The following is a 907,500-nucleotide window of genomic DNA, read 5'->3' as shown; positions in this document are numbered from 1 at the left end:
CAAATTGTGAAATTCACAGATGCACACCAGTACTGCACTGCGTTGATTTGCAATTGTGTAAATCTCTGTCAGTCATTCCCATTTCAATTTTTTTTTTTTATACATTTCAAAGGCTGTTGATAGACTCAATTGCTTTTCCATGACCAGACTAAAACGCAATTACCCTCATGTTGTGCCGCAGGACAGCAATTGCAAATAAATATTCTGTCATCTTTGCAGGAATGTAATATGAAGATTGTACAAAGTAAAATGTCTCTTAAGCACACAGCAGGCACATGCCGGAATAAACATGGATAATATGCATCACATGACTAAACGTCATTGTTTTCAAATACCTCCGTTTTCAGTTCACACTACAACACGAAAATGAATGCATCTACTTGGGAGAGCGTCTTTAGAAAGAGTGCAGGACAAAAACACAGTCAGTGTGGACGTAAGGCCGTAGGGAAAAAGATTAGGGTTCATTTATTAATCCTTAATAAAAAGGATGAATATATCCATTGTAGGCTTTCCTTATTCTGTCAAGAGAGCTCCTACTGATAAAAATGTTCAACAAAGACCTCGCCTGACCCGCGCCCCAGAGTGTGTTTGTTCTGGTGCTGAGGATGTGGAATCAGACAGATCAATACAGAGCTGCGGTGGCTTTAGACATCAGGAGATCAACAGAACAACACAGCTGAGCCGCTACAGTCTCCACTGAAACCTTGAACAGCAAGGTAAATCAGCATATTAATAAACCGTTATGGCAGTAAACTCGAAGCAATGATTCAAGATGACAAGGACAACAATCTGGAGCTGCGCTACAATAACACAACATCATTTCAAGGCCTCGTCGACTTGAACGACTAAACATTCAGCTAGCTTATCAAATTCATTGCTCTCCCCCTCCATATTCTAAAACAGCTTCATTTTTGCTTCTCCGCTTATACATTTCCCAGATGGTTTGAGATGAAAGATTATTCCAGCAGCCCAGCAGAGTGTTTCACTGGGTTACTTATGTAAGTTCTCTCATTAAAAGACACCCCCAGATGACAGACCTCACCTCTGTCTCACACAAGAAAACAGCAGAATAAACCAGCGCCTGCCTCTATCTAATCTAACGCTAAGTGTCTTTATAAACTCTTCAACGTCTATAAATTGTTATAAACGTGAGTCAAATGAGGTGAGCGTTATGTAATGCATATCCCGCTGAGCGTTCAAAGTAAGTGCATTATGTTATGATGATTGTGGTTTTTACACAAGCTAATGATTTTTATTCTAAGATCTACCAAAGCAAGGAGGAATGGAATGATTTTTGAAAATCTGTGCTTGCCTTGGATCAGCGTTTACATTGGCAGTAGAAATAAACATGTCCATGCACTTTCGTTAAAAGGCAATTTGACACTGTTTTAAAACAATAGTTTATGAGGAGCTTTATTTACCTGGAGAAATCTTGCTTTTATATATGTGAATGGTGGAGAAATTGTCTCTCAAGATGCTAGGGTGTTGCTATGTGGTTGCTAGGGTGTTCGTGCTGATATTTAGTGCATTGCTATGCAGTTGCCAAGGTGTTCTAGGTTATTTGCTCACTGGTCAAAATAGTCAAAACAGTGATAATGTCTCATGTCCCTGCTTCAATGCAAGCCAATATAGGATTTCCAACCCCCACACTACCATTTAAAATTCTGTGGTCAGAACAATTTATTATTATTTAGAGAAATTAACACTCTTATTAAAGGGATACTTCACCGATTAGCATTAAGCTTTGTATCAGTCGAAACCCAGTAGTATTTTGGAATGACCGTGCTTCCCTCGCTCATGTCCCCCTGAGACGAGAGATTTCTGTATTGTGTGTCTGGAAAAAAACCTCAGATGACGCAAAAATCATCATTTATCGACATCAGAGGCTTTTGTGTCCAGAGGCGAGAGACTCCAGCCAGTAGGAGGAGCTCGTCCCGCATGTCTTCAACCCGCCCATAGGGGGAGCTCACGATAAAACACCGTCTTTTCAGTTTCGAGTCGACTAGTAGCCTAGCTGTATCAGTTCTCCCGATACTGCCCTCTGTAACCGGTAGGCGTGGCTTGGGCGTGTCCTCGTAGGGCAGCGAAGCAAGTGCATTCTGGGAGTTGTTGTCTTTCATCCACATGAGCCAAAAATACATTTTCTGGCTTTTCTCAGTCTAGATGGCACCAACTTCTAAAATAATTTCACATTTCTACTACATAAATTACCCAATTTAAATACACATTCATCTTTCCAGTGATGAAATATCCCTTTAAGCAAGGATGCATCAAATTGTTAAAAAGTGACAGTTACAATGTTACAAAAATTCTATTTCAAATAAATGCTGTTCATTTGAACTTTCATTTCATCCTTTAAAAAAAAGAATCACACTTTTCACAAAAATATGAAGCAACACAACTGTTTTCAGCATTGATAAAACATTATAAATGTTTCTTGAGCATCAAATCAGAATGATTTCTGAAGGATCATGTGACACTGGAGTAATGATGCCAAAAATTCAGCTTTGATCACAAATGATATTGGAAAAAGTTAAATGCTGAACTATAAATATTGGGAAATTATGACAAAGTATTTATAATGGGTATATTTATGATTCTAAGATGTATTTCAAAGTTACCACAGTTACTTTAAACTCAATCTGCCATCTGCATCTCCAGCGGATTTGAGTGTTCTTCGCTCGCGGACGTCTGTCAGGAGCATGACGAACAGCATCTTGACGGCTGATGAATCAGTGAGTTTAGTGCTGGTGTGAAGCTGCTTGTCATTCTGTGTCTCCGAGCACTTTCTTTCATCTTTCCTTCGTTACGTAATATGGAGATGCGGGCAAAAGGGCAGAAGATGCTGCCGGTACCTAGTCCAACACAGCAATATCTCAGGAACATCAGCGAGGACCAAAATAGACAGAAGGAGAGAAAGATCAAGACAATTATTAAGAGAGGGAAAAAGGCTGGTTCAGGTACTGAGAACTCAATAGCTCACTCGGCACACTTTGTTGTGTTCTCCTCTGATCTAGGACTACAGATAAAACCAATCACAACCAGTGCTGAGTAGATTACAGTAATTGTAGTCCATTACTGATTACAAATTGCATGACGAAAATTGTAGTTAGTAATGTAATCTATCATTTTAGGTAATAAGATCTGACTAGTTTTTGATTATTTTTACATTACTTTTGACCTTGATTGTTTATCACATAGATTTGAATAGAATATATTTTTTTAACATATACATCTGAAAAAAAAAAAAAACTATAAATTAAAATTTAATGTATAAATCGAAAATATATTAAATTATAAAGAAAGAAAATATATTCTAATTTTATCAACAACATGAAGGACCCTAAATGTGTGAATTTACGAAAAACTAATATTAAATATATAAGAAATGTAACATTTAAAAAAAATCAATTAAACACTAAAAATAAAATGTATTTGTTGAGCTGAATGTCATGTCATGACCAATAACTGACATCAGAGAAGCAATAAACTATAACTTACTGCCATTGGGTAAATAATATGCAATCAATATCAATATAACTGTATTTTAAAATGCAATATAACCTAATTACAAGTACGTAATCCTGGTTACAGTTTCTACCCAGCACTGATCACAACAGTCAATTACAACCAGGGATGCAGGGCTGCCAACTTTTGAGTTTAGCTTGGAGTGAGATTTTTTTTTGGGGGGGGGACGGGGTGTATATGTAAAAACAAATATTGCATCACAATAAGTGTAGTTGTGATTGTCAAAACATTTGGTAACTAAATAGAATTTTATGCAGTTTAGTGACAACATGTTACAATATTATCATTGTACAATGACTGGTATAGGATACAGTTTTTATTATTTCTTGACAAAAATTTCAAGATTTCAATTCCATTATTGTGATTTGATTCCGATTTTGATTCAATATTGACTCATTTGGATACATGTTTATTTTATAATCTCACCTAATGCTGTAAACATAGAGGGCCCAATCTGCTGGTATTTTTAAAGGTTAAAAATAACAAATTAAATTAAATATAATGCAGTTTTTGTTATAATAACAATTATTTAATGACATAAGTAAAAATATAATAAAAATGTAATATAATGCTCAGCAAAATCTCCTCTCTAGCTATTTTTTCTATTCAATTAACATATGGTCATTAAATGGCTTTCCTGAGGTAAATGTAACGTTATGTGACATAATTGTTCTCCTGCTGTTATATTGACCTCTTTCCATGGTTGAAAAACACTAATTGGTCGATATTATGTATACTTTCGGTAAATTGTACTGCATCTTTAAATAAAAAAGTGATGATCGGTTCACGTGCACTTGAACTGAGGCGCTCAGCGATCTGTCACGTCACATTTACAAGCGCCAAACGTATTTTTGTCTGAATTTCGTAATAAAATTGACGGAATCTAAGAGCTGAGAATTAGTTTAATATCAAAAGTACCTCTTTGCTCCGCAATTTTTCTGTGCGTGAGAAAATGGATGTGTGGCGTGAGAGCGTGTGAAAAGTGTCAATTGCGTGAGTCTCACGCTCAATGCGTGAGAGTTGGTAGCCCTGAGGGATGTGCAAATATATTAGTTGACCTCACTAATCGACTAGTTGGTTATTGAAAAACTCATCATAGCTTATCTGAATTAGACTGGGTAAACCCAGGCCGATTGATTTCGCCCTGGAAACCTGTACATTCTTCTATCCTGCTTCCGTTACAAATTTGCGGGGACCAATCACAAACTGGCTTATCCACCTGGCGCGCTATTGGCGGGTTTAATCCAATCAAATTCCTTTTAACCTCTCGACGATGCTCAATAGAGAGCCTAAGTCCCTCCCCTTCTGGTGGACCACCATGGGACCTTATTTCGGAAAAAATATTGTATGGTAGTCAATGGCGAGAGACAACAAATATTTTGATCTCGTTTGAATTGTGCCCTGAATTACACATATGATGTTTGTCAATTTAAAAGATACATTTTAAAGTCAAGAAAGTCGCAGTTTGATGGAAGACTGTGAAAATACGTAATTACAGAGACTACAAACCCAAAAGGCGCACGTGTGACGTCATACCTTTTCTCTCAATGAATGAAGCTAACTTTACTGAAGCTAACGTGTGTCATTTTTTCTATAGTCTTACGTTATAATCGTAACGTTACGCCGTCATGCCTGAGTGTTTTGTACCAGACTGCACACATACGAGCAACGGATCTTGTGACGTGCATAGTGCGCGAGGAGAGATGTAGTTCATTGAGCGATTTTCACATAAAACTAAATGTTACTCTTCTGTTTTATGACAAACTGCGACTTTCTTGACTTTCAGAATTATCTTTTAAATTGACAAACATCATATGTGTAATTCAGGGCACAGTTCAGACGGAATAAAAAGATAAGTTGTCTCTCGCCATTGACTACCATACATATTTTTTCCGAAATAAGGTCCCATGAGCCGGAAGCGGAGGGGAGGGACTTAGGCTCTCTATGGCTTTTTTAGTTTAGCAAGCAAATCGCTCGAGTGGGTGTAAAAACCACTCGCTTTCATGGGATTTTTTTTGCACAACCTGCAAAAATCGCTGGATGCCATTGCTGCTTCTGCAAACCGCTGATCAATGCTCCAAACCAACACGTTTGTTGACACGTTTCCTTTCTGGAGTTTTCGCTGCAAAGTACGTCACCCGGATCGTTGGTCTGATTGGTTGAAGGACTATCCAATTGCGTACAGAGTCATTTGAACTATGCCCGTTGATCACGCCTCTTGTGCAGTAGAAAATACAGACTCCCCAGACTAATGTTCAATCTTAAAAGATTGAGCTTGGTCTGGTGATAGCTAGACTATATCTGAATAGTAACATCAGTCTAGTGCATGAAGTGAAGTGGGTAGTTTCTGAAACAAACTGAACTGAAAACTAATGGCGTTCTGTCAAACAAGTAGTTCCTCCTCAAACCCAGGCCATTGGTTGAGCCAGTGTCGACCAAACTGCACCACTCAAACAAACAGACTGCAATTCATTTCGATGCCGCTGGCGGTGCAGAAATATCACGCTACCTTTAACCTTGACTAAGGACTGGGTGTTACCCATTCATATCACTGTGACAGTTTAAGTAATGTCTTTAAACACCCTGAGGAATTCTGGGGTGGGAGACAATTTCACGGTCGCTTGTTCTAAATGTTTAGTTTCTGCTTCTGCAGATTGATTTTGAGGTTCTACATCTTTTAAATAGTAGAAAGCCTTGCATTCGCATAAGCCTGGGTGACCAAGTTTGATGGGAAAGCACTGATAGGCTGGAGGAGGGAGTGAGGGTGAAAAAAAAAGACTAAGATTTGCCTCTACTGCCCCCTTCAGACTGAGTCTATACACATCCACATAAATCAGATGGAAAAACAAAGGATTATTCCACCTGAACCCTCAGAACAGCTGCTTACAGTCAATTACCAGAGCAAAAGGGACTCAGCGTTGAGTTTACAAAAGGATTATTTCAAGATGTGTTTAACCTCAAGGGCTGACAAGCTCCAGAAAGGATGCAAATCATACATTGTGCAAAATTATGCATCATAAAAGTTCCAGAAAACAGAGAGAACTGATATGGTGGATGGCACACTTGTGCATGCGAGGTGAGATTGTGTTATTAGAGAGAGTAATATTGCTGAGAATGACTAAATGTTGTGATGGATTCCCTTATGGTTTGGGTGTGTTTTATACAAATGACCAAACTAACAAGACGATGATCAAGAATCAAGCTGAGAAAAACAGCAGCATACGAAACAATATGAAGCAAATCTGTTTGGAAGAGTGGATCAAACAGCTTATTAATACTCCTGTGAAAGGAAAGAGCAGGTTCAGGTTCTGAATGCTTAACCACTACACAAGTCTGTCCTGTATGCGAGATGAAGAATTAAATGAGAGGGTGAATGTGAGCAGTCAGGGGTTTGTTCTGACGAGGAAATCCACTGGGGTTTCTATCATGTGAACCTTTGATCATATGCCCCTGAGTAAATTATCCCCAACAAAGCGGTTCCACAGCTGCCTCCACGCTTAACTCGAATCCATCCCTGTGATGTGTCAAAGCATGTATGTGTGTGTGTGTGACTCCTTTTAAAGCCTTGCACAGGCGCTGCATCACCCGGCTCTATGATGTACTAATGATCCGCGTGATACACCACCTGTGTAGCGAGCCTCAGTCGGCCTACAGATGCTGTCAGGTCTTATTCAATGTTCCCTTTCCAGTGCATAAGGGAGCCAGGCCAGGACTTTAAGCCAAAAAAGCACAGTCAAAGTTCCCTGGCTTTCTCAACACATTGTCACAAGTCATTGTGTCAAAACTGAGCATGTGTGTGTATGTGTGTGTGCAGAAGGACAAGTATTGGCAATGCTAAAAGAGCCTGACAATAACATCCCCTCTTCAGTTTTCTCTTTCACACATTCCTCAAGTCTCTTTCTCTCTCTTTCTCTCGGGAAGAAAAGAGTTTAATGGCATTGTAATTCCACTCCATTGGCCAAACACTGTCTGAGGCCATGAACAGTGTGTGTGAGAGCGCCTGCGTATATCACTAAGGGGTGTTTGCAGAAAAATCTTGATTTCTTTTAATAATTAAAAAAGTAAATATTTAAATCAGTTGTCGAGTTTACCGAATATTTTTCGTCATTGACTGATTTTTTTTTAGCTGAAGGTCTTCCATCATTTTGACAGAATAGACTGACAGTGATCTATTGATCCTGTAACTGTAATTCCCCCCACTGTCCAGTTGCACGAGTGCACTTATTAAAGGGGTGGTTGATTATGATTTCACTTTTCTAACTTTAGTTAGTGTGTAATATTGCTGTTTGAGCAGTTACAATGATCAAAGTTCAAAGCAAAGGGAGATATTTGCTTTTAAATTAATCGTTTTTTTATGGACTAGAACGAACGGTTGGTAGAGACTACACCACATTCCTCCCGGGTTAGTGACATCACAAACCCTAAAATTTACATAAACCCCGCCCCCGGGAACACGCAAGCAGTGTTGAGAAGAGGAAGAGTTGTTGTAGTCGAGCACATTTGTGAGTCTGCTCAAGCTGTCGCATCCGTCTTTCACATGCAATACAGTGAGTAACACAAATGCAATATCAGGTCACTCTGTAGGCATCTTACAACAGTTCCCACATGAGCGATTTTATAGATTATCAAGACAGAATATGCTAATCAATGACTTGAAGATAGTTAACTCCACATCAGCAACATAAATTCATCAACTAACCATTCAGAAATGTCCTGTTGCTTCTACATGTTGTCACTTCTTCTTGAGTCTCTCCATCATTGTCCGACTCCAGTTTAAACATAAAAGGCAGAACAGTTTCTGACATATTAGTGCATGTCTGCGTGAGGTAATCGGAGTTACTAACACACACAAGCAGTTGACGCTCCGCCCTCTGTGCCGGGAGCAGCAGCTCATTTGCATTTAAAGGGACACACACGAAATGACACGTTTTTCTGAGCCTCGAAAAGGGACAACTTTAACATGCTGTAAAAAACTATCTGTGGGGTATTTTGAGCTAAAACTTCACATACACACTCTGGGGACAACAGAGACTTATTTTACATCTTGTAAAAAGGGCCATTATACTACCCCTTTAATAATCTATTATCTAGTAATGTCTCGTCTTTGATCTCAGTGCATGACGTCTCTGTCCAGCCTGTGGCTTTAGCTACAGAGTGTGAAAAGTTTCTTCAAACGGCCAAATAGTTGTGATGTTGATAAAAGAGACGAAAAAAGAAGGACTGATGCGGATGCGGTGGAGGATGAAAGACAAACAACAGACAACGTTTCTGCATAGGCAAGCACCCAGTTTAAGTCCAAGCAGAGACACGGAGGAAGGTTTGAGTTCGGGCACATTCTGAAAGTCGATTGAGTTTAGTTCAGTTGATTTTTTGAATGTTTTTTGTTCATATTTTAATCATAACTGTATTTTGTAACATTGCATTGTTCATGTTTGCCTGTTCAGACACAAAGGTCATGTTTAAGTGGCCTCCGCTGTCATTGCGAGGGGGGAAAATTAAACATTCATCTGTTTAGTGTGGTGTTGAATATGAAAAGTGAAGCAGTTTCTGTTCATCTGTTCTCTTCATAAAGAAAGGCATAATCTAGCCTATATGCTCACCCAGCAAGTTCATGATTACAAATGAAAATTTAAATGAAAACAAAATCTATTAAATGTCTTATTATCATTAAAATATGCTAACTGAATTTTTACAACCCTATCCGTCAAAACAACAGACAGCAAGAAAGCCTGACACAACCACTGATTTACATAAAGGTATTGTATTATTATATGTCTTGTATGTCTTCACAAGACCTGGAATAGGGTAACTCACAACATTAATAAAATAAAATAAACATAAAAATATATATTTGAAAACTAATGAAAAAAAATAAAAAAAAAATAATAAAATTATAAATTTAATAAATAAAAAATATATATATATCACATTTTTTAATACTGTAACACAATAAAAAATGTGATGATATTACCATTTCATTCTGCTTTCTAAAGAGTGGTCACTTTCATGAGGTTAAAAATATAGATTTTCAAAATAATCAACATATCTGCATCTAAACGATTCCATTTGAATATACTTAAATCCTATCAATAAATTATTTAAATCCTGTCTTTAAATGATGAGAATTTCAAATATCATAAGCAGTATTGGGTAAGTTACTATAAAAAGTAATTAATTAGCTACTAATTTATAATAATTAGCTGCTCCCGACGAGCTGGATGGCGCCTTGCATGGCTGACACCGCCGTCGGTGTATGAATGAGTGAGTGAATGGGTGAATGTGAGGCTATATGTAAAGCGCTTTGGTGGCCATAGGTCTGTGAAAGCGCTATATAAATGCAGTCCATTTACCATTTAATTACACTTTCAATTACTCTCTCTAAAAGTATTGGATTACTTTTACTAATTACTTTCTAAATCCCATATTCACCTCGACCAATTGAAAAATACAAGGACAGACACGAAACTGCACTGTTGATTTTTTCAAATAAACAATATACAATTTCATAAATTATTATTGAACTGACCAAATTGTGTAAAGGGAGAAGGTTACATTGAAAACATACAATTTGAAATTAAATTTCGATGTTAAATCCACTATTGTTTTATAATAGTTCTAGACTATACAGTATTTAAAGGGTTAGTTCACCCAAAAATGAAAATTCTGTCAGTAATTATTACTCACCCTCATGAGTTTTTGATTAAATCTGAGAGCTGTCTCACTCCTTCATAGGCTTCTACTGTAGGTAATTTCATCTGCCGGCCCAGAAAAGTTATAAAGACATCATTAAAATAGTCCAAGTGACTACAGTGGCTCAATCTTAAGTTTATCAAGTGACAAGAATACTTTTTGTGCGCAAAAAAACTAACTTTTTCTGATTTTCTTCTGTGTGTTCCTCTGAGTGAGTTCACGAGACGCCGCGACACATGCGTGAGAACTGAGAAGATGACGCAGACGGGTCTCGATGGAGTGTTTAAAATGGTTCTAAAGTGTGCATTTCCTGGATGTCCGAATCGTGAGAAACCAACGAGAAAACGTAAAAGTGCTTTACCAATGCTGCAAAATGAATGGCTTACCTTTCACACTTTCCCATCAAATGATCGTGAGCGTCATCTTCTCAGTTCTCGCGCATGCGTCGAGGCGTCTCGTGAACTCACTCAGAGGAACACACAGAAGAAAATCAATAGTTGAACAAAGTCGTTATTTTTGTTGTTTTTGCATACAAAAAGTATTCTCGTCGCTTGGTAAACTTAAGGTTGAGCCACTGTAGTCACTTGGACTATTTTAACGATGTCTTTACTAACTTTTCTGGGATGGCAGATATCGATTACATAGAAGCCTATGAAGGAGTGAGTCAGCTCTCAGATTTAATCAGAAATATCTTAATTTGTGTCTGAAGATGTTGGAACAACATGAGGGAGAGTAATTACTGACAGAATTATCATTTTTGGGTGAACTAACCCTTTAAAGCAATTACATCAGATGTAGGCCTAACTGTAATTAAATGACAGAAAATTAAGAGTAATGCCTTACTTTACTTTTTCAAGGGAAAAGTCATCAAATTACAGTAATTAGATTACTTAGTAATTTATACCCAACACTGATCATAAGCTATCATAAATCATAGCTATGTTATAAGTCATAGCTATCATATGTCTTCAGGAATCCTGGAATATGGTACAATATTATTCAAGAAAACATTAAAAATATAAATTCTGTTCAGCTTTTTATATTAAATCATCATAAGCAGTAAATAGTTTTTTTTTTTTTTTCAATAAAAACTTCTTCTAGCCCGGCACATTCAGATTTCTCAACTCAATTCCTCCTGTTAGCAATCCCTCACATCCTCTGCCCACTCTCTGCAATTCCTCACATCCTTCATAAATGATGTGTCAATACTCATATTAATCACTCGACATCATCTGTTTCCACCCCTGCAGAGTTAAATGTGTCTCTGCTACATCTATTTTTTCTTTCACTCCCTCGATCTCTTATTTAATCCTGTCCTCCGGCCTCGGTTCACATGCATCACTCCTCCCACTCCAAAGGGTATTTACTCTTTGAAAAAATGGACAAAATGCTCACAGAAATGTGGCATTCACATAATTTGTATGCGCTGTCAGCCTTAAAAACAACTCTTCAATACAAATTCTCAGAGCGATCAAAATTATAAAATCAAGTATTATAAAACAGTGTTGAATTGACAGTGAAATATACGTGTAAAGCATAAGAGTCACCAAAAAAATGTATTCCAAACTTTTGGCCGGTTGTGTGTGTGTGTGTGTGTATGTATATATAATTATTCATAGTTAGTTGACAGTAACTAAAAAGGTAACAGCGAGTCACGCAAAAATGTCCCTTTGTGAGTTGCATAAGAGTCACAGTCAGAGAGATGCGACAATGAAGTAACAGAAAGCTTCCCATCATTAGATCATTAGATTTGGCCCGAAGCTTTCTAGACAATTAGATAGGGTTAATGCTGGTAATAGTTTGTCTGCGATTAATCTCATTGCTCACGATCTCACAGAAAGCACACACTCACACAAACACATCTCGTTCCAGACAGCAGACTGCCAATATCACTAATAAGCCAACGATGACAGTGAATAACTACAGCAATATAAAGCAGATTGGGCCGAATGTGTGTGTGTGTGTTTGATAATGGGAGTGGCACAGTGACACAGTCAGACGCTACAGTTCACAAAATGATGGCTGGAGGCGTGGGGTGAGACGGTATCTGTTGTGTGATATAACACACTGAGTCATTCACCGCCAGTTCAGCCCAAACTCCCGCCACCGGCTCGGCACACTGCCAGATCTCAGTCAAGTGAAATGAGAAAAAAAAAAATACATTTGGAGCGGAAAACTGATTTTGAGAGACATTCATCAGGACTACTCTGCAAAATATCCTTCTCTTGATGACTATTTTTGTCTGTTTACCAGACAGGTGGTTAGGATGACATAAAGTTTTACAATGAATTGGATCTTTGAAGGTCAGAAGCAAAGACACTGAGATTAAATACATAAAGTATATTTGTGTTATTTAACATGTTTAATTATTGCTGGTTTGTGAGATGAGTAACTGCATGCTCACATTTTTCTAGATCTACAATAATAACCATCGTGTTTTTTTAGTTTTCTCTAACATGGGCTGTCAGTCAATGCATAGTAGGGGTGTAACAATATATCATGTCACAATATATCGCAATACAAAAATGCAACAATATGTAATGCAACTGCTATAATGTTGAATATAATGTATAATAATGCAATCTGGGAATATTTGTGGGCCCTTATAATGCCAAAAGTCTGATGTTACCAGTAAAAAGTATTATTTTTATATCTAGTCAGTGACAGTGTGCAAGCATATTCATCTAAAATAATTCTGTTTTCAGCTTCAGAATCATGAATATTATTATTCTGGTGTCTCTATTGTCCTGTGCATTGGGTTACCTAGACTAAGACTATTCATTTACACCCAAAATGTAATACCAAATTTAGCATTTTAATCAACAGTACATTTTTGGTTAACCTTTTATCATATGTCTTGGAGTATCGCAATAATATCGTATTGTGAGTTCAGTATCGTGAAATGTATCGAAACGTGACATGAGGGTATCGTTACACCCCTAATATGGCAAAACAAAGTAACTTGCATTACTTATTTGAAAAAGTAACTCAAATATTTTGTTCTAAACTTTAAAGTAATGCATTACTTTAGTTACTTGAAAAAAAGTAATTGGATTACGTCACTCGCATTACTTGAAATGCATTACCCCAACACTGATCATTACATGATTTAACTGAATGTGACGAGACAAGACATTGACTGTACCAAGACTTGTTGTCAGAGAATATATCTTGCATTACTTTTATGTTGAGTTATGTTTTATGTATAAACCTCATTTGATTTTGTTAGATTTATGCTTAAAACAAAACAAAATAAAAAATGATGGGCTAAAATGTATCATTGATTCGGTCAGTTCCAGTCCATTAATTTGATTGGCTGGCTGATGTTCAAAGAGTGCTTATATCGAGCCCAACACTGAACGCTGCTGCCCAATCTCCTGCACCATGGCAAAAGAAATTCAATTTGGCATACAGTTATGAGCATACTGTCTAAATTGAATATGACAGAACAAGTATGCAAAATAATGGCGAGAAAACATGCATTTTCATTAGTTCTCCTTGCTGGCTGTACACAAAAACAAACAAGCCCAGTCCAATTCATGAGCAAATTACTCTTATGAGTTCAAAGAAAAGTTCAAAGAGACTCACGAGTTACCAGTATGGATCATGCACACAGACATATCCATCACTGAATAAACGCACTAAATTAGTCAGAGCGGTAACTGAATCAACTGAATCAATGCTATCTGACTCACTAGAAGGTTATTATGTTATTATGTCCATCTTGCAATGATGCAAACTCTTACTGGTTGTTCATATGACAGTGTGTAGCTAGCTACCGAAATAAAGTTTTATACAATCAATGATATTTCAATAAATTACCACATGTAACAATATCACATTGCAATCACACACTTAATCACCAAAAAGAGGCAAGTGAACCCTGGCTCAGGCAAATCTACAGACGCTGCGTTTTTTTTCTTGTGCTATTTTTGTGGAAGAATCTCCAAACTGAATTCAAGCATGTTGAAAGCACATTACAGTGTTACTGGCATAAAAGCACAGTCAAATTAGCCAAAGTAATTCACAGATAAACTCAATGGGCACGCGATGTGTGAATGAGGTGCGTCCCATTTCTGTTGATATCTGCGGAAAGATTCTGTGCACGCCTGCTATATGATCCAATAAAGAGGCAAGAAAGACATGACTCACCTAGATATTAAGCTTAGAAAGACACATTAAAGCGCTCTGTCTGCAGAAGCGGATCCAGTCTGAGGTGTGAGGGTGAATCAGTGTCGGTGCAGAGAGGCCAAAATATTGCTTTTTTAGGAAATGGTCCATTTTGAGATATTTCCTTACATAACCTGTCTTCTTTCAGACTAATGGAAAGACGTATTTCAGTGTTACATGACATTACATTTGATCTATTTGCATCTGTAGATTTCAATAGACCTTAAAGGATTAGTTCACTTTCAAAAATTTTTTGCTGATAATTTACTCACCCCGATGTCATCCAAGATATCCATGTCTTTCTTTCTTCAGTCGAAAAGAAATTAAGGTTTTTGAGGAAAACATTCCAGGATTTTTCTACACAGAATGGACTTCAATGGCAACCAACTATACCAATGTTCAAAGAAGGTTCAAATGTCCGTCTCAATGCAGCTTCATACTTTATACTTTTATACTAACAATGTCAATAAATTTAAATTATATGTAAAACAGCATCTATCAAAATAATACATCTGACTGTTTATATTTATTTATATATGTGTGTGAATATGTGTGTACATGCACATGTGTAGGTATATTTATAGGCGTATGTGTATGAATGTGTTTTTATATGTGTATATTTCATGCCCGTATGAGGGTACATATGTACGTTGATATGTGTATATACATGTGTATATGTATGTGTATATGTGTATGTGTATTTACCTTTGCCATTTATTTGTTGTATTTTTAATGACTTTTTTCTTTTTGTTTATGTACATATTTTTCAGGACCCCAGGAAGAATAGCTGCAGCACGGCTGTAGCTAATGGGGATCCTTTCAATAAAAACTAAAAAAAAAAAAAAAAAAAAAACTTCAAACTCAGTCTCGACATGATCCCAGTCGAGAAATAAGGGTCTTATCTCGCAAAACGATCTGTCATTTATATATATATATATATATATATATATATATATATATATATACTTAACCACAAATGCCCGTCTTGTACCATCTCTGAGATGTGCCACGTATTACATCATCACGTTGGAAAGGTCACGAAAAAAAAATATATATAATAATAATAAATTAAAACAAAGATGTCGGACGATTCTGAAGTTGGAGGAGAAAATGAGATGAAATTTTTCGCCCAAACTTTTTGAACCGGAGTACACAGACAAATAACTTGGCGTGACGCGTGACCTTTCCAACGTGATGGCGCAATGCGTGGCGCATCTCAGAGATGGTACACCACGAGCATTTGTGGTTAAAAATAATTTTTTTTTGTTGAAAATGAGAGATCGTTTCGCTAGATAAGACCCTTATTTCTCGACTGGGATCGTGTCGAGACTTTGAAGCTGCATTGAGACGGACATTTGAACCTTCTTTGAACATTGGTATAGTTGGTTGCCATTGAAGTTCATTCTGTGTAGAAAAATCCTGGAATGTTTTCCTCAAAAACCTTAATTTCTTTTTCGACTGAAGAAAGAAAGACATGGATATCTTGGATGACATCGGGGTGAGTAAATTATCAGCAAACATTTTTTGAAAGTGAACTAATCCTTTAATCAGGATAGCGCCATATTTATTTTTTGACATGAATAAAATGAGGCTGTGAGGGATAGAAGTGCAGAGTGTTCAATGGATTGTACTGTTGTTTAACAACATACCAATTGTTCAGTTGATAACATCTTTCTGAAAAAAAACAAACAAAAAACTTTCAGTAGACAAAAACTCCATGAAATAGTTTAGGACCTTTATACAGTGCTTGCCACTGTAAAGACTATCCCTCGTTTTCATCTGCGTTTAATTCAATATGGCGTCTAAACTGACTAAGGTCTATTACAATACCTTTAAAGAAGTCAAAACTCTTCACTTTAGCAGCACTTACATGCTCTAAACTTTACAGTTTTATATCTATATTCTGAAAGGGTTTTCTTTTCTTTCTTATTTTTACAGAGGGTTTTGTTCATTTATCATTCGACTGATTTATACAACATTTTATTCCTAAAAACATGGTGAATAATGTATTTTATTCTGGCTGTTGGCAGTATTTTCTGATTTATGGAGTAATAAAACAAGAAATCTTAAATCTCCTCTGTAAAAACCTTTAATATATCAGCAAAACGTTGAACCTGGCTTTATGTAATGTTCATATTTCTGTTCTGTAAATGGATGCAAATGGGTGCATATTTAATTAGATAATGCCTCATTTACATATTTAAAAATAACATCTCAGAAATGAATGAATTCAGAATGTATTGTGATTAATTAAGTGGGAATAGTGTGGTGATATCTATTAGTTCAAATATTTACTCTATTCACCTGTACACTGAAAAAAAGTTCATCTACTGCTAATTACAGAGAAACAGCAAGTTACTCATTGAATTAAACTTAAACATTTTGTAGAAAGAATGATCTAGTATTTTCTTGTAAAACACATTCCAATAACATTTTATTTACAACTTTGAAAAACAGTTTTTTACAGTGTCTCGCCTTAACATCAAGCACACTGTCCTACATGATCCAATGGGTCAAGAAGCTCTTGTATGGGGTCAATTTGACAACAAATGTCATTAAAAATAATGCTCATGAATCATAAAATCGAACACGCTTGAAGACACATCTACAAAACAATGAAAACAAAGGAAAATCATCAGAATTACGAGCAAAATAACGTTTTCATTTCTTACAATAGTCAGTTATACTCTTGGACTTTCACTGTAAGAGCCATAATTTGAATAATTCAAATTTAGCACTAAAGTTATAAATGTTTGAGTAGAGATTAATGAAATTTGTTTAGGTTAATGTTATTTACGTACATTCGTTGAGTTTATTCTGTAATGGTTTGCTCTGGTTTACTATTGGACTGCCTTTGGAACATTCTTTAAAATATCTTATTTTGTGTTCAACAGAAGAAAGAAACTCACACAGGTTTGAAACAACTTGAGGTTGAATAAATGATGACAAAATGTTTTTGTCATTTTTGGGTGAACAATCCCTTCAAGCACCTTTAGAATTGGCGGTTCCTTTAAGAATGAAAGAAAGTGTCACATAACGTGTAGGACAAAGCTCATGGAGATGAGGAATACATAGAAATAACATTTAATAATCAAACTCTCAGGCTACGTTTACATGTGGATGGCTATTTTCATAAACGGACATTTCACCCCTCTTCGTTTTCAAAAATAACATTGTGCAGACGAACCCCTGTATATGCTGTCAAGAGCATGTCAAACTTGTAGGTGGCAGTGTAACGAGAAGCTCAAGCCCACATTAGCCAATCAGAATCCCGAAAATAGTCACATTCTGTGACGTCGCTGCCTAAAATTCGTTTTTCTCAGTTTACATGCAAACGAAGTTTTCCAAAATCTCCACTCTGGCCAGAGTTTTTAGAAAGAATCGTTTTCAGAGGCGAATTCTCCGTTTGCGTGTAAACGAAGGGCACAAACGAAGGGAAATGTCTCCGTTTTTCAAAATAGCCATGTACGTGGCTCTGGGGAAACACCAAACACGCTGTCATTGACAATAATGGACCAAGACTGAAGGAGAACACAAGGTATAAATACACAGGGACTAACAAGATAACTAATGAGGTGATTTACAATGCACAGGTGATAGACATGACTAATTAGAACAATCAAGGAACACTAGGTCACAGGACTGAACCAAAATCACAATGAAGGGGGGAAACACAGATTATGCATGTAACAGAAAAATGGAGCAATATAGTTTTTGACCAGAGCTTATTTTTGTTTCTTTTGATTGTTCAAGAACTTTCAGTAAACAACTGAAACCTGAATGAAGACCGAGTCAATACTTTGCCTGAAAGAATAACGAAAGATCATTGCTACTACATTCACCTTCCAAGACCTCTAGTATGAGATGCACAGTTTGAATGACTATACATAGTTCTGATTCTTTCTTCATAACTCTTGTGGATAAATTACATAATTTGTCATCTAATTATGAATGTCTGACATCATAGTGTCTGTTTCAAATGACTCCTTTATAATTCCTCATCTGTATCAAAGCCCTTCATTCTTTCTAGTCATCTGAAATGCCATTCATCTCTTTCTCTACTCTTTCCCTCCCCCATCCATCCCACTTTTCTCTCAATGTTTAGGCTGTCAACTCCGACACCCACTCCAAATGCCAGCGCACTGACCAAAAAAAAAAAAAAAAAAAAACGAGCAAGGAGGACGATGACAGATTGCCACAACCGCACAAAAGAATCCTTCAAACTCGACTCAAACCCTTCACATTAAAAAGGCCACTATTAATGTCTACTCAGTCATGCAACACAGACTTTACTGCGCTTCTTTGTTTATGGCCTCCAATGGGACTTTCCCCATTTAAAATGCTTTTGTCTTTGTGGATGAGGCTTATGTGACACTAGCCCGAGGCTTAGAAAGTTTTACCGCCAAGCTCAACGTGTTCATAAAAACGCTCAGTGAGAGTGAATGAAGATTGGCCTGATCTCTGTGGTAGGGAGACATGTCTAGCATTTTTAAACGGACAACAGTCAATAGTTGCTGTCTGAATTTTTCACAAATAGTTATGACTTACAGACCTCGTGAAATCTATATTTTGTGACTTTTAGTGTGCCCCTAAATGTACCAGAAGAAAATAAACTTTTGGCAGTGATACATTTACAGTCTTTCTCTTTCAATAAAATGCATCAAAATCATTCTGCACTACGGGCCCTATCTTACACCCGGCACAATGCAGCGCTAAGCGCAACGCAAGTGTTTTTTGCTAGTTTCAGTCCAACGCAGTTATCATTTTCAGTCCTGCGCCACGTTGTTTAAATAGCAAAAGCATTTGCACCCATTTGTGCGCCCATGGGCTGCTGGTCTGAAAACGAGGTGTGTGTTCTGGCGCATTGTTGGAGCGTTGCTATTTTGAGGCAACAGAAATAGACTGAGCCATTGACCAACTAAAACCTGGTCTAAAGTCAATGGCGTAATATTTATTTTTTTGTTATTTAAAGAGCGTGTTAGTAATGTGCTATAGGCGGGTCCACAACGCGCGTACACTCTGCTTATTACACACAGGGACGCACAGCAGCACACAAACATGCCAAATATTTAAAATAAAAGGATTACAATGTAAAAGATTATTATTGTGTACATAAAGATATGGTGGAATCCGGCTTGTCCCGTAGATGTTCTGTCTGCACACTTTTACCTCGCGCATGAGCAGATCCGTTTCCTCTCTGGAGACGCATTCGGTCTTTCCACTATCAAATTCCGTCATGTGAATAGCGAATCTGCCATGGCACGAGTGCAACTGGAATTTAAAGGGAACGGGAGTTGAGACTCTGATTGGTTTAACGCACGTAAATCCCAAAACACACCCATTACCCATTAAGAGAATAGGGACAACCCTTTTAGACCATGCCCCGGGAGCGCCGACCATTTTTTTCGTTGTTAAACTAGCAAAAGTGGATTCGGACACGCCCTAAGTGAACTTGCGCCGTGCGCTTTAGACCATGTGCTTAGATCGTTAGAATAGGGCCCTTAGAAACGTTTTGTCCAATAAAATAATAGAATGAGAAAATTCTAAGTATCCTGTTGTCTTCAGCTGCATTAAAACTAATACTTTGAATCCATCAACTGGTTGTAAACTGGTGCCTTCATTGCTTTAGTCCATAATACAACCTTTACAAAAAATAATACGTCAAGTTTATTTAATAATGCCAACTTAAATTCAAGTATATTTTCCAAGTATACTTTAAGTATACTAAAATCAATGTATTAGTAATATACTTGTAAGTGTATCAATTCTTCTCGGGACTAAATTAGCTCACTTTTTAGTTCATAGAAGTGTACGTTTAGGTGTACTTTATAACAGTAGTAGACTTAAAGATACACAACTGGTTTACATGTAAGTTTTTCTTTTCTGTTGCAACTTTACTGTGAACTAGTAAACATAAGTTTAAATATATGTTCCAAGTGTAATTTACGAAGTATACTAGAATCAGTGTACTTGTAAGTGTACTATTTCAATACTTCTTGGAACTAAATTGGTCCACTTTTAAGGCCCTGTTTACACCTGGTATTAAGATGCGTTTTGGTCGATCGGATCACAAGTGGACGACGCTAAATACAGGTGTAAACGGGGTTTAAAACGTTTTGAGCTTGTCCACTTTTCGACCAGTCGAAAACACATTTGACCGGATTGCTTTCGTAGGGTAAATGCTCATGTGGTCGAACTCTCCACCTACTGACCTAATGATTAACATAATGGGAAGCAAACTCAGACGGGATTTAAACTTTGGCTGGAGACCCAAGTTTGGTTTGAAGATGAAAAACGTACCAAGCTCAATGTTCTCTCATCATTCCTGATTTCTAACACACACTAGCTGTCAGAGCAGAAACGAAAGCTGTGCTCTGTGTTTTTCCGTTGTCTCTGGGCGCGTTCATTAGTAAATTGTGCGAGCTTATTTCATCCATTAAATCAAAAGATCTGAAAAAACCCATACATTTACCAGCACATAGACCCTTCCCTCGAAGAAATCAGGACAGAAGTGGTTAAAAGTGGATAAAAGAGACGGATTAAAACACCAGGTGTAAACGGGAATGCATCTCTCGTCTACTCCTCGACCAAAACACATCTTAATACCAGGTGTAAACAGGCCATTAGTTTATAAAAGTACACTTTTAAAGGGATAGTTCACCCAAAAATGAAAATTCTGTCATCATTTACTCACCCTCAAGTTGTTCCAAACCTGTATGAGTTTCTTTCTTCTGCTGAACACAAAGGAAGATATTTGGAATTATATATTAAAATATTTACAAATATTTTAATGTTTGTAATCAAACAGATCTCGGTCCCCATTGACTTCCATAGTAGGAAAAAAATATACTATGGTAGTCAATGGGGACCGAGATCTGTTTGGTTACAAACATTCTTCCAAATATCTTCCTTTGTGTTCAGCAGAAGAAAGAAACTCATACAGGTTTGGAACAACTTGAGGGTGAGTAAATGATGACAGAATTTTCATTTTTGGGTGAACTATCCCTTTAAGTGCAACAGCAGTAGCACTGAGTACACAACTAGTTTACATCTAAGTTTCTATTGCAACTGTACTGTGAAATACATTAAGTGAACTGTTAAATTACTAGCTATATACTAAGCTATAGTTTACTTTTTAGGTTAACCAAAGTACACTTTGAAGTATACTTCCAGTGAACTACCAGTTTAATCGTTTTCATACTGAAAGTTTTCTTTAAGTGAACTCAAACCATTTCATAGAGTCTTTAAGGACTAACTTAAGTCAAAATTTCCTCAAGTTCCTGAATTCTGAACAATTCACTGGGAACAACTAAGAATTCTGGGACAAACTAAGTTTGAATAGTTTTGGTGCCAAAAATTGTGAATACTTGGTGTTAGGTTGCATCAGATTCAGTGTAAACGGGCTTTTACTCAAACATACTAATATGCTTTCTAAACAAGACATATAAATAATCATTGGACTCATAATTGGGCCTATACATGCTAAAATCTCTCAGTAAAAAACAAGACATGTTGACTTTGAATTTGCGTCATGCTACATGCTAACTGTGTTGCCTATTTGTGTAGCTGGGAGAAGGTTCCTCTGAGAGCCTCTATCGTAGGCCTCGCGCTGTGAGAGATATGATATCCCGCAGGCAGACAGATATGCTAAAGCAGGGTTATTATCTGGAGTGAGTGATACTACAGTGAAGCACATTCAGATCCATTCCCTCTCACACTCGCCTCTCAGTGCTCAGCGCTTTTGGGGATTCTCGCAAATCTACATCTTTTTTTTTGACAATGACGTGATGCATGAGAGGATTTTGGTATAACAGGTGTGTATTGTTTTAGATGTAGAATATGGGAATGTTTTTATGCAGTATTAACAATAATCATTACAGACATACAGTTGGGTTCAAAACTGCTTTACATTTTTATTCAATTACGCGAGACACAACAGATATATCCATTGTTTTTTCAGGCACTGGTCAATTTTGAGATTTTGGGCTATTAAAACATGTCTTTTTCAATCTAGTGGAAAGAAAACATACAAAATGCACATTTATTTTATCTATTTGAATCTGTATATTTCAAATTCAATACATATTTGAAAAGGCTGAAGTGATAACTGAGGCAGAAATCTGCAGCACTTACATACACCCAACTTTTACCAAAGTTTTATTCTGAAGGGTTTGTTAACACATTATTTGAATGATTTAATACAACATTTTATTTCTAAAACATGGTGATTTGTTTGGGTTGGGTTGACAGTATTTTCTGGTTTACTGTAATATGTCAACAGATTGAAACACGATTTTTGAACCTGGTTTTATCAAAAATGTTGTTTCGGAAATGTATGCAAATTAATGTATATTTAATTATGCATCATTTACATATTTAAACATGCAGAAAACTTGTAATACAAAACAATATGATGTAGTAAGGTGAGATCTACCCTTTTCACATGTATCGTCTTGCCTTAATTTTATTTTATTTTATACTTTAATATTTTTTTCATTTTTACAGTGTACAGTATTTTACAGCAAGGTTTTATTTGTTAACATTAGCTAACTACATCAGTTAAAATGAACAAACAAGGAACAACACATCTACAACATGTATTAATCTTAGTTAATGTTAATTTGAACATTTAATAACACATTTCAAAAATCAAAAGTTAAATCTGTTAACATTAGGTTAATGAACTGTGCGCTAACATGAACAAACAATGAACAGTTGTGTTTTTATTATCTAACATTAACAAAGTTCATTGTTAGTTCATGTTAGCCTTATTCATAATCTAATATTAACAAATGAAATATTACTGTAACTGTTTTTTTTTTTACATTTTTCAAAATACCCCAATTTTTATTTTATTTTTTAAACCCTAAAATCTTCATTGGGGTCTCAGTTTTTTGGATCTTGTTATATTCACATTTTTACCCCCCTGACGTTTATAGCACCAGATGCAGTAAATCCTATTATAGCACAAATTAAATCAGCATTGAAGGTCAGAAGTTAAAGTTCAAAGGTTGCAGGTTTCTTCAGTGTAGCTGTGGCCTCTCATAAACCCGTCTCCATCACTGAGCCAATTAGTGTGGAGTCAGTGTCCCTCTTCCCAGAGGTTATCCTGAGTTTCAAACGTCAGTCCAGGACAATGAGGACCCGCATCCATGAGCAGGGAAACAATACGGCTCTTTCCTCTAGAACTTAAAGTGCCTGGTGGTAATCCTGCATTGTAAAACATAAGCCGCAAACCACATTTCTATTATTCTGCACCACTTCAAATTAGACTCCACACTTTCAAGCACAAGAACAATAGCAATACCTCGCAGTAAACTGAACAGTCAGACAAGCAGCTTCATAAAATAACACAATTACCTCAACATGACCTCTCTCTCTCTCTCTCTGCCTCAATCTCTCTCTCCAACTGATGCAATATCACACGTCCTGTACTGTCACTTCCTTTATTCACTTCTTTCACACTCCAGGGAAATAAAGACCATTTTTTTCAGGAAGAGAAGCAAAACAACAGGCTCTGCTAGATTCTGAATCTTCATATTCCAATCCCCTCTGAATATTCAGTGAATTTTCAATCTATCTCAGGCAAGTCTCACAGGGTTAGCTTGTGTTTCGGCTCAGGGTTTGACTGACAAAAGAGTGCCAGAAATTAATCACAACAGAGAGATTTCTGACCCGAAAGAAATATGTAAAAGATCCCTAGATGTGTGTGTATATATATATATATTCATAAGCACAACATATGATATCATTGAGCACTGCAAACCCTAAGGCTCAAAATAATTAATTGGTTTGAGTAGAGCGAACTCAAATTAAACAAATAAGTTCAATCAAATTAACTTTTATGAGTATTTTGAACTTTCTTTTTCTTTTGAGTTCACAAAACTGACACATTTTAAGTACTCTGAATTGTTTCCTTGTTTTGAGTTTAATGAACTTGTTTCTTTTAATTTAGACAAACTTAAATTTAACTCATGAGTTTATGCATACTATATGTTTTAGAAAGAAAGAAAGAAAGAAAGAAAAGAAAAAAAAGAAAAAAAAGAAAGAAAGAAAGAAAGAACAATAAAGTTCCATTTATTAACATTGGTTAACGATATTAATCAACATGAACTAACAATGAAAAAAATGCATTACTAAAATGAAAAGCTGTATCTGTAGTAAATGTACCCAAGCTTACATGAACTAACAATGAACAGCTGTATTTTATTAACTGATGTAACTAAAGATGAATAAACTATGTAACAAATGTACAGCTACTTGTTAATTAATGATAGTAAACGTACTAATATTAATTAATGAGACCTTTTTGTAAACCGCTGCGTCTTAAACATACACAATCGATTTAAATAAATACAACTTTTTAGAAACTTTTTGTTTCTTGTCCATAATTAAAACAAATAATATGCATATTCATCAGTACATTCCAATCAGTGTCATTTTAGTATTAATTATATACCATTAGTTATATTTTCAATTAGCTTTTATTTTCTTTCTTTTTTCAGTTTTAATTTCAGTTTAAGTTGAAGTCATTTTGTTATGGGCTTTTTTTCATTTCTATTAGTTTTTATTCATCTGCAATTTATATTTATTTCAGTTTTTATTTCATTTTAGTACCTCAACTTAAATTTTTTATTCCATAACATTTCCAATTTTCTTTCGAGTTCAATAAAATCTACAATTTTATTTTATTTCAGCTTGAACCTAACAATTTTTTTAAATAGTTTCATTTAACAATAACAACACTAATTCCAATTATTTTAAAGTTTCATATTTTATCAAAACATCAAAAATCCATCTCTTTTTTTTATAATGGATCAAATCCATGTAGTTGCACACAATTTTTTTTTTAAATAAACTATACAAAAACAAACCAAAATATGACATCGGCCCAAAAGCACAGGGCCTCAGGTTGCACCGCCGGCCAGCCCTGACTAAGCAACTTGTTTTAATAACTGGTGTGTTGATATAGCAGCGGATTATCAAAGCTCCTTTAACTCAAAGCTGTGCAAACATCAAATGGAACATGAATTTACACGTGAAGACGCAGGAAATGCATCACATTACAGAAGTAAAATGGGTTTCGAACGTCTCGTTCATCATAGAAGATTCCCGCAATCAATCCTAGACTGAAACTAGACCACATCAACTCTAATGAGGCTTTTAATCATAGACTCTGTTGTGTGCAAAGCAACATTAAAGGGTTTGTTCCTTAAAGCTTGAGTGACTCATGATTTGAAGCTCATCTGTCCATCAGAGATGATGGCGGGTCTGTAGGTGTTTGAACCCTAACCTGAAAATGACCGTTCCCTCTGCACTCCAACACACAGCAGCGTTTCACTACATTCAGACATGATGCACACACTCAAACACATCGCTGTTTTACATATCCACTCTAATTTTGTTTATGCAATGTGTACAAACACAGTCAATACTGTAATTGCACCATCACATGGACAAGCACTGTAATCTCACCATCAATAGATGACGAGCACCTTTAAATCGGTGTCATATAACTAGATAGCAAATGTGGCGACAGTCAGCCAGTGATGATAATGACTATATTCACACATAAACTATGTATGAATCAGTCCTGCTAGCTGAGGGAGGCCTGGCTGTGCTCCACGTGTACGGTAGAGACCCCTGCGTATTCATTACCTCCATAAACGACGTTACAGGGAGTAATTACTGTGATGACACATATCACGGTCGCCACCGAAGAAACAGAAACCAGAGCAATCAAGGACAAAGACGGAAATCACACATATTGTACAAATAATATCAAACTGCTTGGCATTCATCATAAATTTCCATTCCTTCCCACTGGACTCAAAAGAAGGTTTCGTCCATCAAGGTTGATCTATGAAAAATGGATTACTCTGTCAGATTTTATCAGCCAGTTATAAATTTTTTGTTTCGACGATTATTTTAACCTTTTATAGTCTGTTATACTGTTATAAAGATCTCATTGATTTACATTACAAGCTGTCAGAATTCCATCTTACTTTTTGGTCATATAAATATGAACATCTGCAAAAAAAATCTTATTTTTGCTCAGTTTGAGCCTCTGAATAAAAAGTATTTTTCCTCCACGTCAAATATGATACTCATCATAAAACACATGGGCCTACTTTGTGTTAAAAAAAAAAATTCGTTTAGTTTTTTTGTCTAAAAGTTCATTAAACTATGGAAGCTTGTTTCTGCCACTGAATAAAAAATAACAAAAGGTAATTGCGACTTATTTCACAATTCTGACTTTTTTCCCACGCAATATAACTCGCAATTGCGAGAAAAAAGTCAGAATTGTGAGATAAAAAGTCGCGATTACCTTTTTTATTTTTTATTCTGAGGTGGAAACAAGCTTCCATATTAAACTTCAATTTCAAACAATTAACTTTTTTCTGACTATTATTTCATATATGTCCGGCTTTACGGGGTTAAACAGTTTTCCTTCTTTTGATTCATTATGAATTCGATTAAATGCATATGAAACAAACAAACACTGTGACAGATGAATTCACCAAGTGACTAGGGATGGGCATTTTTGTTGTTATTTTTTTCCTTTCCAGTCCCGGATAGCTCAGTCAAACGATTAATCGATTAACTGGGGTCCTACATATCATTTCGATGATGAAACTATTTTAAATTAAAACATACTGTTGATGAAAATATGAGGAGAAAATAACAATTCTTGTTATTATTAATAATGCACCATCAATGTTTTTGAAAAACAAGCAAATATGATTGTTTCAAATAACCCAATGAAAATGCTAAAAAGATCACCTTTGGTTTGGCATTAACCTACTATTGTTTCCTATTAATGCAGTCAATCCTTTAAAAAAAAAAACTGAATTAATTATTTTTTCCTCCAACTGTGGAAGTCAATGGCGACGGTAAACTGTCTGGTTACTAACATTTCTTAAAATATCTTCTTTTGTGTTCAACAGAAGAAAGAAACTCATACAGGTTTGGTACAAAATGAGGGTGAGTAAATGATGACAGAATTTTCATTTTTAGGTAAACTATCCCTTTAACATTAAACTATATTGTACATTACATAGCTGTAACAGGCTGTATACATGGCATGGCATGTATTCTCCAGAAAAGTATGTAATAGTGCACTGAATCCATTCAGAGGGTCTAAATATACACTCTTCAGCATGGAGTCAAAGGGAACATATGGAACTCTGGCAAAACTGACAGAAGCTACATAAATGTTTTGCTTCTTTCTCCTTCCCACCGAATCATTTCAGTAAAAGTGTTTCCATTTGCCCTGTTTGCCCTGAGTGTCTCTTTTGCACAGTCTCTCTGCACTACGTGTTTCTACATGCCTGTAAATCAGAGTATATGCATATGTTTAGTTAGCGTACCTTTTTCATATACAGTAGGCTGTGTACTTATTGGTAACACCATGCATGGTCCTGTGAGGCACAACATTTCGGTCCTTTATATGTCTCTACAAATAGCGGAACAACAACTCACTTGACTTGAATATATATGTAGCCATATATAGAGCAACAGTCGGGTTCTGGAAGTAAAATCTACATTCATTTTCTCCATACAGAAATAGATTTTTAACGATAACTTGTAAGCCTATAAAGACAGCCTTACTGTGAGCTACGAGGATGTTATTCGATAGTATTTGCTTCTGTTTAAGCTGTTAGCCCACATTATTTCAACTAACTTTTAAAATAATAGTGTTTAAAAGCCGAATTCGTGGTGAAAAACTACATTGCCCATGATGCTGTACACAAAATTCCACCAATCAGAGTCGAAACAATCAAAAACATTTAAAATTGATAAAATTGACATTTAAAATGACATTTTTAAATGAAAAGTTTTATATTTCTCCATCGTTTATTTGATTATGCTGTTCACAATGCTTCATGCATGGGATTGTAGTTCTTTTAAATACACAGTCTTATACCGTTTTTCTAAATATTTTAAATATTTTTTGCTTCAAACTAAAGTTTGTAATGTTATTAATCTAATCACAGATGGTTAGCTGGGTTCACAGCTTATAATGCTTTAACAAAGACTTTTTTTTTAAATCCCTATGGACAAAATAAATGGAAAACCAAGGAACCAAGGCAGACACATCTGCAATCAATTGCCATTCGTGACTATGTATTTTACTGACAATAATGGAAATTCATTCTTCCTTGTTTTAGTATAAATCAATGTGAAAACATCCCTTGATTATGTTCAATAGACCTTTAAAACAGCATTTCTAATATGCTTGGCATTAATGGCTGTTTATTTGAAATGAATTGGGGAAAGAAACAAAACATTTTGAGGCATTTCAGAGCAAATACATAAATAGTTATTTATCAATGCTGAAATAAATGGCCTTTCCTGGATGTGATCACAAACTGATGAAAAATGATTATAATAATACAGTGATGAAAAAGCAAGAGTAAACAGTTTGAAATAATCAGCAGAACTTGCTGTGAATTAATAACTGGCCAATAATAAAATCTGTCAGATATAGTACATTAAAACTCTCAACAAATGCCACTATGAAAGTGAATTTTGATGGGAGGTTTCGGCTCCATCAACCTTACATCAAGGGAAATATCACGCTGGTTAGAATACAAATCTGACTAATGCATGCATGAGAAAAGTAAGACTTATCATTGAAATATCAAAGAGTCAAACAACCAACCTGACCATAGAAATGATTTCGACACGCACAGGGAATTCAATTATGTGGATTTGCTATTGCAGAACAATCTCCAGTGGACAATATTACAGGATTTATTCATAATGCACAGAAAGATGAAGTATGTGCTTGAGTGTTTTTTTATTAAGAACAGGTGTATGTATTTTTAGACCTCCAAAGGCACTCAGGTGAAAGAGGGGCGCAGTGTCCTTGAGAACGGCAACAACCTGCCATTTATATCCACTTACATCTCATTATAAACTCTTAACAAGGAAGGTTCTTTATTGGCATCTTTGGAAGAACCGTTAACATCCATGGAACCTTTTCATTGCAGAAAAAGGTCTTTATAGTGGAAAAGGGTTCTTTAGCTTTTCAAAATGTTCTTCACACTCTGGTTCTTAGTCCCACAATCAAGTAAAAATCAAGCTTTTAATGTTGTTTATTTGTCTATGTGGTGTTTTTAATATGCTTTAAGACAAACCATGTGTAAATTCATAAGTCGACACCATTGCTGAGTATTTTCTCCTTAAAACTGCAGTGAACCAAAGACAGTCTCAAAAACACACTTTGAAATCGCTGGTGTTTCTGACGTCACAAACTACCTTGTAACCAATCAGATCAACGTGTGATCGTCAACCAGTGGATCTCTGAGCTGAGTGAGTGAGTGGAGGCGGGGCTCATTTGAATATTCATAGAACCGTGTATACTAAATGAGGCAAGGGGTTTTGAGTTACATTCAAGCTATTTTAAGGCATGAAGACATTTTGTCAATTTGGTGATTAAAGATGAGTTTTAAGTGATACAATTATTGACTACAGGGGGACTTTAAGAACTGTTCACTGAAAGGTTCTTTGGGAAACCAGAAATGGCTCTTCTATGGCATTGATGTGAAAAATCCCTTTTGGAACCTTTAGTTTTTGGTGTGTATCAGTAGACATTCCTGATTTCCATGGGAAGGCATTAAAGTGGTTAACGTCACTTAAACATTCAAAAACCATTACGTGTGTCAAAAATGTCAACATACATTTGTGACCCTGGACCACAAAACCAGTCACATGGGTCATTTTTAAAAAATTGAGATTTTATTTTTTAAAGTTGTCCATTTATGTTCGTGATTGTGCTGCATTCACTCACAAAAAAAAATATATTTTTATATATATTTACAGTAGGAAATGTACAAAATATCTTCATGGAACATGACCTTTACTTAATATCCTAATGATTTTTGGCATAAAAGAAAAATCGATAATTTTGACCCATACAATGTATTGTTGGCTATTGCCGCAAATATTTACCGTGCGACATGTGACTGGTTTTGTGATCCAGGGTCACATTTTACAAAAAGATGAATCACACACATTGAGCTAGTCCATCACAAACACACACACATGAACATATTTACCCTTAATTATCTTCTGGGACAACAACGGCAGCTGGCTAATTGGTTAAGAAGCAGCGACAGTAGAGGTTAAGCACCGCAGGGATTTGCTCAGTACTTACTGAAGACATCCTCACAGAAACACACAAAAGCGTAAAACTGAATATCTGGGGGGAAAAAGAGCACACAATTCTATTCAGCACCAGCCGTAGGTCTATTCAGACAGAGCTAGTTTACCCAGCGGAGGTCAGGTACATTTCTGTTTCACAATCAATCCTGCCTCAATCAAACACATCTGTGTTTTTCTCACACAAGCTCTGCAAAAATTATGGAGAAAATTACCTTTTGTTTTGTCAAATCCTCTGAGAAATCTAATCCTGTCCAAATGGAAATGTCTGCCATTTTTTTTGTCATCATAATGATTCTCCTCATCTATTCTGACCTTCGACGAACACCATAACTAAAGTCATTACACTGCCGGGTGCACCTTCATTACGGATTCTGCCTATGTATATTTTGGGGATATTTAATTTTATTCTATCAATCAATAAATTCCACTAGAAACAAACTTTGTTGTATTATTTTATTTTAATACTGTGAAGCTGCTTTGATACAATCTGTATTGTGAAAAGCGCTATACAAATATACTTGATTTGATTTGATTTGATTTATGTTCTGGGTACAATAATGGTGCGTTCAAGTAGTCATGTCGGAAAGATCGTACTTAGCCTACGAGTTGAACGCACATGAACGTCACCACAAAGTCATAATTACGAGTGGGAAACTCAGGATTTCCTTTAATCCCAGGGTTTCATAGTTAGGGGCAGTCTATACCTAAAACAATCTATGCATTAAAGTCCCCCTGTAGTCAATCATTTTATCCCTTAAAACTCATCTTTGATCACCAAAATTACATATTTAAACGTTTTTTCCTTAAAACCTTAAAATATCTTGAATGTAACTCAACACCCTTGCCTCATTTAGTATGCGCGGTTCTATGAATATGCAAATGAACCCCGCCTCCACTCACTCAGCTCAGAGATCCACTGGTTGACGATCACACGTTGATCTGATTGGTTACAAGGTAGTTTGTGACGTCAGAAACACCAGCGATTTCAAAGTGTGTTTTTGAGACTGTCTTTGGTTCACTGCAGTTTTAAGGAGAAAATACTCAGCAATGATGTTGACTGTTGCACATGGTTTGTCTTAAAGCATATTAAAAACACCACACAGACATAAAAACAGCATTAAAAGCTTGATTTTCACCACAGGGGGACTTTAAACATTATATGCCTAAAACAATCAGTAAAACTGGCAGAAAATTAGCAGATGCACTGTTAACAAGTACAATTAGGACTTTGAAACTCACTCTCAGTGAAGCGGATCAATTGCCTGCAGGACTGGTCGTTACTAACTAGAGTCAACTTTAGTAAGCAACACTTAAATAAATGTCCAGTGAGTGATGCTAAAAGCGTGCTCAGAAAACAGATGCAAGTGAATGAAATGGTATACTGTATATTCTCTCTCTCTTTCTTACAAATTGAACATTACCACTCTCATGTGAACAATCTCATGCCTGCTGTGAAATCAGGTTTCTCATATCCCAAGGTCATGTATACTTTCCCGGCCTACAATGCTATCCTTTGGGCTTTCTGATTGGCTGTTGACAGAGTTCAATCTTCCTCATCATCCAGAGAAAATGACTCTCAGAGAGGAAGCCCAGCTCTACTTCCAGCACATTAGGACCATTTTCTGGCCGCATAACAGCAAATGAGCCAGAATCTACGGGAGTGAGAGCAAGCAGAACCAGGCAGAAAGACCATAATAAAGAGCCGAGCAGAAGGCAAGAAAGATGTATGTGTGAGTGAGGGCGGCGTGGTCACTAGGGGTGCGAATCACAATTTGATTTCTATTCAGAGAGTAACAATACGATACCAGAACCCTTCAGCCTATTAGTTCTTGGTTATAAAACACATCTGAAGGCTGTCTGAATGGCCTGGAGACGCACCCTACACACACGGCTTCTTCAGTGTTGCAGAAAAACCTGTTGCACAATCTACTTCATGCCTTCTGTCATCTGATTTATCATGTACAAAGCCTTTTAGTATATTGTTAAAACGTCCACCTTCAGGTCACAGTACACGTGTCTTTTCTGTGAAATCATTACAGGTTTTTATAAAGTAAATGTAGCAATAACTTCTATATTGTTAGCAATTAAAACAAACATTAACTGGACTGAGGTTTATTTGATTATCTCCACATAATTTATTTTTATTTTTTTGGGAAAATCAAATATGATGCATCAGTCTTATGAGGAATGCTTGTTTGTACATCTCTCAATCATCACTGCCCTCTTAAAGCTACAGAGTTTGATCATAAAACTAGGCATTAAAATATCATCTTGAGACATAATTTAGAGATATAGCGATAACTGAAATTTATATGCATTTTATGCAAGCAGTACTGTTATAAAAATCTCACTGATTTACATTACAAGTCTGATGTATTAAATATGATACAAAACATAAAACAATAAAAAACACAAGAAATCTGACTATTGTTTCATCTGTAAGTCTTTTAAACATATCTGAAGGCTGTTTGAATAGTGCAAACACATTACTGAAGATCTATAAATGTTATGTTTACTGCTGATATATTTAAGTTAAAGGGGTCATAATGGTACATGCACTTTTACAAGTTGATTGTACTGAAATGTGTGTTGGCAGTGCCTGTACACAACCATCATAAAATGATAAAAATCCATCCAGTGTTTTTTTTTTAAATCTTCTTATATGTTTTCCCCTCTCTCAAATCAAGCCGTTCGACCGTGTGACGTCACAGGGTCGGACGCCCCTCCCACGATTGTTGATTGACAGCAGCGTTTCAACACAGACCCGCCCTCGCTCGTGAGCGAGCTGTCAATCATAGTCCGCGCGTCATTGTTGATACGCTGGAGCACTGTCTATGAGCAGAATGGCGTCTCAGCGATTGTGGTGTTCTGTTCTTGGGTGTAATAACGAACACAGCAGTCATTTTGATGTTCCTAAATCCGAACCGCTGAAGACGCAGTGGCTGAGTTTTGTTTTCGAAGGGAATACTCCCCACGATCAACGCTTTCATGTTTGCCGAATCATTTCTCACCAGACTGCTTTATAAACGAGGGTCAGTATAAAGTTGGTTTTGCTAAGAAGCTGCTCCTGAAAAAAGGATCGGTACCAACTATTCGTGTTCCTGCTGCACCTCCAGAATAACTGAAGTGAGTGTAACGTTTTATTAACCTTTATATTAATCTTTATATTAATCTTTGCAAATCGCTAGCACACTTCACGATGAATGCGGCTAAGGTTTACACTCAGGTACATTACGGCATGTTTTCTATGTACGACGTTCTTGATATAATTCATAATCCCACGTTTATAATGAACGAAGCGTTATTGTGTTACAAACGGTGTACGCACAGAACAGAGGGGCGGGGTGAGCAAAGCTCATTATCATTTAAAGACACATGCACTTAAACGGCGTGCTGAAAACAGAGCTGTTTTTGACCAGGTAAAATGAGTGTTTTCTTACAATACTAATGAGAATTTTTAATTCAAGTATATTACAAACTTTTAATTTAGACCCTAAAGAATCATATTAGCTTGTACAAAAATGGCATTATATGACCCCTTTAACAGAGTTCTTAATAATTCATGTAAAATTCCAATAAAGTTACTTTGTGGATCAATCCAGCATCGTCTGAGGGGGAATTGTGACGCATTAAACTAGTTTTACTGGTCAGGCATGACAGAATGAAACTGGTCCATAAGCATCACTTTAAAATGACATCTTCTTCCATATTGTGACGTACAACCGAGTGCAATGGATTATCGAAAAAAAATGCTGGGCATGTTAGGTAAAAAAAAATCTATATATATATACATGGATAATATTCATTATAAATATTCATTACTTTAGGATAGGCTAAATAACATGCATTTACAAAATAGATTTCATGTAGTCATTAATATAATCATAAATAAGTTACATCTGTATCAACCATTACCAAAAAATTAAGAGATAGATCGTCTCAAAAACGTATTTGAAGTGTTATCTGCTGGAAGATGACTGTCTTGTTGAACACTTGCAGCTGTATTTAGTATGTTGCACTATTTTCACACTAACACAACCACATGCGACTAAAATTACTCAACAGGCATTTGATTATCTATACAACCACTTGGAGCAAGTGAAGAAATTATGTTTTGAGCCAATGTTGATTTAGTAAGATTCAATTGCGCTAACATCACGCTGATCACTGTGAAATATCCACACAATATTTTAACAATAAAAAGTATTAGAATAAAGTCAAGTGTATGATATTACAAAATATCCCCCCAATTTTTTTTTTTTTTTTCGGTCCTCCCTATACACAAAGTAGGCTACCCCTTGTTCTCAAGAATGATTTAGGGCTTTGTTTTAGTTTTGTTTTTGATCTTGGCTTCCAACAATTATAAAAACATGATGCTGCTTTCCGTTTCTTTCCTTTAAAGCGGTGCACTGTCACCATACATAACATCCAAATCAGTCGAATCATGTAATGTTACATGTAAAAGTGTATTGATCTGCGAAAGAGAACCAGACGGTTTTCAGCCCACTCGATCCGAGATGGAGAGAAACATGGACAAGTAGGGGAGAGCAGGGGCGAAAGTACCATTTTTCAGAAAAACTTAATTTGAAAAGATGATATTTTAGACAGAGATATATTTTTGCTGTGGTCAGACACTTACAAGTGTGGTCTATCAATAGCAGGTGGTATTTTGAAAAAATGTAGAAGGACTTCAGTATAATTTCACTTTGAACTTAAGACTGCTTATGTTACTTTCGACCCCGTCAGTTGGGACGAAAGTAACACACAGGTGGGTCAAAAGTAACACAACAATATACAAGCTAGATTTTTTGTGTTACTCTTGTTTTTTTGGGGTTTTTTTATTATCCTAAATATACCTGAGTATATGACCTTGTTAACATGTAACTGCAAACATATTTTGGCCTTTATATAAGCAAAATTGTTAATTTAAATTTTCATTTTAAATTTCAGTTTCATCAATGTTTCAAATAACCCAACAGTACAAACTTGAATTATTTCAAATCTTTTTTTTTATTGGCAATGTCAATCTATTTTATAAAATGTGTTTTCAACATGAACAATATGAAAATTAAATTAAATTACCATAATATAAATCTTTTCAGACTTTGATTAAAGATTATGACGGCAAAAAAATGTTTCTGTGTTTTAACTTGCACAGATTAATTGTTCACCACAAGACTAGTAATATGCGCTAACAAAGTAAATAGGGTCAATTTTGATTTCAGTTGGACTTTAAAGTGACAGCAGCCTAATAATCCCACTGCTGTCTGTCATTTAATGTTAATGAAACAACAAAAGAAAATGAGAGAATTATTCACTGCACCTCACTGAATAACTTTAATAAGAATCAATGTATATTTCATTCATACAGTGAAGACTATGCAATGCTTTATTTTATTTATTTTTTTACATTTGATTACTTTATTAAATGTCTGTATAGAAGGCTACTAGTAGTAGGCTAAATTGTTCATTTCATGCATATCTTTTTTTTCTGTTGTATTTGTCCTATTGTTTTATTTTTTCATTGCATTACTGAACTTTTCAACTCACTGTTGTTGATTGACAGTGGGGGTCATTGGGGTTTTTATGAAGGCCCGGACAAAGTTTTGCTTAGGGCCCCAGAAGTCTAAAACCGGCACTAACCGCCAATATCGTTGCTATTCGCGATATTATCATAAAACATTTGTGGAAAAAACGTGTGAAATGGATCCATGTTGATCTATTGTTGCAGGCTAAAACTAACAACGACTGTAGAAACTGTGGTATTTGCATAAATTGGTTAGCATGGTCATTTTTTGTAAAAGCTGACAAGCAAAGGAAGGATTCGTATATCAGTCGTTACCGAGGAAATCGGTGCATGAAAGGTTTTATCCTGGATTACCATTACCTTCTGGCAACACACGGTGATTAATGACACACACTACTCCAGGCGAAGACGTAGCCTACCTTGCTTATCTTTTACTTTCCGTCCCACCTTCCTCCGCTCGCGTCCGCACTCCGCACCGGTGTATCCTGAGTGATGTGTTTCCTTCGCGTGCTTTTTCTCATGACAGCTTTCCACCAGCCACAAAATACGTTCTCCTTTCCCTTCCGCGGATACTTGTGCTGAACATTGGCTGATTTCTCCGTTCTACAGAGGGCAATAACGCCAGTGAGTGTGTGCAATGGTAACGGAGCGCAGAGGACTAGTCGAGAATCAGAAGAAAGCAATGCACCACTGCAGTGTGTGTGTGAATGAATGCGATGCCAGCCTGAATGAGACACGCCACGCTGCACAGACAGACAGCAGCACAACCTCTGCCTTGACCAACTGTAATGTCATGTATTATTCATAACCATGGGAGGGACTATCGTCACAACTGCTCGTTATCATGCAAGAGGTGCTGCAAGGTCGACGTTAATCAAAAGATCGTTTCTGACCCTGAGAGGAGCTGTAGCCGAACGAGAGTCCAGTTTCAAGCCATCAAGTAGCCTATATTCACAACTAAAATATAACAAAACAATGTAAATAAACAAAATAGTATGTTTTTTTGTTTGTTTGTTTTTGAAAGAAGTCCAGACTTACCAAGGCTTCAAAATATAGTAAAAACAGTAATATTGTGACATATTTTTCATATTTAAAATAACTGTTTACTGTTTGAATATATTTTAAAATGCGATGTATTCCTGTGATGTAAAGCTGAATTTTCAGCATCAGATCTTCAGTGTCACGTGATCCTTCAGAAATCATTGTATTATTCTGATTTGCTCAAGAAACATTTCTTATTATTAATTATGAATACATTTTTGCTGCTTCATATTTTTTTGGAAACTGTGATATGATTTTTTTTTTTTTTTTTTTTTTTTAAGATTCATTGATGAATAAAAAGTTAAAAAGAACATTTTGAACTATTTTTTTATTATTATTATCATCATTTTAAAGTCTGTCACTTTTGATAAATTTAATGCATCCTTGCTGAATGAAAGTATTTAAAAGTAGTCTGGTTGTGACTCAGGCAACAAATTTGCTTCACTGGTTGTCCTTCAAAGAAATAATAAAATATTATGCTATAAAATATTTATGCTAATGCCAACATTTGTTATTGTAACCTTTCTCTTTTTTTTTTTTACTTCACTAAAAATGTTCAAGACTGTTCATTATAGCAAAGGTGTTTTTCGAAACATATTTTGTATGAATTGCATTTTTATTGTAATCACATCACTGGCCCTCATACATTTTTCTTCAATCTTTAGAAGAAAGTCTGCTGAGTTTGCCTTCACTGTTTTCTCTCTCTGGTCCTGATGCTTCACATTCTTTCAGAGTTCAAGAGGATAGAACTTTAAACCACATCAGCTGTCACAGAAATCCATTGTTGAATGAATATTATGAAATGCATTAATCATTCAGTCCATCTGTTCTTTCCGTCCCCCTTGTGGCCCAAATCATTACAACTCTCTCATTAAATACTAGTTTAATTTTCGCTCTTGTTGTCCAGGGATTCCAAATTAAATCCTCACATTGGTGGGAGCAAATAAGGTAATGAGCTAACTGTCAAAGAATAAAGCTATCAGAAAGGCTACAGAACACATGCTAGACAGATTTTCTGGCATAATTATCATTTAATCATGTAATAAGTGTTTTCAACCAGAAACAGTTTTAATAATAACATTTGATTGTGATCTGCTAGAGCTTTTCTCACAACTGACCAGTGTTGGGGATTGGTCACTTTTAAAAGTAATGCGTTACAATATTGCATCACTCCCTAAAAATAACTAATTGCGTTACTTAGTTGCTTTTGTAATGCAATAATGTTGTGGTAATTTTGTGTCACTTTTTTCTCACCTGGGCTGGGCTTCCTTGTTTTTATTTAGTAACAAAAAAAATTGTCAAATGTAAAGGCCCTTTCACACCAAAAGTGAAATGAATAAGCCTCAGACTGAAAGAAATGCATATTTACACGTGTAGAGGGCGAAGCTAAAACTAACCTCAGCTGTGCTGACATTCTGGACCGCAGAAGAATAAGACGCGGGAGAAGAAAGTTCAGCAATAAAAACTAAAAAATGAAACAAAAGTGATGTTTATCTAAAATCATTATTGCTTATTATTACTATGGTTGAATTGGTCAGCAGCAAAGACATTGGTTAATAAAGTGAGATTAAATACATAAAGTATTGTGTTTTTTAACATTTAATTATTACAGGTTTGTGTAATATTCTGAGTTTGCATTTCACTGTTTTATTCGTTTTGAGGAGTACTGAAAATGTTTCTGTTCAAGTGAGATGGTAAATTTCACATTTAGTCTAGATCTACAATTATCATTGCCTCTGCACTAACTCCTGTTCTCTCTCAACACGAGGATGGAGAGCTGTCAGTCCGTACATGAGAAAAAAGTAACTTGCATTACTTTTTTGAAAAAGTAAATCAGATGTTTTGTTGTATATTTAAAAATAATGTTACTTTTATAATTACTTGGAAAAAAGTAATCTGATTACAACATATTACTCCATTAGTTTTTGGAAGTTGACTGGTCTGAGGGGCCGTTTACACAACACCGTTTTCAACTAAAAACAGATTTTTTTTAATGTGTTTTGGCCGTTCGTTTACACAACTGCGTTTTGGGGGCCTGAAAACGCAAACTTTTGAAAATGGGTTTCAAAGAGCAAGTTTTTGAAAACGATACCATTGTCATCTCAGCGTAAACTATAAAAACGCAAATTTGTGAAACAGGTGACGTCATGCACCACTAGAAAAAAACAAAAACAAAAAACAAGTACAATTTACTTAATTTTTCTTTTGCAAGTTTTTTTCTTTAAAAAGTAAAAGTAAAATTAACAAAGAAAAATAAGTCAATTTAACTTCGCCAATTAAAGTTTGAGTAATTTAACAGGGTAATTTAAGCTTTTAAAGTATATGCTTTACTTAGAACATCTACAGTAGATATTATGTAACATATCTACATAACAGAAGTAATGTGGTTGTCAGAACAGAAGAATGCAAACAGGTAAAGTTTGTAAACAGGATTTATTGAACGCAAGATGTTATTCAGCAGAAGAACAGGTGAGTGGTTGAAGATTAAAGTAGAGCACTGTTGGTGGAGTTGACTGAGTTTCTTATCTGGTTTTTGGTTGTAGATGATGAAGATCTGGACAGAAGACAGATGAAGGCAGACTGGATCAGGACTTCGGTAGAAGAATGGCATAACGAGGTAAGTATCAGCAATGGAAGAGTCAGGTAAGTCTTTCAGTGTGGAATGACGAGACCAGACAGTGTAGTGCTGTGGGTATGGTGACTAAATAGTGCTGGTGATTAGTGGTGCTAAGTGCAGGCAGGTGGTGATGACAGGTGATGGTGATTAGTATTCAGGGGACAGGGAACGAGTGGGCGGAGTGCAGAGGTCTGGTGCTGTAGATGTTGACTCCGTGACAGTGGTACCCGACCTCAATACCTGGTACAATACACGATAACATTCGTTGGAACATTTTTGAGTATGAGAATGAAAGTAATTTTGAGTAGAAAATGATCTCCAGATGTCACAAAACAGCCAGTTACTAAATCTAACAACAACCATTTGTCGTGTGAAAGTAACCTCAAACTATACAATTTAATTAATAAATAAATACATAAATTTTAATTATTATGCATGCATTTAAAAAAAAAAAAAATCTTAATTGAGAGCCTATAATATTTGATGAGCTTATTTGTTAATTAGTGAAAATATATTTAAAGTGGTGAAATGATTCACTTATATGGAAGCTTGTTTCCGCCACTCAATAAAAAAGTAATTGTGACTTTTTATCTCACAATTCAGATTTTTTTTTCTCTCAGAATTGTGATATAAACTCACAATTGCGAGAGAAAAAGTCATAATTGCGAGAAAAAAGTCATAATTGTGAGATATAAACTCGCAATTGTGAAAAAAATGTCAGCAAAAAAACAAAACAATCACAATTGTGAGTTTATATCATGCAATTCTGAGAAAGAGTCAAAATTGTGAGATAAAAAGTTGCAATTACTTTTTTTGTTATTCAGTGGCGGAAACGAGCTTCCATTCTTTTACATTTATATACAATTATTATTATTAATAATTTTTTAAAGGTCCATGGCAGTGTTGTTTTCGTTAACTAAAACTAAAATCATAAAAAATTGTTACTTAAATGAAATAAACATTAAAACTTAGTTTTAACATTTCTTTCTAAATAAAAACTATACACATTTTTAAAAAGCTAAATCAAAAGTTAACAAAAATCAAACAAAATAACAAAAATATGAACTACATTTAAAGTAAAAAAAAAAATTAACAAAAACTATATCAATGACCCTAAAATAACACTGGTCATTTTACAGCTCATGTTTCAGCTCTGGGATATTCAGCTCTTTTGGATTATACAGTGTGTATAAATGATAGTGATCTTTGCCAAGAAGGTTCAGAGAGACACCTGCCTTCTTAATAAACCCAAACACTGCCTCGCAAACCCTTTCATAAAACATCACACATCTTTAATCTTCTAAAGAGCATCTCAGAGAAAAGATCAATTAACAAAACAGTCATCTCGCAGAACAGAAGATCCCTCAGAGTTGATCAAACACACACACAAGACTCCAGCATCACTGTTGTTCCGCCACGTCACACACGTCTCTTTACATAATGCTGTGCTTTGCAGAACTGTCATTATTTTGACTTATTCCCTCTCCCAAGGACGTGGAAATGACTTTGACAGCGGCTCATAGATGTGAATGGAGGAATCATGTAAATCACTGTATCACGGCACAGCTGACTGTCAGTGCAAGCCCACACAACTCCACTTTTATTTACGTCTCTATAAAAACCTCAGCTTGAATATAAGCGTTATCAAGAGAAGTTCTCCCTGACGATCAAACCATTTCTGAGTTATTTTGGGGGTGGGTGAGGAGAGACATCACAGAGAGAGTTACAGGGGGCCTGAATTCCCATAAATCCCACCACACACGCATGGCAACAGTAGCCGCATAGCAACTGGTTGCTAAAGAGACGCGAAAGGCAAGCCGCCGAAGGGTTGACTTGCTTACTTGGCAAGTGAGCCGTGCAAAAACGGAATTCCCGAGTGACTGGTAAAAGGCTCCGGTTGCTATGGTGACCTCACAGAGGGATGGAGCTCTGGCATGTGCTTCCTCCCCATGATACACCATTGCAATACACACATTTGCAGTTTGCACTGACCAGGCCAACGAGACGCTTGAAACACTGTAACTAATTGATTAATTGATTGGCCAATAATCTGGTAGAGAATATGAGAGATGATTCCATGCACACATATATAGCTACTTTTCTTTCCTTTATGGAAAAGTTGGTGATCCTACTGTAAATCTTTCAGTTTTCTACCATTTTGGTAGAATTGGTTTTTAATTAAATTATTAAATAAATACATAAAAGTACTACTTAATTCTTATTTTAAAAATAAAAATTGTTTATATTCTGAAATACTTAGTAGAAAATAAATAAACATATTTGCTATTTTAATCAATTAAAGAATTGTTTATATTCTGGATTAATAGAAAAAGAAAAAAAAACTTTTTTTTTTATATATAAATAAGAATTGTTTATATTCTGGATTAATTAATAGAAAATAAATATAAGATCTTCTTAATTTCTGTTTATTTTCTAAATAAGAATTGTTTATATTCTGGATTAAATAATACAAAAAAAAGCACTTCTTAATTCAAAAACACTTATTTTTTAAAAGAATTTATTAAAATATTAAAATTTACTAAAATAAAAGTAAATCTTTATTCTTACTTAATAAATACGAATTGTTTATATTCATCAATAAATAAAAAATAAGAGCACTTATTAATTTCTATTTTAATAAATGAATAAGAATTGTTTATATTCTGGATAAATTAATAGAAAATAAATAAACATTTTTCAAGATAAATGAAGAGTATTTATTCTTCATTTACTCTTGTGTAACTCTCGTTACACAAGAGTAAAGTGTAAATAGTGTTTCACTGTAACATTTCATGTGAAGTGTGTAAGTCTCAAAAAGACTCTCCTGTGGCAGTTAGTCTTAAAGGTTAGTCATCCTATTTACTTTTCTTTTACTTCAAGACTTGCCATAACTTTTTAAAGTCAGTTACATAAAAAGATTGGTCTAATTTGAATCCAAAAAAGTATAAGACTGATTAGCCCTGACTAATTGCCAGTTGGTCAGACTAATGCTTATACAGTCTTAACTTACTGTTATGTTCATACAGCCGGGCCCTGCTCTGAAGCTCTTAATGTTTGAGACTTTCCTTATTCATTGTCCACAATAAAGCTTCTTCTTGGATAACTGAAGGCTTCGATCTGAGATGTATGCACGTGTAGACCTTATGCTTTAACAAAGCATTCATGATAACAAGATAAATAGCGGCATCCAAGGAGAAATGCATACATGAAACAAAATAAACAGCTTTTAATGTCACCTTAGGCCCTATTGCCCAAAAGTGATGTGATATCATGGAGTCTTTTAAAGCACAGCCTGGTCTCTAATTGATCTGGCTTATGTCGAATATTAAAAATGTATCAAGCATATGGACTCGTGTTCTTGTTCTAATCAATATTCTCTTTGGTTACAACTGCAGTCTGTTGGAGGACCCGAACATGAAGAAAGGGGATATTTGTGGCATCTTCCCCAGCAAAGCCCTCTGTTCCCCCGCCAGACTGAAACACATCCACCAGGACTGGATCCAGACCAAAACACAGACAGCTCTGTGGAAAAGCATTTAGAAGAACTTTTTCCTTAGACATTCATCTCATTTCTAAACACCCAGGCCTGAATTATTATGTTAAATCCTCCAATAATAAAACTGCTTTAGAGCAGTCCAAAGCCTATACCCATGAGAGTTGCAGTCATATATAAAATATGTAAATGCAGGTCCATTATTTAGAAAATGTACAAAGTTTGGAACAAAGTTTTAGTTCACATAATTAAAGTTGTGGGCAGATTTCAGCAAGAGAGTTGCTATCTTTTCTCATTAGCTTGAAACGTTACACAAGAGTAAAGTGGTGTCTCTCCAGCACCAAAGAAAGCTAAATGATAGGAGTGTTTTTTAGAGACATGATGACTCTAATACCTTCTCAAGCATGGTAATTGCCACTGTTGTCTCTCTAGGTCATATTTTAAGGTGAAGTGTGGAGACACCAAACAGAAATGCAAATGATGACTGTTTTCAAGCACTCTTCCCCTCTGCCATTGCTCACCACAGTCAACAGTAAGTGCGTTTACATGACCTTTACAAGATGAATTTCAGACTAAAGCAATGATTTATCTTACTTCTGCAAGCATACTTGTGCACTATCCTATGCCGTTTTGTAGTATAAATAGTGTGAGTAGTGCGTTCACACTGAAAATTCAAGATAGAAAAAGTACACTTTAGTAAATAGCCATATGATGTATTAATTAACCGAAAGAACAAACTCTGCATCCGAAATCAAATATCTCCCTACTATATAGTATGCAAAAAGCAGTATGCCAAAAGAGTAGTCCGAATGCATGGTATTCGAAAAACAGGTGAAAAGTCCTCGGATGACCTTCTACTTCCAATAAAAAAAACGATAGATGGAAGCAAGTCCCAGCCCTACATTATTTTTCAATAAACTGTTTCACTCGGATGTACAGTACTGTGCAAAATTCTTAGGCATGTTAATACCCCCCCCTCCCTCTTAAAAAGATTTATATCTTTTGCTGTAGTGTGTCAGTAGGAAATATCAGTTTACATTTCCAAACATTCTTTTTGCCATTAATTGTAATAATCCAGTGAGATTTGTGTATGCACAAGGAGTCTGACAACAGTCGGTATGATCTGATCTCACCATCATCGAGTCCGTCTGTGATTACATGAAGAAACAGAAGAAACTGAGACAGACTAAATCCAGAAGAACTGCGGGAACGTCTCCGAGACGCTTGAAGAAACCTTCCTGCAAAGCTACAGTACTGGGAAAAGCACTGGCACTTGTGTTAAAATGCTGTAAAGTGAGAATGCTTTCAAAAATAAAATCACAAAGTGAATTTATTTATGATTTATCTTCTATTAACTAATTCAAATCAATATATGGTGTAACGACCCTTTGCGTTTAAAACGGCTTTTGTCCAGGTACACTTGCGCATAGTTTTAGCTTTGCAGGAAGGTTTCTTCAAGCGTCTCGGAGACGTTCCCGCAGTTCTTCTGGATTTAGTCTCTTTTGCACAGTACTGTACTTCACAATACTTTTTATCAATACTTTCCAGGACTGAATGCATTATAGTTATAATCAACATTTCTTTCGGTTCATCTTCCATCTATATTTTTATTTCCACTGAGATTGTATGAGAAATGCTTTAATGGATTTCCATCTCCTTTAGAGAGATATCCAATGCTGCCTGGGAATTTGGCCAAATCTAGGTTTCTTTTGGGCCTTTACATCAGTTGTGTGCCTATGCTGCCTCGATGGAGTACCTCAGCTAAAATATAACATGACATTAAACCATAGTTAGTTTTGAGTCTTAAAGGAGCCGTATGTAAGATTGTGGCCAAAACTGGTACTGCAATCACTTTCAAATTACTGTAGAGCGGTGTATCCCCTCCCCCCTGACTCGAGGTTGCCAGATAGGCTGCAGGATCCAGCAGGAACGTAGGCTGCTACGTAGCTGTGGTAACTAGAGCAGAGCTGGCAACCCGGATGCCGAAACACTACTGACTTCGTGATTGGTAGATAGGTGGAGGGTGGCGCTTCAGGCCAAAACATAAGATGACATCATCAACATCAGTTGAGGGCTGCAACTTCACTTTTAAATGACAATATCCTTGCCGGACTACTGTTGTCAGTGATATAAGTATTTGAAATGAACATGATTTCTTAATGTCTAGTGACATATCAGGGCCATTTTATGATTAATTGAAATACATTTCTTACATACAGCTCCTTTAAGACTTAAGCAGGAAGAAGTATGTCTCTTCCAATCTCACAATCCACACAATTTATATGTTTTGTTCATGGCTTATTTTATTTTAGTAGATAGCGAAATATAGCTATAATAAAATAAAAATGTAATTCAGTTATAATAAAATAAAATGTTGCAAATATTATTAAATTATGATTGCTATCCATTTAAGTGTCACAGTTAGCATCATCTGATATACAAGCCTCCTTACACATTCATTTCTTTTATAAATTGTTGCATAATAAAATGTGAATAACAAGTTATTTTATTGCAGTGTTCTATCTTTGCATTGTTCATTCACAACAGTTCATTCTCTCTTTTTTTGAGAAAGAGAGAGAGAGAAATCAAAATAGAAAGTAATATTGTTCATGTTGTGTACAGTTACCATCACTAGTCCTCTTATATCTGTACTCTTGCTCGAATCTGTTCCTCACACTTCATATTTCTGACTTCCAGTGTCACATGGATTTGGTCTTGGTGATGTGTGTCAGGGTGACATACGCGAAGTCCATGATACTCTGGCCTGAAATCCCTGTTATCCCTGTCAGCTCCTCCACTACCTGCAGTGCACATGAACCAAACACACTAGAATTGTCAAGTTTGAAGCAAGTAACATATTTAAAAACACTTCACAGCTGACTGACTGAATCATGATGTAGATTCAGAAGCTGTTCTGTACCTTTTCCCATGTTGAGATGTGATGAATGAAGGCGGCCACAGCAATGACTCCAACTCCCAGAAGCATGAAATCCTCCGTCACCGACACGAACTTGGCTCTGTTACAAACACAAAATATCCTTCATATTTCCCCAGGCCATGGCAGGTTCCACCACAAAGCGGTGCGACGTTTACCTCAGAATGAGTAATGGCCTTATTGCAGGAGAAGTGTGTAATTCATGCACCACCAAACAGCAAATATATTAACTAGATTTACATTTCCCGAATGAAATGCGAGAGCAAAACACACCGGCATGAGTTGTGGGCAGTTGGCAGAGCAATGCTGTTCTTAGAGCTTTTTAGCATGTTGTTATACGGTTGCTTGGGCATTAATAGGTATATGCATTACGTTGGCTGAACCAAAAGTTGGACAACTGAGAAATATATTGAAAGCACCAGTGTCAATAACCTGTTAAACAAAGCAGGAGTTTGAGAATAGGAGACAAATCCCTACAAATCCAACCTGGGTTAGATCACGTTCAGCTGGTTCAAAGCGCTCACTAAATTCTCGCTCTTTAAAGGGTTAGTTCACCTGAAAATGAAGATTCTGTCAGTAATTACTCTCCCTCATGTTGTTCCAACCCCGTAAGACTTTCGTTCATCTTCAGAACACAAATTAAGATATTTTTATTAAATCTGAGAGCTGTCTCACTCCTTCATATGCTTCTCTGTAATTGAAACTTGGCCCAGAAAGTTAGTAAAGACATCGTTAAAATAGTCCAAGTGGCTCAACTTTTTGAGCAATGTTGCTGGGCAATGTTGCCATCAACGGGCAACCAGATGAGACACAGGGCCCACGATCGATCTAAATTATCCAGATAGAAATTTATTTCCCATTTTCAATGGGAAAGTGCCCAAGCAACAATCGCTCGGCAAGATTGCCCAGCAACATTGCTCAAAAAGTTGCCCTGTGTAGCATCACCTTAAGTTTATCAAGCGACGAGAATACTTTTTGTACGTCAGAACGGAGGCTCACTATTGGCCAGCATCACATGCATCACACACATGACCAGCGTCGGCCAATAGTGAGCCTCCGTTCTGACGTACAACACAGAAGCGCTGCGCTGTTACACTACGTGAACTCACTCAGAGGAACACACAAGAGAAAATTAATAGTTGAAAAATCTTTATTTTGGGGTTTTTTTTGCGCACAAAAAGTATTCTCGTCGCTTGACAAACTTAAGGTTGAGCCACTGTAGTCACTTGGACAATTTTAAACATTGTCTTTACTAACTTTCTGGGCCGGCAAGTTTCAATTAGGCCTATGAAGCAGTGAGACAGCTCTCAGATTTCATCAGAAATATCTTAATTTGTGTTCCGAAGATGAACGAAATATAGTCCCCTTGAAGGAGTGAATGAAAACGAGTGAGTGAATTCGGACACTGAGTGCGACAAAAGGGTTTCTGCTTTTCCATAGTTTGTGCTTGCAGTTTAATAATTAATTGAAACGTAGCAAACTGGCAGCTCCAGTAGTAATGAAAAGATTTATCTTGATCTCTGTCATGAAAACCAGCATGTAAAAAAAAATATCATAATCAATAATTTATACCTGATGTTACTGTAGCCACACTGGACCAGCGGTTTGGAAAATGGATGGATGGATGATTCAGATGCGGGCGCCATCATCTGGCATGGGAATTCATTTGGCGTGACCCTCACAGTGCATTATGGGTATTCTCTAGGCGTTGAGCGTACATCAGTTGTCAGTACATCAGAGCGTACATCAGTCATCAATTATTATATTATTATGAAATTGAATGAGTGTCCTTGATAATGTCCACTATGGTTTCGGACACCACTACAAATGGCTGTCCCCTCATATATAGTGCCCTATTTAAGGATATAGGGGGCGATTTCAGACACAGTCAGGGTTTGAATCAGAGTTAAATTAAGCACATGCTCCTGAAAGTGTGACATGTGCAGCGAACAGCCAATCACACGAAACATGAAGCGCGTCAGTTTGACTAACTTATCATGAGAGAGTCGGCGCAATTCACTTCTCTGGTGAAGGAGATATTGTTATGAATAACATCATGAATTTAATTTAACACATTTACAAGGCAAGAAAAAACACAACTGCTGCCACAAATGTTTAAGGAAGATAAAATAAAATATCGAATTAAATGAATGCAAAAATCACTTCACATTAAAGTAGCAATAACATCTTGAACAGATTGAATTCAGCCTTTTATTCACATATTGAATATATTTACCATTTGTGGTAAATGGAAGCTCAAGCATGTTCGCTTGACGTGCGAGAACCAATGAGGTTCATTCTCGTGTTACGCAGAGCGTTTGAGCTTCAGCGAGAACCAATGAGGTTCATTCTCGTGTTACGCAGAGCGTTTGAGCTTCAGCGAGAACCAATGAGGTTCATTCTCGTGTTACGCAGAGCGTTTGAGCTTCAGCGAGAACCAATGAGGTTCATTCTCGTGTTATGCAGAGCGTTTGAGCTTCAGCGAGAACCAATGAGGTTCATTCTCGCATGTCAAGCAGGATCGGTTGAGCTTCAGTTTATGTTCGCTGATCAATGTTTATATGTGAATAAAAGCCTAAATTCAATCTGTTCATCATATAAAGTGATTGAGTCTCTTCAGAATAATTGCACAACACCGCTAAATTCATATCGATTCGTTTTAAGTTCTTTATGAACTTTTTGAAGCGTCAAAGTGGTAGTTGCGTAGCTGTCAATGTAGGGACAGAAAGCTCTCAGATTTCATTAAAAGATCTTCATTTGTGTTCTGAATATGAACGAAAGTCTTACGGGTTTGGAACGACATGAAGGTGAGTAATTAATGACAGAAGTTTCATTTTTAGGTGAACTAACCATTTAAAGGGATACTTCAACGATTAGCATTAAAGGAACACTCCACCGTTTTTTGGAATAGGGCTTATTCACCGTCTTTTCTACATTCAGATAGGTGGACAAACGCATTTTTGTCTCAGTGTATGCATTGTTTTAGTTTGGCAGTGCCGCCGCTAGCTTAGCTTAGCATAATGAATGGAATCCTTTGTTGCCAGCTAGCATGTCGTGAGTAAAAAAGATATTGACTTGGGACTATATTGGGGGGAAGCACAGGCGAAGCACTGCTACTTGGGCGCAGAGATATCACGCAACACCTGAAATCCCCCAACTTCCGTCAACATACCGGCGTGAATAGTAGCCGGCTATTTTTCCTACAGTAGACATAGTGAATGGCGATGAACATGGGGGATTTTGTGAGAGACGAAGAGGGTGACATCTCAGACAGTCAAGATCCAGAACCATACCTCTATGAACCAGAGTTTTCAGAAGAGGAGCTGCGTGCTTTGGAAATAGAACGACAGGAGGAGGAGGTTGCGATCGCTCAACAGCCTGAGGACGTGAGGATGAGAGTCAACACGAACTGGTGGTGAGTGTGATATCTCTGCGCCCAAGTAGCAGTGCTTCGCCTGTGCTTCACCCTAATATAGTCCCAAGTCAATATCTGCCTAGGAAATCGCCTAGTCTTAATCTGCATTGCTATTTGTACTCGTTGTGAATACGCAGGCCACAAGAAGTAATTGTTTTTTTTGTTTGTCTTTTACTCATGACATGCTAGTTGGCAACAAAGGATTCCATTCATTATGCTAAGCTAAGCTGGCGATGGCGCTTCCAAACTAAAACAATGCATACACTGAGACAAAAATGCGTTTGCCCACCTATCTAAATGTAGGAAAGACGGTGAATAAGCCCTATTCCAAAAAATGGTGGAGTGTTCCTTTAAGCTTTGTATCAGTAGTTCAAATGACCGTGCTTCCCTCCCTCATGTCCCCCTGAGACGAGAGATTTCTGTATTGTGTGTCTGGAAAAAAACCCTCAGATGACGCAAAAATCTTTCAGCCATTTTCCATCATCGGGGGCTTTTTTGGCCAGAGACTACAGGCTTTTCTCAGTCTAGAGGGCACCAACTTCTAAAATAATTTCACATCTCTACTACATAAATGACCCAATTTAAATACACATTAATCTTTCCAGCAGTGAAATATCCCTTTAATTTTGAAGAAAAAAAAAGATACAAGGGTTGCTTTAATTCCTCATATTAGTGTCACTTCAGTCAAAGCTGATTGATCCAGTTTTGCTTCGCGATCTCTAACCAAGAATAAAACCTGCTCATGACCAGCCGTGTAGAGAAAGTTACCATAACACTGCTAAAAAATAATCAAACTGCTCAAACTGAACTCTAACTTATATAGTCCCTGAAACTGGCTTCATGAAATATGCCATACAAATGGCAAACTTATAGTTTTCTCTACAAAAATCCCAACCTTAACCTTTAAGAGCATCATTTATGAGTAGAGAGAGTCAATAGGGTGGGGAAACAGCAGAAAATTCAGGAGATAGCCTGTACCTTTGCTCATCAGAAGGACTGGGGCATCCGGTGGCAGATATGAGCAATGAGGTGTAGATTGTCTCCCTCTGCAGGTAAATGAACTGCAGTACATGCACACACAGACGATGCAGCTGTGCCACAGGGACTGTTGCATCATTATGGCCTGTGTGAGAGCACAAAACACAGTGTTTTAGACTATCTGAGCTCCATTTATAGCTGCTACCTGAGAAAAACACTGGAAATAATCTTACCCAGTACTTCCAAAAGGGTCTCCACGTACGTTACAGGATTTGGGACATTTAAATTAAAGTCGAGAGTTTTTAAAATGAGAATCTCCGAGTCCAAGAGTTGCTCTTTGGAGGAAGGGTAATTGACTGCCTGCAGAAATCTCATTGCGATGTCATTATTAACCACCTAGATGAATGCAGATAGAGCAAATCACAACATAACACATGGAATGTTTGTTTTGTTGTAATTTATGAGCTGAACATACATTTGAGTACAGGTCTAGTTTACTGGCTATCTGAACGCTTGAGAGGAGGAAGAGAAAGAGCTTCTTCTTGAGTGTTTGGAAGATGAGATCCTCGTAGTTCTCTGGGTCCTCAGATGAAGCACCTTGCGTCGGCTGACCTTTCTGGCTGTGGATTAGATCTTCAATATATTTGGCCGTGAACCTAGAGTATGACAAAGTGAAAGCGTTTTAAACATATTTATTATGAAAAATGTTCATTTGAGATTCCTTAAATTACCTCTCCAGTATTTCGATGGCCTGATATCCAACCACAGGGTTCAGTCCCAGCTCCTCACAAAGACGAAATACACACTCTGTGGACCGAGTAGATGAGGGAGAACAAAAAATATCAATGTAATAGTACAATGTTTTGGATATGGCGTTATATTCCAATACTATAGGAAAATGGCTGTTAATATCTATGCTTTTATGTAAGCTCAAGTGTATTTATTCGATTTTTCTCATAATTACTTGCAAATTTATTTATTTCTGTTAAAAACAATGGAATAACATAATTATTAATTTAATATTTTACGATTTTAGACAGTCTTTAGAAATTTAGAATTTTGTAAATGTCAAAATCATTGCATTAAATACTTTTCATTGATATCTTAAATCTGACATCTACTTTGTAAATTATTTAACTATAGCCAACTTAGAAAAACCTGCTCATATTTTTATTTATACTGAATCATTAACCCTCTTAATAAAATAGAGGTGTGTTGCTAAATGAACGCATATCTCTAAAATTCCGTAACTTTGATGAGTTTCCAAGCGGCAGCAAAATAAAAGTCCCTCTTCCGCCAATAATTTGACAAGAACACTTATCGGACAATTAAAAGATATAACGTTAGGCAGATATATCGGTAGACTACTGAATCACGTTAAGAACATTGTTTATAATTAATAATTCACTAACATATTACCAGTGTGCTAGTTTGAGGCCAACACACTCACCCACTATTCTCCTTTCTTTGAGACATCCACAGAGATCTGGCACATTCTCCAAGTTGGATTTGTTTTTCTTGTTGAGGTTGGACAGAATGTCGGTTAAAATGTCTAACGACACCAATCCAAATCTCAGGTTTCTCTGCTCCTTTGTGGGCGAGGAAAACATAGGAGTTGGCGCCATTTGTTCGTAAAGATTTTTTTTTTAAACACACAACAACACACAATAAAAAACATCGATTTCCACCAGGTGGCGCGCTTTAACTGAGAGAGCCAAATTTGTCATAATTGATATATTCATATACCAAAATATAATTATTCAAACCTATAATTTTGAGACTTTATAACACACACAAGAATATAAATATTAGAAAGGGATTTCAATAAAATCATTGTTTGTTTGTTTTTTCGAAATGCCTTAATCAATTACCATAACGACTGTGTGATTTGTCCGTTCTGAGTAGCGTTGAGAAAAGTATCATGATCCCCGTGACAACGCCATCAACGTGTTGTTTTAAAAGTGGCCAAGTCAACGTTTTCTTCTGAATGAATTTCTTCCAGGGCTGTGGTTCTATAAAGGCCCAAATACAATATGCAAGAATACAATAAATGTAACAAAACTAAATTCACTAAAGTAATGAATACGTATGCATCTAACAGTGGCGGCCTTAAGCATCTGGGGGCCCGTTTCAATAACTAATACGGGCCCCTACCAACATAAAACATAAACATAATAGAGCAGAAAAAGCAAGGATTCCTGTTGGTTTGCATCAATGGTAGGCTATATTATTTTATTACGTGCACTTTCAGCTTCATGAACAGGCAGCTCAACATAGAAATAATCCAACCTTATTTGATTGAAACTATATACAATTATACAGCATTTTACGTTGGAATAAGCCTCGCCCTTTTCACGCAGGGCAACTTCACTGCTTAATTGATTTGCGCAGTATATTTTCAGCTGTCTGGGCTGACTTTAAAAAAACAAACAGCTCAAACATCCCCTCAACTTGAATTATTTAACAAAAGCAAAGAAGAAAAAGTGTCTGACTGACACTGAACCGAACTTATCATAAATATCGATGGGCTCCGCGTTATTTCCATAGACAGCGGTTATATAAAGCTTTTGTGAACTATATTTAATATAGAAGTACTGGTATTAAAATGAAATATTATGTTCACTGGCAAAAGGAGATCTTTTAAGTCACTTTGGAAAAAAGCACTTGCTAAATTAATACATTTAAATGATGAAAATAATACATAATTAGCAATTATGACTAGCCTACATACTGTATGTTATTTTCAGTGTATCATTAGGGATGTTTGCAAAATTGTATGTGATGTAGAATGTCTTAACTATTAAATACCCTTCAATTTATCATGATTAGATTAGATTAGATTTTTTTTTTTCATAACTAATTTCCTACATTGCAGTAAAGAAGAAGATCTCCCTCTCTTGGCTTCTAACAATAGACTGTAAAACAGCCTGGGTAGCGCCACTGTGGACGTCACTCTGACTATTCCTGTGCCGCTGGCTTATAAAATGTGTAAAGAAGTCAAAACAGTGGCAGGAAATCCTCCATCACACACAAACAAAGATCTGTGAGGAGACGCGGTTCTGATGCCTGTACCGAACTGTGATGGGCAACGTCGCGACTATGATGAGAAAAAAACAGGTATGCTTGAGCATTTTGTCCTTTAGGGTCACATCTTGTGACACTATGTCCTGTTTTTGGTTTGTTTACATGTCTTTCGTTTCATTCGAACTGCACCATTTTACAGTTTACTTCTGGGCTGTAATTTAACAGTAAAGTACCGGCAGGTGAGAACCAGGTGAGATGCTGGGAAATGTAGAATTGAGTGTGAGTGAGGGAGTGCAGCAGTGAGAGAGGAAACGGTAAAACTCAACTGTTTAACTCTAGGGGAGTAGGAAAATGAGCCTATTTCCGAAAAAGTGGAGTGTTCCTTTAACTGAACAACCAAACATGCCAAGTGTGAACACACCCGTCTCACATGTTTCCCCCAAGGGTAAAAATTTTAGCGGCCATCTCTCCACCCCCAATAATGTCCCAATACTCTCGAGATATCTCTCCTCTCACCCTGATACCCCATTTGTCGATCATTTAATCACTGTCCTTTCTCAAGGGTTTCGGGTAGGCATCCTTTCTCCTCTGTCTACTTCTTATGTAGCTAAGAATCTGCAGTCAGCTTTAGCTGAACCTGAGGTAGTATCTGTCCTTCTAGAAAAACAAGTAAATTAAGGATACATCATCTGCCCTTTCTGTTCTCCACCTTTTTGAGTTAATTTCCTTTGCTTAGCCACATGCAAATATTCAGAGAAAAAGTTGATTTTTGATATCCTTTCCCATTCTAATAGCGAGCATCAACATATGTTTTCCTTTAGTCCCCTTTTCCTACGCTTCGGTCAAAAACGCTGTTTAGTTAATCAAGTTGGTCGATGAAGGTGCTTGGCTAGCTAAAGTTGAAATTACCAACACTTTCAAAATGATACCCATCCATCCATCAGAATGGGCTCTCTTCACCAGGATCTCCTCACTACCAATGCAGAGCTTGCTCAATATGTGTGCACCGGTCCTCTCTCACTGCTGCACTCCCTCACTCACACTCAATTCTACATTTCCCAGCATCCCACCTGGTTCTCACCTGCCAGTACTTTAATGTTAAATGACAGCCCAGCTGTAAACTGTAAAATGTTGTTGAACCCTTAAAACTATGGTAAATGACTGGAACTTAGATATTAATTATTACTATTACGTATTACATACAATCAATGGAAAGATTGGAGATTGGAGAGCAGAAGAGTCCTACCATGCGTCCTGTGTTGTGCTAACAGTGAAGTTTTCTCAGACTATCCATGTGTAGGGTTGCTTTTCATCTAAGGCAGTGGGCTCTCTCGCAGTTCTGCCCCAAAACACTACCATGAATAAAGAATGGTAAACGTTCTGCATTCTCCCAATGACCCAAGAGCAATTTGGTGATGATCCATGGATCCTCAGGAACTTCCTGTGTTGTGGAAGGATGGAAACATGGAAGTAGGCCTTTAGATCTATTGTGACAAACCAGTCCTCGGATCTGATTTGTGACATGATCTGCTTGAGAGTGAGCATCTTGAATTTGAGCTTCCCTACTGTGCGATTTAACAGGCGCAGATCTAAAACTGGACGCAACGCCCCATCCTTCTTTGGAACAATGAAGTACCGGCTGTAATAACCTGACTCCCTGCTGGAGGAGGAACCCGTTCTATAGCCTCCTTCTGCAAAAGAGCTTTTACCTCCTTTTCCATTACCAGAGACTGCTCGGGGCCCACCACTGTGGGCAGGACCCCTCTGAATCGAGGTGGACGAGACCTGAATTGAATAGCGTAACCGTTTTCGATCGTCTGCAGGACCCACTGAGAAATATTTGGAAGACTGTTCCAAATCTGCCATAAAATCTACTAAGGGTACCAGCCTCTCGAGGGTGGCCTCTGGAATACTTTGAGCTGCAGACACAGTGCCCTGTCAAGGCGCACCGGCAGGGAACAACTGGTCTAACTGCTCTAGACCCCTCCTCGAAGGGAGCGAGCACCCCTCAGGGAAAAACTCGCTGGGAACGCCTACGCCCCAGCATAAAGGCAGGGTTGGTAGAACGGGCCCCTGAGGGCACAGAGAGAGAACGGGCACCGTGTGATGCGGTGGACTCAGTTTTCTCTCGGTGGGGACCATCCTCAGCATTCTCAGCCAGTGGCGTCAGGACTTCTTGTTAGACAAAGCCTTCTAAGCGATAATAACTGTCCTCAGATCAGTTTTACCCTTTGAAGACTTCACCTGCGAGCACCGCGCCGTGGCCCAGTTTTTCTGGGAGGAAGATATTTTTGGAGCGCCGCCTGCTTTTTCTCTTCTTTGAACCTATCGATGAATGAATTGACTGAGTCACCGAATAGGCCCGCAGAGGAAAGCGGGCCGTCCAGTCCAGGAGGAAAGACTTTTCTCTCTCTTTCATACCTGAGAGGTTAAGCCAAAAGTGTCTCTCCGTGGCAACCAGGGCTGCCATAGAACGGCTCACTGACTTGGCCGTCTCCTTGGTGGCACGGAGAGAGAAATCTGCTGCCTGACGTAATTCACGAATTACATCAGAACTAACCTCCTCCCTCTCACTCATGTCCTTTAACAGGTCAGCCTGGTATGCCTGCAATAATGACATTGTATGCAGGCATGCCACGGCCTGACCTGCCACCGAAATTGCTTTACCCACCAAAGCCAAGGTGTTTCTAAGCGGTTTGGTTGGTAATGCCGGAGCCTTGAGAGACGATGCTGATTCGGGAGAGAGATGGCTAGCAAGCGTCTCTTCAGCCCTAGGCATTGCCCCATACCCATATTGACTAGCCCCAGATATATTAGAATAAGTGGATGTTTGAGGACTATAAATACGGGGAGAAATTGGTTTCTTCCAGGACTTCGACACCTCGGTGTGGAGGTCTGGAAAAAATGGAAGGCACCGACGTGGAGGCTGCATGCGAGAAGGCAGAAAACGTTCATCTAGCTTGCTTTTCTGTCTGGACTCCTGCCTATCTGCTGGCCACTCAATACTTAATTTTTGTACAGCTCGAGTGAGCACCTCCATTAACTCCTCACTTGCAGGAGACTGAAGTGACGAGTCTTCAATATCTCCTGTTTCAATACTAACAACATCACTGTAAAAAAATTCTAACCCTCCCAAATCAAAAATTTCAAGTGACCGATAACATCTAATTTTTTCAATTGGCCCAAGTGAAATTCTTGTTGCAATAGTCTGTTAACATTGGCTCAATGAGAAATAATACGTCAGACTAATTGAAAAATTTAGATGTTAACGGTCACTTGAAATTTTTGACTTGGGGATGTCATTTTTTTTACAGTGATCCAGCTCCTCAGAACTGGATAATTGCAGTAATGGTGCCTCAGCCTGGGCGGAAGAAACCGCAGAGCGTGCTTCTAAACTTGGGACTGAGGCACTGGATCTGGCAGGTAAAGGCTGAGATAAGGCTGGGCCAGTCTCAAACCCCTCCGTCAGATCCATTTGCGAACCCCACGACTGAAGCTGCCACTCTGCCTTGACAGAAGCGGGACCCGAACCGCTGGGAGCGCGAACCGAACAGCCCTCCTCGAAGAACGATCGGTGGGAGCGCAGCATCCTTAGAGGTAAACGCTCGCAATGCTCACAGTCAGCCCCCTCGAGAGCTGACTGGGCATGCTGCACTCCCAAACAGACAACACATAGTTGGTGTGTATCCCCACCCGTAAGATATCGAGTGCAGGGATGAACACACTTCCTATAATGCTGCTGACTCGCCATAGTATAGTTTTATATATATATATATATATATATATATATATATATATATATATATATATATATATGTGACGGGTCACTCCATCCTACTGTTGCTGCTACACATCACCACGGACAACCACTTGGATCAGGTTTCTTTATTGCTGGAACACAGTATGACAGTGTTGAATCGTGGGTTCAGCAAATAGATCTCGGGACAACAATCCATTATATCTTTATCTCAGTGTGGGTAAGTGCAACGCAAATCCCACAGTCACACTGAATCAAACTGCCCCTAGATGGCGTAGTTGCATCACTTTTAATATAATTTAACTAGCAACTCTTTTTACTCCGTTACATACACCCCCCTTAAATTATGTTAAAATGGGGCGACATCCATGAAAATCTGGTAGACAGAAAGAAAGGAAAGAACAACAAAAAAAAACAAAAAAACACAAATGTGTATCAGGAGCACTGATGTACCAAAATCTCAATATCATAAATTCTTCTATAAGAAGTGCGTAAACACAGGGTGGTACCAAACCCCGTATTTATCACAGAGAAACAGAGATGCCATCTACACCTCACAGTGTTGTACATAACTTTGCCCTTACAGAGTAGAGAATGTCAGGAAATAATCACAGATCACAGATCAGGCTGGCAATGAGGAAAAAAAAACTAAACAACAAAAAAAACAACAAAAAAAAAAAAACAAAGTCTAATTGGATATACTAAACTCCCATTGACACTGCGATGAAACTAAATGCAGACCCTAAAATGGGTTCAGTATTCCCCAACAATCTTTGGCCTGACATCTCACAAATAAGCCTATTTGGATTCCTGACACTTCTTCCACATCGGGTGACAACTGAAGGGGCTCGTGTGTCAGGAGGATGCGCACAAACAACTTGGTCTGGTCTAACCTCCACTAGATGTGGAGTGTCACTAAGGGCAACAGATCTATCAACAGGTAAGTGTGCAATGTCGTGTACTAGGTCTGGTGACTTGTCAGTGTGTGCATGAGTGATTTGGTCAGTTACAGAGTCATCAAGAACACTGTCCTGCCGTTCATCTGACTGGTCATCGCCAGAGGCATCCACAGATAAGGCCTTCTCAACGACACCTTCCTCAGGAACACTCTCACTCTCCGCTTCCGCTAGGACCGGCGACTGCATGAGCTAGTTCATGGTGCGTGTCTGAGAATCCTCCTTATCAGCCACTGCCACAGAGCTCTGTGCACCGGCACAACAGTTATCAGACTGTGACTCCTCAAGGGATGCCAGGTTCCCCTCCTGTCCAGGGAATGTCAGGAAGTCTACAGGGAGCAGCATGTTTCTGTGTACGACTTTTTCCTTCCCTGTGACAGTATCTCTGATTCGGTACACATTGACTGCGGATCTCACAGACACCACATCGAAAGGAGTTGAGTCCCACCTGTCCGCGACTTTTCTCTTTCCTTTCTCACCACGTTTGGCCAACAACACGCGGTCGCCCAGAGCCAACGGCATTCCTCTGACCTTTCGGTTGTAGATTTTGGCATGACGGGCTTGTTCTCCGGTTGCATTCTTTTGGGCAATCCGCGCTGCTTCAGACAGGTCCCTCTTAAGGTTGTGCACGAACTCATGGTGGCTGATAACATTGGCGTCCTCCAAAACATGGTGAAACATGATATCAACAGGCAAGCGTGGGATCCGCCCAAACATCAGGAAAAACGGTGCAAAGCCTGTCGTCTCATGCACCGTGCAATTATAACAGAAGGTCAGCATTTGGAGCATCTGTGGCCACTTGGACTTGCACTTCGGAGGAAGAGCTCTTATCATGCCTCCAAGAGTTCTGTTGAACCTTTCCGCAATGCCATTGCCCATGGGATGATACGGAGTCGTATGGGATTTATGCACACCTGCCATCTCCAGTAGATCTTTAAGAAGCCGGCTCTCAAAGTTAGCTCCTTGATCTGAATGGATTCTTTTCGGGAACCCATAGATGCAGAAAAATTTATCCCAAAGACATCGGGCAACTTGCTTTGCAGACTGGTTCCGACAGGGGAAAGCGAGAGCTAGCTTCGAGAAATGGTCTGTGACAACAAGAACATCAGTAGTCTTCTTGTCACCCAATTCCGCTGTCCAAAAATCGATGCAAATCAGTTCCATGGGAGCTGAGGTGCGGATATTCTCAAGGGGAGCTCGGGCGTCTGGCTCAGGAGTTTTCCCTAAGATACATCTCTGACAGTGCTTCACGTAACTCACAATATCTCTCTGCATGCCTGTCCAAAAAAATCGTTCACTGGCCAGAGAGAGTGTTCTTGTGCGGCCCTGGTGACCAGCTATATCATGAACTCCATGAAGCACTTGTTGTTTCAAAGCTTCTGGGGTGACAAACTGAAAGATCTTCCTGTCCATGTGGCGGTCCCTCTTCACTCTGTAGAGGAGTCCATTGCGCACCCTCAACTTCTTCCAGTGTTTCAACAGCCTGAGTACAGGGCTCGGCTCACCTGCTCTCTCGCGACCATTTGGCTTCCTACGCCGCTGTACATACAAGAGGACTCTGCTGACTACAGCATCTTGCTGTTGTAGATTGTGCAATTGGCTGAGTGGAATGGCAATGGATGGATCTTCCCCAGGCAGTTGCAGTGACTCAGGGCCTGTGCAAAACAGCTGAGAGACTCCCCCAGTGCGATGGGCATCCATGACTGCCGACACCTCCTCAGCACTGATCACACCTCCAAAAGGCAAACAGGGATCCGGTTCGGGACTCAGGACTTCATCAACATGGTCATCGGTAGTCTGAACAGCTTGACAATTGGTGGTCATTCGAAAAGCATCTTGCACTGTGCCGGTGACAACTCCATTGACTTCATTCAACAGAGACAAGTAAGGCTGTTTCATCAGACGATGACTTACACAGGACTGAACAAAAGGTTCACGGCTTAGGGCATCAGCAACGGTATTCTTCGGTCCTGGGACATACTTCAGATCAAAGTCATATGCCGCTAGTTTCGCCACCCATCTTTGTTCACATGCATCCAACCTGGGTTTCGTTAGGATGTATGTCAAGGGGTTGTTGTCAGACCATGCAGTGAAGTGCACACCTTTTAGCCAGTGGGAAAACTTATCACATATAGCCCACTTCAAGGCAAGGAATTCTAATCGATGCGCTGGGTAGTTCAATTGGGCACGTGACAGTGTTTTGCTAGCAAAGGCCACTGGCCTTGCAACCTCTTCACCAGGCTGAAGCTGGGAGATGACCGCGCCAATCCCATCAAACGAAGCGTCTACTGCCAGGATGAACGGCTTTCCGAAGTCAGGATGGGCTAACGTAACAGTGTGTAATAGATCATGCTTTAAAGTGTCAAAGGAATCCTGACACTCGGGGGTCCAGTCTTCTGGCGTGAGCTTCACAGGACTGCAGGACTTTTTCTTAGGTCTTCTTCCTCTCTGAGCTTCCCCCCCATTGTTTTGTTCTGAGAGAAGCTTGAAAAGAGGTCTGGCCTTAGCAGAACACCCTGCAATGAAATGTTGATAGTATAGCACCATCCCTAAAAAGGACAGAATCTTCTTCTGCGAAGGAGAGACCCCGTCACTGTCCATCAGATCAGACACCTGTATCTGGCCAATGGCTTCAACCTTTCCAGGGTCTGTCTGCACTCCCGACTCAGTGATGACATGGCCAAGAAACCTTACTGTTCTCCGCAGAAAGTAGCACTTTTTCGGAGCCAACTTGAGGTTGTTGTTCTTCAACCGAGAGAAAACCATCTCCAAACGCTCAAGTGCTAGCTGTTCAGTAGGAGCGAAGACCATGAGGTCATCCAGGTAACATAGGAGACTGGTGAAATTCTCATCTCCGAAAATGGAAAGCATCATTCGCATGAATGTAGCTGGGCTGTTTGACAGACCTTGAGGCATCCGGTTATATTCATGCAGACCAAAGGGGGAAGAGAAAGCAGTGTACTTCCTATGGTCTTCATGTAAAGGCACATTGTAAAACCCAGAGGTCAGGTCCATGGTGGAAAAGTAGACATTTCCACCAAGTGCAGCGAGAGCATCGGCCTGGTGAGGCAGTGGGTGTGCGTCCTTAACTGTCCTTGCATTAAGCCATCTAAAGTCCGTACAGATGCGCAGGTCTCCATTTTTCTTCCACACAAGAACCAGTGGCGACGCATACTCACTGTTGGATTTACTAATAATGCCTCTTTCTTCCATATCATTGAGAGCTGTTCTTAGCTTTTCATAGTGATTTGGGGGCACTCTGCGGTAAGGCAGGCGGAATGGCTTTTCATCCACCAAATGTATCTTGTGCACAAAGTCAGATGCCTCTCCACAGTCCAACTTGTGCCGCGAAAAGATTGTCTCATATCTCTCAATGATCTGCAAAAGCTTGTCTGTCCACAGATCAGAGACTTCACACGCATCCAGATCCAGGTCATGTAGACCAAGCTCATCCAATGCTCTCTTAATATCTCCTCTGGACCTTGTCGTAGAAGCACCTGTCACAGCTTGAGAGAAAACTTGAACGCTGTCCGGCTGAGATAAGTCTTCGGCCGCGATGCAGGGAGACACATCTGCTAATTTTGTGTTTCTCTTTAACACTACCAGCTCAGCGGTGGGGTTCATGATCTTCACTGGCAGCCATCTGTCGCCCCACAGCGGTGTAACAACTCTACCAACCAAAACCTTTCTTGGCCTGCATCTTGATTGAGTTGGTTCTACAACCACTGTGCTCCCTGCTGATATAGGTGCCGATGCAGGCAGTTTGCCCCACACAAGATGCTCACTCTCTGGTTGTAAAGTCACACACTGTTGCAGCTTCAGCGTACCAACCTTGACAGGTACTGTGTCACCTCTCCATTTCTCCATATTTGAAAGAACAGAGAAGAAGTGATGACAATCCTCATCAATGCCACCACTGGGTTCAGACATCAACCGCCAATAGCTGTCAGCCTTTCTCATGAAATGAAGGATCTTCTTAATAGCATTACTACCCAATATCACTTCATCAGTCTGGCCAGGCACCACAAGCATTGGGATGACCATCTTGCAATCATACACCACCACATCCACATCATATATAGCTTTAGGTGTGACTTGATGACCGCCACATCCGACAATGATGACCCCATCAGCAGAATATTTTCTCAGGCCTGAGTTATGCTGCAAGAGGCGTGCTTCTGCTGCTTCGCTCAGTGTGCATGCCATGGAACCACTATCTATCATTGCTTTCAGAGTCATGTTCGCTGCTGAGATAGTGGTATAGAACAAACTATCAGACCTCTGTATTTTATGTAGGCCTTGAAATACAACGGTTATGCTTGGGGGCACTTTGGAACTGAATGACTGGTATAGTGACTCAAAATCATCTGTTTCGTCAGTAGGAGGCTCACAAACAGGGTCTGCACTGTCCTCCTCTTGATGCAGACCCATCAGTTTCCCGACTGAGCGGACATCTGTGCTGGGCAGTTGCGTCTAGAGTGGTCAGGTGAATGACACAGGAAGCAGAGTTTCCTGTCACGACAGTGAGTCAAGGCAGAATGTGCAGCATCACCACATACAGCACATGGCATGCTATTCAGACCCTCAATCCTGGGAAGTCTAGGCTTAGACACCCTGTTTGACATGGCCTGGGCAGGAGTAGCTCTCTGAAGTAGAATTTTTTCTAACATTGTGATGACGCGGTCAAGAGCAGGGGACTCAGTCAAGTTGGCTGCATGAAGGTCTTGTCTGTCAGGTGAAGACACACCAGTACACTGCATTTCAACCTTGTTCACGTGAACCTTCTCATTGAGTCTCTTATCCACAGCAGAGGCAGTGCCCTTAGAGCGAATCTCAGTGTGATATTCATCTAGCACATCTTGGACCTCTTCAACAGACCACTTATCTATTGTCTTTGACCTGAACGTCAAGGCAAGTTCTCTAGATGGACAATTTTTGATAAACATGCGCGTCACTTCCAGGGCGGGGGAGTCTAGTGTTTTACCCTGTTCTTTAAGCCTGTCAGTAGCAACATCCGCAGTCTGATGGAGCCGTAGCCAGTAGTCATATGCACCCTCATCACTCTTTGGCAGTGTAGTGTAAAAGTCTGCTAGGGGGAGGGGTGAACAGGGGACAGCAGCAAAATGTTTACGTAGAATACCATAGATGGCCTCCGGGTTCTCAATTACTTTAATTCCACTGTTCCTCATCCCAAACCTCACAACATCTTTTGCTTTGCCTCTGAGATGCGTGAGTATTTCTTCTGCCTGTTGCTCTGCTCTGATATTTATTTTCTTTATGTAACTCCTCATTAAGTCTTCCCACTCACGAACATTCACTGTGTCTGTGCTATCCCCTCTGAAGGTTGGATGCTCCTTCACCTTCCTGTGAGGTACCAGTTGGACTTGAGACAAGTCCAGACTCTGTGTGGATGTGTTAGTGGGTGCGCTGAGCATGTGTGCTGTGCTAGGCGTGGACACTGCTTGTGTTGGGCTGAGGCGTGCGATAACGCTATCTGCCAGCTGCTGACCAACATTCCTTATTATGTCACTCATTTGACTCACTATGTCAGGTAACAGGGGGGTAGAAATTGGGGTGGACGTATCAACAACTTGTGCGTGTGGTGCATGCTCAGTGTGGTGATTCTGGGAAGGAAATCCGACCCCACTAGCTATAGGGGCCGCTGCAGCAATCTGACTATCCCCCACGACATGAACGTCACCTCCCTGACCAGGACTATCAAAATCCAAAAAAATCGGAGTCCCCCTCCCCCTACCAATGCCTTCACCAAAAGGTGTGCTGATATACCCTTGTCTGTAGCTCATATTGGCGTATTATGCAGCATCAAACAATCAGTAACACAGTGTCAGCCAATCAGTAACAACAAACTGCATGAAATATAGTCAGAAAAGACTAGCAAAGAAAAATGTATCAGTATATAAAAGCAACTGAGGCCTATACTAATGTGCGAAACGATATGCTGTCCACCTGACAGCGTGATGAAGCCGTCCAGTAGAATGGTCCCAGGTCGGGGTGAAGATCCAACTTCAAATCGTGAGTCACGGCACCAATGTGACGGGTCACTCCATCCTACTGTTGCTGCTACACATCACCACGGACAACCACTTGGATCAGGTTTCTTTATTGCTGGAACACAGTATGACAGTGTTGAATCGTGGGTTCAGCAAATAGATCTCGGGACAACAATCCATTATATCTTTATCTCAGTGTGGGTAAGTGCAACGCAAATCCCACAGTCACACTGAATCAAACTGCCCCTAGATGGCGTAGTTGCATCACTTTTAATATAATTTAACTAGCAACTCTTTTTACTCCGTTACATATATATGTGTATATATGTATATATGTGACAAAACTCCTGCCTAGTGAAAACTAAGTACAGACAAAAATACTCTGACAATGATTCACACACAGAGCGCTTGCTGAAGGCACAGAAGCTAGCGCGGTTATGATTCAGGGGTGCTTTATAGTTTCCTGGTCGATGACGTCACCCGCCTATAATGTTCCGTCTCGCCATTGGACTGATTCCATACGTGCTTCATGACGCACTCACGAAGGGGCGTTCCCGCAGCGTTTCGACGCAGCTTGAGTTCGCTTGAAAGGGAAATAGGATAAATTCTTTCCTAGATACTGGAAATTAGTATCTAAAAAATAAAATCATAGTAATTAAATAAATTACCATCATTGTCATCTGGTTCTTCCTACAAACTTTGTGCACACACATGCAGTGCCATCTGTGCATGTGTTTCCAGTAGCATGTGCATACACCCATAGTTTACAGACACACACTCAAACACTTCATTCCTTTCTGGCTAACTGGAAAACACACAAACCGTAACAAACATACACCAAACTCATTTACTCATAAGGTTCTAATAACGTTCATCAACTAACGTGTTCATTTTCGTCTCATTTAAAAGTGTTTGCAGAGTAAATGATCACTATCTTTTGCCATATATCTTGTGATCCTGTATAGACACTAACAATATTTTCCTCTCAGACCTGGGCCTGAGTCTGAGCCTTTTCATTAGACTTCTTGCCAGATCTATCTAAAGTTAGTGTGACGTGTTATAGTATAGTATAGTTTAAAAAATGAAGATTGTTTACGTATAAAGCATATACATATGTAAATGTATGGGTAAATTTTTTCCAGTGCGTGACTGGACCACAGAAAGTTATGACTGTCCTTTTCATGACTTCCTGTATGTTTTCATACCTTTTTTGCCTTTCAAATTGTGGTTACGTACTCACCATAGTACACTCTCTCTGAACTTATGTTACTCATCACTATAAGATAGTGATGATTAATATAACAGTGAAGATAATTATTACTATTACAATCCATGGAAAGATGACAAGATAAGAAATTTACATTTATAATAGCCAATTTTGCTTAAATTAAGGATTGCAAAAATGAATACACCCTTAATTAAATTCAACAAACATATAATATCCTAGTAGGCCTATGTCCTCCATAAGTGTACTGCTCTGACCCTTCTTGGCAGTGAGTGTACAAGTTCATGGCAAATTGTCACATAAAATTCTGTTTGACTGCAGTCCAGAAGGATGAAGTCCTTAAAGGTACATTGTGTAATATTTAGGAGGATCTGTTGACAGAAATACAATATCATATACATATATGTTTTCAGTGGTGTATAAAGACATACACCACGGGTCCCCTTACATTGAAATGCGCTGACATGTTTCTACAGTGGCCCTAAGCGGACAAACGCGTTTCGTTACTATACCTAATTTCTTTATGTATCTTTGTAAAGAAACCTCATTGCTTAACTGGCTACTCTCTACTGTCTCAGACGATGACATCTTTTCATGTCGGCCACCGTAACTTTTGTTGGTTGCAATTCACAACCTCACCAGTAGATGCCGTTTATAAAGAAGATACTTTATAAAGACAGTACATTACGCATTTACATGCAGGATCCATCTTGGAAAACAGTCTCGACTAATCGAGCCACGAACGCCGTGCTACGTTAGATTTCACAAACGTAATTCCTATCGACCAGCTCACTTAGCACGCCGTTCGTGACTCGATTAGTCGAGACTGTTTTCCAAGATGGCTCCTGCATGTAAACGCGTAATGTACTGTCTTTATAAAGTATCTTCTTATTAAACTGTCTGTACACTTACAAAGTTCTCAATGCTTCGATTTGCATGTAGGGACCCTCATTATGCTACCGTGTTAGTGTGAGGCTATTTTGAGCCTTGTTAGTGGTATTAACTAGCGATTTACTTTTACTTACGCTGTGCCCCATATACTAGTGTTATGAGCTAATCTGTTTTTAAAGATAAAACTCTTTACATTTGGTTTTCATGAAAATGCATCCCAGGGAACGATCGACTCGGTAACCATGTGTTAATTACCCCCAGGTTCATTTTTCACTGGATTTGTCCTTTAAAGAGGGCTCTAAAATCAGGACATAGTAGCGACCGGCTCACCTTTACAACTCTCCGAAATAAGGTTTTAAGGAATTTAAGAAAGTCTAAGGCAGAGTTTTTTATCAGAATTATTAATGAAGCTCAAGGAAATGGGAAACTTATTTGGAGAAATTTTGGTAACACTTTACAATAAGGTTCATTAGTTAACTACATTAGTTAACATTAACTAATAATGAACTGCACTTATACAGCATTTGTTCATCTTTGTTAAAGTTAATTTCAACATTTACTAATACTTTATTAAAATCTTGTTAACATTAGGTAATGCACTGTGAACTAACATGAACAAACAATGAACAGCTTTATTTTGATTAACTAACATTAACAAAGATTAACAAAAACAGTAGTAAATGTATTGCTCATTGTTAGTTCATGTTAGTTAATACATTTACTAATGTTTAATAAAGGAACCTTATTGTAAAGTGTTACCGAAATTTTAATAAATTAACTGGTAGGAATAAACAACAAGGATAACTTTACCTGAACTCAAAGTGAATGGAATCCTGACCCAAGATAATGATATGATAGCAAGTACATTTAATGATTTCTTTATAAATTCAGTCAGGGAGCTGGCTCAAGGTATCCCAACTGAAACTATACCATCTATCCCTATTGATAAAGCTAAACCTATTTTTAAAATAAATGAAATATCTGAATCAGAGGTTATAAAAATTATAACCTCGCTAAAGAATTCAAAAGCAAGGAATTCACATGGTTTGGATACCTCATTTTTAAAATTACACAGGGACGCACTTGCTCGCTCTATTGCACATCTGATCGACCTGTCAGTTAGGCAAATTACTTTTCCAAGCTCCTGGAAAACAGCAGTAGTATCTCCGATCTACAAGTCTGGTGATAAAACAATGGTGTCAAATTATAGACCCATTAGTATTCTATCAGTGATATCCAAGGTGACAGAAAAATGGGTAGCAGAACAGCTGAAAAACCATCTAAACTTGGGCCACACCCCTTTGCACCCAATGCAATTTGGATTCCGCACAAACCACTCTACAGAGACAGCTAACTGTTTCCTCCTTGAAAACATCGTCAAAATTAGATGAGGGTGGTATAGTAGGTGCAGTGTTTCTGGACCTTAAAAAGGCTTTTGACACTGTGAATCACCGGACACTAGCCTGTACATTAATGACTTGCCTTCAGTCTGTCAATCTGTTAATATACAAATGTATGCAGATGATACAGTTCTTTATTTGCATACCAAGAACAAACAACAGGCTGCAACTAAATTAACCGAAGCACTGGTGCATGTTTCTGAATGGCTAAAAATGTCAGATCTGCATCTTAACATTAACAAAACAGTCTGTATGTTCTTTTCTAAGAGGTCCTCAATTGTACAGCAGGCTGATGTTTTTATTGAAGGAGAAAAACTCATGGTTGTGTCCGATTTTAAATACCTTGGTATTATTTTAGATTCTAATTTAACTTTTAAAAAGCATGTTAAAAAGGTGGCTAATACCATCAGATATAATCTGGCTAACTTCAGACACATAAGGCCATATTTAACCACAGAGGCAGCCAAACTTTTTATGCATGCCATGATTTTTTCCCACATATCATATTGTTTTACAAGCTGGTCCCAAGCAAATGTGACAACTCTTAAACCAATAGAAACCCTTTATAAGCAAACTTTAAAAATATTAGATCAAAAACCTATCAGCTATCACCACTGCAATATTATTACTAAATAAAACCAGGGGAGACTGTGTTGTACCGTATAGACGTAGTAAGTTTGGCCAAACAGTCTTCTCAGTACGGGCTTCAAATTATTGGAACTGTCTCCCTACTGAACTCAGAGAGAGCACCAGCTATTTATCATTTAAATTTACACTTAAGAAATGGATTAAAAACACTCAAAACTGCAATCATCAATAGTTGGTTTACCTTATCTTAGGTACTGCCCTTCTTTGTATTGTACTTATTATTAGGGCCCAAGCCCTGAAAGGGCGAAGGCCCTATTGTTTTCGGTAGGATTATTTTTTTCTATTATTTTTTTTTTTTTTTTGACTTTCGGGCACTACTGACTTAACATGCTCGAAAACTCTTGAAACTTTGCACACAGGTCAGAACCCGCGGCCATCAGGGCCGGGCTGAAGCTGGTACCCGGGCGTGGCAGGGGGACTCAACAGCGCCCCCTAGAACACAATCTGAAATCTTGGACACATACAAGAATGTATTAGTATGAGACTCGGTACACATATAGATCTCATCGGGCAGAACAACTTCTGCACTCTATGTTAGTAGCTCCGCCCATCAGGAAGTCGGCTATTATGGGTTGTTTGGAAAACGCTTGCTGTGGAATTTGAAATACTCCTCCTAGAGAATTGCCCTCTTGTGTTCAAAATCAGGTAGGCCTATTGTATCTATATAAAAATATACTAGGTTTGTGTGTCTGGAAAAAAGGTCTTCATGTGTTCAATACTTTTTCCCTGTGTCATTTCACATTATTACACATAACTTAATTTCTGAACTTATTTTTGTTTGTTTATTTGTATGTATGGCTTACTTGGGTTGTTACCAACATCTGGTGAAAATTTCATGTCAATAGCACTGTAAGGCCCGTTATATTGGCCCAATCTGCCGGTCCGCCAATACACGGGGAAGGTTATCACGTGCTCTGTCCTGGCTCATGCAAAGTATTGGTTGGTTAAATTTGCAATACATTTAGTTATGTATTCTCTCGTTTATTTCATCTGACTGTCACACCACGGTCTGTCCAGCAGAGGGAAACTGAGAGCACTTGGCCTTCCACATCTTCCTCCTAATTCTCTGCTCATTATTGGTTCAATGAAATCACCTGTGCCTAGCTAGTTAGTGTTAACCTGTGTATATTTAAAGACTAGCATTTGCTTGTATCTTAGCTCAGTCTTGAAGGTCTCTTGCCTAGCCCATGCTTTTGTGTTTTCCTGAAGGACTTTTTGTCAGACCTTTTATGTTTTGGACTCTTTTTGCCTGCATCATCCAGTGTGGATTTTGTACCTTGCTCAACCCAGCTCTTATGCTGGATCCTTTGTGTTGGCTCTGGAAGAATACTAGTAAAGACTATTTTTTCCCTTCTAACCTGCCTCTTGTGATCTGCCTCAATTATCTGCCAATTGAGTCCACACTGTCCCATAGAACAGTGGTTAAGACCTTGGGTTACAAGCAACACACTCTGGGTTCGAATCCCGGACCTGACAGCAAGACTGAGCCAAATAAGATATGGACCTGGCAGATACTGAACAGATTCACGGAGCCATTAGCAAACAGGGAGTTTTGCTTGGAACACATGAGACACAGCTCCAGAGACTGACAGACGCTGTGAACCAGATTGGGGAGTCGCTGCAACAACTACAAACATGCTTGCCTCGAGAACCTGTGGTACTACCATCACCAGAAACCCCACCATTAACTGCACCAATGCCCCAAGAACCAAAGATTCCAACCCCTCAGCGTTACGGTGGGAAGCCTGGTACCTGCAAGGGCTTCCTGACTCAAGTGTCACTCATTTTTGAACTCCAACCAGCCACCTTTGCTTCAGAGAGGGCTAAGATTGCATACATTATCTCCTTGTTGTGTGATCGTGCACTGGATTGGGCCTCAACCCTCTGGAGACAACAGTCCCCCATCTGCTCTGATCTAAAACTGTTCACAGAGACTATTCAACAAGTGTTTGACCATCCAGTCAGTGGCCGTGAGGCGGCAAGGAGACTATTAGACCTACATCAGGGGCATCAATCTGTGGCCGACTACGCAATTGAGTTTCGTACTCTGGCTTCTGAGAGTAAGTGGGATTCAGAGGCGCTTATTTCAACCTTCTATCGTGGTCTCTCTGAGGGGGTTAAGGATGAATTAGCCAGTAGAGATTGGGGTACAAGCTTGGAGGAACTCATAACTTTGGCTGTCCGAATTGATAACCGTATTCGTGAAAGAAGAAGAGAACGCTGTACTCCCCGAGAAATGCCCATGTTATCATCTCTCAACGTCCCAGAAGTTTCTCATTTAACTCAACAGACAGAGGAAGAGCCTATGCAGCTGGGTAGGACGACTACCTAAGGAGAGAGAGAGACGCATGAGAGAAGGTCTGTGCTTCTATTTCACCTAAGGAGAGAGAGAGACGCATGAGAGAAGGTCTGTGCTTCTATTGTGGTGGCTCTAACCACTTGCGCTCTTCTTGCCCTGAGTTAGCGTTAAAAGCCAAAGCTCGCTAAGGGAAGTGGGGACCTTAGCGAGTGGAACTGCTCAGTTTGACACTCCTCACTCCCGTTTACTGTTGCCAGCTATGCTTACTTGGGGGGATACCAGGGAGAAGACCGTGACTTTGAAAGCATTTGTGGATTCAGGTGCAGCAGATAACTTTTTGGACATTAATTTGGCTAAGAAAATGTGTATCCCCTATGAGACTTGCTCTTCGTTCTGGAAGGTTGAAGCCCTAGATGGCAGACCGATAGGGTCTGGAATAATCAAGTTCAGAACAGTTCCTTTATGCTTGACCATTGATACTAACCATCATGAAACAATTTCTTTTTATCTGATCAAGTCTACCAGAGAACCCCTTATTCTAGGTTACCCCTGGCTGCGGCTTCACGACCCTCAATTCTCCTGGACCTCTGGAACTCTCCTTCGTTGGGGCTCTGCGTGCGAGGATTCTTGTACCTTTCCTGCTTCCACTGTGGTTGGGAGTAAAGAAGTTCTGGCAGCTATTGAGGTGAGTGCCAGTTCCTTGAATAAGCCACAAGATCTAACACTCATGCCCCCTGATTACTATGACTTGAGAGAAGTGTTTAGCAAACAGCGTGCTACTAAGCTACCCCCTCATAGACCATATGATTGTGCTATTGACCTTCTTCCTGGCGCACTCCCACCTAGAGGTCACCTATATTCCCTTTCTGCCCCAGAGACTAAGGCCATGAACGAATATATCCAGGATGCTTTGAGTACTGGTTTTATTCGCCCATCATCTTCACCAGCTAGTGCTGGTTTCTTTTTCGTCCCTAAGAAAGACGGTAGTCTTAGGCCCTGTATAGACTATCGTGGGCTCAATAAAGTGACTGTTAAGAATCGTTACCCTCTCCCACTAATGTCATCGGCTTTTGAACTACTTCAGAAAGCTAAGATCTTTTCGAAGTTAGATCTGCGGAGTGCATACAACTTGGTACGCATAAAGGAGGGAGACGAATGGAAAACAGCCTTCAGTACCCCAACTGGCCACTGGGAATATCAAGTCATGCCTTTTGGGTTAGCTAATGCCCCAGCTGTGTTTCAGGCCTTCATCAATGACGTCTTGAGGGAGATGTTGAATCATTTTGTTTTTGTCTATCTAGACGACATACTGATTTTCTCAGACTCTCTACAGGAACACATTCACCATGTCCAACAGGTTCTGAGGAGGCTTCTTGAGAATGACCTTTTCGTTAAGCTTGAAAAATGTGATTTCCATGTGCCCCAAGTCTCATTCCTAGGCTATGTTGTCTCACAAGAAGGCGTCCAGATGGAACCAACGAAGGTGTCTGCCATCACCACCTGGCCCCAGCCCAAATCACTAAAGCAGGTACAAAGATTTCTTGGTTTTGCCAACTTCTACAGGAAGTTTATTCGCAATTTCAGCACTATTGCAGCACCCATCTCTTCACTTACTAAGGGGTCACCCGCTCGTATCCACTGGACTACTGAGGCTCAGCAGGCTTTCGACAGGTTAAAGGGACTGTTCTCTTCTGCCCCAATCCTGGTACACCCAGACCCCGAATTGCCGTTTATCGTGGAGGTGGATGCATCAGAAGAGGGAGTTGGAGCAGTGCTCTCCCAAAGGTCTATCACAGATAACAGACTCCATCCGTGTTCTTTCTTTTCCAGACGCCTGTCGCCAGCTGAGAGAAATTATGATGTGGGTAACCGAGAGCTCCTTGCTGTGAAACTTGCACTGGAGGAGTGGCGCCACTGGCTGGAGGGGGCCAAGCATCCTTTTATTGTGTGGACAGACCACAAAAACCTGTCCTACCTACAGCAGGCAAAGCGCCTTAACCCTCGGCAGGCCAGGTGGGCTCTGTTTTTTACCCGTTTTAATTTTGTGATCTCTTACAGACCTCGATCCAAGAATGTTAAGGCTGATGCCTTGTCACGCCAGTATGATTGTTCCCAGAGGGACCGTTCCCCAGAGTTCATCATCCCCAGAGACTGCATTCTTGCACCAGTTCGTCGGTCCGTTGAGGATACGGTGCGTGAGGCTCTACGGGGTGTACACATTCCTGATGAAGTCCCAGCAGGATGTTTGTTTGTGCCCAAGGAAGCAAGATCCGAGGTCCTCCAATGGGGTCATGCTTCTGCCCTTGCTGGACATTCAGGAAATGAGAGGACGTTGGATTTTATTCAGAGACGCTTCTGGTGGCCAGAGATGACAAGAGCGGTCCGATCTTTTGTACAAGCCTGCCCAGTCTGTGCTCAACAGAAATCCTCTAATCAGCGTCCTGCCGGCCTTCTACATCCTTTGCCTATCCCACAACGCCCCTGGTCTCACATCTCCATGGATTTTATCACTGGTTTACCAGCATCGGAAGGTAACACTGTTGTACTTGTGGTGGTGGACCGCTTCTCTAAGTCCGCACACTTCATTCCGTTACCTAAACTTCCCTCTGCCAAAGAGACTGCTGACCTTATTCTTCAGAATGTGGTAAGAATCCATGGAATTCCAGTGGACATTGTGTCTGATCGAGGTCCCCAGTTTATGTCTCGTTACTGGAAAGCATTCTGGTCCCTGTTAGGCTCTTCTGTCAGTCTCTCCTCAGGTTTCCACCCTCAGTCAAATGGCCAAACAGAAAGGATAAATCAGGAGTTAGAGAAATACCTTCGCTGCTTCACGTCTCATCAGCCATCCTCCTGGAATCGTTTCTTGCTGTGGGCAGAGTTGGCACACAACACTTTACGCAGCTCCTCCACTGGTATATCTCCATTTAAGTGTCAATTTGGGTTTGAGCCACCATTGTTTTTCAGCCAAGAGACAGAGGTTGGAGTCCCTAATGCTGAGAGATTCATTGAGCGCTGCAGAAGGACATGGAAAAGGGCTCACGTAGCCTTGAAGAGTGCTTCCATCCGCTACAAGAGGTATGCAGACAAGAGAAGGAGGGCAACTCCACACTTCAGAGTCGGACAAAGAGTCTGGCTCTCAGCTAAAGACTTACCATTAAAGGTTGTATCCAAGAAACTTGCCCCAAGATTTGTTGGCCCATTCAAAATCACCAGACGGGTCAACCCTGTTACCTACCAGCTTGCCCTACCGAGGTCTTTAAGAGTAAGACCTACTTTTCATGTTTCTCATTTGAAACCTGTATTAACCTCTCCTTTGTCTCCCCCAGCCACCAACCCTCCTGCCCCTCGTATTATAGAAGGTGGTCCCACGTACACAGTGGAGAGGTTGCTTGATTCAAGACGCCGTGGCCGTGGCTTTCACTACCTGGTCGACTGGCAAGGTTATGGGCCTGAGGAGCGTACCTGGGTGCCAGCACGACACATCTTAGACCCAGACCTGATCAAGACATTCCATCGCTTGCATCCTGATCGTCCTGGGCCGTCGGGAGCCGGCCGTAAAGGGGGGGGCCCTGTCACACCACGGTCTGTCCAGCAGAGGGAAACTGAGAGCACAAGGCCTTCCACATCTTCCTCCTAATTCTCTGCTCATTATTGGTTCAATGAAATCACCTGTGCCTAGCTAGTTAGTGTTAACCTGTGTATATTTAAAGACTAGCATTTGCTTGTATCTTAGCTCAGTCTTGAAGGTCTCTTGCCTAGCCCATGCTTTTGTGTTTTCCTGAAGGACTTTTTGTCAGACCTTTTATGTTTTGGACTCTTTTTGCCTGCATCATCCAGTGTGGATTTTGTACCTTGCTCAACCCAGCTCTTATGCTGGATCCTTTGTGTTGGCTCTGGAAGAATACTAGTAAAGACTATTTTTTCCCTTCTAACCTGCCTCTTGTGATCTGCCTCAATTATCTGCCAATTGAGTCCACACTGTCCCATAGAACAGTGGTTAAGACCTTGGGTTACAAGCAACACACTCTGGGTTCGAATCCCGGACCTGACACTGACTCCATAAATGAAAGGGTTTAATAATATCTGTGCCTCACTAAAAGTGAGCGAATGTTTGACTATTCCTTTTAACCATTAAATGAACAATGTCAAAATCAGTTAGAATAATCACATGTAACAATTTAATATTTCAGATATCAGAGATCAATTCCACAATCAATTCAAATATCTAGAACATGATTATACATTGGTTACACCAAATAATCTTACCCAGTTTGCACCTGAGATAGAGAGAGAAAAAGGGAGAGAGAGAGAGAGAGAGAGCGAGAGCGAGAGCGAGAGAGAGAGAGAGAGAGAGAGAGAGAGAGAGAGAGAGCACCTATTCCATTCGTGACCAGCAAAGAAGAGACCAGATAGAGCAAGCACACCTTCCTTTATACTGTTTGCCCAGGTGGTATGGGGGATGGGGAAAACCACCCTCAAATGGCTTAACCAGTTTTCTCTAAACTTCTATAAACCTTATTACCTTTTATTTTATCTATCTGGATATGAGATATCTGTACCACTCACTTTGAGACATCTCAAATGACACCAAAAACATAACAGTCAATGATAAACATTTACATTAAACCATATTCTTGTGTGAGTTCTTTTTTGTTTCTGAGGGGAAGAAAGGCTGTATGGGGAGGTCGAATGTTAATTAGCCAGCAGGGCCATTTTGTCTCATAGACCAGGCCTCAACCAGTATTTTCAGTCTTACACATTTAAATAAATGTCATTCTAACAAAACAACCAGTGCTGGGTTAAAACAACATTTCATTTTGGTGTAACCAAATACAGAGATTCAATTGAATTGATGTCCAAAAACATTTTTGCAAGTAAAATGGACAATATACAAATATGCAGAAGACAAAATAAGTTTCAGAAATTAAATCAAAATAAGTTTCAGAAATGTTTGTCTGAATTATTCAAAGGAAATCAAAATAAGTTTCAGGGATTAAAATCAAAATAAGTTTAAATGCAGAAATCAAAATAAGTTTCAAAAATTCAGCAAGAGGTCGGTGTAAACCAAATAATCAAAGAAATGGTATAGGATCAATGGTTTTGTGTGTTTGTGTGAGAGTGTTTTTTTGAATGTCAGAGTGTGTTTTTGTCTGTGAGAGAGAGAGTGTGTGTGTGTGTGTGTGTCTGTGACAGAGAGTGTGTTTGAGAGTGTGTGTGTATTGATCTGGCTAAGTGACAGTCGATGACAGAGTTGAATTGTAAATTTTGTAATTGATTGAAGCGGTCACACTTCAGATTTATCCATTTTAATTATGTTTCTGTTATTAGTAGGTATGTTGAGAAATCAGGGGCCCTCTGATTTTTCAACTCCCACCAACAATCATGGAGTTTGAAATTTGAATGGCAGGTCTGCCTTATAATTTGTCTTGATTTGTGACTCTAGCCATTCAGTTGTCCATGTGTGTTGCATTAGTTGGCAGTTTGTTGTGAATAGCGTATGCTATTCTCTGTGTCTCTGTTAGACCATGATCATGAGATCACCTCCACCCTGTGTGTGTAAAGCTATCTGGATCTGTTAGTGTGAAGATGACACATCTTCGTCTGATGTGCAGTGTTCAGCCTGGATAGACTATCTACCCCAGGTGATGATGCTGTGAGGGTATAGTGATGGAGGTGTGTGTTCAGTGTTCACTTCTAGGAGATGGGTGGAATATAATCTATAACAATTGTGTTGCAAATTTAGTTCCAGTTCTAAACTGGGAGGCCATATTTACGTAGTGATGTACTATTGTGAGATGTGAATGGCCTCTTGAAGTGTCTTTTCACCCATCTCCCGAGTCTCAGGTTATGTTCTATCAATTCCGCTGTCCTGGATTTGCTCCAGGTGGGCTCCTGCCCCTCCTGGCATCTGTCCTCCGAGGGATATGCAGACGTAAGCCTGAGACATAAAACAGAGGAGAGCGAACCACAGACAGATAATTCCAATATTTCAAAAGCATTAAATTCAGACATGTGGAATTCTTTTACTTGTTCCATTATCATGTCAGTTGCAATTTTAATTCCAGATGTCACATGAAACCGAGTTTCATTGACCACGTCTGAATTGTTGCTGTTGTCTCAGTGTGTTGTGACACCTGAAGCTGCTTTTTCGGTTCAGCCTTCAGTCCGCTGCATGTGCAATGCATTCACACAATTTAATTTGTGCAGATTTTTTTTTTGACCTGCAAAAAACTGTGGTACTTCTGTCTGCTGTTTAGCATTTCACACCCTCCTCGTAAATTTACTTATCTTATCAGATTCAATTCAGTTGGTGCACCCCAGTCAAGGATTATTTAGCGTGCTATTACCTGTGCCACACTCCTAGCCGTGTTTTCTAATGGTGAAAAATAAAGGCATACCCCGCCCCTTTTTGGCACTGGGTAGCACACAAATGAAATTCTGTTTCAGAAATTCAATTTTAATGACGAAAGTCACACTTCTCCAATTATTGTCCTGCTCGGCGAGTGTAATATAATGTTTATTATAATTCAAGTTATAATATAATTATATTCTTTAACAATACAAGTCAAATTATATTGTTTTCGGTCTCTGAAGAGTCTCTGGAACAACGTAACGCATGGTCAAATCTCTGCTTGTTCTCATGTCAATACATTTGAATATTAAAAGGCCTTTTGGCTCAGGGCTGATAAGCCCGTTATATTGGCCCAATCTGCCGGTCCGCCAATACACGGGGAAGGTTATCACGTGCTCTGTCCTGGCTCATGCAAAGTATTGGTTGGTTAAATTTGCAATACATTTAGTTATGTATTCTCTCGTTTATTTCATCTGACTCCATAAATGAAAGGGTTTAATAATATCTGTGCCTCACTAAAAGTGAGCGAATGTTTGACTATTCCTTTTAACCATTAAATGAACAATGTCAAAATCAGTTAGAATAATCACATGTAACAATTTAATATTTCAGATATCAGAGATCAATTCCACAATCAATTCAAATATCTAGAACATGATTATACATTGGTTACACCAAATAATCTTACCCAGTTTGCACCTGAGATAGAGAGAGAAAAAGGAAAAGAGAGAGAGAGAGAGAGAGAGAGAGAGACTTTGACTTTTAAAACTCTTTTAATCAAACAACTAGTTTAAAAACAATATTTGCACCACAAACAAAAAAAAAAAAAAAAAAAAAAAAAAAAAAAAAAAAAATAATAATAATAATAATAATAATAAATAAATAAATGAAATAATAATAATGACAGTAAATCACAATATTACCAATTAAACCATAACTCTCCAAAAACATTTCTCACCACAAGAGCATTTTTCACACTCCACCTTGCATCAAACAAATCAATATTATTTGTTAATTTACAATAGGCATATTCTACAGCGACCCGGTACTTTACCAATGATTTGAACATTCCAACCAAATCAATATTTTCCCCCTCATTTTTACATGTGTGGGATTTTAGAATTGCCAACTTTGCCTGCCCTAATAGAAAGTTACCCAGAGTACACTGTGCTTTCCATTCCTTCTTGTATTTCAAGCCCAAAATAAACAGATTTTTGGAAAAAATAAACCCAAGTTCAATGAATATTTTTTCCAACAGTTCAAACAAAGGAATTAATCTAAAACAATCAGAAAAACAATGAAAAACAGTATCAAGAACATTACAAAACGGACATGCAAATGAAACCCTTGCATTAAATTTTGACACAAGACTATTTGTTGCCACAGAACAATGGAGTATTCTCCATTGGAGATCTCCAGATCTCTTAGGAATAGGGGGTTTGTACAAACACCTCCATGATGGAGCTAATTCTGAAGAAATGGATAAGTATTCTCTCCATTTGGTATCAGTGCGTCTTTTCAATTGAGCATAAAACAAAGATTTCACACACATTCCATACAACATCTTTTTTTCCACATTCTGAAACAAAATATCTTTAAATCCCTTCAATAACAACATATTTAAATCCTCATCCAATTCAGATCCTATTTCTACTCTAAGATCTGGAAAGGTCAGGGACTTTTCACCATTTTCAAAAAAAGTTTGTACAAAGGTCAAGAAAGATTGAGGAAATGATTTTTTAAGATCCTCCATGAACCCTTCAACATATCTTTCTGATCTCAGCCCAACTTGATCAGCTATTGATACAGCCGCACGCCATTGACCTTTTGTAGTATCAATTAAGTCCATTACAGTAGCTATTCCAGTCTTTAGAAACAGATCAACTACTGTACTTGAAATCGATGAGTTTGTTTTAAAAAGAGAATTAAAGAATAATGGTTCCAAAACACCATAATGTTCACTCTCCTTCCTAACCTTCTTTAACAGTTGCCAAGCTTTAAACACAGACTCATAAAACTTTAAAAGACAACAACTTACTTTTGAAACAAAGGATTTTTCAATTAAGAACAACTGCTTATCTATTCCGATTCCTCCTATATCTTGGAGAATAGACAAGCTATATGCAATCCAGGGAATCTTATCTGAACAGTATAGCAATTTCTGTAACGTTTGAAGTCTCATTGTTTTAATTCTTGCTTCTAAATCTATGAGTCCTTGTCCTCCTTCAATCACTGGGAGATATAAAACCCCAGGAGGAAGCCAATGAAACCCATCCCAGAAAAAATTGACAAAACTTTTCTGAATTGTAACAAGTAGCTCTTCAGGAGGATCCAACACTGTAAACCGGTGCCACAACATTGAGGCTGCCAAGTTATTGACAATTAAACATCTCCCTCTATAAGATAGCTTTGGAAGGATCCACCTCCACTTTTGTAGTCTGCCCGTAACTTTATCAGCTAGACCTTCCCAATTCTTTTTCATGTAAGGGTCGGTTCCCAAATGTACCCCAAGAACCTTAAAACCATCCTTAATCCAGCTACATTGTTGTGGAAGCCGAGGAGGGTCTATATTTTGCCACTCACCTAGTAGCAGGGATGTACACTTATCCCAATTAATTTTAGCAGATGTTGCTTTTTGAAAAATTTCCAAGCTAAAAATTAAAGCAGATATATCATCATTGTTCCTGATACATACAGTTACATCATCTGCATATGCTGTGAGTTTCACAGGTGGAATTTCTGGAAACCTAGGAACAACAAGTCCATGCAATCGTTTCCTTAAAGATGACAGAAAAGGTTCGATAGAAATTGAGTACAAAAGTCCGGAAAGAGGGCATCCTTGCCGTATGCCTCTAGTTACTGCAAAAGGTCTAGTCAGGCAACCATTAATTCTCAGCATACTAGATGTTTCACTATATAATAATTTAACACAAGAGATAAATTGTGGCCCAAAACCAAAAGCCTTCAAAGTCTTTAGTAAATACAAATGGTCCACTCTGTCAAAAGCTTTCTCTTGATCTAGAGATAAGAGTCCAATATCAACTTGATGTGTTTTGGCAACTGTAATAATGTCTCTTATCAAAAATAGGTTGTCGAAAATTGTTCTTTTGGGGATACAGTATGACTGATCCTCATGAATTATAGTTGCCATACATTTCTTCAACCTATTGGTTATGGCTTTTGACAGTATTTTAAAATCAGTACACAGTAATGAAACAGGACGCCAATTCTTCAAGTATCCAAGATCTCCTTTTTTGGGTATTAAAGTCAACACAGCTCTTCGACAACTCAAGGGTAAAGTACCTTGGTTAAAGGACTCCAGAAAAACATGATACAAGTCTTGTCCAAGCACATTCCAAAAACCTTTGTAGAACTCTGCAGACAGACCATCCAGCCCAGGTGATCTGCCACTGTTCAGCCCCAGCACAGCACTCGACAGCTCAGCAAAAGTCGGAAATCCCTCCAGCTCCTTCTTCTCAGTCGCTGACAACTGTGGAAGACCTTGAAGAAGTTCTTCAACTGCTGCTTCCTCACAGTGTTCTGACTGATAGAGGTTCTCATAAAAAGAAATAGCAGAAGCTATAATTTCTCGCTGGTCAGTAGTTTCACTGCCATTAGAAAGTTTCAGCTTATGGAAAAACTTCTGCTCTTTTGGCTTTTTCTCTAGTCCAAAAAAGAAGGCAGTTGGAGCATCCATTTCATTGTGCTTTAAATATCTTGTTCTCACAAGAGTTTCCTTCTCCTGTTCATCCAATAAATCCTTCAAAAGGCTTTTATTCGCTTTGATGATGTCAGCTGACAATAATCTGCCTCCTTCGTTGATGTAGCTTTGCTGAAGAATTTCTTGTTCCAAAATCTTCATTTTCATTTTCAAATTTTCTGTATTATGTGCAGTGTATTGTTGGCAAAAGTTTTTAATCTGCACCTTTCCCAAGTCCCACCACTGATTTAAAGATGTATAGCTAAATCTCTCTTCCCTCCAAGATTTCCACAAGAGATCAAAAGAGTGCACAAAGATGTGATCGTGCAGTAATCTGCTATTAAAGTGCCAGTGCGTCTGATAGAGTTTAGACGACAGAACAGACATAGACATTGAAATAAAATGGTGATCTGACATAGATGTTGGTGAGATACAACTGCCATAAAATCTTCCTTTGTTACCCTTTTCAACATAAAACCGATCCAGTCTTGCAGCAGAGACCTTATTTGAATTCATTTTCAACCAGGTGTACTGTTTAACATGAGGGTAAGCCTCTCTCCACAAATCGAACAGATTGTGTCTATTAATTAAAGATTTAAAAACACCCGCTGAACTAGGATGAGGTTCCTCATGATTTCTATCTAATTTGTGATCTACAGTACAATTGAAATCACCACCTATTATAACAATGTTATCCTGAGGACATTTCAACAATTCTTCAGAAAATTTTCCAAAAAAAACACTTCGTTCACTTCCTATATTAGGAGCATAAATATTAAAAAATGAAAAACTAGTATTGTCTATTGTTATATCCGCACGCAATAGGCGTCCAGGTATTATTTCTAAAAAGTCTGGATCATTTTCTACACGTTTTGAAAATAAAAACGCAACACCAGCACTCAGATTTGTGCCATGACTAAGGCCAATGCTCCCTGACCATTCGTTTGTCCAGTCGACTTCATTACAAGCATCGGTATGTGTCTCCTGTAACATAGTTACATCTACTTTTTTAAGGTGTAAATACTTAAATAAAGTAGTTCTCTTTTGTACATCCCTACAGCCATTTATATTTAAAGATCCAATGTTAAAGGATGCCATCAGGATTAAAAAAGAGAAAAGATACCTAATCCAATATTTTCTGTTCATCATAACTCTTTAAGGGTTTTTAAGTCTTTTTCTGACAGCACTCACAAACTTTTTAAGGCGGTAGCGCCTAGGCTGATCCAGTTCCTCTAAAGTGGCTTTCTTCATAGCCATCAGCGAGGACTCAACAAAAAGCCTTAAATCAACAAAGAACATTTCAACTTCTGGCTTTCTCTGATTTTTTGTGGCGTCTAAAAAATCATTGAGTTGTTCCACCGTATAATATCGAGACTTTGCAAATCTCCCAACAGTACTTCCCTGAGAGTTAGCTTCAGACAATTCATCAGCAATCGACTCTGAACAATCACTGTCTGAATCACTATCCATTGCTTGCGATTTTGAAGCATCAATATCACACACATTACTACTTAATGCCTGCGTTTCATTCAAGCCATCACTCTCTTTAGGCCGATCTTGATCACTAGATTTCTCTAACTCAACAACAGCCTGCCCACTGTCGTTGGTTTCACTCTGTCCAGAATCAACAGTCTCAGTGATAACAACACTACAACCTTGATGCAACTGCTCTCCAATATCAGTAAGCGCGGACCTCTCAGCGCTCGGACCGGGCGCTGCGCTTTCACCAGTTACTGCAGCCAGATCGCTAACGTTACTCTCATCATTCAAAATCTGCCCTGAATCAGATTCAACTCCATTTCTTGCCGTTTGAGCCTCTTTAACCAGAGGACAGGCTGTTTTAATGTGACCAAATTTTCCACAAACAAAACATTTCATGGACTCAGTGCTGATAAAGATCGTATAATCTTTTCCAAGCACCGTTAGTTTAACCGACACTTCAAGCGTTGCAAATTCAGCACTCAGTATCATGACAGCCTGACGTCTGAATGACATGATATGTTTCAACTCTGGGGTTTTCAAACCCAGAGGAATCATCCTAATCGTCCCAACCAATTTCCCATAACGCGCTAAAATACCCTCAAGCGCTTTATCAGAGATAAACGGGGGTACGTTTGACAACATTACTTTTTTCGAGAGGTTAGACAAGGGTAATACAGGAATAAAAACATCATGAACAGTCAAACCACACTCTACTAAATGATTGACCATTTCAACTTCTTTCAAAAAAACAACCATTGCTTTATTCATTCTAGAAGCAGACATGATGTTTTGTGCACCTATTTCTCTGCCAATTGCAACCAAAACGTTCTCAATGGACACTGATGCGTCTGCCGGCATACACTTGCACGCATGCCGAGCAGACAAACAAGAAAAGCCATCGGAGTTTGAGCCCATCTCTATCAGCTATGCTGACAGAAGTCAGCGCTCCGACTCTCTGTCCTCTAATCCAAAGCAATATTCAAAAGGAATAAACCCAGAAAAGAAGGAAAAGTTTGAAACTCACTCAAGAACGCCACACACTCTTCCGCTCACACGCTCCCCACAGACACTCCGCACATGCGCACGAGAGAGAGAGAGAGAGAGAGAGAGAGAGGGAGAGAGAGAAAGAGACCACTTATTATTAGGCCTATGTCCTCCATAAGTGTACTGCTCTGACCCTTCTTGGCAGTGAGTGTACAAGTTCATGGCAAATTGTCACATAAAATTCTGTTTGACTCCAGTCTAGAAGGATGAAGTCCTTAAAGGTACATTGTGTAATATTTAGGAGGATCTGTTGACAGAAATACAATATCATATACATATATGTTTTCAGTGGTGTATAAAGACATACACCGCGGGTCCCCTTACATTGAAATGCGCCGACATGTTTCTACAGTGGACCTAAACAGTCTTTTTCGGAACTTTCCCCTAATGGGATTCTTCGGGGCTTTTTTTTTTCCTTACTCAGGACATATGGAGGATACAAAATCAGTTGAGTTTGATTCTGTTGCAATTTGTTCACCCTTTTTTCCTAAAACGCCTGGGCCCGTATTCATAAAGATTCTAAGAATCCTCTCAGAAAACTCTTAATTTAGCTTAAAAACTTTTACGTAGGAGTCTTAGCTTAAGAGCAATTCAGGACCGATCTGAGAGCAACTCTGAGTAAGGAAAAGACAAAAACTTTTATCTTAGTAAGGAGGCGGGGTTGACCCCGTTGCTATGTATGACACAATCTTTTGAAGACTGTGATTGGTTGGTTGCCCAAGAAGGGGAAAAAAAGTGATTTTAAGTAGAGGGTCTATTCTAAGCCTCCACTTTGAAATTACATGCGTAATTTTTCCTATTTGACCGTTCTCACACACACACACACACACACACACACACATTATATATATAAATCCTTTTTTAATTTTAATGTATCAAACATGGAATTTTCCCAGTTGCCAAATATCGTAATGTAGTGATTACTTTCAATTCAGGCGCTATGGCATTTCTGCGCTGTGCTGGAGATATTAGCGTGTCTCTAAAAAGATCTGTCACAAACATGATCCCTGCACGATCTAATCTATAGCGTCTTATTAACTCACTGTCATCCATTGTCTGCAACACATTTCTTCTCCCTCTTCGTCTTTCTGCCATTTTCTCCTCTGCTAAAGAAACTCTTAAGCCTCTTAAAAGTCCTCGTCCGTGCTCCTAACAATTTTGACCCTAAGACCTCTTTTAAGGGTTAAGATGCTTTCTGAATTACTTTTTTCTTTACTAGGATTTTTTCTTTAATTTTAAGAGTAAACGCCCACATTTCTAAGAATTTTCTTAGAATTTTGTCACTAGGAGCTACTCTTTGCATTAAGATTCTTTATGAATACGGGCCCTGGACTATACGGGTTTACTGGGTTTTACACGATTCTTTTTGTAGTGTGGTATTGGTGGTGGTGTACTAAAATAAACATTGTCACGTGTGTATAGCTTTCTTCTTCTCACCGCTGATTCCTGATGGTTTAGAGGACAATTACTCGAGTCGCCCCTTATCGTTTCAAAGAATAGTACAACGGCGAGCGCGTCGAGTATACACAAATCCGCTGCGATCTCTATGGGCGCCGCCATCTTGCCTGCCGCCATTACTGCGTGCCTGCGAAGTGACGGCAGTGTGACACTTACCGCCGGTGCCCTCTAAAGACATTTCAATGAAAGCGGATCCTGGGGCTTTAAAGGTGCCATGTGTCAGAATTGAGGTAAAAATATCCAAAAAATGAGCTATACGCATCAAAAGAATGAGAAGAAATAAGGGCGATGATGTCATTAAAAAAATGACAAGTTATAGTGCTGCAGAGATATCAACCTGAATTAGCATTAGCATTACTAGCCACGGCCCAACAGGTGTTGTAATACCAGTTTCGGCCATGGGAGGCGGTATGCGCAAGGGCGCCGTAAAGGGGTGGAAGGTTAGGACGATTCTAAGGGCCCAGGCTGATTTAGGGCCCAGAAGAGCAGACCCCCTTTTTCTTTTCTTATTTCTTTTCTCTTTTTTATACATACATTAAATGTGCTAGGGCCCCTCATGCACTACATGTGTATTTTGTCCGTTTTGACCATAGATTTAATATTTAAAAAACAAATAATGTATTTACTGTTTCAGTCACACCCCTCCCCCTCACAATGGTTCATTCCACCTGCGCTGTCCGAGCTACGATCGCTAGTGTAGCGTCTCTTGCTTATTGCACTTGCAGACAGTGACACACGCAGGCATGTCACATCAAAAGTCAGGGCATCAAAAACGGAAAGAAAAGAAGGAAAGAGAAGACAGAGAACGCCGAAGTCGACAGTATGTCACACAGTTTTTCAAAAAGAAAGGTAGCTTGCCCTATTCCTGCATTCCAAAACTTTCAGAGTTACTTATTTTTGTTGCTACATGACCTGCTTTTATCTAGCTAGCTTAGTAAAATAATTACTGAATTATGATTTACATCCAACAATAATAACATCTCTGCTGTCTCTGGGTTATCATGTCTCGTAGACACAGATTCAGCGGCTGCTGCACACCCACGTCCTCCTTCCCCCACGTCCCCCGTCTCAGCCGAACAAGGTTAGCCTGGTAATACCAAACTCTGCTACTTCGCTTTGCTTCGTAGACAGAGTCTGGCATGGCATAATTGAAAAGCGTTTTCTTTCTCGCGGGGGGGGGGCTTGTCTGAAGTTTAAAATCATTGGTTAGCCGTAAGCCAATCACATACGTTTGGTTATGGCGTGTGTTATGCGCATGCTCAGCCGCATCTAACTTCCACTGTAAACACATGTATGATGCGAAAACAAAACCATCGAGCGAAATACCGGAGTGAACATGGCTGTGAACGACTTTTGCAGATTATGTGAAGTAAATCTACGCATCCACGGTACAATCAGCATCTACGTCACGGCTCTCAGCCCGCCCTCTCTTCGTTGATTGGCCGGCTGTTTTCAGGCCGGAGGAAAACGGAAAGCTATTACGCTGTCTCAGACTGAGTACAGAAGCGAAATGAAATTGAGCGGAAGTACGAAGTCTGACGTAGTCAGGCTAGAACAAGGTGAGCCTGAGCGCGAAACTTAACGAAGATTGAAGCCTCTAAACACGTCTTATCTACTGTGTTCGCCACATGATGATAACTTTACAAAACAAAAAGTAATCTACACGCTTCAAAAATTACAAAATCAGTTTGCCGTGTGTGTCGTGTGTTCTGTGAAGTGACAGTGCTGCTGCTACGATCGATGCTGTCAAACTTGACGTTCTTAATATGAATAAAATGCCCCAGAAAAAATAATATAAAATTGAATAAAACATGTGTCTGTAGTAACCATTGGCTATAAGGAGTTTACAAAATAGATATTTTAATATTTTATATTAAGAAAACTAAATAAATAATTATAAATATTATTATAATTATAAAAATTATAATAATTATAAAGTGATGTTGAACATAACTTTGTTAGACCTGGATAACAAACAGTTGATGTCTGGTTCAGTACTTGTTTAGTCCTGGACTGGTTTAGGCCTGGCATTACTCCTGGTGTGTCTTGATTTTGAGCCCTTTTGGTTTTATTCCTGGACTGATTTAATTATGGATTAGTTCTAGCTGATGTTTCCTGATTGAGCAGTTTGACCCAGCTAAAGCTTGTTCATGTAAAGTATATGTCATGTACATTATGTTCTGTTGTGCTTGCAATTGCGATAATAAATGTTCTCCCTTTTTCGTAAACAAGTACATATTCCTATATTCTTTTCTTGTTTTTGTAGGCTTTGTACTCATCTTTAGACATTTTAGCTATGCAATGTGCTAAGTATCTTTTTTAAAGTATACAGGGCATGTTTATTGGGTTCAATTTTATCTGTAAAAAATGTAGGGGGCCCAGAAATTTTGGTTTCCATAGGGCCCAGAATTTCTGGCGGCACCCCTGGGTATGCAGGCAACATAACCACCAGTCAAACATGCAATACACGAATAACTCGCACGTCTTGTGGGCGTACTTGAACCTGATGTCAATCGTGTGGAAAGTACAGCCCACTATACATTCAAATAAAATCTGATAAAAAAAGGAACAGAACCAGAGTAAACATTGGCACTGCTATCCATCGAGACAACTAATGGACATGAAAGAAATGAGGTTCGACTCCGAACTTGCAACATTTCTTTTGGATTGGTAAGTAAGATGCTGTTAGTATTTAGTTAGAAGTTTGTTTTATATGTTTGTGTAGTTTTTTCGGGAAGTTATAACATAGCAATATATCGAAGGCTGTTCGATAAACGTATAACGTACATAAATAGGCCTATAGTATTGTAATATAGTACACATATATAGCACAATCTCTATAGCTCTTTTTTCTTGCCAACTACGTGACCTAGGCTATATTATGTTTATTAAAAGGCTTTCCTGAGGTAAATCTGACATAATTGTTCTCCAGCTATGTTATTGACCTCTTCACGCTGATAAAAAACACTGATTGGTCGATATTATGTATGAGGAATACATTTTGGTAAGTCGTAGCCTATGTATCTTTCAACAGTGTTCTTGTTTTTTTTACTATTAGTAGAGATCGGTTCACGTGCGCTAGGGATCTGTCGTGTAACATTTACAAGCGCCAAAGCGTAATAAAATTGACAGAATCTGAGAGTCTGTCAAATTAATTTAATTCAAACTAACAATAAAAATGTAATATGAACAAAACGAATATGAACATATTCACTGGTAAAGGTGAAGGGGAGTACCCAGCAAACACAGAACGTTGGCACAACGTAGCCAACCTTCTAACAACGTTTTAACAACATGGCCAAAAGGTTGCTATAACTACGTTGTGTAGTGAAGGTTGTTACAGCGTTGTCACAATGTTGGCATTAAACCACCGTTCAGGGCCATTGCTTAAGGTTGTGCCAACGGTGTCTTGACAACCACTGGACTATATAATGTACTCGTCACTGCCCTGAAGCGGGAAAATCAGCCTTTAAATTCCAACCACCTGTTGTTGGGCTCATTGTGTTCTCATTCATCATCGAGCAAGGATACGTGAGTATTGCGTTTAGTTTGCCTCAGCTATCAAACACAACCTACAACTTTAATTTCTAATAATGTAGCATTGCTCGCACTGTTTAGTTTTTCGTTTGATTTTTCTGCTATTTAGTCTCATTCGTTTCTTTGCTCCTCTGGATTTCTGGATGTTTCCCGGGCCGGTGACACCTGCTTTCGGCTACTGTCCGCCATACAGACCCGGTTTTGTTCATTAAATGTTCTGATCTGCCTTTGCTTTTTATGTTTTATTTATTATACTTAAAATAAATTTGTATATTCGTTTATTTCTTTTTTTCACAAATGTATGACTTTTGGAAGTGCAATTTGATTATATGCAGTTTTAATAAAGTTGAATTAACGAAACCTTCTGTCATTTTTACTCTTCAAAGTGTAGGCTACACTTGCAGGTGTTGATAGCCCCATTAAATAATAATATAGATAAACAATAAACGATAAAAAGTATATAATTATCTAACAAAATACACCATATAAAAATATTGTCAGAACGACGTCTCTCAGTTGCTGAATGTCGCGCAACAACGTTGCTACAGCCCTGTCACGTCTTACAATTCTACGTTGTTACAATGTTGCGAGCACGTAGACAGCGACGTTGCCATAGCAGAAATGCAACGTGCCATAGACGTTGCCACAACGTAAATGTGTTTGCTGGGTAGCTTGAAGATGTCATATTTCAATATCACTTGACATCAACCAACGTTCCTCTGGAGTCAAAACGTCCTCTATTACCCCTTTTCGACCAAGGCAGTGCTGGTGCCGGTCAGAGGCGGCGCCAGCCGATTTTGCCGGGACTTCAGCCCCGAATGTTTTGAGTGTAGCCCCGAATGTATTTTGAAAAGTTGACAGACAAATATGAAACCGGATAATAGCTTATGTAAACCATGTAAATCATAAGTTGCCTTATTTTCATTGTGTTTTGGCTTTGCTGCTGTCTCTGACTGTTGATTGTTGAAATCTGTCTCACACAGAGACGCACCACGTGAATGATTTCAGCCTAGAATATCTCCAGGATTTGCGCGCAACAGCGAACAATCTCACAGAAATTACTTTTTATTTTATTTTATTTTTTATAAATAACGCAGTCAGCAGCGCCGCACAGTCCTCTACCTGTGGATTTAGGCTGAGATGATCTCATCTAACATCAAATGAGATGTTGTCACGGTATATGTCAGAATATAAAACTCAGAAAAACGAACTTTCCTGTCGTGTCAGTCGTGTGCTCGAGACGCGCACTCTTCAATATCACGCACTAATGCAATCAATAGCCTACATCAAGGCTGCGTTCTCCGATAACGTTGTCTCTTAGCGCGCTACGAAGACTCAAAAGGTAGCCTACACCTTAACTACAGGTATACATTTCCTACGTGTGTTCTCCGAACTACCTTAGGATGTTGCTTAAGGTAAACCTTCTTAAGTTCGACGTTAGCAGGTGCTGTCCATGGTAGAGGTGCTGAATAGGTTGATATCGATGCCTCGATGATCGATTGTGCGCTCTTTCCTTCACAGCGGTATAGGTAAAGTATTGAGAAAACAATGTTCTTTATAAAGAAGCGTTTTAGAAATAGTACAAACTGCATTTATCGGGGCTCATTGAAATATGTACATGCAGAAATAAATATGAGTATGTGTTTATAATTTAGCAAGTGTGCAATCCCAAACCCTCACGGCCATAAGTGTGTTAATGTTCTCCACAACGTATGCTGATTATCCACCAGCCATGTAGTTGACATACACTAACTGGCTCCGCGGACGGCGCCGTCTTTGATTTAAAACAAGTACTCGCTGTCTCGCTGCCATAGCTATAAAGTTTGTGTAAACTCATCTTTCTTTATATAGACTCCTAAGCCTTTTCTGTCAAATGGTTCGCCAGCTGATGTGCCTTAGGATAGTAATTAAAAAAGCTAACAACCATTAGTGTATGAAAACTTTATTAATGAAAACACTTCCATACACTGGGTGTAGGCTATAACAACTTAAGTATTTTATGTGTAAAATTTTAAAGTAAAGTAAAAATGTAATTTTAATACTAAATCAGATTTTATATTAAATGTTCATATAAAATGTTCTATGTGTAATTAAACTGCGATGTAAAAAAGCTTTTTGCGTAGTGGTGGCCATAGCGGTATGAACCGTCAGCAGCGATAAGGTATAGCTAATAGTGATGGGATTTATGGCTCTTTGAGGGGATCCGGATCTTGGCTCTTTTTAAATATTTAGTCAGTTTTAAGAAGCCAGCTTGGGGGCATCTCAGTTTATCCTGCACTGTAAACCCGGATAAGTAGAATTTACTTAAAAAAACCAAGGTAACTCGTTGCCTTAAAATTTTTAAGTAATGAAGCATTAGTTGAATAAGTGAAATGGACTACGTTCAATGTACTTAAGCCCATAATGGAATGGAATAGAACATTTAAGTTGAATGTACTTATAACCGAGTTAAAGTAACTGAAGATACTTAGTTTAAACAATCATCCCCCACCCATTTATTTAACTCAGCTTGTTAAGTAAGCATTACTCCATTACCAATTCAACTAAATTGTATATTCTAACGTACCCAACTTAACTTTTAGCTCCTGAAACTCAAAATATCTTTCAATAAATAGAGCCATGTAAAATATTTTGCCATTGCCAGCCACATACTGTATTTTTACAGCACTAGTACAGTAAAAAGCATTTATAGTACTCCACTGGAATTACCAAATACAGTATATACCACATACTTTTACAATATTAAACTTGTATACAGCAATAAATTGTATTTTACAGGGAATGCTGCTTTTATAATTACATAATTAAAATATTATATGTTAAGGTTTCATAAGAGTAGCCATACTAGGAAAAAGAAAACAACATTTTCTGGGTTTTAAAACATTTATTTTGGTTAAAAGCAAAGATCAGAAAATTGCCTTCTGTGAACATGTTGGCTGAATTTTTTTTAAACATAAAATGCAATTTTAACACTTTAACAACAAACAGGTAACACTTAGCGCTTAATTAAAGGGATAGTTCATCCAAAAATTTTAATTAGCCCATGATTTACTCACCCTCAAGTCATCCTAGGTCTATACGACATTCTTCTTTCAGACGAATACAATTGGAGCTATATTAAAAATGCCCTGGCTCTTCCAAGCTTTATAATGGCAGTGAATTGCTGTTTCTGTTCTGAAGTCCATAAAAGTGCAAAGGAAATCCCATTCAAAGTCTGCAAGTTTTCGCAGAAGTGAGGAAACCTGTAGGCTTTCTGTGGTGTTCTTGTTTTGCACAACTTGGCCAGCTTTCTTTGAAGTTACTTGTCCTTTCTTTGTTTTTGATCCACGTTCAGGATTGATGTGAAGAAAGCGTCTAAAAGGCTGAAAAGAAAGAAAAAAAAAAAACGAAATATTATGGACTGAGTTTATATATTTTGACAGAGATAGACAGCACAAAAGATGTGTAAATAAAAACCAGATATCGGTTTTAACGACTAGTTTGTTTGGATAAAACTGAACAACATGAAAAAAAAAGCAATGTTGGATGTTGTGATCAATAACTGATATTTTTTCTGCCCGGGTTAAAATACATCAGCTCAATGTGTCTGTTTACATGTGCACTGTCATAATAAATACTACTAACTAAACTTTTGAAAGTGGGGTTGCCAGATTTAAAGTTTTATTCTACAACTTTTGTCTACTCATCACCCAGCTCATTAACAATATCATCCCCTCATCAGGTCCCATCAGAGTATCAGTGGAAAGGCAGTCATAGACTCTCAGTTTATATAGAGCACACATTGCCAGAATCCAGCCCAAACCTTTGTGACAGAAATAATTTAACTTTAATTGCAAGCCTTGCAATGTGAATTGCATACATGACTACATGATAATGTTAAACATGATATTTACCAGACTAAAATGCATGTTTGCACCCAAAAATGAAAATTATGTCATTATTACTCACCCTCAAGACTTTCGTTCATCTTCGGGACACAAATTAAGATATTTTTGATGAAATCTGGGAGGTTTCTGTCCCTCCATTGACATCAATGTCATTGCAACTGTCAAAGCCCAGAAAGGTGGTAAAAACATCAGTAAATAGTACATATAACTACAGTGGTTCAACCTTAATATTATGAAGTGACGAGAATACTTTTTGTGTGCAAAATAACCCCAAAATAACGACATTGTTGAATAATCTCTTCTTTTCCATGTCATTCTCCTACACTGTTGACGTAGTGCAAGCCAGTGCAGCGCTTATGGGTTCTATATCAGAATGTAGGCTCACTATTGGCTAGCTCTTGGGTCATCACACACGACCAGAGTTGGCCAATAATAAGCCTACGTTCTGACGTAGAACCCAGAAGCGCTGCACTGGCTTTTTTTCAAGGCTTGCACCTAGAAATCTAAAACAGGGTTTACATTCTCGAGCCACCAGACACATCCGTTTTGTGCAGATTAGTGGGCCGGAACGCGTTAAAGGATAACTCTTGCCAAAATGCAACCTCTTTCGTTTAAAACCTCTTTTCGTTTCGTTTAAAAGCATAATTAGGATGGAAACGCCAATTTTAAGTTTGACCGTATTTTCGTTTTCGGTCAAATTGCCTTTTGAATGTGAGTGCTTGGGGCACGACTATTATAGCATCAAAAATAGCTATTTTTAAAACACTAAGAAGGCTCGACACAACATGAAACTTTACTGGAAGTGTCACCAGGGGCTCTACACATGAACTCCAGCATTGAGAACATTGTTTGTGTACACAGTTTACTAAAAAGAAAGATTTTGAACAACTCACTGAAGCTGTCCGCCGGCATTTTGACGGTCAAAAATAGTCTAATAAATTTATTCTAGAGCTGCTGTAAAGCCTAAACAATCTATGTTACTGTACTTTCCTATTATCACTGTAAAGCTGCTTTGAAACAATCTATATTGTTAAAGCACTATATAAATGAAGGTGACTTGACACTGTTTACACTACGTCAACAGCGTAGGAGAATGACGAGAAAGAGTAGAGATTGTTGAATAATGACGTTATTTTGTTTTTGTGCACAAAAGATATTCTCATCGCTTCATAATATTAAGGTTGCACCACTGTAGTTACATAGATTATTTAAACGATGTTTTGACTACCTTTCTGGGCCTTGAAAGTTGCAAAGACGTTGCTGTCTATGGGTGGTTCAGAAACCTCTCAGATTTCATCAAAAATATCTTAATTTGTGTTCTGAAGATGAACGAAGGTCTTACAGGTTTGGAAGAATTGGTTAGTAATTAATGACAGAATTTTCACTAATCATTTAACTGAAAACAACTTGCCATGACATATCTTAAAAAATGTAACTGCCACTGTTTTGTCTCAAGATGCACACCAGTAATGTTTTTTTTTATTAGACATTTTTATAAAAGCTGCTTAAATATCCTAATTTTATTAAGGCCTAGACCTGGCTTAAGCTAAGCCCAGTATGGAAACCATGGCCATATTGTTTATACCAGTAGTCAGCTTAATAAATACTGTCAAGACAAGTCACAATTCAGTCCAATATTTATATGAATGGCAAATATGTCAATGACTAACCTCTGAACAAACTCAAGGTGCTGCCTCTTCCTGTACTGCAAGCTGAAGTTATAGGAGGAGGCAAACAGCGCTGCCAGGCCAGTGATGAAGATGCTGTGATCCTTTCCACACACACCTTGACCTTACAAACGTAATATCCAGCACTGGTCGCATAGAGATTGACCTGTAATTGAAAAAATAAAAATAAAAATTAATTAATAAATAATATTAATAATTAAAATAACTAGTGTGAGTTTCACTGTGGTTCGATGTAGTTGTCTATTCATATTTTTATGAATTAAATTTTTCACCTAAACATTAAAATTGATTAGGGTTAGAACGTTAAAAGCACTGGCATATTATTTTGCTTGTTTTAAGCATAAACTCACTTAATTTTGACTTATTCTTTCAGAAAACAAGACAATTTTTACTTGTCTATTAAATGCTTCTTCATGTAAGAATTTTAGATATCTGGACTGGAAACAAGAAAAAAACACTAATTAAGAAAAACATATTTTGCAGTGGGGTGAGTAAATGATGGCTTTTCATTTTAGATTAAAACTACCCAATGTTTACATACCAAGCAATATAAAGTGTGGACTCTCTGGCAAGTGTAGATTGCTGGATATCAGCTTTGCAAATTCCTGAAACAATTTTTAAAAAGGACAGCACAGCCATGATCAACAAAACCAAAACATAAAACATATTACAGATTAATGAGATTTGTTTAATAATCTCTACTTATCTGCTTTAAGGATAACACCGTCTAACTTCTCTTTGAATGGTGGGAGTAGTTGTAGGACCATGGCGTGGCAATCAGGAATACTAACTTACATTTAAAAACAACATTAGGAACATGGATTTTCTTGTGCTAGCAAAATTCTGACAACGATTCAAAAGCACGATCACATAACTGACAGCATTATTTCTTTATTTTTTTACCACATAGATAGACTATAACTGTAACACTACTTAAAAGCACTTACATTAGCACTGGATTGTCATCAGATTGCAAAGCCTGAAACGAAAAAAATATATGTATATATTAGGGCTGGGGTAAACGATTATTTATTAAACGATTAGTCGGGCGATTATTTTATCGATTAGTCGACTAATCTAACGACTAATTTGAATTAATTATCCTGTCTGTTATTCGCATATCTCTCGAACCGTTACTCCGATGGATTTCAAACTCGACAGCTGTCTGGGCACGAGTAAGTGCAGTGCCAAGTTTGACGTTGTTTGGATGAGAAATGCAAAAGATATTGTTAAATATATCAGTAAAAGAAGCACTTAGAAGGTTGTGGTTTAAAAAATAAACATTCTGACAAACACACTGTCAGCTACAATGTTTACTTCTGAATAATATAGTATAAACGTGATAAATCCATTTTGATTAATTTGAGTAAAAAATTGATTTTATTTACCAAGAAAGTGGCAAGATTAAAACCACTATTTTCTGTTTCAAACTTTCACATAGCATCTTTAGGTTATAATAACATAAATAATTCAAATCCAGATTTTGATTTTCAAAGATTTATTATAAAAACAGATTATTATTTTCCCAAAAATGCAATAAATTCATGACACGTTTTTTTTTTTAAATGCAATTAATCCATTGAATCAATATAAAAGTTATTTTTCATATTGAAACTGTTGAAAATACACAACAAAGTAAGTTGATCCACATGACAGCCTCTGAACTCGGTCAATACTAATCTTATATTTAGCACGTACTGGACTAAACATAGGCTACATTCAATCAGCCATCGCTAAGAAATACCTTCTGAAATTTTTTGACGGCGATCAGCTGTAAAATGGCTTGGTCCTGCTCGGTTTTCGTTGACTGAGTACAAGAATTTTTTTAAAAGATCCCCTGGGGTTCACGTGTCAGCATTCGACAGAAGTTTGACGCAGTGTGAGAACAAGCAACAGTCGGCATTTCTCTTCCTCCCGCGTGCCTCATCTTGTTAATCTCCTCACGTAAATGATTAGATTTCGATGGCTTACGTTTCTTCCCTACGGCAGAATCCACCACAGGTCCATCAATGCCGTCAAATGTATTCATTTTTTTGTTTGTTTGTTGATCAAAAAGTGCAAAGTAGATAAGGAAAACTAGGATGCCGGGGGCCTGTACCATGAAGCCGGATTAGGTGGCTAGCCAGCTATGTTTCAGCTTAGTTTCCGCCAACCCTGGGTTTTAGGTACTATGAAAGTAGCTCGGCTTTAATCGGTGTTCGTTGCCATGGTATCTTACGCTGCACGGCTAACCTGCTCCGGGGCAGGTTATGTTCTGGATTCAAGATCTCAGACCGAAGTTTGACCAATCAGCTGACAGCAAAGAAACATATAGGTGACGTAACTTATTCCAAGTGTCTGTTGCAATGACTTCACCTTTTCTTCCAAATCCGGTGGACATCTCAGCGCAAATTGTTTGACGAGCACTTCGTAGAGAAAGAGTTTTTAACCAGACAAAATCCCCTTGCCTTAACTGATAGTTACTTGTATGAAAGATAGATTTTCCGCGGAAGGAATGTCTTATCTTTGCGAACTTCTTGAGCCGCACATAAAGAATTTAACACGTCGAATTCATGCACTTACTGTACCGCAAATTGTATTGCGTTGCATTTTTTTTGTTTTGTTTTTTTGAAAGTGGTACATTCTTGCATGGTGGGTGACGCACAGAAGCTAGGGGAAAACATATGTTTGTCGAACCATTCGCAAGGTGGTCCTCGCTCGTCAGGAGTACATGAAAAGTTTAATTAATAATGTTCCCCGGACATTTATCGACCATGTCCATAAAAGAGGGCTTTTATAAAATTGCCGGTAAGATATATTGATAGGGTGACATCACATGAACACTTTCTCAAAAAGCAAATTTCACAAATGTACTATACAATATACGGTAATACATGTTAAGAATTATTTTGAATCTTTTTTATTATTCTTCTGATAGGATTCCCAAGTCATTGCAACATGTATGCAGTCTATTGCTCCAATCTCCACTGCTCTAGGGGAACATGAGGCAGATTATGTTAATAGGAAGTCCTATCACAGCCTTAATGTTCAGGTAGGGATGATGTGAATATGTGAGATGATTATTTTCTGTGAGATGAATCTTTAAATTAATAGTAACTTTAACAGCTATAACAATGATCTACTAAACATTTCATCTGCAGATGACTTGTGGTCATGAACATATGATCAAGTTTGGATGCCAAATGGCCTGGCTCCAGTGCTTGTCTTACAAATTTTCCATGAGTCTGTGTTGTGTCAGCGCTTTGAGGAAAGCAAGTTAAATTTGGTACAGTACAAAACACTGTTCATTTAAACCGAGATAGAAAAACCTACACAATAACCCCCTATCATGACCCTCAGACAGGGCCACAGCATTGCTTCAATGTGGCCCTCAGTAAAACCAGAGTGAAGATCGAGATGACCTTTGGCCTCCTAAAGGCACATTTCAACTGTGTTCGGTGCTTCAGACTCAGAGTCACCAGAGCGGGCATCACAGATAGTGGCTGCATGTGCCATTCTGCACAATATAGCCACCAGTAGAAAGGAGCGAGAAACAACACAAAACCAGCTTCTCCCCGATGAAACTGACCCGATCACACTTGACCACCCAGCTGGTGCAGATGTAGATGCAATCACCATACAATATTACACTTAATAAAAGCACATTGAAACTGCAGATATGTCTCAAACTGTTTTATTGGTTTTGTGGGATGGGAGGGAGAAAGAAAGAAAGAGAGCAAGAGAAAGTTGCATTAATAAATATTCATACTAAAGTGTTACTTGGTTAAATAAGTTATACTATATATACATATATATATATACACACTATATACATACTGAGATCAGTTTTATCCAGCTGTTTGATTTTGTTTGGAGCCTCCTCAGCTCACAGTCAGCTCCTTTAGTGTGCAGTCTAGTTAAAGTCTCCTTTAGTGTGCAGTCTAGTTCAAGACTCCTTTTGTACAGGGCCCTGACTGAGTCAGTTTCCACCTGAAACATAATTCCACCACAAACATGATCATTACAAGTTTTCTGGAGGCTCATCAAAAACACAAAAAGTTCCTTGACTTCCTACAAACACGACTGACTAATTTATGTCAAGGGTTTTAAATCCTTACACATTTCTTCTGAAGCCCATTGAGGTAGAGGCCTCAGTTTCTGGGGCAGGTTGTGAAAAATCCTACAAAAGAGATGTGCAAGGGCCAGTCCCTTTTTTATGCCACACATTCAAATGTTTGCCATAATAAAAAGCCCAGTGCATTCACATCAGCAACTGTCTGAGAACACACAGACAGAGTGTCTTCATCATTTGCTTCACCCTAATAAATAAAAGTAGGCCAATGTAAAGCATAACTGTTGTAAAGCAGGTTATGTTTGGTGTTCTGTCTGCTGCATACTGACCTGTGTGTGTGTGTGTGTGTGTGTGTGTGTGTGTGTGTGTGTGTGTGTGTGTGTGTGTGTGTGTGTGTGTGTGTGTGTGTGTGTGTGTGTGTGTGTGTGTGTGTTAGCTTCAACAGGGACACTGTATTTCCCTGCAGGACATACAGTCAGCCATATTTAAAACTTAAAAAAAAAGTAGTAATGTATTGCACACGTACCCAGTGTTACTTGCTTAGAGGAGCCAGCACCAGGGTCAGATTGTACAGCACCTGTAATCCCATCCATAATCGGCCGTCCCTTATTGCCTACTCAGAGCCAACTCCTCCACCAGTGTATTCTGGTTTTCTGAATTTAATTCTTTATTTCTGTTTGCTGCAAACAAGTGTGATAAAATGTTCACAAAAGTAATAAAAGGTTGTGGTAAATACTCTTTGAATTAACTCCTTGAAATAACCACTTTGAATTATATTTTTATATTTTGTCTTTATCTGCTGCCAAGAACATTTGGAGTTGGGGTTGCATCTAAAAATCTAAAAATCAATGAATATTAATCTTTCTTAGTACATACATGCACATTTTTTATATATTATAAAAATAATCTATAGGCTATATTACACATATAGGCATACATATATACATACATAATTTTACATAAATATAGAACGTATTTGTTTAACTTACACATTAACCATCAGCAATCTTTCTCCAACAGTCTTCTCTTGCTTTGGCAGCAGAGACTGTATTGTTTCGAGGTTGAAATACATATTTAAATTAATCGTAATTATGAATGATTATCTCTTGCTCCTCCGCGGAAAAATATATCGCTCTCGCTCTACCCGCGATTGGTTGTTCAGTGTCGACGTCACTCTTTTATGTGCACGCGCGCGTGGAGTAATCATAGCTTAAGGATCAAAGCCTGAGTTGACAGAGAAAGTTGATGAGCTGCATCATGGTACCAATAAAGCCTGATTGCATCGGTTTGGTTTTGTCAACTCAAAACTAATCCTGTAACCCCGAGTTTGTTAAGCTACCTTCATGGTACAGGCCCCGGGTGTATTCAAAGCGCCACCGTTACTGTTTACAATGCGTGGAATGGTGCGCTGTGATTGGTTGAGCGGATTTATCACATTCTGCAGAGAAAGGAGACAGGCGTTTGTCGCGGTTTGGAAAGAAAGGGAGAAAACATGACAGAATAACACGGCGGGCGGTGTGTGTGTGGCGAGCTGTACCTCCGGGAATGGTACAAAAAAATAAAAAAAATAAAAAAATAAATAAATAAAGAAGCGTCGACGCAAAAAATATGACGTCGACGTAATTTTGACGTCGACGCGTCGACGTCATCGACGCACCGCTACAGCACTAGTATATATATATATATATCAAAAGCGTGTCATGCAAATAACATGGTAAATGCATAGACTGTAAAAAATAGGGTAAATGTTGCCTATTAGGCTATGTGAAATGTCGAAGTTAACGTTAACTGTTACAGTTAAGTTACTTGGTAAACAGGTGGAACAGAGTGAATGCTTGCGAGGCCGCGGTATAAACCGCGTTCGCAAAATCAAACCAAATACGTGGAAACAATGTAGAAATGCGAACGCAAAAATATATATACTGGCTTACCGTATCACTCAGTTGAACAATTTTCCCATCTTCTCAAACTCTAAATCCCACTTATCGTTACAGGCACAGGTTAGATTATTCAGATGATTCTTCCATCCATCTTCATGTAACGTTAATGTCGTCCATTTTCTGCTGCGCCTCAGGCAACTAACTGTTAGCTACTGTTTGAAACACGAACCGAAGCTCACAAAATCTTAAAAATTGCTCACAGATTCGCAGACACTGTTTATCTTGATAGGCTAACATGAATGATTATTCTGTTCAGTTGAATGAATCTCGCTGACAAATCAAGTTTGCCTGTAGTAGTGTCTGCTCGCGTCACATTTGAACTGAATTGAGCGCGAAAGAAATCAATCCCACAATGCAATACCTTTTCAGTATGATACTGTATTACGAATTTATCGGGTTGAAAACAGAAATGGTGCTGTATATTTACAGCTGTTCTGTAAAAGATACAGCCTAATACTAGCTGTATTATGGAAATGCACTACAATTCTGTAGGAAATTAGCAGTAAATTTACAAATGGTTACAGTGGACACAACAATAACGTCCAGAAATCACGAACTTACCCATGACTCCATCTGGAAAATAATTCGCGATTTCGTATTTTGTTTTTGACCCTCTGAACATACCGTTGGACAGGCAAAACTTGGTGATATTAAGTTGTTTGAGCTCAAACACATAATTACAATAAGATAGGCCATTAAAAAGTACAGTTTACTCAGAATTAAAGAAATGACACATGTTTAAGTAATACAAACTCAGTTTGTTTGAGTAGAAACTACTGATTGGACTTAAAAACTCAATTACAATAAGAAAGGACAAGAAAAAGTTCAGCTTAATCAGAATTAACAAGTAATGTCAATAAATTAGACACATTTAAGTAATATGAACTCAATCTCTTTGAGTTGAATCAAAATCTGGGTTTACAGTGTGGAAATAATCACTGGGAGGAATGATGAGGTGAGATTTGTAGTCAAATAATTAAAACTCAGATATATTATATAATATCACACACAAATATATGAGTTTGAATTATTCTGAAATATTGATTATTACCTCATTTGTCATGTGTGGACTATATTCCATATAGGGTTGCACAACATCCCTCTGCTTAGACAGTGACATCACTATTTTGGATTTACCTTTAGTACAAAGTGTGTGTATGTGTAAAGCTACGTTGACTTATGTTATTCATACAATGAATTTCTGTGCAAAACAGCTTTTACTACAAACACTTCCACACAAGAACATTGTTATCACACAAGAACATTTTGATAGAAAACAAAAAAAAAATGTAAAGTATTTTATCAAATTTAAAGTTTTAAATATATACTGTAGATAAAATTAGAATAAATAAAATGGAAATGTCTTCATACAGTCCACTATTACTACTATTACTACTGTAAACTTTGCAAATAGGACATCAGCCCCTTCAAGTCTTAAATGAACAATAACAAAGTGGGCTGCAATGAATGTCTGTGCAAAACAGCTTTAGTGAAAAATTTCTACAAGAACAGTATCACAAAAGAACATTTTGATAGATAACAAAAAATATTTAAAGTATTAGACATAGGCTATACTGTAGATAAAATTAGAATAAATAAAATGGAAATGTCTACGTACAGTCCACTATTACTAGCCTACTATAACTACTGTAAACTTTGCAAATAAGAGATCAGCCCCTTCACGCTGGGTGCGCCCCTCCCCCTATAACTGTTCTGTCTCGCGGAGGAGCTAATTTGTGTGCATCTGTGTGAAACACGCATAGGAAAAAAAGAACGACAGAAAGAACGGCTCCCCTCCAGCCGCGACTCGGCTCCCATCGTTCATGTTTATGAGCCGTTCAAAAGAATCGGTTCGTTCGCGAACGTCACAACTCTAATAGCTAAGAGCGCTCCAGACCAACCTTACGAACGTATGACTTACAGAAGGTATACTTAACTAAGAAGGTTTCGGAAACACGTATTAACGATAAGGTACTTCTTAAGGTACAACTTAAGAACGACGTAGCGTTAAGGTAGTTTCGGAGAACGCAGCCCAATAGCCTACATCTAGCCTAAATGATCGTTCATGACATTCTTTTAACTATAAGCAACTCAATTTGTCTAGATCTGTAATATTATTTCCTTTGTATAATAGACAGGGTCAATTTTCACAAAATCATATAATGAGCTTGTCTTTGTTTTAAATTATATTGTATTTTTATTGTGAGTGCATGTGAACTGCTGCACAGTCATGTGATTTAGTCAGCTTGATTAACATTATTACAATTTCCTATTTAACACAAATGTTCTTTGCTAATTACAGAAACTATAAGCAAAATTCATAAGTATAAATAAGTTATATATAAGTTATATTTGTATGGTCCTCGAATGTGTTTGAATATTTCCCCTGTCAACTGCTTGACAAATAATTTATGCTACTGCCCACTGACATGCTTTTAAAGCTATTGTTATCCAATTTTTTTGGCCTTCAAACACCTTAAAATGCACATATCTAGGTCCGAGAAATCCAAATTTTCTCGGGGGAGCATTCCCCCCAACCCCCCTAACTACATCACATTTGAATGTGCATGTCTGTGTGGTAATGTGGGCTGGTGAGGCTATAGTGCATACCTGTCAAGTTTTGGATTTGAAAATAAGGGAAATTTTCCGGCACCCACCGCGAGCAGTCCCACCACCCCAACCAAGCTCCAGTAGGCTATCCCTTACATTTTAAATCAAATCAAATCAAATCAAGTATATTTGTATAGCGCTTTTCACAATACAGATTGTATCAAAGCAGCTTCACAGTATTAAAATAAAATAATACAACAAAGTTTGTTTCTAGTGGAATTTATTGATTGATAGAATAAAATTAAATATCCCCAAAATATCCCCAACTGAGCAAGCCAAAGGCAACAGGTGTACAAGAAAGCTAAAATCACCACTTGTCAACCACTTGTAAACTAGAATTAGAAGTTAAGTGCACTGAAATACCATTCTAATTACTAGTAAAAGTAATACCTTTACAAGAAGCCTATAGCCTATTTCAGGGTTTTTCCTGGCTCAAAACGAGGCAGAGGTGATAAAATCATAATAATGTATTTTAATTATAAGATAATTACATGTGTATTTTTTTGTAGATCATCATATAACCTGTGTTTCACATAGTTTTTTGTACATTTGTACATTTTGCACAAGAAAAATTTGTACATTTTAAAGATAAATTCATTAATCTGGTGCACTTTGAGTCACCCAAATCCACTGTTAAAAATAAATAATCCACCCGCAAACCACCTATATTCTTTGATTTAGATATCTGCATCTGATCATCACATTACAATTATTCAAATTCTCAGTGTTAAGCATGATAATATGGTAACATATCACACTGAAGTAGGCTGATTTAAAATTAACATTTATTTAAAATAATAGTTTTTCTTTTGGCAAAATTACATTTCCTTAATAGCCTAAACAGAGGCTTTACTCCCTTCAAGCTTAAATTGTCAATGTTTCATTACATCACTGTTTGAAAACACTCAGAATAATTTTTTGTACCTTTATAAAGGGCATTTTCCCCTAATTTTATTAAATGTATGCTCCATGTTTCATTTCAAATTCTTAAATTTGATAAATATATTCAATTAAAATAATTAGACACTAGGCTGTTACCAATAAAATTAAATAATTTACATTGAAAAATTATAACTGTATTAAATTAGATTATTTTAAATATTTTTGAATATACAAATAAGGAATGTTGAAAAGAATGATACTTTATGAAACTAGCGTTTTGTCATTCAACATTGACACTTGCTTGAGAAGTCGTTCTCTATCGCCGGTGGTTAAAAATGGTACGGTCCACAATAGGGGTGTCTGAAATCGCTTTACATTAAAATGTCCCTACAGTGAAAATAGGAGTTGACTTGTATTGTAACTGTAATTATATTTTTTCACAATATCAGAAAAATGATCTGACCCCCCCTGCTAAAGTCGCAGTTACAAAACGCGTGACTGTCCCCCACCCTGCTCCTCTTCAGAAAAGTAAATTCGCTGTCCCACTGATCGCGGTATTTACATGAGGGTTTTGTTTTTTTGGCAGGAGTGCCTTCCGTCTCTGTCATAGCGTCCATCATCCGTCTCTGTTTTTTTTCTTTTTTTTCCGCGTTGTCACTCATCATCTGACCTCACACACAAACCTTGCGACAACTGCCACCTACAGCACCTGTAGTAGGCTACTGCAGGTGGCAGTTATCGCGAGACTAGTGACAGAGCTCAGACTGGGAATGTATTTTTTTTTTAACTCTGCCCGGGCTCGGGGTATTATTATTTTTTGATAACGCAGGTTAAAATACGGGAGATTTACGGGAAAATACTAATACGGGAGGACGGCGGGAAAGAAGGGTAAAATACGGGACTTTCCCGGCCAAAACGGGATACTTGACAGGTATGCTATAGTGTCAGGACTGAATTTGTCTGCCCCCCAGGCCTACAATATACATTATTCTCTGCATCGAATAATGTTATCTAATTACCGTCCCCCAGCCCCTGATGTTTTGGCCTCAGCCCCTGATGCTTTTAAAACCTAGAAACGCCCCTGGTGCCGGTTCGGAGCTGGTGCCTACTCGCGAACCAGTTCTTTGTGTTTCGACAGCCAAAGAACCGGTTCTCGGCCAGGAAAATTGGTTCCAAAGCGGGACCAACTCGTTGCTGGACTAGAACCGTTCTTTTACCACGTCATGCTTACGTCGGGGGCTGGGGGCGGGGTTATTGTCGAACTTCTTCTCAAACGTAATCTCCGTCTATAGTAATCCAGACGAGCAGCACAAATGTGTTCTAAACGTCTTCTTCTGACCCCAATATAGGATCGCAAAGCCAGGAGAAACATTTGAAGAAAGACGATGTAGTCCGCCATTGTAATTGTTATGCTTGAAGTTGGGTAAGCTAAGACGTATGGCAACGTACACAGTGACGTAACGACGTTGTTCGCTGGGCTCTCTAGTCAGTGGAAAAACAAACAGGTTCTGAGAAGGTTCGCAAGTTGAACCAACTTTGAACCAGCACCAGTTCCGAACCAGTTCTTTTTTGGTGGAAAAGGGGTATATTAGGAGTTGGCTCGGCTTCGGCTATGGCTCTAGGGTCGTTGTGAAGGTAGGGGCGGAGCATAGAGACTATGCCGTTTCTTGTTTGTTACTCTAGTCTAGAGTAGACCAATTCACTTTCTGGAGGTATACTGCCCCCATCTGGTATGGAATGTGGAGTATGACTTGATTTTTTGCCAGACATAACACATGGCACCTTTAATATTGTGATTGTCAAAACATTTTAGTAACTAAACTGAATTTTATTAGGTTTAGTGACAACATGTTGCAATGTTTATATTATATGGTACAATTTCTGGTAGCTAGCCTACGTTTTTTTATTATTGCTTGAAACAAATTTCAGGATTTCAATTCAGTTCAATTCTTGTGATTTGATTTAATAGACTAATTTGGACTAATTTGGATAAATATTAGGTAAGGTAGGCATTCATTTTTATCAACAAAAAAAAAAAAACTCACCTAATGCTGTAAGTTAAACATACAGAGAGCCTTATCAGTATTATTTAAGGTTAAAAATAACTCAAATATATATTATATATAAATATAATGCGTTTTTTATTATAATAACAACTTTATTTAATGATATGAGTAAAAATATAATAAATATGTAATATAGTACACATATTTAGCAAAATACTCTCTATAGCTCTTTTTTTCTAGCCAACTAACGTGCTATAGCCTATTATGGTCATGAAATGGCTTTCCTGAGGTAAGTGTTATGTGACATAATTGTTCTCCAGCTGTTTTATTGACCCCTTTTGTGCGTGACTCGTCGTGAGTGACAGTTGATATGGGGGGGATCAAGGGAAATCTGTTGATTGTAGATGTCGAGTGTCAAATAAGAGATGGACAAGAAAGGTCAAAGCCATCAGGTGCCCAATTTAGAAACGAGCGAAAGATAAAGGTATGCAACTATGTTTTCTCTGTATGATTACGGTATCCATGTCATGAATAAAGGGGCAATATTAATTGGTGGGTATAACTCTTATTTGTTAGCCTTTTTGCTATGATTCTTCTTGCTATGCTTAACAATAATTCGGTTTTAACTCAAACACGAGATCTAATTTCACCATAATATTGTGCTTTGCAACAAAACTGTTACAAGTTCAGTTATTACACTGCAAAAAATGCTTTTCTTACTTAGTATTTTTGTCTTGTTTCCAGTCCAAATATCAAACATTTCTTAAATAAAGATGCATAACGTTATTTTACTATTTAAAGTAGTAAAATGACATAAGATATTAAGTCTTGTTTTCTGGGGAAATAAATAAAAATTGAGTTTTTACTTAAAACAAGCAAAACATGATCTGGGGGTCTCGCCCAGGGTGTAATTCAATGTAGAACCGCCACTGAACACCTATGGTATTTATTGTTTGAATTTCGTAATAAAATTGACAGAATCTGAGAGCTGAGCTTTTTTTAATATCTTAACTAATCTGCTCTGTCTAGTCTGTCGGTCTCCGTGTCCTCTTTGCCTCGCGATTTTTCTGTGCGTGAGAAAATGGATGTGTGGCGTGAGAACGTGTGAAAAGTTGTAATTTCAATGGGCACTGAAAAAAACCTTGACACTCTGAAATTTCTAGTTAATTTCACTAACAATTATAAAGAAATGGCAAGTAACACACTGAATTAAACATGACATTTTGAAGTAGAAAGACTGAAATAGCATTCTCTTGTAAAACATAAAAATCATTGTTTAAAACTTCTAAAAAAAATCATTTCTTCCAGTGTGTCTATTTAGAAGTTTAGAAACTTTAGGCTGTTTAGAAAAAAAATTCTTTGCATTCTTTTTGAAAAATATGTATAAATACTTGTAATAAATATTGACAAAAAGAAACTTACTGATGAGAAATATCAGCATCAGATACTTCAGATACTCCATTGTAATGAAAGCAGTTGGCTCTAAAAATGAAGTGGATCTGAGGAGAAAATAAAAATGCAAAGAATTTTTTTCTAAACAGCCTAAAGTTTCTAAACTTCTAAATAGACACACTGGAAGAAATTATTTTTTTAGAAGTTTTAAACAATGATTTTTATGTTTTACAAGAGAATGCTATTTCAGTCTTTCTACTTCAAAATGTCATGTTTAATTCAGTGTGTTACTTGCCATTTCTTTATAATTGTTAGTGAAATTAACTAGAAATTTCAGAGTGTCAAGGTTTTTTTCAGTGCCTATAATAGGTCATCTGGTTATATTGATTGTCTTCAAAGTATTATTGGTGTTGATACTGACAGTATGTGTTTCTACAAAAGTTGCGTGTGTCTCACGGTGAATGCATGAGAGTTTGCAGCTTACAGGTATTCAAGATTATTTTATTAATCATCTGGCATGCGATGAGCTTCAGAACCTAAACTACAGGGCATTGATTGAAGGTCAGAATTACATGAGCTCCGGATGGATTGGCCAGATAATGCATAAGTTTGCAGCTCATCACATTAAAAGGTGTCGTGAGGTTTTCACAGGCAGTGAACTCGTACCATAATGTGTCAGTAACAATACAGAGAGAAAACTGCAATAGTGTGTGACTGCATGGCCGGCCGAGGGAAGTGTTGTAGCCATACAGCAGGGCTACTGTACAAAATTAAAGATGAATAGATAAAAATAACATGCGTACAGCTACATCTGCTACAGCCGCCTACTGGACCAACACGCTACTTCCTTAGCAGCAAGGCACGCAGTCATGGCGGCGCTGCTTTACTTCCGTGTTTCGCCGGATTTGTATATAAACGCCTCGTCCGTTTGGGGAAGCTCAGGTGCGCGAGCAGTCTGCGGAGACTCGCGCTGTGGAGCCAGGCGAAAGTATAAAAAAGGCTTAGCGTGTGTGTTGGCGGAAGGGTGCATAGCGAGTTCAACTTTAGACCAAACTAGAGTAACGACGACGACAAGACGAGATGAATCCTCCAGTTACTTGCAGCGCTCCGGTCTGCAACGCTCTGAAAGCTGCCACAGTTCACACCGATGCAACGAGACGACGAGGTGCACAACGTACTCTTAGGAACATTTTGGGGTAGCTTCAGCCCCCCTAAAATAGGCCTAACGACGTCCCTGGGGTTTTCAGATATTATTTGACATCTTTTGGTATAAATATAACATTTTATAGGACTTGCATATATTTATTGCTATATTCTATAATGATTCATAATTGTATATTTCTATGTTTATTTTCTCCTCAGATCCACTTCATTTTTAGAGCCAACTGCTTTCATTACAATGGAGTATCTGAAGTATCTGATGCTGATATTTCTCATCAGTAAGTTTCTTTTTGTCAATATTTATTACAAGTATTTATACATATTTTTCAAAAAGAATGCAAAGAATTTTTTTCTAAACAGCCTAAAGTTTCTAAACTTCTAAATAGACACACTGGAAGAAATTATTTTTTTAGAAGTTTTAAACAATGATTTTTATGTTTTACAAGAGAATGCTATTTCAGTCTTTCTACTTCAAAATGTCATGTTTAATTCAGTGTGTTACTTGCCATTTCTTTATAATTGTTAGTGAAATTAACTAGAAATTTCAGAGTGTCAAGGTTTTTTTCAGTGCCTATAATAGGTCATCTGGTTATATTGATTGTCTTCAAAGTATTATTGGTGTTGATACTGACAGTATGTGTTTCTAGTTGTCTAGTTTTACGGATGACTAACAATTTAACAATAGCGCAATATCAATAATATTACCAGTGATGAAGGCCATCAAACAATTAGAAATAGTTGAAATAGTTGTAATGCACAGCATTGAAGTGTATGGTGAGCATTTTTTCCATCCATTGAAAGAATGACATTCAATTCTTAGGAAACAGAGGCAAATTATTAATATTAATGTTTATAATATAGGGCTCCCGGCTCAGGTACACTAGGGTGAAATAACTTGGTTTTACATACAAAATAAAGAAGTGGTTTTCACATACAGCACCCCTTGAAGCTAAAAAATAACAGCACCAAAATTTCTTGTATAAATACATTTCAACTAAAAAAGCGAAGTGAATAATTTCTTTCATTCTTGAAATATCATCTGTCATTCTCAAGTACAACTAGAAGGAAAACGTGTGAATCTTTGGATCAAAACACTGGCCGACAAGGATTTTTACAGCCAAAACTGATCACAGATTGGCTAATAATACCAATATCCATTTTTGGTAACACTTTATTTTAAGGGTCCATAATCTGCGGTAGTTAAGTATTAACATCCCAGTAATTATTAATTGAACATATAGTAAAAGAATATTAGCCATTATTTACTAGTCATGAACACTAGAAATTGCCTTTAGTAGTACTGTATAACTGTATAGCTTATTTTGGTCAATAAACTAAACATCACTTAATAAGTGCCATAGTACAAATCAGTAATTATTAATGTGGATATATTCTTCTTCACTTTAGAACATGGGGTCAAATTGTCTTACACAATTTTAGTAATTTATATATTACTCAAAACTGTAAAATCAACACTAAAACATAATGATTCATATTGGTCAGGTTAAATAATATATGGTAAATCACAGAAATATAAAATATGTTAATCACTTCCTGCACAAAAAATGTTTAATTTATAAATACTGTCTAAAAGGGGTGACATTTTATGTCGATAGTCCACTTTAGACATTCTCCTGACTGTAACTTTGCAACTCCATGCCAACTACCAGTCGTTAAATTATTAGACTGCCTGCACTTTATTTTGATGCTCCACTAACAGACTAGAAGTAACTTTGCAAGTACATGTCTTAAATTTATCCATATTACTCTTATTAGGAGTTAGTTGACATGTAGTGTTAAAGTTAGGCAAGGCAAGTTTATTTATATAGCACATTTACACAATTCAAAGTGCTTTACAGAAAGGAATTAAAATAATCACAAAATAAAAGCAAGGAAAATTAAAACAGTTATAAAAGAAATTAAAAGAGATATATGATAGTTATAAAATGCATTGAAAGAGTAAAAAGATGATACATAGATAAACTTCTCATCTGGCAAAACACCGGTGTATCATATTTTTCACAACTCCCAGTTTTACTCTGAGATTTTCCCATGATGATTACTGTCACAGTCACCAGTTAGTCACCGTCTGCACTACATGTCCCATCATCCTCTCCGGCTCACACCTGCACTCACTCCACCATTACCCACACCTGCCAGCGATCATCGTCATCACGTCACCGTGTTCAGCTGTTGTCACCTTGTCTTCCCTAATTCATCTGTGTATTTAGGTTCCTCTCTGTTAAGGGTTCATTGTCGGTTATTGTTTGTGTTTGATGCACACTGTTTCGTATTTTGGCTATCACGTTTTGGAATAAATCCTCTTATTATTTATATCATTGTTGTCTTCATCGTCCTTTGGGAACCAAACATTACAGAATAACCGACCAAAAAGAGAACACTATGTATAAACGTTTCCCGTATCTATTTAACCCCAACCGCTCGTCTAGTAACCTGTTTCCAGGACAGCCGCCAGATTGAAGTTCCTGGAGATCTCACAAGAGGTAAACTGGGCAGATGATGTCCTCAAGACCATTTTCTGGCACGGGCTTCACGATCATTTGCACCAGCAAGCTCCAGCAGCAGTGATCCCTGGTACGTTCGCTCAATACCTGGATCATGTGCTGTGGCTGATGACATCGCCACTCAACCACCAAAGCCAACCACCAACCACTTTCGTCCAAAGCCCAGAATCTCGTCCCGTGAGACCGCCCGTCCAGAGTCCCCTGTTCCTATCCTCGTCCAGAGTGCAGAGGAAATAGACTTAATAGACTTTGACACCGATGTACACTGTCTTCCTCCAGATGTTCAATCTGTCTGCCCGGAACTATCCATCAGTCCTGCCGAGCCTGAGTTTCTTCACTTCATGTCTACCGAGCCCGAGTTTCTTCACTTCATGTCTACCGAGCCTGAGCTTCACTTCATGTCTACCGAGCCTGAGCTTCACTTCATGTCTATCGAGCCTGAGCTTCACTTCATGTCTACCGGGCCTGAGCTTCTTCACGTCATGTCTGCCGAGCCAGTTCTTCTTCACGTCATGTCTGCCGAGCCAGAGCTTCTTCACGTCATGTCTACCGAGCCTGAGCTTCACGTCAGTCCTGCCGAGCCTGAGCTTCACGTCAGTCCTGCCGAGCCTGAGCTTCTTCACGTCATGTCTGCCGAGCCAGAGCTTCTTCACGTCATGTCTGCCGAGCCTGAACCCTCACCCTCACTAGGCTTGAGTATCGAGTATCGATTGGAACCGGGACTAGCTTTGCTTTTTTTTTCTTTCTTTTTTCGGAATCGTTCAAAAGTTTAAATTTCGATTCCTAGTTTCGATTCACAGTCCGCCGACCGGAAGAAGAAACCGCTGTCTAAGTTACCAATTTGATCATTTCTAGCCCTATTCTGAACTGAAGTAACTCTAGGACTGACTCACGGGGTAACCTCGGGTTCACTGCCACTGATGCCAAAACCATTTGTTCTTCCGAATGGAATGGAATCAGTCCAGTCTGTACCCCACAGAACCTCGAGTTTAATCACGTCAAACTCACTACTCCACAGACCCAGGCCACCAGCATGGTTTCATCCCTCTTACCAAATTTTCAGTGCCATTTGAGTTCAGTTTAGAATAAAGAGGATGCAAAATAAAATACAGTGTAATCAGTCGGCCGTACAGTGGCACAGTACTCATTCAGTAAATGCACAGCTGAACAGATGTTTTGAGTCTGGATTCGACGGCCACAGGGCCGTCTGACATTGTTTGGTCCTGAGTACATCGCTCCCCTGAGCTCTGTTTAGATTTTCATACAGGCTGAGCGTTTTTTGCAGCCCTCATATGATGAGACATCTCTGTCTTGAGGCTGTGGCTCCTCCGAGCCCTCAGGCAGATCTATGCTTACAGGCTGGCCCTCGCCAGGGCCGCCGTAGTAGCTGGCCTAGGCTATACTAGGGATACTGTAGGCGTTCTGCTGAAGCATTTTTGTCTCTGGCCCTTCACAATGTGAATGTAGGCTTTTTAAAAGCATCCCTATATGGCAGCCTCTTCCCATGGTGGGAGTCGTTCGGCCAAGGCCCCCTTCTCTGCATTCGGGGGTGAGAAAAGTAATGCAGGTTGGGGTGAGAAAAGTAATGCAGGTTGGTGCAGAGGCATGAGTAGTAAAGACCTAGGGTTAGGCCCTCAATAAGGCCTTCCCGGTACAATAGGTCTTTTTTGAGCAGGGTTTAGACCGTCTTTCGCCTCACGAAGAGACTGGTTTGTTGTTTGCCAGACCCCGCCGTGCAGAACTAGTATATGGACCCAGGCCGCAAGAATAGGCCTATTTCACAAAAATGGCCGCCGAGACCGGAAGTAGGGTAAACTCTTTTCCGGTGAAAGCGCTAGTAGTAGCAGTCGGAGGACAAATGCGGAGACTAAAAGTGGCCAGTCCTGTTGCGTACCTTTTTATGTTTGCACTCACAGAAGAAACAACCCTATTTATAATTGCACAGCTTTCCTTGTGACGAAATGTTGAAAAAGCGCTGGATTTGGGCTATACCGAGAGAAGAGGGGCACTTTTTTGTGTGTTAAGCACTTCACGGAGGATGAAGTCCGTGTAACTTACGAGTCTACGAGAGTCCGGTCGTAGATATCTTACACCGCAGGCCGTGCTTTGCAGGTTTTCATGGATCAACTGGGGAGAAGTTAAATCACGCCAGACACAGACGGCAAAAAGACGTGTCTGTGGTGTGAAGGAGCAAGCAGATGTTGAAAATGGAGTGTTGATGCCGGTTCGGGAGTGATGCCCTGACAAAACATGTTTATATTGCACTTGATTGTTATCTGATTTCCACGTCATGCACTTTTATTTATTATTATTAACTGTTGGCAAATTAAAATTGTTTGTAGAAGTTGTTTTCTGTAACTTTCTTAAAAATGAGTGAACATGGAGCAGTTTTTCCGTGAGCGGGACTGGAAAACCCGGAGTGGATCAGGAGCAGAGTGATAACAGAACGCTTAGAGTGGAGAGAGGAACATGCTTTTGCTCCACTCCAGGCTTTGACCACATCCCCCTAAGCAGGGTGAATAGCCTACACCTCGTCTTTCCCATTCAAACTAAAATTAAGGCATTTATTACACTATTTGAGAAATGTAAGCATATTTACAGCATTAAAATTATGAACAGTGAATTTAAGATATAAGGACAGGGGGAACCCTGATATTGACGGAAATCCGTCGTATACTCTCATAGCGACTGAGAACTTCAATCCCTGTATATATTATGAAGTGTATTACTGAATATAAAATTACATACATTATGATATATTAGTAAATATATGTCTCACATTTTTAAATATATGAAAATTCTTTATGTATTATTCAATATATTGTAATATTAACACAATATATTATTCTGTATATTTTCAAATATACTGTTAAACCATTCAATGTATTGATCATTCATATATAGGGAAATATATTTTCCTTTTCATAAGGGGACCTGACAGTAAAATGTGATTTTGTAACATCATGATTTTTTAAAACATGTAATATCACTCACTTCATTCATGTTTTTAGTCTAACCATTTTTTAATTATTTGCCTTAATTTCATTATTAGACCCTAGCAACGTTAGGTCAAATTCACTGTAAAGATGTACAATTCTTAGTTTCATTCATGGTGGTAACATGAAAAATGAGCCATAATCTAGTCACTAGTGGAATATTGCTGCAATCTCCGGGACAAACTAACACTTAATAACATGAAATTTTAACAAAAGCCACTAGATTTCAAACATAGCCTACAATCAGACATAATTTCAATTTATTTATTTATTTATTTTGTTTAGCTATAGTAAGTGTGAGCTTAGTCATCAAGTGCCATGCCAAAATGAATGGAACTTTTTTTTTTATGTAAGCAAACGTCAAGAATAATTTGTAACCTTTGTCCAATTTCGATCTTGTCACAGCTCCCTGAAAACTACCAACAAAACGGACAACATCTGCTATTCTTACTTTTGTAAGATATATTAATGATAGAGAAAACAAGCTGTTCACAGTCCATTTTGAGAATGAATGGCGATCGTAGCGGGCAGCTGCGCGACCGGAAGTATCGCTACCCTACTTCCGGTCTCGGTCGCCATTTTGTGAAATAGGCCTATAGGCTCGAAGTTGATGGGTTGTAGGTGGGTGGCTTAAAATCAAGTCCCACTTCCCTAGGCTGGGCACAGATAAGGTTCTGTTACCCCTAGAGCCACTGGTAGGCAAGGCAAGTTTATTTATATAGCACATTTCATACACAATGGTAATTCAAAGTGCTTTACATAGAATAAAATAAAATAATAAAAAGAAATAAGAATAATTAAAACAGTTTAGAAAAATAAAATACAGTACAGTACAAACAGTCGGACGTACAGCGGCACAGTGCTCATTCATTAAATGCACAGCTAAACAGAAGTGTTTTGAGTCTGGATTTGAATGTGACTACTGTAGGAGCATGTCTGATCTCTTCTGGAAGCTGGTTCCAGCTGCGGCTGGCATAATAGCTAAAAGCGGACTCGCCATGCTTTTAGTGAACCCTTGGTATTTCTAGCTGATATGATCCTAGTGATCTGAGTGATCTGTTGGGTTTATATTCAGTGAGCATATCTGCAATGTATTGAGGTCCTAGGCCATTTAATGATTTATATACCAGTAATAATACTTTAAAATCAATCCTAAATCTAACTGGGAGCGTTCTGTATGAGCTGCAACTGTCTTATGGTCTTTTTGGGAAGGCCAGTGAGGAGTCCATTACAATAATCCACCCTGCTGGTGATGAAAGCATGCACAAGTTTCTTTAAGTCTTGTCTGGAAACAAAGCATCTAATTCTTGCAATATTTTTCAGATGATAGTATGCTGATTTAGTTATTGCTTTGACATGTCATGTCATGTTGATCATGATCTTGTCATATCGATCATGATCAAGATGGCGCAACAGTGCAGACGTGTTTTTGATTGTCCCGTCTTATGTTTCGTGTAAAGAGTTTTTAATAGTTTGTAATTAGTCTGCCTTTCCATTTATTTTTACTCTTTTCGACTTGCTTCTTTTGCAACCTGCCTCACTTAATGTGAAATGGATCTAATATTTTTATTTATTTATTTATTTTCATTACCTAACTGAACCGCAGTCAGAGGCTGGCCTGCTGGCTAGCTTGCAAAATAGCTACTGGCCATTGCTTGCCTCTGCTAGCGGTCCTCACCACGGTTCTGCCTGCATCAGCTAGCTTTTAGTTCGGACAATATCGGCCAGTCTGCACAGTGCGCTACCAAATTAGCGCATATCAGATTGTGTTCCCTCCCACCTCACCGGATTTACTGACATCATCACAGCTTTACCTTGTCGGCCTGCCTGGACCTTCTGTTGTTGGTGCGGAGCCCCGCTGTGCCACCGCGGCTGATCTGCCGGCGGGGTCGTTGAAGTTTCGGCAGTTACCCTCGGCCTGCTAGCCCCGGCCATCGCAGCTTTACCTTGTCGGCCTGTCTGGACCATCTGTTGTTGGCGCGGAGCCCCACTGAGCCACCGCCGCTGATCTGCTGGCGTGCGTGGTCGTTGAAGTTTCGTTCCTTTAGCCTCGGCCTGCTAGCATGCTGGCGCTCTGGGTGCCGTGCCTCCCGTGCGTCTGGTGCAGCGCCCGTTGAACTGTTGCCTCTTTTGGCTCGTTTCCACTGAGCGGTACGGTACGGTTCGGTACGGAACGGTACGCATTTATTTGCGTTTCCACTATCAAAAGTTGTGAATGGTACCAAAATGCCGAACCGTACCGTACCACTTTTTAGGTACCCTTCCATTGGGGTACCTAGCACAGTGGTACGGTACTAAAAGGCGGAGCTAGACTCACTGCAGGACGTTGATTGGTTGACAGAGAATCGTCACTTGCGCGTGCTACAAGGGGAATGATAACATAAGAAGCGCCATTTTTTAATATACAGTTTAATATAATACTACTGTTACTGTGTCACGAAATGTAATTTTAAGAGTTTTTCAGGCGAGAATGTAGTTGTTTAAAGCACAAATCTGTGGTTTATTTATAAAGATGATTTTTTTTTTCCCGGTTGTGAGATCCATGGGATCAGCGGGCGCTCATGTTTCCCGGCTGGATGAGCCTTTCCTCGGCTAGTTCTTCTGACGTTCGCCGCTGACTCCGACGGTAGTGGTTAAACATGAGATATAATTCGTCTTGTGTAGACCTAACGGGCGATCTTTGGTCTCGTGAATATATAATTCGTTCCCTGTCAATCGTTTTGGCTGAGGGCTAAGTTTAGTTTCATATTATAGGCTATTTGTATTTAACTTTACTGTTGTAATGTGTCGTGGAAATTCTTTCTAGACTTTAAACAATAATTGGAAGACAGCTGGAAATTTCAAAAGTTATAAAGATCTTTATTTCTTGCAAGAAAGGCTGTTCACACATCAGTCAGAGTCTGATATGAGAAGCGCGCCGACTACTCCTTTTTGCCCAGCTTATATACAGAAAACTTATCACACTTATTCTAACACCCCCTTATACGCACACACTTACACACATATGTCATTAAAAACAATTGAGTGTATATTTTCCAATGCAACACCTTTGCTCTTAGTGCAAGCGAGCTTATCTGTATTTAGACAGAACAAACTGTCCTTTCTGCAAATGTCATTTTGACCTCGTTCTTCAGCAGTAAGGAAGAAGATGATATGCAACTTGCAGTTTCTTTAAAACCATGTATGGTATAAGCTGGCTAGAATAAACATTTCTATTACATTCCACCCCTTTTTCATATCTTGAAAACAAAATAAACAGAAATACATTTTTAAGAAATTAAACAGAAATAAATGAAACACTCTTTCATTTGAAAATCATCCATCATCATAGTTGCCTGGTTTGGCCTTTCCAAATCAACCTATTATAAGTCAATGACTTTAATATCTCTAATCATACCATGTTCCATCTTTTACTTTATAATACCTGTCAAATATTCCTTTAATTAGCATCCTAAGTTGTAATTAAAATACCACCTGTTTCCAATCATCTTTTTCATCTTCTTCCCAACATTCTATCTTCAGACAATCTAATTCTATTTTCAGTAAAAATCTAAACATACCATAGTACATTGCCTTTTAACTTTGAATCAAGTTTCATTATCCTTTGCTTAATTTCGAATCACATTGATCTATTAGGCCTTTAACAGGCTGATACTGCTGATTAACCATTTTTCTTAACCTTATTTTGCTAGCTTTTAATTCAAGTAGGCGATTGTTTTACTTAGTCAGATCTATTTAAGGATCTGTGTAATAAAATCTAACCAAATTTTTTTTAATTTTTATCTTTAACACAAATATCAATAATTGTATTATTTTATTTCAAACAATGTCATTATTTTTAAAATTATCTCTCACCCAGCTGTTGCCATGAGAATAGCTTTAGCTGCTGATGTGCCATTTAATCATTAATTACCTATCCTAAAATCCTATTTTTCCAGAATTAACTGATGGACATAACATGTCCTGCCTCTATTTGTTGGCAATGCGGAATAGTTCATAATGGATCCATTGATCCAGATCATTAAATCTGTAACTTCATTTTGAATTAAGAAAGCTTTTTAGAATTTTGCTTTATGAGCAAATATTCTATTTCACTGAAATGTCTTAACTGTTTAGATTCATTTTAGTTTAAATTTAACATGTTTGGGTTACATTGTTCTTGGTCTTGGTTTTAACTTTGTGCCCCCTACATATTTTATTTATTTTTTTAACACGTTGAAGACCTTTTTCAACAAAGCAAGTCCATATTTCATTTCTGGAAGCCGGGCTAAATAAGCAAGCACGGTTACTGTATTCCTAGATAGACTAAACCCGCCGTCACCTCTCAGATATCAAATGCAGACATTAGACAATATATGAAAGGCATTTCAATAATCACACTGGTAACTTCTTTAACTAATAATAATCCAGAAATTAAATATGTTTCCTAAAATCAATCTCCTTTTGAAAGTTTTTCTTTTGCTATTTTAACAAATGGAAACACCTAAAAAATATTTAATGTAGTCATTAATTAATCGCTATAGAAGTTTACCCAATTATCTATTCAGACCTAGTCCGGCAAAGTAACTTATCCTCTCTTATTAGAGAACAACTATTACAACTATTAAATTTTTTTAGCATCTATGATATCTGAATTAGGGTTCTAAACCCCTCAAGTTTCTTCAAAAATAGTCCCTAGATTATTTATTATCTTTACAGTAATGTACCTATTTAGAGTCCTTATACTCTACAGAATTAAGAGATTTTCCTCTTTCCAATTTACATATACCTGAAATATTTTCAAATTCATCAGTAATTGTTCAAATCATGAGATCTAAATACTCAGTCCTACAGTATAGTTTGATTAAACCAAATAAAACATCAATTAAAATCACACAAAATTAATTATTCTGCTAAGCTTAAACCATTAGTTGGTCCATATCTTCCTCCAGATGTGTTGATCATCTCGTTGCCCCATGGATATTCCATCTTCACCAGGGTGATTCTTTGCAAACCGTTGCAATGGGCTTTCCCTCGCTGGCAAGGGAGGTACGTTAAACTAGCACGTCCTTGGTCGCTCACTTGACGCTGTGCGTTGCCGTTGGTGTTGCCGTTGGTGTGTGGGGTTGTTGAGGGCTGGTTGGTGTAGTTTAAGTTGAGATGCTTGGACGGAGGTGTCACTGCACCCCAGATGGGACCTTGTTTGTGGAGTGAACCACAAGAACAACCTGTGAATGGAGACCTTAAGTATTTTTATGTTGCCAGACTCATCTGCTTGTCTGGCCGGTCGTCCTTTTTTGATGAGACCTGTGAAATTTCATGTTAAACAGTGACAAGACAATATTTTATACATTTGGAACAGAATCAGTTCTGTTCGATGAGATCCATCATGACATCCTGTAAAAAGTAAAAAATTAAATATGGGGTGGACAGGGCAAGCTTGCTTGCTCTCTGCCTTCCCAAAGTTATACGCTGCGCAGGTGTGGCATTGTTTATTTCTGCCACAACAATAACCCAGCTCAGGATAGTTAGCCAAAATCATCCATGGCCGTTAGTTCATTGGGTATATTTTCTTCCCTGTTGGGTCATATTTTATCTGTTTAGATACAGCTGTTTTGATTGACATCATTTATGTCTCTGAACACCATAATTCACACACTCACTTTCACACACTCCACACACCCCTCTCTGGCCAGAGATTCATACATTCTTGTCTGCCATAGCAGTTTATGAACTGAATGGGGAACATATATTAGGAGTGGAATACCACCAAATATGAACGGTAACAAAGTTCAACGACAGAAACTACTGAACGTAGACACTGTGGCATTCCCCTTGCGACAGTGTCTGAACGTTAGGATATAAATTTTCAATTGTCCGATGCAGTCATCATATGTCTGAGTTTACACAGTGAACGCAAACCTAACTTTTCAAAATCAAATAGATTAAACACTTTAAATAATAATAATTGCATAGACCTTCAGTTGCAGTTGAGAAAACCCGTTTTAATTTCTCAAATGCAATTTGTCATTCTTTGCACAATTTCAATTTTTCAAACTTTTTGTTGTTGCTCATAAGCCATTCAAAAGAAGATTTGGAAATCTTCACACAATCTTTGATTCATGGACAAAAAAAAAAACAAAAAAAAAAATTCTATCTCGTACCCCTGGGCCCAGTTTTTCAAAAGTAATCCAGTGGGATTTCGGATCACGTATTGGATCAAATCTTGGAAATGGGTTTTTCAAAAGCAAAAGAGGGATTCTGAACTAAGATCAGATCATGTAATCCGATCTTAAATTTGATCTGGATCAAACCTGCCCTTTGGGTTTTTCAGAACTTTGAACTTGGTTTGGGATCTATTTGATCCAAAAAAACAGGATTATCCTGATCCCATCAGAAGGGTGGATTCAGTTGTGATTTTTCGAACCAAATAAAACCAGAGTTTTTTTTTTTAAGTGAATGATCACAAAATCAATGTTTACTGATGATATATACATTTCTTCATATTCGAAGCATATATGAAGCATGTCACATCTGAGATATGGTAAAACAACAAAATCTACAATTTAACATTATAACAAAATAAGGAAAGTAAAATGTTTCTGTTTATTACAGTGTTTCTGTTTCTTAAAATTAAAATAAACAATGGTTATTTGTGGCCACCGGTATTTTGCCAACTGTTGTTCTTTGCTAAGCCAGTAGGCTACACTGTTGGTTCCATTTAAGGCTCTAGTAAACAGGATTTGGTAATCCTGAAATTTGGTATTTGGATCACAGTGATCCAATCCAAGGTTCCTTTAAAAAACTGCCATAAAAGTAAAATGGATCAGGTGATCCTGGATAGCAAAACATGGGATTTCCAAATCCGGATCAATTTGATCCAGATTACATTTTTTGAAAAACTGGGCCCTGGTGATGACAGCATGTGATTTCAAAACTTTAGAATTAGAAAACATTGTTTCTATTGAATCTAGAAAATTACCTTTAAATGAAATGGAGTGACCAATATTTTTGCTTTTCTAGTCATAATTTCTCTTTAGACGCCTTGTGGCCTATATTGTATTTTTCTTTTCCAAAGAATTCTGCAATGTCAATAACCTATTAATGCTTTTACATAACTCTCACTGCCATATCCAGCCTCAGTTTTAACTGAATGTTAACTTCCGCTATTGAACTTCCTGCAGAAGGGCTGTTACTGACTGGTACCTATTGAAAGCAGATTCAAAGACTTAGTTTAAACAGAGAAGAATGACGAATTGCTGAAACCAGTGGATAATCAAAAACAATCAAGTTAAATAATAACTAAATTTGAAACGATCTCTGTAGTGATCATTGAAAAGGCAGCACCTAGCCCACAAGGCTGATTGTCTTTCTGTGTGGAAGTCAGAAATCAAATTAAACAGCTTAATTTCCAATAGTCTCTTCTGGTTTATAACACAGCAATTCCTCAATTTATTAAAAAGCTTAGTCCTTCATTGCGGAAAAAAGCAAGCACTTCTTCTTTGCAAAGACACAGGAAAAAGCAGGAAAACTCTAATTATAATACAGTGTATAATGTAAACAAAAATAATTATTTGTCTTTTCTCTTTTACAAGAAACCAAAATAAAATGACTCTAAGATGTCTGTTATGTGCTTGTTCAAATCACAATTTATATTTAAAGTTGGTCACCCAATCTCATTCTCATAAGCACAATGCACAAAAAATTATCTTAGTTAAACATACAGTAAACCATTGACTCTTAGAATCTCATAGATCAAAACCATTTTTCCACACTGTCTCCCAGGGATAACGGGATACAAATTCTAGACGCCTTCATATAGAAAGTATAATATTTAAATACGTGCAATTCATATAGTACTATTTATTCATCACTTTAAGAGCACCTGTTGCTCGGTTTTATATATCTCATCTACATAAATACATAATTAAAGTCTAACTCATAAAAGTTTATTTATGACTCAAAATTTCCTAATTATCACAGAATGCATATTCCTATTATTATGATTTATAATTTTATCAATTTCTTCATTTTTTGCCATTGTACTATCACACATCACTTCAACAGTTCTGATTCCCTTAATATTTTTTCTTAGTGACTGTTTGTAAAACCCTGTGCTCTCAGATTGCCACACATTTTTGTCAGTGGTTGGCCACCAATCTTTTAGTGAGAAAAAGCCCCAATTCTCTCCACTCTGCAGTCAGTGGTTTAGCTAAAGAGATGTGAGGGACGGCCCCCTCCACATCATACAGTGATGCTTGGCTATCAGTCAATTCAACCTTCACAGCACACCATTTATCTGACCAAACTAACTCTGAGGTTTTCAGTTCCTCAATCTCTAGTTCAGACCATTTTTCAGCAAAAATTTCATCTGGCTCACTGCTAACATGACATGTGCAATGCAAATCACTTTCTTCCATGAAATCATGGTCAGGAGGCATCCTATTTGTGGCTTTGTTTTGCAGACCACACTGAGGAGTGCTCCATTCAAAAACATATAATGTTTCAGTTGGCATTCGCACCATACTCATATCAGCAGTGAGGCCACTGTCATCACAATACAAATTCAGCTTTAGTTTACACATCAAATCTCTTCCCAGAAGATTACAAGGACAAGTAGTAGTCACAAGAAAAGCATGAGAAAATGAGCGATCACCAATCTGACAAGACAAATCTGCTGTATATGGTTCCTTTACCAGATGCCCTGTGGCACTTCTGGAGGTTGTCCATTTTCCAGATAATACAGTTAAATCAGGCAATTGTTCATGTTTAATTACGGAGTTTGTCACTCCACTGTCAATTAGAAACTTAACTTTTCTTCCCTCGACACTAATGTCAATCATTGGTTGTTTATCTGTCTTCTTTGTCTGGAAATTGCCTCATTTAACCATAAATCTATAATTCGACCATCAAAGTCTTTTATCTTTATTAAAATTATCTTTTTCCTTTCTTTTTGGACTTGTTTTTTGTCCAATTTTCCTTTGTCTTTTGCAGATGGCTTACACTCAGACATTAAACACACATTAAATCCGTACAATTTACAGTTTTTCTCGATTGCTTAAACACATTTCTTGAAACTATGCCTCGTATTCTCAAAACTATAAACACAAATCCATAACGTCTCACCCAATTCCCAAACATCCTATTTTCAGGTCAAAATGAAGCTCTACACTCAAAACCATTCACTCTTGCTGAAAAACCAAACTTTGACCTCAGACTGGACACACAAGCACTCAAAATCACACACACTACAACATAGTCTAACACACTGGTGCAATAATTCAAAACAACATTTCCAAAACTGGTAAGTTATGTTGCTTGTGGTTCCCCCATCACAAACCTTTTCACATGATGAACACAAAAGACACAACCAGTGGATACATTGGCACATTTTTATTCATACACAGAAAACACACACACAAAAATAATTTTTTTTTTCCTGTTTTACTCTTTTTTTTTTTTAACTTTTTTTTTTTTTTTACTCTCTCCTCTAATTCTTTTTTTATATTTACTTACAGTAAGATTTGTGTGACCAACATATGACAGTAAAAGAGCACACACAAACCATATTCTAATTTGGAATTTGAATTGTATTGGAATGGTAAAGAGTGTTGGGACATGACAGGAGGGCCTCCACTCAAGGAGACAATATGATGGACACGTCTAAGAATGTTCCACATATGGTTGAAATACCATCATTCGCCTAGAAAGATAACATTCTGGGAGTCAAGACTATAAAGGAGAAAGGATGCCCTCTCTTCACTGTCACACTCTGCAGCCACTCTGTGTGACTGTACGACTGCTGGCCTTTTCTTGCACGAAAATGCACCTCATCAAAGACTATTGGAAATGTTTGTCTCTTATTCAGTGATAGAATTTTGTTTGCCACCACACCTCCCTGAAGGTTCTAGAGGCGACGGTAAAGCGACTCAAATTTGGCCTTACTCGTAGCCCAGCCTCCCTCATAGTCATACCATTGACTAACACATGGGCAACTAGTGGCTTGAATTTCATCTGAGACTGCTTGTCTTCTTGTCCTTGCCCTTCCTCCTCCTCATTCTTATCCCTCTTCCTTCATGTCTTTCTGGATCCATTGTTCCAAAACGCAATAAACTGATTTGGGCCCTTTTATATATCTATTGAAGGTTCTGATTGATGTGTGTCAATCAGAACCTTGACTTTGACTCTTAGTGTTTCCACCTGGGTAATCGTGTGCTAACTGAGCTGAAGCTGTGCTGACTTGAGTGAACAATTTTGAATGCTAGTGCTTTCTAAATGACAACATGGTCTAAGCAATGAGAAATGAAGGGATTTGTGTGTAGAGTTTTGCAGTGACAGTTCAACAAATCTGACTCATGTGTCAAAACAGGGAATAGTGTTTATAGTTTAGTGAAATGGGTGTGCTTTTTGATAAATGGCGTTATGGTTTTGAAATTTTAGTTCAAAAGCCTGGTTATAGTGTTTAAGCAATCGAGAAAAACTGTAATTAACTGTGGTATCCTATGATGCCACCACGTTCCATTTTTCTTGGTCATGGAACAATAATTCCCTTTTGAGAAATCCACTGTCTCCAACTCTTTATCATTAACATTACCCATTTTTGCACTAATTACCTTTTTCAGATAACTTTCTGAAAATCCCTGTGCGGTCACCGCACCCTATATTCACTGTATCAATTCTTTCCCCAGCGTGGCCAACACGCACCTGCCTATATTCGTCAATATAGGACTTTCAAAATGCCTGCATCCGTCGATGTAGGTCTTTCCCAAACAAGTGCCTCTGTAATGTTTGAAAATTACTATCAGGCTTATTTCAAACAAGCACCTCGTCTGGTGTTTGAGAAATTACTATCCGGCTTATTCTCAAACTCTGGCCCTTTTGGGATATATTTTATTAGTGCAAAAATGTTTCTCACCGTGCTTTTGCAGCTTGGTTTCTTTTACTCAGGATCGCGTCCACCTAGGCCTGCCGTGGTGTCCACAATTCTCCCGTCCCTTGCATTTTTAGCGTTGGGGTATCGGAGCCAGAGACTTCTTGTCTTTGGGATGATTAGTCAATTGCTTCATCCACGGAGGTCATCAGCTTTGCGATCCCATCCTCGTCGCCAGTTTGTCGTGGAAATTCTTTCTAGACTTTAAACAATAATTGGAAGACAGCTGGAAATTTCAAAAGTTATAAAGATCTTTATTTCTTGCAAGAAAGGCTGTTCACACATCAGTCAGAGTCTAATATGAGAAGCGCGCCGACTTCTCCTTTTTGCCCAGCTTATACAGAAAACTTATCACACTTATTCTAACACCCCCTTATATGCACACACTTACATACATATGTCATTAAAAACAATTGAGTATATATTTTCCAATGCAACACCTTTGCTCTTAGTGCAAGCGAGCTTATCTGTATTTAGAAAGAACAAACTGTCCTTTCTGCAAATGTCATTTTGACCTCGTTCTTCAGCAGTAAGGAAGAAGATGATATGCAACTTGCAGTTTCTTTAACACCATGTATGGTATAAGCTGGCTAGAATAAACATTTCTATTACAAATGTTAGACTAGAGCGCTGCATTTGGATATTTGACTGAATTGTTTGCTTTATTTCTTATTGTATAGCTTCTTGTACCTTTTACTTAAACTTTTATATTGGCTATTATTGATAAAACTGAAATTTTACAAAAAGAAATATGGTTTCTTGTCATTTTTTTTTATTACAAGATTATCACTGATGTTTATTGCAACATTTGTACAAATGCATATATTGCCTGGAATATGTGTAATTTTTTTTTTTTATTTAAACGAAAAGAGGTAACGTTAGGGTTGTGTTTTAAATTTCGTTTTGTTATAAATAGAATAACGTATAACATGCAGTGAATAATCAATATGTGTTGCGCATGAACCACATTTGTGTCCCTATAATGTTTAATTTATTTAAATGAAAACGAAAAGAGGCAGAGTGGTGTTTTATAACATATTTCGTTTTATTGTTGCTTAAAATGTACATACAGAGTAACAGAGATAACCGGAGTAGCAGAGCGAGCTGAGTGACGCTTTAAGAACGCGCTGTACCATTTGCATGTAGGAGTCGCACATGGCAAGTACAAACTTTGCGTACTTGATATTGAGAAAAGCCTAATGTCGGCGCTTGTCTTCTTGTGATAAACATGTCGAGGAGCAAGAACAAGATCTGCTGTATGTCATCCATTGTAGTTTACTATGTTCTTCTTCGCGCGAAAATGACGTCGATCGAAACACCACGCCTATCAAGTAAGGGCACTGTTGGCAGTGGAAACGCTAGCCAGATCATGGTTAACAGACCCGAACCGTACCGTACTGTCCCGTACCGTACCGTACTGCTCAGTGGAAACGAGCCATTTGCTGCTTATCGGATGCTGACTACTCGGCTTTACTATTGATGCTTGCAGGACTGTCTGGTTATATGGTATTTTATTCTGTTTATCTGTTAGGCCCTAGGTTTTCTGTGTAGCATATCATATTTCTTTATTTCTTTATCACACTTTTTTTTGTTTGCTGTGTTGTTTTAGCAATAGCAATAGCAACTTTATTTATATAGCACAGTTAAAACAACACAAGTTGACCAAAGTGCTTTACATTGTATCACATAGCACAAAAAGAGGAGAAAATCTACTGTACAAAGACAACATCATATAGGCAACACGTGTAGTAAAAGAGTCACTGATTAAAAGCTATTGAAAACAAATATGTTTTAAGTTGTCCTTTGAAAACCTGCACCGTATCGGCGTCTCTAATATGTATAGGCAAGCTATTCCAAAGTTTAGGCGCCGCTACAGCAAAGGCGCAATCTCCTTTTTTCTTTCGAAGTGTCCTGGGTATTTTGAGTAGTTTCTGACTCTCTGATCTCAGACTTCGTCCAGGTCTGATTTTCAGTTAAGAGATCTGACAGATAGGCCGGTGCCAGTCCATGAAGGGATTTGTACACCAGTAACAAAAGTTTAAAATTAATCCTAAAATAAACTGGAAGCCAGTGCAAGGAGATCAAAGAAGGAGTAATGTGTTCGCGTTTTTTTATCCCAATTAAAAGTCTAGCAGCTGAATTTTGAACTTTTTGTAAACGAGAAATAGATGACTAGAGACGGCTCGCGTGCCTATTGGCTGCTCTGCGGCAACTGCACCAGCCTATCAAGAGAGGCCCTCATGAAGCGCCCTCAGCGTCACATCCCGCCGAAACGGGCGTGGCCAGGGCCTATAAATACGGCTCGACGGGCTGGATAGTCTGTTTTTTCATCGCCGAAGCGAACCTGAGCGTGTTGCAGGCACGGCAAGATACGCAGTACTCGTTCCCTCTCTAGAGAGAACCGAGGTTACATTAGTAACCGAGTACGTTCTCTTACGAGAGGTTCTCTCGTACTGCGTAATATCTTACGCTATGGGGAACACAGTGTAAAACGCTGTGCATGCTGAGATCCAACACCAAAGTCCCAAGGGCAGGTGCCCGGGGCTCATGCAGTGCAAAATCATAAAGGGACTCGCAGAGAGTCCAGGAAGAGAGGCTACAATAGCATCATTCCTGTAATAAACAGCATCCTATAAGGAGCAATTATAATGATAGTATACCATACAGCCAGGGCGAAAGACTCGGCCTAGTCTGATGAATATTATGGGTCTTAACACAGCCCAAAGGGTCACATGATTTAACAGCGAGCATAGCTCAAGCAGTTTCAGTAGCCTGGGCCGAAAGCATCGGGGCAGACAATACTGATCTTTTAGACCGAAAGCAGCATAGCCTGCAAGGCGGGAACCTCTAGGTTATCAAACCTAATAAATGTAGACGGGTAGGCCCAGCCTTACGTTAATAAAAGGGGGCAAACAATTGTTCCCAACGTGTTTTGGAGAAAAACATTTATTTCATAATGTGATTTTTTTTTTTCTTTTTTTTTTTTTTTTCACTTTCAATTATTTTACTTCACTGGAAGGTTAGATTTTTGCACATTTTTTAAATAAAATATCAAAAGGATTAAAAATGCAGATTTATTTTTTACAGCCATATTTGATCATATTTACCAAGGGGGCAAACACTTTTTCACACCACTGTATATGAAGGATGTATTGACTTGTTAATTGTGAACAAAAGAAAGTTACATAGTTTGCCTTTAAGCAGTGAAAATAGTATTACATTATGCATATTTATAATATTACAATGCGTAATATAGCCTATATGTACATCTTGAACATTCTTACACTGTGTTTTACACTTTTATTTAACTACTTTTCTCCTTTTACATTTTAGATGACACGAGAAAAGCCATAAAAGGTAATAATGTGGTTAAAGTATTAAAATAAAATCTCAAATTTGATTAATTATTTACAGTTCTCACTATTCCCTTCAGCACAACACTGTGGGGTTTCCTCACTGGACACTAGTATTGTGGGAGGTGAAGATGCACCTGTGGGGAACTGGCCTTGGCAGGTCCGTCTACATGCTAATGGTTCTAACTGTGGAGGGTCCCTCATCAGCCATGAATGGGTGCTCACTGCGGCTCACTGCGTTTACTTCTTGTAAGAACACACAATAGATGTATAAATCAAATCATGTGTGATTTAACTTGAATGTGCAGTTGTTATTCTCAGAGTTAACACACTGAAGTCTTTTCTTCCACATTCAGATCCTCAGCCAGATACTGGACTGTTTATCTGGGCAGACAAAGCCAAAACATTTCAGTCTCTAACCCAAACGTGGTGAGTCGAGGAGTCCAATCCATCATTACACATCCAGACTATGACCTTTTACAGATGTTCAATGACATCGCCTTGCTGAGATTGAGTGAGCCAGTGAACTTTACCAGCTACATCAGCCCAATCTGCCTGGCTGCTAATGACAGTGTCTTTCACACTGGCACCACCTGCTGGTCCACTGGATGGAGACGAACCAGCTCTGTAGGTAATGATCATTAGAGACTTTTGACAATTTATTTTCCTTATGCTTTTAATTAGGATCCAAATACTGTAATCTGACATATAATTTAATGGAAATCTTAGGAAGCCTCTTATACCTTATAGCATTTTTTTTTTTTTAAATACTGTACTAAATACTGTGAAGAACAACAATGAACCTCTACTGACCCCAGATTTGGCCAAGTAGGACACAACATAGGCTTACATAAAGATTACAGTATCCACTTGTTAAATCAATTAAATTCAATTAAAATATCTATCTTTTTATTTTTTTATTACCATGTTATTGCTCAACCTCTTTTCTCTCCATTGATTTAAAAAAAGATCTTGTTCCTTTCCTTAATCATCTTAATGATTCTATAGAAAATACAGTATTATCTGAAATTACTTTCTATATTTTCCGAGACTGATGCACCTCACATCATCAAAAAAAAAGTCACATTTACGAATATGCAGTGATCTTTTACTTTTTATTACTTTAAAGCTGCAGGTGGCAAGATTTTTTTGATCATATTCACTGAAACCGACACTATGCTCCGACAGAACAACATAAATCAGCCGGTTTTAGAAAAAACCCCGCGCTTCTACCTCCACCTGGAGCCTGTTATTTGTTTTGCAAGAATCCACCGCTCCCGGTTCTTCTGGTCCAATCAGCGCAGGGCTGTGTGAGATCTGACTGTCAATCACAGTTCGTGCACGCCACAGATCCCCCCTCCCCCCTCGCACACGTTACAATATCACATGCACACGCCTGAAGTTCGCAGGTGTGTTGGATTGTACAAAGTGTGATGGCGGAGAGAAAATCTACTAACAAGCTTCCAATTCCTCGGTTAACAACCAGAGCTAGGAGGTCCAAAACAACCGAGGAAAAGAAAATGATGCTTCGATGCTGAAGAGACGGGTGCGTTCACAGAAAATCTGGTGCACACGCACTGATGAACACAAACTCGATGGGAGGGTGCTCTGTGGTCATGGGGGAGGGGCATGAGATTTGTAAACATTCAACATTTTGGCTAAGTCCCCTCAATCTGCCAGATGCCGACTGCAGCTTTAACCCTTAACATTTATTCATCATTTTCCTTAACATTGCTTTTCCCACTGTGGATTTGAGCTCTGACCTCAGTTCCTCGATGTGAACTCATCAGCTTAGAAACCCAAATGCTGTGAATTTTAAATCATATTCAATTTATTTTGACTAATTTCATAGAATGAATGAAATGCAGTTGACAAACTACAGTTAAACATTTAATACACAAAAGAAAAAAAATATTTTGGGACATAAATCCACTTAATAACATTTTGTGCATAATTGACAACAAAAACAGATTTTGTGTGTGAAATGCATTATGTCCATCACCAGGGCCGGATTAACATAAGGGCTAGATGGGGCTAAAGCCCCAGGGCCCACGGGATTAGGGGGCCCGTGATTGGCTGGAGGAAATGAGATTGTCAAATCATAGGTGGTTGATTTGTGTATAATAAAATAACAAGAAGTTATTGGAAAATGTGCCTGACTGATATAATTCACCGGCCAATCAAATTAACTCTACAATTTGCGCTATGACGTTGGGAAACCCCTCTTTTCGTTATGCTTTCATATAGAACATGGGAATAAATCGCTCGCAGGAGTTCAAAAATGATGAAAAAAAAGTGATAGTGGTGCACAAAAAAGGAAAAACAAACTCGAAAGGCAGAAAAGGGATGCAAAAATTCCTAAACTAACTAACTACTTGGGTTCACTTTCATTCGTGCCCGTGACCATCACATACATTTCTATAGCAACATTTATGTCTTTCAGGAAATTAGCATTTTTACATTCTGAGTGCATTTTTCACAGAGGGTGTTTTCTGTTCCCTTTCAATAGCTACACTCAATGCGCTTTGCGTTACCAGCTGTGAAATATGTGTATAACACGTCAATAATTGTCAAAAACTGACTTTGAACTTGACAGCCTCAGACGGTGATGTCATTGGAATTGGTGCTAGGCGGAAGCTATAATTAGATGTGCTACAGGTGCATCCTCAGATTTCTTTGTCTTTAGAGCCATAGTGTGTGTGTGTGTGTGTGTGTGTGTGTGTGTGTGTGTGTGTGTGTGTGTGTGTGTGTGTGTGTGTGTGTGTGTGTGTGTGTGTGTGTGTGTGTGTGTGTGCGAGCGAGCGATCCGGCCGAGGGGCGAGAGAGAGGTATTAAAATTTAAAATTGGTACCCCTTTAAAGAGACCGTGGCAGCGTGGAAGCTACTGTTGGGTATCTCTCCTTGGGTCTTAAAAACTGTGGAAAAAGGAATACACTGCCTTCCTTTCACGAAGATTTCACGAAGCAGAGGTGGATCTCTTCACCTCCCAACAGACAGCGCAATGTCCCGTCTACTTCTCTAGTCACTGAGCTGTGGAACCTTAACATTTGGCCCCTGAAGGCTACCAACTGAGGGACACTGGACTTTGTGTATGAAATTGTGTATATAAATAAAATTTATTTTATTATATTTTTTTCTTTAGTTTAAGTGTATCATACATTGGTCCATGTTTTCATCATAATGTCTCAAAAGCCTGTTTTCTTGATATGAAAATTAGACACTCAGCCCAGTTCGAGAACTCTGCAGGAAGTGAAGATGAACGTGGTGGGGAATAAGGAGTGTAGCTGCAGGTTTCAAGACTCCCCATTTTTGGACATCATTCCGACAATGATCTGTGCTGAAGGGGAGACGGGAAACGGAGCATGTTCAGTAAGTTACAACAGGTTATGCCACAATATTGTTGAATTCTTGATTGTAATTTAAGGGTTTGGTTTAATTATAACTAACCCTGGTGCAACTGCTCTGTTAGTCCAGGTCATTTGAATAAATGCTGCCACAAGTGCTTCTAAAAAGAAAGTAAAGCAACCCTGCGTTTCTGTTGTTGTTTTTTGGTGCTTTCACACTAGCACTTTTGAGCAATCTGGTTCGGACCAAGCAAACAAACCATGCGTGAAAGCACCCTAAAATGCACGGCTTTGAAGTAGTTCCAGGATGACCATATTGCACCTTAATATTGCCTTGTTATATAAAACATGTATTATCATCATCGTTAAAGCTTTCTTCAGACAACATATGTTCTATATAGCTCATGTGGAATCTTTTAAATAAATATTTAATGGTATGAATTCAAATTCGTCACTTTCATTTTTTTAGGGAGATTCTGGCGTTTCATTACAGTGTAAGCAGGATTCTGTATGGATCTTAACTGGTGTCTTACATAGTTTTTTTGGGACTTCTTGCTTCACTGGAATTATACCTGACAGTTATGCTAGAGTATCCGAATTCCAAAACTGGATCATAAAGAATGTTAATGGATCAGACATTGGATTTGGGACTTTTAAGTCTGATGATGAAGATAAGGACAGCAGCTTCCAGTGCTATAGAAAAGGTAAGAGTGAAAACGGGGAACAATTATTAGTAACCTGGGGCCGGTTGCACCAGCTGTGCGTTACAACTTGGCCATTTGACGAAAGTGGACACAGTTACAACTTGCGTAGTACTAAATATTTCCTTTGCACCATAGTTTAAATGCAACTCTAAATATGAACTAAATTTTAAAGTAAGCCTCCTACTAGGAGTAACACCTGGAATAAATTATATAAATTGCATCAATAAGCTCTTGTTTTACCCAACAGAATCGAACCCTTTAGACATATACAATAATAGTGACATTTATACACTTACTCACTTACATTTTAGAGAGAGAACATTATTTGAATAAATTCCTTTGAAACCACTCTTCAACACGACCCATCCTTAATAGTGTGCCTCTGTGTACATCGGTCCATGTTGTGCATGTCAAATAAATCAATAATAATAATAATTTTTTGTAACCGTATTTATTGATCCTTATTAATTTCAAAAAGTCTACAATTTCATGTTATTTATATATAAAAATACCCTGAAAAAACTATTGTTTTTCATGATTACCTTAGTGAAAAGTAATACATTAAAATGTATTTGAAATACATTTATTTTATACTACGTATACTACAAATACATTTATATTTATGTACTTGATATAAATATTCTGCAATTGTACTTTTAGTATGCTAGATTGGTATAATTAAAGTCTGCTAAATTGGAACAACTAATTAATGCACTTTAATTAGAAATAATGCTGAGGTTCAACTAAAGCTATACTTAAGGTAACAATTTACAATAAGGTTCATTAGTTAACATTAGTTAATGTATTAACTAAAATGAACTAACAATGAGCAATACATGTTACAGTATTTATTAATCTTTGTTAATGTTAGTTAATAAAAATCCAGCTGTTCATTGTTCATGTTAGTTCACAGTGCATCAACTAATGTTAACAAATACAACCTTTGATTTTAATAATGTATTAGTAAATGTTGAAATTAACATTAACTGAGATTAATAAGTGCTGTAGAAGTATTGTTCATTCTTAGTTCATGTTAACTAAAGTAGTTAACCAATGTTAACTAATGAACCTTACTGTAAGTGTTACCAATATATTTGATTGTGCTAAAGTGGAACTATTGCAACTATCCTTACTAATAGTGATATTAAAACACATTTTAGGAATGTGCATTGTGCAATTAAGAATTACTCCACATAAAGTTTAATTATAATAGTTGTATCAGTAAGTCTTGACCAATATGTCAGTAAATATGTTAATGGATTTGTAGTATACTTAGTATGAAAGAAATGTATTTTCAATACATTTTTGTATAGGTTTTTTTTCACAAGGGTATGTAGTAGGCTATTGTATCTTAATAGAAACATGGAATTTCAGCACAACTTCTGTTCATGTATTTGATGTTGGATCATTGAGGGTAAACGTTGTATTATGCAACTACGCATTACTTTGCATACGCATTACTTTTGACCTAATAGCTGCATTTAAAACAAATGGTACAACCAAAAAAGTACAGAGATAGTTATGAACAAGCTAGTTAGTAGATACTAAGCCTCTAGCGTGGACTTTACATTCCAGTTTAAGTAAGAACTTATGAATGGCTGGTGTAACCCTATAAGTTATAAGTTCTATAAGTTAATGTAATAGCGAGCATCAAATAAAAATTAAAGGGATAGTTCACCCAAAAATGAAAATTGTGTCATCATTTTCTCACCTTCAAGTTGTTCCAAACCGGTATGATTTCTTTTCTTCTGCTGAACACAAAAGAAGATATTTTAAAGAAGGTTGGTAATTAAACAGTTGCTGGTCCCCATTGACTTCCATAGTTTTTTTTTTTTCCTACTATGAAAGTCAATGGGGTCCATCAGTCGTTTGGTTACCGACTTTCTTCAAAATATCTTCTTTTGTGTTCAGCAGAAGAAAGAAAGTCATACAGGTTGGGAACAACTTGAGGAAGAGTAAATGATGACAGCATTTTCATTTTTGGGTGAACTATCCCTTTAACAATACTTTTAAAGCTTTTATTAAGCTCGGGTAGTGTTTATTTATACATATACATTTGTAACGTTAAAAGTTGTAGAAATTAAAGAGAGAGTTTCTTAAAAATGTAGTCATAATTTACTCATGTTTAATGCTTCATGTTTCAAAACCTGTATGTCTTTCTCCTGTGAAACACAAAAGAAGATATTTTAAAAAATATATAATAATAATAATTATATATATATATGCGTTTCCCCTCCCATTTCAGCCAGTTTATGCCAGTTTTGAGTGCAGTGCATTAGGTCCTTGGACATGCTGTCAGAGGCTGAGACAAAGTGACATGTAACAATATGTGACATTTCATTTGCTACATAGTAATCACTTAATAATGTCATAAATCACTGGTTTCTTTTCTGTTTTTGTAATATTTTATATTACAGACCTTTTCTACCCAATTGGAAACAGAGACATTAGTAATCCCTCTCAAGATGATGGAAGCTCTCCAGTAGTATCCTTGGAAAAACCCTTTGTATATTTTGGACGTGTTTATCGACAGACCTATGTAAGAACATTGTCTTCATAGATTATATGTATGTGTGTATGTACTGTGCATTCAGAAAGATTTCAAAATTCATTCCATACCCCACAATGACAAAGCAAAAAAACTGATTTGTGATAATTTATTTAAAGAACACACTGAAATATCACACTGACATAAGTATTCAGAGCCTTAACTCAGCACCTTTGACAGCGACTAAATCCTCAAATCTTTCTTGGTGTGATGCAACAGCTTTACACACATGGATTTGGGGATGAATTTAGTAAAAGTTATTGTTTTGATCTATGTAACCTTGTATTTTAATAAATAAGGTTGTTATGACACCAACATTTTACATACCAATGAAATTTCACAATTCTCAATTCCAATTTGTATACCTTAACAAAATCTGCTAGGTAATATAAAGTTACAACATTTTTAAAGACAAGTAAACAGTCAGTAATAAAATAAGAACGAATGAACAAATTATAAGCGATAGCACAAATACAGTAAATATAATAGAACAATGATACAAATGGAATAAACAGCATTTTAAAGGGGACCTATTAAGCTCCTTTTTACAAGATGTAATACAAGTCTCAGGTGTCCCCAGAGTATGTCTTTGAAGTTTCAGCTCAAAATACCCCGTAGATCATTTATGAGCCAAAAACTAAAACATATTTTTGGTTTTGATTATCATCTCTATCACAGTCACGCTCACGTGACATTGCCGTTCTTCATCATCATGAAAGTGTATTATCTGCATGTGTTTTAAAGCCATACAATGGGGAGAACAAGTATTTGATACACTGCCGATTTTGCAGGTTTTCCCACTTACAAAGCATGTAGAAGTCTGTAATTTTTATCATAGGTACTCTTCAACTGTGAGTGACGGAATCTAAAACAAAAATCCAGAAAATCACATTGTATGATTTTTAAGCAATTAATTTGCATTTTATTGCATGACATAAGTATTTGATCACCATCCAACCAGTAATAATTCCGGCTCTCACAGACATGTTAGTTTTTCTTTAAGAAGCCCTCCTGTTCTCCACTCATTACCTGTATTAACTGCACCTGTTTGAACTCGTTACTTGTATAAAAGACACCTGTCCACACACTCAATCAAACAGACTCCAACCTCTCCCCAATGGCCAAGACCAGAGAGCTGTGTAAGGACATCAGGGATAAAATTGTAGACCTGCACAAGGCTGGGATGGGCTACAGGACAATAGGCAAGCAGCTTGGTGAGAAGGCAACAACTGTTGGTGCAATTATTAGAAAAGAAGAAGTTCAAGATGACGGTCAATCTCCCTCAGTCTGGGGCACCATGCAAGATCTCACCTCGTGGGGCATCAATGATCATGAGGAAGGTGAGGGATCAGCCCAGAACTACATGGCAGGACCTGGTCAATGACCTGAAGAGAGCTGGGACCACCGTCTCAAAGAAAACCATTAGTAACACACGCTTTTTGGTCTAAACTTCACTCGCCGTGTTTGGAGGAAGAAGAAGGATGAGTACAACCCCAAGAACACCATCCCAACCGTGAAGCATGGAGGTGGAAACATTCTTTGGGGATGCTTTTCTGCAAAGGGGACAGGACGACTGCACCGCATTGAGGGGAGGATGGATGGGGCCATGTATCGCGAGATCTTGGCCAACAACCTCCTTCCCTCAGTAAGAGCATTGAAGATGGGTCGTGGCTGGGTCTTCCAGCATGACAACAACCCGAAACACACAGCCAGGGCAACTAAGGAGTGGCTCCGTAAGAAGCATCTCAAGGTCCTGGAGTGGCCTAGCCAGTCTCCAGACCTGAACCCAATGGAAAATCTTTGGAGGGAGCTGAAAGTCCGTATTGCCCAGCGACAGCCCCGAAACCTGGATCTGGAGAAGGTCTGTGTGGAGGAGTGGGCCAAAATCCCTGCAGCAGTGTGTGCAAACCTGGTCAAGAACTACAGGAAACGTATGATCTCTGTAATTGCAAACAAAGGTTTCTGTACCAAATATTAAGTTCTGCTTTTCTGATGTATCAAATACTTATGTCATGCAATAAAATGCAAATTAATTGCTTAAAAATTATACAATGTGATTTTCTGGATTTTTGTTTTAGATTCCGTCACTCACAGTTGAAGAGTACCTATGATAAAAATTACAGACTTCTACATGCTTTGTAAGTGGGAAAACCTGCAAAATCGGCAGTGTATCAAATACTTGTTCTCCTCACTGTATAAGTCTAAACTTCTGATATATGGTTTTCTGAGCGTACACACTTAAAGCACACGCAGAAAGCTGGCTGTCAGATGGCACGTCCCGTAAGTACGGGAAAAGTTCTCTTTCACGTCTTGTTAAACTGTCAAATACACACAAGGTTATGTCTAACAAAGTTCACATAAACACAGTCAGTTATGTCGTAAACGGCAGGGAAAGAAATCGCATGTGTATATTAGATTTATGTATTAAAGTGAAAGTAACATAATATACCTACTGCAGTAAATGCTTTTACCAGACATCCCAAGTCTCCCAGAAGTTCCGGGAGTCTCCCGCATATTGATAGCGGCTCCCTGATGTCCGCAAATGAGTTAAAATCTCCCGGAATCTAGAGCGAGCGAGCAAGAACGCGCATGGGAGACAGAGACTGTGCTCCAAAAACCGTGTAGCGCGTGCACAGCAGAGAGGGAGAGGGAGTGAGAGACCTTGCGTGTGTGTGCTAGTGTGCGTGTGTGCCTCATGAAGCGCATAAGATATAGAGCATCTGATTGGCCTGTTTCGGTAAATCAACCAATCAATTGTCACTGAACCGAATTAATCAGTTCAGTGTATCTATGCTGCGTTCCAGTCCAAAATGGTCATACCCTTCACTCGCTAACTTCCTCCGTCTCGTTCACTCGGATGTACGTCATTGCTTACGTTGCACGAGTGCCCACTACTGGCGGAAACTGCAATGGGCTGAATTGGAACGTCCTAAGCCCTTGATCACTTGGAATCAGCTATGGAGTTGATTTATTATTTAATTTTTTTCCTTTAAGAATTTGTTTAATGCAGCATCCAAATGTTTATAGGTGTGTTTGGGTTGTTTTACATTTAAAAAATTATAATTAATATATCAGAGTTGTCTGTTGTGGTGGTGATTAGACCAGATATGTGGTGACGTCACAATCGTACTGCATTGTGGGACATATAGGTGCCTGAAGTGTACATTTGAAGTAGACTCGCTCCCTCAGTCAAAATCGAGGGAACGAGGGTCTGTCCATATAAACTTCCCTCATTCACTTCACGAAGTGGAACGCACTTCAAAATGGCGGCAGGGACTCCCCTAAGGGGAAGTGCTTAGGGAAGTTCGCAAGTGCGTGTCTAAAAGTAGACTGGAACGCAGCCCTAGACACAGGAGCGCCATGGCAGAGGGAGAGTGCCCCAAAAAATTAAAGTATAAGACACATTTTACGCCAGACTACACAAAAGTGTACCCCTGTCTTATAAGAGTAAAACATAATGATAGTCTTGCACGCTGTACGGTTTGTACAGTTTGTTTCTTCGGGATACCTCCCTGAAATGACCTTTTGCAGGTTGGGATGTTTGTGAATCAAACAACAAAAGAAAAACAGAAAATCACTCACTGCTCTTGATTTGAATAACTTTAGTATAAAAGAATAAATTTCTTACATGTGTAGCGACAATGACCTTCTTGTCACTTAGAGGTGTTGTAGGATTATTTCTGACACGTGAGATCCAAACAAGATGCTTCCAGTCCAGTACTTAATTTATCCCTTTATTTGTTCCAATACCAAAACACATTGTAATCCACAGTTTGCATGTCCACATAAGATCCTGACACGATCAAAAATTGTTTGCTTCCCTCATTAGTTACACCTGACTTAACTTGCTCTCTGGCTACTTATATACCTATCAGTGATGCGCGGGTTGATCCAAAATGAGCGGGTGCCTGCGGTTACCCGCGGTTACGAGTCATCCAGAAATATTTTTAATGATATTCGGGTCGCGGACGGTCGGGTCAAATTTTAAAGGAGTGTCTTGCAACATGTTATCTAGGCTACTACTAACATGTACAAGTTCAAATAAAGTTTTGACAAAAGAGTTTTTATAAAAAGATAAACCTCGCATATTTCAGCCTTTAAATCATTTTTATAAAAAGAATGAGTCAAAAAAGATAAATTACTGACATTTACAATGCACATTAGCTTATCTTTTATTATTAATAGTAGAATTCGGTCCGATTTTCCCGTGGCGTCTGTCGTTGCTATGCAACCATGCACTCTCCACAATGACAAAGAAGTTTTAAGAGCTAATGGATTTCCACCATCGAAAAACTGTTTTGTTGCTGTGGCTCTGCTACTAGATTTATTTACGGAGAAGAAAAAAACACCCGTAGTTTGGGTGTACCCCCATCCGTCGACTCGCTGTGCCTGGAAAAAGTAACGAACTTGAGCGCGCAAAAGACGCGATATGTGAACGGCCGAGCTACCTCCAATCAGGCCACGAGCTACTGGCGAGCGACGTGTTGGAGAAGTGGGAAATCCTTATTTACCTTTGAATGTTGAGCGTTATTAACTTTTGAATAAATGCTGACAAAATGGCCGATTTCCCAACACGTTGAACTGAGCAATGCCATTGTACCATTTTAATAGGCTACTTTTAAACGCATATAGCTCAGTAATGTCAGTTCTATGTATTTTCTGAGAGGGGGCGGGATTTTTGTTGGGAAAGTCGGGGGAGAGCCCCCCCCCCCACCTATAAAAGCCACACTCCATCCAGTGTCCAACAGTGGAACTACAACAAATTATAAATAGAGCATAATGGCTCTTACACCATGAATGCTGCTGTTAAATGCTCTGGCGAGGAGATAAACATGGCGGACTGTGGACATGGCTTTCCCGTACTCTTAAGAAAAAGAAGAGGGAAATATGGAACTGCTCGTCTGGAGAGACTGTTTATGATTTATGTGGATTATAAAAAAAGGACTGAGTGGATTTTTACCATTATAGGCTGGTTGTTTACACACACACTGTGGACAGACGTCTGTGTTCAAACACCTTATAAAAATGAATTTTGCATAATAGGTCCACTTTAAGATTTTCTGGTAGGTCTAACAGTAGTATTTAGATAAGAATTACTACAGAATTTGAATGAATGATTGGCTGATCAGAGGATGCAGATCATCCACAGAAACCCAGATGATCATATACTGTAACTCTAGCCAAAGGATATCAGAAAAAAAAAAACATACTGCGTTAACTGATCAAATATTTTTCATTAAATAATTTTTTTTATTAAATATTTTTTTATATTAAACAGAAAAACATTACTTGCTGAAATTTGTGACAAAATTATTTTGCTGACATAATTATAGACAATTATTAAATATTTAAATTAAAATATTTTAAAATAAAACAGGTCATGCATTGATCATTTGAAAGAAAACAAACTTGGCTTTTTAAGAGTTTCAGTCCCTGATTTATACTGCCAAATCTCTTTATAACATGGTTTTATGTCTACCTCAGGTTAATAACAATGGGCATTTGACATTCGGTGGGCCTCTTCGAGATTATACACCTTCGCAAGTCAACAGAGACATCATTGCTCCACTGTGGACAAACATGGACAACACTGTCACTGGAAGCATCTCCTATCGTCAGGTCACCAGAGGCGGACTCTTACTAGCAGCCTCAAACAGCATAAACCAGTATTTTCCCAATCTGAACTTCACTGCCTCATGGCTGCTCATTGCCACTTGGGATAAAGTACCATACTTTTACAACTCACGATCGGTAAGCCAGCCTATATGTTAATGGTCTTCTTTGTCAGGTCTTGTCACATTTACATTACATTTAGTCATTTAGCAGACGCTTTTATCCAAAGCGACTTACAAAGTAGGACTAGATTAAGCGAGTCATCATGAAGAGGCAAAAAACAAAAAGCAGCGCAAGAAGTGCTCAAGATACAAAGTTCAGGCATTATTCAGAGTAGCATAAGCCCGATAAGTGAGGTTTAGAGGGAAAGGGGAGTTTTTTTTTATTTTTATTTTATTTTTTTATTTTTATGTGGTTAAGTGCTCACGGAAGAGATGGGTTTTCAGATGTTTTTTGAAGGTTGTCAGGGATTCTGCATTCCGGATGAGGGTGGGGAGAGCATTCCACCAGCATGGAACTGTGAATGAGAATGTTCTGGAAAGTGATTTTGTGGCTTTCTGGGATGGAACCACGAGACGTCGCTCGTTGGCCGATCGTAGGCTTCTGGTAGGGATGTAGACTCGTAGGAGTGAGTGAAAGTAGGAGGGAGCTGAGCCTGTGATAGATCTGTAAGCAAGCGTCAATGCCTTGAACTTGATGTGAGCAGTGAGAGGTAGCCAGTGCAGTGAGATGAACAGAGGAGTGACGTGGGCCCTCTTTGGCTCGTTGAAGACAAGACGAGCTGCAGCATTTTGGATCATCTGTAGGGGTTTAGTTGCACATGCTGGAAGTCCGGCCAGAAGAGCATTACAGTAGTCAAGCCTAGAAATGACCAGGGCCTGGACGAGAAGTTGTGTTGCATGCTCAGTTAGGAAAGGCCTGATCTTCCTGATGTTGTGCAGTGCAAACCTGCATGATCGAGCTGTCTTTGAAATGTGATCTGTGAAGGTCAGCTGGTCATCAAACGTTACTCCAAGATTTCTCACCGACCTTGATGGGGTGATTGCTGATGACTCTAGCTGGATAGTGAAGTTGTGCTGTAGAGGCGGATTGGCAGGGAGGACGAGAAGCTCAGTCTTTGCCAAGTTGAGCTGCAGGTGATGTTCCTTCATCCACGTCGAGATGTCCGCCAGGCAGCTTGAGATCCGTGCAGCTACTGTGGGGTCATCTGGTTGAAACGAGAGGAAGAGCTGTGTGTCATCAGCATAGCAGTGGTAGGAGAAGCCGTGTGCTTGTATGACCATCTGAGACCCTTGTCCCTTAATGGATGTTATACATTGGATGTCTTTGTTCTGTTACTTTGTTCATGGTTCCTTGAAGTGATGGGAAACCAAGGCTTTCTGAAGCGTTTGAGGCTTTCATCAAATTGTGCCGAAAAACGGTTCATAACTCGAAGCTTTTAACTCAATGCGCATTAGCGACATCTGGTGGTCAGACTTGTTTTCTCCACCATCTGAGACCCTGGCCTGGATATGTGCCCAAGGTTCCCACCACTCCCTTTCGAGATCAGGTGGTGAACCTGCAAGCGCTGCCCTTGGAGGAGGCAGAGGCACTGCTCTGTCCAGTATGCGCCCTCCATGCTTACGTAGACAGAACGCAGTGTTTCAGGACCTCAGACCAGCTCTTTGTCTGTTATGGTGGGAAGCTGAAGGGAAAGGCTCTGTCCAAGTAAAGGTTGTCTCACTGGATAGCAGACACCATTGCTTTGGCATACCAGCAGCAAGGTCGACTGTGCCCCCTTGGTGTGAAGGCTCACTCCACCTCTCGCTAACAGACGTCTGCAGAGCTGCTGGCTGGGCTACACCCAACACGTTGGCGAGATTTTACAATCTCAGAGCCAGTGTCCTCTCATGTACTCGCTTCAACCAGCCGGTACTAGGATCTGCTCAGGTGTCTTTGCTTGCTCGCCATTCCACCCTGCGGACTGCATACGTGCGATATTCTCCTCAGGTGCGCCTCCCCGAGAAGCCCTGAGTTCCTCCAGCGCTGTTGACGTCAATGGTCAATGCCAGAGTTATGCCACCGGCAGCTTCTGCGTTGGCCAGGTGCCTCCATGTGCAAAGTTCCCCCTCTGGGCGACCGCCACATGTATATTTCCACTGTAAGCCTCTCTCGAACATGTGTCTTTCCCTTGGCAAGCTATCTTGCGACCCCTGGGGTTGAAACATTCCACCCTACGGGCTGGACACCCCAGTGTTTTTCCATATGCTTCCCAGTGTACCTTGGTATTCCTGTGTTAAAGTCTGCGTAAACCAGAAGTTGCAAACGACTTTTCTCCAGTGTTGTGACATATTTCCCAGTGAAAAGGAATATTGAACAGAGGGCAGGGTTTTACTCTAGCGCTCCTCCTCTCCATCTCTCGTTCATAACAGACTAACGGTTTGAGGGGAGTGGTTAAGCGTTTCCCAACCCAAGCCGCCAAACCTACGTCATCAGAGAAGGAACGCCATTCCAGACCGGAAGTAACTTTTCAGACTTTGATTGAAGATTACGACGGCAAACAATTTTTTTCTGTGTATTAACTTGCACGGATTAATTGTTCACCACAAGACTAGTAATATGCGCTAACAAAGTAAATAGGGTCAATTTTGATTTCAGTTGGACTTTAAGTAGGAGTCCTTTTTCCGTGCTAGTCTCACGACAGGGATCTCAGACTTACGCAGGGCACTGGAAGACAGCCGAGGTGGCGTGATTAGACTGGGAACCCCATTAGTCGTCACAACGTAACTCGTAGTGACCACGAAAGGGAACATCTTGGTAACGTATGTAACACTCATTCCCTGAGTAGGGAACGGAGACGTTACGTCTCCTTGCCACTTCCACTGTACCGCTGGAACGCCTGAGTTCAGTCTCAGCTCATCAGCTAAGAAACATATCTGCATGTTGCCAGTGTACTTCCTTATATACCCTTGAGGTGGGGCGGAGTTACGCTATGCAAATTCTGCTGACCAATGGCATTTCTTTGCCATTGGCTCGTTTTATTTCTCAAAGGTGAGAGGCTTTCTATGCGAAATCCCATTCGTCGTCACAACGTAACGTCTCCGTTCCCTACTCAGGGAACGAGGGTTACATATGTAATCGAGACATTTCTTGATTTACTTCACTTTGTTACTCAAAGTCATGAGTTTATAAACTTATATATCTGTCTAGTTTAATTTCCCCTTTTGTTATATTCGGACACGATTCACTAACATGCGCACACACACACACACACACACACACACACACACACACACACACACACACACACACACACACACTGACTGAGTGTTTTTGACCAAAGGGTTTGGAAACATTTAGGATTCAAAAGCATATGAATGTTATTCCTTCAAGAAAAATAAATGTTAGTTATGATTAATTAAAAAAATCCATCACAGGGGTCTCTGAGACCCCAGCTATAAAACATGATTTAATGCAATAGAGGTGTGCCGTGCATTCAGTTTCTGTCTGGTGTTGAGGTTACAGTTGACTCAACTTGATCTCCTACTGACAAGTGGAACCCTCGAAGTGACGGGATAATAATTCCCCTTTTATGCATTAGGTGGGTTTTTTTTAAAAATCCAGCTGTCCCGACCTTCCGATACTGCAAAGCTTCAAATGTCAACAATCACGTGGTATTGTCATTTCGATACAAGCATCTCCAGTGTGTGAATACGGTAGTCTACAATAATGCTTTGAAAACTGCGTCGGAGCATTGGAGCCCCGGTATCAACCTTCCCATCACTAGTTCCTTGTGCTTTGTTTCATGATTCCTGCTTCTTTGTGTTTTGTTTATTTGTTTATTAAACTCCACTACATTTGGATCCTCTAGCCCTTGTTTCTGAGTTTCACCAAAGTAAAACGTTTAACATTACTTGGTGAAAATTCATGGGCGAAATTCAGTCATTCCAATAGGATTAGGAATAGAAATGAGAATTCACTCATTTTCAAGTTGGTCATGCAACAGAAAGCTTATTGGTTTGAAAATTACTTCTGTGTGAGCAGTGAATCGCTACACTACACTACTGACAATAGACAATCAACCTTTTCGCCCACAAATTTCACTGAATTGTTCCTTTGAAAATGTGTGTAAAAGAAAGGAAAGCTGTTTGAAGATTAAAGCACAAAATAGGAAGATAAATATCTTTATGATAAGGCACTGCAGAATTAATTAATCAAACATTTAAAAAAAAACAATTACTCTGTGTCTATGAGCTATTAGAATAATTTTCTGTTTCTGTAACAGAGTTCATCTTTTCAAGTTGTTTTGGTCTCTGGTGGCTCTCTGTCTTTTGTCATGATGAACTACGGAAATATCTCCTCTACGGATCAAAGGTTTCAGGTTAGAAAGAATTGGATCTCTAAACTCTGGCACTAAGATAGTACTAGAGTACTTGTAAAGATCTTGATGATGACTGATTTTTGTTTACTCAGGCTGGCTATGACACAATAGACTCAACAAATTATTTTTCAATCCCTGTGGCTGATGCAAATAAGCTGTCCAACTCCAGCAATGTCAATGTCCCAGGACGATGGGCATTCCGTGTTGATTGCGGGCCTAAGCCGGGTAACGTCACTGTTTAATATAAAGAATTTGATAAATAGCCTTGAAATATAACATGCAAGAAAAATGTATGCATTATAAATCTTTAAACAGTCATAATGATACTATTGGGAATATTAGGAATATTCTACCCATATGGAGATGTAGAGGATGAGAAAAACCCACAGTCGGATGATGGAAGTTCTCCACCGATCCCCTTGCTGCAGCCATTTGTGTACTTTGGCCATGTATATGACAAAATATTTGTAAGAACAATTCATTAATAACATACATTAATATTTATTCCATATAGATGATGTTAATTGAAAATCCAGATAAAATATTTTGATCCTACAGGTGAATAATAACGGAGACCTGACCTTCGATGAGCCACTTTCCCAGTGGGATCCCTATTATTTTCCTGCATACTCGACTAGAGACATCATCGCTCCACTGTGGACAGGCTTTAATAATAATGGGAAAGGAAACATCTCTTATCGACAAGTAACAGATGGTCGTCTCTTGAATCGGGCTTCAAGAGACATAAACAAATGTTTTCCCAACTTGAACTTCTCTGCCTCATGGGTTTTTATCACTACATGGCATAAAGTACCATACTTTGGAAACACAGAGGCAGTACGTTTTTCGGTCACACTTTAGATTATGGTCAAACTCTTACTATTAATTAACAACTAACAATGACTTTTCCCTCATTAAACTCCTAATTACTGCTTATTAATAGTTAGTAAGGTAGTTAAGTTTAGGTACTGGATGATTAAGGGATGTAGAATATGGTAAAATAAGGCATTAATATGTGCTCTAAGTACTAATAAACAGCTAATATCCTAGTAATATGCATGCTAATAAGAAACTAGTTAATAGTGTGAAACTTAAACTTAAGTGTTACCAGTTTTTCTTTCAATAAGCATGCACTTTTTAAACTTGAATGTTTATTCATCTCTCAATCATCATTGTATTGTATTTTATGTTTTGCCCCCATAAAAACTACATAGATTTGATCATAAAATTAAGCATTTAAAATATCATCTTAAGACATAACTGGCAGATATAGAGTGACAACTGATATTTATATGCATTTTATGTAAGCAGTCTGTTATACTGTTAGAAATATCTCATTGATTTACATTACAAAGCTATCAGAATTTCATCATACTTTTTTGGCTATATAATATAAAATCAGCAACTGCTCCAAACTGCATATTTTTTGCTCAGTTTTTTTCACTCCTCCAATGTGAGCTTCATATTTTCACTAAATCATTCTACTGTTTATAAGCCATAAAAGCCTGATGTATCAAATATGACGCTGAACAAAAAACATGCAATTTATTTATTTTTTATTTTTTTAATAATTTGTCTAAAAGCTCTGTTTATGATAATTAAAACACATAAATGGGAAGATGAACTGCTTTTAGTAAAGGCACTGCAGAATAAATCAAGCATAAAGAATTACTCAATGTCTATGAGATTTTAGGATAATTTTATTTTTCTGTTACAGAGTTCATCTTTTCAAGTTGTTTTGGTCTCTGGTGGCTCTCTGTCTTTTGTCATGATGAACTACGGAAATATCTCCTCTACAGATCAAAGTTTTCAGGTTAGAAAGAGTTAGATCTCTAAACTCTGGCACTAAGATAGTACTAGAGTACTTGTAAAGTTCTTGATGATGATTGAGTTTTGTTTACTCAGGTTGGCTATGACACAATAGACTCAACAAATTATTTTTCAATCCCTGTGGCTGATGCAAATAAGATGTCCAACTCCAGCAATGTCAATGTCCCAGGACGATGGGCATTCCGTGTTGATTGCGGGCCTAAGCCGGGTAACGTCACTGTTTAATATAAAGAATTTGATAAATAAGCATGAAATATAACATGCAAGAAAAATGTATGCATTATAAATCTTTAAACAGTCATAATGATACTATTGGGAATATTAGGAATATTCTACCCATATGGAGATGTAGAGGATGAGAAAAACCCACAGACGGATGATGGAACTTCTCCACCGATCCCCTTGCTGCAGCCATTTGTGTACTTTGGCCATGTATATGACAAAATATTTGTAAGAACAATTCATTAATAACATTAATTAATATATATTCCACATAGATGATGTTACTTGAAAATCCAGATAACATATTTTGATCCTGCAGGTGAATAATAACGGAGACCTGACCTTCGATGGGCCACTTTACCAATCTTATCCCTATGATTTTCCTGCATACTCGACTAGAGACATCATCGCTGCACTGTGGACAGACATTGACATTACAGATAAAGGAACCATCTCTTATCGACAAGTAACAGATGGTCATCTCTTGAATCGGGCTTCAAAAGACATAAACAGAAATTTTCCTAACTTGAACTTCTCTGCCTCTTGGGTTTTTATTGCTACATGGCATAAAGTACCGTACTATAGAATGAGAGAGGCCGTAAGTTTTTCTCTCAATTATCATGCACATTTATTGCATAATATTTATATTGAACTGAAATGTATGGCATATCCAGAAAGATGCTTGTATAAATGAGGAACTTCTGGTTTCTTCCAGGAGTCGACCTTCCAAGTGGTTTTGATGTCTGGAAAAAACCTGTCATTTACACTCATGCATTATGGTCACATCACCTCCACCTCAGCTGTAGTGGTAAAGCAGTGTGGAAAATGTGCTAATAGTTGATCTTTTGTAGTGTGAAATGTTTTTGAATGTGAATTTTGAGTTTTTTTCTTTGTGTTTTCTTCATTAACAGTCTGGATATGACACAAATTACTCAACTAATTTCTTTTCAATTCCGGTTTCTGACATCACAAACCTGCCATACACAAGCAATGTCAATGTCACGGGTAGATGGGTATTTCGTGTTGACAATTCATCAGAAAGAAATGGTAAATATTTACCATTTACCTCAATTTCAGATGTCTAATTATATAATTGTTGCATTTGTTTGTTTCTTTAAATAGTGTGTGTAACAGAGTTGCTATATAATAATCTTATATATACCTATATAAGTCGTATAGGTATGTAACATCTGCCTCTGTTCTGCTTTGCAGGATTTTGTCACAGAACTAACCCTCAAGGTAAATTAATTTCACATCAACAATTTGGTTTCTAGATAAATATAGTCAAATAATTGATAACTCTGTCTTTGGTGAAATCATTGTGCAAATGACATATCTATAGCAGAATGTACATTCAATCTGGCTTGTGCCCCCTCCGATTTCTGAGGCAGCTGGATTTTGAATGCAACTTCCAAAACAATCAAAACATATATATTTTTTACCTTTAATCAATGAAATAATTATTGTAGGTGAAATATATCAATGCTGAAAATTAATCACCTTTTTGTGAGATTCGCTGTTTTTTACAGATATTTTCAGATATTTAGTACATATACATTTAAAGTCATCTAATGTGAAGGTGCCTTTTGCTTGGCTTCTTGAATATGGCAGTATAGTCTCGGGAATTAAAAATATTGATCAATATTTTAAAGATAACTTGTTAATCATGCTTTTTTTTTTTTCTTTTTTTTTTTGAGAATTTTGCTTGAGTAATTACATAAAATGTAGAAATTTAATTGGGATTTAAATGTGGGTCCCCTTCAACAAATGAGGTGCATGACGCCGTCTGCTGCAGTACTGCTGGAGAAGTTCTTGAGTTATACAACATTGTGTTTTGTTTGCAGCCTCAGATGATCCTCCCAGTGCTCAGGTGTGTGGGAGAACCACATTTAGCACCAGCAGCAGCAGTTGGATAGTAGGAGGTCAGAACGCTTCAGATGGACGCTGGCCATGGCAGGCTAGCCTTCTTCTGGATGGCAGACACTTCTGTGGAGGTTCTCTCATCAACAAAGAGTGGGTGCTGACTGCTGCCCACTGTGTTGAAAGGTAAACTCATTCAACTAAATACTTAAAGCTGCCGTCGGCAACATTTTTTTGATCATATTCAGTGAAATTGACACTATAATCCGACAGAACAACATAAATAAGGTGGTTTTAGAAAAAAACCCGAGCTTCTAACTCCACCTGGAGCGTGTTATTTGTTTTGCAAAAATCCACCGCTCCCGGATCATCGGGTCCAATCAGCGCAGGGGGGTGTGAGATCTGACTGTCAATCACAGGTTGTGCACACGCCACAGATCCCCCCTCCCTCGCGCACGTTAATATCACATGCACACGCCACGCCAGAAGTTCGCCTGAAGATTGCATGAAGCCTGATGGCGGAGAGAAAATCTACTAACAAGCTTCCAGTTCCTCGGTTATTGCTATCTATGGGTAGATTAGCCAGGGCAACCTACCGCCGAGTCCATGGTGTTGATCGATGCTGAAGAGACGGATGCGTTCACAGAAAATCAGGTACACACGCACAGTGACGCACTGACGAGCACGACCTCGATGGGAGGGTGCTCGCTGGTAGTGGGGGAGGGGCATGAGAGTTGTAAACATTAAGTCGACTCAATCTGCCAGACTTGCCGACTGCAACTTTAAGATTTCATGGATGCTTTGAGTAGATTATAGGGGTGAAACGGTACACAGAAGTCACGGTTCAGTATGTACCTCTGCTTTGGGGTCCATACGAGTTTGGTACAACAACAAAAAACCAACAAACCCCCCACATTTTTTTACATTTATTTTGAACAGACAGTAGTGCAAATTACAGTTTGTTCCAAATAGCGGCATTTAATCCCCCATGAGATATTTGCTGCAGTACAGCCTTTTTTAGTATATTAAAGGGATAGTTCACCCAAAAATGAAAATTAGCCCATGATTTACTTGGTGAACTTTTTGAGTACCTTCAGAGCATGGTGCCGAAGAAACATACTGGGTTTTCCGTAACGGTATGCCAATGCGTTCGTTGGCTCAGACACTTAAGGCTCAGACACTTTGTCACAGCCGTTTCTTGGCATGCACTCCCCTCAGCATGGCAGCGTGGGTATCTCATTCCCCAATAGTGTCTCAGGACGCAGTGCGAATTCCCTTTCGAAAGGTAACGTCTCGGGTTACGACTGTAACCCTGGTTCCCTGCGAACAGGGAACGAGACAGAGCGTCTCTTTGCCATGCTTCTAGGCTGCCTGCACAGTCCCTTCAGACGAAGAAGTGGATGACATGTTCTCTAGGCGCCCTCTTATACTTCCGCTGTCGCTGGCCAATACATTTGCCGTGATTAAACAAGTGCTTCAGACATCAGTCACGCTGAAGCGTTCCCCAATAGTGTCTCAGGACGTAGTGTCTCGTTCCCTGTTCTCAGGGAACCAGGGTTACAGTTGTAAAATTGTCTTCATAAATCTACATATTTTTTTAAGGCATGGTTATGGGTTTAGAGGTAGGAGTGGGATTATTAGCTCAGAATATCTTTTTAATGCTAGATTGTTACTAAAAGTGTCATTCTCCTACACATTTCTCTCCATTCAATTTTATATAATCTTATATCCTCTAAAATGTTATGTTTGGGTTTGGGGGAAGGGAACAATTTATCTATAAAATGGTAAAAGGTCAATTATACAAATATTTATGATATAAAAGGTTTGTAAATATTTTATGTTTTGTACCTGTAAATGTAAATTTAACTTTAATACCTTGTTTAATTAATACCTACGTATTATCAATGAGACCAGGCTGCATACTGTATATTGATATTCAAATTTCTAAGGCCTCTAAATTGTAAACATGATCAAAACTTTGCTGAAAAATCATTTGTACACAATCTACTACATGGCTTTTGTTCTTCTTCTTTTATTAAGTAAAATGCCTTTTGGTATTATTATAAAAACGTGGACGCTTCAGTTCGAGGTTCACGTGTCTTTTTGGTGTGAAATCTTTACTGATTTTTATAAAGTGTGTGTTAGAATAACTTCTTTTATTGTTAGCAATATCTCAAGATGAGCATTTACTACCCTGAAACTACTTAGATTTACTTTATTATCTATATTTATTATAAATCTTGTTAAATGTGAGTATCGAATCTTATGCATAGGCTTTTGGAGCCTCAATAATCTCAAACATCATTATTTTGCATTACATTGTTTTAAAACTACAGAGCTTTGATCATAAAACTAAGCATTTAAATATCACTAACTAAGATATATTATTGGCACGTTTGGCAGATATAGAGTGACAACTGATATTTATGCATTTTATGCAAGTAATCTGTTATAAAGATCTCACTGATGATTTACATCACATGCTATATCAGACTTTCATCTTACTTTTTGGCCAAATAATTGTCTATTGCCATATTCATATATTGTCTAAAGGCTCAATTGAACTGTTCCATTTATTTAAAAAATATAGATTTATAATATTTCATATGACAGGCTTTACAAGGTTAAAACTCTTCTTGACTTATTTTTCTTTCTATTTCTTTAACTTCCTCAGTTATTCCATCTTTTCTTTAAATGTGGTTTTGGGGCGTCAGACCCAGGGAGGCTTCAACCCCAATGAAGTGTTTAGAAATGTGAGGACAATCATCAAACATCCCAGTTACAACTATCTTACGAAAGACAATGATATCGCTCTGCTCAAACTGAAATCTCCCGTCACCTTCACTGACTACATCAGACCCGTCTGTCTAGCAGCTGATCACAGTGTGTTTAACAACGGCACAGACAGCTGGATCACTGGATGGGGAAACATGGGTAAAGGAGGTGAGAAATCAGTCCTGTCTCACTTCTTAGTTACATTAAACTCAACACGAAACGCCTTTCACAATCCCATTCCAAACAAGATAGAGTAACAGGATTCTCATGTCTTTCCTACAGTGTCCCTCCCATCCCCTAATGTTCTTCAGGAAGTGGAGGTTCCTGTAATTGGTAATAGACAGTGCAACTGTCTCTATGGAGTTGTAAATATAACAGAAAACATGATCTGTGCTGGTCTACTGGAAGGAGGCAAGGACTCATGTCAGGTACACAAACCCTGTTCAGTTCACTTAGAGTGTCATAAAATGAGTGCTTCAAAATGAAAAATAAACAATTAGGCTTTCTGAAATTGTAAGGTTCATATCCAATCTGTGAAAGATTCTTTTGAGCCACGCTGCTATCAGTAATTGTAATGGTTACTTATGAAATTATACTAGAAATATGAACTAAAACCGCCAGTAGGCAGTGGCAAGTTTTAATAAACAAGTCCTTGAGCCTCAGACAAAGTCCCTTTCAAGGAAAGTCTATTCACTTGGTGGCAGCTATTTCTTTTTCATTTGTGCTGCTACATGTTTTTTCTGGATTCCTTGATTAATAGAAAGTTCAAAAGAGCAGTATTTATTTGAAATATAATTCTTTGGGAACATTATAAATATGTTTACTGTCAATTTTGATCAATTTAATGCATCCTTGCTGAATGAAAGTATTATTTTCTTTCAAACTCTTGAACAGTGAATGTCTCTTTCTAAAATGATTGATTGAGCATTGATTTGTATTTTCAGGGGGATTCAGGAGGTCCGATGGTGAGCAGGCAGAGCTCTGTATGGGTCCAGTCCGGTGTCGTTAGCTTTAGGATTGGCTGTGCTCGACCTGAATATCCCGGTGTTTACACCAGAGTATCCCGCTATCAGGAATGGATCACATCCTTTATGTGCAGCGATCCTCCAGGTTTTGTGCAGTTTTCCTCTGCTGGAAATGATTCTGACAACAATTACACCTGTCCTGGTCCTACTCCTACTTCTCGTCCTACTTCATACTCCTACTTCTACTCCTACTTCTACTCCTTCTTCTCTTCCTTCTACAATAGTTAAAGAAACTAAAATTCCATATTCTGCAACATCTCTTCCACAAAACTCTTCGCTATCATTTTTTTCTATTGCTTATGACAATACTTTTCTTATTTTATTTGTAAACATACACTACTAAAGATAAACTCAAAAGATTGAGACCAGTAAGTTTTTTTAATTATGATTATTTTGAATTAAGGTTGCTTTTTTGCCTGGCAAGAATGCATCACATGCTTTTCAAATGTTCTTTTCATTTTTCTATTCATCAAAGAATGGCTGCTGAAAATTCAGCTTTCCATCACAGGAACAATTTACATTTAAAAAAATAACACAATAGAAAGCAATTAATTTCTTCTATATCCTGTATCCCATCAACTTCTATATACTGGGTTATGATAATTTGTTATATTTTATTGCTATGAATATAAATATGCATGATGGATGTTATACATCACAGAATTATATTTGTTTTACTGGGTTTTGATGTGGCAATATAATTTGTCACAATCAGTTTTGTATTCTGTTGATATTTTTCCACATATGATGTCACATATCAATGTCATTTCAGTTGATTAAGTGTTTTTATCTATTTTTAAGAAAGTGCTGTTGTTCTGTTAGACTGACTTCTGGATGGGCTGATAGACTTTTGTTGCATTGTGGCATGAAATTATTTTTATTATCTTTTTGTTTAGTCTGTATTCTTTCATTGGGTGAAAATATTAAATACAATTTGTAATACACTTTTTAGAAATAATAATTTCATTGTGGTTATGGTGGTATACTGCCTATAACAGGCATTATTTATTTTTTTGTAAAGTGAATGTACCGTTATACAACAATTTCCTACATAAATAATTTAAAAAAATTGGAAGTCTTTAGAAAATGCAATGAAAGATTCCTGGGTTTCTTTACTGTGGGACAACCAATAATTTTCTTCCTCAACTCAATGCATGTCGTCTGGCTTTTTAGTGAAGTTACTGACTTGCACTGCCTTCACTTCTCATTTTAAATAGTTCCCCTCACACTTCCTGGGGTTTTCTACGAAGTCGATGTTCCAGTAATTGTTAAATGTCTGCTGAAAAGTGGAGCCCATATACATGTTCAGCAAACCTGTTTTTGCACACTTCAACTTTAAAGGGGTGGTTGATTATGATTTCACTTTTCTAACTTTAGTTAGTGTGTAATGTTGCTGTTTGAACATAAACAACATCTGCAAAGTTAAAACGCTCACATTTCAAAGCAAAGGAAGATATTTGCTTTTAAAGAAATCATTTTTTTAAGGACTACAACAAACGGCTGGTAGAGACTACACAACATTCCTCCCGGGTTAGTGACATCACCAGGAGGAAGGAGTTGTTGTAGTAGAGCACATTTGTGAGTCTGCTCAAGCTGTCGCATCCGTCTTTTCACATGCAATACAGTACGTTACACAAATGCAATATCATGTCACTCTGTAGGCATCTTACAACAGTTCCCACACAAGCGATTTTATAGATTATCATGACAGAATATGCTAATTGAAGACGGTTAACTCCACATCAGCAACATAAATTCATCAACTAATCATTCAGAAACGTTCTGTGGTATTCTACATGTTGTCACTAATCTGACGCAAAACTTGCGGTAAAATACAAATATGTTTAATCTACTTGGGGAAAACAATTTCAGAGTCAAGTCAGAATAAAATCAAATGTTTACAATTTATTGACCAGGTAATAGAACAATAATTCAAAATCCAATTTATAGAATAAAATCATCGGTCAATCAAATATAACAACAACAATTCAGAAATCGAGGAATTATAGAATATTTACCTGACAACGAAAACTACACACAGCGATCGTGTGGGAACCTACAGACTCCTCGAACCTTTTGCCAATTTTCCTTATAAACCTAATTCAATATGCTTAACAAATGGTGGTGTCTGTCATTATAATTAGATTTTGGTCCCCCTATTGAGGGGTTCACAACTGTGGGATCAGAATTTGTAATTGAATGGGTTCTTGATACCTGCAGAAGAATACTTATTTACATACAGGAGGTAATTTGAATGGAGGATCTGGGGGAGGGGAACACCTTTAAGAGGCACACCACATTTATCATATTATTATAACTTATTTTAGCTTTTCATTATGGCTGGGAGAATGAGACCATTTTACTTTTACATTTTACCATTTACCATTTAAACATGTATAGTTACTTTTTGTACACACTTAACATTGCATAGGTTTTCAATGAGTTTTAGGTGAGGAGGAGAAGGGGAGGATTGTAAAAGTGAGGTGTGAGCTGCCCTGTGTGCTGCGTCTCAGATGTTGCTTTTACATATGCAAGAAAGAGTTCAGATGTTAATTCTCATGAGAGCCTTTTGTTTTCTCGAGGGGTAGCCCAGACTTGCTGGAACCTGCCTTATGCTATGTATATAGTACTTTATCGATTGGTTCAAATCAATTCAATTTCAGCTGTAAAGCATCTCTAAAGAGGATATAGTGTTATCATTCAGCCTAATTCAGTTCCATTTTTTCTCATCCGACAGTGTCAGTGTCACAGGTGCAGCTGGCAGGAAGCACACAAAGACGAAGATTCAAACAAAATAGTTTTTAGTCCAAATATATACAACAGGAGAACTCAAGGGAAGCAGACATAATGAACCTTAACATTGACGAGAACAGACACCAACTGAAAGAAACGGGAGCTGATGATATTAATAATAGGACATGTGAACAGGTGAATGTAATGTCTAAATAAAGGACTGGAGATGGAAAGTATTACACTCACACACACTTTTGTGTTGCCACAACACTGTTTAGCTGTGCATATTCTGTTTTCTTGTAAAATACACTTGAGTTTTCAGTTGAGCAATTTGTTTTGGCAATTGTAAGTGCTCCTCCTCACTGTTGGTTTTTGAAATGGGACATTTGTTCCCCTTATTTAGTGTAAACTCTACCGAGTAGTCAAGTGGAATGTTACAGCCTATATGTGCTGTAATTCTTCCTTATATTAAGAGGACAGGTACACAGGAACCTTTTGCATATTGTGTATATTTAAATTCTCAAATTAGTGATGTACATAATGGTATTCTGTTTAGATGTCAGTAGTGAGTAGACGACAGATTTTGCCATAAACAGCTGTGAACATAAGGCAAGGCAAGGGTTTTTCAGATATTATTTAACTTATTTTGAGACAAAAATAAAAACATTTATAGGACTTTCATAGATGTATTGCTATGTATTCTATATAATGAGTCATGATGATTGTATATTTCTACATGCCCCCATGGAATTGCATACACTTGAATTTAACTTAACTTTTACTTCAGAAGAGGTATTGCCATTATTACAGATATAAGCTGACCAACATTACTTCTCTCATAATAGCTTTGGATTGGCCATGCCGTGGTTTCCCACATACACTTATATAACAACATTATATTAAAACAGAGGTAAGACAAACCCAAATTTAGATTGGTCAAGCAGCATTTGCTGTTCTAAATGGAAATTCACTTCTTGTCTTTGCAAACCAAGTTTGAATCGGTGCCAAATATTAGTTATCACTAATCTGACGCAAAACCTGGGGTAACATACGAATCTGTTTAATCTACTTGGGAATACAATTTCGGAGTCAGTCAGAGTAAAATCAAATGTTTACAATTTATTGACCAGGTAATAGAACAATAATTCAAAATCCAATTCATAGAATAAAATCATCGGTCAATCAAATATAACAACAACAATTCGGAAATCGAGGAATTATAGAAATATTTACCTTGCAACGAAAACCGCACACAGCGATCGTATGGGAACCTACAGACTCCTCGAACCTTTTGCCAATTTTCCGTATAAACCTAGATAATTAAATATGCTTAACAAATGGTGGTGTCAGTCATTATAATTAGATTTTGGTCCACCTATTGAGGGGTTCATAACTGTGGGATCAGAATTTGTAATTGAATGGGTTCTTGATACCTGTACAAGAATACTTATTTACATACAGGAGGTAATTTGAATGGAGGATCTGGGGGAGGGGAACACCTTTAAGGGGCACACCACATTTATCATATTTTATAACTTCTTTTAGCTTTTCATTATGGCTGGGAGAATGAGACCATTTTACCAGGCGCACTGAGACACTTTAAGTGACACCAAACATGTATAGTTAATTTTTGTACACACTTAACATTGCATAGGTTTTCAATGAGTTTTAGGTGAGAAGGAGAAGGGGGGAGCAGGGGAAGATTGTAAAAGTGTGCTGTGTCTCAGATGTTGCTTTTACATATGCAAGAGAGAGAGTTCAGATGTTAATTCTCATGAGAGCCTTTTGTTTTGTTAATATAAAGAAGGTGCACAGTGTCATACGCACAAATACAAAACACCATCATGGTGACACACACATGAATCCAAATAATGCCATTAACATACACTCACCTAAAGGATTATTAGGAACACCATACTAATACTGTGTTTGACCCCCTTTCGCCTTCAGAACTGCCTTAATTCTACGTGGCATTGATTCAACAAGGTGCTGAAAGCATTCTTTAGAAATGTTGGCCCATATTGATAGGATAGCATCTTGCAGTTGATGGAGATTTGTGGGATGCACATCCAGGGCACGAAGCTCCCGTTCCACCACATCCCAAAGATGCTCTATTGGGTTGAGATCTGGTGACTGTGGGGGCCATTTTAGTACAGTGAACTCATTGTCATGTTCAAGAAACCAATTTGAAATGATTCGAGTTTTGTGACATGGTGCATTATCCTGCTGGAAGTAGCCATCAGAGGATGGGTACATGGTGGTCATAAAGGGATGGACATGGTCAGAAACAATGCTCAGGTAGGCCGTGGCATTTAAACGATGCCCAATTGGCACTAAGGGGCCTAAAGTGTGCCAAGAAAACATCCCCCACACCATTACATCACCACCACCAGCCTGCACAGTGGTAACAAGGCATGATGGATCCATGTTCTCATTCTGTTTACGCCAAATTCTGACTCTACCATCTGAATGTCTCAACAGAAATCGAGACTCATCAGACCAGGCAACGTTTTTCCAGTCTTCAACTGTCCAATTTTGGTGAGCTCGTGCAAATTGTAGCCTCTTTTTCCTATTTGTAGTGGAGATGAGTGGTACCCGGTGGGGTCTTCTGCTGTTGTAGCCCATCCGCCTCAAGGTTGTGCGTGTTGTGGCTTCACAAATGCTTTGCTGCATACCTCGGTTGTAACGAGTGGTTATTTCAGACAAAGTTGCTCTTCTATCAGCTTGAATCAGTCGGCCCATTCTCCTCTGACCTCTAGCATCAACAAGGCATTTTCGCCCACAGGACTGCCGCATACTGGATGTTTTTCCCTTTTCACACCGTTCTTTGTAAACCCTAGAAATGGTTGTGCGTGAAAATCCCAGTAACTGAGCAGATTGTGAAATACTCAGACCGGCCCGTCTGGCACCAACAACCATGCCACGCTCAAAATTGCTTAAATCACCTTTCTTTCCCATTCTGACATTCAGTTTGGAGTTCAGGAGATTGTCTTGACCAGGACCACACCCCTAAATGCATTGAAGCAACTGCCATGTGATTGGTTGATTAGATAATTGCATTAATGAGAAATTGAACAGGTGTTCCTAATAATCCTTTAGGTGAGTGTACATTAAACAATATATGATGTAATATAAACCCCAAATGTACATAACTGATAACAAAAACTGAGAAGAAACATTATTATTTAAATGAAATAACATCAAATGTGAAGTGTCACGCAGGGAATTCTGGGAATGTCAATTAAGAGAAACAACAAGAACAGAAAAAAGAGAAGAGATGAGTAGAAACACAACAACTACAACTGACTTCAGCCACAGCCTTAGATCAACTGAAGATAAAACACATCAAATCTCTCAAGATCTCATCAGAGGATTAAACAACTCCACAAACAGCATTAACAGCTTCACCTATTACTAATCAGATTGACTTTATTTCTGTCATACATCTACAGTTCTGTTTGAGAATTAACAGAGGTTTATATGTTGATGATTTATTGTTTCATTTGAAGTCACCATGATGGTGATCAGTGTTTGCTTTAGTTGGGCTCTTGACCCTTGACTTTCTAACATTAGTTTATCTCTGACTGCTGTAACTCTGTGCTTATAAGACATGTTGGTTATGGCAAGAAAATCAGAGAGAAAATGAATCAGGTGATATTGGCTATGTAATGGTGATGACATAATCATCATTTATGACAATGACATCACACATGTGGCCTGATTCACTGAGCTCATTTAGAGTCTTATCTTTGATTATATGGGTCATTAATTTTACATTATTGATTATAGTAGCCCTATGATTTTACAGCATGTGATCCATCAGTGTTGTGATTATCTTAAGGAATTTAAAAACATTGTGCACAATAAACGTTTGAACTACTGTATCTTTCAGACACACACAGACATCAAGAATCAGCATATGAGTCTCAACAACGGTGATGATAAAAGTGCAGTGCATGATGGGAGCCATCAATCAGAACTCATCAATATCTCCCAGCATGCATTGCAGCATGAATAAATTATGCTGAATTGCCTTAGTATTTTCTTTTATTAGTACTATCTGCTTTTATTTTTGCTGTTGTTTTTGTTGCAACTTTTTAGTAGCTTGTTTTGTGATGTTCAGAGTTTTATCTGATTATTTTGTTGATTGTCACCGTTGTTGAGATTCATTCACTGATTCTTGATGTCTGTGTTGGTCCACACTGAACTGTAGTTCAAAACCTTTTTTGTACACCATGTGTTTTGAAAGTTCTTCAGATTATCTGTTTGTCACTGCTGGCTCACATGCGGTAGGGTCACAGAGCTATTATACTCATAAAAATGATATATATTAGTCTTAAACATTCCTCATACAATGAAAGATAAGACTCTATATGAGATCAGTGAATCATGCCATAACGAATGTGTTTTATAAACACACAGTTAAAGTAGTCATAGAAAATCTAAGGTTTGAAAGTCAAGGGTCAAGAGCCCAACTAAAGCAAACACTCATCTCCATAATAGTGACTTTAAACTTTATTATTTTCAATAAAACATAAACGTTTGAAACTCTGGTAATGCTCAATAATAACATTTATGACAAATTGGTTTGTAATACAATATTTTTAAATTACAGGCAACCACAGCTGGCATGTTTTTTTTTTTTTTATACCATAAACTGAAGTTCAATGCCATGAAACCTAAAATATTACTGCCATATTTTTTACAGGTAAAGCACTTGCAACCAGCTGCCTGTTTTTTACCGTAAACTTTAGTTCAGTGCCGTAAAAACTAAAATATTTCTACCGTAATTTTTACGGTAAAGTACTGGCAACCACAGCTGCCAGTTTTTTACCGTAAATTTTAGTTCAATGATGTAAAATATAAAATTGCTACCGTATTGTTTACGATAAGGTACGGTAAATGCAACGGTAAGGTTTTTTTTACAGTGTACTTCCAAAATCCGTACATTTAACAGTATTTTACTGTAAAATTACATGAAATGTCCCGTGGGAGCTATTACAGTTTTTCACTGTATATAGTAAGGGTACATACTGTTAAGCAATTAACATGTCTTTTCCATTGCTTTTTTACAGTTTTTTACTGTTAAAACTACACAAAAAAATTACAGTGCACAGTTAAACAGTGTGGCAGCACAAAAGTGTGTGTGAGTGTAATACTTTCCATCTCCAGTCCTTTATTTAGACATTACATTCACCTGTTCACATGTGTCCTATTATTAATATCATCAGCTCCCTCATTTGTTCTAATACTCCGTTTCTTTCAGTTGGTGTTTGTTCTCGTCAATGTTAAGGTTCATTATTCTGTTGTCATGTAAAATACACTTGAGTTTTCTGCTGAGCAATTAGTTTTGGCAATTGTAAGTGCTCCTCCTCACTGTTGGTTTTTGAAACGGGACATTTGTTCCCCTTATTTAGTGTAACCAGCCTGTATGTGCTGTAATACTTCCTTATTGTTCAGAGGACAGGTACACAGAAACCTTTTGCATATTGTGTATATTCAAATTCTCAAATTAGTGATGTACATAATGGTATTCTGTTTAGATGTCAGTAGTGAGTAGACGACAGATTTTGCCAGAAACAGCTGTGAACATAAGGCAAGGTATGCAAGGGTTTTTCCAGATATTATTTAACTTATTTTGAGACAAAAATATATCTTATAGGACTTTCATAGATGTATTGATATGTATTCTATATAATGAGTCGTGATTGTATATTTCTACATATATTTTCTCCACAGCTCAAATCCATTTTTAGAGCCAACTGAATCTGCTTTTATTACAATGGAGTATCTGAAGTATCTGATGCTGATATTTCTCATCAGTAAGTTTTTCTTAGTTTTTGTCAATACTTATAACACGTCTGAAATTTTATTTATTATTTATACATTTTTGTAGAAATGAATGCAAATAATTTACTGTTTCCTACAATGGCAATTCAACAACAGGTGTTTAAAAAGGGCAACTAACTAAGCACAAAGGAAATAATAATTTTATATAAATAATTTTAAATAAAACAATGATTATTACGTTTTACAAGAGAATGTTATTTCAGTCTTTCTGCTTCAACATTTCATGTTTAATTCAATGTGTTACTTGCCATTTCTTTATAAATGTTTGTGAAAAAAAAAAATGAGATTTTCAAGGTGGTAGCCTATAATACTGTAGGTCATCTGGTTGTACAGTTCATGGGTTGTCTTCAGTTGGTATCATTTTATTTTAAGGGTCCATAATAATGCAGTAGTTAGGCATTAACACACCAGTAGTAAATAATTAACTGAACATAAAGTAAAGGAATATTAGCCATTATTTATGCAGTAGTTGAGCGTGAATGCACTAAAAATTGCCTTTAGTACTGTATTACTGGTAACTTATTCTGGTGAATAAACTTGAACCTCACTCAATAAGTGCCATACAAATCAAAAATTAATGTGGACATACTTTTCACTTTAGAACAGGGGGTCATATTGTTTTTATTATATGTATATATGTATTTTATTATGCAATTTATTACTCAAAACTGTAAAACCAACACTAATTAAACAATAATTCATATTGTGCAGTTTCCTTAATAGATGGTAAATCACAGAAATATAACATTTTGTAAATCACTTACTACACAAACATTTTTAATTTGGGGTGACACTTTATATCGATAGTCCATTTTAGACATGACAGCCTAAAGTTTCTAAATTTCTAACTTTGTCAAGCAGTTCTTGGCAGTACAGAAGCAGATGGAGGTGATAAAACTGTGGTCACACTGGTCCCACTTGCTCGGTTTCTGGGAGCCAGATAGAGCCGCTCCCTCCAGCTGACATTAAGTCAGGCTTCTACAGCGCCTACTTTGTTTGCCTATTACTGTGTACTTAAAACCTACCCTGCATGTCCATACTATCCATCCTAAACAGTATGTGAGATTAAAATAAGTGTGTCCCAAAGCATAGTACGTTGAAAAGAGTATGGCAGAAGTCCCCGGATGTTCTATTTCCGGGTGGATTTTCGAAGTGTGGACACATGCCCAAGCAAGCCAAACGAGTCCTGAAAAGTGAAGCAGGAAAGGAAAGGCGGTGGGTTACAACCAATTTTAGAATTGTAGTTGTGTGAACACAGGGACCTGGTGCTCAGGCACCTCAGCCATCTGGTGCTTCGGGTCAACTGGCAAAAGAGCAAACTCTCCCCCATGCAGAGTATCTCTTTTCTCGGTATGGAGTTGGACTCGGTCAACATGACAGCACGTCTCACAAACGAGCGTTCCCAGGAATTTTGCTGAAACTGTTTCAGAGGCTCCTGGGTCATATGGCATTCACAGCCACGGTCATGCCCCTTGGATTGCTTCATATAAGATGCTGGTTACACAGCCGAGCTCCGAGATGGGCATGGCACCGTGTCGCACACCAGGTGATAATCACACCGGTTTGTCGCAAAGCTTGTAGCCCATGGTCAGACCTGGCTTTTCTACGGGAGTCCCGCTAGAACAAGTGTCCAGGCATGTTGTTGTCTCAAAAGATGCCTCCACCACCGGCTGTGTACAACAGGCACGCTGCCTCGGGCTTCTGGACTTATTTAATGAACGATTTCTTAAACTAACAGCAGCGTGATAAGAGGGCCTAAAATAAAATAAAAACCATAGGTGGAAAAAAATATTTGAAGTGTAATTTGATTGTTTAGTCTGTCTCACGCCCATTACATTACATGGAGAGGGAGGGTTTATGACCTATACTGCATCCAGCCACCTGGGGGCGATCGAGACACTCTCGAATGTGGCACGCTTGGGCATGGATCCACACTTCGAAAATCCACCAGAAATAGTAGACCATCCGGGGACTTCTGGCATACTCTTTTCAACATACTGGGACACACATATTTTAATTTCACATATTGTTTAGGATGGATTATATGGACAGTGAGACGCAGGGTGGTTTTTAAATACACAGTAATAGGCAAACAAGACACACCTTGGAATAATCACTGAGCTAATTAACAAGAAAAACTACAAAGGACTACAAAACATGGCACATAACAGGAAATCATCATGTTTATTTTTTTAATATTGGTATTTTGCTGAATACATTTACTAGTTAACAACTTAGCCGCAGCTGGATTCATAGGATGTGATTATCAGCTTATTCATGCCAAGTCAATTGGAGTATCTATCGATTGGAGTATCACCTGTATCAAAAATACTGAAATGAGATTCTGCAACTGTTAGATTGTGAACCACAAAGTGATTAATCTTGAACATACTCACACTGTTTGACTTTTATTTAACTACTTCTGTCCTTTTACATTTTAGATGACACGAGAAAAGCTATAAAAGGTAACAATGTGTTTAAAGTATAAAAAATATAAAAAAAATTGTGTATTATTTACAGTTCTCACTATTCCCTTCAGCACAACACTGTGGGGTTTCCTCACTGAACACTCGTATTGTGGGAGGTGATGATGCACCTGTGGGGAACTGGCCTTGGCAGGTCAGTCTACACATTTATGACTACTACATCTGTGGAGGGTCCCTCATCAGCCACGAATGGGTGCTCACTGCGGCTCACTGCGTTTACTTCTCGTAAGAACACAAAATAGATGTATAAATCAAATAATGTGTGATTTAATTTGAAAGTGCATTTGTTAGAGATAATTGTTTTTCACATTTAGATCCTCATACAGTAACTGGACTGTTTATCTGGGCAGACAAAGCCAAAACTCTTCCGTCTCTAACCCAAACGAGATGAGTCGAGGAGTCCAATCCATCATTACACATCCAGACTATGTCCCTTCACAGTTTACCAATGACATCGCCTTGCTGAGATTGAGTGAGCCAGTGAACTTTACCAGCTACATCAGCCCAATCTGCCTGGCTGCTAATGACAGTGTCTTTCACACTGGCACCACCTGCTGGTCCACTGGATGGGGAGAAACCGCCTTTGTAGGTAATGATCATCAATTTGACACATTGGACTACATGTAATCTGGATTATGTAACCAGATGAAAAATAACAAAGTATTTGTTATTGTACAACATTTTATTGTAAACCTTACTAAACCTTAGTTATAAATTGATAAAGTGAGATACTTTTGCCAACTTAGTTTTCTTAAACTTTTAATTAGGACCCACATACTGAAACCTGACATTATACCTTAATGGAAAGCTTAGGATTTCTCTTACCGGAGTCAAAAACTAAAAATTAAGAATTTATTCCTCCTCATGCACTTTTGGGAAGAGAGGCACTGGGGCTTGCTGATGTTCAGCATGCGCTGCCCCGGGGTATCATCCAGCCTTGAACATTCGGGACATGGTGGAGGGTTCCACTCGAGCCCGACGCTCTCAGCAACCCAGGAAAGCATGGCCTTCAGCTCTGGTTCAGACTCGAACAATGCTACTCTCCTCGAAGGGGGATGCATAGCTGAATTTTCATCCCCAGAAGACTATAGCTCACTCTCCGATGCAGCAATGGACATCTGGTCCTCCGTCAGAGCCCAGTATTAAACGCTGGGTCTCCTCTGAGAAGGACCAGCAATCTCAACCGGAAGCTCCACAGCTTGCGATGCGCTAGAGGAAAGGGGGGCCCCCACTGTGATCCTCAGGTCACCCAGTGTATTAGCCAAAGCAGCCTTCTGCTGGGCAGAAGGACTAGATCGGAGAATAGCAGAGGGTACTCCACCTCTTTCGAGGTATTTGGGTCTCGATGCAGCATCGCGATGGTCATCTTTCCGCTGTGGGTGCATGACTCATCTTCAAACGCCACCTCAGCGTGCTTCCGGCCCAGACACGTGAGGCAGTGATCGTGACTGTCAGACGGAGACAGGAAACAACCGCATCCAGAAACACACGGGTTGAATGACATCTTTAGAAAGACGTAACGTCACACCCGTGTTTACTCTTTCAGTTTGGGAAACTAGCTCCTTAGTTTTGAGGCGCACAGGTGAACAATCGCTGCACAGCGTGCAAGACTGTTGTGAAGCCTGCTGCGCTCAGGAATGCTCTCTCATAAGCTGTAGTGACTGCAGAGGAAGGCTCTCTTCAGCTGCGATCATCGCTGATGCACCACCACACCAACACTGATGCAGAGCTGCTTCCAGGTTTGTAGACACTCTCTAGATGATTGCAGAGCAGAATCTGTAATGAAACGCTCAGCTCCGAAGCGAAAGCTTTTCTGAGCGAGCGCACCACGCTTCCTTATATACCAACTTCAGGGGTGGAAATCGCGATGCAAATCTCGCTCGCCAATGTCCATTGGCTTGCTTTGTTTACACTCGAAGATGGTAATTCTGCAGGAACTCCTCCACATATTGCTCCAGAGGGTGATTGCTCTGATGGAGGAAGAAGAGGAGATGATCCTCAGACCGTCTTCTTGACTCAGCCAGATCCATGTTTCCTCTTCTTGTCTTTGGGTTCTGTGTTCTGTTACGTATAGTAGATGGCAAGGAAGTGCCTAGCAAGAGGAAATTATCACAACTGGCTTTAATAATATAACTTGGGGACTTACAAAATAAACTAAGGAGTATTAGCAAAGTTTACCACACAAAGTAAAGATGACACCGAACAAAGAATGGCATGAACTGAGATATATAAGGAGCAATATATAACAATGAAACTCAAGAATGAACAGAACAGAAAACAAATTCAACACATGACAGCAACTAACACTAAACCAAACCTAATCCTAATCCTAACCCTATAGTTAGCACATGCAGTTATATCACTCAGTAGTTAAATGTATAATTACTCTGTAACAAGGACATCTTAAAATAACCCAAAATTGTATGTAACATTTACAAATATTAAGTCAACTTTTACTTTTTTTTTTACCTTGAACTTAAGATTTATCTCAGATTTGTTCATCATTTTCCTTACCATTGCTTTTCCCTTTTCCATTGCATTGCATCAGCTTAGCACAAAACACAAAAGTTCTGAATGTTCATATGAATTTGACTAATTGTGACTAATTTCATAGACTGAAGTAAGTCCAATTGACAAAATGCAGTCACACATTTTATGCATTTCATATGCAAAAGACAAAGGTCACATTTTGTTAACAGAAATATAAAGTCAGCCCTTCCTGAATGACATTTGTGACATTTTGAGAGCATTTTACAATACTTGTGCACTAATATACATTAATTCATGCTTAACTAATGCACAGATAATCATGTGTTAGTGTATGACTCATGAAGAACTAAACCATTAATTAATGATTACTGCATCAGAAACTAATAAAGATTCTAAATGATTCATAGATTAAGTAATATATGAATTGTTATTAATTAAATGTGTAATAATGTATTAATTCCTTAATAGCATATTTTATTAACTAATAGTGTAAATGAATGTGTAATAATTACCACAATGGGTTGAAGTCATGTACTTCAACTTCAAATTGTCTGCTTTAATTAATCGTTAGCTAGTGATTTGCAAATGTATCATTATGTTATGACTTTACTTGTTGAGGCACATGACTATTAACTAATTGTTAAGTAATATGCCATTTTGGTTTTGACATCCACTCTAAATCATGGATTTCAATTTCCAACCATCTACAACCAAGATTTCACTGAGTCCGATGAACCTTGTTGTTCATGGCACAGGAATATATCAGGTTCAGCTTGAGGTCGAGGTCGAGGTACACTGAGAACATGCGGTCGAGCGCTGCTATTTCATAACACTGTGTCTAGACTGGACAAAGACAATAGAACGTCCATTATAGTCAGTGATACTACACTGGATGCAGCGCAACGCTACACGACCCCGACAGTAAACCGATGCCACACTCTATTTCTGACGTACTCCGAGCTCTTGCGCTAGTTCTGTTATGAAGGACAAATGGACTTGCAATGGTCTGTCATGTCCAGTGTAGACAGCTGGTCTCGTCCAGTTTAAACAGTGTAACAGCGGTCAGGAGTTCAGATTCTGGTGTGCTGATATTTGTGTGCAGCCCAACTCACCCACCTTCAAACACATTCTTTGACATTACATTCACTGTATGTGCAAACTGTCAATACCCTGGCATATTACTTAACAATTAGTTAATAGTCATGTGCCTCAATAAGTAAAGTCATAACATAATGATACATTTGCAAATCTTTAGTTAATGATTAATTAAAGCAGACAACTGAAAGTTGAAGTACATTGCTTTAACCAGTTGTGGTAATTAACGCATTAATTTACACTTTTAGTTCATAAAATATGTTATTATGAAATTAATACATTATGACACATTTAATTAATAACAATTAATATATTACTTAATATATTAACCATATAGAATCTTTATTAGTTTCTGATGCAGTAATCATTAATTATTGGTTTAGTTCTTCATGAGTCATACATTAACACATGATTATCTGTGCATTAGTTAAGCATGAATTAATGCATATTAGTGCACCCGTATTGTAAAGTGTTACCGAGATTATTTTTCATGGAAGTTGTTTTCTGTTATCAATGGAATTAAAAGTTCTTAAATATATTTTAATGGCGAGATAATTAAATTAACATTTATATTAATCGTATTATTATTATTTTTAAATCTGTACTGTAAGTGTATCATACAGTGATCCATATTTTCACCAGAATGTCTTAAAAGCATGTTTTCTTGATATGATAATTAGGTGCTAAGCCCAGTTCTGGAACTCTGCAGGAAGTGCAGGTAAATGTGGTGGGGAATAAGGAGTGTGACTGCAGGTTTCAAGACATTACATTTTGGGACATGACAATCACTCCAACAATGATCTGTGCTGGAGGAAAGACGGGCAAAGGAACATGTTATGTAAGTTACAACAGTTCCCACAACATTGTTGAATTCTTGATTTATTGTGAAACTTTCCAAGGGGTTTTCTTTAACATGCACAGCTATGAAGCAGATCCATCATGATCATATTGTTCCTTAATATCACTTAATATTGTCCCTCAAATCAGTGCTTCGCACACCTGTCCTGAGGTGCAGTTGTGTCTCGATGTCGATGTGCTACCCACAAGGCTATGGCTCTGACAGGAGTACTCTAGTCAGAATACTAGGGAGTGATTCTCTTATATGTCTCATTTAGGTATCAGCTTTGTTTTCAGATGTCTTCAATTTTACTTTAGGAGAAACATGTTAAAAAAAATATTTAAGTATTGTAAATACTGAAACTATAATTTAAATAGCATTATACATTTCAGAATATCAAGGGTTACTAGTTTAAATTTATCAATGACAATGCATGTATATTGTGAACAATAAAATACAATAAAGTAATCTTTATAAATATGACACAGCTTAAGAATTTGCCTTTTACTGACACCCACCAGTATACCAGTAACTTACTTATCCGGAGAACATCAGAGAGACAATGGAAACAGATGTATGTACATTGAACCTCGAAAAAACTAGCGACTGGATTCAAACCCAAGTGCACACGATTTACCAGTTGCGCCACCACGCACATATGCATCATGCAAAACGTCTCAGGTTACGACTGTAGCCTATGTTCCCTAAGAACAGGGAACGAGACACTGCGTCAGAACGCTATGGGGAACGCCTCCGCGTGAATAGGTGTCTAAAACGCTTATCTAATCACGCCAATCCGATTGGCCGGCGACAGCCTATGATCACTAGTGCGACCCGGAAGTATATAAGGGGAGCTTGGAGAACATGTCAACAACTTATCGTCTGAGGGGACTGTTCAGCAGGCATCCCTGCGGCATGGCGGAAAGACGCAGTGTCTCGTTCCCTGTTCTCAGGGAACATAGGTTACAGTCGTAACCTGAGACGTTCCCTTTCAAAGGGAACTCGCACTGCGTCAGAACGCTATGGGGAACGATCATCCCACGCTACCATGCTGAGGGGAGTGCATGCCAAATTATGGCTGTAACAAAAAACGTCAAAAAATGGCAGTTTCACTGAAATGCCAAAAACACTCCCCCTGTCAGTGACAGTATTCCCTACAGCCACTGCCCGAGCTTGATGCTAAGCGAGGAAGTAACTTTGTGCTTTGACACGAAGCACTTGACCCTGAGCCAGCTCAAGGGCATGGATACCACAGCCGACTTTAGAGGGGGGTTCCTTTAAGAGAATATGACCAGGGGGTCCAAAGGGGTCCCGTCCAGTCACTTTCTGAGGGGGACACAAAGTCAACCCCACATGCCACCAGGGAGGCTGACCTGGTCTAAATTAATGACCTAGTCTTGCCAACAACCTGTCTGTTTCCTAAACAGAGTCTCTAACATATTTTGCCTCACTTGTGGAGGCATCCGATAGGGAGGACTGCAGATAGTGGCAGTTATCACTCACAGACCGGATCATAGAGACGGGCATCCTGGAGAGTAGAACTCAGCATAGCACTTTCTAACCCTTGCGAACAAGGGGAGTAAATCTACCCAATCCTGGATCTACACAGTGCTTCAAAGCCATGTGGAGGCAGGGCACTCTGAAAGGGACCCTAATAGGGGAGCGCCTCCAGCTCTAGGACTGATCTAACAGGGAGGCCTCGTGAGAGTCCTTCGACCTTCCGACCAGACTTAGGGAGCTAAGTATTCATACAGAACGATCCTCAGATAGATTCTGGAACACTATACTCAAAACCTGATAAGTATTGACCAGGCTCTGGGCTAGGTTTTGCCTTTGCAATGCTAAGCATCCAGCTCGTTGGGGATCCACCTTCAATGGGGCCTGTCAAGGCCTAACTACTTGATTCGGGACTGTTAGCAGAGCTAGCCACAGAAGTCAGGTACTCTCACAGACATCTCTGTGGGCCTGGTTATACTTATTTCACTTTGCCAACAGGCAGTGTACTCAGCAAAAGTGCTATCGACCCTTTAAAGCAAGGAGAGTACAATCTTACGCTACCGGGTTATCGAGGAGGCCTACTGTAAGGTCTACAGCTTCAGCTTTCACGGACGTCAGCCCAGGCAGTGCTTTTTAAACAGAGTCTCTAGTATTACTTGCCTTACTTGTGGAGGCATCCAATAGTGAGGACTGTAGATAGTGGCAGTAATCACTCACAGACCGGATCATAGAGACGGGCATCCTGGAGAATAGAACTCAGCATAGCACTTTCTAACCCTTGCAAACGAGAGGAGTGACTCTACTCGATCCTGGATCTACACAGTGCTTCAGAGCTCTGTGGATGCTGGGCACTCTGAAAGGGACCCTAATAAGGGGAGCACCTCCAGCCCTTAGGTTTACATTGCCAACAGGCAGTGTACTCAGCAGAAGTGCTATTGACCCTTTAAAGCGAGGGGAGTACAATCTTACGCTACCGGACTATCGAGGAGGTCTATTGTAAGGCCTACAGCTTCAAATGTCACAGGCATCAGCCCAGGCAGTGCTTCGGCTCTAATGGAGCATACTCAACCATCCCAAGTGGGAGGGAGTAACTAATCTGAAGCTACCTGAGCCTGGGTGGTGAAGGGTGATATCATATGAGCTATGGGTAGCAAAGTACTCTAAATAAAGACCCTAACAATGACCCTGAGGAATGTATCAGGGTCGAGGCCTATTATCCTGTATTTTTACAAGACAGATTTTACATTCTCTACTTAACCCAAGGAAATGGAGGCCACAATAAGCGGCCAATGACATTCAACCTTATGACTTTAATTATTTTATTCAAGGGGCTTTTTCAATTTTAAGGCCTAGCTGGATAAACTAGCTACAATACTCAGCTCTAAAGGGCAGAGGCCTAAGCATACTGCTTCTTACTTTCTAGAGAGAAAAGGCCCATGAGATATCTGCATGGGAGGCTTTTTGAAGATAGCCTGCTACCTATGCTGCTATCTACCCTGTAACACCACCAGCATTTTTACGCCTATAGTGCAAAAGGCGGGCCTTGGCTAGACGACTCTTGTAGTAAGAGGAGGCCAGTACTAGGAACAACTAGATTTACAGGAATAAATTATCCTGATGGGCTCTAGCTCTAAGGAGCCTACACTCAGATACTGAGAGGCTCAAGGCGAGAATGCTTAGCAAACCGCCACCAATTTCCTATTACTAAGCCTAAGCCAGAAATTGAGGCGGTACCGTGAGGGCCGACACACGAATATAAAGTGACTGAAGTTCAGAGCTATAATCTCAACGACTCTCTAAAGTGAGAGGAGAACTGCTGCTCTAGTATAAGGTGACTATCAAGGTAGCCCTTGCTTGACTTTGTAGTTCTATCTGGAGCTTGACAGAGCAGTGGTCTCAGTAGAATAACTCCCGATAGGGAGGAAGCCATCTCACACAAAAAATGTCTAATAGGTGCTCAGATGAACGGTGGCCTCACTAGAGAATTTTCCATACAGCCAACCTGTTCACTACTACAGATTGGCACTACCCATTATATAAGCCTGACGGCTCTAGCATAAGAAGAGGCCTATGTGAAGGGTATACATAGCCTACCTAAATATGGGAACTTCAGGGCCCTAATTTCACCATCCTATGAAAACCATATTTAACACCCCCTTAATACTTCCTAACAGGGAACCAGTATTATTCATCAGTTTGCTGATAATGATGAATGCGCTGAATACGGGTTCTTCCATGCCTTTCCGTTCTTATTGTGTAGATCTGGCAGGAATGGAAGGCTCACGACAGCTGGAGCTTTATGGCTGGAAAGAAACCATTCGTGAATAGCAGAACAGGAGACAGCAGAACACGACAGCAGAAGCCTCGTTGAAGCGTGTTCCATAACACTCAACAGCTTAACATACGTGGTGCAAGGTGGCTGTGAGGGTTTGGGTTGTATATCCTCTTCACCCTCATTAGCTGTCTCCTGCTGTCTTGGGCTAGTTGTTTTTATACACAGCAGAGCACTCGCTGCTGGATCAGAGGATGTTAGTAACAATACATCCTCATCCTGCAGCTCACACTTGCGAGTCTCTGAAGGGCGTGAGAGATTAACAATTCTCTCAACCTCCTCAGCGAGCTCCCTCTGAAAAACCCCATGATTCCAATCTCTGCTCTGCCTCAGCGCGAGCGGGACCTGAATCGCCTGGTACAGATGTCGTTCCTCTTCCCTCGAGAAGAGAGCAGACAAGAGTGGAGTTTTCTCAAGGGAAAAAACTCACAGTGGCACAAGCAGATCTCTGAGCCCAAACAATAAACACGCAAGTTGTGTGTCATTAAGTATCAATATCTTAGACACAGATGCACACACTTCCTGAAGCGTCTTTCACAAGCTATGATTACCTTTTTGAAGTTTCAGGTTGAAGCGTACAAACAAAACTGTCCCTGAAGACAAAAAGTGATTTTTGAATTTCACAAGTGCGTGAAAATAAACAGCCTGTATAGAACACGAAACTGCGTTAAACTTGAAGCTGTTGAAGAAATAAAGCCAGCAGACACAACATTAAATATCATCTGCAGAATGTTTTGCATAAACCGGCATAACATTTGTTTTATTCTTGTGCATGCTCTAAAACACAGACAGTTCCGTTCATTGGTGGAAAAATGTGAACGTGCAGAACTGTCTGCTTGTGTTTCAGTGCGTGCGAATGGAAAAAAAAACATCTGTAACATTTCTCTGCCGATTGTCTCGGCGTACTTCTGCAGTTCTGCTCCTGATGTAAAACATGATGAAATGATTTGGCGGTTTTACTTTTCATGCAATCAAAATTTCACAGTCCATTTCAAAGTGCAACGAGCCTTTAAAGTAGCCTACCATTAACTGGAAAAGTGTATTACAGGTGCATTGGAGTGTAGCCTATTAGGAATACACTAAAGTAATAAAACTTCTGATCAAGTACGTGAATTTCTTTCACCATTTAAAAATTATTATATGCTGTTTTCTTTATTTGTCATAAATTTTTACTTTTGTAACTACTTTCTATATGTATGTAAAGCTGCTTTGCAACCATGCAAAATGTGAAAAGTGCTATAGAAATACATTTTAATTTAATTAAAAAATACCTGATATTCAAAGTGTGGTTAAATTATTGAAAAGGTAAATGTCATAATTATAAAACTTACTTCATGATTATGAATTATTATTTTTTTGCAACTCAAAACACATTTCTTGTAAACTTTAATCTATACTATTTTATATACTCAACAAGTAGAACTCAAATACAGTTAATTGTATTGTACATTTAATCATAACAGGTCAACAGAGGATTCAACAAAAATGTATTACTGAAGTAGTAGCCTACTTAAATATTTAACAAATTAAATAATTTTATTTGCAAATTGCTCATTGTTACATTTGCGTTGTAGGCAGTAGTTGTGTTTGGAATTTCTGCCCTTACAGCACCTGTTAGCAGAAATAAGATAGTTCAGTTCATACCTCACATTTTCTGTGAGCACAAAAATAAAGTCTAATTTTAATATATATATATATATATACAGTATATATATATATATATATCTTAATATTAAGCCTAAAATGTGTTTAATGTGTAGTATGGTCTCTGTAGAATAGCAGTCTTTAAATGCAAGATATTTAAAGTGTACCTAAAGTATACTTGCAATAGTTCCACTTTTAGTACAATCAAATATACTTAAGTATATAACTTAATATATATACTCAAGTGAGAAGCAGGAGACTCAAGCTAAAGTCTCCATTTAGATCTTAAAGAAATCTTATTTCTGTCTAGGAGGAACATTTGGGATATTAAAGAGATCTCTTTTTTTCTTTTTTTTCTTCTTTTTTTTTCTTTCGGTAAGCTTTCTTCAGACAGCATATATGTTCAATATAGCTAATGTGGTATCCTCTCTTTCATTTCTTAGGGAGATTCTGGTGGTCCATTACAGTGTAAGCAGGGTTCTGTATGGATCTTAGCTGGTGTCACTAATTTTGGGATTCCTTGCAGCACTGGAATTACACCTGACGGTTATGCTAGAGTATCCGAATTCCAAAACTGGATCTTGGAAAATGTTAATGGACCAGACACTGGATTTGTGACTTTTAAATCTGATGGTGAAGATAAGGACAGCAGCTTTCTGTGCTATGGAGAAGAGACAGGTAGGTGTGAAAACAGGGAACAAAACGGGTTCTGTAAAGCCGGGGACACACTTAACGACTGTAAGGCTTATTATGAATGTAATTTGATACTTTCGACTGATCATGCCCAAACGCGCCGAGTCAGAGACAGTCGCGTTCACAGTCGTGTTTAAAATCTGCTCCAGTCATTGGAAACATTCTGTAAGTGTGTTCAGTTCAGTCTTGGAATGTTTCAGCTAGTCGTTAAGTGTTTCACTCCTGCTTTAGTGAATGTATGAAATAAAATCAACAATATTTTTTACAGCATTTATTAAACTCGGTAAGTGTTTATTTTGCAATATTAAAAGTTGTGTGGATTAAAGTGAAAGTTTACCCAAAATTGTGTAGTAAGCAGTTTACAGATGGAAATTTCAGCCAGTTCATGTCATTTTTAAGTGTATGTACATATATATAGTTTCAGGCCTTTTCTACCCATTTGGAAATGGAGACATAAAGAATCCCTCTCAAGACGATGGAAGCTCTCCAATAGTATTCTTGGAAAAGCCCTTTGTATATTTTGGACGTGTTTATCGACAGACCTATGTAAGCACATTGTCTTCATATATTGTGTGTATGTATCTGTGTTTGTACATTGCATTCGGAAGGTATTCACAATCCACTCCATAACACACAATGACAAAGCAAAAACCAGATTTGCGGTAAAAAGAACACTGAAATACTACACTGACATAAGTATTTAGAGAATTAACAGTTGAAGCACCTCTGACAGGTGTTACAGCCTCAAGTCATTTTTGGGTGTGATGCAACAAGCTTTGCTCACCTGGATTTGGAGATTTTCTGCAATTCTTTTCTGCAGATTGATGTGTTTAATTTTTTTAAAGCATTAAATTATTCCTCAAAAGGACATTTTCAATATTAGACAATTAAAATCATAATTTTGAAATAATCTGTTGAATTGATTGTTTCATTGTCTCAATAACAATAATAAAACAAAACAATATTAAAATCATAAAAACAGTATTACTTTTTTCAGCTTTTACACAAATTACATGATGAATTGTACATTACATACATACATGTAGGAATTCTCATTCGTGGTTTATAGTATAATCTTTTCAATTTTGTTATGTAGCTTGATGCTAATTGTAGCTCTAATGCACACTGCGTCAGGAACTATTCGTTTAACAAATTAGTTAATGGAATAGAATTCACACAAGGTCCCAAGAATATGTTTTTTCAGACTTCAGATAATAGGTGGATTATTGTATAGTGGGATGAAAGTTGTGTATATTGGCAAGCCATGTAATGCCAGAATAAAGGATAATAATGGCTGAATATAAACAAAAGAATAATGATAAAAGAATAATGAAGATTAAGTCTCATACCGGCAGAGGTGTGAAAGGTTCGTCAAGTGAGAACAATAGAAACATGAATGATCGCCTCATCAGACCTTAGACAATAGACTGCAAATGCGTGTTTACAGGGCAATAACATATTTTATTAGCATCTTAGCCTTCTCTAAAAACTCACATGACATGGTCTTACAAAATGTTTCATATAGACATAAGTCTTGAACTGTAAACTCCCAAGAGTCATCTTTCTAAATATATGTTGATTATGAGTCTATACAGAATGACTTATGAGCAGCAACCTTTTTATTTTGGGTATGTCATTTATGCCTCATTTGCCAAAATGGGGTATATGGGGTACAGTATCCAATTTATATTGTATAGCCAAATCTCTTTTATAATATTGTTTTATCTCTGCTTCAGGTTAATAACAACGGGCATTTGACATTCGATGAGCCTCTTTCAGATTATTCACCTTCGCAAGTCAACAGAGACATCATTGCTCCACTGTGGACAGACATGGACAACACTGTCACTGGAAACATCTCCTATCGTCAGGTCACCAGAGGCGGACTCTTACTAGCAGCCTCAAACAACATAAACCAGTATTTTCCCAATCTGAACTTCACTGCCTCATGGCTGCTCATTGCTACTTGGGATAAAGTACCATACTTTAACAACTCACAATCGGTAAGCCAGCCTATATGTTAATGTCATAAGTCTTTTGGAATTTTTGTGTTCCAAGCACTATTCAAATTATTTGAGGTATATCGATTTAATTCCAATATATTTTGGTGTCTCCAAACAGACAACGTTGATGGATTAGAATGATCAAGTTTTATTTTCTCTTATATGTTTTTATTTCTCTAAGAATGCAGGTAAACCCATGTTAGGCCAACATAACTTGTGTTTACCCCTGGTGTTTGTCCCTGGTGTTCTTTGTCAGGTCTTGTCCCTCTGTGGATGTTATACGTTGGATGTCTCTGTTACTTTGATCATGATTCCTTGTGTTTTGTTTCTGGATTCCTGGTTCTTTGTGTTTTATTGATTTTTTAAACTCCACTGCATTTGGATCCTCTCGCCCTTGTTTCTGAGTTTCACCAACGTAACACGTTTACCATTGCTTGGCAAAATTTCAAGGGCGAAATCAGAAACAGAAAGCTGATTAGTTTGAAAATTGCTTCTGTGTGAGCAGTGAATTCAATAGACAATGAACCTTTTTGCCAACAAATTTCACTGAAATGTGGCTTCAATAATTTGGGTAAAAGTAATAGGAAAGCTGTTTATGTATATCAAAGCACAAAATTGAAAGATAAATATATTTTATTTAAGGCACTGCAGAATTAATCAAGAATAAAAATGACATGACACTCTGTCTATGAGCTATTAGGATAATTTTCTTTTTCTGTAACAGAGTTCATCTTTTCAAGTTGTTTTGGTCTCTGGTGGCTCTCTGTCTTTTGTCATGATGAACTACGGAAATATCTCCTCTACAGATCAATGGTTTCAGGTTAGAAAGAATTAGAACCGTATCTCTGAACTCTGGCACTAAGATAATATTGGAGAACTTTGCGCCACAAAGCTTTTTTGATGATTATGATGATAGATTTTTCTACTCAGGCCGGCTATGGCACAATAGACTCAACAAATTATTCCTCAATCCCTGTGGCTGATGCAAATAAGCTGTCCAACTCCAGCAATGTCAATGTCCCGGGACGCTGGGCATTCCGTGTTGATGGTGGACCTGAAGAGGGTAATCCTTTGACTCTGTGCAATGACTTTTTTGAAACCATGATCTGATCAAATCAGACCAATTACAACTTAAAAAAAGAAGTAGAAAATGTTTGTGACCAGTGTAATAAGTATACATTTAAAGCTGCTGTAAGCTGTTGGAAAACCATGCATAAAATATCCCTGATACATTTTGTACAATTTTAATTTAGGGATTTTTGCAGTTGGACTTTGTTAAAACACTCAACCATTATAACCACTAAATAATTTACAATTTAATATTAAGATGTTCCTTTTTCAATTGCAGGAATTTTTTACCCGTATGGAGATGAGGATACAAAGAACCCTGCGGAGGATTTTGGAAGTTCTCCACTGATCCCTCTGGAGCAGCCATTTGTCTACTTTGGGCATGTTTATAATCAACTATACGTAAGCAGCATTTTCACATTTATGACATTTTACACTATCTTAGTTTTACTGAAACAACACAAGTAGCTTTATATTCCACATTAAGAATATTGCTTAAAAGTCCAGATGACTGAGCTTTCACTGTTTTGGTCTCATAACAGGTGAATAACAAGGGGTACTTGACTTTTGAAGAACCGTTTTACCAGTGGTATCCCTATGATTTTCCTGCATACTCGACTAGAGACATCATCGCTGCACTGTGGACAGACATTGACATTACAGATAAAGGAACCATCTCTTATCGACAAGTAACAGATAGTCATCTCTTGAATCGGGCTTCAAGAGACATAAACCAATATTACCCCAACTTGAACTTCTCTGCCTCATGGGTTTTTATTGCTACATGGGATAAAGTACCGTACTATGGATACAGAGGGGCAGTACGTTTTTCATTCAATTATCATGCACTTTTACTGCATAATATTTTAATTGAACTGAAATTTATGGCATATCCAGAATGATGCTTGTATTAATGAAGAATTCCCGGTCTCTTCCAGGTGTCGACCTTCCAAGTGGTTTTGGTGTCTGGAAAAAACCTGTCATTTACACTCATGCATTATGATCATATCACCTCCACCTACGCTGCAGAGGTAAAGCAGTGTGGAAAATGTGCTAATATGATCTTTGGTAGTGTGAAATGTTTTTGGATTTAATGGATTTTTTTCTTTGTGTTCTCTTCATTAACAGTCCGGCTATGACACAATTTGCTCTACCAATTTCTTTTCAATTCCTGTTCCCGACATCACAAACCTGCCATACACAAGCAATGTCAACGTCACGGGTAGATGGGTATTTCGTGTCGACAATTCATCAGAAAGAAATGGTAAAGAAATGTCTTAATGAAATGTGCCACTCAGTTTCATATGTCTAATTTTATAATTGGTGTCTCAAAACATGCATTTTTGTTTCTTCAAAATCCACGAGAGACAGTCCAGCAGGGTAAAACCAAAGAACAGGAAAACAAAGGCATTCTCAGAAATGCAGTGTGACACTAGGCAAGACTTCACAATGAGTGCCGGACCTTTCTACGTACGCCGGACCTACTAATAGGAATCTCGCTAGAGAGGCCAATCGACTTCGAGTGAAACTAAACGAGCCAATGCACATTGGCGTGCAATTATTTGCATCAGCTGTTCAGCCACGCAGCACGGGTATATAATAAGCAGAAGTTGCGATGGCACTTCAGTCTTTTGCTTCGGAGCCAAGCACTTCGATGCTTTCTACAAACTCCCAGGAGATTGTGAAATTCTACGAGACAGCTTTTTTTTGGACCTCTACACTCTGGTACGGCGTGACAGCACAGCAGCACGAGTAGTCTTTTTCTCTCTCTTTTCTCTCTCTTTCCTGTTTTTTGTTTTTGCATTTTGAGCAAACAAAAAGCTGTTTTCACAGCTGGTAAGGTGCGCAGAGAGCGCTCAAAAGCCGTTTTCACGGCTGGTAAGACCAGCGAGAGAGAGACAGTGCACAGACAGGTGCACATTCCTGTCTGTGTTCGCGGTGACCGTTCCCCTGCATGCTTCAGCACCAGCGAGAGCAGTCCCTAAAAGAGCTTACACAGATAGAATGCGTCTTTTCAAAGATGACATTCTATCTGTGTGTTTCTGGATGCGGTCGCTACCTGGGATTGCGGGATGGTCACGATAGCTGCCTCGTGTGTCTGGGGCCTCAAACACGCTGAGGCAGCCTTCGTGGATGAGTCATGTACCCATTGTGGGAAGATGACCTTCTAGGAGCTGCGGTCAAGACTCTCGTTCCTGCAAAGGGGCGGATTCCCCGTGCCTGCGCCTCGATCTAATCCTCCTCAGAGGGTTGCTTCGAGCTCTGACACGGGAGACCTGAGGATCACGGTGAGCACGCTTCCTTAAGGGAACCAACCCCCTAGGAACCCTCATCCCTCTCACGTTCCACAGCCAGTAGAGCCACTGGACCATCCTCGAAGTGTGTACCAGTCGTTTCCTTCAGTGCTCCCCGCGATGAACAAATGTTGATCACTGCATCGGAGGGTGGGTCAGACCTCTCCACGGACAACGACTCGGCGCCGCTGCCTTCTTCGGATGTGCCCAAGTCAGACCCAGAGAAGATGGCCATGCCTTCCCAGGCCGCCAACAGGATCGGGCTCGTGTGGAACCCTCCACCGTGTCCCAAGCCCTCGAGGCTAGATGATTGGTATCTCGCTGGTTCTCAGCAACCCACTCCAGTGCCTTTCTTCCCGGAGGTGCACTAGGAGCACACGGTGACATGGACGGCACCTTTTACTGCCAGAAACCGTCCCGGTGGCTCCTCCTCCCTTACCACCCTTGATGGTGGGGCGGCTAAGGGATACACGCGTACCCTGCCAGTGGAGTGGGCCGTTGCTATGCAGCTGTGCCCTAACTCCACATGGTGCAGAGAACCATGTCTTGCTTCCCGGGCCTATAAGTACTGGTCGGACTTAACCGGCAGGGCTTACAAGGCCTGTGGGGAAGCCGCCTCTGCCATGCACGCCATGGCGTTGCTGCAGGTCCATCAGGCCAAGGCACTGAAGGAACTGCACGAGGGTGGTCACGATCCACAAGTTCTCCAGGGACTTCGTGCCGCAACAGACCTCACGTTTCGTGCGACGAAGGTCACTGCGCGGTCAGTGGGTCGTGCAATGTCCACTTTGGTGGTCCAGGAACGCCATCTCTGGCTATGTCTGGCCGACATGAGGGAGACCGACAAGCTCCGGTTCCTTAGCTCCCCTGTGTCCCAGACTGGCCTCTTTGGCGACGCAGTCGAGAACTTCGCACAGCAGTTCTCGGCTGTACAAAAGCAGACAGAGGCCATCAAACACATCCTGCCCACCCCACCGCCCACAGCCCCTCAGTCTGCTCGTCGCTCATCTCCCGCACCTGCCCTCAGCCTCCACCTAAACGGCGCCGTGGAGCCAGTCACAGGCTGGCCGCCCCGCCCGTCCAGGCCCACGCCAAGAAGGGCGGCAAAGCCAAAGGTCCCTAGGATGGGCGACCCAGAAATGGATGGGACTGCTCTTCGGGAGATGGTGACCGCACCGCTCCCTCCCCCGGAAGAGGGCCGGGTGGAAATTCTTCTGTTTCCTTTTGTTTCTGTTCCGCCGCTGGCCTCAAAACCAGTGGTACCCAAATTTTCAATAAAAAAGTAGTTTCTTTCATCTCTGGATCCGAAGAGGACCCGGAGAGCAGTGGGGGGAGAAAATCCTTACCACTCTCATCCGCCTCTTCTATCGTCAGCGGGCAGCAGTGTGCGGTTCGAGAACGCAACCAAGCTGCCCCCTGCCCCGTGAAACCAGGTAAGTGTTGCACAGCACACTCAGACTCCGCTATGAGCCGCCTCCCAGAGAGAACCTCCTGAGCCGCGTCCCTGTGTTCCACCTCGCTGCCCCACCCCGGGTACGCCTGCGGTCCCTTTGGTCCTGCTTGTACGGTCTCTGCGAGCCTGGTTAGCGCTCTTCAGTCCGAATCGCTGCCTCATTCGGACCATCAGGCTCAGCTATGCGATTCAGTTCGCCTGGCGTCCCTCCAAGTTTTGGGCCATCCATTCCACTACAGTGAGAGCAGCCAATGCCCATGTCTTGCGGGCGGAGATCACAGTCCTACTGGCCGAAGGACGCGATAGAGCCAGTCCCTCCAGCCGATATGAGGTCAGGGTACTACAGTCCCTACTTCATTGTACCCAAGAAAGACGGTGGGTTACGACCGATCTTGGATTTGCGAGTTTTGAATCGGAGTCTCCACAAGCTACCGTTCAAAATGCTCACGCAGAAACGCATTTTCGAAGGCATCCGTCCCCGAGATTGGTTTGTAGCATATGACCTGAAGGACGCGTACTTTCATGTCTCGATTCTTCCTCGACACAGGCCGTTTCTGTTGTTCAAGGGTCGAGCATATCAGTACAAGGTCCTTTGGGCTGTCCCTGTCTCTCCGTGTCTTCACGAAAATCAGAGGATCTCTTTTCTCGGTATGGAGTTGGATTCGGTCGCACAGACAGTGCGTCTCACAGAGGAACATGCTCAGTCGGTGCTAAACTGGACGGCAGCGGAAATTCTTTCAGTGGCTCCTGGGGCATATGGCAGCAGCGGTATGAGATATATGAGACCGCTTCAGCACTGGCTTCACGGCCGAGTCCCGAGATGGGCGTGGCATCACGGCACTCACCGGGTGACTATCACACCGGCGTGCCGCCAGACCTTCAACCCGTGGTCAGGCCCCTCGTTCCTGCGGGCAGTAGTGCCCTTGGAACAGGTGTCCAGGCATGCTGTGGTATTCACAGATGCCTCTGCCACCGGTTGGGGTGCCACGTACAACGGGCATGCAGTGTCAGGGGTGTGGACAGGCCCTCAACTGCATTGGCACATCAACTGCCTCGAGTTTCTAGCTGTACGTCTCGCTCTGAGCCACTTAAAAAGCCTGCTACAGGGCAGAGACGTGCTGGTTCGTACGGACAACACTGTGACCGTTGCGTACATCAACCGACAAGGTGGTCTATGCTCCCGTCGCATGTCGCAACCCGCCCGCCATCTCCTCCTCTGGAGTCAGAAGCATCTAAGGTCGCTTCGAGCCATGTATTTCCCCGGTGTGCTCAACCATGTGGACAACGAGCTGTCACAAGCTGTGCTCCCGGGAGAATAGCGACTCCATCCCCAGGCGGTTCAGCTGATCTGGAGAGAGTTCGGGGAGGCTCAGGTAGACCTGTTTGCCTCCTCAGAGACCTCCCACTGCCAGTTGTTTTATTCCCTGACCGAGGGAACACTCTGCTCGGATACACTGGCACACAGCTGGCCCCGGGGCCTCCGCAAATATGCGTTTCCCCCACTGAGCCTACTTGCACAGACCCTGTGCAAAGTTAGGGAGGACGAGGAGCAGGTCCTTCTGGTGGCCCCCTATTGGCCCACCTGGACCTGGTTCCCAGAACTCATGCTCCTCGTGACAGTCCCTCCCTGGCCCATTCCTCTGAGGAAGGACCTTATGACTCAGAGACGGGGCACCCTATGGCACCCGCATCCGGACCTCTGGAAATTCCATGTCTGGTCCCTGGACGGATTACCAAATGTAACGAGACATTATATAGTAAAATAAGTGATACCTCTGTTTTTGGTGAAAGCATTATGCAAATAACTTATCTATAGCAGAATGTACATTCAAACTGGCACGAGTGCCTTCAGGTTTTTGAATGCAACTTCCTAAACAACAAATTATATTTTTACCTTTAATAATTTTAATGATTATTGTTTGTGAAATATATCAGTGCTGAAAACTCTCCCCCATATACTAAGATTTGCTGTTTTGAACCTTTTGAATTTACATGATTTGTGCAGAAGTTTTTGTTGGTGGGTTTTTTCCATCCAAAATTTCTAAAGATTAACTTATTAATCAATTAGGCCTGGTTTCACAGACAGGGTTTAGATTAAGCCAGGCTTAGGCCTTAGTTTAATTAGGACTTTTAAATAGCTTTTAAAAATGTGCCTTAGAAAAAAACATTACTGGTGTGAATCTTGAGACAAAACAATGGCACTGATATATTTTAAGATATGTCAGATATGTCATTATTTATTGAAATATTTATTGTATAAATGTATAAAGTCATCTTATGTGAAAAGTGCCTTTTGATTGCCTCGTAGGGCTGTGAAATTATTAATCCCAATGAATCGCATCCAAAATAAAAGTGTGTTTACATAATATATGTGTGTGTACTGTGTATAATTATTTAGTATATAAAAATACTCACACATGCATGTTTATTTTTAAGAAATATTTGCATGTATATACTGTTTTCTTAATATTCTTAAATGTATACATATGTGTATTCATATATACAAAATAATTATACACAGTACACACACATATATTATGTAAACACAAACTTTTATTTTGGATGCGATTGATCGTGATTAATCGTTTCACAGCCCTAAGCTGCTTGAATACAGCAGTGCAATCTCAGGAATTTATCATATTTATCAATATTCTATGTGGGGTTGGAAAGGATAACTTTTTCATCATGCTTTTTTGTTGTTGTTTTTTTTTAAATAATAATACCTTTATAGTAATAACATAAAATGTTGGCTACATATATTGAATCAGGAATTAAACATGGGTCTCCAAGTCAAGTCAAGTCATCTTCATTTATATAGCGAGATAAACAGAGATAAACGTATAATTTATGGTAACAGAGATTGTTTTGGCTTTATAGCGGTTCTTTAGTAAAGTTATTTTCCAGCTAAGGTTAGTTATGATTGATTCGCTTCCGTCGCAACAATCATTTGTTATTAAATTAGGGGCCGCTAAGACGACACAATTCTCTCTACATAGAATTTAAACGCGAACCTGTGAGAAACGCTGATGGCGTTCACATGCGCATTAAGAATTGGTTCTATAGTTATGTGCGTTTGAATATATGTACGCAGGTTTGTAATTCCCTACAAACCAAGCCTAAACAAAATACTGGTGTTTCCTTATAATTTTTGATACAGAATTTTATTTTATTTTATCAATTCAATTTATTTTATTTATCCCGACAACGCTTTATCTGTAGAGTGGTAAAGGGATCCTCCATAGGGAGAGACTAGTTGGCACTTCAGCACTGCGTTGTCATCGGGTCCAGGCGAAGGTCCTTCATCAGATCTGGATACGGCCTGGATCCGGCAGGCTGCGGGAAAACCTCGGGATAAACAAAGACACTAAAATTAGCGTAGATGCCATTCTTCTTATGATGTAACGAGTACATCAGGATTTATGGGAAGTGTTCCCGGTTCCAGCTGACCTAATCTATGCAGCCTAACATTGAATTATAGAAGTCTATAATGTATTATGTGAATGCTAGGTCAAAGAGATGTGTTTTTAGTCTAGCTTTGAACTGACAGAGTGTGTCTGCTTCCCGGACAATGGTAGGAAGGCTGTTCCAAAGTTTTGGTGCTAAATAGGAGAAGGATCTACCGCCAGCAGTCGATTTTGATATTCTAGGTATTATCAACTGGCCAGAATTTTGAGATCGCAATAGACGTGAAGGACTATAATGCGTTAAGAGCTCGCTCAAGTACTGCAGAGCTAAACCATTTAGTGCTTTGTACGTGATCAGCAATATTTTAAAATTGATGCGATGTTTAATAGGGAGCCAGTGCAGTTTTGACAGAACAGGGCTAATATGGTCATACTTCCTGGTTCTGGTAAGAACTCGAGCTGCTGCGTTTTGAACCAGCTGTAGTTTGTTTATTAAGCGTGCAGGGCAACCACCCAGGAGAGCATTACAATAATCTAGCCTTGAGGTCATGAACGCATGAACTAATTGTTCCGCATTTGTCAATGAGAGCATATGACGTAATTTAGATATATTTTTAAGATGGAAAAATGCAGTTTTACAGATACTAGACACGTGACTTTCAAACGAAAGATTGGTATCAAAGAGCACACCCAGGTTCCTAACCGACGACGAAGAGGAAGTTTTTTGTCCAATAATTAGAAACTCTGTTTTTTCAGAATTTAGAAGTAGGAAATTACGAGTCATCCAATTTTTTATATCCGCTATGCATTCCGTTAATTTTGTGAATTGGTAAGTTTCGTTAGGTTTTGAAGAAATATAGAGCTGAGTATCATCGGCATAACAGTGAAAGCTAATGCCATGTTTCCTAATGATATCTCCTAATGGTAGCATGTACAGAGCGAACAGCAGCGGTCCTAGTACTGAGCCTTGTGGTACGCCATACTGAACTTGTGATCGATAAGACATCTCTTCATTTACTGCTACAAACTGATAACGGTCAGATAAGTATGATTTAAACCATGCTAGTGCAATTCCACTAATGCCAACATAATTTTCGAGTCTATTTAAAAGAAAGTTGTGGTCGATAGTATCAAATGCAGCACTAAGATCGAGTAACACTAATAGAGAGACACAACCACGATCGGATGATAAGAGCAAATCATTTGTGACTCTAACGAGAGCAGTCTCAGTACTATGGTACGGTCTAAATCCTGACTGAAAATCCTCGCAGATATCATTTCTTTCAAGAAAGGAACACAGTTGTGAAGATACTGCTTTTTCTAATATCTTTGACAGAAAAGGTAGATTCGAGATCGGCCTGTAATTGACTAATTCTGTAGGATCAAGTTGCGTTTTTTTTAACAAGCGGTTTAATCATAGCCAGCTTAAAGGTTTTTGGTACGTATCCTAGAGACAAAGATGAATTAATGATATTAAGAAGAGGATCTATGACCTCTGGAAGTATTTCTTTCAGTAGCTTAGTCGGTATAGGGTCTAACATACATGTTGTAGATTTAGATGATTTAACGAGTTTAGTAAATTCTTCCTCTTCTATAGCAACGAACGAATCAAATTTTTCCTCCGGGAGACTACAATGCACTGCCTGATGCGATACTGTAGTAGACGGTTGCATAGTTATAATTTTCTCCCTGATGTTATCAATCTTATAAGAAGTTCATAAAGTCATTACTGCTGTGTTGCTTGGAAACTTCGGTGCTTGAAGCTTTCTTTTTCGTTAGTTTAGCCACCGTTTCAAATAAATACCTAGGATTATGTTTATTTTCTTCTAATAGGGTTGAAAAATAAGCAGATCTAGCAGCTTTTAAAGGTGCATAGCGCAAGATTCTAGCTGTGTCCCAATGTTGAAGGCTGCATCCTTCGAAGGACGCAGACTTCAAGGATGCAGCCTATGCGTCCTCTGAAGGACGCACCATGTAGCCTTCCTAGGATTTCCTAATTGTGCAACCAGGTGTTCCCGATCACCGCTCCTGGCGCCAAGCAACGGTGCGAGAGGACAGCTGCTATCCTGATCATTCATTTTGATAACTGAGTAAACAGCTATGGAGCCAGAATTGGCTATTGTCATTTTTATGTTTTATATTTTACTGGAGGTCATGGTGTGCCCCGGCGCTGCCGGATCATGTATTTTCGGTTTAGCCCTGTTTGAATACAAAACCCAATTTAATATAAAAAGTCCAGTATTTCTCGCGCTCGTCATCTGCAGCTGTCACGGTTGCCAGGCGACAAGAACAATCCTTCGTAGGCTAGACCGGTCCGAGCGCTTCAGATGCGCCCTTTGATATGGGACGCTGCTGTAGTTAGCAACAATTTGTTAATATTGTGACAATAAGCCTACATTTTGTTACTTTAATTTTCGGAACTGCATATTTCGTTAGTATTCACTTACAAATGTGACGTAACCTGAAGTACTTTTTTCCCTCACATCACAATGTGATTACATTACACTACACAAAAGTATATAATGTAACAACCAGACATTACTGTATATTGAAAATATACAGAAGTAAAATGCAACATAGCCTACGCAGTAATGCAGTAGTAGCCTAATATAAATGCAGTAGTTATTAAAAGTACTTTTTTCAGAAAGCCGTCGATTGAATCAGCCCTGCAAACCTGTTGGTAGACAACTTAGTGGATAGTGGAAATATGCACTTTAACACTCTGGAGACCATCCCAGATGATGTCCCACCAGCAGGAGGCATTACCAGGGGCAGCCCATCCCGGTCCAGCAGCTCAGCTCAATAGAGTCTACATCATTTTTTTCTTATTTTATGTATTGTAAAATTAAATGTTTATGTTGATTTTGATATGTTTAACGTATTTTGTAAATAGTTGGAAAAAGTACTTTAATGTAGCCTATAGAACAAATGATTTTCATTTACCAATTTTATTTGAAAAAATAAAAAGGTATAGAATTTGTTTCATGCAGAAAGTATTACTGTCATTACAAAAATAAACAATGTCCAGAACAATTCATTCTCTTTTATTTACACAATTAAAGTTGCATAAAAATAAATGTACATAATTTTTCTTTTAAAAAATAAGTTAAAAAAGTTAAACAAGAATATGTAGAAAATATATATATTTTTCAATCATTCTCTCAAGAAGAGAAAACAGCCTGTCCATCCTCTTCCTTCTTTCCTGTGCACTCCTCGCCTCTGCCTCCCTCTGTAGTTGCATTTCTTCTCTGATCAAGTCCAAAAACTCGTCCTGTCTCGCCGCCTTTGTGCTGGTGCTGCTGCCCCTGGCTCCTCCTCACCGTGGGCACCCACTACTGAACTCGGCCCTGGCAGTGTTGCCAACTTAGCGCCTTTGTCGCTATTTTTAGCGACTTTTCAGACCCCCTTAGCGACATTTTTTCAAAAAAGCGACTAGCGACAAATCTAGCTACTTTTTGGACTAACCTCAGTAACCTCTAAATGTTGCCAGCACAGTCCTGCGAGCGCGAGTTTTGCTTTCTCCCTGCCGTCACACACCTCTCTCTGCGTCTACCCTGTTCAGTGAATGGCTGAGAGAGGAGCAGCAGCACGGCAGCTTACAGACGTGAATGAGCAGTGTTGTTTCACGGACTTATTACTTTGTTTTATATTTAAAGAATTTAGTTTGACCATTTTATTTTCCTTTCTTTTCTTGTGCTTATCACTTGCATACTCACTTTAACAGTGCTTTAGTTCACAACTTCACCCAGTTCTCGAACTCTCTCAATTCAGATAATTTTACACATATAAAAAATAGTCATTCAATAGCTACTCGTCTGACAAAAAAATATAGTAAATTAGAACAGCTTTATTGGATATTCGGCTATATTATATTATTATGTTATACTAAAATACAGTATGTGAGTATGATTTTAATGAGAAAAAACATTAGGCAGGCAGAACGCAAGTACGCCGCGATGACGTCATGAATATGCTAATTGACGTATGACGTCATCTAGCGACATTTAGCGACTTTAAGGGGAGGCGTTAGCTACTTTCCTTTGAAAATAGTTGGCAACACTGGGCCCTGGTGTGTCCTCAGGGATTGAGGCAATGAGGACAGGGGTTGGTGCAATGCCTCTGTCCCAACATCTCATCCATGAGGACAAACCAGGGCCAAGTTTCAGCAGTGGGTTTCCCACTCACACCCTCTCCTGTCCCAGGACACTTGCAATCCTAAAGGCAGAGCAAATGAACCATGGCTTGTTAAAAACAACAGGACAATACATTTCAGCAAACATGTGTGAATTACTTTTCTTTATATATATATATATATATATTAGGGGTGTAACGGTACACAAAAATCACGGTTCGGTACGTACCTCGGTTTTAAAGTCACGGTTCGGTTTATTTTCGGTACAGTAAGGGAAAGAAATGCAAACATTAAACTGCAGGTTGTTTATTACTATAATTTTTTTTTACAAGTTGTTTACACTTTTTTAAACACTTTTTAATAAAATAGATATAAAATAAAAAAAGAAATAAAATACTGCTGCAAAGTTCTCCACTAAATAAAATACTCTCAGTCTCAAACCAATATCACATAATAAAATATAATGAAAAATATAAATAAATAACTATGATTACAGTGCAGGAACAGAAAATAGCCCTATATTAAAATAATATTAAACAAATATATTAATGTATTATTATTTTTCAATAATCAATCAACATAATCAATTTAAGATTTTTTTTTCACTTTTTTAATCATTATCAAAATAAAATATAGTCCAAAGCTATTATTACCAGAGCATGTGATCAGAGCAGGTCATTTTACCATTGTTGCCAGCATGACTATACCAGCTGCTCAGCAAACAGAAGTCTAGTTACTACTGAGAAATGTCACCTTATTTGAGCGGACTTTGCTTTTCCAGTGCGTGATCGGTACATGATTGAAGTGTTTGGGCCGTTAACGACAGAGCAGAACGCAAAGCGCAAACAGGGACTCGAACATTGAGCAGAGAGCGCAGCGGGTCGTCGACACACACACCACGGAACGGAGAGTGCGGCGGCGCGCACACGAAGCGGAAAAGCTTTTTTTCGCCCTGCAGTCTATTTCATTGGTTTAGGTTACAGTGACGACGGGTAAAACACTGGTAAAACCAGAGAATGTCTAATAGGAAAAAACATTAGAATCAGCTGCAGGGCGGGATTTGCGCTGAACGCGGAGACTTCCGCCACTTAATATGTTCGTGTGGAAACACGAAAATGTACCTATGTTCCGCACACAAAATATTGCATTCAGTCATTCGGTACACACGTGCACCGAACCGAAAGCCCTGTACCGAAACGGTTCGGTACGAATACACGTACCGTTACAGCCCTAATATATATATATATATATATACCCATTTTTTCCTGAATTGTTCTAAAAAAGCAGAAAAGGGTACTTAACACAGAGGAGCAATCTTAAGTGCATTGTTAACACTGCAACATATGACACATCAAGACATGCATACAAAATACTTAAGAAATCATATTTCTGTATATTAAAATTTGGTTAAAACCACATAGCTTGCATGACAGCACTACAAAAACCCATAAAAGTGAAACCCCATTGCCTTATCTACTGCTTTTCTTATTGTTTTGGGCTTTATTGGGTGAGTGGTATTTCTTATAATACACAAGTGCAAATATTACAAATAGATCGTTAAACTAATAACGTTATTACCACAAGTTTTGCCTAAAACTACCTGATAAATGAAGAAGAAGTTTATAAGAAAATTTAACTCTGGTTACGCTAGCTATTTGAGTAAATGAAAACATAATACTTACATTTAAATGTGAATTTGCTGTCCACCACCGAACTCTAGTCTCGGCCGCCTTTAAAAATAAATAAATAAATGCTGTCGTCAACGGCGCGCAATGAATTATGGGGTAGAATAGGCCGCTAAGTGTCCATTTATGTATCCTTCTTTTCACGGGGAAACGAAGGGTGCATTTGGCGTCGCTTTTGAATCAGGGAAGCCTTCGTCGCGGCGCGATGACGCAACCGGCCTTCGAATACGGCCTTCGAAGGATGGAGAATTGAATTGGGACAGCCTTCATCGAGCCGCGGTGACGCAATCGGCCTTCAAATGCGACCTTCCAAGGATGCAGCCTTTGAATTGGGACGTCCTTCGTCGCGCCGCGGTGACGCAATCGGCCTTCAAATACGGCCATCCGGCCTTCAAATACGGCCTTCGAAGGACGCAGCCTTCACTTTGGGACACAGCTTCTGAGTTTTTGCAGAACTATGCCACCTCTGGCGGCAAGCGAAACTGCAGCCAGAGATGTGCACACTCATGGACCACACGTACACGCACGCTTGCACGAGCACGAGCTGTTCATAACCAAAGGAGCATCAGCCGCAAATCTTTTGTTTACAATCATAATGTCTTCAGAGGTAATAAAGTTATAAATCTGCAAGTCATTTTAAATATGTGAAAGGAAAGGCAATTGAGTAAATTACACACTTATGTGTGAGGGAAAAACGGGGGGTAGTAGAAAACTTCGTTTTTTATTTCCATCTATCTCCATGTTGAACTGTGTTATGTGTTTACTGTATCCACTTATGATTGTATTATTATGGAAACACGTTCATGAACAATGTAAGTTGTTACTTTGTAAAAGCTCAAAGCTACACAGTCGGTCAAAAAAGTACACTCAATTGTCTCAAGGTAATAAACAATTAAATGGCACTATGACGTTACCATAAAAGCCAAACAGGCTAATCCGCCGAAGATTTGCGGGGGTTTAGCCTGTTTTATTGATCTGCTAAGTAGCATAGCTGTTACGTCCCTGAGTGGTTGTGCGTGCCTGTGTGTGTGTCTCTTTCTTTCTCTCTCTCTGTCGCGCTCTTAGGTTTGCTCCACCTCCTGTTTGCTGGAGGGCTATCGTTTGCTATCAGTGGCGTGACGTCACCTCCACCGCAGCCAATCGAGTTCCTCGGCAGCAGTTAAAAGGACGCTGAGAGAGAGCATGGACGCAACTTGTTTTCTGCCGTTTGGTTTTGTTGTTGCCTTGTATTTTCCCTTTTCGTTCAGGTTTGATTTTTGTTTGGCGTGTTACGGAAAGAGTATAGAGTTAAGAGGACAGTTTATACGTCACGTGACCTACATTACAAACACATAGGTAACTCGATCTGTATAGAACATCAGGTAAGGAAGTGAACGCCGACCTCTGTATGTTTTGTTTGTGAGACAGAGTAAGGAAGTTAGGGCGTGTGACGCCGAAGAGTTGTTGTCTTTTCTTTTCTTTTGTTTATTAGTTAGGTAAGAGGTTTAACTACGAGTTAGAATGAGTTTTGTTTTGTTACTTTCATTTCTTTGGCTTCACTACTAGCGTCCTCTCATTACTCTTGGTTTATTTATCTTTCTAGTATCTTTTTGATTTATAAGCCGCTTGTTGTTTGTTTCATTGTTTATATTAGTTCAATATTATTACTATTATTATTATCTTTTACTTTTGTATAGTTATCTCACTTATTATGTATAATAAATTATCTTTTTCCGCTTTATTTTGTTGCCATGTTGTCTTTTGCCACTTTAACCACACCAAATAGTGTCACGACTTCAATGTTTCCTCTTTTGACCTTGCAAATCATAAGAGTTTGTAACATTTAATGGGGGCTCGTCCGGGATCGTTAAATCCCAAATAAAATTATAGTAGTGATGGTTTGTGTGTGTGTTGGTGGCAACTGATGTTATGTTATTTTTTGCGGCGTACTTATGCGGACTGGTATTGTTGCGTTCGTTTGCTGGTTGTGCATTATGGGGATGTTTAACTTGCAAAAGTTTATTGCCAGTCCGTCTTTGGAACAGATTAGTTTATGCAGGAAACAAGATTTATTGCTGATAGCTGACCACTATCAGTTTGTTGTGAGTAGACAGGCTCGTAAGAGTGACATCAAGAGTAAGCTGATACAGCGTTTAAGAGAGCTCAGTGTTCTTCCTATGGCAAATGTTGTGGGTGATGATGAGGCGGGAGGAAATGTCGTTATTGGTGACGTTGCAGTGGCAAATCTCAACTTTATGGATGATGAGGATAAGCGGAGTGGTAGAGCTAGTGCTGGGGCGGAGGTGAGCGCCGATGCTAAGGCCGGCTTGTCCCCGTTTGATCCATTCTCTCCAAGTTCTGTTGATTCCAGAGACGGCGCGCGGCTGAGAGTCCGTCTAGCCCGTTTGCAATATGAGGCACAGGAGAAAGCCCAAGCACGTCAGGCTGAGCAGAATCTGCGGCTGGAGGTACGCAGGCTCGAAATTGAGGCTGAGACTCAGGTGAAGCTGCGACAGCTTGATTTGGAAGCAAGGAGGGTTGCTGACGGTTCAGCTGCGCAGTCGAGTCCAGGGCAGCCCTCTCAAGTTCCTCCGCGCTCTGATTCATCCCAGGTAACGTTTGACATAAGTAAGCACATTGTGTTAGTACCTCAATTTAGAGAATCAGAAGTAGATTCGTATTTCAATGCGTTTGAACGCATCGCTACTTCGCTTCGCTGGCCTAAGGAAATCTGGTCTTTATTGTTACAGTGTAAATTGATTGGTAAAGCTCAGGAGGTTTGCTCTACTTTATCGTTAGAGGAAGGTTTAAAATATGAGACTATGAAGTCTGCTATTCTTCGCGCTTATGAACTAGTCCCAGAAGCATATAGGCAGAAATTTAGAGGACATAAAAAAAATGCTACCCAGACTTTCGTGGAGTTTGCAAGGGACAAGGGGATTTTATTTGATAAATGGTGCACAGCCAGTAAAGTGAGTGACTTTAACGAGTTGCGAGAGCTTGTACTTCTTGAAGAGTTTAAGGGATGCTTGCCTGATCGTGTTGTGGTTTACCTTAATGAACAGAAAGTAACTTCATTGTCCCATGCAGCCGTGTTAGCGGATGAGTTTGTTTTAACTCACAAAAATGTCTTTGCATTCGTACGCCCAGAAAAGTCACAGCCTGTTCCTTTGCAAAACCAAATGTCACGTTCCAGACACAGCCCACCTCGTACTAGAGAGGACCGTGAATGTTTTTATTGTCATAAACAGGGCCATGTGATAGCGGACTGTTTGACGTTAAAACGCAAACAACAGTCACAAACTAAAACTGTAGGATTTCTGAAAGCTGTTAAGCCATCTGATGTTGTACCTAGTGAGGAGAAAATTGATGACAGTTACCGACCTTTTATTTTGAAAGGGTTAGTTTCTTTAACTGGTAATCATCAGGATCAGAAAGAGATAAGGATGCTCCGAGACACAGGTGCAATGCAGTCGTTTATTGTGGCAGATAGGTTACCGTTGTCTGACGATACCTTTTGTGGTTCGAGTGTAATCATACAAGGCATTGAAATGAGTTGCATAAATGTACCATTACATCGTTTACATTTGCAGAGTGAGTTATGTACGGGATTCGTGAGAGTGGCGGTACGTCCTTCTCTGCCTGTTCAGGGCGTTGATTTTATTCTTGGAAATGACCTGGCTGGAGGGAAAATATTGCCTGTGTTAGAGGTTGTGGATAAACCAGACACGTTTAGCCACTCTGAAGATTTGTCTGACAATTACCCTGACGTTTTTCCCGCATGTGCGGTCACTCGTGCTCAGTCGCGCAAAGTGGGTAATATGGTGGATTTGTCTGACACTCTGTTTCTTCCTCTCTTTGTTGGTGACGAACCACTGTGTACTGGTGCTACTTCAAAGAAAAAGAAATCACAGTCAGAGAACAACGGTGTAAATGTGTCTGACGCGGATACCTTAACATTATCTGTGTCACGAGAGGAAATTAGTGCTGCACAGAAAAACGACAAGTCTCTCATCACTTCTTTTAATTCTGTTATCTCTCTTGATGTGGCTAAGGATGAGAAAGTTGCTTATTTTGTGGAAAATGATTTGTTGATGAGAAAGTGGTGCGCGAACACTAACGATTTGGAGTGGAATGTTGTATATCAAGTGGTTGTTCCTTCTCCTTATCGTCAACATGTGTTATGTCTAGCGCATGATCACCAGCTTGCTGGTCATCTAGGAATTACTAAGACATATAATAGGATATTGCAACATTTCTTTTGGCCAGGATTAAAAAAAGACATTGTTCAGTACTGTCGTACTTGTCATACTTGTCAAACTGTTGGGAAGCCGAATCAGGTGATTCGTCCTGCTCCACTCGTTCCCATACCCGTGATTGCTGAGCCGTTTGAACATGTGATTATAGACTGCGTTGGACCGTTGCCTAAAACTAAATCTGGTAACCAGTTCTTGTTAACCATAATGTGTGCGGCTACTAGATTTCCGGAAGCAGTTCCATTAAGAAAAATCACTGCACCTGTGATTATCAAAGCATTGATAAAATTCTTTTCCACTTTCGGACTCCCTAAAATCATACAAAGTGATCAAGGCACGAATTTTTTGTCAAGACTTTTTAAGCAAGTACTGGAGTCTTTGGCAATTTCTCACAGAGTTTCAAGTGCGTACCATCCGCAGACCCAGGGCGCACTTGAACGTTTTCACCAGACACTTAAGTCAATGCTTAAGAAGTATTGTATGGACACTGCTAGAGACTGGGATGAGGGAGTTCCCTTGGTTTTATTTGCAGTAAGAGAGACTGTACAAGAATCTCTTAGTTTCAGCCCAGCCGAACTCGTATTCGGACATCAAATGAGAGGACCCTTGAAAGTTCTTAAAGAACACATTTTGAACACTGAATCAACTCCGAACACTAATGTACTGGATTACGTAAGTACATTTCGAGATCGTTTGCATACTGCTTGGTCGCTAGCTAAAGATTCTCTAGCAAATGCTCAGAAAGGTATGAAACGTAAGTATGATCAGAAAGCAGTTGCGCGTTCTTTTATGTCTGGTGATGAAGTGATGGTGCTTTTGCCTGTTCCTGGATCATCTTTGTCGGCTCGTTTCTTTGGTCCTTATGTGGTGAAACAGAAAATGAGTGAAACTGATTACATGCTTTACACACCTGATAGGAAACGTCAAACCCGTGTTTGTCACATAAACATGTTGAAAGCTTATCATGCCAGGGAGAGTTCTGCGGTCAAAGCTTCAGAGAAGACTGCAGGGCCCGCTGTCTCTTCTGTCGCAGTCGCTGTGGAACTGTTACCACCTTCTGGTACTTCGGGGGCTGACGAAGATGGTGTCGTGCTTCGCAATCCTCCTCAGCAGAGCGCAAGGTTACCCAACTCAGAGATTTTAAATGATCTACACTCTTATCTTAATCATTTAACTATGGACCAGGAAACTGACATTGTTAATGTAATATCTGATTTTCACTGTCTGTTTAGTGATGTTCCTAAACAAACAAATGTTTTGCAGCATGATATTGCTATAAATGGTGCTCGTCCTATTAAGCAGCATGCTTACCGTGTAAATGCAGTTAAAAGAGATATTATGCGTCAGGAAGTAAGTTATTTACTGGAGAATGATCTGGCCAAGCCTAGTTGTAGTCCCTGGAGCTCTCCGTGTCTTCTCGTTCCTAAACCTGATGGCACGTTTAGATTTTGCACCGATTTTCGTAAGGTGAATGCCGTAACAGTCCCAGACAGTTATCCTTTGCCGCGAATGGAGGACTGTGTCGATAATGTTGGCTCGGCACGTTTTGTTAGTAAGCTGGATATGCTTAAAGGGTACTGGCAAGTACCACTGACTCCACAAGCATCAGAAATTTCAGCATTTGTAACTCCAGATACTTTCCTTCAGTACACATCGATGGCCTTCGGTCTCAGAAACGCTCCAGCCACTTTTCAACGTCTTGTAAATATTGTTCTGGCTGATGTACCGAATTGCAGTGCATATCTTGATGATCTGGTTATTTATTCAGTGGATTGGGAGGAACATGTGTGTGTGTTGAGAACAGTTTTTGAACGGCTTCGTAAAGCTAATTTAACCCTCAACTTAGCAAAATGTGAGTTTGGTCGGGGGACGGTCACTTATCTCGGTAAAGAGGTTGGACAGGGCCAAGTGCGACCAGTGGAGGCTAAAGTCATGGCTATTGCGGAATTTCCAGCTCCTACCACTCGACGAGAGTTACGAAGGTTCTTGGGTATGGCTGGCTATTATCGCAGTTTCTGCAAAAATTTCTCAACAGTTGTTAATCCTCTCACTGCGTTGCTCAGCCCGTCTAAACCTTTTGAGTGGTCTGTGGAGTGTCAGTATGCTTTTGACTGTGTGAAGACTCTTTTATGTAATGCACCTGTTCTTGTTGCCCCTGACTGTACACACACGTTTAAGCTTGAAGTCGATGCAAGTGCCGTTGGTGCTGGAGCTGTTCTTCTTCAAGAAGATAGAAATGGTATAGATCATCCTGTTAGTTATTATTCTCGTAAGTTTAATAAGCATCAGCTTAATTATTCTACGATTGAGAAAGAAGCACTAGCTCTCTTGCTTGCGCTACAGCACTTTGAAGTTTATCTAGGTTCTAGCAATCTTCCCGTCATAGTGTTCACAGACCACAATCCTCTTGTGTTTTTATCTCGAATGTACAATCAAAATCAGCGTTTAATGCGCTGGGCGCTAGTGCTCCAAAATTATAATTTAGAGATAAAACATAAAAAGGGTGTTGAAAATGTTTTGGCGGATGCTCTTTCGAGAGTGTAAAATGTTCTTTGTTTAATTACTTCATTTTTATTTTATTTATTTTTTTACAAACAGGTTTGTTCTTAAGGGTGGGAGTGTTACGTCCCTGAGTGGTTGTGCGTGCCTGTGTGTGTGTCTCTTTCTTTCTCTCTCTCTGTCGCGCTCTTAGGTTTGCTCCACCTCCTGTTTGCTGGAGGGCTATCGTTTGCTATCAGTGGCGTGACGTCACCTCCACCGCAGCCAATCGAGTTCCTCGGCAGCAGTTAAAAGGACGCTGAGAGAGAGCATGGACGCAACTTGTTTTCTGCCGTTTGGTTTTGTTGTTGCCTTGTATTTTCCCTTTTCGTTCAGGTTTGATTTTTGTTTGGCGTGTTACGGAAAGAGTATAGAGTTAAGAGGACAGTTTATACGTCACGTGACCTACATTACAAACACATAGGTAACTCGATCTGTATAGAACATCAGGTAAGGAAGTGAACGCCGACCTCTGTATGTTTTGTTTGTGAGACAGAGTAAGGAAGTTAGGGCGTGTGACGCCGAAGAGTTGTTGTCTTTTCTTTTCTTTTGTTTATTAGTTAGGTAAGAGGTTTAACTACGAGTTAGAATGAGTTTTGTTTTGTTACTTTCATTTCTTTGGCTTCACTACTAGCGTCCTCTCATTACTCTTGGTTTATTTATCTTTCTAGTATCTTTTTGATTTATAAGCCGCTTGTTGTTTGTTTCATTGTTTATATTAGTTCAATATTATTACTATTATTATTATCTTTTACTTTTGTATAGTTATCTCACTTATTATGTATAATAAATTATCTTTTTCCGCTTTATTTTGTTGCCATGTTGTCTTTTGCCACTTTAACCACACCAAATAGTGTCACGACTTCAATGTTTCCTCTTTTGACCTTGCAAATCATAAGAGTTTGTAACAATAGCAATACATCCTAATTAAGCAGTAATTTGCTCAAAATTTGTGTCTAATTATCTAACTTATATATCAGCATTTTATCACACTCAAGATATTTGAACTGTTTTAATCGAATAGCAAATCATTAAACTACATGTAGTGCAGATTTATTTAGTAGATATTTTGACAGGGACAATACACACTGATGAACATTTATGTGAAATGTGTCAATACTTTTCAACTGCTGTCCCTGGGCAAGGTCACAGTAGGCCTAGTTCATACATTTATAATACAAAAAAAGGGGTAACTATACACAACATGTGTATTTATCAAGAAAAAAGCCAACTGAGCATCCCGTTTGAGCCCTAGAGCAGACCGGAGATCTCTCCATTTGTTGAAAGCCTTCCCTATGTTTACTCTCGTCTTATTCCGACGCCTGTCTGAGTCCAATTTGGCCCTTTTGGTTGCACTAGACAAAAGTTTTCTTTTTTTTATCTTACGTGGAGTTTGCGCTGGTGTTTGAAATGAACTACAAGCAGGTCTCTTACAATCTATCTTCTACGGAGAATGCCGGCGAATACACAAACCTGCCAGACATAGCTATGTGAGCGTGCCGTGAACGCGCATGACGTCACGCCCAGTCTAAAATTCCGGCCCGAATCCCTCTTATTTATTTTACTTTACAGGATTATAGAGACAATCTCAGTGATCAGAGAAGGGCTCATTCAGCCCATCAGGCAATTGTTTAAGCATGTATGGGTTAGAAAACGGGTATTTTTAACATGAAAAGTTACTTAATGCACCTTTAAGGCCTCTCTGTAAGCAATCGAGCTCTCTTTCCATGAAATGCGAAATACCTCTAGTTTTGTTTTCTTCCAGTTGCGCTCCATTTTTCTGGCTGCTCTCTTAAGGGCCCGAGTGTGCTCGTTGTACCACGGCGTTGGACTATTTTCTTTAATCTTCTTTAAGCGCAACGGAGCAACTGTGTCTAAAGTGCTGAAAAAGAGAGAGTTAAAAGTTTCTGTTGCAGTATCGAGTTCTTCTAAGCTATCTGGGATGCTGAGATGATGAAACTGATCAGGAAGATTATTGATAAAGCAATCTTTAGTAGCAGAAGTGATAGGTCTCACATATTTGTAACACGGAGTCGGCTTTGCAGCCTTGGCTAAATGAAGTTTACACGAGACTAGATAATGATCTGAGATGTCATCGCTCTGCTGCAGAATTTCAACGGCATCAAAATCTATTCCGTGTGATAATATTAGATCTATCTAGTGTATGATTACGACAATGAGTAGATCCTGACACGTGTTGTCTAACTCCAATTGAGTTTACAATGTCTTTAAATGCCAATCCCAATGCATCTTTTTCATTATCGATGTGTATATTAAAATCACCAACAATTAGTACTTTATCTGCAGTCAATATTAATTCTGATAGAAAGTCCGCAAATTCTTTGATAAAATCTTTATGGTGCCGTGTATACAGTAGCCAGCACAAATCTCAAACGTGATTTATCATTTATACTATATATTTTTACATTAAGTACTAACACTTCAAAAGAATTATATTTAAAACTTGATTTCTTAGTGGTTTTGAAAATATTACTATAGATTACAGCAACACCTCCCCCTTTGCCTTTCAGACGAGGTTCATGTTTATAACAGTAATCTTGCGGGGTGGACTCATTTAAAGTAATGTAATCGTTTGGTTTTAGCCAGGTTTCTGTCAAACACAGCACATCTAGGTTATTATCTGAAATCATATCATTAACAATGAGTGCTTTTGAAGTAAGCGATCGAATATTCAGCAACCCAAGCTTTAGCATTTGCTCATCTGTATTATAGCTGTTTTTTATTTGTTGAACATCAATTAAATTTTTAATCTTAGATGGGTTTAAACGTTTTTTGGATTTCCAAATTCGGGGAACAGACACAGTCTCTATATGATGATAGCTAGGTGAAAGAGGCTCTGTGTGATGGGATTTATCTGACCTTGGTGACGATAGGCCGCTAGCAGACGGTCGGTTTAGCCAGTCTGTCTGCTTCCTGACCTGAGCCCCTCCATCAAATGAGGTGCATGATGCTGTCTGCAGCAGTACTGCTGGAGAAGTTGGGTAAAACAACATTGTGTTTTTTGTGTTTGCAGCCTCAGATGATCTTCCCAGTGCTCAGGTGTGTGGAAGAACCATATTTAGCAGCAGCAGGATAGTAGGAGGTCAGAACGCTTCAGCTGGACGCTGGCCGTGGCAGGCTAGCCTTCTTCTGGACGGCAGACACTTCTGTGGAGGTTCTCTCATTAACAAACAGTGGGTGCTGACTGCTGCCCACTGTGTTGATAGGTAAACTCATTCAACTAAATACTTCTGCTTTCGTAGATGCTTTGAGAAGATTACATTTTGACTGAGGAATTTATTTAACCTTATTAAAGCCTAATGTATCATATTTGATATGCAAATTTCTAAGGCCAACATGATCAAAACTTTGCTGAAAAAATGCCTTTTTGTTTTGTTTTTATTTTAGTATACATCTTCAATAAATAAAGGCCTTTTAGTATAACTGTAAAAATGTCCCCTTTTAGCTTGTGGTCCATGAAATCTTTGCTGTTTTTAGACAGTATAAATGTAAGAATAAAGAATGAAGTATTGTTAGTAATATTTCAAGATGAACATTTACTGGACTGAAGCTGCTTAGATTTACCTAATTATCCGTATTTAATTTTTTTTTTATTTTTTTTTTTATCTTGTTCAAATGTAAGTATCAAATATGATCCATCAGCTATTTGTTCACCTCTCAATCATTACATTGCATTTCATAATATATTTTAGAACTACAGAGCTCTGATCATAAAACTAAGCATTTAAATGTTATCTTAGTAAGACATATTACTGGCAGATATAGAGTGACAACTGATATTTTATTACATTTTATGCAAGTAGTCTGTTCAAAGAGAGAGATTTTTTATAATATTTTGTCTAATGTCTCAATAAACGCTAAAAACAAATTTTAAATAAAAAAGATTTTTCTGACTTATTTTTAATATGTTAGGCTTTACAGGTTTAAAACTCTTCTTGACTACTTTGTTTTTTTTTTCTTTATTTTTCTATATTTCAGTTATTACATCTATTATTCAACTGTGGTTTTGGGGCGACAGACCCAGGAAGGCTTCAACCCGAACGAAGTTTTCAGAGATGTGATGGCAGTTGTCAAACATCCCAGTTACAACTATCTTACGAAAGACAATGATATCGCTCTGCTCAAACTGAGCTCTCCCGTCACCTTCACTGACTACATCAGACCCGTGTGTCTAGCAGCTGATCACAGTGTGTTTAACAACGGCACAGACAGCTGGATCACTGGATGGGGAGACATTAGTGAAGGAGGTGAGAATTCATTCCTGTTTAACTTAGTTACATTAAACTCAACATGAAATGCCTTTCACAATCCCATTCAAAACAGGTTAATTTGTGCCTATGTAGAGTAAATAACTTCTCATGTCTTTCCTACAGTGTCCCTCCAATCCCCTAAAGTTCTTCAGGAAGTGGAGATTCCTATAATTGGTAACAGACAGTGCAACTGTCTCTATGGAGTTGGAAGTATAACAGACAACATGATCTGTTCTGGTCGACTGGAAGGAGGCAAGGACTCATGTCAGGTACACAAACCCTGTTCAACTTGTGTTTACAAGGTAAACAATAACGCTGTAAAAAAAACCTCTTAGGAGGCAAACTACACAATAATTTTAAGGAAAGGATCTACCGACCAGATTTGCAATCGACCCCAGTGCTATAACTCAAACATATAAACTTCATAACACATATATGCCAAAAAATACAGTTTTTAAAGTTTATATGAAAAGACACACAAAAATATTTGCATTGACAAAACCCTATATCTATCTATATATACACACACACATATATATATATATATATATATATATATATATATATATATATGTATGTATATATATATATATATATATATATATATATATATATATATATATATATATATATGTATATACACTCACCTAAAGGATTATTAGGAACACCATAATAATACTGTGTTTGACCCCCTTTCGCCTTCAGAACTGCCTTAATTCTACGTGGCATTGATTCAACAAGGTGCTGAAAGCATTCTTTAGAAATGTTGGCCCATATTGATAGGATAGCATCTTGCAGTTGATGGAGATTTGTGGGATGCACATCCAGGGCACGAAGCTCCCATTCCACCACATCCCAAAGATGCTCTATTGGGTTGAGATCTGGTGACTGTGGGGGCCATTTTAGTACAGTGAACTCATTGTCATGTTCAAGAAACCAATTTGAAATGATTCGAGCTTTGTGACATGGTGCATTATCCTGCTGGAAGTAGCCATCAGAGGATGGGTACATGGTGGTCATAAAGGGATGGACATGGTCAGGAACAATGCTCAGGTAGGCCGTGGCATTTAAACGATGCCCAATTGGCACTAAGGGGCCTAAAGTGTGCCAAGAAAACATCCCCCACACCATTACACCACCACCACCAGCCTGCACAGTGGTAACAAGGCATGATGGATCCATGTTCTCATTCTGTTTACGCCAAATTCTGACTCTACCATCTGAATGTCTCAACAGAAATCGAGACTCATCAGACCAGGCAACATTTTTCCAGTCTTCAACTGTCCAATTTTGGTGAGCTCGTGCAAATTGTAGCCTCTTTTTCCTATTTGTAGTGGAGATGAGTGGTACCCGGTGGGGTCTTCTGCTGTTGTAGCCCATCCGCCTCAAGGTTGTGCGTGTTGTGGCTTCACAAATGCTTTGCTGCATACCCCGGTTGTAACGAGTGGTTATTTCAGTCAAAGTTGCTCTTCTATCAGCTTGAATCAGTCGGCCCATTCTCCTCTGACCTCTAGCATCAACAAGGCATTTTCGCCCACAGGACTGCCGCATACTGGATGTTTTTCCCTTTTCACACCATTCTTTGTAAACCCTAGAAATGGTTGTGCGTGAAAATCCCAGTAACTGAGTAGATTGTGAAATACTCAGACCGGCCCGTCTGGCACCAACAACCATGCCACGCTCAAAATTGCTTAAATCACCTTTCTTTCCCATTCTGACATTCAGTTTGGAGTTCAGGAGATTGTCTTGACCAGGACCACACCCCTAAATGCATTGAAGCAACTGCCATGTGATTGGTTGATTAGATAATTGCATTAATGAGAAATTGAACAGGTGTTCCTAATAATCCTTTAGGTGAGTGTGTATATATATATATTAGGGGTGGAGCCGAACCCGAATACGGTATTCGGAAAGGCACAAATAGTGTGTTTTTTACGAATACTTATTTCGAACAAATACTTTAAAAATATTTGTATTCGGGAACAAGAAAAACTTTATATCAAAAAGCTGCGTTTCCTCATGAGACATGGCGACCGGCGGTGCTGCTGATGTGGTGGCTGTCCACTTGTTGATAAGATAGGAGGAAAGAGCCACATATGGAAATATTTCGCTCACATAGCGCGTTTTTTGCGCGTGCAGATTTCAAATGTAGGCGCGCGGCAAGCGAGCAGAGCGCTCGTTTTTCCAGGCGCGCCTATGTTCACGGTTGCATAGCAACGACAAACGCCACGAGAGAACAAGCGCTTGTGGAAAGGAGAAAGCGGTGCGAACTGCGCTCTCCGTGATGACGAGGAAGTATCAGCAAAGAATTAATTGATTTCTAGCCCTTGCATTAGCTTTAGATATATTTATGGAGATGAGAAATGAAATAAAAAGCCGTCATTATGTCATTAATATCAGTCCGTCAGAAAAGCAGTTCTAGGCTTATTATTGGCTGGATAACTCTTAGCAGGTTTAAAAAGCCATTTTAAAATTAAATATGAATGCAGTTTTGAAAAAAATATTTTACACATGCATATCTATATTTATTATAATAGATATAATTAAAGAATACTTACACTATAATGTAAATTAGAAGTGTAACGCAAAAAAACTGGATTTTTACACCTATTTTGAATTTTACTCGAATACAAATACAAATACAAATACTTTTCCCCCCTCAACAAATACAAATACAGATACAAATACCGGCTGCTTTGCACACCCCTAATATATATATATATATATATATATATATATATATATATATATATATATTTCTAGAGTGTTTGGCATGGTAATGGGTATGACAAAGTTGATATATTTGGTCTTGGCAGAATAGGTCTGCTACGCTGCTGCTGCAGAGCAAGCACAGGACTTGCTACGGTCAATACATATACAACACACTGCTGTAAGCATGTAATACATGCTTCTGCTGTACAATATAGCGTACATGAATCACCCCCCAACAGAGCAGGTGACATGATATTTGACAATACAATACAAGCCGAGTATACTGTACATCAGAAAATCCCCCACCCCCAGCAGATCTACCGCCAAAAACATTTTCTGCTGCTTCTCCAAAGAGCCATAGGAACGTGTGAATGCTATATATATGTGTCTGGCTCTTTAGTTTTCAGTATGAGAAATGGGGCGTATGCTTGGTCTTGGCAGACTATATCTGCCTACGCAGTATTCCCCCAAGCAGATCTAGCCGTTAAATGTGGGCTGCCATGAGGTGTATATAAGGCGCGTGAAGCATCTCGCAGTGTAGCCCTATGTGTACTAGTGTACCCTTTTTTTTTTCAAGTGGTGTCCCTTGGGACTTCTACAGTTCTACATTATGTGCCTACATACCAGTGTATGTGTGCCACTAAACTAAGTAGTCTGGGCCGTAAGGCTTGGCTCTAGTGGCCTATTAGACTATGTGTACCTGGGCCTGCTTTGCCGAATGGCTTAATTCTATTGACCTGTGACTACAGTATGTGTGCCTGAGCAGAAAGCTCAAACATATCCAATTAGAATGCGTATTATGTGTGGCTTTAACAAATGGTAACACGTTGCAGGCTAATAGAGATGAGAAAAGAAACCCTCCACAACCACCTGAGCAAATAGTATGATGATTTAACATCATTTGATAATCGTCATTGTCAAATTTGTAGGTAACAAAATTACCTACAAATCGTAATTGTTACCCTATTTGTAAATGTGGAGTCATTTGGACAACGGGAGTATGGCTACGAGTATTCAGCTGACCGAGCCCGAACATGCACGCAAAATTAAACATCAGCCTTGAAAAGTGTCCACTATGCTTAGACACAGTAACCTAACGTAAAAGGCGCAATGCTGCTGTATCTTAATACGTATCTCTGCTGCTGTATGCTATTATTTTACTCCTGCATCAAATGCAAGATTGTAAAACACCTTCTTAAACTAATAAGGCATGGTTTGTTGTTTCGTGGATTAAGCAAAGGTTAATATTTAAACGTGAATGCCCATCCCGGTTCTGGAACCCAGAGTTCCCGAAATTTAGTGAAGGTGCTTAATCCAGATGCTGTATAGCAGTGTCCACCAATAGAATAGAAATGTACCACGACATTAGATTTACGAGTCATTATTTTACGATATTTGGAAAGAAGAGCTGATATTCTATTATATCTATTGTCTGAGTTACATTGCTAATGCATTACTACTTGGCATTTCATATCTGTCCCATGCAATGGTTATGTCAACAACATAATTTGAGAGTGAATCCCACATTACTCCTGAACTTCGCAGCCTGCACCCGACTGTCTGTCCTCACCACAGCATGAGCACTTATTCAATGAATGACATATATAGTCGCTAGAGTGTGCAAACTGCTCACTCATCTTAGCCCATGCAATCTCAGAAAGTGCCGTTACATAAATAAGCTGTGCAAACTGCAATGAGTCTCCTATTTACACTCCTGTTGTTAAGCAAATACGTCTGCGTTGAGTAGTGAGTTATTCTGACTGATAATAAACACCTCTGATGGCCACCACACATGATCAACATCATGTCCGTGATCGAAACGCCCACCTCTGCAAACGTGCCGCAAACAGAATCCTGATGTTCTCCAGCGCGCGCACACACATACCCGGTGGAGAGTTTGGCAAATGATACAGCATCGCTGTGGTGCTCTTGCTTTTCATTTGAGAAATACATGAATCTGCCTTGCACAGGTAGTTGAAATGAAAATTATCATTCTACGTGTGAGCAGTGAGTTTAATACGAAAGGTATCCGACATTAGCATTCGTCACTGTTCGTCCTGTAGTTATGAAATAGTTTATGCCCAAATATAATTCTGCTGAAAATGCAGCTGCTCGCGTACTTCGTATGTAAATAAGGTGAATACATTGTATTTTAAAAATGGTAATGTTTACATCTCATGATCGACTCATTAGCCGACACATGGACTCAATTTAGCAAACACATACAGTGTCTACTTAACCACAACATCTGCTACTGCTGTTGATATTCGTTAACATTGCAATCTGATTGTTATAAATGTTGCTGCTGTAAAAATACTAGGAATTGCTGTGGGTCTGTTATATATGTGATACAAATAAAGCCTTTCACTTTATAGAGTTCAGAAAAGCTTTTCTCTGTATTCTTACATTGCCTGCTTGCTGCAGCATAAATGCAAAATGCACATTCTCTAGCTGCTAATGCTAGTGATTCACTCTAGCATTAATTCAGGACTGCTGACATGACACATGATTTAGACCTTGTGAATGGTTAGTTCATAAGGAATTGATTAAGCAGACTACACAAAACACAGTGATATAACGTAAAAACCCACGCACTAATCTTAGATGTTGAATTTTAGAGGATTTCCGAAAGCGCGCTGCACTGCTAGGGCAAATACTAAGTATTTGAAGGTTGAGCAGCGAGCTCATTGGCCACTGATACGGCAGGAACCAATCAGCTGTGCCCTATAGAAAATAATGTAGATTAATGTCTGTAGTTGCAGAGATGAGGATAAATTGAAGAAATGTCAGTGGAATGATGCTGTGTGATGAAAAAACAATCCAAATGAAATCCAAACACCATGTTGAATTTTTAGGCCTAGCTTCCACTGTCCTCAGTCTGCTACTTTTTGGCCAGTCAATGAAGAGAGGTAGTATATAAAGAGTCCTTTTGACTGCGCTGATCAAAAGCATGATGGGAAAGACTTGCTGACGACACAACTTAATGAACTTAATGCTCATTGGTTTAAACAACCATTATGTATTGTTCTCTTTTAAAATTTAGATTTTAAAACTCTGATATCATTTTATATGTTTATATCATGTTTATATGTGTATAAATTATGAGCGAATATTCCCAAACTTTCTGACAGTGTGATATCTATATGGGTTATGAGATGTCATTTTAAATAATGTTAGCCTATCCAAAATTGTATGTATTTAAATGAAGTATTACCATCACATACCAACAATTCAGGAAATAATCTAATGATTATTAATGAAATAATCTAATGACTAATGATTGGTACAGCCCCTTTGGGCTGTACCATTACTCTAGTACGTTCAGAATGTGTTCTTTGCTATGGTTCTTTGATATCACTTCACTAGCTGTCAAAACGTACGTACCGGGTAGGCTACGGACGCAGGCGCTGGTGTGTAAGCGAAAAAACTGCTTGGCACATTCACATTTAAATTATATATTTCAAATCAGCAACAAAAACTGACATGAACTGCTGCATAGATGTTGTTTCTTAGATGATGCGCATGTGCAATCTTCAGGATTTCTATGGCAACCGGACATTGACCTTGACCTCTGAACTTGGTATCTCTTAGTAATAAGACCATCTCTGATTTTCATTGTTAAAATTGAGCAAAAACAGTCAAAATGGATTTATAGTGCCTAAAAATGTTCACTTAATTGTAGAAAATTAACTCTCTCTCTCTCTCTCTCTATATATATATATATATATATATATATAATTAATTAATTTTAACGGATTATAATTAATCATAAATATTTTAATTATTTTTAGAATTGACAGTAGAATTGACCCTTCGCTAAGCCACGCCTGAAAACCGCCACTGGCCAATCGTGGCTTAGCAACCGTAACTAGGCGCGGGAGGTCTGGCAAGCTTTCGAGCGAGAGGGAAACATGCCGAAGCGTTGCGCGTATGGATTGTGCAAATCTGATACCCGGTATCCTAAAAGTTTGGACGGGGTGGTGGATTTTGTTCCCTTCCCGAAACCTAAAACCCAAGGGGAGAAATGCCGGGCGTCATCTTCATTTATATAGCGCTTTTAACAATGTAGATTGTTCCAAAGCAGCTTTACATTGATAATAGGAAATTAAAAGTAAAGTGTTTTGGCTTTATAGCAGCTCTAGAATAAAGTTATTGTCCAGCTCGTGGATCAAGCAGTGTGATTAAAGGCAAGACGGAGGCTCACTGACATAACTTAACGTTACTTAAAAATATATTTCAGCATTTTGTTAATCGACGGCCAAACTAGTAACGTTACCCCAATCCGATCGCGACTCTCCCGGTGTTAGTTCTAGTAAAAGTAAAAGGTAACGTTAGTTAGTAAAAGGAGGGAACATCACGGGGCTTGCCGGAGATCTCCAAGGAAAAGGTTGGTAACGTTATGCAAAATTAATCAGTTCATAACAGTAGTCACTTATATGACCCACGACTTGTGAGCAGTAACGTTAGCCTGGCGTGCTAAAAATATAAGCGGGAGAATGTTATCATTGCAAAGTGGTCAGGCTAATGTCTTGTGTTTATTCCACAATACTTATGGATAAGCTGTTTGATTTATAAATATTAGAATATTTTCACATTTCACTTACCCTGCTGTGCATGAACAGCTGTTCCTCAATTTGTGTGTTTCCCATTTGAATGATCAGCGTATGAGGCGGCGGCTGCTTGCGCTGGGACCTAACGTTATAGGCTTTAGCTTCAATTTTGATTAAATTATCCTCTAATCGTTTGCATATTATGTCGTGGATATAGCCCTCGAATGCATACTGCAGTCTTGCTCTCTCATATTTTCACCTGTTCGACAAAAATGACTAATTATCTCCTTAGGAATGTCTGAAACCAGTGCATACATACTGTAATAGACGTGCCAGGCGCAAAAGCTTGACAGGCGTAACAACAGTAACTAAGGAGGGCGGGGCTTAGCGAAGGGTCAATTAATAGTACAATTATTTAATCAGTTCATCCAATGAACAGAAAGCATAATCAATTATTAATTCTAGGAAATATATTATCTTCCTGGCCAAGAAAGAATAACCATTTCCAACTAAAGTAAATAAAGTACTAGCAGGGTAATAGCATAGGTATCGCTAGATCAAGATGTTTAAGTGACTTCGATATGTGGCAAACACAGAGACAATAAAGTGTCGATATAATGGTTTAATTAACGAAACAGCGGTAGGCTACACACACAACTAAACTAAGCAAAGATTGTATACAGAATCAAGAAAGTGAAGAATAGTGAAGAAAGAGAGAGAGAAGAGAAGAGAATGGCAAGATTACAATCATTTAACCACAACCTACGAGAAACATCAGAGAATCAGGGTCACCTTAAAGGGGCTCAATAACTTAGAAACGCATCTAAAGGCTGCGAATGGGTACTTGCATTGACTTCGGTTACTGAACAAGTCCAGATGCAGGAGATTCTTGAGATTCTTGATGATTTCGCCTGGAGTGCGCTAAGCATTCGTTTGGGTTCTTGGTGTGGTCCACGTTGAATCCAAGGAATTTAACTTGAAGATGAAGTTGCCGGAAGAAGACAGGAGAATGTAGGCTTGAAGAGACTGAGGCAAGATCTGAACTAATCAGACACTCTTAAAGGTCATATCAGTTCACACCCATTTGTTGAGGTGACCAATCAAAGATGACCGGGAGAAAGTCTTTGTTCCATCTTATATCCATTTGCATGTTCATGGTGGCATGGAGAATTTGTGCAGTCTTTAAAAGTATGGTAAAAATATCATGATGCAATTTATCATAACATATTGTACACCATTGATTATAAAATCAAAAGAGGATTATTTTGATACTAAGAAAGAGGAGATTTGAAGACATTAAAGCAGTGATACATCATCTTTGGATATCAACATTTGAAGTTACTCTAACATAACTAAAGAATCATTGTGTTGTCTTTTAAGGAATTTAACTTTTAGAGTTTTTGTGTCATTTGGTGATGTCACTTCCTATAAAGTCACTTCCTGTTTGTCCTTCATGATACTGCATGGAAACAATGAGACAGACATGGTGTGCTCTCAGGGTTCAATCCATTTGCATCCACCTTAAAGCATCATAGAGGCAATGCCTTAAGTTTATTTATGTGATATTAGACATGTTAAAGATCATATATTAGTAGAGATTTTGTTGAAAAGATGATGTTTGATAAGATTGTTAAAAACGATGTTTGCCATTGTGTACAGGTTCACAGCAATGCTAATAGCCTGTATAACTGCTGCTACATTGAGAATAGCATTGGAAGCACAAGTGCTGGAAGATGCTGAACTTGCGATGCATGCTGCAGTTGAAAGAGGAGGATCTGAATCAGAGAAAGTTAAAATTGAACGTATCAGTGAATATGTCAATTCTCAAATCAACCTTCAGAGTCATTCTCCCTTTCCGCTCTTATCAGGCTTACCTGTCGCTCCTTCATTCAATGCTGACTCACATAACAGTTTCATAACATGGAGCCCGCCTGCAAAACATATTTCACGTATACAGTCTATCAACAACAAGCCGAAGTCTGAGAAAGCTGATAGTATGTGCTGTACTTACCTGCAGCAAACCTACCTGGTCTGTCTGTGGGTGCGATGAAGTCAGAAGTCAGAAGGACAGGATCCATCATGAACGCACATGCTAAGTCATATGTTCCTCGATACATCCCTCTCGCTGGCACGCCATCTCATGCAGAGCCTTTGGCACAGTATTTAGCAAGACGAGACCTTGTTAATTCAGGACTGTACCAATTCGATGATAAGCCAGAGAATTACCGGTCATGGTATTCCTCATTTACCAGTGCAGCTCGTGAAGTTCACCTCACAGCAACTCAAGAATTAGACCTCATGACTAAATGGCTGGGAAAGGAATCTGGCGAACAAGTGAAGCGCATCCGCTCTGTGCATGTCAGCAATCCCAATCTTGCTTTATATAAAGCATGGGACAGACTATGTGAGTGCTATGCTGCGCCAGAAGTCATTGAAAAGTCACTGTTTCAGCGGTTGGACAGTTTTCCTAGGATTTCTGCTAAAGATCACACCAAATTACGTGAACTCAGAGACTTGTTAATGGAAATCCAAGGTGCTAAAGAAGATGGTTATCTAACAGGTCTGTTATACCTCGACACTTCACGTGGAATTGGACCTAATGTAGAGAAACTTCCATATGGGCTTCAGGACAAGTGGGTGACTTCTGGGTCATGGTATAAGGAAAACAATCATGGCGACTTTCCTCCCTTTGAGTATTTCTGTAACTTTTTGTGCTCTGAGCTGAGGCAAAGAAGCGAAACGACCCTAGCTTTATGTATCAAAGCAGTGCTACAACACCCACAAAACCAGATAGATCCATTGTGAAGAGTTTCCATACCAACAAACCCATCTCAGTGCACAAAACAGATGTGTGTGTAGTCAATGATGACCCTAACAAAATCTATCCATTGCATAATAAACCACACCCTCTGAAAAAATGCCGAACATTCAGAAACAAACTCCTCGACGATAGAAAGGCCTTCCTCAAGGAGAAAGGAATATGTTTCAAATGCTGTTCTTCAATCTTTCATCTCGCTAATGAATGCAAGTCTTCTGTGAAGTGCGCTGAATGCGGCAGTATATATCATGATGTGGCCATGCACCCTGGTCAAGCAGTCAAGGCTCCTTCACCGTCACAAGAGGACGGCGGGGAGGGAGAAGATCATTTTAACACGGTCAGTGTCAGTACAAGCTGTACAGAAGTTTGCGGTCCAGGTCAGTGGAGCCGCTCATGTTCAAAAATCTGCCTCGTAAAGATATACCCCAAGGGTTTCAAGGATATGGCCATAAAAGCCTATGTAATTCTGGACGACCAGAGCAATCGGTCATTAGCCAGACCAGAGTTCTTCGAGCTTTTTGACGTGGAAAGCAAGCCATTTTCATATCATCTCAGAACTTGCTCTGGTACCCAAGAAACATCTGGCAAGAAAGCAGAAGGATTTCAGATTGAGTCACTGGATGGAAAAGTTCTCATCTCTCTTCCACCACTAATTGAGTGTCATGAGATCATTAATAACCGGTCTGAAATTCCAACGCCGTGTGCAGTTCTACACCAGTCTCATCTCTGACACATTGCTAAGCATATCCCAGAACTGGAACCAGAGGCAGAAATACTGCTGCTACTCGGAAAGAGATGTCATCAGGGCACACAAGGTCAGGCAGCAGGTCAATGGACCAAACAACGCCCCCTTTGCCCAACGACTGGACCTGGGCTGGGTAGTAATAGGAGAAGTGTGCCTGGGTAATGTACATAAGCCAACAGTCAACACATTCAAGACCAATGTGCTAGAAAATGGTCGCCATTCAATCTTTCAACCCTGCACAAGCTTCATGCAGGTTAAGGAGATGCAGCCAAGCTGTAACATGTCTGCCAGAGTAACTGAGAAGACGTTGGGACAGACAGTGTTCAACAGAACTGAGCATGATAATAAACCTGCTCCATCAGTGGAAGACACAGCTTTCCTGAAAATAATGGACACAAACGTCTACAGAAATGATGCTAACAGCTGGGTAGCTCCTCTGCCGTTCAGAGAACCACGCCAGCCTTTGCCAAACAACAAAAGGCAAGTAGTGAACCGATTCACATCCCTGCAACGTACCCTGAAGAGGAAACCTGAGATGCAGCAACAGTATGTGGCATTTATGGAAAAGATCTTCACTAACGGACATGCTGAGGTAGCACCGCCACTGAGAGAAGAGGAGGAATGTTGGTATCTTCCAACATTTGGGGTCTACCATCCAAAAAAAACCATCAGGGTCATCAGATCAGGGTGGTCTTTGATTCCAGTGCTCAATACTCAGGTGTTTCTCTCAACGACGTGCTCCTCACAGGCCCCGACCTTAATAACTTCCTTGTGGGTGTTCTGCTACGCTTTCGGAAAGAGAAGGTTGCAATCCTAGCGGACATTCAACAGATGTTCCACTGTTTCTTGGTGCGTGAAGACCATCGCAACTTCCGTTTTCTATGGCATAAGGATAATGATGTCAACAAGGAAATTGTTGATTATCGAATGAAGGTCCACGTCTTTGGCAATGGGCCATCTCCTTCTGTGGCAATTTATAGACTGCGAAGAGCTATCAGAGAAGGCACACAGGAGTATGGTGCTGACACTGTCAGGTTTGTGGAAAGACATTTCTATGTTGATGATGGCTTGATATCTATACCATCTGAAGCTGAAGCAATCAATTTGCTTCAACGAACACAGGCCTCACTAGCTGAGTCAAACGTCCGTTTACACAAGTTTGCTTCGAACACTCAGACAGTCATGGACGCTTTCCCTCCCGAAGATTCTGTTCCAGTAATCAAGGACCTAGATCTGAGTGGAGAAACTTCACCCACACAACAGAGCTTAGGTCTGCTGTGGGAGATTATGAATGACACCTTCACTTACTCTGCATCGACCATTAACAAACCATTCACCCGCCGTGGAGTCCTCTCCACTGTCAACAGTATTTTCGATCCTCTGGGTTTACTGGCACCTGTCACGATCCAGGGAAGAGCCCTTCTCAGAGAACTTACCTCTGAACTGTCAGACTGGGATACATCTCTCCCAGAAGACAAGCTAAGCAGATGGGAAGCCTGGAGAGATTCACTCCAAGACTTAAAACAGCTTCAAGTTTGCCGTACATACACAACAACTTCACTCACTGAAGCAGTGCACACAGAATTGTGTGTATTCTCGGATGCATCGACCAAGGCCATAGGTGCTGTGGCGCTTCAGAAAGATGGGAAAGTTGAAGTAAGATTAGTTATGGGCAAGGCAAAGCTAGCACCTCTGTCCGAACCTACCATCCCAAGGCTGGAGCTGTGCGCTGCTGTCTTAGCAATAGAGATAGCAGATCTCATTCAGCATGAGCTGTATCTAAAGTTGGATGACACAAAGTTCTTTACAGACAGCAAAGTGGTGCTCGGCTATATTTATAACGAGTCAAAGCGATTCTACATGTATGTTCAACGTATCCGTCAGTCCTCAAGACCTGAGCAGTGGCATTATGTACGTACAGAAGAAAATCCTGCAGATCATGCATCAAGATCCTTACCTGCATCTTGCCTGGTGCAGACTTCTTGGTTCACCGGTCCTTCCTTCCTGCATCAGCTACCTGCAGAGAAAACACAATCGAGTGAAACATTTCAGATAATTGAACCTGAAATAGACTCAGAAATCAGACCTCAAGTACAAAGCTGTGCTACTAACCTGGAAGAACCAGAGCTTACCTCTGACCGATTCCAATGGTTCTCCACCTTCACATCTCTAGTAAGAGGAGTAGCATTTCTAGTTCACATGGCAAAATCTTGTAAACACACAAACCAAAACAGAAAATGCAAAGGTTGGCATAGATGTGACTTACCTCGTACTCCGGATGAAATGGACCAAGCAAGGTATGTTATCCTTCAAGCAACACAAAAAGCTGCGTTTTCAAAAGAACTGTCAGCCTTCCAAGCTAACCAGGCAGTATCCAAAAGTAGCCGCTTGCGGAAACTCAGTCCGATCATAGAGGACAATTTAATTTGTGTTGGTGGACGTCTAAAGCACTCTCAGTTTGCATCTGCTGAAAAGAACCCAATAATTCTGCCCAAAGATAGCCACATCTCCCTACTGCTCACTCGACATCATCATGAGCAAGTGAAACATCAAGGCCGTCACTTGATGGAAGAAGCGATCAGGGCAGCAGGACTGTGGATCTTGGGAGCACTAATCAATTCAGTACTACACAAATGTATAACCTGCCGCAAGTTACGTGGAAAACAAGAAGAACAACGTATAGCGGACTTGCCATCTGAACGCCTCAAAACCTGCCCTCCCTTTACATATGTGGGGCTTGATGTCTTTGGACACTGGTGCGTTACAACCAGACGCACCAGAGGAGGACAGGCGGAGAGCAAGCGATGGGCGATCATGTTCTGCTGTATGAGTTCGAGAGCTGTGCATGTCGAGGTTATCGAGTCTATGGACACGTCAAGCTGCATAAATGCTCTAAGGTGATTCTTCGCACTCAGAGGCCCTGCGAAACAGCTCCATTCCGGCTGCGGTAGCAATTTCATTGGGGCATGCAAGGAGCTTGGAATGGACAAAAAGGTGCAGAGGTATCTCAGTGAGCAAGGATGCAGCTGGGAATTCAATCTACCATACAGTTCTCACATGGGAGGCTCGTGGGAGCGTATGATCGGCATTGCCAGAAGAATCCTAGATTCAATGTTTCTGCAGCTGTACACTCGCTTAACCCACAAAGTTCTTTGCACACTAATGGCAGAAGTTACTGCTATTATTAACGCACGACCACTCTTACCTGTGTCTGCAGACCCGGAACAACCTTTCATACTTTCACCATCAATGCTTCTTACACAGAAGACAGGAGTTCCACCTCCTCCTGGAGACTTCTCGGACAAGGACCTGTACACAAAGCAATGGAGACAAGTTCAGGCTCTTGCAAACCAGTTCTGGACCCGCTGGAGCCGTGAACGTACTTACCTTGCTTGCAACACAGACAGAAGTGGACAGTACCTCACAGAAACCTTCAAGTTGGAGAACTAGTTCTGCTCAGGGACAAGCAAATAGCCCGCAACTGCTGGCCCATGGCTAGAATCACTGCTTTATTCCCTGGAAAGGATGGACATGTCAGAAAGGTTGAGGTAACGACAAGTGACCAAGGCAATATAAAATCCTTTCTACGGCCAATTGCAGAAGTTGTTCTACTTCTAACCAAAGACTGATCTAGAGATCTAAGGTTTGGCACTCTCATAAATTCATAGTGACCTCACATAGGTCAGGCAGGGAGTGTGTTGTCTTTTAAGGAATTTAACCTTTAGAGTTTTTGTGTCATTTGGTGATGTCACTTCCTATAAAGTCACTTCCTGTTTGTCCTTCATGATACTGCATGGAAACAATGAGACAGACATGGTGTGCTCTCAGGGTTCAATCCATTTGCATCCACCTTAAAGCATCATAGAGGCAATGCTGTAAGTTTATTTATGTGATATTAGACATGTTAAAGATCATGTATTAGTAGAGATTTTGTTGAAAAGATGATGTTTGATAAGATTGTTAAAAACGATGTTTGCCATTGTGTACAGGTTCACAGCAATGCTAATAGCCTGTATAACTGCTGCTACATTGAGAATAGCATTGTATATTCATGTTATTATCATTCATAATGTAATTTTACTCAAGAAATTGACACTGAATAGTGCTGTATTGTTTTATTACAGTTTTCACCACTACATGTAAATGAGGAAGTGTGACAGTAAAGCATCAAATTTACTACGACTCTTTCTTAATTTGCACGGTTTAACTTGGTGTTTAGTCAGAGTTTCAACACACTGCAAGGCAAGTTTATTTATATAGCACATTTCATACACAATGGCAATTCAAAGTGCTTTACATAGAAGAAATTAAAATAATAAAAAGAAATAAGAATAATTAAAACAGTTTAGAAAAATAAAATAAAATACAGTACAGTACAAACAGTCGGACGTACAGCGGCACAGTGCTCATTCAGTAAATGCATAGCTAAACAGAAGTGTTTTGAGTCTGGATTTGAATGTGACTACTGTAGGAGCACGTCTGATCTCCTCTGGAAGCTGGTTCCAGCTGCGGCTGGCATAATAGCTAAAAGCGGACTCGCCATGTTTAGAGTGAACCCTTGGTATTTCTAGCTGATATGATCCTAATGATCTGAGTGATCTGTTGGGTTTATATTCAGTGAGCATATCTGCAATGTATTGAGGTCCTAGGCCATTGAATGATTTATATACCAGTAATAATACTTTAAAATCAATCCTAAATCTAACTGGGAGCCAGTGTAAAGACCTGAGGACTGGTGTGATATGTTCATATTTTCTGGTTCTGCTCAGAATCCTGGCGGCAGCGTTCTGTATGAGCTGCAACTGTCTTATGGTCTTTTTGGGAAGGCCAGTGAGGAGTCCATTACAATAATCCACCCTGCTGGTGATGAAAGCATGCACAGGTTTCTCTAAGTCTTGTCTGGAAACAAAGCATCTAATTCTTGCAATATTTTTCAGATGATTGTATGCTGATTTAGTTATTGCTTTGACATGACTACTGAAACTAAGGTCTGACTCTAGTGTCACACCAAGATTCCTGACTTGATTTTTAGTTGTTTGACCCCTAGAGTGAAGGTATGTGTTCACCTTGAGAACTTCATCTTTGTTTCCAAACGCAATGACTTCAGTTTTGTCTTTGTTTAATTGAAGAAAGTTTTGACACATCCAACTGTTGACTTCGTCAATGCATTGGCACAGGGAGTCAATGGGGCTGTAATCGTTAAGCGAAAGGGCTAAGTATATCTGTGTGTTGTCTGCATAGCTGTGGTAAGCAATTTGGTTCTTTCTCATTATTTGGCTCATTGGGAGCATATACAGGTTGAACAGGAGTGGCGCAAGAATTGAGCCTTGAGGGACTCCGCATGTCATGGATGTCCACTCAGACTTATGATCTCCTATACTCAAATAATAACCTCTCCCATCTAAGTATGACCTGAACCATTTTAGGACTATCCCAGAAAGCCCCACCCAGTTTTCCAGCTTGTCAAGAAGTATGTTATGATCGACAGTGTCAAATGCAGCACTGAGGTCGAGTAGTACCAGCACTGATAATTTTCCTGAATCAGTATTTAAGCGAATATCGTTTATTATCTTTATGAGCGCTGTCTCTGTGCTGTGGTGCGGTCGGAAACCAGATTGAAAATTGTCAAAGTATCCATTCGAGCTTAAGAATTTTTTCAGCTGATTGAAGACAACTTTTTCAATGATCTTGCCTATGAAAGGAAGATTTGAGATCGGTCTATAGTTGCTTAATATGGTCTTATCCAGATTGCTCTTTTTCAGGAGGGGCTTGACAACTGCAGTTTTCAGGGAGTTTGGAAAACTCCCAGAGAGAAGTGAGGCATTTACCACTTCTAGAAGATCTGCTTCTAAACTGTTTAACACACTTTTGAAAAAAGATGTGGGAAGTGTGTCAAGGGCGCATGTTGATGTTTTAAGGTGCTGTACGGTTTCTTCCAAAATTTTGCCATCAATTTCTTTGAAATCAGACATAGTAACTACTTTCTCAGGTGGTCTGATCTGTCTGACCCCAGCGCAACTCAAGGATGTGCTGATCACCTTTCTGATATTATTGATTTTCTCAGAGAAGAAAGAAGCAAACTCACTGCTCTTGTTGTCTGAGAGCATTTCACTGGGAATCTGGCTTGGGGGGGTTGTCAGTCTCTCTACAGTAGCAAAAAGAGTGCGTGTGTTGTTTAAATTGCTGTTTATAATATTTGAGAAGAAAGTCTGTCTAGCTTTGCCTAGTTCCATATTGAAAGCATGCAGGCTGTCTTTGTAGATGTTATAATGGACTACAAGTTTTGTCTTCCGCCACATGCGCTCTGCTTTTCTGCATTGTCTTTTCATAATTTGCACTGCTGTTGAGTTTCTCCAAGGTGCTTTTTGTCTGCCACTCTTCTTCCTGACTTTAACAGGAGCAATATCATCAATTACACTTTTAACTTTTGAGTTAAAAGAATCAAGGAGAAAATCAACAGAGTCTGCAGATATGCTTGGTGTTAAGGATAAAGCCTTCATAAATAGTACACTAGTGTTCTCATTTAAGCAAACAGTTTTGATTTATTTTGCCATATTGTTTTCTGCACTATCTATGTGAATGTTAAAATCTCCAGCAATGGCAAAACAGTCAAACTCTGAGGTAATTGTTGATAACAGTTCTGTAAAGTCCTCAGCAAAGGCTGGAGAGTATTTTGGAGGCCTGTAAATAATGATAAGTAAAATGTGTGGAGCACCTTTTAACACAGTACCCAGATATTCGAAAGACGGGTAATTCCCAAATGATATTTGCTTACATTGATAGATATCTTTAAAAAGAGCAGCTAGACCCCCACCTCTCTTAACAGCTCTGCAGACACTCATAAAAGTAAAGTTAGGAGGGGATGTTTTATTGAGGACTGTTGCACTGCAGCTGTCTTCTAGCCAGGTTTCATTTAGAAACATAAAGTCCAGGTTGTTTGTGGTTAAGTCGTTGACTAGAAGTGATTTATTTTTAAGTGAGCGAATGTTTAAAAGTGCTAACTTAACAGTCTTACTTTTTGTCACAGCAATCTTAGTTTGACATGTAATAGGCACCAGATTAGTTGGGTTTGCTGTACAGCTATTGAGGGCCTTAGACTTTCTATCTTGTAATAGAACAGCAATAGAGAAAGATACAGGCACACTGGGTTCCCGCTTGTTCTGTAAACAGTTGAGAAGGTTACTGTTATCATAGCAGGGACCCAACACATATCACTGAGAGCTGGTATCAGTTGTTTTTGGTTCACCTCGAGCAGATGGAGGAGGGTGTGGGCCCTGGCGTTGTGGCAGAGGCCGAAGAGCTCTCACAGGAGGGGGAGGGCGAGCTCGGCGCACAGGCTTTGGTGGTTGAGGTGCCTGCCGTTTTTTGGTTGTTATCTGGGGGCTTGCAGCAAAAGAGTGGGATAGTTTGGTTCCAGCATGCACCAGTTCTTCCATTTTCTCTGAGAAACACAGAAGTGGGGATGCTGGAGAGAGGGATAACGTGTCTGGCGAAAGGGGTTGTTGCTCAGGTGTTATCGGAGGCTGTAATATGCTGTCCTGGCTTCCCTGGCTGTTTTCCAGGAAGTCGTCCTTGGGTGCTGAATCTTGGAGCATTTCTAATATGTCTGTCTTTGGTGAGCTCTGTGGGCAGGGCTCAGCTGAGATTGTGTCCGTGAGCAGAGGTTGTTGTGGCGGAGTGGTGTTATCATTGTCCTTGTGTGATATGTCAACCGCATGTCCATTTTGCTGCTGAAGTGAAGTCCTGTGGTCATTCATATTGTTTCCAGGTGTGTGTGTGTTGTTCAGATTGACACACACTGCAGAAGGATGATTGAGGGAGAAGTAGATATTGTCCTTTAACACTCTTGAACCAAGTTTGTTTGGGTGATGGCCATCCCGATGAAATAGTTGTCTCTGACTCCAGAAAAGATTGAAGTTGTCAATGAAGTTAACTCCTTTTATATTGCAGGTTTTTTGCAGCCATTAAGCCCAAGCAGCTGTGAAAACCTGTTTGTTCCTCTTGCTGGGAGTGGTCCACTGATGTTTGAGCTTTCAGTCTTTTAAATATTTCAAAAAGTTCATTGAAATCCTTCTTAAGGAGTTCTGACTGCTCTTTATGAATATCATTCTTCCCCACATGAATGATGAGTCGATTTGCAGTCTTATGTTTCATCAGAATGTTCTGAAGTTCCCTGTTTATATCAGAAATTGTTGCTTGTGGAAGGCAGCACATAGTTGTATCCCTGTTGCTAATGTTTCTGATTATGGAGTCCCCCACTATCAGAGTCCTGGGCTCGGCTGCGCTCTGAGCTGAGTGCCGCTGTCTGCTCGACCTTGAGCGCCAGTTAGCATCAGTGTTAGCTACTGGCCCATTCAGTCTGTGTTCGATCACATTCATCACATTTGGGGATTCCTCATTTACATTCATTAGTACTTCAAATCTGTTCTCAAGATGTATAGGTGGTGGTAGGAGACCAGTGTTTGTAATCCTTGTCAGAGCTGTATCTGGGGTAGAGGATGCTACTGCGGTAATATATGAGGCTCGTGACAATCTGATGTCTCGAGTGCCTTTGGGTCTCGCTCCCTGTTTGTGCCATCAATTTGTAAGTCGATCGGCTTGTTTCTCTACCTGTCGAGCAGCACTAGTTTCATGGGACTCACCGGTATGCTGAAGGGTGTCCATGACCATGAGCTCTGTTGTGTGTTCCATCTGGTTTGGTGGTCCCGTAAGTAACTTTGTTTCAAGAACTGCAATCCTTTGTAAAAGTCTGTGGCAGTTAGTGCAGCAAGTAGATTCTTGAACCAGAAGAGACATTTTCTCTCTTATCCTCATGAGTGTAGGCAGTTGTGTTTTCCTTTCCCCGGAATGTAAGCTGGTCGGGTAAAAGAATTCTGCGTTTTTGTAGTAATCCAAACTTTGTCGTCTGAGCACTGTGCTGATTTGCTGAAGTTAAAATTAGGTGATAAAAGGAAATAAAATATAAAAATATAGGAGATAAAATGTAAAAGCGATAGAGCAAAGCGCGGAGCAGTAAGCAAGAGCGTCCGAACAGTAGCTGAGCAGGAAGTGAGAAGATCTTCCTGCACGAGAACACTACAATCATAACTAGGCTAATAAAACATAGGGACATGCATAAAATACAGGGGAAATACTATAAACATTTGGGAAAGTTTGTGGGTAAGAATGGAGTAAGTGTCCTTGTGTATTGGAGGTTTATCTCTATAGTCTTGGACCAAATGGCTAGTGCCGTCTGGACTCTCATGCTGTCTTTGAGGGTGGCAGACAGTCTCTTGCTGAGATCGTTCAGGAGAGCAGAGGTGATAACGGCCTTTGAAGAGAACTGGTTTGAGGGCCGATGACAACAGGGGAAAGGGGGAAGGTTTTATGAGGCCTAGAGCATTTTGGATTAAGTCCATTCGTTACATAATATTAGTTCATTGTTTATTGAACTGCTGCAGAATTTGATTTTCCTTTCACCCCGCACTACTTTTCTTATGTTTTCAATGTAAAGAAAACCACAATGACACGTCCTGTGACCCGTTTTTAACCACAATGACACATCTTGTGTGAACTTACTGTAAATACAGTTGTCTTGCACACGTTTAATTGAGAATTGATGTCATGGGCCAAATTTAAATAAAAACTGAAATATATTTTAAAAAAATATCTTGCAAAAAGAGGACTTATCTAGTCAGAAACCAAAAGGGAAGTTGCAAGTGGAGTCGAAGATTTGCAGTTAAAGATTTATTTTTTTGCAATGATCATACCCACCAATAATCGCCTATTTAAAATAACCTTCTTTTTTTTGTTGAAAATGTTAAATATAATTTATTCCTGTGATGCAAAGCTGAATTTTCAGCATCATTACTCCAGTCTTCAGTGTCACATGATCCTTCAGAAATCATTCTAATATGATGATTTGCTGATAAAAAACTTTACCTCTTATTATCAATGTTGAAAACAGTTGTGCTGCTTCATATTTCTGTGGAAACATGATAAAAAATGTCCAAGATTCCTTGATGAATAGAAAGTTCAAAAGAACAACATTTATAATATGAAATAGAAATCATCTGTAACATTATAAATGACTTTGACTCTTTTGATCAATTTAATGCATCCTTGCTGAATGAAAGTATTATTTTCTTTAAATAAATCTTACTGACCCCAAACTCTTGAACAGTGCATGTCTCTTTCTAAAATGATTGATTGAGCATTGATTTGTATTTTCAGGGGGATTCAGGAGGTCCGATGGTGAGCAGGCAGAGCTCTGTATGGGTCCAGTCCGGTGTCGTTAGCTTTGGGATTGGCTGTGCTCGACCCGAATATCCTGGTGTTTACACCAGAGTATCCCGCTATCAGGAATGGATCACATCCTTTATGTGCAGCGATCCTCCAGGTTTTGTGCAGTTTTCCTCTGCTGGAAATGATTCTGACAACAATTACACCTGTCCTGGTCCTACTTCTCGTCCTACTTCTCGTCCTACTTCTCGTCCTACTTCTCCTCCTACTTCTCGTCCTACTTCTCCTCCTACTTCTCGTCCTACTTCTCCTCCTACTTCTCGTCCTACTTCTCCTCCTACTTCTCCTCCTACTTCTCGTCCTACTTCTCGTCCTACTTCTCCTCCTACTTCTCCTCCTACTTCTCCTCCTACTTCTCGTCCTACTTCTCCTCCTACTTCTCCTCCTACTTCTCCTCCTACTTCTCCTCCTACTTCTCGTCCTACTTCTCCTCCTACTTCTCCTCCTACTTCTCCTCCTACTTCTCCTCCTACTTCTCGTCCTACTTCTCGTCCTACTTCTCGTCCTACTTCTCCTCCTACTTCTCCTCCTACTTCTCCTCCTACTTCTCCTCCTACTTCTCTCACTTCTGCTTTGCCTTCTTCCTTAACAATAACTAAAATTCCATCTTCTGCAACATCTCTTACACAAAACTCTTCGCTATCATTTTTTCTATCGCTTATGGCGATACCTTTCTTATTTTATATGTAAAGATACACCACTAAAGATAAACTCAAAAGTTTGGGGTCAGTAAGTTTTGTTTCACCAGCAAGAATGCATCAAATGCTTTTCAGATGTTCTTTTCATCAAAGAATGGCTGCTGAAAATTCAGCTTTCCATCACAGGAACAATTTACATTTTAAAATATATTACAATAGAAAGCAGTTCTTTTACAGTACATTGTACTAATATTTCACAATATTACTGTCTTACTGTATTTTTGATCAAATAAATGCAGCCTTGTTGAGCAGAAGTGACTTCTTTCAAAAACACGTTAAAAAACGTATTGACCCCAAACTTTTTGAATGGTAGTGTATGCACAAAAATAGACAACAAAGCAATGCTAACATAAGTGGGGTTTGTGCTCAGTGACAGTCAATTACACTAAACTAAAGAGTTTTGATCTTACAATATTTTGTTGTATTCTTGATTAATCTTACACAATGTTAATTATTCCCTGACTTTCTTCCATATCCTGTATCCCATCAACTTCTATATACTGGGTTATGATAATTTGTTATCTTTTACTGCTATAAATATATGCATTTTATATGCGGATGCATATTATATTTCACAAATCACAAAAATATTTTTGTTTTACTGGGTATTGATGTAGTATAATTTGTCACAATCAGTTTTGTATTCTGTTGATGTTTTTCCACATATGATGTCACATATCAATGTCATTTCAGTTGATTAAGTGTTTTTATCTATTTTTAAGAAAGCGCTGTTGTTCTGTTAGACTGACTTCTGGCTGGGCTGATAGACTTTTGTTGCATTGTGGCATGAAATTATCTTTATTATGTTTCTCTTTAGTCTGTATCATTGGGTGAAATACAATTTGTAATACACTTTTTAGAAATAATCATTTAATTGTGGTTATGGTGGTATACTGCCTATAACTTTTCATTAAGTGAATGTATCTTTATACAATAATTGCCAAAAATAAATGAATAAATAAATTGGAAGTCTTTAGAAAATGCAAAGAAAGATTCCTCTGCAGGGTTTCTTTACTGTGGGACAATCCTTCATTTTCTTCCTCAACACAATGCATGTCGTCTGGCTTTTGAGTGAAGTTGCTGACTTGCACTGCCTTCACACTTCCTGGGGTTTTCCAGGATGTTGATGTCCCAGTAATTGTTAAATGTCTACTGAAAAGTGGAGCCCAAACACCCCATAACAAACAAATAGTTGCTCTGACTTACGGCACTGGCTTGCGGTGGACGTAGGGCTGAAGAGCACAGACTGGGCAATCTGTGAAGACTCTCCTGATCCACCGTTGTGAACAGCGGAGGGCAGAAGGCCTCAAGAGGGACTGGATGTACGGATGAGAAAGGGACCTACTATTTATTTTTAACGATATCTTTAGCATTTCTAATCCATACAACGTCAAACTTGGCACTGCACTTACTCGTGCCCGTAGCGAGACACCTGTCAAGTTTTAAATCCATCGGACTAACGGTTCGAGAGATATGCAAATAACAGACAGACAGACACACACACACACACACACACACACACACACAGACACAGACACACACACACACACAGACAGACACACACACACACACACACACACACACAGACAGACAGACAGACAGACAGACGTTTCTGTAATTTATAGATAGATATCGGCCTCTACCAAATGGTTGATATGGCACTTAAAGGTAAAAAAAAAAAGTACCGGAATTCATACACATACTGTGAAATTATGAACTATACAGAAAATATGAACAATAATACTATTTTTTTTAAAAACATAATCAAAATAAAATATTTTTGTATATTGAATCTTCTTTATTTATTGAAGTATGCCATTAAATATTTCAGGTTTTCATTTTAAGACAGGAAATTATGTTTTCTTGTTTTTTAACAATAAACAAAAATAATTATACCATGGGCTGTTTAAATACTCGATTCTGATTGGCTGGAAGGTGTGCAGTAAAACCGTTTAATGCACAGGTAGTTCCAGTCAGTTTGATTACAGTTCGAAATTAATCCGCTACATTGGTAACCATAGTAACACAGATACACTTGCAAGCAGAGTGAGAGACGCATATGAAAACGTTTATTTAGGTAGGCTAAATGGATGAATTTTTCATATCGTTTAATTTGTATGGTGAATATGGCAACTCTGAGAAATGGGCCCAGGCACAAGACGAAATAGAAGACTTGGAGAAGACGTTGAATGACAAAAAGCGGCACAAAGAATTAACAATAAATAAATGACATGATTAGTTCAAATAAAGATTGCCTTGTCACTGTCAGTGCTGCCTGTCATTCATAAATAATTGTAATAAATCCATTAAAGAATCATTAAGTTAGCTATATTCTTAAGCAACGAGGGGACGTTAGCTGATAGACTTTAAAGAAGAGACGCACACAGGTAACTCGCGCACGCATCTCTCTCTTTCTCTCTCTCTCTCTGTTCCTTCTCCTTCAGTTCTCTGTCTCTCTCTTTTAATAATGAATTTAAATAAATGTGAATTCATTCAAATAAAAGCAATCCGATGGCTCTACTTTATTTAAAGCGGTCGGAGTGCAAGAACTGACGAGCCTTAACTTAAGAAATAACCGTCATTTTTACACGTCTGTTAAAAAATGACACTGTAAACATCAGTTACAGCTTTAACTTATTTTTAACTTGGCAAATAACCAAGGTATAAGCGGGATAATCCACGGCTAGCCGTGCATTAAAGGATTTTAATGCACGACGTAGAGGCGAAGAACCACCCGACGCGAAGCGGAGGGTGGTTGCCTCTACGAAGTAAAATATTACTATTAAAATAACAGTGGATTATCCCGCTTATACCTTGGTTATTTGCCAAGTTAAAAATAAGTTAAAGCTGTAACTGATGTTTACAGTGTCATTTTTTAACAGACGTGTAAAAATGACGGTTATTCCCTTACATATCCCTTACATAACATAACATCCCTTACATATCCCTTACATAACATAAATAACTAAAAGTAACAAAACCAAAAAGACATTACATTCTTTCTGCATTCAAAAACTGCAAAAGATAGTAATATAATGGCATTTTAGGCTTTTATGTTTCAAGAAAAGTGTGGTAGAGCAACAGGATTTTTTTTTTCTTTGCCCATCAAGGTGGTCTACGCTCCTCTCGCATGTCACAACTCGCCCGCCACCTCCTCCTATGGAGTCAGAGGCATCTGAGGTCGCTTCGTGCCACTTATATCCCAGCCTGCTCAATCGTGACGCCGACGAGCTCTCACGACAGTCTGTGACCCTGGGAGAGTGGGGACTCTGGGACCACTTCGGGGCCACACAAATAGATCTGTTTGCCTCTCCGGACTCGTCCCATTGCCAGTTGTTTTACTCCCTGAACGAGGGCACCCTCGGCACGGATGCACTGGCACACAGTTGGCCCCGGGGCCTCCACAATTATGCGTTTCCCCCAGTGAGCCTTCTCGCACAGACACTGTGCAAAGTCAGGGAGGAAGAGGAGCAGGTCTTGCTAATTGCCCCATACTGGCCCAACCGGACCTGGTTCCCTATACTGATCGATTACGTCTCCGTTCCCTCCTTCAGGGAACGAGGGTTACATATGTAACTGAGACGTTTTCTGGTACAAGGGCCTGAAGAGTGCGCATTCTTGTACCATAGAAACTGTTGACTTCCATCTAGTAATTGTAAAAAAAAAAAAATTTTTTTTTACAATTTTAGTAATGTTAGTAAACCAGCATTTGTCATTTAAGAAGTAATTGCCTCTGATAATTATGATTTCCACACATTCATTCTATGAATTCATTAAAAAAAAATCATCCAAAAAAAAAAAAAACACACACTTAAGAAATGATCTCAGTATATTCATGAAGAAATAACAATAGCTGTGTCACATTCTATGAATGATCAGAAGTTTATATTTCTCAGCAAATAGTCTGACTATTTCTCCATTCTGACTGCAGACATGGATGATCTGAAAACATTAGCTTAGCTTTTCTACTTTTACCATAAAGTGCCAAATCAACTGTTTGGTTGAGCATGTTTTTGAAAAATTATTAAAAACATACTAAAGTTTTTTCATGGCACCAAGTAACATAATTTTGTAAAGTTAGGGTAAAGTTGTCAAATCAAAAATTAAAATAAATAATTCACCAAAAACAGTTCACATGGCAGGAGTGATTTTTTTGTTTCTGAAATCCATGTTAGAGGAAGTGTGACAAGTGCTGTTGATTGACACTGTGACATCTAGTGGATTTTTTTTGGCATAACATACCTCAACCAGATGGTAGAGATGGCTCAATCAGCTTGAGTTAGGTTAGGTACTCCTCTCAATAAAATATAGTGACTCAAAATGGGAGGCCTCAGACGCCTGGCTCCATGAACAAAGCGGGTGATCAGAGGATGTTTCCCAAGTTGCACCCCGTCAATCAAGGCGTGGCAAGCCAATAAAGTGGCCACATAGCCCTGAGAGTGGCGGGGCATGTGCCTGCTGATCATTTTTCCTGCAGAAAGTCCAGAACTAAAGCAATCAGGCAGTTAACTGGATCTGCATTACATGCAGTGCACCACCTTTCAAAGACGCCCCATTTATTGGCATAACTTCCTCTAGTGGAGGGAGCTCTAGCACTGAGAATGGTCTCTATGACATCAGCTGAAAACCCAGTGTCCCTCAGTTGGTACCCTTCTGGGGCCAAGCATGAAGGTTCACAACTTGGGCTTGGGGATATTGTCCCCTGCGTTTGAGACTGAAGGTCCCTCCTGTTGGGTATCACTCGGCTGGATGACCACTTAAGACCACTACCCAGCCCGACAGGGAGGCGTCTGTCGTTAGCATTCTGTGACGGCAAGATGCACCTAAAGTGGGACCCAAGGCGAGGAACCGGGGTCTGAACCATGTAGAAAGGGAACAAAGCCACAGCAAGTAACCCTTACCATAAACATGAAGTTTAGAAAGTGCATGAAGCATTCAGCGCGTGACTTACCATAAACATGGATTTTTAGAAAGGGCACGAAGCACTGTTGCTTAGGGGGTGTTTAAAATGGTCTTGACATGAGCGGGAGACAGTTGTGCCCCCGATGGTGACAGAGTCCCATTTAAACCGCAAGCACGTTACCCTCTGGGCGGGAGAGAGTACACTTTTCTTGACATTGTATCTCAGCCCCAGAGAAGATGAGCGGGGATTGACCTCGATGTTGAAGCGCAAGCTCTTGAGACTGGGCCAGTATCAGCCAAAAGTCTATATAACATGGCTAAGTCGAATGGAAGGACCCAATAATGGTAAGCTCCCTAAAGCAAACCTCAGGAACTTCCTGTGTTGTGGCAATATTTCTATGTGAAAATATGTGTCTTTAAGATCGATCGTGAAGAACCAATTGTGATGTTGAATTTGCAACACGATCTTCTTAATAGTTAGCATCTTCAACTTGAACGTTTTGACGGAACAGTTCAAGCCTCAAAGATCTTACACCGGACGCAGTCCCCAATTTCTTTTTTCTTGTGACAGCAGATGCACCTACTCCGGTTTCATGGTAGTGGGAACCACAACGTCAAAACGAGGAGGGCAGCGTATTCCTTTTTACTGTCTTTAGGACCCAAAGAGAGATACCCGGCAGTAGCTTTCATGATACCAAAGTCTCCTTAAAGGGGTACCATTTTTAATACTTCCTGTTGGGGGCATGTTAAATGTTCTGAGTCCTGGGCGATAAAAGGAAACAACAGAACATCAATTTGCTGAAAACCGTTGCCCCCCAAATCACCAGAGGTGGATTTTACAGTTGTTTCGTGAGGGTGTCGAGTAGGAGCTGATTGATGTATTTTACATGCCCTGTCCCAAAGGGGCACACCCCCACAGACCTGGACACAAAAAACCCTAAGGATTTTTGTCTCAGGTCTATTATAAGGCTGCTGAGCGTGACGAGTCGGTCCCCAGTCTTTACGAGGAGGAGCGCAACTCACCACACTCTGCTTTTTTTTCTTTCTTTTTTTAGCAGATCAGCCTGGTATGCATGAAACACTGCCATAGTCTGACCCCCACCAGCGTGGATGTTATTATGCATGGGTTGGTGGGGAGTGCTGACTCTTAAAGTGGCGATGAGCCCCAGAGGAGAGATCCTCGCATCGTATACCCACACTCCCCTGCAACCTCGATAGTCGAATAAGTTGACATTGAGGGCACAAAGACGTGCGAAGAATAAGGTTTTCCCCATGAACGAGTTAACATCATGGAGATCCAGTCTAGCTGTAATCTGGCCACAGCACGAGTCATCACCTCGAGTAACCTCTCACACGCTTTATCATAATGGAAGAAGCGCTCGGAGGCGGCGCTCTCAAAGTCCATCCTTTTTTTTCTTTTCTTTTTTCTATTTCACTATTAAATTCCTCAGAATTAAATGTAGCTAACGAACAGCCAGACAATATATTAATACAAGCATCTATCCTGTAACACAGCCATGGTGTGCAGCACAGTACCAGCCTGACCCGCTGCTGAAAATGCCTGATCCAAGATATTATATATTTATAATCTTTATTTATAAACTTTAAGTGTTTTAGGGGTCTCTTTTTGCTGTGACCAGTATAATCTGACAACTGCACGAGCAACCGCCCGGTGGTCAGGCAAAAGGACATCGCAATCTAGAGAGAGAGCGAGCAATAGGGATGCACCCATCTCTCGCTCCTCAGCCAGATCGACACACGAGCCCCACCATTGCATCGTGAGTGCTGCTACCCCTTTGAATATAAGCAAAGCGAATACCTTCTGAGATACCTTCATCTGATCGATTTCTGAAGGCAGCAGAGATGTATTTTTTGCTGCCTTTGATATCCCACAATTATTTAGCCTATTAAAAATCAAACAAGCAATCCCAGCCCAGGTGAGAAAAAGTAAAGCAAAAGTAATGTAATTTACTTTCCATATAAAGTAACCACGTAAAGCAATTAGTTACTTTTTAGTAACACAATATTGTAATGCATTAATTTTAAAATAACTTTCCCCAACACTGTTTGTAACAGAACTCAAGATGTCAGTGACTGGTTGTAGTTGTTTCTGCTCCATTTAAAGCATTGGTACTTTTAAATGTACAGCAGGCCATTTTATTTGATAAACACATTACAGAGTTTGTTAACAGAAAGCTTGTGATGATCGTATAAGCAATATATCAATAATATTTGCATGCATACACATACTACATATAAGTTTGTCCTGGAAAATAATTTCACTTTGTAATCTTTAATGCACCACAATTGTAGTTTGAGAAATGCGTTGTTGTTGTTGTATGTGTATGAACTACAATCCCATGAAGCATTGTGTACAGCATAATCGAATAAAAAATGACAGAAATATAAAACTTGTTAATACAGTGCAATGCATAAGTGAATACACCCATGCTAAAGTTGACTAAAAAGAGGAATAAAAAATCATATTTTGGAAATTGAACTTAATGCCTTAATTTAAAAAATACCTAGAGATTGGCATGGGGTACTTTCCATAAGATCATCTCTCAATGCAAATCAAACCAGCTATTAGGCTAACTGAAATAAAATCATGCCAATCTCTAGGTATGGTGACAAGCACGGCGCTACACCGGGGCTAGGGGGTGCTAAAGCCCCGTCAAAAATCTGTGTAGCCCCAGTTAAGCCCACGCAACCAGGGGGCAAAAGACCCGCGCTCTTAGTTCGTACCGGAGTACATCTGACCTCAACACGCAAAAATCCGGTGCAGCATCTAGCCTACTATAATATTGCATTTGGTATTCATGAAAGCAGCTAAATTTCCAAGTGGCTTGTTTGGTGCATATTATTCCATGTAGCTCCATGTAGCTCTCTCAGTCTCGGCCCCCCATCGCTAGCAGATGGGTCTGACCCAACAAAAATCGTTTGACAGTGCGCGCGCGCGTACGCGCTCAGAAAAAATGCATCATGTCAGAACAGAACGCCAATGAAATGTTTACCCGGCAAAGCTTTAAAGCACGAGCAAATAATAAACTTTTGTGATTGTGAATAAGTGCAGTGCCCTGTCCTGTGAGTGTAAAAATCTACCGCTGCGAAGTAACGTCACTGACATGAAGCTGGAATGACTAGCTCAAAGGTTTCACGTTGCCTCAAACCAACAGCAGAAACGGTAGGAAGTTCGGAACATAAGTCAAATGTAAGTAACATAACATTAATACCTGGTCGAATTTCTGGCAACTTTATTATAAAATTAATTTTACATTCCTATGGCTAACTTTCTTTGTTAAAAAATGGTAACACTTTATAATAAGGTTTCATAATAAAGAAAAATGCATGTGCCATGGATAAATAAAATGGAATCGCCTCTGCACAATAAGGAAATTACTTGATGAAAATCATACGAGAGCAAAAAAGTGCTAGTTATTAATAATAACGCATCAATGTTTTTGGGGGAAAAAATAAACATTTTTAATATTACCGTAATAGTAAACATCTTTAATATTAGGCTGATGGCTTACTGTTTCAAAATGACATCATTGCTGTTTGAGCGGCGCGCGCTGAAGCTGAAGAACGAACATTAAACTAAATCGCTTTGCTAGAAGGTTAATCAACTCAACGGTTGCTGAAGAATGCAACTAAACCCAAAGAATTTACAACTTTTTATTACAATAGTGTATAGGCTACAATTATAATGATATGACAGTCCCAATCATAGCTTTTAATGTTTTGCGTTGCTGCTACAGTGTATCGCGTGCGTTGAAGCTGAAGAGAACGAGCACCGGGAAACTGAAGAACATTTCAGGTTGTTTAAATTAACGAAGCGCATCCTATTTGATATTAATCAGATATTTATATTACATCAAACTTAATATTACAACTTATATCTGCACAAAATGACGTGAATGCACAAGCGAAGTGCTGGTCAGAATGTGTTATCCCTGTTCTGGACGTGCTTTAATTGTCATGGTTGTAAAAACAACAATGACTATCTGAACATCTTTGCCAAGCGCAAACCAGTAAGTAGTCTAATCAATAAATTATTGGGGAGGGTGAGGGTCATGTCTTTTTTCACAATCATTTTGGAGGGTCATAGAAAAATGTATTGCTGGCGAAGGGAGGGTCAAGTCTTTTTTGACAATTTATCTCAAAACTCCTCCGGTGGCCCCTTAAATAAAAAGCGAACAGTCCCTTACATAATGTAATATTTTATTTTGTTGACTATTCTTTGGCCAAATCCAGTTAAAGTGCTGTGTATTATAGCTGCTTTTATTGAAAAAAACGAGAACCTCTATATTACAGAGTAACTTAAGTAATCAAAATCAATTGTTTTCTTAGCACCCCCACGTATCGGTCCAGCCCCCCATTAGCACCAGTAGAGAAAAAATCCTGGCGCCGTGCCTGGTTACAGCCTATATGTGCTGTAATTCTTCCTTATATTAAGAGGACAGGTACACAGGAACCTTTTGCATATTGTGTATATTTAAATTCTCAAATTAGTGATGTACATAATGGTATTCTGTATAGATGTCAGTAGTGAGTAACAGATTTTGCCAGAAACAGCTGTGAACATAAGGCAAGGCAAGGGTTTTTCAGATATTATTTAACTTATTTTGAGACAAAAATAAAAAAAATGATAGGACTTTCATAGATGTATTGCTATGTATTCTATATAATGAGTCATGATGATTGTATATTTCTGCATGCCCCCATGGAATTGCATACACTTGAATTTAACTTAACTTTTACTTCAAAAGAGGTATGGCCATTATTACAGATATAAGCTGACCAACATTACTTCTCTCATAATAGCTTTGGATTGGCCATGCCGTGGTTTCCCACATACACTTATATAACAACATTATATTAAAACAGAGGTAAGACAAACCCAAATTTAGATTGGTCAAGCAGCATTTGCTGTTCTAAATGGAAATTCACTTCTTGTCTTTGCAAACCAAGTTTGAATCGGTGCCAAATATTAGTTATCACTAATCTGACGCAAAACCTGGGGTAACATACGAATCTGTTTAATCTACTTGGGAATACAATTTCGGAGTCAGTCAGAATAAAATCAAATGTTTACAATTTATTGACCAGGTAATAGAACAATAATTCAAAATCCAATTCATAGAATAAAATCATCGGTCAATCAAATATAATAACAACAATTCGGAAATCGAGGAATTATAGAAATATTTACCTTGCAACGAAAACCGCACACAGCGATTGTGTGGGAACCTACAGACTCCTCGAACCTTTTGCCAATTTTCCTTATAAACCTAGATAATTAAATATGCTTAACAAATGGTGGTGTCTGTCATTATAATTAGATTTTGGTCCCCCTATTGAGGGGTTCACAACTGTGGGATCAGAATTTGTAATTGAATGGGTTCTTGATACCTGTAGAAGAATACTTATTTACATACAGGAGGTATACCAAACTATAGTTTGAATGGAGGATGTGGGGGAGGGAACACCTTTAAGGGGCACACCACATTTATCATATTTTATAACTTCTTTTAGCTTTTCATTATGGCTGGGAGAATGAGACCATTTTACCAGGCACACTGAGACACTTTAAATGACACCAAACATGTATAGTTACTTTTTGTACACACTTAACATTGCATAGGTTTTCAATGAGTTTTAGGTGAGAAGGAGAAGGGAGGAGCAGGGGAAGATTGTAAAAGTGAGGTGTGAGCTGCACTGTGTGCTGCGTCTCAGATGTTGCTTTTACATATGCAAGAAAGAGTTCAGATGTTAATTCTCATGAGAGCCTTTTGTTTTGTTAATATAAAGAAGGTGCACAGTGTCATACGCACAAATACAAAACACCATCATGGTGACACACACATGAATCCAAATAATGCCATTAACACACATTAAACAATATATGATGTAATATAAACCCCAAATGTACATAACTGATAACAAAAACTGAGAAGAAACATTATTATTTAAATGAAATAACATCACATGTGAAGTGTCACGCAGGGAATTCTGGGAATGTCAATTAAGAGAAACAACAAGAACAGAAAAAAGAGAAGAGATGAGTAGAAACACAACAACTACAACTGACTTCGGCCACAGCCTTAGATCAACTGAAGATAAAAAACATCAAATCTCTCAAGATCTCATTAGAGGATTAAACAACTCCACAAACAGCATTAACAGCTTCACCTATTACTAATCAGATTGACTTTATTTCTGTCATACATCTACAGTTCTGTTTGAGAATTAACAGAGGTTTATATGTTGATGATTTATTGTTTCATTTGAAGTCACCATGATGGTGATCAGTGTTTGCTTTAGTTGGGCTCTTGACCCTTGACTTTCTAACATTAGTTTATCTCTGACTGCTGTAACTCTGTGCTTATAAGACATGTTGGTTATGGCAAGAAAATCAGAGAGAAAATGAATCAGGTGATATTGGCTATGTAATGGTGATGACATAATCATCATTTATGACAATGACATCACACATGTGGCCTGATTCACTGAGCTCATTTAGAGTCTTATCTTTGATTATATGGGTCATTAATTTTACATTATTGATTATAGTAGCCCTATGATTTTACAGCATGTGATCCATCAGTGTTGTGATTATCTTAAGGAATTTAAAAACATTGTGCACAATAAACGTTTGAACTACTGTATCTTTCAGACACACACAGACATCAAGAATCAGCATATGAGTCTCAACAACGGTGATGATAAAAGTGCAGTGCATGATGGGAGCCATCAATCAGAACTCATCAATATCTCCCAGCATGCATTGCAGCATGAATAAATTATGCTGAATTGCCTTAGTATTTTCTTTTATTAGTACTATCTGCTTTTATTTTTAGGGGCCAAGCACCGAAGGTGCGGAGGCACCTATTGTATCTGTTCCCGTTCTTATTCTTCTTCTTCTTCCGCTCTGGGAGTCTATGGCAGCCCATAGAACCGCTTGCGGGAAAGTTATGAAATTTGGCACACTGATAGAGGACAGTCTGAAAAGTCACCATAGCAAATTTGGTGTCTTAAAACCAATCCCTCTAGCGCCACCAACTGTCCAAAGTTTCACTCATGTTTATGCTAATAACTTTTGAACTGCAAGGCCTATCAACAAAATTCTTTTGTCATCTGATTCCTTGGCTCAAGACGATTCGATTGCACCCTATGACGTCATTTTCCGTCATGGAAATTTTTCCGACATTTTGAATTTTCCGAAAAACCTACTTTTTCGAACTCCTCCTAGGCCGTTGCTCCGATTTTCACGAAAATTGAACCAGATCATCTCCAGACAATGCCGACAAAAAGTTATGGAATTCAAGTTGATTCGTCAAACCGTTTTCGATAAACCCACGAACAAATTTTACGTAGAGCTTGTGAAAACAGACATAAGGCTGTATCTCCGCAACACTTTATCGGATTCAGACCAAACTTGGTACACATCGTCACAAGCATGACCTGAGGCTACATGCTGCGTTTCGGCGCAGCACCACCTACTGGTCCGGAGATATGAAAAATGGCTATTTTTGCTTATAGCTTCTGAACAGTTTGTCCAAAAATCATACAATTGGTCTCGTTAGATTCAGGGCAACATGCCGAGTCGACTGATATCCAATTTTACCATATCGGCCATTTTGACTGTCGGCCATTTTGAATTTTGTGCTAAAATGCTGTATTTTAAGAACGCATGAACGGATTGTTACGAAACTTGGTATGGGTCATCAGCACAATGTCCTGAAGGAGCGTGAGAAGTTTCGAAACAGCGCCACCTAGTGGTGTTTTTTTTTTTCAAATGCTTATAACTTTAGGTGTGGTTGACTTATTTTCACGAGACTCATCTAATTAGACTCCTGAATCCTTGCCGAGTCCTACGATTCCAAACATGCTAGGTTTCGCCTTACGGTTTGTGTAGCGTTGTGATTTAGCGCTTAAAAAACATTTGGCTATATCTTCGAAACAGCTTGTCCGATCGAGACGAAACCACCGTCAGACGTTTGAAAACATAGGTCGATAGCTATACACCAATGCCCAAATGCGAAAATTTTGATAGTAAGGGGTAGTAAAATTCAAACAAAGTCATGTGTCAGTCATTTTTTACGTGTTTTTTCATATAAATGTCTATAACTCTGAAGCGAATTGAGATATTTTCACCAAAATTGACACACATATGTATGGGCTCACTCTGAGGACACATAAAAAAAATTGTGGGACTGAGCCTCTTGGTGGCGCTATAATAGAACAAAACATGAAATTCCCATTGACTTCAATACAGTTTTGTGAAATAAAATGCTATACTAAACAAATGCATTGGTGTAATATTACGAAACTCAGAATGTGCCATCAACACCATCCCCTGAAGGTACTCAAAATATTTCGAAACAGCGCCACCTAGTGGTCAAAAGTTATAACAAAATTTACAAAAAGGCTAATAACTTTTGAATAAATCTGCCTATTGAAATGCCACTGGCCTTAATAGATTCCTTAGGTCAAGCCGAGAACATAGATACCAAGTTTTCCTTATTTGGCCTAACTTCCTGTCCGCCATCTTGATTTTCAGTCAAAACCTACTTTTTCGAACTCCTCCTAGACCGTTTGTCCGATTTTCACCAAAATCGAATCGTATCATCTCCAGACCGTGCCGACTAAAAGTTATGGATTTCGTGCCGATAGATGAAACCGTTTTCGTATAGCGCAGCAGCAAAGTTGAGGCATGATGCTAATAGCACTATTCAGGCTTTATCTCTGCAATGCCTTGACATATTGACACCAAACTTTGTATGTGTCATTGTCACTTCACTCTGACCACATCACATCAGTTTTGTAACTGCGCCACCTATTGGTCGAAAGTGATAATCCATTAAATCATATTTTTAATTATTGTTTCTATGATTTTTCAGGCATTTTGCCTAAAATCCTCTTTAAATGTCTTTAATTACTCATTGTTGCAGTTGATCTGACACTTTCAGCCATGTCTTGTCGTCTTATTCTGCTTGGCCCCGGTAATTGCTGCTTGCAGCTATATTTGCTGTTGTTTTTGTTGCAACTTTTTAGTAGCTTGTTTTGTGATGTTCAGAGTTTTATCTGATTATTTTGTTGATTGTCACCGTTGTTGAGATTCATTCACTGATTCTTGATGTCTGTGTTGGTCCACATTGAACAGTAGTTCAAAACCTTTTTTGTACACCATGTGTTTTGAAAGTTCTTCAGATTATCTGTTTGTCACTGCTGGCTCACATGCGGTAGGGTCACAGAGCTATTATACTCATAAAAATGATATATATTAGTCTTAAACATTCCTCATACAATGAAAGATAAGACTCTATATGAGATCAGTGAATCATGCCATATCGAATGTGTTTTATAAACACACAGTTAAAGCAGTCATAGAAAATCTAAGATTTGAAAGTCAAGGGTCAAGAGCCCAACTAAAGCAAACACTCATCTCCATAATGGTGACTTTAAACTTTATTATTTTCAATAAAACATTGTTTTTTTTTACAAATTGGTTTGTAATACAATATTTTTAAATTACAGGCAACCACAGCTGGCATGTTTTTTTTTTTTTTATATACCATAAACTGAAGTTCAATGCCATGAAACCTAAAATATTACTGCCGTATTTTTTACGGTAAAGCACTTGCAACCAGCTGCCTGTTTTTTTACCGTAAACTTTAGTTCAGTGCCATAAAAACTAAAATATTTCTACCGTAATTTTTACGGTAAAGTTATTCTGTTGTCATGTAAAATACACTTGAGTTTTCTGCTGAGCAATTTGTTTTGGCAATTGTTAGTGCTCCTCCTCACTGTTGGTTTTTGAAACGGGACATTTCTTCCCCTTATTTAGTGTAACCAGCCTGTATGTGCTGTAATACTTCCTTACTGTTCAGAGGACAGGTACACAGAAACCTTTTGCATGTTGTGTATATTCAAATTCTCAAATTAGTCATGTACATAATGGTATTCTGTTTAGATAGATGTCAGTAGTGAGTAGACGACAGATTTTGCCAGAAACAGCTGTGAACATAAGGCAAGGTATGCAAGGGTTTTTCCAGATATTATTTAACTTAATTTGAGACAAAAATATAACTTATAGGACTTTCATAGATGTATTGATATGTATTCTATATAATGAGTCGTGATTGTATATTTCTACATGTATTTTCTCCACAGCTCAAATCCATTTTTAGAGCCAACTGAATCTGCTTTTATTACAATGGAGTATCTGAAGTATCTGATGCTGATATTTCTCATCAGTAAGTTTTTCTTAGTTTTTGTCAATACTTATAACACGTCTGAAAGATTTCATTTATTATTTATACATTTTTGTAGAAATGAATGCAAATAATTTACTGTTTCCTACAATGGCAATTCAACAACAGGTGTTTAAAAAGGGCAACTAACTAAGCACAAAGGAAATAATAATTTTATATAAATAATTTTAAATAAAACAATGATGATTACTGTCACGTTTTCATGGACTTTCAGTTTGTTTTCATGGACTTTCAGTTTGTTTTCATGGACTTTCAGTTTGTTTTCACCTTCATCACTGTCTTCAACTGTTTAGTTAATTATCAATATCATCATTAGTTCAGTGTCTGCACCTGTCTAGTATAACCAGTTCATTTGTAATCATCGTCATCACCTGTTCTGTTCTCATCATCTGTGTATTTAAGTTCTCCCTTCTCACTCTTCAGTTGTCGGTCAATGTTTGTGTTAGCACTCTGTTTGTGCACGCACACTGTTCCGTGTATTCTTCAGTTTAAATAAATATTGAGTGTTTTGGATCTCTGCCTGGAGCTTTATCTTCTTCTACCCTGAGACGTTACAATTACGTTTTACAAGAGAATGTTATTTCAGTCTTTCTGCTTCAACATTTCATGTTTAATTTGATGTGTTACTTGCCATTTCTTTATAACTGTTTGTGAAATATTTTTTTTAGATTTCCAGATTAGTTTTTCAGATTTTTTTAGATTAGTTGAGCGTGAATGCACTAAAAATTGCCTTTAGTACTGTATTACTGGTAACTTATTCTGGTGAATAAACTTGAACCTCACTCAATAAGTGCCATACAAATCAAAAATTAATGTGGACATACTTTTCACTTTAGAACAGGGGGTCATATTGTTTTTATTATATGTATATATGTATTTTATTATGCAAATTGTATTTATTATTCAAAACTGTAAAACCAACACTAATTAAACAATTCATATTGTGCAGTTTCCTTAATACATGGTAAATCACAGAAATGTAACATTTTGTAAATCACTTACTACACCATTTTTAATTTGGGGTGACACTTTATGTCGATAGTCCATTTTAGACATGACAGCCTAAAGTTTCTAAATTTCTAACTTTGTCAAGCAGTTCTTGGCAGTACAGAAGCAGATGGAGGTGATAAAACTGTGGTCACACTGGTCCCACTTGCTCGGTTTCTGGGAGCCTGATAGAGCCGGTCCCTCCAGCTGACATTAAGTCAGGCTTCTACAGCGCCTAATGTGTTTGCCTATTACTGTGTACTTAAAACCTACCCTGCATGCCCATACTATCCATCCTAAACAGTATGTGAGATTAAAATAAGTGTGTCCCAAAGCATAGTACGTTGAAAAGAGTATGGCAGAAGTCCCCGGATGTTCTATTTCCGGGTGGATTTTCGAAGTGTGGACACATGCCCAAGCAAGCCACACGAGTCCTGAAAAGTGAAGCAGGAAAGGAAAGGCGGTGGGTTACAACCAATTTTAGAATTGTAGTTGTGTGAACACAGGGACCTGGTGCTCAGGCACCTCAGCCATCTGGTGCTTCGGGTCAACTGGCAAAAGAGCAAACTCTCCCCCATGCAGAGTATCTCTTTTCTCGGTATGGAGTTGGACTCGGTCAACATGACAGCACGTCTCACAAACGAGCGTTCCCAGGAATTTTGCTGAAACTGTTTCAGAGGCTCCTAGGTCATATGGCATTCACAGCCACGGTCACGCCCCTTGGATTGCTTCATATAAGATGCTGGTTACACAGCCGAGCTCCGAGATGGGCATGGCACCGTGTCGCACACCAGGTGATAATCACACCGGTTTGTCGCAGAGCTTATAGCCCATGGTCAGACCTGGCTTTTCTACGGGCAGGAGTCCCGCTAGAACAAGTGTCCAGGCATGTTGTTGTCTCAAAAGATGCCTCCACCACCGGCTGTGTACAACAGGCATGCTGCCTCGGGCTCCTGGACTTATTTAATGAACAATCTCTTAAACTAACAGCAGCGTGATAAGAGGGCTTAAAATAAAATAAAAACCATAGGTGGAAAAAAATATTTGAAGTGTAATTTGATTGTTTAGTCTGTCTCACGCCCATTACATTACATGGAGAGGGCGGGTTTATGACCTATACTGCATCCAGCCACCTGGGGGCGATCGAGACACTTTGGCTTGACTTTTCAGGACTCGTGTGGCACGCTTGGGCATGGATCCACACTTCGAAAATCCACCAGAAATAGTAGACCATCCGGGGACTTCTGGCATACTCTTTTCAACATACTGGGACACACATATTTTAATTTCACATATTGTTTAGGATGGATTATATGGACAGTGAGACGCAGGGTGGTTTTTAAATACACAGTAATAGGCAAACAAGACACACCTTGGAATAATCACTGAGCTAATTAACAAGAAAAACTACAAAGGACTACAAAACATGGCACATAACAGGAAATCATCATGTTTATTTTTTTAATATTGGTATTTTGCTGAATACATTTACTAGTTAACAACTTAGCCGCAGCTGGATTCATAGGATGTGATTATCAGCTTATTCATGCCAAGTCAATTGGAGTATCTATCGATTGGAGTATCACCTGTATCAAAAATACTGAAATGAGATTCTGCAACTGTTAGATTGTGAACCACAAAGTGATTAATCTTGAACATACTCACACTGTTTGACTTTTATTTAACTACTTCTGTCCTTTTACATTTTAGATGACACGAGAAAAGCTATAAAAGGTAACAATGTGTTTAAAGTATAAAAAATATAAAAAAAATTGTGTATTATTTACAGTTCTCACTATTCCCTTCAGCACAACACTGTGGGGTTTCCTCACTGAACACTCGTATTGTGGGAGGTGATGATGCACCTGTGGGGAACTGGCCTTGGCAGGTCAGTCTACACATTTATGACTACTACATCTGTGGAGGGTCCCTCATCAGCCACGAATGGGTGCTCACTGCGGCTCACTGCGTTTACTTCTCGTAAGAACACAAAATAGATGTATAAATCAAATAATGTGTGATTTAATTTGAAAGTGCATTTGTTAGAGATAATTGTTTTTCACATTTAGATCCTCATACAGTAACTGGACTGTTTATCTGGGCAGACAAAGCCAAAACTCTTCCGTCTCTAACCCAAACGAGATGAGTCGAGGAGTCCAATCCATCATTACACATCCAGACTATGTCCCTTCACAGTTTACCAATGACATCGCCTTGCTGAGATTGAGTGAGCCAGTGAACTTTACCAGCTACATCAGCCCAATCTGCCTGGCTGCTAATGACAGTGTCTTTCACACTGGCACCACCTGCTGGTCCACTGGATGGGGAGAAACCGCCTTTGTAGGTAATGATCATCAATTTGACACATTGGACTACATGTAATCTGGATTATGTAACCAGATGAAAAATAACAAAGTATTTGTTATTGTACAACATTTTATTGTAAACCTTACTAAACCTTAGTTATAAATTGATAAAGTGAGATACTTTTGCCAACTTAGTTTTCTTAAACTTTTAATTAGGACCCACATACTGAAACCTGACATTATACCTTAATGGAAAGCTTAGGATTTCTCTTACCGGAGTCAAAAACTAAAAATTAAGAATTTATTCCTCCTCATGCACTTTTGGGAAGAGAGGCACTGGGGCTTGCTGATGTTCAGCATGCGCTGCCCCGGGGTATCATCCAGCCTTGAACATTCGGGACATGGTGGAGGGTTCCACTCGAGCCCGACGCTCTCAGCAACCCAGGAAAGCATGGCCTTCAGCTCTGGTTCAGACTCGAACAATGCTACTCTCCTCGAAGGGGGATGCATAGCTGAATTTTCATCCCCAGAAGACTATAGCTCACTCTCCGATGCAGCAATGGACATCTGGTCCTCCGTCAGAGCCCAGTATTAAACGCTGGGTCTCCTCTGAGAAGGACCAGCAATCTCAACCGGAAGCTCCACAGCTTGCGATGCGCTAGAGGAAAGGGGGGCCCCCACTGTGATCCTCAGGTCACCCAGTGTATTAGCCAAAGCAGCCTTCTGCTGGGCAGAAGGACTAGATCGGAGAATAGCAGAGGGTACTCCACCTCTTTCGAGGTATTTGGGTCTCGATGCAGCATCGCGATGGTCATCTTTCCGCTGTGGGTGCATGACTCATCTTCAAACGCCACCTCAGCGTGCTTCCGGCCCAGACACGTGAGGCAGTGATCGTGACTGTCAGACGGAGACAGGAAACAACCGCATCCAGAAACACACGGGTTGAATGACATCTTTAGAAAGACGTAACGTCACACCCGTGTTTACTCTTTCAGTTTGGGAAACTAGCTCCTTAGTTTTGAGGCGCACAGGTGAACAATCGCTGCACAGCGTGCAAGACTGTTGTGAAGCCTGCTGCGCTCAGGAATGCTCTCTCATAAGCTGTAGTGACTGCAGAGGAAGGCTCTCTTCAGCTGCGATCATCGCTGATGCACCACCACACCAACACTGATGCAGAGCTGCTTCCAGGTTTGTAGACACTCTCTAGATGATTGCAGAGCAGAATCTGTAATGAAACGCTCAGCTCCGAAGCGAAAGCTTTTCTGAGCGAGCGCACCACGCTTCCTTATATACCAACTTCAGGGGTGGAAATCGCGATGCAAATCTCGCTCGCCAATGTCCATTGGCTTGCTTTGTTTACACTCGAAGATGGTAATTCTGCAGGAACTCCTCCACATATTGCTCCAGAGGGTGATTGCTCTGATGGAGGAAGAAGAGGAGATGATCCTCAGACCGTCTTCTTGACTCAGCCAGATCCATGTTTCCTCTTCTTGTCTTTGGGTTCTGTGTTCTGTTACGTATAGTAGATGGCAAGGAAGTGCCTAGCAAGAGGAAATTATCACAACTGGCTTTAATAATATAACTTGGGGACTTACAAAATAAACTAAGGAGTATTAGCAAAGTTTACCACACAAAGTAAAGATGACACCGAACAAAGAATGGCATGAACTGAGATATATAAGGAGCAATATATAACAATGAAACTCAAGAATGAACAGAACAGAAAACAAATTCAACACATGACAGCAACTAACACTAAACCAAACCTAATCCTAATCCTAACCCTATAGTTAGCACATGCAGTTATATCACTCAGTAGTTAAATGTATAATTACTCTGTAACAAGGACATCTTAAAATAACCCAAAATTGTATGTAACATTTACAAATATTAAGTCAACTTTTACTTTTTTTTTTACCTTGAACTTAAGATTTATCTCAGATTTGTTCATCATTTTCCTTACCATTGCTTTTCCCTTTTCCATTGCATTGCATCAGCTTAGCACAAAACACAAAAGTTCTGAATGTTCATATGAATTTGACTAATTGTGACTAATTTCATAGACTGAAGTAAGTCCAATTGACAAAATGCAGTCACACATTTTATGCATTTCATATGCAAAAGACAAAGGTCACATTTTGTTAACAGAAATATAAAGTCAGCCCTTCCTGAATGACATTTGTGACATTTTGAGAGCATTTTACAATACTTGTGCACTAATATACATTAATTCATGCTTAACTAATGCACAGATAATCATGTGTTAGTGTATGACTCATGAAGAACTAAACCAATAATTAATGATTACTGCATCAGAAACTAATAAAGATTCTAAATGATTCATAGATTAAGTAATATATGAATTGTTATTAATTAAATGTGTAATAATGTATTAATTCCTTAATAGCATATTTTATTAACTAATAGTGTAAATGAATGTGTAATAATTACCACAATGGGTTGAAGTCATGTACTTCAACTTCAAATTGTCTGCTTTAATTAATCGTTAGCTAGTGATTTGCAAATGTATCATTATGTTATGACTTTACTTGTTGAGGCACATGACTATTAACTAATTGTTAAGTAATATGCCATTTTGGTTTTGACATCCACTCTAAATCATGGATTTCAATTTCCAACCATCTACAACCAAGATTTCACTGAGTCCGATGAACCTTGTTGTTCATGGCACAGGAATATATCAGGTTCAGCTTGAGGTCGAGGTCGAGGTACACTGAGAACATGCGGTTGAGCGCTGCTATTTCATAACACTGTGTCTAGACTGGACAAAGACAATAGAACGTCCATTATAGTCAGTGATACTACACTGGATGCAGCGCAACGCTACACGACCCCGACAGTAAACCGATGCCACACTCTATTTCTGACGTACTCCGAGCTCTTGCGCTAGTTCTGTTATGAAGGACAAATGGACTTGCAATGGTCTGTCATGTCCAGTGTAGACAGCTGGTCTCGTCCAGTTTAAACAGTGTAACAGCGGTCAGGAGTTCAGATTCTGGTGTGCTGATATTTGTGTGCAGCCCAACTCACCCACCTTCAAACACATTCTTTGACATTACATTCACTGTATGTGCAAACTGTCAATACCCTGGCATATTACTTAACAATTAGTTAATAGTCATGTGCCTCAATAAGTAAAGTCATAACATAATGATACATTTGCAAATCTTTAGTTAATGATTAATTAAAGCAGACAACTGAAAGTTGAAGTACATTGCTTTAACCAGTTGTGGTAATTAACGCATTAATTTACACTTTTAGTTCATAAAATATGTTATTATGAAATTAATACATTATGACACATTTAATTAATAACAATTAATATATTACTTAATATATTAACCATATAGAATCTTTATTAGTTTCTGATGCAGTAATCATTAATTATTGGTTTAGTTCTTCATGAGTCATACATTAACACATGATTATCTGTGCATTAGTTAAGCATGAATTAATGCATATTAGTGCACCCGTATTGTAAAGTGTTACCGAGATTATTTTTCATGGAAGTTGTTTTCTGTTATCAATGGAATTAAAAGTTCTTAAATATATTTTAATGGCGAGATAATTAAATTAACATTTATATTAATCGTATTATTATTATTTTTAAATCTGTACTGTAAGTGTATCATACAGTGATCCATATTTTCACCAGAATGTCTTAAAAGCATGTTTTCTTGATATGATAATTAGGTGCTAAGCCCAGTTCTGGAACTCTGCAGGAAGTGCAGGTAAATGTGGTGGGGAATAAGGAGTGTGACTGCAGGTTTCAAGACATTACATTTTGGGACATGACAATCACTCCAACAATGATCTGTGCTGGAGGAAAGACGGGCAAAGGAACATGTTATGTAAGTTACAACAGTTCCCACAACATTGTTGAATTCTTGATTTATTGTGAAACTTTCCAAGGGGTTTTCTTTAACATGCACAGCTATGAAGCAGATCCATCATGATCATATTGTTCCTTAATATCACTTAATATTGTCCCTCAAATCAGTGCTTCGCACACCTGTCCTGAGGTGCAGTTGTGTCTCGATGTCGATGTGCTACCCACAAGGCTATGGCTCTGACAGGAGTACTCTAGTCAGAATACTAGGGAGTGATTCTCTTATATGTCTCATTTAGGTATCAGCTTTGTTTTCAGATGTCTTCAATTTTACTTTAGGAGAAACATGTTAAAAAAAATATTTAAGTATTGTAAATACTGAAACTATAATTTAAATAGCATTATACATTTCAGAATATCAAGGGTTACTAGTTTAAATTTATCAATGACAATGCATGTATATTGTGAACAATAAAATACAATAAAGTAATCTTTATAAGTATGACACAGCTTAAGAATTTGCCTTTTACTGACACCCACCAGTATACCAGTAACTTACTTATCCGGAGAACATCAGAGAGACAATGGAAACAGATGTATGTACATTGAACCTCGAAAAAACTAGCGACTGGATTCAAACCCAAGTGCACACGATTTACCAGTTGCGCCACCACGCACATATGCATCATGCAAAACGTCTCAGGTTACGACTGTAGCCTATGTTCCCTAAGAACAGGGAACGAGACACTGCGTCAGAACGCTATGGGAAACGCCTCCGCGTGAATAGGTGTCTGAAACGCTTATCTAATCACGCCAATCCGATTGGCCGGCGACAGCCTATGATCACTAGTGCGACCCGGAAGTATATAAGGGGAGCTTGGAGAACATGTCAACAACTTATCGTCTGAGGGGACTGTTCAGCAGGCATCCCCGCGGCATGGCGGAAAGACGCAGTGTCTCGTTCCCTGTTCTCAGGGAACATAGGTTACAGTCGTAACCTGAGACGTTCCCTTTCAAAGGGAACTCGCACTGCGTCAGAACGCTATGGGGAACGATCATCCCACGCTACCATGCTGAGGGGAGTGCATGCCAAATTATGGCTGTAACAAAAAACGTCAAAAAATGGCAGTTTCACTGAAATGCCAAAAACACTCCCCCTGTCAGTGACAGTATTCCATACAGCCACTGCCCGAGCTTGATGCTAAGCGAGGAAGTAACTTTGTGCTTTGACACGAAGCACTTGACCCTGAGCCAGCTCAAGGGCATGGATACCACAGCCGACTTTAGAGGGGGGTTCCTTTAAGAGAATATGACCAGGGGGTCCAAAGGGGTCCCGTCCAGTCACTTTCTGAGGGGGACACAAAGTCAACCCCACATGCCACCAGGGAGGCTGACCTGGTCTAAATTAATGACCTAGTCTTGCCAACAACCTGTCTGTTTCCTAAACAGAGTCTCTAACATATTTTGCCTCACTTGTGGAGGCATCCGATAGGGAGGACTGCAGATAGTGGTAGTTATCACTCACAGACCGGATCATAGAGACGGGCATCCTGGAGAGTAGAACTCAGCATAGCACTTTCTAACCCTTGCGAACAAGGGGAGTAAATCTACCCAATCCTGGATCTACACAGTGCTTCAAAGCCATGTGGAGGCAGGGCACTCTGAAAGGGACCCTAATAGGGGAGCGCCTCCAGCTCTAGGACTGATCTAACAGGGAGGCCTCGTGAGAGTCCTTCGACCTTCCGACCAGACTTAGGGAGCTAAGTATTCATACAGAACGATCCTCAGATAGATTCTGGAACACTATACTCAAAACCTGATAAGTATTGACCAGGCTCTGGGCTAGGTTTTGCCTTTGCAATGCTAAGCATCCAGCTCGTTGGGGATCCACCTTCAATGGGGCCTGTCAAGGCCTAACTACTTGATTCGGGACTGTTAGCAGAGCTAGCCACAGAAGTCAGGTACTCTCACAGACATCTCTGTGGGCCTGGTTATACTTATTTCACTTTGCCAACAGGCAGTGTACTCAGCAAAAGTGCTATCGACCCTTTAAAGCAAGGAGAGTACAATCTTACGCTACCGGGTTATCGAGGAGGCCTACTGTAAGGTCTACAGCTTCAGCTTTCACGGACGTCAGCCCAGGCAGTGCTTTTTAAACAGAGTCTCTAGTATTACTTGCCTTACTTGTGGAGGCATCCAATAGTGAGGACTGTAGATAGTGGCAGTAATCACTCACAGACCGGATCATAGAGACGGGCATCCTGGAGAATAGAACTCAGCATAGCACTTTCTAACCCTTGCAAACGAGAGGAGTGACTCTACTCGATCCTGGATCTACACAGTGCTTCAGAGCTCTGTGGATGCTGGGCACTCTGAAAGGGACCCTAATAAGGGGAGCACCTCCAGCCCTTAGGTTTACATTGCCAACAGGCAGTGTACTCAGCAGAAGTGCTATTGACCCTTTAAAGCGAGGGGAGTACAATCTTACGCTACCGGACTATCGAGGAGGTCTATTGTAAGGCCTACAGCTTCAAATGTCACAGGCATCAGCCCAGGCAGTGCTTCGGCTCTAATGGAGCATACTCAACCATCCCAAGTGGGAGGGAGTAACTAATCTGAAGCTACCTGAGCCTGGGTGGTGAAGGGTGATATCATATGAGCTATGGGTAGCAAAGTACTCTAAATAAAGACCCTAACAATGACCCTGAGGAATGTATCAGGGTCGAGGCCTATTATCCTGTATTTTTACAAGACAGATTTTACATTCTCTACTTAACCCAAGGAAATGGAGGCCACAATAAGCGGCCAATGACATTCAACCTTATGACTTTAATTATTTTATTCAAGGGGCTTTTTCAATTTTAAGGCCTAGCTGGATAAACTAGCTACAATACTCAGCTCTAAAGGGCAGAGGCCTAAGCATACTGCTTCTTACTTTCTAGAGAGAAAAGGCCCATGAGATATCTGCATGGGAGGCTTTTTGAAGATAGCCTGCTACCTATGCTGCTATCTACCCTGTAACACCACCAGCATTTTTACGCCTACACTCTCAGAAAATAAAGTACATAATTGTACCTTTAGGGGTACAATGGCTTGTCACTGGGGCTGTACCCTCAAGGGTACAATATTGTACCTTAACCTTTAAAAGAAACGGTACATATATGTACCTTTTAATGCTTTTTGACCCTCAAAAAGGTACATATATGTACCTTGAGGTCCAATAATAAGCCATATGGGGTATGTTAGTGTAGATTGTACCTTGGGGGACAGAAATGGACTCCTACTGTACCCCTATTTCTGACAGTGTAGTGCAAAAGGCGGGCCTTGGCTAGACGACTCTTGTAGTAAGAGGAGGCCAGTACTAGGAACAACTAGATTTACAGGAATAAATTATCCTGATGGGCTCTAGCTCTAAGGAGCCTACACTCAGATACTGAGAGGCTCAAGGCGAGAATGCTTAGCAAACCGCCACCAATTTCCTATTACTAAGCCTAAGCCAGAAATTGAGGCGGTACCGTGAGGGCCGACACACGAATATAAAGTGACTGAAGTTCAGAGCTATAATCTCAACGACTCTCTAAAGTGAGAGGAGAACTGCTGCTCTAGTATAAGGTGACTATCAAGGTAGCCCTTGCTTGACTTTGTAGTTCTATCTGGAGCTTGACAGAGCAGTGGTCTCAGTAGAATAACTCCCGATAGGGAGGAAGCCATCTCACACAAAAAATGTCTAATAGGTGCTCAGATGAACGGTGGCCTCACTAGAGAATTTTCCATACAGCCAACCTGTTCACTACTACAGATTGGCACTACCCATTATATAAGCCTGACGGCTCTAGCATAAGAAGAGGCCTATGTGAAGGGTATACATAGCCTACCTAAATATGGGAACTTCAGGGCCCTAATTTCACCATCCTATGAAAACCATATTTAACACCCCCTTAATACTTCCTAACAGGGAACCAGTATTATTCATCAGTTTGCTGATAATGATGAATGCGCTGAATACGGGTTCTTCCATGCCTTTCCGTTCTTATTGTGTAGATCTGGCAGGAATGGAAGGCTCACAACAGCTGGAGCTTTATGGCTGGAAAGAAACCATTCGTGAATAGCAGAACAGGAGACAGCAGAACACGACAGCAGAAGCCTCGTTGAAGCGTGTTCCATAACACTCAACAGCTTAACATACGTGGTGCAAGGTGGCTGTGAGGGTTTGGGTTGTATATCCTCTTCACCCTCATTAGCTGTCTCCTGCTGTCTTGGGCTAGTTGTTTTTATACACAGCAGAGCACTCGCTGCTGGATCAGAGGATGTTAGTAACAATACATCCTCATCCTGCAGCTCACACTTGCGAGTCTCTGAAGGGCGTGAGAGATTAACAATTATCTCAACCTCCTCAGCGAGCTCCCTCTGAAAAACCCCATGATTCCAATCTCTGCTCTGCCTCAGCGCGAGCGGGACCTGAATCGCCTGGTACAGATGTCGTTCCTCTTCCCTCGAGAAGAGAGCAGACAAGAGTGGAGTTTTCTCAAGGGAAAAAACTCACAGTGGCACAAGCAGATCTCTGAGCCCAAACAATAAACACGCAAGTTGTGTGTCATTAAGTATCAATATCTTAGACACAGATGCACACACTTCCTGAAGCGTCTTTCACAAGCTATGATTACCTTTTTGAAGTTTCAGGTTGAAGCGTACAAACAAAACTGTCCCTGAAGACAAAAAGTGATTTTTGAATTTCACAAGTGCGTGAAAATAAACAGCCTGTATAGAACACGAAACTGCGTTAAACTTGAAGCTGTTGAAGAAATAAAGCCAGCAGACACAACATTAAATATCATCTGCAGAATGTTTTGCATAAACCGGCATAACATTTGTTTTATTCTTGTGCATGCTCTAAAACACAGACAGTTCCGTTCATTGGTGGAAAAATGTGAACGTGCAGAACTGTCTGCTTGTGTTTCAGTGCGTGCGAATGGAAAAAAAAACATCTGTAACATTTCTCTGCCGATTGTCTCGGCGTACTTCTGCAGTTCTGCTCCTGATGTAAAACATGATGAAATGATTTGGCGGTTTTACTTTTCATGCAATCAAAATTTCACAGTCCATTTCAAAGTGCAACGAGCCTTTAAAGTAGCCTACCATTAACTGGAAAAGTGTATTACAGGTGCATTGGAGTGTAGCCTATTAGGAATACACTAAAGTAATAAAACTTCTGATCAAGTACGTGAATTTCTTTCACCATTTAAAAATTATTATATGCTGTTTTCTTTATTTGTCATAAATTTTTACTTTTGTAACTACTTTCTATATGTATGTAAAGCTGCTTTGCAACCATGCAAAATGTGAAAAGTGCTATAGAAATACATTTTAATTTAATTAAAAAATACCTGATATTCAAAGTGTGGTTAAATTATTGAAAAGGTAAATGTCATAATTATAAAACTTACTTCATGATTATGAATTATTATTTTTTTGCAACTCAAAACACATTTCTTGTAAACTTTAATCTATACTATTTTATATACTCAACAAGTAGAACTCAAATACAGTTAATTGTATTGTACATTTAATCATAACAGGTCAACAGAGGATTCAACAAAAATGTATTACTGAAGTAGTAGCCTACTTAAATATTTAACAAATTAAATAATTTTATTTGCAAATTGCTCATTGTTACATTTGTGTTGTAGGCAGTAGTTGTGTTTGGAATTTCTGCCCTTACAGCACCTGTTAGCAGAAATAAGATAGTTCAGTTCATACCTCACATTTTCTGTGAGCACAAAAATAAAGTCTAATTTTAATATATATATATATATATATATACAGTATATATATATATATATATATATCTTAATATTAAGCCTAAAATGTGTTTAATGTGTAGTATGGTCTCTGTAGAATAGCAGTCTTTAAATGCAAGATATTTAAAGTGTACCTAAAGTATACTTGCAATAGTTCCACTTTTAGTACAATCAAATATACTTAAGTATATAACTTAATATATATACTCAAGTGAGAAGCAGGAGACTCAAGCTAAAGTCTCCATTTAGATCTTAAAGAAATCTTATTTCTGTCTAGGAGGAACATTTGGGATAGAGAGATCTCTTTTTTTCTTTTTTTTCTTCTTTTTTTTTCTTTCGGTAAGCTTTCTTCAGACAGCATATATGTTCAATATAGCTAATGTGGTATCCTCTCTTTCATTTCTTAGGGAGATTCTGGTGGTCCATTACAGTGTAAGCAGGGTTCTGTATGGATCTTAGCTGGTGTCACTAATTTTGGGATTCCTTGCAGCACTGGATTTACACCTGACGGTTATGCTAGAGTATCCGAATTCCAAAACTGGATCTTGGAAAATGTTAATGGACCAGACACTGGATTTGTGACTTTTAAATCTGATGGTGAAGATAAGGACAGCAGCTTTCTGTGCTATGGAGAAGAGACAGGTAGGTGTGAAAACAGGGAACAAAACAGGTTCTATACGTAAAGCCGGGGACACACTTAACGACTGTAAGGCTTATTATGAATGTAAGTCAGAGACAGTCGCGTTCACAGTCGTGTTTAAAATCTGCTCCAGTCATTGGAAACATTCTGTAAGTGTGTTCAGTTCAGTCTTGGAATGTTTCAGCTAGTCGTTAAGTGTTTCACTCCTGCTTTAGTGAATGTATGAAATAAAATCAACAATATTTTTTACAGCATTTATTAAACTCGGTAAGTGTTTATTTTGCAATATTAAAAGTTGTGTGGATTAAAGTGAAAGTTTACCCAAAATTGTGTAGTAAGCAGTTTACAGATGGAAATTTCAGCCAGTTCATGTCATTTTTAAGTGTATGTACATATATATAGTTTCAGGCCTTTTCTACCCATTTGGAAATGGAGACATAAAGAATCCCTCTCAAGATGATGGAAGCTCTCCAATAGTATTCTTGGAAAAGCCCTTTGTATATTTTGGACGTGTTTATCGACAGACCTATGTAAGCACATTGTCTTCATATATTGTGTGTATGTATCTGTGTTTGTACATTGCATTCGGAAGGTATTCACAATCCACTCCATAACACACAATGACAAAGCAAAAACCAGATTTGCGGTAAAAAGAACACTGAAATACTACACTGACATAAGTATTTAGAGAATTAACAGTTGAAGCACCTCTGACAGGTGTTACAGCCTCAAGTAATTTTTGGGTGTGATGCAACAAGCTTTGCTCACCTGATTTGAAGATTTTCTGCAATTCTTTTCTGCAGATTGATGTGTTTAATTTTTTTAAAGCATTAAATTATTCCTCAAAAGGACATTTTCAATATTAGACAATTAAAATCATAATTTTGAAATAATCTGTTGAATTGATTGTTTCATTGTCTCAATAACAATAATAAAACAATATAAAAATCATAAAAACAGTATTACTTTTTTCAGCTTTTACACAAATTACATGATGAATTGTACATTACATACATACATGTAGGAATTCTCATTCGTGGTTTATAGTATAATCTTTTCAATTTTGTTATGTAGCTTGATGCTAATTGTAGCTCTAATGCACACTGCGTCAGGAACTATTCGTTTAACAAATTAGTTAATGGAATATAAATCACACAAGGTCCCAAGAATATGTTTTTTCAGACTTCAGATAGGTGGATTATTGTATAGTGGGATGAAAGTTGTGTATATTGGCAAGCCATGTAATGCCAGAATAAAGGATAATAATGGCTGAATATAAACAAAAGAATAATGATAAAAGAATAATGAAGATTAAGTCTCATACCGGCAGAGGTGTGAAAGGTTCGTCAAGTGAGAACAATAGAAACATGAATGATTGCCTCATCAGACCTTAGACAATAGACTGCAAATGCGTGTTTACAGGGCAATAACATATTTTATTAGCATCTTAGCCTTCTCTAAAAACTCACATGACATGGTCTTACAAAATGTTTCATACAGACATAAGTCTTGAACTGTAAACTCCCAAGAGTCATCTTTCTATATATATGTTGATTATGAGTCTATACAGAATGACTTATGAGCAGCAACCTTTTTATTTTGGGTATGTCATTTATGCCTCACTTGCCAAAATGGGGTATATGGGGTACAGTATCCAATTTATATTGTATAGCCAAATCTCTTTTATAATATTGTTTTATCTCTGCTTCAGGTAAATAACAACGGGCATTTGACATTCGATGAGCCTCTTTCAGATTATTCACCTTCGCAAGTCAACAGAGACATCATTGCTCCACTGTGGACAGACATGGACAACACTGTCACTGGAAACATCTCCTATCGTCAGGTCACCAGAGGCGGACTCTTACTAGCAGCCTCAAACAACATAAACCAGTATTTTCCCAATCTGAACTTCACTGCCTCATGGCTGCTCATTGCCACTTGGGATAAAGTACCATACTTTAACAACTCACAATCGGTAAGCCAGCCTATATGTTAATGTCATAAGTCTTTTGGAATTTTTGTGTTCCAAGCACTATTCAAATTATTTGAGGTATATCAATTTAATTCCAATATATTTTGGTGTCTCCAAACAGACAACGTTGATGGATTAGAATGATCAAGTTTTATTTTCTCTTATATGTTTTTATTTCTCTAAGAATGCAGGTAAACCCATGTTAGGCCAACATAACTTTCCAAATTGTTCCAAACTAAGATACATTTTAGCAATAGTTAATTAACTAGTTAATAGTTAAAACTAACAGAGTAAAGGTGCGGTCACGTTTTGTTATGTATTCTCGGTTTTGTTTAACCTTATTGTTATGTGGTCCTTAAGGTTACTTTTTGCCCTGTTCTGTTCCTATTTCCTGTGCCACATGTTGTAGTCCTGTGTAGGTTTTTTTCTGTTAATTAGTATTTGATTGTTCCCTGGTGTGTCTTGTCAGCTTATTACCTCTTGTGTTTACCCCTGGTGTTTGTCCCTGGTGTTCTTTGTCAGGTCTTGTCCCTCTGTGGATGTTATACGTTGGATGTCTCTGCTACTTTGATCATGATTCCTTGTGTTTTGTTTCTGGATTCCTGGTTCTTTGTGTTTTATTGATTTTTTAAACTCCACTGCATTTGGATCCTCTCGCCCTTGTTTCTGAGTTTCACCAACGTAACACGTTTACCATTGCTTGGCAAAATTTCAAGGGCGAAATCAGAAACAGAAAGCTGATTGGTTTGAAAATTGCTTCTGTGTGAGCAGTGAATTCAATAGACAATGAACCTTTTTGCCAACAAATTTCACTGAAATGTGGCTTCAATAATTTGGGTAAAAGTAATAGGAAAGCTGTTTATGTATATCAAAGCACAAAATTGAAAGATAAATATATTTTATTTAAGGCACTGCAGAATTAATCAAGAATAAAAATGACATGACACTCTGTCTATGAGCTATTAGGATAATTTTCTTTTTCTGTAACAGAGTTCATCTTTTCAAGTTGTTTTGGTCTCTGGTGGCTCTCTGTCTTTTGTCATGATGAACTACGGAAATATCTCCTCTACAGATCAAAGTTTTCAGGTTAGAAAGAATTAGAACCGTATCTCTGAACTCTGGCACTAAGATAATATTGAAGAACTTTGCGCCACAAAGCTTTTTTGATGATTATGATGATAGATTTTTCTACTCAGGCCGGCTATGGCACAATAGACTCAACAAATTATTCCTCAATCCCTGTGGCTGATGCAAATAAGCTGTCCGACTCCAGCAATGTCAATGTCCCGGGACGCTGGGCATTTCGTGTTGATGGTGGACCTGAAGAGGGTAATCCTTTGACTCTGTTTAATGACTTTTTTGAAACCATGATCTGATCAAATCAGACCAATTACAACTTAAAAAAAGAAGTAGAAAATGTTTGTGACCAGTGTAATAAGTATACATTTAAAGCTGCTGTAAGCTGTTGGAAAACCATGCATAAAATATCCCTGATACATTCTGTACAATTTTAATTTAGGGATTTTTGCAGTTGGACTTTGTTAAAACACTCAACCATTATAACCACTAAATAATTTACAATTTAATATTAAGATGTTCCTTTTTCAATTGCAGGAATTTTTTACCCGTATGGAGATGAGGATACAAAGAACCCTGCAGAGTATTTTGGAAGTTCTCCACTGATCACTCTGGAGCAGCCATTTGTCTACTTTGGGCATGTTTATAATCAACTATACGTAAGCAGCATTTTCACATTCATGACATTTTACACATTACACTTTTATTGAAACAACACAAGAAGCTTTATATTCCACATTGAGAATATTACTTAAAAGTCCAGATGACTGAGCTTTCACTGTTTTGGTCTCATAACAGGTGAATAACAAGGGGTACTTGACTTTTGAAGAACCGTTTTACCAGTGGTATCCCTACGATTTTCCAGCATACTCGACTAGAGACATCATCGCTGCACTGTGGACAGACATTGACATTACAGATAAAGGAACCATCTCTTACCGACAAGTAACAGATGGTCATCTCTTGAATCGGGCTTCAAGAGACATAAACCAATATTACCCCAACTTGAACTTCTCTGCCTCATGGGTTTTTATTGCTACATGGGATAAAGTACCGTACTATGGATACAGAGGGGCAGTAAGTTTTTCATTCAATTATCATACACTTTTATTGCATAATATTTTAATTGAACTGAAATTTATGGCATATCCAGAATGATGCTTGTATTAATGAAGAATTCCCGGTCTCTTCCAGGTGTCGACCTTCCAAGTGGTTTTGGTGTCTGGAAAAAACCTGTCATTTACATTCATGCATTATGATCATATCACCTCCACCTACGCTGCAGAGGTAAAGCAGTGTGGAAAATGTGCTAATATGATCTTTGGTAGTGTGAAATGTTTTTGGATTTAATGGATTTTTTTCTTTGTGTTCTCTTCATTAACAGTCCGGCTATGACACAATTTGCTCTACCAATTTCTTTTCAATTCCTGTTCCCGACATCACAAACCTACCATACACAAGCAATGTCAACGTCACGGGTAGATGGGTATTTCGTGTCGACAATTCATCAGAAAGAAATGGTAAAGAAATGTCTTAATGAAATGTGCCACTCAGTTTTATATGTCTAATTTTATAATTGGTGTCTCAAAACATGCATTTTTGTTTCTTCAAAATCCACGAGAGACAGGCCAGCAAGTTAAAACCAAAGAACAGGAAAACAAAGGCGTTCTCAGAAATGCAGTGTGACACTAGGCAAGACTTCACAATGAGTGCCGGACCTTTCTACGTACGCCGGACCTACTAATAGGAATCTCGCTAGAGAGGCCAATCGACTTCGAGTGAAACTAAACGAGCAAATGCACATTGGCGTGCAATTATTTGCATCAGCTGTTCAGCCACGCAGCACGGGTATATAATAAGCAGAAGTTGCGATTGCACTTCAGCCTTTTGCTTCGGAGCCAAGCACTTCGATGCTTTCTACAAACTCCCAGGAGATTGTGAAATTATACGAGCCAGCTTTTTTTTGGACCTCTCCACTCTGGTACGGCGTGACAGCACAGCAGCACGAGCAGTCTTTTTCTCTCTCTTTTCTCTCTCTTTCCTGTTTTTTGTTTTTGCCTTTTGAGCAAACAAAAAGCTGTTTTCACAGCTGGTAAGGTGCGCAGAGAGCGCTCAAAAGCCGTTTTCACGGCTGGTAAGACCAGCGAGAGAGTGACAGTGCACAGACAGGTGTACATTCCTCTCTGTGTTCGCGGTGACCGTTCCCCTGCATGCTTCAGCACCAGCGAGAGCAGTCCCTAAAAGAGCTTACACAGATAGAATGCGTCTTTTCAAAGATGACATTCTATCTGTGTGTTTCTGGATGCGGTCGCTACCTGGGATTGCGGGATGGTCACGATAGCTGCCTCGTGTGTCTGGGCCTCGAACACGCTGAGGCAGCCTTCGTGGATGAGTCATGTACCCATTGTGGGAAGATGACCTTCTAGGAGCTGCGGTCAAGACTCTCGTTCCTGCAAAGGGGCGGATTCCCCGTGCCTGCGCCTCGATCTAACCCTCCTCTGAGGGTTGCTTCGAGCTCTGACACGGGAGACCTGAGGATCACGGTGAGCACGCTTCCTTAAGGGAACCAACCCCCTAGGAACCCTCATCCCTCTCACGTTCCGCAGCCAGTAGAGCCACTGGACCATCCTCGAAGTGTGTACCAGTCGTTTCCTTCAGTGCTCCCCGCGATGAACAAATGTTGATCACTGCATCGGAGGGTGGGTCAGACCTCTCCACGGACAACGACTCGGCGCCGCTGCCTCCTTCGGGTGTGCCCGAGTCGGACCCGGAGAAGATGGCCATGCCTTCCCGGGCCGCCAACAGGATCGGGCTGTGTCCCAAGCCCTCGAGGCTGGATGATTGGTATCTTGAGGTGGCGCGAGCTGGTTCTCAGCAACCCACTCCAGTGCCTTTCTTCCCGGAGGTGCACGAGGAGCACACGGTGACATGGACGGCACCTTTTACTGCCAGAAACCGTCCCGGTGGCTCCTCCTCCCTTACCTCCCTTGATGGTGGGCCGGCTAAGGGATACACGCGTACCCTGCCAGTGGAGTGGGCCGTTGCTATGCAGCTGTGCCCTAACTCCACATGGTGCAGAGAACCATGTCTCGCTTCCCGGGCCTATAAGTACTCGTCGGACTTAACCGGCAGGGCTTACAAGGCCTGTGGGGAAGCCGCCTCTGCCATGCATGCCATGGCGTTGCTGCAGGTCCATCAGGCCAAAGCACTGAAGGAACTGCACGAGGGTGGTCACGATCCACAAGTTCTCCAGGGACTTCGTGCCACAACAGACCTCACGTTTCGTGCGACGAAGGTCACTGCGCGGTCAGTGGGTCGTGCAATGTCCACTTTGGTGGTCCAGGAACGCCATCTCTGGCTATGTCTGGCCGACATGAGGGAGACCGACAAGCTCCGGTTCCTTAACTCCCCTGTGTCCCAGACCGGCCTCTTTGGCGACGCAGTCGAGAACTTCGCCCAGCAGTTCTCGGCTGTACAAAAGCAGACAGAGGCCATCAAACACATCCTGCCCACCCCACCGCCCGCAGCCCCTCAGTCTGCTCGTCGCCGGGGGCGTCCTCCTGCGTCTGCCCTCGCTCCCGCACCTGCCCTCAGCCTCCACCTAAATGGCACCGTGGAGCCAGTCACAGGCAGGCCGCCCCGCCCGTCCAGGCCCACGCCAAGAAGGGCGGTAAAGCCAAAGGTCCCTAGGATGGGCGACCCAGAAATGGATGGGACTGCTCTTCGGGAGATGGTGACCGCACCGCTCCCTCCCCCGGAAGAGGGCCGGATGGAAATTCTTCTGTTTCCTTTTGTTTCTGTTCCGCCGCTGGCCTCAAAACCAGTGGTACCCAAATTTTCAATAAAAAAGTAGTTTCTTTCATCTCTGGATCCGAAGAGGGCCCGGAGAGCAGTGGGGGGAGAAAATCCTCACCACTCTCATCCGCCTCTTCTATTGTCAGCGGGCAGCAGTGTGCGGTTCGAGAACGCAACCAAGCTGCCTCCTGCCCCAGTGTTGCACAGCACACTCAGACTCCGCTATGAGCCACCTCCCAGAGAGAACCTCCCGAGCCGCGTCCCTGTGTTCCACCTCGCTGCCCCACCCCGGGTACGCCTGCGGTCCCTTTGGTCCTGCTTGTACGGTCTCTGCGAGCCTGGTTAGCGCTCCCCAGTCCGAATCGCTGGCTCATTCGGACCATCAGGCTCAGCTATGCGATTCAGTTCGCCCGGCGTCCCTCTAAGTTTTGGGCCATCCATTCCACTACAGTGAGAGCAGCCAATGCCCATGTCTTGCGGGCGGAGATCGCAGTCCTACTGGCCGAAGGACGCGATAGAGCCAGTCCCTCCAGCCGATATGAGGTCAGGGTACTACAGTCCCTACTTCATTGTACCCAAGAAAGACGGTGGGTTACGACTGATCTTGGATCTGCGAGTTTTGAATCGGAGTCTCCACAAGCTACCGTTCAAAATGCTCACGCAGAAACGCATTTTCGAAGGCATCCGTCCCCGAGATTGGTTTGTAGCATATGACCTGAAGGACGCGTACTTTCATGTCTCGATTCTTCCTCGACACAGGCCGTTTCTGGGGTTCAAGGGTCGAGCATATCAGTACAAGGTCCTTTGGGCTGTCCCTGTCTCTCCGTGTCTTCACGAAAATCAGAGGATCTCTTTTCTCGGTATGGAGTTGGATTCGGTCGCACAGACAGCACGTCTCACAGAGGAACATGCTCAGTCGGTGCTAAACTGGACGGCAGCGGAAATTCTTTCAGTGGCTCCTGGGGCATATGGCAGCAGCGGTATGAGATATATGAGACCGCTTCAGCATTGGCTTCATGGCCGAGTCCCGAGATGGGCGTGGCATCACGGCACTCACCGGGTGACTATCACACCGGCGTGCCGCCAGACCTTCATCCCGTGGTCAGGCCCCTCGTTCCTGCAGGCAGTAGTACCCTTGGAACAGGTGTCCAGGCATGCTGTGGTATTCACAGATGCCTCTGCCACCGGTTGGGGTGCCACGTACAACGGGCATGCAGTGTCAGGGGTGTGGACAGGCCCTCAACTCCATTGGCACATCAACTGCTTCGAGTTTCTAGCTGTACGTCTCGCTCTGAGCCACTTAAAAAGCTTGCTACAGGGCAGAGACGTGCTGGTCCATACGGACAACACTGTGACTGTTGCGTACATCAACCGACAAGGTGGTCTATGCTCCCATCGCATGTCGCAACTCGCCCGCCATCTCCTCCTCTGGAGTCAGAAGCATCTGAGGTCACTTCGAGCCATGTATTTCCCCGGTGTGCTCAACCATGTGGACAACGAGCTGTCACAAGCTGTGCTCCCGGGAGAATAGCGACTCCATCCCCAGGCGGTTCAGCTGATCTGGAGAGAGTTCGGGGAGGCTCAGGTAGACCTGTTTGCCTCCTCAGAGACCTCCCACTGCCAGTTGTTTTATTCCCTGACCGAGGGAACACTCTGCACGGATACACTGGCACACAAGCTGGCCCCGGGGCCTCCGCAAATATGCGTTTCCCCCAGTGAGCCTACTTGCACAGACCCTGTGCAAAGTCAGGGAGGACGAGGAGCAGGTCCTTCTGGTGGCCCCCTATTGGCCCACCCAGACCTGGTTCCCAGAACTCATGCTCCTTGTGACAGTCCCTCCCTGGCCCATTCCTCTGAGGACTCATTCATTCCTTCAGTCATTCCTTATGACTCAGAGACGGGGCACCCTATGGCACCCACATCCGGACCTCTGAAAATTCCATGTCTGGTCCCTGGACGGATTACCAAATGTAACGAGACATTATATAGTAAAATAAGTGATACCTCTGTTTTTGGTGAAAGCATTATGCAAATAACTTATTTATAGCAGAATGTACATTCAAACTGGCACGAGTGCCTTCAGATTTTTGAATGCAACTTCCTAAACAACAAATTATATTTTTACCTTTAATAATTTTAATGATTATTGTTTGTGAAATATATCAGTGCTGAAAACTCTCCCCCATATACTAAGATTTGCTGTTTTGAACCTTTTGAATTTACATGATTTGTGCAGAAGTTTTTGTTGGTGGGTTTTTTCCATCCAAAATTTCTAAAGATTAACTTATTAATCAATTAGGCCTGGTTTCACAGACAGGGTTTAGATTAAGCCAGGCTTAGGCCTTAGTTTAATTAGGACTTTTAAATAGCTTTTAAAAATGTGCCTTAGAAAAAAACATTACTGGTGTGAATCTTGAGACAAAACAATGGCACTGATATATTTTAAGATATGTCAGATATGTCATTATTTATTGAAATATTTATTATATATATGTATAAAGTCATCTTATGTGAAAAGTGCCTTTTGATTGGCTCGTAGGGCTGTGAAATTATTAATCCCAATGAATCGCATCCAAAATAAAAGTGTGTTTACATAATATATGTGTGTGTACTGTGTATAATTATTTAGTATATAAAAATACTCACACATGCATGTTTATTTTTAAGAAATATTTGCATGTATATACTGTATATATATTTATATATAATTTATATTATATATAAATAGTTTATATATAACAATTTTTTCTTAAATATATACATATGTGAATTTATATATACAAAATAATTATACACAGTACACACACATATATTATGTAAACACAAACTTTTATTTTGGATGCGATTGGTCGTGATTAATCGTTTCACAGCCCTAAGCTGCTTGAATACAGCAGTGCAATCTCAGGAATTTATCATATTTATCAACATTCTATGTGGGGTTGGAAAGGATAACTTTTTCATCATGCTTTTTTGTTGTCATAAAATGTTGGCTACATATATTGAATCAGGAATTAAACATGGGTCTCCATCAAATGAGGTGCATGATGCCATCTGCTGCAGTACTGCTGGAGAAGCTGGGTAAAACAACATTGTGTTTTTTGTGTTTGCAGCCTCAGATGATCTTCTCAGTGCTCAGGTGTGTGGAAGAACCACATTTAGCAGCAGCAGGATAGTAGGAGGTCAGAACGCTTCAGCTGGACGCTGGCCGTGGCAGGCTAGCCTTCTTCTGGACGGCAGACACTTCTGTGGAGGTTCTCTCATTAACAAACAGTGGGTGCTGACTGCTGCCCACTGTGTTGATAGGTAAACTCATTCAACTAAATACTTCTGCTTTCGTAGATGCTTTGAGAAGATTACATTTTGACTGAGGAATTTATTTAACCTTATTAAAGCCTAATGTATCATATTTGATATGCAAATTTCTAAGGCCAACATGATCAAAACTTTGCTGAAAAAATGCCTTTTTGTTTTGTTTTTATTTTAGTATACATCTTCAATAAATAAAGGCCTTTTAGTATAACTGTAAAAATGTCCCCTTTTAGCTTGTGGTCCATGAAATCTTTATTGTTTTTAGACAGTATAAATGTAAGAATAAAGAATGAAGTATTGTTAGTAATATTTCAAGATGAACATTTACTGGACTGAAGCTGCTTAGATTTACCTAATTATCCGTATTTTAATTTTTTTTTTCTTCTTCAAATGTAAGTATCAAATATGATCCATCAGCTATTTGTTCACCTCTCAATCATTACATTGCATTTCATAATACATTTTAGAACTACAGGGCTCTGATCATAAAACTAAGCATTTAAATGTTATCTTAGTAAGACTATTATTGGCAGATATAGAGTGACAACTGATATTTTATTACATTTTATGCAAGTAGTCTGTTCAAAGAGAGAGATTTTTTATAATATTCTGTCTAATGTCTCAATAAACGCTAAAAACAAATTTTAAATAAAAAAGATTTTTCGGACTTATTTTTAATATGTTAGGCTTTACAGGTTTAAAACTCTTCTTGACTACTTTCTGGGGTTTTTTCTGTTTTTTTCTATATTTCAGTTATTACATCTATTATTCAACTGTGGTTTTGGGGCGACAGACCCAGGAAGGCTTCAACCCGAACGAAGTTTTCAGAGATGTGATGGCAGTTGTCAAACATCCCAGTTACAACTATCTTACGAAAGACAATGATATCGCTCTGCTCAAACTGAGCTCTCCCGTCACCTTCACTGACTACATCAGACCCGTGTGTCTAGCAGCTGATCACAGTGTGTTTAACAACGGCACAGACAGCTGGATCACTGGATGGGGAGACATTAGTGAAGGAGGTGAGAATTCATTCCTGTTTAACTTAGTTACATTAAACTCAACATGAAATGCCTTTCACAATCCCATTCAAAACAGGTTAATTTGTGCCTATGTAGAGTAAATAACTTCTCATGTCTTTCCTACAGTGTCCCTCCCATCCCCTAAAGTTCTTCAGGAAGTGGAGATTCCTATAATTGGTAACAGACAGTGCAACTGTCTCTATGGAGTTGGAAGTATAACAGACAACATGATCTGTACTGGTCGACTGGAAGGAGGCAAGGACTCATGTCAGGTACACAAACTCTGTTCAACTTGTGTTTACAAGGTAAACAATAACGCTGTGTCCTAAATCGAATACTTCCCTACTATATAGCTTGCAAAAAACAGTTCACTAACAGAGTAGTACATAGTATTCAAAAAATAGTTGGCGAAAAGTACGAGACCGGCGAGATTCTGAAGTGTGCATAAGATTGTAACCGTCTCCAAAAAAACCTCTTAGGAGGCAAACTACACAATAATTTTAAGGGAAGGATCTACCGACCAGATTTGCAATCGACCCCAGTGCTATAACTCAAACATATAAACTTCATAACACATATATGCCAAAAAATACAGTTTTTAAAGTTTATATGAAAAGACACACAAAAATATTTGCATTGACAAAACCCTATGGGCCCTATTTTAACGATCTGAAACGCAAGTGTCAAAGCGCAAGTAACTTTGTGGGCGGGTCTCGGCGCTGTTGCTATTTTCCCGGCGGGATAAATGGCTCTTGCGCCCGGCGCAAATCTAAAAGGGGTTGGTCTGAAGTAGCTTCATTATTCATAGGTGTGGTTTGGGCGTAACGTGAAATAAACCAATCAGAGCGTCATCTCACATTCCCTTTAAGAGCAGACGCGCTTTTTCCTTGGCGTATTGCTATTATAACGGCGGATTTGCCAGGCGCGCGCCAGGAGCGGTTCACAGCCGAGGAGAGCAACGCTCTCGTCACGGCCGTAAAACACAGAGAAGTGACACTGGGGATGGAGAAACACACCCAAATTAAACAGGCATATAATAATGTGGGTAAATGTGTAAGCTAGATGTATGCTTTTATAATAAATTGTCTATCTATCTATCTATCGTTTCTAATAATATGATTTGCAAAAATGAAAACTGCTGCTTCTGTGTAGATTAGAGAATCAAAGTGTATGCGCGTTGTGCACGCTATACATTATGGTCAAGCATGCGCCCTTAAAATAGCATAATGAACAACGCGCCACTGACTTTAGACTAGGTTTTTTCTGGCCAGTGGCGCAATTGTTTTATGGAACAGTAAAATAGCACCAGGGATTGTTTGCGCCGGGACACGCCTCCTTTTTCGCGCTGAACCGCCCAGGAAGCGCAAGTTCATTCCCTAGTTTAGCGACGTGCTTTTGTGGAGGGAAAAGCGCGCTTTGCGCGGGTGCAAAATAGGAATGAAACATGCGTCGGTGTACAAAGTCAATTGCGCTGGGTGCAAGATAGGGCCCCAAATCTATCTATATATACACATATACACACATATATATATATATATATATATATATATATATATATATATATATATATATATATATATATGTATATACACTCACCTAAAGGATTATTAGGAACACCATACTAATACTGTGTTTGACCCCCTTTCGCCTTCAGAACTGCCTTAATTCTACGTGGCATTGATTCAACAAGGTGCTGAAAGCATTCTTTAGAAATGTTGGCCCATATTGATAGGATAGCATCTTGCAGTTGATGGAGATTTGTGGGATGCACATCCAGGGCACGAAGCTCCCATTCCACCACATCCCAAAGATGCTCTATTGGGTTGAGATCTGGTGACTGTGGGGGCCATTTTAGTACAGTGAACTCATTGTCATGTTCAAGAAACCAATTTGAAATGATTCAAGCTTTGTGACATGGTGCATTATCCTGCTGGAAGTAGCCATCAGAGGATGGGTACATGGTGGTCATAAAGGGATGGACATGGTCAGAAACAATGCTCAGGTAGGCCGTGGCATTTAAACGATGCCCAATTGGCACTAAGGGGCCTAAAGTGTGCCAAGAAAACATCCCCCACACCATTACACCACCACCACCAGCCTGCACAGTGGTAACAAGGCATGATGGATCCATGTTCTCATTCTGTTTACGCCAAATTCTGACTCTACCATCTGAATGTCTCAACAGAAATTGAGACTCATCAGACCAGGCAACATTTTTCCAGTCTTCAACTGTCCAATTTTGGTGAGCTCGTGCAAATTGTAGCCTCTTTTTCCTATTTGTAGTGGAGATGAGTGGTACCCGGTGGGGTCTTCTGCTGTTGTAGCCCATCCGCCTCAAGGTTGTGCGTGTTGTGGCTTCACAAATGCTTTGCTGCATACCCCGGTTGTAACGAGTGGTTATTTCAGTCAAAGTTGCTCTTCTATCAGCTTGAATCAGTCAGCCCATTATCTTCTGACCTCTAGCATCAACAAGGCATTTTCGCCCACAGGACTGCCGCATACTGGATGTTTTTCCCTTTTCACACCATTCTTTGTAAACCCTAGAAATGGTTGTGCGTGAAAATCCCAGTAACTGAGCAGATTGTGAAATACTCAGACCGGCCCGTCTGGCACCAACAACCATGCCACGCTCAAAATTGCTTAAATCACCTTTCTTTCCCATTCTGACATTCAGTTTGGAGTTCAGGAGATTGTCTTGACCAGGACCACACCCCTAAATGCATTGAAGCAACTGCCATGTGATTGGTTGATTAGATAATTGCATTAATGAGAAATTGAACAGGTGTTCCTAATAATCCTTTAGGTGAGTGTGTATATATATATATATATTTCTAGAGTGTTTGGCATGGTAATGGGTATGACAAAGTTGATATATTTGGTCTTGGCAGAATAGGTCTGCTACGCTGCTGCTGCAGAGCAAGCACAGGACTTGCTACGATCAATACATATACAACACACTGCTGTAAGCATGTAATACATGCTTCTGCTGTACAATATAGCGTACATGAATCACCCCCCAACAGAGCAGGTGACATGATATTTGACAATACAATACAAGCCGAGTATACTGTACATCAGAAAATCCCCCACCCCCAGCAGATCTACCACCAAAACATATTCTGCTGCTTCTCCAAAGAGCCATAGGAACGTGTGAATGCTATATATGTGTGTCTGGCTCTTTAGTTTTCAGTATGAGAAATGGGGCGTATGCTTGGTCTTGGCGGACTATATCTGCCTACGCAGTATTCCCCCAAGCAGATCTAGCCGTTAAATGTGGGCTGCCATGAGGTGTATATAAGGCGCGTGAAGCATCTCGAAGTGTAGCCCTATGTGTACTAGTGTACCCTTTTTTTTTTCAAGCGGTGTCCCTTGTGACTTTTACAGTTCTACATATGTGCCTACATACCAGTGTATGTGTGCCACTAAACTAAGTAGTCTGGGCCGTAAGGCTTGGCTCTAGTGGCCTATTAGACTATGTGTACCTGGGCCTGCTTTGCCGAATGGCTTAATTCTATTGACCTGTGACTACAGTATGTGTGCCTGAGCAGAAAGCTCAAACATATCCAATTAGAATGCATATTATGTGTGGCTTTAACAAATGGTAACACGTTGCAGGCTAATAGAGATGAGAAAAGAAACCCTCCACAACCACCTGAGCAAATAGTATGATGATTTAACATCATTTGATAATCGTCATTGTCAAATTTGTAGGTAACAAAATTACCTACAAATCGTAATTACCCTATTACCCTATTTGTAAATGTGGAGTCATTTGGACAACGGGAGTATGGCTACGAGTATTCAGCTGACCGAGCCCGAACATGCACGCAAAATTAAACATCAGCCTTGAAAAGTGTCCACTATGCTTAGACACAGTAACCTAACGTAAAAGGCGCAATGCTGCTGTATCTTAATACGTATCTCTGCTGCTGTATGCTATTATTTTACTCCTGCATCAAATGCAAGATTGTAAAACACCTTCTTAAACTAATAAGGCATGGTTTGTTGTTTCGTGGATTAAGCAAAGGTTAATATTTAAACGTGAATGCCCATCCCGGTTCTGGAACCCAGAGTTCCCGAAATTTAGTGAAGGTGCTTAATCCAGATGCTGTATAGCAGTGTCCACCAATAGAATAGAAATGTACCACGACATTAGATTTACGAGTCATTATTTTACGATATTTGGAAAGAAGAGCTGATAGTCTATTATATCTATTGTCTGAGTTACATTGTTAATGCATTACTACTTGGCATTTCATATCTGTCCCATGCAATGGTTATGTCAACAACACAATTTGAGAGTGAATCCCACATTACTCCTGAACTTCGCAGCCTGCACCCGACTGTCTGTCCTCACCACAGCATGAGCACTTATTCAATGAATGACATATATAGTCGCTAGAGTGTGCAAACTGCTCACTCATCTTAGCCCATGCAATCTCAGAAAGTGCCGTTACATAAATAAGCTGTGCAAACTGCAATGAGTCTCCTATTTACACTCCTGTTGTTAAGCAAATACGTCTGCGTTGAGTAGTGAGTTATTCTGACTGATAATAAACACCTCTGATGGCCACCACACATGATCAACATCATGTCCGTGATCGAAACGCCCACCTCTGCAAACGTGCCGCAAACAGAATCCTGATGTTCTCCAGCGCGCGCACACACATACCCGGTGGAGAGTTTGGCAAATGATACAGCATCGCTGTGGTGCTCTTGCTTTTCATTTGAGAAATACATGAATCTGCCTTGCACAGGTAGTTGAAATGACAATTATCATTCTACGTGTGAGCAGTGAGTTTAATACGAAAGGTATCCGACATTAGCATTCGTCACTGTTCGTCCTGTAGTTATGAAATAGTTTATGCCCAAATATAATTCTGCTGAAAATGCAGCTGCTCGCGTACTTCGTATGTAAATAAGGTGAAAACATTGTATTTTAAAAATGGTAATGTTTACATCTCATGATCGACTCATTAGCCGACACATGGACTCAATTTAGCAAACACATACAGTGTCTACTTAACCACAACATCTGCTACTGCTGTTGATATTAGTTAACATTGCAATCTGATTGTTATAAATGTTGCTGCTGTAAAAATACTAGGAATTGCTGTGGCTCTGTTATATATGTGATACAAATAAAGCCTTTCACTTTATAGAGTTCAGAAAAGCTTTTCTCTGTATTCTTACATTGCCTGCTTGCTGCAGCATAAATGCAAAATGCACATTCTCTAGCTGCTAATGCTAGTGATTCACTCTAGCATTAATTCAGGACTGCTGACATGACACATGATTTAGACCTTGTGAATGGTTAGTTCATAAGGAATTGATTAAGCAGACTACACAAAACACAGTGATATAACGTAAAAACCCACGCACTAATCTTAGATGTTGAATTTTAGAGGATTTCCGAAAGCGCGCTGCACTGCTAGGGCAAATACTACCCAAGTATTTGAAGGTTGAGCAGCGAGCTCATTGGCCACTGATACGGCAGGAACCAATCAGCTGTGCCCTATAGAAAATAATGTAGATTAATGTCTGTAGTTGCAGAGATGAGGATAAATTGAAGAAATGTCAGTGGAATGATGCTGTGTGATGAAAAAAACAATCCAAATGAAATCCAAACACCATGTTGAATTTTTAGGCCTAGCTTCCACTGTCCTCAGTCTGCTACTTTTTGGCCAGTCAATGAAGAGAGGTAGTATATAAAGAGTCCTTTTGACTGCGCTGATCAAAAGCATGATGGGAAAGACTTGCTGACGACACAACTTAATGAACTTAATGCTCATTGGTTTAAACAACCATTATGTATTGTTCTCTTTTAAAATTTAGATTTTAAAACTCTGATATCATGTTATATGTTTATATCATGTTTATATGTGTATAAATTATGAGCGAATATTCCCAAACTTTCTGACAGTGTGATATCTATATGGGTTATGAGATGTCATTTTAAATAATGTTAGCCTATCCAAAATTGTATGTATTTAAATGAAGTATTACCATCACATACCAACAATTCAGGAAATAATCTAATGATTATTAATGAAATAATCTAATGACTTATGATTGGTACAGCCCCTTTGGGCTGTACCATTACTCTAGTACGTTCAGAATGTGTTCTTTGATATCACTTCACTAGCTGTCAAAACGTACGTACCGGGTAGGCTACGGACGCAGGCGCTGGTGTGTAAGCGAAAAAACTGCTTGACACATTCACATTTAATTATATATTTCAAATCAGCAACAAAAACTGACATGAACTGCTGCATAGATGTTGTTTCTTAGATGATGCGCATGTGCAATCTTCAGGATTTCTATGGCAACCGGACATTGACCTTGACCTCTGAACTTGGTATCTCTTAGTAATAAGACCATCTCTGATTTTCATTGTTAAAATTGAGCAAAAACAGTCAAAATGGATTTATAGTGCCTAAAAATGTTCACTTAATTGTAGAAAATTAACTCTCTCTCTCTCTCTCTCTATATATATATATATATATATATATATATATATATATATATATATATAATTAATTAATTTTAACGGATTATAATTAATCATAAATATTTTAATTATTTTTTGAATTGACAGTAGAATTAATAGTACAATTATTTAATCAGTTCATCCAATGAACAGAAAGCATAATCAATTATTAATTCTAGGAAATATATTATCTTCCTGGCCAAGAAAGAATAACCATTTCCAACTAAAGTAAATAAAGTACTAGCAGGGTAATAGCATAGGTATCGCTAGATCAAGATGTTTAAGTGACTTCGATATGTGGCAAACACAGAGACAATAAAGTGTCGATATAATGGTTTAATAAACGAAACAGCGGTAGGCTACACACACAACTAAACTAAGCAAAGATTGTATACAGAATCAAGAAAGTGAAGAATAGTGAAGAAAGAGAGAGAGAAGAGAAGAGAATGGCAAGATTACAATCATTTAACCACAACCTACGAGAAACATCAGAGAATCAGGGTCACCTTAAAGGGGCACAATAACTTAGAAACGCATCTAAAGGCTGCGAATGGGTACTTGCATTGACTTCGGTTGCTGAACAATTCCAGATGCAGGAGATTCTTGAGATTCTTGATGATTTCGCCTGGAGTGCGCTAAGCATTCGTTTGGGTTCTTGGTGTGGTCCACGTTGAATCCAAAGAATTTAACTTGAAGATGAAGTTGCCGGAAGAAGATAGGAGAATGTTGGCTTGAAGAGACTGAGGCCAGATCTGAACTAATCAGACACTCTTAAAGGTCATATCAGTTCACACCCATTTGTTGAGGTGACCAATCAAAGATGACCGGGAGAAAGTCTTTGTTCCATCTTATATCCATTTGCATGTTCATGGTGGCATGGAGAATTTGTGCAGTCTTTAAAAGTATGGTAAAAATATCATGATGCAATTTATCATAACATATTGTACACCATTGATTATAAAATCAAAAGAGGATTATTTTGATACTAAGAAAGAGGAGATTTGAAGACATTAAAGCAGTGATACATCATCTTTGGATATCAACATTTGAAGTTACTCTAACATAACTAAAGAATCATTGTGTTGTCTTTTAAGGAATTTAACTTTTAGAGTTTTTGTGTCATTTGGTGATGTCACTTCCTATAAAGTCACTTCCTGTTTGTCCTTCATGATACTGCATGGAAACAATGAGACAGACATGGTGTGCTCTCAGGGTTCAATCCATTTGCATCCACCTTAAAGCATCATAGAGGCAATGCCTTAAGTTTATTTATGTGATATTAGACATGTTAAAGATCATATATTAGTAGAGATTTTGTTGAAAAGATGATGTTTGATAAGATTGTTAAAAACGATGTTTGCCATTGTGTACAGGTTCACAGCAATGCTAATAGCCTGTATAACTGCTGCTACATTGAGAATAGCATTGGAAGCACAAGTGCTGGAAGATGCTGAACTTGCGATGCATGCTGCAGTTGAAAGAGGAGGATCTGAATCAGAGAAAGTTAAAATTGAACGTATCAGTGAATATGTCAATTCTCAAATCAACCTTCAGAGTCATTCTCCCTTTCCGCTCTTATCAGGCTTACCTGTCGCTCCTTCATTCAATGCTGACTCACATAACAGTTTCATAACATGGAGCCCGCCTGCAAAACATATTTCACGTATACAGTCTATCAACAACAAGCCGAAGTCTGAGAAAGCTGATAGTATGTGCTGTACTTACCTGCAGCAAACCTACCTGGTCTGTCTGTGGGTGCGATGAAGTCAGAAGTCAGAAGGACAGGATCCATCATGAACGCACATGCTAAGTCATATGTTCCTCGATACATCCCTCTCGCTGGCACGCCATCTCATGCAGAGCCTTTGGCACAGTATTTAGCAAGACGAGACCTTGTTAATTCAGGACTGTACCAATTCGATGATAAGCCAGAGAATTACCGGTCATGGTATTCCTCATTTACCAGTGCAGCTCGTGAAGTTCACCTCACAGCAACTCAAGAATTAGACCTCATGACTAAATGGCTGGGAAAGGAATCTGGCGAACAAGTGAAGCGCATCCGCTCTGTGCATGTCAGCAATCCCAATCTCGCTTTATATAAAGCATGGGACAGACTATGTGAGTGCTATGCTGCGCCAGAAGTCATTGAAAAGTCACTGTTTCAGCGGTTGGACAGTTTTCCTAGGATTTCTGCTAAAGATCACACCAAATTACGTGAACTCAGAGACTTGTTAATGGAAATCCAAGGTGCTAAAGAAGATGGTTATCTAACAGGTCTGTTATACCTCGACACTTCACGTGGAATTGGACCTAATGTAGAGAAACTTCCATATGGGCTTCAGGACAAGTGGGTGACTTCTGGGTCATGGTATAAAGAAAACAATCATGGCGACTTTCCTCCCTTTGAGTATTTCTGTAACTTTTTGTGCTCTGAGCTGAGGCAAAGAAGCGAAACGACCCTAGCTTTATGTATCAAAGCAGTGCTACAACACCCACAAAACCAGATAGATCCATTGTGAAGAGTTTCCATACCAACAAACCCATCTCAGTGCACAAAACAGATGTGTGTGTAGTCAATGATGACCCTAACAAAATCTATCCATTGCATAATAAACCACACCCTCTGAAAAAATGCCGAACATTCAGAAACAAACTCCTCGACGATAGAAAGGCCTTCCTCAAGGAGAAAGGAATATGTTTCAAATGCTGTTCTTCAATCTTTCATCTCGCTAATGAATGCAAGTCTTCTGTGAAGTGCGCTGAATGCGGCAGTATATATCATGATGTGGCCATGCACCCTGGTCAAGCAGTCAAGGCTCCTTCACCGTCACAAGAGGACGGCGGGGAGGGAGAAGATCATTTTAACACGGTCAGTGTCAGTACAAGCTGTACAGAAGTTTGCGGTCCAGGTCAGTGGAGCCGCTCATGTTCAAAAATCTGCCTCGTAAAGATATACCCCAAGGGTTTCAAGGATATGGCCATAAAAGCCTATGTAATTCTGGACGACCAGAGCAATCGGTCATTAGCCAGACCAGAGTTCTTCGAGCTTTTTGACGTGGAAAGCAAGCCATTTTCATATCATCTCAGAACTTGCTCTGGTACCCAAGAAACATCTGGCAAGAAAGCAGAAGGATTTCAGATTGAGTCACTGGATGGAAAAGTTCTCATCTCTCTTCCACCACTAATTGAGTGTCATGAGATCATTAATAATCGGTCTGAAATTCCAACGCCGTGTGCAGTTCTACACCAGTCTCATCTCTGACACATTGCTAAGCATATCCCAGAACTGGAACCAGAGGCAGAAATACTGCTGCTACTCGGAAAGAGATGTCATCAGGGCACACAAGGTCAGGCAGCAGGTCAATGGACCAAACAACGCCCCCTTTGCCCAACGACTGGACCTGGGCTGGGTAGTAATAGGAGAAGTGTGCCTGGGTAATGTACATAAGCCAACAGTCAACACATTCAAGACCAATGTGCTAGAAAATGGTCGCCATTCAATCTTTCAACCCTGCACAAGCTTCATGCAGGTTAAGGAGATGCAGCCAAGCTGTAACATGTCTGCCAGAGTAACTGAGAAGACGTTGGGACAGACAGTGTTCAACAGAACTGAGCATGATAATAAACCTGCTCCATCAGTGGAAGACACAGCTTTCCTGAAAATAATGGACACAAACGTCTACAGAAATGATGCTAACAGCTGGGTAGCTCCTCTGCCGTTCAGAGAACCACGCCAGCCTTTGCCAAACAACAAAAGGCAAGTAGTGAACCGATTCACATCCCTGCAACGTACCCTGAAGAGGAAACCTGAGATGCAGCAACAGTATGTGGCATTTATGGAAAAGATCTTCACTAACGGACATGCTGAGGTAGCACCGCCACTGAGAGAAGAGGAGGAATGTTGGTATCTTCCAACATTTGGGGTCTACCATCCAAAAAAACCCATCAGGGTCATCAGATCAGGGTGGTCTTTGATTCCAGTGCTCAATACTAATAGGTGTTTCTCTCAACAACGTGCTCCTCACAGGCCCCGACCTTAATAACTCCCTTGTGGGTGTTCTGCTACGCTTTCGGAAAGAGAAGGTTGCAATCCTAGCGGACATTCAACAGATGTTCCACTGTTTCTTGGTGCGTGAAGACCATCGCAACTTCCGTTTTCTATGGCATAAGGATAATGATGTCAACAAGGAAATTGTTGATTATCGAATGAAGGTCCACGTCTTTGGCAATGGGCCATCTCCTTCTGTGGCAATTTATAGACTGCGAAGAGCTATCAGAGAAGGCACACAGGAGTATGGTGCTGACACTGTCAGGTTTGTGGAAAGACATTTCTATGTTGATGATGGCTTGATATCTATACCATCTGAAGCTGAAGCAATCAATTTGCTTCAACGAACACAGGCCTCACTAGCTGAGTCAAACGTCCGTTTACACAAGTTTGCTTCGAACACTCAGACAGTCATGGACGCTTTCCCTCCCGAAGATTGTGTTCCAGTAATCAAGGACCTAGATCTGAGTGGAGAAACTTCACCCACACAACAGAGCTTAGGTCTGCTGTGGGAGATTATGAATGACACCTTCACTTACTCTGCATCGACCATTAACAAACCATTCACCCGCCGTGGAGTCCTCTCCACTGTCAACAGTATTTTCGATCCTCTGGGTTTACTGGCACCTGTCACGATCCAGGGAAGAGCCCTTCTCAGAGAACTTACCTCTGAACTGTCAGACTGGGATACATCTCTCCCAGAAGACAAGCTAAGCAGATGGGAAGCCTGGAGAGATTCACTCCAAGACTTAAAACAGCTTCAAGTTTGCCGTACATACACAACAACTTCACTCACTGAAGCAGTGCACACAGAATTGTGTGTATTCTCGGATGCATCGACCAAGGCCATAGGTGCTGTGGCGTATCTGAAAGCACTTCAGAAAGATGGGAAAGTTGAAGTAAGATTAGTTATGGGCAAGGCAAAGCTAGCACCTCTGTCCGAACCTACCATCCCAAGGCTGGAGCTGTGCGCTGCTGTCTTAGCAATAGAGATAGCAGATCTCATTCAGCATGAGCTGTATCTAAAGTTGGATGACACAAAGTTCTTTACAGACAGCAAAGTGGTGCTCGGCTATATTTATAACGAGTCAAAGCGATTCTACATGTATGTTCAACGTATCCGTCAGTCCTCAAGACCTGAGCAGTGGCATTATGTACGTACAGAAGAAAATCCTGCAGATCATGCATCAAGATCCTTACCTGCATCTTGCCTGGTGCAGACTTCTTGGTTCACCGGTCCTTCCTTCCTGCATCAGCTACCTGCAGAGAAAACACAATCGAGTGAAACATCTCAGCTAATTGAACCTGAAATAGACTCAGAAATCAGACCTCAAGTACAAAGCTGTGCTACTAACCTGGAAGAACCAGAGCTTACCTCTGACCGATTCCAATGGTTCTCCACCTTCACATCTCTAGTAAGAGGAGTAGCATTTCTAGTTCACATGGCAAAATCTTGTAAACACACAAACCAAAACAGAAAATGCAAAGGTTGGCATAGATGTGACTTACCTCGTACTCCGGATGAAATGGACCAAGCAAGGTATGTTATCCTTCAAGCAACACAAAAAGCTGCGTTTTCAAAAGAACTGTCAGCCTTCCAAGCTAACCAGGCAGTATCCAAAAGTAGCCGCTTGCGGAAACTCAGTCCGATCATAGAGGACAATTTAATTTGTGTTGGTGGACGTCTAAAGCACTCTCAGTTTGCATCTGCTGAAAAGAACCCAATAATTCTGCCCAAAGATAGCCACATCTCCCTACTGCTCACTCGACATCATCATGAGCAAGTGAAACATCAAGGCCGTCACTTGATGGAAGAAGCGATCAGGGCAGCAGGACTGTGGATCTTGGGAGGCAAAGCACTAATCAATTCAGTACTACACAAATGTATAACCTGCCGCAAGTTACGTGGAAAACAAGAAGAACAACGTATGGCGGACTTGCCATCTGAACGCCTCAAAACCTGCCCTCCCTTTACATATGTGGGGCTTGATGTCTTTGGACACTGGTGCGTTACAACCAGACGCACCAGAGGAGGACAGGCGGAGAGCAAGCGATGGGCGATCATGTTCTGCTGTATGAGTTCGAGAGCTGTGCATGTCGAGGTTATCGAGTCTATGGACACGTCAAGCTGCATAAATGCTCTAAGGTGATTCTTCGCACTCAGAGGCCCTGCGAAACAGCTCCATTCCGACTGCGGTAGCAATTTCATTGGGGCATGCAAGGAGCTTGGAATGGACAAAAAGGTGCAGAGGTATCTCAGTGAGCAAGGATGCAGCTGGGAATTCAATCTACCATACAGTTCTCACATGGGAGGCTCGTGGGAGCGTATGATCGGCATTGCCAGAAGAATCCTAGATTCAATGTTTCTGCAGCTGTACACTCGCTTAACCCACAAAGTTCTTTGCACACTAATGGCAGAAGTTACTGCTATTATTAACGCACGACCACTCTTACCTGTGTCTGCAGACCCGGAACAACCTTTCATACTTTCACCATCAATGCTTCTTACACAGAAGACAGGAGTTCCACCTCCTCCTGGAGACTTCTCGGACAAGGACCTGTACACAAAGCAATGGAGACAAGTTCAGGCTCTTGCAAACCAGTTCTGGACCCGCTGGAGCCGTGAATACTTACCTTGCTTGCAACACAGACAGAAGTGGACAGTACCTCACAGAAACCTTCAAGTTGGAGAACTAGTTCTGCTCAGGGACAAGCAAATAGCCTGCAACTGCTGGCCCATGGCTAGAATCACTGCTTTATTCCCTGGAAAGGATGGACATGTCAGAAAGGTTGAGGTAACGACAAGTGACCAAGGCAATATAAAATCCTTTCTACGGCCAATTGCAGAAGTTGTTCTACTTCTAACCAAAGACTGATCTAGAGATCTAAGGTTTGGCACTCTCATAAATTCATAGTGACCTCACATAGGTCAGGCAGGGAGTGTGTTGTCTTTTAAGGAATTTAACTTTTAGAGTTTTTGTGTCATTTGGTGATGTCACTTCCTATAAAGTCACTTCCTGTTTGTCCTTCATGATACTGCATGGAAACAATGAGACAGACATGGTGTGCTCTCAGGGTTCAATCCATTTGCATCCACCTTAAAGCATCATAGAGGCAATGCTGTAAGTTTATTTATGTGATATTAGACATGTTAAAGATCATGTATTAGTAGAGATTTTGTTGAAAAGATGATGTTTGATAAGATTGTTAAAAACGATGTTTGCCATTGTGTACAGGTTCCCAGCAATGCTAATAGCCTGTATAACTGCTGCTACATTGAGAATAGCATTGTATATTCATGTTATTATCATTCATAATGTAATTTTACTCAAGAAATTGACACTGAATAGTGCTGTATTGTTTTATTACAGTTTTCACCACTACATGTAAATGAGGAAGTGTGACAGTAAAGCATCAAATTTACTACGACTCTTTCTTAATTTGCACGGTTTAACTTGGTGTTTAGTCAGAGTTTCAACACACTGCAAGGCAAGTTTATTTATATAGCACATTTCATACACAATGGCAATTCAAAGTGCTTTACATAGAAGAAATTAAAATAATAAAAAGAAATAAGAATAATTAAAACAGTTTAGAAAAATAAAATAAAATACAGTACAGTACAAACAGTCGGACGTACAGCGGCACAGTGCTCATTCAGTAAATGCATAGCTAAACAGAAGTGTTTTGAGTCTGGATTTGAATGTGACTACTGTAGGAGCACGTCTGATTTCCTCTGGAAGCTGGTTCCAGCTGCGGCTGGCATAATAGCTAAAAGCGGACTCGCCATGTTTAGAGTGAACCCTTGGTATTTCTAGCTGATATGATCCTAATGATCTGAGTGATCTGTTGGGTTTATATTCAGTGAGCATATCTGCAATGTATTGAGGTCCTAGGCCATTGAATGATTTATATACCAGTAATAATACTTTAAAATCAATCCTAAATCTAACTGGGAGCCAGTGTAAAGACCTGAGGACTGGTGTGATATGTTCATATTTTCTGGTTCTGCTCAGAATCCTGGCGGCAGCGTTCTGTATGAGCTGCAACTGTCTTATGGTCTTTTTGGGAAGGCCAGTGAGGAGTCCATTACAATAATCCACCCTGCTGGTGATGAAAGCATGCACAGGTTTCTCTAAGTCTTGTCTGGAAACAAAGCATCTAATTCTTGCAATATTTTTCAGATGATAGTATGCTGATTTAGTTATTGCTTTGACATGACTACTGAAACTAAGGTCTGACTCTAGTGTCACACCAAGATTCCTGACTTGATTTTTAGTTGTTTGACCCCTAGAGTGAAGGTATGTGTTCACCTTGAGAACTTCATCTTTGTTTCCAAACGCAATGACTTCAGTTTTGTCTTTGTTTAATTGAAGAAAGTTTTGACACATCCAACTGTTGACTTCGTCAATGCATTGGCACAGGGAGTCAATGGGGCTGTAATCGTTAAGCGAAAGGGCTAAGTATATCTGTGTGTTGTCTGCATAGCTGTGGTAAGCAATTTGGTTCTTTCTCATTATTTGGCTCATTGGGAGCATATACAGGTTGAACAGGAGTGGCGCAAGAATTGAGCCTTGAGGGACTCCGCATGTCATGGATGTCCACTCAGACTTATGGTCTCCTATACTCAAATAATAACCTCTCCCATCTAAGTATGACCTGAACCATTTTAGGACTATCCCAGAAAGCCCCACCCAGTTTTCCAGCTTGTCAAGAAGTATGTTATGATCGACAGTGTCAAATGCAGCACTGAGGTCGAGTAGTACCAGCACTGATAATTTTCCTGAATCAGTATTTAAGCGAATATCATTTATTATCTTTATGAGCGCTGTCTCTGTGCTGTGGTGCGGTCGGAAACCAGATTGAAAATTGTCAAAGTATCCATTCGAGCTTAAGAATTTTTTCAGCTGATTGAAGACAACTTTTTCAATGATCTTGCCTATGAAAGGAAGATTTGAGATCGGTCTATAGTTGCTTAATATGGTCTTATCCAGATTGCTCTTTTTCAGGAGGGGCTTGACAACTGCAGTTTTCAGGGAGTTTGGAAAACTCCCAGAGAGAAGTGAGGCATTTACCACTTCTGGAAGATCTGCTTCTAAACTGTTTAACACACTTTTGAAAAAAGATGTGGGAAGTGTGTCAAGGGCGCATGTTGATGTTTTAAGGTGCTGTACGGTTTCTTCCAAAATTTTGCCATCAATTTCTTTGAAATCAGACATAGTAACTACTTTCTCAGGTGGTCTGATCTGTCTGACCCCAGCGCAACGCAAGGATGTGCTGATCACCTTTCTGATATTATTGATTTTCTCAGAGAAGAAAGAAGCAAACTCACTGCACTTGTTGTCTGAGAGCATTTCACTGGGAATCTGGCTTGGGGGGGTTGTCAGTCTCTCTACAGTAGCAAAAAGAGTGCGTGTGTTGTTTAAATTGCTGTTTATAATATTTGAGAAGAAAGTCTGTCTAGCTTTGCCTAGTTCCATATTGAAAGCATGCAGGCTGTCTTTGTAGATGTTATAATGGACTACAAGTTTTGTCTTCCGCCACATGCGCTCTGCTTTTCTGCATTGTCTTTTCATAATTTGCACTGCTGTTGAGTTTCTCCAAGGTGCTTTTTGTCTGCCACTCTTCTTCCTGACTTTAACAGGAGCAATATCATCAATTACACTTTTAACTTTTGAGTTAAAAGAATCAAGGAGAAAATCAACAGAGTCTGCAGATATGCTTGGTGTTAAGGATAAAGCCTTCATAAATAGTACACTAGTGTTCTCATTTAAGCAAACAGTTTTGATTTATTTTGCCATATTGTTTTCTGCACTATCTATGTGAATGTTAAAATCTCCAGCAATGGCAAAACAGTCAAACTCTGAGGTAATTGTTGATAACAGTTCTGTAAAGTCCTCAGCAAAGGCTGGAGAGTATTTTGGAGGCCTGTAAATAATGATAAGTAAAATGTGTGGAGCACCTTTTAACACAGTACCCAGATATTCGAAAGACGGGTAATTCCCAAATGATATTTGCTTACATTGATAGATATCTTTAAAAAGAGCAGCTAGACCCCCACCTCTCTTAACAGCTCTGCAGACACTCATAAAAGTAAAGTTAGGAGGGGATGTTTTATTGAGGACTGTTGCACTGCAGCTGTCTTCTAGCCAGGTTTCATTTAGAAACATAAAGTCCAGGTTGTTTGTGGTTAAGTCGTTGACTAGAAGTGATTTATTTTTAAGTGAGCGAATGTTTAAAAGTGCTAACTTAACAGTCTTACTTTTTGTCACAGCAATCTTAGTTTGACATGTAATAGGCACCAGATTAGTTGGGTTTGCTGTACAGCTATTGAGGGCCTTAGACTTTCTATCTTGTAATAGAACAGCAATAGAGAAAGATACAGGCACACTGGGTTCCCGCTTGTTCTGTAAACATTTGAGAAGGTTACTGTTATCATAGCAGGGACCCAACACATATCACTGAGAGCTGGTATCAGTTGTTTTTGGTTCACCTCGAGCAGATGGAGGAGGGTGTGGGCCCTGGCGTTGTGGCAGAGGCCGAAGAGCTCTCACAGGAGGGGGAGGGCGAGCTCGGCGCACAGGCTTTGGTGGTTGAGGTGCCTGCCATTTTTTGGTTGTTATCTGGGGGCTTGCAGCAAAAGAGTGGGATAGTTTGGTTCCAGCATGCACCAGTTCTTCCATTTTCTCTGAGAAACACAGAAGTGGGGATGCTGGAGAGAGGGATAACGTGTCTGGTGAAAGGGGTTGTTGCTCAGGTGTTATCGGAGGCTGTAATATGCTGTCCTGGCTTCCCTGGCTGTTTTCCAGGAAGTCGTCCTTGGGTGCTGAATCTTGGAGCATTTCTAATATGTCTGTCTTTGGTGAGCTCTGTGGGCAGGGCTCAGCTGAGATTGTGTCCGTGAGCAGAGGTTGTTGTGGCGGAGTGGTGTTATCATTGTCCTTGTGTGATATGTCAACCGCATGTCCATTTTGCTGCTGAAGTGAAGTCCTGTGGTCATTCATATTGTTTCCAGGTGTGTGTGCGTTGTTCAGATTGACACACACTGCAGAAGGATGATTGAGGGAGAAGTAGATATTGTCCTTTAACACTCTTGAACCAAGTTTGTTTGGGTGATGGCCATCCCGATGAAATAGTTGTCTCTGACTCCAGAAAAGATTGAAGTTGTCAATGAAGTTAACTCCTTTTATATTGCAGGTTTTTTGCAGCCATTAAGCCCAAGCAGCTGTGAAAACCTGTTTGTTCCTCTTGCTGGGAGTGGTCCACTGATGAATGTTTGAGCTTTCAGTCTTTTAAATGTTTCAAAAAGTTCATTGAAATCCTTCTTAAGGAGTTCTGACTGCTCTTTATGAATATCATTCTTCCCCACATGAATGATGAGTCGATTTGCAGTCTTATGTTTCATCAGAATGTTCTGAAGTTCCCTGTTTATATCAGAAATTGTTGCTTGTGGAAGGCAGCACGTAGTTGTATCCCTGTTGCTAATGTTTCTGATTATGGAGTCCCCCACTATCAGAGTCCTGGGCTCGGCTGCGCTCTGAGCTGAGTGCCGCTGTCTGCTCGACCTTGAGCGCCAGTTAGCATCAGTGTTAGCTACTGGCCCATTCAGTCTGTGTTCGATCACATTCATCACATTTGGGGATTCCTCATTTACATTCATTAGTACTTCAAATCTGTTCTCAAGATGTATAGGTGGTGGTAGGAGACCAGTGTTTGTAATCCTTGTCAGAGCTGTATCTGGGGTAGAGGATGCTACTGCGGTAATATATGAGGCTCGTGACAAACTGATGTCTCGAGTGCCTTTGGGTCTCGCTCCCTGTTTGTGCCATTAATTTGTAAGTCGATCGGCTTGTTTCTCTACCTGTCGAGGAGCACTAGTTTCATGGGACTCACCGGTATGCTGAAGGGTGTCCATGACCATGAGCTGTGTTGTGTGTTCCATCTGGTTTGGTGGTCCCGTAAGTAACTTTGTTTCAAGAACTGCAATCCTTTGTAAAAGTCTGTGGCAGTTAGTGCAGCAAGTAGATTCTTGAACCAGAAGAGACATTTTCTCTCTTATCCTCATGAGTGTAGGCAGTTGTGTTTTCCTTTCCCCGGAATGTAAGCTGGTCGGGTAAAAGAATTCTGCGTTTTTGTAGTAATCCAAACTTTGTCGTCTGAGCACTGTGCTGATTTGCTGAAGTTAAAATTAGATGATAAAAGGAAATAAAATATAAAAATATAGGAGATAAAATGTAAAAGCGATAGAGCAAAGCGCGGAGCTGTAAGCAAGAGCGTCCGAACAGTAGCTGAGCAGGAAGTGAGAAGATCTTCCTGCACGAGAACACTACAATCATAACTAGGCTAATAAAACATAGGGACATGCATAAAATACAGGGGAAATACTATAAACATTTGGGAAAGTTTGTGGGTAAGAATGGAGTAAGTGTCCTTGTGTATTGGAGGTTTATCTCTATAGTCTTGGACCAAATGGCTAGTGCCGTCTGGACTCTCATGCTGTCTTTGAGGGTGGCAGACAGTCTCTTGCTGAGATCGTTCAGGAGAGAAGAGGTGATAACGGCCTTTGAAGAGAAGTGGTTTGAGGGCCGATGACAACAGGGGAAAGGGGGAAGGTTTTATGAGGCCTAGAGCATTTTGGATTAAGTCCATTCGTTACATAATATTAGTTCATTGTTTATTGAACTGCTGCAGAATTTGATTTTCCTTTCACCCCGCACTACTTTTCTTATGTTTTCAATGTAAAGAAAACCACAATGACACGTCCTGTGACCCGTTTTTAACCACAATGACACATCTTGTGTGAACTTACTGTAAATACAGTTGTCTTGCACACGTTTAATTGAGAATTGATGTCATGGGCCAAATTTAAATAAAAACTGAAATATATTTTTAAAAAATATCTTGCAAAAAGAGGACTTATCTAGTCAGAAACCAAAAGGGAAGTTGCAAGTGGAGTCGAAGATTTGCAGTTAAAGATTTATTTTTTTGCAATGATCATACCCACCAATAATCGCCTATTTAAAATAACCTTCTTTTTTTTGTTGAAAATGTTAAATATAATTTATTCCTGTGATGCAAAGCTGAATTTTCAGCATCATTACTCCAGTCTTCAGTGTCACATGATCCTTCAGAAATCATTCTAATATGATGATTTGCTGATAAAAAACTTATCTCAACTTAACCTCTTATTATCAATGTTGAAAACAGTTGTGCTGCTTCATATTTCTGTGGAAACATGATAAAAAAATGTCCAAGATTCCTTGATGAATAGAAAGTTCAAAAGAACAACATTTATAATATGAAATAGAAATCATCTGTAACATTATAAATGACTTTGACTCTTTTGATCAATTTAATGCATCCTTGCTGAATGAAAGTATTATTTTCTTTAAATAAATCTTACTGACCCCAAACTCTTGAACAGTGCATGTCTCTTTCTAAAATGATTGCATTGATTTGTATTTTCAGGGGGATTCAGGAGGTCCGATGGTGAGCAGGCAGAGCTCTGTATGGGTCCAGTCCGGTATCGTTAGCTTTGGGATTGGCTGTGCTCGACCCGAATATCCTGGTGTTTACACCAGAGTATCCCGCTATCAGGAATGGATCACATCCTTTATGTGCAGCGATCCTCCAGGTTTTGTGCAGTTTACCTCCGCTGGAAATGATTCTGACAACAATTACACCTGTCCTGGTCCTACTTCTCGTCCTACTTCTCGTCCTACTTCTCGTCCTACTTCTCGTCCTACTTCTCCTCCTACTTCTCCTACTTCTCCTCCTACTTCTCCTCCTACTTCTCTCCCTTCTGCTTTGCCTTCTTCCTTAACAATAACTAAAATTCCATCTTCTGCAACATCTCTTACACAAAACTCTTCGCTATCATTTTTTCTATCGCTTATGGCGATACCTTTCTTATTTTATATGTAAAGATACACCACTAAAGATAAACTCAAAAGTTTGGGGTCAGTAAGTTTTGTTTCACCAGCAAGAATGCATCAAATGCTTTTCAGATGTTCTTTTCATCAAAGAATGGCTGCTGAAAATTCAGCTTTCCATCACAGGAACAATTTACATTTTAAAATATATTACAATAGAAAGCAGTTCTTTTACAGTACATTGTACTAATATTTCACAATATTACTGTCTTACTGTATTTTTGATCAAATAAATGCAGCCTTGTTGAGCAGAAGTGACTTCTTTCAAAAACACGTTAAAAAACGTATTGACCCCAAACTTTTTGAATGGTAGTGTATGCACAAAAATAGACAACAAAGCAATGCTAACATAAGTGGGGTTTGTGCTCAGTGACAGTCAATTACACTAAACTAAAGAGTTTTGATCTTACAATATTTTGTTGTATTCTTGATTAATCTTACACAATGTTAATTATTCCCTGACTTTCTTCCATATCCTGTATCCCATCAACTTCTATATACTGGGTTATGATAATTTGTTATCTTTTACTGCTATAAATATATGCATTTTATATGCGGATGCATATTATATTTCACAAATCACAAAAATATTTTTGTTTTACTGGGTATTGATGTAGTATAATTTGTCACAATCAGTTTTGTATTCTGTTGATGATTTTCCACATATGATGTCACATATCAATGTCATTTCAGTTGATTAAGTGTTTTTATCTATTTTTAAGAAAGCGCTGTTGTTCTGTTAGACTGACTTCTGGATGGGCTGATAGACTTTTGTTCTATTGTGGCATGAAATTATCTTTATTATGTTTCTCTTTAGTCTGTATCATTGGGTGAAATACAATTTGTAATACACTTTTTAGAAATAATCATTTAATTGTGGTTATGGTGGTATACTGCCTATAACTTTTCATTAAGTGAATGTATCTTTATACAATAATTGCCAAAAATAAATGAATAAATAAATTGGAAGTCTTTAGAAAATGCAAAGAAAGATTCCTCTGCAGGGTTTCTTTACTGTGGGACAATCCTTCATTTTCTTCCTCAACACAATGCATGTCGTCTGGCTTTTTGAGTGAAGTTGCTGACTTGCACTGCCTTCACACTTCCTGGGGTTTTCCAGGATGTTCATGTCCCAGTAATTGTTAAATGTCTACTGAAAAGTGGAGCCCAAACACCCCATAACAAACAAATAGTTGCTCTGACTTACGGCACTGGCTTGCGGTGGACGTAGGGCTGAAGAGCACAGACTGGGCAATCTGTGAAGACTCTCCTGATCCACCGTTGTGAACAGCGGAGGGCAGAAGGCCTCAAGAGGGACTGGATGTACGGATGAGAAAGGGACCTACTATTTATTTTTAACGATATCTTTTGCATTTCTAATCCATACCGTCAAACTTGGCACTGCACTTACTCGTGCCCGTAGCGAGACACCTGTCAAGTTTGAAATCCATCGGACTAACGGTTCGAGAGATATGCAAATAACAGACAGACAGACACACACAGACACAGACACAGACACAGACACACACACACACACACACACACACACACACACACACACACACACACACACACACACACACACACACACACACACACAGACAGACAGACAGACGTTTCTGTAATTTATAGATAGATATCGGCCTCTACCAAATGGTTGATATGGCACTTAAAGGTAAAAAAAAAAAAAAAAAGTACCGGAATTCATACACATACTGTGAAATTATGAACTATACAGAAAATATGAACAATAATACTATTTTTTTTAAAAACATAATCAAAATAAAATATTTTTGTATATTGAATCTTCTTTATTTATTGAAGTATGCCATTAAATATTTCAGGTTTTCATTTTAACACAGGAAATTATGTTTTCTTGTTTTTTAACAATAAACAAAAATAAATAACATAAATAACTAAAAGTAACAAAACCAAAAAGACATTACATTCTTTCTGCATTCAAAAACTGCAAAAGATAGTAATATAATGGCATTTTAGGCTTTTATGTTTCAAGAAAAGTGTGGTAGAGCAACAGGATTTTTTTTTTTCTTTGCCCATCAAGGTGGTCTACGCTCCTCTCGCATGTCACAACTCGCCCGCCACCTCCTCCTATGGAGTCAGAGGCATCTGAGGTCGCTTCGTGCCACTTATATCCCAGCCTGCTCAATCGTGACGCCGACAAGCTCTCACGACAGCCTGTGACCCTGGGAGAGTGGGGACTCTGGGACCACTTCGGGGCCACACAAATAGATCTGTTTGCCTCTCCGGACTCGTCCCATTGCCAGTTGTTTTACTCCCTGAACGAGGGCACCCTCGGCACGGATGCACTGGCACACAGCTGGCCCCGGGGCCTCCACAATTATGCGTTTCCCCCAGTGAGCCTTCTCGCACAGACACTGTGCAAAGTCAGGGAGGAAGAGGAGCAGGTCTTGCTAATTGCCCCATACTGGCCCAACCGGACCTGGTTCCCTATACTGATCGATTACGTCTCCGTTCCCTCCTTCAGGGAACGAGGGTTACATATGTAACTGAGACGTTTTCTGGTACAAGGGCCTGAAGAGTGCGCATTCTTGTACCATAGAAACTGTTGACTTCCATCTAGTAATTGTAAAAAAAGAAAAAAAAAAGAAAAGAAAATTACAATCTCTTACAATTTTAGTAATGTTAGTAAACCAGCATTTGTCATTTAAGAAGTAATTGCCTCTGATAATTATGATTTCCACACATTCATTCTATGAATTCATTAAAAAAAATCATCAAAAAAAAAAACACACTTAAGAAATGATCTCGGTATATTCATGAAGAAATAACAATAGCTGTGTCACATTCTATGAATGATCAGAAGTTTATATTTCTCAGCAAATAGTCTGACTATTTCTCCATTCTGACAGCAGACATGGATGATCTGAAAACATTAGCTTAGCTTTTCTACTTTTACCATAAAGTGCCAAATCAACTGTTTGGTTGAGCATGTTTTTGAAAAATTATTAAAAACATACTAAAGTTTTTTCATGGCACCAAGTAACATAATTTTGTAAAGTTAGGGCTCTTACAGTGTAATATGTCAAATCAAAAATTAAAATAAATAATTCACCAAAAACAGTTCACATGGCAGGAGTGATTTTTTTTGTTTCTGAAATCCATGTTAGAGGAAATGTTGTGACAAGTGCTGTTGATTGACACTGTGACATCTAGTGGATTTTTTTGGCATAACATACCTCAACCAGATGGTAGAGATGGCTCAATCAGCTTGAGTTAGGTTAGGTACTCCTCTCAATAAAATATAGTGACTCAAAATGGGAGGCCTCAGACGCCTGGCTCCATGAACAAAGCGGGTGATCAGAGGATGTTTCCCAAGTTGCACCCCGTCAATCAAGGCGTGGCAAGCCAATAAAGCGGCCACATAGCCCTGAGAGCAGTGGTGGAATGTAACGAAGTAAAAATACTTCGTTACTTTACTTAAGTACATTTTTCACGTATCTGTACTTTACTTAAGTAGAATCAATAGTGCATACTTTTGACTTTTACTTCGTTACTTTTTGCAGCAATTATTATACTTTCTACTCCACTACATTTCTACAACATTTCGTTACATTTTCGTTACATTTTCTGATCAGTTTTCCCCTTGCCAAAACAGGGATTGAAAAAAATCTCCATGTTTTCGCTGCTGACGCGTTCATGTAACATGTAACTGTGGCGCTGCCAATAAAGCACCTAAAAGCTGTCACAAAGAACCGGCAAAAGTAATGATTATGAATATGTAAAATATAACAAGGAGACATTTTCATTGGTTATTAATAAACAAGTGTTTCCTGCTGTGTCAGTGTCGGCAGCAAAGATGAAGATGACTATGCTGACGCGCGATCTTTGCAGTGAACGCGCCAGAGAGAAATGCACATTTCATGCGAATTACATGCAGAGAACAGTCTGTTTTCTTTCGTTTTGAATTGTTCTGTTTAAAAGTACACATTTCAAGCTTTCTATATACATACGTCTCAGGTCTGTGAGGCAAGTACAGACCTGAGTTTCGGTTCATGCGTTTCACCAGTACACGCGCCCGCCCGCTCCACGCGCCCGCTCCTCCTGCGCCCGCAGTATTTTAGTGCCGCTTTCAGAGCGCTCACGTGAGAACTGACACGTCCGTAACATTGTTTTTTCCTCATAAATGTGAACACAAAAAATAAAATGAATATTTTATGTTCTGTGGAGAGCCAACCCTTCTTCATCCAGTGGGTAGCCTATATTACTTTTGGTTTGCGCAGTGAAATTCACAGAATTACTAAAAAATATTTTGCCACCTAAAAGTTAAAGATTTTTTTGTGTCACGTCCGTTACGGATTTATATTTCCCTCATATTAAATATAAAACGCATGTGTCTGTAGTAGACTAATATTTTTCTAATGTCTGGACTTCTTTATTAAGGGAGTAGGGAGTATGGATATATAAACAGTTTCAATTGGTATTAAATGCATTTTCAATTATTTACATTTCAAGTTTTTACTGCAATTGTCACGTCCATAACGCTGGGATTGCCAATTTGAAAGAATTTATCCTCAGCTAGTTTTGTGGTATAGATCTACGTATTGTAGGCTATAATGTTATCTTCAAATAAGGGGGGTGTCGCGATTCTGCCTTCTCACACTCACCGCGACACAGGTTCATGGATCCGAGTGTCGCGATTTCGGTTTCATATTGCATATTGTTACAGCCCTAATTATTAGAATATAGACATTAAGAGAATACATTTTTATGCAAGTACTTTTACTTTTAATACTTAAAGTACATTTTAAATCAGGTACTTTTTACTTTTTACTTAAGTAAGGTTTTCATTGTGGTACTTTTACTTTTACTAAAGTAAATATGTCTCTGGTTATTTGTACTTTTACTTAAGTACTGAGATTCAGTACTTCCTCCACCACTGCCTGAGAGTGGCGGGGCATGTGCCTGCTGATCATTTTTCCTGCAGAAAGTCCAGAACTAAAGCAATCAGGCAGTTAACTGGATCTGCATTACATGCAGTGCACCACCTTTCAAAGACGCCCCATTTATTGGCATAACTTCCTCTAGTGGAGGGAGCTTTAGCACTGAGAATGGTCTCTATGACATCAGCTGAAAACCCAGTGTCCCTCAGTTGGTACCCTTCTGGGGCCAAGCATGAAGGTTCACAACTTGGGCTGGGGATATTGTCCCCTGCGTTTGAGACTGAAGGTCCCTCCTGTTGGGTATCACTCGGCTGGACGACCACTTAAGACCACTACCCAGCCCGACAGGGAGGCGTCTGTCGTTAGCATTCTGTGACGGCAAGATGCACCTAAAGTGGGACCCAAGGCGAGGAACCGGGGTCTGAACCATGTAGAAAGGGAACAAAGCCACAGCACGTAACCCTTACCATAAACATGAAGTTTAGAAAGTGCATGAAGCATTCAGCGCGTGACTTACCATAAACATGGATTTTTAGAAAGGGCACGAAGCACTGTTGCTTAGGGGGTGTTTAAAATGGTCTTGACATGAGCGGGAGACAGTTGTGCCCCCGATGGTGACAGAGTCCCATTTAAACCGCAAGCACGTTACCCTCTGGGCGGGAGAGAGTACACTTTTCTTGACATTGTATCTCAGCCCCAGAGAAGATGAGCGGGGATTGACCTCGATGTTGAAGCGCAAGCTCTTGAGACTGGGCCAGTATCAGCCAAAAGTCTATATAACATGGCTAAGTCGAATGGAAGGACCCAATAATGGTAAGCTCCCTAAAGCAAACCTCAGGAACTTCCTGTGTTGTGGCAATATTTCTATGTGAAAATATGTGTCTTTAAGATCGATCGTGAAGAACCAATTGTGATGTTGAATTTGCAACACGATCTTCTTAATAGTTAGCATCTTCAACTTGAACGTTTTGACGGAACAGTTCAAGCCTCAAAGATATTACACCGGACGCAGTCCCCAATTTCTTTTTTCTTGTGACAGCAGATGCACCTACTCCGGTTTCATGGTAGTGGGAACCACAACGTCAAAACGAGGAGGGCAGCGTATTCCTTTTTACTGTCTTTAGGACCCAAAGAGAGATACCCGGCAGTAGCTTTCATGATACCAAAGTCTCCTTAAAGGGGTACCATTTTTAATACTTCCTGTTGGGGGCATGTTAAATGTTCTGAGTCCTGGGCGATAAAAGGAAACAACAGAACATCAATTTGCTGAAAACCGTTGCCCCCCAAATCACCAGAGGTGGATTTTACAGTTGTTTCGTGAGGGTGTTGAGTAGGAGCTGATTGATGTATTTTACATGCCCTGTCCCAAAGGGGCACACCCCCACAGACCTGGACACAAAAAACCCTAAGGATTTTTGTCTCAGGTCTATTATAAGGCTGCTGAGCGTGACGAGTCGGTCCCCAGTCTTTACGAGGAGGAGCGCAACTCACCACACTCTGCTTTTTTTTCTTTCTTTTTTTAGCAGATCAGCCTGGTATGCATGAAACACTGCCATAGTCTGACCCCCACCAGCGTGGATGTTATTATGCATGGGTTGGTGGGGAGTGCTGACTCTTAAAGTGGCGATGAGCCCCAGAGGAGAGATCCTCGCATCGTATATCCACACTCCCCTGCAACCTCGATAGTCGAATAAGTTGACGTTGAGGGCACAAAGACGTGCGAAGAATAAGGTTTTCCCCATGAACGAGTTAACATCATGGAGATCCAGTCTAGCTGTAATCTGGCCACAGCACGAGTCATCACCTCGAGTAACCTCTCACACGCTTTATCATAATGGAAGAAGCGCTCGGAGGCGGCGCTCTCAAAGTCCATCCTTTTTTTCTTTCTTTTTTTTCTATTTCACTATTAAATTCCTCAGAATTAAATGTAGCTAACGAACAGCCAGACAATATATTAATACAAGCATCTATCCTGTAACACAGCCATGGTGTGCAGCACAGTACCAGCCTGACCCGCTGCTGAAAATGCCTGATCCAAGATATTATATATTTATAATCTTTATTTATAAACTTTAAGTGTTTTAGGGGTCTCTTTTTGCTGTGACCAGTATAATCTGACAACTGCACGAGCAACCGCCCGGTGGTCAGGCAAAAGGACATCGCAATCTAGAGAGAGAGCGAGCGATAGGGATGCACCCATCTCTCGCTCCTCAGCCAGATCGACACACGAGCCCCACCATTGCATCGTGAGTGCTGCTACCCCTTTGAATATAAGCAAAGCGAATACCTTCTGAGATACCTTCATCTGATCGATTTCTGAAGGCAGCAGAGATGTATTTTTTGCTGCCTTTGATATCCCACAATTATTTAGCCTATTAAAAATCAAACAAGCAATCCCAGCCCAGGTGAGAAAAAGTAAAGCAAAAGTAATGTAATTTACTTTCCATATAAAGTAACCACGTAAAGCAATTAGTTACTTTTTAGTAACACAATATTGTAATGCATTAATTTTAAAATAACTTTCCCCAACACTGTTTGTAACAGAACTCAAGATGTCAGTGACTGGTTGTAGTTGTTTCTGCTCCATTTAAAGCATTGGTACTTTTAAATGTACAGCAGGCCATTTTATTTGATAAACACATTACAGAGTTTGTTAACAGAAAGCTTGTGATGATCGTATAAGCAATATATCAATAATATTTGCATGCATACACATACTACATATAAGTTTGTCCTGGAAAATAATTTCACTTTGTAATCTTTAATGCACCACAATTGTAGTTTGAGAAATGCGTTGTTGTTGTTGTATGTGTATGAACTACAATCCCATGAAGCATTGTGTACAGCATAATCGAATAAAAAATGACAGAAATATAAAACTTGTTAATACAGTGCAATGCATAAGTGAATACACCCATGCTAAAGTTGACTAAAAAGAGGAATAAAAAATCATATTTTGGAAATTGAACTTAATGCCTTAATTTAAAAAATACCTAGAGATTGGCATGGGGTACTTTCCATAAGATCATCTCTCAATGCAAATCAAACCAGCTATTAGGCTAACTGAAATAAAATCATGCCAATCTCTAGGTATGGTGACAAGCACGGCGCTACACCGGGGCTAGGGGGTGCTAAAGCCCCGTCAAAAATCTGTGTAGCCCCAGTTAAGCCCACGCAACCAGGGGGCAAAAGACCCGCGCTCTTAGTTCGTACCGGAGTACATCTGACCTCAACACGCAAAAATCCGGTGCAGCATCTAGCCTACTATAATATTGCATTTGGTATTCATGAAAGCAGCTAAATTTCCAAGTGGCTTGTTTGGTGCATATTATTCCATGTAGCTCCATGTAGCTCTCTCAGTCTCGGCCCCCCATCGCTAGCAGATGGGTCTGACCCAACAAAAATCGTTTGACAGTGCGCGCGCGCGTACGCGCTCAGAAAAAATGCATCATGTCAGAACAGAACGCCAATGAAATGTTTACCCGGCAAAGCTTTAAAGCACGAGCAAATAATAAACTTTTGTGATTGTGAATAAGTGCAGTGCCCTGTCCTGTGAGTGTAAAAATCTACCGCTGCGAAGTAACGTCACTGACATGAAGCTGGAATGACTAGCTCAAAGGTTTCACGTTGCCTCAAACCAACAGCAGAAACGGTAGGAAGTTCGGAACATAAGTCAAATGTAAGTAACATAACATTAATACCTGGTCGAATTTCTGGCAACTTTATTATAAAATTAATTTTACATTCCTATGGCTAACTTTCTTTGTTAAAAAATGGTAACACTTTATAATAAGGTTTCATAATAAAGAAAAATGCATGTGCCATGGATAAATAAAATGGAATCGCCTCTGCACAATAAGGAAATTACTTGATGAAAATCATACGAGAGCAAAAAAGTGCTAGTTATTAATAATAACGCATCAATGTTTTTGGGGGAAAAAATAAACATTTTTAATATTACCGTAATAGTAAACATCTTTAATATTAGGCTGATGGCTTACTGTTTCAAAATGACATCATTGCTGTTTGAGCGGCGCGCGCTGAAGCTGAAGAACGAACATTAAACTAAATCGCTTTGCTAGAAGGTTAATCAACTCAACGGTTGCTGAAGAATGCAACTAAACCCAAAGAATTTACAACTTTTTATTACAATAGTGTATAGGCTACAATTATAATGATATGACAGTCCCAATCATAGCTTTTAATGTTTTGCGTTGCTGCTACAGTGTATCGCGTGCGTTGAAGCTGAAGAGAACGAGCACCGGGAAACTGAAGAACATTTCAGGTTGTTTAAATTAACGAAGCGCATCCTATTTGATATTAATCAGATATTTATATTACATCAAACTTAATATTACAACTTATATCTGCACAAAATGACGTGAATGCACAAGCGAAGTGCTGGTCAGAATGTGTTATCCCTGTTCTGGACGTGCTTTAATTGTCATGGTTGTAAAAACAACAATGACTATCTGAACATCTTTGCCAAGCGCAAACCAGTAAGTAGTCTAATCAATAAATTATTGGGGAGGGTGAGGGTCATGTCTTTTTTCACAATCATTTTGGAGGGTCATAGAAAAATGTATTGCTGGCGAAGGGAGGGTCAAGTCTTTTTTGACAATTTATCTCAAAACTCCTCCGGTGGCCCCTTAAATAAAAAGCGAACAGTCCCTTACATAATGTAATATTTTATTTTGTTGACTATTCTTTGGCCAAATCCAGTTAAAGTGCTGTGTATTATAGCTGCTTTTATTGAAAAAAACGAGAACCTCTATATTACAGAGTAACTTAAGTAATCAAAATCAATTGTTTTCTTAGCACCCCCACGTATCGGTCCAGCCCCCCATTAGCACCAGTAGAGAAAAAATCCTGGCGCCGTGCCTGGTTACAGCCTATATGTGCTGTAATTCTTCCTTATATTAAGAGGACAGGTACACAGGAACCTTTTGCATATTGTGTATATTTAAATTCTCAAATTAGTGATGTACATAATGGTATTCTGTATAGATGTCAGTAGTGAGTAACAGATTTTGCCAGAAACAGCTGTGAACATAAGGCAAGGCAAGGGTTTTTCAGATATTATTTAACTTATTTTGAGACAAAAATAAAAAAAATGATAGGACTTTCATAGATGTATTGCTATGTATTCTATATAATGAGTCATGATGATTGTATATTTCTGCATGCCCCCATGGAATTGCATACACTTGAATTTAACTTAACTTTTACTTCAGAAGAGGTATGGCCATTATTACAGATATAAGCTGACCAACATTACTTCTCTCATAATAGCTTTGGATTGGCCATGCCGTGGTTTCCCACATACACTTATATAACAACATTATATTAAAACAGAGGTAAGACAAACCCAAATTTAGATTGGTCAAGCAGCATTTGCTGTTCTAAATGGAAATTCACTTCTTGTCTTTGCAAACCAAGTTTGAATCGGTGCCAAATATTAGTTATCACTAATCTGACGCAAAACCTGGGGTAACATACGAATCTGTTTAATCTACTTGGGAATACAATTTCGGAGTCAGTCAGAATAAAATCAAATGTTTACAATTTATTGACCAGGTAATAGAACAATAATTCAAAATCCAATTCATAGAATAAAATCATCGGTCAATCAAATATAATAACAACAATTCGGAAATCGAGGAATTATAGAAATATTTACCTTGCAACGAAAACCGCACACAGCGATCGTGTGGGAACCTACAGACTCCTCGAACCTTTTGCCAATTTTCCTTATAAACCTAGATAATTAAATATGCTTAACAAATGGTGGTGTCTGTCATTATAATTAGATTTTGGTCCCCCTATTAAGGGGTTCACAACTGTGGGATCAGAATTTGTAATTGAATGGGTTCTTGATACCTGTAGAAGAATACTTATTTACATACAGGAGGTATACCAAACTATAGTTTGAATGGAGGATGTGGGGGAGGGAACACCTTTAAGGGGCACACCACATTTATCATATTTTATAACTTCTTTTAGCTTTTCATTATGGCTGGGAGAATGAGACCATTTTACCAGGCACACTGAGACACTTTAAATGACACCAAACATGTATAGTTACTTTTTGTACACACTTAACATTGCATAGGTTTTCAATGAGTTTTAGGTGAGAAGGAGAAGGGAGGAGCAGGGGAAGATTGTAAAAGTGAGGTGTGAGCTGCACTGTGTGCTGCGTCTCAGATGTTGCTTTTACATATGCAAGAAAGAGTTCAGATGTTAATTCTCATGAGAGCCTTTTGTTTTGTTAATATAAAGAAGGTGCACAGTGTCATACGCACAAATACAAAACACCATCATGGTGACACACACATGAATCCAAATAATGCCATTAACACACATTAAACAATATATGATGTAATATAAACCCCAAATGTACATAACTGATAACAAAACCTGAGAAGAAACATTATTATTTAAATGAAATAACATCACATGTGAAGTGTCACGCAGGGAATTCTGGGAATGTCAATTAAGAGAAACAACAAGAACAGAAAAAAGAGAAGAGATGAGTAGAAACACAACAACTACAACTGACTTCGGCCACAGCCTTAGATCAACTGAAGATAAAAAACATCAAATCTCTCAAGATCTCATTAGAGGATTAAACAACTCCACAAACAGCATTAACAGCTTCACCTATTACTAATCAGATTGACTTTATTTCTGTCATACATCTACAGTTCTGTTTGAGAATTAACAGAGGTTTATATGTTGATGATTTATTGTTTCATTTGAAGTCACCATGATGGTGATCAGTGTTTGCTTTAGTTGGGCTCTTGACCCTTGACTTTCTAACATTAGTTTATCTCTGACTGCTGTAACTCTGTGCTTATAAGACATGTTGGTTATGGCAAGAAAATCAGAGAGAAAATGAATCAGGTGATATTGGCTATGTAATGGTGATGACATAATCATCATTTATGACAATGACATCACACATGTGGCCTGATTCACTGAGCTCATTTAGAGTCTTATCTTTGATTATATGGGTCATTAATTTTACATTATTGATTATAGTAGCCCTATGATTTTACAGCATGTGATCCATCAGTGTTGTGATTATCTTAAGGAATTTAAAAACATTGTGCACAATAAACGTTTGAACTACTGTATCTTTCAGACACACACAGACATCAAGAATCAGCATATGAGTCTCAACAACGGTGATGATAAAAGTGCAGTGCATGATGGGAGCCATCAATCAGAACTCATCAATATCTCCCAGCATGCATTGCAGCATGAATAAATTATGCTGAATTGCCTTAGTATTTTCTTTTATTAGTACTATCTGCTTTTATTTTTAGGGGCCAAGCACCGAAGGTGCGGAGGCACCTATTGTATCTGTTCCCGTTCTTATTCTTCTTCTTCTTCCGCTCTGGGAGTCTATGGCAGCCCATAGAACCGCTTGCGGGAAAGTTATGAAATTTGGCACACTGATAGAGGACAGTCTGAAAAGTCACCATAGCAAATTTGGTGTCTTAAAACCAATCCCTCTAGCGCCACCAACTGTCCAAAGTTTCACTCATGTTTATGCTAATAACTTTTGAACTGCAAGGCCTATCAACAAAATTCTTTTGTCATCTGATTCCTTGGCTCAAGACGATTCGATTGCACCCTATGACGTCATTTTCCGTCATGGAAATTTTTCCGACATTTTGAATTTTCCGAAAAACCTACTTTTTCGAACTCCTCCTAGGCCGTTGCTCCGATTTTCACGAAAATTGAACCAGATCATCTCCAGACAATGCCGACAAAAAGTTATGGAATTCAAGTTGATTCGTCAAACCGTTTTCGATAAACCCACGAACAAATTTTACGTAGAGCTTGTGAAAACAGACATAAGGCTGTATCTCCGCAACACTTTATCGGATTCAGACCAAACTTGGTACACATCGTCACAAGCATGACCTGAGGCTACATGCTGCGTTTCGGCGCAGCACCACCTACTGGTCCGGAGATATGAAAAATGGCTATTTTTGCTTATAGCTTCTGAACAGTTTGTCCAAAAATCATACAATTGGTCTCGTTAGATTCAGGGCAACATGCCGAGTCGACTGATATCCAATTTTACCATATCGGCCATTTTGACTGTCGGCCATTTTGAATTTTGTGCTAAAATGCTGTATTTTAAGAACGCATGAACGGATTGTTACGAAACTTGGTATGGGTCATCAGCACAATGTCCTGAAGGAGCGTGAGAAGTTTCGAAACAGCGCCACCTAGTGGTGTTTTTTTTTTTCAAATGCTTATAACTTTAGGTGTGGTTGACTTATTTTCACGAGACTCATCTAATTAGACTCCTGAATCCTTGCCGAGTCCTACGATTCCAAACATGCTAGGTTTCGCCTTACGGTTTGTGTAGCGTTGTGATTTAGCGCTTAAAAAACATTTGGCTATATCTTCGAAACAGCTTGTCCGATCGAGACGAAACCACCGTCAGACGTTTGAAAACATAGGTCGATAGCTATACACCAATGCCCAAATGCGAAAATTTTGATAGTAAGGGGTAGTAAAATTCAAACAAAGTCATGTGTCAGTCATTTTTTACGTGTTTTTTCATATAAATGTCTATAACTCTGAAGCGAATTGAGATATTTTCACCAAAATTGACACACATATGTATGGGCTCACTCTGAGGACACATAAAAAAAATTGTGGGACTGAGCCTCTTGGTGGCGCTATAATAGAACAAAACATGAAATTCCCATTGACTTCAATACAGTTTTGTGAAATAAAATGCTATACTAAACAAATGCATTGGTGTAATATTACGAAACTCAGAATGTGCCATCAACACCATCCCCTGAAGGTACTCAAAATATTTCGAAACAGCGCCACCTAGTGGTCAAAAGTTATAACAAAATTTACAAAAAGGCTAATAACTTTTGAATAAATCTGCCTATTGAAATGCCACTGGCCTTAATAGATTCCTTAGGTCAAGCCGAGAACATAGATACCAAGTTTTCCTTATTTGGCCTAACTTCCTGTCCGCCATCTTGATTTTCAGTCAAAACCTACTTTTTCGAACTCCTCCTAGACCGTTTGTCCGATTTTCACCAAAATCGAATCGTATCATCTCCAGACCGTGCCGACTAAAAGTTATGGATTTCGTGCCGATAGATGAAACCGTTTTCGTATAGCGCAGCAGCAAAGTTGAGGCATGATGCTAATAGCACTATTCAGGCTTTATCTCTGCAATGCCTTGACATATTGACACCAAACTTTGTATGTGTCATTGTCACTTCACTCTGACCACATCACATCAGTTTTGTAACTGCGCCACCTATTGGTCGAAAGTGATAATCCATTAAATCATATTTTTAATTATTGTTTCTATGATTTTTCAGGCATTTTGCCTAAAATCCTCTTTAAATGTCTTTAATTACTCATTGTTGCAGTTGATCTGACACTTTCAGCCATGTCTTGTCGTCTTATTCTGCTTGGCCCCGGTAATTGCTGCTTGCAGCTATATTTGCTGTTGTTTTTGTTGCAACTTTTTAGTAGCTTGTTTTGTGATTGTGATATTTTGTTGATTGTCACCGTTGTTGAGATTCATTCACTGATTCTTGATGTCTGTGTTGGTCCACATTGAACAGTAGTTCAAAACCTTTTTTGTACACCATGTGTTTTGAAAGTTCTTCAGATTATCTGTTTGTCACTGCTGGCTCACATGCGGTAGGGTCACAGAGCTATTATACTCATAAAAATGATATATATTAGTCTTAAACATTCCTCATACAATGAAAGATAAGACTCTATATGAGATCAGTGAATCATGCCATATCGAATGTGTTTTATAAACACACAGTTAAAGCAGTCATAGAAAATCTAAGATTTGAAAGTCAAGGGTCAAGAGCCCAACTAAAGCAAACACTCATCTCCATAATGGTGACTTTAAACTTTATTATTTTCAATAAAACATTGTTTTTTTTTACAAATTGGTTTGTAATACAATATTTTTAAATTACAGGCAACCACAGCTGGCATGTTTTTTTTTTTTTTATATACCATAAACTGAAGTTCAATGCCATGAAACCTAAAATATTACTGCCGTATTTTTTACGGTAAAGCACTTGCAACCAGCTGCCTGTTTTTTTACCGTAAACTTTAGTTCAGTGCCATAAAAACTAAAATATTTCTACCGTAATTTTTACGGTAAAGTTATTCTGTTGTCATGTAAAATACACTTGAGTTTTCTGCTGAGCAATTTGTTTTGGCAATTGTTAGTGCTCCTCCTCACTGTTGGTTTTTGAAACGGGACATTTCTTCCCCTTATTTAGTGTAACCAGCCTGTATGTGCTGTAATACTTCCTTACTGTTCAGAGGACAGGTACACAGAAACCTTTTGCATGTTGTGTATATTCAAATTCTCAAATTAGTCATGTACATAATGGTATTCTGTTTAGATAGATGTCAGTAGTGAGTAGACGACAGATTTTGCCAGAAACAGCTGTGAACATAAGGCAAGGTATGCAAGGGTTTTTCCAGATATTATTTAACTTAATTTGAGACAAAAATATAACTTATAGGACTTTCATAGATGTATTGATATGTATTCTATATAATGAGTCGTGATTGTATATTTCTACATGTATTTTCTCCACAGCTCAAATCCATTTTTAGAGCCAACTGAATCTGCTTTTATTACAATGGAGTATCTGAAGTATCTGATGCTGATATTTCTCATCAGTAAGTTTTTCTTAGTTTTTGTCAATACTTATAACACGTCTGAAAGATTTCATTTATTATTTATACATTTTTGTAGAAATGAATGCAAATAATTTACTGTTTCCTACAATGGCAATTCAACAACAGGTGTTTAAAAAGGGCAACTAACTAAGCACAAAGGAAATAATAATTTTATATAAATAATTTTAAATAAAACAATGATGATTACTGTCACGTTTTCATGGACTTTCAGTTTGTTTTCATGGACTTTCAGTTTGTTTTCACCTTCATCACTGTCTTCAACTGTTTAGTTAATTATCAATATCATCATTAGTTCAGTGTCTGCACCTGTCTAGTATAACCAGTTCATTTGTAATCATCGTCATCACCTGTTCTGTTCTCATCATCTGTGTATTTAAGTTCTCCCTTCTCACTCTTCAGTTGTCGGTCAATGTTTGTGTTAGCACTCTGTTTGTGCACGCACACTGTTCCGTGTATTCTTCAGTTTAAATAAATATTGAGTGTTTTGGATCTCTGCCTGGAGCTTTATCTTCTTCTACCCTGAGACGTTACAATTACGTTTTACAAGAGAATGTTATTTCAGTCTTTCTGCTTCAACATTTCATGTTTAATTTGATGTGTTACTTGCCATTTCTTTATAACTGTTTGTGAAATATTTTTTTTAGATTTCCAGATTAGTTTTTCAGATTTTTTTAGATTAGTTGAGCGTGAATGCACTAAAAATTGCCTTTAGTACTGTATTACTGGTAACTTATTCTGGTGAATAAACTTGAACCTCACTCAATAAGTGCCATACAAATCAAAAATTAATGTGGACATACTTTTCACTTTAGAACAGGGGGTCATATTGTTTTTATTATATGTATATATGTATTTTATTATGCAAATTGTATTTATTATTCAAAACTGTAAAACCAACACTAATTAAACAATTCATATTGTGCAGTTTCCTTAATACATGGTAAATCACAGAAATGTAACATTTTGTAAATCACTTACTACACCATTTTTAATTTGGGGTGACACTTTATGTCGATAGTCCATTTTAGACATGACAGCCTAAAGTTTCTAAATTTCTAACTTTGTCAAGCAGTTCTTGGCAGTACAGAAGCAGATGGAGGTGATAAAACTGTGGTCACACTGGTCCCACTTGCTCGGTTTCTGGGAGCCTGATAGAGCCGGTCCCTCCAGCTGACATTAAGTCAGGCTTCTACAGCGCCTAATGTGTTTGCCTATTACTGTGTACTTAAAACCTACCCTGCATGCCCATACTATCCATCCTAAACAGTATGTGAGATTAAAATAAGTGTGTCCCAAAGCATAGTACGTTGAAAAGAGTATGGCAGAAGTCCCCGGATGTTCTATTTCCGGGTGGATTTTCGAAGTGTGGACACATGCCCAAGCAAGCCACACGAGTCCTGAAAAGTGAAGCAGGAAAGGAAAGGCGGTGGGTTACAACCAATTTTAGAATTGTAGTTGTGTGAACACAGGGACCTGGTGCTCAGGCACCTCAGCCATCTGGTGCTTCGGGTCAACTGGCAAAAGAGCAAACTCTCCCCCATGCAGAGTATCTCTTTTCTCGGTATGGAGTTGGACTCGGTCAACATGACAGCACGTCTCACAAACGAGCGTTCCCAGGAATTTTGCTGAAACTGTTTCAGAGGCTCCTAGGTCATATGGCATTCACAGCCACGGTCACGCCCCTTGGATTGCTTCATATAAGATGCTGGTTACACAGCCGAGCTCCGAGATGGGCATGGCACCGTGTCGCACACCAGGTGATAATCACACCGGTTTGTCGCAGAGCTTATAGCCCATGGTCAGACCTGGCTTTTCTACGGGCAGGAGTCCCGCTAGAACAAGTGTCCAGGCATGTTGTTGTCTCAAAAGATGCCTCCACCACCGGCTGTGTACAACAGGCATGCTGCCTCGGGCTCCTGGACTTATTTAATGAACAATCTCTTAAACTAACAGCAGCGTGATAAGAGGGCTTAAAATAAAATAAAAACCATAGGTGGAAAAAAATATTTGAAGTGTAATTTGATTGTTTAGTCTGTCTCACGCCCATTACATTACATGGAGAGGGCGGGTTTATGACCTATACTGCATCCAGCCACCTGGGGGCGATCGAGACACTTTGGCTTGACTTTTCAGGACTCGTGTGGCACGCTTGGGCATGGATCCACACTTCGAAAATCCACCAGAAATAGTAGACCATCCGGGGACTTCTGGCATACTCTTTTCAACATACTGGGACACACATATTTTAATTTCACATATTGTTTAGGATGGATTATATGGACAGTGAGACGCAGGGTGGTTTTTAAATACACAGTAATAGGCAAACAAGACACACCTTGGAATAATCACTGAGCTAATTAACAAGAAAAACTACAAAGGACTACAAAACATGGCACATAACAGGAAATCATCATGTTTATTTTTTTAATATTGGTATTTTGCTGAATACATTTACTAGTTAACAACTTAGCCGCAGCTGGATTCATAGGATGTGATTATCAGCTTATTCATGCCAAGTCAATTGGAGTATCTATCGATTGGAGTATCACCTGTATCAAAAATACTGAAATGAGATTCTGCAACTGTTAGATTGTGAACCACAAAGTGATTAATCTTGAACATACTCACACTGTTTGACTTTTATTTAACTACTTCTGTCCTTTTACATTTTAGATGACACGAGAAAAGCTATAAAAGGTAACAATGTGTTTAAAGTATAAAAAATATCAAAAATTTTGTGTATTATTTATAGTTCTCACTATTCCCTTCAGCACAACACTGTGGGGTTTCCTCACTGAACACTCGTATTGTGGGAGGTGATGATGCACCTGTGGGGAACTGGCCTTGGCAGGTCAGTCTACACATTTATGACTACTACATCTGTGGAGGGTCCCTCATCAGCCACGAATGGGTGCTCACTGCGGCTCACTGCGTTTACTACTCGTAAGAACACAAAATAGATGTATAAATCAAATAATGTGTGATTTAATTTGAAAGTGCATTTGTTAGAGATAATTGTTTTTCACATTTAGATCCTCATCCAGTAACTGGACTGTTTATCTGGGCAGACAAAGCCAAAACTCTTCAGTCTCTAACCCAAACGAGATGAGTCGAGGAGTCCAATCCATCATTACACATCCAGACTATGTTCCTTCACAGTTTACCAATGACATCGCCTTGCTGAGATTGAGTGAGCCAGTGAACTTTACCAGATACATCAGCCCAATCTGCCTGGCTGCTAATGACAGTGTCTTTCACACTGGCACCACCTGCTGGTCCACTGGATGGGGAGAAACCGGCTTTGTAGGTAATGATCATCAATTTGACACATTGGACTACATGTAATCTGGATTATGTAACCAGATGAAAAATAACAAAGTATTTGTTATTGTACAACATTTTATTGTAAACCTTACTAAACCTTAGTTATAAATTGATAAAGTGAGATACTTTTGCCAACTTAGTTTTCTTAAACTTTTAATTAGGACCCACATACTGAAACCTGACATTATACCTTAATGGAAACCTTAGGATTTCTCTTACCGGAGTCAAAAACTAAAAATTAAGAATTACTGTACTAGATAATTGAAAGAATAACGATGAACCTCTTCTGACGATAAACGTCTTCAGAACAAGCCCCCTGGCCAAACTCCAGATTTTCTTCAGGCAATACTGGTAAAATAAAACACAACATAGGCTTACATAAATATTACAGTATCCACTTGTTAAATCAATTAAATATAATTAAAATATCCATTAAGTTTTATTAATCCATTAACATTTTCCTTTACCATGTTATTGTTCCCTTCAAATTCTTCTGTGTTGATTTAAAAATGTCTTGCTCCTTTACTTAATCATCTTAATGATTCTAAAGTAAATATAAATTATCTGGAATTACTTTCAATATTTCTATATTGGAATTAATTCACATCATAAAAAATTGGGACAGTGTCCTTGTTACACATGTTAGTTACTATAGTAATAACTAAAAATGATACATAACTACATGCAACTGTCACGTATAGTAGATGACAAGGAAGTGCCCGAAAAGAGGAAATGATCACAACTGGCTTTAATAATATAACTTGGGAACTTTCAAAATAAACTTTTAGCAAATTTTACCACTCAAAGACGACAACGAAAAGAGAATGGCATGAACTGGCGGTATATATAAGGAACAAAACAAAGTGATTAATTAACTAGACACACCTGAATAGAATACTATATCAATGTGGAACCATAGTAACACACCAGGAAGGAAATGGAGGAGAACAGATCTAATTTAATTTACTAGAAGACTAACAATGAAACTGTGAACAGAACAGAAAACAAACTGAACATGTGACAGTCCTTGCACCGTGATAAGTGTAACCACACTGGGTTGTACATTAATATTAATATTAGCTCAAATGATCTATAGGGAATTTTAATAATTAATCATGAATATGATTAATATTTTGCATTTTACAGTTACATTAATTTATTCGAAGTTGAAAATAGATCGATTTGTATATATGAACAATCAATCACAACGAATTATAATTCATCATTCATATATCAAAAATCCTATTTCAGATCGATTATGAGATAACCCTTAATGGAAAATTAATGTAATTATCGAACAGTTGTCGGTCCCGCAAACGACCATAAGATTAACTTACTAACCTTCTCAATAAAGTTATCACTTCTTATAATTTCAGAAAGGAATAGCTTCTGGCCATGAAACCATTCCTTTTGTCCTTATAAAATTTAGGTTACTAAACCATAATCAAATTGTAAAGCCTGTAGCTAGATCAAACATTTCAGGGACTCGTAATGTGAGAATTATAGACAGGATCAATCAAGTATATATGGAATTTTAATAATTGGACTAATACATGGAACTAAGGAATACAAAATACAACAATTTACACGAGTAAATATGTATGTACAGGACACGTAAACAAAATACAAGACTAAACGAATAATAGATGAGAGAGGGAGAGGATGAAAGGGAGAAAGTGAAACTAAAGTTCAGGATGAGAGAGATCACCGAGATGATCTCAGCATGGCAAAATCACAGGCAATGTAACCTTTTGAGAGACTGCAAGGAATCAAATCACATTAAAAGTTCAATAAACTTATCTTGCAAAATGGTTCTCTTTGTTGCTGAAGAACGCCGAGTTCGTGCGTGTGTCCTAAGAGCAGCGTGCGTGTGTTTCTTTAAGAAAGCAGGGCTTGCTTCGGTGCGCGCGTGCTGTGTCTTCCATGCGAGCGCGAGCGCGGGAGGTTCAAAGAGTCTCTTTCTTTGAGGTGAAGTTGCCAGGAATGATTCAGGCTAAGTTCATTCAGCTCGTGAATGAACAGAGGCGAATAGGAAAACGAAACTAGACTATAGAAAAACATAAAAAGAAATAAAAGAGAAGAAAAGAGAAGCAGGCCGAAGCCGGTCCGGACTTGGGTTTCCAAAGTTTTTGAGGAGGGAGAAGAGAGAGAGAAATGAAGGTTTGGACTTTTTATCAGTGTCCCGTGTACGCCTCCATTGCGTGGAGGACGAATCAGCTCAGAGCATTTTAAAAGGGAGAAGTTCCGCTGTCCAGTGGACGACGCCCACTGGAATGAGTCATGAGGAGATTTAACTTGAGAAGATTTGCTCAAGAAATATGAAATGTATAAAACAATGCACATTACTGCATTCTGCTATCGGAATTCCACTCCGTTAGCTGGAGAGGATTACAGAGATATCAGAAATAGAATATAGACATTGTAGTAATGCAAAGATACATTATTATGCATTAGTATAGGCATTTGCAGTTCGATTAATGTTACAATAGGATATATATACATGCTTTCCTATGGTTTATAAACATAGTACATCGAAAAGTGACGTTATGGGTAAAAGTCCCTTGTGTGGTGGGTTTCTGCATGTGTTTGTGTGCGTGATTGTGTGTGTGTTAATGTGTTGCGCCCCCGTTATCAATGAGATCGGGTTACAGGATGCGGTTCTACTGGGAGAACATTCTTCAGAGAAAAATACAGAGCCAACACTCGAAGATCATAACTATACGATCAAAACAACATTAATCACACATACATACAGGATGTTCAGATACCAGTCTGAGTTACATACATTAAAAGGATATTAAGTTAAACACAACGGATGTTTGTGTGTATATGTATGTATGTGTGTGTATCTGTGAGGTCGGCATCTGCATACCACGTGAGGGGTTGGGGGCTATTTGAGAATGTGTTACTCGGCAAAAACAAAGGTAGTTCTGTGGGCAGACTAACTTGACAGCCTGAGGCGTCATATAATTTTGCTGAGAGAAGCAAGATAGTCCTAGTTGTCCCAAAACAACTGAATGGGGTAAGTCTTGCAATTTTCCTTCAGTACACAAAGAACAAACGTTAGACACAGTAAGGGAATTGTGGTCGCAGCACGTGATAGTATGAGAAACAAACAGGGGCCTGTTCGTTGATTTCATTAGGTCGGGTAAAACATTAACCAGGGCCTGCTTGTAGAGACTTGTGTCAGAAAGCTAGTCAATTAGTGCTTTCTGAATATGAACGTGTAGTGTTCATATTTAGTCAGCATGAGAAGAACAATCATGATTCGCTACTTCAGAACATCTGACCGGACAGACGGTCAGTGTCGTTACATCTCCCCCTTTTCGTCGGATGAAGTCCCTGTGTGGACTTCATCGGACGACAATCATCACGATGGGCTGATGGCAGGTGAATCATGATGGTAGGATTGCAGGTGGATCATGATGGGGGAAGGCAGGTGGTTCTTGGAGCTGAGGCTTCAGCTCGATGAGGTTTGGCGTGGTCTCTGACTTGACACCCCCTTTCCGGGGATTCCGTCTGAAACCTTTGGACACAGCTTTCGTGAGCTTGGCTGTATCGCATCTCGTTGAGTCTTCTGGACAGGATGGAGGCCAACCTAGTGTTAGGATGTGGCTGATTAACTGCAGAGGTGCACAGCCCAATGTAGGCGGCGGTCCCGGCTTGGACCGCAGATGAAGTGTTCAGAACAGGTCGTCGAGACAGTGCTCGGAGGGCTGTGTTGACAGGAGCAGGGTCAGTGAGTTGGGACCCCCTTTTCTCACTACGGAGTTCTAGTTCTGGATCTAAGATGAGGTTGTAGTTCTTGGAGGATGGGAGTTTCAGTGCTGTCTGGTATTCTTTGCTCGGAAGAATGTACAACGCTAGGTCATCAAGGTGTAGGGTGACACCTTTCGGTACTTGAAGTCCCGTATTCTGGTTAAGCATGTTGACACGGCTGGTTATGTCATGCTGGTCGTGAGTGAGAGTGGCTGTGCGCACGGAAGTGTTGACGAGCCCTCTGTCACTTGCAATCTCTGCTTGCGTCTCGGTGACTTGTGTACGAGGCTTAGCGTCGGCAGGGCAGAGATGATGAATGTCTTTAGTCAAAGTACACATGTGCGGGTTTGAACCTGAGTACCGTTGTGTATTGCTGTCGTGGTAGGCCCCCACGTCTGGAGGGCGTACCTTGATGTGGGTGTCGCGTTCCCAAAACCAGACTTTGAAAATGTCTGTAAGTCTGTAGACTTGGCTTGACTCGATGATAGGCAGATTTAGGAGAAAACCCACTTCTCTCTGCTCGGGATAGACGTAGAGTGGGATGGCGCTACCCAGAGAGTAGGCCAGGTGTTTTTGTAGAAGGTCAGCTGGCATGTTGACGGCGGAAGCCCGCGCAGTGAGCACGAGGCTTGAGGGTATCAGGTGCGGTAGGATTACGCCTGTGGCTAGGCTGTTACTGGAAGAGTTAACCTCCCACAGCATGTCTGTCGTTAGCGCTGTAACCAGCTGAGTCTGGACAAAGTCACTCTGTAAGACAGTAAACAGCGGCTTCATGGAGTTTGCGGTCTGGTTCGCTGCATTTACACTGGACATACCAATGTTAAACAGAGTTCTGGCGGCAGCTACGACTCGGAGCAACACTCCCAGGAGCCATCTGGAGTGGTGGTTGGTGCTTAGGAGTCCCAATTGTGCGACAGTCACTTTCTTCAGTTGGTTGAGCATGTGTTCGACCTTGGCCTCGGCATGAGAGAGGGTGTCCTCTGTCCATTGGGCACTTGCCCAGATGTATTGGGCTGCGGAGCTGGGGTAGTGTGCTCTGTAGCCCGGGCAGGGCTGCATGAGTCGACCATGCATTTGCTGGGGGTAGGTCCTGCCGTCGGTGATCTGGAGTCTCAGTTGTTCTCTCTGTGGCAGCTGTCCTCTGGTTGGCTGACAGTACAGTATGGCGAACCACAGCAGCAACCTGGTATAGACAACAGGGAGAGAGAGAGAGAAAGGGGAGGAAGAAACCAGCGAGGGTTGTCTTTGGTTGGACAGGGCAGTCTTTTTACTTCGTGGGCGTCGACTGGGTTTAGTTTGCCTTGGCCCATGTTTTGCCACATCTTGCTGCCGGCTTGTCGCTTGCTTCAGTGTCTCGTCAGTGTCTCTGGTGCTGCGGTGTGTAGCACATGATGCGTTATAGACGAACATTAGCAGTTTATCCCCCTTTGTGCGCCGTGGCATTACAAGCCTTGGCATTGTGATGTCTATCGGTGCACAACTCAGAATGTTGTTTTCACGCAGCATGTGCGTGGTGTCATGCAGTGGTCTGAGGCACTGGTTGTCAGTGAGGACAGATGGCATGCAAGGGTGGTTGGAGGGGTTTGAGAGGTGGGCATTTAAAGTCTTTATGTAGATGTCAGAAGCCCGCATGTCCGTTATGGTTGTCTTTGCAAACAGCGGAGCCAGCGTAAGCGGCTCTGAGGTAGGCAGTTGAGCTTGTAAAGTTCTTATGCTGTGTTTAATCTTCACTTTCTTTAGGGTGGGTGGGTGGGTTGAAAGTGACCACAGCTTGTTGTTTAGTGCGCCAGGCTTGGCGATGGCTTGAGTGAGGTCATGTCGCGGCAGGTCAGTTATGACCTTGAGGCAGCAGGTGTCAAAGTCTTTGGTGGGCTGTAAGGTGCAGGGTAGCACAGTTGAACCTTGACTTGGTGTTGAGTCTGTGTCTTCATGGCTGGCTGTGGGAGTTCCCGTGAACTCTGTGACCTGAAAGTCTGGCTCTGCGGAAGTTCCCGTGACCTTTGTGACCTGACCGTCTGGCTGTGACTGGAGGGAGTGAAGTTCTCGTACTTGAGCCCAGACCTTGAGCTGTTTCAAGTCCAGTAACGGTTCAAAGAGATCTAGAAGGTCTCTGCCGATGAGGAACGGAAAAGTGTCCATTTTTGAGATGAACACTGGATGGACTAGACTCAAAGGACCAATTTTCAGGTGAATGTGAGCTACCTGTTCGAGCCGGATGTCATGTTGACAGTATGACTGTACGTTCAGGTCACAAGTTTGAGGTGTAAGAGTTCGGTCTTGTCTCTTAGCTTCAAATTGGAGTCTTTGGAACAGTTGGACTGAAATTATCGTAATGTCTGATCCTGTGTCGATCAAGGCTTCCATGCTCACTTCCTTTTCCAACGTGATGTTCAGGTAGAGTTTTCGGCCTGTGCCCTTTTCAATGAGGTTGCCCAGGAACATTGGCATCGGGGCAGGTGTAACGGTCGGTGGGTGGTTAGGACCGGTCTCGTGTAGCTTGCTGCGGAGGCAGTTAGCCAAAACAGCATTTCCTGGTACCTTGGGATTGTGGTACCTGGTTTGAGGAAGTGTGCTGTTTCGTTCATGGTGTACAGCTGTCAGCTGTGGAGCTTGGGTGATGCTGTCACCTTGTAATGTGACAGTTAGCTCTGTGGTCTGTGGCTGACGAGCAGTGTTCTGGGTGCTTGGTACCGGTCTTATGCTTAGACATAAGATGTCGGGCTCGTCCTTCTTGTCTTTCTTGCGACGTTTCTGGTGAAGAAGCTCTTTCAGCACCCTTAGGATCTCTGCTGTCTCAGACGTGGCTGCACTGTGGTTATCTGATGTGAGCTCAGGCTTGAGCTTACCAGTGTCGTGTCGAGAATGGTTCCACTCTCTGTCGGGGCTTGTTGTCCTGGACGGTGGAGATCGGTTCTTCTTGGGTCGCCGGCCGGCTTCCCAGAATCTTTCAGAGCGCTCGCTCTGGTGCTTTGGACGAGCACCACCGCGATTGTGTTGCCCTCTGCTGGTTTGGAACGGTCGTGACTCTCTGTAAAAATGTCTGTGACTGTGGTGTTGTGGGGCACCCTCTAAAGTCAGTTCTGGACAGTGCTCAGAGACAGAATAGATTGTGGGGTTTTTCACAGTCTTTTCAGAAATAGTCTTTTGCTTGGTGTAAGCTTTATGGGCTAAGTCACGCAGCTGTTGGGTAGACATGGTCCGTGCATCGGCCAAAACCCCAATATGATGGGATAAGGTTGGATGGAGATTCCGCAGGAAAAGAGTTTTAAAGGTAACATCCTGTTCCATCCCGGGCTCATTCCGTGCTCCGAAGAAGGCTTGTCGGAGTCGGTTGTAGTAGATCTGGGGGTGTTCACGCCGACCTTGCTTGAGGTCTACAGCAACGATGAAACCTTGATCGGAGTCTGGATCAGAGAATTCACGGATCAAAGCTTGCCGTAATTGTTGGAAGTCCGTTTTGACAGCCTCAGTTTGACGGTCTAGGAAGCTACGAACATCACTGCTAGCCGTTATTCTTAACAGATACAAATTGTCCCAAGCTGTCACGTTGGCGACAGTTTGCAAGTGAAAGTCAATGTCTTTTAAATAAGCATGAATGTCACAACCTTCTGCAGAATCTGGATCGAACATAGGAATGTTTCGAGCTAGCTTGTCAAGTTCTCGGGGGGTCGTGCCGTGGTTAGTGGCATGGGTTGTCTGAAGGGGTCCTCCCCCTTTTGCTGCTGACAGGTGTTCTTGAAAGCTGGCTGGTGATGTCTTGAGCCGTGGGCTTACATCTCCCTTTTCAGTTTTGGGTTCTTAGCTGAAAGGGTTGGGGTGGCTGGCCGGGAGAAACTCTGTGATGTGTGTTTCTCCGTTCCAGCCACTCTGCAGTCTGTAAGATTGTCTCAGTTCTGCATGAACAGTGTCAAGTTCATCTTGGAGCTCGTCTCTCTGCAGAGTAAGCTCGCCGATTTTAGCTCGGGCCGTTTGCAAATGTTTTTCGCAGGCCCTGGCTTTTGCTTCTGCTTCTTTTAGTTCAGTCTCGGCTCTCTCTAGGAGAGCGTCACTTTGTTGGAGTTTTTCGTCGAGTTCTTTTCTGGTTTCTCTCTCCAACTGTTCTCTTTGGTCTGTGTCGAGGCGCAGATCTTGCAGGGCATTTCGAAGTCTTTCTACTTCTTTCTGTAGTTCTGGATCTGTGGCGTCCTCTTTCTCGCGCTGGTTCTGGGTCTCGAGGAGGAGCTGATCTAGACGACTCTGGGTACGGGCCTGGTCCCTCCGGGCCTCCTCCACTTGAAGCTGTAGCGCTGCTGCTTGCTGCTCCAGGTCGATGTTGCGCCGTTCGCTGAGCCTCGCCTGGGCGACGACGTTGTGGGTGACGCTGCTGACGATCCTGGCCCAGTCTTTGTAGTTGTAGCTTTGGGTAGGATCGTGTGTTATCAGCTCGTCTAGCTCGGTGTCCAGTTGCGTTTGGCTCAGATGCTGCAGGTCACTGGCGTCCTTGGGCAGGAAGGGGGTCGTCATTGCTCTCAACCATGTCGAGAGGTTGCCCCCGTGGACTGCTGGACTGGATGCACGGGACATATTGGCTTCACTGTAGGCGAGAGAAGCACAGCAGACACACAAAGAGACCAATGCAAGTTCGTTCTAAGGTTAATGAGCTATACTCATACGGGCTATGCCGTTTATGAGAATTTTGGGCTAACTGATGCACAGTTAGACAGTTAGCGGAGCCAATTGACTTTGGTCTAAGGACCCGAACTAGAGATTTGACAGGCAGTAGCCTCGCGGGTCACGTGATGACACCGGCTGCTTGGTTTGTCGCCCTATTATTTAGCTTCCTTGGTGGCTCTCATAGGTTACTTGTCTCTAGGTGAAAATGAAAGAAACAAATCACAACCGAACAAAGGATAGAAAAGACTGAGGTAAAACAAAACACTAGTGATGACTAGGTCTGAAATTAAATAAACAGAATAGTAACACAGTATGTGTTCAAGAGGATAAAGAGACCTAAGCTATTACCACTGCTAGGGTTTAAGATAGGGCCAACAGGTGAGTGGGGCTATCGGGGTAGAAAACCTAGGAAGATGGTGTGGCTTAGAGAAGAGATGGGCCAAACACTTAAAGTATCCAGGAGATATCTAGTGTTCTGTGGCTTATAGTAAGTGGAATGGGTTTTACTAAATTTAGTTTACCTGCGGTGAATTGAGGCCACTCAGGTGGAAACCAGTGGCTCGGTCAACCTCTCCGACGGTTCTCCAACACTTGACCGCAGTGCTCTCGGGCAACCTCGTCTCTCGGTACCACGGTGTGCCCACTCAAACCACTTGCGACTTTAAACACAAAGTGGCAGCGCCAAGGTGTCAATCATCAGACGGCACGGAAAGATTGAGTTTTCCTCGGAACTCTCCTTTCGGAGTGGTCCTTTCAGCAGACCCCAGTTCGAGTGATTGTCTCAAAATTGCCTTGTGTGTCGCTGACGTTGACTTAACCTTTTGGCGGGCCAAATTGCTGATGTCGGGGTGGCGTGCCACAACCGGAGGTACGAGATTCGGAAGAGTCCGAGACACACGGCCAGTGCCAGGTAGCGTCGGACAGATGACCTCGCTCGCGGAAACCAACCCGAGATGACTGCAACTCACCACAGTGCTCTAGTGAATGCCACCTATAAATACACAAAGGATAAACAAGTGAAACTTAAAGTGAATTAAGGCTAGTTTGTTTAAACCAAATGGATTAATTATTTGTGTAGCAATCAGAGTCAAAGGGTTTACTAAATAATAATAAAATGAAAAGGAAATTATGATAATGATGGTAATTATCGAAATAACCTAACCCAAAAGAGAGATAGAAAAAAAGTAGAAATAAAATAATAGAATAAAAACAAAAATTGAAAATCAAAATCAAAATGAAATGACAGGAGGTACCCAGGAGAAGAGGGAGGCCGCAGTAGTGGGTTTTCACCACAAGGGGGTGTGCTCCCTCTCTGTGCTCAACCTGGCAAACCGAAAACTTAATTCAAATTAAAAATTAAAAATTTGTTTAAATTAAAATTTGAAATAAGCATGCAAGGACATGTAAAAATCGGAATGATATCCTATAATAATCCAGATACACTAAAGTATCAGTCCTATTTATAAAAATAATCAGGAGAGAAAGACGATATAACAGAGTGAAAGGAGGAAAATAGTGATGCCGACTTAGTATCCACAAGGCCACACGGTGGCGCTGTTTCCTCCAAGTGGATATCAGTGGCTGAATAGAGAACTCAATTTAAATTTAAAATTCAAACGTTTAAATCAAATTTAAATGAGCATGTAAAGAAAATGTAAAAGGAGAACTCAGAATAATATCCCATAATAATTAATGGTAACAGTGAAGTCTCATCAATAATTATAAAGATAATCAAAAGAGAAAAGTGGAAATAAACAATTCCCGACAGGATTTGAAGAGAGAGAAAAGAGAGCTGAGTGAACCGACCTAGCGGGAGGCGGCCACTAGGTGCCGTTGTTTCCTCTACGTGAATGGCTGGGATTTAATCTAAGTTTTAATTCAAATCTGGTTTGAACCAAACTCAGAGTAAATGTATCAGTCAAAAGCAGGAAAATTTGTCAAACATGAAATAATATTTGCACAAGCCAAGCTGTAGGCTAAATGCGAATAGTTATTTAGAGTTTAGACATTAATTCACCGGGAAATGAATTCAGCCGTAATTGGAGACTGCTAAACACAAAGGACTCCCTCTGGTGTTTAGTCAGTGGAATTACAACCGCTTCACTGTGATTTTAAATCTAAGAGCGTTCAGATCGCGTCACGCGCTGATTCTCTACAACAAATCACAAACTAGACAGAGGTCTCGGCGGACCTTTTGGTGCTATTAATACTGCACAGGAGAGTATGGCGGGATTTCTTCGCCGCAAATACTCAAATGTGGACAACAGGAATTTTCCGTCTGTTGCTAGACTCCCATATTACACACTTATCAAAATAGCACTTATGATTTGTGTATTTAGGTTTTCGATTGATTAGCTAGGTCAATGTTAACCAGGAGTTTACCGTTTTGTTGAATATCACTGGACTAACCACGAATTCAATAACGATAGCATGCATGTGTTGTAAAGTTTTCTTTGTTCGAAGCAGAGACCAGTGAGACAGTCGGGATCGCGTTCAACAGAAGTTATTCTTTATTGAGAACTCCGCCGTACGCGGCTGTAGAAACGTCCAACATGATCTAACTCTAATACAGTATGCATTGTAGTTATATACATTCCAAGGGGGAGGGATTACATAGAGGTGGAGACTCTGAACAAAGCATGCAAATGAAGTAGGAACACACCCTACTCTGAGTCCAATTGAATCAGCATAACTACTCAAATGATCCAACCAGCCTGACGGTATCACCCATATCTTCACATGATCACAGAGACAAAAGCACAGCTGTACATTGAGCTTACTGGGCAGGAAATGCATAAGGGCAAAGGGTGAGGGTGAGAGTCTCAGGAATTGACTCATTTAGAGAACAAAGGAAAACCAGGTCGGGCAGGAATATCTTGCTGTAAGTTGGATTACATTTTTATTAAATGTTTAATTTAGTTAGTATATAAACTGAGAAAGTGATTACTGAGTTTACAGCGAGATATTCCTGCCCGACCTGGTTTTCCTTTGTTCTCTAAATGAGTCAATTCCTGAGACTCTCACCCTCACCCTTTGCCCTTATGCATTTCCTGCCCAGTAAGCTCAATGTACAGCTGTGCTTTTGTCTCTGTGATCATGTGAAGATATGGGTGATACCGTCAGGCTGATTGGATCATTTGAGTAGTTATGCTGATTCAATTGGACTCAGAGTAGGGTGTGTTCCTACTTCATTTGCATGCTTTGTTCAGAGTCTCCACCTCTATGTAATCCCTCCCCCTTGGAATGTATATAACTACAATGCATACTGTATTAGAGTTAGATCATGTTGGACGTTTCTACAGCCGCGTACGGCGGAGTTCTCAATAAAGAATAACTTCTGTTGAACGCTATCCCGACTGTCTCACTGGTCTCTGCTTCGAACAAAGAAAACTTTACAACACATGCAAGGCCTAAATGTTTAAAAAGGAATCTCGCTTCAAAAACATATTTATTAATACCGGTAGTACGCACGTGAGAATTCTTCGTTCACAGCGATTTAAAACAAATATTAGAAATGTATCAACTGCAGAGATATTTCTTCATCTCTTAACAGGACATTTGTAACATTAAATAGGCTACTGCAGTGTAGCATTTAACAGTGCTAAAATCGTCTAGGCATATTTTAGCCACTTGTTAAAATGTACGTTAGGCTACTGACTTCGGCTTTTTGCCTTGGTCAGTTAGAAGTGAGTTCGCGTTTGCGACTTATCTCACAATTTCATAATTTCATAAAATGTGTGCACAAAAATTATTAATATTCATATAAACAGATTGAAACTGAATTGCTCATAAAACAAAGTTTGAAATGCGTCGCGTATCTCCACCAAACTGTAACCACACTGGGTTGTACATTAATATTAATATTAGCTCAAATGATCTATAGGGAATTTTAATAATTAATCATGAATATGATTAATATTTTGCATTTTACAGTTACATTAATTTATTCGAAGTTGAAAATAGATCGATTTGTATATATGAACAATCAATCACAACGAATTATAATTCATCATTCATATATCAAAAATCCTATTTCAGATCGATTATGAGATAACCCTTAATGGAAAATTAATGTAATTATCGAACAGTTGTCGGTCCCGCAAACGACCATAAGATTAACTTACTAACCTTCTCAATAAAGTCATCACTTCTTATAATTTCAGAAAGGAATAGCTTCTGGCCATGAAACCATTCCTTTTGTCCTTGTAAAATTTAGGTTACTAAACCATAATCAAATTGTAAAGCCTGTAGCTAGATCAAACATTTCAGGGACTCGTAATGTGAGAATTATAGACAGGATCAATCAAGTATATATGGAATTTTAATAATTGGACTAATACATGGAACTAAGGAATACAAAATACTACAATTTACACGAGTAAATATGTATGTACAGGACACGTAAACAAAATACAAGACTAAACGAATAATAGATGAGAGAGGGAGAGGATGAAAGGGAGAAAGTGAAACTAAAGTTCAGGATGAGAGAGATCACCGAGATGATCTCAGCATGGCAAAATCACAGGCAATGTAACCTTTTGAGAGACAGCAAGGAATCAAATCACATTAAAAGTTCAATAAACTTATCTTGCAAAATGGTTCTCTTTGTTGCTGAAGAACGCCGAGTTCGTGCGTGTGTCCTAAGAGCAGCGTGCGTGTGTTTCTTTAAGAAAGCAGGGCTTGCTTCGGTGCGCGCGTGCTGTGTCTTCCATGCGAGCGCGAGCGCGGGAGGTTCAAAGAGTCTCTTTCTTTGAGGTGAAGTTGCCAGGAATGATTCAGGCTAAGTTCATTCAGCTCGTGAATGAACAGAGGCGAATAGGAAAACGAAACTAGACTATAGAAAAACATAAAAAGAAATAAAAGAGAAGAAAAGAGAAGCAGGCCGAAGCCGGTCCGGACTTGGGTTTCCAAAGTTTTTGAGGAGGGAGAAGAGAGTGAGAAATGAAGGTTTGGACTTTTTATCAGTGTCCCGTGTACGCCTCCATTGCGTGGAGGACGAATCAGCTCAGAGCATTTTAAAAGGGAGAAGTTCCGCTGTCCAGTGGACGACGCCCACTGGAATGAGTCATGAGGAGATTTAACTTGAGAAGATTTGCTCAAGAAATATGAAATGTATAAAACAATGCACATTACTGCATTCTGCTATCGGAATTCCACTCCGTTAGCTGGAGAGGATTACAGAGATATCAGAAATAGAATATAGACATTGTAGTAATGCAAAGATACATTATTATGCATTAGTATAGGCATTTGCAGTTCGATTAATGTTACAATAGGATATATATACATGCTTTCCTATGGTTTATAAACATAGTACATCGAAAAGTGACGTTATGGGTAAAAGTCCCTTGTGTGGTGGGTTTCTGCATGTGTTTGTGTGCGTGATTGTGTGTGTGTTAATGTGTTGCGCCCCCGTTATCAATGAGATCGGGTTACAGGATGCGGTTCTACTGGGAGAACATTCTTCAGAGAAAAATACAGAGCCAACACTCGAAGATCATAACTATACGATCAAAACAACATTAATCACACATACATACAGGATGTTCAGATACCAGTCTGAGTTACATACATTAAAAGGATATTAAGTTAAACACAACGGATGTTTGTGTGTATATGTATGTATGTGTGTGTATCTGTGAGGTCGGCATCTGCATACCACGTGAGGGGTTGGGGGCTATTTGAGAATGTGTTACTCGGCAAAAACAAAGGTAGTTCTGTGGGCAGACTAACTTGACAGCCTGAGGCGTCATATAATTTTGCTGAGAGAAGCAAGATAGTCCTAGTTGTCCCAAAACAACTGAATGGGGTAAGTCTTGCAATTTTCCTTCAGTACACAAAGAACAAACGTTAGACACAGTAAGGGAATTGTGGTCGCAGCACGTGATAGTATGAGAAACAAACAGGGGCCTGTTCGTTGATTTCATTAGGTCGGGTAAAACATTAACCAGGGCCTGCTTGTAGAGACTTGTGTCAGAAAGCTAGTCGATTAGAGCTTTCTGAATATGAACGTGAAGTGTTCATATTTAGTCAGCATGAGAAGAACAATCATGATTCGCTACTTCAGAACATCTGACCGGACAGACGGTCAGTGTCGTTACATAAGTCCAACAAGGGAGGGAGGGTGTGCAAAGAGCTGACAAAGAGCTGATGTCGGTGTGTCTTGGTCTGCTTCTGTGCTGCCGAGAACTGCTGGACGAAGTTATCGACAGCATTGCCGAAGAGTCCGGTCTGGGAGACTGGGGAGTGGAGAAAGCAAACTTTGTCGGACTTCCTCATCTCAGCCTGGTTCAGCTATAGATAACGGTCCTGGACCACAAGTGTGGACATCATCTGCCTAAAGGACTGCGCTGTGACTTTCGTCGCCCATAGGGCACGGTCCGTCACTGTGCGCAGTTCCCGCAACAACCCTGGGTCAGAACCACCCACGTGCAGCTGTTTGAGTGCCTTGGCCTGGTAGACTTGCAGGAGGGCCATGGCGTGCAGGGCGGAGGCAGCCTGTCCAGCGGCACTGTAGGCCTGGGCCTAACTTCCAGGCCTTGGATGGGAGACACGGACTACCCCGCCAGGCGGCAGCACATTGCGGGCAAAGCTGCATCGCAACTGCATGCTCCACCTGGAGGTTACCCACTTACCCTTTGGCCACCCCACCATCGAGGGTAGTGAGAGCGGAGAAGGCGCCAGAGCAGTCTTGGGCAGAAAAAGGTGCCTTCCACGACTTTGTAACCTCCTTATGCACTTTTGGGAAGAGAGGCACTGGGGCTTGCTGATGTTCAGCATGCGCTGCCCCGAGGTATCATCCAGCCTTGAACATTCGGGACACGGTGGAGGGTTCCACTCGAGCCCGACGCTCTCAGCAACCCAGGAAAGCATGGCCTTCAGCTCTGGTTCAGACTCAAACAATGCTACTCTCCTCGAAGGGGGATGCACAGCTGAATCTTCATCCCCAGAAGACTATAGCTCACTCTCCGATGCAGCAATGGACATCTGGTCCTCCGTCAGAGCCCAGTATTAATGGGTCTCCTCTGAGAAGGACCAGCAATCTCAACCGGAAGCTCCACAGCTTGCGATGCGCTAGAGGAAAGGGGGGCCCCCACTGTGATCCTCAGGTCACCCAGTGTATTAGCCAAAGCAGCCTTCTGCTGGGCAGAAGGACTAGATCGGAGAATAGCAGAGGGTACTCCACCTCTTTCGAGGTATTTGGGTCTCGATGCAGCATCGCGATGGTCATCTTTCCGCTGTGGGTGCATGACTCATCTACAAACGCCACCTCAGCGTGCTTCCGGCCCAGACACGTGAGGCAGTGATCGTGACTGTCAGACGGAGACAGGAAACAACCGCATCCAGAAACACACGGGTTGAATGACATCTTTAGAAAGACGTAACGTCACACCCATGTTTATTCTTTCAGTTTGGGAAACTAGCTCCTTAGTTTTGAGGCACACAGGGGAACAATCGCTGCACAGTGTGCAAGACTGTTGTGAAGCCTGCTGTGCTCAAGAATGCTCTCTCATAAGCTGTAGTGACTGCGGAGGAAGGCTCTCTTCAGCTGCGATCATCGCTGATGCACCGCCACACCAACACTGATGCAGAGCTGCTTCCAGGTTTGTAGACACTCTCTAGATGATTGCAGAGCAGAATCTGTAATGAAACGCTCAGCTCCGAAGCGAAAGCTTTTCTGAGCGAGCGCACCACGCTTCCTTATATACCAACTTCAGGGGTGGAAATCGCGATGCAAATCTCGCTCGCCAATGTCCATTGGCTTGCTTTGTTTACACTCGAAGATGGTAATTCTGCAGGAACTCCTCCACATATTGCTCCAGAGGGTGATTGCTCTGATGGAGGAAGAAGAGGAGATGATCCTCAGACCGTCTTCTTGACTCAGCCAGATCCATGTTTCCTCTTCTTGTCTTTGGGTTCTGTGTTCTGTTACGTATAGTAGATGGCAAGGAAGTGCCTAGCAAGAGGAAATTATCACAACTGGCTTTAATAATATAACTTGGGGACTTACAAAATAAACTAAGGAGTATTAGCAAAGTTTACCACACAAAGTAAAGATGACACCGAACAAAGAATGGCATGAACTGAGATATACAAGGAGCAATATATAACAATGAAACTCAAGAATGAACAGAACAGAAAACAAATTCAACACATGACAGCAACTAACACTAAACCAAACCTAATCCTAATCCTAACCCTATAGTTAGCACATGCAGTTAGATCACTCAGTAGTTAAATGTATAATTACTCTGTAACAAGGACATCTTAAAATAACCCAAAATTGTATGTAACATTTACAAATATTAAGTCAACTTTTACTTTTTTTTTTTACCTTGAACTTAAGATTTATCTCAGATTTGTTCATCATTTTCCTTACCATTGCTTTTCCCTTTTCCATTGCATTGCATCAGCTTAGCACAAAACACAAAAGTTCTGAATGTTCATATGAATTTGACTAATTGTGACTAATTTCATAGACTGAAGTAAGTCCAATTGACAAAATGCAGTCACACATTTTATGCATTTCATATGCAAAAGACAAAGGTCACATTTTGTTAACAGAAATATAAAGTCAGCCCTTCCTGAATGACATTTGTGACATTTTGAGAACATTTTACAATACTTGTGCACTAATATACATTAATTCATGCTTAACTAATGCACAGATAATCATGTGTTAGTGTATGACTCATGAAGAACTAAACCATTAATTAATGATTACTGCATCAGAAACTAATAAAGATTCTAAATGATTCATAGATTAAGTAATATATGAATTGTTATTAATTAAATGTGTAATAATGTATTAATTCCTTAATAGCATATTTTATTAACTAATAGTGTAAATGAATGTGTAATAATTACCACAATGGGTTGAAGTCATGTACTTCAACTTCAAATTGTCTGCTTTAATTAATCGTTAGCTAGTGATTTGCAAATGTATCATGTTATGACTTTACTTGTTGAGGCACATGACTATTAACTAATTGTTAAGTAATATGCCATTTTGGTTTTGACATCCACTCTAAGTCATGGATTTCAATTTCCAACCATTTACAACCAAGATTTCACTGAGTCCGATGAACCTTGTTGTTCATGGCACAGGAATATATCAGGTTCAGCTTGAGGTCGAGGTCGAGGTACACTGAGAACATGCGGTCGAGCGCTGCTATTTCATAACACTGTGTCTAGACTGGACAAAGACAATAGAACGTCCATTATAGTCAGTGATACTACACTGGATGCAGCGCAACGCTACACGACCCCGACAGTAAACCGATGCCACACTCTATTTCTGACGTACTCCGAGCTCTTGCGCTAGTTCTGTTATGAAGGACAAATGGACTTGCAATGGTCTGTCATGTCCAGTGTAGACAGCTGGTCTCGTCCAGTTTAAACAGTGTAACAGCGGTCAGGAGTTCAGATTCTGGTGTGCTGATATTTGTGTGCAGCCCAACTCACCCACCTTCAAACACATTCTTTGACATTACATTCACTGTATGTGCAAACTGTCAATACCCTGGCATATTACTTAACAATTAGTTAATAGTCATGTGCCTCAATAAGTAAAGTCATAACATAATGATACATTTGCAAATCTTTAGTTAATGATTAATTAAAGCAGTACATTGCTTTAACCAGTTGTGGTAATTAACGCATTAATTTACACTTTTAGTTCATAAAATATGTTATTATGAAATTAATACATTATGACACATTTAATTAATAACAATTAATATATTACTTAATATATTAACCATATAGAATCTTTATTAGTTTCTGATGCAGTAATCATTAATTATTGGTTTAGTTCTTCATGAGTCATACATTAACACATGATTATCTGTGCATTAGTTAAGCATGAATTAATGCATATTAGTGCACCCGTATTGTAAAGTGTTACCGAGATTATTTTTCATGGAAGTTGTTTTCTGTTATCAATGGAATTAAAAGTTCTTAAATATATTTTAATGGCGAGAGAATTAAATTAACATTTATATTAATCGTATTATTATTATTTTTAAATCTGTACTGTAAGTGTATCATACAGTGATCCATATTTTCACCAGAATGTCTTAAAAGCATGTTTTCTTGATATGATAATTAGGTGCTAAGCCCAGTTCTGGAACTCTGCAGGAAGTGCAGGTAAATGTGGTGGGGAATAAGGAGTGTGACTGCAGGTTTCAAGACATTACATTTTGGGACATGACAATCACTCCAACAATGATCTGTGCTGGAGGAAAGACGGGCAAAGGAACATGTTATGTAAGTTACAACAGTTCCCACAACATTGTTGAATTCTTGATTTATTGTGAAACTTTCCAAGGGGTTTTCTTTAACATGCACAGCTATGAAGCAGATCCATCATGATCATATTGTTCCTTAATATCACTTAATATTGTCCCTCAAATCAGTGCTTCGCACACCTGTCCTGAGGTGCAGTTGTGTCTCGATGTCGATGTGCTACCCACAAGGCTATGGCTCTGACAGGAGTACTCTAGTCAGAATACTAGGGAGTGATTCTCTTATATGTCTCATTTAGGTATCAGCTTTGTTTTCAGATGTCTTCAATTTTACTTTAGGAGAAACATGTTAAAAAAAATCAGTATTGTAAATACTGAAACTATAATTTAAATAGCATTATACATTTCAGAATATCAAGGGTTACTAGTTTAAATTTATCAATGACAATGCATGTATATTGTGAACAATAAAGTACAATAAAGTAATCTTTATAAATATGACACAGCTTAAGAATTTGCCTTTTACTGACACCCACCAGTATACCAGTAACTTACTTATCCGGAGAACATCAGAGAGACAATGGAAACAGATGTATGTACATTGAACGTCGAAAAAACTAGCGACTGGATTCGAACCCAAGTGCACACGATTTACCAGTTGCGCCACCACGCACATATGCATCATGCAAAACGTCTCAGGTTACGACTGTAGCCTATGTTCCCTAAGAACAGGGAACGAGACACTGCGTCAGAACGCTATGGGGAACGCCTCCGTGTGAATAGGTGTCTGAAACGCTTATCTAATCACGCCAATCCGATTGGCCGGCGACAGCCTATGATCACTAGTGCGACCCGGAAGTATATAAGGGGAGCTTGGAGAACATGTCAACAACTTATCGTCTGAGGGGACTGTTCAGCAGGCATCCCCGCGGCATGGCGGAAAGACGCAGTGTCTCGTTCCCTGTTCTCAGGGAACATAGGTTACAGTCGTAACCTGAGACGTTCCCTTTCAAAGGGAACTCGCACTGCGTCAGAACGCTATGGGGAACGATCATCCCACGCTACCATGCTGAGGGGAGTGCATGCCAAATTATGGCTGTAACAAAAAACGTCAAAAAATGGCAGTTTCACTGAAATGCCAAAAACACTCCCCCTGTCAGTGACAGTATTCCCTACAGCCACTGCCCGAGCTTGATACTAAGCGAGGAAGTAACTTTGTGCTTTGACACGAAGCACTTGACCCTGAGCCAGCTCAAGGGCATGGATACCACAGCCGACTTTAGAGGGGGGTTCCTTTAAGAGAATATGACCAGGGGGTCCAAAGGGGTCCCGTCCAGTCACTTTCTGAGGGGGACACAAAGTCAACCCCACATGCCACCAGGGAGGCTGACCTGGTCTAAATTAATGACCTAGTCTTGCCAACAACCTGTCTGTTTCCTAAACAGAGTCTCTAACATATTTTGCCTCACTTGTGGAGGCATCCGATAGGGAGGACTGCAGATAGTGGTAGTTATCACTCACAGACCGGATCATAGAGACGGGCATCCTGGAGAGTAGAACTCAGCATAGCGCTTTCTAACCCTTGCGAACAAGGGGAGTAACTCTACCCAATCCTGGATCTACACAGTGCTTCAAAGCCATGTGGAGGCAGGGCACTCTGAAAGGGACCCTAATAGGGGAGCGCCTCCAGCTCTAGGGCTGATCTAACAGGGAGGCCTTGTGAGAGTCCTTCGACCTTCCGACCAGACTTAGGGAGCTAAGTATTCATACAGAACGATCCTCAGATAGATTCTGGAACACTATACTCAAAACCTGATAAGTATTGACCAGGCTCTGGGCTAGGTTTTGCCTTTGCAATGCTAAGCATCCAGCTCGTTGGGGATCCACCTTCAATGGGGCCTGTCAAGGCCTAACTACTTGATAGCGGGACTGTTAGCAGAGCTAGCCACAGAAGTCAGGTACTCTCACAGACATCTCTGTGGGCCTGGTTATACTTATTTCACTTTGCCAACAGGCAGTGTACTCAGCAAAAGTGCTATCGACCCTTTAAAGCAAGGGGAGTACAATCTTACGCTACCGGGTTATCGAGGAGGCCTACTGTAAGGTCTACAGCTTCGGCTTTCACGGACGTCAGCCCAGGCAGTGCTTTTTAAACAGAGTCTCTAGTATTACTTGCCTTACTTTTGGAGGCATCCAATAGTGAGGACTGTAGATAGTGGCAGTAATCACTCACAGACCGGATCATAGAGAGGGGCATCCTGGAGAATAGAACTCAGCATAGCACTTTCTAACCCTTGCAAACGAGGGGAGTGACTCTACTCGATCCTGGATCTACACAGTGCTTCAGAGCTCTGTGGATGCTGGGCACTCTGAAAGGGACCCTAATAAGGGGAGCACCTCCAGCCCTTAGGTTTACATTGCCAACAGGCAGTGCACTCAGCAGAAGTGCTATCGACCCTTTAAAGCGAGGGGAGTACAATCTTACGCTACCGGACTATCGAGGAGGTCTATTGTAAGGCCTACAGCTTCAAATGTCACAGGCATCAGCCCAGGCAGTGCTTCGTCTCTAATGGAGCATACTCAACCATCCCAAGTGGGAGGGAGTAACTAATCTGAAGCTACCTGAGCCTGGGTGGTGAAGGGTGATATCATATGAGTTATGGGTAGCAAAGTACTCTAAATAAAGACCCTAACAATGACCCTGAGGAATGTATCAGGGTCGAGGCCTATTATCCTGTATTTTTACAAGACAGATTTTACATTCTCTACTTAACCCAAGGAAATGGAGGTCACAATAAGCGGCCAATGACATTCAACCTTATGACTTTAATTATTTTATTCAAGGGGCTCAGAAAAAAAAAATCCTTTTTCAATTTTAAGGCCTAGCTGGATAAACTATCTACAATACTCAGCTCTAAAGGGCAGAGGCCTAAGCATACTGCTTCTTACTTTCTAGAGCAGGGATGGGCAGCTTCGGTCCTGGAGGGCCACTGTCCAACAGAGTTTAGCTTCAACCCTAATCAAACACACCTGAACAAGCTAATCAAGGTCCTCAGGATTACTAGAAAGTTACAGGCAGGTGATTTTTTTCAGGGTTGGAGCTAAACTCTGTAGGACAGTGGCCCTCCAAGACCGAAGTTGCCCATCCCTGTTCTAGAGAGAAAAGGCCTGACAACGCCCATGAGATATCTAAATGGGAGGCTTTTTGAAGATAGCCTGCTACCTATGCTGCTATCTACCCTGTAACACCACCAGCATTTTTACGCCTAGTGCAAAAGGTGGGCCTTGGCTAGACGACTCTTGTAGTAAGAGGATAAATTAACCTGATGGGCTCTAGCTCTAAGCAGCCTACACTCAGATACTGAGAGGCTCAAGGCGAGAATGCTTAGCAAACCGCCACCAATTTCCTATTACTAAGCCTAAGCCAGAAATTGAGGCGGTACCGTGAGGGCCGACACACGAATATAAAGTGACTGAAGTTCAGAGCTATAATCTCAACGACTCTCTAAAGTGAGAGGAGAACTGCTGCTCTAGTATAAGGTGACTATCAAGGTAGGCCTTGCTTGACTTTGTAGATCTATCTGGAGCTTGACAGAGCAGTGGCCTCAGTAGAATAACTCCTGATAGGGAGGAAGCCATCTCACACAAAAAATGTCTAATAGGTGCTCAGATGAACGGTGGCCTCACTAGAGAATTTTCCATACAGCCAACCTGTTCACTACTACAGATTGGCACTACCCGTTATATAAGCCTGACGGCTCTAACATAAGAAGAGGCCTATGTGAAGGGTATACATAGCCTACCTAAATATGGGAACTTCAGGGCCCTAATTTCACCATCCTATGAAAACCATATTTAACACCCCCTTAATACTTCCTAACAGGGAACCAGTATTATTCATCAGTTTGCTGATAATGAATACGGGTTCTTCCATGCCTTCCCGATCTTATTGTGTAGATCTGCCAGGAATGGAAGGCTCACGACAGTTGGAGCTTCATGGCTGGAAAGAAACCATTCGTGAAGTCTGTCACGAGTGGTCTCTTCCCTTACACGCTCCAATGACAGCAGAAGCCTCGTTGAAGCGTGTTCCATAACACTCAACAGCTTAACATACGCGGTGCAAGGTGGCTGTGAGGGTTTGGGTTGTATATCCTCTTCACCCTCATCAGCCGTCTCCTGCTGTCTTGGGCTAGTTGTTTTTATACACAGCAGAGCACTCGCTGCTGGATCAGAGGATGTTAGTAACAATACATCCTCATCCTGCAGCTCACACTCGCGAGTCTCTGAAGGGCGTGAGAGATTAACAATTCTCTCAACCTCCTCAGCAAGCTCCCTCTGAAAAACCCCATGATTCCAATCTCTGCTCTGCCTCAGCGCGAGCGGGACCTGAATCGCCTGGTACAGATGTCGTTCCTCTTCCCTCGAGAAGAGAGCAGACAAGAGTGGAGTTTTCTCAAGGGAAAAAACTCACAGTGGCACAAGCAGATCCCTCAGGAACTGATCGTGCATGCTCTGAGCCCAAACAATAAACACACAAGTTGTGTGTCATTAAGTATCAATATCTTAGACACAGATGCACACACTTCCTGAAGCGTCTTTCACAAGCTATGATTACCTTTTTGAAGTTTCAGGTTGAAGCGTACAAACAAAACTGTCCCTGAAGACAAAAAGTGATTTTTGAATTTCACGAGTGTGTGAAAATAAACAACCTGTATAGAACACGAAACTGCGTTAAACTTGAAGCTGTTGAAGAAATAAAGCCAGCAGACACAACATTAAATATCATCTGCAGAATGTTTTGCATAAACCGGCATAACATTTGTTTTATTCTTGTGCACGCTCTAAAACACAGACAGTTCTGTTCATTGGTGGAAGAATGTGAACGTGCAGAACTGTCTGCTTGTGTTTCAGTGCATGCGAATGGAAAAAAAAAACATCTGTAACATTTCTCTGCCGATTGTCTCGGCGTACTTCTGCAGTTCTGCTCCTGATGTAAAACATGATGAAATGATTTGGCGGTTTTACTTTTCATGCAATCAAAATTTCACAGTCCATTTCAAAGTGCAACAAGCCTTTAAAGTAGCCTACCATTAATTGGAAAAGTATTACAGGAGTAAGGTCCGGGTGAGGAAGGAGACAAGCCAAGCGAAGTACCAAAATAACAAAAGGTTTATTAACAGGGAAAAACTCAAAACAAACAAGAAACAGTGTGTTGGTGCACAAACAATAACCGACAAAAGAGGAGTGAAGACCAGGAAGTTAAATACACACAGATGAACACAAGACAGGTGATGCAGCTGATGATAATGATGAACAGGTGGGTAATTGAGGGAGTGAGTTCAGGTGTGGAGACAAGGAGGATTCTGGGAACTGTAGTGAGCAGGACGAAGACAGGCGGTGAATGTGACAACAGGTGCATTGGAGTGTAGCCTATTAGGAATACACTAAAGTAATAAAACTTCTGATCAAGTACGTGAATTTCTTTCACCATTTAAAAATAATTATATGCTGTTTTCTTTATTTGTCATAAATGTTTACTTTTGTAACTACTTTCTATATGTATGTAAAGCTGCTTTGCAACCATGCAAAATGTGAAAAGTGCTATAGAAATACATTTTAATTTAATAAAAAAATACCTGATATTCAAAGTGTGGTTAAATTATTGAAAAGGTAAATGTCATAATTATAAAACTTACTTCATGATTATGAATTATTATTTTTTTGCAACTCAAAACACATTTCTTGTAAACTTTAATCTATACTATTTTATATACTCAACAAGTAGAACTCAAATACAGTTAATTGTATTGTACATTTAACCAGTCGGCCGGTGCTGACCACTCACAAGCCACGCCCTCGTCCCACGAACCCACTATTTGTCCGATTGCCCACTATAGTGGCCAAATGTCCAGTTGACCCCCCTGACCGGTCCCAAGCCATGCCCCCATCCCACGAACCCACTATTTGTCAGATTTCCCACTATAGTGGCCAAATGTTCCGTCAAACCATGCTGAGTTTTCAGTTTGCAAAAATGCAAATACATTTAGATAATTCAAACTTCTTTCCTTACAAATAAAATATACTTTCAAGTATTCAAACCTAGTATGCCTGGTATGGCCTTATGTGATTCCATTATGGTACAATGTTGCCTCGAGGCAGGGCCGTTTGAAGGAATTTGGGGGCCCCAAGCAAAATGGACATGGAGGCCACCCCCCACGCACGCACGCACGCAAAGCCTACAGGAACCACAGCATAGCCATATAGTTCACCCACACTTTATATAAATAAAAAATGTTTACAGTGCAAATACTGGTGTTGCATATACTGTGCTTAAAATTTGAACATTTTCAACAATTGAACTTTTGCAGTAACCTTGAAGTAGCTAACTGTTCAAGATCCATTGGTAACTTATAAAAGTAATGTCATATTTGCATAAACTGTCACTACCGTATCCCGTTACATACAAAATAAGCTATGAAAAAATCATGTTCCTCTGCCCAGAGGCGGCGTCAGCCGATTTTGCCGGGGCTTCAGCCCCGAATGTTTTGAGTGTAGCCCCGAATGTATTTTGAAAAGCTGACTGACAAATATGAAACCGGACAATAGTAAACCCCCGAAATCATATGTTGCCTAATTTCATTGTGCTATGGCTTTGCTGCTGTCTCTGACTGGTGATTGTTGAAATCTGTCTCTCACACAGAGACGCACCACGTGAGCGATTTAAGCCTATCCAAGTTCATCTCCAGGATTTGCGCGCAACAGCAAACAATCTCACAGCAGTTCAAATAAATAAATAAATAAATAACGCAGTCAGCACCACCGCACAGTCTTCTGTCAGACCAGATGTTGTCAGGCTATATGTCAGTAAAACTCAGAAAAACTAACTTACTGTCGTGTCAGCCGTTTACTCGCGGCGCGCACTCTTCAATCACGCGCAAATGCGGCGCGCCCTGTATCACGCAAAATAAACTAATAGCATGTAACATCGTGTTCTGTCGTCAATTAAGTATTGAAATAACCAAAAGGGAGATTAAAGCTGCGTCAAAACTCTATGTCGGGGCTTTTGTATTCCTTTGTAGTCTACATAAATGTTACACATTTTGGCGTAGCCCTACTCATTTTTCATTATTAATATTCTAACATTTTATCAACATTGCAAATTCATCAAAACTGACTAAATATTTTGTGACCAAAAATGTGAAAAATAGGCCTACATCTAGCCTAAATGCTCGTTCATGACATTCTTTTAACTATAAGCAACCCAATTTGTCTAGATCTGTATTATTTCCTTTGTATAATGAGCTTAAATATTGCTGCGCAGTCGTGTGATTTAGTCTGCTTTATTAACATTATTAAAATGTATTCATATTTAACTCTGATATGTAGCCTATATATATATAAGGTCCTCGAATGTGTTCGAATATTTCACCAGCATCAGCCTTTTCACAGTTTGTATCACTCCGCTTGTGTTGCGCAACTTGCATCATTAAGCCAGTAGGTGGTGACAAGTGACTGTCTTTATGAGTGAACAATTGAAATTTAATTTAATTGATTTAATAGTGCCAAAAACATTGATTAACTCAAGAAAGAAACAAGTTGCTGAAACCAAACTTTAATGCTAAAAAGTTTACATCTATGCAAAATAATCCTTGAAAGATTTCTCATTTAAGGCCATTCCTGTTTGGAATATGTGATTGTGTATTGTCAACTATAAGCAGAAACATTTTGCATTTCCATTTTCTAGTGTGGATCATTCATTTCAACATTTATCCTCATTCTCATGTTTAAGAGTTTGTTATCTGCTTGACAAATAATTTATGTATACTGCCCACTGACATGCTTTTAAAGCTATTGTTATCAAAAAATGTTGGCCTTCAAACACCTTAAAATGCACATATGTAGGTCAGAGAAATCCAAATTTTCACGGGGGAGCATGCCCCCGAACCCCCCTAACTACCTCACATTTTAATGTGTGTGTCTGTGTGGTAATATGGGCTGGTGTGGCAACAGTGCCAGGACTGAATTTTTTAACCAGTCTGCCCCCCTGCATATAGGCCTAAAATATACATTATTCTCTGTATCGAATCATGTTATCTTATTACCCACCCCAGCCCCTGATGTTTCAGGCTCAGCCCCTGATGTTTCAGGCTCAGCCCCTGATGTTTTTAAAACCTAGAAACGCCCCTGCCTCTGCCTCTTTCTGGTTAAATAATGTTTATAGATGGGTTACAAAGTATTTATTAAGTAAAAAGACTGTTTGCTAACAGTTAAATGACAATTAACTAAAGATTAAATAACTAACAATTTACCATCTATTAATGATGGTTATAAAGTGTTACCGAAAATATATGTTAGCATTTCCATATTTTGATATTAGGAGGGAAGCTGCTTTCACAACTACCAATGCTTAAAAACATCCCAAGCTGATGTTTGATGCACGGAATTTATTGTGTGGTTTTCCTAACCCCCATTTGGTAAATAGATTATCACGGTGGAATAGTTAGTATAGCATGCTATGCCACTTTAATCAAAACCTATTACAAAGCTATAGCAATGTCATGTCATTAAATACGATAAACGGTGATTCTGGAACAGATCTGCTTCTTCCTTATCCCGTTAAAAAACATATTATAGTATGTAACCATATTCCGTCCGTTCGGAAAAAAAAAAGTTGCACTAACTGTTCGTTACAAGCAGCATTTGCCGTCAGGCAGACAGCTAACATAAACATATTTTTGCTAGCCTACCTGCTGCAAAATTACACCATTTGTACAAGACAAGGAGAGCTATTTTATCCAGTGTAATTTATCACTTACTATCTTGTTTTAGCGTTCTCTTCTTTCTTTTCTGGCTTCCTGAAGCATAATTCCGCTTCATGATGACTGCCGAGGAGGTTTTGTATTTTGCCGGCAGCAGAGATCACGTGGTTGGCTGGCTGCTGTCAGCGACTACTGAGGGGGGCCCCCTTGAGGGGGATCCCGATAAAAGTGTCATTGCACTTTACTGCATTGACTATCAAAGGGGCGCTCACACAGTTTGTCATTGCATTTTATTCTTAACCAGTCGTTGTCTTGGGGCCCCGAGCAAGCAATTGCTTGGTTTGCTTGCCTTGTCGCGACGGGCCTGCCTCGAGGCAACATGCAGTTTTATGTAATTTCCTATGAAACATTTGATGATATATAATGTAAAGTTTTTGAAAATACTTCTTTACTTACCATTGAAGGTGACTCTGATTTTTTGTAACTGATTATCTGGACAGAAATTAGTGAAAAATGCCCTTTTCAGTGGAGAAAATATGGAGCCATGTGACGTGCACGTGTGCTGAAAGAGGGACCAAAATGGACCCCTGTGGGTCATGTGGCCACTCTTTTGCATTTTCATTTGTTAGTATTTGAGTTCCCCTCCCCTTATAGAGCATTGACCAATTAAATTTGATTACGTTTTTATTATAAAAAAGCTAAAATAGACTATGTTGCCTGGAGGCAACACCGTACCATAGAGGGTTAATGTGTAGTATGGTCTCTGTAGAATAGCAGTCTTTAAATGCAAGATATTTAAAGTGTACCTAAAGTATACTTGCAATAGTTCCACTTCAGTACTGAAGGATTCAAATTTAAGAATCTATTTCAAATATGCTTCCTTACATAACATCACGGTAAAGAATATTGTATTTAGTGTTTAAGGGTAAGATAATGATTCTGCTCAGCAAAGTTGCCTTTCCTGTTTTCTCCTCATTGTCTTTAATGGCTCTTTGAGTCCCAGTATCACTCAGAACTGATGGGATTAGCACACGAATGATTCACTGAGAATCTCACCTTTTGTTCTGCAAATGGCTTTCGGACCCAAATGGCCCTTGGAGCCTTATGCTGATTGAATTAGGATTTGCTAGACCCTCAGTCTAGGGTGTTACCTTAACCTGTATACTCATTTACATGCTTTGTTTGAATTTGTCTCCACCCCCAAAAGTCCCTCCTCCTAAAATGCCTATAAGATACCATGTAAAGTTATGTTAGATTAGATCATGTTGGACGTTTCTACAGCCGCGTAAAGTGGAGTTCTCAATAAAGAATAGCTTCTGTTGAACGCGATCCCGACTGTCTCACTGGTCTCTGCTTCGAACAAAGAAAACTTTACAACAGATGGTGCCTTGTGACCCGGATAGAGTTCCAGCTTCTTCACCTGAATCCAGATTGAAACAGCAAGCTCAACAAAAGATCTGCTTTCCAGACTGCATCTTTTGGAATCCAGAGCGAAACCTCTAGCTTTACAAAGACTGCCAGACTGAATCTTTCCAGATTCCTCCAGATTGAAAACTTCAAGCTCAAACAAAGATCTGCTTTCCAGACTGCATCTTTTGGAATGCAGAGCGAAACTTCCAGCTGAACAAAGATTTCCAGTCTGAATCTTCTTTTACAACCAAGGGTTGGTGAGTGCTACTCTATTCAAAAGAACCAATGCAGACCAGTACAAATGTTTTCCTCTGCGCCGTTCAGAGTAGAAGTTAACAAACAGCTGTAGAGTTTGGTTAACTAAAGATAAGCCTCTAAAAAGTTTTCTTTTAGAGATGAAATTGATCCTCTGTTGATGGCAGGGAAGATTAACAGTTACATGTTAATATTGTGTGTATGCTCTTGCTAGAGAAGACCTATCTGTAAGCTAGAGAATTAGCTTTAGAATTACATTTAGCCTCATGTGCTAATAAGATTGTACCCTCTGTTTGCAAGGCAGTAGAGAGAAGTTTTTTTTTGTGTGTTTTGTTTGTGGTAACAGAAATTCACAAAATGTTTAGGAAAAGTACTAGACAGATTACACCTTTTTGGACAGATAGTGAATTCAGGTCTTTGTTATCAGAGCACATGGACTCAATCGTGACTGAGGAAGTCAGATTGAATTTAACAAAGAAATTTAGCATTGATCCAGGCAAAGTTTGGTCAATCGAAGATTGTAAAAAGGTACTAGGAGAAAGTATTCGCAAGAACAGTGTCAAAGGCATTATCTTCTGTCACAGAGAATTCGGTTTAACCCTAGCTACAGAACAGTCTAAGCGCAACTCTGAGCTAGAGAAACAGATCAAAGAGCTCCATGCTAGAATATCTTCGTTGACTAAGAAAGTAAACCGCAACAAAGATGCAGAAAAAACTGATGTGGAAGAAGTTAGTCAGCCTGATAACAATTATCCTGACTTAAAAGCTTTCGTTGAAACAAATGTAGCCATCCAATCAGTAACTGATCAGCCTGTAGATTCAGTGCAGGTTTGTGGGGCTAGGAGAAGATCTCAGGGAACTGAAAGTGTTACTCCGAACTCTTCTGTTGTCCAAATACAAACGGTTGCCAAAACATCTTTAGGTCCTAAGGATATAGATAGACTCTCCCAGAGTTTACCCTCAGCACGCACAAATTTTTCTGAATTTAGAAGAGCATTGTTCAGTAAAATGCATCTTTACGACATGTCGTTGCCGGAAGTCACACAGCTGATGTCACAAATTCTAACTGAATCTGAATTCAACAATTTTGAGTCTGCTGTTACTTCCGAACTGCAACATGTCAGTAAAGGCGATTTGAGAGAAGGTGTTTTGAAAATCCTAAAGAATATCTTAGGACCCAAAATCGATTGGTCGAGAGTTACTAGATGTGTACAAGAGAAAGAAGAAACTGTGAGTGAATATACTGAGAGGTTCTGTCAGGTAGCGGTAACGTACAGTGGAATAGTGGATGATTCCGAAAGTGTGTTAGCTGACAAAGGAGCTCTAATCCGAATTTGGGCAGATGGTCTTGTAGCTGAGTACAGAACAGCCTTGCCATTCCTAGATATTACGTGGGCTAAAAGAACTCTCAGAAGTAACCTAGAAAGTTTAGCTATTTGGGAAAGAAATTCTGATGTCAAAGAGAGAGTAAGAATTGCAGCAGCATCCATTAAGGTCAACTCAGAGAAGCCAAAGAAACGCAAAAGTCCTAGAGAAGCCGGTTGTTCTTACTGTGGCAAGCACGGACATTTTGGAAAAGAATGTAGAAAAAACAAAAATAACTTAAGACAAGTTAACAATGTTATGCAGCTCTTACTACATTTGTTTGCTACTTTAAAGCAGCCCCTCCCCTCCTCGTTAAACTCGTGGGGCAACTTGATACAGTGTTAACCATTTAGGCTGTGAGTGCTTAATTTCCCCAGTAACTCACAACAAAGATGAAAGACTTATTTTTGTTTAATAGAACAAAAGGAAAGTGACTGTCACAGCCTTTGTTTGGGGGACATTCAGAAAACTCACAGCCATAAATGTTACACTGCAGAACACTACAATCAGACCTCCATGCTCTATATGATGTCTATTAAGACTGATGTTTCACTGGAGAATGAAAATGTGCCAATTTTCTCACACACTGTACAGTGTGTACACAACACAGGGACAGAATAGGACACGGACAGTGAGGAGCCCAGGAAGAACTGGAAGCAACAGGCTTTCGGGGGCCAACCCTGTGGTGAAGATTCCCTTATAGGCCCTTCCCAACCATAGTCCATCCTCACCTCACTGGTCCATAGGTGTCAAATAAATTAAGAAATAGGGAAAGAATGAAACGACAACAGTAGACTCTGAAAACGATAGAACCATAGTGTTTAAACTGCTACAACTGTAGTGTTTTGAAGAAATACTGCTCTCTGTTTTTCTGTTTTCTGTCTTACAGTGTGCAGATAAAACTTGATGGGTTTTTTTTCGAGATCCATATGCAACGACCGTCTCACCTGCATATGAAGCCACAACCTCAAGAAAACAACTAGACCCACTGCAGAGCCAACCAACACAGAAGAAAAATACACAACGCAGAGACATACGAAACCTTCAGTCATCCATCGACATGATCAAGACTACAAGCCTGCACCATTACATGAGTGCTGCACCGGGTTAATGTCAAGTTAACCAACAAGCAATCTTGATCTTTCAACAAAATTACACACCAGATGACTGAAGATAATTCTTCATGGTTCAGAAACTTGTTCACGAGAAAATGAGTTCCAACCATAAAAGAAAATGAAAAATACACAACGCAGAAAATTCACGGACCCTAAATTGCATGTTTTGTTTCTGTGTCAGCATGCAATTACAGATGAACAACACAGATCATGGTTGTGCCTGTAACTTTTTCAAGTTAAAAGAATGAACTTTTAAGTGTCTAAATTTGTATTTTTTGTGAGAGTTTTTAAGAACTCTCAAAGAGGGGACTGAAGGATTCAAATTTAAGAATCTATTTCAAATATGCTTCCTTACATAACATCACGGTAAAGAGTATTGTATTTAGTGTTTAAGGGTAAGATAATGATTCTGCTCAGCAAAGTTGCCTTTCCTGTTTTCTCCTCATTGTCTTTAATGGCTCTTTGAGTCCCAGTATCACTCAGAACTGATGGGATTAGCACACAAATGATTCACTGAGAATCTCACCTTTTGTTCTGCAAATGGCTTTCGGACCCAAATGGCCCTTGGAGCCTTATGCTGATTGAATTAGGATTGGCTAGACCCTCAGTCTAGGGTGTTACCTTAACCTGTATACTCATTTACATGCTTTGTTTGAATTTGTCTCCACCCCCAAAAGTCCCTCCTCCTAAAATGCCTATAAGATACCATGTAAAGTTATGTTAGATTAGATCATGTTGGACGTTTCTACAGCCGCGTAAAGTGGAGTTCTCAATAAAGAATAACTTCTGTTGAACGCGATCCCGACTGTCTCACTGGTCTCTGCTTCGAACAAAGAAAACTTTACAACAGTACAATCAAATATACTTAATATATACTTATATATATACTTAAGTGAGAAGCAGGAGACTCAAGCTAAAGTCTCCATTTAGATCTTAAAGAAATCTTATTTCTGTCTAGGAGGAACATTTGGGATATTAAAGAGATCTCTTTTTTTCTTTTTTTTCTTCTTTTTTTTTCTTTCGGTAAGCTTTCTTCAGACAGCATATATGTTCAATATAGCTTATGTGGTATCCTCTCTTTCATTTCTTAGGGAGATTCTGGTGGTCCATTACAGTGTAAGCAGGGTTCTGTATGGATCTTAGCTGGTGTCACTAATTTTGGGATTCCTTGCAGCACTGGAATTACACCTGACGGTTATGCTAGAGTATCCGAATTCCAAAACTGGATCTTGGAAAATGTTAATGGACCAGACACTGGATTTGTGACTTTTAAATCTGATGGTGAAGATAAGGACAGCAGCTTTCTGTGCTATGGAGAAGATACAGGTAGGTGTGAAAACAGGGAACAAAACGGGTTCTATACGTAAAGCCGGGGACACACTTAACGACTGTAAGGCTGATTATGAATGTAATTTGATACTTTCGACTGATCATGCCCAAACGCGCCGAGTCAGAGACAGTCGCGTTCACAGTCGTGTTTAAAATCTGCTCCAGTCATTGGAAACATTCTGTAAGTGTGTTCAGTTCAGTCTTGGAATGTTTTAGCTAGTCGTTAAGTGTTTCACTCCTGCTTTAGTGAATGTATGAAATAAAATCAACAATATTTTTTACAGCATTTACAGCTAGGTAAGTGTTTATTTTGCAATATTAAAAGTTGTGTGGATTAAAGTGAAAGTTTACCCAAAATTGTGTAGTAAGCAGTTTACAGATGGAAATTTCAGCCAGTTCATGTCATTTTTAAGTGTATGTACATATATATAGTTTCAGGCCTTTTCTACCCATTTGGAAATGGAGACATAAAGAATCCCTCTCAAGATGATGGAAGCTCTCCAATAGTATTCTTGGAAAAGCCCTTTGTATATTTTGGACGTGTTTATCGACAGACCTATGTAAGCACATTGTCTTCATATATTGTGTGTATGTATCTGTGTTTGTACATTGCATTCGGAAGGTATTCACAATCCACTCCATAACACACAATGACAAAGCAAAAACCAGATTTGCGGTAAAAAGAACACTGAAATACTACACTGACATAAGTATTTAGAAAATTAACAGTTGAAGCACCTCTGACAGGTGTTACAACCTCAAGTCATTTTTGGGTGTGATGCAACAAGCTTTGCTCACCTGGATTTGGAGATTTTCTGCAATTCTTTTCTGCAGATTGATGTGTTTAATTTTTTTAAAGCATTAAATTATTCCTCAAAAGGACATTTTCAATATTAGACAATTAAAATCATAATTTTGAAATAATCTGTTGAATTGATTGTTTCATTGTCTCAATAACAATAATAAAACAATATACAAATCATAAAAACAGTATTACTTTTTTCAGCTTTTACACAAATTACATGATGAATTGTACATTACATACATACATGTAGGAATTCTCATTCGTGGTTTATAGTATAATCTTTTCAATTTTGTTATGTAGCTTGATGCTAATTGTAGCTCTAATGCACACTGCGTCAGGAACTATTCGTTTAACAAATTAGTTAATGGAATAGAATTCACACAAGGTCCCAAGAATATGTTTTTTCAGACTTCAGATAATAGGTGGATTATTGTATAGTGGGATGAAAGTTGTGTATATTGGCAAGCCATGTAATGCCAGAATAAAGGATAATAATGGCTGAATATAAACAAAAGAATAATGATAAAAGAATAATGAAGATTAAGTCTCATACCGGCAGAGGTGTGAAAGGTTCGTCAAGTGAGAACAATAGAAACATGAATGATCGCCTCATCAGACCTTAGACAATAGACTGCAAATGCGTGTTTACAGGGCAATAACATATTTTTTTAGCATCTTAGCCTTCTCTAAAAACTCACATGACATGGTCTTACAAAATGTTTCATATAGACATAAGTCTTGAACTGTAAACTCCCAAGAGTCATCTTTCTATATATATGTTGATTATGAGTCTATACAGAATGACTTATGAGCAGCAACCTTTTTATTTTGGGTATGTCATTTATGCCTCACTTGCCAAAATGGGGTATATGGGGTACAGTATCCAATTTATATTGTATAGCCAAATCCCTTTTATAATATTGTTTTATCTCTGCTTCAGGTTAATAACAACGGGCATTTGACATTCGATGAGCCTCTTTCAGATTATTCACCTTCGCAAGTCAACAGAGACATCATTGCTCCACTGTGGACAAACATGGACAACACTGTCACTGGAAACATCTCCTATCGTCAGGTCACCAGAGGCGGACTCTTACTAGCAGCCTCAAACAACATAAACCAGTATTTTCCCAATCTGAACTTCACTGCCTCATGGCTGCTCATTGCCACTTGGGATAAAGTACCATACTTTAACAACTCACAATCGGTAAGCCAGCCTATATGTTAATGTCATAAGTCTTTTTGGAATTTTTGTGTTCCAAGCACTATTCAAATTATTTGAGGTATATCGATTCAATTCCAATATATTTTGGTGTCTCCAAACAGACAACGTTGATGGATTAGAATGATCAGTTTTATTTTCTCTTATATGTTTTTATTTCTCTAAGAATGCAGGTAAACCCATGTTAGGCCAACATAACTTTCCAAATTGTTCCAAACTAAGATACATTTTAGCAATAGTTAATTAACTAGTTAATAGTTAAAACTAACAGAGTAAAGGTGCGGTCACGTTTTGTTATGTATTCTCGGTTTTGTTTAACCTTATTGTTATGTGGTCCTTAAGGTTACTTTTTGCCCTGTTCTGTTCCTATTTCCTGTGCCACATGTTGTAGTCCTGTGTAGGTTTTTTTCTGTTAATTAGTATTTGATTGTTCCCTGGTGTGTCTTGTCAGCTTATTACCCCTTGTGTTTACCCCTGGTGTTTGTCCCTGGTGTTCTTTGTCAGGTCTTGTCCCTCTGTGGATGTTATACGTTGGATGTCTCTGCTACTTTGATCATGATTCCTTGTGTTTTGTTTCTGGATTCCTGGTTCTTTGTGTTTTATTGATTTTTTAAACTCCACTGCATTTGGATCCTCTCGCCCTTGTTTCTGAGTTTCACCAACGTAACACGTTTACCATTGCTTGGCAAAATTTCAAGGGCGAAATCAGAAACAGAAAGCTGATTGGTTTTAAAATTGCTTCTGTGTGAGCAGTGAATTCAATAGACAATGAACCTTTTTGCCAACAAATTTCACTGAAATGTGGCTTCAATAATTTGGGTAAAAGTAATAGGAAAACTGTTTATGTATATCAAAGCACAAAATTGAAAGATAAATATATTTTATTTAAGGCACTGCAGAATTAATCAAGAATAAAAATGACATGACACTCTGTCTATGAGCTATTAGGATAATTTTCTTTTTCTGTAACAGAGTTCATCTTTTCAAGTTGTTTTGGTCTCTGGTGGCTCTCTGTCTTTTGTCATGATGAACTACGGAAATATCTCCTCTACAGATCAAAGTTTTCAGGTTAGAAAGAATTAGAACCGTATCTCTGAACTCTGGCACTAAGATAATATTGGAGAACTTTGCGCCACAAAGCTTTTTTGATGATTATGATGATAGATTTTTCTACTCAGGCCGGCTATGGCACAATAGACTCAACAAATTATTCCTCAATCCCTGTGGCTGATGCAAATAAGCTGTACGACTCCAGCAATGTCAATGTCCCGGGACGCTGGGCATTTCGTGTTGATGGTGGACCTGAAGAGGGTAATCCTTTGACTCTGTGCAATGACTTTTTTGAAACCATGATCTGATCAAATCAGACCAATTACAACTTAAAAAAAGAAGTAGAAAATGTTTGTGACCAGTGTAATAAGTATACATTTAAAGCTGCTGTAAGCTGTTGGAAAACCATGCATAAAATATCCCTGATACATTCTGTACAATTTTAATTTAGGGATTTTTGCAGTTGGACTTTGTTAAAACACTCAACCATTATAACCACTAAATAATTTACAATTTAATATTAAGATGTTCCTTTTTCAATTGCAGGAATTTTTTACCCGTATGGAGATGAGGATACAAAGAACCCTGCAGAGTATTTTGGAAGTTCTCCACTGATCACTCTGGAGCAGCCATTTGTCTACTTTGGGCATGTTTATAATCAACTATACGTAAGCAGCATTTTCACATTCATGACATTTAACACTATCTTAGTTTTATCGAAACAACACGAGTAGCTTTATATTCCACATTAAGTATATTACTTAAAAGTCCAGATGACTGAGCTTTCACTGTTTTGGTCTCATAACAGGTGAATAACAAGGGGTACTTGACTTTTGAAGAACCGTTTTACCAGTGGTATCCCTATGATTTTCCAGCATACTCGACTAGAGACATCATCGCTGCACTGTGGACAGACATTGACATTACAGATAAAGGAACCATCTCTTACCGACAAGTAACAGATGGTCATCTCTTGAATCGGGCTTCAAGAGACATAAACCAATATTACCCCAACTTGAACTTCTCTGCCTCATGGGTTTTTATTGCTACATGGGATAAAGTACCGTACTATGGATACAGAGGGGCAGTAAGTTTTTCATTCAATTATCATACACTTTTATTGCATAATATTTTAATTGAACTGAAATTTATGGCATATCCAGAATGATGCTTGTATTAATGAAGAATTCCCGATCTCTTCCAGGTGTCGACCTTCCAAGTGGTTTTGGTGTCTGGAAAAAACCTGTCATTTACACTCATGCATTATGATCATATCACCTCCACCTACGCTGCAGAGGTAAAGCAGTGTGGAAAATGTGCTAATATGATCTTTGGTAGTGTGAAATGTTTTTGGATTTAATGGATTTTTTTCTTTGTGTTCTCTTCATTAACAGTCCGGCTATGACACAATTTGCTCTACCAATTTCTTTTCAATTCCTGTTCCCGACATCACAAACCTGCCATACACAAGCAATGTCAACGTCACGGGTAGATGGGTATTTCGTGTCGACAATTCATCAGAAAGAAATGGTAAAGAAATGCCTTAATGAAATGTGCCACTCAGTTTCATATGTCTAATTTTATAATTGGTGTCTCAAAACATGCATTTTTGTTTCTTCAAAATCCACGAGAGACAGGCCAGCAGGTTAAAACCAAAGAACAGGAAAACAAAGGCGTTCTCAGAAATACAGTGTGACACTAGGCAAGACTTCACAATGAGTGCCGGACCTTTCTACGTACGCCGGATCTACTAATAGGAATCTCGCTAGAGAGGCCAATCGACTTCGAGTGAAACTAAACGAGCCAATGCACATTGGCGTGCAATTATTTGCATCAGCTGTTCAGCCACGCAGCACAGGTATATAATAAGCAGAAGTTGCGATTGCACTTCAGCCTTTTGCTTCGGAGCCAAGCACTTCGATGCTTTCTACAAACTCCCAGGAGATTGTGAACTTCTACGAGCCAGCTTTTTTTTGGACCTCTCCACTCTGGTACGGTGTGACAGCACAGCAGCACGAGCAGTCTTTTTCTCTCTCTTTTCTCTCTCTTTCCTGTTTTTTGTTTTTGCCTTTTGAGCAAACAAAAAGCTGTTTTCACAGCTGGTAAGGTGTGCAGAGAGCGCTCAAAAGCCGTTTTCACGGCTGGTAAGACCAGCGAGAGAGAGACAGTGCACAGACAGGTGTACATTCCTGTCTGTGTTCGCGGTGACCGTTCCCCTGCATGCTTCAGCACCAGCGAGAGCAGTCCCTAAAAGAGCTTACACAGATAGAATGCGTCTTTTCAAAGATGACATTCTATCTGTGTGTTTCTGGATGCGGTCGCTACCTGGGATTGCGGGATGGTCACGATAGCTGCCTCGTGTGTCTGGGCCTCGAACACGCTGAGGCAGCCTTCGTGGATGAGTCATGTACCCATTGTGGGAAGATGACCTTCTAGGAGCTGCGGTCAAGACTCTCGTTCCTGCAAAGGGGCGGATTCCCCGTGCCCGCGCCTCGATCTAACCCTTCTCAGAGGGTTGCTTCGAGCTCTGACACGGGAGACCTGAGGATCACGGTGAGCACGCTTCCTTAAGGGAACCAACCCCCTAGGAACCCTCATCCCTCTCACGTTCCGCAGCCAGTAGAGCCACTGGACCATCCTCGAAGTGTGTACCAGTCGTTTCCTTCAGTGCTCCCCGCGATGAACAAATGTTGATCACTGCATCGGAGGGTGGGTCGACTCGGCGCCGCTGCCTCCTTCGGGTGTGCCCGAGTCGGACCCGGAGAAGATGGCCATGCCTTCCCGGGCCGCCAACAGGATCGGGCTCATGTGGAACCCTCCACCGTGTCCCAAGCCCTCGAGGCTGGATGATTGGTATCTTGAGGTGGCGCACGCTGGTTCTCAGCAACCCACTCCAGTGCCTTTCTTCCCGGAGGTGCACGAGGAGCACACGGTGACATGGACGGCACCTTTTACTGCCAGAAACCGTCCCGGTGGCTCCTCCTCCCTTACCACCCTTGATGGTGGGCCGGCTAAGGGATACACGCGTACCCTGCCAGTGGAGTGGGGCGTTGCTATGCAGCTGTGCCCTAACTCCACATGGTGCAGAGAACCATGTCTCGCTTCCCGGGCCTATAAGTACTCGTCGGACTTAACCGGCAGGGCTTACAAGGCCTGTGGGGAAGCCGCCTCTGCCATGCATGCCATGGCGTTGCTGCAGGTCCATCAGGCCAAAGCACTGAAGGAACTGCACGAGGGTGGTCACGATCCACAAGTTCTCCAGGGACTTCGTGCCGCAACAGACCTCACGTTTCGTGCGACGAAGGTCACTGCGCGGTCAGTGGGTCGTGCAATGTCCACTTTGGTGGTCCAGGAACGCCATCTCTGGCTATGTCTGGCCAACATGAGGGAGACCGACAAGCTCCGGTTCCTTAACTCCCCTGTGTCCCAGACCGGCCTCTTTGGCGACGCAGTCAAGAACTTCGCCCAGCAGTTCTCGGCTGTACAAGAGCAGACAGAGGCCATCAAACACATCCTGCCCACCCCACTGCCCGCAGCCCCTCAGTCTGCTCGTCGCCGGGGGCGTCCTCCTGCGTCTGCCCTCGCTCCCGCACCTACCCTCAGCCTCCACCTAAATGGCGCCGTGGAGCCAGTCACAGGCAGGCCGCCCCGCCCGTCCAGGCCCACGCCAAGAAGGGCGGTTAAGCCAAAGGTCCCTAGGATGGGCGACCCAGAAATGGATGGGACTGCTCTTTGGGAGATGGTGACCGCACCGCTCCCTCCCCCGGAAGAGGGCCGGATGGAAATTCTTCTGTTTCCTTTTGTTTCTGTTCCGCCGCTGGCCTCAAAACCAGTGGTACCCAAATTTTCAATAAAAAAGTAGTTTCTTTCATCTCTGGATCCGAAGAGGGCCCGGAGAGCAGTGGGGGGAGAAAATCCTCACCACTCTCATCCGCCTCTTCTATTGTCAGCGGGCAGCAGTGTGCGGTTCGAGAACGCAACCAAGCTGCCTCCTGCCCCGTGAAACCAGGTAAGTGTTGCACAGCACACTCAGACTCCGCTATGAGCCACCTCCCAGAGAGAACCTCCCGAGCCGCGTCCCTGTGTTCCACCTCGCTGCCCCACCCTGGGTACGCCTGCAGTCCCTTTGGTCCTGCTTGTACGGTCTCTGCGAGCCTGGTTAGCGCTCCCCAGTCCGAATCGCTGGCTCATTCGGACCATCAGGCTCAGCTATGCGATTCAGTTCGCCCGGCGTCCCTCTAAGTTTTGGGCCATCCATTCCACTACAGTGAGAGCAGCCAATGCCCATGTCTTGCGGGCGGAGATCGCAGTCCTACTGGCCGAAGGACGCGATAGAGCCAGTCCCTCCAGCCAATATGAGGTCAGGGTACTACAGTCCCTACTTCATTGTACCCAAGAAAGACGGTGGGTTACGACCGATCTTGGATCTGCGAGTTTTGAATCGGAGTCTCCACAAGCTACCGTTCAAAATGCTCACGCAGAAACGCATTTTCGAAGGCATCCGTCCCCGAGATTGGTTTGTAGCATATGACCTGAAGGACGCGTACTTTCATGTCTCGATTCTTCCTCGACACAGGCCGTTTCTGGGGTTCAAGGGTCGAGCATATCAGTACAAGGTCCTTTGGGCTGTCCCTGTCTCTCTGTGTCTTCACGAAAATCAGAGGATCTCTTTTCTCGGTATGGAGTTGGATTCGGTCGCACAGACAGCGCGTCTCACAGAGGAACATGCTCAGTCGGTGCTAAACTGGACGGCAGCGGAAATTCTTTCAGTGGCTCCTGGGGCATATGGCAGCAGCGGTATGAAATATATGAGACCGCTTCAGCACTGGCTTCACGGCCGAGTCCCGAGATGGGCGTGGCATCACGGCACTCACCGGGTGACTATCACACCGGCGTGCCGCCAGACCTTCATCCCGTGGTCAGGCCCCTCGTTCCTGCAGGCAGTAGTGCCCTTGGAACAGGTGTCCAGGCATGCTGTGGTATTCACAGATGCCTCTGCCACCGGTTGGGGTACCACGTACAACGGGCATGCAGTGTCAGGGGTGTGGACAGGCCCTCAACTGCATTGGCACATCAACTGCTTCGAGTTTCTAGCTGTACGTCTCGCTCTGAGCCACTTAAAAAGCTTGCTACAGGGCAGAGACGTGCTGGTCCGTACGGACAACACTGTGACCGTTGCGTACATCAACCGACAAGGTGGTCTATGCTCCCGTCGCATGTCGCAACTCGCCCGCCATCTCCTCCTCTGGAGTCAGAAGCATCTGAGGTCACTTCGAGCCATGTATTTCCCCGGTGTGCTCAACCATGTGGACAACGAGCTGTCACAAGCTGTGCTCCCGGGAGAATAGCGACTCCATCCCCAGGCGGTTCAGCTGATCTGGAGAGAGTTCGGGGAGGCTCAGGTAGACCTGTTTTCCTCCTCAGAGACCTCCCACTGCCAGTTGTTTTATTCCCTGACCGAGGGAACACTCTGCACGGATACACTGGCACACAAGCTGGCCCCGGGGCCTCCGCAAATATGCGTTTCCCCCAGTGAGCCTACTTGCACAGACCCTGTGCAAAGTCAGGGAGGACGAGGAGCAGGTCCTTCTGGTGGCCCCCTATTGGCCCACCCACCTGGTTCCCAGAACTCATGCTCCTCGTGACAGTCCCTCCCAGGCCCATTCCTCTGAGGAAGGACCTTATGACTCAGAGACGGGGCACCCTATGGCACCCACATCCGGACCTCTGAAAATTCCATGTCTGGTCCCTGGACGGATTACCAAATGTAACGAGACATTATATAGTAAAATAAGTGATACCTCTGTTTTTGGTGAAAGCATTATGCAAATAACTTATCTATAACAGAATGTACATTCAAACTGGCACGAGTGCCTTCAGATTTTTGAATGCAACTTCCTAAACAACAAATTATATTTTTACCTTTAATAATTTTAATGATTATTGTTTGTGAAATATATCAGTGCTGAAAACTCTCCCCCATATACTAAGATTTGCTGTTTTGAACCTTTTGAATTTACATGATTTGCGCAGAAGTTTTTGTTGGTGGGTTTTTTCCATCCAAAATTTCTAAAGATTAATTTATTAATCAATTAGGCCTGGTTTCACAGACAGGGTTTAGATTAAGCCAGGCTTAGGCCTTAGTTTAATTAGGACTTTTAAATAGCTTTTAAAAATGTGCCTTAGAAAAAAACATTACTGGTGTGAATCTTGAGACAAAACAATGGCACTGATATATTTTAAGATATGTCAGATATGTCATTATTTATTGAAATATTTATTATATATATGTATAAAGTCATCTTATGTGAAAAGTGCCTTTTGATTGGCTCGTAGGGCTGTGAAATTATTAATCCCAATGAATCGCATCCAAAATAAAAGTGTGTTTACATAATATATGTGTGTGTACTGTGTATAATTATTTAGTATATAAAAATACTCACACATGCATGTTTATTTTTAAGAAATATTTGCATGTATATACTGTATATATATTTATATATAATTTATATTATATATAAATAGTTTATATATAACATTTTTTTCTTAAATATATACATATGTGTATTTATATATACAAAATAATTATACACAGTACATACACATATATTATGTAAACACAAACTTTTATTTTGGATGCGATTGATCGTGATTAATCGTTTCACAGCCCTAAGCTGCTTGAATACAGCAGTGCAATCTCAGGAATTTATCATATTTATCAATATTCTATGTGGGGTTGGAAAGGATAACTTTTTCATCATGCTTTTTTTGTTGTTTTTTTTATTTATAATAATACCTTTATAGTAATAACATAAAATGTTGGCTACATATATTGAATCAGGAATTAAACATGAGTCTCCATCAAATGAGGTGCATGATGCTGTCTGCAGCAGTACTGCTGGAGAAGCTGGGTAAAACAACATTGTGTTTTTTGTGTTTGCAGCCTCAGATGATCTTCCCAGTGCTCAGGTGTGTGGAAGAACCACATTTAGCAGCAGCAGGATAGTTGGAGGTCAGAACGCTTCAGCTGGACGCTGGCCGTGGCAGGCTAGCCTTCTTCTGGACGGCAGACACTTCTGTGGAGGTTCTCTCATTAACAAACAGTGGGTGCTGACTGCTGCCCACTGTGTTGATAGGTAAACTCATTCAACTAAATACTTCTGCTTTCGTAGATGCTTTGAGAATATTACATTTTGACTGAGGAATTTATTTAACCTTATTAAAGCCTAATGTATCATATTTGATATGCAAATTTCTAAGGCCAACATGATCAAAACTTTGCTGAAAAAATGCCTTTTTGTTTTGTTTTTATTTTAGTATACATCTTCAATAAATAAAGGCCTTTTAGTATAACTGTAAAAATGTCCCCTTTTAGCTTGTGGTCCATGAAATCTTTACTGTTTTTAGACAGTATAAATGTAAGAATAAAGAATGAAGTATTGTTAGTAATATTTCAAGATGAACATTTACTGGACTGAAGCTGCTTAGATTTACCTAATTATCCGTATTTAATTTTTTTTTTTATCTTGTTCAAATGTAAGTATCAAATATGATCCATCAGCTATTTGTTCACCTCTCAATCATTACATTGCATTTCATAATACATTTTAGAACTACAGAGCTCTGATCATAAAACTAAGCATTTAAATGTTATATTAGTAAGACATATTATTGGCAGATATAGAGTGACAACTGATATTTTATTACATTTTATGCAAGTAGTCTGTTCAAAGAGAGAGATTTTTTATAATATTCTGTCTAATGTCTCAATAAACGCTAAAAACAAATTTTAAATAAACAATATTTTTCTGACTTATTTTTAATATGTTAGGCTTTAAAGGTTTAAAACTCTTCTTGACTAATCTCTGTTTTTTTTCTTTATTTTTCTATATTTCAGTTATTACATCTATTATTCAACTGTGGTTTTGGGGCGACAGACCCAGGAAGGCTTCAACCCGAACGAAGTTTTCAGAGATGTGATGGCAGTTGTCAAACATCCCAGTTACAACTATCTTACGAAAGACAATGATATCGCTCTGCTCAAACTGAGCTCTCCCGTCACCTTCACTGACTACATCAGACCCGTGTGTCTAGCAGCTGATCACAGTGTGTTTAACAACGGCACAGAAAGCTGGATCACTGGATGGGGAAACATTAGTGAAGGAGGTGAGAATTCATTCCTGTTTAACTTCTTAGTTACATTAAACTCAACATGAAACGCCTTTCATAATCCCATTCAAAACAGGTTAATTTGTGCCTATGTAGAGTAAATAACTTCTCATGTCTTTCCTACAGTGTCCCTCCCATCCCCTAAAGTTCTTCAGGAAGTGGAGGTTCCTGTAATTGGTAACAGACAGTGCAACTGTCTCTATGGAGTTGGAAATATAACAGACAACATGATCTGTGCTGGTCTACTGGAAGGAGGCAAGGACTCATGTCAGGTACACAAACCCTGTTCAGCAAGTGTGTTTACAAGGTAAACAATAATGCTGTGTCCTAAATCGAATACTTCCCTACTATATAGCTTGCAAAAAACAGTTCACTAACAGAGTAGTACATATTTTTCAAAAAATAGTTGGCGAAAAGTACAAGACCGGCGAGATTCTGAAGTGTGCATAAGATTGTAACCGTCTCCAGAAAAACCTCTTAGGAGGCAAACTACACAATAAATTTAAGGGAGGGATCTACCGACCAGATTTGCAATCGACCCCAGTGCTATAACTCAAACATATAAACTTCATAACACATATATGCCAAAAAATACAGTTTTTAAAGGAACACTCCACCGTTTTTTCATATTAAACTATGTTATTCCCATACAGAAAAAAAAAAAAAATTAAAATATATTTTAAAGTGTCAAAAATATATCTGGCATATATTCCAAATACATTGAAATATATTTGCATTGTTGTTCACTTATATTTATCATTTTGAAATATATTCTGAAATATAACAAGAATATATGTTAAGTGTGAAATATATTTACATTTATAACATGTAATGTAAAATATATGACAAAATATATGGTCATAAAATGTTTAGCTTGCTAAAGAAGGGTTGAAAATGTATTTTGATCATAGTAATTCCTCTACGCAGTGTTGAAGAAATTTCCACAGGCCACCAAGGGACAACTGGGGACAGCTGTCAACTCAAAAATAGCTGAACTCAGATTTAAAATGAAATAAATAAAAATGTAAAAAATTAATTGAAAATGTGTTGTTTGTTTGTGAAATTGTTAACTTTTTAAATTTCAAAATATATTTCAAATGAAACAATTTGCAAAAGTTAAAACATATATGAACATATATGTTGTTAGTAAATATATTGACATATAAATATATTCACATATTTAACTAAAATATATTTTCAAAAAAAGAAAAATATATTTACATATATTTAACTAAAATATATTTATTGGGCCAATTTCAAATATTTGCATATATTCCAAAAATATATTTCAAAATATATTTCAAATATATTTCTTTTGTGTATGGGAATTCCCTTAACTACGAGTTGATACATACCTCTCTCGTCTCAGTGCGCGCGGCGACACTTTGATAGCACTTAGCTCAGCCCAGTTCATTCATTAGGGACCAAACAGAGATGAAGTTAGAAGCGACCAAACACCTCCACGTTTTCCCTATTATTTCCCTATTCCCTGTAATACATGCTTCTGCTGTACAATATAGCGTACATGAATCACCCCCCAACAGAGCAGGTGACATGATATTTGACAATACACTACAAGCCGAGTGTACTGTACATCAGAAAATCCCCCACCCCCAGCAGATCTACCGCCAAAACATATATTCTGCTGCTTCTCCAAAGAGCCATAGGAACGTGTGAATGCTATATATATGTGTCTGGCTCTTTAGTTTTGAGTATGAGAAATGGGGCATATGCTTGGTCTTGGCGGACTATATCTGCCTACGCAGTATTCCCCCAAACAGATCTAGCCGTTAAATGTGGGCTGCCATGAGGTGTATATAAGGCGTGTTAAAGCATCTCGTAGTGTAGCCCTATGTGTACTAGTGTACCCTTTTTTTTTCAAGCGGTGTCCCTTGTGACTTACCAATGTGGTGTTCTACATATGTGCCTACATACCAGTGTATGTGTGCTATTAAACTAATATATTTGAAATATATTTTCAAAATATATTTTTGGAATATATGCAAATATTTGAAATTGGCCCAATAAATATATTTTAGTTAAATATATGTAAATACAGTGGGGAAAATAAGTATTGAACACGTCATCATTTTTCTCAGTACATATATATTTCCAAAGGTGCTATTGACATGACATTTTGGACAACTCTTGGACAACTCTTCTGATTATTCTTTTCACTCCTCTGTCAGAAATCTTGCGAGGAGCACTGGTCGAGGCAAATTTATGGTGAAATTATTGTCTTTCCACTTCCGTATTATGGCCCCAAAAGTGCTCACTGGACCATTCAGAAGCTTAGAATGGCGCCTATAACCAATGCCATCATTATGTTTTGCAACAATTAGGTTGCGAAGGTCTTGAGACAGCTCTTTGCTTTTACCCATCGTGAGATGTGTCTTGTGTGACACCTTGGCAATGAGACCTTTTTGTAGGCCATCATTTGGGACTGAACCAGCTGTTATTAATTTCCACTGACAGGGGGCTGGATTGCTTTTTAATTACTGTAAGTTTTCAGCAGGTGTCTTGGCTTTCCATGCCTTTTTGCGCCTCCCTTTCTTCATGTGTTCAATACTTTTTCCTTGTGTCATTTCACATTATTACACATAACTTAATTGCTGAACTTATTTTTGTTTGTTTCTTTGTATGTATGGCTTACTTGGGTTGTTACCAACATCTGGTGAACATTTCATGTCAATAGCACCTTTGGAAATATATTTACTGAGAAAAATGATGATGTGTTCAATACTTATTTTCCCCGCTGTATATTTTCATATATGTTTTAACTTTTGCAAATTGTTTCATTTGAAATATATTTTGAAATTTAAAAAGTAAAAATTTTCACAAACAACACATTTTCAATTTATTTTTTTAGATAGACCACTTTAGCCATGGATGTGGGCATGGGAGACAACCCTTCAGTTACAAGCCCGAAGCCCTAACCAGTAGGCCACGGCTGCCCCTTTATGTAGGAAATAACACACAGAATGCAGAGTTTTTTTCCCTATTTTTACAGAATTGAATACAGTTATTTAATAGTGTGTGTATGCAGTGTTAGACACTGAGTTCTATCTATTATTTAAGTGCACTTCACTGTTGGAGTGTCACTGTTATACTTGCATCATAAATATTGTGCATATTTTCAATATTTAAATGACTTCAGGAAAGATGTCAATACAACAATAAACAACAATAAATCTAATAATTGCACTTAGTATTAGGTACGTGCCACCTAATATGGCCTAATAGTCCTAGGAAAGCAACTATCTGTCATTTTACATTGCAGTCATTTAAATGTAAGTACAGTATTTATTATAGCTGTGTGTCATAATACAGTAGTAAAATATGGTAGCCTACTGTTGTGTATAGGGGAAAAGGTAGAGGAATTACTATGATCAAAATACATTTTCGACCCTTCTTTAGCAAGCTAAACATTTTATGACCATATATTTTGTCATATATTTTACATTACATGTTATAAATGTAAATATATTTCACACTTAACATCATATATTTTTGTTATATTTCAGAATATATTTCAAAATGATAAATATAAGTGAACAACAATGCAAATATATTTCAATGTATTTGGAATATATGCCACATATATTTTTGACACTTTAAAATATATTTAAATTTTTTTTTTTTCTGGGCCGTAAGGCTTGGCTCTAGTGGCCTATTAGACTATGTGTACCTGGGCCTGCTTTAGCAAATAGTATGATGATTTAACATCATTTGATAATGATGCTGGTGCTTAATCCAGATGCTGTATAGCAGTGTCCACCAATAGAATAGAAATGTACCACGACATTACCCATACACAAAAGAAATGTATTTGAAATATATTTTCAGAATATATTTTTGGAATATATGCAAATATTTGAAATTGGCCCAATAAAATAAATCTATTTTAGTTAAATATATGTAAATATATTTTTTATTTTTTTGAAAATATATTTTAGTTAAATATGTGAATATATTTATATGTCAATATATTTACTAACAACATATATGTTCATATATGTTTTAACTTTTGCAAATTGTTTCATTTGAAATATATTTTGAAATTTAAAAAGTTAACATTTTCACAAACAAACAACACATTTTCAATTTATTTTTTACATTTTTATTTATTTCATTTTAAATCTGAGTTCAGCTATTTTTGAGTTGACAGCTGTCCCCAGTTGTCCCTTGGTGGCCTGTGGAAATTTCTTCAACACTGCGTAGAGGAATTACTATGATCAAAATACATTTTCAACCCTTCTTTAGCAAGCTAAACATTTTATGACCATATATTTTGTCATATATTTTACATTACATGTTATAAATGTAAATATATTTCACACTTAACATCATATACAGTGAGGAAAATAAGTATTTGAACACCCTGCTATTTTGCAAGTTCTCCCACTTGGAAATCATGGAGGGGTCTGAAATTGTCATCGTAGGTGCATGTCCACTGTGAGAGACATAATCTAAAAAAAAAAATCCAGAAATCACAATATATGATTTTTTAACTATTTATTTGTATGATACAGCTGCAAATAAGTATTTGAACACCTGTCTATCAGCTAGAATTCTGACCCTCAAAGACCTGTTAGTCTGCCTTTAAAATGTCCACCTCCACTCCATTTATTATCCTAAATTAGATGCACCTGTTTGAGGTCATTAGCTGCATAAAGACACCTGTCCACCCCATACAATCAGTAAGAATCCAACTACTAACATGGCCAAGACCAAAGAGCTGTCCAAAGACAGTAGAGACAAAATTGTACACCTCCACAAGGCTGGAAAGGGCTACGGGGAAATTGCCAAGCAGCTTGGTGAAAAAAGGTCCACTGTTGGAGCAATCATTAGAAAATGGAAGAAGCTAAACATGACTGTCAATCTCCCTCGGACTGGGGCTCCATGCAAGATCTCACCTCGTGGGGTCTCAATGATCCTAAGAAAGGTGAGAAATCAGCCCAGAACTACACGGGAGGAGCTGGTCAATGACCTGAAAAGAGCTGGGACCACCGTTTCCAAGGTTACTGTTGGTAATACACTAAGACGTCATGGTTTGAAATCATGCATGGCACGGAAGGTTCCCCTGCTTAAACCAGCACATGTCAAGGCCCGTCTTAAGTTTGCCAATGACCATTTGGATGATCCAGAGGAGTCATGGGAGAAAGTCATGTGGTCAGATGAGACCAAAATAGAACTTTTTGGTCATAATTCCACTAAACGTGTTTGGAGGAAGAAGAATGATGAGTACCATCCCAAGAACACCATCCCTACTGTGAAGCATGGGGGTGGTAGCATCATGCTTTGGGGGTGTTTTTCTGCACATGGGACAGGGCGACTGCACTGTATTAAGGAGAGGATGACCGGGGCCATGTATTGCGAGATTTTGGGGAACAACCTCCTTCCCTCAGTTAGAGCATTGAAGATGGGTCGAGGCTGAGTCTTCCAACATGACAATGACCCGAAGCACACAGCCAGGATAACCAAGGAGTGGCTCTGTAAGAAGCATATCAAGGTTCTGGCGTGGCCTAGCCAGTCTCCAGACCTAAACCCAATAGAGAATCTTTGGAGGGAGCTCAAACTCCGTGTTTCTCAGCGACAGCCCAGAAACCTGACTGATCTAGAGAAGATCTGTGTGGAGGAGTGGGCCAAAATCCCTCCTGCAGTGTGTGCAAACCTGGTGAAAAACTACAGGAAACGTTTGACCTCTGTAATTGCAAACAAAGGCTACTGTACCAAATATTAACATTGATTTTCTCAGGTGTTCAAATACTTATTTGCAGCTGTATCATACAAATAAATAGTTAAAAAATCATATATTGTGATTTCTGGATTTTTTTTTTTTAGATTATGTCTCTCACAGTGGACATGCACCTACGATGACAATTTCAGACCCCTCCATGATTTCTAAGTGGGAGAACTTGCAAAATAGCAGGGTGTTCAAATACTTATTTTCCTCACTGTATTTTTGTTATATTTCAGAATATATTTCAAAATGATAAATATAAGTGAACAACAATGCAAATATATTTCAATGTATTTGGAATATATGCCAGATATATTTTTGACACTTTAAAATATATTTCAATATTTTTTTTTTCTGTATGGGTAGATTTACGAGTCATTATTTTACGATATTTGGAAAGAAGAGCTGATATTCTATTATATCTATTGTCTGAGTTACATTGCTAATGCATTACTACTTGGCATTTCATATCTGTCCCATGCAATCGTTATGTCAACAACACAATTTGAGAGTGAATCCCGCATTACTCCTGAACTTCGCAGCCTGCACCCGACTGTCTGTCCTCACCACAGCATGAACACTTATTCAATGAATGACATATATAGTCGCTAGAGTGTGCAAACTGCTCACTCATCTTAGCCCGTGCAATCTCAGAAAGTGCCGTTACATAAACGAGCTGTGCAAACTGCAATGAGTCTCCTATTTACACTCCTGTTGTTAAGCAAATACGTCTGCGTTGAGTAGTGAGTTATTCTGACTGATAATAAACACCTCTGATGGCCACCACACATGATCAACATCATGTCCGTGATCGAAACGCCCACCTCTGCAAACGTGCCGCAAACAGAATCCTGATGTTCTCCAGCGCACACACACATACCCGGTGGAGAGTTTGGCAAATGATACAGCATCGCTGTGGTGCTCTTGCTTTTCATTTGAGAAATACATGAATCTGCCTTGCACAGGTAGTTGAAATGACAATTATCATTCTACGTGTGAGCAGTGAGTTTAATACGAAAGGTATCCGACATTAGCATTCGTCATTGTTCGTCCTGTAGTTATGAAATAGTTTATGCCCAAATATAATTCTGCTGAAAATGCAGCTGCTCGCGTACTTCATATGTAAATAAGGTGAATACATTGTATTTTAAAAATGGTAATGTTTACATCTCATGATCGACTCATTAGCCGACACATCAATTTAGCAAACACATACAGTGTCTACTTAACCACAACATCTGCTACTGCTGTTGATATTAGTTAACATTGCAATCTGATTGTTATAAATGTTGCTGCTGTAAAAATACTAGGAATTGCTGTGGGTCTGTTATATATGTGATACAAATAAAGCCTTTCACTTTATAGAGTTCAGAAAAGCTTTTCTCTGTATTCTTACATTGCCTGCTTGCTGCAGCATAAATGCAAAATGCACATTCTCTAGCTGCTAATGCTAGTGATTCACTCTAGCATTAATTCAGGACTGCTGACATGACACATGATTCAGACCTTGTGAATGGTTAGTTCATAAGGAATTGATTAAGCAGACTACACAAAATACAGTGATATAACGTAAAAACCCACGCACTAATCTTAGATGTTGAATTTTAGAGGATTTCCGAAAGCGCGCTGCACTGCTAGGGCAAATACTACCCAAGTATTTGAAGGTTGAGCAGCGAGCTCATTGGCCACTGATACGGCAGGAACCAATCAGCTGTGCCCTATAGATAATAATGTGATTATGAACAGGTGAGTAAAAGGATCTATTAGCCTGCACCATCTAGAGTTTCATGCCAGAACTTTGTATTGAAATCCCAGCAAAACAAAAACCCAAAGTCATACAAATGCAGTCCTGTCACTGTTGTTTTGAAATGGGGAAAAGAGGGAAACCCTTATCTGACCATTGTCCATATAGAGCAATCTAAATGTCTTGTAGATGAATGTCCTTTGAGGTAGATTAGTTGCAGAGATGAGGATAAATTGAAGAAATGTCAGTGGAATGATGCTGTGTGATGAAAAAAAACAATCGAAATGAAATCCAAACACCATGTTGAATTTTTTGGCCAGTCAATGAAGAGCGGTAGTATATAAAGAGTCCTTTTGACTGCGCTGATCAAAAGCATGATGGGAAAGACTTGCTGACGACACAACTTAATGCTCATTGGTTTAAACAACCATGATGTATTGTTCTCTTTTAAAATTTTGATTTTAAAACTCTGATATCATGTTTTTATGTGTATAAATTATGAGCGAATATTCCCAAACTTTCTGACAGTGTGATATCTATATGGGTTATAAGATGTCATTTTATAAATAAAAAAAAAATATATAAACATATGTCTGTATTAAAGTAAAAAATTATTGATAAACACGTATTTGGAATGGAATTAAATAACAAGTACTTTGGGTGTCTTCATTATATTTATTTTTATATAAAAGCAATGGCCCTTAAATTACTTCCAGTTTATTGGGGTTACTGAAAATGTTTTAATAAAATATAATGTTAGCCTGTCCAAAATTGTATGTATTTAAATGCAGTATTACCATCACATACCAACAATTCAGGAAATAATCTAATGAAATATGATTTTCATACCCTCATTCCCCATTGGCCTGTACCTTGCTATGGTTCTTTGATATCACTTCTCTAGCTGTCAAAACGTACGTACCAGGTAGGCTACGGACGCAGGCGCTGGTGTGTAAGCGAAAAAACTGCTTGGCACATTCACATTTAAATTATATATTTCAAATCAGCAACATGAACTGCTGCATAGATGCTGTTTCTTAAACGATGCGCATGTGCAATCTTCAGGGTTTCTATGGCAACCGGACATTCTAAAAGCAGCTGCAGTGAAGTGATGACTTTACCAATCAGCGACTGGCTCTTTTATTTCAAATTAAAAAAAAAATAGCAAATTAATATATAAATATATAATTTTAATTTTAACGGATTATAATTAATCATAAATATTTTAATTATTTTTAGAATTGACAGTAGAATTAATAGTACAATTATTTAATCAGTTCATCCAATGAACAGAAAGCATAATCAATTATTAATTCTAGGAAATATATTATCTTCCTGGCCAAGAAAGAATAACCATTTCCAACTAAAGTAAATAAAGTACTAGCAGGGTAATAGCATAGGTATCGCTAGATCAAGATGTTTAGGTGACTTCGATATGTGGCAAACACAGAGACAATAAAGTGTCGATATAATGGTTTAATAAACGAAACAGCGGTAGGCTACACACACAACTAAACTAAGCAAAGATTGTATACAGAATCAAGAAAGTGAAGAATAGTGAAGAAAGAGAGAGAGAAGAGAAGAGAATGGCAAGATTACAATCATTTAACCACAACCTACGAGAAACATCAGAGAATCAGGTTCACCTTAAAGGGGCACAATAACTTAGAAACGCATCTAAAGGCTGCGAATGGGTACTTGCATTGACTTCGGTTGCTGAACAATTCCAGATGCAGGAGATTCTTGAGATTCTTGATGATTTCGCCTGGAGTGCGCTAAGCATTCGTTTGGGTTCTTGGTGTGGTCCACGTTGAATCCAAAGAATTTAACTTGAAGATGAAGTTGCCGGAAGAAGATAGGAGAATGTTGGCTTTAAGAGATCTGAACTAATCAGACACTCTTAAAGGTCATATCAGTTCACACCCATTTGTTGAGGTGACCAATCAAAGATGACCGGGAGAAAGTCTTTGTTCCATCTTATATCCATTTGCATGTTCATGGTGGCATGGAGAATTTGTGCAGTCTTTAAAAGTATGGTAAAAATATCATGATGCAATTTATCATAACATATTGTACACCATTGATTATAAAATCAAAAGAGGATTATTTTGATACTAAGAAAGAGGAGATTTGAAGACATTAAAGCAGTGATACATCATCTTTGGATATCAACATTTGAAGTTACTCTAACATAACTAAAGAATCATTGTGTTGTCTTTTAAGGAATTTAACTTTTAGAGTTTTTGTGTCATTTGGTGATGTCACTTCCTATAAAGTCACTTCCTGTTTGTCCTTCATGATACTGCATGGAAACAATGAGACAGACATGGTGTGCTCTCAGGGTTCAATCCATTTGCATCCACCTTAAAGCATCATAGAGGCAATGCCTTAAGTTTATTTATGTGATATTAGACATGTTAAAGATCATATATTAGTAGAGATTTTGTTGAAAAGATGATGTTTGATAAGATTGTTAAAAACGATGTTTGCCATTGTGTACAGGTTCACAGCAATGCTAATAGCCTGTATAACTGCTGCTACATTGAGAATAGCATTGGAAGCACAAGTGCTGGAAGATGCTGAACTTGCGATGCATGCTGCAGTTGAAAGAGGAGGATCTGAATCAGAGAAAGTTAAAATTGAACGTATCAGTGAATATGTCAATTCTCAAATCAACCTTCAGAGTCATTCTCCCTTTCCGCTCTTATCAGGCTTACCTGTCGCTCCTTCATTCAATGCTGACTCACATAACAGTTTCATAACATGGAGCCCGCCTGCAAAACATATTTCACGTATACAGTCTATCAACAACAAGCCGAAGTCTGAGAAAGCTGATAGTATGTGCTGTACTTACCTGCAGCAAACCTACCTGGTCTGTCTGTGGGTGCGATGGGTGCGAGTCAGAAGTCAGAAGGACAGGATCCATCATGAACGCACATGCTAAGTCATATGTTCCTCGATACATCCCTCCCGCTGGCACGCCATCTCATGCAGAGCCTTTGGCACAGTATTTAGCAAGACGAGACCTTGTTAATTCAGGACTGTACCAATACGATGATGAGCCAGAGAATTACCGGTCATGGTATTCCTCATTTACCAGTGCAGCTCGTGAAGTTCACCTCACAGCAACTCAAGAATTAGACCTCATGACTAAATGGCTGGTAAAGGAATCTGGCGAACAAGTGAAGCGCATCCGCTCTGTGCATGTCAGCAATCCCAATCTCGCTTTATATAAAGCATGGGACAGACTATGTGAGTGCTATGCTGCGCCAGAAGTCATTGAAAAGTCACTGTTTCAGCGGTTGGACAGTGTTCCTAGGATTTCTGCTAAAGATCACACCAAATTATGTGAACTCAGAGACTTGTTAATGGAAATCCAAGGTGCTAAAGAAGATGGTTATCTAACAGGTCTGTTATACCTCGACACTTCACGTGGAATTGGACCTAATGTAGAGAAACTTCCATATGGGCTTCAGGACAAGTGGGTGACTTCTGGGTCATGGTATAAAGAAAACAATCATGGCGACTTTCCTCCCTTTGAGTATTTCTGTAACTTTTTGTGCTCTGAGGCAAAGAAGCGAAACGACCCTAGCTTTATGTATCAAAGCAGTGCTACAACACCCACAAAACCAGATAGATCCATTGTGAAGAGTTTCCATACCAACAAACCCATCTCAGTGTACAAAACAGATGTGTGTGTAGTCAATGATGACCCTAACAAAATCTATCCATTGCATAATAAACCACACCCTCTGAAAAAATGCCGAACATTCAGAAACAAACTCCTCGACGATAGAAAGGCCTTCCTCAAGGAGAAAGGAATATGTTTCAAATGCTGTTCTTCAATCTTTCATCTCGCTAATGAATGCAAGTCTTCTGTGAAGTGCGCTGAATGCGGCAGTATATATCATGATGCGGCCATGCACCCTGGTCAAGCAGTCAAGGCTCCTTCACCATCACAAGAGGACGGCGGGGAGGGAGAAGATCATTTTAACACGGTCAGTGTCAGTACAAGCTGTACAGAAGTTTGCAGTCCAGGTCAGTGGAGCCGCTCATGTTCAAAAATTTGCCTCGTAAAGATATACCCCAAGGGTTTCAAGGATAAGGCCATAAAAGCCTATGTAATTCTGGACGACCAGAGCAATCGGTCATTAGCCAGACCAGAGTTCTTCGAGCTTTTTGACGTGGAAAGCAAGCCATTTTCATATCATCTCAGAACTTGCTCTGGTACGCAAGAAACATCTGGCAAGAAAGCAGAAGGATTTCAGATTGAGTCACTGGATGGAAAAGTTCTCATCTCTCTTCCACCACTAATTGAGTGTCATGAGATCGTTAATAATCGGTCTGAAATTCCAACGCCGTGTGCAGTTCTACACCAGTCTCATCTCTGACACATTGCTAAGCATATCCCAGAACTGGAACCAGAGGCAGAAATACTGCTGCTACTCGGAAAGAGATGTCATCAGGGCACACAAGGTCAGGCAGCAGGTCAATGGACCAAACAACGCCCCCTTTGCCCAACGACTGGACCTGGGCTGGGTAGTAATAGGAGAAGTGTGCCTGGGTAATGTACATAAGCCAACAGTCAACACATTCAAGACCAATGTGCTAGAAAATGGTCGCCATTCAATCTTTCAACCCTGCACAAGCTTCATGCAGGTTAAGGAGATGCAGCCAAGCTGTAACATGTCTGCCAGAGTAACTGAGAAGACGTTGGGACAGACAGTGTTCAACAGAACTGAGCATGATAATAAACCTGCTCCATCAGTGGAAGACACAGCTTTCCTGAAAATAATGGACACAAACGTCTACAGAAATGATGCTAACAGCTGGGTAGCTCCTCTGCCGTTCAGAGAACCACGCCAGCCTTTGCCAAACAACAAAAGGCAAGAAGTGAACCGATTCACATCCCTGCAACGTACCCTGAAGAGGAAACCTGAGATGCAGCAACAGTATGTGGCATTTATGGAAAAGATCTTCACTAACGGACATGCTGAGTTAGCACCGCCACTGAGAGAAGAGGAGGAATGTTGGTATCTTCCAACATTTGGGGTCTACCATCCAAAAAAACCCATCAGGGTAATCAGATCAGGGTGGTCTTTGATTCCAGTGCTCAATACTCAGGTGTTTCTCTCAACGACGTGCTCCTCACAGGCCCAGACCTTAATAACTCCCTTGTGGGTGTTCTGCTACGCTTTCGGAAAGAGAAGGTTGCAATCCTAGCGGACATTCAACAGATGTTCCACTGTTTCTTGGTGCGTGAAGACCATCGCAACTTCCGTTTTCTATGGCATAAGGATAATGATGTCAACAAGGTAATTGTTGATTATCGAATGAAGGTCCACGTCTTTGGCAATGGGCCATCTCCTTCTGTGGCAATTTATAGACTGCGAAGAGCTATCAGAGAAGGCACACAGGAGTATGGTGCTGACACTGTCAGGTTTGTGGAAAGACATTTCTGTGTTGATGATGGCTTGATATCTATACCATCTGAAGCTGAAGCAATCAATTTGCTTCAACGAACACAGGCCTCACTAGCTGAGTCAAACGTCCGTTTACACAAGTTTGCTTCGAACACTCAGACAGTCATGGACGCTTTCCCTCCCGAAGATTGTGTTCCAGTAATCAAGGACCTAGATCTGAGTGGAGAAACTTCACCCACACAACAGAGCTTAGGTCTGCTGTGGGAGATTATGAATGACACCTTCACTTACTCTGCATCGACCATTAACAAACCATTCACCCGCTGTGGAGTCCTCTCCACTGTCAACAGTATTTTCGATTCTCTGGGTTTACTGGCACCTGTCACGATCCAGGGAAGAGCCCTTCTCAGAGAACTTACCTCTGAACTGTCAGACTGGGATACATCTCTCCCAGAAGACAAGCTAAGCAGATGGGAAGCCTGGAGAGATTCACTCCAAGACTTAAAACAGCTTCATGTTTGCCGTACATACACAACAACTTCACTCACTGAAGCAGTGCACACAGAATTGTGTGTATTCTCGGATGCATCGACCAAGGCCATAGGTGCTGTGGCGTATCTGAAAGCACTTCAGAAAGATGGGAAAGTTGAAGTAGGATTAGTTATGGGCAAGGCAAAGCTAGCACCTCTGTCCGAACCTACCATCCCAAGGCTGGAGCTGTGCGCTGCTGTCTTAGCAGTAGAGATAGCAGATCTCATTCAGGATGAGCTGTATCTAAAGTTGGATGACACAAAGTTCTTTACAGACAGCAAAGTGGTGCTCGGCTATATTTATAACGAGTCAAAGCGATTCTACATGCATGTTCACAATAGAGTCCAACGTATCCGTCAGTCCTCAAGACCTGAGCAGTGGCATTATGTACGTACAGAAGAAAATCCTGCAGATCATGCATCAAGATCCTTACCTGCATCTTGCCTGGTGCAGACTTCTTGGTTCACCGGTCCTTCCTTCCTGCATCAGCTACCTGCAGAGAAAACACAATCGAGTGAAACATTTCAGATAATTGAACCTGAAATAGACTCAGAAATCAGACCTCAAGTACAAAGCTGTACTACTAATCTGGAAGAACCAGAGCTTACCTCTGACCGATTCCAACGGTTCTCCACCTTCACATCTCTAGTAAGAGGAGTAGCATTTCTAGTTCACATGGCAAAATCTTGTAAACACACAAACCAAAACAGAAAATGCAAAGGTTGGCATAGATGTGACTTACCTCGTACTCCGGATGAAATGGACCAAGCAAGGTATGTTATCCTTCAAGCAACACAAAAAGCTGCGTTTTCAAAAGAACTGTCAGCCTTCCAAGCTAACCAGGCAGTATCCAAAAGTAGCCGCTTGCGGAAACTCAGTCCGATCATAGAGGACAATTTAATTTGTGTTGGTGGACGTCTAAAGCACTCTCAGTTTGCATCTGCTGAAAAGAACCCAATAATTCTGCCCAAAGATAGCCACATCTCCCTACTGCTCACTCGACATCATCATGAGCAAGTGAAACATCAAGGCTGTCACTTGATGGAAGAAGCGATCAGAGCAGCAGGACTGTGGATCTTGGGAGGCAAAGCACTAATCAATTCAGTACTACACAAATGTATAACCTGCCGCAAGTTACGTGGAAAGCAAGAAGAACAACGTATGGCGGACTTGCCATCTGAACGCCTCAAAACCTGCCCTCCCTTTACATATGTGGGGCTTGATGTCTTTGGACACTGGTGCGTTACAACCAGACGCACCAGAGGAGGACAGGCGGAGAGCAAGCGATGGGCGATCATGTTCTGCTGTATGAGTTCGAGAGCTGTGCATGTCGAGGTTATCGAGTCTATGGACACGTCAAGCTGCATAAATGCTCTAAGGCGATTCTTCGCACTCAGAGGCCCTGCGAAACAGCTCCATTCCGGCTGCGGTAGCAATTTCATTGGGGCATGCAAGGAGCTTGGAATGGACAAAAAGGTGCAGAGGTATCTCAGTGAGCAAGGATGCAGCTGGGAATTCAATCTACCATACAGTTCTCACATGGGAGGCTCGTGGGAGCGTAAGATCAGCATTGCCAGAAGAATCCTAAATTCAATGTTTCTGCAGCTGTACACTCGCTTAACCCACAAAGTTCTTTGCACACTAATGGCAGAAGTTACTGCTATTATTAACGCACGACACTCTTACCTGTGTCTGCAGACCCGGAACAACCTTTCATACTTTCACCATCAATGCTTCTTACACAGAAGACAGGAGTTCCACCTCCTCCTGGAGACTTCTCGGACAAGGACCTGTACACAAAGCAATGGAGACAAGTTCAGGCTCTTGCAAACCAGTTCTGGACCCGCTGGAGCCGTGAATACTTACCTTGCTTGCAACACAGACAGAAGTGGACAGTACCTCACAGAAACCTTCAAGTTGGAGATCTAGTTCTGCTCAGGGACAAGCAAATAGCCCGCAACTGCTGGAAAGATCACTGCTATATTCCCTGGAAAGGATGGACATGTCAGAAAGGTTGAGGTAACGACAAGTGACCAAGGCAATATAAAATCCTTTCTACGGCCAATTGCAGAAGTTGTTCTACTTCTAACCAAAGACTGATCTAGAGATCTAAGGTTTGGCACTCTCATAAATTCATAGTGACCTCACATAGGTCAGGCAGGGAGTGTGTTGTCTTTTAAGGAATTTAACTTTTAGAGTTTTTGTGTCATTTGGTGATGTCACTTCCTATAAAGTCACTTCCTGTTTGTCCTTCATGATACTGCATGGAAACAATGAGACATACATGGTGTGCTCTCAGGGTTCAATCCATTTGCATCCACCTTAAAGCATCATAGAGGCAATGCTGTAAGTTTATTTATGTGATATTAGACATGTTAAAGATCATGTATTAGTAGAGATTTTGTTGAAAAGATGATGTTTGATAAGATTGTTAAAAAACGATGTTTGCCATTGTGTACAGGTTCACAGCAATGCTAATAGCCTGTATAACTGCTGCTACATTGAGAATAGCATTGTATATTCATGTTATTATCATTCAAAATGTAATTTTACTCAAGAAATTGATACTGAATAGTGCTGTATTGTTTTATTACAGTTTTCACCACTACATGTAAATGAGGAAGTGTGACAGTAAAGCATCAAACTTACTACGACTCTGTCTTAATTTGCATGGTTTAACTTGGTGTTTAGTCAGAGTTTCAACAAACTGCAAGGCAAGTTTATTTATATAGCACATTTCATACACAATGGCAATTCAAAGTGCTTTACATAGAAGAAATTAAAATAATAAAAAGAAATAAGAATAATTAAAACAGTTTAGAAAAATAAAATAAAATACAGTACAGTACAAACAGTCGGACGTACAGCGGCACAGTGCTCATTCAGTAAATGCATAGCTAAACAGAAGTGTTTTGAGTCTGGATTTGAATGTGACTACTGTAGGAGCACGTCTGATCTCCTCTGGAAGCTGGTTCCAGCTGCGGCTGGCATAATAGCTAAAAGCGGACTCGCCATGTTTAGAGTGAACCCTTGGTATTTCTAGCTGATATGATCCTAATGATCTGAGTGATCTGTTGGGTTTATATTCAGTGAGCATATCTGCAATGTATTGAGGTCCTAGGCCATTGAATGATTTATATACCAGTAATAATACTTTAAAATCAATCCTAAATCTAACTGGGAGCCAGTGTAAAGACCTGAGGACTGGTGTGATATGTTCATATTTTCTGGTTCTGCTCAGAATCCTGGCGGCAGCGTTCTGTATGAGCTGCAACTGTCTTATAGTCTTTTTGGGAAGGCCAGTGAGGAGTCCATTACAATAATCCACCCTGCTGGTGATGAAAGCATGCACAGGTTTCTCTAAGTCTTGTCTGGAAACAAAGCATCTAATTCTTGCAATATTTTTCAGATGATAGTATGCTGATTTAGTTATTGCTTTGACATGACTACTGAAACTAAGGTCTGACTCTAGTGTCACACCAAGATTCCTGACTTGATTTTTAGTTGTTTGACCCCTAGAGTGAAGGTATGCGTTCACCTTGAGAACTTCATCTTTGTTTCCAAACGCAATGACTTCAGTTTTGTCTTTGTTTAATTGAAGAAAGTTTTGACACATCCAACTGTTGACTTCGTCAATGCATTGGCACAGGGAGTCAATGGGGCTGTAATCGTTAAGCGAAAGGGCTAAGTATATCTGTGTGTTGTCTGCATAGCTGTGGTAAGCAATTTGGTTCTTTCTCATTATTTGGCTCATTGGGAGCATATACAGGTTGAACAGGAGTGGCGCAAGAATTGAGCCTTGAGGGACTCCGCATGTCATGGATGTCCACTCAGACTTATGGTCTCCTATACTCAAATAATAACCTCTCCCATCTAAGTATGACCTGAACCATTTTAGGACTATCCCAGAAAGCCCCACCCAGTTTTCCAGCCTGTCAAGAAGTATGTTATGATCGACAGTGTCAAATGCAGCACTGAGGTCGAGTAGTACCAGCACTGATAATTTTCCTGAATCAGTATTTAAGCGAATATCGTTTATTATCTTTATGAGCGCTGTCTCTGTGCTGTGGTGCGGTCGGAAACCAGATTGAAAATTGTCAAAGTATCCATTCGAGCTTAAGAATTTTTTCAGCTGATTGAAGACAACTTTTTCAATGATCTTGCCTATGAAAGGAAGATTTGAGATCGGTCTATAGTTGCTTAATATGGTCTTATCCAGATTGCTCTTTTTCAGGAGGGGCTTGACAACTGCAGTTTTCAGGGAGTTTGGAAAACTCCCAGAGAGAAGTGAGGCATTTACCACTTCTAGAAGATCTGCTTCTAAACTGTTAAACACACTTTTGAAGTGTGTCAAGGGCGCATGTTGATGTTTTAAGGTGCTGTACAGTTTCTTCCAAAATTTTGCCATCAATTTCTTTGAAATCAGACATAGTAACTACTTTCTCAGGTGGTCTGATCTGTCTGACCCCAGCGCAACGCAAGGATGTGCTGATCACCTTTCTGATATTATTGATTTTCTCAGAGAAGAAAGAAGCAAACTCACTGCACTTGTTGTCTGAGAGCATTTCACTGGGAATCTGGCTTGGGGGGGTTGTCAGTCTCTCTACAGTAGCAAAAAGAGTGCGTGTGTTGTTTAAATTGCTGTTTATAATATTTGAGAAGAAAGTCTGTCTAGCTTTGCCTAGTTCCATATTGAAAGCATGCAGGCTGTCTTTGTAGATGTTATAATGGACTACAAGTTTTGTCTTCCGCCACATGCGCTCTGCTTTTCTGCATTGTCTTTTCATAATTTGCACTGCTGTTGAGTTTCTCCAAGGTGCTTTTTGTCTGCCACTCTTCTTCCTGACTTTAACAGGAGCAATATCATCAATTACACTTTTAACTTTTGAGTTAAAAGAATCAAGGAGAAAATCAACAGAGTCTGCAGATATGCTTGGTGTTAAGGATAAAGCCTTCATAAATAGTACACTAGTGTTCTCATTTAAGCATCTCTTCTTGACAGACACAGATCTAGCTTCAGTAGCAGGAGAGATCAATATATCAAAGAAAATACAGAAATGATCAGACAGTGCTACATCCTTAATAACAATCGATGAAATGTTTAGACCCTTACTGATAAGTAAATCTAGAGTGTGTCCATGATTGTGTGTAGGTCCATGTACATGCTGAGTCAGATCAAAAGTTTTTAAAACAGTTTTGATTTCTTTTGCCATATTGTTTTCTGCACTATCTATGTGAATGTTAAAATCTCCAGCAATGGCAAAACAGTCAAACTCTGAGGTAATTGTTGATAACAGTTCTGTAAAGTCCTCAGCAAAGGCTGGAGAGTATTTTGGAGGCCTGTAAATAATGATAAATAATGATAAGTAAAATGTGTGGAGCACCTTTTAACACAGTACCAGATATTCGAAAGACGGGTAATTCCCAAATGATATTTGCTTACATTGATAGATATCTTTAAAAAGAGCAGCTAGACCCCCACCTCTCTTAACAGCTCTGCAGACACTCATAAAAGTAAAGTTAGGAGGGGATGTTTCATTGAGGACTGTTGCACTGCAGCTGTCTTCTAGCCAGGTTTCATTTAGAAACATAAAGTCCAGGTTGTTTGTGGTTAAGTCGTTGACTAGAAGTGATTTATTTTTAAGTGAGCGAATGTTTAAAAGTGCTAACTTAACAGTCTTACTTTTTGTCACAGCAATCTTAGTTTGACATGTAATAGGCACCAGATTAGTTGGGTTTGCTGTACAGCTATTGAGGGCCTTAGACTTTCTATCTTGTAATAGAACAGCAATAGAGAAAGATACAGGCACACTGGGTTCCCGCTTGTTCTGTAAACATTTGAGAAGGTTACTGTTATCATAGCAGGGACCCAACACATATCACTGAGAGCTGGTATCAGTTGTTTTTGGTTCACCTCGAGCAGATGGAGGAGGGTGTGGGCCCTGGCGTTGTGGCAGAGGCCGAAGAGCTCTCACAGGAGGGGGAGGGCGAGCTTGGCGCGCAGGCTTTGGTGGTTGAGGTGCCTGCCGTTTTTTGGTTGTTATCTGGGGGCTTGCAGCAAAAGAGTGGGATAGTTTGGTTCCAGCATGCACCAGTTCTTCCATTTTCTCTGAGAAACACAGAAGTGGGGATGCTGGAGAGAGGGATAACGTGTCTGGTGAAAGGGGTTGTTGCTCAGGTGTTATCGGAGGCTGTAATATGCTGTCCTGGCTTCCCTGGCTGTTTTCCAGGAAGTCGTCCTTGGGTGCTGAATCTTGGAGCATTTCTAATATGTCTGTCTTTGGTGAGCTCTGTGGGCAGGGCTCAGCTGAGATTGTGTCCGTGAGCAGAGGTTGTTGTGGCGGAGTGGTGTTATCATTGTCCTTGTGTGATATGTCAACCGCATGTCCATTTTGCTGCTGAAGTGAAGTCCTGTGGTCATTCATACTGTTTCCAGGTGTGTGTGTGTCGTTCAGATTGACACACACTGCAGAAGGATGATTGAGGGAGAAGTAGATATTGTCCTTTAACACTCTTGAACCAAGTTTGTTTGGGTGATGGCCATCCCGATGAAATAGTTGTCTCTGACTCCAGAAAAGATTGAAGTTGTCAATGAAGTTAACTCCTTTTATATTGCAGGTTTTTTGCAGCCATTAAGCCCAAGCAGCTGTGAAAACCTGTTTGTTCCTCTTGCTGGGAGTGGTCCACTGATGAATGTTTGAGCTTTCAGTCTTTTAAATGTTTCAAAAAGTTCATTGAAATCCTTCTTAAGGAGTTCTGACTGCTCTTTATGAATATCATTCTTCCCCACATGAATGATGAGTCGATTTGCAGTCTTATGTTTCATCAGAATGTTCTGAAGTTCCCTGTTTATATCAGAAATTGATGCTTGTGGAAGGCAGCACGTAGTTGTATCCCTGTTGCTAATGTTTCTGATTATGGAGTCCCCCACTATCAGAGTCCTGGGCTCGGCTGCGCTCTGAGCTGAGTGCCGCTGTCTGCTCGACCTTGAGCGCCAGTTAGCATCAGTGTTAGCTACTGGCCCATTCAGTCTGTGTTCGATCACATTCATCACATTTGGGGATTCCTCATTTACATTCATTAGTACTTCAAATCTGTTCTCAAGATGTATAGGTGGTGGTAGGAGACCAGTGTTTGTAATCCTTGTCAGAGCTGTATCTGGGGTAGAGGATGCTACTGCGGTAATATATGAGGCTCGTGACAATCTGATGTCTCGAGTGCCTTTGGGTCTCGCTCCCTGTTTGTGCCATCAATTTGTAAGTCGATCGGCTTGTTTCTCTACCTGTCGAGGAGCACTAGTTTCATGGGACTCACCGGTATGCTGAGGGTGTCCATGACCATGAGCTCTGTTGTGTGTTCCATCTGGTTTGGTGGTCCCGTAAGTAACTTTGTTTCAAGAACTGCAATCCTTTGTAAAAGTCTGTGGCAGTTAGTGCAGCAAGTAGATTCTTGAACCAGAAGAGACATTTTCTCTCTTATCCTCATGAGTGTAGGCAGTTGTGTTTTCCTTTCCCCGGAATGTAAGCTGGTCGGGTAAAAGAATTCTGCGTTTTTGTAGTAATCCAAACTTTGTCGTCTGAGCACTGTGCTGATTTGCTGAAGTTAAAATTAGGTGATAAAAGGAAATAAAATATAAAAATATAGGAGATAAAATGTAAAAGCGATAGAGCAAAGCGCGGAGCAGTAAGCAAGAGCGTCCGAACAGTAGCTGAGCAGGAAGTGAGAAGATCTTCCTGCACGAGAACACTACAATCATAACTAGGCTAATAAAACATAGGGACATGCATAAAATACAGGGGAAATACTATAAACATTTGGGAAAGTTTGTGGGTAAGAATGGAGTAAGTGTCCTTGTGTATTGGAGGTTTATCTCTATAGTCTTGGACCAAATGGCTAGTGCCGTCTGGACTCTCATGCTGTCTTTGAGGGTGGCAGACAGTCTCTTGCTGAGATCGTTCAGGAGAGCAGAGGTGATAACGGCCTTTGAAGAGAACTGGTTTGAGGGCCGATGACAACAGGGGAAAGGGGGAAGGTTTTATGAGGCCTAGAGCATTTTGGATTAAGTCCATTCGTTACATAATATTAGTTCATTGTTTATTGAACTGCTGCAGAATTTGATTTTCCTTTCACCCCGCACTACTTTTCTTATGTTTTCAATGTAAAGAAAACCACAATGACACGTCCTGTGACCCGTTTTTAACCACAATGACACATCTTGTGTGAACTTACTGTAAATACAGTTGTCTTGCACACGTTTAATTGAGAATTGATGTCATGGGCCAAATTTAAATAAAAACTGAAATATATTTTTAAAAAATATCTTGCAAAAAGAGGACTTATCTAGTCAGAAACCAAAAGGGAAGTTGCAAGTGGAGTCGAAGATTTGCAGTTAAAGATTTATTTTTTTGCAATGATCATACCCACCAATAATCGCCTATTTAAAATAACCTTCTTTTTTTTGTTGAAAATGTTAAATATAATTTATTCCTGTGATGCAAAGCTGAATTTTCAGCATCATTACTCCAGTCTTCAGTGTCACATGATCCTTCAGAAATCATTCTAATATGATGATTTGCTGATAAAAAACTTTACCTCTTATTATCAATGTTGAAAACAGTTGTGCTGCTTCATATTTCTGTGGAAACATGATAAAAAATGTCTAAGATTCCTTGATGAATAGAAAGTTCAAAAGAACAACATTTATAATATGAAATAGAAATCATCTGTAACATTATAAATGACTTTGACTCTTTTGATCAATTTAATGCATCCTTGCTGAATGAAAGTATTATTTTCTTTAAATAAATCTTACTGACCCCAAACTCTTGAACAGTGCATGTCTCTTTCTAAAATGATTGATTGAGCATTGATTTGTATTTTCAGGGGGATTCAGGAGGTCCGATGGTGAGCAGGCAGAGCTCTGTATGGGTCCAGTCCGGTGTCGTTAGCTTTGGGATTGGCTGTGCTCGACCCGAATATCCTGGTGTTTACACCAGAGTATCCCGCTATCAGGAATGGATCACATCCTTTATGTGCAGCGATCCTCCAGGTTTTGTGCAGTTTTCCTCTGCTGGAAATGATTCTGACAACAATTACACCTGTCCTGGTCCTACTTCTCGTCCTACTTCTCGTCCTACTTCTCGTCCTACTTCTCGTCCTACTTCTCCTCCTACTTCTCGTCCTACTTCTCGTCCTACTTCTCCTCCTACTTCTCCTCCTACTTCTCCTCCTACTTCTCTCACTTCTGCTTTGCCTTCTTCCTTAACAATAACTAAAATTCCATCTTCTGCAACATCTCTTACACAAAACTCTTCGCTATCATTTTTTCTATCGCTTATGGTGATACCTTTCTTATTTTATATGTAAAGATACACCACTAAAGATAAACTCAAAAGTTTGGGGTCAGTAAGTTTTGTTTCACCAGCAAGAATGCATCAAATGCTTTTCAGATGTTCTTTTCATCAAAGAATGGCTGCTGAAAATTCAGCTTTCCATCACAGGAACAATTTACATTTTAAAATATATTACAATAGAAAGCAGTTCTTTTACAGTACATTGTACTAATATTTCACAATATTACTGTCTTACTGTATTTTTGATCAAATAAATGCAGCCTTGTTGAGCAGAAGTGACTTCTTTCAAAAACACGTTAAAAAACGTATTGACCCCAAACTTTTTGAATGGTAGTGTATGCACAAAAATAGACAACAAAGCAATGCTAACATAAGTGGGGTTTGTGCTCAGTGACAGTCAATTACACTAAAGAGTTTTGATCTTACAATATTTTGTTGTATTCTTGATTAATCTTACACAATGTTAATTATTCCCTGACTTTCTTCCATATCCTGTATCCCATCAACTTCTATATACTGGGTTATGATAATTTGTTATCTTTTACTGCTATAAATATATGCATTTTATATGCGGATGCATATTATATTTCACAAATCACAAAAATATTTTTGTTTTACTGGGTATTGATGTAGTATAATTGATCACAATCAGTTTTGTATTCTGTTGATGTTTTTTCACATTTGATGTCACATATCAATGTCATTTCAGTTGATTAAGTGTTTTTATCTATTTTTAAGAAAGCGCTGTTGTTCTGTTAGACTGACTTCTGGATGGGCTGATAGACTTTTGTTGCATTGTGGCATGAAATTATCTTTATTATGTTTCTCTTTAGTCTGTATCATTGGGTGAAATACAATTTGTAATACACTTTTTAGAAATAATCATTTAATTGTGGTTATGGTGGTATACTGCCTATAACTTTTCATTAAGTGAATGTATCTTTATACAATAATTGCCAAAAATAAATGAATAAATAGAAGATTCCTCTGCAGGGTTTCTTTACTGTGGGACAATCCTTCATTTTCTTCCTCAACACAATGCATGTCGTCTGGCTTTTTGAGTGAAGTTGCTGACTTGCACTGCCTTCACACTTCCTGGGGTTTTCCAGGATGTTGATGTCCCAGTAATTGTTAAATGTCTACTGAAAAGTGGAGCCCAAACACCCCATAACAAACAAATAGTTGCTCTGACTTACGGCACTGGCTTGCGGTGGACGTAGGGCTGAAGAGCACAGACTGGGCAATCTGTGAAGACTCTCCTGATCCACCGTTGTGAACAGCGGAGGGCAGAAGGCCTCAAGAGGGACTGGATGTACGGATGAGAAAGGGACCTACTATTTATTTTTAACGATATCTTTAGCATTTCTAATCCATACAACGTCAAACTTGGCACTGCACTTACTCGTGCCCGTAGCGAGACACCTGTCAAGTTTTAAATCCATCGGACTAACGGTTCGAGAGATATGCAAATAACAGACAGACAGACAGACAGACAGACAGACAGACACACACACACACACACACACACACACACACACACACACACACACACACACACACACACACACACACACACACACACACACACACACACACACACAGACAGACGTTTCTGTAATTTATAGATAGATATCGGCCTCTACCAAATGGTTGATATGGCACTTAAAGGTAAAAAAAAAAAGTACCGGAATTCATACACATACTGTGAAATTATGAACTATACAGAAAATATGAACAATAATACTATTTTTTTTAAAAACATAATCAAAATAAAATATTTTTGTATATTGAATCTTCTTTATTTATTGAAGTATGCCATTAAATATTTCAGGTTTTCATTTTAACACAGGAAATTATGTTTTCTTGTTTTTTAACAATAAACAAAAATAAATAACATAAATAACTAAAAGTAACAAAACCAAAAAGACATTACATTCTTTCTGCATTCAAAAACTGCAAAAGATAGTAATATAATGGCATTTTAGGCTTTTATGTTTCAAGAAAAGTGTGGTAGAGCAACAGGATTTTTTTTTTTCTTTGCCCATCAAGGTGGCCTACGCTCCTCTCGCATGTCACAACTCGCCCGCCACCTCCTCCTATGGAGTCAGAGGCATCTGAGGTCGCTTCGTGCCACTTATATCCCAGCCTGCTCAATCGTGACGCCGACGAGCTCTCACGACAGCCTGTGACCCTGGGAGAGTGGGGACTCTGGGACCACTTCGGGGCCACACAAATAGATCTGTTTGCCTCTCCGGACTCGTCCCATTGCCAGTTGTTTTACTCCCTGAACGAGGGCACCCTCGGCACGGATGCACTGGCACACAGCTGGCCCCGGGGCCTCCACAATTATGCGTTTCCCCCAGTGAGCCTTCTCGCACAGACACTGTGCAAAGTCAGGGAGGAAGAGGAGCAGGTCTTGCTAATTGCCCCATACTGGCCCAACCGGACCTGGTTCCCTATACTGATCGATTACGTCTCCGTTCCCTCCTTCAGGGAACGAGGGTTACATATGTAACTGAGACGTTTTCTGGTACAAGGGCCTGAAGAGTGCGCATTCTTGTACCATAGAAACTGTTGACTTCCATCTAGTAATTGTAAAAAAAGAAAAAAAAAAGAAAAGAAAATTACAATCTCTTACAATTTTAGTAATGTTAGTAAACCAGCATTTGTCATTTAAGAAGTAATTGCCTCTGATAATTATGATTTCCACACATTCATTCTATGAATTCATTAAAAAAAAATCATCAAAAAAAAAAAAACACACTTAAGAAATGATCTCGGTATATTCATGAAGAAATAACAATAGCTGTGTCACATTCTATGAATGATCAGAAGTTTATATTTCTCAGCAAATAGTCTGACTATTTCTCCATTCTGACAGCAGACATGGATGATCTGAAAACATTAGCTTAGCTTTTCTACTTTTACCATAAAGTGCCAAATCAACTGTTTGGTTGAGCATGTTTTTGAAAAATTATTAAAAACATACTAAAGTTTTTTCATGGCACCAAGTAACATAATTTTGTAAAGTTAGGGCTCTTACAGTGTAATATGTCAAATCAAAAATTAAAATAAATAATTCACCAAAAACAGTTCACATGGCAGGAGTGATTTTTTTTGTTTCTGAAATCCATGTTAGAGGAAGTGTTGTGACAAGTGCTGTTGATTGACACTGTGACATCTAGTGGATTTTTTTGGCATAACATACCTCAACCAGATGGTAGAGATGGCTCAATCAGCTTGAGTTAGGTTAGGTACTAGGGATGTCCCGATCAGGTTTTTTTGCCCTCGAGTCCGAGTCCGAGTCATTTGATTTTAAGTATCTGCCGATACCGAGTCCCGATCCGATACTTCTATAATGCAAAAAAAAAAAGAATAAAGAAGAGCGAAAAAAAACGATCCAGGATGTTCCTTATTTTTTATATAATTCACCTTATTTTAACATTCAACAACTCTGTTAACAAACAGAGCACTTCTGTGAGGTAGCTTGAACAATCAAGTAATAAATAAATTCTTCACTTTTGGACTTTAGTGCAACAGTAAATATAAAAAAAGTCTAATATATAAACAAATAGCACCTCAACTTAAAATATCCGGTAGGCATGTAAACAAATAAAAAATAAAAGTGCCACAGTGTTTGCAAAGCCAGTAATGTGCTTTTAGGAACTGCACTCCTAACTCTTACGCCGGTTTCACACTGCACTGTTAGCAAAGCGTGCAGCGCGGATTTTTTTCGCCGCCCATGTTAACAGATTAAACCAGGCTTTAGAGCATTCACACCGCACGCAGAGGCGGCGCGGCAGTGCATAGCAGAGCAGGAGTGCCGTGATCGTTTCGGCGCCGAGTCTATTTTTGCTGCGCCGCTTTTGCTGAATTAAAGTGACAATACATTGATCATGGCCAAAATACACCGCAGTTTTATCCAAAAAGTGCATTGATGATATCTATTGTGTTTTAAACAGTCAATCAAATGACCAACAGCAATTTAAAAAGAAAACAAATGTCCAAAAACAAACTTGTTGCCATAACAATAAAAACAAAGATGAACCAAAAGTTATATAAATGAAATTATTAATAAAATAAGCTTCTTGGCAAGTCTTTTCTCTTAAATGTATTTGAAAACGAAAAAAAGCAATGCCAACTTATCCATTATAGACTCTGTCTGTACACAACCCGCGGTTCAGCCGCGCGTGACAAACGCTGCCAGTATGAAAGCAAAACGCGCGTGTCCTGCTCCTGCTCACCATACGCACTGCTCCTGCGCTGCTTACACTCTAATAACGCGTGCAGTGTGAAACCGCCGTAACTCTGTGTCACCGCATAATAGAGGTGTTAAAAAATAATGAGAATATAAATACATATATATCCGAGTCCTGATCGGGAGGTAACGTCCGATTCCGATCGAGTCTGAAAACACGCGATCGGGCCCGATTTCCGATCACGTGATCGGATCGGGACATCCCTATTAGGTACTCCTCTCAATAAAATATAGTGACTCAAAATGGGAGGCCTCAGACGCCTGGCTCCATGAACAAAGCGGGTGATCAGAGGATGTTTCCCAAGTTGCACCCCGTCAATCAAGGCGTGGCAAGCCAATAAAGCGGCCACATAGCCCTGAGAGCAGTGGTGGAATGTAACGAAGTAAAAATACTTCGTTACTTTACTTAAGTACATTTTTCACGTATCTGTACTTTACTTAAGTAGAATCAATAGTGCATACTTTTGACTTTTACTTCGTTACTTTTTGCAGCAATTATTATACTTTCTACTCCACTACATTTCTACAACATTTCGTTACATTTTCGTTACATTTTCTGATCAGTTTTCCCCTTGCCAAAACAGGGATTGAAAAAAATCTCCATGTTTTCGCTGCTGACGCGTTCATGTAACATGTAACTGTGGCGCTGCCAATAAAGCACCTAAAAGCTGTCACAAAGAACCGGCAAAAGTAATGATTATGAATATGTAAAATATAACAAGGAGACATTTTCATTGGTTATTAATAAACAAGTGTTTCCTGCTGTGTCAGTGTCGGCAGCAAAGATGAAGATGACTATGCTGACGCGCGATCTTTGCAGTGAACGCGCCAGAGAGAAATGCACATTTCATGCGAATTACATGCAGAGAACAGTCTGTTTTCTTTCGTTTTGAATTGTTCTGTTTAAAAGTACACATTTCAAGCTTTCTATATACATACGTCTCAGGTCTGTGAGGCAAGTACAGACCTGAGTTTCGGTTCATGCGTTTCACCAGTACACGCGCCCGCCCGCTCCACGCGCCCGCTCCTCCTGCGCCCGCAGTATTTTAGTGCCGCTTTCAGAGCGCTCACGTGAGAACTGACACGTCCGTAACATTGTTTTTTCCTCATAAATGTGAACACAAAAAATAAAATGAATATTTTATGTTCTGTGGAGAGCCAACCCTTCTTCATCCAGTGGGTAGCCTATATTACTTTTGGTTTGCGCAGTGAAATTCACAGAATTACTAAAAAATATTTTGCCACCTAAAAGTTAAAGATTTTTTTGTGTCACGTCCGTTACGGATTTATATTTCCCTCATATTAAATATAAAACGCATGTGTCTGTAGTAGACTAATATTTTTCTAATGTCTGGACTTCTTTATTAAGGGAGTAGGGAGTATGGATATATAAACAGTTTCAATTGGTATTAAATGCATTTTCTGAGAATTTACATTTCAAGTTTTTACTGCAATTGTCACGTCCATAACGCTGGGATTGCCAATTTGAAAGAATTTATCCTCAGCTAGTTTTGTGGTATAGATCTACGTATTGTAGGCTATAATGTTATCTTCAAATAAGGGGGGTGTCGCGATTCTGCCTTCTCACACTCACCGCGACACAGGTTCATGGATCCGAGTGTCGCGATTTCGGATTCATATTGCATATTGTTACAGCCCTAATTATTAGAATATAGACATTAAGAGAATACATTTTTATGCAAGTACTTTTACTTTTAATACTTAAAGTACATTTTAAATCAGGTACTTTTTACTTTTTACTTAAGTAAGGTTTTCATTGTGGTACTTTTACTTTTACTAAAGTAAATATGTCTCTGGTTATTTGTACTTTTACTTAAGTACTGAGATTCAGTACTTCCTCCACCACTGCCTGAGAGTGGCGGGGCATGTGCCTGCTGATCATTTTTCCTGCAGAAAGTCCAGAACTAAAGCAATCAGGCAGTTAACTGGATCTGCATTACATGCAGTGCACCACCTTTCAAAGACGCCCCATTTATTGGCATAACTTCCTCTAGTGGAGGGAGCTCTAGCACTGAGAATGGTCTCTATGACATCAGCTGAAAACCCAGTGTCCCTCAGTTGGTACCCTTCTGGGGCCAAGCATGAAGGTTCACAACTTGGGCTGGGGATATTGTCCCCTGCGTTTGAGACTGAAGGTCCTGAAGGTTGGGTATCACTCGGCTGGACGACCACTTAAGACCACTACCCAGCCCGACAGGGAGGCGTCTGTCGTTAGCATTCTGTGACGGCAAGATGCACCTAAAGTGGGACCCAAGGCGAGGAACCGGGGTCTGAACCATGTAGAAAGGGAACAAAGCCACAGCAAGTAACCCTTACCATAAACATGAAGTTTAGAAAGTGCATGAAGCATTCAGCGCGTGACTTACCATAAACATGGATTTTTAGAAAGGGCACGAAGCACTGTTGCTTAGGGGGTGTTTAAAATGGTCTTGACATGAGCGGGAGACAGTTGTGCCCCCGATGGTGACAGAGTCCCATTTAAACCGCAAGCACGTTACCCTCTGGGCGGGAGAGAGTACACTTTTCTTGACATTGTATCTCAGCCCCAGAGAAGATGAGCGGGGATTGACCTCGATGTTGAAGCGCAAGCTCTTGAGACTGGGCCAGTATCAGCCAAAAGTCTATATAACATGGCTAAGTCGAATGGAAGGACCCAATAATGGTAAGCTCCCTAAAGCAAACCTCAGGAACTTCCTGTGTTGTGGCAATATTTCTATGTGAAAATATGTGTCTTTAAGATCGATCGTGAAGAACCAATTGTGATGTTGAATTTGCAACACGATCTTCTTAATAGTTAGCATCTTCAACTTGAACGTTTTGACGGAACAGTTCAAGCCTCAAAGATATTACACCGGACGCAGTCCCCAATTTCTTTTTTCTTGTGACAGCAGATGCACCTACTCCGGTTTCATGGTAGTGGGAACCACAACGTCAAAACGAGGAGGGCAGCGTATTCCTTTTTACTGTCTTTAGGACCCAAAGAGAGATACCCGGCAGTAGCTTTCATGATACCAAAGTCTCCTTAAAGGGGTACCATTTTTAATACTTCCTGTTGGGGGCATGTTAAATGTTCTGAGTCCTGGGCGATAAAAGGAAACAACAGAACATCAATTTGCTGAAAACCGTTGCCCCCCAAATCACCAGAGGTGGCGGAGATTTTACAGTTGTTTCGTGAGGGTGTCGAGTAGGAGCTGATTGATGTATTTTACATGCCCTGTCCCGAAGGGGCACACCCCCACAGACCTGGGCACAAAAAACCCTAAGGATTTTTGTCTCAGGTCTATTATAAGGCTGCTGAGCGTGACGAGTCGGTCCCCAGTCTTTACGAGGAGGAGCGCAACTCACCACACTCTGCTTTTTTTTCTTTCTTTTTTTAGCAGATCAGCCTGGTATGCATGAAACACTGCCATAGTCTGACCCCCACCAGCGTGGGTGTTATTATGCATGGGTTGGTGGGGAGTGCTGACTCTTAAAGTGGCGATGAGCCCCAGAGGAGAGATCCTCGCATCGTATATCCACACTCCCCTGCAACCTCGATAGTCGAATAAGTTGACGTTGAGGGCACAAAGACGTGCGAAGAATAAGGTTTTCCCCATGAACGAGTTAACATCATGGAGATCCAGTCTAGCTGTAATCTGGCCACAGCACGAGTCATCACCTCGAGTAACCTCTCACACGCTTTATCATAATGGAAGAAGCGCTCGGAGGCGGCGCTCTCAAAGTCCATCCTTTTTTTCTTTCTTTTTTTTCTATTTCACTATTAAATTCCTCAGAATTAAATGTAGCTAACGAACAGCCAGACAATATATTAATACAAGCATCTATCCTGTAACACAGCCATGGTGTGCAGCACAGTACCAGCCTGACCCGCTGCTGAAAATGCCTGATCCAAGATATTATATATTTATAATCTTTATTTATAAACTTTAAGTGTTTTAGGGGTCTCTTTTTGCTGTGACCAGTATAATCTGACAACTGCACGAGCAACCGCCCGGTGGTCAGGCAAAAGGACATCGCAATCTAGAGAGAGAGCGAGCAATAGGGATGCACCCATCTCTCGCTCCTCAGCCAGATCGACACACGAGCCCCACCATTGCATCGTGAGTGCTGCTACCCCTTTGAATATAAGCAAAGCGAATACCTTCTGAGATACCTTCATCTGATCGATTTCTGAAGGCAGCAGAGATGTATTTTTTGCTGCCTTTGATATCCCACAATTATTTAGCCTATTAAAAATCAAACAAGCAATCCCAGCCCAGGTGAGAAAAAGTAAAGCAAAAGTAATGTAATTTACTTTCCATATAAAGTAACCACGTAAAGCAATTAGTTACTTTTTAGTAACACAATATTGTAATGCATTAATTTTAAAATAACTTTCCCCAACACTGTTTGTAACAGAACTCAAGATGTCAGTGACTGGTTGTAGTTGTTTCTGCTCCATTTAAAGCATTGGTACTTTTAAATGTACAGCAGGCCATTTTATTTGATAAACACATTACAGAGTTTGTTAACAGAAAGCTTGTGATGATCGTATAAGCAATATATCAATAATATTTGCATGCATACACATACTACATATAAGTTTGTCCTGGAAAATAATTTCACTTTGTAATCTTTAATGCACCACAATTGTAGTTTGAGAAATGCGTTGTTGTTGTTGTATGTGTATGAACTACAATCCCATGAAGCATTGTGTACAGCATAATCGAATAAAAAATGACAGAAATATAAAACTTGTTAATACAGTGCAATGCATAAGTGAATACACCCATGCTAAAGTTGACTAAAAAGAGGAATAAAAAATCATATTTTGGAAATTGAACTTAATGCCTTAATTTAAAAAATTAGGAAAAATCCAACCTTTAAGGACACCAATTTTCTTTGTGAATGAATAATGTATCGTAAATAAATAAATGTTCTTCCTTAAAATACATGGTGCATAAGTGAGTACACCCCTATGTTAAATTCCCATAGAGGCAGGCAGATTTTTATTTTTAAGTATTTTTTAAACAATTTTTTTAGGATACTATGCATCCTGATAAAGTTCCCTTGGCCTTTGGAATTAAAATAGCCCCACATCATCACATAGCCTTCACCATACCTAGAGATTGGCATGGGGTACTTTCCATAAGATCATCTCTCAATGCAAATCAAACCAGCTATTAGGCTAACTGAAATAAAATCATGCCAATCTCTAGGTATGGTGAAGGCTATGTGATGATGTGCGGCTATTTTAATTCCAAAGGCCAAGGGAACTTTATCAGGATGCATAGTATCCTAAAAAAATATTAAAAAAATACTTAAAAATAAAAATCTGCCTGCCTCTATGGGAATTTAACATAGGGGTGTACTCACTTATGCACCATGTATTTTAAGGAAGAACATTTATTTATTTACGATACATTATTCATTCACAAAGAAAATTGGTGTCCTTAAAGGTTGGATTTTTCCTAATTTTTTAAATTAAGGCATTAAGTTCAATTTCCAAAATATGATTTTTTATTCCTCTTTTTAGTCAACTTTAGCATGGGTGTATTCACTTATGCATTGCACTGTATATATATATATATATATATATATATATATATATATATATATATATATATATATATACATTTTTAGTATAATATATAAATATATATATATATACTACTAGTTTAACAAGTTTTATATTTCTGTCATTTTTTATTCGATTATGCTGTACACAATGCTTCATGGGATTGTAGTTCATACACATACAACAACGAGTATACGAGTAGTATATATATATATATATATATATATATATATATATATATATATATATATATATATATATATATATATATATATATATATTTATATACTAGTAGTACAAATATTTAAGTAATATATATGTATATGTATATACCAGAGCCATATCTCTGGACGTGACTAACTCTTTTGGCACATTTTGCTTGTTTTGACTCTGGTCTGTGGAATTTTCTGTACAGCATCATGGGTAATGTAGTTTCAACACGAATTCAGCTGTTAAACATGATTATTATAACATGATAAAGTCCAGGGGTCAGAAAGTAAAAGTCCTGCCATATGTTTATTCCACCCATGAACTCAGCCAGCTGATTTCACTAATTAGTTCTATCTCCTGGCTGAAAAACGGTGCTAATTAGCAAATCCAGGTGATTGGAACAAAATACTGAGGAGGACTTTTACTTTCTGAACCTGGACTTTACACCTCTGCACTAAGCAGAAATAATGTGGGTCGGACTTCAACAGAAGCAAATACTATCGATTAACAACCTCGTTGCTTTATAAGTTATTGTTAAAAATCAGTTTCCCTGTGGAGAAAATGAATGGAGATTTTACTTCTGGAACCAGAGTGTGGCACATAAAGTTTTTTTAGATATATTATTTATAAAGCAAAGGTAACACTCGACTATTATTCAGATGCGACAGATTAATTAAGTTATTTATTTAATATATATATATTTTTTACTTTAATGCATTTTCTTATTTAATTATTATTATTATTATTTTACTTTTACTAGCCCCGTCTGTTTGTTATTTTGAAAAGGTTTTTTTTTGTTTGTTTGTTTTTTGTTGTTGTTGTTGAACGAAAAATGTTGATTTGTAGTCGGAACATGTTAAATTATACCAGGATAGGCTACAAAATATGATTATAGCCTGCCTAAACTGTTACGAAAACTGATCTTGTGCGCGGGGGGATTTTTATTTATTTGTTATTAATATTATTTTTTTCAAGAAAAAAATTACAATAGTGCAGACAGGCATCTTTTAGAAATCTAGAACATTTCCGTGTGCGGGGAGGAATGGCAAGGCGAGCTGCGCAAAAGAGGCGCAACATTGACGTGTGAAGTAACATCGCGTTACGTCACAACACAGCGCTACAAACATGGCAGACAAGAGTAGTCAAGGGGACCTCAAACCTGAAGCCCAGTTTGCAAAGAGAATAAACCCTGTAAAGGAAGAGCTGACGAGGGAACAGTTGCAGTTCATCCAACAAGTGGAGCTGGCGCAGTGGAAGAAGAAAGTAGGCAATCTCCGGGGGCGAAACGTTGCGACAGGACTCGCCATCGGCGCGGTAGTGCTCGGCATCTGTATCCTTTACTACTCTCTTACACAAGGTTATGTCAGTCACAGGCTGATACAGTGCGTCACAGCTCTCAGATGAGATAGCTGATTATATTGGTAGCCTATAATGAGTGAGAGTAATATTAGGTCTTAGATTACTACACGTGGTTGCATTATTACATGATCAACCAATGTGACATAAGTGCTTATGTCATGATGAGCAATGCTTCATCATATTTGTCACATGATCAGTCAGACACTTGAATGTTATTAATCTTCTGGTGATGTTATTAACTTACGAGAATCCCTATGCTCTTTCAGCCAGTCAAAACAGACCGAACGCTTTACGTGCAACTTTTTAAAATTAAATTAATATCACTGTAAAAAAAAAGTTGCTGCCTTCATTTTTTTAGTAGGCTATAATCACCTTGGATGCTAAGTCGTTTCAACTTAAGTTACAATTAAATTGGTTCAATGAGTTTAATCTTGTTTAACTTATAAAAAAGTTATGAATTGCTTAACTTATTAAAGCAATGTAAAAACATATATTGTCATAACTTATGGATCATATTTTTTTTATTATTGTTTAGTGTACTTGTTTTCTATTATACTTTCACTTTATTAGTTTGTATTTTGTGTCGATTTCATGGTACCAAACAATATTAAGGCTACCTGTAAATCATGCAACTCGTATTTCCTTTTAAAATAATAGAAAATTTATTTTATACTATTTTTCGATTAATGCAGTTTTTAAGTTCAGCCTAGAGCAAAGGAAAGTAAAAGCATTTTGTTAATCTGATTCAGTCATACAATTTAATAAAATCAAAATACTTTTTTTTTCTGCATCGTGGCTGATTTGTAGATCGTATATTGTCTGAAGGGCCTGTATAAAGTAAAATATCACATCTAACATAAAAGTTTTGGGTAACACTTTATTTTACAGTGTCCTTGTAACATATGTTACATGTACTTGCCATAGTAATAAGAGTAAATTATGCATAATTACATGCAACTAACCCTCAACCAAACCCACCCTATAGTAAGTACATGTAGTTGCTTAATATAACTCAGTACTTGAATATATAATTACACTGTAACAATGACACCTTAAAATAAAGTGTAACCAAGTTTTGCATAATTGCATAATAGTTGTTTACGTAATATAGGGTGAGTTCAGGTTTATTGGGACACTTTTTGCCATTGGGATGACTGGGGAAAAGTGTCTCAATCAACTTGTGTGTGTGTGTGTGTGTGTGTGTGTGTGTGTGTGTGTGTGTGTGTGTACTGTATATACGGTATACACACATTTATATACACACACATATCTGTATGTGTGTTTGTGTGTATGTACATGTAAGTCTCTTTCGCTCATCAAGGCTGCATTTATTTAATCAAAAATACAGAAAAACAGTAATACTGTGAAATATCATTACAATTTAAAATAATGGTTTTCTATTTGAATATACTTTCAAATATAATTTATTCCTGTGATCAAAGCTGAATTTTCAGCATCATTACTCCAGTCTTCAGTGTCACATGATCCTTCAGAAATCATTCTAATATGATGATTTATTATCAATGTTGGAAACAGTTGATGTTGCTTTAATATTTTTTACATATATATATAACATGTGAAACTTTTTTCAGGATTCTTTGATGTATAAAAAGTAAAAAATAAAAATAAAAAAAAAGAAGAAGAAAAGAACAGCTTTTTTTAAGAATAAACACTATACCATTCAAAAGTTTGGGGTCAGTAATTTTTTCTCTTTTTTGTTGTTGAAAGAAATTAATACGTTTATTCAGCAATGATGTTTTAAATTAATAAAAAGTGATAGTAAATATTTATAATGTTAGAAAAGATTTCTTTTTAACTTTTTATTCATCAGTGAATCCTAAAAAAAGCATCACAGGCAGGGGCGCCGCTGAGGGGGTGAAAGTTAGGACGATTCTAAGGGCCCACGCACTTTTGGGGGCCCCAGAGATCGATGTTATTAATGGAATGGGTGCGGTAGGGGCCCAACCTCATATTCTTTTTTTTTTTATAGGGCCCAAAATTGCTGGCGTCACAGCAATTCACCATGATCACAGGTTCCAAAAAATATTAAAGCAACACTATGTAACTTTTCAACCTTCATAATATATTTCCAAGACCCTTGTGATGGTACATCGACTTACAATAGGTTGAATGACACGTCTGCCATAGCCTGACGGGGTCTGTATCGCTTTTACTGGCACTATGTAACTTCGGGGTTCGGGTAGTAACCCGAGCACAAAAAGAACTACAAAATTCGACTGCTTTACGGCATACGTCACTTCCCCCACCACTTCGTCAAATTTGGACGTGAGAGGCCAACCAGCGTTTGTTTTCGGCTTTCGTGCGTATGTTTTTGTCATGGGGCTGGTGTGTTTACACCTGGCCACTTCATGCGTTTTCTCAGATGGGATAGCTATCTGATCGTGAAAAGTCCAGGTTTAAATGCCCTCCGAAACGCATTCAAGACGGATTTGAATCCGATCGCTCAAACCACTTCAGGAGGAGGTCTGAGACGCATTCCAGACGAAACTGGACAAGTGTAAATGCATATGGTTGTTGAAACCACATATGTAAATTGTACTCCTCCCAAAAATGTTAAAAATAAATAAATAAATAAACGTGTGAGAGCGTGTTATAGGCTATATGTTATATCCAGATATGACGACGCGCTGGAACACGCATCACCGCAGATGAGCAACTGCATCAAGCCAACGTGCAAACTATCGCAAATCAAAGTGAAAGTAAGTCGCAGACGCTTAACACACAATCTTCATCATTAAAAGTAAAGAAACGAAATGATCTTACCAGGGCTGTTACTGCTCTCTCTTATTGCTGTCTTTGATTTTGAAATTTTAGCTGATGATCAATAAAATGCAGCTCATATCTGTTGCTTTCGGTGACGTGCACTCCATTAAATAGCGCGAGAATTGAAGATCGAATTTAAATCCGTTTCGCAAAAATACATTTATGTGACCAGCTTGCCTCACGAATTAGTTTTCCAGCTGAACTCAGGTTTTGTGAGGTGTATTTATCACGTAGTCCCGAGGGATATCAGACGACGCTGTTGACGTTGATTCCTGCGATTATCATGAGAACAGCTTTCAATATCTCACATAATTATCAGGACATAAATAAGCCTAACGTAGAGGTTGTAAATAGTGTAAACGAGCACAATTTGCAAACTATTATGATACATTGCAATAATCATATCTAATGACATCATAACGGCCAATGTTATGAATAATGCGACGTACATTTAACTTAATTGATGTTATCTGGCATTTTGTAATGTTTACATTCCAATAAAAACAACACAAATTAAATTATACAGTAGGCCTAGACTATAGACCAGGGATAGGCAACTCCGGTCCTGGAGGGCCACTGTCCTGCAGAGTTTAGCTCCAACCCTAATTAAACACACCTGAACAAGGCAATCAGTGTTTTCAGGATTACTAGACTGATACAGACAGGTGAGTTTTTATCAGGGCTGAAGCTAAACTCTGCAGGACAGTGGCCCTCCAGGACCGGAGTTGCCTATCCCTGCTATAGACTATTTACTTGTGATTTAGCTGCAATCATGTAAAAACATTTTAATATAATATATTTACGACAGTGCAAGTATTCCACAGCGACTCTAGGGGTCGCTGTTTGACAAAAACACAATTTCTACTTAGTGTGGCTTTAAGCAGAACAACTGTTTCCAGCATTGAGAATAACTGAGTATCAAATCATCATATTAGAATGATTTCTGAAGGGTCATGTGACACTGAAGACTGGAGAAATGATGCTGAAAATTATAAAGTATATCAAAATAGAAAACCATTCTTTTAAATTGTAATAATATATCACAGTATTACAGTTTTTCTGTGTTTTTGAACAAGTAAATGCAGGCTTGATGTTCAAAAACATACAAAATTGTAATGTTTCCAAACTTTTGACCGATACTGTATACACACACATATGTAATTTAAAATATATGTATATACATACACATATATTATGTTAACAAAAACTTTTATATTAGATGTGATTAATCACGATTAATCGATTTGACAGCACTATATAAATATGAATAACGTCATTCCAGTATGAACTCTCCAGATCTGTGTGCTGTTTCCCTTCACCAGCCGTCCTCAGATGGCTACACCTTCTACAAAGTATCCCAAGAAAAAATCATGGATGAAATAGATGCAGAAGCAAAAGCACGAGCTCCGAAGACCGGAGCGAACTGAGTGAAGATTCAGGAACTGTCTCACTGACACACATGAACACACATGAACACACACACACATGAACATAGATGAGCGCGAGCGAGCGCGCGCGCCGGCAGAGGGCGCCACATCCAATCAAATCACTATCCTGTTGGACGTCAGACTCGACGAGGAATCCTTCGTTTGTCAAGACAGTTGTTCATCATTTCTATTCGTGTTCGTGGAACTGAATGTCATAATATTCCTCATACTATGAATACTTCAGTAATTCTTCTGGTCATCGTGCTTTGCGTGTAAATGCATTCATAATCACAGTGAGATTCATTTAAATAATAGCCACCTTTTGTTTATGTTTGCCTTTTCTTTTTTTCTTTTTTAATAAACACAATGTGTCCTAAATTATACTGCAGTGTTTAAAATGAATACTCGACCAACCTTCATCTTTTTTTATAGCTATTTATTGACTTTAAATGTACAAATATGATTTAGAATACATAATCATCATAAGATAGGGAAGGCACAGCATGGCAGTGTTGCATTGCACATTGAAGCGATCAATATAACAGAGCATGAAGTCACATTTATCTCAATCTAAAACACATTGTCTGTGTTTGTGTCTGTAACTGATTTGCTGATGTGGATGCACATATAAAGGCATTCATGATTTTTCACAGTTTTTAATGAGCCATGAATTGGTAATCTTGGGTTGTCATATTAAAGATCTTTTTGGCATGTGTTTGAAACAGAAAAAGTGCAATAGATAATGACAGAAATCCACCCGAAAGTATGAAGGTAAGTTTTTATACGTCATAAAATTAGCTATTTCTGAATGTTTATATTCAGAATTCCTCTTTACATCATGCAAGTAGATGTGTCTCATAAGTTAATTAGACAAAAAAAAAAAGATTTCACCAAATATTGTACATAATGTTTAAACACTAAGACTACAGAAAGCATAAATGTTGAAACTTTGGGCTCAATGTGAAAAGTCTGAACATACTGTGTTAATATTACAATGAAGATATTGAATGCACTTTTATTGACTGCTCTTTGTAAACATAAAAAATCAATCATTTATTAATGACTCTATTGTACAATCCTAGATGGGACTGCAACTTAGGCCAAAGTGCAGTGTGCATATCATTTACACTTTATGGCTGACACTTGCTTTGATTTTTGGTGCAATTATTAAGTCAGTCATACTCAGACTGGTAAAAGTAAAATATACAAGTAAATGTACATAAACCTCAAGGTAAAGACGTTCTGCATCCCAATAGATGAGAATCTCAAAGCTGGAACAATCGATGCAAAAATATATATTTAGTCCCCCCTCCCTCAATCTGTTTTTCTTTATTTTTATTCACATTTAAACTATTATCATAAAGCAGACCCTATCAGGTGATAGCAGAAATCTCTCTGGACCGGATCTACTGAGTTCATGGAGACTGCTGCGATTCTTGCGTGATGATCTGGTGTTTCTACAGCGCGAACACAAGCAGCAGAACAGAAACAGCAGGGCATCTGTTGATTCAGATGTTTGCCCGTTCAGCAGGTTTTTAGAAAAGTGCAAAAGAGAGAGTTAGGAATCATCATCAGTGCTGAGCCTTCAGAGAGTCCCGCCAAACCATCGGCTCTTCACAGAAACAGAAACATCCCTCATGTCAGTCACAGATGAATGAGGTAGTCGTCGGATATAGTCCCGCCAATGTACCGGGATTCTTACTGATGAGGAAACAGAAAAGAGAAATGTTATTCAGATTTGAATGCATGAAAAGAATAACAAAAAGTGTTTGTTGGGTTCAGCTTTAAGCACCGTAAGATCATTTGCTACTAATTAATCATTGGCGTTATATTGAATATCCACAATATATGATTTTGCTGTTGAAATTGTGCACTTTGAATTTGATCGTCCTTGTCTCGTAACTAATTAAATAAGGTACAATATTACAATACAATAAAGGTACAATATGTAACATTTTTGTAATAAATTATCCAAAAATCACTTGCAGTGTGATATATTTCCTGCAGTTGTGTATTTACGATATCCCAAGAGTTCCCAAAGATTTTTAATTTCAGAGAAATTCCAATTTTAAATAATGGCTCGTCCATGTTCACTTGTCGCCTGTCAATGACGTAATATCCGCATTATCCCTGGTTTCTGCTCGTACTGCCATAGTAACCATGGCGACAGACGTGGACAACTGCGTTGTGTCTAGCGGCACGCTCACGCTGTTGTTGTTTCGTTCAAAAATTATGGACCATGGCAAGCAGACTTTGGGACAAAAGGAGAACTAGAATGAGGATCAATATCGGCGTGGCGTTTCCGAGAGCTTCATGTCCGTGACAAAGTTCGACTTGACAGAGATGCAGTTTAGTGTGATAGTGTAACGTTAGACCAAGTGAAACAGCGCTGCGTTACCTCACAAGTTTAATTAGTCAAATAATGACCTGTGTAAGTAGTAATTCAGCACTTGCGTGTAGTTCGGTAGACTGAAATGTCCTTATTCCTTTATATCCGCGGGACTCGCGTGTGGCGCTGATATCTCTCTCTCTAGAGGAATCGCGGCCTTCTTCATACCACAGTCATGTTAAAAACATCAATGTATTCACTCATCCATAAACATTATTAGATCCATCAGCTTGACGACAAGATCCATAATTCCGCTTATGCGTCATCTACGCCTTTGTTATTGTAAGAGGTTAGCGACCCCTAGCGGCGAAAAAAAAAGACATATTGTAGCTTTAAGACAGATGTTACATCAATAGCAGAAATGCTGTTAAAATTGGTAAGTTTGATCCATTTCTGTGAAACCGTTCAAACTGCCTGTTTCTAATCTAATCAATTAATTTAATTCACTCCTTGTAGCATTTTTCATGTTTTAGTAAATATGCATGTAGGTAAATATTGCATTGTTATATCGGTGCATATAAATGATAATAATTTAATTTAGTGAAAGACAATAAGAAAAACATCTTAATCATTTCCTACAATTGAATCTACTTGGTAAAAAAATAGATCAGGTTGAAATGATGGCTCCTCTTTAACAAATACACAAATCTAGGATTACTTTAGGAAACATTACTATTAAAATGTTCACAAATGTCAGCGCTATTTGCAAAGGTAAATAAATAAAAAAATTATATTTTATTTAATTTTAAATTGAAATGACATTTTTCCTTTTATGTTTGTCTAAATAGTCAACACGGTGTAAATCAGCATTGCAGGAATGTTTATTGCATTAAAGGTGACGGTAATTAATGATTACTCATTAAGCCCTCTGCTGAATGTAATGCATCATACCATTCTAGTGAAATCAGCAGCGAAAGTCACTCCTTTAGCCGGCCGGGAATCTTCCTGGGAACTGCTGCTACTGTTGCCGCTCAGGGAGTTCTTCCTCATGATCCCTGTGGGCCAATCATAGCACAGCAAGATGTTAAACATTTAATTTGCTCATTTACAGTTTTCATTTAATTAAACAATTGCTTATTCAGCCCCACATAAAACCACTAATACAACTCTCTACTAAAAGCTAGTGCGCTGTCTATTAAGACAGCATAGGCACAAAAGATGCTCCAAAAGGTACTAAGATACTTTCTTTCTAAGGCAGGACCCTATCTTTGCAGGGATATGCAAATACCCTATCATAGCAGCAGCTCATTTGCATTTAAAGGGACAGACACAAAATGAGGCGTTTTTGCTAACCCTCAAAAAGTGACAACTTTAACATGCTATATAAAAATATCTGTGGGGTTTTTTGAGCTAAAACTTCACATACACACTCTGGGGACATCAGAGATTTATTTTACATCTTGTGAAAAGGGCATTATAAACCCCTTTAAAAGGCAGCTGCCTATGTAGGTGGTAAACAGCGACATTTTTGTGTTCATTTTTGGAAAAGAGTCTGAGAACCTGCTAAAGGCAGAATGTCGAGTCTCTGGAGGCTGTTTCTGCGAGACGATGGGAAGTTTCCTCCTTTAGACATGCGACGCTGGCGGCTGGAGAGCATGACTGCTGGAGACACTATACAGGGAGGAGGAATCTTCCCCATCTTACAGTACAGTTCCTCAATCTCTCGCTTCTGCAGCGCCTGTAGAGACTGAACCTCACACAGATGCCTGAGAGGGAGAGAGAGACAGGAGGATTCACAGGAGTTAGGGCTGTCTGCATGACTGAGACAAATGGTGCGTTCAAGTCATCTCGTATAGATCATATTTACGAGTTGAACGCACTTGAACGTCACCACAATGTCGTAAATACCAGTGGGGAGCTCGGGATTTTCTCTAAGCCCCGATCTTTACGAGTTGTAGTTGTGTCGCTGAGAAACATGGCGGAATACCACAATACTTAAAGGTATTTAGCAGTGATATTGTCAGGCTTTTATATCTACAGCGCAGTAAGCTAATTGCCTGCACAGAATATGATGGCATTATAATATAACAATGCAACATGTAATGATAAAGTTGGCAGTGGCTTCATAAATTAATTAAAAACATTAAAAAAACAAAGTACACCTGATGCACATTTCTTTGTTCTTCATTTTCTAGAACAAGAGTTTAAGGACCTTGCTGTATTTTTGTGTAATTAATTAAGAGAAAGTACTCCGCCATCTTACTCCGACGAAAGTGACTTGAACGCATACATGCCGTCGTAAACACGACTTCCCAACTCATATGTATGAAATTCCCAGGAGGACTTGAACGCACCAAAACATCATAATCACAATTATTTCGGTCAGTGCTGTAATCATGATTATTTTACACGATTAGGAGTGGATGTTATGACTCTTTAATAATCCTATAGTAATTAGAAGTAGAATTATTTCCTGCAAAGCATACGGTAACACTGTATATAAATCCTTTATATGTAATGCATTATAAAAGTATTTATAATGCATTAATTATGCCTTGTAATGCACCTTATAGTGCATTGTACATTGTTATCTCATGAATAATTGTAAACACAGTTATAATACATTATAATACTTATGTTACACCTTTAGAAAGTATAAAGCATTAAAACACAACAAACAACTAATTTTAGATGTAACAAGAAATCTGCAGATATTATAATGCATTTAAACTTTGGTTACAATTATTTATGAAAAAAATATAATGTATTACAATGTACATTATGAATACCTTTATAATGCATTATACATAAAAGCTTTAATTAAAATGTTACCAAGTATAATATACTTATGTTACCAAGTATAATAATAGTATAAAATGTTACCAAGTATAATATAGATAGATAGATAGATAGATAGATAGATAGATAGATAGATAGATAGATAGATAATGTATAATTTGCTGGAAATAAGGTTGCTTTGCCTTTGATATCAACATTTTAGATACCAGTGAAATTTCACAAGCAGAAACTAATACTAACTAATGTATGTAAAAAAAAGTCCTCAATTAATTATTAAAAAAGGTCAACATTCAGTAATACAAGAAAAAATGACAAAAAATAAGACAAATACAATAGAAAAAACCCCCATAAATAATTCAATTAACTGAACAATGCTTTCTAAAAGTATAGAGGTCAGCCTACTTTAAAAAAATGTAATAAATCAAATGTAAATAATAAAAACTCCATAGTCTCTACTATATGCATTAAATATTTATTCTAAAGTATTACTGCTAAAGTTATTCAGTCAAGAGCAGTGAGTGTTTTCTTATATGAACAGAACAGACAATAAAACACAATAAAACACAGAAGTCTGAAAGTGCCTTACTTCTCCCTCAGCTCCTGTAGCTCCTCCCACATCTCTTCATCCTCGCTCTCTGATTCGTCGCTGCTCAGGTAGGAGGAGCTTCGCGTGTAGCTCATCCACAGGTTGTGGAAAGGAGTGGCATACGGAGGACTGGTCGTGTTTCCATCCCACACTCTCCCCTCTGTGTCCAGAGCCACAGAAAAACCACTGTCCACCGACGTTCCCATGAGACCCGGGCCACAATCCACCCTGCGTCCCTTCTTCCTCCTGTGCTTTATCATCTCATCACGATCATAATCATCATTCTCCTGCTCTCGCTCATCAATCTGTCCCTCTCGGGCCTCTTTTCGGTTTCTCCCCGTCTCGGGCTGGCCAGCAGGACTCAAATCACGCCGAGCCTCACAGGTTTTCGCTGGATTTTGAGGTAAAAAAGAGCACGCAGGCTGATCCAGCGACCCGATGGCATCATCCCGAGGGGCGACAGGTTCACTGGGTGGAGTTTGACTTTCTGTGTGTCTGGCGGGAGCAGGAATCTCTTTACTGGGGGACACTTGAAAACGGCCCACAGTCACAGTACACTTCGGCTCTGTGAGAAAGATGGAGAAATAGAAAAGGTGGAAAGAGTTGTAAAAGACTGCAAACATACCTGTAAATCATCTCACGCATGATATATGTCACCTGACCTCATAATCACATTACATTCGAGTGTCGTCCGGTTTTCATCATGAAAATAATGTGTTAATTTAAATCCTCTGCTGGTCTTTGGGCATTTTAGACTGAAAGATTTTACATTTTTAATTTTTTAATTGTTTTACTTCATCGGAATGGTGCGACATTTGGTGACTTTAGTGGCACTTGCTATATGAACACACACACACACACACACACACACACACAAATGTAGGCATGATTACAAAATGGTCTTAAAAAGGGTCAGTTACCACAATAAGAAATGAATGGGAAATACAAAAATACAGAGGAGGTTTTATGGGGAACAATATACAAATTAGCCATGATAAAGTAGTCTTTGATGACGTCTTAATATAGATTTAAGATTTAATATAGAATTAAGATTTCATTATTTTAATTTTAACTGTATTGATTGAAAATAATTAGGTTTTTCTTTTTCTTTTTTACAATATTTGGATTATTAAATTATTAGCATAATTAAGAGGTGAATATAGTATAGTGTCATGAAATCCCCTCAAAATACAAAATATTAAAGAATAAATATCATTGAAACACGTATTGTCTTTGGTTTTGACCGCCGAGGATCACAAGTGTGACGCCTGAAGGTTAATTTCAATTTTGTGTAAAAATGTCCAATAATGAGTCAAAGAAAGAGATTACAGCTGTAATATTTTGTCACACAGGAAATGAAAGACCCAGCCGAGAGCATTGCATTGTGGGATACATTATTCTGCAGTGTGGTTTGGCTATATACTGCTCAATTTGTCAAATGTAGTAGGCCATCAAACTATGAACAGTATAGTCTACATACAGTACAAACAAATGAACCAGAATATCAGCCAAAAACAATTAAATGTTAAACAATTTGTGATTCATTAGTTTGTCATTGTCTGCCAAGAGCTCAAATAATTTGGATTAAAATGCACAATAATATTTACTTCATGTGACACAATGCAGCATAATACTAATGCAACTAAATGTCTAGTGTTGTTTCATATTTTCCTTTTTTAAATATATGACAGAATTTACTGTATACTGTAATACTCAGTAAGTATTATGTTTATATCCCATTCCGAACACAGCCAAAATAGCTCTGGTTTTAGGAACACATAAAAGCTGTGGACCAAGAAACAAAAAAACACTTTGGTTGTGCAAGAACTCCGCAGGCTTATTTAATAGGTGTCCACAAACCCTCTGTGAGTGCAAGACCATATAACCATGCAACATTATAAAACCACATTCTGTAAGCAGAAAGCCCTATGTGTACCAGGTGGTGTGTTACGTGTGTTTGTGTTTAGGGGTCAGTATCTTACCAGATGGTAAAGAGATGTCTTGACCCTGTGAAGTTCTGGTACTCTCTCCTGAGACCAGAGGAGACAATGATCTGGGACTGGATGACGACACCTGGGAGAGAAAGACTGTTTCATTCAGGAATACTTCCACATCTGGGTTTCATAACCGAGGATGAACACATTTAAAGGTACATTAGCAATGTTAGCTATTGACATTCAGTGATATAAAACGTGCTCAGAAAAAACACTATGGAAACAAACACAGTCATAACACAGAAACGCACAACTGTTAATCAATATAAAGAGCAGAGGTCACCAATTTGCGTACCGTTGCGTACAATTTCAAGACCAGGACCCATCATTGGTTCCACACAAGACGTGAATTTATCATATACACACACATATATATTTATAACACTATATATATGATTATATCTATTTAATACAATTATAGTTGTATTAATTAATCGAATAATAATTGAAATTAAGAAATATTTTATGAAGTGATTATTTGACTTTTTATATAATTAAATAAATTGTATTGTAAATAAATGCAATAAATGATGTTTTTATTCAATAAAAAAAATCTTTATTATTTATTATAAGATTTTTTATTATTATTTATTTTATTATTTATAATACTTTTACAAGGTGTCACCAAAATGTAAGATTAATTTACTGAAAGTTATTTTGGGACCACTGATTGACCAGAATGTTTTTGGGAAAGGAAAAAAACATTTATTTATTTTTTGTTGATAAAACTGCAATAGAGAAAAAATATTTGTTTCTGATAAAATTAAAAGGTGATAAAAAAAAAAGCTAAATTTTGCTGTGCTTGTTTGTAGGACTGCACAATTTGGCCAAAAAAATTGTAATTATATATCAATATGGCTATGAAATAATAATGAAATTTAAAATTTATATTTATAATATATAATAATTATAATGTTTATCATTCTTATTCATTAAAATCTTAAGAAAAATATAACAATAATTATTATTATTTATTTTTATACATGTCTTAAGTTCTTCTAAAAACCACTGGGAGCCCTAAAAGCTTTTCTTTAGTTGATAAAAGCCAGTTTATATAAGTTCTCATTAAAAGTATGAGATGGTTGGTGCATGTTATGTTTATATATATATATCATTTGAATCACTACCTTCGCTATTAGATAATTGCACTAAGCCATATCACAATTTCAGTGTTTTAATTGGTTAACTGGTGAAGAGGTTAATGGCTTACTCTGCTATCTGGGCTCGCTCGTGGGGAAGACGACAGTCCAGATGAAGACCCGGGGCTGCTCCGCTGCTCTAGTAAGTGCCTGGGGAAAGCGGGTCTGTATCCGTGAGGATAATCCTTAGAGGAGTCCTGTGCATACAGCATTCCCTCTTGAGACGCTGTCTGCTGGGCGGACATGGAAACGCCACTGGGTGAAGTAGACGTTGGAATCGTTTGGGAAGGTGGCGACATCAAACTGTCTCGAAACTGAGATTCCATGTTCTGGTAATACTCGGCCATCCCTGGAGATTGAGGATACTGGGGCGCATACATCGTGGGATAACCAGGCTGGAAACCCGGCATGGCCTGTACCATGTTCGGTGCGGGCATGAAGGAATGTGCCATGCTCATTGCCATAGACAGCACATTAGCCAGGGAAAACAGAGGCTGACTGTGTGGAGGCCACATGGCCTGTGCGTGAGCCGGAGACATCAGGTTCACGTCGGAAACGGGACTGGAGACGTCTGAGCTGAGTGGACTGGGGGAGCCCGGGCCGGATGCAGGGGACGAGAGGGAGTACGACGGACTGCTGTGCATTCGGGACAGAGGAGTATGGCTGGGTTTGGGGGAGCCTGGGTGAGGCGGGTACGGGAAAGGGAAGTGGGTGGGGTTGTTCATGTACGAGGGCATAAACTGCTGAACGTGAGGTAGGTTGGGATGAGGCATTCTGGGATCAGAAGCATAGGCTGAGGCTGATGGGACGTGATGAGGATGAAGATGAGGATGAGAACCTGGGAAATGACAAAGATATTAGTCAGATGGTAGTGCAGAGTGAGATTTTCTATGTTATATATTTATCGTTCATTTTTTTTAAAGGCAGTGAGTGGTGTTTGCTCTGTGCAAAACTTTCCAGAACTTGCCTTGTTAATTTTTAAAAACACTCAGAATTTAAAGCCATTCTTAAATGTAATCAGTCATGCTGTAAAAAAGAAATTTGTTTCAACTTTAAAAAGTCTTACTTTAAAATTTTAAGTTTAGTCAACTCAAATATCCAAGTTGTCACTTAGTACTTCACATTCAAGTTGACTAAACTTAAAAATTTAAGGTAGCACGAACACTTACTTTTTTTAATTTGAAACTATTATTTATTTATTTTAAAGAGCGATTTACTTAAGTGTTGTGTGTTTTATTTTTTAATTCATTTATACGAAATGGTATAGAGTTTTAATATTTGCCATTTATCATTTATCAAAATGATAAAGGTCACTCCTCTAAAAGCTGCATGAGGTACAGTATCATTAATGTCTGCAGCACAAATATGTGGGCGAGTTACAAGACAAAGTATTAGTATTAGGGTTAGCAAGCACCAACATCTGAAGAGTTGTTCATATATATTTATGCATCTATACATTTATATAGAAACTGTTCAATATATGCTGGAAAGAACTGTAGATTCATTGAGGCACAACAGCTTATGTTAGCTGGATGTCTAGCTAGAAGGCTTTCCAGAAAGCAACAAAAGCTACTGTTGCAACTGATCTTATCATACTCAGATTCATTAGCAGTAACCAAACCATGATCGCAATCCTCATGTGAATATTGGCAATGACAGATGTCCAAAACAGGTTCCTCTGCTGAAAGTCTTTTGTGCGAGTGAGACGTCACACCTATGGGTTTGTCCCATCATCTGTCAATGCCAAAGTGTGCCTCTGTACAATAACACCTTTCACACAGTACCATCTCCATAGCAATACACAAAGTGTTGTCTAACATGGTCTCTGATGGGTCCATTACGTCAACGGACCGGCCCCAGTGAATGATCATGTCTGAAGTATAACATCGATGAAGCGAGAGAGCCAAAGTCTCTGACATTAACGAAAATACAAACCATCTGTGCATTCGCTTGTAAAGCTCCCATTGTAGAAGAGTCTGAACATAATTGCTGTAGACATCGTAACAGTGGCTCTTTGGTTATATCTGGATATTCTTTTTCAAAAAAACGAATACGCAAGATGTATCATCGAGGCACGAAGCCAGAAGGCAGCAGAACAAAATGTTCTGTAGGCGGGACAGAAAAGCACCAACAGTAGTAGAGAGATCAACTCTAGGAGGGGGACATGCAGGCTTTCTGGGTCTTAGTATTTAATTTATGACAAAACTACCAGAGTAGAAGAACTTACAAACACATGTGGAGACCAGAAGATGGTCTACAAATAACATTATCTGTCACTTTGATGGACTGGGTTGTAAATACTCCACACTCTAAAAACGTTGTACTCGTAGTTGTTTGTTTTAAAGCTGTGAAATCAATGATATATACTTATAAGTAGATCTGAATATGACATTAAAACTTGAGTAGACCCAACAAGTTACGGTCAGACAATTTAAAAACCAAATGAGTAATGTGACCTTTTTTTTGTTGAATCTGCTAAAAATTAGCTAGCAATAGTGCACATACAGTAGTGGCCAAAACTGACACCTTTACCTTTTATTCAAACATTATAAAACATTTGTTAACAATTTTGTAAGCATATCTGTGCTTGGAGTCAAAAGTTGTATTTGTGATAACGCAATGAAACATCAAATTGTACGGACATAATTTACTGACCAGGCCGTCATACAAAGAAATTGTGAACATGCAAAAACAAGGAAACGAAATATCAATAACTGATTATGTTGTAGTCAATATATGCTTTTCTCTGTGCGCTTTTTGTTTTTCTATGCCTTTTTTGCTTAGTAATATAAAACCTGTAACTGTTGTTTTATTAGATAAATACCTTGACCAAGTTTAGTGTTTTATTCTTCCCTGAAATTTAAAATATTTAAAAGATATAAAATATTTTCCTCGTATTTTGATGGTTTAATTGAACTTGTAGGGTCATTAAAAACACATATCCCCTCCGGACATCACTTTTGGCCACCACTGTACGTCAAAATAGGGAAGAAAAGATTGTCACAACATCCATTTCATGCAGACTTTAAATGTTATTTTAGGTTAATACAAAGTGCATTGTTGGGACCCTGAAGTATTCACAGCCCACAAACAAACTGCTTCCAGCCAAAGCAAGTTACCCAAGAGTCCCTGGAGCCAGGCTGAATTAAACTGCATCTGTGATGTCCAGTTTATGTTATAATGCCGGATGACATTTAAAGAGCGTCCAGTTTTTATTCCCACTCACGGCTAGGCAGGAATAGGAAAGACCAGGAGAGGTACATTGGAGGGAAGTGGTCACTTACCTGGGCCATTATGGAAAGACTGTGAACGTAAGAGTGGACGTGTGGATGAGGTAATGTCTCCACCGACTCCCAGAGGAGAGGCTCTCGCCCCGGCGCCCAGACCAAACTCCGCTTAAAAAACATATGTATACGTGTGAAAAAGGTTGATTTGAAAGGGCTACTTCATCAATACTCAAGGGTGAAGTTTATGCAAGCTTACCTGGTAGAGAGGAAGAGGAATGAGCTCGTGCCAGACTGTGGAGGCTTGGCTGAAAGGGAAAAACAGTTTGTAATGTATTATAAATGTACTTTCATATATAGTATAGGCTTTATTTACATCTTTTGAAATGGGTGGTCTTATTCTAGCCATATTATGAATAAACTATTTATGTAATTTTTTGTGTTTTTGAAAGAAGTCTCTTGTGCTTGAGGCTGAAAAAATGCAATAAAACCTGTAATATTGTGAAATATCATTACAATTTAAAATAGCTGTTTTCTGTTCTAATATGTTTTAAAATGTAATTTATTCCTGTGATCAAAGCTGAATTTTCAGCATCATTACTCCAGTCTTCAGTATCACATGATCCTTCAGAAATCATTCTCATATGATGATTTGATGATCAAGAAACATTTCTGATTATTATAAATATTCAATTATTTAAAGTTCTGCTGCTTAATATTTTTGTGAAAACAGTGATGTGTTTTTTTTTTTTTTCAGGATTCTTTGATGAACAGAATATATTTGAAATTTGTAACATTATAAATGTGTTTACTGTCACTTAAAAAAAAAAAAAAACTATCAATTAAAATCTAAGTGTGTTTTACACTACGATTACATACTGTGCTATTATATATATAAACCTATAATAATATAAACCAAAATTGAATTAAAATAATCAATCTTTCATTCATGTTTAATCACATTGGAAGTAAAAAAGCATAATTAGACATTTAGACATTTTATAAAATACTTTTAAATCCAGTCATTTATTTCATTATTGCATAATGTTTAAATTGCTTGAGAACTGAAAAGAGTAACAGTATTGACTTCAGCCCTGAGGCTTATTTATTAGTGTAATATTCTTTAATGACAGCGTGCTTAAGTTTAATTAAGGTTAAGAGCAGTCGCAGTCTAATTGCTTGTCTCAGGTCCTCCACTGCAGTCACACACAGGAACAGATATTTTACATACGACTTGCGCACGACAAGCACTCTCTGTGGCACTGCGACAGGACAAAACAGCTCATACACACAAACCTGCGTAAACTCTCTCAGTCTCAGCTCGACAGCTGCACTGGTTATTGGAAAAGAGGCCTGTGGTTTGTGTACGAGGGTTACATTCTGTCATTTTCTAAGCCTTTACAGTCCTGCTTTGAGCCTGTTGAGCGAATGACGCTGGAGACTCTAGAGACGAGCATCTAACGCCTGCAGGGAGGAGGTCTGGGACGCGGCTGGTAGTAATCAGGAACTGGTCCCGGTCCAGCGGACTTCTCTTGAGCGCTGGTTTCGCAACCCTCAGGGTACCATGCATGATTGTGTGGGTGTGTGTGCCTCCATTAGGCTGTTATAGATCTCTGAATCCAAATAAAACAGCCATTGTTCTGCTTCTCTGTACTAATTAAGACGTATCTTTAGATCAGTTGACTGGCAGGCTGGAGTAAACCGAGACTGCATTTTGTTCTACAGAGTTTGGACACAAAGTTTTTATTGAAAAGAGCAGCTAAAAATACCATAATGTTCATGTTACTGTTTTTTGAATATATGGACAAATATTCATAACATTTTTATAGCAGCATGACTAGTTATAAGCATCCATATTAGTTGTAGCTAAAGGGCATTAGGCGTCACGCAGCACAGCCTCGAGTGCCTTATTGCTTTTATACAATTTTTACCAGGTGACAAATATGTTAAGGACATTTTACTTTTATTTTATAAAGCAAATGATTAATAATAGTATATAAACTATTGGTTCAGAATTTTGGAATCATTAGGAATTTTTAATGTTTTTAAAGTCCCGTATGCTTTAATAAGGATGCACTTATTTTATCAAAAATATATTTGGTCAAAAAAATTATTGCTGCTGCAGATCAAATATGGACTGATAAACAGACACACTGCTGTGAGCATGTAAGATACTCTGCTGCTGTATAAATAGACACATTTATAAATCTGTAGCAGATCTAGACAGGTGGAGCTGGGATATATATATATATATACATACATATACATACATATGCTTCTCTGTGATTTTAGTCCCGTCCGAATGTGCCATGTCAGTTATCATTACGGACAATGTCTGTAAAGATTACGGCGACTTTTACCTTCAGTAATAAGGTAAACAGGTGAAACTAATCCCGTGTGAATAGAACCACTGTAAATACAGTACAGGTCAAGAGTTTGGAAACATTATTTGTTATTTGTTTGGAAAATAATTGGTTTTCAGTTTATTATACTTTAAATTATCATTTATTTCTGTGATGCAAAGCTGAATTTTCAGGATCATTACTCCAGTTTATCACATGATCCTTTAGAAATCATTCTAATATGATGATTCATTATCAAAGTTGGAAACAGTTCTGCTGCTTAATATTTTTTCATAACCTGTGATACTTTTTTAGGATACTTTGATGAATAAAAAGTAAAAAAATAAAAATAAAAAAAAGAAGCAAATTTTTTAAAAATATAAATCTTTTGTAACAACAATATACACTACTGGTCAGTAATTTTTTTCTTTCTTTTTTTGAAATAAATCAATACTTTTATTCAGCAAGGATGTGTTAAATTGATAAAAAGTGATAGTAAAGAAGATTTATATTATTAGAAAATATTTTTTTATTTTGAATAAATGCAGTTCTTTTTTACCTTTTATTCATCAAATATATTAGGCAGCAGAACTGTTTCCAAAACTCATAATAAATCAGAATATTAGAATGATTTCTAAAGGATCATGTGATGTGATGGATGTCACATGTGACACTGAAGACTGGAGTAATGATGCTGAAAATTCAGCTTTGCATCACAGGAATAAATTATTTTTTAAAGTATATTCAAATAGAAAACTATTATTTTAAGTTGTAATAATATTTCACAATATTACTGTTTTTGTTCTGTATTTTTGATCAAATAAACGCAGCCTTGATAAGCATTAGAGACTTCTTTCAAAAATATAAAAAAACGTAATGTTTCCAAAATTTTGACCTGTACTGTATGTACGTGAATATTCCATCATTTCCCGTTTAAAAGTAGTTTTCCGCGTTTTTTCAAGTATGGAAACGCTTGAAAAAGCATTCAATTGCGTTCTAGACGGTGGGACGAGTCTGTGGCAAAACTCAAGTGTTTTCCACACACCATTCAGAGAAGCACGAAACTTCTTTTAGCGTTAGATAAGTGCCTATTACCAACATATACAATCTGAATTTATTTAATACATCCAACCGAACCTAACTGTTTATACAAAGGTTATATGTATGTGTTTGCGCATATGATGATGATGATCAGGAAGAAACCTATTACTCGCATGATGACAGGGAGGTGATGGCGGTGATTAAATCGAGTTACCCCTCCCACTTCTTCTAGTTTTACTGAGATATCTTATCCCGTGCGAATTGGCCATTATTATCACAGACGTCCTGTATTAAAATTACATTACCCCACCTCTCCGTGTTTAAACTAGTCCCGTCCGAATAGGGCTTAAAACAGTCGCTCATTGTTATACTGTCCTCTTTTGTGCTGCCCAGAACAGGACAAAATAGTACAGAACGCACCTCAAGATCATGAGTTAAACCTGAAACCGATCATTTTCAAACAAAACACTCACAACAACAGAGAACTCTGTTGAAAAATAGTGGTTGTGTAAACTCCTGAACAGAGCGCACACCCTCACCTACAGCTACAGCTGGAAACGTGATTTATCTTCTTCTTCAGGTACACAGACCTCTTTGCATCGCATAAAATGATCTGCTACTAGTGCATAAATAATTATTCAAATAAATGGCATAGCTTATTGGTAGTTATCATGTTGCAATGGATTATGAAAGTGAGTGGACTGGACGGTTTCTTCACTTGCAGGCTCACCTGAGAACCAGACAGTGAGTTGACGGCATGAAGATAAGAGGGACGGGCGGCTCCGTAGGTTTCATGTTGACCAGATGAGTCCTTCAGCATGGACTCTGCTCGCTTAATGATGTCACCGATGCGGTGAATGAAACCTTCCTTCTCTGAGGGCAGGATGAACTCATTATGCACCTTGACGGGGTGAGAAAAAAGAAATAAACAAAACAAAATGAGCGAGCATGACTTAAGAAGCACCATCAATTCTGAATGCCGAAGGGAAGCTGGCATCGGCACGCGCTACGTGCGCTACGCACGTAGACCTTGCAGGGATCAAGGCGGCTCTCTGTGCGATTCAAACTATCCCTCGACTACTTAAAATGAAACGTGCTTAAATTGCGCACTTGTGGACACTCTTTTAATTCAAGGGAGCTTTAATTAAGTTTGTCCACAAGCTGAGCTTTTACACACCACTAATAGCAGTGGGTGTTCACCCTTCGACCAATAACACACCAGGAGCGACTCCAGCGCTGCCAGGACTCTGAGACGAAACAAAGAGCTTCTGTATCTGAGAGAGGGAGCTGCATGCAGTCACACAGTCCTGTCATCGAACACACACACTTACAATAGGCATCCGTCCATCCACTCCTACACACTCAGCATTACAATCAAAGCCTCAAACTTATGGAAAATGACAGGAATAAACTTTATATTAAAATAAATTCTCTTTATACTTTGATATGAAAAGTACAAGATTTTATTCACTCTTCTTCTTGCCCATTCATCCTTCAACTCAAATTTATTGGACCTATTATGGCCTTTTTCAAAGTCTTGATTTAGTTTTTTGGGTTCTACTAGAACAGGTTTCATTATTATTTTCCCATATTCTCCATTGTTGCAGCTCCTCTCTTCCCAGTCTGTCAGTAACGCTCTGTTTAGTTCCTGTCTCTATGAAGCCCCGCCTTCTGAAAAGCACACTGTGCTCTGATTGGTCGACTGGGCAAGTGTGTTGTGATTGGTCAAGCGCTTCAAGCGTGTTTGGGAAATGTCCCGCCCTTTACCATAACCAGCAGTTTAACACACTACTAACTAACTCAACCAGGCTTTATTCTGCGTATGCCTTGAGTGGGAATTATTTAAATTAGGAATATTGTGACGTGTCCGTTATAAGTATAATAAGTAACTTAGCAACTACATGTCAACTAACTCTCATTACAGTATTAGTAGAGTGTTAGGGTTAGGGTTAGTAGAATAAGTTGACATGTACTTGCAAAGTTACTTATAGTTAGTAGTACCTTCAGATGTAATTGTTCACAATAAGATCAATAACATGCATTTAGAAAATAGATAGGGTGAATTTTTTGTGTAAACCCTGGGACGTTTTATACGTTTTGGGGGTGAATCAGAAAAAGAAAAAAGAAAAAAGAAAAAAAGAGAAAAAAAGAAGAAATGCAATCGCTCTCCTGCATCTTATAATGAGGGACAAACAGAACCAGATGTCTGAAACAGTTGGTGATCTGGTCAGCTTAAATATCAAAATATCTCTGAAATGTACAACAATAATAGTAAAATGTTAGAATGTTTATGTCTATCATGTTTTGTGCTCTTCAATTAAATAAATAATAGTTTTAAAAATGTGATAACACTTTACAATAAGGTTCCATGCATTTTTCACCATTTTCACAAAATTCTATGGCCCACAGAATATACTGTTGTGTGAATAACTGAACATGCAAAATATCAAAAGAAAAAACAGCTCTGGTAAAAAAAACATTTTATACTAGCTTCATTCAATCTTTTTTTATAAACACTTGAATGTGGGTGAGTTACATAAAAAAAAAAAACCCACACATTTTGAACAAAAAGCTGAGAAAATGGTGTTATTGTCAAAGACTACGTCTGGATCGGATTCAGAATGATGATCAAAACACAAATATAGTAGATGGAGTCCATCAACACCCCCAAAGCTTCACAGTCGTGTCAGCTTCACTTGATGGGTTTGACATTTCATTTTGATAATGTTTGGCAGTTTTTATATTTAAGGCAGTGTTTATTAAAGAGTTAACTATTATTAGCTATAAAAAAAAAACTTCTAAAAAATTTATCATAGTTAACATTAATTTCAACATTTCTTAAAAAAGTTACAGTAAAAACTGTAATATTGCTAAATATTTTTATAATTTAAAGTAATTGTTTTCTATGTAAATATATTGTAAAATGTAATTTATTCCTGTGATCAAAGCTGAATTTTCAGCATCATTACTCCAGTCTTCAGTGTCACATGATCCTTCAGAAATTATTCTAATATGATGATTTGATGCTCAAGAAACATTTCTTTATATTATCAATGTTGAAAACAGTTGTATTGCTTTACAAAAGAGTTAAAAAAATCGATTAAGGTGGTGAGAAGAGGGAAAGATGTCAGCAGCAGTAACTAGTTTTCTGAAACTTAATGGCAAGATAATTTAACACAAAGTATTGTGTTATAAATGTATGTTAGATAATAAATAAAAAAATGTATATATATATATATATAAAAAAGAAAAAATAGATTTACAATGTTAATAGCTATGGAAACTCATCATTACAATCTGTGATTTCTATTGAAATTGTTTTTTTGTTTTGTTTTTTTTATGTCCACTAATCTGAATACTGGGGTTACTCTGATACTTTCAGCCTGAGGTTGGCAAATATGATTAGTTTGAAAGTTCAGCAGTAACTTTTTGAAATTAAATTCAACAAATAAACATGCAATGGTACTTTTCCTGAGTACGACCCAAACACATGCACATAAATATCCATAGAGTCCAGCTGTAGGTTCTTATAAAGTGACACAGCAAAGGGAAGAAAAGACAATGTGTCAATGTGTGTGCATTTTAAGAAGTTAGGCACCTACCATTACCGCAGCGATGTCCTCAGGGTTGTCGCCATCCAGGTCAAATTTGAAGGTGACCATCTTATCGTTATGAGTCTGTAGCTGACACTCAACCACCCGATCTACTTTATCAGACAGCTGTGGGGAACAACACACACATCATTGTCACGGAAAATACAAATGTGTCTGTGTGCATATTACCAGACATTCACGTTATTGATACAGCCATCGTTTCAAAGCAGCTTCACAGTAATAAACAGGAAAGTAACAGAATTAATCATGAAAACTTGGTGAAAAACTTCACCATGAGACAAATTCAAGCTGTAGCAAGATAATAATGTCAATATTCAGTTCAATTCAGTTCAATAATTGTGTAAACAAGTTTATTCAAATTATTTATGCATAATAGGATAAATAAAGAGAAAATTCTCTTTGTGCGTGTGCAAGTGTGCATTAGTCAAGGTCTGAGCTAATTGTGTTTAACCGTGTGTTTATAGTTTATCTCTCTGGCCCTTTGAACACTAATCAATGCAAACCCAAACGGTTCCTCATGAAACAAATGACTGAGGACATCCCGTACCCACACAGAGAACGATCACACATGGACATCTTAAATTCACATGCAATATCATTGCAAGTTATCACCAATTGCCTTGCTAACATTATTTATTGATCATCTGATGGTTTTACAGACGTGCAGAAATGGACTGGCCAGTGGTTAGGAGAAATGGTTGACCGATATATCACAGATATTTAGCATTTTTTAATTACCAGTACTGGGCACTACTTTTTCTGCTTGGCTGATAACTGTTGGAAAGGGACTTTTATTTTGACAGCACCAAGACCTGTCAAAATTATATTATAATTATATTATAATATTATAATAATAATAATTTCAAATTTATTAAACTTATATAATATATAATTATAATTTGTATACATTAAGTTATTATAATAAATTAATAATAAAAAGTTATTAGTAATAAAAAGGCAAATGCTATACTTCCTTATTTGTATTTATTTCATTTTTTTTACTATTTATACAATTTAGTGAATATAATGTCAAATTAATGTAAATATCATTGCAGCATTTATTGTCTTTACAAATGAAATAGTCAAAATTATATTATAATATTATTTTAAATAAAATAAAAAATAATATATATATATATATATATATATATATATATATATTTATTTATTTATTTAAATGTAATTATTTTATTTTTCACTTGGTAAATATATTGTCAAATAATATAAATATTATAGCAGCTTTTACTACCTTTATAAATTAAATAGTCAAAATGATATTATAATTATATTATAATATTATATTTAATTAATAATTGTTTTAATATATATATTTATAACTTTTTAATATTAAGTTATTAAAACAAATTTATAATTTAATTTGGTTAATATAATGTCAAATATATTTAAAATGAAATATTTGAAGATCATATTTATCTACTTTTTATTGGCCACCCTACTCTCTAAGATATCGGCATCTGCATCGGCCACCAAAAAGCCCATAATCGGTCCACCATTAGTTAGGAGTATGTATACGTGACCGGATGAAATGCAGATTTTTTCTCACCCCTGTAATTCGCAGACGGGACCGCGTTCTCCGCCTAAACAGTTTCGCTGCTGTCCGTCGGGTCGCTGACTTGCTCCCCCTCTCTGATTGTCCCTCGTAGCCATCGCTCAAGCCGGAGGTCACATCTGAAGCATAACTGTGACATAATCAGGATAATTATATGACAGATTATGGACAAAACATTATATTTTGCATTCTATGAAAGTCCAAACTGCAGGAAAATACCTGTGTAATATTATCAGCTATCATTACTAGATGTTTGCTATTGCTCATACTGTAGTTCGGGTAAAAGGGATTTAAACAAACACCTAACCACAAGTATTAAACTTCTGTGTGTAACTCGCCCACCACCATTTGCTAAAACTAAGTATGTTATGCTAACATTGCACAACCAAGTAAACCTATAAAAGTACAAAAGTGAACATCATGTTAATTAAACGGGTGTTTGGAAGACCTGAAGTTAAACTGGGCCTATAAAAACGGTTCAATAAGCACAAAATGAAGAAAACCACGAAGGAATTTCCCTCTCTCACCATCTCAACACCCTTATTTGCTTAATATTAGGTTTTTAAGAGAACATGGTGCATTTCATGAGTGCTCTGTGTTCCCTCGTGTTAGGTTTTACAAGTCTGAAGTAAACAAACTTTTGTATGTCCTTCTTTTAGCCTTTGACCCCACAGCTTGCATTGTGTCAGTAATGTCCAGCTCAGAGGACCCTTGTGAAGAAGAAGTGTGATCAGTTGTATTGAATGTCCATTTGTCATGTACTTCAAAACATGTTGTTTTCATTGCACTGTTTCCTGGAAATCCAATATAACGGCTACAGAGAAAGAACTAGACAGACGTAGTATTTGAATTGGCTTTATCTTTGCCGAGTTTGGCCTGTTGGGACGTGGAGTCCATTCTGAGCTTGTTTCTATGAGCTAATTGTGTCTCTCAGGTCTTTTACCAACACAAGCCTCCGTTTAATCCAAACACTGGGCTTCCTACGAGGCCCACAAAACCGTTTATAGCCAGCCTACCGCTTGGCAGACTCTGGCTCTTTTGAAAGATCTCTGCCTGCTGAGAAACGTGAAGTTCTTATGAGTGGAAAACTATGTTGTAATGGCAGGCATTTGCTAGGGACGGCATCCAAGAGCCCTGTGGTGAATCAACAGGATCCTATAGGACGTAGAGAATGTGCACTGTTACGAAAGATGAGAGGAGGGGATGGACTCCATATGAAAACATGGACCCTACTGAGCACAAAGCCATCAGTACATCTGGCACTAAAGTAAAACACAAACCTCGAAGTTCTGTGTGTCATATGGATGTTTTTAATATGGCACAGATGCTAGTGAAGAGCTGAGGGATCAAGAAAGCAGGTTTTTACCTGTCCACAGGTGAGGAGAAAGGGCTGGGAGGTCCTCTCTCTGTTTTAGTCGACACGGCGATACTCTGGGGGGAGATTAAGGGATACATGAACATCAAAGAAGCAAGTTCATTATGACTTCCTGCAATGGTAAATTGCGTAAATTGAGTTTAAATGGGTCTCCTACGTTTAACTCGTCATTAAGTGAAGCCAATTTTGTCATTATACACTCACTGAGGGGAAACGGAGAGCTGGGATTGGTGGAGTGGTGATGGGCGTGGCCTCTGTGGGCGTGGCCTGTGGAGAGCAGCTGATTTTGATATTTGAAGCCTCGGGACCATCCTGTAAACCAGAGGGGCTGAGATCGCCATCAGTCTCACAGTCAGCTGGAGAAACACAGAATCAGACAGTCTGTTAACCCTCTGCTAGTACCTCAAAACAGACCAAAGACAATACGCTTTTTTATGCAATGAAAGTACAATATTTTATTTCAAAATGTGTGTTATTGTATTTTGAGGGGATTTCATGCTAGTGGATAATATTCACCTCTAAATGCACTATTTATTAGTATATAAAATAATAAGAATAATATAAAAAATATCGAAAACAACATGGCACAACGTCGGCGCCTAACTCACTGCAGTGGTATTTTAGTATCATTGAGATTTTGAATTCATTAAAAAAAGACTATAAATGTCTGTATAGAATTTTGTTCATTTTATTTCAGTTTTTACGGAGCCCTGCACATGGCATGCAGACAAAAATATATATATCGTGGCCACGAGTTAAGAATTCTTCTCTAGTTTTAGTAAATAGTGGCCACGTTTTATTCATTTGTTCCCTCGTTTTAAGTAAATCGTGGGCACGATATAATAATTCGTTCTATTATTTTACCAAATCAAGCACACAATTGTTCCCCTAAATTGTGGCCACATTTTACTAATTCATTCCCTCATTTTTGTTTGGCTAAATCGAGGGAACGAATTATAACGTGCGCATGATTTAATTGAAACAACAGAACAAATTAGTAAAACGTGCAGGTATTGGGTGATTAAGGGATGTAGAATATTTTCATGCAGAATAATGACCATAATTATTAATATGTGCTAATATTGGTACTAATAAACAATTTCATAGTAATACGCATGCTAATACCTAAGTAACTAGTTATTATGGAGAACTGGACCCCAAACTAAAGTGATACCATTTATTCATTTTATTTTAGTTTTAGTTATTTCAATACAACAAGTTAAACTAAATGAAAAAGAGAAATGAGAAACACAGACATTAAAAAACCCAAAACAAAACAGAAAAAAGCTCATTCAAAATGTAATAAAATCTCAATACTAAAATAGCACTGCAGTGTGTTCCTAGCTAAAATAAAATAAGTTTTTTTTATATTTTATTTTATTTCAGTTACGGAAATTATATTTATGGTTTTCGTTTTAGTTAACTATAAAACCATGGCTCACTATTAACAGACATGCACATGATGCAGGAATATTACAGTTAATAAAAATGCGGTAAATCTAGTGCTTCGTATTACAGTGCCCTTCCTCTATAGTTTCCACTCCAAAAGTGTGTCAAACTGCATAAGTTGCTAACTGTACCCGACCCCCTCACCCTCCCCGATAAGCACACACACACACTGGCTATTAAAAAGAGTTTATTTGTGGAGTCGGTTGACTGTGCCGCGCTGTTCTCGGAGAGCCACGGCTCTTAACACGCCGTGAAAGAAACATTGAGGAAAATATAGGGCACTGCACAGTGTAGTTTATGTGAGGCTTACTGGACGACTTGAACCTGTGCAGGGGAGCGAAAAGACATCTAATATAGAGGTTTATCAATGTGGGGTTTTCAATGGCCAATAATGAACCAAAAATATATCCATCTGACTGATGTATCGGTCTATTACTACTATATAATCACATAAACATGATGAAACGAAGATCTAGTGCTTACAGGTTGTTGAGGAGCAGCTTGTATGGTGGATGTGGAAGTGTTGATCGGCCTCCGGTTCCTCTGGCTCTGGTGGGAAGCTCCCGATAATCCCAGAATCCGATGAGCCACTAACAGGTTCAGGGATTCCAGGAGTGGGCGGGGCCTGTGCAGGAAAGGGGGCGGGGTTTTCAGGCATTTGAATGGTGGATTTGGGCGATGACAGCTCAGGCTCTTCCTCAATAATTTCCTCCTTCTTCTTCTTCTGCTGCTCCTCTGCTAGCCGACGATGTTTTTCCCTCTGGCGCTTGATGGCCGTCACACGGTCTCGCATGGCCTTGGCCACCAGCTTGTAGTCCACCTCGCATACAAACCCCAGAATCACCTGGGAAAGACAGGCGTTTGATAAAACGTTTTTAGGAAGTGCAACACAACATATGGTATGAATCAAATTCAACAGTTGATCAATCAAGCTACATTAAAACAATTGTTTTGTATTACAAGTTTTCCGAAATGTTGATTAAATATGCAAATATGCATTATCTAATTAAATATGCACTCGTTTGCATACATTTCCAGAGCAGAAATCTGAACATTGGATAAAGCCAGGTTCAAAATTCGTTTCATTTTGTTGACAGATTAAAGGTTTTTATAGAGAGGATTTTGGATCTATCTTTTATTTTACAAACATCAACTGAAATAAAATGATATATTAACAAACCAATCTCTAAAAGCTTTCAGAATAAAGATGGGAATAAAAATGTAGAGTTTGGTGTGTGTGAAGCAGCTGAAGTGGAGATTTCTGACTGAAAACGGACTTTGCAGATATGTATTGTTATTGAATTTTACAGACACAACTATATAAAGTGTAATAAAATAAACACTTAAATATGTATTTTGGATGTTTGATTTTCACTAGTCTGAAATAAGAATGTGGCATGCGAGTTTGAAATACGGTGTCTTGTTATGGACAAATTTTGCATTCTTTGCCGATCTGAAGCTAAATTTTGCTTGGCATAAAGTTGATGAAAATGGCTCTGCAATGGAGATCTCAATAACCTTTCACCCAGCTTTGGAACAGTGTGTTTCCACTGAAATAATGTTGGCTAATGTTGCTCTGAAGTCTCTATCACCACATCAGCTAGTCAAATTACATGGTAACCCTCTGTCGATGTGATTTGACGATAAATTTGTTCTTGATGAAAAGCAGACCTGATGAGTGATAAAAGAAGGATTGTGACCGCCTAGCCTAATAAAGCGTCTGGACAAGAGAAAGGCTCCAGTTTCACAACACGGTCTTGAGGCGGTTCTATCACCGGTCACGTGACCCTCTTCCTCCTTTGGCCCCGCTCTCACATTTCCACGCCGATGATTAAAAAGTTCTGCCCTTGAAACTGTTATGCAACACACAGCAGGGTTACAATACACAGGCCTCGTCTTTAAGCTGAAGGGAATGGCGAGGGTCATGTCCCAGTATGTCAAGAAAAAGCCTGCCAGTAGATACAGGTGTGTTTGAAACGTTGTGCTCTATGAAGGTCAAGAGTTCAGTGGCATCCCCACATTACTGACACAGGAAGAGTAAAGCAATCGACACTGAATGAGGACAGATTGTTGGAAATTACCAACAATGTGAAGGTCAGTTCTGGAAAGTCAAAACAGATAATGAAAGACACTGAAGCTTAAGCAGGTTGGACCAAACCTGTAGAAAGTATAAGTAAATAAGTTAGTAAGTAAAAAGATAAATGTAAGTGGGCTCTCCACCCCTCCCTCAATTACATGTTGCACACGGAAAAGTACAAAAAATGTATTCATAAATAAATGTCAAGCTGTCAAGAACATTTGCTTTATATTTTAAATATTTTATATTATAAAACTTTTAGATTATAAATATTATAGAAATATATAATATTTTATATTATAAAACATGCTTTATATTTGAGTCCAAAGTAAAATTAAATAATTAATTATATTTTGCTTAAAGAAAATAAAATCTGTAGTGTATAAACTTGCCACCTGCTCTATTACACATCATTTTTACTATTTTTACTAACATTTTTACTAACTTTTCATTTGGTCAATTTAATGCAATATTTACTCATATTTGAAGGCTACATGCTGTTTCAGTGTATTATTTACTTAATTATTAAATTATCATTTAATTGGTTTAATTATTTAAATGTATTTATTCATTTAATATATAATTTTTATTTTCAAATAGTTACCAAAATAATATTTGGTTACACTTTATTTAAAGGTGTCATTGTTACAGTGTGATTATAAAGTAATATAAAGTACTGAGTAATATAGTTTTAACAACATGTACTTGCTATTGGGTTTGGTTAAGTGTTAGTTGCACGTAATTATACATAATTAACTGTTAATTTAAAAATTACTGGTATTTTTGAAAAAAAGTATTCTCGTCGCTTGGTAAACTTAAGGTTGAGCCACTGTAGTCACTTGGACTATTTTAACGATGTCTTTACTAACTTTTCTGGGATGGCAGATATCGATTACATAGAAGCCTATAGAGGAGTGAGCCAGCTCTAAGATTTCATCAAAAATATCTTAATTTGTGTTCCGAAGATGAACAAAAGTCTTACGGGGTTGGAACAACATGAGGGAGAGTAATTACTGACAGAGTTTTTGGGTGAACTAACCCTTTAATAGCTTAGCCCACATATTAACGTACATCTGTGAACACAAATGCTTTGTTGATCCCTGAGGGGAATATCTGGGTTTAGTGTTTAAAGTGACAGTAAACCACTGAGTCATAGTAGCTGAGAAATGTAACCACACCTAGGATCCCTTCATAAAACATATTAAAAGCTGACAGTGAGACACCACAGTGGGACATGAGATTATGTGTGAAGCTCACCATCTCCTGAGCCACCTCCTCTGGCACGTCTTTGTAAAGCTCAAACAGGAACTCGATGGCGTTGTTGTCCTTGTACTTTCCGTGGAGCTTCTTGGTGTCGTCCATGCGAAGCCAGAGCTTCAGGCTGGATTTGACCATATCATCTTCCTCAGCCAACTCAACGTGAACGCCGTTGTCCTCCTGGAAGAACGTGTGCTCCAGCAGGTCCTGGATGGTGTATCTAGCCACAGAGATTGATATGATTCCACACAAACTCAATGTATAAAAACACGTTGAAATAAATGTCATTTAATAGCTAAACCTGTTTTGTGAATAATGTTGTATTTGAAAATATAGGTTATGTGCACCTGTTTTCAAGCATAATAATGATTAAATTATTCATATTATTTTGGCATAAAGGTGCGGTCGCACTAGACTTCACGCTTCACAATTCATACACAGGTGAATGGGTGAAAAAGCATGCAAAAAGTTTTTTTTGTGATTATTTTATATAAAAGTGGGTGTAGGAACCGTTTCCACTCAGAAACTGTTAGTAAATGTCACAAAATTACAAAAAAGTACAACTTTTCTTGTAAAACATACTCCAATAATCTTATTTTTATTTTCCTTTTCATTTAAATTAAAATTTTATTTACATTTTTGTTTTTCTTGTGATTTTATCTTTTTTTATTATTATTTCAGTTTTAGTTTTTATTTATTTACAGTTAGTAATTTTAGTGCTTCAACTTCAAACTTATTTCAGTTAGTTGCCAAAGCAATATTTTTATTTTATCTTTATTTTAAAAAAATGTGTGTAATAGTTTTAGTTTAGTAACAACCCTGATGCATGTCTTCTAAATTCATACAACAAAGAAACGCTTGAATAATTTTAAACATTGAAACATCACATAATGGTTACATATTTGGCTCAATACAAATAATACAAGTTTAAAAGGCTAAACTACATGGTTTGCCAAGTTGTTGGAAAGTGGAGTAGATAAATATCTTAACATTGTGGATCATAATTTAAGTGTCGGTTTTGTTTGGTTTTGCACTGTTTCCTCTGTTTGCATTAGTTTCTATGGTGATTCACAGTTTGATTAATTCGCAACACCAGTTTCTGGTTTCCTTTCATTGGCCTGTGTTTGTATTTCTATTTTTAAAGTTCAGAGATTGTTATTTTGAGTTTGTTTTCATTAAAATCCCTGTTGACCCTGTGACATTAAGACGGTTTTCTATTCTTAAAAACACAAGCTCTGTAGAATGTATATATATATATATATATATATATATATATATATATATATATATATATATAAAATATTATTGCTTCTGTACCAGACAGGGATCACAGAACATTTTTAAAGTGTAAAGTCAAATCAATAGGCTGAGCTGCAGTAAAGTACCTTTCATCTTTGTTCGTGCGGATACAGCCTTCAATGATTTCCTTCAACTCTGGAACTTTCACCTTGTAGAAACTGTCTGGCTTTATACCCTGAAAACAGCGGAAATGTCAAAAGTTTGAGAAAAACATCAGTCAAAGAGGCTTAATAAGTTTTAATAATGCCAATCATTAATCTAATGTTCAAATGTTAATAAGATGATTCCCTTTCAGATAATCTAATCACAGCGAGTTACATGAGAGCTACAGGCAAATAGTTTTGAAAAAGTTGCTGATTTGTTACTGACAAGGCTTCCATCCACCTATTTTTATGGGAATTTTGGGATATTGCATAAAAAACACTGGATGGAAATGCCAAGATACACAGAAATAATAAAGATGCATATAAAAATGTATGCACTCAGTTGAGGCGCAGCTTAATGCACAACAGAAAAACTCATGTGACTTTGCCACAGTGGATGTGATTGGATAACTGGACTAACCAGTGGACCAATCGCATCGCACAGCATCTCAAATGTTGGTTTGATCATTCTGAAATGCATGAGCCAAAGTCTGTCATCAAAATGATTTGGTATAATGACCTCCCAGAAGCGTCTAAGACGGATGCAAACGGTGCTTTATTCGCAAATGTTTTGTGCAACATTCCATTTTTTTAACTTTCAGTACTATGAGACACTTTGAAAACATTTGTAAATGATTAATAATAGCATCTATGTAAATCTATTTTACCTTAATCTGTTCTTGAACCCAGTGATAAAATTTAATAAAGCCCTGAAATATTAATTTCTTCCAAAATACACTTCACAACACATGGCTGGTTTAATCATTTTAAGATCTACAACAGTTCACACATGTTATTTGTCACATTTGAGTTACTTCGACTACACAAAAGTCTTCAATAATGTGAAGTTATATTGTTACATTTCAAAGATTTACAGCTGAGGGCTGGATTACAGCTGGAGTAGGTCACTTTCCCAGTGGACTCGTGTAATATTTGTGGAGCATGAGCTGCATAAAGCATGGAGTTCACGGGAGTTTTGGATGAGTGCCTGTTGCGTTTACACCTCGGTGCGCTCCTTGGCTTTGTCATTAACACTCAACAACCTTTTCAGAGCAGGCTTTGTTTCGTTCTTTCAAGACACGTTATTTAACACACCTATAAACCAAAGCCACTGGCGTCATCCACGTAAAGTTTAGCTATTAGTTTAAAAACATCATAAACTTGTTTTCTGACATGTAAAATCAAAACATTACTAAAAGCCAGTTGAAGTACAACATGTCTTATTCCACTAAAGGTTGTTGTTGTAGGTAAAAATACTTTTATTGGTACATGTATTCATCCCGAGGTGCATGCAGTCGCACGACGAATACATTCAGTCACAGGCGATCCACACTCCAATCCAGAAGGGGGCGCATGCGACAATGCAACGCTGTTTGCTACCAGTGAAAAGTGCAGAAGATGAAGAGGCGATTGATTAATATGTTTACATATCTCAACCTGTGTTTCAACTGTGAAAAGATATCAATAAAACAGCTTGAGAATAATATCTCATGCAGCATTACATTAACCTCAGGCATTTAGTGTCGACAGCAGAATAGTTCGCTAGAGAAATGAGCTCTAGAGAGAAGCGTTTCACATGCACTATATATTCATTATATTTACTTAACCTGTTAGTAATGTCTTGATTGTTTAATAAAATTGTCATGAAAACAACTTATTACTGTGTAAAGAATTATATTTAAAAAATGAATTGGTGTAGAAAATTAACTTTATAATTAGATTTAGAAGTTAATGCAAAAATGCCTTATGTGCAATTTACAGAACTTTTTTTTTTAGTGTTGATTATTATAGCTAAAAATAAATAGCAACTGAATTTAATCATTTGGGCTCTGTTGTTAATTGTAACCTTTAATATTATAGTAATGTGCAATTAAGGGCTCCCCATATAGTTTACAGCAATAGCTAAGATAGATTTTTTTATCCTTTAGAAAATTTTAATTATAATAGAATTTATTTAAACACATATAAACATTTGTTAAAAAACACAGTTTACTTAAAGAAAAGAAAAAAGAAGAAGCAATTTTGTGTTTAGTTTTCTAACCCCTGCTGTACCGAACCGTGACTTCAATACAAACTATAAGTGAATCTAACTTTAATAAGTCTCCCTTATTTGAACTGTTATATTAAGAAAGGTTTTTCTATTGAATAAATTGGTTTACATTACATTAATTACAAGAAGACATGTGAGCCATGACGTAAATGTTGATGTAATTTAGAGGTAAAGTTTTCCAAATGCAGTAAGGGGCAGACAAGTGAATATACTGTATCAACAAGTTATAGGACCGGAGTCGACCTCTCTGTGTCCACATGTGACCTGTAGGGCCTTTCTCAAATGGTACGGAGTGAGACGAGTCCTGGGCTTTTGCAAACAGGATACAGACAGCAGGGGGGTTTCCAAACTCTGCCTGAAGCTCTAATCAAACCGAAGCATGAGTCTTAAACCACTGCTCAAAGATGACAAACAGCAAGCTCTTTAGGAAACGAGGACATGCAGGAAGACAAGGAAAGAAGGGAATAAAGAGAGGATGTTTACTGCACTTGTCATGCTGGGTTTAAGTTCTCAGAACTGTCTGTGTGAGAGATTAAACTAGGACATACTGAATGGATGGACGTATGCTTGTGCAAAATAATGCAAGCAGCACATCTGCATGATAATAGGACCTATTTCAAAGCAATCTCACAGTTAATATTTCCTGTGATTCACTACCGTTCAAAAGTTTGAGGTTGGTACATTTTTTAATGTTGACCAAAGTTGCATTTATTTGGTCAGAAATACAGTAAAACATTAATATTGTGAATGTGACGTTTTCTATGTGAATATATTTTAAAATGTAATTTATTCCTGTGATTTTTATTCCGGAGTCTTCAGTCACATGATCTGTCAGAAACAATTCTAATATGCTGATTTGCTGCTCAAGAAACATGTATTATTATCAATGCTGAAAACAGTTGTGCTGCTTAATAATTTTGTGGAATTTTTTTTTTTTTTTTCAGGATTCTTTGATGAACGGAAAGTGCAAAAACAGCATTTGTTTGAAATAGAAATATTTTTCAACATTACAAATGTCTTTATTGTCACTTTTGATCAATGTAATGCATCCTTGCTGAATAAAAGTATTAATTTTTTTCTTTAAAAAAAAAAAAATCGTACTTGCCCCAAACTTTTGAACAGTAGTGTATCAATATTTTCTGAGACAAACCCCTAAATGATTAAATTATTGAGTAATTAATAAAGGCATTAAATATATTTATAATACAAGCATGTTGAAACTCACGCTGGTAACTTTGCGGTAAATCTGGGCAGCGTTTTGGCACTCTGAGTATGGGTATTCTGATGTGGTCATCTCCAAGATGCACATGCCAAATGCGTAGACGTCCACCGCCTCGTCGTACTTCTCCTCGTACATTTCTGGAGCCATGAACTCTGGAGTTCCTGTTAAACACAATATGAGGACGCTCAGACGTCACTAACAAAAAGGTACCATAGTAATACTGTGTTTTTGGGACCGCGATTACTGTGAAGTACCATGTGGATACCACCATATGTAAACAATGGTAATCACTCAGAACCCTTGTGAAAGAGAAGTGTGCTTAATTGTATTGATTGTGTGCTTGTAGTGTACTTCAAATCTTAAAAGTACAGTATGTGCAACTAACAAAATATTGATTAATTAAATGGTCTCTTAAAGAGCATACATATTTTTGACTATGTTTCTTAACACTTTTAAAAAGTGCACTTGTAATTGCCTTTATTTGATAGGACAGTCAAGAAGAGACAGGAAGCAATGGGAGGATGGCATTTTTTAAGTTATTATAGTGGCTAAAGGTGAAAACTTCAAATATAGAATTTAATGTTTAATTTAAAACTTGAAACATAATGAGGTTGAAGATCTCAGAAGATAGATTTGCATTAAGATAAGATAAGATAAATCATTACTGAGAATATATTATATTATATTATATTATATTATATTATATTATATTATATTATATTATATTATATTATATTATATTATATTATATATTTTTTCATTTATGTTGGTTGCACTACATGACTTTGATTTGGCAGCAAATCTATTTCAAATATTTGTAATATTTTAACAAAACTGTGTAATAGCTTAGGAATGATAATACAAGATTATGCCAAACTTTTTAAGGTTTTCTGTTCAATATTTTTTTCGTGAGTCTTTTTTCTTCACGATTTTAGGACAGTTGCTTCACCCTGACATTTAATTTGATGCCCCCAAAAATATCAAAATATTGTGTGATTTAAATATAACAACATGCTCAGAAGTGTATTTAAGTCATTGTATATCTGAAAACTAAAACCATATAAAAAAACATTGCTACTTGAAATAAAATAAATGTTAACTGAAATAAACAACGTCCATGAATGATGCCATTTTATAAAGTTCCTATAGTGGCTAAAGGTGAAAACTTCAAATATAGAATTTAATGTTTAATTTGAAACTTGAAATATAATGAGGTTGAAGATCTCAGAAGATGTCAGATAAATCATTATCTTAGAAACTACAGTAGTTTCCAATGACTTACCTATTACACTCTTTGCAAAGCTTGCCCTCTTGAGTGTGGCCAGGCCAAGGTCCCCGATCTTCACGCTTCCGGTGGGCCCTGTGATGAAGATATTGTCACACTTCAAGTCCCTGTGAATGATGGGAGGGGCGCGAGTGTGCAGGAAGTGAAGTCCTTTAAGGATCTGACGACTCCACCTCTGTAAGAGCTTTGGTTTCATCTCTTTAAAACGCTTTAGATACCTAGGAAATTGGCAAGCATAACAATGTTTACCTCAGCAGCAAAAAAAAGAGGCATTAATATGATATGAGATTGTGAGATGAAGGACAAACTCACGTTTTGAGAGTGCCAGAAGTCATGAGCTCGGTGACCAGCAGGATGCACTTGTGACCTTTCACAGTGGACTTCCAGGAGTCATAAAAGCGCACAATGTTTGGGTGCTGAAGACCCTTGAGCATTTCAACCTCTTCACTGAAGCGCTGCCGCTCCACTTTGGTCAGTTTGCGAGTCTGTAAAGAGTAGAAAAACAAAAGAAACAGAAAAAATAATGATTCTTAAGTGTACAACAAGTGGATACTTCACGGAAAGTTTAAAGTAAAAAACTAATGACTGAGAACTACTAACTTAAATGGTCTTAAAGAGGACCTATTATGCCCTTTTACAAAGTCTTGATTTTGTTGCTGGACTCTACTAGAATAGGTTTTCATGCTTGAATGTTAAAAAATATAGTTTTTCTCCATCGTTGCAGCTCCTCTCTTCCCAGTCTGTCAGTAACGCTCTGTTTAGTTCCTGTCTCTATGAAGCCCCTCCTTCGGAAAAGCACACTGTGCTCTGATTGGTCGGCTGGGCCAGTGTGTTGTGATTGGTCAAGCTCTTCGAGCATGTTTGGAAATGTCCCTTCCCTTACCATAACCAGCAGTTTCAACACACTACTAACTAACTAAACCAGGCCCCGCCCCTTTATTCTGAGTATTCATAAATGAGGAATATTATGACGTGTTCGTTCCCGGAAGAAAACTCAAGACTACAATGGAGGCGTTTCAGGGAGTTCAGAAACACTGACACTAATATAGAGAATAACTCCCGCTGGAGGGACTTTGTTAGCCTAGAAATCTAGACGCACCCTAGCGGCAACAAAAATTATTTTGCAGCCAGGGTAGTCTAGCAACTCTCCGTTGACTTTCGAGCTGCAAAAACCTAAATTAGGTCAGGCCAATCACATCGTGTATAGAGTAGGCGGGGCGGGCTTAACATAATGACGACGGAGTTGCGACGGTTCCCTGCTACTTGAAAACAAAGAAGAGCTGCTGCTGCTGGAGAACAGTCTTTCGAATCGGCTTTGGCCGCGACTCTGGAGGACTTGGAGTTAAGTTTTTCTTTGAGAAAAGAGCAAAGAACGGCACTTAAGTCATTCTTAACAAAGGAAGATGTGTTCGTAGTTTTGCTGGCCAGATATGGCAAAAGTTTAATCTATCAACTAACGTTAGCTCCGCTGTTGGGAAAACGCTCTGGTTGGTTGAAGCGCTGTCCTATTGCGTGCAGAGGGAATTTGAAAGACAGCCGTTTATCCCGCCCCTCGGATTGAGCCGTGTCTATAGTGAGTTGCCAGACCTAACATCTTGATGTAGGTCTGGCTTGCCAGGCTAGGACTTTGTGACTTTGCAGACCTTTTTCATGCTCAAACAGCAACATTACACACTAAAGAAAGATGAATATGTAAAAAAACCAAAAAAACATAATATGTCCTGGGCAAAAAACAAAGTTAAGTTTAGGTTTCAAGTGTCGTAAATTCTTCCCTCAATAAGCATTACGTACATCATCCCTCAATAAGCACGATTCACTGCATACTCTGACAGATAACCTGTAATTAGTGTTTAAAAAACAATTAAAACAGATTAGAACCGGCAAGACAGTTGCAACCACAAGAAATTTACATGAAGCACCCTGCGTAACATAAGCATTTTTCCCCTGGTCACATAATTAGATCCCATTCTAAACATAGGTTTTTGAAAAACTGGACTACAAACAAGCAATGACTTGGCAACAAGGCCATTTCTGTCCTCTGGTGGTTATGAAAGGCTTGATTTAGCTGGTCTGGGCCTCTCAGCCGCGTGAGGAGGATGGAAAACTCCTCAGAGACACCAGCTCAAGCACCATGAATCCTACATTCAATGAGTTCTGGGAAAAGTAGTGTGTGTTTATGTCTCGAGTGACCAGATATAAAAACATACAGGACAGAGGCAGAGGGAGGACGAGATCTACATTTAACACTGTATTTAAAGATGCTTCTCATTAGATTCCTTTGGAGAAATGACAATAGACACAAATGAGGCAATTTGTTGAACGACATATGAGAGTGTCCAAGAAAAAGATGGGGGGGGGATCTACCTTTATAAATCTATCATGTACTGTGTAAAGTTCTTAGAAATGTGCTCTGGATTCATTGTTGGTTCTGTTTGGTTTGAAAAGAAACCATTTATACAATTTTCAATAAAATATTCAACCGAATGCCTCTAAAACATGGCTAATAACTGCTTTTAATAATTATTACAAGATAAAAAGTAGGCCTATTTAAATATCTTGAATTTTTAGAATCAGAAATCAAAGTTTGGGGGAATTTTACCACATGCCATTTTACAACCAGAACTATCCATGTCTTGTCATAAAAAGGTCAAATTATTAGATATTTTAAGAGACTTATTGATCTTGGCACACAGTCATGAGGGCTGACAGAGGTCTTCTCTATGACATCATTTCTACTATCTTTTTTTCATTTACTGGTATGTTGGTTGCACTACATGACTATTCCAATTTATTTCAAATATTTGTGATATTTTAAGACTGTGTAATTGCTTAGGAATGATAATAAAAGATTATGCAAAACTATTTAAGGTTTTCTGTTCAATATTCTTTTAATGAGTCTTTTTTTCTTCATGATTTTTGGACAGTTGCTTCACCCTGACATATTTAATTTTATGCCCCCAAAAATATTAAAATATTGTGTGATTTAAATATAACAGCATGCTCAGAAGTGTATTTAAGTCATTGTATATCTGAAAACTAAAACCATTTAATAATAAAAAACATTGCTACTTGAAATAAAAGAAATGTTAACTGAAATAAACAACAGCCATGAAATAACTTATTTTATTTCAGCTAGTTGCTAAGGAAACATTTCTATAGTTCATTAACTTAATTTAGTCTAAAACTGAAATAAAAATATTTAAAGACATATTTAAAAAAAAAACTTACATTACATTACAAAAATACATTACTAAACCTTTAACTGAAATGAAAAGAAAAGAAAATATAAAAATAAAATCTAATAATATTATCTCAATGATACAAAATTATTGAAAACATTTGAGCATAATTTGAGACAATGCTGAGATCTCATCTGAGGAAAGACTTGCATTTCTTCCCTGTGGAAGGATTAAAGAAAAATGGAAGCAATTAGGGAATTTGCCCTCTTGGGAAAATTAATTATTGATTCGTAGTCGATACATTTCACGATACTGAACTCACAATACGATATTATTGCGATACTCCAAGACATATGATAAAAGGTTAACAAAAAATGCACTGTTGATTAAAATACTAAATTTGATATTACATTCTGGGTGTAAATGAAGAGGCTTAGTCTAGGTAACCCAATGCACAGGACAATAGAGACACCAGAATAAAAATATTCATGATTCTGAAGCTGAAAACAGAATTATTTTAGACGAATATGCTGACACTCTGTCACTGACTAGATATATTAAAAACAGTCTAGGCCACTTTTTACAAAACATTCCCCCATTGCATTATTATACATTATATTCAACATTATATATAGTAGTTTAATGTAGTAAAACTCTGAAAACTTTAATTTTTTCTCACACAGTAATTTTTATTTTGGGTGACCTACACATGATACATATTGTTGCATTTTTGTATTGCGATATATTGTTACACCTCTATTGATTCATGCTCAAACATGTATTTCTCCCAACCCAACATAACTACTGTTTCCCTAAACTTGGCCCAAGGCTTTGTGACACCAAATGATTGACAAGCATTGTTGGTCTTACGCACACATTGAGTCCCTCAGTTCATTCTCACGCTTTACGTCAGTTCACCTGAAGTACAGTACTATTCCCCAACAACCACTGCAAAAACACAGCCAAACATTGACACACATTTACACATGATACATATACACGGCACTAATCTTATTAGCGACTCCAAACATCAGTTCTGCATTTTCAGTCAACACAGGATTGCCTTTCAGACTTGAGTATGTGCACAATCAACACTGAGCTTCTGTCCCCATATTTGTGACGCAACTTGAGTCCTTCTCATACACACAGGCACGTTTTTAGCAGAGTTAATGTCATTATCTCATCAAATACACTCTGTAGGACTATATCTGTGCTGGGAAAACAAACTGACGGAGGTGCAGGGGAGTCGAGTAGGTCTTACTGTCACCAGCAGAGCCTATACGAAGAAGTGCGCGAACACGTATTTAGGTAACCAGAACCTTTTTCCAGGATGTAAATATCATAAAGGTACATTTGACTTTCCATCGCCTTCTAAAAGCAGAGACGTTTTTCCTATAATTCCACTAACTAACTCTCTCTCTCTCTCTCTCTCTCTCTCTCTCTCTCTCTCTCTCTCCCTCTCTCTCTCTCTCTCTCCCTCTCTCTCTTTCTCTCGCTCTCTCTCTCTCTCTCTCACTCTCTCCCACTCTCTCTCTCTCGCTCCCTCTCTCTCTCTCTCCCTCTCCCTCTCTCTCTCCCTCTCTCACTCTCTCTCTCTCTCCCACTCTCACTCTCTCTCTCTCTCTCTCTCTCTCTCCCTCTCCCACTCTCTCTCTCTCGCTCCCTCTCTCTCTCTCTCCCTCTCCCTCTCTCTCTCCCTCTCTCACTCTCTCTCTCTCTCCCACTCTCACTCTCTCTCTCTCTCTCTCCCTCTCTCACTCCCTCTCTCTCTCTCTCTCGACAGTAATCGATTGTCGAGTTCACGCGCATAGGTTTAGTACCTATGATCACGCGCGTGAACTCGACAATCGACTACTGTGGACTTTGACCGAAAACAGGATGTAAATACAAGTATGTGCGCTGGCTGAATAAACATCATTTTTATTCATATCTTTCACATCTATTGCAGTCAGGTGATCACCGTGTTCACTCTAAAGGAATCACTCACATTGGCTGTGCACTTGTAATGACACATCAAGGATGTTAAGAGGCTAAAAGCAGGTTTAAAACTTGCCCCAATGATGTCAACAGGGTGCAAATTTTAAAAAGAGGATAACACGCTGTAGGCAACACCGATTTTTGTCGTTGTTCTCTGTACTGACAGCACTCCAAATTTACAAAAAAATGAGCTCAATGTTAAAATTGACCGGAGTTCTCCTTTAACCATATTTCAAAGATAATAAAAGTATTTGTGTTATTACATATAAAGATATATTTAAGTCCTACTTAAGCGGGTCAAAAAAGCACCTCTTCAGTTCAAATTCACAGTATTTATAAAACAGTATGCAAGAAGTACCCGGATAACTAACTACTTACAGTAGTGCACATTCAAGAGAGGATTTGTGAATGGCAGTGAATCAGCGCAACTGTAGGTCACATAACAATGACAACATGACAAATGGTAGCAAAGTAAGAACTTATTCAAAATAAGCACCTACTCAGAGAGTAAGCAACTTCCGCAACGCCATTGCTTTTGCTCCTGAATCAATCCATGTTTTGAATGAATTGATTGAGTGAATGATTCAATGACTCATTCATAAAGACTTTTGACCCTGTAAAATTCCCACACATAATGATGGTCTGTGCTGCGTTTCCCAAAAGCATTGTTAGCCAACTTTGTTCGCAAGTTCAGTCGTGATCACCATAGTTCAACGAGTCAGTGTTTCCCGAAACCATCGTTCTAACGAACATTCACAAACAGCATCGCAGAGTTGTGTGGTTGGAACGACAGCTCTCGACCTGTGGTTAGAAGCAGAGTTTCTAGCTTGCATGACATGTGGACTTAATAAATCCTTATCTTGAGCAAAATAAGCAAGCTGACATTCAGTACAACCTGTGTCTTTTATTTAGAATACATACAAATGTCATTTACGTCTTTTAGTTTGTCAAGAGACCGTTTTTGAAGAGTGCGCATGTGCGAACGTGCTCTAGTATGTAAGAACGAGCCTATGATTGAATCTGGAAATAAAGCAAAATAACTGAGAAAAATTAGAAATAGTCCTCGGATGTCATGTCTGTAATTTATAGCAAAACATCTAGTGTTAATTCGATCTCAAACAGATTCATTAAAAGAAGTTATTACTCCACCCCGGTGTGACGTCATAAACCAACGTGGTTGAACGACCACTTTGCGACAGCATGGTTTCGGGAAACAGTCGTGACTAGCCAGTTGATTTCTTCAACGATACATCGTACTTTAGTAGTGAACCAGCGAGTTACGTCGTTGTTCGGGAAACGCACCTCTGTTTGGAACGTGGAAATTGATGTATTCATAGATTATGCTGTAAAAAAGTTGATTGACTAGTTTAGTCAATCAGAGGTAAAATCTCTATAAGGCGCAGTCTCTTGTGGCTCGTTGTTTTATTTGAACAGCTTGTTTGTAAAACAGTAATGTATTTCATGAATTGGTGATTTAATTTGGTTGTACTAAAGGGTTAAAATTAACATCCTGGGACCTGCACAGTTAAAACATGTTAGAACAGCATGATTGATACACGGTGGGCTTAAACGGGGGCGATCCTGGAGGATTATGCCGGCCTAGAAACAGCAGCTTGAGTTAAGGACAGCCTAAGGCACAGCGAGGTATGATTACAAAATGACACATAACAACCTCTACAGGCTTATCATGATTGAAAGAGGGAACCTAAGGGCTTTTCAGCCATATGGTAGCGCTTTTGTGCTTGAGTATACGCATATGGGACAGCCATTGTGAAAAATGTTTCGCTGTGTGTTTTTTGTTATTGGCACATTGAAAGCATCATTGGTGTGTGGTACTATTTACAGGACAGAACCTGATTTTAGTTGCCACAGATTGACCAAACTGCACACAACATACCTAGTATTTTGCATGACACTTACTGTAATGTGCAGTTTATATAATAAACACCTACACTAAATGCAATATCAGAATTAGAATATTAGTTCTGGGGAGGGATTTACAAAAATCTTCTTAAGAAAAAAAGTTAAGAAAAGTTGTAAGTGTAATTTTTGGAAAAATCTTGAGAAGTTCTCAAATATATTTTAAGAATAAAATGACCGACGTTGGTGTTACTTTTTGTTGCTACTGGCTTGACCAGAGTTCAGATATCAGCGACACATTTTTAATGCGAGTTAAAAATAATTATTTTAAATGAGCCTGTCTTAAAATGGACAGTATTTTGCAATATGCCTATTATATAGTATATAATAAATACCTACACTAAACACAACATTTGAATTAGATTAATAACTAAAAAAAACTTGAATGAACTTGAAAAAAATGAAATGACAGGTGTTGCATTAATATCTATTATATGCAGAAAGTGTTATGTTGCTTAATGCTTAATTACAACAATTAATTCGATACAACCCAACATCTTACTTTTGGGGATTTGAAGCTTGTTCTAACTTAAAGGTAGGGTATGGGATTTTGACAGATTTTGAAAATACACAACTCAAATGGTCCTACCTTCTTTCCTCCAGCGCTGGCCCTGACTCCACCCATTCGAATGGGGGGAGGGGGATGGGGGAGGGGGGTATGATACGACCGTTTGATTGACGAACTTACTGTCCAATGATTCTAGGTAGTCTTGGAAATGATTGCCTGGAGTTTTTCGAGTCCTGCCCGTTCCACAGATGATTAAATTGCTTAATTTTAATTTCAGTGCTTCTAACTCAGTGGCTGTAAGTCGGTTAGGAATAGAATTTCAAGTGATTTTGAAAAAATGGGCAAAAAAGAGAATCACATACCCCCACCTTTAAAAAAGTTATTTAAGAACATAATTTTTAAGAACATACTTCTGAAGAATTTTAATTATCCTTAAGTTTTGTCTTAAGAACAATAAAAAGTGCATATAAATCAAAATATAAATTTTTTCTTAAGTTGTAGAACATTTTAAGAATGTTTCATGAATCCAGCCCTCGGTTATCATATGCAAATGCCTTTGGTGTTCATGCAAATTGGAAGTGTTTTTATTTTCATATTTTTTCCATTTTAGTTTTACTATCTTAGTATTTACTATAGTTTTACGGTTATCAATTTAAACAAATCTTTAGTTTAGTTCTTCAATCCTGTGTGCTTGTATTTCTGTTTGTTATTGAAAGATATGCTGATGTAAGTTTTTGGAAAGCATTTTATTATAAATTGCCTCATTGTGTTATTATATCCCTGAATGTCCAGAAGAACAAATGTACAGAAACACATGTGCGTTCAATCAGAGCACACCGCTGGGGGTTGAGAGCAGTGCGGGCCAGCAGTTTCACAGCGCTGGTTAACTCCAAACTGCCCAGACCAGAATGCACTGCTTCAAGTATACCGGCCTCTGCTGAACTCCAGCCAAACCACATTCCAGAGACCTCTAAGCCAGTGAAAAATCCAGTGTAACTTAAGAAAAGTTAGAGAGACCGTATGCTAGGAATTTGCTGTCATTTTTCAAACGTCAAATCCCAAAATCGTTCAGAAAAGCAGAGTACGGATGTACTCACACTAGGCACGCTTGTCTTGTCTCGTGCCCCCTCCACTCCCCTGCTGATCTGCACACACACTTACTCCGTGTCGGAGCACGCTTACGTCATTTACCATGCAACTTTTTGTTTTGAAGAAAACAGGAAGAAAAGCACTTTTGCTAATAGACCGCCTATTAGATTTATCATTTATGCCACACAGTGATGTTCACTTGACTGTGCTGAACGTATCAGACGATTATTATAGAGGCAGCTGACGTTGATGGAGGAATTTGCAGATTTACTATTAAAAAAAAACTACAATTCCTGTTTGTCAATAAGGAGAGAACCAGCCACCTTAATCGCAAAGGAAAAAAATAATGATAATTGATTATTGATTGATATGACAATAATAGGGATTACTATTACATTTATTATTTTTGTCTGGTTTTCCAGTACAAGTATCTCAACTTTCTTAAAGGGATCCTATTATGCTTTTTCACTTTTTCATCTTTAGTTAGTGTGTAATGTTGCTGTTTGAGCATTAAAAAAAGGATCTGCAAGGTTACAAAGCTCAAAGTCAACTGCAAAGGGACATATTTTATTTAACAGAATCCACTTTCCAAGAACTACAACGAACGTGTTTTTTTCTGGATCGTGTGAAGTCATAATGTTACTCATTTAAGACTAAAATGCATGTTTGAGCTGTTTTAACTTATGTCACTGCCATTGTTTTAACTGAAAGCAACTTGCACTGGCATATCTTAAAATATGTCACTGCCATTGTTTTATCTCAAGATGCACACCAGTAATATTTTTGTTTAAATGCTAATCCTGGCTTAATCTAAGCCCTGTTTGTGAAACCAGGCCTTAAAGGGATAGTTCTGCTGAACACAAAAGAAGATATTTTGAAGAATATGGGTAACCAAACAGTTTATGGGCCCCATTGAATTTTTTCTCCATACTATGGAAGTCAATAGGGCCCCAAACTAAATTTTAATTTTGCTTCTCAAGTAAATGTATCTTGATCTTGAAGAAATGTTGAGATATTTTGGAAAACAAGACAAAAAGTAGTGTACTATTACTACTACTGAATTAATTACGTAGCTCCACAAGTTGCTATTAAACACACCTCCACCAGCTAATGGAATAAACAGATCAGACTTATAACCATTAACACATGCATATTGCATCAGGTTTGTAAATGACACCGAGCACATTTGTAGACAATGAATGTCTCTCTGTTGAGTCCTTTGACATACAGTACAAACCTCGAGTTATATTCTGCCTGAATTCAGTTACATAAGTAGAGTCATTAGAGAATTTAGAAACTTGACTTTTTGTTAAATTACAACTTTGGTCCAAAGAGTTCTGAAACATCAACAAAAATTAATTAATTCCAGCAAGTAAACAGCACTGGAAGAAGAAGAAGATGAGAAGATGCAGGGAGATCATAATGAAAATGAATATAAACGCTCCAGGGGCTCCAAGCTCCACTTTTCTATTGAATCACATCCAACACTAAATCTGTGTGAAATACATGGCACAAACTTAAATCCTCAGACACCATGCTTCATCTTCCTGACATTTCAAGCTGGATAGAACATTATGAATTTGTTGAAATGAAAAGATGAAATAATGCTTGTTGCGCCTCCTTTTTGGAAAATACTTCTCACCCTGTCCTCAGGCCATTCGTTTAGGTGTAATATGCTCTGAAATGTTGCAAGACATCTGTTACATTAGTGTGGAACATTGTGTTTATAATAATTATAACTGAACACGGAGTACCCCTTATTAAAACATGTGCACATGTCAGTCAGCAGAATCAATATAATAGTAATTCAGACATTATATAATATTTTAAAATGGATAGCTTTTACTATTGCGTCGACGATGACAAAATATAATTTAATAATAACATTCTTTTTAACAATATAACTTAACAATATCTCTACAGGGAATTGGCACGCCATCATTTACTAAATTCAACACATACTGCACCGTTTGCATATGTTCATTCATCAAATATCTCTGAAAAATCATAAAATAAAAAAAAATCAGATTGCATCTGGGACAGATGCTTCTGTTAGTTTCAGCTCAGTACAACTTGTGGGTCCCACATTGCTCACGGTTTTGGGACTTTTACTTTTACTCTTTTTACTCTTCCATGAAACTTATATTGTGGTCTGGTTATGGAGGTCTGTAGAAGTGTGTGTGATTAAATCCAGGCTGAAAATGTTCTGGCCCAGCTCCACATGCGTGTTAACTAAGCAGTGTTGATGTTAAAAAGCTCCACATGAGTAGGCAGCACCTGTCAGCACCTTCATTAGGATGAACACAAGCCGTGCAGGAATATGCCAGCGTCACTGACATACTTCAAGCGATATCGAAGAACAAACTGGTGTGACGTCATTTTGAACAAAATCAGTGGACAGCGTCAGGATTTTCATTAACAGAAAATTAGCAGTTAGCAGCAAAGGTATTTCAAACATCTTTTTACCCCTAAGCAAAGAACAAAAAAAATGCTTGCGAGTATATATGGGACAGATTAACACTGTCCTGGTGTAACACCCTCCGCTACGTACATATCACAATGAAGAAATGTTGCTGCAGTGCAGCAGAGAAGCATTCGAGAGTAAAAAAATCAATAAAAGGAACAGAAGAGGAAGCTTTTTCCATTAGGACATTAGGAATATAGGAAAAAATCATCGCTATTAATTTTGGAGTGGAATGTGATCAGGACGTGTTTTCATAATATTCACCCTAATATAGCTATCATAGAGTTTATTTATCCGTCAGCTGGGTTATGTTTCAGTGTATTTATTGACAGAAGTGCTAGACAGTATTCATCAAGTGGATCTAGGCTGCACAAAATGTTCCTCCTTATCTCTGAGTGTGTGTGTGTGTGTGTGTGTGTGTGTGTACAGGAACAAAAGAGGCTTTAAATGAAGGTTAGTTTGACAAGACTTATCTACAGAGCACAACCACTTTATCGACTTTGATTCCGGAAATAATTTTCTCAATCAAAACATTTCTGATTATTGCAACTTAAAATCAGCATATTAGAATGATGTAATGATGCTGAAAATTCAGCTCTATATCACAGGAATAATTTACATTTTAACATATACAGATACTTGAAATTGTTTGCAAAATATTACTGTTCTTACAGTATTTTAATCAAATAAATGCAGCCTTGATGAGCCTTCTTTCAAAAACATTAAAAAAAATCTTAATTATTCATAACTTTTAGATGTCTATTTAGTTTATTCTAAAATATTTATATATTGAGCACAATGACCATAAGAACATAATTTTTTCAGTTCCACAACTCATCTCATCGCTCATTATGACTGTACCTCGTTCTGGAAACACGCTGGCAAATGTTTGGCATTGTGCTCTCATTCAAGAGCTGATAGTGTTACTATTTATAAAAGCAGCGGCAGGGACACATACTGTGAGAGACACTGATAGTGACCGTCGGCACAAAGAGAGAGGTGACTGAGAGGAAGAAGACTTTGGGAAGAGACCAAAATATAGGTTAACACAATATGGATGTAAGCCTTCATGTCACAGTAAATGGCTGTAAGTGATGGTTGTCCAGAGAGACATTTCAGTCTTTCCCAAAAATACAAACTGAGAAGAAGCAGTTTTAAAGTCACATTACTATTCAAGCCAATGAAGCACAGAGAACTCAAAAAACACTGTAGTTTATGTTGTCATATATAGACTGCTGTTATGGTGTTTTTTGGGTCATTTTTCGAGCTTAAAGGGGTCATCGGATGCCCTTTTTCCACAAGTTTGTACGATTCTTTAGGGTCTTCATGTAAAGTTTGTAAGATACTTTGGTTAAAATTCCTCAGTGGTTGTGTAAAACACCCTTTTTACCTCCTCAAAAACACCTCTGTTCACAGCGACCTGTTTCGGTGTATGTCTCTTTAAATGATAATGAGCAACTGCTCGTCCCCCCCTCCCCCTTCCCCTCTCTTCCATGGGGAGTGTCACACAAGACACATAAAGTGCTGCCTTGGCGGACAGTATACAAATGGCTGAGGGCGGAAATATGCTAATACGGGACAGTCCGTCAGTGGTCGTGGGCGGAGTATGAGCAATATGACATCATATGACATCATATTGCTCAGAAAATCCAAATGGCTTGATTACTGAGAGTGTTTAGACTTTTTGAGGATTAAAAAAAAAGGATTGAATGGATTTTTTTCATAGTATGGTATGGTGGTTGTGTCCACACACTGCAAAGACACATTTATATGCACATTTTGCATCCGATGACCCCTTTAAAGGGATACTTCACCGTTTTTCATATTAAATTATGTTATTCCCTTAACTAAGACGAGTTGATACATATCTCTCTCGTCTCATTGCGTGCACTCAATCGCTCTGGCGCGCGGCGACACTTTGATAGCACTTAGCTTAGCCCAGTTCATTCATTAGGATCCAAACAGAGATGAAGCTAGAAGCGACCAAACACCTCCACGTTTTCCCTATTTAAATACAGTTACACGAGTAGTTACACGACCAAGTATGGTGACACAAAATAAAACGTGGCGCTTTTCTAAGCGGGTAAAAAGGATAACTATAATGTATGGCGGAATAGCACTTGAAGTTGGAAGCACTTCGACGCGGCGCAGTAAACACCTCCAAAGCCTAAATTCAATCTGTGCATCATGTAAAGCGATCGAGTCTCTTCGTAAAATTGAGGTTAAACCACTGGAGTCAAAGGGATTACTTTAATAATGTCTTTACTATCTTTCTGGGACTTAAAATTTGTATGCTTTTGCATTCCCTTGCAAATGTTTTGCTTTCCCCCAAGAAACTGCATTCCCTCGCAAAAACTTTTCCGTTCCGTTCATGGGTTGTATTTCGTGTCGCATTTTTGTTAATCTTGATTTCTCACAATCTGTGTGCTTTTTCTAGGTAAGACGGAGTGAACTACGGTGCTAATAGAGTCACATGAACACGCACGTCATGTAGCCGTGCACAGAAGACCAAGATTTTCTTTAAATAATACTTACAATTTAATATCATACACCCCCAGAACACTTTGAATATACGGCACAAGGAGTCGCATGGAATCATTCTGTGATACTTTTGCGTCCTTTTTAAAAGAAAAGCTTGATGCTGGTCGCTATTTACTGCCATTATATAGACTTTTATTTAAAATCTCCTTTTGTAGTAGGCCTACATAAAAGAAAGGAGGGCATACGACATTAGAACAACACCAGGGTGAGAAAATGATGACTTAATTTAGATTTTAGGGTGAACTGTCCCTTTAATGTCCCCCAGCATGAAAGAGAACGAGGACACACCGCTGGGCTCAATGACCTGCTGCCGTCTAACTCTCACAACAGGCTTGTGCTTGTACAGCGCTGTCGTTAGAAAGCATACGCTTTAGATGGTTAGTTCTGACATTTCCTTTTTCGAAAGGAAATGTCAGAACTTACTGCACTGCACATTTAGCCATCTCTTCAGAACAAGCAGCTCCTTACATGTTGTTCACAAAAACGTATGATGTACACAACCCTAGGGTTAACAATTTGCATTAAATAAAGGTGATTTAAAAAGGCCAGACCAACAAAAGGTAACAGACGTCATGAAGCACAGATTCATGCTTCTTGGATCCTGGGCTGAATTTTTCCCAGCTGGAGATTTTGTATTATTGTCTTGTGAATGACCCCCTTATCATTATGGGACAATCTCTCTGACTATCATTAGACTTTACAGTTATTAATAAAATTGCTGCAATCCCTTAAATGGGTTCAAACAGTCTCGTTGCAGGTAAGCAGTCTCTTCTCAATCATTTTTATGGAAGACATTTTAATCAAATGGCAATTTGATAGTCATTCACAAGCATTCCCATTTATTTAACTATATCTCTTTATGTCAACTCTCTTTAACCCTTTACAGTTATGAACAATGTTTGGAAAATAATGGTGCAGAAACAAATTTAACTCAGAAATTGCTAGTATTACAGTGTATTAAATAAAATAAAAATGAAGTTTAAAGACTGAAATAATATTTTCTTGTAAAACGTACTCATCATCTTTGTTTTATTAACGTCAACATTTTATTTTTTTTACATGCATTCACTTACAGTAAGTGCTGTCTTCAATCACATGCACACTAAAGATTGAAAGATTTATTTCTACTTTTGATAGCGTGACCTAATTAGTCAGATTAAATACTTATTGTGACTTGTATAAAACCAATTCATCCAGATGTTACCACTTTACTGTGTAGTGGTTTTATACAATCTGAGACCACAAGTGAAAATGCTTTGATTAAGACAAATCGACTAAGAAATACTGGCAAAATGTAGAGATTTCGTCCCAATGGGGGATCAAACAGAATAAGAACAGTTTTCTTATTCATTCTTTCTGCCTACATTATTTAGTCTGGAAAAACTGCTGCTTTTTGCCAGTCTGTTTGGTCTTTTTTCCATTCAGATTTATTGATTTCTGGGTATGGGTGTTTTCATTAGCCAGAATGACTCAATGTTTTCCTCAAGCTGAGAGAAGGACATAAAAGCACAATGAAGTGATAGTTAGATAGCTGGCAGTGTTGATCATTCTGAGGAAAACGGTTTGGAAACAGACTAGGCTCTTTCTTTGTTCTCTGTTTGAAGGTTGTGCTCGGATACTCTTACTTTCTCGCTCCCTTGTGGAAAAAAAACGTGAAAATATTGAGTTTTCAGTTGACTGGAAACACAAAATGCACTCCTCACGCTTGTTTAGACCCCCTTCAACACCGAGACTAATCGAGTTGGGAACATTTTTAAGTCCAAATGAGTCATTCTTATGGAAATGTTCTGTTACAAAGATTAGTTGTCTCATCAAAGTACCTCACAGAGCAAATTACAACAACAGGTTTTGAATGTTCATGTTCTTGGTCGCTTACAGTAAATACAGATACAAAACGGTTACACTTTATTCCACTTTAGACATTCTACTAACTATAAGTAACTTTGCAACTACATGTCTCATAGCAGTCATTACAGTATTAGCAGACTGTTAGGTTAGGGTTAGGGTTAGTAGAATAAGTTGACATGTACTTGCAAAGTTACTTATAGTCAGTAGTAAGTCTGTTGAGGGAGTATCAAAATAAAGTGTTAGCAGATATTAAGCAGACAGTTTACTGATACTCTAATGACTGCTAGTTGACATGTAGTTGCAAAGTTACTTATAGTTAGTAGAATGTCTAAAGTGGACTATGAAAATAAAGTATAACCCAAAACTCCCAACAAAGAATAAAAATAACATACTGTAAGATATTTGTCATCATTTTTGGGCTGACGTCAAAGACTAGTATCAGTGACCCCTAGGTCTAGAGTCGTGTACAGTATATTCAGCAAATCTTGGATGCATCAATAAGGGTTTACGGTTAGTGTAATAAGGCAAGTTGCATAGATGTAGGTCAAATTTTTGTTTGTTTGTTTTGTTTCCGTGTGAAAAAGTGCACTTAATGCACTTAGTGTACTTCAAATCGCAAAAGTATATTTTTTAAAATACTCGCAGATAATAGAATATTAATGAAATAGAGAGGCCACTTAAAGACAGTACATGACTATGTTTGTTAACACTTTTTAATAATGTCGAATTAAAAGTTTAACTTAAAAGTACAATTTAAATCATTGTGTTCTAATCATCTTTGTCATGCTTTAAAGAAGTACACTTATTTTTTGACATACTAAAGCATGTACAGTACTACAGTTTAATTTTAACTGTAGCGTTATTCGATATGACATTTAAAGTGAATATATTTTAAATGTACTAAATTGCAACTTCAGCATTACAAATGTGTAATTAGAAATATATTAAAATTCATGACATACAAGTTTCATTAGAAATGACATTAAAGTAGTATAGTTTACCAATGTTTGTCAGTATACAGTATTCATCAGAAGTACATATTTCAAAGAGACAATAGCAGTAATTATGAAATTACATATAAAGATGAACTTAAGTGGGTCAAAACAGCATTTTAATTTTAATTTTAATTTCAACTAACTGCATTTAATATCAATTTACACTTCATTTAAACTTTGTTTAATTGTAAATAACATTCAATTAAGTGCCCGAAAAAAAAAAAAAAAAAAGTGTACTAAAGTGTACTTTTTACAAGTTTTGAAATGGTTAATAGGTTGGTTTTCTTGAAAATAAAAATTAATTCACACACCCTTACAACCTTATTTAATACCCTTTAATACTCTTATAGGAAATTTAAATCATTACTCATTTGAATCCTGTTGTATATTTTTGTGCATATTCAAACTTTAAAAACGTCATTAATAATGTTTCAGATCAAATTAATCACAAGTTAGAAAAGTGTTAAATGTCTTTCTTGTTGCATAATTGCACTGCATCATCAGCAAGCAATGCTCTGCAAACACACTTGCGTTTTTTCACTAGAAACAGCTGTAATCTCCCTATATCAGTTGGCACAGAACGTACACAGTCATACATGAACATAGTGTACAGCAGCTCTACGTGACGAACACGGGCGTTTCAACATCACTGCAGACCTCCGCCTCTTTTCGCACCGAAAGGGAATATATTTGTCCAGCAGGCAGATGCTGATTAGATACTGCATTTGAAAGACCCCTTTTCTTGCACTGCTGTACAAAACTCAAGCTGAAAACTTCAGATAAACAGCAGCCACTCGTCAGTGAAAGTAAAAAGAGTCCACACATAGTGCTTGACGTGCTCCCGTGGATGTCAAGATCAACATGTTAAGGGATGTTTCTTTGCACCCTGAAATAAAGGAACAGGGAATTTTGACATACTTTGATTTTTACAATGAATCTCATTAAAAAAAAAAATGGTAACACTTTAGTTTAGGGTCCAAATCTCACTATTAACTAGTTGCTTATGAGCATGCATATAACTAGGATATTGGCTGTTTATTAGCACTTATAAAGCACATATTAATGCCTTATTCAGCATGAACATATTCCACATCCCTTAATCACCCAATACCTAAACTTAACAACTACCTTACTAACTATTAATAAGCAGTAATTAGTTTATTGAGGCAAAAGTGGTAGTTTATAGTTAGTTAATAGTGAGAATTGGACCCTAGTCTAGTGTGACCAAAAATATTATTATATATTATTTCAGTAGTTAATTATTTATACCGCATGGTAGCATTTGCTTTACTGTGTAATATAGGACTTCTTTTTTTTTAACCTTATTTTCATGTTTTTCTCGAAGTATGGATAACTAATTACAGAAAGTTGTTCAAATTCAGTTAAAATACAGAAGTCTCCTCATAGCTATATGTCACCACTACTTTTAGTTTCAGGTCAGAGTCAATGCATTTCTACTTTACATTACTAACTAGAACCAGATTCTCCTGGTAAGAGAAAATGCAACTCAATTTGCTTGTAACTCATAGACATTGCAGTAGATTCACCAACACACAATCAGAGGTTAAAAGGGTTAAAATGTGTGTCAAAAACCGATTAAAGCATATCCGATAATTGAAATTCAATGCAGTCGGCAGCCGAAGGCAACAATGTTCTGTTATGCAAACTCTTTATGAGCATGACTGCATGCATGCTGAGAAATTATTGATTATGAACGGGGTTCAATTACATGCATTCTTTAACCCTAATAAAATGGTTGATCTGCAACCATATTGTCTATTTAAAACTTGTTTACTGCAGTAGATTTAAATAGCATTAAAGTAATGATTCAGGTTTAGTACAAGTTAAGCATTCGTGAAAAACAAGTACACTTTAGTATACTTTTAAAAGGAGTATTTATAACGGAAATTATGTACTTTAAAATAATATACTTAAGTGTGAATGTAATGTTTTTGAACACTTAATTGCATGTTATTTATGAATAAATGCAAATAAATGGTATTAAGTATTTATACTGTCGAATGTACAAGCATCTATGATAAACTAAAATATACTTTAATGTCATTTCTATTGAAACTTTAAATGTAAATATCAAATAAAATTACAGATTACAAATTTTATACAGATAAAATTAAATTCACATATGCTTTACTCAACGCATCAACATAAGTGTACTTCTTTAAAGCGCGACTAAAGATTTTTAAGTAAAAAAATGTATTAGACATTATTACATTATTACTTTTAATACACTACAAGTGCACATTCAATTCAATTAAGCCCACTTCTTTCTTTTTCATCTTAGGCTGTAGTTTCATGTGCTCATTAAACATGCATATGTATGAAGCAACAGATTAGTAACACATCACAGTGAATGTTCAGTCTAAGAGCAAATCCCACAGCAGAGTATCTGAATATTAGCTGTAATCTATTCTCTGAACTACAGCACTGCGGTTTTACTGACACACATAATGTTTTATTGCATTACCCAGCAAAGCTTTAGACCCACAGGAAGTGAATGGCCAAGGTCCAAGCGCTGGGTAACTGGCTGACTGGAAATGTACAGAGATCCAGACAGGAGAAAGAGATGTGAAGACATAAACTCTAGGCTGGAAAATGAGTGCAAATATTAGATTTGCCTCTCAGAAATAGAGAAACAAGAAAACACCATAAAAAAATAATACTTTTTCTCCTTGGAATAAAAGAACAAAATGTTCTTATCCTTGTCCTTCCCATTAGGCACTAACAGCAATGGCATTCATATCTTGTTCACATTAGCAACACTGAGCACTGAATGCTTTGATGTGAATTGTTCTCTTGGCCATGTTCCCTGTATAGTCTGCCCTATTTGGGGAAAGCAGAGCTCTGAAAGGAACGCGGTTGTCAGGTAACTATGTGTTCCTGAATCCACAACACTGTCACGATGTTCATATCTGATGTGTTATTGTAATCATCATATTGTGAGTGCCAATACATGCAAAATGATATGACGTTGCTTCCCGCACGTGAGTGGCGCTAAAAGCACGCTCAGGTTTATCCGAAACAGATTAACGTGAATCTGGCAAACGTTTTATTACGCTGGTTGTTGTATTGTGGCAGTTCAGAAGTGAAATGTCCACTGAGTGGCTCTGGTTAATGCTCTATCACGTTTGAAAATAACGTAGAACCCACGCTAAACCTATAAACGATAGTGTTAATAAAAGCAGATGTGAGATAAAAAGGCATTTACTGAAGTAGACATGCCATTTTAGCTGCTTCTACAAGTCTTTTATCGTGACTCGTGCTTCATAGGACTCATAACCAAACTCTCTGCATCGCAAGTACCATGCTGTACCATGTGAGCTGGTATGTATTATATAGAAATTAAACCCGCCAAAGTGGCTAGTAGGATTGACTGTGTTACACACCACTGCTGAAATCCACTTGCATTTGGTGGGTGTTAATGTCAAGCCCTGCGCAATATGATAAAAGTGTTCTGTGGTCATTACATAGTATTGTGCAAGAAACCTACCCTGGTAATCCAGAGTTCTCGCGAGAGCACAAGTTGAATTTGCTCAGCGAGTTACTCTGGTGTTGAGTAATGATGCTCATTAAATATGCCCTTGTATCCGAGCTAGGGGTGTGACGGTTAGTATATAACCGTGAGACCGACGGTTATAGTTGAACACCGTCATTAGAACTCTATAACCGCCAAAACCGTGTTATTAAAATATTTTTTACAAACATTTTTTATCATAGAGAATGTTTAAATACTAATTAAAAACAATTGTTAACAGTCTGTGTTATTAATGGTCTACGTTGTTTCCAACTGTATTTGATTCTTTGCCAAGTACCCCCTGACCGACCGCCAATCATTTGAGATAGAAATAGAAGCTATGATATAGTGATGTGCCATCATTATGAGATTTATTGAACTAATGAAAAACATTTGCAATAATAAACATTAGCAATGAACATTTGAAGTCGGGAGACATTGTTTTTACCACTTAATGAAGTTTTGTTTTGTAAATCGTCAGACATGATTTTTACCACTTCATTAAGTTTTGCTTTGTAGAAAACCTTTCTTTAAAGCGAATTTCGTTTTGTACAAATTGTATCTTAATTTTAATAAATGTATCATCAACCAATTGCATGTATTTAATAAATAAAAAGCATATAGGAGACAATATAACCGTGACATGGAGGCTCCGAATAAAAATATAGGAGACCCCCCCCCCGACGACGGTTATGTTACGAACCGTCACATTTGACTGACGTCATAACCGTCATCACCAATTCTGAAACCGGCACACCCCTAATCAGAGCTGCACCAATCACATCCGGTTATCTGATATAGGCGGGCCAGAGGCGAGCTAAACAGAAGACGACAGCGCTGCGACGTCGAAGTCATTAGTAAACATTGCAAGATGGCTATGGATGAACACCAGTTGTTTGAAACGGCTTTGGCCGCTCCAATGAACGAGTTAGACTTGGCTTTTTATCTAAAAGAGGAACAGAAGACGGCGCTCGAATCGTTCCTTTGCAAGAAGGGCGTTTTTGCTGTTTTGCCGACCGGATACGGCAAGAGTCTAATCTACCAGTTAGCTCCGCTGGTAGCTAAGCGCATGGGGCTTGTTGTGATTGGTCGTAGTGTTATCCAGTTGTGTGCAGTGAGATTTTCAAATGCATGCTTGGTGCCGCCCCTCGAGCTGGCCGAGTTTCATTAGTCGACGCCAGACCATTAATCTTTCAGATTTAGGTCTGGATTTCCAGGCTACAAGAAACCACATGAAAACAGGAATTTATTAACCAATAATCTGTCCTTGTAATCATGATTTGTGTGAAAAGGAACAAAAGTTGTTAGTGTTTTATTGCCACTAGTGTTCAATTCAGCTGGAATGAAACTGCAGTAAATTGTATTTATAAGCACATTTTTGAATATGCTGAGAATGGAATATTATTAATTACTGAGAATGCAATATTATTCATGAGTCACAATTACATGTCTTTACAAAATTGCTGCGGTTCAATCCCTAGCCTGAAGCTCACTTTGATCCCTTTAGTTGCTATTCAGGTTTATTATCATTAATTAAAACTAAAACAAGTTTTAGCATAATGATAAACAATATGCTTCAAAAAAAAAAAAAAAACACATAAACTGAAACAAAACAAGGCAACATATCTCATTTATTTGTTTAGTTTAGTTGAAGTACTAAAATAACTACTAAATAAACTTCTTTTTAAAATAAAAGTAAAAACAAAAACTTCAGACATTTTTAAGAAAAAATAATAATACAAAGGCAAAAAATAAATAAAAATGATTCAAACTTTACCTAAAAATTCAAATGAAAACAAAAATATAAAAATACAAAATACAAAAGCTATAATAGCATATATCACATTTTTGAAGTTTCTCCTATGAATACTTAATTGAGGGACAAGCTCAGTGGGGGAAAAAAAATCCATAATGGTGGATGAGGTGAGAATGTACACAAAACGACTTGGCTCTTATGACAAACTGCTTGTAATCTTCCTCATTTGTAAGTCACTTTGGGTAAAATTGTCTATATAACAAAAGGATGAAATTCTTCACCAGGGGTCTCATTTATAAAACTGTGCGTAGGAACCTTACTAAAAGTGTACGTGCGCCTGAAAGCCAAAAATGGCGTACGCAAAAAAAATATTCAGACTTATAAAACCGTTCGTACGCCAGAAGCTGCGCAGAATTCACTTTATAAATCCCAGTCAGCGGAAGATTGTGCGCACATGCGTCTCCTCCCCGAAATATCCATATATGGAGCTTACAACGCCTAGTTTTACTATGCAGATCCTCATCTGCATATCATTTGCATATGATTATTCATCCACGTGATAACGTTTAACGGTACAAGACACATTACATTAATAAAAATCATGTACTTGCCTATCCTTGTCTTGTTTTTGAATACATAAAGTAAAATACATTTAATCTTTTACACTGGCCGAATTGTATTTTTAATTGATTTATATTTTTAATGGAAACAGATAGGCCTTGGGCATTATTTGCACGAAACTATTTTCTCAGACAATCTTGTATTATCATGATAAGCAATTATCTCTGTGGTTAAAACATTAAAACACAGCACGCCACAGGGAAAGTGTTCAAAAACATCGCATTCACAACAAATATTTCTATTGATTGAATTTGAATATAAAAAATGTTAACTTCTCAGTAATGATTTCATGTTTAAGTGTTCTCCATTAATTTGAATGGCATATTTAATCTAAATGTTTATATCAGAAGTAAAACATAGTTTAAATCATTATTTTATTTATTTAAACTGTTATTTGCGTCAGTTTCACTAAACGGCCCAACGCTCGCTGGCGAGGACATTTAAAAAGGGATGGATATTTGCTTCAAGTGACAGGCTTGGTGAGTGAAATTATATTTGTATTATCTTTCTGTATATGTTTAATTTTTGACCAAAAAGACATTTAACTCCAGCTCACCATCGGTGTCGCCAAACTGCTCCATCTCCAAAACGTTCGTACCCATGGGTCAGAGTTTGGAAAAGGTTCTTTGGGGAACCAAAGTCTGCAGTACCAAATGAGGAGGATTGATCTGGAAGGTGCTCATAGGTTTGTGTGTGTGGACATGCACGAGGTCAGATTAGAAAAGGTCAGACCACTGGCGGTCAGCTCAAGATGATGTCATTGTGACGCAGCATCATCAGAAATCCCATCAGACCTTCAGGGGGACTCGCTCTTCTACACACTCACACCGGGACTGATTTAGCTTAACCGGCTTTAACAAGCAGCAGGAAAGAGTCGAATGCATTATTAAGTGATTTAAAACAGAAATCTGCAACAGTTGCTCACTAATTACTGAGAATGCAATAACATATTCATGAGTCAAAATTACATGTCTTTACAAAATTGCCGTGGTTCAATCCCTAGCCTGAAGCTCACTTTGATCCCTTTAGTTAATTAATTCAGGTTTATTATCATTAACTAAAACTAAAACCATAAAAACATTAACTAAAACAAAACAAGGCAACATATCTAATTTTCGTTAGGTTGAAGTACTAAAATAACTACTAAATAAAATAAAAATAAAAACTTCACTTTTTTAGAAATAATAATGCAAAAGGCAAAAACACACAAAACAAAATTACTAAAACTTTACCAACAACAAAAATATAATAATAAAATATAATTCAAAATATTAACAAAAACGACGCCATATCAATGATAATAAAATAACATGATATTATAGCAATTAAAGAACTTTCACCCAATTTTCACCCAAAAATGTCATGATTTACTCACCCTCATGTCATTCTAAACCCATATGGTCATTATGTATACATTTTGAAAATTATCAGTCAATAATGACTTAAATTGTTTCTCACACAAAATTTGCATGAGATATGGACTATATTTATAATGCTTTTATGGTGTATTTGAGTTTTTTTTTTTTTTACTGAACAAGCCCTTTATTTGTGGTTGTTGTATTGAAAAAGAGAAGCGTGAACATTCTTCAAAACATCTCCTTTTGTGCTCAATGGAAGAAAGAAAAGTCTTAGAGGTTTAAAATGACATTGAATAAATAGGTTGACTAAATAATGACATCATTTTCATTTTTGAGTGCACTAGGTTCTGTGTTTCGCTTCAATCTCAAGCCCAAAGCTCCCTTTTATCCCTTTAGTTCAAGCTGATATTACAGCAATTCCCTCAAAATACTAGGAATGTGACCTTCAGGCATTGGGAGCGTTTGAGTGTTTTGAATTATCATCATACGATATGATACATCAATCCCATCGCCGGTTTTAATACAGTCATAATCCGGGCCTCACTTTCCCCTGAGAAACCCCCATCATCACAAGAGTACATGATGCTGAAAGCAACAGGTGCAACAAATCCTCACATGCACATTCACCCTGTGTTTACACTTCTGAATAACTCTGCCAACTCAGCCCTGTTCCACTCCTATCAGTCCTATCAAAACAAAACATGTTTTCCAAAAGCCAGCATAGTATTAAATGGATCCAGACCATTAAAGGGATAGTTTCCACATGTCGTTCTAAACTGAAAAAACTTTTGTTGATCTTCGAAACACAAGTAAAGTTATTTTTAATATTCCATCATTTTTGTCCACTCATTAAAAGTCAGTGAATTGTCAAGCTTCTAAAAGCACCTAAAGACATCATACTTCAGTTCAGTTTGATTAAAAATGGCAACAATTTAACAAATGTCTTCCTTTGAAATTTCTCTGCATTTTAAAAATATATTATCGAAATTATTATCTAACAATATATGATCTAAATTATTATCTCAATACTGGATTCAGAAAAATATTAAAACTGGGCTTTATGAAATAATATTTTATATTATAGTTTATTAATTATATATATATATATCTTTTTTTTTTTTTTTTTTAAACCAAATAATCCATACTATGTAATCAAGATTCATTTTACATGCAGCTCTGTATTCTGAATCATTTGTTTTTAAGGCATTTTAGGAAACTTCTGAAACAAAGTTGATATTAAAATAAAGCACAACAGAAATATCCAAAAGAGCAACCCCAAACAGTGATCCTCTGGTGGACTGTGAGAGAACGTGAGTACGTGTGTACGTGAGTCTGTGAGAGAACGTCTCTCTTAATGAACGCAGAGACGTGTGGAAGGCATGTATTAACACAGTTAAGTGTGGAAAGAGTGACCGCCTGACTCTGACGCGCATTATTGCTGCTGGTCGACAGAATGCTGATCAAGGTCAAAGAGAAACAGGAGAAAGTAGACAAACCTGGACAAGTGATTTCACAAATCCCCCTACAGCTTCAGGTACAACATCAAAAACATGTTTGAGCTTTACACAGCATAGAAACAGAGAAAAGACTTTTGCACGTAGATGAGAGCATCTTGTTCAGTGGGACAGTTGTTGCACATGATCCAGCACGACTGATTAGATTTTATAAACATAGAGCCTGACTGAACCTGAGCGAAGAGAAGTATAATCACATCGATTTTCTCCATCAAGATATTGGTTTTAATTAACCTTTCAGGACAGACCTTCCACAAGCTCTGAGATTGATTAGTGATAGTATTCACTTCTGCACAAGGAGAAATTCAACTTGATTTCCATTTGTTGGGAAAAAGTTGTTGAAAACTTCTTGAAACACATTTAACTGCCAAATTCACAGTTAAAAACTACCCATAACTACCCCAAAAAAAAAAAAAAAAAAAAAAAAAAACATTTAAAAGGATAGTTCACCCAAAAACTTAAATTCTGTCATTAATTACTCCCCCTCAAGTCGTCCCAAACCCGTAAGACGTTCATCTTCAGAACACAAATGAAGATCTTTTTGATGAAATCCAGAGTGTTTGAGCTTCTCAAGAACCAATGAGGTTCATTCTCGTGTTTCGCAGCACGTTTGAGCTTCAGCAAGAACCAATGAGGTTCATTCTCGTGTTACGCAGCACGTTTGAGCTTCAGCAAAAAACAATGAGGTTCATTCTCGTGTTACGCAGCACGTTTGAGCTTCAGCAAGAACCAATGAGGTTCATTCTCGTGTTACGCAGAGTGTTTGAGCTTCTCAAGAACCAATGAGGTTCATTCTCGTGTTTCGCAGCACGTTTGAGCTTCAGCAAGAACCAATGAGGTTCATTCTCGTGTTACGCAGCACGTTTGAGCTTCTGCAAGAACCAATGAGGTTCATTCTCGTGTTTCGCAGCACGTTTGAGCTTCAGCAAGAACCAATGAGGTTCATTCTCGTGTTACGCAGCACGTTTGAGCTTCTGCAAGAACCAATGAGGTTCATTCTCGCATGTCAAGCAGGATCGGTTGAGCTTCTGTTTATGTTTGCCGAACAATGTTTAAATGTGAATAAAAGCCTAAATTAAATCTGTTCATCATATAAAGCGATTGAGTCTCTTCAGAATAATAAATACTTTAGAACTTTTCTTAGTTCATGTTGACTAATGTTAACAAATGGAACCTTCCTGTAAAGTGTAACTGAGAAAAGTAGCTCTTGCTACTCATATGTTAACATGTTTTTATACTTATAATAAAGGACTATACGTTCAATAAATGATTTATTGATTTACTATACTGTTCATTATGTCATTTCCAATGCTTTATGGGACGAATAGCAAATTCACAATTTTGTTTTCCGAATGTCAATGACGATTTGTTGCGAATCAAATGTGACAATGTTGCGATTAATCTCGGATTGGCTTGGTTTGGTTCATGGCTCTTCATTTTAGATTTCTGTTTAGGACAAAAACACTCCAAGCAAGGCAGCTAAAACAGCCCACATGTGCTTTTCCATGCATCCGTGCAGAAGTCAAATACAGAAGAATGGTCTGATAGGCTTGTAAGCCACACATCTGGAACATCTGCTCCATTTGCTTTATTACAGTATACTGTATGGATAGGTTGTGCATCAGGTCTAAAAATCATTATCCTCGCCAACACCAATATATGACTGCAAACTGATGTCTAAACCTGCATGGACTATCCTACATAACTAAAACATTGCCATACCTTTAAAGAAAGAGACCTTACCTGTAACTCGCACCATGCCACTTCCACTGTGGTCTCAGTGTCCAGCCCCTTGTAGACCGTCTTGAACGACCCTCTCCCAATTTCAATGTTGAACTTCAGATACCTTCCATCCGGTGAGGTGGCCACCGCTTTGGTCTCGATGTCCTCTTTCTCGTCCTGTTCCAGTCTGCTCACAAATGGGCGTCGTGGAACCACATGCTCGACCTTGGACCCCTCAATGTCTGAATCTGAACTGGCATCCTGAGCCGGGGACAGAGGCGTCTGGCCGGAGCTTCTCCAGTCCTCTGGAGCTGCAGGATTGGGTGCAGAAGACTCTGGGCTGGAGACCAAAGATGGAGAACTTGGAGATGCATGGTCTGTTTTATCTTCCTCAGTTCTTCTCTCTGATAATATGTTTTCAGAAGACCATGACAGCGCTTTGGAGAGTGTCTCAGTGTATATTTGCGGGTCAATATCCACACTGAGTTTATGAAGCACGTATGAGTTCCTCCTCGCGCTCAAGGAGTGCGTTCGCAGCATTGGCACTCTGGGGAGACAGTCCTCCTCTAATTCAACAGGTAAACCTGGAAAACCACGTCCAGCGAACTCAACTTCGGCTTGAGACATGATGAGGACCGCTCAAAGCATCACAAACTGGATGGGAAAAGACAAAATAAACAAGCGCGCGCATTAAACGCAAAGCATCAAGAACATTATGTGCCTGACGGTTGCGTCTTTTCTTCACTCTTACAAGAAAATATGACAAATATAACAGCAAATTAGGTTATAACAACAACAGCAACAACAACATAAAAGAGATATCGTTCTTTATATGGAATATATAACGTCCACACAACGCGCAAGTGAACTTAGATTTACCTTATTTAGAGCAGTCTGAAATGACTCCAGATTTGAAATAGCGCATTAAACTCGAGTCTCTCCACACGCGCGCGCGGTTGCTTCGCATTCTGCAGAGGCGCGCGTGCACTACAGCTCTTCACAGTGAGCGAGCGGCTGACTCCGCCCCCTTCACCTGAGTGAGTGAGTCCAGCACTATTTTTTAGTCTATGGTCCCGCACAGCGTTGGGTTTCACTGCAGGCTTGAGTAAGTCAGTGCCTAGATCTATCTGTGCCATTAGAACACCTTGTGTCGGTTCGCTTGCGATGTCCGATCCGTTCTTTTGAGTGAATCGTTTTAACAGGATCACGTGGTCTGGACCAGGGGGGTTAAATTTTTAGAGGCCACCCAGATATGATAATCGTCGCGACAGGTCTATGTTCTTGTATAAAGATCTATTTAAACGACATTACAGTTTCTCAAGCCATTTACAAACTCATCTAGTTAAAATTTATATGTGTATTTATTATGGAGCCTATCATAAAATTGACAATCAAGAAATCAATTGGGAACAGTTACTTCAAAGAGTTCATTAAATTACTATTAAAGATGTCCTTGAATTTCATTATTCATAGACGTTCATATACAAGAAACTTGACATCTAAATTCACATTTAGCTATGAGCTGAAAGAATAACACACACCCCATAGAGTCTGGGTGGACTATTTTAGACTTTTCTCATGCTGGATTTAGGACACGATTATTAAAGAATTATTCTGCCCCCAAAATACAATTAATAATAATATATTTAAAAAGGGCTCTGCTTGTCATGTTTTTGTCTGAATTATTTTGGTCATCTAATAAAAGCAACATTCCACATAAAAAAAAAAAAAAAAAAACACAAATCTTTTGCATTTCTTGTTAAAATTAAGTAACTCCTAAATATACAATTTTTGTTTCATGACCCTATTAATGATTTTGATTCACAATGTCTACAGCAGAATGGGCCAAAATAAAACAGAAATATCACAGAGCTTCATATCTAATAATATCTATCAAATCCACAACCAACAAAGCACACCAAAAGCAATACATTATTAACTGTAAAATCATTGTCTCTTATATGGAGAGTATGTTGTTTGTCTATGTCTCTCACAACCAAGAGCAAAAACCTTCTGCAAACCATAGTAAACATCTGCTGTAAAAACACTGGATTGTATTCATGAACTCTAGCTCGTCTAAACCAGAAAAGGTCCAGGATCTGAGGGACAGCTCACATTATCCAGCGCAAGTTCAAATGGTGCCAGAAACTTAAACCAACAAAGCATCATTCATAACGGAGGCTAATTTACTCAGGAACTTCCCTCCTGTACTTCTAATAATTGTGTAGTATATATATTTTTTCAACTTACACAATTGTGTTCAATAGCCTACATTGTACTGTATATTCCATAACATACAGTGGCTGCAAAATGTATGCCTATCTGATTAAGTTAAATTAAAAATGTATTATAAGTACATTAGTACCCTTGCATCCATGTCTGTTCCATTATCTGTGTTCAACACTAAACTGGCCCTCAGGGATGATTAATAAAGATGCATTGCATTATTTTGTAAAGGATGTTCAGCAGAGGGCGCTGTTTCATGACGCGCGCACGTGAGCGCCACCTGTCTCTCTTTCTCTCTTACTGACTGGCACATGTAAAAAACCTCTATGGTAAAAACAGAAGGTCATTGGATTTAGCAAATATATGTAAATTAATAAATTATATGTAATCTGGATTACATAATTAGATTCCAAAAATTAAATACTGTATTGAGATTATAACACTTTTTAAAATACTTTTTTTTTTTTACATGATTATTTATTATTCACAAAATGACAGTAAATTATTCAGAATTCACTGATTCTCCTTAAATCTTCTTTTTTATCTTTTAAATGTCCTGTTTTATGGAATTGTACGCACAGACCGGCCACTAGTCAGGCAACTATAATTGCATGGAAAATTGAAAGGCCACACAGCAAAAACAAATAAAATATTTCATCTTTTTTTTCTTTTTGCTAGTTTTTTTCTTTTGATTTATTTTCAAATTATTTATTTTAATTTAACTTGATTAATTATGATTTAATTAATTATTAGCTTTTCATAAATGTATGAACCCCCTGTAGTTCCTTCCCAAACCCTATGGGAAACCCTGACATAATGTAATGTTTAATGCACTTTATGTTGTCGATAAAAAGAAGAAAAAAAATGGAATAATTTTTCTTTCTCTTTGTATTTTTTATTTGGTACAAGATTGTCCTGTTTAAATCAATGTTATAAACCAGATAGGTCAAAACTAATCAAAAGTAGTCAGATTACATTACCTACAATGTGTAATATATTACATTACAAGCTACAAATTTTATCATGCAACTCATATTCTGTAATGGACTAGTAATCTAACCAGCATTCTCTTCTCTTCTCTTCTCTTCTCTGATGACTCTGTGACTCAACCTGTGACTCTCATGAGATCCACCAATAGCAAACCACAACCATCCAATCAATTTTTCTTGTTCGAGAAGCCGTTTCCCTTGGATATACGTAACAATTGTGAAGAAAAGACTAAACAACTTCAATTTTAAGTTGCTACTTTTAACAATCTGCTACTTTTTTCCAACAATTATTAAATTAAATGCAATTTAAAATGATTTTTTGTGCACTGTATAAAATAGATTTTTATTTTTAAACATTTCTGTACATATCCGAGAGACCATGAGCAACAGTAATAATTACAGCATATCAACTCTTCCATTAGAAGCATAGAGCAACGCACAAACCGGCCACTAGTCAGGCAATTATAATTGCATGGAAAATTGAAAGGCCACACAGCAAAACCAAAAAAATATGTAATCTTTTTTTTTTTTTTTTGCTAGTTTTTGATTTATTTTCAAATTATAGGAAAATGACTTTGTGCTGTAAGCCGTGGTTCAATGCTTCCGCCAAGCACATATGAAAATCAAATATTTAAGGCAAGCGCACTTCAGTAAAGACAAACACAGAGCATTTTCAAGGGGTTTTCCAGGAGAGAACTGAAAACGTCTCCATCGTTTATTTGTACAGTATTACATAGGTATAAAAGGTGGTAAGATACAGTGACAGTCGGGGGAAAGGAGTCAACGCAACCAGATTTCAGCAAAATGTTGTTGATATGAATTCCACCGCAATCAGAAACAAGACATTTACTCAAGAACATGTTATCTTAGCCAGGAAGCATCGCAGGATTCGCAAAAGTCGTGTCTCGAGATTAGAAGACCGTCTTTTGGCTTTGTGGTTCTACACAGAACAAAGATTCAAGTAGAACTAGAGTCCTTCAGGATCGACAGCAAGAACAGGAGTGAAATAAAAACATATGTACACAAAAAATTAATTTAGTCTCAATCTACATTAAGATATTGATATTCCTTAGTTTTGGTCTGACATTTCGCTTTGCATGCATAATGGTGAAGAACAAAATCTTGGTTTCTTAACTCGGCTCCAGTTTTGACAGGTGTAAAACCACCAATTTAAACATGTTCCAACAAGGAAGACCCTTACATGTAGTTTGGGCTCATGTGCCAAATAATGACTTGCTGATTTAGCAGTGGAGTGTAATATACAGTCCAAACAAGATCCCAACGGACTGAGACAAAAGATCACGCTGGGCTGACAGAAACCCAACACCCAAACCCAAAGTCTGACTTGGGAAAACCTGATTCAAAAGAACTTGACTCCTTTTCCATCGTCCATCGAGATCATTTCTGCTTTCCCATCAGCCTGCAGGGCCTGCAGTGAACGCAGCAGCATCCAATCCTCCAGGCCATGAAACTCTGAAAGATACAACAGATCAGTGCAACCTCAGCTGCTTCCTAGTGATCCCAGTACATCCCAACCAGGAAAGTTATTTATATATATATATACCAGTCATATATATATTTTATACTGATGTGATGACTGATGACTATGTTACTGATGTGGTGCAATGTACATTACATATAATTCTATACCTTCTTTTTCCGTGTCATCCCCATTAGAGAGTTCATAAAGTGTAAACACCGAGTTGACCATACCATTTTTGGAAACCTACATGTTCACAATTGAGGGGAAAAAGAAAGTGCACTTAAACACCTCGACTTAACGGATCACTTGCAGGACAAAATAAGTGAAATGCAATGTTTTCATCAGCAAACAGAGTTGACATGACAATTAATGCATAGATAAATCCAGCTGTCAGAATTATATCATGTGTGTGGATGAAGTTCAACCAGCATCAGTTTGATAAGTATCAGAACATCTATCGATCGATCGATCGATCGATCGATCTATCTATCTATCTATCTATCTATCTATCTATCTATCTATCTATCTATCTATCTATCTATCTATCTATCTATCTATCTATCTATCTATCTATCTATCTATCTATCTATCTATCTATCTATCTATCAAATAAATAGTTAAAAAATCATATATTGTGATTTCTGGATTTTTTTTTTAGATTATGTCTCTCACAGTGGACATGCACCTACGATGACAATTTCAGACCCCTCCATGATTTCCAAGTGGGAGAACTTGCAAAATAGCAGGGTGTTCAAATACTTATTTTCCTCACTGTATAAATCTAAATTTCAGAAAAGTTGGTTTTGTGGTCCATGGTCACAAATGTGACAGTATACAGTAGTAAGACATGTATAATGTTACAGAAGATTGCCATTTCAAAATAAATGCTGTTTTGTACATTTAATTGTAATGTATCCATACATCATGGTAGCATGTATACTTCATTTTCCGTCACTTAAAAAACCTGCAAGTGTAATTAATAAGAATCAGCTAAGAATATCTGTGGGTAGGGTATTGTGGGTAGGGCTGCATTTCAGTAATCTGTACATGCATTTCAGTAATCAAACATGTATGACCTGTACATCTTCAGGCCCCGATATACTCAAGGTGAAGTTGTTTTTCCATTCTTCGCTTAGGGGTAAAAATAAGTGACCAGCGGTTTAGTGAACATCCTGACGCCACCAACACTGCTGAGAGAGACGTTTACAATGAATATGTAAATACGCACTGTGCACCTTTTTCTCAATATCAAAATAAACAGCAAAAATGACAGCCGTGAGAAAACAGCCACTAAAAAAGCATCTGATCATAGATGTGGATACGTTTTTGCACTAGCTCTACAATTTGGCCCTCTAGTCAGCCATGTCACGTTTACTTATATAGCGCTTTATAGAATATATGCTTTAAAGCAGCAGCTTTACAATATTCCACTTGAACAAAAACAGTGACACTAGCCACCGTTTCCATTACCCTTCAAATTGCACAAACTGAAATTGCGAATTGAAAATACGCCCAATGGAAACACGTCAATTTCGCAAAAACTCCCATTTATCGCAAAAAAGTTTTTACACTCGCATGAGGGGGTTTTCCAGGCAATTCGAAAAAGGAATATTTCGCAAAACTGCAATGGAAACAGTTTTTGCGCATTTACAGGTCACCTGACGTAGAAGGCGCGGTGTGTTTGGACAGAATACGAGACAGAGTTCTTTATTAAATTCATAAAAGACAAAAGAATGACAGAAATACTGGACTCTAAACCTCAAATAAATGCCACAATCAAGACCTCGGAGCAGAAATGAGTGAGAAAAACCCAGAAACACCTCATATGTGCCGCTCACAGTATAAGGGGCTTTCCTTGCCATTAATGCTTGGATAAAACGCCTACATTTCCTTCCATTAATAATAATAATAATGTCTAGTGCGGTACGTGGCTGTGATATATATATAAACTCACCAACGTCCGTTGCCATGATTTTTGGAATGATTTATCGCGAGAGGAAAGAAATTACGTTTTAGTCGCATAACATCGGTTAATGGAAACGCCATCATTTTGCAATAGTTTTTTGTCGATATAATGTTATAAATAAATAAATAGCAAAAGTTTTCGCAAATCTTTAATGGAAACGCGCCTACTTTCGATTAGAACTACTTACTTTCTACTATAAAGCAGCTTTACAGTGTGTTCATGTTTTTACTCACAGTGGCCTGACCTTGATGTATTGAACAGAAGAAATGACCTGGAACATTTCCATGTCAAAGTAGGCGGAGCCTCAGAGCCCCGCCCACCTATTACATCATCACCCCGGACCAATGGTAACTTTTCTGCAAAGTTCGCTTTGGCACTCTGTTTCGAAATCTCAAAATGAACTCAAAACGAACTTCGTTTTCGCCTGATTTAGTTTGAAATGACACCGGTTCATTCTTTGATTTCACTTGAAGTATATCGGGGCCTTTCCACTACAGAGACCTCAATGACTGTCCTTACTAAGCAAGTGCAATAGTCAATCCATGCATGTCATCTTAAATGTGTACAGCTCAGCGATGGTCCGAACATGGAAAAGAACATTCAGCTCACATTACTTCACACAGTGACATTGTGTTTGATAATGCACAGGATATTCTTTCTCACCCACTGATAAATGAGTTTGCCCCACTCCTCTGGTCTCCTCCACATTACAAGACATCGTGATTTATTTTTATCCAACCATTCCAGGTTTCCTGCGCCAAAGCAAAGAACAAAATAACTGTAAAACTCATTTTACAACCTGGGAAACCGTGTCTTCTTGTAAATGCTTGTTTCTTCCCACCTTTTTTTCTCAATTCTTCAAACACTACTTGTATGGCTTCAACTGAAAGTTTTCCTAAACAACACAAGTTATGGGAAATATACATTGCAAGTAATGGCAGAAAAAGAATGGTCTTAAAGGGATAGTTCACCCAAAAATAAAAATTAGCCCACGATTTACTCACCCTGAAGCCATCCTAGGTGTATATGACCTTCTTCTTCCAGACGAATACAATCAGAGTTATATATATAAAAAAAAGTCCTGGCTCTTCCAAGCTTTATATTGGCAGTGAATGGCTGTATGTCTTTGGAAGTCCATCAAAGCGCATCCATTCATGATTAAAGTGCTCGACACGGCTCTCCTGGGGTTAATAAAGGCCTAAATGTCCATATTTAAAACTTTATTGAATAAAATAACTAGCTTCCGGCAGCCGTCTAGTTAGAACGCATCGCTTCACTTCAGAAGGCCTTTATTAACTCGTGGAGAACTTTAATCATGAATGGATGCGCTTTGATGGACTTCCAAAGACATACAGCCATTCACTGCCAATATAAAGCTTGGAAGAGCCAGGACATATTTTAATATAACTCTGATTGTATTCGTCTGAAAGAAGAAAGTCATATACACCTAGGATGGCTTCAGGGTAAATCATGGGCTAATTTTCATTTTTGGATGAACTATCCCTAAAATGTCCATCATATAAAAATAACACAAAGACAGGTAATGCCTGGTTCAGATTACACAATTTTTTTGTCTGTTACAATAGTCACTGTGTCAGATTACATGGTTTTCCCCCCAAACTACTTCAGCGGAAATCCCGCCCTGCAGCCGATTCTAAAGTTTTTATTGGTCATGTGAATCACAGTACTGATTGCCTACACCAAACACTGATCCCTAAACCTTCCCGTCATTGCAACCTTAACCAATGAAATTAGCTACAGGGCAGGATTTCCGCTTAAAGGGATACTCCATTTTTTTTGGAAATAGGCTCATTTTACAGCTCCCCCAGAGTTAAACAGTTGAGTTTTACTGTTTTCGAATCCATTCAGTCGAACTCCGGGTCTGGCGGTACCACTTTTAGCATAGCTTAGCATAGATCATTGAATCGGACAGGACCATTAGCATCTCTCTCAAAAAAATGACCAAAGAGTTTCGATATTTTTCCTATTTAAAACTTGACTCTTCTGTGGTTACATCGTGTACTAAGACTGACGGAAAATGAAAAGTTGTGATTTTCTAGGCTGATATGGCTAGGAACTATACTCTCATTCCTGCGTAATAATCAAGAAACTTTGCTGCCGTACCATGAGTGCAGCAGGCGTAATGATATGACGCAGTGCTTGAAAATAGTCCCCAGCTCGGTAACTTCCAACGTTACAGAGGACTAAGTTTGTCTAACCTATTAGACCTATTTTCAGGCGCTGCGTCATATCATTACGCCTGCTGCACTCATGGTACGGCAGTAAAGTTTCTTGATTATTACGCAGGAATGAGAGTATAGTATATTTAAACGGGATGATAGCGGGATAGCAAGGAAAAATACAGGAGAACCCCGGGAAAAACGGGAGGGTTGACAGGTTTGCGTGATGTCTTGAAGCATCGCAGACGCGACGTCGGTTGTCGCCCACTATGACACACTATACGAGATGAAACGATCGAATCTTGCCTCCCGACGCCCGTTGCCGTTTATGAATCCCCACGACACCCTACGTCAAACGGATCGTGCCAAAATCAGGCTAAAACCGTGTAATCTGAACCAGGCATAAGACGCAGTGGTGTCCATGAAAGGATACTCTCAATTTTCTTGTTGTTGAACATGGGGCTTTCCTGCGCCTCGAGCACGTCCAGCGTGTAGAGTTTGCGGTGCCGGCAGTAAGACAGCACGAGTGAACACCACGCCGCCAACTGCTTCTGTCTCGTGTCAACATTTGGCTGCAATCTGCAAAAACATAATAAAACATTAGGGTGCCACTTTATATTAAGTGTCTTCAACTACCATATTAGGCCATGAGACGGGACCCCAAATTTGGGCTACCGGTACCATTTTGAGGGATTAAATTTCTTTTTGATTTTCATGAAGGTACACATCTCTAGTGTTGGAAAATGTGTGATAGCATCCGATCATGGTAGCTTTCATGAGAAATCAACACTTATATCATCCTATCTCAAGGTAAGGTGTTCAGTGACTACAAGAGAGAAAAATGCTTCTATAATCCAAACGGTTGTTTTTTGCATTGGAAGAGGCAGTGTCGGGGCTTTAAAATGATGCGTCAACCACCTTTCTAGGCCTCTGGGGCGCTGAGAAACTTTGAGTTGAAAATCGTTTAAAAAAAATCGTTCTATTGAACAACAGTTTATGGTGATATGGTGTTTTGATCCCATGCTTTTTCCGATTTGGACTTTTCCACGGAATTCTACTTGAGAATTTGAGCCGGTGATTATAGTTTATAACATTATAAATGGATATTTTTCTTTCACAAACGCATGGCTTCGCTTCAGAAGGCCTTTATCAACCCCCTGGAGCCGCATGGATTACTTTTATGATGGATGGATGCGCTTCAAAATCTGTGGTACCATTCTCTCCCATTATAAAGCTGGGAAGAGCCAGGATATTTTTTTTTAATATAACTCTGAGTGTTTGGCTGAAAGAAGAAATTCATATACACCTAGGTCAGTTAGAGGGCGAGTAAATTATGGTAATTTTTTTATTTTTGGGTGAACTAACCCTTTAAGAACCATCTTATAGAGATACTTCAGGGTTGAGAATTAACAAAACTTATATTTCCATGACTTTTGAAATTGTGTTAATTTCCATAAGTTGTCAAAATTGTAATTACAATAACTTTTCCAGGCCAGGGAATTGCAATTTTCAAAATGTCAAAATATTTCCAGGTTCTCCACTTAATCTTTTTATAATGCAATTTTAATTTATTACATATTCTTCTTGTTGCAAATCACAGAAGCATGGCTATTCTGATCGCACTAGCTTCCCTTCACCTTTCTAAGCATTTAATGCCATACAGCATTTAAATGCTATATGACACATTGCAACTGTAAGTATTGTAATACATAATTATACTTAATTTCATCCGTCGCGAGACTGAACTGTGCGTGAAGTGTCAACTGTGGTGATTTGATTACTTCCGTAGCGGAATGCAAACAGCAGCATTATTCACGGTACAAATGTATATATATTACAATAGAGCAAATTATTCAGACAATATTGTAGACACGAAACTAGTTGTTCCATCTGCGGTCACTGACAAGTGGATTTACTTACGTAAAAAATGGAGGAAAGTTATACTGCCAGGGCCACTCAAAACTCATCGCAGATTTGTACTAGTTCTGTTGATGTGCGGCTCCGCTTCAATCTGTTTCCGCTCTGATGGAATTATGGGAAACACCCGCCAAATTAAAAGTCTTATCGATTTACAAATGAGAATAATATAACAAGAATAGTTTTAGTATTTTTTGACATCTAGTAAAATTAATTACGACTCGTATGGATTTTTTTTAAATGTATAGAAAATAACGTAGTATGACAAATGAACAGCATATATATATATATATATATATATATATTTAAAAATCGGACAAATCGAATTCGGTTCGGAGACAGGTCTTTTAAAAAAAAACGAGGAATATATATATATATTTTTTCTTTTCTTTTTTTTTCTTCTTTTTTTTCTGAAATGCAGTGGTGTGGAAATAAAGCCAGACATTATAATAAGGATATGTGGTGAATAAATAACTTTTCCTCCCCGAAAATAATTTAACATCACAAAAAACTTTCGAAAATGTTATTATTTTATTATTACAGTTTGTTATTATTTATTATTACAGAACAAGAAACTGTAATAAACTGTTATTGCAGTGCCATTTAGCTCTCATGTAACTGAATCCGACATGTATTAAAAACTAATAACAGAACTATCGGTAAATAAAGGGTCTTGCTATGTTATTTAGCCTATATTAAAATCTATCTGTCTGTCTGTCTCATAAACACTGCAATCCAACCTTATATGTGAAATATGTGTATACTGTATTATTCAATGTATAATTCTGGAAATAAAAAAATAAATAATAATAATAAAAAAAAAAAAAACTGCAATCCAACAGAAAAGTGTGTAACGGTCAGTCGAGCGCGTGGTGGCGCTGTGGGCGGATCCTCTCATCCGGGACATGAGACGAATGACGTCAAGGCGCCGAAATAAACAGTGCTCGGCATGAAAACTAATGCAGTATTATTTTCTGAAATAAAAGCACATTGATGCGTTCTGCTATTCCGCGCAGCAGTTTGTAACGGAGGTGGGGAAACAACTGTAAGTTTGCCTCCGCCTCTTCATGTTTGTGCAATATAAATAATTATTTATATGTTTCTGAATGATGCTCAGTGAACCCTGTCTGCCCTCAAAGCGCGGAACTAGACAGAAAATGATGTATTGACACAGAACCATAATATAATATTAAATTATAATATTATATAGAATTTAATAGAAATGTTCTATTCGTTTTCTGAAGTGTAAAGTCGTCAGTTTGCAGCGTGTGCTTCTCCTCAGGTGTGCAGGGATGCAGGCGGCGGAGGAGGCACAGTCCTCTCTAGCGGAGCGGGTAGAGTCTATGGGAGTCAGTGAACAGGACAAAACTGCAGGAAAAGAGGAAGAAAAGGAAAAAGAAAGAGACGAGGAGACGACTGAAACCCCAAAGGATACTAAACCGGAGGATGACACAAGTATGCGCTTCACATTTGTCTCCCAGGGGGTTTCAAACTGGGGGATACAAGGGAAAAGTTTACAGAAAAGCAGTGTAATAAAAAAAATATGATTAAATTATTTTAATATTGCATCTAGAAGTACAGTACTGGAAGCTTTCTAAAGTATGGAAGCAGAATCGGGTATTTAGACAGACCTTTGTATAAAACATTTTAAAGGATAATTGCGACTTTTTATCTCACAATTGCGAGTTATAAAGTCAGAATTGCGACTTTTTCAGAATTACTTTTTAAAAGTTTTTATTATGTGGCGGAAACAAAAAAACTAACAAATCTAATTGCGACTTTTTATCTCAAATTATGTCAAAAAAAAAATTCTCACAATTGCGAGTTTGCATCTTGAAATTCTGACTTTTTTTCTCACATTTTGAGTTTTTTTTTGTGTGTTTTTCATCACTGAATAAAAAAAAGGCAATTGTGACATTTTATCTCACAATCACAATTCTGCCATTTGTTTCTCGCAATCACAGTTTAGGTCTTGCAGTTCTGACTTTCTCTCTCAGAATTGTGAGATAAAGTGGCTTTATAATATAAGATATTACCTTTTTTTAAATACTTTTTATTGTTTTTTTAAAGCTTCCATGATAAATAATGAGCAGGAAACTAAATAGTAAAAACTAAATGTTTTCCAAATAATATTTTAGGCATTTGAAATAAACATTTTCGCAGTAACAAACTAGGCTTTTATACAAGAAACTACATGGCTTTTAAATTTTAGATGAGAGCGATCATATTTGGGGGTCCATGGCATCTGAAACATTGACACCCCCTGCATGCTTTTTATATTCTTTACTTATTGTACCTTGGAGAACCATCCAGGCTGTATATCAAAGTACCATCACAATACTTTTTGTAAGGTGTGTAAGTGTGAGATAATGTTTGTCATAATGCATATATGAACACTGTAATCGCTTCTATGTAGAGGGAGACCAAGAAGCCATGGATGTAGAGGAGCAGAAAGAGGGAATAACCACAGATGGAGAAATGAATGGAGGTGGTGAAGGGAAGCTGGTGCAGAATGAGGAGGACTGGGAGATCCCTTACAGTGACGAGGAGATGGAGAACCCTAAGAACTGGATGCCTCCACCCGAGGAGATCAAACGCCTGTATGAGCTCCTGTCTAAAGGAGAAGCGCTCGAGCTGAAGTGGGTCGCTCTCCCACGCCGACCTCCGACCCCTCCACGCACTCCCTCGCCTGAGAGAGATGGAGAAGACTCGCAGGAGGCCAAACAAGCGGAGGATGAGCTCAAGTGAGTCCCAATATTATACAGATGGAAAAATGTCTATTTACAATATACGCTGCCATTCACGTTTGGGATTTATACGTTTTTTTAAATGTTTTTTAAAAGTCTCTTCTGCTCAAGGCTGCATTTATTTGATTGAAAATACAAGAAAAATAACCCAGTAATTTTGCGAAGTGTTATTACGATTTAAAATAGGCTAACTGTTTTCTAAATGTAATTTATTCCTGTGATCAAAGCTGAATTTTCAGCATCATTACTCCATTCTTCAGTGTCACATGATCCTTCAGAAATAATTTCTATTATGATGATTTGATGCTCAAGAATCAGTTTTAAAAACAGTACAGTTCAATTTTTCCAGGAATCTTTGATGAAAAGAAAGCTCAAAAGAACAGCATTTATTTGAAATATAAATATTTTGTTACATTATAAATGTCACTTTTGATCATGCATCCTTTAATGCATCCTTGCTGAATAAAGTTATTTATTCAGCTTATGCAAATTCAGCTTTGCATCACAGGAATAAATTACATTTTATAATATATTCATATAGAAAACAGTTAGCCTATTTTAAATCGTAATAATACTACACAATATTACTCTTTTTTTCTGTATTTTTAATAAAATTAAAGCAGTCTTGGTGAGACTTCTTTTAAAAACATTTAAAAAATCTTACTGATCCCAAACTTTTGAATGGCAGTGTGTGTATACAGTCGATCAAAGATGCAACAAATACATTTTTGATATGTTTTTGAAAGAAGTCTCTTCAAGGCTACATTTATTTGATCAAAAACAGTAATATCGTGAAATATTTTACAATAAAAAAAAATGCTTTTAACATAAATGATAATCAGAAATGTTTCCTAAGCATCAAATCCAGAGGCGGACAGAGTAGACAGCTTCATTACTTGAGTAAAAGTACAGATACCCCTTGCTAAATTTTACTCAAGTACAAGTAAAAGTACTACAGTCAGATGTCTACTTAAATAAAAGTACTAAAGTACTTGTTTTTAAAAGTACTTGAGTATCAAGAGTACAAGAGTACATTTTCTAAATATTGCATTACTACTGCCACAGTGCTTACATTGGTAAACAGAGCAAACACTTGAAGCGAAAACTATCATTAACTTGTTCAGAAAATTGAAATAGTCTGGCGAGGTGGGGCCACGGGTTGGCACATTCCCGGGAGCGATATTTTTTTTCCCCAGGATGGTAGGGGAAGACTCATGAATATTCATTAGGGAAGTCATCCCTGATTGGTCTGATGAACTACCCCTAACCCCACCCCTAAACCTACCCATCACTGGGGGTCTTATGACCTCCCTAACCCCGCGCCTAAACCTACCCGTCACTGGGGTTAAGACCAATCAGGGATGACTTCCTAATGAATATTCATGAGTCTTCCCGGGATGGACCTGCTGCGTCTTCATCCATTGTTTCATCCATGGTTTCGTCTCTTATCTAAATCTGACCATGGAGTTTGACTATGGCGGAAAGCTGAAGGTGATTGCTGATAGGCTGTCCCAATCAGTGGCGCCTGCACAATCCAATCACGTTTGAGAGGGAAACAACAAATTAAGGGTTTCCGAGATTTTTCTTTTTTCCTTTTTTGAAGAAGTAACGGGTACTCACAGTTATGGATAGAAATGTAGCGGAGTAAAGAGTACAATATTTGCCTCTCAAATGTACTTGAGTAAAGTCATGAGTACTCCCCAAAAATGATACTCGAGTAAAGTACAGATCCCTCAAAATTGTACTTAAGTACTGTACTCAAGTAAATGTACTCCGTTACTGTCCGGCTCTGATCAAATCATCATATTAGAATGATTTGTACTATATATCAGAATTTGAAATTACATTTAAAAAGTTATTTTGAATAGTTACATTTCACAATATTACTGTATTTTTTTATACACAGTGGGCAAGGCCATTTTTAAACAAGTAAACTATATGTTTCTGTTTCTATGTGTTGCAGAGCCCTCACACCAACTGAGTTTGATTTTGATGAAGAGCAGACTATGGCAACTCCCAAGAACTCTTTTCTCAATCGCCGCAGGACACCAGGTATGATAAACATATTTGTCCACAATGTATAGATTTGGTAATATTGGCAAACACATAATAAATTAAAGCTGCAAGCAGCATTTATCAGGGTTCAAGCAGTTAATGCCTTTAATGCCTTTAAGCACAAAAGCATCAAAAGAATGAATGAATAAAAATGTAACCACTTATATAATAGATGGAAAAGACCATTTACAGCCAATACAGGCGATTTACCATAGGAGGTATATGTTTTTTTAAGCTTTTTAACAGTTAGAGCGCCACCTATGGTCCGATCTCCATAATATTTGGCACGCTTGTTCAGAAAGTTATGTCACATATGCTCACCAATTTTCTTGAAGTTCTGAGTTTTCGTTTAGGATTTATTGGCTTTTGAGTGCATTTTGCCACGCTCATTTTCTAAATGACCCTGTTACAGCCAGCCAAATGCAAAAGTTCAAGTTTTTTTCGATAATTATTGATCTAGAGAGTCCAGAGAATTGGGGGACTAGTTCGCAAAAGTAGGTTTTGGACAAAATCCGACATGGCAGAACATTTTTCCTGCCTAAATTTGGAGATACACATTTTGTCCGCCTTGAGCCAGGGATCACAGTGGCGTAAGACACTTGAGTCTAGGGCAAACGGTCTAAGACAGGGGTGCCCAATCCTGCCGATCGACTGTCCTGCACAGTTCATCTCCAACCCTAATCAAACACACCTGAAGCAACCAATTAAGGTCTTCAGGATCACTTGAAAATTAAAGGCAGGTGTGTTTGATTAGGGTTCGAGATGAACTGTGCAGGACAGTCAATCAGCAGGAGCAGGATTGGGCACCCCTGGTCTAAGAGTTATGAGCGATTTTGTACTTTTGGTTGCTGTAGCGCCACCTATGGGCCAATCGGGGTCATACTCTGATAGGTTCTCCCCAAACTGAGGCCTACCATCTGGCCAGGTTTCAAGTCTCTAGGCCTTACGGTTTGGCCTGCACGATCAGTTTTACAAATCCTTACAATTACAATAGGGTTTCAGCATTTCATGCTTAAACCCCTAATGAATAATGCAGACTTGAATTCATCCTTTTCTCTCACGTCCAGGTTCCTCTGCCCGCTCTTCGGTCAGACGCGAGGCCCGGCTGGACAAAGTGCTGTCGGACATGAAGCGCCACAGAAAGATCGAGGAGCAGATTCTAAGGACAGGTCGTGACCTTTTCAAAAGCGATAAAGCACGGCCAGGGCCTGCCGTCGAGCCGCCTTTATCACCCAACAGTCAGCGAGAGCGGGAGAAACAGCGAGAACGAGACAGCGACCCCAGCACTGTCTTCAGTCCCAGACAGAGGAGATACTGAGGGAACCACAGACTGCTTGAACGAATGCCAGGTTTTTTAACTCTACATATTTCAGCATTTTGCATTGGACAGTGAGATGCTCATATTTTACTGATGTTGTCTTTTTTTATTCAAAGGTTTTTTTTTACAGTGTGAATAAATGTATTGCCTAGATTCTGGTGTCTTGCTATTTTTTTAATGATATTCATTTCTTGGTAACACTTTACAATAAGGTTACAGTAGTAATTGTTAGTTAATGCAATATATTTGTTACTGAATTAATTTTTGTTAAAGGGCCCGTATGTAGAATTCAGAAAGCCTTGTTGTTAGCGACACCGGTGGCCGTTAAGTGAACTGCAGCACTCGTGGTGTTAAAAAAAAGTACATTTTATAAAATATTCATATAGAAAATAGTTATTTTAAATTGTAATAATACTACACAATATTACTCTCTTTTTTCTGTATTTTAATAAAATGGTCTTGGTGACACTTCTTTTAAAAACATTTAAAAAATCTTACTGATCACAAACTTTTGAGTGGCAGTGTGTGTATACAGTCGATCAAAGGTTGCAGAGAATTTTTGCACTTCTGTTTCATGGTGAAGTTGTTTTTCATTCTTTGCTTAGAAGTAAAAAGACTTTGGAAATACCTTTGCAGCAGAATATACCTTTGCCGTCCACACTCCTGAGAGCGACGTTTAGATGAATATGTAAATATGTGCTGTGCACTTTCCTCTCAATGACAAAATAAACAACAAAAATGACAGCATTGAATACAGCAGTTCAGAAAGCATCTGATCATAGCGATGTGGAAATGTTTAAACCAACTCTGCGATTCACAGGCAACAAATTACATCAAATTACACTTATGATAGTTTGATTATAAAGTATATTTGAGACTACAGACTATATAGATCTGGCTATGTGAGACTAGTTTGAATTAATCCCTTTTCTTTGCATGATATATTGACGTTATGGCACAAATTTGTATTTATTTATCCTGAACATTGTATAAGCAAGAAAGGAAGAGAGGCTCTCAGAAGCGCGTAAACGTCACATCCTTTTGATTTTCCCTGGCAAAAACATCTTGATTCCTTCACAAAAATCAGTCTACATGCTCTCATAGACACAACCTGGGAAGTCAGGGAAGGTCTTGTTTTTTAAGGTTTACAAACTGTTTACACAAAGTGATTAATTCATATGAAAAGTCTTACATATAGTCCCTTTAACGTTAGTTTATAAAAATACAACTTGACCAGTTAGTTCATGTTAGCTCAGGTCCTTTAAATAATATTAACATATACATTTTTTTATTTTAATCATGCATTAGTAAAAGCTGAAATGTACATTAAACTATGATTAATGAATGCTTTAGAGGTATTTTCATTGTTACTTCATGTAAACTAATACAGTTGTTAACAAATGGAGCCTTATTGTAAAGTGTCACCAATGTCTTTGTTTTTCTTTAAAACTAATTTGAATTAAAATAGAACAAAAACAAACGTAACGCTTTGGGGACTTCCACGGTCAGGCAAATATCGGGAAACGTATAATTTCCCTGCTTTCCCGACAAATATGCAGTTTTTTATTTATTATTATTTTCTAGTTAGGCTAAACTTTAGTTAGGCTTTTTTTTTACTGAATGATTCATTAGCAAATTGTTCTGTATTTGAGCGAGTTTATCTAGTAATTACAAACCAGATCCGGTGTTGAAAGCTCCCAGACTTCATGTTCAGTGCACAACCGGTTCTGTGAAGGTTGAACGTAAGCCGCTGTATTAGCGTGGATCATTCTGTGGCCTGTTAGCCTGAATTACATTGTCTGGATTCAAAGAATCACCCGTCTGGTACAGGCTCTCAAATTAAGAGGAATCAAGAGGACATTTGATGTAAAAAAAAAAACATTATCTGTCCTTTTTGACTCCTTTAAGCTGGTTTTAATTCCAGATGGCTCCACAGAGGTCACGATGACTGATGCTCGACATCATCGAGGTCTCGAGTAAACCCCGAACGGCACATTCACAGACGGACCAGGAGAACCGACAATTATCACATGCAGCATATGAGACAAGAGTATATATTTGAATTACATTTGTACTCATGTTAACAGGTTAAACAGGTTTACATATGGAAAAAACAACAGAAGTTAAACCAACTAAAACATAGAAGCTTTCAAAGAAAACCGTCAAAAGCAGTCGTTGCAGTTCACTAGGAGTAAATAGTTGGGATATCGGTACACGTGGAACTGGTACATTATAGAGGGTTCACGAGGGACAAAGATGGAATATACACATGCAAAGTCATATACCCAATTCAGTGCAATGGACATTTGCACCTGTGTTTTTTTTTGTTTTTTTCAAATCAGCATTCAGTCATTTTAAGCTTCAGAAACAGGTCTTCTGGCAGGACACTTTGCAATGTTATTCACTTCTCTCTGATAAGTGGTACGGTTGAACTTGCAAGAGCTTGAAAGCTGCGTTATTAAATAAAACATACTGGGCCAAATTCAACTGCAAATGAATCCTTGATTTATGACTAGACAGATTAGATGGCTTGAGTGACCCATTAACAAACAAAACGGGCTAAAAAGAAATCAAAATGGTAGATATCTTCCAACAAAGCACGATAAATTAGGAACGTTTATCTGTGAGATGAACAAAATGGCTTTGAAGACAACAAAATGAATAAAGTGCAAATAAATTTCACATTGACCATGTAAAGTATCACATTTGTTTGGTGGAAACTCGCCTCTGGCCAAAACTAAAGAGTAAAAGATCGGGGATAAGGTTGTCGGAGTTTCCACAGGGATAAGGCAGCTTAATATATATTTGATCATGTCCCTTTAAAACATATGCAGGGTTTCAGGACTCAGGTCTTTGTTTGAAGAGGTTACACTAGGGACATGTTAAACAACTTCCTGGTAAAACTGCGCTTGATCACAGGTTGAATCGGAGAACATTCAAGGTAGCTACTTTCCATTACGTGTAACGCTTGTTTTCTGAGCATGTACAAAATAATACATTCCCAAACCCTGACGGGGTTTGATGGGGGTTTCCTTCATTTGATCAGCTCTGGTTGAGGAATAGTTCACCACAAAAATGAAAGTCATTTATTGTTTTTTCTTTCTTCTGTGGAACACAAAAGTAGATATTAGGTAAAATGTACAAATGTTTTCCATCCAAACAGTGATTTATACGCTATATTCCAGTCTTCTGAGGCCATACTATATTTTAGGAACAAAATGAAAATGCATTTTTCATACTGTGATGCCTGACTTTGCTTTTAGCATTTAAAAAGCTTGATTTTAGTCTTTAGTATTTCGTTTTAATAAAACGGTATAGAATTATAACATCGATAATTACTGATTTTTATATACTTACACTATCATTCAAAAGTTTGGTCGGTAATATGTTTTAATGTTGCTCACCATTTATTTAATAAAAACAGTAAAATTGTGCGATATTACAATTTAAAGCAGTTAAAATTTTGAAATGCACCCCTGTAAAAGCTGTTTTCAATATGAATATATTGACAAATGTAATTTATTCCTGTGATCAAAGCTGATTTTTTGCATCATTACTCCAGTCTTCAGTGTCACATGATCCTTCAGAAATCATTCTAATATGATGATTTGAAACATTTCTGATTATTATCAGTGTTGAAAACAGTTGTATTGCTTCATATTTATGTGTATTCTTTGATGAATAGAAAGTTATATTTTTTCAAAATAGAAATATTTAGTGACATACTATAATAAATGTCTTTACTGTCTCTTTTGACCAATTTATTGCATCGTTGCTGAATAAAAGTGTTCATTATTTTTTTTTATTTTTTTTTCGTACCGACCTCAAACATTTGAACGGTAGTGTATATGATCCTTTTTTTTCTATTGTGGAACAGAATAAATCACTGTATGGAAAAGTGCAGCTCAGACATTCTGCCTAACATCTCAAATTTGTGTTTCACTAATAAAATAAATGTTCATTTTTGGGTAAACTGTCCCTTAAAAACCGAACGAGAGGCCTTTGGACTGAACTCTCCAGAGATATTAAAGCTTGGGTTGCTCATTGTAGACCAGTGCTAAATATAATAAGTCAAGGACTTTTCTATGAATGATGTATCTGCAACACTACAATAATAAATGCAAAGAACAGACCTCAGGCACGAGACCTCAGTTTGACATTCCTCGACCCCTTCAAAGTGCCTCAAACAAAAAGTGCTTCTCTTGGTTCAGAAATGTTCTTTAGTCAAAAATTTGCACTTATTGCCTCAGTTGTGATGTGGCCGTTGTGTAGACACTTCCACTGATTTTTCCGCCATAGCTTCCCTTGATCTACTTACTAAAGCATGTCTTATATACAGTACACGAGCCCTGTAACTAAACACAATGCTGTTCTGTAATGCATTACAGGGCGTCTAGTCTATTTCAGTACCTCTTTAATCACTCTGTGTACTTCCTTGGCAACCTGCCCTTCTACTCAGCCGTTCATCCAATCACGTCTCGTTTGCATAAGCTCCTCCCCTCAGTGAGACATAGTGGGTGTGTCCCGACCCCCCATCTGTGTACTGTATCCATTGGCTGACTGAGGCATTCCCTCGTGTCCTTCATACTCAGGCTTGACCGGAGCCGTGGGTTTGCGGGAGTGCGAGGACCGGCCGGTGAACAGGCGCAGAGCTCCTCTGCAGATCAGGGAGAACCAGTAGAGCTGCGGGGCCATGAGCAGACCCGCTCCGAGATTACACTGCCAGGGCACCACAAAAGGGACCCGGTAGAAGGGAATCGAGGCGTACCTGGAAAAGAGGAAATGGACAGAGAATGTGGACGGAAACTTAAGAAATTGAGTTGTAATCAAAAAGCTAAAAGAGTATGTTTCTCCCTAAAGATGGTTTCGGGATCATTGTCACCTCAGAGCGGGAGTTAGCAAAAGGAAGAAAGTTATAGGAATAGTTCTGAAAAAAATAAATTCTGGAATTATTTACTCATCCTCATGTTTATCCAAACCCATATGCTGTTATTTTTCAGTGCAACCCTCTACAATGCGAGTAAATCACTCGCATATGCCACCAAATATTATGCTAGGCGACTAAAAATGTCTTAAATTAGCCAATGGCTAGTAAAGTGTAAGATTTCAGTCGCCTGTGATTGAGAGGCAAAAAATAAGTTTAGCGCATGTGTAACAGTATCAGTAGGCCTATATTGAACATTACGTCTTTAAAGTGACAGCAGCCTAATATTCCTGCTATTTCTAATGTTAATCAAACAACTACAGACTCAATGCTCTTGACTAAATAACTTTTGTAACTTTATTATATTAATTTTATCTATATTAATTTATCCAGTGAAGACTATGCAGTTATTTTACATTTGATTATCCAATTTCTGTACCTAATCTATATGTAACTACTGTTAGATCTACCTGAAAAATCACTGTTCATTTCATTTGTATTTGTCTTCTATTGTGTTTATTTGTGCTATTGCTTGTAGTTAGGGTTAGGGTTAGGGTTAGGTTAGTTCTTACTGATTGTTTGTTCTTACTTTATTACAGACTGCTTACTTGTCTTTAATAATAGTGTTTAAAATGTATATTTTATATTATTTTTATGTATTTTTTATTTGCATTGTTCTTGCATTCCATGTTAAAAGTCGGACGAGTAAAATAAAAAATGTACTATCCAATGGCGACTGGAGGGTTGCAGTGTAAAACAAACACATACATGATTTTTTTTTTCATGTAAAGAAGAACATTTTACTTTTGTGTTCCATTGAACAAAAAATATCTGTAACGTTTTACAATAAGGTTCTATTTATTAACATTAGTTAACTACATTTAACATGAACTAACAATGAAAAATACTTTTAAAGCATTCAATGGACCTAAGCTAACAATGAGCACTTGTGTTAAAGTTAACAAAGATTAATAAAAACTGTACCAAATATATTACTCATTGTTAGTTAATGGTAACTAATGTTACCTAAAGGGACCTTACTGTAAAGTGTTATGAAAACAACAATATACAAGCAAGGAAAACCTGGGGGTGAGTAAATAATGCTAGAATTCTCATTTTTGTGAGAGCTATTCCTGTAAAAGTGAAAGAAGCTTTAAAAGAGACATACCTTCCGTAAACGTAGTAGAGATAGGGGAAGAGAAGGACTCGACAGAGGAAGAAAGTGATCAGCATAACAGCTCCATTCACTTTGTGAAGAAGTGTGTGCTGTTGCTTGTACTTAACAGTAGGAAAGAAAGAGAACAAGACAAATAGAGAGAATAAGTAATGCAACTTGATGAAAGAAGGGGAAATAAGTAAGAAGAAAAATAAAGAGTGTTCTAGATTTTGAAATGCATGCCTGAGAATAAAAGGGTCATATTTATTATTGTTTTCACTCAACTCACTACTTTTTGAACACTTACCATTTAGTAATATTTTACAATCCATTTAATCATAATGATGTGAGATAGATAGATAGATAGATAGATAGATAGATAGATAGATAGATAGATAGATAGATAGATAGATAGATAGATAGATAGATAGATGGATGGATGGATGGATGGATGGATGGATGGATGGATGGATGGATGGATGGATGGATGGATGGATGGATGGATAGACAGATACAAATGGATGGATGGATGGATGGATGATGGATAGACAGATACAAACGGATGGATGGATGGATGGATGGATGGATGGATGGATGATGGATGGATGGACAGATACAGACAGATGGATGGATGGATGGATGGATGGATGGATAGACAGATACAGACAGACAGACAGATGGATAGATGGAGTGATAGACAGATACAGACAGACAGACAGATGGATAGATGGAGTGATAGACAGATACAAACGGATGGATGGATGGATGGATGGATGGATGGATGGACAGATACAGACAGATGGATGGATGGATGGATGGATGGATGGACAGATACAGACAGACAGATGGATGGATGGATGGATGGATGGATGGATGGATGACAGATACAGACAGATGGATGGATGGATGGATGGATGGATAGACAGATACAGACAGATGGATGGATGGATGGATGGATGGATGGATGGATGGATGGATGGATGACAGATACAGACAGATGGATGGATGGATGGATGGATGGATGGATGACAGATACAGACAGACAGACAGATGGATAGATGGAGTGATAGACAGAGACAGGCAGACGGACGGATGGATGGATGATGGATAGACAGATACAGACAGATGGATGGATGGATGGATGGATAGACAGATACAGACAGATGGATGATGGATAGACAGATACAGACGGATAGATGGATGAATGGATGGATGGATGGATAGACAGATACAGACAGACAGATAGATGGATGGATGGATGCGGGACCGCCAAACAATGACAGAGAGAGGGCAACAGATGGTAGGAGTGTTAGGAAACTCCTTATTTTCCATTTCCACTTCCGCTCCATTGACTTCCATAGTATTTTTTTTTCCTACTACTGAAGTCAATGGAGTCCATCAACTGTCTGGTTACCAACATTCTTCAAAATATCTTCTTTTTGTGTTCAGCAGAAGACAGAAATTCATACAGGTTTGAAAAAACTTAAGGGCGAGTAAATGATGGCGGCATTTTCAATTTTTAAGTGAACTATTCCTTTAATGACAGATAAATAGCATAAATAGCATACTTCACCTTTAAGAAAACTTAATGTTGGATGTGTGGCAAGTAATTGAAACACACTTATTCCGTACACTCAGCAGTGGTAAAAACACACATGCTGTCACCTGACTCAGTGCCAAACTAAACTGTGTTATGCCATATACTGGAGGCTGGGAGGAGGGGGGGCGGGGACGGGGAACAGAGCCAGATATCATATTATGTGTTAAATCTCATCTCAATTCAGAGAGCTATATTCAGAAGCAGCTGTGGCTATCAGGCTATAGACGAGGCTCTGAGAGGGTGAAGAAGAAGAAGAAGAAGAAAGAATGCATAACTTTATCTATCTTAACACGTTCATTCCGAACACGCCTTTCTATTAAAAGAAGTTTTAAAGGCGTACATGTCTAGCTCATGTCACTGAAATATGTACTGACAAGAATTTATGGTAAACTAAAATACATTCTAATGTTATTTCGATTGAAACTTGTGTCAGGTATTTAAATATATTTGTAACTAACTACACATTTGTAATGAAGTTGTAATTAAGTACATTTAAAACATTAACTTTAAATGTAATATAAAACAACACACTGCAGTTGAAATTATGATCAAGTACTTTACATGTGAGTCGACACATCAAAATAAGTGTACTTCTCTTGTAAAGCATGACGAAAGATGATTAAAACAATGATTTCAAACGTGAAGTTAGACTTTCAAAGAGCACTTTTTTAACAGTCATGAAAGTGTACGAGGCCTTCTATTTAATTAATATTATATTATTTGCAAGTACAGTTTTTAAAAATATGCTTTTAAGATTTGAAGTACACTACAAGTGCGCATTCAGTACAATTAAGCACACTTCTCTTTCACAGGGGGCATATTTGGAACAACATAAGGATGAATAAATGATTTTAATAAATAATTTTGAGTGAGCTATCACTTTCAGTGTGTGTGTGTGTGTGTGTGTGTGTGTGTGTGGGTGGGTGTGTTTCCTTTCCAGTAATTGCATTAGCATTTATTTATTTTCTGTCAGGGTTCAGGCCAGACTTGCATATGTGAAGTCAGCACTTCTGTAAATACACTTTACTATGAATAATGTATTAAAGTACGACAGAACTGAAGCTGTGCTTAATGTTGTACACACACACTGTTAAGACTAAAGCAGAGCCTGATGAATCAGGGAGAGAACACACAGAAGCACTCATCAGATCAATAATGAAGATACCTGGATGAGGATTTTTCCCAGACAGACGGACGGAGTGCTGAGTTCAGCCAGGAACATGACGCCCTGGAAGTAATCGCCCTTTCCCTGCCTCCAGAACTGGAAGTCAAAGTGAGAGAAAGAGCAGATCTGAACATGAACCGATTCTCGGAGTTAAAATGCTTTATTAGAGATTCTGGTTCACTAAAGCATCGCTTTACCACAGAGATGGGGAAGCATGCGGTGACCATGACGACGTGATGTAAGATCATGAGGAACTCTCGGCGGAGATAACCGGCGACTGCCACGGCCTTGGATCTGGAGCCGTTGTCCACCTCGTGACCTTTGACCTGGAGCTTGTGCCAGTAACACAGGAACATGGCGTAGATGTCATACACAAAGTACGGCACAGCAAACAAAATGTAGGAGCAGGTCAGCCAATGTCTGAGAAGGAAAAACAGAGACAGATGGACTGAGAACAGGACGGGGAAACGGCGTTGGTCAAAGGCTTTCCAAACTTTGATCCCTTTCTGAGGAGACGCTTTTTTCATGTAATGTATGAAGACACTGAATGCAGAAATAGTAAGTATGATATCAAAAAGACATATTCTTGGCTGCTCTTGGCAATTCTCATTGTACTGAAGTCAAAATAATTATTAAAATATTATCTGGAAAATATGAAATTAATATTCTTAATTTTACATGTTTGACAGCATCCTCCTCCCTTCCCTCCAAATAAAATAGTTAATTGGTCATTTTTGTCAAATTTGCCCCCTGATTTATTGTACATGCTATGAAACCATTAAAACATTAGCTTTTCTAGCAGTGTTAGTATATAACAAAAATTAAATGAGTAAATCTATAAAATGTGATACATTGTAGTTCTTTAAATTATATTATCAAATATATATTTCCGTTCAAATGTTTATTGTCAGCAAGGTTTTAAATGTTTTTGAAAGTCTCTTCTGCTCACCAAGGCTGCATTTATATAAAATACAGTACAATTATGAAATATTCATATATATATATACATATATATATATATATATATATATATATATATATATATATATATATATATATATATATTATTATTATAATAATAATATTATATATTATTATTATTATTATTATTATTAAAATAACTGCTTTCAATTTCAACATATTTTAATATACATATATTGGGTAAATAAAAAAATAAAATAAAAAAATATATATATATATATGTATGATCAAAGCATCATTACTCCAGTCTTCAGTGTCACATGATCCTTCAGAAATCATTCTAATATGATGATTTGCTGCTCAAGAAACATTTGTTGTTTATGTATTTTTATTGTTTATGTTGTTTTATTATGTATTTTTGTGGAAAACTGTTTCTCATGATTCTTTGATGAATAGAAAGTTCAAAAGAGCAGCATTTATTTGAAATAAAAATCTTTTGTCTTTTCTGTCACTTTTGATCAATTTAATGCATCCTTGTTGGATAAAAGTATTAATTTCTTTCCAAAAACTAAACAAAAACAAACTCATCCCAAACTTTTGAATGGTAGTGTAATCAAATAAATATGGCTTTTGCTGTATTATTATTGAATTCCAACGGCCAGACCATGTTAGTCATAAGTTCAGTATTCATTTAGTTGAATCCCAAGATTTATAATCATATGTCACTGCACAAATACACACTCATAATTGTATGTGTATAGCTTTTATGCTTTTTAAACTGACCAACAAATACATCAACAAATCGATCGATTTTTATTACATCTTGTCATTTGGAACAAAGAGCGCCAAAACTACATCTGTTCTGATTAAGATTTGATATAAATTGATTTTATGTCCCAGAAAGTGATGACTGTTGCACCTACTGGTCCTCGATGATGTCCTGACAGGAAGTGGAGATGATGTAACCGGCCGTAGAAGCCATAATAGCTTGGATGGATGACACCAACCTTGAAAATATAACAAAACAAGTGCAGCCAGTGCTCTTCAACGTCTTTTCACTTTTCTCCATATTGTCATATTAACAAATCAGAAACATTACTAACAACTTATGGCCAAACATAAGCTGTTTAAAGAGGACCTATTATGCTTTTTACATGTTACTTTCTTTAGTGTGTAATGTTGCTGTTTGAGCATGAGCGTTATTCTCTATATCAGTGTCAGTGTTTCTGAACTCCTGAAACGCCTCTATTGTTGTCATGAGTTTCTTCCGGGAACGAACACGTCACAATATTCCTCATTTAAATAATTAATATGCAGAATAAAGGGGCGGGGCCTGGTTGAGTTAGTTAGTAGTGTGTTGAAACTAGTATGGTAAGGGGCGGGACATTCCCAAACACCCTCGAACCGCTTGACCAATCACAACACACTGATCCAGCCGACCAATCAGAGCACAGTGTGCTTTTCAGAAGGAGGGGCTTCATAGAGACGGGAACTAAACAGAGCGTTACTGACAGAGAGGTTGCTACAATAATGTCAAGTATGTGAAAAATAATGTTTTTTGAATATTCAAGCATGAAAACCTATTCTAGTAGAGTCCAAAAACAAAATCAAGACTTGCGTGCGAGTCTTTACCTGGCTGACACGATGACGGCATCACCCTCATTCCAGCGCAGTCCAGGGATGGATTTGAGACACTGCTTGGACAACAGGAAAAGGCCCGGGAAGAACACAGACCCCGCCGCTAAGATGGACAACATGGTCTCTGGTAGGAGAACTCTGATAATACTGTGTTCAAGAAAGCCCTCCGCAGACGTCCCGTCCGGCTCCCCCTTCTGTAACAAAATACAGTGAGGAACTGAAAGCTTATGAAGAAACAAACTAACAAACGACTGAAGCTTTTAAAATGGAAATAGTGATGAAAAAGAACAGGAGGGGAAAATGGATTCTCTTGAGTATGAATTGTGTTGCATAAACCAAGTTATTATGTACGCCCCATATGGTACCACATGTGGCCCGTCACAAGCAACTTAAGTCTGACACATGCAAACCAAGTCACATGTCATCGGCAGAACTAATGTTCAGAGTCAATAATATCCTGCATTTTCTGCCCTGAATTACACATGCCCTGTATTAATATAATGCAACCCACTGTAAATGTTTAATGATGACAGACAGTGAACATTCAAAGTGCACTTTTAATACATTTTAAATAGAACATTAATATACATTAACAATACACTAAATAAATGTATTAAATTCATTACATACATATTAAAATACCTATGATAACTTCTACTCTTCAAACTTTTTTATTTGAGGCATACTGTGGTTACAAGAATAAAAAATATGTTGAATAGTATAGAAATCAGAAAATCCATAAAGTAGTGTTTTTTGAAAATATAGTTATTTATGAAGTAAGCAGAAATTACATAAATATTTATAAATATATAGTAAGTTAATAAACATTAAAAATATTTAATAGTGAACTACAATATTATAAGTAATAATTCTATATTTTTTAACTGATAGTGTAATCATATTTTATAGAATACATTATGCATAATTACATATTTATGAATTAATATAAATATATTTATAAATTGCTTAAAGAAGTTAAAAAAATAAAAAAAGCTTAAAAAATACACGTGTATTATTACAGAAATATTTATAAATGTATATCAATCAATTAACATTAATTATAATAATATTTATACATAATAATTATATAGAATCTTTTAAAAGCAGTACCATGATGCAATAGTATTTGATAGATGCATACTAAATGCTGGTAAATTATTATACTAATAATATTTTTTATAAATAATGGTAAATATAAAACACAGTAGGCTAGTTAATGATGAACGTGCTTTTTTACAGTCTATGTGAACGTGTCATAAATGCCCCAGAAAACAAGTGAAGAGTGAATAGTGTTTTGACAGGCCTCTATTGCTGTCCAAAACAAAGGATGGGACCTGCATCCCAACATCATCCTCATCCTCATCCTCATCACTAACGCTGTTGGACGTGCATCAATCCCCGCACACAAACACGCTTCTCCACAGCTTCACTGACCTCTCCATTACAGCAGATATAGCATTATATTCTTTTAGAGGAGCATTTATCATTTCTAGCCTACAGCTCGTAAATCAGCTGATGTAAATGCACGTGGAGCCTGCTAAAGGCACAGACAAAAAATGCGCAATGCGCTATCATGTAACCACAAAAAACCCCGCAGGTTTAAGAAGAAAAGTAGCAGCACGTTGTCTCAATCTAACTACATACAAAATGGTCGACCACCCTTTTATTCAAAACATTACTAAGTGACAAACGCGTCCCTCTCTGGAAACGACGCGTTATTGGTTAATGGAAGACAATGCTCGTGTATTTGCGTGATAATAATGGTCGCCAGCATTTGGAATAGTTCATAGTTCGTTTCTGCCAAACTAACAAACATATTATGGAACATGTTCTGAATGACAAAATGAATGAAGCGAGAGGATGAACATACGTGACTGTCAGCGGCCTGTCGACCCTCGCGTCCTCCTGCAAACAAATAGCGAAGAGCGGGTGCATGTTTTATCTACTGACATGGTTTTTGGTGGTGTATATTTGCAGTGTCTCTGAAGTCAATAATTCTAAAGTAGAAGCTCCGTTGCTCAAATATGCGCTTGCTGTGTTTTTGCGCACAGAACCGCTCGGAAATCTCCCGACGTCGCTTGAATGTCTCGGTTTAGTTCCTGCGAGACGATGTTTCCAGCCACTGAAATGCGACTCCTCCACAGTGGTGAGATAAAGTCCGTTCTCCTGCCTGGTTTCATGCTACATTATCGATCAGATTCCCACAGAGGACAGCAGTGCGATGGCAGCAGCAGCAACGCTGCAACGCGCGCGTCCATCACCATCAAATCAATATAACGCAACTCCTGACTTCACAAACCATACAGGACTCCGACGCCTTCTCTAGTGTCGACCTTTCCACCCATAAGCTGCTGTTATGTAGGTCAGTGGAGAGCTTGAGAGCACCATCATCATCAGAACATCTGAGGTGCGGATTTCACGCTCTTGTTGTGATAAAAACAATGAGCGGAACGGAGAGTTCGTCCCTCCGGAGCACAAAATGAGGACGCATGTGGGATCTGCTAATTGTTTGTTAGTGGATTCGGGCAATTCTTTGGGGGGGAAACGAATAAAAACGTCAGTAGCAATCCCTCGAGTCGAAATGTATCCAAACTGTTTCCATATTAATGGAAGCATTTGTGTTTTATGTCATGCAACGTTACATGCAGTCAAAATGTGGGTGTATTGTCAGTTATGGGCACTTGGAATGTTGAAAAGTGAATCTTCTTTCATTCTGTGTTAAATCGTTTAAAGATAAAGATCTAAAGTGTAGCTTGGAGTGTGTGAGACGGTGTGGACACTGACACAGTGATGATGACACACATCACTTTTTGGAAAAAGAGTTGGGATTTGATGACACAAATTAATTAAATCTGAATGCATATAATACATATCTCAAATACAGGTTGAGCTGTCCAAATACAAACTCATGTTTTTCTATAAAATGTTTGGTGATGGTAATGATTGCTGCATAAAGGACAGCAATTGTGTTATATATGAAAACAAAATACCATTTTTACACTTACATGCCAAACAAGTAGCCTACTAATTAATTAATAAATACTCTTAATTCATGAAACGCTTTGGTGTGATCAGATGTGGTGAGAACACACTAATTCTAATGAAAAACAATTCTGAAATCTAAAATAGAGAATTGATTATAAATCGAACATTTCAACACTATAAAGGCACTTGCAAAATAAATAAAATAAATGAGTGTTTCTGAATTAAAATTCTGAAATACCGACTGGGTTGTTCAAATACAAACTTTTATGGAAAGATTTACCTATAAAAAGTTTGATATGATATATATATATATATATATATACACACACACACACAAAAAATAATCACTGCAATAATGATCCAATAATTGACTATTTAAATCCAAACAGCAACTTTTTTTGGGACTGGGCAGTGTATATATACTGTACATCATTATACACACACACACACACACTTAAAAATACCTAATGAGTTTAAATTAATATTTTTCTTATGAAGTTCTCTAGAAAAAGTTAAGTCTAAAATACCAAAATTATGGCAAATTTAACATTTCAACACTTTGTAAAAATAAACATTGAAAAATTTAAATATACATTTTTTTAATGCTTATATTCAAAAAAGACATTGTAACATTTAAACCCCAAATAAAGTAATTAGTCCAGGCTGAGTTTATGGTTTTTGGTGTAACGTCTGAGGGATATCAATGCTGCGTTGTAAGCACTGTAACAATCACTGTCATTTACTGCTTGGTCGCACATGTTGATGTAAATGCTTTGAATTTACACGTATAATGAGAGGACAGTGAAAGGGCACAAATATTGACACCTGCAGTCCTGAGAGCCGACTGGCCACAGTCCAGCGTCCAACAGGAGGTCTAAAGCTCACCACATCTGATCACACCAAAGCGTTTCATGAATTATTGATGTGCTCAAGATAAATTACAACACAGAGAGAACATCCAAGACAAAGACTCTCTTCAGGAAGATCAGAAAGCACTGTGCGGTTCACCGACTTCATTCACTTCCGTGTGTTTGTTCTCGTTTCTCCTGCTTTCTCAGTGACCCCATTTAGACTGATATGGATTATTATTTTAGATGGGCAAATATGATTGGGCGGAAGAGAAGGTCAAGGTCAGATCTGTGCACACACACACACACACACACACTAATCTTGACAATATAAGTCACGTGACCCACAGAGATATGATTACTCCATTTCCTTTTAATAGTCAAAATTACAAAATGATAACATGATCTACATCATCTACAAAATAATAACATAATATCCATGATCATGGTAAGCGTCAACATTTTTGTTTTGCTCTGTTTATAGACATGCATACTGCTGAGAAATATAAAAATATAAATATAAATACATCCCAATATTATCTTACTTTCCTTTTTTACTGGTTCATCGTCGACTATAATTTAAAATAGTTGTAGTGTTTGACAAATTAAATGCGGTAGAGTACAATAAGGCATTGAGATGCATTGCCAGAGCTGTACAGAGATTAGAGGTATTATTTCAGCTTAATGCTAAATTAAAGAGAACCTAAATATGATCTGAAGCTTATAATAACAACTACGTTTCTAGACAGGAAGAACAAATCTCATATTCAAATTAAGCTCATGAATAACCAGATATACCAGTATACAGTACCAACACTAAACTGATCAAACAAATCACTCCAGTACAAAACCAAGAACCAAGACGAGTCTTTTTTTTTTTCCTCCGTCGTTTTTAAACCTTGAGCGTGTGTGAAGTTCAGTTTTCCTTGAGCGTACATGATTAAGCCCTTCTTTAAACACACCATTCACACATTCATAACAGAAAAAAAAAAACAAAAACAAAAAAAAACACAATCTTCTACAAAAGAGCCTTTTGCTGAAAGTCTCAATGGAAGCAGTAACAGCTGCACTCTTTCATTTGACGGCTGCGGCTCAGAAAAAACACACCAGGACAAATCTGAAGGAAAACAGCAAAGCCTTTAAACACTTCTTCCTATTATCTTCCCTCTCTTTGAGGTTCCTAGTTCAGCACCTCCTCATTACACAGGGAAAGTCAGGCAGAGGATTCATAGTTTCAATAGTTCGTGTTCTCCTGTAGACGGAGAATCGGAGGAGGAAAACGTGGATATTTTAAAACCCTACAGTACAGTCATGACCAAATGATTAGACTCACACAAGCATCCTACAATATTTCAGGTTTGATCACGTTTCACACAACATCAACAATTGTACATTCTAAATGTAACCATTTAAGGACAGTCCTGTAAAAGAAGCTAGCAACTAATAGTTAGGTAAATCTGGGTGTTTTTACTATGGGTTTATGAGCGGTCGGCACATCTCAGGCCAGGCTCGATGTCTCGTACGGTTGTTTAAACGAGTGTAATGGTCGTCTGGATAATCAGTGACAGATTCAAAGTCACACAGACACAAACAGAAACAGAGTTTAATTATTTGGCCAGTACCGTACACATATGACTGGATGTGTGAATCTCCAGTTCATGTCCAAAATAATAATAATAATAATAATAATAATAATAATAATAATAATAATAATAAAGGACTACTATTACTACTAGTCGACTGTTGTGATTTTGGCATTGTGACATTATTTTATTGAACTTTTTATATTATTAGTAATGCACATTATTTAAAAAAAAAAAGTTGTTTGTTTTGTACAATTTTTAATCAGCATAAATTAAAGGCAGTGCAGTGCAAAAGCCATGATGTACACTACCATTCAAATGTTTGGGATCAGTAAGAATTTTTTAGAGAAATTAACACTTATTCAGAAAGGATGCATTAAATTGATCAAAAGGTGACAGTAAAGACATTTAAGTTACAAAATATGTCTATTAAAAAAAAAAACCACTTCTTTTGAACTTTCTGTTCAAAGAATCCTAAAAAAAACTGTTTTCAACATTGATAATCAGCATCAAATCATCATATTATACTGATTTCTGAAGGATCATGTGACACTGAAGACTGGAGTAATGATGCTGAAAATTCAGCTTTGCATCACATGAATAAATTACATTTTACAATATATCCACATAGAAAAGAGTTATTTTAAATTGTAATATTATTTCACAAATATACTGTTCTTACTGTATTTTTGATCAAATAAATGGTGAGCAGAAGAGACTTCTTTCAAAAACATTAAGAAATATTTCCGACCCCAAACTTTTGAATGGTAGAAATACTTTACAAATGTAATAATGTATCATTGTTTTGTTTTCAAATTATGGTAAAGAGAATTGGGTGAAGTACTTTCATGCAAATAATGCCACAACGACAAATATTTGAATGGATTTAAAAACAGACTATTTCTTTTCTCGTTCTCTTGATTTTGGAGTGAAATATAACCTGCCATCTGCCATCGTGTTTGCCTTTGCCGGACGCAACTACTTCCTCTTTCATCTCATGCAACCTCTCGTTTTCACCTTTCAGCTCTTGCTTCTGCTTTTTTGTCTTTCAGAGTCACCAGAACCATTATGACTTGTGAATGGATCTTGAGACCAGTTTATGGCGGTGGACATCTGGCAGACAAATAGGAAATCATATTACAGGCAGAAGAAATACAGTAGCAATACACAATCAATCACAGTATCATCAGAGTCCTGCAGCGATGAAAACAGACAAATTGAAAGGGAGAGAAGACGACAACGAAAGAGAAACCAGCGCGATGTGGCCATGGTGATCGTTCACCCGACATTTACTCACCCATATGACTTCCTTTTTCCGTAGAACATAAAAGAAGAAATTTAGCAGAATGTCTGAGCTGCTCTCTTCCATGCAATGAAAATCAACAGCCTCCAAAGCTTCGAGGAGGACAAGAAAAGCTCCATTTTGTGACAGAAAGTCATACGAAATGTGAATAAAAGTGAGTAAATGGACGAACTTCCGCTTTAAAGTAAAAATACTGCCCTCTAAGTCTCTTTTCCCACCTTTATGCCCTGATCCTTCTTGTTAAGCCAAGACAGCCTAGGAAGACTAAATACTAGTCATCCTGCAACCTCAGCAAGACAAGAAAATGTACATATGAATCTGGTTTTGCGAGGGATAAGTGTAAAGCGACTGTCTTAATATGTGCATCGAGAGGTGTTCTTTCAAAACGTTTCATGCTACAGTAGTTGTCATGTATGTGAATGCATGTCATGAAACATGAAAGACTCCCACTCAGAATGCCTTTTTTCACAGTTTCTGCTTCTCGTGGATCTTTAGTGTAATAAATTGTATAAATGGCTGTTTTGAGTCACACGTGTAGTAGCTACTTTTTTTTTAGCTGTGTGTTGTATGTGTGAGCACTAGCGTGTGTGCGCTACAGGCCTGCTCTGCTAGCTTTGAGGTTGCGGGATGATGCTGGAGCAGTCGGTCACCAGCAGATCCACTACCGTGTTTCCGCTCACAAACATCGTGGGTGCCGAGACCATGTTGCACAGGGTGACCGTGCTCCCCGGCACCGCATCGCTGGTGGTGGTGGTGGTGGTGGTGGTGATGGGGCCGGGGTCGCTCACGGGGGAGTTGTGGGTACCCATGTGGCCTTGCAGCTGTGTGGGGGTCTTGCAGTGCACACCGCAGAGCTGACACACCAGGACGCCTCCAGAGCCTGTGGTGCCGAAGCCTCCTCCGCTCTCCTTCCACTCCTGACCGTGGTGCTTCTGAGCGTGAACCCGCAGGTACGTCAGCGTGGTGAAACCTGACGGCGCAAACGTTCCAGAGGTGAAGCGCATTTCATTAGCTGATGACTCGCTAATGATGATTACAACAGACAAGCCGATTATGTAATTTTTTGTTTATGCAATTAGTGAGGTTTGTTGAAATACAATGTTATAACAAACTGAGCATGAAATTACAAAGACTTCACTCATAGACAGACAGACGGACAGACAGATAGATAGACAGACAGAGAGCGATAGATAGACAGACAGAGAGCGATAGATAGATAGATAGATATAGACAGAGAGAGCGATAGATAGACAGAGAGCGATAGATAGATAGATAGATAGATAGATAGATAGAGAGCGATAGATATATAGATAGATAGATAGACAGAGAGCGATAGATAGACAGAGAGCGATAGATAGACAGAGAGCGATAGATAGACAGAGAGCGATAGATAGACAGAGCGATAGATAGACAGAGCGCGATAGATAGACAGAGAGCGATAGATAGACAGAGAGCGATAGATAGATAGATAGATAGATAGATAGATAGATAGATAGATAGATAGATAGATAGATAGATACTCACTGCGGTTGCAGAGGTGGCAGGAGTGATGCTGTGATTGGTTGTGCACCCTCATGTGATCCGTGATGTAGGCAGCAGACAGCAGTTTGCCACAGATGTGACACGGAACCTTCTCTTCATGTCTGATCATGTGAGCGCGCAGTCGGTCCCGTGTGGCAAAGCTCGATTCACAGGTCTGCACCATTTATATTTCATTTAGAAAAAAATATTCACACAAATAAGTAAAAAAAATACACCAAAATGTTTGTATATTTTTTCAGAAAATATTATTATATTGTTATAATATTATTAAAACTTATATATATATATATATAAAATGACTTCAATATTTAGCTCGTATAAATGAAAACAACTAATAATACATATCTCAACCTTTTTTACCTCAGTAATGCATTAAAATCAAGACACGACTTTTTTTCAGTGTAAATTAAAAACAGCATCAGAACACAAAACAAACTTCCATACCGGACATTTGAAGGGTCGTTCTGAAGAATGGACCTGTCTGACATGACTGTTGAGATGATCAGGCCTGTGAGAATGAGTGAGAAACATTTCATTCATAGTCAAATGTTTTTTGTAGAAGCTAAACGCTCTAAGCATAATCTGAGGGCATCTTCAGAACAGTAGGCTGTTTAATTAGTTCTGAATAGGGTTGGGTACCGCTTGAATTTTAACGTTTCCAATTCTGTAAATCGATTCTGATTCTTATAGATTCCTAATTTTGATTCCAATAAGGTTAAAAAAAACCATAGATATTCACATTTATTCTAAGTCTATTCATTCACAGATATTCAAGTGCAGAAACAAATCAAATGTAAAATAACACTGCACTTATTTTTACATTACAAATATAGTTTCAAAAGTTATTCAGTCAAGAATTATTCAGTCTTTTGTCGTTTGATTAATGATATTATAGAGATGGTAGCAGGAAAATGTATGCTGCTGTCACTTTAAGAGCTGCACAGATCCAATATACTGTAACATGCGTTTTCTTTATCAACCGTTTACGTTCACTGAAGAAATAACCGACTGTTTACGAGGATATTTTGACATATTTTTGTATATTTGTTTGTTCAAGTGCAAAAAGACGCGAAAGAACTCAGTTCAGTATCGCACACTAAAACAGTATTTTCGATTCCCAACCCTAGTTTCGAAACGGGTATTAAAATGCCCAATTTCTCCTTGGTTCGGTTCGCTTCGCTTTCACAAGGCAACATTTCGAAACCATGTTTGAGTAAACTGTCCTCTCATTGGTCAGAGTGCACCTGACACAACATCAGAGGCGTGTCCTACCGTGAGAAAGCTTTAGCACAGTGCGGGCACACGTAGGGCTTCTCCACGCCTCCCTGGTGGGATCTGACATGATGGCTCATGCGGTCCTTCCGCTTGAAGCGCTGCTGGCAGATCGGGCAGGAAAATGGCTTCTCGTCCGAGTGGGAGAGCCTGTGTCTGTTCAGGTGGTACACATCCCTGAAGGCTTTCCCACAGGTCTCACACGCGTGGTTTTTACGCACAGGGTTGGGGTTCTGGTTTACTTGCCTCTAAGGGGGAGTAGGGAAATGACAAGATCATTCAACTGTCTGAAGTGGAACTGCACAGCTAGAACATCCAAATAGTCCACCTGTCAAATCACGCTGGCTGCGATTTAATCAAATAAACCTATGCACTACAGGTGAAGCATGTCATTTAAACGTGTTTAAGCGTCTCAGACTGGCTCAGCTCATTTACAGTTAAGACGCTGATATCATTAAGTGATATGGGTAGTTCACCCACGTTCTCTCTTCAAATGCAACCAAAATGTATCAAACAACTTTGGTTTAATAGATTATCCATGCATCTTTTTTCTTTTCTTTTTTTACATGAAATATCATATTAAAATGTGAGTATCAAATATGATCCATCAGGCTTTTGAGGAACATTTATTTGATCATCTTTCGGTCATCATTGTATTATTGTATTAAATGTTTTGCCCCACAATAATAATTTGTAAGATGATATTTAAATGCATAGTTTTATGATCAAAGCTCTAAGGCATATTATTCAGAGGATATACAGTGGAAACTGATAGGCTTTTATGCAAGTAATCTGCTATACTGTTATTAAGATCTCACTGATTTACAAAACAAGCTATCAAATCGCATCATCCTTTTGGCCACATCAATATCAGCATCTGCACAAATTGCATATTTTTGCTCGGTTTGAGCCTCTGAATAAAATTGAGGTGTTTTTCCTTCTCTAGTGTGAACTCCATATTCTCCTGACAGGGCAAGATATGAGCCATAAAAGCCTGAGGTATCAAATATCACAAAAAACTTGCTTAGCTTATGTACAGTTTTGAACCACATAGACACACAGTCAGTGTAGTTACTGGTTCGTTTAGTGTTGTTTTTTCCACCATATGTATACAACCAGCAAACATGAACAGTAATATAATACTGGCTATGTCAGAAATTAATTCTTATCACCTGGATCTGATTTTCAGGGGCATTTACCTTTATGAGCAGTAAAGATGCTGATTTCATGAGTGATCTACTACAGTACACAGTGCAGCGCTTCACTCTGAAACCGACAGAGGCAACACGTCAAAATAAAAGTTTGATGGGTTACCGTTTGCAAAAATGAAGACGTAAATATTGCTACAGTAATTTTACAGTAAAATAAAATTACTTTTAATACCTAATTTATTCTACAGTACAATAGTGTTATTATATTTCTTTGTTTAATATTTGTATTTAATGATTACAAAGAAACAGCAAGAAACAATATTACTTTACCTCTAAATTATCAACATGATCAAAATTTGCATAATCTACAACATGCTTTCTGTTGTTTGATTGATAGGTCATACTATTGTACTGTAAAATAAAAATGTAAGTATTAAAAGTAATTTTATATTACTGTAATAATATGGTACCAATATTTACATCTTAATTTTTACATTTTTACAAACAGTAACTTTTATTTTGAAGCGCTGCACTGTGAGTGTACTGTAAATCACTCTAACATATAAATGACAGTGTGACATTTTATTACGCAAAATACAATTAATTTAAATAAATTCTCTTTTTGAGTAATTGGGATGTTACCTAAAAAATTAACATAATATTCATAATTTTTTTGCCTTAAGCAAAAATAAATCAAGAAATATATCAAATGTTACAAATCAAAAGAGAAGTAATCATAATTCCTCTTTCTATATCTAACATAGCATATTTCTGTTTATATGTCAGCTACCAAGCTTTTGAATTTTTATAATTTAATTATTATATTTATTAGTGTGCAGATAACTCCAATAAGACTCTGAGCTTAATAAAACCTTTTGTTTTCCCTGACCATGGGAATTATAAAAACATAGTCTGCAAAGGTTTGTGCGACCAAGTATAACAAAGCCTTGGAAAAGTTTAGCTTAAACAACTGTATATTAAATTGGTCACAACATTATGTGATTTAATGTATGCCACTGAATGCAGTATCTGAGAACACACACACACACACACACACATGCCCACCTGTACAGGCTCCCCTGTTGTCATGACAACAGCAGCCGGAGGAGGGAGGGCGGTCACAGTGGAAGCCATGCTCTCCATGGTAACATTGTTTCCATCTTGAGTGACCAGGATTTGTGTGTGGGGAAGGGGCAGCACGGCATTAGGGGACAGCGTTTGGGTTTGCTGTTGGGGTATGGAGAGGTGAAGGAGAGAGAGGGGGACTGTGTGTCTTTCTGCACTCTCTTTGGCCACGGTCTCCTGGCTCTGGGAGCCCCCCTTCATGCGGATGCCAGTGTGGACGGACTGATGACGCCGCAGGTTGTAGCTGTTCTTGAACTGCTTGCTGCAAATTGAGCAGATATGAGCCGCACGGGCCGTCCTGGACACTGGCTTCACTGATGGGATGGAAAGTCAAAAAATAGTGTTACTAATCAGTATTAAGACAGTTAAGGTAAAAAAAAAAAAGGTACATTGTCTATTGTCAATAATACATCGATTCATGAAGTACATCTCACACAGAAGTTTTAAAAAACCAAGCAGCTTTCTGTTGGTCAAAGCTGCAAATTAAATTAGTGTGACCAACTTGAACCAATTGCGAAATCTGCATGTGGAAATATTCCTGATCGCACGGATTCCTACTGAACTGACTGGATGTGACGCACCTTTACAAACACACTTTTTGACCTACGACTTTAGGGCAGAAAAGGTTCATTATCTATTGTCAATAGTGTAGCGATGTATGACGCACAGAACTTTTTGACCTATGAATTTGCATGTCCAACTTGAACTCTGCTCGGTGAAATCTTTCCCAGGCGGATTGGATCCCTGTTTAAATGACTGGATTTTGCCTGCAAAAATTGCGTCACTTACAAACTAAGTAGCTTTCTGTTGGTCCATGCGGCAATTCTGCAAGACCAACTTGAACCAGTTGGAAAATCTACATGGGGAAATCTTTCTCCCTCAAGCGAAATTCTCGATTGAGAGGATTCCTACTGAAACGACTTGATTTTGCCTGTGAAAATTCATTAAAAAACAATATATGTGACCAAACCTTTACAGACACACTTTTTGACCTATGACTTCCCAAGAATTTTGGCAACATTTCACAGGCTAAAAAGGTCTAGTGTTGATAGTGTAGTGATGTATTAAGCACAACTCTCAAAGAAAGTCCGTTTTTTCTGTTTTTTTTAAAAGCAGCTTTTTTGTTGGTCAAAGCGGCACATTCATTGCGAAATCTGCATGTGGACATATTTCACCCTAATGAGAAATTCCTGTTCGCACGGATTCCTACTGAAATGACTGGATTTTGCCAGCGAAACATTTGAAGTGGATCAAAAAAGTTAATCAAAGTTGTCCTAAGACAAGAACAGGTATTGTTCAAAATGTATAAAGGTTTTGATCCACTTCAAATGTCGGCTACTGTGTGCATATATATATATATATATGTGACCACACCTTTACAAATACACTTTCTGACCAATGACTTTCCAAGAATTTTGTTGAAATCAAAATTCGTACCTCTATACCAATTTCCATCAGTTCCCCCCACCCCCATTTGCAGGTTTTTTTATGACCGTGTTCCCATTTCTAGAGGTAGGATCTTAAAAATGTAGGGCCTTCGCTGAAGTTAACGTGACTATATTCCAGACAGCCGTTCTACTGCACTGCTCTATGTGATCACAGAGGAACATGGAGCAACCACAGAAAACCTCCAACCCCTCCCAGCCAGCTTCCTCACTCTTCTCCAATCCTCCCTCCCTCTCACCCACCAGGTACAGGGTCCTCATTGAGAGCAGCAGTGTCCACTGTCGATGGAGGCGGAGCTATCTGCTCGTTGGGCGGGGTTTGAGGCGAGGTCGTGTGGACTGGCAGAAGTTCTGATTGGAGGGTCCCCTCCACTTGGGTCTGGGAAGGTGTGGTCTGGGAAAGAACAATCACAAAGTACTAAGTTTGAATTTAAAACTTCAGTGTAGGTAGGTAATAGGTATCACTGAAGTGAACCTCCTCGCAATTTTATTGTAGTAACGTGGTTACAACTTTGTAATAGCATGAATTTCACATCAGTTTACATTTATTTATACACACACACACACACAAACCGTGTTAAATCTCACCTGGAAGAGAAAATTGCTCCACGCGGCATCCATTTTGTTCCACAGCGATGGATATTATAATCAACTACACAATCGTCAAGATTAATAGCGCACAACTGACATGCTTTCAATCGTCTGTAGTTTGCAAATAGTGTTTAAATGTGTTTTTAAACTACTCCCCCAATTACATATTTAATTAACAGCCTTAGATTAACAGGCAATAATGCACACTATTTAGTGTTTAATTTGCTCCTATCCAAGTTTAACCCGAGACATTACAACAACGTGCTATTTATTCATTTGCATGACTTAAAATCCGAAACCAATAATGTTATTCCTACACTCTTACAACATGCATTATAAAACAGCAGTTGAGGCATTTAAACGTTAAATAAACGGTTATACGTCATGCGCTTGACGCATTTTAAATAGTCAAACTTAAAGGTTGCTATGTATAAATCAGTGTTTTTTTCCTCGATCCCCCCGACAGGCCAATCGGGTGTTTGTCGAAGCCTCGCTGTAGGATTCAAGCCGTGACCCGGACGAATAACACTCGAGCCCGGCCGCAGCCCGCCGCTCCACCTCGGCGCTTCAATTCACAGGATGTCATCTTTCTTTTTTTATCGCGCGCACTCTCTCTCTCTCCCTCCCACCCCTGTCTCTTTCTTCCTTTTCTTTTTTAATTCCTCTTTCTTCTACCCCCTCCTCTCCTTTTCCTCTCTCCGCTATGTCCCAGTTGTTCTTAAAGGGATGGATGGCTCTCTCCCCCTCCTATTTCCGTCGCTTTCCTCCTTCCTCTCGGAAAATGAGCCGACAGAAATACAGGAACAGCATCGCGCTGTTGGCGTCACATGACCACAGTCTGTTGACCGAAACAAAATGACCTCTAGAAATGAATCTGCACTGCGTTCATTTATATATATATATATTTAAAAAAAAAATGTAAACACGTTATCAGATTATTTGCTTTGCAGTTTTTTCTTTGTTGGTTAAAGATACTGTTTGGTTTTTATAACCTTACAAACCCAAAGAGGATGTGTGTAGCTATTAATATTAATTCCATATCCATTTTTTTTACATGAATGTAGGCTACATCATTTTATTTTATTTATATTTATAAAATCGTACTTTGTGTCAGTCTCTTCAAATTAAATAAATGATTGAATGAAAACGCAGTAAGCTCGAGCGCGTCTTAAAGGGCACGTCGCAATGACGTAGAGGATTTTTCACGGATTTGTTATTGATGCCAGACATCAATGTCGGATATAGTGACGATTAGATGTTTCTAAATGTAATACCTCCGAATAATTTAGGAATGATTATATTTTTTCTATACTGAACAAAATGTGTAAAGAACAAAATCAAAACGAGACAAATCCACGTTAATATCAATTTATTGTCATTTAAATTGTTTTGCGTTTATTTTTTTTCCACGTGTTTTCTCCCTTCAAGCCAGAAACGGCTTGATTTCAGAAATGAATTTTTCAAGAAATGTCCTCTCAGAAAAACCTCCACTTTGACCCAACAACCTGTTTCACAGCCAACACATACATACACAGATGATAGACAGATAGAGTCTATCTCTACAATTCACTCCAGACTAACTAGGAGAGCCTCCTTTACCACCGTACATGGATCCAGACTAGTTTGACCTGCCCGTGGACTTGCTTTTGCAATATAAGCTATAACATTCAACATTATAATGGGATCACTGTCCTAAAATCATGAAGTAACATCACACCATATCTCACAAACAAGTCAGTCCATTCAATGGTACAATCTCATTGGCCCTCCAAACACTATATCTGACATCCTCAATACATTAGAAGTTCTGCATGCACTGTTTTACTTTAAACCAAGCATAAAGTAGTAGGTTATACAGAGAGAGATATCAGAGCTGGTGTTTCTCGTTTGATTTTGGAGTTCATCAAGTTCCACTTGTGTTCTTCTTGGATATCTCTGAATGCATCTGTGAAAACACAGCCTTGGCGATGCACAGCTGAGTATCTGTTGAATGCTCTCTTCAATGTCAAACACACTTTGCAGTATCCCACCCGTCCCAAGATCAGAGAACACTGCAACACATTTTATACACACACAAGCACGCACGCACGCACACACACACACACACTCAGCTTAAATCTAGACAGAAACACAGCTATAGCAGCCGCAACATTTCCCCCAAAGTTCTTCACATCTTCATTGTAGTAAAGTGTTTTCCATCATATGACGACTTACTGCACCTGCCTGTCTCTGGAGAGTTTCAATAAATGCACCCAACCTCTCAACATTCAAAATAATACACAATGATTCAGTTCTTTCCAAAAGATTAGTGATTGTAACTCGTTGTAATTTAATCAAGTCTGTTTTTATTGTCTAGGATATGAATTAAAGGATGCTTACCCAAGTGAATAAGCCAGATCTTCCTTTAAATCATTTCTTTTTTGGTGTGTTTGTGTACAAAAGTGGCAATATTACCAGACCGCATCCCATTCAGCGAATGCACACACTCAAAATGACTATAAACCATTGTTAACACACTAGACCAGATTAAGCACATTTTCTTGCTTTTAAAAAGTACAACCAGATGCTTTGAGAAATTTTAAAAATGTTGTCATGATGACATCAAACATGGTGACATCAAACATGGTATCATGAGTTACGCCATCCACTCCAGATCCAATTTCTACAATTAAATGTTAGGTCTATTCTGTTCATATGGTTTTTTTTTTTATCAAAATGGCAATAGTCATAATTACTATAGAAAACTGTGGACACAATGCTTCAACACTTTAGATACTATATATTTATATATATATATTTATATATACACATTAAAAGATCCAATTGGTGGGAGAATTACTCAAAAAGTCCATGGCTGCATCCAAAACTGCATACACTCCAAGTAGGTTCGCCTTTTGAATAAGTAACTTACATTAACCTTACATTACTTGAATAAGTAATACATTTTTTTTTATGAATGTTATCCGGAAGTACTACATTTGTCATGTGACCTACCAGCATCAGTTGCGTCCGTTCACTGCCATTCCCAAATCCTCTCCCGTGGCCTCATGGGATAGTAAAGTGTCCATCATATGTGCACTTCATAATCTCGCCGGACGTCGTACTGTTTTATGAATATTGTGAATTCGGACATACTACTACGGCCACGTTCTGTTTTTCACCTAATATATTAGGGAAGTATGCAATTTTGGATGCAGCCAATTTTGTAAAGGTAGGTGCGGTCACATTTACCATTGCAAGGCGAAATTTCACAGGCGAAAATCCAGTCGTTTTAATAGGAATCTGCGCATTAAGGAGTTTCGCATAAAGCAAAAAAAAAAGAGTAAGGCGACAAAGTTCCACACGTAGTGCTGACCAACAGAAAGCTGCTTAGTTTGAAAGTGACTTCTGTGTGAGCAGTGCTTCATACATCGTAACGCTATTGACAACAGACATCAACCCTTTTTTTATCCGTGAAATTTCCCTTAAAACTTCGCTAACGTGACCGCACCTTTACATCTCAAATGTGACTGGATAACATATGAATACAAATGTATTTACTACATTAATCTCATGCACTGGAGCAACTCCCATAGATGTAAATGTATTCATAAAGTCTGACTGACATAGAACTTTATAAACATTCTGTGTTCGTACTGTAGTGTGTGTGCATGTACAAATTCTCCCCATCACACTAAAGAAGTCGCACAACATCCCTTAAAGATGTCTAGAAGGCAGTGGTGATTTTCCAAGCCAGTTTCCCCTTATTCTTTTTTTTACAAAAAAACCCCAAAACAACAACGAGCAGGGAAAACAAAACCAATAGGACAAGTAAAATGTGCTCTCACTCGTATTGTAATGGCTTGGAGGAATTCAATAAAGCAAGCCCGACCTCCTTACTCCGTTCCCTTAAGAGTAGGAGAGGTGGGATCCGTTGGAGATGTGCGAGGTGACCGAGGTACTACGGCTGAGGACTCCTTCTCCACCACCAGACCCTCCTGGGCCTCCGCCAGATGCGGTTCTGCGCAGGGGCTGCGGGCTGTTCCTCAACGCCATCAGGCTGGGACCCCGAACCACCAGCCCTCCGCCTCCACCACCTCCTCCGTAGACTCCTTGAGAAACCGACGACGACTGGGCGGCGGAGGACGACAGTGTGATGGAAGGCGGTGCGGGAGGAGGAGGAGGGAGGAGAGCGAGGGACTGGGAGGAGGAGCGGGAGGGAAGGTGGTGGGAGAAGACGTGGGGGTGTGCGAGATCCCCCCTGCTCCCTCCGCCCCACTCCTTCTCTTTCTCCCGCTCCCTCTCTCTATCCCTCTCTCTCTCCCTGTACAGCTGTGGCGTGCTCTGGTGATGGTAGTGCTGGGGAAGGTGGTGCCGGTTGTGATGGGAGGACGAGGAGGAGGACGAAGATGAAGACGAGGACCGGGAGGAGTGGTGCAAAGGCCCGTCTCGCGGTAATCCCAAGGCGTGGGAGACGGACGACGAGGAAGAGGATTCGGCTCGGCTCGGACCCCTGCGGGAGTGGGGATGCGGCGCCCCGCCGTGACTCCAGTGGCCGGACGGACGGGGGGTCTGGCTAGACGGGTAGCCCTGCTTGGGATGAGCCTCGGAGGGGATGCCCGTCAAGGCCAGGCTACTGAATCCCAAGCGGAGGCTCTCAGAGTCGAAGGCCTCGATTTCGGACGCCTGGCGTTCCAGGAGGGAACGGATACGCTCCGAACGCTCGTTCTGCAGGGTCAGCATCTCCTCCTCGATCTGGAGAAAGAGATCCATGGATGTCAGAATTGCACTTGTACAAGAGTGGTCCTCAACTGGCGGGTCATGACTAGGGGCTAGACCCTATTTACTGGAGCATGAGGCCCACTGAAATACTGTTCCCAAGTAAAACATTACTGATGAATCATTGTCTAATGATGGAGATAACCGCATACCAACCTGATAATTGTACATCCCAAAAATTAATTAATGGAAAAGGACATTGCATATGGAACTCTTTCGAATTAAATTAATTACTTGTTTTAAAGGGGTGGCTGAGTATGATTTCAATTTTCTAACTTTAGTTGGTGTGTAATGTTGCTGTTTTAGCATAAACAAGATCTGCAAAGTTACAACGCTCAAAGTTCAAAGCAATTGAGATATTTGCTTTTAAAGAAATCGTTTTTTAAGGACTACAATAAATGGCTGGTAGAGACTACACGACATTCCTCCCGGGTTAGTGACATCACCAACCCTAAAATTTACATAAACCCCGCCCCCGGGAACACGCAAGCAGTGCTGAGGAGAGGAAGAGTTGTTGTAGTCGAGCACATTTGTGAGTCTGCTCAAGCTGTCGCATCCGTCTTTTCACATGCAATAGAAAGTCCCTCTGTGTGCATCTCACAACAGTTCCTATATGAGCGATTTATAGATTATCATGACAGAATATGCTAATTGAAGATAGGTAACTCCACATCAGCAACATAAATTCATCAACTAACCATTCAGAAATGTCCTGTTGCTTCTACATGCTGTCACTTCTCGAGTCTCTCCATCTTTGTCTGACTCCGTTTAAACAAAAGGCAGAACAGTTTCTGACATTTTAGTGTGTGTCTGCGTGAGGTAATCGGAGCTGCTAACACACGAGCTCTTGAAACCCCGCCCACTGTGCCGGGAGCAGCAGCTCATTTGCATTTAAAGGGCCAGACACAAAACGGTGCGTTTTTGCTAACCCTCAAAAAGTGACAACTTTAACATGCTATATAAAAATATCTGTGGGGTATTTTGAGCTAAAACTTCACACACACACTCTGGGGACATCAGAGATGTATTACATCTTGTGAAAAGGGCATTATACCACCCCTTTAATTCGAAAGAGTGCCATGGTCATCCTGAAGTTTTCTATTAAAAACCCTAGACCATAAAGCACCTTGACTGGACACTTCTTCCTTAAGGTGAGCTCTCTTCTATTAGACTTTGTTTGAAGGACATTGCATATTTTTGTACAATTTAGATACTGTTTAGTTGCAACTTGACCAGTTGAGAACCACTGCTTTGGTTTCGATTTGTCTACCATCATGGCCATGAATGAATGCAGTCAGCCTTTACCCTTTGTTCCAGCAGGGCTCTGCGGATGGACACTCTCTGCTCCAGGTCTTTAACCTCCCTCTCGTGCTGGGTGTCAGTGTGCATCTTGATTTTACTCTGGTACGCATTGAGCAGCTCCAACTCCTGCTGCAGCTGCATCCTCAGCACCTGATACTCGGCTTCCTGAGTCTCATCCAATCGCAGCTGGAGTGAAACGGCACAAAACGGGAAAGGTCAACGAGGCAGGGGTAACTCTGATGTGTGTGTGGCTGCTGGGATCAGATGTAGGGTGATATACTTTACCATGTACAGTTTTGAGAGTATGTCACTGATGAAGTAGGTTTGAGTGAGGGTTTTGGTGGTCAGTGGGATGGGAATTGTGATTGATGTGTCCTTGCCTTACTCACAGCCTGTGTGGACAGCATGTCGTTGATTGAGTGGTCGTATTGCTCGGCCAGAATAGCCAGCTTACGAGTCTGCTCATCTTTGAGACGCTTCAGCACGGCCTTGTGGTCCGACTTCGGCGTGTTCTCCAGCAAGTGGTTCCTCAGAGCTTTAAACTGACGTGTTTGGATCTTACACGTGTCCTGGAACTGACGCTTAATCTGCAACTCTTTGGACTACAGGAACAGGGAAGAGGGTTGTAATAAGGTTTGACAACAGACAGATAAGAAAAGAGTGGAGGGGGAAGGACAGAAGCGTCACAGCACGAATGTGCCGTCATTGGTCATAAAACACTTTAAAACAATGTCTTTATTTTAATGTAGCATGACATTGTGGGACATGAAACGGCACAAATAATTTTGAACAGAAATCTGTAAATTCAGATTCTCCACAATTTTTGTTGTCTTTGTTATACCAATTAAAATGACTCACTTTTTATTCATGTTTCACCTAATAATTTAAACTTAGTTGAAATTACATATTTGAGTGTACAATTTAATAAGCTAATAGTGCCCTCAGTTAAACATAAGTGATGATCAGAATTCATTAGACACTTCATTATAAATTATAAATTAATTATCAAGACATTAACGCAGCAGCATCAAAGCTATATGAATGGAAAACATAAAACTGAGATGATGATGAATAAGACAAAAATACTTAAAATAATGTAAAATATAAAATGAACCAAAGGACAATGATTATAATAGAGAATTTATTTCAGAAACATATAACAGAAATCTTTAATCTTGAAGTAAACATCCATTCATGCACAAACACAAAATGAGGATGAAACGCACACACAATGGCCTTGAAACAGACGGTGCAATGCAACATAAAATAACACAAACATTCCTCAAATAATAATTAAGACATACTTTGTGATTTGTTTTTGTTTTTCTTAAAAGGGAGCATAGCATATGTAAACAATAAGTAACAAGACAAAAATGACATTTTCAAAAACTGGAACAAATATGGCTAAAACTGAAATGCATCCTTTTTTGCCAAGAAATGTAATTTTCTTAAATTTTTTATATTGTATTTCCTCATTACTCGTGTCTCACTTCCATTGCAGTACACAAATGGTCCCTTTGATAATGTTAAGATTTCTTTGAAGACATTTTAGTATTTGAGTTTTTAACAGAGCGTTTCATTTATATATATAATTTGTGTGCAAGTTATTTTTCATCAATCCAACCATCAACCTCTTCATTTCTTGTGTCACAACTCCGCTTTAATCTTTGGTTTTCAATTTGCATTCTTCTTGTCGAAACTTACATTAAGATGATTGTCAAATGGCTTCTTATTATAGTCTCTGATATGCAGTAATAGACTACTAATAAATATAAAATAACAGTGCCATGCAAACATTGAAAAACTAGGGCTAACCTATGAAAGTCTTGCATAAATGCTTCATCTTAACAGGCTAGACCTCTCTTCGTAAGGATATGTCCAAAACATTTGTTTACATGGTAAATATTATCAGATCATTGCCTCTAGTGCAATAACAATATATTTCTCTAAACTCCGTATACATATTCCTAAATTCAATCGTCTACAAACATCTTTCCTCATATACTGTTGTGTAAAAAAAAAGTGGGTGCTAAACTACAAGTATATGAACTTTTATATGCCAAAAAAGCACATCAACCACCCACATCTTTAGTAATACAACAGGAATCTAAATAAAATTGCATATCTCATATACTGAATTTATAATAGATCACTCACATTGAAGAGTAAATATTTTACTTAATGTTTAAATGAACATTAACATTCAATAAAGTTCACTGCTAAAGTGGCAGAACTGAACTAACAGCATTTAGGATTGCTCATCCATCTGATGGTGGAAACCCCCCAGATTATGTGGCACATGATTGCCATTCTTGAGGTCCTGCCTCTAAAACTTCCAGTGAGAGGACTTTATTAATATTTTAGTGGCTTTTAGTTGTTCTGAAGCTTTCGAAATTATACAAAACACTGATTTTGCAACAATATGCAGCCTAGTTTTCAATGTTTTACTATTTCAATACAAAACCTTTTATACACCAGGACTTATTTGAAATCATTGGCGCTTTATTCAATAAACGTCTATTGCACTTTTGGAAGAATAAGCTTGTAGTGTTGCGTTTTTGGGAGATCTATAGTGTAAAGCACAGTATTATAATCCACTTTCACAGTAGACACAGTACATTAATTTAGCATTGAACGTGCATGGCTTAATTGAAAGGCCTATGGTCATTTTCATAAAGAGCCATTTTGGTTTTGGAATATAATACAATTTCCATGTAGAAATCAAGACCCCCCCTTCAAAACAAAATGAAAACTAAATCAAGATTGCACAGACATGGCTTCAACAATCACCATAATAACACATATAGCTCTTGCTATTTGAAAATAAAATAACTCAGAGTAAAAAATAAAAAATAAAAACCCAGAAACTTTTACAAAAAGCACAATAATCAAATAAAGCTTTCCATTCACTGGCGACTGACCGTGAATGAGCGAGTTGTAAAAAATAGAAGGTTAATCTAAAAGGGATAGTTCACCCAAAATAAATATTCTGCCATGATTTACTCACCGTCATGCGATAACACAAATTAAGATATTTTTTCTCTCCCTCCAATGAAAGTCCAGGTAATACATTTTTTGACACCTTTACAACCTTTTGGACCTTCTAAGTTTTGGTTACCTGGAATTTCAAATGAGAGTTTGGTTTCAATAAAGTAATTTTCGCTTCAATGTTTAACATTTCTGGGTTTGGAACGACACGAGGGTGAGTAAATTAGAGGATTTTCATTTTGGGGTGAACTATCCCTTTAACCGGGTACTTCCTTGTAAAATCAGGCACAAAAAAAGGAGTGCATGTAAGCAAACGGACAAAATAAATCAGCCATAAGATCAGAAAGAAAAATGAACAATGATGGATGATGGAATGTGCATGCTCACATACCTCCCTTCTTCCATCTCAATCTATCTCCAAGGCACTATCTTTCCTTTTAAACTCCTCCCTGAGGCGGTTCTCCTCAACACACTCTCCCACCTCCCGTCTTCCCTGTACATCCTCTCTCTCTCCTCCCTTCTCCTCCTCTCTTTCTCTCGTCTCTCCCTCATCCTCCGCCTCTGTTCCCTCACGGCTCTAGGCAAAAGAATCGGCAGCTTGCAGGGTCTCTCCCTTCGCAGCAACCCGAAGGCCTGCAGCCGTTTCAGGTAATTCTGCGGCAGTTCCTTCAGTACGCGCTTGGCTAAGCGCAACACCACGGAGTTAGCCAGGTCTGTCAGAGTGCCGAGAGGTCTCCGGACAAACCGGCGTCCTAAAAGCAGGAACCGTGCGAACAGAACTGAGTGTTTGCTTTTGGCCTGATACTGTGCAAGAAGGCTATTTAAAGGCACAGGGATTCGGGACTGTCGCCCACCCCAGTTGCGTCCGGCTTTAGGGAACATGTCGTAGAGGCTGCGCTCGGTCAGGCCACCCAGAAGAGACTGGCACACAGTGAAAAGAGGCTTTGGCAGGCGAAAAAGAACTCGCATCCAGAGGCGACTGAGTTTGCGTGGAGTGTTTTGGAGGAAGACCCTGGCCGGCCGGACGACCAGGACCACCACAAGGTAAAGGGTGAGGAAAAGTGAAGGCGAACTGAGAAAGGACGCAGAGATCAAGGCTACGGGGACGTAATAAAGTCCTAAGCTTAAAGACAAACCCAGACTGAACAGGCCTGAGCCCCAATATGTTAGTGAAAGGTATGTGGAAAATGAGAGCGAGCAGCAGGAACGCAGGAATAGGTAGGAAAAGAAGAGCGCCAGGAAGGCAAGCTCACCAGAGAGAAGGATAGAAGCGAGGGAAGGAAGAGGAGGCGAGCGGCGCAAGGAAAGCAGGAAGACGGAAAGGAAAAGAAGGGTGAAGACGGATGGCTGCACGGCAGCCGAGAGCGAAAGAACGAGGCAGATTGCGTGAGAAAAGAGCGAGGGAAGGGTAGGTTGGGAAGAGGGAGGCGTGTAGACGGGCGGAGGTTCCAGCTCTTCTAACGTATCCGGAAAGTAGAACTCAGAGAGTTCGTCTGCGTCGCGCTCTAGTGGGCGGCGCTCAAAAGAAGGGGCGGGAATTAGCTCTGATGGACAGCCGTCGGCCACACCCCTATCCTCGTCCTCACTCTCTGACTCGCTAGCGTCATCCCACAGAAGCCCTTCTACTTGTCTGGGATCGGCGTCAGTTTTGCCCTCAACGTATTGCTGTTCATCTAACGACATTTCAGTTTGATCTTTTGCACTTTCGTTTGCATTGCCAGCTGAAGATGCAGCATCTTCCACTTTTCCTTCACTGTCTATTGTTTCACATTGGTCAGTAAATATCTCTTCAGTATCATTTCCTTCAAGAAGTTTTATTTCCCTCTCAGCTTGCTCAGCTGTCTCTTCAACAGCACCTACCGGCTGCCTCTCATCCCCATCTATCTTTTCTCCATCTCGCTTTCCTTCATCCTCTAGCTGTTCCTTTGGCTCCACCCCTTCACCTTCAAGCCCCTCCCCCTCCCCAAGAGGCCCCTCCCCTTCTGTATCCTCTGTAATGTCACAGTCACTCACTCTCAGACTCTTGGGTTGCTGGCGGACTTCGACGGCGTGCTTTTGCCGAAGCTCTTGCTCGCGCCGTTTATTGTACTCCATCTGGTTGGTGAGCTCGGTCTGGTGCTGCGTCCGGATCAGGTCGGCCCGCGTGCGCTGCACCAGACCCAGCTGCCGAAACTCCAGCTCCTGAGTCGACTCGTGATGGCGAAGCAACATGGCGCACTCTAGATCTTTCAAAGTCTGTTTCTTGTTCAGGTCCTACATTGAGACAAGTATATGGAAAGAAAGGAGGCAGAGATGGAGGATGGTGGTTAGAAAAGCATCAGGCAACTGTGGTCAGGCATAAATGAGTACATGGTATTTAATTAGTAGTTTTCATTGGAATGGTGTCTTTTAAGAGCTCCCTTTGGAGAGTGTTGGCTGTGTGGAAGACATTAATTTGCAGTTGTGAGTAGGAGCATCTACGTCAGACCTTGATCAGTAAACTCGCTGTCATGTTAAACATTATCATTAACTAAAGCTAAAACCATAAAAAACATTCTCATTATTTGAAATAAAATAAAATTGTTTACACTGGCCATATTTGCAGTGTTTCCCAATAATTACCTAGACTGTGGCGGCCCGCCACAATTTAAAAAATATATTTTTGCGCTGTTGCTTTGGCAAAGCGTCTGTCATCTGAGCTAAAATCATAAATCACAATATGGTTTAGTATGCTTATCAAATAATTAATTCATAGCCTTTTGCTAAGTAACAAAGTATATAATCTGAAGCACAGCAGCAGCACATCCAGTGTTTGCAGCGTCTTAGAGCGGCTCGCTTCACAGTTAAATGCAGTTTAACGTGCATTTATGAATGCTATGTGTGCCAGTTACGCTTTATTTTCACATTCGCCAAAATAAAAGTTTTATGGTCTAACTCTAGCAAGTGAAGAAATTAAGTTTTGTAATTTTACTGCTGTAATGTGTAGTATAGTAATTTATATACTTATTATCAAATATTTATATATTTTTTTTGCAATGCAGTTGTATTACAACAGTAATATATTCCTTAGAGATAATAATAATAATAAAAACTTAATCTGGTTACTCATAAGTGGTTGGTGCTGTTTCCTTTCATAGGCTTTAAAATATTCAAAAGTTTCGTCCAGGGGACCATCCACCACCGTCTCACAAAATCCATTGTAAAAAAGTGCATGTGACTGACAATATAAGCAAATAAACCAGATTGTCCTTTGTGAATAAGCGGTCATCTGAAACACAAGCTGTGTCACAGTAGAGTCATGCAAATTAATAATAACAAACTAATTTAAAAACAACAACTAATGCCGATAATCATGAATGATCAAATATCGGTAGATTATTTGGCAAGTACCTCTCTGAGCAGGTCTTGCTCCATGTTGTGGCGAGATAGCAGCATCTTCCTCTTGTATTGGCGACACTGCAGCTCGTAATATTGCCTCTGTCTGCGTAGTAACCCTGCCTCTTCCTCAGCCTGGATCTGCTGGAGACACTCCTTCTGCTGGACCAGCCACTCCTGCTTCTCTCGCTTCGGCGTGGACTGGTTCTCATTGAGCTCCTGCACAAAGGGCGAAAACATTCAACACTACATCTGAGCAAATCCACAGGCAAACAGCCAAACCAGATTGTGACGTACCTCTTTAAGTTGCTCTTTTCGCTGCCTGTACTGGCGTTTCTGAGACTCAAGCAAGCTGGTCAACTCCTTCTTCTGCTGGCCCAAGATGTGCTGCTGAAACTTCTTCTCTTCTGTGAGAGCACCCTTAGTCTAAGTGGTAAGACAAGGAGAAAAGAAAAGTTGTTGTATTTAAATTCATTGCCATATCATCTTCACAGGCTATTACATGGCAGATACAGATTCAACATTCAACAGAACTATAAATACAAACATTTTATAAAATTAAAATATAAATAAATAAAAAAAGTGCAAATATTTTATATAAATGAAAAAAAAAAAATATATATATACACGTGTATATATAATTTTTTTATATTATAATTTTGTATTATATGTATATTTTTATTTCTCATTTATATAAAATATTTGCACTTTTTTATTTTATATATATATATATATATATATATATATATATATATATATATATATACATTTTTTAATTAATATATAATTTATTTAAATGTATTTAAAATATAAATAAATTATATTTTATTATATATATATCATTTTAAATACATTTAAATAAATTAAATATTTATATAATTAAAAAAAAAAAATTAAGATGGAGAAAAAAAGACTACAAAATGTATATACAACACTATCAAAGATTTCTTTGATAATTTACTTGTGATACAAAATAAGTTCTTCAGAGTTTGCCATATAAAACCCATTGTCTCATGACATTTAAAATGGGCAGAATGGCAGAATAAAACGGCTCTCAGCCTGACTTTCACTCACTATCTCTCTTTGTACGGTCACATCTGTTTTTGCCACCACCCAGAAGGTGTTCAAGGCAGAGATGGTAGGTTGCTCCTTTAGGGGAGAAAGGTCAGTGGGTTTACTGTTGGGCCAACAAGTCAAGGATGGGGGAAAGTCTCTTGTGTTCCGGAAGGATCCTATATTTGGACTGGTTATTCTCTTTTCTGTAGCATTTCTATATGAGTTTGTGTACACCTCTTATCGGATGAATCCCTGTCCCACCCCTGAACATATCATATTAGCTACATAAAATAAAACTTTGAAGAGGGAAGCTTAAACCTACTTCCCTCCGATGAGTTATTCAATCCTGTTAAATAAAGAACTGAAAATGATGACGACACAAGAAGAAATCATATAACACAGATAACAGAACACATGCTTTACAGACAGCTCATTTTGCTTGCCATTTATCTAATATATACTGGTTAATTAGAGGTCAGAAGGAGGTATTTATAAAGAAAAGAAATCTGAAACCATCAAGCATTTAGGGCTGTACTGTCCTAGTCGATTAGTCGATTAATTGGTCGATACGTTCTGGTTCGACCAAAATTCTGATTGGTCGATTTTCTGCCGCGTTTATTTCATCAGTTTTGCCGCGCTGAGGCGCGCTCATTTCATCAGGTGGAAAGCACTAACTGCTAATGGGGGTGTTTTCAGAGTACCCTTGTTTCACTGTAACAGTCTGTCTTCAAAACACCCCCCTTGTTTTCACCTTGTTTGGATTAGCCCAACCCAAGAGAGAGCGTCGAGCGTAGAAGGTTTGATGCTGAATATTATTTATTTAATTGTGAGAGCGTTTAATAGTCAGTCCTCTTCTAACATGTCAACAACAAAGAAATCGACAGTGTGGCAGCATTTTGTTAAAATTGATAACAGGAAAAAGGTCGAATGCAAAGTTTGCAAGCAACAGTTTTCCACAGCTCGACGACAAACATGACATATCATCTAAAAGTGGTAAGCTCACTTGTCAGCGTTAGCTTGTCCTGTCTGTTTTGAGTAGGCTATATGAACATATCAGAATTTGCATATTTCAATGTTTTAGTGTGATAACCTAACTTTTTTATTTTTTATTTGGAGCCTAATGCGCAATTGCGCTGTGCTGTTGGTTGTGTTAGTTTTGAGCCTAGGATGCTTTATTTTTCAGTTATGCACTTTATTTCGTGTCTGCTCTTGATCTGGTTTGTTTAATAAATATTCTTTTTTTATTAAAGTGGACGTGCCTTTTGTGTTTATTAAGAGTAAAAGCTTTAGTTAATAGTCTATTCGTGTCTCAGCTGCGAAGCGGAGCTCATGTTCAGCCTCGCTCGGTGCGAGGACATGCACGGTGAAATGATAGTGTCTGACAGTTATAACTTATTATTATAACATATGACAAAAATAATTGTCTAAATTATGTTGCATATTCCTCAACAGTTCTTGTGATGATATCACTAGTTGACAACATAGTACTATTTTCGGAAATCATAAGCTATGATATTGCGCAGGTGCACGTGATGCAGCGCTGTCAGAGCTGACAGACTCAAGTGTCAGACTCATTTCAGTGCAAAATAATTAGGTCAAAAACGATTTAATATACTGCAAATAGCCTACTAGTTGTTTATGTTTATTTATGATTCATTTAGGCGGACAACAAGGCTACCAAGTACTGCGCACAGTGCGCATCTAATTAATTTAACGTTTTTTTTCATTTTTAGTCGATTTTTAGTCGAAAATTTCAGGACTTCAGTCGACCAAGATTTTCTTTGGTTGAGTACAGCCCTACAAGCATTGTTTCCTCCACTCACCTCCTTCTCCAGGAAGACCTGGTGCTTCTTGCCAAGCTTGTCTGCTTCACTGCCGAAGTTGTTTCTCTGCGTCTCCAGTTCTTTGTCAAGCCTGAGCTGATGTTCGTCCATCTCGGCCTTCAGCTTGTTCTCCAGAGCCATCAGCTGTTTCTGATGCTGCCGCCTCATGCGTTTGTATCCGGACATCTGCTCTCTCAGTGCTGAGCCCTGCTCGTGCTCCTGGATCTGACGGGTCACCAATGAGGCTGTGCGGATTGTGGCGAAGTGGTCCCGTCCTCGACGCCTGCGACCGCCAGAGGGGCCCTGCGGCTGGGACTCCACCTCCGGCTGGTACGGGTCGTCATAGATGTTATCATGGATCTGTGTGGGGGACAGAGGGACAAATGAAGGAAGAATTGTGTGTGTGTGTATTTATACATTCATAGACTACCTGTCAAAAGTTTATAATAAAGAATTGTTCATGTTTTAAAAGAAGTCTCTTCTGCTCACCAAGTCTGCATTTATTTGATCAAAAATACAGTAAAAACAGTAATACTGTTAAAAATTATTACCATTTAAAATAACTGTCTATTGTAATATATTTTAAAATGTAATTTATTCCTGTGATCAAAGCTGAATTTTCAGCATCATTACTCCAGTCTTCAGAGTCACATGATCATTCAGAAAGATTTCTAATATGCTGATTTCTAATATGCTGATCTCATTAAGAAACCACAATTAGACCCGCATAATCTAGCAAATTATAGACCCATTTCAAATCTTCCTTTTATGTCTAAAATACTAGAAAAAGTGGTGTCTGCTCAACTGGGCTCTTTCTTGCAAGAAAATGACATCTATGAAAAGTTTCAGTCTGGATTCAGACCGCACCATAGCACTGAAACTGCGCTCGTTAAAATCACAAATGATTTACTTTTAGCTTCTGACCAAGGCTGTATCTCAATACTAGTTTTACTTGATCTTAGTGCTGCGTTTGATACTATAGATCACACAATACTCTTAGATCGACTAAAAATTTAAACTGGTGTTCAAGGACAAGCATTAAGTTGGTTCAGATCATACTTATCAGACCGCTACCATTTTGTCTATTTAAATGGAGAAAAATCTATCATAACTTCAGTAAACTATGGAGTGCCGCAGGGATCTGTGTTGGGCCCTCTATTATTCTCAATATATATGATGCCACTTGGAAATATTATAAGGAAACATGGAATTAGTTTCCATTGTTATGCTGATGACACTCAAATCTATATTTCATCACGGCCAGATGAAAACGCTAAATTATCCAATTTGACAGAGTGTGTTAAAGATATAAAAGATTGGATGACGCACAATTTTCTTTTATTAAATCCAGACAAGACAGAGGTACTAATCATCGGTTTAAAAAACCGCCCACAAAACCTCTCACACTACAACTTTAACATAGTAGGATGTCCTGTTACTTTATCCTCTACAGTAAAAGACCTGGGTGTTATACTAGACTGCAACCTGTCTTTTGAAAATCATATTTCATATGTTACAAGATTTTTCCACCTTAGAAACATTGCTAAGCTACGTAACATGCTATCAGTTTCTGATGCAGAAAAATTAGTTCATGCATTCATGACCTCGAGACTAGATTACTGTAATGCTTTATTAGCCGGTTGTCCTGCATCCTCAATAAACAAGCTACAGTTAGTCCAAAATGCAGCCGCTAGAGTTCTTACTAGATCAAGAAAATATGATCATATAACACCGATTTTATCATCACTACTAGGGATGGGAATTGATAAGAATTTAACGATTCCGATTCCATTATAGATATTGCTTATCGATCCGATTCCTTATCGATTCTCTTATCGATTCTTATTGGGTGAGGGAATAAGTACAAATTTGTTTGTATTAACTCGCTTTAATATCTGATCAGAAGACACAGCACAGAGTATACACAAATTATGTGTAGCAACCTCAGAACAAACCTAAAAGTAGGTGAGCTACTTCTCAAAGTAAAGTCCAGGGACCTATAGCCTAGGGCAGTGTTTCTCAACCAGTATGCCATGGCACACTAGTGTGTGCCTTGAAAGTTTATCAAGAAGAGTGCCTTAGGATTAGGAAATTGACAATTTTCACATTCATTGGTCCAGACAAAAAAATAAATAAAACTGCCATTTATGTGCCATAAAAACTAAAAACACAGACTGAAAACAGTTTAGGAAGAGCTTGTGTCTTTTGGAATATTAACAGTGCTCATTTGGATTAGGCTATTGAGTTACTAAAACAATCTTTGTCAAATAATACACGGGTTTTCTTCACATTTTGAACGTTTTTGTTTCCATTTGTTTAATTTCAAGATCTGATGTGACTTATCCATTGTTGTTTTTACAGCTACAAAGCTGGGAGCACTAAATGATATTCAGTCACTTTATACACGCTTTTAACATTAAATAAAGCACAAAAATAGTACCTGATATTATCATTGCCACACTTGAGATTGTTGTTCCAGCGCGACGTCGCAGTAAAATAGGATCCGTTTCAAATAGAATCGTCGCGTGTCGCGGCTGGTTAAACTTTGATTAACATGGAAAATTATACTTTTTATCGCGTCGCGCCGTCGTGTCGCATGTAGTTAGGACGCGGTCAGAGCGCTTCTGCCTCGATGCCATGTTTGCTCATAGTGTTTGCTACGTTCTGAACCAAAACAACGCAGCACGTGTGTGACGTCGTGTCACATTTGAACGAGCGGAACCGATAAGCGGAATCGTTAAGCAGGCATACTAACGGTTCCAAGGAATCGATTCACTGGGCACCGGTTCTGAAGAAGAACCGGTTCTCGGTTCCCATCCCTAATCACTACATTGGCTACCTATAATGTTCCGTATTAATTACAAGGTATTGCTACTGACTTATAAAGCCCTAAACGGCTTAGCTCCAGTCTATTTAACCGATCTTCTATCGCCCTATAATCCATCGCGCTCTTTAAGATCAATAAATTCGAGGCTTTTGGTCATACCTAGGATATCCAGGTTCACCAAAGGAGGGAGAGCATTTTCACATTTAGCTCCAAAACTCTGGAATAGTCTTCCTGATACTGTTCGTTGCTCAGACTCGCTCTCCCAGTTTAAAACTAGATTAAAGATGCATCTTTTCAGCCAGGCATTCATATAATACTTTTAATCTTAGTTAAATCCGGCCTCTAGTTCATAAACACCAGAGGAGAACTGGCCCCCGACTGAGCCTGGGTTCTCCCAAGGTTTTTTTTTTTTCTCCATTAGGTCACCTGATGGAGTTTTTCGGTTCCTTGCCACTGTTACCTTTGGCTTGCTCAGTTGGGGATATTTCATTTAATTAATCAATCAACAATACTATTGATCAGCATTATCAAACGTGGACATTTTCCACTAGAAACAAGCATTGATGTATTATTTTAATTTAATACTGTGAAGCTGCTTTGATACAATCTGTATTGTGAAAAGCGCTATATAAATAAACTTGACTTGACTTGACTGATTTGGTACTCAAAACCATGATACACTACCATTAAAAACTTTGGGGTAATTAAATGATCACTTATTCAGCAAGGATGCATTAAATTGATCAGTAAAGACAATGTTACACAAGATTTCTTTTTCAAATAAATGCTGTTCTTTTGAACTTTCTAAGAAGAATCATGAAAAAAATAAGCTGCAATGTTTTCAACATTGATAAGAACCATTATTAAAATAAATTGAGGACCAATTATAAATGCTAATTGTTATTTTTGATCAACTAAATGCAGCCTTGGGGAGTACAAAAGATTTTTTTAATGTAATTCGACTAAGTTGCTTCATCACAAGCAGCTCAAACAAAGCCATCGACACGTACCAGAGGTTTGTGCAGCACCGAGCTGTTGGAGGTCACTGTGTGTTCGCCCTCCTGCATCATAGCCATCTCTCCACTGTCATCCGAACCATCTGCAAGGCTGTTCACTGAAGAACTCTGGGAGCTGGCACTTATCGACATGGACGGCAGCGAATGGGAGCTCTCCATGCTGTTCACCGTGCCCGTCCGCAACATATACTGCTCTACATCCTGCAAAACACAAGACTGCATTTAAACACAGAAACTACGATACCAGCAGGTGATGGGGATTTCAACAACCATGTTTAAAATCACCCGGAAATGCCATTTGTAAAAGAAACATTTAACCCAGATCAATCCTAGATTAAAAATCAACATAAAGTGTGATCTAGAGCTGTGGAATATAATTGTTTTCATGTTGCATCCCAATGCTGATGTGAAGGATTCTGCACTGATGTATAAAGAAAAACTTTATACTATAACTATAAAAAAAAGACTTTTTTTAAATGTAATTAAATATCACATGTTGTTCTGTTTTATTGTAAATTAAGAACTCTTGAGTATTAATAAAAAGTTGCTTGTTTTTCATAAGCAAATAACTTGCATCCACTACAAATAATTGTTTTGTGTTTACATATTACAGTGGAGTAATTAAAAAAATAGACAGGTTGCCTTGTAATTTGACATGCTCTTATGTTTGAAAATATCTAATTAAAAAGTTTAAAGTGTGTGTAATATTAATAAAAGAACTGGAGGATAAGATGCAATGTGATGTTTCTATTCGTTACCCCCTGAATCGCATTCAAATCATGAGGAAAGTTAAGATTCACACCTATAGTGTGTTCATAACCCATTTTACATCCATAATGTGATGGATTACGGACAAAGAAGATGTCCACTGATTGATTAGATTGTGAAAAGTCTCTATAACAAAGGTTTGAAAAATACAAAAAGAAAAGCCATTTCAGAGGCAAAGCAAGTTATTACATTTGAAGAAACACTACAAAGAAAAAACTCTTTACAATAGCGGGCTCTGAAAGCAAATAAGATCATTCTCGAGTTCATATTGACTTTAAGGCTAGCTAAATCAAAGAGACAATTTGCCATTGTGTCACAAACAAGCGCACCCAAGGTCCGAACGGTGCAAAGGAACAAAAGACTCCAAACATTTGAAACATGAGCTGAAAAACGTCTGAAACGCAAGTGAATAGACAAAACAATTTAACAAACCCTAAATTGTTTATGTCTATTGTTAAAATTCTTCTCTGGTTCCATGATCTAACAATTGGACGAGAGGACGGCACCCAGGCAGACATATTTATTGTACCGACCACATTTGATGTTTCCAAATATAGCTCTTCTACTGCAGTGTAAACAGACCAACTGATAGTGCACGACTCTTTCAAACGCGAGGGATTCTGAAAATCAAAGTTCCTTTAATTTATTTATTAGACAACCAGACAAGTTGAAAGGTTCCCCCACCTCTTCCTCCTCCGTCCCCTCGATAGCAGGCCCATTATGTGTCTCATGGAAGAGGATCTTCTTCATCTTTCGGTATTGCAGGTTATCTAACTCCCTCACGGCGTCTTTAGTGCGTGCTATCAGATCCATCACCGCTGTCACTGGACGCTCACGGCACAGGAAGTGATGCTGGAGAAACAAAGCAGAGAGGTTTATTTCCAAACAGCAATCACTGGAATGCATCGTGTTCAGAAAGTGTAACATTAACAGTCTTAAAACTCCTCAAAAGACTCTTACTTTAAGCAGCACATCAGAGGTAGGTCTGTCCTGGGCAATCTTCTGCAGACACGAGTCTACGAAGTTACGGAAATAATCCGACCTGAGAGGTTGGGAAACAAAATATGCAAATTAGTTAGTTGAATGTAGTGCAATTCAAAAGGCACATCCTGTTAGAGCTACTTGGTACATAGTGAATAGTGTTAACGCTTTAGGCACCAAGTTGATACTAAATTGGGTATGATTCAGTTCGGTACTTGCGGTATCTGACTGACAGGTGACTGCGATCTCAGAGTCATAAACATATTTACGTGCTTTGCACATCACAGGGATACAGCTACACATGTGAATGATCAAATGCACTTCTATGTCAAAATGGCCAAATATTTATATAATAAGACACTTTAGATTAGGGTCCAATTCTCACTATTAAAGGCAGGGTAGGCAGGTTTTTTCTAAAAAAGACAGTTTACACTGTCTTTATATACCATTACATAATTAAAATGTAAGTACTCTGAAAAGGAGAGTATAAAAATCGAGTATCTCTAGTCCTCTCAGGGCTGCAATAAACACAGCTACTTATTTCCATTCGGAACGAATGAAATGATTGGCTGGGCGGCTGTCACTCTCCCTCGCTACCATGGCTACCACCCCTGCTGCTACAGGAGCTGCCCACATGCGCGCACCCGTTTGACTCGAGGAGGGGAAGAGGCACGGAAGCTAGGAAGAAAGAGGAAGAAGCTCTTACATGCAAAACACCGTATATGTTATGAATCTTACATGAAATTCACCTTCATCACAGTGTAACTGATGGTAATGGGAAAACGTGCATCAATGCAACCTGTTTTTAGCTTTGCCTTATGTTACTAGCTTGTTACCGAATCAAACTCAATATATTTTAAACTTTACCAGTATCGATATGCTAGCTTGATAGTGAGTACTAACAGCCATGTTAGTTGTTTATATTCATAATGATAAAGTTAGGTATTTTATTACATGTGATTCTGACATGATGTCACTACATGCACTGCGCTCCTCTCCGCTCGGCGCTGGCAAACGCATCCTCCTCCAGCTGAGCGGTCGGCATCGCGCGTTCATGTGTTTTGGGGGCGTGGCTTTGGAAGGAGCCCATAAGGGAGCGGGTGGAGTGAACGGAATAAGTAGCTGTGTTTATTGCAGTCCTGAGAGGACTAGAGACACTCGATTTTTATACTATCTTTTTCAGAGTACTTACATCTTAATTATGTATTGGTATATAAAGACAGTTTAAACAAATTTGGGAAAAAGTGTTTTAGAAAAAACCTGCCTACCCTGCCTTTAACTACAACTTTTACCTCAAACTCCTAATTACTACTTATTAATAGTTTGTACGGTAGTTGTTAAAGCTGCAGTAATTTATAGTAAACACTGTTGATATTTAGCCTGGAAATCCAGAGCCAAATCTGAAAGATTAAGGGTCTGGCATCGAGTAATGAAAATCGCCCAACTCGAGGGGCGGCACCAAGCATGCATTTGAAAATCTCACTGCACGCAATTGGATAACACTACGACCAATCACTGTCGTGACTGCGCTGTCACTAGCGCTGTCGTCATCAGTTTAGCTCGCCTCTGGCCCGCCTATATCAGATACACCGATGTGATTGGTGCAGTCATTACTCAATGCCAGAGTAACTCGCTGAGCAAATTCAAATTGTGCCCTCGCAAGAACTCTGGATTTCCAGGGTAGTTGATATTTGAAATCACCAAAGCAAACACGCCCCTACCCAAAAGGATCACACACCCCTATCATGATGCCTTCGCCCCTTGATACCTTTACTTAATTATTTTATTTGAAGGCTCCACATCACTATATTATTGTATATATATTATATACACGATAATATATTGCATATAAATTACACTATTTTACATATAAATAATATTATCTAGCATTTTAAATAAGAGTATTTTCAACAGCATATTTATGGCAAATGGTTTTAAGCTTTGTAGTTTAATTTCCTGCAATCCCTGATCAGAATGTTTGAGGTATATCAATACAGCGCTGCTTTGGAAACACATAAAAAGCAAGAAGATCTTTGACAGTGTGGATGAAGCATTTCTGGTTCCCTACCAGTGATTGGACTGCAGGACTGGGCTCTCGTTCTGGGCGATGTGGTATAAGGCACTCATAGCATTCATGTTAAACAAGGGAGGCTTTCTCTCTGCTACAATAGAGAAAAAAAGAAACAAGCAAGCAGTTAGTAAGGCATATATTATACGTATATTACTGTAAATATTCACCTTATTATGCTTTTTTACTGTACATGTTCATCTTTCTTTAGTGTGTAATGTTGCTGTTTGAGCATGATAACGGTCTGCAAAGTTTCAAAGTCCCTCCAGCGGGAGTTATTCAGATTTTATTTCACTGGGGCTTTACACATCCTGTGGCCAAGATTAGAAATTTGGTCTTCTGGCTCTATATCATCTCACCCTGATAATATTGGCACATGATTTGTCAATTTCCATACGTCATGTTAATCGCAACTCTGTTCTTTTTCCATGAGCTGCAACATAGGTTTAAATTTAGTGAAGGCAAGCTCTTCTTTGGCGATGGTGTATGCAGTGTTATATTTGACGTATAATCAGCTCTGCCAATAGAGCGGAACGACCAGCAGCATCCTGCCGATTAAAAGCCTTAATAATCGAACCTGATTTGTTTGCCACACACCTGTCCCTGCATTTTTTGCTTAGCACTTGGCACTCTATTGCTATTAATATGCTGTATTAATCTTTGTTAATCTTAGTTAATAAAAATACAGCTGTTCATTGTTTGTTCATGTTACTTCACAGTGCATTAACTATGTTGACAAATAAAAAAAATTATTTCAATAATGTAGGCTATTAGTAGCCTAAATGTTGAAATTAACATTAACAATGGTTAACAAATTAATAAAGTGCAGTTTATTAATAGTACATGTTAACTAATGTAGTTAACTAGAATTTAATAAATGGAACATTATTGTAAAGTGTTACCGATTTGTTATACACCGATTCAGACGTCTCGTAAGTTGAGTATTGGACAGATCAGTTGTTTTAACCATTCATTAAATTGAATCGGTTCAAAGGAGTCATTAGTTCGCGAATCGGACGTGTCATTACAGTGGACGTGTAGCCTAGCCTACGGCACACGTTGTGTGATTATCCCAGCAGTTTATTTTTTAGCACAATTCACACTCCGCGGTAATTCAGGAGAAAAAAAATCTCCGAATGCTCCACGTGAAACTTCGGTCTTCCGCCCTTTTTCTATCGTGTCAAATGATATTGATTAATATGCGCGAGGGAGAGAGAGCAAGACAGCGCTTGTGTTGTCTGAAGACGTGAGTGTGTGCGCGCGCACGGCCGGGGCTCTCTCTCGTACTTATGCGCCCTGTCAAGCGCAGCAGTCATTCTATTCTACTGGATTGGTTATATAACGTTGGATAGAATGATGGTCCAGCCATCGCGTATCAGCGCACATAAGTGTGCAGTAATTTGCAAACGTTTTTTAGAGAAATGAAAACGGGTCGCACCACAACCATTATTTGCACTCGCACAAATGCTCCCAAATATATTTTTAGGTCGCACAGATTAAATTTCAGGAGCATATGCGACCAAAATGGTCGCAATTTCGAGCCTTGAACGGACCAATCACAACACACGGAGCACATTGTGCTTTTTGGAAGGAGGGGCTTCATAGAGTCAGGCCTGTGTTTTCTCAAAAGACCATTGGTGGCAATGGTTCTGCAATCTACGTACTTAGGCTTACGATGCTTTTGAAACGCAGCCCAGAGCGTTACTGACGTACTGGGAAGAGAAATTCTGCCAAAATGTCGAATATGTGAAAAATAATGTTGTTGTTTTTTTGCATTCAAGCATGAAAACATGTTATAGCAGACCCTAAAGACTTTGTAAAACGACGTAATAGGGCCTCTTTAATATTTTGTCTGTGGTAAGCAACAGTAAAACACAAATGTGAAATATGTCGAACATAGAAATGGTACATTTTCACGCCAGAAATGTACTGACGTGTTCTCTTTCAACATACAACACATGGGTGTTCTCTTGCACATCACGCATGACTTACCAAGCTCTATGCAGGTAATGCCGAGTGACCACACGTCAACCTTGCCATCATATTGCCCTTCATCCATAGCGAGGATTACCTCTGGAGCCATCCTGCAAACAGAGTACAACTTCTGTCATAACTCTCCTAACAGTATTTGACCAGATGATCTCACTATTTGCAACAATCTAATGTGCAACTATTTAAAATGACCTTTAACTCATGCGTAAGGGTATATTTCTGCCTAATATGTTGATAAAAGGCGTTGTAATTAATGGGAAGTGTTTTTGTACCAGTAAGGTGTGCCCACAAAGGAGTTGGCAGGAGCAACAATGGAGGCAGAGCCAAAGTCTCCCAGTTTGACTTGGCCAGGCTCAGTCAGTAAGATGTTACCTGCTTTCACATCCCTATAAAAGGAAGAAACATTAAAGATTCAAAGAAGATATGTTGTAACTGAAGGCGACAGCCAAAATAATTTGCAGAGTTGACAAAACTGGATCATAAAGGCAATATATCAGAATGCGTATGCATTAGGGGTGTGCGATATTGACAAATTATATCAAGATATTCCAATACCCTTAAATAGCGCATTATTTGATAGTACAGTCATTTGTAGGAGTGTACCATAGTTGGACTTAATCGAGGAAATGAAATCACATGATGCACCGCAATAACAAGAGTACAACCGACAACGTCTAGAGAATACCCATAATACACTGTGACGATCGCGCCAGATGAATTCCCATGCCAGAAGATAGCGCCCACATCTGAATCATCCATCCAATGTGGTCCAATGTGGCTACAGCGTAATATCATACAGGTATAAATTCCTTTTGAATTCATTATTAAATTGTTTAATTGAGGTTTATACATAGTTTCCATGACAGAGCTCAAGATAAATCTTTTCATTACTACTGGAGCTGCCAGTTTGCTATGTTTCAAATGATTATTAAACAACAAACACAAACTATGCAAAAGCGGCCGAACACAGCTCCAGTCTTTATGAATGGATCAAAGAATCATTGATTGATTTGTGCAAAAACTCTGATTTAGATAGTAACGAGAAGCCACTGTGTGTTGCTCGAAGACTGCACAACGGTTCTGTTTAGGATTTGTTTGGAACTATTTTCATTGGTAAAGAAGCAAAAACAGACAATATTAACAATATTATGTCTGAAATGTAACTTCTTGTTTACTGAACTGTTGTATGAAATCAAATCACGTTTCCAATCGTGCTAATATTTGGGATAAACTGCATGGCTTGCTTTTGTAATACTGCTCAACTATATCATATAGAAATATAAGAAAAACTATTTTTAGTCCCCTATATCTTGAATTTTGGAGTCAATCTACTAGGCTACATCACACAGTGAAAGTGCGCACTCGAGGTGTGTGTGTTTGTTTTTTGTAAAGTGAGTGGCATGCTAGATAATGACAGCTTCCACATCCTTAAAACAACATTTATATCGTATACCAGGGGAGTCCAAACTCGGCCGTGGAAGGCCTGTGCCCAGTAAGAACTTGATTAACTGGTTCAGGTGTGTTTAGTTGGGGTAGGAGCTAAACACTGCAGGACAGTGGCCCTCCAGGAGAAGTACTGGACACGCCTGTTGTAGACTAGCCTAGAAATCTAGACGCAGCCAGTGTCATCTAGCAACTCTCCGTTGGCTTGCGAGTTGAAAAACCAAACTCTAGTCAGGCCAATCAGATCGTGTATAGAGTCGGTGAACACAAAGAAGAGCTGCTGCTGCTGGCGAACAGCGGTCTTTCGAATTGGCTTTGGCCGCGACTCTGGAAGACTTGGAGTTAAGCTTTTCTTTGCGAAAAGAACAAAGAAAGGCACTGAAGTCATTCTTAAAAAAGGAAGATGTGTTCGGAGTTTTGCCGACCGGATACGGCAAAAGTTTAATCTCTCAACTAGCTTCGCTGGTGGGAAAACGCTCTGGTTGGTTGTAGCGCTATCCTATTGCGTGCAGAGGGAATTTGAAAGACAACCGTTTATCCCGCCCCTCGGATTGAGCCGTGTCTATGGTGTGCTCCCAGACCCAACATCTTGATGTGGGTCTGGCTTGTCAGGCTAGTTGTAGACAATACAGATCACACACCCCTGATTTGCGTGATGCGCTTGAAAATCAAGACTCAAGCTGCTCTTTACCTGTGAATCATGTTGTGCGAGTGGAGGTATACCAAGCCCTGCAATGCACCGTGAGTAATTGCTGCTATCTCCACTTCCTGTAGTGGTTTCTTGTGCACTGGGAAAGGGGAAGAAAAAAAGTGGGATCCTGTTTTTTGTTTCTGCAAACTTCTTGACCAGTGACGTTTTACACTTCCGCATCTGACCGAACAGCTGTAAACATCCACATGCTCCCTGAATTCACTCACCTTCGAGCAGATCCGAGGCAGAGCCCAAACAGTATTCCATCACCAGCTGCAAGAAAAGTAGGAAAGGAAGATCAATGAGAGGTAGACACAGAAAAGAGGAGTTAAAGAAAAGGCATAATTGCTGTTAGCATGGACAAGTGGTGCATGTAGGGCTGCTATTGTAGTAAATGGAAACTGTTAGCGGGTCAGTACATTCTCTTCCCTGAACGAGGCTTTTGAAAAGCGTTCAGCCTCCCTCCCACACACAGAAACACTCACCCATGCTGTGTGTTCGCGCAGGTAGCAGCCTCTATACTCCACCGTGTTGGGGTGCCGCAGCTTTTGAAGGAACTTCACCTCTTTGACGATATCCTGCCATTTCTACAGCAGGAACGAGAGAACAATGAAACAATCAAGGGACTATTCAGCGTCGGCTTCTGCTCCCCTTCATTTCAAATGTCTGATCTATGTGATTGTGTGAAACAGCCGAAAATGTGAGACTGCAAATGAGGCGTAGCGTGGCACTTGGCGTTTGAGTGTTCTGCGGCACAGTGAAGGGAGTAGTTTCCGCTGTTTAAATGGCACAACGGTCTATTTCGGCCAGAGAGATGCTGTCTGATTTGCATAATTTGAATGCAATGCTGGGGCTTGCAAAGAACAGAACTTGGTAACATGCCAGTCAATACAAAAAAACACTATGAACTGCCTTCCTGTCTAGTGCCTACAAAGGCAGCACCCTAACTGTAACCTCATAAGAGAGCGATTTAAAAATGCCCAATATATAGGGATCAACTTGAGGAGACTCAACTCAGAGTTCAAAGGTGGCCACCCACTTTTTAGTGGCCTTGTTTCTCTGGTCTTCGTTTAATAGTTATAAGCCATGACCCAAACCAACCAGCTACGAGGAGGATCACAACAACATTACAAACTTAACAAAAAAAAGTATAAAGAGTACAAGGAAAGAAACACAATCCCATGAAGCATTGAAAATGACAATCAAATTGAAAACGTAGGAGATATATAAAAAGAGTTGGTAACACTTAAGTTTAGGGTACAATTCTCACTATTAACTAGTTGCTTATTAGAATGCATATTACTAGGATATTGGCTGTTTATTAGTACTTATAAAGCACATATTAATGCCTTATTCTGCATGATCATATTCTACATCCATTAATCACCCAATAACTAAACTTAACTACCTTACTAACTATTAATAAGCAGCAATTGGGAGTTTATTGAAGCAATAGTCTTCCGGAACAGACTGTTGAACTCTATTGACTTCAATGGAGTTTGCTGTTAGAAAGTAGCTAAGCTAACAACCAAACCCTCTAATAAGCATTGAAAAGGCATGTTTATTAGCAACTACGTTGCTGACATTTCTCAGTTATAACTGAATTTTTCTCGTTTGTCAACCATCTTTAGCAGATTTTTCCACCGCATAAGTGCGTATGCTGCAGTGCATTATGGGACTGGCGTATTTGTTTTATGTGTACACTTGAGTAAGCATACAGTGGTGTAAATTCTCGTTATCAGCATGACTTTTATTTTTGGCACAATGTGGAAACACTGCCTCAACCCATTGTTTCATACTCAAATAAGTTTGCGTGTATTGTTTATGAAATACACGCAACTCTAGTTTAAACAAGAGTTGATTCTGCTAGCATTTTAAAACATCCTTTGTGTGAGAAGTCTGCCTATGATGCCTAAAAATGCTTCCCAGAGAGGCAGCTCAATAGGTTTTGGAACAGAGCCATCATCTTGCTCTTACATAAAGCCACCTGCATGATGCTCGAGATTTCTTGCAGACTGATTCTAGCCAAGTCGCACTGCTTTGCACAACCAAAAATACAGGAACGCTGCGTGTTGGTGTGTTTGTGTTCACCTCATTAGATTGCTTGCCACTGTAGGACATCTTCTTGATGGCCACCACCTCATTGGTGCGGATGTCATGGGCCTATAGGAAGTGGACAAATAAAAGCAGAAACGCATGAGGCACAGATAGTCACTTCATCTCTGTTCACTGAACTGTGCTACAGCTCTGAATGTCCTAATGGCCACTTACAAAGTAGACGGCTCCAAAGCTGCCATGGCCGATCTCACGCAGGTCTGTGAAGAGTTTCTCAGGATCCTCCTTGTAAAAGAGTTCCGCCACCTCCGGGTCCTTGAGACTCCCAGCCCGCACACTCGACGGCATGGCCAGCGCCTTCACACACACACACAAACAAAAGGAAGTTTGCACATTAACATCAGCATAGGATTGACTGGAAAAAACCTAAAATACAACCATTAGGAGAAACTAAACAGGACAAATCAGCTTTAAAGCATCTACCCTACATACAGCAAAACAACTCAAGAATCTAGGATACAGCTCAGGGTTAACGCTGATAAAAAGGGGCCAGGCCTATATTTCTACAACAAATTATGAATAATTCATTCCAACAACCAATAATAGAAACATTCAACATATCAAACGTGCCATTTCCAAACATGGACCAGAACGGGCATCTGATCAAAATTAAACAAAGCTAGAAAAACCCTTAAGAATGTTCTTCTTTTTTTAATACATCATTATCTTTATCCAGGTCCTATAACAGCTATAACGGCAGGGTTGACGGTATTGAATCGATCTTCATTCTGATGAACATATCTATTTTGTATTTAGATGTATCTGCCAATATATCGGTTATCGGCTTTCAAAATAAAAAATTATCGTATCGGGCAAAATGTTCATATTGGTGCATCACTGGTATAAAGTATGTGGATCATTAGTTCAGTTCAATTTTACTTAAAGGACATAAACCCAGATCTTCTCTATCTAGTCTGATCCTGAAGTTTGTAGATCTCTGAAAGTTTCTGGAAACATTTTCAAAAATCCATTATATGAAAGAATTTTGTGTCCGATCTAAGGAGTGTACAAATGATTCAAGTAAGTCCAGGGGCAAATTAATATTCCAGGAGGTCACAAAAAAGCATCACGGGTGTGCATTGCAGGATAGAAAGAACCAAAGGCACAGCGCTCCAAGATTAACATTGTTGCCAGTCTAAAGTTGGCTGTAAACCACATATATGTCCAGCCAGAAGACTATTGAAAGAATGGTTTGTGGACAGAGGAGTCCAAAATAGAGCTTTTTGTTTTATATGTAAAACCAGGACGGATTTGGCAGGTCTTCGCAGGAAAATGTCAAGGTGTCGGTCTAAGAACTGAAGTCCTGCGAGACAACGCAGAAGAAATATAACGTTTTGGAATGGACAAGGCCAAGTTTTGATCTTCACCCAATGGAAATGTTGAAATCAGTTCTTGCATGTAAACCCATCAAATTCAGAGTTGAAACCAAAATTCCTCCAAGCTAATGTGCAGGACTGGGTTCACACCAAAGGCACTTCTCCCAGTTTAAGTGAAAATATAGTGTTTTTTGTGCTATTTATTGAATTGGACTTTATGTATCTAGTTATACGGCTTAGATGATCTTGTCTCAATTCGGGTCAGATTTATGCAGAAAACTCTTAAGGGTTCACCAACAGTCAAGCGCCACTATATAATGAGATGCAACAGAGTGCATTATATAAGAACAACTAAAATAGGGCGATGATCTGAACCATCCACAATTGAAATGATTGTATGAGAATAATTGTGCTTGATTATGCATCACATAAGAGCATTCAAAAGGAGGATGCTGGACCAGACACCTGACTCACACAATTCAGATTCACACCTCTCCATGACGCTCTGAGTCATGTTCATGTTAAGATTAAACACACATGCAAAAAAGAAAAGAGAAATAGCAGATGAAATATGAGAATATACAACGTGTGAGCAGAAGGAACTCTCACATAAATAACAGGATTCTTTGTAAAACTTGTGTGACTTTAATGTTAACACTTTAATGCATACTAGCATATTTCATAAATTAATTTCCAAGGCCTCTAAATTATCAACAAGATCAAAACATTGCTGAAAAATAGTTTGATCTACTACATGTCATCTGATTGTAAAAATGTCCACCTTCAGGATGTGATTGCTGTGAAATCTTTAATGATTTTTCAAGTAAACGTAAGATTAATTTTTAAATTGTTAAAGATGTTTATCTCTCAATCATCATTGTATTGCAGTGTAATGATATGAAATAATATCTCAATAAGACTTATCATTGGGAGATAGAGTGATAACTGATACTTATATGGATTTTATGTAAGTAATGTGTTTACTGTATACAGACCTCATTGATTTGCATCACAAGCCATCAGAATTTCAAGCTATCAGAATATAAATAACATATGCACTAAATTACATATTTTTGCTCAATTTGAGCCTCTGAATAACTTTGGTGTTGCTTTCTCCCCGAGTATGAGCTCCATATTTCCCTATAATGTGTCATAAAAGCCTCATGTATCAAATATGACTAAACATGCACACCCTTTTTTTTTTTTTAGATTTTCTTTTATATTTTGTTTAAAGGTTCAATAAACTCTTCCATTTTAAAATGATTTGTAACTTGTATGTCAGGCTTTACCAGGTTAAATAGATTATGTTGCACAATCAGTTGATGAAGCACAAGGAAAATGAAACGATGCGAATGTACGTTATGTACATTGTGCAAGCCTATGAATGCAATTACCCAACACGCATCAAATGCACTGCAAAAACAGCTGCAGATAACGTATAGACAACAAAAATCACAGTTTAGCGATATTCCACGCCATGCATGTCATCCAGCCCTGCATTAAATGATTTACACGAGCCTGTCCTACCGTGGTTTATGGGATCCACTGTAGCTAGCTAGAGTCAGCTAGCTCCCGGCCTGCTGGGGAAAATCTGGCCTCTTCTTCTCCTTTCTCACTTCACAAAAAGCGATCGATTTGAATAGCGATCCATCTACTTCTAACGTAACGATCGCGATCAGCGGCCGGTAATCAGTCCGATCATAATATAATTGAATGGATAATACTGTGGTTAACCGTTAACGGACTCGATCAGCTGATTGTCAAACACAACGAATGAGCACTTTAAACTACAGTCCGATATTCCGCCTCTGCCGCGCGTATTTTTATCATTTTTTGTCATGCCGTCGGCGTCATGCATTTAATTCGCCTATTTCTGTCATCGACAGGTCCGTCCCTGTTTTTCTTTTCCTGCCTCATTCGCTTTTTGTTCAGGACTTCATGATGGCGGAGCGGGGCGGGAGCCGACCGGAAACCGGAAGTGCGGGTGAAGTCAAATTAAGGGTTTCTAATGTTTTCTAAATACGCATTTCATTACTATACAGAATCCACGCACACACACACTCACAGTCTTAATTTTTAGTGGCGTGTTGAAGAGTGAAATGAGAAGGCAAAGTCGCTCTACAGGTTTGAGTCTATTAGTCAGCGTAAAACAACATAAATTCATAGATGAAATGCATATAGAACAGCATTTGTCTTACAACAGGAAAATAACACTATAATATTTTGTAGACTAGACAAAGGGGAACTGGAGCGCTGCTGGTATCCCTTGTATCCTCTGGTGCTCATGGAAGGGTTAAATGTTCATAAAAAAGAATTGGAAAAAAATCCAGGACCAGGCACTCAGTAGGATGCAAAAGTTAAAAAGCCTTTATTATTTTAAAGGGCTAAAGCATTAACCAACACCCTGATGAAGGCCAGTGGGCCGATACGCGTTGGTGTTTTAATGCTTCAGCCCTTTAAAATAATAAAGGCTACTTAACTTTTGCATCCTACTGAGTGCCTGGACCTGGATTTTTTTCCAATTCTTTTTTATGAACTATAATATTTTGTGTTTATATTAGGCAAGCTATTTTAAACCCATGTCACATCAAAGTATTGCTTCAAAATAATTAATAGTACAGTACAATAGGTTTCACATCATTACATATTTGTTACTACTTGGCTGTTATAATTATCATTGCCAGCTTTTGTACCATTATTTCTGAGAGTGAATAAACAAAATGAGTAATTTTGTGAGAATTATACAGTAGCCTACACCCATCGTAAAATGCATGTCCATCCAGGCTTTAACTGGTCATAAAAGGTATCTCTGTACCAAAAATATACCACTTTAAATTAACTATGGTTTTATTATAGTAAAAGTGGTTTTTCTGTGGATTGATTACCATTTGTATAACCACAGTTTTACTAAAAATACCATGGTTTCACTACACTTCCCAGCCAAAAACAAGTCACCGTTACTTTGGAATTAAATGGGCAAATACTTAAGATGACTGGATCATTATTGCTGTGATTATTATGTTTCTAGCATGTTATGTTTGGCAACAGTTCTTTGATATGAAATATGAAAACATCATGACAGAAAAGATTACAAGTATATTTTATTATATTTATTATACACTATATTCTAGCTATAACTAATAAAATGACTTCTAAAAAAAAAGAAATAAAGTGCTTTTGGAAGCCATTAAAGCGGGACCTTAACATGAATCTGCCCATCTGCCTCTGATCTGTTTATCCGTTTATGAAATGTGATGCCTTTTGTCCTTCTTATCCTCGCTTTTATATTCTCATCTCCTCAGCTTCTCTTTGAACTTCATCCTGGGTCACCATTACACCTAAATATAAGCCTCTCGCTCCTCAGTTTCTCCTTGATGCTGTCCGTTACATAACCTTTTCTGACATCACTCCCCTCCTCGGAAAAAAATAAAATAAATAATAATCAAATCTGTATTAAGTTGACCAAGGCCGAAGCTTTGGAACCTTATGCAACAGATTTGTGGAATTTGGGTACGATTTGGATGAAACCATACATTTATGTAACAGCAACGCGGTAAAGAGTTTACATTTGTGGAATAACAATGACGGTCGTGACAAATGAGTACAATAAAGACGGCTAATGACAATTCTGTAAGCCTTCTGACATGCACATGCACTAGCGTCTTTAGTCTTGTTTTTATATGATTTATATTAGCACATCATCACATTGTGTATTCATTATTCTGATGACTGTAATGTTACTGCAGTATGTAGACAATAGCTGTAGGACGGTTCTGAAAAGGGACATTTTCTGAGAAATCTCTGTGAACAGTTCATGGAAAGGATTTATCATATCATGATGACATGAATTAACGCCCTTGTAGAAACAGCAGGGGTGTTTCATTTAATCCCTATTTGTCTATTGGCAGCCAGTGGAAATAATATGAATGTGCAATCAGAAGAGGATCTCTTCAGATTAATCTGTCAGATCTTATTATAATGCTTGTAATGTTAATGTGGAAGATGCAAATAAAATATATACCACCAAACACATATATGTGTCAAGATTTTCATAAAAGTATTGCTATTGTTGAATACTACATATTTGCCATTACCTTATTTCTGTGTGGTGCTTGAAAAAAGCACAGATTATGCTAAAATATTTAACTACAAAAAAGTAAATAAATAAATAAATAATAATAATACATGTTTATTTAGGATTAGGATTATGTAAAATGTATAATGTGCATAAAATCTAAACAACCTGTTCATTGGTTACCATACACAGTGAAAGATTGTTAAATTTAATGAGACGTAATTTTAATATAAAATATTGTAAAAAGTGTTTTATTAGCCCTACATTTTTTATCTTATAATAATTTAAGGTGAAAAACTGTAAAAGGACTAGATGTCTGAGTGTGATACATTATATTTAATTCTATTTTATTTAAATAGTTATGTTTCTTATTAATATTTTTATTTTGTGTAGTAAATGTTTGCTTCATTATTTTAGTGTCATGTGCACGTATTACCTGATGGTGATATGTATTTATTTTTTGTTTTCTTCTTTTTCTACATCACATCTTCAATGCTGCAAAAACCAGGCCCTAACCTTTGAAAAAACCTTATACGCATGATCCTGTCCTGGTGTCATGATCATGTCTCGTTTAGTTTAGTTTAGTTTAGTTTAGTTTAGGGTACGTTTACACGACAACGATGTACTACAACAGAAAATGTTTTTAGCTTAAAGACGACAACGTTGTCAAAATGATCCCTGTTCACACGGATCCGCGAAAATGACTAATATAAAAACGCTGTATTCTGCTGCCAGGCCGGTAGATGGCGATGTCACTTTATAAAGAAACACTGCGCGCCTTTATGAACTGAACACGCGCATGCACATGATTTTCACAAAACTTACACTTTGAAACCTGTTTGTATCTGCATTGGATGGATTTTTCAATCCCGCTCCCGCAAGATTATATCTACTGCTTCCACCAAAAATATGTTAGATGCAAAATGCCACTCCATAATGCCTGCAACATTTTTATTTATTTTTTTACTGTGAATTTCTGGCAAATCCCAGCTGCTAGCTTGTTTTGTCCTCTGTAAAAAAAATAAAAAAAAATAAAAAATATATATATATATATATATATATATATATATATATTGCAATTTTCAAGACTGTAAAAACCTGTTAATTAATTAATAGCCTAGTAAATCTTGTAATAAACGGAGAAAAGCTATAGTGAAATAGATCTAACCTTACATTTCGTATAATTTCACTCTAAAATACTGTTAAATGTAAAAAAAAAAAAAAAAAGTAAACAAATATCTTACAATTTACTGTGAAAAGCCGTAAATTGACATTCCCAGAGTTCCCTGTGTGACACATTTGATGGTTTTTCATTTTATTTACTGATTCTTCCTAGTTTTCTGATATCAGTTGTGTACATAAGGGTTTTATGTCACATATGATGTTGTTAAAGGAATGTTTATTGCATTATTTTAGTGTCACATGTGTTACCATGATGGTGTTTTGCATCTGTGTGCATGTCACTGTGCACCTTATATTATTATTTACCTCAGTTTGTGAAACTTTGATTCATCATGTTCCTTGCTCTTTACCTCCAGTGTTATTATGGTGGATGTCAGTATATGTAAAAAGTACAAATCTGATTTTTGTAGCGATATGGCCTTTGCAAGTTCATCAGAAAAGGGCTGTTTAATTTACCAATTTTTTTTCCAGTTTTAACCTGTAAAATGTACATATTTACATATTTTTACAAGTTTACATATTCATTTTACTGAGCTATTCTGGCAATCATTCTCTCTGTAAAAACGACAGATTTTTTTACAGTACCTTATTTATTTAATTGAACAGGATTTTTATTTTTTCAGAAATATCAAGGTAAGTAGAACAGTTCGTTCACTTTATTTGGTGTCTGAGTGTGATTGTTGAGTGTGTGAGGATGACCCCTCCCCCGGTCACTTTCTGACACCATACAAAAGCCCTCATGAGCCGAGCCAGTCAATCAGAGGGAGGAAGATCAACTCACCAGAGTCAGCTAACACACACACAGACAAGAATCTCACTCCAGACTGACTGCAGTACAGGGTAAGCATATTCATATTCATATTGTCATTCACTGTTCAAAACAGTGTTTACTTTAACTTTAATGCATTTAATGTATAATGACCTTATGAATAAGCTGATATCCATGGTATACTGTATGTACTTATGCCTTGGTTGCATCCGCAGTTTTGGACACACACCGATCACAGACAGTTATGACTGCATGCATCTTCTTACGGGGAGCCAAAATTGTAAGTATGCTGAATATTTACAGTTACAGTCATTAGAAGATGTCAGATTTGTTTTCTTATATTTATTATTTCATCATCATCCCATCTTATGGAACACAGTCCAGACTAATTGTGTTTATAGAAAATTATTTTTGTGTTACACTGTACACTTAAGTACAGTTGCTGCCTTAAATTTTGAAGTACTTGGTTGTACAACTTGAATTATATTAAACTGACTTAAAAGTCGAATTGAATCTCACATCTAACTTAAAGATTATATCATTTTTATGATGTTTTATTATTATGTTAAAAAAAAAAAAAAGTATTTCTATTAATTTTATGGCTAACACTTTATAATAAAGTTTCATTTGTCAACCAACTACATACATTTGGTTACATGTAGAACAATGAAAACTACTTCCTAGGCATTTATTAATCTTAATTAATGTTAATTTTAGCATGTATTTATGTAATTAAAATCAAAATTTGTATCTGTTAATATTATTTAACATACCTGTCACCTGACCTAACATGAACTATTTTTATTAACTATCATTAACAAAGATTAATAAATCATGTAACAGATGTATTGTATTGTTAGTTAATGCATAAACTAACTTTACTAATTGAACCTAATTGTAAAGTGTTACCTTTTTTACTATGAAACAAAAGTCTAAAATATGAGGGGAAAAAACATAACTGCTAGAAAATTGTTATTAAAAATTTGTGTTGAATTACTTTATCCTATTTTATTATGTTTAGTATATATATATTTAAAATTACTTTTATTTAATTTGGTAACACTTTACAATAAAGTCCCATTAGTTAACTTAAGTTAATTCATCAACTTACAATGAGCTACAGTATATATTTGTAACAGTATTTATTTATCTTTGTTAACGTCCGTTAATTCAAATGTAACTGTTCTTTGTTAGTTCAGGTTCACTCAGGTCCAATAAATAATATTAATAGATACAACTTTTGATTTTAATAATGTATTGGGAAAGATTAATAGATGCTTTAGAATTTTAGTTCATGTAAACTAATGTTGTTACAAATGGAACCTTATTGTTAAGTGTTATCTTTAAAAATAAAAAAAGTTTTTATTATGTTTCTTAGTTTTTTATAATAGTTTTAGTATGAAACAAATCTCCAAATATGAGAAAAACAGAAATGCTGTGCAATCAGAAAATTTTCATTAATGGATTTGTGTTGTATTAAATTATTGTCTGTGTTTGGCCTGATTCAGCAGACACATAATCATATTCAGCCCCACTAAATCAGCTGGGGTATTAATCTGTCATCACACTAAACCCTTAGTCACATTCAGCCGATAAACCCTCGAATTCATATTAAATGGGAAGAACGTGCCATTGAGTGTATCTTCTTAATGAGATATATTACAATGTTCTGTGACTACTTTAAAAAGCACTTTTATCATTATCAAACTGGGGTTTAAAATAAGCCTTTTAGATTAATCTGGGGAAAAAAAATCTAAATAGAGACCAGGACGTCCAGACGACGTTTGAGAGGATTAACTACCTGTCATTTTGGTTTTGCAGGACAGAGAATTGGCAGATGATGAAATTGAAGGTAAACACACCTGTCAGTTGTGATATGTGGATATTCTACTGTCAAAGCTTAAACTGAAGTATGCAAACAAATTATAGATATTACAAATTATTATATAATATGTCATTTTATTAAGACAGACACATTTTTGGGACTATTTCAATGAGAACAAATATTTAGAAACATTGCAGATTTTTTATTATTTACTTATTTATTCATTCTAATTAATAGCTTTTATTACTGGAATATGAAATGTGCTGTTTATACACTGATAAGGTTTCAAAAGGAGGATCTTGCAGTGATGCCATGTAACATTTTTGGCTCCCTAAAGAACCTTAAATTGGACAGTTCTGAAAAGGACCATGTCTTCCTTATGCTGCGGTCACACTAGACTTTGAGCACACGAAATTTCCACATCAGAGTTTACCGAGCCGAGTCCTGCACATAACATGCGGACATGAAATAATCGTGACCATGCACATCGTAATAATTCATTCTCATGACTTAACTAATTCCCTCATTTTACTAAATCATGGCAACATTCTGATGATTTGTTCCCTTGATTTAGTTAAATCAAAACGAGGGATCGAATTAGTTCAACATGGCTAAGATTTACTAAAACAAGAGAACGATTTAAAGGCAGGGTATAGGCGATTTTTTTCCAGAAACATTTTTTGTTATGCTTGTTGAAAGCACATGGCAATCATTAAGTAAAGTGGTCTAAAGCTATTTATATTAATCATATATCTTCTATGAAAGTCTCAGGACCAAAAAATGTTCGTCCAATCACTGCATTTGGTTCATACGATGTCATACCTGCCTGTCAACGTATATTTATTTCCATACCTCGGCGCACCTGCTCGTGCAGACATCACACGTCATCAGCGGGTTTCATGCTATGCAGAGTTCGACAGACGTCAGTCACCGAGCGCCGCAAACGAAACAACAGCCGCCTTTTACAGTTCCTCCTGTTCCAAAACAACAAGCTTCCCCAACAACACACAACCCGTGATGTTATACTCGGAGCGGTTCATGTCCTCAGACTCGGATTTATGCGTTTCTATGTCAACACTATCAATCCCGAAATTAATCTGCAGCAGTCGGGTGGTACAAGTCAGGGCTCTTTAAATAGTTTACAGTCATTATTATTGTAATGTTATGTGCTTTGAGACATTTAACGCTGTACTAATTAATACAATTAATATTAATACTAATTAATATTAATACTGTACGTGTGTTTAGAGGAGGCATGGCTTTGGAGACGCTCTGAAGGGAGGGTGAGATCTTATGCTTTCAAAGCTAGCTCGCTATTGCTAGCCTGTCCAAAATTACTTACCTAATTACCTACCCTGGGAACGAATTCTTAAATCGTGGCCACAATTTACTAAAACAGAGAACGAATTCTTAATACGTGAAAGGAACAAATTCTTAATTTGTGGCCGCAATATATATATTTTTGTCCGCATGTCATGTGCAGGGCTCTGTATTAACGTACCGAAATGTGAAACTTCTTCACACAAGCTTGCGTTTCCAGTATTCAGCATTCATATGCGCATGAATGGAAGTCAAGGGAATGAAGTGTTGTGTGACGCCACATAGTGAGAAGAACATTTTAGTAATCTAAAGAACCTTTTTCCACTATAAAGAACCTTTTGTGGAATGGAAAGTTTCCATGGATTTCAAAGGTTCTTTATGGAACCATCAATGTCAATTAAAGGACCTTTATTTTTAAGAGTGAACTTGATGACTCTTTCTTTGTTCTCAGAGCTGAGAGAGGCATTCAATGAATTTGATAAAGATAAAGATGGTCTTATTAGCTGTAAGGACCTGGGAAACCTGATGAGGACGATGGGTTACATGCCAACCGAGATGGAGCTGATCGAGTTGGGCCAGAACATCAACATGAATTGTAAGTAGCATAAAGAGTGTCTTTCTCTATCAGGCATCCCAGACAGCAGTATAGTGTCGGCCCAGGTCCGGGCCACATCTGGTCCATGTGGATTTCACGCGTAACAGATCTGGGACGACACTATGTTGCTGTCTGGCTTAAATTCAAAGTACTGGCATGATGGTTTTGCATACGATATTAGCAAAACATTAATACACCTGCAAAAAAAGTAAAGTAAAGGGAAACATGTTTATCTATTTGTAATCTGTTTTCACTTTCTTTTTGTCTCAGTGGGAGGGAGGGTAGACTTTGAAGACTTTGTGGAGTTAATGACCCCAAAGCTTTTGGCAGAAACAGCAGGCATGATTGGTGTGAAGGAACTGCGAGATGCTTTCAAAGAGGTGAGAAGACAAACTAAAGAGAAACATGTGTCTGTTGATGCACAATGACGAGCAATTAAGGTATTTTGTGGATTCAACCAAACAGAAGGCGTTGAAACTCTCACCTGGCTTCAGCAAACTCCATTTGACCTGTTAATATTATGTTATCTCTCATCTTAGCGGGTGGGAGGAGGATGAAGTCCTTAGTTAATGAACTAAATTTGCTCTGGATGGAAAGCAGATCAGTGGTTCTCAGTTGGTGGGTTGTGACCCAAGTATAGAGTACATGTGTGTTCTTCAGAGGTCACGGCCAGCGTAAATGCAAATATCATTGAGAACCACTGTGCTAAACAACATCTGTATTTCCACATAAATTCTGTTCCTTTTTCCCATCTACAGTTTGACATGGATGGCGATGGCTCGATCACTACTGAGGAACTGAGAAGTGCTATGAGTAAATTACTGGGAGAACACATGAACCACAGAGAGATTGACGCTGTCGTCCGAGAGGCCGACAATAATGGCGACGGTACAGTAGATTTTGAAGGTGAGAAATGACACACATTTTCATTGCACGACATGCTAGACAAATCAAGCCTTTATAGACTCCTCACACTTCCTACACATTTACGTGTGAAATGCTTTTCTGCTTGTTTTTGCAGAATTTGTGAAGATGTTGTCAAGCTGCTGAGAAAATCATCTTCTTCTGGATGCTGCAGATACATAAAACATACATAAAGCAAAATGATTGCACACAAGACAGCATATGCATGGACGTAGTAAATATACCAGAAATGTACAGAAAGATCCCCCCCCCCCTCCCACAAACTATGCAAAAATCTCAAGCTTTCAATGCAATACTAAGTTATTGATCTTAGAACTATATTCACAATATTTATCTGAAATTATATATACAATAATATCATCTTTACATTATTTTTAAATGATATTTCCTCAATAAAATACAAAATGAAGAAATAAATGACGTGGAGTGATGTTTCCTTTTTTGTGTATGTCAATGTGAGCTTTCTCGAGCACTCAAAAATCCAAAAAGAAGAAAGAAATCGCATGCTTCCCACTAATAGGTGAAAAACAAGAGTAGTAAGTCTGAATCCACAGTCCTCATAAAAGGGTATCCGGAGAACCTACTTCTGGCATGATTCTGAAGTGTGCATACGATGGACACTTAACTTAACCATGGGAGAGGATCTATGAATGGCTGTGAAGTGACGCAAATGACTACAACATGGCGAATGTAGTACGTCCATTACATTCATTCTACACACAATCATACTATATAAAACATACTTTTTTTAGCAGTCGCAAAGTAATTAGTTATTCAAAATAAGAACCTTTTTAAGAGAGCATGCGCCTCTGTCTAAATGCATCACAGCATGAGTTCTGTCTCCTAATCTTTATGCCTGAGACCTTCAGATTAAGTGACTCTCAACTGGACTTCAGCACGGTCCGCTGTCGTTGACGACATCATTTTTATGAATGATGCAAGATCCTGTAGGCTTCCTGTTGCCAGATATCTCCATTAATCTGTCATTTCTCAGAAAAAAGAAAAACAAGCCATGTAATCTATGCACTGGGCTGCTGCCGAGAGCAGATGGTGAAGATTAGAAATCACTTTTAAGAGAAACTTTCTTTGGAAGATTAGAGGGGATAATGGAAGGATGATGTGATGTGAGGAGCTGAAAGATTTTGGACTGTTTATTAGCGATAACCCCCCTTAGGGTTACAGAACAGAACCAACATGAATGTATTGCAGATTTCATTAATGTCAATATTTTAATGTACAACATAATTTGGGAATTTAGTCTGATTCAAAGGGGAATCAAATTGCCAAATCCTGACTGACGAGAGGAGGAGCTGGGGAGGGAGGAGGGTCATTTGCTCCCGAGAACGTGATAGCTGTTGATAATACTGAAGGAGCTTATATGTGAATGCTGTGATACGCGTCGTATTCCTATAGGCAGACGTGGATCAGCTGAGTAGCCTAGCTGTATCATTTCTCCCGATACTGCCCTCTGTAACCGGTAGGCGTGGCTTGGGAGTGTCCTCGTAGGGCAGCGAAGCAAGTGCATTCTGGGAGTTGTTGTCTTTCATCCACATGAGCCAAAAATACATTTTCTGGCTTTTCTCAGTCTAGAAGGCACCAACTTCTAAAATAATTTCACATTTCTACTATATAAATGACCCAATTTCTTTCCAGTGGTGAAATATCCCTTTAAGCAAGAATTAGACGTTAGTTCAATTAGGGTATAGCTTTTATAAATGTTGCTTGGAAAAAAAACATTACTTGCATCTTGAGACAAAACAATGGCACTGACATATTTTAAGATTTGTCAGTGCAAGTCACTTTCAGTTAAAACAGCTCGAACATGCATTTTAGTCTGGGGCTAGACTTAAGTCTTGTCTGTGAAACCGGGGAAACACAAACCAACACATTCTCCCCTGCATGTGAAAGGTTATCACATTTCTTCAGGAATTTAAATATTGGTGGTTTCACAACCAGAAGCTGTGCAATGTTGTGGCATCATTGATTCTTACTGTGAGTGATGACAAGGCTGCATTTATTTGATGAAAAATACAGTAAAACAATAATATTGTGAATATTTCAAATTTAAAATAGCTGTTTTTGTTTTAATACATTTTAGAATGTAATATGTTCCTGTGATACAAAGCTGCAATTTCAGCAGCCATTATTATGACTGCCGCTAGCGTAGCTAGCGAAAGCGGTCATATAGGGATTGTCAAAGTTTTTTTTTTTTTTTTTTTTCGTCACCTTACTGAATTTTTCGTCAACGATACCAGGGACACCGAAGCACCGGGGAACATGAAATTTGGTGGGCATGTAGCCCCACTAGACTTCTAAGGAAAAATTTCGTTTGGTCCCCGGGGGCCACTCCCCCCCCGCGCTGGGCCCCCCCAAACCCCCAAAAATGCAGTTTTTCCTAAATAACTACCTGAACCGTGGCACCGAGGATGAAGAAATTTTTATGGTATGTTGGTCTACTAGACTTTTACGGAAAAATTTCGTTTGGTCTCCGGGGGCCACTTCCCCCCCCGCGCTGGGGCCCCTGTAAATTTTTCGTCAACGATACCAGGGACACCGAAGCACCGGGGAACATGAAATTTGGTGGGCATGTAGCCCCACTAGACTTCTGAGGAAAAATTTCGTTTGGTCCCCGGGGGGCACTCCCCCCCCGCGCTGGGCCCCCCCAAACCCAAAAAAATGCAGTTTTTCCTAAATAACTACCTGAACCGTGACACCGAGGATGAAGAAATTTTTATGGTATGTTGGTCTACTAGACTTTTACGGAAAAATTTCGTTTGGTCCCCGGGGGCCACTTCCCCCCCCGCGCTGGGGCCCCCGTAAATTTTTCGTCAACGATACCAGGGACACCGAAGCACCGGGGAACATGAAATTTGGTGGGCATGTAGCCCCACTAGACTTCTGAGGAAAAATTTCGTTTGGTCCCCGGGGGCCACTCCCCCCCCGCGCTGGGCCCCCCCAAACCCCAAAAAATGCAGTTTTTCCTAAATAACTACCTGAACCGTGGCACCGAGGATGAAGAAATTTTTATGGTATGTAGGGCCCACTCTTAAGGGCCCACATCAACCTAGCCCATAATCACTCATTTGTGATTTGCGCCCCTCCCATAAAAAATGAAAATGCAATATTATTCTGCTTTAATCGCCCCTATCTTCAGTGGAGATGTTCAGAACTGCACCATATTTCATGTGTATGATTAACTTGACATCCTCTGGGGGTATCCTCTGCTAAGTTTTGTAGAATTTCATCCATGGGGGGGGTATAAAATCAATTCATTTATGTGCACATTTTGTGACTGTACACTCATCGGCCTGTAGATGGTGCTGTTGAGCGAAGGGTTGCTGGTTTAGGATGATACTGTCACACACACACATGCAGGAATACAAACAAATGCAAGCATGCACACACACTGACATCCACACGCACAGACACACACCCATACACACACTTACAAATCCACATGCACAGACACACAAACACACACGCGCACACATACATACACGCACAGACACACACACACACACACACACACACACACACACACACACACACAGACAGACATGCACATACTATTACTTTTTTTAGGTATATACATAAACACGCAATACAGCCAAATTACTCCACGTCATTTATTTTTGTGGAAAGCCAGTGCAGGCCTGAGCGGCGGTCATATTTTGTACCGCGATGCGGTACATCTAGTTTCATTTAGATTTTGTGCTGCATTTTCAGTTGTGCTGCGTAATATTTTTGTGGAAACTGTGATAAAAAAATAAAATAAATCAGGGTTCTTTGATGAATAGAAAGTAAAAAAAAAAACATGCAATCATTTGAAATATATATATTTTTTTGTAAGTGGTTATTGCCCAGAATATCTCGATCTGACCAAACACAGATGTCCAGAATCCTCTGTTGCAGTCGCATGACAATAGACAATAGTTGTATTTGCTTGACAGCTGGGAATGAAGGGCTTAGGCCACAAATTACCCAAAATAAACTAACACCCCTTTCCCTCGCACATCATATTACAGAGCACATCTGTCCCGCACAACTGCCCTCAGGCTCAAGTCACGCTGTCCAGTGCCATGGCCAAGATTCATGCCCCAAAAGTGCTAGATTAAAAGCTTATATAACACGTATTGGTTTCAGGGTTAGGGATCAGACTTGCAAAGCACAAAATAAGACTAAATTTGTGACGCCTTCACCCTTTTGGAACAAAGAAACATTTAAGAAAAACACGTGGTTGTAGAGAATAGAGAATATAATAAAACATCTACAAGAATAGTATAGTGAAAGAAGAGTATGATCGGAGAATGAACCAGCTGAAGGACAGATGCTGGATCTTTCATATGAAAAAGAGAGCTGTAAGAGGGGAAATGATGTAATGATTATGGCCTCTGGCCCATCATTTCAGTTTTATCCCTGAAACATCCATGACCGGGTGTGTTATCCGCATAAATCTCTCTCTCTCTCTCTCTTATTCATGATATGCGGCTTCTGCACAGCAGGTCAGACTTCTGCATTATTGGTTGATCGGGATCATGACCTCTCATTCTAATCAGCTTTTTCATAACACCATGTTTTTTTAAATTCACAAATCCCCAGAGACACGAATTACCAGTAATTATGTAGCACTTATATATGAGAAAAGAATCACTTTAACAGCATAATATTTAAACCAGGGAGTATTTTAACACGGGGTGAGTTGTAAACACATTTTTATTATTTATTTAAATGACACAGCTAATTTAATTTAATTTCATTTCATTTATTTATTTATTTTTCTCACAATTGTTTAATTAATTGCAGTTTCTACTATTGGGGAATTTTCTCTGTCTCATGTATTAAGTTTATATGCTGATGTCCCAGACAGAAATACAGGTCAGAGCAGGTCAGAGGGTTCGTGCAGATGGAAAAGTACCTGAAAACCTTAAGGAGGGATGGAGGTGGTTGTTATATAAGATGTTTGAGATTTTCCACCAATGGAAAGAAGGCCCAGAGAGAGATGTTTTTAATGTTGGCGATAACATGAGGAGGGGCAAAATAGAAGAGATAGATATGAGGATGCCCAGTGGGTACCTAACGATAAGAAAAAGGAATAAGACATGAAGTCTGACAATGGTAGCTTCAGATGGCCAGCTGGCATCTCACTTTATTGTTTGTTAAATAAAGTTTATTCTTCTGAGACCTGGAACTTCGACTCTGAGCTTCCTTTGAGACCCGAACCAAAAAGACTTTGAATTTGCCACAACACTATGCTACATGTTTAAGAAAAATAATAATTAAATAATCAAATGAAATATATAAAAAAAAAAAAAAAAAAACTGAAATCACAATAATATTATAACATTTATTATCAATCTACATCTCTCCTTCTATGAGTTTATCTCTGAGGTTTTTCTTTTTTCTTTCTTACTTTTTATTATTATTGCATTCTCTTAAAAATAAGGTGGATAAGATGCTCTTGGCGTTCATTAAAAAAACTACAAGAACCAGAATAATAAAATGCGGATGAACGGATATGACGTGTTAAGCAATACTACGTTCTCACGTTCTATCGACTGACAGCTGCCGCTTTCATTCGCTCTAGGAAGTGACATTTCCAGTGAGTTCTATATTTAATATAACACGCTGTTTAGTTTGCTTAGCGTAATCTCAATCTGCAGAGCTCTGACGATCCCTCTGACTTGTGTTTTAAACAGTTTATTGCAGCGCAGTTAATCTGACAATCTTTTCCCGCGTGCAGCTTTTTCTGTAGCAAGTTATTAAGTTAACTTACCTGATGATGGCAGTGCAGACTACACATGTGGAAAAATTACCTATTATTTTATAAATGATCGTGATCAGGAGACATTCAAGGAGCAAATGCCAAACATATGTATCACATGCATTATATTGATATGTGCTGAGTAAATATTTTCCTTTTTTTAAAGTTGCAGTCGTGATTTTGCCTTATAGACCCCATGAAAACACAGTTAGAGATTTGTGAAAAATTCTGAATACAGGCTCCTAAAAAGTCCTGTACTTGCGTTGTATGTTTGGTATTAGAAATAAGTAGTTTCTAAATGTGACATTTATTCTTTCACAGGTTCCTCATGGTCACCAGATGTAGGGAATTTTCTGGAAAACTTCTCCATTTGAGCTGTAGCATTTCCTTCAAAACCAGCAGATCTCTCTGTAGTCCACAGCTTTCTACTTTCCATTTTTCATCCTCGCATTCATTTCTCGCATCTCTTTTTGCATATTCTCCTGGCCCACGTTTGTCTTTTCAGCACCCCCTTCCCTCAACGTCTCGTTTTCCTGTACTCCAGTCTGATAAAGTTATTCGTAATATTTCTGGTTTCCCCCATTCTGCTGGACACATGGATTTACAGGGAGTCCTCGAGGTTCTCGAACACCTTGCTCCACTGTCATTGGCTGAATCGTGGGATAATGTTGGGCTGTTGGTGGAGCCCAGCAAACCACGTCCAGTCAAAACAATCCTGCTAACCAATGACCTGACAACAGCCGTCATGGACGAAGCTGTAGCGATGAACTGCGACCTCATCGTCTCATACCACCCGCCACTCTTTCGACCTTTCAAACGTCTGCTTCAGAAGGACTGGAAGCAGCGGTTGACTATCAGAGCAATAGAGGGCGGCATTGCCATTTTCTCCCCTCACACTTCATGGGACAGTGTTGAAGGAGGCGTTAATGATTGGCTAGTTGGAGGAATGGGTAAGAAAGAGCACTTTTTCTGTAGTCTGGGTCAAACAGTCAGAAATTCTTACTTGTGCCTCTGTTCACAGGCAGCGGACAAGTGTCAGTATTGAGTCAAGCCCACTCTTGCGGCCCACAGAAACACAGGCTTGAGTTCTCATCCATGAATAACGAAGAACTAAACAGCCTTATGGAGCAGCTGAGACACATAGAAGGCAGTGAAACCTTTCAGTGCTCTACAATAAGGTAAGTATACATTTGCAAGTAGTTTTGCTTATGATATGTACGTTTATACATTGGTATCCATTCAAACACTGCTCCATATTCATCTTCAGAAATGAAAGTGGAGGGCAGCAGGTGAATCTAACCTGTAATAGTTCAGCACTAACTTCTGCTGTGCAGATTCTGGTTTCAAATCCACATGCCAGCAAATCCCTGAACATCACACAAGTCCAGCAGGTGAGTAACCAACAACACTTTTAGCTCTACATTACAATTTGTCTTTTATTTTTTTTTTTGGTATCCGTCATCTTTGATTTGTCAGAAAGATATTTTTAAAATAAATTATTATTTTTATTCAGAAAAGATGCTTTAAATTGATTAAAAGAGACAGTAAAGACATTTATAATGTTAAAAAAAAATATTTATATTGCAAATAAATGTTGGTCTTTTGAACTTAATATTCATCAAAGAATCCTGAAAAAATGTTGCACGCTTTCTCTTACTCTAGAGATAAAAATAAGAAATGTTTCTCAAGCAGCAAATCTGCATATTAAAATATTAAAATGATTTCTGAATGATCATGTGACACTGTAAAGACTGGAGTAATGATGCTGAAAATTCAGCTTTGATCACAGGAATAAATTATATTTCAAAGTGTGTTAAAATAGACAAGTCATTTTAAATTGTAATAATATTTCACAATATTATTTACTGTATTTTTGATCAAATAAATGCAGCCATGGTGAGTAGATGAGACTTCTTTCAAAAACGTTTCAACAATCTTAATGACCACAAACTTTTGAATGGTAGTGTGTGTCACAGTCAGATGGCACAAACATAACTATGAACAGACAATGCTAAAAACAGCCAGCAAAAAGCTAATATTATATTTTACATTATAATTGCACAGAACAGGTGATGATTCTTGTCCACTGATAATTATACTCAGTTAGAGGAAGGAACTGGTGGTGTACATGATCAAACAAAAACTGAATCAGACACAAATAATAGGCTATAACTAAGCGTTTCATTACATTTTAATATTCTAAACATTGAGGCCCGGTTTCACAGACAGGGCTTAGATTAAGCCTTAGTTCAATTAGGACTTTTAAGTATCTTTTATAAACGTGTCTTAGAAAAAACATTATTGGTGTGAATCTTAATACAAAACAATGGCACTGACATATTTTAAGATATGCCAGTTTAAGTTGCTTTCAGTTAAAACATTTCAAACATGCATTTTAGTCTGGGACTAGACTTAAGCCTTGTCTGTGAAACCAGGGGTGAACATTTTCTTTGCAAGCAAATAGTAAAAAAGTCATATTTCTAGGTATGTTATACACACTTTTAATTTAATTTGATAATTGACATTGTGATATATCATTTTAATTTGATCTGTCTCTGTTTTGTTTTCTCTTCTCTAGCCTCCCTTGTTGGGTTGTGGTCAAGGCCGACTCAGTGTTCTGGATAAGCCAGTGTCTGTTTCCACAGCAGTGCAGAAAATGAAGACTCACTTGGGTTTGCCCCATTTGAGACTGGCCCTGGGGGACCAACAAACATTAGGTGGGGTATGAGAGATATCCACCTTGTTTTTAATGTAAGAATGGACCATTTTTACCTTAAACGCAAGGCTTCCAGTGTCAGCCGCTTCCAGCTCCAATCCAGAGTGCATTATTCTGCTTTATTAGGGCTGCCCTCCACTAAAGTGTTTTCTAGTCACATGTTTATGATATTTAAATACTGAACTATACACTGGGTGGATGGCATCTGAAAATGGTTTGAGTTTCAGGGCTGAGAAAGAATATTATGTAACATTGATAACATTGTTCTACATATTAAACCATAGCAATGAGCCTTTAAGCGCTCAAGTGCACGCATAAAGCTGCAGCGCAACGGCAAAAGTAATGATTATGAATGTGTCCAAAAAAACAGACAGGAGACTGCCTGAACATTTAAATAATTTAATAAATAGTGTTTTCTGAGTCAGTGTCTGCCGCAAAGATGAAGTTGACACAGTGTAGTGGATTTGTCTATTGAGAGAAATGCACGTTAAGTTAAACATGCCACGCAGTAAACTCAATACTAATTTAGCTTCCACACTCCGCATGAACACTTGTATATGCGCCTAATATTAGCGCACATTTATCTTGGTTAATGTTAGAGCAAGCGGCCATGTAAAGTGGCTAACGTTAGGCATCGTTACCCATGTTTCAAATAATAAGCCATGTTTGAGGTCGATCAATGATAGGCGAACTTTTGGATTTCCTGCCTGACACAATTACCACATGGACCAGCCGTGTTAAAGGGATATTTCATCACTGGAAAGATGAATGTGTATTTAAATTGGGTCATTTATGTAGTAGAAATGTGGAATTATTTTAGAAGTTGGTGCCTTCTAGACTGAGAAAAGCCAGAAAATGTATTTTTGGCTCATGTGGATGAAAGACAACAACTCCCAGAATGCACTTGCTTCGCTGCCCTACGAGGACACTCCCAAGCCACACCTACCGGTTACAGAGGGCAGTATTGGGAGAAATGATACAGCTAGGCTACTAGTCGACTCGAAACTGAAAAGACGGTGTTTTATCGTGAGCTCCCCCTATGGGCGGGTTGAAGACATGCGGGACGAGCTCCTCCTACTGGCTGGAGTCTCTCGCCTCTGGACACAAAAGCCTCTGATGACGATAAATGATGATTTTTGCATCATCTGAGGTTTTTTTCCAGACACACAATACAGAAATCTCTCGTCTCAGGGGGACATGAGGGAGGGAAGCACGGTCATGAGAAAATACTACCGGGTTTCTACTGATACAAAGCTTAATGCTAATCGGTGAAGTATCCCTTTAATGATCTGGCCATCACGGACTCTGGATGATTTATTTTCTGCAACCAACTAAGTAAAATTTGGTCGTCATCGACTAACATTTGGTTGACTATTAGGGGGCAGCCCTAGTAATCATATACAAACTGGTTTGTAGCACAAATAGTTTTACCGTTTACTGCACTTTTCTCTAGTTATTTCCCCATAGTGGCTAATGAATTGGAAGTCTCACATTCACAGATAATAGCTTAACCTCCACGTTGAAAAATAAGAGTCAGACTGAACCGTGTGCGATTATTATCACCTAACGTGATTTATATGATGTGCTAGACTCTATGGTGAAGACGGTGGCAGTATGTGCAGGTTCAGGAGCGTCTGTCATACAGGGAGTAAAAGCAGACCTCTACATCACTGGTATGTCACACACGGCACAGAAACAAACAAATAGCTGATGTTCATCAATTTATTGAAGTCGCAGAGTATAAATAATAACAGTACAAAAAATGCACAATTAACCCAAGCTTATTTTTGACATGTTCAGGTGAGATGTCCCATCATGAGGTTCTGGATGCGGCGTCTAAAGGCACGAGTGTGATTCTCAGCGAGCACAGCAACAGCGAGAGAGGCTTCCTGACCGTTTTCAGGGACAGACTGGCGGCACGACTGGGCGACACTGTTACCGTATCGGTTTCTCAAAGAGACCGAGATCCGCTACAGGTGATCTGATCTCAACCGATCACAGCCATTTAGTCATATTGGACTGTATATATGGATATTACAAGGAATATTCATTGTCTGACCTTTAGTTTGTAAATGCAAATGTAACATTGTCCTGGAAACAAGCAAAATAAACTGTCCTGTCCAGCCATATTTGATACACACATTTATATTGCTTCTAAATGATCAAAATGATCAAAACTTAGTTTTTCTGCTGAAAAACCTATTGCACACAGTACTACATGCTTTCTGTCGTCTAATTAATAGTTCATGCTTTTTTAGGAAGTAAAAGGCCTTCAGATCAAAGTTAATGTGTCTTTGCTTTGGAATCTTAAATGATTTTTATAAAGTAAGCCTAAGAATAATGTTTACATTGTTAGTAATATTTCAAGATGAACACTTGCTGGACTGAAGCAGCTTAGCTTTGCTTGATTATTCTAACATATGTATTTTTTTAGAAAAATCTATAAAATGTATCAAATATGATGCATCAGGCTTTTTAGGAATGTTTATGTGGAAAAAAAGCCCTCAATCATCATTATTAGCATTGCATTATATGTTTTGCCCCTAAAACACAATTTTTAATTCACTGGATTGAACTTATTCTTATTCAAAGGTACATTTCTTTATCCGTTGGTAAAGCATTGTTTATCATGGCCTTTGAAATAGCTAATCAAAAGCAGGAGGTGGAGGTGGAGGGTGTTTTCTGAGGTAGTTTGACAGGAGGGTCGGGTAGTCTGTCAATACGCCTGTAGCTCCGACTGCAAATGCAGCTTCTATATCGCTCTCCTCGTTGCACACAAACAGCTGCACCTGAGATGCCAAAATGAGATGAAATGAATGATTTCGCTTTGGGTTAGAACTGTTTTTAGATTGAGAAAAGTCACATATTCACCTGCAAGCCCCTCTTGGTCAAGTGGTCTAAGAAAGATTTCCGCATGGCCACCCTAAGCAAAGCATCGATAAACACAGTCACACATCACAAGACTGAGTGAGAAGCTATTTGACTGATCGATGTCAGATGAATGTCACTTACTTCTGAAGAAGATACACAACAAATCTGTTCTTCAGATAGGATTCCTCTGGAATGTAAGTCCTGAGAGATCACAACTACTGCATTAGTATTAGTCAAATGCAATGTATGGAAAAATGCTAACACTTTACAACTAACAATTACTAAAAATGCCCATTGCATTTGTTACTGTATTTATTTATATTTATTTATAATGAAACGCATCTTTATTACTTCATGTTAGCTCAGGTTAATTTAATAATATTAACAAACTTTTCATTTGAATAATGTACGGTATGTTGAAATGTTAATCATAAACTAATGTAGTTAACTACCTCATTGTAAAGTGGTACCAAGAGTAGGCCAAATTTTTATTAATACTTTTATAAATTGAATTATGCTTATAATCAACACATCTCTTTAAGATTAATAAATGTTTCAGAAGTATATTTCATTGTTAGTTCATTTTAGCTAAGGTCTGTTAACTCTTTCCCCACCATTGATGGAATTTTCGTTTTATGAAACAACAAAATAAAAAAGGTAATTGCGACTTATATATAAATAAATATAAATATATATAAAGGAGTTTATATCTTACAATTCTGAGAGAAAAAGTTGCAATTATCTTAAAAAAAAAATATTTTGTGGCAGGAACAAGCTTCTATACTTCCCCGCCATTTACTGAAATTAACGAAAAATTCAGAAAAATAAATGTGCTATTATGCATCTTTTGAAAGAGAACAAAATTTCTGGATCAAAACACAGGCGAATAAAAACGAAAACAAGTGATGAAAGCATTAATTATGCACATGTAAAATATCGTGATCAAACAGCATATAAATCAAAACTGCCTAACGTTACTGAATGAAATGTCGACCCAGGACGAGCTGTAGGACTGTGAAGCTTTAGTGGTGTTGAAGGACTTGATCTACTCCATCTTCATTACGGGATTATCTCAACTTTTTGTTCAAAATGTTGCCTTTTTTTTTTTTTTAAATGAAACTTAACCACATTCAAGTTTTGATGCATGAACACAATTTTTTTTTTTTTTTTTTTTAAGCAGAGGCTCTGTTCTCATTTATATCTGACATTTTGCATGTTCAGATATTCATACAACAAAATATTCTGGGGGCCATGAACATTTTGAGAAAATGACTTAGTAGTTGTGAACTACCTTTTAAAAAACGCTGGCAGAGAAAGTGTTAAATAATATTAACAGATACAACTTTTGATATTATTAACATGGACATTAATGAAGATAAACAAATGCTTCAGAAGTTAATGTAGTTAACTAGGTTACGAATGGAACCTTATTGTGAAGTGTTATCATAAAAACATACAGGAAAATTTCACTTCAAACCCACCAATAACTCTCAGAACATTTTAAGAAGCTTTATGAAATGTCAATCCTTCCCACTTTTAAAACTAGGTTATAGACTGACCTGTTGATAATCTGGGGCAGGTAGAACAGCAGGACACTTTCACCCAGAGGCACGAAGGGGAGGAGACCAGTGCAAAAGAGCAATAAAAGCAGTATTGTACGCCTCACAGTGAACAAATAAGGTATGGATGGGTTCTGCACACACACATAGAAAAAAAAAAAAAAGAGATAACTTAAAGATCATTTACAGTAAGATTATTGCACTGTATAAAATGCTTGGAAATTTTTATTAAAGGGATACTTCACCGATTAGCATTAAGCTTTGTATCAGTAGAAACCCGGTAGTATTTTCTCATGACCATGCTTCCCTCCCTCATGTCCCCCTGAGACAAGAGATTTCTGTATTGTGTGTCTGGAAAAAAACCTCAGATGATGCAAAAATCATCATTTATCGTCATCAGAGGCTTTTGTGTCCAGAGGCGAGAGACTCCAGCCAGTAGGAGGAGCTCGTCCCGCATGTCTTCAACCCGCCCATAGGGGGATCTCACGATAAAACACCGTCTTTTCAGTTTCGAGTCGACTAGTAGCCTAGCTGTATCATTTCTCCCGATACTGCCCTCTGTAACCGGTAGGCGTGGCTTGGGAGTGTCCTCGTAGGGCAGCGAAGCAAGTGCATTCTGGGAGTTGTTGTCCTTCATCCACATGAGTCAAAAATACATTTTCTGGCTTTTCTCAGTCTAGAAGGCACCAACTTCTAAAATAATTTCACATTTCTACTACATAATGACCCAATTTAAATACACATTCATCTTTCCAGCGGTGAAATATCCCTTTAAGACATCTCTGATTACTGTAGGGACACATTACTGTACCTGCTTCTGACATTTAGCCATAACTTCAGACTCTTCCGAACCCCAGACTGTAATACTCTCTCTGCCGTATTGCTTCACAAGACAAGAAACCTGCAGTCACATAAAAGTGATACCAAGTTGAATTTCATTTGGTCAATTTTGATTTAGACAAGTAGGAGAAGAACTAAATAAATAAATACAAATACATATCACTGAAAGCACTCGCACAGGTCAGTGAGCGAGTCAGATGTTGATTCAGCAAGAGATTCATTGAGTTCATTCACTGAAGGATTTGTCAGACTGATTCATACAGATACTCGTGAGTTTCAAAGCCTTTTTGAACGCTTAAAATATCCAGCTTAGACAAAAGAGTAGACAAATACCCGGATGACCTGCTATTTCTCGTCTGATTCTGAAGTGTGCATACGACGGACACTTTACTATCCCATGAGGCCACAGGAGAGGATGTGAGAATAGTGATGATAACTGATGCTGGTCACATGATAATGACAACATGGCGAATTTAGTATGTCCGGATTACATTCATAACTACACACATTCATTCTCTATAATGTTCTTTTTTTAGTGGTCTCGAATTCATTACTTATTCAAAATAAGTACCTAATGAAGAGAGTATGTGATTTCTGACACAGCCATTACACTTCTTGTGGTGTGTATTTCAACTTGTATGGCAAGCCGTTTTAGACGTTTTAAATTGTACCCAGCGTTACTCGTCGTAATTGCATTTTTACTAGTAAGAATTAAATTTGAGAGCTCTACAATTCAATTCTTACTAGTAGCAATTACAATTAGAGAGCTCTACAAATGAATTTTTACTAGTCATATGTCTCCATTGACTTCCATTCATTTTTAATTACAGAGCTCTACAATTGAATTTTTACTAGTAAAAAAACAAATTAAATATATGTATAATTGCAGAGCTCTGTAATTGAAAATGAATGGAAGTCAATGGAGACATATGACTAGTAAAAATTCATTTGTAGAGCTCTCTAATTGTAATTGCTACTAGTAAGAATTGAATTAGAGAGCTCTATATTGTCATTTTTACTAGTAATAATTTAATAAGAGAGCTCTCTAAATTGTAATTGCTACTAGTAAGAATTGAATTGTAGAGCTCTCTAATTGAATTCTTACTTGTAAAAATGCAATTACGACGAGTAACGCTGGGTACAATTGAAAACGTCTAAAACGGCTTGCCATAAACTTGTGAGTTTGAGAGACTGTTTCAACAAATCATTAAAAATACAAGTCATTTATTTGTGATGGATGATCTATAAACATGCTTTATCAGCAATGTGAATTAAATGACAGTTGAACCAGTTATTAGACACTGAATATTGCAAAATCTGTCTCACCTTTTCAATGAGCAAGTCATTGTTTTCTTTGATCTCAAGCAATATTGGCATGTTGGGAAATTTCTTGAAAACATCTTCCAGCAACACAAACTCTCTGTCTTTCCCTGTACTGTAGTGTCCTAACACAGAGGAATGTATTACAGATGTCAGATATTACTAATTACTGTAAAGCACTTAATATTGTACAAGTGGACCGTGTAGAATCGTATCAAAGGACTTACCGACATAAAATGTGACCTCGAGTCGCTCTTTATAGAGAGGCAAATCCTGAAAGAGACAGTAGGATTAAAAATCCATCACAAATCACATGTAGAAGAAAAGAGAAAGTTGAATGTTAAAATGACTAACCTGGAATCTAAGAGATGATATTGTTTCGTCACATCCTGATTGTCTCAAAAGGTTTTTATCATGTGAAACCACAACACAGCCGTCCAGTGTGAGGTGACAGTCCATCTCCAACATCTCAGTGCACACGTCCACAGCGCTATCACACGATCATACAAACACATGGTTCAAGTGGAGAAAAGGAGGAAGGAATAGAAGACAAGTAGACATTGCAGGAGAGAAACTCACTGTGTAAATGCTTCCATTGTGTTTTCTATCTTCTCTCCACACCCTATAGGCAAAAAGCATCAGTTTATGTCAGTAATTAGTGTTAAATTAATTACACTTATATTACGTTCTGGGACCCGAACACAATTCTCTCTGAAGGTGTTTGCATTTATGCATTTGGCAGACGCTTTTATTCGAAGAAATGTACACTGCATTGAAGACCTACATTTTTATCAGTTTGAACTTTGAACCCACGATCTTGGCATTGCTAACACCATGCTATAGGCTACTGTTTGAGCTTCAGGAAAACACACACACACAAAAAATAATAATAAAAAAAAATCTAAATTTAAAATAAAAAATATATTTTAAATCATTGAATTTTAACATACTATTTACTTTTATGAAAAATAAATGTTTTAAAAATAGTTAAATATTGTTTTAAAAATCATGTTCACATATATTTTTTTAAATGTGTGACGTATTAATGTTAAAGGTTTATGTTTTTTGTTTGTTTGTTTTACACTTTACAATAAGGTTTCAATAGTTAACATGAACTATTAATGAACTGCACTTCTTTTCAACATTTACTAATACATTATTAAAATCAAAAGTTGCACCTGTTAACATTAGTTAATGAACTGTGAACTAACATGAACAAACAATGAACGGCTGTATTTTTATTAACTAACCTTAAAAAAGATGACCAAATACTGTAACAAATGTATTGCTAATGATTACTTCATGTTAGTTAATACATTAAATAATGTTAAAAAAGTTTGTAAAGTGATACCGTTTTTTTTTTTTCCATAATGTGATTGGTGAATTGTATTGAATCCAATTAGGGTCAATTTGACTCAGAACATACCGATGGTACACATAATTTTAACAACACACAGGTTAAGTGTTATAATGTATTCTAAAAAGTTAAAATCAATGAAACTTAAATTCAGAAGAGAAGAACCTCCACTTGCCTCCTCGGTGTGAGATGTGTCTGCAGTGGAACTTCAGCTTTTTCCTCTTGTGAAGGAGACATGGATTGTGTAGAAGGTACAGAGAACACACAACATAAACCCCGACAGCCGAGCAGAGGAGAAGAGTCCCAATCAGCGCGTCCATTCTGAGTTAATCCCTCACTATAACTGCACTTTGACTCTCAGAGCCGGGTATTATTAAGTTTGAGTATCTAGAAAGCAAATATCAGTGCTCTGTTTACAGTATCAGCCGTTCCTCAAAGTCCTCCACCTGTTTTATGCTGCTCACGCCTGCTCTGGAGGCTTTATGGCGCTCATTCATGTGATCATGCATGAGTATTGGGTGTGTGGTCAAGTTCAGTGCTGATATCATAAACGCGGATTACTCAAACAGTGCAAGACCTCTTATCATATTTCCGTTGAGATTGTGAAACTATAATACTGTATAATACTGAAACCCTTAAAAAAATATTCATTCGTTTGTGTGATCCCATGATAAGGCTGATGTTTTATCCCTTATCTGAACTGTTGTGGATTGTGGTCAGTTTCAGTTTGTTTCAAAGACGCCACATGAATTGAACCTTCTGACTCGACAAAATCCACACTTCTGCTTAGTAATACCAGGGCTAGTAACACATGACAAACGTTTTCTAAGAAATTCATGAGACATGTGAAGACAAAACCTCATACCATTTTTGTTTATGTCATGATGGCTGGAAAATTCCCCCATATGTCATGATGTCAATTATGGCCTGTACCTTGAGAAAAATAACTTTTGAATATATATTTTGAAAGAGTGCTTTACTTGTCGGACACTTAATTGCAAGTTAATTGCAATTAAATTGAAATGTATTACAGTTTAAAATGATATTAAATGCATAAGAGTGTTTTTAAGTAGAATCTTAAGTAGGCTACATCTTTATTTGTAATTCCATATCTACTGTCTTTAACATATGGTTCAAGTGTATAATTTGAACTAGTGTGTTGCTCAAAACTACATTTAATATTAATATTACATTAATCAAATTTCAAAGACAAATTTGTCTTTGACTAACATGCTAAAGCACATGTAAGTTATTGATTATAATTGTTACTGTAGTGTGTATTTGATATTACAATTAAAGTTAATAATTACAACTTCATTACAAATGTTAAATTACATATTGTTTTAATAACAAACTACAGTTGAAATTAAAAGCAAGTACTCTACATGTGCGTTAATATTTTAGTCAACACTTCAAAATAATTGTACTTTAAAGTATGATAAAAGATATTTAAACACCTTAATACTTTAAGTTTTAATATGGCATTAAAGTACAAAGTTTTTAAAGTTTTTTTTTCAAGAGGAACTGGAAGTGCACTACAAGTGTACATTCAATCAAATTAAGCACACTTCTTTACAAGGGATGTACAAGCTCTGATGTATTATTGATGTATTAAACATAATTGCTTGGATATCTAAAATGATCAAGTATTCAAGTAAATGAAGTTTATGAAATGTCCCGGTATCATGTAAAATCAAACCGGAACAGATGATCTAATCACAGAACTACGCTAAGAAAACTCGGACTGATCAGTTTACATTAAATCACAAAAGCTACATGTGTGTCGGCATTAAAGAAGTTACCAGGTCATATTGACCAGATATTATAGATTGCAGATCGATATTCTGTTAAATGTACGGTAAAAACCCGACAACCGGTTAAAAAAACGATTTAACTATTTAAATAAAATGTAATCATATGTGTCATGCAGGGACTTCTGGAACTGTGTTTTTACTGTTTTTCACTGTAAATTATATGGTAGTTCATATTTTTTCTTGCAAAAAAAAAAATCATACATTTTTACATTACTTTAGAGTAAAACGACATATAATGTGATGTTTAACCAGTTTTGACTGTATAGAGTAACAGGTTTTTACTGTAGCATTTTTTAAAAAAAATCTGTAATTTACGGTACAATAATTTTTTACAATTTAATTTCTTCAACAGAATTTCCACCAAGAATTGATTATAAATCCATTTAATACTAATTTCCTAGTATACTTCACTCATTCTACAGTAAGTTCAAAACAAGAACATCACAAGTCACATCATTTCAAACATTTTCATTAATTTTTTAACTAATAAACACAATGAAACAAGTTTGTCTGTGTAAGTGAAATTGAGGGGCAATGTTTTCATATTTGAACAAACTTAAAGCACTTTAGTTCAAAGTAACACAATCATTCACCCTTAAAAACAAAGAAATGACATATAATGTGATGTTATTTACAGTTTTTCACTGTAATGGTATGATAACTTGGTAACAGTTTACCATTTACAGGTAACAGTTTTTAACTTAAGCATATTTTTTACATTTACAAACGTTTTAACAGTGTAATTTTTTCAACATAAATTCCACCAGTAATTGATTATAAATCAACTTAATAATAATTCATTCTCTCATTGTATGTACAGTATAAGTCAAACAAGATACTTACCATAATCCATAAAGTTTCACCCCTTTGTTGATTATATTTGTCAATCACAACATTTCAAATATGCTCATAAACACTGACTTTTTAACAAATGAACACAATGAAAAGAGTTTGTGAGTATGAAGACTAAGGGGCTTTAATATTTTAACATACACATGAATATCAGCATGTGTGTAGAATTATGAGTGAACTTACAGTCTTTATATGAATTGTGAAGCTGCATATCTATGTCAAACTGACCTCCTGAAATCTATAGGAATTAACAGGCACAGCAGCTTTTTAATAACGCGGTTAGCCGATTTATGGTACAGCTCACTATCCTTACACTAAAACGGCCTCGTCACGGCGAGTCTAGTTGTGCTACTGTTGCTTAAAGACACACACCTGGGCACTCATAAACACATTAGCTGCCATTAGGCCTTACAGTCCCTGTAAACTCTGAAGCGGACACACACTGTGGACCGTAATGACATCCACCCCCCTCGGAGACACACACCTCCACTTCCCCTCGCTCTCACAGCCCTGCTTTATCACGGGCCTGTGAATGGACAACAAAAACAACAACTACAACAACAATGTGAAGGTGAAGTAATGCTGAAGCAGTCTGATCCTGATCTGTGAGTGTTTGGGACTGGCTGGGTAGATATTAAGGCTTTTTATGGTACACTCTTAGAACAATGGACCTAAACATCACCAGATTAGGGTTCTTCGGCTTGTACCAATAGCAGAACCATTGTGAAAATTCAGTACACTCTTAAAAATAAAGGGGGTTTTCCACAGTGATGCAATAAGAACCATTTTGGGTTCCCCAAAGAACCTTTCATTTTTTTTCTTAATGTGAAGAACATTTTAATAATCTAAAGAACCTTTCGCTCAATTGAACTGATTCCATGGATTTTAAGCGTTCTTCATAGAACCATATTCCAATAACAAACATTTATTTTTGGTGTATGTTACAAAGATGGAATAGATTTAATGTTTTTGTGACTAAGCATGTTTATTCATAAACCCAAGTAATAATTGCGAACTCTAACAATATGGATCATAATTTCAATATCTCTGGTCAGAGGAGTATATCCTCATCTTACCAGAGCTGCTCACATGTTCTGTTCAAATTCGAAAAATACGAAACAATTTGAAAGCTTGAAACCAAACTTACAATATGAAAATTAAAATGTGTAGACATTTCAAGAAAGATATCAAGTACTTGTTGAGAGTGTCTGTATATTAGGTTGATTGAAAGGATTTGTTAGAGATTTAAAAACAAAAGGGCGGGAATACTCAACACAAAAACGTTTCTTCAGGATGATATGGTTTTAATTATGTGTAAAGAACTATATCTTTTTAAAGAGTGTAGGCAGTTTAGTAAAAATGGTTTCTTTAAAGAGTGTCATCGTCCAAAGCAGTTGTTTCTTTTAAAGACATTTGGATGCAGTGTCTGAACCCCTGTGTTTACTTTAGACCAAACTGTAGCAGTAAGACCAAACTGTGTCGTACGCCTCCACCTGCACCCCACCCCTCGCCACCAACTGAGCTGAGGTCAAAGGCCAACGTTAAACTGGACATCAAATCCTTTTAGTATTACATAACAATGAATCTAGTACTCCTCATCCGGTCAATGTTAAACCCATATATGGATAGCGGTAGTGGGACAGACAGTCCATGGTTGTGCCATTGCATCATACTAGTTTTGTTATTCATTTTCATTTTGAACTTCCTCTTTCATTGTGGGATGAAATCGACCTGACGTCAGCTCAGTCAGCAGATAAATCCATGAGATCTTAGTTCTTCAAGAAAGAGCCCCTCGCTCACATGCACTCTTAAATCATAACCAAAAATAAATCAATATAATATAAAACATAACATAATATACTAATATTAATAAACATTTTCCAAATGTATATTATACATGTATATTATACAAATATATTTTGTATATTTACAGTATAGAATGTAATAAAAAGTTTTATAAATTAACATTAGTTTGCCTATTATGAATGAACATGAATTTAAAGTGAACAATAGTTTATTCATATATTAACATTAACCTAGATTAATAAACAATTTACATTCGTAGCATGATAGATACTGCATAACTAATCTGAATTCATTGAAAACAAATTTACTGTAAAGTGTACCATGGATGAATAAAAATCTCTACTATTTAACTCTTGTTTTTAATCATACTGTACTATCTCAGTTATAGCTCATATTTTTACAAGGTATTTTGGAAAAAAGTGTTGAATATCATATCCTTGGGACAATTTGTTTTTCTCAGGAGCAACATTTAAGTATTGAAAGACTTCAATGATAGTCTACATTTAATCCCATTACTGTCTAGCAGAACTATGTAAGATATTAAAGAAATATTATTTATGACTTTTCTTTTTCTGTGGGCCAGTACAACGTGATGCAGAATCACAGATACCGGTCAATTCAGACACAACTCAATGTCTAGAAAATACTAACTTTGGATGAAGCAGACGAAGCGCAAATACTACATTGATGTTTTAAGTTTGATGTGCTAAGCAATGTGTGTGTGTGTGTGTGTGTATGAGAAACAGACTAGTGTTTATTTAGCCATTGTGTTAAGACCAGAAGACCTGGGCCCAAAAGATGGACCCTGAAGAAACAGAAGAGGGATGAAGTGTGAAGACCTCACCACCATTTGGTAAACGTGTGAAGGTGTGCTCACCTATATAACACACGAGGAGACAAACGCAGAGGCATTAGAAGAGAAGATACAGAAAGGAAAAGTCATCGGAGGCTCCAAGGAAGACAGCAGAAGACTTTGAAACCGAATTTCTCTATTATGAAAGTTCAATGAGCGAGGTGTTGATTTGATACTGATAAACTCAAAAGTGAAGCAAGGACAAAAGGACGTCTAGAAACATGCTGGGTGTGGAAATGTACCCTAGTTTGGCCCTGGGACCTCAGAGACTGAGCGACTGCTATTATAGAGGTAAGAGAGAGTTCAGATCTTTCAATGCAATGGAACAAAATCATAAAAGAAAGCAGAAATGTCCATGCATTTAAATTAGTATGTGAGTGTTTGCAGAGATTTAATGGGAGACAGTGAGTTGAGAACAGCACTTCAGTTCAAGTAACAACCTTCCAAAATGGGGTTTTCACAGCGATGCCATAGAAGAGCCATTTTGGGTTCACCAAACAGTTCTTAAAAGAGACATTTTTTCTTAGCGTAAGAAATATAAAGAACATTTTTGTGCATTGGAAAGGATTATAGATGTTAAAGGTTCTTCATGGAATCAAAAATGCCAATAAAGAACCTTTATTTATTAGAGTGCTGAATGCTTAGAATAATTAAGTCTCAAATATTTACCCCCGGTTTCACAGACAAGGCTTAAGCCTAGTCCCAGACTAAAATGCATGTTTGAGCTTTAACTGAAAGAGAGTGTCCTTGTTACATATGTTACATGTACTTACAATAGTATTAACAGTTAATTATGCATAATTACATGCAACTAACCCTCAACCAAACCCTAATGCTACCCTAACTCTATAGTAAGTACATGCACTTAATTAATATTAATAAGTACTTAAATATATAACTACACTGTAACAATGACACCGTAAGGCACGTTTATAAAAGCTACAAATGTCCTAATTGAACTAAGGCCTAATCCTGGCTTAATCTAAACCCTGTCTGTGAAAATAGGGCTTATAGTTGAATACCCAGACAGTGCCATAGTGTTGGCCCAGATCCGGGCCACATCTGGTGCATGCGGGTACCAGATGTGGGCCGACACTATGGCACTGTCTGGGTAGAGATAAGCAGTGCATTAGGAGACTTTTAAGAAATTTCCAGTATGTTTCACTGATAAAACACTCATCAAGCCATTATCTAACACGTCAAGACTTCTGCTTTTAGCTCTTTAAAACAGGTTCCAAAATAGGCGATGCCATAGAAGAACCATTTCTGGATCCCCAAAAAATAATCTAAAGAACCTTTTTCCACTATAAAGAATACGATGGATATTAAAAGTTTAATTCTAACATGCAGATATCACCCTCTGCTTCCTGTCTGCCCATCTCTCCTATAGATCGTGAACCCGCAGCACATGTGCCGATGTATCCCACTACATGTGACATGGCAGCCCGTGGGCTTCCCGCTCGACTGCTGCAGCCTCCTCCGGCCACTGCAGAGACTCCTGGGACTCCACAGGATAATGTCAAAATGGAGCTTGAGAACGCGTCTCTGTGGAAGCAGTTCAGCACAGTTGGCACTGAGATGATCGTCACTAAGAAGGGCAGGTGAGCACATTTTGAGTATGGAAAGAATATATCCACCAGCAAACTCTACGACACATTTGGTCAGTTTGGTAAAATGCCATAACCTTTCTCATCCTTCTCTGTTCCTCAGGAGAATGTTTCCACAGCTGCGAATGAAGCTGTCAGGGCTGAACCCAACTCTGCGTTACATTCTTCTTTTAGACATTGTACCTGTTGATTCCTCTCGTTATCGTTTCCAAGACAGCAGCTGGCAGGTGGTTGGCGGCGCAGAGGCTCGGCTGCCAGACCGCGTCTTCATCCACCCAGACTCTCCCGCAACTGGAGAACACTGGCAGAACCGAAGCATATCCTTCCACCGGGCCAAACTCACCAATAACACTCTGGACGCACAAGGATATGTGAGTAAAAAGGCATCTTTCAATACCCGTTTTAAAATTCCCAATAAAGTTATCGATTTTATTATACTACTATTTTAAATTTGGGTAAAACTAACTTTTCAAAGGTGTTTAACTATGTCCGCACAGTAATGTATAGTTAAATGAAACAGAATACTGTTACAATACTTTTGACACTTTCTATAATATACAGTGGCTCCAAAAACTATTTGTGAATTTCATTGCATGGATAATACTACATCAAACACAGATATCAAACCAGGTTTGTGAGAGGAAACAAATGATGCAAGACTTCTCTCAAATCTAACTTCCCTTTTCTGAGTGACAGTCACTAATGTTTTTAAACTAAATGTGCCACTAACGTTTGGCAGCCGCTGAGTTTTCTAATGTTTCTGTATTCATTATTGAACTGCTTATCTATTTTATCATTTTAATAAAATGCCATTTGGTGGTTTGATATTGTGTGAATTTAGTGCCCAAATTCTTATTGAGCCACTGTATATTAACATTTGAACTGTTAAGCACTTTAATATGTTTGTTCATGACATAATAATACAACTAATTATAAAGTGTTATATATGTTTTGTTTTGGGCATCATGACTTCATGACCTCAGCAATACCACAACTGTAACAGTGATTTCCCACACTCTTTCTCCTAAAGATCATTCTCCATTCCCTACATCGATACCAGCCACGAGTGCATGTGATCGAGGCCCGTGATGTGCTGATGTGGGGAAGAGCCCAACACTCATTCATCTTCCCAGAAACACAGTTTATTACGGTCACTGCATACCAGAACAACAAGGTGAAAACAAAAATACATTTCTCAGATCAATATCAAATAATTTTAACACAATGAAAAAGACACATATTTCCATTTAATAAACAAATAATTACAGACTGTTTTCTTGAAAATAATTTTTTTCTTTATTTTCTCCTAGATCACTGAACTGAAAATAAACTCAAATCCTTTTGCGAAAGGCTTTAGAGAGAATGGCATGAACTGCAAGAAGTAAGTTAAACACCAATTATACACCAATATTAAATAATAATTCACTAATAGTACACATAATTTCTTATTTAAACACAAAAACGTCTTAAGACATCTGGACTGAGAGCGGAATATTTTTCTGTTGTTTTCCTCAGACAAAGAGATGCAAGGCTGAAGAGGAAAATTACATGCAATCAAGAGGAATCGTTGGATATTGGTGAGGATAATAATGTATTTTTATTTACTTCAGAATCTATAATCTTTCAAAACCAAGACACAAGTGAAACATAAAAATACATGATTTATTCTGTTCTCTTCACAAAAAAAATACTTGGTTTCTCAAATATTGCTCTCCTGCTTCCCTCTTTCAGAGTCATGTGACCCATGTGATTCCACTGAGCTCCTCCCACAATCAGTGGAACTCCCAAGCTCCGCCCTCTCCATTATAAACTCCGCCCTCCCAATTACAGACTCAGGTTTTCACACAGAAGTACCATCCCACCCAGATGAGACAGTCTCTGACCAACCACTTGTCCTTGGACAATCATTCTTGACCTCTGAGATTCCCTCTTCAATGGAAAGTCATCCACAGTCAACCCCTGAAAATAATGTGAACAACACACTGATGGATGGGTAAGTCTATATGCTTATGTCTGTTAAACACTTTTTCAATGTTTTTGAGCAGGGTTAAAGATAGTCTACTTTTTTTTTTACAGGTCTGGTCAAATGATGGACCTTCCTGGATACACATCAACTTTCCCAACTGCTCATCTCAGATCCTCATCACATGCATCAGTGCCTTTGCATCAGTCACCTTCCATCTATTCCATGGTGTCCTCTACAGAGAACTCTGGCCTTGAGCTCCCCCAGCCCTCCACAATTTCATCGCCACCCTCTATGTCCACATATTCCTCTATACCTTCATCAGACTATCCTGGTCTAAATTCCTCTACGACTATGCCCTCCTCAACGACCTCTCCCCCAGGCTCTTCGTACCCTCCCATCTCTCACTCCACCTCTCCACACCTTCTCTCCTCATCATCCTACCACTCTATTCTTCCAACAGACCAATCCCAAGACAACCTAAGTCCCCATACACCTACAAATCCCCCTTTCCAATCTATCCCCCCCTCTTCTTGTCAAGGTTCTGGGTTAACTATTGACCCTGGCCAAAATCAGGTGGACGACGGTGGATTGAGCTCATCCAATGAAACAACTCCTGCTATCCAAAACCCAACCCAAACAGCCTTTCCCTTCCCTCCAGTGCAGTCCTCAAACGACCCAGATCCAACATCCCCTCAATGTCAAAGTCTACCCCAATCTGCCCTACCCTTCCAACCGGTGTCACAGTGCAACCCTAATCAAATTCCCACCCCTTCTGACTCAAATATGACGCCAACTGCATTCCCCTTCCCTCCAGCAGCACAGTCCACCCCTAACTCTATGACAAACCCATCACTCTTCCCATTTCCCCCTTTTCAACAGATCCCTAACCTCAACTTGAGTACCCCTGGATCTGCTCAAACTCCAACAACTTGTTCTTTTCCAGTTTCACAATCCTCAGGTCTGTGCACTATTTCAGCAATTCCAAACCCAATTTATTCAACAACTGGATCCTTCTCCTTTCCCTCCACCAATGTTATCCATCAAGGCCCTATGCAGTCGGTTTCCAACACACTGCACCATACCACAGCATACCCGGTCCCCCCATTCCCTGCATCTCTGCCGAAACACACTACTCCTGGCCCTCTCCAAAATCCTGCACCAACATCATCTCACACTTCTTACCCCTTCCCAACTTCTATCCCATCTGCTCAACATCCTCTTCAGAGTCTGACTCTGCCCTCATCTAACTCGATCTATAGTGTCCCTGCGATCCCAAACCCAACCCAAATTCAATCTACCTTTACCCAGTCATACCCTAATCCCTCCTTCCCTCATATTCAACCCCAAGTTGGAAACCCCACTCAAATCACCTCCCAGTCCTTTCACCCAATCCAAACCTCAAGTACCTCTCAATTAAATCCCCCACTTCCTCCAATCTCAAACCATCCACAATGTCCTACCTCATCAAGCGCATACCCTTCTGTAGCTCCTACTGAGATTGGCACCTTCTCGCAGCTCAATTCTGCTGCCCCCTACTTGCCAGATATGGTACTGCACCCTTCCTTGCTCCCTCCTTTTGATCCCTCACTCTCCTCCCCTGCTCCCCCGTCCCTTTATAACCATTTTCCTTCCTACCCACTCCGTCTTTGCCAGGATCCTCGATCCTCCCTGCATTTACCCCTCAGGCATATTTATAGACAGCCACAGCATTCTCATGCTCATGGTCAGGGGCCCTACTTTGACATTGGTGGAAGAGCAGTTTTCTGAAGATAAACAGAAAAATAACATGTAAGGCTAAGTTTGCAAGGATACTGCATCAGTCAATGACTTTGCGCTGAAGATGATGGAAGCACTGCACATTATATAACTGCATTGGAGGCCATGCCATGTGAGACAAAAAGAGAAAATCCCAAACATTGTAGTAGTTTAAAATGTAAACCTTATTTGTGTTTATGGTTGAAAAAGAAAATCTTAACTATGCTAGTCATGGAATTGTTAGAAGGTTTTTAGTACATTTTATCCTAACCAATGCTTGATGAAGTCGAATAAAGCTGTATATTTCTATTTGTATTCTTAAATTAGAAAATAAAGTTTGAATGAGTTTAACTGTATTTTTTTTTCCATAATTTGTTTTTAAATTGTGTGTGTATACATGAAATCCATCAAATCCATATTCTATGGTGGTCAGGTTTAAGTTTTAAACACTTAAATGTTTGAATGTCATTGCATTAAAATTACATACCAAAATGTGAAATCAGTTTGCATCCGCAAACAAACACTGCAAGACCTTTCCTGTCCCCTGGATGTCCTAGCAAAGTAACCATAGATGTTGTTCATCACATTAAACTATAGGCATATCGCACTAATATTCCACTAACCAGAAAGTGTTCATATACCTTACACTGTATACAGTATAAAGTCATTGCACATTAATTAACATACATCACAACATAACAGTGTTCCTTATTCCTGTCTTCCATGAAATAAAATCTATTAGTAAATCTAATTTCATTGGTCAAATACCTGACCAATACTTGAATGAGGCAAACAGTCAACCGGTTAGTTTGCTTTTGCAGATTTTTAAAATTCTTCAAATTGTAAGATAAAGAAATGTACTGAAACTCTTGACAAAAAATGTGGATAAGGCTGCTGCATTGTGCCAGCCAACCACAATAAAACATAAGTTACTTACATGCAATTGGGCACAGATAGTTCAGAAAGAAAGTAAAAAAGTATTACACATTCAAATTGTGACAGAACATGAAAGTGAGAATATCATTTAAAAATAAAAATAAATCAAACTGACATATCTGTGAAAACAATCCACCTCTCTCACAGTATTTTAACCATCAGGTTCCAGTTCTGCACAACATTTGCTCATGGTCAGGTGTTGAGAGTGGGTGTGCGTTAGAAACTCAGGAACAGTCATTAAAGTCCAGGTGATAATTACCTCAACCCCCTCCTTCATTTTCCCACCTCCATTGATTTCTCTTTCCTCCTTTTCCATTTGGTGATAGACAAAGAGAGGGTTTAAAATAAGGTTAGGTAAACAGCACTACACTCAAGCACAGGGTGCTGAGAGAGACGCTTCAAATGAGTACATATTAGAAAAGTGGTTTGATATAATTTAATATATTTTATTTGAGTCTCATATTGTTGTTCTTGAACTGACAACCGTGGCAAATACCCCTGGATGTCCACAGTCACAGTGATTAATAATATGCTTCTGATGTGGATTTTAATGCAATATATGTTACAAAGGCAAACTTTTTTCTTTGGATTATTTTGATGAATTGTGCATTTTGATTCTAATGCAATTATATATAGTAAGAACAGAAACATGCATTAAGAAAGGGACAGTTTTGATTTCATGCTCACTTCAATTCTAAATCGTCATAAATGTCCACTAGAAGGCACTATTTTATCTCCTAGAAGGACTTTCAAAGGCTAATGTGTCAAATGCATGAGTTAAGATGTATTGAAAGTCTTTTGCCACTTGCCCTTTACCCTGATTTTTCTTTCTTCTCTCTCTCTCTCTTCTGAAGTTTCTCTATCTGGGCCCCGTGATCTTTTCTTTGAGTCTGCGGCGGAGCTCCTGTCTGAGTAGATCTCTCTCCTTACGGATTCCCTGGAGCACAGTGCGGTTCTCCTGAGCCCTTCGCACCAGATATGGCAGTGTGTCGTCCACTGAGCCGTACGGCACTGACTTGTACACTGAGAAACCATGCTGGGCTGAGAAGAGAAGATGAATGTGAAGGAAATGAATTCATTCAGTGCTACTGAATAAAATGAGACTCACCCAGAGTAAGAGAGACATGGTCACACATGCCCAGCAGCTGACCAAAACAGACAGAGTTTCCATCTCTGTGAAGCCCCAACTCTTCCATCCTGAAACACAGAAACAACATACAAATAAACACTGATCTTCTTTACAATGCTGATAATGACTTGTCAGTGGAATGAGCGATTTATGAAGGTGTACCGTGTCACTGCCCGTCTGACTGATTCTTCATTGTGAGTGGCCACAATAATCATATAGCGTTCAGGTTTCTCTGAAATGAGGTTCAGCATGATCTCCAGACATCCATTATAACTGTAAGTAAATGAAGACATTAAAAAACTGGCCCTAAAAGGACTTACAGCACTTGCAAAACACAAATTGTAAGGGTAAAAAGTAATTGTAGTCTATTAGATTAAAAAAAAAAGTTTTTTTAAATGGTAGCAATTAATTTTATTTATAAATATTATACAGTGCAATCACAAAGAGTAATATGGATCCAAAAATCCATATTACCAAAAAAAATCCAAAAAAAAAAGTTTCACACAGATAGTCAATCTTATATATTTCCAGGTTATTTATACCCATTGGAAATTCTCAATGATAACGTTTTTTCCAGTTTTAATGTCATTTGGAGTCAAAGAATCACCTGTCATTAGTGCGCTCCCATGATTCATGAATTGGATCTGTTCGCCCTTCTTTTTGGGCTAGTTTTCTCTCTTTGTCCATGTAAGCACCTCTGACGAGTTTAACCCCAATACAGAAACTCTGATCAATGGACGTCTGAACGGCATCAAGTAATAGATCCTTTGATTCCTGTATGTGAAGAAACAAGTATATCTGTAAAGCCATTAGAGATAGACTGCTTTTTATACAGAAAAGTTTTTTTTTTTTTTTTTTAATGACCACTAAATAATGAAGGTTCATGGCAACCTTAAGATAGCACTGATATGTGTTCCAGATCCAGGCACTTTGTTGATTGAATTTCTTCATCATCGCCATGGTGATGAGTGACAGGGCAGGATTCATGTAAGTGTACTCAGCGTCCACCAGGACACGGACTTTATCAACACTTGCCTAAACACATGATAGTATGTTCAGTCATTCCCAGCATTATCTTTCTTTTAGCTTTAACATTTTGTTAACTTGTGTGTTTAAATTTTGGTACCTCTCCTATTTTGTTGAGTCTCTGAAGGCTGAATAGTAAGTGTGTGTTTTCACTCTCAGTCAGACCAGGAAACACGACTTCCTATCGGTGAAAAAGAAAACCTTCTAAAGCAATAAGAATAAATAGAAATAAATAGCAGATTACAGTAAGATTATGGTTTGCTACTGTACCTCTCCCTCCATGGCTCTCACAAGCAAGTTCAGATCATACTGTTCTGTCTTCAGCAGAGACGTCAGCTTAACCTGAACAGGGTTTAATATAGTTAGCCTACTAATACTGCTAGCAATTTCTAATAAGAAGAAATGTTATTTGAGCATCAAATCAGCGTATTAGAATGATTTCTGAAGGATCATGTGACACTGAAGACTGGAGTAATGATGCTGAAAATTCAGCTTTGCATCACAGGACTACAGTACATTAAAATAGAAAACAGTTATTTTCAAATGTTATAATATTTCAAATTACAACTGTTGTTACTGCCTTGGTGAGCATAAAAGACTTATTTCAAAAACATAAAAAAAAAAATGTTTCATTATTCCAAACTTTTGATTGGTAGTGTCTCAGACAAAGAACCTTAATCTTTGTTAATCTCAACTGATAAGAATCAATCTTTATATTGGGATGAGAGGAAACACCCACACACAGCTCAGGGCTGACTAGTGCTGTGATCTTCAGCTGCATCATGGGATTCTTACTCCAGCCATTAACGTGAGACATCAGGACACAATCCAGCATGGCTGCCAGGTTGTCTTCATATCGCTGTTCCCTGTAGATATAATGTGTGCCATGATCAAAGTCAAAGTTGGTACTTGCTGAGAATTAAATGTTTTACAATCCCACCACTTAATAAATAAAACTATAAACTATATTGCAAACTATATTGCATCACTGCAAATTCACCTAAAAAGTTATTGGTACAATAGGGCAAAAAAGCCTGAGAAATGTATAATGTGGAGCTCCAAGTGCAGGCTCACTGGGTCCCGTGATGCAGCTCAGCCTCTGGGCTTAATGGGTCTCATGGTGCAGCTGCATATCTGGGCTCACTGGACCATGTGGTGCAGCTCATCTTCAGTAAAGCCCCAAGTATGCTTCGGTTTTTACACAAATACTTTGCATATGTGTAAAGCAGAGAGCAAAGGGCCAGGGCAGTGTTGTCATGTGAACAAATTCATTTGTGCAAAAATTCAAGGTGGAAGTTTATTTTTTATAAACATTAAATGATGATCTATGTTTTGTCTTTACAAAAACATGCCCTCATAGAGGCAACAATGCACTTGATCCACTCAATGCTGTCTGATTTATTAAAGTGAGGTTATATTTTTATGGCAAAATCTGAATGTCTCACCCAGTGCTCTCTCCTAGGTCCTCTTCAATGGGGACGGCTAACATGGGGTGGAGCCCCAGCGAGCTCATCTTTTGCATGGAGTCTGCGATCTCACCTTCTGTTTCCCCGGCAACAAACTGAGCGTACACAGATGGGCGTATGACCATGGAGAAACCTCGCGTACCCAAAACCGTCCTCGCAAAGGTCATTAGCTTTGTTAGACGAGAGATAATGAGAAATGTTACCATAAGTAGATGTTGTCCGTGGACCGTCCTCTCTAGGACTAAATGACCATAAGTAAAATTTTAAACATCAATTACAAGTTATGATAACCTATATTCTAACCATACTATGGCATGTACTATAGTCCATTCTAGACCTGACTGTGTCTGTTAATGTTTATGTTAAGTTAAGTTTATGACAGGACTGAGAAAAAATCTGATTGCAATTAAACACGATAATAGTAAAATAAGCGGAAAAACTATTTTTAAAGCTTGGGCACTGAAACATTAGATCTCTTGCACCCAAGGGAGTTATTGGCTCCTAAACTCTGGAATAGCCTTATTGAAAATGTTTGGGGCTCAGAGTCTCAAGGTGATGATACACAGGGCAACTTTTTGAGCAATTGTTGCTTGGGCACTTTCCCATTGAAAATGGGCAATACATTTCTATCTGGATAATTTAGATCGGCCATGGGCCCTGTGTCTCATCCGGTTGCCCTTTGACGGCAACATTGCCCAGCAAAATTGCTCAAAAAGTTGCCCTGTGTATCATCACCTTTAGACACACTCTATATAAACCCAGACTAAAGACAACTCTTTAGCCAAGCATTCGCATAATGCTTCTCATAAACCTGTACTACAAGTATAAATATGATGAAATTATCAAATCACAAAATTATCATCTTTTGCCTAAAATGCTCTGGCATCCCAAAGTAAATAAAGATTGCACCAACTATCGTGAAGACATCTGATGAGTCCAGCTTTTTAGATCAACATACAAAACTGTCAAATATCATCCTTTTATTGTAATCATCACAATCACAAGTTTGTAATCATTACCTAACATTGTTCATTATAGGTCTGCTTAACTATATACATGGTGTTTACTAACCACATAACTTGTATTATCTTATTATCCAGGACCCGTGGCAGCAAAAATTGCATTCTGGTTGAGTACTGTCTGCTGCATATTCATTACTTTGACAATCATTCTGTGAAGCTACTTAGAAACTATGTATTGTGAAATGTGCTGTACAAATAAAATAGATTTAATTAGTAATTATGAGTGGTGACTTCATAGGTTCACATTGATTCAGTACGTTTGTTTCACTAGTGGTTAACACAAGGATCTAGATGTTGCTGATGTCCTCACCTTACCACAGTTGTTAACCAGCACAGGGAACGAGCAAAGCCTGAAGACTCCGAGGGCTCGGATCAGCTCCCAGAAACTCTTCACCTTGAATGCTTGAGGATCCTCAAAGGTCAGAAAGCCAGGCGATGAGGGGTTACAGAGGTCTAGACCATGTTTTGCCCTCAGGGACTGCGGGGCAGCCACACTCTTGAGCCGCACAGATATGAGACGACTTAACACTGGAGGCCGAAGAAGAGAACACATCTCCACTGCTCTGACAGTTAAAGATACTAAGAGAGGGGTTTTAACGAAACTTAAAATGGTGACCAATTGATCCCTGCACAAATCTAATCTTAAGAGTTGCACATTGCAGCTGTTCTTTCAGAAATCCTTTAATATTGTGCAATTTCAATGCTCATTCAGTTCATATGCGTTGTTTATATGCCTGCATACAACCACATCTACCTATACAGACCAATACGATTTGGTTTCCACAGACAGAGCAAACATCAGTGACACCTGTAAGCATATAAACATGGGAAAGAAGCAGAAAAAGATTCCCTTTAATGCCCAACTCCGGAAAAATGGAACTACCACAGAAGTGGGGTGAAAAGGCTGAAATTGTCAGGAAATTTCCAAAATGACTTCTCTCACCTGTTATTATGGATGCCAAGACTAACATATGCAGGTTCTGTGCAATTTTCCAGTGCAAATAAACAGATAGGATGAGAGCAAATGAATGGGGCAGAGAGAGGGGAGGTTCGTTTTAGGCATGCTGGTTAATGACTGATGTGCCGTTTGAACTTTGGGACATTAAGATTGAAGGGCAGTGCCCTAACTTTGTGAAATATGACAAAATCAATAGCTAATTTTTAAATGTTTGACAAGTTAAAGAAGTTTTAAATCAAATTTGATACACTGGATTTGGAACCACACTGATATAGTTACTGGTTAATAACCACTTTGAAGTCACAGCATAGTTAATTCATATTTTGGAAAATGCACTGATGCTACAACTGATTGAATTAACCACTGCATAATTATTAGGATACATAAAAAAAAAGAATAAAAAAAGAAAGAAAAAGAGATGCCAAAAAATGCAGCAGAAATGAGAAGCAAGGGAACCGAGCAGATGTCAGACTGACCTTGGATCTTGGGAAGGAGAGGGATGTGTTAGACAAAAGACTGTGTTAGACTTTGTCCTGAACAGTCAATACTTACAAACAAGAGCCAAAAATTAACTCCAAACACCCTTCAACTTAAATTAAAAGATTCAGAAAACCAGCTGCAGAGGTCTCAAATGCAATGTGACTTTAACATCAGTCATCAGGCAATATATTAATACGCCTTTAGTCAAATTTTCTGTAACAAGTCCGAAGCAAGTATTGTTTTACAATTTGTTTTCTTCTGTGCAGTGAATTCATCTGACCTTACATGTGTTCCATTAGTAATATTTTGTTTAGTGGTCGCTATGATAAATGGTTTATCATATGGCTTGACATTTAGTAAATGTTTATATAGGTCAAGAACGTGTAAATCACTGAAGGTCTGTGGATTTTGTGTGGGACAGTGTTATAAACAGAAAACATGTTTGTTTGAACACCTGCCTTCAGAAAACTGATTTCCCACTAGGCCTGCCATGATCATGAGTTTTACGCTGATGATTGTCATGCAAATAATCACAATTAATTTTATTCTGTTGCATTCACTTTACTTGCAGTGTAAGCCTAACACAAAATTGAGATAAAAAGTCAAAATTATGACATTGCAATTTTGTCAATTTGACTTATGTCATAATTTCAATTTCGACTTGGGTCGTTTTGACTTCATCTCATACATATGATTTTGTATGTTGATACAATTTACAAAAGCATATTTTTTTTATTGTGGCAGAAATGGGCTTCCATAGACTAACAGGTGACTTTTTCAAGCAATGGTAGAGTGGTTTCTTCCAATACTTCATGTTTGCTTTATCAAAACATTTATTGTGACACCTTAATTCAGCATACTGAAGAATGAAAGAAAATATTGTTGCAATAAACCAGTGCATGAGATTGAAACCTCAACACAAATGACTGACGGAAACTCTACTTCGTTTTGACTGAATAATGTTTATTAATTCACCAATTCACCACAAAAAACTTGATATTTTGTATTATCTCCATAACTGCTACTCCAGAACCCTCCACACTGTAAACTCAAGTACTCAAATAATACTCAAGTACACAGAAAAACATGGTAATTGTGGTGCCACTTTATGCGTTGACAATAAAAGCGGGTTTATATGTTTTGATGTTATCTGCAACTAAAGCACTGCAAAACAGAGGGTAAGGCTGATGTAATGCAACAGATCTGGAGTTGAAGAGCAAAGCAGATGAACCCGCAGTCTGGTTCTGGAATGAAGCCGTGTTTGAACAGGCTGCACTGGGATCAGTATGAGCTCTGGTTCTGGTTCCTGTATCCTCCTCGCTGGTAGTTCTGTTTCTGCTGGTAACCTCCTTTCTGATCTATAGCAGTGACAGAGAGCAGAAACAGACAGCGATATTGAACTTCAGAAGTGATATATGTGGCATTTACTGTTCATATCACTGTTTACACTAAAGCTGCTTTGAGTTTCTCAAGGAAGAATAAGATAGTGAGCAAGAAAAAGTAAAGGGGGCCTTAGAACAACCAGATGGAGAGTTGCCACCGCATTCATTGGTGAAGGTAGAAATTAGTGAACAGGTGAGTAAGATGAAGAGATTAATGATTTAACATGTTCATAACCACCTCGTTGGTAACCACCTTGCTTCTGTTGGTAACCTCCCCTCTGGTCTCCAGCTGCATAGTGAAAAGTGTTTAGAGGACAAGCACTTTCACCCACAAAAGCACTTCAACACACTTTTTCAGCAACATTTCACAGCAGCCGCGTCAAGTGACCACAAGTGACAAGCACACAAGTGTACAGTCTGAGTGTGTATGGATTGTCATTAGGGGTGTAACGGTACACAAGCCACGGTTCGGTACGTACCTCACTTTTGGGGTCACGATTTGATATGAGTTCGGTACAAGAAAAAGCAACAAATCCCCAATGCTAGGTTTCTTTTCATGTATTTTGAGCAGACAGTAGTGCAAATCACAGTTTGTCCAACTAGAGGCATTACATCCCCCCTGAGGTAGTTGCTACAGAATAGCCTTTATGGCGCTTTTCCACTGCATGGTACGGTACGGCTCGGTTCGGTACGGCACGCTTTGGCGCTTTCCCACTGCATGGTACGGTACGGCTCGGTTCAGTACGGCTCACTTTTGGCGCATTTCCACTGCATGGTACGGTACGGTACGGCTCGCTTTAAATGGTACCACCTCTGTTGAGGTTCCAAGCGTACCGTACCGATACTAAAATGTGACGTGAAAACACTGCAGATCACTGATTGGTCAGACAGAATCATCACTTCCAGCGTCATTGTATTTACGACACGAGACACTAAACCCACTAGATTTAAATAGCCAATAGACAACAGCCAGCGCTGTAGCGCCTGTTTTAAAAGTATTTGCTTAAAAAAAAAAAAAAAAAAAAAAAAAAAAAAAAAAGAGTATAAACTTCAAAAAAAGAAATGGCTGAATCGTGGTCAGTGGACGAGGTGCAGACGTTCCTCTCGTTGGTTGCCGAGGAGTGGATGGGGAAACACGGAATGAAAAATTCGCATTTAATATGATGATATCATGGCAGTAGAGACGGCAACTATAACGATCAGTCCCACCCACTTTGAAGCGGTACTAACTGCAGTGGAAAAGCAACCGAGCTAAAGCGAACCGAACCGTGCCGTACCGAGTCGAGTCGTACCACGCAGTGGAAAAGCGAAGCGAGCCGAACCGTTCCGCGCCGAGTCGAACCGTACCGAGCCGTACCATGCAGTGGAAAAGCGCCATTAGTGAAGGGCCGCAACGACGCGTCACATTAATTATTTACGTTTAAATGTCGAGTAATGGCGGCTTCTGCTCCCGCTCCCGCGAAGCTTTCAGTGCATGTGCCATTTTTTTAAAAGGTGTGTATGCACATGTAGACTAGAGACCTGCACTCCTGCGGGACCCAACGCAACAGAGTGCGGCGCGGGAATATACAGTTAGTTCTGATGGCCAAGTGCGGACGCGGGCGGTAATGCACTCGTGTGTGTGCTGGTTGAGGGAGAATAAAACGATTCGCGGGACTCCCACAAAATAGAAATATCTATAAATTGAACATCTAAAAACAAATAAATTTTCATTTATCTGTTGCACAAAAGCAACAAGAACAACTAAAACAAAATAGAAACGATTTACAGGCCAGTCTCTATTTATAACATGTTTGCAGCGTTGAACAATGTAGCCAATCACAGACATATGTGTTGATTTCTTGAACGCAATGGCCAATCAGATGCATTTAAAATAGAATCTTTTTGTTCAGTGCTGAATTCTGCATACTGGCAAATCATCTGATTATAACAAACAAAGTGTAGATATTATGAAAGATTCATTGTGCAGCCAGTTTCACTGATAATAACAGAGATTTGTGAGATCGTGATGAACTGAGATGTCAGCATTTTAGGAATTATTAAGGGAGAAATCCGTCCCGCGCGGCGCAGGTCTCTAATGTAGACTTTAAAAACAAACGACTAAAGCACACCTAACGCGTTTTTCAGGTTCGAAAACGCGAGGTGCACAGCACTGAACCATCACACAGAACGAGCAGTGCGCTGCGTTTTTTATGTTGCTAGGCACCACTGAAACAGCTGTCCTGTCAGTCAAGTAAACATCAAATCAGCCTTTTATTAACTATATTTACTTTGTTAACATTGTGGTAGTTACGGTTCGTGAAGTCGTTAAGCTCCTGCAACCCGCGAGAGCACCACAAGTTTATCCTCCATCATCGCACTCTCCGGGCGTTCAAGCAACTGTAGCTTAACTAGCTTTCATCACTAAAACGGAATTCATTCTCCATTCATTCGATTGGACAGTGGAAAAAAACGCGATGACGTCGGGCGCTCTTTCCGCTCTGAGTTTTTTTTTTAACTTCAAAAACGCAAGGCGCAGCAGGCGCATAAACAGCGCGCAGAACGCTCGCTGCCATAGGAAACCAATTGAAAATAGGCGCCTCTCACTCAAAAACGCGTCAGGTGTGATCGGCCCCAAACTTTATATTTACATTACCAGTAGCCTAGGCTGCAATATAGTGCATGTGAACCTTTTAGCAGATAAACAAGTGCATTTTCGGACAAGTTAATTGAGTAAATCATATTCCCACTATGGTAATTAATAACAGACTCTAGTAAACACATTTCCTAAATACTGTAGGCCTGTGACTATATACATCTTACATTTTATGAAATAGTACCATTAGTTAAAAATAAAGTTTAAAATCGTCACCTTCCTAAAATAATTGCCTAAGTCATTTTTTGACAAAAATGATTTTTTTGCATAAGTCATCTCCTCATGATGCTGGCCACCTCTGGTAAAATCCCCACATCCTCAGTTGAACAGATCATGCATTTCTACCCCTGTAGTATAATGGCCTATGTCAAGAGTGTGACTTAGGCTGTTTTATTTGGCCTAAGTCAAAAGATTTTACAAGCAATTTTAAAAGGCAATTTTACAAGCTTTTCAAGATGGGAGCTGCATCAAGAAGAACGAACCTCTGAAGTTATTTTTCATTTTTTTTTGTGTTTTCTGAGAAACCTGAAAAATTACTTAGGCAATTATTTTAGGAAGGTGATGATATTCAATTATTGGTTCCGTTTTTGTGTTTTCTGAGAAACCTGAAAAAATGACTTGGGCAATTATTTTAGGAAGGTGACGAAATGCTTCCTGTTCGCATATTTCATAATAAAATGACAATTACCCTTTCTGAAATACAATTTTTTTGTCATCCATAGATTTCATGTTAAAATAATATACAGATGCACTACAGCTGATATATTGTTGTTATTATTATTTATTGGAAAGTTTGCCAATGGATAAATCGGCTAATCCCAAAAAATAACCATTAGATTAATCGTAAAAATAATCGTTAGATTAGTCGACTAATCGAAGAAATAATCGATAGATTAATCGACAACAAAAATAATCGTTAGATGCAGCCCTACTTGAGTGTATTAAACACTAAGCAGTAAACAGAATGTGCACGCTTGCTTAGGTCATATTTTGTAGGGCTGATATAAAAAAAAAGTTATTTGGTCACGATCAGCTACAAAACTGAAAAGCATCTCTTGTGTTATAAAATTACAAAAAAAAAGAGAAATACACCTATGAAGAGTTTAGTTTTTGCACTCCTGTCATCTTTTTCTGCCTAGCTCCAGTGACTGGCACATTTTGGATGATGTCCACTACCCCCCCTCATTATAACAGCAGTAATCAGTGTGTAGACTACTAGCAAGCTCTCGCGTGTCATCTGAACTCTTGTTTTGTGTTGGTGCGTAGATCGTCTCTTCTCTTGCTCTTTTTTCTGTTGTGGTGGTTAGCAAACAGCATTGCATTTCTGCGAGCACCTGCTTCTGGATTGTGGCGTGGATCACCTGTGACTGACTGTATTCATCGTCTGACTATATGCACCAAACTGTGACGGTACCGTTACACCCCTAAACTGACATATTCTTTCATGGTTGAGTGTTCAAATGGCTTTGTAAATGATAATTACCTCTCTGGTAGCCTTGTTTCTGTTGGTAACCACCTTTCTGATCTGTGTGCGAGAAAGAGAGGTTTAAGTCATGTGAAATTATGGTGGGATATATATACAATTTTGATCAAAAATGTTTCAACATATTTAATATATTTTAAAATGTAATTTATTTATTTGATGGTGAAGCTGAATTTTTAATCAAAGGCAGCCATTGAGAGCATAAGAGCATCTTTCAAAAACACAAAACAGATTTTATTTATTAAACCTGAATAAACCCTAATTAAATTATAAAATATAATACCCATTAAATATAATAGCATTTAAATAAAAATAATAATAAAAAAGTATATAAATAATCATAATTATCAGTAAATAATATTATTTTTCTATTATTCTTCAATTAATGTTCTGAATTAACATGTGGACCAATAATGCGTTTTTATTTTACAAATCATTTTTACAATAATCGTAAAAAGAGTAATTAAATTCTTCATTCCTGTTTACATACAATTTTCATAATTCTGATTATTTACCAAGAAGTGTGGTTATTTTTACCGCCATTATTCGCATACCCCAAAGCACAAAATATACAAAACACATTTCTATGGACGTATTGGATATTATTCTGCGCTGTGATAAACATGGCAAACACAGCAAATAACATAGGCATACGCCACATGGTTTGATGCGATTATTGATATACGATTATGAGCTTAATCACATTAGAGTTGTTTACACGAGGTAAAGTTTAATCTCAATATTGCCAAAATCCCATTATAATTGCATTATGAGGGTGCATGTAAATGTAGTCATTATTACTAATTAAATTATAATAAAATTACATTAAATTTAAAGAAATAGTCACTTATTCCTTACATATGGTTATTTTAACATATAAAATGATCTTTATATGAACGTGATCTTTAATCAATCTTGTTTTTCCTGAAACGAGTATATACCTCTGTTGAAGTAGCCTCCATAGACGCCCTGTTTGAGGTCGAAGACACGCTCGTTGTTCTCCATCAAGCCGCCCAGTTTCTCGGCGAGCTGCAGGGCCATGTTCTGCAGGGATGTGGGCTCCGTCCTGTGCATCACCACTGTCTGAGTCGGCTGGTCTAGAGATGCCTGACGGACGACACACAAATGAATAAAGGTACCAGTATGGATAGTGGATGGAATAGTTAGGGTAAAACTGGTTGTTTTTCTTTTACCATGAGTTCTTCATTGATGATCATCTTGCTGATAATGCTGTGCACTGTGGGTAACTCCAACTCAAACATCTCTGATAGAGTCGCCATACTGTAGAACACAGAGAAAGAAAGTAATGAAGAGCTGCAAAATCACTGGGCTCCATTTAAACCATTCAAAAGGACAGTTCAGGCAGAAATAAAAGTACTGACATCTTTAGTAAATGATAACCAATTCTGGCCATGAATATAGCACTAGGCTGTGTGTTGATCACATGTACCTGATTGAGTCATACACGCTACTGTAGGTGAATAGGTAAGTGCGCAGCGACTCCTCCTGGATCTTCCTGTAGGTTCAGAAAACACAACCAAAAGTTAATCGAGTTTAAATGTGACGCTAAAATGATGTCAACCATCGAGTCTCTACCTGACGAGCATTTCCCGCACACACTGGGTTTCTGGGAACAGATCCCACACTTTGCTGTTCATCTTCTCGTTGATGATGAAGGAATGGCAGGTTTTCCAGTCGCCCATCTTCATGGCCTTGCTGGCAGCCACAACGTGCTCCCTCATGCTCTCAGGAGGACCTGAGGAGGAAATATAGAGAGAGAGAGAGAGAGAGAGAGAGAGAGAGAGAGAGAGAGAGAGAGAGAGAGAGAGAGGTTATTCGTATTACTGAGATTAAAAGCCGATTTGTATCTCCCATCTCTCCTCTCCTCTTTCTCTCACTCACCCAGCAGTGGCTGTCTCTCGCCCACCCTCAGCTGGTGGTGGAACTGTTTGCTGATCATTCTGCGGCGGGCATCAAACTCGTGTGCCGCCATGTAAGGGATCTCCAGCAGCATGGCTGACACCAGGTACACACACTCCAAGAGCTCCAGATTAATGTGCATGTGGAACGGCACCTAAAAAAACAATATGACAAACATTTAAAGTCATAGTTCATCCATAAATGAAAACTTCAATCACTTGGTAACCCTCATATCCATTTTCCATATTTGATGTGCTCTATGCATGTGTATTGATGAATGTCTATTTGTGAATAAAACTTTAAACTTGGATTATTATTATTATTTTGCAAAGTCTTTAGGTACTTTTTAAAGACTGAATATTGATTATTTGGACTTTCAATTGATGTACAAACATATCCTCCAACATAACCTCGATCTCGTCAAATTTACCCAGCTACAAGCATCAAAACTGGGGATGAATTATATTGGTAACCATATCATATCAATCAATAAGTTTGATTATTTTGATGAGTTTAATAAGTCTAAAAGAACGAGTTTGGTTATATGGAAGTACTTGCATAAATGTATACTTCAAGTGTTTTGCCATTTTAGGGCAGTGTTAGGGCTTTTTAAGCAGGCAAAATTGTATATAATATAATATGTTCATAATATCAGCCACAACCAGAGATTGTGGTAAATTTCATTGCTGGCCAAACTTTCTATATAGAACCTAGAACTGTTTATTGACTGGTTTCACAAACTGATTTGATTAATAAGCTCTTGATTCCATTATATTCCAAACTTGGTGCAATATTGATTTGTTTTGATATATCTCAGGTACAGCACCATATTTCTTAAGAAAAAAAAAAATCTCTCTCAACTAATACTGTAAGCTATACAGGGAACCCTGTCAGTTGGTACATTATTATTATTACATTTTAAAATTAAACTATTAGTCCAAATTATTAAATTCAATGGCTATTTAGTTGCCATCTTATTGCTATATATTTTTAGATATAATAATCAACACACAAAAACTGAGCTGTATACCAAAATTTAATTTCAAGAGCACATAAACCGATCATCTCTTCCTCTTTCGTTACAGCACTAAATAAATGGTATGTTGGTATTATGTACGAAGTCTTATGTAATCGCTCAGTGTTTCAAAGACGTCAATTAAACGGCTTGTAAACTGTCACATAACGTTCCATATACCTCAGGAAAGCCATTTAATGTCCATTTCTTGTTAGTTAGCTAGAAAAAAATAACTATACAGAGCAGCATTTTGCTAAATATATGAACTGTACTACACTTTCACAATATTTTTACTTAACCTGTTACTGAGGTCTTCATTATATAATGTATTTTTGAATAAATCTCTCTTGAAAACAAAATATTACAGCCCTTATAGAAACCCTTACAACTGCAACAAATTTTTTTATTTCAGCCCTTCTTGGACTTCAGGCATCAAAGTTAACAAATTCAATCATATATTGAACATGAGCCACTGCAGTGATTGATTTCATAAGAGCGAACTGTCAGGTGTGATGTGGCTGTACCTGTCGCCTCTTCTCGATCTTCTCCTGCTCAGCGTTTCTCTCCTGCATGTTCCTCATGAGGAGTCCCTGTCCCAGCAGCTCCTTGGCTCTGCCGCTGGACTGGATGTCCAGGAGGGCGTTGTGGGCGTCTTTGATCATGCCCTGACGGAAAGCACAGATGCCCAGCTGCACCATGGTCCTGTTGTACAGGATCTAAGAGATGAGAAAAGTTCAGCGAGGAAACTCTCAAATCACACAAACCAACTGTTCTTCAGAGAGAAAGCGTGTGTGAACCTGGACAGGAGGGTCGGCGTGCTGGATGTTGTCCTGTAAGTGGCTCATGAGCATGAGGTCTCTGGCCTGGTACCAGCGGCTGTGCAGGGCATGATGGTAGATGTGGCACAGGATGGCGCAGGTACGGATGCGGTCCGTGCGGTCTTTGGAGTAGATAAACTTACACAAACGGTCCATGATGATTGCACTGTCCTCTCCCTCGCTCTCCTCCTGATCCTGCTCAGACTAATGGACAAAGAGGCCTGAGGTTAGGAGTCTGAATGAATGGACCAGTTAGCTGAAACCATCTGGTTCCTAGAGGTGTGTGTGATACTGACAAAAATCTCCATTTCTGGGTTTTTGTCGATAACGAGACGATTATTTCTTGTCATATTCTTCATAATCTGTGCGGTGGTCAGTTCCCAGCACTGACAGAAACGTAGTTTTTTATTATTATCACCTTAAATTAATTTCCAGGGGCATTTTATAAAGGGCAATTTTTTCATAATGTTCTTAGACATGCATAATCTAATGTGTTCAATTCTTACAATTAATCAAATTCATTTAGAATAAGACACTATAGGTTGTTACCAATCAAATAAAACCAAATCCATTTTTGCACTGCAGAAGTGGCAGAGAAGCTGCTTCTAAAGCAGTATTTAGATGTATTTACACTGCAAGTACAATAATATTCTAAATATTGAAAAGGATTTTTCTTAAATGAAATGGTCACTGTAATTTATTCAACCTATTAGTTCAAACACCTGATTAATTCGAGGAACAAAGCAAGTGACTTGCTGAATTCAGAACCGCATACTAGCGTACTACTGCTATAGAAAGATAGGGTAAATGTTGTACGAGTTCCGAATTCAGGAACTGTGAATCATACGATTTGTTCAAAAACGCTGATTCATTCTGTAACAATGATATGATAATGATAAGTAAATACAATAAATACCAGTTTGCAATAAAAAGCAGCCTTTGCACATGTAACATGGAAGCGAATGGTACCAGAAGCCTTGCACAAGTTGCAAATGTCCACACATGCTCTTACATTAAAAATAAGGTGGATATCACATAGAAGTATAAAACTAAAACTCAAAGGGGCATTATTGCTGCCATCTCTTGAATTGCAGGGTCTTTGTAATGGCATTCTACTAGGCTTCATAACACAGTGTTTTTGTTTGTTTTTTGCGAAGTGCGAGACATACACAACATTGTCATCTTCCACATTGTTAAAACAACAATTATGATATATCTTCGATGATACATGTCACACACTCCTACTGGCTCCACATCTTTCTCCATCGATGGCGAGACACTCACCTTTGTCTCTCCCTGTAGGCCCAGGCTGCGACGGTGGGCTTTGTAGTCGAACTTGTAGTACGTGTGCATGATTCTGCGCAGGTAGATGCGACACACTTCCTCCGTGCTGCCTTTAGTCTCCAGATACTGCAGCAGGCGGTCAATGATGCCACACACACGGCCCTCGTCCTTCAGGTTATCAACATACTCTGCAAGAGTGTGAGAGGAAGCTTTATCACGACACACGCGGTCCTAATGAGCGCAGAGGTTGAAATCTGTCTGTACTCACCCTGAGAGTGAGGGTCTGTGTTCTGCATGATTTTGGTGAACTCCTCATCCATCCGCTCCACCAGAGTCAGGATACAGCCACGTACTCGGAACGGCTGAAGAGAGGAAACGCAGTTCATAAACAGCCTTACTGATCACATCAACTAAATTACACAAGCAAAAAAGGCCCATTGTCAAAAGTGTAGCAATGCATAAAGCACTGCTTGAACATGTGCGAAATCTGGGAGGGGAAAACATTCTCCCTCATGTGAAAGTCCCAATTAGGGCTGCAAAATTAATTGAAATAAAACCGAAATGGTGACATGGCTTAGTGCAATTATCAAACCGCAAAGGCTGCAAAAACTATTATCAAAAAAATTAATAGTATTAAAAGACATTACACAATAGGTTAAAGTTTGAAAATGAAGAAATTAAGACAAAAAAAAGTATTATTTTAGTTTACATTACATTTGTAATTGGTCAAAAATTAGCATGAAATGCTGTTCACGTGACATGTAATACTAACCTGGTCAGAAATGGCCAGGTTCTCGCTGTCCTCGATGATGTTTTCTCCGATGAAGATGTTGTTGTTGTTGAACAGGATGTCCAGCAGCTCGTCGATGCAGTCCAGACACTTCTTCCACATATCCACCTAAAGGAGGGTGAAACAGGGCATAAATGTAAAGACTGGATTACACTAGACCACTTTTGCACATATTCTTGCCCTGACTTGCAGTCAGTCTGCAGATTTGGGCCAAATTTTGCATAAAATGGCATATTGTATGATGGGCACAAACTAGAGTTCTGCACTCCCGTGGGACCGATGCAAAACAGAGCGGCGTGGGACAAATTTTGAAAGGTCATTGCGGGAGCGGGCGGGATGATGAAGGTGCACTTGGGGGTGCGGGCGGGGGGGGATGATACGCTGCACTCCCGCAAATTAAATATGAGTGTAAAGTAAAATATATAAATGATTAAAGTAGCGTACATAATTTGTAGTTGTGAGGGAGATTCTGTTTGGCAGCAATAAAAACGTTTTAAGCAGCCTAAACTTGGATGTTGTCGTTTGGGGTAGGGCGGGGCCTAATCTCACGCACACTTGTTTAGAGACAATTCCTTCCCGCTGCTCCGTGTTCGAATTCAAAAGCTTCAAGTTCAAAATAGACAGTATGGACGAGGAAAAGAGCACCTCTAGTGCTTCAGATATAGGCCTAAGCGCTTCAGATGTAAGCACTTCTCTAAAGAAACGCACATTTACTACAAAAAAAAAAAAACACGAAACCTCAAATCAGACATTTGGCAGTCTTTTTTGGTTGTGCATGATGGAGAGGGGAATCAACTACCTTTTGCCTGCTGCGATAAATGCCAAAAGGTGTGAACATACAACGGACACAAATTGTATTTTTTTTTCCAAGACCTTTCGTGAGACAGAAAGTGAACATACATCCTGCCTGCCGTCTTGCGGGCATTTGCGGGCGGGAGCGGGACATAATATCACTGATGCGGTTGGGAGCGGGACTAAAAATGACAAATCTTTGCGGGAGCGGGACTGAACACTGCGGGAGCGGGACTGAAAATTGTGTCCCGCGCAGGTCTCTAGCACAAACTCAGATTTTTCTTTTAGCTTCATATTATGATTTTGTCCAATCAGAGGATATTAAAGATATTTTTGAAGCATGTCGATAACCAGACAGTGGACGGGCCTCACCAGAGCATGTGAGCGGAGTGGAGCGCGAACGCGAGCGGGCGGATTTTGGACAGAGCGCAGAGCGGCATTTTTAAACGGACAGTATGGAATTTTTCGCCGCTAGGGGTCGCTAACCTCTTTACAATAACAAAGGCGTAGATTGATGACGCAACATTTGCTAAGAATTATGGATCTTGTCGTCAACGTCAAGCCGACTGATCTAATAATGTTTATGGATGACTGAATACATCAATGTTTTTATCATGACTGTGATATAAAGCAGTTCAGGATTGCTAAGAGACAGCTATCAGCTCCACACGCAACGCAAGTCCTGCGCATATAACTGTACAACTCACAGGTCAGTTTATTAGACAAATTAAACTTGTGAGGTAACGCAACGCTGTTTCACTTGGTCTAACATTACACTATCACTCTAAACTGCATTTGAATGTGTTGAAATGTATGTTAGTTTGTCTGTATGAGACTAGCAGTAAGCTAGATCAACATTAGAATAACATACAGATCATATTCTGACATTTTATCATTGTTGAACTATAAAACATTGATTAGTTTTATGTAAATGTGCTCACCTGTTTAATAAGTACATGTAGGAGCGGTCGAAGTCTCGGACGTGGAGCTCTCGTTTATATACTATGGGAGCTCTCGGCATCTCGAAAACACCGCGCTGATATTGATTCTCGTTTTAGTTCTCCTTTTTTATCCAAAGTCTGCTTGCCATGGTCCATAATGTTTGAACGAAACAACAACAGAGTGCAAATAGACACTGCGAACTACACATTTGTCCACGTCTGTCGCTTTGGTTACTATCAGACGGCTCTGGTTCATAGCTCTGGTTGCTATGGCAGCACGAGCCGAAACCAGGGACAACGTGGATATGACGCCATTGACGGCGACAAAACGGAAATAAAGAAACGGGACGTGTCTTTGAATTAAATTACAAATTTCTCCTGGTTTGAAAGTTGTTGGAAACAGTCGGGATAATGCAAGTACACCACAAAAAAAAAAAAATATAACATAGATATAGTGATTTTTGCTATTTTTAAAGCAAAAAAGTTACATATTGTGCCTTTAAAAGGACGGAGCGTCGCCCTATATCCCGCTCTAATTTCGCTCCGCTCACACCGTGAGTCTGAAGCATGATGTTATTTGATTTTGGAAAGAAAAATCCACGTCTTTTCCTCGCCTGGCTAAAGTAGCTCGCATTGTGTTCAGCATTTGAGTTGAGCGCGATTCAAACTGCGTTGAGCACTGAGCGATAAAGCTGAGCAGACGCTGGGCAGACCGGCCTGATGTGGCTTTGAGCGGGGGGGTGAACAGCTCCGTGAGCGAGGAGCTGAGATTCTCACCGCTCCACTCCTCTCAGATAAATTGTCCAGTTACATTCTTCAAAACATTAGAAAGTCATACAGGTTTGAAACAACTTGAGGGTGAGTAAATGATGACAACATTTACATTTTTAAGTGAACTATTCCTTTAAACATGTTTGATATTTTGAGTATTGTTTTCATCTGCCACGTGTCTCCAAAAGAGGTGCCTGTTTCTGCATGAGTTTGTCATGTTTGTGCTGACTTCTGTTAAAGTCTGTTAATGTGGGATTCTCAGTAATTTAGCGTATGATGCCCAGCTTTTCTCTGTAACAATACACAAAGCCAGCAAGTGCATGATGCCTTGTGTAGTGCATTACAGCCTTGAGGACATATGGCCTTTTAAAAAGTCTTGATTTTGGGTACTACTAGAATAGTTTTGCATGCTTTAAAGGAGTAGTTCACTTTAAAATGAAAATGAGCCCATGATTTACTCACCCTCAAGCCATCCTAGGTGTATATGACTTTCTTCCTTCAGACGAATACAATCGATGTTATGTTAATAAACACTGACGCTTCCAAGCTTTATAATGGCAGTGAATTGTACCCATCAGTTTGAAGCTCAAAAAAGTGCATCCATCCATTATAAATGAACTCCACACGGCTCTAGGGGGTTAATAATACATATGGATTCGACTTGTAAAGCGCATTAAGTGTATAAACTTATGCGAGTAATGCAACGTACTGCTGATATTTACTCTACACCATGATGCAACTATGCTACTACTGACATCACAAGTTGCGCTTTAGGCGCAAGTAGACTGCGCATGGGCGTAAGCTGAAATTTTACTTTGAAAGGTGTTAAATATTAATATTTTTCTTACAAAAACTCATCGCTTTGCTTCAGAAGGGCTTTATTAACCCCCCGGAGCCATGTGGAGCCATATCACATCCAGGGCACCACTTGTTTAATCTTTAGCCCTCAGGCCAACGATACAGATCCTTAAGAACAAGGACAACAAGACTTAAAGGGTTACTTCAGGATTTAGCATTAAGCTTTATATTAGTAGAAAACCTGTAGTATTTTAGAATTACCATGCTTTCCACCCTCATATCCCCCTGAGACAAGAGATTTATGTATTTTTTGTCTGGAAAAAATCCTCCGATGACGCAAAAATCGTCATTTTGCGTCATCGGAGGATTTTCTGGCCAGAGGCTAAAGACTACAGCCAGTAGATGGCGTTGTTCCGCATGTTTTCAACCCGCCCATAGAGGGTGGGATCTCACTCACTGAATGTACACAGTGTCAGCCGTCTTTCTTTGGAAGCTAAGCTAGCATGCTCTTGTTCTGTGGAGAAAGCTGAATAGTAGGAGAAAGCTGAGTAAGTAGGGGTTACCATCCTCCTTTTCCCGGACTTGTCTGGCGGGCGAGATCGTTCAAAATGTCCGGGATTCAGTTTTTGCGTTCTGCGGTCGCCATTCATTGTTTACATGCACACCTTTTGTTTCAATCTAACTGAATTCATTCCGATTGGTGAATCTGAATGTAGTGTTTACATGAACGCTAAACAAGTGATCGGTTGATGTGCGTTTTACCCTTGCTAAGAAAATTCCCTCTCCTCCGTGAGAGATGGGAGACCGGCGCGTCTCAGTAATGACGCCACCGGCCTCGCGCCGTTCTCCCGCGGCCGTCAGCCTCGTCCTGCTCACCACAGTAAACATAATGAATGAATGGCGACTGTAGAACGCAAAAGCCGAATCCCGGACATTTTGGCCGATCTCTAGAGATCCCTGGCAAACTCATCACGTAGGCTAAGTTAGCCTTGTAAGCTTTGTTGTTTTCAACTGCACACTCTTACCGGTAGGCGTGTCCTCCTAAGGCAGCGAAGCAAGTGCATTCTGGGAGTTGTTGTCTTTCATCCACATAAGCCAAAAATACATTTTCTGGCTTTTCTCAGTCTAGAAAGCTCCAAATTCAAAAATTTCTTCACATTTCTTCTACTTAAATGACCTATTTTAAATACACATTCATCTTCCCAGAGGTGAAGTATCCCTTTAAGGACAGCTTCTTCCAGTAGCAATCCGGACTCTAAACTCAAAAATGCACTAAAGGCAAAGGCCGGGGTTAAAATACTATTCCACTCATGTTATTTAACTACATTTATTATTTTTTATTCCAATCTCTTCTTCTGTCTATACTGCTGTCTTATGTAATGTGCAGTATGTCAACGTGCAATTTCACCACTTGAACACTTTAATTATTAAGACTTGAAACAAATGCACTAAATAAGAGGTTAATGTGAATACTAAGTCTGTAACTGTACTGTATAGTCTAGAGTTTCTTTCTTGATGTGGTTATATCGTTGTCTGGTTATATGGTTGTATGTATGCCCTTCAAACATCATTCAGGAGCAGCACTCCTAATTTCTTCGTATGCAAATATGACAATAAATGCATTCAATTCAATTCAATAAATGTTTTCAATTTCAGGGAGTTCAGAAACAGTGACACTGATATAGAGAATAACTCCCGCTGGAGGGACTTTGTGTTTTGTAACTTTGCAGACCTTTTTCATGCTCAAAGAGCAACATAACACACTGAAGAAAGCTGAAAATGCAAAAAAAGCATAATAGGTCCTCTTTAAGCTGAAATGCTTGATGACTGTAATGTAATACCGTCAGCACGCCAGAGAGCTTCTCACCTTCATGAAGGCAGCTAGGTTGGGGTTGTAGTCGTACAGGGAGGCGATGATGTTGAACTTAATCTTGACGAGGATGCCTTCACCGAGGTTATTCTCATTAGAAATGCCAGCTAAAGCATGAAGGAGCTCGATCTGAGCAGCTCTGCATGACAAGAGAACAAATACATTTTTGTTGTGTTTATGCCTGTTCATTTTTTTACCATGTAAAAATGACAAGCTGAGTAGCAAAACTACCTTTCAAAAGTTTGGGGTCAATAAGAATTTCTTTCCAAAGAAAAAACACTTATGCAACAAGGACACATTCAATTGATCAGAAGAGTAAAACATTTATAATATTACAAAAGATTTATATATCAAATTAAAGCTATTCTTTTAAACTTTCGATTAAAAGAATCCAAAGGAAAAAAATAATGAAGCAGCACAACTGTTTTCAACATTTATAATAATAAGAAATGTTTCTTGAGCAACAAATCAGTATATTAATGAATTCTGAAGGATCATGTGACACTGAAGACTGGAGTAATTAAGTTTTGCATCACAGGAATAAATTATTTTAAAATATATTAATATAGAAAACGGTTTTCTCAAAATATTACTGTTTTTACTGTATTTTTGCATCAATGCAGCCTCTGTGGGCATAAGATACTTTTTAAAAACACACACAGAAAAAAATTCTTACCAGCCATCATTCTTTTGTCGTGTATATTAAAAATGATATATATTTAAAATGAGTTCTTAGAAATATACTTTTATTGTAAACATTCTATTTTCAAGTAGTGACTAAAAAAATTTCTCTTGAATACACGAGTGCATAAACTTGATAAAACTGTACTTTTTAGAAAATGATTATTTCATTAATCATGAATATTGAGTGGTCATACCATCTGAAAACTTTGGAGTCCACATAAAAGATTAAATTATATGATTGTTTTTAATATAAAATGATTGACATGAGGGTCTAGCAGCTCAACTCATTGAAAGACTGATGATGTTTTCATACCTATCTGTTCCTTTCTTTCCTCTGGCCTGCAGGATCTCGCTGAGTTTCTTGACCACGACAGCAGTATTGATCTCTGTGCCTTTGGCGAACATCTTGGGCTTCTCCTTCACAAGCGGCGCGCCACCCTTCACAGTCTCCCATCCTCCTTCCTCTCCATCTCCCTCCTCCTCTGCTCGCTCCTTATTCTTGTGTCTCTTCTTTCTTTCCTCCCTTTTGCTGTCGGCCGGCTTGTCGCCGTCTTGAGCTCTGTGTGGGCAAATGATTATGAAGTCTCAGTGGAGTTTAAAAGACACTTGATGCCATTAAGGCACAAAGAGAAAAACAGTAGAGGTGTGTGATAGACAATTTTTTTTATCTCGATTCCGTCAAGGATTTTGGCAATAACTATAATTAGATGATATTTCGCCCAGTGTGTTTAGTGATATTAGAATAATAAGACACTGTTACCAATCAAATGAAATCAGTATCAACAGAATCCACAAGTGGCACAGAATCTGCATCTGAAGTGAGATTTAGATTATGAACAATTATGAAATTATTTGTTAAAAATAAAATGATATTTTAAATATGAAACTAAAACAACAGTTGGTATCGGTAAATTAATAATTCACCCATAATTTACTATTATGAAGACTTTCTTCTTCCAATCGAACAAAATTGCAGAAATTTTAAATAACATCCTGGCTCTTCCCAGCTTCGTAATGCCATTGAATAGAGTGTACATGACTTATAATAGGGACTTTAAGCAGCAGCAGCTGCACATGCGCGAATTTCGGCCGTTCCACGACTACATCGTCACTGACGCTGTATTCACACTGGAAGCGTTTGTACAGCGTCACAGCAGCAGCTCCAAAGCTATATTCAAGTGAGCATTTTTAATATATTTGTTTTTATAAACTTGATAGTCTTAAGTTTAACATGGAGAGGTGTAACATTCTCAAGCAACAACAAACACAACCAACAAACACATCCAAGAAAACTGCTCAGATCATGCCGTTTCAGTTGTACAAGAGAGCAAACTATGCGGATGAAAAAGCACACTCGGGTTTGATTTGGGTAGTGCTAGAGCCTATATAGACTACCTGTCTGTGCATTACATAATAACTAAAAGAAATATCATGCGCATATATATATAGGGTTAGCGAGTGAGTGAGGCTGGGTCATTTTGTGTAGAGTTGTTCTTGCGTTCCGATTAAAAGTTCTGGAACGGACCCTCCCTTGTCTGTCATTCTTCAGACGTTACAATATTAAAATTTTACAATATTTTGTCCACCAAAAGTGCCTTCACTTTAATTGAGCATGAGCACTTCACTGTTGCTCATGCGATGCTCTTGCTCCCAGTGTGAAACTGCTAGGCTACTTCTTGATGTTCTACTGTAACCGACTACTATGGAAGAATAGCCAATTTGGTCTAGTCGATAATACGTGACAGATTAGTAGGGTTGGGAATCGTAAGAAATGTTCCGGTTCTGATTCCGATTACGCCAAACAATTCCGGTTCCGGTTCCCATTCAATAAAAAAATATTAAAACAACTAATAAAAAATAGTAGTAAGGGAAAAATCCACAATCCTTTTTGTGTTTATTTCTTATACTTGTCAAATGAGTTTAACAGACTGGTAATGTCAACAAATTCAACATATTAAGCAATTTTTGCAAAAAAATATTTTTTTCTGAAGGAAAATAAAAATTTCTGCATTCTCTAGAATAATTTGGGACCTCTCCTAGCTTATTGTATCTCCAGCACCTCTCAGAAGGGTAGAATATGCTTGAACACCCATGTAAGTGTGTGTAGAACAGATTATTTTTAAAATCGTTTTGAATGATTGATTCATAAAGACTTTACTTGTTTCATTAGTGGATAAATCAGCGCTCTAGCGGTTAATAAACAGAACTGCACGCGTCTTGCGGAAGAACATTGTAGCCGGAGCTACTTCTCTCTATTTATGTCTATGATGAGTCACGCAGGTACTGGGCTACTCCGCAGCGGCTGCGATCCGCCAGTCTAAAGTATAGTCCGAGTAAAAACACGTATTGCAGGCTTAACGTAGTAATTCAGGATAAGACAAAAACACGGTTTGAAAAAAAAAAGGCATTCATGATGCACTCGCTCATTGTATACATTTTGTAAATTCTGAACACAAAGAACTTACGGACTGCGTCTTTATGAATGTTTTGAAGCATCAGATGTAATCGATACACTCGTTATCTGAAGACAGCGACTTTCAAAAGGTGATTTACAATATTTTGGTTGCTACAGTAGACAGTGTTTATACTCGAATTATAAACTTATCTCAGTACTTCTGTGATCATTTGAATATTTGTAACAGAAATATTGATACTGTGTGATTGTAAAGCTGTTTCATATTGACAACTGCTCTCTCTGGGTCAACGACAGCGCAAACAGATTTGAATGTTTAGGGGTGAGGTTTTTGTAATTTAGGAATAAGATCGCGTGGGGATATTCTCTCTCTCTCTCTCTCTCTATGCGTTGATGTCTGACGCAAAACGTATTTGAGTAGCGCGAGGGCTTTTCAGTGCATTCTATTACTATTTTAATATGAGGTGAGACGTCGCTATTAAAGGATAAGCTTCCAGCACTTCGCCCACCAGAACCGTTTTCGGAACCGAAACTTAGGAATTTCGCACGGTTCCGGTAATTTTTCAAAAACACTACCGGTTCTGGATAAGAACCGGTTCTCGGTTCCCAACCCTACAGATTAGACAAATTTCTAATGAAAGTGCAGGTAGGCAGACATGACCATAGTGCGTGACCATGCACTTGCACAAATGCAACCACTTCAAATTTTAACTCGTACATTCTCAAAAAATGGTTGAATATGTCGACCATTTTGGTCGCAGTCTAGACGATACACATCACACACCCCTACTCAACAGCTTTGAAGCACATACTTTTTGAGGAAAGCCGTAGCCAGTGACGCTGCATTTCCATCAATGTCTTCACTCTCACTGCCGCTGTCCACTGTATCAGAGGCCCAGTCTTCACTCTCATTATCTTCACTGTCTGACTCTTCATCCTGACACAAAGACAAAGTGGTGAATGAATGGTAAACACATGTTCATGGTAGTCACACAGAACATTTCAAAAAGTCGTTTTGGGGTAACTGATTGACAAACGTGGAGTGTTTGGACTTACAGCAGCACCCTTGAGGAACTTGTTGGCCTCTGGTGCTTTCTTCTCCTCTTCTTGAGGCTTCTTCTTCATAAAGCTCTTGGCAGTGACATCATCATCGTCATCATCATCATCACTCTCTGAGGATCCTACACGTCACAGGAGCAAAAAAAAAAGAAAAAAAAAGAGTAAATGAACAAGACATAAGACACACCATTACACTATTTCATAATACAACTTTATGGAAAATTGACAGCAGCTCAAGGATAAACAAGAAGGCTAACCACTGCCAACATCATCCTTCTCCTCCTCTTCTTCAGCTGACTGCTCAGGGTTCTGCAATAAAAACAAAGCAAACATGAGACTGACAGCAAAAAAAAAAAAAAAAAAGACAATAAAACAAAAGCGTATAAATTACTGTTTTTATTTTAATTACACTAATGACAATTTAAGGAAAAAATACTCAATTCTTATGAGAGAAAGGTTTCTTTGAAATTCTGCAGGGTTTCTTAAAGGGGTCATAATGGTACATGCACTTTTACAAGTTGATTGTACTGAAATGTGTGTTGGCAGTGCCTGTACACAACCATCATAAAATGATAAAAATCGTATTAATTTTTTTATATCTTCTTATATGTTTTCCCCTCTCTCAAATCAAGCCGTTCGACCTTGTGACGTCACAGGGTCGGACGCCCCTCCCACGATTGTTGATTGACAGCAGCGCTTCAACACAGACCCGCCCTCGCTCGTGAGCGAGCTGTCAATCATAGTCCGCGCGTCATTGTTGATACGCTGGAGCACTGTCTATGAGCAGAATGGCGTCTCAGCGATTGTGGTGTTCTGTTCTTGGGTGTAATAACGAACACAGCAGTCATTTTGATGTTCCTAAATCTGAACCGCTGAAGACGCAGTGGCTGAGTTTTGTTTTCGAAGGGAATACTCCCCACGATCAACGCTTTCATGTTTGCCGAATCATTTCTCACCAGACTGCTTTATAAACGAGGGTCAGTAAAGCTGGTTTTGCTAAGAAGCTGCTCCTGAAAAAAGGATCGGTACCAACTATTCGTGTTCCTGCTGCACCTCCAGAAGAAGAAGTGAGTGTAACGTTTTATTAACCTTTATATTAATCTTTGCAAATCGCTAGCACACTTCACGATTAATGCGGCTAAGGTTTACACTCAGGTACATTACGGCATGTTTTCTATGTACGACGTTCTCAATATAATTCATAATCCCACGTTTATAATGAACAACACGTTATGGTTATTGTGTTACAAACGGTGTACGCACAGAACAGAGGGGCGGGGTGAGCCAAGCTCATTATCATTTAAAGACACATGCACTTAAACGGCTGTTTTTGACCAGGTAAAATTAGTGTTTTCTTACAATACTAATGAGAATTTTTAATTAAAGTATATTACAAACTTTTAATTTAGACCCTAAAGAATCATATTAGCTTGTACAAAAATGGCATTATATGACCCCTTTAAGATCCTTTTTAAGATCTGCAGAATAGGGTTGGGCGGTATTACGGTAATATCGTATACCGCGGGGTCTTAAAATAGCAACGGTATCAGTTTCAATACCGTCATTACCGGCACTTATATATAATATATAAATATAATTTATTTAATGCCTAAAAATGCTTATGTGTGGTTGTCATCAAGTGACAGTGTGGAGGAGAAAGAGAGAGAGATAGAAGGGAGAGGCGGTAAATACTGACGGCAATTTGTAAATTGTGCAATGTAAATTGTGCAATGGTGACTGCGACAGATGGAAACACCTCTAACCTAATGTCGCATCTCCGAAACAACCACCCACTCACTGCTGCGAGGATGCATTTTGCCCTGAGTTCATTAAATAAGTGCATTAGTTCATATTTGTTAAAATATTATAATGTTATTTTTTTCATCTATGTTGATAATGAAAAGTGAACAGCACAAGTAAGATGGGATGCATACATTTTTTCATCAACCAATTGCCTGGATTTAATAAATAAGAATCAAATATAGCAGACAATAATCATGACATGATCGTGCGCTGGCGCGCCGCGGTCACTTGCATTGAAATCTCATCATAAATTAACCGAAACTCAGTGTATGCCTCACAGACATGACAGATAGGCCAATATCTAAAAAAAGATTTTATGCATAATACAGAACTTTTAAATATAAACAAAACCGAAATTCCTTAGGACTCTTATTATGAAATGTCTATGCTTCCAGCTTCTCATTCAAAAAGATGGAGATAAAATACACCTTCTGGCAATCATCTACAACAAATTACAATATAATTAGGTATGGTAAAACATGGTACTCGCGGTAAATCAAGAAAATGAGATTTAGACAAAAAGACTAACTGTGTTGAGCTATAGAACAATGATTCGTTTTCTGTTGATGAATGTATACAAACAGTTGCTCACCCATCTAAAAATACACATAATATATTAAAGTGTCTTTGGTGTTTCCATCGTTTCTACAAAATAAAACCAGAAATCGAGGGTAACGCGGGTATGATGTCATTGATTGGCGACGCATGGTCACGGTCTGTGTCCTGGTTAAAACGGCTAATTTCTCTGGATTTAAACTTTCTTAGAAACATTTAGGATAATGTAAGTACACAAATCAACAAAATACATAACATTGTTCTAGTGGTTTTTGAATATTTTGATCCAAAAATAGGGCTGCTCGATTATGGAAAAAATCATAATAAAGATTATTTTGGTCAGTATTGAAATCACGATTATGTAACGATTATTTCACATGACTTTGGGATCGTGTTGCATTTATTAAAAAGACACCTTTAAACAATTCTTAAAAAATTGAAATTTGAACACTTTTTGAACTATTAAAATAAATAATATAACAGATAATACTTCAAGTATTTTAATTTTCCCGCAGGTCTACCACTTATAATGCGGGAAATTCCCCCACAAACATTGATTCACTTTAACAAGTAGATTGTATGAGTAGCCTAAATGAATCCACACAGATTATAAAATCAAATCTATCATTTTAAAACTTTCGCAAAGACGCAATTTCACAAACCGCATGAGTGTTCAGCGGCGCTGCGTCTTCTGTCTCTCAAAATGGGTTGGACAAGGCAAGCGTCGAAACTACACTCTTCGCGTTTAGGTGTCGGGACATGACGGAATTGTCACTTGCACAATCGGGCCAGCATTGCATCGTAACTTGATCATTTTCACTTCTTTAAGTCTTATCAAAACATTCAAGTTGAGAGAGTTTACGGCTTTGGGAGGGGCGGAAGTGCGCGTGTCATTCAGAACACAAGACAAAATAGGAGTGTTCTTGCAAAACAGAACATGGCAAAAATAATCGTTTTTACTCGATTGTACTATTTTGGTGATTGTTGGGAGCCAAAATCGAAATTGAAATCCAATTAATTGCACAGCCCTATCCAAAAATCATACATAGTGCGCCTTTAAGACTTAAAGGGTTAGTTCACCCAAAAATGAAAATTCTGTCAGTAATTACTCACCCTCATGTTGTTCCAACCATGTAAGTCTTTCGTTCATCTTCGGATCACACATTAAGATATTTCTGATGAAATCTGACAGAATTCTGACTCCTCCATAGGCTTTCAGAGGGACCCAAACTCGCCGGCCCAGAATAGTTATTAAAAACATCGTTAAAATAGTCCAAGTGACTACAGTGGCACTACATGAAGTTTATCATGCGACGACAATACTTTTTGTGCGGAAAAACAACAAAAATAACGACTTTATCCAACTATTAGTGTTCCTCAATGTGGGCCTCTGACGAGAGTTCACGGGAGCGCCAGGACGCATGCGCGAGAACTGAGATTACGGCGTTCTTCTTCTACTACTACTTGTTACTGACTGCTCACTCCTTGGGAGTATTACCGCCATCTACTGTACAGGATGACGTCCCGACATTGCCGGGTGCGCAAAACGGTCTGTTCATAAGCCGAGGAAGACGTGCACTGTATCCTGTACAGTAGATGGCGGTAATACTCCCAAGGAGTGAGCAGGCAGTAACTTAGTAGAAGAAGAACGCCGTAAGCTCAGTTCTCGCGCATGCGTCCTGGCGCTCCCGTGAACTCTCGTCACAGGCCCACATTGAAGAACACTAATAGTTGGATAAAGTCGTTATTTTTGTTGTTTTTCCGCACAAAAAGTATTTTCGTCGCATGATAAACTTAATGTAGTGCCACTGTAGTCACTTGGACTATTTTAACAATGTTTTTAATAACTATTCTGGGCCGGCGAGTTTGGGTCAGAATTCTGTCAGATTTCATCAAAAATATCTTAATGTGTGATCCGAAGATGAACGAAAGACTTACATGGTTGGAACAACATGAGGGTGAGTAATTACTGACAGAATTTTCATTTTTGGGTGAACTAACCCTTTAAGGACCGGCTGAAACCCAGTAAAAATTCATAAACATGCTCATATACAAATAACATTTTGGCTACAGTTCAGTACCTCTTTATAGCTGACAATCTCGGTTTCAAAGTCCCTGTTGTATTTGCGGATCTTCTGGCGCAGTGTGCTCAAGGCTTTGGCGTTGTTTTTGTTCATCTTCTTCTTCCCCTCCTTGTCCTCCCATAGCTATAATGAAAGCAAACACTGTTGAATGCTCATGGAGAAGCATTAAAGGGATAGTTCACCCACAAATGAAAGCTCTGTCATCATTTACTCAACCTCAAGTTGTTCCAAACCTGCATGAATTTCTTTCTTCTGCTGAACACAAAAGAAGATATTTTGAAGAATGTCTGTAACCAAACAGTAGATGGAGCGCATTAATTATTTGGTTACCGAGATTCTTTAAAATATCTTCTTTTGTGTTCAGCAAAAGAAAAAAAAAGTATAAAGGTTTGGAACAAGTAAATGATGACAGAAATTTAATTTCTGGGCCTTTAATCATGTGACTTTAGATTTCCTGCTGGCTCCAGTATGATCCACAGACCTGGTTGAGATAGTCCTCCAGATCAGCAAGCAGGCGGATGTAGAACTGCGGCACGCCCTCTTTGTCCACGATGGCTTTGCTTTTGATGAACGCTCGACACAGCTGCTCAAATTCCTCCAGACATTTGGATATGTCTCGGATCTTCATGGCATTGCGGATCGTCTTGATAAAGTTGGTGAGCTCCTCAAACCTGAAATGCGTTTATAAATGAGGTCAGTGTGAACGCTCCTTAATTCTCGAGTCCCGACGTTGTACGTTGGCATCCCACACTCACCTCTTGTCCTTGGCACTGCGTACCACTCTTTTGGTGTCCTCCTCATCATCGCTCAGCAACAGGGACCTAAAGAGACACCAGCAGAGTCACTACTGCGTCACAACTGATCACACAACGACCCCTTTTCACATTTCCTTGCTTTTCAGACCCAGAATACATCATTGATGGGTAAACTTGTATAGTGGTAAAAAGGAGAGTACGACAAACTTGATTTTTCAATGCTATTTGTCCTTTGTAATGAAAACATTCCATGATTGCGCATTAGAAGTCGACCAATGTATTGTTTTTTACCTATTAATCGGCACCAATAACAGTTGCTTTGTGGAACTATCTGCAATAGTTTTTAATAAATCCACTGAAGACAATTACTTTGTTCATAACTAATTGCGGCACTTTAGAATTGCAATGATGAATTCTGTGCAGATGATCATAAAAATAAGTGCAATTAATCATTTCATTCTGTTTTGCTCTTGTCAAAGTTAGACTTTTTCTTGGAATTTTGTAAAATATAACAAAATTTAAAGTAAAAAAAAATAGGTCAACGTGATTTACTTTAATGGTGTGAAATTGTAGTGAATAATTATGTATAAATATAATTTCCCTTAATTGGATAGCAAAATGTGGATGAAATTTATACGGCACAATTATTGCAGTTCTCTCAAGTAATTGTGAAGAGACTGAATAACCGCAATCAGACGATTAATCAATAACTACGAAACCAAAACCAAAATAAAGTCATCTGTGTTATGATACTTAGCGTGTCACGTGTCACATCATCTCAATATATGCTTTAAATGTCAAAAAAATTAAATAAAATAGTCAAGTGGTCAGTAGTGATAATCCTTAGATAATGTTTTTGTATTTTAATTTATTTTTGGTAATTACAAAACATTCTTAAAGTTAAGTCAACACTGTTCATTTTCTAATAAAGTTAAGCACTATCTAATATTAAGAGTTTTTTTATTTATTTATTCATTCATATTTATTTTTAAAGCTACTGGCCAAACAATAGGTTATGAGACATATTTTACCATTTTAGTATCAGCAAATCAAAAACAGACAATCTCTAGTTTCCACAACTTTACAAAAAGAAGAAGAAAAAAAGGAGATTGAAGTCAGAAGAGAGGAAGAAGTCAAATCTCAGTTGCTGTATCTTCTTATATTTATATAGTTTGCAGTGTGTGTGAAAAGGGTCCGTAAAGAAACGCAGACTCACTGCTTATTGAAAGCAGTCCCGGTGGCTTTGGGGGTGATCTCATCGGCGGACGAGGATTCCTCCGACTCACTGTCGGATTTAGCGAAGAAACGTGACATAACAGATGGCTGCTAAAACTGAAATGAGAAATACAGAAATCAAGAGAGTGGTCAATAATACTTTCTCAAACCTACAAGGCTTTGTTTAGAAGCAATTAGGCTAACCCTATAATAAAGCCTACAGTATCATATTTGATACATGAATTGCAAAGGGCTCTAAATGATCAAAACCATCAAAATTATGGTGAAAAACCTGTCGCACACAATGTTGTACATGCCTTATTAGTCTGATGGATAGTTTATACAAATAAAAGGCCTTTTAGTATAACTGTAAACATGTCTTTCTGCTGGGAAATGTTTACTGATTTTTCTAAAGTAAATGTAAGAATAACTTTTATAATGTAATTAAAACTTGAGTTGACTTTTTTTCTTTTTTTAAATGTATCAAATTTGATTTTGGTTTATTTGTACATAATCTCAATAATCCTCCTTGTATTGCATTGTATAATATAACTACAGAGCTTTGATCATATAAAACTAAGCATTTAGATATAATCTGACTAGACATATTGTTGACAGATATAGTGACGACTTAAATTTACATGCATTTTACGCAAGTAGTTTGTTTACACTTATTTCAGTGACTTACATTGCAAGTTACCCGAATTTCATCAACTTTTTTTGGACATATAATAACAAAAATCCACATCACATGCATTGGATATTTAAGCAAATGAGGTGTTTTTTTCCTCATCGAGTATGAGCTCCATATTTTTACTGTAACTGTATATATTTGTACTGTATATTTTTACTTATTTTTATCATAAAAGCCTGATGTATCAAATATAATACAAAACACATAACGTTACAGAATTAAAGTTTCATTTCATTTAATTTCAATAAACTGTAAGAGAAATTATTACTTATTATCATACTTCAGGCTTTACAGGTTTAACGGCAAAAATTAGAAAATGACTAGGAGGTTTAAAACAAAATCCTTATGTAGTTACTAAAATAAAACAAAATGAATAGATATTTAATAAAAACTCTAATCCAGAAACACATCAGATAACGCGACTGGCAGCTTCTCCATTTGCTGATGAATGAACTAGTCTCACCTCACTAGTTCAACTGATTAAAGACCAAATATCTGAGCATTAATGGAAATAAACTATAACCAATAGGCCATTTAGTGCGAATGGAAAATATGTGACGGATAATAAACGATTGCCGCGTAGTTACATCAGTAATCGTGTGGACGTCGAGGAAAGCGTGTCGCGACCGGCGGTTTGAGGCCTAACGGGACCGCATGTGTACGCAAGTCCTACAGAACCGACAGATAAAGTAATGACAGACCGTACCTGTTACGTGCTAGAAACGTAAGATTCCTCGTTTGTAATGTCCCTTTGTGTAGATTTTAGATCCAGATTTGCAATTTAGTCAGCACAATTGACGGCGTGCGTCAAAGCCCTGTACTTCCAGAGAGAGAGGAAGAGAATCGATAGACGCGCCAAACCTACAGGTCACGTGCTCGACCGCCACCGGGTGGCCTGGAGCAGAACTACACAAACTGTACCTCACCATCTACTGATGTATTCCTCAGAATTAATGAAGGTACGTGGAATATTTCGCGGTAAAATATTTTCTTATTTTCAAATTTTTAAATGGTTTTATTACCTGACCCTTCAGACATCGTTATAATACTATCATTCTATATATATATATGGTGCTCAAGAAACATTTCAAAGTTGTGCTGCTTAATATTTGTGGAAACCTTTTGTTTTACAGTATATAGTAAAAAAAAAGATTGAAAGAATATATCTGACTTGTACCACGTGACCGCTGCAATATAATTCCGAGTCCGTGAACAGCTCCGAGTAGAACATCACGTGCTGTCATCTCGAAATTACAGTAATGACGACATGGCGTGAACACAGCAAAAGTTTAACGTACAGCATTTATTTAAAATATAACTTTTTAGTAACATTATAAATGTCTTTACTGTCACTTTTAATCAATTTCATGCATCCTTGCTGATTAAAAGTAAATAGTATTGAATGTGCTACACAAATGCATAAACTATATAGCATCTTTAAGGTTCATTAACTAATAGCAGAATAACAAGCCATTTTAAATTAACACCATTTGCTCAAGTTGTGTCCCAAAGTGATCTAAAACTAATTATTTTTTACACACATTGTGTAACTCCAATTTTCAATAAGAAAAATATTTGATAGAGTGGATGAAATAAGTGGAGGAGCTGATCAGGCAGAACATCTGACAAATTAATGAGGAAAAACAGAAAAATCACATCTTAAATTCATACAAAAGTACATTTTATTTTCACAAATTAAAAATAAAAATCAACAATAAGTCCTATAGAGAAAACAGTCAAGAGGGGAAAAGCAAATTTTCTAAATCCAGTTTGGTTTGTGTGTCGTGTTCATGTTTTCCAGTGTAGTTAATGTCCATATATATATATTTATATGTATATCTTACTGCAGTGTTGGGAGCTCAGCATCTGCAGTCGTTTCCTTCACCAAACTCAAAAGCTGTGAAACTGTGATGACTCGGTGAAAACAGACAACTGTAAACTATAATCAAAGCAGGAAATGTGTCATACCCATTCTCTTACACATTTACAACTTGCGTGAGAAGAGAACGTACAGGAAGAAAATGAATCAAAAGTAAAATGTCCAACAACCTGTTTTAACCTGCCGTTTCAAAACGCAGCTTTCTGAGGAACACGTGAAACGCCACCTTCCACCTTCCCTTACTGCTATTCACATACATAATAAACGTCTACATCTACAGCATACGAGTCTGAGAGCAAGAGATTTCACAGCAGTGGGTGAGAATAAAATGCCAATGTGTGTCTTGATGGCAAAGTTGAAGAATGTGAAAGTGGATGGAAAGTAGAAAAAGAAACGGAATATTATAGAGAAAGTAAAAAAAAAAAGAAAAAAAAAAGAAAGAAGCACAATTAAGACAGTTGGGCAGGGAAAGGGAAACAGAAAGAGAAATACAAGTACACACAGGGCACCACTTCCTGTTGAGAGTGCTTGCATCCTAAGGACACAGGAAGCTCACAGGAAGTAGTCAGCAACTGGCTTTTTGGAGGGAATGCCTCTTGTTTCTTGTGGAGCAGCTTCGAATATGATGAATTCTTTCTGCAGGTGCTCGTCAAGCTCCAAGATTGCCGCCACATTACCACATCTGTGACAAAGAAAAGGTGTTATGTTAAATAATTACCAATAATATTTTTTGTGAATTATTAGTTGTTTTTCTTAATAATACCTCTTACAGCAAAGAGGTACGCTCTTACAGCCTTACGTTTGCTGGCACTGAGCCAGAGACGGACGCGCTCAGTGCTTTTCATACACAATTATTCAGTGTTTTTAGCCACATAATGTTTAATTGAGGTTTCAGAGATTTAAATGAAGTACTATATTGAAAAAAAAAAAAGAAAAGACATTTATAGTTTAATTCAAATTCCAAACACTGATGTCTGTGGAAGCTGCAATAGCAATCCTTTCAATTATAATTTGACGTTGTGTTTTATTCATATCAGATGCACATTGTGTATGAAACAAAGTTTAATCTTCTCCCATGTTCACTGGCCACTTATTGTTATGCATTTCGGGAAAAATGGATGAATTTTCATGATGTAAATCCGTCAGATCCTCTGAATTGTGGAGAAAACTCATCATGCTTTATATCAACTAACATTATTAAGGTGTTTAAACGATAAAACATTCACTTCCACAAATTTGACAATCGGAATATATAAATTCATGATATAATAAACAAGTTTGTGAATATTTTGAATAAACAAGGAAAAACAAACGCGATACACGTGTGGCTTCATGATGCTTCGGCATGGAAATAGTGTGTTCTAAAATAAGGGTCGCCTTAAACTGACTCTGGGGGCTCAGCTAGAATATAGACTGACGACTTCAGGCGTTTCTTTGGGAATAAAGCTTCACTGTTTGGTCCCTCTGCCATAGTTAATCGAGTGTGTACAGTAGTAGGCTCCGTGTCTCTGAGAAGCATGGCACAACTTTGTTTTCGTTTTGTGCAAGTTGCAACAGTTCCGTTCTGTGCAACAGAAACACACGGTGCAGTGGAGCCTTTACGATTAATTAACCGTCACGGTTAATAGTGAAATCAGTTAATCGCTGCATCCCTAATGTAGACTAGATTTAAAATAATTTATGTTTATTGTTTGTAACTGAAATAAAACATAAAAAACATGTTTTATTATCAGCTATAACATTACTCATTACTCAAACTTCATCTTCTTTAGTTTAACTTGATGTACAAACATACATCAACAAAAAAAAGACCAAAAAAAAAAACTTTTGAAATAAAAAATAAAACCACAAAAAACACTGATAGAAACCTACTCAAAAACGTTACTTATTTTCAAGGATTTCACTAATGTACTAAAAGTCAATAAATAAAATAAAACAAATCAAACTATAGCAAAAAAGACATTAGAAAAAAATAAAACAAATGATTGAATTAAAAACTTTTTTTTTTGCAATAGAATAAAAGTTAACATTTAAATACAGTAAAAAAATAAACTTTTTCATTTTCAGTTAGTTTAACTTGACGTACTAAAAAAACCCAGAAAATTCTTTTTTTTAAAAAGACATAAGAACACACAAAAACAAAAAACAATTACTAAAACTTTAAAAAAAAAAACTAACTAAAAATATCAATAAACACTATAATGGTAACTTGGATACTAAAAATAACGATAGTTCCAATAACAATGACTATGCTTTTCTTCTTCTACATGGACCCATCTCGTAACTCAGCAGCTGTGACACACACCTGTAGCAGTAATTCGGAGCGGACCACACAGTGAGGACAGTCTCGTTGAAGTGCCACTTGTAACCTTCCATGACAAGCTGGTGCGCCCTGCAAATCATGTCGATGTCGTTGGCGGCGTTGAACTGGGCCACGACGTCACTGCCGAACAGATATCCAGCACCTCGCGGACTAACGCCCCAGCCGGTGGTGTCTGAGTCAGACAGGGGATACGTTCATATAATGAGATGCTGATGATGAAGAAGATATCTGCGGTATTCCAGAAATCAGAATTACCTTCAGGATCAGACCACAAAAGATCACACATGGGCCCGTCATGAGGCACTTCCTGTTTCCTGTCGATGGTTCTGATCTGGTCCAGAGTCTGGATTGAGGGCGACAGGCCTCCATGTACACAGAAGATCTGAAAAACAAATCCAAGTCAGGCCAGTGTTGAAGAAACAAGAGATAAAGGGCTAGTTTACCCAAAAAGTTCAATTCTATTTAAATTTTTTGGTTGAACTAACAAACAAACAAACAAACAGACTCACTTTTCCGTCAATGATGGCGGAGAGGGACAGGTAGTCGAAGATCTCTGTGCAGTACCTCCATACCGTGACCGAGCCGTATTTTCTCAAACACTCATCGTAAAAGCCGTACACCTGCGTGATCTGTCTGGACTCGTGATTTCCCCGAATCAGGGTGATTCTGTCTGGATAACGCACCTGCGAGGAGCCATTACCATACATTAATTATGTCCAGTTATAACAACGACAAGCGTCACATTGCATTACAGACGTCCTATGAATAACACAATGACAGTACCTTGAGGGCAAGAAGCAGCAGAAAGGTCTCGACACTGTAAAACCCTCTGTCCACAAAATCTCCCATGAAGAGGTAGTTTGTTTCTGGAACATCGCCTCCCACCTGAAGGAGAACAGATTTTTAAACACTAATTTATTAATCAATTACTAATAGATTAGTCAGTATATTCCAGTTAAATAACCAGTATGCTTGTTTCCTAAATATGCAGCTCAATAACACATCTAGCATGTATTTAAGTAAATAACTGCACCACTGTTTTGATTCCAACTAAGGGTACATTTACACAACAGCGATGTAATAAAAACTGAAAAAAATGTCCTTTGTATTTTTTGCCAATGCTGTCAAAATGATCCCGTTCACTAGCCTGGAAATCCAGACCTAAATCTGAAAGATTAACGGTCTGGCGTCGACAAATGAAAATCGTCCAGCTCGAGGGGCGGCACCAAGCATGCATGTGAAAATCTCACTGCACGCAATTGGATAACACTACGACCAATCACAACAATAAACCCCATACGCTTAGCTACCAGCGGAGCTAACTGGTAGATTAGACTCTTGCCGTATCCGGTCGGCAAAACAGCAAAAACGCCCTTCTTGCAAAGGAACGATTCAAGCTGCGTCTTCTGTTCCTCTTTTAGATAAAAAGCCAAGTCTAACTCGTTCATTGTAGCGGCCAAAGCCGTTTCAAACAACTGTTGTTCATCCATAGCCATCTTGCAATGTTTACTAATGACTTCGACGTCACAGCGCTGTCGTCTTCTGTTTAGCTCGCCTCTGGCCCGCCTATATCAGATAACCGGATGTGATTGGTGCAGCTCTGATACAAAGGCATATTTAATGAGCATCATTACTCGACACCAGAGTAACTCGCTGAGCAAATTCAACTTGTGCTCTCGCGAGAACTCTGGATTACCAGGGTACCTGTTCTCACAGATCCGAGAAAACAACTACAACCGCTGTATTTTGCTGCCAGGCCAGTAGTTGGCGCTGTCCCTTTGTAAAGAAATGCTACGCGCCTCAGCCTGCATCTCGCTGCCTAATCAGGCAATGACTTCAGCCGCGTTTCCACCGCAGGAACTTTCCTCAGGAACTAGGGACTTTGGGGTGGGACTCAGTGTGTTGCCACTGCAGGAATCAGGGTCTAAATGAATTCTGGGTAAATATTTCCCCCAACGAAAGTCCCTGCTTGTGAGGTAGTACTTTTTCAAAGTTCAGGAGCTTTCAGGGGTGGGACTTGGGCACTGAACATGCTGATTGGTTGAGTTCATGCCGCATTTTGATTGGTTGAGTCCACGCAGCATTTCATCTGTTGCGGTGCCTGCAGTTACCGTGGTTTGCCATTCAAATCAACAATGGAGTTTAAAAAATACGACCGATGGACCGACGACGAGGTTCAGGCTTTATTAAGCTTAAATTCAGAGGACGAAATCCAGCGGGAACTGTAAAGTAGCACACAGTCCTACGTCACCGGAATATTTGCCTAATCTTCGGTACTTTAGACCGCGGTGGAAACACAGACAGCAACAGGTCTGGGGGAAAAAAGGTCCTGGGACAAATTGTTCCGGGTAATTTCGGTGGAAACGCGTTTGCACACAGAGGTGCCTCACGAAACTGATTTTGGACAGACTTCTGAGGCAGCGTAACGGTTTAATGATCTAGCGCAAAATAGAGTGAGCTTTGATGAAAACTAAGCAAATATTTAATAATTAATATTTAATGAGATCATTAGTGGAAAACGTTGGTCTAAAACGTACAATTACACACAAATCGCAACTTTCAGACGCCATCTTTATTTTTCTAGCTCAACCGTCACAGAACGGAACACACAGGATTGTGGGATATCAAAGACAGCGAAGGATACATCTCTGCTGCCTTCAAAAATCCATCAGATGAAGGTATCTCAGGAGGCAGGACGAGTAGCTAACACTGGATTCAGACACGTCTTGAAGCCTTGCGACCTTGGAATGCATCCTCAGAAGCATTTTAAAGATTTGGACGCAGCCATAGTTGCATGACTTGAGTTTCGTCGGTGTTTGATGACATTGCAGGGCGTTGCGAATAACGCCTTTTGTCAAGTGACGTGAACTTTAACAGATATATCGTGCTCAGGGAGCAGTGAACACTTCATAGGGACCCTGTCAATTGGAACGCACCCGGTTCACAGAGCTCTCGTCTAACAAGCTGATGATCTGTCAGATAAGAGAGACATACAAACTGTGCAGAGCAGGGAGACTTGAGGACTGGAATATGGAACTTTAGAACTATATTAATCACCCAACTCTAATCTGCTAAATCAACACAACTCATTATAAACAATAACACCAGGATTTTCTGTAAAGCTGCTTTCAAATAATGTGAATTGCCAAAGCGCTCTGCAAATAATACTGACTTGACATTCGCTGTGAAGCACTGCTCATTATATAAGAAATCCTTTCCATGCACCGCTTTACCAGTTTGCATTTACTTTCCATGAAAAATAACTTACCCTAAACAATTCTTTCAGGTCATAAAACTGCCCATGGATGTCACCACACACCTGAAGAGAAGAAAGCGCTTTTTACTTCTCATTTACATGATCAAACCATTTTTAATCTTGAAGAAATGACTTGCTTTCTTGTGCGAAACATTAAAGAAGATACTTTGAGAAATATCTCTGTGTTTGTTTTGTGGAAGTCACCAAAACGGTTAGGTTACTAACATTACTCTAAATATCTTCTTTTGAGTTTTGCAGAAGAAAGCTTGAGAACTACAGAATACTTACTGTTACAGGCGAGTCCACCCTCTGTACGTTACTCTCTTCTACAAGAATCTCTCTGGAACACACACACATCGGTGTTGTATGAGCATATGATCAACATTAAAATGCTTTTTAAAGCGACTGATTTGTTTTCTATTGGTTGTAATCACCTGGCTTTGGCACACAGGGCTTTGACCTCATTTTCCTTGATGAGCTCACACCTCCTCAGCTGGTCGATCTGTCTGTCCAGATCACTCATGTCACCCATGGTGGATCGCCGAGACCGTCTAGCTGTTTCCCCCTCACACGAAACCCGTGAATACAGCTACTGTAGGACTAACAGTGTCTCTCTGTGCAATCCAAACACAGACACATGCAAACAGACACACACACACACACACACACACACCAGATGAAGAGACGTGGAGAGGTGGCGGGACCAATCTGGGCACAACAACCTGTAAGGAGTAAAGAAAAGAGAACAGGAAAAACTATTTTAATACGGTCAATTTAACCATACTATATATATTTCTCTTATTCCAGTGATGAAAAGACTGATGTAGTGATGAAGTTAATTCAAAAATCGTGTAGATCTGTGACAATTTTAAAATATTAAATCAGCCCTAGAAGCTTTTTCAATGGGCTTGGTTTCAGAAGTATTCATTTTAAAAGTTTTAAGAGTTGTAAGCCATGAACCAAACCAACCAGCGGAGGATCTCAACATTATAAACTTTAATTTGAAGCAAAAAAATAATAATTTTTTTTGAAAATTGGACAAAAAGACAAAGGTGCAATTCTGTGAACTTAATGTATTTAATGAGGGGAAAGAACTACAATACCATGAAGCATGGCAAATGACAATTGAAGGATGGAGAAATATAAAACTATTGATTTAGGCCACATCCACACGAAGCCAGAGCTTTCCCTATCCGATGTTTTTTTTTCCTCGTTCAAAAAAAAAATCCGTAAACACAGTGTCGTCTCAAGAAATATCTGCGTACACACGAAACCACTGAAACCGACTCAAAACGGTGAGATGGCAAAAAACGCGGAGAAGAAGCACGCACATAAGGCATAAATCTTTCTTATAGCCTACTTTCAATGGCATAAACCCTATGGATAAACCGTGCGCACTGTATACAATAATATTAGGCACAGTAGCTGCTTCTTTTCTTTTATAGGTCTTTTTTTTACCTATAACTTATATTGAAAATATTGAACAATATGAACGGACGCAATATGACATATAGCGGACGCATAAAGCTTGCACAAAGAACCGGCAAAAGTAATCAAATATGAATGTGTCAAAAATAGCAAGGAGATATTTTAATTGTTTATTAATAAACTAGTGTTTTCTGTGTGGCTGCAAAGATGAAGTTGACGATGCTGACTCGCCACCTTCGCAGTATTATGACCGTGACATTTAGAGAAATGCACACTTGATACGGATTAGCCTACATAGCTATATGTTTCTTAACTTTCTTTTCATTTTGAATTTTTGTTCTATGTTGTTTAAAAGTTATTTCAAGCTTTCTAAATAGGCCTATATATATATATATATATATATATATATATATATATATATATATATATTTCTGAGTTTCGGTTCATTTATACAGCAAGTCCAGTTCACGAGCAATGCAAGACATATGGCGCCGGCACGTCCATGTCTTGATTGTCTGCTATTTGCTATTAAATCCAGGCAATTCGTTGATGAAACATGGATTAAAATTAAGATACAATTTATACAAAACGAAATTCACTTTAAAGAAAGGCTTTATACAAAACGAAACTTAATGGGGTCAAAATTAGGCCTATGTCTCCCGATATATCTTATGATTACTCGTTCACTTTTCAACATTGATGAAATTAAAAAATAACATTATTTAAGCATAAATATGAAACTAAATACATTTTCTTTAATGGCTACAAATAGGCCTACAGATAAATTTAATGTCGGAGTGGAATGTTTTGCTGGTTAGTGCGTTTTTTGAATAATTCCCAACGATCGTCTTAATCAGACAACAGACCAGCACCATATAATGAAGAAAATAGAAATAAATAAGTAAAATGAGAATAGCTATATGTAAATAAATAAAAGAATAAAATAGGCTCAGTAGGCTATAGCTTCTTCTGCAGCATTATAGTATATTTTTATACAAGAATATCGTCGGCAGTTGTTGCTGTTACGTGCGGTGTCTGACTAGTCGACACGTGGGGTGATGACATCATCGTTTCACAAAATGTACGGATTGGCCGTACACACGAAAACGCAAGGGCGGCGTTTTCAGATTTATCCACCTTGGGACCCGGTTTCAAAAAATAGCGGTTTCAGTCTCCGAAAACGCCGGATCCGTGTGGACGAAACGCCAATACGATAAAAAATGTATACGTATACAGCGAAACGCGTCTCCGTGTGGACGGGCCCTTAAAGATGATGGTTGTGTAGGCTATATTGAAACTTTTTTTTTTTTTTTTCAGAATCATGGGTAATGTAGTTTTTACCAGAAATTCTGCTGTCATGTTAGCCTGGTTAAAACCAGACCATTCTCAGTAGTAACTGAGTTATGGTCTGGCAAAGCTTCATTAATAACTCATTTCCAAAAGGGGTGTCACCAACGGACGCCGCTCAAATGCCTCTGGGCGCAATTGGATAGACCTAAAACCAATCAGAGCGATCGTCATCGTGTAAAGCCCGCCTCAACATTTCTGATTGGTGCCTCGATTTGGACGGATTAGAAATCGGCTTGAATGGGCTCTTTGCCAGACTACTTGCAGAGCAAATCTAAGTTTGTCTGGGTTTTCCCAGGCTACTGTCATGTAGTAGTATTTGAGTTTATTGCCATATCAGCATCACCGGCTATTACATTACATATTAAACATTTAACAACATAATGTCATATATACAGCATACTGAAAACAAACATTTTATAAAATTCAACTAAGACAAAAAACAAACAAACATAAGTACGTACAATTCTATAAAATATTCTTTTAGATGTACTTGTGCAAAAAATTGTAGCCTAAAAGTTTTTCTGGATCCATAAACATGTCCTTAAAAGTTTGTCCTGATAAAAAGCGGCGTCTCATAACATTAAAAATTGGGCGGTCCAAAAGTATACGTTTTATAGACAAGTTGCTGGTACTAACTACAGTCTTGGTGCTTCTTCATCCTTCAATAAATGCCAATGGGTCAGTGGAGTATGACCTATCCCACACCTTAGTCGTGTCTTGACATCTTTTCCCAACCACAGAATTTATTTTAAATAATTTCAATTAATTTTGACATTCTAACCATTGTGCTCGTCATTTTTCTAATAAATAGCCTATTGGTTGATTAAGGGATTTATGTCCGAGGGTGGGATTTAATTCTGCTGTCAAAAAAATATTATTAAAAAAACCCATGTTGAAATAATGCCCACTGACACAAGCTACACCATTGGTTAACAAACTCGTAGCTCACATTTTAACTGTTGCGATCTATTGCTTAAACCAATCGCGTGCGTTGGAGGCGGGACTAACTTGTTTGTTCGACCAATAGCAAACGGGGTACTGTTTGAAAACCTGTCTAGTTATTTTATGGTGATAGTAGTGACGCAGAAATTGCACACTTGTTTTAGCTTTAATTGGCTTCTAACCGCGAGTAAAAACTATAGTCAACGCAAATTACGTCACAATATGACGTCATGAAGAAGAGAGGCCAACGCAACGCTGTTTACAATCATTTTGGGCTTTCTGAAAACAGTCACAAATGTTTAATGAGGATGTAAAATCTGAATATTGTATGGTCGTAATCATCGTAATGAACAACGACATGAGAGGAACAATTATTAGTGAATGAGGTCAATGGCCTTTGGTAAAGAACCTGCTGACTATGCAGCACAACTCAAGTTAAACAAGTTCTCATTTCACAGTCATACACGACCTTAATTTAAAAGTCAAACGAGTAAAACTAATCTAAAACGGGTAACGTTAAATTCAAATCACAATAGGATGACAGTTCAATTTGGTTTCTAATTTAGCCGAGCGTTACCACAGCTCTGTTTAAAATAAAAGCAGAAACATCATTTTAAAAATCTAAAGCCTTTCTCTTCCTATACGTTGACAAAATTATTATAGGGTCTAACTTACATAACATGTAATAACTACTTGGCTTGGTTCGCTTACCCAATGTGACGGTGAATTAGACTGGCACAACTTTCCTGAAAACTCTGATTAATTAAATAACTTCTAGACAAATATGATAAACACACCACCGATAATTATTAGTCATCACGATGTTCTAATGTCAAACTCGACCTCAATTTCCAGCAGCAGGCGAATCAATCCGGAATTAGCTGAGCTAACTAGCCTGAGCAGCTAACGTTAAAGTTAAAGGCCTGAGAAAATGAGCTCATCAGCCTAGACATCTGCTCAAATATACGGCCAACTTATGCTTCTTTACCGCTTAAACCACAACAGACTTCAAGAAATATACGAGTGGGACCTACCTTTAATCACTCCGAACAGACCTGTAAAAAATAGAGCAATCAAAGGAATATAACGTCAGTTCGCTTTTTAGGGCTTCCACCCGGCTCGTCGGTCTTTTTCTTCCACCACCCGGCGTCAAGCGCCTCCCTTTTGGAAAGCCACACATATGTGACGTCTGCTGCTCCTAGTGGCGTACTTACATATATTACAGCTAATGACTCTCTGCTGCGCTCTAGTGGCGTGCTTACATCTATTACAGCTAATGACTCTCTGCTGCGCTCTAGTGGCGTGCTTACATCTATTACAGCTAATGACTCTCTGCTGTGCTCTAGTGGCGTACTTACATATATTACAGCTAATGACTCTCTGCTGCGCTCTAGTGGCGTGCTTACATATATTACAGCTAATGACTCTCTGCTGCGCTCTAGTGGCGTGCTTACATATATTACAGCCATAGACATCATGATTACAGCTAATGACTCTCTGCTGCCTCCTAGTGGCGTACTTACATATATTACAGCTAATGACTCTCTGCTGCGCTCTAGTGGCGTACTTACATATATTACAGCTAATGACTCTCTGCTGCGCTCTAGTGGCGTGCTTACATATATTACAGCCATAGACATCATGATTACAGCTAATGACTCTCTGCTGCCTCCTAGTGGCGTACTTACATATATTACAGCTAATGACTCTCTGCTGCGCTCTAGTGGCGTACTTACATATATTACAGCTAATGACTCTCTGCTGCGCTCTAGTGGCGTGCTTACATATATTACAGCCATAGACATCATGATTACAGCTAATGACTCTCTGCTGCCTCCTAGTGGCGTACTTACATATATTACAGCTAATGACTCTCTGCTGCGCTCTAGTGGCGTACTTACATATATTACAGCTAATGACTCTCTGCTGCGCTCTAGTGGCGTACTTACATATATTACAGCTAAAGAGAGCTGCTGCGCTCTAGTGGCAGAGTGATATATGGCAGCTAATCAATATCTCTCTGCTGCCCTCTGGTGGCACACTGACATACTACTGTTTATGACAGCCAATGACTCTTCTTCTTATTAGAGCTTTCAACATTTAAAGGCACACTGTGGAGAAATTGTGTTTTTGTCAAACAGCGACCCCTAGAGTCGCTGTGGAATACTTGCACTGTCGTAAATACCCCTCCAAACTAGTTTGTGAGGCAAGCTAGGCAATAAAACATAACGCAAAAAACATGTAAGAGAAACGAGTGTTTGTTAGCAAGTCTGTTAACAGCTCTGATAATCGAAAGCTAGCTAGACATATGTGGAAATTATTGGACTGGTCTAATTATCAGCAATAAATGAATGAACAGCATGTAAAAAAATGACATACTACAAGCAAGCGCAACAACATACAACATAGAATGCAAACAAGTTTACAAATAAGAGATTTATTTACTGGCCACTTCATGCGTTTTCTCAGATCGGATTTCTGATTTATCAAAACGATTCCATTTACACCTGGTCACATAAATGTGTTTTTGCGAAATGAGGTTTTACTTTTGGGCTGTTTGGTTTGAGTCCGGGAGGCCAAAATGGAAATGCACGGTAAGTACATGTAATTATTACAATATTAAAACTCCACGTAATCCATTTATTATTTTAAATTATGACTGATAACATGACTGGGGTTTAAAGACACTTAATATTCAGTAATATTATCGATTTGTCTGCAGACTTAGCACTCACACTATTGGATGAAAATGAAACTTCGAAACTTGAAAATGATAATTAGAACAGTCACCGAAAGCAACAGATATGAGCTGCATTTTATTGATCATCAGCTAAAATTTCAAAATCAAAGACAGCAATAAGAGAGAGCAGTAACAGCCCTGGTAAGATCATTTAGTTTCTTTACTTTTAATGATGATGATTGTGTGATAAGCGTCTGCGACTTACTTTCACTTTGATTTGCGATAGTTTGCACGTTGTCTTGATGAATATGCTCAGTTGCGGTAATGCGTGTTCCAGTAGCGTCGTCATATCTGGCAATAACATATAGACTATAACACGCTCTCACACGTTTTTTTATTTATTTATTTTAAACATTTTTGGGAGGAGTACAATTTACATATGTGGTTTCAACAACCAGATGCACACTTGTCCAGTTTCGTCTGGAATGCGTCTCAGACCTCCTCCTGAAGTGGTTTGAGCGATCGGATTCAAATCCGTCTTGAATGCGTTTCGGAGGACATTTACACCTGGTCTTTTCACGATCGGATAGCTATCCCATCTGAGAAAACGCATGAAGTGGCCAGGTCTAAACACAACAGCCCCCATGACAAAAACATACGCACGAAAGCCGAAAACAAACGCTGGTTGGCCTCTCACGTCCATAGACCGTAAACGCTCACGTCCAAATTTGAGGAAGTGGTGGGGGAAGTGACGTATGCCGTAAAGCAGTCGAATTTTGTAGTTCTTTTTGTGCTCGGGTTACTACCCGAACCCCGAAGTTACGTAGTGCCAGTAAAAGCGATACAGACCCCGTCAGGCTATGACAATATTCAACCTATTGTAAGTCGATGTACCATCACAAGGGTCTTGGAAATATATTATGAAGGTTGAAAAGATACATAGTGTTGCTTTAACAATAGTCAGGTGGTATATAAAGACAATAAAAAAAAAAATACAATAAAAAAAAAACTTAGATTACAACATTGAGCTTTCTTGTTTTTCAGATTATAAATAGTGTTTGAGGTATTGCTAAACTTCTGATTTCAAAATTAAAAATAGTGGTTTATGACCACCATACTTACATTTATGTCAACTAAATTTTGCCATCCGAAGTAACAAATTAATCAAATAATATTTCTTCTGGACAGACATGTCATAAGTAAAAAAAGAAAAGAAAAAAAAGAAGCCAAATAAAACATTTTCAAAACAAAGTTGAAAGCTGGGCATGATATGATCTCTAACAAATGAGCAGAAATCTGTTTGAATAAGGACAACTCCAAAATAAGTAAAAAATGTTTATGCATGTAGATCACAAAATGTACAAAGTTTATCAATATCACAACTGAATCCAATGACTCTCTGCTGCCCTCTAGTGGCGGCGTGATGTATATAACAGCCAGAGACTTTCATTCCAAAAAACAACTTCTGCCTTGATCAATATAATCAAAGACCATAACTGTACACATATTAAAGCATTTTTTTCTTCATGTTTTTATTATTCCACACACACACACATATATATATATATAGAGAGAGAGATTTTTTAAATCTTATTTTATGAATTACTTTTCACCTTATTCTAGTACTATTTTTATTGTTATTTGTTATATTGTACATTTTGTCCCTTTGTTATTTTTTTTATTATTTTTTTTGTGTATAATGCTTTGGTAATACTGCATGTAAACACAATCATGCAAATTAAGTAAGTACTTTAAATTAAAATATTTAAATGGTCTCTTCTGCCCTCTAGTGGCGTTGTGATGAATAACCAGCGGCTCTCCTCTGTCCTCTAGTGGCAAACAGATATTCGTGACCGGCAGAGGCTCTCTACTCTCACCTGATTATGAGGGCTGACATTTTTTGTAATACTGTCACAGAAACTAAATGCTGAAATGAAAAAGTGCATTTTTTTTAAATTTTTTTTTTATGCTTACAACATTTTTTCCTCATACTTGTTTTTCTTCCAATATAAATAAATACAGACACAAATAAAGACTTACAAGCTCAGTTAAACGGTTGATAAATAAAATAAATGAAGTAAAATGAAACGTGCAACAGCTGCGTACTTGTGCAATAGAATCATTTCATACAATAATTACCAGGCTGCATAGTGCTTGAATAGGACAACAGCTGACAAATAAAGAATAGATGAAGGATGCCTTTGAAAATCATGATGTAATGAAATGTATCACTCCTTAACAGGCTTTTTGAGTTTGTTTTTGAGTTCCGCCATCATCAAGGGACTCCCCATGCTGCACAAAACAAAATAAAGAAAAAAACGTTAGTTCTTTATTTGTGAACAAAATTAAATTAAATTAAGAATTCAGATTGATATTTCAGGCCATACCCAGGAAGCTTCGGGGGTGTCCATTTGGGTTTAGCTGGTGCCTGCTCTTGTTTGACAGAGTCCTCCGTTACTGCAACTGACTTTTGCTGAGAAAGACACAGTTATAATACTAAACATCAACGCCTATAATAACCACCTGGATACAAACATTTTAGGCCTAAATTTAAGATTTATGCAATTGAATTGTATATAAAATGTCCACTCATTTGGATAAAAATGTAATGCACAATACAAATAACAAACTAATAAACTTAATATGACACATATTTGTCAGTCATACATGAAACGGGTAAGATTTCTGTAGTAGTAAATTTTTACACACTCAGTTTGGTTTGAAATGTGCTGGGGACAGAGACGCATTCATTTTTTTCCCCTCTTTCGCGCAGGTCATGTTTTGAAAGACGATGTCCTGTAGCTTACTAATGTAAATAAATAAAAATGTGATGATGTCCGACTCGTTTTATGAAGAAGAAAGCCTTGAGTTTTCAAAAAGCATTAGACTATGACCCACTATTCTGCTTCATAAGTACCATGTTGACAATATGACATGACGTGGTTTAATGTACCTAAACAATGATCCCCAAATTTCTCTCTCATATTGCTCCTCATAACCACTGAAAACGGTAAAAAAAAAAAAAAAAAATCGAACCAAAAGTCAAATTATGGACGTAATGTGACATTAAGCGTTTCTGCTTCATTAGGAAAAAAGCTTAACGTGGTTTAATGTACCTAAACAACGATCACCAAATTTCTCTCTCATATTGCTCCTCATAACCACTGAAAAACTATAAAAAAATCTAACCCAAAGTCCAATCATTATGGACGTTAAGTTAAAAGTGGTGGGTACAAAATGACTCATGACGAAATCTGTTGGGTACGCACCGTCCCCACCGAAATCGACGCCTATGAGTAGTACTAATAAATTAAATGTGTTTCAAATACACAATAACCAGGTTTACATATTTATCATCAATAAATCCAATTTCTTTCAATCTCATACATTTTAACTAACTAAATGTTGCTTGTTCCACAGCTAGCCATATTTTACCCATGTTCATACTTTTTAACTGAATAATTTGAATGAATACATTTTGAAAATTGTATCATTTAAATAAAATCAAATAGATGCAAATAGATAATAAACTATGCCATCATTGTTTTTGCATGCAGAAATCTTGCTGTTTTTTACTTGTTTCATTTATCTACGACTGCCAAATATGCATCACATTAAGTTTCTCACTTTATGTTAAAAACTGTGTAATCCTGTGAGTGTTGATGTATCTTCCCTTGTAACCTATTTATTTGATCAATAATTGATTTGAGAATTGTGCATTTAAGGTCTGCCTGAACTGTTGTTCTTTTTTTTTTCTTTTTTTTTTTGTATGCTTTGTTTGTTCTGTTGAAAAAAAAAGGAAAAATTTCAATAAAAATATTCCAAAAAAAACAAACAAAAAACTGTGCAATCCAAATGGGCAGAAATTTGGGCAGAAATTTTATATGCAATTCAAATACATAAATCTTAAATATAGGCCTAAATATTTTTGAGTGTAATACTGTGCTTAGATCCTACAGTATGTTGTGTACCTGTGGATGTAGTGTGCGCTCCGCTTCTCCTTCTCTCACTTGCTTCCCAAATTCAGTTTTTCTCAGAGCCGGCAGCCCTGCGCCCAGTCCTAAAAATATATAATGGACTGATTTAATGCACTGATAAAATTGTAATGCACTTCTCATGAAGGTTTTATTGAGGTAAATACCTGGGAGTTTAAATCCAATCCCCCCTTTACTTGGAACAGAGACTTCACATGGTGGAGGCTTTAGGAGAAGCGGTTCGACGGAGATCTTGTAAAGGAGCTTTCTGGGGTCTTTGGGTGGCCGAACTAGGGGATTCTTCACAGCAATTCTAGACTTCTGAACGGTAAAGTCCAAAGATGAGTCCTCAAATGCCTGTGGATAAAAAGTCATGAGAGGTTTAACTTTATTGATGTAGGATCACACTTAAATTTCTATAATATAAATGCAGTAATCTTTATGTCTGCTTAACTGAATAGATGATGTTTACTAACCACATAACTTGTATTATCTTATAGCTGTATATAACTGCCATATGAACATTACTATTATGACTGATAACTGAATACTTCCTGATTGTAACATTGAAAACATGCATTGAAACAAAAAGTATTGTGAAAAGCACTAGACAAATGAACTTGAATATAAAAGTAGAGCTTTTACTCAAAATATTTAATATTACCTGTAGATCCAAATCAAATGTTCCTTCTATCTTCACATCTTTGCTCACGCTATCGAATCCTCTTTTCATCCCAGGTCTGCTGATTTCCATGAAGTCTTCATGACAGCTCGACTCTGTTTCTCCAGCAATGGCTTTCTGTATCTGATCATGACGTCCATCACCTTCAGTTGTTTCACACTCTGGTGAACTTGGTAGCTGGATTTGTTTAACAACTTCAAGACTTGCATTTTCCACCTCCATTGTCTCACCTAATAACTTCCTTCCTTCTTCAAGTACAAATGCATCAGCTTGCACTTGTAATTCAGGTCCTTGGTCTTCATCAATCTCAGTTTTCTTGTGATCAATCTGGTCAACAATATTTTTCTCCTTTTCATCAATAAAATGTTCAGCTGCATATCTAAAACCTCCACTGCTTTCTGTCTCTCCATGGTCCATCATGTTCATCTGCTTTCCCTGTTCTGCGTTATCTGGATCTTCGCTCTTCATTTCACACTTTTCATCCTCATGATTCTGATCACATTCTTTGTCGTTATCATCTTTTTGTTCAATCTGCCCAGTTTTATCTAACTCTAGTGCTGTTTCACTCTCCTTAAACTCACTGTTTGCATGTACCCTTTCAGTCTGACCCTCATTGGATGAAACTGCTTCATTCTCAACATGTGTGTCGCTTTCTGTGTCACATGAACTGCTCCCTCCATGATCTGTCCCAGCACAAAGATAAGTTTGTTTATCAGCTTCAGTTGTTTCACACTCTGGTGAACTTTGTAGCTGGATTTGTTTAACAACTTCACGACTTGCATTTTCCACCTCCATTGTCTCACCTAATAACTTCCTTCCTTCTTCAAGTACAAATGCATCAGCTTGCACTTGTAATTCAGGTCCTTGGTCTTCATCAATCTCAGTTTTCTCGTGATCATTCGGGTCAACAATATTTTTCTCCTTTTCACCAACAAGATGTTCACCTGCATGTCTAAAACCTCCACTGCTTTCTGTCTCTCCATGGTCCATCATGTTCATCTGCTTTCCCTGTTCTACATCTTGTCCATAAAGCTCAGATTGGACAACTACTTCTGCGTTATCTGGATCTTCGCTCTTCATTTCACACTTTTCATCCTCATGATTCTGATCACATTCTTCATCGTTATCATCTTTTTGTTCAATCTGCCCAGTTTTATCCAACTCTAGTGCTGTTTCACTCTCCTTCCATTCACTGTTTGCATGTACTCTTTCATTCTGACCCTCATTGGATGAAACTGCTTCATTCTCAACATGTGTGTCGCTTTCTGTGTCACATGAACTGCTCCCTCCATGATCGGTCCCAGCACAAAGATGAGTTTGTTGATCAGCTTCACTTGTTTCACACTCTTGTGAAATAATATCTTGCTCATTTTGTTTAGCAACTTCCCTGCTTATGGGTTCCACCTCCATTACACTTCCCATTGTTTCACCCAATAACTTCCCTTCTTCTTCCAGAACAAATGCACCAACTGACTCACATTCTTCAGGTCCTTGATATTCTGCATCACCAAGTTCTTCTGTTGAAAGTCCTTCCAAAGTTTCTGTTTCTTTTACCAAGTTCATTTCCATTTCTGTCATTTCCTTCAAGACTTGATTCGTTATTTCTTCTACATACTGTAAAGCGATCTTCGCCACATCTGTGTCCAGAGTCTCCTGCTCCTCAATGCATTGCTCTGATTCACCTTGCAGATGTGCAAAGTGGGCTGGGCTCAAAGTCCTTGTTAATACAGGTTTGGCATCTGTTTGGTCCTCTGCAACATGTTGTATCTCTGCAGTTCCAGTGATTTCAGAAACACCTGAATTTCCCAGTGATTCACTGAAAGTGTCCATTGTTTCTTGAGATAATTTGCTTTCTCTTTCTGTGAACTCAAGAAGCTCCTGTGTCTGTGAAGTGATATTTCTGATGTTTGATGATTGACTTTGTGTCTCAAATGGTTCTGCTTCCTCGTCTTCGGAACTGATCTTTATTTCTGTTGTTTCAACAATCAGCTCAGTTTTTAATTCAACGTGTTTTTTAAGAGAGAACTTGGTGTCGTCTATTTCCTGATGTGTCTGACTTTCTGTTGCACTCAAGGATTCGATTGGAGTTTCAATGCCTTGTTCAATTTCCACAGCTTCCTCAACTGCTTTCGGTGTCTTGGGATGCTCAACAAAGCATGCGATAAAAGTTTCTTTTTCTGTTTGCTCTACTGCAAGACTTTTTTGAGTTTTGATCTCCTCAAAACATCCCAAAGCAGTCTCTGGCCTTTTCCTCAATTCTCCAGGGAACTCACAAACAATCGGATTTGAAAACATGCCTTCAGTTTTTATGGCCGCCACAGGCAAGCCAGTTCCTGTTTCTGAAGTATTTTCTGGAGTATCCTGTTTTGAATCTAACTGCAGGGAGTCTTCTGATGTATTAAAGGTTTCAAAAAACTCATCCAATACTGAAGTCATTTTCAGTTCTGTTTCAATGTTTAATATATGTTTTTCTTTGGAAACTCTTTGCAGTGTTTCTGCTGACTCCTGTAACTCAGATTTAATCGTGTCTTGTTCACTCTCGGTTGCACCCCTATTTTCTGGAATCATCTCCTCAACCTCATTTTTACAGAATTCTGCAATTTCATCATAATATTTTTCCAGTACTTTCAGCCTTTCAGGCTTTGAAAGGCCATCAGCTTCCTCTGCAGAATATTCCAACTCTGGTAGCAAATCTTGCACTGCAAGGACAAATGCATCAGCTGGCACTTGTAATTCAGGTCCTTGGTCTTCATCAATCTCAGTTTCCACCCGATCCTTCAGGCCAACAGTTTTTTTCTCCATTTCATCAATAAAATCTTCATGTTTCAAACCTCCAATGCATTCTGTCTCTCCATGGTCCATCATGTTCATCTCCTTTTCCTGTTCTAGATCTTGTCTATAAAGCTCAGATCGGAAAGTTACATCTGCACTATCTGGATCTTCTCTCTTTTTTGAACACTTTTCATCCTCATATTTCTGATCATATTCTTCATTGTTACCATCCTTTTGTTCAATCCGCCTAGTTTCATCCAACTCCTGAACAATTTCACTGTCCTTACGGTTTGCATATTCTCTTTCAGCCTGACCCTCATTGGATGAAACTGCTTCTTTCTCAACATGCATGCCACTCTTGCATCCTCTGCTTTCTGAATCACCTGAAATGCTCCCTTCATGATCGGTCTCAGCTGACCACATTGCACAATGGTAAGTTTGTTTTCTTGCAGTGTCAACATGAAGTTCATCATTCTTGTCGTCTTTGACCACATCAGTGTTTTGCCACTGTACCGAGGCCACTTGCACTCGGACTTCAGGCAGGGAACACTTGACCTCCCCTGTGCTTTTGTCATTATAATTTGATTTATTCTCTTCCTTCTCACTACTATTTGCCTTTACTTCTCTGTTAATCTTTTTTGCTGCACTCAAGTCAATCTCATCTGATCTTTGGTTTCCTACATCTGCGACTTCCGGTCTCAGATATTTTGCAACAGCCCCTGACAGATAACCCTAAATCAGCAAAACATTAAAACAAATTTGACTCATTAAGATACAAATATATAGAATTGTTTGATACATACAGACTAAGCATTCTATACATTACAAACTGATCGTAATCACACAGATTAGTCATCATTATTCACAACTCAGTCAGTGACACTCGTTGATTGTACAAGGGTACTGCATTTACTCACCCAAACAGTCCAAATAGTGCGACCAATGCGGTTCACCGAGGAATCAGGCGCATCCATAGCCGATTAAGTGAAAGATTACGAAGTGCTGACAGATCAATGAAGCTCCTTCGAAGTTTGATTTGATTGCGAATATTTCTTCACAACATTCAGACCATTACAAGCACATGTCCTTTTTGTAAGTTAAGTTCTTTAAAGGAAGTTATATGGTGACTGACAGACGGAGTTCGCATTTGTTTAGTTCGTGATGCTCATATGTCCGGCGTTTAAATGAGGAAGACGCGCAGTGTGAAGCTACATTAACACCAGCCAACGAACAAGCACTAACACTCGCACGGAATTGGTTTGTGGTGAGAAAAACATAAGAGTCATTGAGCCTGTCATGTCCAACCACACATCATTTCTGTGAACACTTCTCTAAAGTTTACCGGCTGCGTGTCAAATCCTAGTGAGCTGCCTAAATAGACGGCATTTTGGGCAGGCGCGTTGTGCACTTTTTGGCGCGCCTATTTTAGACGCGTGCAGCATTCGTACGTCATGGTTGAAATCATAATATTTAAGCACCTCGGAGTCAGAAAGCATCAAAATGCTGTCTATGAAGGAGTCTCATTAGATCTTGAAACACAAACTTAGTTTTCTGATGCAACAGTTATAGCTGCGCAACAAGTGCAAGCAGCTCCCAAAACTTCCGTCAAGATATTTAATCATATTAGCTTTAAAATGTAGCAAATTATGCGTTTGGATAATTATGACTTTGTTTATGGTAGAAAACGAAAGCATTAAGTGAAGGTTTAATACAATTTCATGTGCACTGTTTGAATATGCACAAGTGTTGTGGTTGAGGTTTGACATCTAGGCTAGACTTTGGACAAAATTAGTCACAGTGGTGCATTCATTCTTTCTTTCTCACATACAGTTTTTTTTTTTTTTTTTTTTTTTTGAAACAAACACAGGCTTAGGCCTAATTTTAAAGAGTTTATTTAATGAAAATGGATGGTAATTCAAACCTGTGAAGTGAATGCTAAATATTCTTGTTTTATGCCTCATATTAGTAGTAAAAGAAATACTTTTTTTAAAGAAAAAATAAATATAACAGCAAAAGTATAAAGAAAGAGTTGGTTGGAAAGATGTAGATTTCTTAATAATCTTGATGGCTATCAAGATGACACTTCCTCTGCAGGCTCTGCAAAACACAAAACTGAGAAGTAAAATTCATCTTCTAATCTTGCCACAGATCACAGCATTCATCTCATGAGAGTGTAAATCATTTTAAACATAATTGTCAACAACACTGCACTGGAGTTCAAATGTTTGGAATATTTACGTTTTTTTATGTTTTTGAAAGGAGTCTATTCAGTTTTTGCTGCATGCTTAATATTATTTTTAGATTTTTAAAATAGAAATCTTTTGTAACATTATACATGTCTTTACTGTCACTTGAATCAGTTTAATGCATCCTTGTTGAATACATTTAAAACATTTTTTTTTTAAAATGGTATTGTACCATGGTGTCCACAAAAACTGTCTTCAACATTGATCATAATCAGAAATGTTTCTTGAGCAGCAAATCATCATATTAGAATGATTTCTGAAGGTTCATGTGACACTGAAGACTGGAGTAATATATAATATGTATTATATATAATTGAGTCTTTATACAAAACTGGAAATGCTAAATATATTTAGGATATTTGTGATTTAATTTGACAGTATCCTGTAAATGACTAACTTTACACATGCACAACATCTTGTACCTCAACAACAAGCAAGAAACACATTATTCACCTGTCCAGGTAAGGTACGCAGGCGAGCTTAGTGCAGGATGGGTAATCTCCACAGTAACTCTCAGACGCTCTCTCTTCTCTTTCCTCAATCTCACAGTGTTTATATATGACGGATCTATGTCCTCATCCTCATCATTCTCTTCCACGTGCTCATTCGGCTCAGGCTGTTTTTCCTCTTGTACTGATTTCATTCCTTCCACGCTTTCATTTATCTTTTCATTTTCTGCATTATGGTCCACATTAGGTGGCCTGATTTCTGTAGAATAAGCCAAAGCTTTATTTTCAAGGTTGTTCTAGATGCTGAGCATTTTTCAGTCTACTCACCATATTATTCTAAAAAATATAGGCATACTTACTGCGTGCATGTCCTCCTCTGCGACTGCCACTTTCCTGTCGTCCTGTAGTCCTCACCAAAGCACAAACGCTCTTGAGCACGAGTTTCCCCTCACTGTTTTCTCTCTCTCTCTCTTTTGACAAAAGCTTGGAGATAGTTGTGCCACCAGCTGCCCAGAGCAGTTCAGCCACAGGCTTTCCTCCAGAGAGAAGAACAGAGAATATTCCCACACCATCTCTGCTCCAGTGAACCGACAAAGAACGAGGGATTGAGGGAGCAACTGAGAAAAAAGACAGAGAAAGAAAGGTGTGAACAACAAAATGTGTGCAGTGCTTGCATGTGCAAAACTCAGATGCTCTAAGGCATTGTGGGTGGTTGTCAGAGTGTTGCTTAATGGTTAAGGGGTTTTCTTAGTTGTTTTGAGTATGTTGCTTTGTGGTTGTTAGGGCTTTGCTAGGTGATTGTGTCAAAAGTCTCTATGATATTCTGGTCTTTAGATATGGTCTTCCTTAGTTTTATCATCCAGGAGGTGAAAGTCTGATTATTCGAAAGTTAAAGGTGTAGTAAGAGATTTCTGAGAAACGCTGTTAAGAGCGGATTGGACAGAGCAGCACAAGACACTTGTAGCCAATCAGCAGTAGGGGGCGTATCCACTTATGATGGGGGAGGAGAGAGAGAGAAAGAAGGAGATTTGAAGTAGAAAGAGAGATGGCTGAGAGACATTACAAAAGAGAAAAGCTCAGAGGAATATCACTGGAAAAAGAAGGGTTATGATCAGGCAAGAGGTTTAGGACCCACGTTAATATTATAAAAGCTTTCCAGCGCTGGAGAGAACTAAGCAGGAAGGCCTGAAAACAAAGATTGTGTTGTTTCTGCTCCATGCGGGAGTAACATTGGTTTTGCTGTGTTTCACAGAATCATGCTTTGCTGTTGTTGTAATGTACGCTATAGTAGCAGGACAGTTTTGAGTGTCATTGTTTGTCTGGCGCTGCTGGCGACTAACAACCAACTTCTGCTTGTATATACTCTTGTGTTCTGTTTGTTCATTTTTTGTTCTTTCTTGTCGTTCATTAGTCATCTTTGCTTTATTTTTCGTGAAGCATTATTTTGCTTTGCTTCTGCTATGATAAAGGGACATCCACTCTTGCATTGCATTGCGTGCATTTTGGGGGCGGAGCAATGAAGGGAGGGGTGTGTTTGTTTGGGTTGGTTTCAAATATCAACAGTGTTTCTCAGAAATCGCTTACTGCACCTTTAAAAACACTCACTTATATAACCTAGAGTCCTTAACAAGCCACACGATTGGCATACCTTAGCAAGTTATATTAAACATAAGACGTATTAAACATAAAAATTGACATAAATCAATTTATCTCTACGTATGATATGCATTTACATTTCTTTTTAAAATTAGAAACATCCTTATTTCTTTCTTAGTGATGATGGACAGTTAAATATTTACAGACTACCGTTCAAAACTTTGCGGTCAGTAAGATAAAAAAAAAAAAGAGATTATTACTTTTAAATTGATTAAAATGACAGTAAATTAATTTATAACGTTACAAAAGATTTCTGTTTCAAACTAGATGTACCGCATGGCGGTACAAAATATGACCGCCGCTCAGGCCTGCACTGGCTTTCCACAAAAATAAATGACGTGGAGCAATTTGGCTGTATTGCGTGTTTATGTATATAAGTTGTATATTTTAAAAGACTGTCTGGAGTATTCCTGTGGATAATTTAGAGTTTTGTAATTATTTGCCATTACTATTTAAGTTTTATATCAAAAGTCATTAGTTTAGACACTTAACATCCATAATGTGAAAACGTCACATCCATAACAGTGGTTAACAGTAAAAAGCGACTGAAGTGCCCTTGAGCAAGGCACCTAACCCCTCACTGCTCCCCGAGCGCCGCTGTTGTTGCAGGCAGCTCACTGCGCCGAGATTAGTGTGTGCTTCACCTCACTGTGTGTTCACTGTGTGCTGAGTGTGTTTCACTAATTCACGGATTGGGATAAATGCAGAGACCAAATTTCCCTCACGGGATCAAAATAGTATATATACTTATACATACTAAGTATGAAAAATCTGTGTTTTTTTTTTTCAAAGGACCCTCCCATTCAATTTATACAAACCTCTACCAAACGGTTGAGGTGCCTGTTGATGGTAAAAGTCTGTTATCTGACTTTGGCATGGGTTTGTTGTGTTTTACTGAAATAAAAAACATTTTTTCCCCAAAAAACTGGTTTTATCTTGTAGCCCTGGTCCCAGAGTTTTAAAAAAAACAATGTTAACAAAATTAAACTCATTCCCACTGTACCTAGTAGAACACTTAAGTAAATGTCCCATTGAAATTAATGGGATTTTATAGATTTAGGTGAAGAAAGTGTACACATAATACATTTTGGTCTGTACCATGAAGAGAAAACTGATTCAACTATATAAACTATATATTTTCTGAAAGCGTAGACTCTCAGGATGTGATCTAACATGGCATGAAACATGTCCCACCCACGTCATTAGTATACTGCCCAAGCATAACACATTGGGTATTGGTAAATCGGGTATATGGCTGATACCTAAAAAAAGTAGTAGTATGTGCATGTCTGTCTGTGTGTGTGTGTGTATGTGTGTGTGTTTGTGTATGTGTGTGTCTGTGTGTGTCTGTGCGTGTATGTGTGCGTGCGTACATGTGTGTGCGCGTGTGTGTTTGTGTGTGTGTGTCTGTGCATGTGGATTTGTATGTGTGTGTGTCTGTGCCTGTGGATGTCAGTGTGTGTGCATGCTTGCGTTTGTTTGTATTCCTGCATGTGTGTGTGTGACAGTATCATCCTAAACCAGCAACCCTTCGCTCAACAGCACCATCTACAGGCCGATGAGTGTACAGTCACTAAATGTGCACATAAATGAATTTATTTTATACCCCCCCATGGATGAAATTCTACGAAACTTAGCATACCCCCAGAGGATGTCAAGTTAATCATACACATGAAATATGGTGCAGTTCTGAACATCTCCACTGAAGATAGGGGCGATTAAAGCAGAATAATATTGCATTTTAATTTTTTATGGGAGGGGCACAAATCACAAATGACTGATTATGGGCTAGGTTGATGTGGGCCCTTAAGAGCAACATACCATCAAAATTTCTACATCCTCGGTACCACGGTTCAGGTAGTTATTTAGGAAAAACTGCATTTTTTGGGTTTGGGGGGGCCCAGCGAGGGGGGGGAGTGGCCCCCGGGGACCAAATGAAATTTTTCCGTAAAAGTCTAGTGGGGCTACATGCCCACCAAATTTCATGTTCCCCGGTGTTTCGGTGTCCCTGGTATCGTTGACGAAAAATTCAGATGAGGAAAAAAAAAAAAAAAAAAAACTTTGACAATCGATTATGGGCTAGGTTGATGTGGGCCCTTAAGACCAACATACCATAAAAATGTCTTCATCCTCGGTGCCACGGTTCAGGTAGTTATTTAGGAAAAACTGCATTTTTTGGGTTTGGGGGGGCCCAGCGCGGGGGGGGAGTGGCCCCCGGGGACCAAACGAAATTTTTCCGTAAAAGTCTAGTGGGGCTACATGCCCACCAAATTTCATGTTCCCCGGTGTTTCGGTGTCCCTGGTATCGTTGACGAAAAATTCACGGGGGGCCCAGCGCGGGGGGGGGAGTGGCCCCCGGGGACCAAACGAAATTTTTCCGTAAAAGTCTAGTGGGGCTACATGCCCACCAAATTTCATGTTCCCCGGTGTTTCGGTGTCCCTGGTATCGTTGACGAAAAATTCACGGGGGGCCCAGCGCGGGGGGGGAGTGGCCCCCGGGGACCAAATGAAATTTTTCTGTAAAAGTCTAGTAGACCAACATACCATAAAAATTTCTTCCTCCTCGGTGCCACGGTTCAGGTAGTTATTTAGGAAAAACTGCATTTTTTGGGTTTGGGGGGGCCCAGCGCGTGGGGGGAGTGGCCCCCGGGGACCAAACGAAATTTTTCCGTAAAAGTCTAGTGGGGCTACATGCCCACCAAATTTCATGTTCCCCGGTGTTTCGGTGTCCCTGGTATTGTTGACGAAAAATTCACGGGGGCCCCAGCGCGGGGGGGGAAGTGGCCCCCGGGGACCAAACGAAATTTTTCCGTAAAAGTCTAGTAGACCAACATACCATAAAAAATTCTTCATCCTCGGTGCCACGGTTCAGGTAGTTATTTAGGAAAAACTGCATTTTTTGGGTTTGGGGGGGCCCAGCGCGGGGGGGGAGTGGCCCCCGGGGACCAAACGAAATTTTTCCGTAAAAGTCTAGTGGGGCTACATGCCCACCAAATTTCATGTTCCCCGGTGTTTCGGTGTCCCTGGTATCGTTGACGAAAAAATTCAGTAGATGACGAAAAAAAAAAAAAAAAAAAAACTTTGACAATCGATTATGGGCTAGGTTGATGTGGGCCCTTAAGACCAACATACCATAAAAATGTCTTCATCCTCGGTGCCACGGTTCAGGTAGTTATTTAGGAAAAACTGCATTTTTTGGGTTTGGGGGGGCCCAGCGCGGGGGGGGAGTGGCCCCCGGGGACCAAACGAAATTTTTCCGTAAAAGTCTAGTGGGGCTACATGCCCACCAAATTTCATGTTCCCCGGTGTTTCGGTGTCCCTGGTATCGTTGACGAAAAATTCACGGGGGGCCCAGCGCGGGGGGGGGAGTGGCCCCCGGGGACCAAACGAAATTTTTCCGTAAAAGTCTAGTGGGGCTACATGCCCACCAAATTTCATGTTCCCCGGTGTTTCGGTGTCCCTGGTATCGTTGACGAAAAATTCACGGGGGGCCCAGCGCGGGGGGGGGAGTGGCCCCCGGGGACCAAACGAAATTTTTCCGTTAAAGTCTAGTGGGGCTACATGCCCACCAAATTTCATGTTCCCCGGTGTTTCGGTGTCCCTGGTATCGTTGATGAAAAATTCACGGGGGGCCCAGCGCGGGGGGGGAGTGGCCTCCGGGGACCAAACGAAATTTTTCCGTAAAATCTATAGTGGGGCTACATGCCCACCAAATTTCATGTTCCCCGGTGTTTCGGTGTCCCTGGTATCGTTGACGAAAAATTCACGGGGGGCCCAGCGCGGGGGGGGAGTGGCCCCCGGGGACCAAATGAAATTTTTCTGTAAAAGTCTAGTAGACCAACATACCATAAAAAATTCTTCATCCTCGGTGCCACGGTTCAGGTAGTTATTTAGGAAAAACTGCATTTTTTGGGTTTGGGGGGGCCCAGCGCGGGGGGGGAGTGGCCCCCGGGGACCAAACGAAATTTTTCCGTAAAAGTCTAGTGGGGCTACATGCCCACCAAATTTCATGTTCCCCGGTGTTTCGGTGTCCCTGGTATCGTTGACGAAAAAATTCAGTAGATGACGAAAAAAAAAAAAAAAAAAAAAAACTTTGACAATCCCTATATGACCGCTTTCGCTAGCTACGCTAGCGGCGGTCATAATAAATGCTGTCCTTTTGACCTTTCTATTCATATATTTCTATTTATATAAAAAAAATAATCACGGTTTCCTCAAAAATATGAAGCAGCGCAACTGTTTTCAACATTGCTAATGATAAGAAATGTTTCTTTAGCAGCAAATCAGCATATTATAATGATTTCTGAAGGATCATGTGACACTGAAGACTGGAGTAATGGAATTTTAAATTGTAATAATAATGATATACTGTATTTGATCAAATAAATGCGCTGGTGAGCATACAAGACTTCTTTCAAAACCATGAAAAAGATTATTCATTTTCAGAAATCTATTATTTTTGAGTGTGTCCTTTTACCTATATGAGCATTTCTCCAGAATCTCTCAACAGGCTTCAGGAGGGAGCAGTGTGCCACTCTGCAGACGATCTCCCCTCCCCTCGCTGGATCATCCAGCGCTTTAAGTAATGCTTTTGCTCGAAATGTCCTCGGCAGAGTTTGCAAAGGGCCCCAAAGCTCAGCTCCCTCTTTGATTTCCCCTTCGCTGTCCTCTCCCTCCTCAATCTCATTCCCTTTTAGATGCAGCCATTTAACAGAGATTTCAGGGGGGTAGAAACCAGTTATGTCACAGGCCAGGGTCAAAGGTCCCTCCTCAGCAGATGGAAGGGGAGAGATGATTTCTGAAACGGTGGGCTTTTTTATGAATCCTAAAAAAGAAAAAAGTCAGTTATTTGATCAAACATTTGTTTTTGTTGTTAATGTACTTCCAGCATTGGAATGGACTGCTATGATACTGCTTACTACATATTATCACTTTACGTGATTTATTGTACTGTATGTTTGCAAATAAAGTTTGCGATTACTATATATAAAGAGCTTGGCGATAATATAATTACATTTTGCGACAATATAAACAATCGCAGCTGAGATTTGCTTTAAAGTATACATTGATTTATGTGAGTATACTGTAAGTATGCAAGTAAAGTAGAATGTATGTTACACTTTATGTACCAAAAACCAACAGTATTATGGGTATTTTGCTTCAAGTTTGTTGTTTAAATGTCTCAACTCTTGGCATTCTGGATAAAATATTCCATACAGTGTGCTCTGGTTGTGCTGTATACTGAACATTTTGGTTAATGAAGTAGGTCATCCAGATATTTCAAAAAATTCACATACTGTGCCAAGTATATACTCCAGAAATACTGTAGTATGTGTGTAATATGGAAGTTTCCTATAGACCTTATGTAGCTCCGCCCCTTTTCAGCACTGCGCTCTTTATCTTTTGTCGTCCGGTCTGTATTTTCACAGCGATCTTGCGTATAATGAATGAACGGCTCATTTTAAAATCTTCCCGGTCTACTGACATTTGTTAAGACATCTGCTTTAAATATACAATCCTCATGATAACTTTCGTTAACTTTACATTAAGTAAATCCACTTCAAGAGCTAATTACTCCTGGACAGCAATGCCATAGATAGGAATATACAAAGCGACTGCAAAAACGGAAGTTCAAAGACAATATTCTTAATATTCTTTCCTTCACTATAGCTGTTAGTTTCACAGTCTTGTCTTTCTGTATGATTTTCAAATAGGCCTACTTGTTTGCTTCAAATCAAACCCAATTGTGATTCTCCTCGTAGCTGTTTGGTTTGTTTCATTGCTTATAACTCTTAAATGAAGACTTTTTAAACATCCCTATGGAAAAAATTAATAGGAAAAATATTGCGGAACCAAGACTGCTGAAAAAGTGGGTGGGCACTAATGCACTCTATACTGAACACAGCCTTAAAGGGATAGTTCACCCAAAAATTTAAATTCTGTAGGCTAATTAATTACTCACCCTCTCGTCGTTTCAAACCCATAAGACTTTCGTTCATCTTCAGAACACAATTGAAGATTTTTTTGATGAAATCTGAGAGCTTTCTGTCCCTCCATTGACAGCTACACATCTACTTTCAAGCCCCAGAAAGGTAGTAAAGACATTATTAAAGTAATCCATGTGACGGTTTAACCTCAATTTTATGAAGCGACATGAGTGCTTTGTTCTTGCAAAAAACACAATTTACCACTTTATTTACTAAATAATAGTCTCCAACATGCATTCTCGCAACAACGTCCGAAGATGAACAAAAGTGAGGGTGAGTAATTAATGCCAGAATTTTCATTTTTGTGTGAACTAACCCTTTAATCTTATTCACAAGAATTCAGTTATTTCATTCCAGTGTTCACCTCGGGTTTCCCGTGTGATGGGTTGTTTTAGGGCCATGTGGTGAACGGTGACCCACACCCTGGCTTCTCCTCTCTCCAGCTCTGCTTTGGGCAGCCTGCACTGGCTCATGGCTGAGAAGAAGCCTTCAGCATCAGGCCGAGGAGCTGCCAGCGCTGGCGGGACGGACACCGGGCTCAGCTCGCCTCCCTCACAGAACCAGCGGAAGGTGATGACGTCCGGATGAAAGTGAGAGGCCTGGGCTACCATTGTCACAACTCCTGGGGAGAGGGTCCGTTACTGACAACCTTTCATGCTGCGTTTGAAATATCTGAATGTGTGTGCTGTATGTGATACCTCCTTCCTCATTTGGCTCTGAGAACTGGATCTCTGAAACTTCTGGTGGTGCTAAACCAAAAAAAACCAATACTAATGTCAACAAATGTTAACATGATGAAATGAAAATAGATGTAAACCTGCATCTTGTTTTATATGCTAAAAGGGAACAAAAATCTATTAACAGGAACCAGTAGCTGAAACCAATTGGTGAACCTCGCCAAGCCTGGGTCAACATGTCTGGGTCATATTTCACTCTAAAATCAATCTACAAATAACCTTTTTTTAATCCAATTCTCATAACTGTAATGTAAAAAAATTAAAATAAAATAAATAAATAAATATATATATATAGAAATATTTATAATTAATTGTAGAATTTGCATTTATTATATTATATTTAAATAATATTGTATTATTAATAAGTCACCCTTTTAGAATAATTGGAGCTAAAAATAAAAATAAATAAAAAAAACTTCAAAAGCGCATGTCTAAACACATTGCAATAATGATACTGAGGGAAAATGTGATTAATTGTCATGAAAATAATGTCTACTGCAAAAATCTTAACTTTGATAAACAGGCTTGAATTTCTTTGTGCAAAATATATTTTCTTCCAATTCTTCATTTTGGGGTGATATGAGACCTGGACATTTTTTTTTAGAGATTTTCGCAATAGCTTCAAAGAAAATAAAGCAAGCTGCAGGTAAATCATGAAGTCAATGCATGGTGCGTTGAAGTCACATAGGAAAGATCGTATTTATGAGTTGAACGCAAATTCAACGTCACCACAAAGTCAAGTGGGAAACTGAGAATTTTTGAGGTGGGGGTGTGTCAGTGGCAAAACATGTTGAATGCAGTGGATGCAGCATCTATAATGGTAGATTTGTTAAAATGAGTGTTTTTTTTTTATTTCTCATTAACATTAAAACTAAAAAAGCAAAAAAACCTGATGCACTTTTTTATTCATCATTTAGTAGATCAAGATTTTTAAAATCTTTGAATTTTATGTAGAAAAGGTATCACTATATTTTAATACATTTAAACACACCTGACATCATAATTACGACTTCCCAACTTGTAAATACAAATTTCCCAGGAGGACTTCAATACACCTCAACATGCCCTCTGACCTAGAATAGTAAACTTGTCGGACACTCTCTCGGCCACAATCTTGTCTTTCCCCTTATACGAGATGTGGCATTTGAAGACTGCACCCTTGTGAATGGACAGGTTGGGTATAAATGTGACAGAGGAGAACAGTTGTTTGTTTAGGCTGGAGGACGAGCGCGGTGGCATCTGTGTGTGTATCTTGTAATATCCTGAGGCAGTAGAGGGCAGCAGAGGGCCTTTCTCTGACACCACAGACACACGGGAGTTACGAGGCGTGTAGGATGCTGAGTGAAAAGGACCATATTTTTTCTCTGTGTGTGAGAGAATGAGAGGATGAAACACATATACAGACAAACAGCCAGTTTGAATTAATAATGCACGTTAATAATTTGATTAAGTTAAGAAATATCTCATGTGTAAATCCACCACTTTCATCTCAACTTCATTTCAACTACTGCTTTTGTCCATTTGACTTAATGAAAGCAGTGTGAAAACAATGCATTTAAATGTCAGTTTCAAACATCATGGAGGTTTCGTTTCTACTATTCTGTGTTGGCTAGTTCCGAATAACATGATTTCATTTGCAATTGTTTTATACAAATTCACAGCAAAATTCCTCTATCCATAATAAATGTATGTGTCATTAGATTTGATTAATAAATGGCCAAATATATAATGGTCCGCTTGATAGTAAAGGATGAAGGTGAATAAGTTGTGGTCTTAGTTGGCAGATACCTTTGTATGAAGTGTCTGTGATGGGCACATCATTCAGAAACCATGTCGTTTGCACTCTCTCTGCCAACCTGCCTTCCACACTGACAGTGACTCTGCCTTTCTTACCCACAATCACCCTGGGTGGCAGAACAATCGCTGAGATGTTCAGAGACTTCAGCTTCTCTGAGAAAAAGGGGGTTAAAAGTGTTAGCATTTCCATTTAGCTCACTAGCATTCTGCCATCATTTGTTCATAGTCACTAGTAACTATCCTGACCTGTTACATTAAACATGAAATGGACTTGTAAAAATATAAGCCCATTTCATGCTTTTAAGGGCTTGAACAAATCTACTATACTATGATGAAATATTTGCAATTTTTATGTCGCTTTCCACAAATTTTATTTCATCAGAATGCACAGCTTCTTTTGAATACCCGCCAATGGAGAAAGATGCTTTTTTTGCTCCAGAATAGTGCAGATTAAGCTTTTACATCCAGGGCTAGCACTAGCAGGCCCATGCTAACAAAGAAAAGCTTGATACCTTGCTTCTAATAGAGAGACAAGTCACATTTACAGCTTTGTTTATTGGCTCAAAATGTTTCCAGATTGGCAAAGATGTCACACACTTTTTAGGTATGAATCAAGCAACTCCCATTAGCCTAAGATCAATGGGATTGCTAACAGAAAGCTTTGTAATAATATTTTATTAAGTCATTGGTGTGTTACCAGACTTACCATCCCTTCTCTTCCAAGAAAATCCCAAGCAGAGCAATAAAACAAGGGTGAGTGAAATGATCATCATCGCTACCGAAGCCTTGGCTGACTTATTCAGACCTGGGTTTTGCACTGAAAGAGATTAGAGCAGTAAATGTATAAAATATCTTTTTCTCCATGTACTTGTTTTCTATAACATTTAACACACTTCACCTTTAATCCAATTAAAACACAACACTAGTCGAATGATGCGTTCAAGTCATGTCGGAAGGTTATATTTACGAGTTGAACACACTTGAATGTCAACACAAGTTCATAATTGGGAGTGGAAAATGTAGGATTTTCTTTAAGCCCAGAAGGTTTAAGTTGTTGGTGAGTCAATCTCGGACATAATGGATGCATCATCTGTATTAATGGCAAATTTGTTAAAAAATATTTTTTTCATTTATCATAAAATGCCATGGGATTGTACATTACAACATAATCTATAGTGATTTAATTTACACCACTTTCAGAAACTGAATAAAAACATTACAAAACGCACCCAGTGCATATTCTTCACCATTTTCTAGATAGAGTTAAAAAAATCTTGTTGAATTTTATGTAGAAATGGTACATCGGCATATTGCTCTCACCAAAGTGATTTCAATACAGCTGACATCATAATTATGACTTCAACTCGCAAATATAAACTTCTCATGAGAACTTGATTGCAACAAAAGTAGGCTAATGGCGTCCAATCCTCCTCCTGAAGGGCCACATACCAGCAGAAATAAGGTCTAAATAAGCACACCTTAACCAGCTAATCAAGGTATTCCAGATCACTAAAACTTCCAGGCAGGTGTGTTGTGAGATATGCTCTGCAGGAATGTGGTCCTCCTGGAGCAGTGAAGTGCAAGAAGGCAAGTGAAGTCCTTTCTCCCATACCACGTGGGTCATCAGTGGAAAGGTCAATGGTTCCATAGGCAGGTTCTTGCACATTGTGTTGCTGGGCCACACATTTCACCTCTCCTCCTCTGCTCCTCTCCTCCACGCTCAAGGTGTGATACTGATGTGTCATATACATTCCATCCTCATTCTGGATGGACAAGGGAAGCTCAGGAAGAACCTTTCCATTCTGGATCCATAGAATGGATAGGTTGTTGGGGTAGAATCCACTGATGTCACAGGAGAGGGTGAGTGGAGATGAGTGGGAAGATGAGGGAACAGTTGAGAGAGTGACCTTCGGGAGAACTAAAAAAAAGATAAAAAATAATGAAATATACTAAAAGTACCAGTAATCAATCTTAACTACATATTACTAGTAGTCCATTAAAACCACATTATCTTTACATGAGTATGTTGATTTCCCATGAATGAGTAGTCAAATTTTGGCCTTGAAATGGCCTACAAGATTTTGGAAAGCAACTATTGCCTAGTCTAGGGGTTCATGAAGTCTACAATACAATGGGGCAGAGTTCTTCAACTCTAATCCTGTGGGCCTATGTCCTGCAGACTTTAGTACCAATCCCAATTTAACCCACCTGTAATTTGCAAGTAATTCTGAACATCTTGATTAGCTTGTTTAAGTGTGTTTGGTTAAGGTTAGTGCTAAACTCAGCAAAACACTGACCCTTCAGGACTGGAGTTGAAGTGCCTTACCATAGGGTGTCCCATTTGTCGTTTTACGATTCTGGAGGATGCTTATGAGCACCCGCTTTTACAGAAACAGCACTGATGCGGACTTCACAGAAGACTTCTACTCAACAATCTTTAGGGCTTTTCACACTATCCTTAACCCGGTTTATTCATTCTATGAATGAATATATCATTCTAAATCCCGCTTTTAACCCGGGGTAAAGGAACGCTTCACACCCTGCTCCAGAGCAGGGTTAGCACTTTTGCGGTGTTAGACCCGCATTGCGGTGCCAAACATGTACAGTGTGAAACAAAGTGGTGTTAGAATATTACAGCTCGATGCATGCTTTCTTTTAGAGCCTTTTATGGCAACAGGTCGTGTGCTGCATTCAACCAATCAATGACACTGACATCGCAAATATGGAAATAAGGACTTTAACTCTTTCAAGTGCGAAAACCCTAAACGTGAAGGACCAAAAGGCCGGTGATTGGATCTAGTAGTCTTGGGTAAAGTGGACTGATTGTTTAGGAATGGAAGTTCATGTATGTCAAAGAAGAACAACCATAATCTGTTCATTATATCCTGAGTTGTTCCCCAATTCAGACTTGCAGAGCTAAACTGACAACATCAAGAAGTTATTTCCTTCATCAATTGCAACTGATGGCTGAGACAAATCCCACAGCATAAGTTGTACAATTCTGCAAAAAACTTGCGACATGAACTGATGAAGCCACTTGATTGAGTGGTGAAATGCATGTAACTAATGTTAAATAAGCTGAAAGAACTTGTACATGTTGTACTGTTACAGCAAAAGTTGCATCCTGTTTCAAATGAATGACATCTACCAATCAAATGTGTAAATTCTGAATACCTATAATGTAAGGTGTGAACTCTTCAAGGATAGGTTTCACCAGGGCTGTATGTTGCACCTTACAGCCAAAGCTTGTGTTCTGGTCAGAGATTTCAGGGATCAAGGTTAGCCAGCTGACTGCATCGTACAGCCCGTCCTCTGTACGGTTCACTTGCAGCTTTTGGGGTTCTTGGATTTTTTTCCCTGCTCGTGTCCAGGTAAACATGATTTGTGGAGGACTAAAGCTCCTTGCCCAACATTCGAACACACTTTTTCTTTTCAGGAATACTTCAGGTACGATGATGGAAACCAGTGGAGGAACTGTAAGAGATTTAGAATGCAACTCCAAGGTTTAGCTTGTCTGGGATATGTATCTGATTTTATATTTATTTATATATTAATAAGTTGGACATTGGTCCTGTGTTTTTCAACAGCAGCCACTATTTCATACAAGTGACCTATGTGAGATGCACTTGAGACTTACCTAGTATTGTCAGAGTCACATCTGTGAAGTAATCGGTTTCATTATAGTTCACCCTGCACTCATACACCCCTTGCTGGTCTGGAGTGGTATTGTAAACAGTCAGTGGGAAGGAGCCAATGAAGGAAGCAGTTGTGTTCAAGAAGATGCCTGGTTGAGTGTGATTCCTTGAGGCAATGACTAAACCACCGAAGGACCAGGTGATGTTTAAGAGTGAATCATCAACTAGAGGCGGCAGTGTAAAGGAGCAGTTGAGGACAGCTGAGGAGCCCGGAGACACAGAGACATCTGCAGAGGAGCCTAAGTTTAAGAGAAGGCCAGAAAAATATGAAAGGAAAAGCATTTCAATTTTCAGACTCTTAAAGTGGCCCTATTATGCTGTTTTGAACAAAAGTTTTAAAGATTAAAGTACACAACAAATTAAATTATTGTTTCTTAAAAGAAAGAATCGATTCTGAACTGCCGAAACGAGTTTCAGTCTCAATTCCAGTCACTTCCTGTTGCATACCTATGTAACACTGTGACATATTTGCATAATGCCAGCCTATGGTCTTCATTGGCTACCTGCGAACAAGTCTCTACTTTGACCCGCCCTCAGACACTGTAGTTGTAGCTGAGAAGATGCTGTTTTCAGTGCTGCGAATCTACTTTGCATGCACTTAAAAAGGATGGAGACTCGTGCTGTAATTGATTTAGTAAAACCGACGCCATTGTTAAAGTTCATATTCAAATTCAGATATGGTAGTAGTCAAGTCAAGTCAAGTCAAGTATATTTGTATAGCGCTTTTCACAATACAGATTGTATCAAAGCAGCTTCACAGTATTAAATTAAAATAATACAACAAGGTTTGTTTCTAGTGGAATTTATTGATTGATAAAATTAAATTAAATATCCCCAAAATATCCCCAACTGAGCAAGCCAAAGGCAACAGTGGCAAGGAACCGAAAAACTCCATCAAGTGACCTAATGGTGACCTGAAACTCCATCAGGTGACCTAATGGAGAAAAAAAAAAACCTTGGGAGAACCCAGGCTCAGTCGGGGGCCAGTTCTCCTCTGGCATTTATGAACTAGAGGCCGGATTGTAGTTTGAACTGTAAGATTAAAAATATTATATGAATGCCTGGCTGAAGAGATGCGTCTTTAATCTAGTTTTAAACTGGGAGAGCGAGTCTGAGCAACGAACAGTATCAGGAAGGCTATTCCAGAGTTTTGGAGCTAAATGTGAAAATGCTCTCCTTCCTTTGGTGGATCTGGATATCCTAGGTATGACCAAAAGCCTCGAATTTAGTGATCTTAAAGAGCGCGATGGATTATAGGGCGATAGAAGATCCGTTAAATAGACTGGAGCTAAGCCGTTTAGGGCTTTATAAGTCAGTAGCAATACCTTGTAATTAATACGGAACTTTATAGGTAGCCAATGTAGTGATGATAAAATCGGTGTTTTATGATCATATTTTCTTGATCTAGTAAGAACTCTAGCGGCTGCATTTTGGACTAACTGTAGCTTGTTTATTGAGGATGCAGGACAACCAGCTAATAAAGCATTACAGTAATCTAGTCTCGAGGTCATGAATGCATGAACTAACTTTTCTGCATCAGATACTGATAGCATATTACGTAGCTTAGCAATGTTTCTAAGGTGGAAAAAGGCTGTTTTTGTAACATATGAAATATGATTTTCAAAAGACAGGTTACAATCTAGTATAACACCCAGGTCTTTTACTGTAGAGGATAAAGTAACAGGACATCCTACTATGTTAAAGTTGTATTGTGAGAGGTTTTGTGGGCGGTTTTTTGAACCGATCTTGTCTGGATTTAATAAAAGAAAATTACGCGTCATCCAATCTTTTATATCTTTAACACACTCTGTCAATTTGGATAATTTAGCGTTTTCATCCGGCCGTGATGAAATATATATTTGAGTGTCATCAGCATAACAATGGAAACTAATTCCATGTTTCCTTATAATATTTCCAAGTGGCATCATATATATTGAGAATAATAGAGGGCCCAACACAGATCCCTGCGGCACTCCATAGTTTACTGAAGTTATGATCGATTTTTCTCCATTTAAATAGACAAAATGGTAGCGGTCAGATAGGTATGATTTGAACCAGCTTAATGCTTGTCCTTGAACACCAGTATAATTTTGTAGTCGATCTAAGAGTATTGTGTGATCTATAGTATCGAACGCAGCACTAAGATCCAGTAAAACTAGTATTGAGATACAGCCTTGGTCAGAAGCTAAAAGTAAATCATTTGTGATTTTAACGTAGTGATGTAGTAGTGATGTAAGCGGTAGACCAATCACAACAGACTGGCCCATCTGACCAATCAGAGCAGAGTAGGTTCGCGGAAAGGAGGGGTTTAGACTGAATCTTTGAACAAACCGTTTTCAGACTCTTTGAGAAATTAGGTGATGTGCAATGTATATTATGAGAACATTCATGTGTTTTTGACCTTAGATACATGTAAACCTGTATGAGACCTCCAAAACAAATTAGGAACCTTTAAAATAGCATAATAGGGGCACTTTAATCCAAAAACAAGAGCAGTAGCCTGTGCTTGATAGGACTGCTTAAAAAATAAGGTGATAACACATTGATCAAACATCTGGATCAGACACTTGAAGGTTTTAAGAAAAACACTTAAATTCAGGAGAACTGTCACTCGATTAAGTGCACTGAGAGTTGTTTTGGATAAAACTAATCTGCTTTATAATAATTAACTAGGTCTTCTTACTAGACCTCTTTATATGGACTACGCATGATATTATTATTCCCATGACTGGATAACACAAACTAATACCCTTTTGTCTATCATTCTAAGTTCAAATATTCTTCTTTGCTTTTCTGATTTAAAAGATGGCATGCTGTATTGACAATAAGTGTGCTAAATAAACATTTACAATAAAAAGAGTAAATAAAAAAAATAATTTTATTTAGGAGACAAAATCAACTTTAGAGGGCTATTTATAACAACAAAAATAATTATTATTAAGAAACACTTATGCCATTGTGAATTGGTTGTCAGTTTATTTAATGACTATTAATATTTTCCATTTACGAAAGGAGGCTGTGGTAACAAACAACTTGGACATTTCTGGTATTAAAAATTTGAATCACACAATTATTGTTCATCTTTGGTCAAACTTTCCCTCATTCAGGTTTTGGTTATCTTCAATAATGTAGAAAATACAAAGCATTCAAAAACAACAACACTGTACTGCAAAATATTGTAAGCATAGTAACACACATCCAGTTTTAAACTTTAAAATTCAGTTCATGATAATTACAAAATATATAGCAAACATTAAATCACTTTTTGTCTTGGCAATGCCTTTAGAGAACCTTAACAATAGATGTAGTGTTGTTTCTGTAATGATACGCATGGGCTATAGTACTCACCTGGCTTTATTAGGCCCATCAGCCATAAATAGAACAGGACTTTAAACTTCATGCCGATTTACTGGAGTGCGAACATACTCCTTATCGTTACTCTATTTGTTTCTTTCATTGCTTTTGCTCTTTGTATTGCATACTGAAAAACACACTTATATAGGGACAGGGGACAGTAGGCGGGGATCAAGTGGGCAAAGGAAAAGATACTGAGTGCTTGTGAAAAGGGGGTGTACCAACTTTATATCTACTGTTCAATGCAGTCATTCAGTTTGATCACTAAGAGAGAGAGAGAGAGGGAGAGAGAGAGAGAGAAAGAGAGAGAAAGTTAAATGGTGTGAAGAGGGTAAACGCAGGGTACTAAGAGAGGGAGAGAGAGAGAGAGAGAGAGATGTTCAAAGACACATTTAGGACAGTGGTCACTTAAAATTCTATCTGGCCTCCATCCAATGTTCTGGACTACTTTACATTCATGCTGTATAGTGACCCAACTCAAAATGGGGTTCACAAGTAATCTTGGGCCTCTGTTAAAATAACTGTACTTCCATTTGGAGGACACAGAGGAGACACCTTTTGCCATTCAGCTTCATCTAGTTCTATCTGTCTCCACCTGTGGTGAAACATTAACATAATAAAGAGTTTTAGAAGCTAGCACTGTACAATATTTATAGCTGTGACACACGATAACCAGCTTTATTAGTGGATCGGAGTATTATTGTCCAGTCAGGTGTATCTATAAAGATACAGTCATTTGTGTTCAGTTGAATCAGTGATATATCAAAGCCTGTCGTATCTCAAAGCACAACGCCACAGATTAGATAAATATAGATATCACTGCATAACACAAAGCTTGCTTGTTGTCTTTTCAACGAATACTTTTTTCATTTACTTTTCAGATAATTTGTTTTATTCCAAATGAAATTATGTGAAAGCCTTCAAATGTTTTTTTTTGTTTTTTTTTGTTTGTTAATTTTTTATTATGTTTTGGCAATATTGTAAATATTAAACCATGCGAATAAATCTCTGTTGATTCTGACTATACATTCTCTTTCTCAAGTTCAGTTTAGAGAGTTTTTGACAATTTCTCAGTAAGAACCTTCGAAGAAAGTAGAGGAAAACTAGGGAAAGTGAGGATGGATGGTTGTGAAAGAGAGAAAAAGAGTAAAAAGAAGATTTACAGTGACAGAAGGAATGAAAGAGAGAGAATATAAGGAACACAGGGCCCCTCAGAAAGGAATAAAGGGGCCACTGTTTCAAAGCTTATTTTAACACGTTTCAATGTTAGTTCGCCTCTAATATGATGAAGAATGAACACATTATTGCTGCAAGACAAACTTGTATGACCAACTGAATTTGGGTACACATAGAAGCAATATAACCAAGTCAAATAATACACACAATACAACTATAGCTACTGCACTGTATATATGTTCCTTTTGGAGGTACAGAGTATCAAATCTTTGTTTCCAAATCAGAAATCAAACACAAGCATTGCAATGTGACGTCAAATTGCATTGACATTGTGTGCATAAACCTAGATCAAATATTCTTAAAAGAGTGAATGCACTGGACTCATAACACGACTTATAACTCATAAATATGGACACTATGTCCCAGGGGTTGATTTTTAACTTCAACATAAAATTTAAATCTAAATGTTAAAATGAATCTCAAAAATATTAAACTTTAAAACCTATTAAATCTAGACTAAGAGTGAAAGTAATATAAAACATTTAAATATTTGTTAATTATTTGTTTTCCCCCACAAATTATAACTGATCTCAGATGTGGCTTCATTTCCATCACAATAAATAATATATTAAATAGAACATTATAAAAATATTTGAAATCCAACTCTAGTTTTGTCAAGTTGTGAAAGTGTTAATTCTGTGTATTTATAGGATAAATGATATAGATTATGTTTGAGCTATTACAAGCATCACGTCATTATGCATTCTTATATTTACAGGAAGGAATGAGACGAGTCAAACCTGTTTTATTATGAAAGGTTTGAATACACATCAAACGAGGGATTTAAAGATAATAAAAGAGGCAAGACACCTCTCTTTCACAACACTTCTCTTCAGCCATGGAGTCATCAGTGATCTTGATCAGCTTTATCGCCATGATGAGTATGGAGGGTAAGTTTCATTATGAGTATATACAGTAGGCAGTGTGTTTGCCGAGTCAAATGTTAATGTGAGTAGATTTCCTTGAGATTCACTACAGAACATCATTTTCTTAATCACTATTTTGCTTTCCATGAATATCAAAACATCCTTAAAGGAAGATGCATTTACTTGAAAAGTTTCATGTCTAGAATTTCATGTCTTTCTTCCTTTCTATTGAACTGTCGTTTAGGATTTTTTTTGTGAAAGTTTGAAATTGTTTGCTTTTTTCTCCGTAGGTTCAAATGCACAGCAGACATACGGTAAGAGCAGCACAAGATAAATCATACAAGTTATATTGTGGTAATACTGCTGCACGATTTGGGGGAAAAGATTAATTGAAATTTTCTGATTGTGATTATGATTTAAAATGTGATATGGCTAAAATAGGTTTGCTGTGTTTATTTAATTTAGCCAGAATTTTGTGATTATATATGTAATGACTGGTTGAAACATAGGAGGAAGCAGGATCCACGTGCAATAGGTATTTATTAAATAAACTCAAAACTTCCCAAATTACTGACTTAGACAAAGGAACAGGATTAGGGAACAGAACAACCAACAAACAAAGTTAAGAAATCAAAGACTGATCTTGACACACAGGGCTTAAATACACAGGCAAACAAGCTTAACAAGAGAACAAGGGGGCGTGGCTAATCAAAAACACCTGGGGAAGCTAAACCAGAAAAACTACAAAGGACTACAAAACATAGCACAGAAGTGGACTCCTTTAAGGAGTGGATCCCAGACACTCCACATAAAAAAATAAAAAGTCCAGGAGGGTGGTGGAACGGGGGTGGAACGGGGGAGGGATGGAGGGCCAGGTCCATGGAGAGGAAGAGGGTCTGGAGACTGCGGCAGGACGGGAGGCCAGGGTGGAGCAGGCTGTGCCGGGGGCTAGGGCGGATGCAAGGATTCAGGGGGCGGATGCAAGGCTTTCAGGGGGCCAGGGCGGATGCAACGCTTCAAGGGGCCAGGGCGGATGCAAGGCTTCAGGGGGTCAGGGCGGATGCAAGGCTTCAGGGGGCCAGGGCGGATGCAAGGCTTCAAGGGGCCAGGGCGGATGCAAGGCTTCAGGGGCCCAGGGCGGATACAAGGCTTCAGGGGTCCCAGGCAGATGCAAGGCTTCAGGGGGTCAGGCCGGATGCGACGCTTCAGGGGGCCAGGGCGGATGCAATGCTTCAGGGGCCCAGGGCAGATACAAGGCTTCAGGGGTTCAGGGCGGATGCAAGGCTTCAGGGGGCCAGGGCGGATGCAAGGCTTCAGGGGGCCAGGGCGGATGCAACGCTTCAGGGGCCCAGGGCAGATAATAGGCTTCAGGGGTTCAGGGTGGATGCAAGGCTTCAGGGGGCCAGGGCGGATGCGACGCTTCAGGGGGCCAGGGCGGATGCAAGGCTTCAAGGGGCCAGGGCAGATTGCAAAACTTCAGGGGCCCAGGGCGGATACAAGGCTTCAGGGGTCCCGGGCGGATGCAAGGCTTCAGGGGGCCAGGCCGGATGCGACGCTTCAGGGGGCCAGGGCGGATGCAACGCTTCAGGGGCCCAGGGCAGATACAAGGCTTCAGGGGTTCAGGGTGGATGCAAGGCTTCAGGGGGCCAGGGCGGATGCGACGCTTCAGGGGGCCAGGGCGGATGCAAGGCTTCAGGGGGCCAGGGCGGATGCAAGGCTTCAGGGGGCCAGGGCGGATACAAGGCTTCAGGGGGCCAGGGCGGATGCAAGGCTTCAAGGGGCCAGGGCGGAAAATCAATTTAATAATTATTATTTCTTTTTTTCTAATAACGTAATATTGACGGAACGCAAAAGGCGAAACTCTAAAGCGGACGTGCAGTGCGTGGACAATCTGTGATGTGCACATCAATATGCTGTAAACCAATTATACGTACGTTATACTGCCCTCCACAGTCACAGTATGTATCAGTGCAATGCCAGATGTTCATTCAAGCTGTTTGCGATTTTGCTACAGCAAAATGTTTTTGTTTTTGTTTTTTTGTCTGAAGGATTATATTGCTCATTGGAAATAACAAGAGGATGTTGGTTAGAAGTCTATTATTACATGCTAGAGATTCAGAATATGCTGAAGTTTGTATTCATTGACTACAAGTACGCTGCTAGTACAGGCACACATTTATTTTCCTGTTGGTTCTTTGCAATGTTGGGACATATGCTGGCAAATGTAACCTTACAGTTGACTTGCCAAATCACTTCTATTTGTTTTATTAATATAATTAATATAGGAAGTATTGGAAGTAAATCCCACAGCTCAGGGGGCCAGTGCGGATCCGACAGCCCAGGGGGCCAGTGCGGATCCGACAGCTCAGGGGGCCAGGGTGGATCCGACAGCTCAGGGGGCCAGGGTGGATCCGACAGCTCAGGGGGCCAGGGTGGATCCGACAGCCCAGGGGGCCAGTGCGGATCCGATAGCCCAGGGGGCCAGTGCGGATCCGACAGCTCAGGGGGCCAGGGTGGATCCGATAGCTCAGGGGGACAATGATGTAATTTGGCGCATAGATAGAGGACAGTTTGAACATTAACCACAGCAAATACAGAATCTCTAACTCAATCCTCTAGCTCCACCAACTGTCTGAAGTTGCACTTATGTCTATGCTAATAATTTTTGAACTGTTAGAGCTAGGAAGAAATGGTTCTGATGTTGATGGTTGATTGGAATGTTGTTCCAGGAACAATGAAATCAGGTTCTGATTCCTCCTTCCGATGTGGAAAGAGTATGACTTGTAGAATCACATCCCAGTCATCTTAAGGCTCAAGCAGGGCCGGAGTGGGGCCACTTTTCAGCCCGGGAGTTTCAGGCCCAATACCGGCACTTTTACCAAATTGGATTATGAAGCAACAGTTCAGCTCTTACTATTGTGTAGTTTTTATTAATGCCATGGTTCAACAAATAATTTAAAGGTTAAATAATAATTCACTTAAGCTGAGAAGTTAACAAAAAATATTCCACTATTCCACAAGGAAAGGTTGATAAATTAACAAAAGCAGAAAGAAAGAAAGAAAGAATTTGAAATGTATCCCACTCTTCCACAAAGAGGCAAAAAAAAAAAAAAAACCCAAAAAACAAACAAAAAAAGAGGCATATTGAACTAATGTTTACAGATTTATTTGTATTCAAAAATAATGCTTTTTTAAATAAAAAAACGTGATACCTACTTTCAGATAAATGAGGCCTATGATTAATCAGATGCAAATAGAAATATAAAACCAGTCCTAATTGAAAGAAAACAAGTTGACAAAAAGATTGAATCCAATATTGGGTGATAATATAGTATAATGAGAGATTTATAAGCTATTTAGAAGCTACAAAATAATAATAATTAAGAGGTCATTTTACTGCATACACAGATCAAGCTTGAGTTTTGTTATCAATATTAAATTGCATAATATTTGAATCTCTGTGTCTAGGGGAGGGGAGGGGAGAACTCCCTCTCATGGTACAACCCATGCAGAGGCTGCGCGCTGCGGTGTCAGAATGCGGAACGTGTGTAGCCTAATCTATGTAACTACGTGACAAATGTGGAAAAAAAAAGAAAAGGAAAAAAAATAATTCCCCGCCCGGCCCAAAAGTGAAGCGGCCCACCGGGAATTCTCCCGATTCTCCCGATTACCCACCCCGGGCCTGGGCTCAAGACGATTCGATTGCACCGTGACATGATTTTCCGTCATGAACATTTTTCCGCTGTTTTGAATAACCTACTTTTTCTTATTCCTGCTAGATTGTTTGAGATTGTTTGTCCGAATTTACCAAAATTGGCACAGATCATCTTCACACTATGCTAGCAAAAACTTATTAAAAGCTTTTTGATAAACCAACCCATTCTCAAATAACACGCAAACGAATTTGATGAACAGCATGCCAAATTTAACACAAGGCTAAAAACCCCAGCGCTTTGGCATATCAAGACGAATCTTGGTAAGTGTCATCACAAGCATGACCTGAGGCTACATGCAGTGTTTCGGCACAGCGCCATTTGTTCAGAAATTTTACACACTGTGATTATGATTTTGTATAATGTGATTGTGATTTATGATTTTTAATTATTATTATTAATAATAAGCCGAGAGAGCTCAACGCGCTGCAACTGAAGAAAACACATGCAAATAGAAAAAACACCCGCAAATTAAGAAAACATCTTCATAAGTTTCACAACACATGTGTGCTCCAAATACTCACAACACAACCAAATACAGAAACGCTCTGCAAAAGTTCACAACACAAACAAATACTTCTTCTTCTTCTTCTTCTTTTTAGGTTTAACTGGCGGTTGGCAGACCAACTTAAGGTGCATTTACCGCCATCTACCGGATATGAGTGTGGTCGTCGAGAATAGTCAGAGGGAATTATTCACCTATGCGCATACCTATGATATAAATATGTACATATTAAATTCGGTAGAACAACCCCGTATTTTTGAGAAACCTCATAACTTGATTTTTAACATTTTTAGATACATCTCCTAATAGATTAACTAAAGTAAGCGCTTTCCCTTCTTTATATAGGACTGATGTTAAATAACTTCGCTCTTCCATGTAATTATTACACTCTATTAGGACATGATCAGCTGTCTCTGGCTGTCCGCAATAATCACAAACTCCTGTCTGATGTTTCCCTATACGGAACAAAGATCTATTGAGACCCGAATGGCCAATCCTTAAACGTGTCAACACTGCCTCTTCCCTCCGATTTCCATCCCTAGATCTACCCCCTCCCACATTTCTTTGCACACAGTAAAGATGTCTGCCAGTATCATTACTATCCCACTGCTCTTGCCACATCCTAATCACTTTTTCCTGAATAATAGATTTCCCTTCAGCTTTGCACATTGGGACATTGATGTTAACCACATCCAATTTCAAGGCCTGTTTAGCTAGAATATCCACCTCTTCATTTCCATCAACACCTACATGGGCAGGGACCCAAACAAACTGAACACAAACATTCTTACTATGCAGCTGAAACAATATATAGTAAATTTTGTTTAATAGATCTAGTCTGCATGACTTTCCGGTATTTATACTCAATAATGCAGCTTGACTGTCTGAGGCAACTACAGCTCTGTTTATGCCCCCAAAACATTTCATAAGCAACCAATTAAGAGCTAAAACAATGGCAGTAAGTTCCACAGTATACACTGAAAGATAATCAGATGTTCTTCTTTTAATTTTGATGTTATACCGTGGAATACTCACTGCCGCTCCTGTTCTGCCATTGTTGGGATCTTTAGACCCATCAGTATACAGTACAAGGTGTTCTTTAAACTGCTCAAAATAATTTTGAACAACAAGCCATTCTGGGGTACCGCTACTTTCCTTTTTCAATGCCAGTTGTAGCTGCAAGTCCACTACTGGCATAATAAACATCCATGGAGGTATAGATGAACATGGTACAGTCGAACTGAACTTAAATTGCGTCAGGCCTACATTCTGGGCTTTAATATCTCCAATCCACCCAAAGCTATAGTAGTTAGACTTCTGATGTTCCCAACAATCCTGCAACACAGCTTTTGCTGGGTGAACACAACTATGGCCCTGGAGATTGACCCAGTACGCATACATTAGCTTGACTCTCCTTAACCGCATCGGAAGTTCTCCAGATTCAACCTGCAAAGCAGCAACAGGAGACGATCTAAAAGCTCCACAACAAATACGTAACCCTTGTGATTGTTCTCTGTCCAACCTAATCAAGTGACTTTCGGCTGCTCCCATATATGATAAACATCCATAATCAAGTGAAGACCTCATGAGAGACTGATAAATCCTCAACAATGCTCCTCTTGCAGCTCCCCAGTTCTGACCAGACAAACACCTCAACAAATTATTAACTTTTTTACACTTAATTTGAACATACTCTATATGCTGCTTCCAGGTAAGTTTCTCATCAAATATAACTCCCAAAAATCTCACAACACTCACCTGTTCCAACTTTTGTTCATAAAGTTTTAATGTAATGTCTTTATGTCGTCTTGAAAAACAAATAACTTGAGTTTTAGCAACAGACATTCTGAAGCCCCACTTATTAGCCCATTCCTCCACCACCACAATTGCATCCTGCATCTTCTTTTCCAGGTACTTTAGATTACGTCCCCGCACCCAAAGTGCTCCGTCATCTGCATATAAAGACTTGCCTATACTTCCGTCAATTTTATCGAAAATGTCATTTATCATTATGTTAAAAAGTACTGGACTGCAGACGCTCCCTTGCGGTGTACCATTCTCTACAGCATATGTACTAGAATAGGCCGTGCCAACCCTAACCTCAATTTCTCTTCCAAATAAAAAATCCAGTACCCAATTATAAAGCTTACCTCCAATACCAAGTTTCTCAAACTTCATCAGCAATCCCTCCTTCCACAACATATCGTAAGCTTTCTCTATATCAAAAAGGACAGCAACCACTATTTCTTTGTTTGTCTGGGCTTTTCTCACTTCTGACTCCAAACATAGAATTGCATCCATCGTATTTCTTCCCTTACGAAAACCACTTTGAAAAGGACAGAACAAGTTTTTACTTTCCATATAATATGTCAGCCTATCTGTTACTATTCTCTCCATCGTTTTCCCTAACTGTGAGGTAAGCGCAATGGGCCTGTAATTAGAAGGGTCAGTTGCACACTTACCAGGCTTCAGCACTGGCACTATGACTGCCTGTTTCCACACACTAGGAATCCTTCCTGTTTCCCAAATCAGATTGAAAAGCTTCAGGACAACATTAAGAGATCTGTCAGTTAAATGTCCAAGCATAGAGTAGCAAATACCATCTTTGCCAGGTGTAGATTGTTTCACATTATAGACAGCCTTCTTCAATTCAAAAATTGAAAAATGCATATCAAGATCCCGACTTGTGATTCTTTTCCGAACAGTAACTCCTGGATTTTCAGCTAAAGCCTCCTCTCTACAGCACTTTGCAGTATCTGACAATTTCTCAGAACTGTGTACTTTAACTAAAGTCTCCACCAACAGCTCTGCTTTTTCTTTATTACTAACAGCATTCTGCCCATTATAAAGCAAAACAGGCATAGAATAATTCCTTTTAACACCATTCATTTTCCTAATAACTCCCCATACATCTGACAACTTAGTTTCTCTCCCAATAGTATTACAATATTCCCTCCAGAAAGCCTTTTTTGCAGCTCTAACAGTCCTTCTAACAATAGCCTGTGCTCTCTTATACTGGACTAAATCCTTAAGTGTATGATTCTTTCTTACCTGCTTAAATGCCTTACTTCTCTGTTTAATTGCAGCACTACACTGCTCATTCCACCATGGTACAGATTTTTTAACTCCCCTTCCACCAGTCTTTGGGATTGAGACCTCAGCCACCTGAAGAATATTAGACACAAATTCAGAGTTAAGTAATTCCACATCATTCAAACACCTTTCATCTAATTCACCACATTTCCTCTCAGCTAAAACTTGAAACAATTCCCAGTTGGCTTTATCTAACCTCCATCTCGGTACCCGTATTTCGTCATCTTTAATTACATCAATTCCAATTGTTACAATTATGGGGAAGTGATCACTACCCATAGGTAATTCACTTAACACCTCCCATGATGTAATACCTGCCATTCCACTCGATATAAATGTTAAATCCAAATAACTCTCTGTATTTCTACAGCAATCATATCTTGTACCTCTACCATCATTAATGCAAACAAGCGAATTCAATTCAAGGAACTCCTCAATAATCACACCATTTGAATCTGTATTCGGGCTTCCCCATAATACATTATAAGAATTAAAATCACCGCACCACACTATCTTTCCTTGAATATGTCCACTTACAGCACCTAGGTCCTCAATACTCAACCTCTTACTAGGATTATAAAAATTAACCACTGAAACTTGATCATTACCTATCCAGATTTTAATAACTACTGATTCATATTCCTGCCCCATATTTTCAACTTTATACCTCAGACCATCTTGAACAAATGTTGCTACTCCCCCACCTTGTCTATCCTTCCTATCATTTCTTATTGCTGTGTAACCTTGAATAATAAAATCTAACTGAGGTTTGAGCCATGTCTCCTGAATACATATTATATGGGGTCTATCTTCCAAATCAGAGATGTACTTCTTAAACTCTTGACCATTACTAATGAGACTTCTCACATTCCACTGGAGAATAATTATCATGAGACAGACGGTACACCATTCCATGTTTGAGGTTGGGATGAAAATTGACTCTCATTTAATCTCTCTTCCACTAACTCCCAGCTAGTATTTTTAAAACCGAGGTACTTCTGCGCTGCTTTTACAATTATTTGAATTTTTTCCGTCTTCCTTTCAGCTTGAGCAGTACAATTAATAATCTCTACCATGAACAAAACAAAGTCATCTTTTCTCATGAGAAGAGTATCTTCTTTGATCTTACTGCATCCTTGACAAGCAGAACTACATGATGCCTCTACAGCCGCTGTTTTATTCACCTGTACAGTTGGCTGAGCAGGTACTTTCCTAGCCGCTTCCGCAAATGAGACCCCAGTTTGGATTTTAACCTTCTGTACTTCTTCAGCTCTTTTGCTAACTGTACATCCCCTATAAGCTGAGCTATGCTCACCTCCACAGTTACAACACTTCATGGCAGCTCCTTCCTCACATTTCCCATATTCATGATCCCCGGCACATCTCCCACACCTCTGCTTCCCCTTACATACTGCTGCGACATGTCCAAACTTTTGACATTTAAAACATCGAAGTGGTGGAGGAATAAACGGCCGAACACCATAACTCATGTAACCAACACAGACTTTATCTGGTAGAACCCTCTCTTCAAACTTCAACATGACTGAAAAACTATCACTCCTTTCCCCATTTCTGTTCATTTTTAGTCGTCTAACTTCTACAACCTTCCCTCCCGATACATTGGATTTAATTTCTTCAACTGGGACTTCAGGTGAAATGCCTGTAATGACACCACGCAAATACTTTCCACTGTCAAGCAATTTTCCACTTACATTTTCACCCAAAACTTTACTCAAACTGAGTGCTCTCTCTTTGTGTTTGGCATCATTACAGATGATTAACAAAGACCCGTCTCGCAAGACTTTTGCACATTTCACTTTTCCAACCAGTGTATTAATCTCCTTTGTAAGCTTAACCGGATTCAACTTACTAAACGACTCGCCCTCTTTAATCAATTTCACAACTACTTTAAACTCCGTTGCTACTTCTACTACTCCCGCACTGTGTACCTCAGCTTTATCAGACTGGGAAGATTCAGTTAACTTTCTAGTCTTTTTACGTTTTCGCCTAACTTTCTGAGTATGCCATATACCATCTTTTTCATTTCCCCCGCCATCGGCACCTACTTCCATTCCGATTTCACTTCCTGAAACATCACTTCCCTCTGCCATCTCTCCGACCATTCACCACAATCCGGCCAGGCATGCACTCGGCAGTTTTTCCCCACCATAGACCAACACAAACAAATACAGAAACGCGCTGCAAATAAGACAGAACACAACGGAAATGTTTCCGGGGAACCCAATAAGTGACGGACGGACGGCTGGGACGTGCTTATTGCTCGTGAGCTTTACCTATGCCCTACTCTCTTAAAAGCTGATTGAATCAGCAGAGCCCTTGAATTGGGCACTTTGGAGGGAGCGAGGCACTTGTGTGCCATTATGTTGATGAAGGGAGCAACGAAAGACAACGTAATTTCCTCATTATTTTTACCTGGGATGTTCCCATGACAACGCAGCGCGTGTCCATCAGCTAAATAGCTGTTCTTAACATAACTGTTGCAAATAAATATACATTTTATACAACAAAGTTTTTAAAATATGCGTTATATCTGTGTGTGAGTGTCTCAACTTTAAAACTTGCCGTCTCATATTTGGACCCTAGCTGCATTCTAACATTTCTTATGAAACTTATTTTAATATAACATGACAAAATGTGTACAATGTAACTGATGTATAAATTAATGTATTTCCCTCATGTTCTTTTTCTCTCTTTTTTATTTATTTATTTATTTTAGTCTTCAGCTCATTGTTCTTTTTAGTATTCTTATTCTTATTGTAAATACATTTTGTATATTGTATACAAAGTTGTTTGTCATAAACGTGTCATCTCTTTATGTTTTGCAAAAAAAAAAAAATAATAATAAAAGTAGACAGCTGTAAGCACGTCCCAGCCGGGTCCGTCACTTATTGGGTTCCCCGGAAACATTTCCGTTGTGTTCTGTTCTATTTGCAGCGCGTTTTTGTATTTGGTTGTGTTGTGAACTTTTGCAGCGCGTTTCTGTATTTGGTTGTGTTGTGAACTTTTGCAGCGCGTTTCTGTATTTGGTTGTGTTGTGAACTTTTGCAGCGCGTTTCTGTATTTGGTTGTGTTGTGAGTATTTGCAGCGCGTTTCTGTATTTGGTTGTGTTGTGAACTTTTGCAGCGCGTTTCTGTATTTGGTTGTGTTGTGAACTTTTGCAGCGCGTTTCTGTATTTGGTTGTGTTGTGAACTTTTGCAGCGCGTTTCTGTATTTGGTTGTGTTGTGAGTATTTGGAGCACACATGTGTTGTGAAACTGATGAAGATGTTTTCTTAATTTGCAGGTGTTTTTCTATTTGCATGTGTTTTCTTCAGTTGCAGCGCGTTGAGCTCTCTCGGCCACCGTAATAACCTTCTGAAGGTTATCAATTTGGTTAAAATGTATCTTTTAGTCAGAAGTGATAAGCAATTTTATTATATTACAAGTGATCGTATTTATGATTTTTCAGCAATTTAATATACTCATTGTTGCAGTTTCTCTGAAGCTCCCAGCATTGCCTGCATAAGTTATCATGATTTTTGTGCTTGGGCCCAATAATTTCCAATTGATTTAATTATTAATTCAATTAATAATGAATTTATTATTATTACTAAATGAAAATATAAAAATTACTGAATAAAAAACAAAGAAATATGACTACTGCATCATTTCACTGTAAAATAAAAGAATAGCCTATAAGAAAAATAATGATAGCCTAATAAGTATTTTTTTAATTTTATTTTACATTACACATGTAAAATTACAATACTAATATATTTGGCCTTCTTAATTCCAGGCTTTTCTCTGAAACTATAATTTATTGTCTGCAGATTGTGGGGTAGCTCCCCTAAACACACGCATAGTGGGCGGCACAGACGCCCCTGCGGGTAGCTGGCCCTGGCAGGTCAGTATACATTTCAGTGGCGGACACATCTGTGGGGGAACCCTGATCAGCAACCAGTGGGTGATGACGGCTGCTCACTGCATCGTCTCGTAAGATATATTAATATATATTTTTTAATATTTCTTAACTTATCTTTTTAACTGTTTCCATAAGCCTGCTTTACAAATATACTGAAGCCTTTCTGTTGCGCAAAGCAAATGTTTATTTCCAGATGTCTATTGCAACAGGACTAACATCAACAGATGGACGTTGTACTTGGGAAGAGAAACCCAGAGCACGTTTGTTGCCAATGCCAACACAAATGAAGTGAGGGTTGGTGTTCAGTCCATCATTGTACATCCAAAGTACAACAACAGCCTTCTCAATAATGACATCTCCCTGATGAAACTGAGTCAACCTGTGACCTTCACTCCATACATTCGTCCGGTCTGCCTGGCATCTAAAGGAAGTGTCTTTCACAACGCCACAACTTGCTGGGCTACAGGTTGGGGAAACATTGGCAAAAACCGTGAGTGTCCCAACTATAATACACAACTTTAAGATATGTATTTTATGCAGTGTTTATTTATTTATTTTTATAGTTATAGTAGTTATTAAAGGTATATATGTTGATCTTTGTTTTATTGTTTTATTGTTGTTTTATTCATTTATTTTAGATATTGCTATTTACTTTAAATTTATTTTTACTTCTGCTTTAGTTTTAGTAAATTACATGTTTTTTTCTTTTCAGTTAATAATTTTAGAGCTTTAATTTAAACTTACAAGTCAACATTTCTAATTAAAAAAAAAGTTTTTCAACTAATATTTTTTTTAGCTTGTAAATTATTGTAATTAACAGAAATGTTGGTAACACTTTACAATAAGTTTCATTATTTCAACATTAGTTATGAACTAACCATGAGCAATACATTTGTTACTGTATTTATTAATCTTTGTTGATGTTAGTTAATAAAAATAAAGCTGTTCATTGTTTGTTCATGTTCACACAGTGCATTATTAACAAGATTTTAATAAAGTATTAGTAAATGTTGAAATTAACATTAACAAAGATTAAAAAATGCTGTAGTTCATTATTAGTTCATGCTAACTAATGTAGTTAACTAATGTTAACTAATGAACCTTATATTGTAAAGTGTTACAGAAATGTTTTTAGTTTTCGGTTTGTGTGTAGTTTGATGCAGGACTTTTACAAGTTCTAACACGTAGAAAAACAACTATGCTGTAATTAATTACCCTGCATCCCAATATAATTCATATTTTTAATATCCATGCATATTTTAAATTATATGACAGCCTGAGAACAACAGTGAATCTCACAAAACTGCAAGTTACTTGTGTAGAAATCACTGATCTTTGATATAGATCAGTGGGCGGAACATTCTTTTGGTAATTACATGAGATGGGCTTCAGCTCTGCTCATTTGCATGGATGAATCTGATGCTTTAAAGCATGTAGCCATGGTTACAGAGGTAATCATCTTAGAGTTAATGTCACTAACGACATCAGAACTCTCCCAAATAAGTATGTCAATAACAAAAGAAGGGGGAAAAGATGATTCTCCTCAAAAATATGTCCAAGAACACATGAGCAGCCAAGATATTAATGTGTAAGTGTGATGGTGGAATGAAACCTCCATTAATGGTGTTTCTGTATTATGGTCTTAGCTGGTTTAAGCTGTTCAAACTGGTCTCCCAGCCTGGCCAAGCTGGTATTCATATAATTCTGGTTTTAGTTAGCTATTACCAGGCTGGAAGACCAGCCAACCAGCTTAGGCTGGATATTTTTTTCAGCATGGGTAAACATGTCATTCACACACAAACAATGTCTCTGTGTATGACAGAGGCTTTGCCGGTTCCTAAGACACTGCAGGAAGTGGAAATCCCAGTCGTGGGTAGCTCACAATGTAGCTGCCAGTATAAGAATGTGAATGGTCTTACAATCACACCACAGATGATTTGTGCAGGGAGAACAAGCAAAGGAATCTGTCAGGTGAGTCAAACAAAAAAGAAAAATTCTGTCATTAAATCTTATTTTAAAGTTGGCACGAAACAGAAGATGCGATAGACTTTATTTTCACTATTGTGACATGTATATCCAAGTGAAATGACTTCTAGATGTTGTCCATAGGGAATTTATTCAGCCCAGGCTCATTCAAAAAACCTGTGGCAACATTTTTGTAAAACGGAAAATACGTGCATGTTTTGCAACAGTTTCAAAGTGAAATGTCCAGTGAGTGGCGCTAAAAGCATGTTTAGTTTTTTTCCGGAACAGATGAACGTGAATATGACAACGTTTTATTACGTCGCAGTTTGTACATATCACTGCAGTTCCCTTTCAGTTCGGTCACGTTCACGTTCGATTGGGATGATTGGGATCATGCCTAGGGAGCCTGTCATCTTCGAGTATTGTTAAAATGAGCCAATGCACATTGGCGTGTGAGATTTGCATCCACGCTCCGCCATGCAGCGCGGGTATAAATACGGAAGTGGATGCACAAACCACTTGTCTTTCACTTCGGAGCCGATCGGTCTTCATGTCGATGTCTCTGAAGAGTGTTGTTATACTTCAATGAGCGAGTGTGTCGGTGGTTCTTCAGGAAGTCTCTCCCAGTGCTGGTGGTTCTACAGCACGAGTGCAGCGGTGGTTGCGAATCTTCTGAGCTCTCAAATGCTGTTTTAACAGCATCACATTTTTGTGTTTGTGTTTGTTTGTCTGACAGCCGTTTGAGGGTGAAGAAAGTGAAGAAAGTGAGTGCTTCACTGGTACAGGCAGCACCATCCCTGTCAGTGTTGCCGTGATCATTCCCCTGTGTGCTCCGGCACTGGTGAGAGTTTTCAAATCCTGAAAGAGCAACACGGGTGCGTTTGTGTCTTTTTCAAGATGTCATTCCACCCGTGCGTTTCTGGATGCGGTCATTCCCTGTCCCCCTCTGACGGCCACAATTGTTGCATAACGTGTTTGGGCTTACAGCACGCTGAAGCAGCTTTTGTGGATGGCTCATGTTCCCATTGCGGGAATATGACTGTCTTGGTGTTGAGATCGAGACTCGCCTTTGTCCGTGAAGGTGGAGGCCCCATTACCATGCCCCACCCTAGGGTGACATGTGGGATAGGTGATCGGAGGATAGTGATAAAATACCCGCCCGGTAACCATTCCCTGTGGGCTCCTCACTCCTCCATCACACCGCAGACGGTGGAGTCCCCTGTTGAGCGCGCTGTTCCCTCTGTAATGGACCGACCAGCAGTTTCATTCGGGGCCCCTCCAGAGGTCAGGCTGCACATTGCAGCATCGGAGGGTGAGCTGAGCTCTGAAGATGATGAATCGGCTGTGTTATCCCCTTCGGGCAGTATAACGTTGCCCGGGCCAGATCCAGAGATATAAGCTATGCTGAAACGGGCCGCCGAGGCTGTCGGGCTTGAGTGGAATCCACCACCGTGTCCCGCTGAGTCTCGGTTGGATGATGGACGGAGGAGCAGTGAAGGGTTGTGAGGCTATCCGTCCAGTGGAGCGGTCTGTCGCAGCACATCTGTGTCCAGCAGCCGCTGCCTCTTGGACGGGGATCCTCGTCTCCCCTTTCAGGCCTGTGAGTTCTCGTCCGTTCTTACGAGAAGAGCTTACAAAGCCTGTGGGCAAGCCGGTTCCTCTTTTTGCCATGGCGTTGCTACAGGTCTATCAGGCCAAGGAATTCATGGACATGCACAAGGGTAGCCTAGACCGTGCGCTCATGAGTGAGCTCTACACCGCAACCGACTTGGCCCTCCGGGGCACGAGCGTTGCGGCTTGCACGATCAGTCTAGCGATGTCCACCTTGGTGGTCCAGGAGCACCATCGTTGGCTCAGCCTGGTTGATATGGTGGATGCGGACAAGGTTTGGTTCCTGGACTCCCCAATTTCCCAGTTTGGGCTATTCGGCGACGCGGTGGAGAAATGCGCCCAACAGTTCTCTGCCGCCTAAGCGCAGACGGAGGCCATCTGGCACATCCTGCCCCGGCGGCCCCACTGCTGCCACCACCCCGCTGCTGGTAGAAGTTCCTCCGCCTGCTCGTCGCCACAGCAGCCTTCACCCAGGCCTCAGCGTGGAGCCAGCCACAGGCAGGCCACCCAGCCTGTGTCAGACGCTGCCAAGCCAGGTGGCAAGCATAAGACACAGGCCACCCAGGGATGGGGGGACGAGCTCTTCAGATGCTTACCTTTACCCGAATTATCAAAAGAGCAAATTACTCCGTTCCTGGGTTCCAAGAGGGCCAGACTGGTGGTGTGCGACCCTGTAAAGCCTTGCACCCCTCAGCCCCCTCTTGTGTCACCAGCCGGCAGCCAGGTGCAGTTCGAGGACCCGATTATGCCTTCTCCTGTACCCCCTGCCTAGCCGTGGAGACATGTAAGTGGTGCATTACACACTCAGACCCTGATTCAGCCTGCCCCTGGGCCTTCTGAGCCAGGTTCCTGTCCTCCACCTCGCTGCCCCACCCCGGGTACGTCTGTGGTGCCTCTGGTCCTCCTGGCCCGGTTTGTGGAAGCCTGGAGAGTGCTTCCCAACCGGTCCAGCTGGCTCCTCCGTACCATCAGACTCGGCTACACGATTCAGTCCGCCCAAGTTCAGCGACATTCGTTACGCTTCGGTGTTGAGCGAACGTGTCCCTGTCATGCGTGCGGGCCTCCAACTGCATTGGCACATCAATTGCCTCGAGTTGTTTGCAGTACACCTTGCTTTGAGATGCCTCAAAACACCGCTGCTCGGCAAGCATGTACTGGTCCATACGGACAACACTGCGACCATTGCATATATCAACCATCAAGGTGGTCTACGCTCCCTTCGCATTGTTGCAAGTTGCCCACCACCTCCTCCTATGGAGTCAGAAGCATGCCACATATATTCCCGGCCTGCTCAATCGTGCCACTGACGAGCTCTCACGACAGCTTGTGGCCCAGGGAGAGTGGAGACTCCATCCCCAGGCGGTCCAGCTGATCTGGGACCACTTCGGGGCTGCACAGATAGATCTATTGCCTCTCCGGACTCGTCCCATTGCCAGTTGTATACAGTTGACCTAGGGGATCCTTGGCACGGATGCGCTGGCACACAGCTGACCCCGGGGGCCTCCGCAAGTATGCATTTCCCCCAGTGAGCCTTCTTGCACAGACACTGCAAAGTCAGGGAGGAAGAGGAGCAGGTCTTGCTAGTTGCCCCTTATTGGCTCACCCGGACCTGGTTCCCCGAACTTATGCTCCTCTCAACAGCCCTTCCTTGACCCTTCTCTCTCAGGGACGGGGCACCGTATGGCACCCACGTCGAGACTTCTGGAAACTCCATGTCTGGTCCCTGGACGGGACGTCGAGGTTCTAGGTGATCTACCACAATCAGTCGTAGACACCATCACTTCTGCGAGAGCACCCTCTACGAGGCATGCTTACGCTTCCTGGGCGTTGGCGCAGGGTGCCTTGCTGACAGATGTTTGTAGAGCTGCGGGCTGGGCGACATCTAAAATGTTCGCTAGATTCTATAGACTATGTGTCGAGCGGGTTGCTTCCCATGTGTTCGGCTTGCTCCGCCATTCTCCTTTTATGGACTGGATACGTGCGCCATTCTTGCTCCAGTTGAGTTCCCCTTTAGCCGAACCCTGTTGAGTTCCTCCACACCCCTTCGACATTGGACGTGGTGGAGCGTCCGATGCTAGGCCTACCAACTCGTATGCACTGGTGGAACTTGTGCTAGACTGGGTCCATATGTTGTGATCCCTACGGAGATCCCATATGTGTATTCTTCCACGGTATGGCTCCCTGCGGCGAGCCAGTGTCTTTCCCTTGGCAGAGCTTGCTCTGCAGTCACTGACGGTTGAGTTTCCCCCCTGTTATAGGCTGGAGCCACCGCAGTGACATTCCATATGTTGTACTGCCCGGTAATTCGTCCAGTCCGTATGTGTATCCTCCACATGTTACCTCCCTGCGGGCTGGATGTGGCTTCCATAGTGTCCCTCCTTCTATTGAAAGGGCACGCTTTCCCAGTGTTATCCAAGTCTAACTGAGTGGGTCTTGCGGAACAGCAGTGACTTCCCTGGCCTAAGCCCTGTCCTATCTCCGCCTCAATAATGCGGGGGGTCAGGTGGCTTTTGTCTAGGCACTGGAAGGTGGCAGCACTAGTGGCGTTTTAATGGGGATCCCAATCAGTCGACAACTACGTTGAACGTGACCGAACTGAAAGGGAACGTCTCGGTTACGTATGTAACCCTCGTTCCCTGAACTATTGCTGGACCACCGCTGACTCCGGGCTCCGCTTGGCTCCTCAGCGAAAAACAAGTGGTGCGTGCATCCACTTCCGTATTTATACCCGTGCTTCGGGGCGGAGCGTGGATGCAAATCTCGAACGCCAATGTACATTGGCTTGTTTTAACAGTACTCAAAGATGACAGGCTCCCTTTTCGTAACCGAAACGTTCTGAATTGAATTGTGCAGTGAGTGGCGCTAAAAGATTAATGCTCCATTACGTTTTAAAATAACATACACCCCTGCCCTAAACCTACCCGATAGTGTTAACAAAAGCAAATGTGACATAAAAACGTAATTGTAACCATGGCATTTTAGCTTGTTTTTGAACTTTGAGTTCATATATTGTGACTCGTCTTTCGAGCTCTCCGCGTCTCAAGTACAATTCTATACCAGCTGAGCTACCGAGCAAGCTTATTATATTAGTAAAACCGAACATATGGAGCTGGTTAAGTGTTGCAAACTCCAAAATATATTAGTTTACAAATCATACACTAATTGTAATTGTAAGCCTAATTGTACAAGGAGCCGCGTGAAAACAAGTCTTTATTAAACCATAATCTGCCCCATAATTATGTATCTGCCCCATATTACAATTATGTAATCATAATTGTGTGTGAAAACGATTAAAAGCGCTTGCTGTTTTACTGCCTCTAGTGTTCGTTTCTTTTAGAAACTGCAGTGATATGTGCGTATTGGTATGTATTTTGCGTTTTGCAAAAATGTTGCCACAGGAACATTTTTCCAATGAGCCTGTGTTGCAGCCATTGGATGATTGGATGTTTGTATTTTGCTATTGGTCGATCTCATGTGATTGACAGGTTGTCCTGCCTTCGTGCTATTAAAAATGACATCAAAGATGTAAATTATTTTGATTAAATATTATTAGACACATGAATTATGTGCATGATGTGCATGGATAATTAATTTATAATAACTACTGCTATATTTCATAAAAAAAGACAGATTTCATTGTGACTTTAAACAACCCTACTGTTGCATGTTCACTTGTGTTGATTCTCTGTCTGCTCTCTGCTTCCCTCTGCAGGGAGATTCTGGAGGTCCAATACAGTGCAAACAGGGTTCTGTGTGGGTCCAGGCTGGGATCTCGAGTTTTGGGACAAGCCTAGGCTGTGCCATAAAAGATTTTCCAGAGGTGTTTTCACGTGTCTCCGAGTTCAACACTTGGGTCACAGACAACGTGGAGGGAGCTGCCATTGGCCTTGTGACCTTTACATCCAACGGCACAGACGGCAGCTTCACATGCTCAGCCACACTTCATTTTTCACTCTACTCTATTTTTATCATTCTCTTCACTGCACTCATCTCAAACTTCCTCACACATTCATTAGTCACTTAGTCACTTACAACAGACTCAGACATGCATGCAGCTCTGAACTAACAGGTTAAGGGGAAAATGAATGTGTGACAGAGAAAATACACAGTGAAATTCTGAATGACTTGAAAAAAGGCATACAATTCTAAAGAATCACAAAGTTTCTGGAACAAAATTTTCCAGGTTTTTCAGATACATTGGACATACGTTTCCCTGTTGTACTACACTGAAAAAAAAATGTTTAGTCAGATCAACTTAGAAAATGTACTTCATGTGGTAACATCCACAATGGGTTTGTTGAAGTGAAATAAATGATTTAAGATGACTGATTATAAATGAATTCAACCAACCTGAAAAACAAGGTTTTACTGAAGCATAACTGTCAAATAACTTAATTCACTGTTATCTTCTGGGCAGGTTTATAATCATTAAATTAGTCAATCTGTGATCTGAAACAGCTCAAATACAGAACTTAATTAAATAGTTAATAAAATACATTTAATATATAAACTAATACAAATTGCAACATTCAAAGTTGATAGAATTGATGATATAGAGATCACAACCTTGTGCAGGCAATCAAACACTATGTGTTGGTAGGTTGGTTCTTTATTCTTTTGCCAAAAAAGAAAATATAGTGAAAAAGAAAACAACAGATGCAAAACTGTCAGAGTTGCAGCCACAGAAATAGGACAGAGAAGAATGACAGCATTAAATGGGGGCGGTCTGGAGGATTTTATCTGCTTGGTCAGTTACAATGATACTTATTTTCTTTAACATCATTGTCAAATGACAGTGTAAAAATGACTACAGGAATAACAGTGAGTCACAGAAATGATTGATCACACTGTGTACGTGACAGAACAGAAAGATGATCCAGTGGATGTGCTTCTTTAATAAGCGTGGTTGGCCACAAACAGAGACTCTCCTGCTGCAGCTCCGGTGTCTCCTTTGGAGACATATTTACCGATGGATGCTGCGCTGTTGTTCTGTAGAGGAAATCAACACACAAGTTTAGTAAAATACAGGAACAGTGAGCTGCATGTCAGAAATGTTTGCAAATAATGTCACTTCGTTCATGCTGAAAAGTGAAAATTCTGTGTGACTCAACTAATTAACAGCCAATCTAAACATATTTGATGTTTAATAGAGTGTAACAGTTGGGTTCCAGAAGGAAAAATCCCATTATTTTTTTCCAAAGGGGATTAGATTTTTAACAATAACTGCCCCTATTAGGCTATTTTAAAGGCTCCTAATTTTGTTTTGCAGGTCTCCTACAATAGGTTTACATCATCCAAGGTCAAAAAACACTTTAATTTTCTCATACTATACATTGCAGCATCACCTCTTTTCTCACAGTGTCTGAAACGGTTTGATAAAGGATGGATTAAGTCTCTCTTAACCCCTCCTTTCCGAGAGCCTACTCTGCTCTGATTGGTCAGACGGCCCAGTCAGTTGTGATTGACTACAGCGTAGTACAGCATCTAATGCTTACAGCGTGTGTCGGGAAAAAAATCTCTGGCTTCCTCAGCACTTCGTTTAAATTCCTGTGCGAGTCCTCATCCTTAGTAATGGATTTGCCTTCGCAGCAAAGAACCAACATGAACCAAACTATTCCAGTCTCAGTTACAACTACTGCATTTGATGGCGGGTCAAAGTAAACATCATTCATGGGCAGCCAATGAAGATCATTGGCTGGCATTATACATTTTTTGTTCCATTATGTAGGTTTGTGCAGAAATTAAGACTGGAATTACTGACGATTGGTTTAAGGCAGTTTAGAATCAGTTCTTTCTTTTGTGAGACAGTAAATCCAGTTATCATGTACTTTGATCTTTGAAACTTCGCAGAGCTTTTAACTTCACAAAAAGCTATATTACACAATATATTAAAGGTAATATCTGAAAAAGCATAATAGGGGCTCTTTAAAAACCAACTGTGACCTACAAAGTTGTTAATTGATGGTATATGCTTTTGTTGAAGCCATCAAACCACATTATTTCAATTAATTAGGTAAATAATCGTGTTTAACAGTGGAATTCCTGGTGAAAAACTACATTACCCATGATTCAGCAAAATCTCCTCCAATCAAAATCACCAACAAATCATGCCAAAAGAACACTTTAGTGCCCATCTACATCCATGAAGCACTCTGAATTAATGAAGTTAGTCTCCCTATGCTCTCAAACTACTTAAATCCATGCATTAAACGGAAGTTGCGGTAATATTTTCTTCCCTATTGGGACATACAGTATATCCAAGTGAATCGACTTTTTGAACAAGAAAAAATGTAGGGCATCTATAGATAATCAACATCTTTAAATCAATAGTTTTATTTTTCTCAGTTGTTCTTTTTCTTTATAATGGTTCATACTCCATACCTTTTTGCTTCTATTCACAGTTTGTAATGTTATAAGCTCGTAACTGGTTGGTTTTGTTCATGTCTTTGTTCACTCTCTCAAAAAGGCTTAAAATGCCTTTGAGAAATTGAATGGGGCAAACCCTTCCGGATCTAAGGCAGCTGAAAAAGCAGGCAGGACCTGTTTCACTCTCTATACAGCTGTGTACAGGGGGATTTTTTAAACCAAACAGTTGGGTTTGTCTATATTTGAACCAAACAACAAAAGAACCCTGCATTTTTGTGGTCGGTGATTAATAATGACATTATGTTGAGTGTGGTTCAAACTGTAGGTGGGGATATTTGACAGCTGCTATTAGTGGTCTGTCATACTATGCTATGGGGTCTAAACATGCACAAACCTCAAATCATTTATAACAAGAGGAACTGCAACACTGATCATAACTGTTAAGTGGAATTGTAAGATTGTTTACGCACTAAGGCTCTTTTGACAAATTCCTCCTGGCAGGCTTTGCCATTCTCCTTCTTGCCCCCCCAGGCTTTGAGCGCGGAGGCTTGCAGGGCACGGCCGTAAGAGAAAGTGAGGGCCCAGGGTTTGTTCAGGGGACACTGGTTCATGGCGCTCAGATTGATTGAGGCCTCCTCCTCACTCTGGCCTCCGGACAGGAAGGTGATGCCTTTTAGGAAAGAAGATAATAAAGGTTTGAGTTGTGCCTCTTTGTTTCGCAACAAATGGATACTTCAGATATTGTGGCATGTTTTGAGGTATCTGCAAATATCGTATCGCTGGCTAAGAGAATCAGTGTCAGAACATGTCCAATTTACACCCCTAATATAGTCACCTTTAAATCAATTTGCATTCAATGTATAGTTTAGTACATGAGGGTAAATTCCTGCATAGTGGGAGTAACACACAAAAATGGAGATATAGGGCCCTATTTTAACGATCTAAGCGCATGATCTAAAGCGCACAACGCAAGTGCACCTAGGGCGTGTCCGAATCCACTTTTGCTAGTTTTGGTGCACCCGGCTCATGGTCTAAAAGGGTTGTCCATATTCTCTTAATGAGTAATGGGTGTTTTTTGGGCGTAACATGCAATAAACCAATCAGAGTCTCATCTCCCATTCCCTTTAAAAGCTATTTGCACTCGTGCCATGGCGGATTCGCTATTTACATGATGTCTCCAGAGCGCAAACGGATCTGCTTGTGTGCGCGAGCAGACCATCAATGACAAGCCGGATTCCTCCATATCTTTATGTACACAATATTAATATACTTTTATTTTTAATATTTGGCTGGTTTATGTGCTGCTGCGCATCCCTGTGTGTGTACTGAGCAGAGTGTACGTGTGTTGTGGACCCGCCTATATAGGCACATTACTAACGCGCTCTTTAAATAACAAAAAAATACTGCGCCATTGACTTTAGACCAGGTTTCAGTTGGTCAATGGCGCAGTCTATTTCAGTTGCCTTAAAATAGCAACACGCCAACAATGCGCCAGAACAAGCCTTGTTTTCAGACCAACGAATGGGCACAAATGCATTTGCTATTTAAACAACGTGGCGCAGGACGTGAAAATGAAAAATGCGTCAGGCTGAAACTAGCAAAAAACACTTGTGTCGCACCTGGCGCTGCATTGCACCGGGTGTATGATAGGGCCCATAGTGTATGTTTTAATAAGATGATGAGCTTTATCAGTGTGTGTTTGCGGGGGTGTTCGACTCACCGGGAACTGCAGGGGGAACAGTGCGACGCAGGGCGGTGACGGTTGCCATGGCAATTTCCTGAGGGGCGTACTTGTGGGAGCAAGAGTGACCAGCGGTCACCATGTTGGGTTTTAGCAGGGTTCCCTCCAGGTACACGTGGTGGTCTGACAGAGCCTTGTACACTGCCGCCAGAACCTTCTCTGTCACATACTGGCATCTCTTCAAGTCGTGGTCACCATCAGGCAGGATCTCAGGCTCCACAATGGGCACGATACCATGCTGGCAGAGACAACAGTAATGCATATTAATAAGTGCATGTCAACAAAAAAAGTAAACAAATTGAATGTAACAAAAATTACATCAACAAAAAGCATTCATTAGTTTGGTGATAGTTAAAAATGAAGTCATCTGAATGTTCTATTACTCACATGAGATAAAGACTTCTCATAATAGTTTTCTATAAAATGTGTTTTCATTTTAAATGGTGTGAAACATGAACTACCCAAACGGTAACACTTCACTTGAAGGGGTGTGCATAAGACTGACATGACAGCTTCATAATCATGACATGACACATGTAATGAATATGAAGGAGGTTTTATGCATATTAATGACAATTGTCATAAAGTGTCATTTGCTGAATTATGTCATTTTTAATGCAAAGATGACATTGTTTGAGATATCTTTGTCATGACAACTTGACATAAACCAATACATCATAACCTGTCATAAACATGACAGATTAATCATCAAACTTAAGAAACAACTTGGTTTTACATGGGTTAACATTACATTATATTTCTGACCACTTTTTTTCCAGTATTATTTATAAAATAATTTGACAGTATTACCACTTAATGACATTTTAATGACAAATTAAATTTGTATCACTGTAGTTGAGGTCAAGAAAAATATTCATGACACTGTTATAAAATAATTTGACAGAGTATTAACACTTAATGACATTTTAATGACAAATTCAATTTGTACCACTGGAAAAAATAGTGGTCAGAAATATAATGTAATGTTAACCCATGAAGCTAAGTCGTTTCTTAAGTTTGATGATTAATCTGCTATGTCATGTTTATGACACATTTATGACAGGTTATGATGTATTGGTTTATGTCAAGTTGTCATGACAAAGACATCTCAAACAATGTCATCTTTGCATTAAAAATGACATAATTGAGCGAATGACACTTTATGACAATTGTCATTAATATGCATAAAACCTCCTTCAAATTCATGACGAGTCATGTGATGATTATGAAGCTGTCATGTCAGTCTTATGCACATCCCTTCAAGTGAAGTGTTACCAAACAAACTCACCAACAGCAGTTACATGGAACAAAGCTAGACAACTGAACAATGAAACACAAGGGCTATTTTTATACACAAATGCTGCATTCCAGTTCGCCTACTGCAACCGGATCTGGGCCGATGCTATGTTGTTGTCTGGGAAACCATTATAAAGAAAATGCTTAAAGGACCAAATTCAGTACACCTTATTAATAAAACATACTCTGTACATGCAAGCAGATAAACCCAGATTAACGCAACACACACATTTTCATGTTAAGTGTTTTGTTTTCTAATAAAAAAACTATTGAAAGAAAATGCCTAACACAAAATTGAACACATTTAGCACAATTGGGCTCATCTACTTGTGTGTATACAGTAATGTATATGTATCATCAATAAGGTGTATATTTTATTTGATCTTTTAATATCACTATCAAAGTCACATTAAGTGCTTTTCAAATTAAGTGTTTTAAAATGTCTCGCTGTTTTTAGTACTGCGGCAGCCCTGTATATGGAACAAAAGTGCTTGCACTTTGTTCACACATCTTTGTTTTTCTTCTTTTGAGTGGTGGATTGAAACAGAAGGAAAGCAGAACAGAACAGAAAGTGCTACACTGCAACCATACGGTTTGGATGTTTTGTGCACAAGTTACGGAACTGAAAACTATAAATTGTGTTATGTCGCTACTTGATGTTCAAAGCAAAAGTGGTTGTAAAGTGTCTTACCATCTGGCAGATGCTGGCATAGCGGGCGAGCACATTGGCATTCTCAATAATGGCAAGACGGGAGGGAGTAGTGGGAGTGATCTTCAACACACAGCGCCATTTAGCAAAGTCAGCACCGTCTTTTTTATACTGCGCACACCGCTCATACAGCCCATCCAGACCTGAGATGGACATTAATATTAAAGTGTGAACATTAGTGAAGAGAGAGAATAAAATTAATAAATGAAAGTTAAAAGAGTGAGGTTACCCTGTGTGGTTGTCTCTCCGTTGGTGCCGGCCAGAGGTACAACACCCTTGTCCACTTTGATTCCTACCACCATTCCTCTCTCTTTAATCAACTCAGAGAAAAGCTTGCCATCATCAGTCTTCTGATAGAGAGTCTCATGGAAAAGGATGACTCCACCGATGCAGGGCTTGATGCGGTCGTCAGCAGTGAAAAGCAATTGACGGTACAACCTTCTGTTCTCCTCGGTGTTCTCAGCGTTGATGCTCTGGAAGCGCTTCGCAACGCTGCCTAGAAAAAAGAAACCCACGAAATAAAGTAAGAATTCCTCATTTGGGTAAACTATCATTTTGGAAGCATGTTGAGTCTAAAGTGTACCTGTGGACTCATCAGCTGCAAGAATTCCCTTGCCGGGAGCAACGATCCTCTGAGCAATATCACTCAGCTCTTTCTTCTGATCAGGGCTCAGGAATGGATACGCGTGAGGCATCTTTACTGAAAGGGTGAAGGTGAAATTACATACAAAGTTCATAGCCAAATAAAAAGTGCTGTGTTAGGACTGTACTACACTGATGGAATCAGTCAGTAATGTTGTGGAACTTTAAAAGTAAAATACTAATTTCTGCATTATCAAATGGATGGTTGTTTTCAAACAGGTTTCATGAACATCTGCCAATGGTTGTTCAAACAGATCATTTCACCCAAGATTCATTTCATTAGTTGAGTCAATGTTGGGCTAGAAAAATTGCCTATTTATAGACCTCAGCAGTCATGATGTATTTTGTAGGCCAACCCCAAAGTTAGCGACAAAAAACGAATAGATTTTTCCATTGGCTTTTGGGTTATCACAGAAAATAAGCTGCATGACAAATAAAAGTTTATGATTCCTACATGTGTTGTTCATCAAGATAATCTGCACAAATGCACACACTCTTGAAGCCTAAATACAGTCACCAGAAGTAAAAAGTTAAACAAGCTACACAAACTTTAAGCAAGCTGGGGTCCACATTCAGCCCATTAAAGTGCCCACTCTGACCCTGTGCCCAGATGACGTAGCCCAGATATGTTGGCTGGGTACTAGTGACTAGTGAAGGGATGTTGTGGTGAGGAAGTTGAACTTTATTTCAAACTAAATACAGAGGATTTTTTTTTTTTTTTTGACATATACAAAATATGTCTGCTATTGTCAGAGTTGTTCCCTTTTATCTATCCCTTCTGTATTTATAAGACTTCTGCATTTCTTTTTTGATGTACAAGGAAGTATACTGTGAAGATATGCTTAACTCGCTCGACTCCATCTTTCTTTTCTTTCCTCACAACGACTGTCACTTGCTTTCTCTTTCTGTCTCCCTCAAGAGTTATATAAGTGTAAAGCCTTGCTTGAGGAGGTCTACTCTCATTGTTGACCTTTATGTAAAGTATGTGGGACAAGCTCTTTTCCTGTCACCCCCTCCATCCTATCTCTGCCCTTTTTGACACTACTTCCTAACAGTTCAGACTATATATAAACTAGCAACTACCAGCTGCACTGTTGCTGACCAGCTGCTCTTGCATGAGGGGGATTGCATAAAATAAGATTTGAAAAAAAAGTATATTACATTTTGTTTTATTTGAGACTGGAGTTCATTAAAATCAGATTACACAAACAAGCAAAGAACACTGCATGCCTGCAACCCATAGAGTAATTTATTATTTCTTATAAGTAACCCTCAGAGACCCAAGCATTGATTTCGATGATATATTATCCTATTTTTAAATGGTTAAAATAATACAATGTAAAATAATATTACAAATTAAATTAAATCTATTCCTGCTAGTGCTGTCAATCGATTAAAGAAAATAACTAATCAATCATAACATTTTCTGTAAATCAATTGCTATTAATTCTGCAATTAATTAATCACACCTATCATTAAAGTTTTTAATACATTTTTATATTGTAATAATTTCACAGTTAATCTACAAATTAACGTTTCAACTGTATTTATAAAAACAACATAAAGACAGTATATTTTAAATATTTGATCTAACAGATAAGAAATATAAAAAAAAATGAATAAAGTTATCAAACACTTCACAGACTTAACTGCGTAAATAATAATTTAAATATGGATTAATCCTTATTAAATCTACAAAAGTTATTCAGTCAAGAGCAGTGAGTGGTTTTCTCTTTGTCTTTCGTTATTTGATTAACATTAATGACATCAGAGCAGCTGGTTTATTAGGCTTCTGTCACTTTACGAACTGAAGCACATGACATGGATCTGACACACTTCCGATGTCCTCACAACTCTTCACGGTCATTTAAGATTTTATTTAACTAATTTGACAGGATACTCGATAAATACTCGACAAAGCGGGCATTTTTGCATTTTGTGCATTTTTGTCTGTTCAAGCATGAAAGAGAACTCAATACAGCTGGTGTGCTGTCTGAAGTGGTTTTCTGTGTGCACAGACAGGAGATTCACAGACAGTGCGCCAGTACAGATTTAAGCTCTTTTTTGTGTCTTATCGTGCATGAATGGTTTAATAGCAGTTAAATGAATGATAGCGTGATCACATACCGTAGCGCAGCCAAAGCATGACGGGAAAAAAAAGATTCTGTGTTAATTGCGTTAATATTTAAAAAAAATGTATAGCATGAGTTAACGTGTTAATTTTGGTCTTCTGTAGAATACTTTAAATTGCATATTTAAAGGCCTACAGTACAGTTGCATTGACCTTTATAACAGCAGGCTGAAGGATGCATGCCAGACCAGTCTTCTGACACTTTAGACTATTTTGAATCATTCCGAATAACATTAAATATATTTAAAATCTATATTAAAATCCCATATTTAGATGGAGATTTATATATATATATATATATATATATATATATACAGTATATGGCAATATTCCATTTATATAGGAATATTGCCATTTTTGTCATTAAATGTGGATCATATTTGATCTAAAACAGTCAGTATAGGTAGTGGGAGATTCAAATTTTACATATTTTCCAACTAAAAATGATATATTCCTAAAAATATATGAAAAATCAATAGTTTAATTGCTTTGAACCAGTGTTAAGTAGATCTTGCACCAAAAGTCACACATAAAAAGCCTTTAGATATGTAGTCAGCCTTTTTCAATATTTAGCACTAGTGCATGATAACATTTATCATAGCTGATCTGGTAAGATGCTTTGTTGCAGTTATGATGACACTTTAGACACTCTACTTACTATAAGTAACTTTGCAAATACATGTCAACTTACTTTCATTTGACGGTTTTGCAAAGCTACAGATGTTAAGCAGACAGTCTACTAATGCTTTAATGACTGCTAGTTGACATGTAGTTGCAAAGCAACTTATAGTTAGTAGAATGTAGTCCATCGAAATAAAGTGTTACCAAAAAGGTTCTGTCTGTTTTCAAAGTAAATGTTTTGTAATTAGGAAGGAAATAAATATAACTCTGGCTTCCTCCACCTCTTACAAGTGTTTTGCACAGATAAAGCCGCCACAGTGTCCTATTTTTATTGTTCTCTTAATTATGCTAATTAGAACTGTGATAGACTTCAATGTCTTCTCAAGACAGAATTTAGATGTGTTTTAAAATAATATTCTTACCTCTCTTGCTGAAAGGAGAACGGACAAAATGGAGTGTCCCTTGAAGCGAGGGAGAGAGAAAGAGAGAGGTGAAGAAAAAAGACCTGCAGCTCAGACCACGACCAACCGACTGGGACTGTATTTATCCAGCATTATGACCCCTCACATTCAGCTGTCCTGCTAAAAATAGCTCCTCCTGACACTGGAGAAGAGTGGCAACATTCCCAAGCATGAAAGAAAGCGAGGGAGACAGATAAAAGAGAGGGGAATGAAGTGTGTGTAGGGTCAAAAGACTTACAGTTGAGTGTGTTCTTGTGGAAAAAAAGTTAAAGGCTGCAGGGAGACATCTAAAGAGGGAGAGATATGAATAAGTTGGGTAATACAAACAAGTGTCAGAATCTACAGCATGCACTTTTGTTAGAAACTTAATCTGACAATAGCAGCATGGCGACCCTTGACCTTTCATTGGCTTTCGAACAGCTGCAGGTCAGAGCAGTGGAGTAGGTTGACCCTGGCTGAGGCTCTGGATCTTTTGTCAGTAGCCTGATTTTTTTTTTTGTAAGGAAAAAAAAGTGAAATAGCATTAACATTTTAGCGGCACTTACTGGACAGTTTACTTTGAAAGTGTCAAGAAGACACGAATTGTGGAAGAAGCAATGCAATATCATTTTGTAAAAATGTTGGCAGTTGCCACAGGCATGTTTTTCCAGTGTTGGTATTAAAACTAACTCTTTCCCCGTCAGTGTTTTTATTTATTTATTATAGCTGGCAACCACTGCCAGCATTTTTAAAATCATTCTCACGAAACTTTCATGGCCCCCAGAATATTTTGTTGAATATCTGAACATCAAAAGAAAGACCAGAGCCTCTGCTTTTAAACAACAACAAAACATTAATCTAGCTTCATGCTTTTTTTTATCAACACTTGAACTCTGGGTAAGTGTCATTAAAAAAGCTAAATTTTGAACAAAAAGCTGAGAAAAATCATGTTTTTATCAAATACTACAATGATCAAGTAGATTGTGTCCATCAACAAAGTTTGCACAGTCCTATACCTCATCCTGGGTCAACATTTCATTCGGTTACGTTAGGCAGTTTTGATTTATATGCTGTTTAATGTTTGATGATCGTGTTATTTTACATGTGCATTAAGCAATGCTTATTTAAGGTAAATTCCAATCAGAAGTTAAAATCCCTATTACTCTGAAGGGCAGGGCCCTTGGGTGCAGGGAACTTGTGTGTCATAATGAAGCCATTTTGAACGCACTTGGTGAAGGGATCAATGAAAGATGATGCAATTTCCTCATCCACTTCACGTGGAATGTTACCATGACAAAGCTAGGTAGCAACAACAGGAGCATCTTATTATTGCTGTAAATATAACACAAATAAATGCACATTTATAATAAAGTTTTTAAATGGGTGGTATAATGCCCTTTAACTTAACAAGAAACACTTGCAGAACTTCAATGACCATTGAAAAAAAAAAAAAAATCAATGGCCATGGAGACAAATCAGCATGGGAAACACAGGCAAACAAGAACTGAACACAAAACCAAAACTGACTGTACATGTCATGTAGCATTATGCCCCCCCAAAGGGATAGGTGTGTCCTTGCGCAGTAACCAGTGTTGGGCAAGTTACTTTTAAAAAGTAATTAGTTACAGTTACTAGTTACTTCTTCCAAAAAGTAACTAAATTAGTTACTCAGTTACAAATTATAAAAGTAACTAGTTACTTCAGAAAGTAACTATTGCATTACTTTCAAGTAAATTTTTAAATGCTCAAATGTGACCCCACCTCCACCCCTCTTTAACGGAACTTAAAATACATGTGCATGTTCAATTATTTATGATAAATCTGAATATTATCATGAAATGGACACTTAATTAAATACATTATTAACAGAAACAATGTACATAAATCTAAACTATTTTTATGTTGCTGTGGGACAAAGTGAGACTTGCCTCCAATCAAATGCCATGTACAGTATGTAGATATTATCTTTATATAGTGGATCGATACAAATAACACAATAGATGTTTTGGAACTTTTGATATTTATTGCCCCTCAATGGGCCACAACTGGGCAAAATTAAATTATGCTTGTTAAGCACTATACCAAAAAGAATGTTAACAGATTAGAGCATTCACACCGCACGCAGAGGTGGCGCGGCAGCGCGTAGCAGGAGCAGAGCAGAAGCAGCAGTGCCGTGATCGTTTCGGCGCGAGTCTATTTTTGCCTCCAGGACCATAAATAGACCAAACGCTAACGCATGCAGTGTGAAACCGGCGTCAGAGATCTAGTTGGTCTGATGAAAAAAACAGCTTCAATTATAGTAATGCACATTTTTTGGCAGTAACGGTAACGGAGTTATTAAGATGGGAAGAGTAATCAATTAGATTATTCGTTACTGAAGAAAGTAACACCGTTAGTAACGCCGTTATTTATATCGCCGTTATTCCCATCACTGGCCGTAACAGTACAACTGAGGAGGCAGGGTGAAGGCTCTGGGGGCGGATGCAGAGCCGGCAGAGGATAGGGAGCCAGGGATGATGATAGAGGGAAAGACCAAGGTGGCAAAGATGGTGGGAGGAACTAGGAGTTCAGCCAGGAAGGAAGTCCATGGTGGCCTCGAGGGAAGGAGAAGCCATTATGAAGAAGCCCACACTGATCCCATGGGCACGGACAATGGAGACGGGGCCAAAGGTGGTGGAGCCCTGGACGCAGACGGCGAACAGATGGGACTGTGTGACACCGCTGATCCTGGAGGCCACGATGGAGCCGCATTGACGACCGTCCAAGGAGTATCCAGGGTATCAGAGGGCTGATGTGGACCCAGATTGACTGAGGGCCGAGGTGGAGCCGCAGGGAGGGCTGAGCCAGATGGAGCCATAGGTGGGGAGATACGGAGCGCAGCAGACAACTTGCAGGTCCGTGGAGCAGGCAAGGCAACATCTGATTGAGGTCGAGCGGGAGGATCGAGGGATCCCAGGGGAGCCGTAAGCCTGATAACCCCAGGTGGAGAAGAGGGTGGGAGGAGCCAAGGCGGGGGAGTCTGGACGATGGGCCGAGGTGGAGTGACGGAATCAGCGGCTGGAGGTGGTTCCAGGGGACACCTATGGAGGGAAATAGGGGTCCAGGAGGAGCTGGATGCTGTAAGGGCCCGAGGTGGATCCACGCCACAGAGTGGAAACGAGACAGAGGCACTGGCTGAAGTTTAAAGAGGAGGTGGGAGGCGGCAGGACGTAGAAGACTTGGAGCTGGGCAGGACCGGCGTAGATGCAGGAGAACTGGAACTGTCTCCTCTCCGGGGACAGGAGAGACAGGGTAACATTCTCTTCAAACAAAAACAACACAGATGCCAGAGGCAGCTCACACTCATGGTGGGATTGTGGGCAGGGTTGCAATCCATACCCTCGAACTCCAAGAGCATTCGCACTGTGTTGCCGGCTAACACACCTGGTCAGACAGCTTGCGAGGCTCAGGCTCGCTCCGCTCTATTTTCCAGCATAGGCTTGTGCATCACGGCAGGCTTCGACTTACTGTCTGTGGTGGGCTTAGGCGTTTTGTCTGAAAGAGGCAGCTGGCTGGACTGGCAGGCTGTGAAAAAGGATCCTCTGTGATGGAGATTCTAAAACAAATACCAATAATGGCCTTGGTTCTGGGAGGAGGAGGCGAGGTATTGCTGGTGAGTTCATACTCTTTTGAGGGCTCATCATTAAAGTGACCATCGCATGTTCCCTGCGCTTACGGACTTGTGGAAGGGCCCTTCAGTTGTTCACTTTAGTTTGGAACGGCCCTACAAATGGCGTCCCCTTCCCGGAGTGCCCTTCAAGGGTGCAAAAATGGCATTTGGAATTCGCCCACCGCTCGTTTCTGCTTCTTTTTCACCTGTGTTTTGATCTAGAGATTCTGTTCTCTTTCCGAAGATGTGTAATAGTGCCCCCTAACATATCACAGTGAAAACATGAATTGCCAGAAATTTCCGTCAATGGCGAGGAAAGAGTTAATATACAGGAGTCAGTAAGGGACATTTTAACTATAAAGTGACATGCATTTATCAAATTTATTGATAAAAAGAGATTTTATTAACGATGTTTCACAGAGCTAAATATTAGGAAATTGACCCACTGGTCTTGCTCACTTATTAAAGCTATATTTTATGTTTAGGTAAGGTATTGCCTATAAAAGGGGAGCATGAAGAAACATGCCTTACAACATTTTTTACCTCAACAAATAACCCTTCAGTTGGTAAGTATTTGTAATAGACAGTATTGAGAAAGACTTTCAAATGTTTAGGGCAACCTCTCCATGCTGAGCCTTATTCATCTGTATTTTGAGGAATAGATTAGTTTTAGCTGTATTTTCAACCAACTGGTGACATTGTTTCATTGTATACAATACTTTTCTCTAGAATGCAAAGTGCCCATTTTTTTTTGCAAAGGTGTATAAAGTGATTACCATTATACGTTTTTTGGAATTTCCGTAAGCCTATTAGAGCATGTATGTGGGTTGCATGTGTTTGATTCACACTTCATATATGCTTAAGATTTCCAAGCTGCGAGTGTATGTGTATAAGGTAAGAAAATGTGAACGATTCAGTGTTTGACAGTGGGCAGAAAAAAGAAAGAAAGAAAAAAACAGTCAGCTAGGCCATTAGACAGGAAGACATACATAAAAGAAAAAGTGTGAAAGACTGCTGCTGTTTTTGCAAGGTTAAAAATGGCAACACCTCATCTAATATATTTACACATCCATGTTATGACAAAAAATAGTGCATCTCTTCTATGGTAATATCTTTTAAGCAACATTGATCTAAACTCCTGCTATGTGAGTGTCAGTGACATTTATATTTTCATCATGAAACTTTCCACTGACCAAAGAGATGTATTTGCTTTTTCTCTCATCTTTGCAGAAGTACAAAGGGCAATTTCTGTTAACCACCAAAGAGTTTCCACTTTGCTGTGGTCCTGTATCTCATCCCCAAAGACAATGCAATCATTTGTATGTCTTACACTACATTTACAATTTGTATGCCTTAAGCACAAATTCATTATTAATAGTTATGACTAATGAGATAAGACAAAAGGCTTCACTGAGAAATATCAAGGAGTAACATGGGCAGTTTGAGATTGGTTGATTGTGCTGATGTTAAGATAAATGAAAGCATAACTAATGCTGTCATGAACCCACAGGAAGTTGAATAGAGTTGAGAGCTGAGATAGATCATAATAAATACATTAATAAATTCTGATGTAATGGGAAATAAATATTTATGTCAAAAGGACACTTTTTAATGTATACACATCTAAAAGGCAATCCCAAAAAAATGTGGGTAGACGATGTATAATATTTAAGGAACTAGAAATGAAAATACACATAGAGGAAGTGACCTTGTAGTTATTAATAATGAGAGAGAAAAATCTTAACTCAACTACATGCCATTAATGTTCCTTTTATGCCCATTCAAACATTTACAGAGTCTGATAAATGTTTTTAAGCAGCACCCAATTTAAAAATTTAATCTGATAAGACTTTAAGGAGTGTCTGAATTTATCTTGCTTCTCTCATTTCAAAACAACATTGTCATTATGACTAGTGTATAATGTAAGTCTTTATTAATAATTCTGGTTATTTCCCGGTAGTGAGATGAAAACATAATGTCAGTTGCTATTTAGAATAAAACATTAACCCCAGGTTTCACTGGCAAGGCTTAAGCCTATAGTCCCAGACTAAAATACATGTTTGAGCTGCCATTTCTTAAAATATGTCAGTGCCATTGTTTTGTTTCAAGATGCACACCAATAATATTTTTTATGTAATATAATATATGTTTTAAAAAGCTACTTAAATATCCTAATTGAACTAAGGCCTAAGCCTGGCTTTATCAAAGCCCTATCTGTGAAAACAGACCCTAAGCAAAGTCACCCCAACCCATGCAGGCGCAGGTGCAGATGATGGCTGAGTATGTGCAGGTGGAGCAGGAGGAATGCTGCATGGGAATTGTAGTTTAGAGTGTGAGTGAGGGAGTGCAGTGGTAAGGAAGGATTGTGTACTTGTGACAGTAGGCACATTATAATAGACATACAGTTTAATATGTTTGAAAGCAACTTATTATTAATTAAATGTTGCTTTGCTGTTAAGTGCGTATGTTACACCATCTACATAATGCTTCGGCAGACAGTGTCATGTATCACTATGCATTGTCACAAAAAAATTTTTTTCATACGGCAACATGCTCTGCAACAATGTCAGTGGCACATGACGCAATCTGCACGTCACAAGTTTTAGTGGCACATACCAATCACAACTGGATGAACTCTTCTGTGCATAATAGGCTATGCCATGCCACTTAATGTTAATTAATACCACTTCTTCATAATCGGGTTAATGTAAACGTGCTCATTGATCAAGAACACATTTTGTCCAATTATAACCTTTGACCACTCCACATGAAACCAACTAAATAGATTTTTGATTTTTAACGCATTTTTAACTGGATGTTTTTTGGAATTCTCAGTGACATTTAGTGCAGGTTCCATTATAACCTGTAGGTGGCAACAAGAGACTGTCTTTATGAGTGAATCATTGAGTCATTCATTCAACTGATTCATTTAAACAGAGCCATTCAGGAATGGAACACTTCTGCTGTGAGTTGCTCGGATATGCGCAACGTTTATTTTTCTTTGGTCCCATTTGGAGTAATTTAGTGTATTTACAATGTAAGTTGTTCAATATTAACATCTTGTTTATTGTACTGTTGCATAAAAGCAACATTACAGAGTCGCAGCCATGTTGTTGAATATCGTCACACGGTGACACCGCAGTCCAAGAACACATTCAGAACATCAACACTCCTGCTCATGTGGTATTGCTTAAATATACTATTTCTTGAAGTTTAAGGTCATTTCCTGGTTCATTGCAATCTTTGATTTTATCTTTCAGGACATCATTTTTGCTTTGTTCAGATCCGTTATGTACACATCATCTGCGTTATTTGCTGTCCCTCCTTAGTCATAGGCATCTTTCTCAATAAATATTCTTGTGCTATGTTTGCTTTGTATATATCAGGCAGTTGGCACCATTCATACCATCCCTGTCTCGTGACCCTGATATGACCATGGACTGGGATTTCTGCACCTGGTTGTACCTGTTTTGTGGTAAGATCAAACAGTGAAACAGTATTCCTGTTTTGATGTTCATTAAGGTTTTTCAAATTGTCATAAAACCGCACAGTATACAGAAACATCTGTTGTGGAAATATTAATAATCAAAATGTATAATGTGTCGTTAAAATTTGAATGATTTTGTGTTTATATTTTCAGCTGTTTTTGATTGTTTTGGTTGTTTATGTTAGGCACCTATTAATTTATTTTATTGTGTTTCTGTCAAAAAATGTAAGGGTTGAATGTAGTTTTGATAACATTTATTTGTTAAAAATGAGGTGAAAGACTGCTTCAAAGTTGGTGATGTGTTAGTTGCGAGTGAGCTCTTTATTAGTCATGAAGATGTGGGCTTTCTATGACAAAGAAAAACACCCATAAACAGGGACAAAAAGTGCTAACCACTTCTGTGCTTGTTTTATGACTGTGTGGATCCTTAGGTGGTTTTATGCCTAGCACTCTGTAGTTCTTCCTGCCCCTTTTGAAGGGCTTCAGACTGAAAACAGTGATGAGCCATTGGCTCCGACATTGAAAATTTTAGAAGCCAAAAGACTTTTAGCTCCAAAAGTAGTGATAGACTAAACAGTAGATGGTTGTTCACCAGCACAAGTCGTACATGTTCACAGTCTGATGCAGTGGCTGCAGATCTACATGGAGCTGTATTGATATCTGTATAGGTGACATTTACCAATGGTCTCTTGCCAAAAGTCACTAACTATAATGATTAGTTTGCAACAGGCACCAACAGTCTTTTCCATCCGATTTTTGCAAGATTAAATTTTGTTGTAAACTTTAATCCAGTGATATATTTGTTTATTCAGTGCATACATTTTATATGAAATCATACAGTAGAAATTATTAGTTATCGAGTTAGTTAGTCTGATTATTTCTGATGAGTTCAACCATTAGTATTTTTCTGTAGTAATCCCAAATTAAATTTCCTAGAAAATGAATATGTCATTGCAAACATGATGTTTGCAGGTCAAGAGGGGAACGGAGCAAGGCCGTTAGCACGAGTGATAATGAGCGTGTCCCTCCTGTGTTTCAGCACCAATGTAACAAAGTTTGTTGATGAGGGAAGAAAGTGTCATGGCGGGCTGGAAAATAGTCAAGGATTCAGATGCGAGTGAATAAGTATTTATTAAAGTCAAAAAGAGAAGACAAGAGACTCAATTCGACAGGCAGCATCCACATGGATGACTCAGAGTTGAAATAGCAGATAATCTCAAGTGAACTCGGAGAAGAATATAGAAGGTCCTCAGGGAAACTCAGGGTCGGAGTGGTAGATAATCCTCTGGCAACTCGGGCAGGCTCGGCAACGCAGGGACTCAGTGGGCGGACTGCAGATCCAACGTAGAGACGAAGATCCTCAATGAAGCGTCATGGAAACAGAACAGGAACAGGAGAAACAATCGCTCAGACCCAGGAGAACCTCCACAACCATCTGACAAAGACAAGACGAGTGAGCAAACAATATATAGGACATCCTCATTCAGAACAGCTGGCGCTGATCGGCTCATCAGTGGATAACGAGCCATCTGATGAGCCGCGCCCATTCATTCAACACGCACACACATAGCGAGGGAGAGTCAATGAATCCGTGAACCGTGACAGTACCCCTCCTCCTAGGAACGCCGCCTGGCGTTCCCAGACCCCCTTACCTGTCGATTGTAATCATCGATAAGGGAGTGATCCAGAATGTCCCTGGCAGGAACCCAACTTCTCTCCTCCGGACCGTAACCTTCCCAGTCCACCAAGTACTGGAATCCGCGTCCCCTCCGTCTCGAGTCCAGGATCCGGTTAACCGAATAAGTAGGCTCCCCATCAACGAGTCGCGGCGGGGGGGGAACCGGAGCAGGCGGATTAAGATGCGATCGAAAGACGGGTTTAATTTTGGAGACATGAAAGGCGGGATGAATTCTCTTGTACGCAAGAGGAAGGTTGAGGCGGACTGTCACCGGACTAATAATTTTGGTGATAGTGAACGGGCCAATGAATTTAGGAGCTAACTTATTAGAGACGGAACGGAGAGGAATGTTTTTAGTAGAAAGCCACACTTTTTGACCAGCGACGTATACGGGTGGCCTCGACCGGTGGCGATCGGCCTTAGCCTTGGTGAGCGCCCCCACTTGGAGTAGAGTCTCACGGGCTCTGGTCCATGTGCGGTGACACCTCTGGACGAATGCGTGAGCGGAGGGGACCGCGACTTCGGATTCCAGACTGGGAAAAATAGGTGGCTGGTAACCTAAACTACATTCAAACGGAGATAGGCCCGTGGATGACACTGGTAATGCATTGTGGGCGTACTCCACCATAGAGATATGTTGGCTCCAGGAGGAAGGATTCCTGGCAGCCAAACAACGCAACACTCTCTCCAAATCCTGGTTGGCCCTCTCGGTCTGGCCATTGCTCTGGGGGTGAAACCCTGAGGACAGACTAACGGTCGCTCCCAGTAATCTACAAAACTCTCGCCAAAATTTGGACACAAATTGGGGTCCTCGGTCGGAAACCACGTCTATCGGGAGGCCATGTATGCGAAAGACGTGATCTACAACGGTCACCGCTGTCTCCTTGGCTGAGGGTAATTTGGGCAAGGGAATAAAGTGAGCCGCCTTCGAGAATCGGTCCACCACGGTCAAAACTACCGTGTACCCTTGAGAGGGTGGGAGGGCGGTGATAAAATCTAGCGCAATGTGGGACCAGGGTCTCGAAGGGACAGGCAGCGGTTGGAGTAACCCATCTGGGGGTCGATTGGAAGTCTTACCAGTGGCACAGACAGAGCAAGCCAAAACAAAACTGTGAATGTCGCGTGCCATAAGTGGCCACCAGAATCGTTGCTTGACCATAAAACTGGTGCGATTTACCCCTGGATGGCAAGCTACGTTGGAACAATGCCCCCACTGAATAACGTCTGACCGTAATCCCTCCGGCACAAATAAACGATTCGGTGGGCAACCGGGCGGAGGCGTTACCCCTTCTAAGGCCGTCTTGACCTTCGACTCGATCTCCCATGTGAGTGTGGAGACAAATAGGGTCTCGGGTAAAATGCACTCGGGAGTAGACGGGCGTTCGGAACGGTCAAAAATACGCGACAAAGAATCGGGTTTGATGTTTTTGGAACCCGGGCGGTACGAGAGAGAAAAGTCAAAACGTCCGAAAAAAAGTGCCCACCGAGCCTGCCTGGAGTTCAATCTTTTAGCGGTTCTGATATATTCCAGGTTCTTATGATCGGTCCAGACGATAAAAGGTACCCCAGACCCTTCTAACCAATGACGCCATTCTTCCAACGCTAACTTAACTGCCAACAATTCTCTGTTACCAATGTCATAGTTACGTTCGGCCGGAGATAAACGACGAGACAAAAACGCGCAGGGATGCATCTTGTCGTCCGTGAGAGAACGCTGGGAAAGCACTGCTCCTACCCCCACCTCTGATGCGTCGACCTCCACCACAAACTGACGTGAAGAATCAGGGGCTATCAAGATGGGAGCTGAAACAAAGCAGCCTTTCAGTTTGGCAAACACAGCCTCAGCTGTGTCTGACCACCTGAACGCAGTTCTGGGGGAGGTCAAGGCGGTCAGAGGTGCGGCTAGTTGGCTGAAGTTGCGAATAAAACGCCGATAGAAGTTGGCGAACCCCAGAAACCTCTGTAGGGCCTTACGGGAATCTGGACTTGGCCACTCTACCACAGCCTTAACCTTCTCAGGATCCATGCGTACTCCCTCAGACGAAATGATGTACCCTAGGAAAGGAACAGACTGTGCATGAAAAGCGCATTTCTCCGCCTTGACAAAAAGCCCATTCTCTAGCAACCTCTGAAGCACTCGTCTGACGTGTTGAACGTGCTCCTGGAGAGACGAAGAAAAAATCAATATGTCATCCAGGTAAACATATATGAACTGGTCTACCATGTCTCTCAACACATCATTGACGAGTGCCTGGAAAACCGCTGGGGAGTTGGAAAGCCCGAACGGCATAACCAAATATTCAAAGTGCCCCCTGGGGGTATTGAACGCGGTCTTCCATTCATCCCCCTTCCTGATGCGAACCAAATGATATGCATTACGTAAATCCAATTTTGTGAAGATTGATGCTCCCTGCAACCTCTCGAAAGCTGAAGACATCAACGGCAAAGGATAAGTATTCTTTACCGTGATGTTATTCAACCCCCGGTAATCAATACAAGGTCGTAGAGAACCATCCTTCTTCCCCACAAAAAAGAATCCCGCCCCCGCTGGAGAAGAGGAAGGGCGGATGAACCCAGTAGCCAGAGAATCAGAAATATATTTCTCCATAGCCTCCCTTTCTGGAGCAGAAAGCGAATATAACTTGCCCTTAGGCGGAGACGTACCTGGCAGTAAATCTATTGCACAGTCATAGGGACGATGAGGAGGGAGAGAAGCAGCCCGAGACTTACTGAACACCTCCTTCAGGTCGCGGTACTCCGGTGGCACGTTAGACAGATTCACCGACTCCTCCTGCAACACAGAACGAGAAACAGACGGAACGGCAGACGAAAGACATGAGGCATAACAGTTATCACTCCAAGCTGAGACAGAATCTTGACCCCACTCTATCCTGGGTCCGTGCTTCACCAACCACGGGTGACCCAGGACAATAGGCGCGTGGGGTGACTGTGTGAGGTAGAGTGAAGTCCTTTCAGTGTGATTCCCCGAGGTGATCAGTGTGATAAGTCCAGTGGAGTGAGTGATGCCCGGAAGTTCTTGCCCATTGAGTGCGTTGATGGTGATAGTGTTCTCTAAAGCAGTGATGGGAAGGTGAAGTTTACGTGCCAAAGAGAAGTCCATAAGGTCTCCCTCCGCTCCCGAATCCACCAACGCATGGCAGCAGAAGGAGTGTTCCGCCCACTGGAGTCTAACCGGAAGGAGAGTGGCGCTCGAGGGTCCGATCAAGGAGAGCCCGCCCGACAGTAGTCGCCCTCCTACCGCCGGGCTTGGCCTTTTAAAGGACAGGTGTTGATGAAATGTCCAGGCTCCCCGCAGTAGAGACATAGACCCCTCGAGCGGCGGTGTTCTCTCTCCTCCCGGGAAAGCCGAGCTCGACCTACCTGCATGGGTTCAGGATCGTTAGAGGGGCTGACCGCGTTCATACTCCGGCCACTGGAACTCATGGTGAAATCGGCCGCAGGCATCCGGTACGGTCGGCTCTCTCTCTGTTGAAGACGTGCATCGACCCGTAATGCTAGCTCGATCAGTCCATCCAGTGTCTTGGGCAGCTCCAAAGTATAAATCTCCCTCTGAACGCGGTCAGCCAACCCATGCAGGAACATGTCCCACTGCGCCTCCTCGTTCCATTTGCACTCGGCCGCCAATGTCCGGAACTCTATGGAATAGTCAGAGACTGACTGTTGGTCCTGGCGAAGGTCGGCGAGCTGGCGGGCCGCCTCGCGTCCAGCGACGGCGCGGTCGAATACCCGTGTCATCTCTAGCTCGAGTGCCTGGAACGAGGAGCAGCACGGATGTTTGTTCTGCCACACCGCCGTTCCCCACTGAGCCGCGCGACCAGAAAGTAGTGTCATCACCAGGGCTACCTTCGAATCCTCAGAAGCAAATGTCACAGGTTGAAGCGAGAAATAAATAGAGCACTTGGTTAGAAACGTTCTGCAAAGATTAGGTTCGCCCGAATACCTCTCTGGTGCTGGAATGCGCGGTTCTGGTGCGAGGGTGCGCGGCTCTGGCTGATGGAAAATCCCTTGGGGAACAGGCGGGGGCGGTGCTGGCGCAGTGGGAACTCTCAGGCGTTGGAATTGAGAGGTGAGCTCGGACACCTGCGTTACCAAAGCCTGTATCGCCCGCCCCGAAGCTCCGATCTGCTCGTCCTGGCGATCCATCCGTGCGTGGTTTCCGGCGAACATCTGCTCAAAATCGGGAGCACTCGCTGAATCCATGAGAAGGCGGTCAGATGGTTCTGTCATGGCGGGCTGGAAAATAGTCAAGGATTCAGATGCGAGTGAATAAGTATTTATTAAAGTCAAAAAGAGAAGACAAGAGACTCAATTCGACAGGCAGCATCCACATGGATGACTCAGAGTTGAAATAGCAGATAATCTCAAGTGAACTCGGAGAAGAATATAGAAGGTCCTCAGGGAAACTCAGGGTCGGAGTGGTAGATAATCCTCTGGCAACTCGGGCAGGCTCGGCAACGCAGGGACTCAGTGGGCGGACTGCAGATCCAACGTAGAGACGAAGATCCTCAATGAAGCGTCATGGAAACAGAACAGGAACAGGAGAAACAATCGCTCAGACCCAGGAGAACCTCCACAACCATCTGACAAAGACAAGACGAGTGAGCAAACAATATATAGGACATCCTCATTCAGAACAGCTGGCGCTGATCGGCTCATCAGTGGATAACGAGCCATCTGATGAGCCGCGCCCATTCATTCAACACGCACACACATAGCGAGGGAGAGTCAATGAATCCGTGAACCGTGACAGAAAGAGGCGGGGAACGGCGAACATTAAACGTAACTTTAATTCTAAAATAAACAACAAAATGAAAGTAAAGCGGCAGTACCTCTCGGATGACTGCCACATAAACTAAAATAAAGCACCAACATAAAGTCCAGGCCTGGTCCTCTCTCATCTTCTTCTGTCGTCACTCCTCGTTTTATCCTTCCGGAGTTCCTCTGTGGCCCACATGGAAAGAACCTATATGAGGATATATGCGCATATATGAAACCTATATACAGCATGTATGCACATATATGATAATATATATGCTGCATATATGCGTATATATGCCACATATAGGCAAAATTGAGGTGCATATATGTGCATATACAGGCCATATAGGTCTCCTGTATTGCTTCTTTATATCCACATATAAGCCCTATATGTACATACATGATATGTCTCCTTTATAGCTCATGGCAGGATCTGGCCATTTTGTAGCTCATATCTCACTTTAGCAACTGTCATACATGATGCCTAGCTCAGATAGGCACATCTATCAATTCGAAGCTCACGGAGCTGAGAAGATCAAAAAGATTTTTTTTTTTTTTTTTTTTTTCTGTTCAGTTTTTTGTCTTATTTTTGTTCTTGTACTATTTGATTGTTCTTAAGTAAATAAATAAGGTAAATTTCTACATTTTGGGCTTTTATTTATGTTGCCTAGCTATGGATTTTAATAATTTTACTAATAGGTAAACATATAGGTTAACATATAGTGCATATATAGGTGAACATACAGGTGCATATATACGTGCATATATGCACACATATATACGTGCATATATGTACCTATATAGGTACATGTATGCACAAATATATATGTACACATATATGTACATATAATATAGGAAAACGGCCAATTTTATATATGTCACATATATTAAAAACCTATATCAAAACCTATATTAAAACCTATATGTTTGTATAGGTTATTTCCATGTGGGGGGACTCGAGACCACAGTGGCTCGCAGGTGACACTCATTAACACTCGTGTCATCGGACTTGCTCCATTCCCACAGCTATCGGCCCTGCCCCGCTTTTCCACGTGTTAAAGATTAGCACCCTGACAATCAGTTTATTCAGTGCGCTGATGCATCTTCTCCATTGACTTTCATTTAAACTCTCTCCTTTGTTGATCATTTCAAGATGGCAGCGCTGTATAGTGAGTTTAGAGCAGCCAAATATTTATCAATACACATGCTTGTTGTATTCACAGTCGGAAAGTCATGATTAAGTATCTGAAAACAGCATATTAAAACATTCTCAGTAAAAATTCTCAGTCACATTTACTAGAAACTATTATTTCACAGCATTGGTTTGGCAACTTCCTTATCTGAGTTACCAATCTTCCTCTTCGCCTCTGTCTTTCATTCTGTCATCTGAGAAGTCAAACAGTCTTTTTCTGTTTGTTTCCAATGCCAGTTAAAGAGGTTGTTCTGCATAATTACGCAAGTCACAGCTCTCATGCAATATGGGGAGGATGAAAGACCTTTTTGGAAATGAAAAGCATAGTGCAATCACTTTCAAAATGCATGAAAACAACTAATATTTTGTGAAAATTGAATAGAAATTATCGAACTGTCCATCCATTTAGACCATCCATTGTAGTACAGCATTAATCAGTGAATAAACCTAATTAAAAATACGTCTTGTATTTCTAAACCCACTGTAAACGTCTCTTTTTGTGAGCTTTGGTTTGGAGTGTTTGAAATGCACAACTTTTTAACAGATCTGTCAGATTGATATCAGTTATCTAAAAAGATATGAGAACAAACAAACGCTTTCTTTGAAAAACTAAAATCTTAATGTTTATTTTACTGACATCCTACTGATATAATAATTTGGAACACACACATAGGGAAAACAATATAGTATAGGTGGGGCAGGGGGTTGTTTCCCCTCCACAAGTTTAGCGAAAAGTGCCAGAAAGCTCTAGTGAAATGCAGCATGCTGGCGTGTCTCCTCTGCAGCTACTTCCCTTTTCTCAGCCAATTGATTTTTTTAGCTTAAAAATGTTGAGATGTTACTGAAAAACAGGACAAGAAGACCAAATAAGATGTTTTCTAAATAATCATATGTATTTGTTTTTTAAAACATTGGCAGTCTAAGCTGACTGACCCTAAAAATTAAAGTATATTTATGTATGTGTTGGTCTTAATTTGCATCATTTAGCATTTCAGTCAGTGCTGATGTTCAACATTGACCCTGTGACCTGGAAATACTTCACAAGAAATAATGATGTTGGCTTTGGCTACAGAGTCATACAGAGAGATACATCTAGGTGAGAGAAACACAGATTATCTATCTATCTATCTATCTATCTATCTATCTATCTATCTATCTATCTATCTATCTATCTATCTATCTATCTATCTATCTATCTATCTATCGCTTGGGAGGTTTGATTGTTAAATTGATTTAAATCAACCCAATGCAATTTAAACATTAAATATATTTGAAACCTAACACATGTTTTTCTTTATTTTTCCATAGTTTGCTTGTGAGTGATCCTTTAGTACAATACAGCAGCGATGGAAGAGGACAAGTTTATAGTTGTGCCATTTCACAGGAAACTTGCCTGCCGGTGACAATTAATGGTATTTACCTTTTCATATTCACAATTTACACATTATAAGTCTGATTTGACATGTACAATCTAACCGATTTTATCTATGCAATGAAAGTGCCTTCTGAAGCTGTTAACATGTCTCTTGGGCTTTTTATGACTAAGGACACACAATCTTCTAATTCAGTGGTAAGTGATATGCTCATCCTGACACGAAAAAACAACACATATGCACTATACAGATTTTTTAGGCTAATGCTAGGCTGAGAATATTACAGTTAATATGATTTAAATACTTATGGGGCTATGTGTAGAATTCCAAAACCCTTGTTTTTAGCGATAAGCTGAACTGAAGTATTTAGATATACAAAGATGGTGCACTCATATTACTAGGAAAAAGTGCAACATGCAATATAAATAAAACACCAGATTGCAGATTGATAAAGTCGATACTGCAGCTGCCGTTAGTAGCTCTGTTTGCTATAGAAACAGTCATTGTTATGAGTCACGTGCTTAGGACTGCACATGCGCATTGGCTGGTCTAGCCTGAAAAATAAGCTTCTTAATGCTATTTGAGCACATTGAGCATAATGAACAACATTTATGATACAGTTGTTCTAAGATTTCATTGGTAATTTCAAATATGAAATTTAATCGTAAGCTTGGTGAACAGCTTTGGAGAATTTTATATTTCCCCATTCCAAGATATAGGAGCTGCACTTGCATGACTGAAATAGCTGCCTGAGAAGCGTTTCGTTACAAGCTCTTTACACATTAGCAATAAAAAAAGTAATTATTAAATTAAAATTCTTACATATAGCCCCTTTAGTTTATGCTTATATTAATTGTATATATTGCTCTTTGCAGAACAGGGGAAATGGCTTCATAAATACTTCAGTGTTTGATGTGCGTATCGATAAAATTAAAAACTCGTACTCTCCCTCAGGTTTGTGGTTCAACCATTCCTAAGGACTGCAAAACAATTACTACCCTTAATGGTATGTGCTTTAATATCAGTGGAAACAATGTAGTGAGTGCACCGATACCAAGTGCTTTGAGAAGTAAGTCAAATGAAAAAGTACCTACATCCCTGTCCTTTTCTATTGCTTTTTTGATAATCTAATCATATGCTAAACTCCTCATTCACAGGCTGCCCTCTAGAAATAGATATTGCTTTTCTAATGGACGGCTCTGGGAGTGTAGAAGACCCAGATTTCATTAAAATGAAAACTTTTGTTTTAACCATAATTCAGAGTTTTTCAAAGTGCAATTCTCAGGTATGATTATATGTTTTGATTATTTCAGAAGGCCTTTAGAGACCCATAAAGTGTGGTTCACATTGCAGCCAACCACCAGTTTAGACAGGAACAGGAATGACATGTGTGAATGTTTTCTTGTCTTTTAGTTTGCTGTTGCACAGTTCTCCACTGGTTATGAAATTCACTCCAAGTTTGAAACAGTTAAAGACATTCATTCATGGAGGACAAGAATAGGAGAGATAAAACAGCAAGGAGGAATGACCTACACTGCGAAGGCTATAAATAAACTTCTGTACGACACCCCTAATGTCATCAGCATTCTAGTATCTCAAAATTCCTCTTCAAAATGTATTAGTGCAAAGTTCATTTTCAAATCTAACATTTACAGTTGTAATCGAAATAATTCCACCCACATTGCAAATCCGGTTTATTGGCATGGCAAAATTTACAGACTTTCAGCTGTTTGCAATGAACAAATCAAACAAAAGTAATTGAAATAGCTCAACACAACAAATGGTTTAAGTGGTTTCCGCAAATTTGCGCAAAAATGCAACTTTTAATGATTTAATTTCAATTACAACTGTAGTTATTTTCTGTGTTCAAATATAAGCACATTAAGGGGATGTTTGGGTGGTTTGGAGAAAAAAAAAACAGTATTGCGTTTCTGTATACAGTATAGTGCATAAATAACTGTACCTCTGCTGTACACTGAAAAAAAAAAAACAAAAAAAAACAAACATTTGGTGTAGAAACAATTTTCAACTAGAAATTGCTAGTACATTTTACAATTAATTGCAAAGAAACAGCAAGTAATACATTGAATTAAATGTGAAATTTTGAAGTAGAAAGACTGAAATAGTATTTTCTTATAAAAAGTACTGTAGCAATCTGTTTTATTTACAACTTTGTGTATATGCATATGTAACTTATAATAGCAATTCTGATTTGTCATCTTCAAATGCTTTTCTTATTTTCAATGTACAGGGAAGAGCTCTTCATAACTGAAGGAGGGGTGAGGCAATCAGCAATTAAAATCTTAATTGTTATCACTGATGGTAGATCAACTGATGAACCTAATCTCAGAGGTGCTGTTGAAGAGGCAGAAAAGAAGAATATCATCCGATTTGCTGTTGGGGTAAGATCCATTGCATTTTGTCAACAAATCACTCTTTTAAGTCAGGTCTTTTCAATGAATCTGTTGATCCAGTACAAAATACTTGTGTATTACAAGAAGGTCCAATTATACTTAACATTAACGGTTCACCTAACATTATAACAATGAGCAATACGTTTGTTACATTATTTATTAATCTTTGTTCATGTTAGTTCATTATAGCTCAGTTCCATTTAATAATATTAAAAGACAACTTTTAAGTTTGTAAATGTAGTATTAGTAAATGTTGACCAAGAACTTAGGGCACTAGAAAACATGAACAGAACAACCAAACATAACGCAACGAGAAGTGACAAAGAACTGAATGAAACACAGAGCTTAAATAGACAGAGCAAACCAATCAACGAAAAGAATAACAGGTGAACTTAGGAATATACACGTCACATTACTCCCCCCTCCTGGAAGGCGCAGCCCTATGCCGTAAAAATTGTCCAACTGAGCAGGGAGGTTTAGGGCTTAAGTGGGGGACGGACAGCAAGGATATGGGACAGGCAGGGCCAGGGTGGAGATGAAGGTGGGAGGAGCCAGGGTGGAATCCCCAGCAGAAGGGCCAGGATGCAGGCCCATAGCGGAGTTGTAAGGAGGAGTCATGGAGGAGGCTTGACAGATGGATCCGATGGTAGTGGAGACCCGGGGTGAAGCTGAAGAGTTGACGGGACCGGCGACATCGAAGGTCCTGGAGGGCAGGGCGGAGCAGCAGTGATGAGCAACCGGGGCAGAGCCAGGGCTCTGGAGGACTGAGGAGAAAGCGGAGCGACCTAGGACCAAGGTGGAGCTGGAGAGAAGGAGGAGCCCGCAAGACCCATAAGGGTGGAGGGATGAGGTGCAGCCGAAGGTCCGGAAGTCCATGGCGATGATAGAGTGACAACTGACCAAGGTGGAGACAGAGGGATGAAGAACCCCACTGGAGTTGCAGGGACAAAGGTCCCAGGTGGAGCCGAGAAGGGCGAGAAGCCAAGGTGGCACCGACTGCTCGACAGGCCGAGGCAGAGTTACAGGCCCGGAGGTTCTGGGCAGAGCTGTGGTCGACACTCCAGGGCTGAACTGGCTAACACAATGTTAAAGCTGAAGGGCAGTGCAGAGAAGACAATGCAGGCAGGACATAAAGACTGGGAAGTGCAGACAGGAATTTCACAATTAACTCTTTAGGAAGACACAGAACAGACAAATCTCTCGTGAATGACACTCTTAGCTGACACAGAACAGGAAGGTATCTTCTGAACGACCCTCTTGACTAACACTGAACAGGCATACGATTCTTATAAGGCAGACTTGAAACATTCAGAGGAGGTGGGAGTGGGAGACAGGGTGAGAACACTGACATCAATAACATGGTGCTAGGTGACAACACAGGCACAGTGCATGGGGAAACAGGTGTTGCACACTCACTTGCAAAGTCAATAAGCAGCTCTTCCTCTGCCGCACTAGAGAGGGTAGGGCTCGATTTCATCCCCTCCACCAAAATACCTTCAGGGACTGACGATGTGGCCAGCTCACACACCTTGTCAGATGTTTCTTCGGGCTCAGGCTCCAGGCCGATTTCTCGCTCAGGCATCCGCTCTGGCACTGGTATCGCGGCAGGCTTGGACTCTTGGACGTCTGTGGTAGGCTCAGGTTTGTCCGTCGCTGGGGTGGTGGCAGTGACTAGCACACTGTATTCCTCCTCAATCTCTCAGATTGTGAATGGGGAACCGTTGGAGAGGAGTACCCACTCCACATTGTCAATAGTTTCCGGGCAAGCATGCTCTCATCTCCACATTGAGGCTTGTCCGGAAAAGCACACTCTGGCAGTCGTAATCATATGAGACGCGATGGCAAAGGTCCAGAAATGCCAGTCATTGCTTCTCTAGGGACTAGCTCCCCTGTGAGAGGAGGACGATTCTTTTTGCTGCTGTATCCATTTTGAGGTCAGTTCTTCTGTCACAGTTGGGTTGCAGTAAATGAGGGGTAAACGATCTTAACTTTTATTAAAACTAAGAACTCAGGGCACTAGAAAACATGAAAAAAAACAACCAAGCATAACGAAATGAGAACTGACAAAGAACTTAAGTAAACACAGAGCTTACTGTAAACAGACACACCAAACCAATCAATTGAATGAATGAGGCATTTATATAGCGCTTTCATATGTACTACTGTACACCCAAAGCACTTTACAATCATATCAGGGAATCTCTCCTCAACCACCACCAGTGTGAAGCTGGATACAATTAAATAAAAAAACAGGTGAAATTAATTTGCCTAACTGGCACACACAAAGAAACTAGGTCAACATACACAAGCATGGAACAGAAACAGAAAAGAACCAAACCAAAACAGAATATACACGTTTCAACTTTATTGTAAAGCATTACCTAAACTTGGTTAATTTTATTATATTATAAGCTTGAAACTCTAGTCCTCATTCATTAACAGTGACCATTACAGCGTTCACAATGTCAGAGTAAATGATGACAAAGATGTTGTTTTTGGGTTAGCTAATCAGTCAAGAAAGTTTAATCTTCAGATGATTTTTAAATGTTTTATCCTTTATCTTTGCACCATACTAAACAAGGTATAATAAGATGAAATGTTTAAATGGCCCAAAAATGACTGTCTTGTCTTTTCAATTGTCAAAGATCGGTGAAGCCTTTGATGATCCCCGCACAAAGCAACAGTTAGAAATTATTGCATCTGCACCTGTTGCTGAACATGTGTTTAACGTGACTGACTTCGACGCATTGGACAGTATCCGTGAACAACTGGAAGAGAACATTGCAATCGAAGGTGTGTTTACTGATAAAAGCAAAAAAAATTAGAAAATTGTTGATGAAATTTAATTGGAAAATTAGTGTTATAAGAGTGCTGAACAAAATAAACTTGCTATGCTTGCATTTGTCATGACCAAATTACAGCCAACCTGAAATTCATTATAAAAGAATTGTGATTTCACTTCTTCTTCTTTTTTTAATGTAATAATGTATTTTCTTTCAGGAGTCCAGTCCACTGGTGATTCTGCTACAATGGAGTTTGCACAAGATGGATTTAGTGCAGTGTTTGCATCGAATGTAACTAAATACTTCAAAGCTTTGTTTTGAAAACCATTTTTTATTAAAGCAATAATTTAGGCAGCCAACAATGTAATGGATACTAAGTATCACTCACCTGAGATTCAAGAGTGAAGATTATTTAAATATACACATAGACTGCATGTAATAGTTCAATGTTATTGGATAGGTCAACCAGAGTTTGAAATAATTAAGATTTTTAAAATACTTTTGAAAGAAATCTCTTCTGCTCACCAAAGCTGCACTTATTTGATCAACATATAGTAAAACAATAATATTTTGAAATATTATTACAATCTAAAATAATTGTTTTATATTTTAATATTTTAATAAATACAATTTATTGAATTTTCAGCATCATTACTTTAGTCTTCAGTGTCACATGATGCGAGGGAGGTAAAAAATACAATACAAAAAATACAAATACAAACCTCTTTATTTAGGTAAGCCTGATCATGAGTTCTGTGGGAGCTTTCCAAGGGAAGGGCGGATATCAAGAACAGTATCAAAATGACCAATCATCAGACTTCCATGTGGGAAGTGAGCAAGATAGTTACTTGGGTAAGACCTTGCTCAAACACAGACTAAAAATACATAAAATTGGCCATACATTTATTGAGGTAATCTACAATTTAAATAAAAAGATACTGTAGTTCACCCCCCAAAAATTACTCACTTCCAAGCCCATATCAATACAAACAAGTATAGTCTAAGGGATATCTTAGTTCCTTTTTCCATAATGAAAACATGTTGTGACCAGTGGTTGTCTGATGGTGAGTAAATGATGGCTATTTTTTTTTTTTTTTTTTTTTTGAGTGCACCATTTATTGAAATATTTGATTATCTAATGTTTTTTTAAAGGTTATTCAATGACAGTAGCAACACGGTCTAAAAAAAAGTTTGTGATTCTGGGAGCACCAAGATACAAGCATAAAGGACAAGTGAGCATTTCAATAATTGGAGCTAACAAAACAAACCTGCTGGTGGAGTCACCCAAGGTACATGAATATTTCACCAATGTCATATTTGTTTAATTTGTTTAATAAAAATGCAAGGTACTTGAATCTTAACTCAGTTTTGTTTATTTTGCAATGTATTGGCTGTTGCATTTTGTTGTACTATTATCAGGTGTTCTTATAGCATATTGGGCATAGGATTTGATTCTGAAGAAACCTTTTCTTTTTTATTCTTTCACAGTCTCAGATTGGTTCATACTTTGGGGCTGAGGTCTGTGTGGTTGATCTGAACTCTGACACAAAAACAGATCTTCTATTAATATCTGCACCAACGTACATAGAGTACCATTCTGAAGGCAGAGTTTTTGTGTACTTTTATTCTCGGCAGGTAGGTTAAAATATCAATTCCAGATTCTAAATTACAGATTCCTTTAGACTTTATTTTGTCTTTTAAAAGTTTGGGCTTTTTCTGGTTTTGCAGCCATACTTCACTTTTTCTGAGGTGCTGGAGGGCATGGCAGGTCAGAGGGGTCGGTTTGGCTCTTCTCTGGCCAGTCCAGCAGATCTGAATGGTGATGGTTTCATGGATGTGCTGGTTGGAGCTCCTTTAGAGGAGGATGGACAAGGCAGCATCTACATCTTCAATGGCGGAATTGATAAAATAAATCCCAAATATTCACAGGTCTGCCAATTTAAGTACCTAGCGTTGTAACCTTTTGTGGACTGCCACTTATATAGTTTTTTATGTTTTTTATGACCTTTGGCTTGCTTTGTTCCTAAAACAGTTCCCCTTCCTCTTATTCTTTGTGTTACGTTAGAGAATTACTGGATCAGCTGTGCGCTCAGGTTTACAGTTTTTTGGACTTGCTCTTAGTCAGTCCTCCTTAGATCACAGTGGAGACAGTCTACCAGACATTGCTGTTGGATCAAAAGGAGCCGTTTTGCTTCTTAGGTACAGTACTTCTTGTAACTTCAGTATACACTCTCAAAAATCAGCGATGCCATAAAAAACCTTGCCTAAAGAACCTTTAAGTAATCAGTTCATTAAAGAACCATTATTTTTCTTAGTGTGAATAACATTTTAAATATCCAAAGAACCTTTTTCCTCTATAAAGAACCTTTTGTGTATTGGGAAGGTTCCATGGATGTTTCTACATGGAACCATCGATGCTAATAAATAACCTTTATTTTTAAGAGTGTATTTACACAAACATTCCAATCTAATAAAATGAACTGATTAATAAAAGTAAACATCCAATAACTTCACAAACAGTAACATACAGAGCTCATGGTCCACTCTGATCCATTCATTCGTTATGTTTCGCAAATGTGTATTTTCCTACAACATCCAGGTCCAGACCAATAGTGTCTGTGGATGTGAAAGTAACCTACAGCCCATCCAAAATTTCAACCATTGAAGAGAACTGCACCAGGCCACTGGAAAACACCATGACAGTGTGCTTCAAAATGAGTGGATACAAACATGCTATAACAGGTTCCCCCAAATTTTATGGCAGACTTTGTTATTTTCAATAAATAATTTGAATACAAATATCATAAAATGTTATTCAATGCCATTTCCAGATTTGGCTGCAAATATTAGCTATACGTTAAAGCTGGATGCCAAGCGATATAACCACCGTGCATACTTCTTACCCAAAAATTGGGTCCTCAGTAATGTTGTAAATGTTACACTAGAGGAGGTGTGCAAAGACCATCCTTTCCTTATAGAGGTAAGTCATGTATTAGTCCCTTTGTAGCAGCAAACAAGCCATTTCTAACAACTTTGAATAGTTTTAGCATGTTAATGGATTTATGGATATGACAATGTTAATGTATTTGGTCATGGCGGACTAAAACTGCTACGCTGCTGCTGTTGCTATGAACTTGCTACTGGCAATAGATACACAGACACACTGCTGTGAGATTGTGAAATTTGCTGCTGCTGCATGATTAGGCATACATAAATCTCATAGCAGCTTGTAATATCTAGAGTTTCATATGTGTATGTATGTAACAATTAATTAAATTGTTCACCTTGTCCAGTCTTGCACAGAGGATCCTCTCAAACCACTGCTTAATGAATTAATATTCACTTTTGAGGGTCTGCCCTCCCAAAGTCTGGAGAACTTAAAGCCAGTTCTCATACCATGGATAAAGAACACAACATTATGGATGGTAAGGGACACATATTTAAAGGTAACCTATATTGTCATAAAGTGAGGCCTTCATGAAGTTGCTTTTCGGTAATATCCTCAGACTTTATAATTTCTATTACACTTATATCATACTGTTATTCAAGACAGAATTAGTTGTCAGTATTAGTAGCAGATCTACTGTGAAACATTAGTTTCTACTGTGAAATAGTGTGAGTAACCATACACTCACCGGCTACTTTATTAGGACCCTCTTTTGCCTTCAGAACTGCCTTGATTCTTTGTGGCATAGATTCAACAAGGTGCTGGAATCAGAGATTTGGTCCATATTGTCATGATAGCATCACACAGTTGCTGCAGATTTGCCAGCTGCACATCCATGATGCAAATCTCCCGTTCCAGCACATCCCAACACTGCTCTATTGGATTTAGACCTGGGGACTGTGGAGGCCATTTGAGTATTGTGAATTCACTGTCATGTTCAAGAAAGCAGGTTGAGAGGATTTGAGCTTTGTGACATGGTGCATTATCCTGTTGAAAGTAAGCATCAGAAGATGGTCCACTGTGGTCATAAAGGGATGGACATGGTCAGCAACAATACTCAGGTTGTGGTCAAACAGTGCTCAATTGGTATTAAGGGGCCCAAAGCGTGCCAGTAATATATCCCCCACATCATTATACCACCAGCAGCCTGAACCATTGATACAAGGCAGGATGGATCCATGCTTTCATGTTGATTACGTCAAATTCGGACCCTACCATCTGAATGTCGCAGCAGAAATCGAGAATCATCAAACCAGGCAATGTTTTTTCAGTCTTCTATTGTCCAATTTTGGTGTGCCCGTGTGAATTGTAGCCTCAGTTTCCTGTTCTCAGCTGACAGGAGTGGCACCGGTGTATGTCTTCTGCTGCTGTAGCCCGTCTGCTTCAAGGTTTGACGTGTTGTGCATTCAGAGATGCTGCAGACCTCGGATGTAAAAAGTGGTTATTTGAGTTATTGTTGCCTTTCTATCAGCTCAAACTAGTCCTGCCATTCTCCTCTGACTTCCGGCATCAACCCTAGAAATGGTTGTGCATGAAAATCCCAATAGACTGTAAGGGTGGATTTCCTGCATGGGGTTCAGTCTGCAAGACTGCCGAATGACTAAAGAAAAGTTATTAGCAAGATGGTAGAAAACTGTACATTTCTTGTCTTTGACCACCCACTGCTACCCAACAATAGCTTATTATGTGGAAGAGCGTTGCTATAGAGAGTGACAATATTGCATTGCAACATGTAGCACTTCAAAGTCAATACCAAATCAAAACTAGTTAGCACATTATTTGTAATTGAAAAGGTTTAATGACAAAATATGGTTATGGTTACACTTAAAATAGTTACAAAATAGATGTATGAGATGATGATAACTTATACCATTAATCTTACCCAGCATATATGTAAAATGTTACCTGAGAGAGAGAGAGAGAGAGAGAGTAAGAGACAAAGAATAGAGGAGGCAAAGCGAGAGAGCCCCAAGAAAGGGACCCAGAGAATCAGAAGCCAGAGCATAAAAAAGAGACAGAGCAACAGTTACAACCTCTTTTATCCCTTCCGTGACCATGTGACTAAACCCCAAATGTGAGACGTTCAAACTGACCCATCAGATAATTACAACTTCCCCCATTGTACTAAAGGTATGACAATTCATAGACCCCCAAAGTACACACTGTGCCTTTGGGAACTCCAAATGGTCCTTGTGGTAGAGAGAGGGGTGGAAAAAAGTAGAGTAAATGTCTTTATTTCAAATATCTTGGATTATTTTCAATCCTACAAAACCAGCAGTTTCTGAAATACTCAGACTAGCTCATTTGGCACCAACAACCATGCCACGTTCAAAGAAACTTTAATCACATCTCTTCCTCATTCTGATGCTTAATTCAAATTTCAGCAGATCGTCTTGACCATGTCTTGAGTTGCTGCAATAAGATCGGCTGATTAGATATTAAGAATAGTTGAACACGTGTACCTAATAAAGTGGCCGGTGACTGTATATGGGAATATATATATATATATATATATATATATATATCACATTTTTATTCTATCCTCATATTACAGTTAAATTATGAGATAAACTGTGGATCAGACAACCTTTGTGTTGACAACCTCAAAGTGGACTTCAGCTTTGATGGGTAAGTTAATGGTGAAATCACAAGTTAATTTAACTGTCATCAAACATAATTCTTTAACGCTCCACCTACCAGCCATTAGCGGATGGTCATATAGTCTTGCCCTAAAATTGGTGCAGTTTAACTCTGTGTCTCCTTTGCTTCTGTAATTTAGATCTACAAGCATAGAGGTTGGGATAATGCAGGAGCTCAAAGTGACAGTGTTTGTAGAGAACAGAGGAGAAAACTCATACAACACACACTTTACCCTCAGCTACCCCTTTGGACTTTCCTACAGGAGAATTATGCCTGAAGTGGTAAGGCAGGATGATGTTTATGGCATGTAGGGTTAAAAACAGCAAGTTCATTGTTTTACAAGTTTAGTAGTTAAAGTGCATGATTTTCTTTAAGGAATATCTATCCATTTTTCAAACTCCTTGTCCAATTTAGGATTACAGGGATGCCGGAGCCTAAATAAAATATTATACAGTGGGCTGCTACAGTATATGATCAAGAACCCCATTTTTTTCTGTTTGAGCAGGGCAGAGTGGATTGCCATTCTTTAGATGGCATGCAAGGAGTTTCAGCAGGGGAGACCATCTGTCGAGTCAATAACCCTCTATTCGCAGGAAACACTTCTGTGAGTTGAAATCTATGTGAACAAACACACAAACAGATGCAGCGAGGTTCAAAAGTCTGAGACCAAATCTGGGATTTAAAATCTGCTTTAAACATGGAAAAACGTTAAACAAATGTTATGATATAAAATGGAATAAAGATTCTGTGCTGTTTCTGTAAAGTCATATCAAAGATGGCGACATTCAAAAAACTAAAAAGTCTTATCAATCGAGCTGCGAGTTCATCCGTCAAATATTCATTAACCGACAACAGCTTTTATATCTGGGTGGAGAGTGGAGCATTTGAGTTGCGCGTCGAACAGAAAAACTGATGGAAGCAGGTCCAGTGGAGAATAGTGACTGGATCTAAAACCTTCAGATGACACACAGCTCATATCTCCGTCGCTGTATGTTACCGAAAGTGTAACCACACATAAAAACCCACAACACATAGTACAGATGCGTTTGTGCAGCGCAGAATGGCTCTCTCACACTGTATGACGTGACAGACAACTAGTTGTCCAGTCTGGTTCCGTTCACACAGCGTGGGTTTTCCGAGAATGTGGTTTTGAGTCCTGAAAATGTACAGGTGTAAGTTCTGTTATAGAATGTGGTTGTCACTCCCATAAATAACCGAACTGTGTGTGAACGGAACCGTATTAAGGACTAAAAAACTACTGACAACCGTGTTCTGTTGCTGTGTGAACGTGGCCTTAATGAGTGATTGAGAAACTCAATGGTTGCTAGAAGACCTCGGCAATGACATATCAGAAAGACCACACCCACCAGTTATAGAACAATTTGATTGGTCAATGCATCAGTCAATCTGAATTGAGATTCTTTGTCGTTACTATAGATAGAGTACTAGAGATTTGAAAAATATTCTTTAGATCTCCTTGCTAGAGATTTGAAATCTCTGTGTCTGGGGTGGAGCTCAGTAAATGTCAATAAATTCTGATTGGTTAAACCTTTCACCACTAGTGGTTTTATATCTAAATTAGTTGACCTATGGTAGAGAGTTAACCACTGGCTCACCGCTGACCCTAATGTATAGACACACATTGGAAAGTTTTTTTTAAGCATCCTTTTTGTTTTTAAAAAAATGTATAATGATTATTTCTTACCTCATTGTTGTAGGCCGTGTTTCACATTATTTACGGTATTAATAAAGAAAGTCATTTTGACCAAAAGGTGACATTCATTGCATCTGTTACCAGGTATGGTGTTCATTTTTACTTTTATAGTCAAGTGGTCTGTAGTATGTTCAGTGCTAATTGTAATCTATGTCAAATGTATTTTGATTATATTGACATGCGTAGTAGCACAAACTAAAATGTTCTGTCATTTCCAGTGGAAATACGAATCACTCTGAAAACAGTGAACTATTAAAAATGAGAAACATCAGTGTAAAACATGCAATCTATGTTGCCTTGTTGAGGTCAGTGTTTTTTTTTTTTTTTGCTGTAGTATGTTTAGAGTTATGTTTTTGATATTTGACATTTTGCTTTTCTCTCATTTCTATTCATAACCCCATCTACTGTATTCTGTGGTTCTCCTACAGACATACAGATTCCAGCATTTACATAAATTTCACGAGTGGAAAAAACAATCTGGGAAAACCAGTGAAACAGATATTGGAGGTGAAGATGCTTCTTCCTTTATTTCACCTCATATCCATACTGAAACAAAATCAGTTGTCTGTATCAGTAAATCTCCTTCTGTTTATATCTCTAAGGTGAAGAATGAGTTTAGAGAGCTAAATTTAACAGTTTTCATTAGAGTACCTGTAAAATTGGGAGCTGAAAACATCTGGGCTGACAAAAAGTTGAAGGTAAAAGTGTATGCAAAGTATGAATCAAGGAGAAATAAACAAGAACCAAATACCTTATTGTAGTCCATATTTTTGTGGTCCAAATGCACATATTTATGTACTTAAATTGTCTGTCAAAGCTGGACAATATACTTTTATGGCCGAAGACATTGGAATGGCATTGAGACAACAATATTTGTGGGTGAACTATCACTTTAAGTATTACAAATATGTTTTTCTTTGTAAAAGATTCCAGATTGCTTTAGGGAAAAAGATGAACAACCCACCACCAGTGATTTTCTAAAAGTGCTCAAAAAGAAAAATGTATTAGTGAGTAATTTTTTATTTAATTATTTAAACTTTTTATTTGAAATTTTGAATAAATTATTTACTTTAAATGTAAATAACTTGTCAAATTAAACTTGTTTGATTTGATTTCAACACTGTTAAACATGCTGTAATGTGTTTTTCTGCCAGAACTGCTCTGTGGCGGTGTGTGCAGTGTTCAGGTGTGATGTGAATCTGATGAGAAATGAAAGGAAGTTCTATAATATCTCTAGCAATGTGAGCTCTGGATGGATTGAGCAGGTATCTGAAGTTACAGGGCTTGAAATCTTTATTAGAAAAAAAGATATCTGCCATTTTAATTCACAATATTTATTATCTTTATAGATCGGGGTTAGGTCTGCTTCTTTTGAGTTGGTCAGTAGAGCATCTCTGAATTATGATGAGGACAAATATAAGTACTTCTCTGATTCTCTTAGCTCTGCACCATTTTGCGAGGTAAGGAATACTTTACTAAAGCCTGTTAGAATTCTCCAGCTGTTAGTGGCATTTATAGCAGACTTTATCACTGTACTTGAGATAGCGTTGGATATTCCATCTGAAATCTTTGTGTGCATGTGAAGGTGAACACTCTGGTGGAGGTCTATGAAGAACCCAGCCTCCTAAAGGAGGGCATTGGAGGAGTTATTGGAGGACTGTTGGTCATCTCACTCATCACAGTCGCCCTCTATAAGGTGCAATACACCAGCCTGTTTATTATTCATAAGTAGAGAACTTTAACAAAATATATAATGTTGTCTTTTCTTTTTCTCTTATAGTGTGGTTTTTTCAAAAGAAAGGCCAAGCAGCAGATAAAGGATTTATCACAAGAAGCTGATAAACTGGAATATTTAGATGACAATTAATGCAGAATCAATTAATTACTTTTTTGTAACTTCTAATGCTTCCATCAAAATGAATAGACGTACAAAAATTGAATAGTCAATTGATTCAAATAATTACGATTAATTTCATGATTCTTTGTTTCTAACATAGCTAATATAACATACACACACACGCATCTATTTTTAATATAAACAATAATAGACCGTTGCACTATATGTACATAGTTTGCCCATTTGTTTATATAGTTTGCACTTTTGCATCTTTTTAAAATGTTTTTAAAATGTTACGAATTCAATGATTGTGCCACATCCTGTCTCATGAGATACCTTCTGATTTGATCTGATCTGATCGATTTTTGAAGGCAGTATTGATGGATCCTTCGCTGCCTTTGATATCCCACAATCCTGTGTGTTCCATTTCCTGACTGTTGAGCTAAAAAAATAAAGATGGCGTCTGAAATTTGAGGTTGGTGGTCAGTTTGTGTGTAAAGTGTACATTTTGACAAACTTTTCTCACTTTTGATGACATTTCAGGCGAAGTCTTTCACAAGTAAAGACTTTGTCTGTGGTCACAAAAAAATCCCAGGATGTCTTTCGAAACGAGTAGGGGTGTAACCCCAGCATCCTGGCCAAATTTGCCCAGTGGCCTCTGTCCATCATGGCCTCCTAATCATCCCCATATATATATATATACATATACTAATTGCCTTCATCACTCTGTCTCGTCTCCACCAGTAAGCTGGTGTGTGGTGGGTGTTCTGGCGCAATATGGCTGCCATTGCATCATCCAGGTGGATGCTGCACATTGGTAGTGGTTGAGGAGATTCCCCCTTCCATTTAAAGTGCTTTGAGTGCAGAGAAAAGCGTTATATGAAATGTAATGAATTATTATTATTTTATAAAAAAAAAAGAGCAAAATGCAAAGAAAAAGTGCAAAATGCAAAATGCAAAAAAAAAAAAGCTCTGTAAAACACTTGCATTTTTTGCAACACTATAAGTGTGTCCCATCGGGTAATCAAATGTTCTACACACACTTGCAGTCTTTACGCCTACTTGAACACTTTGGCCAAATATAAAGGAAGTACATCATGTAGACAAGTGGTCAAGTGCAAAGACCCCGGGTGCTTCTCAATATCCCTCCTCATTTCCTCGCTCCTCCGTCCTCCATCCTATGACACGGAAGCCGATCGAGCTCAGCCATCTTGAAGGACATGTTAATTCTCTAATTGCACCGTGAGGAGGCGAGGAATGAGGAAGTTTCCAGAGGAGTTATGAGCGAGGATGCACAGGTGTATCCTATGCGGAAGTCTTTCTTGTCGAGAAACCTGATGCACGTATAAATTCACCTCCCACCTACCGCCTTTGCAGTTGAAATAAATCATATATCACACATATATCATCAGGGCAGCTTACTTTATCTTGAATACTTATTAATTTCTTGAATAACCAAACTTTAACAACATAAGGGCCGATTTTTTTGAGCGCAGCTGATGACGCTGTAAAGTGACGCTCGAGTAATCAAGAATATTCTAATATACAAATAAAATGTACTTTCTTTCCTTGCAGTCTTCCCTCGCATCCTGAAAGGGGGGTGGAGCTGAGACGCAAGGAAAGGAACAAGGATATTTGGACAGGGCTGTAAGTCGCCTCCAGTAAAGTGCACACTTGTCCAACATATTATGACATGGCAGGGCATGTGCCTAAGTTTTCCAACGCAGCCTGGATGTTTTGTACTCGTTTCAATATGTTCATTGTAGCCAACGGATTTCGCCAGTAAAGCATACTCATCCAACATAATGACCCAGTAGCAGTATTAAAGGGGTGGTATAATGCCCTTTCACAAGATGTAAAATAAGTATTTGATGTCCCCAGAGTCTGTATGTGAAGTTTTGGCTCAAAATACCCCTCAGATATTTTTATATAGCATGTTAAAATTGTCACTTTTTGAGGGTGAGCAAAAACGCACCGTTTTTGTGTCTGTCCCTTTAAATGCAAATGAGCTGCAGCTCCCCGCACAGGGGGCGGAGCTACAACAGCCTGCACTCACACAGACATGCACTTAAAATTTCAAAAACTTTTAACCTTTTATGTTTTATAACCGGATTCAGACAATGATGGAGAGACTCAAGAAGGAGTGACAACATGTAGAATGCAACAGGACATTTCTGAATGGTTAGTTGATGAATTTATGTAGCTTTTGTGTAGTTATCTTCTAGTCATTGATTAGCATATTCTGTCTTGATAATCTATAAATCGTGTTTCGGGGGCGGGGTTTATGTAAATGTTAGGGTTAGTGATGTCACTAACCCGGGAGGAATGTGGTGTAGTCCCTACCAGCCGTTTGTTGTAGTCCTTAAAGGGTCATGAAACCCTAAACCAAATTTTCTGAGATTTTAACAGAGGTATGTGTGTTGAACACCATTGAAGACAATGTTAGCAGATTTAATAGTAGGGGGAAAATGGTTAAATTTTAGTTTTTTTCCGCTATTTTCATCTTCCAGGTTTAAAATCTTCATCGTGTCCACACAGGCTGTGACTTGGCAGAGCACTATAGTACTTTGATGACTCATCGGTGTCTCATAATTATTCATGAGACTAAGTTTTCTTATCCAATGAGAAGACACTTGCTCTTAATTATTCATGACACCACGTGGAACTTTCCAATGACAGACATGTCAAACTGTCATACTATGGAGCCAGAATGGTGACTTTAAAATTTGGCATCAAAAATTAAAATTGGCATTGAAAACAAAAGCAGAACTGAAAAAGGAAACATTGCCATTGAAACATTTGTATTGAAAACAGTTGTAGCCTACTGGCATTGAAACAAGTATTGGCACTGAAAAAAGAAATGAATTAAAATCTTACAATCTTATTCTTTTATTTTATTGGGATTTATTTGTATTTTTCATTGACAATCTTCAGATTTTTTCTTCATGTCGCTCTTTTTCAGTGACAGATTTCTTTTACAATGTCAGTTTTTTTTCAGTGTCACAAATTTTCAGTTTCAACTTTCGGTCACTGTTTTGGCGTGGAGAGAGGAGGGGTCTGAGGGGAGGGGTCTGAGGGGAGGGGTAAGTAGAGCGTAGTTTGCATATTATTTGCACATCGGCATACTGAAGAAGTAGGCCTACGTCACTTTTCTGGAACCCGCCGTCAGTTCTGAAGCCTCTGGCATGGTGGCGTGACGAAAATGTCCAGTTCACCGGGAACTTCCAAACCGCAAGTAAGTCTGTTTTTTTCTCTGTCATTTACATGTTTATTCACGTGCAACCTGGCCGGTTTGGTTAACTTTTAACGGCCGTTATGCTGTTTTTTTCGACGTCGACTGGAACATGTAAGTTACTAACATTAGCCGTGTTGGCTAACTTAACCTGTGGTTAATGCAGGGTCAAAAATAAACACCCGCCAAGCACCATATGCACCGAACAAGGCTAAAAGTCCGGTTTGGCAAACAAATAAATTAACGTTAGGGTTAGGTATCTGTCGGTAAATACTTGTTGCCGCTAAGTATGAATACATCACAACAGTGGCTAACAGTAACATAGCCTGTAACGTTAACATTGACATGATAAACAACAGGGCTTCGGATCTGACACGGTTCACAGATGAAATCATGAGTTGTGGTTACACGGGTTTGCTTAAGTTGGACCAAAAGGACAGAATCATAAGGTCCGTACTTATTTTCCAGAGAAACAATTTTTATATAATTAATTTTGATGCACACAGCATCAGTAGCCACTTTAACAGCATAGTATTATTACTGTTTTTAGAAATGCAGCATTTGAACTTAAAATATAAATTTGTACAGCCTTGTCTTAGTCTTAATTTAGTTGTGTGGAAATAGCATATTTCCCTTTATTTATGAGTCTTCCGCAAAACTTTGTTCCCTGTTCTCAATAGAGCCATTGTTCTGCATGCTACAATGCGTCTTACTCCCATGCTTCAGCAAATTAGAAATGGGATGAAGGTCTACAACCTTCTGGATGTGATTGGGAAGCATCAAACTCTCTGCTCAAACCTGTTTGTCCCCAAAGAGGATGATGACAGAGTAAGGATGCTGGACATTAAATCATCCTGATTTGCTTTACTGCTATATACGTAAGGGTTAATGCCCGACGAGGTGTCCATTATCAGGTATTAATGGACAACGGCGAGGCGTGAACCGTCCGACGCGCAGCGGAGGTCACTTCGAGGTCACAGCGGAGCGCTTATACCATGGTCACTTACGAAAGAAAAATATTTAATCAATTAATAATACTTTAATGTGTTTTAGAGTAAAAATCGTGAGGGTTTTTATTTATTAAAGCTATGGTCTACGATTTCAAAGATTGTTCATTATTAATAACCTCGTTTAGATGCTGGTTATGGTTCTACAGTACAATCCTAACAATATGAAGAGAAAAAAGAATGAAAAAAATCCATTCACTCTATTGGGTGTACAGCTGCAGAGAAGTTGACCAATGTAAGCTGTCCGGCCGGACAGCTTACATTGGTCAACTGCTCTCATCCAATCCCCCGCTCCACTTGAAACTCCACGTGGCGCTCGCGTCTCCACCCCACCGCACCCCACCTCGCCCCCCTCCTGCGACATGAAATTTCGCGGGCAAGCAGCTGACAGTCTATGGTAGCTAGCAAAGTAGCATCAGCTCAGCAGTGGAGATTTGGGACTGAAAACCGACGCTGACACGGCTGACTTTTTGTTGAGCAGGTAAGCATTTATTTATACTTTTATGGTGTGAGGTGTTACATAAATAGCTTTTTATCAGTCTGACAACATGCTCATGCTGCCGGTCGGCATTGGAATGTTAGCCGTTTAGCATCGCCTATCACGGGTCAAAGTAATTATATTTCTTGAAGTGCTTGAATATATTTCAGTAGGCCTAGCGGGTTTCTGTTCGAGACGATCGGAATTTGAACAAGATGCGCTGTTTACTACCGGTGATCACAGCTTGACTGAGTGACGTTGTTCAGGTCGTTTCCCGGTGGGAGGGATCAGGTAGCACAGAGGGGAGGGGTGTGTGTGTGGAGGGGCGGTATGAGTTTTTTAAAACTTCCCATCCGTCTCAGGCTTTCTCGACCGATTTTCAACATCGTAGACTACAGCTTTAAGTCGAGCGCACTATTTAATATCTCCCGTATACAGGCGTTGCCAAGCAACGTGGCCACAGCGACCCGACCGCAGCAGTTGATCAGTGATGGGAAGTGAGATGATGGCTCTACCTTACGTTACGTGATACAAAGTATCATTTCAGAAGGCCAGTGCACCACTTACCGCTTGTGTGTGTCCAAAGGATGATGCGAAACTTTGTTTCAAAGAGTCAAAACTCACAGATAGTTTCCTAAATCGTTTTTATTAGGCCTACAGCAAATATTGTCAACCATTCACTCACGTGTTGAAAGGAAAGCAAGCAAGACAGAAAGACAGGCAATGGCAGTAGGCCTATGCCAGACGTTACTTACACACTATTTAAAATTAAATGCTACATTTCCATTAATTGTAAAATTTGATAGCGATATTGGCATGTCCATCGTCGTGGCATTTGATGGACGGAGATTTAAAGTTTGTGGCTCGCTATCACCACTGCTTGGGACATTGGGAGATGACAAAATGTTGCTCCATTCTCGTCTGTCATGTACTGACGGAGCCCAGTAAGCCTGCAGGCTGCTCTCACAACGATGCCCCGTCACCGACATGATCTGGCGAGTTTCCAGCCCGGCGTCAGAAAGACGACCGACAGCTGTGCTCCGGAGGCTGTGGTTGGTGTAAACCCGCGACAGACCTACCTGAAAGAAACAAGAATAAACAGGCTATATTAGTGAGGACAGAAGAGGGGTTATACGGCTACATTATTATTAGAATGTAGCTAGTGTACAGACCTCCTCGCAGATTTTTTTCAGCATGTTCCCCAGGTAGTGGACACCCATTGGCTCCCTGGAGTACCACACATCAGATGCCACAGTGATGGAGCGCTTCGGGTGGAGATAAAACGATTTTGCATCTGGTGGACACTTGGAGATGTAACTTTTAAAACTTTTTACTGGACACAGAGGAGCCTGGCGAACATGAAGCCTCGTAGGTTTTCCTTGTGCGGGTCGTTCGGATCTTTATGGTTTTTTGTCTGAGGATTATGAGCTAAACTGATGTATTCAACGCCATGCTCGTCTCTTTGGATTACGAAAGATGTCATGGTCAGCTCTCGGCTCCCCTCCCTGCCACGCCGAGCAAAACACAGCTGGATGTCAAACCACACCTTTCTGACGAGGCCGAGGGGCGTATCGGGAGACAGCGCAGATGAACATCTGATTGTCTGAAGATCCGACTCAGTGATGCGAGGATGGTGGAAGCTGGTGTCCTTCCCACTCTTTCTATAACGCTTCAGTATCGCCTTAAAAACCGCATTACTGGTCTTGAACACAGTGTCACTAATGATGTTGACATCACTTAAATGGCGGTTAATACCAGCTCTCAGACTCCTCAAACTGGCAACACTGTATTCTCCTCCTTCTTTGGTCAACTGGACAGACGCATAAAACAGTCGCAAAACGTCGTTGAGAGTAGCGGCAGTGTAGCTTTTAAAGTTGATGTCCATGTTTTTGTCAGCCAGGAAGTCTCTTAACGTTTTAACTGCCCATTTCGTGATTTTCTTTGTGTTCATTTCGTCCTTGTCATCCTCTAATTCATTCAATTCTTCCGGTGTCTCCTCCTTGTGTCGCTTCTCCTTTTTCTTTTCATATTCTATTCTCTCTTTTTCTAATGCTGCATCCCAGTCTTCAAAGTTGTCAAACTCACCAAATATATTAAAAGAAATGATAAAATCACTCATGTTTTGTCTGTTTTGCTGTTGCGATGAGTCAACTGAAATAACGTTAAGTCTCCGTTGCCATGGTTACCATTTAGCGTTTGAGCCAGCGCAATCATTTAGAACTGTCATCAGGCAAATTGACGGGATGCCTTTCCTAGGTGTACATTATCACTTTTTAACGGACACCCTGCAGCCAATCAGAATCGAGTATTCACCCAGACCATGGTATAATTGATAATAATCTTAGAAACCCTACAGGATGTAGTAGAGCTGTATCTCTTTATGATTGATACTATTATTTTTTGTGACTTTCTGTTATTGCTTTACTTAACCTTTTTTGTTTTGGAAGAATACAAAGTCATATGTAAAGTGGACTGTGGTCTTTCTCTGTGTTCCTATCTGTGTAGTCAACCCTCCTCCTTTTTTTTCCTTTTGCCCCACCACCCCAGCCGGATGCTGATTACATAATGAGTATCCTAGTTCCTGAGCTGAGTGAGAAGGGAAGTCCAAGGCAAGCAAGAGAAAATGCCATCATCAACTTTCTCCAGGACTTTCTACAAGACCAGGGGTCTCATTTATAAAATTGTGCGTAGGATCCTTACTAAAAGTGTACGTGCGCCTGAAAGTCAAAAATGCCGTACGCCAAAAAATATTCAGACTTATAAAAACCGTTCGTACGCCAGAACCTGCGCAGAATTCACTTTATAAATCCCAGTCAGTGGAAGATTGTGCGCACATGCATCTCCTCCCCGAAATAAACATATATGGAGCTTACAACGCCTAGTTCTATGCATATCCTCATCTGCATATCATTTGCATATGATTATTCGTCCACGTGATAACATGTTTAAGGGTAGTTGGTACAAGGCATTAGGAAAATATGAAATACGGATGTGCCATCACAATACATTAATAAAAATCATTTAGGAGCCTATCCTTGCCTTGTTTTTGAATAAATAATTAAAATAGTGTAAAATACATTTCAGATAAAGTTTTTCTCAATATATTCCTCTAGCCAAATAGTATTTTTAATTGATTTATATTTTTATTGGAAACAGATAGACCTTGTTGTGCATTATTTGCACTAAAATAATTTCTCAGACAATCTGCTATTATCATGATAAGCAATTATCTCTGTAGTTAAAACATTAAAACAAGTGTTCAAAAGCATTGCATCCACAACAAATATTTCTGCTTATATATTTTTTTGTAACTTCTCATTAATCATTTCATGTAGGCTAGTTTAAGTGTTTAACTCCATTAATGAGAATGGCATATTTAATCTAAATGTTTATATCAGAAGTAAAACATAGTTTAAATCATTCTTTTATTTATTTAAACTGTTATTGTGAACATGCACTGTATTTATGATTAGGACTCATAATGAAGATTTAGGCTACGGTTTTACTTCATCTGCCGTTAGATAGGCTACGGCCCAACACGCTCGCTGGCGCGTAGCCTACATTTAAGAAGGGATGGATATTTGCTTCAAGTGATAGGCTTGGTGAGTGAAATTATATTTGTATTATCTTAATGTATATGTATAATTTTCTTTAGATTTTCTGTCTAAAAGTAACCAAAAAGACATTTAAATCCAGCTCACCATCGGTGTCGCCAAACTGCCCCATCTCCAAAAAATTTGTACGTATGGGTCAGAGTTTGCGTGCAGGTGTGCAAATTTTCCCGTCAATTTTGTTTTTATAAATCACAACTTATGCGTCGGAAGTGGCGTAAGCCTCTTTCAGGGCCTGTTTTGTGCGTACGCAACAGTTATAAATGAGGCCCCTGGAAATCACAGGTTTGACTTAAACTGTCTTTATCACATGTTGAAGTACTATACAAATTTGCCATGCAAACAGCTGTTACCTAAAATGAGTAGAGCAGAATGTGATTCCATGTACATGACCTACATTTGGTTCTCAGTCTTTGATTAGGGAGCTGAATATTAGCACTCCACCAGAAAGGACCATCAATATATTTCCTTTTAGAAACATTAATGTTGTGGTTAGTGGCGGGTGGCAATGCTTATGGCAAAATGGTCCAGGTTTTGAACTTCACTAAAGACTTTCTGGACTTTGCCCTCCACAGCCCAAAGACATAAGTCAGAGATCAAAATACATGTTTCTTAAGAAAAAAAAAGACATTTCCACCAATTCCATAAATTCCCAGGACTATTCCTATCATTGTTTTTTTTTTTTATCTTTCAGTTATTTCAGTGTATATTTAATAGAAATTAATGCAGCAAGGTTAGTTGAAATAGGCCTTTGGGATAAATCGTGTAGATTGGTAAATAGGGTTGGCTTCTTGCAGTGTTGGGTTTTTACACCATTGTACTCAACTACTCTGATTTGTTTTATCATGCAGGTCAGAATGAAGACCAGCAAATGTGTGAGCCTCTGACGCAAGAGGAGCTGCTAAGTCAAGAAAGGCACTGGAATCAACAAACACATGTGAGCCTGTCTGTCCCGACAGTGATGCAGTGGTTAACTGGACAAAAGCACAAGCCCCTTCTTCCATCAGAGAGGGCAGATTTTAGATTTGAACACCACTGTAATGAAAAAAAGCCGGATCACCACATTTGTTTCCCACTTGTAAGTGCCTGCACAAATACAATAACTATTCTTGTTGAACATATGAAAACATACAAGGAGTTCAGAGATATAATGACAGTAGCAATCAGAATGGGTAGAGACTTCGGGCGAGTGTAGAGGTCATGTTTTTTGACCACTGATGTTTACTTCCTCAAATCAGGCAGTATTGTGAATATTTTTGGCATTTCTAATGGCATTTTTGTTAAATCTGTTCAGTGAGCTATTTACTATTCTGTGAGAGTCTTAACAAAAAAAGACAGCTAGCACAAGTCAAACCATAAAAATAGCTCAACATTAGTGTTTGGTTCTCCCATTGCATTGGTTTTTTAAGTTGGGACCACTGCTAACCATTTATTTTAAAAAGGTAATTTAAGAACTCTTTATTTGCGTTTTGTTTACAGAGCACTGACAAATGTAGATGTAATATAAACCTTGAAATGTGATGCTGTTCCTCAATTCAGTGTTACTTGTACTATTGAAAAGTTGAAATTGTTCAGTCTTCCACATACACATTAGTTTCAACACGTGTATGGCAAATTCATATCATTCAAGTGGAATCAACTTTGTGGGGGTTTACATTTACTAAATCGTCAGCAAAAATTAACTTGGTTGATGTCAAAACAATAAATGGACATAATGCCTGTCACGGTGTGGGTTTTGTGTCTTGTTCCTTGTTCTTGTCTGTCATGTAATTCCCTGTTTGTCATGTGATCCTGCCATGTGTCTTGTCCCATGTTTAGCTGTTCCCCGTTATGTTGATTAGTCTTCCCAGGTGTTTCAGTTTAACCACGCCCCCTTGTTACCTTGTTTAGCTTGTGTTCCCTTGTATTTAAGCCCTGTGTTTTAGTTCAGTCCTTGTGAGTTCTTGATGTTGTAACGTTTGCTGTTGTCTCTTTGTTCCCGGTTCCTGTTCTGTCGTGTACCCTGGATTACCTGTTTGTTTGTTTATTAAAGTGCTTGCGATTGGATTCACTCTCTGCTTCATTCCTGCCTGTATCGTTACAATGCCTATGTCCTTTATTATTTTTCTTTTTCATTGTGAATATTAACTGAAGTGTTATACTTGAGTGTCTACACAGCATTATACTGTAAAGGGGAACTGCTGTGTTTTCCACTGAAAAAAAATGCTTTTCACTGAAGATCAAAGTGTACAAATCCACAGCTTTATTTTAAATACTTCATTACCAAGAAATCAAACATGGCATGTTGAGTTTGAACTGTCTAATGGTATTTAAGACGCCAGTTTAAAATATCTGCATACACTATATTTAAAAGTTTAGCCAATAAAAACTGTTGAAAGTTGTGGGAGGTTCATTTGGTTGTTTAAAACAAGTAACAGCAGAATAAAACAGTGGATATCTTTACCATGGCAGACTGAGTTGTTTATATACTGCATAGTAAAACATATATCCTAAACCATCCCCACAATAGTTCTGCACAAATACCTTTTCATGCAAGCAATTCCAATTTCATTTGTAAGAATCAGATAAAACATTTTTCAAATCACAAAAAAAAGTTGAACATTTATGTTGCAGACTGCATGTTATCCTGCCAAGTTTGAGTGAAATGTTACATAGTCAAGCGCAGCCTTGTAAATGTCTTTTCCATTGTCCTGGGAGGGAGTGATAGGATTGATGGCTGCCCTCAGTCCAGCCACAGCCTGTGGCCCCAGAGGGCACTGGATGGGTGGTAGAACTACTCCACCAGCAGCAGCATCAGCAGCATCATCTCTGTCAGGGTTGAAATCCAAGAAGTGATCTTGCAAATCCTATAAATGGCAAGTAATTTTGTTATAACACTTTGCAATTGCCTTTTGTGTACTTCACACATTTGATCTTCAAAGAATTCATTATAATTTGTTGAGAGTACGAAAATATTGAATATACATTGCCGTTAAAATGTATTTAGACTTCTGATTTGATCTATTTTTGCATTATTTGTCACAATTGTTTCAGATCTTAAAATGAGACAATCGGTAAACCTGATTAAACATAGCTTGGATTCAACATTTTTGAGGTCTACCTCTAGATTCTCTGGAGCAGCCACAGGATACTGGAGCAATCCAATGGTCCAAAGTTGATTGGGAGTCAGGTTTTGTTCCGTTCGCAGAGGATGGTTATCCCACCCGGCTGTAAAAGTGTCGAGGTCCATTTGGAGGCGTGGTACAAATATGTACTGGGCACAGAATAACTGAAGGCTGTTGGAGGGATCAAGCAGGCACTCATCTTCAAGACCATGAATTAGCTCATAATATACCCTTGTTACTGCCATCCACACATCAAGCCATAAGTGCACCGTATTAATATTAGAATCACAGCCAGGGGTTCACTGCCATCCATTTCCTAGGTAACCAAAGGTTGAAATAATCTATATTTTGTTTCATTACAGATAGACTCTCTGTAGAAAGTGTTGAATGTATTGTAACGTAATAGGATGTTTCTCTGCAAACTGTTGAATGGGTTGCCAAATATAGCCAGGCTACTTAGGTAAGCATGGTGTCTTTATTTGAACAAATATACAAGACTCTCCACACATGTATAGAGTCGTGAACAATAACCTAATTTGGACACAGTAGACCTCTGTAGACCTAGGAAGGATTAATGCTTCCTGTGAGGATGTATCCTTAAGATTTGGTACTACACAGTGTTCACTGTATTGCTGTTGCCAGTCTCCCTGGCTGGGCATCAATAAAATGACAAATCATTTTTACTTAGATCATTTTTAATGAAATAATTTCTGGTGAAGACGCAATGCAATTCTTTAATGCTTTGAGCATCAAAAAATAAATCACATTCACCTCCATTGTATTTTGTGAGAACAAAAGTGTTAGTGACAGATGGAAATTTCAATAAATAAAAACACTGATGTGTGGAAAAACTGCTTTTTTTCTGATTTGGGTTAGGGTTACCTAAAAGAAACATAACTTTGATATTTACCTTTGATTATGCACACTTTTTCCCGATATGTACTGTAGCTTGCTCTGCCACAGCCACGAACAGTGAACATGCATTGAGCAATGCTGACATTTTCGACCCCTTGGTCTCCTCTAACTCAATAATCACATAAGAAACAGAGACAAAGTCAAATGTTTTCAGTCAATGAATTTTGATAAAAAGACTATCATGCTCTTGCTGTTTTCTTACCTTAATGGAAAGCCAAACTTTTCAACTGAGCTCATGAAGAAGCCAAGTGCTGTTGATGCCTTGTTATTATTTGCAGAACCCAGGTACATTATCTGGAGCATAGTAACAAAATACTTATGTGAATGTGCCATACTAAATAGAATATAGTAATAATAGGCTCAGCCACATTGTTTTGAAAAAGTGTCAAATGTTTACCTTTCGTAAATAACCATCAATCCCAGCGAAGATAACAATACCATATCTGAAAGGAAAAATACATTTTCAGAAAGTGTATCACCTCTGAAAATTATAATAGCTCTACATTGTGTACACAATTGATTAAGGTGGTCAATTCAGATTTTATTTACCATGAACCCATGTAACCTTTAGAATCTTTTCACTACAGAATTGTATGTTTCTTTTCTTATATTTTATTATATTTTATAGAATGGCAGCACAAACTAACTCTATGTGCAGCTTAGAATACAGAATGTTTTCTGTTTATGTTTACAGAAGAAGAAGGTTTGAATACAATGGCAGGCGTAGAGGAAAAATTATGCAAGCTTATACGTATACATCCACATTTATATGACAGTTCATCGCAATTACACTCCAATAAAATAGCGTTGGAAAATGCCTGGAGAGAGGTTGCAACCGCGATGGGAAAGACCGTAGATAAGGTGAAAACGGACTGGAAAAGTGCCCGTGACAAATTCACTAGGGCGCACAAAAAGTGGAAAGTGGCGTGCAGAAGTGGTGCGGGGCAGCTAAGTTTCGGCTACCCAAAAGTATTGACTCAACTTAGCTGGTTGAGTGAATTCATAAAGCATAGGACTACAGAGTCAAATTTTTCGGTATGTAAACAACGTCGTGTGTGTTGCCTATCTAGAAGTCAATGCTGTGTGCCCTTCTCAAGAGGCTGAAATAGCCTGCAGGAGAGAGAGAGAGAGAGAGAGAGAGAGAGAGATGAGTGTGTGTGTGTGTGTACATTCAAATCCATTCAATTTGTACATTTAAATTTAAGTTATGTTATAATATTTTATTATTTTGATGTCTTTATAACTGTCATTACTGTCATTTACTGAGAATGGTAGGCTACTTATTTGGTCAGGACGTTTGAAACAGGAGTAGGCCTACATTTTCTTTCTGTGTAGGCAGGTGAGGGAGATGATGAGGGCGATGATGATGATAATGATGATGATGAGGAGGAGGAAAGCATTATTGCGCAGGGAGATCAGGCACTTCCATCTACCCCCAATCCCGACTCATCCATATCCCAGTTTTCCCCACTTCTATCTGACCCTCCCACCACCCGACACTAGTGGCTTCGACCGTTTCTACACCATCTCATCCCCCACCACCCCGACATCATCGGCAGGAGAGAGAGAGGGATAGAGAGAGGGAGAGGGAAAGTGAAAAGAGGGACATACACTCCACTTTTTGTAATTACCTGTGCCATTTTCTACAAAATCTCCCACAGGAACAAAGCGCAATTTTGATGCGCGACATCAAACAGCTCATGCGGCAGTATGAGCCCTTTTAATTCGACTTAATTTGTCTACCAATATTGTAGGCTACATGCTGTTACTGATGTTATTTGTTATTGACATTTGTTAGGTCATGTTCTGAAACATGTTAAAGTTCAGTAGCCTTCATATGAAAATGAATTACACTGTCACCATTTAAATGTTGGCTAGGCTTTACGTTCAGAAGGCCTAATTTTAGTATTGTATATGGATATGAATTAATGGTTTTCACATAATACCAAATTAGTTAAATGTGTAAAGTGTTAACTAATAAAAAAAACTCATGCTTCAAAGCGACCTTTTTATCAATTTATTGGTCAGTGCTACCCAATCGTAGCACACTGTACTGGTGGAGAAACACGCCAGCATCTGATAAAAAGAAGTCAGCCAGCTGCTCCCTGACAAGTGCCGCTCTCCGGGAGGGTCTGCTGCTGCCGACCGAACACCGTGGTCCGTCGACCATGTTCCGGTCCCCCCGTAACGTGCTGCCTCCATTCTCCAGGCTGGACCTCTCCGGTGTCAGACGTCGCATCCACAAAGGTGGCGGGAATGTATCTGGCACGTTCAGTGGATGCCAGAAAGTTGTGGAGAGCCACGCATGCCTTCACGAGCTTCACCGCTTTTTCAGGTTTGCAGTCAATCGGGCGGCTGAAAATTCGGAAGCGCGCAGCCAATATACCGAAGGCATTCTCCACTACGCGTCTCGCCCTGGCCTGTCGGTAATTGTAAATGCGCATCCTATCCTGCAGGTTCGTGCCTTTAATGAGAAGACAAAGTCAGTGCAGTAACTAGACAGAACAGATGACTTGGCTGACGCCAATTACGCACACTGTGCGTAATGGCACAGTGTGTGTGTGCATGGTCAGAAGCAGAATGTTATTAACAATAAATATATAACAATCTATAAACGAGCTAAGATCAGTGCACGCTCTCTTTTTCATTGCTTCTGGGCTATTTTATCGAGCAGGTCTGCTATCAATTATTTTTATTCTCACCTGGATAGGGTCGCATCAGGTTCTCCTGTAAGGGAAATGCCTCATCACCCAGGAAAAAAAAAGGACTGGGCGTTGTGGTGCCCGGTAGGACAGCAGGAGCAGGTAGATTGAGACTGCCCTCTGCCAGTCTGGATCCAAATGCACTGCAGCCCAACACACCTCCATCGCTCTCACGCCCGAATGCCAACATCGACGTAAATGAATCTATAGTTCGCATCAGCAGCTGCCATAAGGATAATAGAAAAAAAACCTTTGTAATTGTAGAAGTCGCTGCCTGATCGTGTTGGTGCTCTGATGCGAACATGCTTCCCGTCAATCGCCCCGACACATAGGGGAAACTGCCACTGTCCTCTGCTATGTCCTGCCACTGACTACGCGAAGGAAAGGCCATGAACTCCCCCTGAAGGGCATCCCAGATGGCACAACACATCTCCTCTACAATCCCCGAAACAGTGCTGGTTCCCATTTTGTAGCTGGCAGACAGTGCCTGCAGGCTGATGCCTGTTGTGAGGTACCGCAAAGTCACTGCAAGCCTTTGCGAAGCTCCAATCGGGTTGCGGTGATTTTGGTGAGTGTCCGGGAGAAAGCGGACGACTTGTGAAAGCAATTGATCAAATTTTGGCGCCGATATCCTAAAGTACTGGAAATGTCTCTTCTCGTCCAGGCTTCGCATGGGAAGCACCAGAGACACAAACTCCCCATCCTGATCTCTTCTTCAATTTAAAGGGCGAACATACCACCGCCTATCTCTGCGCTGCCTTTGTTGCCGCCGATGTAAAATCAGCAATAGGATGCACTCCTCTTCAATTGCCATTTTGATCTGAATACATCACGTGACCCGACTCTACTAATATCACCCGACTCTACTACCCCCTGTTGCGTGAGCAGTGAATTGCATTTCACGCATCGCCCGTGACGCTTGAATCTGCTTGCGTCCACTGTTTAGACTATGAAAGGGAGCGCGTCGCTTGCTCGTGTTGACTATGTAACGTCCCTTAGCCGCTGTTGTGATGTATTCATACTTAGCGGCAACAAGTATTTACTGACAGATACCTAACTTTAATTTATTTTTTTGCCAAACCGGACTTTTAGCCTTGTTCGGTGCATATGGTGCTTGGCGGGTGTTTATTTTTGACCCTGCATTAACCACAGGTTAAGTTAGCCAACACGGCTAATGTTAGTAACTTACATGTTCCAGTCGACGTCGAAAAAAACAGCATAACGGCCGTTAAAAGTTAACCAAACCGGCCAGGTTGCACGTGAATAAACATGTAAATGGTAGAGAAAAAAACAGACTTACTTGCGGTTTGGAAGTTCCCGGTGAACTGGACATTTTCGTCACGCCACCATGCCAGAGGCTTCAGAACTGACGGCGGGTTCCAGAAAAGTGACGTAGGCCTACTTCTTCAGTATGCCGATGTGCAAATTATATGCAAACTACGCTCTACTTACCCCTCGCCTCAGACCCCTCCTCTCTCCACGCCAAAACAGTGACCGAAAGTTGAAACTGAAAATCAGTGATACTGAAAAAAAACTGACATTGTAAAAAAAATCTGTCACTGAAAAAGAGTGACATGAAGAAAAAATCTGAAGGTTGTCATTGAAAAATACAAATAAATCCCAATAAAATAAAATAAGATTGTAAGATTTTAATTATTTTGTTTTTTCAGTGCCAATACTTGTTTCAATGACGATACTGTTTTCAATACAAATGTTTCAATGCCAATGTTTCCTTTTTCAGTTCTGCTTTTGTTTTCAATGCCAATTTTAGTTTTTGATGCCAAATTTTAAAGTCACCGTGATATCGCATAGTAGATGAGAGTGGCAATGATGGGACGCGCGTTTGTTTTCGTGGTGCAAAAGTTCCTGTGCATCTTTCCCCGCGATGCTGCCAGGGCTAGACTCTGGCTGCGGGCGGTTGGTTGGCCATCAACCACGGACACATCTAAACTATGTGTGTGTAGCAACCATTCCCATACACAAAAGAAATATATTTGAAATATATTTTCAAAATATATTTTTGGAATATATGCAAATATTTGAAATTGGCCCAATAAATATATTTTAGTTAAATATATGTATAAATATATTTTCATATATGTTTACATATATGTTTTAACTTTTGCAAATTGTTTAATTTGAAATATATTTTGAAATTTAAAAAGTTAACATTTTTCACAAACAACACATTTTCAATTTATTTTTTTAGATAGACCACTTCAGCTGTGGATGTGGGAATGGGAGAGCAGTGCTCTACCACTTCCCCCGCCCACATTTTTCCAACTGGTCGGGGATCGAACCAGCAACCATTGGGTTACAAGGCCGAAGCCCTTTAATAGTGTGTGTTTGCAGTGTTAGACACTGAGTTCTATCTATTGTTTAAGTGCACTTCACTGTTGGAGTGTCACTGTTATACTTGCATCATAAATATTGTGCATATTTTCAATATTTAAATGACTTCAGGAAAGATGTCAATAAAACAACAATAAATCTAATAATTGCACTTAGTGTTAGGTACGTGCCACCTAATATGGCCTAATAGTCCTAGGAAAGCAACTATCTGTCATTTTACATTGCAGTCATTTAAATGTAAGTACAGTATTTATTATAGTCAAAATACAGTGAAATATGGTAGCCTACTGTTGTGTATAGGGGAAAAGGTAGAGGAATTACTATGATCAAAATACATTTTCGACCCTTCTTTAGCAAGCTAAACATTTTATGACCATACATTTTGTCATATATTTTACATTACATGTTATAAATGTAAATATATTTCACACTTAACATCATATATTTTTTTTTATATTTCAGAATATACTTCAAAATGATAAATATAAGTGAACAACAATGCAAATATATTTCAATGTATTTGGAATATATGCCACATATATTTTTGACACTTTAAAATATATTTCAGTATTTTTTTCTTCTGTATGGGTTCAACTGGAGAATGGTGGATCTAGGTTATGTACGGAAGGTTTTTTTTTTTTTTAAGCGGAAAATGTATTATTTTCAAATATATGCATTTATAGTGTGTATATAAACAAATATATATTTTATAATGACATAATTATACATATGCATGTACATTTATATGTTTTAAATACAATTATGATTACTGTAGGCTAATATATGTAGCAGGGCATTCAGTTACTTTTGAAAGGACAAAAAAAGGTGTCAGTGTATTTCATTAGACTTTAACTATTTGTCAGCTATAAAAAAAAAAAGCTGGCGATGACAGTTATCCCCCCCTCCCCTCTCCCCTCTCCCCTCTCCCCTCTCCCCTGCCGTGCCACACCACGCCCCGCCCACTCCCCTCCCCTCCCACTCCCCTCCCCTCCCCTCCCCTCCCCTCCCCTCCCTTCCCTTCTTCTCACAGCCATCCACGCCCATTTAAGTTGCATTTTTCAAAAAGGTTTCGTGACCCTTTAAAAAGCAATTTCAAATATCTCCCTTTGCTTTGAACTTTGAGCATTGTAACTTTGCAGATATTGTTTATGCTCAAACAGCAACATTACACTAACTAAAGTTAAAAAAGCGAAATCATAATCAACCACCCCCTTTAACATTAAGTGACATGACATCTGACGCAATGCGTATGGCATGTCACTTGTCAGTACCGCCTCTTTAATGACGGAGTCCACAAGACTGAGGTAAGTTAACGAGGGAAGGGCATAAAAATAGTAAAACGCGTCAAACAGTTTAGAAATTCTCAACTATAAAATAAAATAAGGAGTGGAAAACGCAGTAGCCTATATAGCAGTGAGGTTCGGTTAATGACGTCTGGCATGCGTTTAGATTGTGCTGAAATTTCTTTTGGATAAATCGTATTGTTACACATTGCAGTTTTTATGTAGCCTATATTAAATATTGCAGTTTGGACGCTTCAGTTTTAATTAGGCTAATTATTTATTTGTACATTATAGCCTACTGGCTGCCATTTTCTAGCTAATAGCATTTTATTTTAAAATCCACAACCAGATATCTTCTAAAATCTCTTCTCAAATACTTCATTGTCTTTTTAATGACTATTTAAAGAGTCTGTAATCTGCAATATAGGTAAATTATTATTACACATTCTGTGCATTTAATAATAATTGTAAAAATGGTGGTGTTAAAAATAATTGTATTTTGACCATGTATTCTCATAAGCTTCATCTTTCTTGAATATGTGCTCATTTCCTTTTTATGACATTGTTGTTCCTCTTTAGTTACGTGCTTCCACCCCTTTTTATATCTATAAACTACATCTATAACTCATCTTCACTTTCATTTATTTCCTTGACTGTCCCACCTCATGCATCCTCCATATACACTTGACAGGTTATAATGGATCAGAACTTCTGTATCAGATTATGCATCTTTTGTGGTAAGATATTTATTTCTTCTATATCTTTTATTACTTATTTGTTATTTTTTAAACACCACTGCTACCTCAATAGCTGCCGATTTCCATTCTCTCTAAGTCTTCTTGTGTTACAAGTCTTAAACCTTTTTGTTCCCTTTTGTATGACTGAAAGCAGTGAGTGACAATAAGATTTTAACTAGTTACCTGATCTCACCAGGTAAAATTGGCTTTACATTCTCTTTATAGTCAATTTTTTTTATTTAAAGCTGTCAAATGCATTGCAATAATCATGTTGTACACAAATAGATGAATAAGTGATTTAAAAAGAAAATATATATCATGACCAGACATGATAGAATAGAATAGAATAGAATAGAATAGAATAGAATAGAATAGAATATACTTTATTGTCCCCTAGGGGAAATTTGTGATGATATGGATGAAGATGTAAAATGTCCTTTTAAGGCAAGACAATTTGCAATAAGTGTGAACTTCCTTCTTTTCATGCTCCTTTTATTCTGTCTCGTATGAGCTATCTGCTTTCACTCATCACACAGATTCAAAAAAACATCTATGAGAAAAAGCACTGCAAAAAAACAACTCATAAATGCATATGACAGCTTTTCACATATTTATATATTTGTATGAAAAACAAATGAAACCAAATAAGCTAAAGCTTTTGTCAGGCACAGTGACTATAGTCACAACGTAGCATTGAGGTCTTTCCTCTTTTTTTTTTTTTTTTTTTTTTAAATGTTTACAAAATATTTTGCCTCTATTAGTGCAACACAGTGAAATCACCATCAGCTGCTGAAATTTTTACTATAGCATTATAGTATTTTAGCATGGCTGCAACGGCAAATTTGCCAATCAGTAAACAGGGATGAAAATATAAATTTTATAAATTTTAATTATATCAAATTACAGTTTTTAGTTACTAATTCAGTCTTTTTTATCACTTCTGAACACTTTAGCATCTCAGTCGGTGATGGCTTTTAACATTGATCCCGTTACCTGGAAAATCTTCACTGCACCTTCACCTTCACAGAGCCAAAATGTTGCCTTTGGCTATAAGGTGATACAGAAAGCATCAAGGTGAGAGCAACATAACCACTGATAATGAAACCAAAAAAACCTGTATGGTTTGGAAAGCCAGTTCTCACCACCACATTGCATAGGTTTCTCCTCCATTGTTGATCAGCACTTACTTGTGATGATGAGAAGACTATGGAGAACATTTTTATAGCGCTGGTAAGTCCCGCCCCTTCCGCTAACCCCACTGGACCTCTAGGTTGAAAAATCGTCAATGCAAGTGAATGTGAGAAAATAATTATTTTCTGGTCTCGTTTGAATTTTGCGATGAATGTGAACATATGTTGTCTGTGAATTTTTAATATAATTTTTCGTGTGAAGAATGCTACAATTTAGCGGGTAGAAGTTTGATACGGTTAGACTTTGTGTGAGAGCACTTTGTGGACTACAACTAGTTTTTACATCAGACGGGAATCTAAAGAAAGAACAGCCCATTTGGTTTGAATGGTGACATTTGGGTACAAAACACACAGGCATCTCGATCTGTCTCCATAGATTATCGCAGCATTAGCACCGTGATTTGACAAGTGGAGGGAAAATGTGTTATGGGGTGACGTCACATAGGCGACATGTAGTCTTTCTCGTTATGTCTTTTCCACGACTGCTAGCCAAAGAATCATACAATATACTGTCAAACTCGTAACATGAAAAATTATATAAAAAATTCACAGACAACATATGTTCACATTCATGGCACAATTCAAACGGGACCAGAAAATAATTATTTTCTCACATTCACTTGCATTGACGATTTTTCAACCTAGAGGTCCAGTGGGGTTTTACGGATTGGCGGGACTTACCAGCTCTATAAGCATAAAGACTCCTTTACTCTGTTCATTAGCTTATTATGGCCACGAGCAGAACACTGGGACAGGAAGAGACTGGCTTACCAACATTAGTTAACAACCACAGTTGCTTTTGCTTTTACTTTGCCTTTAGGGGTATACTGTGGCACCTAGTTGCTTCTAATTCTTCTGTACCACCTTTTGAAGTCAGTCTAACTACAACAAGTATTTGAAACACGAGCAAACCAAACGGTCTTCTTTTTAAATGTTTACTTCCAAAACACTAAATTATACATAGACATGGTACGCACGGTCAAAAAACTGTGTTGCTTCCAACGTCTCTAACTTCAAAACCAAACTAACCACATCCAATCACTTATGTTATGACGTAGTGTTATTTGACTGGAAGCTCAAAATACTGAAATGTTATCAGATCTAAACATTACTAAATCATGCATTTTAAACCAATACATTTCTTATGAATTAGTTTTTTTTTTAAAAATCAGTAAAACTACTGTTTTTAAAATAAATTATTATTTCAGATGAACTAGTCCCTATGTGACTCTTACAGGGTAATTATGAAATAGACTACAATAGACTGACATGGAAAAATCAGATTATAGCTTTTGTGCTTCATTGCACATAGTGAATAATTTTACTGGTTATTGAAATGTTTATTTAAAATTTGTGTGACTTCTAAACAGTGGGCCAGTCCAAAAGTCCCATATGGTGTCTCTTTGAATGCAGCACCCCCTGTTGGCAATCACTGTATTTAGGGCATTATAGATTGAGATATGCCATGCTTTAATGGGTTGTAGACAGAGAAAGAACCAGAAGCATACAGTACTGTAAATATATCTATAAAACCTGCACACATAGTCATACGTGGACTGTGTTAAAAATGACAATCATATAACATTATTCAGACTATTTCTGCAGTATTATTTGTGAAGTATATACATTTTCTGTAAACATGGAATATTCAGATGACCTACTATATTTGCCAAATATGCCAAAGTAAAATTACCAGTAAGTTTACGGACATTTCCTTAAACCCAAAAAACAACACAATGCAGTGCAATGCGTAATTAAAATTATGAGTAAAACACTTGTGAAAAATCAATACAGAAAATTCCTTTATATTACTTCTGTTATGGAATTTACAGTTAAAGACCCAAGGACCAGATATGATTAATTAAGACCAGTAGTTAGAAGTGCAGTATATTTAAGACAAGAGTCAGAATTATAATAAATTGAAGAACATTTTTACTGAAAATAGTTTGCAGTTTCATCCGCAGAAGTCAGCTTCAGGATTTTGAGGATTCGCCACCTCATACCCCTGCTTATGAGGAGCTGATGGAGGTTGTGACTCGTGCTTCTAGGGGTTCTCCCTATGGTGGTGGACCCCGGGCAGGCTCTGGTTATGGAGCAACAAGTCTAGACTCTTCTACGAAAGGAGGCCGTAGAAAGGGTTCCTCCTCCCAGCAGGGAGTCAGGGTTTTACAGCCGTTACTTCATTGTTCCAAAGAAGGATGGAGGGTTGTGTCCTATTCTAGACCTGCGCCAACTAAACCGCAGGGTCCAGAAACTCAAGTTCAAGATGCTTACACTCAAACAGATCGTGTCACAAATTCAGTCCGATGACTGGTTTGTCACGATAGACTTGAAGGACGCGTACTTCCATGTAGCCATCCATCCTCATCACAGGAAGTTCCTGAGGTTCAGTTTCGGGGGCGAAGCGTACCAATATTGGGTTCTTCCTTTCGGCCTAGGTTTATCACACCGCACTTTCACGAAATGCAGCTCTGGCTCCACTGAGACTCCAGGGCATCCGCGTGTTGAATTACATTGACGTTTTGTTGATTAATGGCTAGCTCAATCCGAGCAAATGGCAGTTCGGCATTGAGATGTCTTTCTGTCCCACACGAGAGAGTTGAACGCCAAAAAGAGTGTGCTCCTTCCATCTCAGAGGACCACTTACCTTGGCGTAGTTTGGGATTCGACAACGATGCAGGAACAACTGTCCCCTGCAAGTATAGTATCAATCCTCTCAGCCGTGAATAGCTTAAAACTAGGTCAGTCACTCACTGTAAAACAGTTTCAGAGACGGTTGGATCTTATGGCAGCTGTGTCCAACGTAATTATTTTTGGCCTTCAGTACATGAAACCCCTGCTGTGGTGGCTCAGAACCAAGGAGTTTTCTCTGAGGGGAAATCCGTTTTGCATGATCAAGGTCACGCCTACGTGCCTTACTCATGTGGAAGAAGCTTTGGTTACACTCAAGGCCCAGTGCTGGGGGCTCCTTGTTGTCGAGTTACGCTAACGACGGATGCTTCCCTCACAGGTTTGGGGGGGCGATCATGAGTGGTCGCTCGGCGAATGGTCTGTGGGAGGACCATCTACTTTCTGGGCACATAAATTGGATAGAAATGATGGTGGTGTTTCAGCCTCTCAAACACTTCCTCCCAGACCTAAGGGACCATCATGTGCTTGTCCCCACGGACAACACTTCGGTGGTCTCTTACATCAACCATCAAGAGGGGTCTGATGTCACATCACCTATGCAAGCTGACCCATCAGATCCTCCTATGGGCCTAGGGGAAATTACTGTCTCTCAGGGCAGTATATATTCCGGGGCACCAAAACCAGGGAGCGGATATCCTTTCAAAACAGGGGCTGAGGCCCAGGGAATAGAGACTTCACCCTGAGGCGGTGAAACTCCTATGGGTGAAATTCGGTCAAGCACAAGGTTGACCTATGGCTCAGAAACTTGCATCTTCAGAGACCACTTAATGTCCCATGTGGTTCTCCCTCTCCTCCCAGCCCAAGTGGAGCTGGATGCGATGGTTCAGGAATGGCCGAAGCTATACCTGTACGCATTTCCCCCGATATCTTTGCTCCCGGGGGTTCTGGATAGGACCTTTTATGTTCGTAGCCCCGTAATGGCCGGCCAGAGACTGGTTCTCGGACCTGGTGTCCCTTCTAGACGGCTCTCAGATGGAGATTCCTATCAGGGGGAACCTATTGTCCCAAGCAGGGGGCACGATTTATCACCCTCGACCATAGCAGTTTCACGCTGAGGGGGCACAGCTCATAGAATTAGGTCTGTCGACCCTCCGTTAGAAGACTGTATGCACTGAAATGGAAACTGTTCTCTGCTTGGTGCGGAGAATGGCAACTGAATCCTGTTAACTGCCCTGTTGGTACAGTACTAAATTATTTGCAAGAGCGTTTCTCTGCTGGATTATCTCCCTCCACCTTAAAGGTGTATGTGGCGGCTATATCTGCTTACCACACACCTTTGGGTGGTGCATCTTTGGATAGAGATTCTCTTATTACTTGTTTTCTCCGTGGCACTCTTGAGGCTGAGGCCTGCATCGCGCACTGGGGCACTGGCTTGAGATTTGGCCATTGTACTGGAAGGCCTGACTTTAGCTCCCTTCGAGCCTATTGAAGAGGTTTCAGAAAAAATCCTCTCTCTAAAGACTTTATTTCTCCTTGCTATTTCTTCCATAAAGAGAATTGGAGATTTCCAAGCTCTGTCGGTTGCTCCTTTGTGCCTGGAATTTGCACCTGGTATGGTGAAAGGCTTCCTTCACCCTAGGCCGGGTTGTGTCCCTAAAGTCCTTACTAATTTTGCGGGTCCCATTATGCTGCAGGCCTTCTGTCCTCCACCTTTCTTAACATCAGATCAGGAAAAACTCAATCTGCTATGCCCTGTTCAGGCTTTGGATGCCTATGTTCACAGAGCTGCCCTGTGGCGAAAGTCGGATCAACTATTTGTCACCTAGAAAAGGGTACCCTGCATCTAAGCAGAGAATGAGCAAGTGGGTGGTTGAGGCTATCTCACTTGCTTATGAAGTGACTGGTCAGCCTTCACCTATGGTTGTCCAGGCCCATTCTACCAGGAGGATTGCTGCCTCTAAAGCTCTGTTATCGGGTGTTTCCCTTCTTGACATTTGTGATGCGGCAGGCTGGTCCTCACCACACACATTTGTGAGATTTTATAACCTGGATTTAGGCTCCACTCTGGGGTCTAGGGTGCTTGTATCTTAGTATGCGCTATGATTTCATACAGACAGGCATTGGTTATTATGGCTTCGTGGGTATAGTGTTCCCACCGCGTCTCGACGCAGCTCGAGTTCCCCATCCAAGTTATTTGACATATTAGATTTTTTTTTTTTAAAGTAACTCAATAGTCAATGGCTTTGAGCCAGGAACTACAGGAGCAGCTCCAAGCCGAGGAGCACACCGCTATTGATCTTAGCCGCCTGTGAGCAAACCAAAAGGAATACTAGGAGGACAATTAAACATCCGCAGTCTAATCTCCAAAAGGGATCAGATCTCAGCACTTCTCCTGGACTCCAACTTGGACTACATTTGTTTGACGGAAACCTGGCTGCACAACAATATTTCAACAAATATGATCGACGTTTCTGGATATCAATGCTACAGAAAGGACAGAAACTCTGGGAAGGGGGGAGGTGTGTTAATCTACATCAGAGATATATTTAAATGTCACGTAGTAGAACTTAACACCCCCCTCGAATGCCTTGCTCTTAATGTAACTCTATCAACATCAATGAACTTTAATATTGTAGTCCTCTATAACCCACCTTCTCATAATGTGTCTTTTTATGATGAGCTGAATAAGGCAGCGAAACAGCTTGAGGTTCATAGAGAGACAATATGGTATGGTGACTTCAATATCAATTGGTCTGATAAGGTTTGTAGACTAAAATTAAAAACTATTATGACTAAAGGGCCTACGAGGATTACTCGGCAAACAAAAACGCTCATTGACATGGCTTTTACTAATAGACCAGAGCGTATTACTAGGACCTATAATCTGATAACTGGACTCTCAGACCACAACATGACCCTGACAGTTAGAAAACTCACTAAAAAGAGACTGCAATATTTTGGTAAACCTGATAATAATAATAATAATATAAGATTAGTTATCCCTAAATCCAAAACTGTGCAGTTTGAAAAGGAACTAAAGAACTGTAATTGGGAACAAATTATGGCCATGGAGGATGTGGATGAATGTTGCAATTCTATGACAGCAGCTATCTCAGGGTTAATAGAAAAAATTAGAAAGCAAAAGAAATACAAACAAAATAATAATACCCTTCCGTGGCTAAATAATGACATGAAAAAGTTAATGAAGATGAGAGATATGGCCCTAAAGAAATCTTTAAGCTCAAAGCTTAATATTGATATCTTAACTTACAAAAGCTTAAGAAATAAAGTGGTCCTTGAATTACGAGAAGCGAAAGCATCTTATTATACTAAACTTATAGGAAATGCAAAGGGAAACAATAATTCTCTCTGGAAATACTTAAATAACTTGACTAATAAAACAACTAAACACAAAGGAATTCGGGGACTTACTCTAGATGGAAAAAATATGAATGACGCTGCCATAATGGCAAACGAATTTAACTCATATTTTGTGCAATCAGTAGAAGACTTGTGTAAAGATTTTTCAACAACTGAAAACTTAAATTGTCCAGCTCCTTCTGCTTCTGCAGATTGTTTCTACATCCAAACAGTTGATGAAACAAAAGTGGCATCAATTATTGCAAAATTATTTAATTCTAAATCAAATGACATTTTTAATATTGATTGTTGCTTTCTTAAAAAATACAGCAGTGTCCTGAGAAGACCATTGACACATCTAGTTAATCTGTCAATAAGAACGTGTAAATTTCCCTCAGACTGGAAAAAGGCCGTCATCATACCAATATTCAAAGCAGGAAGTTTGGACAGTATGTGCAATTATCGGCCCATATCCATTTAGCCTATTTTATCAAAAGTACTTGAGAAAGTAGTAGCTGCTAGTGTTGGGCGATATGTTCCATTTTCATATCGTCCTATCGTCAGCCTGTGAGATCGGCGATACACGATATTATCGTGAGGGGGGCGGGGCTTACTTATTTGATTATTAACTTGCTTATTTACTCGTTAATTTGCTTGTTTTATTAGTTCGTTTTATATATGAGAATTGTTTTCTATTTTGCTAGCAAAGGTGGAGTGTTTATTAATAGGCTAAATCAGGTTATTTCCCGGTATAGTGAGGTAAAAAAAAAAGATCCTATAATCTTGTATCTGACTCAGAGTATTTCAACATGTCAGCGGGAAATTTACGGACACATTATCCTCTCATGCCGTTACAGATGCAGCATTTTGACTGTACTTCTGCACGAGATGGGAACACGTTTTAATAATTTCTTAGGTCAAGAAAGAGTCGGAGTTTGTGATATATGTCCTCTACCAGTGCTCTCTTTGTCTGGATGCACTTCGCATATCGCACTTCAATAAGCCCAAAGAACGCGGGTTAATGTGTTTTAAATGCCGGGAGAAATCAAAGGCAAAAATCTAAAAGTCGATCGGTTATAGCCTACTTAAACTTATGACTTGACTCTGATAAAGGAAAACAGGTTAATGTGTTTACATGACATGCATTGTCAGTTTATTCAGCATAATCAAGTTAATAACGTGCATGTAAACGCGCTCATTCCCTGAAAGTGAAAGCAGAAACGGACTGAGCTTTCGCTGCATTAACGGCGCGTTCTCTCTGAGACGACGGTGGATATAACGGTATAGCAACTATCTTAATTTACTGGCTTAATATTTCTCTTGTGGACTTACATTATTGACAGTGAAACAATTAGAAGAATATTACTTGTTAAACAAGTGTTTTAAGTTGTTTTTGATTTTCACAGATGGCAGAGTTGTGCTGCGTTCGTGAACTAAAGACTGTTATTAGGCCTATATAATTTTAGTGATATTATTATTATCATTAATATTTTGTAATTGTATTGTTTTTAGTGTAATTAGTGTCATTAAATGTTTTGTTAATGTGCTATGGAAACAAAATACTGACGAACAACGATGCCGTCTTCATCTTGGCTCTGTATAAGAATGATGCGTCTGTTAAAACAAGCACTCTTGACAATTTGTGAATGGATCTCATACGCGCGTCGGTGATGTCGCAAGTGTGGTTATGGTGATGTCGTTATGAATTTAGGCAAGGCAAATTAATTGTAGTTCCTAATTAATTTAATAACAATACTAGCTTCATAATAATAATAATGATTTAATACATTAATGGGAAAACTAGCTAATTATCGTATTGATATCGTCAAAGGCATCTGCCAGCAGCGATATCTCTGACTATCATCGATACACGATACTATCGTCTATCGGCACAACCCTAGTAGCTGCACAATTGATTGACCACTTGGAAACCAATCAGCTCCTCCACCCACAGCAGTTTGGTTTTAGACCGGGTTATTCAACCGAAATTGCAAACTGCTGTTTGATTTAAAATCTAAAACAGTCCATGGACAGGAGTCAGGTGGTAGGAGGTTTTTAGATCTAAAGAAGGCTTTCGAAACGGTCAGTCATAGCCTACTACTATCCAAGATGACATCCTTTAACTTTTCTGCTGAGACAGTTAGCTGGTTCACATCTTATCTTCAAGACAGACATCAGTGTGTTAACCCTCTGAGGTCTGAGCTGTTTTCTGGGCCCTGGAGGTGTTCTGACATGCTCTGACATTTCTGGTTATATCTGTTACTTGTGACATTTTCATGGCTAAAGTCTAATTACACTGTATTCAGCACAAACTCTGCTACAATAATATATCAACAGCATGTATGTAAAAGTTTGTAGTTTTGAGATAATGACATTTATGCGTGGTTTTTGAAAATACAAAAAAAAATTCTCACTGAAATAAGGCCATGAAACCCATACTGATTATTTCTTCACAAGACTTTTGGAAATTGTATGACGTAGCCTAGAATATTTGCTGCAAAACTATGTGAAAATCACCCTGACTGCTCATTCAGATAAGACAATATATTGATTTAAAATTTTTACGACGTGTTTTGTGTGAAAAAGCCTTATGCGAGAGCTCATTAATATGTAAGCTTTTCTCACCTGAGAAAGACAAAGAACCTCCCCTAACGGCCCTATTAGGAGCTATCAGGCCCCTATCATTCTGAGCAACCTTGCACAATACTGTAAATGAGGAGATTTAAAAAAGAATGGCTTTTAAATTGTTTGGATTTATTTACAACACAACATAATCCAAAGATACACAACAAATGCCAAAAAAGCTCTTCAAAGACAGAGACCTTTGTGCCATTCCTAAAAACACTGTACATACCTTTCATTTCCAAGATTTTCACTTTACCATGTTCACGTACTGAGACTCATGTGAATGTTGAAGTCCTCAGTGGCATCTGGGACCTGAAAAAAAAAAGTGAACATACTGATATCAAGAGAAAGGCCTGCACGATTTTGGAAATAAATATTAGATTTTTCTGGTTAAAATTGCTTTTTAAAATTCCTTTTTAAAATTCACAGAATACACACACACACACACACGTTTCCAACGATATATAATATAATGAACACCAGGTTTGTTGTGCCTTGTAGGCATAAGGTATATGCGCAGTGCGGATAAAATAATAATAACAATAAATAACCTATAGCAGCCTATAAATCTTCCAAAAGATTTCAGTAACAACTAAGCTAGAGCAAAATATATTGATTATCATGTTACTTCAAATGTTTCCATCCGTTATGATGATATGAAATGAGATAATAATAAAAACATGAAGCCGTTTGGTGCGTTTTGCTTTCATCCAAAATATGATACATTCAAACGCGATCGCTTGCAAAATATGATACATTCAAACGCGATCACGCTCAAATATAAAACATTATGGTTACCTTAAACATATATATGTTTGAGCAGATATCCACAAACACAGTAAACACGGGTCTAAATATTATAATATTCCCCATATATCTAGCAACAGTTCAACTGCAACGTGACATTTATGCAACAATAACAAACTAGGCTATGTAAGAATTTCTTACCTTATCTTTCTTGTCTTCAGATCGCGTTCTTCTTCTTCTGAGGTAGCCTAAATCCAATGTAAGCTCAGGCACGTCTTTCAAACTCGACGAAAAGTGAAGTGAAGTGTTTTGTTGTTGAGGTAACGAGCGCGTTCGCGTTCCATGTGGAGATTTGCATGTGAATATCTTTTGCGCGAGTAGGCGTGGCCAAATTAACTGTAATGAGCAAGCGTTTGAGAAGCTGGACATCTTGTTGGTTTTATACAAATTACGTAAACAGAGAATATTTGTTTTCGTTTTGAATCCGATTATTTAAAAGTACACACTTAAATGTTTATAAAGGTATATGGCTCATAAATGTGTGACAAGTATTCGCTGAGTTTTGTTTCAGTTTATAGACGTGCTCAAGAAAAAAAAGTTCACCGCGACAGAGAGGCAGAATGCACACCCTGTTTATTTTCTTTATTTTACAAAAGCACAATGTTTTGATTTGATTGTAAGTGGACACATACAAAAGGAGAAATATCACAGATTCTTTTTTTATATTTCTTTTTTCTGTATGACCATAAATGATGGAGTAATTTAAGTTTATAGTGCTACAATGTGGAGAAAATCCGGCAAAACGCGCCCGCGCGTTTGTCGACCTCAGAGGGTTAAAGTTGGTCAGGATAAGTCACCACTCTTACGCATTCAAAGGGGCATACCACAGGGCTCTATACTGGGACCTTTGATGTTTAGTCTTTTTATAAATGATTTGCCACAAATCTGTCCAGATGTAAATTGCCAACTTTATGCGGACGATGCTGTTTTTTATGCACCCGCTAAGTCACCAGAACAGTCATCGGAGGTTTTGACCACTTGTATGGCTGAGGTCAGTCAATGGCTCATACAAAATCAGTTGGTGCTAAATTCAACTAAAACTGTAGCAATGTGTTTTTCTATTAAAAGACAAGATGTGGAACAAAATTTTCAGATTAATTTGCAAGATATAACTATAAAATTGGTAACAGATTTTAAATACCTTGGATTGATTCTTGACCCCCAATTAAAATTTGACAAACTTCTTAAGAAAATCTCAAAAACTATACAAAGCAACCTAAACTGTTTCAAACTAATTAGACAATACATTCCAAACCAGGCCGCCCTCCTGTACATGCACGCTATGATATTCTCTCATATATCAAACTGCATGACAGCATGGGCACAGGCCACGCTCTCAGTAACTAAACACATCAGGTCATTATACAATCAAACTATAAAGATTATGGACAAGAAGCCAATCCGCTACCATCACTGCAATATTCTCCAGAAGTATAAATTGTTAAGCTTTGAAAGCTTTAGTGATTTATGTTTTTTCAAACTAACTTTCAAATGTCTCAATAATATAGCACCTGAGCCACTCAGTTCATTTATGCAGAGACAAAGCATCAACAGAGTCACCAGAGGCTCTATCAATAACAACTGTATAGTTCCGTACCGTAAGACTTAATTTGGTCAGTCTGCTTTTTCATATAAAAGTGCAAAGTTGTGGAACTCATTACCCACTGAACTTAAAACCATGACTGAGCTTAAAATGTTCACTTCTCGAGTTAAGTCTTGGATGAAATCGAAACAGGAATGTACCCATTTGTAAATAGCTAGTTTGTGTATGTAAGTGATTTATATGGTGTGTCTATAGATACGTTTTTAGGATGAAATAGAAAATGTTGTAGTTTAAAGGCCCAACCATGGACTGGAGTTGAAAATTAGCACTAGCTATAAACTCTTTTTGCATAGCATCAGTTACAAACTTGTTTTGTACTATGTTTAATTGCAATGTCCATGTCAAATAAATGAATAAATAAATAAATAAAGTTACTTTCCCAGGTAATTAGTTACTTGCATAATGATGTTTACTCAGTTACTATATGTGAGAAGTAACTAGTAACTATAACATCTCGTTTACATATGGTAACCCTCGTTCCCTGAAGGAGGGAACGGAGACGTACGTCGTGACCGACGGATAGGAATCTCGCTAGAGAGCCCAATCTACTTCTAGTGAAACTAAACAAGCCAATGCACATTGGCGTACAATCATTTGCATCAGCTGTTCAGCCACGCAGCGCGGGTATATAACGAGCAGCAGGTGCGATTGCACTTCAGTTTTTTGCTCAGGAGCCGAGCCGATGAGCTGGCTGCCCCGGCGGGTCGCAGCAGATGTGGCGACTGTACTTACATCTCCGTTCAGGGGATATACACCTCGTCGTGTGATGATGGCGATCGGCGGTGCTGCTGCTGATGTGGTGCTGATGTTTTTGCGCGTGCAGATACGTTATTTCAAATGGCGCGCGGCAAGCGCGCTCATAATAGAAGCGGCGCGCTCGCTTTTCCATGCGCGTTCATGGATGCATAGCAACGACAGACGCCACGGGAGTACAAACGCTTGTGCGAACTGCGCTCTCCATGACGACGAGGAAGTGTGACATAGGCCTATTAATTGATTTCTAGCCCTTGCATTAGCTTTACTACTAGATATATTTATGGAGATGAGAAATAAAAAGCTGTCATTAATATCAGTCCGTCAGAAAAGCAGTTCTAGTCTTATTCTTGGCTGGATAACTCTTAGCAGGTTTAAAAAGCCCTTTTAAAGTTAAATATGAATACAGTTTTGGATTAAATAAAAGTATAGTCAAGTCAAATAAAACATATTTTATCTCCTGTATAGTTTGGTAATGCTACAATAAGATACCATTCATTAACATCACTTAATGCGTTATCTAACATAACACATTGAGTGAACAATATATTTTTACAACATTAATTAATGTTTGTGAATGTTATTTAATACAAACACTTGATTGGTCATGTTTGTTCACTTCATTCATTGTGCATTAAATAATGTTAACAGAAATAATGTTAACTTTTGATTTTAAAAATGTATTTTTAAATTAACCCCTAAAGGAGAATAATTGCGACAGTATATAACTATTGTTTTTTTGTTAGGTCATTTTATCTAATGTTATCTAACAAATGGAATCTTATTGTAAAGTGTTTTTAATACTACAGTTTCCATCTTTGTAACTGTGATATACACTTTAATATAATTATGTAAATTTAATCTAAATTAAGCTTTGGTACCGAAATTGGTACCGAGAACCGTGGATTTTCACTGGTATCGGTACCGAATACTGAAATTTTGGTACCGTGACAACACTAATAGACACCCATGTTAAAGTTAGCTTAAATGCTTACTAGTCCTGCAAGTCTCATTATAATGGCTAATTTTTCTTATGGGATAGCTATATATGTTAGACTTGAGTTGCATATTCTTGTATATGTATATATGGGCAGTTTGTAATGCCATATTGTTATGTTTCTACAGTTTTACAAAATTGGAAAGATCCTTACTAAAGGCCTCTCTCTACTCCGGTTTCCTGGGTCTTTATTTCATGGATCTTATGTTAGCTATCTGCTACGCTAACCTGTCAAAGCAAGAGCAGAATACCGACAAATAGGAATCCCTACCAAAGCGCCACAGCTGTTGCACCAAATCCAGCGCCCTGTGTAAGCCTCTACCCCTTTTTGCCTGGAAGGACGATAGGAGAGGGCTTACACAGAGTGTATCTGTCACTGTTGTTCTGTGATAACCCATACAGTGAGATAATTGGATAACACTGGGAAAGCGTGCCCTTCTGTGGTAGGGGGAATGCTGCGGAAGCCACATTCTTCGAAGGAGTTATGTGGAAAAATATATATATAGGCTAGCCCGAAGGTTGTACTGCATATTGGGTGACTTAGCCCAAGGGAAAGACACAGGCTTCGATTAGGGGCAGCCGTGGAAGAATACACATATGGTATCCCCGTAGGGTCACACATATGGAACCCAGCCTAAACCAGGTTCTCAAGGATTCAGCAGATAAAGGCCTGGCACCGGACGCTCCGCCATGTCCGGGCCAAGGGTGTTGGAGGGCTCCCAGGTTTTTCACTCTGCAGAAATAGGGAGCACAGTAGGATGCAGCAAGCCGACAGAGCCGGGCCTCTCAGTGCTTCTACCAGTTTAGGGTGAGAACATGGGAGGAGACCGACTCTACACGTGGGCAATAAAATCTAGCGAATGTGTTAGGTGTCGCCCAGCCTGCAGCTCTACAGATATCTGTTAGCGAGGAGCCACGTGCCAGAGCCCAGGAGGATGCAATGCCTCTCGTGGAGTGAGCATGCAACCTGAGCAGGCAGGGCACGCCTTGTGCTTAGTAAGCCAAGGCGATGGCATCCACTATCCAGTGGGCTATCCTCTGCTTGGAGACAGCCTTTCCCTTCTGCTGGCCTCCGTAAATGACAAAGAGCTGGTCTGAGGTCCTGAGACTGAGTTCTGTCTATGTACATTTGCAGGGCACGAACGGGACTGAGCAAAGCCAGATCTGGGTCTCGCTCCTCCAGGGGCAGTGCTTGCAGGTTCACTACCTGATCTCTGAAGGGAGTGGTAGGAACCTTGGGCACATAGCCAGTCTCATTACAACATGGTTGTCACCTGGCCCGAACTCTAGGCTCGATACCATCTTGATAGAGGCCAGTGCAATCAGTAGAAAAATCTTTAAGGAGAGAAGCTTTAAGTCTGCTGATTGCAAAGGCTCAAAGGGAACATCCTGAAGTGCTCGAAGCACCAGGGAAAGGTCCCAAGAGGGTATGGTGGGGGGGTCGAGGAGGGTTTAACTGTCTCGCCCCCCTAAGGAACCTGACGACCAGGTCGTGCTTCCCTGATTTGCCATCTATGTGGTCGTGATATGCTGAAATAGCAGCAGCATGTACTTTGAAGGTGGAGGGAGACAGCCTTCGCTCCAACCTTTGCTGCAAGAAGGAAAGCACGGACCTTATCGAACATCTTCGGGGGTCCTCTTGGCGAGAAGAACACCACTCGACGAACTGGTTACACTTCAAGGAGTACGCACGTCTCTTAGACGGCGCTTGCGCAGAAGTGATGGTGTTAAGTACCTTTGAGGGTAAGTCACCTAGAACCTCCGCGTCCCGTCCAGGGACCAGACATAGAGTTTCCAGAAGTCCGGATGAGGGTGCCATAGGGTGCCCCGTCTCTGAGTCAGAAGGTCCTTCCTCAGAGGATTCCTGTAGCGGCCTCTTTAAGCGGCTCAGAGCGAGACGTATTGTTAGCAACTCGAGGCAATTGATGTGCCAATGCAGTTGAGGGCCCGTCCACACCCCTGATACTGCATGCGGACCCTGAAGCAGTCTCATATGGAGCAGCCCGAGCGGAGTTACCGCTGCTGCCGCTGCCATATGCCCCAGGAGCCTCTGAAAGAATTTCAGTGGGACTGCCATCCTCTTAGTATTCTCTTCTTCATAGAAGAGGTGGATGAGAGTGGTGAGGATTCTCTCCTCCCACTACTCTCCGGGCCCTCTTCAGACCCAGGAATAGAGGAACTGCTCTTTTCTTTTTCTTTTTTTTTGAGAATTTGTGTACCACTGTGACTCCAGTGGTGGAACAGAATTTAAACTCAAAGATTTGTTTCCTGGCCCTCCACCGGGAGAGAGCAGCTCCACCCATCTCAGGGGTGATTGTTTCACCGACCACTTAAACAGCGGCTGAGACGGGCGGTGTCATCCTGCCGGAGTTGTTTTTTAATTTTTTTTTTTTCAGGGTATGACACCCTTGGCGACGTGTAGACTGAGGGACGGCCCACGAGGCACTCTGGTGGTACGTCGGGGGAGGCGCTCAGTCTGCTGCTGACTGCAGATAGCTGCTGGGCCAGTTCTTAACAGTGTCGCCGAAAAGGCCACCTTGTGAGATGGGAGCATCGAGAAAGCGTACTTTGACGACCTCTCGCACCTCTGCAAGAACTGCCAGGGGCGCTTCTGGACCACCAAGGTGGACATCGTCTGACCGAGGACCTGTGCTGTGACTTCAGCACGGTCAGTTGACAAGCGCAGCTCAACCCCGGCTCAGAACTACCCTCGTGCAATAAGAGTGCCTTGGCCTTGCATGCAGGGCAGAGGTGGCCTGCCAGAGGCACAGCCACCCCACCATCGAGGGTAGTGAGAGAGGTGAAACCTTATGCAGAATTGGGCACTTTTGGCGTTCCATATTTTGGCTCCCATATAGCTCCATACTGCTAAGTTTTCAATGCACATTCGAGAAAGACCTGGGAAAACATGGCTGTCAGCTCTGAAATTGATTCTGCATAAGCACATACACTATTACAGTGGGAACTCAGCATCATCCTCATTTCCAGAACAAAACAGCCCCTCTCTCCGATGCAGCAATCGACATATGCCCTCAGCTGGAGCCCTGAATGAAACGCTAGGTTCCCCCATTTTTGTTTTCTTTTTTTCTTTTTTTTTTCTTTTTGAAGAACCAGCAATTCCATCCAGAAGCTGCACAACTTGTGATGCGCTAGAGAGGGAGGGGCCCTAGGGGGTTGGTTCCCCGAAGGAGAAACCCTCAGCTCTCAAATCACCCAAGCTATTCTACTGAAGTAGACCTCTCCTGGTGACCACCAGGGAGGGCACTACAACAGAGAATAGACAAGGGGACCGCACACCTAGAGCGCCGAGCGAGCGCTGGGTTGCCGTGACAACCCGTGCTGCAGCCCGGCAGCTCTCCGGCACACGACACACTGAGGAGTGAGAGAGCTGTCGGGTTTTGCCCGGCAGAAGCTCTCGTTGATCTCCACGGTCTCCCAGAGTGTCAAGCAGACCTGCAGCTGTGCTTTTACACACAAGCTGCGGCTGGTCAACAACAGAGGGGACTCAAGCCTTCTGGAGAAAGAAGAGTCAACCGGCGTGCCGACGTGGTCATGTTCCCGTACGAAAACATGAACCACCCACGAACACAGCCTCACATGTTTCCCAGGCATGCGAGACCGTAATCGTGGTCATCAGTGAGGACAGGAAACGACCGCATCCAGAAACACACGGGTTGAATGTCATCTTTAGAAAGACGCAACTCACACCCATGTAAGCTCTTTCGGGGGAATGCTCTCCTTGGTACTGAAGCACGCAGGGGAACAGTCACAGTGAATACAGACAGGAAATGTGCAACCTGTTGTGCGCTATCTCTCTTCTCTGCGGTCTTACCAGCCGTAAGAACAGCTATTCAGCGCGCGCTCTTGGCGTACCATTACCAGCTGTGGAAACAGCCTTTTTGTTTTGCTCAGTAACACAAAAACAAAAAGACAGAAAGAAAGAAAGTCGACCAGACACAACAGATTCTCCTGAAGAGCTTGCTCGTTGTTTGATCACTCAGTAGATTAACCCTCTGGGGTCTAAGGTGTTTTTTGGGGTCCTTGAGATGTTTTGACATGCCCTGACATTTGTGCTTTTTTCAGTTGCTTTTAAACATATTAATGGCAAAGGTGTAATTACACTCTTTTTACCACAAACAGGGCTACCATAATATGTGAGCAACATGTATGTACATAATTATATTTTTGAGAGAATAATGTTTATACATGGTTATTGAAAAAACTAAAAATTAAAGTTTCTGAAATAAGGCCACAAAACACATACTAAATATGTGTCCACAATACTTTTGACTAATGGATGTTGTCGCCTAGAGTTTTCGCTTCAAATGATTTGAAAATCATCCTGCCTACTCCTTCACATATAACAATACATTGATTTAAACTTTGTAAGACACGTTTTGTTTGGAAAGGCAATATGCATGGGGGCGTGAATGATCATGAATAATGCTCTGATTCACACCTGAGAAGACAATGACCTGCATAATGAGCTACATAATGAGCCTGTCATTCAGGTGTGTCACTAAGAGGGTATACCATAATAAATAAGGTAAACATTTCTAGTAACTATGCAGTTAATTCTCATACTATATTTTCAGAAAGTTTTGGAATATGTATCCTCTCCCCAAATGTGTCAATAATAAAAAACAATAATAAATAATTTAATGAGAAGGCTTATAATGACCTATTAAGATGTTGCTTACATCTACCTTGTAAATATATTTTTTGCTATTTTATTAAAACGTTTTCACATGTAAATCAACAACAATTACAATTTTAACAATATTTCAAGTGTAATCTTTCTTTGTAAAAAAGTAGAAATTTTATCATACGTATTTAAAAGTTAAGGATTCATTAGTTTGAATATTGGAAAAGACACTATAATAACATCTTAGTAGATAATTCAATATACCTACTTTATTTTTGACAAAACATCACCTACTATATATTTAACATATGAGCAGAAATTGGCGAGCAAAAGCTTATTTGATGAGACAGTAGTCTTTTTTACAGTATGAACTTTATAATCTATCCAGAACTAATCAACGAAATCTTGTCTAAACATTCATATTTCGTCTGTAACATATCGTTTTTATGATATATTAGCATATAAATGTTAATTTGCAGTTTAATACGTTGCTTATACAAAGACATTTTATTTCAACGTATTTCAGTCGATTTTTACTCATCTCAGTAGCCTATAGCAATATAGTTTGGTAAAAGCTAAACGGCACAGATGCAAGCTGTTCTGTAGTAAACAACAGCGCCATCTGTGCAGTTCATTCATTCACACACTGACAAGCGATTCATATTTAAACAGTCTTTTTGCGGTTTACAGACACTATTGCATATCGTGATTAGAACAAAGCACTTTAAGAATAAAGAACTTACTATTCACAATCCTCAGATGGATCCGTTGCTCCTCAAAGTGAAACTAAACCAGCACTTCTGAGGTAAATTTTCCAGGATTATTATTACGATAGTATTATTCCTCACAGCATCGCAAGACGGCAAAAAGCACAACACTTTGTTTTTATTGTGAGTAAACAGGCGACTCTTTCCAAAACATCCAGATAACATATTCTTTCTCTTAGTCAGAGAACACTGTAATATAGAACAGTAAAGTAAATGCTTTAACTTAGAAATGGTCACTTAAACTATTGGTTCCTATGACCCTTGTGACCTATAGTCGTCATGATGAGTTAGAAGAACAGATATATATTTTAGCATGTTGAAGACCTTTCTTAAACAAAACGAGGCTAAATGAGCAAGCACTGTTACTGTATTCCTAGCATGGGACAGACCCTCAGTCAACTCTCAGATATTTAATACAGACATTAGAGAATACATGAAAAGAACATTTCAGTACTCACACTGGTAACTTCTATAACAAAGTAAAATCTCATAAGCCTAGAGAAGTCATTCAACTCATGTGATATTTAGAAGGAAAAATATTGATTAATACCTTGATTATAATCATTAGAAATACAATCTAACTCATTAGATATACATTGAAGCAAAAGTGGATTCCAGAATCACCCCTTCGGTACTTTGGAGCCTATTTTTTGCCTACATGCAAGTTGATGAGATGAATCAGCGAAATGAGGCACCGAAATCTGCATTTTGATTCGGTCCGGTTACATACCGTTACCTGGGTACCGGTTCCATATAAGTACCGGGTTTCGGTACCCTACTCTAGTCCCCAGTAAGTCTGGGACAGTGATTAATGCAAATTCCCACTGTGAACTCATGTTTACATTTGAAAAGAGGTTTCTGCCTTGGTCTGAGTATTTAGGGAGATGCTGAAGAAGGCTCGTGGAGATTTGTAGCTCAGATTAGCCTGTGATAGCGGAGTGTATGCAGGCACTCCACATCATGTATTTTATAATGTCAGGTTCGCATCTTCTCTCTTTATTCCAGAGCATTTGATGTTTTGTATTTATTATCTTTATATTTTATTCCGACTGACTCTGAAATTGTTTTGCCAAGTAGATTAAACAGATTCGTGTTACCGCAAGTTTTACGTCAGATTAGTGACGACAAATATTTGGCACTAAGTGTAGGCTACATGTTTTGCAAAGACAAGAAGTGAATTTCCATTGAGGGCAGCAAAAGTGCTGCTTGACCAACCTAAATCTGGGTGTGTCTTACCTCTGTTTTAATTTAATGTTACTTTAGATAAATGTACGTGGGAACCAATCCAAAGCTATTATGAGAGAAGTAATGTTGGTCGACTTATGGCGCACAGTTCCAGCTCGCCTCGGCTCGGCTCGACTCGCGTTTGATTGGTTTTCCACTGTGTAAGAGTTGTAGGCTACCTGCTTCCAGGTACTCTTTTTCGTATCACCTCCGGCGAGGTTCTAAGCGAGCCGAGACGCGTCGAGTCGAGTCCAGTCGAGCTGGAACTGGTAATGGAAAAGCGCCATTATACAGTAGGTAGTCAAACAGAATGCCTATTACCGCGGCAAAACCAAAACCGCGGCAAAACCACCGTGGCAAAAATAAACCAGTCGCATTTTCAAAGTCATTCGCGAAATGACTGCCAGGTGGCGCAAAGGGTTATTGTGCAAAACAGCAGCAATTGCTGCATTTTGAAATGGTGCAATTACTATGGTAAACAGCATTTTTTAGGGCAGAAAAAAAAAGAAAAAAAAAAAGGTTAAAAATAGAGACAAGAACAATATAGCCTATATTTCATATTGTAGGCCTAGACGTCGGTGGGCGACAAGCCTATTCCCCGGGGGAACAGTGCGATAACAAAAATAATAAATGAAATAATTAGTAACAAAAATAACAAACAAAAATAAATTATGTGCAATGAAGCTGATTATTTTTACCATTCTATTGAGGAATGAGACGAATGAAGAGCGCTTCTTGCTCGTCTGAGCGAACACACACTGCAGAAACGAACGTTTGGGCAATTCTCAGTGAGTAAATTCATGGGAGAGTGGTTGAACTTACGTTTCGATCATTTAGATGACACGGGTTCAAATCCCGAACCAACATGGACTATTGTAATTTTTATATTAGCCTATTAATGCATTTTATAGCCTATTATTAATGCAGAGAGATTTGTCTACTTCTAAAACTATGTTACACCATAAAGTTTGTTGCTTATATTTATAAAATAAAATTACCATGCATTTCCATTTTACACTAAGGAACAAATATTATACAGAATGACTTTACATCTGTATAATAATTCCAATCGTAATTTCAAAAGCAGTTCTGTTAATATATATATATGTATATATCTCTCTCTCGATGTGTCCAAATGTAGGCCCTATATCTTAATAAATTATAAATATTGTAGTTTTATTTATTGTATTTAAAGGAACCGTATGTAAGAAATGTATTTCAATTAATCATAAAATGGCCCTGATATGTCACTAGACATTAAGAAATCATGTTCATTTCAAATACTTATATCACTGACAACAGTAGTCTGGCCAGGATATTGTCATTTAAAAAGTGAAGTTGCAGCCCTCAACTGATGTTGATGTTGTCATCTTGTGTTTTGGCCTGAAGCGCCACCCTCCACCTATCTACCAATCACGAAGTCAGTAGTGTTTCGGCATCCGGGTTGCCAGCTCTGCTCTAGTTACCACAGCTACGTGTCAGCCTACGTTCCTGCTGGATCCTGCAGCCTATCTGGCAACCTCGAGTCAGGGGGGAGGGGATACACCGCTCTACAGTAATTTGAAAGTGATTGCAGTACCAGTTTTGGCCACAATCTTACATACGGCTTCTTTAAAGGTTTTTCACACACAATTTCAATTTAAGTGTTCAATCCAGTTGTTTCAATTGGTTTTGTAGAGTTTTATAATGTTTGAGCAGTGTGTATGATTGTTAACAATCTGGCATTATCTAAACAACGCATTCATGCCATGAAAGAATGTGAGTGAGTAGCAGATACAGAGCGCTTTCATTCACGATCAACCTCGTTTTATTGTAAGGTGAATTCAGCAAGGCATGCTGTGTCTTTGAAGCAACAAAGTCTATTTGTTAGTTTTTTCTTTCGTGATTTGTGTGGATGACACGCAGCGACATATACAGTAGGCCTATTATCAGCTGTATGATGTGTTTTTACCCTGAAATGTTTAATTTCGAGAGAGACCCGGCGCGCGCAGTGAGGGAGACAAAAGAAACTTGCTAAAAAGAGATCCAGCGCGAGAGAGAGGCAAAGAAAAACGCCTGTTCTTAATTCATGTTGCTTTGAACTTTTTTCGTTTTGTACCGTTTTAATTTTTTAACTTAGATGCAATTTCTTTGGCAATACAAATTTAAAATGTCGCAAGAATAAGATTCTGTGTTTCTTATTTTGCATCGCAAAGGGAATAAACTCTAAACTCGATGCAACCCTGTTTTAAATAAATAAACTGTCCCAACACTTTATTTATACCTTGAAATGTTCGATGGGGTTTCAAACTTAATTAATTTTAGTGTTCTCTTACATTTTCATTTTTTTGTCTTTTTTTAAACTTTGATTTAAGATTACGACGGCAAACAATTTTTTTCTGTGTATTAACTTGCACGGATTAATTTTTCACCACAAGACTAGTAATATGCGCTAACAAAGTAAATAGGGTCAATTTTGATTTCAGTTGGACTTTAAAGACGAGCTTCATAATCTTCATTTAAATATCAATTGTAGGCTACACTACAACATAAATTTTCTACATTACAGTAGAGCCTCTGCACAGATGACAAAACTTATGAAGGAAGATTGTCAGCCGATCGCACCAGAAAATGAAGATTATGAAGCTCGTATTTAATCTGCTAAATTATTGTTTTGTGAATCATTCACGAAATTGAGATGACTGACAGTGATACCCGGCCATAGCAACGGAAGCTTCATAATCTTCATTTTCTGGTGCGATCGGCTGACAATCTTCCTTCATAAGTTTTGTTGTCTGTGCAGAGGCTCTACTGTAATGTAGAAAATTTATGTTGTAGTGTAGCCTACAATTGATATTTAAACAAAACGCTTGACTTTAATAAACAGATACATATTTAAGCATCAAGAACGGTAAAACAAACGCTGTCGGCTACACTGAGATTCGATCTCGGATCGCTTGAAGCTCCGCAAGGCTCATGTTGTTGCGTTGACCACAGAGCTATCGTCTGATTGCTGTTAAGATAACGTCTTATGCTCTTGTAAAGCCTCATTGATGTAGCCTAATATTTTTCTATTGCACTGTTTTATGTTGAAAATGTTTTCATTATTAAATGTATTCAATTTAAATTCAGTAATTTCAGTATTGTGATTATGAATTCGTTAAATGTTTCATTTGAATTGATCTGCTACCAGCTTTCAATCGCTCTCAATGAGCAGCGGTGCGGCGGCAGTTTACACAATAGAGAGAATAAACTGACACTTTGCAAAGTCTGTGATTGTAGCACCTCTTAGCGGTAAGAGGCTGCAAATACACACCCGCAATTCATCGCCGCGGGAACGGCGGCGGTAAAAGTATTATTCTGGTTGAGTACCAACTGTATCTGTAGTAGTGGCCATACCTCTACTGTAGTAAACGTTACGTTAAATTCAAGTGTATGCAATTCCATGGGGGCTATACCAAAGTATCTTTGATTGTGTAAACGTGAATGCGACCGATCTCAGGTATAAAGCAATTACATCTATTTGGTGACCGAAGCTGGCGAGTTTGTGATTGTGAGACCCACGTTAAACAAGGTGTGAGGACCTCTGAGCAACATAGCTTCCTAATATGAATGGGTAAAATATAAGTAAAGAGTTAAATAGAACAATCAAATGTATTGCTAAACTATTATATAATTGATAACTAATTGGCAATCTAACCTAAATTCGAGGTTGACTGCAGTAGGCCTATACATGTACATTCTCTTTATGGGAACTTAGTTCTTTACAAAATTATCAATTCAATTAATGATCTTTCCTCTATAGTTGATTATAACACATTCTTACCTTTTGTTTTCTTATAGTCTGATCGTGAGTGATCCTTTAATTCAAATCAGTCGAGATCGAAGAGGATTGATTTACGACTGTACTGTCCCACAAGGAACCTGCTCATCATTGATGATTAATGGTATTTGGGGTTTTGTTCTACAGTACTAATTGAAATATAATTTGCTACTTTCCAGTAGGGTATATACTACAGCAGGGTCTAGGGTAATACTGTATATGAGCGTTGTTCTCTTTTTCAACAAACGAACATTGGTGCTTAAAGGACAAATCAAGTGAAAAATGAACCTGGGCTTAATTAACACATGGTTACCGAGTCGATCGTTCCCTGCGATGCGTTTTCATGAAAATCGAATGTATAGAGTTGTATCTTTAAAAACATTTTAGCTCATAACACTAGTATATGGGGCACAGAGTAAGTAAAAATAAATCGCTAGTTAATACCACTAACAAGGCTCAAAATAGCCTCACACTAACACGGTAACATAATGAGGGTCCTTACATACAAACCGAAGCATTGAGAACTTTGTAAGTGTACAGACAGTTTAATAAGAAGATACTTTATAAAGACAGTACATTACGCGTTGACATGCAAGATCCATCTTGGAAAAGTCTCGACTAATCGAGCCACGAACGCCGTCGATAGGATAGCTGGTCGATAGGAATTACGTTTGTGAAATCTAACGTAGCACGGCGTTCGTGGCTCGATTAGTCGAGACTGTTCCCTTTCGTCAGCAGGGAACTCCGACGCCTCGTCGGGGGAGTTCCCCTGACGAATTGGGATCACGCCAGGGATCCAACCGCCTTCGAGAGAGTTAACAACGAGCCAATGAAAGAGAAACTGAATTGGCATGCAATATTTGCATTCCGCGGCCCGCCTACCAGCGCGGGTATAAAAGGCGGAAGTAAACATTGCGCAATGCTTATCGCCTCGGAGCCGAACAGGATTCAACACTGTCTGCTGCTGTTTCCTTCGCCTGAGAGAAAAGAAAAAAGAGTTTTTTCATCGAGTCCTCCTCAGGAAAGAGTCCTCTCTATCTGCCGGTGTTACAGCCTGTCAGCGATCGCCGCTTCCTGCCGCCAGCCGTGCCTTTTTGATTAAATCAAAAGCCGTTTTCACGGCTGGTATTGAGTGCCCACACGGGCTTGCAGTTTCCCCGTGTGTGGCCGCGGTGGGTCCCTGTGTGCTTCGGCACGTGAAAGAGAGGTTCTCTCTCTTTCCTGAAAGAGCTTTTCCGGGCGACCTGCGCCTTTGTCTACGTGACAAAGATGTCATCTCGCCCGTGCGTTTCTGGATGCGGTAGACTTCTGTCTCAGGGTGATGGTCACAGATACTGCGTCTCGTGCTTGGGCTTAGGGCACGCAGAGGCAGCATTTGTGAACGAGTCATGTTCTCATTGTGGGAACATGACTCTGGCGGCGCTCCGCTCGAGACTTAAAATCCTTCAGCAGAAAATTGCTGAGGGGGTCCCTTCAGTCTACACCCGTTCTAGTTCGTCTGCTGGTTCAGTCCAGCAGGCGACTACTTCGGCTGTGGCTGTTGGTGAGCGTATGAGGGTTACAGTGCGGAATATCTCGCCAGGTGAAATACCCTCACGAGGTTCCCACTCCTCTGTAGCACCGTTGCCATCGGTGCCCTTGTTGGAGCCACTGGAGCCGCCCCGTGCGGTTCCGGTTGTTTCCTTCGGGGCGCCACCTGAAGATGCGATGTCTATCGCAGCATCGGAGGGAGAGCGGTCATCCTCGGGTGACCACTCACCGGGTCTACCCCCTTCGGGTGCGGTGGCTGCGGCCGAGCCGGATCCTGAGTTGGCCGCTATGCTTGCCCGGGCGGCCGCGAATGTCGGGCTCGTGTGGAACCCTCCACCGTGTCCCGAACCTTCGCGGCTTGATGATTGGTGTATTGGGGCGGGTCGCGCTGGTTCTCAGCGTCCCGCTCCGGTCCCGTTCTTCCCGGAGGTGCATGAGGAGTTGACGAAGTCGTGGATGGCACCCCTGTCTGCCAGACATAGACCGACTCACTCCTCCTCCCTCACCACCCTGGATGGTGGGGCGGTTAAGGGATACGAGGGAATCCCCCCAGTGGAGCGGTCAGTAGCGATGCAGTTGTGTCCGAAGGCCGCTTCCACTTGGCGGGGTGCCCCTTCACTCCCCTCCCGCGCCTGTAGGTTCTCCTCCGGTCTGACCGAGAAGGCTTACACGGCGTGTGGAGAAGCCGCTTCCGCCCTGCATGCCATGGCGTTGCTTCAGGTCCACCAGGCCAAAGCGCTTCATGACATGCAGCAGGGTGGTCCCGACCCAGGGGTGCTGCAGGAGCTGCGTGTGGCGACGGACTTCGCCCTCCGGGCGACGAAAGTCACCGCACGTTCTCTGGGACGGGCGATGTCCACTTTGGTGGTCCAGGAGCGCCACCTTTGGCTTACCCTCGCGGATATGCGGGATTCAGAGAAAGCCAGGTTTCTGAATGCCCCTGTATCCCGAGGGGGCCTTTTCGGCGACGCGGTGGGGGACTTCGCCCAAGAGTTCTCCGCCGCCCAGAAGCAGTCTGAGGCGCTTCGGCATGTCCTGCCCAGAAAGCGGACTGCTGCTGGTCCGTCTTCTGCGGCCGAGGTACCCCAGACTGCTCGTCGCCGAGGGCGCCCTCCTGCGGCTGCCTCCGCTCCTCCTCCTGGGCAGCAGTCCAACCCCAGGAGGCGGGGCGGCGGTCGTAAGAGGGCTCCCCCGCCTGCTCAGCCGCCTCCGACCCCCAAGAAGGCCAAAGGGAAGAGGCGTTCCTGAGACGGGCGACCCAGAGGACCGAAGTGCTGCTCTACAGGAGGGGGCCTCTGCTCCCCTCCTTCCCCCGGAGGAGGGCCGGGTGGAGAATCCTTTGTTTGTTTTTGTTTCTGTTCCGCCACCGACCAGACGGTCGGTGGTACCCAAAACTTCAATAAAAGAGCAATTTCTTCCTCCTCTGGGTCATTCACGGTTGAGACTGCTGAACAAGCAGTCTCTCCCGTTAGAGAGTGGGACGGCAGTGTGCGCCACCCTCAGGTCTCGCCACTCTCAGTCCCCTCTCCCCAGCTCTCAGATAGCAGTGGCGCCACCTCGGTCACGCCACTCCTGTCTGCCGCTGGGCGGGAAGGCAGCGAGACCAGCAGCCGCCCTCGGGCCTTGCTCCTTGTCTCCTCCCCTTCCCTCGCCAGGCGACAGACCGCAGCAGAACACTCTCGGGTCTTCTCTGCCGTCTGTCCCCCGGTGGAGGCAGGTAGGTGTCGTCCAAATACACACCCAGACCCCGCTCTCGGCCGCTACAATGCCACCAGAGCCATGTCCCTGCCCTCCACCTCGCTGCCCCTCCGCGGGTACGCCGGTCGTGCGGGTGGGCTCGTTGCGGCGGTTTCTCGGAGCCTGGTTAGAGCTCCCGAGTCCGTCGCGCTGGCTCATCCGCACCATCCGGCTCGGCTATGCAATTCAGTTTGCACGCCGGCCTCCCAAGTTCAGGGGCATCCACTTCACCCGTGTGCGTCTAGTGGATGCTCCGGTCTTGCGGAAAGAGATCGACGTCCTGCTGGCGAAGGACGCGATCGAGCCGGTCCCTCCAGCCGATTTGAGGTCAGGGTTTTACAGCCCTTACTTCATTGTACCCAAGAAAGGCGGTGGGTTACGACCAATCCTGGATCTGCGAGTATTGAATCGGGCCCTGCACAAGCTCCCGTTCAAGATGCTCACACAGAAACGCATTTTCGAGTGCATCCGTCCCCAGGATTGGTTTGCAGCGATCGACCTGAAGGACGCGTACTTTCATGTCTCGATTCTTCCCCGACACAGACCATTTCTTCGGTTTGCTTTCGAGGGTCGAGCATATCAGTACAAGGTCCTACCCTTCGGGCTGGCCCTGTCGCCCCGTGTCTTCACGAAAGTCGCGGAGGCGGCCATTGTTCCCATGAGAGAACAAGGCGTTCGCATTCTCAACTATCTCGACGACTGGCTCATTCTGGCTCACTCGCGAGATGTGTTGTGCGATCACAGGGACATGGTGCTCCGTCACCTCAGTCAGTTGGGGCTTCAGGTCAACTGGGAGAAGAGCAAACTCTGCCCCGTGCAGAGGATCTCTTATCTCGGTATGGAACTGGACTCAGTCGCTCAGACTGCGCGCCTCACAGAGGAGCGCGTCCAGTCAGTGCTCACCTGTCTCAAGTCCTTTCGAGGCAGGACAGCGGTCCCACTGAAACAGTTTCAGAGGCTCCTGGGGCATATGGCAGCCGCAGCCGCAGTAACGCCGCTCGGCTTGTTGCATATGAGACCGCTCCAGCACTGGCTTCACGACCGAGTCCCGAGGTGGGCGTGGCAGAGCGGCACGTTCCGGGTCAAAGTCACCCCGCACTGTCGCCAAACCTTCTCCCCTTGGTCGGATCCTGCGTTTCTACGGGCCGGAGTGCCCCTAGTCCAGGTTTCCAGGCATGCTGTGGTGTTCACAGATGCTTCTGCCAAGGGTTGGGGGGCCACGTACAAAGGGCATGCAGTCTCGGGTCTGTGGACGGGGCCCCAGCTGCATTGGCACATCAATTGCCTAGAGTTGCAAGCAGTACGCTTGGCCTTGTGTCGCCTCAAGGGGTTTCTCAGACACAAGCATGTACTGGTCCGTACGGACAGCACTGCGACCGTTGCGTACATCAACCGACAAGGTGGTCTGCGCTCCCGTCGTATGTCGCGACTCGCCTCCCACCTCCTCCTATGGAGTCAGAAGCATCTGAGGTCGCTTCGTGCCATTCATGTCCCAGGGGAGTTCAATTATGTGGCCGACGAGCTTTCACGTCAGCCTCCCCTTCCGGGAGAGTGGCGACTCCATCCCCAGGCGGTCCAGCTGATTTGGCGAATCTTCGGAGCCGCACAGGTAGACCTGTTTGCCTCTCCGGACACGACCCATTGCCAGTGGTATTACTCCCTGACCGAGGGAACTCTCGGCACGGATGCCCTGGCACACAGCTGGCCCCGGGACTTGCGCAAATATGCGTTCCCCCCAGTGAGCCTTCTTGCACAGACACTGTGCAAGGTCAGGGAGGACGAGGAGCAGGTCCTTTTGGTGGCCCCGTATTGGCCAACCCGGACTTGGTTCCCAGAACTCATGCTCCTTGCGACAGCCCCTCCCTGGCCGGTTCCTCTGAGGAAAGACCTTCTCTCTCAGAGACGGGGCACTCTATGGCACCCGCGTCCAGACCTCTGGAAACTCCATGTCTGGTCCCTGGACGGGACGCGGAGGTTTTAGATGGCCTGCCACAGGCAGTGGTAGATACCATCTCTTCAGCTAGAGCCCCCTCTACGAGGCGCCTCTATGCTCTGAAGTGGAACCTGTTCGTCGGCTGGTGTTCTTCCCACGGGGAGAACCCACGAACTTGCCCGATCAGAGTCGTGCTCTCCTTCCTACAACAAGGGTTGGAGCGAAGGCTGTCTCCCTCCACCCTTAAAGTGTATGTTGCCGCAATAGCCGCACATCACGATGTAGTTGAAGGTAAGTCCGTGGGGAAGCACGACCTGGTCATCAGATTCCTCAAGGGTGCTAGGAGGCTAAATCCACCTCGCAACTTGCACCCTGTACCCTCTTGGGACTTAACTCTGGTGCTTAAGGCACTTCAAAGTCCTCCTTTTGAGCCTTTGCTGTCAGTCGAGCTTAATATCCTGTCCATTAAGACAGCGCTCCTGTTAGCATTGGCTTCCTTCAAGAGGGTAGGGGATCTGCAGGCATTTTCGGTCGACGAATCGTGCCTAGAGTTCGGGCCTGGCCTTTCTCAGGTCACATTGAGACCCAGGCTCGGATATGTGCCCAAGGTTCCTACCACTCCCTTCGCGGACCAGGTAGTGAACCTGCAAGCGCTGCCCCAGGAGGAGGCAGACCCAGCCCTAGCTTTTCTCTGTCCCGTCCGGGCCCTCCGGGTTTATATAGACAGAACGCAAAGCTTTAGGACCTCAGATCAGCTCTTTGTTTGTTACGGAGGCCAGCAGAAGGGGAAGGCTGTCTCCAAGCAGAGGTTAGCCCACTGGCTAGTGGATGCTATCACCAGGGCTTATGAGTCCCAGGGTGAGCCTTGCCCACCCAGGCTGCGGGCTCACTCCACTAGGAGTGTTGCCGCTTCCTGGGCTCTGGCACAAGGCGCCTCGCTAACAGACATTTGTAGAGCTGCGGGCTGGGCGACACCGAACACGTTCGCTAGGTTTTATAGCCTACGTGTGGAACCTGTTTCCTCCCGAGTACTTGCTACGGCCAGCAATTAGAGGGAATAGGTGTGTCGGCTTGCGACGCCATTCCGTGAGCGGATACGTGCGTCTTTTTGCTCCGTTGGTTACCCAAGAAACGGCTAACCTCGTGAGTTCCTCCATCATCCCCTCCGGTGCCAGGCGTTGCGGACCGCCGGCACCAGGTCTGCTACCTTCAGTAAGGAGTTGCTAGTAGACTGGGTGCCTTTTCCAGTGGTCCCTGCGGCGACCCATGATTGCCACGTGCAGTTCAGCCGTGTCTTCCCCTTGACAGACGCATTCTGTCGTCCCTGTTGAGTACGCTCCTCACTCCTCCGGACTGGGACTACCTTCAAGGACTGCCATATGTTTCACTACCCCACGTGGTTAGTACATGTGTGTATTTGAGGGCCTTCCTCTAGGCTGCCTCAGCTTCCGCAGCGTTCCCCCCCTTATTATTTTCCTTGGGGACGGGCACGCTTTCCCAGTGTTATCCAATATCCACTGTTTGGGTCTTGCGGAACAGCAGTGGGGTTCCCTAGCTAGCTCCCGCAAAATTTCTGGAAACTGCTGCAGGGTAGCTTAGCTGGGCGCTGGAAGGGGCCAGCACCATGGCGTTTTGGTAGGGATCCCAATTCGTCAGGGGAACTCCCCCGACGAGGCGTCGGAGTTCCCTGCTGACGAAAGGGAACGTCTCGGTTACGTATGGTAACCCTCGTTCCCTGAGTCCAGGGAACGGAGACGCCTCGTCCCGTCGCCATGTTGCTGTACCTTCGCGGAGGACTGAACACTGTTCGGCTCCTCAGCGAAAAGCATTGCGCAATGTTTACTTCCGCCTTTTATACCCGCGCTGGTAGGCGGGCCGCGGAATGCAAATATTGCATGCCAATTCAGTTTCTCTTTCATTGGCTCGTTGTTAACTCTCTCGAAGGCGGTTGGATCCCTGGCGTGATCCCAATTCGTCAGGGGAACTCCCCCGACGAGGCGTCTCCGTTCCCTGGACTCAGGGAACGAGGGTTACCATACGTAACCGAGACGTTTTCCAAGATGGATCCTGCATGTCAACGCGTAATGTACTGTCTTTATAAAGTATCTTCTTATTAAACTGTCTGTACACTTACAAAGTTCTCAATGTTTCGGTTTGTATGTAAGGACCCTCATTATGTTACCGTGTTAGTGTGAGGCTATTTTGAGCCTTGTTAGTGGTATTAACTAGCGATTTATTTTTACTTACTCTGTGCCCCATATACTAGTGTTATGAGCTAAAATGTTTTTAAAGATAAAACTCTATACATTCGATTTTCATGAAAACGCATCGCAGGGAACGATCGACTCGGTAACCATGTGTTAATTAAGCCCAGGTTCATTTTTCACTTGATTTGTCCTTTAACTTTCAGAAAAGTATCAACCTTAGAAGGTTATAGAAAATATTATATCAGCTGTTTTATTTCCTATTATATTGTTACCAAAATTTAGTACATGCAATTTAAAACTCTGATTTGTATTTTCTAGCGATTATCATTAAATAAACATTCTAAATTCAAAGCGATTAAATTGCGCTTCTGCTAACCAGTATGGGGCTAGATGTGATTGTAGATATTGATAAATTAGATGTTTACTATACATTAAAGATTTATTTATTAGTAAATACATTATAGTATAGTATAGTTTTGAAATTTTGAAATTAACATTAACTAAGATTAATAAATGCTGTAGAAGTATTGTTCATTGTTAGTTCATGTTATCTAATGTAGTTAACTAATGTTAACAAACAAAACCTAATCGTAAAGTGTTACAAAAAAAAAAACACACAGGATTTGAACTTCAATGCATGCATTTCAAATGTTTTTTTGGGGACACCAAAGTGTAACATATTCCATTTAAAGGTTCTTTAATGAAAATGAACAAACAAGTCTGTATGTTAATCAAGTGCCCTCGGAAGCTGTCAACATGTCTCTCGGACTTTCCATGGTTCAAGATCCACGGTCTTCAAAGCTGGCAGTAAGTAGTTCAGAACACTGATGAGATCAGTTACAGATAAAGTACATATTGTAACTATGTCACACATGCAAATGCCTAAAGAACATAAAAAGCCAAGAGAAATGCTCTGTAAAACTACTCTGAATTAATAAAAGGGATTATAAATGTTAAAAGACACAATGTGAGTAGAGAACGACTTGTTTAATGATCAGTATTAAAGAAAAACAACATTGTTTTCTGTGTATATATATATAATTAGTGAATTTTATTTGATATAATTTATTTGATTTATTTTTTGAGGCATGCATGTTTTATTTATTATCCTGTCTCAACAACTAAACAGATTTTGACAAGAGCAATAAAAGTGATTGGTATTGTGGTCTATAATTAACTTTTGATTTGGTATTCCTTTAAAATAATGTATAAATCCATGTTTAAATTCCTTCTCATTCAGTTTTGTGGCCCAACCATTCCAAAGAAATGTGAATCAGTTACCACCTTCAATGGCATGTGCTTCATCAGTGAAAACAGTGTGTTTAAACCACCAATACCGAGCTCTCTGAGAGGTAAATATGATGATCACCGAAAGGTTTTTTTCCCCCCAGTCAAAGAGGTTTCTTCTCTTTTGATGTAACTGCAGTTTTAACTGGCCTATATATACACGCTTTTCTTCATTTACAGACTGTCCTGGTCAGTTTGACATTGCATTTCTGTTAGATGGATCTGGGAGTGTGACGGGTTACAATTTTAGAACGATGAAGAATTTTGTGATAAACATGATCAAGCGTTTTACTAATCAGGATGGACAGGTAGGAATAGCCTTACATATCACTTCAGGGATTTTTGATACTAACTGCAGCCAGTGTTTTAAAAAAAAGGGAAAGACCTGCATTTGTCTTTCCATGTGTAATTATCTTTTTCCAATAAAAAAATAAAAAATAAAAAAATTATATATATATATATATATATATACTGTATATATATATATGTGTGTGTCTGTGTGTGTTATATATATACTGAATGCCATTATAATAAGACTTGTTGGTTTACAGTTTGCCTTAGCACAGTACTCCAGTGATTGTACTATTCACTACAATTTCAATGAACTCAAAGACAGAGCATGGGAATCTAAGGTGGCAAATATACAATACTTTGGAGGTGCCACTTACACTGCAGCAGCCATCAAAAAACTTGTGTAAGACTTGTTTGTTACTATATAAATCTGAATCATTGTATTTAGGGTGGCCCATTTCATAAAAATGACAATGCTTATATGTGCAGTTTAGAAGTTAAAATGTAACAAAAAAAGTTAAAAAATGTTTTTTTTTATTTATTTTTTTACATTATCTTTTACATTTTCTGGGGAAACAGAAAATTACAGGTTACTTGATCTCTTCTAAATTTCTTTTCAAATACCAGGAATGAGCTATTTACTCCAAGTGGAGGGTCAAGGCCATCAGCAAATAAAATCTTGCTTGTTATTACTGATGGAGTGTCACATGACAGGACTTTATTGAACGATGCAGCATCACAGGCAGAGTCAAAGAAAATAATACGATACGCGATCGGGGTATGCTTTTTCTTCGCATATTGTGTCGTTTAAATCTCTTACATCCTCAAATGTTTTTATGGATCCTTAAATGTTTCATTTTATCTAGTAAAATTCTTAAATGTTGCAAAAGGTTATAGGTTTAAACCTGAAAGTTGTTGCAAATTTTATGTGGCCATTTCTGAGCAGCATTAATTTACTAATTTAACTTAGAACTAATAAATGCTTTAGGATGTGTGTGTGTCTGTGTGTCTGTATCCATTTATTACTCTAAATATGCTTTGTCGCATCATTTCTTTTTAAAGGAAACAATATTTTTGTCCCTAGGTTGGCGAGGCTTTTAATGATCCCAGTGCAAGAAATGAGCTGAATACAATTGCTTCTGATCCAGATGTTAATCATGTGTTCAAAGTGACAGACTTTAATGCACTGAATACTATTCTTCAAAAGCTGGAAGAAAACATTATTGCCATTGAAGGTAGAAAATTAAGAATGAATTTGTATTTCTGCTATATATGTATATATATATATATATATATATATATATGTATGTATATTTATTTATTTATTTATTTATTATTGTAATAACTGAATATATATTTCCTAAAAGCTTTAAATGACTTTGAATCAGATGATTAATTTTAATAACGTCTGTTGATTTGTCGCAGGAACCCAGACTTCAGGTGATTCCTCCAGAATGGAGTTTGCACAGGATGGATTCAGCTCAGCTTTCACACCATCCGTAAATAAATATGCAAAATTGCTCTTTAACATTAAACTCTACAGACCATGTGAATGATCATATGGTTATATATATGACCCCAAAGTCAACATTGTAACCCTTAATCTTTTTTTTTTTATGCTCACAAATTGTTCATCAGAGGGGTATGGGGTTTCTCGAGATGTTCTCTGTGTATCCAAATCCAGGACAGTTTTGCTTTGCTTTGCTTTGTTTAGGGAAGTGTGTTACTGAGTGCTGTGGGAGCTTTCCAGTGGAAAGGTGGATATCAGGAATATTCGCCAGACTACTCCTTTCTAACAGGCAGTGAGCATGAAAGCTATCTAGGTGAGGCGCTTTTTTTAAACACTCAAACATAGATAGATATGTGAATTTACAGACATTTTATTCTATTCAGCAAATACAACTAAGAATAAACATATTATTGAACTATTACATTTTGTCTGAAGGTTATTCGATGGCTATTGCAACGTCAAGCACCAGCTTTGCTATTCTAGGAGCTCCGAGATACAAGCATAAAGGACAAGTCTTTGTATCACAACTCAGATCCAATCAATATAAACTGCCACTGGACTCTCCCAAGGTTGTTAACTTAATTTTTTTTGTGTCAAAACCATACATAAAACCAATATCATTTGCTAAAATTGCTAAATTAACTTATGCACAACATTGGAATGTCGAATGTTCAAATAAAACTGCGTTTCCATCCCATATGTTCAAGAGAACAAAATTGTCACTTCCTGGGAAATTTGCGCAAAATATACTTGGGGCAAAAGCACACTGTAATAGTGCTTTGGACCATTTGTAAAGTTGAAACAAAGATGATGAAATTGCAGTTTACCATTATGCCTACTAAAACTAAAACTAAAAATATTATCAAATTGGACAAATAGTGAAACTGAAGAAATAATTGCATATTTTTTCAACCATTGTTCAAATAATGGTATACCATGACCGTTCTCTTGGTCTTAAGAGTTTAATGTAAAGGATTTGGTACATTTCCATATATACAGTACCAGTCAAAAGTTTGGAAACATTACTATTTTTAATGTTTTTGAAAGAAGTCTCTTATGCTCATCAAGCCTGCAGTTAAAAAAAAAAAAACAGTAATATTATGAAATATTATTACAATTTAAAATAATGGTTCTCTTTTTTAATATACTTTAAAATGTAATTTATTTTTGTGATGCAAAGCTGAATTTTCATCAGCAAGTACTCCAGTCTTTGGTGTCTTATGATCCTTCAGAAATCATTCTAATATGCTGATTTATGATCAATGTTGGAAACAGTTGTGCTGCTTAATATTTTTTTTTATAACCTGAGATACTTTTTTCAGGATTATTTGATGAATAAAAAGTTAAAAAGAACTGTATTTATTTAGAATAGAAATCTTTTGTAACAGTATACACTACCGTTCAAAAGTTTGGGAACAATAACTATTTTTTTTTAAAGAAATTAGTACTTTAATTCAACAAGGATGCGTTAAATTGATAAAAGGTGATGGTAACGATTTCTATTGTTAGAAATGTTTTTATTTTGAATAAATGCTGTTTTTATGAATAAATGCTGTTAACGTTTTACTCATCAATGAATCCTGAAAAAAGTATTCCAAAAAAATATATTAAACAGCACAACTGTTTCCATCATTGATAATAACTGAGTATCAAATCATCATATTAGAATGATTTCTGAAGGATCATAAGACACCAAAGACTGGAGTACTTGCTGATGAAAATTCAGCTTTGCATCACAAAAATAAATTACATTTTAAAATATATTAAAAAAGAGAACCATTATTTTAAATTGTAATAATATTTCATAATATTACTGTTTTTGTTTTTTTTAACTGCAGGCTTGATGAGCATAAGAGACTTCTTTCAAAATCATTAACAATAGTAATGTTTCCAAACTTTTGACTGGTACTGTACATATAATGTGAAAGCTGTGTTCCTGCAACAGAAGAAATTGTATCTTAATGGTAAAAAGATAAAACAACAGATCCAGTATAATTACTGGAAAATGCATTTTGTCAATTTACAGTAAAAGCCAAATTAACACCATATTAGCTGGAGGACAACTAGTCCTACACCAACCAGTTCACTGCTAGAGCGAAAGCAAACTCATTAATTGAAAAGTGACTGGCACAACTTAATTAAACTTTTGTTGTAGCCTTTTTCATTTTTTTGAAGAATCAAAACTAATATTTAAAGGTGCTGTATGTAACTTTACAAACAAAGCATACAAATACAATAATTTGCAGATATTTAGGAAACATGCTAACTTCACATACTCGTTTTATTTGAAAAACACTTCTACAGCGAGTCATTTTACTTTGAAATGTGCGTTCTGTGTTGGAATGTCTGTTTTTGTTTTGGTCTGTGTGATCCCGCCCACTGCCAGTTCACCCAATAGTATTTCGACACCCCAGGATGCTAGTTGGCAGGAAACACAGCGTATTGCAGCCTTGGAAGCCAACAAACAAACTTGTTGATTTTCTTGATTGCAGATTCTATCCAACCTAAAAAGCCTCGGTATGCATCTAAAAATCTCTATGAATGAGAGGATATTAAAACGTGGATAAATCAACTATTATAGATATTATATTATATTATCTATATAACACAGATTATATATCTACTTTACAAACTAACTCTACGAACATAGAAAACAGTGATAGATGGACCTCTTAACCTTTACGCTGAGGAGAAAATCCAACACAACTTTGAGGGGACCAAGCCAAACATGATTATGTATTTCTGCTCAGCTAGCATCACTGGACATCACCCGCACGGCATTCGCTAATAACTTTTCATTACCTTCTACTTTCTATGCATAACAGTTCTATCTAATATCGTATTAGACAAGACTGTTAGACAGATCGTAAACTAATGAACACGGAGAATGCGAGCACTGTTTGTTTGTTTGCTAAGGCTCTGGCGTTCTCAGCGCCATCAAAATAAAAGTCACAACAACAAGCACGGCTTACGTCACTTTAGAGTTCCTACTGGCGGTGCGAATGCAACCAGGAAAATGTTCCTAGGGGAGCCATTAGTTCTCGGGGAATCACCCTGGTGGCTAGTACCTAGAACTATCCAGTGCGAAAGCCCGTATACATATACATATAGAACCAATTGTTGATGTAATGAAGTCACAACAAGAAGGCTCGAAACATACAATCAGCAGGGAGTACAGATCATTTTAAAGTTCAAACTTCTCTTTTCTCAGCCTCAGATTGGCTCATATTTTGGAGCTGAGGTGTGTGTGGTGGATTTGAACCGTGACTCCATTACAGACCTACTTTTGGTATCGGCACCAACGTACATAGAGTCTGACCGAGAGGGCCTAGTGTTTGTTTACATCTTCACGCGTCAGGTCAGTGATTTTTTGGAGATTAAATTTTTTTTTTTTTTAAAGAGTTCATCAAGTAAGATTGAGCAAATGTACATTTGTATGTGTTGAACCCTGTTTCTCCACTCTCTGTTATATCTCCATAGGCAAACTTAATTTTTTCGGATACACTGGTGGGCATGGCAGGTCAGAGGGGTCGGTTTGGCTCTTCTCTGGCCAGTCCAGCAGATCTGAATGGTGATGGTTTCATGGATGTGCTGGTTGGAGCTCCTTTAGAGGAGGACGGACAGGGCAGCATCTACATCTTCAATGGGATAGATGGAGGGATCATTTCAAAATACTCACAGGTAAAAAAGATGTGGGTTGGTGGCAGTTTAAAGTGATAGTTCACATAAAAATGAATTCTATCATCATTTATTCAGCCTTGTGGTTCACCTTTCTTGCATTACGTTTTCTTGACTCACTTCATAGACTCTCAATATTTTTGCTATATGTTTAATTCCTTCTTGAATGAAACAGAGGATTGCTGGATCATCTGTGCGACCAGGTTTGCAGTTCTTTGGGATTTCATTGAGTCAGTCTTCTCTAGACCAGACTCGAGACAACCTTCCTGACATTGCTGTTGGGTCCAAGGGAGCAGTTCTGCTTCTCAGGTCTTTTATAAAGAACTAAAATATATACAAATACAGTGTTTCAGCCATAATCATTAATATGTGTTCATATGTGAATCATTCATATATTTGGCTCTTTCAGGTCCAGACCCATCATGCTCTTGGAAACCAAAGTAACTTACAACCCACCCAAAATACCAACCGGTGACCAATCAGACTGTACAAATCCACTGAAAAACAACCTGACTGTGTGCTTCACCATGAGCGAATACAAACATCGCATAACAGGTTTATTCATAATATAATTACATTATTTTTTTTGTTTTTTTGTGTTCTTACATCACAAGTACACATATTTTTGGGCTTTTATGATCAAACATGTTTTCTAGGTTTGACTGCAAATATTAATTACACCATAATGCTGGATTCCAAGCGACAGAAATATCGTGCATACTTCTCTGCCAAAAACCGGCTCCTCAGTGATGTGATGGAGGTTGGGTTGCAGGAAGTATGCAAACATCATCCTTTTTTTATAGAGGTAAGCATCAAATGTAATTTTTGTTTTGCACTTATGAGTAGATTTTCAGTGAATCTGATTAATCTAGGCTAACATTAAGACTAAAAGGGTAATTTCTGTTTCTCATACTTATTATATAAGTAATGCAACTTTTATGTGTTTGCATTAAAAAACTGTTCTTCTGCTGGAATTCCAAATAAAAACATTTAAACACCACAAACTATAAATTATAACTTGATTATTTACACATGCAGCAAGAAAAATAACAGGATGTTAAACAGTATGTAACCTGATATGATGGAAATGAAGAACCATTAATCTATATATTGTCTACTTAACTGATAAAAACTACAAATGCTGAGTTTAATTTTACATTCAACATTTCAAGAAATGTGATGGGGACATTACAAGAATCAAATGCATAACAAGAGTGACCCAAGTTTAATCGTAAATGTTTTGTTATTAACATCTCTTATTGATTCTTTACATTAGGCTTGTTCAGAAGATGCTCTGAATCCGTTGGCCAATCAGATAACATTCACATTTGAGGGTCTTCCATCAGGAAGTATGGACAATTTGAGACCAGTCCTGCTGCCAGAGATAAAGACCACCACAGACCATAATGTAAGAGTTCATCTGTGTTAAGAGCAGAAATTACTAGAACTTTATCACATGTACAATTCATGAATTTTTCTGTGCATTCACTTTGTTTTACAGCTGGATTTTGAGATAAACTGTGGAACTGATAATGTATGTGTTGATGACCTCCGAATGGATTTCAATTTCTCTGGGTGAGCAAACCATTTGCTCTGTTTCTGAAGTGATGTTAATAATTAATAATTCCGCACCATCTTGATGCTTATGAAAGTATTTACATTTCTCTCTTTGATCCAGATCTACAAACATAGAGGTTGGGATAATGCAGGAGATCAACGTGACAGTGTTTGTAGAAAACAGAGGAGAAAACTCATACAACACTCTCTTCACCCTCAGCTACCCCTTTGGACTTTCCTACAGGAGAATCACATCTAAACAGGTAAACACATATGCTGAAACTGATAATAGGTAATAATGATAAAAATGCTATTTCTAAAGCAAAATAGCTATAAAACACTGAAGATGCAATACATTTTTAAATAAAACTTAAAATTACAGAGCCACATTAAAAATATGGAGTGTTAACGTTTATTTAACAAATATTTTCAAACCATGTTACGAATGTTAGAAAGATGCGTGTTTTTTATATGTATGTATGTTGAGATGATAATATATGTATATATAATATATGTATGATAAATGTTCTGTATGAGCAGGGCAGAGTGGAGTGTGTGTCTCTGGATGCTGAGCGAGGAGTTAGACTGGGAGAAACCACCTGCCAGATCAGTAAACCCATCCTCAAGGGAAACACTCAGGTCAATAATCACACCCCTGGCACGAACGTTTGCTCATGTGGAGGAATGCATGTTAATGGTTAAAGCTACACTGTGTAATATTTTAAGTTGATTTTTAGCAAAAAACACTTTGTTCTTTCAAAGTTATACGTTCTCATTAATGAGTAATCATTTCAACCAACTAATTAAGTATTCTCGTAAGTGTATAATTTGCCATTTAGAATACATATGAGCGAGTCGCTCGAATGGCAGAAGCCATGTTGCGCATCCATCTTGAAAATACATTCGCCAAAGAGGGACATACCTGGAAATTCAAGCTTCGCCTTTCGCGTTTTTACACTCAGTGGCACTGTGACGAATGCGAGAGGGAGATTACTCGCGACTGCCGGCAGATTTGAAATAATACGGCCACCGTAGGACTTAAAACGCCCTCAGAATGGGAGGAGCTAGAAAGTAATAATCAGTTGGTAGTCATATACAATTTCACCGCTAGATGGGAGCAAATCCTACACAGTGTAGCTTTAAACTGATAATCATTATTTTGCTTAAAAAAATATTAATCACAATTGTTCTCATTTGAGAAATTTCTGTTTACATTTCATGAGAATTATTGCACTTTCATGTAAGCACAAATCAAGAGAACCTCAAGTCATTGACAGGGTTTATTTTATAGTCATGCTTGGATTTATTATAATTAGTCTCTGAGAAGTTTTTCTTACAGATTTAGTCACAGATGGGCAGTATGATACTTCATTCATTAATTCCAGCAGAATATCACAATGGAGATCGCTGAACTCCAACAAACATGTTTGCCTGTATTTTCAGATCATCAGCGCATGGATTTCAAGTTGGGAAGATTAAGTAAAACACATGCTGGATAATTTATAGATTTAAGAGGAAAAGCTCTGATTGAGGGATTTAAACTCTTGACATCTGGCAACCCCAAGTATGAAAGCTCTTGGAGGCTTCTTACTGATACAAGATAGTGGAAATGTCCCCCCAAAAAATCAGGAAAAATAACCAACGGGCCAATATCACAGCAATTATGCTTACTTTATCAAGAGAAGCAGAAATCGTGATCACGATTAAAATACTATTAATTGTCCAGCTCTACTCGTATACTTGTATACATTCATTTACTGACTTGACTAAACTCAAAGTAGTTAAACACTCTTATCCAGAGCAAGTTTCATGGGTTACGTTATGTTACGGTGACATATGAATTACAACAACTTTAATTAGTCCAAAATTTTGTCTTATTCTGGCTTTTTCATTCAAATTCTAGGTTGTGTTTGAGATTACATACAGTATTAATAAAGAAAGTTCACTGGGCCAAAATGTGATGTTTACTGCTGCGGTCAAGAGGTATGACATCATCTTTGTGTGCTAGAAGTTGTTGAACTCAAAGCGTAAAACACTTTTACCATGAGCTCTAGGAGGATTCTCACATGATCATTTCATCAGGAACAGATAAATGCAACTAATAAACAAAACCTCCATCTCTCACAGTGGGAATGACAAACACTCAATCGACAGTGAGTTTAACAAACAGAAAACCATTGATGTCAAATATGCCATCTATATTGCCTTGATAAGGTTAGTGCTCTACTCCGCGTTTCTGTATAGAAATAATAATAATTAAAAAAAATCTTTATCCTATACTGTAATATTGTCATTTTCTTTCTTCATTTTAAATGAAAGGCATGAAAATTCCACCATCCACATTAATTTTACTTCAGGGAAAAGGGATCTTATGAAACCGGTCCAGCAGATATTAAAGGTATCAGTTCAAATTCTCTATCTTAAAGTAGATAATAAAAAGGTTTTGTAGTACACTAAAATCTAATGTTTCAAAAAGGCTGAATGACAGATTTTAACAGGATTTATTTTATCAACAGAAGAAAATGTTAAAATGCCCACCTTGATCATAACTCTTCCTTTTTTTCTCTCTCTTTCAGGTTCAAAATGAACTCAGAGAATTACCTTTAAAAGTTTTCATCAGAGTACCAGTGAAACTCGGTGATGCTGACATCTGGACTAATTCAAATTTGCAAGTATGTGAATTTATTTATTATCTCACAAGTCATACAGGTATACTGAGTGATTCATTTAATTAAATAATTTCTGTATGATGTAGGGAAGAAAAACGGCATCCCATCCTTCACCCATAATATTTCAGAAACTTGTTTTAAAATGTCACCAAGAAATGTCACTTTCTTTTTAAAGATACCTGGCTGTGACAGCGTGAACTTGACGAAGCCTGTTATCACCAATTCTGCGTTGTTGGACATTATTAAAAATCATCGTTTGGTGGTGAGGACACTTTTTAAATTTAGTTTTGTTTTACCTTCATTTGTTTTCCACGTATATGCTAAACATACATTAATTAATCTCTCTCTCTATCTCTCTCTGTGTGTGTGTGTGTCAGAACTGCTCTGTGGCGGTGTGTGCCGTGTTCAGCTGTGACGTCACTCTCTCAAGGAATGAAAGGAAACTCTATAATATATTTGGCAATGTGAGCTCTGGATGGATTGAGCAGGTATCTGACTTTTAAAGCAAATTCACATCACAGAACAGACCATATATATTCATAACTGTTTGATAATTTCTTATTGTCATGATCTGTGTCTCTCTCAGACTGGACTCAAGGCTGCAGTTTTTGAGTTGGTCAGTTCAGCGTCTCTGGATTATGACAAGAGCAAATACATTTTCTTTTCCTCTGATTCTCTACACACTGCACCGTCTGTCAAGGTGATTCAGTGATCGTTCATGTCAAGTCTAATGAGCTCTCAAAACAGTGCTCTGTTTGAGGGAATCTATAACGGCAGTCTACTGTTTATAGTTTATGATTTGTTGATTTATGATTTATTCTTTCTTTTTTTCAGACCACATACTTTTCTCCTTTTGCTTCTTGCAAATATATTGACAATTGCACTTACAACATTCTTTCACACAGATCTACTTCCTGTGCAAATACCACAGAGTCAAAAGTGCTAACACTGTTCAAAGGTCTGGGGTCTGAAAGAATATTTTATGTTTTTGAGTCTCTTCTGCTCACCAAGACTTCATTTAATTGACCAAATATACAGTAAACAGAGTAATATTGTGAAATATTATTACAATTTTAAAGAACAGTTTTCTATTTTATTATATTTTAAAATAAAATTCATTCCTGTGACGTCAAAGCTGAATTTTCTGCATCATTACTCTTCAGTGTCACATGATCCTTCAGAAATCATTTTAATATGCTGATTTGCTGCTCAAGATTTCTTATTATTATCAGTTGAAAACATTTGTGCCACTGCATATTTATTTCAGAAATCTTTGACGAATAGAAAGTTTAAAAGAACAGCATTTATTTGAATTAGAAATCTTTTGTAATATTATAAATGTCTTTCCCGGCAGTTTTGACCAATTTAATGCATCCTTGCTGAATAAAAGTATTAATAACTTAAAAAAGACATCTTACTGATCCCAAACTTTTTAATGTATTTTAGCATAAATAGCTATTACGTAAATACGTATTTTACGTAAATAGCATTTTAAAATGAATGACAACAACAGCACAAGAGACAGGGATGTGAATCATACACACACTAAAACCGATGCATTATAACAAAAGAATGTACATAGTTAACAATCATGTCTCTATTGTTTGACATGGAACATCTGTGTAGGAGGAAGGAGGGGGACTTCCTGTTACACTGAGATCACTTCTGACTGCATTTTAAAATTCACTTGTTCACATTTTTCCACTTTGTAGATTAACACTCAAGTGGAGGTGTTTGAGGAGGTGAACCTGACCAAAGAGATCATTGGAGGAGTAATAGGAGGACTGCTGCTACTGGCTCTCATCACAGCGGCACTCTATAAAGTATATCACCATCATAACATCAGTTTCAATCACTGGCACTTTCACCTGTCTACACAATCTATATGTTTAAATGCTTACAGCACTTACAGTTTATTACAGAAATTATTACATTATTTTCTCCCTTTACAAGGCTGGGTTCTTCAAAAGCCAGTACAAGCAGATGCTGCAGGAGGCGCAGGGCGATGCAGGAGGAGAGCCAGACATGACACAATAATGTACACTCAAACAGTTAGAAGATACAAGTACTGATGTGTTTTGTGGGCTTGAGAATGAAACGTGAATTTAACACCTCAATGTAGCAAAATATTCCAGACTGATTCAGACAACTTAATTAGAATGAAAACTGGATCATTTTGAACTTATTTCATATCACTACTCATTATCTTATCAGTGAATGCAACGAGTTACCACAATGAAAGTATTTATAGCATCTCAAATATTTAACTTCCTTCTTTGATGACTGTGAGTGTGAACTATAGCAGAGATATTGGAGGACCTTCTCACATGCACATTCTTTTTGATAGTCACAGTTGCGAGAAATAAGTCAAAATTGCGAGATATAAACTTGCAATAAACTCGCAATTGTGAGAAAAAAGTCTGAATTGAGAGTTAAGTCCAGTTCTGAGAAAAACTTGTCAGCTCCATAATTTGGACATTTTCTTGCAATTGCGAGTTTATCTTACAATTCTGAGAAAAAAGTAAAAATTGCGAGTTATAAAGTCCAGTTCTGAAAAAAAAGAAGAAGAAAAAAAAGAAGAAAGTCAGTTCACAATTCTGACATTTTCATGCAATTTCTTGCAATTCTGAAAAAAGTTTGCAACTGCGAGTTTATATCCCAGAATCGCTATTCAGACTTTGTAACCCGTAATTGTGAGCTTAAATATGTCACAATTCTAAAGAGGATAAAAAGTCAGAATTGTGAGATATAAACTCGCAGTTGCAAAGAAAAAAGTCTGAATTGTGAGAGAAAAAGTCGCAATTGCCTTTTGTTACTTTTTATTCTGTTTTCTTATCACATTTCTACAGATTTTGAAAATGTTTAATTCTTTCTGCTTTATATTAATATATTGTTTATTTAGCTTTTTTGCAATATTGGCATAGTTAAAGTGGCACTTAGTGTTGGTAAGGAAACCAACAAAAGCCAAAATTAAATAATTTTGGCATTATCCATTACACTTATTTTTGTGTCATTATTTATGCATGCCTCAATTTGTGTTTGACATAAAATTAAACATTGAAAATTAAACATTGAAACATGAAAAACAGTGTCAGTGACTCATATCATCAGAAGTAGACTACAACTAATTTTCTACTATAAATCAGCTCTCCAGTGTGTTTTCACACGTGACTTCTGACCTTGACAGACTCAACAGGAGAACCGGAAAAGATTATCACGTGAAAGAAGGCGGAGCCTCTGCGCACAGCTATTATGTAATCCCCACAGACCAATGGTAGTAAAAAAGGTGTTTACCAGCGAACTTTGCCAGAAAGTTTGCTTTGGCAAGCTGTTTCGAACTCCCAAAACAATATAAAAATGAACTTCATTTTTGGTCTGATTTTGTTCAAAATGACGTCAGTCCGTTTACCTTCGGGTAGTTTTTCTCGTTTTTGTCTTCTAAATGGAAAAACTAAGAAACCGTTCATTTATCACATATTCGACCCTTTTCATGAACATAAATAAACAAATCTTGTGTCGTTTTTTTCATATTTGATGATTTGTTTTCATCCACTTTTTTCTAATCCGCTAAATGGAAACACAATTAAACCAAAATGGATAAACAGCTTGAATATTCGATCTCTACATAGGCGGGATTAAAATGCCCCTTTCCACTGATTGGTCATCCTAACCCTAACCAAAGATCAAGCCGTGCTGTCATCAGTTCTTACTCCGCTCCATGCAACAGATTAATAGTCATTTCATACAGTTGAATGAATTATTACAGAGTTTACAGCAACTACATTTAATCTCTTTCTCATCAAACAGCCAGACTAATAAATGGCACGACACAAACCGTACCGGGGCAGAGCCTAGACAGAGCTTTCTTCTGTGTGTAGAAGAACTAACCCTAATTAACTAACCCTAACCCTAAACCTAACCCTACAGTATGTGAAATATATTTCGCGTATAGATCTAGGTTATTTATATTTTATCCTGTTTTTTCTCCGTTCACAGAAGTGCTGCTGGTGCGTGATGATGATGAATCCTCTTGTTCTGTTGTTTATGCTGCTATTTTATGGGATCAATATCCCGTCTAAAGTATTGCGGCCAAGGATAAAATTTAAAAAAAGCGTGAATCAAAAATTTTAAAACACGTAAAACTATTGCACAAACTGATTTTTTTTTGTTTACAAAATGATCAGAATAGCAAACAACGTGGTCACGGATCAAAATATAATAAGCGTGAATCAAAAAATAACAAGCATGAATAAAAACTTTAAACACATTAAAAATTATTTTGCACAAAACTTAAACTTATGCTTTCTTAAAAATTATATTTTCCTCAGTTTTATTACTCTGTACTTTGTGTTCTTTTGCATTTTCTGTTTATTTTACTCTGTACGCTTGTGCTGTTTTTGGCCCTGTCCCAAATGGCACACTCCGGACTTGTGGACTTCCTCACTTTGGTGACGTCATGTAGTGCAGACCTATAGGGCCCTTGGCGCGAGTCCACAAGGGTGCATTGAGAGCTATTTTTGGGACAGACTCGATCGTCAAGCCGGAAATAATGGTCTGGTTGTTGTTAGAAATCACATTTTTTGCGCTCCGACGTCTTATCTCCATGTCAACTACACAGCCTAATTTTACAGTTCTATATTTTGATATTGTGCATGCCACCTGAGCATTAGACAATAGATAGGCTACATCATGGTTATTTAAATGATGTATACAGTTGTACATAATAATACATAATGTTCCATTTGAACTAAGATTACAATTTTAACACATAATGAAAATGTGCATGAGTTTCAGATGAATTTACAGGTTTCAATATTCATACTATGTTATATGACTCAGTAAAGACCTGACATTTATTTATTTAATGAATCATAATGTGATCGTATTATGCAACGCACTATTATTATGTTTGAGACATCAACCACTGGTCGATGATCATAATGTTTGTATAAACTGTAGGTAAAACTGGTAAAATGTACATCTATAGGTCATAAAAAACGTAATATTTTCTTCTCAGCCATGTCAACAATTATCTTTGAGCGAAATCTCCTCCCATCCGTTGTCTGATTGGCCTTTCGCAAGGATTCCTGGGTAGTTAAAGTGTGTGGAGCCAGAGCCCGTCTATGGAGAGCCTTGGCACTTCCTATTAGCCCCATTGTATTGATCTTGGTTGCAGTTCCATTAGAATTCCACTGGAGGTGATCGCGGGCGAGTGCAGACTGAATGGGAGTCTATGGGGCTAGACGGCTAAATGTGTCTCTTTCACCCGATTGCCGTTGAGAAATCTCAGATTTTATTGTAGGTTTTGCAAGTTCAACATGGGTTATAGGTCGAAAATTGAATGAACGAGTACTTATGTCCTTTCGATTTCTTACAGGTTGAGTTGTTGTTGCCCATAACACGCTAGCATTCTGCTATTGAACGCTGATTGGTCAGTGAAGGACTGATTATGACCAGAGATACCGCTTGATGGCATTGTGGCATCCGAAGTGGGACCAGAAACAAACAAAACAAAAACTCTTCTAGCACGTGTATTTACCTGTGTGAGCTGTGTTGTCGATGCCTCGAGAGGAAAGAAAGTGCAGAGCGCGAAATCACCAAAGTGACTGAAGGATTGCCGTAAAGCAGTATCTCTGGTCGTACGATGTGTATGACGTCATTGACATTTTAAAAGACTTTTTAAAGCAAATAAGTGACTCTAAAAAATCGAACACCCAGCAATGTGTAATTTCTTTCCATCTCCTTTCGAATACAACATTCAAATTACTAGACAAAAAATTATATCCTGAGAAAAGTGGATTTTGATGGGTATACCGCCATAGACCTCCATTCATTCTGCACTCGCCTGCGAGCGCCCCCGCATGGACAGAGACGTGTTACTGCAGCCAGTCCAGAAACCGGAAGCAAGCAGAGAGTGCCAATTCTCTTCCTATTAGACATTCTCTGGTGGAGCCTGCATCTATGCGGGCTTCGCGAAAGACCGCTTCAAGGGTACAAAGGGGGCGCTGCTGAGCACACTTCAGAGCGTTAAAATGCTGAATGGGACGGCCTACGGACTCGTAGACTCGACGAGCACGCGCAATTTAATTCCACGAGACCGAAAGTCCACATGAAGTGCGCCATTTGGGACAGGGCCTTTCTCTGTTCTTCTTTCCATGTTCTTCGCTTGCTTTCCCAAATGTTGCAGTTCGAGATTCATGTAAATTAGGGCGTGCTTAAGCATCACCATTGGTCCACTATTTCTAGATTGACAGTTCCTCCTCTAGCCAATCAATCGAAGAGGGGAGGTGACGTCACACCAATGACTCATGGTTACTGATGCTCACTCATACAGGGGAACACAAGAGTTTAATTTAAACTTTACAAGGACTTTCAAGCAGTAAAGCAATCTGAACTCTGGACATGTATAAATAATTAAATTCCTCTTTTTTGAGATACATGAGAATTTTAATGTGCCTACTGGTAGGCTAATTGGTTTTAAACAATATTACTTGGTTCATGATGTTAATCTAAGGCTGCTGTAAGTGAAACAACCTGCAGTTTTGAAATGCTACTTTTCTTTGCAAAAATTAAGTTAAAAATGGCTATTGTACCCATCTGAAGACTTTAGGATTTTGACCTGTCACCGCAACGCGCAGCCTACATTTATTATTATTTTTTATTATTATTCATATATTCCATTACAGACATTACATTACATTCAAAGTACAAGACAAATACAAGGCATTTGTGGTACAGTTCAGAGTATATAACAACATCTAAAATGTAAATTGAACATGTAGCCTATGTAAAAAAAAAAAAAAAAACGCACAGACTACCTGGCGATCTGTTACCGTTAAATGCGTCATCCTCAAATATTTTCTTAATTGTTATAGTTAATCAATTTTATAGGTAACCTGGCAAATTAATTCTAAGACTAAATGTACCATTTCTGCATTAACTTGCCAGATTTGACAAAAGATTAATGAAAATGATAGTGTTACAGAGGAGATATACAGAAACCAGGTGGATTTGATATGCAGTGATGTAGGCTATTACATGCTTATTGCGTTTATTTACATAGCTACATAATTGCATATTACAGCAGTGGTCAGCGTGCAGACTCAGTAACAGTAGCAGACAGCGGGAGGCTGGATGCAGAGCTGGACCAGCCTTCAGCAGCAGGGTAACTGGGCAAAGCACAGGTTAAGCGAACATAGAGCCATTAATGAGAAAAGACTTCACCAAATAGAACTCCGACAGGACTCAGACAGGACTCAGACAATGTAGGAGAGAAAGATCTCGCAAGGTAGCAGATAGAGAGAAGGCTAGAAGTAGCAAACATAATCAAGAGGAAAGGGAGGACAGGTGTGAGAAGATCAGCGCAATAGCTGGTAATAATGAGGAACAGATGAAGTAGAGAAAAGGCGCGTGAGGAAATGTGTGTGTGTGTGTGTAAGAGTGAGTGTAAGAGACAATAGGAGAGAGAGAGAAACCTGTTTCATGACAGAATATGGTTATTAGCTGGATTTTCCATATGTCATCTAAACGCAACTCCATGGACCAGGGCTGCGTTCAGCCCCGACAAAAAGTTGCAAAACGGTTTTTAAACGGAAACGGTGGTGCGTTGAACACCCTGTTCTGATGATGCAAGAGTTGCAACTATGGCAGCTGAGAAGGCCATTATTTGCGTTCTTTTTGAAGAATTTTTGGAGGCTGATGAAATCAGTATAAGTACGTTTTTAATACTGCAAAACACGCTCAATGTTACAGTCACGGCCCTTGCAGCCCAGAATAAAAGAGAACATCCCAATCTAGTGAAGGGATTTGTGGAAACTGTTGTTCCTAAATATTGTGATCAAACATTTGCCTCGCATTTCAGGATGAAAAGCCAAACATGTCTTCTAATATCTTCAATTGTTGCGTTTACCGAGCTGCAGCGGACACATTAGGAAACGACTTTACTTAGACCCATTGTTTGAGGTGTCTCTTTAATACCGCAACATGTTTATAGACATGTTGCTGCTGATTGGGCGGACATTTTTGAAACACCCACCAAACAAGAGCAAAAAACCAAAAACACCAAAAAACGTATCTCAAACCCCGTTGCACACCGTTTCCAGGAAACATGCTGTTCAACCCTGAAACCGTAGTAAAACGTTGTGCACCGGTTTCAGCTTGAACATGTCCCAGCACTATATCTAGCCTTCTGTTGAAGCTGCCATCTTCCATTTGATCATAACTTTGACTGACGTGTTATCAGCCAATCAAATTTTGATGCGTAGTGACAGAACGCCCAGAGGCCCAGCGATGTGCCGGCGGCTAGCCCGCGCTGATGTCATCAACATGGGTGGGGGGAGGTTGCTATACAATGCTAAATCAAATACAATACATGTGTAAAATTTTAATTTACATGAAACTCAAACTGCAACATTTGGGAAAGCAAGCGCAAGAACATGGACAGAAGAGCCAAGAGAAAAACAGCACTAGCGTACAAAAGAGTAAAATAAGCAGAAAATGCAAGAGAACACAAAGTACAGAGTAATAAAACTGAGGAAAACATAATTTTAAAGAAAACATGAACATTTTTAGTTTTGTGCAAAATAATTTTATGTTTAAAGTTTTTATTCATACTTGTTTTTTTAATTCACGCAGCGTGATCACGTGTATTATATTTTGATCTGTGACCACGTTGTTTGCTATTCTGATCATTTTGCATTTTTTTTGTTTTTTTTGTTTGTGCAATAAATATTTACATGTAACAAAAAATAGGTCCCAGGCATTCAATGAGGAGAAGGATAAAGTTAAAAAGCCTTTATTTTGTATGGCTTAAGTCATTTTAAAAAATACATGAGCCAACATGTTTCGACCAACAAATGGTCTTCTTCAGGGCAAAGTAACACAGAGAATGAGAATGATAACACATTATAAGTTAAGTCCCACCCATAATCAGAGAATTCAATTAGCCTAATAAGGCCTAATACAATCAATTAACACAATGAGGTAATCAGGTCTACAGGATAGGGGAAACCAACATAATAAACAACAAAGCAGGTGAAAATAATAGCGAACCAATAAAGAAAAAATAAAGAAAAAATAAAGAAAAATATCTCCAAAAAATCTCCCTCAACGTAGGTTATCTGGAGAGGAAAACAAGAATGATTCCCTACTAAAAATAGAGGTCTTGGAGCATGTGATACGTTTGGATAGAGGTGGTGATAGGATCCGCAGACTCAACCAGCGCGAGTCATTTTGGATCCATCAGCTGGATGCGCTTCGATATCCAGGTCTGAATGAGGACATAGAGTTTAAGTGTTTTTTTATGATATGTTTTCTTTGCCCGTACGTTGGTTTTGCCTTGTACTTATTTCTTTGTTATGTTTAATACATGATACTTGTCTTGTTTTCCTCTCCAGATAACCTACGTTGAGGGAGATTTTTTGGAGATATTTTTCTTTATTTTTTTTTATTTTTTCTTTATTGGTTCGCTATTATTTTCACCTGCTTTGTTGTTTATTATGTTGGTTTCCCCTATCCTGTAGACCTGGGGCCTGTACCATGAAGCCGGATTAGGCGGCTAGCCAGCTATGTTTCAGCTTAGTTTCCGCCAACCCTGGGTTTTAGGTACTATGAAAGAAGCTCGGCTTTAATCGGTGTTCGTCGCCATGGTATCTTACGCTGCACGGCTAACCTGCTCCGGGGCAGGTTATGTTCTGGATTCAAGATCTCAGACTGAAGTTTGACCAATCAGCTGAGAGCAAAGAAACATATAGGTGACGTAACTTATTCCCAGTGTCTGTTACAATGACTTCACCTTTTCTTCCAAATCCGGTGGACATCTCAGCGCAAATTGTTTGACGAGCACTTCGTAGAGAAAGAGTTTTTAGCCAGACAAAATCCCCTTGCCTTAACTGATAGTTACTTGTATGAAAGATACAGATTTTCCGCGGAAGGAATGTCTTATCTTTGCGAACTTCTTGAGCCGCACATAAAGAATTTAACACGTCGAATTCATGCACTTACTGTACCGCAAATATTGCGTTGCATTTTTTTTTTTTTGCAAGTGGTACATTCTTGCACGGTGGCTGACACACAGAATCTAGGGGAAAACATATGTTTGTCGAACCATTCGCAAGGTGGTCCTCGCTCTGCAGGAGTACATGAAAAGTTTAATTAATAATGTTCCCCAGACATTTATCGAGCATGTCCATGTCCATAAAAGAGGGCTTTTATAAAATTGCCGGTAAGATATATTGATAGGGTGACATCACATGAACACTTTTTTTTTTCTCAAAAAGCAAATTTCACAAATGTACTATACAATATAATACATGTTAAGAATTATTTTGAATCTTTTTTATTATTCTTCTGATAATCTTATGATAGGATTCCCAAGTCATTGCAACATGTATGCAGTCTATTGCTCCAATCTCCACTGCTCTAGGGAACATGAGGCAGATTATGTTAATAGGAAGTCCTATCACAGCCTTAATGTTCAGGTAGAGATGATGTGAATATGTGAGATGATTATTTTCTGTGAGATGAATCTTTAAATTAATAGTAACTTTAACAGATATAACAATGATCTACTAAACATTTCATCTGCAGACGACTTGTGGTCATGAACATATGATCAAGTTTGGATGCCAAATGGCCTGGCTCCAGTGCTTGTCTTACAAATTTTCCATGAGTCTGTGTTGTGTCAGCGCTTTGAGGAAAGCAAGTTAAATTTGGTACAGTACAAAACACTGTTCATTTAAACTGAGATAGAAAAACCTACACAATAACCCCCTATCATGACCCTCAGACAGGGCCACAGCACCGCTTCAATGTGGCCCTCAGTAAAACCAGAGTGAAGATAGAGATGACCTTTGGCCTCCTAAAGGCACATTTCAACTGTGTTCGGCGCTTCAGAGTCACCAGAGCGGGCATCACAGATAGTGGCTGTATGTGCCATTCTGCACAATATAGCCACCAGTAGAAAGGAGCGAGAAACAACACAAAACCAGCTTCTCCCCGATGAAACTGACCCGATCACACTTGACCACCCAGCTGGTGCAGATGTAGATGCAATCACCATACAATATTACACTTAATAAAAGCACATTGAAACTGCAGATATGTCTCAAACTGTTTTATTGGTTTTGTGGGATGGGAGGGAGAAAGAGAGCAAGAGAAAGTTGCATTAATAAATATTCATACTAAAGTGTTACTTGGTTAAATAAGTTATACTATATATATATATATATATATATATATATATATATATATATATATATATATATATATATACTATATACTATATAACTATATACATACTGAGATCAGTTTTATCCAGCTGTTTGATTTGTTTGGAGCCTCCTCAGCTCACAGTCAGCTCCTTTAGTGAACAGTCTAGTTCAAGTCTCCTTTAGTGTGCAGTCTAGTTCAAGTCTCCTTTAGTGTGCAGTCTAGTTCAAGTCTCCTTTAGTGTGCAGTCTAGTTCAAGACTCCTTTAGTGTGCAGTCTAGTTCAAGTCTCCTTTAGTGTGCAGTCTAGTTCAAGACTCCTTTTGTACAGGGCCCTGACTGAGTCTGTTTCCACCTGAAACATAATTCCACCACAAACATGATCATTACAAGTTTTCTGGAGGCTCATCAAATCACAAAAAGTTCCTTGACTTCCTACAAACACAGGACTGACTGTAATTTATGTCAAGGGTTTTAAATCCTTACACATTTCTTCTGAAGCCCATTGAGGTAGAGGCCTCAGTTTCTGGGGCAGGTTGTGAAAAATCCTACAATAAAAGAGATGTGTAAGGGCCAGTCTCTTTTTTATGCCACACATTCAAATGTTTGCCATAATAAAAAGCCCAGTGCATTCACATCAGCAACTGTCTGAGAACACACAGACAGAGTGTCTTCATCATTTGCTTCACCCTAATAGTGTGTGTGTGTGTGTGTGTGAATGTGTGCTAGCTTCAACAGGAACACTGTATTTTCCTGCAGAACATACAGTCAGCCATATTTAAAACTTAAAAAAAGTAGTAATGTATTGCACACGTACCCAGTGTTACTTGCTTAGAGGAGCCAGCACCAGGGTCAGATTGTACAGCACCTGTAATCACATCCATAATCGGCCGTCCCTTATTGCCTACTCAGAGCCAACTCCTCCGCCACAGTGTATTCTGGTTTTCTGAATTTAACTTATGCTTTTATACAATTTTTACTATATGTATACAAACAAACAAAAATAACGACTTTATTCCACTATTCATTTCCTTCTCTCTGGGCCTCGTAGTGTTTTTGCGCAGCGCGTCTGTGTTACACGTCATCACGCATCACACACATGACCAGCGTCGGCCAATAGTGAGCCTACGTGGTGACGTGTAACACAGACGCGCAGCGCAAAAACACTACGTGAACCAACTAGAGGCCCAGAGAGAAGGAAATGAATAGTGGAATAAAGATCTTATTTTTGTTTGTTTTTGCGCATAAAAAGTATTTTCGTCGCTTGATATACTTAAGATTGAGCCACTGTAGTCACTTGGACTATATTAACGATCTCTTTAATAACTTTTCTGGGCCAGCAAGTTTCGGTCACCTAGCAGCCTATGGAGAAGTGAGACAGCTCTCAGATTTCATCAAAAATATCTTAATTTGTGTTCCGAAGATGAACGAAGGTCTTACGCGGTTGGAACAACATGAGGGTGAGTAATTACTGACAGAATTTTCATTTTTGGGTGAACTAACCCTTTAACTATAATAACATCCACAGAACTGCAGTACACTGTCAATTATCCAGCAGTTTAAACAAGCCACGAATATTTACAAATATTCACAAATAATTTAATGCCGACCTGGGACATAATTTCAGGCCGAGAGTTTCACACTCATCCAGGTCACTCAGTTGCAAACATAATTTACATTAGGCTAATTATAATGGTGAATAATGACATACATAGGCCTAGTCTTTACGCCTACTTGAACACTTGGGCCAAACAGGAAATACGTCATGCAAGTAGACAAGTGCAAAGATCGCAAGTTGTAATGTCCCCACTATGTTAACCAAATTCTATGAATCTTGAATGTGTCAATTGGAAAAAGGAAAAAAAATATTTAGTTTTTTTTTTCTTTTCTTTCCCCCCCCCCCCCCCCCTTATTCCAGATTTGTTTGTTTTTTTCTCTCTTGTTGTTGTTTCTTTTTTTTCCTATTTTTTTTTTTACTTGTTTATTTGTTTGAGGATATGTGATATCTGTCCCGTGAAGCATTCTTGTTGTATGCTGAAATCACTGATTTGATTCATTTGTAAAAAAAAGTAAAAAAAAGTAAAAAAAAAAGCAAATACCACAAGTGTGGGTATTTGGACAAGGCAGTTGTGTAGAAACGACCGTCGAGTTGATGAACAGTGAAGTGAAGTGGTGACGTCACGCGCACGATGGGGAGTCAGCTTTCAGGCAAGTTAAAACACATCTTCGCTTTCATTTATTTCCTTGACTGTCTCACCTCAGGCATCCTCTATATATACACTTGAGATGATATTATGAACCAGAACTTCTGTATCAGATTATGCATCTTTTGTGGTAAGATATTTATTTATTTTATTCTCTCTTTTATTAGCCTAGTTATTTTGTACACACCATCGTTACCTCACTAGCTGCCTATTTCCACTCTTTTGTAAATCTTTTTGCTCCCTTTTTTATGATTTGAAAGCAGAGAATGGCAATAAGATTTTATCATCATCTCACCATGTAAAATTGCCTTTACATTCTCTTTATAGTCTAAATTTGTTCAAATTTAAAGCTGTGAAATGAATTGAAATAATCATGTTGTACATGAATAGATAATGAGTTATTTAAAAAAAAAACAATATATCATTGTAGGAATTAGGTTTAAAGTTCTTTCAGTTTTAATTTTACTGTAGATTTACATTCTTGTTGATCATAAAAAAAATAGGCTAGACATCTAATTTTTGGACCTCATAAGTTCAAAACTATGACCATCTTTCTAAAGTAGGAGCATATGACCAGATATTAAATGGATGAGGATGAAAAACTGTCCTTTTAATGCAAGAATAAATTGCAACAAGTATGCACTTCCTTCTCTAAAAGCCCCTCTCAGTCTAATTCTGCGTCATATGAGCTTTCTGCCTTCACACATCACACCCAAACACGCATCTATGAGAAAACCACTGCAGAAAATAACTTATAGATGTAGGCTACGACACATTTTCACATAGCTATTCGTATTGAAAATTACACTTATGAGGAAACCAAACAAACTGGTTTTCACAGTGTAGCATGAGCTCAAGTTCCTTTTCTTTCCCTTTTCTTTTCTTTTCTTTTCTTTTCTTTTCTTTTCTTTTTTTAATGGTTACAAGACATTTTATGTTATTTGTTATGTTAATGTTGTCAATTGTCTCTATTGGTGCGACTCAGTGAAATAACCAGCAGCTGCTGATGTTACTAGCATGTATTTTAGCATGGCTGCAATGCTGTTTCAGCCAATCAGCAAGCAGGAATGGAAATTTCAATTTTATACATTTTAATTGATTTAGCAACTAGAAACTGTAATTTGACAGTCTTTTTTTATCACTTCTGAACACTTTAGCATCTCAGTCGGTGATGGCTTTTAACATTGACCCCGTTTTCTGGAAAACCTTCACTGCACCTTCACCTTCACCTTCACAGAGCCAAAATGTTGCCTTTGGCTATAAGGTGATACAGAAAGCATCAAGGTGAGAGCAACATAACCACTGATAATGAAAAAACAAAACCGCACTGCTAAAACAGGAAGAAAGAAACTGTCTTACAAACACCAGTCAACCAGAGTTTTGTAGCCCTTAGAGGGTGTCAATATGAATTAGATTCTTCTACACTGATATGGAAAAACCCAGATCATAGCTTTTGTGCTCCATTGCACATAGCAAACAATTATACTGGTTATCAAAATATTTATTGACAGTTTGTGTGTGTCTTCTGAATCTTCATTGTTGAATTATTTATTTGAACTTACATTATTACAGATTATAAGAGAGAGAGAGACCATGTTTTGATAGGCTGTAGACAGAAAAAGAACAAAGAAATAAAGCTTCACACTGACAAATTATAGACACTGTAGCGTTTATACGCCCACGTATAAATATAATTAATTATTATTCATAACGGATTATGATCAATAATTAATATTTTAATTATTTTCAGAATTTACTGTAGCAGAATCAATAGTATGATCATTTTATCAGTTCATCCAATGAACAGAAAGCATAAACAATTATTAACTCTAGGAAATATAATATCTTCCTGGCCAAGAAAGAATAATCCCCAGCTAACAATAAATTAAGAAATAATCACGGGTAAAAGCATCGGTAACTTAGATCGAAGTTCAAGACAATAAATTCGTAAGCACATACACAAGTAATCTCTTTTCAAATACAAACAATACTTTATTGATTATATAGGCTACTAACACATAAAACTAATATCTAACACAAACACACGCACACGCATACACACACACACATTCATACGCGTTGCAGGAAGGGATAGAGTGAGGAAAGAGTGGGTTTAAGAGTGAGAGGGTGAAATCTCAAGATTCCATATGCACTTAGACATGACCTGAACGAACCATCAAACATTAATTTAACCCTTCTATCGTTTTAAGCAGGTTATTAAATTTATATCAATACACCAGTTCAGCTTTTAGTCTGGAGGTATTTGCTTGTCTTTGCGTTCCTTTTTGGGAATTCCCTTCGTTGCATAAAAGGGGGGTTTCCCCGGGTTCGTTGGCTGGTCTCTTTGTGCCTGGGTCTGCGGCGGCCAGTCATGTGGTGTGCTGGAGCTGCTGGCGGATGGATGAAAGTCTTTGTCTGAAGCTGGTTTTGCCGTCGAATCGGGACCGAAACTTTGCAGCAAAACTTAACTTAAAACCGAGACTTTCAATCGGAAAAGGAAAATAACACAAAGAAAGAAATAAAATGAGATACGGAGAGTAGTTAGATGACTGAAAATGAATCTAACCCATCTGATCTTAATTTGGGTTGGTCTGCTCCTCAGTTACATGGTTACTAGTCTGGTTTAGATCTTCATCTTTTTCTGCCCATCTCTCTTGAGAGTGATAGCAGAGCATTTCTTGAGGGTGAACCCAGAGAGCGAGAGCACAGAGATAGAGCAGCACAGAGAGAGAGAGAACTTTGTTTCGGGTCTAAGATTTTAAACTCAAAGTTTGTCCCCCCTCCTGAAGAGATCGGACCAATTAGACACTGGCTTTGTTTGTCTCATCGTAAATCATGCATTATCTGGGATCTCCTTACTTTCCAAGCTCTAGCAGAGAGTACAGAGGCCACAGTTTAGACATCATTACTATTATAAGAATACAAAACATTTTACACAGATTTCAATCAAGCCATCTTTTGAATCACGAGCATACGATCATACTGATATGAAACACAACACACTTTCATTCAAACATCTAACAGTTATAACCATTAAATGACTTACATGGGATTTAAACTTATTAAAAATGCACATATGTGGTAGAAACAACACAGGGTTATGTAGTTGCATGATGTTCATCGAAACTTGTTCTGAGATGATTTTATTTATTTTGATATGTAAAGTGTGTTGGTGTGTAAAGTTTATGGGGTTTAAGAAATTCCAATCTGAGGTCATGTATAGTTCCTGCTGACGTCTGTTTTGTTCATCTCCTTGGTCCTTAAGAAAGACGGGGTCTGTTAGTCGCAGGGGTCATGTGACCTCTTGTTAGGGCCCTGAGCAGTACCATCTTCTGAACCGATCCGTCTTGCAAAACTATCAAACGTTGACAACGTTCTTCCTTAAAGTTAACCAATAAAAGTCTTTGGTTAGCAGACTTTCTGGAGACTGTGAATGATTCATGGCTCTGGGTTGGGTAATTTGAATCTGGAATGTGAGGACTCTTGTGTGAGACCTTGGTCTCTGTCTTTCTCTTAACCAACCAGTATTTTGGCAACAAAGCTAGCATTGACCAGTTATTTTGTTAGTGCTGGGGGTCAGTTTTAAATAGTCAGACCGGTGATGCCTGGACCCCATGACAAGATTGAGGATACGAAGTCCTGACCAAATCTTCCTCTTTGTTCGGCAGGAAGTGGAAAGTTTGAATTAATTTTCTGGAAGAAGATTAGTTGGTGGTTGGTTCCTTCGCTACAACACGGTCAGGGGCGATTCTAGGATTTTCATTGTAGGGGGGCTCAGCCCCCAATGAGGGTATGATGTAAAAAAAAAAGTTAGTTTATGGTCTAATGCTCATTATTAAGTAGTTTCATTCATTCATCCAGTAAATTTTGATTTCTCTGATCTACATATGTGCATTTTAAGATGTTTTGAAGGCCAAAAAAATTGGATGACAATAGCTTTAAAACCATGTGCGGGCAGCTGTTTTTTTCTCTCCTCATCAGCATCACACTCTTTTTCTCTTTGTTTTTATCTTGCTCTGTCTTTTTCCCTCCTAAAGCTGAGCTTTGACTGATATAGGCTTTTTATTTTTGTCTGTCAGTGAAGAAAGTAAACATAGGGTCAACTGATAGGTTGATTTATGAATCATTTTCTCAGACAAAGCTACCAGGAAAGCTAGGTAACTAAGTCCATCTACAATGAAATATAAATTATTTTATTTTTTAAGCTTTTTAGCCTTTGTAATCAACAATACGGTTGGTTATTCATCAAGTCACCCCGTGAAAATCTATTTAATTTCAAATCATTTAACTAACCAGCTAAACGTGTATTAATGTAAAAACAGTTCTGTCTATTGGCAATATGATTAATCTGTTCTATATTTATTTCTATTTATTAAAAATAACAACATGAATTATCAATTTGCCACTTCTATAAATCAAGTACTTAAAAGAAAATCACAAATCCCTTTACTCTACTCTTACTCTAATATATGTATGTACACTCCTCCTGATTCATTATTACTTAATACAAAACTATATTTATTAATACAAAACAAAATAACTCCAAAAAACTCCAAAATAATAATGATGTTTCTCTCTCTGGGCCATCTAGTGCTTTCAGACAATGATGTGTGTCTTTAATCATTTCTGTGCATGGCAGCATAATGTAATGCCGAAATACAAAATAATATGTTTTAAAGTTTAAAAAGTAAATTAAAATAAATCATGATTGTAGTATCAGGTTAACTAATGGGGTAGGAACCATGTGTAGGTTGTTGTTGTAGAGGGGGAACAATAATAAAGCCGTGGGTTCAACGGATGTGCAGCTGTGGTCCTTGTGTTAAGCCTCCTATAAAGGTTACGGTGTACCTATAAAACACATAACATGGTGTCAGAAGCAAAACCTTTATCTTAACGGACATCTAACAAATTAGAGATAACACAGGACGCAGGCTAGTTGTTTATTTGCTTTCTCTCTGCCGATTACCGAAAGTTTGGGGCTAACGCTAACGCTAGCGAGCTCACAGACGGCAAAATGAATCAGTTTCAAGTTTCCCCACCAGAAAAGTTCACATTTAAAGCCGAAGACTGGACTAAATGGATTAAACGCTTCGACAGATTCCGCATCGCATCTGGATTGGAGACACAAGCGGACGAAAATCAAGTGAATGCACTGATTTACACAATGGGGGAGGAGGCGGAGGATATACTAGTTTCCCTGCACCTCAGCCCAGAGGAAGCGAGTGAGTACGACACAGTTAAGAGAAAGCTGGATGCTCACTTTGTAACACGCAGAAATGTGATCTTCGAGAGGGCAAAGTTTAACTAGAGGCAGCAAGAAATGGGCGAGTCGGCTGACAGCTTTCACACTGCGCTGCACTGTCTAGCGGAGCACTGCGGATACGGGGCTCTGCATGACGAAATGGTGAGAGATAGACTTGTTGTGGATCTGAGAGATAAACGCTTGTCAGAACAGCTACAACTCGATCCCGAACTGACTTTAGAGAAAGCAATTAACAGAGCTAGACAAAGCGAGCAGGTGAAGAAGCAACAAGAAATGCTAAAAATGAACTTCAAAGCAGATATGTCTAACGCTCAGCTTGACAGCGTGCACGCGCGACAGCGCAACGGCGCACGCGCAAAACAACCCAAGCCACAATACAAGCAAACAGAAAAAAAAACAGAAGGAAAGACAGGCACAATGCAGCAGATGCGGTGATTCAAGATGGCATAGCCAACAACAATGTCCAGCTAAAGAGGTAATATGCAATAACTGCAGAAAAAAAGGACATTACGCCAGAGTGTGCAAAACCAAAAGAATGTGTGAAATGCATGTAGCTACAGTGGTTGAGGACACTGGTGAGGAAGTTGCATTTCTGGGTTCACTGTCAGCGGACGCAAATGACAGCCGATGGATGACAGACATACATGTGGAGAATCTCAATGCACGCTTTAAAATTGACACTGGCGCAGACGTCACCGCTATATCGGAAATGCTGTATAACCAGGGCCAGTTCAGCAGGCTGGAGAAGTCAACGAGGGTTCTGCTGGGGCCAGGAGGGACTCGTCTGAATGTGAAGGGCAAGTTCACCGCCACTCTTAGAAAAAACAGTAAAAGTACTAAAGAGGAAATTTACGTTGATGAGGGGCTGTGCACACCACTGCTAGGCGGGCTTGCTGCAGTGGCACTGCAGTTGGTTGCCAGAATAAATAACATCAGCCTGGACTCCAAAGAGACAGTAAAAAGGGAGTTCCCTAAGCTTTTCTGTGGACTCGGTAAAATGGAGGGCGAGTACAACATAGTACTGAAACCAGGCGCTCAGCCTTTCTCCCTCTCAACTCCCAGGCACATCTCCCTCCCACTCCTGCCAAAAGTTAGAGAGGAGCTGGACCGTATGGAGCAGCAGGGAGTTATCTCAAAGGTGGAGGGGCCCACTGAATGGTGTGCGCCTATGGTGGTGGTGCCAAAATGCACAGGGAAGGTGAGAATATGCACCAATCTTACAGAGCTGAACAAATCAGTTATGAGAGAGAAGCACCCCCTCCCCTCAGTTGAACACACTTTAGGACAGCTCGCTGGGGCCAAAGTGTTTTCAAAGCTAGACGCCAACGCAGGCTTTTGGCAGATTCCACTGTCCAAGGAGTCATCTCTGCTAACCACTTTCATAACTCCGTTCGGGCGGTATTGTTATAATCGCCTGTGTTTTGGGATCTCATCAGCACCAGAACATTTCCAAAAGCGCATGTCACGCATCTTGGAGGGGCTGGTGGGTGTCCTGTGTCAGATGGATGACGTGCTCATCTGGGGAGCCACACAGACGGAGCATGATGAGAGACTGTGGAAAGTACTGTCACGACTGCAGGAGGCGGGAGTGACGCTCAACGATAAGTGTGAGTTTTCTAAGAGCAGGATGAAGTTCCTGGGGCAGGTCATTGAGGCATCAGGCGTCAGTGCTGACCCTGATAAAGTGAGCGCTGTAAAAGCTATGTCAGCACCCAGTAACGTCAGCGAAGTGAGACGCTTCCTGGGGATGACAAACCACCTGGGGAAGTTCCTGCCTCACTTGGCTGAGAAAACACGACCACTCAGAGACCTGCTGAAAAAGTCCAGTATGTGGGCCTGGGGGCCGCAACAACAGCAGGCCTTCGATAACATAAGAGAAGATTTGACGACACCCCCAGAGCTTGCATTGTATGACCCGAACGCTGAAACGCTTGTCTCCGCTGACTCTTCCTCATATGGGATGGGCGCCGTTCTACTCCAGCGGCAAACAGACACAGAGTGGAAACCTGTGGCGTATGCCTCGAGAGCCCTCAGCAGCACTGAGCAGCGATACGCCCAGATCGAGAAGGAGGCGCTAGCATCAACATGGGCCTGCGAGAGGTTCGCAGAGTTCCTCATTGGAAAGAGTTTTCACATTGAAACCGACCACAAGCCCCTGATTCCTCTACTAGGCTCAAAGAGCTTAGATGAACTTCCTCCACGCATACAGCGTCTACGCATGCGACTAATGCGGTTTGCCTACACCATATCACATGTGGCGGGCAAGGACATTGCTACTGCGGATGTGCTGTCCCGAGCTCCCGTCAGTCACACTGCAGAAGGATTGCAGGAGGAGGAAATCAACCTCTATGTTGACTCTGTTGTAGCGAATCTCCCGGCTACAGAAAAGAGGTTAAGAGAAATTCAGAGACACCAGGACGACGACCCCATACTCAAGCACTTGAAGAAATTCTGTGTCGAAGGATGGCCAGATAAATTCTCAATTAACGGAGTGTTCCAGCCATATCTGCAATATTCAGGTGAGCTCACAATTCAAGAGGGTCTACTGTTGTATGGCAGCAGAATAGTCATCCCAGCGTCACTCAGGGCAGACATCCTGTCCAAGCTGCACGAGGGCCATCTAGGAATAACAAAATGCAGAGAGCGAGCTAAGCATTCAGTGTGGTGGCCAGGGCTCACCAGAGAGCTGACAAACATAATAGAGAAATGTGATGTGTGCAGCCGTGAAAGAGTCAATTTCAAAGAAAAGATGATGTCTACTGAGTTTCCGCCAAGACCATGGTCCACTGTAGGAGCGGATTTATTCCAGATAGACAACAAACAATACCTGGTCATCGTGGACTATTTCTCCAGATATTTTGAAGTAGCCAAACTGACATCTATAACATCTGGAGCTGTGATTGATCACGTCAAGTCTATCTTTGCTCGTCATGGTATACCTGAAGTGGTCCGCTCAGACAACGGCCCACAATTTGCATCTGAGATCTTCAGACAGTTTGCACAGGATTGGGGGTTTAATCATGTGACATCCAGTCCCCATTTCCCACAGAGCAACGGGGAGGCGGAGCGCGCTGTGAGGACGATCAAAAGTCTTCTCAAGAAATCCAGCGACCCTTACCTCGCCGTGATGGCCTATCGAGCTGCTCCCCTGGCGAATGGATACAGTCCCACTGAACTTCTGATGGGGAGGAAAATAAGAACGCCAGTTCCTGTCATTCCATCCAAGCTCAACCCAGGGTGCGCAGACATGGATAACCGAAAAGGACAGAACAAAGGTACAGACAAAAACTGCGACAGAATTATGACCAAAGACACAGAGCACGCGACATGCCGTTCCTTCAACCCGGTGATCATGTGTGGGTCAAAGATACAGTGGAAAGGGGCACGGTGGTGTCTACTGCCGGCACGCCGAGGTCATACATCATTGAGACGCCCGGGGGCACTCTGCGAAGGAACAGATACCATCTTTCACCAACCCCTGTGGCTCCTGGAGAACCTGCTAACTTAATTGAACCAGCACCCAAGAGCACAGTTCTTGATGACACACACACTCCTGTCACACCCGGAGCACAGTGTGTAGCCAGTCAGCAGTCTCCTGTGTGTGAAAGACGTTTCCCAGCCCGAATAAGGAATCCTCCATCTTACTTGAAAGACTTTGTTCGTTCTTAGGAATGGCACCTGAGTTATGGAGGAGGGCAGGGAGTAGTTGATTGTCGCCAATTTCTGTTGTTGATAAAGTGTTTACAGAAGCACATGTTCATAGTACTTCACAGCTGAACAGTATGGAAAAAGTTGAGAACCATAAATGTGTGTTATTACTGTTACTGATCTTGATTATCATTTTAATGATGGTATGGGTTATATTTTCAGTATAAGTAATCGGAAGAGTCTTCTGTTATAGTTTAGAAATGCTCTCAATGTTATTTTTGCATCTGCACAAAGATTATCCTTTGCTTAGAAGGGGGGATGTAGTATCAGGTTAACTAATGGGGTAGGAACCATGTGTAGGTTTTTGTTGTAGGGGGGGGAACAATAATAAAGCCGTGGGTTCAACGGATGTGCAGCTGTGGTCCTTGTGTTAAGCCTCCTATAAAGGTTATGGTGTACCTATAAAACACATAACAATGATCGTTTTCTAAAGTATGTTTTCATGGGTGTTAATCGCTTCATTTTTGTAGGAATAAAAAACAACTATCACACTGTGATAAGGGCTGAAGGTGAACGCAGCGAAACGTATTGGTATTGGATGAGAAACCGAACCGTCCCGTGTTGCTCCCAATGCTCCAGTAACATTACATTATGTAAACTGCAATGCATTTATGACAAAGAACTGCACCGATGCAGATGTAATATCATAGCAATCTATCAATAAATGCACTCACGTCACACCTTGTACTCTCTGATGTTCGCTCTGCTCGGCGCCACTGCAGATTGAAAAATGCGCTAAATCCAAGCAGACTCAGATAAGGGGAGGAGCCGAAACTTGACGCAGCTTGCCGCCGTTTCAAATGAGTTTTTTTAAAGGGGACTGAAGCGATCAAAAATGTATTAATCAAATATTTTTTAGGGGGGCTGGGCAGAAGTTTAGGGGTTGAAGCCCCCCTAAAAAGGGCCTAGTGACGCCCCTGGACACGGTCTATGTACGAAATAGCAAGAAACCATATTACTCGCACTTTTTCTGCTGTATTTATGCTTTGTGCTGGCCAGGAGTGGCAACATGCTTTTCTGCACATGTGTGTGACGTATGTAGAGAAAACGTCTCAGGTTACGACTGTAACCCTAGTTCCCTGAGTAGGGAACGAGACAATGCGTCGATGACGCTTTGGGAACGCCCATGCGTGATTGCGTCTGAAGCACTTCTGTCAACTAATTATGACAGATGTCTGTTATAATTACTAAACAGTCCAGAGGAGACAACAAAACATGGAAAAGAACGACTAATTTTCATGTGAGTATAAGATAAATGCACTAGAATGGCAGCACATCAACCAACAGTGTTGGGGAGTAACTAGTTACATGTTACGTACTTTAATTACAAAATTAAAATAAATGTAATCAGTTACAATTTCGAATTAAATTAGTTACTTATGAAAATCTTAATGATTTCAAAGGGGGTTACATCTTGAATATTTTCTGTAAAAATCTAGGATGTGTTGAATAATATTTATTTGTTGCTTTGCCTGTTTTTGATGTGCATGATGCCTCCTGCTATTTAAAGGCCATTTAGTAAAGCGATGCTATTCTGATTGGCTCTCTTGTTTGAGTTTGCATTGCACCACGTCTGCCAATTACATCAATCCACATTGATGCTGAAAGCTTTAGGCTCCAATCTGTCTGAGAGTTGCCACCATGGCGAGTGATTGTGTTCCAGTGCTGGAAATTAAAAAATCATTTAATTCAGAAATCTGTATTTAAGCTCAGAACAATCTCAAAGTAAAAAGAGGTGCTAAAGTGTGATTTTATGGTGGCTGTGCTTTATGTGCTCATCTGCTTTTCTGTAGTATGCATTAGTATGGTGTTTACTGAGTTTGATAATATCATTTATTTCTTTTAATATCAGTCTAATGCATTAAGCCATGTTAGCGTTTCAGATCGTCCCCGAGGACGCAGGTTTCGTGACATCATCGCGTACAATAGAAGTCCCATTTCATTGGTTAGGAGCCAACCAATAAATGGCTCCTTTGAACACCCCCGCCCCCTTTTCTCTCTCTCCGCCACTGAGTTTCAAGTGCACAAGTTAGTTTTGCATCTAATATATCACGAAAAGAGTAGCAAAAGTCAAGGCGCGAAATTTGAAATTGCAGTGACAGATTTGAGAAGTTGCAAGTGATGCGCGGCCATATTGGAGATACTCGGATGTAAACAACAGCATGGATTGCACTGTTTTGTGTACTACTGAACACATTGTTACACTAATTTATGATGTCTAAACTACGGAAAAAACATGTGGAAGCTGCTAAATCATATAGAGAAGGACTTAGTAAGCAGGAAATAGCACGGCATTTTGACAAACTAAAGTTAATATATAGTAAAGATCCAAACGAGCTATAGCTTCTTAGTCGTGCACTGACAATCCGACAATTCTTCCTTCTATTTCTTATTCCGACATAGGCTACGTTCAGATTGTCAGTCCAAATCCGATTTTTGTTCATATCCGATTGAAATCTGAAATCTTTAGCTAACATGAACAGCAAAAAAATCACATGAAATCCGTTTCAAGCTACATCCATATGTGGTTTGAAATCCTTTTCAAATCACATATCAGGAAATCCGCTTCAGTCTGAACGCTCTGATCGGATTTTGCGTGGTTTATGTGACTTTCTCACGCCACGTAAAATGTAAACTTCAGATGTTGTTATAGGAAACATGCTGAAAGTCGCTGCCGAAACAAGGCTGTGTTGTTGCAAAGTGCCGGACGAGCAGAAAATTATTATTTTTGAAACATAATTTGAAACTGGCGGAGACAAGAACGCGGAAAAAAAGCTGTGAGTATACCAGCCTCCTACAGTTCTGCAGCAGTCCAGCGCGGCGGCTACACATTTCCATGTTGTAAAATTTAAATAAGACAACATCTCTATTGCAAATGCAAACTCCTCCATCAACTTAATGTCATTGCCATAGAAACAATTGCAGATATTCTGGAAAGCGAAAGAGCTGCATGGACACACAAATTGGATCTGAACAGTTGCGACACACAGTGTAGACATCAATCACTTGTTTGCTAAGGGTCAGGTTTATAGCACTTTTTAATGTGTGATTGTGTAAACTGTTGGAAATTTCTTTTCCTTCTTCAAAGGAGAGAGACCAGGAGACGTTGGGATCGCGTTCAAACAGAAGTCCTTCTTTATTGAGCGTGGCTGCGGTTCGTCCAACATTCTAAATCTAATACAGTATTCAGTGTAATTATACTTCTCAAAGAGGGGAGGGATTACATAGAGGCGGAGTCTCTGAACAAAGCATGTAAATTAAGTATGAACACACCCTACTCTGAGAGCACTACCAGTCCAATTGAATCAGCATAACTTATTCAAATGCTGATACTGGCCAGGAACTCCGGTTCCAAGAGCCAATCCCAGAGCCATTAAAGACAAAAGGTGAAAGTCTCCCCTACAGCTAATCCAATCAACCTAATGATTCATCGTCTAGGGCTGGGGCTCGAGCCATTAAAGACAAAAGGTGCGTCTGGGGCTACGGGCTTGAGCCATTAAAGACAAAAGGTGACTTACAATAGAGAAAAACAGGACTGGCAGAAACTGTTATTACTATTATCCTAACCTAACCTTAAAATGCTAACTTCAATGTACTCAACTTTTACTGTTGCAACCTAAATTAAACATTTCATAAATTTGTAATACAACAGTGTTCACGAGATACCAACCTTTCGTGAACTTGTGAATTTCGCCAGCCGTCTTTTCTGCACCAAATAGGCCAAGCTTCCACGCTTCCAGGGATGATCTTGTGTTCATGGAGACAGATGCGGTGTGCATGGAGGGGAGGGGCTGTGTGTGTGTGTGTACGTACTAATAATAATAATAATTCCTTACATTTATATAGCGCTTTTCTCTGCACTCAAAGCGCTTTACATAGAAGGGGGAATCTCCTCAACCACCACCAATGTGCAGCATCCACCTGGATGATGCGACGGCAGCCATATTGCGCCAGTACGCCCACCACACACCAGCTTACTGGTGGAGAGGAGACAGTGATGAAGCCAATCAGTATATCAGTACTGTATTGCAATCAGTACTGTATTGCATGTGAAAAGATGGATGCGACAGCCAGCTTGAGCAGACTCCCAAATGTGCTCTACTACAACAACTCTTCCTCTTCTCAACATGGACTGTGGGGGCGGGTTTATGTAAATTTTAGGGTTAGTGATGTCACTAACCCGGGAGGAATGTCGTGTAGTCCCTACCAGCCGTTTGTTGTAGTCCTTAAAAAACGAACTTCCCAACACTGTCTACCAATAATAATCTGGTCTGACCCCAATCTGAGTGAAGCAATGTCTTTATTTAAACAACAACAAAAAATCTTTACCTGGAGGATGAAGAAATAAATGCAGAAAAACAAGCTAGGAAAATATGTAGAGGCACTGGAGATTCAATGACTCAATGCAAGTGGGCTCAGTGATGCAGATAAGAGAAAGCCTGACACCTTGTGGAATTTCTTTGAAGGACAACTAAAGTTAGATGTGAACTTCAGAATCCACAGGCTCCATCTCATGCAATATAGACAAAAACCAAAAGATATCATCGACGACTTCATGACTAGAGCCAGAACTTTAGCACTGAAATGCCAATTCACTGACGATAAGCTCAATGACCGTTTAGTCAAACTTATCATTGCCAGTACTCCTTTCGATGCTTTAAGAATCAACTTATACAGCAAGCCTAAAGGTCACCCCATTGCTGATATAAGCAGAGGGGCAAAAATACGAAGCCTTCACAGCTGGTAATGAACAGATACAACAGCTTTAATGTCACACACTAAAATTGTCCACGCTGTAACAAAAGGACAACATGTCAAAACTGTGACACAAACCACAAGCCAAGGCAGTGCCCTGCATAAAATGGTATATGCTCTAAAAAGAGCAGACAACAGAGACAGCTATCCAGCCAGTGCAGAAGAAGGAAGTCATGAACATGCAACAGATGCCAAAGCCACACTAACCCGTGGAAAGACCACAAACACAAAGATGAGCTCAGCATTAACGTTCTAGACAGCACTAAAGACAATTTATACATGCCAAAAACAATTTCACTCCAACATCAGTGCAAAATGCATGCATAGCATCCATGTGAAACCACCCAGAGATGAGGCATATACAACTCTGAATATTAAACCACCTCTCTTGCAAGGACATGAATACACGTTTCACCTGAAAATAGATAAGGGGGCATCTGGAAACACACATCCACTGCCTACATTCAAACAGATGAATGGTGCATTACCACAAAGCATGGACATCTAAAACCAGTATCTAATGCAAAATTAATGTCATAGTATAGAATTATACTAGAATAGAATTGGCAGTTTCAATGGCACAGTAAAGCTCATCCTAAAGGAAGGTGCCAATCTATTCATCGACCCACCATGAAATGCAGTATCACATCAAGAACAAACTTCAAAATGAGTTGAACAAACTTGTCGATCAAGGAGTCCTGCAAAAAGTGGAGGAGCACCCAGATTGGTGGTTTTGTCTTGCCTTCATTAGGGCTGGGACGGTTACCGCATTACCGCAATACCGCGGTCACATGATGCCTACCGCGGGTCTGAGCTCGTCACCGTCATCACCGCAAAAAAAAAAAAAGCATTGGCCTGCACATGTGTGCACGTTGTGTCTAATTACATTGATTCTAATGACATGGATTGTGTCTAATGACATTGTGTCTTACATAAGTTTTGTTTAGAAAACCTTGAATCCATCAAAAGATGGAGCACATCCGACCTTTCGCGAGTTGGGGAGCGCAATGTTCCATGACACATAATAACATTCCATTCGTATTGACTATTAGGCCTATATGCGAGAGTACCTACAGACATCCCAAGTCTCCCAGAAGTTCCGGGAGTCTCCCGCATATTAATAGCGGCTCCATGATGCCCGCAAATTAGTTAAAATCTCCCGGAATCTAGAGCGAGCGAGCAAGAGTGCGCATGCGAGACAGAGACTGTGTTCCAAACCGTGTAGCGCGTGCACGGCAGAGAGGGAGAGGGAGAGGGAGCGAGAGAGAGGTTTGAAGCGGTTTACCGCTATACCGCGGTAATTTCTTGCTTTTCAACCGCGGTAAGAAAAAATCCATACCGTCCCAGCCCTAGCCTTCATCACAAAGAAAGTAGGATCACTTCGAATCTGCCTAGACCCACATCCTAAATGCAACTTAACCCAAAATTTGCAAATGCAAAAGTGTTCAGCAAGCTAGACACAGAAGCCGGAACCTTGTCGATAAATCTTGACAGGGAGTCACAAATTCTAACTACGTTCCGTACTCCTTTTGACAGATACTGCTAAAGACGCTTTACATTTTTTTCAGTTTGTCCCAAGACCATTTATGTGGAGCTGACAAGGGATCACGACAGGAATCTGATAAGCCTAATGGAAAGAGCTGTGGAAACAGGTCTGGTGTTTAACAGTGACAAGCGTATCATCAAGCAGCAGAGCATATCCTTCTTTGGCAACCTGTTCAAAGACAAAGGCATTAGGTCAGACCCAGCCAAAGTCCACGATATGCAAAAAATGCTAACACCACAAAGCAAAAGTGGCCTTCATTGATTCATGGGCATGCTAAACTACCGGTAACCCTACATACCAAAGTTTGCGGATAAAGCCCACAATCTGAGAGGATTACTGAAAAGTGACTCACAATGGATATGGGACACTGATTATTAGAAATGCTTCGATGACCTAAAGACAACAGTGTCAGTTGATGCTTGCTTAACGTAATACAATCCAGCGACCACCCTCACAGTGGAGGCAGATTCTCAGAACTGAGACTGCAAAAGACCCCAAGCTCAGTGCACTAATGGCGCTTTTCCACTGCATGGTATGGCTCGGTTCGGCTCGGTACGGTTCGACTCGGCGCGGAACGGTTCGGCTCGCTTCGCTTTTCCACTGCGTGATACGACTCGACTCGGTACGGCACGGTTCGGTTCGCTTTATCTCGGTTGCTTTTCCACTGCAGTTAGTACCGCTTCAAAGTGGGTGGGACTGATCGTTATAGTTGCCGTCTCTACTGCCATGATATCATCATATTAAATGCGAATTTTTCATTCCGTGTTTCCCCATCCACTCCTCGGCAACCAACGAGAGGAACGTCTGCACCTCGTCCACTGACCACGATTCAGCCATTTCTTTTTTTGAAGTTTACTCTTTTTTTTTTTTTTTTTTTTTAAGCAAATACTTTTAAAACAGGCGCTACAGCGCTGGCTGTTGTCTACTGGCTATTTAAATCTAGCGGGTTTAGTGTCTCGTGTCGTAAATACAATGACGCTGGAAGTGATGATTCTGTCTGACCAATCAGTGATCTGCAGTGTTTTCACGTCACATTTTAGTATCGGTACGGTACGCTTGGAACCTCAACAGAGGTGGTACCATTTAAAGCGAGCCGAAGCGAGCCGTACCGTACCGTACCATGCAGTGGAAATGCGGCAAAAGTGAGCCGTACTGAACCGAGCCGTACTGTACCATGCAGTGGAAAAGCGCCAAAGCGTGCCGTACCGAACCGAGCCGTACCGTACCATGCAGTGGAAAAGCGCCATAATAGAAATTATCCATCAGAGATGGCCAGACAGAATTCAAGACCTGCCAAAAGACCTACGCAGTTAATGACCTTTCCGAGAGGAGCTTACCATAGAAGCAGGAGTTGTATTTAAGGGCAGACAAGTGCTTATCCATGCTAATCCATGACCAACGCAATGACATTCTGACTCAAGTCCACGCAGCCCACCAAGGTATCGAAAAAACATGTAGGAATCATGCAGAAATTATATACTGGACAAAGATAAACACAGACATTGACCTGTAATGCTGCCTGAATCATAATCATACATTGATGTTTGTTGGCTAGAGGACAACTGAGCGACTGAGCCTGGTTTCTTTTTTTCTCCATTCTGTCACCTGATGGAGTTTGGTTCCTTGCCACTGTCGCCTTTGGCTTTTGGCTTGCTTAGTTGAGGACATTTAATATTCAAAAGTATTACTGATCTGCCTGCATCAACACCGTTATAGGAGAACTGAACTGAGCTGGACGATGACATCATTGTTTTCTCCAGAGCAGATAAATATATATATATATGAAGAGTTCAGATGCAAAAGCCTCTAAGTGCCATCTGAAATTTTCTTTTAGAATGATAATTTTCATCAAGCTCGTATATTTAAGTTCAGTAATTTCACTTAAATGACAATTAATAGGTAATTTTCATTGCCATGTAAGTGAAATTACTGAACTTAAATATACAAGCTTGATGAAAATTATCATTCTAAAAGAAAATTTCAGATGGCACTTAGAGGCTTTTGCATCTGAACTCTTCATATATATATATATATATATATATATATATATATATATACGTTACATCTATGGTTGAAGCAGAGGAGGAAGCAGGATCCACGTGCAGTAGTCTTTTATTAAATAACCTCAAAATTTAACATATACAAGCACAAACTCAGGACTAAGACTCGGGGTACAGAACAACCGCAATGGTGCAACAATAAACAAGAACTGACAAAGACTGACCTAAACACAGGGCTTAAATACACAGACAGACAAGCTAAACAAGATAACAAGGGGGCGTGGTTAATAGAAAACACCTGGGAAGACTAATCAACATAACGGGGAACTCCAAAACATGGGACAGGACAGAGGAACAGACATAAATCATTACAATATATATATACACAGCAGGGGAAATAAGTATTGAACACGTCATCATTTTTCTCAGTAAATATATTTCCAAAGGCGCTATTGACATGAAATTTTCACCAGATGTTGGTAACAACCCAAGTAAGCCATACATACAAAGAAACAAACTAAAATAAGTTCAGAAATTAAGTTATGTGTAATAATGTGAAATGACACAGGGGAAAAGTATTGAACACATGAAGAAAGGGAGGCGCAAAAAGGCATGGAAAGCCAAGACAACTGCTGAAAACTTACAGTAATTAAAAAGCAATCCAGCCCCCTGTCAGTGGAAATTAATAACCGCTGGTTCAGTCCCAAATGATGGCCTACAAAAAGGTCTCATTGCCAAGGTGTCACACAAGACACATCTCATGATGGGTAAAAGCAAAGAGCTGTCTCAAGACCTTCGCAACCTAATTGTTGCAAAACATAATGATGGCATTGGTTATAGGTGCCATTCTAAGCTTCTGAATGGTCCAGTGAGCACTTTTGGGGCCATAATACGGAAGTGGAAAGACAATAATTTCACCATAAATTTGCCTCGACCAGTGCTCCTCGCAAGATTTCTGATAGAGGAGTGAAAAGAATAATCAGAAGAGTTTAGTGACTATGACGCTATTTTCTTCTACAGTAGATCTGCTGTACAGCTGAAACAGAAACAGAAACTATGTTGCATTACTTTCCTGTTATTACTGTGAAGCTGCTTTGAAACAATCTGTATTGTAAAAAGTGCTGTATAAATAAAGGTGACTTGACTTGACTTGACAGACATTGAAAAAATGTGCAAATCTTGCAATATGTAGAACATCAAGATGCACAACCAAAAATAACCTCTCATTCCAAAAAACCATGGCAGTTCAGCATCTGATCTATTTGAGATTCATGGACATCAGAACCTACTTACAGTGGACAGGTATTCTAAGTACCCATTGGTTGATAAAATGCCCATTCCAGTATTCGTGCCCATACGAATTTAATTATAGGGCAAAGTTTTTTTTCCACCTAATGCTTTGCCAATAGTTCTAATTTCCCCTTTCCATAATATACAAATATTTTGCGACACTAACTAAAAATAATTTAAAAGCATGCTGATGTCCACACTTTTTCATCTTTAATTTTTTGCAGTACGATCAGAGGTTTTTGCATCATACTGAAACAGCACACCCAACCAGGAACACCACAGATGTCTCCTTTTTCAACATGTTCTCTTATTCTCCTGTCTTCTTCCATAGTCTACTTGTGAGTGATCCTTTAATACAACACAGTCTAACTCAAAGAGGACGAATATATCGTTGTGCTGTCACTGAAGGAAACTGCATTCCACTGCCCATTACCGGTACTTTGTTTGTAAATTATGCTTTCATGTATGTAAAAAAATATACTTGTTTTATTATCCATGATAGTATTTCTTTATAAAAAAAAAAAATCACTTTTTATTCAACAGTCACCAATGGGGCTGTCAACATGTCCCTTGGACTTTCAATGTCTCTAGATCCTCAGTCTTCAAGAGCAGTGGTAAGTGTCATATTTTAAAGGGGTCATGAACCTTTTTTTTTTTTTTTATGTTTCCTGAGGTGCACTTATAGTTATAATGTTGGTATGATTTTTACATCAAAAATTGTCATAATTTAGAAATAAAAGGCCATTCTCTACCCTGATTTTACCTCTGATTTGAACGCTCTGTTTTAAGGGGCGTGTCTGCCGTGAGACTTCAGTGTAAACGCCCACTGTTATGATTGGCTAACATCTTTGCATATGAAATAAGTATTACATATGGAACTCTCTCAAAATCTTTTACTAAGTTTTTACCATTACAGCTGTCGAGATTAACTAATAGTGAAAAGTGTTGATTATAGTATTATATTTAGATCTACTCCCGTCACATGAAAGGTTGCAGCGATAAACACTGTAGCCGATGACAGCCGATGTCTGTTGAGCACATGAATGCAGTGATCTCGTCATTATAGCACGATTTTTGTGCTCTCACGAATGATTTCATTATAACTAACAGTGCAAACACGATAGATTCATTGTGCAGTGTAGATGGCGTCATTGATTATAACGTGAGTTTAAAGGACAATTCCGGTATTTAACACTTTGTTTTGGATGAACAAGAGTGGTGGACAAAGAAATTTTGACAATGGTTCCTGTCTCGACTTTTTGACTATTTTAGAATTGCCCATGACCGCTTTAGAATGGGAGTCTATGGCCATGCACAAACATGCCCTTAAAACAACCCTTAACGTTCGTTTTCAAAACTGTGCAACTCACCGAGTGGTTAGTGGTGTTCGTTGATGTTCCAAAACAAGTAGCGTAGCGAAATACAGTTTCTGTCGTGTTTTATTTGGCATTTTGTAAAATCCCATTGATTTCCGTTGGAGGACTCATTGCTCGTTGATATTACTGCGCTACCGGAAACTGAAAGGGGGCTGTTTACATTTGGTTGTAGTCTTTTAGGTCTTTTCGCTCGGTTCTCTGTCTCTCAGAAGGCTAGCGTGAGCAGAGCAACGGAAGTTGCGGAAGAGCGGAAGTTTATACGCGGTTGTGAGGTATCTGAAAAAATAGTTCCACTATAGAAAAATAAACGGATTGAAATCATACATTGCGCCGATATATTTGTTTTTAATCATCAACGAACACCACTAACCACTCGGTGAGTTGAACAGTTTTGAAAACGAACGTTAAGGGTTGTTTTAAGGGCATGTTTGTGCATGGCCATAGACTCCCATTGTAAAGCGGTCATGGGCAATTCTAAAATAGTCAAAAAGTCGAGACAGGAACCATTGTCAAAATTTCTTTGTCCACCACTCTTGTTCATCCAAAACAAACTACAAAATAGACTCAAAGTGTTAAATACCGGAATTGTCCTTTAAGAGTCCAGAACTCGTGCTGTGTGATTGACAGTCCCAGCGATTAGAAAGGGAGTGTTCTTTGATCGCTTTCTGTGTATAATTTAATCACAATTAAAATAACAGATTATTTTTATGCTACTTACAGAAACCATGTCAAGTTGATCGTTTAGACACTGGCTTGATTTACTGACACATAAACAGCAATAAACGATTTTGAGACAAAGAACATCTGACTATACATGAAGATCAAGGAAAATTTGATTTCTCAATTCATGACCCCTTAAATCCCCATTTTTGTGAGAATAAAAAATCTTACTGCTGTTTGTCTACATTGTTTAATAATGCTTAAAGAAACTATATTTTGATATCCTAAAAATGCTATCATATCCTAAAAATATTATACAATAACAATTTGACTGCAGAAGCATGGAAGACAAATGCAAGATTTGGTGCATGTATATATTTGTATAATTTGAATTGTTACATTTGACCCTACAATTTGCAGTCAATCTAAAAGATGTCCAAAATAATTGATTAATATTAGATTTGACAAATGTTCATAGTGTAAAGCTTCAAATGTTACACTAAAGTCCAGAATAGAGTGTCATGTTGAAAATAAAATCTTAATTTCTCTCAGGTTTGTGGTCCAACCATACCTAAGACCTGTGATGGCGTAACCACTTACAACGGCATGTGCTTTAAAATCAGTCCAGATAATGTTGTGAGCAGATCTGTGCCAAAGACTCTGAGAGGTAAATGTATGGCATTCTACCAAATCCAAGCAAGTCTTCTTCATACTGTATATACTGTATTACATGATTATTCAGATTAAATGAATATATAATGAAATTATTCATTTCTCCAACTTCAGAATGCCCAACACAAATTGATATTGCTTTTTTAATGGATGGATCTGGAAGTGTAAATGATCTGGATTTTAAAAAGATGAAGGCTTTTGTTATAGAAATGATCAAAGGTTTTGTAAATCGTGATACACAGGTATGATAATCCATGCATTTATTATGATTTAGCTTGTCCATGATTTTTACCCCCATTTTTCAGCGCATCAGGCACTAAATCTATCTATCTATCTATCTATCTATCTATCTATCTATCTATCTATCTATCTATCTATCTATCTATCTATCTATCTATCTATCTATCTATCTATCTATCTATCTATCTTGCAGTTTGCCATTGCACAGTTTTCTACAGAATGTGTCATTCATTACAAGTTTCAACAAGTCAAAGACGCCACGGCATGGGAAAATGCAGTGAATAAGATATCTCAACAGAAAGGATGGACTTACACCGCAACAGCTATAAGAAAACTTGTGTGAGACATGACTGCTGATATTTTATTGGAATTCTTTTATCTATGCCATTTAAAGTAATATTACTTCTGACTGAAAGACTTAAAGATGAATTTAACAGGATATTTAGTGAGATGTGAGGAGCACATCCTAATTTTAAAAATATAACCACCCACCCCAAAAAAAGAAAAACGGATAATACAAATGAAAAACTGATAGATGTCTGAGCAATCATGCAAAAAGCACATGATATTAAATGCAGGAATAAATGGATACACATACGGTACTACAACAAGTCTTTTTCTTTTTATGAGTTTTCATAAGGTTTTACAGCACTTCATAATTTTAACAAGGTTCCAAAGACAAGCAATGTAAACTTAATAAGAAACATGTCCTATACAGTTGCATAATTGTATTGTTGATTAAATATATTGTCATATTTTATTTTATTTTCAATAGGAATGAGCTTTTTGGAAGTAATGGAGGTGCAAGACCATCAGCCAGTAAAGTTTTGGTTGTTATCACCGATGGTGAATCAACTGATTCAAACATGTTGACTGAAGCTGTTCAACTAGCACAAGCTAAAAATATAATACGATATGCTATTGGGGTAAGATTTGATTTTGCCTCTGCTAAATTAAAAAAGACTTAACTATATTAGTTGTGCAAAAAGTGATTATACTGATTCAGATCTAGATGGCTAGGCAAAATCAACATGCATTCTTTGCTGATGTGATTTGTCTTGGAAAAGTTTTGTGGGATTTGAAATTTCCGGTGAACAAACACAAGATCTGATCTGGCCATTGTAATTATCCACTTTTTAAAAATAAAAATCATTCATCAAAAAAGAGGGTTATTAAAATATTAAAAATCAAAAACCGTTATTGAAATCATTACATTGATGAAGTGTTACAATTATCATTGAATTTTTCTTAGGTTGGCAATGCTTTTGCTATTGACAAAGCAATAATGGAGCTGACAATTATTGCATCTTTACCCACCAATAACCATGTGTTCAAAGTAACCAATTTCGACGCACTGGAAAGTATTCGTGAAAAACTCAAAGAGAACATTATTGCCATTGAAGGTATGTTTGCAGAGGGAATGAAAAATGAATGACACAGAAAATGTTTACATTTTACTTTGTTCAATGGATTGATTTAAAATAATACATTTATAGTTAACTGTGTTGTTGCTGCTTTTATTTGCCAGGAACCCAGACCTCTGGAGATTCATCTCGAATGGAGTTTGCACAGGACGGGTTTAGTGCAGCATTTACATCAAATGTAATTCTGTGTATTTCATTTATTTGACACCAAACTAATGAAAAAGATTAAATCCATGGGTTAGAAATAGTTTTACTGAAATGATTTAGGAGCCGTTTAATTGCTCTTTTTACTGTTCTGTTTAATTTAATTCATGTCTTTGCATGCTATCCATGCTTTACACACTTTACTATAGTCATTTTAGATTTTTACATTGAAATGTATTTTCAGTTTTAGATTTAATTGAACAACAATTTATTAATATTGTCATTAAAGGGTTAGTTCACCCCAAAATTTAAATATTGTCATTATTTACTCACCCTCAAGTTGTTCCAAAACTGTATTTTTTCTTCTGTTTAACACAAAAGAAGATATTTTGAAGAATGTCGGTAATCAAACAGTTAATGGGCCCCATTGACTTCCATGGTATTTTTTCCTACTTTGGAAGTCAATGGCTGCAGTCAACTGTTTGATTACCGACTTTCTTCAAAATATCTTCTTTTGTGTTCAACAGAAGAAAGAAACTCGTACAGTTTTGGGACAGCTTTTTGGGTGAACTAACTAAACCTTTAATACAGTACAATGTTACATCGGGTCAAATTAACTGCTAGAGTTGTAAGGTGCTATTTGTAAAGCTGCTTTGAAACCATAAGTATTGTGCAAAGTGCTATAAAAGTAACCTGGAAGTTCACTTGCATCAGGGCAAATCTAGCTGTCTGCATTCATGAATCAAGGTATTATTATTTATAAAGCATTTGTTGCAAACATAGATATCCATGACGTTTGCTGTTTTGATGTTTAACTACTCTTCCACCTCAATGAAAAACACACTGTAGATTTTGCATGCTTGTAAACTTATGTGGAATTAGATTATTTCTTAAATATTTCTGTTTGTTCTTATAATGTTATCTGCATTCAGACAGATTTGATAATGACCGCAGTGGGAGCTTTCCAATGGAAGGGTGGATATCAGCTGAACAAACCAAATGATAAGTCAGATGTCTTTCAAGCTGGAAGTGAGCATGACAGTTATTTAGGTGAGATCTCTTTTTCAATTGTGTAAATCAAAAATAAATCAGTCAAAACATCAGAATACTTTTAAAGTCTATTTTCTTCACAGGTTATTCTTTGGCAATAGCAACAATGTCCAGAGCAAAGTATGCAGTCATGGGAGCACCAAGACACAAGCATAAGGGACAAGTAACTGTTTCAAGAATTGATGGAAGTGATTTAAAACAACTGGATCCTCCTAAGGTTGTAACACAAAAATTTATGTAAAATATTAGCACATCACAAATTAATGTAAGCGAGTGAAAGTACATGAACTCAGAACAGCTGTATGGTAACTATATTGCTTCTCTTCCTCTTTTCTCAGCCTCAGATTGGCTCATATTTTGGAGCTGAGGTGTGTGTGGTGGATTTGAACCGTGACTTCAATACAGACCTACTTTTGGTATCGGCACCAACGTACATAGAGTCTGACCGAGAGGGCCTAGTGTTTGTTTACATCTTCACGCGTCGGGTCAGTGTTTTTTTGAAGATTCAATTAAGACTACAATTTTTAAAGAAAGTTAATCAAGTAAGAGTGAATAAATGTAAATGTGTGTCTGTTTAACCCTGTTTCTCCTCTCTCTGTTATATCTCCATAGGCAAACTTAATTTTTTTGGATATACTGGTGGGCATGGCAGGTCAGAGGGGTCGGTTTGGCTCTTCTCTGGCCAGTCCAGCAGATCTGAATGGTGATGGTTTCATGGATGTGCTGGTTGGAGCTCCTTTAGAGGAGGATGGACAGGGCAGCATCTACATCTTCAATGGGATAGATGGAGGGATCATTTCAAAATACTCACAGGTAAAAAAGATGTGGGTTGGTGGCAGTTTAAAGTGATAGTTCACATAAAAATGAACTCTTGTCATCATTTATTCAGCCTCGTGGTTCACCTTTCTTGCATTACGTTTTCTTGACTCACTTCATAGACTCTCAATATTTTTGCTATATGTTTAATTCCTTCTTGAATGAAACAGAGGATTGCTGGATCATCTGTGCGACCAGGTTTGCGGTTCTTTGGGATTTCATTGAGTCAGTCTTCTCTAGACAAGACTCGAGACAACCTTCCTGACATTGCTGTTGGGTCCAAGGGAGCAGTTTTGCTTCTCAGGTCTTTTATAAAGAACTAAAATATATACAAATACAGTGTTTCAGCCATAATCATTAATATGTGTTCATATGTGAATCATTCATATATTTGGCTCTTTCAGGTCCAGACCCATCATGCTCTTGGAAACCAAAGTAACTTACAACCCACCCAAAATACCAACCGGTGACCAATCAGACTGTACAAATCCACTGAAAAACAACCTGACTGTGTGCTTCACCATGAGCGAATACAAACATCGCATAACAGGTTTATTCATAATATAATTACATAATTTTTTTATTTTTTTGTGTTTTTACATCACAAGTACACATATTTTTGGGCTTTTATGATCAAACATGTTTTCTAGGTTTGACTGCAAATATTAATTACACCATAATGCTGGATTCCAAGCGACATAAATATCGTGCATACTTCTCTGCCAAAAACCGGCTCCTCAGTGATGTGATGGAGGTTGGGTTGCAGGAAGTATGCAAACGTCATCCTTTTTTTATAGAGGTAAACATCAAATGTAATTTTTGTTTCACATTTATGAGTAGATTTTCAGTGAATCTGATTAATCTAGGCTAACATTAAGACTAAAAGGGTAATTTCTGTTTCTCATACTTGTTTCAGGCATTTTGGTTATAATGCAACTTTTATGTGTTTGCATTAAAAAACTGTTCTTCTGCTGGAATTCCAAATAAAAACATTTAAACACCACAAACTATAAATTATAACTTGATTATTTACACATGCAGCAAGAAAAATAACAGGATGTTAAACAGTATGTAACCTGATATGATGGAAATAAAGAGCCATTAATCTATATATTGTCTACTTAACTGATAAAAACTACAAATGCTGAGTTTAATTTTACATTCAACATTTCAAGAAATGTGATGGGGACATTACAAGAATCAAATGCATAACAAGAGTGACCCAAGTTTAATCGTGAATGTTTTGTTATTAACATCTCTTATTGATTCTTTACATTAGGCTTGTTCAGAAGATGCTCTGAATCCGTTGGCCAATCAGATAACATTCACATTTGAGGGTCTTCCATCAGGAAGTATGGACAAATTGAGACCAGTCCTGCTGCCAGAGATAAAGACCACCACAGACCATAATGTAAGAGTTCATCTGTGTTAAGAGCAGAAATTACCAGAACTTTATCACATGTACAGTTCATGAATTTTTCTGTGCATTCACTTTGTTTTACAGCTGGATTTTGAGATAAACTGTGGAACTGATAATGTATGTGTTGATGACCTCCGAATGGATTTCAATTTCTCTGGGTGAGCAAACCATTTGCTCTGTTTCTGAAGTGAAGTTAATAATTAATAATTCCGCACCATCTTGATGCTTATGAAAGTATTTACATTTCTCTCTTTGATCCAGATCTACAAACATAGAGGTTGGGATAATGCAGGAGCTCAACGTGACAGTGTTTGCAGAGAACAGAGGAGAAAACTCATACAACACTCTCTTCACCCTCAGCTACCCCTTTGGACTTTCCTACAGGAGAATCACATCTAAACAGGTAAACACATATGCTGAAACTGATAATAGGTAATAATGATAAAAATGCTATTTCTAAAGCAAAATAGCTATAAAACACTGAAGATGCAATACATTTTTAAATAAAACTTAAAATTACAGAGCCACATTAAAAATATGGAGTGTTAACGTTTATTTAACAAATATTTTCAAACCATGTAACGAATGGAATGCTAGAAAGATGCATGTTTTTTATATGTATGTATGTTGAGATGATAATATATGTATATATAATATATGTATGATAAATGTTCTGTATGAGCAGGGCAGAGTGGAGTGTGTGTCTCTGGATGCTGAGCGAGGAGTTAGACTGGGAGAAACCACCTGCCAGATCAGTAAACCCATCCTCAAGGGAAACACTCAGGTCAATAATCACACCCCTGACACGAACGTTTGCTCATGTGGAGGAATGCATGTTAATGGTTAAAGCTACACTGTGTAATATTTTAAGTTGATTTTTAGCAAAAAACACTTTGTTCTTTCAAAATTATACATTCTCATTAATGAGTAATCATTTCAACCAACTAATTAAGTATTCTCGTAAGTGTATAATTTGCCATTTAGAATACATATGAGCGAGTCGCTCGAATGGCGGAAGCCATGTTGCGCATCCATCTTGAAAATACATTCGCCAAAGAGGGACATACCTGGAAATTCAAGCTTCGCCTTTCGCGTTTTTACACTCAGTGGCACTGTGACGAATGCGAGAGGGAGATTACTCGCGACTGCCGGCAGATTTGAAATAATACGGCCACCGTAGGACTTAAAACGCCCTCAGAATGGGAGGGGCTAGAAAGTAATAATCAGTTGGTAGTCATATACAATTTCACCGCTAGATGGGAGAAAATCCTACACAGTGTAGCTTTAAACTGATAATCATTATTTTGCTTAAAAAAATATTAATCACAATTGTTCTCATTTGAGAAATTTCTGTTTACATTTCATGAGAATTATTGCACTTTCATGTAAGCACAAATCAAGAGAACCTCAAGTCATTGACGGGGTTTATTTTATAGTCATGCTTGGATTTATTATAATTAGTCTCTGAGAAGTTTTTCTCACAAATTTAGTCACAGATGGGCAGTATGATACTTCATTCATTAATTCCAGCAGAATATCACAATGGAGATCGCTGAACTCCAACAAACATGTTTGCCTGTATTTTCAGATCATCAGCGCATGGATTTCAAGTTGGGAAGATTAAGTAAAACACATGCTGGATAATTTATAGATTTAAGAGGAAAAGCTCTGATTGAGGGATTTAACCCTTAATCAGTGTTGTTCATTTTGACCCCAAACTTTTAAAGAGCAATTGCATAAGGAAATATAAGTTTTTTTATATGGAAAACTATATATCTTTTTTTTTATTTACTTCTAAACTATCCATTTATGCTGTGTTTTTGTGGAAATTTTGAAGTTTTTTACCTATTTACTGCACAAATACATAACTAGGCCATAAATTGGCTCATGAAAAATGATTTTTAAAAGAAAAAATCACTTAAATGATGATCATAATTAAATATAAATAGTTTTTGGACATTGCTCTATGTGTTAGGGATAGAACACTGCCATCTAAAGGTTAGTTGAAAAACTTTATTTCTTATAGGAAAGGAATTAAAGTGCAATGGCCAAAGATATCCAATAGAGGGCCATAGAGAATCATTCATTCATTCAATTATTCAACCTCCCCTCAGAACTTATATATTTTGTGATGAATATTTATGTAAACATTTTGCAATGCATAAAAAATCTGTATTTTTGTCAGAGTTAGAATTTGTTGTGGTTTTCTGATATATTTTGAATTATCTGCTTTTGCAAATTATTATATATTTTGTTATTATTATTATTATTATTATTACTATTATTATCTACAAGTTACCACTATGACATGACTGTAGTATGTGTGTGTGTGTGTGTGTGTGTGTGTGTGGGAACAAGCTTGTTCCATGTTGCATATGTGACATTTTATAGATTTATGCCAGTTTAGTTGATTTTATTTGGCAATTTCTATAAAAATGCTCTCTGTTGCAGTGACATACATGTGTGTGTTTGTGTGTGTTTGTGTGTGTGTGTGTATGAGATAGAAAGTTCGTTCCACTTTGGGTTTATGCTGTAGGACCAGACCTTGATTTAAATGTAATTTTTTTTTAGATTTATGCCAGTTTTGTTTATTTTATTTGGCAATTTCTATAAAAATACTCTCTGTTGCAGTGACATACATGTGTGTGTTTGTGTGTGTTTGTGTGTGTGTGTGTATGAGATATAAAGTTTGTTCCACTTTGGGTTTATGCTCTAGGACCAGACCTTGATTTAAATGTAAATTTTTTTTAGATTTATGCCAGTTTTGTTTATTTTATTTGCCAATTTCTATAAAAATACTCTCTGTTGCAGTGACATACATGTGTGTGTTTGTGTGTGTTTGTGTGTGTGTGTGTATGAGATAGAAAGTTCATTCCACTTTGGGTTTATGCTCTAGGACCAGACCTTGATTTAAATGTAATTTTTTTTTGATTTATGCCAGTTTTGTTTATTTTATTTGCCAATTTCTGTAAAAATGCTCTCTGTTGCAAACACATACATTTGTGTGTTTGTTTATGTGTTTGTGTGTGTGTGTGTATGAGATCGCTCTACTTTTTATTTATGCTCTAGGACCAGACCTTGGTTTCTATGTAGAAATTTTCAGATTTATAATGGATTTACTTTTATTTTTTTGACAAATAAAATTAAAAAAAGTCATTTTTTTCATTTTCCCATTCATTTTCAATGTGGGGTCATTTTGACCCCAAACACCTTAAAAGGTAAAAAAATTTTTACACACCTTTAGAACAACCAAATCAAGCCCAGTTTTTTTTGTGCATGTTTAGATAGATTATTTAGGAAAAGTCACAGTGTTTCATGCCCCTGAGATGAAGTTAACACTTTTAAAAAATGAAGGAAAAATCCATTGGGGTCAGTATGACCCCAAACACAAATTAAAGGTTAAACTCTTGACATCTGGCAACCCCAAGTATGAAAGCTCTTGGAGGCTTCTTACTGATACAAGATAGTGGAAATGTCCCCCCAAAAAATCAGGAAAAATAACCAACGGGCCAATATCACAGCAATTATGCTTACTTTATCAAGAGAAGCAGAAATCGTGATCACGATTAAAATACTATTAATTGTCCAGCTCTACTCGTATACTTGTATACATTCATTTACTGACCTGACTAAACTCAAAGTAGTTAAACACTCTTATCCAGAGCAACTTTCATGGGTTACGTTATGTTACGTTGACATATGAATTACAACAACTTTAATTAGTCCAAAATTTTGTCTTATTCTGGCTTTTTCATTCAAATTCTAGGTTGTGTTTGAGATTACATACAGTATTAATAAAGAAAGTTCACTGGGCCAAAATGTGACATTTGCTGCTGCGGTCACGAGGTATGACATCATCTTTGTGTGCTAGAAGTTGTTGAACTCAAAGCGTAAAACACTTTTACCATGAGCTCTAGGAGGATTCTCACATGATCATTTCATCAGGAACAGATAAATGCAACTAATAAACAAAACCTCCATCTCTCACAGTGGGAATGACAAACACTCAATCGACAGTGAGTTTAACAAACAGAAAACCATTGATGTCAAATATGCCATCTATATTGCCTTGATAAGGTTAGTGCTCTTCTCCGCGTTTCTGTATAGAAATAATAATAATTAAAAAAAATCTTTATCCTATACTGTAATATTGTCATTTTCTTTCTTCATTTTAAATGAAAGGCATGAAAATTCCACCATCCACATTAATTTTACTTCAGGGAAAAGGGATCTTATGAAACCGGTCCAGCAGATATTAAAGGTATCAGTTCAAATTCTCTATCTTAAAGTAGATAATAAAAAGGTTTTGTAGTACACTAAAATCTAATGTTTCAAAAAGGCTGAATGACAGATTTTAACAGGATTTATTTTATCAACAGAAGAAAATGTTAAAATGCCCACCTTGATCATAACTCTTCCTTTTTTTCTCTCTCTCTTTCAGGTTCAAAATGAACTCAGAGAATTACCTTTAAAAGTTTTCATCAGAGTACCAGTGAAACTCGGTGATGCTGACATCTGGACTAATTCAAATTTGCAAGTATGTGAATTTATTTCTTATCTCACAAGTCATACAGGTATACTGATTAATTTAATTAAATAATTTCTGTATGATGTAGGGAAGAAAAACGGCATCCCATCCTTCACCCATAATATTTCAGAAACTTGTTTTAAAATGTCACCAAGAAATGTCACTTTCTTTTTAAAGATACCTGGCTGTGACAGCGTGAACTTGACGAAGCCTGTTATCACCAATTCTGCGTTGTTGGACATTATTAAAAATCATCGTTTGGTGGTGAGGACACTTTTTTTTTTAAATTTAGTTTTGTTTTACCTTCATTTGTTTTCCACGTATATGCTAAACATACATTAATTAATCTCTCTCTCTATCTCTCTCTGTGTGTGTGTGTGTGTGTGTGTGTGTGTGTGTGTGTGTGTGTGTGTGTGTGTGTGTGTGTGTGTGTGTGTCAGAACTGCTCTGTGGCGGTGTGTGCCGTGTTCAGCTGTGACATCACTCTCTCAAAGAATGAAAGGAAACTCTATAATATATTTGGCAATGTGAGCTCTGGATGGATTGAGCAGGTATCTGACTTTTAAAGCAAATTCACATCACAGAACAGACCATATATATTCATAACTGTTTGATCATTTCTTATTGTCATGATCTGTGTCTCTCTCAGACTGGACTCAAGGCTGCAGTTTTTGAGTTGGTCAGTTCAGCGTCTCTGGATTATGACAAGAGCAAATACATTTTCTTTTCCTCTGATTCTCTACACACTGCACCGTCTGTCAAGGTGATTCAGTGATCGTTCATGTCAAGTCTAATGAGCTCTCAAAACAGTGCTCTGTTTGAGGGAATCTATAACGGCAGTCTACTGTTTATAGTTTATGATTTGTTGATTTATGATTTATTCTTTCTTTTTTTCAGACCACATACTTTTCTCCTTTTGCTTCTTGCAAATATATTGACAATTGCACTTACAACATTCTTTCACACAGATCTACTTCCTGTGCAAATACCACAGAGTCAAAAGTGCTAACACTGTTCAAAAGTCTGGGGTCTGAAAGAATATTTTATGTTTTTGAGTCTCTTCTGCTCACCAAGACTTCATTTAATTGACCAAATATACAGTAAACAGAGTAATATTGTGAAATATTATTACAATTTTAAAGAACAGTTTTCTATTTTATTATATTTCAAAATAAAATTCATTCCTGTGACGTCAAAGCTGAATTTTCTGCATCATTACTCTTCAGTGTCACATGATCCTTCAGAAATCATTTTAATATGCTGATTTTCTGCTCAAGATTTCTTATTATCAGTGTTGAAAACATTTGTGCCACTGCATATGTTTTTCAGAAATCTTTGATGAATAGAAAGTTTATAAGAACAGCATTTATTTGAAATAGAAATCTTTTGTAATATTATAAATATCTTTCCCTTCAGTTTTGATCAATTTAATGCATCCTTGCTGAATAAAAGTATTAATAATTTAAAAAAGACATCTTACTGATCCCAAACTTTTTAATGGTAGTGCACAGCATTTTAAAATGAATGACAACAACAGCACAAGAGACAGGGATGTGGATCATACACACTAAAACCGATGCATTATAACAAAAGAATGTACATAGTTAACAATCATGTCTCTATTGTTCGACATGGAACATCTGTGTAGGAGGAAGGAGGGGGACTTCCTGTTACACTGAGATCACTTCTGACTGCATTTTAAAATTCACTTGTTCACATTTTTCCACTTTGTAGATTAACACTCAAGTGGAGGTGTTTGAGGAGGTGAACCTGACCAAAGAGATCATTGGAGGAGTAATAGGAGGACTGCTGCTACTGGCTCTCATCACAGCGGCACTCTATAAAGTATATCACCATCATAACATCAGTTTCAATCGCTGGCACTTTCACCTGTCTACACAATCTATATGTTTAAATTCTTACAGCATGTACAGTTTATTACAGAAATTATTACATTATTTTCTCCCTTTACAAGGCTGGGTTCTTCAAAAGCCGGTACAAGCAGATGCTGCAGGAGGCGCAGGGCGATGCATGTGGACTTGAGAATGAAACGTGAATTTAACACCTCAGTGTAGCAAAATATTCCGGCTTGATTTAGAACATTTTATGAGAAATGAAAAGTGGACAAATTTTTCATCGTAATATATGACATTAATTCATATATAATTTTACTTCATATCACTACTCATCATTATCTTATCAGTGAGCTCAACAATTACAGTATTTTATAGCATGTTTTATCACATTTAATCATATTCTCATAATAGGGATTGGCACTGGGTATATTTTGTAAATGTTTTATTGCTTTCTGCTTAATATAAAATATATAGCTGATTTTATGCAAAACTTGCTTTTTATTTTCAGATTATTTCCATAATTTTAATTAAAGAAAAAAGCCATTTAATGTTGGTAAGATCCATTACACTTATTTTTGTGTCTTTATTTATATGCCCTTCATTTGTGTATGAAATAAAAACATTTGGGTTTGAATATATATATATATATAAATAAAGTACAATATAATATATACAATATAATATATATAAATAAAGTATACAATAACTTATTGATCACATACATTTTAAAATACATAAATCACTTACAACTTTGAAAATCTGTGCTGGGAAAAAAACAGTTCCTTAGGACACAAAATGTTTTATGAAAAACAAAAAAATGGATCATATGGTTGTGTATGGCTCATATTTCCTTGTAACTAAGATGGGGAAGCTTCAGTAAACGTTGTGCTGCTCCTGGCAGTGGAAACTTCAGAAGAACTTGAACAAGATATCAACATTAGCGAAGAAGTGGCCAAAGCGTGTTTGAACGAAGTGCCTATCATGCTAATACTGCAACTGTTACAATCTGACAGAGCAACCAGTTTCATCCTAGTGTGTCCATCTGCAGATGACTGGGATATTTATGACTTAGGGTGTTTGAGAGTGTGCTAACTTTGGTCTTTTATAGAGTTATTTTTATACAGGCTTCTGTATTCTTGGTGGTTGTTGGAATGATTCAGAATCAGACTCTTGGTCAAACATACGGTTGAAGTTGACTGGTTGCTATTATTCACCAGGGAGTTGTCAAAACATTTCTATATTCCACTAGGGAGTTTTTTTTTTCATTTTTTTTTTTTTCAAAACAAATATAACAGTGGGTGTTTACTGACAACTTAGAATTAGCAGCAAAACCAAGCTTTTCAATCAGATGATCAGGGACAGGGGGAAATGGTTTATTATTAAATGTTTCAAAATTATGACCTCAATTAAAATAATAAAGTAAAAAAGTGTTTTCGGGCCGATACTGGGCTCATAATCGTACACATTTTAGTACATTTACAATACAGTCATTGTGTCAAAAAACAACAACACAGATAACAGAACGGTAAAAGTATCTGATTAATAGAATATTATTATGCATAAATTCAGTGTTTATGCCTGTATTGCTGCTGTGCACAAGCACACTCAGAACACATGCGTCCTTTGGATTAAAACTAAAAAATGTATTATAATCTTAGTAAAAACGTGTTATATAATAAATATAATATATATATAAAAAAGTTATTTCGGGAAAGGAATTTTAAACCATCTCAAACTAAATGTGTTTTTGCAACAAAATAACATTTCTGATATGCGGAAAATGATTTGTCATTTATTTTTAACCATAGCAATGTTTTTAAAAAGAGATGAGGAAAAAAAGGTTTTGTTGGTAACATCTTGTTTCCTCTAGTGTAGTCTCAGCCTCAGGTTTCACACCCACAGACCGCTGGCTGAATGTCTGACGCATAAGCCACACAAAATGGGAAACACTTCAGATGTTTCGAAGTTGTCATCTGACAGGATTTCCGGGATATGTATGTGTGTCATGTTCTCTGTTATGACCCCCAAGCGATCCCATTGGCTCAGATTACTTTTATAGCTATAGCCCTACTCTCTTTATCGCCTGGTTACAATTCCTACAAAATCATGTTATGATAAATGCTGCTTGAACTATGTTATAATGACCATTAATGCCTGTATTAGTTAGCTTATATACCAGCATAGCATACAGACACCCGATTAGCCTGAAAGCTTAGTTTATGCATTTGCACTTGTAATTCATCTGTAATGTAATTATGTGTCAAATTAAGTGTTAAATGTCAAAATATATCAGCTCAAAAAAAGAATGTAATGATGTTCAACTATTTACTTAATAGGCTATTATTAGTTAATTAATTAATTAACAGTTTATCAAGTAAAAGAAACATTCAGTTTGTTTTATTATGCATTATATAGTAACCTATACATTTTAAATGAACATAGTTTGTATGTAGCCTACTTTGTATAATCATTAACTGATAGTTCATAGAGACTCGATTTTGAGGGTGGACCCGATTTGTCATGGCACTGGTCTGTTGTTGTAGGGACATCAACATTATATTGCAGCCTAAAAAATATTGCATAACAAATAAGGAAGTACATTTTAAAATACTTCTGTTTTTATAAAATCTTAGGTTTCGTACTGATGTAGATGTTAAATGTGATTTCTGTGGGACAGAAAGACAATGTTGCCCACTTATTTTTTTAATTGCTTTTATAGCTAAATGATTGGGATAGATTTGGTATGTTTCCTTTGTAAATGCTTAGACATGAAAGTTGACTTCTGAAAAAAAAAAATTGTATTTTAATAGACAAAGATTACCACCAAATATGGCCTTTATTGTTAATCTTTGTTTGATTATGGGGAAATACTACATACATAAACAAAAATGGGCTAAAGGAAACCCCAACGTTTTGTTATTTCAGATACATAGCCTATGAACAATTATATTGAGTTACTACTTGGGTTGAAAAATAGTAAAGCAAAATGCACTAGGTCTCTATGTAAAGCTTTTATGTTATTTATATGATGATCTCATACCTGTTCCTTTTTCTTTTTCTTTCTTTTTACTTGTATTATTATTTTATATAGGCTATTATACTGTATATTTTCTTTTCCTATTTGTTGTAGTCTATTTTTGTTCAATATTTTATTGTCATGTTTATTATTTGCAATGTGACTAGCATTTAATAAAAAATAAAAACAAATAAAATAAACCACTTTATTTTTCACGCCCCTAAACATGATGCTGAACAAAACAAACTGTGACTGGTTGCTTTACATGTTAGTCAGACGTCCTCTTGCGGCAGTCCCTGGTCAAAGCAGCGATGGAGTCCTGACCTTCTGTCGTCAGTCTGATGTGAGATTATCACTAGTGTGGCAGTTCCTCTTTAGTCACATGCATCAATCTATTTCCATTCGATTTAACTCTCATTCCCACCAAAGACTCTTCATTCAATCAAGTGTCTCCACAAGTATCGGTTCCTGTTGTTCACTGTTTGTATGCAGAAATGGACTGGAATTTTCGATTCCTCTCATGTTTGTTTTGTGGTAAGATCAAGTTTTTTCTGTAATTAAACGTGGAATAAGCTGAAATGACTTTGCCTAGGCTAATGATAGAATAATTATACGAGAGACAAAAACTCCTCATACAACATACTTGCTGTAAGCTGGGGGGGTTAGTCCTACTATGATATTTTGGGGTCCTTTTGGGGTAGTCCTACTATGATATTACATAGCCTATAATAAAGGATAATGAATTTCAAACCTGAACCAAACATATTTTTATTCAAAGATCAACAGTCTGTCAGTCTTTAGTCTGCCACAAAAAAAAGAAAGAAAAAAAAGAAAGAAAAAAAACCCGCATTAAAATCATGAACACAAATGTCATTGTGAAAAAAAAAAAAAAAAAACTGTAACAGTGCGTAAATCAGACATTTCAGGCTATAGCCTGACGCTAATAAGCCTTATACCAAAATTATTATTACGACTAAATTGACGGTCATTAAATAAGAAAACTAAATAATTGTGTAGATGATTTGCTTTGTGTAACCCGACATCAGACATTAGGCCGAAGTATTTTTTTTTTTTTTGCACACAGTGCCGCGACCAATCAATCACTCCTTTACGACTGGCTGCACATTCACTGTACTCGCGGCTGCGGCAACTTGCGCTCGCTTATCAATGCATTTAAATTCGCGCCTACGGTAGGCTATCTTTGTAGATCTTCAAAAAAAAAAAAAAAAAAAAAAAAAGATGCTGCAGCCAATGAGCAGCCGGCGAGGGCTGCAGGACGACTCAACCTCCACGGACAGTTTTTAATGTTTTATCAGACAATAACTAGCCTACTCAAGATTCAAGAATTTGCTTTAGTATAATTTTCGGGACAATTAGGGCCGGATTCGGAATTCGGGACAACAGCTTAGGGACCGTTCGGTATTTATGGAAGGGGCCACCGGAGGAAAATAGGGTCATGTCTTTTTATTCTTTGTTGAGGGGAGGGTCATCCAACTTTTTTTAGTCTAGGGGGAGGGTCACCCAACTTTTATATTCATGAAAAAAGCAACATTTCAAAGTGGCTTGTTTGGTGCTATTTTTTTCCATTTAGCTCCATGTTGATCTCGCGTTATCAGCCCCCCTTCGATATCAGATGGGTCTGACCCAACAAAAATCCAGTTTGGCGCTGTTTGACAGTGCGCGAACACTTCAGTTCACGCTTAGAAAAAGTGCATCATGTCAGAACAGAATGCCAAAGAAATGTTTACCCGGCAAAGATTTAAAGCACATGCAAATTATGAACTTTTGTGATTGCGAACAAGTGCACAGTGTCCTGTGAGTGTAACTCTATCGCTGCATTAACATGTGATGTGAATGTAGCCTACGTTGAGTTTTACAGTAGGCTATTGGGACTGAGGCGCCAGAACTGCAGCTGATAGAATATAGCGCGATACTACCATATTTTAGTTTACATTCTTATTTTGTTTCCACTATGTGTAAGATGTAGGGCTACCACATCTTTAAATTACTATTATTATTATTTAAGTTAACATAATAAAATACGTAGACCTACACCACAAAAACTAGTTGAGGATAAATTCGTTAAAATTGGGCGATTCCAGTGTTATGGACGTGACATTTGCAGTCAAAACTTGAAATATAAATTATCAGAAAATGCATTTAATACCAATATTTTTAAACGTCTGAAAGTAGTCAAGACATTAGAAAAATATCAGTCTGTACACATGCGTTTCATATTTAATATGAGGGAAATACACATGTGACGTGACACAAAAAATCTTTAACTTTTAGGTGGCAAAATATTTTTTAGTAATTCTATAAATTACACTGTGCAAACCAAAAGATATATACCCACCGGATGAATAAAGATCGGCCTCCACAGAACATAAAATATTATTTTTATTTTATTTTTCGTGTTCGCATTTATGTGAAAAAAAAAAAACCAATGTTACAGGCGTGACAGTTCTCCATTACGGACATGACTGCTCTGAAAGCGACTTTAAAATTTTCACAGAGACCTCAAACAGAAAGCACAAAGCCTTTCTTTAACGTGAATTTCGTTTTTTTATTAATTGTATCTTAATTTTAATCAATGTTTCATCTGGTTTTATAAGAAGTAAATATAGTAGAAAATAGATAATCATGGCATGGAGGCGCGGGCGAGTGAACTGGACTCTTGTCTCATAAATGAACCGAAACTCAGCGTAAGGTATGCTACTTGCCTCACAGACCTGATAAATATATAGAAAGCTTGAAATGTCTACTTTTTGAACAATTCAAAACGAAGGAAAACGGACTGCTTTCTGTTAATGAAATGTGCATTTCTCTCTGGCGCGTTCTGGGGTGGCACTGGACGTGCACTGGACACCCCTGACATGCGATTGGCCACCCCGGGTGCCACCCCAAAATTTTATTTGCTGCTGGCAGATGCTGATGCTGATTTAAAAAAAAATAATAAGTTCGCCGGCAGCGCGTCGCGCGCGCAGTTTTCAAACGGACGAGCAGAGGACGAGAGATGGTTGCAAGATACCGAACTTCACCGAATAAGAAAACATCATATTTGAAGTAAGTTTTCAAGGTTTAGCATCAGGGTGGTTTGCTCCGAATACATTAGGCCTAATACACGCATACACCTTGCTGTGTGTTCTGAGAAGACGCATCGTCAACTTCTTTGCAGTCGACACAGAAAACACTTGTTTTAATAAACAATTAAAATGTCTCCTTGCTATATTTGACATATTAATAATCATTACTTTTGCCGGTTCTTTTTGATAGCTTTTAGATGCTTTGTTGGCAGCGCCACCCACATGTTGAACGAGTCACACCGCATCAGCACCGAAAACATGATTTTTTTTTCCAAATCTAAAATAAAAAATCGTGATACGAACCGGATCGTAGGTTTGGACAAAGCAAAACAAAACAATGGCTATCTGAACATCTTTGCCAAGCGCAAACCAGTACAGAAGTAGCTAGGCTAATCAATAAATTATCGGGGAGGGTCATGCCTTTTTTCACAATCATTTGGAGGGTCATAGAAAAATTTATTGCTGGCGAAGGGAGGGTCATGTCTTTTTTGACAACAGATCTCAAAACTCCTCCGGTGGCCCCTTAAATAAAAAACGAACAGTCCCTTAGATTTCGGGACATCTGGTCACCCTATATGTGGTCTTTTGTTTGATTAAACTTGATAACGTCAAATATAGGCATTATTACAAACAATTTTGTCTGATCTGTTGAGACAATGCTGTAAATCTATTTAACTCTAAAAAGCCTACTGTATCATATTTGATACACACATTTCTATGGACTCTAAACGATCAAAACTTTGCTGAAAAACTGCCATCTCAATGGTCTGTAATTCATACTTTTTCAGTAGGCTAAGTAAAAGGCCTTTTATTATATTTGTAAAAATCTCCACCTTCAGGTTGTTGCACATGTGTCTCTTCACTGATTTTTAGAAAGTAAAAGCAATAATGAATTTTATATTGTTAGTAGGCTACCATTTCTATTTTATATTTAAAGATGTACATTTACTGGAATGAAGCAACTTAAGTTTACTTGATTGTCCATACACACTGAAATGCATGCATCAAATATGATCCATCTGAGAAACTTTTTTTTTTTTTATCTCTATCATCAGTGTATTTCATTGCATTATACATATCTCCCACAATTAAAACTAGCATTTAAAGATCTTATTGTTTTACATTACAAGCTATCAGAATTCCATCTTATTTGACCATATAAATAATATCTGTACCACATTGCATATTTTTGCCTCTGAATAAGATAAAATAAAATCCATATTTTTACTATATGAGCCATAAAAGCCTGATGTATCAAGTATAATAAACAAACAAAAAACAAGTTGCATATGTGTTTTTTGTTGAGTGTCTTTAATCGAAAATTTGATTATTATTTTATATCTTAGGCTTTACAGGGTTAAGAGTGATGCATTGCTAACTGTTTTTAATCACACTCAAGATTACGAGGCATTTAAAGGCATGTTATTTTCCTTTCTTTTACATGTTAGTATGTCAGTCATTAATGGCCTTCAACATTGATCCTGTATCCTGGAAGTACTTTAAAAACAATGCAAACAGCGGCTTTGGCTATAAAGTGATACAGAAAGGTGCAAGGTGAGCTCATCAGTGTTACTACAGACCACTCAACCATCGGCCAAAAGCTGAGGCTGTTGAAAACAAGTACTTTAATAATTACTTTGTATATTTGAATGCAGGACAGATATGGATATTAACTAATTAAAAGCCTTAATAGCTGTAACATTATTCAAAATTATTAATGTTGAAGTTGCAGTTTAGTACATTTAAAATGTATCAACTTTAAAAGTAATTTTAACTACATTAGTTACTGTAATGTACAGTAGGTCATGCTGTTGACATTTGACAACTTCTAAATTTAAACATTTTTGAGAGCCACTGCTGATGGTTCTGGTCCAGTTAAAAATATTTTTTTACATTTTATACAGTTTCATAAGTTTTTGAGTTCCACCTAATGCTTTGCCAGCAATTCTAATTTCCCCTTTCTATGATTTTCTGTAATGTAAAATATTTTGCAACACTTAACTAAAAATAACTTAAAACTATACTGATGTCCATATTTTTTTATTTTTTTTTATTTTATACGATCAGAGGTTTTTGCATCATACTGAAACCGCACACCCAACCAGGAACACCACAGATGTCTCCTTTTTCAACATGTTCTCTTATTCTCCTGTCTTCTTCCATAGTCTTCTTGTGAGTGATCCTTTAATACAACACAGTCAAACTCAAAGAGGAGAAATATATCGTTGTGCTGTCACTGAAGGAAACTGCATTCCACTGCCCATTACCGGTACTTTGTTTGTAAATTATGCTTTCATGTATGTAATAAAATATACTTGTTTTATTGTCCATGATAGTATTTCTTTAATTTTTTTTACTTAACAGTCACCAATGGGGCTGTCAACATGTCCCTTGGACTTTCAATGTCTCTAGATCCTCAGTCTTCAAGAGCAGTGGTAAGTGTCATATTTTAAAGGGGTCATGAACCTTTTTTTTTTCCTTTTTTTTTTATGTTTCCTGAGGTGCACTTATAGTTATAATGTTGGTATGATTTTGACATCAAAAATTGTCATAATTTAGAAATAAAAGGCCAATCTCTACCCTGATTTTACCTCTGATTTGAACGCTCTGTTTTAAGGGGCGTGTCTGCCGTGAGACTTCAGTGTAAACGCCCACTGTTATGATTGGCTAACATCTTTGCATATCGTTAGCCAGTCATATTTTAATGAATTATTTCTTAGGCAATTATGCTATGAGGCTAACGATATGAAATAAGTATTACATATGGAACTCTCTTAGCATTACAGCTGTCGAGATTAATTAATAGTGAAAAGTGTTGATTATAGTATTATATTTAGATCTACTCCCTTCACATGAAAGGTTGCAGCGATAAACACTGTAGCCGATGACAGCCGATGTCTGTTGAGCACATGAATGCAGTGATCTCGTCATTATAGCACGATTTTTGTGCTCTCACGAATGATTTCATTATAACTAACAGTGCAAACACGATAGATTCATTGTGCAGTGTAGATGGCGTCATTGATTATAACGTGAGTTTAAGAGTCCAGAACTCGTGCTGTGTGATTGACAGCCCCAGCGATTAGAAAGGGAGTGTTCTTTGATCGCTTTCTGTGTATAATTTAATCACAATTAAAATAACAGATTATTTTTATGCTACTTAGAGAAACCATGTCAAGTTGATCGTTTAGACACTGGCTTGATTTACTGACACATAAACAGCAATAAACGATTTTGAGACAAAGAACATCTGACTGTACATGAAGATCAAGGAAAATTTGATTTCTCAATTCATGACCCCTTAAATCCCCATTTTTGTGAGAATAAAAAATCTTGGTGCTGTTTTTCGACATTGCTTAATAATGCTTGGAGAAACTATATTTTGATATCCTAAAATTGCTATCATAACCTAAAAATATTAAACTAACAATTTGACTGCAGAAGCATGGAAGAAAAATGCAAGATTTGGTGCATGTATATATTTGTATATTTGAATTAATGTTACATTTGAACCAACAATTTGCAGTCAATCTAAAAGATGTCCAAAATAATTTATTAATATTAGATTTGACAAATTTTCATAGTGTAAAGCTTCAAATGTTACACTAAAGTCCAGAATAGAGTGTCATGTTGAAAATAAAATCTTAATTTCTCTCAGGTTTGTGGTCCAACCATACCTAAGACCTGTGATGGCGTAACCACTTACAACGGCATGTGCTTTAAAATCAGTCTAGATAATGTTGTGAGCAGATCTGTGCCAAAGACTCTGAGAGGTAAATGTATGGCATTCTACCAAATCCAAGCAAGTCTTCTTCATACTGTATATACTGTATTACATGATTATTCAGATTAAATGAATATATGATGCAATTATTCATTTCTCCAACTTTAGAATGCCCAACACAAATTGATATTGCTTTTTTAATGGATGGATCTGGAAGTGTAAATGATCTGGATTTTAAAAAGATGAAGGGTTTTGTTATAGAAATGATCAAAAGTTTTGTAGATCGTGATACACAGGTATGATAATCCATGCATTTATTATGATTTAGCTTGTCCATGATTTTTACCCCCATTTTTCAGCGCATCAGGCACTAAATCTATCTATCTATCTATCTATCTATCTATCTATCTATCTATCTATCTATCTATCTATCTTGCAGTTTGCCATTGCACAGTTTTCTACAGAATGTGTCATTCATTACAAGTTTCAACAAGTCAAAGACGCCACGGCATGGGAAAATGCAGTGAATAAGATATCTCAACAGAAAGGATGGACTTACACCGCAACAGCTATAAGACACCTTGTGTGAGACATGACTGCTGATATTTCATTGGAATTCTTTTATCTATGCCATTAAAAGTAATATTACTTCTGACTGAAAGACTTAAAGATGAATTTAACAGGATATTTAGTGAGATGTGAGGAGCACATCCTAATTTTAAAAATATAACCACCCACCCCAAAAAAAGAAAAACGGATAATACAAATGAAAAACTGATAGATGTCTGAGCAATCATGCAAAAAGCACATGATATTAAATGCAGGAATAAATGGATACACATACGGTACTACTACAAGTCTTTTTCTTTTTATGAGTTTTCATAAGGTTTTACAGCACTTCATAATTTTAAAGGAGAACTCCGGTCAATTTTAACATTGAGCTCATTTTTTTGTAAATTTGGAGTGCTGTCAGTACAGAGAACAACGACAAAAATCGGTGTTGCCTACACCGTGTTATCCTCTTTTTAAAATTTGCACCCTGTTGAAGTTTTAAACCTGCACTTGTAATGACACATCAAGGATGTTAAGAGGCTAAAAGCAGGTTTAAAACTTGCCCCATTGAAGTCAACAGGGTGCAAATTTTAAAAAGAGGATAACACGGTGTAGGCAACACCGATTTTTGTCGTTGTTCTCTGCACTGACAGCACTCCAAATGTACAAAAAAATGAGCTCAATGTTAAAATTGACCGGAGTTCTCCTTCAACAAGGTTCCAAAGACAAGCAATGTAAACTTAATAAGAAACATGTCCTATACAGTTGCATAATTGTATTGTTGATTAAATATATTGTCATATTTTATTTTATTTTCAATAGGAATGAGCTTTTTGGAAGTAATGGAGGTGCAAGACCATCAGCCAGTAAAGTTTTGGTTGTTATCACGGATGGTGAATCAACTGATTCAAACATGTTGACTGAAGCTGTTCAACTAGCACAAGCTAAAAATATAATACGATATGCTATTGGGGTAAGATTTAATTTTGCCTCTGCTAAATTAAAAAAGACTTAACTATATTAGTTGTGCAAAAAGTGATTATACTGATTCAGATCTAGATGGCTAGGCAAAATCTTTGCTGATGTGATTTGTCTTGGAAAAGTTTTGTCGGATTTGAAATTTTCGGTGAACAAACACAAGATCTGATCTGGCCATTGTAATTATCCACTTTTTTAAATAAAAATCATCAAAAAAAGAGGGTTATTTAAATATTAAAAATCAAAAACCGTTATTGAAAATATTACATTCATGAAGTGTTACAATTATCATTGATTTTTTCTTAGGTTGGCAATGCTTTTGCTATTGACAAAGCAATAATGGAGCTGACAATTATTGCATCTTTACCCACCAATAACCATGTGTTCAAAGTAACCAATTTCGACGCACTGGAAAGTATTCGTGAAAAACTCAAAGAGAACATTATTGCCATTGAAGGTATGTTTGCAGAGGGAATGAAAAATGAATGACACAGAAAATGTTTACATTTTACTTTGTTCAATGGATTGATTTAAAATAATACATTTATAGTTAACTGTGTTGTTGCTCCTTTTATTTGCCAGGAACCCAGACCTCTGGAGATTCATCTCGAATGGAGTTTGCACAGGACGGGTTTAGTGCAGCATTTACATCAAATGTAATTCTGTGTATTTCATTTATTTGACACCAAACTAATGAAAAAGATTAAATCCATGGGTTAGAAATAGTTTTACTGAAATGATTTAGGAGCCGTTGAATTGCTCTTTTTACTGTTCTGTTTAATTTAAATCATGTGTTTGCATGCTATCCATGCTTTTCACGCATTACTATAGTAATTTTAGATTTTTACATTGAAATGTATTTTCAGTTTTAGATTTAATTGAACAACAATTTATTAATATTGTCATTAAAGGGTTAGTTCACCCAAAAATGTAAATATTGTCATTATTTACTCACCCTCAAGTTGTTCCAAAACTGTATTCTTTCTTCTGTTTAACACAAAAGAAGATATTTTGAAGAATGTCGGTAATCAAACAGTTAATGGGCCCCATTGACTTCCATGGTATTTTTTCCTACTTTGGAAGTCAATGGCTGCAGTCAACTGTTTGATTACCGACTTTCTTCAAAATATCTTCTTTTGTGTTCAACAGAAGAAAGAAACTCATACAGTTTTGGGACAAATTTTTGGGTGAACTAACTAAACCTTTAATACAGTACAATGTTACATCGGGTCAAATTAACTGCTAGAGTTGTAAGGTGCTATTTGTAAAGCTGCTTTGAAACCATAAGTATTGTGCAAAGTGCTATAAAAGTAACCTGGAAGTTCACTTGCATCAGGGCAAATCTAGCTGTCTGCATTCATGAATCAAGGTATTATTATTTTAAAGCATTTGTTGCAAGCATAGATATCCATGACGTTTGCCGTTTTGATGTTTAACTACTCTTCCACCTCAATGAAAAACACATTGTAGATTTTGCATGCTTGTAAACTTATGTGGAATTAGATTATTTCTTAAATATTTCTGTTTGTTCTTATAATGTTATCTGCATTCAGACAGATTTGATAATGACCGCAGTGGGAGCTTTCCAATGGAAGGGTGGATATCAGCTGTACAAACCAAATGATAAGTCAGATGTCTTTCAAGCTGGAAGTGAGCATGACAGTTATTTAGGTGAGATCTCTTTTTCAATTGTGTAAATCAAAAATAAATCAGTCAAAACATCAGAATACTTTTAAAGTCTATTTTCTTCACAGGTTATTCCTTGGCAATAGCAACAATGTCCAGAGCAAAGTATGCAGTCATGGGAGCACCAAGACACAAGCATAAGGGACAAGTAACTGTTTCAAGAATTGATCGAAGTGATTTAAAACAACTGGATCCTCCTAAGGTTGTAACACTAAAATTTATGTAAAATATTAGCACATCACAAATTAATGTAAGCGAGTGAAAGTACATGAACTCAGAAACTGTATGGTAACTATATTGATTCTCTTCCTCTTTTCTCAGCCTCAGATTGGCTCATATTTTGGAGCTGAGGTGTGTGTGGTGGATTTGAACCGTGACTCCATTACAGACCTACTTTTGGTATCGGCACCAACGTACATAGAGTCTGACCGAGAGGGCCTAGTGTTTGTTTACATCTTCACGCGTCGGGTCAGTGTTTTTTTGAAGATTCAATTAAGATTACAATTTTTAAAGAAAGTTAATCAAGTAAGAGTGAATAAATGTAAATGTGTGTCTGTTTAACCCTGTTTCTCCACTCTCTGTTATATCTCCATAGGCAAGCTTAATTTTTTCGGACACACTGGTGGGCATGGCAGGTCAGAGGGGTCGGTTTGGCTCTTCTCTGGCCAGTCCAGCAGATCTGAATGGTGATGGTTTCATGGATGTGCTGGTTGGAGCTCCTTTAGAGGAGGATGGACAGGGCAGCATCTACATCTTCAATGGGATAGATGGAGGGATCATTTCAAAATACTCACAGGTGAAAAAGACGAGGGTTGGTGGCAGTTTAAAGTGATAGTTCACATAAAAATGAATTCTATCATCATTTATTCAGCCTTGTGGTTCACCTTTCTTGCATTACTTTTCCTTGACTCACTTCATTGATAACGAATATTCGTTATCTGTTTTATTCCCTCTTGAATGAAACAGAGGATTGCTGGATCATCTGTGCGACCAGGTTTGCGGTTCTTTGGGATTTCATTGAGTCAGTCTTCTCTAGACCAGACTCGAGACAACCTTCCTGACATTGCTGTTGGGTCCAAGGGAGCAGTTCTGCTTCTCAGGTCTTTTATAAAGAACTAAAATATATACAAATACAGTGTTTCAGCCATAATCATTCATATGTGTTATATTTGGCTCTTTCAGGTCCAGACCCATCATCCAATTGGAAACCAAAGTAACTTACAACCCAACCAAAATACCAACCAGTGAAACAGACCAGTCAGTGAAAAACAACATGACAGTGTGTTTCACCATGCGTCCATACAGACACATCATAAGAGGTTTATCCAAATTTAGCAGTATTCCTTTATGTTGTAGTTAATGCTGAAGTGTTAAAGGAGCATTTCACCCGTGGGAACATTAATCTTTATTGAAAGTGGGTCATATATGTAGTTGAAATGTAACATAAATTTTGAATTTGGTGCCTTCTTGACCGAGGAAAGACAAAAAGTAACTTTAGGGTGCATTTGTATGGAAGACAACAACTCCCACAATGCACCACATTGCACAGCTCTGCAAGCCACTCCCACTAATCCAGAAACTAGGATGGTTCACAACACAAATGTCCGTGTCCTCGTCTGATTCAGAGATTTCGTCCAGGAGAAATTGGCATCGTTGAAATTCTTTGCAGCAGACGGACTCTATCTCTGTGTCCGTAGGCGCACTGTGAGAGCACAGACACCACCAGTCCGCCCCAGCTCGAGCCAGTCCGGGCTCCTCGTCCGCGACAGGCAGATCTTCTGCCTCGGCTCAGCCACCTCCTGTTCCTCCATCAGCCTCAGCTGCTCTTCGCTATATTGCGGCTCGTAAAGGTAGCCACGGACATCTGATTGGAGCATCAGACTTTCGAAATCCTCTTCTTCCATATCATATTGAGTACCTTCCGCCATTGTCGTAACTTCACATCTGGCTTCACAGCGCCTGTTAGCTTAGCTTCCAAACAAGATGGCGGATATTGCTTTTAGTTTCTGCAAGTGAAGTCCCACACACTGATCTGTAATAGGTCTGTAGCGCGAGTGGGTCCCACCCCCTGGAAAATGAGGAACGAGTGTTTGTAGTCTCAACCCCTCTACAAAGATATGGGACTTCCTGCTTAGAATGACGCAAAATGACGATTTTTACATCATTATAAGCAGGAACTGCAACACTGAAATCCGTATTTCTCCCGTCTCTGGGGAAAATGAGGGAATAAGGCACCAGGCAGCCAGGGGGAGTGTTCTGGAAACCAGTCTGAAAACTGCCTTATTTTTTTTTAAATTCCATTTGATGTTGCTGGTAGCACAAGCTACAGCTTTAAAAGGTTTTTTTCTCTCTCTCTGAGAGAGAATTCATTTAAATTCAGTTAAATGTGCTGTAAGTTTCTTTTCTTTTTTTTCACATAGTAAAAGTTTTCAACATTGATAATATTAGGAAATATTTCTTGAGCAGCAAATCAGCATCAGAATAATTTCTGAAGGATCATGTGACACTGAAGACTGGAGTAATGATGCTGAAAATTCAGCTCTGCATCACAGGAATAAATTACATTTGAACATATATTTAAATACAAAACAATTAAATTGTAATAATATTTCACAATATTTACTGTATTTTTGAAATCTTGAATTGAATCTTAAATCTTGAAAATCTTACCACTCTCAAACTTTTGAACGCTAATGTATTTATATAAATATGTTAGACATTTATAAATATTCTATCTTTGATTTACAGAATCTAAACGTTTGAACTGTAAAAAAATGCCTTCCATGTATTAACTTTTATATATGTATATGTATACTGTTTTATGTTCATTATCTAGACCTATCCGCAAATATCAATTACACCATAATGCTGGATGCCAAGCGGCAGAAATATCGAGCAAACTTCTCACCCAAAACCCGGATCCTCAGTAATGTGTTGAATATTAAATTGGAAGCAGAAACTTGCAAAAGTCATCCTTTCTTTATAGATGTAAGTCTGAAACGTCACCACTTTTTGACAATTATTTTTTCCTATCTCACTCTTTTGAATACTACAGTAAATCATTTATTCTGGCTGTAAGACATAACAATTATGAATGAAATTTAAATGGGAATAATTCAATCTCAACAATGCAACAATGTGGCAATACATACTGAAAATCCTGATTTTATGGTAAATGAATGTCATTAATCTATTCTTGCACACTCAGGCTTTCTCAGAAGACGCTCTGAATCCGTTGTCCAATCAGTTATCATTCACATTTGAGGGTCTGCCACTTGCCAGACTGCAAAACATAAAGCCAATACTCCTGCCAACGATAAAGACCACCACAGACCACAGTGTAAGAGATGTTTGTTTTAAAGTAATGTAACATTAAAGGGAAAGCTCATCTAAAACTGAAACCTCTGTCATCATTTAGGCCTACTGCATGACTTTCTTTCTTCTGTCGAACACAAAAGTAGATATTTTGAAAAATGTCTTTGCTTGTCCATTCAATGAAAGTCAAAGAGGTTCAGTGTTGTTTTGGACCTTATTGACTTTAATAAGACAAGTTCAAACATTCTTCAAAATATCTTCTTTTAGGTGAGTAAATGATGACTTACAGAAAATCATTTTGAATGACACAAGGGTGAGTAAATGATGACAGAATTCTCTTTTTTGTTGTTGTTTTTTTTGGGGGGAGGAACTATCCAACTCATAGAATTATTTTTAACTGACTAGGTTCTTTTTCACATGTCTAAAGATATTAATTGCTAGTGCAATACAGTGATGCAGTTTTATATGATTTAAGAATGTACTGTATATGTAAATATCTCACCTCATTCCACAGCTGGAATTTGAGATAAACTGTGGACATGATGATATTTGTGTTGATGACCTCAGGATGGATTTCAATTTCTCTGGGTGAGCAAATATTTACAATTAGTTTTTCTGTATTAGATTAAAGATCAGCACACATGAATACGTGGAAACAGAGTACAAATTGAGGTACAATAATGATAAGTTATGGAATCATCCTTGTTAAACTGTGAGTATCTCTCTTTGGTTTCTGTGATTCAGATCTACAAACATAGAGGTTGGGATAATGCAGGAGATCAACGTGACAGTGTTTGTAGAGAACAGAGGAGAAAACTCATACAACACACACTTTACCCTCAATTACCCCTTTGGACTTTCCTACAGGAGAATCACATCTAAACAGGTGAGACCAGGATGATTTTATTAAAGAGACTCACAATTCATCTACAAATCAAGTACAATTTTACTGAAAGGCAGTTTTTTTAGGCAAGTGGAATGTTTATTGCCATTGAATTTTCTATGCTTTGGTTATTGAATGAATATTTACACATCATTTTCTGTATGAGCAGGGCAGAGTGGAGTGTGTGTCTCTGGATGCTGAGCGAGGAGTTCCACTGGGAGAAACCACCTGCCAGATCAGTAAACCCATCCTCAAGGGAAACACTCAGGTGAGCTCACTTTTCAAATCGTCCTGTGTGTTTTTCTGTTCAAGCACTCATCATTTCCTCTGTGTCCACTTCTAGGCTGTGTTTCATATTGCATACAGCATCGATAAAGAAAGCACCTTTGATGAAAGTGTGACATTCACCGCTAAGATCAACAGGTATTATATCATTTCTGGGGGTTGTTTGAGTGCACTCAAAGTGTACAAGAGCATCACTTAACCATGAGCTGTTATGTAGTTGCTCACATGAGAAACTGATAACTGAAAATGCTTCTACTTACCAAAACCCTCCATTACTTACAGTGGGAATGGCCAACACTCTCAAACCAGTGAACTTACCAGACAGAAAAGCATTGGTGTCAAATTTGCCATTTACATTGCCTTAATAAGGTTAGTGCCTTTTTAAAAGTCATTCTCAACTGGGTTTGCTTCAGCACCCAGATTTGACAGTGGACATAGTTTCCACTTGATGGCCAGTGTAAAATCTGTGGTTCTGAAGCAAAACATATATATAAATTGCAATTGCTTTTGCTTTAGAAAAATCATTAAGTTTTTGTAATGTTTTTTAAATATGTATCTTCTGCTCACAAGGCTGCATTTATTTGATCAAAACAACAGTAAAACAGTAATATTGTGAAATATTATTACAACTTAAAATAACTTTTCTTTATGTGAATACATTGATTATATACTGATTTACTGCTCAAGAAACATTGATGATAATCAGAAATGTTGAAAACACTTGTGCTACTTCTGATTGTATTCTTTAAAAAAAAGAGAAGTGAAAGCAGTGTAAGTCAGCAACTTCACTCAAAAGCCAGATGACATGCAGTGTTGATGAGAAAACCGGAAATATTGTTCAAACAGATCAATCTTATTAGACAACTTAAGGAATGAATGGCTGTCCCATAGTAAAGAGGTCCAAAATGTCTTTATTTGCATTTTATTTGCATGTCCATAAATCTTTTTCTTTTAATTGTATAAATTTAGCATTTATATAAATAACTTTCAGTTCTGAGAGCTAAAAACGTCATAAAATATTTAATAATATTACTCTTTCTTGATCAAATAAATGCAGCCTTGAGCATAAGAGACTTCTTTCAAGAACATTACAAAATCTACTTTTGACCAGTAGTGTACACACACACATGCACACACGCGCACAAACGCACACAACATTTCAATTGCCGTCTGACACATTTTCCCTTTATTTTAATAAGACATGAAGATTCAAGCCTCCACATTAATTTTACTGCACAGAAACCTGATATTGAAAGACCAGTCAAACAGATACTGAAGGTACTGTAATGACATTCACACACTTCCATGAACATAAAAATTAATTTAATAAACATTATCTGACCGATTTCTTATTCTCTATATCAATGTCTTTTCATGGCAAAAATTGAATTTTAATATCCTTCTCTCTTTCAGGTTGAAAATGACTTTAGAGAATTAAATTTCACAGTTTTCATCAGAGTACCAGTGCTTTTGGGAGATAAAATCATCTGGACTGACAAAAACCTACAGGCATGTATATATGAATGTGCTGAAAAATCCCATCTACTGTAGATTGATTCACATTTATCATATTACAAAACAACCAAACACTTGTGTATGTGCTTTTAGATTCCAGACTGTGTGAAACAGAGGGATGAACGGCCGCTTTTAACCGATTTTGTGGAAGTAATTAAAAAGGATCGTGTGTTGGTGAGTGTTTGAGTTTCATTCCCTGATCGAACAAAAACAAATCCATGAAATATATTTTCAGATTCTTTGTGCACTGACCCCATTGCTCCATCAGAACTGCTCTGTGGCGGTGTGTGCCGTGTTCAGCTGTGATGTCACTCTCACAAAGAATGAAAGGAAACTCTATAATATATTTGGCAATGTGAGCTCTGGATGGATTGAGCAGGTATCTGACTTTTAAAGCAATTCATATCACAGAACAGACCATATATATTCATAACTGTTTGATAATTTCTTATTGTCATGATCTGTGTCTCTCTCAGACTGGACTCAAGGCTGCAGTTTTTGAGTTGGTCAGTTCAGCGTCTCTGGATTATGACAAGAGCAAATACATTTTCTTTTCCTCTGATTCTCTACACACTGCACCGTCTGTCCAGGTGATGCATTTTACCTAAAATAAAATATAATAAAACATATTTTAAATAATATAGCAAAAATTAAACATAAAACATAAAAATATAACCTTTTAACCTACAAGGTTGTAATATGTGCTGTACATTTACATACAGTATACTACAGTAGATCTTACGTTTTTCAGTCCATGCATATCTAGAAAACCTTGCATGTTTCAGGCCTTAATGATATTATGCTTATAAATATGTGAAGGTTGTCACAGGTAATATTGTATTTATCAATGTGTCTGTAGATTAACACTCAAGTGGAGGTGTATGGGGAGGTGAACCTGACCAAAGAGATCATTGGAGGAGTAATAGGAGGACTGCTGCTACTGGCTCTCATCACAGCGGCACTCTATAAGGTGTGTATATGTTCAACTTTGAACTTTTCTTTTTCAGCTGTCTAACTTGGGTTTACTTATTCAAAGTTGTAATGCATATATATGCCTTAATTATCATTTCCTTTCAGGCTGGATTCTTTAAAAGCCAGTACAAGCAGTTGCTAGAAAACGCAGAACAAAGTGATGAAGATGGGCCAACCACTGAAAAATTAGGTTAACAATAATAACCAACCACTCTAGATCAACCACAATAGTGGTGTATTAATGTTCACAGACCAAATAGTTTACGTTTAAAAAAAAAAAGTCTCTACATTCAAGCTGTTTATCAACATATTTTTTTCATACTGTATGAAAGTAAAAGTTTATGAAAGTAAAATGAATATATTTTGTTTGAAAACATTTCAGAGTAATATTGATGTTTTAGTGTTTTGTTAGAAAAAGAATATGTAGGTTTCATACATTTAGACTGTTTTGAGCAGTCATGAGTTATACGTTTCAAATGAATTTAATTAAATCCATTGAAGTCAATGGAGTTCATACTGGTAATTCTCATCATATGTTCTTATAGATTTCATCTAATGATATATTCAAATAAAATTTCTCATGAATATTGATAAAAATATATATTTTCTTGCATTACTGGTTTTTGCTGTTGTTCTTGAAAAATTAGAAATTTCAAAGAATCTCATTAATTTATAAAAGTGGGTAAATGAAGTAATAGCATGGTAAAAACATGGTAACAGTCAAAACGTTTGTGCATTCCTCATTCCAGTTCTAGGTCTTTCCTAGAACTGATAGGAAAACGTAGGATTTAACCTGAATGTTTAGGTAACTAAAGTTCCCTTTCGTGGTCACTATGAGTTACGTTGTGACGACGAATGGAGTTTCGCTTAGAAAGCCTCTCACCTTCGAGAATTAGAAAACGAGCCAATGGCAATGAAATGCCTTGGAAATGCCTCTCACAAAAAGAGCTTTCACGCGGCACGTCTTTTTAAAGATGTCTCGCCCGTGCACTTCTGGTTGCGGTCGGACTGTATCTGATTCTGATGGGTACAATCACTGCTTTGTGTGTTTGGGCATTGATCACACTAAAGCAGCGTTTGTGGATGACTCATGTTCTCATTGACCATCGCAACACTACGGTCGAGACTCAATGACCTCGTCAGAGGGAGAGTCCCCTCATCCACACCCCGATCTACCGCCTCCACAAGAGGTCGTACTTCGGCTGGTGGCCAGGGTGACCTGAAGGTGACGGTGTGGAACAAAGCGCCGACGATTGCTCCTCTGCCCACACCCCCCTCTCCTGTGTTGCTACCCACGAGCGTTCAGACTGAAACCACGGGACCATCTTAAGGCGTACCGCGTGTTTCTTTCGGCACTCCAGATGATGATGCTATGTCTATCGCAGCATCACAAGGTGGGCAGGAGTCATCGGGAAGTGAAGATTCGGCTGTGCTGCCGCCTTCAGGTGTGCCAGCATTGTCCGAGTCTGATCTTGAATTGACAGCCATGCTTTCCCGGGCCGGCTGGATGATTGGTTTTTGGGTGCGGCCACTGATCCCTGTCAGCGTCCAACCCCAATACCATTCTTCCCGGAAGTGCATGAGGAGGTCACGAGGTCCTGGAAGGCACCCCTGTCTTCCCGTGATCGTTCGGCGACCTTCTCCGCCTTTCCTCCCCTCGACGGGGCCGCTGCAAAAGGGTACACTGGGGTTCCCATGGTTGAGCGCTCTGTTGCGATGCAGCTGTGTCCGCAGAGCGCTTCCTCTCATAGTGACCCTAAACACCCCTCCAAAGCCTGTAGGTTTTTCTCCACTCTCGTGGCGAAATCCTATAGAGCCGCGAGGCAACCAGCCGCCTCTCTGCAAGCCATGGCCATTCTGCAGGTCTACCAGGCCCAGATGCTCAGGGACATGCATGAGGGTAGGACTGACCCAGGGTTCTGTGATGAGCCCCAGCCCTCTCTGGCCCCGTGCCCCGCTAAACACCAGGCTAAACTGCGCCCCTGAGACGGGCTGTTTAGAGATGGCGGTGAGTTATTTTCAGGAGATGTTAGCAGGGCCACTCCTTCCCCCGGTGGAAAGAATCTTTTGTTCTCCACTCCCTGCTGCTTGCCCCATGGCGGGCAGCACCCTAATGTGGTTAAAGAAAGAACTGACACACCCATCTCTGAGCACACAGAGTTCTCAGATGTGACAGTGTGTGCCACTCACGAGCCTCGCCACTCTCGTCCCCCTCTGTCGCTAGACCCCTGGCAGAGCAGGCCCCCGTGGAACTCTGGTTCTTTCCTGGTCTCCTCTGTCAGGACGCAGCAAATGACCATGCCCCCTCACCGGGTCGCTACATCGCCCACGTCCGGGCCGGTCATTCCGCTTCGCTGCCCCACCGAGGGTACGTCTGTGGTTCCCAACTGGTTCAGTTCTTGGGATTCTGGCTAGAGCTTCCCAACCTGTCCCGCTGGGTCGACGCGTGCAGAGAACATTTACTGAAGCGATCAAGCCGCTCCAAACTATTAAACTAATTATTGTTACCATTTTATACATCTACATTTGAGCAAATATCCAAAAATACAGATATCCAAAGATATCCAAAAACACAGTATTTAACAGTAAACACGGTTCTAAACAACAGCCTTGGCACTGCTCTGTCCAGTACGCGCCCTCCGTGCTTACGTAGACAGAACGCAGTGTTTCAGGACCTCAGACCAGCTCTTTGTCTGTTATGGTGGGAAGCTGAAGGGAAAGGCTCTCTCCAAGCAACAGTTGTCTCACTGGATAGTGGACGCCATTGCTTTGGCATACCAGCAGCAAGGTTGACCGTGCCCCCTTGGTGTGAAGGCTCACTCCACCCGGAGCGTGGCTTCCTCTTGGGCTCAAGCGTACGGCGCCTCGCTAACAGACATCTGCAGAGCTGCTGGCTTGGCGACACACAAAACGTTCGCGAGATTTTACAATCTCCGAGTGGAGCCAGTGTCCTCTCATGTTCTCGCTTCAACCAGCCGGTACTAGGATCTGCTCAGGTGTCTTCGTTTGCTCACCATTCCACTCAGCGGACTGGATACGTGCGATATTCTCTTCAGGTGAGCCTCCCCGAGAAGCCCTGAGTTCCTCCAGCGCTGTTGACGTCAGCGCCAGAGTTATGTCACCGGCAGCTTTCGAGTTGGCTAGGTGCCTCCATGTGCACAGTTCCCCCTCTGGGCGACCCCCACATGTTTATGTCCACTGTAAGCCTCACTGAGCATGTGTCTTTCCCTTGGCAAGTCACATTGCCACCCCTGGGGTTGAAACATTCCACCCTGCGGGCTGGACACCCCAGTGTTCTCCATATGCAGCCTGCTCGCAGGTCATATGTGTATTCTGTAAGTCCTCCCTTCGGGCAGGCATTGTGTTGCATATTTCCACTGAGATATGCTTCCCAGTGTACCTTGGTATTCCTGTGTTAAGTAGGAGATCTTCGTCCGTGCTAGTCTCACGACAGGGAGCTCAGACTTAAGCAGGGCACTGGAAGACAGCCGAGGTGGCGTGATTAGACTGGGAACCCCATTCGTCATCACTGACATAACTCGTAGTGACCACGAAAGGGAACATCTCAGTTGCGTATGTAACCCTACTCAGGGAACGGAGATGTTACGTCTCCCTGACACTTCCGCTGTACCACTGGAAACGCCTGAGTTCAGTCTCGGCTCCTCAGCGAGAAAACATAACTGCATGTTGCCAGCGTACTTTCTTATATACCCACGAGGTGGGGCGGAGTTACGCTATGCAAATTCTGCAGACCCAAGGCATTTCATTGCCATTGGCTCGTTTTCTAATTCTCTAAGGTGAGAGGCTTTCTAAGCGAAACCCCATTTGTCGTCACGACGTAACGTCTCCGTTCCCTACTCAGGGAAAGAGGGTTACATACGTAACCGAGACGTAGCTTTCAACATCATCAGTGATAAAAGGAAAGATTCTCAAAGCCTTTAAAGCAGGCAAAGTTATTTATTAAGTTACATGTTTTAATATACAGACAGTAGAATGGAACAACATACTGTATAGAAAACTTAGTTATAACAAATAATGCACTGTTGTGCATTTGAGGCCGTAAAAGCCTTTCTCATAGTATGAGGTTATGCACCGGTGTGCGGGAGTATAGCAGGGTTAAAGGACAATTCCGGTGAAAAATGAACCTAGGGGTAATTAACACATGGTTACCGAGTTGATCGTTCCCTGGGATGAGTCGAGCCACGAACGCCGTGCTACGTTAGATTTCACAAACGTAATTCCTATCGACCAGCTCACTTAGCACGGCGTTCGTGACTCGATTAGTCGAGACTGTTTTCCAAGATGACTCCAGCCTGTAAATGCGTAATGTACTGTCTTTATAACGTATCTTCTTATTAAACTGTCTGTAGGCTACACTTACAAAGTTCTCAATGCTTTGTTTTGCATGTAGGGACCCTCATTATGCTACCGTGTTAGTGTGAGGCTATTTTGAGCCTTGTTAGTGGTATTAACTAGCGATTTACTTTTACTTACTCTGTGCCCCATATACTTGCGTTATAAGCTAATCTGTTTTTAGAGATAAAACTCTTTACATTAGATTTTCATGAAAACGCATCCCAGGGAACGATCGACTCGGTAACCATTTGTTAATTACCCCTAGGTTCATTTTTCACTGGAATTGTCCTTTAAAGCCTTTCTCCCAGATCAACAGTTACCTTTCCTTCTTATCCCCTGAGCAAAGCATTGTTAAACATGAGTGGAATGCTAACACCAAACCCAACGACAGGAAACCAAAAGATGAGGCAAATGGGTAGTGATCAAGAGGGAGAGAAGAACATTAACATATTCTCCTCAATGCATGTTTAAGCAATAGTACCTAGATTGTACATTAGGATACTTTAATATCTCTATTAAGTTTACCCGTTCAGTTCAGTTTATAGGCTGTCAGATGAGACCAAACATGGCATAGTTACATATTAGAACACACTAGTAAATAAACAGTATGTAGTTGCCTGTGAAGCAAATGGTACAGATGTGTCATTGAGGTGCAAACGACTCTGTCTCTCCAGACAGAACCTTCCTGTGCCTGGAGTGTCCCAATGGTTCTCAATCAGCTTATTGATGAAATCCCTTGCACTAGATAGGCATTAGCATACTGTGATGATGAAGGCCATTGTGCCACAATTAATTCACATGTACACCTTTAAAAGGATTTCTGAAGTATTAGGGCAGTAAAGAGTTCTGCCCATATTCGATCAGCCCTACACGTTCCACCGGGTCCAAACAGACCCTGGAGTACAAAAGGTGTATACAGTTTTTTTTAATGCATTAGGAGGATCAACCTCCTATTGCAATCAGGTCCGCCTCGACCCGGAAGAGATACGTAAAATGTAAGAGATATAACCATTTAAACTAAATTGTTACACCTTATGCTTTATAGGGTCAGCTTTGACCCGAAAATGAAGAGTGGCTTTACACATGACATTACTTTTCTCTTCAGAATCACTTGATAATTACAAATAGTTGTCTTGGATCAGGGTAAATATTCACTTAATCTTCAACAATATTATTGATTTGACTGCACTGTCACTAATGGATGAAAACTCAACTTAGCCGGATGATGACATCACTGTTTTCCTCAGAGCTGCCTTATGGCTGAACTGAATTCATTTCATAATTGATGAACTTCACACAGTTATTGAACTGAAATAAATCAACACTGAACTGATTGATTTCAACTGAATAATAACTGCTTATTATTATCTTTTTAGAGCTGGTTTATAGCAGAGTTGAGAGTTCTGTATTGTATAAAGTGCTATATAAATAAAGGTGAAATTACTTGAGGGTTGGATCTTAACTCTGCAGGTAGGTCTCAGGAACAGGATTGGGCACCCCTATTGTATGTGTATGCATGCAAATATTATTGATATTCTTGGACGATGATCATACATTTTCTATTAACACTGTATCTTTAGAGTCGGCTGTGGGTGGGTTTTTGCTTTACGGGTTTAGAAGAAAATCACATACAGTGAGGAAAATAAGTATTTGAACACCCTGCTATTTTGCAAGTTCTCCCACTTGGAAATCATGGAGAGGTCTGAAATTGTCATCGTAGGTGCATGTCCACTGTGAGAGACATAATCTAAAAAAAATAATCCAGAAATCACAATATATGATTTTTTAACTATTTATTTGTATGATACAGCTGCAAATAAGTATTTGAACACCTGTCTATCAGCTAGAATTCTGACCCTCAAAGACCTGTTAGTCTGCCTTTAAAATGTCCACCTCCACTCCATTTATTATCCTAAATTAGATGCACCTGTTTGAGGTCGTTAGCTGCATAAAGACACCTGTCCACCCCATACAATCAGTAAGAATCCAGCTACTAACATGGCCAAGACCAAAGAGCTGTCCAAAGACACTAGAGACAAAATTGTACACCTCCACAAGGCTGGAAAGGGCTACGGGGAAATTGCCAAGCAGCTTGGTGAAAAAAGGTCCACTGTTGGAGCAATCATTAGAAAATGGAAGAAGCTAAACATGACTGTCAATCTCCCTCGGACTGGGGCTCCATGCAAGATCTCACCTCGTGGGGTCTCAATGATCCTAAGAAAGGTGAGAAATCAGCCCAGAACTACACGGGAGGAGCTGGTCAATGACCTGAAAAGAGCTGGGACCACCGTTTCCAAGGTTACTGTTGGTAATACACTAAGACGTCATGGTTTGAAATCATGCATGGGACGGAAGGTTCCCCTGCTTAAACCAGCACATGTCAAGGCCCGTCTTAAGTTTGCCAATGACCATTTGGATGATCCAGAGGAGTCATGGGAGAAAGTCATGTGGTCAGATGAGACCAAAATAGAACTTTTTGGTCATAATTCCACTAAACGTGTTTGGAGGAAGAAGAATGATGAGTACCATCCCAAGAACACCATCCCTACTGTGAAGCATGGGGGTGGTAGCATCATGCTTTGGGGGTGTTTTTCTGCACATGGGACAGGGCGACTGCACTGTATTAAGGAGAGGATGACCGGGGCCATGTATTGCAAGATTTTGGGGAACAACCTCCTTCCCTCAGTTAGAGCATTGAAGATGGGTCGAGGCTGGGTCTTCCAACATGACAATGACCCGAAGCACACAGCCAGGATAACCAAGGAGTGGCTCTGTAAGAAGCATATCAAGGTTCTGGCGTGGCCTAGCCAGTCTCCAGACCTAAACCCAATAGAGAATCTTTGGAGGGAGCTCAAACTCCGTGTTTCTCAGCAACATCCCAGAAACCTGACTGATCTAGAGAAGATCTGTGTGGAGGAGTGGGCCAAAATCCCTCCTGCAGTGTGTGCAAACCTGGTGAAAAACTACAGGAAACGTTTGACCTCTGTAATTGCAAACAAAGGCTACTGTACCAAATATTAACATTGATTTTCTCAGGTGTTCAAATACTTATTTGCAGCTGTATCATACAAATAAATAGTTAAAAAATCATACATTGTCATTTCTGGATTTTTTTTTTTAGATTATGTCTCTCACAGTGGACATGCACCTACGATGACAATTTCAGACCCCTCCATGATTTCTAAGTGGGAGAACTTGCAAAATAGCAGGGTGTTCAAATACTTATTTTCCTCACTGTATATGGGCTCCACTTTTCAGTAGTCTTTTACCTATTACTGGAACATCAACATCCCAGGAAGTGTGAGGGGAACTATTTGAAATGAGAAGTGAAAGCAGAGCAAGTCAGCAACTTCACTCAAAAGCCAGACAGCATGCATTGTGTTAAGGAAGAGACTGAAATATAGCTCAAACAGATCAATCTCTTTAGACAACTTGTTAAATTAATGGCTATCCCACAGTAAATGAATCCAACATTTCTTTTGCATTTAGTTATTTTTTGGCAATTATTATATGAATATAAATATTTTGAAACTTCTGAGATCTTCCTCACGATCCTGTTAGAAAGTTTTTTCAAAAAGGAAATAATGCCCATTATAGGCAGTATACCACCATAACCACAATGAATTTATTATTTCTAAAATGTATTACACATATTTATTGTACACACCCTTTAAAAAAAAAAAAAAAAAACCAATGACAGGATACAGAAGGAAGTCAGTTTGACATTACAGCACTTCCTTAAAAAATACAAAAAACACTTAATCAACTGAAATGACATTGATCCTACTGTCCATATGGAAAGTTGACTATTTTGACTATTTCCTTTGGAAAAAGATTTAAAAAGAAAAAGATTTAAAAGGTGTAAAGATATAATAAACAAATAGAATAGGAAAATGGATTGGGAAAAGTGAGTTAGGGTTAGTGTTAGGTTAAGTTGCTACATCAATATCCAGTAAAACATATTTTTGTGATTTGTGAAACAACTTGCATCCATTTACAATTTTATTATTATTATTTAGAACTATTTAAGCCAAGGAATAATTAAAATTATGAAAGAATGATCGAGAAAACAACAAAATATTGTAAGATCAAAACTCTTTACATCAGTGTAATTGACTGTCAGTGAGCACAAACCCCATTTACATTATCATCACTTTGTTGTCTATTTTTGTACATACACTCCCGTTTAATATTTTGGGGTTAATATGATACAGTAATTTTGAGAAATCTTATTAGAATTTAAAATAACTGCTTTCTATTTTTATGTCTTTTAAAATGTAATTTATTCCTGTGACGCAGAGCTGAATTTCCTGCATCATTACTCCAGTCTTCAGTGTCGCATGATCCTTCAGAAATCATTCTAATATGCTGATTTTCTGCTCAAGAAACAGATTAATTAAACAGCATTTATTTTAACTAGATTTTTTAAACATTATAAATGTCTTTACTATTACTTTTGATACATTCTTACTTAATAAAATGTAATTTCTCTCTACATATAAAACAAGAAGGGTATTGCTTTAAGCAACAGAAAATATGATAACAAAGAATTTTGTGAAAGAGGTGTTGCAGAAGATGGGATTTTAGATTCAGTTTCTATTGATGAGGAAAGAGGAAGAGGAGGAAGACCAGGGCAGGTGTAACTGTTGTCAGAATCTGTTCCAGCGGAGGTAAACTGCACAAAACCTGGAGGATCGCTGCACATAAAGGAGGTGATCCATTCCTGATAGCGGGATACTCTGGTACACCAGGATATTCTGGTCGAGCACAGCCAATCCCAAAGCTAACGACACCGGAGTGGACCCATAAAGAGCTCTGCCTGCTCACCATCGGACCTCCTGAATCCCCCTGAAAATACAAATCAATGCAATCATTGTAGTAAGAGACATACAATGCTGGTCAAGAGTTTGGGGTCAGTAAGTGATGCATTTAAAGAAATTATTTCTATTTCAAATAAATTTGTTCTTTTGAACTTTCAATTCATCAAAGAATCTTTAAAAATGTGTCATGTATCATGTAAAATGTATCAAATATATGGCAGACAGCTCTCTAATTTTTTCTGGTTTTGTCCAGAACTGTTTAATTTGTATTTATTTAATTTGAAATTGTATACTAAAATAAATAATATATGTATTTGCCAGAGATGTAAGATGTATTAAAAAAAAAAAATCTCTAAATATAAAACTCTGTCATGATTCCTGTCTTGTGTTCCCCTTGTCTTGTGTGGACTTGTTATTTCCTGTTCTGTGCCATGTTTTGTAGTCCTTTGTAGTTTTTCTAGTTTATTAGTCTTCCCAGGTGTTTCTAATTAGCCACACCCCCTTGTTATCTTGTTTAGCTTGTTTGTCCCTGTGTATTTATAGCCCTTGTTTTTCACTTGTCACTTTGTCAGTTGTTGTATGTGTAATGGTTGTCTCTCTGTGATTCCCAAGGTTTTGTTCCTTTGTTCTTCCGCGTTCTGTATTCTTTGTTTTGTTACTTTATTAAATCACCCTGCGTTTAGATCCTCATCTTCGCCTTCCTTTCTCAGCAACATTACAAACTCTAAATATCTTTCAAAGATGGCATGAACATCATATCTTCAGAAAGCCTAGTTCCCCTTCAGTCGGTCACTCCAACGCCACGTCGGTGACCGATGAATAGAAATCTCACTAGAGAGGCCAATATATTTTGAGTGTAACTAAACGAGCCAATGCACAATGGCATGCAATAATTGCATCAGCCTCGCTGCATCGCAGCACGTGCATATAATGAGCAGCAGGTGCCGCTCAACATGACCACGCCGGTCGACTCTTCTTTCTCCGTAAAGCTTGAGTCCCCTTCTGTTGTTGGCCAGCTGCTGTTTGTGTAAAAGCGCATATAGCGCATCAAAAGCTGTGCAGCTTCTGAATGGGATTGCTGGTCCTTCAAAAATAAAATTGCATTTTAAATTGCATATAAAATTGCTGTATCGGAGAGAGAGGGGCTGTTTCGCTCTGGAAATGAGGATGATGCTGAGTTCCCACTGTAATGGTGTGTGTGTTTATGCTGAATCAGATTCAGGGCTGACAGTCATGCTTTCCAGGGTCTTTCTCGGATGTGCATGGAAAACTTAGCAGCATGGAACTATATTGGTCCCAAAATATGGAACGCCAAAAATGCCAAATTTTGCATAAAAGTTTTCACCTCTCTCACTACCCTCGACGGTGGGGTGGCTGTGCCTCTGGCCACCTTCGCCCTGCATGCGAGGCCAAAGCACTCTTACTGCACGAGGGTAGTTCTAAGCCGGGGTTGAGCTGTGCATGTCGACTGACCATGATCAAGTCACAGCACAGGCCCTCGGTCAGACGATTTCCACCTTGTTGGTCCAGAAGCACCCCTGGCTGGCCTTGCAGAGGTGTGAGAGGTCGTCAAAGTACGCTTTCTCAATGCTCCCATCTCACAAGGTGGCCTTTTCGGCGACACTGTAATGGTGTGTGTGCTTATGCTGAATCAGATTCAGGCAACTCCATGTCTGGTCCCTGGATGGGACGTGGAGGTTCTAGGTGACTTACCCATAGTTCGAATTACGGGGGGTATTAGGGGGGTCCAACCCTAAAAAAAAAAAAAAAACTGAAAAAATGTAATAAAATATAATGTTAGCCTATCCATATTGTATGTATTTAAATGCAGTCTAACCATCACATACCAACAATTCAGGAAATAATCTAATGAAATACGATTTTCAAACCCTCACTCACCATTGGGCTGTACCATTACTCTGTTCTTTGTTCTTTGCTATGGTTCTTTGATATCAATTCACTAGCTGTCAAAACGTACATACCGGGTACGAGCGCAGGCGCTGGTGTATCAGCGAAAAATTAAGAGTAAGTGGCTGAATCAACTTTAATCTCTGCCTATGGTTTTGACTGCCATGTATATCATCATGCGTTGTGCTTTGTGGTAAATGTTATGAGCAGCTCGTCATCTAAATAGGTTTTCAGAACTGTCTTAATTTGGTTGTTCATAGTGTTTCTCTCATCTATAATAAAGTCATATTCTAGCTAGCTAGCTAAAAGTTCACGCAGCTCCTGAAGCTCTCTTTACCAAGAAAATATTGTCTGTATCTTGGTGAAACTAAGCCAAGAATGGTTGCATTAATGCAAGCAGTTGTTTCTTATCTCGTGTGTAAGCCTATATAAGATGGAGAGTGACGTCGCCAGTCGAAATAGCTGTACCCCCCGAAGCTCACGGTATAATTCGAACACTGGACTTACCCCCAGAAGGTACTTAACACCATCACTTCGGCACGGACACCATCTACAAGACGTGCGTACACCTTGAAGTGGAACCTGTTCGTCGACTGGTGTTCCTCTCACCGAGAGGACCCCCGAAGGTGTTCGAAAGGGTCCGTGCTTTCCTTCCTGCAGCAAGGGTTGGAGAGAGGGCTGTCTCCCTCCACCCTCAAAGTGCATGCTGCCACTAATTCAGCATACCACGACCACATAGATGGAAAATTAGTAGGGAAGGTTCCTTAGGGGGGCGAGACAGTTACATCCTCCTCAACCCCCCTCTATACCCTCTTGGGACCTTACTCTGGTGCTCCGAGCACTTCAGAAACCTCCCTTCGATCCTTTGCAGTCAGCAGACTTAAAGATTCTGTCTATGAAGACTTTGTTGCTGGCTGCATTGGCCTCCATCAAGAGGGTAGGGGACCTGCAGGCATTTTCGGTCAACGAAACATGCCTAGAGTTCGGGCCGGGTGACGGCCACGTGGTACTGAGACCCCAGCCTGGCTATGTGCCCAAGGTTCCTACTACTCCCTTCAGGGACCAGGTGGAGAACCTGCAAGTGCTGCCCTCGGAGGAGGCAGACCCAGCCCTGGCTTTCCTCTGTCCCGTCCATGCTCTGTGACGGTACGTAGACGGTACGGTAAGCTTCAGGACCTCAGACCAGCTCCTTGTCGGTTATGGAGGCCAGCAGAAGGGAAAGGCTGTCTCCAAACAGAGGATGGCCCACTGGTTAGTGGATGTCATCACCTTAGCTTACGAAGCACAAGGCGTGCCTTGCCCGCTCAGGTTGCGAGCTCACTCAACAACGTGACATCTCGCTAACAGATATTGTAGAGCTGCAGGCTGGGCGACACCCAACATGTTCACTAGGTTCTATAGGCTATTTGTAGAGCCGGGTTCCTCCTGTGTTCTCACCTAAAACGGGTACAAGCACAGAGAGGCCCGTCTCTTGTCAGCTTGCTGCGCCTCAGTTGCACTCATGTCTCCAGAGTCAAAAACCTGTTGAGTCCTCCGTCACCCTTTGGCAGCCGGACGTGGTGGAGCGTCTGGCGCCAGGCCTATATCCCACTGAATCCTTGAGAACCGCAGAGGTTGGAGTAAGTCACATGTTCAAGTCACAAGCAAGTCTCAAGTCCCTACCATCAAGTCTCAAGCAAGTCTAAGTCACAGTACACACAAACCAAGTCAAGTCAAGTCAGTGGTTTACTTCAAGCAAGTCAAGTCGAGTCCTGTTAAGGGTCAAGTCAAGTCGAAGTCAAGTTACAATACCTAACAGAAAAAAAAGTAGAGTTTATTTTTTCCCTCAGAAATGATTACCTTTCTACGGTGACCGGGAGGGGACATGTTCGGTTCACTTATTTTTGTCGTGGCCACAACATATAAACTCGTGGGAACGTGATATTAAGTTGTGGGAACGTCATAATATCTCGTGGGAACGTCATATTAAGTCGTGGCCACAAGATCATTTTGTTGAGGTAACGACATCATTATGTCGTGGCCACGCGATCATATGTTGAGGGAACGATATATTTTTCTCGTGGCCACGACTTCATATTTTGAGAGGACATCTATTTGTCTTGGCCACGAGTTGAGGGAGCCACAGCGGCCAATACTGTAACCGTATCATAGCATAGACAGGGCTACAGCAGAGATGGAGATGACAGAAGAAATAACATTTTACTTTAAATTAGGAATGTCATATAAAGATATAGTGGGGTCTTTGGCATTAAGACATGGGTACGTTATAAGTGAAAGACACATGAAGCGCACTCTTAGACTTTTTTGTCGCACGCATATTTAGGGACCGTCTCAAAATTACATGCGACATTGGCATAAACGTTTCTAACTTCAATAGCATTTGAAGACAATGACTTACAGTCATAAAACCAACTGTACATTGTTCACCCAGGTCTCATGTATGATGCACACCTTTTAGATTTTTGATATTTATTTAAATAAACTGCTAAATCAAATGCAAATATTGCTATGTAGGCCTATTTCACTACTGTATGGGATCATACACAAAATATGACAATATTTAAAGCTCAATATCATTTGAAGACAGTGACTTACAGTCATAAAACCAACTGTATATTGTTCATATAGGTCTCATGTATGATGCACACCTTTAATATTTTTGATATTTATGACAATAAACTGCTAAATCATACGCAAATATTGCTATGTATTTCACTACTGTATGGGATCATATACAGAATATGACAATATTTAAAGCTCAATATCATTTGAAGACAGTGACTTACAGTCATAAAACCAACTGTACATTGTTCATATAGGTCTCATGTATGATGCACACCTTTAATATTTTTGATATTTATGACAATAAACTGCTAAATCATACGCAAATATTGCTATGTATTTCACTACTGTATGGGATCATATACAGAACATGACCATATTTAAAGCTCAATAGCATTTAAAGACAATGACTTACAGTGATAAAACCAACTGTACATTGTTCATCTAGGTGTCAGGTATGGCAGCAGTGAAATACATAGCAATATTTGCATATGCTTTAGCAGTTTATTTAAATAAATATCAAAAATCTAAAAGATGTGCATCATACATGAGACCCGGGAACAATGTACAGTTGGTTTTATGACTGTAAGTCATTGTCTTCAAATGCTATTGAAGTTAGAAACGTTTATGCCAATGTCGCATGCAATTTTGAGACGGTCCCTAAATATGCGTGCGACAAAAAAGTCTAAGAATGCGCTTCATGTGTCTTTCACTTATAACGTACCCATGTCTTAATGCCAAAGACCCCACTATATCTTTATATGACATTCCTAATTTAAAGTAAAATGTTATTTCTTCTGTCATCTCCATCTCTGCTGTAGCCCAGTCTATGCTATGGTACGGTTACAGTATTGGCCGCTGTGGCTCCCTCAACATAACTCGTGGCCACGACAAATAGATGTCGTTCTCTCAAAATATGAAGTCGTGGCCACGAGAAAAATATATCGTTCCCTCATCATATGATCTCGAGGCCACGACTTTGCATCGCGTGGCCACGACATAATGATGTCGTTACCTCAACAAAATGATCTCGTGGCCACGACTTAATATGACGTTCCCACGAGATATTATGACGTTCCCACGACTTAATATCACGTTCCCACGAGTTTATATGTTGTGGCTACGACAAAAATAAGTGAACCGAACATGTCCCCTCCCGGTCACCGTACCTTTCTTATATATCGTAATATTAATAATATTCATATAATTTATTATAGCATGCATTTATGATTATCAAAATTTGGAATAATTATTATTATTATAATTATACGAAAAATGTTGAAGATAAAACATTTGAAGGTAAATTCACAAGTGTGATGCATAAATTATATTGGTTTTATAGTAAATGTCATATGTTTAACTTTGCTTATATATATTTTTTATGGAATATCACCAGCAGACATTAACTTTCCCATTAAGAGCCAATAGTTGACCCCTTAAATTGATTTCCAGGGGCATTTTTTTCTAACCATGCATTTACACTGCAATTACAACACCATAAATAATGTTATGAGATTAATAAGAAAAATTAGATGCTAAAAAATGATAAATTATATATTTTTAATTAAAACCGCCAAATCACCGTCTTAATGAACAAGTCATAGAAGTATTCATTCAACTGATTCGTTCAAGACGGCAGATTCATTCTGGAACTAAGCAACTAGGTCACTGAATCACAAAATACCCGGATTCGTTTAGATACGCATAACTCTTTTTTGTGGCTTGTTTGGAACTATTGGAGAAATAGAGCAAAAACAGAGAATATTTACAATATTACGTCTAAAGTGTCACATCACAATATTCAAAAATTTTGTTTACTGAACTGTTGTATAAAATCATAATCAAATTTGCAATTTCTCGCCAATATTCTGGAAATATTGTTTAATATCATATGTTATAAATATAAAAATAACTCATACTAGGGCCATTTTTTCCACCACATCTTGAATTTTGGGAGCATTGTATTAATTCTGCTGGCATTTTGCCCCCCCCCCCCCCTACACCCTCTGACCCTGCTTCAAGAGAAACATAAAACATGACAAAACATAATTTCTATGTTGTTTTTCGTCATTGGAAAGAGTAACATATTTGGCATTAAAGCACTATGATTTGAAAAAACTGTGGCAAATGTCTGTGAATTTATGCATGTTATACAAAACAAATGCCATCATTAATTATCATTTGAATCTATTGACAGCCTTAAGCTACATTTGAAAACATAATATTGTACAAAGAGGGATGCTGTTTCGACCACTATTCTCTCTAGATTTAACGTTAGTCAAATTAACTATAACAAACAGGTTAAACAAGCCATAGCTTACCTTTAGAGGTGGTGAATGAAGTTCGAGGTTGTGATTGTCATTTCACAACCTCAGCCTTTTTGTGTGTGTCCCTTTAAATGCAAATGAGCTGCTGCTCCCTGCCTCTGCTCAGAAGAGGGTCCTCCAGCGAAAACAAACGCTCAAAATTCTCCGAAATAACCAGTAGCGGAGTGCAGCCTTACAGAGAGACTCAGGAAGAGGTTGAAACTTTTAGACTCACCTGGACGTTTCTGAATGGTTAGTGGATACATTTATGTAGTTGTTGTGGAGTTACATTGATCCATCTAATTCTAATCGACTTGCATGTCCCGTCATGTTTAATTTTTACAAGTTGACACAGTTCCCTGAGGACTTTATAAGACAGCTGTGATTTTTTTTTTGGTCAAATAGTGTTCTGTGCTCGTCTGTGCAGAAAACAACAGAACAGTTTGCATGCTTTGCTCGAACTTGTGCCATTGCTTGTGCCATTGCGTTAGAACTGGTTACAATGTTGTCGCTTGCGAAAACCAAATGGCGGAGCAGAGGGTGGAAACGTGCAGATTAAGGGGATGCAATATTATAATAAGATCCCCTTCCTACGGCAGAAGGGTCAAGAAATCTGATCGGCTTAGTTTTTGACATGCTTGCAGAGAAAGGCTTCCATCAAGGTCCATCAGGCTTCCACCCCGTCCATCAGCCCTTCAATACAGTGAAGTCTTCCTGTACCCTTACCAGAGAAACAGCCCAAAAGCATGATTTTTCCACCTCCGTGCTTGACCGCAGGGATGGTGTTCTTGGTGTCATAGTCAGCATTTCTCTCCCTCCAAACACAGCGAGTTGAGCTGATGCCAAAAAGCAAAATTTTGGTCTCATCTGACCACAGCACTTTCTCCCCAGCCTTCTCTGAATCATTAGATATTGGCAAACTTCAGATGGGCTTGAACCTGTGCCTTCTTGAGCAGGGAGACCTTGCGGGAGCTACAGACAGAGGGCGATTGATTTTTCATTTTGTATTTCTTCCATTTCCGAATAATCACACCAACAAAAGTCTCCTTCTCACCAAGCTTCTTGCTGATGGTCTTATAACCCATTCCAGCCTTGTGCAGGTCTACAATCTGGTCCCTGACGTTTGACAGCTCTTTGGTATTGCCCATGGTGGTGGAAAGGTTGGAATGGAAGATACAGATTCTGTGGACAGGTGTCCACTGACACAGGTGTCCACTGGAGTATTTTCTTAAAGTGACAGGGCTAATCTGTGTTCCACATGGGCACATAACCAATCTGTGGGAAGCAGAATTCTTGCTGGTTGCTTGGGGATCAAATACTTATTTTACTCGTTCAAATGCTAATCAATTTACAACCTTTATATAATGTGATGATAAAAATTATAGACCCTTCATTTCTTTGTAAGTGGGCAAACTTACAAAATCAGCAGGGGATCAAATCATTATTTTCCCCACTGTAGTCTTAGAGCTTAAAACGTGACAAATTGGGGCCCAGGTCAGGAAGCAGACAGACTGGCTAAACCGACTGTCTGCTAGCTGTCTCACGTCACAGAAGTCAGATAAATCCCAACACATAGAGACTCTTTCACCAAGATATGATCACATAGATACTGTGTCTGCTCCCCGAATTAGTCAATACAAAAACCTCTCAAACCCATTTAAGGGTAAAAATGTAATTGATGTTCAACAAATAAAAAATAGATATAATACAGATTAACAAATGATAAAGCTCGGTTTGCTGAATATTAGATCCTTTTCTACAAAATCACTCTTTGTAAATGATATGATTACAGATCATAACCTAGACATGCTGTGTTTGACAGAAACCCGGCTAAAACCAGACTATTACATTACTATAAATGAGTCTACCCCCCAAGATTACTGTTATAAACACGATCCTAGTCTAAAAGGATAAGGGGGAGGTTTTGCTGTAATTTACAGCAATATCTTAAGTATTACTCAGAGGTCTAGTTTCAAATATAATTATTTTGAAGTGATGGTGCTTTTTGTAAGGTTATCTAGCGTAAGTGAAAAATCCCGCTTGACATTTGTGCTAGCTACTGTATACAGGCCACCAGGGCACCATACAGACTTTATCAAAGAATTTTCTGATTTTCTATCAGAGTCGGTACTGGCTGCAGATAAAGTCCTTATTGTTGGCGATTTTAATATCCATGTAGATAATGAAAAAGACGCATTAGGACTGGCATTTAGAGACATTCTAAACTCTATTGAAGTTAAGTTACACTTACTAGATCCATTACCTTACTAGCCCGGTTCTGTCAACACTGCTTTGACTCTGTATTAAACATTGTATACATTTTTAAATATTGCTGATTACTTACAAAACACTAAATGGTTTAGCTCCCCAGTACTTGAGCGAGCTCTTAACGCATTATAGTCCTTCACGTCTATTGCGATCTCAAAATTCTGGCCAGTTGATAATACCTAGTATATCAAAATCGACTGCAGCAGTAGATCCTTTTCCTATTTAGCACCAAAACTTTGGAGCAGTCTCCCTAACATTGTCCGGGAAGCAGACACACTCTGTCAGTTTAAATCTAGACTAAAAACACATCTCTTTAACCAAGCATACACATAACACATTATCAACTTCTATAATTCAAATCATGTAAAATGTTAGGCTGCATAAATTAGGTCAGCCGGAACCGGGAACACTTCCCATAACACCTGATGTACTTGTTACATCATTAGAAGAATGGCGTCTACGCTAATATTAGTCTCTCTGTTTATTCCGAGATTTACTGTAATCCGCCGGATCCAAGCCGTGTCCAGATCTGCGCCTAGACAAGACGACAACGCAGCCCTGAAGTGTCAACTAGACTCTCATCTGTGAAGGTCTCCTTGCCTTTCCTTCTGTACAGATAAAACGTCATTAAAATGATTCTAGTTTGGATGGATCCGCGGAAACTAATAAAAAGTCTGTATTATGCAGGCCAGACAAGTAATTTGGCGATGTCACTTTGTAAAGAAAGACTACGCGCCTGCGCATATTCAAACGTGCATACCTATAGACTAAACACATAATATGCATGTGCACAGCATCACCGTTTTCACACATTCACGTTTTTGAAGTTTACACGGAGATGATAACGTTTTCAAAATTTTTCTAAACTTTCACCTTGGAACCTATTTCAAAATTTGTGTCCTCGAGCCACCAAACACCGCTGTCGTGCAAATGAATGGCTAGAACGTATTAAAAGTTTTCTGTTTTCAGTAAAAACGGTGTCGTTTAAGCAGCCCCCAAGTTAATAACTAATGTTCTTTGCAAAGGAAGTGAATCAATCAAAAACTTATTTTAGCTGGACAGTAACTTTTTCTAGAGCTGCTGTAAAGCCAAAACAATCTCTGTTCCATTAATTTCCTATTATCACTGTAAAGCTGCTTTGAAACAATCTGTATTGTTAAAAGAGCTATATAAATGAAGGTGTCTTGACTTGACTTGACTCATCCAATACAGGCTAGGGTGCTGTATGCAATGGGCACACAGCCTCGGGACCCTGGCCAGGGCCTTGACTGCGGTGGCACATCAATTGCCTCAAGTTGTTGGCTGTATTGCTGGCCCTCCGGATGTTTGGCCACTGATCCAGGGCAAGCATTTGTTATTTTTAGATGGACAACAGTGACGGTTGCATATATAAATCTTCAGGGTGGTGTTCACTCACATCACGTCACAATTCACCCGCCATCTCCTTCTTCGGAGTCAGCAGTGGAAGTTTTCTCATATTCCAGACAACCTCAATCTCGCAGCAGACAGCGCTTTTGTAACAGGTTACGCTTTGTGGAGAGTGAAAACTCCATCCCCAGGTGGTCCAGCTGATTTGGAGTAGATTCAGCAAAGCACAGGTAGATCTGTTCACTTCCCAGGAGTCCTCCCACTACCTTCTGTGGAATTCCCTATTCGAAGCACCACTCAGAATGGATTCCCTGGCACACATGCTGGCCCAGGGGTTTGCGCAAAAATGCGTTCCCCCCAGTGAGCCTGATTGCACAGACCGGCTAGCCTGATTGCACAGACCAGCTAACCCTGGACACTCTCCTATTCTCCAGCACTCATCGGTACCTGAATTTGGTGGAAGAATTCACTACCAGGCCCATCACTCATGGTATGTCCCTTTTTAGGTGAGCCCTTGTACTTAGACTAAATGCTCCATATGTGCTGATACCCTAAAGGTAATCCCATATGATATCTCATATCCACTGTTCGGTTTCCCTGTTGGTAAACCTAGTTTTTTCCCCTGAGCAGAGCCTCGCTCTGCCTTCTGTCACTGTAGCTGTAGCATTCCTCCCTTCTCAGGCAGGATTCACCACAGAGACTCTCTCCATATGTGTAATTCCATGTGATGTATTCTCCACATGTTTACATGTTTGAAGGCATACAGCTTTTCTGACACAAAATGTGTTACAAATTTTAAATCAATATATTTTTTTATGTGAATTAGTGGGCAGGATGATTATCATATCATTTTAAGCAAAAACTCTAGGCTGAAGTTATCAAAAGAATTGTGAACAAATATGCAGTATGGGTTTGACTAACCATGCATAAACTTAATTTTCTCAAAGCTACAAACATTTACATACATGCTGCTCACATATCATTGTAGCAGAGTTTGAATGAAGTGTATTCAGACTTTAGCCATGAAAATGTTATATGTAAAGGAAATAAGCACAAATGTCAGAGCACGTCAAAACACCTCCAGGGCCCAGAAAACACCTCAGACCCTGTTTTTTTTTTTAAAAACAGAAAATGTTAAGATACGGCTGAGGAGACCTATTCCAATTGTAAGTACGGTCTTTACCACACCCTTGTGGCACAAGGTAATATGGCAACTTACTGGGCATTGGGAAGGTTATGACATGGTCTGAGTGCACTTGCTATTAGGCATGCAGCAGCAACACAGCCGAACCATAATAAACCTCTATATTATGAACAGAAATTTTGCGAGATCTCAAAGCATACTTAAATATTTTAGCTGCAAATTTCCTTTTGGGAGCAAATATGGAGTGGTGCTTCTAATATCAGTGAGTGAGGAGTAGAGCGGGGAGTGGGAAATGGTGAACCCGGAGCGGAGTGATTGTTGAATGCTTAGAGCGCGGAGGGGAAATTGTTGTCGCTCCACTCTGCTCACATACTCTGACCCATACAGTATGTCTGGGGGAGTTCAACGAATTCTCATTGGCCTTTTTTTAACCAGAGGTGTTTGGGGTTCCAAAGTGTGACCCCCAGTGTCACTACATCAACACAATATCTTGTTCCCTCCATCATTGAGGTTACAATAGTAACCAAGACGTTTTAAGAGACTAAGTGAACTGAACAAGGTTTGTATACCTGACATGAGTCCTTGCCTCCTTCCAGTAGACCAGCACAGATCATGTTTTCTTTTATATTTCCAACTCCATAGAGGCAGTTGCAGTAGTTGCACTAGCTCGTCTGGGGCTTCAGGTCAACTAGGGGAAGAGCAAACTTTGCCCCGTGCAGAGGATCTTTTTTCTCGGTATGGAAATCGACTCGGTCGCCATGTGAGCGCAGCTTACGTGCGCGCGCGCGCAGTCACTGCCGACTTGCCTCCGTCAATTCAAGGGCAAGAGTGCAGTTCCACTGAAACTATTTCAGAGGCTCCTGGGGCATATGCCACTCGGATTGCTTCATATGAGACCGCTTCAGCACTGGCTTCGCGATCGAGTCCCGAGGTGGGCATGGCAACACGGCACGCTCCGAGTACCAGTGACCTTAGAACGAGTTTCCAGGCATGTTGTTGTATCGACAGGTGCCTCCACCACAGGCTGGGGAGCCATGTGCAATGGACATGCTGCCGCGGGCTCCTGGACAGGACCCCAGTGCCTTTGGCATGTCAATTGCCTCGAGTTGCTGGCTGTACGTCTCGCCCTGCACAGCTTCCATGTGTTGCTCAAGGGTCAGCACGTACTACTCCGATCAGACAATACTGTGACAGTAGCGTAAATAAAACGACAAGAGTCCTGCAGACCCTGTGCAAGATCAGGGAGGATGAGGAGCAGGTCATTTTGGTTGCGCCACACTGGCCCACCCGGTACTGGTTCTCCGAACTTGTACTCCTCGCGACAGCACCTCCCTGGCCAATTCCCCTGAGGAAGGACCTTCTTCACGTGTGGCTCCTGGATGGGACAAGGCAGGTTTGAGTACCCTATCACCAACGGTGGTGGCAACCATCACTTCCGCTAAAGCATCGTCTACGAAACATGCCTATCCGTTGAAGTGGAACCTCTTCGTCAACTGGTGTTCTTCTCACCGAGAAGACCCCTGGAGATGCCCAATCAGTGTCGTGCTTTCCTTCCTGCAAGATGGGTTGGAGCGAAGGCTGCCTCCCTCCACCCTGAAAGTGTATGTTGCCGCTATCGCCGCACATCACGATGCAGTTGATGTTAAGTCCATTGGAAAGCATGACCTGATCATCAGGTACCTGAGAAGAGCGAGGAGTCTAAATCCACCTCGCCCTCTTCTCGTTCCCTCTTGGGACCTCTCAGTGGTACTAACTGCCCCGCAGAGTGCTCCCTTTGAGCGTCTGCAATCAGTGGAGCTTAAGTTCCATGGTTCCACAGTTGTCAATAAAGACAGCGTTCCTGGTTGCATTGACCTCCATTAAGAGGGTAGAGGACCTGCAGGCATTCTCCGTTGACGAAGCGTGCCTGGAATTTGGGACGACTAATTCTCACGTGATCCTGAGACCCCAGCCTGGATATGTCCCCAAGATTCCCACCAGACCCTTTCGAGACCAGGTGGTGAACCTGCAAGCGCTGCCCTCGGAGGAGGCAGACCCAGCCTTGGCACTGCTCTGTCCAGTACGCAACCAATGTGCTTACGTAGACAGAATGCAGTGTTTCAGGACCTCAGACCAGCTCTTTGTCTGTTATGGTGGGAAGCTGAAGGGAAAGGCTCTCTCCAAGCAAAGGTTGTCTCACTGGATAGTGGACGCCATTGCCTTGGCATACCAGCAGCAAGGTCGACCATGCCCCCTTGGTGTGACGGCCCACTCCACCCGGAGTGTGGCCTCCTTTTGGGCTCTAGCGCATGGCGCCTCGCTAACAGACATCTGCAGAGCTGCAGGCTTGGCGACACACAACACATTTGCGAGATTCTACAATCTCCAAGTGGAGCCAGTTTCTACTCATGTACTCGCTTCAACCAGCCGGTAACTAGATTCTGCTCAGGTGTCTTCACTTGCTTGCCATTCCTCTCCACTGATGGGATACGTGCGATATTCTCCTCAGGTGAGCCTGATAAGCCCTGAGTTCCTCCAGCACTGTTGACGTCAGCGCCAGAGTTATGTCACCGGCAGCTTCCACGCTTGGCTAGGTGCCTCCATGTGCATGGTTCCCCCTCTGGGCGACCCCCACATGTGTATTTCCACTGTAAGCCTCTCTGAGCATGTGTCTTTCCCTTGGCAAGCCACCTTGCTACCCCTGGGGTTGAAATATTCCACCTGCGGCTGGACACCCCAGTGATTCTACATATGCAGCCCCCTCCCGGGTCATATATGTATTCTTCAGTCCCCCCCTTTGGGCAGGCAATAATTGCATATTTCCACTGAGATATGCTTCCCAGTGTACCTTGGTATTCCTGTGTTAATTAGACTGGGAACCCCATTTCATCGACACTGATGTAACTCGTAGTGACCACGAAAGGGAACATCTCGGTTACGTATGTAACCCTCGTTCCCTGAGTAGGGAACAGAGACGTTACGTCTCCCTGCCACTTCCGCTGTATCGCTGGAAACGCCTGAGTTCAGTCTCGGCTCCTCAGTGAGAAAACATACTGCGCTTTGCCAGCATACTTCCTTATATACCCACGAGGTGGGGCAGAGTTACGCATGCAAAATCCGCAGACCCAAGGCATTTCCATTGCCATTGGCTCGTTTTCTAAATCTCGAAGGTGATAGGCTTTCTATGCGAAACCCCATTTCGTCGTCACTGACGTAACGTCTCCATTCCCTACTCAGGGAACGAGGGTTACATACGTAACCGAGACATTTTCTGAAGAAAGATTCAACTTATATGAAGATAATACATGTACAAGTGTTATTTAAGGTACAATATTAAGTGATATTAAAGTACAATATGGTCATGCTGGAACTGCTTCATAGCCGTGCATGTTAATGAAAATGTGTGTGAACGTGTGTCACTCAATCACAACCAAGAATTCAACAATGTTGTGGCATAACCTGTTGTAACTTACATAACATGTTCCTCTGCCTGCCTCTCCTCCAGCACAGATCATTGTCGGAGTGATTGTTATGTCCCAAAATGTAATGTCTTGAAACCTGCAGTCACAGTCCATATTCCCCACCACATTTACCTGCACTTCCTGCAGAGTTCCAGAACTGGGCTTAGCACCAAGAAAACAGGCTTTTAAGACCTTCTGGTGAAAATATGGATCACTGTATGATACACTTACAGTACAGATTTAATAATAATAATAATAATAATAAATAATGAATGTTCATTCAATTCTTTTCCCATTAAAATATTTTTAAGAACATTTCATGGATAACAGAAAACAACTTACATGAAAAATAATCTCAAAATGTATTAACTTTATTTCTGACATTAGTGAAAATTAGTCATATTCATGTGAAAATTCAGAGCTTTTGTGTTTCTAAGCTGATAAGGTCAGATATGGGATGTGGCAGAGCTCAATTTACAACCACAGTGGGAAAATAAATCTGAACTCAATTTTAAGGTCAAGGTAATACAAAATAAAATAAAAGTTCATAATTATTGTTGTAAATATTACATACAATTTTTGGTTACACTTTATTTTTAAGGTGTCCTTGTTAAAGTGTAATTACACATTTAAGTAAGGAGTGATATCTTACATGTACTTATTATAGGGTTAGGATTAGGTTTGGTTGCATGTAGTTGCATCATTTATAGTTATTACTATAGTAACTAACATGTGGATCAAGGACACTGTGGACACCAGGGACCATTTCTTTGTTAAAGTCTTACTTTCCAGTTAGACTAAAGTGTAGCTCTCCTTGAGAGAAAGAACGCATTATCTTGATGTGTTCTTTGTTCGCTTTCTGTGTATAATTTAATCACAATTAAAATAACAGATTATTTTTATGCTACTTAGAGAAACCATGTCAAGTTGATCGTTTAGACACTGGCTTGATTTACTGACACATAAACAGCAATAAATGATTTTGAGACAAAGAACATCTGACTGTACATGGAGATCAAGGAAAATTTGATTTCTCATTTCATGACCCCTTAAATCCCCATTTTTGTGAGAATAAAAAATCTTAGTGCTGTTTTTCTACATGGTTTAATAACGCTTGGAGAAACTATATTTTGATATCCTAAAAATGCTATCATATCCTAAAAATATTAAACTACAATTTGACTGCAGAAACATGGAAGTAAAATGCAAGATTTGGTGCATGTATATATTTGTATAATTTGAATTAATGTTACATTTGAACCTACAATTTGCGGTCAATCTAAAAGATGTCCAAAATAATTGATTAATATTAGATTTGACAAATTTTCATAGTGTAAAGCTTCAAATGTTACACTAAAGTCCAGAATAGAGTGTCATGTTGAAAATAAAATCTTAATTTCTCTTAAAGCCACACTAAGTAGAAATTGTGTTTTTGTCAAACAGCGACCCCTAGAGTCGCTGTGGAATTCTTGCACTGTCGTAAATATATTATATTATAACGTTTTTACATGATTGCAGCTAAATCACAAGTAAATAGTCTATAGTCTAGGCCTACTGTATAATTTAATTTGTGTTGTTTTTATTGGAATGTAAACATTACAAAATGCCAGATAACATCAGTTAAGTTAAATGTACGTCGCATTATTTCATTACATTGGCCGTTATGATGTCATTAGACATGATTATTGCAATTTATCATAATAGTTTTCAAATTGTGCTCGTTTACACTATTTACAACCTCTACATTAGGCTTATTTATGTCCTGATAATTATGTGAGATATTGAAAGCTGTTCTCATGATAATCGCAGGAATCAACATCAACAGCGTTGTCTGATATCCCTCAGGACTACATGATAAATACACCTCACAAAACCTGAGTTCAGCTGGAAAACGTCTCAGGTTACGACTGTAACCCTAGTTCCCTGAGAAGGGAACGAGACGATGCGTCAACGACGCTTTGGGAACGCCTCCGCGTGATTACGTCTGAAGCACGTATGTCAACTAGTCCAATAGGAAGAATGAGCGTCACGGGCGGGTGACGTCATGACCAGGAAAGGATAAAAGCACATCCGGTGCAACCAGTGTTAGCTTCTAGAGCCGAAGCAAAGTCGATAACAGGGATGCAGGAAGTATGGCCGGGCGACGCATCGTCTCGTTCCCTTCTCAGGGAACTAGGGTTACAGTCGTAACCTGAGACGTTCCCTTTCGAGGGAACTCGCGATGCGTCAACGACGCTTTGGGAACGAGAATACCCAACACGCCAGACTTACAATTGCCTGTATCAAAACTGTCGGCAACTTAAGTACCAAGCACCTGAGAACCTGGGGCAGCATCCAGGTCCAGGCTATAAAACCTCACGAATGTGAGCGGAGAAGACCAACCTGCCGCATCACAAACCTCCTGAAGAGAAACCCCAGATAATAAGGCTTTAGAAGCCGCCATACCCCTAGTAGAATGAGCTCTGACCACCAAAGGGCATGGCTGGCCAGAAGACTCATAGGCAAGAGAAATAGCCTCAACTATCCACTTACTAATTGTTTGCTTAGAGGCCGGAAGACCTTTCTTAGGTGACCCAAAGCAGACAAATAACTGATCAGATTTCCTCCACGGGGAAGCCCTGTGGACATAAGTGTCGAGTGCTCGCACTGGACACAAAAGATTCAGTTTTTCCTGGTCCGAAGATGTAAAAGGAGGAGGACAGAAAGCCTGCAGCACAATAGGCCTAGGAATATTGGTTGGCACCTTAGGGACATATCCCTGTTTAGGGTATAAGAATGCCTTGACCATCCCGGGTGCAAACTCAAGGCAAGTGGGAGAAACCGAAAGGGCCTGAAGGTCTCCGACTCTTTTTAGGGACGAGATCGCTAGAAGAAAAATGGTCTTAAATGTCAGAAATTTCTCTGAAACTAACTCTAGGGGCTCAAAGGGCGCCCCTGAAAGACCTTCTAGAACAATAGCCAGGTCCCAGGCCGGAACCCTAGTGCGAGATGCAGGCCTCAGCCTCAAGGTGCCACGAAGGAAACGAATGACCAGGGGGTCTCGACCCAATGACGTACCACCCACCGGGGCGTGGAAAGCTGCAATGGCCGCCACGTAGACTTTTAAGGTAGATGGACATAAACCTGATGCAAAGCGATCTTGGAGAAATTCAAGTACTGTGTTCACTGAACAGTTAACTGGATCCCACTGATGCTGGTGACACCAAGAAGTGAAGACTCTCCACTTAAGTGCGTATAATTTCCTCGTAGCTGGAGCTCTGGAGCTAAGAATGGTCTCAACAACCTCGGTTGAGAGACCACTCTCTATAAGTTGGGCCCCCTCAGAGGCCAAACCCATAGTTTCCAAACCTCTGGCCGGGGGTGAAATATAGTGCCCCCTGCCTGAGACAGAAGGTCTCTCCTGATCGGGATCTCCAAGGGAGGGCCGTTGAGGAGATGAATTAGATCCGCAAACCAAAACCGGCTCGGCCAACGTGGCGCTACAAGCAGTAGACTTATTCCGTCCTGGCGGACTCTCTCCAGAACTCCTGGGAGCAGAGCAACAGGGGGAAAGGCGTACAGACGTAGCCTCGGCCATGTCTGTACCATAGCGTCCAGCCCCAGGGGGGCTGGCTGAGTGAGGGAGAACCAAAGTGGACAATGCGTCGTATGCTGAGACGCAAAAAGATCCACTTCTGCACGGCCGTAAAAGTCCCATATGAGCTCCACCGCCTCGGGGTGGAGTCTCCAATCCCCTGGCCTCAGCCCCTGCCTCGACAGGGAGTCTGCTCCTATATTCTGAGCCCCTGGTATATACACTGCCCTCAGAGAGCGTAATTTGCCCAGAGACCACAGGAGGATCTGGTGCGCCAGTTTGCAGAGTGGACGCGAGCGCAGACCCCCCTGACGATTTATATAAGAGACCACCGATGTGTTGTCTGTGCGGACAAGCACATGATGGCCCCTCAGGTCTGGAAGGAAATGTTTCAACGCATTGAAGACAGCCATCATCTCCAGGCAATTTATGTGCCACAAAAGATGATGACCCCTCCACAGACCCTGAGCTGAGCGGCCTTCCATTACCGCTCCCCAGCCGGTGAGGGAAGCATCTGTCGAGATCGCAACTCGATGGCAAAGAGCTCCCAACACCGGACCCTGGGCCAGGAACCAATGTTTCCTCCATATAACCAAGGCGCGGAGACACCGCCGCGTGATCTTGATCATACGAAGTGGGTTTCCCCTCGGGGAGAACCCTCTGGTCCTGAGCCACCACTGCAAAGGTCTCATGTACAGCAGGCCAAAGGGGATCACATTGGACGCTGCTGCCAAGAGACCCAACAGTCTCTCGAACTGTCTCACAGTGCGTGACTGGCCTAGCCTCAACTCTTTCGTGGCTACGAGGATAGCAGCTACACGAACGGGCGATAATGTGGCCCGCATCGTGACTGAATCCCATACCACACCAAGGAAAGTGGTTCTCTGTAATGGAGATAGCACACTCTTCTTGGTATTGAGTCTCAACCCCAATTTCTTCATGTGAGCGAGGACGACATCTCGATGCCGAACCGCTAACTGCTCTGATTCCGCCAGAATAAGCCAGTCGTCGATGTAGTTCAGAATGCGTATGCCCTGCAGCCTGAGCGGGGCCAGAGCTGCATCTACGCACTTCGTGAACGTGCGGGGTGATAGAGCCAGGCCAAATGGAAGCACCCGATATTGGAATTCTTTGCCCCCGAAAGAAAACCTCAGGAACTTCCTGTGTTGAGGGAGGATGGAGACATGGAAGTAAGCGTCCTTTAAATCTATCGTGACAAACCAGTCCTCGGATCTGATTTGAGTCACGATCTGTTTGAGTGTGAGCATCTTGAACTTGAGTTTCATGACTGCACGATTCAACAGACGAAGATCTAAAATGGGACGCAACCCCCCATCCTTTTTCGGAACAATGAAGTATCGGCTGTAAAACCCCGATTCTCTGTCGGGCGAGTACACCTGCTCTATAGCTCCTTTCGCTAAAAGAGATTCTACTTCTTGCTCCATTACCAGAGCCTGCTCGGGGTGTACTAACGTAGGTAGCACCCCGTTGAAGCGAGGCGGAGGAGAACCAAACTGAATTCGGTAACCTTTCTCTATTGTTTGCAGGACCCAAGGAGATATATTCGTCAGATTCTTCCACTCTGTCAGAAAATCTACTAAGGGTACCAGTCTCTCGAGACTGGCCTCTGGTATTAAAGGAACAGCTACTTCGGTGACCTGAAGCATACTGGCAGGAAACAACCGAAGTGACTGTCTTTGAACCCCCCTCAGAGGGCGCGAGTCTGACGCAATGTCGAGTTGACGCCGGGTCAGGAACTCGCTGGAAACCGCTGCGCCCTGAAGCACCAAGGGTGGCAGGGTTGGCAGAACGGCTTCCTGAGGACCCCGAAATGGAACGGGCACCGTAAAAAGAGGTGAACACCGTTCCACCCCGGTAGGGGCTGTCCTCAATGGTCTGACACTGAGGGCGTCAGGACCTCTTTTGAGCCGAAGCCTTCTTAGCCATAAGAACGGTCCTCAGATCCGGCTTAGACTTAGAAGACTTCGGCTGAGAATGACGGCTCGGCCCCCAAGGTTTTAAAGGGGGAGCCCGAGACGCGACACTCTCCTTTTGCTGTGCACGAGAAAATTTTGAAGTGCTAGTTTGAGGAAGCTCACGCCCAGCATCCTCAGGGGCTTTGACTTTACGAGGGATGATTTTTTTAAATGCCTCAGATTGCTTCTTTGTTTCTTGAAAACGTTCAACAACCGTATTGACAGCATCGCCAAAAAGACCAGATGGTGAGAGTGGTGCATCTAATAAAAAAGCACGATCTTTGTCTTTAATCTCAGCTAGATTAAGCCATAAATGTCTCTCAGTAGCTACAAGGGCTGCCATAGACCGCCCAATAGCACGAGCGGTCTCTTTCGTAGCTCTGAGAGAAAGATCTGTTGCCCGACGAAGCTCTCGAATATCGTCGGGACTGACCCCCTCACTCTTGTCAATATCCCCTAATAAATCCGCCTGATAAGCCTGAAGCACTGCCATGGTGTGCAGGCAGGCTCCAGCTTGACCAGCTGCTGTATAAGCTTTGCCCACTAATGCAGATGTATTTTTTAACGGTTTAGTGGGCAACGCGGGTGATTTCAGGGACGATGCTGACGCGGGAGACAGATAGCTCGCGAGCGTCTGTTCTGCCGGCGGCATCGACCCATAACCATATTCCTTCAGTCCCCTTATATCAGAATATGTGTGCACTTGAGGACTGAAGAGACGTGACGAATATGGTTTATTCCACGATCTACTTATCTCACTATGCAGATCGGGAAAAAATGGAAGTGCCCGCGAGGGAGATGAAACACTAGATATTAAAAAACGCTCGTCAAGTTTGCTTTTAGGGCGAGCGTCTTTTTTCTCAGATGGCCATTCAATATGTAATTTCTCAACAGCGCGTGTAATCACCTCTACAAGCTCATCATGTGCGGGAGAAGAAGATGGCGTGTTTTCTTCTCGTGTGTTTGTGTCACTGGCCATGCTCAGCACATCTACCTCCTCGGAGCTAGAGCACTGAAGCATGGGGCTCTCTTCCTGGGCAGAAGAAACCGCGGGGCGGGCTTCTGACACCGGCAAGAGAGCACTGGATCCCCCGGGTAAGGGAGGAGATAAGGCAGAGCCCGTCTCCAACCCCGCCGAGAGATCCATTTGCGAACCCCAGGTCTGCTTTCTCCGGGCTGCCTCGGCAGCGGCGGGTCCAGCACCCTGAGGTTCGCGAGCCTGCCCACTCTCGTCAAACATGGACAAGCGGGAGCGGAGCATGCGGAGCGGGAGAAGCTCACAATGCTGACAGTCAGCCCCCTCGAAGGCTGACATAGCATGCTCCGCTCCCAAACAAACTACACAAAGCTCGTGTGTATCCCCACCCGTAAGGAAACGAGGGCAGGGAGGAACACACTGCTTGAATAGTTGTTTCGCCATAGTGATATATATATATATAGTGACAAACAAACAGTAAATATACAGACAGTTTTGACATATAGCGCTTTGCTGAGGCAAAAAAGCTAACACTGGTTGCACCGGATGTGCTTTTATCCTTTCCTGGTCATGACGTCACCCGCCCGTGACGCTCATTCTTCCTATTGGACTAGTTGACATACGTGCTTCAGACGTAATCACGCGGAGGCGTTCCCAAAGCGTCGTTGACGCATCGCGAGTTCCCTCGAAAGGGAACTAATTCGTGAGGCATAGCTATCTGATTTATCAAAACGATTCCATTTACACCTGGTCACATAAATGTATTTTTGCGAAACGGATTTAAATTCGATCTTCAATTCTCGCGCTATATGCAGATTTAATGGAGTGCACGTCACCGAAAGCAACAGATATGAGCTGCATTTTATAGATCATCAGCTAAAATTTCAAAATCAAAGACTGCAATAAGAGAGAGCAGTAACAGCCCTGGTAAGATCATTTCGTTTCTTTACTTTTAATGATGAAGATTGTGTGTTAAGCGTCTGCGACTTACTTTCACTTTGATTTGCGATAGTTTGCACGTTGGCTTGATGCAGTTGCTCATCTGCGGTGATGCGTGTTCCAGCGCGTCGTCATATCTGGATATAACATATAGCCTATAACACGCTCTCACACGTTTATTTATTTATTTATTTTTAACATTTTTGGGATGAGTACAATTTACATATGTGGTTTCAACAACCAGATGCATTTACACTTGTCCAGTTTCGTCTGGAATGCGTCTCAGACCTCCTCCTGAAGTGGTTTGAGGGATCGGATTCAAATCCATCTCAAATGCGTTTCGGAGGGCATTTAAACCTGGACTTTTCACGATCGGATAGCTATCCGATCTGAGAAAACGCATGAAGTGGCCAGGTGTAAACAGCCCCCATGACAAAAACATACGCACGAAAGCCGAAAACAAACGCTGGTTGGCCTCTCACGTCCAAATTTGACGAAGTGGTGGGGGAAGTGACGTATGCCGTAAAGCAGTCGAATTTTGTAGTTCTTTTTGTGCTCTGGTTACTACCCGAACCCCGAAGTTACATAGTGCCAGTAAAAGCGATACAGACCCCGTCAGGCTATGGCAGACGTGTCATTCAACCTATTGTAAGTCGATGTACCATCACAAGGATCTTGGAAATATATTATGAAGGTTGAAAAGTTACATAGTGTTGCTTTAAAAAACAGGTTTGTGGTCCAACCATACCTAAGACCTGTGATGCAACCACTTTCAATGGCATGTGCTTTAAAATCAGTCCAGATAATGTTGTGAGCAGATCTGTGCCAAAGACTCTGAGAGGTAAATGTATGGCATTCTACCAAATCCAAGCAAGTCTTCTTCATACTGTATATACTGTATTACATGATTATTCAGATTAAATGAATATATGATGCAATTATGCATTTCTCCAACTTCAGAATGCCCAACATCACAGATTGATATTGCTTTTTTAATAAATGGATCTGGAAGTGTAAATGATCTGGATTTTAAAAAGATGAAGGCTTTTGTTAAAGAAATAATCAAAAGTTCCCTTTCAGTCGGGCACATTCGACGTAGTCGAGGTGTCGACTGATTGGGATCACGCTAGGTAGCCTGTCATCTAATTGTCATCACATCAAATTGTAAAAATGAGCCAATGGACATTGGTGTGCGTGAATCGCATCACACGCCCCGCCCCACAGCGCAGGTATAAATACGGAAGTGGATGCACGCACCAGTTGTCTTTCGCTTCGAAGCCGATCAGATTTTCTGATGTCTCTGAAGAGTGTTGTCTCACAACGAGCGAGTGTGTCAGTGCTTCTTCAGGAAGTCTTTCCCGGTGCTCGTGTTTACAGCGCATGACAGCGGTGATCGTGAGCTTTCTAAACTTTCAACTGCTGTTTTAACAGCAAAACAAATCTTTGTTTGTGTTTGTCTGACGGCCGGTTGAGGGCGAAGAGAGTGAGTGCTTCACTGGTACAGGCTGTACTATCCCTGTCAGTGTTGCCCCTGTGTGCTCCGGCACTGGTGAGAGTGTTTAATTCCTGAAAGAGCAACACGGGTGCGTTTGCGTCTTTTTCAAGATGTCATTCCGCCCGTACGTTTCTGGATGCGGCCGTTCCCTGTCCCCCACTGACGGCCACAATTGTTGCATCACGTGTTTGGACTCACAGCATGCTGAAGCACCTTTTGTGGATAGTTCGTGTTCTCATTGCGGGAACATGACTGTCTCGGTATTGAGATCTAGACTTGCCTTCGTTTGCGAAGGTGGAGTCCCCATTTCTACACTCCACCCTCGGGTGCCGTGTGATTTGGGTGATCACAGGATAGTGATGGAGATTCTGCCCGGTAACCATTCCCCATGGACTCCTCACGATTCCATCACACCGATACCAATGGATTCCTATGTTGAGCGCACTGGCCTGTCTGTAATGGACGGGCCAGAGGTTCCATTGGTGCTTCCACAGGAGGATAGGATGCCAATTGCAACATCGGAGGGTGAGCTGGGCTCTGGAGAGGATGACTCAGCTACGTTGTCCCCTTCAGGGATTACAATGTTGCCTGAGCCGGATCCACAGTTATCAGCTATGCTGAAACGGGCCGCCGTGGCTGTTGGGCTCAAGTGGAACCTTCCACCATGTCCCGCTCAGTCGCGGTTGGATGATTGGTTTCTCAGGGCGGGCCGTGCTGGTTCTCAGCCCGCCGCCCCGGTGCCTTTCTTTCCTGAGGTGCATGGAAAGCTGACTAGATCATGGATGGCACCTTTTACTGCTGGAAACGATCTGGATAGTTTCTCCCCCCTCCCTCACTACTCTTGAAGGAGGAGCAGTGAGAGGTTACGTGGCTGTCCCTCCAGTGGTGTGATCTGTCGCAGAACACCGTCTGTCCGGCGGCCACTTTATCTGGCTCAGGGGAGTCTTGTTTCCCCTCGCCAGCCTGTGAGTTTTCGTCTGTTCTTACAGACGGAGCTTATAGAGCTTACGGGCAAGCTGCTTCCTCTCTGCATGCCATGGCGTTGTTACAGGTCTACCAAGCCAAAACACTCATGGATATGCACAAGGGTAGTTTAGACCGTGTGCTCATGAGTGAGCTCCGCACTGCAACTGACTTGGCTCTCCGGAGCACAAGCGTTGCGGCCTGCGCGATCTGTCTAGCGATGTCCACCCTAGTGGTTCAGAAGCATCATAGTTGGCTCAGCCTGGTTGATATGGCGGATGCAGACAAGGTTCGGTTCCTGGACTCCCCAATTTCCCAGGTTGGGTTGTTCGGCGCAGCAGCCTTCACCGCAGCAGCCTTCACTCAGGCCTCAGCGGAGAGCTAGCTGCAGGCAGGCCGCCCAGCCTGTATCAGAATCTGCCAAAACAGGTGGCAAGAGCTCGGGGATGGAGTAGAGAGCTTTTGGAGATGGTCACCGATCCACTCCCTCCCCCCGGTGGAGGACCGGGAGGAGTCTTTGTTTGTGTGGGTCTGTTCCACCGCAGGCTCTCGTAAAGCGGAACATAAATACGTTTTCAAAGAAAGAGCAAATTTCCTCTGTTCCTGAGTCCATAGAGGTTTAGACTGTTGGTGTGTGACCCTGTACAGCCTTGCAACCTTCAGCTACCTCTTGCTTCGCCAGGCAACAGTTGGGTGCGGTTCGAGGACCTGGTTTCACCTTCTCACGCACTCTCTGAGGTCATCTAGAGACAGGTAAGAGTCGCACTACACACTCAGTCCCTGTCTCGGACCGCCTTCGGGCCTTTCGAGCTGGGTCCCTGTTTATTGCCTGAAGGCTGTGGTATCTGTGGTTCCGCTGCTTCGCTCAGTTGTAGTACTACATGGTGCTCCTGGCTGATCCAGCGGTTCCCCCGTACCTACAGACTGGGCTTCATTAGCTGGCATTGAGTGCGTTCAAGGACCCGGTCACGCCTTCTCACACATTCTCTGCCGCTACCTAGAGACAGGTGTTTACAACTCAGACCCTGCTTTTGGCCGCCTTCGGGCCTTCCAAGCTGGGTCCCTGTCTCTAACCCGCTGCCTCACTCTGAGTACGTCTCTGATACCTTGGGCCCCCTGTGTTGGTCCGTTGTAGCACTGAAAGGTGCTCCTGACTGACTCAGCCGGTTCTTGTATCATCAGACTCGGCTAGACGATTCAGTTCATCCGGCACCCGCCCATGTGCAGCGCTGTTTGTTACACATCTGTGTTCCAAATTGTGTTGCCGTGTGTGAGGTCATCGCTTCCTACTGGTGAAGGTTGCGATCGAGCCGTTGCGATCGAGCCGTTCCTCCAGCCGATTTAAAAATAGGCTTCTAAGTGAGGCCTGTTCTTCATTGTACTCAAACTATAGTAGACCATTAGGGATCTGTGTGCTTGATTCGGACCCTTTTTCTAAGCCTCCGTTCAAGTTACTACACAGTATACATTGCTAATGCCCATCCCTATGAATGGTCTGCAGCGTGGGGCCTGAAGGACGCGTACGTCAGATATATATATTTTTTTTGTAGATATCCTGTGTCTTGTGTTGAGGAGTCGAAGTCTTGGTACAAGTCCCTCCCTTCGAGGGCTACATAGCCATTAGGGTTTCAGGTCAACTGGAAATGAGTACTCGTCTACGGACTGAGGAGCTTTTTTCCAGTACAGAGGTGAACTTGGTTTACACGTTTCTCAATTAAAATGTGTCCGGTCGGTGCTTAGAGGTGAGAAAGGGTCCCACTGAATAAACTTCAGAGGCTCCTGGGGCATATGTGAGATGCAGCTGCATATAAATGGTTTCCTCCATATGATGACCGCTTCAGCACTGACTTTATGACCAAGTTCCTAGGTGGCTGTGGCAGAGCAGCATGCTCCGTGTGTTAACAACACCTGGTATGCTGCCAAACCCTTAGCAGTGTTCAGACCTTTTGTTTCTCCGGGCTAATTGCTCCTAGAACAAGTGTCTTTTAAACACTAGCTTAGGGGCCATGTATAATGGGCATGCAGTAAGGAGGGCTTGGGCTTACCTCACACTGCATTGGCATTCAGTTGCCTCGAGTTGTAGCAGTTTCCTTGCTTGATGCCGCTGCTCAGCAAGATGCACTGCCCAGTTCAGCGACCGTTGCTCATACGCTTACCCCGTATATCACAACTCGCCCGCCACCTCCTCCTATGGCGTCAAAAGCTTCTGAGGTCGCTTCTTCCACTTTCAAAATTCCGGCCTTCTCAATCGTGCCGCCCAGGTGGACTCACGACAGCTTGTTGCTGAAGAGAGTGGAGACTCCATCCCCAGGCATTCCAGCTGTCCGGATATCTTCGGGGTCGCACAGTTACATCTGTTGCTGCTATGATTTGTTCCCTTGCTAGTTGTTTACTCCCTTAAACACGGAGACACTGGCTCACAGCTGATGCCAGGGTCTATGCATAGTGTGTTAATAAAAAACCCAGTGAGCCTTCTTGCACATCACTGTGCTAAGTCAGGTCAGAGGAGCAGGTTCTTTAGTTGCCCCGTAATGGCCCAACTAGGACCTCGTTCCCTACACAGCCTTCCTGACTCTTCCTTTGTGATTCTCAGGGATGGGGCACCGTTGGCACCCGCACCGGGCCGGAGAAATCCAGGTTCTGTTGTGGCTACCTCTGAAAGAGCTTAGATACTTTTACTTCTGTGAGAGCTCCCTCTAAAGAGAAGAGGCTTGCTTACGATCTGAAGTAGAACCTGTTTGTTGTTGGTGTTCTTCTCACGGGAAGACCCCCGAGAGTGTTCGATCACTTCTGTGCTTCCTTCCTGCAGAAGATGGTTCGGAGTGTGGCTGTTCCTGTGGCTGTTCCGCTCCACCCTCAAAATGATGTTGCCCTTAAAGCACATCAGGATGCAGTTGAGATATAGGAAGTACGACTTGATTGTCAGGTTCCTGAGCGGTGCAAGGAGATGAAATCTTCCTTGCACCCCCTCTATACCTTCTTGGGACCTATCTCCAGTGCTACTGCACTCTGAGACCTCCCCTGAGTACTACAGGTAGTTGAGTTAAAAATCTGTTTTTAAAGATACAGTTCTCCTACTTGCTTACTCTATCGAGAAGGTAGGGGACCTGCACACATTTTGGGTCAATGAATCGTGCCTGGTTTCGGGCCGGCTAACTCTCATTAATTGAGACCCTGGCCTGGATTGTGCCCAAGGTTCCTACCTCTCCCTTAAAACGGGACCAGGTGGTGAGCCTGCAAGCACTGCCCCGGAGTAGGCAGACCCAGCCCTGACTTTTCTCTGTTCCTCCCGCTAGTGTGGGGTTTATGACAGAATGCAAAGTCTCAGAACCTCTCCAGCTCTTGTCTGTTGCGGAAACCAGCTGAAAGGAAGCCGGTTTCCATGCAGAGGTTGGCCTACTAACATATTAGTGTGGCCATCATTTTGGTGAAATTCCAAGGTGCACTGTGCCCACCTGGGTAGTGAGCTCCTCCATAAAAGAGAGTGTAGCTCCTTCCTGGGTGTTGACACGAGTGTCTCGCTGACAGATTAAGAGTTGTTGGCTGGGCGACACCAGCACATTCGCTAAGAAATTAGCCTATGTGTCGAGCTGGTGGCTTAGTGGGCTCCCTTCTCATGAAGCCAGCTTCACCTTAGCCCGATTTGTAGTGTTGGCTTGCTGCGCCATTGCCCTCCTATGGACTGGATAAGTGCGCTTTGCTCCAGTTGAGTTCCCTCTTCCGAACCCTGTTAAGTTCCTCCTCAGCCCGTCGGTGTTGGAGGTGGCGGAGCGTCCGATACTAGACCTATCACTTGTATGCTTGTGTAACTTGTGTTAGGTGGGGTCCATATGTTGTGATCCCTACGGTGATCCCATATGTGTATTCTTCCATGGGTTGACTCCCTGCAGTGAGCCTGTGTCTTCCCTTGGCAGAGCCTGCTCTGCCATCACTGACCTATCCACTTTTTAAAATAAAAATCATTCGTCAAAAAAGAGGGTTATTAAAATATTAAAAATCAAAAACCGTTATTGAAATCATTACATTCATGAAGAGTTACAATTATCATTGAATTTTTCTTAGGTTGGCAATGCTTTTGCTATTGACAAAGCAATAAGGGAGCTGGCAATTATTGCATCTTTACCCACCAATAAGCATGTGTTCAAAGTAACCAATTTTGATGCGCTGGAAAGTATTTGTGAAAAACATTATTGCCATTGAAGGTATGTTTGCAGAGGGAATGGAAAATGAATGACAGAGAGAATGTTTACATTTTACATTTATCAGCTGTCATGTTAGTACAGTTACTTTGTTCAATGGATTGATTTAAAATAATACTGTGATGAGGCTCAGTGTGTGTGAAGGAAGAAGACAGGGTCGGCGTGACTGGGACTCGTATGGCTTTTATTCAAAGTAAAAGAAAAAGAAACAAAAGGTGCTGGCAATATATTTCAGGCTTTAATGATATTATGCTTATTTGTGAAGGTGGATTGTCAGAGGTAATATTGTTTGTAGATTAACACTCAAGTGGAGGTGTTTGAGGAGGTGAACCTGACCAAAGAGATCATTGGAGGAGTAATAGGAGGACTGCTGCTACTGGCTCTCATCACAGCGGCACTCTATAAGGTGTGTATATGTTCAAGTTTGAACCTTTCATTTTCAGCTGTCTAACTTGGGTTTAATTTTTCAAAGTTGTAATGCATATATATGCCTTAATTATCATTTCATTTTCAGGCTGGATTTTTTAAAAACCAGTACAAGCAGTTGCTAGAAAAACAGAACTGAAAAATGAGGTTAACAACAATAGCGGTGTAAAGACTCAAATATGGCTTTGCATGCAAATATGTAATATATAGTATGTGTATGTGTGCAAATATTATTCATATATTGCTTATACGATCATCATAAGCTTTTCATTAAAGTGCCTCTATTATGGATTTTTGAAAATTACCTTTCATGCAGTGTAACGCATGGTTTGTGCTTTTTTAGGGGCTTGCATATATGGACTCCACTTTTTAGTAGACTTTTAACAATACTAAAACATCAACATCCTGGAAAAGCCCAGAAAGTGTGAGGGGAACTATTTGAAATGAGAAGTGAAGGCAGTGCAAGTCAGCAACTTCACTCAAAACCCAGACGACATTGTGGTAGATTTTTTCCACTACGCACCTGACTTAGGTTGAATCAAGTGTCCTAGACACCTGAAAATATTATACTCAGTTGAGTTCACCTCTGAATTTGCGGGTTGATGTCTAAGCGTAGCTATTCTTATCGCATAAATAAAATGCATAAGAATTCTAGTTACCTGACCGCAATCTAACCCCGCCTAAGAGTCTCACAAAGAGTCGAACGACGTCTCGCCCCCTTTCGACACTATCACTCGGGAATAATGTCTTTAGTGTCTGACTAACCTGTAACTTGTTCCACTAACTGACTTGCTGATTGCAGCAATAATAATCAGACAGACTTCAGACAATGCCCTCGAATATGATTTAATCATGGCCGGAGGATCTCAGACAAATATCAGAGAGAATCCCACCAGCAAAAAGAACACAACAGTTTTTATAGAATACGAGCATGGCAAAAGTGACATGGTTTGGTTCTTCATATGCAAACCCTTCTGTTACTAGGTAGAAGCAACTTAGATCTCAAATCATTAAAAAAAGAATGGAAAAGGTTAGAAGTTCAGTTTATTACTCAATATGTCATAAGACTATTCTAGACTGTTATATTTTTGACATTGTAAGAAACAGAAATTTCACTCAAACAGATCAATCTCACTAGACAACTAATGGCTGTCCCACAGTAAAGAAATCCAAAAATTCTGTTCCTTGCATTTTTTTTTGCCAACTATTGCATAAAGACACATTTTTAGAAATAACTTTCAGTTCTGAGATCTTCCTCAAGATCTTAATGATCAGCATTTTATAAGAAAAAAGAAAAAAAGAAATAATGCCTGTTATAGGCAGTATATCACCACAACCACAATGAAATTATTATTTCTAAAAAGTGTATTATAATATTGTCATTGTACATATCATTTGAAAAGTGTATTGTAAATGTATTATACATTTTATTTAATGTTTACACCCAATGAAAGGTTACAGAGAGAATTAACAATAATTTCGTGCCACAATGCAACACAAGTCTATCAGCCCATCCAGAAGCCAGACTAAAAGTACAACAGTACTTCCTAAAAAATAGACAAAAACACTTAACCGAAAAAGCATTGATTCTACTGTCCATATGTGATGTCACTGTGATGTTTACTATTGCCTAGGTAACCCTTTATTTTACAGTGTCCTTGTTACACGTTACATGTATTTACTATAGTAAGATCTATAAATTAGGCACATTTACATGCAACTAACCCTAACCTAACCCTATAATAAGTACATGTAGTTAATTAATATTACTCAGTACTTAAATATGTAATTACACTATAACAGGGACACATTAAAATAAAGTACAACCAAAAGCTATTATGGGGTGTAAAGATATATAAAACATCAACAGATTACAAAACTGATGGTGACAAACTATGTTGCAACATCAATATCCAGTAAAATAAATGTTTTTGTGATTTGAGAAACATAACATGCATCTATCGTATCTACGGCAGTAAAATATAACAAATTATCATTCCACAATATATAGAAATTGATGGGATGCAGAATATGGAAGTTATTAATTATATTTAAAAGTCAGGGAATTATTAAAATTGTGTCAGATTGATGAAAAAAACAATATATATATATATATATATATATAGGCTATATATATATATATATATATTGTGAGATCAAAACAATCATTGTTTGATCACATATCCCACTTATGTAATCATCACTTTGTTGTATATTTTTGTACATGCACTACCATTCAAAAGTTTGGGGTTAATATGATTTTTAACATGTTTTTGAAGTAAAAACAGTAATATTGTGATATTATTACAATATAAAATAATTGCTTTCTATTGTCATATATATTAAAATGTAATTTACATTCCTGTGATTCCATTCTTTGATGGATATAAAGATGCATTTATTTGAAATATAATTTTTTGTAACATTTTAAATCCCTTTACCGTCACTTTTGATGCAGTCTTGCTGAATTTAAGTATTAATTAAAAAAAAAAAAAAATCTAAATAATATCTTACTGACCCCAAACTTTTGAGTTTATCTTTAGTGGTGTATCTTTACAAATAAAATAAGAAAGGTGTTGCTATAAGCGACAGAAAATATGATAGCAAAGAATTTTGTGGAAGAGATGTTGCCGAAGATTCAATTTTAGATTCTATAGCCACTCTTGAGGAAGAAAGACCAGGGCAGGTGTAACTGTTGTCAGAATCTGTTGCAGCGGAGGTAAACTGCACAAAACCTGGAGGATCGCTGCACACAAAGGAAGTGATCCATTCCTGATAGCGGGATACTCTGGTGTAAACACCGGGATATTCAGGTTGAGCACAGCCGATCCCAAATCTAACGATACCGGACTGGACCCATACAGAGCTCTGCCTGCTCACCATCGGACCTCCTGAATCCCCCTGAAAATACAAATCAATGCAATCATTTTAGAAAGAGACATTCACTGTTCAAGAGTTTGGGGTCAGTAAGATTTATTTAAAGAAATTAATTTCTTTCTTTCATTAATTTAATTTCTTTCATTCAGCAAGGACATATTAAATTGATCAACAGTGACAGTAAATACAATATAATTTTTCCAAAGTTTGCTATTCTTTTAAAATAATCTTTAAAAAATGTATCACGATTTAAAAAAAAAAAAAAAACAAGTTCACTATTGATACTAAGAAATGTTTCTTGAGCAGAAAATCAGCATATTAAAAGGATATCTGAAGAATCATATGACACAGAAGACTGGAGTAATGATTCTGAAAATTCAGCTTTGATGTCACAGGAATTAATTACATTTTTAAAATATTCAAATAGAAAGCAGTTATTTTAAATTGTAATAATATTTCAGAGTATTACTATTTTTTACTGTATTTTTGATCAAATAAATGCAGCCATGGTGAGCAGAAGAGACTTCTTTCAAAACCATTAAAATATATGGCAGACGATGTTTTGAATTTGTCCAGAACTGTGTAATGTATAAAAAAAGTGCTCTTAAACTGGAAAACTTTGGACTTTTTGCTTCACATTAAACGATTGTATGCGTTCATTTGAGCTCAACTCATTGTGGCAGCCCTTTCTGAATTTATGTCTTTATAATGGACTCTTATGTAAAGTTCTCCCTGTAACAATTTTTAAACCAATTTTTCAAATGCTTTACCTATGTTTGCCCGTTTTCTTTTATTTATTTTTTTATTTGCTATTATTGTTGCTGTTGCTTTATTTGTACCCCTATATTATAAAACAATAACATTACATAAATGGTTTTAAGTCAGTTATTTATATCTTTTGCTGTAGTGTGTCAGCAGGAAATGTCAGTTTACATTTCCAAACATTCTTTTTGCCATTAATTGTAATAATCCAGTGAGATTTCTGTATGCACAAGGAATCTGACAACAGCCAGGATGATCTGATCTCACCATCATCACTGAGACAAACTAAATCCAGAAGAACTGCGGGAACGTCTCCAAGATGCTTGAAGAAATCTTCCTGCAAAGCTACAGTACTGTGAAAAGACATGAAGACCAGAATCCAAATGATCCATTTCAAGAACTTGTTAGGGCCCGAGCACCGATGGTGTGAGGACCCTCTTGGAATTGCTCTGTTTATTATTATTATTATTATTATTATTATTATTATTCTTCTCCGCATTAAATTGCATTTTTGAGGGCCTAAACATGCTCGAAAACTCACGAAACTTTGCACACGCGTCAGAACTGGCGAAAATTTACATCTGATATAGGTTTCAGAATTGGACAGGGCAAAATGGCTCGATAGCGCCAGCTATAAAAGTTCAACGGAGTGCGCCTCCCGCAACGTTCCACGTATGTGCACGAAATTCGGTACATACATGTAATGACCTAATACCTACCAAAAAGTCTCTTGGAGCGTAGCCCTAAACACAACAGGAAGTCAGCCATTTTGAACTTCCTCTCAGATTTTTGTGCAGTTTTTGCCATTTTCAGGCCTCATACTTTAACGAACTCCTCCTACAGTTTTAATCTGATCATCTTCAAATTTGGTGAGTGTAATCTTAAGGCCTTTGCGACGTTAAATTGCGAAGATCTTGAGTTTTCGTCGAAGGGCGGGTCCTCGGCGGCCTGACAAATTTCGATGTTTCGCCATGAAACAGGAAGTTGCTGTAACTCAGGCATGGAATGTCCAATCTGCCCCAAACTTCACACGTTTGATAAGAGTTCTGTCCTGAACACATGACCATGCTCATATTCAGTTATAGTCATAGCGCCACCTGCTGGCAACAGGAAGTGACATGTTTAACACTGTTATGGACTCCTAATAACATATAAAAAAGTGCCAGCAAGTGCTAAACATGCTAACAACATACTAGAAGCATGCTAAAACATGCTAGCAAACTCTTAGCTAAGTGCTAAAGCATGCTATTATTGCAAATAAATAGGAATTTGCTGTAACTCAGGCATGGAATGTCCAATCTGCCCCAAACTTCACACTTTTGATAAGCGTTCTGTCCTGAACACATCTACATGAGAATATTCAGTTATAGTAATAGCGCCACCTACTGGTAACAGGAAGTGTCATGTTTAACACGTTGATGCCATTCTAGCAACATGTTAAAAATGCCATTGACTTCTAAACATGCTAGAAACATGTTAAAACATGCTAGCAATACTTAGCTAAGTGCTAAAGCATGCTAATTCAATGAAACAGGATGTTGTTGTTACTCAAGAAGGCAATGTCCAATCTGCGCCAAACTTCACACTTTTAATAAACATTCTGTCCTGAACACATGACCATGCTCATATTCAGTTACAGTCATAGTGCCACCTGCTGGCAACAGGAAGTGACATGTTAAACACTGTTGTGGACATATAAAAACATATAAAAAAGTGCCAGCAAGTGCTAAACATGCTAACAACATACTAGAAACATGCTAAAACATGCTAGCAAACACTTAGCTAAGTGCTAAAGCATGCTATTGCTGCAATTTAATAGGAATTTGCTGTAACACAGGCATGGAATGTCCAATCTGCCCCAAACTTCACACGTTTGATAAGAGTCATGGCCTGAACACATCTACATGAGAATATTCAGTTATAGTAATAGCGCCACCTGCTGTCAACAGGAAGTGACATGTTTAACAGTGTTGTGGTCTCCTAATAACATATAAAAAAGAGCCAGCAAGTGCTAAACAGGTTATCAACATACTAGAAACATGCTAGCAAACACTTAGCTAAGTGCTAAAGCATGCTATTACTGCAATTAAATAGGAATTTGCTGTAACTCAGGCACGGAATGTCCAATCTGCCCCAAACTTCACACGTTTGATAAGAATCATGGCCTGAACACATGTCTATGCTCAAATTCAGTTACAGTAATAGCGCCACCTACTGGCAACAGGAAGTGACATGTTTAACACGTTGATGCCGTTCTAGCAACATGTTAAAAATGCCATTGAGTTCTAAACATGCTAGAAACATGTTAAAACATGCTAGCAATACTTAGCTAAGTGCTAAAGAATGCTAATTCAATGAAACAGGACTTTGTTGTTACTCAAGAAGGCAATGTACAATCTACCCCAAACTTCACACGTTTGATAAGAGTTATCTCTTGAACACATGTCCATGCTCATATTTAGTTATAGTCATAGCGCCACCTGCTGGCAACAGGAAGTGACGTTTAACACTGTTCTTGACTCCTAATAACATATAAAAAAATGCCAGTAGGTGCTAAACATCCTACCAACATACTAGAGACATGCTAAAACATACTAGCAAACACTTAGCTAAGTGCTAAAGAATGATATTACTGCAATTAAATATGAATTTGCTGTAACTCAGGCATGGAATGTCCAATCTGCCCCAAACTTCACACTTTTGATAAGAATCATGGCCTGAACACATCTACATGAGAATGTTCAGTTATAGTAATAGCGCCACCTACTGGCAACAGGAAGTGACATGTTTAACACGTTGATGCCGTTCTAGCAACATGTTAAAAATGCCATTGAGTTCTAAACATGCTAGAAACATGTTAAAACATGCTAACAATGCTTAGCTAAGTGCTAAAGAATGCTAATTCAATGAAACATGACTTTGTTGTTACTCAAGAAGGCAATGTCCAATTTGCACCAAACTTCACACGTTTGATAAGAGTTCTGTCCTGAACACACATCCATGCTCATATTCAGTTATAGTCATAACGCCACCTACTGGCAACAGAAACTGACATGGTTAACACAGTAATGCAGTACTAACCACATAATTATTGTGTACTAAGCATGCTAGAAACAGACTAAACATGCTAGCAACACTTAGCCGAGTCATGAAGCATGCTATTATCACCATTATACAAAACATTTTGTAACTGACTTTGACATACTCTTACTATATATACCTCCTTAAATGTACATTTCCCAACCATGCTCTGTCTTCCTAAAGCCACCGAGTGTTGATGGCACGGGTGCGAGGGCCCTTTCATCGCTGCTTGCAGCTTTAATTGATATTTTACTTCTGCTGCCTTACAGTCACAGAGCACAACCGTCATGCATCCTAGAACCATTTTGTCACCGGTTTACACCACAAGTCCGGTGGTCAATCCAGTGGTTTGCTACTGATGGAGCAAAAATATCCTTCACCCTTTCATTATTCACTGGCAGAGCTCTACAATGGGCAGAATCCATATGGAATCAGGGTAGTCCCGTCACGCAGTTGTTGGATTAATTCTACACTCATTTCCATTAAGTTTTCGGATGGCCCATAGGTGACACCACAGCAGCCAAAAGTTGCAGCTCCGAAAGGATCCCTGCTAGTCTGAGTACTTCATCCAATCCACAATTGGAAAACCACTGGGGAGAGGCATCATCAAGCACTGTGTCAATCTCTTGCAACTTCTCACCTGTTCTGGGAGTACCTCCATCATTTTGTTTCTGGTCAACACTAATGACATCCTGGTATACTCCTGCAATAAGCCCGAACATCGCTACCATGTTCAAATAGTGCTCGACAAGCTGAGGGAATACCATATTTTCCTCAAGGCTGAGAAGTGTTCGTCCCACCAGAGCTCCACCCAGTTCCTCAGTTACATCATTAGTGCAGAAGGCATCAAGATAAACAAGGGAAAGGTGGAACCGGTCAAATCCTGGCCAGAACCATATCATCATCAAAGAACTTCAGCATTTCCTTGGGTTTGCTAACTTCTACCAACAATTCATACAAAATTACAGCCAATCACAGCTCCTCTGACTTCCCTCCTCAAGAACAAGCCCAAGTCTCTGTCCTGGTCACCCACGCCTTCAAACAGTTGAAAAGACTTTCACTGTTGAGGTTGATGCCTTACCTTGGGCAAGGGTGCCATGATGAATCCACCACTAGTACATTGCGTACAAAAATGATGTTGTTCCCTTGGTACCCTCATGCTGAGTTTGGAAACGTGGTTAACATTTTCTAACACATCACACTGGATTGGTTTGGATTGGGCTTTTTTGGATTGGTCTGGACGTTCCTGAGGAAGAAGCAGTTTTGGGCCCCCTTTACGTCCCTGTCGCCCCAGAGCCTCGTCCCATCATGACCGCCATTCCAGAGCCCTCTGCTAAGATGGCCGCCGACACGCCAGAGCCCTCTGCCAAGATGGTTGCTGCCGCACAAGAGCCCTCGTTCAAGATGGCTGCTGTTCTGTTACCGGTCTGCCAGGTTCCGATCACACACACACCTGTACCTCATCTAGAGTCCTGTACGGGTTCGGGTACCCGCAAATTTTGCTCAAACGGGTGAAAAATATCCAACTGTGTCAGATACAGTGTGGGTCGGGTCGGACACAGCCTAAACACGGGTTTAAAACAATCACATGCAAACGTAAAAATATATGCATATTTTTAGGAACACATCTACAAAAATATGCCTGTATTTCAAGTTGATAAAATAATTAAAAATCCACATCAGTTTATTTTTGCCCACGCCCTCCCAGGAGTCTCTATACCTACTTTCACTTTTAAAAATTCATCATAACCGCGCACGCGATCTGCTTGCAGTCGTCGAGATGGATGCTGAGGAGTTGAAGAAAAGAATAGCTAGTGGTCGGATGCGGCTTTAAGCACTGCGGGTACGGGCGGGTGCGGATTTACAAAATCGGACCCGTGCAGGACTCTGACCTCATCATCACCTCCACTCTATAAGCACACACTTCACCCCAGTTCATTGTCTGATCTCGTTTCCATACGAGGTGGACACTTCCCCAGTGATTCTGCAGTGCCTCACCCCGTGTGTCTCCCGGAATCCCTCTCCAGCATCCAATCCAACCCATCGTCCATCTCTTCATCCACCAGTCATCACTTCTCTCATTCTGCTGTCAATAAACACCCTGTTCACTTCCATCCTTCTTGTCTGTGTCTACTTTCATAACAACTATATACATACATTATTCCAACAGTGAAATTGCATGCATAAGTTTCAGAAAACTGCTTCAGAAATAGCGGTCAAATCCAATAGATCATCACCAAAACATGGCACGGATCAGAGTCCTGCACCGGGTACCCGTGATGGCGACCCGCTAATATTTGATGTAACAGGTGGAATGTCTCGGTGCAGGTGTGGGTCGGTTGCACGGGCGGACTGCGGGTCCAGTAGCCAAGACTATTTCAACTCAATTTGGTGCATTTGAGAGCTGCTTTCAAATGATCCCGTGCTTATTTGTGTTCACGCTCTGTCTGAAGACTGTTAAAGGCTTCTTACTGCAAGGTTTGCAGTGCTGAGCATTGCAGCCAATCACGCTGCATCTGATTGAAAGCTATAGAGATTATATTAAAGGGAGCGCGCTTTGCTCGCTTATATGTAATATATATATATATATATATATATATATTATATATAATTTTTCTGAACATATGTACAGCTCCCCCTTCTCACACAGGACCCACCACAGAGATATATTTTCACATGTGGTACTTCCCGCTAGGTAAATCCATGTGACGTATTCTACACATTTTAACCTCCCTTAAGCAGGATGTGGTCTCTGCAGTGTTCTTATTTTCCTGGGTTGGAAAAATAACACTTTCCCCAGTGCAAAAAGCTTCTGGTCTGCATAGCTGTGAGTTTTATATTTCATTTAAAAAAAAACACACACACACACACACACACACAAACACAAAACAGAAAAGGCTATGTATGGTCCTTTACCACCCTTCGTTGCGGTGGAACTACAGCAACTTGGTGCGTTGGAAAATTCACAATATGGCCATTGTGCACTTTGTTATTAGGCACTCGTAACACAGTTCAACTAGGGGTTTGTTCACTAAACCCCACAACCAGTGTCACTACATCGACAAAATGTTGTTACTGTTGTTACTATACCTCCGCTCCCTGATGGAGGGAAAGAGACATTGTCTCCCTCCTGTCACAACACTGAACTCCCTGTTGAATTGGCCAAGACACTGTCTCGGCTCTTCAGTACAAACCTGAATGAGTGGTGCAAGCCACCTCCTTTTATAACTGTAGGTCCGGAGGAGTGTCATGCAAATTCCACTCGCCAATTCTCATTGGCCTTTTCTGAAGCATTAGAGGTGTTTGGGGCTCCCAAAGGCAACCCCTAGTGTCACTAAATCGACACAACGTCTCGTTCCCTCCATCAGGGAACATAGGTTGCAACAGTAACAAGACGTTTCGTGACGCTAAGGCAACTGGACAGGGTTTGTGTACCTGACATGAGTCCTTGCCTCCTTCCAGTCGACCAGTACAGATCATGTTGTCTGTTATAGTTCCAACTCCATAGAGACAGTTGCACTGTCTATTACCAATTATAGGAACCTCCACTTCCTGAAGAACATTTGGGGATGGGAAGGACACTGTAGGAAAAACATGAAAAGTTATTTACTCTATCCTGTTTTGAATGGGATTATGAAAGGCGTTTCGTGTTGAGTTTAATGTAGCTATGTGAAACAGGAATGAATTCTCACCTCCTTCACTAATGTCTCCCCATCCAGTGATCCAGCTGTCTGTGTCGTTGTTAAACACACTGTGATCAGCTGCTAGACAGACGGGTCTGATGTAGTCAGTGAAGGTGACGGGAGAGCTCAGTTTGAGCAGAGCGATATCATTGTCATTTGTAACATTGTTGTAACTAGGATGTTTGACGACTGCCATCACATCTCTGAACACTTCATCCTGGGTCTGTCGCCCCAAAACCACACTTAAAGAAAAGATGGCATAACCGACGTAGCTAAAGAAATAGACAGAGAAAGTGATCAAAAAGAGTTTTAACCCTGTAAAGCCTGACATATGAAATAAAAGTCAGATAAATATATTTTTTTGTGAAATGGAACGATTTATTGACCCTTTATATTAGACAAGATATATTTTTTTTAAATCTAAAGAAAATAATGTACATATGCATTTTTTGTTCAGCATCATATTTTATACATCAGGCCTTTATGGCTCATATGATATAGTGAGAACATGGAGCTCATAGGCTCAAAATGAGTAAAAATATGCAATTTGGAGCAGTTGCTGATAGTAGGATTAAATTCTGATAGCTAATAATTTAAATCAATGTGAACTTTATTACAGTATAACAGAAATGCACATACATATCAGTTGTCACTCTATATCTCCCAATAATATGTCTTAAGATGACATTTTAATGCTTAGATTTATTATCAAAGCTCTGTAGTTTTTATTGTGATGGCAAATCATAAAATGCAAAGCAGAACAATGATGATTGAATGATTATTTATTTGACAAAGATGAACAAATTAACACTCCTCAAAAGCCTTTATTATAAAAATTAATCAAATAAAACCAAGTAAACCTAAGTTGCTTCAGTCCAGTAAACACTTTCCATTTAAATTACTCAGAATACAAAAGTTATTCTTACATTTACTTTACAAAAATCAGTAAAAGTTTCACAGCAAAAAGACTCCGACCTGAAAAGGGACATTTTTACAATTATATTAAAAGGTGTTTACTTGCTAAAAAAAAAGTCAGATTGCAGAAGGCATGTAGTAGATTGTGTGCAACAGATTTTTACCAAAGTTTTTGATCATGTTGATATTTAGGCAAGGCAAGGCAACTTATATAGCACATTTCATACAATGGTAATTCAAAGCGCTTTACACAGAAAATGAATAATCACAGCATATGCATAAGAAATAAAAATAGAAATAAAAAACAACAATTGTATTTAACCCCTATCTGGAGTGGAAGAAATGGAGAGTCAGGTTCGCGATTTTACACTAGACATGCCCCTTTCTAGTGTCTCTTCAGTCAGAGCGGATCTACACGGATCTATCCGTCAGAGATTTGAAGCCTTAGAAATTTAGCGACATCCAGTGGGAAGCGTTTCAATTTGACAGTTTGACAAACCACAAATCACTCGATGATTTAACTAGTTTTAAATTCCCAACAAGACTGAGGAAAACAGATCAAGATTCATCAAATGTTAACTGCCATGAACGAAGTTAGACTTTAAAATCCCCAAATCACCACCCTTACAAACATTTACCATGAATGTACTGTAGTAATTTACCATGGTTTGGGCAGCAATGTTGAATATTTATATTGAATACTATGTTATAGTCATTTATATTGCATTAGATTTATTAGGTGGGTAGAGGAATATATAATTCATTTTTGTTATGAAATTATGATTTTTTTTTTGTTAAAGTGTGTGAATAGTTTTTACCTGTGTTTAGGCATTTTTTATACAGTGGTAGTGAGTGAGTAGCCATGCATGGTTTTACCTGTGGTTACCAAGTCTCACTATCAGAATATTTTCATTTAAGCCTATAATAATTATAAATACATTAATTCTTACCAATAGCTATGAGCTTTTATAATTCATATATTTGTTCCAAGGAAAATAGTTGTACACAGCTGTAAATAAGTTTTTATTTATTATGGTCATATATATCTGCATACTGTTGGGTACCACATTTCCAAGTAAATACAACACCTTTTTTAGTTTATTAATTGAAACTGTAATTTAAAAAAAATAAAAAAATAATGTTTCAATAAATAAGCTAATTCAATAATAAGCCCAACCCTCCACCGGCCCACCTCAACTTTTCGATTTAATAATCCAGCCCTTGAATTAAGCTAATTGAATAGCCCTGGTATATAGGGTTAAATAAATTCCTCAATTCAAAGACAAACTACTAAAGCATATATGAAAGCTGAAGTGTTTAGTTGAATGAGTTTACCTATCAACACAGTGGGCAGCGGTCAGCACCCACTGTTTGTTAATGAGAGAACCTCCACAGAAGAATCTGCCGTCCAGAAGAAGGCTAGCCTGCCACGGCCAGCGTCCAGCTGAAGCGTTCTGACCTCCTTCTATCCAACTGCTGCTGTTGCTAAATGTGGTTCTCCCACACACCTGAGCACTGGGAGGATCATCTGAGGCTGCAAACACAAAAAACACAATGTTGTTTTACCCAAGAACTTCTCAAGCAACACTGCAGTAGACGGCGTCATTCACCTCATTTGATATTTGAAGGGGACCCATTTTAAATCCTGATTCAATGTGTACATTTAATGTGATTACTCAAGTAAAATTCTCAAAAAAGTATGATGAAAAAATGATCCTTCCCAACCTCATTTAAAATATAAATATTATTTAAAAGATAAATATTATTAATTCCTGAGATCGTGCTGCTGAAAATAAAGCGGCCAAGCAAAAGGTCCTTTCACATAAGTCTGACTTTAAATGTATATATGTAACGGAGGCCAGCTAGTAATCGCTGTGCGAATAAACCTCACTCCTCTGATCTCAATAGGCGCTAAGCCTCCGTGTTAGAGCGCCTGACTCTCACGCCAGAGACCCGGGTTCAAGGCCTGCACAGAGCGGGGCGAGTAGGACCCAGGTGGAGGAGTTACATATATAACTAGATTAAAAAGTTTGTCAAGACAAACTTTAAGTTGGCTTGAGAAAGCCGGACCAGAAAGTTTGAAGTAGTTTGAAGTTTAAAGTAGTTTGAAATTTAAATTAGTTTAAAGTAGTTTGAAGTTTAAAGTAGTTTGAAGTTTAAATTAGTTTAAAGTAGTTTGAAGTTTAAATTAGTTTGAAGTAGTTTAAAGTTTTAAGTAATTTAAAGTTAAAAAGTTGCTAGGGTGTTTCTAGTGGGTTGCTAGGGTATTCTGGGTGGTTGCTAGGGTGTTCTGGGTGGTTGCTATGGTGTTTCTAGGTGGTTGCTAGAGTATTCTGGTTGGTTGCTAGGGTGTTCTGGGCGGTTGCTAGGGTATTCTGGGTGGTTGCTAGGCGGTTGCTAGGGTGTTCTGAGTGGTTGCTATGGTGTTGCTATGGTGTTGTATTCTGGGTGGTTGCTAGGCAGTTGCTAGGCGGTTGCTAGGGTGTTCTGGGTGGTTGCTATGCTGTTGCTAGGTGGTTGCTAGGGTATTCTGGTTGGTTGCTAGGGTGTTCTGGGTGGTTGCTAGGGTGTTTTGGGTGGTTGCTATGCTGTTGCTAGGCGGTTGCTGGGGTGTTTTGGGTGGTTGCTAGGCGGTTGCTAGGGTGTTCTGGGTGGTTGCTAGGGTGTTGCTAAGCGGTTGCTAGGGCATTTTGGGTGGTTGCTATGGTGTTACTAGGTGGTTGCTAAGGTATTTTGGGTGGTTGCTAGGCGGTTGCTAAGGTATTTTGGGTGGTTGCTAGGGTGTTGCTAGGCAGTTGCTAGGGTATTCTGGTTGGTTGCTATGGTGTTGCTAGGTGGTTGCTAGGGTATTCTGGGTGGTTGCTAGGCGGTTGCTAGGGTGTTCTGGGTGGTTGCTATGGTGTTGCTAGGCAGTTGCTAAGGTATTCTGGGTGGTTGCTAGGCGGTTGCTAGGGTGTTCTGGGTGGTTGCTATGCTGTTGCTAGGTGGTTACTAGGGTATTCTGGTTGGTTGCTAGGGTGTTCTGGGTGGTTGCTAGGCGGTTGCTAGGGTGTTCTGGGTGGTTGCTATGGTGTTGCTAGGTGGTTGCTAGGGTATTCTGGGTGGTTGCTAGGCGGTTGCTAGGGTGTTCTGGGTGGTTGCTGTGGTGTTACTAGGTGGTTGGTAGTTGTCACAGATGGTTACTATGGAGTTTTTATAGAGTTCTTAGCATGATCTTGGCATGATTTAGCATTTAACTAATCGATATTAGCATGTAGCTATTCACTGCTAGCATGTGTAGCATGTTGGAAGTGCTGTTTGCTAGCATGAGTCAAAAGAGCCAAACCTCATCTCTATACGATGTTCTGATACAGAGATATAGGTCTTTCAAAACGGTTGCTAGGGTACTCAAGTTTGGTTGCTATGGAGTTGCTTGGGAGCTGGAAGCTTTAAACTTAAGAAGTTTAAAGTGGTTTGAAGTTTAAAGTAGTTTACGAGTTTTTGAGTTTTGAGTTTATAAGTTTAAATGAGTTTAGATTTTATAAGTTTAAATGAGTTTAAGTGTTCAGAGTTTATTAATTTATGAATTTAAGAGTTCATAAGTCTATGAATTCATGAGTTTTTAAGTTAATTAGTATATAAGTGCATGAGTTTAGAGTTTATAAGTTTAAAGAAGTAAATTTAGTAGTTTGAAGTTTAAATTAGTTTGAAGTTTAAAGTTTAAATTAGTTTGAAGTTTAATTTAGTTTGAAGTTTAAAGTGGTTTAAAGTTTATATTAGTTTGAAGTTTAATTTAGTTTGAAGTTTAAAGTAGTTTAAAGTTTAAAATAGTTTGAAGTAGATAGATAGATACATAGATAGATGAGTTTATTAGTTTAAATGAGTCTCACTGGCTCATATAGTATATAGAACGGCAGTTTGAATTCTTCAAGGTGTTTAGATTTAAATTTTTGTCGGTTGGTCAGTTTGAATCTGAAAACATTACGCAATGTTTGTTTTTGAGAGTGGGAGTTGGGAGTTCAATGGGAGTTTTTCCGAGTTTTGATCGTCATTTTTAGGAAAACCGTAAGTCCGATCAGTCTGAAAAGATAAAGCAACTCGAGTCAGATCAGTTTGAGTGTCTGAGCCGAGTTTGGAGTATGTAGAGTTAAAGCTCTAGGAGGAGATACATTTAGTTTTTTTAGTCTCAGAAGAATAATAATAGGATTTCAGTAAGTTGGCTCTCTCAAGCCAACTTAATAAATGTCTCAATTAAATGATAAAACTTAAGTTATTGATAAGTATATATTAAGTGATTTATAAGTCAATCTTTTGAAATTCTGGATGGAAAACCCCACCAACAAGACTTCTACATGTAGTCTATGTAAATACTAAAGATTAAAAACAGCGAGTTTTCAACACCCTGATATTTCACAGATAATAATCATTTAAATGCTTAAAGGTAAAAAAAAAAATTGTTTTAGTTTTGGAAGTTGCATTAAAAATTCAGATACCTCAGAAACCTGAGGGGAAACGTGCCGGTCCAGATTGAATATACATTGTGTTATAGATATGTTATTTGCATAGTGATTTCAGGAAAAACAGAGGTATCAATTATTTTACTATATTTAACTAGAAACCAAATTGTCAATGTAAAATGATGTACCTTGAGTGTCTGTTTCGTCACAAGATCCTGCAAAACAAAACAGAGGTGGATGTTACATATATACCTATACTCTGTTACACACACTATCTAAAGAAACAAGCAAATACATATGTTTTGAGACATCAGTTATAAAAATGAATTAAGCTACAGCGAATGACACATTTCATTAATACACATATATACCATTTCTTTCTGATGAATTGTCAACACGAAATACCCATCTACCCGTGACGTTGACATTGCTTGTGTATGGCAGGTTTTCAATGTTAGAATCAGTAATTAAAAAGAAATTAGTAGAGCAAATTGTGTCATAGCCGGACTGTTAATGAAGAAAACACAAAGAAAAAAACATTAAACACCATTAAATCCAAACTTTTTTCACACTGCTGAATATCAATATTGACACATTTTTCACACTGCTTTACCTCTGCAGCGTAGGTGGAGGTGATATAATCATAATGCATGAGTGTAAACGACAGGTTTTTGCCAGACACCAAAACCACTTGGAAGGTCGACTCCTGGAAGAGACCAGGAATTCCTCATTAATACAAGCATCATTCTGGATATTCCATAAATTTCAGTTCAATGAAAATACTATGCAATAAAAGCGCATTCTAATTAAGTAAAAAACGTACTGCCTCTCTGTTTCCAAAGTACGGTACTTTATCCCATGTAGCAATAAAAACCCATGAGGCAGAGAAGTTCAAGTTGGGGTAATATTGGTTTATGTCTCTTGAAGCCCGATTCAAGAGACGACCATCTGTTACTTGTCGGTAAGAGATGGTTCCTTTCCCACTATTATTAATGTCTGTCCACAGTGGAGCGATGATGTCTCTAGTCGAGCATGCAGGAAAAAAATCTGGATACCACTGGTAAAATGACTCATCAAAGGTGAGGTCTCCGTTATTATTCACCTGTAGGATCAAAATATGTTAACTGGATTTTCAATTAACATCCTCTATGTGGTATACATTAATGAATGTCATTAATGAATGCTTCTTACAAATATTTTGTCATATACATGGCCAAAGTACACAAATGGCTGCAGCAAGGGGATCGGTGGAGAACTTCCATCATCCGACTCTGGGTTTTTCTCATCCTCTACATCTCCATATGGGTAGAATATTCCTATTCCCAATATTATTATTATGAGTGTTTAAAGTTTTGAAGGAGGACATTTTTATAATGCCTACATTTTTTCCATGTTATATTTTATGGCTATTTATCAAACAATGTGATATTCTTTATATTAAACAGAGACGTTACCCTCCTCAGGCCCGCCATCAACACGGAATAACCAGCGTCCCGGCACATCGACATTGCTGGAGTTAGAGAGTTTATTTTCATCAGGCACAGGGATTGAAAAATAATTTGTTGAGTTTATTGTGTCATAGCCAGCCTGAGTAAACAACAAAACAAAACAAAATAATAATAATAATGATAATTATTGACCAAGACATTTATTTAAGGTCCCATTGGCCATTAATATTATAATCTTATTCTTAAAGATTTGTAAAAGATTCTTATTCTGCCCAACCTGAACATTTTGGTCAGCTGAGGAAATATTTCCGTAGTTCATTATGACAAAGGAAAGAGTCCTGCAAATAATTAGAATTACTTGGAAGGAGGATTCCTAGGAAAAGTAAAAAACATTGGGTTTCAATGAGAAAACACAGTTATAAATTGTCTATAAACAAAACTCATTTAACAAAATTATGCTAAATAAATGCAATCCTTTTAAAACTATTTAAATCTCTGACTACATTTATTCTAAACTTAGGTTAAAGATTAGTGTAACCATTCAATCTACACACCGTCAAGGAGTTGTTCAAGTAGGGCACTCTCTCCCAAGTAGCAATGAGGACTGCATTTACTGAGAACCCAAACAGAGGGAAATACTGTTTGACATCATTTCTCGCCCGGTCCAGAATACGGCTTTGAGTTACCAAGCGGTAGGAGATGTTTCCATTGACACTACAGTCAAACTTTGCCCAGAATGGAGCTATAATGTCTCTAGTAGAGTTGGCAGGGAAAGCCTTGGGGAGTCTTTCATAAGATGGTTCATCAAATGTCAAATGTCCGTTACTGTTGACCTATAGCAAAGATATGAAGATGAACTGAAGCAACATGACTTGTAATGCATCAATGTACTTCAAATGTAATGTTTTTAACATAACATCTCACATATATGTTGTGGTATCTGCGCCCAAAGTAGAAGAAAGGATACTGCAAGTGCACTGGTGAGGTTGCAGTACTTTGACAGGGATTCTGAGAGACTGGAGAGCCAGTTGGATAAAACAAACCTGGAAAAAGAATACAATTGCATGTTATGGCCTTGGTACAAAATGAAAATTTTATTAAGTTCAGGAGAAGAAAGAAAAAATGTATTACCAAGTTTTGCTGGCAAAGTGTCGACACGAAAAGCCCAACGGCCCATAACATTGACATTTGTGGAGTGGTTCAGGTTTGCGATGTCAGACACAGGAATTGTATAATAAATAATTGAATCAATCGTGTCATATCCAGCCTAAATAATGATTAAAAATATGTTTGTTACAGATCTGTGGATAAGAGGAGCTGTATAGCTAATTCTACCAAGAAAAAAATGTCACATTACTGTAAAACTGTCTCTACAAACACATTTGAATTATTCAGAATATTGCAAAAGTTATTACATTTGAAAATAAAAAAAGCAGGACTTTGAAAAGCTTTCTCACCACTGCAATTTGCTTAGTTTGAGGAATATTGCCATAATTAAATACAATAAATGACAAACCAGAACCTGAGATCAGCAGTACTTGAAAAGAGGAATTCTGAAGAAAAAAGAAAAAAAAACACAAAATCAAATTATCACAGTCACAAGACAAATGAAAACAAATATTGAAACAAATCTTACCTGTGCTGAAGTATTATAATATCTCACATTATCCCAAGTAAAAACAAAAACTGAGTCTGCAGTGAAATTGTTTTGAGGAAAATATTGACGTATATCATTTGTGGCTCGCTGTAGTACTCGGACACCGCTGAATTCTTGGAAGTAACAGTCACTGCTGTCAATATCTGTCCATAGTGGAGCAACAAAGTCTCTATTTGTGTAAGCTGGAAGAGTTCGAGGACTTGATGGAAACAATCGCCGTTTGAAAGTAAGAAATCCATTTTTGTAAACCTAAATGGGTTTGAAGTAACAGACAAATACTTTTAATGGCTAGTGATAAATTACTTAAAAAAAAGTCAAAATGCAAAAATGCAAAATGAGTGTCCTCACATATATATAGCTGTATGTAAGCCCGAGGTAAGAAAATGGTGTCTGCAAATAGACACTGACAGGAAATCCATAAAATCCAAATCCATTCTGTTGAAGTTTGTTCCTATTTCTGAATGGATAGAACAGTCCTGAAAGCATACACATTTATTTTTCAGCATTTTATTTTATTTGCAACTCCCAGCAGTTCACAACATTTAACTGCTCAATAAATTGTTCTACATGTTTTGAACACATATAAACAACACAATAAACAACTATCCTGTGGTTTCCTTTCATCGTAACCTCTGCTCTCCCTCCCTTACATGCTTTTCCTTTGTGGTCTCGGCATCCCTCCCCCCCACTAACCACTTCTCTTCTCTTGATGTCACTGAAGCAACGGACACTCTAAGCTCCACATTAACATCCTGCTTTGATAATATCTGTCCTCTCAGCCCCTGGACAGCACGTGCAACACCCTCCAGCCTCTGGGTCACAGATGGTCTCCATGACCATCAAACCAAGCTCAGGAATGCTGAGAGGAAATGCAGCAAGACTAAACACTCTGCTGACCTGAGTATGTACCATTGTCTCCTGTCCTCTTTCTCCTCTAGTGCTTCTGCTGCTAAGATATCCTACTACCAAAACAAAATCAGTTAACCCTCAAACCACCGGGAGACTATTCAGAACATTCTCCTCTCTTCCAAGTCAATTATTCTTATTCTGCTGGACCTTTCTGTGGCATTTGACACCGTTAACCATCAGATCCTCCTGGCCAGCCTCTCGGACTTGGGCTTCACAGGTACTGCATTTCGATGGCTTCAGTCATACCTCACTGGCAGATCTTTCAAGGTTTCATGGAGAGGAGGGGTGTCTGAGTCACATCAGCTAATCACTGGGGTGCCTCAAGGTCCAGGGCTCTCTCCTCTTCTTTTCTCCATTTACACAACCTCACTGGGCACGATCATAAATGCTCATGGCTTCTCCTACCACTGCAGATGATACACAGCTATATCTTTCATTTAAACCTGATGACCACAATGTCTCAGCTCGTATCTCTGCCTGCCTTTCAGACATCTCTGCTTGGATGAAGGAGCGTCATCTGCAGCTCAACTTGCAAAGACTCCTTATAATCCCTGCAAACACATCAGTTGACCACAACATCATTGAGCAACTGAGGTGCACAACACTAACACCAGCTAGGACAGCAAGGACCCTCGGGGTAGTGTTTGATGACCAGCTGAGCTTTTCCAACCACATCTCATCATCGGCCCAGTCATGCAGGTTTGCGCTCTACAACATTAGCAACAAGCAAGCAACTTTATTTATATAGCACATTTTCAAACAACAGACGTTGCCCCAAAGTGCTTTACAAAAACGATAACATTAAAACCATACAACAAATCAAACACAACTTATTCAAAAGCTAAAGAAAATAAATACGTTTTTAAATAAGACTTAAAAGTGGCAATTGATGGAGCTGACCTCACGTGGAATGGGAGACTATTCCAGAGTTTGGGACCTACCACAGAAAAAGCACAATCTCCTTTCAATTTAAAATTACAATGAGGGACCTTTAAAAGCTGTTGATCTGAAGACCTGAGAACTCTAGAAGGAGAGTAGGGAATGATAAGATCACAGATGTACTGGGAGGCAAGGCCTGATAGGGCCTTTCAGACAAACAGGAGAACTTTAAAATCAATCCTGAATTTAACAGGAAGCCAATGCAAGGATTGCAGTACATAAAAGTCTTCTCTGCATTTCTTCTCTTCTCTAGCTGGCTCTTTGATAAATTCTATGTTCCCCTTTTGTAAATCGCTTTGGATAAAAGCATCTGCTAAATGCATAAATGTAAATGAAAATTAAACATGATATGCAATACATGCCATGCATTTTTTACTATCAAATTACTGTACCATTATGTTCTGATGCAGTGTCAGTTCGAAAAATCCATCGACCCATGACGTTAACATTGCTTGTGTATGACAGGTTTGTGGTGTCAGAAACAGGAATTGAAAAGAAATCAGTTGAATCACTTGTGTCATATCCAGACTGTCAATCAAATAACAGGACAAAAAGTTCAGTTACATTTATCATAGTGATAAAAATAATTTATTTTGATTTCATTGTCTTTTTCAAATTACTTTACCATAGCACGATCTACGGCTGGGGCAATAGGACCATAATGCATGAGTGTGAATGACATGTTTTTGCCAGACACCAAAACCACTTGAAAGGTCGACTCCTGGAAAATGAAGAGAATTACTACATAAATACAGAGAACATGGGATTTTCCTTATCACACATTTATGTGCAAGAAACTGCTGCTATTTCAATCTAACCAAAAAGAGACTTACTGTCCGCCTGTATCCATAGTACGGTACTTTATCCCAAGTTGCGATGAAAACCCATGAGGCAGAGAAGTTCAAGTTGGGGTAATATTGGTTTATGTCTCTAGAGGCCCGATTCAAGAGATGACTATCTGTTACTTGTCGGTAAGAGATGGTTCCTTTATCTGTAATGTCAATGTCTGTCCACAGTGCAGCGATGATGTCTCTAGTCGAGTATGCAGGAAAATCGTAGGGATACCACTGGTAAAACGGTTCTTCAAAAGTCAAGTACCCCTTGTTATTCACCTGTTATGAGACCAAAACAGTGAAAGCTCAGTCATCTGGACTTTTAAGTAACATTCTCAATGTGGAATATAAAGCTTCTTGTGTTGTTTCAATAAAAGTGTAATGTGTAAAATGTCATAAATGTGACAATTCTGCTTACGTATAGTTGATTATAAACAAGCCCAAAGTAGACAAATGGCTGCTCCAGAGGGATCAGTGGAGAACTTCCAAAATCCTCCGCAGGGTTCTTTGTATCCTCATCTCCATACGGGTAAAAAAATCCTGCAATTGAAAAAGGAACATCTTTATTATTACAATACTACAATATTAAATTGTAAATTATTTAGTGGTTATAATGGTTGAGTGTTTTAACAAAGTCCAGATGCAAAAATCCCTAAATTAAAATTGTACAGAATGTATCAGGGATATTTTATGCATGGTTTTCCAACAGCTTACAGCAGCTTTAAATGTATACTTATTACACTGGTCACAAACATTTTCTACTTCTTTTTTTAAGTTGTAATTGGTCTGATTTGATCAGATCATGGTTTCAAAAAAGTCATTAAACAGAGTCAAAGGATTACCCTCTTCAGGTCCACCATCAACACGAAATGCCCAGCGTCCCGGGACATTGACATTGCTGGAGTCGGACAGCTTATTTTCATCAGGCACAGGGATTGAGGAATAATTTGTTGAGTCTATTGTGCCATAGCCAGCCTGAGTAGAAAAATCTATCATCATCAAAAAAGTTTTGCGCCACAAAGTTTTCTAAAATTATCTTAGTGCCAGAGTTCAGACATACGGTTCTAATTTTTTCTAACCTGAAAACTTTGATATGTAGAGGAGATATTTCCGTAGTTCATCATGACAAAAGACAGAGAGCCACTAGAGACCAAAACAACTTGAAAAGATGAACTCTGTAACAGAAATAGAAAATGATCCTAATAGCTCATAGACAGATAGTAATTCCATCTTTATACTTGATTAATTCTGCAGTAACTTAAATAAAAGCAATTTATCCTCCCATTTATGTGCTTTAATAACCATCAATTTTCCTCCTTCTTTCACCCAAATTATGGGTAGCGTCATTTCAGTGAAATGAAAAGTAAAAAAAGGTTCATATTGTCAGTAGCATAGCAAATGTATAAAGCACTGTTCACACAGAGGTGACTTTCAAGACTTTCCTGTTGGATTGACTGGAATTTGCCAGTGGAATTTCACAGAGCAATGGTAAATGTGACCACATCTTTACCCTGTCAGTTTTACAACTATAGTTACGGTTATTTGATTTTTGAACAATTTGGAGATATGTTGGCTTAACATGGGTTTACCTGCATTCTTAGAGAAATTCTTAGAACCAATTCTTAGAAAAACTTAACTTTATCTTTCAAATCAATCAACTTTAAAAAGACAGATGTCATCTGTTTGTGTTTATAGACACCAAAAGATATTGGAATTAAACATGTCAATATATCCCATCAAATACTTGCTTAAATGCTTAGAACACAAAAATTCAAAAATACTTTTTCCATTAACAAATAAGCTGGCTTACAGATTGTGAGTTGTTATAGTATGGTACTTTATCCCAAGTAGCAATGAGCAGCCATGAGGCAGTGAAGTTCAGATTGGGAAAATACTGGTTTATGTTGTTTGAGGCTGCTAGTAAGAGTCCGCCTCTGGTGACCTGACGATAGGAGATGCTTCCAGTGACAGTGTTGTCCATGTCTGTCCACAGTGGAGCAATGAGGTCTTTGTTGACTTGCGAAGGTGAATAATCTGAAAGAGGCCCATCGAATGTCAAATGCCCATTGTTATTAACCTGAAGCAGAAATAAAACAATATTATAAAAGAGATTTGGCAGTATAAAACAGGGACTGAAACTCTTATGTTTTCTTTCAACAAATGTACAGTGCATGCTCTGTTTTTTTTTATATTAATTTCATTATATGAGGTTTGCAATTTTATAATACAAGTTTTTAAAAAGTACAATAATTAAAATGATTACAAATAATATAACATAAAAAAACAAAGGCCATGTAAGACTGGGAAGGATTGAGCAATTCAGCTTAAAGTGATAGTTTATTCTGTCATCAATTACTCACTCTCATGTCATTTCAAACACGTAAGACTTTCGATCATCTTCGAAAGCAAATGAAGATCATTAAAAGAATAAATTCAATTTGTTCATCATATAAAGCTGTCGTGTCTCTTCAGAAAAGCACTCAATTTATATGGATTAGTTTTGCGATCTCTTTATAAACTTTTTGAAGTGTCAAAGTGTCAGTTGTGTAGCTGTCAATGGAAGGACAGAAAGCTCTCAGATTTCATCAAAAAATATCTTAATTTGTGTTCCGAAGAGGAACTAAAGTTTTACGGGTTTAGAACGACATGAGGGTGAGTAATTACTGACAGAACTTTTGGGTGAACTAACTCTTTAAATGATTCCTCAAAAGGTCTTGACAATTTTGACTATATCAAAAAATCACAAATCATAATTTTGAAATAATCTGTTGAACTGATGTTTAGATTTCATAATATCAATATCAATAATAATATATATCTAATAATATATTTTACACAAATCACATGTTGATTACATTTCTTAACTGTTTTAAATAATTTTTTTCCAACATCAAACTTCAGAAAAGAATAGCAGAAAATCCCCAAATTAAGGTGTGCAAATTTTGTTGCATCACTAACAAAAAAAGATTTGAGGCTGTAACTGCTGTAAGGTGGACTTCAAAGAAGTACTGTGTCTTAATACTTATGTCACTGTGATATTTCATTTAGTTAATTTTAATAAATGTAATGAATTATCACAACACATCTTTTGAAATTATGGGGTATGGATTGAAGACTGACTACTTTATAATTGCACTGTGCGTACACTTATACATACACAGAATTTATGAAGACAATATTCTTACATTAGTCTGTTGATAAACACGTCCAAAATATACAAAACGTTTTTCTAAAAATACTACTGGAGAGCTTCCATCATCTTCAGAGGGATTCTCTATGTCTTGATTTCCAAATGGGTAGAAAATGCCTGAAACTATAAAATATTGAGGAAAAAACAGAACAGAATTCCATGGTTATGATGTAGGGAATGTAATGTCGCATTTTGTTACATGGCAAGAACTGGCTGGAATTGGCACTTTCGGTCTGTTTACTGGCTACTACACATTTTTCAGAGGTTGGGGTGCACAGGTCTAATCAGTCTGCCAGGAAACAATATGCTTGCAAAAAAAATAATACTTGGCTGATAAAATTAGATACTAAGAAGTAAATAAATAAGATATTTTTAAGTGCGCCTGTTTATGATGTCCGATTTTTTAAGTTTACCTGCTCCTAAATATAATGTATAATATATATATATATATATATATATATATATATATATATATATATATATATGTGTGTGTGTGTGTGTGTGTGTGTGTGTGTGTGTGTAGAAATAAACCCTACCCAAGTTTAATGAACGCAGTAAAAGTATTGTTCTATTTCTTACTTGCAATTACATTTACAGAGCCATGTTTATACTCTACCTGTATCTTCTCCATAGCACAGGAAGCTGCTGTCCTTATCTTCACCATCAGATTTAAAAGTCACAAATTCAACATCTGATCCATTAACATTTTCCAAGATCCAGTAATGGAATTCGGATACTCTAGCATAACTGTCAGGACCAAATCCAGTGAAGCAAGAAATCCCCCAATTAGTGACACCTGCTAAGATCCATCCAGAATCCTGCTTACACTGTAATGGACCACCATAATCTCCCTAAAAATGTAAGTGAGAAAATTGAATTCATACTATTAAAATGTTCATTTTAATATGGAACCGATGTTGTCTGAAGAAAGCTTAAATTAAATGAAGATAATACATGTACATGTGTTATTTAATATATTAAATTACAATAAAGTGATATTAAGGTACAATATGGTCATGCTGGAACTGCTTCATAGCCGTGCATGTTAATGAAAACCCCTTGGAAAGTGTCACAATCAAGAATTCAACAATTTTGTAGGAACTGTTGTAACTTACATAACATGTTCCTTTGCCCATCTCTCCTCCAGCACAGATCATTGTCGGATTGATTGTTATGTCCCAAAATGGAATGTCTTGAAACCTGCAGTCACACTCCTTATTCCCCACCACTTTCATCTTCACTTCCTGCAGAGTTCCAGGCTCTAATTGTCATATCAAGAAAACAGGCTTTTAAGACATTCTGATGAAAATATGGACCACTTTATGATTCACTCACAGTACAGATTAAATAATAATTATAAAATATATATATATATATATATATATATATATATATATATAAATATAGCTGCGAGCAGCGATTACGGGCCCAAGCTGGTGGCACCGCAACCCCGGTGCCTTTAGTTACCTAAAGGCACCGGGGTGGCGGTACCGCCGGCTTGGGCCCTCCATCGCTGCTCGCAGCTATATTTATATATATATATATATATATATATATATATATATATATATATATATATATATATATATACATACATACATACACACACATACATATATATGTATATATATATATATATATATATATATATATATATATATATATATATATTATTGTTCAAAAGTTTGGGGTCAGTAAGATTTTTAATGTTTTTAGGAGAAGTCTCTTCTGCTCACCAAGGCTGCATTTATTGATTAAAAATACAAACAAAAACAGTAATATTGTGAAATATTATTCCAATTTAAAACAGCTGTTTTCAATTTTTAAATATTTTACATAGTAATTAATTTCTGTGATCAAAGTTGAGTTTTCAGCATCATTACTCCAGTCTTCAGTGTCACATGATCCTTCAGAAATCATACTAATATGATGATTGATGCTCAATAAATATTCATTATTATTTTCAATGTTGAAAACAGTTGTGTACAGATTTTTTTTTTCAAAATGCTTTGATGAATGTTAAGTTCAAAAGAACAGCATATATTTCAAATATATATATTTTTAACATTATAAATGTCTTTACTGTAACTGTTGATCAGTTTAACTCATCCTTCATAAATAAAAGTACTGATTTATTTTATTTATTTCCCCCAAAAATAAAATTGTAATTATTACTAACCCAAAACTTTTGAGCGGTAGTGTTTAACGTTACAAAAGCTTTAGATTTCAGATAAATGCTGTTCTTTTGAACTTTCTATTCATCAAAGACTGTACACAACTGTTTTCGACATTTAAAATAATAATGAATGTTTCTTGAGTATCAATCATCATATTAGAATAATTTCTGAAGGATCATGTGACAGTGACGACTGGAGTAATGATGCTGAAAACTCAGCTTTGATCACAGGAATAAATAACAGTTTAAAATATATTAAAATAGAAAGCAGCCGTTTTAAATTGGAATAATATTTTACAATATTACTGTTTTTGTTTGTATTTTTAATCAAATAAATGCAGCCTTGGTGAGCAGAAGAAACTTCTCTGTTATGTGCGCGCCACAGACTGCACGCACGTCCGCTTAGAGTTCCGCCTTTTGCCTTCCGTCAATATTACGTTATTAGAAAAATATTTTTTTAGAGAATCGATTTTTTGACATTTGAGAATCGATTCAGAATCGTCCACGTCCGCATCGCGATGCATCTAAGAATACATTTTTTCTCCCACCCCTAGATTTCATACAACAGGTTAATAAACAGTTACAATTAAGTCACTTACATTTTAGATTCAATGTTGACTGTTTTTGTTCTGTTTCAGCAGCGAAAATAGTTAAACAAAGATCACGGCAGAACCATCACGTGTTTTCTCATAACTGAACGATTCAGCATTTTTAACGAATCGGTTGACTCAAAGATTGAATGATCAATCCATAAACATCTGTCTTTATCATGATCGACTCATTCGAACGAATCGTTTGAACGAATGAATCAATGACTCGCTTATTAAGATGGATGCCTGGCGACACCTAATGGCGGTTTAGTGTTGTTTAAAAGCATCATTCTTTCCCACATGTGTGTGATTTGTGTGTGCAACATTATCATTATTTTTCTTTCACTATTATATTAGCGATTTAAAAGCACCCACTCGTGTCACACGTCGATTAACCGGTGGGAAAATATCCTCAGACACATACCTAATAAATGTATATTTAAATACAATATTGGCCTACCTGGTAAAAAGTTTTATATACTATTTTGATGTCCTTTTGGACACAAGAGGGCAGTATAGCCCTATGTTTGCTTTTTTGTTGAACCAAATAGCACCAAATAGCCTGTTTTAACTTTTTCATTCTTCTTGAATTGCAAAAACAGAATAAAATGGGTTTAGTTGTGATATTTGTATTCTTTTATATAGAAATAAATGGTATATAATTACATTTTTAGAAGATTTTTAGTGTTTCCTTTTTGGACATTACTTTAATCCCTCGCCATAGCAAAACCATTTGAGATATTTATTATCCATTCACAATTTAGCATATTTAATGTAGTTTCATCATGTTGAAAAAGTTTGGTACGAATAAAATAAATAGTTTAAGAGGAGTGGCTAAAAATTCAGAGGCTGATTTTGCAAAAAAATTCACATTCAGACCAAAATATCTGACTTCCTGATGGCCAGAGCTATTGAATGTAAATTAGAAAGTTGTCCGGCTTGATGAGAACAATATACAAACTGTTTTTTCTTTACTGTAGTTAAAACTAACCCCCCCACTTTTGTCAAAAGCATGTTGAAAGTGACACACTTCCTGCTGCCAGTTGGTGGCGCTATAACTTTGACTCACAATAGCTACATCCATCTGATCGGCCTCTTACCACGAACACACTGCTGAAGTTTCATCAAGATCAGTTAATGTATGCAGAAGTTATTCCACTTCCGTGTTTCTCTTTTCTCGCCATAAATTCGATTCCTCGCCACAGCCAAACCGTTCGAGATATCAAAAATCCGTCCGCAATTTAGCATCCTCAAAGTCTTGACTACATGCACACCGAGTTTGAAGGGGACACGGTGAATTTTCTAGGAGGAGTATTTCACATTCCACAGCAAGCGTTTTCCAAACAACCCATAATAGCCGACTTCCTGTTGGGCTGGCGTAAAACTTGACCGGGGTAAAGTTGTTCGGCCCGATGAGATCTATATGTGTACCGAGTTTCATATTAATTCATGCGAGCGTGTTTGATATATGGATCAAGTTTTAGAACCCCGTTCAAGGGGGCGCTGTTGAGCCCCCCAGCCACGCCCGGGTACCAGCTTCAGCCCGGCCCTGATGGCCGTGGGTTCTGACCTGTGTGCAAAGTTTCAAGAGTTTTTGAGCACGTTAAGGACCCCAAAAGCCCCTGAAACCTTGATTAACAATATAAAAGCAATAGTCAAATCCCCCCCTCCCCTCACACACACACAGACACAGAGAGAGGGAGAGAAAATTCTTCAGAAAATCCACATTCAAACCAAAATATCTCTCTTCCTGTTGGTCGGAGATGGTTCATGTAAATTAGAAAGTTGTCCGTCTTGATGAGAACAATACACATACCAAGTTTTGTGATTCTAGGAAAAACTAAGCCCCCATTTTTGACTAAAGGTGGCGCTACTGAGCCATTCCACCACGCCCGTTTCTGAAACTTTGCACATGTCTACGGGCTAATAAATGTGATGTGTCTGTTGAGTTTCATGCAATTTCAAGTATGTTAAGAGTCTCAAAAGCATCAAAAAATAATATTAAAGTTTGATGCGTTGCCACGGCAACAGTATCTAAGATATCAATAATCCTTTCACAGGTTTACATCTGCCGTGTGTCTACATTGTACGCATAAAGTTTGAAGCAAATCGGGTAAAAATAAGACACTGATTTCAAAGCATTTTGAAAGTGATGTACTTCCTGCTGCCTGTTGGTGGCGCTATAACTTTGACTCACAATAGTCACATCCATGTGATCGGCCTCTTACAACGAACACACTGCTGAAGTTTCATCAAGATCAGTTAATGTATGCAGAAGTTATAACACACTTCCTGTTTCATTTTTTCGCCATAAATTTGTTTCCTCGCCACGGCCAAACCGTTCGAGATATCAAAAATCCGTCCGCAATTTAGCATCCTCAATGTCTTGACTTCATGCACACCGAGTTTGGAGGCGAATCGATGAATTCCCTAGGAGGAGTACATTAAATTCCACAGCATGCGTTTCCAAACAACGCTAAATAGCCAACTTCCTGTTTGGCTGGCGTAAAACTTAGAGCACGAAAGTTGTTCGGCCCAATGAGATCTATATGTGTACCGAGTTTCATATTATTACATGCAAGCGTGTTTGATTTATGGACACGTGTTTGGATCCCGTTCCAGGGGGCGCTGTCGAGCCCCCCTGCCACGCCCGGGTACCAGCTTCAGTCCGGCCCTGATGGCCGCGGGTTCTGACGTGTGTGCAAAATTTCAAGAGTTTTCGAGCATGTTAAGGGCCCCAAAAGTGCCCGAAAGGTTGACAAAATAATAATAATAATAATAATAAATATAGCTGCGAGCAGCGATTACGGGCCCAAGCCGGTGGCACCGCAACCCCGGTGCCTTTAGTTACCTAAAGGCACCGGGGTGGCGGTACCGCCGGCTTTGGCCCTCCATCGCTGCTCGCAGCTATATTTATATATATATATATATATATATATATATATATATATATATATATATATATATACATACACACACATACATATATATGTATATATATATATATATATATATATATATATATATATATATATTATTGTTCAAAAGTTTGGGGTCAGTAAGATTTTTAATGTTTTTAGGAGAAGTCTCTTCTGCTCACCAAGGCTGCATTTATTGATTAAAAATACAAACAAAAACAGTAATATTGTGAAATATTATTCCAATTTAAAACAGCTGTTTTCAATTTTTAAATATTTTACATAGTAATTCATTTCTGTGATCAAAGTTGAGTTTTCAGCATCATTACTCCACTTTTCAGTGTCACATGATCCTTCAGAAATCATACTAATATGATGATTGATGCTCAATAAATATTCATTATTATTTTCAATGTTGAAAACAGTTGTGTACAGATTTTTTTTTTTTTCAAAATGCTTTGATGAATGTAAAGTTCAAAAGAACAGCATATATTTCAAATATATATATTTTTAACATTATAAATGTCTTTACTGTAACTGTTGATCAGTTTAACTCATCCTTCATAAATAAAAGTACTGATTTATTTTATTTATTTCCCCAAAAAATAAAATTTTTATTATTACTAACCCAAAACTTTTGAGCGGTAGTGTTTAACGTTACAAAAGCTTTAGATTTCAGATAAATGCTGTTCTTTTGAACTTTCTATTCATCAAAGACTGTACACAACTGTTTTCGACATTTAAAATAATAATGAATGTTTCTTGAGTATCAATCATCATATTAGAATAATTTCTGAAGGATCATGTGACAGTGACGACTGGAGTAATGATGCTGAAAACTCAGCTTTGATCACAGGAATAAATAACAGTTTAAAATATATTAAAATAGAAAGCAGCTGTTTTAAATTGGAATAATATTTTACAATATTACTGTTTTTGTTTGTATTTTTAATCAAATAAATGCAGCCTTGGTGAGCAGAAGAAACTTCTCTGTTATGTGCGCGCCACAGACTGCACGCACGTCCGCTCTTAGAGTTCCGCCTTTTGCCTTCCGTCAATATTACGTTATTAGAAAAATATTTTTTTAGAGAATCGATTTTTTGACATTTGTGAATCGATTCAGAATCGTCCACGTCCGCATCGCGATGCATCTAAGAATAAATTTTTTCTCCCACCCCTAGATTTCATACAACAGGTTAATAAACAGTTACAATTAAGTCACTTACATTTTAGATGCAATGTTGACTGTTTTTGTTCTGTTTCAGCAGCGAAAATAGTTAAACAAAGATCACGGCAGAACCATCACGCATCACGTGTTTTCTCATAACTGAACGATTCAGCATTTTTAACGAATCGGTTGACTCAAAGATTGAATGATCAATCCATAAACATCTGTCTTAATCATGATCGACTCATTCGAACGAATCGTTTGAACGAATGAATCAATGACTCGCTTATTAAGATGGATGCCTGGCGACACCTAATGGCGGTTTAGTGTTGTTTAAAAGCATCATTCTTTCCCACATGTGTGTGATTTGTGTGTGCAACATTATCATTATTTTTCTTACACTATTATATTAGCGATTTAAAAGCACCCACTCGTGTCACACGTCGATTAACCGGTGGGAAAATATCCTCAGACACATACCTAATACATGTATATTTAAATACAATATTGGCCTACCTGGTAAAAAGTTTTATATACTATTTTGATGTCCTTTTGGACACAAGAGGGCAGTATAGCCCTATGTTTGCTTTTTTGTTGAACCAAATAGCACTAAATAGCCTGTTTTAACTTTTTCATTCTTCTTGAATTGCAAAAACAGAATAAAATGGGTTTAGTTGTGATATTTGTATACTTTTATATAGAAATAAATGGTATATAATTACATTTTTAGAAGATTTTTAGTGTTTCCTTTTTGGACATTATTTAATCCCTCGCCATAGCAAAACCGTTTGAGATATTTATTATCCATTCACAATTTAGCATATTTAATGTAGTTTCATCATGTTGAAAAAGTTTGGTACGAATAAAATAAATAGTTTAAGAGGAGTGGCTAAAAATTCAGAGGCTGATTTTGCAAAAAAATCCACATTCAGACCAAAATATCTGACTTCCTGATGGCCAGAGCTATTGAATGTAAATTAGAAAGTTGTCCGGCTTGATGAGAACAATATACAAACTATTTTTTCTTTACTGTAGTTAAAACTAACCCCCCCACTTTTGTCAAAAGCATGTTGAAAGTGACACACTTCCTGCTGCCAGTTGGTGGCGCTATAACTTTGACTCACAATAGCTACATCCATCTGATCGGCCTCTTACCACGAACACACTGCTGAAGTTTCATCAAGATCAGTTAATGTATGCAGAAGTTATTCCACTTCCGTGTTTCTCTTTTCTCGCCATAAATTCGATTCCTCGCCACAGCCAAACCGTTCGAGATATCAAAAATCCGTCCGCAATTTAGCATCCTCAATGTCTTGACTACATCCACACCGAGTTTGAAGGGGGCACGGTGAATTTTCTAGGAGGAGTATTTCACATTCCACAGCAAGCGTTTTCCAAACAACCCATAATAGCCGACTTCCTGTTGGGCTGGCGTAAAACTTGACGGGGGTAAAGTTGTTCGGCCCGATGAGATCTATATGTGTACCGAGTTTCATATTAATTCATGCGAGCGTGTTTGATATATGGATCAAGTTTTAGAACCCCGTTCAAGGGGGCGCTGTTGAGCCCCCCAGCCACGCCCGGGTCCCAGCTTCAGCCCGGCCCTGATGGCCGTGGGTTCTGACCTGTGTGCAAAGTTTCAAGAGTTTTTGAGCACGTTAAGGACCCCAAAAGCCCCTGAAACCTTGATTAACAATATAAAAGCAATAGTCAAATCCCCCCCTCCCCTCACACACACACAGACACAGAGAGGGAGAGAAAATTCTTCAGAAAATCCACATTCAAACCAAAATATCTCTCTTCCTGTTGGTCAGAGATGGTTCATGTAAATTAGAAAGTTGTCCGTCTTGATGAGAACAATACACATACCAAGTTTTGTTGCTGTTGATAAAACTAACACCCCCACTTATGACTAAAGGTGGCGCTACTGAGCCCCTCACCACGCCCGTTTCTGAAACTTTGCACATGTCTACTGGATAATAAATGTGATGTGTCTGTCGAGTTTCATGCAATTTCAAGTATGTTAAGAGTCTCAAAAGCATAAAAAAAGAATATTAAAGTTTGATGCGTTGCCACGGCAACAGTATCTAAGATATCAATAATCCTTTCACAGGTTTACATCTGCCGTGTGTCTACATTGTACACATAAAGTTTGAAGCAAATCTGGTAAAAATAAGACAGTGATTTCAAAGCATTTTAATAGTGATGTACTTCCTGCTGCCTGTTGGTGGCGCTATAACTTTGACTCACAATAGTCACATCTGTGCGATCGGCCTCTTACAACGAACACACTGCTGAAGTTTCATCAAGATCAGTTAATGTATGCAGAAGTTATAACACACTTCCTGTTTCATTTTTTCGCCATAAATTCGTTTCCTCGCCACGGCCAAACCGTTCGAGATATCAAAAATCCGTCCGCAATTTAGCATCCTCAATGTCTTGACTTCATGCACACCGAGTTTGGAGGCGAATCGATGAATTCCCTAGGAGGAGTACATTAAATTCCACAGCATGCGTTTCCAAACAACCCTAAATAGCCGACTTCCTGTTGGGCTGGCGTAAAACTTAGAGCACGAAAGTTGTTCGGCCCGATGAGTTCTATATGTGTACCGAGTTTCATATTATTACATGCAAGCGTGTCTGATTTATGGACAAGTGTTCGGATCCCGTTCCAGGGGGCGCTGTCGAGCCCCCCTGCCACGCCCGGGTACCAGCTTCAGTCCGGCCCTGATGGCCGCGGGTTCTGACCTGTGTGCAAAATTTCAAGAGTTTTCGAGCATGTTAAGGGCCCCAAAAGTGGCCGAAAGGTTGACAAAATAATAATAATAATAATAATAATAATAATAATAATAATAATAATAATCCTACCGAAAACAATAGGGCCTTCGCCCTTTCAGGGCTTGGGCCCTAATAATAATAATAATAAATATAGCTGCGAGCAGCGATTACGGGCCCAAGCCGGTGGCACCGCAACCCCGGTGCCTTTACCTAAAGGCACCGGGGTGGCGGTACCGCCGGCTTTGGCCCTTCATCGCTGCTCGCAGCTATATTTATATATATATATATATATATATATATGGCTATAATGAACAGGCTGCGATGTCAAGATTGCAATGCTGGAATGTGTGTGTGTGTGTGTGTGTGTGTGTGTGTGCATGTGTGTGTGTGTGTGTGTGGCGTGGGCGCGATGGAACAGTGGACACATAAAAACATACGTCATTATACAGGACCACATTCAAACTGCAAAGTGTTAACTTATATTTGTGTACTGTCGCAATAAGACACAATATTGTGCTTTTGTAAAATAATTTCAAGCAATCCACCCCCCGAAAGGCGCTAATTTTAAAATTAAACTAAAATGCTCATGGCTGCACGGGCATTCATGGTGCGCATCCACGACAAGGAACGAGCAGAATAGAGTGAACGTTTTTCAGTTTATTCCTACTTCCATAGGAATTCATTTGAAACGCCCGCTCAACCGCTCACCCTGTAGTCTGTGTGAGTCCTAATGCCCCAGTGTAGTGACGGGGACCCTATACTGCCAAAAGAGCACCGTCCTTCGGATGAGACGTTAAACCGAGGTCCTGACTCTCTGTGGTCATTAAAAATCCCAGGATGTCCTTCGAAAAAGAGTAGGGGTGTAACCCCGGCATCCTGGCCAAATTTGCCCCTTGGCCTCTATCCATCATGGCCTCCTAATCATCCCCATGTACTGATATACTGATTGGCTTCATCACTGTCTCCTCTCCACCAGTAAGATGGTGTGTGGTGGGCGTTCTGGCGCAATATGGCTGCCGTCGCATCATCCAAGTGGATGCTGCACATTGGTGGTGGTTGAGGAGATTCCCCCCATCTATGTAAAGCGCTTTGAGGTCTCAGAAAAAGCGCTATATAAATGTAACAAATTATTATTATTATTATCAACCACTATCAATGTCAGTGCGGACGAAAATATTTTACTTTCGTTTTTAAGTTTGCGATTCAAAAGCCCCCAGCGGTGTCACACGTCGATTAACCGGTGGTAAAATTTTCTCACCGTCACATACCTAGTATATTTTTATGTAAATACAATAGGCCTACCTGATTTTGAACACAAGAGGGCAGTATAGCCCTATGTATGACTTGACTTTTATGAGACTAAATAGTACAATTACTATTTTTAAACTTATAAATAATTATTAAATTTAAAAAAAAAAAAAGAATAAAATGAGTTTGGTTGTGATATTTGTATACTTTTATAGAAATAAATGGTGTATAATTACATTTTTAGAAGATGAGGCTTTTAGTGTTTAATTTTTGTACATTACTTCAGTCCCTCACTATAGCAAAAACATTTGAGATGTTTAATATCCGTTCACAATTTAGCATCTTTAATGTATTTTCATCATTTTGAAAAAGTTTGGTGTGAATAAAATAAGCCAGTTTGGAAGAGTAGCTAAAAACTCAGAGTCTGAAATATCCAAAAAATCCACATTCAAACCAAAATATCTGACTTTCTTTTGCTCTGAGCTAATGACTGTTAATTAGAAAGTTGTCCGGCTCGGTGAGACCAATATATATACTCATGTTTGTAACTGTTGGTAAAACTAACCCCCCCACTTTTGTCAAAAGCATGTTGAAAGTGACACACTTCCTGCTGCCAGTTGGTGGCGCTATAACTTTGACTCACAATAGTTACATCCATCTGATCGGCCTCTTATCACAAACACACTGCTGAAGTTTCATCAAGATCAGTTAATGTATGCAGAAGTTATAACACTTCGTGTCTCTCTTTTCTCGCCATAAATTCATTTCCTCGCCACGGCCAAACCGTTCAAGATATCAAAGATCCGTCCGCAATTTAGCATCCTCAATGCCTTGACTTCACGCTGACCGAGTTTGGAGGCGAATCGATGTATTTCCTAGGAGGAGTACATTAAATTCCACAGCAAGCGTTTCCAAACAACCCTAAATAGCCGACTTCCTGTTGGGCTGGCGTAAAACTTAGAGCACGAAAGTTGTTCGGCCCGATGAGATCTATATGTGTACCGAGTTTCAAATTGATTCATGCAAGCGTGTTTGATATATGGACCAAGTTTTAGAACCCCGTTCAAGGGGGCGCTGTCGAGCCCCCCTGCCACGCCCGGCTACCAGATTCAGCCCGTCCCTGATGACCGTGGGTTCTGACCTGTGTGCAAAGTTTCAAGAGTTTTCGAGCAAGTTAAGGGCCCCAAAAGCCCCTGAAACCTTGAAAAACAAAGATTAAATGGAATATACAACCCCCCCCCCCATCCCCCCCCCCCCCACACACACACACACACAGACACACAGAGAGAGAGAGAAAATTCTCCAGAAAATCCACATTCAAACCAAAATATCTGACTTCCTGGTGGTCTGAGGTTATGACTGTAAATGAGAAAGTTGTCCGGCTTGATGAGAACAATACACCTACCAAGTTTTGTGATTCTAAGAAAAACTAAGCCCCCATTTTTGACTAAAGGTGGCGCTACTGAGCCATTTCACCACGCCCGTTTCGGAAACTTTTCACATGTCTACTGGATAATAAATGTGATGTGTCTGTCGAGTTTCATGCATTTTCAAGCATGTGAAGAGTCTCAAAAGCATCCGAAAAGAATATTAAAGTTTAATGCATTGCCACGGCAACAGTATCTAAGATATCAATAATCCTTTCACAGGTCTACATCTGCCGTGTGTTTACATTATACACATAAAGTTTTAAGCAAATCGGGTAAAAATAAGAGGGTGATTTCAAAGCATTTTGAAAGTGACACACTTCCTGTTGCCAGTTGGTGGCGCTATAACTTTGACTCACAAATGTCACATCCATGTGATCGGCCTCTTACAACTAACACACTGCTGAAGTTTCATCAAGATCAGTTAATGTATGCAGAAGTTATAACACACTTCCTGTTTGAATTATTCGCCATAAATTCGTTTCCTTGCCACGGCCAAACCGTTCGAGATATCAAAAATCCGTCCGCAATTTAGCATCCTCAATGTCTTGACTTCATGCCGACCGAGTTTGGAGGCGAATGAATGAATTTCCTAGGAGGAGTACATCAAATTCCACAGCATGCGTTTCCAAACAACCCATAATAGCTGACTTCCTGTTGGTCTGGCGTAAAACTTAGAGCACGAAAGTTGTTCGGCCCGATGAGGTCTATATGTGTAACGAGTTTCATATTATTACATGCAAGCGTGTCTGATTTATGGACAAGTGTTCGGATCCCGTTCCAGGGGGCGCTGTCGAGGCCCCCTGCCACGCCCGGGTACCAGCTTCAGCCCGGCCCTGATGGCCGCGGATTCTGACCTGTGTGCAAAATTTCAAGAGTTTTCGAGCATGTTAAGGGCCCCAAAAGTGCCCGAAAGGTTGACAAAATAATAATAATAATAATAATAATAATAATCCTTACGAAAACAATAGGGCCTTCGCCCTTTCAGGGCTTGGGCCCTAATAATAAATATAGCTGCGAGCAGCGATTACGGGCCCAAGCCGGTGGCACCGCAACCCCGGTGCCTTTAGTTACCTAAAGGCACCGGGGTGGCGGTACCGCCGGCTTGGGCCCTCCATCGCTGCTCGCAGCTATATTTATATATATATATATATATATATATATATATATATATATATATATATATATATATACATACATACATACACACACATACATATATATGTATATATATATATATATATATATATATATATATATATATATATATATATATATATATATATTATTGTTCAAAAGTTTGGGGTCAGTAAGATTTTTAATGTTTTTAGGAGAAGTCTCTTCTGCTCACCAAGGCTGCATTTATTGATTAAAAATACAAACAAAAACAGTAATATTGTGAAATATTATTCCAATTTAAAACAGCTGTTTTCAATTTTTAAATATTTTACATAGTAATTAATTTCTGTGATCAAAGTTGAGTTTTCAGCATCATTACTCCAGTCTTCAGTGTCACATGATCCTTCAGAAATCATACTAATATGATGATTGATGCTCAATAAATATTCATTATTATTTTCAATGTTGAAAACAGTTGTGTACAGATTTTTTTTTTCAAAATGCTTTGATGAATGTTAAGTTCAAAAGAACAGCATATATTTCAAATATATATATTTTTAACATTATAAATGTCTTTACTGTAACTGTTGATCAGTTTAACTCATCCTTCATAAATAAAAGTACTGATTTATTTTATTTATTTCCCCCAAAAATAAAATTGTAATTATTACTAACCCAAAACTTTTGAGCGGTAGTGTTTAACGTTACAAAAGCTTTAGATTTCAGATAAATGCTGTTCTTTTGAACTTTCTATTCATCAAAGACTGTACACAACTGTTTTCGACATTTAAAATAATAATGAATGTTTCTTGAGTATCAATCATCATATTAGAATAATTTCTGAAGGATCATGTGACAGTGACGACTGGAGTAATGATGCTGAAAACTCAGCTTTGATCACAGGAATAAATAACAGTTTAAAATATATTAAAATAGAAAGCAGCCGTTTTAAATTGGAATAATATTTTACAATATTACTGTTTTTGTTTGTATTTTTAATCAAATAAATGCAGCCTTGGTGAGCAGAAGAAACTTCTCTGTTATGTGCGCGCCACAGACTGCACGCACGTCCGCTTAGAGTTCCGCCTTTTGCCTTCCGTCAATATTACGTTATTAGAAAAATATTTTTTTAGAGAATCGATTTTTTGACATTTGTGAATCGATTCAGAATCGTCCACGTCCGCATCGCGATGCATCTAAGAATACATTTTTTTCTCCCACCCCTAGATTTCATACAACAGGTTAATAAACAGTTACAATTAAGTCACTTACATTTTAGATTCAATGTTGACTGTTTTTGTTCTGTTTCAGCAGCGAAAATAGTTAAACAAAGATCACGGCAGAACCATCACGTGTTTTCTCATAACTGAACGATTCAGCATTTTTAACGAATCGGTTGACTCAAAGATTGAATGATCAATCCATAAACATCTGTCTTAATCATGATCGACTCATTCGAACGAATCGTTTGAACGAATGAATCAATGACTCGCTTATTAAGATGGATGCCTGGCGACACCTAATGGCGGTTTAGTGTTGTTTAAAAGCATCATTCTTTCCCACGTGTGTGATTTGTGTGTGCAACATTATCATTATTTTTCTTTCACTATTATATTAGCGATTTAAAAGCACCCACTCGTGTCACACGTCGATTAACCGGTGGGAAAATATCCTCAGACACATACCTAATAAATGTATATTTAAATACAATATTGGCCTACCTGGTAAAAAGTTTTATATACTATTTTGATGTCCTTTTGGACACAAGAGGGCAGTATAGCCCTATGTTTGCTTTTTTGTTGAACCAAATAGCACTAAATAGCCTGTTTTAACTTTTTCATTCTTCTTGAATTGCAAAAACAGAATAAAATGGGTTTAGTTGTGATATTTGTATTCTTTTATATAGAAATAAATGGTATATAATTACATTTTTAGAAGATTTTTAGTGTTTCCTTTTTGGACATTACTTTAATCCCTCGCCATAACAAAACCATTTGAGATATTTATTATCCATTCACAATTTAGCATATTTAATGTAGTTTCATCATGTTGAAAAAGTTTGGTACGAATAAAATAAATAGTTTAAGAGGAGTGGCTAAAAATTCAGAGGCTGATTTTGCAAAAAAATTCACATTCAGACCAAAATATCTGACTTCCTGATGGCCAGAGCTATTGAATGTAAATTAGAAAGTTGTCCGGCTTGATGAGAACAATATACAAACTGTTTTTTCTTTACTGTAGTTAAAACTAACCCCCCCACTTTTGTCAAAAGCATGTTGAAAGTGACACACTTCCTGCTGCCAGTTGGTGGCGCTATAACTTTGACTCACAATAGCTACATCCATCTGATCGGCCTCTTACCACGAACACACTGCTGAAGTTTCATCAAGATCAGTTAATGTATGCAGAAGTTATAACACACTTCCTGTTTCCATTATTCGCCATAAATTCGTTTCCTCGCCACGGCCAAACCGTTCGAGATATCAAAAATCCGTTCGCAATTTAGCATCCTCAATGTCTTGACTTCATGCTGACCGCGTTTGGAGGTGAATGGATGAATTTCCTAGAAGGAGTACATCAAAATCCACAGCAAGCGTTTTCCAAACAACCCATAATAGCCGACTTCCTGTTGGGCTGGCGTAAAACTTGACCGGGGTAAAGTTGTTCGGCCCGATGAGATCTATATGTGTACCGAGTTTCATATTAATTCATGCGAGCGTGTTTGATATATGGATCAAGTTTTAGAACCCCGTTCAAGGGGGCGCTGTTGAGCCCCCCAGCCACGCCCGGGTACCAGCTTCAGCCCGGCCCTGATGGCCGTGGGTTCTGACCTGTGTGCAAAGTTTCAAGAGTTTTTGAGCACGTTAAGGACCCCAAAAGCCCCTGAAACCTTGATTAACAATATAAAAGCAATAGTCAAATCCCCCCCTCCCCTCACACACACACAGACACAGAGAGAGGGAGAGAAAATTCTTCAGAAAATCCACATTCAAACCAAAATATCTCTCTTCCTGTTGGTCGGAGATGGTTCATGTAAATTAGAAAGTTGTCCGTCTTGATGAGAACAATACACATACCAAGTTTTGTGATTCTAGGAAAAACTAAGCCCCCATTTTTGACTAAAGGTGGCGCTACTGAGCCATTCCACCACGCCCGTTTCTGAAACTTTGCACATGTCTACGGGCTAATAAATGTGATGTGTCTGTTGAGTTTCATGCAATTTCAAGTATGTTAAGAGTCTCAAAAGCATCAAAAAATAATATTAAAGTTTGATGCGTTGCCACGGCAACAGTATCTAAGATATCAATAATCCTTTCACAGGTTTACATCTGCCGTGTGTCTACATTGTACGCATAAAGTTTGAAGCAAATCGGGTAAAAATAAGACACTGATTTCAAAGCATTTTGAAAGTGATGTACTTCCTGCTGCCTGTTGGTGGCGCTATAACTTTGACTCACAATAGTCACATCCATGTGATCGGCCTCTTACAACGAACACACTGCTGAAGTTTCATCAAGATCAGTTAATGTATGCAGAAGTTATAACACACTTCCTGTTTCATGTTTTCGCCATAAATTTGTTTCCTCGCCACGGCCAAACCGTTCGAGATATCAAAAATCCGTCCGCAATTTAGCATCCTCAATGTCTTGACTTCATGCACACCGAGTTTGGAGGCGAATCGATGAATTCCCTAGGAGGAGTACATTAAATTCTACAGCATGCGTTTCCAAACAACGCTAAATAGCCAACTTCCTGTTTGGCTGGCGTAAAACTTAGAGCACGAAAGTTGTTCGGCCCAATGAGATCTATATGTGTACCGAGTTTCATATTATTACATGCAAGCGTGTTTGATTTATGGACACGTGTTTGGATCCCGTTCCAGGGGGCGCTGTCGAGCCCCCCTGCCACGCCCGGGTACCAGCTTCAGTCCGGCCCTGATGGCCGCGGGTTCTGACGTGTGTGCAAAATTTCAAGAGTTTTCGAGCATGTTAAGGGCCCCAAAAGTGCCCGAAAGGTTGACAAAATAATAATAATAATAATAAATATAGCTGCGAGCAGCGATTACGGGCCCAAGCCGGTGGCACCGCAACCCCGATGCCTTTAGTTACCTAAAGGCACCGGGGTGGCGGTGCCGCCGGCTTGGGCCCTCCATCGCTGCTCGCAGCTATATTTATATATATATATATATATATATACAGTATATATATAACAAAAGATATATACATTATATATATATCAGACAAGTAATATTCTCTGTCTTGTCACTTCACAAAAAAATGGTACAAATTGTACTACTGACTATTTAAACAAAGCAGTGTAATTTTGATAAGTTAGGTTGACTATTTTATAATTATATTTTATTAGGGCTATAATGAACAGGCTGCGATGTCAAGATTGCAATGCTGGTGTGTGTGTGTGTGTGTGTGTCGTGGGCGTGATTGAACAGTGGAGACATAAAAATATACTTTATGGTGCTAACTTTAAAATTGAAATAAAATGCTCACGGCTGCACGGGAATTCATTCCTACTTCCATAGGAATTCATTGAAAAAGCTCGCTCTGCTCCCAACCATAATCAATGTCAGTGCGGACGAACATATTTTACTTTCGTTTTTAAGTTAGCGATTCAAAAGCCCCCAGCAGTGTCACACGTCGATTAACCGGTGGGAAATTTTTTATCACAGTCACATCCCTAATATATTTATATATAAATACAATAGGCCTACCTGAAAGAGAATTTTACTTGCCCGACCAGAGTATATCCTGATTAGAACGTCAATAACAAAAAAATAACTTGGGAATCACTAAAACGAGAGATTATTCTAATTTCATTGCATTCATTTTAAGTTGCAATCAGCAGTTAATAATAAATGTATTACTGATCAATGGTAACAAGGTTGCACTGCTGAGGCTCATGCAGCTTCTCCAGGAGAATTGTAAACAAATGAGCGCAGCACACAAAAAAGCAACCCAGTTAACAACATACTGACTATAAAAATTACAAATATGGAGTTTTTATATATTTTATAACATATGATAGAGTTAAGCAACCTCACTTGACGAGTAGGCAACTATTTCCTGAATACAATCACGATTGAAACTGTGACATTGATTTCATACAACAGGTTAATAAACAGTTACAATTAAGTCACTTACATTTTAGATGCAATATTGACTGTTTTTGTTCTGTTTCAGCAGCAAAAATAGTTAAAGATCACAGCAGAACCATCGCGCATCTCACAGCAACTTGTTTTCTCATTACTGAATGATTCAGCATTTTGAACGAATCGGTTGACTCAAAGATTCAATGACCAATCCATAAACATCTGTCTCAATCATGAATGACTCAGTCATTCGAACGAATCGTTTGAACGAATTAATTAATGACTCGCTCATTAAGACGATCGCCTGGCGACACCTAATGGCGGTTTAGTGTTATGTTTAAAAGTATCATTCTTTCCAACGTGTGTGCACCATTATCAATGTCTGTGCGGACGTCTTTACTTTCACTTTTATATTAGCGATTTAAAAGCACCCGCTCGTGTCACACATCGATTAACCAATGGGAAAATATCCTCACAGTCATATACCTAATAAATTTATATTTAAATACAATAGGCCTACCTAGTAAAACGTTTTATATACTATTTTGATATCCTTTTGGACACAAGAGGGCAGTATAGCCCTATGTTTGCTTTTTTTGTTGAACCAAATAGCACTAAATAGCCTGTTCATAACTTTTTCATACTTCTTGAATTGCAAAAACAGAATAAAATGGGTTTAGTTCTAATATTTGTATAATTTTATATAAAAATAAATGGTGCATAATTACATTTTTAGAAGTTATGAGATGTTTCCTGCTTCCTTTTTGACATTAATTTAATCCCTCGCCATAGCAAAACCGTTTGAGATATTCAATATCCGTTCACAATTTAGCATCTTTAATGTATTTTCATCATGTTGAAAAAGTTTGGTAGGAATAAAATAAATATTTTAAGAGGAGTGGCTAAAAATTCAGAGGCTGATTTTGCAAAAAAATCCACATTCAGACCAAAATATCTGACTTCCTCATGGCCGGAGCTAATGAATGTAAATTAGAAAGTTGTCCGGCTTGATGAGAACAATATACAAACTATTTTTTTTTTACTGTAGTTAAAACTAACCCCCCCACTTTTGTCAAAAGCATGTTGAAAGTGACACACTTCCTGCTGCCAGTTGGTGGCGCTATAACTTTGACTCACAATAGTTACATCCATCTGATCGGCCTCTTACCACGAACACACTGGTGAAGTTTCATCAAGATCAGTTAATGTATGCAGAAGTTATACCACTTCGTGTTTCTCTTTTCTCGCCATAAATTCGTTTCCTCGCCACGGCCAAACCGTTCGAGATATCAAAAATCCGTCCGCAATTTAGCATCCTCAATGTCTTGACTTCATGCACACCGAGTTTGGTGGGGATTGGATGAATTCTCTAGGAGGAGTACTTCGCATTCCACAGCGAGCGTTTTCCAAACAACCCATAATAGCCGACTTCCTGTTGGGCTGGCGTAAAACTTGACCTGGGGAAAGTTGTTCGGCACGATGAGATCTATATGTGTACCGAGTTTCATATTAATTCATGCAAGCGTGTTTGATATATGGACCAAGTTTTAGAACCCTGTTCAAGGGGGCGCTGTTGAGCCCCCCAGCCACGCCCGGGTACCAGCTTCTGCCCGTCCCTGATGGCAGGGGGTTCTGACTTGTGTGCAAAGTTTCAAGAGTTTTTGAGCACGTTAAGGACCCCAAAAGCCCCTGAAACCTTGATTAACAATATAAAAGCAATAGTCAAATCCCCCCTCCCCTCACACACACAGAGACACAGAGAGAGGGAGAGAAAATTCTTTAGAAAATCCACATTCAAACCAAAATATCTCTCTTCCTGTTGGTCGGAGATAGTTAATGTCAATTAGAAAGTTGTCCGTCTTGATGAGAACAATACACATACCAAGTTTTGTTGCTGTTGATAAAACTAACCCCCCCACTTATGACTAAAGGTGGCGCTACTGAGCCCCTCACCACGCCCGTTTCTGAAACTTTGCACATGTCTACGGGCTAATAAATGTGATGTGTCTGTCGAGTTTCATCCAATTTCAAGTATGTTAAGAGTCTCAAAAGCATCAAAAAAGAATATTAAAGTTTGATGCGTTGCCACGGCAACAGTATCTAAGATATCTATAATCCTTTCACAGGTCTACATCTGCCGTGTGTTTACATTATACACATAAAGTTTGAAGCAAATCGGGTAAAAATAAGAGGGTGATTTCAAAGCATTTTGAAAGTGACACACTTCCTGCTGCCAGTTGGTGGCGCTATAATTTTGACTCACAATAGTCACATCCATGTGATCGGCCTTTTACCACGAACACACTGCTGAAGTTTCATCAAGATCAGTTAATGTATGCAGGAGTTATAACACACTTCCTGTTTTCATTATTCGCCATAAATTCGTTTCCTCGCCACGGCCAAACCGTTCGAGATATCAAAAATCCGTCCGCAATTTAGCATCCTCAATGTCTTGACTTCATGCTGACCGAGTTTGCAGGCGATTGGATCAATTCCCTAGGAGGAGTACATTAAATTCCACAGCATGCGTTTCCAAACAACCCATAATAGCCGACTTCCTGTTGGGCTGGCGTAAAACTTAGAGCACGAAAGTTGTTCGGCCCGATGAGATCTATATGTGTTCTGAGTTTCATATTATTACATGCAAGTGTGTTTGATTTATGGACAAGTGTTCGGATCCCGTTCCAGGGGGCGCTGTCGAGCCCCCCTGCCACGCCCGGGTACCAGCTTCAGCCCGGCCCTGATGGCCGCGGGTTCTGACCCGTGTGCAAAGTTTCAAGAGTTTTCGAGCATGTTAAGGGCCCCAAAAGTGCCCGGAACCTTGACAAAATAATAATAATAATAATAATAATAATAATAATAATAATAATAATAATAATCCTACCGAAAACAATAGGGCCTTCGCCCTTTCAGGGCTTGGGCCCTAAATATAGCTGCGAGCAGCGATTACGGGCCCAAGCCGGTGGCACCGCAACCCCGGTGCCTTTAGTTACCTAAAGGCACCGGGGTGGCGGTACCGCCGGCTTTGGCCCTCCATCGCTGCTCGCAGCTATATTTATATATATATATATATATATATATATATATATATATATATATATATATATATATATATACATACATACACACACATACATATATATATATATATATATATATATATATATATATATATATATATATATTATTGTTCAAAAGTTTGGGGTCAGTAAGATTTTTAATGTTTTTAGGAGAAGTCTCTTCTGCTCACCAAGGCTGCATTTATTGATTAAAAATACAAACAAAAACAGTAATATTGTGAAATATTATTCCAATTTAAAACAGCTGTTTTCAATTTTTAAATATTTTACATAGTAATTCATTTCTGTGATCAAAGTTGAGTTTTCAGCATCATTACTCCACTCTTCAGTGTCACATGATCCTTCAGAAATCATACTAATATGATGATTGATGCTCAATAAATATTCATTATTATTTTCAATGTTGAAAACAGTTGTGTACAGATTTTTTTTTTTTTCAAAATGCTTTGATGAATGTAAAGTTCAAAAGAACAGCATATATTTCAAATATATATATTTTTAACATTATAAATGTCTTTACTGTAACTGTTGATCAGTTTAACTCATCCTTCATAAATAAAAGTACTGATTTATTTTATTTATTTCCCCAAAAAATAAAATTTTAATTATTACTAACCCAAAACTTTTGAGCGGTAGTGTTTAACGTTACAAAAGCTTTAGATTTCAGATAAATGCTGTTCTTTTGAACTTTCTATTCATCAAAGACTGTACACAACTGTTTTCGACATTTAAAATAATAATGAATGTTTCTTGAGTATCAATCATCATATTAGAATAATTTCTGAAGGATCATGTGACAGTGACGACTGGAGTAATGATGCTGAAAACTCAGCTTTGATCACAGGAATAAATAACAGTTTAAAATATATTAAAATAGAAAGCAGCCGTTTTAAATTGGAATAATATTTTACAATATTACTGTTTTTGTTTGTATTTTTAATCAAATAAATGCAGCCTTGGTGAGCAGAAGAAACTTCTCTGTTATGTGCGCGCCACAGACTGCACGCACGTCCGCTTAGAGTTCCGCCTTTTGCCTTCCGTCAATATTACGTTATTAGAAAAATATTTTTTTAGAGAATCGATTTTTTGACATTTGTGAATCGATTCAGAATCGTCCACGTCCGCATCGCGATGCATCTAAGAATACATTTTTTCTCCCACCCCTAGATTTCATACAACAGGTTAATAAACAGTTACAATTAAGTCACTTACATTTTAGATTCAATGTTGACTGTTTTTGTTCTGTTTCAGCAGCGAAAATAGTTAAACAAAGATCACGGCAGAACCATCACGTGTTTTCTCATAACTGAACGATTCAGCATTTTTAACGAATCGGTTGACTCAAAGATTGAATGATCAATCCATAAACATCTGTCTTAATCATGATCGACTCATTCGAACGAATCGTTTGAACGAATGAATCAATGACTCGCTTATTAAGATGGATGCCTGGCGACACCTAATGGCGGTTTAGTGTTGTTTAAAAGCATCATTCTTTCCCACATGTGTGTGATTTGTGTGTGCAACATTATCATTATTTTTCTTACACTATTATATTAGCGATTTAAAAGCACCCACTCGTGTCACACGTCGATTAACCGGTGGGAAAATATCCTCAGACACATACCTAATACATGTATATTTAAATACAATATTGGCCTACCTGGTAAAAAGTTTTATATACTATTTTGATGTCCTTTTGGACACAAGAGGGCAGTATAGCCCTATGTTTGCTTTTTTGTTGAACCAAATAGCACTAAATAGCCTGTTTTAACTTTTTCATTCTTCTTGAATTGCAAAAACAGAATAAAATGGGTTTAGTTGTGATATTTGTATACTTTTATATAGAAATAAATGGTATATAATTACATTTTTAGAAGATTTTTAGTGTTTCCTTTTTGGACATTATTTAATCCCTCGCCATAGCAAAACCGTTTGAGATATTTATTATCCATTCACAATTTAGCATATTTAATGTAGTTTCATC

General features: G+C 39.1%; 32 protein-coding genes and 1 long non-coding RNA gene across 54 annotated transcripts in view; 15 read left to right on the top strand and 18 right to left on the bottom strand.

Moving 5' to 3' along the window:
* The window catches only part of LOC311096554 (uncharacterized protein), a gene marked incomplete at its 3' end in the record, with an annotated part of 97,535 nt that extends 60,908 nt beyond the window's left edge, over positions 1-36,627 (bottom strand). Inside the window, exon 1 of the mRNA XM_084135751.1 lies at positions 36,505-36,627. The remainder of the gene's footprint in view (positions 1-36,504) is intronic.
* A 6,504-nt stretch (positions 36,628-43,131) lies between these two features.
* cntd1 (cyclin N-terminal domain containing 1) lies at positions 43,132-52,189 on the bottom strand (the record flags this gene model as incomplete). Its single annotated transcript, XM_084136034.1, has 8 exons — positions 43,132-43,265; positions 45,863-46,037; positions 46,157-46,253; positions 50,565-50,709; positions 50,798-50,960; positions 51,040-51,220; positions 51,296-51,371; positions 52,015-52,189. The coding sequence occupies 7 exons, from the start codon at positions 52,187-52,189 to the stop codon at positions 45,936-45,938; spliced, it is 939 nt and encodes a 312-aa protein (XP_083992160.1). The 3' UTR covers positions 43,132-43,265; positions 45,863-45,935.
* Positions 52,190-90,689: 38,500 nt separating this feature from the next.
* LOC311096319 lies at positions 90,690-94,597 on the bottom strand. 2 transcript variants are annotated; one of them, XR_014608996.1, is made up of 3 exons: positions 94,465-94,597; positions 93,906-94,068; positions 90,690-91,710 (listed from the first exon to the last, which is right to left on the bottom strand). It is a non-coding gene; the product is annotated as an uncharacterized lncRNA (long non-coding RNA). The 2 variants fall into 2 exon arrangements; XR_014608997.1 differs by lacking the exon at positions 94,465-94,597 and adding an exon at positions 94,274-94,431.
* A 13,069-nt stretch (positions 94,598-107,666) lies between these two features.
* Positions 107,667-153,119, top strand: LOC311096678 (uncharacterized protein). Of its 4 annotated transcripts, none has more exons than XM_084135974.1 (24): positions 107,667-107,969; positions 108,167-108,243; positions 127,729-127,752; positions 127,829-127,997; positions 128,105-128,379; positions 130,966-131,117; positions 131,562-131,796; positions 134,214-134,335; positions 139,829-140,095; positions 144,222-144,317; positions 144,410-144,542; positions 144,660-144,784; positions 144,876-145,154; positions 146,035-146,130; positions 146,223-146,355; positions 146,473-146,597; positions 146,689-146,967; positions 147,085-147,177; positions 147,281-147,416; positions 147,582-147,608; positions 148,214-148,415; positions 150,904-151,172; positions 151,287-151,432; positions 151,949-153,119. In XM_084135974.1, the coding sequence occupies exons 1-24, from the start codon at positions 107,674-107,676 to the stop codon at positions 152,255-152,257; spliced, it is 4,065 nt and encodes a 1,354-aa protein (XP_083992100.1). In that variant the 5' UTR covers positions 107,667-107,673; the 3' UTR covers positions 152,258-153,119. The 4 variants fall into 4 exon arrangements, with proteins under 4 accessions (XP_083992100.1, XP_083992102.1, XP_083992101.1 ...); XM_084135975.1 differs by having other exon boundaries at positions 107,745-108,071; XM_084135976.1 differs by lacking the exons at positions 150,904-151,172; positions 151,287-151,432; positions 151,949-153,119 and adding an exon at positions 148,619-148,742.
* Positions 153,120-160,313: 7,194 nt separating this feature from the next.
* Positions 160,314-223,581, top strand: LOC311096684 (transmembrane protease serine 9-like). The gene is made up of 19 exons (XM_084135989.1): positions 160,314-160,363; positions 160,502-160,584; positions 163,054-163,077; positions 163,152-163,323; positions 163,413-163,687; positions 167,364-167,521; positions 173,438-173,672; positions 174,106-174,233; positions 175,424-175,690; positions 176,415-176,510; positions 176,621-176,753; positions 177,039-177,160; positions 177,301-177,579; positions 177,697-177,789; positions 177,887-178,022; positions 199,534-199,726; positions 200,499-200,767; positions 200,894-201,039; positions 221,808-223,581. Exons 2-19 carry the CDS (start codon positions 160,545-160,547, stop codon positions 222,564-222,566), a joined length of 3,525 nt encoding a protein of 1,174 aa, XP_083992115.1. The 5' UTR covers positions 160,314-160,363; positions 160,502-160,544; the 3' UTR covers positions 222,567-223,581.
* On the top strand, positions 187,946-757,370 carry LOC311096687 (integrin alpha-X-like). 3 transcript variants are annotated; one of them, XM_084135994.1, is made up of 32 exons: positions 187,946-187,978; positions 710,752-710,765; positions 711,436-711,481; positions 712,435-712,555; positions 735,906-736,009; positions 744,029-744,099; positions 744,533-744,644; positions 744,760-744,887; positions 745,131-745,273; positions 745,498-745,648; positions 745,955-746,105; positions 746,296-746,369; positions 746,585-746,693; positions 746,816-746,949; positions 749,592-749,738; positions 749,861-750,061; positions 750,234-750,367; positions 750,468-750,613; positions 750,715-750,863; positions 751,335-751,466; positions 751,560-751,633; positions 751,737-751,878; positions 752,156-752,254; positions 753,519-753,598; positions 753,743-753,829; positions 753,935-754,013; positions 754,192-754,287; positions 754,460-754,546; positions 754,662-754,772; positions 754,871-754,984; positions 755,997-756,107; positions 756,238-757,370. In XM_084135994.1, the coding sequence occupies exons 3-32, from the start codon at positions 711,442-711,444 to the stop codon at positions 756,319-756,321; spliced, it is 3,411 nt and encodes a 1,136-aa protein (XP_083992120.1). In that variant the 5' UTR covers positions 187,946-187,978; positions 710,752-710,765; positions 711,436-711,441; the 3' UTR covers positions 756,322-757,370. The 3 variants fall into 3 exon arrangements, with proteins under 3 accessions (XP_083992120.1, XP_083992119.1, XP_083992121.1); XM_084135993.1 differs by lacking the exon at positions 187,946-187,978 and having other exon boundaries at positions 710,747-710,765; XM_084135995.1 differs by lacking the exons at positions 187,946-187,978; positions 710,752-710,765; positions 711,436-711,481; positions 712,435-712,555 and having other exon boundaries at positions 735,912-736,009; positions 743,985-744,099.
* On the top strand, positions 237,455-284,030 carry LOC311096690 (transmembrane protease serine 9-like). Its single transcript, XM_084136001.1, has 19 exons — positions 237,455-237,514; positions 237,653-237,735; positions 240,451-240,474; positions 240,549-240,720; positions 240,810-241,084; positions 244,761-244,918; positions 251,102-251,336; positions 251,737-251,864; positions 253,046-253,312; positions 254,300-254,395; positions 254,506-254,638; positions 254,924-255,045; positions 255,185-255,463; positions 255,581-255,673; positions 255,771-255,906; positions 261,292-261,484; positions 262,244-262,512; positions 262,639-262,784; positions 282,519-284,030. The coding sequence occupies exons 2-19, from the start codon at positions 237,696-237,698 to the stop codon at positions 282,972-282,974; spliced, it is 3,222 nt and encodes a 1,073-aa protein (XP_083992127.1). The 5' UTR covers positions 237,455-237,514; positions 237,653-237,695; the 3' UTR covers positions 282,975-284,030.
* LOC311096263 (testisin-like) lies at positions 300,341-302,572 on the top strand (the record flags this gene model as incomplete). Its single annotated transcript, XM_084135330.1, has 4 exons — positions 300,341-300,410; positions 301,312-301,335; positions 301,410-301,581; positions 301,671-302,572. 4 exons carry the CDS (start codon positions 300,341-300,343, stop codon positions 301,981-301,983), a joined length of 579 nt encoding a protein of 192 aa, XP_083991456.1. The 3' UTR covers positions 301,984-302,572.
* Positions 336,606-369,891, top strand: LOC311096696 (uncharacterized protein). Its single transcript, XM_084136009.1, has 11 exons — positions 336,606-336,866; positions 337,854-337,949; positions 338,060-338,192; positions 338,478-338,599; positions 338,740-339,018; positions 339,136-339,228; positions 339,326-339,461; positions 344,875-345,067; positions 345,829-346,097; positions 346,227-346,372; positions 368,425-369,891. The coding sequence occupies exons 1-11, from the start codon at positions 336,696-336,698 to the stop codon at positions 368,905-368,907; spliced, it is 2,121 nt and encodes a 706-aa protein (XP_083992135.1). The 5' UTR covers positions 336,606-336,695; the 3' UTR covers positions 368,908-369,891.
* On the top strand, positions 380,029-384,912 carry coa3a (cytochrome C oxidase assembly factor 3a). Its single transcript, XM_084136053.1, has 2 exons — positions 380,029-380,270; positions 384,416-384,912. The coding sequence occupies exons 1-2, from the start codon at positions 380,066-380,068 to the stop codon at positions 384,508-384,510; spliced, it is 300 nt and encodes a 99-aa protein (XP_083992179.1). The 5' UTR covers positions 380,029-380,065; the 3' UTR covers positions 384,511-384,912.
* Positions 384,939-445,516, bottom strand: wnk4a (WNK lysine deficient protein kinase 4a). Of its 2 annotated transcripts, XM_084135972.1 has the most exons (22): positions 445,209-445,516; positions 444,351-444,983; positions 417,618-417,790; positions 417,303-417,523; positions 416,024-416,181; positions 415,347-415,409; positions 412,692-412,780; positions 411,307-411,526; positions 408,456-408,816; positions 406,728-406,879; positions 406,515-406,579; positions 405,143-405,278; positions 403,567-403,683; positions 400,695-400,865; positions 396,841-396,889; positions 396,642-396,752; positions 393,429-394,195; positions 392,207-392,297; positions 390,225-390,789; positions 388,400-388,605; positions 387,791-387,894; positions 384,939-386,211 (listed from the first exon to the last, which is right to left on the bottom strand). In XM_084135972.1, the coding sequence occupies exons 2-22, from the start codon at positions 444,954-444,956 to the stop codon at positions 386,209-386,211; spliced, it is 4,428 nt and encodes a 1,475-aa protein (XP_083992098.1). In that variant the 5' UTR covers positions 444,957-444,983; positions 445,209-445,516; the 3' UTR covers positions 384,939-386,208. The 2 variants fall into 2 exon arrangements, with proteins under 2 accessions (XP_083992098.1, XP_083992099.1); XM_084135973.1 differs by lacking the exon at positions 415,347-415,409.
* Positions 448,215-455,205, bottom strand: vps25 (vacuolar protein sorting 25 homolog). The gene is made up of 6 exons (XM_084136048.1): positions 455,094-455,205; positions 453,607-453,752; positions 451,835-451,888; positions 451,657-451,745; positions 449,195-449,270; positions 448,215-449,017 (listed from the first exon to the last, which is right to left on the bottom strand). The coding sequence occupies exons 1-6, from the start codon at positions 455,138-455,140 to the stop codon at positions 448,905-448,907; spliced, it is 525 nt and encodes a 174-aa protein (XP_083992174.1). The 5' UTR covers positions 455,141-455,205; the 3' UTR covers positions 448,215-448,904.
* Positions 455,987-461,363, top strand: pagr1 (PAXIP1 associated glutamate-rich protein 1). Of its 3 annotated transcripts, none has more exons than XM_084136037.1 (5): positions 455,987-456,135; positions 456,373-456,545; positions 457,507-457,834; positions 459,801-459,889; positions 460,960-461,363. In XM_084136037.1, the coding sequence occupies exons 2-5, from the start codon at positions 456,383-456,385 to the stop codon at positions 461,208-461,210; spliced, it is 831 nt and encodes a 276-aa protein (XP_083992163.1). In that variant the 5' UTR covers positions 455,987-456,135; positions 456,373-456,382; the 3' UTR covers positions 461,211-461,363. The 3 variants fall into 3 exon arrangements, with proteins under 3 accessions (XP_083992163.1, XP_083992164.1, XP_083992165.1); XM_084136038.1 differs by having other exon boundaries at positions 455,993-456,135; positions 456,356-456,545; XM_084136039.1 differs by having other exon boundaries at positions 455,993-456,135; positions 456,349-456,545.
* On the bottom strand, positions 463,249-475,066 carry tlcd3bb (TLC domain containing 3Bb). Its single transcript, XM_084136036.1, has 7 exons — positions 474,485-475,066; positions 472,609-472,808; positions 471,900-471,983; positions 470,253-470,475; positions 470,056-470,151; positions 467,303-467,412; positions 463,249-465,978 (listed from the first exon to the last, which is right to left on the bottom strand). The coding sequence occupies exons 2-7, from the start codon at positions 472,731-472,733 to the stop codon at positions 465,711-465,713; spliced, it is 906 nt and encodes a 301-aa protein (XP_083992162.1). The 5' UTR covers positions 472,734-472,808; positions 474,485-475,066; the 3' UTR covers positions 463,249-465,710.
* Positions 479,111-487,244, bottom strand: mazb (MYC-associated zinc finger protein b (purine-binding transcription factor)). The gene is made up of 7 exons (XM_084136017.1): positions 486,457-487,244; positions 486,112-486,262; positions 484,364-484,737; positions 482,148-482,395; positions 481,320-481,383; positions 480,858-481,029; positions 479,111-480,303 (listed from the first exon to the last, which is right to left on the bottom strand). Exons 1-7 carry the CDS (start codon positions 486,487-486,489, stop codon positions 479,942-479,944), a joined length of 1,404 nt encoding a protein of 467 aa, XP_083992143.1. The 5' UTR covers positions 486,490-487,244; the 3' UTR covers positions 479,111-479,941.
* taok2b (TAO kinase 2b) lies at positions 490,216-518,939 on the bottom strand. 4 transcript variants are annotated; one of them, XM_084135981.1, is made up of 20 exons: positions 518,485-518,939; positions 515,798-515,938; positions 515,618-515,689; positions 514,012-514,113; positions 513,754-513,799; positions 513,527-513,623; positions 511,665-511,778; positions 511,393-511,484; positions 509,401-509,494; positions 507,312-507,393; positions 507,036-507,203; positions 505,578-505,784; positions 501,741-502,100; positions 499,936-500,010; positions 499,159-499,287; positions 498,877-499,080; positions 497,521-497,760; positions 492,909-493,121; positions 492,523-492,705; positions 490,216-491,193 (listed from the first exon to the last, which is right to left on the bottom strand). In XM_084135981.1, the coding sequence occupies exons 2-20, from the start codon at positions 515,927-515,929 to the stop codon at positions 490,348-490,350; spliced, it is 3,456 nt and encodes a 1,151-aa protein (XP_083992107.1). In that variant the 5' UTR covers positions 515,930-515,938; positions 518,485-518,939; the 3' UTR covers positions 490,216-490,347. The 4 variants fall into 4 exon arrangements, with proteins under 4 accessions (XP_083992107.1, XP_083992108.1, XP_083992105.1 ...); XM_084135982.1 differs by lacking the exon at positions 499,936-500,010; XM_084135979.1 differs by lacking the exons at positions 490,216-491,193; positions 492,523-492,705; positions 492,909-493,121 and having other exon boundaries at positions 493,647-497,760.
* On the top strand, positions 522,877-528,064 carry cabp5a (calcium binding protein 5a). Its single transcript, XM_084136049.1, has 7 exons — positions 522,877-523,054; positions 523,199-523,263; positions 524,805-524,835; positions 526,580-526,723; positions 526,994-527,103; positions 527,482-527,629; positions 527,745-528,064. The coding sequence occupies exons 2-7, from the start codon at positions 523,228-523,230 to the stop codon at positions 527,771-527,773; spliced, it is 498 nt and encodes a 165-aa protein (XP_083992175.1). The 5' UTR covers positions 522,877-523,054; positions 523,199-523,227; the 3' UTR covers positions 527,774-528,064.
* On the top strand, positions 533,180-538,109 carry nif3l1 (NIF3 NGG1 interacting factor 3-like 1; the record flags this gene model as incomplete). The annotated part of the gene is made up of 7 exons (XM_084136027.1): positions 533,180-533,246; positions 533,730-534,358; positions 534,430-534,586; positions 534,676-534,799; positions 535,987-536,125; positions 537,714-537,797; positions 537,925-538,109. Exons 2-7 carry the CDS (start codon positions 533,737-533,739, stop codon positions 538,107-538,109), a joined length of 1,311 nt encoding a protein of 436 aa, XP_083992153.1. The 5' UTR covers positions 533,180-533,246; positions 533,730-533,736.
* On the bottom strand, positions 537,833-544,544 carry gdpd3b (glycerophosphodiester phosphodiesterase domain containing 3b). Its single transcript, XM_084136029.1, has 10 exons — positions 544,247-544,544; positions 543,294-543,336; positions 543,069-543,204; positions 542,942-542,987; positions 542,721-542,839; positions 541,366-541,455; positions 540,555-540,688; positions 539,137-539,196; positions 538,996-539,047; positions 537,833-538,913 (listed from the first exon to the last, which is right to left on the bottom strand). The coding sequence occupies exons 1-10, from the start codon at positions 544,389-544,391 to the stop codon at positions 538,770-538,772; spliced, it is 969 nt and encodes a 322-aa protein (XP_083992155.1). The 5' UTR covers positions 544,392-544,544; the 3' UTR covers positions 537,833-538,769.
* tbx6 (T-box transcription factor 6) lies at positions 549,530-554,863 on the top strand. Its single transcript, XM_084136005.1, has 8 exons — positions 549,530-549,687; positions 550,787-550,997; positions 551,107-551,374; positions 552,034-552,177; positions 552,314-552,384; positions 552,519-552,580; positions 552,735-552,996; positions 553,080-554,863. The coding sequence occupies exons 1-8, from the start codon at positions 549,618-549,620 to the stop codon at positions 554,734-554,736; spliced, it is 2,745 nt and encodes a 914-aa protein (XP_083992131.1). The 5' UTR covers positions 549,530-549,617; the 3' UTR covers positions 554,737-554,863.
* Positions 555,533-561,381, bottom strand: prodh2 (proline dehydrogenase 2). Of its 2 annotated transcripts, none has more exons than XM_084136015.1 (11): positions 561,247-561,381; positions 560,614-561,111; positions 559,261-559,451; positions 558,555-558,681; positions 558,086-558,157; positions 557,916-557,996; positions 557,681-557,824; positions 557,397-557,563; positions 556,952-557,062; positions 556,769-556,857; positions 555,533-556,701 (listed from the first exon to the last, which is right to left on the bottom strand). In XM_084136015.1, the coding sequence occupies exons 2-11, from the start codon at positions 560,854-560,856 to the stop codon at positions 556,520-556,522; spliced, it is 1,407 nt and encodes a 468-aa protein (XP_083992141.1). In that variant the 5' UTR covers positions 560,857-561,111; positions 561,247-561,381; the 3' UTR covers positions 555,533-556,519. The 2 variants fall into 2 exon arrangements, with proteins under 2 accessions (XP_083992141.1, XP_083992142.1); XM_084136016.1 differs by having other exon boundaries at positions 559,261-559,376.
* eif3c (eukaryotic translation initiation factor 3, subunit C) lies at positions 562,684-590,350 on the bottom strand. 2 transcript variants are annotated; one of them, XM_084136003.1, is made up of 23 exons: positions 590,209-590,350; positions 588,810-588,925; positions 587,594-587,659; positions 587,320-587,509; positions 586,836-586,961; positions 582,654-582,705; positions 582,394-582,518; positions 582,150-582,274; positions 579,238-579,483; positions 578,238-578,379; positions 573,051-573,176; positions 572,547-572,640; positions 572,279-572,466; positions 570,974-571,198; positions 570,701-570,892; positions 569,144-569,315; positions 568,838-568,997; positions 568,692-568,757; positions 568,435-568,522; positions 568,183-568,348; positions 567,242-567,283; positions 563,362-563,412; positions 562,684-563,099 (listed from the first exon to the last, which is right to left on the bottom strand). In XM_084136003.1, exons 2-23 carry the CDS (start codon positions 588,905-588,907, stop codon positions 563,023-563,025), a joined length of 2,817 nt encoding a protein of 938 aa, XP_083992129.1. In that variant the 5' UTR covers positions 588,908-588,925; positions 590,209-590,350; the 3' UTR covers positions 562,684-563,022. The 2 variants fall into 2 exon arrangements, with proteins under 2 accessions (XP_083992129.1, XP_083992130.1); XM_084136004.1 differs by lacking the exon at positions 563,362-563,412 and having other exon boundaries at positions 590,209-590,348.
* On the bottom strand, positions 591,162-601,864 carry ppp4cb (protein phosphatase 4, catalytic subunit b). Its single transcript, XM_084136035.1, has 9 exons — positions 601,715-601,864; positions 597,395-597,682; positions 597,249-597,300; positions 596,973-597,023; positions 594,488-594,589; positions 594,214-594,387; positions 593,960-594,086; positions 593,687-593,876; positions 591,162-592,063 (listed from the first exon to the last, which is right to left on the bottom strand). The coding sequence occupies exons 2-9, from the start codon at positions 597,490-597,492 to the stop codon at positions 591,934-591,936; spliced, it is 924 nt and encodes a 307-aa protein (XP_083992161.1). The 5' UTR covers positions 597,493-597,682; positions 601,715-601,864; the 3' UTR covers positions 591,162-591,933.
* Positions 604,683-612,121, bottom strand: LOC311096679 (uncharacterized protein). Its single transcript, XM_084135978.1, has 6 exons — positions 611,706-612,121; positions 607,999-611,520; positions 607,502-607,691; positions 607,332-607,420; positions 605,748-605,833; positions 604,683-605,652 (listed from the first exon to the last, which is right to left on the bottom strand). Exons 1-6 carry the CDS (start codon positions 611,760-611,762, stop codon positions 605,589-605,591), a joined length of 4,008 nt encoding a protein of 1,335 aa, XP_083992104.1. The 5' UTR covers positions 611,763-612,121; the 3' UTR covers positions 604,683-605,588.
* Positions 612,643-630,826, bottom strand: LOC311096695 (uncharacterized protein). Of its 2 annotated transcripts, none has more exons than XM_084136007.1 (13): positions 630,704-630,826; positions 627,298-627,594; positions 626,835-627,134; positions 625,273-625,578; positions 624,367-624,477; positions 623,652-623,813; positions 622,937-623,227; positions 621,825-621,875; positions 621,491-621,748; positions 619,617-619,964; positions 613,843-614,100; positions 613,488-613,742; positions 612,643-612,885 (listed from the first exon to the last, which is right to left on the bottom strand). In XM_084136007.1, the coding sequence occupies exons 1-13, from the start codon at positions 630,753-630,755 to the stop codon at positions 612,860-612,862; spliced, it is 2,715 nt and encodes a 904-aa protein (XP_083992133.1). In that variant the 5' UTR covers positions 630,756-630,826; the 3' UTR covers positions 612,643-612,859. The 2 variants fall into 2 exon arrangements, with proteins under 2 accessions (XP_083992133.1, XP_083992134.1); XM_084136008.1 differs by having other exon boundaries at positions 621,491-621,745; positions 630,704-630,818.
* On the top strand, positions 643,960-651,973 carry LOC311096719 (testisin). The gene is made up of 4 exons (XM_084136045.1): positions 643,960-644,116; positions 644,255-644,535; positions 645,868-646,016; positions 651,334-651,973. Exons 1-4 carry the CDS (start codon positions 644,091-644,093, stop codon positions 651,643-651,645), a joined length of 768 nt encoding a protein of 255 aa, XP_083992171.1. The 5' UTR covers positions 643,960-644,090; the 3' UTR covers positions 651,646-651,973.
* On the bottom strand, positions 652,213-661,863 carry aldoab (aldolase a, fructose-bisphosphate, b). 2 transcript variants are annotated; one of them, XM_084136022.1, is made up of 7 exons: positions 661,550-661,863; positions 658,317-658,433; positions 657,963-658,229; positions 657,716-657,876; positions 655,708-655,966; positions 654,458-654,657; positions 652,213-652,610 (listed from the first exon to the last, which is right to left on the bottom strand). In XM_084136022.1, the coding sequence occupies exons 2-7, from the start codon at positions 658,426-658,428 to the stop codon at positions 652,515-652,517; spliced, it is 1,095 nt and encodes a 364-aa protein (XP_083992148.1). In that variant the 5' UTR covers positions 658,429-658,433; positions 661,550-661,863; the 3' UTR covers positions 652,213-652,514. The 2 variants fall into 2 exon arrangements, with proteins under 2 accessions (XP_083992148.1, XP_083992149.1); XM_084136023.1 differs by having other exon boundaries at positions 658,317-658,428; positions 661,550-661,684.
* On the top strand, positions 668,534-692,534 carry LOC311096688 (integrin alpha-X). Of its 2 annotated transcripts, XM_084135996.1 has the most exons (30): positions 668,534-668,691; positions 677,340-677,448; positions 677,661-677,764; positions 677,852-677,922; positions 678,680-678,794; positions 678,883-679,010; positions 679,139-679,284; positions 679,977-680,127; positions 682,785-682,932; positions 683,140-683,213; positions 683,657-683,774; positions 684,075-684,211; positions 684,411-684,557; positions 684,651-684,851; positions 684,988-685,121; positions 685,522-685,664; positions 685,754-685,902; positions 686,216-686,347; positions 688,424-688,497; positions 688,649-688,790; positions 689,015-689,113; positions 690,228-690,307; positions 690,442-690,528; positions 690,652-690,730; positions 690,826-690,921; positions 691,150-691,230; positions 691,378-691,488; positions 691,573-691,683; positions 691,809-691,919; positions 692,004-692,534. In XM_084135996.1, exons 1-30 carry the CDS (start codon positions 668,646-668,648, stop codon positions 692,088-692,090), a joined length of 3,411 nt encoding a protein of 1,136 aa, XP_083992122.1. In that variant the 5' UTR covers positions 668,534-668,645; the 3' UTR covers positions 692,091-692,534. The 2 variants fall into 2 exon arrangements, with proteins under 2 accessions (XP_083992122.1, XP_083992123.1); XM_084135997.1 differs by lacking the exons at positions 668,534-668,691; positions 677,340-677,448 and having other exon boundaries at positions 677,899-677,922.
* Positions 702,884-704,882, bottom strand: LOC311096724 (uncharacterized protein). Of its 2 annotated transcripts, none has more exons than XM_084136051.1 (5): positions 704,805-704,882; positions 704,610-704,701; positions 704,403-704,516; positions 703,489-703,663; positions 702,884-703,234 (listed from the first exon to the last, which is right to left on the bottom strand). In XM_084136051.1, exons 3-5 carry the CDS (start codon positions 704,474-704,476, stop codon positions 703,010-703,012), a joined length of 474 nt encoding a protein of 157 aa, XP_083992177.1. In that variant the 5' UTR covers positions 704,477-704,516; positions 704,610-704,701; positions 704,805-704,882; the 3' UTR covers positions 702,884-703,009. The 2 variants fall into 2 exon arrangements, with proteins under 2 accessions (XP_083992177.1, XP_083992176.1); XM_084136050.1 differs by having other exon boundaries at positions 704,403-704,512.
* A 10,323-nt stretch (positions 757,371-767,693) lies between the features above and the next one.
* LOC311096685 (integrin alpha-X-like) lies at positions 767,694-801,009 on the top strand. Of its 2 annotated transcripts, XM_084135990.1 has the most exons (30): positions 767,694-767,825; positions 768,853-768,979; positions 786,589-786,692; positions 786,801-786,871; positions 788,846-788,960; positions 789,080-789,207; positions 789,399-789,544; positions 789,981-790,131; positions 790,458-790,608; positions 790,734-790,807; positions 791,706-791,823; positions 791,907-792,040; positions 792,162-792,308; positions 792,436-792,636; positions 792,810-792,943; positions 793,044-793,189; positions 793,290-793,438; positions 793,919-794,050; positions 794,144-794,217; positions 794,321-794,462; positions 794,745-794,843; positions 797,826-797,905; positions 798,050-798,136; positions 798,242-798,320; positions 798,501-798,596; positions 798,765-798,851; positions 799,028-799,138; positions 799,237-799,350; positions 800,322-800,432; positions 800,563-801,009. In XM_084135990.1, the coding sequence occupies exons 1-30, from the start codon at positions 767,786-767,788 to the stop codon at positions 800,641-800,643; spliced, it is 3,429 nt and encodes a 1,142-aa protein (XP_083992116.1). In that variant the 5' UTR covers positions 767,694-767,785; the 3' UTR covers positions 800,644-801,009. The 2 variants fall into 2 exon arrangements, with proteins under 2 accessions (XP_083992116.1, XP_083992117.1); XM_084135991.1 differs by lacking the exons at positions 767,694-767,825; positions 768,853-768,979; positions 786,589-786,692; ... (2 more) ...; positions 789,080-789,207; positions 789,399-789,544 and adding an exon at positions 789,740-789,804.
* Positions 801,010-803,836: 2,827 nt separating this feature from the next.
* Positions 803,837-859,200, top strand: LOC311096683 (integrin alpha-X-like; the record flags this gene model as incomplete). 3 transcript variants are annotated; one of them, XM_084135988.1, is made up of 30 exons in its annotated part: positions 803,837-803,993; positions 807,994-808,099; positions 808,711-808,814; positions 808,910-808,980; positions 810,204-810,318; positions 810,438-810,565; positions 810,709-810,854; positions 811,644-811,794; positions 812,106-812,256; positions 812,382-812,455; positions 813,353-813,470; positions 813,554-813,687; positions 813,807-813,953; positions 814,081-814,281; positions 814,452-814,585; positions 814,668-814,804; positions 816,322-816,473; positions 816,694-816,825; positions 817,315-817,388; positions 817,545-817,686; positions 817,853-817,951; positions 818,027-818,106; positions 818,251-818,337; positions 819,168-819,246; positions 819,382-819,477; positions 819,577-819,657; positions 819,752-819,862; positions 819,960-820,073; positions 820,343-820,453; positions 820,561-821,071. In XM_084135988.1, exons 1-30 carry the CDS (start codon positions 803,954-803,956, stop codon positions 820,648-820,650), a joined length of 3,405 nt encoding a protein of 1,134 aa, XP_083992114.1. In that variant the 5' UTR covers positions 803,837-803,953. The 3 variants fall into 3 exon arrangements, with proteins under 3 accessions (XP_083992114.1, XP_083992113.1, XP_083992112.1); XM_084135986.1 differs by lacking the exon at positions 807,994-808,099 and having other exon boundaries at positions 803,910-803,993; XM_084135987.1 differs by lacking the exons at positions 807,994-808,099; positions 820,343-820,453; positions 820,561-821,071 and adding an exon at positions 859,045-859,200 and having other exon boundaries at positions 803,906-803,993.
* Positions 859,201-861,723: 2,523 nt separating this feature from the next.
* LOC311096553 (uncharacterized protein) lies at positions 861,724-876,696 on the bottom strand (the record flags this gene model as incomplete). Its single annotated transcript, XM_084135750.1, has 11 exons — positions 861,724-862,076; positions 869,331-869,476; positions 869,588-869,850; positions 871,829-872,027; positions 875,118-875,144; positions 875,301-875,436; positions 875,543-875,635; positions 875,753-876,031; positions 876,121-876,245; positions 876,384-876,516; positions 876,655-876,696. 11 exons carry the CDS (start codon positions 876,694-876,696, stop codon positions 861,729-861,731), a joined length of 1,791 nt encoding a protein of 596 aa, XP_083991876.1. The 3' UTR covers positions 861,724-861,728.
* A 1,209-nt stretch (positions 876,697-877,905) lies between these two features.
* The window catches only part of LOC311096552 (uncharacterized protein), a gene marked incomplete at its 3' end in the record, with an annotated part of 48,525 nt that continues 18,930 nt past the window's right edge, over positions 877,906-907,500 (bottom strand). The window contains exons 2-14 of the mRNA XM_084135749.1: positions 885,021-885,166; positions 884,522-884,756; positions 883,958-884,028; positions 882,526-882,792; positions 881,795-881,890; positions 881,558-881,690; positions 881,134-881,255; positions 880,716-880,994; positions 880,508-880,603; positions 880,275-880,410; positions 878,443-878,510; positions 878,041-878,177; positions 877,906-877,930 (exon numbers count right to left, since the gene is read on the bottom strand). Coding sequence (XP_083991875.1) covers positions 877,906-877,930; positions 878,041-878,177; positions 878,443-878,510; positions 880,275-880,410; positions 880,508-880,603; positions 880,716-880,994; positions 881,134-881,255; positions 881,558-881,690; positions 881,795-881,890; positions 882,526-882,792; positions 883,958-884,028; positions 884,522-884,756; positions 885,021-885,166 — 1,811 coding nt within the window. The remainder of the gene's footprint in view (positions 877,931-878,040; positions 878,178-878,442; positions 878,511-880,274; positions 880,411-880,507; positions 880,604-880,715; positions 880,995-881,133; positions 881,256-881,557; positions 881,691-881,794; positions 881,891-882,525; positions 882,793-883,957; positions 884,029-884,521; positions 884,757-885,020; positions 885,167-907,500) is intronic.

Source organism: Abramis brama, assembly GCF_963993115.1.
Source record: "Abramis brama genome assembly, chromosome: 14".
Taxonomy (NCBI): domain Eukaryota; kingdom Metazoa; phylum Chordata; class Actinopteri; order Cypriniformes; family Leuciscidae; genus Abramis; species Abramis brama.
This window is presented reverse-complemented; position numbering and strand designations above follow the sequence as displayed.

Excerpts from the sequence above, each read along its gene's own strand:
- pagr1 (XM_084136037.1), top strand. The coding sequence starts at position 456,383 with ATGCAGGCGGCGGAGGAGGCACAGTCCTCTCTAGCGGAGCGGGTAGAG. Across the intron at positions 456,546-457,506 it reads TAAACCGGAGGATGACACAA|AGGGAGACCAAGAAGCCATG; the intron begins GTATGCGCTTCA and ends GCTTCTATGTAG. Across the intron at positions 459,890-460,959 it reads CAATCGCCGCAGGACACCAG|GTTCCTCTGCCCGCTCTTCG; the intron begins GTATGATAAACA and ends TCTCACGTCCAG.
- eif3c (XM_084136003.1), bottom strand. The coding sequence starts at position 588,907 with ATGTCACGTTTCTTCGCTAAATCCGACAGTGAGTCGGAGGAATCCTCG. Across the intron at positions 587,510-587,593 it reads CGCAGTGCCAAGGACAAGAG|GTTTGAGGAGCTCACCAACT; the intron begins GTGAGTGTGGGA and ends AACGCATTTCAG. Across the intron at positions 578,380-579,237 it reads GGAAAGAAAGGAACAGATAG|AGCTGCTCAGATCGAGCTCC; the intron begins GTATGAAAACAT and ends CTTGTCATGCAG.
- LOC311096687 (XM_084135994.1), top strand. The coding sequence starts at position 711,442 with ATGGATCAGAACTTCTGTATCAGATTATGCATCTTTTGTG. Across the intron at positions 744,645-744,759 it reads AATACCGAGCTCTCTGAGAG|ACTGTCCTGGTCAGTTTGAC; the intron begins GTAAATATGATG and ends CTTCATTTACAG. Across the intron at positions 753,830-753,934 it reads ATCTATATTGCCTTGATAAG|GCATGAAAATTCCACCATCC; the intron begins GTTAGTGCTCTA and ends TTTAAATGAAAG.
- LOC311096690 (XM_084136001.1), top strand. The coding sequence starts at position 237,696 with ATGGAGTATCTGAAGTATCTGATGCTGATATTTCTCATCA. Across the intron at positions 251,337-251,736 it reads GTGCTATGGAGAAGAGACAG|TTTCAGGCCTTTTCTACCCA; the intron begins GTAGGTGTGAAA and ends ACATATATATAG. Across the intron at positions 262,785-282,518 it reads GAGGCAAGGACTCATGTCAG|GGGGATTCAGGAGGTCCGAT; the intron begins GTACACAAACTC and ends TTGTATTTTCAG.
- coa3a (XM_084136053.1), top strand. The coding sequence starts at position 380,066 with ATGGCAGACAAGAGTAGTCAAGGGGACCTCAAACCTGAAGCCCAGTTT. Across the intron at positions 380,271-384,415 it reads CGCGGTAGTGCTCGGCATCT|ATGGCTACACCTTCTACAAA; the intron begins GTATCCTTTACT and ends AGCCGTCCTCAG.
- LOC311096684 (XM_084135989.1), top strand. The coding sequence starts at position 160,545 with ATGGAGTATCTGAAGTATCTGATGCTGATATTTCTCATCA. Across the intron at positions 163,688-167,363 it reads GGGAGAAACCGCCTTTGTAG|GTGCTAAGCCCAGTTCTGGA; the intron begins GTAATGATCATC and ends TATGATAATTAG. Across the intron at positions 167,522-173,437 it reads CGGGCAAAGGAACATGTTAT|GGAGATTCTGGTGGTCCATT; the intron begins GTAAGTTACAAC and ends TTCATTTCTTAG.
- aldoab (XM_084136022.1), bottom strand. The coding sequence starts at position 658,428 with ATGCCTCACGCGTATCCATTCCTGAGCCCTGATCAGAAGAAAGAGCTG. Across the intron at positions 658,230-658,316 it reads TGCAGCTGATGAGTCCACAG|GCAGCGTTGCGAAGCGCTTC; the intron begins GTACACTTTAGA and ends TCTTTTTTCTAG. Across the intron at positions 655,967-657,715 it reads ATGCCAGCATCTGCCAGATG|CATGGTATCGTGCCCATTGT; the intron begins GTAAGACACTTT and ends TGTCTCTGCCAG.
- mazb (XM_084136017.1), bottom strand. The coding sequence starts at position 486,489 with ATGGATGCCGCGTGGAGCAATTTTCTCTTCCAG. Across the intron at positions 484,738-486,111 it reads CAATGAGGACCCTGTACCTG|TGAAGCCAGTGTCCAGGACG; the intron begins GTGGGTGAGAGG and ends CCATCCCATCAG. Across the intron at positions 481,384-482,147 it reads TGTGCTAAAGCTTTCTCACG|GCCTGATCATCTCAACAGTC; the intron begins GTAGGACACGCC and ends TCATTCTCACAG.
- taok2b (XM_084135979.1), bottom strand. The coding sequence starts at position 515,929 with ATGCCGTCGAGTGTGCGGGCTGGGAGTCTCAAGGACCCGGAGGTGGCG. Across the intron at positions 514,114-515,617 it reads GTGGCAAGCAATCTAATGAG|AAATGGCAGGATATCGTCAA; the intron begins GTGAACACAAAC and ends TTCCTGCTGTAG. Across the intron at positions 499,288-499,935 it reads TGACCGTACAAAGAGAGATA|ACTAAGGGTGCTCTCACAGA; the intron begins GTGAGTGAAAGT and ends CTTACCACTTAG.
- LOC311096685 (XM_084135990.1), top strand. The coding sequence starts at position 767,786 with ATGAACCAGAACTTCTGTATCAGATTATGCATCTTTTGTG. Across the intron at positions 794,844-797,825 it reads TCCTCAAGGGAAACACTCAG|GTTGTGTTTGAGATTACATA; the intron begins GTCAATAATCAC and ends TTCAAATTCTAG. Across the intron at positions 800,433-800,562 it reads TCACAGCGGCACTCTATAAA|GCTGGGTTCTTCAAAAGCCG; the intron begins GTATATCACCAT and ends TCCCTTTACAAG.
- LOC311096695 (XM_084136007.1), bottom strand. The coding sequence starts at position 630,755 with ATGAAGTTTAAAGTCCTGTTCTATTTATGGCTGATGGGCCTAATAAAG. Across the intron at positions 627,135-627,297 it reads TGTGACTCTGACAATACTAG|TTCCTCCACTGGTTTCCATC; the intron begins GTAAGTCTCAAG and ends AATCTCTTACAG. Across the intron at positions 621,876-622,936 it reads CGACAAGTTTACTATTCTAG|CACCACCAGAAGTTTCAGAG; the intron begins GTCAGAGGGCAT and ends TTTTTGGTTTAG.
- LOC311096688 (XM_084135996.1), top strand. The coding sequence starts at position 668,646 with ATGACCATGGACTGGGATTTCTGCACCTGGTTGTACCTGTTTTGTG. Across the intron at positions 685,665-685,753 it reads ATACAAACATGCTATAACAG|ATTTGGCTGCAAATATTAGC; the intron begins GTTCCCCCAAAT and ends TGCCATTTCCAG. Across the intron at positions 691,684-691,808 it reads GCTCTGCACCATTTTGCGAG|GTGAACACTCTGGTGGAGGT; the intron begins GTAAGGAATACT and ends GTGCATGTGAAG.
- LOC311096679 (XM_084135978.1), bottom strand. The coding sequence starts at position 611,762 with ATGGATGCGCCTGATTCCTCGGTGAACCGCATTGGTCGCACTATTTGG. Across the intron at positions 611,521-611,705 it reads GCACTATTTGGACTGTTTGG|GGTTATCTGTCAGGGGCTGT; the intron begins GTGAGTAAATGC and ends TTGCTGATTTAG. Across the intron at positions 607,692-607,998 it reads CATTTGATTTGGATCTACAG|GCATTTGAGGACTCATCTTT; the intron begins GTAATATTAAAT and ends TTTTATCCACAG.
- LOC311096678 (XM_084135974.1), top strand. The coding sequence starts at position 107,674 with ATGGCGGCGCTGCTTTACTTCCGTGTTTCGCCGGATTTGTATATAAAC. Across the intron at positions 144,543-144,659 it reads TGATTGCGGGCCTAAGCCGG|GAATATTCTACCCATATGGA; the intron begins GTAACGTCACTG and ends TGGGAATATTAG. Across the intron at positions 146,356-146,472 it reads TGATTGCGGGCCTAAGCCGG|GAATATTCTACCCATATGGA; the intron begins GTAACGTCACTG and ends TGGGAATATTAG.
- tbx6 (XM_084136005.1), top strand. The coding sequence starts at position 549,618 with ATGCTGGGTGTGGAAATGTACCCTAGTTTGGCCCTGGGACCTCAGAGA. Across the intron at positions 552,178-552,313 it reads CTGCATACCAGAACAACAAG|ATCACTGAACTGAAAATAAA; the intron begins GTGAAAACAAAA and ends ATTTTCTCCTAG. Across the intron at positions 552,997-553,079 it reads AACAACACACTGATGGATGG|GTCTGGTCAAATGATGGACC; the intron begins GTAAGTCTATAT and ends TTTTTTTTACAG.
- LOC311096719 (XM_084136045.1), top strand. The coding sequence starts at position 644,091 with ATGACGGCTGCTCACTGCATCGTCTC. Across the intron at positions 644,536-645,867 it reads GGGAAACATTGGCAAAAACC|AGGCTTTGCCGGTTCCTAAG; the intron begins GTGAGTGTCCCA and ends TGTGTATGACAG. Across the intron at positions 646,017-651,333 it reads CAAGCAAAGGAATCTGTCAG|GGAGATTCTGGAGGTCCAAT; the intron begins GTGAGTCAAACA and ends TTCCCTCTGCAG.
- LOC311096696 (XM_084136009.1), top strand. The coding sequence starts at position 336,696 with ATGGACAACACTGTCACTGGAAACATCTCCTATCGTCAGGTCACCAGA. Across the intron at positions 337,950-338,059 it reads CTACAGATCAAAGTTTTCAG|GCCGGCTATGGCACAATAGA; the intron begins GTTAGAAAGAAT and ends TTTTCTACTCAG. Across the intron at positions 339,229-339,325 it reads CCTCCACCTACGCTGCAGAG|TCCGGCTATGACACAATTTG; the intron begins GTAAAGCAGTGT and ends CTTCATTAACAG.
- LOC311096724 (XM_084136051.1), bottom strand. The coding sequence starts at position 704,476 with ATGCATGTTCACTGTTCGTGGCTGTGGCAGAGCAAGCTACAGTACATA. Across the intron at positions 703,664-704,402 it reads AAAAGTGTGCATAATCAAAG|CCTTCAGTTATTCTGTGCCC; the intron begins GTAAATATCAAA and ends TCCCTCCAACAG. Across the intron at positions 703,235-703,488 it reads CTGCTCCAGAGAATCTAGAG|GATTTGCAAGATCACTTCTT; the intron begins GTAGACCTCAAA and ends TGCCATTTATAG.
- ppp4cb (XM_084136035.1), bottom strand. The coding sequence starts at position 597,492 with ATGGGTGACATGAGTGATCTGGACAGACAGATCGACCAGCTGAGGAGG. Across the intron at positions 594,388-594,487 it reads TGCTGCTTCTTGCCCTCAAG|GTGCGTTATCCAGACAGAAT; the intron begins GTACTGTCATTG and ends GGCTCCTCGCAG. Across the intron at positions 593,877-593,959 it reads TTTGTGGTCTGATCCTGAAG|ACACCACCGGCTGGGGCGTT; the intron begins GTAATTCTGATT and ends TGTCTGACTCAG.
- vps25 (XM_084136048.1), bottom strand. The coding sequence starts at position 455,140 with ATGAGTTTTGAGTGGCCCTGGCAGTATAACTTTCCTCCATTTTTTAC. Across the intron at positions 453,753-455,093 it reads AACTTTCCTCCATTTTTTAC|ATTGCAGCCAAATGTTGACA; the intron begins GTAAGTAAATCC and ends ATGTTTTTGCAG. Across the intron at positions 451,746-451,834 it reads TGAAGAATTGAGAAAAAAAG|GAAACCTGGAATGGTTGGAT; the intron begins GTGGGAAGAAAC and ends GCTTTGGCGCAG.
- prodh2 (XM_084136015.1), bottom strand. The coding sequence starts at position 560,856 with ATGTGTTCTCTTCTTCGGCCTCCAGTGTTAAGTCGTCTCATATCTGTG. Across the intron at positions 559,452-560,613 it reads TGGTTAACAACTGTGGTAAG|CTAATGACCTTTGCGAGGAC; the intron begins GTGAGGACATCA and ends CGTCTAACAAAG. Across the intron at positions 557,997-558,085 it reads TGAGAGCCATGGAGGGAGAG|GAAGTCGTGTTTCCTGGTCT; the intron begins GTACAGTAGCAA and ends TTTCACCGATAG.
- gdpd3b (XM_084136029.1), bottom strand. The coding sequence starts at position 544,391 with ATGGACGCGCTGATTGGGACTCTTCTCCTCTGCTCGGCTGTCGGGGTT. Across the intron at positions 543,205-543,293 it reads ACAATGGAAGCATTTACACA|CGCTGTGGACGTGTGCACTG; the intron begins GTGAGTTTCTCT and ends ATCGTGTGATAG. Across the intron at positions 540,689-541,365 it reads TGGCTAAATGTCAGAAGCAG|AACCCATCCATACCTTATTT; the intron begins GTACAGTAATGT and ends GTGTGTGTGCAG.
- wnk4a (XM_084135972.1), bottom strand. The coding sequence starts at position 444,956 with ATGTCTCAAGCCGAAGTTGAGTTCGCTGGACGTGGTTTTCCAGGTTTA. Across the intron at positions 396,890-400,694 it reads ACTCACTGTCTGGTTCTCAG|CCAAGCCTCCACAGTCTGGC; the intron begins GTGAGCCTGCAA and ends TTTCCCTTTCAG. Across the intron at positions 388,606-390,224 it reads CTACAGGAGCTGAGGGAGAA|GCATCTGTGTGAGGTTCAGT; the intron begins GTAAGGCACTTT and ends TCTCCCTCTCAG.
- cabp5a (XM_084136049.1), top strand. The coding sequence starts at position 523,228 with ATGACTGCATGCATCTTCTTACGGGGAGCCAAAATT. Across the intron at positions 524,836-526,579 it reads GGCAGATGATGAAATTGAAG|AGCTGAGAGAGGCATTCAAT; the intron begins GTAAACACACCT and ends CTTTGTTCTCAG. Across the intron at positions 526,724-526,993 it reads CCAGAACATCAACATGAATT|TGGGAGGGAGGGTAGACTTT; the intron begins GTAAGTAGCATA and ends TTTTTGTCTCAG.
- tlcd3bb (XM_084136036.1), bottom strand. The coding sequence starts at position 472,733 with ATGTTGTCCATCTTAGCGGCGGGGTCTGTGTTCTTCCCGGGCCTTTTC. Across the intron at positions 470,476-471,899 it reads CAGGACATCATCGAGGACCA|ACATTGGCTGACCTGCTCCT; the intron begins GTAGGTGCAACA and ends TTTCCTTCTCAG. Across the intron at positions 465,979-467,302 it reads CTCTACTACGTTTACGGAAG|GTACGCCTCGATTCCCTTCT; the intron begins GTATGTCTCTTT and ends CCTCTTTTCCAG.